The sequence below is a fragment of the Canis aureus genome, chromosome 11 (genome assembly GCF_053574225.1).
Source record: "Canis aureus isolate CA01 chromosome 11, VMU_Caureus_v.1.0, whole genome shotgun sequence".
Classification (NCBI taxonomy): domain Eukaryota; kingdom Metazoa; phylum Chordata; class Mammalia; order Carnivora; family Canidae; genus Canis; species Canis aureus.
This window is the reverse complement of record NC_135621.1, coordinates 53,359,513-54,370,833: the sequence shown is the minus strand read 5'-3', so window position 1 is coordinate 54,370,833 and position 1,011,321 is coordinate 53,359,513. Positions and strand designations below refer to the sequence as shown.

Sequence of the window (1,011,321 nt, the reverse complement as noted above, 5' to 3'; positions counted from 1 at the left end):
TACTGCTTAGAACAATGAGTTTTTACAGTTATAGAAACTAGTAATGATCTGTCATAAGCACAGAATTTAGAGCAAGATGTTTGGAACCTGAAGTCTGGTTTGAAAATCATTCCACCATATCAAGCTTATTCAGATAAGTAAAATAATGAGGTGCACATGGGTGGCTCAGTTGGTGAAGCACCCAACTCTGGATTTCAGCTCAGGGCATGATCTCAGAGTCCTGAGAGCAAGCCCTGCATCGGGTTCCCCTCTGGGTGTGGAGACTGCTTGAGATTCTCTCCCCCTCTGCCCCTCTCCTCACTCATGCACATGTGTGCACTCTCCCTTCCTCTCAAAATAAATAAAATCTTTAAAAAAAAATCATAAGTGTGATAAAGCAACTTTTAGTTTGTGAGTTTTCAAATATAATGTGTTTAAATGCTTTACATAGTTAGAATTCTATACTTTACTAGAAGATAAAAAAGTAAAGTTTACCTCCTTAACAGTATTACATGGAGATGTTCTGGGCAGCTACAAAGAGAGTAGGATTCACATAAAATTATATGTTCAAAATTAATATTTTGATGGTTTAATAGTGCTAATATAGGTGGCATTTTTATACATCCCAAAGTATTATCTAACCATGACTAAAGAAGTGGTTGCTTCTTTTGTGAGGTCGTCTATTTCATTGCAGGGTAGTTGTGATTTCTTATTTCTAGATTCCTATAGCTCCCATTTGTTGGTTCTAATTTCCTTTGTGCATTTTCCACATAACAGCCTTTCCAATATTATTACTTCTCTCTACCCTTGCCTGGGTTTTTTCTTCTTCATTCTTAACATTTTGGTTTCCCTTAATTATTACTCAAATTATTTGGATGCTAAAATTCTCATAATCTTAATTCCCTTCTCTTAAACCACTGTTCTTCTCAAAATGTGATATAGAAGTAACCACAGTATTTATAAGGCCAAATTACAATGGATGTATCAGCTTCCCTGATTTGAACTTTATTGTAATAGTGATATTCAAGGTTGCATTATTTAAAAAAAAATGATAATATGTTTTTGGATTATATTGAATTTATGATCAATTAAAATCATCAGATTTTTTTCCAAGATAGGTCTCCTTTAACTTATACCTATGAAATGTATTATTTGAAATTAAATGTAGAACTTTATAACTATCCATGAGAAATTGGGCGTGGCTCACAATTGGTTCTCTCACGATGTCCTTTCACACAGAATCATTGGCCAATTTTAGATACATTTAGTGAAAATTTCTTCTCTAGGAAAGATATTAGGGATGACTCAAGAGACCTCCCACTAAACAATGCTCCTTAACTGGGGACCAGGGATGGATTTTGCCCCTTAAGAGACATTTGTAATCTCTGGACACAGTTTTCATTTTCATGGCTGGGATGGGAAATGCTACTGGCATTTACTGGGTGCAAGCCAGGGATGTTGATAAAGACCTAACAATGCACAGGAAAACCTCCCCCAAACAAACAATTATCCTGTTAATGTTTATATGTTAATATTTCCTGGGTTGATAGTCATAATACATATCACCTGACTAAAATAATGTGCATCAACTTGACAATTATCTTTAAGTGGAGATTCACTCAATTAATTCATCTTGTTTGGGAGAAGATCATGAGAAACTAAGTTGCCTTGCAATCAGGATACAGATAATTTTCTCCTAATGTGTCAGTGGATCTACTGAGAAAGCAAATTAGTTTAATTTGTAATGATGTTTATTAATTACTACCATTTTTTGAGAAAAATGGCCACAGTGCATCTATTTTTAAAAACAATTCTAATTTTGATTTAAGCTTATCATTATAGAATTTGAAACATTCTTTGAGTGTTACTTCTAAACTCAGGGCAAATCTTGCCTCCTCCATTCTACTGTCACTTCTTATTTTCCAAAAATGTCAAAATAACCAGTAAAATTTTGTGATCACATTAAAGTTCTCTTGGCTGCATATGGCCTTGTCAAGGACAGATAAGCTTTTGAAGAAGGGATCTATAAATCATTTACTCTTCACTTACCTGGAGCATCATTTCTCACTGGTACCCTATTTCTTGGAATCTGATTGCAAGAGGCTTACATATAAGTGTGATTTCTGGCCTGCTTAGTCTATCAGATAATCTCCAATAAGTACTCTGGTTGTTTTCTTTCATTTCCAGAAAGCCACTATAATGGACTTTTCCTTCCATTATCCAATAAGCTCACTCCATATCAGAATATTTTTCAGAGAAGTGATTCCATGGAACGCTGGAAGAGGAATGGGGAAGAGGAAATGGGGAAGTGACTTAAGGATGAGAAAGAAGCCCAGTAAGATTGTAATATTTGGTGGGTTACTGTTAGGAACAGTAGGGGCTCCTGCTACTTGAGAATTCTAGGAGACAGTGTAGAACAAGCTTCAGAACTGTTTTGCCTGAGGGCTAAGGAAATGGAGATGTTTATCTGTCAATTCTCATCAGTCTCTTTTTTTTTTTTTTTTTGAAGACTTCTAGGGGGTAAAAGGGTAGAGGCAATAATCCCAAAGTACTTTATGTGGTGTTGCAAACTGAGTATAAGCTGTGGTCCAGAGAAAGCCTTCAAGCAAGGAATTGCAAGTGTTTGCAGCTAGAAGTCATTCAGTTCTTGTTCTCAGAGTGGTAAATGCTAAGGTATACAGATGGGATGTCTGCACATTGATACAGTTTCTTATGCATTTGTGACTTAATACTTTTACTAAAATTGAATGCTCTCTGTCATGTAAAATCAGTTCTGAATTTAGCAGCTCATTCTCCAAAATGATGTGGTTCTATATATTTTCCCTTGATTCTGATGGTTTTCGTAAGACCACCATGGCTACTTTCTGGCCATCTTGCAATAATTTCCTACCATAATCACAATAGTCTCACAACTTCTATCCTTTTCTCAGTTCTAGTGGAATAATTTATCTCAGCATCTGTCATGTCACATCTAGTAACTTAGACCCAAAACCCAAATATGTCTCTCCTCAAATATAATCAAGGATCATTGGGCATGTGGAGTTACCCTCTGTGAATGGGGAAAAGGTAGTCTCAGAAATCAGATTCACCTCTTTCTTTATATGTTCTTCACAAATGACCCACTTTATGTCCCTCGCTCACTCTGAAGCTGTCTCAGATGCCTGCCTCTGGCTAGGAGAGGATGGGATAGAATGTATCCCTTCCCTGCCTATGGAAAAAAACATAGAAAATGAACTTCTAAAAGGTTTAAACATTATTTTGCTCCATGTCCCCAATGTTAAATCTGAATTTTTTATATCAGGAGGTAAGATGGAAGAGGTTGTGCCTTGATATTGCTCACTTGCCTATATGCATTATATATGCTATAGGATCTCACCTCTAGACACATGCCCTGTGCTTGTGTGCGTTTCCCTTGGATCTTGAAACGTATTCCACAGAGATGCCCTCTCACTTCTTTATAGTCTTCCCATTTCCCCTTCAACCAGTCTTTTAACCTCATTGTGCTCCTCTCGTGACATGGAAATCTTCACAATATCTAGTATGCATTTAAAGGCATGGCCATAATGGACTTCTGTAGGGTAACATTTCAAGTCTTAAATATGAAAAAAAATGATTACAGACAACCAAGTGGTCTTGTATTCTGGATACAACTTTATTTTCTCCGTTTCCTTCTAGGTTTCTCTATGGGTCCCTATGTAAAAAAAAAAAAAAAAAAAAAAGAAAGAAAGAAAGAAAAGAAAAGAAAGAAAGAAAAAACAGGGGCACCTGGGTGGCTCAGTTGGTTGAGTGGACGACTCTTGGTTTTGGCTCAATTCATGATCTCTTGGATCATGAGATGGAGCCCCATGTTTGGCTCTATGCTCTTCAGAGAGTCTAAGCGTGATTCTCTTTCTCTGCCCCTCCCCCACCCACACCCTTGTGTGCCTGTGCTTTCTGTCTTTCTCTACAATGAATAAGTAAATCTTCCAAACAAAACAAAAAAGGCATTGCACTGCATATGTTGTTCTCCTGACGACAACCTTCACAGGATACCTTGCCTGTTCACTTAATTTTGGACTAAATTATGCTAAAGAGTTCTTGTCTTCTTACTGACCTTGAGTCATGTTACAAAGACATCTCCATTACTTTAAAAGAAGCTATATTTTCTTACCTCTTCCTGATTCCTCCATCTGTTATTTCTGCCTATAGAAGGCAGGAATAGGGCCACCATGACTCCCAAATGTAGTTTTACACTGTGAGCTATCAGAGACTTCTGAACCTAATTACAATTATCTTTGATATCTTTCCATTTAGGTATCTAAATGGAAAAGATACCATTAAAGATATAAATTATCTAAATTTATCTAATTTATCTAAATTAGAAAGATACCATCTAAATGGAAAAGATAAATAGATATCTTTGATATCTTCCCATTTCCATATACATATATATACATAATGTATTATATATAAACTATCCTTTAGGTATTATTTGTAAATTTGTATTTTTTATTTTTTAAAGATTTTATTTATTTATTCATGATAGAGAGAGAGAAAGAGAGAGGCAGAGACACAGACAGAGGAGAAGCAGGCTCCATGCAGGGAGCCCGACGTGGGACTTGATCCCGGGACTCCAGGATCACCCCCTGGGCCAAAGGCAGGCTGAGCCACCCAGGGTTCCCCATGTATTTTTTAGAGTTTCTATTCTGTTTTTGAAGTTTCCTGTTTATCTTTTATCCTATTTACCTCCAGACAATCTGGTTACTGAATAACACATACATTTTCTTTGTATTTTAAGAAATCTTTTCTCCCAAAGCTAACAGCACATATCTGTCCTTTCCCCCAGGTTTCCTTCCTACTCTATTATAAATTTCACAAAATTTCCTGTTTTTTCCATCACCACATCAGGACTTTATTATCCATTGGTGGTGAGCATGAAGTCCAGAGTACCAATCAATTTTGTTGCCTTTCAAGACTTGTATAAATGATCTACTTTTGATAAAATGAAACTTTTCATAGGTAATGTAAGTAGTTAGGATTTTGACATCTTGTTTTATTCCCATACTGGTAAACTCTTATTTACTCTTCTCCACAATATCACTTTTTCTTCTCTACGCTTTCATCATCGTCAAAATATTCTTTTATTTCAACACTAATGCTCAAAATATCTTTATTGGATAAAATTTTACATAGAGGGACACTATGATCCTAATAGGTTCTGATTTTAAATTGACATAATTTAAACTTGTGGGTAAAACTTTGAATGAAATTATTTTTTTGTGAAAAATTACACATGCAATAAAAATGTCCTACCTGGCTTAATGGTTATTAATGGTTATGAGCATTGTGGGGTGCCATATGGTTCACAAATGCCATTTCACTACATTTTCACAACCACCTTCTATATAGACAAGAAAGATGATATGTAGGTATTACCAAGCATAACATAAACAATGGTTTCAGAGATCATAGAACGGCTTAGGAAGTATTATTCACACACAAAAAAGTTAACTAGCCAAAATAACTGGGCAGCTCTTGACTATTTTTTATTTTGTGGTTATAAGGACATGGAGGACATTGTGGTTAACAAAAATCCATGGTAATTTAAAAAGATATTTCTAACTTTATCATGTTACAAATTTTTGTAACAAATTTCTTGGCATAACTGGCAAGTAGCACAATTTTTCTTTCTTATAAGTGTTCCTAACAAAAAGCAGAAATCCAAATAGTAATAAGTCAATAACATGCATCTGGGTCTTAGCTAATAAAACAGAAGTTAAGGAGAGAATGATGAAGCAAAAAAAGAAATCTAAATATATTTCTGCATTTGAGCAGTGTTGGTGATAATGATACTCCTTATAACTAACACATTCCAATCTATTATTCTATTTTATCTTTACAATCTTCCTGTGAGGTAGATACAATTGAGATTCATATCTCCATTTTTTACATGATAACAATGAGAACCAGAAAGGTTAAGAAACCAAATGTAAAGTGACTTCTAGCAATAAATCAATATCTCCTATATTAGGTCATATCTCTCCTGAAACCAGGAAAACTAAATTTAGTATCATTGTTTAGAAGAGCTGAAAAAAACTTTTAAACTCCATTTGTAGATAAGGAAATTGGAGCTTAAAGTTAAGAAGTGACTCATCTGAAATGACACTGCCTCTCTTAATAGCCGAGTTAGAACTAAAATCTGGGTCCCCTGACTCCAATTCCCACATCCTATCTCCATAGCCAAGAAATATATAGACTCTGCAAGCAGAAAACATGTACCCTTTAGTGATGCCATCAGTATTTGCCCAAACTTGATTTCTTTCCAGCTCTCTGATGTAAATCTTTCAGCTGACCTTGCTGTTTATCAGATAAAATTACTGCTTTGAAATTCGGTAGCAAAAGGGCAATGTCTGGCATGGAGTGGTTAGTCAACAGATTTCTTTGAATGAATGACTCAAAACAATTGGGTTGGCACTGGCATTTCTACTAACATTTGCATATTATTCTACAATAGTTGAATAACAATTCAAAAATCAGTGGGGAAGACAATCAAGGATTTTATTATTTGTTGATGGTGTTTCCTGGTCTGTTACCAAAAATACAAACCTCACCTTCTACTCCCTTTAACTTACAGGCCTAGGTAAAGATCCTCAATAATCTTGAACTCACACCACCTTTTTCCAATGCTATCATTTACCAAGTGACTCCTGCCTTCCATCTTGAACACCTGGCCTAGAACATCCCTTTGGGCTCTCCCACCATCTGTGTGAATTTCAGTATTTCTGTTATTGAACCTCTCAGTAGTTTGACTTTAGACTTCCTCATCCTCTCCAGTCCCAAAGACCTCCATTAAGTTCAGTCTCAGTTACTGAGGAATGATTTATACATATCAGTAATTTGTTTTCCCCAAAGAGAACTGCATTTTTCAAATGCAAAATTCTGCAATTTCTCTAACAACTATTCCTAATTCTTCCTTTCCATTTCTCACTCCAATTAATAATAATTGCCTCACTTGTAACACCTTGGCCTGCCTTTCTGTCCTATTGTGTCATTATATTGATCTCCCTTCATATACACTTGTCCTGTTATGGACACAAGCACCCAGATGGTAGTCAATTGCTTTCCTAAAGCCTTTTCTCGAATGTTTGTATTTCTTACCCATTCTTATGGTACAAAACCCATTGCTCTATAGCAAGCCAATAGTTCCTCTTTTTTTGGTTTGTTTTTAAAGATTTATTTGAGAGAGAAAGAGAGCGAGCATGAGCTAGGGGAGAGGGGCAGAGAGAGGGAGAGAAGAAACCTCCCTGCTGAGCATGAAGCCAAACACAGGGATGGATCCCACAACCCTGAGATCATGATCCAAGCTGATACCTAACCAACTGAACCACCCTGGTGCCTCATCATTCCTCTGTTTTTACTCTTCATCCATACCTCTTAATATTTGGTACCCCAAAGCTAGACTACCTATTCCTTAGGTATCTCGAACATAACATATCCCAAAATGATTTCATTATTTCTCATTTGAAATTATATGTGAATAGCATTATCAACCTTCCACACAATTAGTGAAGATAATATAAACATATTTTAAATAATGCCTGGCCTCTTGTGGAATGTTTTAAATCTCTCTTTTCCTTGTCTATACTCTCGAATAAGTCTAATTCTTTATGTGTGCAATATCCCTGGTTAATTAGTTCAAAATATTTTTTGACTGGACTTCTGTAACAACCATACTTTCTCTCTGATCCACATTTATCATCTCTGTGATCCAATCTTTACAAAACACACTCTTAATTACACCAGTTTTCTTTTCTAAGAAGTCAAAAGCCTCCGTTTTGCCTTTAAAACAAAGTCTGTGCTCTACATTAGTGCTTGCTCCTGTCAGCCTAAGCCAATTTCTCGTGTATTTGCATGTGTCTGTAATTTGGCTTATTTCGTACCTTAGTCTGAAAAGCACAAAGTTCCGTACCAATAGAATTCATTCTCTTCTATTTGATGAAGGCCCACTTCATAATACTTAGTAAAGCTTTTTCCCATCAACCCAGTTGGAATCAATTACTCCTACATTCACACAGTGCCTATGTGTCTGTTAATTATTTCCTTCATTCTGCCTTGGTCTATAGTTTATGTATTTTCTCAATTATATGTAAGTTCAAATATCAGTGCCTTCCATAAAACTTGACAAATGCAGAAGTTAGAATCATTTTCTTTTCCTGTGCATTTACACAGTGCACTGTTCACATCACTTAGATTGCATTTTGAGCAATTTATATATACGTAGTAATTATTCTCAAAATAGTTATTATTTATAAATTATTCTGTATCCCCATTTGTGGAAGGTAAGAACATTTTTTTGTTCAAATATTCAAATATTTAGAAAACATGTGATGTCCATATGCCATGAGGTAGATACTCAATGTATAATTTTGAGCCCACAAAATGTTTACATGTCACTGGAGAGACAAACAGTAATCAAAGAAACATGTGCATGAATCATGCATTATAATTATTTTACAAAAGAAATACGAGCACATGATAAATCAGTTATCCAGAACTAAAATCAGTCAGCTGACCGGTTCAGTGAACTTGTGAAGATGGAGTTAACCAGATGAAGGATGGGAAGAAGGTTGGAATCTCTGTGTTAAGAGAAGCCTAGAACACATGAGGGACAGAATGAAAATCAGCAAGGCTGGAACAGAGAAGTCAAGGGTACCAGGGTTATGGAGAGCAGTTCGCAAAATGAGGCTGAAATTTTAAATGAGGACTGGATAATTTTGTATGCAGATGACAGGAAACACAACCTAAACTCTTTTACTAAGGAAATGGTTCACATAATTGGAAACTCTGAGAGATGGTAGACGTTAGGGTCGATTTACGATGCTCACAAGAATTCACCTTCTTTCTTAAGTTCTGTGGATTTCAGGAGTTTATAGATTGTGAACATCTTGCAAAGGAGTAGCAGCCAGGAAGATATGAGGAATGCTGGGAGAACACAATATCATCACAACAAAGAAAAGAGAGTGGAAGATGAGGAATAGCTTATTGTGTTGGTTGTTAAAAGTTAAAAAAAAAAATCTCTCCTTGATGATTGACAGATGCTGGGAATTGTTGATTTTGTTTCAGCAAGCTTATAAGAGGAGAAACTAATTAAACATTCAAGAAAGAAAAGAAAAATTCAAATATTAAAATGTGGATCTAATTACTTAACACAAGGATCCTCAACCCCAGCAGTTCATTAAAATCACCTGGCAAACCTTAGCAACTACTAATGCTCAGGCCTTACCCTGGGGACCTGGATGGGGCCAAGACATGTTAATTTTCTAATCAGTTAATTTACTAATTAATTAGTTAATATATACATTTATTAATTTATTAAAGCTCGCCAGGTATTTCTAATGGACACCAAGGGTTCAGATAAATCACATGAAGATACCTGTTAGAATCTGTTTCCATGGAATAATCTGTCCACATTCCCTTAGGCTATAAACATAGAATTCTTCTGGTTTATTCTGATTAAAAAAATCAGAGAAACACAGCTGCATGTTATATATACCACCGCAAGTAGCTTAAAATAATATTAGTAGAAGTATAACTTGTCCACTTAATAGTGTCAGTTATGAGCAATAATCTCTTGAGAGCACTGCATTTTTACCTTTAAAATCAAAATTAAAAACCATAGCCTCAGTTATGGTTAATGTGACTGGCTGTCCTTCTTCCTAATCTGGACAGTTTTCCCCCCATGTATTCCATACACATTCATCTTACCATCCCAACCACAACATGAGTTTCCAGACAGCAATGGTTAAGTTTTACGCTTGTCTTCTATTTAAGAACCAGAACCTAAAAAAAAAAAAAAAAAAAAAAAAAGAGAGAGAGAGAAAGAGAACCAGAACCTAGGTAAATATCAAAACTCAGAAGAAATTTGAGAAATATGTGACTGATTGATTTACTGATATACTCATGAGTCTATTTTAACTTATTTTTGATGGGGCCCATCAAAGAGGAAAGGAGTACATGGCCAAGTTCAAAAATCATATCACTTGTTGCCAAAGGTGAATTCTCATCCTCTATTCTCTTAGAGACTTTATAATAGATTTGTTTTGACTTCTCACCTCCTCCCCATTCCTGAAATACAATAATACCACAACAGGAACAGAAGCAATAGCGAGAGCTTATCGTCTTAATTCAGCTTTGGCTTAAGCCAGAACAGATGGTAAAACTTTTTTAAAACCAGGCAATACTTGAGAAGCAATAAGTGGAGCCATGCTGCTGAAGCTGCTTTATACATCTAAGAGCTAATGCACACTGGATAGTTAACGAATTCACAGAGTAAAAATGTTGGAACAGGCATTTGTAGTCTCTCAACAGTATGTGCATGTGGGGGAGGGGCAGTAAAAAATTGAGGACACTTTAGAAATGATTCAAGGACATACCAATGCATTTAGAAGAAATAAAAAGCCATCAAACTACCTTTGCCCGTGAAAAACAACAACAACAACAACAACACATTTTTTCCTGCTGGGGCAGAAAGAATGACTATAGTGAAAAGAAAAAAAATAGAGACAGATCCTCCTAAATTGCCTACTTACAAACTCACCGCAAAGAGCTTTGTTTCTGGCATTTTGTCATGAGAAATGAGACTTTACAGAGAGATGGCTTTGGCCAACTTTCCAATCACTATAGTTTGCCTTTTCTTTATTCTGTTTTATGTTTCTCTAACTCCAGCCATAATTAGTGCAATGTAAAAAAGCCTTGTCTCATAACCTGAAAACCTCCAGAAATCTGCTGATGGTGCAGCTTCCCATTTGAGCGGAGCCAAAAAACCTTTCTGAGTTTCATGAGGAACTTTTTTGCCCTCTGCCACTCAAACCATTTATTTATTTGATTTGTTCCTTTCGGTTTATTAAAAATGTTGCCACTGGCTGTAGGGTTCCTTGGCGGGGATACAAAATGTTGATGCAGTAATTAAATCTGGCACAAGAATGGGGCAAGAATCAGATATAAGAGGAAATCTTCTCTCTTAGAAAAGGACTACAAAGACCGAAAATTTATAGCTTGTATTTGGGGTCAGTAGTGGGAAGACATGTCCAACTTCTTTCATGAACCTCGCTAGAACCTGCTTTGGTGGAAGCCTGGTAAAGTGGAAATATGTTTCGTTAGAATCTGATGAACCAAAACCACAAGTAGAAACATAAGAAATGAAGCTTAGGTTACCTGTGTCCAGGTGAGAGTATCAGAACCCACTTGTGATGGTGAGTTAAGGAATGAAATAAAGGTGACCCCAGACAGTGCTTTCATGAGTCAATCTCTCCTCCCACAAGCCCCCTCTCCATTAGTCTGGCCAGTTATTTTTTCCTATCATGTTTAAGAAAAGGAAGCACATCCAGTGGTTCATCCCTTAAGGTTTTATTTCCACAGTCTGACTCAGGAGAAAAAGTATTCCTTTTGCCTTTTCATCTCCTTAGGTTTCTTTCCTCTCTCCATTTACCAATTTCTCTTTGCTCATTTTATTTCAGTCCCTCACCCCACTATACCCTAAGTAGCTGAAGGATGGAGTAGGACTTCCATTTCCTTTTCACTACCTGCTTCAAGCCTTGACTGATGCGTTGTTAAGGAAAAAAAAACAAAAAACAAAAAACCACCAAGTTGAAACAGAATCTCAAGTGGATCCAGCACACATTCATTCATTCATTTAACAAATGCTTATTAAGAATTTATTATGTGCCAGCCTCAGCCTCTTTTTAGGCACTGGGTGTAGGGAGGTGAGTACAAGTACATTTCCTCTCGTCGTCATGGAACTTTCATTCTAGAAAGCCATGGACCTGTCAAATGACACTTGGTTCCTACCAGATTCTTTTGACTCACAAAAAAGAATGGGTCAAAGATTACAATACAGTCAAGACACTAAGCCAAACTGTGCCAGGAAGAGTGTTGGCAGGCTTTGAGCTGTGTTTCCTGGTGAAGCCCTGCAGGGAGGTAGCTATGGGTTATGGGTTCTATTTCCTCCCGTCCCACTCCCCTTTTCCATGTTGAAGATTGTATTACCCTTCAGAAACCTTTTCCTTTTAATCTGTTCTTTCCTTTCCTTGTATAGAGAGAAATACAGGGCATTATCTACTTTCAGCCAAAGGGAAAAATCCTTTTCTCCATGGGGTTTCCTGATTGACTTGTTGAGTGCTGAGAATTTGTCCTTGGTTCGAAATTTCTCCTCTTAGTGATTGAGGGAAATCTCTGATGACAATACTGCGCTCCTGGGGGTCACACCTTAAATCAACAGAGAACGCTGTCATCCTGCGCTAGTTGTGATCAGCTCGAGTGATTTTGAAGAGGAGGGGAAAACGGAAGCCTCAGACAACTTGCCTCTTCATGTGCTTAGTGATTCTTAAGTAATCACCGCTCTGACCTCACACTCAGATGATCAGGCTCGCCCTGGCCTGCGGCTGGCTGTGGAGTAGGCGGGGAGCCAAGCTATCAGCCGTGCTGCTGAGATAGTCATGCAGTGTGGACACAGCAATGTTCTGAGCTAACCAAGCAACAGCAGATACAGTCTGAAAAAGAAGGCTGATGTCAGCAGTCAGGGCTCGTGCACTTGTGCTCTACAGGGTATGGGAGTGATGTTAGCATCCAGGACTTCCCTTACTCCGTGCTTGGCCATATGACATTTTGCTGTGTGCAGATAGGCAGGCTACTGGGAGGAGAAGCGGTGCTCCCACTTCAAGCAGAGAGAGTACCACACACCTGTACAAGTGCTGGCTTGATGCGTTTATTATTTTTTACAGGCGGTGTACATGAAAACAAAGAAAGAAGAGATGAGAGTGTTCGCTCAGCTGTCACCTAGTGCCTGGCAGGAAGGAGGGAATCAACATGGAATTGAAAATGCTCCACCCTAAATGTGGCTGGAAGATTCAGGGAATAATATTTCTGGGCGACGTAGACCACAGGGTTCAAACCTTTACTGAAACACTGGATGCACGTAGGGTCCTGGCTCCTGATCTCTTTCATGGTGGCATCACGAATCGTAAAGATGCTCATGTTCTCGTATACTTCATGAGAGTCGTGGCTGCCTAGACATCATTTTATTTGTATTGCTACACGATGAATTTCTTAATGATTTTGTCCTGCAGTTAGAGATTTCCTGTTTTCCTCACCATTCAGATTGTACTACAATCATTTCAGACAGACCTTTTTCCTTTTTATCGAATTACTTCATTAAAATTAATGAATAAGAGTAGAAATGCTCAAGCAAAAAGATGAAAATCATGTTTCATCATCTTATTTTTTAAAAGATTTTATTTATTTATTTATTTATTTATTTATTTATTTATTTATTTATTTTTATTTATTTAACAGAGAAAGTGAGAGAGCACAAGCAGGGAGAGGGAGAAGCAGACTCCCCACTAAGCAGGGAGCCTGATGTGGGACTCCATCCCAGCACCCAGCGATCATGACCTGAGCCACAGGCAGAGGCTCAACTGAAAGAGCCACCCAGGTACCCCTTTTACCATCCTATTTTTAAAAAGTTTAAGCAATCTATGACATCACGCATAGTAACTCTCACACAAACACTCTCACAATGACCTTGCCATCACTGCGCACTCAGTGTATGAAACTTGCAATGCTGTGCCCCCTCCCTTCCTCCATAACATGTTTTGGAGTTGCTAGGGTAAGTGAGCTCTTCTACTGTGCAATTTCTCTCTGACCAGGACACCCTGTTTTATTACTGCTATGGTTTTCTCAAGGAGGTCTCATATTGCCCATCTTTTCAAGATATAAGATTCTTCAACATTCTCACTTAAGATATTATATAGATTTAATTTGTAATATGACTATTGTAAACATGCATAGCTGACTGACTCACAGTTATGTGCCTCTGTGCTTCTGTAATTAAAAAAAAAAAAAAAGATTCCACAGAAGGTGTTTTCTCAAAGACCTTGAGACTGACCTAAAACAAAGAAATAATAAAGGAAGTCCAGAAAGAAACCTAAGAATTATTGTTTCAAGGATTTTATTTCTTTTAGAGAGAGAGAAAGAGGGAGAGAGAGCACGTGCAGACAGAAGGAGGGGCACACGGGGAGGGAGAGAATCCTAAGCAGATGCCAGGCTGATCAGGGAGCCCTATGTGGGGCTTGATCCCATGACCCTAAGGTCATGACCTGAGCTGAAACCAAGAGTGCAAGGCTCACCTGACTGAGCCACCCAGGCACCCCCAAAACTAAGAATCATTGAGCCAGACTTTATAAGAAACTGATTTCTTAATGACTGTGATCATTGTTGGGCATAATGCTTGTGGAAACTATGGCTTATTAATATCTCTGTACAATATGCATCCGGGACATTCGTTGACTTAAACTGGACTACAGCAAGGATTATTAAGTAAAACTAAATACGAAGTTAAACGAATGACTAGGGGTCCTGAGACCTTAGTCAGTTCTGCCAATTAGCTGAAAAGTGGGAATTTTAAGATTTTTTTTTTTTTAATTCATGTCAGACACAGAGACAGAGACATAGGCAGAGTGAGAAGCAGGTGCCTTGTGGGGAGCCCAGTGCAGGACTCAATCCCAGGACCCCGGGATCACAACCTGAGCCAAAGGCAGATGCCACTGAGCTACCCAGGTGTTCCGAAAAGTAGGAATTTTAATATTCATTTATTTAATTGATTGATTAATTAATTAATATTTATTCTATATATATAAAGAATGAAAATAAATATCTTTAAAAAAGAAATCTTTATAAGGCTGGTGTAAGTGGTGCACATAACATATGTAGAGAGAGAGAGAGAGAGAGAGGAAGGAACTCATTGTCTTTTATTGGATGTCTTATCAAGATATAATCAAAATAAGATAATTACTTTTGGACTCTTTTTCCCTTGCCATTTAGTAAAATACTCCTTGTCTCTGTGATGCCAGCAGAGTGTGTAAAGTGATTTGGATAGCTCAGGAATTTCAAAGCCTTTTTGGGTTTTAACATTAATGGAAATAAAATGTTCATATTTAAAAATCACACCCATTTCCAATCATCCAGCAGATGTAACATTCTTCTATATTTCAGCCAGTTCCTAAACGTATTCGGAAATCTATGTTGTAACAGAAACAATCAGAAATACCACTTAGGAACCAGGAATTCTGTGTTCCTGTCTCAAATTCTGTGCTAATTTTTAGGCAAGTAGATGACTTCATTTCTTTAAGTCTAAGCCTCTTTATCCATCAAATGGGGGGAAAGGTACTGGTCTTTTTAACTATCAGAGCTTTTAATGATTTAGAAGATAGAATTACATAAGACAGGACAGGGGAATATATTTTAATACACAGAATGATGGTCAAATTTATGTTAAAGCTGTTTCATCAAGAAGTCTCTGGGGGCATTTGGGTGGCTCAGTTGGTGAAGCATCTGATTGTTGATTTTGGCTCAGGTATGATCTCAGGGTTGTGAGATCCAGTCCCATGTCAGGCTCTGAGGTGGATGTGGAATCTGTTTAAGGTTCTCTCCCTCATCTCTGCCCCTCCTCACAAGAAGAAGAAGAAGAAGAAGAAGAAGAAGAAGAAGAAGAAGAAGAAGAAGAAGAAGAAGAAGAAGAAGAAGAAGAAAAGAAAGAAGAAGAAGAAGAAGAAGAAGAAGAAGAAGAAGAAGAAGAAGAAAAGAAAGAAGGAGAAAGAAGAAGAAGAAGAAGAAGAAGAAGAAGAAGAAGAAGAAGAAGAAGGAAGAAGAAGAAAAGAAGAAGAAGAAGAAGAAGAAGAAGAAGAAGAAGAAGAAGAAGAAGAAGAAGAAGAAGAAGAAGAAGAAGAAGAAAAAGTTTCTGTGTTGCCAGTCCCTGGCTAATGGGGAAGGAATTTTAGTCCTTTATTTCCACTTATTAATTCCTAATTTTCAAATCATCCTGCTTATACATGCCCACTACCCTGAAAGTTACTGAGGGAACTTATTAAATGAATTAGGTTCTATGTTGGAAAAGTGCAGTCATCTTCCTCCTATATGTCTCCTTTGTTACTCATACAGATTATGTTTCACTTCTGACAGTGTTAGTGACTTTTGGTATAAGTTTTCCCCACCCTGAGCAATCTCCTGTGAGACACCAACTGAGTGTCCTGCTTTGTAACACTATTCTTAATGTCATCGAATGGGAGATAGCAACAGATCCCATAGGTGAAGGGTCCCTCAGATTGTCCCCCAACTTCAGATGCCCATTGCAGGTGGCAGGTCCCTGGGTTACCTACAATTTCTGCCCAGCTTGGCTACAAGTCAGAGGTCCCCAGGATCTCCTTCACCTTGGAATCAATTATTTGTTGGAGGGACTCACAGAACTCAGACACATTTGCTTATGTTTACCAGTTTATTAAAGGATATGATATAGGATACAGATGAATACCCAAATAAAGAGATACAAAAGGGGAGGTCTGGGAGGGTCCTGAGCACAGAAGCCCTTGTCCCTGTAGAGGGAGGGCCGTGTCAAACTCTCCCAGAACGTGAATGTGTTCATTGACATGGAAGCTCTCAAACCACGTACTATTGGGATTTTTTTATGATGGGATTTTTTATGGCTTTATCGTATAAGCATGACCAATCATTAACTCTACTTTCATCCCTTTTCCCTTTGCAAGAGAATGGGGCAGCAAGACTGAAAATTTCAAGCTTCTAATCATGGCATGGTCTTTTAGGTGGGTAACCTGTATGCATTAAAGGAGCCCAGTCAGAGCTACCTCATTAGGACAAAAGACATTAATCACCCAGGAAATTACACAGATTTCCAGAGCTCTGTGCCAGGAACTGGAGGGAGACAACAATATATATCTATATATTTTCTATGATTTAAGATTCTGTTCACAAAGATCTTCCACTCTAGTCCAGGACATGGCTCGTAAACACAGGGAAAAGTACATAAAAATATTAGTCTGGATATATATAATGAAGTACTGAAACTGAATATTAGGACAATTGCTTAAATTAATCCTGAGCATTAAAAAGGGATAATAAAAACAAATCTAAAGCTATTGTTTTACTTTCTACCACTCAACATGCAAAGTAAAAATATGTTTCTCTGATTAAAATTGTCAAGCCTTTTTCAGAATTGCACTGAAATAAAACTATGGAAAATAAAGCAGTGCATTAGCCACTAAAATTTAGCAGAGTGAATAAAACTTTATTGTTCATTTTTTTCCTAATTAAACTTTATAGAATTCTTAGATGTTAATCAGCACACAAAGTGTCTGGAATTTTTACTTCCTCAAGTAATAGCAAACTGATTTTTAAATTATCCAATAGATCTTAGTAGAGAAAAAGTGGACTGGAAATTGTTTCTTAATTATAAAGGTTTCATGTGGAGAAAAAAAAAAAACTTAGCTAAATTACAGCAGCATAAAACTGGGAATCAACCTAGAATTTTTCTTCTCTAATTTGTTCTTGCTTTTACTCAGCTAGGAGATGGCTGGTCCTTCAGATAATTATTACTTCATCATTATCAGGGAAATATTGAATATACTATTGTTAGCACTTACTGACTTGGGAGATTTCTTCACCATTCATTAATTCTCGGGCTGAATGGGGTGTGTAACAAGGAGCAGGAGGTAGACAAAAAATCAAAGGAGACATCAAATTATGAACACTTTTTTGGTAAGCATTTCTATAAGCCAATATTTCAGCGTGCAGTCTTCTAATTCTCTCTTAGCATTGTCTTTCATCCTTCCTCCATTCTTCGGGAATAGTATTCCATCTTTCCTGGGCTAGTATGTAGAAATATGAATGAACCATTCATCTTTAGCATCTCTGTCTCTCTGGCTCTGTAGATAAAGGTAGTGATAAAAGAGTACTAGAATACATGAGTATTTGTTCTAATACTAAGTCGTCTAGTGATATTTATTTATTTTGGGGTTTTTTTTTTTGATATTTATTTATATGGTAGAGGGAGGTTTTCCTGGACCTTCCCCAAATGGTCTTTCTTAATCAAAGTCATTATCAATAACCACAGCGTACAAGATAGAAAGCTGGAAAATTATAGTCATTCAAGGTAGCTCATACTTTCTTACAATCACAATGTTGAAAAGACCTGTCTGTTGTACCCCAGTATATCTTTAGTGCCCAACACTCCATTGTTTTGTTTGATGTATTGCTTTTATCTGATGTCACATTATTTCTGGGTTGATTTCTATAAAGGTCTCCTAAGACGTGGTCTTATTTAGCATCATTCTCCCATACTTCATACCATCTTTCCTTGGTGATTTTTCTAAAATGAAGATCTCATTATATCTTATCCCTGCTTACAAATTGTTTGTTTCCTGCAACATGTCATATTAGAAACCCTAAAAACCCATCCAGTTAATAACGAAAACAAAATAAAATTTTGGTTGAAGTGCTCAAACATCTTTTAAATGCATAAAAATGAAAGAGAATAAGAAAAAGTTCTCCAAAACCAAATCAGTGAGAAAGTGTAACTCCAGATATATAAGAGAGCATGGAAAAGAGTGTCAGATTAAAGTGCTGAACAGACAACAGGAAACCCAATCGAGGGCGTGAGCAAAATGAGACATCAGATCAGAAAATCTTCCATGAAGACATGACCTGCCCTCAGTGGAAAAACAGGAGGAAATAATCTACAAGAAATGAAAATCAGAGGATAGCAAGCAGTTAAACTCTGACATATAATGACTTTCAGCTTTGTTACATAGTTTGAAATTAGGAAATGTGTTGCCTCCAGCTTCATTTTTTCTCAACATTGCTTTGGTTATTCAGGATCTTTTTTGTGCTTTTATACAAATTTTAAGACTGCTTGTTGTAGTTCTGTGAAAAAAATTCCATGGTAATTTTGGTAGGGATTGCGTTTCTTTGTGTATTGTCTTGGGTGGTATGAGTATTTTAACAATATCAATTCTTCCAATCCCTGAGCATGGTATATCTTTCCATGTATTTGCATCATCTTCAGTTTCTCTCATTTATGTCTTACAATTTTCAATGTTCAGGTCTTTCATCTCCTTGCTTTAATTTATTCTTAAGTAGTTTATTTTTTTAATGCTATTATAAAAGGTTTTGGTTTCTTAATTTCTCTTTCAGATAGTGTGTTGTTATTGCATAGAAACACAACTGCTTTTGTGTGTTGGTTCTATTCCCTTCAACTTTACTGAATTTTTAAAATTTGTTCTAATGGTTTTCTGGTAGAGTCTTTGGGATGTTCTATCCATAATGACATGTCATCTGCAAACAGAAACAGTTTTACTTCTTCCTTTTTGATTTGGATACCTTTTATTTCTTTTCACTGGCTAATTTCTCTGGCTAGGACTTCCAAGACTATGATGAATAAATTGGCAAGAGTGGACATGCTGGTCTTGTTCCTGATCTAGAGGAAAAGTTTTCAGTTTTTTAACCTGTAAGTATATATACACATATAGGTTGCTTTTATTATAAGTATATAATAATATATATGTGGGGCAGCCCAGGTGGCTCAGCGGTTTAGTGCCTCTTTCAGCCCAGGCTGTGATCCTGGAGACCCAGGATCGAGTCCCACATCGGGCTCCCTGCATGGAGCCTGCTTCTCCCTCTGCCTGTGTCTCTGCATCTCTCTCTCTCTCTCCGTCTCTCATGAATAAATAAAATCTTAAAAAACAAAAACAAAAACATATGTGTTTTTAAAGATTTTGGGTAAGGGTTTGAGGTTAATGTGCAATGACATAAACTTTCATGTATAAAATAATGGGAAATAGGCTCCTGATACACTTTCTGCCAAGAACAATTAATTTCCAAGAAATAGATTTCCGATCTTAAATTGAGATGTGCTGCTGTATATATGATATATTTTGTAATATAATCTTTTATAGTCTTTTCTGTCTTCTTACAACGTTGAATACACACTCCTTAGCTAGATTCATAAGCCCTTTATATTTTGTCAGATGCTTATCACTGCCATTTCATTGCTGTCTACTCTTGCCTTGACACAACTAACCCTGCCATGTTCTTTCATGTCTCCATGCATTTGTGTACGGCGGTCTCTCTGTCTAGAATACTTTTCTCTTCTGAAACTCAGCCCAAACATAATTTCTGCATGAAAACTGCTCTGGCTTCCTCAGCTTCTATGCTCCCATAATATCCTTTGAGTCATCTATCATAGAATATAATCAAGTATCCACCTTGGCTGTTTACTTCCCTATTGCCTTCACCAAAAGGATGGTTTTTCATGAGGTGATGACACTTAGTAGGTTTTAAATAAATGCCTTCTAATAAATGAATAAATTGATCCATAAAAGTAAAAGAATATATGTAACACTGGGTTAAGTTTTTTTTTTTTTTTAAGATTTTATTTATTTGAGAGAGAGAGAGCATGTGCATGATTGAGAGAGCACAAGAGGGAGGGAGGGGCAGAGGTAGAGGGAGAAGCAGGCTCCCCTCTGAGCCAGAGCCCAACACAGGGCTCAATCTCAGGACCCTGAGATCATGACCTGAGCTGAAGGCAGATGTTTAACCAACTGAGCTACCCTGGCCTAGGGTTTTAAGGACAAGATTCAAGGAGAAAATGAACCTCAAAGATAGAAGTGCTAAGAGAAGAAACCATATTCAATTTCTGTCCTTACATGTATGCTCTGATGTCTGAACAAAAAAAGGTTTTGGAGAAATGCATGAGATTTTTCTTGATGCTCTGTATATGTATCAGATGTAGCAACAAGGTTTTTTAGAATTAAATACCTCCCTTTCCTGCTCTACTCCCACCTAAGGATGGCTAACTTTTAATGCGCTAGCTTAACATGAACTCTTTCTTGTACAGCTACAGTTAACTCATTAACAAAGAAATCCCTGCCCTGTTGTTCTTTGGGTTTTTTTTCCTGAAGATACTAATGAATGAAAATCCTAAATGAACTTTTTGCGAAGACCAAGATGCTTTATCTGTACTATCCTATATAGTAGCCACTATCCACATAAGGCTCCCAAGTATTTGAAATCTGTCTAGGGCCACTGAAGAACTGGAATTTTCCCATTTAATTTTAATTAATTTATATTTAAATAGCCACTGGTAGCTAGTGTTTACTATATTGGGCAGCATAGTTCTGAAATATTTGTGAGAAACCTAAACTTGCAGCCATTACCTCACCAAGCAACTCACTTCCCTTTCTGATGTTTTCTCCAACAGCTGGTTGAGCAAATAGATGCAAAAGCTGTAGTGCTTAACTTCTAATTTGCTAGAGAATCTCCAATGGCAGTCTTTAATAGGAATTAAGTGCAAGCCAGGCCATGAAGATATACTCATTCTTGACTGTTACACATGAATGGCCAACAAAATCTCTGTATAATCAGTCTATCAAGAAAAGTTATAATTAGAATCTTATTTATTTGCTTCTTGTGAAATGCTGGGTCCCTTTTACCATATTAACACAATCAGTGCTAAAAGGCAATGGGAAATTGGCTTTGGCATGCACATCATTCTTTTCGTACCCATGAGATTTTCAACATAAGTCAAAGTAGCATTCTGGATTAGTGTTAAGGATGTTTCTTGTGATCAGACTGGCCTAAATAATACATGAGCCTACATGTACATACACATATCATGCCAGCTGCTACTCAGAGAGCATTCCTAACCACCATTGGTAATTCCTTCCAGCCCTCCAGAGGTCCACTTAGGCTGTTACATTTGCTTAGAAGGACTCTAACCTAATATAAAGAGGAGTCTCTCCAAGCATTGGATGTGTGGTTTCATCTTTTGCAAATGGGGTTATAATGAAAATAGCTAGGATACAGTCTATAAATTTGCATTTTAATAAGTACTCTGGTGATTCTGATGCAGGTGTCCCTTCACCGTGTTTGAGAGAAGGGGAACTGGGCTGTAGAACACATTAGAGGGCCGGAACACACCACAGGCACACAGCGTGGTGAGGGACATTAATGAGACAGTAAGGTTTTAAGAGAGGAGAGAGGGAGGGTCCAAACGGCGACACAGGAAGGCACCACAGACATACCAAACCTCCTGAAGAACTGAGGGCTGACTGAACAGCTTCTGCACAACATAGGCTAGATGGACCACAGAGAAAACAGCGGGAGGGATGGAGACAAGGGAACACCAGGAACTCCCACCCCCGACTCTGAGCACTGCAGTGGGGAGGGATGGTACTGAGAAGCCAAGAGCAGATTTGTCTGCCCTGGGGCACAGGAAAAAAGCTGTGGCTTAAAAGGGCAACTAGACTATAAGGGAACCAGTGCGAGAACCCTGCCAAACAGTGGGGGTGCCTGCTAGAACTCTTGCTGGGTCTGCAGAGGCTCATGAGCATCACGGTTCAGGGTTCCTCTCCACAGCTGACAGCACAGAGAGGGGCAGGGCTCTGGGCACCATAGCTGGCCTGGTGCCTCAGGGAGACCTGGCACCCTAGCCTACATCAGCTCCAGATGCCTTGGGATGCAGAAAGGGGAAAAAAACAAGCTGAAGTTTAAAAGGGCAACTGGGGACGCCTGAGTGGCTCATGGTTGAGCATCTGCCCAGTGGCTCAGGACGTGATCCCGGGTCCTGGGATCAAGTCCTGCATCTGGCTCCCCATGGGGAGCCTGCTTCTCCCTCTGCCTGTGTCTCTGGCTCTCTCTCTGTGTCTCATGAATAAATAAATGAATTTAAAAAAAATAAAAATAAAAACCTAAAAGAACAACTAGAATATAAAAGTTGTTCAACTTCAGTAATCATCGGGGAAATGCAGATCAAACCCACAGTGAGATATCACTTTGCACCAGTCAGAATGGCTAAATTAAAAGCTCAAGAGACAACGTGTTGCCGAGGATGGGGAGAAAAAGGAACCCTCGTGCACTGTTGGTGGGAATTGGTGCAGCCACCGTGGAAAAGAGTATGGAGTTTCTTCAAACAATTGAAAATGGAACTACCATATGATCCAATCGTTCTACTACTGGATCTTTACCCAAAGAAAACCAAAACGTGATTTTTGAAAAGATCTATGGATCCCCATGTTTCTTGCAGCATGATTTACAAGAGTCAAATTATGGAAGTGACCCGAGTGTCCATCTGTAGATGAATGGATAAAGAAAATATGGTATATATCCACAACGGAATATTACTCAGCCATAAAACAGAATGAAGTCTTACCACCTGTGACAACATGCATGTACCCAGAGGGCATTGTGCTAAGTGAAATAAGTCAGACAGAGAAAGGCAGATACCATATGATTTTACTTATACATGGAATCTTTAAAACAAAATGAATAAAGAACAAAATAGATATAGAACCATAAGGACAGAAAAAAGTGGTGGTTGCTGGTGTGGGGGATGGGCAAAATGGTGAAGGGGAATGGGAGGTATGGGAGGTACGGGCTCCCAGTTATGGAATAAATAAGTCATGGGAATGAAAGGTACGGGCCTAGGGAATGTAATCGCTGGGACTGTAATGGTGTGTGGAGACAGATGGTACTAGCTACACTTGTGGTGAGCAGAGCACATTGTACACAGCTGTGGAATCACCATGTTGTACACCTGACACTAATGTTAACAGTTTGTGTCAGCCACACATTAATGAAACAAAGAGACCATTTCACATAGTTTATGCAAAGAGCATATATGTTTAGAGAGATGCCCTGTGCAGAGTTAAGAGTCAGAGAGGCTGATAATAATACACATTCTAAAAGAAGAAGGCATTCAGAAATAGAACCATTTCAGGAAACTCAAGTAGGCCATGGACTAACAGCAGCTGTGGCAAATGAATAATTGTTGTGGAGCCACTAGCCTTTTTCCCCTCAGCAAGATGTTCCAATCACCTGGTGGTTAACAAAAGGGAACCTCCATATTCTGCTTCTCCTTTTCTTCTTAATAAGGTGGACGGGAAAGCAAGCAGTGACCTGAAACAAAATCCCTTGCTGTCCTGTGGTTGGAAGCATGTGCCTTGTTTTAAAAGCTCTGTGCTCTGAGGTAAGCAGCTCAGAATATAAAGTGATTTTCAGCTGTCTTTGTTCTGTTTTATACAGTAAGGTCTTATTAGGTATGGATTTCTTGGTGGCACAGGTTGGGGAACATTGCTGGGAATCTGTCCAAGTAAAGCCATCTGAAAGTAGCTTGCCTTCCAGTAGTGTAGCCAGTAATAGTAGTGACTCTTACAAAGACTACTTCACACCTTTAAGTATAAAAAATAAAGAGCCATTCCTCCCTGTTCTCCTCTCAGGGAAAGGCTTGCTGTGGCTCTGTGCACGTTGCTGTGCTGACATGATTCACGGTAGCTGCCTAAATGCGAGAATAATTTTATTTCCAAGAATACCAAAAGGATGCTTTGATTTGGTTTGAAAAGGCCGGAGTCTGACAGATACGCTAAAAATATTACATATTTAACTCCTAGAAGTGCTCGTTATGTTTCGGTAAATGGAATCCTGTTTCTCCAGCAGGAGTCCCTAGGGTCAAATTTTTCCTCCCTCCCCCTCGCCAATCTCTTCCCTGGCTTTGTTTAGAAAACGACCATCAGAAGGAAAGGAAAGGTGCTTATGTTTATACTCTTATCAAACACTCTTCAAAAACTATTGTGAAATAGTTCATAATATCCCCACCATATAGAGTAGCAAACCAAGGTATATTTATTTAATTTAGCTTATTTTTTTTAAAGATTGTTTTATTTATTCATGAGAGACACAGAGAGAGAGAGAGAGAGAGAGAGAGGCAGAGACACAGGCAGAGGGAGAAGCAGGCTCCATGCAGGGAGCCCAATGTGGGACTCGATCCCGAGACCCCTGAGCTGAAGGCAGACGCTCAACCACCGAGCCACCCAGGTGTCCCCAAACCAAGGTTAAAGCAGTTAATTAACTAGCTCACAATAAGGCGATCAGCACATAGCAGAACTCACTCCGATCCAGGTATGTGAAACTTCAGATGACTTGTTTTGTTCTGCCTCGATCTATATTCCCTTATTCCAAAATCGAACTCGTCTTTTTCTGAAGTATCTTTGCTAAAAAAAAAAAAAAAAAAAAAAAAACACTTCAAAGACTCTTACAGTAGCACCTTTTTGGGCCTTTTTGCTGTCAATGCCCTTCCACTACAATTTCACCTGCCGGTTGCTGCCTCCTTTTCTCCTTATAGCACGAGGCTGCCATTTACTACAACAACACAGCAGGTTGGGATTTTGCAAATAGAATAAGTGAGAAATGGGGAAACCATGCATCTGTAATGAACTTATCAGATGCTTTATGAACAATTATTTCTTTATATTTATCATACTTCAGGCCCTGTTGAGATAGACGATATACTCTTGTTTTTCTTGAGGGGGCCATTTAATTAAAGAAGGAGCTAGCTAGCATTTGGTTCTGAAAAAAAAGAAGGGTAGTAGAATCTGTACTCTGAAATAGTACTTCTGAAATCTGATTTTTTTAAGATCTAGACATTCAACCTTAATAAAAATCTAGAATCTAAGCACTGGAATAACAGAAAGCCACATTAAATATAACAGACTGATGCCAAGTTCAAGCTAAATATACCTAAAGCAAGAGTCACATCTTTACATCTGCCACACTTTATTTTTTGTTCTTGTTTATATTACATGAAATGTAATTTTGATTTTGAGGTCATAGCACAGCCGCACAACATTTCCTTCTGCAGTTTTGACAGGGCGTATTCAAATAGATATTGCGGGAGACTCCATCAGAATCCCATGTATCGGCATTGCTACACTCTGAAAGAGTTGTCTGCAGCTGCTGTGAAATCTTCAGATTGATTTTCATGCAGGATAATCCTTCAGAGGGTAAGGTAAAAATTCCCAAAGTAGTGAGGTAAAGCAGTTGCTGAGGAGGAAATACTGCCAGCCCGACTCTGCAGCCATGCATGCTAACTGCAAATCTTTCCCTGATTTGTTTTTGCCCTCTTGATTGGCTGTAACCTGCTCAGTCTAGTTGGAAATTCTCTGGTGCACCTTTTAAAATCATTTTTAAAAACTGTATTCAACAACCCAAAAGTTCTTTACTCATTATTCTGGGTAAGCTGCAAAAGAAAGAACTCAATGTTGGTCTTATATTATATCAAGGATACATTATTTACTTCAGCAAATTGTAGAAATGGTTAGTAAAAGTACTGTCATTTCTTCTTTTTTCTAATAGATTGTCCATATAATTCAATAAGCTTATAAACTTTGAGTAGTCAAGCCTACCTTTTAACCTCTTAAGACTTAACTACTCCTTAGATTACTCTTTTTCTTTTTTTTTTTTTTTAAGATTTCATTTATTTATTCATGAGACTCAGAGAGAGAGAGAGAGAGAGAGAGAGAAAGAGAGAGAGAGAGAGAGAGAGGCAGAGACACAGGCAGAGGGAGAAGCAGGCTCCATGCAGGGAGCCTGACGTGGGACTCGATCCCGGGTCTCCGGGATCACGCCCTGGGCCAAGGCAGGTGCTAAACCGCTGGACCACTGGGGCTGCCCAGATTACTCTTTTTTGTACTGGACAGTCTCATTCATTTTCATGGTTTTCATAAGCGTAAGTATTCCAGAGATTGAAATAAAGTACAGCCAAACTAAACTTGTCAGACCTCTGTGTATCCAGCTACCTATTAAGTATCTTGGCTTGAACATCTTTCTGCTACCTTATCCAAAAATATACAAAATTAGACACTATTTCTTATAACCTGTCCCCGTCCTTCATATTCAAAAGCAAAATTCTGCTCTCCTCTGTGATCTGTCAGTGCATGTACCATCCCGAATCAGAAGTCAATCCTACCTCTTCTCTCTTTCCCTCATTTTTTTTTGTCCAATCAGTCATCAAGTCCTGGTGATTCTTTCTCCTAAATAAATTCTAGAAACAATCTGCTTTTGTCTATCCCAGTACAAGTGTGCACACCAAGAGCATTCTCATCTCCCCACTGGATTACTAAAACCACAAATCCTACTTGCCCCCTCTAATCCAGTCCCCAAACTGCAACAAGAATGATCTTTAAAAATGCACTTGTGTTCATAACACTCCAAGATTAAAGGCTTTCACTATCTTGCCATTATTCCACCAGACAAAACTTTTTACCCTGTGTTATCAGCTGCTTCATATTCCAATTCCTGCTAACCTTTCACCCCTCACCACCTGCCTCTTATGTTCTCCACTCTTCACAGACTCAAATCCCAAAGTACCGTTCCTAATTTTTAACCTCTAGGCTGTCCCAATTACCTGGGACATTTCTGTTTTTCCTTCATGTTTTAGTTCTTGAGTGTCCTATCTCTTGGATGTCAGTTGAATGTGAGAAGCAGATGCACTGGGAATGTTAGCTATCAGCTCATGTATACATCTTGTCTTACTGGGACCTGCTTGCTCCAGATCTCACACATACCATCACAAAATAGTACACTGCTATGGGGCATGCCTGACTAGACAATGGTATATCAAATAACATGTAGGGCACAGTTGGCAGCTCAGATTAGAAAACTCATGGTATAAAGTAGTCAGATGATCATCCTTTACCAGGATTTAGTGGTATGACAGGGACTGTTAATGAGAAGTAGAAATGTCCCTTACTTGGCTCCAAAACTCTAAAAGCCTGTATGGTGAGTCTCCTGAATTTTTCACACCTTTCTTTTTTTTTTTTTAAGATTTTATTTATTTATTCCTGAGAGACACAGACACAGGCAGAGGGAGAAGCAGGCTCCATGCTGGGAGCCCAATGCAGGACCTGATCCTGGAATCCCAGGATCAAGCCCTGAGCTAAAGGCAGACACTCAACCGCTGAGCCACCCGGGCATCCCAATTTTCCATACATTTCATACAGTATCTTGATCTTCCAGATAACACCGCACCTTTATTTAAGGTTTTATTTGTTTTGAGAGAGAGAGAGAGCAGGGGGAGGAACAGAGGGAGAACGAGAGAGAATCTCATTCAGACTCCATGCTGAGCAGAGCCTGACACAGGGCTCGATCTCCCAGCCATGAGATCATGACCTGAGCCCAAATCAAGAGTTGGACTCTTAACCACTGAACCGCCCAGGCACCCCTCCACAGATCCTTTGATTGTTATGAACCAACTGGGAGAGCTTCTGAGTCTAGAGCCTGAACAATTTTGTGAGCTGTGTCTTTCTCTGGGTCTCACTGTAAGATGGCAATCTTAAGTTATCTGGTAAATTGTTTAGAATGGCACCTTGGCACCTTTCAAATTATATATATATATATATCGCCTCCCATGTCTTAAGTTCCATGAAGCAAATAAGCAAATAAGTGAAGTTATGGAAAATAACATGGATACTCTAGGTAGAATGGTCAGAGGAGGTCTCTCTAAGGCTTTTACCTTTAAGCTAAGATAGGAGGATGAAAAGGGACTCACCAAGGGAGCAGGCAGGAAGAAGTGCCTCCACAGAGGACAGATAGGACAACTAGAGCGGTGTGACTGGAGTGTGGAGAACAAAAGGCATGTGACCTCCAGGGAGTTGGGAGGTAAAGTCCGGGCTCTGATTATTTAGGGCATTATAACCTTAGAGATGGATCTGAATTTTATTCATAAGTACTACAGGCAATCACAGTCGCTTCCAGGGTCAGAAATAGTGGAGGAAGGCAAAGAAACATAGTGTGACACTAGAGTTTCAGAATAGAAAGCCTGGACTAAATTAGAAAAGATGGTTTTATGTTCCCTTGAGAGGTTATATGTGGTTCTTTACAAAATAGATGGAAGTTCCATTGAACATTGATGAAAGAAAAATGTAAAATCCTCAAGGGTGGACTAAAATAGCTCTAGATTCCATATAATTAAGTGAATTAAGTGCTGATTTCTCCAGTTAATGGTCAATATATTTTCTGAGAAGCTTAAATTCTTCATTCAGGAAAGTGCTTTTAAAATGATGTCGCTAAGGTCTTCGTGATACAGGCGCAGAAACTGAGGCCCACGGGGTAGAAGTCGGCGGAATCTCCCACAGGTGGCAGAGCCCTAGAAGCCTGTCTCCCTCTCAGGGGTGGGATGGTAAGGGGAACTGTGAGGCCCTTGAGTGTTTCTAAGTGTATCATGTGTATGCACATTGTGGGAAATTAGTTTTGAAGGGAAAAGGACTCTGTTTATCTTGAAAGGGTGAGAGGTGGCATTTTTTCATTAGTGGTGGGGTTGCTGTTGTTGCACAAGAAAATTAAACATTTTCTTTCTTTTTGGAAACAGAGATATTGATACTTATCTACATCTGGGTTGTGTTTTAAATTATATATAAAGTACATAGTTATAAACAAAGCACCAGGGGGATCCCTGGGTGGCTCAGCAGTTTAGCGCCTGCCTTTGGCCCAGGGTGTTATCCTGGAGACCTGGGATCGAATCCCATGTCAGGCTCCTGATGCATGGAGCCTGCTTCTCCCTCTGCCTGCGTCTCTGCCTCTCTCACCCTCTCTCTGTGTATCTCGTGAATAAATAAAATCTTTTTAAAAATAAAAAATAATAATAAAAGCACCATGAGAGGATAGGGAAATAAGGAGTTGATTTTCTCTGAGAAGGAAGGAAATAATGAACCTGGACCCTGATGGAAAAGGAGGTTTTCCAGAAGGTGGAAATGGACAGAGCAAGGTACGCTAAGCCAAGGAAAAGGATAAAGAAGGCAAAGGCCTGAGGAGCGCCAGGGTTCAGTCACTTAAAGGTCTGCTTTCTGCTCAGGTCATTGTCCCAGGGTTCTAGGATGGGGAGCCCAAGATCCTGAAGTCAGAGTCCTGCTCCCTGCTCAGCGAGGAGTCTGCTTCTCCATCTCCTTCTGCCCCTCACTCTCTCTCCTACCTTCACTTTTTCTCTCTGTCTCTCTCTTTCAAGGAAGTCAATCATAAAACCTTAAAGAGAAACGAAAAGGCCTGAGAGATTAAACATAGTTCATTCCTATAAAATAGAATAAGGTTTTCCACCAGAGGACAAAGGTTTCAGCAAAGATAAATCCTTTTTTCAGGATCTGATTTATTTCCCCACAGATCTTTGTCGATATTTTATTATTTGGTTCAGTTGTGAGGATGAGTCTGTCCCCCAACCTGCCTCTTCATTATTCTCCATGAATATGAGGCTTCAGAAGAAGCATTGGAATTAGCTTTGTGAGCATCTTGGGTGATTGCGATCTACAATTTTTCTGTGACTTCTGTGGTTTTGGGTCGTCTTAGCCAAAGCCATCTGATTGATCCCACCTGAGCTTTCTTTACATTTGTATGTAAATTTAAATGTATTTTATACCGAAGGTAAAAAGAGTTACCTCCTTATTTGGTAAGGGACTGTGCTCTGGTAAAAGGAAGCAGTCAACAGGAAGAGGAAGACAGTGGAGCCCAGGAACAAGGTATCCAATTTATGATATTGGTGAATAGAAATCTCCCAGATAATTATTACGTATCAAGTTGAGGAAAGATGGGTCCACAGGACAGAGGTAGACTGAGGGCAGGAAGGGATCCAGGAATGAAAGTGGTTGATAGATTATCTGATGTATTCAGTGTGTGGCAAAAAAAAAAAAAAAAAAAAAAATTCTTATTGTTCAACAGATACATTAGGGAGTTAAGAAAAAAATGTTAAATGCATTGAAAATTATGCAACAAATGAATATGTTACTTTTAAATGAATGAAATGAATATGCTATGAATGAGTATGTTACTTTTAGAGCATTTTTTCATTTGTGTTAAGGCACAATTTATATACAATAAAATTAAATCTTTGTATATAGACCTGAGTGTATTGAAAATGCATACAGTTGTGTAACTACCACCGAAAATCTCAAATAGTTCTATCATCCCCCCCCAGGTTCTCTTTTTGTCCTGATAGTTAACCCCTCTGCCACTCCCAGTTCCTGGCAACCACTGACTTGTCTCTGTAGTCTGGGCTTTTCCTCAATATTATATACATGGAATTATACAGCCGTAACTTTCAAGTCTGGATATTTGAACTTAATGCATTGTGATTTATGCATGTTGTTAAGTATATAGGTAATTTATTCCTTTTCTTCTCTTTGGTTTCTTCTCATTACTGAGTATTCTTCCTTTTTTTGGATTTATCACAGTATGATTATCCATTCACTGGAGGAGGGAGATTTGATATTTTTTCCTAATTTTTGGAGATTACAAAGGAAATTTAATATATTTTAATCCTTAAAAAAAGCAAAAAGAATATTATAAGAAATCACACATAATCATGATGAATTACTTGATGAACAGTATGTGCATAGCTTAGATGTTGCACATTCTATCAGTCAACCAAAGGTAATCACTTCTTTAAAGATAATGGGAGTAGGGGCACCTGGGTGGCTCAGTCAGTTAAGCATTTGCCTTTGGCATGGTGATCCCAGGGTCCTGGGATGGAGCCCCACGTTGGGCTTCCTGCTCAGCAGGAGGGCTGCTTGTGTTCTCTCTCTCTCTGCGTCAAATAAATAAAACATTAAAAACAAAAAAAAGATAATGGGAGTAAGGACAGAAGAGGTTATTCAAGAGAATTATCAACTTCTATCAGCAGTCAGTAGATGGTGTCTATAGTTGATAAATGAAGAAATAAGACCATTGATATTTATATGCATAGAGAAAACTACCAGAAAATTCATCAAAACAATTTTAAAATTGCTTCTCTCTGGAGAATTTATAAAGTTGGTACAAAGAATCACAGAGCTTTGTTTGTTTGTTTGTTTCCTTGAAAGCTAATTCCATTTAAATTTTTAACTACATATATCTGTTAGTGTGACAGAAATAAAATAATAAATGATACTTGGGTTTTTCTCAGTATGTTTCAAGTAGCTCCTCATGACAACATTCCCAAACTTGCTTTCTGCTCCCTGAACCTGTCCTCTTTTACTTCCTATCCCTCTTCTTTATAAGCTGCCTTCCTTTTTGGTGAAAGAGCCGTTGCCTGCTTGTTTCTCAAAATTATCACATTATCTTTACCGCCATGATGATGATCACCCCTTCAGGAGTTTTCTTTATCTATGTGACAAAATGATATTGATAAAAGCCTAATGACTCACTTGATCACATCCGTTTAAGAAGGGACACAGTAAATAGCTTAGCAGCAAGATGCTCAGACACAAATTTATAGTCTCAAATAAAAAGCACAGATCCCATAATCCAACTACCACCACAAAGTACAGTGATTCCCAGATCAAATTAAGTGAGTTGGGGAATTACTTATGGGATCAAAGTTTCCCTCTTCTGGAATAAAAGAAACCAAAATAATATTTGCTCCAAATCAGCAGAAATATTAAACAGCCCATTAAAAGGAAGTTTAAGTAGTGACAAGTCAATTGGGACCATGGGAAATTCAGAACATTGAAAACAAATGGACTCAAATATGGCATTTAAAACAGCAAGAAATTAGATACTCTAGCAAAACCAGAAGCTTCAGAAAGGGAAGGAAAGTAATTTTGCATGACCTTGCTTATTTCCCTAGGTACTAGTACGTGGCTATATTATTTAAGGATGCTTTCGTTAGATCGTACTATTTGTGATTCAATGAATTCAGTACACCCTGGGATTTTCTAGGAGAAAAGAAGTTGATAGCATGTAGGTTAAGTGAAAGTGTGTAGAGGAAAGAGTATGTGTCAAATCGATTCCTTTTCTTATTCCCCAAGTTTGTTGACATAAAGGATCATATGACACAATGGCACTAGGGTCAAACTACCCTTGTCTATTTATAATGTCTTAGAACCCTTCCCATGGTATGGGAGTCCCTTAGGTTGCCTGTCAAGTAGAATTTCAAGACTTCCCTTATGAAGGACTAATAAAGCCAAGTCCAAGATAAGAGTTTCTGATTGAAATGTAATTCAAATATGTGCCTTCTGGTTAAAAAACTGCTGTTAAATATTGCCATGTTAGCCCAAATTCCATCTATCTTTAAGCTTACATGTTCTCCTTAAAGCCTACCCTATTAGAATTCACATATTTGGAAAGCTCCACTTTTTTTTTTTAGAGAGAGAAAATATATACTTAGAAACACTAAATCCTTATGCTTATTTTAGGTTTTTAGCACAAAACTACAATCCTAAGTAATGTAAAAGGTGGAGACACATTTTTAAGAAACAGTCTTTCTTAGAACAATCAGTATTGTTCAGAATACTGCAACTTTCAAAATATCTTACATTCACTATTTCATTAAATATATGTTTTAAATGGGACTGGCCCTTCTTAGAGGAATTAGTAGAGAATTTTAAAAATTAAAAATTATTTATTTTTGTATTCCCAGGCCCTGAATTACTCCATAAAAGAGTTTGTAATTAATGTTTTTAAAGAAGTTGATAAAATAAAACATTATAAATTAATAGCTATATATTAATCAGATAATCTTTTTTCATCATCACTGCTTGCTATAAAGCTTTATCACATACATTGCCTCTCTGTCTTATAATAGTAAATATGGTCTATTTATGGTAGACAATCCAGTCTAAGATTTTTTTCTTCAGAATGCAAGGATTTGGAAATGACACTCTTATTAAACAACATGGTAACTGAAGAGTGATGAAAATAAAAATAATGTTTAGAAAGCATACAATCCAGAGATGGGAAATACATGAGATTCATACATTTACATCCTCAACCAGGGTCCAAGCTGTGCTGATTGCTGATTTTATCTATCTATCTATCTATCTATCTATCTATCTATCTATCTATCTATCTGGATATATCATACACGCTGTGTTATGTCTGATCTGATACAGTGGGCTTGCTACAGGGGATTGAGTGATGTAATTGACACTGGGTCAAAACTAGACCCAAATACTAGGAGTGTTGCTTTTCTTATTATATATTTGAAGATAAATAGCTACTACTACTACTAGTTTGTAAGTGAAATGCTGCTTAAGTGTGATTTTGTCCCTGTTTTGTCTGTATTTTCAGAATACTCCTTTAAGAAACCAGGTGGTTAAATGATCTTAAGGAATGACAGTGGGTAAATTCATGTGAAAGATGCAGATGAAATATTTCTTATAGGAATTAAGTGGCAGACAGATGTAACACAGTAATTAACACCTACCCTTTAAATAAGAACAGAGTAGGGGAAGCCTGGGTGGCGCAGTGGTTTAGCGCCTGCCTTTGGCCCAGGGCGCGATCCTGGAGACCTGGGATCGAATCCCACGTTGGGCTCCGGGTGCATTAAGCCTGCTTCTCCCTCTGCCTATATCTCTACCTCTCTCTCTATCTCTGGGTGACTATCATAAATAAATAAAAATTTTTAAAAATCTTTAAAAAATAAAAAAATAATAAATAAATAAATAAATAAATAAATAAATAAATAAATAAGAACAGAGTATAAACTGAAAAACAGAACCAGAAACCATGAGCATATCTTGAGGTGATCTAGAAAGAAGAAAACAGAATAAACCAGCCAACAACAAAAACAAAAACATTAAGAGTACAAATTTAGTAATAAAGAGATAATTTTTATTCAATATAAAATGTGGGCTAGCAGTGTCTCTCTCTTTAAATGGTTTCCATCATTTATTCCAACTAACATTCCAACATTATGTACCACTCTTTACCTATGGCAGATGTCGACCAAAGACTTAGGAACTTATAAGAACTAAATTGCTCAGATGACTGATTGTGTTAATTTAGTATTTTCTTGAGATGATTCTACTAGAATAGTCTTGTAAACTGCCTCTTCTAAACAATATGTGACTTCACATTTTGAGCCAGTTCATTTTTTAGGAAAAACATTGCAGGTCTAAAGAATGCATCTAATTTTTATAGAAACACAAATTAACATACCATTGTTGTCCAGAGAAATGATGCCATTTTTTTTTTAAGGAATGAATGTCATTAATACATGCAGCAAAATATGCAAATATAGCTCTTTTTTTTTTTAAATTTATTTATGATAGTCACACACACAGAGAGAGAGAGAGGCAGAGACACAGGCAGAGGGAGAAGCAGGTTCCATGCACCGGGAGCCCGACGTGGGATTCGATCCCGGGTCTCCAGGATCACGCCCTGGGCCGAAGGCAGGCGCTAAACCGCTGCACCACCCAAGGATCCCAAGTATAGCTCTTTAAAGTAAATGATAATCCCCAAACTAGGCACTATGGTAATCAATCACTATAGTTTAGTCAATATAATTTATTGTTTAACTCTTATCTTGTTTTATGGAACTACATGAGCTGTTCATTGTACAAAAAAGTTAGAATTTTCTCAGGGGAGATTTTAAGAAACATATATTAGAAGATTTGGAGTAAGCCTTTAGAGTCAGTTATGGCTATGAATCCAATAAAATGCTGTAGGCTTTTATGTTATTTTCATTTTGTTTCCTCTTGGTGATATAGAGAGACATCAAGCTGTTGTTCTTTGCTACATTTAAATTTAGGATCCATTTTTCAAAAATGACATGGGAGCTGTATACTCCCTCATGTAATGTTCCTATAGATAATATCAAGGTCATAACGAGTAGAAAGTACACAGTACATGCAAATCATTATAAGTAGGAAACCATTCATCCTAAAGAAAAAAATTGTTTCACTTGAAAGCCCCTGTCATTTATTTGTGTCCATTTAACTCTGTTAGGGTTCTAGTTCCTAGCCTTTGGGGAGGGTAAGCAAAGAGCTTGGTGGTGACTTTCAGAATAATTCTGGAAACCTTTGCCAGCACCAGATACAAACAGGTCTGAGTCTCATCTATAATCTGAGAGGTTGTCATCAAGGAACCTTGTTCAAAGAGTGGCTATCTCCTCTGAGTATGGCCTAAATGTCTATCTTGAAACTCAACCGTGGTGACTTAAAGTTAGGAAAAATCATTCCTAGCAGAAAATTGCCACTGAGTGTGTGGGCAGAGAGTAAGAAGAGCAAAGACACAAACTGAAGAATGCAGATAAGACTCACGGTATGGAAGTCGATTAAGCCTCATTAAGTCTCAGCTTACCAGACACGTAGGTGGCTGTGTTACATTTAAGTTGCCTGGGGAATAAAATAAATAAAATTTACCAAGTTAGAAGCCAAAAGTTTCTAGGCTGAGTTCTGACAGTTCAGATTTATTCGTGAATTCCACGACTACACCGCTTTCCCTGTCTTAGACAATACTGACTTTGGGGTTCAGATGGCTCTCTGCCAGAGAAACATTCATAGATGGCTTTCAACTTGTGCTTAAAAAGCCATCTTTGTCAGCTTGTGACCTGGCACAAAAATTGCTTCAGTGAAGCAAGTTCCTGCTCCAGCTCCTTCCCACAGCCTCACTGTGGAAGAAAATTCAAATCAAGCCTGAACACACTTTTTTTTTTTTTCTTTTCTATTCAATCTCAATTAAGATTTTTTCATGCTAGGAAGCAGTACATAAGACAAGTCATTTACATGGATGCTAGAAGACTAGAGGATAGATTGTCATTGTCACATTTTAGGTCCCGGCAGTAAAATTTTTTTTTTTTTAATTTTTCTTAAATAAAAAGCTTGAAAGAAAGTTAAATGTAAAAAGTCTGGCAAGGCAGTAGAGCCTTCAGAAGCAGGCTTGTGAACATTAAGGTTTCCATAGCAACACTTTCTTGTCCAAAGAGTTTCTGATTTCTTCCTAATTTATCTGCCATTGGATATTACTATTTATTTTGACCTGTAGACCCAAAATGATATTTATTACATGCACAATGAAATTATAATTTTAAATGCTCTGATTTATCAGAATTATTTTTTATATCCTAGTTTACAGTATTGTTATTTGCCTATGTTATATATCCAGCAATGTAGTACGGGTCTTATTACATAAAACCTGCATATTAAACAGCTTTTGGTAAACATATTTTGTGATAGACAAGAAGAGATAATAAAATGAAGTAAGTTCTAAATAAACTCCCCCATTTCTTCAGCTATTTTAAACTACTCAACTATAGCTTGGAGCATTTGGTTGAAAAATAACAGTTTCTTGCCTTGGCTATATGCTTTTCATTTTGCAGAGGTGAGAACCAAAAGATTATGCTTCATCAGAAACTTATGAAAACATTTTTTTGCCAGCTTTGATATGGCATTTTTTTGCTGATGACTCTTGGCCCTGTACATACAGTTTCAGTCCACCATCAAACACTAGTGTGTGAGCAAAGTGCCTCCAGGTGCTACTGAGCACTCAAAGAAATTTAGCAGAGGCCTTGACTTTAGCTAGAACCATCTAATTGGAGAGGTAAGACATCCATATCCATGGATAAATATGACTGACAAGAATAGAGAAGTAAAAAATCATAACTATAAACAACAATGGCTAACACTGATTGTTTACATTTGTCACATACTGTTCTAAGAACTTTATATGCATCACTATTACTACTTATTATTATTCCCATTTTAGAGAAGAGGAAATTCACCTTCCAAGGTTACATCAAGTAACAAAGATAGGACTTGAACCCATCCCATAAAACCTCTATTCCTATCCCTAAATTTCTGAAGGAGTGTTTCAGATGTTCAAATGTGAGTGCTCTCATTCTGAACAAAAGAGAACAGAGAACATTTCACAGGGAAAGAGAGTCCAGGAGAAAGATGTGGAGGTGAGTTGGATATCCTCTCCTGGATAGAACAAGAATTTTGAGAGCTGAGAAGAAAGAGGGATTTGTAAATAAAGACATAGAAGGAGAATCACAAAATCCCAGGTGGGAAATCTGTATGAAAATGTCGACTGGAATCAAATGGGAAAGGCCAACTTTTCTTACCCAAGGAGTCTGAAATATATATTTTTAGAACCCGAGATGTGGATCAAATTTATGGCAGGTTGAAGGAGTGTTGGAAACACGGTTCTAAGCAGACGATGGAGCCCAGAGAATTAAAGTAGCTGTGCCACAGCAAGAGGTCACAGGAATCGGGCATGAGCAAGGATGGATGAAAAGATCCATAAAAGGGAAGAACTGATAGTCACATGCAAAGGGATAATGGGAAAGTTAATGAATAAAGCAAAACTCCACCAAAATGCTTCCACCTAATATTTCATTTGATGATCTCAGACTATAAGTAATAATAAAACTAAGTAGAATCTTATCAACTGGGTTGAGCGAAAGGAGAGGGTAGGTAGGCTATTCATAAAAAGAGCAATCTGAAAGTGATGTACAGTAGCATGTGTTAATTTTGATGATGTAGATGATATGAAACAAATCCTTGCCTGACCAGGTCCCCAGAGCACTTCTTTTAATGACTGCATAAGACAAGTTTTGTAAATAGCATGTTAATTGTAAATAGCTACTTCTGTAATATATTAGAGTTCTTGAAAATGGCTTTAATCATACAATGTCTTAGTTTAATTTTAATAGCTCACCTTCACTGTGAAGAAAAGCTAAGGAATTCAAGGTCGACTTCACAAGCTCTACCTCATATGATATTATGCCATTTGATAATTGGTAAGCTTTAGTTTTAAAAATGTATACACAAACAAGCTATAAATTACCCCCAACTTCAATGTTTAATGAAACAATTGTTTTAAGAGAATTCAGGGGCTCATTCGACATCTCAAAGTGATTTCTGGTTTTAAATGAGGAGAGACTCGTCTGGAGATCACTGAGGCTCATTTCCTTTTAATGAAAATATCACATGGGAATGAAATAAAGTGAAAGGACTATTATAGCTAGCATGGGGATATTGTTGACATTTCACAGGAATTTGAAAGAGTGGGTGATTTACTTTTGCATCAGACCAACAGGTTGACAAAATTCTTGGTTATGTTGTATCAGTAAACACAAGCAGTGGTAAGGACAGTTTGGAAGAAGTTTAGTAGATTAATGTGCTTAGAGAGATAACGTGTGAGTGACCTTGCACTTCTTGAGTTGGAAGGGGATTTGGTGAGAGGAAACTTCTTTTCAAAGAAAAATAAGTAAACAGCTTTTATTATTTAAAGAAGCTGCCAAGCTAAGGAATAATGTCAGGTCTTAGAGAAATGGCGAGTGTAATTTGCTATTAATTGAAAAGAAGAAATTATATTTAAAGCATCTGTTATTTGTTTTTTAAATAAAAAACTCTTCTTGTGAGTTTTGACATTCTTTCAGAAGCTCCTTTGCTTTATCCAGAAGGCTACTCAGATTACCACACAATAGGTCTCTGCAGAGAGGCATGAAGAGCTAAGAGAGGAGTTGTCAACTCTAGAAGTCAGGATGAGAATATGTTTTAACTCTAGACTACTCTAGTTAGACTGAGCACGTTGGAGGGAAAGAGATTACTTTGACAGGTTCAGGAATGTTGCTTCAACTCAGGGAGTTGTAGGCCTCAAGGAAAGCTTGGTTGCCTTATGCAACAGCAACTGTGGCAAACCCGGGCAGGATTCCTGTTATGTCAGGTGAAGTGCTGGTATTTATTCTACTTCCCACACTAGTAAGGAGAATGTTGTAAGTAACAGAAAACTCTACTTATAGTAGCTGAAATGAATAAGGACTCTAGTTTCTTCCTACAACAAACCCAGAGGTAAGCATTCCAGGGCTGGCATAGCTGCTTCTTATATTTTCTGCTCTGGCATCCTTAGTTTGAGGATTTTATCTTCATGATCACAATATGGCTGCTGAATCTCTAGGTAGGCCTCTGTGTTCCTGGCAAGAACAAAGAGAATTGCAAAGTGGCAAAGAGTGGGGCAAGTCTCTCTGTTGGGAAAACCTTTTCTGGAAACTCGATCCAGAAGACTTCTGTTGGCATCTAATTAGCCAGAAGTGGGTCACATGGGAGTTCCTAGCTATATGAGAGATCAGGAAAGAGATTTTTAAAATTTTAAAGGGGTCATGGCCACATTCCAAAATTAGAGTGCTACTGGTAAGGAAGGAGAAGAGAACAGCTATTAGGCCTCCAGAACATGTTCATTGTTATTACATCATTCCAGTTTCTAACTTATACTTTGGCTGAATTGTTACTTTTTTCTCCTGCTTATCTTTGACCTGGTGATTAGTCTCACTTCAAGCAAAAGAAAGATGGGAGAAACTTTATTGTTACCATGCATGAAAAGAAATAAACATCATGACCAAAACTTATAAAGAAAGTGGATTAGAATTTTCTAATGAGAATCTTGGAAAATGCTCTGTCTAGAAGAGATTTTTCCAGTGCATCTGAGCCTTCATAGAACTAAGATGTAGGCAGAAACTTGCATTAAGCATGAAAAATGATTCAGTTCACAGGTAAAAAACACTGAACTACTCTAATGTTTTTAGCCACAAGCAAGAGATGAGAGTCACTGACCTAAAAACAAGGATTCCCCAGAAGGTTAAAGAAAAGGCACGAGTTGAAGAGCTATAGACATGAAGTAAAATGGTCAAGAAGAAGAGTTATTTTCCCTAGGACTCTGCTCTCTGGAAGAATAATGGAAAAATATCAGATATTAAACCACAGAATGTCAATACATGCAAAAGCAGACCTCATAAGTCTGAAATGAAAATATCTTATGTTTGTCTAGGGATTTGTGAAATTACTTGCCACTGAAATGACACTGAGATGTGAGTAGTGCCTTTACTTGTTAAAAACAGCAAGCAATCATAAGTGTCTATGAAATGTGTGCTAGTTCTTACTTCAGACCTTTCGTGGGAAATATGTCAGATGAGATTTTGAATTTTATTTTTTAATTATATTTTTAAGATTTTATTTTTATTTATTCATGAGAGACACACAGAAAGAGGCAGAGACACAGGCAGAGGGAGAAGAAGGCTCTCCACAAGGAGCCTGACATGGGACTCGATCCTGGACCCCAGGATCATGCCCTGAGCCAAAGGTAGAAACTCAACCACTGAGCCACCCAGGTGTCCCTTGATTTTTTTTTAAATTTTGATTTGAAGATTCTACAAGTGTGTCTCTGCTCTCCAGTATAGATTTGAATTTTAGAATCCTAATTAGGGTTTCCTAGATACTTTTATATACCTTAAAACATTTTCCCTACAATTTTTTAGAGATCAACTGAGGACAGAGGTGAAAAACAGTGACTCCTGGATATGCGTTTTGTTGTTTCTTCTCTACTCTCTGGATATATATGTAATAGAAAAAGACATAGGAAGGAGAAGGGTAAGAGCAAAGGATCTTTCCCATGGCATTTATTTGGTTTCTTGTGTTTGATGATTGGTGAAAAATGAGTTCTTTCCCACTCACTCCCATCAGTGAACTTTAAATCAAAATTTTAATGAGCTTCTAGGTAGATGAGTTGGCAAGGGTACTCCTTTCAGAATTCAGAAGTGAAAATGAACCATAAAATGGCTCCATTGATAGCTATAACAGAAATTATAATCTCAGGTACTAAAGGATAGGACCCAGCTGACAAATTCTACATCAAATGTAAGGGTTTTATTTCTCTCACTCTCTAAGGGGCCTTGTCACCTATCTTTATTCTTCTGGGTCTCTTGTCATGGTAGATCTTATTTAGTATAACTAATAGTTTTTTCTTTCCTTCAATGATCACAGTCTTTATATATGCCTAACAATTTCAATTAACATTTTCTAATATCTTATTAGTTATAGAGAAAAACATTATATATGCATGCACTATATATGCATTTTATACATATACTGATTAGTAGTACATTACAATATAAATTTTATAAGCAAAGTATATAAAAGCAAAATTTTATATTTTGCTATCTTTATACCTATAAAGATATAGGTATATCTTTATACCTATAAAGATAGCTCCATAGCACTTCTGATCTGAGTGGGAGGTAAAGTCATTTCAAAATGATGACAGTAGAAGTAAAGTGGTATAGACTTCTGGTAATTAAGGATAATCCCCTAAATTCTCATTCTCCACATTTTCTTATCTCTGAAGCTTGTTGGTTTTTTTTTTTTAATTGAATTTTAAAACCATTTCTTTTTTCCAATCTCATTTTCATACAGGTTTTGAGGGTAATGATTTATTAAATACTAAAATTGTCTTCTGTTTAGTATAATGCAGAAAGGAGGAAGGGGGGAAAAAAAAGATCTGAAATTCTGTAGAATTTCTCTCTCTCTTTTTTGAGGACCCCAAATAATAGACTCAACTCTTTGGCCGCAAAGATCTCATAATCAATTTCATGTCCTTCTCTTCTTTTTCCTCATCCTCTCTTCTCTGGTGTAGGATGAGAGCCACAGACCATTTAGCCAAGAGGACATGGACTGAGACTGGAAGGCAGATAAGTCAGGAAGGATATTAAGGGAATAAAGAGTTCTTGATCAAACCCTCCATCACATCTTCAAGAATGGCATTAAGCACAAGCCACACTTGGTTTTATTACAAGTTTATGTAATAACTGTCCTGTCATTAAAAAGAGAGAGAAAAAACAAAACAAGAAAGAAAAGAAAAAGGAGAAAATGAAGTGTATCTACCAGCCTTATGGCTACCCAAACTACAGACCAATTTCAAGGACACAGTTGTCTCTAAACATACTATATTGCCATCAAACACAAGCTAGTACTGAATTGGCAGTCCTAAGGAGATTTGCTTATGATGGCATTGGTTGGCTGCTTGGGAACAACAGCTGATGTCCAGGGCTCTAAAACAATGGAATCTACTTTCTCTGAGATGTATTTTCCTTTCAGACTCTTGACTGACTCCCATCACCAGATGGGAGAAAAACCAAACAGCATTATCAGCTCATTTGAATTTAAGAAATAAGACAGGTGATGTCTTTTTCTTTTCTTTTCCTTTTTATTCTTTTTATCAACTAGACAAGCACTCTCAAAAGTAAGAGAAATGGTGTCTGCAAAAGGCTCCAACACTACAATCTCAGGTAAATTATAGATGATTGGCCTCTTAGAAACCAGTGTGATTGAAATTGTACATGCAAGCCAACCCACAGGATAACATAATATCTTTTTACTGTTCTGTAAAACTATATATCAATTTCCCTTTAAATTAGTGACATTCACTAAAGTGTAAAGGGTCATATTTTGACATTAACAAAGAATCTCAGAGTTTTAATAACAAATCAAGGTAATAAAATTAATTCTTATCTACAATGGGCATGAAAAACTGATACAATTTATGATTAGATGGAAAGTGCTAGATATTGAGCCCACAGCAGGCAAGAAGCAGCCCCACCTGAAACAATTCCTTCTGTTAAGACAATTTTTTCCATTAGGAAATTCAGAGAGGTTATGTTGACTAGATATTGACTAAAATTTTCTTTATGAATAGGAAAAAATATGTCTTTTTGCCTATCCTTTTTCATAATTTGTGTTTTGTCTCTTCAGTGTTTATGAAACATTGACTCATTGATAGATCAATTTAGATAGTCACTAATAAAATTTTCACAACTAATTTGATTGTGTTGTTTTATTAGAGTAGTTGGACTTCAGGTTTAAGATGGCTAATGGAATATATGTTGATCTTTCTTCCTCTTGAGAACCAAAACAATAGCAAATCTATAAAGAAAGTATTGTCCCAAAACAATGAAGGCAGTAATAATGATGACAGAACAATGAATTTCAGTACAGGAGAGATTTTAACAAATATTTCAAAAATGGAAATTGAATAAAAACTTGTGGAATGATGAAACAGCCTAGATTATGCATGTAGAGAGCTGATAAGAAACTTAATCTCCCCTCTACTCAGGACCCCTGAGAGCCCTGGCTCAGGGTAGCATGTGTGACAGAAACCTAGAGTGAAAGGTGGGAAAGAAAAAAGAGGCATCAACTGAAGGTTAGCATAGAGAGAATTTACCCCATCTCTTCCTTCAACCTTAACATGTTAGAACTGTCTCTCTCCTTAGTAAGGGAAGCAGTGAGGATTGTATTTACTTCTGGGAGGTGTAGGAGGTGGGGAATAGGCAGTTCTTTGAAGGATGTGATGAAATATCTGGGGACTTCTACTCCATATATGTGTGGAATTTTAATTTTAGTTTTCAATAGTAAAGCATCTTCATTTCAGCACTGGGTGTGAACTAGGGCATACAAACCTGGCTCTCTGTCTGCTCATAGTAAAGTACACAGAACTCCAAGTCAGCCTTTCTATATAGTCATTCTAAAATTGAATAGATAACCAAAGAACATTAAATGCTTTACAATAACCTGCAAAATGAAAGGAGAGATTAAAGAAACTAAAAAACTAAACTCAAAGGGAGCAAATATATCAGATAACAAAAATAAACTTAAACAGAATTGTGGAGTGCCTGGGTGGCTCAATCCATTGAGTGTCCAACTCTTGATTTCAGCTCAGGTCATGATTTCAGGGTCATGATATGGAGCAGCCTGTATGGCTCCATGCTGGGTGTGGAGTTTGCTTGAGATTTTCTCTCTCCCTCTGCCCACACCCTCACCCCACCACTTGCTCTTTCTCTCTCTCTCTCTCTCTCTAAAAAAATAAATAAATAAAAAACAAAAAACCAAACAGAATTTCCATTAACTAGTATTCTCAGAGCTATTTGTGAACATAGAGCCTCCATTAGAAGAGAATAGACAGTATATAAAATTATAAACTAAAAATAACAAAGACTTCAAAATTATGGTTACTAAATTTCAATCCACAAAGAGTACTCAAAGCTAATGACACAGAGGCTAAAATTTTAGAAATATCCCTGCAGAACATACACAAGGGAAATGAAAGAATAAAAGTAAGAGACCTAAAGAGTCAATTCAGGACATCCAGAGTCTTTTAAATCAGAGTTTCACAAATAGAAATCATAGCAACTGCAAAGAGGAAATTATCAAATAAAGAAAACAAGAGAATCTCCAGAATTAAAAAGTGATTTAAGTGAAAGGACTCAATGAATGCCAAGAAGGTTGAAATAAGAAAGAAAATCTCTCTGAATTTCCTAAGAGATAATGAGGGCATTTTATAAAGATCTGGGGAAAAGAAATGATCCTAGAAGCTTCCAAAAAAGAAAAAAACCAAACAAACAAAATAGTAGGTTGCCAACCAAGGGGAAAAAAAAATCAGACTGGCATCAAACTTTTCATCACCAAAATCAATGCTAGAAGATAGAGTATGCATGACCTTTACACATTCTGAGGGAAAATTAATTTTCATCAATAGTTTTATACTTAGTAAATCATCTCATCAATAGGATGTAGAGGGTGGACAATAAAATGATTTCTAATTGTATAATTACTTTTTACTTCTAGTGAACATTTTTGAGGCTTTTACTTAAGGATAAACTCAGCAAAATAATGAGAAATGAAAAAGTAGGAAGACAAGGCATATATGAAATGGTAAGAGTAATCCAGGATCTGAATAACAGGAAATATCAATTATACATACTAGAAAAGGACATTAGTGGTTGCTAAAAATATATCTTCAAAAAGAAGACTAGGCAGTAGGCTGAAAGATATTATAGGTGGCTGTCTTTCTTCTCACCCAAAGAAACAGAAGAGCCATGAGTTATTTCAAGAAATTCTAAATAAAATGTACAAGGAAATAATTGTCCCAATATAAAGCATATTCAAGCGTGACATGATTTTAAGCAAGTGTTGGAGTAAAATGAAGGAGATCCCATTTAATATTTTTGTTTGAGGGCAGTCCTGGTGGTGCAGCAGTTTAGTGCTGCCTGCAGACTGGGGTGTGATCCTGGAGACCTGGGATCGGGTCCCATGTCGGGCGGGCTCCCTGCGTGGAGCCTGCTTCTCCCTCTGCCTGTGTCTCTGCCTCTCTCTCTCTCTCTATCTCTCATGAAAAAATAAATAAAATCTTTAAAAATATATATTTTTGTTTGAGTGGCAATGAGATGATAATATTGAGCCCATGGAGAGAGTGGTAATCATAGACCTTTAGTTGGTTTCCAAATAAACAATATTTACATAGTCATGGTAATGGAAATATTGTTTTTGATCTTTCAACTTTTACAATCAATGTTTAGATAACCCTCAAATGATTTCATTGATGCTGCAGAATAGAATGTAAATACTACTACCAGACATCTAAATAAAGATTAATTTTCTAATAGTAGAGGCAGAGGTTAGAATATGAATTTTGTACACAATCTTATCATACTCACACCTGCTGAATACAGTAAGAATAAAATCAAGCTTTAATGCCATCTTTCTTTCTTTGCAAACTTCAGTGGGGAAGAGAAAATGTTGAACTCCAAAGAGGGATATTAAGAATTTTAATTTCTTACCACTTCAGGCAGAGTATTGCATAAGCTGTAGGCAAGGATGGAGTGGGCTTTTTGCAAATAGCCATATGGTATCAAAAAGCCAGGTCTTTTTCACAACCTGAAGAATCCCACTAGCAATGCCAGTCACTGCAACAAGAGTAGGCCAAGTACTTGATCTCTCGCTTCAAGCCCTCCTAGAGAGGGTTTTAGTTGGGGAGAATTAGCAGCCCAAAGTAATTGAGGAGGGCTAGGTATTTATATGCTAATCAGCTATGTGTGGTAGTTAAACAAAGAGGAGTTATATACACCTCAGGGGTCTCTGGCAGCCAAAAACTGGTTGGCATTTCTAAAGCATATTGCTAGAAGCCATTCCTATGCTTGCTTTTCAAGCACTGTTAAATGCATCCAGACTGTGTTATGTTAATACATTCTAGATTCGAAGGCTACCAGGCCTTGAGAGATAAAACAGAAAATAGAAAAAAAAAAAAAAAAAAACTTAGAGTAAACATATTTTTTCCTTTTTTGGGTCCCACATTCTATAAAAAATGCTTGCCAGGAGCCCTAGGAAGGTATTTTGACAATATAAATGTAAAGGTATAGATAACAGAAGTTAGGATATGTAGGTAGGCTGGACAGATGAGGTGGAAAAACTAGCAATCTTATCAAATGGCAGTCAAGAAAAACTATTGAACGTAAGTGGAACATGAAACAAGTTTGTGTCTTGAATTACATAAATAATTAAGATATAAACTAAAATTACTCATAACTATCAAACTTAGGAAGTAGGTGTACAGGAGGTGGTTTTAGTTCACATGCACTAAAACATCAATCATAGCAACAACTCAATAGATATGTCAAAATTAATGAATCAATTATGTATCCTAGAAGCATATTAGAGATGGAAGGACATTCATCAGAAGAAATCAAATAGTTGACTCTAGGAGTGGGATTGGAGCTGGGAGTAGTGAACAGAGGTCTATTCCTTTGCACATTAAGCTCATTTGTGCTGTTTTTTACTTTTCATCATAAGGATGCATTATTTTAATAAAACTAGGCATATATTTAGAAAAGGAAAAAGCTAAGTGGACTTCTTGTTTGACTCCATGACTACAACAATAATATATATGTATGATATGTATGTATGTATGTCTTTAATTTTATTTACTTCCTGAAGCTGACACCTAATCTGCCTCTTTTTCTCCTTCTTTTATTTTATTCCCAAATCTACCCTTGTTCACCTCCCTTGCCATACTCAACAGCATACCGGGGAATTCTTTGTGCAACTTCACTGAGCATATAATAATCATTGAAATGCCTGCTGAACATCCACATGCAGAAGAATGAAACTAGACCATTCTCTTGCACCATACACAAAGATACACTCAAAATGGATGAAAGATCTAAATGTGAGACAAGAATCCATCAAAATCCTAGAGGAGAACACAGGCAACACCCTTTTTGAACTTGGCCAGAGCAACTTCTTGCAAGATAAATCCATGAAGGCAAGAGAAACAAAAGCAAAAATGAATTATTGGGACTTCATCAAGATAAAAAGTTTCTGCACAGCAAAAGAAACCGTCAACAAAACTAAAAGACAACCTACAGAATGGGAGCAGATATTTGCAAGTGACCTATCAGATAAAGGGCTAGTATCCAAGATCTATAAAGAACTTATTAAACTCAACAACAAAGAAACAAACAATCCAATCATGAAATGGGCAAAAGACATGAACAGAAATTTCATAGAGGAAGACCTAGACATGGCCAACATGCACATGAGAAAATGCTCCACATCACTGGCCATCGGGGAAATACAAATCAAAACCATAATGAGATACCGCCTCACACCAGTGAGAATGGGGAAAATTAACAAGACGGGAAACAACAAATGTTGGAGAGGATGTGGAGAAAGGGGAACCCTCTTGCACTGTTGGTGGGAATGTGAACTGGTGCAGCCACTCTGGAAAACTGTGTGGAGGTTCCTCAAAGAGTTAAAAATAGACCTGCCCTACGACCCAGCAATTGCACTGCTGGGAATTTACCCCAAAGATTCAGATGCAGTGAAACGCCGGGACACCTGCACCCCGATGTTTATAGCACCAATGTCCTCAAGAGCCAAACTGTGGAAGGAGCCTCGGTGTCCATCAAAAAATGAATGGATAAAGAAGATGTGGTTTATGTATACAATGGAATATTCCTCAGCCATTAGAAACGACAAATACCCACCATTTGCTTCAACGTGGATGGACCTGGAGGGTTATTATGCTGAGTGAAATAAGTCAATCGGAAAAGGACAAACATATGGTCTCATTCATTTGGGGAATATAAAAATTAGTGAAAGGGAATAAAGGGAAAGGGAGAAAAAGAGTGAAAATATCAGTGAGGGTGAAAAAACATGAGAGACACCTAACTCTGGGAAATGAACAAATGGAAAGGGAGGTGGGCAGGGAGTTGGGGTGACTGGGTGATGGGCACTGAGGGGGGGCACTTGGCGGATGAGCACTGGGTGTTATGCTAAATGTTGGCAAATTGAACTCCAATAAAAAATTTTTTAAAGGAAATATTAAGTTATAAAAAATTAAATGCCTACTGATCAATCTTGTATTTAATATACTATTTTTATGTACTCCATACAAGGTGATTGACAGATTAACTCAGTTGTTACTGTTATTTTTGGATAAAAAAACTGATATTCCTTGTCAAATTTATTTCAAGGAAGAGTCTGAGCATTAAGTTATTGCTATCAATGGCAAAATTATAGTAAAAAAATATTTTTGAGGTGAAAGATGGTAGTTAATCCCAGAAAATGATTCAACAAAAGCAATTACTTTCTTATGAAGGCCCAGAACCTCAAAAGAAAAGAATGCCTCTTTTCAGAAAATAAAGAATAACCTTGAAATTTGTCAATAAACACCTCATGTTTCCAGTTTGCCTCCAGAAAACTATCATTTCATCTTTTACTTTTTTTGCTTTTTAAATACATGATGGATGTGTTAAATAATTGTTAGTAATGCCCCAAATTTCCCTGAGGGCAGATTTCTGTAACGTCTTTTCATTTATTCAATATTATTGCTTGTTATGTTGCTACTTCTGGTCATTGGTGAGTTAGACTTCTTCATGAAATGCTAACTCGTAGATCTTCTTGTTCTTATTTAAGTTATTCCAAGTCATCATGCTTCTGTGAAGACCCCAATATTCAAGTCACAAAGATGCTGACCACCTTTCTTGAGTAGAGATTTACAAGATGTTGACTCTTCACTAAACTTTATTTATGTAGTTCCCCAGATTCACTTGGTCCTGTCAATTTTTCTGGCCTTGGCCACTTCCTCTGCTTCTCAAACCTGCGTGGCCCACTAACTACACAGGCTATTCCCATCCTTACAAAACCTGGCCACCTCTGATCTTACCACAGCTTCTAATACCTCTACTTGTCTTCTAGTGACAAAGGCCAGGTTTTAGCAAAGGCTCAAGGCACTCTCCGCGGTGAGAGCCAAAGCAGTACTCTGGTCCAGTTGATCAAGCTTCAAAATGCTCTGGCTTTCTCAGGAGCCATCTGGAGAAGCAGAATAAGACAACATGGAAATATACGAGTTCAGGAGAGGTAATGGCCTATAACTAAGATTTGACCAAAGACAGTATTAGGAAGGCAGCTGACAGATAAATTCAGGGACTGAGTAACCAGTTTCATTTCCTTGTAAAACTGTGCCAACACACTTGCTTGTGTTTGCTTTCCTTTCTTTCCTGCCCCATTCTTTTCATCCTCTACTCACCAGGCATATTCTCCATTTCCTGGGATTGTGCTTCCCTAGTAAAACATTCACATGAGAGCTTCGTTTCAGGCCCTGTTTTCTAGAGACCCAGGCAATGCATTTGATACTTATCTGGAAAATGGATCTTTGGGATAGAAATTTACAGTTGGATTGCACACCTGACTGAAGGTAAGGTCCACTGCTGGTGAAAAGTGAATATCTATAATTATTAACAATTTTACCTATTAATGGTCTGAGGTGCTGATGGAAGAAAGAACATGGAGAGATCAAGTGTTTAAAATACCTGATCAATATGGGAGCAATGATAACTACAGGACTCTGGCAGGTTGGCTGATTTTAACAGCATTGGAAGCCAAACTAAAGCATGTTTTGGAAGGCAGAGGTCGCAAAGACAACTCTAAAAAAGATTCTTATTCCTTGATAAACAAAGCATTTTAAACTAAAAATGAGTTTTAGATGGCATAGTGATGGCAGGGCTGCAAAATGAAGTTGATTGAATAGCCTTTGATTTGGGGAAAAAAATAAAACTGTGAAATATGAGATGGGATAATCAGTTTGTAAACCTGAGAATCATGAGCCATCAGATTCCACCGAAACATTCTGGCTGGTAGAAACATCCAACTTCTGTGCTAAAGGAGAATAGTTTCCTTCTATCTGAATATCACACAATGTTTTCACCTGAGGAAAGATGATTCTTGTTTTATTTATGACTCTGATTATACTTTCTTGTTCCCAGGATAGGAAAAAGCACTATTCTGAGAATAAAGGACATACCAACCAAAGAAATTACAGGATCTGACATATGTGTATGATCATGAATTGAGGAAATATGTATGGGAATGTATTTTATAAGTGTTACTCAGAGAGATGGAATCTAATGCTGACTAGAGGAAAACTCAGTGACCCTGGAACATTCACACTAATGGTTCAACATTCTGGTTTATCTACCTGAAACTAGAAATAATAGTTTGCTTTGAGGGATCCTTGATGATTGGATATAATAATGACCTAGGGTAAATAAGGTAGAGATTTCAGAATACTTGGTATAGTATTGAAAGAGGTGTTAGAGGCCACAGGGATTTGGCAATGTTAGAATGGATTTAGATTAGGCAACTGAGACTACCATCTGCCTGTTTCCAGGAAGGGTTCAAAAGATACTGTCTTCATTATGGCAGTAAAGAATGCATTTTGGGGAGCACTTTAGTAGCTCTCTCTGCTACTTGGATGGAACTTGGATTCTTGATATCAAATAGCATTTGAAATGGCATGGGCCACATGGCAGCATGCAACTATCAGAGACAAAGTAAATGCAGCCGCTGAAATGGATAGCAAAACTAGATTAGCAAAAAGGATGCCGCAGATCCTAGAGATCTAGAGCAATGGCTATCAGCTAACTGGGGTGTGCTTAATTTGTATACTAATAAAATGAAAGAAATCTGGCTAGCAGAACAGCTGACATCAACTGTCAGCTGATGAAAATCATAGCTCCTCACCCTGGTTTCAGGTCTCGGATTAATGAGATAACTCATTGATTGAAGGGAAAGCCAAGTGTTCTTGAGGAGGATCCTTAAGAACTGTAAGTATATATAGTAAATATTCCTACAATCCTTTTCCTAACAGACTTGCAGACAATTTCTAGGGTAACTATGTTTTTTTTTTTTTTTTTTTTTGAGAGCTGACATGATACACCAGGGAACTAAAAAGGCCATTATGATCTTCTGAATAGAGTAGTAATTTATGGAAGCTAAATAATAAATGGAATTTTGACCAAATGTTTTTATAGTTGGTCCAATGGGTGTTTGGGTCCATTACAAGATAATTTTCCTGAGCCTCAAATATTTAATTGTGAACATAGCAGCTGGAAAATACTCCACATTGACTCTCTGGCCTGTAGGGTAAGTGCCATTTGGTTGGAAGGGAAAATAGAAATTTCTGAAACTGTCCTTTTATTCCAGATGACACAGAAAATTAGAAGAAATGCTGTATGTAGAGAAGAATTATAGTGATCAGTGTCAATATCAAATACTTGAAAAAGACAAGGTTGCTTTAATTACAGCTGCCTTTAATTCACCTGTTTGATTTCTACCAAAACATGGTTGGTTGTGGTGGATATTGATAAACTATTATAAACTTATCCAGGTGGTAGATCTAATTACAGTTGCTACAAGATGTGGTGTCTTCACTCGGATAGCTCAGTTAAAACTTCTGGCATTTGGTATGAGGAATTTATTCTTAAGTGGTAAAATCAACAATACCCTTTTACTGTCTTTCCTCAGGATTTAGTTGAATATCCTGCTCTTTCATAACAGACTGCAGATGGTTTTATTATGTTGCTATGCCATAGAAAATCATCAGATTTACTACATTGATGAAGCCATGGTTATTATGCTTGAGGAGAAGAAAATGGCAACTACCCTAGAAATCCTAGTAAGATATGTTCCAGAAGGTAAGAGACACATCCTACAATGATTTGGGAAATTTTACGGAAGTGTTTAGGGGTCCAGTGGTCTAGAGTAGGCTGGTGCATGCCCTATAAAGTAGCAATTTGTTGCATCTCGAATCTGCTACAACTAAGAAAGATGTAATACAGACCTTTAGGACACTAAAGTAAGATCTTTGTAGAAGAAGACTACCCACTGGAATATGTCTCTCTGCATGTTAATGAGCCCTAATGGAGAGTGAACACCAGATCTCAAGACACTAAAAACTATGAAACTTGAACTACTCGTCATAAACTGGAGTTATTAGATCTATAAAATCAGGCAAGCAGCTGTCTCTCTTTTTCATTTTACATAATTTTCAAAATTCAATTAGCCAACATATAGTATATCATTAGTTTCAGATGTAAAGTTTAGTTGTTCATCAATTGCATATAACACCCAGTGCTCCTTATATCATGCGCCCTCTGTAATGACCATCACCCATTACTTCATCCCCCTACCCACCTCCCCTCCAGCAACCCTCAGTTTGCTTCCTAGAGTTAAGAGTCTCTCACAGTTTGTCTCTCTCTCTCTGATGACTTCCCATTCCGTTTTCCCTCCCATTCCCTGTGATCATCTGCACTGTTTCTTATATTCCACGTATGAGTGAAACCATATGATAATTGTCTTTCTCTGATTGCCTTATTTCATGCAGCATAATACCCTCTAGTTCCCTCCAGATCAATGTAAATGGTAAGATTTCATCCTTTTTAATGGCTGAGTAATATTCCATTGATATATATATTATATATATACGTATAATCTTCTTTATCCATTCATCTGCTGGTGGACATCTGGGCTCTTTCCACAGTTTGGCTATTGTGGACATTGCTACTATAAGCATTGGGGTATAGGTGTGCCTTCAGATCACTACATTTGTATCTTTGGGGTAAATACCTAGTGGTGCAATTGCTGGATCATAGAGTAGCTCTATTTTTAACTTTTTGAAGAGCTTGCATACTATTTTCCAGAGTGGCTGTACCAGCTTGCATTCCCACTAACAGTGTAAGAGGGTGCCCCTCCACATCCTCATCAACAAATTATTGTTTCCTGACTTGTTAATTTTAGCCATTATGATTGTGCAAAGGGGTATCTCATTGTAGCTTTGATTTGTATTTCCTTGATGCCAAGTGATGTTGAACATTTTTTCATGTGTCTGATGGCTATTTGTATGTCTTCTTTGGAGAAATGTCTTCTGCCTATTTTTTGACTGGATTATTTGTTTTGGGGGTGTTAAATTTGATAAGTTCTTTATAGATCTTGGATACTTAGCCCTTTATCTGATGTTTTATTTGCAAATATCTTCTCCCATTTTGTAAGTTGCCTTTTAGTTTTGTTGACTGTTTTCTTTGCTGCGCAAAAGCTTTTTATCTTGATGAAGTCCCAATAGTTCATTTTTGCTTTTGTTCCCCTTACCTTTGGTGATGTGTCTAGTTAAGAAGTTGCTGTGGCCAAGGCTGAAGAGGTTCTACCTATGTTCCCTTCTAGGATTCTGATGGATTCCTCTCTCACATTTAGGTCTTTCATCTACTTTGAGTTTATCTTTGTGCATGGTATAAGAAAATGGTCCAGTTTTATTCTTCTGCATGTGGCTGTCCAATTTTCCCAACACCATTTGTTGAAGATACTGCCAATAGGATCCAACAGTACATTAAAAGGATTATTCACCCTGACTAGGTGGGATATATACCTGGGCTACAGAGGTGGTTCAATATCCACAAGTCAATCAGTACTATATATCACATTAATAAAAGAAAGGACAAGGATCATAGGATCATATGGTCCTCTCAACTGATGCAGAAAAACATTTGACAAAATACAGCATCCTTTCTTGATTAAAACTCTCCATGGTATAGGGATAGAGGAACACATCTAAATATCATAAAAGCCATATATGAAAATCCCATAGCAAATATCAATCTCAATAGGGAAAAACTTATACCTTTTACTCTAAGGTCAGGAATATCACAGGGATGCTCACTCTCACTAATGTTGTTTAACATAGTACTGGAAGACTGGAAGTCGTAGCTTCAGCAATCAGACAACAAAAGGAAATAAAAGACATCCAAATTGGCAAAGAAGAACTCAAACTCTTGCTCTTTGCAGGTAACATGATACTTTATCTGGAAAACCCAAAATATTCTATACTAAAATTGCTAGAATTCATATAGGAATTCAGCAACGTGGCAGGATATAACATTAATACACAGAAATCAGTTGCATTCCTATACACTGAGACAGAAGAAAGGAAATTAATAAATTGGTTCCATTTACAATTGCACCGAAAACCATAAGATACCTAGGAATAAGCCTAACCAAAGAAGTAAAGGATCTGTACTTGAAAAACTACAGAGTGGCTGTACCAGTTGAATATGTATGTATGTATGTATGTATACACACACACACACACATATATAGTGCGTATATATATATATATATGTATATATACTACAGAACACTTATGAAAGACACAAAGAAGTGGAAAAACATTCCATCCTCATGGATTGGAAGAGCAAATATTGTTAAAATGTCTATGTTACCCAAAACAATCTATATATTCAATGCAATCCCTATCAAAATACCAACATTTTTCACAGAACTGGGACAAATATTCTTAAAATTTGTGTAGAACCAAAAAAGTCCCCAAAAAGCCAGAGGAGTGTTGAAAAAGAAAACCAACATTACAATGCCAGACTTCAAGCTCTATTACAAAGCTGTAATCATGAAGTACTGGTACTGGCACAAAAACAGACACATAGATCAATGGAACAGAATAGAGAATCCAGAATTGAACCCTCAACTCTATAGTCAACTCATCTTCAACAAAGCAGAAAGGTTTTCAATTCCTGAAAAAAAGAACTGCATTTCTACAAATTAATACACCCGATAAAGAGGTCTCTAAACAAAGAACATTTTAACCCTAAGAGGAATTCTGTAGTTATCTCACAAAGTATGTTTTTTCATCGTACGATATGATTTTACCAAAAATCCCATAGCAACAGGACTCATATTTATAAAATCCTTTAGTAGTGAGGCTATCTTATTATACACACACACACACACTCACACTCACAAACTGGGAAAGGGTAAACTATTTGGTACCAAGGGCTAAACTGAGATGAATGTCCCCCCAGAATAGGACCAATTCCCCATTAAACAGCCAACAGATATGCTATATCAAGAAGGAAAAGACTGACTCTGTCCAAAAGCTTAAATGCAAGAACCTACATATCAAAACGGAGGTGATTTTTAAATATAAGGAAAACACACTTCACAGATATTGGGTAATTGTTAGTTTTTATTTAAATGTCAAGGTAGTCTACTTTTATCAGTATCCCATTACTGTTTTTAATTTTCTTTCCTTCTTTCTTTCTTTCTTTCACTTTTTTTTTCCTTTGGTCACACTTCCTTGTAGGACACTAAATTTGTCTGTATCACTTAGAGATGGAGGTGTTCTTTCACAATTTCTCTTAATGAGGCTATTAATAAATGTCTTAAGATTTTTATATTCACTTTGCCCACAAAATTTCATCATTTTCTGCATTAAGCAGAGAGACAATTTGGTCACTAAGAAGATTTTACTAATTGGGGATGTTGAAAATATTCAACCAATGGGCCAATCTGATTGTGATTTAACACCAGCTTAAAAGTTAGATTTTGTTTGTGAAACCATGTTGTCTTTTATCTTAGACTGTTCTCCATTCAGGTCATTTCACTGTCAGCTATTCAATGTTTCTAAAATTGGAAAATTCTTAAGTCTTTCAGCAGCAGAAACATCAGTCTAACTATCCGTGAATGCACATTTAAACTTTTTTTATAACTTTTCTTTTTTCTCTCTAGAGATTAAAACACAGGCTCAAAAAAAAAAAAAAAACAAAACAAAACAAAACAAAAAAAAACCAAAGGCTCAACATATAGCAATTCATTCACAAAATATTTTTTAAGTTCATAACATGAGCCAGGAATTATGTGTGTGTGTGTGTATAAACATACATAGTATGTATTATACACGTGTGTGTGTGTGTGTAGATAGTACATCAGTTAATAAAGCAATTTTGAATTTTACTCTAAGAGACACAATGAAACTGTTGTAAAGTTTTTTTTAAAGATTTTATTTATTTATTCATGAGAGACACACAGAGAGAGGCAGAGACATAGGCAGAGGGAGAAGCAGGTTCCATGCAGGGAGCCCGATGCGGAACTTGATCCCAGATCACAACCGGAGCCAAAGGCAGATGCTCAACCACTGAGCCACCCAGGTGCCCCTGTTGTAAAGTTTTGAACCAAGTGATATAATTGCTCTTCCATTTTAATTATCCATAAAATAAGATAAAGTTTATAGTATTCATCAATAGCTTGAGTATAGGCTCTGAGACACATAAAAGTGTCAAGCAGAATATCAAGGTCTTGTCTTAAGCACTAGGAAGAATAAGTTAACATTTGCGGAGCTTGGTAAGACTCAGAGAGTAGCTGATTTAGGGAGAAAATTCAGGAAAATCTTGAGAAATGCACAAAGCTTCAGCTCTCAATATTTCTTTTAATTTCTACAGTCTAGACTAGAAAATATAAAACCTCAAACTCCCCTTTACATCTCTTCCTTAATGATAAGATCATAGAGTGAATATTTTGCAAGCTTCCCCTTCTTATGCTCTGTCCATTTTCAGCTATTTAACCAAGAACTGAGCAAATCTTACTAGCACCCAAACATAACTTTCTGAACCTTAGCACTAGGTCATGTCTCAGAGAAAGGCAGAAAGAGAAAATGATTACTTAACTTTTTTTTTTTTTTTTGGCTTCTTCCTCAATATTACTCTACCTCTACTCCATTAAAATCTTCACACATCCTAAATCACTTGGATTAGAGGGCTATTTTTTTCCTATTCCAAATGTATTTATTATAGTGATCTTGATGCCATTCCTATTTAAGAACTTGCCTTAGCCCTGATTTCCTAGAAAATAGCACCTGGAACAGGGATCATATACTAATACTTTATCAGGAGGTAGAACCCCAAGACAAGAATAAGGGGGAAAGGACACGACCCAGCAAAGAGGACAAGCAAACACATGTTGCATTAAAGATTTGGCCACCGTTTTATCAGAAAACTCGTAATAGTGACAAGGAGAGGCCATATAGAGCCACCCCTTCTTGGGAGAGAAGGGGAAGTACTATTTTAAAGTGACATGTTATAATCATAGTGACAGAAAGTAGAATGGTGGTTTGAAGATGCTGGGGATAAGTGGGAATAAGGGCCTATTGTTTAACGGGTATAGAGTTTCTGTCTTACAAGATGAAAAGAATTGTAGAGATAGATGGTGGGGATGGTTGTACAATAATATGAATGCTATTAACATTACTGAACTGCCAACTTAAAAATGGTTAAGATGGTAAGTTTTATGTTATGGGCATTTTACCCCAAAAACAAATAAAAAGTATTAGAGGCTTTACTATCTGATTTCCCATTTAGGGAAGAGCCTACACCTGAATATCTGATGAGTTTCTGTAATGTGCATCTCAGGCATCTTTGATAAACTGTGAGATCTAGCTTGTCATTCTGAGATCTCATTTTCCCCACATCCACAGTGTAGCTGTTCTTAATCACATTGAGGTCTACTAAAATCCTGTGTAGAGCACCTATGGGCAGAGTCAGTCTTTTCCTTCTTGATATAACATATCTGTTGGCTGTTTAATGGGGAATTGGTCCTATCCTGGGGGAATATTCATCTCCGTTTAGCCCTTAGTACCAAATAGTTGACCCTTTCCCAGTTTGTGCTTGTGCGTGTGTGTGTATGTGTGATAAGATAGCCTCACTACTAAAGGATTTTATAAATATGAGTCCTAGTGCTATGGGATTCTTGGTAAAATCATATCATAGGATGAAAAAGAATTACTTTGTGGGATTACTACAGAATTCCTCTTAGGGTTAAAATTCTCTTTGTTTAGAGACCTCTTTATTGGGTGTATTAATTTGCAGAAATGAGGTCTGTTTTGTTTTGTTTTGTTTTGTTTTCAGGAATTGGAAACATTTCTCAGACCCTGTCCCAACACCCCCATGGCTGCAACAGGGTAGCTCAATCACTGCAGCATCACTTTCTACCTTTGGTGATTCAAGCCATTCCTGCTTGTCTCTTCTTTCTGCTTCCTCCTTCTAACTCCTCATAACTATCATAACTATTGTTTAAGGATCATGTATATCTCCTCACTCCTGAATCTCCTTGGAAAGAGATCTAATAAGTTTGTTTCTGTTCCTCAGAGAGTGACCCTGTTGAGTAAAACTGTCCCTTCATGCCACATCCTAGTATGCTGGCCAGGCTACAAACAGCCACTTATGTACCCATCACCTATTCCTAGTCCAACTACTTGTGGCAAAGGTGTTTTGTCACTTGGTTCAAAGCATAATAATCTATGCATGAGAAATGGCCACAAAAGGTGCATTTCAGAGGACCTGAAACTTCTCAGAGAGTCACTCTAACAGGCAGGCATTTGTCCTGGTCTGATGAATACGTATTGCTGAAACCCAGAATGGTCCAGGTTAACTGGGTTTTAAGTAGGTTACAGTGAACTACTAACACTGAAGACTCATTCTTTATAATTTCAAACACTCAAAAATACTTGTCTTCTAGGACCATATTCAACTATACTTACACAAAAATTTCCCTCTGCCCCAAAAAAAGTTTGTATGAAATGTATCTCCGTCCCTGCAAACATGTTGAGAGTTATTCAGTCATTAAGAATTTCTAGGGAATTCAAACTGGAATTCCATCCATTTATTCATAAATAATACGTTGGTATTTGATAGAATATTTATGGTGATAATGCCCTGAGACAATCAAAACATTGGTCAGGGAAATTATTATGGGTTTGGAGTCTATGTAAAGAGACTACATCACCAGGAAGCTTTAAATAGGCAAACAGCAAATAGTGCAATACATATTGCTCATGACTGAGCAAATACTTCCAGTAAAGCAAAGGGTCAAATGGAGTTGACTTAAAATAGAGCAGGGACAATTTCGGCAGTCACTTACACCAGTGAAGAGAGGGTGGGGAAGCAAGACAGATAAGGAATTCTATTTAAAGAAACACTGATGTCCTCTACCCAATACAGGGAATCATCTGTGAGACTAGAATAAATGTAAAAGGCTGATACCCTTGCAGAGGTCTGGCAGGGCCAGCAGAGCCATTGTTACCTCAATATCAGGCCTCAGTCACTCAGAAAGAAAATCCCTACAGCACATAAGAAGGTCAAGATTGGAGTCACATCCGGGAGAATCTCTGCTCTTCAGTTCTGAAAGTTTATATTCACTGCAGGGGGAAAAAAACCCCAATTAACTGAGGGTACAAAAGTCTCCAACAGAAAAGTCACTGTACAATAGCTAAAGAAAGGCTTTAACCATGAGAAGAGTCAAAACGTTGGTGTGCTCTCTCAATGTATGTCCCTTTAAAAAATTTTTAAATTTGTTTTTAAAGATTTTACTTATTTATTCATCAGAGAGACAGAGAGAGAGAAGCAGGCTCCCTGTGAGAAGCCTGAAGTGGGAATCGATCCCAGGATCCCGGGATCGCGACCTGAGCCACAAAATGAACATGCTCCTGAAATGAACATATATGTGCCCATATTCAAAGAGGAAATCAGCTAAAAAACAATCTTGTTTTCCTACGTTCCCCACCCTCCCTTACCATCTATACAAAATTTCCATTGTTTGCCTTTCAAGCCTACTGATTCCAATTTCTTTATACACCTATCACAATGCCTCATTCTTGACAGAAGAAATAAATGGAAGTTTTGGGGAGACTGAATTTTATTGCTTTACATTAGGAGGCAGACATCTCAAGATTCAAGACAATTGAGTGCTATCACAGGAGGTTATTTTCAGTAGCAATTTTTAAGGGTCCAAAAAGGCAGTTTGATAATCATACATATATCCATAACATAATCAAATATAGCACTGAACATGTCATTCTCAGGTTAAAAGAATGAACATTCAGAGTCACATGGAAATTCCAGTCCGTGTATTTATTATGATGAACCCATATATTAGAATTTGGCTCAATACATGACTCATTTTTACACAAGTGAGTAGTACAGATTTCCTTGTTGGTATAGAGCAAGAAAATGTAAGAAAACATAGCTAATAGCTATATATAGCTAATATTTTAATTTTTTAAATTCTTACTTTGGAATCAGTGGAGTGAACTGCTGTTCATTCTCTAAGTCATTTTATAGTTTTAATCTGTGCTGATGGGCTGTTCCAAGAATGGTAATTATTTAATTCAATCTGATAGTTTCATATATGAATGTATTGCATATATAGATTTAATGGCTGGTTAGATTAGGTCAGCTGTATGTGAGAATATTTGTAATAACTTATCCCAGTGCCCTATTAGTCACCTGAAACATCTTCAGGCTTCCCGCACTATGTTCACATAATTAGTCATAGTCAGCTCAATGACAAATATAGTCACATTATTTGTAGACAAATGCTATCTGTGTGATTGACTAAATTAACCCCAAAATTGTCTGCACAAAATTCATCATTTAGAAAAAAATGTCAAATCCATTCCAATCCTGACTTTTCTAAAAGGGTGAGTATGAAAGTCTCCTTAACAGCCTGTCTTCTCAAGAGTTCTTTCCAAGAGCCTTGCTGGGACATGTATTAGCAAGAAGTCAGTGTAGATCAATGAGAAGATGTGCCCCAAAACTCTGGCTCAATGTATTGCATGCCTTTACATTTTTAGCTATTCTTAATTTATAGATTCAAGTCAATAGCCACCTTCACTATTATCTAAATATTCAAGGCACTTTCATGATGAAAAGACAGATGTTATATTTAGTAACAGTTGTTGAGGAAGATTGACCAATATTTGGAAGTTTCTGAAAGAAAACCTTTAAAAAAAAAAAAAAACTTCAATGAGGTTATCTTTCAGTGATTAAGACCTATAGGAAACATACACACATGTAGACACACACAAAGAAAAGTTTTCACCTAACCTTGAGTGCCCCATTTTTACTATCATAAGGTAATTGACAGATTTAGCCTTGCTTTTCACTTCATACCCTAGGAAAAAATGGTGAAGTCAAAACGATATCATTGGAAGGGATTGACTCTAAATGTTTGCTCACTTACGTTGAATGATAAAAATATAGAAATATAATTCAATATACTTATATAAATATGTATATGTTTTTATATCATAATTTTTCATTCAACATAAGTGGGGCAGACATTTAGTGGGCTTTCTTTTTTTTTTTTAAGAGAGGAGAGAGAGAGAAAGAGAGGGAAGGAGAGAGAAAGAGATGAAGGAAGGACAAAGGGGGAGGGTGAGAGATAATCTTAAGCAGGCTCCATGCCCAGGGCAGACCCCACCACGGGGCTCTATCTCACAACATTGATATCATGACCTGAGCCGAAAACAAGAGTCAGATGCTTAATCAACTGAGCTACCCCAGTGCCCCTAGAGTTATATGTATACATAGAAAGCACTTAAAAAAAAAAATAATGTGTATACATAGAAAGCACTTTATAAAAATATATGTCTATAGTATATATAATTGTGTTTTTTTTTTTTAATAAACTCTATCCTCAGCATGGGGCTTGAACTCACAACCCCAAGATCAAGAATCACATGCTCTATTGAGCCAGCCAGGCACCCCTATAGAGTTTTATATATTTCTAACACATATAATATCTCAAAAAATTTTCCAGGTATAACCCTTAAGTATCCATTGACTCGATAAGGCCTAAAAAGATCAGGAGAGTAAGAATGGCTTCATTCTGTATTTGGAAGGCTGGAAGCAAGATTTTTTTTTTAGGGTTTTAAGAACTAAGAAATTTACAATAAAAAAAAAAAAAAAAAAACAAACAAACAAAAAAAAAAACCCCATAGTTAATTGTGGAGGAGGCCATGGAGAGGATGTGCTTTGGTTGACCCACCAGCCAGACCTGATTACAGAGTCCCTTGCTCCCTCCCTTTTCCTTGGGTTGTATGTTCTGCCCACTATTCCCATAGTTGGAGCCATTTTCAGGGACATAGTATTGAGAGAACAATGTGCTGTTGATATTCCTTGGACTGAATCCAGCTACATGAGGTCTTCATACAAACTTTTAAAGATCTGGTGGGCAAATGTGGAGTTGTACTCATCCTGTGGCTGGCCAAGACAAGTCTTGTAAATGTGTTCCCTTGTTTATTAAAACTGCCCCTTACCAGTTTAAAGTGGCCTGCTTCTTTCTTTTGGCTCTTCCTGTCTCCGTGTATGGGGTCCAGTTTGCAAATCAACATTAGTGGATGCTTGTAATCAAAGTGTCCAACTTAATTATGTATTAGACAAATTGCTAAAATATCCTCTATAAGGACTACTATTTTAAAACCCAGTACCTAGGCAGCAACAGATACATAAAATAATAATAATAATAAAATAATAGGGACGCTTGGGTGGCTCAGCGGTTAAGTGCCTGCCTTTAGCCCAGGGCGTGATCCTGGAGACCCGGGATGGAGTCCCATGACGGGCTCCCTGCATGGAGCCTGCTTCTCCCTCTGCCTATGTCTCTGCCTGTCCCTCTCTGTGTCTCTCATGAATAAATAAATAAAATCTTTAATAAAATAATTTAAAAAAAAACCTTTGTCTTTATTGACTATTTAAAAAAATAAGAACTGTTTCCAAGAAAGAATACGAGGTAATGTGCTAGGCCAACTGACATTCAAATGCAGAGTCTGTCATTTTGTGCAAATGTGGAAATGCTACATAAACTTTTCTGATCCCCAGCTTTCTGTTTTATAAAACAAGGTTACTAACAAATACCTTACATGGTTTTTGTGAGGTGCAAATTAGATCACACATAGCTCTAAATACAGCACTCAGCATCTCACAAGTGTTTAATAATTTTTTTTAATGAAATGGTTGAATAGAATTGTGAAAAGCATCAGCATGCAGATATAACTTTGGAAGGTCCTCCAAAAGGAAAATTCTCTTGTTTTAAAAAAACAAGGTCTTCTTCTGTTTTGCTATTTCCATTTTTATAGTTGAAAAAACGAATATGTTGTAGTCTCCAGAAAACCATACATATAAGTAAGAGTAGCTCTATAGATAAAGGGTTAATTTATCATATTGTTTTTTAAAAAGATTTTTAGTACTTATTTATTCATGAGAGACACACACAGAGAGGCAGAGACACAGGCAGAAGGAGAAGCAGTCCCAATATGTGACTCGATCCCGGACCCCGGGATCACACCCTGAGCTGAAGGCAGATGCTCAACCACTGAGCCACCAGGTGTCCCAATTTATCACATCGTAAGTGGCTAACATCTGCTAAAATCAGAAGGCTACATTTTGAAGGTGCCATGCTGAGAAATTGAGGGAAGATGTGGAAAGAAATGGGTACAAAAGAAAACTTTGGCTCTTAAGTTGAGACTAGTATAGCGTATGAGATGTTTATAGATGCATAAAGCTTATTACTCTAGACCTTCTTTGAACATAATTAATGCCCTATTCCTAAATACAGTATCGTTGATTTTTATCTTGTTTAGAAAAACTAGGATTAGGGGCACTAGGGAGAGCACTTGATGGGATGAACACTTATACTATATGTTGGCATATTGAATTTAAATAAAAAATTTTAAAAAAAGAAAAACTAGTATTGACTACCTTATATTTTCTATTGTTTCATAATATTTAGTCTATATAGATACAGATATGAATATGGATATACAGATATATAATTTGACTCATAACACCTTCTGAAGTAAGTATTGTTACAAGTATTACACCATTATACATGTGAAAAAACTAAGACGTTCAGTGATTTATTCTGGTTTATATTGAAGGTCTAATTAGTTCATGTTTATCATTTAAATATCACCGTTTTAGTTTATAACCCAAATAGCCTTGTAATTAATGACTCACTTAAAAAATAATATCATGATTACTATTTCGTTCTCCTATTCACAAGAGAGTAATATTTTGTGTAATGGGAGTATTAGTATCATTTAGAGGAAAACATATTCAAAATTAGATACTCAATGCATATGAAATATGAACTTTCTCTTAGCAAGACAGGGTTGTATGATTATTCCCTTAATGCAGTTTAAAATATTTTTTACGTACACTCTCAGCTGCAATATAGCTAGAGGGACAATGAGTAAGAAAAATACACACCTATACAAACACACTTAAGCATAAAAGAGTGCTTTGTGAGTCTATTTTAAGACAGCCTCTGAGATTCCAGAATCCTTGTGGGTGTGCAGACTTTGAAAAGGGTTGTGGTTCTGCACTGAGAGGCTGGCACAAGAATATGAAAACAAAGGTTTAAATCCTAAGGAAGTAAACCTGAATATGGAAAAAAAAACCCAAATCTCAAAGCATAAAGGTGTTTATGAAAGAATTATTATTATAAACCATTTGAAAGCAGCCCAAATGTCTAAATATTGAGCAATAGTAAAATATAGCTATACAAATGATATTTATGAAGATTTTATGGTAACAGGAACATAGTTTTGATTTAGAGTAAAATAAAACGGGAGACAAAAGCAAAGATAGAATATGATAGGTATGTTTATGAGAAAAGTATACAATTATCTGCAAAAAAAAAAAAACAGTGTAAAGAAGCAAAATGTTAGTATGAATTTTATGTGGGTGATGGGATAGACTAATCTTTCTTCTTCCTACATTTCTGTATTTCTCAAAATTTTTATAATGGAAAAAATAGAATTTATTCTTGTTTAAATTACCATTCTACTTTTTTTTACATATGAAAACAATCATGGACTTTATATCAACTAAGAAAATAGAAATAACTAGATATTTCAAAGGTGGGAATTTACATAGGAAGTTGGTTGCAGGTTTTGGGTGTTGGAGGCTGGAATCAACAACCTCTCCTGAGTGAAGTATCACTGTGTTGACCCTGACAGGAACAACAACAAAAATTCACCCTCCTGCCTGTTAGTATCTCCTTGTTGCCCCCTATTGGCAGGATCTAGGAAGCTCCTGGCAGCTGAGAAACGCAGTTTGCAAAATCAAAGCCAAAGTACCATAAAGCAAGTATAAAAGGATGGCTTTAGGAAAAAAAAAAAGAAGAAGAATAAGACAATAACTTAATAACAACCCAGGATTATTCTGAATAAATAATAAGAAGAATGCATAAAATGCACTGAAAATCCTAGAAGAACACTATTGAGACACAGAAGCCTTTATTAATGACTTCTGTTAATTTGATTACCAAAGCCAAAATGCTTCTTAATGGGATGAATTGAGTACAAATTAGTGATGTTAAACTTTTAACATGTATCATTTGTTTTTATTAAAGTGATTCAGCCATCACTATTCTACCCCAATAGGTATTTTATTAAGAGAACGAATTTAAATGTACATGATAAATGAGCTGTATTGAAAATTCTATTTTTCTTCAATTCTAACCTCTAGATCTTAATTAACTTCTCCACTACTGTTCCCATAGAAACCAGCAATGCAATCAATAAGATGCAAAGGTAGTAATGTACATGCAGAAGCATTCTACAAGTACAGTAACAACATTTATTTTAAATCATGGAACAAATTAGTATTTGCAATTAGATTTGAGGTAATATATTTCAAAAATTCAAAATGGAAAATGCAATCTAATGGTAAACAAAAATGATAAACTTTCCCTGAGCTCCTCTGGTTTCTCTATTCCAATGTAAAATAAGCATAATGCCCAGAAAATTTAAGGTCTTATTTTTGTGTGGCAATTTTTTTTTGGTTTCTTGGATTTTTTTTTAATCATGCCATGTCCCACCCCCTCACCCCACACAAACGCATAAAAACACAACCACAAAACATAGTAAAAAATGTAAAAGCCAAGCTCCTGTGCATAAGGAAGCTGTCCCATTCCGACCCCTTTTTTTCACTCTTAGATTCACAGGCTATCACAACATTATGGATTTGAGGCAGACACCAAGACAAATTCTCCTAGGATTGCTCTTGCCCTTAAGTGATTAAACAAACAAAGAAGAAAATGCTAATTGAGTATAATTCTACCAGTTAGATCATGAATGAGCTGTTGAGTACAATAGTTCATAGAACCATGCCTATGTCCCAGTTAGAATGCCCGGGGAACATTCCACCTCAGCCATTCTGAGTCTAGGTGTGATGACAGTAGCATGCCTCCATCACACTAAGGTCTGCTGCAAGTAGCTTATTAATAATAATTGACAACACAAAAGCAAACAATAATTATAAATGTTTCACTTAAAAATAAAAAAGTAGAGTGTGTCCAAGGTTATTTCTCTATATTTTAGCTCTCCTTACCTTGATTTTGATGAGCTTTTGTGAACTTAGGGGAGTAGATTAAAAGCTATTGGTTCATAAACTTTTGATTATGATAACTTTATTTCTCGAGTGCATTGTGGAGAAAAACATTGTCACAACGAATGTGATAATCTACACTTAACTACTTGGTTGCATCTTCCCTGTCTTATTCTGCTATGACAAACAGAAAGGGCACTTACAAGTTAAATTAGTTTTTAGGAATGCATCAATAAAATGCTAAAGCACTTTGACAGCAGATTTGTACCATTGATTTCTTATTTTTCAAATGGATTATGATATTATTTAATCGATTTACTGAATAGGTGACTATTTCAAGATATTTTCACATTGTCAATATATACCTATAGTTAGATAATTAAAAATAAATAATAATTGGGATGTCTGATATTTTTGGGGCATATTAAGAACAGATTAAAGTGTTTACACTATTTATTAAAATACGATCTCTTTAAAAAAAACAAAAACAAAAACAAAAAAACCAATGGGACCTCTTTCCTGTCTCCAAGTACTGGGTCAATATATTAAGGGGATTGAAGATCTACACAGATCTGGCACATTATCTAAGTTAATATATTGTATTATCATTTTACAGATATAGAGGACAGTTTTTATTTCAATACGCATACTAATAAATTTTGAAATATACAGATTTCATAATTTCTCAACCCCAGTTATCTTCAGTGCTGTGCCATTTTTCTTCAGCTGTCTTAAAGCATACCACTTTGAATTTCTTCATCATCAAAGACTACCTCATTGACAATTTTAAGTTTGAAATTCCCTTCTTGAACCATGAATCCTCGTTATGCATTCCATACTGTTCATTAATTCTTACTTTCCCTCCTCTGTAGGGGATTAATGCTTCCCTAACCTGTTGAACTCCGGAATTACCATGTGGTATGCATGAACTAATGAAATCCATGTGAAAACCCATGTGTGCCACTCCCAGACAAAAGCTTTAAGAACAAGTGAGAATCCTGTAAGTTTATTTTTCTCTTTTCTACAATTAAAAGTAGAGATGCAGGCTGTGGCTCTTTAGTCATGGGTCCTAGAGTATCCATAGTGATGATGTGATGATGTGGAGCAGATCATTCATCTAACTCATAATGAACATGCAATGTGAACATAATATAATTCTTGTTGTTTGGGGTGCTTGGGTAGCTCATCCGGTTAAGCATCTGACTCTTGGTTCCAACTCAGGTCATGGTCTCATGGGTTGTGGGATTGAGCCCCACTTTGGACTCTGCACTTAGTATGGTGTCTGCTTGAGATTTTCCCTCTCCCTATGCTCCTCCCCTTTACTTGTCCTGTCTCTCTCTTTCTCTCTCTCATATAGATAGATTAGATAGATAGATAGATAGATAGATAGATAGATAGATAGATGATAGATAGATAGATAAAAGTCTTATAAATAAAATCCTTGTTGTCTTGAGTCTTCAGCAAACTAAGACCCAATTTGTTCACTTTTCTAAGTAGACTTTCACTGGAACATTGGCAGACTCATTTGTTTATGTACTGACTGTGGTGCCATTTATGCTACCATGAAGAGTTGAGTAGTTGTGGCAGAAAATGTGCACATGAGACCTAACTAGTTACCCTCTGGCCCTGATGGAAAAAGTTTCTGAAGTAGCTTTAAGTCACTGAAATTTCAGAGACATTTGTGACTGTACCTTGACCCAGACCATCCTTTCATTTAGTATACTACTCTCTTGGTATTTGGTCATGGACTAACTAATGCGCATGAATCCCTACATTATTTGTTTTTAGGATTATATGATGGTGGAGATGACCTTGTAGTAGAGACTGCCCTGACCGAGGAAGAACAAAGTGAGCTAGGCACTAGGCACAGGGTTCTGGAGCAAAGGCAGCTCAATCACAGTACTTTCAAAATCAGCATCATTTCTTTCAGACACCTCAGGCTGTCATAACAAAATACCATAGAAGGGGTGGGTTAAACAACAGACATATATCTCTGGTAGTTCTGGCAGCAGGAAGTCCAAGACCAGGGTGCCAGGATGATCAAGTCCTGGTGTTAGCCCTCTTCCTGACTTGCAAAAAGCCTTTTCCCATGTCCTCAACAAGCTAAGAGAGTTCCAATTTCTTCTCACAAGGACACTAATCTCATCATGGGTGCCTTAGCCTTAGAATTTAAGCCTAATTACTTCCCAAAGGCCTCAACTTCAAATATTTATCCATTGGGGGGACTTAGGGCTTCAAGATATGATTTTTTGAGGAGTGTTGGGACATTCAGTTCATAACATAGCCCAATGCTAGGGCACCCAGACAATGGCCAAGATTAAAGAGATAGGATAGGGGCACGTGGGTGGTGCAGTCAGTTAAGCATCCAATTCTTGGTTTGGGCTCCAATTTTGATCTCAGGATTGTGAGATTGAGCCCTGCATCAGGTTCTGCATTCAGCTCGGACTCTGCTTGGGATTCTCTCTCCTTCTCCCCCTCCCCCTCCTACTCATGCTTGCGTTCTCTCTCTCCCTCTCTCTCTCAAAATAAAGAAATATTTAAAATAAATAAAGAGACAGGATGATGAGCAGTTGTCATGTATGAGATCCATACAGGCTAATTGGGGCAAGGTTCTGATCCTCAGCGTGAAGACAGCACATACAGGGCAAGATAGCAGGCTCTCACAATATGTGGGCAGAATTCTGAGCACATTTGAGCATTTCAGAGGCAATCTGTTTAGAAATAAAAGACAGGACTTAAAACAGATAACCATTTCTAAAGATTGAACAGATGGGTTTGGCAATGGAAGATAAGTATTTACAGACAAATGTGGAAAGAAAGAGAAGAAAAGGAATGGAAGGCAAACAGACAAATGTATCTAATTCTATGGACTTTGGCTTCTGATTGGCAAAGAGAAAAACACAAGGGGGCCAGGCTGTCTCTAGGGGGTCTGAGTGGACAATTTTTTAAAGATTTTATTTGTTTATTCATGAGAGACACACAGAAAGGCAGAGACATAGGCAGAGAGAGAAGCAGGCCCCTCGCAGGGAGGCTGATATGGGACTCGATCTCAGGACTCCAGGATCACACCCCGAGCCGAAGGCAGGCACTCAACCACTGAGCCACCCAGGTGTCCCCTAAGTGGACAATTAATGATCAGCACCTCTGGATGGGGGAGGAGAAGGGACACTGAGGATGGTGATCTATAGCTACTTTTGTTAAGATCGGTGCATATAAGTGGACAGAACCGAGGGTGGAGAAGCAGCAGATTCAACTGTAATAATTTGGGGGAAGGTAGAGTGAACATATTTTCTTCCTATCTTATACAAAATTCTATCTTTGCCATTATCATCATCTTTAGTCATTTTATATTTTTCCATATTCTTGCAGGCTGTGCATCCCCTTTCTGGTTTAGTTTGTTCCTTAAGCAACCTAAATTCTAGGGTCAGTCATTTCATGTATATTTTGTTTGGTTGGAGCCCAAACTCCCTTTCATGTCCTGCCCACTAATCCTCATCCCAACCACAAACTGGTTTAGATCCCTAAGCTCTCCTTTTCTGGCTTCTTAGCTTTGTTTGAGAAACTCATTGAACGGTGACGATCAGTTCCAAACCAAATACATTCTCCCTAAACTTGGCAGGACCCAAATACAACTCAGCAATTCCCTTAGCCTTCCCTAATTGATTCCCAATTATATATAAGTCCTGCATTATAATTCCAACAGCTGTTCCAAACTATCTTCAAGCCCCACTTACAACCCATTCATTCATTCATTCATTCATTCATTCATTCATTCATTCAATAATAGTTTTTGTATTTACTATATGCCAGGCTCTCTGTTAGCTGTTAGGTAATAGCAGTGAATGAGATTGGTGTGGCCCCAGCCTTCATGGGTTTAGTGAGTGAGACAAACAAAAGCCAAGCAACTAAGATATACTGTGATTAGAGCAGTGATACAGAGAGTACAGGTATGTAGTAGACTTTTATCCTAGCTCTTAAGTTTTGCTTTCTTAAATTAAAACCTAGAAGAGTGCTTTCCTGGCCTCCTAGCAGTCTGGGGAATTATACCTGCAATGAGTGTCCCCCAACCTATCATTTCAGAAGACTGATTTGGAAAACAAATAAACAAGCAAACAAACTAAAAACTGAATTGAATTCAATCTGGCAAGTGTGGGAGAGACACAGTAGCATTCAGTTGCTCATTATAAAGGAAGGCACAGTAGCAGCTCTAGGTATCCAGGGCCGATGGTTTTTGCTGTGTCCAGCAAGAACAAGTCTCTTCAGGAGAAGTTCAGGCATTTCTTTTCATGTTGGCATCACCCTCAAGCCTGATTCTCTAGTTCTCTGCTCTGATGATATATTGTCTGCTATTTAATAATATTTAATAAAATTCTTTTCTGCTTAAAAAATCTAAAGTGTTCTTTTGCTTATAGCTAAGAACTCTAATAGCTATGAGAGTGTTTGGGAATATACAGGAGGAGCTCATAGCTGGGGTAAGACTAGGCTGTCTAATATTGCCTGGAGAAATCACGGTTCAAGCTGAGACCTAAAGGATAACTAGAATTGATTCAAATGAAGCAAGTGCAAAACAAGTTTCAAGGAAGAGGAAATAGTTGAGAAATGAGGAAATATAGAATACTAATAGAATTCAGTCTGACCAGAGAATGCAGTGAGGGTAATAAGATAGGGCATGGAGGCAGTGCTGAAAAATGAAGCTACAGAAGTCAGCAAGAACCATAACAATATGACCATAAAAGCTAGGTAAGGAGTTTGACTTTTATTCTAAGAGTAATGGAGAGCCTATGATATACTGTAGGTGGAGTAGGGAAATAATCAGATATCACTTTAGGAAGATCACTATGGCTTCTGTAGGGAAACTATTTTGGGGTAGGACAAGAACCAAGGCAGGGAGATTGAAGTGCTCTGGGTCAGAACTGGGGAGGGGGGCTTAGCAGGGTGGAAGCAGGAGGGAGAGGAAGAAATAGAGTGATTTGAGAAAATGCTTTACAACAAAATTTATAAAGATGACTAAGGTCATCTAATGTGTGTTTCCTTAACTGTCCTTCTTTCCATTTCAAGATTTATTAAGTATGTATGTATGTATGTATGTATGTATTGCTAGAGACTATTCTAGGTGTCAGGAGAATAATCAGTATGAGCCAGATGAGGCACCTCTTCTCTTGGAGAACAGAGGAGACAAATGATAAATAAATACTGAGAGGGATCCTTGGGTGGCTCAGTGGTTTGGTGCCTGCCTTTGGCCCAGGGCGTGATCCTGGAGCCCTGGGATCAAGTCCCACATCAGGCTCCTGGCATGGAGCCAGCTTCTCCCTCTGCCTGTGTCTCTGTCTCTGTCTCTCTCTCTCTCTCTCTACGTCTATCATGAATAAATAAATAAAATCTTTAAAAAAATAAATAAAAAAATAGATACTGAGAAAGATGATTTCGGGGGGGGGGAGGGGTATGTGCCCTATTCATTGAAACAGGGAAATGTGATTAAAAAGTGACCTAAGTAGAGGCTCCATCTCATTGGGAAGTCAGAGAAATCCTCTTTAAGAATACCACATCTACACTGAGACTTCAGTTAAGAAAAATTGTTGACCATTGGGAAGTCCTGGGAGTGAACATTGCAGATAGAGGTAAAAGCTAGAGAAAACGTAAATTTGGGGGAGTGAGCTTGTATGTTTGAAGAGCTAAAAGAAACCTTGTGTGGCCCAAGCAAGGCTAGGGTGGAATAGAGAAGGGGATGGAGAGGTGAATATTAGACAATTTCTGGAAGAGCTGGGAAGCCATTAAAGATTTTGGATTTTGTTAAGATTTTATTTGAGGAGGGAGGCACATGGGGAGGAGTAGGGGCAGAGGGAGAAGCAGACCCCCTGCTACGCAGGGAGCCTGATGTGGGGCTAGATTCCAGCACCCTGGGATCATGACCTGAGTTGAAGGTAGCCGCTTAACCTACTGAGCCACACAGGTGTCCCAAGGCTTTGGAATTTATTCCAAGTACAATGTTGCTATCTATCCCCTCATTAGCTTTTGCTTCAGAATTTTAAACATGTTATTGCCAAAACCGTACTAGATTTTTTGACAAATTATACCTCCCTATTAAATGACAAACACATTCAAGTTATTTCAACAAATATTTACTGAATGGCTACCTACTATGTGCTTGACACTGTGTTTTCATATTACAAAAAAAGTCTTTCTTGTCTCTTATTGTGAAATTCCCTTATATAAGATCCCATCTCACTTTCTTCTTTCCACACTACTGGTAGTAATAATCTTCACCTATCATGGTCTTACTACTCAAGCCTGTGTTCTTTGCATTGTTGTCTCACCCATTGCACAAACCACTCCATTAAAGTTTATCAGTTAAAACCTATAAGCCAACCTCTAACTCTTCAACATCACTTGACTCTGTTGATTATCTTATGTTAAAAAATCTCCTCTCAGCTTCTAAGTCTAGGAATACTCTATTCATTTCCTCTCTGGTGGTTTATTAGCATTCTCATTTAGTGTCTTCTTTCCTACAATATGCCCTAGAAATGTGAACATTTCAGAATTTTCAGTCCTTGAGCTTGTTTCTCTTATTTCTTCTGTATGTTTTTTTTTTCTCTTGAAAATCCATTCCATATATAATCTTGGGCTACCATTTCAGAAAGGTATTCACTTTATTTTCATTGGGATATCCACTATCAGATTATTGAATTCAGTCTCTTGAGTAAAATATGCCTTCCTTACCCCTAAATCCTTTAATCCTCCTCATTTTGTTCTTACCTCAACTCTCTCTCTCTCTCTTTTTTTTTTTTTGGAAGTTTACTCTTTTTTGTCTAAACCATGACTCTCTATCTCATCCCCATGTCTTCCATTTTTTTTTAAATGCATGCTGTAGGCAAAATTAAATTTCCTAAGAGATGTTATTCAGTCACTTCCCATGCTAAATATACAATTGTTCCAATGTGGTATTTCAAGTTCTTTGTGATCCCATGACACCTTACTGTTCTAACTTTATCGCCACTGATCTTATATAAACTTCTTCTGTTCCCCTCAATCTTAATTGCTCATTATCAAGAATTACACTTTACTGCCTCTAATACTATCTAATACTTAGTTTGCTTATTTCCTCCTTTTTTTTTCTCCCTGTTCAAAATCATTTCAAGGCTAGGTTCAAATATCTCTGCCCTTTTGAACACTGTAAACTATTCTAAACTACAAATGATGCCCATTCTCCTACAACCAAAATCAGGAATTTATTCTCTCCACAAATACTTTCTGAGCTCTGTCTATTGCCAGGCACTATTCTTGGTGCTGGAGATGCAGCCATGACTAAGACAAAGATTCTGTTCTCAGGATCTTACACTTAGGGGTATGAGTAAGGGGAGACAGACAATAAATTAATATGCAAAGAGATGTAGATATAAAAACAGTGCAAGTGCTAGAAAGAAAAGTAAAGTGGGTATAAAACGTATAGGAAGTGACAAAAGTTGTGTTTCTAGATGAAAAGGTCAGGAAAAACTTCCTTGAGGAGTTCATATCTGGGGGCGGAGAGCTGAGTGAATGAGCAAGCCTCTGTGCTGGTTGGTTTTAGGCAACCTCCTGGGGCCTAAGGGATGCCCCTTTAGATACCTGGTAAAACATTATTTCTGCATGTGTCTGTGAGGCTCTCTCTGGAAGAGAATAACATTTGAATCAGTAGACCGAGTTAAGAAGGTTACACTTATCAGTGTGGGTGGGCATCACGTAATCCTTTGAGGACTGGAATAGATCAGAAGGATGAGAGAAGGTGAACCCATTTTCTCTGCTTGAGTTGAGACAACCATCTTGCATTCAACTACCTGGTGGACCAATCTTTGAGGAAGAGAGCACAGGAACTACAAATGTTGAGAGTACATGGTAGACAGGAAGGAAAAGATGGAGACAAGTGAGACTGGACTGCACTGAGTGAGGAGAGAAAGGAGGATTTATGTAGGAGAAGTGACAAGGAGCCAAACCACTGAGGACCTAGGTAAGGAAGTGTTCTGGAGGCCATTGTAGGGTTTTGATCCAAAGAGTGACATGATCTGACTTAGATTCTGAGAGGATCATTCTGGCTGTATGGGCTAGATGGCAGAGGCCAAGGCTGAAGTGAAACAAATTAAGTTATTATAATAATCCAGGCAAGAGATAATGGGGCACTGACATCATTGTGGAATCAATGTCCTCCGTTGCATAAAGCACCTATTTTAATACTTACAACACTGAAACTTGCTTTGTGGGTATTTGCAAGAATGTCATTCCATCCTGAGCAGGACTACGCTTGTGCACTTCTGTATTTTCTAGAGAGTCTCACACTGGACTTTATACACAGATGGCTAGGATGAGCTGCATTTATCATCCTCTCTCTGTATTTCACTCTCAGAGGCCTTTATTTAGACTCTATCCAGGTTTCTTTTCTTTTATAGGATGCATAATGTCAGTTCCTTCAAACTTTTCTCCTGGGTCTTAATTTACTATCTTTCAGCTATCTTGGTGTCCCTTCTCTGAAATGTAGCATAGTTGCCTTCCTTTTAAATTATTAAGTAAAAATCTCCAGTAATGATGTAAATAGTCTTAGGTATATACATGTGAAATTCTTTTATAAACAAACTCTCTGGGTTTTCATATACTTGGGGGAGGATTTTACTGAAATGAATATTCTATTAAAAATTAAATTTAAATCATAAAGGAAAAAAAATCAGGTAGGGGCACCTGGGTGGCTCAGTGGTTGAGCATCTGCCTTCGGTTCAGGTCATGACCCTGAGGTCCTGGGATCGAGTCCCACATCAGGCTCCTCCCAGGGAGCCTGCTTCTCTCTCTGCCTATGTCTCTGTATTTCTCTCTGTGTCTCTCATAAATAAATAAATAAAATCTTAAAGAAAAATTAAATTTGTGGACCTCAGTAACTGAAGACAAAATGCCTTGTAACCCCAATGATGAAGAATTATCTGCTAAAAAGAATGCTTAACCAAAATGAGTAAATTTATTTTCAAAATATAGACAAGATTAGGAGATTGCTTTGTTCTGGTATGGTGGTTTGAAAGTAAAACGAAGTAGCCATAATAGTGGGCCATGAATACTTTATCTTCGTAGCAATCCAATTCTTTGTGTATTTATTTGCAAAGTAAAAACCACAATGGATTTAAGAGTAGGGTTAAAATTCATTGTAAGGAAATTGTCAAGCAGAGTAGTTATGGATTATCTACTTTCTTCTCTACTTGAGACTCACCTTAGAAATTTCTGGTCTAGAAGGGAGGGTTTTTGAGAAAGCAGCAAATGTAGCCCGTATGAAAAAAAAATGTAACTTGACTTCTGACAGGAAGCCAGTGTTAGGCCTGATAATATATTAACAGCTATGGATGAGGTGAGATATTTTATTTTAATTTCTCTAAGTTTTAATCTCCTTTTTTAAGGGGAAAGAGACAATAATTTATCTGAAATATACAGTTGTAGAGAGGATGAAAGGTGATAGATATAATGTATTTAGATGAATATCTGGAAAACACAGAGTACAACAAATATTAACCCCTGTCTCTGCATAGTTTTTCTTAGCTGTCTTGGTGATTATTCCTCATTACCCAAATTAGATCTATTTTTAGCCCAGAAAGCTGAGCCCAGAGACAACATCATCTGGACTCCCTTGACAACTGGCTTTTTAATGGGTTCACCTGGTGGGGGGGTGGGGGTTCCAGCAGGAGCTGGAAGCACAGGAGAATAGGTGAGGCATGGTATTCCCCCCGTTCATGCTGAGCTTCAGGCAGTGGCTGGGTCCCTCCTTACCTATTGCTTTGCTTGTAGTATCTCCTCTACATCTCCAGATCTTTCTGGGCTCTAGTAAAACTACTTTCTCCCTCTGCTGCTAGTGATGCAACACCCCTGATTGGTCCCCTGAACCCTGTCCACATGACTGAAAATAATCTCTTTGATAAATTCTTTCCCCTTGAACCATCAGACTACAATTTTGTTTCTTCCTGTGGACCTGGACTGACATACCTTTCAAATCCTTCCTTTCAGCAAAAGCTGATTCCATTAAATTTAGGAAAGATCTAAGACCCCTGGGGTAGGATTTACATTAATTCAGCAAACATTTGCCACTGTCCAGGCAATAGGGATAGTAAATCATCAAGATATAGTCCTTGCTCTCAAAGAGTCTGCAGTCCACCAAAGGTAGGAAGACTGGGGAATGACAAAGGCAATGTTTACAAAGGTAAATATTTAAGTGCTAACAGCATAAAAATATCTAAAATCCAAGATAAAAATATAGAAAATTGTGGGAAAATAAAGTTGAGAACAAACAATCCCACAAAGAGATTAGAGTGGCTTTAAGGATGAAGAGAAATCCATCAGGGGCTCCTGGGTGGCTCAGAGGTTGAGCATCTTTTTTCAGCTCAAGTCGTGATCCCAGGGTCCTGGGATCAAGTCCCATATCAGGCTTCCCACAGGGAATCTGCTTCTCCGTCTGCCTATGTCTCTGCCTGTCTCTGTGCGTCTCTCATGAGTAAATAAATAAAATCTTAAAAAAAAAAAAAAAAGAAATCTGTCAGATAGGGATGGTGAGGAATATTTTTCCAACGAAGAAGACAAACAGCATGTGCAAAGACAGAGTTATAAAATTATCTGGTACACTTGCAGGTTATTTTGGAATAATGGATCACTTAGAATAATTAAGATATGAGCAAGATGCATGGGGGTGGAACACAGTGACAGTAAGCATTTTTTATGATATAGGAGACAAGGATGGAGAGCATCAGGGACTAGATCACAGAGGTTTTAGATGAGACTCCAGAAAGTTTACATTTAATACCCATAGGTAGATTTCTAGCTGCTGACTCCTTTTAAACAATTGAGTTCTTTGATTCAACTTGTAGTATTAGAACAGTGGAGGGAGTGTGAATGATGTAGGGAACAAGATTGGAAATTTGGAAACATGGTAGATTTGCTCTAGTCTAGAAAGGTAGGCATGAGTAACTGGAGAGTGCAGTGATGATGGGGAAACGAAAAGCAGACTTGTTCTGGAAACGTTGAGAAGCATATGGATGAGACTTACTGACAATTATATGTGAGAGTGGACAAAGACACAGAGGATGATGCTCAATTTCTGACTCGTGCCACCAGTTGTTGGCACGACTGGCTATTAGTTTAGATGGCGAGGAGAGTTACTATATTCCATTTGAATATGCTAAGATGCAGTATTTGTGGCAGGGACAGATCTAGCTTTGTGGGAACTGAAGCTAAGACAATTTTGGAAACCTCTTTAAGAAAAAGAAATGCAGGGATCCCTGGGTGGCGCAGCGGTTTGGCGCCTGCCTTTGGCCCAGGGCGTGATCCTGGAGACCCGGGATCGAATCCCACGTCGGGCTCCCGGTGCATGGAGCCTGCTTCTCCCTCTGCCTGTGTCTCTGCCTCTCTCTCTCTGTGTGACTATCATGAATAAATAAATAAAATCTTTAAAAAAAAAAAAAAAAGAAAGAAATGCAAAAGGTAAATACTTATTCTATTAATGCGTAAGCATCAGTCTTTGGGAAAACAGCTGTACTATGTGTGATGAGGAATGAGAGTATAACAGATGTGGTAGCTGAGAGTAAGGTTTATATGAATCCAACCCAAACTGAAGTGCAATCATAAAAATGCAACAAACAAAAAGTGCCCTGGAATCCTCAAAATGTTACTGTGATGAAATACAAATAGCATCATATCTAAAACTTACTCTCAAATATTTCAGGAGAGGAGAGAGAGAGGAAAAAAAAGACAAATAAATGTAATAAAATGTTAACATTTGGGTATTCTTGTGAAGGACACCTGGGAACTCATTACATTATTTGTGCAACTTTTCCATAAATCTGGAATTATGTCAAAATGAAAACATTGTTTTTAAAAAGAGTATGGTTTTAGAAGCAGAAATTTTTTATTTGAATCCTAGTTTCACCACTTTATAGCTTTATGCTTTGGTGCAAATTAACTTCTTTCTGTCTTATTTGCTTTAGCTATAAATTAGAAGTAATAAATTATTGTGAGGATTAACTAAAATGAAAAGATATAATATTTGCTAATTGCTTAGCCAGGTTTCTAGACAAAGCTTTCAATAAATCACCACTATTATTGTTAATAAATATTATCATTTCAGACAGATGCAGGGAAATAATGTCTTCAGAGTATAACCAAATTTCAGAATATCTGTCAGAGCAAAGAGATGGAAGTGGTCGAGGTTATGGAAGATGAAATGGATAGTGTGGGTGCAGTGGAGGTATGGAAGTAGGGCTTGTAGTAGTAGATCAGAGTTTAGGTTTGGGAGAGAGGAAGTCAAAAGTTTGGAAGGAAAGAAAAAAATGGGTGGTGGATAAGGGATTGACTAGAGCCTGATGTTTCTAGACCTACTTACCTGGACTTTAGATATCTACCATTGTTGTAAAGTTGCATTGGGCCAATATAGGCAGAAGATCACAAATAATTTTTTAGTGGGCTTTGGGAAGATGCTGGTTTGCAAGATTAGGGTTAAAAAAATACCCTTTCAAAAGAATCTCTATAAATTCTTCCCCAGGTAGCCAACAGTTGTGTCTGCATAGTTCTCTTTCAGGAAGTGAGAGTGGCAGTGTGTTGAGCAAAACTTATGTCTAGGGACAGAACATAGAAAGGAATTTTGCTACATTGCTTATCAAGAAGCCCAATTTGATGAAGAGAATTTGCGTTGCTCCATTGTTATTTTTTACACGTCCACATTTTCTTTCTCTAAAAATAACTTGCTACTTATTTTCTTAATCTGTTCAATCTGCTATGACAAAATGCTATAAATTGGGTAGATTATAAAAAACAAAAATTTATTTCTCATAGTTCTAAAGGCTGAAAAATCCAAGATCACAGTGCCAGAGCTGTCTTCATAGATGGCCATCTTTTCACTGTAATCTCACTTGTGGAATGTATAGGGAGCTTTTTTGGGGTCTCTTTTATAAGGGCACTAATCTCAATCATAAGGGCTCCACCTCAGGATCTAATCACTACAAAGGTTGTGCCTTTTAATACCATCACCTTAGAGGGTAGGTTTCAACACAGGAATTTTTGGAGGGGACAAAGACAATTAGATCATAGCAAATATTAAGAGTAATCTACCTTTATATTAATCTATAATCTATTTTATATTAATTTATATTAATATATAATATATTATGATCTACCTTTATATTTCTATAAGCTTTCATAGTGTCCTCTAAGCATTCAGTAAAGTTATGGTATTGATTATTGAGAAAAACTTGTCAAATGAATGATTCAACAAGTAAGTGAAGACATAGAAGCAGTTCTATTATGAAGAGATTTTATTTTTAGAGTTATTTCTTAGTGCACTTTACCTATAAGTATATATTTATGAACTTAATTATTTCAAGGTTCGGTTTGTAATCTTTGAATATAGAGGAGAAATAACATGTTCATCTTGATTTTATAAGCATGTAACATAAAGCAAATCTGCAGAAAGCTGCTATAGTGTTTTTTTTTTTTAAGCATAAGTTCTATGTTAAGAAGTACAGGATGATAACATTATTATTGGGTGTAGGACATAAAAAGAAGACATTCGTATCCATCTTCATAACACTCATTCTTTACCCTCCTCTGACTGACTTTAAAAATTAATTTGATTATAGAACTCTCCTATGGGGTTAATCAAGAATGATTCTATTAAAAATGGCAAAGGTATAAATAAATGGAATTAAAATGGCTCCTACCTAGAAATTGTGCTTACAGATCTGCAGGATATTGACTCAGTAGTATTACACTACCTCGCTCTGTAAGTGTAGTTTTTTAGAATAATGATATGGAGTGTGTACCTAGTGTTCTAATTAAAACCCATGGTCATTCATCTACCTAATTGCAACAATGCCCTCCAGGATACTTCCACTCGAAATGTACCATTCTTCTTTTGCCTGAGCAAGTGACTTTAAAACCACCTGGCTTCTCGCCAACACCTGAAGTGAAAAATTTACTGACTGTGATATCGCACAAGAAACAGCATTACAGAAAGAAAAATTGAAGAGGACAGGCAAAGAAGTGAGATTTTCTATCAGGTTTCTGGAGGTATAGCTTATAAGGTTTCAGAGCTAGCTGTCATAATATCTAATTTTCTCCACAAATTAATAGAAGTCATCTGTTATTAAGTAAAGACTTTCTAAAATACACTAAAGCCCCTAAGCTCCAAAGCTAACAGAAAGATGAAACTTTAAAGAGGCAGACACAGTTATTGGGTATGCTGTGCTATAGATTTCAACCTTGAAGTCTGGGAAACTGTGTCCAGGGGCAGTCTGGGCCAGTACCCAGGCAGCCCAAAGATGAATTTACCCCATACCAGAAATATCCAATGCTCAAGTGAAATTCCCTGAACAACACCCACTGGACATTAAGTACATAAATGTTGTTTTCTGTTAGCATATATTATGTTGGCAATTTGATTGATTTAGATCACCTGTGGGGGTGTGTTGGCATAAACACAGGCAGAAAGTACTTTCTGACATGAACAGTAGGACATCATAATTATTATCAGAATCCTGAAAAACACTGTTTATTTAGTTATTAACTATGTACCAGGCACTACCTCTATGATTTACACATACTAACTCATTTGATTCTCAAAACCACCATGTAGCATATGTGCTATTTTTATCCTATTTTGAACATATAAAACTGAGGTATGGAGAGGTAAAGCAACTTGATCAATGCCATGTATTCAGGAAGTGATGGATACAAGATTGTAAACACAAGATTCTGACTCCGTAGTCTGATTTTTTTTTAAAAACCTACCAGCCATTTAAGTGTTTGAATTGGTACATTCAACAATGAGCTTTCCAGTCAACACTTCCCTTTTTATCTCTCAGAGTATGTAGGAGACATTTGGAATAAATACGTGATATATTCCATGTTATTAATGGGTTTCAAATTAAGCGGTAATTGTTGAAAACTGGAACAACCATCCCCATACTTACACAATTGTAATTCCAGGATGTTTTATGACTTACACAGCACTTACTTGCTCAAAACTGTGCCTCACATCAATCAGTCCAAAGACTTCCCACGTTTCTGTTATCCCTTCCTCATATCACCCTTCTAATGACCTCTGAGTCTAATGTATAAGGAATAAAAAGCAAGCATTTACTTCTTCGAGGGAGATCCCATTTCAGAATTGTCTTTGTGTTTTTTTTTTCCTTGCTGAGAGAAGTCAATAAAACTCACTTTGGTTGTACCATAACAGGCTTTATTTAAGGAGACAATGCTCTACACTTTGGAGATTCAGCAAGGTTCAGGGGAGTCCCCTCGCCTTGGTCTGCTTAAGCATTTACATTTCAAAGCTATTTGTACCAGTTTGCCTCAAGGTTCCTGGCATTCAATGGAGAGTGAGTCACATGTTCAGTATAAGCTCTGATTTTCTTGAACACAAAAACTTTATAGAACACCGAGTTTACTTACTCACCCATTACATCTTTGTTAGTTTATACAGATGTGTCTTAGTGGTAGGCAGGCCCTGAACTGGTCACAGTGATCTTTACCTCCTGGTATTTGTGGAGTCTTGTTGCACTGAAAGTGGGCTGGGCATGGTGACAGGTGGCAAAGTGATAGCCTGTTGCTTCCAAAATGTGGTTGCAATAACATAAATTATCGAGAAAGACAGAGAGGGAAGGGGGGGGTCTGCCTCAATTCTGAGGAAAGCCAAGCTGTCATATTTTGAACTGCCTTATGAGAGGCCCAGGTGGCAAGGATTTGGTATCTGAAGCTAACAGCCAGTGAGGACTTAAAACCTGCTAACAAGGCCTAGGGTGAGCTTACCAACGTATTCTTTCCACTTTGAGTTCCATGATGGCTGTGGTGTTAGCAGGACTCTCCACAACAGCCTGTGAGAGAACCTGAATCAGAGATACTTAGCTGAGCAAGAACTGGATTTCTGGCCCATGAAACTGTTAGGTAATGTTTGTTGTTTTAAGCTGCTGGTTTGTGGGGTCAATATATGATAACTTGTTACTTATTCGTAGATGAATAATACAGGCTGCATACCTGAAGGGGGGTGCTGCCTCGTAAAAACCTAAAATGTAGGAGCGGTTTTGCAAGCCGGTAGTGAGCTTTGAGGAGAGTATTAGTGAAGGCTTAAATTGCTTTGAATATGCTTATAGCAGAAAATGGTTTGAAGTTATGGCCTGTGAGGCCTCAGAAGAAAGAGGAAAATATGCTTTTGGAAACTACAGGAAAGGGGAGAAGTAGTCCTTGTTACATTGTAGTGCGGAGCTTGACACCTCCAATCCATGTAGTAGCATGGGAGGTAGAAGGTGTGCCTTGTGAACTGAGTAATCTAGTTTACGAGACTTGTAAGTGAAATGTTGAATGTACTACCTGGATTCCTTTTGCTGCTTATAGTAATATTGGAGCAGAGGGAGACAATTGAGCGAAAGAATGTTAAAGGGAGACAGGCCATGATGTTTTTGGAAATTCTCAACCTCTTTCAGATGGCAGGTGGTACTAAAAATACAAAATGTATTCTGAGCAAAAATTAAATTCCAGGTACCCCTAGGAAAATATGATTTAGAGATAAAATTCAGGGTGTGATTCTAAAATCTTCTGTTAAGAGCTCAGTCAGAAGAAAGCCGATGCCCTGGAGTACTATTAAGTCATGTAAAAGTCTCCTTCATGTAAAAGGCCCTATGGAGAGTTGTAGTATGTGCCTCACAGGTTCTTTCAATAAAAAACAAAAATCCCCAAACCAGCTTCTATCTTGAAAAGATTTATGATTGTGACTTTGGTTGAGTGGCGTGAACCCCAGTGAAATGCATAGGAGGCTCATAAAGTTGTTGAATGAATTATAGCTACAGAAACACCACCAGTTTTGACTGAGGAATAGACCCAGGACAAATAAAAAAAGCAATTGGGTCTTCAGATTTTACTATAATACTATCCACAGGGTTGGAGACACAACAAGGCTAGGGAAAAATGATCAGGGCTATTTTTTAAGGGCACTTATTTTCTTTAAAAATTTTCAACTGTATAATAGAATTATTAACCTACACGCAGGGAATTAGCCTTCCTCATTGAAGCGCTAACTGGCATACTCTCGTTAGGGTAAATGACACCTACACCCCAGTAGAGTACTATTGTGTTGTGGAAAACAAACCTTGTTTCCCTCACCCTAATCCAGTTTGAGTCTGCAGTGTACTTATCAAAGGCTTCAGGAATTCAAGACCCCTGGGCCCTTTTGGGACAATGTCTCATTGGGGTATGTGCTCAGGAACTTGCAAAATGGAAGTTTTAGACTATTCTGGAGGGTTAGAAGAAGTACTGATTCTTTTTATGCACACATCTAGGTGATGGTTTCAACAATGGGGATTAATTATATCATTGGAAAGGATGATGAGACATTGATCATGAATCTAAGTTTTAAATGATAACTTTCTCAGCTCGTAAACCTCAGAAGACAAGTCTAAATGATTTGGCTTGGGATCCCTGGGTGGCGCAGCGGTTTAGCGCCTGCCTTCGGCCCAGGGCGCGATCCTAGAGACCCGGGATCGAATCCCACGTCGGGCTCCCGGTGCATGGAGCCTGCTTCTCCCTCTGCCTATGTCTCTGCCTCTCTCTCTCTCTCTCTCTGTGACTATCATAAATAAATAAAAATTAAAAAAAAATAAAATAAATGATTTGGCTTAACTGCTAAAATCTAGTTGTTTCAGACTTTGTGTTAACCAGTCAAGGTGATGTCTGCCAACAATAATTTCTGCTGCATGTGGATAAATATGGTAGGTAGAACACACCTCTAAGTCAAAGGAATTGGCCATTTGATTCTCCAAGGTAGATCCTAGTAGATTCTGGACATACTTTGTTGTCCTGAGTTCAGCAGTTTGCACATATGGGTTCGAAGCTTTCTGCAAAATCCAAATCTTATTTCTTTTCTACTATGTGTACATCTCCAGTTGTAAATGCTGCTTTGCAGCTACTGACCTATATTAGACCATCTGACAAGTCCTCACAATGATCAGACCTTGACTTGGTGCTAAAGTTTTTAAACATGATATCAGAGATAATGACAGTTGTGTAAATCCGGAATGAGACTGTGTTGCCAATATTTTGGCCTGGCCAGAAGATGTCCAAAAGGTAGTATGACTGAGAATGGGGAAAAACTTGTTCCCATTATCAGTTATGCAGTTAAGAACCACAAGCGTCCTCTGACTTGCCCAACACTTTACTCAGAATTTCACATGGTTGCATAAATACTTGTGTTGACCGCTTCAATTGTATCCTAAGAATTGCTGTTCAATCCATAAGATCTACAGACTATGCATTCACTTCCTATGATGAAATGGCAATTCAGAATTAATTTCTTATATTCTTGGTGAAGTAGGCAAATAAAACCCCATTTGCTTAATCATAACAGATGTCTTTATTTAAGGACTGGGACTCCTACCCTTGCCACTAGAAATAGCTAGTTAATTTACTTTGTCATTTTCTAAATTATGCTTTTTAAAGGTTTTATGTACCTTTGAATGTCATTAGCTAATTTTGTAATTTTTCTTGGCATTTTATTTTTTTCTTGGCATTTTAATAAAAAGTTTTAAAGGAATGGTAACATCAAAAATTGTGAATAAAATTCTATTTAAAAATGGAAAACTTGAAGGTTACGTTTTTAAGTAATTCTGTCACTGGTGCTAAACAATTATTTGTACTAACTTCCCTCCAATAAGTCTGAATATCTTAATGGCCTGTAAGACGTATGTTTATAATAGGTTGATTTATCAAATAGTTCAAGGAACTCCCCTCCCCCATACTTAAAAAATGCCACTATGCCACGTATTAAGTAGGATTTAACCATTTAAAATGTCTTGAGTGCCTGATGTCCAGCACTATTCTAGAACCAGTGAGTGGTATGAGAGAAATAGAAATAGCTTCTCCTTCAGAAAGTTTACCCTTTTTCTGAATACAAAACAAAGACCTGGTAAACTATGACCAGTTGTGGATTTTCATAGGATCAGAAGATATTCTAGGTGGAAGAGCTATTTAAATATGTGATGATGACTCACCAAAATTGAACCATAACAATGCAAGTAGAGTTAATTTTTTCATTACCCTTTTCATAGGTGGTTTAAATTAGAACTGATTTGAAGGCATTTTTTAATTACCTGATAGTGACTCTGCTTTTATGAAAGTTTAACTTGATGGTTTTTGAAGCCTTGATCTTCATTTTATAAACTTTATTTTCCCTGAATAGCCTCTTCCTTTATGCATCTGGCATTACTATCAGATCAGAAATCCTTGCCAACAGGAATTTTTGAAGACTTGCTTCCTCAGGTCTCCACTTCAGATTCATTTTTCATCTGTCGCTAATACTAATCTTCTGCTTAACCTCCTGCTAGGGGGCTGTTTTGTAACAACTTGTTTTGAAGGGGGTGGAGAAAAGTGTCTTGTTTAGCTGTAGATGTAGTTTAAGAATCACATAAACACTTGGGCAAGGCAATAAAGAGTTGGAAGAAAAATAGTAACTGTGAGAAAGTTAAATATATCGTCAAAGTAGGTCATTTTGTATTCTACTTAAAGTTCAAATAGGCCAGAGAACAGTTTTATGCTGAATTAATCCTATCCTATCAATTGCATACCAAACCCCCAGGGAAGCCTGATTATGTAGCTTGAGGGCATATGCTAAGAGGTCAATTGACTCCTTTCTCAGGTTATGATCATCATTAATGATAATGGACATTCTGTTCTGAGACTGAGGTAAGGGCAAACTTTTTTATTGTCCATTGGTGCTATTGAAAATAATAGAGACATATATATGGGAGAATTTAGGAGCATCTCAGGGAATGTGGCTGGAGAAGGTCAATTCAGCAGGACAACAGAAAAACCACCCCACTGGTCAAAGGTGTTCGGCTAGAATGTAAGAGGAAAGATGTGTTGGATAGATGTGCCACCTTGATACAACTCATTTGTGTGTTGTCAATATATTCTCTATCCATGGAAGTAAATTTTCTTTATGCACCTCTTCATCCTTCCAAACTAGAAATATGCAGGGGATAAAGGTTTTGCGAAGCCTTCTATTGCAGGGAAAATTAAGGGACTAGCTGGAGAACACAAACCTTTTGTCTTGCATTTGCATATTAAGTTCATTTCTGCCTGAGCTGATGTCTTAGGGGCCCAGAAGACACAGGACTGAGTGGGGTCAGATGCTAATTGAAAGAATATTTGTGGAATCACTAAGCTGAGGAGAAAAAAGCTATAGCTGGACGAAGAATTGAAATCTGAAGCATTGGGAAACTGAGCCACATTTCAAATGGAAGAGAAGACCTAAATGGAGAGATTCCCAGGATTAATAACAGAAGAGATTGAGAAAATAAAGAGTGAAGGATGGAACAATTAAGACCAAGCAGTTGGGGCTCCAGGCATTTCAACGGAGACATTTCTACGGAGGACATTTCTACAGTTTATGCGACCTAGAATTTCGATGGTGTATGATTGGAGAAACCAACCCCAAATACCAAGTGGTTGAAACAGGTTAGAAGTGCATTTTTCTTTCATATAAAAGTCTGGCTTTGCACTCCCAAAGCATATGTGGTATACTAGGGTGTTGAGGCATATGATTCTTTTATCTGTTGATCTACCTGGTGTATGATTGTCATCTGTGCTCCTGGCAGATGAACACATGAGGAAGACAAAGAGCACACACAAGGTTTCTTGAAGAGTCTATGAAAATGAAATGAGTCTGTCTTATACATCTTTTTATTTTTTTTAAAGTGTGAGCTGAAGACAGATGCTCAACCGCTGAGCCGCCCAGGCGTCCCTGTCCTATACATCTCTTAAATTGTCTTTCATATTTATCATTTTCCTCTTCATGCTATACTCTGGATAATTTCTTAATATATTCTAGCTCATTAATTCTACCTTTAGTAATGTCTAATCTACTTATAAAAACTATCCATTTTTTTCTTTTTCAACAATTTCTTTTAGAAGCTTCATTTTTAAATTTTCAGTATACTTGTTCATTCTTTTAAGTTCCGCTGCATGCTCATTATTTTGTTGCCTTGTGTCTTAAAGGGTTCATACCTAACCCGTCTAGACGCTCTATTTGATATTTCCAGTATGCAGTGCTTGGAGGTCAGATACACTTTTTTCTCCCTGCTGTTTTTTTGTTTGTTTTTTTACTCAGACTGACTTTCTCAGGTGCTTGTTAGTCTATAAATATGAGTTTATTGTCTTAATTGAGGAGTCTGACATTCCCATATTAGGAAATGTTGCTCTTAGAAGTAATGTCAAATTATAAAGTGTAGAACAATGACTCAAATCTTTTTTTTTTTTTTAAGAGGGGACATTAAGAGTTATTCCTGTTGGACCAGTGATACCACAAAATAAGTATGCTATACAGTGCATAGTGCTTTGCTGTAGGAAGGTCCCTAGTGCACCCAGTTAGTCATAATACCAAAAGAAAAAAAATCTGATTTACTTCTTGAAAATCGTGTGTTGGTAACAGAACACTATCTACTTGTTGCTATTACAATCAAACGAGTTGGAAAAGCATTAATAATAATGAAGAGCTATACAAATATAAGGTATTATTTCTCGTGATTAACTGTCATTCTTTGAACTAGATAAATCATGCTGTGCTGTCATAAGACAAAAAGGCGCTTGATCTTTTGTCTCCTGATTTATAATCTTTGAATGGAAACATTTCCTTGGACCTTTGTTTCCTGTATCGACTTAATACCGTGACGTCATAATTTTTTTTCTATTTTTCTCCATTTCCTAGAACTAGAGAAGGTGCTAGCTCTTAACTACTAGTAGGATGCAAAGTACCTAGACAGTCTGGATTGTGTTTCTAATGAAATGTGATCATAGCACTGAGTTGGGATACTTTATATTTAGTAGGACCTCGGGTCCCCAAATTTCTACATGTGCCTGCTTTAAACAATTTGTTAACTGATAACACTTTCCCACTAGCCTGGGGCAAAGCAATGTCATTTTCACTTACAGAATGTGTTAAGTTAAGGCTTATGTGATTCAAATGGGTAGTTCACCAAAGCTTCAAAGCAATATTCCATATATAAGAGCTTGTTTTAGCAGCTAACCAACAGACCTTAAATGCATACCAGGTGTGCTACCCTCTGCTCTCCAATATACCCAGTCATTAAAATATTGCTGAGAGCACATTTCTTTCCACTAGAGTTTTCTTAGGGGCTCCATCCAGGTGCATGAAATAGTTAGGAGGACCACACATGCATTTGCATTAAAATTAGATTCTTATTTGCATATCATTTACATACACCTACACAGACTGTGCCATCTATTCTTAGGCAGCTTTTAGCAAAACATTATTTATTGCTATCATTAGGGCTGACACTTCTTGATTTTTTTTTTTTTCTCCTTTGCTTTCATCCTCATCCAGTCTTTGACCTCAGAGTTTGACATCAAAGAAATACACAAAGATGATAATGATAGAGAGTGCAGAAGCTTTCTGTTAGATTATGGTATGAAGAACACAAAAAAATATTTAAAGAAACTTTCACATACAGATCCAAATTATACATTTTTTTGAGGGCGGGGGAGTGAGAGGTAGAATGAGATTCTTTTTTGAAGGAGAAAGGGATGAAAGAGTGTTAGTATATGAACCATAGGAATTTAAAATACTTGGTGGAGTGCATCATTTAATGAATATTTATTGAATACTATAATGTTTAAAGGCCTTACTAGGTATTGGGCATTCAGCAGTAAATAAAACCTACTAAGACAAAACTTGGAAAAAAAAAAAAAAAAAACTTGTCTCATTGAGTTTACTACATTCTAGTTGCTGCGAAGTGGATTGGGAGAGGCAAATAGGCCAATAACTGGGTAATTAAATATTAAATATATTATATATATTATATAATATATATAAATTAAATATATTAAATATTCAATTCAATATTTAAAATAGTGACCAATTCCAGAGATTTTTTAAAAAAGGAAGAGGAGGAGGATAGGGAATGCAGGATGTTGCCTTAGGGAGGCTACAATTTCACATAGGGTGGTCAGAGAAGATAGGTTTGAGAAGTTTTCAGTAAAGACCTAAAGAATATAAGACACTCTTACACCAAGCCATTCTGACATCTAAGGGAACATAGTGTCTGTGGGAATTAACTGAAAGACATTAAAATGCAAATTCCTGGGCTTTTCACTCAGATCTGATCTAGGTCTCAGGACTCCGGTTATGTAAGTTGTATTAAGTATCCTAAGATTTCAAAGCAAGAGTCTCTCATGCAACAAGATTGAAAAAGGTATAGGTAGATATTTCCCATATACTGCCCGTCCCTACACACCTACAGCTTCCCCCATTGTCAACATCTTACGCTGAAGTGATAGGTTTGTCACAATTAACCTACACTGACCCACCATTATCACCCAAAGTCCATAGTTTACAGTCCTAGTTCACAGTTCACTCTTGCTGTTGTAATTTCTAAGTGTTTGGACAAATTTATTCTTCTAGGTTTGTTAAGATAAAATGGGCATATATTTGTATAAGTTTAAGCTATATGATGTGATAATTTGATATATCCCTAGATTGCAAAATATCACAATAAGGTTAGTTGACACATCATAATCTCACATAATTTTTGAGGGTGTGGTGAGAACATTTAAGATAACTCTTTAGCAACTTTCAAGTATACAATAGAGTTGGTAGCTATAGTTACCATGCTGAATCTTAGATCCCTAAAACTTCATCTTAAAATGGAAGTTGGTACTCTTTGACCAACAATCTCCCCATTTCCTCTACCCGCCTTGTAACCACCTGTTGTGTCAGTGTTGACCTTTGATTGTGAGGTTACTAGCCAGGAATGCTTCACACACTTGCCTTGGGCCATGTTACCTGTGGAGAGCTCCCATATAGCTTTCCCAGACTGAAACTAATGCTATGACTAAACTGGCCCTTGGGGTTGTTGGGATTGCAGGATTCCCCTTAGCAACAAACATCAGGCATCTTTGTAAAGACATGATTTATTAGTTACAGATTCAGGAGGTTACACAGCACGCTCAAGGGCCACAGCAAGGCTTTGGATAGACAGGGAGGAAGTACATATCTGAGGCTCTGTCTTTCTTAGGGTCTGAGAGTCGGGGGTCTAGGGTTTTGTGGGTTAACTTTATTGGTGAATTTAAAACATGAAAGCAGGATATAGGGTAGAGGAAGGAAAAAGTGGGGTCATTCAAGAAATATGTTACCTGGGTTACCCAGGGCTTCTAGGAGGGGAGCTTCGCGGCATCTGCCTTCTCAAAATGGCTCTTCTTGGTCTTGGACTGCACCAGGGTTTCACGGTTTCCTACCTGCCCAGAGCTCCCATAAAAGCCTGTTTCTTCATGCATGAATGACAAATTACTGTTGTTAAGCACAGGATTTATTTTTTTTTTTTTATTTTTTTTTTTTTTTAAATTTTTTATTTATTTATGATAGTCACACACACAGAGAGAGAGAGAGAGGCAGAGACACAGGCAGAGGGAGGAGCAGGCTCCATGCACCGGGAGCCCGATGTGGGATTCGATCCCGGGTCTCCAGGATCGCGCCCCGGGCCAAAGACAGGCGCCAAACCGCTGCGCCACCCAGGGATCCCAAGCACAGGATTTAAATGAGGGGCATCTTATCTGGCCATCTTTCAGACCTAGACAAATTTATTGGACACATATCCACCACTATAGTATTTTTCACTGCCATAAAAATTCTGAGCTCTGTCTATTCATCTATCTTTACACCCTAAACCCTGGGAACTACTCATTTTTTATTGTCTCCGTGGTTATACCTTTTCTAGAATGTAATATAAAATAATAAAAGAGGTAATCTTTTCAGTGTTTTTTTTTCTGCTCAGTAATAAGCATTTAAGTTTCCTCCATGTTTTTTTTTTTTCCCCCACAGCTTGATAACTCATTTTTTAGTGTAAAGAACACCTTTATAGGATGTGCCAGAGCTAAGTTACCCATTAACCTACTCAAGGACATCTTGGTGGCTTCCGAGTTTTGGCAATTGCGAATAAAGCTACTATAAACACCTGTGTATAGGTTTTTGTGTAGACCTAAGTTTTCAACTCTTTGGGGTAAATACCAAGGAGCATAACTGCTGGATCTTCTTGTAAGAGTATGTTTACTTTCATAAAAAAAACAGCCTTATTGTCTTCTAAAGTGGTTATACCATTTGGCATTCTCACCAGTAATGAGGGAGAGTTCCTGTTTGTCCACATCCTCACCAACATTTGGGGTTGTCAGCATTCTGGACTTTGACCTTCCTAATAGATGTGTACTGGTATCCTATTGTTTTAATTTATATTTTTTCTGATAAATGATGTGGAGCATTTTTTCATATGTTTATTTGCCAGATGCATATTATATGTTGTTGAGGTGGTTGTGTAGGTCTTTGACCCATTTTTAAATTGGGTTGTTTTCTTACTGTTGAGTTTAAAGTTTTATAAAAAAAATTTTAACAGTTCTTTGAGATTTGTCTTTTGACATATTTTATTCTACTTTGTGGGTTGTCTTTTGGTACTCTTCACATTGTCTTTCACAGAGTAAAATTTTAATTTGGAGTCCAGCTTATTAGGTATTTCTCTTATGGACTATGACTTTGATGTTGTATTGAAAATGTTACTGCCATTCCCAAGGTCCTCTAGGTTTTCTCCCTATCTTCTAGGAATTTTATACTCTTGCATTTTGCACTTAGGTCTTGATTCATGTTGAGTTGATTTTCATAACATCTGCAGGATCTATGTTGAGGTTCATTGTTTTGCATGTAAATGTACACTTTTTCCAATACTATCTAATGAAACCACCATCTTCGTTCCACTGTTACTTTTGCTCCTTTGTCAATGATTGGTTGACTGTATTTATGTAGGTGTATTTCTGAGCTCTTTATTCTACATCATTCATCTATTTTTTTTGAGGGGGGGGTCCGTGTCATACTGTTTTGTTTACTATAGTTGTATATAGTATCTGAAGTCGGGGGGCATCCGTCTTCTACTTTTTGTTCTTATTCAATTTTTAATTGGCTATCCTGTGGTTTGTTTATTTATGCCTCTCCATAAAAACTTGAGAATCAATTTGTCATATCCACAGAATAATTTTCTGGGGTTTTCATTGGGATTGCACCGAATCTATAATCGAGTTGGAAGCAACAAATACTTGACAGTATGGAGTCTTAATATCCATGAACATAGAATATCCGTTAATTTCTTCTTTGATACATTTTATATGAATCTTATTAATCTTATTTAAATTCAATTAATTAACATAGGTTTCAGAGGTAGAGGTCACATACATAATTCATTAAACTTATACCTACGTATTTTATTTTGGAGGGAATAATGTGAGTGGTAAGGATTTTAATTTCAAATTCTGTTTGTTGCTGGTTTACAGGAAAGTGACTTTTGTATATTAGCTCTACATAATGAAACCTCACTATAATTATTAAATTTTTTTGATTCTTTCAGATTTTTTACATAGGCAATCATTTAATCTGTAATTACAATTTTAATCCTTCTCCACATATTTAACTTGTATTTCTTTTTCTTATCTTACTGTATTAGCTAGCACTTAGAGTACAGTATTGAAAAGCAGTAGTGAAAGGAAACATCCTTGCCTTGTTCCTGATCACAGTAATAACTCTGGTTTCTCACCACTTAGTATGATATTAGCCGTAGGGTGTTTCTTTGTTTTGTTTTTTTTTGGTTTTTTTTGAAGATGTTCTTTATCAAGTTGAGGAAGTTTGTTGAGAGCTTTTTTCTTTTTTTTTTTTTTATCATGAGTAGGTGTTTCATTTTGTCAAACTCTTCATCTATTTATAATGCATGATTTTTCTTTAGTCTGTTAATGTGATGGAGGACATTGATTTTTTTTTTTTTTTTTTTTTTTTTTTCCCTCTTTGATGTTTCACCAGCCTTGCAGATTTGGGATAACTCCCATGAGGTAGTAATGTAGAACTGTTTTTATACATTGTTAAGTTCTAGTTGGTAATAGTCTTTTGAAGATTTTTGTATCTATATTCATGAGTGATAATGGTGTTTTTCTTTTCTTGGAATGTCCTTCACTGGCTTTGGAATTAGGGTAACACTGGCTTTGTAGAATGAGTTAGGAAGGATTCTTTCTGCTTCTATCTTCTGAAAGAAAATTTGTAAAAAATTTTTTTCCTGAAAAGTTGGTTAGAATTACAAGTGAACTCATCTGAACATGGAATTTCCTATTTTGGAAGGTTATTAGTTATTGATTTTATTTCTTCAATAGATAAAGGCCATTCAGATTTTCCACTTCTTTTTGTGTGAGTTTTAATAGATCTTTGTCTTTAAGGAATTGTCGCATACCATCTAGGTTACCAAATTTTGTGGGCAGAGTCCATAGTATTCCTTTATTATCCTTTTAATGTTCATGGTATTGGTAGTGATAATCCCTCTTTGATTTTTAATAGAGCTTTTCTTTTTCCTTAATTAGCTTGGCTAGAGGTTTACCAATTTTATTATTTTCAAAGAACCATCTTTTGGTATTAATGGAAATTCTCTATTGATTTGCTTATGAATGTATTGATTTCTGCTGATTTTTATTTCTTTTGCTTACCCTGGATTTTATTTGCTCTTTTTCTAGTTTTCTAAGGTGAAAGCTTAGATGATTTTTTTAAAGATCTTTTTCTTTTTCACATCTTCATTTCTAATAAATGGATTCAGGGGCATAAATTTCTTAATATGCCTTTGCATAAATTTTATGTTTTATTTTTATTTTGTACAAAATGTAAAATTTCTCAATTTCTTCTTTAATCCATGTGTTATTTAGAAATGTATTGTTTAATCTCCATATAATTTGGAATTTTCTAGGTATCTTCCTGTTACAGGTTTATAGTCTAACTCCATTGTGATTTGAGAGCAGTCATGAAATTTCTTTTTAAATTTGTTATAGTTTATAAAATATGGTCTATCTTGGTCAATGTTAGACATGTGAGATTGAGAAGCATGTCTATTTAATGAAGTAGTCTATAGGTGACGATTGAATGCACTGTTGGATTCACCGATGTTCATACTGCTTTTCTGCCTTGTGGATCTGTTTATATTTGATAGAAAGACATTAAGATCTCCAACCATAATAGGGGATTCATCTTTTGTCCTTGTTCTATGGGTTTTTGTCTCAAATATTTTGATGTTGTATAAGGTGTACATATTAAGGATTATTTTTTCTCAGAGAGTTGATCCCTTTATGTAATATCCTTATTTATTCTTGATGACATTTTCTTAGGCTGCTCTATCTGAAATTAAAGCTACTTGTATTTTCTTGAAATTGATTTTTGACATTGTATATTTTTTCTCCATTCTCTAATTATAATCTAAGTGTGTCCTTATATTCAAAGTGTCTTACAGCATGTAGTTGGATCTTGTTTTTTGATTCATTTTGACAGTCTAATTTAGTTGATATCTACAAACCATGTTTAAATTGTCAATATAGTTGAATTAGTATCCACCATATTTGTTACTATTGTCTATTTGTTTCCTTTATTCTCTGTTCCTGTTTTTTGTCTTCCACACTTATTTTGCCTTTTTTGGTTTTATTTTTATTAAAAATTTATTGAAGTATAATTTATAGTATTAGTTGCAGGTATACATTATAATTGAACAGTTGTATACATTTCTCAGTGTTTACTGAGATCAGTATACTGTTAACCCCCTTAATTTATTTATCTCCTCCCACCTCCCACCTGGTGTCTCCTAATCAACACTGTATTCTTTGTATTTGGGTCTTTTTTATATCTTTTTGTTTGTTTCTTGAAATCCACAAATGGGTGAAATAATATTTGTTCTTGTCTGATTGACTTCACTTAGCTTTATACTCTCTAGGTCTATCCGTGTTGTTGCAAATGGCAAGATTTCATTCCTTTATGGCTGAGTAGTATTCTGTGTGTGTGTGTGTGTGTGTGTGTGTGTGTACACACATCTTTTATTTTTTAAGATTTTATTTATTTGTTCATGAGGGACAGAGAGAGGTAAAGAGATAGGTAGAGGAAGAAGGAGGCTCCCTGCAGGGAGCCTGATGAGGGACTAATCCTGGACCCCCAGGGTCATGCCCTGAGCCAAAGGCAGATACTCAGCCACTGAACCATCCAGGTGTCCCACATTTTATCTTCATCCATTCATCTATAGATGGACACTGAGGTTTCTTCCATATATTGAGTATTGTAAATAATGCCATAAAAATAGGGGTGCATATCTCTTTATGAATTTGTTTTTGTTTTCTTTGGATAAATATCCAATAGTGGAATTACTGGATTATATGATATTTCTTAATTTTTGAGGAAACTCCATACTGTTTTCCATAGTGGTTGTGCCATTTGCATTCCCAACAACAGTGTGCAAATGTTCCTTTTTCTCCATGTCCTCACCAACACCTGTTTTTTTCTGCTTTTTACTTTAGTCATTCTGGTACTTGTGAGGTGATATCTCATTGTGGTGTTAATTTGCCTTTCCCTGATTAGTGAAAATGAGCATCTTTTCAGGTGTCTGTTGGCCATCTATATGCCTTTTATTGAAAAATGAGTATTCATGTCCTTTGTCCTTATTTGTGTTTTCTTGGTGTTGAATTGTATGTTTTTTGTATCTTGGATATTAATTCCTTATGAGAGGGATGCCTGGGTAGTGCAGTGGTTGAGTATCTGCCTTCAGCTCCTAGCATGATCCCGGAGTCTGGGATGGAGTCCCACATCAGGCTCCCTTTGAGGAGCTGCTTGTACCTCTCTCTGTATGTCTCTCATGAATAAATAAATAAAATCATTAAAAAAAATCCTTATCAGAAATATCATTCCCAAATGTCTTTTCCTAGCAGCAGATGGTGGTTTTATGTTGTCAGTGGTTTACTTCACTGTTGAAAACCTTTTTATTCCAGGATAGTCCCAGTAGTTTCGTTTTGTTTTTGTTATCCTTGCCTGAGAAGACAAGTTTAGGAAAATGCTTCTGCAGCTAATGTCAGAGAAATTACTGTCTATGTTCTCTTCCTAAGATTTTTATGATTTCAGATCTCACATTTAGGTCTTTAATTCATTTGAGTTTATTTTTGTGTGTGGTATAAGAAAGTGATCCATTTTCATGCTTTTGCATGTAGTCATCCAGTCTCTTCATCTTTGCCCCACTATTTTTGTCTCCTTTGTTGAAGATTAATTGCCTGCATCTGTGTGTTTCTGGGGCTTCTATTCCATTGATTTGTTTGTGCCAGTATCATACTGTTATGAATATTATAGCTTTGTGGTATATCTTGAAATCTAGGATTGTGATAAGGCTGGCTTTTTTTTTTTTTTTTTTCTTTTCAAGATTGGTTTAGCTATTTGGATCTCTTGTGGTTCCACACAAATTTTAGAATTATTTTAATTCTGTGAAAAAGTGCTTCTGGTATTTTGGTAGGGATTGTATTAAATCTATTGATAGCTTTGGGTAGTATGGGCATAACTCTTAGCATGGATTATGATTCTGTTTGTTGGTGTTGTCTTCATTTATTTCATCAGTGTTTTTATTTTCAAAGCACAGGTCTTTCACCTCCTTGGTTAGATTTATTCCTAGATATTTTCATTTATTTTTGGTACATTCATAAATGCTACCATTTCTTAATTTCTCTTTTGTTAGTGTATAGAAATGCAACAGACCTGTGTATTTGTATCCTGCAACTTTATCGAAATCATTTATCAGTTCTAGCTTTTTGGTGCCTTTAGAGTTTTCTATATGTAGTCATGTCATCTGCAAATAGTGAAAGATTTACTTCCTTTTAATTTTATGAGGCTGGTTTAGTGGTGATGACTCCTTTAACTTTTATCTGTCTGGGAAACACTCTCTTTTCTGAATGGTGATCTTGCTGGGTAGAATATAATTGGTTGGAGGTCTTATTCTTCCAACACTGCAGACCACAAGGTGGTTAATAATCTATTCAAAGTTTTTTTTTGTTTGTTTGTTTTTTAAGATTTTATTTATTTACTCATGAGGAACATAGGAGAGACACAGGCAGAGGGAGAAGCTGGCTCCATGCAGGGAGCCTGATGTGGGACTGGAGCCTGGGACTCTGGGATCATGCCCTGAGCCGAAGGCAGATGCCCAACCTCTCAGCCACCCAGGTGTCCCTCTATTCAAAGTTTCTACTGAAAAATCAGTTGATAGTTACTCAAAAGGCAATGCCTTGAGGTTATTTTCTTCTTTCTAATTGATTTTAAATTCTTTTTATCAATACTTTTTGCCATTTAATTTTCCTGTGTCTTGGTGGACCTCTGTAGGGTGTTTTTTTTTTTAATTGGGAGCTTTCTATTTTTATCTATATACCTAGTTTCTTCCCCAGATTAGGGCAGGTTTCAATGATAATTTCTTCAAATGTATGGTCTTCCCCCTTCTCACACTCGTCTCCTCATTCTGGGATCCCTATAATATAAATGTTACTATGCTTAGTATCATGGACTTCCTTTAACCTATTCCCATTTTTAATTTATTTTAAATAAGCTTTTCAGCTTGTTTGCTTTCTATTACTGTCTTTGAGCTCATGATCTAGTCTATCTCCTCTTTATCTTTCCTCTCTCAATTAGAGTTCTACATCTGAATTTTTAAAATGTTTCTTTGTTGAATATCTCACTGAGATTTTACACTTTATTCTCAAATCCTGTGAGTATCTTTATAACTGTTACTTTGAATTTATGTGGCATATTGCTTATTTCCATTTCATTCAGCTCTTTTGCTTTAGTTTTGTCCTTTCATTTGGGACATAATCCTCTGTTTCCTCATTTTGCCCAACTCTATCTGGAAAGCCAGCTATATCTTCTTAAAAGTAGTGACCTTATGAATAAGAGTTCCTGTGGTGTCTTGTAGCACAATATCCTCTGTTGACTAGAACCAGGTACTTCAGGGGGTCTCCCGTATAGGTTATGTATGCCCTGCTATGTTGGCTGAGCCCCATTTACTTTTAGTCCAGTTGGTTGCAGTGGCCTGCTTTGTGAGCACACTAGGCACAGTTTGATTTCTGTGCTGTTAGGGAGCCATTCTGGGGCCCAGTGTGCTTGTAACTGGGTGGTGTCAGCAGTCAGACCAGATGGCTCTCTTCAGCCCATCTGCTGGGGCTGCAGGGAACTCTCCCTGGGTTGTCCATTGAAAGGTTTTCAATGGTGAGCAGGGCCTGCAGTGAAACCACATGCCTGCCCTCAGTCCATCTTCTTGGGCTGCAATTGCAGTGGTGTGTGTGTGTTTATCTTCCCTTCTCCTCAGGGCAGGAGTTACTTTGGATTGGTGCTGTTCCCTGTCAGATATACTTGCAAAGTGTGTCTCAGCTGGAGCTACTTTGGAGGGATACTGGCCCAAGCTTGGATATAATGGTTCCAAAGGCGATTGGAGGGACAGAGAACTCCTTGTTAGCGAGGTAGGTGGAGAGTATTCTTGCCAACTCTTTTCTTAGAAACATTTCCTTAAGATACCTGCCCTTGCAGGCAAGTTTTGAGATTAGTAAATAAATGTCCTTCCCATTTACATCCGGGGCTTTTCAAACTGCTGCTTCTGTGTTCTGTCACCTGGGGTTGGTGGTTATGTTGGCTCCTGAAGGTCAGGGACTCCGTTTCCTATCACTCATTGGCTCTCCCAGAGTTAAGCCTGCTGATTTCTTTTTTTTTTTTTTTAAAGATTTTATTTATTCATGAGAGGCAGAGAGAGGCAGAGACACAGGTAGAAGGAGAAGCAGGCTCCACGCAGGGAGCCCAAGGTGGGTCTCAATCCCAGGACTCCAGGATCACACGCTGGGCTGAAGGGGGCGCTAAACCTCTGAGCCACCGGGGCTGCCCCATAGCCTGCTTAAAGTATCTGGAATTAAGCCTTGCTGTTTTTCAAAGCCAAATGTTGTGGGGACTTGTCTTCCCAGTGAAGGTTGCCCATGCCAGCTGTGCCTGGTATGGGGTATGCTCCTCTCCTTCTCCATGCATGTGTCCCTCCTGTTTGTGTTTGGTCTGCCTAGGAGTTTGATCCCTGACCACCTCTCACCCTTTCTACCCTTTTCAATGTGGCTTACTCCCTATAATTAACTGGAAAGTCTGTTGTGCCAGTTCTCAGCTTGTTTTCTCTGCCTTCTGTGATTTTTTTTTTAATTGAACATTTTATATGATCCTATTTTCTCTCCTTAGCATATCAGTTACACTTCCTCTTTTTAACTTTAGTGGTTGTCCTAGAATTTGCCATTATACTTTGGAGTTAACCTAATAAGTCCACTGTGAAATAATACTATTTTGTCCCACTATTTTTTTTCACCTTCTGGCGGGGGCGGGGGAGAACCACAATTCTTCCCTTCCACCTCGCATATCATTGCTTTCATTTCATTTATACATAGGCAGATATAACTAGGATGTGTATACATCTACTTCATACACACAATTACATAATCAAATATATTAGAATTTCAAACCCACTTAGATTCAGTTAAGAAAACTAATTATATTTGCTCTCACTCATACTCTAGTGTTCTGCCTTTCTTCATAGAAGTCCAATTTTCTGAACTATATGATTTTCCTACTCTCCAAAGAACTTTCTTGAACATGACTTGCAAGGCAGGTCTTCTGGAAATAAATTCCTTTAACTTCTGTCTATCTGAGAAAGCCCATTTCTCCTTCAGTTTAAAGGACAATTTCATAAGATTCACAATTTTATGGTGGTGTCTCTCCCCTCTCTTTACATTTTAATGTCTTACTCCACTTCCTTCTTATGAGAAGGCAGATTTAACTCCTTTGTTATTCTTTATGTAAGACTTCTTACATCTGGCTTTTCTCAATTTTCTTTCATATTTGAGTTGATAAAGTTTAAATATGACATGGCTAGGTGTAATTACTTGGAATGTATCCTGTTGAAGTTCTCTGAGATTACCGGATTAATGGTTTTGTGTCTGACAAAATTTGAGGGGAAATGCTCTTTCAGCATTGCCTTTCAAATATTTTTGCTTTTCCTTTTTCTGATAATTGCCATTGTGCATATGTCACACCTTTTATAGTTGTGGAAATTCTGTACTTTTTTTTTTTTTTTTTTTTTTAGATTTTTAGATCTTTTACTCTTGGCTTTCCCAGTTTGGGAAGTTTGTATTTTCAATCTCAGAGATTCTTACCCTAGCCATGGTCAGTCTACTAATGAGTCCCTCAAAGGTGTTCTTTATTTCTGTTTAATGACTTTGATTGCTATTCTTTGTTTTTATTTCTTAGAATTTCCATCTCTCTTACATTATTCTTGTATGTTATCTATTTGTTTCATTGAAATACTAATAATATTAATCATTTAAAAATATTTCTGATTGGGTAATTCCAATATTCCTGCTGTTCAAAGGCAGAGGAGGGACAGTAAAGTATCCCTGGAACTGAGAAGGCACTTAGAGACCATAAAATGAAGCAAGGGACTCCACACAGTTAACAAAGTTTTAGTCACAGTAACTGACTGATGGGGTTGGGAGTGGGGGTGGTGGGGATTGGGTTTATGATGATTCAGGGGCTGCATGGGTATTCTCCACAAAGTCTGGAGAGATTTTATAGAGTGAGGGGATGTGCAGAGGTCATTGTGGTGAGGTCAAAAGGTTTAACCTTTAACAGATCTTTTGGTGCCATCTGTCCACCAGCGAAAGGGAGGGGAAGAAATTATGTTAGGTCTAGGAGTTTTCTAAATACCTTTAGGGAAGATCAGAACCTGCCTCCCTGAATTCTGGTCAGAGCATGCATTAATGTCCTAGGTACCTGGAACACATAGCCTAGAAGGAAGTCCTTATGTAGACATGAACAAGACAGAGGGCCAAAGATGAAGTCAGTGTTGTCAGCACTCCCTCACTTGCCATTACGGGACTCTAATGGTCATATGTTTCCAGTCTCTTCAAACTGAGTTTTCTTCATTTTAGTATGCCCTTTATTTGTTGTTGAAAGATAGGCAAGATGGACTGGGTAAAAGGAACTGACCTAAATAGGCTTTAAGACATGTAGTGGTAAAATGCGGGAAAAGAAGAATGTTTTACAGTTCTATGATTAGGTCTCAGTTTTGTTTTTTTTTTGTTGTTGTTGTTTGTTTGTTTGTTTTGGTAAGCCTATGCTGCTGAGCTCTAAACTTCATCGGTGCTTGCTTCTCTCCCCCTTAGGTAGAACCAAATGGCTAAAGGGGGCTGGAGTTGAGTATTTTCCTTACCCGACTTAGCTGAGGTTCTGAACAAATGGAAGAAGATTAGGTTCTGGTAAACAATTTTCTCCTGAAGGCAAGCTTCATGAAGAGTATCACATTCTGGTGTATTTCAAAGAAGTTATCTTTCTCTCTGCTGGAAGTGGGAGGGCATTTTTCTCCAATATGCACTGTGAGGGCCTGATAGAGCTGCTGGAAGTAACTTACAAAAGTGTGGGCCCTTCATACCCATCACTAGGTGCCCCTAGGGTTTTTAATGATGAAATTTGTCCACAGGAAGCTTCTGGAAATTCCTTAATTACAGTTTAGGTTTTCCTATCCCAGCACTGGTTCCTGGAGGTGTCTGTTCCTTGGTTTCTGCTCCAGTAAATTGTTATTCTCTGTAGCTACCAGAGAATCACGAATCACAATTTTTAAATTTTTGTGTCAATGGTTTGCACTATGATCTCACTTCTCTGACCTATGAAGGGTTAATTCCTAAGGTTTTCTAGATTTTTATTTGTTGTGAGCTTAGAAATTGCCATTCTAACCTATGTGCATGCCAGACTGGAAACTGTAGACTGTATTTGTATTGAAAAGTTTCTTTAATACCTCCAGATGATATTTGTTAACTAAGGCAAAACAGCGTTCAGGGAACTCTTGTAACACTGGAGTTGAGTCCTCAAGGGTAGAATGTTCTATAAATGTTAAAACTTTTGAGAGGGTAGACACATGGACTTATTCCTAATGGGCCTTGGGCTTAGGTTGTTTGGGAGAATTTCAGGACTATTTGACCATAGTAGCCTTTGTAATTGTGAAAATCCTGCATTGGACAGATGAAGGGAAGTATATCCTAGAGCAAAAATTGTAGAAAAATAAATCTAGCAAGATTGTCAAATTATAGCTGAGGATGCCATGCATTTTTTGGTAGGATCCAAATGAATTTTATAATAACATATTACATCATTAAATAGGACTCAAAAATAAAGATTGTAAATAAGGAACCAAATCTTCTCCATAGGATGATTCTGGACTAGGGATTTCTTCTTTAATAATTTATTTTTTATTGGTGTTCAATTTACCAACATACAGAATAACACCCAGTGCTCATCCCATCAAGTGCCCCCCTCAGGGCCCGTCACCCATCCACCCCCACCCCCCACCCTCCTTCCCTTCCACCACCCCTAGTTCGTTTCCCAGAGTTAGGAGTCTTCATGTTCTGTCACCCTCTCTGATATTTCCTACCCATTTCATCTCCCTTCCCTTCCCTTCGCTTTCACAATTATTTATATTCCCCAAGTGAATGAGACCATATAATGTTTGTCCTTCTGATTGACTTACTTCACTCAGCACAATACCCTCCAGGACCATCCATGTTGAAGCAAATGGTGGGTAATTGTCATTTCTAATGGCGGAGGAATATTCCATTGTATACATAAACCACATCTTCTTTATCCATTCATCTTTTGATGGACACCGAGGCTCCTTCCACAGTTCGGCTATTGTGGACATTGCTGCTAGAAACATCGGGGTGCAGGTGTCCCAGCATTTCACTGCATCTGCATCTTTGGGGTAAATCCCCAGCAGTGCAATTGCTGGGTCGTAGGGCAGGTCTATTTTTAACTCTTTGAGGCACCTCCACACAGTTTTCCAGAGTGGCTGCACCAGTTCACATTCCCACCAACAGTGCAAGAGGGTTCCCCTTTCTCCACATCCTCTCCAACATTTGTGGTTTCCTGCCTTGTTAATTTTCCCCATTCTCACTGGTGTGAGGTAGTATCTCATTGTGGTTTTGATTTGTTTATTTCCCTGATGGCAAGTGATGCAGAACATTTTCTCGTGTGCGTGTTGGCCATGTCTAGGTCTTCCTCTGTGAGATTTCTCTTCATGTCTTTTGCCCATTTCATGATTGGATTGTTTGTTTCTTTGGTGTTGAGTTTAATAAGTTCTTTATAGATCTTGGAAACTAGCCCTTTATCTGATATGTCATTTGCAAATATCTTCTCCCATTCTGTAGGTTGTCTTTGAGTTTTGTTGACTGTATCCTTTGCTGTGCAAAAGCTTCTTATCTTGATGAAGTCCCAATAGTTCATTTTTGCTTTTCTTTTGCCTTCGTGGATGTATCTTGCAAGAAGTTACTGTGGCCGAGTTCAAAAAGGGTGTTACCTGTGTTCTCCTCTAGGATTTTGATGGAATCTTGTCTCACATTTAGATCTTTCATCCATTTTGAGTTTATCTTTGTGTATGGTGAAAGAGAGTGGTCTAGTTTCATTCTTCTGCATGTGGATGTCCAATTTTCCCAGCATCATTTCTTGAAGAGACTGTCTTTCTTCCAATGGATAGTCTTTCCTCTTTTATCGAATATTGACCATAAAGTTGAGGGTCCACTTCTGGGTTCTCTATTCTGTTCCATTGATCTATGTGTCTGTATTTGTGCCAGTACCACACCATCTTGATGACCACAGCTTTGTAGTACAACCTGAAATCTGGCATTGTGATGCCCCCAGCTATGGTTTTGTTTTTTAAAATTCCCCTGGCTATTCGGGGTCTAATCTGATTCCACACAAATCTTAAGATAATTTGTTCTAACTCTCTGAAGAAAGTCCATGGTATTTTGATAGGGATTGCATTAAATGTGTAAATTGCCCTGGGTAACATTGATATTTTTACAATATTCTGCCAATCCATGAGCATGGAATATTTTTCCATCTCTCTGTGTCTTCCTCAATTTCTTTCAGAAGTGTTCTATAGTTTTTTAGGATATAGATCCTTTACCTCTTTGGTTAGGTTTATTCCTAGGTATCTTATGCTTTTGGGTGCAATTGTAAATGGTATTGAATCCTTAATTTCTCTTTCTTCAGTCTCATTGTTAGTGTATAGAAATGCCACTGACTTCAGGGCATTGATTTTTGTATCCTGCCACACTGCCAAATTGCTGAGTTCTAGCAATCTTGGGGTGGAGTCTTTTGGGTTTCCTAGGTACAGTATCATGTCATCGACGAAGAGGGAGAGTTTGACTACTTTGCCAATTTGAATGCCTTTAATGTCTTTTTGTTGTCTGATTGCTGAGGCTAGGACTTCTATGTTGAATAGCAGTGGTGAGAGTGGACATCCCTGTCTTGTTCCTGATCTTAGAGGAAAGGCTCCCAGTGCATCCCCATTGAGAATTATATTTGCTGTGGGCGTTTCATAGATGGCTTTTAAGATGTCGAGGAATGTTCCCTCTATCCCTACACTCTGAAGAGTTTTGATCAGGAATGGATGCTGTATTTTTCAAATGCTTTCTCTGCATCCAATGAGAGGATCACATGGTTCTTGGTTTTTCTCTTGCTGATATGATGAATCACATTGATTGTTTTTGCGAGTGTTGAACCAGCCTTGTGTCCTGGGAATAAATCCTACTTGGTCATGGTGAATAATTTTCTTAATGTATTGTTGTATCCTATTGGCTAGTATCTTGTTGAGAATTTTTGCATCCATGTTCATCAGGGATATTGGTCTGTAATTCTCCTTTTTGGTGGGGTCTTTGTCTGGTTTTGGAATTAAGGTGATGCTGGCCTCATAGAACGAATTTGGAAGTACTCCATCTCTTTCTATCTTTCCAAACAGCTTTAGGAGAATAGGTATGGTTTCTTCTTTAAACGTTTGATAGAATTCCCCTGGGAAGCCATCTGGCCCTGGATTTTTGTGTCTTGGGAGGTTTTTGATGACCGCTTCAGATTTCCTCCCTGGTTATTGGTCTGTTCTGGTTTTCTATTTCTTCCTTATCCAGTTTTGGTAATTTGTGGCTTTCCAGAAATGCGTTCATTTCTTCTAGATTGCCCAATTTATTGGTATATAGCTGTTCATAATGTTTTTAAAATCATTTGTATTTCCTTGGTGTTGGTAGTGATCTCTCCTTTCTCATTCATGATTTTATTAATTTGAGTCTTCTCTCTCTTCTTTTTAATAAGGCTGGCTAATGGTTAATCTATCCTATTAATTCTTTTAAAGAACCAACTCCTGGTTTTGTTTATCTGTTCCACAGTTCTTCTGGTCTCGATTTCATTGAGTTCTGCTCGAATCTTTATTAACTCTCTTCTTCTGCTGGGTGTAGGATCTATTTGCTGTTTTTTCTCTAGCTCCTTTATGTGTAAGGTTAGCTTTTGTATTGGAGTTCTTTCCAGTTTTTGAATGGATGCTTGTATTGCGATGTATTTCCCCCTTAGGACTGCTTTTGCTGCATCCCAAAGATTTTGAACGGTTGTATCTTCATTCTCATTAGTTTCCGTGAATCTTTTAAATTCTTCCTTAATTTCCTGGTTGACCCCTTCATCTTTTAGCAGGATGGTCCTTAACCTCCACGTGTTTGAGGTCCTTCCAAACTTCTTGTTGTGATTTAGTTCTAATTTCAAGGCATTATGGTCTGAGAATATGCAGGGGACGATCCCAATCTTTTGGTATTGGTTCAGACCCGATTTGTGACCCAGTATGTGGTCTATTCTAGAGAAAGTTCCATGTGCACTTGAGAAGAATGTGTATTCAGTTGAGTTTGGATGTAAAGTTCTGTAGATAACTGTGAAATCCATCTGGTCCAGTGTATCATTTAAAGCTCTCGTTTCTTTGGAGATGTTGTGCTTAGAAGACCTATCGAGGGTAGAAAGAGCTAGATTGAAGTCACCAAGTATAAGTGTATTATTATCTAAGTATTTCTTCATTTTGGTTATTAATTGATATATTTGGCAGCTCCCACATTCGGGGCATATATATTGAGGATTGTTAAGTCCTCTTGTTGAATAGATCCTTTAAGTATGATATAGTGTCCCTCTTCATCTCTCACTACAGTCTTCGGGGTAAATTTTAGTTTATCTGATATAAGGATGGCTACCCCTGCTTTCTTTTGAGGACCATTCGAATGGTAAATGGTTCTCCAACCTTTTATTTTCAGGCTGTAGGTGTCCTTCTGTCTAAAATGAGTCTCTTGTAGACAGCAAATAGATGGGTCCTGCTTTTTTATCCAGTCTGAAACCCTGTGCCTTTTGATGGGGTCATTAAGCCCGTTCACATTCAGAGTTACTATTGAGAGATATGAGTTTAGTGTCACCATGATATCTATTCAGTCCTTGTTTTTGTGGATTGTTCCACTGAACTTCTTCTTAAAGGGGAATTTTAAGAGTCCCCCTTAAAATTTCTTGCAGAGCTGGTTTGGAGGTCACATATTCTTTCAGTTGCTGCCTGTCTTGGAAGCTCTTTGTCTCTCCTTCCATTTTGAATGAGAGCCTTGCTGGATAAAGTATTCTTGGTTGCATGTTCTTCTCCTTTAGGACCCTGAATATATCCTGCCAGCCCTTTCTGGCCTGCCAGGTCTCTGTGGACCGGTCTGCTGTCACCCTAATACTCCTCCCCATAAAAAGTCAGGGATTTCTTGTGTCTTGCTGCTTTAAGGATCTTCTCTTTATCTTTGGAATTTGCAAGCTTCACTATTAAATGTCGAGGTGTTGAATGTTTTTTATTGATTTTTAGGGGGGGATCTCTCTATTTCCTGGATCTGAATGCCTGTTTCCTTTCCCAGATTAGGAAAGTTTTCAGCTATGATTTGTTCAAATACATATTCTGGACCTCTGTCCCTTTTGGTGCCCTTGGGAACCCCAATTAAATGTAGATTTTTCTTCCTCAGGCTGTCATTTATTTCCCTTAATCTATTCTCATGGTCTTCTAATTGTTTGTCTCTTTTTTCCTCAGTTTCCCTCTTTGCCATCAACTTGTCTTCTATGTCACTCACTCATTCTTCCACCTCGTTAACCCTCATTGTTAGGACTTCTAGTTTGGATTGCATCTCATTCAATTGATTTTTAATTTTTTTAATTTTTATTTATGATAGAGAGAGGCTGAGACATAGAGGAAGAAGCAGGCTCCATGCACCAGGAGCCTGACGTGGGATTCGATCCGGGGTCTCCAGGATCACGCCCTGGGCCAAAGGCAGGCGCCAAACCCCTGCGCCACCCAGGGATCCCAATTTTTAATTTCTGCTTGATTAGATCTAAATTCTGCAGTCATGAAGTCTCTTGAGTCCTTTATGCTTTTTTCTAGAGCCACCAGTAGCTGTATAATAGTGCTTCTGAATTGGCTTTCTGACATTGAATTGTAATCCAAATTTTGTAACTCTGTGGGAGTGAGGACTGTTTCTTTCTTTTGAGGGGAGGTTTTCCTTCTAGTCATTTTGCTCAGTGCAGAGTGGCCAAAAATAAGTTGTATTGGGAAAAGGAGAAAGAGAAGAGAGAAAGAAGGAAAGCAAAGAGAAAAAGAAAAAAAAGGAAGAAAAAAAATAAAAAGAAAGAAAAGAAAGGAAATGGGGGTGGGGAAGCAAACAGAAATCAAAAAGCAAAACAAACAAACAAAAAAAAAAAACAAAAAAAAACAAAAACATGGGGGAGGGGATCCCTGGGTGGTGCCGCGGTTTGGCGCCTGCCTTTGGCCCCGGGCGCGATCCTGGAGACCTGGGATCAAATCCCACATCAGCCTCCCGGTGCATGGAGTCTGCTTCTCCCTCTGCCTGTGTCTCTGCCTCTCTCTCTCTCTCTCCCTGTGTGACTATCATAATTAAATTAAAAAATTAAAAAAAGAAAAAAAAGGAGTATCCTCTGATTCTGTATACTGTAGTCCCTTGGCTTCTCCTGGAAGTTGTCCGTCTAGCTGGTCTTCTGGGGGAGGGGCCTGTTGTGCTGATTTTTCAGGTGTTAGCAGTTGGGGGAGCTGCTCTGCCCCCCGCCTGGTGCAGGGCTCAGTGGGGGTTGTTTACCCCGTGAGGCCGCAGGAGGAACAGCCCTAGTGGCGGGGCCAGCTCTGCAGCCCTGGAGTCAGCCCCTGCAGTAACTCCGCAGCTCTCCGTCTGCAGGGCCTGGAGGCTCCGGGCGGGGCCGCTGATCTGCTCAGCTCGGGGCAGGAGCGTCCTCGCTGTCCTGGGCCCTCCCGGCCTCTGCCTGTCCCGGGGGAGGCGGGATCCTGGGCTGTGTCCCGGCGCCCTGTGCTCCGGATCTGCGCTGTTGGATTCGCTCCCGCCCCGCAGCCCCCTCCGCGGAGCCGCCCCCGAGCCCCTCCGAGCTGCTCCGGGTCCCGCCGTGCGCGCTGCAGCCCTTAGGGAGCTCGGCGCACTCTCCCGGGGAGCAGGTGCCTGTTACTGTCCCAGGGAGCCCGAGGGCTTTCCCCCTCTCCTGGGTCCTGCTCCACCTCCCTGCGAGCCCCTTTCCGCCCGGGAAGGTCCGTGCAGCTCCTGCGTCTCCGGGACGGGGCTCTCCTGTCCTGGGGACACTCGTCCCGGCCTCAGCCCGGCTCCTCGCGGGGTCCCTCCCCCTTGGAGGCCTTTGTTTCTTTATTTCTTTTTCCCCCCCGTCTTCGTACCTTGATAGAAGCGTGAACTCTTCTCACTGTAGCATTCCAGCTGTTCTCTCTTTAAATCTCAGGCCGAGTTAGTAGATTTTTCAAGATAAAGGTTATCTAGGTAATTCGGTGGAGACAGGTGACTTGAGGACCCTACTCTTCCACCATCTTCTCTCCTCCCCCTAGACTAGGGATTAGAAGCAGTATAGCACACTGGTGAGTCTTAGTTCAATTTTATAGCCCAATTTACCTTAAGGTCAGAGCTCATGATAGTATTCATGATTTCACTTGCAAAGTATTGGATCCCCAAATCTCCTCTTCAATGTCATATTGAATGATCTAATGATTATTCATGGGGTCACCTTGGGAGGCAGACAGGTGATTTCCTTAGGCAACAGTGTCTCAGGTACATCCTACATTTGGATTACACGGAGGTTAGGTTATTTGAGATGCCTCATCTAATGTGCATTTCTTCCCTCCCCCCAACTTTTCCATCCTTCTAGATCTAGTTCTCATCCTAAGTTTTCCCTGAAGATTTCACACAAAACTTTTGTACATATTGATTCCTCTTTCTGAGCTCTTATTAACTTACTACATTGCTGATACACTGTCTCTCATAGTCTTAAAAAAATCAATCTGTTAATTGAACAAAATTCTAATCTTCATAGGAATAAAATTGAGACCAAATACAGGTAATCAGAAATCATAATCAGAAATCAGCTCTAAATTCAAAGGACTTATGGTCCCTTGGGAAAAAGAAAAAATCAACATAAATTTAAAGATTTAAAACATTTCAGGCAAACAAAGGACAGTATGATTATACGGTTAACTACCAAATGAATGATCTCAACAGATAGTGTCAAGACAGAGAGCAGAGAGCTGTTGAGATTTAGTAACTAGAAACACCTCTACAAGATTGGTAGAGTCTGAGCTTGATCTTGAAAGAAGGGATAGGATAGGGAGAATGTGGGGAGGCTATACTAGTTAGGAAGTGTATGTTCCATAAGTTCAAAGTTCAATGGGCTCTGAGTATTCACCAAGACTGTAGAGTGCTTTATTTCTTCTCTTCTAAAAGCAATAGCAAGATGTTCCATAATACAGCTTTAGAAATCCTAGGCATTAACAATTACTTGGTCTCCTCTCCTCCAATCTTGTCTTATATGTGACTCCTTGTTACGCACACAGTGTTCAATGCAGAAGTAACTCTAAAAATGATTATATGAACCATTATTGCATTTCTAAGTAAATTGTTTACACTTTTAAAGTTACTCTTAAAATGTGATACAAATGAATTTATTGATTCTGAGGAAACTTAGTTTCTAAATAGCATTCTTCTGTTAATGACCAAGAGTTTTTTTTTTTTTTTTTTAAATCTCTATTGAATGTAAGGAATACACCTCTATCAAATAAGGCATCATGACTCCATATGTGTTTGAAAGTTAAAAAAATGTCTTTTCTTAACTACCTTCTCACTTCTCTGTTACAGTTCTTGAAATAACGTAATTAAAATATTTTTCCTTTCGGGTACTGAAATAATGTACCCTAGAAACTTTAGTTTCTTTTTCTGTCATTTTCAGTTAATTTGTCTACTAAAGGACTGAAAACTCCTTAAAGGCATAGTAATTTTTTTTTTTATGAATCAATAGTTGATTCATCTCTCTCTCTCTCTCTCTCTCTCTCTCTCTTTCCCTCTCTCTCTCTATTCTTTCCTACAGGTAAATGGCAGGAGCAAGGTGATTTTTCTCCAACAGAATCTTCTTTCAGCTACCTCAACCTTTAATGTACTTTACTGCCTTCTCCTCTCATCACTTTCTTTAGGCTAAGTAAAAAAAAAAAAAAAAAAAAAGAATTGGTGATAATTAGAAAAAGAAAACCCTGGGACAGTTCCATTATTACGTTCCCTGCTGATCTGTTCTTAAATAATATCGCTGTCTGACTTGCCCCTGAAGAGACCAAGACATCTATGGGCTTAATTTATCCTAGAACAGCTGGGGTGGGCCTAAGAAAAGAAGTAGGCCTTCACCATGTGGTTGATGTGCTAGCTTTTCCTGAAGTTCCTATGATGAGAAAGCCAAGGATGGTGAAATTCGGGTTGAGCAGAGAAGCTGGCCTAAACTGTTGTGCTGAGTTTAGGTAGAACAAAGGTCTTTTTCTTTACATGCTCCATAAAGCTGGCAGTGGCATCTCTTAAAGTTCTTGTGACTTCCTTTCTGTGGGGGAAGATGAGCCAGAAATTTCCCTGCTGTTAGGAGAGAGGACTATTGCTCCTCTAACCTTCTGATTTATCAGTGAATCTCTTGCCCTTCTATGTTTCTACAGTCCTTCCATTTACACAGACACACACAGCACACCTGTTAAAATCTTCTTCCATTCAAGCTGGAGGCCATACAAAAGTATAGATTACTGTAAAAACCTACATCCCAGAATTCAAAAGACTTTATTACAATTTCAGATTTACCACTAACTGTAAATCTTGGCAGAAGTACCAACCTTTTCATTTATGAGTTAGAGTTAAAAAAAAAAAAATACTTGCCCTACTTTCTGGGATTATTTTAAGGGTAAATTGAAGAATATGTATATTTGAGTATTTAGAAATGTAAAAAAGCACATAATCAAGATGTAAATTATTACAGACACACTAAAATAACTTAAAAGTAATGAGTTACATAATATTTTCAAGTCTTTAATCTTCCTATTTTGCATCATGGAAAAGGTCACTGCTTGAAGTACTGAATAAGCACACACCACAATGGAGGAGATAAATGATGGCTATTTGCAGAACTATAATAGGGAATGTGAAGTTTCTCTAGGATTTATAAAGCCTGTTGTCTGTTACTCTACCTTTTAGTTTCATCCATTTAACCAAAAAGCATTATACTATTCCATGTGCACTTTTTTGAAGGCCAAATGATAGCAAAGTAACATCTCCTACCTGTCTTTGAAGGGTTCACATGTTGACAAGATGACACCTGTACAGAAAACCACAGCTCTCAGGGAAGCATGCAGTGTTTCCCAAACCATGTGCAACAGCATGGTATGCTACAAAATAGATAGATGTTGTAGCAAAGGCAAAATTTTACCCCTACCCTCTTAAGAGTTTTGGCTGGGACTGAGTATTAAATTGACAAAGAAGTTAACAGGGGAAATGCACGCTTATTTAGTCTAAGTTGTACATGCATAGGAATCCTTAAAAGAAATGAAGACCCAATGAAACAGCAGAATCCAAATACTACTAGAGGTTGAACAGAGGGGCAATAGTGGAAAAATAACCAAAAATAAATGGCCAGGATAAAGAAAAAGACTTATTTTAACAAGGTTATTTGTATAGAATTTTCTCAGCTTCAACTTCCTGTTCTTGATTGTAAGTGTTACTTTCTTCCCCTTTTAGAAAGGACATTTATATGAAGGTTTTAGCTCTTCCTGTTTTCAGGGAGGAAAAGGGGATGATCAGAGAGCCCCCTTTTTTTTAAGATTTAATTTATTAGAGGAAGAGCATGGGGAGTGGGGAGAGAAGCAGACTCCCCACTGAGCATGGAGGTGGGGCTCAATCTCAGAACCCCCAGGATCTTGACCTGGGCTGAAGGCAGCCACTTAACTGACTGAGCCATCCAGGCATCCCAGAGAATGCTTCTTGTACCTGATGTTTTGTTAATTGCCTTTAGTTCAAAATAATCCTTGTGCCAAAGTTGCATATTTAGGGTTGACATATTCTGCTATTCTTCAGTGCTGTCAATATTGTCTGTTAAAATCAATATTTTGTTAGCTGTTTTAAAAATGAATATAGGCAAAGAGTTTCTATTCCAAGTTTGTGGCTGGAGCCACATTAATTCTCATATCTTCATTTTCTGAGAAAGAAACCTGATATTTAGAAAAAAGTGATTTGTTAAAGGTGTAATGATTGGTAAGCAGAGCATTCTGTGTCAGGATCCATGCTCTAGGAACCCACCCTTAGCACAGTCACTTACTACCCCTGGGTCCTTAAGCGAGTTACCTCCACTCTCTGATCCTCATCCTCTTAAGTGTGAGGTGGGAACAATTACATCATCTCACAAGGTATTAAATAGATTCTCCGTGGCTTTTCTTCATCATGGAGGCTACAGGATGAAAGTTATTGCGAAGCTTGCAAAGGCTTTGTACATACATTAAAATAACAATGCAACGATTTGGAGGGAAGTTTTAGAATACTATATATTCCCCAAATACACTTCTGCCCCTTTGTCTTTCATGTGGAATTTAAAAATAATGAAAGAACTTTGATTTCAAAATAACTGATCTCAGAGACCAGCCTTTTAAAGAATATAGGCTATTCTTCTAGGTAGTTTGCATATAATTATTAGCACCCACGTGACCATATCCTACTAGTAATTGTTTCCCTCTTGGGCATAAAGCTTAGTCTCAAGTGAAAAGACTTTATCAAAGCTGTCAGCAGTATTTCAAGAAAGATAGAATGGCAGAGTCTTTGCTGGAATGGCGATAACTGGCCACAAATCCAGATTCTGAGAGAGCACATTCTGTCTGCCTACAACTACCTCTGAATGCCACTGAGAGTGTGGCACACAGCCAGAGCAAGACCACTGACAGCCTTTGATCTTTCTTAGCATTATGTTTATATTCCAAATGGTGCTTTTCTTCAGTTAGGGAGGCTGGGCTTCATTTCTTACCCCAGCACACGTGTAAAAATCATGCTAAGGAAAGTAACTTGTCACTCCTTAAAATCTAGAAAGGAGGTCATTTAAGGCCAGATATTGTCATGACCAAAGTAGCCTGTAGGCCCTTTCTTCTTAACCAGAAGAGTAACCCAGGAAACGTCCCCTATATAAGACAGATGCAGATTGCAGTGTTGTGCCTAATAGTCTTTGACCTTGGCCTTCCCTACCCTTAATTTTTCATACCTTTTAAAATTCTGATTGCAGATGATAGAATAGGAAGCAGAGAACAACATGAACCAGGCAAGATTTAAAAGCAGCTACTTTCATTGGGATATTCCTTTCTGATTCTCAACTTCACCTGCTCCACAAGCATGCCATATGGACCCAATACAGAAGTTCACGTTCGTGAAATACAGTTGTATGATGAAACCGGTCTTATTGCTCATCCCTGCCATCTCTCAAAACTTTAATGTTCTTAACCCTTTTTATCCTTTTATCAAATCCCTGTCATTTTAAGAGACTCAAAATTACAATTTAAAAAATTTATTGAGGTGTAATGGACCTAACATGTTAATTTCAGATGTACAACGCAATGATTAGATATTTGAATACATTGCATAACGATCACTGTAAGTTCAATTAACATCTGTGAAATTGCACTATTAAAAAGTCTTTTAAGAATAGCTCATAAACTAAAAAGGATTACTCTGCAGCAAATAAGAAACATAAATTTTTGCCTAAATAAAATGTTCTATGTCAGAAAATGGCATTTTTGCATGTCCCCTCACCCCCCCAGGAAATAAAGAAGTTCTGCCTTTATCCTTAACATAAAATATTCCTCATGATTAACTATTCAATATTATGTCTATTCCAGTCTGCTCTAAAGCTGCATGGTAAGCAGCTTCTACATAAAGTGGGTCAGTCATATTCCTCTCCAATTAGGGTTTTTATATCCATTTCTTTTAATTTCATATAATAGAGTAGCAGAGGAAATGGTTTCTTGACCACGGAAAAGCATAGAGGACATTTTGCCACTCGTACTCAACATTTTCTCTGGGTGTTAGAGAAAGTTAATCATCTGGCTTAAAAGGATCCTAGTCAGGGAGGTTATTTGTGAAACTTGTTGAACATCTTGATTACATATTATTTGTTTTTAGTTTTAGGGCAGTATTTTGTCAGAGTACTGAAGTGCAGTTTTATATAACTTTGGGTATTAAACCAGTTAAAAATTTGAAACCTATTCTGCTAGTCCACAGATGGCATTGGTGTTTTGGATGCATAATGATACCAGAGACAATCTCACTGGTGGGAATGATGTAAATATGAAAATGAAATGGAATGTATAGGTGTCTTTGCTGTCTGACTTATCGGTCAAAAATCAACATTTATCACTTGCCTGCTGTGTCTTCTATATTATGGGAATTCTGTATCACGCAGCCACATGATTTTTGTGTTGGGTATTGAACATTGTCTCCATGTATGTACAATGAAACCTTACTGGCTTAGATATTTGTACATAAACTTTGAATTGAGCTCTAAACTAAATGACCTAGATTATAAAGATAATATTGGCACTACATATATGGCAGAAAGAGGGATGTCCTGCCTTTATGGAAAAACTAAAATTTACTTCTAGCTAATTAACTAGCAAACACAAAGTTTCTAGTCGAGGACCTTTTGTACAATCTTCCTACAATGCACCAGCAACAACCAACCATTCTTAAAGTGAAACTTGAAGTCAGCAGATAATATTCTCTTAATCCGAGTTAAGAAACTGTGTGTTAATAGTTCTTAAACTGGGCATAGAATAGGGTCTAGAATCATTTATATAAATCAAAAAGCTAATATGCACAAGGGTTAATTGGCAGACTCATCAGTTACTGCTGTGTAAAGTTCATCTAACCTCAATTAGGTTGACTTCATAAGTAGCCTTTAATATGGTCGCTTTAAACTCAGATAATGCCCCCCACACACACAAAATAATTTTACATTGCAACCGGGTATACACATGTGCACACTGTTGAAAGAAATAATCAGAAAACATTTAACACAAATGTGATATGTTTTCTATCAGGTTAACAGATTTCATTTTTTAAAGCAATACTAGTTTTAACAAAATATATTTTATGAACAATGGACAGGTATTAAATTGATAAAATTTTATTGCTTTGAGGTAAAAATGTAACTATGTTTGAGTACATAGGAAGTGCCATATTTTTATTACTACCTGTGTATATGCTTTACAATGATTTTATTAAGTACATCATATTTCTTAGGAATATGTGTAATGTTTTTACAAGTGTTTGTAAATACTAACTTTTTTCTAGAAGTCACTTGAGACCTGTAGAATTTGTTCTTGTTTTGAATTCACTGAGTACTTTTTTGAATGTTTCTCATTAACTCTTACAGATTATTTTCATAGTATACTACTTTCACTTTCTTTGTAGTCATTTTCTTAGAATTTAGCACATTGCTTGGTCTTAAAAGGTAGATCGAATAAAGGAATGCATGGATGGATGGATGAATTGTGAGTTCTGCTTTTCCATGTTTTGCTGGATTAAATATACCTCTGAAAAATAGGACTGGCTGAATGGAGAGGAGCCTTGGAGGTGGGAGGGAAAGTATGACCAAGACCTGGAGACAGGAAGGAGCATTTGTCATCTATACTCAGCAATGAGGTGGGTCCCAAAAGATAACAGAGTAAGAGAGTTAGTGGAGGAGTAGAACAAAAATAATTTGGGAGGAAGTACAATAAGGGAATGGTAAGGATGATAAACAGAGCAAGGGAAGAGAGAGAAAATTAAACCTAGATGTGTTGACTACTGCCAAATTGCTTGATTCTGATATAGCGATATTTAATGCTGCTTAGAAGCATTTGATAGCCATGTGATGAAGCTTTTTCCATCTTTTATAATGAGTTAAGACATCATCAGGGTTAGCACAGTAATATCTGCTGATATGGAAAGAATTAGGAGATATGGGCTTCATGTATTTAGGATTTGTATTTAAGAAGACCTCTTAAATATTTTAACAAAAAATAGGTCAACCCTAAATAAACTCAGCACTTTATTTTTTCCTAGCACTTAATCAAAATTTACAGTTTTCTCATTTCATTATTTGTGTCCCCCCTCCCCTCCTCCAATGGTAAGCTCCATGAAGTCAAAACCTGTTTTTTTTGTTGTTGTTGTTGTTGTTTTTTTGTATCCATTCTAAATCCTCAGGAATAAATAGAATGCTTTACACATGGTTGTGTAGTGGTGAGGGCATAGATGAATGAATGGAAAGGACACACAGCAGAGCTAGAGGGCTCAGCATATAGAAGTTTGCCTGTAAGCTTTTTGTTTTGAGTTGGGAAGCAGATATTGCAACACTGGGCAAACACAGCAGAAATTTTCATAAGTGATTAAAGCAAGCCAAAATACCAATTGTCTATTATAGCATTCACTGAGTGGCTTAAGGGGCTGCCAGCAAATCCATTAGAAACTCTGTTTATAGAGCATTAGAACTCTGAAATAAAGAAAAGGAAAAAAATTGGTTCAGGATGAATTGTTTCTTATAAAATAGCCAGAAAATTAATTTTTCCAATTAACAATTGTACAGTAACCTTAAAGGATTTTAAAACTCAACATGTACTATACATGCCCATGCTTTTTTATTCCATATTTCTACTTCCACTAGAGTTTTGCATTATATTATATAAAAATCCTTACTCCATGAGCATTACTTGATGAAGTAAACTTGTCATTTAATATGGTAATTAATAAAAAATTGCAAGTGAGAAGTAAAAATTCTTTGGGGTTAAGTGTATTACATTTGAATCCCAGTCATGTGATTTCATAGCAATATTTATCTTCTGAATTTTAATCTCCTCTTTGAATAAATGGAAGTAATAAAGCGGTTTGGTAGCATCCTTATAAAAATGACCAAATAACATATAAAATCATGGGCATAAGCTATGAAACCAGTCAATGGACACAGGTATAAAAATCTTTAATTTTAATTTAGTTTGTTTTCAATGACTAAATGTTTTCAATGACTAAAGCAAGAAAATATGGGGAAGAGAGATAGGGAATTAGCTTTTTCTGAGCACTTGGAGTAGTAGGCATTTTGTTGCGATTATTATTAATCATTCACATATTGTTTTTGCCTCCTTCTGTTTTTCTTTTTCTCTGGAAAATCTCAGACTATTTTCTCATTCTGTTTCTTCCATCTCAACATCCATTTATTAATATTTCTCTTAAACATTTTAAAATGTCTTCCTCTTTTTTGCTCTATTCTGTTTGTCTTTTTTCAAATCTTGCTCTGGTTTACAAACTAGCTCTTCATCTGTTGCGTTAATCTGTTACTGATTTCCTCCAATGCATTTTAAACTTCAGTTGCTCTCTCATGTGTTTTTACAGGTTACCTTTAATTTTCAAATTTGCCTCATTTCAACCCCTCTTTCAGGGCAAATCACTTAAAAACCACTTATTTAATAACCTTTTAAAAGTAGTTGCTCTCTAACTCAAATTTGTTAGTGTATTAATTTTCCTTTTTTTAGGTTTTTTGGTCAGCTGCTTCTGTTTATTCTTTGTAATGCTCTGTTGCAATTTGTTTTCCTCCAGGCTCCTCCCTGAATACATCTTAGTTGGCTTGTAGTGTGGGAATGGCCCCCTGTGTGCATTTGTATTTGTTTTTGCCATGTGTTTGAAAGATGTTATACTAATTTCTTGCCTTTGCATCTCTGACACCAAGAGTTACAAATTAGAGGTTTTAAATTATCGCAAGATACAACCACTTTCTTCTCTTGGAAAAATTTTTTGTCTAGACTCCAGAAAGCCACAAATACCTTGTATCCTTCTCCCGAGGGATGAATTTTTGTATACTGAGAGTGCAGCCTTAAAAGAATAAACAAGACCCAAAACTCCCCTCTCATCCTTACATTAACACTGTAAATGCTGGCCATAACCTTGTTCCATTATAATAAACAATTCCTCCCCGCTGACGCCCATATATTTAAATGAGCTATAGAGGCCTTCTACTGATTGAACTAACATTTTTTTATTACCTGTTCTCTGTAGGGCATTGTAGATTCTCCTGTTACTTTCTTCTCTTCTAAAGCATCCTGACCATCCCCTCACTCTGAGCCCAGGTAAAATGATAGCATGAGGGTTTTTAGATGCCTAAAATTTCTAATATTTTTGATATTAATTAAAACTTAGTAATGCTTTTATCTCAAATCTTGTAACAAATTGTGCTAATGTCAAGAACTGTATCATAAATGAATTGAAATGACTGAGTTTGTAATCATTCTTAAAGACTTTTATTACCTAATATGTGGTGGTAATTTTGGAGTAAAAAGCTACCCCTCGAAGGAATTAGTTGAACAGTATTTGAGTCTCCAAATTGGCTTTTTATTCACTTTTAAGTTTGGCTCATTTTTTTCAGCTCTCACTTTAGTATTTAAATTAGGGATTATAGAATCTTAACCCCAAATTATTAATTAAAATTAAAGGGATAGTGTTTGATACTGTCATGCAAAATGACTATTTTTAACCTCAAATGGAAGTACATTTTCTCAGAATGGCAATTTTGATACACATGCTTCTAAAAAGGTAAAACAATTGCCCAGAGAATACAAGCATTTGGGGATAAATGGTATCTTAACAAACTAGAAATCTTAGATTTTTAACAATGTTAATGTTAATTTCTGAAGAAGGAAAAATTGGGATCCTTCGTAGGATTGGCTCATAGTCATAAATTGCAAAGATAGATACTTAGTTCCTGTAAAGCAAAGGCTTCTGTCATGATTAAAGCCACCAAGAAACTCATACACATGACTGTATTTCCCTCAATCTTACCCAGTGGGGAATTTAGCATAGCATATATATATATATTTATGCTAATGACCATAATCAAAATAGTAACTCTACCTTAATAATTAACCACAAAGAAAGTGCATTTCATAAACTTAAAAGGCAGAAATTAACAGGAGTTGGAACTTAACTATTAAGGATGGAGTCTAGCAAAAAAGGGAAGTCTGGTCTACAGATGGTGAATGAGGAAAATAAAAGCCAAGAATTCTTTTTATATTCAGGCCCAAATTCATATAAAAAACTTCCAAAGCTTTGCTATCAAAATGAATGTCTTTCCATTTAAATAATGAAAGTAATATGTGATTGCAATGCCGTTATAAATAATTACTAATATTAACATGCTGTCAGAGCTGATATGAATATAATTGGTATAGTTGCTTTGGAGAGTACTTATTTGGCAGTACTTAGTGAAACTATGTATAGTCCCTGGAATCCTGCAATTCCACTCTTGGGTATTAGTGCTTCAGGAAAAACCTCACAGAGGTGTATAAGGAAACCTACATTTATCACCAAAGTTGAAGCCAACCTGGAAGTCATTCCAGGGAAGGGGGGAAGTAAAATGAGATAGATACCTAAGATGGATTTTTTCTTACTGATGTAGGAAAAATATTTACTAGATCTATTTGTACCAAAATGGAAAGGTCCCCAAAAGATACTGTTACGTGCAAGAGAGTAAGAAACAGGATGAGATAGATATACCGTAAGTAAATACAAAAAGTAAACTAAACATAAATCAATGCTGTATTTTTTGTACACATGCAAATGAGTACATGGAATTTAGAGATAAACTGAAAGATAAACTGTTGTGATAGAAACAGGGTTGAGAGTTGGAAAAAAGAAAATAATGTAAACAAATGAATAAAAAGGCTAGTGAGGGGCTCTAGATAATATAAAAATTAACCAGGGGCCTGAAGTAATAGCTGGTAATGAATTGAGACAAATAAGATGATTTATGCAGCATATTAATAAATACCAGGTTAACATCTAGAAAGCAGGAGAAGACCTTATATATGCAGTTCATCAAAAATGTGGGATTCTGTTCTTGATCCCAGGAACATCAATAAATGTGAAGTAAGTTAATTCTAATATGTGTACTTAATTTTTCTATGTTTTAAATTTTATGCAAAGCACATAAACTATTTCTACAATCATGGAAGTAGTGAGGGGGAAACCTATCGGACCCACTCTTTTTAAGGGATAGCAAGAGACCAAACCCATTGAAAAGACCAATATATTTTCCTCCAAAACCAAAAGGAATAACAGGGGAAAAAAAAATTTCCTAAACTTTGAGAAGGATTACTTTTTACCATGGAAATAACCTAATGAAAATCTGTGTACTTAGTGGTTTGTCCTCAGTGAAAGCTTATAGCTATGCTGCTCTGTGGGTAAGCATCCTATTTCTGGAGAACATCAAGATCAAAATGACTGGAAGTGCTTTAAGTGGGAGTGGACCTCCAAAATGAACTTAAAGGTGTAGTTGTTCAAAGTCTTTTAATAATCCATTTCCTGGTTCTTAATTCTTTAGTTCTTGATGACTTTTAAATATATATATATATTATAATATATATTATATATATGTGTGTATATAATAAAATTTTAAATATATATATATATATATAATGTGTGTATATAATAAAATTTTTCCCCTGGTATCAGATGTTTTTAATTGATTAGGATCCTTAATTTAAATCTCCAGCCTTTGAAACAGCAGCCAGAAAAGCACTAGAGTAGGCTTTAAGATAAAGTTTCAAAGTCAAAAAATATCAATCATTGTCCTCATCAAAGAAGAAGTAGTAAAAATAAAGAAAAAAGGCAAAGGTAGAACATGAGTTAAAAATGTCTAAGATGCTTTAGAGATGTCAAGTGATTTTCACTTTAATTTTGAGGCCAAATTAAAGGAGTTTCCTTAGAAATTGTCACTATCTTAGAAAACCAAGGAAAAATAGATTCCTTCACCATGTTTCCTCTATTACTACTTTGGCCAAACTGGAATTAGAAACTGAGGTATTATGTTTTTCTTCAATTTGGAATTTGGAAAGCATTCAATGTTCTCTATGGTCATTTCATTTAGAACACTTATTGTTAGGATGTATATTAATTTTAAAATTTAATGAGCTGAGGTCATATTGGTCACAGGAAAATAGTTATGTCAAAGAGATATTAAAGGAGAAAACTCTTTGAAATCATCCCTCCCTATGCAGGTTTACTCCTGGCAAGACAACCGCTCTGTCCTAGACAACTCTACCCAGTCTTGGTCAAAGTGCCTAAAACCACCGACCCAGTGAGTTAGTATATAACTAAATTGGTTGTCTTCCTCCCTCTAAGAAAAAACCCAACCTAAGGCCATCATGCCCTTCAGTCCTTTTTACCATGCTGAACTTAACAGCATAAGATGCAAGTTCATCCTGCATTAGCTGGACTTAGAACTCCATATTGCTTTGTCCAGTCCCTGCTCTGACATGACCACGCATCCAAGTTTGACACTGAAAATTGTTGATAGCCAGGCTCTGTCATCGATATCATCCATCTTTTGTGTTCAGGTTCAATTGATGTTCGTAAAATTTAGCTCTCCTTTGAAGGCACTGCTTGTCTTGGAGTTTTCTCAAAGAGTGGTTCTATTTTCTCTCACCCCATGTGCCAGTGGTCCTAGAGGCTGAGTGGATATCCTCTTTGCTCTTCACTGCTCCTATCCGGTCACTTTTCCTCCCCCTTCTCTCATGTGCCAGTTCCCCTGAGACGCATACAGTCAACCCCTATACTGTCCTTCCTTGCTGCAGGCATCTATCCTTTGGGGAAGTGCTCCTGTGCCCTTCATTCAAGATTTCAGTACCTGCTTAACCGTCCTCCAGCACCACCCTTTTTAAATCAATCATTCCAGTATCCACATAATGATCCCTCCCACCCCCCTCCTGGGTTTTGTTGCCTCCAATTATCTTGTTTTCTACCCCGTATCAGCTGCCCATTTCTATGATCAGACCAAAGATCGTCATTAATAATAACTACCTTTTTATAATCTCAATTTCCAAACATGATACAGTCAGACCACCACTTCTGCAACTCGTCCCTTCATTCTGTTGGTCCAATGGGACCACCGATGCATTGGCACTAACACAATAACTCCTCCAGTGACTGATTTCCTCATGTTTTTTCTTGACCATGTCTTTCAGTAGACCACTCAGTCCTCACTCTCAGCTTTGCTTCCCTTTTCTCCCTTCAGTCCTGCCAACTCAAAAAGGCCTCAATGCTGATGACTGAACTTCTCACATATTTACTACCTATAATATGGCTGGAGAAAAACAAATACCCATTTTGGTGAATTCATTTTAAATCCATGATGACAACCTTAAGTGGGTCCTCAGGGTTCTTTGAAAATCTGTTTCCCAGGTCTGTTCACCCTCTTTGAGACCACTATTTCTTACCGTCTTTCCCTCCAGACTCTTCAGTCTGTCTCCATTCTGAGCTGATGTCCTTGCTGCCTATTTCATTAGTGAAAGACCATTAATGAGGGGATGCCCACACAGGTCTAGCATGAAATCTCTCTACCTCCATCTGAGCCCAGAAGGCTTACCTTGCTCCAGTTAGAATGGCTTCCTTTCCCTGCTCCTATAGTGAAGGTCCAGCTCTCCATTTTGTGAAGTGAATGACCTTTTCTCTGACCCATTCAAGAACATTCCTCTTACAATTATTCCTCTTCTCCCTGAAGAAAGGATTTTTTTTTCCTGCCATATGTGATCATTCTCCTCAGTATACAAATATGTCTCAATGTCTCTAATTGAAAAAACATTATTTTGGTTCCATGTCTTTATACAGCTGCCATCCCATTTTTTTTTCCCTCCACTTTGGAGAAAATGTCCTTGAAAGATTTGTACCCATCTCTATTTTATTTCTATTGAAGTTAAGTCTAATCAAGTATTTCCAAGCACTTACTAAATATTTTCCCGATATTATCACCAATGAACTTGACATTGCCAATTCTATTGAGTTACTCTTTCATTATTTATTTTTAATTTATTCTTTAATTTCAGTAGAGTTAACATACAGTGTTACTAGTTTCAGGTGTACAAAATAGTGATTCCACAACTCTATATTTTTCAGTGCTCACATCCGTGTACTCTTAGGGTTTTCTGTATGTAGAGTGTCATGTCATCTGCAAATGGTGAAGTCTTAATTTCTCCTTACTGATGTGGATTCCTTTTATGTACTTATTTTTTGTTTGACTGCTGTGGCTAGAACTTCGAGTAGTATGTCAAATAAAAGTAGTGAGAGTGGACATCCTTGTCTTTATCCTGACCTTAGAGGAAAAGTTCTCAGGTTTTCCCCCATTAAAGATAACGTTAGCTGTGGGTTTTTCTTAGATGGCCTTATTGTGTTATGTTCCCTATCAACCTAACTCATTTTTTTTTTTCAACCTAACTCATTAAAAGTTCTTATCATGAATTGATGTTGTACTCTGTCACACGATTTTCTGTGTGTATTGAAATAGTCCTATATCCTTTCTCCTACTCATACCAATCCTCTTATTCTTTCTCTCACTAATGTAATACATCACACTGATTTGTGAATATTGAGCCACCTTGTATCCCACTTGATTGTGGTAAGTGATATTTTTAAATGTATTGTTGGATTTGGCTTATTGTTACTTTCTTGAGGATTTTAAATATCCATAGATAAGTTCTTCAGAGATGTTGGCTTGTAGTTCTTTTGTAGTGTCATTATCTGGTTTTGCTGTCAGAGTAATGCTGGTTTCATGGAATGAATTTAGAAACTTTCCTTTCTCCTGTAATTTTTTTTTTTTTTGGAATAGTTTGAGAATAGGTATTAAACTCTTCTTTAAATGCTTCATGGAATTTTCCTACGAAGCTCTCTGGTATTCAGCTTTTTTTTGGTTGGGAGTTGATTACTGATAAAATTTCATTGCTGGTCGTTGGTCTGTTCAAATTTTCTATTTTTTCCTGATTCATTTTTGGTGTAACTTTGGTATATGTTTCTAGGAATTTATCCAATTGTAGGTTGTCCAATCTGTTGACATAAAATTTTCCATAATCTCTTAGAATCTTTCCTATTTCTGTGGCATCAGTTGTTTTTCCTCTGATTTCTGACTTTGAGTCCCTGCTCCCCTACTTTTCCTTTGATGTGTTTGGCTAAAGGCTTATCAATTTTGTTGATCTATTTAAAGAACCAGCTCCTGGTTCCCTTGATCTGTTTGATTTTTATTTTAACTGTTTTAGTTTTTTTAAGATTTATTTTTTGAGAGAGTTGGGGGAGGGGGCAGAGGAAGAAAGAATCCTGAAGCAGACTCTTTGCTGAGCATGGAGCCTGACATGGGGCTCAATCCCAGAACCCTGAGATCATGAGTTGAGCCAAAATCAAGAGGCAGATACTTAACCAACTGAACCACCCATGTGCCCCTGTTTTAGTTTTTATTTCATTTATTTCTGCTCTTAATGTTCATTATTTCTTCTGGTTTGGGGTTGTTTGTTCTTTTTCTATCTCCTTTAGGTGTAATTTTAAGTTGAGATTTTTCTTCTTGAGATAGGTTTGTATTGCTATAAACTTCCATCTTAGAATAGCGTTTGCTGCATCCCAAAGATTTTGGACCATTGTGTTTTCATTTTCATTTGTTTCCTGTGTTTTTCAATTTCTTCTGTCATTTCTTAGTTGACCCACTCATTGTTGGGTAGCACGTAATTTTAACCTAAATATATTTATACTTCTTCCAGATTTTCTCCTGTAGTTGATTTCTAGTTTCACAACATGTGGTTGGAAAAGATGCGTGGTAGGACTTTGACCTTTTTTAATTTGTTGAGACTTGTCTTGTGGCCTAATAAATGATTTATTCTAGAGAATTTTTCATGTGTACTTGAAAAAAATGTCTATTCTGTTTTAGGATGAAATGCTCTTGTGCTTCCTACTTTTCTTACTCCATCTTGTATTTCCTTTCGACTCAGAGTCCTGTAGGGCTGGTTTAATAATCATGATTTCCTTTAAGTTGTGTTAGGGAAACTCTTTAATTTTTAATTTTCTTTCTGTTCTGAATGATACCTTTGCTGAATAGATTATTCTTGGCTGCAGGGTTTTACCTTTCAACACTTTGAATATATTATGCCATTGTCTTCTGTACTGGAAAGTTTCTGCCGAAACAGCTGCTGATAGCCTTTTGGTGTTTCCCTTGTATGTAACTGTTTTCTCTTGCTGCTTTAAAAAATTTTTTGTCTTTATTATTACTTTTTGTAATTTTAATTTGTGTCTTGGGGTGATTTTTTTTTTTTTTTTGAGGGCTCTCTGTGCATCCTGAATAGATTTGTTTCCTTTCTAGATTTGGGATGTTTTCAGCTATTACTTCTCCAAATATATTTTGTGCCTCCTTTTCTCACTTTTCTTTTGAGATCTCTTTAATGTGAATGTTACTATGCTTGATGGTGTTGCTGAGTTTAAGAAGTCTATTCTCATTATGCAATACTTGTTTCTCTCTCACCTGTTCAGTTTGATTGCTTTGCTTTCTCTGTCTTCCAGCTCACTGATCTGCTATTCAGTTTCCTCTAGTCAATTTATCTAGTATATTTTTAATTTCTTCATCTCTGGTTCTTTTTCGTTCTTTTTGTTGAGATTCTTACTGAGACCTGCCACTCTTAAGTCCAGTGAGTATCCTTATGACACTTCTTTAATTTTTTTATTCTTTATCTCCATTTTGTTTAGCTCTTTTGTTGTGATTTTTGTCCTGTTGTTTAATTTGAGACATAGTCTTCTGTCTTCTCATTTTGTCTCTTTGTGTCTGTTCTTACCTGTTAGGAAAGTCACCTAGGTCTCCTGCTCTTGAAAGTAATGGCCTTATGAAGAATTCCTATAGTGCCCTTGTTCAGAGGCTGGCACTTTAGGGATATCTCCTATGTATACTGAGTACACTCAACTTTTATGAGTCAACTGCATTTGCTTTCAGTCCAGGCATCTGCAATGTTTTCTTTGTCTGTTGTGGGCAGGGTATGGTCCCTGTGTTAGTGGGCCAGTCTGGGGCTGCCTTCAACCTGAGTTAAGTCAGACCAGGCATTTGCCAGAGATGCAGTAATGCCAAACTGCTGGGCACTTTGCTTGTTTTGTCTTGGGGGAAGCTTAGTTGGTGGGTGGGGTTACAGTCCTATCTGATGGATAGGACTCACTGCTGGGTTGCCCTGGGACTGGTACATGGGGTTCTCTTCCCTTCTCCCTGGGGCAGGAATCACTTAAGAGTGCTTTGGCCTCTGTTGGGGTGTCTTGTACATTGTCAGGCTTGTTGGGACCATTTTATTTTTTTTTTAACTTTTTGTATATTTTTTATTGGAATTTGATTTGCCAACATACAGCATAACACCCAGTGCTCAACCCATCAAGTGCCTCCCTCACTGCCCATCACCCAGTCACCCCATCTCCCCACCCACCTCCCCCTCCACTACCTCTTGTTTGTTTCCCAGAGTTAGGAGTCTCTCATTTTCTGACACCCTCTCTGATATTTCCCACTCATTTTCTCTCCTTTTCCCTTTAATCCCTTTCACTATTTATTATTATTATTATTATTTTATTGGAGTTCAATTTGCCAACATTTAGCATAACACCCAGTGCTCATCCCGCCAAGTGCCCCCCTCAGTGCCCACCACCCAGTCACCCCAACCCCCCACCCACCTCCCCTTCCACTATCCCTTGTTCATTTCCCAGAGTTAGGTGTCTCTCATGTTTTGTCACCCTCACTGATTCCCTTTCACTATTTGAAAGACTCCCTGCTGAGTAGATAGTCTGACCTGGGGCTCAATTCCAGGACTCCAAGATCATGACCTGAGCCAAAGGCAGCTGATTAATCAACTAAGTAATGGGGAGGGGTCGGGGGAATGGTCTACTCTTTCTAAGCTGTACTTAGTGGGGCTTTTTTGTGTGTTTTCTCTTTAAGAGTGAGGACTCAGTTTCCTCTCCCTCCTGCCTCTCCCAGATCGAGGCCATGGATTCTTAAAGTTCTAAGTGTTAAGCCCCACTGATTTTAAGAACTCACAAATTTAGGCCCCTCTTGGTTTCAAAGGGAGATGTTTAGGAAATTTGTCTTGCCACTGCCAGGTCCCTGGTGACTGATGTGGGGTCTACTTCTGTTCTCTCTCCATGCCTGCAGTATCCCTCCCTCCCATAGACAATCCTGTGTGTTGCTTTGGTTCCTGACTGTGTCTCCTCCCTCCATCCCCTCTTTATTGTGATCTCTTCTCTACATTTAGCTGTGGAAAGTCTATCCTGTCAGTCTTGGGGTTGTTTTCTTTATTATGTACTCTGATGTGGGATTAACTAGGTGTAATGATTGGATGAAGGGAGCCTGGGATCCTCCCACTCTGCCATCTTCCCTGGAAATCCCTATTGATTTATTCTTAATTCTTACTTGATCTCATTATAGCAAAGGGCATGGTTGATCACTCCTTCCAGAATACTTCATTTAGCCTTCAGGACAATAATATTTTTTTCTCCACTTGTGCCCTTATCATGATAACTTCACAGTATCACAGATACCCATGGACCAATTTTCAAATTTTTACCCTTTCTCTTTTCATTGTGTTGATCAAGTCCAGTTTTTAAAACCATCTTTAGCCCTGATCTTGCCCATGAAATTCAGACTTCTTCAGTCTCTATACTTGGATTTATAAGTGAAGTCTGAAATTCATCCCCCAAAAGACTGAAATCTTGTTTATGATTCTGCTTTTCTCAGAATTGTCTCCATTTGAATAAAAAGTTCCGTTTACTCAGTAGGTCAAGATCAAAGTGTAAGAATCATCTATAACTCCTTTCCTTTTCTTAAAATTTCTTTCTCTCTCACAGTTCCAATGCAGTTCAGTGGCAAAATGAGCCTGTTTCTTCTTTGAAATATAACTAGGATCTAATTACTCTTCATACCGCCATTGATATTGAGATACTATCTCAGCTGAACTCTTGTGATAACATTCTAGCTGGTCGATCTCTTTTAACTTTTATCCCCCACAAACTAATCTCGCCAAATAAGCCAGAACAGTTCTTTAAAAAGGCAATTCTAGTCAAGTAACTCCTCAGCTCCAAATTGTCCAAAACCTTCCAAGCTCTCTCAGAATAAAATACAAATCCTGAACTTGGGGGCCATGTAAAGGATTCATTTATCCAGACTCCAATTTATTCTCTTATTCCCACCATTCATCCCTGAGCTCATTGTACCAGCCATACTAACTTCCTTTCCATACCTCACACAATAAGCCATATTCCTGTCTCCTACCTTTGCATTTTGGGGAAAACGCTTCTCTGACTCTGAGCTCTCCCTCATCTATGTAACTTGCTACCTCATTTTATTTTGGTCCCAATTACGAAATTGCCCCTTCAGTGAGGACATTTCTGACTCTTTATCTAAAAGAATACCACTGACTCTTCCATCTATCCATTTATTCTGCATTTACTTTCCACTCCTCTGACTTTTATTTTTATCATGTCTGTTCTAATTAAAATCATTATATGGGCATGGCCTATTTTATTCACTGTTATTCCTTATTATCTAGAAAAGGACCCAGCATTATAAAAAGAGCTCAGTAAATAGTGTATGGATGAGTGAATAAATCCATGAATATCCTTTGGCAGTACACAAAGAAAAACAATAAGTTTTTTTTTCCAATTTACCATTTTTCAATTTAGCGTATTGTGGTGGCAATACATAACAGATTATATTTAAGTCATAACCTTTTTTTTTTTTTTTTTTTTTTTTTTTTTTTTTTTTTTTTTTTAGTATTAAATGAAGGTAAACATGGTCTTGGACTTCTGGATATGGAAAAGGAGACATTGAGAGGCTGAAAAGAGGAGGAAAAGGAACCCTGTAATCAATAGAAAATATCAGAAAAGACCATTTGAAGGGGGCACCACTAATACACATTTGAAACAAGCCGTGGATATGTTGTATGAAACCTTTTAGGGTATCTAAAGAAGTTGAAGTAATTTTTCAGGGGAGTAAATGTAAAGCATATCTGTTGTTTGGGATTTTTAACTTGTAAAATTCATGGCTGAAGTTACAGTGAATATGGAAGGGATGATTTCCTTATGAAATCTGAACTCTTCACAATTCTAGGTGTACTATTCTTCCAACCAAGACTTCCACCTCCATCAAACCCTTTCCTTGTGACTACTTTCCCAAAGTCTTGACACAAAGAATGATATTGGTAAAAACTTCTCCATTCCCATTCATGACTCAGTTTCAAGCCCCTCCACTTACATACTGCTGTCTTCAATCCATGAATATTATGTTCTTTTTCACCTTCTCCCCATTTCTTTTTATGCTTCCTTACCTGTGTCATCTCTGAATTATAGCTTCCTTTTATATACCATCTCCCTTCTTGTCCCTCTTTTTCAGTTCTTTGCTTTTGGAAAAGGAAAAATACTAGGCAAAGGCAATTCCTCATCCACTCACTACCTACGTTTGAATTTTAATTTAATGAAAAATAAACATCAACTCCAACTAATTTTACTTCATGTTCATGACCACCAACTTCAAGTGAGCCTTTGGAAATGCCTTTGCTGGTCATCTTGATTGCTTCCCCCCTGTATTTTATTTCTAGCCTTTATTTCCTTTAGGTTTCATTAGCTATTCCTTTTCTATATTTATATAATGTCTTTGATCATTGATTTTTAGCACTTATTCATTTTTAATGTATTCTTTTAAAGCTATAAGCTCTACTCATAAAGGAGTTTAACTGTAACTCATAGGTTTCCTATGTCCTATTATGTTTTGACCAGTTAGTCAAAATGTTCTAATTTTCATTGTGATTTCTTTTTTGACCTAACAATTTTTAAAAGAATATCATATTTCAAACGTTGAAGGTTGTGTTATTAGTTTTGAGGTCAATTCTGTGATGTTCAGAGAATATACTGAGATTTAAATCCTTTAAAATTTGCTGAAACTTTCTTTAAGGCCAGCCATGTAAAAAAAAAAAAAAAAATTCCATTTGAAATGACTGTAAACTATGTACCTATTTGATGTCAGGTTACATGTGTCAGTTACATTAAATTTATTAATTGGATTGTTCAAATATTCTGTAATAGTTCTATCAGTTACTAAAAGATGTTTGTTAAAATCTGTCTACGGTTTGTGTATTTTTTTTCTGTTCTAATTTACTTAATATATTGTGAAGCTATGAGACTGGAGGCCTACAAACTTAGAATCATTATACCTTCAGTCGACTGAAACTTGTATCATTATGAAGTAGTCTTTTTTCTCTGGTAGTTTTGCCTTAAGTTCTATTGATATATTAATATGACAATATAGCTACACCAGCTTTATTTCTATTATTGACAGATGGTTTTCAACCTTTTTGCTTTCAGTCATTTTGTATCCTTAGAGTTAAGACCTGTCTCTTGGAGCAGATATTGTCTATGTTCCCTCCATTCCCTTGGACCACTTACATATCCATTCCTGTGCATACCAGCTTATCAACATCCAACACTTAAATCAATTTTGAGGACTGCCCTCAGGCTGCAGCACCCACTTTGCCCATAGGCAAAAGTGTCCAGAAATACCTGGGAATTAACATTCCCCAGAGGCACCCCTTAACTTATGACTGACAGGTATGGAAGGATGAGTACCTCAGTTTGCTTGAACTTTGGCAGGGTTGTGCACTTTGCAGTACTTTCTAGGATTTCCTCACTGTTTTAAGCACAAATCATGCCCTCTGGCAGCTGACTTGACAGCGTCCTCTTGATATACTGCCTTGCCTTCCCTATATCACATCTTCTCCTATCCTTGTTAATAGGCTACTTACACTTGATTCCTTGGCACAATGTCTGCTTCTAAAGTAATCCAAACAAAGAGGGTTTTTGAAACAAGTTTTCAAATCTAGTTTGAGGTTTGTATATTCGACTATTACTATTTTACACTTAATAAAATTACTGACTTAAGGATTTAAATCAATCAATGACTATTTGATTTGTATTTATGCTACCAGTTCTAGGCACTTTAATTTTTAAGGATTTTCAAGTGTTGTGCCTCTTGTTGGCTAATAAGCCATACATTGTTCTGCCATTCTTAGTAGTTTTTAGTTATTACAATATGCATTTTGACTTACTAATGTCTGCTATAAATGAGTACTGTTATTTCCTATAGCCATTCTTTTATTAAGGACTTCAGATGATTTGATGCTCATAGGAAATCATTGATATAGATAAGCCTATATTACATTGGTAAGTCAACATTCTAAGCTGGATATATTTAATCAAGAGACCATACTTTTAAGGCAAACACAATATGTGGTATAAAAGATGCTCAAAAGTATTGATTTATTCCTTCCAATTAAAAATATAAAATTGTAAATGAAATCTTGTGCCATTGTTCTTACCTGACGTTTGCAAATAAAGAGTTTACCAACCTCTCTCCTCTCTAATTTTAAAGATCAAAAAGAAAAAAAAAATAGTAGCACTTTGGAAAATCACAGCCTACTGTTAGCATTAGAAGTGGGGTTTACGGAGTCTTGCCTGATTGATTAGGACACCGTGTACTGAAAGGAGGATGTACTTTCAGGTGGACTCTAAATGATAAACCTTGAGATTACACTTCATTGATAGTCTTTGTCATAAGATCAATAAATGCCAAGATTTCCACATTCCAAAGTCCAGAAATGGCACAGTGATATGGCCCACAATGTTAGGTAACACATTTGTGGGGTAGGGAAAGGTAGTAAGGAGGAGATAGTGTTATAGTTTGAAGACCCACAAAACTTAAGTGCTAGGGATTTGATGTTTCTGCTTTGCTTTTAACGCAAAGGGATTAGAGAAAATACATGCAAACACAGTTGCCTTTATCACTGGCTTCATTTTTAGTAGCAATAATGGTAAAGAGGAGAAGATTAACATTATATGTGCATTTACATATATATGCAGAAGTATGGAACTAAAGAATACAGATGAGGTTGAAAAAGAAATTAGCTTACTCAGTGCCTTTATGGAAATGAATATTGAAATCCAATTATGTAGAATCCTTTCTATAATACTACCCTGTATCAAAGAGAGTTCTGAATCAAATGGTTTTATTTTGGACCCTTCATACCCAATAACCCCACTGCCCTTTGTCTGTGGATTTAAGGACTGACTTAGTCATTCCCTGCCCTTAGTTCTTTGATGCCAGCTATGAGTGAGGAAAGATGGATATTAGTCCCCTGCTGTATATGATACTGAATGTGTAAGTGCTTTATGAGAAAACCCTGTCAGAAGATCACAATGTATTTCGGTGTCTGGGGTTTTGTCTCCTTAAGCAACTTTAGAGTAATGAGATCAGTCAGAGAAAGCTAAATAGTTCCTGATAGTGGGCTGGAACAGAGATAGGACGTAAATAGAACGGTGGCTCATAATATTACAGTAAAACTGGGGTAACTGCAGCCTTGGTAATAGAGATGGAGAGAAAGGGAACTCTTGGCAAAAATGCGAAGTCAGCAATGCCTGTTACCACCACCCTTATAAGCCTTCTCTTCATAACTCAAAAGTGACCAATACCATTCAAACAGTCAGCTTTTACTTAGTTTTCCCTTTATAAGAGTAACTAATATACCCACTAGTTATCATGCTGTGTCAGAGATAGATATATCAGACTTTTAGAAATTGATATACTAGTAAAACATAGAGCTAACTCTCTTTGCTCATTTTCTGCACTTGGCAAAAGTGTTTATAGATATTTAGATTTGCATGTGACTTTTTTACAAAAGAAAGGTCATTGATTAGGCTGATGCAAGTTAAGTCCTATGAGATAATGAATTGTAAATACATTTTCTCATTGGCACGAACTCAGACCTTTCTTTGTCACTAAGATGTAAATTCCTGAGGATGGCATACAATGTTATTTACATTGCACATACTCCTAGCAAATCCAGTCAAAGATTTGGGTTAGAAGAAGAAAGTTCTTATCAATTACGTTTCAGGAGCCAGTGAGAAGGGTGAATTTGGGCAATGAGAAGGACTTGAAGTCCTAACGTTTGGCTACTATACCTACAGTTCTATAAGATTCGTTTTAATGAATTGGAGAAAAAAACGTGGAGTGATCCAGGAGAATCTGATATTTTTTTTCTTTTTACTTAGATCATAGGAGATACTAAAGTTTTTATACTCCAGCTAAGAATAAATTTTACCATATTTATAGAAGAATTTCAAGCAAATGAACCTTTGGAAGTATGACATCTTGTCCTTCATTGTTAAAATCCTCAATGAGGGGGAAAAAGACTAAAAGCAGGATATTATATTTCTTTTCCCATTTTTGTGTATTTTAACCTGTTTTCTCTGCATCATTATTATAATGGGTGCACAAAGGTTCAAAATGTAAACAAAGGGTGGTGTTCATGAGTCCTATAATTTAGCACTGTATTTTGCTTTAAAATCCAGAATGCTGAAAATGCATGTGAAATTTCTGTGTAAAATAGTTGCACCTTCTTCCAAATGCTAATTTACTATAATTTTGGCAGCCAGTTTTTGAAAGTAGACTCTTACCTGTTTTGAAATGAACCTATGCTAATTGTTTGTTTTAGTTAAAATGTGCTGGTCTGAGGCAGATTTGTAACATAGTTTTGATCCTCACCATCACATTATTGCTTATTTTCTTCCTTTCACCTATTATTAGAATCACAAGATTTCCCATACATAATTCACTTAAGACTGAAAACAAGATCGATCAATAGATTGATGGGCCAATAGATATACTCTATTGGTAGATAATACATTTTCCTTCTTTTTTTTTGGAAGTTAATGTTCCATGAGGCCAGGAGTAGGATTTTAATGAAAAAATGTACATTGTGAAATACTAGTAATGTAAAATTCTTATGTGAGGTACTTGGGAAGATACCCTTTCACAATTAGCTGAAAGAAAAAGACTACGCAGCAAGTGCACCCAACAATTTGTGCAAGATGTATACTTCCTATGGGGATTAGATAACTGGATTTAACTGGATTTAAAAAAAAAAAGAAAACAGTGAAATGGACTTTTGGGGGTACAGATCTATGAATTTTAACACATATGTAGAATTATGTCATTACACCCCAATCAAGAGATAAATCCGTTCAATCAGCCAAGAAACACCCTCATGTTATTCCATTTGGAGCCACACCCCTCCCTTAACATCTGACAGTGAGCTGTTCTATATCACTACAATTTCATCTTTTGAGAATGTCCTATAAATTATGAAGTACACAACCATTTGAGACTATCTACTTTCACTCAGTGTATTGCCTTTGAGATTTAGCCAAATCTTTGCATGTATCCATAGTGCGTTATTTTTAAATTGTTGACTAATATTCTACAGTGTGGATGTACCATGGTCCATTTATTCATTCACCCATTGAAGGACATTTGGGTGGTTTCTAGCTTGGGGAATTAAGAAATAGTTGCTTACAAATATTTACATACAGGTGTTAGTGTAAACATATACTGCCATTCTAGGTTAAATATCTAGGATAGACATTAATCACTTACCATAATCATATAGTAAGTGTACATTTAGCTTTGTAAGAGACTGTCAAATTGTTCTCCAGAGTAGATGGACCATTTTGCATTTGTACTAACAATGTATTGGAGTTCTACATTTGCTCTGCATCCTTGCTAGCCCTTGGTATTGTCAAGAGTTTAGTTTTTCATGTTCCTTTAAGTAGGTAGTGTTGTTCTTATTTTTCCAATAATTATGTTGAACATAATTTGTGTGCTTATTTGCAATAAGTATACCCTCACTGATAAAATACATGTTCACATATTTTGCATATTTAAATGAGTTTTATTTACATATAGATAAAAGTCCTGTGTCCAAAATGTAAAATTTAAATATTACCTTCTAGTCTGTAGCTGGACTTGTATTCTGTATATAGAAACTATTATAGATGAATAGTTTTACATTTTGATGAGGCCTAATTTATTATCCCTCTCTCTGCCATCATGGATTTGTGTTTTTGGTATAATTTCTAAGAATTCTCTGACTAAGGCCATAAAGATTTTTTTTTCTGAAAGTTTAATGTTTTACATGTAGATCTAACACATTCGGAGTTAATCTTTACAAGGTATGAAATTTAAGTCAAATTTTATTTGTATTTTTGGCACACGGATGTCCATTTTTTCCAACATCATTTGTTAAAAAGATCACCATTTCTCTGTTGAATTGCTTTTGTACCTTACATAAAATATCGATTCACCATTAGACACATTTCTAAATATCACATGGGTTAAACAAGAAATCTCAGAAATTTAAAAGTATTTTTAACTAATGAAAAGTACAACGTACCCAAACATATGGGATGCAGTGAAAGCGGTGCTTAATGTGAAATTTATTGAAAGCATATATTACAAAAGAGAATAGATCTGTAATCATTGATCAAGGTTTCCACCACAGAAAACTAGAAAAGGAAGAGCAAATAAGCTCCAAAGAAGAAGAAGAAAAATAATACAGATGAGAGTAGAAATTCATGAATTTGAAAATAAGAAATCAATGGAGAGAAACAAAACCAAAACTCATTATTAGAAAAGATAAAATTTATCTTTAGATGGGATAAATAAGAAAAAGCAAGAGAATAGAAATCAATAATATGAGAAATAAGAGATATAACCATAGATCCAATAGACATGAAATAGATAATACTGGAATACTATAAACAACTGTATGCTCACAAGTTTGATAATCTAGATGAAACTGATCATTTCTTGAAAGATGTCATTTCCCAAAACTCAAGAAAAAATAGACTATCAGCATAATCCTATATTGATGAAAGAAGTTTAATAAAAAGTTTTCCAAAATAAAAAGTACCAGACCCACAGGCTTTATAGTTGAATTTTACTAAACATTTAAGGGAAGTACTATTTCAATTTGCTAAAATCTCTTTCAGAAGATAGAAGCAGATGGAATATTTCCTAACTCATTCTATGAGGCCAATATGTACCCTAATTCCAAAATCTAACTCACATGTTATAATATTTCACGTAGACTATAAATTTATTAAAGTGGCCACTAAAGGGTAAGAGGCTTAGGAAATAAGAGCATTTTCCTTTCTGTGCACATCGAAATACATTTTTTGATACACTGGTATGAGAGAACTGTCTATCAATAAACTACTGATAGGCAGTTCCACAGAACTTCTATTTCATGTTTCTTCTCAGCCTTCTATAGCTTTAAGCCTAGCAAACTCAGGTGGGTGCTTTAAAAGTTAATAAGTGTGTTTTTTTTTTTTAAGTGTGAACTTGGGTCCCAAGATAACATTTTAACCTCCTTATGAACATATGAAAACAGAAAATACTTTCTCTACAGGGTAGCTAAAATAGGCCAAATTGATAATGTCTGTTTATTAACCATTTATGCATTACTAATAAAATTACAAGGAAGAAATCACAAAGACATTTTAAGTAAAGAAAACTAGACTAATAGCTCTAATGAAGATAGATGAAAAAATCCGTACCAAAGTAACATATAAAATGAATTGTACACCATGACCAAGTGAGGTTTATTCCAGAGAAGACTGGTTAAACATTTAAAAATAATAATAATGTACTTTATCACAACAGGCTGGAGAATTCAGTGGTCATGACCATATATAAATATATATTAAAAAATCCACCAATTCATGATAAAAATCTCCATAAACTAGGACTACAGAAGAGCTTCCCCAACTTGACAAAGCATATCTACAAAAAAATCCTACAGATTACATGATACTTAGTAGGAACTATAAACATTCTCACTGTGATCAAGAATTAAAGGACATCCTTTCTCCCTTTTTAACATCATTTTGGAAATTCTAGGTACTGCAAAAAGACAAAAAAGGAAATAGAAAGTATTCATATAGGAAAGGAAAAATTAAACTATCCTTGTTCGCAGGCTACATAATCATCTATATAGAAAATCTGTAAAAGTAACAAAAATCCCCTGGAATTAATAAAAGGATGTTGCATAATACAAAGTGAATACACAAAAGTAAACTGTTTTCCTACATGTCAGAAATGAACAAATGGAATTTGAAATTAAACAGTACAATTCATATTATCCCCAAAATGAAATACTTAAGGTATGAATCTAATCAAATGTATACAAAATCTAAATGAGTAAAACTACAATTTAATTTTTAGAGTTATTGTAAATGATATTGTTTTTGTAGTTTTAGTTTACTAAGTATTCATTGCCAGTATATAGTACACATTTTTTTATTTGCACAGTGCAACTATTCTAAGCTTATTCTGGATTAGTTTTATAAAATTCTTGAGATTTCTATGTTGAAAATCATGGCATCTGTAAATAGGAACACCTTTAAAAAAAATTAAATTTGCCAACAGATAGTATAACACCCAGTGCTCGTCCCATCAAGTGCCCTTCTTAGTGCCTGTCACCCAGTTACCCCATCCCTCCACCCCCTCCCTTTCTGCAACCCTTTGTTTCACAGAGTTAGGAGTCCTCTTTCATGGTATGTCTCCCTCTCGAATTTTTCCCACTCAGTTCAATAGGGACAGCTTTATTTCTTCCTTTTCCATTTACCTGTCTTTCCTTTTCTTACACAATTGCACTATAAGGACTTATAGACAATTTTGAGGGGATCCCTGGGTGGCTCAGCAGTTTAGCACCTGCCTTTGGCCCAGGCCGAAATCCTGGAGTCCCAGGATCAAGTCCCACCTCGGGCTCCCGGCATGGAGCCTGCTTCTCCCTCCTCCTGTGTCTCTGCGTCTCTCTCTCTCTCTCTCTGTCTGTTATGAAAAAATAAATAAAATCTTTAGGAAAAAAAAAGAACTTATAGACAATGTTGAATAAATTTGTATGAACTTCCGTGCCTTGATCCTGATGTTAAGAGGAAGACATTTAGTCTCTCACTGTTAAATGTGAATATGGCTCTGTTTTTGTAGATAAGATTTAGGAAGTTCCTCTGTATTCCTAATTTGCTAAGAGACTTAATCATGAATGGATATTTATGAATCAATTGACATGATTATGTGGCTTATCTCCTTTGGACTGTTAATATGGTAGATTACATGGATTGATTTTCTAGTATTGAACCAGCTTCACATTTCCAGGATAAACCCCAACTGGTTATGGTTCCTTACTTCTGTAAGATCTGCTGATATTTTTTGCAGGGTTATGTTTGAAAAGGTAGATGAAAAGTATTTTACATTGTGAGATAATGTTGTGGGATTTTTTTTTTTGTACTGTTATTGTCTAGTTATAGAGTCATATTACTGAAGGTATCATATGGGTTCCTTTTTCTGTTTTATAAAAGATTGTGTAAATTGGATTCTTCAAATTCTTAGAATTGACCAGTAAGATCTTCTGAGCCTGGAGATTTTTTTTTTTTAAATTTTCACTATGCATTTTGTTTCTTTAAAAATTATAGGACTACTTGTATTATGTATTTCATATTGTGTGAGTTTTAAAATTTGTGGCTATTGATAAATTGGGCTTGAGTTGTTAAATTTATTGCATAGAGTTGGTAGTATTTCCTAATAATCATTTGATATCTGTAGGATCTGTAGTGATATCCTACCCTTCACTTCTTTTTTTTTTCTACCCTTCACTTCTGATGCTAGTAATTTGTGTCTTCTCTTTGTCAGTATCATTACAGATTTATCAATTTTATTGCTCTTTTCTTACAACCAGCTTTTAATGGGTTCACTGATTCTTATGTATTTTTGCTTTTTATGTTCTAATATTTTATGTATATTTTGCTGTTCTTTTAAAAAAGGAATCTTAGATTATTTGAAATTTTTAAAATATAAGTATTTAATATACATTGCTCTCTTAGTATTGCTTTAGCTAAATCCTACAAATTTGATAAATTGCATTTTTAGTTTTGTTAAGTTAAAAATGTTATCACATACCTTGAAGCAGCTACTTTGAGCCATGGATTATTTACAGGTGTGTTTAATTATCTATTTTTTTGGATATTTCCCTTCTATCTTTGTACTTTCATTTCCAGTCTAATCCCATTATGGTCAAAGAACATGTTTTGTGTGATTTAAATTACTATATATCTACTAAGATTGTTTTTTGACCAAAAGGATTATCTATCTTGGTGGATTTTCTATACTCACTTGAATGCGTATCCAGCCTTTATTCAGAATTACATCCCATTTATTTATAGTATTGTTCATTTCTTTATATTTACTTTTTTTCCCTTATTTCTATTGATTACTGAGAGAAGTATTTAAATATTCAACAATCATGGTTTATTGATTATTGGAATGAAGTATTCAATAATGTAGCAATTATTTTTGAGGATTTATCATCATTCCTCCTTAGTGCTCTTGGTTTTTGCTGCAAACATTTTGTAACTGTTATTTGCATGCACGTTTAAAATAGTTTTGTCTTTTTTGAAATTTGACTCTTTTATCTTTATATACTGTCCATTTTTATCCCTGGTAATTTTCTGTGCTCTGAAGTCTATTATATCTACCTTTCATATGGTCACCAGAGCTTTCTTTTGACTTGCTTTGAATTGTTTTTTTAACTTTGAACCTACGTATATCATTGTAGTTAACTGAATTTTTTGCATGCAGTATATATTGTGGGCATTTAAAAATCAGTTATCTATATAACAATCTCTATATTTAAATGATATTTTAAATTTACATTTAATATAACAGTTAACAGGTTTAGATTTGTCTTCAAATTTTATGTTAATCTGTTTTTAATTCCTTATTTCCCCTCTCTCTACCTCCTTTTAGTTGTTGGGATACATTTTATATTTTAATGTGTATATGTTATTTCTCCTCATATATTTTGGTGGTTTTTCTGGCAGTTAAAAATTAGTAAAATGTCTTATCCTGTTTGATAAATATTTTGTCATTGCATGTGAAACATAAAAAAAATTGCCACTAAGTACTTTTACCATCTTTCTCTTACAGGTACCATTTATATATTACAAATTACATTTAAAAATTATGCTAGTTGCTTTTAACCATCCAATACATAAAACTTAACGCAATAATATTCTATGATATTTATCAAGTACTAATTGCTTCTGTGTTCCTCTTTCATTCCTGATTTTTCCAATTTCTTTCTCTTACCATTTTACTTCTGTTTGGAAAACTACCTTAGGCATTCTGTTAGATTGTACTGAGTTTAGATTTCTTTCATCTCAGAATATCTTTATTTGACTTTCATCTTTTGAAACATTTTTGTTGGGTATGCAATTCTTGATCTTGTCTTCAAAAATATTCCATTTATGTTTGGCTCCATAGTTTCTTATGAGAAACTCAAAACCATTTGAATCATTGTTTCCCTTTAGGTAACATGTCATTTTTCTTTCATTTGTCCTCAAGACCTTTTCATTGTCTATAATTATTAGCAGTTGTTTCTGTTTGGGCATGGAGTAATTTGAGGTGTTCCAGGTTAGGCTTACCCAACTGAAATTGCTGTTTGTGTCTTTGACTAGATTGTGACGTTTTCACTTATTTCTTAAAAATTTTCTTTTTGCACTGCAGTTTTTCTTTTCTCTTTTACACTACAATGACATGAATATTAGGCTTTTTGTAAGTGTTTCACAGGCTCATCCTTTCAATCTCTTCTTAGTTCTGAATGAATCATTTGTATTGACCTATCTTCAGGATCACTGATGCTTTCCTTTATCATCTATATTTTAATACTGAGCTTGACCATGGAAAAGTTAGTAATTTTTTTTCAGCTTTTAAATTTCTATGTGCTTCTTGTTAATATCTCCTTTTTTGCAGAGATTTTGTTTGTTTCAAGAGCATTCATTCTGAAATATTGAAGCATACTGATCATAGTTACTTTAAAGTCTTTTTCAGATAATTCCCACATCTGTGTCTTTTTCGCATTATCCATTGCTTCTTTGTTTGCCAAGTAATTTTAGATCGTCTCTTGAACATTTTGAATAATTGGTTATGAGACTGTGGGTCTTGTTTAAATGCTACAGGAAATGATAATTTAATTTTATATTTATTTAGCAGGCACTGGATCTAGTTAGGCCACAAGTCGTCTGTGGATTATATTTCAAGGTCAATTCCACTTTTAAAGTTTTTACGAAGTTGGGTGTATTTGTTCCATAGGTGGACCACTCATTGTCTAATATGTGACCTTGATGGTGATCTATTCCATTGTTCAGTTTTCAAAGCCAGTACGGTGATTTCAAGATCAGATCCATCCATGTAGAGCTTAGAGGTAAGGCTCAAAATTCATAAAGAACTATAGGATCACTTTCATGACCTCTTCTTATCTCCTCAGTACTTTGGGTTCTTTGAGCCTCTTTTCTGTGCTTTACCCAGAAACCTGGAATTTTATTTCTCTAGTCTACCACACATTTATCATGATTGTGGCTGCCTCTGGGACTATAAATTAGAAGGATATATAGAGAAAAAAGTAATGAAGCTTTGTCCCATGTTCTTGAGACCACAGTTTTTCTTATTATAAAGGGAGGTGATGCTTGTTAGAATTTCAGCTTCCTGCAGGCTCCTATTTCTGCCACTGCTGGTGCCACCATTGCTAGGGGATTGCTTTGGGGTTGGGGTGTAAGAGAATGAAGGAAAAGAAAAGAAATTGGAGGTCTTTGACCTATGTTCTTTGATTATTAGGATACCATTTACCTCTTTTTTTGAGCCAGAACTAGATACCTCCTGGAGTATAGAGATTGTGACTACTAAAGGAAAAAAAAAAAAAAAGCTAAACCAATTATTTGAGGGTATACATTAAATTCTCGTTTGCCGTCCACTTTACCAACTATTATTTCACATTCCTTAAATAGCTGCCACATGCACTCTGTCCAGTTTTCATAATTGTATTTAGAGAGTTAGAGAAAATAGTGCATACTTATTCTCTTACTCTGAAACAAACTTACACTGAACATTTAAAAAAATTAAGTGTTTCAGTGCTGTATCTTATTTCTATATATTTTATAAATATATTTTTTAAAGCTGATAGGAAAAAAAGGCATGAAGGATTACATTTTCGTATTGATTAGTTTTTCTCTGCTGCTCTGTGCTCTTTCATGCTGTAAAATCAGCAAAAACAAATTGATTATTTGAGGGGCAATCATGGCAATACTTAGCTTCTCTTTAGATTTAGCTCATCACTCTGACAATAAAAGCCCAGTGCTATCTACCAATGTTTTGTGTTTGAAATTATTCTTATCAAAGTGGGTTAGAGATGGTCACAGAAACTTCAAGATGAATGCCAGTTGAAAAGCATCTATCTTTTTAGAGCTTATGTTGAGTTTAATGTTACAACCTTCATCCATTTTTTGTATGACAATTAGCTCCATGCATAACACAGAATATGACATATAAAAGATACCTAAAATATTTGCTCAAGTTGCTGAAAAATAAATAAATCAATGTATTCAATTCTTCAGGCACACACACATGGAATGCCTTTTGTACATAAGATACTAAGATGAGTGGAGATTTTAAAAAATAACCAAGATATGTCTCTGACATCCAGGAACTTTGACAGTGGGAAAGACAGACATGTAAACAAGTTATTCTAGGGCAGACTGAAACAAACAAAAAGATACACAGGGAACTTAATCAGGAGGAAAATATCTGAATAGAGGTAAAAATGTTTCTGTTGAATCAAAATAAAATTCCATATAAAGTCTGTCTGATTAAAATCAGTGTAATTTTATGGAAAGAACACTAAATTGGAGACTGAAAACCTAGATTTCTTTTTCTAGTTCTGCTATACTTTATCTTTCTGATCTTAGTCTGTATACGGCCTTGAGTTTCTTCTCCATACCTGAAAAACAAGAGACTTAGCTGATTGGTAGGGTCACTTATAGCAAAAATTTATTTCATGTAAAAAATTCTCTATTAGGAATTAGTTAATAATGATATTTGGTCATATTTACTTCAGATTCTTTTAGATGACATAAACGTGAAATATAAAGTTAGGTCCTTTACAACCTCCCTCACCAGTTAGTTACTATTTTTTTTTTAAAGACTTTATTTATTCATGAGACACAGAGAGGCAGAGACATAGGCAGAGGGAGAAGAGACTCCCTGTGGAGGGAGCCTGATGCAGGACCAGGACCCCAGGATCATGCCCTGAGCCAAAGGCAGACACTCAACTGCTGAGCCAGCCAGGTGTCCTGTAATTACTATTTTGAAGTTTTTTTCTGTTTTTCTGGTCCAGTTTTATGTTTTGACTACATATTCTTGTGTCTATGTTATTGTGCCATATATTAAAGTTTACATACATATTTTTTCATATTCAGTAGCATGTTTTTTGAGAAATAGAACTTAATCTTTTCACTTAAATGTATGTATTGGAGCTTTATACCTGTTGAATATAATCAAATTCATTCATTGGATAGTAATACATTTTAAAAATATACATGTCCATCACTTAAGTGTTTATTTCCCATTTCTTTATTCAAAATCATGCATATATTATTTGTATAGTTGGAGCCATATGAAGGATTCTCTAACATCTAGAGCTGAAATTGCTGAATCCTACTGTAAGCATATTTTGGCGTTAGACACAGATAAACCGCTTTCCAAAGTGGTTGTACTGTCACTGTTTGAGAATTTTGATTTCTCATATATTCTTTGATTCCTGTGGCATGGCTTTAAAATGTTCTGAATATAAAATAATAGTTTATATGCTAGAGGTTTTGGGTAAACATCCTTCATAATGCTAGGTAAGTCCCCTATAATTCTAATGTGCTAAAAATTACTTTCTGTATGTGAGGGTTTTGCTAGTTTATATAGTGCATAATAATGTTTTTGTCATAAATGTAGTGAGTTTTTTTTAAATCTATATTAGACTGCGAGGTCAGTGAGAACAGGATGCCCAGATTTGCTGAGGATATTCTTTGTGCCCATATCCCCACCTAATAAATAGTAGCCTCTTGTGGAGCTGTCTTAGTTTGAATGATAGACACTGTAGAAAGATAAAAACGTGAAACCTATCTTGAACTAGGCAAAACAATATTTATCTTACTAAATGCCTTTCTGCAGACATAATCACAAATTACTCTTTCATTAATGTGCTTAACCAGTGAATTGTCATTAAATACTCTTAAACACTTCTTATGTTCCTGAGATGGTCCTTACTTGCATTTACCCATATATATCAGACTTTGTTAGATTCGCACTATAATATTGCATTTAGAATTTTCACACTGAAATTGATCATTCAAATTTATTTTTGTTATCCATGTCCAATATGTAAATTTTGGTGGTCTCATTAAAAAAATGGAAGTTCTGTTTCTCCGTTTTCAGAAATGTTTTGAAGTTAAGGTATTTCTATTCTCTTCTAAATTGAAGATAGGTTATAAACTGCCAAAATTTTTTGATGAATATAATAACCAGCATCCTAAACCGATTGCAGATATCTTCTCTGAGCCTCAATTTATTCATTGATGATAGTAACCACATTAACTTTACATGATTTCTCTGGGAACTAAATAATATATTATATGAATAGCACACATTAAATTTAAATGTTATTTTAAAATGTAGAATGGAAACAAATTGTTGAGGATTTTGACTGAGTGTGACTATAGGGAATGACATGAAGGCATAGGAGTCTGGACATAACCAGCAAGTGGAAATAATCCAGAACAAAGATTGGTCAATAGGAATTGTGTTGTTGAACCAGTGTTCACTCAGCGTCTCAAATTTGAAGCTTTTTATAAATGGTAACGGGTGTGGATTTTTTGTTTACATGCAGGCATGAGTTTGCGTGCCCAAAGTCAATCTACATATAATTCCAATTGATTTTGGAGAAAGCACTGTTTATTTTAGTCCTAGCCTCTCTCTACCATTCTTGCTAGAGGCAAAACAAACAAACAAAACCCAAAAACCAAAACAACCCCCTTAAGGATGTTGGATTTGATGGGAAGCCAAATGGCTTTAATTTGTTAATATTTTGAAGCAAGAACTATAGTTTTGATTTAAACAAAATGCCCCCAAGACACAAAGCAACTGGGCTAAAGAAATTTTACATCGTCATCCAGGGTACCTCTGGGCCATCTTATCCTCTTTCCAATTGATGCGTGCTGAGAAAATACAAACTGAAATATTTTCCTGAAGGAAAAGTTACCATAGTACCTAAGTCACATGCTATATTCAAAAGATTGTTGCAAATTTAGAGATGGCTATTGTCACTAGTCCTGGATTCCAAGTCAAGAGAATTTATAATCCTCTGCTATGATCATGGTGACAAGTTTACTTTCTCTGCTTTTACACATATGTGGAAGTGAGCACATCAGATCACTGCTTTCCTTCATAAAATTATTATGAAGATCAAATACAGTTTCTTCGTTGTAAAATTAAGGAAAGTGAACCTAGTGTACTAGTTAAAATATTACTTAACAGGTAGTAACAGATAATTTGACACTCAAATTTTCAGTAGCTTAATTCAAGATAAGTTCTGTTTGAACTTGCCAAATAGTTGGTTTCATTCAAATTAAGACACTTTTGCGAGTGAAAGGAAACCCAATTAATTCAATGGAAAAATGGGCACAAAAACCATCCTGAGCAAACTTGAACACCCTATCTCCGCTGACCTAGCAGTCTAATAGAAATGTTGCTCATCAGGTGACTTTTATTTCCGAATAGTGAATCAGAATAAGTTCTTTCTAGATTTTGGCTTTGCTATCTTCCCCATGTGGATGACGGAACCATTTAAGGGGCATTAGTATGCTGGTATGCCATCTCTCCAAATAAGGAGGGGAAAAAAACCTCAACTCTAATGTGCAGTAGTTGCTGATGCCGCTGGTATAAATACTCTCACCATGGTAAATCTCAAGCTGCCAATAGTGTAACAACTGGCACAGAACATTCTGGAATATTTAATAATTGCTTTTGTGGGCTGGTGGAATCCACTTCCACAGTGTCACTGGCAAAATGTCTTCTCCATTCCAAACAGCCGTAATGGATAGAAAGCATAGAACATTGTGTATGGGAGATTTGTTTTATGGGTCAAGGCTTGAAATAGAGCTTATCATGTTCACTTGTTTGTGAATGGATTTCCATCAGCGAAATACAGGGAGTACAAGGGAGCCTGTGACCTATTCCATGGACCCAGGAAGAAGCAGGGTTGGGTATAGCAAAACTGCTTCTGCCACAGTTAGATAATATCCAAGATGTTAAATACTATAGAAATGGGACTGTGAACCCAGAGTTTTCTATATCCTAAAAATGTGAACACTTAACCTTTTATGTAAATGTGGTGGATAGGGTGATCATCTGTAACTGCAAATTGAGGGTGTGGACTAAATATGTTGTGTGAAACTCTTAGGAATAGTTATCTTTAATTACGGCTCAATGAAATAACTCTGTACATGTGTTGCTCATAAAACTAGATATTGGTTTTTATTAAATAGTCAAACACTGTTTTTATTTTTTTTAAGATTTTATTTATTTATTCATGAGAGACACAGAGAGAGAGAGAGGCAGAGACACAGGCAGAGGGAGAAGCAGGCTCCATGCAGGGAGCCCGACGTGGGACTTGATCCCGGGACTCCAGGATCACACCCTGGACTGAAGGCCGCGCTAAACCACTGAGCCACCCAGGCTGCCCTGAAACACTGTCTTTAATGTAGGAATCAAGACACATTCAAATTGTACTTTTTAGTTTTGGAACTTATTCAAGTGTTGTGTCTCCTACTTAACATCAATTAAGTAAGTCCTTACCATGAAGTGGTATATGTGCAATTAAAAATTTTTTTTTTCAATTGGTAGCTCTACCTAAATGGTAATAGGGAAGATGTGAAGTAAAATATAGCTATCTCTCATTCTGATAAAATTTCCACGTGTTAGCTTTAAAAACGAACTTGTTAATTTTGTAGCTAGATCTCCATTGATTTTGTTAACAGATACATGACAGTGCGCATAATAAATTTCATAAAAATCATATTTTGTTCAATTTGAATTTCAACCAATATTGACCTTACAATTACTTGAAAATACTTTCAAGTGAGGGGACATTGAAGTGATGGAAGAATATTCAGTATCTAATCTAACCATAATGGTATCATTACATTTTTCTCTTGAACTCACTTTCAGGGCATACTTTTCACTTTTACAATGAAATTCATTTTTCATTTTTTTTTCTGGTTAACTAGGTAGGCAGTGTTAAGATACTAAAATGTTAAAATACAAAAAAATATTTTTGGGTTATAAGTCTGTCGAAATTAGTCCCTTGTACAGTTTCTACAGTATTTATCACATGAATCTATATCCGCTGAACCACTTGCTTCCTTAATGTTCAGAATATATGTAGTATAAACAACAGATTCCAGTAATAGAGAATAGTGGGTAATAAACACTAATCTAAAACCGAAATGTCTGAACTTGGAAGCCTGGCTGGCAATTAATAAGTGTGTTATTGAAAACAAATCACATTACACTTCCTGTTACTCAGTTTCTTTTCTGTGAAATGGGGCCATAAAATTTGAGTCTTTGCCTCAAAGCTTTGCTAGGAGAATTAAATAGGTCTATATGTTTTGAAAAGTCTTCAGAATAATAATAGCAACTGGTGAGTGCTTTACAAACATTGTATTATAATTGCAATTATTAGGAATTTTTTTGCATTTTAGTTTTGGTAGTAAGATCATAGTCATTTTTATAGCTTTTCTTCACGTATATATTTTCTAAATTACCCATTTGCTCAGTTAAAAGGAAAGCAAGGGCAAAAACAAATGACTTGCTGATTGTTTTTCTAATACTCTTTCATCCTAGGAGTCAACATGATTTTACTAATTTTATTCCCAAAAGAGGTGAAGGGTACATTTAACTCAAACAATTATTGTGATATAGTATAATAATCATTTAAAGTTCTAATTTCAAAATAATAAAAAACCAACAACTGCAAAATTAATTCCTGATTTGAATACTAAGAAAAAAGCAAAGACACATAAATTATTCTTTATATTCTTTATATTTCCTGTGTTTGAAATTTGTCTTAGGGATTTTACTTTAACAAGAAAGCAATTTTTAGCTATGATTAAAGCAGATAATTATATTGTTTGGGCTTAACTTTTTTGGTAGAGAGCATTAACTTTTTAATCTGTCACTAAAATCTCTCGTGTTCTTGCTGTTGAATTCCCTGGGGTCTTCACTAAAATAAACTAACAATGCTGAAATTTAAAAAAAGAAGTAGATCTAAAGTAATCTGTTTTCTATATATATATATAGGAAAACCAAACATTGATGGGACATGAAGTTTTTTGGTACTTCTATTCCTCTCAGATGTGAATTCCATTGTCCCGAAGCACATCACAGACTTGCTCAGAAGCCTAGATTTCTGGCCTCATGCTGGGAGCTATATGTATGTAATTTTTCCCAGTAAGAAAATGTCATTTAAGATCGTAGTCAAAGCTTTGATACCTTTATTATCCATTGGATTGAATGTTAGAGTACCTCTGGTTAATATTGCCACTCACCACTTTTACATGTCATGTCTTAGAAAACTAGAAGTTATAATCTAGTGTCTGCCACTCATTAGCTTGATAAGCTCTAAATGCTCCAACAAACTAAGATATTATTATAATAGATGGGTTTATTCCTTTTGCTCTGTAACAATCCATAGCTTATGAAATTTAACAACTAACTCCCCAGGATTCTTTATGAAATCAGGTAAAAAACAAAAACTCCTATGGACTAGAATGTGTGTGGTGAAATGAGGAACCAAGAAATCAAGTCTATGAAAGTGGCTCTACATATGGAGCAGATGTGGTGCCATAACATATTAGAATCAAAGACAGAAAAGGTAATGTCCTTGTTTATAGAAGCGTCTTAAAGAACAGACAATGTGTACAACACTTTGGAAACTGTAGACCAGCAGGCAGATGAAAGGTGATAGTGTTATTGTCGCATGACATAGTATTAGAGAGGGTGATAGGGCTGAGAGAAAGTGAGCAGTTTGCTATTAAGAGACCAGTTAGTGTTTTGGTCAAGAATACTGACACTGGAGATAGCTTGAGTTTGAATCCTGGAACCACAATTAACTAGCCACGTAATTTGAACAAGTTAGTTCACATTCTGTGATTCAGACTCCCCACTTCTATAAATCGTATCTATTTCACAAGAGTTATAAGGATTAAATGATTTCATCTATATAAACTTCCCAACACACTGTATTGAGCATAAAATGGTTTTTTTTTTTTGCTCTTGTCAAACTCTAAATTATTAAAATAAGAACTTAGAATCTTAATACTTTTCCTACTGCTGAATAATTACTAATTTTAGTAATAAAGAGGGACAGAGGGGGAGAGAATCTTAAGCAGACTCCATGCCCAGTATGACCCCAATGTGAGACTCACCTCTCAGGACCCTGAGATCATGATCTGAGCTGAAATCAAGAGTTGGTCACTTAACTGGCTACGCCACCCAGGTGTCCCAACATCAAATCTTAAAAATAATGCTCTCTTTAGTGTCTGTATAAACCACTTGAATCTGTGGCCCAACTACGAACACTTGACATAATACTTCCTTCAGAGCTAAATTTATGTTACTGATTAGCCATTACTATATTTTTGTGACTTTTATGTTGCAAGTTTTTCCACTGCTATAATTAATGTAATAATGAACCCACTTTGTATTTTTTCTTTCTCAGTGGATCCTCTCTTCAAATAATGACAAAGCCCAATAATGAAATTGGTGAGCCAGGAGCTTCTCTGTGTAAAGCAGAAATAGAATTCCAAAACTCCACCATACCTGCCTCCTTTATCCTTTCTCTGGCATCTAAGATAGAGACAAAGATTTCTGAGAACGTGGTTTTTAAAACCACTAACTTAACCCCTTTATAGTCCATTCAAACCTTCAATGTGTTCTAAATTTGCTCCTGGTTCCACAAGGCCATCAGAGACCTCGATACTTTGACCATTATTTGGTTCCCTGCTAGAATTGTTTCACTGAGCTACACCTTAGAATATGACTGCAGTGTTTGCTGTCAGCATGCTGCTGAAGAACATTTCAAGTTCATTAAGAAGAATCACTTTGAGGCTCCATAGGAGCAATTTTTCTCAAACCTTTATTCCAGTGGGGAAAAAAACGGGCTGTATTTTTTCCCTTTGGTCTTTTATATTAAAGACACTGAATCTTGTATTTGATTTCTCTCTTTGTTTTGATCTGTGGTTAGAGTTGAATTTGTGACCCAACACTACCAATTATATACAATATTTCTTCGCATAGGAAATTGATGGTGACTTTGTTTCACTTTTTATTGTTTTTTAACTTTGCCTTGATTTCTTTATTTCATCTCTCTAACCTTCTCGGGGTTCTGCAAGTTGTTTTGTAAACTGTAAGCCACATATGTGATTATTTATTGGGTTAAATTTCCAGTAGCGGAATTACCATGTGAATATATATATAAATGTTCAGGCAACCTTTGATAACTTACTGTAGCCTTTGATTTGATTTAATACTAGAAAGAGCCTTTACTTTGCCTCAAAGCTACTTTTCTTATGAATTGTTCATGAATTAAATTCATAATAACCTAAATATTCAAGATGAATAATGTGTCCATGTGATTGTTAAAATTAAATAAGAGGATATCGTACAGTTTGTCTAATAGCTCTTAGTAAATACTGATGCATTACAAAATATTAGCCAGGATTAGAGTATTTTCTAGCCAACCACATTGCTGGTGTCTTGATTTTCCACTTACTAACAGAAATTGAAGGTTAATTTGTAGTAAATGTCTCCATAATAGAAAACTTACTTTTCTTTACTAATTGTGTCACTAAGATCTTAGAGCCTTTGGGCAAATAATAGTGCACATTTTAGCCAATTAGATTTCTTCACACCAATCTTTCTGGGCTTCTGCTGTAATTGTCCTTGCAATATGGTCAAGACCTATAGTTGAAAAAAATTAATGTCTATTATCCAAAAGACAACAGATTCTTAAACACATAAACTTTGTAGGGCTTGTTTGCTGCCCATAAGGAATGAAATTACCACACTGTTTATTTTCAACCAAGAATTAGTTTTTAATTGTAAAAGTTCAGAATTACTGCCAGTATTTTTATTTATTGAGTTGACTCCATCATTCTTCTCGGGGATAATGCGATATTTACCGTGGAGTACAGGTTGTTTACTGCAAGGATTACTTTGATACTCATAGTTCTAAATGGTAAATTAACCCAGGTAGAGGCTGTTGACATGTGCTGCTGAACTGACTGTCCACAAACGGCAAGAGCAGGTTTAATTTTTTTCAGTAACAGATTGAGCAATAAAGATGTGTCAACATCTGAAAATATGCACTCCACTGTATGTGAAATACATTCTATCCCTGTTTTCTTTTGTAAGAAAGAGAAAAGAAAGGCAAAGCATCCACTTGTTATTCATCCCTGCTTTAGAAAATGAATAGAAAATGAATGTGTCTGTGATTCACTATACTTTTGTTTTTAATTGCCTGTTTGACAGGAAACCTATTTCCATAATGCCGCGTCTATATTTCATGTTTTATTTGATGTTCTAACTCCAGGTAATTTTAATCCTCCAGATAGGATTTAGCTGTTTTTTGTTTATATAGTTTATTCTGTGTCACAGCTTTGTTTACTTCTTAATAAAACTCACCATTCAAGAGGGTGGTTAGGATCCTTAGAGCCTTCTGAAAGGTACACATCCTTCTCACATTGTTTTTAAAGAAAGTCCAATTGAAGATTAAGAATATGGCCAAAGCATTAAAAAAAAAATAGTTGTGTACTCCTTATGCTCTGTGCCACCTCCCACCTGAAAACCCCAATCCAACAAGTTTACCAGAGGCCATTCATTTTCTTTTTATCTCCTGGCACGATTCATTTTGCTGTCATGAAATGATAAAAAATAACCTAGCTATATTAAATATAGAAATAATAGATTAGTATGTAAGACAAAAATAACTTGCAGGTTAAAAAAAAGTAAGTTGTAGATTTAATTACTTGGAGGCTAATTTTGTGTATCCAAGGCTTTGAACCGTCTTCCTCAGAATCCTACATTTAGGCAGAGGTGCATTAGGAGCCAGTGTGGTGGAGACAGGAGTCCTAAATGGCTTGTGTAATGAACCCCCACAGCACTTCAACTGAACAAGTTCTGCATTTAATATTCGTATATATTGTGTTTATAGATAAAATTAGTTTTGGAGAAAAAGACAAAAAACCCCTGATACCCACGTGCATTAATTTTACAGATGAGAAAACTGACATCCAGAAAAGACAAAGTGTATACCTCGGTAATCATAAGCTAGTGTTACCTATATTTGTAGCCGTATATGTTTACCTCCACTTTAGAACTTTTTGTCTGACCTGGCTCAATTACTCTGAACTAATACTGCTTTACTATTGCTATGGAGCCATGTTATATAAGAGATCATGATAGTTGCATGACTTTCCTCTGAAAAGTTAGATTTTCTGTCAACAGCATGTATCTTTGAGGTAAAATTCACATATCCTATGCATATCTTAAGTGTAGAGTTAAATGGGTTTGTATACACGGAGGTAACCAATAGCTACAGAATGATACAGAATATTTCTATCATGTTTTCCTCCTCCTTCCCCTCAATTCTGCTTGGAAGCAGCTATCTGGTTTCTATTACTACAGACTAGTTTTATCCATCCTAGAACTTCATCTAAATGCAGTATACACCTCCTACTATTTGAGTCTAGATTCTTTTTTAAATTTTTTTAATAAATTTATTTTTTATTGGTGTTCAATTTACCAACATACAGAATAACACCCAGTGCTCATCCCGTCAAGTGCCCTCCTCAGTGCCCGTCACCCATTCACCCCCACCCCCTGCCCTCCTCCCCTTCCACCACCCCTAGTTCGTTTCCCAGAGTTAGGAGTCTTTAAGTTCTGTCTCCCTTTCTGAGATTTCCCACACATTTCTTCTCCCTTCCCTTCTATTCCCTTTCACTATTATTTATATTCCCCAAATGAATGAGACCATATAATGTTTGTGCTTCTCCGATTGACTTACTTCACTCAGCATAATACCCTCCAGTTCCATCCACATTGAAGCAAATGGTGAGTATTTGTCGTTTCTAATGGCTGAGTAATATTCCATTGTATACATAGACCACATCTTCTTTATCCATTCATCTTTCAATGGACACCGAGGCTAATGTTCAACATAATGTTTTTGAGATTCATCCATATGATTACATAGGTTAGTAATTGTTTTTTATTGTGTATAGTTTTTCATTATTTGAATATGCTATGGTGTGTTCATCCTTTGGCTGATGAACATTGAGCTTTTTACCTTTTTTTTTGTATGCCTAGAGGTCTGAAGAATATTGTTGTACAGTCTTTTTATGAACATGTGTTTATTTACCTTGGGAAAATACTTACAAATGGAAGTTTTAATAAATAGGCTTAATAAAGGTGTATGTTTAACTTCATAAAAGACTGTCAAATAGTTTCTCTAAACTGGTTGTTTCATTGTATACTTTCACCAGCAACGTATTAGAGTGCCAGGTGCTTCATATCATCCCAACATAATCAATCTTTTAAATTTGAGCCATTTTGGTGGCTATGAGACAGTATCTTATTTTTTTTTTTTTTTTTTTTTTTTTTTTTTTTTTGAGACAGTATCTTATTAAAGTCTCAATTTGCATTTCCCTTGTGACTGATGAAGTTGGCATTTTTCAAATGCTTACTGGTCCATCTTTTTTGAAAAATTCAAGTCTCATGGCCATTTTTAAATTGTTTTCTCTTGTGTTATTGACTCATAGGTGTTCATTATACATTCCGAATAGAAGTCTTTTACAAAATACATACTTTAAAAATATTTTTTGAAGCCTGTGATTTGAGTTTATTTTATTAATGACAACTTTTGGTGAGATTCTTATTTTGATAAGACTCGCCCTTTCCTTATTATTTTTCTTTTTTGATTAATTGTTTTGTGACCAGTACATTTTCCATAATTCAGAATGAGAAGTTATTCTAATAAGAAACTTCTTCTAGAAGCTTTATATTTTTAGCTTTTATATGTAGGTTTATGAATCATCTCAAATTATTGCCATGGTTTAAGTTTGAGGTTGAAGCTCATTTTCTTCCTCCAAATTCTTATCACTATTTGTTGAACTGACTTTTCTCCACTGAGATGCATTAATATCTTTATTGACAATCAGTGGACCACATATGTGTTAATTTATTTTTGTATTTCCTATTTTGTCCCATTGTTCTGTACATCTACTGCCATGCCATTACCACAGAGTCTTGATTAATGTAGCCTTACAGTACATGTTGAAACTAGGTTTGTAAGTCTTCCAACTTTGTCTTTTAGGCTGATTTCCTCACACATTTCAGATTTAGCCTATCAATTTCTATAAGCAGACACCTGGGATTTTTATTAGACTGCATTGAATTTATAAATCAATTTTAAGTATAAGTTTATATAAATAAAAGACCTGAGTTATAAATAAATCTCAAATGGTAACAGTAACTCTGAAATTAATGACTATTGTATACTTCTCTAGGTATTCAGGTCTTTAAAAATGCTCTCTAAGTGACATTTTGTTTCAGTGTAGGGATCTTGAATTTCATATGGGCAATTTATTTCTAAGTGTTTTAGGTTTTGGTATAAATGTAAATGGTATTATTTTATTTTCCAATTGGTTGCTGCCAGTATTAGAACTACAATCTATTTTTGTGTTTGACCTTATATCCTGTGATCATGCTAAATTCCTCCATTCTAGTTTTAAAATAGATACCTTAGGATTTTTACATAAACTGTATGTTGCTTCTAAATAAAGACAATTTGCTTCTTAATTACCCATAAACCTTTTGGTTTTTCTCCTTGCTTTTACACTGTTGCGGAAACATCCAGTATAATGTTGGCTGGGAGTTGTAGAAACACATCTTTGCCTTTTTCCTGATACAAGGAGAAAAACATTCAATATTTTACCACTAATGAAGGTGTTGTTTGTGGGGCTTTCATAGATACCCTGCTTTTCAGTCTGAGGAGGTTTCATTTCAATCTTGCTGAGAATTTTTTTTTTTTTTAATCAAGCAGAGGCCTAAATTTTTTCAAATGCTTTTTCTGTATCGTGATTTTTCTTTTATTCTGTTACTGTGGTAAATTACATTGATGGAATTTCAAATATTAAAACAGCCTTGCATACCTGAAATAGACTCTACTAGGTCCTTACATGTTATCTTCTAAAATATATATAGTAGTATTTGGTTTGATTTGTGGATGTTTTAAGAGATTTGTGTCTGCATTCCAAAGAAAAGTTTGGTCTGTAATTGTCCTATAATCTTTGTCCAGTTTTTGTATCAAGGATATGCTGGCTTCATCGTGTAGTATTCTGTCCTCTTATACTTTCTGAGTTTGTAGAAAATTTGCATTATTTTTTAAGTAGTTGATAGTATTACCAACAAAGAAATGTACATTTTAATCTGCAAGTAACTTGGTAACTAATAAGTTTCTTATGTTCATTTAATGATTATCTCCCTGTGACCTCTAATAGATATTACCAGGATATTCCAGTTGGCAAATTATAATGTATTTAATCGTAAGTCATGTATTACAACTGTCTTCAGCTATTGTTTGTTACTGCTTTTTAATGTTCTACGTCATTTTCTAAACCTTCCATGTACAAATTTCCTTATGGTAAGGGCTTGTCCTCTACGCCTGGTGATCATCACAATTCCTAGCACATTACCGTGGTGCTTGAGCACTTGGTGAATTCTTACTCATTTGATCTTCTGTCAAAACTCTAAGGAAAAATGTCCTTTATTTGTCTTTAATTAATTCTTTCAAGTATCAAGGGAGTACCCTTAGTTCCATTATTATTAAATTTGCTGATTATCAAATCTCTGATCTTCATTAAAGTTGATTTTATTCTATCCATTACTCATTCCACAATAAAGTATCATGAACTTTTATAAGCACATTCCTGAACTTTTGTAAATGTATAATCCTGGAGTTAATTTTTTTGGTTGTTTATTAATTTTTTCATCCATTTACTTCTAGAACAAAGAACTATCTCTATAAATAAGCCCTTTTGTTCCTTATAGGATTACTCACAGAAAATTATACTTTAGATAATTTTCAGCAAATGGGTAGAATGTAAATATTAAAAGTGGACCTTGAGAAAAAAGATAGAATGAAATATAAAATTAACTGTGAATTCAATTATATATAAAGAAAAGTACATAAAAAGTGAAATTCCATTGCCTCACTAGGAATGATTCAGAAATGGTTGTGTGGTCCATTTCTGGCTGATGAGATATAGAAGATGTGGGCAGAAGTTCAGTGAAGAGTCATGTTAACCATTAAAATTTAGCTTTTGGGGAGGATGTCTCTCTATCCTTATCAATATAAAGAAAAAAAACATGTCTATCTTCCTTGTCCTTGTAGCTACTCTAAGACCATTAGGGGAAATACTCATGCATTGAAATCATGACTGTGATTAGCAGATGGAAGTAATTACTCGAGCCTGAACACCTGATAATATTAGTGAATTTCTCAATCAACTAATCTTGAACACTGCCCCATTTTTAGACTTTATCATTTGGGTTAATTATATTACTGTTTAAGCCTCATCTTTCTTGTATCTAGAAATATCTCCAATTTTAAAACGTAATAGTTGAGAGCATGTGATGGAAAAAGAGTATATCCATGTGCCTGATTGAGGAAATCAATTTTTAAAAAAATTTTATTACTTGAGAGACGAGAGAGAGAGAGAGAGAGAGAGAGCACAAGTGGGGATGGGGGGAGCAAAGGGAGAGGGAGACACAGGCTCCTGCTGAGCAGGGAGCCTGATGTGGGGCTCATTCCCAGGACCCCAGGACCAGATCTAAAGGCATACATTTAACTGAGCCACCCAGGCACCCCTGGGGGAAATGACTTTTTGAAGTAGCAACATTTATGAACAATAGAACGGACACCATTGGAAAAAATACACAGGACATTGCAGAGATAGGTTTCAGAAAAATTATGAAAGACCTTTACAGACTTTACAAACTGTGGTTTGAGTATTGTATTTAGGGAGGAAGCAAGACTGAAAAAGATCAAGGAGAAAGCTGGCTCAGAGGAAGTGGGTAGATAATATCAGACTGATTTTAATATGGATATGAGTTGCAGATTAATTATTTTAAGTGCAAACTTGAGAATTCTGTTTCCATGGTTTGTAAAATTTCCTATGTGGCCAACCACCCCCCATTCCCCCCCCCCAAAAAAAAAATAAGACTAAGTGGATGCGGTATTATATCAATAATTTCTATTTACTTAAATAGAACATACAAGTTGAACATATTTAAGTCCTCAGTAATTATTACTTGGTTCTTGTTTTTATCTTTATTTTCATTCTGAGTGTCCTATGGCTCTGAATATTGTAGAATTTTGATGAGCTGTAAAACCAGATCTTAGCAAATTTGACAACAAGAAGAGCCTTTTTATTAACCTACTGTAATAAATATTTGGGAGGTAAACAGAACAATATATGTACTATGTAATTAGCCTATTTAATCAATCTTGATCACGTTCATAATTTTCAAGAATAAAAACATCTGTTACCAAGGCTTGTTAGGAATTTGAAGAAAAAAATCTGGAATGTATTCTACTTTATGTCCACTGCAGCTAATCCACAGAAGCTAATATATTTTCAGTTTGGCAAAACTAAAATTCCCAAGTGTGATAACCACACTCATTCTGTTCTTCTCTGTAATGGCGTTTTGCTTTGTCTCATTTTTCTTAGTGTTTATTTTAATGATAATGTTTGGGAAAAAAACTAAATGGCTATTCCTATTGCTGCTTTTCCTTGAAGGCTATAGAATTCCTTATTTTTTCAAAAGAAGAAAATCCTGAAGGAAGGATTCTTGAAGTAACCAAATCTGGGCATATTATCAGTATATATCATAGACTCATTGTTTGTCTTCCAGGAATGACATGACACGAGATCATCTTGTCAGAATTCTGCAAGTCCAGAAATGTCCATTTCTGCTACTTTTCAGTGTTTCTCCTCACTTGGTATAGTCTAGTCTGTGGAGTCATGGAAAGCTCTCTGTTTCTGCTACCAATTTCACCTGTCACCTCTGTATGTGTGTGTGTATTGGAATAGAATTACTGAAAGACAGAAATAATACATTTGAGGCCACCTTATCCAAATCTTCCCAATATTTATCTCTGTAGGCAAAAAAATAACTTAGAGTTTTATGTATTTGATTTTTAAAGTAAATGTTATTTGATTAATTTTTTAAATATTGAATTTATACAAAATGATTTTTTTTACTTCAAAAATGAATGGGAGGGGTAGACAATAAACAATCCACCACCAAATCTAAAATGGGGTCAAAGCTGACAGCTTAATATATAACAAAGCAGAGTTTATGCTTTCTGGGTCAGGAAAACAAAAAAACAGAGTGCAAAGAGAATTCATCTACAATTTAAAAATACTTCACTGCAAATGTGCCTTCAAATCTGTGCCAATTGCTCTTGGATCATGAGTCATTCTGTAGTTATTTTTCTAACGGAAGGAATAGAGCTTGCTTGTTGAAAAGAAATATCAGCCAATTCAATTAAATAAGGGAGATGTAGAGCAGGACAAATGGTTAAATATTTCAATTTCTGATGGGGATTTTTGTGTCATTATTTTGTACCTTTATTTATTTCACTGTTTTAGACCCCACAGTTGTCAAATACAGAATGCCTCACAGAGGACTTCGGAAAGATTGAGTAGTGAATGGAGTACTGGGCTGGAATAGGGTTATCTGGACTCAGTTTTTCCTGCTATCCCAGTGATCTTAACATCTGTGACTTCCAAGAGCATAGTGTCCAAATGAAAATAATAACGTGGAGACGCAAGGGGAGTTTGTAGACATTCTCTGAGACCTATGATAGAAGATGGAATAACAAGTCAGAATTATAGCTCTGTGATGTAAAGTTTGTAGAATGTTATTAAAGCAGAGAGAAGTCATGAACCTTAAATAATATTTACTCATGATTTATGGCATAATTACAAGAGTCCTGCTATGGTTGAAACTGAAGGCCGCTAGGTAGAGATGAGCTTCTACTCTTCAAGATCATTCCCCACCTGGAATCTGAACCAAAGCAAACTAGAAAGATTTTAATACCTATGAGATAAATAATACGCATATAGAATTCAATAAAAGACTCTGCACACTAGGCTCTGTGGAGGGCATAGAGCTAATGGAGATGGATACAAAACCTCAAGATCAAGGATACCTATTTTGGTAAAATGATGTACCTTAGCTGGGGAGGGTGTATTCAGTATACATGTAACAAAAGCGAAGAAAAAGCATTAGAGTTCACCTATGATAATGAAATTAAACTCTAATACAACACTCTAAATGTCCCAATTGAACTTATAAGCCTTTTTATTTCACTATCTTACTTGGTTTGCATAACAGATGTTATAGGTGTTTTATGCATCTTTACAGATGGGGAAACTAAGGCATAGCAAAATTGAATAATTTACACAGTGTCACACTGCTAGCATATGCTAGAGTCACATTTGAATACTGCAGCCTGTTTTCCTGTCCCTCCGAGGTGGCACACTGCCTCAGATGTCCCCACTTCCACACACGTGATCCAGTCATCAGGCTACAGAAGAATGGACAGAAAGAACACTGAGCCTTGCTCACAGACTATAGCTCAGAAGGGAAACCAGAGGTCTCTAAAGGGAATAACAGAAACCTCTCCCACAGTACATGACAGCCAACATAGGCCTCAACAGAGCTGTGAAGCATGAGCAAAATGAAGAAAAGTGGCATGAAATTATACAGAGATGTGACCAGAAATGAAAGAGAAATAAGGAGAGAGAGAGAAAGGAAGGAATGGAAAAAGCTGATCAGTTAGGATTAGTTTCAGCTGCAATCAAAAGAAATGCCAAAGTAACAGCGGCTTAACGATTTTTAAAGTTTTTATTTGAAATACAGTTAACAATACTGTGTAATATTAGTTTTAGAGCTACAGCATAGTGATTCAGGGCTTCCAAACATCCAAACCAGTGCCCATCATGACAAGAGAGCTCCTTAATCCCCTTCATCCATTCCCCCCCCCCCCCCCACACACACACCATTGGTCTGTTCTCTGTAGTTCAGAGTCTGTTTCCTGGTTTGCCTCTTTTCTTCTATGATCATTTGTTTCTTAAATTTCACATAAGTGAAATCATATGGTACTTGCCTTTCTCTGACTTCACTTAGTGTTAATACAATGACATGGATGGAGCTAGAGAGTATTATGCTAAGTGAAACAAGATTTTTAATGTCATGTTGGAAGTCTGTATGTAGATGCTCAGATTTTTTTAGAGCTGTGAACAGTATAATCAGATATTGAAGCTTCAACATGTGGTTACAGCTTCAAAATGAGCTATCAATTTTCATCCTTGTATTTACATTTTAGGCAGGAAAAGGGAAGAAAGGAAAGAAGGCATATTCCACCTCTTACAGGTTAACTTTACATAAATTAAAGACATTTTTAATTATGTTCAGGTGGCCAGAACATAACCTCATAACCATACCTAATTCCAGTGGAGGCTGGAAAAAATTAATTCAGGCATCCATGTGCCTAAAATTAGACTTAAAGTATTTAGGAGGGAAGAAGAGAATCAACATTGGGAAGTGGTGGGTGGTAGTTTCTGCATAGGAAGAAAGGATGAAAAGAGTTAATACAATTCATTCAGGAAAAGAACACAATTTGAAATAACATAAACCCAAAACATGCAAGGTATTGCTTCACAAGTGCTCCGTGATGTTGAACCACTGAGTAAAAATACTAATCTGCCAAAATGAGATACTAACTTAAGAATGAAATTACAGAGGAAATTGCAGAAATAAGAAAGCCAATTGACAAGGCAAACTAGTAAACTGAAAACAAATAACAGAATTGATAGATCTGAAAGAGCATGAATAGGCTATATGAAAGATTTCAGGTAATCCTAAAGAATGTTAAAATAACCAATAAATTAAAAATATAGAGAATATAACAGATATGAAAGATAGCCAGTAAAAATCTAACAAGAGGGGACACCTGGGTGGCTCAGCAGTTGAGCGGTGCCTTTGGCTCAGGGCATGACCCTGGAGTCCGGGGATTGAGTCCCACATCAGGCTCCCTACATGAAGCCTGCTTCTCCCTCTGCCAGTGTCTCTGCCCACCCCTCCCCCCCACTCTCTCATGTATAAATAAATCTTTAAAAAAATCTAACATGAGAATAGCTGTGTCTCTGGAATAGAAATTCAATGGATAGAACAGAACTATACTTGAAAAATATGATATAAAATTGCCCTAAAATAAAGGAAGTTGAGCATTTAATATTGAAAGGATGTAGTCTAATACATGAAAAGTGATACAAGGGAACCCCGGGTAGCTCAGTGGTTTAGTGCTGCGTTCCGCCCAGGGTGTGATCCTGGAGTCTCGGGATCGAGTCTCGCCTCAGTCTCCCTGCATGGAGCCTGCTTCTCCCTCTGCCTCTGCCTCTCTCTCTCTGTTTGTGTCTCTCATGAACAAATAAATAAAATCTTTAAAAAAAAAAGTCATACAAAATAATTGCCATTAATGTATACCTATGTTATCAGTCATCTGGGTGGATGGAAGCATTAGAAGAAAAAGGCAAAGAGGGACTAAGCTGACATCAGATGAATCCACCACACCTTTCAATGGGAGAATATAACAGAGAAGCATGTATTAGTAAATGAAAAGTGATCCAAAACCTTATACTCAGCGAAGATCTAGCTCAAATAAAACATCAGCAGAGAAACATCCTCAAACATAAAAGAGCCCAGGGAATATACCACCCAGGCTTCCTTCTTGAAACAAAAAAGGAAATCCAACCCATTAAAACATGGATATAAATTTAAAAATCCAGAATGGTAAGCTGGGTAACTGATAATCAGCGCTGAATCTATTTAAACATTGAGTCAAAACTAAAGAGCCATGAGAACTATGGTTATAGAATGGGCTGTAAACGTTAAACACGCTGATATTATAAAAATCAATAATATAATTCATAAAACTTGGGAGATAGGACAAAATAAAAGTACTAAAATAAAAGAGATATGATTATATCAATAGAGCAAGAACTATATTGAGACCTCTAAATCTGAAACATCAAAAAACCATTTTTTATGGAAATACAATTAATATACCATAAGTTAGTTTCAGGTGTACAATATAATTCAATTATTGTGTACATTACTGCCCCATTATGATAACCTCCTTCACCCATTTGGCCCATCTTCTCATTTATCTCTTGGTTATCACGATTTCTCTGTATTTAAGTTTGTTTTTGTCTCTTTTTTTCTTCGTTTACTTTGTTTTTTTAAATTCTACATAAGAGTGAAATCATATAGTGTCTTATTTCACTTAGCATCATACTCTGTGAGCCATCCATATTTTTGCAAATGGGAAAATTGCATTTTTATGGCTAATATTCCGTGTGTGTGTGTGTGTGTGTGTATATATATCTATCTCACATCTTATTCATCTATGGATTGATGGAGATGGGTTGCTTTCATATCCTGGTTATTGTAAATAATGCTTCAATAAACATAGGGCTGCATATATCTTTCAAATAGGTGTTTTTGTTTTATTTGTATAAATACCCAGTAGTAGAATTACTAGATCATTTGGTATTCCGATTTTAAATTTTTTGAGGAACCTCCATACTGTTTTCCACAGTGACTGTATCACTGCACATTCCCACTAACAGTGCCTAAGTGTTCCCTTTTATCCACATCCTTGCCAACACTTGCTACTACTTGTTTTTTGGTTTTGTTTTTGGTGCATGTCAGATGGTATCTCATTGTGGTTTTGATTTGTATTTCCCTAGTGATTAGCATCTTTTCAGATAATTGAGTATCTTTTCATATGCTGGCTGTGTGTCTTTGCAAAAATGTGTGTTTGTGCCCTTTGCCTATATTGTAATTGGATTGGGGGGGGGTTGGTGTTAAGTTGTATAAGGTTTTTTAAATATATTTTGGATATTAATCCCTTTCCAGGCACTTCATCTGCAAATACTTTTACTCGTCAGTATTTTGTCTAAAAACTTCATCTTTGTAATGATTTTCAAAATTTCTCTTAAACCTTTTATGGTATTTTGAAAAATATTAGCTATCATGGTAATCATTTATCCCATGGTTAAAAAAAGGTTTCATTTCACTGTTCCATTATTAAAATAAAAATTTTCATAAGAAATAGCATTCTAGTTATCCTAAATACATATATCTTTATTTCCAAGGGCAGTTGCCCCAAAAGCTGATCATTTAATAATTTTTTAATGAGTGGTGGGATTCTGGGATCCTCCTTGGCAAACTAAAGTATTACTCAAATTTTTATTATTTGTATGAAACCTTTAAATAAAACAAATTTTTTTAAAAAGCATAGTCAGTGAAGGTCATCCTGATGAAATATCATTCAAGAAAGTATCTGAAAGAAGTGAGAAAGCAAGAGTAAAAGATACCAAGGGCTGAATATACTGGACATATTGGAGGGACTTCAAGAAAGCTGGTGTGTTATAGTAGATTTGACAAGGTAACAGTAGAAATTGAGAGATTATGTGGTGTCTTGTAAATCCTTGTAAAGCCATTGGCTTTTATTCTCAGTGAGATGGGAATCAACTGGAGATTTTTAAAAATGTAAATGCAATTTAATCAGCATATAGTGTATTATTAGTCAACTGGAGTTTTTTATTTTTATGTAGGAATTGCATATTCTAGCTTACATTTTAAATGATGCCTAGATTTCTTTGTAGAAGATATAATAAAGGGCAAGAAGATTGCTAGGAATGAGGCAAGACAAGGGGCAACTATGATAATTCAGATGAGAAATATTGTAGCTTGAACCACAGTGGGTACAGGGGGAAAAGATAAATGGTTAGATTCTGAACATTTTCTAAAGGGAGATCTAATGTGAAGTGCCAATGAATTGGATCTTAAATGTGAGAGAAAATGGATAATAACAGCCAAGAACTTTGGCTGGAGTAACAGGAAGAATGCTACTGCCCTTTACTAAAATAGGGAAGCCTGGAGAAGGAACAAGTTTGAGGGTTGAACATAATAAATCTGGTTTTAAAACTTGCAAGTTGGACATTTTTCGTAGATATCTAACTGGGGAAGTTGAATAGCTAATTAGATCTGGAAAGATATAATTCGTGGAAGAATTCTGGATTAAGGCTGTACATTTTGAAAAATCATCAGCCTGGGAATGCTATTTAGAGCCTTGGGATTGAATGAAACAATGAAGGAAGTGTCAGTCAAGCGGAGGTTCATGGAGCAGTCCAGGTGTGGCCCAAAGAGTACAGCATTGGTGAAACAGACTAAAATGGAGCTCCTAAGGCAGGTGTTGGGAGAACCTAGAGAGTGGTTTCCTGGATTTCCCATGACAAAAGAATTTTAGGAGGGAAGGAGTAAGCCACTCTATCCAATGATGACGCAAAGAGTTCCAGGGAGATGAAGATTGAAAATTGGACTTTGTATATTGGACCTAGATGATGGGTGACTTTAATAGGAGCTACAGAAAAAGTGGGAGAAAAATCCTGAGTGGAAAGGGCATAGAAGAAAATCAAAGGAGAAGAATTCAATTCTCAAATATAAATATTGTTAATTAGGCATTTGATTATTTCCCTCCTTTTTCTCACTTCAATTTTGAATTCTTCCCAGATGATTTATATTTTCTACTTCTCTTTAATTTTACCTGTTTGCTTAGAATTTTATTCAAATTTAATGTCCCAAGTTTCTATTGAGAATTTTATCTATTCTTTCAATGGGTTTTGTATACAAAACTGTGTCAGTATCACTGTTGTTTGTTCTTGCTTTTTTTTTTTTTTTTTTAACCACCCTATTCTCATTTAATTCTTTTGGTATCTTCTCTTTTATGAGATGTCTTGTCTTCCCTCTCTGGTGTAAATTCCTTTTTTTTTTTTTTTTTTGTTTGTTTCTGTGTTTTGATTGCTGCTTTTCCTGTGAAAGGTTGTCCACTACTATTGACTCATTTAAGTGTAAGGCCCCATAGAGTTTATTACAAGTTACCTGCCTGTGAATGTCATCAACCGAGGACTTTACTGGAGGATGATCTGGCTGCACAATTCAGCTTAATATGCTTTGTGTGTCTTCATGCCTTTTCTTTAGGGCTAGTTAAATTTCTCACACACAAAAATATCTTTTATGTTCCTTCTTGAAGTTTTAAAAATACTGTTTTCAGGATTCTGGAGGAACCGAATTTGGAAAGAGAGATGAGGATTTCATTTAATATGTAAATTTACTTTAACTTGCCTATTTTCATAGTGTACAGCAAACCACAATTGTGCATGATGTCCTTCTGTCTAAGAATCCTTTATTATTTAAAAGTAACTCCTAAAAATTATTAAAGTTAAATTCACATAACATAAAATTAACCATTTTAGAGTTGACAGTTCATTGGCATTTAGTGTGTCTACAATGTTGTATGATTGCCACCTCTATGTAGTTGCAAAACATTTGCATCAGTGCAAAAAGGAAATTCCAAACCCATGAAGCAGTTACTACGCATTTCCCTTTCTCTCCAGCCTGTGACAACCACCAGTCTGCTTTCTGTCTCTATGGATTTAATTATTACAGATATTTTCTAGAAATAGAATCATGCAGTAAGTGACCTTTTATGTCTGGCTTATTTCACTTTGCATAATGTTTTGTATCACTAGCAGCATTTCATCCTTTTCTGTGGCTGAATCTTAAATATATATATATATTTACATATATATGTATTGCTGACCTATGTATCAACTGAAAGGTATTTCGGTTGGTTTCACCTTTTACTTGTGAATAGCGCTTCATTGAAAATTTAGGTACATATATTTGTATTCAAATAGTTTAGGTATATACCTAAAAATATATTTAGGAATATATGTTGAGGAGTGGAATAGCGGTCATATGGCAACCCTGTTTAACCTTGTGAGCAAACTTTTTCCAAGGTGGCTTAACTATTTTACATTCCCACTAACAATGTATGAGGTTTCTAATTTTCAACATCCTTGCCAACACTCAATTTATTTTTCTTCTCCTCCTCCCCTCCTCATTCCTCCCTTCCCCACTCCTGTTCTTCCCCAACTTTCCTAGTAGGTGCGAAGTTGTACCTGTATCTCTTGCACTTTTAATTTACATTTCTGTAATGATATATTCAGCATTTTTATTTGCTCATTGACCAATTGTATGCCTTCTTTGGAGAAATATTGAAGTCTTTTGTCCATTTTTTTAATTAGGTGGTTTGTATTTTGTTGCTGAAATTATTTTTTAAAAATATTTCATCCACATTGAGAGAGAGGAAAAAAAGCAGGGGAGAAGGGGCAGAGGGAGAGGGAGGAGACTCCCTGTGGATCAGGGAGCCCTATGCCACTGGGCTGGATCCCAGGACCCTGAGATTGCAACCGCAGCCTACAGCAGATGCTTAACCAACTAACACCCAGATGCCTCTTTTGCTGAATTTAAAGAGTGCATTATATATACCGGCTACTAATACCTAATCAGATACATGATTTGCAGATATTTTCACCCAATTTTGTAGGTTATCTTTTCCCTTCGTAAAGTCCTTTGCACAAAAGTGTTTAATTTCAACAAATTCAATTTATGTATTTATTTTTTTGCTTATGCTTTTGGGATCAACCCAAGAACCTGTTGCCAAATCCAGGGTCATGAATATTTAGCCCTATGGCTTCTCTTAAGAGTTTTATAGCTTTAGGGCAGCCCCCGGGTGGCTCAGTGGTTTAGTGTTGCCTTCAGCCCAGGGTGTGATCCTGGAGACCCAGGATCAAGTCCCACGTCGGGCTCCCTGCATGGAGCCTGCTTCTCCCTCTGCCTGTGTCTCTGCCTCTCTCTCTCTCTCTCTCTCTCAAATAAATAAAATCTTTAAAAAAGTTTTATGGCTTTAGGTCTTATTTTTGGGGGGAGATTGTCTATTTTGCGTTTATTTTTGTGTATGATGTTGAGTCATGCATCCAATTAATACTTTTTTGAGAGCATATTCCTCTGGTCTTATGCTCAGTTTCGGGTCATGTTATTACTGTGCTATGTGAACTCTTAGGAGAGATTTGGGGATCAATCTTAGACCAATCCACTTGTTTTCAGGCCCACCTTTGTTTCTACTTGAAGTACTTGAAGTGAATTTTCTCTGAACACTTGGGGACCTTTAGCACAATTTGTGCTGCCTCTTAATTTTCCTTATTGCTTCCCCGGGTCTTAGCTATTTGCATTTACCAAGTCAATTGCTGTCTTTCTGCTGTACCATTTCTAAGAAGATTTTGCTACCATTTTTTTTTTCTATTGCTTTTTTAGGGAAGTTTGTCTTCTTTTACTGTTCTTACCATGGACTTCTTAGGGAAGAGATAATGAGTTACCGAATCTGCTATCTTTTGCTTAAACACTCCCTATTTGTGACTCTTAGTATAATGTGCCTTTTCCACCTTTGGTAGACAGAATTTCTCTTCGATATGTGAAGAAAAATGGGAAAAAATAAATTTCATTCTTGTGTTAAAGTTTCAAAGGTATACAAAGAAAAGGTCACTATACAGATAGTTGCACTTAAATAGTGGCATCGGATCTTGCATCAAATAAAAATTGATAAAAATTATTTTCACTTTTCGAAAGAAAAATATATATGCACATATCTATATATACAATTTCCTTATATATGTGACATGTACACAGAAGAAATACTTAAATATGTAAATATGAAATAAGACCCTGTTTTGGGTGATCTTCTTCTTCTGTTTTTCTGCATTCTTCCAAATGTTCTATAATTAATATATATGTGACTGTGTTTATATGTGTATATTCTAAATCAAGGCCTCAACATTCAGAGCTTGCCAAATAAAAAAAATACATTACTGACTGTTAACAGGTTCGTAATAATTTCTGCTATGGTGAAACACAGAAACTGGCAATAATTCAACTAAAATTTATTGAGTATATATTATGTATAAGGCACTATGCTATGAACTTTGGCAGAGAGAAATAAGGCATGATTCTTGCCCTCAAGAAACTAGTTCACCACTGAATTTAATATATACAATAATCAAGGTAATAAAAGAGAGGTTCTATGCACTATGGCACTGTTTTGAAAATTGTCAGAGCATGAGAATCACCTGGGGAAATTATTAAAGATGCCAATTTCTTATCCCTTCCTTAACAGACTAGGAATTTACATTTTAGTAAGCACCTCAAGGTGCTTCTAGTAGATGCTCCTTCATAGAACACTGAAATAAATGATAATGAAATGAGCACTGATTTGAGAGATGCATATATTTGATATGGCTCTTTGTTTCTGTGTTATTAGGAATGTGTTTGGGTAACTTGTTTAACCCCTCATCTTCAAATTCAATGTATGAAAATTGAGATAATCATACTTACCTATGTTATAGGGATATTATAAATAATGTAGATAATATTATAAGTTACCTGGCCCAGTCTAAAGAATATAGTAGGTATTCTCAGGTATATAGTATGGCAATTTTTATCAATTCTAAATAAGTTCTAGTGTTGGAGAGGGAAGAAAGGCTTAATCTAATGAAGCAGGGGTTGAAATATTGAATTTAATGAAACAGGGGAAACAGAAAAGGTTCATGCCATAAAAGGAATTTGGCTTAGGTTTTAAATGTTGAGCAAAATGTAAACTAAACAAATTTTGATGAACTAAAATTTAATAATGAGGAAATACATCCTAGTCATCAAACATACACCTTGATGAGAAAACTAGGTGTGATTGGGAAGCTGTGAGCTGTGAACGTGACTGAAAAAGAGAAAGCTTTGATTGTCATGGAAGACAAATGTGAAGACATACCTAGTGGGCAGATCATAAAGCATCTTGAAAATCTACCTAATGAGCTTTAAAGTACTATTAAATAGTTGTAAATTTAATGTAATTTGGGCAAGGGAGTAATTAGGGCAGATTGGGTTTTAACATGATGATTTGCTGCTCATGTGGAAGGTATGTTCTAGGAACAAAGAGACTAGAGGAAGGGAGACCAGTTCACAGGCTATGGCAGTAATTCATATAAGCAGTTAGGAGTGTGTGAACTCAGGTAGTGAAAAAGAAATGGGAAAAAAAAATCAGGTAGACACATATGAGGGGTATATCTGAGTAGGATAACTAGAACTCATACAGATGAGATAGGGAAATTGAAGAATAAGCAGTTTAAGTTGAGTAGATTTTGAGATTGGGTGAATGGAACAATTGTGATATTATTTAAAAAACAAGACAGAGTCTGAGGGAAAAAAAAAGACTTTAGTTTGGAGCATGTTAAGTGCAGGTACTAGCAGAACTATCTGGTGACAATATGCGACAGGAATTTAGCAGCTTAGAAGTGAGGTTATAGCTGAATAATTGGAGAAAAAGAATCAAAGGTTATTCTCAAAATGGCATGAATCTGAAAATAGAGGAGTGAGTGTGGGGCACCCAGGTTACAAATAATACACAAGGACAAGGAAGATGGCCTTAAATTTGTTTCAGTCAGTTAAGCGTCTGACTCCTGGTTATGGCTCAGGAAGTGTTCTCAATAGCCATGAGGTTGAGCCCTACCTCAGGCTCCACAGTCAGCATGAAGTCTGCTTGAGGTGTTCTCTATTTCTCCCTCTCTTGGTTGTGCACCTTCTCTCTTTCTCTAAAATAAATAAATAAACAAATGAAGATAGAGAAGTGGATATGTGTGTTTTTCTTTTTTTCTCTAAGCATCATGGTAATAAAGCCAAAGATTTCACAGTGCTGTGTGCAAGGCATTGTTCTAAGCATTTGTTATACTTTTAAAGTATAGCATTTATGTTCCTTGAGAGGAAGATACTATTATTGTCACCCTTTTATAAAGTCCCAGAGGTAATCAGTAATTGTCAGAGGTTACAGTCCTATGTATGTGTTAGACTCAAGATTTGAACCCATGCAGAGTGGTTCCAAATGATGTGTTCTTGACCTTGATACTCTGCTGTTCTCAATAGAAAGAATAGTGTGGGAAAACATACATCCAAGGCTAGAACATTCTAGAGTACTCATTTAAAGTCTGAACAGGAAACTCACATACCCCAGCATCAGACTAGGGTAGAGGGAAGGGAGGACAACCAGGTGGTCAAGATATAAGAGGAGGGAGGAGAAGGGAAACAGAACTAGTGGTCGGTAGACAAATACACAAGGACAAAGATGACCTTAAATTTGTTTTTCTTACAAGAGAAGGGAAGGATCTATGGTGATTTAAAAAAATCTTTCGATCAGTAGAATAGGATGTTGAGTGGGGTCTTACCTTTCATTTCCCCCCTATTTTTTAACCTAGCTATATTAAGGGTTACTTGTAGCATTTAATAAAAAGCATGTCAGGTATAGAAGGGTGGCAAAACTAAATCCATGAGAAAACCAATCCTCTGGCTGGATGTCGCAATCTCTTTGGCTCTTTTGCCACCTGGTCCCTCCCCAATACCTCTCATTATTCTCTCTTTTTGTCTTTGGAAGGGTTGTTGTGTTTTTGTTTTCAATTTTTTTCATTGTGCATTCCACATGACATATCTTTAATGCCTTCCTTCACCTGGTTCATAAGTAATAGGTTTATCTTAATCCAAACTTAACAAAAATAGGAAAACTATTTCAAAACCTCATGAGGCTAACCTTCAAAAACAGTCCATATTCTATATATGTAAACTTCAGTCTTTAGTACTGGATGTCTTTTTAAGCAGTTTTTGGCATTTATACTGATTCCACATGTCCATCGTGAGACGTGTGCTATGAATGTGATCTGTTGCCTGAAGTATTTTCACTGTAACATAATTACCCAGTCTACCTTACTCCTATGAGCTCAAATCAGCTCTTGGCCCTGGAGAAAATTTGGAATCCAAGTGTGGAGTACACAAGAAACTTATGGTTTAGATTGTTCGTCAGAAGAATCCAGCATCAGTCTTGCCAAGGATCCTGTATTAATCTCAGCACTTCAGTTTTTGGGTAGGATTCGTGTACTTGCAGGTTCCCTGTGCAAAGCAGGACTTGGCTAAGAGCTTCCGTCTTCCTGTAGATCTGAATGAACTAATTTGCATACCATTTCCACAGTTGACAGTAGACCAAAGCTATTCTCATGGTAGTTTAAAGATCCTTATTTATTTTCCCTGGGTTGCATTCATCTCCAGCTTTCACATCTTCTCATCCTGTTTTGGTTCTACTCTGCCTCCACCCAAATTTGAAATTCAGCCTTTACTAGACTTGATTTAAAAAATCTATCTACATGTGTACTTCATTGAAATATTTTTTGCTGAAGACTTCTAGAAGCAGTGGTAGAAAGTGTTTTTGAATTCTGTAATCTGTTCTCCTTCCTCATCTACTTTCTCCTATCAACTTTCTCTCTCTCTCTCTCTCTCCCTCTCTCTCTCTCTTGTCTCTGATAGAATTGTATTTATTCCTTTCTGTAAAATCTTGGCCATTATTAATGCCTTTAGTGTTGAGCTTTTTGTCCTAAGAATAGTTGCTGCTGGCCTTTCAAGTAAATATAGTATTCTCCCTAAGAGGCACTTTTATGAATACAATTTTCTCTATCTCATCATATTCATGAGGCCTGTTTTTAAGTTTTTAGAATATGCACCCATGATTCTGTGGTGCGCTTTCAGTTGCCTTCCAAGTGAGTTCCCCTTGATTTGTCTACCTTGCCTGAATAGCAAGGTGCTCTAGATCTTAGCTGGGTTAGTCTGTTGATGAATGGTGACTCCATTTGCTTGGGTGATTTGGGGACTCCTTGTCCTCAAACACTCAAATGATCACTAATCTCTGAGTACCCTCTCTGAAACAGTTTACTCTTTCCTTGATTCTGTGTTCTGACACCTGGCACTTACATCATCTTGTGGACCTGCTGGGATATCCAGACTTCACCCTTCCATTTTTGCTCATCCTACTGTTGCCTGAGTCTAAATTCCAACACCAAGGGAATGTTGAATAAATATTTATAATGCATGACGAAAGTGCACCACTCTTTCTGCTTCAAAAACCCATGGACAGGTCATGCAAAGTGATTTTCCCTAGGTTATTCTACTGCTATGCTAAGATGGCATCCCAGTTTATGTTTTAATGTCATAGTCCAGAACACAAATTACAACTAGGCTCTGATGACATGAAATAAACTTTAGGAACAAAATCCAAAGAAAATAAGAACTAGTTTTAACCTAGATACTGATTTTTTTTGATGATTCAAAAACAAAAGAAAAAACAAAGTTTCTTGTCCTCTTGTCTTAAATACAGCAATGAAGAAAGTTGTGTGTACCTAGTTCTATGAACATAATTGTTTTATTTTTTAAAGGTTTTTTTTGTGTTTATTCTTGAGAGATACAGGCAGAGGGAAAAGCAGGCACCCTGCAGGGACCCTGATGCAGGACTCGATCCCAGGACCCCAGGGTCACGACGTGAGTCAAAGACAGACACTCAACCACTGAGTCACCCAGGCATCCCAAACGTAATTATTTTAAACTGGTTTAATGCCTCGTCTCAAGAGTGACATGCTGTAAATAATTCCATTTACTTACTCTGGGGAAATTTATGGAAATGTGCATCAGGAAACATGTACAAGAATGTTCATAGCAAGGCAAGACAGAAGAACAGCAGTGCCCATAAGGGAGACTCTGTTAAGGGATGGCAAAGGATTGGCAGTGCATCAAAAGGCTCTTGGCCAGTAGCCTGGGTTCTCAAATCCTGGCCCTTACAGCTGCAGTCTGGTGCAGTGTGTCTTCAGGGTGCCTGTTGGGCACATTGTACCTGCAGTGACCACCACTGCCCTCAGAGATGGCGGCTCTACTATAGCAGTTGGAAATAGAATTATGTATTCAGGCCAAGAGCTTTGTGCTTTGGATGAAGCCCAGTGATGGGCAGAGAAGAAAGCTAACTTGTATGAAGAAGATGATGAACTAGTGTATTACTAGTGCACGATTTAGAAGATGTTATGGGAGCTGAGATTTCTACAGTTCAAACCTGGAGTTTGCATTATTGAGAAGCTGATAAAAAGAATGACCAAACCTCCCTGCACCAGAAGCCAGACAGGAACCTTGTTGTGTTGGCCATGAGAGAGGCTTGCAGACCATCATGTTTGGATCTCCCACAGGTAGAATGGCAGCTCTCCCACAGGTAGAATGGCAGCCCAAGGAGACCCTCTGAGGAACAGCTGAGCGAACAGTGGCCATACTCCCAGAAAATGACACGGAAGCCATGCTCCTGGAAATTGTACCCTGTGGCCACTTAAAGTTCAAGTTCTCTCAGACAATGGGGACAGAGTAGCTTCAAAGTATTCTTCAAAGCATTGCTATTAACTTTTCCCAGGTGGGAAAGAAGGAATATCTTTCTGAGTCTGTAAGGAAGAGCTGGATGACTATTTAAAAATGAAATACTGGCCCAGTTGGGAGATTTCTCGTAGACTTCTGATGGATTCTGTTGCCTATGGATAATACTCAGGTCTGCAACTGGGGCCTCAGGGATGTTGTGTGGTTGCCCTATCTTTGCAGGGAACAGCACATAGCAAACTAAATTCAGAAAAATAAATTATCATTGAATAAAAAAAGACTGTTTATATCATTAGAAGTAATGAAGGAGAACTAATAATACGTCAAATGTTCCTGTGCTGAAGAATCAATAAATAAATTGTATATTTATACAATGGAATACTAATTATACAATGAAAAGTCACTGAATGACAGACACATACATCTACATGGGTGAAACTATAAGTCAAGAAATGAGTTTTAGAAGACTATATAAAATGTGATATTGTTTTTATACTACTCTAAAATAAGGAAAATAATGTTTAGGCAGTTATTTTTTCCTAGTGACTTAACCAGGAAGAATGAAAGTTCCTAATTATGAGGAAGAAGAGCTGGAAGCAAAGTCAACCTTTTAACTTATAAGATTTTGTCACAGTGAAATGTCAAAAATTGGCACATTAAATTAAAATATACATGTAACACTGGGTATTCACCTACACTGATAGAGAAGTAAATTGATACAGGGTTTAGGAAAACATAAAAGAGTTTGTAGCAATGATTTTTAAAAACATTTTATGACCAGTAATTCTAATTTTTATTTATTTTTTTTGTTTCTTTTTAATTCTAATTTTTAAAAGTAAAAGTAATCCTAAGGTTCTTTATTACTTATTATTGATGATGTGAAAGGTAAGAGAGAGTATGGTTGTCTGACAATCATTGGAAAAAATTACGATCGTGTGTCCAGTTGTTAAAATATTATGTATTTTTTAAATTTCTGAAAAATATTCAGTGTGAAAACATGTTGCCAATATAAATAGAAATTGATACTATCAATATGAAATTGAACTATAACCTTCACATGACGTCAACTAATAAACATCTATGAACATATACCTGACACCAGTTTTCCTCAGGCATTGACATTATTGCTGAGTTTCATCTAATTTATATTTTCAAGATTTTCCAATGTATCTAAAGTGAGCAGTTTTTTTTTAAATCTTAAATAATAAGAAAGCAATAAACTTCTAAAAATGATGTATTGCAGGCCTTAGAAAAATTTTTCTTTCAACTCGTTCAGCTAAGCCTTCAGTGTGGCAGAAAGAGCACAGGCCAAGCATCAGGAGATCTAATTTTGCCACTAACTAACAAGCTTTGTTAGAAAATCTCTTTGAGCCGATTTCTTTGTCTTTAAAGTGTCCAGCCTATCTCAGAGGGTTTTCGTGAGGATCAAATGGCATAATGTATTTGTAATCTCTTTAAAAGTACAAAGTGCTGTACTAATGCCAGTGAGACAATGCACTCTCTTCCCAAAAAGTGATGGGAAACTCTTAGGTAACTTTTCTCCCTATACTTATCAGAAGATCACAGATAGTGATTCACCTGTCTTGTCTTGAACAAAATGAACTTTAGTCTTTCAAATGGGCAACATGGATAAAGAATCCAGAGACCCAAATAAAAAAAATGTTGAATTCTCCAGAGTCAAAATAAGTGCTGTTCCTTAGTATTTCAGGATGGAAATAAGGTGGAATGTTTTGTAGAAATATTCCCTTAGAACCCTGTAGCCCATCTTACACTTTCTTTGTTTGTTTGCCAATATTCATTTTGGGAAGTATGTACCTCATGTTTCTCATATGGTCTGCTAGGTTCAGAGAAGTCACTATTTAATAAATAGAAATTTTAATATTCTTAGTGGCTAAATTATTGGTATGAGATTCTCTAATCCCTCAACATATTTCATTCCTCTAAAGAGAGTTCTGTTCCTAGATGATTTTCTCGTCTACATTTTATTCTTAATGAAAAATGTAATTGTAGAAAAACTTTCTTACATTTTCTAATACATAAATCAGAAAACTGAAACTTAATTTTTTTTCTCATGACATTCTTCGTGTCTCTGTTCCCAGCTGGTGAACTTCTATAAGATCATTGTCTGAGGTTGCTCTCTGGTGCCAACCTCTAAGCTTGGCTCTTAGATTTCTCATACACTTCTTAGCTGCCGGTTGGAAGTTAGGATGACATATATAAATTTTCGTGTAAATAATTTATTTGCTAGACAGATATGTTCTAATGTGTGTGCTATGTCCCACATGAAAAATAAATGTTTCTACTTTGTTAAAATGTATCTGAATGCAAAATGAGCATGAAATAGATCCACATCCACCCCCACAATCAAATAAAAAGAAAAGAAATGTTCAAGAAACAAAAATTGTGCTGTGTTTTTGAAACTGAAATATTACATGCAACACTATTTTCACACAATTTGGATGACCTAGCAAAAATCACTGAAACCTGGGGGTTAAGTATTTTTTGCTTGATTTCAGTATTGGTTATTACGGGCTTGAATGACTTACAAAAGCGAACATTTTCACATTTCTTACAAACTGAATTATATGACCACTCAGGAATTTTTTGGCCTTTATGTTTTTCTTTTGACATATTGATGTTCGTGTTAAAGGTAACAGTCTAAAAAGGGAAGTCTTAATGTGTCTTTAGGGCATATTTTCATTAAGAGAAGAGAAAATGAAAAAATATCCAAGTGGCTATAATATTGAGATAAAGGGACTATAGAAAATTGAGTAACTTTTCATGCAGGGCTTTCTGGTGCCTGGTTCCCAATGAATGTCAAACTGCAATAGTTTGAAGAAAAGTTATCAACTACTAGAAACTGATGGAACAAAAGAGAAACCATGTTGGAGGAAAATTGAATGTATAGAAAAGCTGGCCAAGAAGCGTGCATAAAGAGAATAAAGAGATGTAAAGAGTAGTAATGAAAATGTGATGATGTTCCAAAGATGCTTAGGTGAGAAAAGTGTGAAAACAAATCCGGTAGACTTTATTATTCATAGTCTGTTTGGGTTGTTTATTTGTTTAGAGGATAGATTTTGAAGTGTAAGAAGGAAGGATTTGATCAGAACCGCTTACATTTTTTTACTTTTTATTTTTTTAAAGATTTTATTTATTTGACTGCACAAGCAAGGGGAGCTGGAGAGGGAGAAGCAGACTCCCTGCTAAGCAGAGAACCTGGGTTTGATCCCAGGACCCTGGGACTATGACCTGAGCTAAAGGCAGAAGCTTAACCAGCTGAACCACCCAGGTGCCCCTCATTTTTTGATTTTGTAATATGTAAATTTTTTCATGTATATTTGCAAGCACGCATATATGCAGAAATTGAGTTTTTTTTTTCATTTAGAGAACAAGCAAAATACAAACATTGGCCTTGCACATCTGAACTGGTAGCATCTGGAGCATACAAAATGGATGTTCCACTAAGTGCTTCTTCTACAGGGCTCCACTGATTTGAATGAACTAGCCAATTGGAGTTTGTCTCCTCTTCTCTCTGGTACATTGATTTCAGCCTGGACATATTGATCCCAGACTTTCTAGGTGGTTCACAAACAGCTCAGGTTAAATTAACTTGAGGACAGTGTTTGAAAATGCAGAATTACTCTCACTTTTTCATGCCTGTTATTAAGCATTGTTTCCAGAAGATCAATCTTTTAATTACATTGAGCCTCCCTACTGGTGTCTCTCAGTAACAAGAAGTATATTGTGCACTGACTGGAAAAATAAAGAGAGGGAAAAAATACTTTATAGTACATTGGCTTCCCAAAAGTGACACCTCTTAGGTATTGTATATGGTCTGGTTTTCATCAATATATCTAAGGTGATTGTCCTATCATTCAACAGTAAGTCAAAACTTTACCATCATGAGTTCACACTTGATGAAAAGAAATTATAATAGCAATATGCTAATATTCATTGTGTGCTATGTCATTGGAAGAGTCTTAAACATGCTAAAAATTATATGCCGTGGAGTTGGCTCTATTACTCTTCCCTATTTTAGAAGTGAGGAAAGTAAGGTTCAGTGACACTCCTTAGTTTTCCTATGGCCTTAAAACAATAAGTTGCAGAGCTGTGTTAAATTTATAAGAGAAGAAGAGAATTAAGTATGTATCTTCTCACTGTGAATGTCTTTGTTTCAGAGTATATGTAAAATGTTGCAAATTCTTTGCAAAACTGCTGTTTATAAAATATGGAGTCCCTAATTCCCCTCCTCTGTGACCTGGATGACTTGACCAGTATGAGGGAGTAGAAGTAATGTTTTTGCACTTCTGAGGGGCTTTGTTTTTGTTTTTTAACTTCCAAGGCTTTGTTAAAAAGCCTGGCAGCTGCTTCTCAGACTTGGCCCAGTCATTCTGGGGGAAACCAGCTGCCCTATCCCAGGCTACTCTGGGATAGCCATTCTGTGAAGAAGCCTAGGCTAACCATATGGAGAGGCCACAAGGCTAAGAAAAAAAAAAATGCCTGGCTAGATCTAGCTGCTCTAGTCATCTTACCCCAAATATCAGACAAGTAGATGAAGAAGCAGTGTTGGACCTATGAGTCCCAGTAGTTGCGATGTGGAAAAGAACCTAGGAGCCTAGCCAAAGGCAGAAGCACAGCTTCAGAGACAGTATCTCACGAGAGCTATCCCAAACATATCCAACCATTTGAATGATTCTCTAAAGGCCCCAGCAGCACCAGGAGAGTGCGTGGTGGACCAGTTGCTCCACCAAATGCTAGAATGTAATGGTGTTCTGTTATGTCTCGAGTTTCGTTTATCTGCTCCATAGATGAGGTGTTTTATTATGGGCTTTAAAGGTTTAGCTCTTGAGCTATAATAGTAGCCACAGATTTCCAGTGAGGCATTATCCTGAGACACTCAGGGCCATGTCCTCAAGCAGATTTGAAAATCAATTACAGGCTTTCAGTCCCCTGTGAAGTTAAATAAGGGGCACTGATTCTTGGGGAATTTTAACTTCTCATCAGACTCTTCTTTTATGATTCAGGCTTTTCAAAATGTAGGGGCCTTAAAAATTTTTAAGAATCAAGTGAGATGATAGACTTAGGTGTATGTTGAGAGGAGACCTATGAATGCATGAATATGAAGTTCTGATGATGGAAGGTGCATATTATTACACTATCATATCTACCAGGATCTTTTCATGCTTAAAGTATTAATAGTGTGGTTTGAGGTGCATTTTTCTCTGCATAAACATGATTCTACTTCCTTTGAATCTTACTGTTACTTTTCAGGACTCAGGTTATTCATATACTGTGGTGATGAGGGGTACACGTTGATCCAAGAAAATCTGGGAGGTAGCCCTACCCTCATGAAAAGTGTGAACAGCTACTGTAGGCAGGCTTGATTTCCTACTTCGAAGCATCTGTCATCAACCTATAGACTTATGAGATCACTCACCAGGGAATATTCAGTCATAAGAGCTACAGAGTATATTTATCTCTTGTCCATTAAATTCCTAACCTTTCAAATGTCTGGGAGCTACATTTTCCCCAGATTCGAGAAAGGGCTAAAGAGTCGCTCCATGCTATATATACAAAAGGAAAGAAGAAAGATGTGCTGCCTTTTCACCTGTGTTATCTCTTTATGCTGATTCTAGTTCTGCTCAAATATGATCTGGGATGAAATAGCAAGTTATAAAAAGTATTACTGTCACTGGGAACAGAAAAATAGACAAAGCAAAAATTTTTAAGGACATTCCCTTGGAGACTTGGACTTATATGGAGCTGAATTTTAGCTTTTCTTTCTGAGGATTTGGGGCAGCAGTGTTTGGTGTGCTTCTGTTACCTGATTATTCCCCTCCCAAATGTCTGCTGCTCATTTATCAAAAATCTACCTGGCTTTAGCTGAAGAAAGAGCAGTACTTGTAAGATTTTGAAACTGAATCTACATCAGGCTTCTGAAAAATTGCTGATGAGTACCACACGCCAATGTACCTAAAACATTATAGTTAGCTAACTTCTCAAAGTTGCATGATATACTGGAATGAATTGACATGGGATCAAAGGATTCACAGATGTATCAAGTTCTGGGAGGGGGAAATACCGTAACCAGGCAGAGTTTAATGGGAAAAGAAATGCTTTCTTGCCAAACCTTAGCTTCATATCAAGATACCTTCGGTCAAAAGTTTAAGCCTATATTTAAAATTAGTTTAAACCTAATTGCCCTATCATGAAACACCATACAGCTAAATGAACAGTTTACTCTCCCTTGCCCACAAGTTAGGAATAAAGTTCAAGAATACTAGAGCTAAACAGGAATTTTCTGACCACCTGAGTCTTCAAATATAGTCTGTTGTTTTCTCAAAATGTGTCCATGAGCACAAGCTGGTCCCCAGTACAAGTCACTCATAATGTTTATTGGTTTCTGCTCAGGTCATGGTCCTCAGGATTGTGGGATGGAGCTCACCATGGGGTTCGATGCTCAGCGCGGACTCTGCTTTAGATTCTATCCCTCACTCTGCTTCTCTCTCCTCTCCCTTCTCTCTCTCTCAAGTAAATAAAAAATCTTAAAACAAAAATTCATATATGTTGTGGAACATTTCAACTGTTCCTTTAAAAAATAAATAAAACCTTTTCTTGACTTTTATTTAAATGTGCATTCAAGAGTTCAAAATTAAACATATGCAATATAGCCACAATTACTGACATAGGCGGATATCAGTATTTTGAAGGTTTATTTTTTTAATGGGTGATAAATATTAACAGGTAGAATTGGTCATTGGAGCCTGATTTGAAAATGACTGGATTATCTCAAAGAAGTTCTATAATTATTTTTTTAAAATTTTTACTCATTAATTTATAAGAGACAGAGAGGCAGAGACACAGGCAGAGGGAGAAGCAGGCTCCATGCAGGAGCTTGATGCAGGAGCCTGATGCGGGACACCCTGAGCCAAAAGCAGATGCTCAACTGCTGAGCCACCCAGGCATCCCAAAGTTCTATAATTAATTTTCTGGTTAAAAGCTGATCTAATTCTCTTGTCCTGAGAGTAGTGACCAAAATTTCTAACACATCCTATAGCACCTTGCAAGATCTGAGACATGTCCATATCTCTGGATTCTATTTGTATCACTACTCTTTTCTCTCTGCACCTGTACCCCCAGCCTTCCTTTATTCCTTAAAACAGTCTATTCAGTACCTTATTCACTATCACAACCAGTCTTATATTGTTTTAGCCACAGTAAAATTACACTTGTATTAAATTTCACTATTTCCATATAATATTGTCCTGATTCTTTGCTGCTCTCCTTTTCTGCCACTTTCCACCTTGCTATTCATATTAAAATACAGGAATAAGATAAACAGTGTATTACAGAAATATAAATCCCAATAATATTCCAGATTAAGTGAAATCAACATGTGGCAAACTCAGTGTTTAGCACAGCCCATAAAAAGATGTTAATACTGTCTTCCATGGTTACCATCACCATTCTGTGGGGGATCTATCGAAGAACTATAGACTGAACCCAGAAATTGTAGTGATATATTTTCTCTACACTTGAGACTACATAATGAGTTATTTCAAGTTGCAGAAAGTATTTTTGCATGGCAAGGCAACACAGTAGTACAAATGATATAGGGTATAGATAAAATTCCCAGTATTTAGTCTGTCAATCAGTTAGCTGGTCATAAAGTAGAGGCAGATCACTATGTGATATACATACTAATTTCAATCTGGCAACATCTGCTGTTCTGGAAGATAATTTTAAGTCCTACAGCAATGAATATTTATAATTTGAATGGTTTGGTTAGGAACCTATGAGAAACCAATGGAATTTCATTGATAGGAGTGTTATAAAATTTAATTAAGGAATAAATTTAAATGAGCTATTTTAAGGCAAGCAAATAATGGAGTTAGTGGTAATGGATATGGCAAAAAGTATAAGAATGAGGTGTGTATAATTAAAATATTAATCTTCTCATTTTTGTCTTAATCTTAGGTACATGGGATTAAACCTTTGGGGGTTATTACTAGTCCTTGCTCAACCAGCTTAAATTTCTGCTGTCACTTAAAGGCTGCAGTATTTCTTCTAGCCTTCTTGGTAACTAGACATCTAACATTATTTAACTTGGGACATCATGTAAATCCTTGAATCTAGATTAAAATTTTTATCTTTGAATGCCATTGGATTTGTCCCCTTCTTCTGAGGAAGAAATCAGGCAGGAAGTGAGTGGATTGGTTAATCTGCAGTTAAGAGCAGAAGGGTCTCTTACATAAAATTTGTGTACATGGATCAAAGGGGTATGTGTGTATTGAGGAAGGTAGTGGATGATAACAAAAGCGAATATTTAGTGAGATTCTGGTCCAGCGGGTGGTGAGGTGAGGAAGTAGGGAAGAAGATGGATGGGGACTAGGTAGGCAGTGGCTGGAGGTATACACTAGAAGCTAAAAATATTTTTGGAGAATCAGGCTAGTCAGGAATAAAAGCCAGTTAAAGGTAATTGTCTGGACTTCTGTTGGAGACCAAGGTCCTGTACTCGAGGCACCCTTTGTTGCAAAGCACCCTGGTAGAGAGGCTATATTTACTTAAAATGAGTAAGCTAGATGAAAAAGCCTGGATTCTAAGTGATGACAGCTGCATGGACTCTGCCCACATGAAGTCCATACCCAAAACCCTATCTATCCTGATGGTTGGATCCTCAAGTTTGCCAGTCCTCCATCTGGACTTAGTATTCACATCCTTCAATCTCTGTGTCCTCAAGTCATATATTGGGTCTATTATGCTTTCATAAACTCATATTTGCTACACATTCCTTCAACTCACTCTGTATTTTCCTTCTATCAGTGGCCATTATTTTTAAGAAAACACCAAACTTACTACATAGCTGTAGTAATTGTGTAGTATTGACTAAGAATTAGATGCATAGATCAATGCAGCTGTTTAGATAACCTAGAATTACATCCATACAAATAAACACAACTGGTTTTTGATAAAAATGCATGTGGAATTCAACGGAGGAAAGCTAACCTCTTCATGAAATGGTGCTGGAGCTATTAGACGTCAATACAACTACTACTGTTACCATTTAATAAAACAAACCCTGACCTCAGTCTCACACAGTATATAAAAAGTAATCAAAATGGATCGTGGTTCATAAAAATTTATCAAAATCTACCTTTTATAAAACAGATAACCAGTAACAGGAAAACTCAAGTGGAAATCTCTGTTCAAGGATTATGCAGAAATTTCTTAGAGTTCAAACCATAAATACATTCCATAAAATAAAAAAAGGTAAATTAAGATTTCATCAGAATTTAAAAGTTTTGTCCTATGAAAGACTCCATTGGAAGAGTGAAAAGACAAGCTACAGAAAAGGAAAATATAGTTACAAACAGCATATCCAACAAAGGACTAGTATCTAGAGTATGTAATGAAATCTTAAAATTCGACAGTAAAAGATCAAAGGGCAGAGCAAATAAGATAATTCACTGAAAAGGAGATGCGAACGACAAAGTGCTTGAATAGATGTTCAACATTAGCCATTAGGGAAGTAAAAATTAAAACCACAATGAGATATCACTATCAAAATCACTAAAATAAAAAAATAACACTATGTATTGGGAAGAATGCAAAGAAAATACCACTCTACATTGATGGTGAGATTGTAAAATGGCCTAGCTTTCTGGAAAAGAATTTTTTTGGAAACTATACAATCTACTATATGACATGGTAATTACAGTCCTTGGGCATTTATGCCAGGGACATAAAAAGTTAGGTTTACATAAGAACCTGTACATAAATTTTTATGGCACGTTTACTCACAATAGCCAATACCTGGAAACAACCAAGGTGGCCTTCAATAGTGAATGGTTAAACCAATTGTGGCACCTCCATATAATGGAATGCTACTTGACAATAAAAAGGAACATAGTATTTTTATACCCAACAATGTGGATGAATCCTCATAGAATTACGTTGAGTAAAAAAATAATCCCAAAAGATTATAGAATGTATAATTCAATTTATATGATCTTCCTGGGAAAACAAAATTAGAGAAATGGAGAACAGATTAGGGATATGGGAAGGAAAAGGGAATTAGATATGGTCCTAAGACCACAAAATGAGGGACATCGGGGTACTGTATCAATGCCAATATCAATGCCAACCACAATGTGGTTGTGACATTGTACTGTGGAAGTTACCATTTGGAGATGTTACCATTGGGAGAAATTGAGTACATGGTACATAGGATCTCTTTGAATTACTTCTTACAATTACATCTGAATCTTTAATGTTGAAAATTTTAAAAATGAAAAAGCCTCTAAATGCAGTGTGGAGTAGAATGCAACTGTATGTATGATAAGGTAGTGAACTAATGGAGGAAAAGGATGGATGTTAAAGCTAGGTCAGTGACTGTGGTATTTGTGAGGACTATAATAGTTTGAAATATGGAGATGGTAGAGTCAGTAGGACTTCTAAAGGAAAGTATTAGGTATTATGGATTCATATAGGTGTTATATCATTAAAGGTATTATGGATAAAGTCCAAAGTTTGGAGTTTGAGTAATTGGATAAATAGTGCTGATATGATCACTGAAATAGCTGATTTTTTTTTAATTTTTTATTTATTTACGATAGTCACAGAGAGAGAGAGAGAGAGGCAGAGACACAGGCAGAGGGAGAAGCAGGCTCCATGCACCGGGAGCCCGATGTGGGATTCGATCCCGGGTCTCCAGGATCGCGCCCTAGGCCAAAGGCAGGCGCCAAACCGCTGCGCCACCCAGGGATCCCTGAAATAGCTGATTTAAGAATAAGAAAGGTAGGAGGAGAAGCAGCAAAGCCAAAATAAGTATGTACGTATATGTCTATATAATGTGTACAAATAATATATAGAGCATATATAATATCTATAATAACAGAGTTTGGAGAATATAGTGCTCTCTACAATGTCAGAAAGGAGGATGGTGCATCACATTTATCGCAAACCATCTGTAACTGGTGCTGTTGTGAATACTCAGATTTGTTTTCATTACAAACTATTATCTGAACGGTAGGTGTTTGCAATAGTTGTGAAAACTTCATGTGTCTTGTTATTTTAAAGACCTAATTCTATTTGACTTGTGCTAATGAGAGTGGTGAATTATAATGTACAGAAAAAAAATCAGATTTTGATGTGCGTAATCATCCTCATTTTACCTTTTTTGTTAATATGCATTTTCCATATTCTGCTTTCCTTAGACACACGTGGTGTTGATTGGTGAAACGTTGCATTTCTGACATACCACAGACAATCACACCCTACACATAACCACCCCATGACAGTCCATCTTATAAGCATGTGTTGGGGAAAAGTAGTTCCATCTTGCATCACCACATTTTGGCTACCTGCCCTTGAACCCATGCAACAGAATATATAGGGCCTAAATATTCCAGTTGATTTCATCAGTGTGCAATGAGAGGAGGAATGAGCATCTGGAAATTGCAGCTCTCTCTGAAAGGCATAATTTTCCATTAATTTCAGATGAGAGCTTACTGGCTCTCAACTAAAATGCACTGCTGAGTTCTTCCAACCTAAAAGAAAAAAAAAAAAAGGGTGAGATTTTAAATTTGGGGAGTTGGTAGAGATTATTTCAATAACGGCATATTCTTGGATCAAAGTCATATGTATTCTGACATAATTGTTTTTAAAAATATGAAATCACATTATTTGTAATGGAGAGAGCTGAGCACCAATGCTCGTATTTCATATTGTATTTTCTCCCTCTGCTGGCCAAGTGCTACATCAACATTGAAATAAACAAAGAAAGACGTTTTCTTCTGCATTGTATAATTAGGCCCTAAAACTGGAAACATCTATTGAAAGGAAGTGTCATAAAATGTCTTGTACATTTTTCTCCCCTTCAGTGCCCTCAAGCATTCTCTGCACTCTCCCCTAAAAACAAAACAAAAACCTTCTGCCTTCAGGAAAGATTTATATTAGTAATGTCTACCTTGGTGTAATTTTAAGCCAATAGGCCCCCTGGAAGAGTCGATTCAATTTCATGAACATTTATTGGGTCTATATGTGTCAGATGCCCTACTAGTTGCTGGGCACATAAAAATGAATAAAGTACTGTCCTCTATGCCTCAGGAACTCACAGTCTAGCAGGGAAGGGAGATTCATAAACACTTAAAGTTCAACATAAATGCTGCAAGGAGAATTGTATAAAGCACCAGGAAATTACAGATGAAGAAGGAATTCTGTAGCCTGAAGAGTCAGGGAAAACTACAGGAAAAACAAATAAACAAAAATTACACAATTGCGATCTGAAGCTTTCAGGATTTTGCCTGATGTACTATGGTTGGTTTCGGCAGTGTGTGTGTGTGTGTGTGTGTGTGTGTGTGTGTGTGTAATGAAACAAGATGGGCAAGAGTATGAGGGGATAAAACTTCGTTTATTGGTAAGAATGACTCTGTGGGTCTAATGTTGGAACACGGGCTACAAAGTTAGGTTTGGACAGCTTTTTAAGATAGATACTCTAAAGGATCAAGACCTTGCCTTACAAGAAATGAGACCACAATTATTTTTTAAGCAGACACTTAACATGATCTTACTGTATTTGCATTTTGGGCTAGATTTTGTTCAATATGAAAGAATTGTAGCCTTGCTAAGAAGGAAAGGTAGAGTTTTTATGACAGATGTTTCTTGAGACACTATTTACCATAGCAGGTAGGAGGCTGGGACTAGCGGCTTTCAAGGCTGAGATTCAAGTCTTGGCTGCTTTTCTTTCCATTTATTTACTTTTAGTTTTTGATCATTTAAGGAGCGGAATTCATGTCAATTTGACAGAAGTGCAGGAGATGGAAGGCATAATATTGCACCACAATTTCATAAATGACTAATGTACAAGTAAATATTTTTAAAAATATGAGAGTATGTTATTTCTAATTTTCTGAAGGACACTTTTAGATTGGTTGATGCATAAGTACCATCATTTGCTTTGGACTGCACGATCTCAATTTGCTTCCGACGTTGTACCTTTTATTCTGTGTTGTATTAAAAAATCTGTAACATTCTGATAGACATGAAGGCAAAGCATCTGAGCTACTGCTAAATTAATGGTCCATCTCTGAACATGGACTTACTGTCCCTGAGGGTCTCAGGAAGTTTTTTGCTTTTATTCTTTCTCTGCAGCACCAAGACCATGTCACATTTCCAAAAAAATGAAGATATTATTTTACTGGCTATTCTCCTCTCTTCCTTTTCTTTCTCTTTCATGACTAGTTTGCTATGTGTCTGTGCTTAAATGAACAGTATTCGGAGAACCAAACCACCTATGAAAAAACCTAAACACTTCTTCAGGAAACGCTTGCTACATAAGTTGATGCATTGAAGGGAAAGGTTTGCTTCTTTCCCAAGAACCAGTTTCAGATTCAAGAAAGTCAAATACTTTCTTCCATTTCCATGATCTTCCAATGAAGTGAAGGATTTATGTTAGATGATCACTGAAGTCCCCTCCAATCCTAAAATTCTGTATTTTTGATATCCAGAGTATCCATATCTGGCTCTAAGAGATTGTCCTACATTGTGTCCCCAGGCCCTGAACTGGAATGGGGCACCGTCTCCATCAGACAATGTCATGGCAGGTGAACCCATCCAAATAGTCCCAGAGCCCAGGTAGCAGTATCAACAGATGCCAGCAAAACCTAAGTCCAAATATTAAAAGTTTAAGAGCCATCTGCTAAAGAAAACATGTTTTATACTGCAAAGAAAAAACTCCGTAATGACAAGAGTTTTAAAAATTAATAAAGTTAGGCTTATTTTAATGCCAGAAATTTGTCATTAAAATATTTTAAAAAGTGGATGAACTTAATTACTTTTGGACATGTTAGGTGTTTTGTTTTGAGTTGGCAACGTTTGGATGAGTAAAGAATTTAAAATAAGTAACTCATAAATTAGCACACCTTTACTTAGATGTATTTATCTTGGCTTAATTTTAACAAAATGACTAATTTTGTTATAATCAGGACTTTCATATAGTTTGTGTTCTGGGAATACTAGTGATATAAGGTTAAAAATACCATATGTTCAATGTGTATAAAGTTTAAATATGCTTACAACAATAATATAAAGTGAAAGATTGAAAAAGTAAAATTGTGTTTCATGTTTTAAAGTTTTTTCTTCTATGATACACAAATTTTCTATTAAAATGCATTATACACATTATAGTTGATTAATATAAGTTGTATCAATAAGGATGAAATCTTATTTAACTTTTGAAATAGTTAACTCACTAACTTTAAGTACAAATAACAAGATTTACAATTCTTGTGTTCAAAGTCCATGTGAAAACAATGGAAAATGTCAGTATTAGTCTTAGGCTTGTTATTTCTAACCCCCATATATATAAATTTAATAATAATATGATTTATTTAATATTACAAAAATGGTTCTCAGCCCCTCTTGTAGTTGTTAGGAATACCACACTGAATATTCAAAGCTATCAATTGGAATATCCAAAAAAGAAGCAAGAAAATAAACACTTGGCACTGCCGAAAAATATTTTGCTAAGAATCTATTACATTTGTATGATCTCAGAAGATGTGTTTAATAGTTTAATTAATTTGATTTTTTTAACCTAAGCACTTTTATATTCTGATATAGGCAGTGGCACAACCCATAAACTTTTATGGCGTTTGGATGCAGTTGCCTTTTTCCCCCCTGAATAGTGTTAATTATAAGAATTAATGTTTGGGATTGGGCTCTGCTAGGCTTGAATTCTGCTAGGCTCAATTCCAAGTGACAGATGCCCCTATGTGTCTTTAATGTATTTTTGTGGTCATGTATTTATAATATGGGGGCCCTGCAAAGTATGGTACCCATCCATGTCAGCACCTCTGGCCAGATCTAACAGGGAGATCCCCGGCATGCTACAGGGGAGTCTTGTATAAATGTGTTTATATTCTACTTCATTGTCAGTCACACTTTGCATAATCCTCTAGAAGCTACATGTATTTTTGAGGGCATGAGGCTTTGAAATTACTTCTTCAATTGTTTTTTTCTGACAGGGACCTCCTCTCTCTCCCCTACCCCTCTCCCCGGCCCTCTCCCTTCATGTCCTTAGTTGGGTGGGAAAACCAAGTTGAGGCAAAGAGGGAGATTGTTGTGCAAAGTATATAGGGTAAGAGGTACTTAATGTGGGGTAGCTTTATTTGTATTTTATAAACTATTAAAATGTAATTTTCAAAATGAATGCTTGTATAGATTAAAATAACTTAGATAAGTTTGTTATTTGCAAGTGGGCCATTTTACAAAAGTGAGTCTTGAGATTGAAGGCAGTCAGGGAAGATAGATGCAAAAGTGCTTCACAGAAATTAAATAATGGATAGTCATTTAAAAAATTATTAAAAGGCTAGAGAAAGTAACAATGAGAAGAAGTAATAGAGAAATTAATATCCTTGATCGGGCTAGTCAGTCAGAGGAGAAAACCCTCCAAAATTAAGTGGGGAACTATATTTTGGGTAAAATGGAATACTAGTGAACATGCTCACCATGCTTATTAGCCAGAGGAAACAAGCCATTCTGCTTCTTATGATATTTGCCCTCCTTAGGAGTTAGTTTCTGCTATGTTTTGTAGTTGAAGTTTGAGTCAGTGACTGACAGCACTGAGGTTATTCCAAAGCAAAAAACAAAAGAAGTTAGAACTGGAAGGACCTAAAAGAAGACAAACATCTAGTTTCTTCAGTTTATACATTAGGCATTTCTACTCCAATAGATTTGAATTAATTACATTTCAGCTTATTTAATAGAAATGTATTATTTATATGAATTTTGTTCTAATTGGTAATTCTAAGTGAGTCAGGAACCTACTTATTTTAATTGTGCTTCTAGGTTAATGGTTTCATTTTTATAAGCAAATACCTGAACTGCACATTTGTGTTATCTTGAAATCTAATGCATCTGTTGAAGGTTGTTCTGTTTTAGTCTTTGTTTTAAAGTAATTGGTACTTGCTCTCTCACAGCAGCATTAAATTTCAGGGTGTAGAAAATACTCCGCACCTGAAATGTGAAAAGCTAGATAGGAATTACTCTCAACTCTTAAAAATAGCAAGTGGCAGCAAGTATGTTTATGAGGAAATTGAGAAGAGAGATTTTGTAAAGCTCCAGAGCTGATTGAGATTTTAGCACAGATGACTGATATCCCGAATATTAGAAGATGAACAAGATAAATAATATCCTGAGATATTATTTATCCTGAGATATAATATCTCAGGATATCACATTCAGGGCAATTAATTCCTTTTTACCCGCCTCACTCACCTACCTGACACATTAACTTATTCATTCTTTAAAACATTTCTAGGACTTAGGACAATACCTAGAATGTAACAAACCCTTAAAATAAATGGGAGGCAGTAATATTCAAATGAATGAAGAAATTTTATAACATAAATGTCTCCTCTACTGTATTTACTGATTTCAAAAGAAGAGCAATTCTTCTGGTGTAATATTTTTGTTGAAAAGCTATATATTTATGTCTACCAGTATTTGTTAGTTTTTTTAAGCTGAGCTATAATTTTGATATCTAATGTTTTGTCTATTAACTGTTGACAAGTATATCTAATTCTATGAGCTAAAATTGAAGTATAAACTTCAGTGTAATTAGCTATTAGGTCATTAGTACAGACTTATTCTGAACTATACCACAAAAATAAAAATCTCAAAAAGTAATATAAGAATGCCAAACAATGCATACTCTCTGGTACAAGGAAATCAGAATAAATGTGAGAAAACCCTAGGGCTAATGTCTACATTGTCTTTAGATTCTTTGCAAGTATTTTGAAGAGGACATACATGGACTTGTCCCCACAACCCACTCAGCCATGTTTCTAATAAAATAAAAAGTCCTTGACCTGATAAAAAACAAAGAAGCTGGAGCAGTCAGATCTAAGCATTAGATGCAGATCACTGAGGTGGTATCAGTCAGGGTCCAGTCAGGTAATGGTAACAATAGCAATAATTTTGGAAGAATTTAAGATAGTTTTTATGTTAAATTTTCTAATGAGGCATAAAATTATTAACTAGGAAACAAAAAAACCCTCTAAGTCATCATGAAATAGCTATCACCACTAAGGAACAAAGGGAAGAGTTTGGAATAATATAAAACAAATTTTTAAAGGAAAGTCTCTGTGAAACTAATACCTCTTGGCATTCACCTGCTCTCATGGAGGAAGCATTGTTGCTGAGATCCCTTGTTGCTGGAACAAATGACAAGAACAAGTGGGAAGGGAGTAAACTGGAAGGACCTCCTCCTTTCTCATTCTTCCAGCCTTGCTGACTTTCTCGCGCCCCCTATTGGCTGAACCTAACAGGGAGCCAAGTGTCAAAGCAAAAATGTGTTTGCTGAATGAGTCCCAGCCTGGCACCTGGAAGTCGTGTTAAAAGTGTGGGTTTGGAACTGAAAAGTAATAATAGCCTAAATAAGTAGCATGAATACCTTAATGACCAACTGCTAAGAAGACAGGTGGGGTGTAGAGGGAGTACATGTTAACATATCTCAGAGCCTTTGAGCATGGCTAGTAGTACCTCTCTTTCTGTCCACTAGTTGCCCTCACTAATCCATAGCTAGTAGCATGTCCCTGCTCTCTGCAGCCTGGCCTGGGTCTGAGAATCAGATCTAGATTCACTATGCTGTATGGATGACCTGCTCTCTGACACATGTGGGCCTAACACAAACTAAGCATTTCTTACGATTCTTGGACAAAAAAAAAAATCTTGGCTATACAGTGATGCCAGAGAAGTGATTTTAAGAGCCAAGTGAGTCCTGAGATATTGATTTTTGTGTTCAACAATTCCTCAATTAACCACATGAAAAAAGAAAAGCTAACAAAGTAATCATGATCAAACTTGTTGCTGTCTTGCAGAAATATTAATATTAGCAATACTTGTCATCTCCTCTTACAGGTGGGAAACCGGGTGGAGACATATACACTTAAGTCCCCAAAGAAAGAGTTAAAACCCTACACTAATAAAACTCATTAATAGATGAATAACTCTCAAACGGGAAAGAAGGGAAGCTTTTAAACCCCATGTTCATTGAATCATTTTGTAAAAAAAAAAAAAAAAAAAAAACTCTTTTCCACCTTTGTGTGTTTCTTATTATTTGAGGGTTAGAAGTCACCCAGCTAAGAATCAAATCAATACCTGTTTTACAAGACAACTTAACCTTGGGTACCCCTAATGCTTCTACAAGCTTCCTTTAAGCTAGTTAAAACTGCCAGGTAGTCAAAATTAATCTGAGCTCACTATCACTGAAACGTGAAGAAAGCATAACAAACCTAAATTAATGAGACAAACGATATCCTACTGGTGCTGAGAAACCTACACTTATAGTCATTTAAAGATTTTTTGTCTCTGATAACAACTTACCTTTCCAGTTTCATTTCATACCATGCTTCCAAGGACTTCTATAAACCAGCACACTGTGTTATGCCATTGTGTTAAGATAAAAATGTAATATGTTCTTGCTTTTCCCTGTGCCCCGAAGGTCTCCTTATCCCTCCTCCCTGGCAAAATCTTTTGAACTTTCATCAATACTCCCACTGAATCTGCTTCTCTATGAAGTTTGACGTGGGTTTCGCCCATTTCCTCCTTTGTTCTTTAGTAAGATCATGTAGCATTTCTATCTTTGTAATTAGAGTTGCATTTCTTAAATCCAAGTTCTCCTTGATTGGAACGTACCCCGTTAGCTTACACACCACTAAGAAATAGAAATGGTTCAAGTGAAACTATGATGCCACCAATCTTTTTTTTTTCCAAAATATTTTTATTTTATTTTTTTAATAATAAATTTATTTTTTAAAGGTGTTCAATTTGCCAACATACAGAATAACACCCAGTGCTCATCCCGTCAAGTGTCCCCCTCAGTGCCCGTCACCCATTCACCCCCAACCCCCCCCCTCCTCCCCTCCACCACCTCTAGTTCATTTCCCAGAGGCAGGAGTCTTTATGTTCTGTCTCCCTTTCTGATATTTCCTACCCATTTCTTCTCCCTTCCCTTCTATTCCCTTTCACTATTATTTATATTCCTCAAATGAATGAGAACATATAATGTTTGTCCTTCTCCGATTGACTCACTTCACTCAGCACAATACCCTCCAGTTCCATCCACGTTGAAGCAAATGGTGGGTATTTGTCGTTTCTAATGGCTGAGGAATATTCCATTGTATACATAGACCACATCTTCTTTATCCATTCATCTTTCGATGGACACCGAGGCTCCTTCCACAGTTTGGCTATTGTGGACATTGCTGCTATCAATATCGGGGTGCAGGTATCCCGGCGTTTCACTGCATCTGTATCTTTGGGGTAAATCCCCAACAGGGCAATTGCTGGGTTGTAGGGCAGGTCTATTTTTAACTCTTTGAGGAACCTCCACACAGTTTTCCAGAGTGGCTGCACCAGTTCACATTCCCACCAACAGTGTAAGAGGGTTCCCTTTTCTCCGCATCCTCTCCAACATTTGTGGTTTCCTGCCTTGTTAATTTTCCCCATTCTCACTGGTGTGAGGTGGTATCTCATTGTGGTTTTGACTTGTATTTCCCTGATGGCAAGTGATGCAGAGCATTTTCTCATGTGTGTTGGCCATGTCTAGGTCTTCCTCTGTGAGATTTCTCTTCATGTCTTTTGCCCATTTCATGATTGGATTGTTTGTTTTTTTATAATAAATTTATTTTTTATTGGTGTTCAATTTGCCAACATACAGAATAACACCCAGTGCTCATCCCATCAAGTGCCCCCCTCAGTGCCCGTCACCCATTCACCCCCACCCCTCGCCCTCCTCCCCTTCCACCACCCCTAGTTCGTTTCCCAGAGTTAGGAGTCTTTATGTTCTGTCTCCCTTTCTGATATTTCCCACACACTTCTTCTCCCTTCCCTTATATTCCCTTTCACTATTATTTATATTCCCCAAATGAATGAGAACATATAATGTTTGTTCTTCTCAGATTGACTTACTTCACTCACGATTGGATTGTTTGTTTCTTTGGTGTTGAGTTTAATAAGTTCTTTATAGATCTTGGAAACTAGCCCTTTATCTGAGAGGTCATTTGCAAATATCTTCTCCCATTCTGTAGGTTGTCTTTTAGTTTTGCTAACTGTATCCTTTGCTGTGCAAAAGCTTCTTATCTTGATGAAGTCCCAATAGTTCATTTTTGCTTTTGTTTCTTTTGCCTTCATGGATGTATCTTGCAAGAAGTTACTGTGGCCAAGTTCAAAAAGGGTGTTGCCTGTGTTCTCCTCTAGGATTTTGATGGAATCTTGTCTCACATTTAGATCTTTCATCCATTTTGAGTTTATCTTTGTGTATGGTGAAAGAGAGTGGTCTAGTTTCATTCTTCTGCATGTGGATGTCCAATTTTCCCAGCACCATTTATTGAAGAGACTGTCTTTCTTCGAGTGGATAGTCTTTCCTCTTTTATCGAATATTAGTTGACCATAAAGTTGAGGGTCCACTTCTGGGTTCTCTATTCTGTTCCATTGATCTATGTGTCTGTTTTTGTGCCAGTACCACACTGTCTTGATGACCACAGCTTTGTAGTACAACCTGAAATCTGGCATTGTGATGCCCCCAGCTCTGGTTTTCTTTTTTAAAATTCCAGTGGCTATTCGGGGTCTATTCTGATTCCACACAAATCTTAAAATAATTTGTTCTAACTCTCTGAAGAAAGTCCATGGTATTTTGATAGGGAGTGCATTAAACGTGTATATTGCCCTGGGTAACATTGACATTTTCACAATATTAATTCCATGAGCATGGGATATTTTTCCATCTCTTTGTGTCTTCCTCAATTTCTTTCAGAAGTGTTCTATAGTTTTTAGGGTATAGATCCTTTACCTCTTTGGTTAGGTTTATTCCTAGGTATCTTATGCTTTTGGGTGCAATTGTAAATGGGATTGACTCCTTAATTTCTCTTTCTTCAGTCTCATTGTTAGTGTATAGAAATGCCACTGATTTCTGGGCATTGATTTTGTATCCTGCCACGCTACCAAATTGTTGTGTGAGTTCTAGCAATCTTGGGGTGGAGACTTTTGGGTTTTCTATGTAGAGTATCATGTCATAGGTGAAGAGGGAGAGTCTGACTTCTTCTTTGCCAATTTGAATGCCTTTAATGTCTTTTTGTTGTCTGATTGCTGAGGCTAGGACTTCCAGTACTATGTTGAATAGCAGTGGTGAGAGTGGACATCCCTGTCTTGTTCCTGATCTTAGGGTAAAGGCTCCCAGTGCTTCCCCATTGAGAATGATATTTGCTGTGGGCTTTTCATAGATGGCTTTTAAGATGTTGAGGAATGTTCCCTTATCCCTACACTCTGAAGAGTTTTGATCGGGAATGGATGCTGTATTTTGTCAAATGCTTTCTCTGCATCTAATGAGAGGATCATATGGTTCTTGGTTTTTCTCTTGCTGACATGATGAATCGCATTGATTGTTTTACGAGTGTTGAACCAGCCTTGTGTCCTGGGAATAAATCCTACTTTGTCATGGTGAATAATTTTCTTAATGTACTGTTGGATCCTATTGGCTAGTCCCTTGTTGATAATTTTTGCATCCATGTTCATCAGGGATATTGGTCTGTAATTCTCCTTTTTGGTGGGGTCTTTGTCTGGTTTGGGAATTAAGGTGATGCTGGCCTCATAGAACGAATTTGGAAGTACTCCATCTCTTTCTATCTTTCCAAACAGCTTTAGGAGAATAGGTATGGTTTCTTCTTTAAACGTTTGATAGAATTCCCCTGGGAAGCCATCTGGCCCTAGACTTTTGTATCTTGGGAGGGTTGATGCCACCAATCTTATGATGCATCTCAATTTCAGAAATGATAGCGTGTAAATAAAAGGTATGTTTTAGAATCGATAAAATGTGGAAGGTGTGTATAGGACTGTCTTCCTCACTATATTGCTAAATTGTTGAGCTCTATCATAGAACAAATGACTCGATATTGTATCCCTAACGTCAAGTGTGCCGTTTGACACATAGAAGATTCTTCAGTAAATGCTGGTTGTAGCGTGCCCCCTAAATGAAGATGCAAACTCTATTTGTATCATTAGCTGTACTTTCTTTGCTTGGACTTTGTTCTAGGATCACAACTGATAATGTGTAGGGTACAAATAACGGATGCACAATCATAAGATCCAGACTTTCTTCTTGTACCACTTCATGACTTTCATCCAGGAGTAGCTGTATTTGCAGGCTGACTGAGCGTGTATGTATGTAGTTTAATTTCAATAGACATGGGAAGACTCTGTTCCTAAATCAGCCATTTGTTGCCCAAAAAGCCCACTTTTAGGTAATACTTCCCTTGTAACAAAATGTACCTTTTCCTGAGGGGAAATCTCATTAAGCTTTAGCAGGTAGAACCATTAAGGGAATTAGTTCACTAGGTCCCTCTTCCACAGCAAGAAATAATAGCCAACTTAAAAATAGTTCTGGTAAAATAGAATCCTTCCAGTTTAGTTTTAGCATTGCCCAAGAAAGGCAGATTTGGAAGAGAGGTTTCAGGGCAAAGGACGCTAAGAGGATACTGTGGGTAGCAATTCAAGAGGCAGAAGCGGAGGCTGGCCAGGGAACAGCAAGGCAAAAGACAAAGAGCCTGGGATCAACTGGAATGTTCTCTCTGGGAAATATGTGTGTTTATTTTCCCTAGTCCTTCATTTCTATTAAACACTTCTCTTCTGCATCCCTGCCATTTACACCTGTTGACCCTATCCGGATGCATATTGCTCTTATTCCTTTAGCCCTTTTCCTTCCAGTGCCTCCATCTTCTCTTTTCCTCTCTAGATCCTTATTCCTCAAACTTCTGTATGTTTTCTTTCCTTTCATATTAGCTTCCTAGAACAGGAACTCTACTGGGGAATGAAGCGCATATCTTCCCATGATGTACACAACTCTGGAAGGATTCCGCTTCTTCCTTAGCCTGAACGTCATTGTTGCCTGGGTCAGCTTGAGCGCCATGGGCCATAATTGAAGTAATATGGGCAGTAACCCCTAAAGTCAAAATATGTCCTCTGAAATATGTGTTTTCCCCTCTTATCTTCTACATATTTTTTTTCTTTTTGTCTTTACAGATATGACTAATTGGGCTAAATATGTTCTTCCATGTCATATACTTGGCTTGAAATATTGTTTTTGCACCTGTGTGTGTTGTTTTTCTCTCCCATATTTAAAGCAGTTAAATATGGGATCCCTGGGTGGCGCAGTGGTTTGGCGCCTGCCTTTGGCCCAGGGTGTGATCCTGGAGACCTGGGATCGAATCCCACATCGGGCTCCCGGTGCATGGAGCCTGCTTCTCCCTCTGCCTGTGTCTCTGCCTCTCTCTCTCTCTCTCTGTGACTATCATAAATAAATAAAAACTTAAAAAAAATTTAAAGCAGTTAAATAAAAAATACCCTGTTGCTTATCTCTGGCAGCCCTATGTATCAGCTATTTCCTCTCTACTTAGGGAAAAGAGTCCTGACAGATGTCTCATATGTGTCCAGGAGAGCGCACCTGCCCACGTCATGAATAATGCCTTGCCATCGTATGACACCTTGGACTTAGTCTAAATGCTTTTACTTGTATTTTTCATTTTTACCACTTCCTTATGTAGTTCAAACTTAGGACATTTCTGGTGCCTTTTTAGTCATTCACTTTTGTCTTTTCTAGCTGTCATTCCATTTCTGAATAGCATTCATATAGTTTTTATCACTATAATTCTGCATAATCAAACCAGCAATTCTGAGATTTTTTTTTATTTTAAACTATATTTCTTTCAAAACATACTCCATTACCCCACCTCTATAACTTCCATTTAATCTTTGGGAGTTGAATTACTGCCAACATGTCTTACAGAGTTATTCCCAGTAATTTTATAATCATAGCTCTCCTAATGTGATCACTAGGCAAACACTCTCTGACTCCTTTCCTTTCATTCTTCTCTTGACAAGGCATCATCATCCTCTGGATAATTACTGAGTTTCTTTTTCTTCTGTCTTTCCTTCAGAGACTGCTTCTCTTCACCTCTCCCCAACCCTAAGCCTGACATTTCTCTCATACAACATTTGGGAATCAACAGCTCTTACTCTGATATTGAGAAGTCTTTTGTAAAAAAATTATTTATTTGAAGGGGGCAGGAGAGACAGAGGGAGAGGGTGAGAGAATCTCAAGCAGACTCCACGCTGAGCATGGAGCCCCACATGGGGCTCAGTCTCACACCCTGAGATCAGGACCTGGGCCAAATCAAGAGTCAGATGTGTTTAACCAACTGTGCCACCCAGGTGCTCCTCATATTGGGAAGTCTTTTGAATATTCCTCCTCCTCTTTCCTTTCCTGTGCCTTTCATTTCTCCCTTTCTCAGATACTAATTATTCACTCTCTGTGATACCTAAAATTCTACGACGGCCCTCAGAATCCCTACCAGCTGCTGTATTTGCCGTACACAATCTTCTCTTCAGTGGAGAAGGTAGGCCTGTGGCTGTGATGGGCTAGCACCACTCCATGCTATGGTTAGGTGATACTGCAAAGGGAATTTTGTAGATGTAATTAAGTCCTAATCAAAAGGAAGATTAGCCGGGTGTGCATGACTGTCAGATAAACTGGTCAGAGGAACAGGAAGCACCACCAGATAATGTCCAACTGTCCTTGAAGAGAGTGTAGGAGAGGACCATACGGCAGGAAACTTTGCACCGTCTTTAGAAGACAAGAGTAAACCCCAGCCAATAGTCAACAAGAAACTTGGATCTCAGTCCTATAAATGCCAGGAATTGAATTCTGCATTCTGAATGACTACATGAGCTGGTCTGGTTCCCACCTTGATTTCAATCCTCATAGACCCTGAGAAGAAAACCCAGCTATGTCATGACCAGATCTCTGACCTACAGAATAAAATAAGTTAGAGTTTGTTACACAAAAATAGAAATAAAACCCCAAAAGTATGTCCTTTTTCTCTTCTCCCTTTGCTGCCTCTTTTTCCTTTATGACTATAATTCCTGCTTAACCTAACTGCAATTTCTTGGAGATAAAATGCCTTGAATCTAATAATCTTCAACTTTTCCTTTGGGCCTATGAGTGTTCCTCCACTGTGATCCTCACTGTGACTTTATGCAGTCTTTCTACACCTCCAGGAATGTGCGTATGTTTCAAGCTCCAAAGTAACAGACTTAGTCTGTTTCACTTATTTGCTTTCTCTCATCAGCAACATTCCTTTGCCATACTTCTCATTAGTAATCAGAGTGGCATTCAAGAGCAAGCCCGTTGTGATGAAATACTTTGTGATGCTCTAGTGAAATTGATTGATTCATTTATTTACTCATTCGTTTATTTTTTCATTCAACAGTTAGAATATCAACCTAAAATGCCAGATAATCTCCCGGGCACTGTTATAAAAATAAAAAAGACCTACATTTTGGTTCTAAGCAAGTCATGTTATAGTAGAAAAAGGGTGGTTGTGAGAATCATATAAAATATTAAATGGGATGTTTAAATTATGCACATTTAAAAATATTAATACTTAGAATAAGATAGTTACATACACATAAGGAACAAACACTTTAGGCATTTATGGAACAAATAGAAAATCAGTTTAAGAGAAAAATGGGGGAAGAATATGAATTCAACATGTTTTATTCCTGAAAATATCAATTGGTGTTTTGTCTTTCTTTGAAGCAGTTCTTCACTGTCATGTTTTAAGCAACTGTTAACCATAGAGCAGTGTATCAAGTATTCATGAATGATTATAAGGGGGGGGGCAGGATGAAGGGGCACTACTTTGCCCTTTAAAAGCATATACTCTATTCTGCATAGTGACTACATTGCCTGTCCTCATGACTGATTCTATAGAGTGTCTCACCTTGTCCACATAGACAGATATTTTTGTGGGTGAAAGTCCAGGCACAGACTGTAAGCAGAGAATTGGTATGGTAGTGGTACATCATTATGTCATTTTGTCAACAAGTACAATTTGACCTGCAGCATCCGGTATAGGCAAAGGGTATGTAAATTATCATAGCCCAAGGATATGCAGTAAAGCATGAAGTTAGCAGAATGGATATCAGTGAATTGGGGTAAGAAACATTGGAGCCTGAGCAGAAAACAAATATATTTCATATGACGAGTATGAATTTTCCATGGAAATGAGAAAAGAGAATTCCTAAGAGAACTTATTTTCCTTGTCTATTTATTTCTGCCCTGTAGGAAGATGATAATGGGAAATATTTTAATAACATTGTAGGCTTAACAAAGGCAGTGCTATTTTTGAATGATAATATTTTTTTCTAGAGTCATAAAGATAACCAATATCTCACTTTCAGAATATGTGCATTATCTTGAAATCGGTGTGGCCATGATGTTTAAGTGCCTGAGCGCTGGGTATGCAATGAGAAGGCAGTATATCAATGTTCAGATATTGGTGCCCTGTAGTATAAACTGGCTCGTCTCATATCTGTGAGAACATATGAAATCGCTAGACAAGAAAAGGTCATTGTGTGCAGCACATGTATCCTAGGTAACAGTTTTTATCTGAATCTTCATTCCTTAATTATTCCGTGTTAGAATTGCTAATTCCTTATTGCCCTTCTAACCTATGTTACCAACAAAAGTTGGCACAGTTTCATTTAGGCAATTCTAAAAATCTAAAAATACATCTCAAATATTGCTATAATAAAAAACCAAGATGAATGTTTTAAAAGTCCTAATTTATGAATCATTTTATATTTTATTTTTTAAGTTTTTATTTATTTATTCATTTTTTAAGTTTTTACTTATTTATTCATGAGAGAGAGAGAGAGAGAGAGAGAGAGGCAGGCAGAGACACAGGCAGAGGGAGAAGCAGGCTCCATGCAGGGATCCCGATGTGGGACTCAATCCCGGGACTCCAGGGTCCCACCCTGAGCCAAAGGCAGGCACTAAAAGGCTGAGCCACCCAGGGATCCCCTTATGAATTATTTTAAATGACCAAGTTTCAGTATGAAAAAAAATTTTTTACAGCCTGCTGAAAGTGGATGTAATTAGGATCTGCTCCATTAAAAGTTGCAAATAGACTGAAAATCTTCATAGAGATGTAATCAGGATGGGATTCAAAAAGCCCCAACCCTGTTGCAATAGTTGCAATCCAAAACAGAACATTAAATGGAATAATTTCATAGATAAAAGCTAATGGTTGAATTGGGAAGGAGTCTCCTTATCAATTTTGATTTATACAGAATCAATTTTTAACATGCACTTCATTTTATTTTGTTTGGTATTGAAAGAGACCTTAGATTTTGTTGTTCACAACACCAAAATATCCTCATATGTAGTTGTATGTATGCCCATACATGTCCACATATGCAATTACGTACACACGTATAAATCCCTGCTTATATATGCTGAGGAAATTTCATTCTTCTCCCTATTCAAGTACTGACTATAATTGGTTGCCAAATGTGTTTGTCTAGGCCAAAACTTCTGCTGAATATCTAGACTTGTCCCTCTTGCATCTTAATAGACAGCAAGGCATCCCACAGGTATCTGAAAACACAAGTCCTAAAACAAACTCAAGGCATCTTCAAGTCTACCTGTCTTCCAGCGTGCCTTATTGAATGAATGCTATCATCAACAACTATGCTTCTCATCACAGAAATTCAGGAGTGTCTTAGAAACACTCATAATCAAAATCTGCATGCCTATCAATCACCAGATTCCCACAATTTTCCCTCTGAATTCTCAAGTATGTCCTCTCTTTCTCATCTTTACTTTGAATTCCTTAATCTCAAGCTCTTTGCATGTTTAAACAGACTATTTTTCTGGATTCCTCATAAACCTTCCTCCTTTTAGGCCAAGTTTCATTCAAATACCCTTCATATGGCGTGCTCTTATTAAAAGCAAATCTTAAAAGTCAAAATAATTATATCTACTCTTCAGTATCTACACAAGAAAATTTTGCCTCATTAAGAGGACATACATAATGCTTGCTTCATAATTTCTCTTTAATATTCCATATTCAACTTCAGCTCCTAGTATTCTCTCTTGCAGAACTTGTTAAGAAAAAATGACTAAGGAACCACAGCCAACAGACAACAACAAAATCTTGAAAGGACAAATTAGAAACCACTAACAAAAGGTAGTTATAAAACAGAATAAACAACTGAATTAAATGAAAATGCAATAAATATTCCAATTATGACTGGATTACATGTCCTCTATAAGACATGTTACATATAAAGATGGAGAATGATTCCAAGGAAAGAATGGAAAAAAGGTATGTGAGACCACCACCAAAAGATTTTGCATACCATGGCCATATTGATATATGTCGATATTAACATGTAAAATTAGATGAAGTATATCTTAAGACAGAGTATTTCTAAAGGTAAAATGGGACATTTCCTGATAAAAGGGAAAATTAGGATGACATAGTAATCTTAAATATGCATACAACTAAAGAAGTGAGCTTTAAAATACATGAAGTGAAAACAGACAAAGCTAAAGAGAAAAGGACCATGGCTTTTAAAGCCATTCTATCAATAATGATTAAACAATTTGACCAAGAATACGATGGAAGAGGCAAATAACATTGTCAACTAATGTGACAAAGTTGACATTTGTAGACAACTTCAAAAAGAATAGGAGTATAACATTTTTTTAAGTGTCCATGGACTATTTTCCAAGACAGATCATATACTTGGTCATAAGTCTCAATGTGTTTCAAATTGAAATCTTAACAGTATGTTCTCTGATCATAATATAATTCAGTAGATATCAATTATAATAACTATAAAATAACCAAATATTTAAAAATTAAGACACTTCTAAAAAAAAACACAAATAAGCCTCAAGGGAAATTTAAAATATTTAAAACTCACTAATAAGGTAACTGATAGATCCAAATTTGGGAGGATGCTTCTAAACAAGTGAACGGGGGGAAATTTAAAGATTTAAATGCCTATATGAATAAAGAAGAAAGAAATAAGTCCATGATCTAAGTTCCCACCTTAAGAAGTGTTTTAGTCTGCTTGGGCTGCCATAACAAAATACAATAGACATTTTTGGGATAAAGGAAAGAAAAATGATGAATAAGAAGTTGAGAAAATATTTTAACTCTTAGCTACAGCAACATATTTTGTCTTCATATTTAAATAATCTTGTCAATTGATGGCATCCATAGTTCAGCATATAGGAAAAATCAAATCCTATTCATAATATATTCTTTTTCCCAGGTTAATCACTGATGACATGTTTGTAAATTATTGTGTATTGTACTTTAATAGAAAATTCAACATTTTCCCATTCTAATAATGCTGCTTAATATAAGGAATCAAGAGCCACTCATTTTTTATTTACCATTTTATTATTAATAGGTATAGACCACCTTTCCTGAGCACTATGTAATCAGTCTCTATATTATCCGAGGCCAAGAGAATGGATATTTTTGAAAACAGTATCAAAGAAAGACTAAACTTGAATTTTCTTGGAGAGGAACTTAAAAGTATTCTTAACAGTTATCACATGAGAAATGTTCCAAAAGATTGTTCCTTGGGCAGATATTTGTCAGCTAAATTAACATTGTCTATTGTACAATAATGAAACCAACCCCCCCAAAACTATATTTGTTGGAGACAATCTATAGGGAATCTCCAAAAGAAGTTGCTCCAATCCAATTAGCTGCCAGACCACAAGCCATGGTCATGCCAGATGGACCATCAGAAGGAGGCCCCTCCTCTAACCCCTTAAAAACAAGATCAACGATTGTCTCACGATCCTTTCTATGGTTTTGTTTTTTAACCTATACTTTTAAAAGATACTCCTATCATTCAGTCGTGGTATTCCCCACATCTTTATTCTTGACAGTCACCAAATAGTCTACCAATACCTCAGATACTGGTAAAGTTGAATAATAGTTATCCAAATTAAAATTACAAAGCCACTGGTTATTCAAGAAAGATCTTTTTTTTTAAAGGATTTTTATTTATTTATTCATGACAGCATGACAGACATACAGAGAGAGGCAGAAACATAGGCAAAGGGAGAAGCAGGCTCCCTGCATGGAGCCTGATGAGGGACTCAATCCCAAAACCCTGGGATCATGACCTGTCCAAAGGTAGACACTCAACCACTGAGCCACCCAGGTGCTCCTTAAGGAAGATCTTAGCATATATCTGTGTTTCAGTCACCAAATGTTTGGTTTACCAAATGTATTAGCTCCTCAATGTCTAGAATCTTAAATTCTGCTTTGTGACTACCATTAAACAATATATTTCAAAAATGTGATCATTCAACAGTAAGAACAAGAAAGTCCAGCAAGTATAGAAATCAAGACTATTAATATTTGACATACTATCATGAAATATGGAGATTCAGTGAAGATCTGGAATGATCTTGTCCTCTTAAAAAAATGTACCATCCTCCATCTTAGGCTAAAGCATAACCAGAAGTAGGATTAGAATTAAGAAATGCAATCAAAACTACATCTTTCAAAAATGTATTATGATTTGCAAAAAAGATAAATTGTACTAAGCCATAATGTGCAACACAAAGTATCTAAGCATTTGCACCTATATGTATGGAGCTGGAGTGTATTAGGCTAAGAGAAACAAGTCAGTCCTGAGAAAGACAAGTACCATTTTCACTCATGTGGAATTTAAGCAACAAAACAGATGGCCATGGCAGAGGGGATATAAAAAAAGAGAGGTAAGCTTAAGTTACTTTTAAAACTGATTGTCAAAGCCATTCTATTACAGGAAGATCAGAGCAATACTACTCTCCACATTAGTGTTTTATGTTTCAAAGTTTGCAGGTTTTAAAGAGAAGTTAACTGTTGAGAAACTTGCATAGTTAACATATCTTGACCAATCCCTTCCCAATAGTATTCTTACTGATTTCAACCTAAAATCAGCCTGATACTTCAAGTAGCCTTAATATCTCTTCCCTTTTAGATGCTACTGAGGCCCTGTGAAGATAATATTCTTTTGTAGAGCAAATTTATTGAACTCAGCTTCACATGGCCAACATGTTTTCTTGGTGGCATTTGCCTGGTAAATCTAATATTAAGTAATTTTAGAACAGATATAATAACAGTAGTAGAAAGCCAGGCTTTTTCTTGCCTAAAGATGAGATAAATGCATAACCTACTGAGGTAAATGTATAACCTCATCGTATATATGTATATATACATATTTTTTTTAAGATTTTATTTATTTATTCATGAGAGAGAGACACACACACAGGCAGAGACATAGGCAGAGGGAGAAGCAGGCTCCATGCAGGAAGCCTGATGTGGGACTCGATCCTGGATCCCAGGATCACCCCCTGAGCCGAGGCAGATGGTCAACCACCGAGTCACCCAGGCATCCCTAACTTAATCATATCTTAATTAATACTCTGATCCTCATACTAAATTGAAGAATTGGGAGGATTAAACCCCAAATATTGAAGTGACGTTTACCTGTCTCCCTTACTGTCACACCAATGAACGATCATTCATTTTGTTTGAAAAAATTCACTGACCCTGAAAGTCCTTAAAAATATGTAAATGTAAGCATTCACAGAAGTTTTCCCAGACTTCTTAAAGTAGCTATGAGAACTCCAACTATAGTAATGGAATATCGTAGTATAGATTATAAATGGACTCTAATGTTGTTAAGCCTTTAAGATGGACCTACGGGGTGCCTGCGTGGCTCAGTCAGTTGAGTGTCTGCCTAAGACTCAGGTCATGATCCCTTTGTCCAGGAATTGGCCCTGGGTCAGGCTTCCTGCTGGGTAGAGAGTCTGCTTCTCCCTTTGCCCCTACCCCTACTCATGCTCTCTCTCTCTTTCTCAAATAAATAAAATCTTTTTTAAAAAATGGACTTACCCGATTTGGGTTCCAAAGATGTACCATTAGAAACACAAAGAGGTCTTTGAATTTTCACAGCAGGTTATAGTCATTATTAAGTTAATTTGTGTGACACTCCAGTGAGAGAATTTACTGCTACCTTTCTTGGACAAATGAGGACTGTGAGACATAATGAAGGCCAAGTTTCATTTCTAATCTATTGTACATATTTTTTGAAGTTTTTTTATTCATTTATTTGAGAGAGAGAATGAGCAGAGGAAAGGAAGAGAGAGGGAAGGAGGACTCCCCACTGAGCAGTGAGCCCTACATGGCGCTTGTTCCTGAGGAACCTGAGATGATGACCTAAGCTGAAGGCAGACGCTTAATTTGACTGAGCCACTAAGGTGCCCCTCTATTGTACAAATTAAACATTTTTTTTCTATCCCTCATCCCAGCCATCTTAAGAATAAGCATAGACTCTTGCAGTATTGTTATTTGTTCCAAACCATTAATGTTTAAACACAGAAGGGAAGTTCACAATATCTAAAACATCAGTCTATCAGTGAGAATGGTCCCATTAATGGGATTTTAATACGTTTTATTTGTAGAGATCAATACAAACCCTAGTTTTCCAGTTCAGCATAAAATACCATATAAACAAACTGCTCAATACACATAATGGCTCCTGTAGTGGCAAAACAGTTCATCATCCAAGAAAAGAAAAGGTCCCTCCACTAAGCTACCCCCAACAATTGCCAGTTAGGCTTTATAAAATAATAGTTTCTGATTATAAGCTCATATAATAAAATACCTATCCCTGATTTTCTTTTTTTTTTTTCCATTCTTGTAACAAAATAGCAATCAGAGAAATTGGGTTGGCACAGAGCAGGACTTGATTTTGCTCTGATAAATTGTATTTACCAGCATCAAAATAAAATATTTTGTGCATTTTACACACATTATTTCATGTGCTACTTATAACGATCCTGATAAAACCCAGAGCAGATACTATTCTACCTATATACAAACAGAGAAACTGAGACAAAGTGCTTCTGCTACTTTACTGAAACAAGCAAGTAATAGTTGCGGTAAGAATTCATGCCTTTGACCCTAGGTAGTGTGTCTCCAACACACAATTGCATCTCATGTCCAGAACATTCTTTCCAAAGTTCAGTGGCCACAATTCTTAGTAAAACTTGTCTTGGTAAAAATAAGCCTGTGATCACAAAATATGAATAGAATATATTAGTTTAAAAGCAAAACTTTCCAAAGACTATTGTCATGCTAAAGATATCTCTTACATATTAATGTCAAAAGTTTTAGGTCACTATACTACCTTTTAGATCTACTAAATGCCACTTTAAGGTTTTGTTTTTTTTTTTTCTAAAGATATAACTTTGATGCTATGAAGATGTTTTTTCTTCTGGATTTTAGATTTCCAGAAAGGTGATATAATTCCTTTTAAAACATTCACATGATTTTATATTCTAAGCTAAACTTCTGTGTTTCAATTTTAGCAAAATGGGTCATCCTTATTATACCTGAGGCAAGATACTATCACTTCATCACACCCTTTAAAACACATTTTAGTTACACTATCATAAACTCTTAGTAATATGAGAGTTCATGGTCTCACATCTCTAATGTACATCTGAACCAGCTCTTCTTCATCAGACAACATGATTTTGAGTAATGAATGGGGTCCACTCTTCAAAGGCACTCATTTTGACAGACTTTTCATAACTAGGGTATAAAACAACTAAGAGCATTCATTTAGTAACTGATGTACTTGAATTATTAAATATACCTCTTACCTGAAGTCTCCTGGCATGTGTTCCACATTTAAATAGGGCTACAGAATTAAGTTTAGGTATAATAAAATAGAGTTTAGCAAGTAAATATATGACTAAAATATTTTTAGCTGTAAGAGGGAAAAGAAAATATTCTAATAAACAAGATAATAGCTGGCTTTTTACCTTAGCTAGAAGGTTAATAAATAAAAGCTCATAAGAACAACTAGCAAAGAATGCATTACCCATTGAAGCAAACCTCAGAAGATAATGATAGTAAAAATAGCATTTATCAGATGTGTTCATCATTGTTCTTAGCATTTTACATAAACTCTCTCTTTTAATCCTCACACAGACCCCATGAGGTAGTCAGTCTTACTATCTTATTTTATAGTGAGAAAATGCAATGAAGTTTGTTTTAGTTTGTTAGGGCTCCTGTAACTAAGTGCCATAGATTGCATGGATCAAACAAAAGAAATATATTATTTCACAGTTCTGAAGGTTAGAAGTCTAAGGTCAAGTTGCATCAGGGTTGGTTCTCTCTGAAGGGTCTGAAGGAAGGCTCTGTTCTAGGCCAGTCTCCTTAGCTTGTAGACGGCCATCTTCCCTGGATGTGTCTCTGTGGGTCTATATTTCCCCTTTTTAATAAGAACAACAGTCACGTCGGGTTAGGACTCACTCTAATAATCTGGGTGTTTGGTTACCCCTATAAAGATCTCACCTCCAAAATGTTATGTCGTAATATACTGGGGATTATGACTTTAACATGTGAATTTTGAAAGGACACAATTCAACCCCTGACCCAGTTCCTCTGTAGTTTATTTTTTTTTCCTCTGTAGTTTAATTCAATAAATATTGAGACTCTACTATGTGCTAGAAAGTATACACAGTATTTGGGAGAGAAAGAAATAATTCCATTTTATCTGGTAAGAGATAGGGATGTGTTATCTGAACCCTTCTGTCCTCTTCAAGATGAGGTCAAGACTGACCTAGCTGTCTGGATTCTGACAAGGTACCAGAATAGTAAAAAAGCTCTGTGGAACCAGAAGTATAGAAAAGAGTTCCAACCAGGAAATATGCGCGAGGTAAGTAAAAAACTAAAGAAAATAGGAGTCCAATGCCTAGAAAGGCAATCACCAAGGTACAGGTAGGACCCTTTGAGACCCCAGTGAATGAGGCAGAGGTCAGATAAATCGAGTTTTGATCAAATAGAACTGAAGGGTCTCTGTAAATTGGCTTAGAATTTAATCAGTTGGCAATAGTAACAAAAGTTGAATGATGACATAATTTATCCTCCAAACAGAGGCATGTTTTGTAATAAAAGAGGGTGCTATAAAGAGGTCAGTGGGAAATACAGGCATAAATAGATACTGTTTTAGGTAACCAAGGAAGAGTGGTCACCTTAGACCACAGGAATGTTATGATTGGGAGGGTGAGCCCAGTTTTGAGATCTGAATAGCTTTAGAAAAAAGAAAACATAAAATATAATTTAACTTTATGAGCATAGTACATCCTACATATGTACAAAGAGAGGAGAGAGGAGGGAATGACAAATAGTGAACAGGACCACAGAAGAAGCAACATTTGAGTTAGGGTTTGATTGATAGATTACAATTATATCTATGAATAAAGATAAGGAAAGACTTTCAAGAAAGAGGAACTAACATGTGAAATATTATGGGGGCAGCAAACATTAGTTTTAGGATCTTGCTTTTATTTAACAAATATTACTTAAGTACTTATCCCATGAAAGATTTTGGTCAAGACCTAGGAATAAGTTATTAACAATATGGTGTTAGTGCTGACGTTTTTTTTTTGGGGGGGGGGGGGTGGGCGAGGGGAGAAAAAGATAGCCAGTTTGGAAAAAAAAATGTTTCATTTTTATTAATATTCAAAGGAAGATGTCACTGGTTCCTTTATTGTTATCTTTTAAAATATACTGTATTCATCTTCCATAATCATAAATGCTTAGTAATATTAGAGGAACATATACTGGGACACCTGGGTGACTCAGCAGTTGAGTGTCTGCCTTTGGCTCAGGGCGTGATCCCAGGGTCCTGGGATCGAGTCCCACGTCGGGCTCCCTGCGTGGAGCCTCCTTCTCCCTCTGCCTATGTCTCTGCCTCTCTCTCTCTCTCATGAATAAATAAATAAATCTTAAAAAAAAAAAGGAACATATACTAACACATCTTTAATATATGTCTAAATCAGTCTCTTCCACCAGACAAAATGATTTTCAATAATAAAGGATTATATAATTCCAGGTACATGTATGTGATGCCTAGAAAATAAAGAATAAGTATACATAAAGTGTGAGCAGCTTGGGCTGGCATTTTAAATGGGGTGGTCATGGTATTTGTCTAACTTTAGATGGCCTTCCTTCTCCACACTGTAGCTATTTTGGTCTTTTCATCATAGCGACCTGGTAATTTTAGAACATGAAGAAATAAGAACAAATTAAATGATTTCCAGTGCCACGCTTTGCCCACAAATTGCAAAACACAGCAATATTTAGGTTTTCCTAGTCTGCCTTATGTGTTCTGCCTAGAAGGTGTGATTTCAATTGTGCACATGGCCCTCTCAGCAGAACTGGTATTCCTCATTCATGTTTGGTAGCAGAAGACAGATTTTGTTTGTTCGTTTATCGGTAGCCGAAAACAATTTTTCTGCAGGAAAATTCCCAGGTGACTCATTTAGAAGATGGAAGGCATGCTTTGGCCTTTGATTAAAAATATTTAGAGGCACAATTTATAGACTCATATCAGAATCAAGCCAGTAGCCTGAACCCATGGCAAAAAACTCTATTAGATTAGTTCACCTGAGATCATTTATTTTTTTCCTTCCCTCCTTCCCTTCTTTTGTTTCTCTTTCCTCTTAAGCTCCTCCCACCCTTTTTGCTGTCTCCTGTTTAGTTAGTATTTTGGGGAGATCAGCATATAATAGCAAATCTAAGGAGAGCATTTGTAAAGTATTCATTCTACCTTGAGACAAATGTAGTGATTTTTGAACTATTTTGTGGACTTTTAATTCTACTTTAGATAAAGGCCCAGTGACATTAAATGGAAAAAGGACAGTAGTTGTTCTACCCTTCTCTGTTCTTTTAAAAGGAAAGGTGGTAGCTGAGGTGGTCAGTCTTCGTGTGGGGGTTCTCTGCAGGATCTCTATGGGTGGTCGCAGGGATTTCCGATGCCAATGTATTTCTGAGGAAGGGACAGCCAGAAGACCCGGCAGGACTCAACTCCTGAAGGGTCATGGATGGCAGGTGGAAAGCTTGCATGCTGGAAAAGATGGGAAAACAAGGAAAAGTTTAAATCTCCAAGGAAACAATAACAGATTTTTATTGTATTTTATTGTTTTAAGATTTACTTATTTATTTGGGAGAGAGAGAATGGGCATGAGAGTAGGGGGAGCCACAGAGGGAAAGGGAGAGAAATCTTCAAGCAGAGTCCCCACAGAGCACAGAGCCCACTCTGGGTTCAATGTTGGGCTCAATCCCAGGACCCTGAGATCATGACATGAGCTGCAGTCAAGAGTCCAACACTTAACCGACTGAGCCACCCAGGCAACTCACATTTTGATTTTAGAAAAATTCTCTTTGGTAAGAATATAAAGAATGCATTAGAGGGATAATTGTCTATTTAAGGGAAAAAAAAAAAAACAACTTTGAGTAGTGGAAAAGAATGACCTATCCTAAGACAAGGGTGGTGAAGAGAGAGAGAAAGTGGTAGATTTGGAATTTGGAACTATGCTTTCTTCCACTTTCTGCCACATCTTACAGAATGTCTGGCAATCAATGTCCTTCAAGAAGTGCAATAGAATTTCTAGAATTTGGGTAAGAATTCTGGGGAAAACTGGTAGTGAAAGGTTTTAAATATGGCCCTCTTTAAGCTCTTCTTACCAAAGAATAAGATTTGGGTTTTATCATTCATTTACCAAGTTATATGGGCTTTTCCCATAAATAACCATTTGCTTACATGCACACGAGCAATTATCTTTTTTGCTCTTTAAGTCAATCATAAAGGTAATTGGACAATTCAAGCAAGAATTAAGAGCAAAAACATAAGGTGAGACTTAGATCTATGTAGTTTGTCTCTATGTGTTCATCCCCTATCATTGATGTGACCCTGCCAAAATTTATCTATATATGCCTGATTCACAAGTGTTTTTAGAGGGATCTTTCAGCTCTGCCAATTAGATCATAAGTTTTGGTTTCGGGGACCAGGCAAATAGACTGTGTCCTGACCAGTGTGCTTCTTTCCTTTATTTTTCCTCCCTTTCCTTTTCTTTAAGGTTTGAATGAAAGGAAACACCACTTTAATTTTGTTATTGACTGTCTGAATAGACTTTCATGCTTGTCCAGTTCCTGTTTAACTACACAGGAAAGCTTCTTTCAGTACTATCTCTACAATCACAGCAATGGTAACGCAACCATTGCACACTGTTTTATGTTTTCATTGTTTTTTCTGCACCTAAATAATGTGTCAAGAGTTCTAATACTTCATGAGCAGTATTCTGTAAATTATAGTAATATACTGTACTTCTTTGACCTTTTCAATATTGTGTGATTTGGTTGGCTGGCCTCCCTATTTATAGCTCTGCTGACTAGAGGGGCAGGATGAATATCCTGCCGCTAATGAAAATATCATACATTGAGAGAGTCAAATGATGATACTGTCTTGGGCTAGATGACCATATTTCACGAGATATACAGCATTAGGCATTGTAATTCTGATAAATCATTCTACTGACAAAAGGTATAATGAGATTAGAAAATAGCCAAAAACTAATTCATTTACTGACGAGGTTTGTACCCCATCTAAGAAGTGTGAACTTTTAACAAAATCTCATTAGAATCCCAAGTTTAAAGTCACATTCTTTTTCATTCTCTGTCAATACTTAAGGTGGTACATTTGGTATTTACATTAGTAAGTATGGTTAAGAATGATGATGGAGAATTTTCTTTTATGGCCTTAACAAAAACATTGATCAGATTACACTTACCCAGGCTTTCTTCTGGAATTTTCAGCTTGGTTTTGCCTTTTGAGAATAAGGAATGCATTCTTCGGGTTTTACATTAAATGGTTTTAATGATAGAGATAATGTAGTAGAAAACACCCTGAGAGAATTGTTCATATCATTGTCTTTTCGGCTACATATGTATGCTGACTCATGCTATGTTGCCTGCCTGAAGAATACTTAATGGCATTTCTAATTCTCACAGGCTATTCATGAAACAAATCATATCATTGTTATTCAACTTCTTTCAGACTATGCTTTTACCTTTCAGGAAAGGGAAGGAATATATAAGCCATTTTTATCCCAATAGAGAGGACCTCTTCTGTGTGTCAATTTGTGTAGCTACTCTGCCATTATTTAAAAGTACCTTTTGCCCTGAGAACACTGGAAGAGAAGATGGGCTCTTGCAGTCCTCCCTACTTTGTCGTGATCCATCAATACGTGCAGGAGCAGGCCTAATTAATATAGTGACCTGGTTCATTTCACAGGCATCTGAACTCTGCCCCAAGACATCAATGCATCATCTATAGACCAAACTTTGAGAAACATGGCCCTGCACACCTCACTCTGTTCTCAATAGCTTTTTTTTTTCTTTTTTGCATTGTAAATGAAGAGCTTTCACTTTCAAGGAGACCAGCAACCTCCCTTCTGAGAAGCAGCAGAGATCTGCTCTGCTGTACAAGTTCATTTTCAATTAGTGTCTTGGATTTACTCATTTGAAAAGCTTATGGGAAGCCATTATGTATTAAAGGATTTTAGACAGGTTAGGTATGATTTATAACATAAGGTGGAATTAGACAGGTTTAGTTTGATTAAATAGCACATCTGTTGGGGTCGTGGTAGAAAGATTTATGAAGTAAAATCGAGTCAAAGAAAAATGAAAAAGCTATGCGTAGCCTGAAAGAGGATAAACGGAACCTATGTGATTGGAGATACTTAATCATATCTGTGACTGGGTCTATCTGAATTCCTAGTAGATGCTCAGGTATTTTTGTAATGTGATCTCATTTCATCCTGGCAGTGATGATCCAGGATAAATTTGCTATTCTCATTGACGGCAGAGGGAACTGAGGTTTGGAGATGTCAAATGATTGACTCAAGGACAAACAGTCAGACTGAGACAGAGTCATGAAGTACATGCAGGTGGTGGTTTTCTTCCTGCCTTTAAACTGCGTGTTCTTTCTATGTCTCCATCATGTTCTACAATTTGGGAGTCCATTTTTCTTAGACTGCTCACACGAGGCAGTGTTGTGGGCCACACCTGAAAGGCTAAAAGTATTCCAGTCTGCCCATGTACAGAGAAACCAGTGGGAATTCCTGCTTAGAGCATAGGGTGTCCCCAGACGTGTGAAGGACTCATAGGGTCAACAGTCAAGATATCTCTCTTCTGTATGTAATATTCAGGTGCCTCTCTCTTTAATCACACATAGACACACATTGTTCATATGTATTATTTATCCCTTGGCTTGCTCCAGAAAGGATTTCAGTTGGCTTTCCCACTGAAACGCTATCTGATAAGGGTTTGCTTAATTATCCCTCTTAGAAATAATAATACTTCCTTGTGGATTCAGAAGAATTTTGATCTTTACTAGTTAACTGATTGAAAAAAAAATAACAGCACTGACTTGCAAAAACTGTGAGAAAGAAGAGATTGATGTTTTTAGTCAGCAAAGCATTCCTAACAATACATAGGAAGCTTATCACCTTGTCTGTCCTTAAGATTGGTCTCACACAATTAACGGTTGTAGTGAATTTTCATTTATCATCAAATGCAGGCCCCAGATCAGAGGACAACTGGACTAATCCAAATTAACTAATCCTTTTATCTCTACTGAACATGGTACTCTTTTGTTGGATATGAAAGGAAACTCAAAACCACTTGAAGAGAATTTACTGAATATCCATATGATACCCAGACAAGATGCTCATGCTCAAGAAGGTCTTGTGAAATCAACTTTAGATATCCAGGTTAAAAACATGTTTTAAAGAAAATGTATACTATAATTACCTATTTGCTTCAAGTATACAGCTTCTAAAAATGAGAAAGAAATAGAGCCTTATTGTGCTTTGTTTCTCCAATGCCATTGATTCCTGCACACACTTAAGAGATTATTCAAATTTTTTGGTTGTTCAGGAATTTCACAGAATTAAATACCATTCAAGGTAAATAGGCTATTAACAGAGGATTATAAAGTTGATTTAGTGTCATATGAGGTAATTCCACTTCGCTGTAACAATATTTGACCTGTATATTAGGTTGAATCAAGTTACAGTAAATAGCATAGCATAATACAGCAAAATCATTTCCTGTATTATGTTTACATCAATAACAGAACAATTGTTTTTCATATGATCATTTGTAAAATTTTAGCATCACATGTTGGTGCTATTTTAACTCCACATGGGGGAAGTGGTTACAAAGAATGTATGGTTCCTGTCCTTAAGTATAAATTCATTTGGAGAGAAAAAAGGTAACAGGACCAAGAGAATATTTATCACCTACAGGCAAAGTCCTGGTGGGCTGGGCAGTCTGTCTAAACACTGTTATGCCCACTGTGTATTTTATATGCCTAAAGCCTTGAAGAAAACCCATGGGATGAGTTCCCAGGACTTTCTGCTGGGTGTTTCTACTGGAGAAGATGCATTACCTCTAGGTGATGAGCCCCAAATACTGAATTATTCAGTAGAACCTCAGACTTCAGTGGTAAGCCCTTGACCTATCTGTTGGCTTTCTTGATTATGGCCTCTGGGTAGTAAAGAAAACCATTTTACACATGTGACTGCTGCTAGAGCTTGGTGAAGAAGATTGCACATAGTATTAGTTTTTGTTTTGTTTTAACTGAATTGGTCCCCTTAATGGTATCCATTAACTCTGTTAGAGGTAAGAATCTGTCAGCAGTTTTATAGTAACCAACTCCTGTCAGGACCTATAACTTCACCACAGAAAAAGGTCTCTCTGGGCTGGAATTTGACATGCAAAAATCTCAGTCTGAAGGGAAAGAGAAAGAGGAGAGAGGGGGGAAAAATACATTCAGGAGCTTAAAGTGAACTCTTTATGTGCTAGATGATTCCAGCCACACACTTCTCCAAAGCCACCTGAGATAACTTTATGGTCCTAACCTTTATTTTAAATTAGGGAATTCATAAGAGAGGAACTCAATTTTCTGGCAGATATATTTGATATGCAAGAAATAACTCTTGTGAATAAGTAGTTTAAGAAGTGGAATTTCAACTCTTTTATCAGTTTTATTATTTTATCAAAAATTCTTCTACCTCAGGGTAAACAGTTGCCAAGTTTATAGATCAATCAGCAATATTTATGTGTTAAATAGTTTAATGCATGCCTAAGTATCTAGGTATTCCTCTTTAAGAAGTTTACATCTAGAGTGGTAACATAAATCACAAAATACAGAGAAAAATACCCCAAAGTTGGTAATAGAAGTTATTTCTTCTCCAAGTTATGGCTTTGTTGTTTCCTCTTGAGATTTCAAAATTCTACCTATTTGCTCCCGCAATTTCTTCACAAACTACTCTCCTCACTTTCCTGATTCCAGGGCCTCAAATGTTGGCAAGTCTTAGAAAAGAAAAATAGGGCCATTTTAAATAAATAAGGTTATTAATAAGAACAAGTCCCTGAAAGAACGGCCAAAACAACATTCTCCATAAATGGCTTATATTTATGTTTGTGTTATTATTCTTTTTTTAAAGATTTTTATTTATTTATTCATGAGAGAGAAAGAGAAGCAGAGATAAAGGCAGAGGGAGAAGCAGGCTCCCTGTGAGGAGCCTGATGTAGGACTCCATCCCAGGACCCTGGGATCTCAACCTGAGCCAAAGGCAGATGCTTAATCAGCTGAGCCACCCAAGGCACCTGAGAGGGAGTGTTTTGTTAATCAATAATGAAATCAAAAGAATTGGCCAGAAGTGCCCCTGTCATTCGGGACTTATATAGTCGTAATTATGGTGTATCTACCTGAAGACTTAGTCTCCTATTTCCTGTGCCTGTGCTGGACAGAACAAGAGAAACATTAGAAGCTCCTTTCTCAAAGGACAGTCTAGAATTTGCTCCATTACTCTAATCTGCGTTCTGAGAACCTAAGATAAGGCACAGAACATTCACACCGTCACCAAACACAACTTTGCTGTCTCTATACTGGCATGTCCCTTTGGTGCTTAACACTTCCTATCCTCAGCAGGACTGGAGCTGTACCATAGACCCCTAACTGGAATCTCGCCAAGCTCTTGCCCACATCCTTTCCCACCCGCTTTTTCCTGCTCTGACTGGGCTTTTTCCTCCAAATACTGGAGAAATACTCAAGCATCGCCACCTCTCTCAAGTTCAGTATTACCATGAAGCTGATAATTGCCTTGATTCCTTTGTAAAATAGGACCTCATGAGTATTGGCTCCAATGAAATAAGCTGTAGTTTACCATGCCTATTTAGACATTGAAAATGGAATGGTTTTCATTGCACATGACAACTGATCCTTTACCCGGGTTGGTTATTTTAGCCCAGATCCCAGCTTCTTCTTCCCTAATAGACTGGAACCAATCTTAGAATTTTATTTACTGTTGGGCAGAGACAGATCACTGTTTTGAGGAATTTGAAGCTTATAAAATGTGGGAGGGGGGCTTCTTTTAGAATAAGAATACACATTTTTTTAAACTATAAAATTTGGCTTAGGAGCCCAAACAAGTGAGAAGATTGACCTAAAGCTTAAGTTGCATTACCTTTATGGTAAATATGCTTGTGCCTCTGAAAATTAACAGGGTAATTAGTGACACTCATATATTTCTATACTGGAATAATGTCATGAACAAAAAATATAGTTTATTCAGCCAAAATAATATTTTTAAGTTTTTACTTTGAAATAATTGGACTTACAGAAAATTTACAAAAAATAGTATAGCTTGTTTTTATATACGCTTCACCTAGCTTCCTCTAATTTTAATATTTTATATAGGATGGTATTATTATAAAAAAATAAGTTAACATTGGTTCAACACTACTAACTAAACTATCAATTTATTTCATTCTCACTTGTTTCCCCACTAATGTCTTTTTTTCTGTTCCTGGAGCCAATCCAGGATGATATAGTACAATTCCTTATGATGTCTTCTTAGTTTGTTCCAGTCTATGATTATTCCATGGTCTTTCCTTATCCTTTATGACCTTAAAACTTTTGAAGAGTATTAGGCAATTATTTTGTAGAACATCTTTTGATTTGGGTTTTTCTGATATTTTCTAATGATCAGTTTGAGGATTTGCATTTTTAGCAAGAATATCACATAAGTGATATCCCTCTCTTCTCAGTGCATCATATCAAGAGGTACATGATGTTGATTTGTCTTATTACTGGTGGTGTTAATACTGACACTTTGGTTAAGATGAATTTCTCCATGATAAAGTTAGTAACTTTTTCCTTCAAAATTATTGAATAGCTGCAAATACTCCATTTCTCTTTAAACTTTTCCCACTAAATTTAGCTCCATTTGTGGATTATTTTATTAAAACTGCTTTATAGTTATAATGGTAGTTTGCTGTTTTCCTCATTCCTTCTGCATTTATTAATTAGAATCCTCCTATAAGACGGCAGTGATACTAAAGACAAGATACACCATTTATCTGCTCAATTATTTACTTATTACACTATGGACTCATGGATATTTATTTTATTCTGTGGGTAATAATCTAGTGTTATCATTATTCCATTGCTGAGATTATTCTAGCTTTGGCTATTGAGAACTCTTTTAGTCTGGCCTCTCTGTTACAAACAATTTTGAAATAATTATCTTTTGTATTTTTTCAAACACCTTGAAGAGGATACTTCACAATCAAATTTCTTAAACTTTATGTTCCCTGCTACTCAATGATGGCTACTCCTACATCTAGGCCCTCAAACCTGTGCCAATCCTTCTAGCTCTTCCTGCACTAGTGTGCTTCCTGTAGTCCTCCTCTGTACTTGACTCTCCTTACAAAAGCCTGAGAATAGTCCCTCCTGTGAATTCTGGAAGATGTGAAGAATGAGGAGACTGGCTGGCCAAGCATTTTCTTTAGCTGCCAGACAAAGGGGAAAGTATGATTAATTTTTACCCAGCCCATATGCACATACCAGACCTATGACTAAGTCCTAAACAAACTCAATTATCTTTATCTCACACCATTTACCTTATTGTGTATTTTAGAAATGAAGAAACTGAGTTTAAGTGACTACTCAAAGCAACAATGCTAATAAGTGCTCTCCATGATGACGTGTCTCACAGAGTTGGACCAAGACTACTTTTAGCTATGTGAGTTGTAGAGGATGACTGGCTTGAAAAGACAGGAATTAGGGGAGGGGATTTATCAATGGGCTACAGGATGGAAGCTTCATAAAAATAAACAAGGAATGGTCATAAAGAGATTTCCCTAGTGTCTCAAGTTTCAGTGTCATCAAACTTGTTCTTTCAATAAGAGGTTTTGTGAGGACATATTTTTGGGCATAGAAGCACAAACTGAATAAGGAGATTTTTAAAAGATAAGAAAACAGACTCTTAAAACTATCTTTACGTGAGAGGGAAAATTTCATGTACTTCTAAGCAGAACTGAAAGTTTGATAGATTTTGGTTCAGATCACTTTTACTGTTCTGTTAGAAAGGGAATCTGGACTTGTGGGCTGAGGATACCTAAAGCTTCTTGCAACAGTGATGGAAGTTAAGCCCTCAATTTTTGAGATCCCCTCCAAATTTTATGAAATGATGGATCACTTCATAATTCGTTTCTTTCAAAAGCTATGATTACAATTGTCCTCTCCTTAATTACTTTAGATAATCATGATTTATTTGGATATGTTGTCAACATACAGTGATTTATGCTTATTTATCATAATGGTTTGTGAGGCGAGCATATAATCCATATTTTATAGGATAAAATATTCACATGTTCCTTTCAACGCCTATCCTATGTGTGTGGTTGTTAAGAATGGATGGTATTGACACTTATTTCTGTAGGCTATCAATGTGGGAAGATTGAAAATGCTGAATTTCCTTGAGAGGACTGTCAAAGTTCAGAGACAATATTACAAAAATGAAGAATAGTGATAAGCAATCATGCTGTGTTATATAAAATTCACAGGAGAAAAGTTTGAGGCACAACATATCACATCATAAGGTATACACAGACGATGCCTATGTGTGTGGGAAGTCTGTTATAGATTCCAAAATGGGGGGGGGGGGAGAGATAACCTCTGTCCTTCTTGGATACCTAAAATTGTTGCTTCTCCATTGAATTATATCACTTTCCAAAGTCTAGAGCCAGATTTCAGAAGAGTGTGATGTAAGCAGAATTAAGTCTGTGAGGGATTTATGTAAGAAAAGGATTTAAAATCCATCTTAAGGAACAAGATAAAGACTTGGACATTTTGAAATGATTGTATGGAAGTCAAGAGCAAGTAAGGTTTTCAGGCAGATGAAATGACTTAAGTGAAAATCTGGGGCATTATAAAAGGAATAGAGGGCAGTATTGTAATGTAAAGTAAGTTTGAGAAAGTAGGATATAATTAGATGAACTTGGAATTTGCATTTTATTCCATAAACAGAAAAAAGTCAATGAGTTTTTCTATTTGTTTTTGAGAGAGAGAGAGATGATTGCACTTTGTGTTTGGAATTTCCTTGATTTACTTATTTTTGGAACATCATAGCTCTAATGATTTGGTTGTTGTTTGATTAGTAGAAGGACATGGTCAGAAGTATACTGTAAAAAATGTGAATCTGACTCTAAGATGGCTTGGAGAGGGAAGATATTACAAACAGAAAGAACAGGTAGGAAGTTAGTCTACATACATGTTAATAAATATTTGATTTGAAATGGGAGCCGAAATGTAATGGGCAAAGTGGATGACAGAAGTATCACTAAGTTAAAATCAGCAGGGATGATCTTAAAAAAAATTCTAAACTAGTAATTTTTTATATTAATAGGAAAAATGGAATCTATGAAGACTGAAGACTTTTATGTAGTTTTCACAGATCATTTAAAATATATATTTAAGAAATATATTTCATAAATGGTTAAAACTTGCTCATTAAGAGGGTACTAAAATAGACTTGTATATACAGTCTATATTGATATTTTTCTGAATCTCTAATATGTGATACTTACTATGTATATTCATTTGCCATTTTAGCATGTAGATACCATGTTTTACTGAAACATTAGTAAATCACTGAACTTAATTTAATTTTCATATTTGCTTAGCATGTAGGTACAATTATAAGATAATTCAGGATAGCAGAGAAACAATTTTTTTACTTTTATTTTCACTGTGGCATCTAGAATAGTTGGTTAAGCTATAGCAGGTGAATTTATATGTGCTTGTTTTTTAATTGACAGATTGAATCAAAGATTGGGTTAACATGGAAAAGCAAGAAACTTTCACTATAATTGGTGTAGCAGCTGCAAATATACTGGGTATTTTTCTTTGAAATTGTCTAAAACTTTATGGACATTAATGTTGGTAAAAATGCAGCTTTATTTCAAAAGAAATCTTTATTCTCTCTCTTTAAAGGTAGAGATTGTAACCTGCATTAATTTTTTTTGATGAAATATAATTGACATGTTAGACACAACACATAATGATTTGATATTTGTATATGCTGTGAAATGATCACCACAATAAGTCTAATTAACATCCCTCACTACACAAAATCATTAATTTTTCTGGTGAGAGAAACTTCTAAGATTTACTCTCTGATTCTCTTTTTTTGAAAGTAAGTTTATGAGAGAAACTTGAAGTATTATATTTCCATTTTTGAGTCTAATCAAGTGATGTCTCATGGCAGGTCAAATAGAAGGCTAACATTTTGAAACTTCTTAGAATAAAGTGAGTTTTCTAAGATTTCTGCAGAAGAATGTTAGATAATAAGATCAAACCTCTTAACATTAAGAAGCTAAAACAATATAACACCATATGAACGCAAGTATATTGCTAGTAAACTCTATTGATTATATATACCTACATTCTTTAAATACACACAGACACATACACACCTTCCTATCTCCTCATGGCTCCAGAGATGCAAAATAACATAGGTGGTACATTTTAGTCAGGAGAGCTTTTTTAACCATAGCTGTGTGATAAACCTCCTTGGGTACACAGTAATGGTCTCAAAATCATTTCTTCATAGAAGGTGCATATATATCCCATTCTTAAAAGAATAAAATCAATTTTATATTTTTCCCTCTTTTCCCTCAGTTGCATTCATTTAATAGTACCAGCACAAGCATCTGCCCTCAAAATTATTTTGCAATTAGCCATCATCATTCTGACTTCCAAAACATTGTTAGGGAGTGTTCTTGCTTCTGTTTATATATTAAGTAGACTGATGTGTATCCCTGACTTGTCTCACCATCTTGATGCTCTATTCAGATCCCTCCACTTTCGACCTTGGCTCCTGTTGCTGTTTCTACCTTTAGAGTACTTTGAACTGCTTTTCCTTCTGCTCACTGAAGTACTGCCCTGTGGCAACCTCACAGACATGATGGAATGGCGTATGTTATGTCCAAGTGATGCTAAACAATTTAATTGTTGAGAAGAGAAAATGTGTGTGGTTACGTATTCAGAAAAAGATTCAAAAGTTAAAAACACCGGAGAATACCAAGTCCTATAGATTTCAATCAATAGGTCAAGAATATCCCAATTTTTGGTCATCTTTTCTACAAGACTATATTTTCCTTATTTTTCCTTCAAATTGAAATATTTAAAAAAATTTTGCATTCATCTTCAGCAACATTAGACATATCATATTTGAAGTCATAATTAAAAATTTTATTCCTACACAACTACTAAAATTATTTTCTCCACTTATAACTAATGTATGTTTCATTCCTTGGTAAATACTGTTATGATTAATGAGCAGCTAAACTATTAAAGCTTTAGCCAGAGAATTTTAGCAAGATTAAACTTATGGTGGTATGTAGGATTTTTGGAGGTAGGATAATAGAAGATTAAGGTAAATACAGAATCATGAGTCAATATAGACCTGTATTAGAGTCTTCTCTGAGTGAATAAAGAGAAGAAAATAATAGATGTAATAGGAAATTAATAGGTTTTACTGATAACTTGAAGTGGTTGGCAAGTTTAAAAGGTTAAAAGCGCGTTAAATTTTGAGTCTTAGTACCTGAAAAAATGGTAGTACAATCAATAAAAATGGGAGTGACTGGAGGAGTACTATTTTGTGAGAATGGATGATTAGTTTAGTTTGGGAGTTACTAAAATAAGGATCTGATAGAACGGACTAGAGCTCCTAGAAAATGTTGATCTAAGTGTCAGTTGCTTAGTGATGATAGTTGTAACCATGGGAGTAGCTGAGGTCCCTGAGGGGGAGAGTTTGTTGAAAGAAAACAGCAGATGACCAAAGAGGAAACCTTGACCAGAGGTCTATATTTATTGCGCAGAAGGAAGAACAAAAGGCAACAATGGCAACAGAGAAGCAATGATCAATCATGGAAAGGAAGCGTCAATATAGTGTGTGGATGTGTGCACTGAGGAAGAATATCACCTAAAAATGGGGCAGTGGCCAAAAATTGAACACCTATTCTGTAAACATTTGAGAATGTGCAAAATGCTTTTGAACAAATTGAGCATCAGGTGGGAAGGAAAGCGATCTGGTCAGACTGTGAAGATTTGATCAAATACAGAATGTAGGAAAGTTGGTACTTTAAAATGATAAAGCAAATGGCCTGATAAACAGGGACCTTGGTTTAGATATAGAAGAATAGATGAGTGGAACAGGAGAGCTTGGCTGCAGGTGCGAGGGACATAGAGTAATGGGAATGTGATCAGGGTGGGACAGTATCTTGGTAGGAATAGGATATGGATTCAGTAACTACTTTCAGTCCACAAGAAAGATTACCATTTGGTCAGAGGAACAAGGCTGAATTCCAGTTCTTAAAATTGAGAAATAAGACCAAAATTATTAGCAAGTTTGACTTGATACTGATACTTAGGATCCTGAGCTAGGACTGCCCCCGCCTCCCAACTCGCCCCCACCCGAAGAGATTTCCCCAGAAGTTGGAATGGGATTTAGAAAATAGGTAAGAATCACGTGACTTTACATAGGGAAGAGGATTCTGCAAAAGCCCAATCTTAAGATTCATTTTTTTATTTTATCCTCACAATAGCTTCAGGGCATATAGTTATTGTCAGAACCAGAAATAGAAACTGCATTTCAAAATTCTCTTTGCAGTGCTCACATGAGCATAGTGAGGCTAGGGACAACGAAGGAGACCATTCATTAATGATGGAAATTCCTATTGATGATTTCAGGGAGAGTAGATTCATGAGATTACTCAATACACTAATGGCTAATTAATAAGCCCTTCCAAAATGTTCTTGAAGCTTATGTAAAAAGGTATTTTGCTTTTGTTTCTGATAATTCTAGTGCTGCTGATTTAATGCTTCAGATAGCCCTGATAGAATCATTTCCAGAAGAAACACTAACTATAAGAGGTCCTCCCCTTCTAGGTACGAGGTGAACTTGATTGGCCAGTCCATGGCATTTTCCTGTGAGGTAGAAAGTAATTGCCCTGTCACGATGTTCCATTACTACTGTTAGTGCGTGTTTTATTAATCAAATGCCTACAAGATAAACTACCGAAAGCTACACTATATTTTACTGGACTTTGTTTAGTGAAAGTTTTTTTTTCCTTTCAGAAAGTGTTGACCTCCCAACCAGAGCTGTGCCTTAGTGTTTTGTTTCCTGTTTGCCTTGAGTTAATGACAGAAAAGGGGAGAAATAGGCTGCCCCTAATTCTTATGTAAGGAGGGATGATACATTAGCACATGTTACATGTTTGGCCATTCTCTGTAACACACTATGTAATGAGAAGGTCCTAATGTGCTCCAAGATCCAGCTTGTCCTTGGTGAACCCAGACACATCTGTAGAGTCCAGGTTAAGTTCCCTGCTCCTATAGCACTAGTATCCCTATCCTGATCCTTTGACAGGAAGTGTGATCTCAAATTCCTTGTGCTAACCTCGTTAGTTTTCTCACCTATTCTAGTTTCCATTCGTATCATGGGACTGCTAAAACATTTAGTGGCAAGAGAAGCTCATATACAAATTAGAATTCCCTAACTCCCTAATTCTTGCTCCTCTAATTACCTACCAACTGAGCTGCTTAAAACCATATAAGAGGAGTTGAAACCAATTGTATGTAGAATAGGAAATACAGAGATGACCTCATGTATGTTTTCTAATATGACTGGGACCAAAGAATGACAAAAGGCTATCCAATGCTTATCCGGTCAGTTTGGTCCTTGCAGTTGTATGGGAACTAGAGCATTAGCATGACTTAAAATATAGTGAATTTTGACGATGAAAACAAACTGCTTTTGAATTCTCCCTTCCCTAAGATACTGGTTGCACCTGGGTACAAAAGTGAGTCAAAGACACATAGTGACAAGGGGATTTTATAGAGTGCCAAAGCCATGCTGAATTTATTTCTTTTAATTGTGTTTCCATATTCCCCTTTTATGAGTATACCCATATAAAATGGTACATAATATTTAATGAATATAGGCCTATAAGATCTTCTGGATTTAAATTCTAAGTATGCACATGAATGGAGTTCAATAAAATTATTTTATTGGTGCAAAGGAATGCACCCACAGATGCTTTCCTACTTCTTTGCAGTTTAATTTTTGTTAAAAAACACAGAATCTGCTATGGGAACAGGGTAATTAATGTTGCCTGTCTCACAAGCAAAGTCTATTCGCCAAATTTACAGCTAAAAACGCAGTTCCAATCAATTCTTACTGTGTCTTAACATCATGTTTTTCATCCCTATCTCATTCTTTTGTTAATTAAATAAGATTTGTTATTTTCTGGCTCGCAATTCAAAGAGCTCACAGAACTTCCTTAGTTCAAAATTCAAGGGCTCAGTACTATTTTTATATTGAAAAAGAATCAATTTAGTTTAGAGGAGATTATGTGCAGAGTAACAGTCTAATCAGAGACCTGAGAGCTGGTGAAATATTGTTACATTTCTTTTTCAAGTTATTCCTCTTATCTCCCCCCCCCCCCATTAAACTGTGATCAGAGTAGAGAATGCCTTTTATAAATGGTTTAAATGCCAGGAGATGATCACTAAGAAATGCAAAGGTTGATAAACAGCATTTGTGCAGGCGGGTTAACTACCAAGTAAAAGTCCACTAATGGCTTTTAATAATACACATTCAATTATAACTCACCTGGGCCAGACCATCCAGTCATCAAATGACAACTGCACCTTGTATACCTGGTCCTTTAACAGACAGCACATATGCCTTCTGCAACTGCTTTGTTCAAACAATGCCATCTGGTCATGTGTCAAAGCTTGTTTCTAAGTACCCTTACTCCTCTTCATTCATTTAGGGGTCCAAACTACTTCATCTTGTCTGACCTCCAATTTCTTATTGTAAGAGCTCTTGCCAGAACTAAAATTGATAATTCACCTACTAAAGCCCATGTTCAATGCTGTTAATCAAGATTCAATTTTTAAATAGAATATCTAACAAAGATATAGAAATAAAATAGAAAAAAAGCTCCTCGAACCAGAAGATGCAGTCCCTTGAATATTTTCTGGAAAAAAAAAAACCCACATTTCCTATATCATTCACATTTAGCTAAAAGCATTTCTCCTAAATGCTTGAAAGTATCTTGAGTGAAATAAATATAAAAAATCTTCTTAGAAACACTAGCAATATAAAACTAGCTCTACTTTAACTGGTTGGTTCCTTGGATCAGTTGAGCACACACCTCAGTGTGGTACATTAGAAGTATAGCCATCTTGCTTCATCTGAGAACAGGTGTATTCAGCAAAGAGAACTGGTACATGAGTCTAGAGGTGGAATCAACCTTGCATAGCCTGGTGAGCTGGATCAGATTTTCATACTGTGTTGTGTAATGATGAGTTGCAATATAGGCATCTCTAAAGGGGATTAATGAAGAGGAGAGGTTGGCAGCTGGTGAATTTCTTTATCCATTTCTTTTTCTTTTTTTTTTTTTTAGAATTTAAATTTTTTTTTTAATTTTTATTTATGATAGTCACAAAGAGAGAGAGAGAGGCAGAGACATAGGCAGAGGGAGAAGCAGGCTCCATGCACCGGGAGCCTGATGTGGGATTTGATCCCGGGTCTCCAGGATCGCGCCCTGGGCCAAAGGCAGGCGCCAAACCGCTGCGCCACCCAGGGATCCCCTCTTTATCCATTTCTTTGAGTATCTGTAGGCTTACTACCTGGTCTCACATCCTTCCTTTATCCTGTTAATAATAATAATAAGGAATGGAAACAGTATCTTCTTCTAGGGCTTTATAAAGAAGATTATATGTCCCATTCCTACTACTATTACCCAAAACAAACCTGGGAACTTCTTCCTACCTTAGCTATTCCTCATTAGTTAATTCTTTTCTGTATGTATTTAGCTCCTGATATATATATGCTCTTTTCCTTTGTGCTTTTTCTTTGGACCCAAAGTTAGATTGATACTAAATCAAGTTTGTACTCACCATTGGCTTCATGCAATTCAGCTGCCTTGCTCCAAGAACTAACTCCCCCCCCCCACCTTTTTTTAACTGCTTAAATTGAACTACAATCAAGACACTGCAGTCTTCCTTTAATGTAGAGGTTGGCAAACTATATAGCCTTTGGGCCAAAAGTGGGCCATAGCCTATTATTGTAAATAAAGATTTTCTTGGAGCACAGCCATGCCCATCCACTTACATATTGTCAATGGACATTTTTTTTTTCAAATCTGTTTATGGCAGAGTTGAGTAGTTGCAATAGAGGCCATGTGGTCTACAAACTTCTTCACAAAAAAGGTAGGGTAACATCTGCTCTCCAGCGGTTGGATAAGAGTTTGGACAAGAAGACAGCTGAAATTTTCATCCTCTCCATCTAGGAAATTGTGTCATGACTCCTCTTGTATAGAGGAAGCTATTTCCAGGTCAGCAATTAATTCCATTTTTTCTTAAAATAATTATTAGCTAGTCCTAGGTCATAACTGTGCTCCCTATGTGTTGTATTTACATATTTTGTGCTTCTAATTAAATTAGTTTTGCTTAATCACTGAAGAAGTAGTCATTATGTTAATAAGAGGAATTACAAAAATTTTTCTATTCAACTGGATTATGGCAAATGGAATGCAAAGGCAAATCTTTTTTCAGGAACTTTCACAGAAAAACTTGTATTTCTGCTTCGTTTTAAAATTTTGAACATAAGACAACCTGGGCCTTCATTCCCACTTAACAACAGTGGGTTGGCAATGAGTAGGTATTGCCCCCATGGGCTGAGCCTGCACCCTGTAGCATGCCCACATTCACATTCTCATTCTATGTATGCAAATGCATTTGCTCTGATACATGCCATCACTCCTGTGGGCATCTAAGTGTGGAATGATCTCTGCTCTGGTTTTCAGAATTTGCTGAACATGTGGAGAGCCACACATGCCAGTACTATTGGTCTAAAGGGATATTTCAGAGTCTCCTAGACCTTATATCTTTTAGACTTTATGAAAGCCATGTTTTGGCCTCTTGGGATTATAAGCTTGATGAGTTGCTTCTAATCAGACAAAGGCACTTGAGAAGAAGATGCTTAACAAAGCCAGAGTTCTGAAATATTAGACTTGGCTATAAAAGTCCTTTTTTCTAATGAGTGAAAGCAGAGATAGGAACCATTAAAGTCAAACCAGCAAAGATGTGTTTTATTAGCAGGACAGAGTAGTAAATGGGAAACTATGAGCATGAGAATTTATGGCTGCAAACATTTTGGAAAGCCTAGAAAGAGCAAGAGAGAAAACGTGCTGCCAGGGGCACCCCAAAATAAAGCAACTTTAGCATCCTTATGAGTAACAGATCGTTCAGGGGATTGATTTTTGTGATCCCTGTTCTGTGGGGAACAGCTCTCTGGTCTCCAAAAGAGGCGTTGACCCATCTCACTTGATGGCCTTTTACTGCTTTTTCCACTCTTACCAGCTCACCCATGTGGTTCTTATTGCCCATCCATTGGCTTGTCTTAAGCAGAAGAGTGTGTATGAGGGTGGAAGAGAGGGTGAGAGTGTACTCTTGGGCCTGCCTGAGGGAGATGAAGGTTGCAAACTGACAAACGAAGGCAAGAGGATCAGAGTCAGGAAGAACTATGGAACATCAGGAGAAAAGGGTAAAATAAACCAAGAGAGAATGTTTATGACTCAGTGACCACTTTCTATCTTGTTTAACTAATTGGCAGTATGGCCAAATCTAGCTCTCACCCTTCCTCCAATTTATTTGTTTTACACACACACACTTTTCTTAGAGCAGAACTGAACTCAAAGATAGGAAAGAAGAAAACTCAGCCCTCAGTGATAGCCTAGAAGTTTAATGGTGTGTGCTTGAAATCAGAAGAGAGGAAAAAATGTTCAGGGTTCATATTTTTATCAGCATTTTGTCAGATTTTCAGGTTAAAGACTTTGTTTTTCATTATATGATGCTAATACATCTTTACTATGTCAGGATGTAGATTGTTCATCCAATATGGAGGAAGCCATTTTACGATTTTTTAAATATTTTTTTAAGATTTTATTTATTTATTCATGATAGACACACACAGAGAGAGAGAGAGAGAGAGAGGCAGAGACACAGGCAGAGGGAGAAGCAGGCTCCATGCAGGGAGCCTGAAGCGGGACTCGATCCCGGGACTCCAGGATCACACCCTGGGCCGAAAGCAGGCACTAAACCATTGAGCCACCAGGGATCCCCAATTTTACGATTTTTAAAGAGTAGGATTTTTGCCTTTTTTTTTTTTAAAGTAGTACTTATTTGCTTCTACTTACATGTATATTCCTAGTGTCTGTATATAGAGCTAAGATTTTCAGGACCTCTTGTGTAATTTTATAATTACACTGCGCAACCATGCATATTTCATGCTGCACAAGTATCTTAGAATAATAAATGAAATGCTATGTGTAATGAAATCTGTTTTGAAATGTTATGAATAAAACAATTAGATCTAGCTAAGACCTACATGAAAAGTTGCTCATGTTCATTCCACTTCTGTGTCTGTCCTTAAAAATGTTTCACAAGACCTAAAGCACAGAGAAGCAGAATGAGGGAAGCGGAGTGGGTCTACAGCTATGCCCTCAATCATTCCATTATTGAAAATTGATGCACAAAGGAGAACTAGCAGGTGACACTTCTGTAAGGAAAAGAAGCTGGAGATTGTGGTGTCATGGAACATAAGGAGAGTTTTAGACTTCCTTTGGTGCTGTGAGAATTGGGTAAGAACATAGATCTGGCAAGATGAAGATTGCTGGTGGCCTTGGTAAGAATAGTCAGAGAACTAGTGGGGAAATACACACTCCTGGAAGAGGGTTAAGAGGAGAAAGACATGTAAGTAGAAATATCTAAGGCATTTTGTTGGGAAGGAGAACAACAACATTGGACATGGATTAAGAAATTTTCTTTTAAGGGGATCCCTGGGTGGCGCAGCGGTTTGGTGCCTGCCTTTGGTCCAGGGCGCAATCCTGGAGACCCGGGATCGAATCCCACATCGGGCTCCTGGTGCATGGAGCCTGCTTCTCCCTCTGCCTGTGTCTCTGCCTCTCTCTCTTTCTCTCTGTGACTATCATAAATAAATAAAAATTAAAAAAAAAGAAATTTTCTTTTAATATGAAAATTACAAAATTACTTCTGTATACTAAAAGCAATAAACCATTATAAATACATTCATTTAACAAACTAAGGATTATAATCGAATAAGAATTCTTGTGAATGGAGGCAAGTGGGGGTGAAATCCAATACAAAGATAAAAAAGTTGGCCTTTAATGAAGGACAGGAAGACTGTTATAATTGAAATGAAGTCAGAAAGAATGATCATCAGTACAAGGAATTTGATGGTGATGACTTCTGTTTTTGCAATGATTTAAGAAGCAAGAGGAAGACGTGTTGAGGATTTGACAAAGATAGGAAATAATGCTTTCAGAAGTGAGCACTCTAGGATTGTTCAATTTGAAATTAGTGATTGTGAATGTAAAGTTAGACCAATTAGCAATTTTAGTATCTTGAATGTGGGCTGTAGACACCAACTAGATTGATAATAGGTTTGATTAGATTTAGGAATTTATTTTTAAGGCCATCTTCTTTAATTACTCTTTTCATATAAAGTTGCGTGTTGTCTGAAAATCCACTTTCATGAAAACTCAGAACCATAATTCTTACAGGGAAATAGAGAACAAGAATGAACCCAGATGCAAGTTGGTGTGATTATGTTCATAGAGGACCTTTGTGTTGAATGTTTAGGGGGCTCTATTGCTTAGGAAGACCTGGGTTCTAATCAGACTACTGTGTGTTCCATCACCATGTGGATCCAATCTACTCCCACAGGAAAGGGTCTCTTAGCAGGAGCAGGTATGGTGGTTCCCCAGTCTTAGTTTTATGCTTGCATTAGTTGGCGCAAGCTGCCAAAACAAAGTCCCATGGACTGGAACAAAAGTTTATTTTCTGGCAGTACTGGAGGTTAGGACAGCCAAGATCATGGTCTATCAAGATTATGTTTTTGGTGAAAACCCTCTCTCTGGCTTGCAGAAGGCTGCTTTCTCGAGGTCCTCACATGGTCTTTCCTTTCAGGGTATACTAATCCTACTGGATCAGGGCCCCACCCTTGTGACCTCATTTAAATTTAACAACCTATCTCCAAATAGGTATTGCAGGTGAGGGATTCAACATATGGATTTTGGTGGGACACAATTCAATACATAGTAGGACTTTTGCTGTGTTTTATAGGAGCAGAGTAGATTAATGCTTTGGTGCTCAGTCTCTTTTCATCTCTGGGTCCTTCACAGAACTGGATTTGCAGTATGAGCTCATCACACTCGCCATCATCGAGAAGGAAGAGTTTAGTGAACACAAAGTCTAAGTGCCCGGTAGGGTAGTTGCCTGCTTTTCCACCTCATATGGTATATATCATTGTGTGTGTATACAGTTAGATTGATTTACTATGTTTTTGAGTTTTACTTCTATGCTCATGAGGAATATTGACCTTTGTTTGGTTTGGTTTTGGTATTAAGGCAGCCTGTCTCAGAGAATGAAATGGAAAGTATTCCCTGCTCTTCAGTTTTCTGGAAGAGTTTGTGTAGTGTACGTATTATTTTTTCCTTAAATATTTCTTAGAAGCTGTCCATGGAGCCCTATCATCTTGTAATTATCTTGAGGAAAAGTTTAAGCCATAAATTCTTTTTCAGATCTAGGGCTATTTGGTTTATCTATTTTTCTTGGGTGAGCTTTGGGAGTGTGTGTCTTCTAAGAAATTTGTTCATGTAATCTAAATTGTTGAATTAATTGCTGAAAAACTGTTCATAAAATTTCCTTGTTATTTTAATAACTTATATTTTCTATATTTAATATTTATATTAATTTTTATATAATTTATATTCTTTTTATTTTTAGTGTTTAATAATCTTTGATATGCTATTTTATTAGAATCTATACTGATTTCCCTCTCTCAGTCTTGACATTGGTAATTTGTATTTTTTTTCTTTTTTTCCCGGTCAATATGGGTTTACCAATGAAATGTTCTTCCTGAAGTATGAAGGTTTAGTTCCATCCACTGTCTCTCTTTTCTCTTTTCTCTTTTCTGTTTTCTGTTTCATTTATTTCTACTCTAATTTTGATAATTTCCTTCCTTCTGCTACCTTTGGGTATACTTTTTTGTTCTTTTTCTTCAGGAAGAAACTAAAGCCATCATACTTGCCACTATATCCTTCTGATTTTTCAGGCCAGAAGTATAAATCCTCCTTGGTATTCCTTTGGTTGTCACACCTTTTATCCAACACACCCTGGAATTCTCTTGTCTGCATTTGTAACATGCCCCAGTAATTCTCACCCATCTCCAGTGCTATAGTCCTGGTCCACTTCACTATTAGAACTTGCCTGAATTATTGCAATAGTGTCTAATTATCCTCCTGCTTTTATCCTTGCCCCTTTATAATCTATTCTCAGTGCACAGCCAGAGTATCCTTTCAAAATGTAATTCAGATCGGGTCACACGTCTGTTCAGAATTTTCCAATGGCTTCTCATCTTCCTCAAGCCAAAGTTCTTTTTATGACCTACAAAGCTCTAAATGATGTGTCTCTTTATTAACTCCCTGACCTGATCACTTACAGGACCCCTATCTCTTAATCTGACAGGCTAGCCTTCTCACTATTCTTCCAACACAGCAGGAATATTCCCTCTGCATATGTCCTGTGCACTATTTTCTCTGACTAGTAAAATCTTTCCTCAGATAAGCATGTAGCAATACTTAACCATCTCTTCTAAATCTTCGCTCAGTTAATCCTTTTCAATTACATTTTAAATTTAAAATGGGATGCCTGGGTGGCTCAATGGTTGAGCATCTGACTTTAGCCCAGCGCATGATCCTGGGGTCTGGGGATGAAGTCCCACATTGGGTTCCCACAGGGAGCCTGCTTCTCCCTCTGCTTACATCTCTGTGTCTCTCATGAATAAATAAATAAAATCTTTAAAAAAATAAATATATATTCCTTATGTACCTCTCTCATCCTTGGAATTTTACCTAATTGTGCATGGTTCTATTTTGTTCTATTGTGACTTACTGTCCTCTGAATACTACATTATTATTATTAAAAACAATTATTCATTGGTTTCTCGTGTTATTTCCCCCTCTAGAACATTAACCCCATGTGGATAGATGGTGTCTTCTTTTCTGTCTGATGTATATCTAGAGCCTAAAATAACTTAAATTCAAAAGGATACTTGTAGAGTAAACTGATGAAAACTTTTACATTTCTCTGTATTGTACCATTTTGTGAATAAAGCCATTAAACCTTTATTTGGATTCTCAGGTCATTGTAATAATCAAACTCAGAAGAAAATATGTACAGTCCCATTAATGCCTTAATCTATATAGTGAACACTCTATATGTTGGGCACTCTCACATTAACCTCTGATCTCTTTGCCATATTCTATGTGCCTCTCTCCTAGCTTTAGTGAACTTTGCTTACGCAGCTCCTACCGGTGACTCTTTTTTTTTTTTTTTAAGATTTTTATTTATTTATTCATGAGAGACAAAGAGAAAGAGAGAGAGAGAAGCAGAGACACAGGCAGAGGGAGAAGCAGGATCCATGCAGGGAGCCTGACATGGGACTCAATCCCGGGTCTCCAGGATCACACCCTGGAATGAAGGCGGCGCTAAACTGAGCCACCAGGGCTGCCCACCTGTGACTCTTCTATGAATGGTCCTTGGGCTCCTAAAGCTTCTTTGCCCACATGGAGCCTACAACAAGTATGGGGCTCTGACAGTCTAGCTCCTCGTTTCTGGTTAGGACAAACTTTGAGATATAATTCATACTACAAAATCTCCCTGTGTCCTCTGGGTGAGAGGACCATAGCAGGACTTGACCTCTTTTTGCGCTCTTGCTTGGATTCTTTCTCTTCCCTGTTCTTTTTCCTCTATTCTTTTCCTACTTTCTCCTGGAGCACTTCCATAAAAAGTCACTTACGTGTGATTCTTATTTCAGAGGCTGCTTCTGAAGCCTGACCTAAAATAGTTTATCTGGGAGCCTAACCCAAGATAGTCTATCTAGATTGTATTTCTAGAAGAATAATTGGTGGGAAAGATAGAATTTTTATTTCAAAAGTTCTTGACCCAACACTAACTTCTAATGAAGCCTCAGCCTCAAGGAAAGGAAATAAAAGGGATTATATGATGTCTTTTTTATTTGGTTGACAAAGGCATAATGAATGGGATATCTGGTCACTGAATAGTACAGATTCCCAGTAGTTTCAGGTCTCTCAGAAATGAAAGATTTCCTTACTTATGAATACAAAGATTTTTCTGTAAATGTTTTTCTGATTTCTCATTCAACAAATAATTTTTTTTTTTTTGAGAGAGAGAGAGGGAGAGAGAGAGTGTGTATGTGGCACATGAGCAGGGGAAGGGGAAGAGGGAGAGAGAATATTAAGCAAATTTTACATCCAGTGTAGAGCCCAGCATGGGGCTTGATCTCATGATTTTGAAATCATGACATGAGCTGAAATTTAGTCAGACACTTAACCAACTGAGCCCTCAGGTATCCCTCAACAAATAACGTTTTGACAATCACATGCACACACATACACACGTATTTGGTTTCTGTTTATGAGGATCTTTAGAGTTTAATTATGGAAATGAAATGTACACATATGAGTATGCTTAGGTGAATGATAATAGATGCATCCTTACAATAGTCTACCCCAATACAGGAGGAAAATCCTTATTATTGGGAACATAGTTCTCTTCAAGCTCCTGGAGGGGAGCCTAGACAATGAGTAGAGGGATAGAGGGATAGAGTAGAGGGATTTATTCTTAGGCTAAGTGGCTGATCAGGAAGAGATATACAAAAATATGTTAGAAAAATCATGATTTCTCCTTTTCCGAGACTGAGGTTGGGGGGGGTGGGGATGTCATTTTGCTTTTCTCTGAATAACTGTTCTCTGAATGATGTTCCATTTTTAATTCTTTGAGCACCTAGGTAGTTGTGATTATCCCCATGCAGGTAAGTGAGGTGATGAGGTGGAGGAAATGGTATTGTGCTATCCTTTTCTTAATAAAGGTGCTTACAACATTTTTTTATAACTGACTTCTTCACACACACCATGTGAGAATACAGCTGAATAGCTGTTAAATGGAGCAAACAAGAACACCTTAGCTGCATTAATGAGATTATTTCCTTAAAAAAAAAAAGGTTGCAGAATTACTCTTCTACTCACCTTCCAAAACCAAATCTACTTAATGTTCACTAAATATTAAGGATAATTATTTGTCTACAATTAAGTAAGCATTCTCTTTGTTTATACTTCATATATCTCTGTTTGTTCTTCAATGAGATCCAGAGCCTTGAAAGCTCAGAATCCATGAAATATTTCTGTGTAATCTTGATTAGAGCTGTTCAATCAATATAATAAGGCGATTGAGAAATATTTAAAACTACCAAAGTGTTCAGTCATATAGTTAAAAATTCTATTAATTCAACTTATTAATCCCCATTAAAATTCTAGTGCTTTAAATTTACTCAAGGTTACAATATATTAAGCAACTGTCTAATGGTGTGCTTCTATAATGATTAAACAATGCATGTTTGATTCTCTCTCTCTCTCTCTCCCTCTCCTCTCCTCCCTATCTCACCACTCCCACTCCCCCCACCATTTATTAACTGTGTTCTTGGAAGCATTAATTAATATCTGTGCCTCAGTTTTCTCACCTCTGCAATGGGGAAAAATAATAGAATAGCTGTGAGGATTTTCTCTAATTCAGAATTTACATTGATTAAACTCTCAACAGCAATCTCTAAATTACTTGTGGGTCAGATGATCTCTACAAAAACCTTGAAAGCCAATGGCCAAGAGACAAAAAAAAAAAAAAAAAAAAATACAGTAACCCTTTCACCTTTCTCCTGGAAACTCCTAAAAGGATCTTATATTTTGTGAGCTCTTATGTTTCCCTCACATTCTAAAGTCTTCAGTGGCTCCCTGTTTCCCACAAAGTATAAACTTACGGCCTGATATTCAAGGATTTTATTTGTCTACACTCTTCTTTCAGGCCTACTTACCATCATGTCCCTATACTTCATTCCAGTAGATGACTTACTATATTCTGAACTTTTCCAACTTTACATCCATATCCTGTCATATTTTTCCTGAACTTGACCATTCAAATCACACGTGTATTTCAAAACTCATCCCAGATTCTCTTCATAGGCACAGGCTTTTTCCAGAATTTACATACTACCACACTTACTTCCCATCTTCCTCTGCTTAGCAAACAGGTGAATCAGCTATGTCCTCTTCATCATTTGCACTTCCTAGCAATCTTGTGCCTGTATCATTGAGCCTATTTATGCCTATATTTTTGTGCCAATTGTGACTATATCTTTGCAATATAGTCATTTATATTCTTCTTTATTAAGTGTAAAATTGTTTGAAATAGGGATGATGCTGACTCATCTCTGTTTCCTTGGAAATGTCTAGCACAGTCTTCATAATAAGACCATAATACATATAAGGCAATTATAATTAAATCAAGCCTTTCTCCTCCTCACTGGGCAATTCGGAGTCCAGCATTGCTCATATCCACCCTTCATCAATAGGCTACCAACTTTGAAAAGTGAAAACTTGGCCTAAATCCTCCCCCTCCTTCCTATTAGTTCATGCACTCAGCATCACGAGCCTATCTGCAGTATAAATTGCCAGAAGGGGAGAAAGACTTTGATTACAGTTATCGCTTTTTCTCTTTGTTGGCTTCCACAGGGTTTGTCTCGTTACTGAGGCTTTCTCCCAGTAGTCTCATACCCAGCTCATGTTTACACTTATAATTATTCATGTCATTAGCAAATTCATTTCACCTCTCATTAGAATACACTAAAATGTTCACACTAAAATAGAACAACAGAACCAATAATACATCAGATACAACCTACTCAGATAATCTGATAAGAGCGGAGGGGATTTAACTTCAAAGGGGGAAAGACAAGTGAAGTTAAGACAATCCTGCCAGGTTATCATGTTGCCTTTAGTAATTTATTTGAAGAGAATGAGTGCTGGCTCTGAAGTTGACGCTCTGGAAAAGGAGGTGTGAACTAATCGGGGGAGGGTGGGTGTCATGGTGCTGGAGAAAGCAGAACCCAAGAAGTAATTGACATTTTTCTCAAAAGGGCCTCAGATTAACTGTGCCCACAGGGAGTTTGGGGAATTGTAACCAGGACCTAATAGTAATAGTGACATTTCTTTGAAAAGAAGATTTCATCATCCTTCCTATTTGGAACTTAGGAGTTGTATGCTTCCAGACCCTGTAGAAACTGGCTCTTCAAGGCAGAAATAACTCAATTATTTTTTGAAATGCTTATGAAGTCTTTCAGCAATATACAGGCCACTTTATTTATTCATCCGTTCTAAAAATATCTGATGAGAATCTGCGATATGGCCTGGCTCTCTTCTAGGGCTGAGGGACACAACAATAAACAAAATGGATAAAAGTCCTTTGCTAGTAAAGACTTCTTTCTAATGGTAGGAGACAGGTAGGAAAACAATATAAATAAAAGATACAATATATTAGATAAGAATGGGCAGTGGGCAGGGGGAAAAACCCCACAAAGATTTCACAGAGACTATGGCAGTTAAGCAGGTAACTGAAGAAGATAAGGGGAAACATTTGCATTTGCATAGGTAGAAGAAGAGAATTTCATGCAGAATAAGTATAAAGGATCTGAGCAGTGAATGTGATTGGTTTGAACAAGGAAAAGCAAGGAAGCCATTCTAACTAGAACAGGATGAGCAAAAGAAAAGTAGTAGGAAATGAGGCCAAAGCTAAGGTAGACCCAGATCTGAGAAGGTTTTATAGGTCACTGTTGGAATATTGGCCTTGATCTGACTGATATGAAAAGTAAAGTTTTGAGCAGAGGAGTGACAGGATGTTTATATTTAACAGAATCATGTTGTACCTTATTGAAAATAGCAGGAAAGCAAGGTTAGAAGGTTGTTATTATAATCTAGGCAAGAAAGCTAGTTGCACCAGCTTTGTAGTAATAGAAGAAGTGAGAAGTTTTTGGAATCTGGATTTGTTGATGAATCCAACAGGTAGATACGGAAAAGGATTCAACAGTGGTTAGAAATTTTTAGTTTGAGCAATTAGCAGTTGGTAAATGGAGTTTTCACAGACTGAGATGAGGAATACATGTAAGGAAAAGAGTAAAACAGGTTTGAGGGAAAAGAATTGCAAAAAGCAGGACTGCTTTGGGTTTATGCAGAGAACTACAAATAATTTAGCTGACATAAAACATGGAGAGTGTGAGAGGAAACAATAGGAAATACAACATAGGACCACATTCCTATAGGCCCCATAGGCCGTGGGGCTACATTGGTGCTGGGCACAGTTCTTGGGAGTCCTTTACAGTTTCCTAAAAGAGGGGATGATTTTCTCCAGTATAAGAGTTCCACATGTGGCTTGTCCATTCAAACCTCCAAAGTCACAGTTCAAACTCAAGTAGGTTCTTCATGTGCACTTTAAAAGATGCATTTTGTTAAAAGACCCCATGGACACAGTCTGCTTTGCATTAGTGCCCTTTGGATGACTCTTGGCTGTGGAAAGAAAGGTGGCTTCCCAGCTCTCCTGCTCTCTAAACCATTTTGTTGCCATCCGAGAAAAGAAGAGGTATCCTATATTTCAGTGTTAATCAGGCTAGTGAAACAGCTAAGAGACAAAAACAAAACAAAGTAAAACCCATAAAAGTCTTCTAGATATAGTCTCTGCTCTTTAATTTTGACTTCCTTCTGAGATAATTGGAAGTGAATTGCTAAGAGTGTACTTTATTTCACATTCCCCAGTCTCTATATTGACTTGAGATGCTCAGCTACAACTGTATGATGTAATGCCATTTTATTATTAGTGAAAATAATCATTCAGCGTAACAAACTGTTTTCCCAAATAACAGTGCTGTGACAAGACCTAGAAGACAGTGCCATAAACCACCTGGCTAATTGGAGAAGTCAGGTCTTAGCATCAGAAGCCCTCAGTGGAGTTTAGTGGAGTGAGACTGGCTGCTCAGGCAATATGGACAGGGTCCAGATTCAGCCCCCTTATTATTTTAGGCCACAGCACACTGACCAGACTCAAAGTGTACCCTTAATAAATATGCTGACAGTTATTTGAAATTTAACGAGTAGAAATTTGTGATTTTGAAAAACTCATTCAAGTAGGGAGAATAGTATAAAGCATGCTGCTTTCAAAAGCAATTCAGTGTACCAAAACTTAAAGTCAAGGCAATGAAAGGTAATAGTCTTTGAACTGAAGTACTGCTATTGTTGGGGGAAAAAATTGTTTACTTTTACTTTTCATTCTGTGTCTGTCTCTGCTATTGATTTAATGTATGACCTTAGTCCAGACAATTCACCTCCCTCTGTCTCATTATCTTTTGAACTAGAATAATAGCATCAATTTTCCTTTTAAGGCATGTTAGGAGGAATAGGTGCTTATTATAAAGAACACTCAGTTACTGAAGCACTGCTTACATGAATATTTTCGTGAATATTTTTGAAGAAACATTCTGAATTATAAGCATTTGGATTTGGCCTTGAAGGAACCTCTTAAGCTGTCTTAAGTTTAATAGGTAAATCTGGCTAAATCACATCATGGAGGCTTTTTTTGTTTATTTGCTTTTGTTGTTATTGTGGCAAATAATCATGTGGTGAATAATCACTAAATAGTCATATGGTGAAGAATCATGCTCACTGAAAGAATACAGGACCGAATCCCAAGAAGGAATCTAACTTGGACACTTGGACAAATCATTCCTTTTTTAAAACCCTCAGTAATGGAAAGATACAATATGGTCTACCCATTTTTCTCAGAGCACTGTCTACATTTGTACCCATTAACATACTATGCCTTTCAGGCAATAATAGCTAAATGAAAGAGCAAAAACAAAAGTTTAATGACTATTTACTATGCACCAATGTTTTACATGTACTAAATCCTCATAGCTATTTTACTATCATTTCTCCCCATTGTAGACCTGAGAAAATAGGCACAAATAGACTGACTAATCTACCCCCCGGTCACAGAGCAGGTAAATGGCAGAGAGAGGGAGAAAGAGAAAGAGGGATCAGTGGATGTGAGGTAGGGGAAGAGAGAGTGAGGGATGGGGGAGGGTAATACAGGGAGAAGAAGAGAGAATATAAAACTGTTTAGCACATAGATGTTTAATGGATGCTTGCCCCCTTCTCTTGCTCCCACCCTCGTTCCTTTCTACACACATATTAATTTGTTTGGTGGTGATTACTTAATTCATCCATTGGTTTATTTTTGGTCATCATCCTCTGAGCTTGATCATATGACCAGAATTGTGCTCAGCAATTTACAGACTTTATTTCATTGACTCTTCACTGTTGTTGTCTAAATAGGATCCTATATTTGCCTCCACTTTATAGATGGAGAAATAGGCTTAGCAATACTAAGCAAATTGTTCAAGATTATTAAGTAGGAAAGTTGTGGCATTTCACTGTTAGTATTTTATATTTGCTGAGTACCATTAGTGTATTTGTTTCTTTCACAGAATACTGTTAAATTTGTTATGTTGGACTAAGAACACAAAGGTTGCAAATTCCTCATGTGACAGAATCATGTCATGTGTACCCACAGCATTTCCTGTGGGCCTAGGATAGATGATAAAAAATTCCTGCTGACTGAGCTTAGAGTGAATATTTTCCCTATTACATAACTGAAAACACCAATTATATAAACTGTTTAAATAATTTCATTAACATATAGAAGGTTAATATCATGTGTCATTCAAACCATGATGCTTCTGGAAGTGAAAAGTTATTCAGTTCACATAGGGGCACTGACCTTAACTGGGGCTGCTCTGAGATAACCCAGATATTTAGCTGCCCTATTGATACTGCACCAACTAACACATAGGAGAGTCTTCAGAACCTAAACATTTTATAGGAAGAAATTGTGGGAAAATGTTATTTCAACGCCTTATCTTTCCTTTCTCAATAGCACAAAATCTTTCACTTTTTCTTGTGGCAGAATCAGAAATAAAGAGTATTAAGCTCTTCTCAGATCTTCATAACTTAACATTTAGTAACAACTGATATGCCAGCCAAATAATTTCTATAGGTTTAAAGAGTGGATGCAAATCTGCAGCCTGTCTGAGGTTCCAAAAACATCAAGCATTTGGTAAATGGATATTGCCTTTATGTAAACCATTTCAATTAATTAGCCTTCATTTTTATATTCTGTACATACACAATCAATAAACTATTTAGATATTTATATCTACCCAGATATCTATCTCTCTCTCTCTCTCTCTCTCTCTCTCTCTCTCTATATATATATATATATATATATATATATATATATAGTGCAAACAGAGTGGCTACAAATTAAAGCTGGAATCATTTGTAAGCCATAATACTGATGTCCTCTTTAAACATATGTATACGAAATAATAGGCAAAACAAAGGTCACCAGCATGCCCAGGATCAGTTTACACCTTGAAAAAATAAAAAAGTAAGAGATTGTACAAAATTTCCCTGAGCATCAGTTATGCCAAAATGATTTTATAACATGTAGAAAACTGATGTAATTGTGGCTTAACAGCAACTAATGATTGGTAAGGGTTCCATTCGATAACAAATGTTCCTGGCATTCTTGCTTTAGAAACTACTGCAGGCATAGCTTATTAAGGAATTAGTTCCTGGCTAGGTGAGGACTAAAAGCTCAATCATTGCGTAAGGAAACAGTTATTTTCATGTAGCTGCAGGAAAATCCAGTAAATCTAAAAAATTTGGGAGGTGATTGTGGAGGCAGGCAAATGGAACATCTAGTACATTTAAGCTACATAATTTGAGACAAATGGTGTCCACTGGGAACCTGAAAAGACTACAAAGCACAGAACTAGGTGTATAGTTGGCACGAGCAAGAGTAATACCCCTGTTTGTACTTCGTGTTTGATAGCTGAGTTGCATTTAGGGAAAGATTTATAAAGTCCTTCTGTAACTGTTCAACTAGAATCTGTGCACAGAATGCCTCTTATAGGTGTCATACCACTGATCACATAAACATACACATGTACGCACACATACACACACACACAGATAGCTTGTGACCTTAGTAATGCTTCTCCACCATTAATAGGTATTAGCAATAATTCAGAAGTAGAAAGGAAACTTTTAATGTGGGTACTTTTTTTTATGGCCAATTTTAATGTTATCCATGTCTTCCTGTCTTGGCAGAGTACATAAGTTAACATCGGGAGGCTTTAGGAGGCTTGGTGGCCATGTAATAGATAAATAGTTTCCACCTTTTAAATTCTGCTTCTATAAAATAGTGGCATTTTCTTCATGAAAAGTTGTAAGGAAATGAGCTAAAAATAAGATACCCCATCTGAAGAACTGCGCAGTAAATGAGACTCTTCAAGACAGTTCTCCAAAAGCATTTGATATCACACAACTACTCTGTAGGACATGTCCTGATTCAAATGTCTTAACACCTGAGGTGAAATGTGCTTTCTGCATTCACAGTTCGAATGCTTTCATTCTGAGTGTACAGAAAAATTCTTTCCATAGATACCATTTGAAAAGAATATTGCTACCTATACCATGAGAACACAAACATTTCTTTATTAAACAGCTTCATGAGAGACTTACCTTATCCATCTATCTTTCTAGAGCTATGGCTGAATTAGAGACAGCCGTTAGGCCATAGGATGAGAAAATGAGGTTAGATGAGCTCCATCCCTTAGTCTCCAACCCCATACCCTCCTCAACAAAAATAGCAACAGTAACTAGAACTTGACATGTTATATAAACAAACTTCTTTATTTCATCAGTAGGTCAAGTCCATGGGTTTTATTATTCATTAAATGTGCAGCATATGTAGTTACTAGACCAGGAATAGATCAACTGAGATAGTGATGAAAGAATGAACAGTTCAGAGGTAACAAAAAAAATATTTTTTTCAAAATACTGATATTTCAGATTTCAAAAGAAATTGTCTCAGGAAAATTCAAACTTTTGTTTGATTTTCTTATTTTATTTCATATTTTCCTCAGTTTTTTATTTTTTTTATTTTTAAATTATTTATTTATTTATTTATTTATTTATTTATTTATTTATTTATGAGAAAGAGAGCACAAGCATGGGGAAGGATAGGGAGAAGCAGATGCCCCACTGAGCTGGAAGCCTGATGGAGAGCTCGATCCCAGGACCCTGGGATCATGACCTCAGCTGAAGGCAGATGCTTCACTGACTGAACCCCCCAGGTGCCCCAACAACTTCATATTTTTGTAAATATCAGACTTTGTCTCAGAGTCTTCTCAGTGTTTAGGGGCTCTTAATTTTTTAATATGATCCTAGTATATACCACAGAAAACTTCACAGGTCTTTCTTTGCAGCTCTACATGAACATAAAATCTAAGCTCAAAATCCTATGCTTCAATCTATTGCCTCATGATTCCCTGTCTCCCTGTTCTATTATCTCACCCATCCTTGATTGACCCCAAAGATCATACCATGCTTCCTTTCTAGGCTTAATCACACTACATCTGCTTGAGTGAATGTGATTTTGCAAGATGCCCCTTTAAAGTCATATTAAAAAATTCCAAGAGTCATTCTCTATGAAAAAATCTAACTGGATCGATCAGAGAAAGCAAAACTTTTCTGTATCCAGTTTGGCCACGAGATGATCAGAGCTTTTTCCAACCCATCATAATAATGAACAACCAAATAAAGTATAATAGTAAAAGTAACAAGTATAATATGTACACAAACAGTATGGGAGCCCAGAGGAAGGAGCATTTATCAGCAAGGACTTTGAAGGAACCAAAATGGACTCTGGCTTGCTGTAGGGAGAAACATATTGGAAAGATGGTAAGACAAGGTAGAGGGCTGGAGAACAAAGCTTGAAAACTGGGCAGGAATCAAGCATGCAAAGACCATGCTGCAGAAGAATATCTAGTCTATTGGCCATTGTACCCCTTACAGTTGATCTGATCTGTGAACAACTTTGCTTCACTCAATCAAAATTCAGTGTGCTGGAAACCAGGGTACTGGGAGCTTGATCAATCTTAGATCACATACTTGTCCTTGGGCTATAGGGTTTGGGGGCAAGGACAGTTGGGCCTTCAGGTTTTAAGAGTGGGAGGGAACATTGAGAAGCAGTCATTGGGATCCCTCCTCCCAAAATATGATACACAATGGTGAATTTCCCAAAAGATGAGGAAGGTGCTAATGGAAAGGTTAGGATGTTTGGATTTAATCAGCCAAAAGATTAACAGATGTCTGTCTTCTTAGAGAAAAGAACTGCAGAAATGTGCTCCTCAAGGAGTATTATTTAAACTCAAAGAAAAGTCAAAGTTTGCAAATGAAAGAAGACAAAGAACATTTTAAGTGGAAACGCAATATATGCAGAGACATAGAAAGCCCAGCATTTTCAATAACAGGAATGTATTTGATATGGTGAGAGTGTAGTCTACATGTGAAACAGTTAAAAGAGATGAAGCTGGAGAAATAAGAAAAAAATCATAGAAATAAAAATTTAAATGTATTGTTTTGGCAATGCAGAGTCCACAAGGGATATTTTAAGCAAGGGCTTGTCAAGGTCAGATTGATGTTCTAAAAAGACTACCTGGGCCTCAGTGAAGAGAGTGAGAATCTGTGATTCTCTCAAATTTAATCGTGTTTTTTTTTTTTAAGACTGTAATACAGATGTTAAAAGTGGCAATTTTATGTCTGCTTTACAGTTTATATTAACTCTCTGAATTCTTTGTTTCATTTAGACACTCACCTTTCTGATGTGCAAACTCTTGATATTAGCATTCAAAAGACCTTACTTAGTGTCAAATATCTTGAGTATTTGTTTTCTATTGCTGGTATACATTTTACCACCCACTTCCTGGTTTAGAACAATGCGGATTTATCACCTGGCAGTTCTACGGGTTGCAGGTCTGACATGGGTGGGTCTTACTGGGCTAAAATCAAAGTGTGGCTGAGCTGCATTCATTCTAAAGGAACTGAGGGAAAATCGTTTTCTTGCCTTTCTAGTGTGTAGGAGCTGCCTACATTCCATAGCTCCTGTTCCCCCTTCTTCATCTTCAAAGCCAGCAATTTCTGATTGAGTTTTCCCATTGCGTCACTCCTGGTCTGCTTTTGTCATTATGTTTCTTCCTCTCTTCCCCATTTTTAAGGACTCTTTTGATTACATCAGGTCTACTTGATATCTATCTAGGATAATCATCCTATTTTAAGCCTAATCCTATCTGCAACCTTAAATCCCCCTTGGCAATATAAAACAACATGTTCACAGGCTCTAGGGATTAGGATGTGGCTAGCTTTGCGGGGCCAACATGATCATTTGCTGAATATCCTCCCAAGCATGGTCTCAGAATTTCCATGATGCAGTCACAGGACTAAATCTACCTTCCTCATTGTTGAGCATTAGGTCATGATGAACTGAGGTATAATTTCTTCAGCTTCCACCCAAGTTTGTTTCTGTCCTAGATCACGATCATTCAAAATCCTCATTTCCTAGATCTCTTGAGGAGGTACAGGAAACTTCCATGAAGTCTTCTCATAATTACACATGATCTACTGATTACTCTTATTAAAAGAAAGGTTCTTTCATAAGCATTTGCATTTAATTCTTATACCAAAGCTCTAAAGTAGCTTTTAGTTTTGCTGTTTTGCCATTTTTCAGATGAGAAAACTAATGTTCAGAGAAGCTAAGGGTAGAGCTAATAAAGCTGGGATGGAAACTCAAACCCAGGCCTCCTGTTACCACATTAGTGTTGGGTTGGCCTTGTTTCCCACGCTCCTCTTGGCATGTGCTGCTGGGCTCACCTATTAACATGGCTCCTGTACCGAATCCCTACCATTCATAAGGAATTCTCATCATTTCCTATCCACCTGTCCTGAACCCCATCTGAACTTCCCCTGCCATGTATAATCCTCTCTCCACTGCCAGAGCCCCCGGTAACCTGTCTCCCCAGCATTGCCAGTTCCTGCCTTTACAGGTGAGCAGATTTGTTCTGGCTCCAGCCAAGGTCTTTTCCTTTTCAGAAGAGAGGAAGGGAGGAAAAGGAGAAGGGAGGGGAAGCGGGTCCTCTTCGAGATAGGGAGAGCTTTAGTGCTCTCCTCTCAGTGATACCTGCTGTTTTGCTTTTGTTAGAAATCACCACCAGCCTGGCAGTATCCACCTGCAGTCTATAGTCACAATCAGATCACACTCTTATTTCCTGGGATTCTGAGAGGGACTGAGGCTTCAGAAAGTTATAAATATAATGCTTTACAAACTGAACTCGATGCCCAGGGAGAAACCCCCTGCAATTAGCAACAGGACCTTGTGCTGATTAGATACAAGGCTTTCAAAGGGTTCAGAACATGTGTTGTCAGGGGTTTATCACATATCCCCTACGCTTCCTAAAATTGCTCTGAGAGCACAAAAGACATTAGATACTAGTTGGGTCTTTCTTAATGACCCTACTTTAAAATTATATTTGTAAAGTATTTTAAAAGTTTTAGACTCCTTTTACTTACATGATTTTGTTCAATTCTCACAGCATTCTGAGCAGTGGGCAAGGTAATTCCTTTTACACAGATGAAGATTTTTGAGGCCATCTTTACAAAGCTATTACGTAGCAGAGCCAATAATAGAGTCCGAGCTCCAGGTTCTAATTCAATTCTTATTTCCCTACACCATATTGTTCTCATCACTACTCACGTTCTCTCTCTTGACGCCTTTCCCACCTCATTGGAACGGGCTTAAAGGAACTGAACTGGCAGTCAACTCCACATTAGAGAGCTGTCTTTTAAAATAAAGCTTTCAGTGACAACATAGTTATCCAAAGTATATTTGCATTAGCCTGGTCCGTTGTTCTCGATAAAAATTCCTCTTCCTTTTCCAATTATTGGCATAATCAATAAATATGTACTGTCTGCCAACTTTGTAACAGCACTGTGCTAAGTGCTAAAAGAGATTGCAAAAGGTAGGGTTACAATCAACACACGGCTTATGTTGGGTGGGGAGAAAAAGTGGAATGTTAGAGAACCATTAAATTTTTAAAGAAACACATGCTGATTATAAGTGCAATGGGGGTTCAACGAATGGAGTGACTAGAAAGGGGGCTTGAGCTGAGTTTGAAGAATTTAAAGAGAAAGGAGGAAAGCAGGCTTTTTTTTAGTTTTTTTCGTTTTTGTTTTAAGATGGGGAGCACCTTGAACTAATATCTGAGAGATCAAGTCACGAACAACCATCATGAGCTTCCTGATTTTGAGAAACCTTAACCTTCAATCCATCTTCTCACCTTCAGATTGATGACAAAGCTTAAACTAACACCCTTGCACAACTTTGCCACTGGACTCTTGCCACTAGTCAGTCAATCAACCCCTCAGTTTTGAGCAGGAGTCCAAATGATTAAGTTGCCCTTCTCCTTATGCTTCTGGGTCCTCATACACACACATTCTTGTAGGAAATAAGACAGTTTTTATATAAGACAATGGCTTACCACATTCCAAAAGAATATAAACATGTATATTAGATAAAAGCTTTGTTGTATACATCCTATATAAAAAAACCCTGGTGCACTTAAATTATGGTAGCCTCTAATGATGTTTGTAATCTACTTTTCTTTTTCCAGACCCATGGGGAGATTGTCAATCATTGCTCCCTTCTTGAAATTGGATAGGGTTGTTCTAGCCAATGGATTATAGGCAGAGGTGACATGAGTGGCATGTGTCACTTTTAGATCAGAGCATTTCATTATGAAACAAGACCCTCAGATACTCTTCTTCACCATGCCCCCACAACCTAGAAAATCCATCAGAACTCCCAGAAAGAGGAATACATGGAGCTGAGCTTTCCTCTATGGGTGTGATTGAGCTTTCCTCTCTACTGTGAATGAGAAATGAAACTTTGGTACTTATACCACTAAAATGTTGGAGTTAATTTACTTTGCAGCTTAGCCTAGCAAATTCTGAATTCCTTAATTTAAAAATTTTTGAAAGAATAGGTGGGAGATGCCTGGGTGGCTCAGTTGGTTAAGCGTCTGCTACTCGGGTCATGATCCCAGGGTCCTGGATTCGAGCCCCACATTGGGCTTTCTGCTCAGTGGGGAGTCTGCTTCTCCTTTTCCCTCTGCTGCTGCCCCTGCTTGTACTCTCTCTCTTTCTCTCTCGCTCTCTCTTAAATAAATAAATACAACCTTAAAAAAAAGGAAAAAAGAGAATAGGTGGAATAAATTCAGTGTACTCTAAACCAGTGTCAGATTCTTTCTGGCCCCTCTTTATTTTCCTTAGAAGTCCTTGACTTGTATGTTCATTTTAGTGTTAACCTTAAAAGTAAAACAGCCAGTAATTTTATTAGCAAAACTGAGTTTATTCCAGAATAGCAATTTAGGACAAACAAACTATGGAAGAACTGTAGGCAAGTTCAACAAGACAAAGGGAAGGGAAGCTTTCATTGGGCTTTAGGGGTAAACTGTGGAAGGTTGTTTTGAATAGAAGTTCACTACTACAGAAGAACAAGATTTGGAGGTTGTGGCCATTTCTTATTGGCTGCAAGTGGTGGTTAGTGCTTCGTTGCTGAGGTGGGGAGGGATCTTCTGTCCCCACCCCCCACCCCTGCTGCTTATGCAGGCTGCCATGAGCTGTAGGCCTGTGAGAGTACCCTCTTCAGTCCTCCCCCCACCTCTCTTTTAAATGAGGTTTCTCTTACTCGTATTCACACGAGGCATGATGAGTATGTATTGTTTCCCTGCCCCTATCCAGCTGGCGGTGGTGAAGAGAAGTAGTGTCCACAAAGTGGGACCAAGCTCTGGAAAGCTGGGCTGCGAAGAGAGGGCTAGATACACAGACCTATGTGAATCACCTGAACAGTTGTACATGTTCCATGTTTCTGGATTAGATGGGCTCATCTCTTCTGCCTGCTTTTAGGAAGTTACTAGATACTAAATTTCCCTAGGAAGAAATTGGCCAGAGCAGAAATTCAACTTTTCTAAATGAGCCAGTATATGTAGGCTAAAGAATGGAAAACTTGAGAGTCCATATGGTTTTTTTTTTCCTTCCTCCTTCCTCACAGTGCACTTCCTTTCCCTTTCCCTTAAAGTTCTAGCTGTTCCTGCTTGTTAGATACCATCTTCATTATTAGAGTACACTTTGTTGCCATAGCAATTCGCTCCCACTCTCACATTTTATTGCACTTAGAGTTGCTACGGGCAAAAGATAGTGGGGAGGGGAGAGCATGATTTTATTTTCTCTCAAGTAGCCAGGCTTTCTCCTGATTTGAAAAACTGTTAACTCCCCCTAAGAGGGAACAGTCTCATAGCCAGGAATAGCATGGGTGGGGCATTGCACAGAAAGACAGATGGTTGCTCTCTAGGCTGCAACTTGCACCAGGCACAATGCTGTGGCTCAGGTAGGATTACATCATTCTTGAATTAACTCCTTCCTTTTAGGCTTAGTTAGGTATTTATATTGAAAGAAAAAAAAAAAAGTAAGCCCTCTGTCAGTAATGAAGATCAAAGAAACAGCAGAAGTTGGCAGGTTGTACCAAAGTGCCTTTCTAAGGTCACTAAGGATAGGGTTTCAGGGTAACCATGAACCCCAAAGTTGTAATAATGGTAATAATAGTATCTTACGTGTGAGTCGTGCCTTTGACCTTTCAACATATTTTTACATGCATTGCCTAATTTTTTCTTTGTTGTTGTTGTTAAATGGTACACCCTTGATGAAGACATCTCCATTTTTCTTACTGATGTTTTGATTCCTCTGTTTAGTCTGTTTTCAACCCATACTGTTTATACCTTTTATTGAGTTATGATTTGTATTGAGCAGATATCATCTTAAACTACCTAATTGTGTTATTTTATCTTAAACTGTCTAATCCTGCTACTGGTTTACTTTATGTACATCAATCTTACCCCACCAGACAGATCTGGCTATTAGAGAATGCATGCTTAGCCAGCTTTTGTGTCCCACATGGGGACCACTGTAATGTAAGACATTCTCTAAACTTTGTAAATTGGTCAAGATTCAGATTTTCATCCAGTATTGCGACTATGGATTAGACACTTAGAACTTTGAAATTATCTATATGCCACAAGCCAATGACTTTTGTTATTTGTGTATTAAAAAGTACAATTAAATTTTCCTCTCTTAGCATGGTATTAAACATAATCAAACTTTATAAATACTTCTTAAATATTTTTGCAGGAGAAAAATCTGCCACTTTCAACTGTAATTTTTAAATGCTCAATATGTATAGACAAGCTGCTGTATTTTATATAAATGAATGTATTCATAGAACAAACTTTAAATTTCAGAAAACAACACAGATTGCAGGAGTTTAAATTCCTGTTCATATTCCAGTAGAAATGAGTAATGTGTCCATTTTGGGAATAGTGGCAAATGATTGAGGAGGAGTGCATTTCTACACTTGCTTGAAATTGCTATTTTGTGGAGAAGCATTTGTGGTCTGGTGACTCAAGACTGAGAGATAGGTAACTACCCATTCTCTATTCTGAACTCGGCTTCCATTGCTCCATCTGTCCTGCACTCAAGCTGAGATCTTGTCTAGGTCACACTGCCCTCTACTGGGCGGAACCAGAACTCCTCTTCAGTCCTTCTATTCAGGAGCAGTGTGTTATGGAATTTTGACCCTGAGTTTTGAGGGATTATTTTACTGATGAGGAAGCTGAGACCCATTATGAGACCCAGCATAATGGTCAGGGCTGTGACTCTTGACAGTTTATATTGGAGACAGTACAAACAAACAACTCTGCTTTCCATACTATTACATGGCTAATATCCCCCCAAAGTAGAGTAGAACTGAGGCTCTGAACACAGCACAGAACTGAAACTACAAATGTATTACTTGCCCCTATAAGAACATTTGTTAAATAACCAAATGTCTATTGCTGCATGAATTACCTATACTATTTAAATCTAGGTCAGGTGAATTATTCAAGATGTATCATAGACCTTTGCATTATTCTTAAAACCATTAGAGTACACTGCTTTCTCCCTCCTTTCTTTCTTTTTTAAATATTTCACCATTTGCTGTTTCAACAGAAATGTATCTTCAGATGGAACTTTGTCCTAAGGGGCTATGGAGCTTTTGTTGGCACATTTTAAGAGCAGAATTTTTCCAAACAGGATCTTAATTGGTGTCCTTCCATTTTTGCACATATTTTCATGCGGCATGATGTGTCTAGCTCTGCTTGCATAGAGTTGGCCGATGCACAGATAGAGAAGGCAGCCATTCACATGAGGAGGTGGGATTTGAGGGGCCAAAGTACCACATGACCCAAATTATAGTAACTCCTCACCTCTTCATAATTCAAATCTTTCAATCTCTCCTTTCTAGCATATGGTTAAGAATCTAGAAGTAGACAAAAACCCAGTATTACCTGGAGCTTAATTTCATGAATGGCACTTGAGCCCTTATGTAATATCTGTATTATTTCACACAAATCCCCTAAAATTGGTCCAACTGTATGAAGACAGCAAATGATGGAGGAGGGGCAGGTGTGTGGCGGGATGAGCTGTTACAGACATGGATCACATAGTAGTTCAGAGTAAGCTCATGGCATGACAGAAAAGAAGAGACAAAGGAATTAGAGACAACTAATAGTATTGTGGTATCAAGACCACGAACAACCCTTTGCAAGGGAACAAAATTCACATGAACACCCCTCAGGAAAATCTGAATAGCTAATTTTATAATACCAAGCTACATTGGTTAAACACTGTTTCACTTGATCCAACTTATAGTGAAAAACAGCTGCATATTCTCTGTTTATTTAGATTTCTATTCAAAGATAGTTAAAGTTAATAGGAATTTCATGAATTCATCCTCAGCTATTCAGGAAACTCAGCTATCCTGAAGAAACCATGAAATTACGAGAACTTGATGAATTTTCTTTTCCTGGCTCTTTGGAATTCCCACACTAAAATATAAAATTGCTTTTTTCAAGTCATTCAACCAAAGTATATCAAGTGCCTAAGCTATGTACCAAGCAATGTTCTAGTCACTAAAGATGCTATAGGTACCAAACAGACACAAATTTTCCTGGTTTGTAGACTGATGTCTTCTAGATGGGTCCTCAGATGGCCCAAGAGGAAGGGATCACTCTGAGGTCTCTTTTATGAGGGCAGTAATAACATTCATGAGGATTCCACCCTCATGACCCAATTACCTCACAAAATCTTCACCTCCGACTACCATTACACTGGGAATTAAGTTTCAACATATCCTCAGTTTGGGAGAAGCACAAATAAGCAGCCCATAGCAGTGCCTGTTATTTTTCAAACTGAGTGTCTAATTTTGCAAAAGGATCTAAACCTCTAGAGTTCCTCAGACAGAATGACCTGAGAAGGTTACCACCATGGGTATTTCTACAGTTAATCTTTGGACACAAATAAGTCTAAGCAATTCCTAAGAGACTAAAAAATGTTGCTTATTAACCATCTGCCAGGCCCTCCTTACCTCTCTCCACCCACCCCGCAGCCCCTCATTCTCAGTCTCTCTCTCACACCCAAGTAACCCTTGGCTTTTGTATGGAAACAGTGGCAGTTCAAGCTGGTAAAGCATTCCACTGAGCATCCTCTACACAGATTAAACCTTTGTCTTTCTTTGATCTGAAGCTGATAGAGGAGAACACTTAGATGAACTAAATAATAAAGAGATCCCATTACTGTCATTTACTTCCACACATAGAAGGATAAAAAGGCCATCCTCGCATGAAATTGTAATGCTGATTACCTTTCTCTGCTCACTTTAAATCCAATCACTTAGCACAATCCATCAGCATTCAAATACACGGAAGATTGCAGTTTCCTAAATTGAGACAACACAATTCAGTGCCTTGACACTGCATTTGCTATCAATTATGGTAGTCATAATCTCAAGTATTAGAGGAGGAATGGTATATTAACCTAAATACTACTCAAGGGACTGAGCTGCTTTTACAAAAGTGGGTTTTTTTCCCCCTAATTTAAATGATTTTATTTTATGCATTGAGTAAGCCTAGAGAGGTCAGGCAGTGTACCTCCTCTGACCTCTGCCCCTTGCCCACCATTTAAAAATTTACTTTATCCTTACAAGATCTTTGAAGTAATTTGCTTCTCTGTATCTAAGTCTCATCACATGTAAAAGGATGACAATAACACCCACCTCAGTGGATTACTGTGAGAACTAAGTAAGGTAATATGAGTCACTGGAACTTGTCTTCTCTTTCCCTCACTCCATGGGGTTACCCCAAGAGTGTCCATGTAATAATCAATGTTATGTTTTTGTTTAAAAAGCATCTATCCTTATGTCTTCCCCACACATTCACCCTCCCCCCCCCCACAGAGATCATTATAATAGAAAAGGAAATAATAGAAGAAGATAAATCACCTATAGTCTTACCACTCATAATACGTATTCATTCATTCAACAAATACTTATCAAAGATCTCTTATTTGCCAAACATTGTTCTAGGGTTTGGGACTATGCCCTAAATAAAATAGATAAAAATCCTTGCCCTCAAAGAACTTATATTCACTTTCCAATTTTATTTTATTTTTTTGCTCCTTTCCATTTCTTCTCTCTATATAGACATATAAGATGTAGGTTCATAAACAATAATCAAACTTCTTATTCTGCTTCTTTAATATTAAATTTTAGAAGTTTCCATGTTAAACTTTATAATTTTAATGTCAACCTAATAATCCTTGGATTTGATACACAATAATTTAATTGCCTATTCCCTTAATGTTGGAAATTTAGCCCCAGCACCCACCTCTAGCTGCTATGAACATCCACAAACATTAACCTTCTTCTTCTGATTTCTTTTGTATAAATACTTCAGGGTTGAATTACTGGATTAAAGTATAAGAACATTATTAGACCACTTAGGTAAAGGTAAGAAAAAATCCAATTCACCATTCTCTGGTGGATTCTCTCTACATAGTTCAAAGACAATAAGTAATTTAGTACTAAAAGGTATGAAACCTATATATCATGCTATAGGAATTCAAGCTACATGGAGTTAAGAGAAGAAGGAATACAGAAACAAATTTTAGCTATACTTAAAAAAAAAAAAAAAGTGAGATTTCCAAAGTAGAGGGTGTGTTCCCCAGTGTAGCAAAAGATAATCAAAATGGGTAGAGCGGGGATCCCTGGGTGGCGCAGCGGTGTGGCGCCTGCCTTTGGCCCAGGGCGCGATCCTGGAGACCCGGGATCGAATCCCACGTCAGGCTCCCGGTGCATGGAGCCTGCTTCCCCCTCTACCTATGTCTCTGCCTCTCTCTCTCTGTGTGTGTGACTATCATAAATAAATAAAAATTAAAAAAAAAAAAGTCGCAAAATGGGTAGAGCGGGTTGAGGTTATACAAAGGCCACAGATGTAGAATGGATATATTTGAACATGAGCTAATAAATGATGGAAAGTCATTGTTGTTCCTTCAACAGAAGAATGGCACAAAGAAAGCAGTGTTACATAATCTGTAAAAGCAATATTATCTTGCTCTAGGGAAGCTGAGGAACCTGGATACTACATTCCATTTTACTGAGCTTTTACATTTGCTATTAAACCCACAAGCTTACTCTCACTGTTCCTCAGGGCCTGAGGAATTAAAAAAGTAAGAAGAAAAGAAAGAAAAAGAAAGAAAGAAAGAAAGAAAGAAAGAAAGAAAGAAAGAAAGAAAGAAAGAAAGAAAGAAAGAAAGAAAGAAAGAAAGAAAGAAAGAAAGAAAGAAAGAAAGAAAGAAAGAAAGAAAGAAAGAAAGAAAGAAAGAAAGAAAGAAAGAAGAAAGAAAGAAAAAACCTAAAGCGGGATCAAGCCCAATGTGCGGATGGAAAATATCCTAAATGGGACATGCTTGGTCAGCACAGCATGCTTGTGATGATGCAGAAGCAGAATCAATAATCCCCAGTAAGGGATGGCAGTTCTTTATGATGGAAAACTTCTTCCAGGTCCTGGACTATCCAAATGCAGCCCCTCCATTCCAGGTAATTAGGCTAATACTCATTAAATGAGGCATCGTTAATAATCTGACATTTCATCAAAGGCTTGAGAGTATAGATAAGAGGATTTTGCTTTTTGTGTATTTTTTCCTTCTCTTTAAATCAAACATTATTAAAATTGACAAACTGGGGCTGGCTGAAGAGTACACGTAGTTTCCTTTGGAGGACTTGGGTGTGGTAATGATTAGATAGCATTCAGTGTGTCTCCAGTTGGCAGAGTGGGAAGACGGACTCAAACTAGGCTAACATATTTTGAGCACAGGATGTCTTTACTTTATGCTTGTTTATCCCCAGCTGACTGTGGTACAGTGCCTGGATTGGTGCTTGACACATAGGACATTCTCAACCAAACTTTGACTAGTAAATGAATGAACCATACATAGTAGTTGTGCATCAAATATCTGATAATTGCCTATTTGCTTGGCTTACAAGTTTTTGGTCTCCAAATCTTTGTTATTAGAAGTTAGTGGGGCAGAAAAAATTATTTTTTTCCCTACAATGCAGTGAGGGAAGCTTTGGAGAAGAGAAGACTGAAGTATGAACTTTTCTGAAACGTACCCTATGGGCCATCATTATCTTAAGCTATTGGAAAGTCTCCTGGTGGTTTTAAGAATAGTTTTCAAAGCTCTAATCTAAAATAAAGAGATAAATTAAGATGTCATTGTTGTATTCAGTATGTCATGTTCAAAGCCTACCATAGTAACTAGTAGATGGGACATATTTATGCATGTTTGATGAATGATTGAATGGAATATGGGCCCTTCCTTTAGGGATTTCACAGTGAGAATATGAGAGAGAGTCCCATAAAAGAATTGTGGAAAGTTAGAAATATTTTATAGCCTATTATTCCATTAGTGGTCAGCTCTTATGACTATTCCATCAGTGATGAATCTGCCTACTGAGCTGTTTTCCAGAGTAGATAATTCGATGTCCATAAAGATATCTTGAGAAACTTCCATGATTAACTTCTAATTCTGTTTGTAACTCTAGGTAGGTATTGGCAGAGTGCAAAAGAGATGAAAAAAGAAAAAAAAATCCAGGAGATAAAATATTACTTTCTAGTAGGAGAAATAATACAGATAACTATGAAATAGAGAATGAAAGCACAAATGCAAAATTCCCCAATTGAAACCTTTCACTTTTAGATGATTGCCCTGAAACACATGACCAGAATTTAGGAATTAACATCAAATTTGTGGAATATAAAGCTAGTCAGAGCCATAGAAGCTCCCATTTTACAAAATTATCTGGCAAGTATAGCTCACTACTAAGATATCCTGGTATCCAAACCAGATGGCATAAGATTTGCTACCTCAGATATGCAGCACACGTGTCCACTGACTTGTATAAGGGAATAACGGAATGTTAGGTAACAACCCAAGCAACATAAACATATGAAGTCATAGAAAACTGTATGAAAATATATAGCTTTCTAAAGATTTAAAATGTTTAAAATCCCTTAAGAAATGGAACACATGCAAAAATAAATATAAGAAATGTTAAATTGGCCTTGGATTAACATGCTGTAATGCAGCAGTAGCAGCAGTAAATGAATCCCTTGGTATATGAATTATTAAGAGCCAGGATAGGATTTATAATCTGGGACAACTAATACACAGAGCTGTAAATGATGGAATTTAGCATTAGGAATTTAGCACAAATGTATTGATGTCTTCCTGTGGAGGCTTTTTTGGGATTTTTTTTTTCTCCTTTATTTTAGGACAGGAGTGTTTCAGGGATAGGTGCACTGGAGATCTAGCTATATCTACAGTTCTATTTCTATTTGATACCACAGCCTGCATGAGAACAGTATTAAGTGGAGAAAAAGTTAATTTGCATTTTGCATTCTTAGTATTCACTGCTTTAAAAATATTTCTGGATTACTCCATGTTCATTTCATCTTTCTTCACCAATTCAGTTCTTGAATTAATTCATTCGAAAAGCATCTACTGAGTTCCCACTAAGTGCAAAATGCCATGGCAGACTTTGAACATGTAAAATGACTGAGATATAACCCATGCGCTTTTGGAGTTCATAGTCTTCTGTAAATTAAATCCCTTAATTATTTGTAGTGATACAGGAAATAGTATGTTTAGGTAAGGGCAAATCCTTTGTGTGGTTGGTATGGACACAAAGTATGAAGGAAATGTAGGAGATTAAGCTGGAAAAGTTATTAGACATTTTCCTGTTAATGAAGGCTCAATGGAGAGAATAATTTGAGTTTTGAATCTGAAGTCAGGAAATAAATTCTCAGGTCATTTAATAAAATGATGACCTTGAAGGCCATGGGGAGGATGGATTAGAAGAGGGAAAGACTGAAGACAGAAGATTGGGGAAAACATCAAAATCTTCCAAGGATACTGAGAGTTTTGAACAAAGGCTGCAGAAATGGGGATAAAGAAAATACTTGAGAAATATTTTTGAGACGGAACTGACAACAATTTTACCAAATCAGTAATGGAATTAATCAGTCAGATGCATATGGATTATGACTAAGGGTTTGAGAGTTGATGAGATTCTAAACAGAAACATAAAGTGAGAAGAAAAAAAGAAGCTAAGAATGAACTTACATAAAGCCCAATATTTCAGAGGCCAAGAAGAAAAAAAGAAGCCACCAAAGAATCTAGAAAGGAGCCATGAATGATACTGTACATTATTACAGGTAAACACAGGAAAGAACAATAGATTAAGAATTATTATTTAAAACCTGAAGAGATCTTCCAAAGCATCTATGATAATCTTGTTACTTTCAGGGTGAGAAAAACAACTTGCCCAATGTACTTGCCTATTGCACAGTTGAGACTTAAATCCATTGTTTTGACTCCATAGCCAATTTTCTTTCTGTTATTTTCTACATCTTTCTCAATATTTAAACATTAATGTTGACTTGCAATCTGATCTTCTTCTTCCTCTTGAGCCTATTTATATCTTTTGGAAATCAATTTCCATTTAATAGTGGATTTTCTTGATATCCTCAATCCAGCCTTGATCTAGGATATTGGAAGCCTGAGTTCCAGGTAAGTGACCCAGACATGTTCGTGAATATCTCTGTAGCTTAGTTCTCCACCTGTAAAATGAATGATCAGGCCAAATGGTTTTCACTATTTTGATCTCTGGGATCTTAGCTACCCAGTAGTATATTGATTAGCAGTCAACACTGGGTGTGTCCTAATCTGTGTAGTGACAAATTAATGGACAATTAGTTCTCTGGCAAATGAGAAGCAACTCCAAGACTCTTAAAGCTCTGGAGGACCATGATGTGGACCTTAGAGTTATGGATTCTCAGACTATAGCTGGGGGGAGTGGTCTGTGGCTTTTGCTGTGGCAGTCATTTGTTCTCACATGATCCTAACAGTAGACATAGGTTATTTTGCTATGTCTGCTATTTTTCTATTTTTATGTCTTTTGGGAAAATAGCTGACGAAATTAAGCTTTCAGCCTATTTTTAAAAATTGGTGATAAGGCTCAGAGCTGCAACACCGCCCCAATTTCTTATTCATGACTTGTTATTTAAAAAGAGCTTGCATCTTGCAGTGATATTATACAATGCTGATCCTCCTTGAAAGAAGGAGAATTTGGCCCACCTATATCTGACAGACTTGTTTGTCAAAGAGGACAACAAATATCCTTTGGCCACCTTCCCAATCCATCTAGGCCATCTCTAAAAGTCCCTTTCTGTCCATGACACACTAGAAAAAAGCAGATTAAAAAAAAAAAATTCCTAGAAGGGTGTTATAGTAAAAGGGCTTTTTAATGATGTTTTGACATTTTCTGGGATGAATGCTTTGATAGAACAAACTGAGAAAATGCTCAGGATAGGATATATGGGAAGCTTTAGTGATTTGTATATGAACTGCCAGTAACTATTTTCTATTAATAAAATTATACATAATAGAAAATAATACATTTAAGAATATAACACATTTTTGACAGGGTTGTGATCTCCAAATTTTAAAGTCCTAAACTTCACATATAAGCCTGGGCCTAGGGAGTATCTGTTCCATTAACAATGGTTGAAATAGACTAAATAAATGGACACTGACATTTAAAAATATATATATTAGAATTGGATTGTTGAGTGAAAAGCCTGAATTTCTTTCCCTGAGGAATTTTAAAAATAGAATGAGGACTCATCTTTCCAAAATTATTCAGAAACCTTCTTACCTGAAGGATAGCAGAACTGTTTGACCTCCAGCAATGTATTCCAACATTCAAAGTTTATGATTGCATATCACTCTATGTTATCTCAATTAAAAGATGGCTTCAAATGGCCCTTAAAAACACATGCCTTGTATCTCGAGGTTTTGTTTAAGGCCTTGGAGCAGAGACTGAAATATAGAGTTTTTCAGAAATATGAAAGAGGGTAGTGTTGCTGAAGCGTGAGGACACAGTGGTATCATTAGGGAGAACTAATGCCCTAGCACTTTGCTCTCCTTATGCCTAATTTGATAAATAGTAATGAGCATCTGCTAATCTCCAGTGTAATGGGAACCTATTTGTAGTGATTACAACCTGGAAGAACTTAGTGTATGTGTGTTGGGGTGTGAGGAGGGGGAGTTTCCAATTGCATCATGTGCCTGTGCACAGACATGCACACACCTTAAATCCTCAATAATACATTAATCAATTGCAGGGGCAAATTGATTATAGCTAAATTTAGTAGAGAATTCTAATGATGCAGTGACTTCCTGTCTGAGAATACCTTAGCATTTTTTCCTCCGACACAGCACTTCTTCAGCCAGTTCTAGATGTAGCCCTTGGCAGGTGGTGCCCTTTGCAAGCTGATGTTGTCTGGCTCAGGACTCAGCTGTCCAGGTGCTACGGTTCCATGCTTGGCTGCAAGAGTACTAGTGGGTGTGGCCTAAACTACATGCATTATAGTTCCCTGGCATCCCAACCTCCCCTTCTCTTGCTAAATCATCTGAGAGAAAGTCATGACTTAACATCTCCAAATAATTTTAGTAGCGGTGGACAGTGCTTTACATGGGCCAGCTGCCTTGAGAGAGAGGTGATTATCTTGGTTGGAATTAAGTAGCTACAGGTGTCAACACCTGCTGCACAGTTAAAGGCTGTCCACATGACTACTGTTTACTCTCATCTTGAAACAGGTCATTTGGTACTGAGTCGATGGAAATGAGGTCTTTGTCCTTAATTTGCCTTCCATAATAGGCAAGCAAAATATAAGCCCGGCAGAATGAACACCCAACTGCTTTGGCTTGCCCATTCAGGGAAGAAGTGTGTACAGAAGTTTAGGATTAAAATTTCTAAAAACCTATTTTGAAAAACAAAATGCAGTTTAAAATTTCAAAGGTGAAACAGTACTAGCATTTTAAAATTTGGTACTGTGATATAGGGTCATGGCCTTCCATGGGCTATTGCTGCCACAGCTGATTTGTCTTTATTCATGATCAAATTGATATGAGAGCTTCAAATAACAATTCTACTATGGGATGCCTTGACCTCAGTGAGTATTTGTTGAATGAATGAAATCCAGTTTTCGTTCACCAGTTTACTGAACCTTATTGCAAACCCAAGTCTTTCTGGTTCTCATTTTCCAGAGCACAGTTCAAGGATCCCATCTTCCAAGAATTCTTCCCCAGTAACATTGTTTGCTCTATACTCCCACAGCATCTTCCTGTTTCCTCAGTTTCCTCTATTGCTAGTCAACCTGTGGTTCACAGACTGTCAGCCTCAGTATCAAAGGGGATGATTAGAAGAAATGCAGACTCTTAGTACCATTCCTAACCTATTGGATCAGAATCTCAATATCTTAAAATCCTCAGAAACTAAAAAAATAAATAAAAAAATAAAATCCTCAGAAACTTATATTTGCTTTAAGTTTTAAGAAATTCTGATATGACACATTTCAGTTCCATATACAATTGTGTGTGTATGAATGAATATGTATATACACACATAAATATATATGCATATGTGTGTCTCCATACATATGTATGTATATGCATATATATGGCTTCCCCAGGGAATGAAAATACCTTGAGATCAAGTTTTTTTATTTGGAGCTTCTAGTCTGAGGTTCCCTTCTCCTCACATTTCTACTCTTGCAACATCTTCCTACATTGTCTTTCCTGCCCTCCTCTCTGGATCAGATGTGGCCCATATTCATCAAATTTCCCTGGTCTACCTACTTCTGTCCCTCCCAGTTTAAAAGCACATGTTTTTGTTTTATTTCTGAAATCAAGTCCCTGCTTCTTTCCACAGTTTGGTCACTGGATATTTACATTTTACTCTGGACTTGATTCTCTCCTGAAAATGTTTCTAGTGCTTTCATTCTTCTAAAAAGCAGACACTGCTTTATTCTTTGATTACAAACTGCCAGAGGGCAGGAGCCAGTCTCATTCGATTCTCCCTTCACAATGTGAATATAGCACATAATGATGTACCAAAAGAGTCCTGATCAATGATTTTTTGCAAGCTATGCCTTCAATTAGATGCAGCTGCTTTAGAAGCTGTGTTATCTCTCTTAGGCCCCTAGCATTTGGTAAATAATTGTTCCAATGCATGAAATTTGTCCTACCAACTTGAAAGAATGAATACCTCTCCCATGCAAATCTAATTTATCCAGGTAATGTGTTACCCACCCAGCAGATTGAGCTCCTTGTGTTGCTGTTGAATTTAGACTCATTTTGGCAGAACTGGAAATTTCCAACTCTGTACAAACTGCTATTTAAAGCTCTTTGGTGGCATGCTTTCTGATTATTTTGGAAAGGACATTTTTTTGCGACCCTCCCTGGCGCTCTCTTTACCTCATTTACAAATGGAAATTGTAAAAAGACTAAGGATAGAAGAAGCGATATCAACTTTTTAGGGTAAGTGGTAACATATTACACTTTTATTGATTTCTTTCTGCTTATTTCAGAGAACCTGCGGGCAATGCACACCCAAGTAAGTGGCCTTGTACAAATACTAGGACTACAGTACTCTCTGTTTCAGTAGAAGAGACCTGATTGTGCCTCTGGCATTCACTGGTGGAACAGGGGTGGAGGAGAGAATCAATGTATACTTATACCTACAGAAAGAGAGTGAGAAGAAGGGAGAGATCAAGCACAATAATAAGAGACACAAATAGTTCCATGAGAAATACATAGGCCTTTGCAGTTACCTAAGTGTGAATCCTAGCTCTATTACCTACTAACTGTGGGAATTAGGCATTAAAAAAAAAATCCCCTGTGTTAAAAAAAAATATATTGCAAATGGGATCTTCGAATCTCTCATCCATAGAACTATGGCTATGAATTCATATTTGAGTTAGAAATCCTATTTCTGACTCAATTCATAGCCACCATACACTTGTGCACGCTGCGTACCGCACGAGGTTATGTGGTGAGGGGTGAAGGTAGACTGAAATCTAGCCCTACATGTACCAAGATAGGCACTAAGGCAGAAGACTTCCTCAGCCTAGAGGAACAGACATTTTTTTTTCCCTAATGGTCAGAAAGGTACATAATAGGCTAGATCATAAAATGGCCTTGCTCTTCTAATTTTTTATGATTTTTAAAAAAGCTGTTATGTAGAACGATGATAGAGTGCTTGGCATTCATGAAATGTTTTGCCACCTTTCCAGTCCTTATTTTGTCTCTCTCAGAATAGAGATTTCATTTTCCTTCCCTGACTTTGTCCCCTAGGCTAGAACCCAGGCTGCACTACTCTTCTTGAGCCCACATCTTCCCACCTCTGCCACTAGGGAGGTGATCTCTCCCCTCACTTGCAATGTAAAAAAATCTCTGCAAAGACATCTGATTATCTTTCTGGTTATCAGTCCTCACCATAACCAGGTGAGGAACAGGGAGAGGTACAGAGCACAAAGAAGGGCAGTTGTCATTTTTTTCCCCAGTAACTGAGTAGTAGGGGGAGGGAGGGAGATAAAACACATGTTTTCGGGATCCCTAGGTGGCGCAGCGGTTTGGCGCCTGCCTTTGGCCTAGGGCGTGATCCTGGAGACCCAGGATCGAATCCCACATCGGGCTCCCGGTGCATGGAGCCTGCTTCTCCCTCTGCCTGTGTCTCTGCCTCTCTCTCTCTCTCTCTCTCTCTCTCTGACTATCATAAATAAATAAAAAAAAAAATTAAAAAACAAAACAAAACACATGTTTTCAACACAGTTCTTACAAATATTGAGCACTTGCTGTATGCATAGACTCCTGATAACCTCAGTGAAATATACTAGAAAGAAGAGGTAAAATTTGTTTGAAAAGTTAAAACACACAATGATTTGAGAACCATTGCATCCAGATGACTCAGCAAGTGCAAAATAAAAATAACAGTACTAATTAGTATTGCCCTTGATGGAGATCATGTCTACTTTCTGGGTCTCTCTTATTTGAAAGATGAGAGCTCTGGATCAGGCCATTGTTAGGTTCCCTTAATCTCTAAGGTGTATGACCCTTCCATCATTCCATCTATCCATCCATCCATCCATCCATCCATCCATCCTTCCATCAGTCCATCTCTCCATCGCTGTGTTAGATGCTTGAGACACTCAGATCCCAAGTCAGCAAGTGTGTTTTGAGAGCCTACAAAATACAAGGCATTATTTTAGCCACAGTAGTATATGCAAAAAAAAAAAAAAAAAGTAAACAGCAGTTCTTTTCCTTTAACTATTTCCAGTCTAGTTGGAGTTTATAGTATATATGAAGAAAAAGTTGTGTAACAGACATAATTACATAAGAGGGAACCCTGCAATAGAGGCAAGAGCAGTTCATGAATACTGCTAGGATGTCTGGTGAGGAGGATTTGGACTTCGGAGTCAGCCTGGTGATGGAGCAGGAATGGCAGGAAGTGGCTCTACGGAAGAGCAGAGGTTTTACATCCTCCGGAGACTGAGAGAGAACATACATCACTGATCAGGGAGGGAAGACAAGTGTGCATTGTCCCAGGTGGAGAAAAGGCCTGAATTGTCCACCTCTCTAATGCTAACACTGGATTATTTTGGCTTATAGTTTTTTCCCTCCGTTTCACTGTTTTGTTGAATGTGCATCGTGTAAAATGAAAAATGCTGACATATACTGTAAGTATATGTCAGAAACAGAAGTTACCTGAAAACATTGGAGGTAACTACTAATTGTGTTCATCTGCTAATTAGCACTTTCTTTGTCACTGATTATAACACCAGATTGGATTTCCCAGAGGGAAATTAAAATAAAACAAAAACAAAACAAAAAAAATCAAGAAAGTAGAATACTAGTTGCTGGGGGGATATTAGAAACAAAGATACGTGGAACGTGTGGGTATCATGCTAAGATTTGAAGAGGCTAGCCAATGAGGAATCCAGTACACCTAGGTCCAAAATAGCAGTCGTAACTGCTTTTTAAAGAGTGCTGATTCTAATTGACTGCATATCCACATGGAACTAATAGCTCGTTAGGAATCAGTTGGTACCTGAATGAAGGTGATACAGTAAAACCAAAGAATGGGCTGTGTAAGGAATGTGATTACTTTGGAGGTTCTCATCATGAGGACAGAGGAAAGCCATATATTTTTTTAATTTTTTAAAATATTTTATTTATTTATTCTTGAGAGACACACACACACACACAGAGAGGCAGAGACACAGGTAGAGGGAGAAGTAGGCTCCCTCAGGGGAGCCCCATGTGGGACTTGATCCTGGGACTCCGGGATCACAACCTGAGCCAGAGGCAGATGCTCAACCACTGAGCCACCCAGGCATCCCGAAAGCCATGTTTTAAAGCCAGTGTTCTAAACACAGTTGTGTTAAAATGGAAAGCACATGTTTAAAAGTTATCAGACACAGTAAGGTATTATTCAAAACCCTATGTGATTTGCTTTGGAATTTAATGTCACAAATTGACATAGTTCCATAAAATGCACTGAAATGATCACACCAAGGAGAGGTTGGTAAATTCAGATGGGGCTGAATTTGCTCTTTGTCCTTCCAATGTCACATAATCAATAGGGAAGGAAGAAACATGTAAACAATATGTCTGGCTCTTTGCTTTTGCAGGAAGGGTGATCATGTACAACAGATGTTTAAAGATCTTGCTTTGTTATTTATCACAATGTGCTGTTTAGTATTTCAGTCATGTGATTTCTTTACATTTATTCTCTTCTCTAGTTATCATTACAGGAAAAAGGCACAGAGTTTGCTTTTTTTTTTTTTTTTAATTTCTTGTCATGATTATCAAGGAGACTATCAAACAGTTGTGTGTATTGTGTTATAGAGATAGATAAAGATTGTTCCATACCATCATGGTCTCACATTTCAGTGGGTCAGATAAAGAATCATTGTAAGACTATGCAGTCTTTCCTGTAAGAAAATATTACAGAGTATTTACTAGAAAATGAAAAGAAAGGGAGAGAGGGAGGGAAGAAGAAAGGAACCAATCAGTCAAATTGGATAAATTTTAGCATCAGGATTGAAGAATAAGAACCCTGATCATGGGAATTCAGGGCATGAGGGTGGAATTCCCATGGAATCTATGTCGATCACATCTCTCTCCAAAGGAGACATACGCAGTGATAGGGCCTTGTGCACGTCATAGATACCACAGATCTTGGGTGCCTCTCTGAGGACCTAAATAAGCTTTAGCAACAAACTCTGTTCCTTCGTAACTAAAATGTCTCTGCTTCTAAGTGTAGCTGGTGTGATATATCAAAGGGCATAATTTATTTCAATAACTTGTCAGAGCAGCTTCCAAACTATGGGATTGCTTGAGATTCCTTTCTCAGACTTTAGAATTGGTCTACTTTTATTCAGGAACTGGCTTAGAGCCTGAGGCCTATTTTTGACAGGGCTGTTCTGGACACTGCCAAACTGACCTTCTGGAGTCTTACCTCTGTCAACAGAAGCAGACAATAGCCTGTACAGTCCCTGTGCTGGCCTTGCCATGCATTGCCCCTTGCCCCTGTGATGCCTTGAACAATAGTCCTCCTTGCCTCACCAAGGAGGGAGGGAGTACATGTAATGCTGAGCAGTTGAAAAGTTATATTCATTGAACCAATTACATAGTATTAAAAGGTAAATAAAACCGAGAAATAAATGTAAACTGGAAATTACACTTTTAAGCCTTACATCCATAGTTGATTTATTTTTCTCTTTCCTGCCATATTCATCTACTTTCTTGTACAAACCTTTAACTTCAGCCAAATTAGCATAGCTGTTTTTATATTTCCCTATGTCATACTTTGTTCATTCCACAATATTCACCTGGAGTTGCTTCCCCACTTCTTATATTCTGACAGTTTTTCTAGACTTAGCAAAAATCTCACTTTTCCTAAAAGCATGTACTTTACCCTTTTTCTGGCCTTGAGAACATCTTGTCTGTAAGTTTGTCAGTTTAGATATGCACTGCCGCCGCCTTTTCTTCCCATTGTTATCCAAAACTATTGATTTACTCTTTTTTTTTTTCTAAAACACACATTTTTGCAAGTTTATACTGTTTCCCTGATAGGTTTAAAAAGTGTTTTGAAGGCCTGTATCTCACTTTAGATTTCTATACACTCCAGTAATATCGAATTGGGTCATAGATCAGAACATAAATAAATGTTTACAAGAATGTTTGTTTTTTATTTAAAATTTTATATCAAATTGGGTCATAGATCACAACATAAATGTTTACAAGTATGTTTATCTTTTTATTTAAAATTTTATCTGGCGTTATATACTTTGCTGAAGAAGTTCTGGTCAGGCAAAACTTTGAAAACTATTAGCTGATGATCATCAGGAATAGCCATTGTTTCTACAATGTCTGAATATGGTACATTTTTTTTCCAGAATTCCAGAAAAGACCATTTTTAAAGTAATTCCTGCACATCACATGTATTACATGTTTTCTAAGTCATACTACATTTTATATGCACTATGGAGTTCCAATTCCAGACAAGATGGAGTTGACATTTTTTCTCCTAAAGAACTCAAAACTATAAAACTTGAACAGAATCCATGGCTCAGCTATCTGAGAACTCTGAAAAGTAAGGAGCAGAAGGTGAATCAGAGATGGATACCAGAATTTGATGCATGCTTGATCCGGCAGCAAGTTTACCTTTTTTACCTTGTGGATTGCCCCGGTCTGAAATCAGTGCAGCCTGAAATGTTGAAGTGATCATCGTAGTGCAGATAGTAAGAGATCCAGGAGAGGCTTGGGAGCAGGAACCTTAAAGGAAATCCTAACACTCAGAGACAGTGGAGTCAAGTCCCTTGACTTTCTTGCTCCCCTTTCTGTTAACTCACACTCCAGTCATTAGGAAAATTCCATGTTGCAGAAGGCAGTAGCAGTGACAGTGACAGTAAGAGCAGTTAGCAATGGAAGCCTATAAGAACCAAAACTCTGAGGGTGGGGAACATTATCGACTTTTAGAGGAGTCATGGCACCAAGAGGTTGGGGGCAAACCTGACTGCCTTTTTTCTCTCTCGCTTAGATTGCCTACTAATTTGCCTCAGATGTTGTGCAATCCTAAAAGTAGCTGGTTTCTTTTATGCTATTTTGGAAATTGAACAGCAGGCTATAGGGATAAATCATTTGCTGGGAGATAATGCATAGTTAGAGTAAAATCAGTATTATTTAATGGCTTATCCATAAAAAGCAGTATAAGGGTAGTAGCTCTTATGCACATGATGTTTCTAATATCATGTAAATTATCTAAAATGAAGTTTTAAAACTTCACAGTATTTTGAATACTAATAAACATTTTCCCAAGTGCAATATAATTAAAAAAAAAAAAAAACTTGTGGCATCTAGGTCCACAAAATAGAATGAATTATACTTTTTGCCAGAAAAAAATCAACAATTAATTTCTTAAATTAAGAAAATGTATTTTCTTGATTAAATAATACAATTATATTTGAATCCTTTGCTGTTTAAAAATGAATATTCTAGTTAATGGAATGTCTGCATTCTAGTGTGTGTATAGGAGTATGTGAGTGGATTTGAGTGTGTGTGTAAATAACTACAGATACACATATGGCTGTAGATCAAATAAATATTATTTTCAGCTGAGGAAAAACAATTAGGTGACTCACGAATGTTGGTCCTGTTTACACTTGTATCTTGAAGGATTAGGATTTGTTAGCTCATAAAAACCTCTGAGTTTATTACAAGTATCAATTAAATGCTGCCTAAGGCTGAGTCCATGATGTGAAATATAATACAATGTGAAATTGAATCATACCTATGAAATGTGAAAAATAAAATTTTGTTTGATTACTAATGCACTTATAAAAATAGGCATGCTGAATTATAATAAGTTCTGAGCTTGGTAAAAAATAGAAACAGACCACACTTAATAGCCATTAATTGTATATAAGCGTATGGATATATATATGTGTGTGTATATATATGCATATGAATGTGTTCATTTATAATAGCATATCAAAGTAAATGTATTCTACTGTAAGAAATGCACAATAAAATTGCTTAAAATTACCTCTATTTTTGAGGAATTCAAATACCTCCCAAGAGTAGAATTGAGAAGATAGACTTTGATACAAACATATCTGTAATACATGCTCATAATTTGCTTGATTTTATTTTGCAAAGTTCTTTTCCCATAGAATATTATAAAGCTCTGATGCATCTTCAAAAATGTATGAAATCCATCTTAGAAATTCTTCCATTTATAGTATTCTAATGTGGAGAAAAAATGGTTGTGAAAGCTTAAGTTCACTCTTGATCTATATAAATCCCCCAGACAAATATTGAAATGCGACAGTCGAAAATCTAAAAGTGGTGACATCCTTAAGTAATGAATGTATTTACTGAGTCTTGAATAGTGCCTGGTAGAAAAAACATGGTAACAGGGCACTCATCAAGTCTCAATATATGTACCTTTTTTTTTCCCTTGTGGTCAATAACAGAACCCCTAAGAATTAATCATAGACACTAAGAAGAATTGAAATGTGCATTTGCAAACAGAAGTTGAAAATCAAGTTGAACCAAGTAAGAGATTTTACAGATATAAATAGAAGTCTCCTTTTGTTATAACCTTGAAAAACAGATTTCTCTGGTATTCTGAAATGATTGAGAATTTTAAATAGTATCCTGAAATGATCCAGGTGTCCATCTCCTGGGAAACGGTTTGATCAAGTGATTCCATACATGAGACCACTTCTCAGGAAGATCACCTCCCACACTTGCAGTCAGGCTTTTTCAAATCTGTGTCAGGAAAAAGCAGACAAACCACTTGGTAGATGTGAAGAACAAAAAAGAAGACTTCCCTGCAAACAAAAACACTTTTTTAGACCTATTGAAGTTTTTTAGAATTATACCTCAAGAGTAGAATATTTTGAGTATTCCAGAGTCCCACAGTAATATACATAAAAATATGCCCAGAAATGTTAATGCCACAAACCACCATCAGTGAAAATTTTAGAGGTATTTCTGTATTTGTTAACAGGGGTGCTATTGCCATTTTCTTGGACACCTTTATTGTGGTATACCTTGCATGCAATAAGCTTCACATTTTAAAGTGTGAAATTTAATAAGTTTTGAAAAACCAGAGCTACAATCAAGATAGTGAACAGATCCATTGTTCCCCAAAGTTTCTTATGCCTCTGTAATTCCTCTGTCCTATAGGCCTCCTTATCACCTCTTTTCCAGGTAACCAATTCTGCTTTATGTTAATGTAGATCACTTTGCATTATAAAGTATTAGATAATTAGAATAATAAATTAGGTGATCTTTTGTGCCTGGCTTCTTTTGCTCAATATAATTATTTTGAGAGATTCATCTGTGTTATCCATCAGTATTTCATGCCTTTATATTGCTTAGCAGTATTCTGTTGTATAGATACACCACAGTTAGTTTGGCCACGCACATGTTGTTGGCCATTTTGTTTGTTTCCAGGTTTGGCTATTCCAGATAATCAGATATGAACATTGTATTCAAGTCTTTATGTGGATATATGCTGTCTTTTGGATAAATAGCAAGGAGTGGAACAGCTCTTCATCTATTAAGTGTACACTTTACTTTTTAAGAAAGTGCCAAGCTCTTTTCCAAAATGGTTGTAACATTTTACTAAATACCAGTATTTATGAGGGTTTCATTTTTTTCCATCCTCTCACCAACACTTGATATGATAAGTCTATTTACTTTTAACCATTCAGACATGTAGTGATATAGCGTTGTGGCTGTATTTTATATTTCCCTATGGCATATGATGTTGAGAATCTTTTTCTGTGCTTATTGGCCATCTGTGCATCTTCTCTGGTGAACAATCTGTTCAAATAGTTTGCCCATTTTTTAATTGGGTTGTTTGTTTTCTTATTATTGGTTTTGATATTTTTTTATATTCTGCATTCATATCCTTTATCAGCTATGTTTTTCAAATGTTATTAAATCTTTGTGTGTGAAATGTCTTTGGCTGAGGGGCCCTAATAACAAACTTAACAGCTGAAAAATGTTACCAAAGGCTAATTTCTCTCTTGCAAGTAATAAAGAATAAAAAGAATTTTAAACCTATTAGTACTAAGTTAGTCTGAGTCTTATATTAAAGCATTTTTCTGTAGTGTAGAGATGAAGGGCAGTTTCTGCAGATACTCTCTGAACTCAGATTCACCAGGCTACATCCTAGCTGTGTGATCTTGGCTAAGTTTAACATCTCTATGCTCTGTAAAATGTGGTATTACTGGTAGCTGCCTCATAGTGTTGTAGCGATTCAGTGTATTTATGCACATAACGCATATAGTGACTGCTGCTCAACACGTACTCAGTATTGTTTAATAAATCCATTATTATTGTTCACCCACTCATTCTCCCTAAGTCCTATCCAAGAGCTCATTTAGCTTGGCCACTCTCTCAGGCTGACTTCTCTCCCTAAGAAGAGTGCACTTCAGAGGCTACAGGGTGTCAGGAGAAGGAAATTTATGCTCTTGAGATTGGCGTTTCAAAGAAACTGTACAAATTAAGAGGAAATCGCTGGCTGGATAGTGCCAAGAGAAGGTATTGATAAGGATCAGGGTATTTGAGCACGGGGCAAGGAAGAGTAGAACATTTTTGTAGTTTGCCTTCTTTCAAGGCAGTTTCCTTAAATTTATTAATTTGCTTCTCCAGCTGGACCCTGACACTAAATTTAGTTTAACTTGAGGATCTCTGAAATGACAGTTTATCATTCAGATTTGGGGAAGAGTGCCTAAGTACAGGTCTTAACTTTTGTCATAAGGAGACTAAAACATAAACTCTCCCAAAACATCTGCTGATCGATCCTTTTTCTCAAAAGAAAATTCCAAACTGGCCAGTGGATGGTTTGTGGTATCAAGACTTTGATTCCTTTTGATCCTTTTTCTCAAAAGAGATTGCAAATTGGCCAGTGGAAGCAAGACTTTAAGGAACTTCACTTCCAAAGAAAGTGGTGATTCACTTTGGTTTGAGCCCAAATAAAAATGATTTAGAAATACTTTCCTCCAACAGTAGGGGAAAAAAGAAAAAGAAAGGAAGGAAGAGAGAAAGAAAAAAAGTGTGAGAAGGTGGATAACAGATTTGAAGTGAGCTAGGCTGGGAGCCATATGGAAGGATATGAGAAGACATGAGTCTGACATTTGGGGAAACAGCAGGAAACATTTTTAATAGTCAAGTGAGCTTTGTATTAGCATCAGGAAACACTTAAAAATACGTCATTGTTATAGACCGTAAGTTGTGTGAGGGCTGAAGTCCACGGCCATTTTATTCACCATTTCATTTCCAGTGCCTAGCACAGTGTTTATTGTATAACAGACACTTAGTAAAGATTCAAAATACTTATTTTCAAATGCTCAACCTCATTCCTCTCTCTCCATAATGCAAACTGCAGCTAAGTTTCCTTCTCTTCCCAAATCTTGATAGATCAGATAAGGCATGATATGGGAATAGTTTCATTTGCCTGAAACAACTACAACATCATTTCCTCTCTCAGACTAAATATTGCCATGGCTAAAGCCTTTTAAGGACCCACCTCTGTTTGTGTGTGTGTGTGTGTGTGTGTGTGTGTGTGTGTGTGTATCACAAGGACTATTAACTGTTGATTTAGAGAATACCTAATGAGCTTAATCTACAGCAGGATGAGAAGATTTGAACTTTGAGAATCTTCTTGACTTTCCTTTACCCTTTTGATTTAACTTTTTTTACTGCTATAACACCAGTTACCTAGAGCAACAGAAGCTCATATTTAGACATGATGGCTATTTGGGAAGGGCTGAGGTTGATAGTGATCTCATCCTATCTAGGATAGAAAAACTGTGATTGGAAGAATATAAAGGGCACTCACACCTTCTGGATAACTGGATCTATTTTTATGGCCACAGACTCAGGTGGTCTTAGCTTGTGTATGTGAGCACTTTTGATGATCAAAAAGCTTTGAACTTCCTCAGGGCTTCTTATTAAATAAAATAAGTGCTATAGTAACAGAGAGGGGAAAGAAGGGAACTAACATATATGTCTAGTACTTGCTATTTCAAGGCACAATGTTAGGAACTGTAAACAGATTTTACCAAGATTGACTCACCCCAGGGGCACCTGGGTGGTTCAGTGGGTTTGCTGCTTGTCTAACTCTGGGTTTGGACTCAGGTTGTGATCTCATGGGGGTGCGGATTGAGCTTCAGATCTGGCTCTGCTGTCAGGGGTGGGAGGGTCTACTTGAATATTCTTTTCCTCTGTCCCTCCCCCAAGAGTGTGTGTGTGTGCTCTCTCTCTAAAATAAATGTCTTAAAAAATATTGACCCACCCAGTAGCTCCATGACTTTTTTTTTTAATTAACTACTATTTCATATGTAAAGAAATCGAAGCTTAGAGAAACCTGGGATCACAAGCCAATTAACTGGTAGATCCAGAATTCATAACTAGATCTATGTAATTCTTTTGATCCTATGAAACTGACACTTTTTTAGGTGACCTCTAATAAATGTCAGGAAAGAGTAAAAGGCACCCATAACTGTCAGTTATAGATATGTTTCTTAACTGTTATTTGTGAATTAGAAAATAAAGCTAATCAATTTAAGTGTCATTTTTAAGGCACGGTAGAGAACACAGCTTGAAAAATTGTATCTTTTTTTTCAACTTAAGTGTTAATTCTATAATTTAAAATTTTTTTTTAACTTTGAATTTATAAAAATAATTTTAAGTTGTGATAAATCTATACAAAATCTGCACCATGGTATAATTGAAGAGCTTCAGGGCACATTTTGACATATGGTATCTGCATACCTGTGCTCTGGATATAGATAGGTAGGTAGATAGTTGTGCGCATTAAATTAAAATGATGTGTTTATCCCTTCCTGTGTACATTTTATGTAACTTCATATGTAATGTGCATCTTCAGAGTCTCCTTGAAATCCATTTGTGCATTTAAAATTTATAAAATTTATGTCATAAACATAAAAGTGAGCTGTCTTATCCTCATCTCAGTTGTGAGAAGAAAAATGTAATTTTCTTCAGGATGCTGTTTGTGGGTAATTTTTCTCATACCTGTGAACTAACACTTTAAAGTATAAAAACTATATAGGATTGTTTGGACTGATTTGTGTCCCCATATATACTACCCCATTCATATATTGAAATCCTAATCCCAAATGTGATTAAGTTTGGAGACAGGCCCTACAAGGAACCAATTAAGGCTAAATGAGATAAGGGTGGGGCACTGATCCAATAAATTGCTATTCTAATAAGCAGAAACAACAAAGAGCTCTCCAGAAAGGGAAAGAATTCTCACCAGAACCTGACCACACCCATACCCTGGTCTCAAGACTTCCAGCTTTCAGAACTATGAAGAAATAAAATTCTGTTGTTTAAACTACCATTCTATGGTATTTTGTTATGATAGCCTGAGCAGAATAAGACAAAGACTTTAAAACCATATTCTCTATCTCCAATAATTCTTTTACACAAACTGCAGTCCAATTTGGTTTCAGCTGAAGAAGAAATCAAAGACAATAGATATATGAATAAATTGATAGATAAATAGATCGATGGATCAGTCGGTAGATGTGTATTTCATTAAAGACTCAGATGAGAGCTTTAGTGACTTTGAAAATTTTTGAATGTCATGATACCAAATGTGGATCTATCTCAAGTTATTGACCAAGATACAAGCTCCAAAGTGACTCTTAAGTATTTGATGGAAAGTGTACCAATAGCTCACATTCTCCATAGAAGCCATAATGACCAATGGAAATACTATTTTCAGGAATTTAGTGACCTGCCTGATTGGCAGAGGCCCTGAAATACAACCTCAGACCTTTTAAAAGGGGTTATTAACTGCCACTGGTGCCTAACCTGAAAGTCATTATTGTTTTTAGAATTTGTAGACATCTGAAAAAGTGAAGTAAAAAAGTAATTACCTGTTTTTGTGCTACAGAGAGAAAGGGTAAAAAGCCACACAAAATAATGGATGTGGCCGTGCAGGACTGACAGTATTGCAGAAAATAGGTCAAGTAAGTAGCAGATAAGAGGTTCTTTATAATCAACTTCCCAGCTAGCTATTAAAAAAAATGTTAATGTTATATCAACATTATGCTGGGTTCTAATGATGAAATTATATACATTGGACAGGGGAAAATTAATAAAGACTGCTCTTGTTCCTCAACTTATTTACCATCAGTCTTAAATGGTTTCACTGGAAAGCTGCTTAGATGTTATATCAGAGTCCAGCATCCCCAAGGAGGGGAGAGGTTTTTACAACTTTAAGTGTGTTAATATATTCATGTAATTATCAAATATTTGTGACTGTGCATTTGGTACATAATAAATGACAATGTGAGAGTATTCTTTTCTATTTAGGCAGTCAGTTCTGAGAACAACCCATAAACGGCTTCCCCCAAAGTCTCCCCTTTATTATCATCCATCATGCTTAGCTATTTTAATTTGACACTGGCTGCATCTTGCTGCATCTTGCAATTCCACACTGACATTGCTAATTTCTAGAATGTAACCACAGTGTTTGACATGATGCAGTCAGGCAGTAATCAAAAGCATATTTTCTAAGCTTTCTCATAAAAGCTCAGTGGATATGAGGGTGTTTTAAAAAAACTTATATGTGGTTATTTTTAGAATATATTTTTATTTCTATTACTGAGGTATGTATAGTTGACATACAATGGCATAGTAGTTTCAGGTATACAGCAGAGTGATGCAACAACTCTGTAGTGACAATATAGTCACCATCTGTTACCATACAATGTTATTACAATATTAATGTCTATATTCCCTGTGCTGTACTTTTTATCTCTGTGATTTATTTATTTTGTAGGTAGAAGGTTGTACCTCTTAATCTCCTTCACTTATTTCTCAATCCACCCCCAGCAACTACCAGTTTGTTCTGTTTTTATTTCTTTGCTCATTTGCTTTGTACCTTCAGATTTCAGATATAAGTGAAATCAAATGGCATTTGTATTTGTCTTTGTTAGGCTGACTTATTTCATTTAGCATAATACCCTCTATGTCCATTCATGTTGTCACAAATGACAAGATCTAATTTCTTATGGCTTAGTAATATTCCATTGTGTGTGTGTGTGTGTGTGTACACACACATATGTATATGTAAAATATATGGAGAGAGAGAGAGAGCGCGTGAGCGCGAGTGCATATTTTCTTATCCATTCATCTATCAATGGATACTTGGTTTGCTTCCATATATTGGCTATTGTATTTAAATAATGCTACAGTAAATAGAGGGGTGCATATATATTTTTAAATTAGTGTTTTCATTTTCTTTGGGTAAATAGTAGTGTGATTGCTGGATCATAGGATCCACACTTCTTTTTTTTTAAATTTTTGAGTAAACTCCATACTGTTTTCTACAGTGGATGTACCAGGGTACATTCCTACCAAAAGTACCTGAGGGTTCCCTTTTCTCCTTATCCTGGGCAATACTGTTATTTCGTGTCTTTATGATACTAGCCATTCTGACTAGTGTGATGTGGTATCTCATTGTGGTTTTGATCTGCATTTCCTCGATCATCAGTGATGTTGGTTACCTTTTCATATATTTTGGCTACCTGTATGCCTTCTTTGGGAAAATGTCTGTTTGAGTTCCCTGCCCATTGTTTAATTAGATTATTCCTTTGGTATTAGATTGTATAAGTTCTCTATATAATTTGGATATTAACCTCTTATTCGGTATATCATTTGCAAATCATTCCTTCCATTAAATAGATTATCTTTTTGTTTTGTTGATGGTTTCCTTCATTACACAAAAGCTCTTTATTTTGGTATAGTCCCCAAAGTTTATTTTTGATTTTATTTTCCTTGCCTTAGGAGACATATCCAAAAATATGTTTGGCTCATGTCCCCAGAGATTACTGTTTGTTTGTTTTAAGATTTTAAATCTTTCTGTGGTTTCAGATCTCACATTCAGGTCTTTAGTTCATTTTATTTCCATGTATGATATCAGAAAGTGATCTAGTTTTATTCTTTAGCATGTACATGTCCAGTTTTCCCACCACTGTGTATTGAGGGGAACTGTCTTTTCCCCCACTCTATGTTCTTGCCTCCTTTGTCATGGATTCACTGCCCATATAATTATGGGATTATTTCTGGGCTCTCTATCCTATTCTATTGATCTATCTGTTTATTTTTGTGCCTGTACCATACTGTTTTGGTTACTATAGCTTTATGGTATATTTTGAAATTTGGGATTATAATACCTCCAGCTTTGATCTTTCTCAAGATTGCTTTGGCTACTCTGGGTCTGTTTCTACACAAATTTTAGGTTTATTTATTTTAGTTTGGTAAAAGAAAAATTGCTATTGGTATTTTCTTAAGGATTGCACTGAAACTGTAGATTGCTTTGGGAGCATGGATCTTATAACAGTATTAATTCTTCTAATCCATGAGCATGTTAAACATCTTTCCATTTGTGTCATTTTCATTTTTTCATCAATGTCTTATAATTTTCAAACTACAGGTCTTTCACCTCCTTGGTTAAATTCATAGATTGGTGTTGTATTCTTTCTAATGCACTTGTAAATGGGATTGTTTTCTTAAATTATCCTTCTGCTACTTCATTATTAGTGTATAGAAATGTGACAGATTTCTTTACATTAATTTTACATACTGTAATCTTACTGAATTCACTTCTTAATTCTCATAGTTTTTTTGTGAAACCTTTAGTTTTTGGTCTGTCAAAAGCAAAAAAAAAAAAAAAAAACCATGAAACCTGAGTTATTAAAATGAGAGAGTGTCTTAAACATTCAAGTTAGAAAAATATGACAATGCTTTCATTTACCAGCAAATATTTATTAAGAACCTACATGTGCCCCCAACCGGGCTTTCCATACTCAGTTCCATCTGTAAGAATTGTATACTTGATCCACTACAGACACTATCTGTAAACATCAAAGATAAACCTCAAGTTTTAACTGCTCCTCCTTCCCTCCCCTTCTCTTTCTCTCTCAAAAGAAGAAGCAGAATGATAAAGGAATCAGAAGAAACATAGATCATTAGATAATTTCTGGTTTATAGTGGAAAGAGCAATGACTTACGGATCATATGTACTGTCACTTACCAGGTGCATGATCTCTGACAAGTCACTTAACTCATCTGATGATGACAAAACAATACCCTGCTTAATAATTCACTGGCTGCTTTGAGCACTTACATAACATATGTCAATGTTCTTTGAAAGCTGTCAAATGCTGAATAAATGTTAGATATCACTCTGTTTGTAAAACATTAAAATAAATAATCAAATTTATTTAAATATGTTTGCATATATTCAACACATGATTATAAATAAGTAGGTATTGTATATTGTTGGTTTTTAACAGTTATCATATGAAACTGGCCTCTGTACTCTTAGGGCAGGGAGAGTTCAAAAAAAAGAGGCAGGTCACTAATGTTTGTAGGTGGCAATTTTTTAATAGCAAAGGGAACTTATAAACATTATCTTGAGCAGCAGCAAAATTAATGGATCCCTGCACCTGTCCACCAGACCTTAAAAGTTTACAAAGAGGCCTTAATGGGCTCAGTCATGTATACCGTATAGGTGTCTTAAACATCACATCATCATTTCAAGGCTCTGTTCTTGGAGCAGCTTCTGGGAGCAGGAAAGGCAAGTAGAACCATATTCTAAGGCCAGGGGAGGAGATGTGGAGACCTGAAATGTCCAAGGTTAATGGGAGGAGGCTCACCTGAGTGGCTCAGTTGGTTAAGCAACTGACTCCTGATAGCAGTTCAAGTCATGATCTCAGGGTGGTGGGTGGAGCCCCATGTCTGGCTCTGTGCTAAGAAGGGAATCTTCTTGAGACTCTCACCCTCTCCCTCTTCCTCTCTCACTCCCCCTGTTCCTCTTCCCCTGCTCAAGTGTGATTTTTTTCACTCTCCAAAATAAATAACATCTTTAAAAAAAAAGGTTAACAAGGAATTCCTCTATATTGTTATAGTAATATTATAAAGTGCCCAACAGTATGCTAGATGTTATCAATAATAATAATGCTCTCTGGATCTTCTTTTCTTTGCCTAAATTAGTAGAAGGGTGCCTGTAGTAGAAGTAGCCGACTCAGTCGGCTAAATGTCTGACTCTTGGTTTTGGCTCAACTCATGATCTCAAGATTATGGGATCAAGCCCCATATTGGGCTCTGTGCTCAGTGCAAAATCTGCTTCAGATTCTCTCTCCTTCTCCCTTCTGCTCACTCTCTGTCTCTCTCAAAATAAAATAAAACAAAATAAAATAAGTAAAAAAAATTTAAACACATTAGTAGAGTAAAACAAATGTATTTATTAAAGAAGTCACAGTGTGAGTAGGGAAAATGGGTATATGTGAAAAATGTTCATTGTATTAAAGTATGTGTGCTCAAGGCCAATACATGTGCAGAAATTCAGAAAAGGAATCACTCAACATGGATGACAACAATTGGAGAAATCTTCATAAAGATTGTGTTGGAGTTAGGATTAGATAAAAGCACAAGGACAGAGTGGTTTAAGGAAAACAGTAAGACTTTGAAAGTATATCCCATCTCAGGCCCTATGGGTATGTTGTTTCCTTGGAAAAATTTTCTCCTAGATACTTCCATGCCTTTCTCCCTCAGTATATTTTGATACTTTATCTAGAGGCCTCCTCTGACACTCATATCTGAATTAGTACTACCCATAGCATGAATAACCATATGATGTTATAACATATGCCTATTTGTTTAGCTGTATAATATGTTTCTCAACTACCACAAGAACTGTATGAGAGCTGACAATTGGTTTGCTTCATTCACTATAATGAAAGGGAAGCTTGGAGATGGTAGGCAGGTAAAAGTGTGGAATTGGGAATGAAACCAGGTCCAGGATGTGTAAAAAAAAAAAAAAAAAAAAAAGTAGTTATTTACACAGGGGAAAGGGGTGAAACCATGAAAGGTCAGTTTTCTGAAATACATATTTATTGTTGAAGCCATTCTGATTCTTGGAAACTTCCTTTGTTCCATCATAAATATAATGAAGATTTGAATAGTTCCTTGATGATTAATTGTATAAAAGTTTTTGGAGTTACCATTCTGAATATCAATTTCAATCACTGATGCTCTAGATAAAAAACGAACAGGAAAATGAGTTTAGTATGTGTTTAGACCAAGATATAGCAAGTTGTTTTGATAAAACAAATAGATAGCATATGTTCATTTTTATATTATTTACCTTTTATTCTCAAAGTATAGTAACAAAAACTAGGTGTTTGAGTTTGTGGTTACTGAGTTAAGGTTGAACTCTAATTAAGATGAAGAGAGAAGATGTTTTTAGGATTAAATTCTGAATATTACCTGGATTTTATAAAAGTAAAATAGGCTGGACTCTGGGCACTTTGCAAAATAGCCTAGAATTCTGGAATAATCAGAAAATTTAAAAGAAGTAAGCTCTTGGCTGATCACACTTAATAACCTCCTATTTAATGCTCAAAACAGCTGGACTCAGCCCTCCCCACTGCCGGTGTCCCCTGCCACTCTTCGTGAGTTTCTGCTACTTTGTCCAGATGTCATTCTTAAACATTTAATCAAATACGCATACTCCTAAAACAAGGTACTTGGACCATATGGTTGAGGGTTTATCCAGAACTATTAATTTATTTACTTGATTTTTAAAAATGTGTATAGTGGAGACGGCTGTTATATCACCTGACTAAAAAGGATAGACAGATGGTAAAAGCCAGGTAAAATGCAAAGATTAAAATATTCACAACCACGATTTCTCGTGAGACTGAACACAATCCAGGCAAGATCTCCTGCTAGATAGTCTATAGTGGGAGATATTTCACCATCCCTTCTACAATTATGTTGATACTGTTATCTCCATTTTCTCCTAGTCATGATCTTTGCACTCCAATCAGACTGATCTTATTACTAACTGTCATTCCTTGTATATGCCTGCCTGTATGTTTTTGGTCACGCCAGTACCTTTATTTGTAATGCCATCCTTTGGCACCTTCGCTGATCCAAATCTGACCATCTTCCAAGACCAAGTTCAGATTGTGGATCAATTGGTCCTATCCTTACTCATTATCAATCTTTCCCTCTTGCAGTTACTGTAGTGTTCATTGTACATGTCATTCAGTAATGGTATCATTTCTTTGATGCAGTTAACTCTTTTTTTTTTTTTTTTGTCTTCAGGTTTTCTCTTTGCAAAAAGGTTGTTTGTGTTCTTTTATACCTTCTGGTATCCACTATATGCTTAGTTCTTCATCTTATGCACAGCTGGTATTCAATACATATTTGTTGACTGATGGAAAATACAGTTAGTATTATTTATTTCTAATGAAAACAAACTCATGTTTAAGGGAATGTAATGATTTCTTCTTAAACAAAGCACCATAATGTGAATACGGTTAACGGTGGCCCTAGGGGCTGCAGTTTTGTACTGTATTATTTTTCTGTTTAAAAATTAATAATCTTGTACCATAGCTGCTGCCTTTTAAAATTTATTGGCATTGATTAGGATCCACTCTGGACTATGATGGATAGCTTTGATTTGGGGCTTGGTGCTACCGTAGCATTTGAGGGTAGAAACAAAGCGCAGGTTTTGTCAATAGGTCAAAAGACTGAGAATATGAATAATACATTAATATTATAATTTTCAACTTCAGAAAAAAAAGACATTAATAAAGGCCATAGGGATCTCAGAAACTGGTATGCATTCATTTAAACAAAGAAGGCATGTTTTGAGGCATAGACTTGTACTATAAGAATTAAGAATCACTGCTTCTGAATGTATGTTCCTACATATGTTTAGTATACTTAAGTGTATTTATTATACTTAATGAATATAAAATGCAGGGGAATTTGTCAGACATCCATTTACTTGCTTTCCTTTGCAGCTCCTTTTACCCTAGCCCTATTTTTGGATATTTAACTCCAAATTCTCAGTGCCCTCTGAGGCCTATCCCTCCCTCTACCAATGATTCTCTTTTCTCCATTCCTAACTTCATACCCAGAGCAGCTGCTCTTTCCCACAGTTGCCAGTTTGATCTCTTCCAACGCGGCTGCCTCAGCCAACAGCGATATTCACAGACTGTATGTGCCACATCTCCCAGGAACATTTGTATTTATTTTCTATAATCCAGAGGCTACTTGATGAGCTATTTTTGAATTGTAGAGTAGGATGATTAGAGCAGTTTTTGGAGATTCCCAGATCTTTCCATTAGGCCACCATCCAGTATTTATTGAAAATAAAGATATACCTGATTATAAATTAAGGATAAAAGCATTTTTAACATATTTCCACTTGACTAATGATGAGCAAATACTGGATTCATCACTGCATTTATCATAACATTCAACATTTTCAAAGGACTCAGGCCCTAATGTTCTAATAATGTCATTTTGAAACAAGAGTGCCTGAGCTATTGACCCAAGTGACACTAGATTTTCTATTACATTAACTCACTACATGCAAATGCATTAAAATTATCTCAAATTTAAAAATAAATTTTAAAAATTAAAATTCCTCCTGTACCAGTGCCTTAAAAAAAAAAAAAAACCTCAATATTTTTCCAGTCCTATTAATTGGGAGGCTATGAGAAATCCCCATCTCTAGAATCTTTACGCTTTACCATGAATCTGAAAATCTGCTGGCAGCATTTTTAATATATATTTTAAAAATATATATATTTTTTAAAGATTTTATTTATTTAATCATGAGAGGCAAAGACACAGGCAGAGGGAGAAGTAGGCTTCTCACAGGGAGCCTGATGTAGGACTAGATCCTGGGATCATGCCCTGAGCCACTGAAGTGTCCCTAAAATATATTTTTTCTGTGACATTAACAGCTCTATGCTGAACTGCGATGAACAACCAGTTGACTGATTCTATTTCTTCTTCTCTACTTCTATTGCTTTTCCATTTATCCCATTTGTTGAGGAAGAAATAGAAGATGAGAAATTGTCAGAATGGGTCGTATGCCAGAAACATCAGACAAGCAGTATGACATTTGGAGGGACTTGGTGGGATGCAAATGCTATAGAACTTGGGCCTTGGGATATTTATTTCCATACTTTACAAACTTTAGAGAAGGGCCACAACTTCCCAGTGGATTTGGCAGAAAATTTCCACCAGGGGATGGAAATCTGTTGGAAACTCTTGCAATGGGCTTCTTTGCTTCTGTCATGCTCACTACCCCCATAAAATTAAGATTCTTTCTCAGTGTCTCTCAAGCCTCTCTCTATTGTAGAGTGAAATAGTCATTCATTTGATAAGCTAAAGAACCAGAAACATTTTTGTTAAGATTAGTATTACATACCACTTACCTTTTTTCTGTATTGAGATATTTTTCTCTGCATCATTCTACAGCAATCATTGAAAAAAAAAAAAGATCTTTTCTCTTTTTCTTTTTGATTTCAAGTTTTTATTTAAATTCTAGTTAGTTAACATATTTGGTAAAATGGTTTCAGGTGTAGAATTTAGTGATTCACCACTTATATATAACACCCAGGGCTCATCAGGAGTGTCCTGCTCAGGAGTGTCCTGTTTAATATTCATCACCCATTTAGCTCGCCCTCCACCCACTTTCCTCCATCAACACTCAGTTTGTTTTCTATAGTCAAGAGTCTCTTATCGTTTGCTAATTTTCCCCCCTCCCCTGTATACGATGGAATGTTTTTTTTTTAAAGTTTTTTATTTATTTATTTTTTATTTATGATAGTCACACAGAGAGAGAGAGAGAAGCAGAGACATAGGCAGAGGGAGAAGCAGGCTCCATGCACCAGAGCCCAACGTGGGATTCGTGGGATTCGATCCTGAGTCTCCAGGATCACACCCCGGGCTGAACCACAGCACCAAACCGCTGAGCCACCCAGGGATCCCTACAATGGAATGTTAATCAGACATCAAAAAGAATGGAATTTTGCCATTTGCAACAATGTAGATGCAGCGGGAGTGCATTGTGCTAAGCGAAATAAGTCAAAGACAAATAGCATGTGATCTTTTGTTTCTTAATTTCACAATTAAACATTATAGCTTTTTGTCCCTGAAAAATAATTTACTTTATTGAAGAACAAAGAATTAAAACTTGTAACTATCTAAAATTTTGTTTTTTAGAACTAATGGCATATCATCATATAAAGATGAGTGGCAAGTAAGTGATGAAAGATAACTACTAAACCATTTGTTAAAAAAATTAGAAATAAGCCTCTATTGAACAAACATTCATCCATTGTTTTTACTGCATAGAGTGTGGCATATTTTTCAGTTCTTTTCAAAACTGCCAAAAATAAATCTTTACCTTTAGAAAAATTTCAAATACAAAATTGAATATTTATCTTTAATCATATAGATCTCATGCAAATAGACATTGGATTATTTTTGAAAGCAAAATAGAAAAAATCCATATGAACAATAATAAACTCTTTGCATATATTTAAAAAATTATTTGTGGTACATTATTAAGTTCTATGTTGACTGATCAAAACCTAAATAATGGTCATGAGTCAGGACCTTCTCAATTTTCTAGAGTAGTTTTGACTGAAAGCCAATGGAGCAAATTCATTCCAGATTGAGAGAGAAACAGTGGAAAAGGTAGAGGGAGTAGTCTGGACTTGATGTAAAATGTTATTGATTCATCACCGCCCAACATTTTTTTTTTCCTCTTTAAATGTACAATCATTGTTTTTCTCCAAGGTATGAGTATTAAATGGTGAGTTAAAATGCGTGAAATTCAATGGCAAGAGCAAATCTTAAGAGTTAAATACCAAAAGGACTGATGGGCAATTTCTATCCCAAGAGGAATGAGTAGAATGAGCAAGTTACACTCTGTAAAATCACTGATTCTTGGGCCCCATTGTAACATGCCTTTTAAAATGCTTAATTGGAATTGTAATATATGTATTCATAGAAAAGCAGTAAAACATAAACTCACAGAAATGGATCAAAAGAAAAGTCAGATTTCCTATTTTGACTCCTATTCCTTTCTCTTTCTACACTTTTAACTACATTTGCTTTTAATTTTTATTAATGCTTCTTGGTTTATTACTTTTGTTGATTCTCATCTCTAAAATGTGAAGAATTGAGTATATTTATCGTATCACTATTTTTTTCCAAGTTATCCTTTAATTCTTCTCATGCTATGTTTATAATGTTCAGTAATATTCTTAACCCTTTATTTCCAGACCCCCCTTTACTCTTTATCAGTTGGATTCCCACATTGTAAAATGAGAAAAATGAACAGATCCACATTTCTATACCTTTCCTTCCTTATCTCCTGAATCTGTTAGCTATGTCATTATTTTATATTGCCAAGTTTCATAACATTTATATTTCCCCCGTAAATATACCAAAGTCTTCTGTTTTAGTTTTATTCTAAACCTTAAATACCAGTTATTAGAATACGTGACATGATTACTAATTGTATAACCAAGTGGTATGATTGGATATGTAGGAAAAGAAATATGATGTTAGGTCACTAAATCTGTGCCACATGGAGAATTTTCCAAGCATCAATATTCAGTGGATTCTCTTTAGTTCTCCAAACTTCTCAAGAAAGTTAAACATGATAGTTGGTTCACGCAAGGACCCTGATCTCACTGCATTGCCACTTTTGCCAAGTTTTGATTGCCTTTTTTCTCTACTTTTGATAGAAGATACTAACATTTTCCACTTTCCAATAATTAGAATCCACCTTATTCTTGAAGGTACTCCTTATTCTATTTAAATCAGTGATTTTTGTTTTTTTGACCAACTATAATCCAGTGGGCTATTGAAATTCTAAATTACTTCTATTGTTTGTTAAATCCCCTACCTTTGCTCAATTTTTCTTTTACTTTGCTGTAGTAGTTTTATTGTTGTTTTTAAGAAATGGATACACTAAATAAACTTTAGATTTTAGCGGTTTGAAAACACCCTTTTGTCTTAAAATTATTGATAGTTGGGTTGGGCACAAAGTAATTTTTGGGTTCAGAATCACTTTTACTCATAATTTCTTATTAGCATCAAGTATGTTGATAAGAAAATGGATTTAACTCAGATTCTTATCCTTTTATTGGCAACATATACACTCATGACAAGCCTATTAAAGCCTTTAAATATCTTTATCTCTGATCGTCATAACACTCTATCAAGGTGTGGGTCTTTTTTTTCTCTTCATGTTCAATTTGTGACTGAAAGCAAAGTCTCTCGGGCAAGACTATACTCTAAAATTGGATGTGCCACTAATTGTGGGAACTTGTCTAAGTTAAAGATTGAATCATACTTTACTCAGTCATAAAATAAAAATGTTTAACCCTTAGTGTTAAGTGAAGACTAAATGATCAAATACATCATACAATTGTTGCAAAGATTAAAACAACACATTTGAAAAAGATAATAAATATTAGATATTATTTCATTTTGGTCAGCGCTCCATAGATCCTTTCAATCTGGAAACTTTCTGTGCTTTCCTAATCTCTTTTGTTTTTTGATAATTTCTTCCCAATCATTTCCATAGCTTTTCATTGCTGGGCCTCCTACTAAATAGATACTCTTTTTTCAGTATTGATTCTCCCATACTTTCTATTTATTTTTTCTTAGGCTTTATGTTTTTTAAATTTACCTTGGAATATTTTATTACTAAAACAGTTATTTAGCTTGTTTATTTTGTCTGTAAGCAAGTATATTTTTCATTTGTAAGAACCTTTTCTTGTTATTTGATAAGATATAAGATGGCAGCTCATTCTTGCTTAGTTGAATACAACTTAAAGTTTCTTTGTGGATACTAATTAGAATTTTTAAAATGAACATTCTTTTTCTCCTCCATGAATTAAAATGTTTTTGCCCTTATGATTAGCTGTTCCACTTGTTCATCCTAGCACTTTGTCCCATTTGTTTTGTTGGTTTTATTTTTATCAAAAGTGTTCATTGGTTGCCTGTTAATATATATGGATAAAGAACTTACTATGAGCTCTATGTAAGAAACTACCTGTACTGAGGAACAGATTTATCTTTGAAGGTTTTAAGTGGAGAAGTAGAGAGAGGCATATTAGTACATTAACAAGTCTATTTTGGAAATGGAGGGGTAGCATATTTCCCGCTTCATCCCTCTGCCTTTCCTTTTTCTCTTTCATCCTACCACATTCCTGTCTAGAGTTCATTCCACCTCTGCTTTGTTTTTCACTCATGACTACCAACCCCACCTGGGGTTTTTGCCTTCCCTTAAATTTAGCTGCTTTTAACTTGGACACCAAATATCCTACTGATGCTTCCATATGCAAGTAATGCTGATGGGGCCATCGTGACTGTTTTAAGTCTACTGCTGTGTGAAATCGTGATTCAGAATAGAAAGAGCCTGTTAGAAATATTACTTGGTCTTCTTTCTACTGGCCTCAGAGTAAAACAAGTTTGTAGCACAGGTAAGATATTGATTTGTGTTTTCAATGCTTTAGGGTATTCATCCTTTGACCAATCCGAAGCAAGATTGCATACTATCTTCCTGTCCACTTATTTTCCCCAAACCCCATGTTTAAATGGCTCTAGACAACTATCTACTATATGCCTTTCCAGAGCACTTTTATTGGCCTTTTGAAATAAGGGTGACTCCACATTGTTCTCTCTTTCCGTACTCAGACATTGAGTTCCCACAGTGATGATAAGTGGAGTTTAGGAATTTGCCACTATAACTTGTTATTCTTCCTGCTCATGTTGCCCCCATTTCCAGGACTGGGCTTTTGGATCAAGGTACTTTGACCCTGAAACACATTCATGTCTGCTTATCAGCTCCCTGTGTGTAAACCTCTTGAACAAAAGCCACTGCCCATGTAGTTTCCAGCCAACACTTTCCTCTAACCCATTCCCAATGCAATTCCCTAATGAGTATCCTTTAGGGATTTTCACTCCTTCTATTGCCACATATTAACTTGGATTTGGTGCCTGGCCAGCACAGAAGGATGCTATTGTTGGATTACCACCAAGATCTACTCTAATTCAGCCTTCACTCTCTTTCAGCCACCATTATGCTGCACCCTAAGCCCTAGTATCTGATACATAAATACTTCCATCAGATCCCACTGTTCATCTAGGACTTATTTTTATTGTACAGATATCTTTCTAAAAATTCTCATTGGTAAGGAAATGAAAATTTTCTCCTGGGTCTGGGACCAAGAATTCCCAAGAAAGTGAGTCAAGTGCTGACCATCAAACTGATTCCTAGAAGAAAAGCTGAATTCTGATCTGTACATTTCTAAAAAGAGACTATGTTGTAGAGAGCAGCTCTCTAGCTAGCCAGTCTCATTGCAGAAAACAGTTGCTATGGAGAAGTCAAACACAGAGTAATATTAGAGTCCAAAGTGACCTTAATAATCATCTAATACAAATTTCTCATTTTATAAGCTGAAACCAGAGATGCTAAGTATCTAACTTCAGGATTCTCATCTTCTTAGGAAAAGAGCCACTACTAGAACCCAAGTGTTCTGATTAACAGAATATAATTGAATTTACAAATTTATATTATGGGTATATAATTAATATTTCTAACAAAAGTTATATGCATGAATATAGCTAATATTCTCTGTCCTCTTATGATAGGCCACAGCCTGTACTATTCTCTCTCCAGTGTCTCGTTTAGTCCTTAGGATAATACCATGAAGTAGGTAGTTATTATCATTCCCATTTCACAGATAAGGACCCTGGCAGCTCATGCATTTCAATAATTCAAGTAGCAAATGAGATTAAAATTTAGTAAGAGATGGTCATAACTCAAAATGAAAGCCTAGTTTCTATTATCATAAAGGAGGAAAGGAGGACTAAAAGGCAACAGCTATACATGTTTGAAATTTATATTCTCATATATGTTTGTCATAACAACTCACTGGGCTGTCATGCCATGAGCCAGAAATGAGGCTGAAAAATGCCTTTGGTGATCATGTCTTTTCCTGATTTTATTTGGGTTAGATGAAGAGACAGGAGACCTAGCTTATTGCTTAGCATTTCTAAGCTGTTCACATTATTATTCACATCACTGTTTATTTTCCTACCTGTGAGTTCTCAAGATCTCCTTCTCAGGCTTTTCTCCCAACACTCTTAGGTCAGAAGGTTGATGATGATAAAGATGCAAGACTGGGGATGAATGTTGTTACAACCCAGAGTCTGGGGGCTAAGGAATGCCAACCTTCATTCTCAGGGGGCTGGGAAGAAGCTAGATGCAGTCATTGCCAAGACATCAGCAGATTGTCCCAACCACCTCCATAGCCTTCCACGATTAACCTTCTCTTCATTTGGATGCTTTTTAGCTGGCTTGACTATGTTTTTCCCTTAAATTGGCAGTCTGTGAGCATTTTGTGGGGAGAAGAGACAGGAGAGGGAATGTGACTTGAAATATGGTTGTGGGTGTTTTTTAACAAGTTCTCTAAAAACCTTAAAAAAGACCTTTTAAAAAAATCTCTGTGAATTACCTTCTTTTGCTTTAAAAAATATAGAATGTTCAATGTTCCACACTAGTTCATGATATACACCCTTTAGGGTAGAAAAGAATGATCTCATTTTAGGCACCCAACCAAAATAGAATAATTTATTTCTTTAAAAAGAAACTTCTACTACTAAAGTTAAATGTATGAGAATACATGGAACATGTACATGAGACACCTTAACACAAGGATAATAATTACTAGCTTTATTTTATTTATGTAAAGATTTTATTTATTTATTCATGAGAGACAAAGAAGCAGAGACCTAGGTAGAGGGAGAAGTAGGCTCCCTGCAGGGAGCCTGATGTGGGATTCAATCCCCAGACCCAGGATCACGCCCTCAACTGCAGCCACCCAGGCATCTCACTAGCTTTATTTTAAATAAAGCTTTACCTATGTAAATAATTTTAGGGGAAACCCATCATAATCTCAAAAATGACATCTTTAATTTTTTCAAATTTAACTTTTTAGCTGTCCTTTTTTTCCAAGAATACTGGGAAATTGTCATTTTGGAAGTCAATTCCAAGACGTCTTTAAGTTGTAAACCATGAGGACAATAGCAAGAACATTTAACCAGAGGTCAAAGTACAATAAAGAACCCAAAACAAAGGAAGACCTCTACTTTGGGTTGGGTTCTAAAATGTCTTTATGGGATTCTAAACATGATCTCTACTTTCAGAGATCTCTGATCTCTACTGTCATGATCACCTGTCAGAGATCTCCATTCATTTATTCAAATCAAGCAGTCATACTTCTAGCTATACCATTACAGACATATTTAATGCCATCCTGGCATTCAAATGAAAGGTATTGAGGTTCCCATAGCCTGTGTCCACAATATGGTGGGCTCAGTTCTCAAAAATAAAAAATATGCTATTACAAAGTCAACATATGGCTCCCCCATGATAGAAATCTGCCGAAACATTGAGGAGAACATATGGCAAAAGAATTTCGTAGACAAAGTGGTAGAGTCAAGGATGAGAAGATGATTTGGGGCTTGCTTCCTTTCCATTTTTCTATTATAAAAGTAAGTCAAGAAATTATTTGGTCTTAAACATGCACACACTAAAAAATGGAAATAGTTTATTGAGTTGTAGAGTGACATCCTTGTTTCTCCCGGAAATGTCAGAGAGAAATATTAAATATATATGACTCCTGATAAAAAATGGCATTTTTGAAACTTTCTTCTAGTATATTATACAAATGAGAACCGTAAACACTCATTGTGGTACATTTTCAATTCAGGAGCTATCTGCTTTTTTCCATTAACTGAACTGAGAGCCACAGTTTGGTTCTCCACCAACCATGATTAAATTTAAACTGTGATTCTGAATCCCCTGGCTATAGCTGATTACCCACGCTGAGACGATCTAATTCTCTCTCCCAGAAATTGAGAATTGGGATTGAGCAAGAAGAGCTCATTCACTTCTGGCACTGAATATGGAAACTTGGGATTCATGGGGTAGTCTGGATCTCTGCAAGAACAAAGGAGAGAGAGAGACACAGACTTCTTCTAGTTGTCCTGGTCCTGCATAAGACCCAATCATAATAGGCCTTTGTATTCAATCACAGGCTATTTTACTTTTAGAATCACTTTTAGAGTCCCTTTTTTTCTGAATGTAGGACTTTTAATGAATACACATTGTGTAATGAGATCCTATAAAGGAATGAATTACAAATACCAAGAATGGAAGATGAGGGTAAAGGTGGAAGCTTTCATGGCCTGCGTTTTCCTCTTTTTTAATTTTTTTCCTCCTAGCTTACTGTGTAATGCTCTCTAATTTTCTCTAAATCCCTTTCCTCAAACAAAGTTATGGTAGAAAAATAGCTTCTTAAGTTTACCTTTGTGCCTCTTTCCAGCCGCACCCAACACAGTCCTGGAATTCCTAGGAGGACAACTTGTGTTTATTATTGATTTTATTTATTTTTATTTTAAGTTTTTACTTTAATTCCAGTTAACATACAATGTTACATTAGTTTCAGGTGTGCAGTATAGTGATTCAACTATTCCATACTGTTATTTATTTTAAAAATACTCTTCAAAATAATTTCCCATAATTCCAAGTGAGGTGATTTCCATTTTTTTTTCCTCCATTTCCTCCACTGCCTTCTCCCCCCAGATAGGGAGTTAAGGAACTGCAAAATCTATTACATAGAAGACACATTTCCCATGAAGAAGGAATGCCTGCCCTCATAAGGAATATGTCATTGGAATTTATTGCTGTGAATGGTTGGCCATTCTGGAGAAAGTCCCTTGCAATTCTATGACCTAGTAATCACTGCTGATAAATCATTTTTTAAAAAACAAGAGAAACTGAAGGTTTGCCGAGCAAATCTCTGAAATGTGACAATTGAATGATCTGCAGTTTATTTCGCTAATGAAAAGACAGTCCCTTTATGCCCGACTTCTTTGTAAAAATGAATGTTTCTACACTTTCTTTTTCTGAAAGAAGGAATTATCCCACAGTTTAAACAGAGAAATTGCAGCACAGGTTCATCTTCTTAGTGGGAGAGAGACCCCACATAAAATTCAGAAAATTTAGTGAAAGCAGCAGAACAAATGGGATATTATATGAGTGACAATGATCTCAGCTTTCTTTCTAACATGAAAAGACAGCTGGGTTGAGGCACTTGGGCCTCCCACTGCTGGAAGAAAAATGCTTGAATTCTCAATACCTTTGATTTGCTAGTTTGTGGAGGTGAGAATGTGGGGCTCACAGCATGTGCTTCCAGTAAGTTAAATTTCATCTGCTCATCTCTTCCCACCTTTCGCCTACGGAAGATTTCTAATTGAAGTCTCTGCTAAGGAAATGTCAGCCTAATATCTACTTGAAACTTGATTTGGGAGTTTTTGTGGGGTTATTGGGCCTTTATTCATCTCTTTGAAAATGAGATACATCGTATAGGTTTTGTTAGGCTTATTTGTTTGTTTTCTGTTTGGTTTGTATCTATGACAGTAGTGGATTACAGTGGTGCTCCTTCCGAAAATGTATAGCTACAGATACAGTGACGATGCCATGATGTGGTTACAGGGTAATTTAAAACTATAATTCCTTAGCTATTTGTTCATTTTATCCTCACTTCAGTGAATAGTGCAAAATGCCTCATCTTTAAAATAAAGGATAATACTTTTATCTATTTATTTTTTAAATATGGCACACTTCATGAATTTTCATGTCATATGTGCACAAGGGCCATGCTAATCCCCTCTGTACTATTCCAATTTTAGTATATGTGCTGCCAAAGCGAGCACGAGGATTATGCTTTTAAATAAATAATTACATGAGTTTGTTTTACAAGTATATCCTTTACCTCCCAGGAAACATTTTGCCACCAAATATATTGGCTACTGAAGGACCAGGGAAATATATATGTAATTAGTGCATGAAATTCAAGACGACACTTTTGGTTTTTGCCTTCAGCCCAAAGTTTTCCTAACTACTGGTTACTCCTGGGCATTTCATAAGAACACCATTTGGACAGTTAACACCGTTTTTGTCTGCCCCTTCAATTATTGCAGCTTCTAGGCAGTTTCTTTATCTTGGCAGCAACTTACTCTACACAGAACCAGCACCTGATATTTCTTTTAAGGTGAAAACACAGACTGTTCACACAGGACAAGGATGGTAGGAGGACAACTTCACACAGGTGGAGGATTCATTTTTACATCGAAGTAATAAAGTCAGGAGGAGGATAGTAGCTGACATCAAGGCCCAGACATCAAGGCCTCAAACCAAGTCATTAATGGTTGAACATGGCCTAGTCCATTTCCTTCACATAAATGATACATTGAATATGAGCCAACCTGTGGTACTTCTATTGCAATGAATGTTTCCTGAGAAATCATACCCTGAAAATGAAAGCTACATTAGGGGTATATGGTTATATATGCATCCTCCTCTGTGAGGAAGTCTTTTCTTTCCACCAGTGTTGCCCTTGAGCATCTCCATCCGGGCGTGGATATTCACTGTGGCTTCCTTGCTGATCATGCAGCTCTAGCATCCTTGCCAGTCATTTGCCATACCATTGCCAGTGTGCAATGCTACAAAGCGTCTTTGATCAGGTCTGTCTCCCTTGATTATAATCACAGACTGTTTCTTTCTCTAGCACTTTCAGAAAACCAGGGTGAAGTCCTACAGATCAAAGAAGTTCAGAAACCTGTCTCAGTTCTAAAAGTGCAAAATCCTTGGGTGCTCTCCCCAGACAGGTAATAGCAAGATACCCAAAGTCCAGTTTAAGGTCTTCCAAGGATAGCCTTTTCCCTCCTGTTAAGGCCTGGGGGGGTGGGGGTGGGGTCATACATATGTAAAGTGATGGAGGAAAGCACTACAGGATCAGTCCATTCTATTACATAGAATGTGGTGAATGAATGACAAAGACTTGATACTAATGTAAAGGAGGAAAAACCATTTTCTTTCTATCCTTCTGAGTTCTTATATGACACTCCTATGATAAAAGACACATGAACAAGAGAAAAAGAGAAGGTTATTCACATGCATACCTCAGGTATGTATGTGGGAGATACCCATGGGAAACTAAATAATTCCCTGAGATGGCTTAGAATTCAGGCTTAAATACCATTTTAATAGATGAAGGGTCAGGGATGTAGGATTCTTAGAGGGTTGTCAATGATTCTTAGGAAGAAATGAATAGGCTCTTGGAAGAATATATAGGAGGTATGACAGTTTGTGACAAAGTTTGTCTAGGTGTATAGTCAGTCCTCCCTGGTTGGTGACATCCCTCTGGGAAGAGATTTAGGACAGCTAAATTCATTTTGGAAGATCTGTCTTTAGGGGATCCCTGGGTGGCGCAGCGGTTTGGCGCCTGCCTTTGGCCCAGGGTGCGATCCTGGAGACCTGGGATCGAATCCCATGTCGGGCTCCCGGTGCATGGAGCCTGCTTCTCCCTCTGCCTATGTCTCTGCCTCTCTCTCTCTTTGTGTGACTATAATAAATAAATAAATAATTTTAAAAAAAAGGAAGATCTGTCTTTAGGCAGATAGGAGGAGTTTAGAGAAAGCCTCTTCCTGTATTAGCTGTTTTTAAAGTGACTATAATGGAAAATAATCAATATGCCAAAGAACCATATTCAGGGATAGCATATTCTGCTGCCCTTCACTAGCTTGACAATTTGTGTCCCATGCAAAGAAATGGACTGAATCCCATTTTGCATAGCGGCTACCTATACTAAAACAGTATGATCACCTTGGGTAACAAATATTATGGGGAGGGATACATACCCTCCAATAACTTGCTTCATGGATATTTGCCAGCCAGCCTAGCTGGAAACATTTGATTTAAACTGCTTTGATCTCCTTGGCCTCATGTTGATGACATGGCAGAGATCATCAGTTACTGTAGACAAGTGCTCCTGCACCAAATAGCTCAAGAGTGTTGTTTTTCTGGTAGAAAAGGGAGGGAAACAAGTTTCTTTTGCAAAATACTTGGACTTTATGAAAGCAAGACATCCCCCAGTAGGTAAGGCTGACCTTACAATTTGGGTCCAAAATTCAGTAGTGGAGGCAGGTTCAATTTCCCCTGAGGTACCTATCATCCAGTGATGGAGTCAAGCTCTTTTGTAACAGTAATAGGGGGAACAATTACTTTCCAACAATAGGGCCAATTAGAGGCCCTCGAGAAAGTACTAGAGATCTATAATATATTTATCATGAACATCAACTCTTGACAAATTAGGCTAATACAAATTAGCCTAACCAAAGCACGGAAGAACCACCACCAAGCCCAGTGATAGACCCTTCTCAGAACAAGACCAATCTTTTCTCCCAGAAAGATTGGGACTATTTTCCCATTTGTTTACCCTTTGAAGCCTGGCAAACATCAGTGATTCTAAGATGATGCCTCATGCCTATTTATTCTTTAGCAAAAGATGGCAGCATCTGTTGCTAAAGGGAACAAAATCAAACCAAAGTAATGAACCACATCACAGCAACACAACATGGCACAACATAACTTTTAAGAGCTTGCCTCAACCGACATCTTGACCTTTAACTTTTATCAACCCTATATTGAATTCTGCTTTTCGATAATGCTATTATCTGTAATTCTACAGAGGATCCTCTTGTCAGAATTGTTCCTATGGCTACCTAGAACTTCCTCTCTAATTCCTTCACCTGGTGACATCTCCCTTATTTTTCAGGAGCCTTTTTCAAATTCCAGCCTTCACTGAGGTCTAGGTATATCTGCACACATTGTCTGTTTCCTTCCACACTGCCTCTATCAATGCGTTTTTGTTGTGTTGTACCTAATTAGCTACATGTCTGTAAATTCTTTGTGATAAGGACTTTTCAGGTCAGGGAATGCATATAATTAATTTTCTATGTCTGTTATCAAGACATGCCTAAAACACAATGGATCTTTACAAAGAAATACTCATTTAGTCAATACCTCTCAATGATTCAGAATGGTTGAAATAGGATGGGGATACATTCCAGATAATTGATACTCTAATTAACCTAGTAATCTGTATGCCGTAAAATTGATAATTTTTGTCCGATTGCCTATAATTATCTACATACAAGATTAAAAATACTTGGAACATAACTTTAAATTTTATTAATATCAAGCATATACTCCAGGATGCTGTGGGCCTTGGTGAATACTCTTCTTCTATTCCATGTCTGGGGATAAAAACAAATACTGCCACAGTTGGCTAAGTTCTGCACCACAGTTATTTATATCAAATCCAGCAAGGAGAAAGTCTGTTAAGAGCATTGTCTCCATCATCGCCCTCATTTCTAGCCTGTTGGCTGCTGACTCCTCATATTCTCTATACTTCTGGGAAAACCACATATTCCCAACTTTTCACTTTTCCTTGGGAAGGAAAGCATAGCTGGAGAGTCCCAGCTCCACTCTCCCTGGTCCCAACACATTCTCTCTCCTTTGGGGAAGAGAATTAAATGATCTGATGAGTGAGTTTGCAAAGGGAAGTGGGATTGTGTGGCTTAGCCCCTGAATTATTTCTGAGGCTGAATTCTGGTTTCTGAAATGTGAGAAGTGGACTGACCCTGAAATGGCATATGCTGTGGTCCCATGGATCCAGGAGCTGATTGGGTCAGTCTGCCTTGATTCATGGATAAAGCCTTAGTAAAGCCCTTTGGCTACACCCAGATATCTGGTCTTTCATTACACATCTAGTTCATAATAAAGGCTTATTTTTTTAAATTGTTTTTTTTTTAAATCTGTCTGCCTCTTGTGTTTATCTTTCAATTGGCTTTGAATCCTGGAGAGAGGGAAAAAGATGTAATTCATTGACCTTTCTTTCTGAAACCTAAAGAGCTATTTCATAGAGCTCATAGTAAAGCAGCTTTCTTTGGTCTCTACTCACTATTTTTTATCAGCCCACTCTCTCTAAATCCCTGTCACAAGAGAATGAACTCTGTGCTCTTTCTTTCAATTTGACCTGGCCCATTGGCCTTAAGACAAATGTTGTCATCTGGATTCTCTCTCCCGAAAGAGACACTTGGTCATTTGCAAATGTAACATTGAAAATTTTACTTGTAAAAAAAAAAAAAAGAAAGAAAATTTTACTTGTAAATTCTCTACAGAACCAAGTCTGCCTGAATCCTCTGGTTCTACCCAACATTAATCTGGTGGTCCTGCAAATAAAATAATAATAATAATAATAATAATAATAATAATAATAATAATAAACAGAATCTGTCAAAATTCTTAGAAATATTCTGATTATTTGAACATGTCTAATTGAAGGAAGAGATTCATTTCATTGTGTGACAGAGGCCGTTATTATTAATGAATGATTATGAAACAACAATTAACAGGGCATAAACATTATGAGTACCTTCGGGGTACTTATAGGGCAGTTATTGTTTTTCTTCCTCTTCACATTTGGGCCCTCTTAGCCACTAAAACAGTCACTGCTGAGTCTTATAAGCATATTCCAGTCATGCAAAACCATTTCCTAAGGTTAGAGTCAGACTTTTTTTTAAGATTTTATTTATTTATTCATGAGAAAGACACACACACACACACACACACACACACACACACACAGAGGCAGAGACACAGGCAGAGGGAGATGCAGGCTCCCCAGAGGGAGCCTGATGTGGGACTTGATCCCAGGACACGGGATCATGACCTGAGCTGAAGGCAGGGGCTCAAGCATTGAGTGGCCAGGTGCCTCTAGAGTAAAACTTTTGAATAAATTTTCATAGAATGAATAGCCTAACCTAAATAATGTTATCCTCCCACACATTGCCATTGGGTACATATAATAGTCCTTAAAGTATAACCTGCTTTTCCCTTATGGAAAAGACCTTAGTGTTTTCAGCAAATCAGCTAATATGTTCATCTCAATCTCATAAAACTCATCTCCCTGTATCTACATGATGATTTCTGGATTGCTAGCTTCTTAAATTCATGTTTAAATGCTCTGGTCTTATTTGCTCACAGAGACACTATGATCAGAAAGGTGATTTTACCAGAGTGGAGTTACTGCCATTTCCCAAACAGTAAAAACTCCACTGAACATTTGGTGGTAGATTGAAACTGTCTGTGTACTTCCTTGGGGAAAAGTAGAGTCCTTGCATTCTTGGCTTCTTTTAGGACTTCCAAATGTGTCTTCCCTCAGTTGCCTTGGTGATTTCTTTGCTCATCTGTCATCACAGGTGGTCCTTACTCTTCACCTGTTTCTTCTCCTTCCATTATTTACCAAGTGACTTTACTTGTGCTGATATAAACACAAGACACGCTTTGGAGGTCATGGATGACCATCAGATGAGGGGGATGAAAAACTCCTGTAAGAAATTTCACTTCAATGAGAATATTTATGGGAGGACAGGGAGGCAGCAGAGCAACTTTTGATTATACCACATTATTTCCTTAGCCTTTTGGTGGTTGCTTTTCATTTGCTTTAGGATGAGGAGAAGGCTATCTAGGTGGAAGAAAATAAAAGCATTGAGGGCGCTCATTCCAAGTCATCTTTGCAATGGATTCTAAGGTTTTTCACATCAATGTAACTGAACACATTCTATGTTTTTTCATTTGTTTGGTGGTGAAGACAGCCCTCCATGTCACAACTAGTATTCTCTCAAGAAGAAGAAATTCTAAAATAGCATCTCAGTCTTTACTCACAGTGACTGCCCAGTGCCCTTCAGCCCCTGAGATAAATCTGGCATTTATAACCAGAATATTTCTCTCCTACATTCTATTGGAAGCTTTCCTCAGTTTGTTGGTGTTTTCTCCCCTCTTTGCTTAAGTGATGAATGTGAAGAATCATTTATTATTCAGATTTGCAAACTGTAATCTAGATCTGCATTCATGCTCTGTGCTTCCTGTATTTCACAGTAATGTCACATGAAGCCTACTTAGCAGGGGCTGGTTCTTAAGTTTTTAAATTTGGGTGGGTTTTAGTAGCAACAGAATTGCTCTTAGACGAAGGGTGATGGTTCAGGAGTTCTCTATCCATATAACTATTTCTTCGAAGTGAAGGATTTAGAATGTGTTCTTGAGGAAGGATGGAGAAATGTTTTAGTAAAGTTGCCTGTGAATGTCCTTGACTAGTCTCTTGCTGCCATAATCAATTTAAACTATCTTTATATATAATTCATTTGCTCCTCCATCACACAGGGCGTTCAACACTGCTTCTATTTCTACCTGTGTGAAGGTCATTCCTTTGGCCCACAAAACACCTCTTCCTTAATAGTATTGTTTGTCGGCATATATCAATTTTCTTGAGATTGACTCATGTGTTGGGAAGTAGGCTAGATTCTTGCTTTGTTCTTACCTATACTTGACAACTCAATCTCAGACAGGGTCTTTCCCTTTTGAGGTGACCAAAACATGGAGTACACAGAATTAAAAATGAATCTTAACATAGGGATACTGTACCAGTATCAGTATGTCAGGGTCCTAGGTGGAGGTGCTCATAGCAGTATGACCTTAGTTAACATTTTCACATTTTCACCTCCTTTCTGGACTCAGTATTCTCCTGTGTAAAATAAGGATATTGGACTATGCGACTCCAAATGCTAATTCTTGTTTTAGTTATTTAAGTTTCTAAGCATTGTTACTACTGCTGTGGCAAAGAATGTTAATTGTTATAAATCAAAACTTGTAAATTATTATTTTTGTAGAATAGTAAATTATTATTTTTGTAGAATAGTAAATTATTATTTTATATGCTGACGACTTTTCTAGAATATAGATATTATCCTGTAGCCCAAACTGTGTCTGAAGTATATAAAACCCAGTGCTGTCTCTAACACTCCAATAAAACCAAGCTCTAACATATTTCAATCTGTCACCTCAACACTTTGCATATTCTGTTGTCATGTAAATATTTTCCATTTTGGTTTCTTATGATCCTGTGTAGGAAAATATCAGATTACGTAATCTAGGCAAAGGGGGGGAATTCTTAGTGCAAATTATTCTTTAAAGCAGTTAAATTATTTCAGATATTAGCTTTTACAAAAGTTCTGTAGGTCAGAGTCCCATTTTTTTCCTCAAGCAGTACATTTATGAAGGTTTGCAATATATTATCATATTAAACTCTCCAAAAAAGTGTGAGCTACACTATGGAAATTTCTAGTATACATGGCATTATATCTAAGGACATTTTCAAAAATCTCTAAATTTTCTATCAGACATAATTAGGTATAAAATTCAGTTCTAATTACAAAATTAATAATTAGAAGAGGAAGAAACTGGGCAGCCCCAATGGCTCAGTGGTTTAACGCCGCCTTCAGCCCAGGGCATGATCCTAGAGACCCAGGATCCAGTTCCATGTCAGACTCCCTGCTTGGAGCCTGCTTCTCCCTCTGCCTGTGTCTCTGCCCCTCCCCAACCCCTGTATCTCTCATGCATAATTATGTAAATAAAATCTTAAAAAAAAAAGAAGAGGAAGAAACTATAAGGTCAGAAAAAAAAAGAAGGAAATGAGTAGGTAATTCCAACCCCTTCACTTTCCCACTTTCCCAAATTACCTCAAGCTAGGGGGAGGCGGGCACCTGGGTGGCTCAGTTGGTGAAGCCTCTGACTCTTGGTTTCAGCTCAGGTCATGATCTCATGGGTCTTGTGATTGAGTCTGGCATTGGGCTCCTTGCTCAGCGGGGTGTCTGCTTGAAAATTTTCTTCCTCTTTTCCTCCTCCTCCCTCTAAAGTAAAATAAACCTTAAAACAAAAACAAGAAAACTACCTCAAAGGGTCTTGAGAACAATAAAGGAAGCTGAGAAGAATACATCAGGACCTTTGACTTTGACTTTTCCTTCTCTAAAAAAGAAAATTATATGTCTAGAAATAGGATAGAATGCAGAAATCAAAGCCATAAAGACAATAATCATTAACATCTGGATAGAGAAGACTACTTGGGAAAATATCCCTCAGTACCTATGTATGACATATACAGCAAGACATGGCAAGTCTGCATTTTCATAGTTAAAATTGGAGTAGAGAGACCACCCAAAGATTTCAGGTGAGCAGTGTTGGTAATGGAAAACAACCAGAATTGCCACTATTAATAGGTTAGCAGGTGCAAAAATGCCATTGAAAAGCTGTCTAGTTTTCTGTATATTTGATTTTATTTTAATAATTAAAAAAATTGGGGCAGCCCCGGTGGCTCAGAGGTTTAGCACCGCCTTCAGCCCAGGGCCTGATCCTGGAGACCCGGGATCAAGTCCCACGTCAGGCTCCCTGCATGGAGCCTGCTTCCCCTCTGCTTGTGTATCTGCTTCTCTTGCTCTGTGTCTCTCATGAATAAACAAATTAAAACTTGGGGATCCCTGGGTGGCTCAGCGGTTTAGTGCCTGCCTTTGACCCAGGGCATGATCCTGGAGTCCTGGGTTTGAGTCCCACTTCGGGCTCCCCGCATGGAGCCTGCTTCTTCCTCTGTCTGTGTCTCTGCCTCTCTCTCTCTCTCTCTCTTTCATGAATAAATAAATAAAATCTTAAAAATAAAAACTATCAGCCTCCTTTAAAAAAATAAAATCTTTAAAAAAAATTTTTTTAATTGATAATTTCTCTTTCTCTGCGGTGACTCTGACTTTACTTTTCCTCTAAGACTTTAAGTTCAAGGTGGGAATGGAGAGTTTTGTTTTTAAAATGATAATATATGTGTGTGTTTCTAGAGTTTTCTATTTGGTTTGGGGTGGCTTTGGGGGGAAAGAGAGTTTCTCATGATTAATTGGAAATCCCAAGAAATGGGATAATATTTTCCTTTTCTCAAATGAGGGACCCTTCAATAGCAGAGATTAAATAATTTCTCTGTGACTTGTCATAACGTGACAAAGATGGAGTCAACATTAAAGTTTCCAGTTTTAAGAAACTCCACCAGATACCTTGTTCCTCTCATCAACATTCTAAAAATTAAAAAATAAAAATTCTCTACTTCAAATTCAGAATAACCAAAATAGTGGTGTCTCTTAGCTTATCTATGTAACAACCTCTTTACAATGTCTTTTAAAATCATCTGCTGGCTGTGTTATGACAAAAATTATACCGTTCTTGATTTGAAGTCCTGAATCTACATCATAGCTATTTGGGCAAGTCATTTTAAGTGTTCTAGGTTTTAGTTTCTTTATAAAATGTCAGTCAAAATATCATCATTTCAAAATTAATGAAGATCAGATTAAATAATGAGTTTGGAAATACTTTGTAAGCCATAAGTTTTCACTAGCAATTTACCTTGTGTGCTTCAGTAATATTTCAGAAAACGTTAGTGACTTTTTGTAACACATAGAATAACAGCTCCACTCTAATGAAGGGCATTCAAAATCCTCTTTGACATATATTTTCAATATTTTTCCTGCTAATAATAATAGCTAAGATATAATGAGTAATTATTCAGGGAGTTAAATCATGGCTGTGTGATTCTAGAGTAAACTTAACCATCATGTAGTCTTGCTTCCAAATAAAGCATCTTTCTTGAACATCACCCTAATGTCAATCACGCTCAACTATGTGACAACTACCTTACTATGCTATGAAAAATTTTGATGGAGAAATTCCCATAAATGCTGAACAATCACATGAAAATGCTGTTTCATTAAGGAATTTATCTTTGGTGTACCTGCCCCTGCAACCCCCTCCTCTGTCCCTCCTGATTCAAGCTCTCTTGTTATACTTATAGTTCACTCTAATGTCCCTTTGAGCATTTATCATAAGTGTAGTTAAAAATGAATTGGACTATTAGTCTTATCATTTCTGTACCTCTCAGTAGAAAGTGCCACAAGGGCAGAGGCCATTGTCTGCTGCTGTATCTTGCACAGTAAATTCTTGATAAAAACCTATTGAATGAACAATGAATGAATGAATGAATGAATGAATCTCATCTTTCTTTGTTTTATCCCTTTAATTTATAAGCTGTTTCATGGTTTGGAAATCCATTTTCTTTGTCTTTTTCCCTACGAATTGTTCTGGTTGTATCATGAATTCTCCAACTTCCTGGCCAACCCTAATTAACTAAAAATATTTATAGGAATTTCCCATAGTTATGTCTGTGCCAGAGACAATGAAATTGCCAGTTTCTTCCTCTTTAAATATTAGATTTCTGAAATACAAGTAGATTAACTCAGCAAAGAAAATAAGAAATAGAACCTTTTCATGTTTTGCACACTGCTTTAAAACTGTATTTTGAATGTGTTTTTGAAATTTGCATAATCATTCATGGATCTCCTTTCATTTGAATACCTCAGTAATGACAACTTAAGATACATTGTTTACTGCTTATTTAAAGTAAATTTCAATTATCAAAGTGGATTTTTATGTATGCACCTGTTTCCTTATTTGCTGTGGACTCCATTAGTAATATGATCATATATGCTGATGCTGTTTTGAAATTGTGATTTGCAATATACCATGGTAACTTCTGCAATATTAAAGAACGGTGTTTTTTTTAATCCTGTTAAATTATCTAGGATGGAATTTTAAAACTTGAAATCTCCAGCATATGCCACACTACATTTATCAATGTTTATGCTATATATAGCTATTTACATCAAGGCTTCAAAATATTGTGGAAATATGCTTGGCTGAGTGCCAATTCAATCCAAAGGTGAGCCCTAATTCCTGGGAAATCTCCTTCTTCCTATGAGCTCAATTATAGAATTTTGTCTTCAATGTGTTCTAACATAGATATTTCTTTTAAATTTTATTTTTTGGTGAATATATTGGATTCTATTTCATCATTAAATTCTACCATCTTAGTGAAGCCCCAGAGAGGATAAACTGTCCATTTTAGAGAATGATGAAGTTATAAACTCAAAACCCTGTTTTAGTTCTACTCCTTACTAGTTGGGTAAAACTAAGTATATATAAAACTTCTTAGATCCTTCTCATTCTGTAAAATGTATAGTAGTAGTTCATGCCTTACAGAATTTCTGTGAAGATTTAATGATATAATACCTGAAAGAGTTTAGCACAGATCCTTGCATATTATAAATGCTCAATAGATATTAGTCATTATTTTTATTACCATTATTATTATTATTATATTCATATGTAAGTAATTTTATCATTTACATGGGCACTTGCTGTCTATTCTTTCCACATATGTAAGCTTATTTTTCTCTAGACACCGTGGATTTAGTACCTGGTTGGCAACATCGTTCTTTCTACCCTTCTTATTGCCTTAAATACAGTAAACAATCATTTGATTGAAAGTTAATGTGTTGGTATATGACTCCACATTACAATGGATTCACTTGCCTTCCAGAAATGTCATTTGGGCACCTTTTTCTGTGTGATACTGGGATGGGCACTGGAGAAACATAGGTAAATAATGCAATATTAGAGGTGACTTTTTAATTCAAAATGTATCCAGATACCTAGTTTTCTTTCTTTCTTTTTTTTTTTTTTTTAAGATTTCTTTATTTGAGACAGGGTAGGAGCAGAGGGAGCAGGAGAAAAAAGTCTCTAGCAGACTCCACACTGAGCACAGAGCCCCAGGGCTGGGACCTCATAACCCTGAGATCAAGACCTGAGGGGAAACCAAGAGTTGGAGGCTAAACTGACTGTGCATCTGAGGCACCCCCCAAAACCTATTATTAATACTAATATTTTATTAATACAAATAAAGCCAAGCTCTAGAGAAAGAGAAAAGGAAAAATAGCTCTGAATAATAATATACTTAAAGCATTATGCCAAATGAAGTATTTGCAAGTTAATTATCTAATCTAATGTAGTCACAGTTGAATAACATTGGAAGTAATTGGGGAAACAAAGCATTGATAAGGTGTTTGTTGCATGTGTGTGGTTCTTTGAATAGTAGCATCTAACAGGTTATTTTCTTTGAATTTTAAAATGGAATTAGAAAACAAAACATTATGGAGCAAAATTTTCAAGATGGAAACAATTTTTTTATGTATATTTATGGCATTTTAAATAATTGATCGAGAGGATCCCTGGGTGGCTCAGCGGTTTGGCGCCTGCCTTTGGCCCAGGGCGCGATCCTGGAGTCCCGGGATCGAGTCCCACGTCGGGCTCCTGGCATGGAGCCTGCTTCTCCCTCTGCCTGTGTCTCTGCCGGTCTCTCTCTTTCTCAATCTGTCTATCATAAGTAAATAAATAAATAAATCTTTAAAAATAAACAAATAAATAAATAAATAATGTAGAAAATCCTGTCATAGTCAAGTTTATAGTACTGAAGATATCCTAAAATTCAGCATATCCCTCATTTTTATTTTATTTATTAAATGGGAATTGGTAAGAGAGAGTCAATTTATTAGTTTTAGAATCAAAATAGTGGTCCTATTGGTTTCTCATTAGTTCAATAGGCTCCCAAACAGATTTTGTTGAAGTGGAGAAGGTGCACAATGCAAACCTAACAGATGAGAGTGGCCAGGATGAGGCTGATAAGGTAGGCTATAGTCAAATCATGAAGGGCTTTGAATAATGTGGTAAGGCTGGATTTGAGTAGTAGTAACATGATCAAATCTGTATTTAGAAATCACTTTTTAAAAATTTTAAAAAATTGTTTTTCTTTTAAATTTTTAATAATATTTTATTTTTATTTATCTTTTAGTTTTAGGCTTTTGTTTTGTTTTTTGTTTTTTGTTTTTTAAGTGTAGGTAGTAGTTTAAAGAAGAGTCTTGCTGGAAGCAGCTAGCAATAAGACCATGACTATCAAACTAATTTCCTTCATAGAAAATGGTTATTCTTTTAAGTGTTTCTGAAATTTTATGGGACAGTCTTAGCATTCTAAAGAGTCTGTAGTTATACACATATTGTTTGTTGTCACTTAAAAATTTGGGGCAGAAAAAAATCATTACGGTGACCATTTCTGATTGACTATTTGTCAAGCCTGTAGGTGACCCCCTAGTATCTCATAAGATCTGGCAGTTTTCTGTCTCTCATTATTCCATTCTTCATTAGAAATCACTTTAAGGGCAGCCTGGTGGCTCAGCGGTTTGGCGCCACCTTCAGTCCAGGGCTTGATGCTGGAGACCTGGGTTAGTCCCACGTTGGGCTCCCTGCATGGAGCCTGCTTCTCCTTCTGCCTGTGTCTCTCTGCCCACTCCCTCTCTGTGTGTCTCATGAATAAATAAATACAATCTAAAAAAAATTGTATTTATTTATTTTGGTTTAGAGAGAGAAAGCATGGAGGGAGGTCTAGAAGGAGAGAGAGAGAGAACCTCAAGCAAACTCCCTAAGTGTGGAACTCACAGGAGCAGGGGGATTTGTGGGATGCGGGAGAGGGAGGGAGCTCAATCCTATGACCCTGACATCATGACCTGAACGGAAACCAAGAGTCAGATGCTTAACTGAGCCACGCAGGCACCCCAGAAGTCATTTTTAACACTTTGGAAGATGAACTGGAGTGGGGGAGAAATTAGAGGTGAGAAGAACAATTTGGAAGTCCCAACAGGAAAAAAGAAAAGAAAGGAAATCCCAACAGGGACTAGAACTAAGGGTATGCAAGTTCTAATGGGGAAGGGAGGCCGGGAATTACAGGACCTCTTAGTTATCTTTGTAAGAGGAGGAAAAAAAGGGTTGAAATCTTGTGTATTTCTACCCTACAGGATCTTCACATATATTTAACTAGGGCTCTGCAGAATTGATAAGGTGTCAGTATAAAAAAGAAAAAAAAAATCAACAAATAAGGATGAAAAAGAATTTCATAAAATCGGCATACTGCCAGAGTAAGGAGTGGGAGATGTGGAGATAGAAGCAATACCTATGTGTTACATGTATTATATATATATTATTACATATATGTATCACATGTATTAATGTCATATGTACAGATATATTATTACAAATGAATATAGAACATTGAAAAGTTTTCCAGCCTCAAGTCATTTAAAAGACAGTGAAATAGCAATTTAAACAGAAGCAGGCTAGATTCAGGAAAGGGTAAGTGATAAGTTTCATTTAGCTAGTCAGTGGCAAAATATTGTATAATTAATTATTATTTACAAATAGATCAAAGGAGCATAGAACTAGGTCTTGTAAATAGTGGGTGAATAGTTGTGGTAGAGAAAAGGATAGAGAATGAATAAAGCAAAAATTTGGTCTCAGCCCTCATCATATTGATTTGTTTGGACATTTCTGTAAAAATATTAATGATAACAGTTATAAATATTTTAACTTACCATAAAGGTATACAGCATTGATTGATTGATATACTGAGCCACTGGCAAACTCTTCTCTTTCTGGTTTAACGGGTGCTTGTGAGAACATACATCTTTCCTCAAGCATTGATGGAAAAGAGCTGGAAAAAAATTGAACTCTTTTTTTCTTTGAAAGTATGGAGAAGGAAGGTTTAATTTGGGGAAAAGAATAAAGGAGCATTTTATTGTACTTTTTGTTAAGAGTAGCCAAATGCTGGAAAAGTATGATACCAAGGAAATGGAGGGTACATTAATACGTGCTCAGAAAAAGAGAATTGATGTTTTAATATCTTCTGGTGTACACCAAGATGATTGGCTATGAAGTGAGTTTTCACCTGATTTGAATTAGAACTAGATACCTTATTGGGCAGCATGGGTGGCTCAGCGGTTTGGCGCAGCCTTCAGCCCGGGGTGTGATCCTGGAGACCCGGGATAGAGTCCTGCATCGGGCTCCCTGCATGGAGCCTGCTTCTCCCTGTGCCTGTGTCTCTGCCTCTCTCTATCTTTCATGAATAAATAAATAAATAATCTTTAAAAAAAATAACTAAATACCTTATTTTAATTGATCACATTTATCACACACTTATCACCCACAAGTAGCCCCCTTAAAATTATGAGGTAACATCTATAAAGAACATAGGTGTAGAGAACACATCTGGGCTCACCAGCATTAGAAATAATCTCTATGTCTTCCTTCTTTTGCAGCCCTTTACATTGACATGCTCAGTGAGCTTCAGTGATTTGAACTCATCGTGTGCACGCACCTCAAGTGTGATAAGCTGTGCAATGTACACAGACAACCTAAGGAAAAGAAATGGGTTGCCAAAAGGTTAGATGGGGTGGGAGGGGGAGGAGAACACAGCCAACTAAAAACAAGATAAGAAAAATATGAAAATCAGAGAGCTATGTAAAATAGTTCTTCATATACAGTACTGAAAATTTTCTGGCATGTACAATGCAGGAAAAACCAAATTAAACTGATTTGAGAAAGCGTTCAAAAATTCAGTTCAAGTTCTACTAGTGGCTCAAAATATGACCTTGTACATGCTTGTAATTCAGTTTTTTCATCTCCCAAAAGAGAACAAATGTTCTTGGAAGTAGAAAATAAGCCACATAAAACCATCAGGTATTAAGATGCATTTGGAAGATCTTTGGAGGTCAAGGGTTTTGAAATTCTACATGTAATACAAAATCCAAAGAGAAAAAAAATGAATTCTCTTCTGCTGGTCTAGTATAGTAATCGAAGTATTCATCTCTCAGCTAAATACCCAGATTATCTTTCTATAGCTATCTAAAGTTCATTATGTGAAGATACTTTCTCGGTAAAATTCCTTTTTGTTAACCATCCTGCAGTTTGGATTTCTGTATCCTCTGCAGTCTCAACACCAGAGCAACATCATTTCCAAATAGTCATAGACTGAGGAAAGCAATTAAGGTTAGTGGTAGATGAGGGAAGGGCAAGTGGTTTCATTTCCATATAGCTTGAGTATGATGCGATTTATCATATTTAGCACCATGAAGAGCACAGAGATTTTACTAAATTCAGGGAGATAAGGCAAAACCAAAAACTACAATAACCACAGAAACATAGCCTTAGATAGTCTGGGGAACTGTTAATGCCAGGCGAAGAGCTTTAGAAAGGCAGTGGGCAGATCAGTTTCTCTAAGAAATAACCTTGGTTTTCTGGGTTTGTTTTGTGTGGAGTTTGCTTGTTTGTTTGTTTTTTAAGATTTTATTTATTTGAGAGACAGAGACAGAGATAATGACAGAGATAGCAAAAAAGAGCACAAGGTAGGAGGAGAGGGAGAAGCAGGCTCCCCACCGAGCAGGGAACCTAAATCAGGGCTCAGCCCAGGACCCTGAGATCATGACCTGAGTCAAAAGCAGATGCTAAACTGACTGAGCCGCCCAGGGGCCCCCCGTGTGGAGTTTTTTTGTTTTCATTTTTTTGACATTGTGTCTGTTTCACATCACAAGAGAGCAGTGCTCATACTCAATAGCTTCAAATGCTGTTTTAAGTTTAAATAAAACGATTCTGAACATGTGCAAGAAAGAATGGAAAACGTTTTAGCCACAATTACACAGACATCATAATTTCTTCCATTAGTAGTATACTAGTTACAGGGTAGATTTATTTCTTATAATGAAGACCCAAATAAAAGCTTGTATATCTCTTACATAATAATATAGAAATAAATGGCCTAGGGCTTATAATAAATGGTTTCATTGTATCAAGACCCTTTATTTCGGGTCCTCCTTACATATCTGGCAGTGTCAGATAACTTCTCTTCAGCTCCAGCTAAGCCATTTACATTCAACCAACCAGAGGGAAAAGATCATGGAAAAGGGAAAGGGGCAGTCATGGTGCTTCTTTTAAAAGAGGTTATGATTACTGGACTTCTATCTGTTGGCCAGGGCACAGACACAATCAATGCAAGGGAGACTAGAAATTGTCTTTCTAGCTGTCTGTGCAGCGTATGTCTCGTTCAAGTTCTATAGAAGTAGGGTAGAAGGGGTATGGGAGGGGCAACTTTCACTCTTGCCATAGTTCACCATAGTCTCTTCCAAGAGGTTCAAATCTCTTTTCCCTGCTCATCAAGCCACAACATGAGGAGCCACATCAAGACCTGATGGAGAGAACAGACCATTACTTACCTAGCTGTGCACTTTGAACTGGATGTAACTTGGGAATTGTCTCCCTTGTAGAGGGAGTGAATATCCCAAGGGAGACCGTTCTTCCTGATGTGGCTCATCATGCTTAGGATAGTTAAACATAAAGGAAATGTCCTTTTCTCTCTCCTACACTAATATAAAATGATGAAACAAGAATAGCATAAACAGAATTAAAATTCCTTTTTGGAAGAAAGCATGGGAAATTCATAGCAGTCACTGAACTATCACAACCCCCAGATCCCACCGGGCAAGAGTGGTGAAAAATCTGTTTTGTCACTGAATTAAGTTCCTTGGTTAACCCAAGAGGTAGCTCATTATAATGCCTTCCGGATATTGTGATTATAGCTTGGTTTTGTCCTTTGTGAGATTTTCCTTGTCCTTATCTTTCACTATGAAAACATTGGAAAATATATATTTTTTAGAAGCTTGATAATTTAGTTCACATCATGATCATGGGTTTGAGGTAGAGTTTTGTTTTAAGGTTAGGAAAATGACAATCTTTTGTAGGTGACCTCTTTAGAAATACCATCTCTTTAAGAATTTAGTAGGCTTCTAGTCAAATCTGTCTGCAAATAATCCTAAGTAAAAATCTCATCCAAAGATATTTTTTATACTTAAACACACTGGTCTTGAATTTACTGGCTCTTTTTTTTTTCAAACTTTAACCTTGAATGGACTAAGAGCTCTACATCTTAATCTGAGTTTTCTCGGAGCTTGCTTTCATTGTCTGGCTGAAAACTCTGTAGGAACTGCTTGGAGAAACTTAAGGCTACAATCTTATCTGCTATAAACTGCCTCTTCAGAGCAACATTATTAGTGGTAGAACTTTAAAAAAAAAAACCACACACACACACACACACACAAAAACAAACAAACAAAAAGAAGCTAACAGACCTATATTCTGAGGTTTTCAAATCAATTCTATAGTTATAAGCTCTATGACTTGCAGGTCTATAATTGTGCAAGTCTGCTTTTCAAGGTATCTCAAGCAACAGAAACCTCTGTCTGTATGACAAAGGTCTGCTACTCTGCAGCCTGCCTTCCCTTGCTGACGTTTAGCAATCCAAAAAGAGAGCCACATGCTTTATATTGCTTCATAGTATTTTTTCCCTTTAGCATTGCTCTTCTGGGTACCATCTGTATAATACACATTTGTAAATGTTAGCAATAAGGGTAATTAAAAATAGAGATATTTATATCTTTCTCAATAACTATCCAGACATCCAAACCAAATACAGAGAAAGGAGAAGGGGAAAAAGAAAGGAAAACAACAACAAGAGACATATGTTACATACAGAAGTCAACATTGTTTCTTATAAATGACTTCTAATAAGGACAAACCTCTGATAAAATTGATTAACTAAAACAGAGAAGAAAGACGTGACCAAATATCAGGAGTTAATGTTTAGACCTAACAGGTGTTGCACGTATGAAGAGGTAATCAGAACATGTTATGAAAAATGTCATTCTGGTAAATTTCAGACTCAAATACAGTGGGCCAAATTCTTACAAAAATGAATAACACTTATACTAATTCAAAAAATGGAAAAACTCATAGACCGATGGCCATTGAAAATATTGAATTAGCCAAAAATGTTTGTGCACAGATAGGTTAAGCCAGAGGTGAATTCCACAGAGTTCTGTCAAAATATTTGAGAAAAAAAAAAAAATCTATGCAATCTCTCCTAGAGAAAAAGAGGAAACTACTCAACTCACATAATGAGGCTGGCATTACCTTGTACCAAACCAGACAAGAACATTTTGTGAATAAAAATGACATACCAATTTCACTTGTGAACATAGATGAAAATAGCTCTACAGATATAGCAAGATATGAGAAGTCTAATAATGTATGACCAAATTGAGTGTATTCCAGGAATGATAATTGGTTTAACCTTAGAAAATTAACTGTCATGATCCTGCATGATTTGTATAAACAAAAAATCAATATCAGGTGGAAAGAGAACAGTTTTACTCTACCAGACAGAATCATAGCCTCTCATCCAATTCTAAGACCTGAGCCAATTCCTAGGCCTGGAATGTTGTACACAAAGAGAAGGCTTGATCTTGTTGTCATAGGTATAACTCGTAATTTTCTTTCTATCCTTCCGCTAAGGAATCTGCAATTATTCATCACACTGCCTGTATCCAAAGAAGAAAGAAATAGGCTTTTCCAGGATGGATATCAATTCTGAACTGAGATAAAACTTAGAAAACTGAGATGCATTCATTTGGGGAATATAAATAATAGTGAAAGGGAATATAGGGGAAGGGAGAAGAAATGGGTAGGAAATATGAGAAAGGGAGACAGAACATGAGAGACTCCCAACTCTGCGAAACGAACTAGGGGTGGTGGAAAGGGAGGAGGGCGGGGAATGGGGGTGACTGGGTGGTGGGCACTTAGGGGGGCACTTGACGGGATGAGCACTGGGTGGTATTCTGTATGTTGGCAAATTGAACACCAATAAAAAATAAATTTATTAAAAAAAAAAAAGAAAACTGAGATGTTTCTGTGGTCTACCCACAGAGAGGACACTTTTAGAAGTGAGATAAGCAAAATTTTGGCCTAAACTCATTACACAGTGGACTCTCTGAGTCTGCAAAAGCACCTAACAGTTATTTCCTCAATTCCTGCATACACTCAAAACATACTCCTCAATGCGGAGAATCCCCACATTGTCTCCCTCACTTGAGGAGTAAAGACTACTGTACTACAAAGGACAAGTAAAATTCTCTGGAAGAAATACATCATGTTCTTTCTTTTATAAGAAACTGAGACCGTGTTCCTTTATTTACCTATTACAAAATAATATGTGAAAAGATGCTTGTCTTTTTAAGAATTTAAGAAAATATCATTATATAGAGATTAAAAATACTTTTTATTGTAGTGCTTGATTTCCTTCTCATAGCACACCATATAGCTCCCCATAGGTAACCATTGACAATATTTAGAACTGGGAACAGTGGGATCCACTTAAAAAAATGATGTTAAAAAAACATAACATGAATACTATTCTCAACAAAATTTTAAGTGCACAGTACAGCATTAATTATGCATTGTCTGTCCTCCTGTGACTGACTTCACTTAGCATAATGTCCTCGTGGTTTCTCTATGTTGTGGCTTATGAAAGGATTTCTTTTCTTTTATGAGACAGAATAGTAATTCATTTTATGTAAGCATTTTTTTCTTTATCTGTTTATTCTTTGATGGACTTTTTGGTTGTTTCTATCTCTTTGCTACCGTGAATAATGGTGCAGTTAATATGCGAGTGCAAATGTCTCTTCAAGATCTTGATTTTAGTTCGTTTGGATAAATGCCAACAAATGCAATTGCTGGATCATGTGGTAGTTTGTTCTGAATTCTTTTAAGGAACTTCCAGACTATTTTCCATAGTAGCTACAACTATTTTAAATTCCCACCAACAGTACTTAAGAGTACTGATTTCTCCACATCCTTGCTAACGTTTGTTATTTTCTGGGGTTTTGGGGTTTTGTTTTGTTTTGGTTTTTGGTAATATCTCATCGAGATAGTACCTCTTTGTAGCTTTGATTTGCACTTCCCCGATGATTAGTGATACTCATCATCTTTTTCACATACCTGATGGGCTTCTGTTTGTGTTCTTTAGGGAAATGTCTATTCAAGTCCTTTGCCATTTTTAAATAAAGAAATTTGTTATTTTGCTATTGAGTTGGGAGTTCCTTATATATTTCAAATACTAACCCATTATCAGGCATTTTCTCTCATTCCATAGGTTGCCATTCACTCTATTGATTATTTCCTTTGCTATGAAAAATCTTTTCAGTTTGATATAGTCCCACTTGTCCTCTTTTTACTTCTACCTTTACAGCTTTTGGTGTCCTATCTTGGAAATCTTGCCAAACCAGTGTTACGAAGCTTTTCTTCTATGTTATCTTGTAGGAGTTTTATAGTTTCAGTCTTATGCTAACTCTTTCATCTACGTTGGGTTGATTTTTGGTTGATTTTTATGTTGTAAGAATAGGCCCTAATTTTTTCTTCTGTGTACATACTCAATTTTTCCAGCTCCATTTATTGAAGAAACTCTTCTTTCCCCATTGTGCTGTCTTGTCAAAGAGCATTTGGCTATATATATGAGTGGGTTTGTTTCTGGGATCTCTATCTTTTCCCATTGGTTTATGTGTCATTTTAGACCAGTACCATAACTCTTTTGATTACTATAATTTTATATATACATGTTTTTCAGTCAAGAGTAGAAGGCTTCAAACTTTGTTTTTTATTTTTTTCCAAGATTGTTTTGGCTATTCAAGGTCATTTGTGTTTCTATTTGAATTTTAGGATCATTGTTTTCTATTTCTGCAAAAATTGCCAGTGGGATTTGATAGACCTTCTACTGAACCCGTAGATCAGTTTGAGTAGTATGGACATTTTTAACAATACTGTGTCTTCCAATCCATGGACACAGGGTGTATATCAATTTATTTGTGTCTTCTTTAATTTCTTTCAGCAACATTGTGTAGTTTTCAGTGTACGAATCTCTCGTCTCCTTCATTAAGTTTACTCCTAAATATTTTATTATTTTGATGCTATTGTAAATGAGATTGCTTTGTCAATTACCTTTTTTTTTTTAATTTTTTTTTTTTATTTTATTTATGATAGTCACAGTGAGAGAGAGAGAGATAGATACAGGCAGAGACACAGGCAGAGGGAGAAGCAGGCCCCATGCACCGGGAGCCCGACGTGGGATTCGATCCCGGGTCTCCAGGATCGCGCCCTGGGCCAAAGGCAGGCGCCAAACCGCTGCGCCACCCAGGGATCCCTGTCAATTACCTTTTTAGACTGTTCCTTGTTAGTGGTTTCAAGTTTGTTGATTTAGGAACACTTGAGCAGCGCCAACCTGCCCAGCTTTCTTTTGTCCTCAGTGGCCTCCAGGCATCTAAGGTATAAGGTCTTCGTAGTACTCTGAGACACTCATGACAGAAACCAGTCCCGAGGCAAACCCCTTGAAAAGACAGAATGTTGGACCCATGCTCCAACTCCTTCCTTCCTCAGGGAGAAGCAAATGTTTTCTTCTTTTCATTCCATGCTGAGCAAGGGGCTGGGGGGAGACTATAGTTAGTGAATGAGTGCTATCTCATTCCATTGCCCCAACTTGGCACCCTTTCCTATCAGTGCTTGAATTCAGGCAACACAGAAGCCAGCTCCTTGGGCAGACCCCTCGTTGCCCCCACACAGGTCAAAATATTGGGTGCATGTTTTAGTCTTCTCTTTCCATCTCCAGGGAGGAGCCAGGTACTGGAGATTTTCTTGCAGGTCACCATGCTTTGATGTCTCTGGTTTCATGTTCACTTGGGGCACTGGAGCTTCTTAATCTGTTTTCTGGATTTCTCACAAAGGGAATTAGTCCATGTATTGTTAAGTCTGTGTTTCTGTGGGAAGAAGGAAGGTCTGGGGCTTTCTTTTTCATCATCTTGCTAACATCATCCCCTGAAAATAACCTATCACAATAACCTCTTTTTACATCAGAACTATTTATATCCCAGGACGAATTTTAATAAAAAATGGTGCAGATGGCAGTGATTCTTCAAACATCTTCATCGAGAATATGACTATTTGTCCAATATAGAAGAATCACAATAGGTTATCATAAATTCAATTTAAAAGTGTCACCAATCAAAGCTGCTTTTTTTTATCTGGCAAATGCACTTTTCCTCTATACCAATTAGAAAAAACCTACCTGAAACAGTCTGCTTTTAACTGGCAAAAACAGTGGTTTATCTTCATTGTTTTACCTCGGAACTGTGCCAACTCTCCCACTCTGTGTGATAGTCCATTTCAAAAGGATTTTTGTTACCACCCAGAAAGACATTACTCTTACCACTATATTGGTGATATGCTGATTAGATCTGAAAGAGCTAGTAATAAACACCTTAGATGCCTTTATTTTTTTTTATTTTTTATTTTTTTTAGATGCCTTTATAATACATGTGATGACAAAGAGAGACATATGAAAGTCAGGAAAACTCAAGGATCTCCTACTTTACCAACATTTGTATGTATCCAGTGGTAGAGGGGAGGGATCAGCAAACATTTTAGGCTTTGTGGTTCTTCTGGTCTGTGTCACAACTACTCAGCTCTGCCATCGTATTATACAGGAAGCCATAGACAATAGGTAAATGAATGACTGAGGTTGTGTTTTAATAAATATTTATCAAAATAGGTGTCAAACTGGATTTGTCCTTATTTTTCTGACCCCTAGTCCATAACATGCCAAGATAACTCTGCAAAGTAAAGACCTCTCATTGTACTTTGCACTTATCTTTTTCCTTATTTGTCCTTGGTATAATTGATCTTTCAGAGCACCCACAACAAGTATATTTCTCAAATTTTCTTTCTTCACTATCAAAAGATTTTCTTTGCTGGGATCCCTGGGTGGTGCAGTGGTTTGGCCCCTGCCTTTGGCCCAGGGCGCGATCCTGGAGACCCAGGATCAAATCCCACGTCGGGCTCCTGGTGCATGGAGCCTGCTTCTCCCTCTGCCTGTGTCTCTGCCTCTCTCTCTCTCTCTGTGTGACTATCATAAATAAATTAAAAAAAAAAAAGATTTTATTTGCTGATTTAAGTTTCTCTAATAAAGGGGTTTCTTCTTAATACACTTAATACACAGTTTTAATTCCTCTTTTGTGCTTTTGGCTTTCCTACATTATTTTCTTAATGCAAAATTTTGTGTCTTATTTACTAGACTGATTTCTTTCCCTATATTTCATTGAGAACACAAAGTATATGCAGTTTAAAATTGTCTTTTGTTTCTTGTAGATCATGCTCTCCTGCATGCTTATCCTATACAATTGGTCTTGGTTTTTTTTTTTTTTTTTCATTTAAAATATTTTACATTTTCTATATTGTTGCTGTTTTTCTTTTCCTCTTTATTCCTTATTGAAGAACAAAAATATTTATTTACAGTTTCTATTTGAAACTTTAAGGAGAATGTCTTCTCTCTGATTTTTATAATTAGTCCTACCAGACTATATCATTTTTAGATCCTAAATTCAAGGACAAGTTTATGTGTACAGAGTCTTATCACAGTTGCATTGTCCAGAAAGCATTTACCTAAGGGAGCTTTGCTGAAATGTGATGAGATGTTCACTTCTTTCCATTTCCTGGTTCTCAGAGTATCATGAGAGAAATTTATTCCTGGATAGTTTAAAAAACAGTTTGAAATTCCTATTTTTCAAAAGTAGTTTATAAACCCTGTAAGTTTATAATACAATTCCCCGTATACTCTTCATGAATCAGCCACAAAATCCCAGCAGACCATAGTCAGATGCCACTTGTAGAAGTGGATGACTCCAGAATAGATATAAAAAATAAGTTATTGAGGTGACAGAGATAGGTGAGCTCTGGCTGTGTCAGTAGGCAGCTTGTGTGAAATCCTGGATTACTGCTAGATTTTCTTTTCATCCTCATAGGCTCCAAGGGTCTGATGTAGTTATTAATCATATTTGTGTGTGGAAACCATCTACTATGTTCCTTCAGTCTGATGGTGTTTCTGTTTCATAAGCATGAGTCTCCTGGGGACCCCTTTTGGATTTCAGTTATCTGCATTGTAATTAGGAGGTCATTTCTATATGAACAGTGTTGTGCATGTAGTAGATACTCAAGAAGTATTAATTGCTTGCTATTGACACGTGACTTTGGACATTCTTAGTCGCCAACACTATTTGAATTTTCCAGTTATTTTCTGTGATCTTTCCATGGGACATCCCCCAACTTAAATGTGTGAGTCACAAATTTTTACATATGAAGCAGATTAATTTCAGTTTCCTGGTCTCCACCTTTAGAATGCCTGATTTGGTAGAAACCAGATGGAACCTAGAAACCAGTATTTATAGCAAGACTTCAAAATGATCCTGATACGGGAGGACAGGGGAAAACTCTCTTAATTTCATAGTATTTTAAAGCTTCTGAGTGTTTCATATCACACAGAAAAACATGTGCCTTATTGAATATATTTTCCAGGTTTCTTCAAGATCTTGGGTTGTCTTGTAGCACAGCTTGAGTATAGACTGGTATGAGAACCTCCTACCTTGCAGCCAAAAAGTGAGTTCTGCTGGTCATTTTAGCTGCAGGCGGGGCTGTCAAAAGATCAGAAGTGGTAACTATTATTCTCCTGATCTGAAATGGTCTTTACCTGCAGCTGAGTAGCTCTTAGGAAGAAGTAGAATTGTCACCATATTTTTTTTTTTTTTTGAAAATAGCAAAAAGAAAATGTTCCCTATTTGATTTTTAGTGCTGAACTTCCCTGGATCCTTAGAATCAAGAGCAGGTGTGCGAGCACTGGGTGGTACTTCCCTTCACAAAGTGTGGTTTGACATGCAGAGAAAGGATAGATAATGATAAGCAATGATCCCTGAACGGAATCTCATTTTACTGCCATATACTAACTAGTACAATGTGCTGGTCTCGTAAATTAGGTTGAGTCCCTTTTTGTATTTATTAATATCTTCAATTCATAGCCATTCAGCATACCAAGTTTTACACATATGTTGCTTCCTGTGTTAAATGGCATTTTATTCATTTTCCCCCTTAAACTACTTTATATGAGACAAGGCTTCAGAGTTAATATTCTGGAAATTAATTCCTGGCTTAAGTAATATTCAATAAATTTTGTTTAGCTTCTAAGCAGAGCACCTGTCCACCATTTTCTGGAGTTTTAGAGCATCAAGACTACTTTCTGTAGATTCTATTTGTTAAAATGGGACTAGTAAGATAAATTTGTCTCTGAAGGATGAGATTAAGTCTCATATTTTCAAGTCTCAGCCCACAGAATCTTAGGCATTGCTTTGGGAAAAAAAAATGCTTAACTAGGAATGGTTACTTAATTCCTAATTATATTGCTTCAAATAGTCACTATAATTTGGACTACACTTTATTAATTTAGCCAACCGTCATAGCTCTTATTACATTTATCACATTCTACCTTGTATCACAGTTACTTCTGTCCCCAGCTTTTTCTTCCCTAGTAAATATTGAGGTCATGTATTCTCTTGATATTTTTACATTTTCCCTGCACTTATATGGTCTTTTTCATATGATAGATTTTCAAAATGTATTAAATGATTTGACTGTATTTATTTCTGTTTGATTTTATTTTTATAATGATAATTCATATTTAAAAATTTTTTTATACAAACTTCCATTATCATCATTACAAATTCTCTCTCAAAGGAAGATTGACTGATATTTTGATTTACCAGATGCATCTTATAGAGGGAGCTAAGCCTACCACATTTAATTATGAATATCTAAAGAACTAGATCCTTGTAACCAGATTTCCAATTAAAGCCAAAATATACCTGACATATATGAAAATATTTATGAGAAGTGAAGCCAGTTGATTTCACTTTATTGGCAAATAAAATTCTAATTGATGAAATAATCAAGAATTAGAAGTCAGTGATATATTTTTAAAATCTATTTTACAGTTTACATCTCACATGGCATATCTATTCAATATGCCATTGTTTATTTGAAAACAACACTGGAGATAAAGTTTATTATCCATTTATATGGGGGGTTATAAAACAGAACAATATATCATCATCCATAAACATTTATTAGAAGCTTGATACAGACACAACAATGCACAGTACTATAATACAAGGAAGTGTCCATCCATCAGCTAGAGTCCCGTAGCATTGACCAAGAAAAGAGTGATCTCAAAATACTGTGTGCATATCCAGTCTGGCTTTGGTTAGCCTGGTAAACCTCATTTTGGGGTTTTTCTTAATGCCTTTCAGACTTTCCCTTGGTAAGCCATCTTGCTCTCATTGTTCTCTGTATGCACAGTGGTTCTGCCCTGTTGGTTTGTAATTGTGCAGTGGCAGGCACTTAATAAAGTGTCCCTCCTGCTAACTTTGAGCCTATTAGCAGCAGTTGTTTAGGTATTCGGTTATCATCCATCCCCCACCTATCATCCTACCCAAAAGAGTTATGCTTCAATGTGTATTGCTTCAGCGTGGATAGACCGGCTGTCCTCTAGGATCTCATTGTTGGTAATCCTGCCTCATGATTTACTTAGCTAGATAGAACTTGGTAATGAAGCCTCTCTGGAAACCGTTCATAGAGTCCTGAGCCACATGAGCCCTTGCCATTCTGTACACAATGACACATCTATAGGCTCAGTTTCTTTCAGAGTTCAAGAGAACTGAGCTACCCACTTCTCTTCCAGCTGAAGGCACCATGATGTATCTCGCTCCTTTGCTCAAATAATTCCTATGCATTTACTAAACAATAGTTGGGGTCAGACACAGTCTATATGCTTGGGATACTCACTTAAATGTAATTAAACTCTGTGCCCAAGGACTATATCATCTTGTAATTAGGCTAAAATGTGCTAAATGCTATAATAGAGGTTTGTGAAATATATTTTGGAAGTATATAGGAAGAAGGAACTCTGTCCTCTCATAAAATAGGAGGAAGAGTGAAGCAAAGATGAAACAAGCATTTAGGAGGTAGACCTTATAAACCCTGTTGGCAAACACCCATTTCCACCAAAAATACAAAGGCAACTCTACGACAGGATATGTGTACCTGGTGAAAAGTCATCATAGAAGATGAATAAGGAAGCAAGCATTAGCTCTTCCAGACAGTGATTTATCTCAGTCTATCTGTAACAGAAGACCCCAGTCCCATAAATTTATCCATGAATAAAAATGTCCAAAGAGCGCAAGTAATTTCCCTAGTGTACACTACTATTAGTAACATCTTTGGGTCTAGAATGCAGATTTTTCTGACGGAAGTGTGGTTATAAAAAAAGAAGGGGACATACCTAGGGTTAGAATGATTTCAACAGTAGTAAGCCCTCCTCTCAGCCTCTGCAGAGACCTTTTTTATACATAATAAATAGGAACTGGGATTTGGAAGTAGGTGTTTTCTTACATATCAACCCTGGGAATACTAAGTATTTGTGATGGCTAGGTCTTCCAAATTATCATTAAATTGAGAAAAGTAAGGACATTAATTTCTAGTCATAAAAACCATTATACATATCAAGTTAATGCTGATCTCAAAATTTGAATAATGTCTATGAGTTTTTCTTTTTTTTTTATATAAACCAAGGGAACAGATGAAAATATCATGTCAGTTGAGAATGGTTTCAGACTTAAGTTATTAAACTTCTCTGTGGTTCCTGACATTGTTGATCACAGTCTTCCATGTTCAAAATTATTATTTATATTTACATTTTAGAATATGGTTCTACTCCTGTAGAACCTCCTGTCCTGGTTTTCTTTGACCTTCTGTTTGTGCCTTCACATCATTCCCTTTCTCTTCTCTTTCCTTAAATCTTGGTGTTCGTTAGGTCTACATCCTTAGCTCCCCCACCATTTTTTTCCCACTGTTGAGGCGGAGGTGGTCTTACCTAATGCATGGCTTGTCAATGAGTTATTTTTAATTGGACCACTTTGCTAACCTAGAAAGTATCCAACTGCTTTTTCTGCTTGAATGCCCAGATGGGTCTTAATTCAAACATGTTTTTAAAACTTCCAGTATAGTTAACATACGGTGTTAAATTACTTTCAGGTGTACACTATAGTGATTGAATAATTCTACAGATATCTCAGTCCTCATCAAGAGAACTATACTCTTAATCCAAACATATTTAAAACTTGATGTTATCTTCCTCAGACCTGCTCCTCCTCCTTTGTTCCCTATCTTTGGAAATACCAACACCAACTGGTCCCACTGTCCACGTCTGAAACCTGAGAATCATCTTGGAAACCTCCCATTTGCTCACCCCCTAGTGACCACGTGCTCCAGGTTCTACCTTTGTTTGTTTTCTCTACTTTGTACACCTATTGCCGCTTCTGTTATTCATGCTCTTCATATCTTCTTGCTTGGAACACTGTAGCTGCTATATAATTAGTCTTCTCTTTGCCTATCTCTTGCCTCTCCATCCCCCTACTAAGGATCTGCAGAGACCTTTCTAATACATAAATATGTGATTATGATTCTTCAGTACCCCCTCATTGCTGTAAGCCTAAAATCAAATACCTACACATAGTTACAGGGCCTTCAAAGTTTACCTCTATCCTAATCTTGCACCTTCTCATGTGCATCCTCTCACATCTTATATATATCAGCTGCTTTAAGATCCGCAAACATTCTGGCTACCACCCTTTTTACTTGGTATCCCTTCCAGCTATCCTTCTTTCTACCTGTGATGCCATTCACCTCCTTCCTCAACTAATAACTTCCACTGATCTTTCAAATCCGGGACCAAACACCATCTTCCTGGGGAAATCTTTCATGATTTAGAGGCTCTGCTCCTGCTCCCTAGCAGCATCTGCTGCTTTTGCTCCCTCCATACAATTTGTTATCAGACTATAAGCTCCCTGAGGTCAGGAATTGGTCTTACTCGATTTTGTATGCTTAGCTCACAGGATAGAGTCTAGAAGATAGGCTAATGAAGATCTCATTTAAGCAAGCATGGTGAGAGAAGCAGAAAAAGAATTGTAAAAAATGAATTTCTTTAAAGATACCTCTCTGACATTCAGGTAGAAATACAAACGTGAGATTGACACTAAGTGTGAAAACTTGGAAGGTGATACAATTTGAACTGTTGTTGATTACAGAGAGGGTGTGTGTGAAGGGAGGTGATGAAGAAAGCTAGCCCTGCAGATACACTGTGACTCTCAGTAATTAGTCCCTTGAGAGATAAAATATTTATCTTAATTTAAATGAACAGGAATTTTTGTTTATAGCTGCTCAATAGCATTTTTAGTATCAGAACCTGTGCTCTTCCCTAAGGACACAAAGATGGATGAGTAAAATGGTTGCTTATCAACTAGCAGAAAGCAAGACACCTGCATGCTGCAGAGCAACGTGGGTAAGTTGAGTGTATATTTAAGAGTGACATAGAAACACAACAATGAGGCAATGCTTGTTTGCAGGGGAAAGAAGATGGTTGGAAAAATATTGTTAAGGAAAACCTCAGGGAGGAGAGGTGATACCTCCAATGACTTCAAGTGTAATGAGAGATTTATCTGCTGAAGAAGGGAAAAAAGAAAAAGAACTGCAAGAGGGAAGACACTAAACCGTATAGCCATAGGGCATATAGAGAAAAATAACCACTTCAGTAGTATTAGAACATAACTTCTTATAATCGGCATGGCTGCTTTTTCCTTTGCACAGTCTCTAGAGTGTTAGTAGGGGCCACATTTGGGACAATTGGCATGCCATGATGAGACGTTTGGATTTATAATAGGTAGCTGTGAGAGGGTTTTACTGGGGGGAAGTGGCAAAGTCATATTTGCAATGTAGAATGGATCACTCTGGATAGAGTGAAACAGATGTACTGGAAATGAGGAAAAAGCAGAATGTTACAGGGAGAAAGAAACCCATTAAAAGACAAAAATTGAATATGAATAAGAGGAGTGGAAAAGCCACTTCCGCAAAACATTTAGGAAGTAAACCCAGCAAAAATCAGCAACTGGAATTTCTACTTTGAATGTATTTCAACATTGCATCTTTAGCTTAAGAGATCGCCTTTTTGCTTGGAGAAACTTTAACTTTGTAAAATAAAACAGCAAAGGGGTACTAAACATTCACTAGTAAGCATGGGTGCTGCTCTGCCCTCAGGTAAAATTTAGGCGTCAAGAGAAATGCACTGGGTGAACCGTCATGAAGTGTTTACAGCACTTTGCAGCCATACAGTGAGTTCCCTAGAAATTGACACTCCTCTGGGCCCTTGATTAGATAGATGTATCTGACATGGTTTATTTTTTAAATGAGTAAATGTGCCTCCTGTGAAAGCGTTCCTGAGAAGTCGTGCAGAAAGGCATTCTGATACCACATCAAGTACAATGTATACTTTGCTCATTCAATCTGAGGATTTTTTGACCAGACTGATTTAATGAGAAATGCAAGTTACTGCAGTTGAATACATAAATATCAAACATGAATATATTAATATATTTTGTATAATAGATATTTTATTATTGACCAAGCGAACAAGGAAACAGTAGTGAAGTTTTAAATATCTCAAAATAGGGCAGCCCTGGTGGCTCAGTGGTTTAGCGCCACCTTCAGTCCAGGGTGCGATCCTGGAGATCTGGGATCGAGTCCCACTTTGGGCTCCCTGCATGGAGCCTGCTTCTCCCTCTGCCTGTGTCTCTGCCTTTCTCATTCTCTGTGTCTCTCATGAATAAATAAATAAAATCTGTTAAAAAATTAAATAAATAAATATCTCAAAATATTTCAAATGCCTTTAATCAAAAGATAATTTCCATAATTATATTTCCACTCATGCCTATACATGCTTTCTTTGTGTACAATTTTTAATAAACTTTAGAATGTTTCTAGGTTTACATAAAAGTTACAAAGATAGTATAAAGTTTACATGTATCTATCACCCACTTTCCCTAATGTTCATATTTTATATTAACCATGATATATTTGTGAAAAGTGTGAAATGAACATTGGCATATTGCTATTTACTCAACTACAGGCTTGTTTCATATTTCACTTTCTCCACAAATGTCTGTTTTCTATTCTCGGATACAATTCAAGATTCTACTGTATTTAATTATTATGTGTCCTCTACTCTGGGATAGTTGCTCAGTCATTCTCTATGACCTTGACCATTTTGAGAAGTATTGGTCAGGTATTTTCTAGAATGTCCTTCAGTTTGGGTTTGTCTGATGTTTCCCTCATGACCAGTTTGAGGTTATGGGTTTGGGAAAAGAAAGACAACAGAAGCAAAGTGCCCTTCTTGTGGTATCGTATCAGAGGATATGTAATAGCAACATGAGCTATCACTGATGATGTTAACCATGATCACTTTTGTCAAGGTAGGGTCTGCCATGATTCTCCACTGTAAAGTGATTATTCTTTTTTTTAAAGATTTACTTCATTTACTTATTTTAAAGAGAGTGAGGTTAAGAAGGGGGGAGAAGCAAAGGGAGAGAGATAAAGAATCCCAAGCCGACCCTGAGCTGAGCATGGAGCCTGACACAGGGCCCAACCTCATGATCCTGAGATCATGACCTGAGCTGAAACCAGGAATCAGACGCTCAACTGACTGAGCTCTGGTTTCTTGTATTGGAGATTATTTAACAATCAAGATTTGGAATACCACACGTTTTGAAAACACTGTTTTCCCATTGCCTATCTTGTATTCTAGGAACAAACCACAAAGGTCATCCTGTCCTATCATTCTTGTCCAAAGAGAAGTTATTACTTAGAGAGTTTGTAAAGAATATGAACTTCTGTTCTCTATTTTGGAAGTTGACTTATAACTGACTCATTGGCCTGGTGGTATTGGCATTGGCATTGTTATGTGGTTATGTAATTTTGTTATGAAAAATATTTCAGGGCCTATTCTATGTATAATTAATACCCTTTGTTTTATAGAGGAACCAAATGTAGCCCAAGTATGAAGTATATACCAAAACACACACGGTAGAAGACATTAGTTCTTTATCTCTAAGTAAGATATTTTCCATGCTTACACTCAGTGTGTTTTTACTCATACCTTTTTTTTTTTAAGATTTTATTTATTTATTCATGAAAATACAAACAGAGAGGAGAGAGAGAGAGAGAGAGAGAGAGAGGCAGAGACACAGGCAAAGGGAGAAGCAGGCTCCATGCAGGGAGCCTGACATGGGACTCAATCCCGGGTCTCCAGGATCACGCCTTGGGCTGAAGGCAGTGCTAAACCTCTGAGCCACCCAGGCTGCCCTACTCATACCGTTTAAATCAGTGAGATTCAACTCTTGACTCCTTCTTGGGAAGATTTAAAAATCTCTATGCCCAGATACCACTGTTAGAAATTTTTATTTAAAAATGATCTGGAGTAGTACCTAGCAACTAGGTTTTTCTTAAAGCCTTGCAGATGATATAATGAACAACCAGGGTTGAAAGTTACTGCTTTAAATGAACAACCTCAATCCTGCAAGGCTCAGATATTGCAAATTGTTTTCTTTATTGTCACGTTTCTGAGTAATGTTTGATTTATATTGTATAACTTGACATCTCCGGTCCATCAATTTAATTTGACAAAGTTGTATATCATTTACTTTGTGTTTAGCACAAGGATGGATACCCTGGGGAGGAAGAGATTAAGAACATGAATCAGTTATAGTCTCTTCTGTCCAAGAGCTTACATTAATAGGGGGCATTGGTATGGATACAAATAAGTGAGATAAGAAGTGGAGACAGGTGAGAGCTTAAAGGAGCATGGAGTACCAGGGAAGGAAAAGGGGGTTCAGAGGAATAAGAAACAAGATCCAAAAAAAACAAAAAACAAAAAAAAACAAGATCATGTTGACATAAATGGATAGTTTTGTTCTTCAGCTAAAGGAAGTAGTCCCTTCCTTCTGAGATTTTATTATCATCCATGGATGTCCTTTACCAAAGCTATAGAAAGCCAGAGTCCTATTATTTTGTGTGAAAAGTCCATTAGTATCATGCATTAGCTAACATGGTTATTGCCCTGGTCTTGATTAAGCTCCCTCAAGCAGGATGCTATGCAAACCATGTTAACAATGAATCCAGCTGTAAGAAAACTTATGTTATTTTTAGGCATCTTGACTGAAAATTGCTTTGTCCCATCACTGGGCAATGCTTTTATTACTGTTTTTACTGCTGGTAAATTAGATTGCATGTTGTAGAAATTATGCATAACTGCACTGTTTTTAATATTTGCTACTGTAATCATTTCTGTAATTATGATATGGAAGCTAGTGCTGCAAGCTGTTCCTGTGGATGGCTATTTCACTGAGTTCTAATGATGATATCTACTGAAAATTCTATCTGCAAAGGCCCTGCTAGCAAGTGCCTCCCTGGTGATATGAGGCAGATAAGCTTTATCAGTTGCTGTTAATGAGCTTGATTTATGATGTTGGTGGTTTAATCTGACAAGTTATTTTGGGTTTTAGACTTTTACATTCCAGCCTTTGGTATTCCTCCCCTCCCCCCACCATCTCTTGGGGGAAAAGAAAGAAACCTGTTAGAATCTAAAACCAACAGGGTAATATTATTCACATACCACATTTTCTTGTAAAAACTCTCTCCTAGGTGCAATGTCAAGTTGTGTAATACATAGTAAGAACAAGACACATGAAACTGTTAACTGAATAAAGACAAATTATTAATCATAGAATGGCCTTTATGTTTGCTCTGAGAGTTGCCTAAAATGCCACAATAAATGGGTTCATTACCAATTTTCACAAAGTGAGGTGATACCTCAGCAACTGCCGCTTCCCTGGTTGAGCTTGCTGCTCATTATTAGTTTATTCTGCTTGATTCATACTGTTGCCAGAAAATGCATATGTACACAGTGGGTAAGCACATCCCAAAAGGGCAAAAAAAAAAAAAAAAAAAAAAAACCAAGCCTTATATATAAATAAGGAGAGCAGTGGCCCACAGTGGTGTGATTTGTGGGTTCTCCAGTTGAGTTCACTTTTCCGCAAACCCATCCTACAAATGCCAGCCCAACTACCATGCTGTCAAATTCTACCATAGGAGCTTTGGAAACAATTTTGCTCTTTTTATCATCCTGCTAAAAATTCCAGTATTTTGGGAAACTAACACATGAAGTTTTCGCAGGTTTATTTATTTTTTTCTTTGCCCTCAAAGAATTATGTCAACCTGGCCAAAATGGAGTGGACTGTCTCCAGCTGTAGTGAATTCTTCTCCTTTGAGTTGTCAAAGTAAGAGGCTAGAGGAAATCTGTAAGCATTCAGGACTTGAATTGGCATGAGACCACTAAATGGTATACATTTTTCTTCTAACTCCTAGTTTCTATCATTGCATCAGGCAAGGAATCTCTCTGAACCTTTGCCTTCCCTGTAAAGTTGACTGCCAAGGATTTCTTCATTCTCTGCAAGCTTTGTAATTCAACTCTTACTGTGTGAGAGAATAGGGTAGGCTCATATGCAGGAGAGGACATGAGAAGAGGATAAGAGAGAAAGGATCTTTGAAGAACTGCTTACTACCTTTATATAGGAGATGTTGGTTTGATTTTTCTTTGATGGATAATAATTCACCTGGAGTCATTAGAGCATGGATGGCTATAGACTCCTCTGAGCTCAAAGGACAGTTTTTCTATCACCTGTTTGGCAGCTCTGGAGAGTGGCATGCTATATGTCTTTGCCAACATTTGAAAGTCCTTTAAATGAGATGGAAATGACATCAACACAGGGAAGTCAGCTCTTGTGAGAAGCCCAGCTAAAGTTGGAAGTTTCCAAACTATTATCCACTCTTCTTGCTGCTGCCTTTTTTTTTTTTTCTAATTGCTCCTTTATCGTAATCTGAAAAGTGAGCTGCAACCCAATTTCTGATCTTTTCTGCTGTCTTCTTCATCCAATTTCCTATTTCCCTTTCTTCCTCTATGTCCTTCTCTGTATTTCTTTGTACACCGCTCTCTGGTTAAGGAGTAGATCATGGCACCAAAATGAGAGCATGCAGCATTTTTCCCTTTGGGAATGATCAAGCCTGAGGTTCAATTGAAGACAGTTAAAAGAAACATTTTTTTCAGTGGGATGCCATTTCCACCATTCTTCCCCTAGAACAACACGTTGCTTTCTTTTTACGTTTCTTTACACACAAAATCTTTCTTATTTTTCATTCAGCTTTGTAAAATGCTGATGAGGGTATTGACCCAACTAAAAGCAGAGATAATTGGAGAAATTCATTTGAACGTTCACTTTCTATTCTCATTTGTGAGTTCCCTGTTTATTAAGAAAAGCAGTATTCTTCTGGCCTCTTGATTTTGTATCACTAGTAATTTTCTCCCCCAGTCTAACGATACTAAAACTGAAAAATGTTTTATGAGTTAGATCACTAACAATGACATCATTCGAACACTATCACCTAGGTAATGGAATAATTACCATAGCAACAGAGCCTTTATCTTTTAGTAGCTATAAAATTTTGACAGATGGGAGAGTCTGCAGATTTAAAGCAGGACATAAATGTAACATTTCTTAGTGGCCAAAGTCATAGTAATATCTTAGAAATTACTACCATTTCATAAAGATAAATTGAATGTGAGATGTATATATTTCTATTTACTTCTGAACTTAATTTCACTTTTGAGTAAAAGAACATTTTCTTTGAAAAATTGAGATTAGATTATTAAATACAGGGACATTAACATAATGTTTAAAAATTATGAACTTTTAGGAGACTATAAAATTATTCTTATAAATTGAGTAGGGGTGCCTGGGTGGCTCCACTAGTTAAGTATCTGCCTTCGGCTCAGGTCATGATCCCGTGGTCCAAGATCGAGCTCCACATTGGGCTCCCTGCTCAGCAGGAACCCTGCTTCTCCTTCTCCCTCTGCCTGCCACTGCTGCCCCTGCTTGTGTAAACTCTCTCTTTGTCAAATAAATTAATTAATTGAGTAAACATCTATGGTTCAAACTATAACTTCCATCAGATGAAAAATACTGTTAAATTATATTCTTCTTTAATTTTGACTTTACAAGTTTCAACTAACTTAAATCCTGGTTATGTTTGTGTCTGTGCATCTGAGTGTGTGTGTTTATGTTTTCCTCTCCTTCATACTTAAAGTGAATTTAATGTGCATTTTTTTAAGTGACACATCATCATATTGACAGTTTGAATTTATCACCTAGATAAAGGTGAGGCAGATCAAAAGGCCATTTATGTATTTCTTATTCCTCTACCAAAAAAATAAAGCCAAATGTGATAATCAACTTAGTTTTTCATTCTTAATTCACTCATCTCTCAGAAAATTATTATTTAGTGGGAGAAGGGGGCCCAGTAAATTGTCTTTTATTGGACCTTTTCAAGCTTCCAAAAATACCACCAATTTCATTGCCAAAGAAGTACAGGGCATTAGAAGAGAGATTTGAACAAAAAGAGAATGCTTATTTTAGTAAGTCTCTTTCCAGGGACTGAGGAATAAGTTCAGTAATAAGATCTTTGAGGCTTTGTTTTTACTAAGTAATATGTATATGTACATTTTAATATATTTATTAATGAAGGCCTTGAGAAAATCAGCATTAGTATATATTAATCTAACGATGTTTATAGGCAGCACTGATACTTTTAGGATTTTCTTTTCTGGCTCTTCAAATTCCCTAGAATTTTTGTAGTAACTTGAAGATTGATTATTAAGATTTTTCATGATATTAACACAAGAAGAGAATCTAGGTCTTATTAGCACACTTATTCTTAATCAGAAAATGATAATAAGATTGATTTAATTGGTCACAGCTAGAATCTACTATGTGTCTTTATGTCTTTATTGTTGTCCCTTAGAATAGAGAGAAGATCCCATTCAAATTCATTATAATGAATTGCTTTGTAGGATAATGTGGTGTGTGTGTGTGTGTGTATGTGTGTATGTGTATTAGAGATTTTTCTTTAGTTCTCTGACCACCTTTACAAACTGAATTATAACTTCTGCATTTGTTCAGGCAAGGAAATGAAGGTTCATTTTATTCATAGAGTACAGAGCTCTCCCATAAGAAGTCATGAGCAGATTGTAAAAATTAGACCTCAAGAGGTTACCTGAGAAATTGAAGTCTTTCGTTCCATGCTGACCTTGATACAAGGCTATAAAAAAGATAAAACATGGGCTTTCAAGTAAAAGAAACATATTTTAATATTTGGACCACAACTTACTGTCTATAAGGCCTTTTTTTTGTGTGTGCCTACAGTTTCTAGTTAGAAAACACAGAGAATCAGAATAATACCTACTTATTAGGATTGTTTGACAGTTATTTCATTTATAATAGGTGTAAAGTGTCTAGTAGTATCTGGCTCATAGTAGTTGTTCTCTAAATAGTGACTCCCTTTGACTTTATTTTTAGAGATTTTATTTATCTATTCGTGAGAGAGAGCACAAGCAGGGGAGGAGGAGAAGACTTCCCACTGAGTTGGGAGCCCGTCTCAGACCCTAGGATCACAACCTGAGCTGAAGGCAGATGCTTAACCAACTGAGCCACCCAGTCACCCCTATCTTTATTATTTATTATTTTATATTTTTAAATATTTTATTTATTTTAGAGAGAGAAAGAGAGAGTGGGCCTGGAGAGGTAGGGAGGTGGGAGAGAGAGAGTCTCAAGCAGATTCTGCACTGAGTGTAGACTTCGATGTGGGTCTCAATTCCATGACCCTGAAATCAAGACCTGAGCCAAAATTGAGTCAGTTGCTTAACTGACTGAGCTAATGAAGTCCTCCACACCTATATTGTTATAATTTTACAATCTCATGGTGCTAATTGTGATTAATGTGAAAATTGGGATGAGTTAAAGGAGGAAATGACCATTTGAAACCCAATCTGACATACCCACCTCCGGGACATGAATAACAATGGATGGCTAATGAACTAATACATGTCAGCCCCCCCTCGGTAAGATGTGCAAGTGAAATTCCCCTTAAGCTTATTTCTTAGGTCAGTAGGGAATATTAGGATTAGTTTCTTTATTTCAAGAAACCTTTCCCTAAAGAAATTATGGAAGATAAAACAAAAATTTCCCAATTAAAGTTGCTGTGGTTATACCTTTGGCAGGGATATTGCAAGTCCAGGAAGAGAAATGTACAGGTCCCAAGAATCAGGGTCCCCAGTACAGAGGACTGGGGAGACGAATTCTCATGATGAAGGTAAAGAGAAGATTCAGGGTACCAGTTGTAAACTAGACCTAGAAAGCAACTAAACAAGATGGAACATGGGGATTGGAGGCCTCTAGAAGTTATGATTCAAAAGAAAAAAAAAGAAAAGTAGTAGAATTTAGAGATTACTTGATATTTGGCCATATTAACAATAGTTTCATAAATTTTACCTTTCCAAAATTAATACAACTCTTTTGAGAAGACCAGAAAGGGGACATGAGTATATAGTACTAGGCAGTTTATACAAGTTATCTATAAATGTTGAAAATTGATGACTAAAGAAATGTCAACATAAGCTTATTATTTATTTTATTTCAAAGAGACAGGTCTTAGGTTCATGAAAAAAGACATTTTGGGGTTCTTGAGAATTTACAGCTCCAAGGGGCAGTGAGAGAATTTACGATTGTACCTTTCTAAAGTGACTATTCTAAGATAAGGAAAGATGGTGCAAATACTTAAGAATAAACCTCTGTAAAGTATAGATAGATGAGACTGAGGATTGAATGAGAGAGAACTTGATTTCATCGGAGGCTAATAAAACATTGAAACCAAAACAGAAAAGACCTTACTGAAAAGGAAAATTCAGGCCGATATCATTCATGACTACTGAAGCAAAACTACTAAACAAAATATTAGCTATTATATAAGGAATACATTTTAAAACTATGGGCTTAGTCCTGGAAATGAATAGTTAAGTTTAGATTTAAGTATCTATTAATGTAATTTATCATAAAAACAGATTAAAAGAGAAAATCCACATGATCATTGCAATAGTTCTTAAAAAAAAAAAAGAAAAAAGCATCCAATAGAATTTAACACCAATTCATCAGTAAAAAAGAAAAAACAAAATTAGAAAGCCACTAAGAGAAATTTTCATTTCCTAGTAGAGGATATTTACAAATTCTATGGGAATATCATAATAATGTAAACATTAGAAGCATATCTATCATTGTTAGCATCACATATAAAAGAATTATAAGAATAAGTATAAATAAAATGCTCATGAATTTTATGAAGAAAATTGTAAAACTTTATTAAAAGACATTAAAGATGACCTACATAAAAAAGAAATATCATGTTCATTAATAGTTTCAATATCACAGAAGTAGTATTTCTCATTAAAGTAATCTATATGTTCAATAAAAATCCAAAGAAATTCTGACAGGGATTTTAATGAAATTGGACAAGCTGACTCTAAAAGTAATATGGAAAAAAGTCAAGAATAACAAGATTTTCTTAAAAAAGAATAGAGTAAGAGAGGGATCCCTGGATGGCGCAGCGGTTTGGCGCCTGCCTTTGGCCCAGGGCGTGATCCTGGAGACCCGGGATCGAGTCCCACATCGGGCTCCCGGTGCATGGAGCCTGCTTCTCCCTCTGCCTGTGTCTCTGCCTCTCTCTCTCTCTCTCTCTCTCTGTATCTGTCATAAATAAATAAAATATTAAAAAAAAGAATAGAGTAAGAGGACTTGTTTTATAATAAATATTATTATTAACCTATTTTAATGAATAGAGGGAATACTGATAGAAGAGTAGATTAATAAAAAAAACAGAGTAGAAGGCCCAAAAGCATACTTCCCAAGTTTCCATATGTGGAAACTTGATCTATATAGTTCAATGGAGAAAAGATTTTGGAAATTGTTAGAGAATAATATAATACAGAGAGGTAAAATAAAATTTGCGATTTTATATAATACCCAGAACCAGTTTAAAATGTTTGCATACAGGCACCTGTTGGCTTATTCCGTTGAGCATCCAACTCTTGATTTCAGCTCAGGTCATGATCTCAGGGTCATGGGATTGAGCCCTATGTTCGGCTCTCTGTCCTTGGTGTGGAGCCTGCTTGTCCCTCTCCCTCTGCTCCTGCCCCTGCTCACTCGTTCTCGCTCAGATAGATAGATAGATAGATAGACAGACAAACAGACTTTTTAATTTTTTAAAGTGATTGTATAATCTAAATGTGAATCTTAGAATATAATTTAAGGAGGTATCTTTGTGATTTAAGGATTAATAAGAATTTCTGAACTAAGAAACAAAAGGCACAAAACATCAATAAAATGTGGTGAGCATAAGTGTATTAATTATCTTAGCCCATCAAAATACACCATTTAACAAATAAAAAATATATATATATCTATTAGAAGAAGATATTTACAAAATCTAATTACCAAATGACTGGAATATAGAATATGTGAAGTGCTCCTCTAGATTTATGAGGAAAGGATTTAAAAAAAAATTAAAGATGGGGAAAATAGATTTATATTTTCTTATAAAGTTAGACATATGCTTATCATATTACTATATGATTCCTTGATATTTACTCAATAAAAATGAAAACTTAAGATCATATGCCACTTGATGGAATGAGTACTGGGCGTTATACTATATATTGGCAAATTGAATTTATCTAAAAAAATTTTTTTTAAATCACATACCAAAAACTTGCAAGTGAGTATTCATAAACCAGAAATAACAGGAATGCCCTCCAGTGGGTGAATGGATAAACAAAATATGGCATATCCATTAAATGGAATACTACTCAACGATTAAGAGGAAAGAATTGTTGATATATGTAGCTACTTATTTTTTTTATGTAGCTACTTAGATGGATCTCATAGACATTATATGAATGAAACAAAATCAAATCTCAAAAGGTTACATACTATGTGATTTAATTTTTGTAACATTCTCAAAATTGCAACATTATAGTGATAGAGAAAATATCCTTGGTTTCTAGGGATCACAGTTGTTGGAGGGAGACTGTAACTGCAAAGGCATAGCCCAAGGGAATTTCTCTGGGCTGATCAAACAGTTCTATATCCCTATAGTGGTAGTGATTAAACAAATCTATATTTCATAGAATCCCCCCCCCCCACATACAAACACACATAAATGAATGCATAGAAAAACAAAATCTGAAGAAGATATGCAGTATATTTAGTATGGCACTGCCATTATGGAAGCCAGCTTGAAACATCTCCTACTGGCCAGATCTGGGATAATTCGAACATCAGAACAAAATAATGATAGTAACAGAATATGTCTTCCAAGAAACAGTAAGACAGAATTAGAAGTGCAATGGTTTATTGGAGGAAGTGTCTATGAAGGATAAAGGATAGAGAGAGACAGAAATAGGCAGGGAGAGCCCTGTATGCAATGGAAAACTGATTCCTGTGAAGGGGAGATGGGAGGAAGAAGGGAAGGTCTCAGACTATAGTGCACCTTTTAGAAAGTCTTGTCCAGACTGATGTCCAGCCCAAGAAAAGATTGCATATTTATAGGAATCTAGTATTGGGCATAAATGGCCCAACTATAGCACCTCCGCCATTCCTAGTCTTGACCAGGAGCAGCCCTAGGAGAGCATGGCTTCGGCATGAATGTGCAGGAGATCTAACGGCGCAGCAGCAGAAGGCTGCCAGGCATACACATCCTCAGAATCTTGTTAAATATCTTGTTAAATATCTTATTAAATATATTTTTAAATATCTTGTTAAATACCTGAATGGTGCATTTGCATGATCACACAGAATATAATTCACTGAATTAAAGAGTCCATGAATCCATACTGGTAGAATTTTATAAATAGATAAATGAAGAAAAACCCTTTATATATAGAAAATGACCATTGATAAATGGAAAAGAAAGTTACCACTTGGCCACCGTAATAGTAAAAATAGTAAAAACTGATGATTCAGGCTGGAACCATCAATGGATGCTAAAATTAATAACTAAAGCTTTCATGAGGTTTCATGCATATTTATGTAGCACTGTTGGTGGGAATGTAAGTTAGTAGAGCCACTATGGAAAATGGTATGGAGATTCCTCAAAATATTAAAATTAGAATGACTATATGATCCATCAGTCCCACTTCTTGGCATATATTCAAAAGAAGTAAAAACAGATTCTTGAAGAGATATCTGAGTTCCCATATATAAACAGGATATTATTCAGCCACAAGAAAGGACATCCTGCTGTGGACACCATGGATGGATCATGAGGTTATTATGCTAAGTGAAATAAGTCAGATAGAGAAAGACAAATATGCATAATATTACTTATATGTGGAATCTAAAAAAAGTCAAACTCAGAGAAACAGAGACTTAGAATAGTAGTTACCAGGAGCGGCAGATGGGGAGGAAAAAGACACATTCGTCGAAGAGTACACACTTTCAGTTATAAGATGAATAAGTCAGTGACCTAATGTACAGCACATTGATTATAGTTAATGATACCGTATTACATACTTGGAAGTGACTAAGAAAGTAGATTTTAAATGTTCTCACTGCAAAAAAGAAATGGTAATTATGTCACATGATGCAGGTGTTAGCTAATGCTATGGTGGTAATCATTTTGTGTATCAAATCAACACATTGTAAACCTTAAACTTACACAGTGTTATATGTCAATTATGTCTCAGTAATGCTAGAAAAAAAGAAAAATACATTTTGCATATTGGGTGATTTTTTTATAATGTATGAAATGACGGCAGTAAGTTTTTGTTTAAAATGATCATGACGGGTGAACCACAGGTACTCTACCACACAGCAATATACATACATTTTAAAAATTCCAGTGCTTTGTTGCAGATAGAGACAGTTCTCTCTTCCAAGCAGATATATCCTATTTAAGTTATAATTTGGACTGTTTATTGTCAGTATCCCAATACCTGTTGAACAAATTAAAATAACTAATAAGTAAAAGGGCATTTTGGATATCTAATACTAGAGCCATTATGAGATTAATTATCTTCCATGTATTAAAGAACTTGAAAGGGAAAAAAATACAGGTTGCTTCATAATAAAGACATACAGTTTAATGCAACACAGAAATAACAAAAGAAAAGAAGAGAGAAGTGTCAGCAGCTAGATGATGAATTTCATTTCCTCAGGATCTTTGCAGTTCCATGTTGGAGATCCCCCCCATCCCTAAGTATTTCTATTTTAGAATAACATATCTAGCAAGCTGATGTTTTCTTTTCCAGTTACTTTCACAATTATAATCACATTTCATGCTCACTAAAATGCTGTTAGAGTCTGAAGGCAAATTTAAGATTTATGATGAAATGAGAGAACAAGAATGTTGTAGTGGAAAGGAACTTTTGGCACTATTACCTACTCAACTATTTTTTAGGTTATTTTTATGCAGTTATCACAATGAATAACATGGCTGTAGGCAAGATGAGCAGAAATGAAACCTTGAAATTAACGTAATCAAGCAGGCTATTTTATATTGCTGATTTTTATTTGCTTGAGCTCCTTGGAATCAGGTACAGGGAACTTAAACAGGACTGTTCTTAGGAAGGAGAAAAAAAGGATTGATGGTGACAGATGATACCGACCAATTCTCTATAGCTCTAAGTGCCTAGATGTGTAGGTTTATTGTAATGTGCTCTCTGCCTAACTGCCAGGATATAAAATATTGCATTTTTTTTTTCAGAAAGCATGATTGACCCTTGGCCGCTAAGAAGCAATCATCCTCTCCTTTGATACTGTTAGGATCTGATTTTATATGTGAGACTGTAAGGTTTTGATGGCAAGAATGGTATGTTTGCCCTCCTTGTGCTCTCCACAGTACCTAGCACGAGGTCTTGTGAAAATAGGCAGTTATTCATGATCCACGATTGTTGAGTGAAACTATAGGCCATGATAAACTGGCCCCCAAATTATCTCTCAAGCCATTCTACCATACAATCTGTATGAAAGGAGGGAGGCCACTTCAAGCTTTGGTTCTCTAGTATTTGTTTCCTGAGGGAAATACTTGAGGAGCCCACTGTCACGTCTATGGAAATATTTCACAGATATTCACATACCTGGGATGCATAAGTGCCAGCGACTGAAAATAAATCCAGATAATAAAACTGGAAAAATGATAGGGGATTCTTGATGTGAGAAATATAACCCATATAGAAAAAAAGGGGGAGAAAGAGGCTAATAGAGGGATAATCTCAGTGTGTTAACAAATGGCAGAAAGGTAAAAAAAAAAAAAAAATCATCCCAGTTCTATGATAATATGGGCTGTGAGCTTACCCATGAGTCTTCAGGAAAGAAGACTGGGCGTTCAGTGGTCTACTAGGCAGATTTTATTTATTCATGGCCTTTTTGGGGAAAAGACAAAAAGTTATGAGCATAATTCCTTGGAATAGTACATAATTTATTGAGGGGTAAGACAGTAAGATATCAAGGAAGAAGTGGGGTGGACAGCAGGCATATTTCCTTTGGAAGAGTGCGGGATGCTACAATGTGTTATTTATAAAATGTCGTGTTGTCACATGAACAGACATCATCACATATGAAGAAGAATGGCATTTAGTCGTGATAACTCATCCTCTAAAAATGTAAATTGCAGAATTGCCATTTGGAAGTTCTGGTTGCAAAATAAGCACTTGTGTTATTTCCCGTTACTCTTTGATGTTCCACTAAAGGTCAGACATTCTTCAAGTACATTGAAGGAACCACCGAAATGAGGGCCACTATTCCCTTGCATAAGCACTTTTTTTTCTACTGGATGGATCTACTAATAATGCACCTCTACATGTCTATCTGTTTCCTACTACTGTGTCTTTGGTCACACTATTCCCCACAACTGGAATCTTCCCTTCTTCCTTGCCTTTACTTAAGCCTATAGCCATTTTTCATTATTGCAAATATTATCTTCTCGCAGATATATATATATATATATATTTTATCTTTAAACATTTTTTTACTTGAATACATTCTTCACATCAGTGCTTTGGTATTTATCAGTGAAATTTATTGTGAGTTGTAACTCACTGCATTGTATTTCATTGTATTGTAATTTCTTTGTTGTTTTACAATGGATCTCAAGTGTTTTGAGGGAAATGGATTGCCTTCTGACACAGGCGCATCAAGGTTACAGTCCCCTTAACTGTCCTGCTAAAAGATTGTAAAACAGGTTATTTCCAACATGTCTTTGCTAAGAGTATTCTCATGAGACTCAACTGTCAGGAAGTCACCTCCTAACTATAATTTTTCACTTATGTAGTATTCAGCCAACATCTGATGGTTACTTAGAGGGAAACTGTAGACCTTTGGATTTGGTGAGGTTACAGGCCAGAGCTACTGCTACCAACAGTTGTTGGTCAAGTCACTAGGCACACAGATAGGTGGGTAATTCAGAATCCTGGGTATGCTTCTCCCTAGCATCGACAGTGTTCACACAGTTAAATTAAAGTCTTGAGAAAAAGCAAAACATGATAGTATGCTTTTAAGATATTCTTATCTAAATGGGAAATGAAGTTATTTCACGCATTTGAATATATTTGCATGCAGAAAAAGAGCTGCTGAGGAAGACAAGCAAGCTCCAAGAAGCTTGGTGAATAAGTTTTTAGGGTTAGTGAATGTTTTACTGAATATTGATTATTAATTAATTAATCCATTCTTTTTATTCCCTATTGAGTTGATTTCCCACTATGCGCCAGCTATTGAGCTAAACATAAATGAAGTTAAATTTTGGAGTTAAACTGCCAAAATTAAATTGTGTTTGTATAATATCTAACCAGTGTGGGTATTAGCAAGTGTCTTAACTTCTTTAAATCTCAGTTTCCCTGTGAAATGGAAATATCTCAGTAATCAGCTCATATGATTAATTTGAGCATGCCACAAATTAATCCCAAATTAATCTGAAGTAATATTTTATAATGTGTGTGGTGTTTGTAAGTACTTAATAAAATAGGTATTTTTTTATTATTACTATTTTTCTTATCGTTGACTTATATGTTGTTATTCCTGCTAGGATTATCATTAACCTAGATTTTCTGTGGATCTATCCATAAACTTCTTTAAATACCAAGTATTAATGGGGCCATATTACCAAAATTAAGTACTGAAAAGAGTTTATTATTGGTCTTTCAGCAGTTTTAACTACAGTCTTAGTATATATGTTGGAAATGCATAAATTTAATTACATTAGATATAATGGATATTGTTTTGGTTATGTGGAAATAAAGACTAAACAAATGAGAAAACCCAAAGCTGTTAATTCAGAGTTTGCTGTAGCAAGGGAGTCACACTCCACCGCTTGTGTTTTGGCAGAGACTCAGGCAGAGAATGGGCAAACTTTACAATGACAAAACAGGAAGGCTTCATGTGTGTCCTGTTGGGAGTCTGTTGCAGTGGAGAAGCTGTAACGGCACCACCTAGAAGCAGGGCATCTTATGTGAGTGGTGAGCGTACACACTTGGCTTTCTCTGGATGGTTCTCAATTTGAGGTTGGAACAAAAATTTGGAAGGTTGTCAAATCATAACCATTTGGGGCTGATTGTTAGAGGGGTTATTACTTCTTGGATTGCTCCTAGAGATACTCATGTAACTTCCTACAAATCTCACTTATAGAGAGCTGGCTTTATAGTCTGGTTGTTGTAGATAACAGGTTAGTTTTGCGGACAGCTTCCTATAAGCTGTGGGTCAGAGTTCTGTTTTTATATATGGTCTCATCATCCATTTACATATTCAGCCTCTCAGAAGTGTAGAGTCCAGAACTAGAGCACATACCTTACTAATATGTGACTTTCGGCAAACTAGTAAATCTCTCTATGCTTCAGTTCCTTAAGCTGTCAAATGGAATCAAAATAGTTATTGACATACGGAGTTATTTTAATAACTAAATGAGTTAACATAGGTAGAGCCCTCAAAACAGTGCCTAGGACTAAGTATTAGGTTTTAATTCTATTATTTAATTGATAGAATAGAGGAACATCTCTTGGATGTAATTCGTAGGATATTACATTTCTTCAACTGCCTCTTAAATTACAGTGGTATCATTTTGCACCAATACAAGTTCTACTTTCACTTAAGGTACAGTATTATCTCAGGTAAATTCCCACTAAAGAAAAAATATATTTCCTTAAAAGCTATGCAGATTGTCAGCTCTTCACTATTTTTTTAGCTGTGATCTAGAAATGCACTCTAGTGGGTGGGTGGAACATATTTCACGAACCCATCCACTCTGGTCATACAACTTGCTTTTGCTAAAGAAATACTTGTGGACAAAATATGAGCAGAGGCCTTAAATGTATTTGCACAGTTTGACTTCCTCTCTTGTGTTCCTGTCATTGTCACGAGATAGGCATGTCCCTGAAAGCTACTCTCCCTTTAGCCTGAGTCCCGAGCAAGTTAGGTGAAGCAGGTCTGAACCCTCCGGGGACCTAGAGTCAAGCCCAGTCTACCCTGAAGCAGAACCTCAGCTGATCCTCAGATCTGTAAGGAAGATGAATGCTCACAGTTGCAAGCCAATGGGTTCAGGGAGTAGTTTGTTATGCAGCATTACTACAACAATAACAGCCTAACAGAGAGGAAATGATAGGTTAAATCTTTCACTCACAATTTTGTCATTACTGGATAAAATGAGCCCTTTGTCTATAATGAGTCTTGAGGAATCGAGACAGAAAAATGTAATAGTTCGATAAGGCACAAGTGATTGGAAAAGTTGGGGTTTATGAGGCACTCGCAGCATGATATACTGCTAACTGAGGCTAGTAGAGGATCGAGCATTCTGAGGCCATTAGGTGCACAGAGGGAGGAGTTATATTGAGAGTCTGAGCAAAAGAATACAAAGGGAGGAAGTGAATGTATATTTCGCTTCATTGTTTTATATAAGTAAAATGAAAGTTATTTTATGTCCCCAAAGTGAGTAGTCCCTAACTGCAGGGAGAAACCTGTGCTTAGAATAAAAATTATTCATGGTTAATAATAATAAATTAGAAAAACATACACTTTTGAAAAAAATCTCCAATCATTTTTTAGAAGAAAGTCAACCAATTGTTTCAGGCTGGTCATCAGCATTTCATATTTATGAGTACACAAAAGCATGGTCTTTAGAAATCCTGTATGTATTTGAGCTGCTTTTGCAGTTCTGGTATTAGAATACATTTTAATTCCATGCAACTCCTGATGATCTTGTTTAGAATAACAACCTTTGCCGTGGATCCTGTCAGCATGATGCAGCTAGCTCTTATGTTTCTGTGTCACATGTAGATAAAGCTTCAGAATATATGCAGACAGAAACATTATTTTCTTGGCAATGCAGAACCACTGCCATATGCTGCAAACCAGGCAAGGTGTGCAGTATTATTCATAATTACCTTTATTCATCAGAATTCTCTGGATTTCAGAGAAATGCGGCGGTCACATTTACCCACTGGGTGGGCCTGGCTGTACTCTCACCAATCCTAATGCAGTATATTTCTCTTAACTATTGTTTTTATTTAGCAAAGCAATAGGCTCAATGAATTCACTGTCTGTACAGTGTAGGGCTTAAAATAAAATTTGCATTGTTCTCCTACTTACTGCAGACAAAGGAACATTAATAAAAGTGAGAAAATGAAAAGGTATATGCCAATAAGGATTAGTCATAATTACAATAAAGTGAGTTCATTTGTCAGAAAGAAATCAAATGCTTTCTGTAATAATGGCTAGAAGTAGAAATACCATCCACCAAAAGTGCACCAAAATTCTTTCATGCCCATATTAACCTCTATTTAGCTTACCGTTTCTTTCCATCTATCTTCAATGCTTCTTTGGAAAAGAATTTATAAACAAGTCTACTTTATGGTCCCAATGAGAGATAGAAGCTTTATATGTTGCTATTTAAGCTTTAGCAAAATACTATTATTTTTAATCACAGGGAATGAAACTAAACTGATGGTGCTCCAGGTAACTATGTAGAATTACTGGGTTGAGTGTTCCTGGGGAGACAGACCTTCCTAGCATATTTTCAGTTAGTGCAAGAGGTGGTTGCCCACATTGATTGTCATACCTGAGTACCATCCATAAGTATAATCTTTTTCATGATTTTCTAATAAAACATTAGCAAAAGCACATCAAATCTGTACCTCAGATTTAGGTGTTTTAAGCAAAACCATCTGATAATATTGAGCATATTTTCTCCCATCTCCCCATATTCCATAAATATATTTATGGAATATATATATGGAATATATATGAATATATATATTCCATATATATATGCATATTTTGGATCATGTAGGTACATGTATTATACATTCAGGGATACACTGGTTGTCTGTTCCTGGTCACTACTTACCTTACATGATTGACCTATAATCGATACTGTTCTATATGTTCTATATTTTCAAAAGACTGTAGTCCTAGTAGTGGGAAACTATGCTAGTGTTATTTTCTTTTTCATAGATTTTTCCTCTATTGCCTGGGTTATTTTCACAAGTAAGAATATATTTTTCAAACGGACAAAGTAATAACCTATTTCTATATTTAGAACACTAACTTTTTCAAGACTAAAGTAAAAAATGATATAATACTGGCCCTTAAATGCTACACACAAATAATCTGATGATTTTTTTTCAAGTTTTTATTTAAATTCCAATTAGTTATTATACAGAGTAATATTAGTTTCAGGCTTGGAGTTTTATGATTCAAAACTTACATACAGCACCCACTGCTCATCGCAAGTGCCCTCCTTAATTCCTATCACCTATTTAACCCATCACCCCACCTACCTCCCCTCTGTCTGATGATTTATTTTTAAATCAAACTAGTACTTTATTTTTTTCTTTTTTTTTTTCTTTTTTCTTTTTTTTTTTTTTCAAACTAGTACTTTAAATGTGAATAGCAGGTGGGCTCCTGGGTGGCTCAGTTGGTTAAGCATCTGCCTTCTGCTCAGGTCATGATCCCAGTGTCCTGGGATCGCTCCCTGACGGGCTCCCTGCTCAGCCAGAAGCCTGCTTCTCCCTTTTCCTCTGCCCCCTACTCGAGCTCAAGTTCTCTCTCTGTTTCCATCTCTTAAATAAATAAACAAAATCTTAAAAAATAATCATAAATACAAATTTTAACAGCAGAAATATACAAAAAAATTTTAAAATGCTCTACCATCACCTACCTCCAAAGATAACCACTGGTATCACTACTTCTCATATATGGAAGTCTAGAAAATAGTTCTCTATATATTCCATTACATATGTGTATGTGAGTGTATGGACTGTGTTTTCACTTCAAAGTATCTTAGAAATGTTCACATAATGCACGTAGGGTTGTAGTGTGTATTTTTCTCAAACGCACAGTATATCCTTAGTGATGGTCATTTAGGTTGTTTCTAATTTTTACCCATTATGGACATTTAGGTAGTTCTAGTTCCACAAACTGTGCTAAAGTAAATCTCCCTGTTTATTTCTTTTGAGATCATTTGTCAACCATTTTGCAGTCATCTTACTAGCTATGGAGCCCTGAGCTAAATGGATATGTATTAAAATGTTTTATAGATATTGCCAGAATGGCTTCTAAAACGGTTACACCAATTTACAATGCCTTCAACAAGGGACACGTAGGGACGCCTGGGTGGCTCAGTGGTTGAGCATCTGCCTTTGGCTTAGGTTGTGATCCCGGGGTGCTGGGGTCAAGTCCTGCATCAGGCTCCCTATAGGGAGCCTGCTTCTCTCTCTGCCTATGTCTCTGTATCGCTCTCTGTCTCTCGTGAATGAATGAATAAATAAAATCTTTAAAACAAAACAGTGCACACTTACCTATATCCCGCCTAACACTAGCCTTATAAAATTTTTATATTTTTGACAATTTTAAAGGCAGACACTATCCCAAATCATTTTGATTTTGTTTAAAATAGTAGTTGAGCACATTCTTCTGTTTATTGGCCTTTTGTATTTATTTTAGATGAACTCAGTGGTCATTTGTTTTCTTTTATAAATTGAGTTTTATTGATTTCTAAAAGTTATTTTCATTTTGGAATTAAGAAGGAAGGATGGAAGGAAGGAGGAATGGAAAAAATGAATTCACAAAGAATGTACTTTTCAAACACAGTATCTTACCACAAGCTGATATGCAAAGTCCCTCTAGTATAGACGTGTTTTGAATGTGTGCTATGTAGAAAACACAGTGCTAGGTGTTAAAGGGTTAACGTAGAAAGATAAATCAGAAATCTATATAAATCATCAAGAAGAGTGAGAATTTGTTTATTGCTTTAAAAGAGCTGGGCCTCAGGAGCAATATGCCTGAGAATTTTATATATCCTTTGAGTATGGTATTCCTTTAAAAAAGAAATAATGACTTTCCCTTTATGCTACACTGTATTATTGTTCAAATTATTCACTACCTCTCCCTGGGATGGCTGATACTTCCATTGTTCATTGTCAGCGGGCTTGACCCTGTGACCTGCACAGCCTCACCCTGAAATATTTAGGTTGATTTAGGGTGGTGCCACTAGAAAAGAAACAGAATTAGGTGGAAAAACAAAAACAGAATACTATTCATTCTTACATGGCTTTATGCATTGGATAGAAAATTTAGCCTAATAAAAATTCTGAAAATTTCCCAAACTGGATCTTTCAGACACAGTGTCTACCATCTGGGGCATTTCTTTGAAAACATCTGGATAGTGATTAAATATCATCGTAGCTTCCAAGTAAACATCTCCTATCATATATATATATATGCAACCTTAGAGTAGAATTACAATCAATTTCAAAAGACAATAAAATTAACAATTCCTAAACAACAATTGCTTAGGGTTATGAAATTAAGTAACCATAAGCTTCATATTTTTTACTTTAACCCAGATGCAGCATTATGAATGTATACATAATATCCAATCATGTGCTTTGAGAAAGTTTTTTTCTTGAATCATTATTTTTTACTTAAGACTAACTACAGTCATGCTTTTTGTTGCTGGTTTTGGCTTCTTGGGGTGTGTGTGTGTGTGTGTGTGAGTGAGTGTTGTTAGGAATTTGATTCACTGCTTTGAGTTGTGTCCAGGTTGTCAGGCTTTAAAAGTTGTGTCCTGCTTGCAATCTGTAACTTCTCTCTTCTTGCTTGCTTACTTCTTTCCTTCCTTTTGTGGTGTTAGTTGACAACCCACCATGTGCCGTGGACTACACCAAGCATCAGGGATACAGCAGTGAACAGAACAGACAAATCCCTGCTTTCTGGAAGCTTCCACTGCTTTAGAAAAAAAAATGTACATACAAACATGTAGCATAATGACAGATAGTAACTCCAAAAAAATAAATAAATAAATAAAGCTAAACAGTAAAGGTGAAGTGGCATTTTAGTTGGAATATTGAGGGAATATGTCATTTGAGTAGAGACTTGAATGAGGTGAAGAAGTGAGCCAAGCAAATTCATGAGGGCAAATTGACTCTCAGCAGCACAGAGGCTGAGAGGTCAGAGAGTGCTTGTGTGGGTTGGAGGAATCAAGGAAGCCATTGTTGCTTAAAAGAGAGTGAGTGTGAGATTGGAGGAGGTACAGTCAAAAACAGAATTTGAGATCATAACACATAAAGCTTGTTTTATTGAAATCAAAAAGTTTGTAGGTTGGGCCAAGGGCCTGTATCTTCTAGGTGTGATGAGAAACCGATAAAAGGTTCTGAGCAGGAATAATAACACCTGACTTGTTTTAAAATGCTAGGTGTATGAACTCCTAGCCCTAGGACATCTGTCAGGTTGCTTAATTGCTTTCAGTCTCAGTTTGTTTGTAGAAATGGGTTAATTATAATAATTCTATAGAGATATAAAGATTTTACAAAAGTGGGGCACCTGAGTGGCTCAGTTGGTTAAGTGCCTTCTACTCATGTCATGATCCCAGGATTGACCCCCATATAGGGGGAGGGTTGCTCTCAGCAGCAAGTCTGCTTCTCTCTCCCCCTGCCCCTCCCCCAGCCCATATGCGCTCTCTCCCTTTCTCTCAAAGAAATAAATAAAATATTTTTTTAAAAAAAGATTTTACAAAAGGTCATTTGTGTAATGCTCTTAGCACAATGATACATAGCGAATGCTCAAAAAATATTCTTTATAGTTTTCGTTGTTAGTATTGTTGAATAATCATCATTATTACGAAGTGAGCCTACTAAAAGCCTCAAGAGGGAAAAAGACAATTATTAGAGGATGTAGCTCTTTAAAGTGCATGAAGATTGAGAAACTGTTGGACTGTATGAGAGAAAGTAATCTCTCGGGGCAACTGGGTGGCTCACTCAGTTGAGCGTCTGCCTTCAGCTCAGGTTATGATCTCAGGGTCCTGGGATCAAGCCCCACATCAGGTCCCCTGCTCAGCGGATGTTTGCTTCTCCTTCTCCCTTTGCTGCTCCCCCTGCTTGTGCTCTCTCTCTCTCTCTCTCTCAAATAGATCAATAGATTAATTAATTAAATAATCTTTAAGAAAAAAAAGAAAGTAATCTCTAGTTGTTGGAATAATAATTTCAAAAAAGGGTTGAAGGCATTGGTCAAATTAAAAATTTACTTCTTTTGCATCGGATTTTACTTTTATTACATTTGCTTATCGTTTAAAAAAAAACACTTTAGTAGTGCAAAAGCCAAGTGGAGTAATATGTGATCTTTGACATAACTCTCATAACACATTTAGTAGTATTGTTTAATTGACTGCCGAAGTGTTAAAAACGGGAATACGTGTGAAGCAATTAACCAAAAATATGTGATTACTTGCCCTCACATGGTCCTGAAATTAGTGTACTGAATGCTGTTTTAGTTAGATATGTTTCTCTCACTTTATTTGTTAAACTTTTTATCAAAATAAATTTGATGATAGTCAGTGAATTATGAAAATGGAATTTTCTTTACAGCTCCTGTTGATAAAGGCAGTTTTATTTATTGCTTTTTAAATTCAGATTCTAACATTTATTTTATGTTTAAAACTATAGATCAGCCAAGAGTAATAAATTTAGAGAATGCATACTACCGCTGAATAATTTAGTGGGTTGAAAGCCTTTCCTCATGTTTCTATGAAGACCAATTAGAAAAAAATGGAATTCCTTTTTAGCTATATTGTACATTATTGTGATACTGTCTGGAGCCAAGCTGGGCTGTTAGGTTGTCCGTAGAAGTTTTATACAAAATTAAAATGTAAGTAGCTTGAAGTAGGATCATAATGCTTTTAAATATCTCGATTTGATGAGTGGGAGCTGTGTGGGAGGAAGGGGGAGGGGGTGGTTTAGAAGAGCAGATTGATAGGAAAGCCCATTAGCTGAAATTAGCTTGTAATAGGCTGAAAGAGGTTGCATACCCAGAGTCATCTGGCCAGCGCATCATGCAGCCAGTTTAAATGACCATTTGAAATGTCAGAGGAACATGATCTCAGCCAGAGAAGACTTTTACTGATTTCCAGAGGTACCAGTTCCCAATGGAAGCCACATGGGAAAATGAACAATGGCTAACACCTAGCCAGAGTATGTCAACATGTTGATCAATAAAGATGTCTTTCATTACAGTGTTACTAGTTATTTTTACTATTACCAAGCATACCAAGGGAAACTCATATTTACTACTTCTTTTATTTTTTGAGATTTACACATTAGGGAAATAGAAAGTTCAACTGACTTAAACACACACACACACACACACACACACACACACACACCCCTACCCTCAGTTTACGTATGAATATGTGTGCCTTTGCTGGGTCTGCTCTTCAAGCCCAACGTAGTTGAAAGAACTCATAGTAGGGTTCAAATCCTACTCCTTCCGATATCTAAAATATGTCTACATTTTGTTTAAGGGAAAGTAAAAAGGCAGTGAATTGAAAGCTAATATTTGCTACAGTAATAGAATATATAGACAAATCTCTCATATATGTATATTTGATGTTTTTGTAGGAAAAAAACTGTATGTTTTTTGAAAATCAAATATTTTTAACTCTTTAAGGTTTATTGAGATGTTTGGGTTTTTTTTAATGTTCCAGTATAATTAACACACAGTGTTACATTAGTCTCAAGTGTACAATATACTGATTCAGCGCTTACACATTTTAGTGCTTATCATGATAGGGTGAACCTTTAATCCCCTTCGCCATGTTCACCCATCCCCCACACCTCCCTTGTGGTAACCATCCATTTGTTCCCTATGGTTAAGAGTCTGGTTTTTGATTTGTCTCTTTTTTTTTCCCCCTTGTTCATGTCTTTTTCTTAAATTACACAAATGAGTGAAATCATATGGTATTTGTCTTTCTCGGACTTACCTCACTTAGCATTATTCTCTCTGGATTTCTCCAAGTTGTTGCAAATGGCAAGACTTCATTCTTTTTTAGGGCTGAGTAATACTCCATTATACATCTTTACCACTTCTTCTTTATCCATTCATCTATCAATGGTCACTCAGGTTGCTTCCATAATTAGTGGCTAATTGTGAATAATGCTTCAATAAACATAGGGTACATATATCTTTTCAAATTAGTGTTCTTGTATTCTTTGGGTAAATACCCAGTATTGGAATACTGGATAATGTGGTAATTCTATTTTTAATTTTTTTGAGGAAGATCCACACCGTTTTCCACAGTGGCTGTGCCAGTTTGCATTCCCACCAACAATTTATGAAGGTTCCTTTTTCTCCACATCCTCACCAACGCTTGTTTCTTGTGTTTTTCATTTTAGCCATTCTGACTTGTAAGGCAATATTTCATTGTAGTTTTAATTTGCATTTCCCTGATGATGAGTGATGTCAAGCATTTTTCCATATGTCTGTTGGCCATCTGGAGGTCTTTGGAGAAATGTCTGTTCGGGTCTTCTGCCCAGTTTTTAATTGGATTATTTCATTTTTTGGTGGTGAGTTGTATAAATTCTTTATATATTTTTGGTACTAACCTTTCATTGGATATGTCATTTGCTAATATCTTCTCCCATTCAGTAAACTAGCTTTCAGTTTTGTTGTTTGCTTCCTTTGCAATGTAAAAGCTTTTTATTTTGATATAGTCTCAATAGTATATTTTTGCTTTTGTTTCCCTTTCTTTAGGAGACATATCTAGAATAATGTTGCTATACCCCACATCAAAAAAATTACTGCCTGTGCTCTGTTCTAGAATTTTTATGGTTTCAGGTCTCATATTTAAGTCCTTAATCTATTTTGAGTTTATTTTTGTATATGTTGTAAGAAAGTGATCCAGTTTCATTTTTTTGCATGTAGTTGCCCAGTTTTTCTTGACATCATTTATTGAAGAGACTAATTGACCATATAATTGTGGATATTTCTGGGTTCTCTATCCTGTTCCATTAATCTATGTGTCTATTTTTATGTCAGTACTGTACTGTTTTGATATCTAAAAGTTTGTAGCATATCTTAAAATCTGGGACTGTGGTACCTTCTGTTTTGTTCTTCTTTTTCATGATTACTTTGGCTGTTTGGGGGCTTTTGTGGTTCTATACAAATTTTAGGATTATTCTAGTTCTGTGAAAAGTACTGTTGCTGGGCTGCCACCTGGTTGGCTCCGTCAGTTTAATGTCTGCCTTTGGCTCAGGTCATGATCCCAGGGTCCTGGGATAGAGCCCTTCTCCTGGCTTCCTGCTCAGTTGGGACCCTGCTTCTCCCTCTCCCTCTGCCTGCTGCTCCCCCTGCTTTTGCTCACTTCCTCTTTCTCTCTCTCTTGCTCTCTTTCTCTCTGTCAAATAAATAGGGACTCCTGGGTAGCTCAGAGCATCTGCCTTTGGCTCAGGGCAAGATCCCAGGGTCCCGGGATTGAGTCCCACATCAGAATCCCCATTGGAAGCCTGCTTCTCTCTCTGCCTATGTCTCTGCCTCTCTCTCTCTGTGTCTCTCATGGATAAATAAATAAAATTTATCAATCAATCAATAAATAAAATCTTTTAAAAATGCTTTTGGTATTTTAATAGGCATGGAATTAAATCCACAGACTGTTTTGTATATTATGGACATTTTAACAAAATTTGTTCTTCCAATCTGTGATCATGATATATTTTTCCATTTACTTGCATTATCTTCAATTTATTTCAATATTTCATAGTTTTCAGAATATAGATCTTTCACCTCTTTTGTTAAATTTATTCTTAGCTATTTTATTACTTTGGGAGCAATTATAAATGGGATTGTTTTTTAATTTCTCTTTCTGCTACTTCATTATTACTATATAGAAATGCAATGATTTCTGTATATTGGTTTTGTATCTTGTGACCTGACTGAATTCATTTATCAGTTCTAGCATTTTCTCAGAGTCTCGAGGTTTTTTTTTTTTTTTTTAAAGATTTTATTTATTTATGAGAGACACAGAGAGAGAGAGAGAGAGAGAGAGAGAGGCAGAGACACAGGCAGAGGGAGAAGCAGGCTCCATGCAGGGAGCCGGATGTGAGACTCGATCCTGGGTCTCCAGGATCAGGCCCTGGGCCAAAGGCAGTGCTAAACCACTGAGCCACTGGGGCTGCCCTTGAGGGTTTTCTATACGTAGTCTCATATCATCTGTGAATAGTGAAATTTTTACTTCTTCCTCACCAATTTGAATGACTTTTTTTTTCCTTTTTCCTGTCTGATTGCTGTGGCTAGGATTTTCAGTACTATGTTGAATAAAAGTAGTAAGAGTTGACATCCTTGTCTTGCCCTGACCTTAGGGAGAAAACTCAGTTCTTCTCCATTGACTATGATATTTTCTATAGGTTATTCATCTACGGTCTTCATTATGTTGAGGTATGCTCCCTCTAAACCTACTTAGTTGAGGGTTTTTACCATGAATGGATGTTATACTGTGTTAAATGTTTTTTCTGCATCTAATGAAATGACTGTATGGTTTTTATCCTTTCTCTCTTTGATGTGATGTATCACATTTATTGAAATGCAAATATTGAACTGCCCTTGTATTCCAGCAATAAATTCCATTTGATCATGATGAATGCTTTTTTTTTAATGCATTACTATATTCAGTTTGCTAATATTTTGTTAAGGATTTTTGCACCTGTGTTCATCAGAGATATTGACCTGTAGTTCTCTTTTACTTGGAGTGTACTTACTTTGTCTGGTTTTAGTATCAGGGTAATGCTGGCCTCATAGAATGAATTTGGAAGCATCCCTTCCTCTTACTTTTTGAAATAGTTTGAGAATAGGTATTAATTTTCTTTGAATGTTCGTTAGAGTTTACCTGTCAAATCTTCTGTTTGGAGTTTTTTGTTTATTGATTTAATTTCCTTGCTGGTAATCAGTCTGTTAAAAATTTCTATTTCTTCTTGATTTGGTTTTGGGAATGTTTTTAGAAATTTTCCATTATGGGATCCCTGGGTGGCGCAGCAGTTTAGCGCCTGCCTTTGGCCCAGGGCGCGATCCTGGAGACCCAGGATCGAATCCCACGTCGGGCTCTCGGTGCATGGAGCCTGCTTCTCCCTCTGCCTATGTCTCTGCCTCTCTCTCTCTCTCTGTGTGACTATCATAAATAAATTTAAAAAATTAAAAAAAAAAAGAAAATTTCCATTTCTTCTAGGTTGTCTGATTTGTTGGCATATAATTTTTCATAATATTCTCTTACAACCCCTGTATTTCTGTCAGTTGTTATTTCTCCTCTTTTATTATTGATTTTGTTTGAGTCTTTTGTGCATGTATGAGTTCGTAGCCTAAACCTGATGGCTAAAGGTTTATCAATTTTTTTGCTTTTTTTTTTAAAGAACCAGCTCCTGGTTTCATTGATCACTTCTTTTCTTTCTTCAAGTTTCTATTTTGTTTCTGTTCTAATCTTTGCTATTTTGTTCTTTCCACTGGTTGGGGGTTTGTTTGTTCTTTTTCTAGCTCCTTTAGGTGAAAGGTTAGGTTGTTTATTTGCATTTTTCTTCTCCTTAGGCTAGGCCTGCATTGCTACAAACTTCCCTCTTAGAACTGCTTTTGCTGCATCCCAAGGATTTTGGATGTTTGTTTTAACTTTCATTTGTTTCCATTTTAATTTCCTCTTTGATTTATTGGTTGAGCCATTCATTGTTTAATACCATGTTATTTAACCTCCATGTATTCTGTTCTTTCGAGAATTTTCTTGTGATTGATCTCTAGTTTCATAGTGTTTTGGAAATAATACACAGTATGACCTCAATATTTTTGACTTTATTAAGACTTGTGGTCTAATATGTGATTTATTCTGGAAAATGCTCTATATGCACTTGAAAACAATGTGTATTCTGCTGTTTTAGGATGGAATGTTCTGAATATATCTGTTAGATCCATCTAGTCCAATATGTCATTCAAGACCACTGTTTCTTGCTGATTTTTTGTTTGGATGATACATCTATTGAGGCTTTAAGTGTCCCCTACTACTTTTTGTTATTACTATTGATTACTTCCTTTATGTTTTTTAATAGCCACTTTATGTATTTGGGTGCTCCCATGTTGAGTACATATTTGCAATTGTTAGATCTTCTTGCTGGATTGTTACTTTCATTTTACAGCATCCTTCTTTGTCTCTTGTTATAATCTTTATTTTAATGTCTATTTTGTCTAGTACAAGTATTGTGGCACCTCAAATGCCACGCATTTGCATGAAAAATGCTTTTCCATCCCTTTACTTTCAATCTACATGTGTCGCCAGTCTCTTGTAGGCAACATATAAGTAGGTCTTGGTTTTTTATTCATTCTGTCACACTGTATCTTTTTTTTAAATTTTATTTTATTTATTTATTCATGAGAGACACACAGAGAGACAGAGACACGGGCAGAGGGAGAAGCAGGCTCCATGCAGGGAGTCTGACACGGGACTCGATCCTGGGACTCCAGGATCACGCCCTGGGCTGAAGGCTGAGCCACCCAGGCTGCTGAGCCACCCAGGCTGCCCGATCACATTGTATCTTTTAATTGGAGCATTTAGTCCATTTATATTCAAAGTGCCCATTGCCATTTTGTTATTTGTTTATGGTTGCTTTTGTAGGCTTCTCTGTTCCTTTCTTCCTTCTCTGTTCCTGTTCTCTCCTCTACTGTGATTTGCTGACTTTCTTTAGTGATATACTTGGATTTTTTCCTCTTTATTTTTTGCGTATCTGTGACTGGTTTTTGATTTGTGGTTACCATTAGGTTTGTATAAAACGTCCTGCTCATATAACATTCTATATTAAGTTGATGGCCACTTAAGTTTGAATCTCTTCCTTGCTTCCTCCTCCACCCCCCTCCCATTTTAGGTATATGGTGTCATAATTAGTATCCTTTTATTTTGTAAAACTTTTGACTAATTTTTATAGATATACTTAATATTACTGTTTTTGTGCTTCCTACTTTTTTTTCTCCATCTTATGGTCTTTCCTTTCTATTCAAAGAGTCCTCTTTAACATTTCCTATAGGGCTGGTTTAGTGGTCATGAATTCCTTTAACTTTTGTTTGTCTGAGAAACTCTTATTTCTCCTTCTGTTCTGAATGATAGCCTTGCTGGATAGACTATTCCTGGCTGCAGGATTTTTTTTTCTTTCAGCACTTTGAATATGTCATGTCACTCTCTCCTGGCCTGCAGTTTCTGCTAAAAATCATCTGATAGCCTTGTGGGGTTTCCCCTATATGCAATTGTTTTCTTGTTTTCTGCTGCTTTTTAATTTTTTCATCACTACTTTTTGCCATTTTAATTACTATGTGTCTCAGTGTGGACCTTGGGTTGAATTTGTTGGAGGCTTTCTGTGCCTCCTGGATCTGAATTTGTTTCTAGGAAATTTTCAGCTATTATTAATACAAATAAATTTTCTGTTCCCTTTTCTCTCTCTTTTTCTTCTGGTATCTGTATTAATGTAAATGTTGTTTTGCCTGAGACTGTTGCTGAATTTCCTAAGTCCATTTTCATTTATTACTACATTTTTCTCTTGTTTAGTTTGATTGCTTTCCATTACTTTGTCTTCCAGATTGCTGATAGGTTCTTCTGCTTCCTCTAGTCTGCTCTTTATATTTATTTATTTATGTTTAGTGTATTTTTAATTTAAGTTATTGTGTTCTTCATCTTGATTGATTCTTTTTTATATTTTCTGTCTCTTTGTTAAGGGTCTCACTGATGCCCTCCACTCTTTTCTCAGGTCCAGTGCATATCTTTATGATCAATACTTTTAATTCTCTATTGGGTATATTACTTATTTCTGTTTTTGCCTAGGCCTCTTGCTATGATTTTGTCCTGTTCTTTCATTTGGGATATATTCCTCTGTCTCCTCATTTTGTCTGACTCTTTTTATCTGTTGCTATGTGTTAGGAAAGTCAGCTTATGTCTCCTACTCTTGAGAATAGTAGTTTTATGAAGAAGAGGTCCTATAGGGCCCTGCAATGCAATGTCCCATGTTCACCAGAACCTAGTTATTTGGGGTTGTATTCCATGTGTGTTGCATGTGTCCTATTATTGTGGCTGAACCACATCTGCCCTCAGTCCAGTTATCTGCAATGGTTCTCATTTCCTGTTTGTGGGCAAGGTTTGGTTTCTGTCTTCTTAGTGGACCAGTCTGGGGCTGCCTTGGGCTTGAGTTGAGTCAGACCAGGGATTTGCCAGAGATGTGGTAGCAACAAACTACTGGGTACTTTCCCTGTGTTGTCCCAAGAAGGTTTTGTTGGTGGTTGAGTCCTGTAGTCAGACCCAATGTCTGCCATCAGCACACTGCTGGGACTGTGATAGGACTTCAATGGGACTGGGGTGCATGTGGTTATCTTACCCTGTCTCAGGCAAGAGTGACTTGGGAGTGGTACTGGTTCTGTTGGGGCTGTTTATACCCTGCCAGACAGTGGCACTGCTTTGGATGGGCTCTAGCCAAGAGCATATTAAAAGGGGAAGGTCCCCAGGAGAACCTGGGAGCAGGGGTGGCAATGTTAGCAAGGTTTGTAAAGGTCTGTTGTGGGAGGGGCCCTAGAGCAAAGGCCTAGCTAGAGGGGCTGTGACTGTAGGAGAATGCAGGGGCAGGGTGTGCTATTACCAAGATAGGTAGTGAGTAATGGAGCTACACTGTTCCTACAGATGTCCATGTGCCTAGGCTCAGGGGCAGGGGAGGGAAAAGGTCCTGCCAGCTCTTTTGTTCTTAGAGAACTCTCCCAAGGATCCCTGCCCCTACAGCACAAGCTCTGATATTAGTAAATAAACCTTACTCCTGTATAACCCAGGTGTTTTTCAAACTATTACTTTTATGCTGTATCTCAGTGAGGCGATTTATTGTGCTATCTCTTTAAGGGTAGAGACTCAGTTGCCTATCTTTCTTTTGCTCTGGTCTTCAAAGCCAAATGTTATGGCGATTTGTCTCCCCTATGTGGGTCCTCCATGCCTGATGTCCTTCATGTAGGGGTCTGTTTCTCTCCTCTTTCACCACCATGAACAGGTTTGTACCTGGGGATAGTCCTACAAGTCCATCTAGCTCCTGACCATGTCTCTGCCCTTCCTACCTTTTTGATGTGGCCTTTTATTTGGATTTAGATGTAGAGAGTCTGTTCTGTCAGTCTTTGGGTCACTCTCTAAGTTATTTACATTGATGTGGGTGTTATCTAGTTGTATCAGTGGGAAAAGATGAGCCAAGGGTCCTCCTATTCCACAATCTTCCCTAGGAGTCTAGATTTACTGAGGTATTAATTAACAACATTGTAAGATATTTAACGGGTAGGTCAAAAGGATTCCCCTCATCTAGTTAATTGAACAACTTCTAGAAATTTATATATTCATAAGAAGAATATGTGCAACAAAAGTGACTTCCTTCAGTAATGCCGATGAAGAATAATGAAGCCTTTGAGATTTTGAGAAGTAGGCAAAAGGAAAAAGCATTGAAACCTGGGGTGGAGGGGTAGGAGAGAAACTTTCCCATTTTCAGGGAAGGCTGCTTTCCTCTTTTCTGAGAAAGCTTATAGGTTAAATTCCCCAGAAATTAAAAAACTGTACATATATCATTTCAAGGTACCCTGAATACCCTTACACTCTAAAAGATTTGTTACTAAGGGAAGCCTATAGATAAAAACTAGAAATAGAACTCATTTTCTTATTTTCATATGAGTATAAAAATGGTTCCTCTCTGTCAGGATGCAGTGCTGTTGCAGAAACTTACATTGAAGAGAACTAAATTGTTGGACTGAAGAAACCATAGCAAGACTAGGATCTAGCATGTTTTTAAAACTTTCTTTAATAACTAGTCTTCACTGAGTCCATTAGATGCTGTATGAAGTCACTGGAAGCTTAATATAGTGAGTATTGATTATCATATCTGGACATCCTTAAATATTCTTTAAGAATCCTTTTTTGAGTAAAAATAAAATAAATTTCTATGTTACTTTTATTGAATGAAACCTGCCAGTTTTCCACTTGAGGCTTTGCCATTGAATCGCGGGTACATTTGTGAGATAATTTGCAATAATCAATTTAGCAAGATTGATGTATGAACACCAAATATATTAAACCTGTAACTGCCTTTGCATGCAGCACAACGTATTATCTCATACTTAACATGAGGTTCATTTGGAAATTAACCCACCATTTTATCATCAATATATGGTTTATCTTAGACCACAGGCTCTTCATATTAAAGCACTAAAACCTTAATTGACAATTCTGTGTAAAATGTTAAAAGCAAGCATACGTACTCATAGCAAACATAAAATAATAACTGCAGAATTTCCTCATTGTCTTTATTACATTAATTTGCTTCTCCATCTTCTCCCTCAACTGAATTCCTATAAGCCATCAACCTCATCTTTTACTTTCTACTGATGTTCTCAGTTGCTGATGCCAACCCTATGTTTTTTAAAATTTAGAGTTATGCTTCTTTCTATAGTAAGGCTGCTAAATGGACCTGCTAAATTCTTTAATTCAAAGGAATGCATGCTCAACTACTCCACTCTCTTTGTGGATTGAATGTTAAGAATATTTGAGTTAAGTAGAAAACATTAGCTATCAGTCTGGTTTTATAGTTAGCTTATTGAGACGTAGGCCAGGAAATTTCATTGCTTGAATGCCTTCCATGAATAGGCCTAGAATTTGAGAAATTTATACTCAAGGTAAATTTGTCATTTTAAAAATATTACCATCAATAATCTGAAATGGATACAAAATTAAAATATAAAAAATCTTGTGAAAACCTCATTTAAAATATTTTTTATAATGTAAAAAATACTTAATTTCTTGCTTCTTGATTTTCTGTATTTTTCCTATATATGCTTCCTTGTTAAAAATCTCACACTGGTATCTTGAAGAAATTGATAGTGTTGTCATATTAGTTAGTATTTTTGGATGTCAGCTCTAATTGCTTAGAAAACTAACTTCTGGAACATTGCCTTCTGAGATTTAATAACTATTTTCAGTGCCGTGACAACTGTTATGTCCTAAGTCTTTTATGTGAGTATAGAAATGTACAGTCTTAAGTTGGCTTGCAGTTGCAAAATTGAGCAAATGTCCAATTAATTATTAGTGGAGGTGGGACCAACTTAAGGAAATCCATTTTATGCAAAGATAAACTTATGTAAAATGTGTGAAAAAAGGTTAGGCATTTATAGTATGATAGGATTTTTACTTTGTAAAATGATACACCTTATAATTTTATTAAAATATGGTTTGTTTTTTTTTTATTTTTATTTATTTATTTATGATAGTCACAGAGAGAGAGAGAGGCAGAGACACAGGCAGAGGGAGAAGCAGGCTCCATGCACCGGGAGCCCGACGCGGGACCCGATCCTGGGTCTCCAGGATCGCGCCCTGGGCCAAAGGCAGGCGCTAAACCGCTGCGCCACCCAGGGATCCCTAAAATATGGTTTCTTATATGTGCCTGAAGGTTATGCACAATGCAAAATTTCAAAAACAATAACTGAAGAAATTATAGTACCTATTCTTTTTTTAAAAAAATGGTTTTATTTATTCATAAGAAAGACAGAGAGAGAGGCAGAGACACAGGCAAGAGGGAGAAGCAGACATCCTGTGGGGGAGCCCAATGTGGAAACGATCCAGGACCCTGGGGTCACAACCTGAGCCAAAGACAGATGCTCAATCACTGAGACACCCACGTACCCCAAAGATAGTACCTCATCATTCATTTTTATAAGCTTATCTATAAACACATGGGTTTCAAGATAGGGAGCTTAATTACTAATTAGATGGGTGGTCAGGAAGTACAAGTACAAGACACCTTTCCCTGCCCTGGCCATCATGTGGTTGCTTAGGCAGTGGCACACTTTTCCAGGTATCTAACTTCCATATTTTATTTCATAAAATACGTATTTTCAATACACAAAGCAATACACATATGTTATGTTTTCAATTGAATAGAAAGAATTGTGAAAAGCCATTTGATTTTAACATGGTTTCATTTTTCTTCAGCAATGTATCACCATGTACTTAGCTTATATGTATGTTTTGCTTCTTTGTTCTTTTTTGGTCAATGAATTTTAGGTAGTTTGGTATCATCTGCAATAACATGATTTCATATTCTTTCAGAAATTCATAATACTTTTCTAATCACTGGAGCTGCCTTTTCTTTCAAAGCAAGATCCATCTGACACTCGGTGCCTTGCTTTGTAGCTCTGGCAACACTGACCTAATCATGGGACTTCATAAATTTCCATGTGGATCTTCACTACAAGCATTTCTTTATTCAAACATTTTTTCCTCCTAGGAATACACTCATTAAATATCTTTAAGTTGGCTTTCTATTCCACATTACTCCAGACTCAACTTGTACATCTTAAATGCTCAGATCTTTGTTTCCTATTGAATTACTGGCTTCTCAGGTACAGACACCACAGTATTTCCTTGGCTAATAACAGTCCTGGAGACAGTGTAGACACCCAGTGGTTTGGTTTTTTAAAGTTGTTATGGCTTTAAATTCATGATTCTTCTCTTGAAGGTAATACTGGGTTGACATTCATCTATTCTATATTAGTAAAATACATTAATTACCCAGAAAAACAGTTTTTCAAAAATGAAGATTTTTTTTGAAAAAACTTTTTTTTTCTATCATGTGGTTCTTTTGGTAGCCCATTTTTTTGTACATTTGATTTTCCATATTAGTATTTAATATATTAGGCGAGCCAATTTGCTTGAAGTTCTGAAAGTCTATGTCTTATTAAAAATTCAGAGCACAGGCTCCCATTTATATACCCACTAAATAAGATCTACATTTTTGCTTTCACTTCACCTGGAACTAAGAATTGTGCAATAACTGAATTCAAAATATGAGCATCATTGTTTTCCAGATCTTTCATTTATTTATCTAACCACACCCAACCAATGGCAACATTTAAAAATGAGTTAGTTGCATTAATTTTTTATTTTTTTGCAATTTATATTACTGTGGAATTTTAAAAACATATGCAAAAAATAGAATGGTACAACTAACCCCTTTATAACCATCACTCAGATTAAATAATTAAGAGTTTCCCATATTTGCTTCATTTGTCCTTTTTTTGTCATTGTTTTTTACTAGAGTATTTTAAAGTCCAGACTTCATGACAGTTCTCCCATACATTCTTCATCATGCATCTATGAGGACATTTTCTTACATAATCACAAAGCCATTGTGAAACATAAAAAATTCTTAATTTCTTAATATCCATACATCATTCATGCTCATATTTCTATAATATTTTTTAAAAAACAGTGTATTCTATTGTTGATGTGTTCCAATCAGAATGAAAACAGTCTTCACATTTTACAGTGTCATGTCTTTTATGACTTTTTAATCAAAAGCTGGGCCTCCCTCTTTTTCCCTCCATGTTATTTATTTTTCACAGAAGCTGAGTCAGTTCCCCTATTTGAATGCCTGCTATTTAGATTTGTCCATTAAGTTCCTTTCAGCGTGGTTTAATTTGTTTCTCTGTTCTTTAAATTTCCTATAAATAGAAGTTAATGATATAATCTTGATTACATTCAAGTTTCCTTTCTTTGGGGGGGAGGTAAAGAATGATGTTATGTACCTCATGTTGTCTTCTATAAAGAGGGAAGCAATATCTATTGTTCACTTTCAGTAATGCTAAGCTTGATCAGTGGATTCAGGGGGTGGTAGACTGCGCCCATCATTATGAGATTCACTATCAATTTTTCATCAGATATTTTTCATCCATTGAAAATGATGGCCTGAATCAATTATTTCTCAGGAGGTTGAAAACTGGTGTTTTCTAGATTTTTTTTTTTTTAAGAGGATGAGTGGTAGAGGGAGGGGCAAAGAGAGAAGCAGACTCTCTGCTGACCAGAGAACCTGATGTGGGGCTTGATCACAGGACTTTGAGATTATGACCTAAGACTAAGGCAGCTGCCACCAGACGCCGCTCTGTTTTTTTTTATTATTATTCTTTTCATATTATCCCTACCCTCTTTTCTATTTCTATAGTTTCTTCCTATTTTCCCCACACAGAGTCCCTCATTCATTGACTTGGGCTTTTTAGTTAGTAAGAAATACAGTTTATTGTGAAAAGAGAGCATAAATATTTAAAACTTTCCTTTTGTCTATCTATTTTATGATTAAGGGGCTGATCCTCTAGTTGCTTCCAATGTGTCCGTGGTGGTTTTGTTTGCTATTTTGTCTTCCCTGCCCCCTCATATAATATTATAAACACATGAATTTTCATATATTCAATCTGTTACAATAGCGTGTACTCATTATTCTTTTTCATGGGCAAATTGTTTCAAACTTGGCCAAGAGATTTCCTCTATATTTGTTCCTGTGTCCCTTTGACAGAATCCATTATTCTTTGACAGTTCTTGTTTTGTATTGCAACTAGATATTTCAATCTCACCTTAGGTATTTTTCACCCCAGATATGGAATCATTCCATGAATTACTCCAAGGATCTCTGGCTTCTAGTCGTGATTAAGGACCACAATCTGGCCACTAGATATGCTCATCGCTATTGCTATAGTTGTCATAAGTATGTTTGGGAAAGGAAAAATAACAAGAGTTCATACTTACATTTCCAATTCAAATTTAATATCGCAGTACTTTTTAAAAAAATATCTATCTCTTTATTTATTTTAGAAAGAGAGTTGGGGGGTGGGGCAGAAGGAGAGGGAGAAAGAGAATCCAAGCAGACTCCCACTGAGTGGGAGCCCAACTCAGGCTCGATCCCAGCATCCTTATACCATGATCTGAGCCAAAATCAAGAATCATATGCCCAACTGAGCCACCAGGTGCCCCCAGATTGCAGTTCTTTTATTCAACATTGATATTTTATAATTGTATCACTTTTCTTCTAGGCTGAATTGCGTTTCTCAACCAACAAAATATTTTGCATTAATCTATAAATATATAGTTTCTAAATTATAATATCAATATTACCACTCCCTTAGACTAATGACTGAAGTCTAAGAATTCTTTGTGGTTCTAACTGTACTTAGAATATTTTCCACTAAATATGTACAGTCAAAATAGTGTATTCTAAAGGTTTTTGGGTTTTTTTTTTTAAATTCTTCCCTTGAGATGCTTAGCTGTCTCAGTCAGTATAACATGTGACTCTCAAGCTCAGGGTTGTGAGCTCAAGCCCCACATTAATATAGAGCCTACTTTAAAAAGATCCTTACCTCCATATGATTTATAATAATACATCTTTGGTTTGGTTTTTAGTTTTTAGATATTGTTTCCTAATTTTTAATAGATTTTAGGTGTTATAAAACACTTTTAAATGCAAAACTATATAACAAGTTTTATTTTTTTTAAATCTTCCTTTTTTCCCTTGTCCTTTTATACATGTTTCTTCCTATTCTCTATAGGTTAACATTCATTCTAATTTTTAGTTTATGCTTCTAGTTTTTGTAAAACTGTGCTTATATGTATTTACATATAATTTCTTTCTTTCCCAGAGGTAGGATATTTTGTGCACTATTCTATGTTTTGCTCTTTTCAACTAACAGTATATAATGAAGATCATTCTGTATATAGAGGTCTTTTTCATTTCTGTATATTTCATTCCTGTTGCATAGTGTTTCACTGTGTTAATGTACATTCATTTGTTCATTGTCCATTTCACGCGTATTTGGGTTGTTTCTGATCTTCTACTCTTACAAGTAATGGCATAATAAAATACTTTAACATGAGTTGTTTCATAGATTTCCCAGTATATCTTGGTATAAATACTTAGATTTGGGATGGCCACCTCAAAATATAAAGACAGAAATTATTCTTCTAAGTATCACCAAACACCTCTCAATAGAAGCTGAGAGTCTATACTCTCAAGAACAGTGTTTTGATAGTATAATGTGCATAGCATGATAAACAATGCCTGAAATGTCTTGAAGGGACTTACTTAAGGTTTCTTTGTGGAACTTTTGGTTATTATCATTGTAGTAGTATTACAAATGTACTTTTCCCCACATAGTTTGGGTTTTCTGTTTTCTTGATTTGTTGAATTCCCAGATTTTAATTCTGAAGCATTTTTCCAGAGATGTGGCTTAAATGGCATTTAGTTGTTTAAAAAAGTTGATGTCCAAGAGTTAGCCTTATTTATTTAGTGGTCATTTCGAATTTCTCTTTATTTTTTAGCTCCCATTTAGATGACTAGCTGAGTGGAAGCCCTTCCTATTACTTTAAAAGCTTTTATTATGGGTTGTATGTGATGGATGGTTTTGCCCTCCCTGTTGTTTCTAAGGTATTAAACAAAAGTTGATATTGAATTCCTATTCTGTGAAATAAAACTGTTTATTTTCTCATATCTCTGCAAAGAAGCAAATATTTTATGAATGATCCTAAAGGGAAAATACTAATTTCGCTCCTAGCTTCCTCTTAATTCTGTCTTTCAATTTTCCTTGCATCTCTCACTGCAAAAAAAAAAAAAAAAACAACCCACATTGAGTCTGACATTAATAGTAGATAGATCATTTTGGTGATATATTCCTTGATAAGCTTGGAAGGGAAAATACTTTAAAAGAGAACAAGAGGAAGACACTCTAGTCAGTTGAACTTGATCTTACTCTGACTTTATTTTTGCTTGTTTTCAAATTTCTCTTTCCATTGTACCCATTACAAAGAAGGGAAGGTGGGAAACAACTAATGATTTTTCTCCATTTTCTGTAAAACTTCTATATTGTGGCATGTTTCTTGAGGAGAAAAAAGAAAATCACCATTTATTTTCAGAGAGAACAAAACAAAAAGTCTTAAGTCTGTTTTATGCACAACAACTTTATTAGTGACAGGAAATAGACCTGAATAGTGAGGAACACACAGAAAGATGTTGACAAACAAAGCTGCTAGAGTACAGGATGAATTTTGACCCTGTCTCTATTCAAAGACAAAATAAATGAGTTTACTATGTGTTTCAAAATTATCTCTCTCATGAGTTTTTCATTTCCTAATCCAAAGAAGAAGAGACTGATAATTAAGGCATGAAAAATAACAATATGTATCTCTCTTCACTAATTAAAAAACATAGTATTTGAGAAGACTAAAGCTCATTTATTTCTTAACCACATGTGGTTTTATTTAGTGTAATATTTGTTTAAAACAAATTGGCCACGTGCCCCTTTTAAAGAACCACTGAGGGCAGAGTGTATGTTTCACTAACTGAGGTATAAATATTGAGACCATGAGGAAAAAGAGCTATCACTGATTAATATCAAATAGAAGATTATTTAACAATATGATATAGTGTATGAAAAGGCAATTTTATATAGCATGAAAACTATTTAAATATTAAAAGGCATTTTAGTATTTAAAAAATATATTGGTAATATATGGGAATGTACCCTTTTTGAGCCCAGTTTGGTTATTTTATACTTTGCCTATATCTATTTATGTATTCCTTATACATATTAATGCTTTTGTAAATTTATTAATAATGAATGTATTTTATTTCACCACTTAAACTGATGAGACTATTAAAATGCCTCCATAAACACTAAAAGCTGCAAGCAGTTATGCAACATCTGCCATTTCTCTTTTTGATCATTGAAAAATTGCATATATATCAAAACTGACTTCACCAAAGGCAACTTCCTAAGGCACTGGGTATTCCCCATTCCCCCCACTCCAGCGTTGACTTTGGCAGTACCACAGTAAGGATGTATCAATTGTTAGCATGTGAGGCTAAAGACCCTTGCAGAGAGAGACCCGACACAGAACTATTTAGTAGTTTTTGCTACTTCCTTGAATAATTTTGAATAATTAGTACCCCTCTGGTTGAAAACTTGATCTTTAGGATGAGTTTTGAGGAAAGTCTAAGTCATAAAGATGTCCTGTGCTTTATCAATTCACAAAAGGAAGTCCTTTCGGAACTCAGTTTCTGTAAATAATTGTCAGTTTCCTAGACAGCCATTCCTAAACTGAGTTTTACAAACAAGAGTGCCAAGGTATGTCTCCAATATGTAAGGATTACCAGATGCCTGCAAAATTACATAAATATTCTCCTCTATTCCTCCTAGGGCTTCCAAAACTCCATTTTTTAATATAATCTTTAAGCCACCAGGAATTTGTTGTAAAGTATGAGGTAAGATGAGATTTTTATATATATTTTGTGTTACTCAGTTATTCTCAAAATAATTTTGAATAACTCATTCTTGATCCCTGGGTGGCTCAGTGGTTTAGTACCTGCCTTCAGCCCAGAGCATGATCCTGGAGTTCTGGGATAGAGTCCATGTCAGGCTCCCTGCATGGAGCCAGCTTCTCTCTCTTCCTGTGTCTCTGCCTCTCTCTCTCTCTCTCATGAATAAATAATATTTATTTAAAAATAAAATATTTAAAAATATATTTTAAAATATTTTTAAAAATATTTAAAAAAAGAATAAGTCATTCTTTTCTGTTAAAAAAATATCACTTTTACCTTTATTTTCTACAAATACATTTAGGTCTCTTTCAAGATCCACAAGTTTGATTCATCAATGAGTTTGTGTATTGACTTCATTTATATATAGTATTTTTTATTATACAATTATACTTTAAGAATTTTAGTCTGTGCCCTGTTGTTTATGTTGTTTTTAAAATTTCCCAAATAAACCTTTACATTTATTCTGTTTGATGAATTTTAGATAGCTTGGTCTTTTTGCCTTATTGATCAACCATGATTGAATATTTGGCATCAGATAAATACTAGCTTTTCAAAAAAAAATTCTGGAGTTTTCATTTTTTTCCTATTGATTTGAACTATTAAACTGATTAAAATTTGAAGTTCTTTTGTAGATTTAAATTAACTTGTCTACAAAATTGTCAGAGATCATCATGTTAAGGAAGTGAAAGGGATAAGAACATGGGCTTTTCTGGTTTGTTTATTTTTAACATACAGAATGTTTCCAATATCTTCCAAGGTTGTTATTTTTGTATTTCTTCCATTTCTTGTCTTAATTTTGGCAATTTGTATTTTTGTAGAAATAAATTTTATCCACATTTTAAATAAGTACAGACTTGTAAAAATATATAATTAAAAGATTTTTCAGGGGTACCTAGGTGGCTCAGTTGGTTAAGCATCTGATTCTTCGTTTTTGGCTCAGGTTATGATGTGGTGGGTGTGAGATCAAGCCTCACATCAGGCTCTGTGATCAGTGTGGAGTCTACTTCAGATTCTCTCTCCCTCTCCTTCTCATTCTCTCTCTCTCTCTCAAATAAATAAAATCTTTAAAAATAAAGTTTTTTTGTATGTTATTATAAGTAAGTTGTTATATCTGCTCTGCCTCTTTTTCTTTTTTTTCCACAGTTTCTTTTCTCTTTCTTTATGAGACTGGGTGGGAGATTATCTACTTTTATTTATTTTTGCAGTGTATTTTGAGTTGTATTTTTATTTTATTTATTTTTTGATTATGATAAGTAGTCTAATCCCCATCCACTGGTCCCTCTCATTCCTCCACCCACCTCTCTCTGATAGCCATCCAGTTAGTTTTATATAGTTAAGAGTCTATTTCTTGGTTTGTCTCTCTTTTTTCCCTTTTTTTTAATTTTTGAATTTATTTTATTTATTTTTTAAAATGCATTTACTTTAGAGTGAGGAGAGAGAGTGGGAGGAGTGGCAGAGAGAGAGAATTTTCAAGCAGACTCCCCATGAGCACAGAGTAGGAGGTGGGGCTCAATCCCACCACCCATGAGATCAAGATCTGAACCAAAACCAAGAGCCAGACATTTAACCGACTAAGCCATGCAGGCTCCCCTGTTTTGTTTTTAAATTTCACATGAGTGAAATCATATAGTATTTGTCTTTCTCTGACTGATTTATTTTGTTTGGGATTATACTCTCTAGCTCTGTCCATGTTTTTACAAATGGCAATATTTCATTCTTTTTTTAATGGCTAAATAATATCCCATTGTGTATATATGTATGTGTGTGTGTGTGTAGATATGTATCTCACATCTTTGTCCATTCATCTATCAATGGTCACTTGGGCTACTTCCATAGTTTGGCTATTGTAAATGACACTGCTATAAGCCTAGTACATATATCCCTTGACTTGAATTTTTAAATCAGTCCTGTTTCTGTTTTTGAGGGCATTTATTATTTCATTACTTGCATTAGAATATGAGCTTTTATCTTTTTACTCATTACTGGATTTGAGGGGTTTTCTTGCCTTTCTTTTTACTTCTTTTTCCAAATAGTGTTTTTCTCCTGCTCCCTTCTTTATATGTCTCTTGCTTTATTTATTTATTTTTTTAAAATATTTTATTTACTTATTCATAGAGACACACAGAGAGAGAGAGAGGGAGAGAGAGAGAGAGAGGCAGAGACACAGGCAGAGGGAGAAGCAGGCTCCATGCAGAGAGCCCGACGTAGGACTTGATCCAGGGTCTCCAAGATCACGCCCTGGGCTGCAGGCAGCACTAAATCGCTGCACCACCGGGGCTGCTCTGTTTTTCTTGCTTTAAATATACTTTTTCGTGTCATGAGTAAGTAAATGGTAACAGACAGGTCTTCCTATCATGAACAACGATAAAACTGGAAAAGCAAATGAAACATCTGTTTTAAGACGTTGGACAGCAGGACTAAGTGCTGGGGGAAAAAGGAAACAAAGGAAGCCAGTCCTGAGACAGCCCAGCTTACTGCATGGAGGACCTTTCCAGATTCCAGTGCAGAGACAGAGAAGCCAAGCAGATCATAACAGACTAGCTGAGTTGAGGAGAGAGACAGAGAGATCACAGCTTGGGTAAACTGATGCATCTGAAATCTAAATGCCGGAGATAAGGGAGCTATAGAGAAAAAGAGCTCCATAGTTATCCTTCTGAGTCAGTAAATGGATCATTTATTAATTTGATTATTTCTTCAGAGATTAGCTCTTGGATTTATCCATGCAGCTAATTTTTGTTTCCTTATTCACAAATTTTAGAAATTTTCACCATTTTCTTACTTTCCATAAATTTATTACATTATTTCCAATATTTTGGAGACACTGCTACTTCATTTATTTCCTCTTCATTTATTTTCTGAGCTAATACAAATAATTGAATAGTCACATCTGATGATATGTTCAGATCAAACATCTTACTCAGTATTAAGCTTTACTAGCAATTTCGAGGATATAGGACTCCAAAGGACTTGGACTTGGATTTGCTTGGACTGAGCAATTTCTCAGATGCTTTCTTCTTATATCAAACATACATTTTCCAGTCCAAAAAATAGATGATGTCTCCAAACAGAGTTCACAAGTTATTTCACCTAGCAGGAGGAGCATTTAAATTAGACAAAATATCCATTTAATACCCAGAGAATTGTTTTAGCTTATAAGCAATTTTCCAGTGAGACATGCATCATATTTCCTAGATGCTGTCTTTATTTACTCTAGGTAACCCTTTAGCTGGTCTATTTTCCCAAGGGGAATTCTATAGATAAGCTTCTTCCTCCTAGCAAATATTGTTAGTCTGTTTACTCAGAAGTCTAGTTGACGAGATTAACTAGATCATTTGCCTTTTTCTCCTCTCTGGCTATGTCTCTCCACTAAATAGAGTGAATGAAGCTAGATGCTTTTATTCTTTCCTCTCCATTCTCTATCTCATTTAATAATTAAATAACACAGTAATAATTTTTCTCTGAAGAAAATGTTAGCTATATATTTTATATATGTTCATAATGAATTATAAGTACTCAAAATTATATAATTATAGTTTCTCTATTTTCTAAATATTATTTTAAATTATAGTTTCAATTTTTGAGTCATGAGTTGTTAAAGCATATTTTAAATTTTATTCCCAATGTCATTTTAACCTGTTACTACAGAACACACACTACATCATTTTTACATTATGGATTTTACTGAAGACTCTTTGTGACTTTATGAGCAATTGTATAAATAATTTGTGGGTATTCTTTTATTTATTTTTTTTTAATTTTTATTTATTTATGATAGTCACAGAGAGAGAAAGAGAGAGAGGCAGAGACATAGGCAGAGGGAGAAGCAGGCTCCATGCACCGGAAGCCCGATGTGGGATTCGATCCCGGGTCTCCAGGATCGCGCCCTGGGCCAAAGGCAGGCGCCAAACCGCTGCGCCACCCAGGGATCCCAATGGGTATTCTTTTAAAGAGATATCCTCAAGGCACCCGGTTGGCTCAGTGGTTGAGCATCTATCTGCCTTTGGCTCAGGTCATGATCCCAGGGTCCTGGGATCAAGCCCTGCATCAGGCTCCCTGCAAGGAGCCTGCCTATGTCTCTGCCCCTCTCTGTGTCTCTTATGAGTAAATAAATAAAATCTTTTTGGAAAAAAAGACATATCCTCTACAGGATACAGAATTTTATAGTGGTGATATCAATGTTATTAAAATAACACTCAGATTCTCTACCTCTACATTATCAGCTCTCAGTCCTGGTTGCGCATTGCAATCTCCTGGGAGATTTTTAAAAACCAACAATATCTGAGACCCACCTCCGCCAGTTGTAATAATCTGTGGAGGTTCAACCAGCATCTACACATTCAGAGCCCCCTAAGCGATGCTGATACACTCTGAGGTTTTACAACCACTGATTCACATTCTTTTTTGTGTTAGTCTATTTTTTCTTTTTTGCTAAAAATAGGAAATTATGTTACAATTTTTCTTGCCAGTTATATAGTTTTCCTTAATATTTCAACACAGTTATGTGATTTGACAGTCATATATTTATTATAGAGGAATCATTCATGTAGATTTTTAATTGACTTACTACTTTTTTAATCATATATTTTACTTTAATAAAAAGTAATAAAATGAATTCCCCTTTTAATTGCATGTGTATATGCTCTGTATTTCTTTATTTTTTCTTGTAAGCGTCCTGAATTATACTTCATGTGTATTTCTCATAAATAATACTTAGATGGATTTATTTTTTTCATCTGCTCAACTTTAGTCTTGTAAGTTTTTCAGTTTATATTGGTTGTTGTATCAGACAGCCTTTTTATTTTGCTGCCTCAACTGCCTTGCATTATGTTGTATTCTTGTGTTGCCTTATTTCTCTAATTTTATATCTCTTAATGATTGTTTTCTGTATTTACTTTACACTCTAGTGATCTGGAAAAGAGAAATTTTAATAATAAAGAGGATAATTATCAAGTTTTTAAATGTACATAGCATTTCTGGGAATGGCAGACTATGTGATTTGGACGAAACTGCCTATAGAAAACACCTGGACCAAATTTTGGAAAATAAAATGAAGAACTGGATAGCTACCAAGGGAGTCAAGGTTTATGGTATTTGAGACCACTTTTACTCTCTGGGAACTTACTAATCTAGAAGATATGGCTGAGAGGCTGAGAAGAAAAGAGTTTCAACAGAATTAGAGGTCCTGGGAGGATAAAATTAGAGTGCAGGCCTCACCAGGAAGGGGAGGTACTGATGAGCTGTACATAAGGCGTAAGTAAGTGTAAAGAAAAAATTGGTTAACTCCCTCAGGAACTAAGGACCAGCTTTATTTCAATAACAGTAATGGCTTGTGGAATTTTAATTTTCTCTACATTTTAAATTTCCCAAACAGAATTATTGTTATTTTATATATTTAATATTCCTTTATAGTAACCTAAATTTACCCTTATTGCTTTGTATTCATTCTTGCACCTCCAAGTTTCCACCAGGGACCATTTTTCTTTTGCTTGAAGTCTTTTTCTTTGTTACAGATGTGCTAGTGGTTCATTCTCAAAGTTTCAGTGTCTGAAAATAGGTCTTTTCACCATCATTTTTATAGAGTGTATTTGCTGGGCACAGACATCTCTCTGTTGGCAGCTATTTTCTATCTGCTACCCTGAGGATACAATCTGCCTTCCACTGTACCTTTTGAGACATCACCTGATAGGGTTATTATCTCTTCTCTTTACATATCTTGTCATTTTTCTGGTCTCATGATTTTGCTTCTATTTTGGTTTTTGGCAGTTTTACTATGCTCAGCTCTTCCTTGTATTTATCTTGTTTGGTATTTGTAACGATACTTGACTCCATGACTTGATGTCTTTTGGGAGTTAAGCAAAATATACAGCTGTTATTTATTCAAATATTGGTCTTTCCATTCTTTCTGTGCTGTCTTTCTGGGATTCTAGTTACATATGTATGACTTTTTCTTTATGACCTATGTCTCTTACAGTTTCTTCTGAAATTTTGAGTGTATATGTGTTTCGATGTTCATTCTGGCTATTTCTCTTTGTTTAATGCTTCATATAAAGTAGAGATAAATTGTGGCTTAGTATTACATGATTATTTTGCAGAGAGGAATTGAATTTTCTTCTGTCAGATAACTCGAATTTCTAGAAATTCAAGACCAGTCTCTTGCAACCAGGAACTGAAATGAATCAACATTTGAACCAGGAGATAATGGTTTCAAACCCTTGGTTTTAATGTCTACCCCACACTATCTATCTTCTCTTTAAGGGTTTGTTTCAAAATATGGATTTCATTGGTGGGTACTTTTTTGAACACTTGAATATCTAAGATTTTTTTGTTGTTGTTTTCTTCAGAGGAGAACAAGAACTGGTTTCCATTTCAAATTCTTGAATCACTACTATTTTTTTTCAACCCTATGTAAGTGTTCATGAATATTCATATTCACCAAATGTCAGGAAAGGGAAGTCCTAGGAAGTCCAATTTCTTTGTCTCTGTGAGTCAACCTAAAAAGGAAGCCTGACTGGATGTTTGTTGTAATCTCTGTCTTTTTTTAAATTTCACATCTTTTTTTAGATCTATAGATATGTCTAAGTATTGCTTTTTATGAAATTTGTTTCTCATAATGAGTAAGCCATTTTCTTCTTTGGACTCACAGTTCTATCAAGTATGGACATTTTTCTTAATACAGATCCTATTTCATTTATATTATTTATATTAATCACACTAATTACTGACAGGTGATATTTATATTTTCCAGCTTCTATACTGACCATAATTGTTTCACTACTTTTGATAATTTAAACTTAAATTGGCATCCTGGGAGATAATCCCCAGCTTCATATGGTGAGATACATTACTTGAAGTGAAAATTTTCTGCCATCTACTACAACTACTGTAAATATCATTTTATCAATGTATTCTAGCACATTATTAAATAAATCCATTATTACAGAATGGTTTACCCTTAAAAAAAAAAAAAAAGTAACCCTTATCTGCCCCAGTCCTATACTCCTCAGTCTTATCTTGCTTCCCCAAAGGGCACACATTTTAATAGTTTTAGTTTCAGTTTTGTATGATTCTGTCCTTTGTGTATTTAAATAATACAATAAAATCTTTATTTCATAGGTAGTATATATTGATTTCTTTCTTTGTAGAATAAGGATATTGATGCACCTGCTTTTCTTTTGCCAGTCTTCCCCTTCTAAATTCTGCTATATGTACTTTTCTATAGGCAATGTTGCTAATATTTAGTCTTCTTCATAACTGTAATTAAATCTCCTGTGCTTAATCCATGTGTAGATGCTAAAACTTAAAAATCATTAAGCAACATCAAATCAGTAGGAGCTAGGGAAGCTCACTGCAGAACCACTGTAAGTTCTATAATCATATATTCTTTCTCACAGAGCTTTTAGTTTTCCTAGGTACTTTTTTCAATTTCTTCTGTATAGTGCCTTTGTTATATCTGTAAATTATTTCAGTATCTCAAGCATTCTATTGGAACTGTTCATGGAATTGATATTTTTGTTTCAGCTGTCTCCCTGTCTAAGGCCTTGGTGATCCTTTCCCCCTCTGTACTAGTTGCTAGGTTTCCAGCTGTCTGTCATTTGGTGAAGTCTCCACTCTGTGCTCATAAAGTTAATGTACTATTTCCTCCTCCCTAAATATTTTTTGGTTTATTTTATCTTATTTTAATTGATTTTATTTTACTGGGGGAAATTTTCAAGAATTTCCTTAATATAGATTGTATAGGAAGTAAGTTCCTGAGTCATTTTCTGTCAAGAGTGCCTCTATTCTTTCTTTCTACTTGACTGAGAATTTGGAGTTCAGTAAAGTTATAATATAAACACACAGAGATGAGATTTCAGTTGACATTAGAATACAGTCTACCAGGCAGCCCGGGTGGCTCAGCGAGCGGTTTGGCACTGCCTTCAGCCCAGGGCGTGATCCTGGAGACCCAGGATGCAGTCCCACATCGGGCCCCCTGCATGGAGCCTGTGTCTCTGCCTCTCTCTCTCTCTCTCTCTCTCTCTCTCTCATGAATAAATAAATAAAATCTTTTAAAAAAAAGAATACAGTCTACTGTATTCTATATATGCTCTATATTCTTATTTCATTTTTACATTAGTATTTATATACTAAATTTCATTATGCAATATAATTGGAATTTAAAATCTATTTTATGTAGAGTCTAGAAAAATGCAATCATAGAAATCATATTAGTGCTATTAGGAGTCAAAAGCTTAAGCAAGAAAAAATAGATATAAGGGTAAAAATCAAAGAAATCAAGTAAAAATACTATAATGTTACATGCGAATTGGAAATATCTATACAGAGTCTCAATTATTTTGTCTTGTTTTGAAAACTGTATATTTTCAAGCTTTGTCCACTGAAAAAGCCTGGAATCAATGACAACCCATTAGCAATGAGTAACCGTACCCAGAGCTCCTTGGGGGAATAGCTGATTCCCAGTCTAGAGTCTGATACATCTTAAGCCAGAAAACAAGGAAGTTTTCAAGAAAAATGGGCTAATGCAAACAAACAAAAAACAGGAGACATACTCAAAGCCTTTGGTCAAAGGAAGAGCAATTTGAGTACCAGTAATCTAAAGAATGCAACTAATTAAAACACACCGAAAATACAAAAATCTAGAATTCAAAATGATACAAAACAGAACGGGAAAAAAGTTCTCATTGGACATCATTGGAAGTAACTAAGGCAACTCTGAACATGGACCATTAAAAAGAAGAACATTAATTATCCTGCTTTTCCTATGTTCAGCATATTTCAAGATAATCCAGGTATCTTTAATTGATGGGGGAAAGTTCTCCTTTGCTGTAGAATTCCAGCTGGAAGATATAGAAGGAATGACAAAATAGGAAATCTTTGTTTTGCAAGCCCTGATGAAATAAATAATGGATTCAGTTAATGATAATAAATTAATGAAAATGGTAGATTCAAGGTTATGAGATATGTCATAGTGAGGATTAAATTGCCAGGACCTGTATCCACTGATTGGTCTTAGCATCACTAATGACAGAACAAGCAGTCATTGTGGTCCTGGAATGTGATGCAACATGACACACAACATTACTTATAAAGTGCTTTTGCAAAACAAAGAAACAAAATAAAAACCTTAAGCCTAAATCTAATTAAGATCCACAGCTAACTTTATAGGAGATAAATAGAAATTAGTTAAATGACACTGAGAAGTAAGTAAACAAGTCCAGAATGTGAAATATTCTTTAAGACCACTAACCTACTTTTTACAAAAATTCAGTAACATGAGGGGAAAAATAAAAGGTGGTCTACAAAGAGAATAAAAGAGATTCAAGAGACATAAAGAACAAATACAATGAAGAGAACTTGTTTTAACCTTGATTCAAACAAACCAACTATAATAGCATTTTTGAGATAATAATCACAGATACTTGCTTATAGACTGGACACCAAGTGACACTGAAAAAGAATTGTCAGATATAATAACAATATTGTTTTGTAAGAATGTGTATATATTTTTAAAAATACATACTGATATATATAAAAGTGAAATGACCCACCATCACTGATTTACTTTAAGATTATTCAGCAAAGGAAAAAAGTGTAAAAAAGAGAGATGAGGCAAATGTTACAACATCCTTATAATTGTGTCTGGGTTTTAGTTATGTGGAGGTTCAATGTGCTCCCTTTACAAAGCTTCACTAAAGGGACATTGGCTGGTTCAGTCGGTAGAGCATGTGACTCTTGATCTTGAAGTTGTGAGTTCGAGCTCCAAGTTGGGTGTATAGATTACTTATACAAATCTTGAAGGAAAAAACTTTACCAAAAAACTTTCATAAGCACTTCAAATATTCTAAAAGTAGGCATTCTAAATACCGGTTTAATATTCAGTTTTATCCTGTACTATGTCTAAACTATAACGTTTAATTTTTAACTCCAATCCATTTGGTTTTGTGTGTATATGTGGACAGAGGTGAGTAATGTTAGAAGAAGATCGAAATTCATCAACTTGATTCAATTCAACCAATATTTATTAAGCACCTAATCTTTCTCAGGTATTTGGGATATGAAGATGGATATGATACCAGAGAAATAATATCAGTTTGTACCCAGTAAATAGAAGCAAATGATTAATTTCTGTCAGATGGAATGAGAAATAGCTTCATATAGAATTTATAATTTGAGCTGGGGCTTTAGGAATAAGAGCTTGTCAGGAGGCGAGTGGAAAATTCTTCACAAAAGAAACACAAGGGTAAAGGCACAGGTTTGTGTCACTAAACCTTAAGGTTTGGGCAACTGCTATTGACTCTACTAAAAGGTAAATGCAAGAGAGGAAAGAGGTAAAATGGTGATTTGGGCAGTGGTGCTGCTTCTCATCTTGAGAAGCTGGGCCACACCTGGTAGGAAAGGATGTGAGAGAGAGGAATAATTATCCTGTTAACAGTGGGGAAGGCAAGGAGAACAAGTGTTAAGGATTGAAATAACCTAGGCAAGAACGCACCTTCGCCTGAACTGTATCAGTGAGAGTGAAGAGAGTAGTACAAATTTGAGATCCTTAGCAATTGATTAGAAGGAAAGGTGAGAGAGGGACTTTACAACCACAGCTTTGGTGTTTTCTTTGGACCATATTCTGTGGGAGTGTGCTGGATTTGATCTTTGCCTTGAAGTAGAGTCTCTCGTATCCATTATCATCACAGAGGCCAGTAGTTTCCTATACCAGCAAGCATATACAAACTTGACCAGTGAACGGAATAGAGAAATTTAAAAAGACACCCATAGAAAATCCAGTCACTTGTGAAAAAAAATCCATGTACTATAGTACATGGGTGAGATTATGGTTTTATCAATAGTTGATGCTTGGTCAAGTGAATCTCCATGTTTCAAGTAGGACATACATACAAAAACATCAGCCACAAAGGAAAAGATTGATAAACTAGACCTCAACAAAACTGAAAACTTTATTAATCAAAAAAACACAGCAAAGAGAGAGAAAGGTGAGGAGAAAATATTCCTGATACAAATAATAGAAAAATTACTCATTCAAAATATAGAAAGCACTAGAAAGCAATAATAACAGACAACCAAATAATAAAATGGCCAAAAGACTTTAACAGCCAATTTCACCAAAAAAAAAAAAAAAAAAAAAAAAAAGTAAAGAAAATGTGCAATAAACATATGGAAAGATGCTTTAACTCATTAATTTTCCTGGGAAAACCAGGTTAATTCCATAGTGAGTTACTACATAAGCTAGAAACCACGTAAGCTAGAAACTACCACTCGAATGGTAAATATTAAAACAACAACAACAAAAAACCCCAAACCCATTCATGGAAAACTCACAACCAAAACAAAAAACAACTGCTAATATCAAGCCCTGGGGAGGATTTGGAAAACCAGAATCCTCCCACACAGTTGAAGGAAGAGTAAATTTGCAAAATAACTTTTTTTTTGGTGGGGAAAGAGAGGGAGAGGGAGAATCTTAAGCAGGCTCCACACCCAGCACAGAGCCTGACACAGGGCTTGATCTCACAACCCTGAGATCATGACCTGAGTCAAAATCAAGAGTCAGTTGTTTAATGCACTGAGCCACCCCAGTGCCCAAGCAGACGTTTTTCAAAACCATTTGTTAGTATCTGTTAAAACTTAAAACATGCATACCCTATGACCTAGGGCTTTCACTCCTAAATGTTTACTTAAAAGATAAGCGTGCATGTGCGAACAAAAAGAATGTTTACAGCAGCAATAATGATAGAGCCAAAGTTTGGAAACGTTGAAAATGAACTTTACAGAATGGATAAATAAATTGTGATGTATTCCTATAATGGAATGCTACACAGTGATGAGGGAAAATAAGCACTGTTTAATGTAGCATAGATAAGTCTCATGAATATAATTCTGACTGTAAAAAGCTACAACAAAATTAAATATTTGGCATAGTTCCATTTCTGTAAAGTTCAAAAACAAAAAACTGTGGCAAGAGATGTCAAGATACTGGTTATCTGTGCAAAGTCCTAAATGTGATTAGGAAGAGCATAACTGGGAATCCCTGGGTGGCTCAGTGGTTTGGCGCCTGCCTTCGGACCAGGGCATGATCCTGGAGTCCCGGGATCGAGTCCCGCGTCGGGCTACCTCCATGGAGTCTGCTTCTCCCTCTGCCTGTGTCTCTGCCTCTCTCTCTCTCTCTCTCTCTCTCTCTGCGTCTTTCATGAATAAATAAATAAAATCTTTTAAAAAAAAAAAGGGAAGGGTATAAACTGGGACTTTTAGGATGTCCAAATATATGTGTTTATGAAGACTTATCAAGCTGTATACACTTATAATTTATACCTTAGTTGTGTATATGTACTTCATTAAAAGTTTTACTTGTAATTGGAGTTAAGTTAGCTCAGGATCTTATCATAAAAATCAGTGGATTATTTGAGAAAAATTGAATCCATCCATGACATGAACTACATACCTTGTACTAACCAACTCACTATGTAGGATAAAGATATATTCATATTTACTAGTGTAAATATACTTGTTCATATATATCTATACAATGACTTAAAGGGAATATGTAGTAAATATTATCCATCTTTTAAACTGCATTCCAAGTCTTCCAGGACTGGCAGTGAGAGCATTTCCAAAGGCAGGAGTAGCAGGAAAGAAGGCTCCTGTAGCATGATTTGGCTATGACTTGTCCTTCTTACTGTTGATTCCGGACCTTTATTGCCCAAGATTCCTAGAGAATTGGCGACCCATCCAGTATCCTTTCAAACTTTCCTCTTATACTTATATTAAAATTGTTTTCTTTTGGCTATAAATAACAACCCTAAGGAATATTTTTGTACATGTGTATTTCTTTCTCTATCTATCTATGTAAAATGTACCCCCATACATCCAAAAACATTTCTAAAAGCAAATGTGTATGTATATATGTGTGTATTACATGTCAATGCCACGTAGTTTAGATTTTTTTTAAATTTTTTATTTATTTATGATAGTCACACAGAGAGAGAGAGAGAGACAGAGACACAGGCAGAGGGAGAAGCAGGCTCCATGCACCGGGACCCCGATGTGGGATTCGATCCCAGGTCTCCAGGATCGCGCCCTGGGCCAAAGGCAGGCACCAAACCGCTGTGCCACCCAGGGATCCCTAGATTTTTTTAATAAGTTTTTTATTTAGGGGCACCTGTGTGGCTCAGCCAGTTAAGCATCTGCCTTTGGCTCAAGTATCCTGGGATCAAACCCCATGTCGGGCTCCCTGCTCAGTAGGGAGCTTGCTTCTCCCTCTCCCCCTGCTCAAGATCGATCTCTCTCTCCATCAAATAAATAAATGGAATCTTAAAAAAATGTTTTTTAGTTTAATTCGAGTATTGTTAACATGCAGTGTTATATGAGTTTCAGTATTCAATATAGTGATTCATCAAGACTGTACAGTACCCAGTGCTCATCATAGTAAGTGTACTCTCGATCCCCATCACCTATTTCACCCATGCCCCCCAACCACCTCCCCTCTGGTAACCATCACTTCTCTATAGTTAAGAGTCTGTTTCTTGGTTGGTCTCTCTCTCTTTTTTTCCCTCAGTTCACTAGTTTTGTTTCTTAAATTCCATAAATGAGTGAAATCATGTCTTTTTTCTCCACATCCTCGCCAACACTTGCTGTTTTTCATTTTAGCCATTCTGACAGCTGTGAGGTGATATCTCATTGTATTTTTGGTTTGTACTTCCTTGATGATCAGTGCTGTTGAGCATCTTTTCATGTGTCTGTTGGCCAACTAGATGTCGTCTTTGAGAAATGTCTGTTCCTGTCTGTGGCCCATTTTTTAAATTAGATTATTTGTTTTGGTGTTGAGTTGTATCACTTCTTTATATATTTTGGATACCAATCCATTATTGGATATGTCTGTCGCAAATATCTTCTCCTTTTCAGTAGGTTGTCTTTTATTTTTGTTGATTTCTTCCTTCACTGTACAGAAGCTTTTTACTTCTATGTAACGCTTTTAACTTTTATTTTTGCTTTCTAGACATATCTAGAAACATGTTGCTATGGCCAATGTCAGAGATATTATAGCCTGTGCTCTCTTCATGGATTTTTATGGCTTCAGACGTTTAGGTCTGTAATCCATTTTGAGTTTATTTTTCTATAAGGTTCATAAGGTGGTCCAGTTTTAATCTTCTGCATGTGGCTGTCCAGTTTTCGCAGCACCACTTATGTTTCCCACTGTGTACTGCTGCCTCTTTTGTCATAGATTAACCATGAGTTATTTCTATCCTGTTCCTTTGATCTATGTGTCTACTTTTCTGCCAGTACCATCTTGTTTTGATTACTGTAGCTTTGTAATAAATATTGAAATCTGAGATTGTGATACTTCCAGCTTTGTTCTTTTTAAAGATTGCTTTGGCTACTCAGGTCTTTTTTTAATTTCATATAAATTTTAGGATTATTTTTTCTAGTTTTGTGAAAAATGTTGGTATTTTAATATGGATGCATTGAATCTGTAGGTTGCTTGCTATGAGCAATATGGACATTTTAACAGTATCTATTCTCCCGATTCATGAGCAGAGTATATGTTGCCATTTGTGACATTGGAAATTTCTTTCATCCAGGAATTATAGTTTTCAGCATGCAGGTATTTCAACTTCTTTGTTAAAATTTTTCTTAGATATTTTATTCTTTGTGGTTAGGTGCAATTGTAAATAGGTTTTTTTCTGAATTTCTCTTACTTTGTGATTAGTGTATAGAAATGCAACAGATTCTGTATATTTGTTATGTATTCTGCATCATTGAATCCTTTTATTCTAATAATTTCCGGTAGAGTCTTTAGGATTCTCTCTATATGTCATCTGTGAATAATGACAGTTTTCTTTTTTTTCTTTTTTTTTTTTTTAGCTGTTTGGATGCTTTTTATTTCTTGTGTTATTTCTATGGCTAGGACTTCTAGTACTATATTGAATAGAAGTGGTGACAGTGGACATTCCTATCTTTTTTCTAACCTTGGGGAAAAACTTTCAGGTTTTTACCACTGAGAATAATGATACATGTGGGTTCTTCATATATGTCCTTTGTTATGTTCAGGTATGTTCCCTCTGAATCCAATTTAAGTTTTAATTTTTTTAATTGTACTCATTTTTCTACATGGTATATGGTGTGAGAAAAAAATATGACTATATTTTTCTCATTGATCAGCCAGTTTCTTGACTAGTTACTGGATAATTGTTCTATTTCTAATTAATTAATTAATTAATTAATTAATTCTAATTAATTTGAATTGCCATCTCTATCATGTATTAAATTTATATGGTATATAGATTTCCAAATGCCTATTTCCCCAGTTTCATTAGTCTATATGTTTATCATGTGCTGATTTATCTCCATTTAATTATTGCAACTTTTTCATTTTATTTATTTTCTGGTTGAACAGATGGTGTCTTATTTTCATTGAAATAAGCTCTTTTATATCCATTTCCTCATTCTAGCATTTTTTCAGATATCTTTTTTTTTTCAATTATCTAAGAGGTTTATCTATAATATTGTTCTTCTCAAAGAACCAGTTCTTAAATTTATTCATCAATTATAGAGTTTTTTCTATCTAGTAATTCATGGTTTATTTAAATATATTTTTATTTAAATAATATCTATTTCAACCAATCCTATTTATTCTCAGTTCTTTGGGGATGATTCTAAATCATTAAACTGTAAAAAATAGAATCTTTTCTCTGTTCCTTGATTTATGCTAATTCCGTCTCATAAATTATCTCCCCCAAATTCACCTAGGCAAATTCCACACTCCTTCATAGCCCATTCTACATGTCCCAGTGAAACCATTCTTCTCAGACTGAATCCATTATTACAATCATTTGCTTTTTCACATATAATATTGTTTCTTAATCTGAACTTTTTATATATATCTAGCTTCTTCTAATAGATTGAATTTATTAGAAACAAGAACCAACTTCTGTAACAACTTGGCACAGTAGCCAACAGGTTTTTAAATGATCCATTGACAAGCATATATTAATCTTCTACTTTTTTAGTCATCTATCTTTTGATTTAAAAAGAGATACCATATGTCTTTAATAGGTTAAAAAGTCACATCAGGGGAAAAAAAAGTCAGACAAATCCAGGGGAAAATATTGGAATTTTAGAGGCAAGGGAATCCATATATATTTATAAAATACAAGAGAGATATTTAGTTTGGGTTTTCAATAACTAAAGCAAAATTTAAGAATAACAAATATTTTATTAAAAGTACACAGAGTATGCTGCTTTGTAGAAAAGAACATTAGGTTGAAATACTTGATGCTGAGATTCTTATATGGTAGGCTAGAAATAAAACACGGGTGTCTTCAATAAGGGCATATATAGGTAGCCTAAGGAAATAGAGCAAGTCATTATTTCCCATGGTAGTGGGAAATATATCATGGGTCACTTACATACATGTTCACATGGATCTCTAGGGAAGGTTAGACTTCAGATAAGTTTACTATCATGGTAAGAATATTCCAGATAAGAGCAATAACAAGAGTTCTATTAAGATGTACTATACATTTCATATGAAAAACTAGAGGGGGTAAATCAACTGAAGCTGTGACATAGGGAAATAGAGAAAACAACCAAAGCTCTAACATCATCTCTTTCTCACTCCATAAATTCTATTTAAATATGGGAAGAGAATACAGTTGATAGAGGTTTAACCTACAAAGGGGCTATTATGATGCTGCATTCATTGAGAAATGTCCAGTTCAGTTTAAAGAGAGGGTTGAAGCATTCTGAGGTTTCAAGAGAAACTTCCATAGCATGCTTATTACTGATTGGGAGATAGAGGTGAAACTTAATTTTTCATGATTCTGTTTTATGTCAGCCTCATAATTAATAACCATCTAACTGGTCCAATGAGAAATGGAAATATCTGATGGATCTAAGCAGTTAAGTTACCACTACATGCAACACTAGTTTATTCTCAAAATGTGTAATCTAGTATACTAAAGTCAGACAGACTGCCAGGTGTTTAAAATCGAAAGTAAAATTGTTGGTAATGTGTGCATGGAAGCACAGCATAGTCAAAGGAGGCCCGTTAGCAATGCAAACACAGATAAGATGCTAAATCTGAATTACAAGTCTTTGCCTGAGTATATTGGTTTTGTATTCTTGAATGAAGTATCTTCATTGTTTGCTTCTTTTTCATGGGATGTTAAACATTCAGAACAATTTATGAAGCCATAAACCTGAAAGATTTCTTTTTCAGCTTAAGCCAAGTCAAAGCAATCTTTATTTTTATTTGTCTGGTCCATACCACTAAAATCAGTTTATCATTGACTGAAGTGACCATAGTTATTCCCTCTGGGTAACATTATAATGATCCTTTTTATTTTTATTTCCTACTTTACTGTTTTGCTAAAATCAATATTTGAGGCTTCATTAAATTGACAGCTAAATCTGAAATGTGTTTGCTATCGTTCAAAATGCAAATGACTATTTGGTGCTTTTAGTTTCAAAAAAAGTAAACATGTCAGGGATATTATGAATGTATATGTTTATTTTGAAATTTTCTACTCAGCAGGTTCCTTTATTCTTCTGTAGATAAATCTTTTATATAAACATAAATTAGAAAATATTTCTTGATTTAATTTGCTAGCATTATTTTTGAAAAAAGCAAAAAGTAATATTAGAAAATAGTCAATACTGAAGATATATGAATTACTTTTTTTTTTTTAACAGAGTCATGCACATTTCCTGAATTTGCTCTCACCTTCCCTGATATTTATGTGAATTTGATCAAGGAATTTTAAGAATACAAGGTGAGAATTTGCCTTATTTGTTACCACACAGCTTGGTTCTGTCATTTTCCATGTTAATAGGATTTTGTGACTGACTGACCTTGTTAATACAGCAATATGTTTTTTGCCATATCATCAGTAGCAATCTTCATAGGAAAAAGTAGAATTAAAAAAAAAAAATTAAAACACGGTTCATTTCACTCCATTTTTTCCCCTCTTACTTTAACAAAAGCAAACAAATTCCATTATGTCTTAATGCAACAACCACCATAAAAAAAAAGCTATTTTGAATGTTGAAAATATAACATGTTGAAATAGAAGGCTAAAAACCTGCTGTCTGACAACACAATCAGATGTAGACGTCTGGATCTTTGGCAAATGTTAAAAAAAAAAAAGTGACATATTTTCTATCAGACATAGAAAAATGGAATTAGGTGACCTCTAAAAGAACTCTAAAGATCACTACCAAAAATGAGTTGTATTAAGATGACTAAAAGTCTTTTTCTTTCTTCTTTAAATCTTTGAACCCATGTGACATTATGTCAGTTTCTGTTAATCCTACACTCTCACATCAGCGAATTCTGGTTCCATGACTTAGTATTAAAGAGGTTGCCTCTTAAACAAAATGTGTGCAAAAGCAGACACTTTGCTAAAGGGCAATCAGGAATCCCAGTAATGTAGCCTCAGGGGCAGCTAAGAATTTTGGCTCTTCAAAGAGGTCATTTATCATTACTGGGAATGTTCAACAGGTATTTCACTTGCTGATCTCTGATTTACCCATTCTTCATCACCAGATCCCTATGCAGGTGCCAATATTTCATTTCTACAAATGAAATATTTTCCTCTCACTTCTACTCTTTTAGGTAATTCACTATTTGTCAGAACTCATTCATTTCTCCATCCAAAGGGTTTTTTTTTTTTTATCTTCTCTAGCATCCTTAAGTTAACCTTATCTTCAATTCCCACTCTGCTCATGCAGCCTCATTATTTGTGCCATCCTTTCTTCTCCACCTTTTTTTTTCTTAAAGTATAATTGACACACTGTTAAATTATTTTCAGGTGTACAACAAAGAGATTCAACAACTGTATACATTACATTATGCTCACCACAGGTGTAGCTTCCATCTGTCACCATACAACACTATTACAATACCAATTGGCTATACTTCCTATGCTGTACCTTTCATCCCAACGATGCGTTCATCCCATGGCTGAAAGCCTGTATCTCCCTCTGCCCCCAGCACCCACCAGTTTATTCAGGGTTTTTATGGGTCTGTTTCTGATTTTTGGGGGGTTTGTTTATTTAGGTTCCACATGGAAGTGAAATCATGTGATACTTGTCTTTCTCTGACTTAATTAATCTAGCATAATATCCTCTAGATCCTTTCTTGTTGTCACAAATGGCAAGATCTTCATTCTTTATCATGGCTGATTAATATTCTGATGTATATGTACACCACATCTTCTTTCTCCATCAATCAGAGGACATTTAGGTTGCTTCTATAACACAGCACTTGTACATTGTACTGCATAAAACATAGGGGTGCATAGGTTTATTTAAATTAATTATTTTATTTTGGTAAATACCATCCTTTTGTCCTCAGAATAAATCCCACTTTATTATAGTAAACGATCCTACATTGTTGATTGTCCTTTGCTAATATTTTGTTGAGAGCTTTTATATCTATGCTCATTGAGGATAGTTGCCTGTAGCTTTTTTTGTAGTGGCTTTGGTTTTGTATCAGGATAATACTGGTCTCATAGAATGTGAGAATACTTGGAAGCTTTCCTTCCTTTTCTATTTTCTAGAATAAAGGAATAGCTATTAAGGAGAATAGCTTAAGGGGAATAATTTATGAAGAATAGCTATTAACTCTTCTCTGTTTTGTAGCAGTCACAGGTAAAGGCATCTTGTCCTGCACTTTGGCGGAAATTTTTGATTACTGATTCAATTTTGTCACTAGTAATCATTTTATTTGGATTATTTATTTCTTCTTGATTCAGTTTTGGAAGATTGTGTTTCTAGGAATTTATCAATTTCTTCTAAGTTGTCTAATTTGTTGGCATATAGTTTTTCATGTAGTCCCTTATAATCTTTTGTATTTCTACAGTGTCCATTGTTACTCTCTGCTTTCATTTTTTATTGTGTTATATGGGTCCTTTTTTTTTCCCTGAATTAGTCTGGCTAAAGGTTTATCAATTTTTTTAAGGATTTTATTTGTTCATCAGAGACACACAGAGAGAGGCAGAGACACAGGCAGAGGGAGAAGCAGGCTCCATCCAGGGAGCCTGATATGGGATTCAATCCCGGGTCTCCAGGATCATGCCCTGGGCCAAAGGCAGGCGCCAAACTGCTGAGCCACCCAGGCATCCCAATTTTGTTTTTGTTTTTGTTTGTTTTTTTTTTAAAGAACCAGCTCTTGTTTTTTTTTTTTCTTTTTGTTTTGTTTTGTTTTTTATCTTGTCTCTATTTTATTTATTTCCACTCTGAAATTTACTATTTCCATCCTCTTATTAACTTTAGGCTTTGTTTATTCTTCTTTTTCTAGTTACTTCAGGTGTAATTTTAGATGGTTTGATACTTTTGCTTTTTTGAGGTAGGAATTTATTGCTATAAACTTCCCTCTTAGAAGTGTTATTGCTGCATCCCAAAGATTTTGAAGCACTGTGTTTCCATTTTGTCTCCATGTATTTTTAAATTTCCTCTTTGACCCATGGGTTGTTTAGCCTTTATGTGTTTTTATCAGTTTTTTTTTTTTTATTGCAATTGATTTTTAGTTTCATACTACTGTGGTCAGGAAAGATGCCTGATGTTTCAACCATCTTAAATTTATTAAGATTTATTTTGTGGCCTAATATGATCTATCTTAGAGAGTGTTCCATGTACTCTTGAAAAGAATGCATATTCTGTTTTAGGATGGAATGTTCTTTTTTTTTTTTAATTTTTTTTTTAATTTTTATTTATTTATGATAGTCACAGAGAGAGAGAGAGAGAGAGAGGCGCAGAGACACAGGCAGAGGGAGAAGCAGGCTCCATGCACCTGAAGCCCGACGTGGGATTCGATCCCGGGTCTCCAGGATCACGCCCTGGGCCAAAGGCAGGCGCCAAACCGCTGCGCCACCCAGGGATCCCTAGGATGGAATGTTCTATAGTGATCTGTTAAGACTATTTGGTCTAATGTGTCATTCAAAGACACCGTTTCCTCATTGATTTTGTGTCTGGCTAATCTATCCATTGATGTAAGTGAGGTGTGAAAGTACTCTACTATTATTGTATTACTATCAATTCTCCCTTTATGTTTGTTAATATTTGCTTTATGTATCAAGAGGCTCCAATGTTAAGTGTGTAGCTATTTAAAATTACTACATCCTCTTGCTGGATTGATCCCTCCTTCATTACGTAAGTTCTTTCTTTGTCTCTTGCTACAGTCTTTGTTTTAAAGTCTATTATTTCTGATGTAGCATTGATACCCTGGCTATATGTGTCTTTAGGTCTAAAGTGAGTCTCTTGTAGGGAGCCTATAGATGGTCTTGGGTTTTGTTTTTGTTTTTGTTTTTTTATCCAATTTGTCACCTTTTGTCTTTTGATTGGAGTGTTTAGTCCATATATATCTAAAGTAGTTATTGATAGGTATGTATTTATTGCCATTTCGTTCATTAGTTTCTGGTTGTTTTGTAGTTCTTCTCTCTTCCTTATTATCCTGCTCTTTTTCATTATGATTGACTTTCTTTAGTATTATTTTTTTTTAAGATTTTATTTATTTATTCATGAGAGACACAGAGAGAGAGAGAGAGGCAGAGACACAGGCAGAGGGAGAAGCAGGCTCCATGAAAGGAGCCTGACGTGGGACTTGATCCCAGGTCTCCAGGATCATGCCCTGGGCTGAAGTCGGTGCTAAACCACTGAGCCACTGGGGCTGCCCTCTTTAGTGTTATTTTAATGCTATCTTAAATGACTTTCTCTCTTTTTTGAGTATCTATTATTGGTCCTCCATTACCATGAGGTTCACATATAACATCCTAAGTATTTAGTGGTCTATATTAAGTGCATGGTCACTTAAGTTGAAATACATTCTAAAAGCACTTCATTTTTACTCCCCCTCTTCATGTTCTATGTATATGTTGTCATGTTTTACATATTTTTATTATTTAAAATTATTACATAGATACAATTGATTTTACTGCTTTTGTCTTTTAACCTTCATACTAGATTTATAGGTGATTCCTACCTTTACTGTACATTTTCTTTACTCAGGAGATTTTTTTCTTTCATAATTTTCTTCTAATTAAGGCCTTTTCATTTCTGTTTTTTTCCTGAGGTTTTATCTTCTTTCATTTTGAGCATATTCCTGTCTCTTCATTTTGATTTTTGTGTGTCTCTACGAATTAGACAGAGCAGCTACTTCTCCAAAACTTGGAGGAATAGTCTTATATGTGCCTGGTTACTCTGGCTGATGGGAACTGAAGAAGGCACACACTGGGGGAGTGGGGGCGTACCAGGTTATTCTGTACTGGAATGTCCTGGCAAGTCATCTAGAATGAAAGTGAGATGGGTCTGAAATGTTTCAGAGTGCTTTGTACCTGTGTCACCTTGATGAGGTGGCTGGAGCCATGAGTGCTGACCAAGGGATCCCACTGTGCATTACAGTAGTGTGGGCTAGGAGTTACAGTAGTGAGGGCTAGGAATCCAGGGCTCACTGAAGCAGTAGGCCTACCTCTTCTACACTATCAAGGTGGTGGTGAAATGTAAATTAGGACATTTACTAACCCCTCCAATCTGGAGTTCCCAATTCTCACCTGCCATTTGGTGGAGTTCTAGTTGCTCTTTAAACCATAGCTTTTTTTTCCTGTGCCCCTGTATCATCCCTGCATGCTACAGTTCTCATTATCAGAGGTTGGGTTCCCTCTGTTACCATGTCTCTCTTGCCATTCTATATGTGGTCTATTTTTGTTGTGCAAAGTCTGTTCAGTCATATGTCAGTTCTTCTTCAAGAAGAATTTCTCTCTAGACAAGTGTATATTTGGTGTGTCCATAGTGGGCATGAGTTCAGGGTCTTCCTACAACCCTAGAAATACCCACCTTGGCTTTGTTGATGCTCACTTAGGCTTCCACAGTTTCCTTTTCCTCTCAGAGCAGTTGCTCCATAATGCCCAAGTGGTGGATAGCTATTCACGGTAACAGCAAAACCTGAATATGTTTGCCTAAAGGAGAATGATGTACCAGATACCATTCTGCTAAAAGATTCCAAAATTTGTTTTGGAAGACTTATGCTTAATTTATTTTTCGTTTGCTCCTTTAAGTGGGCAGGCCTTAAGTGTCTCAGTGTAATGACCATGAGGCTAACATAGATCACTTCTATTTTATGAGATCATGAAGGGCATGCAGGATTAGTCTGTTAGGTCTGCCTTAAACAACAGAAATTTATTGCCTCAGAGTCCTGGAGGCTAGAAATCTGAAATTGAGGTGTCAAGAGGGTAGGTTCCTTCCAGTGTTCCTTCTCTGTCTCTTTATATCATCTTCTTTTATGTGTGTCTCTAATGGACTGAATTTTGCTCCCTACCAATTCTTATGTTTAAACTCTAACCCACAGGGTAATTTTATTTGGAGATAGGCCCTATAAGGAGGTAATTAAGGTTAAATGAGGTCATAAGGATAGAGCCTTAATCTGATAGGATGGTGTCCTTACAAGAAAAGATCTCTTTCTCTGCATGTATAAAGAAGAAAAGCTGTGTGAGGGCAATGAGAAGATGGCCATCTACAAGCTAGTAGAAGTATCATCAGACAACAAGCTTGATATAGCACCTAGGTCTTCAATTTTTAGACTACAGAATTGTAAGAAGATAAATTTCAGTTGTTTACTCAGTTTCTGATATTTTATTATGGTAGCCCAAGCAAACTGAAGAGTGTCCAAATTTCCCTTTGTAATAATGACACCAGTCATATTGGATTAGGGTTCATCCTAATGCTCTCATTTTAACCGTAAAGACTCTATAGCCAAATAATGTTCCCTTCTGAGGTACTTTTGGGGGTTAGGATTGGGGAGCACAATTTAGTCCGTAACACACACCAAACCTGAAGCATACCTCTAACTCTTTCGGTTGGAATCTAAGACTACTGAGAAGATCTCGGCCATATTGACCTGGATCATATGAAAAGACACCACCAAAAGCCTAATTTGAAAATCTATATTAACAATACCAGTACCCAACATATTTCTTCTCATTTTACAAAAAGTGTTAACATTTCCACAGCCAGGTGATAGGCACTACCTTAACCTCCAACATGGAAACTGATGAGTAAGTATCAATAAATAAATGAGTGAGTCTCATGAGTAATGAAAATCCCTTCTCTGTAGACAGGAGATTACTCTCAGCAGTGTGAAGGGTGGGATTGAGTTACACTGGAATTTCCAGCTCTGTAAAATCCAAAACAAAGGACTTTGGCTCTGATGTTTTCCATTCAAAGATTGTATCAATTGGCACTCTTGCCAGTTCCTTATGATATAACACAATTCCTCTTAAGCCACAGTATCTTCACACAGAACATGGATTCTCAATGGAAGCAATACATCACGCAACAGCATCCCTAAGGGAGGAAGGTGTTAAAAAGATTACCATTTTTTTATGTTTAAAGCATAGATGAATATATAGCACAAAACAGATATACAGTATATCTATGGTTTGAAAAACACAGCATTTACAGTCTTTTAGCAATGGCTCATTTCATTTTTTTATTTTTTAAAGATTTTATTTATTTATTCATGAGAGACACAGAGGGAGAAGCAGGCTGCAGGACTCCATCTGCAGACCTAGGATCACTCCCTGAGCCAAAAGCAGATGCTCAACCACTGAGCCACCCAGGTATCCCACAGTGGCTCCTTTTAAACATCAACTTTGAACCCCCAAACACCTGCCCCCTCCCTCACTCATCTTATATAGCCTGTGTCCTGTTCTGGTCCCTTTTTTCTCACTTTCTTTATTAAAACTGAATTTTATGAAGGAAGTCACTTTACTGTATATATGTTATATAAAATTAATGATAGATGGTAGGATAAACTGGAAGTTAGGAAAACAAATCTAAAATTTTAGAACTCACCCCCAATGGTACATGAGTTTGAGAAGAAACTATGTTATATTTCAGTATTAGAAAAAGGATTGGTTTTTATAATTTCCTATGCTAATAGCTTTAATATCATGTATACATCATTATGTTTTAATGTGTTATATATATTATGTATTCTACATATTAAAATAATATTGTAAATATTTTAATTAAGTCAATGACGTTTGTGATATGCCCATGGAAAAGCAAATCTACAAGGCCTTTCAACATCTTCATTGAAAATATTACAAAACTTGAATACCCTTCACTACTGCCATTTATTCCTAGGAAGGAAGCAAATTAATATCCAACTCCAAGCAGGTATAACAATGTTTATAGATTTCAGTAAAATTGCCAAAATTTTAGCAAGGTCATGTCCTTTCTTTTTAGGTTTTGACTTTTTTCTCTGAAAAGTATCTCAATAACTCTTTAAGCACTCCATTTGTTAGGTTTATTATTATTTTTTCTTTAATGGAAATAGGTTTCTGACTTCTCACAAACAAGACTTAGACTTAATTATGATTGAGGCTAACTGGCTTGATTCCTAAGAAGCAGAGACTGTGGCTTTTAAAAAAAATCTGAATGGTTCATCATGAGCCACTCTGTCTGTCAGCTGTCACTTGGCCTAGGAATGAGCAGTGAGTAAGGTGGTTTAAAGCTCAGATGCTGTGGCAACTGCATCTGTCTTCCCAGGCAGCTCTAATCCTGCCTGGTCCACTGGCTCTGCCTTTATGAGTTCTTTTGATTGATAATTGAGAGAATAAATCTTTGAAGGACTTATAGGAATGCAAAAATACATATATTAAGATTTCAGTAATAAAATACCTATCAAAGTATTTTATGCAGTCTCCTTTCAGGTCTTGGCCTTTTAGGGCATTGTGCTAGGATTAAATTGGGAATTAGGATTCAATTATACAGTTTTTGTTTTTCTGAGATTAGGCAATTTCAAATTTTTCTTTCTTAATGTGTTTTTCTTTTTCTTTTCAAATTTTTATTTTCAATCCCAGACTAGGAGTTATTTATTTGGGGTAGGGACTGAGTGGGGGGAGGAGTAATATCACAGCCTTAAGTAGAAATTATTTCTATATAAGTGCAAAACTATAGGGAAAATTCAAAAGATTAGTCTGAGAAACATATGGTCTAGAACAAAAAAGTTATTTAACCTGGAGAAAAAAAAAAGACTTATTGATTTCTTCAGAATAGGGCTTTCATTAATTAAACACTCTTGCTCTAAACAGCTCCTGGAAAAGGAGGCAGGAGGACCTCTAGAGGCTTGGGGTCAGGGTTTGAGCAGACCCTCCAATTTCCTAAGTCAGGTTACAAACTTATCTGAACTAATTTCTCATGTTTTCCTTACATGATTCCCCTACCTTACAAGAGATAGTTTTACTCGAGTCCCCATTAATATCAAGCTTAATAGTAATAACAATATTGACAGTAACCATGATTTGCTGAGCACCCCCTATGTGCCAACAACTGTTCTAAGCAATTCATACTTACTAATTCTCATTCTTAAGAAACCAAGGCTCAAGAGGAGTCAGACACACTGCGTAGGATCAAAAGCTAAGTGGCAGGACTTGAAATCTTATCTAATTGTATCCACAGTCCATGTTTCGTCTGCTCCCCCTCTAAGTGACAATATGATGGAGGAGTAGTGTTAAGTACAAAGATGTTAATAGCAGAATGATTTATAATAATGTGAGCTTATTCAAAGGTATAATTATGTATGAATTATTGAAGGAAACTATGGTTGATGTTCTTGATGAAATAAAATAAATGCATAATTAATGTAGAAAATGCTTATTATTGTAATGTTAAATTTAAAAAATCCACATGATACAGACTTGATTGAAACCATGCTTTTAAAATGCCCAGATTAAATCTGGAATCAACTCTACAAAAACATCCTTAGTGGCTGGGAGGGAATGGTCTAATGAGAAGTAATTTTTCTTGTTCTATCTAAAAGGTATTTATATCTTCTTTAATAAGAATGTATTATTCTTACTTTCCTTGCTTAATAAATATCTTTATTTATTCCTAACAGGGATTATTTGCAGCCTAAAGTTAAATCCTGCCATAAAAAAATCATCCTGTCCAGGTTCTTTTTCTGCCCGCTTCCTGACCTCTCCTGTCTGTCGAGCTTTCCTCTGTGTGTCAGTGCTTACCAACAGTCTCGTTTTCTCTAAGATCTTTGTTCTGGCTTCCTTTTCTCATGGTAATTTTTTTTTTTTTTTTTTTTTTTTTTGCCTTGACACACTTATGGCTTTTGAAATTGTTCCATTTCTGTTTCAAGCATGTTTTATTTCCTAAGGTATAATTCAGTGTCTTATGAACCTCAATAATGTGCCAATGGTTTAATTAGTAGAAGCCTTAAGACTGTTCTTCCTAGGAGAGGAGTCACACTTGTCTCCCTCTCTTTTGAGTCAAAAACAAGAGAATCAGGCCTAGCATTCACATGAAAAAGGAGATTTGTTGCTATCAAATATTTAGTACCATTAAAAGCTATATACACCAGAGTAAGTGACCAAATGGCACTTAGGATTTACCACATGGGAGAGTGTTACTAATAATTTGGCTTAATGGATATAGCTTTTGGTGAAGGCCATAATTATACCAAAATGTTATCTGAAGAGTGAGTTTTTATTTCTAGAATTACGTGATGTTCTACTCCTTGAAACAAACCAAAAGGGATTCCCCCCTCTGAACAAAAGTGCAATTTACAATAATTTCTAAACCACAGTATTTGTGAATAACATGGAGCTTTATGAAAAATAAAGAGAGCCCTCCCAGGAAAGATGATTTTGCCTAATGTAGGTACCTCTGAAGATCAACATGAGATGATCTAAAAACTTAAGAACATAAGCTTAAGCCCTTTCAAAATTGCATATCTCTCAAACTTTATTTCCTTTCATTTACTTCTCTATGAGAAAATAAAACCAGCTTTTCAGCCCTATACATATATCAAAAAATACTTGAAAACTGATACTGTTTTATCCATCTCAGTGTCTGCTAGCAACTGGAATTGTACTTATTACATAGCAAATACCCAATAAATACTCACTGCATGTATAAATGCATAAATGTTTATCTTCTACTGACCCATGTAGGTAAGTCTTGAGCCTCAGCACAAACTCAAAGTGCAGAAGAAGATTTTCCTCTAGAAACAAAAAACATTGACAAGTTCAGTGTATCTTGCAAGATCTATCAGGTAATTTCATATTTCTTTTATGTCCAAATACTGACTGACCATCTCATTTAGCTTTAAGAATGTTATGACTGAGAGCCAGTTCCATTCCCTTAACCTGATAGATAATAAATAAGATCATTTATTTAAACATCTGCAGGGAAAATGGACAAGTATGGGGAGAAATGTGTGCTTTAATTTTAGACTATTTAATTGTTCTAGTATTTCATGGCATGAAATACTGAGTTTCTGAATCGCAGGGCAAGAACTCACTGGATTAAGTTGAGAGAACTCTCACAATATGAGTTAGCTTTCCATACTTTCTCATTCACAGGGAACAAGTCAGCCTGAAGACTGATTTTTTTTTTTATTTGGAAAATATCTTTCCTATAGTTTAAAAAACAACCATTTACTAAGTTTCAAACTTAGAGAAAAGATCAGGGTTAGACAAGAGTGATCTTATAATTTACCATCCAAATTTGGATACTTTTGTTCTAGAAAATCTAAGTAGAACTGAATGGAAAAGTGGGTATAAACAGGGACTTTGCTGAGAAAATCCATGTGTAGTCACCATATCAGGCACAACCACTGACTCTTTGTATGACCTGAGGCAAATTATCATTATGTTCTATATTTTGCTTCAGCAGGGGGAATTAATTTATGTCTTTAGTAACACTTGAACACCTACTCTGTTCAGCCTTTTCTTTTGTCATGCCTTTTCTTTTGTCAAGGTGAAAATAAAACCATTTTAAGTTCAGGATTCTAATTTCAGAAAAATTATCATCAGGTAATCGAGTAAATGAGAGCAAGTCCTACACATTAAAACCATGTCATTCCCAGAAGAAGGGAACCCAGCCAAAGGAGATCAACAAGGGCAATGCAGAAATCAAAAGACTAAAGAATTTTAAATAATAGGGAAAGTCAAGAGTATTAGAAATGACTTGTGTATTAATTATTACAGTGGAATGAAATTACAACAGAAGTATGTCTCTTCTAGTTGTACTCTTGTTTAAACTTTCTACTGTTTTAGAACAACATAGGAAGATAACTGTTTTCATGATAATGAATCTCAAACTCTTCTCAAAATCATTGACTTTGATAATGCAGTGTAATGGGTATTTGTTATTCTTTTTATCTAAATTCCTTCCTCTGTTTGGGACTCTTTGTCTTAGGAAGCTAGGTCCCACATGCCATTACAGAAGAGGAAAATCTCAGATACTCTCTTCTCCATCTTCTCTTGCAGCTAGGACATGATCCATGATCCATATTTCATCAGACATTTACATCAACCCACGTAGACCCAGGAGTTAATGATGTCAAGAATCAGAAACCTTGTAGGAATCTGTCTCTGGAAGCAGAAGTAGTTAGAGCCAGACTGAGTTCCTGGCTCAACAGCTGGGACCATGCAAAATCAGCTGTTTAATGGCAGCAGGAGTAGTTTCCTTGCCAGAGCAGTTTTGTGCTGTGCTGGCTCTGTAGTAATAAAAGCGACAGCTGACACTTACTGAGAGCTAACTTTGTGCCAGGTACTGTCTTAAGAGTTTCTGTTTGTCCTAGGGTGCAGGGTTTCTCAATCTTAGCACTGTTCACAATTGGGCTGGATAATTCTTTGTGTATGTGTGTGTTGGGGATGGCTGTCCTGTATATTGTAGGGTGTTTAGTAGCATCCTTAGTCTCTACCCACTAGATGCCAGCAGCACCCTACTGGCAATAAAAAAAATGTGATAATAATAATTAAAAAAAAAAAGCCTCTAGACACTGTCAAACACCTCCTAAGGGGCAAAATAGCCCTTTGTTTAGAATCACCACACTAAGTCAGTCATTCAATATTCACAATCATTCCAAGATGCAAGCCCTAAGCTAGATTCTTCAGGCCTCCAAAAGATTCATTTTGATCTCCTTTCAGTAAATCTGGTAATGGGGTCTAGATCAGTTTTTGTCAAAATCTGTTAATTCCAGTTTCTGCCATTTGCAAACTTCAGCCCACCTGCAGGAATTTTCCTTTCCTCTTCATTCTCCCTGGAATCTCAAAATAGTTCCTCCCCTCCCTTGGACAGCAAATCCTGGGTCTTACATAATCAGAACCCTGATGTTAATGAGATATTCCTGCATAGGCGTTAGGACCTTGGGAAAAGGAAGAGATTTTAGTTTCTCCAATCCATTAAGGCCACTTCTAAGCTTAATTAGCTTTCTGGACTGACAATGGGGCCAATGCCTCTGCAGTGCTCATAAATGCATTATCAGTAAAATAGAAGGCTCTATGGTCCCCCTTTAATGAGGCAATTTCATAGCTTATTTTTCCGAACAGTAGGTCAGAGGAAATCTTCCTTGACTGAGATCTCCACTGAAAAGCCTACTTTGTTCTTTGAACCCTCACTTTCTCCTAGGGCAGCACCTTGGTAAGCACCTACTCACCTCTCCGAAAACCTCTTGGTAAGAAATAAAACCAGACCTACTGTGGTAGGCTGGCTATCATGTTACAATACAGTATGCCCAAACATATTCAAAGAACTTTTATTTTTATTAGGGAGGCAGGGCAATGTAGTTAGCTCGGCACGCGGGCTTACAATCCTGCCTCAGCTTTTTCTGCCTGCTTGGCTTTGGGGAGTTCACCTAACTTCTCAGAGTCTTGGTCACTCCATTCTTAAAATAGAGGGAATCATGTAGAGGTCACTGTGAGAATTAAATGAAATGAGAATGTAGTATGTATGCAGCAAATGATGATCATTGTTGATATTCAGTTGTGTCTGATTTTCTGTAGCTTGCTGGTCATTTCTTTTTCCTTATATGTGCCTACCTATAATCTTTCACAAATTTTCCAAATTCTGGTATCATTGAGCCTCAAACTTTATTTTTCTGCTGTCTTCCCAATTTGCAAAGAGCTTTCACAAACATCATCTCAGTTGAAAAAAAAAAAAAAAAAAAAAAAAAAAACATCATCTCAGTTGAATTGAAACTATGCAACCACACAAGGCAGATAGGTCTTCATAGAAGATAGATCCATAATCCAGAAAGGACTTAAGTAGGAATTTCCTCAAGGCCTGTCAACCTGTTTGGGTGCTCTTTCCTGATACCTCATGGATCAATACATTGTCACACATCTCACTTTTTTAAATAAATGTTTATCTTTTTCATTATGTGTTAAATGAGGGGGTTGAAGTTGAGGATCACATAGTGTTTATGCCACCTCTGACAATCTATGAACTTAAACAACAGGTTCAAGTGAGCTGAGTTCATGTAAATAAGTAGACAACTGGCAAAGGAAATCATCTTTAGGATAGACCAGGTGAAAGAAAAGTCAGAACCACATGTAGCTGAAACTCAGAAACCTTCAAGGACACTGTGCAATGCTGCTGGCATGACTTTTTGACACTGTTCTTTACAATTAGTGACAGCAAATGACTTCTGCCTTCACAGTCTACCATTAAGACTGGCTTTTCTAATCTGATTCTGGTCAACACTTCCTTTCTAATTCTATCCATCATTGTCTACTATATAGGATATTTTGTTTCAATCCTGGATTGGCTCCCACTCCTCACCTGTTCCCAGAGACAGCAAAACCCTAAAACTATCCACAAATTTCTGAGAACTCCGTGTTGAGCTTTGTTTTCCTAGCCTCTGGAAACTCACTTAAACAAAATTCAGAATCAGAGTTCCACTATTTTCAAGGATTTCCTAAGTTTCCTTTATTTCCAACTATTTCCCAGTATGGATTCATTTGTACAACCCCAGAATAATTGTGTTGAGATCTCCTAATCAATCATTCTTGGACAGACTACAGCTATCACCAAGTTTGAATATCTACAGAGATACAAACTTCCCACTTGAGAGAATACAGTGCCTTTATTGAGTCTTCAGTTTTATTGTATTCTCTGATTAGAAAGATTGCTAAAAGTGGATAAGGGGTTCCACCTACAAATGATAAAAACAGAAAACAAAAATCTGATTGCTATCCCTCTACAGGGATTCAAGAACCATGGATCAGAGAATACAACTGTAAGAGTTTTGTAAAATTTCTAGAACCTTTGTAACTTTCCTGCTATTGCTATTTTTGTTATTACCATCTGTTTCCCCATAGTGATTAGCACTAACCTTCCTAAAATAAAAAGGGTCTGTGTGCTTATCTTCAGGACATTAGGAAAGAAGAAAGCAGAAATATATAGCTTCTTACTCTGCAGGCAGGCTTGCAAAGATAAAGACTCAAAGAGGTAGAGGGATATTAACAATTTTTAGATTTTTAGAGAGGAAAGAGGGCCAAGTCCTTGAGATCTACAGAAATGGAAGGAAAAAAAAAATACTATCAAGTAGGGCCCAAGAGGAGACCTAGGACTAGATAGAAAAAAGCCCTTTGTGTGATTTCCTCAAAATTTATATGGAAATGCAAAGAAAGTTTTGTGATCTTATACCCCCTGACTTATTACAAATTTCCAGTAATCAAGAGTAAAGTGAGAAAGAAAACATTTGCAAACCATATATGTGATAAAATATTTTTATCCAGAATTTAGAAATAACAATTCCCAAATCTCGATAATGGGGAACCAATGCCTCACAAAAAATAAATAAATAAATAAATAAATAAATAAATAAATAAATAAATAATAAGCACATAGAAAAGTGCTCAGGCCATTTAAAACAATGAAATACACCTATTAGAATGTCTAAAATTAAAATACTGATCATTCCAAATATTGATGAGACTGTAGTGAAAATGGAATGCTCATATGCTACTGATGGTAATGTAAAATGACATGATTACTTTGGAAAAACAACTTAGTTTCCTATAATGGTAAATGTGTATCTATCCTATGTTTTATCTCGTTTGCTCCCAAAAGCTTATCCAAGTGAAATAAAAATATGTTCATAAAAATACTTATATACAAATGTTCCTAACAGCTTTATTAAGTAAAAACTGGAAACTAACCAAATATCCACGGACAGGTGCATGGATAAACAAATGTGGTATAAACATACAATGGAACACTGCTTAGGATAAAGAGGGATAAACAATTGATATGTGAAAAAAATATGGATGAGTCTCTTATAGTAGTTATTTTGAGAAAAAGAAAACAAAAGGACATACTTCATGATTCTATTTTATAAAATCTCAAAAGTCCACACTAATCAGTAGTAACAGTAAGCGATGGGCCCCAGGGGATGGGGATGGTAGGGCAGGATACAAAGGAGAGACTGCAAAAGAGAGCAGAGAACTTTCAGTATGATGGGTATACTCATTATCTAGATTTCAATGATGATCTCACTCTTATTTGTCAAATGTTGTCATATCCTACACTTTATTTATAGTTTACTTATATAACTCTAAGTATAACCATAATTGAATAAAGTTATTAAAAAGTATCAGATGGCTTGCTTAGACTGAGAGAGAATAGCAAAATGCCCAGAAACTGCATGTTATTTTCTCCAAGTTATAGTGTTCCAATACTATTGTCCCTGTAACCAGTTGGTACAGCTTTAAGGAAAATAACTATGGCTACTCTAAAACTATAACCATAGAAGGAACTCAAAAAACCTTTCTATTTCCTTTTGGAATTTACCCCAAAACGACAAAATTGGAAACAAATTCTATCTTCAGTAAAACTCAGATGTTCATAACCCTGAGCCAACAGTCATATAGTGGCTCAGAACAAAACCCTTGGGGGCCAACTTACTTAAATTCAAAATCTAGCCCTGCCATATAGTAGCTATGTAATTGGGCAAATGACTTTGTGCTCAGTTTCCTGGTTTGTAAAGTGAGAATAATAGTTTTACCTCACAGGATTATTTGCAGAGTAAGCCCTATATAGTAAGCTACTATATGGCAGGGCTAGATTTTGAATTTAGGTAACTTAGGCCTGCACTAGCATACAGTAAGCAGTGCATATTGTAGGAAGATCTAGTCTAAACAAAATGTGTAATGATGAGGATAATAAAAAAAGAAGTCTATGCAGGATGGATGACTAGGGTGGTAAGCCTGAAAACACACAGGGCTTATCTGAAAGTTCCTATACTAAGAATTAGACATTTACTTACCTCCTCCCCACTCTCCTCTTGTCAGGAGATTGTTGGGTTTATTTTATAGAAAAATGAAACCAGAGAGCCTCTGGAGGCAAAGATATTAGGTTTAAATTGAGCAAGGATGAGGAGATGGTAGAGTAGGAGGATCCTGAGTTCATCTTGTGCCACAGACACACCAAACCAACAGCCATATCTATTGCTCTGAAAATGCTATGAAGATTGGCAGGACAGATCTTTTGTAGCTAGTTGCAGAGAGAGAGCCACATGAGAAAAAGGAGGGGCAGTGACACAGTTGGAGACCTAACCCTTATTAGCACAGCCAGCCATAAACAAGAGGGACATCATAAACATGGAGGAGCAAAGGGATCAGAACCCACATCAGGCAACCCTGGCCTTGGGGACCTGCATTGGGAAAACAAGTCCTCATAGTGTCTGGATTTGAAACACTGTGGGTTTAACTCTGGGAGCTTTCAAAATCAGCAGGGCTTGGGGTGCCTGGGTGGCTCAGTTGGCTGAACATCTGCCTTTGGCTCAGGTCATGATCCTGGGGTCCTGGGATTGAGTCCAGATCCCTCTCTCTCTGCCTGATGCTCTCCCTGCCTGCCAAATATATATATATATATATATATATATATATATATATATATATATTTTTTTTTTTTTAAATCCACAAGAGAGAAGAAGACAAGAAACCAAGTTCCTACCCTTAAAGAGCCAACAAGCTAAACAACTCAACCTGAGACACAGCATGGAAGCAGTAGTTTGAAAAGCACCTATGATATACTTGGAGATTTCTTGACTAATTTTATGACACTTGTCACAAAAGCTAATTGCAGACAGCTAGACTAAGTGCTGGCTCTAACCACCACTAAACCCATGGTGGCTACAGCCAGGTTTCTCAATAGTACCAGAAGCAAACACTGCCTAGTGCACCTGTGGCAGATCAAGCAGTTCATTCAGCTAGCTCAGTCACAATAGGAGGGTGCACATAGCCTTCACAAAGGATGCCCCTGGAGCACCATGTTCTAGTGACCAAGAAGGATTATAATACAGGGCACCATAGGATCTCTTCGACACAAGGCCATTACTTTCAAGATCAGGAGACACAGATGATCTAATACACAGAAAGAAACAGAGTTAGATAAAATAAAGAGACAGAGGAATATGTCCAAAATAAAAGAACAAGACAAAAATCTCAAAAAAGCTAAACAAAATGGAGATCTGCAGTATGCCTGATAAAAAGTTCAGAGTAATGGCCATAAAAATACTCACTGGTCTTGAAAAAAGAATGGATGATTCAATGAGAACTTCAATAAAGAGAAAATATTTAAAAATTCAGAGTTGAATTTAATAACTGAAATACACACAACAGGAAATCAGCAGATTAGAGGATGCATAAGACCAACCTGCAAGATAAAGTAATATAAAAACAAAAAGAATAATTTAAAAAATGATAATAAGTTAAGGGACTTCTGTGACATCATCAAGCCTCATAACATCTGCATTATAGGGATCCTAGCAGGAAGGTTGGAATACTTATTTGAAGAAATGATAGCAGAAAATTTCTCTAATCTGAGTAAGGAAATATACATGCAAGTCCAGGACGTACAGAGAACCCCAAACAAGATGAGCACCATAATATTTAAATTGGCAAAAATTAATGATAGATAGTCTTAAGAGCAACAAGAGAAAAGAAGAGAGCCACATACAAAGGAAACCCCATAAAGCTATCAGCTGATTTTTTTAGTAGAAAATTTGCAAGCCAGAAGGCATGGCATGATATAATCGAAGAATACTCTATTGAATCAAGTTAATATTTAGAATTGGAGGAAAGCTAAAGAGGTTCTCAAACAAAAGTTAAAGGAGTTTGTTACCACTAAACCAGGTTTAAAAGAAATGTTAAAAGGACTTCTTTCATTGGAAAAAAATTAAAAAGGCCATAACAGGAAGAAAGTAATAAAAAGAAAAATTGCACTGGTAAAAGCAAGTGTATATTAAAGGTAGTAGACTAATCACTTACAAATCCAGTGTGGAGATTAAAACATAGAAGTAGCAAAATAAATTGTATCTACAAAAATCGTCAAGGGATGCACAAAAGATGAAAAATATGCTATCATCTACATAAAACATGGAGGGGGGAGTAAAATTTTGGTGCTTTTATGATGTGTTGAGACTCAAGTGACTATCAACTACATATAGCTTGCTATACACATAAGATAATGAAGAAAAAGGAATCCAAGCATAGCACTGAAGAAAGTAGTAAAATAAATTGTATCTACAAAAATCGTCAAGGGATGCACAAAAGATGAAAAATATGGTATCATCTACATAAAACATGGAGGGGGGAGTAAAATTTTAGTGCTTTTATGATGTGTTGAGACTCAAGTGACTATCAACTACATATAGCTTGCTATACACATAAGATAATGAACACCATGGTAAAGAAAAAGGAATCCAAGCATAGCACTGAAGAAAGCCATCAAACTGGGGACCTAGAAAGAGAAAAAGAAAAAAACTACAAAAACAATCAGAAAATAATAAATGGTCTAAATGCTCCAATCAAAGGCATATTATGACTCAATGGATAAGAAAATAAAACAAGATCCACCTATATGCTCCCTGCAGAGAGTCACTTAAGACCTAAAGACACAGACTAAAAATGAAGGGATGGCAAAAGATATTCCATGCAAGTGGAACAAGAACAGCAGCAACAAATCCAGGCTACTAATACTAATCAGACAAAACAGACTTTTAAAAAAGACTGTAGCATGAAGCAGCATATGTAGAAATCAAGAAAATAATCCCATGTGCAATTGCACCGAAAATAATAAGAAACCTAGGATTAAACCTAACCAAAGTCGTGAAAGAACAGTAGTCTGAAAACTATAAAACACTAATGAAAAAAATTGAAGACAACACAAAGAAATTGAAAGATATCCCAGGCTTACGGATTGGAAGAATAAATATTATTCAAATGTTGCTATTACCCAAAGCTATCTTTTATATTATCATTTAATGCAATCCTTATGAAAATACCAATAGCATTTTTCACAGAGCTAGAACACACAATCCTAAAATGTGTGTGGAACCACAAAAGAAAGACCCTGAGTAATCAAAATCATCTTAATATAGGGGGAAAAAAAAGCTGGAGGTATTACCACCCCAGATTTCAAGACATATTACAAAGCTACAGTAATCAAAACAGTATGGTTCTGGCACAAAAATAGACACACAGATCAATGGAACAGGATAGAAAGCTGAGAAATAAACCCACACTTTTATGGTCAATTAATCTATGACAAAGGAGGTAAGAATATACAATGGAGGAAAAACTTTCTTTAATGTGTGGTATTGGGAAAATTAGACAACTACATGCAGAAGAATGAAATCACACACAAAAATAAACTGAAAATGAATAAAGACCTAAATATGAAATCTGAAACCATAAATAACATGGGTGATCATCTCTTGGACATTGACCTTAGAAACCCATGTATGGATATGTCTCCTCAGGCAAGGGAAACCAAAGCAAAAATAACTGTTGGGACTACATCAAAATAAAAAGGTTTGCACAGCAAAAGAAACCAACAAAACAAAAAGGCAGCCTACCGAATGTATTTAAAAACTGAGATCTTGACATTTTCAGCAACATTGTTGGATATAGAGAATATCACAAAGTGAAATGAATCAGAGAGAAAGACAAACATCATAAAATTTCACGTATATGTGGAATCTAAAACCAAAAAAAAAAAAACCCAGAAATGGCCTTAAATACAGAGAACAAACTGGTGATTGCCAGAGGGGAGGGGATTGACGAGATGGGTGAAATGAATGAAAGGGATTCAGAGGTACAAACTTCCAGTTTTAAAATAAGTAAGTCATGCGGATGAAAAGTATTGCAAAGGGAATATAGTCAATATTGTAATAACATTGTATGGTGACAGATGGTGATTATACTTATGGTGGTGAGCATTGAGTAAGGTATAAAAGTTTTGAATCACTATAGTATACATCTGAAACAAATATAACTATACTTCAATAATAAAAATAATATAAATGAAAGCAGTGTAAAAATTTGGGGGGCAAACATGTTAATCCATTCAATAAGGTATTGCAGATTTTTTTAAAGATTTATTTATCTTAGAATGAGATAGTGTGCATAAGTGGGAGAGGGACAGAGGAGGAGAATCTTCAAGCAGACTACCCCTGAGTATGGAGCCTGACAGAGTTGGGGGGGGGGGGCTTGATCTCATCACACACGAGATCACGACCTGAGCTGAAAACCAAGAGTTGGACACTTAATCCACTAAGCCATCCAAGTGCCCCTCAATAAGGTACTGAGGCTTTAAAAACTCTTGTTATTGTCACCCACGCATGCCCACAATTTTTTAGCCTTGGTTTCACTTTGAGTATTTTCTATGAGGTAGCATACTGAATTAAAAACAAACAAACAAAAAACATGGGCAATAATAAGCCACTGGGTTTTAACAGAGGGATGAACTAAAAGCTATTCACTAAAAAAAATGACTCTATAGGCCCTTTCCCACTGTTCTAGAATACCTACCATGCAACCAAGCATACATTACATAGGACAGAGAGAAGGAAACCATTCTCCAGAGAAAATGAACCATGCAAATGATAAAATATTTGGGCATATCTAATGATAAGCCAGTGGCCATTAAACTTTCTTACAAATGACATCCAGCAGAGGCAAGTCCACATGCACACAGACCTTGCAAACTGATTTTTGGTGTCCCTTCCTAAAAGAATAATAGCTAGACAAAAATTACCAGATATTTGAGAAAAGTCTTTATTATAAAGGAGAGACCCATGCAAACAGATGAAAAAGAAAATACAGAGGATGCAGAAACCAGAACAAGCCTTTGAAAATAACACAATCACGTATCAAAAACCATAAACTATAAAAATTAGAGAGGAAAAAAAAGAGCTTTTTGAATTTAAAGGCATAATTGCTGTCTTGGGTTGGGCACCCCCATACCAGAGTCCAAGATGGAAAATCCCGTTCAAGTGATAGATTAAGGCGGAGTTTTTAGGAGAGAGCAGAAAAGCAGGGTAGGACAGGACACAAAATCTACTCAAGACCCTGGTCTCAATTGGAGACTTACTTCCATCTGGTCCCAGACTAAACCTAAAATACACATTGTGCCACTGAATCAATCCCACTTTGAAGCAAGGGTCCAGCCTTTTTACCCCCATATCAGTCAGTTGTTGTCTGAGCCTGGAGAGGTAGGTGCATTACCATCAGAAGAGGCATCTCCTAACGGGCCAGGACAGATTTCTAGAAAAGGGATGCTGTGACTTATTAGCCCACACCCCCAGCAACTAGAGGGTAGCTACAATGGCTGGTAAGAAGCATACTACCTGAATGCACCCATCTTATTCATTTTCATTAGGCAGTGTAATTCCATCATTTCCTAGTAACTCTTAGTACTTTTACTTTCTTCTTGCTCAAACACTGCAAATAACAACTTTTTGAAATGATCTAAGGTTTTTTTTTTTTTTTTGGCTATTCTGACTTTTAGCTTTTGAAAAATTTAAACAAATAACAGCAAGACTTACTTGCAATGAACTTTCAACAAATATATGCCGACTCTTAGGCTAACACCTGGCATCAGCCTCCTTTCACTTCTATTTTTATAGTTTGTATTACATAACCACGGAAGTTTCATTTAAATCTTCTTCTGCTTTCATTATATTAATAGAAGTTCTAGAAAACATGGTGAGCAAAGAATTATCAAAGAAATTATACTAGAAAATTTTCTAAAGTGAAAGGCATACAACTCCAGATTAAAAGTACCCACTGAGTGCCCCGTGCAATGAATGAAAAAAGGACTCACAGAAAGGCACATCCTGAAATCTTGGAACACCAGGGATGAAGAAAAGGTTTTAAAGGTTTTGAGACAGAAATCCAGGGCTATTTTTATAGTCCTTTTTATACTATTTGACTTCTTTAAACTACCAGTCATAAAGGTGTAACACAGTATCTGCAATTCCAAGAAACCTTCTATTCCACAAAACTCATCACTAAAAATAATAAGGCTCCTGGAGAACAAGGTGATTAAGGAAGACTACTCAAAACTAGGGGAATTTGTTAATCAAAGCACAAAAAACACTAATATAAATTCTAATAAAAATGCACAAGCATTTTCAAAGTTAGTGATGGGGTATAGGACAGCAGGTTGTGAAATGAGCAAAATATTCAATGAAAAACCAGAATCCAAGGTGTCTATCTGAGAAGTAGAGGGCCACATCAAGCCGTGGCAGAGGTGATGGGATGTTTCATCTTTAAACTTTTTCATTATGTCATACTTAAGTCCACAGAATTTTTTAAAAGATTTATTTATTTATTTATTCATGAGACACACAAGCAGAGAGAGAAGCAGGCTCCTTGCAGGGAGCCCGATATGGGACTTGATCCCAGGACTCCAGGATCACACCCTGAGCCGAAGGCAGGCTGTAAACCACTGAGCCACCCAGGTGTCCCAAGTTCACAGAATTTTAGTGAAGAGAGAATCTTATAGATCTATTCAATTTACTAGTCCGGAGAGCACTTCGTGTCATGAGAATGTAGAATCAGGCATACTGAGTCATATCAGGTGGTGCCACACTCACCCACTTAGAAGATCCAATCCCGGTCCTCCTCATACATCTAAAGTAATCTCCTTTAAATGATTATGCTAAATGAGTACAGAAATAAAAGATTAGAAGCATGGGTTTGCTCTACATTAGCTACATTCTCCTTCTCCAGACAGTTGACCTCAACCAGAGATAAGTCCCCTCCCCCAAGAGAACATATTTCATTGTTGCAACTAGTGAGGGAAGTGAGCAGGTGGAGGGAGAGGTATTACTGGTATCTAGTGGGGAAAAGCCAAGGATCCTAAAGCGCAAAGCACATTCTCACAAAGAATTATCCCACCCAAAGCATCATTACTGCAAAGATTGAGAAATCCTGCCCCAGGATAATAAAACCCTTGCCTTATCTCCATAACCAGACCCTTAACACAGGATTAGGGCTAGAAATTGCAGAGGAGCTCTTCTTTAAAAGTGAAGACATCGGGATCCCTGGGTGGCGCAGTGGTTTGGCACCTGCCTTTGGCCCAGGGCGCGATCCTGGAGACCCAGGATCGAATCCCACATCAGGCTCCCGGTGCATGGAGCCTGCTTCTCCCTCTGCCTATGTCTCTGCCTCTCTCTCTTTCTCTCTCTGTGACTATCATAAATAAATAAAAAAAAAAATTAAAAGTGAAGACATCTATAAGTGAAATATGATGCCTGCTGAACAGCAAGCATGCTTTCCCTGGAAATTTTCACACAGAAGTCAAACGATGATATTGCAGGGCTGTTGGGAAGCGATCTCCACCTTGGAAGAAATGTAAAATATTTAGGGTTTCTTGCAACATGGAACTCTCATGAAACAGAGGTGAGATAGGAAGCCCTAAAAGGCAACTTGAACTGAGTCATGTGCAGTAAGGTTCCTCTTGGATCCATTAGCAACAAATTATTAGAAAACACTGTCCCGAGGGAAAACCATATATGCTCACAGGATGACAAGATAAGTTTGATTATTTCCCTTGGGACGGAATGTTTGCTACCCCATCCTATATCAACTGTGCACAGTCTTCACTCTCTTTCTCCAGGAAAAAAAAAAAAAGTATTTTTCCCATTCAGGGCCTTTAATTAAAGATGTATAGAAAGAAATTGGATAGAAGGAGTAAAACAAAAAGGAGGGGAAATTACAATTTTTAAAGTTCCTTTGATTAAGACTATACATGGTAACTACAGCCCCCTACAGAAATATATTGAAACAGGAGGGGCAGAGAGACCTTTTATGATTCAGACATTACTTACCAATGGCTTTGATTTTTTTTTCTAACTTTTTCTTATTTGTGAAAGACCTCTTTGGAAGGAAGTAAGACCATGAATGGGACAGCAAACATTTACAATTTTTAATTTTAATTTACAATTAAGCTGAGTAATATTTTTATCTTAGTTTAAGAGTATAAATTGTATTGTCTTGCATTAACTCATGTTTATTTCACTATAGGATTCTTTTTCATATTTTGTTACCTCCCAGTGTTCTGTCTTGGATATATGCATAAGCTTTTAATATTGAATATTGCATGGGTGTGTGTGTGTGTGTGTGTGTGTGTGTGTGTTGCCTAATAGTGTTTGTTAAGAAATAATTCCATTGGAACCATTTCCCTAAGTGAACTTAGCTTTGCTAACAGATACCACCTGCTAGGTTCAGTAACAGCTCTTCCTGATGCTTAATGACAATTTCTTTTAATTCAACATTTTTAATGAAAAATAATATAGGAGTTAAAATTGGGATAAGACTACATTGGTACCATAATTGGCATCAAACCTACCAATTAAACATTATATGAATTAAAGTTTTATGTGTTTTTAATTGTACTTTCAGTAAGTGAAGAGTACAGCTTGTCTATTAACTATACAATAAATTATTTAACTATTGGAGTGTGTCCTGAATTTTACAGATTTTAATTACCTGGAGAAAAATCAGAGAGGTGACAAAGGAGGAACACAGAGAAGGTATGATCAAGAGCCTATGTGCTTCTCAGTGTGAGAAAACACCTAACTACATGGTGGTTCTTGTGTAATTATAAAGTAATTAAAGTTGTGATTAGTACCGACCACAGCATAGGCATTAACAAGCCAGAAGGAAATATAACTCAAGGTTCTAGTTCATAGGCTGGTATACAGAAATAATATCCAGCTGTCTACCAATTCAAAATACTTCCTCAGCAATGGTTCACATTTGACTGAAAATAAGAAAGTAGGTTGCCTAGTTTTCATATTGCTCAATAAAAAAAAAAAAAATCCCTCTTTGGAATGCATCCCAAACCTCATGGTAATTTGCAAAGTTAAAGACAAAATAAGAGAAGAGAACATTAACCAGCTAGCTCCATCCCAAGACCTGAGAATCTCAAAGTACATTTGCAATTACTCATCTGTCCAACCTGCCTCCTACTTAGAGAGCATCTCCGATTCTGAGGCACTGAGCCAGGTACTGACTCCACATGGACATGAGGAAGATGTCAGCTGGGTTTGGTGATGATGGAGGCCACAGGTACAATTAGTTCTATTCTAAGCCATCCTCTCCTCACATTCCACTTCACTCAAAGGGCATCTCAGGGCTCAGGAATTTCTATGGAAGAAAAACTAAAAGAGAATTTGGTTCTTGTAAACCGTATCTAAGTAACCTTTATTTTTAAATCCTAGGTGTTATTTTTGATGTGATATTCATTTCACTGTGCTTGGAAAAGAGACCTTGTAATTCTTTAGACAAGCCTGACAGCTGCAGCTTTATTATGAAACGACAGTGAATCCCATATCCACTGTCATTAAAGCATACTGTGAAATGATTCAGTGGCAGGTCTTGAACAAGATGGGGAAAACATTGGCAGAAAGGGGATGATGATGATGTGGGATTTGGTGATCCCCAAACTGTTAAACTAGATAACAAGAGTACTATAATCCCCTTGATAAACTCAACTCTCTGGGTCTCCTGCTGGCTGCATTCACTTTATCAGCTGGGAACATTGCCTTAATGACATTTGTAAGGCATAATATTTTATAGACACCATGCTGTGCCTATGGGATTGTCCACATCTCATGGGAATAGACAGAGCTTTCAGAAATTAGGAAAGATGTCCACTGGGCCTGGTGCTGAGGAGGGGCACTGAAACATCAATAGAGGCCCATTCTCCTCCAGCAGTTCTCATTTTCTCATCTGCTTCTCAGGGTTGGGGGAATGGATTAGAGATAAAGCCAAGAAATTTGGAGTGGCTCCTGAAAAAGAAAAACAGGCCTTATTTAATGAGTCTGAGGGGCTCCTGGCTCAAAGGAGTAGTCTCAGTAGAATTAAGAGCCCAAATCCCCTTTACCAACCCTTTTATTGCACTGCGTTGCTTTTTTTTTTTTTTAATTTTTATTTATTTATGATAGTCACAGAGAGAAAAAGAGGCAGAGACATAGGCAGAGGGAGAAGCAGGCTCCATGCACCGGGAGCCCGACGTGGGATTCGATCCCGGGTCTCCAGGATCGCGCCCTGGGCCAAAGGCAGGCCCTAAACCGCTGCGCCACCCAGGGATCCCAGTGCGTTTCTATCATCACTTATTGTTACACCACTAGATCCTTTTCACCCTGATGTTTGATACTTCTCTCAATGATTTGACCTCATGCTCTGGCTTTTATTCTTTGGTTAGCCTTCTTAAAGAGGCTTGGTCTCACATTTCATTTAGAACTTATTTTCCTAAAATAGTATGACATAGTCCTATCTACATTAAAAAAAAAAAATCACCAATCCATCATTTCCTTCCCACACAGCTTCCTTCCTTTCTTCCTTGCACTTCCATAGAGTTTTAACAGAACATATTAATCCATTTGGAGGATGTCCAGTATTGTGTTTGGCACTATTTAGGGTTATTCTCTGGATGTTTCCTCCTTCCTCTCCTACCCATAGCATACACTACTGTGGCTTTTCTCTGTAGATCAGGACTCAGCCTCCACACCAAGTGTGGGCCACCACCTCTTTTTATATACCAAGTTTTCTTAAGACACAGCCAAGCTCATTTGTTTATCCTTTGTATGTGGCTGCTTTCATGCAGTGACCAAGTGCTTGCACAGAGATGGTATGGCCCTTAGAAGAAGACTGTGGACCTCTTTTGTAGACAAAAGGCTTTTTAGTGTTTATTTCCTTTCTTCGCTTGCCTGTTCCTTTTAGTTAAAGACCGTAAGGTTGGATAATTCAACCAGAAATATTACCAAACTAGAGATGCCAATTGATTTCATTTAACTTGACAAAAGAATGGCTTCCAATCTATTAAGAATCCCTACTGTTTCTCAAATATAACAGCATATATTGTTTCTACCTTTACCATATCCTAAAATTAAAAATTGCTTTTTAATTTATTTATTAAACCCAGCTTACCCCTACTTCCACAAGGCCTTTCTGGTTGCTTCTAATCGTTTAGACCATTTCCTCATGTCTGAGACACAATCTTCCCATCTCACTAGCTCACTTGTCTCTGCTTACTTTCTCCTGCCCTCTTCTTCCCTTACCTTTCCTTCCTCTTGTGATTTATGGCTTAGCAATATTTTTTTTATTGCTTGAGAATGCTTTGTAGGTTTCCTTTTACTCTAAGCAGCATTTGTCAATGAGGCACACATAGTACATCACCTAAGATGGATTTTGGAAAATAAAAATGTCTCCATCTTCTCCATGAATGAATACCCTATTCTAATCTTCCCTACCCTCCATGACAATTTCTATGTTTATCATTGGCTCTGAAATATCATCTCTAATGGATGCAAGATACAATCTTGAAGAGACAGTATAGAATGAGGAAGTATACAGTATTTTATTTGAAACAGTTCACAAAATTTAAAAATTCTAAGCATTCAATTAATAACTGTATTCTCAGCCTTTCTAGGAAAATCAGAAAATCTGGTACTGTAGGGATTTTCACATGGCTTCAATCAGCTAGAGCTCTCCAGCAATGTTCCCTTTAAAAGAGTCATGTGCTTTCTGATTTCTAGTTCACCAAAATTTCTGACACTCCTATTACCCTGTACTAGGCCAGCTTCATCATTTATGTTGCCTACTCATTCCCCTAAGGCATTCGGTTTGTGATTGCTGCTCTAAACCAAATAGCAAAGGGACTTGATAATTTCACTGGAAAGCTATACCCCAGAGATGGATATCATTAATTGCTTCATATAATTGGAAGTAGAGGCGGTATAATGGGAGGCAATGGCAAACTCATGGAATAATATCCCAAAAATTTTAGAGGCAGTACTAGTAAATGCTAAAGAGAGAAGTACAAAAAAAATGTGTGTGTGTGTCTGTGTGTGTGTGTGTGTGTGTGTGTGTGTGTTTTATGTTAAACCACCATGGAGCTTTGATAATCTATGTAGATAGCCAAGACCAAGCTAGGCTCTAGGTTTGATAATAGTACTTTGGAATATATGGTAAAGTGGGTGTTATGGGCTGAACTGTATTCTCCTGAAATTCAAATTTTAGTACCTCAGAACGTGATTAAATTCAGAGATAGGCCCTTTAAAAAGGTGATTAAGTTAAAATGAGGCTATTAGAATGGACCTAATCAATCTGATGTCTTAACAATGAGGAAATTTGAACACACAAGGAACACCAGGAGTATGCACGTACAAAGGGATGACCTTGTGAACAGGAAGCAAGAGAAAAGCCATAGAAAGAGGCCTCAGAAGAAACCAAACATGCTGACATCTGGATCTTGAACTTCCAGGATTCAGAACTGTGAGAAAATACATTTCCATTGTTTAAGCTACCGGGTCTGTGGTATTTTGTGAGGGCAACCCTAGCAAACTCATATAGTGGAGCTCCTACAATAGTCTCCTCCTTAGCTTTCATGAGATTTTTCTCTCTCTTCTAACTGAAAAGTGCCATCTTCACTTGTTGTCTCTCACTCTCATTCAAGCCAGTTTCATAGCCAGTGATACATTCCCCCCTCCTTGCTCTTAACCAAACCAAATGCCCGGGGCATTTTGACAGCTGACAGTGTGACTAGGATACATTGCCCAGGTTTTACTAGAATAAATCACTTTCATGCTAGTTTTCACCTTTGACTCTACTTCTCTACTTGCTCCCAAACAGGTTTGAGGAGGAATGCTTGCTCAGTCAGTGAGTTCAGAAATAAGGAACAGAGACTCATCCTCTCCAAAATCTTCCTTGAAATCCTATATAAAGCATAAAGAACTGGGGCAGCTGGGTGGCTCAGTCAGTTGAGTGTCCGACTTTTACTTCTGGTTCAAGTCGTGATCTCATGGATCATGGGATCCATATCAGGATCCCCACTCAGTGGAGAGTCTGCTTGAGATTCTCTCCATCTTCTCCTCTCCCACTAGAATAAATAAATAAATCTATAAAGAGAAAAAAGTGCTAAGAACCAAAGAGCCTCATTAATAATTAAACACTTAGTGAACTAGCTCAAAGTTTCAGGTTTCCTTTCTAGATTTCATGCTTACTGTAGGAAGCCAAGCCAAGGCATTATGTTAAACCAATGAGAACAGACTGGACCTGGGTAAAAGACAAAGAGAATGCATCCTTCAAAAAGCAAAGTTCATTTTTAGATTTCAATTCTCCTTCCACTGCTAGCATTGTGACACAGAGTTTACTATTGCCGATGGCCAGGACCTATCCTCACATCTCTGATCCTCTCTCTCAGGGAAGATTTACCCTCTGATAAAGACTGCCACAATTTGGAAACCTTCATTTCCTGAACAGAGCCTTCCAGCCACACTAAATTCATCTGGGTGAAAGAAAGTTAAGTTGATTTGCAGCATTTTGTGGATTATATCCCCCAAAATGTACAACCCAGACTAAGGGGATTTATTTGGATAAAATGAGAAAGAACCCTAAACTGTCTTTCACTTCCACCAAGCCCCAACAAACTTGCCAAGTTTACAAACGTTTATCCGTTATTTTTTGTCAATCTTTCCTCTCATTTGGTGGATGAATCTACCTCTACTTTCTCATCTGTGATGAAGCAAATACATCAGCAGTTCCAAAAGAAACTGATTAGAGTTTTTCTCACCATTTTTCTGATTAGGAAGCACAGATTGTGCACATGAATTCTAGATAAGCATCCAAACTTTTATTGGCACTGATATTGATATCTGAATTTAACCCACACTAATTAAAATGAATCTCATATTTTGTACATTTGGTATCATGCAACATAATAGTGTGCACATTTATTACGTGGAAATATCCTCATTCACCTTTCCCATATGTATGTATCTTAAAGCTATCCTTTCTTACCAACTGTTCACAGTTAAATCTTCTTCTTGCTCCCTTGCATGCATAGTACACATAATAAGATTTTGACATCTTCCGAGACAAATAGACTTTTCTGACCCTTATTATTACAAAACATTAAACAGATAATATTTAGACTTGTAAACAGCCCTCAAAGTCCTCCAATGAATATACACCAACCCTACGCAAACATCTGGCACCACCCTCTACTCATTTATACTTTTTATAATCATGAGTTAGGAACAGAGGAATTTTTGTGTAAATACTCTTAAACTCGGTAGAAACTACTATTCTGGACTGCTATTTTAATTCTTCCATTTAAGACTTATTTTCATCAAATGTGAAGTGTTACTATCAGCATCACCATTATCTATTGGTATAAATGACCCAAGATGTCCTGCATTGCATCCAGTTCTAAAAATAAAGAAATAAATCATAATTATTATGTTGACTTCCTAAAATAGTCTTGATGCTCCTCCTAAATTCTTTTAAATTAACTTGAAAACAATAAAGATAATGGATATTGATAATATCATATAAGGTATTACAATTCTTATGTCATAAGTACACTTCAATAGATATATATGACCCATGAACACAGGATGATATAAAATCAAGCTGTATATAAAGCAACAAATGTGCAAATAGAAAACATGAAGAACTGATCCATGACTTGAGATCTATTTGCTTTCTGAGATTTTCCTAGTATTGAACCATATTCCAAGGGTCTCTGCTATGTAGTTCCATTTTTCTGTTTTATAAGTACAGGAGTCACAGTGACATGCCAAAATATCAAGCAAGATATCGATGCATCATTAGAAAAAAATCACTAATGCATGAGATTTTGATATGAAGAACTTACTGATGAGGTCACATCTATTCACTTTAATGTGATATTGTGCTGTTCAACATGTGATGATGCTTCCAGTTGGCTTCCAGTTGTCTGTCTAAAGGCTAATATTGTATTCATTCAAGCTTTTTAACCTCAAGACACTTACTCCTCCAGGGGACCGAGCTGGAACCCTCTGAGCCTTAGAAGAGGAAAGCTATGGTAAAAAGAATCCTACTTGACAGATCTACACATTAGAAAATATTGTTCCTAATGTTTTAATTTTCCCTTTTCTCTCACTATTCTGACACTAAGAATCAGTCTGGCATTCAGCAGGTTTCCAACTACTTCTTAATATGAGATTAGCTTGAGGCAATGATTTCTGAACTTATCTGTTCATTGGTGATCACCTGAGGGACTTTAAAAAAAATACAGATTCCCAACCTCAGAGATTCTGATAATAGTAAGATTCAAGTTTCAGACGTTTGTATTCCTCCTTATTTATTTTGACACCTTGGTAATCTAGAAATCTTTCAAGATCCATAGAAAGGAATCCCTAATAATAGACATTTAGGATTTGACAGTCATGTAGTAGAAAATCATTTTGTATCATTTATCACTATGTATTCAATCTTATGCCTCATCCATGATTTGGCCAATGATATCTGATTATTTAGGATTTTCCTGGACCCCTTCACGCATGCATGTGTGTGTGTGTGTGTGTGTGTGTGTGTGAGAGAGAGAGAGAGAGAGAGTGAGAGAGAGAGAGAGAGAAAGAAAGAAAGAGAGAGAGAATCTTCTCAGTTGAGCTTCTTATATGAGGAAGGTGTATGCACAGATGTTAAGAGCATCAGCTCTCATTTAAGAGTTCCTGTGTTCAAATACTGATTTTGCCACTTGCCATGTCTTTAAGCCTCAGTTAAAATGGGTAACAGCAGTATCTACCCCCAAAGGATCATTGAGAAGAGTCGTTGATGTAATGGATTGTCAGAGTATCTGATATATAAGGAGCGCTCCATAAATGTAATTATAGCAATTGTATTTTAAAGACTTATTGCAATCTTCAACTTCTGATTTTCCTTTTTGTAAATCTTCATCACCTCTGATTAATGAAATGTAGAAAAGGTCTTTCCCAAGCACCCTAACTTCTTTGAGTGCAGTGTCCATTTTCTATTTCATATGTAATCTTTCTTAGAAAACCAAAGAATACTCTCCCTAGATGTCATTAGAAGATTCTCATGTCTTCTCTACCTTCTAGTAAGTTTGTGTGTACTAAATGAGAATCCCACCCCTAATGACTTCTGGTATTAAGCTTGGCCAACTGCTCCAATGAATTGTCCTTTCCTCCCAGGCTCTGGTTTCTCCTGCCTTTAATACCTGTTAGTGGAGCCACATCAACTTTTCTGATGACATTTCTCTATTTCCCGAGTCTTTCATACTAACAAATTATCACTGATTATGATACTTTCAAGACCATTGTGACCGATTTGCCAAAACTATCAAATATTTTAGTAAATGATCCACACACTTTGTCATCTTCTAGCTTCTGCTGGAACAGAACCTTCCAAGCTCTACCAGTGCTACTCAAAGTATGATGTACAGACCGTCACAGTCCACAAATTATTAGTGATCCATAAGGAGGAAGGAGGGTTGTACCAGAATATAAATCAACAATATCACTAGGCATATAGATTAATTGATGTTGTTGTTGTTGTTAGAAAATCTTTCTTGATGACATAAGCACTATGTTGATTCACATTTTGGCAAACTGGTAACAACCAATTCACAGACCAGCTCCTCGGGGAAGCATCATGTTAGAATGTGTGCCAGGTGTTAGAGCTGCAGCACGGGAAAAGACAGAAGAGACCTAATATGGCTCACGTCCTACCTGAGCTTGGAGTTGAGAAGGAAACACTAAACAAGTTAACACATTAGTACATTTCAGGAATAATAACTGTTAAGAAGAAAGTAAAATTAAAGGGATGGAGAAAATCTAGAAGGCTTCTAAAGGAGGTAACATCTAAAGGGCTGAGGCTTGAATGATATCAAGGAGCCAACCATGCAAAGAGGAGAAGAAAGAGCACTCCAGTTGGAAGAAAAAACTAATTAATATCGAGGCTTAAAATGGCAAGAACTTGGTGTGGCCCAGAACATAAAAGAATATCAGTGCCTGAATCTAAATAAAGGAAGAAGGCAATAGGAAGTGGTATCTGAATAGTAGATAGCAACTAAATCACATGAGGCTTTGAAAGCTGTGAGGTAATTTACATTTTCATCTTGTTATGATAAGAAATGACTGGAAGTCTTAAGCAGAGGAGGGCCTTGATCTGAACCAAGTTTCTGAAGTAAAGATTTGTCTTCTGCCTGAGAATACCTCACACCCCAGTTACTATGCCTTGGGTCTTATTCTTTCTACTGATTTCTACTTACTCTTTCTACTCTTCCATCCCTGTTCTTCTTATATGTATCTCTCTCATTCTTTAAAACAAAGCTCAAGCCCATCTTTTCTCACTGGTGTTTCTTAATGACTCCAATCACACCCCCCTTTTTTCTGAATTGAGGGATACTTAATTTAAAACTTGCATGCTTACATTTAGAAAGAACATTTATGCTAATCTTCAGGTCAGGATATTAGCATTTGTTTGCTTACTCAAAACACCCACCTGAAGCATTCAGTGGCTGAGAAATGAATTCCTGATCATTGTCCCTCTCTTTGCTTTTGATACTATTGCCTAAGAAAACGAGTAGTATTCAGAGCAGAGATAGAAAGTGTAGAATAGAAATAAGTGTTGCAGAGAGGGGTGTGAGTATTCCTGATGGGAGAATAAATGAGCAGAGGTGACAGTATTTAAAATATACAGAAAAAAAAAATGAAGAGTATAATTCTTGGCACTTACTCACTCCACTCACGGACAGGTTAGATTCATTGAGGTTTTGACACTTAAATTTCTCATAGTATGAGCCATCTGGTTTCCAAAGCTGCTGTTTTTACACATTTCTCCAAACCACTGCAATCTTCCCATTGTTCTTTCTTATATAAAAGGAACAAGAGTGTAATTATGAAATACTTCAGCCCCTTCTCTGATCCAAGTATCTTAATTTTTTATTCTGGGTTATAATGTTCTAATTTTCTCCTCATCTGATCACTTGAATTTGTAGCACAAAACACATTTGGGGCCACTGTATTTTGAATGCCTTCTCACATTTATTATCTAAGATTCTCTTTGCATTTCTAATGCCTGCCTTTATCTATCCTACCGTGTTCTTGTAATCTACCTACTGCTCAGTTCTTAATTAAAAAAAGTTACTCTTGTGAGCTTGAATGGCTGCTTTTGAAATCCAATCAGGAAGATTCTTTTCAGATTTCAGTACTTATCCTGATGAGTGCTTACTTAGTAGATGATTCAAGAATTGATGAGGTTAAAGAGCCGCTTTAGTTTCAGGGAAAACTGCTTGGGAGGGGAAAAAAGAGAAGGTATTGATGTTGATACGGTCTTGTGAGTTTTTCTCCTTCATTTATTTTCATTAAAAAAGATAATTGCATGAAAACAAGATTGTTTTTTTCCTTGAGGGCACACCTGCTCTTTCGGTGACACATGACTTAAAGAGTTTCTTCTTGTCTGTGACATCTGTTATTTCCAGAAGAGTCTGGATAATGTTTTTTACAATTAAAAGGAAAAAAAAAAAAGCAAGATAGATAACATTCTTCTAAGTTAACAGGAACAATAATCCTAAAACCTTAGTTTTAGGGTTGTTGTTCTGATAGTCAAAAATATTACATTCATTTGCAGAAAGGATACTTTTTAGGAAAATGGCTACTAAATGGAGTGCAATCAGGTATTGCTATCACCAGAATAAATATAAAAATGGTATTAGGATTCAGGGAATTCAGAGAGCATTTGGCTAAAGTGACCAGAAGTTTTGTTTCTATAATTACTTGAAGCTACCTGATTTTTCTTATGCCATTTTCTTCAATATAATGGATCAGATATTAAAATGCTCCAGTTGATATTCATTATACAATGAGAACTAAAAATCTCTTTTTCCAGTGCTCAACTTCATTTTTAAGTGAAGACGACTATGTTGTTACAATGAAAGGAAAATGTAATCTGGTTTGCAAAACAGCATATCCATATTGTCACTAAATAATTGTTCTAGTTGTATGGGGGTCAAAATTCATTTTAGATTTCTCCTGGCAGGATAGAGGACTCATTTCCATCTTTTTCTTGATCAATTTTTCTCTTATTTCTTTAAGGAAAATAGAAAAATAAATGGAGCTCATTTTCTGTAGTCTCAATTATTTATTTCTAGAATTTGAGAGTGTTATTCACCATTTCTATTTACTTACTTTTACACATAACTGGAGGTTCAGAAGTAGGCTGTATAAGACAATAAGGAGAAAAAGAAAACCAAAATCCCTTATTCTTATACATGGTGGGGCAAAAGAGAAAACTATTGGATAGCCTAGAGTCTATAATTACCTACCTATAATTTATCTGATCCATTTTGTCTCTGGGACATCAAATTTACTTACAAATTTTTGAACTATGGCCTCAGTCTCCTTTAGATGCCTCTGCAATTTTGGCAGTTTGCTCATCTTAGAGATCACCATCATCAACATTACTTACTCCAAAAATATCTGATGCTGTACCAGGCACTATATCCATATCCATGCATCGATATCATTTAATTATATTTATACTTCACAGATATCATCTCAATCAACTCTTTGTTTGGTAGGGATTATGAGGAAGGAGATTATTTGGACTAAGTCATTAGTTCAAAGTAACATTTTCTACAATAGTCTGCTATATCAAAAGATCCATGGTGTATATTTTTGAAAATACATAAATGATTTGATGCACTTTTGGCAGTCCTTTAGGATATTGTACTGTTTAAAATGAATTTTACTTCCTATGGGAAATATGGGGTTATATGAATTCCTGCTTTTCCATACTAAAGCTTGTCTTATGATAGGTATGATGTAACTTGAAGGTGGGAGAAAAGACCGCCATTTAAAAATTCCTCTCTCTTTGCCCCCAGAGCTCTCTTAATATCTCAAATTTCACTTTTAGAGATTAATTTCTTTTGGTCTTGAAGGCTTTTGTGTGACAAGAGTTCTCTATTAAAATGCAAATGCCCCTGGGAGTGGAAACATCTTAAACTAGTAATGAACAACCTGAGGCTCTTTGTAGCTCTAAGCTATGGCCAAGATCTAATTCTGCATTAAAAAGATTAAAAAATGCCTTCTTGTTGCTATTTTCAAATACACCCAGATATTAACATTTTAGTCGATAGAAAGAGGTATCATTTTTTTCATTTACATTTTTCTAGTCAATAAAGTAGATAAAAGAAATTGCCAGAATGTACATTTTAAGATTAGATCAAGATGAAGAGTGGGTCAAAAAAAAAGTTGTCTTTGGGATGCCTGGGTGGCTCAGCAGTTTAATGCCTGCCTTCCACCTAGGGAGTGATCCTGGAGTCCCAGGATCGAGTCCCACATCCAGCTCCCTGCATGGAGCCTGCTTCTCCCTCTCCCTCTGCCTGTGTCTCTGTCTCGCTCTCATTCTCTCTGTCATGAACGAATAAATAAAATCTTAAAAAAAAAAAAAAGTTGTCTTCATAGTTACACCTGATTTTAAAAGTATGAATTTGAGTTAACTTCTGATATGGAACCTTATACCTTTGTCAAGAACTTATTTCCCCCAAATAGGCTTTGTATACATAAAAAAGAAAGTTATTGGCATTTAATTCAATTTAACAATTGGTTCATTATGAAAGCTTGATATTCAAAATAACCGTATGCCTTTAAATATTGATAGGCACCTTGTTCAAATTTGAATCTGAGGTTTTATATATGCTGAACAATTAGAACTATATTCAGTAAATTCAGTTCAACTTAAAAAAAACAACAAAAATGGGTTCATAACAGATGAAAAAAATCTAAGCTATTGATTATAAAAGTGTCCTGAAACACAAAAAAGCAGGTGGATTGGGCCTCACAGAACTGGGTAAACCACACCATAAAATGTGAGCAGGTGAAAGTCAACCTGTAGATAAACACAGAGAGAACAGAGAGAAATATCAAACTAAAAGTAAACACATGCAACAAAAACAAAATAAAACAAAATGGGTTCTTGAGGCAACCCATGAGAGTTTTTTATGAAAGAACTGTAAAGTAATTGTGCTAGTTGGTCTCTATGCAAATACATACACACACGTTGAGCGGTGAGGCTGCAGAAGTTTTTTACCCTGGGCTGAAATCCAAAAAGTGAAGAAATTATGCTGACCACCTGGGGAGGGCTCAGACTTGATCTGAGCGCTTATTCCAAATTCTTTTGAGAAAGAAAAGACAGACATGAGAGAAGAAAAAAAGAGGTAGCGGAAGATAGCTCTACTGAGGACAGAAACATAGTAAAGTTCTCTGCTACCAGAATAAATCTCTTTTTACTTGGCAATGGGAAGATCAAAACTGAGGAAACTCCATGACCATGAACCTAAAAAGTAACTTGCAACTACTAGTATTCTAAGTAGTTGAAACAAGATGACTATATACCCAAAACCTAACTTGGCCCTTCCATTCAGAATAGAAGGCTGTGAAAGAAAAGAATGGAAGAACTTCAGAGAAATCCCATGGCACCTGACTCCATTAAGCCAGTTAAGGCATGCTCATGAACAGACCACCAAAGACCGTCACTCGTTTGAGTAAAACCCTGTGAAAAATTAGAACAAAGTGAACACACAGAAAGAATGGTCCTGGAAGAAATAGACATAACTGAAATGGAAGACCTAGAAATAATTCTATGAAGCCTCATTGAGATTACAGTAGGTAATTATTACATAAAATCAACTCAGCATTCTTTGATAAAAATAAAAGTGTTTGGAGAATAAATATAAATGCATCTTTATAACTGAACCAACTTATTAGAATGATCACTGTTGAAGACAAAATGCGTAATCTAGAAGCAAATGTGGAATCGAACACAGGATATGAAACATGGTAAAGAAAAATTCAGAAACTAGGAGCATGTATTCAAGATTTATATAGTGTGTCTAATAGGAGTTCCAGATTGAGAGAACGAGGCAATGATGATAAAGAAACTATGAAAGCAAAAATAGACCAAGGTATTTTGAAACCGAAGTCAGGGATACAACTTCAGGTTTAAAAGGGCCATTAGACTTTGAGCAAGATAAGGAAGAGTATACATGGGCATTTGATCTCTCTCTCTCTCTCTCTCTCTCTCACACACACACACACACACACACACACACACACTCCCCCAGCAAATCCTAAAAGGAAATCATAAGAAAAGACTTTCTGGATGAAGTGAGAGTTTCAGGCAGACTTGAAGAATGGCTAAGATATAGGTAAATAAAAGAGAAGAGAGAAGAGGGTGAAGAGGCAGGTGGCAGTGATGCAGAGCAAATCAGACAGACAACTTAAATCCTAATATTCTTCCATTACCAAATTTCAAATTTAAAAAAAATCTATGGAAATGAGAACTTCAGTTAAATATCCCAAACGTTTATAATGACTAGTCCTTGCTCACTTGAATCGGAAAGAAATGAGTTCATTTCTTTCTTTCTTCCTTCCTTTCTTTTTTTTTTTTCCCCCTGACCTTATCACATACTCAGCACACTTCTATTTTTGGATGGACACAGTCAGTTTTGAAAAATACATGAAAGGCCGCTTTGGGGATTGGAGTCCTAATGTTGGCCCAGTATATTCATCTTGTTTTGAATCATAGTATAATGAATAATTCTGGTGGTAATGACTGAACCTCCGTATTTATAGAAAACTGACATTTCTTAAACATGAAATTGTTCCTGTTTCTATGTAAATGAGGCTCTGCATTTAGGTGCAGTGGCTTCTGTTCATTTTACTTGCTCTGTCTTATTTAAATCAAAAATTGTATCACCAATTTTCACCCTATACCACACCCACCCTCCAAACTGCCACGTAGGGTCTTTGCTCCTGCTCCAAGAATATTTTCCTTCCCTTATGTCTCTCACCCAACATGCTTATTTTGTACTTACTGGATTACAAAATTATAAATATCTTATAATCAAGTAAAGTTGGTATATCAAACTAAAATAAAGTGGGATATATGTGTGTATTTTATCTTCCTCCTTCTCCTACTCATACACAACACATGCATTTGGAACATTTCCCTTCTTGACATGGGTCTTGCCAGTGTTTTCTTTTTCTGGCAAGATATAAAATCTGACAGGGAAGAGGCCACCTCTCCTTTTAGGATAATTTCTGTCTGAATCAGCTTAGGCTAAACATGACAAAGTACCATAGTCTGGGATGGGTGGCTTAAACAACAGAAATTTATTTTCTCACTATTCTGGAGGCTGGCAAGTCCAAGATCATGGTGTGGGCAGATTCAATTTCTGGTGAGAGTGCTCTTCTTGGCTTGTAGGCCAAGAAAGAGAGCTCTTAGCACATTCACGACTATATTCACATGGCTTTCCCTTGGTGCACGCACGTGGAAAGAGAGAGCTTGCTCTCTCCTTCTTCTCTTAAGGCTATCAAGCCTACCAGTTTAGGACGCCCATGCTTATGGCTTCATTTAACCTTAATTACCTTCTAAAAGCTCTCTCTCTAAATACAGTCACACTGAGGGTTAGGGCTTCAACAGATCCATTTGGGGAGGGGGTAACAATTCAGTCCATAGCAATTTCTACCTGTGGAACATAGCACGAGTATGGAGATTGTTTTTCAAATAATTATTTTGAGCATTTTTATTTTATACAGGTGTATTGAAAAAACAAGTATATGTGGAAGGAAGGAAGCAATTCAATTCAAATCTCTTCCTTTCTCTGAAGAGTCTAAAAACTTCCCTCTGAACTTATTTTTAGTCTTTTGTTAGTGTTTTGACTGTGTCCACTCTTTTGTGATTCCAGATTCTAGAACAGAAGGGATATTACTGTATCCCTTCATTGAAACATTAATCACACACAGTCTTATGACTATTGTACTATAAAGTAAAATGCTTTTTAATTTTTTATTCTGATTTTGTTCATGTTTCTTGCTTTTCAATAGGACTGTAAGCCACGTATAGCCAACACGGAATCCTGTACTGCCACGAGTTCCTTTATAGTTTCTAAGCATAGTAATGCCTAGCATGAAGGTGTTTACTACTTTCTTCCTTCCTTTCTTTCTCTCTGCTTCTTTTAACCTATATACACTTAATTAATGATTATATACTAATGAAGAGAAAATTTGGTGGAAAAGTTTAAGATAGAAAGATGGTGGTAAAAATTTTTAAGATGCTTGTTATTTTTAGAGAACTAGTGACAAGAATGTTGTAGTTCATTCTTATAATCTTCTAGTATAACTTTTTTCCAAATTAGTAATTTATGGAGTGTTTTTTTGTCATTGCTAAGGCTTCCTGAAGCTGAAGCTTTGGAGTTCAGGGTCTATATTAGTGATCAATATCTGTGAAAGGAAGTGGAAGCAACAGAATGAGCAGCAGAAGAAGGTGAAGTGTTGAGTCACATCCAGCAAAGGCTCATTTTATCACTGGAGATCTATATGTTAACACAGCCCATCAAAGTTGTCCTGCATGTATCTGAATCAGCCAAACATTTATGTTTCTATCACTCATTCCATTTGATCCACGATGGGAAAGATAAGCCTTTGGGAGAAGTAGCATTTTGTGACTGAGGCAAACCCTCAAGGAGTTAACAGCTCCTTGAGGAAAGAAGTCCTTTCTTGAAAGGGCAGAAGGGCAGCACATCCCTATTTTTCAGTCTGCTCCTTTGTGCTGCTCAGATCCACTCCTATTTGTTCTGGAAGTAGCACTTTTAGTATTCTAGTGGGCCTCTCATTCTGGGTTAAACTTTGGAGAAGTTAGTGAAGCCAGCTACAGTCCCTGCCACTGTATATATTCTCAAGGCTTCAGGTGATACTCCTTTTTCCTCCTTCTACTAGCCCCTCGAAATCCCCCTCATTCTCGGTTACCATGTCTGCTGAGCTTCAGAGGTCATTCCAATTCTGTATTAGGACGGAAACTTCCTGATGGTATAGCATGTGATTCTTCCCAGTGAATCTCATGCTCTTGGGCCCATTCCAACATTCACTTTGCTGAAAGAGGACTCCTGTGGTCTGACAGTATTATATGGGACCCCATGTGGATAGATGAAACATTCTGTAAGCCACTGGAAAAGTAGTGCTGGCCTGAGCCACAGTCAGAAAGGCAAACTGATAACTGGAATACGTATCTATTACTGTTAGAACATGTGGTCCTTACAGGATAGAGATGTTTCAAATATGGTCAACTTGGCCTCACATGGTTGTTGGGTCTCCCTGAGGAATATTGTCACATCAGGAGCCCAGTGTTCATCTCTGTCTCTGGCAGGTGGATGATCAGAAGCAGTACAGCCACGTCAGCCTTTGTAAACCGAAGACCATCCTGTTAGGCCCTGTTAGGTCTAACTTCAATCTCTCCAACTATGACCACTCCACCCAAATGCTTATTGTGCCAACCCTGGGGTAGCCAATGACTAAAGTTGAGGGATAACCGTGTTTAAGTCATGCAGTCTACTTAGGTGTTTAGTGTCTTGTCCCTGCTGTGACCCTCTTGTAGGTACTAAATGTGTGACACAAATATTCTACTTCATGCTTATTTCCAAATGTTCTTCACATGTCTCTAGGTCAGACCTCATTCCCAAATTCCAGGTTTTCTTCTTTCAAGCTCCTGGCCAGCTAGCCAGGCTCTTTATCACTGCCCAAGAGTTTGTATGTAACCTCAAGCCACTTCTTTATCCATACAACTTGAGAACTTGGTGCCCCACTCCACACTTTGAGATGATTTTCCCTTAGCACTGTTTTACAGCTATTCCTAACTAAGGCTGCTGTGGAGCTGCCATCTTTTTTTTTTTTTTTTGACTTGCATTTATATACTAAGCTGACCCATCTAACAACCAAACTTAGGCTTTTTGATCCAGATCTTAAGGAATTGCTCATATGACCATAGGTGTGAGTGGAGGAAGGAGCTCTGGAGCACCACTAGGGATGACATGGGAGATTAGTTTACCAGTTTGCTGTGCCCCACTCGTGAAAAAAGTGCATCATTCCAGACATACCAAATGCCACCTGCTTCTTATAATGGAATACTAGGCCTGCCCCATGTTGTGGCTTGCTAAAGCTGACCGAACTGGCTCATGGTGCGAAGTTTCAGACACTAAATGATCTATAACTTGTCTTCTAATTGTATTAGATGTCCCAAAACACCCCTGAACATCAAACAACTAAAAATGTTACTGACATAACAGGCCTCTGAATCTTCATAGGGTTTATCTTCTATCTTTTGAAGCTCATGTGTTTTACCAAAGCCTCCAGTGTTGCTAGCCACTTGTTGTTCATCTGGCTCAATAAGTATAGTAGAGTGATATCAATGACTCATATATTTCCCAACCTGTGTCCTAATCTTGGAGTAACAGAGTTGCATTGGTTGACCATTTAACCTCCTTTGGAGCTCAGCCACTGTGACTGTTAAGTCCTAGGTCTTGTCTTCAACTTTCTCTTCTCTCCCATGTCAGGAGATGAGGGCATCTTTATAAGCTACCAGAAAATCACTCTGAGTTTTAAAATTGGTTTTCAATTGCATGGTAACCAATCAAAACTTATTGTTATTCTTTTCAGGAATACCAGTGGTACTAGCAATAGCCATCCTATTTCATCATCCATAAAGATACTACTTCTTCTGGATTTCTCAAATACCTGGAAAATCACACCAGTTAATGCCTTCTTTTACATGAGGCATTCAATTCACTGATGATGAAAATGTAATCAATTCAACTGCCACAAATAAAGCCCTCTGTGCTTCCCATACAACCAGTAATGGGGTCTCCATTGCCTGTTGGGTAGTAAGCTATCTAGCTCTACGATCTCACCTCATGAGCTGTTTTCTTGGACCACTCCTATTAACAAATTCGCAAATGAATTTCCCTAGAAATAGTTATGAGCTAGAGCTTGGTGTTCTAGTTACTTATTGAAATTAACCATGCAGAAGAAAGGGAGAGAAAGCAGGGTTAAGTAGAGGAAAAGTAACACTGCTATTCAGGCTCAACAAAACCTCATCCCACTCTATGGAGAGCCCTAGAGCTAGTCAAAACTATCTTACATTTGATCAAAATAGTTAGGCCTTTATACTCTCATTTAGTAAGCCATTGGATGTTGGCTCATCTCCCTCTTAACCACTGGGAAGTATAAACCCTTGGGTAAGGCTCTCTGAGAATGAGGCAAACTCTAAAGTCGCTGACAGCTGGGACAAGAAGGCCCTCCTTGAAGAAGTATCTGGACAGCATATCTCTGAGTCTCCTCTAATTGTTCTGCAGTATGCTAATAGAAGTGCCAGAAAGTAGGGTTGCACTCTCCAATTATAACTGCTTAGTTAAAGAAATTTAAATAGGTTTCTTTATTGCAGAACTTCTCAGAACCTTTGCAAGGCTAATATACATAGTAGTTTCCTAGAGAGGAACTATAAAAAGTTCCAAGATGGCTTTATTTAGCTTACACCAGTTGGAAAAAAACACTGATCCATTCTGATAAGTGTTTTTTTACAATTATAGAGTTCCAGGTAAAATGCTAGTCTTGCTGAAAATATATTTACAATTCAATATAACAGAATGTGCCACTTTCCAACAACACTAAGAATGGTTTCAGAGTCACAGAAAGAAGCAAGCTGTGGAGGTAGCTATCACTCTTAATAATGGCCTTTTAGATGTAATTTTCTACTAACAAGCAATTTCAATTGAGTGTTTTAAGGCTGTCTACTTTTAAAGGACTTGAAGTACCAGTTTATCAAACTTACCAGCCATGTCTACCCAATGAACTGATACTGTCCCTGAAGAAATGGATTGAGATGTGAACTGTGCTGTGTTTTTGGGAAGTCATCAAAAATATTTGAAAGGGAAGAGATGAAGCAACCAATGTCTGTACTCCCTATCTTAAGTTCAGCCTTACTCTACAAAAATGAGGTTCCCCCGTGGTGTTGTATTTTAAGTATGCAGGAGATCTTTTGGTTGTACCTTGGTCTCTGACTGTGGAAGTAGAAAAAAAGGTCTTTTGTTCTTGTGAAAAATATTTAAGGAGGAATATATTTTTGTTTTCTTCCACTAAGATAGTCAAAACTTTGATTTGCAATGAAAGTTGTAAACAACTGAGTTGGTCTGATTTCACTTTACTGCTTAGAGGTTTGTCTGCACATACCAGCATGTAGTTTAGACTCTGGAGGCTCTTCTCAAAGGAAAATGAGAAGGCAGGTCACAGAGGATTTTCACCCATTGTTTACACTAAAGCATTATACCTTAGTAAAAACAATGTCCTGTACTGGAAATAATAACGAGTGTTCTGATACAGGCTGATTTCTTGATGATTCTAACTTGATTCTGTAAAATTTACATAAGGAACTGGCTGGATTTCAGCTTTATCTTAAGCAAAATGGAGATCATTTGTGAGAATTAGAGTTATTTGTGAGAATTGGAGGCATTGTTAGTGTTCAATCTAGTTCTCTACCCTGCAACCAGTAGGCATTCAATAAATAGTAATAGTTATTACTGTTAATACTAACACTGAGGTTACTATTTTCCCTTCTTTTTTCTGAAATTTCTATTTGATTTTAAAATCAGACAATTTAAGTAGATAAGGATTACCTAACTCTATGGGCTTCATTATGTATATTTAAATAATGTGAAGTGCTACGATGACAAACACAATTTCCTTCAGCAAAGATCTATCTATTGCTTTTTGCTGAAGTGACAAATAGCTATTGCATGCATGACGTCAGTGAAGCTTTTAAATAAATTGCCCTCCTGTAATCACAAAGAGAACACCATCTCTAATGCTACAAGTATTTTTTTTTGTAATTATTTGTAATGGAAACAGCGTAATAGAAGTTCTTATGGTGCCTTCCATAAGTGCTAATTAAATTATATGGTGAATACATGTGCAATTGATTTAAATGCCTTAAATTCTTTTCAGCATTGTTATGAATAAATGCACATATGCTTACAGATCCTAATGTGGTACTTTATTCCATTATCTTGAGTGGTTTGCTTTCTATGTCTTGATGAAAAACATATAAGGGAAAATGTGTGGCTGTCAAATGCCCAATGCAATGAGAAATCAATTATTCCAGGAACTGTCATAATAAGGCTTGCTAGCTTCTGGGAATATGAATATGATAGTCTCATCTGTCCCTATTTCTTCTTAAGATGGCATAGCTGCTTAGAGAAGAGGAGGAGGCCTGGAGAAAGTGGCTTTCGGAAAGGTCTTGAAGACGGAGGTCCCCAGAATCATCCACATAAGTAGTCCCCAAATGCACGTGTGCAGATCCCACTGGTCATGACGACAATATTTTGACTTTTTTTAAGATATGAAAAGGATTTTAGGTATGGTTTTCTTAATGCTCTTAAGAAAACTTTGATTGTCTCTTTCAAACTTGGGATGGCTAGGTGTTAAAATGGTCTTTCCTTTACGAAATGAGAATAAGAGTACATAGTAGTTTTCTGTTTTGTTTTGTATTACTGTCCTTACTCAGTCAATTAAAGCACTAATGACATTTTGTCAGTTGATCGGGTTGGTCAGAATGTTCAAGTTCTCCTCAAAAAGAAAAGTGAGGGCTGCTAATTTATATAACACATGGTCCTGGCCCTAGCTCCTTTCCTCCACCAGCCATCCATTCTTCTAAATCCCTTGAAGGTAAAGTCTAAAAACACACTGACACCTGATTTACCATTACTGTTACTAAATCATTTAATACGTATTTATTTTCTTTAACTTGTTACATGTATGCTATGGAGGCTTCTTGTGTCAAAGTAAGATGTAAATGTGAGTGAGGTGAACTTGCTTCCCCGGTCCATCCACCGGGAAGTCAATAGTCAATAGAGTTTGAAGTCTCTGGATGTGACAGGCTTATAAGGAGAAGCAATCTCCATTTTGTCACATTATTTCCTGAGAAAATTAATGATAGTGCTACTGGAGATAACACTTACGTAGGACTCTAAAGTTTAGAGTCCTCTATGCTTCTTTTCAAAAGAACAAACTTCTAGCTAGTAAATGCCTTGAAGGCAGATTTTCTACCCAAATCCCTAATCTTCCTTAGAGCACAGGTATGTCGATTCCACAGTGGAATGACTCTTATGCCCAGAATGTGGGTTAAAAAAGAATAGTTCTCTCCTATTTTTCCCTCAAGTGTGATATATGCTTTAGAAACTTGATTCAAGTTCCCGCTTGAATTGTCCTTCATGTCTGGCATCACCTGTGTTGCCCTGTCCTTTCCTACTAGCCACGGTGCCTTGGGCTCGCCAGCTCCCAGAGAAAGCTGCTGCTGCTGCTTCAGATTTTTCCTTTGTGCCTGGGGTTTGATCTGTGACCCTGAGATGCCACAGCCATGGGGCTCCTTCCACTTCTACTGTCCCATTATCACTAGAGGACAGCACAGCAGTTACCTACTGAGCATTTCGGTGAAGACAACCGATCACAAAGCTATTCAGGGAGTGCCTCTGTCAAGCTACTGGAGTTACAGGAGGGCAGCAGTACTGGCACAGTCCACACAGGGTCACAGTCCTGGCTGTCCAGTCAGTTTCCTCCCCTGACTGTCATCAGCCTGGCTCCCTCAAGGTCAGGTATGGTAATGTGGAAGATACTGCAGCAACTAGATGACAAGACCTATGACCCCAGATTCCCTTTTCTGCTTCCCATATATGTGGACACATACACAAATCAATTCAAAGAGCAGTCCTGAGCATTCCAAAGCTTTCCAAGATAAACATACAAAATAAAATACTCTCCTTGGATTTTATTCTTAAAAGAAGATTAACATCAGACCAACTCTAATGTGCAGGACTTCAAAAGAGACTGGGAAGCTGAATGATTTAAAATGTCATTTATGCTGATTTGTGTTGTGTTGTGTTTTTAAGTGGCAGGGCTCGGATGTTTCTGCAAGCATGTTTTTGCATTTTTGCACAGTCCTAAGCAGCTCAAAACTGAATTAGAGCAGATTTTTGCAAACCATCATAAGAATACGTATTTACCAGTTTTAAAAGCTCCCTGAAAGATTTAAGAGGGCAGGAATATTTCAGTTACAATCCATTAACCCTATTTATCATCCATTGAAAATGTCTAAATGTGAAACCGTTTTCAATCTCCACTAATGTGCCTAGAACTGATATAACGTATCGTACTTAATTTCCACACTGCATTATGTAGTTGCGTGTTGTATTTGTGCATCCAAAGGTGACAGATCTCACAAATTCAGGATTTCATCCTTGCACTGCCAGCCAGCATGACTGAGGCTTGAGCTTTCCATTCTTTAACAGGGCAGAAATCAGAGGTATGTGAATTGGTTCCTCTTCGTCCCCTGCTCAATACACCGTATAGCCTCCCTCTCCCAGAAAATGTGAGGTAAAGCATAAAATACATAATGAGTTTGATTTAGAAATATAACTTCAGCTCCCAAGGATATTTTGGTGTGAGTTCTATTTTGATTCCTCTAGCTGTTTCCCCTGTTGACTTTGCACAGTGTTTATTGAACATCTATTATAAGTGACTGGATGGCAACTCGTACAATACGTTACATTTATGGAAAATTTACTATGTTTTAGTCATTGTGCTAAATGTCTCATGGGCATTGTTTCATTAACTACTCACACCAGCTCCATGACTTAAGCAGTGTAGATATTATCATAACAATCTCACATGTAAGGGAACAAAGACTCTAAGAGTTCAAGTAACTCACCCAAGGACATACATTTATTAAATAAGATACAAACCCAGTCCTGACTGTGAAGCCCAGCTCTTATTCTATAAAGCATGAGAAGTCCCAGAGCAACAGCTCGAGGAATAAACACCCATAAACACCTATCATGTTGATTAGCAAAATCAAAATGGATTAGCAAAATGTCAATCATTTCAGAAAAGTCAGGTCAAACCTTAAGGCAAATCCAGGAGGGAAATAGAAGGAGGTAAGTTCAGTATTTGGGTTGCAAATAAGAAAAGTAGTTTGGGGGCTAGGGGGTCTTCAGGGAGAAGCAGAGCAAGAATATACAAGACAGATTATAGGGGAAAGCACGAATGAAGCAAAGAGGGCAAAAAGAGGGGAGAACTCAGATGAAGCACAGAGCAACAAAGGGTCAGACTTTCCATCAAGATGGGATATCTGCAAGTCATGCATCAGATGTTTGGCAACTTTCCTAGGAAGGCACACGCCAATTATCAAGGGTGAGTATGGACCAAGTGAACGCATTTCTCAAGAGTGGAGGTTAAAGAGTGCTAACAACTGAGGGTAATTGAAAAGTCCTACCATTGAAACTGTTCTAGTTTGGGTTTGGGCAGGAGATTTATAGAGAGGGTTGCACTGAACAAATGCATGGGGCATAGGGCTGGAGAATGGTGCTCTTATGCTGGGTGCATGCAATGTGGCCCTAACCACCCAACATGAATGAGCCTTTTCTTACTCCCACTCTCAACTGGCTTCATGCAGAATCAGTCGTGCCCTCCTCCATGATCTGAAAGTGCTGGGTAAATATCTCTGTGTGGCAATGATTATGTTAGAGTAGTATATGTCTCACCAGCTGTGAATATTCTGGGGGCATGTCCACTGAATTATTGTTATTTAAAACAATACTTAAAAATAAGTCTACCAAAAAAAAAGTCTACCTTTAATTAACAAACTCAACATCCTTCCCTTTACTGACATTTTTCAAACTTCTCATGACTCTTTTGGCTTTGCCTTTGTTTCTGGTATTCCCCATGTACTATTTGTCGGGGAATGAAGAAGTAGGTGACCAGGGCAAGTGACAGGAGAGAAAGGAAGGGAAGGCGCCAAAATCCATCTTGGGAACACAAGAGCCCACACGACTTGGGAGATGGCTTAGCATCCATATGTACCAACTCAACTCAGTTTACCTGCTTACAGTGCTCTGGAAGTATGACTTATCCCATTGGTTCTCTGAGGGCAAGGGCCTATTCTTAGCTGGAACACTACACTCTGTATCCTTGGGCTTTCATCCCCTGAACCACAGAAGGATCCTGCTGAGCTGGCCAAGATTCTGAGAAAGTAACAGTAGTGGAAGCTCCTCCTGATGATGGCTTGGGTGAGATTTTGCCTTAGCAGCTCTGGTAGTCAGGCAGGTTGGGAAGCAATCCAGGATTCCTCCATGTGCCCCTGTGTTTTGTTTTTGTTTTTGTTTTTGTTTTCTGTGTCTCTGCACTTTACCATGCTTCCTGGGCTTGCCTTCTCATTCTAATTTCAACCACATGTGAGAATGGATAATGTAGTTCACTTGACTCACAGATGCTCAAGTAGATTATTAGTTCCAACCCTAAACTACTGTATTTGCTGAGCTCAGCTGAGATTTTGAACTGTGTTAGCAGAGAAAGTGATAGGTTTTAAATAGTTACATTCCCAGATGATGTTCTCTATGTTAAGAGTTAACGTGAATGTGCTGATTGTCTAGGTCTGGATATGGCAAAGAAAAGCTCTGCCGTTCCTCTGGGTGACAAGTGGAAGGAGAGGACACAAGTTAGAAGAGGAAACATGTTCCTTACTGGTATGGCTTCTTCAGCTTGGACTTCTCTCTCTCCACCTCTGATCTCCACTGGGGAGAAACAATTTTGTGGTTGAGAGTTTGAGCTCTGAAATCACGCAATCAAGAGCCTGAATGCCAGCTCCTCCATGCTGTATATGCTACTTAACTTTATAAAGACTCAAAAGAAAAAAAAAATAAAGACTCAGAAGTTTCCTTATCAAGAATACAAGCAGTTCCTGAAATTAATGCCTAAAACAGAAAGTACAGATTTCCACAATGATGAGCTTAGGTGCTCAAAATCATACCCAGTTCTATCCCCCATTGGCTATTTTCTTTATAGAACTACCATATCTTGGGGATTCCTGGGTGGCTCAGTGGTTTAGCGCCTGCCTTTGGCCCAGGGCATGATCTTGGAGTCCCGGGATCGAGTCCCACATCGGGCTCCCTGCGAGGAGCCTGCTTCTCCCTCTGCCTGTGTCTCTGCCTCTCTCTCTCTGTGGGTCTCTCGTGAATAAATAAATAAAATCTTTAAAAAAAATTCAGTTCCCATTTTTTAAAAAGCCTTCTTGGAGCCTGCCTGTGTCTCTGCCCCCTCCCTCCCCCGCCCCTCTCTGTCTCTCATGAATAAATAAATAAAACCTAAAAAAAAGAAAAAAGAACTACCATGTCTTAAAGTCTATATCAGAGCATGAAAGGATGGAATATGACCCTTGGACATATTATTTTTTTATGTTATTTTTTCAATTTTCATGGTTAGAAAATGGATTGAATTATTTCAAAAATTAACCGAAGCTTTCACATAAATATCCTAATTTCTAGCTTCTTTTGAAAATTCAGAAGCTCTAGCAATGTTGGCCGTCACCATTTTCACATAGCAACACAACAATTACCACTAGCTCAGTAGGTACTGCCCTCCTGAGACAAGCTCTTTCCAGTTTGACAGAGACTCCATCACTATATTATCTCCCAGAAAACAAGACCTCTTGTCAATTGTTATTTTTCACTAGACTCTTACATAAGTGTGTTTGTCTTTCTTAAAGAAGACTTCTATTTATTTCCTTATTTATGCAAATTAACTCATTTTTTAAAAAATCAGTTCCCAGGACACCTGGGTGGCTCAAGGGTTGAGCGTCTACCTTCGGCTCAGGGTGTGATCCTGGGTCCAGGAATCGAGTCCCACATCAGGCTCCTTGCGAGGAGCCTGCTTCTCCCTCTGCCTGTGTCTCTGCCTCTCTCTCTCTGTGGGTCTCTCATGAATAAATAAATAAAATCTTAAAAAAAAATTCAGTTCCCATTTTTTAAAAAGCCTTCTTGAATACTGACTAAAACTGCATTAAATAGATAGGTGCATTCACAACATTGGCTTTTCTATTCCACAATTATGGCATATTTCTCTACTTTTCAGACTGTAAAAATTAAGCAAATTTTATAGTTTTCAGTGTAGAGGTTTTTACATATATCTTTAAAAGTATTTGTTAACTATCTGATATTTTGGATGCTATTATAAGTAGAATTTTATTTCTAACTTAATTTTCCAATTGTTGGATCATTTATATACATTGATCGATAGATTCATCTTCTGACATTATCAAATCTACTTAGTAATTTTAATAATTTTGGTAGACTCTTTAATATTTTCTATATGAAAAAAATCATGCTCCCCTCTCCTAAAGTTATAAAAATTAGGAGAGGAGAGCATGTTTGCCTATTATAATTGATGGAAAATTCAAAAACAATACTGTTTTTACTGAAAAAAATGACAAGAATGGCCATCATTGTCTTTTTCCCATTCCTAGGAGAAAGCATTCACTCTATCCTTAGGTGCCCTTTAAGTTATCTTTTATTCTTAATTTGCTGGGAATTTTTATCATGAGTGAGTTTTCTCAAATGATTTTTTTCTGCTTCTACTAAGATAAATCTATAACTAAAATCTATAGATTTATAAACTAAATCTATAACTTCTTCTCTATTCTATTCATGTAGTTCACAACCTTGAATGGCTTACAAATATTGCAATTCTTATGTTACTAGAAAACCCCACTTGATTTCATGACATATCTGTTTATATATTGTTGGGTTCATTTTTTAATTTTCAAAAAATGTATTTTATGTTTATGAGAGAGATTAATTCCCTATGTTGTAATGTTTTGCCAGTTTTTTTGTATAATAAAAAATATGGGCAAGTATTCCTCCTTTTCCTTTATCTGAAAGAATTTATGTAAGATTTCTATGATCTCTTTTTTACGTGACTGGTAAAATTTACTAACAAAAGCATGTGGTCTAGGAGTTATATTTATGAGAAAATTTTTAATTATCGATTTAATTTTATTCCTAAATATAATATTCATATCTTCTATTTCATCTTTATACATTTGGCAAGAAATGTTTTCAAGTAATTTTTCCATTCCATCTTATGTTACTGAATTTATTGACATAAAGTTATTCATAATATTTTTATTAGCTGTTTTATTATGCATTAGGGCTTATGATCCTAAAATCTGAATGACATTATTTCCTTCATCTAAGTAATTTGTATTTTTACTCTTTTCTTCCTGCTCTGGTTTGCTTGAGCTTTATTAGTGTCATTAATTTTTTCAAAGCACAAAATTTTATCTTTGTTAATTTTGACTGTTTACTTTTCTACTTGATAAAATTTATTTTGATTACATTGGTTTGATTTTCCTTTTCTTTTAAAGCTTCCTGATATAAAAACCTAGATTCTTAATTTTAACTTTATTTTCTTAAAATATGCTAACTATAAATATAGCTCTAAGAACTGCATAAGCTGCATCCTCCAAATAGTGATAGGTTATATTTACATTATTTATTCAGTTTGAAATGTTTTCTAAGTTCCCAAGTGTTTTCTTGTTTGACCTATGAATTATTAGAAGTGAATTATGAATAAACATGTGTTCATTTCTAATTATTTGAGAATTTTACAAGTCTCTTACTGCCATTAATTATTAATTTAGTTACATTAGGGTTAAAGAATAGATTTTATAAGATTTTAATAGATTTTATAAGATTTATAAGATTTTATAAGTATTTTCAATTGTATTGAGACTGACTTAAAAATTTTTTTTAATAATTGTTGGGCTTAGTATTCTATAAATATAAATTACAGCCACTGGTGGACTGTGTTACTCAGATTCTTTACGTCCTTGTATATGCTTTTGTCAACTTTGTCTAACAATGTCTGAGAACAAAATACTAAAATCTCCAACTTTGATTATGGATTTCTTTCTTTAGTTCTGTCAATTTTTGCTTTATAAATTTTGAAGCTCTATTTTTAATTATTTTTAAATAATCTATATTTAGTTACATTTATATTTACTTATATTATTTAGTTAATATACAAGCTTAGAATTGTCTTTCCATTGAATAGACCCCCTTGTCATTATCAAATGACCATCTTTATGTGAAACACTCCTTTTCTTTTTTATGCTATTAACATGGCATATCATTCCTCAAACTATTTCTTTCTAACCATCTGTGTCTTTGTATTTAAGGCACTTTACTTTTATATGTTTGAGCCTTCCTCTTTTATCTAGTCTGACAATATCTAACCAAGAGACTACACAAGGAAAAGCAAATGTCTGAAGTTCAAATTCCAAGAGAAATAGCATACATACATGTGTATACATACATAGATAATTTCACCTCCCATTTTTAAACAATATGAATAAATAAGTACATTTGGAGTATCAGAGTGGACACAAAGATTCCCAATAGCAAAGATTTTTCCTTCCCATCTTCCTCAAATCCCAGCTAGTTTAGAGAAGGGGATGAGAGGAGCAACAATGCTTCCATTATCTGTTAGGCTCAATTAAGAGAACAGCTGTGTTCCAAAATAAACAAGAGAAGAGGCTATTTTGCATTAGAATGCATTAGGGGAACAGCACTATGGAAGCACAGATGGCTCTAATTAGGGACATTGGAAAATTACCATTCTCTTCACTTTTCCAATGTCTGTGTGACTTTGAGGTCTCAAGAACCATATCTCTATTCCCTATCATAGCCAATTAGGAATAGGAATTTTTAACACTGGCTGTGATGACTGCCTTTTTTTTTTTTTTTTTTTTTTTTTTTTTTAGCTAATCTTATAAGGATGGTTGCCCATATCTTTTTGGCAATTTATAGTATGCATGCTAGTTATGTATTGGAGAAAGGGAAAAAAAAATTGGAGCCAGGTTCTAAAAAGATAGTTGGCAACATAGGTGTCTATGAAAAAAGCTCTTTGGGCATTTAAAATGGAAATGAAAATGAATATGGTGTGTTAAGGCCCAAAGCTAACTGGCAAATTGAGAATCAGAAATCCCTGGTCCCATTCCTGGTTTAACTATTAACTCGTTTTATAAACTCTGTTCTCTTTTTCTATGTTATTAAAATGCCCCTAATCAAAATTGTCCAAGCTCAGTATCTCTTAATTCTTTATCAACTTTCTGATGAGAAGATAAGATTCTCTAAGCCCCCAAAATAGAGCTGAGCACATTCCAAGGAATAAAAATGAATACACACAGATACAGAAGTAATATAAAAAGTGTGCTTGTCTGGGTGCTAGCACTTGACTTGAAATCCTCCTGCTTGATTGAGTTGGTAAAAGCTCTTGAAGCTCTGACTACAGTGTGTGGCTGTTGGGAGCTATTGGACACTTACTAAATTTTATCCATGTAGAAGACTCACTGCACTCAAGGTGAAGCATAGTCTTGCAAGTGGTACATTTTTATAGCACTATCGTGCACATTGGCATTGTGTGCACTGAAAACCCCATTCAAATAAAATATTTGCTCTTTGTTAGAGTGGCTCTTTGGTGCAGTCCCCTGGCTGCACAATGGGATAGTCAATATATAATGTTCAGGGGAAATGTAATCATGATTATTTTTAATATTTAAAAAACTAGTTAAATCTCTAATATCTCAGCCAGAAACTACTTGCCTTCAAATTATAGTCTAAAAAGAAATATCAGAAAGGATGACTGCCATTGACATTGATGTGGATGGAACTGGAATGAAGTAAGTCAGTTGGAGAAAGACAATTATTGTATGGTCTCACTCATATGTGGAATATAAGAAATAGTGAAAGGGACCATAAGGGAAGGGGGAGGAAACTGAGTGGGGAAAAATGAGAGAGGAAGGCAAACCAGGAGAGACTCCTAACTCTGGGGAACAAAGTATTGCAAAACAGGAAGTGAGTGGGGGGATAGAGTAACTGGGTGATGGGCATTAAGGAGTACACAGGATGAGTTGAGCACTGGGTGTTATACTATATGTTGATAAGTTGAATTTAAATAAAAAAATAAAAATGTTTAAAAAAAATAAATTATAAAAATAAATAAATAAAAAGGAATATCCTTTATTAGTTTAAAACCCCAATTTGAAAACATCAGAATTAAAGTTAGACAAGTTTTGAGATATTTGCTTTTTAAAAATGTACTGTCTTGTTTTCAATATTTAAATTCTAAGTACTTAATGAAGAAATTTTATAAGAAAATTATTATTTTTGATAATACTTAGCCTACCATTGTCTACAGTGGATCTGCTACCCCAAATCCAACAGAAATCCAGAAATCCCCTTAATTCCCAAGCTCACCCCAAGCACTCACCAAGATGCCTGGTTTTAACTGAACACTCTCCACCCTTAAAGACCCTACTTTTAATACAGCTCTCTCAAATTGTGACTTTACAGACATAGGTGGGGTTGATGTCCTCCTTACTCTCCACCACTACTTCTCACCTTCTCAAGAAAATATCTGCTGCTTTGATTTTAGGCCTTATAGCAATTATCACCCTCTCCTTTCCTCATTGCTGTTATCTATCACATTCTTGATTTTGCCTACTTATTATCTATAGTCTTTGGTACTTGGCTCATAACCCATTTCTCCATTCCAAGTTCTACTGTAAATCTAGGCACTTCATCATCCCCATGGATTCCCTATCTAATATCCTGGCTATTATTCATTTTTTTGATCCCCTCATCCTCCAAGGACCTACACTGCCACTCCATCTTTTGTGCACACTCCTTGGTGTACCTTGCTATATACTCTTTAATGATACTACTTTCAAGATAATTTATCTCTCCCAGTATACTATTACCATCCTTATCATCCTATTTACTTTTAAACATGTATCAATTATCTCTCACATAAAGAACAAATAAACAAAAACCTCTCTTGACTTGCCATTTCCCTCCTCGTTCATCTAATACCCTCTTTGAAGTCAAACTTTAAGAGGACTTATATGTATCCAATATCCATACGCCATTCTACTATGGTTTCTTCTTTTCATTGCTTACTAATTGCCTCCATGTCACTGAATTCAGTGAATATTTCTAAATTCTTATTCTACTTGATGCTGCTGACCACTTATCCCTTCTTACAACCCTACGTTCTTTTGTTTCTGAGATATCTCACTGTTCTGCTTCTCCTCCTCCATATCCCCTATCTTGTCTTCCCAAACATCTCACCCTCCATCCTCCAGGCATTAAATTCTGTAGCAAGTGCTTTCTAAGACCCTAAACTTTACTCCCTCAGTATTCTCTCTCTACCAGAATTTATTCACGCCTTCAGCTTTAATTGCTACTGATGGAATTTACACACCAATCTTTATCCCCAGGCAGACTTTGCTCTGCAGTCTAGATCAATGTGTCTACCTGCTTACCTGCATCTCCACTTTGATGTCTTCATCCTTAAAATGGCAAAAACCAAATTAATTATTTTCTGGTACCAGCTCCCTTTACCTTGGGTTCCAAATAACTAAATAGGAGAAACTGGTTCTCTTCCAAGATAAGGTCAACCTCCAAGTTGAATCTTACCACTTCTGTTTTCATCATTCTGTATTCATTTCCAAGCTCTAGCTAGGCAACCTTCTAATTGTCTTTCAAATATATCTTCTCATGTCGTCCATAGCCAACTAATCCAACCTACCAGTGTCTCTTACCTGGACAGCTCCACTACAATAGCCTCCTATTACAAATGCTTGCTTCCTTTCAATCAGTTAACCAAGTGATCACTCCCAAAACTACACTTACCATGTTCCCCTAATGCTTGAGATACTTAATGGCTCCCCATGGTACTGAATGCAGAAACCTAATCCCTTCTCTTCCAGGGCCAGTTAAATTATACTCCTTCAGATTTCCAGATGTGACCCTTCTGGGAAACCTTCCCTGGCTTCCTTGATGTCCCTCATTTCCTGCAGCACTTTGTGAACTGAGATTCAGCAAGTTCTGAGTTGAGTTTGAGTGAGGCTGATCAGTAAGCAATAAGAGAAGTCAGAAGGCTGACTGATTCTTCCCATAAAATCTGAAAATGCTGCCCGTAGAATTCTCCAGCAGAAAAAGCCCCTGTCTCTCTCAAATGCCATCACGCCTCCTCACCAAGAACAATCATTTGTAATTTCCAGCTTCAACAGATTGTTTTTTCCATGCCTGGTAAACATGGTCTTTTTACCCATTCACAATTTAGCTGAGAGCAATCAGCTAAAACAGAATGAAGAGGTCTTTTTGCTTTCAGAAAAGTGACAGCAAATATTAAATAGCATTTAGTGCTCACTGTTTCAATAAGCTCATTAGAGGCCCCTAGTCTAACTTCTATAGAATTATAAGGCTATAATAGAAACATTTACCAAAAGTGCTAAACCATTTTTCAGAATGATTTGGTGTCTCCAATATTGAAGAGAATCGTTTTGGAACACATTTTCACAGATCACCTTAATTCAACTTGAACTAAATTCATTTATGAGAGCTGCTGGGCTGTACATCTCAACTTATCTCTGCCTTGAATTTGCCTACGATGGATATTGCTTGAGCTGCATGGATCATTGAGCAGAGAAGAACACTTCTGCCCTTCCTTGCCCTTCTCGATAATCAGAGGGAACTTGTAACTTGTTATGTGTTTCCATAATGAAGAGTTCAGAAATGGCCATTGCATATGGCCTGGGAAGAGATGATATAAAATGGTCTTCTGAGTTCTCTGGGGTTATTGTTTCTTTTGAGAGACGTGGATAACAGAATGTAAGCAAACTCAGAGAGGCCCTTAGTTGGGGCTGCATGCTGGGTATGGGACACACCTGCTGAACTAGCCCCTAATCCCGGACTGATAACATGCTGCTCTCACCTATGCCCTGCTGCCTTTAACCTGCTTATGAACTTTAGCTCTTTGAGGATTTTTCAATACCCTTTATAAAATGAAATGCCCCTCAGGTCTCTGTTCTAGGATCCCATTCTGCACTCTTTCATTGCTTCCATTCTTTTCTAGGTGGTAATGATTCCCAAATCATAGCTCTTGATCAGCTCTCACTTATGGGCACAAATATAATGACCTTCCTACCTACTGGGCCAGAGCATTTGGATATCACATAGGTACATCAAACCTGACATATCTAAGTCTAAACTAACATATTGCCCCCCCCAAATCTGCTCCTTTTTCTAGATTCCTTAAGTTTACAGAAGATATAACAGTCTTCCAAGTTGCCCAAAACAGCCAATTACTGTCAGTCATTGCCATAATAATACAGTTTAACAAACTACCTCAAAACTCAGCAGACTACAATTACAAATATTTATTCTCATGTCTATAGTCCTAAAAGTTAACTATCATTGGTTGATCTTGTGTGAGCTTGGCTGGACAACTCTGCTTCCTGCTGTGGATCAACTAGTTTGTCTCAAGTTACAAGGTGGGTCCAGGTCTATACCACATGTATAGATTCTGGGGCCCAGGCTGAAAAGGCAAATAGCTATCCTGAGCATTTCCTTCAGATCCCACATTATTAGAGTGCAATAGCCAGCCAAAACAACCCAAGGATGTGTAAGGTTCTTATTCATGTTGCTCTGCCAATAGTCTATAGCCAAGGTGAATTACGTGGCCAAATCCAACATCAGTGGGGACGGAAATAAATATTTTCTCTACAAATAACTCAATCTATCTGACGTAGGCATCATTATTAACTATTCCTTCCTTTTATCAATACTTTACCACCACTCCTACTACTATCATTCCCAATTACCAAGCCCTATTCATCGTATTTTTTAAAAAGTTCTAGAACCAATCATAGATCACCATCATGCCCTTGTCTGAACTTCTATAACAACTTCTCCTTGTCCTTTCTGATTGTAGCCTGGTCACTAATCCTATCTCCACATTGAGGCTAGAGTGACCACTTTAAAAATCTTTCATTTTTTTCATTTAGCAGGTGTTACAACTTAGTGAGGGACAGGTAAGTAGATAATACAGATAGATTACATAGTATATTGGATATTGATAAATATTGTGAAAGGGAAAGAAGCTGGAGGCAAAAGGTAAAGAATATTAGGAAGGAGGATTGATCTTAAAAATACAGGGTGAATAAAGAAGATCTGATTGAGAAGCTTATCTTTCAACAAAGGCCTAAAAGAAATGAAGGGATGGGAACCTTGGGGCAAGACTGATTTTAAGTAGAATGCCAGTGGATGTAGGAAATAATGTGGGGCTGTATCTGGCTGAAGCACAGAGGGTGAGGGGGAAAGTTGTAGAAGATGAGATCAGAGAGGGTCTAGAATCCCAAAAATGCAAAATCTGATCTGGCATCCCACTTCAATGCCCTGATGTAAATACTGATAAAATCTCTACTTTGTAATGTGAGTTACAAGGTCTTTGTTGACCTTTATTTACCTTTTTGATTCCAGTTCTCACCTTCACATTCTATGATCAAGCTTTTTGGAATACCTTTCACTTCTCTGAATCTTTATTGCTCTGTTTCCACTCAGAATCATCAAATATAGGGCAGCCCTGGTAGCTCAGCGGCTTAGCGCCGCCTGCAGCCCAGGGTGTGATCCTGGAGACCTGGGATCAAGTCCCACGTCTGCCTGTGTCTCTGCCTCTCTCTCTCTCTGTCTCTCATGAATAGATAAATAAAATCTTAAAAAAAAAAAAAAAAAAGAATCACCAAATATACTATTCCCTTGATCTGAAACACCTATCTCCTCCCTGTCTTCCCATCCAGTTGTTGCCCAGCTAATTTTCTCCTTTGATTCTTTGGTTAGATATTCCTTCCTCTGGGAAACCAGCCCTGCCCTTCAAAGGCATTGGGAGGTTTTCTCAACTGTAATGCCAGAGCATGCTGTGTGCTTGCCACCTCTCTCAGCCCTCAACACACTGAGCAGTGATCACCTGTTTATTGTCTGAATTTCCTATTTTTCACCAGGCATTGTCCTACCACGTATGTGATCCATCTTAAACAATGTATAATACAGACTGGATGCTCAGTATATAAAACATAAATAAATGAATGAGATAGGATTCTAATAATGAGAGTATTGCACTCAAATTTGCTATAACAGAATTATAAAGATTATCATAATTGGTAATATCATTAATAAAATGATGTTAACTCATTAATAAAATGAAATCCATCTTTCAAATGGTTCAAGGTTGATATTTAGCAACAATATACTATTTTCAAAGTGTTTATGTCCTATCACCCTTTTCTTGGTCTGGTGCCTATATGCTTCCCGCAGGGGCAGATAGCCAAAATCTGTTGGATGATCTCCAGTGAATTATCAGGAAAAGTTTAAGAGTAATGCCTCCCATTGGTATTTACATTTAAACAGTTAGTTTTTTCCAATAAAATTTTCAAAACTTAAAGGATTCACTCATTAATGGTGGCATTTCTAGCACTTGTAAAAGGAATAGGATAAGAGATAGAGAAACCAAGATGTTGGAAGATTTCAAATTACACCAGATAAGTGGTCACCTTATCAACATATAAATAAAAATCAATCCCTGAAAATTCTTCCTTCTTTATATTTTACGAAGTGTTTATATACTCTAGCTCTTTTGAATTTTGCAATGGGAATAATGGACCAATTCTATAGATGAGGAAAGCATAAGGCTTAGAAACTAGTATAAAAGGAGAAACAATAGGTACAATGAAACCAAAATTCACACTGAAATTCAAAGCTTCTGCTTTTTCAAACAGAGAAAAAGAAAATGAGAGAGAAATGTAATCATGCTGATGCTAAAATAACTATCTGGGAGGTGTGAATCCATAGCCTGAAATTTTATAATTTGGTCTTAGTTCCTGTATTCACCTTTTAAGTGTGAGCATTTTGTTGTACTAAGTATAATTCCAGTTTCAAAAATGGCAATATTTCCTACACTGTGACTCCTAAGCACAAGCCGACCACTTTGGGAAGTGCTATAAGAGTGATTAAGAGCAGAGACTTGAGTGCAACTGCCTGAGTTTAAATGCTGGCTCTGAATCCTACTATTTATGACCTTGAGCAAGTTATTTAACCTCTCTGGGCCTCAATTTCCTTGTCTATAAAATAAAGACACTAACACATGTGTCTCAGAGGGCTGTTGTGAAGATTAAATGAGTTAATATCTTCAAACTGCCTAAAATAAATAATAAATGTCTTAACACTAAGTACCTATGTAAGGATTAACTGTTATTATCTCCTGCTTACCTGAACAAGTAACTGTTCCAACAATGAAGAAGAAATTCCTCATGTTGGAGATATTGAAAGAAAGTACTTTGATCCCCAATGCAGCATGTAATTTATTGTATGCTGTATGTTATGGCTGTGAGGCTTCCACTGCTGAAACTAAGGGAATGCACATAATTTTTTCATATTATACCTAGGTAAAGAAACACGCTTTAAAAAAAATCACACCCTATGAGTTTTTGTTTGTGTTTGGAGGGTCTTCTAATTGAAGGCTAAATCAGTTTTTGATCATTGAACTTGGGGGTTAAAGCTCATTCTAGAAATATACTGATTTGTATCTGCAGGGTGAAATAATTTATTTGTAATTGTAATTCAGGAATAAAGAGACTTCTACAACCAGTGCCATTAAATAAAGAATATTTTAGGGCCTCAAACAAGGTGAAAATAACTCCGTTAAAGAGACTAGGAAGTTCCTAAATGCCAAAGACCGGTTCATAATTGGAAAGCCTTACTTCTAAGAACTCAAGAGTTAATTTAGGCTTCATTTTCTGAGGAACAGAAGGTTCTTAATAAAGTTGCCTAGACAACAGCAGTTCAGTCCCAGGGCAACCGCCCCTTTGATTTCTCATCATCCTGCACCAACTCACACCAACCCCATAAACAACTTCAAGGCCATTCAGGGCCCCTCGAAATGGCTGTTGGCTGCTGTTAGTAGACCCATGTGGCTGCAAACAGAAGGATCAACATATCTAATTCATCTGATCCAAGGTGTGGGCAGGATGTAGGTCACAATGTAGCAGCTGGTGCTTGTGAGGAATCTCATATGCAGGGTCAGTTACAGATTCAGTTCCTCCCACTAAAGAGAAGGGAAGATTGCCTCCATGGATAAAGAGATTCAAAATGGCACAAGGTCATCTCAAATAATTTTCTCTTTTTTTTTTCCAAACTTTTTTGGGTTTTTCATTTGTTTTTCTACAATGAGCACTTTCTTCTTTTAAATGTCTACAATTATAAATATAAATATGTTTTATAGTCAGGAACCAATTAAAATTTTCCTGCATACAGAGATGTCATTGGAGATTATAAGATATTTTGAAACTGAAAATGTTGAATCCTACCTGTCTCCTTCATGGTGTTTCATCACAATTGTATTCAATTGTTGGATTATTCATTTAATGTCTCTTTTCCTTTCTGGACTGCAAATTCATGAAGGTGAAGGCTATATTTATCTCTTGCACCAGTATAGCCTCTGTTCCTGGCTTCACGTCTTGCACAGAGGTGGTACTCAAAAGTGGTGACTGAACAAATGAATTGCCATTTTTAAAATTATAAGCAGTTTAAAATTATAAGCTTTTATGATAAATGTTATAATTTTTTTTAAAGAAAGTCCTTCTCTTGGTTATGGAGGGAATCATTTCACAGGTCTTTTAGGTAAGGCAGATAAAAGGCAATCACAAGAAGAAAGTAAACAGAAATAATACAAAGGATAATGTTTCAGATTTAGCTTGTAAGTATTCTGTTTAAAATAAGACAGTGGGTTTATCTTCAGTGGATCTAAAGCCATGCAGATTATGTCCTAATAAAGATAGAATAAATAATAGATTATATTCATATGTGTATGTATTTATATTTATATTTATATTTATATTTATATTTATATTTATATTTATATGTTACCTATAGTTGCACAACAAATTACCCCAAAACTTAGCAGCTTAAAACAACAAACAATTGTTATCTTATACTGTTAGTTGGTCAAAACTCTGGGGGTACCCTAGCTGGGTGGTTCTACCTCAAAAGTCTCTTATAAGGTTGCAGTCAAGCAATTCCTGGGGCTTCAGTCATCTCAAGGCTTCTTGACTGGAGCTGAAATATCCACTTTCAAATTTATTTAATCATGCATCCACCACGACAATCAAAATACAGTATATTTTCCTTCACCCCTCCAAACTCCTCCATGTCCTTTTGACATCAGTTCCTTTCCCAACTCCCAGCCACTGACAACCACGGATGTGTTCACTGTTCTGTCTCTGTAGTTTTGCCTTTTCTAGAAGGTCATATAAATGAAATCCTGTGGTATCATATCGTCTTTGCCTCAAGCTTCTTTCACTTTTTATTTTTTTACTGCTGAGCAGTATCCCACTGCAGGGATATACCACATTTTTTTCATCCATTCACAAGTTGATGGACACTTGGGATGTTTTCAGGTTTGGGCAATTATGGCTAAAGCTACTATAGACATTTATGTTCAGATTTTTGTATAAAACATCAATTCTCTCAGGTAAATACCTAGGAACAGGATTGCTACTGTGTCATATGGTAAGTGTAGATTTTATTTTATAAGAAACCACCAAGCCATTTTCCAAAGTGTACCATTCTGCATTCCCACTAGTCACATATTGGAGATCCAGTGTTCCACAACCTGGCCAGCACTTGATATTCTCAGTTGATGCTACTGTGGGTTTTTCCATCTTATCCATTCTAGCAGGTACGCAGTAATACTCACTATGGTTTTCATTTGCACTTCTTTAATGATCAAAGTTTTGTACTTATTTGCCATCCTTATCAAGTTGTGCTTTTGCTCACTTTTTATTTGGTTGTCTTGATCAGAGGCAAAGAAGAAACTAGAGTAGAGCAAGAAGAAAGTGAAAAGTTGATCCTCTCCTTGACTCTCCAGGGTAAAGATTCAGAAAGGTCTCAATATGCCTAGCCAATCACAACATGGACTGCCTAACTCAGGTTCTACATGGATTCTTAGGTACATCTGAGTAGCTTAACCTGGAAAACAAACTCCCCAAAGTCACCTGAATCTCAAAGAGATAACTGCACTCCCATGCTCACTGTGGCATTATTCACAATGACCAAGATATGAAACAACCTAAGTATCCATTGACAGATAAATGGATAAAGAAAATGCAGTATATACATACAATGGAATATCATTCAACTGTATAAAAAAAAGAAAGAAAATCCTGCCATTTGTGACAATATGGCTGGATCTGGAAGACATTATGGAGACATAAGCCAGTCACAGAAGGACAAGTCCTGCAGGATCCCCCTAATGTGTAAAATCTAAAGTAGTTAAATTCATTAAAAGCAAAAGAATGGTGGTTGCAGTGGGCTAGGAAGAGAGGGAAAGGGAAGATATTGATCAAAGAGTACAACACTTCTGTTATTCAAAGTAAGTTCTGGAGATCTATTCTATAACATAGAGCCTGTGATTAATAATACTGCATTATATATTTAAAATTTTGCTAAGATGGTAGATCTTATGTTAAGTAGTCTTACTATAAGAAGAAATCAAAAGAAAAACAATGTAGTGGGAAGAAACTTTTGGAGGTTGTGGATTACTTATCTCCAAGCACATGAAGTTGTATATATTAAATATCTATAGGTTTTGTTGTCACATATCTCTATAAAATACCCTTTAAAAAAAAAGTAGAAGAAAAAAATGGTAAGAAAGCTAAGGTGTTCCGGAAGGACAATATAGAGAAAATGGAGGATAGGAAATTAACAAATATATAAGTTTTTAAAAAGCAGAATCAAAGGTCATGAATCTCTAGAGTAAAAAAAGGCCATTGACTACCAATTAGTCTACTTTTTGGCTCAGCAGTGAAAATTTACCTGCTGAATGACAAGAAGGTAAACAGTGAAAGTTAACATAAATGAAATTAACTGTTGGGAAAATGGGGAGGGAGAAAGAAGGGTCTTGATAAATATGGTAAGTTCTCATCTTTACCACTGGCATCTTGGAGAAGATGGTTCTGCATGACCATGTCCCATGGTTAACCTAGATCAACTAGTAAAAACAGGAAGGAGTTATAATAATGTGTGATTAAGCAGTAATGTATACCTTGTCATTTCTGAAGGACTAGTCTTTTCCCCTAATCTGTTGTGGATTAATATATGGTCCCATTGTACATAGAGTGACTAGTATGCAGATCACACCCCCCCCCAACACTGATGTGCTGGAGATCTTGTGTTGGCTCAAGAGAGCTGACTGTTAAATTTTCTATATTTGACATTACATTGGTAGCTTGAAATTGGCCATGGTGGGAGTATTTACACCAGAAATTACCAAACACTATAAACAAAAGGTTTTTTATTATTGCTGTTAGCTTGTTTTGTCTTAAAAGCCAGTTTACCTGTGCATCACTACAAACAATTCACCAAGTAAGTCTAAAACACAAAATGATCTACACCCAGTTCAATGCAATGAGGCCACCAATGAATCATTAAATTTTGCTGCAGTATCAAATATCTATAAAAATTTCTAAACTCTTTCTCTCAATTTTTTTTTACTTACCTTGTCTCAGACTGGTAACAGCTTGCAGACTGACATTTATCCCTAGACTGCACATTGAGCAGCATTGATGTAGAGCATATAAATTCTATCCTCCACCCTTTACTCTGTGTCAGCAGTCTCAAAATTTATCTTTATTAGTTCTCATGTTACCAAACTTAATAAAACTTTAACAGATGCCCAAGGTCAATTTGGCTAACAAGTTTTACTTTAAAAATATTTCATAAAATTAAGAAAATTGAGTGAAATAAAAAGCTGAAATACTGGTGACATCCTTACCACACACAGTAAGTGTTTAATAAATATCAGGAATAAATACCATTACTAGATTATGGACTTTCTAATGTAGAGATCATGGGTTTGGTTTGGTTTGGTTTGGTTTGGTTTTGTGTGTGTGTGTGTGTGTGTTTTATATGTGACTTTCCTCTAATCCAAGTAAATTGCCCATTTCCTGAATTTAGCCTTATGATTTGACTCAAGTGAGCAATGTGAGAATTTGTATTAAACTCAAATCTGAGCTGATAAGTAATCTTATTTGGTCTTGTGGTTATTACCAAAGGAAGGTGAGGTAGAAAGTGACTTGGGCCTCAGTCATCTATCTCATCTGCCACTTAAGAGAACTGTAGATTTTCCTTGCATCTCTTAGTTCTACAATTTTGCATGATTAAATAATTGATTGCACAGAGGACTATCTTGCCCCAGAATAAAAATTAACTATGCTTTATGCAGTGAAGAAGTAGAAAACATCAGATTTTCTATGATTCAAGGAAAGAGATTAGATTGTCTGTTTTCTAAGGGTTGTCAGGAAAGACTTCATGGAAGATAGGGCTTATTTGATTTAAAGTTTGTGTGTATCTGAGCATCTGGTGTCCCCTCTTCTGCTCTCTCTGCCTGCCATCTATTGTCATCAGGAAACAAGATGCCAACTATCATGGGATACAAGAAGTAGGACATAGTTGTAGGAAATGTTTAGGACCAGACATTTCAATGGCAACTGAGGACCCATGCATTATCTATATCCCTGTGAAAGTTTTGTCGTATCTAAATGATGCACAGTATCCTAACAGAATGTCCTAGGAAGAGTGCCATTCATCAGATTCAGGAGACCCAAGAGTTTGGCTTACAATTTATAGTTTAAAGCCATGGTTCTTAATCTCTTTGATTAAAGCTGTGCACTCTTTACACAGAAGGTACTAAGGCATAAATTTCTGCATACAATTTGAGAAGGTTTATAACCTCTGACACTAAGTAAGTAATCCAGGTTAAGAACCTCATATTTGGTTGAGAAAGGAGAGCCTGGGATGATATCTATATACATGTCCCCTGCATGCATGATGAGTTTGAGTGAGCTAAGGCAGAAGGGGCTTTGGGCATGCACCAAGAGAGGGGTGGGATGGAATATAAGCAGAGCCACTTGTAGAATGGAAAGTGACAGCCTCGGAGAGAGACAGCATGGTTTGTGAAAGACAACGGATCCAGGAGAGAGTTAAGAACCTTAGAATACAGTTCTGTTCTGCCTCCAAATGTCTGGGTGATATCATACTATTTTCTTTGTGCCTTAGTTGTCTCACTCGAGCAAGGATAGACATGAATTAGATGATTCTTTTAATCTTAAAATTGTATCATTTGGAGATACAAGATATGTACAGAGTACAGGAAAGACTTGTGTAATGGAGAAAAATTTTATGCCAAGGAGATGAACCTTTACAAAAGTTTGCCTGAGGGCTAAAATTCATATTCAACACCACTGCACTACTGGGTTATAATGAGTCCTCAAGACTTCTTCCTTTTTTTTTTTTTTTCTAGAAGAACATCACTTCTATCTCTCCCAGCAATCATTATAATCTCAATTTGGGGACGGAAGCAGTAGTAACCTAAAAAGGTATACCTAGAATTCAAACTGCCTTAGATGAGACTGAGAAGGGAGAAAAGAATATAAAATTCCAGTTTAAGAAGCCTGCATTAAGTCCATAGCCAACACACTCACCAGCTTAGATGGAGCCAGCTTGTTTGAAATGTAGTGTGCATAAGGATGACCACTAATTTGTGCTTTACTAACCTGGCTCTTTGATTTAAAATTCCAGATTTAGAAGTAGGCTGCTTTTCTGCCTTCTGGCTTTCAGCTCCAGCCTCAACCTCCAAATCAGAAGTTCTCATCGATTTTCCAGAGGTATGATGTGAAGGAAAACTCTTAGGTAGGTTTTGACCAATCAGAAAGAAAATGTTATACTAGTTCCTCTAGCAGAATAAAAAATTGTTTTTGACCTTTTTCACAGCTATGTGAGAAAATCAGGCAAACAACAACTTGGATTTCATGAAAGAACCAGGTCTAAAAACAAGAATGTACTTATATAAGTGACTTGAGATTCTATCCAGTTGTGGGTTTGTATAGGCCTCACTGCTATAAACAGGCTTAGATTGACATTGTTTTTTTCTTCTGAGAAACTCAAACCCTCTATTCCTTTTTATAATAGTATTGGGACTTTAGTGAACTCAGCAGTTCAGAAAAGAGTTTAAATAAACATACCTCAAGTCCATGGAAATTAGTGTATCAATTAAACTTACCCACAAGGCAACCAGACTCATGAGCCATCATGACCATTAACCTTCCTCAGCCTCTCTGGAATGTGGTGGCTGGAACTGGCCTCTCCCTACTTCCTTACTAAATACCCAGTGTAACCCCTTCCCAAGGGTATTTTCTTTTGCATAGATCTATCTTTGAAAACCAGAATAGTGGTGTAGCGAGGAGGTTACCGTTCATCGACTATTTACCAAGTGCTGCCACACATTACCTCATTTCATTTTCACAGCATCCCTACAAGTAGTAGTATGCAGAAAACTAAGTCCTACAGAGACTAAGTTACTTGTTCAAATTCTCTTATTTATTAAGAACAAACCAGGGTCCAAACCCATATATTCTAACTCCAAGTACATACTTCTTCCTTCTGGATCCAAATGTTTCCCTATATTATTGGGTCTTTATTTGCAAAGAGCAGAGACCCAAGACATCTATCTTTAAATTATGAGACTTTAATTAAGAAATTAGGATTTTGAACCAAAAACAGTTTTGGATGCTTACGGATCGCTCTCATAGAAACCATGATTTCCCTCACTTCGTATCTTCCCCACGATGCTTCCTCCTAACTAAAAATCTTCTTAAGTTTTCCAATTGAAATTCTTGAACGGGGCTGTGGGTGAAATTCTTTTTAGCTAAAAACACATACGGAAGACAGAGAGCAATGACTGTCATGTCTGTATACATTTAAGCTCTATCAGAGGCACAAAGTATCAGCTGGAGGAAAACAGGGCATCTAATAAGCCTGTGTCCCCTGATATCACCTATGTACACAGTTGAACATCTCCATGGATGCTTCCAAGTGTCTGTTTATGTAAGTAGGTTAATGGATGACCTCACACCCTTTGCCTTTGCTACATTATGTGTTTTCCTCACCCTGGAGCCCTTTAAATATTTTATGCACTTAAAGCACATTTACTATATCCGTAGCATAAAGACATTATGTGTATAGGAGCTAATTAAGCATAACATGTAAGAGTTAATCCTAAAAAAATACTTTCATTGATTTCTTTGCTACCATAGGGTGTCATTATTGTTTTAAACTAATACACTTGCATAGCCTTTGCCTGAATGCTATCTATGATTTATTCTGTTCTAAGATGTAAACCCTCTCTTATGATCTAATGAATATCATAAATCTAACTAATGATTGGATCTTTATCTTGATAAACCACAATATTTTGAGAGATTAGATCACAATGTGTGATTCTGCTAGATAAATGGACAGTTGATCTTTCCAAATGTTTACAAAGTGACTCATTTCTCTCTGAAATGATATTCTGACTTTTAAAAAAGTCTCCCCCTTTAAAAGTGGCATCCTAACATATCACGTGCGTATGGTATTCTAACAAATCGCATGGTGTGTGGGCAAGTAGGTGTGCTTATGTAAGAGCCACATGGCTACTCTAAACCTACATCTCTCTCCCTATGACACACAGATGCAGCTGGAGTCACATTTGCTTCTATACAGTTCTCCATGTTTTTTTTTTCTTGTCTTATCTGCTTCTGTCAACCTTTGAATTTGGTATCTGCTATGATTCACTCCATAATCCAGGCACACCATATAAATATAAACACATATTCTGTACCATACTCCCCTCTATACACGTACATCTCCCATAAAGAGGGAGCACTGAGTACCATGGCTATCCTTATTAAAGAGTACTCATGAGGTCTTGATGGCCTCCTGGAGAAAGGGCTTGTTGTACTGCAGGGATTTGCAAACTGTGATATTGGACAATTAGTTCTACAGCACTGCCCCTAGTGTCTTGAGTGGGGAGGATTCCATTTCTCACCTCCCGCCATTTCAAATGAGGGTCAAAACATTTTAATAGGAATTTATCTTAAGATGGTATCACAGAACCAGACTCTGAAGTGGAGGTTCATGTAAAGAAAGAAAGTTCTCTGCTAGTACAGGCAAAGTGGCAAGTGGCTTCGGATTGGCACAAGGCCTTCAAATAGAGGACAGGTACTGGTTGTCAAAAAAAAAAAAAAAAAAAAAAAAGAGCCCTCTGGCAAGGGATGGGTGCATAACTGACAAAAGGGACCAGGCGTCCAGGCACAGCAGCAATCATGTCCACTATTTGCTTCCACACTGCTCAAGCCCCAGATATGTCCAGTTCTCATTTCACTTTATTTTTCAGAGATATTCCCGCTGGCTACTCCCTCCTTGAAACAATCTTTTACTTTGGCTTCTGTGACATTATTGTTTCTTGATCTTTTTAGCTGCTCTTGCTCGACCTTTTGCAAGCACACCTAACTCTGACAATGCATTTTAGAATTTGTTCTAGGCTCTTTCTTCTCTATATTTGTTCTCTATGTGATCTCCTCCCATGGATTCAGTTATCACTCGTAAGCAGATGTTTTAAATGTTGGTATCTCCAAACCAGTCCTTAACTCTGATTTCCAGATATGTGCTGACTGACCTCAGCGCTGGGGGCTTGGCGGGGTGGGGCTGTCTGGAAGCCTGTGTGTTTCTCCGGTCTGGGAAGATCGGGGAAAGTACTAGCTGCAGTCTTTGCATCCTCCCAGGCAGTCAGCCCCACGCAGCTCTCCACACGCAGTCCTTGGAGGCCCGAGGCCTGTGGGCAAGGGCTAGGGGTGGGGGCCTCAGGGCCGGGGCCCAGAGGTACCATTGTCTTCTTTTATCATGACACCACAAACCAAAGATGCCCCAAACTATGGTAATCCCCTAAGAATACGTCTTTCCTGTCTTCTCAGTACCACCACCATTTATTAATCTGTGCAAGTCTGAACCAATGCTATTTCCAAACATTCAACAATTCTGCTCACTCACCTCCCAAATAAATCTAAAACTGTCCTCTTCAACCTGTATAATACTATCACTCTCGTTCAAACTTCTATTATCTCTTGCAGTATTATTTAACGGCCTACTAACTGGTCTAACTACTTCTATTACCACTCACCAATTCAGTTTGTCTTTCCCACTGGTCTATAACCTCTATGCTTAAGAGGTTTTCCATGCTTAAATTGTTTTCTTACAAAAAACTTTACCTTTCACAACAGTCTTACATTTACAGAAAATTGCCAAGATAGGACAGAGAGCTCCCATAAACTGCACCCAGTTCCCACTATTATTAACATGCTACATTAAAATGGCACATGTCACAATTAATGAACCAACACTGATACATTATTAACTAAAGTTTATTCTTATTTCCTTTCTTTTTATTAACACTATTTTTTTCCATTCCAGTATGTCTTCCAGGATATCATATTACATTTATTTATCATGTCACTTTAGACTCTTTCACTGTGACAATTCCCCACACTTTCCTTATTTTTAATGAGTTGTGTGGAGTACCAGTTAGGTATTTTGTAAAACATCCTTTTATTGAGATTTGTCTGATGTTTCTAACATGATTTCATTAAGTCAATGGGTTTTGGTGGGGAGAAAAACCACAAAGGTGGAGCCATTTTCATTCTACAAGTCAAGGGTACATACTATCACCATGATTTATTATAGTTGATGTTGACTTTGATTACGTTGACTGAGGAGTCCCTGTCAAATTTCTGAACTGTAAAGTTGTTCTTTTTTCTTGTTTCCATGTTGTGCTCTTTGGAAAGCAGTCACAGTGTATAGCCCACTTAAGGACTAAAGAGTTAACCATCTCTTTGAGGGTGGAGCATCTACATAATGATTTGGAATCCTACTCAGGAGACAGATCACTTCTTTCTCATTTATTTACTTATTTATTGATATTTGTATGGACTCGTAGATATTTACTTTATGCTTTGGATCACATCCCAATACTACTTTACTGTTGCTCAAATGTTTGTATCTTGGGCCTTTGGGAGCTCTTTCAAATTGGCTGTGTCTCTTTGACATATCCTACCATTGTGGGTTTTTTCTTTGAGTACTTCTCTATTTTTTGGCACTATAAGACATGGGATTATTTCATATCTTTATGCCCCAGTTCTAGAAGCAGCCATTTCTCCAAGGAGCCCTGGTTTCTTTTACTGGAGAATGGCATTAGAAACCAACATCTGGGAGCTAGTTGTGCTCACTGTTATTGGAATGTCCTTATTTCTCAGCTTTCTCCACTGGCAGAGAAAGAAATACATGCATATACACTAACTTATATATATTTATAAATACTTCTCTTATAACCATCTGTATCTCTAGTAAGCTGAACATGAGCTTGCATTGATGTCTTCAACTCTCCATTAACCATGGAGCATTACAGTGTCCCCTTCTTGCTTATCTGCATCAGTACAAAACCTGGCTCCCACTGCCTTTCATCTATACACCTAATCGTTCAATTCCAGTATACTTGGATAGAAGTATTGGAATTGTTAACCCATAGTCCCATGGCATACAGTTTTACCAGCTAAAGTACGGTGCTTATGTAGTTTCTTTGCCTTTAGTTTTACACACTCCACTCATTTCCAAAGTTACATATGTCAACACCTTACCCCTACCCCGTTTTTAAGTTTTTATCATTATTCTCTCTATAGAGTAAACCATCCCTGACATAGGGTAAGCAGCCAACACGTGATTGCTACTGTTAAAAGAATTCAAGTGTTTAATTTGAAAACTTTCAATTGCTTAAGAGAGAAGACAGAAAAGAAGCAGAGGAAAGAGAAAGACAGAGCTTGAGTTCATGTTCTACTACTATGATTGGTGCCAAGTTATTTAACTTCTCTGAAACTTGGTTTCTACAACTGTAACATAGGGATATTGATAACCAAAAGGGACTATTGTGGCAATATATAAGAAAATATTCATAAATTGCTTGGGAAAACATCAAGAACATAGTAAGTATATTCTAAACATTAGTTCCTCTGTTCTTGGAGACTCATTGTAGTTCATTTCAGGGATTCCAAGAAGTATCTGATCACCAAAATACTTCCCTGTCCAGATGATGAGCCCTGAAAGTCCTTCTAGAGGGTCTAAGCTTTGTACTAATGGCAACAATATAGGCCTAAATACATGCATTTGAGGAGGATGACACTGATACATTTCAAAAGGAAGCTATTAACAGCAATAATAATAATAGCTAACAAATTTTAGCAATTGCTATGCTTCAGACACTATACTGAGCCCTTTAAATGCCAGCCTCGGAATGATCTTCCTTGGAAGACACCATTTTTAACCCTCATAGACAAATGAAGAAACTCACCCATATTTCAATCACTGTCAAACTATAAACTAAACAAAGAGACTAGCTTGCTTCATGGTGGCAGATCAGGAAGCTTAAAAATTGGGGATATGAAACATAAATGTGGATATTTTCAGTAACTGCTTTTGCTATAATTATTTTTCACTCATTTGGTTATGTTTGACATCTAAGCAACATACTAAAATTCAGCTCATCTTAAGTCTGTCACTCTGTAACCTCAGGCAAGTTATTTAACCATGCTTGAACTTGGCTTTTGGGTTCTGTGAAGGTTTAAAATCCAATGTTTTGAGTGGGCCCTGAGGATGTCTTCTTGAGACAGATTTGACTGGTACTTCTTTTCTGTCTTTTTTAAGATTGATTGATTGATTGATGATAGACAGAGAGAGAGAGAGAAAGAGAGGCAGAGACACAGGAGGAGGGAGAAGCAGGCCCCATGCCAGGAGCCCAATGCAGGACTGGATCCTGGGGCTCCAGGATCGCGCCCTGGGCCAAAGGCAGGCTCTAAACTGCTGAGCCACCCAGGGATCCCCCCTGGTACTTATTTTCTAATGCATAACCAAAATTTCTTTCCAGCTTCCTGCAACTAAGTTTGCAGAAACTTAGTTTGTTTTCCCTACCCTGAAAATGGTCTCAAATCATACCTTCCCTGCTGATTCCTCTTGTTGCATATTCCTTTCATAATTAAAATGGAATTTTATTTCCCACAGTCAATTCTGGTTTGGAATGCCAATGCAACAAATCTGAAAGTCAAGTGTGCATTCTCATTCTTTGCCAGGCATTGTGCTAAGTGCTTTAAAGGCACAATACTATTTTAATCTTTCTTCTAACCCTGCGATAAAGTTATGGATATTGTTCTCCTTTTTTAGACGAAAACAAAACAAAAAAGCACATATACAAACTAGCTTCAGAGATCTTAAGCAAATTGCCCAGTACTTGATAGTGCAAAATTCTGAATACCTTACTCCAAAGCCCATGCTTTTGGCTACTAAATCTTATCCTTTGAGGTAAGTGATGACTTACATCAAAAATATTAAAAACTAAGAGGAACATGTAGTCAAGGTTATAGGCCTGGTGTATGATGACGCAAAGATGTACAGTGACTGTACAGTGTGTATTGGACACCGTGACATTACATACAATAAGAGAAGTTACTATTAGTACTTCTGTTTTTCAAAGGAGGAAGATGAGATTTATAAGTGTAATAAAATTGTCAAAGGTAGCTCTGACTCCTATCCAAGTAGCTTCCTATTGCCAAATGTCAGCTTCAGCTTCAATATCATTCAGATATTGCCAAATATCTAGTGAAATTTATTTAAAATAAAAACCAAAAAGCTACTTGTAAATTCAGTAGGCCTAAATCACCATGGACCTAGGGACCTATATTTTTTAAAGGTTCCCAAGTGATTCTAATGTATTCCCAAGTATACAAGCATCCTACAAATTTAGATTTGCCTGATAGAGGGGGTCAGCCTCATTTACAATAGTAAAATACCAGGTCAGTGCTGTTTCCTCAGCTTACTAGCCTATTAAAAATATTACCCATGAGATACCTCTTTACCACCACCCCCTCTGCAAGCATCCCCTCAGATTTTACACATTCTGAAATCCATTTGTACCTTGGGTGACAGGAATGCTCTCTTTTTAAATGAGATCTCAGCACCTTATTTACTCTAAAGCTGTTTGAGAGGCAGAGGATACTCTGGGCTTGGTTCTCAGACTCTGGTATCAAGGTCATGTCTGTAGGATACTTACAGATAAACTGTTTTTTTCTTTTTATATCTGGGCACTTATAAAAGTGAAAAGACTTGTTCTGGTTATGATTTCCTTACCCCACTCTTTAAGCTACCCATCTGCCATGCTTTCTTCATTTCATCAGTTCTGCCCTCAGGAAAGCCACTTGAGGCAATTATTTTTATGTTTATCAAAATACTCCCATCCTAGAGGTATTTACATCTTTCCTTTTCCTTACTCTTATCTTTTCACCACCTACTTAGTCAGTAAATTAATTTTAAAAATATACTTTGAGTACCTTTATTTTCCAGGTGCCATTTTAGGTGCTGAGGAGATAAACAAAACCCTATAGTGTTGTGGGGCTTATATATTCTCTTTCTCTGTGTCTGTCTCTCTCTCCCTCTCTGTCTCTTTCACATACACAGACACATAGACACACATACTTGTTTTGGCCATGGCTTCCCAGTACGAAGTCCTGTATAAGTAGAGTCCCTTTTTCTGGACCTTTCCCAAATTCTTCCCTTCCACCTATACCTGAACTAATACATGATAGTCAAATCTCCCAATGGAAGATAAGCCCATCTGATAAATTAGTCCTAGCTAGGGCATCAATTACCGATTATGAAGTTTTAAGCCACTACTCCCAGATAACCTACATTTAAGCATTAACTCCTTCTATACAAAGTCTCTACCCTATAATAAAATATGGAACACATTTGATATCCAGGGGAGACTTTCAACTTCCCTCAAACCACCGTAACAATGAAGCTAGCTCCTTCATTCCCCAAATCCATAAAAAATTAGTATCTGCAAGGATCTGATTCCTCTTGACCTAGAAATCACAAAGTTGATTGCTCTGCTCTGACTCATCATACATAGTTTCACCTAGTTTTTATTTCTTCCTAAATTCGGAGATATTTTAATGTGCCTTTTCTGCAAATTTTTCTTTAGCTTTCCCCCTGGCCTTCTGCTTAGGTAACTGATCTATACACCCAAGTGTGCATATGTAAAATAAAAATTGCAAAAGGGTTTTATTCTTTGTGACTCTGGATGATGCAAAAGCAGGGCAGTGACCTAACTAATTCAGGGATAAACCCAAACAGGAGAGAAAGTTTTTTAGAGCAATGCCCCTCAACCAACTTTTCAGAGATAACAGCCCTTTACCACATTGTAGGTTTTTCAGATCTGTTCCTGAGAACAGGACCCCATAGGAAATCAAAAGTTTAAACTGCAGGCCACCTGAGAGGAAATGGAAAAGGGGATGCCACCAGTAAGGGAGAAGAGAGCTGCAAGCAGCTAGGGAGCCATCCAGGCAGGCTGTAGTCAGCTGTTACTGTACTCTGTAGAGTCTGCAGAGTGTAGACCTGTAAGTCTGCCCAACTCTTCAGTTATCCACCTTCCCCATCTATACCAAACTTCCCCTCACCTACTCAGCTGCTGCCAGAGTCCACCCCACTCCCTGTTCATCCAGTGGAGTAGGCATGTACTTTGCTCATGTTGCTCTTGCTGTCTGACAAGTTCTTTACCAATTGCAACTATGTTCCTCCCCAGCACTCTCTCCCCATCCTTGCTTTCTTAGTTTCTGTTACATGGATCTCCTTCTAACCTACAGTATACTTATAGCTTATTTGTGTGTTTTTTATCTAAACCCATAGAATGCGATTCCATGAGAGAAGGGACTTTTCTATATTGATTACCACTTTTTCACCAGCAATTAGAACAATACTCAGCATGAAATATAAACTCAATAAGAAATTGTTGAATAAACAGGCTTGCAATGAGCTAGCCCAGCAACCATGATTATGTCAAAAAGAAAAAAAAAGTAACCTAGTGTTTTTCTGTTCCAGTGCCAACAGATACGAACTTTTGAGTGTTACATGAAAAGGGCATTGGCCAACATTGAGCCACTGTGTTCAATGTTTCTTCTGGTTATCTCAAGACCAAGAATCTTTGGGCTAAAATATTATGAACACTACTAATTTATTTTTTTTGAGAAGTAGAAAAGAATGAGGAAGAGGAGAAGGAGAAGGAGAAGAAGAGAAACAAGGAGGAGGAGGAGAAAACGATGAAGAAGATAAGGACAAAGGACAACAACAATGAAGGAAGGGGAGGAGGAGGAGGAGGAGAAGTTGGTCATGTCTCAGGTTTAAAATCCTTGGTTGGCAGCTAAATTTGGCTGAAATTTAATAACATATTTTGTTTTCACTTTTTAAATTTATTTTTATTGTCAAGCAATGTGATGACATAAAATGTCTTTAAAATTCCATTTATAAAAAGAAAAGAAAAAAATGGAAGAAAGGAAGGGAGAGAAAGAGAGAAGGGAAAGAGCCAAGGAAAGAAAAATTTTATTTTAGGAAAATGGTTCAGATGGTACATAGACTTTGCAAACAATGGCAAAGATGTTGTAGCAATGGCATAGTAATGATTAATGCTTTGGAAGCATGATTACACATGTCCCTGACTTTAGGGGAACACAGGAGGCATATCCTTTGGGTACTAATCTCTGCAAGTGGTAGCAGCCTAGGATCCCAGTTGGATAGAAAGTGTGGGGTATACTCTCTCCAGAATGTATGGTGTAAGAAAGCCAATCAGATGCTGGGAGGATTACATGAAAAGAGAAGACTTTTTTTTTTTTTTTTTTTGACATTTTTAAAGGAGATACAATTCTTAACCCTTACCTGTTTCTTGTTAGGTTGAGACTGGTGCTCAAAAGATGGTGAAAACAGAGAGGACTTATAAGCATCCTGGAGACTGTTTCTAGGAGAGCTCCAAAGGATGACGTGTCATTTCATCATGACAGTGACACTGTACACTTCGATCCCAGCCAGGTTGTATGTTTTATCCCCTACACAATCTGTACAAGAACATTAACGTGCCCCTGCCCCTTCTTGACCTCATCTCACCCTCCAAATGAAGCTCAGCAACTTGCTGACAGCTGAGCCCCCTGGAGGACATAGGCTGACTGCATCTTAGACCATGTGCGCTTGTCATTTTGAAAAAAGAGCCACAGACATACTTGAACTATGAAGAAATAACAACAAAAACAAACCATATCCTTCTTATCTTTCACTGTGCACTTGAATGCAATTTATTTTCATTTTTACATTTTAAGGGGAAACTGTTGGAGACTTGATGGTTAGAATAGAAATGAAATATAGAGCATATTGCTTTTTTTTTTTTTTCTTTTTCTTCCCCACAGAGCTGGTGGGATGAATGTCTTTGCCTTTAGCTCTGAAATTTGAATGCTCTACTATCTGGGAAAAAAATGCAGGATAATGTCCATTCTACTGCCTTTACCCCATTTTGTTTACTCTCACAAGGTAGAATTTTAAAGAAAAATGAGACACATTAATCATTATCTAGTAATTTATTTCTCCCCTACTAAATACTTTAAAAGGCGTATTATTTTAGGTGACCTTGTATTTATTTCAAAATCTGCATCCTCAGTCCTTTCAAATCTGAATAGGTTACTGAGCTTAATTCAGCCTCATGAGATTGTTTCTCATTCTTCTTTCCAGCTGTGCTCCAAAGAACATTTCTGCATCCCTTGGAGAATCTCCATGTGGGCAAGGGGCAATGAGTTTGAAAGCCATAGATCATCTCAAGACCTAGCTTTCCCAAGGGATCTCTTGATGAGGGCTTCTGATATGACCTGCAGCAACTCTTTCCATCACCTAATTTGCAGGATGAAGCTGTTTTTATTAAAGGTGTCTGTGGTTTGCCTTACAACCACCATTTCAACCTCAAATTAAACCAGATGTGGGGATCCCTGGGTGGCGCAGCGGTTTGGCGCCTGCCTTTGGCCCAGGGCGCGATCCTGGAGACCCGGGATCGAATCCCACGTCGGGCTCCCGGTGCATGGAGCCTGCTTCTCCCTCTGCCTGTGTCTCTGCCTCTCTCTCTCTCTCTCTCTCTCTGTGACTATCATAAATAAATAAAAATTAAAAAAAATAAATAAAATAAACCAGATGTATCCTCTGTCAGTTTTGAAAATCCAAAGCTATTAGCAGTGACTTAGAATTAAGTTTTAAAAGGAAAAGAAGGCCAATGATCAAAAAACAGAAGAAGGCAAGTAGCAATGTATGATAAGAGTGAGGGGAGATGACTGATACGGCCTCTGATCACCCCCTTTCAGCCTCTTCTGACACTCTGACTCCATGTCCAACCTTGGCTCTAACACAACAAAATTCTAACAATTCCCACAATGAATGAATACTGCTTCATGGTTCAAGAGACATATACATATTGCAAAGGTATACATACACATATTTTTCTAGATTTAATGATATGTGTTTTCTAAATGCTGTTGTAAACTGCGTTTTTATTGAATTTTATATTTGTTATGTGGAGAAATGCAATTAATTTTTTTTATTTTTTTTTTTTACATTTTTATTTATTTATGATAGTCAAAGAGAGATAGAGGCAGAGACACAGGCAGAGGGAGAAGCAGGCTCCATGCACCGGGAGCCCGATGTGGGATTCAATCCCGGGTCTCCAGGATCGCGCCCTGGGCCAAAGGCAGGTGCCAAACCGCTGCGCCACCCAGGGATCCCGCAATTAATTTTTATATACTGACTCTATGTCTAGCAAACTTACAGAAAGATAATTCACCAAATTTATAAAACTAGTAAATTGAAGGTTGGGATTCAAACCAAGGTTTATAGAATTCTAGACACTGTGCCCTCAATCCTCCCCCAAAAGGCCTTCTCAACTCATATCCTCCACCAGGTGGAATAATACCTTGCTTGCTCTACTATATTTTTTGCCCCTATTTGTCATGACATAACGTTCTTTTTAGAAATAATAATTTATGTGTTTCCTTTTTCCTTTATAATATGTAGAGGTTCTATCTAAATGCTTTAGCAATCCAACCCTCTCACACAGAGCCCACTTGCCACAGAACAGGAGTACTGATATTTTGAACTGGGTGACTTGGTTGCAGAAGGCTATCCAGTACATTGTAACCTGTTTAGCAGCATCTCTGACCTCTACTCACTAGATGCCAGTAAAAACTGCCCCCATTGTGATACTTAAAAAAAATGTCTCCAGACATTGACAGTTGTCTCTTTGGGGGCAACGCTACCCCTAGTTGATAACCACTGTCTTAGGCTAAGACAATCCAGCTTTTAGCTCCATTGGCAAGACTGATTTTCCAAAAATAATCCCATCGCCTCACCAGTAATTGCTTCAGGAAAGAACATTTGACCAAATTTTGGCCTGGGAGACTGCAGTTGAGATCTATCCTGATTTTTCTGAAAAGTTCTTTCTTCTAAGAGAGGCTACAAACACTATCCTTTCTCTTTCTCTCTCATTCTGGACATCATTGGGTATAAGTAGACTCAGGCTACTGCAACCATCTTGCTACCAGCCTGAGGATTAATATAATGCACAGATGAATATAAGCAGCAGATGACCCCCAAGAAACTCTTGGTGAAAAGCAGAAAAAAACTACTGGGTTGTCTTCTAGGTATGTGAGATAAGAAATTTCCTAATGGTTTTAAACAGCTTATGATGGGATTTCTTCCCTTCCTTCCTTGCAGAATTCTTCCCTCCTTTCATCTTTCTACTTAAGACCTCAGGTTTATAAGACTGAATTGATTATGCTTGCAAAATAAAAATATTCTCTCCCAGCTTCCCTCCTTTCTCCACCCTCACTTTCAAATACAGCAACCTCTCATTTCCTATCATTTTTCTCATTCCCCTCCCTGTTCAGGTACTCATTCTAGTGTTTTAAATATATATCTGTCAAAACCATCTTTCCAAGGGCACCTGAGTGGCTCAGTCAGCTAAGTGTCTGCCTTCAGCTCAGGTCATGATGGCAGGGGCCTGGATTGAGCTCCATGTCAGGCTCTCTGCTTCTCCCTCTCCTTCTGCTCCTTCTCTGCTTGTGCTTTCTCTTTCACTTGCTCTCTCTCAAATAAATAAATAAATAAAATCTTTAAAAAAACAAAATCCCAAAACAAACCATCTTTAAAGATTTCTAAAGATATATTCACGAACTTAAAATTGGTGTTACGTGTGTGTGTTTTGGTTTCCCTGAAGGGTATTGTGCTATAATTTTCATCTATTTCCAGCTGCCTTTCATGATTGTGTGTATGTGTGTATTTCTTTAACTATATGGTTTTCCACCACATGTGATATTACATATTTCTTATCCTGTTTTATAGTAAGGGCTGCTAACTTTCTATTATCCTACTTTTTACCTTAAGTCATTCTAAAATGGGTGTTATTATTCATGTCGCACTGTGGATTTGAGATATAAGTAGAGGGACTGTTAGGATTATTCACATACTTACCTTTTTGAAATACTGAACTATTTTTTTCCAGAATAGACATATCAATAGAAACCCCCAGAGCAGTACATGACCATCCATATTGCCTCATATCACTAACAACACTTGATGTTTTTAAAGTTTCTTATATTTCCTAATACGATCCTTATATCCTTATAAAATAGTATCTAATTGGTTTGATTTATATTTCTGAGATGGATATCAGTTTACATATTTAAATATCTATGTCAGGGATCCCTGGGTGGCTCAGCGGTTTAGCACCTGCCTTTGGCCCAGGGCATGATCCTGGGGTCCTGGGATCAAGTCCCACATCGGGCTCCCTGCATGGAGCCTGCTTCTCCCTCTGCCTGTTTCTCTGCCTCTCTCTCTCCGTGTCTCATGAATAAATAAATAAAATCTTAAAAAAAAAAAGAAAAGAAAACATTAAAAAAATCTATGTCAGAGGATGTCATGACTTTTAAAAATTAACATATGTAATAATTATTGGGAGCATATTAGCTATTTCTAATTTTATTATTATCAATATTTTCATCATCACTATATTAGCCATTTGATCTCCTTCTGTGAGTTGCCTTTTTTGTTTTCCTCAGATTTCTCTTTCTTATTTATTTGTAAGTATTCTTTTATATTATAGATATCAATCTCTTGTCTCTATAAATAATGCAAATATTACCCTCAAAACTTGTTACAAAGCTGGTAACTTCATCTATGGAGTCATTCAGTGACAAGGACTGTACAATTTGGATGTGGGTAAATTAATCAATTTTTTCCCTTCAAGAAATTTTCTTTCAGGGTGTTGCTTAAGAATCCTTTCATCATCCCAAAAATGCCAATTATTTTTCTATGCTTTTCTTATATTGGCTTTACAGTTGTAAATGTGGGCCTCTAATCCATTTGGAGTTCAGGAGTGAGAGATAGTAAAATTTTGTTTTTATGATTTACAATACGGTGAACTTATTTTTCCAATACCACTTCTTCAAAAACCCATTCTTTGCCCTGCTAAAGTGTTATGCCTCCTATTCATAGATGGCTCTGATTCTAGGCTTTCTATTTTATTCTATTGCCTATTGATTGGTTCTTGAGTTAGTAGCACACAGTTTCTCCAACTATGCCTTTGTAATAGATTTTTATACCTTCTTTCTTTAAAGATGGTTTTTTTTCCTCTCTTACTGACTACTAAAAGTGGGACTGCTCAAATTTCTGCTGAGATTTTCTGACTCTTAGTGGCTACTTTTTATGCTTTGCTTCTTAGCCTCATTTCTGTGCTAATAAAAAAGTTGCAAATGCATCAAAGGAAAAGTTGTCTTTTCCTGGTCTCTCAAGTGCCATCTTTTTGGTAATTCTTTCAAACATATGTCCTCCATATTTTATCCAGACTTTTTACTTGTTATTGGTGAGAAACTTGATCTGTAAATTGCTAGTCTAGCATAGATAAAAAATTGATTTTTAAAAAAATAGAACCTCTGATCAACAACCTTTCTGAACTGTCTTTTCAATTCCAGTATGTTTTCTGTATGAGTGAAGTGATACCTTTAAAATTTATTTATTTATTTATTTATTTATTTATTTATTTATTTATTTAATTTGAAAGAGAAAGAGAGAACAAGCAGGGTGAGGAGCAGAGGCAGAGGGAGAGGAAGGGGAAAGAATCTTGAACAGACTCCACGCTGCAGAGCCCAATGCAGAGCTTGATCCCACCACCTGAGATCATGACTTCAGCTGGACGCTTAACTGACTGAGCCACCCAGGTGTACCTCAGAGATATCTTTTTTCCTTGTGTCACAGATTGTGTTCACCTGTAGGAAGTAGGGATAGGTGTTCAAGGTGTTTACTGGAGAATTGGTACTTATGAAAGGCAAAGGGAGGAAATAGCCCAGAGGAGAGAAAGAAGTTGAGCTGCTAAGTAGACCAGATAAAGCCTCAGCCATCTTAGCAGGGAGTTCGGGCATGAGTATCACTAATCAGACTTGCCCCATATTGGGCCATACTGAATTAAAGCCAAGACTTCATATACCATCTTGTCACCAGATAAGAGATGTTCTAGGAAGGCATGACCTCCCAGAAAAAGGCAGAAGATTCTCTGCAAGTGAGCCTTGAAGGAGCAGACCACTGAAGTCTCAGCCAACTGTATTCCCTAAGCTGATTTAAGTCCTTTTTTGAAAGAAAATATTAAAAGTATGTCTCCATGTTTACCACATTTTCGAAGTTATATATAACCCTTCACTCCTTTGGGAGAAGTTCCAGATTTGTGAGATCCCTCTATACTGTGTGTTGCATAGGGGTTGGGGTTTTTGATCAGACCATATCCTCCTCTCCTACCCATTTGGATGTGGTCCCTTGGTCTCTTGTTGTAGAGGAGGGGAGCCATTTAGCTAATTTTCAGGGTGTTTTCAGCAGGATTTATTCCAGTTATAGATTTGGTATGTCCATGGGGGGAAGGTGAGTTCAGGGTCTTCCTATGCCATCATACTGGACCACAACTCTATTTTGCTTTCATTTGTAAAAGATTCTTGCTGGATATAAGACTATTAGCTCTCAGTTCTTCTCTTTCAGTACTTAAATATGTCATCCATTACATTCTGGCCCCTATTGCTTCTGATGAGAAGTTGGCTCTTAAGCTTATTGAGGTTTCCTTGTTTGTAAGGAATCATTTTCCTCTTGTTGCTTTTAAATTTTTCTCATGTCCTTGACTTTCAGAATGTTTACGATCATATGTCTAGGTACGAATCTCTGTTTTTATCTTATTTGGAGTTCATTTTACATTATCCATCTCTAGAATTATTTTTGAGCCACAGCTCTGGAATTGAGGGTACGAGCAGTGGCTTGCTTTTCCTGAGTGGCATTCCTACTTTACTAGAGGTAGGGGCACTAGACTCTGATCTTTTCAGTTTCTCTCTCCCAGTATGGGGCCTCTGCCCTACAAGCAAGCCTGGGCAAGGTTAAATGGGGTCCCTGCATTTTTGGTCTGCCACACTTGGTCTGCCACACTTGGCATACACATAGAAACTGAGTGGAGTAAAGGAGCCCCTGACCTTTCACTACATGTGCCAAGAATTTAGTTTCTGCAATTCAGAGCTAGGGGTGATGGAACATGCTCAGAGCCTACATTTCCCATGGAGATACTATACTGTTGACTAGGAGCTGATGAGAGAGGGAGCACTGTCTTCTAGGCCACATCTAACCCGAGTAGAGCTTCCATCATGCTAAGCGAGGGAGGCTGGGGTGTGGTTAGAAAAGGAGTGGGTTTTGATTCCAGTGCCATACTCTGGCTGTCCCTACTGAGATTTAGATTTCTTGAATGAATGTTTCTTCATTTTCTGTCTGTAGTTAGAACAATTTCCAGAAATGTTAAATGGTTTCTCAGAATGGATGGATGAATGGATACATAAAGAAATACACAGATATATAGATACCTATCTCTATATATGTGCATATAATATATAAATATTACTATTTATATATTACATTAAAAATTCACCAACTATGGTCATTTTTCTGAGGAAAGGTTCTCAGAGATCTTAGAGCCTTTATACTGGTAGTGGTTTCTGATCTATCTTGTCTTGATGTTCTCTGGGATAGTTTCTCAATTCTATCTTCTTTTTTGTTTTTGTTTTATTTGGTAAACTTATTCTGAAACCCATTAATCTCTGATTTTTTTTCTGAAAATTCTAAGATTCTAGTTAAGGAAGTAAGTCTTTCCTTATTCTCCGATTTGTCTGGAACCAATGCCAACTTTCTATTACTTGTATTTTAAGGCATCTTTATTTGCCATTAACTGATCACATCTCCCTTTTCCTTATAGTATGCGATGTCAGAAATCTTTGTGTCCTCTTTGTGTCCCCAGTGCCTAGTTTTGGGCAGGCATACTGAGGATCTGATATGAGTTAAGTGCTTCTTCAATTAATAACCTGAAATCCCAGGGGTCAGAAGGTAAAGAAGAAGAGACACCTGGATTGGTCTTTTTAACTTATTTTCAATGCTGCAGTAAATGAACCCAATTTATCAAGGGTTTAACACATCAATTATATCCACTGTTTCAGAATGCCAGTAAATGGAAGACTGATCGGTTATTTTCCAACATTGCTGCACTGATAACTAATGCAAAGCTAGCTTTTCAGCTGTGTATCAACCCTTTTCTTCTGCCAGGTATTACTGTACTTAAGTGCCTCCCCAAGCAATTGCATTTTTGTTTCTGCTTTTAATACCAGACCATTAATCCCAAAGTTCTGTTTGGTACTCCAAATGTAATGTGATATGTGTGGACCCAGTCTTAGGAATTATGATACTTAAAAACCACATTTAAAGAGGCTGATGCAAAATGGGATTTCATTTCTTTCCGGTATTAGGCTTTTAAGTGCCAGAAAAATAACAATCTACAGAGAGGAATTTTTCAATAAGAGCTGCAGCTCTGATATTTTAGTCACAATTCTCTCCAAATCAGCTGCAGATATGAATCTTGTTGGAGTAATGATAGCTCAAGAAAGTGATTGTGTAAAATTGATTTAAATCCCTTGACAGTATGTCTACATTCTATAGTCAATAAAAAAAAAAAAAGAGTTTCATGGGCCAAGGAAGTGATTGCTGTAAAACGGATATGCCTCTTCCTCAAAAATCATAATGCAGGACTTTATTCTTTAATCTTTTGGCTGTTCCTTCCCCAGCAAGCTTTGCAGCCCACTTGAATCAGGCCCATTTACTTGATATATATGATGGAGAAAGTAAAGATGATTAAGAGGCATGCATGTGGGACTGATTGTACTTGAAATGGAAATATGTTTGCATTTATAGGGAGAATGAGAACTTTTCTACCAGAGGTTCTCAGATTTTGTTTTCTAGGATTAGGAAGGATGTCCACGTGGTAATACAGCCCAAAGTCTCTTTTCTTGAGGCAGGTAAATGTGACATTAAACTTCTCTGTGGCCAGACTACAGTAGATGACATACCCGATTAATTCTCTTAACAAGGGAGGTAGTCATCATCTCTTTGTTATAGACAAGGGCGTGAGGCTCAAGGAAGCAAAGTCATAGAGAATATCAGTGTCACAGCTGAGATCTGACCCCAGACCATGCTTTTTCTACACATTGCTGACTCCTAAGTAATTTGTGATTGACGGGAATGTTCTGCTTTCAGCAAATCAATATATTAAAATCCACAGCCACTAAACAACTCAGAAGGTGATTCTTCATAGTGACAAAGGATTTCCTAGCAGGTCCATTTAAATAGCCAGCACTTTGAAAATAGTAACATTCAAAATATTAATATTAAAAATATTAAAATATTCACTTTAATTTGTATTCACCATTTGAATAATAGTTTCCATTTATAAGACATTTCCATATTATATGTTCAATGTATTATATATATATGTGTACACATACATATGAATATGTCTGTACATATACACATATGTATAAATGTGTATGTATATATGCAGATATATACATTTACATATATACACACATATTTAATTTTACTTTAATTCTGTGCAATTCCCCTCAAAGGTCGTATTTTAGCCCTATTTTATAATTGAAGGAATTAGAGAACAAAGAATAAATAAAACACATAAGGTCATATACCTAGAAGGCAGTGAAGGTAGGATTTGAATCTCAGTTGTCTGAATCCCAAGCTCATGTTCCAAGGCAATACACCATATTTCTGCTGGGTAGAACGTTTCCTCAACCTGTGGTATGTTATCACGACACTCAGAAGCTTCTTTTTTTGACAAATCATTTTACTGATGGGTCATGGTGAATTTAATTTCAGACAAATATTGATTGAAAGCTGTTATTTCCCTATCATTTTACTAGTGAGCATGTGGAGAAAAACGGAACAAAATATGTTGCATTGTCCTCAGGGAAAGTTAATCTATTTAAGGAAATCTCTTGAATTCTACAAGTGTATCCTAAATATGAATACCTGTCTATTGAGTTTCAGTGTTGCTCTTTACTACTTTAAAAATATTTTATTTGAAATATTACCTTGCAGGTGGTTTATACATTCTCCTAAGCTATCTTACACTAGAAATCTGTTTTTGCTGCCATATCTTTTAATTAGCATGGTTTTTGTTTTGTTTTGTTTCCTTCATGTTTTAACATTTGGGAGGTCTACGTTACTCCTATTCAATTTCTCACCTTTTCAAAACGTTTCAAAGAGAGGGTAATCTCACTTGTACGAGAATCCCAAATTAACTTTAAAATCACGTTGAATTCCCCCTAAATACTCAAAATTATGTAAAGTGAATTGGGAAGAAATGACAACTGTAACGCTTGTTTAATCTTTCCACCTAGGTATATCCTTTTGTGTCCATTCATTCAAATTTACTTTTTAAACTTGATTATACTTAGAAGTTTTCTTCCATAAAATTGCTCATTAAATATTACCAAGGAATTCATTTCCTTGAGAATGGAAATATTTGTTAATTAGAGTATTTCCTGATTTTGCAATAATTGCTAGTTTTATATTAGGCAAATTTTATCAATTTTTATTAATCTCTCCCCTCAAGCTTCTGCTTCTGTTTCTTTTTTGTTTCATATAAACATCATTTTTACATATTTTTTAAACGCTCCTCTAAATGAATTTAACAGTGCTTTTTTTTTTTTAAGATTTTATTTTTTCATCAGAGACACAGAGAGAGGGAGAGAAACAGGCAGAGAGAAAAGCAGGCTCCCCACGGAGAGCTCAATAGGGACTCAATCCCAGGACCAGGGATCACAGCGCCCCCCCCCCCCCAAAACTGAAGGCAGACGCTTAACCACTGAGCCACCCAGGTGTCCCAACAGTGCTGCTTTTAAGCCCCAACGGAAGTGCCCTCCATGCAGCTCAGCCATTCTGACAGCTTTCCCAATATCCCAGCCTAGTTCAGTGAGCTTAAAAAGAGCCACCAGAATGGAGAGCCTATCATACATTTACTTCCCCTTTTCCTCTCACTATTTCACTAGGAAAAAAAAGGAAGAAAAATACTTGTTAATATTTTTTTTTTACCATATTTGTGTGTAATTTGAAATTTATAAAGAGAATGGAGCATGAGAAAGTAATGCCTCAGAGGCTTCTGGAGGCTTAGAACTTTCTGCTAGTCCTCTCTCTACAGGCCTGCTGTATGGTCCCAGAGGATTCGCACCACATGCTTGGTCCTGGGCTGCTACACTGCTTTTCCTAACCATCAGGCAGTAGAGTGTTCCAGCCAAGCTTCCCAAGCTACAGATTGCGTTAAATTACAGATTGCCTGTGGCTGTTCCTCTCTCTCGAGGGAAGCCCATGAGTGGGTGCAGGGAGTTCTGCTTCATTTTCCTGAAAGAATTATCTCTGAGAACTTGGTATTCAAATAAAACATGTAACGTGATGTTGAAATGCTGATCTAAATTTCAAAGTACTCTGAAGTTGCCGGGCATTATGAATATTTGCACTTAGTCCGGCTGCCACCAATTCTCATCATTTCATGCTTGGATTACTGGGATAGGATTTGGGTTGTTCTTCCTTTTTCCCATAATGCCTTCCTCCAGTTTTTCTTGGGGATCTCAATCAGATAAATTGCCTTCAAACTACAATTTTCAGCCTGACATTATTTAGCACAAATGTTTTCAGTGGCTCCCTATTATAGGTAGAATAAAATCCAAACTCCTTGTCATGGCATGTAATTCCCCTGAGTTCCCTCTGTGACCTTTTATTCCAGCACAGTGGTTTTCAAATGGGGGCAATTTCACCCCCCCAGGGCATATTTGGTTGTCTTACCTCCAAAAGGAAGAGACTTACTGGCATCTACTTGGTAGAGATTAGGGACGCTGCTAAACATCCTACAATACCCATGACAGATGACAGCCCTCACAACAAAGAACTACACAGTATAAAATGTCAACAGCACTGAAGTTTAGAAATCCTGCCCCAAACAAATGGAGCAGGGGGTTGTTCCCTCAATTTCCATGCACATATCACCTACCATGCATTCTTCAGCTTTACACCTCTAATTCCTAAGTGTGATTCCTATCTTGACACCTGCCAATTCTGCAAAGCCTTGCTGCATGAAATGCTCTCTCCTTGTAGATTTTTCTTGCATGTATTGGTCCCATTCCTGTGTTACTTTTCTTAAATGTTTTATTTCCCCACTTGTATTATACATTTTTGAAGTATAAGAAATCTATCTTCTCTCTCTTATATTAACACACAGTACTGATTATAGGGCTGCACATATAATAGGTGCTAAAAAATATTTGTTGTTCAACTGGACACAAGAAAAACAGTTCATTTTGATGGTGGCCTCCGTTTATAGCCATGTAGCTCCACTTACTATATAATTTGATTACTGCAACTGCAGTCATTGAATTCCTAATATGTAGACTCGAGCACAGTTCCTTTGTTTTAAGACACTGACAGTTTTACCGGGCCCACCGCTCAAACAAATAAATGGAATATTGGTGATCAAGTATGGCCTGACTCCCATTGTCACGCCTCTTGGCCTGCTATCATCCTAAATGAGTGGCCATGTGGAACAAATCACTAATGTGAAGGACAAGGCAAAACTGCCAGGAAAGAAAACATGAAATGGTAAATGTTTTATTTAATCTAGAAAGATATGGAAATGCTTCCTCTGATGCCAGCCTGCTGTTTTAAACAACCTCAGCTTCATTATTCAGAACCACTAATGTTAATGTATCTTTCCAACGGAAAGCTAGCTAAATAGACTAAAAGAACCCATTAGCAGCACCATGTCTGTCCTGGTCACTGGCTCTCATACAGATAAACAGTTCAATTTCATTTAATTTCTCAAACATAGATGGAGCATTTACTATTTAAAATGTACATACATACAGTACCTGGCGTTAGGTATGTTATAAAAATGCCCTCACAGAACTTGCACTCTGGTAGGGAAATAAGACAAAATAAGATTAATGGTAGTAAAATGGAGCTCTGCGGGTCCTCCAGGGATAGAGTCACCAGGTTTAGGGGAAGCAAGTGGGTGTCATTTTTAAGACCTTTCAAAAAGGAGAAACAGAGAGCTTTGCTTTTCATCTCCTTTTTTTTTTTTTTGAGGTATATCAATTATGCATTGCTGCTGTAACAAATTACCACAAATTTAGTGACAGCAAACAACATAAATGTACCATTTAATAGTTCTGTCGGTTAGAAATCTGCACTAAATTAAAGTGTCATCCAGATTATGTTCCTTTCTTGGAGTCCTAGGGCAGAATCTGTTCCCTTGCCTTCTCCAGATTCTAAACTGCTCACATTCCTTTGCTCCTGGCTTCTTTCCTCTATTTTGAAAGCCAGCAATAATGGGTTGAGTCCTTCTTATGTCTCCTCTCTCTAATCCACCCTTCTTCTATCCTCTTCTACTTGTAAGGACTCTTGGGATTAGATCCAAACATCTCAAATAGTCCATCCATCATAATTTCCCCATCTCAATATGTTTAATCTGAGTTATCTCTGCAAAATCTTAATTATCTCTGCCAAGTAAGGTAATATATTTGCAGGTTCCAGTCATTGGGTTGTGGACATCTTGGGGGACAGTGAGGCTATTATTCTCCTCACCATGTAATATAAAACTTGCAATAAATTCTATAAATGTTAAGTATACAACTTGATGAATGTTTATGTGTATGCATTCATACAATCACCACTAAGAAAATATGTAGAATGCTTCCAACACTCATTTCCTGGAACTTTTGGTAACCTTCTTGGTCCGTACACTTATCCATAATAATCACGGCTTGATCTCTATCACCATTGATTAGTTTTACCTCTTTTATTTATTTATTTTTAAAGATTTTATTTATTCATTCATGAGAGACAGAGAGAAAGACAGAGAGAGGCAGAGACACAGGCAGAGGACAAAGCAGGCTCTATGCAGGGAGCCCAACGTGGGACTGGATCCCGGGCCTCCTGGATCATGCCCTGGGCTGAAGGTGGCACTAAACCGCTGAGCCACCCATGCTGCCCAGTTTTACCTATTTTAAAACTTCAGATAAATGGAATCCAACATGTGTTATTTTTATGTTAAGCTTCTTTTTCTCAATTCTTTATCAGATTAAACCATCCTTATACAATTATAGAAATAGTTTATTTGCATTGCTGTATATTATTCTGCAATGTGCATATATCACAATTTATTTACCCATTCTATGGATAGACATTTAGATTATTCACAATAGCCCCAAATTGTAAACAAAACTATCATGAACTGTCTTTTGTATGTCTACTGGTTCATATGTATACCTATGTTTGGCTTTAGTAGATAATACTGAAGTATTTTCAAAGCACTTATACTAATTTACACTCTGGCTAGCAGTAATAAGAGGCTCAGTGGCTCTACACCCTGATCAACACTTGATATTATCAGCCCTCTTGATTTGGGGCTTCAAGTGGGGTTATAAGAGGTATTTTACTGCGGTTAAATTTGCATTTTCTTGATGGCTAATGATGTTGAACACCTTTTTTATGCTTATTAGCTATTTGCATATCATCTTTAAAGTTTTTGCCCATTTTACTTTTAATTATCTTTTTAAAATTATTTGTAGGTATTTTATATATTTTTTAAAGATGTATTTTTTTAAAGATTTTATTTATTCATGAGACACAGAGAAAGAGAGAGAGAGAGAGAGAGAGAGAGGCAGCGACACAGGCAGAGGGAGAAGCAGGCTCCATGCAAGGAGCCTGATGTGGGACTTAATCCCAGGTGTCCAGGATCACGCCCTAGATTGAAGACGGCGCTAAACTGCTGAGCCACCAGTGCTGCCCAAAGATGTATTTATTTATTTGAGAGAGAGAGAGTGAGCATGAGTTGGGGAAGAGGCAGTCAGGGAGAGAGAGAGAGAATGGATCTCAAGCAGACTCCCCACCAAGCACAGAGCCCATCTCAGGGCTTGATCCCATAACCCCGAGATCATGACCTGAAATAAAACCAAGAGTCAGATGGTCTAATGACTGAGCCACCCAGGTGCCCCTAGTATTCTATATATATCAAATGCAATGTTTTTCCCACTTGTGACTACTTTTCCTTTAGTTAATGATCACTGTTGGTGGACAAAGTTCTTAATTTTAATAAAGACTATTTTAGCAATCTCTTTATGGCTAATGTTTTTGAGTTATATTTTTTAAATTGTTCCCTATAAGATATTCTCTTTTGTAATCTCCTAGATGATATATTGCTTTGCCTTTCACATTTAGATCTATAGTTCATCTCAAATTACTCTGCGAATGGTATAAGGTAGGGGTCAGATTACATTACTTTCTCATATGAATATCCATGTAATTTGGCACCGTTTATTGAAAATACCATCCCAGTGACTTGACAGGGAAGAGGGTAGAGTAGGAGGATCCTAAGCTAACCTCCTCCCATGGACAAACCAAGGTAACAAATACATGTATTGTAGCCAACAACTGAAAACAATCTGAAGACTGGCAGGACAGATCTTCCACTAGTTGTAGAGAAGAGGCTACATCATAATGAGTAGGAAGGGTGGAGACACAGTAGGGACCATCCTGTTAGTAGTAACTAATCCCAATGGGAAAGACATCGCAAGCATGGAGGAGGGAGGGAACCAGACCCCATACTGGGCACCCCCAGCCCTGAAGACCTGCAGTAGGAAAATGGTTTTCTATAATGTCTGGCTTTGAAAATCAGCAAAGCTTAACTTGAGGAAGCTTTAAAAATTGGTTAGGGGATAACCCTAGGAAAGCCAGAAAGCTTTAGGAAACCGAGTCCCCTCTCTTAAAGAATCAACACACTGAATAATATGACCTAAGACACAGCACATAAGCAGCAGTATGAAAAGTGGCCAGAGTATCCATGAAGGTGATTTCTTAACTAATTTTAGAACGTATGCCAGAGATGCAAGGATCTGCAGATTTCTCCAAGAACAAAAATATTGGTAGACACTTTTTTTTTTCTCTCCAATCCTTGATAGCCAGATGCTTGGGGGGAGCCAATTCTAACACTCTTTGTCTATCTTGCTAGCACCATAAGCACTGCCCTAATGTTCCCCTGTGAACCTATTTGCCCCACTTAACCAAAATGCCTTAGCAGGCACCCCTCCAAATTGGCTCCTGCCCCACCATATCTAATAAGTAGCCCTGACCAGGACTAGCACCCTTCTAAAGTGACTTCTGCCCTGGTGGGGAGGGGAGATAATTTTATACACTAGCGCACTTGCAGTTCCTACAGCTGGGCCCCTTATCTGGCTGTGCAGGGAGAAAGCCCTGCTTTCAGTGTGCTTACAGCTGTCATAGTAGCTAATTGCAAACAGCAAGACTGAGGACAAACCTTACCCACCAGCAAACCCATTGGTGGCTGTAGCTATACCTCTCAACATCACCAGGGGCAAATCCTGCCCAATGTGCCTGCAGCAGACAAAGTAGATATTTGCAGCCAGCTGGGATGAGAACCAGCCCTACCCATCAGCATGCCCATAGTCTTTATGGCCACAACAGTGGGGGACATACAGCCTACACAGGAAACAACCTTAGAGTGCCTGGTTCTGGTGACCAGAGGGGATTGCGCTATAAGGCACCACAGGAGCTCTTCTACACAAGGCCACCACTTTTAAGGCCAAGAGACATAGCTAACCTACCTAATACAATAAGTAAATATAGATAAATACACATGAGAAGACAATGGAACATGTCCCAAATGAAAGAACAAGAAAAAAATCACAGAAAAAGAACTAAACAAAATAGATAAGCAATATCCTGATAAATAGTTTAAAGTAAGGATCAAAAAGATACTCACTGGACTTGAGAGAAGAGTGGATGAACCCAGTGAGAATAGGTTCTTTGTTCTTCAACAAAGAGACAGAAAATACAATCAGAGCTGAAGAATAAATAACTGAAATGAAAAATAAACTAGAGGGAATCAGTAGGAAATTACAGTATACAGGAGGGAAGATGAATGATCTGTAAGACAGAATAATGGAAAGCAACCAAACTAAACAGCAAAAAAGAATAATAAAAAATGAGGATAGGTTAAAGAGACCTTAGCGATATCATCAAGTACAATAACACTTACATAATAAGGGTTCCAGAAAAGTAGAGAGAAAGAGAAGGGGGCAGGAAACTTATTTGAAGAAATAATAGCTGGAACCTACCCTAATCTGGTGAAGAGAACAGACATCCAGGTTCAGGAATGGCAGAGAGTCCCAAAAAATATGACTCCAAGGACGTCCATGTCATAACACATAATAATTAAAATGGCAAAGTTAATGATAAGGAATCTTAAGAGCAGCAAGAAAAAAAGTTATATACAAGGAAAATGCCATAAGGCTATCAGCTAATTTTTCAGCAGAAACTTTGAAGGCCTGAAGAGAGTAGCATGATATATTCAAAAGTCTAAAAGGAAAAAAACCTATAAGAAAGAGTACTCTATCCCACCAAGATTATCACTTAGAATCGAAGAAGAAATAAAAACTTTCCCAGAAAAACAAAAGTTAAAGGACTTCATCACCATTAAGGGAGACTTACAAGAAATGTTAAAGGGAATTCTTTAACTGGAAGAAAAGGCTATAACTAGAAGCGTGATATTATGAAAGAAAAAAATTTTACTGTTAAAAGCAAACATACAGTAAACATAGTAGATAATCACTTATTAAGCCAATATGGAGGCTAAAACACAAAAGTAGTAAAATCAATTATATCTACAAAAATTAGTCTACAGATACATAAAACAAAAATATGAAAATAAACATCATATACATAAAACTTGGAAGAGGTTACAAAAATTTTATTGCTTTTAGAATATGTTCACACTTAAGCAACCAGTATAGACTGCTATACACATAGGATGTTGTATATGAACCCCATGGTAACCACAAATCAGAAACATACAAAGATATGCAAAAAATAAAGAGAAGACAATCCAAGAATAATATTATATAAAGTGACCAAACCACAAAAGAAGAAAGGAAAGGAACAAATAATTACAAAAGTAACCAAAAATCTTTTAAAAAATAAAGGGAGGGGATCCCTGGGTGGCTCAGCAGTTTGGCGCCTGCCTTCAGCCCAGAGCGTGACCCTGGAGACCCAGAATCGAGTCCTACATCAGGCTCTTTGCATGGAGCCTGCTTCTCCCTCTGCCTGTGTCTCTGCCTCTCTCTCTCTCCCTCTCTCTCTCTCTCTTTCTCTCTCTCTGTGTCTCATGAATGAATAAATTTTAAAAATCTTTTTAAAAATATATAAATAAATAAAGGGAGGGCACCTGGGTAGTTCAGGGGTTGAGTGTCTGGGATAAAGTCCTACATCAGGCTCCTAGCAATGGTTGAGCATCTGTCTTTGGCTCAGGCCATGATCCCAGGGTTCCTGGGATCAAGTCCCACATCAGCCTCCCCACAGGGAGCCTGCTTCTCCCTCTGCCTGTGTCTCTGCTTCTCTCTGTGTGTCTCTCATGAATAAAGTCTTTTTAAAAAATTACAAAAGTGACCAGAAAACAATTAACAAAATGCCACTAAGTACATACCTATCAATAACTACTTTAAATCTAAAATAGACTAAGTTCTTCAATCAAAAGACATACAGTGATAGAATAGATTTAAAAAACAAGACCCACCTATATGCTGCCTGCAAGAGACCTAAAGACAAATAGACTGAAAGTAAAGAGACTGTACAAATGGAAATAAAAAAAGGCTGGGATAGAAATACTTGTATCAGACAAAGTTGACTTTATTTATTTATTTATTTCAAAGTTGACTAAAATAAAGACTGTAAGGGGCACCTGCGTGGCTGAGTGGTTGAGCATCTGCCTTTGGCTCAGGGTGTGATCCCGGGATCCAGAGATCAAGTCCCACATCTGGCTCCCTGCAGTGAGCCTGCTTCTCCTTCTGCCTATGTCTCTGCCTCTCTCTCTGTGTGTCTCTCATGAATAAACAAATAAAATATTTTAAAACAATGAAGACTGTAGCATGAAAAAAAGACGATTATGTAATGATAAAAGGATCAATCCAACAAAAGGATGAAACAATTGTAAATATCTATGCATCCATTAGAGGAGCACCTAATTATGTAAAGCAAATATTAACAGACATAAAGGGAAAAAATAACAGTATAATAATAATAGTAGGAAACTTTAATGTCCCACTTACAATAATTAATAGATCATTCAGACAGAAAATCAAGTAAATAGTAGTTTTGAATGACACATTAGACCAGACGGACTTAACAGACATGTAGAGAACATTACATCCAAAAATCAGAACATATTTTTCAAATGTACATGGAACATTCCCCGGATAGGTCACTTGTTAGGCCACAAACTAAGTTTCAACAAATTTAAAAATATTGAAATCCTACCAAGCATATTTTTCCACCACAATGGTATGAAACTAGAAATCAACTATAAGAAAAAAAAAACTGGAAAAAACTAACACATGGAAGCTAAGGAACATGCTATTATGCAACTAATGGGTAAACAAAAATCAAGGAAGAAATTTAAAAAATACATGGAGACAAATGAAAATAGAAACACAATGGTTCAAAATCTTTGGGATGCATCAAAAGCTGTTCTAAGAGAAAGGTTTCTAGGAATAAAGGCCTACTTCAAGAAACAAATAACTCAGTCTAACCTTATACTTTAAAAAAATACTGGAAAAAAAGAACTAACACATCTCAAAATTAGTAGAAGAGAGGAAATAATAAAGATCAGAATAGAAATAAGTGAATAAAGACTAAAAAATAAAAAAAAATAGAAAAGATCAATGAAACCAAGAGCAGGTTCTTTGAGAAGATAAACTAAATTGATAAACCTTTATACAGCTTGATTCATCAAGAAAAAAAGAGGATTCAGATAAATAAAATCAGAATTGAAAAGAGGAGAAATAGCAACTGATATCATAGAAAGACAAAGGATTATAAGAGAATATTATGAAAAGTTATATGTCAAAAAACTGGACAATTTAAAAGAAGTAGATAAATTTCTAGAAACATACCATCTCCCAAGATAGAACCAGGAAGAAATAGAAATTTTGAACAGACTTATTACTAGTACCAAAATTAAATCAGTAATCAAGACCACCCAAAAAACAAAAGTTCAGGACCAAATGGCTTCACAGGTGATTCCTAAAAAAATAATTGAAGAAGGTTAGATACCTATTTTTCTCAAAGTACTGCAAAAAATAGAATAAGAAGGTAAAAATTCCAAATTCATCCTACAAGACTTTCATTAACTTGCTACTAAAACCAGACAAAGACACTACAAAAAAAGAAAACTACAGACCCATATCCTTAATGAACATGGATGCAAAATTCTCAACCAAATATCAGCAAACCAAATTCAACAATACAGTAAAAGGATCATTCACCATAATTAAGTGGGATTTATTCCAGCGATGACAGGATGATTTACTATTTGCAAATCATTCAACAAGATACATCACATTTAAAAAAGGAAACATAAAAACCAGATGATCACCTTAAGAGATGCAGAAAAAGGATTTGAAAAAATGCAACATCTATTCATGATAAAAACTCTTGACAAACTTAGTTTAGAGAGCATATACCTCAATATAATAAAGGCCTTATATAACAAACCCATACCTAACATCATCCTCAATGGTAAAAAGATCAGGAACAAGATAAAAATGTCCACTCTCATTGCTTTTATAAAAGTACTGGAAATCCTACCTGCAGCAAGCACACAAGAAATAAAAGGCATTGAAATTGGTAGGGAAAAAGTAAAACTTTAACTGTGGTAGATGACATGGTACTATATACAGAAAGTCCCACAGACCCTACCAAAAAACTATTAGAAGTGATACATGAATTTAGTAAAGTCACAAGACACAAAATTAATACACAAAAATTGGTTACATTTCTAAACACTAATAATGAAGTAGCAGAAAGAGAAATTAGGAAAAAATTCCATTTACAACAGCACCAAAAAGAATAAAATAGCTAAGAATAAATTCAACCAGGGAGGTAAAAGATCTATACTGAAAGTATAAGACCTTGGAAAAATTGAAGATGAAAAAACAAATGTAGAGATATACTATGCTCATGGATTGGAAGATTGGAAGAGTATTGTTGAAATGTCCATACTTCCCAAAGCTATCAACAAATTCAGTGCAATCCCTATCAAAATACCAATAGCATTTTTCACAGAACTAGAACAAATAATCCTAAAATTTGTATAGAAACACAAAATCTTCCAAAATCTTCAAACAATCTTGAAAAAGAACAAAGCTGGAGGTACAAAATCCCAATTTTCAAGATACACTACAAAGCTATAGTGATCAAAACAGTAAGGTACTGGTAAGGTATCAAAAAAGTAAGTATAAAGTAGACACATACATCAAAGAACTAGATAGAATGCCTGGAAACTAACTCAAACTTGTATGGTCAAATGATCTAGGAGAAAGGAGGCAAGAACATACAATGGGGAAAAGACAGTCTTTTCAACAAATGGTGCTGAGGAAACTGGACAGGCACATGTAAAGAATGAAACTGGGCCACTTTCTTACATCATTCACAAAAACAAACTCAAAATGGCTTAAAGATGTAATGTGACACGTGAAACCATAAAACTCATTTAAAAAACATAGGCAGTAATCTCTTTGAGATTGGCCTTCACAACATATGTAGGGGCATGTAACCTAAAACAAGAGAAACAAAAACAAAAATTAACTCTTGGGACTCACTAAAATAAAAAGCTTTTGTACAGCAGAGGAAACTATCAACAAAATGAAAACATAACCTACTGAAGGGGAGAAGATATTTGCAATTGGTATATCCAATAAGGGGTTAATACCCAAACTATATAATGAACTTACACAAATTAACACCAAAACAAACAAATAATCCTATTAAAACTGAGCAAAGGACCTGAAAAGATATTTTTCCAAAGATGTACAGATGGAAAAAAAAAAAAAAAACAACACATGAAGATGCTTAACATCACTACTTTCCAGGTAAATGTAACTCAAGACCACAATAAGGTATTATCTCACACTTACCAGAATGGCTAGTATCAAAAAGATAAGAAATAACAAGTGTTGCTAAGGATATGGAGAAAAGGGAACCGTCATGCACTGTTGGTGGGACTGTAAATTGATGTAGCCATTGTAGAAAACCAAATGGAAGTTCCTTTAAAACTTAAAAAATAGGAATATGATCCATTAATTCTATGACTCAGTATATGCTCAAAGAATACAGAAACACTATTTCAAAAAGATATATGTATCCTTATGTTTATTTGCTTCATTATTTATAATAGCCAAGAAATGGAAGAAACTCGAGTTTCCATTGATAGATGAATGGATAAAGAAGATGTGGCATATACATAAACAGAAATATAAATATATATGATGAAATATTACTCAGCCCTAAAGAAGAATAAGATCTTGCCCTTCACAATAACATGGATGGACCTGCAGAATATTATGTCTATAAATCAGACAGAGAAAAACAATTACCACATCATTTCATTTATATGCAGAATCTAAAAAACAAAACAAAACAAAAAAACAGACTCAAATATAGAGAACAAACTGCTGGTTACTAGCGGGCAAAAGGGTGAACAGATGGATGAAAAAGGTAAAGGTGATAAAGAGTATAAACTTCCAGTTATAAAATAAACAAGTCACAGAGATGAAAAGTACAGAATAGGGAATATAATCAATAACATTGCATAACACTGTATTGGTGAAAAATGGTCATGGTGAGCATTGAGCAATGTATAAAATTGTCAAATCACTATGTTGTACACTTGAAATTAATATAACATTGTATGTCAATTATACTTTGATGATAAAATATAATAAAATAATGTTGAAAAAATACTATCCTTTTCTTCCTGAATTATAGTAACAACTATGCTGTAAATCAAATGACTGTAGATATGTGGAAGTATCTTTGGACTCTGTATCTGTTCCATTGATCTATTTGTCTATCCTCCTGCCAATATATCACGCTGACTCTAGGACCAAGGATGGAATGACTATGAAGTGAATTCTGACCAATAACACTTTCATGGCTAGACTAAAAGGTTTTTATAATAACTTATAATTATTCTACCCCATGGTAAAGTGATCTTAATACATCAATATTTACATTTTAAGTTCCTTGAAGAACTTTTTTTGCTTCCTGTTTTGTAACCGCCTGTTTTGTAACTGGACATCCTCCACCTAGTAGACAATAATGACTGATTATATCGAACTGAAATTTCTCAGCTAATAGATAAATTAAAATGCTATTGCTAGAATATTTAAAAGGCTGGAAACTTGTTGAGAAAAATTCATTAAAAGTTAGATACATTTTAAGTAAACCCAACAGATATTCTTGCACTGGGCTCAAAGATTGAGACTTAGAATATGGGATATAGACCTCACGTTGCAGGTCAAGTTATTCTGCATAACCACTTCATCTTTTATGTTCTGTTGAGTTATTATATTATTATTATTATATAATGGTATTTCAACCTTATGGGACTACTGTGAGACTTAATTAAAAACAAATTTGAAGTAAAGCTTGCTATGAAAATAGTTTATCTAAGACGCTATTCTTTTTAAAAATATATACACAATTCAACTCAATCCCACATTTCTGTTATATTATTATTATTATTATTATTATTATTATTATTGATACATGTGAAGATTCTAAGACCTAGTAAGACACTAAGGAACATTTTAAACTAGCAAAAAGAAAATAAGATAATTTTAAAACAGATGAAGAGGTAAGCTCATTGCATTATAGTCTTTAATGTAAAACTGATTATCAAATTATCTTATTCATACATATACAACTCTATTAACTAGAGACTTCTCTTCATTAATTTGGCCAGAGAAATGAATCTAATAGCCACAAAGGCTCACTTAAGTTGTCGAATCTTTCTTTAGATTTGACCAGTTTAATTGAGTATGCCCAGAAATTCAGCATCAAATTAAAGGTTAGAAAAGATAGCCTCCAAAAAAATACTTATATGATAGAACACAAAGATAAAAGTATCTCTTTTATGATTTGTTTCCTGGGAAAAGGAACAACTCTGTAAGAAAAAGTCAAAATCTAGGTTTTTCTTGTCTTTGATTTTTAAATTTATTTTTAGTGACACTTTTCCTCACCACACTGTGATTCTCTAATCCATAGTTGGTGCTCAATGAATGTGTGAATGAATTAAAGATTGTTCCTTTGTGATCCCTAAGTCCCATATAGCTTGAGTTACATATCTTATTGTGATCATTTATTCACATGCTGTTTTCTCCTGGGCTGTGAAGTCCTCTGTTGTAGAAACTCCTTTAATCACCTGGCTTCCCCAATGCCTGACACAGAGTAGGTGCTTAGAATATGTCTCTCAGCTAAAGCTGATAGTCTTCTCACAATAAATTCATGGTGACCAGGAGAATATACAACCTCCTTTAAGACTTTGTTAAGACAATCCAGAGCCAAATGGGAAATATTAATTAGCACCTTGCATTGGACAGTTCATATTTGCACACAGGTGAAAGGGGATTGAGAAGGAGGAGGAACTCCCCACACACAAAGGTAGGAAAACTGTGACAAAATAAACACTGTACAGAAAGACTGTCAGCTTCCCATCATCAACAGTTTACCCCCAACACCTCTAGATATGAGTTCCAAACTAAACAAGTATTTATGGAAATGCAACAGATATTCTTCTAATATGGGCTGTCTTTCCCATAATAATGAGTTGCTATCTTTTATGTATCTCATCCATTAGGATGGATTAAGTAGCCACCTGTCTTGCCAATCTGATCTAGTCATTTGTTCTCTTCTTAACATTGGCCAAAATGTTAATGTTGTGTCTCTGCAGATGAAATCTGCTAGCAGTATGGCACTGTGGCTTAAAGGATTATGCTATATAAGGTGATGCTGCTTCATGGGAAAGATGCATCCAAGAAAGCTTTCTCTTCTGTATTATTTGACTTGTAGTAAAGGTAGAATAAATATCACTAGAAATAAAAAGAAACTGAGAAGTTTGAATCATTTTTTTATTTGTCATTTTCTTTAGGTATAACTCAACTAGCTTTAATTAATAGCAGCTGGACAGGACCAAGAGGGTAAATTTTGATTCCATGGGATGATTTAGTGTTTTACATGCCCAATGAATATCCAACTGGGCCCAGAACATGATATCCAAAGAATGTAGCATGGATGTTGTTTTAAGTAAGAGGCTAACACTAGGGGACTTAACATTCAGATTCTTTGATGATACTGGAGGTATAGAAAATGGAATTATCTCAGTAAGCACCAGCTCTGTGCTAGGCACTATGTACATACATTATTTCTTTTTTTAATTTTATTTATTTTTTCATGAGAGACACAGAGCAACAGGGAGAGAGAGGCAGAGACACAAGCAGAAGGAGAAGCAGGCTCCATTCAGGGAGTCTGATGTGGGTCTTGATTCCAGGTCTCCAGGGTCATGTACTGAGCTGAAGGCGGCGCTAAACCGCTGAGCCACCTGGGCTCTCCACATACATTATTTCATGTAACCCTCTTAACAAGTCTTTGAAAAGCAATTCCTATTATTTTCTTAATACAAATATTAAAAATGAAATTAAAAGAGATTCAGTAATTATCACAAGGTCATAATGTTAGAAAGAGATACAGAAATATTCCAACCAGTTACATCTGACATCTCAGCCCTATGCTTATAGCTATTCTGAGTCTCAGAGTGAATTGAAGAGCAGTAAACATTTTAGAAATCTAGATCACTGCTGCCCATACAATAACCGCAGGTCACATGTGGTTATTGAGCACTAGAAATATAGCTAGTTCAAACTGAGATATGTTGTTAGTAAAATGTACACCAGATATCAAAGATTTTAGTATAAATGTAATAATTTAGATATATTGGATAAAATAAATTATCAAAACTCATTTTACCTGTTCCTTTTTACTTTGCTAATATATCTAGTCGAGAATTTACATGTGTGAGTCACATTTGAAGCTCATGTTATATTTTCACTGGGTGCTGACATCACTAAATACTTTTTGGTGGTTACTGGTAACCATACTTGGGCACAAGCAAAGTAAAGCACACTAGTTCTCAATGCGCAGGAATTTTCTCCACCTCTTCTAAGGAAGAGCTGACATCGAGGGACATTTTTTATAGTCATGACTGGGAGGGGTGCTACTGGAATCCAGTAGGAAGAGGCCAGGGATGCTGCTATGCATCCTACAATGCCCAGGATAGCCCCCTACAGCAAAGAGTTATTAGATCCAAAATATTAATAGTGCCGAGGTTGAGAAGCCCTGGATTTGTGGATGAGGAGAATTAGTATAAGCAGCCAATGCTCTCTATACTCTGAAGAATCGAGAATAAGCTGGGAGAAAGCAGAGACTTCAACATAAAAGATGGGGAATTCAGCACTCAGACCAAGGTACCAAGACTAGATCTCAGAAACAAACAGCATGAGTCTATTCAGGAGCACTGCAGCACATCTGAGAGACCCAAAGCCTCACCCCACATAGCTCACCCAAGTCAGATAGGAGTTACTTAGATCCAGGGATGAGAGAAGGACGTGCAGAGACTTGGAGCCAGTCAAGGTCTGATGCACCTAACAAATGAGATCAATTATGTGATTTTTCCCACAGATTTTTCCATGCAAACTATAGACTGAGTGTCAGCCTCAACACCCGCTTATGTCAGGGCTCAAGGAACAGTCTCTTCAACCAAATAATACAAATTGAATTTATGAAAAAGGGAATTGGCTGTGTGGGTTAAACCAGCATTTTCCAGAAATGCTTTACTGGCTTCAATAGACTTTTATTATACATTTTAGAACACATTTCAAGACAAAGAGACAGCTAGGTTTTAGTTGAAGACTGAATTTTAGCAGCAAAATTTGAAATCTGTGATGTGTGCATATTAAACCATAGAGACCTTCACTTCAGAGGATGAAATGATTAAATTCTGCCTCCGTTCTTGAGATACTGCAGTGTGAGGGAGGGTGAGTGTACTGTAAACAGTTTATTTTTAGCCTGAGCTTGAGACAGAATATTCTTTTCCAGTGCGCTTGACAACAGATATCTCTCTGTCTCTTTAGGTATTTGTCTACATCACACTAGTCTGTTTCTGACTATACATGTTAAGAAATAGGGTCATGGAATAGGATACATGGACACGGATGACCTTATCCCTGCATCCCTTTGGGCCCTTCCACTGATCAAATATCCTTACAGACCCTGCACCCAAGGGTAAACTGGGAAACATAACCAGAGCAATTCATTACCTTCTCAGCGGAATCTGCTTAAAAAACATCAAGAAGACATAGATTAAAGAGAAACAAAAAATGAGAATGGGATTGGGAAGGTCTGAATTTGCGTCTGGACTCCCTTGTCACTCTCACAGCTGAGTCATCTTGAGAAAGTGAAAGAATCTACCGTGCCTCTATTCCCTAACTGGAAAGTAGGAGGCATACGATCACCAACTTCTTGGGCTATGTGAGATTAACAAAGAGTGTCATGTGTTCAAAGCAGGAACTCTGGAGCTGTAGCACCTGAGCTCAAATCCTGGCTTTGTCACTTGCTCACTGTATAAACCTGTACCAGTTACTTCTGTCTGATTCTCCATGAAGTAAGGAAAACAATAGCCCCTGCCTACTAGGGTCATATGAGAATTAACTGGTTATGATAAGTCAAGCACAGATTACACTCTGGTCCTATGTGACAGTGTCATTTACCACTGTGCAGGCCACAGAAAGCATTAATGGGCTTTGGACCAGGCTTAGAGGGGTGTGGATGTCACAAATCACACAAATCATAGTGGTATAGGATAAAGCATCTGCGATTATTTCCTTGCTGCTTTATTTTTGGTTTATTATTGTGTGTGTATGTGTGTGTATATATACATATGTGTGTGTATATATATATATATATATATATATATATATATATATATTTATTAAGTGATTGCTTCTCTCCAGTGTTTTCACTCATGTCACAGTGAGGAAGGGATAGATAAGAATAGGTAGGGAGAGATAAACAGGGGGCTATGTGATCAGGCTCAAAGAAATTCCAAAAATGCCGAGATGTAAGGAAACCAGAGATAAGGGAATAGACCAGACCACCTGGCCCTGGATGTTCAGGGTTATTTTTCTTTGGTGGTGATAATGTAATGACAGAAAATAACCAAACCTCAAAGAATTAAGTCATTAAGGGTGTTATCAATAGTCCTTGCTCAAACTAAGACAACACAAGAATCTGAAGGCCACACGCTTCTCAGTCAGTTCTCAATAAAAAAACTGCCACTAAAAGCTCTCAGTGGCAGCCCTGTGGAGACTCCTCTCGCTCCTGAGAGCTTTTTCTGTATCCTTGCTTAAGAAACTTCTATCACTTTACTCATTTTCCTTTGTCCATGAGATTCATTCTTTGGCTCTGTGAGACAGGAATCTAGCTATCCCACTTAACAGTCTATGGGACTGCCATTCCAGAACCAGATGCGTGCAGCAGCTGTGAGAATCTCAGAAGACTGAGCCTACGTACTCTTTTGATCATATAAACTCTCTAGTGGAGAAACTTTGCTTATTTTGGGGTGAGAATGGATTCCAAATGAAAATTGAGTTTTAATTTCTTGCCCTCTGTCTAGGTGAGATGAGGCTCTGAGATGGATTTAATCTGACTGAAAGGAAATAAAGAAATACAGCAATTCTTGTGCACTCCCAAAGTTAGGTGGTTTCATATCTACCTCAGAAGCATGGAACACTGATAGTAATCCCTGTCAAAATTTCTTCTCAGTCCCTAGTGAATTTATACAGGTTCCTAGAGGGCAAGAGCAATCTGTAGCAAATTAGTAAAATAAAGAGTGATAGCATTAACAGCACTGGGGAAGATGAAAGGTAGAAGACTAGAGGAAGCTGGGGAAAGCCTCCCTCCAAACCCATGGTAGTCATGCCTTACGGAACAAGGAAGATCAGCTACAGGCAAAGCAGACAACATCATAACAAAGTGACAGGAGTGGCACTGATCCCACATTGATTGATGTTATGGCTACTGCATTAACCCTGGAGAAGCTGAGGAGACCATGCCCCAGGTAAGTAGGAGGCAGGTGTGCTGATGATGGCACTGATAGTTTGAGCATCGGGAACCAATGTATCCTCCCCTAGCCCTCTGATTGATTTTACTCAGGGACAGTGGTATACAGGTGTATCATCACCTTTTGGGATGAATTTTAATCCTAACCATAACCAGAATTAGGATGAGGAGTATCTAGAAGCTCTCTAAATTTAAAGATTGGAAACAGAAGGTCCTGTGAGCTCAGAAGTTTGGATAAAAGCTAGTTTTCACCTCTCTTTCTACCGTAACTTTCTGCTTTGATGATGGAAATAGTGACAAGAATGCCATGTAAACATAAGGTGGTTTATTTACATGTAGACATAGAACTGAAATAGCCTATTGTCAAGATGGACAGATCTAGAAAAAAAAATCTCTAAATAGCAAAGTCAGTCTTTAGTGCCTCCCCAGTTCTACAATAGTAAGGTTCCCTCTTCATTGACACCTGTCCATGTTTTGCTATCTACTCTTCATTTCACCAAAATCACTAATATTCTCACTTTGAGCACACATGGGGACACTTCCAATGTCATGGAGTTACTAGAGCATCTAACTGGGTAGGGAATTTGAGATCACATGGACCAAAGTTCTCATTTCTTAGGTGAATAAACTAAAGCCAAGATATGGTACCCAGAGTGATGTACCAAATGATACAGCAAGAGAGGTGGAACTAGAAAACAGAAAGTTTCTATAATATAGAATTAACTACCAAAGAGATCTGAGTTAGAGTTCTACTTATGCTAAATAATAGCTGTAGAGACTTGGAAAGAACTTTATAGTCCCCATACTCTACCTTCTCATGGGCAAAATGAGAATGACTATCCTCATACTGTATGGTTGTAAGGATTTAATGAAATAAAATGTTAGAGAAAAGCAAGTAGCAAGGCTCTGCAGCGGGAATGTGTTGGCTTTCATTTTTAAGGAACAGCACAGAGGTTTAAGGAACAGCACAGAGGCACTGCAGCTGGAAAAGAGTAGGCACAAGAGTAGGAAAAGAGATGAAATCATCATGAAGATCACATTATTTAGGACCTTTGGGTCATGATAAAGACTTTGGCTTTTGCTGAGCTAAGATAAGCCCATGGGGTATTTTAAGCATAAAAAGTGACATGAGTTGACATGTCTTATAAAGTATCTATCTGACAGCTATGGGAAGAACAGACTATAGGAAAGGCAGAGAAGCTGGGCAGGATATTGCAATAATCCTGGCAAGAGATGATGGTGGCCTAGACCAGAACTTGGTGGTGGTGATACTGAGGAATGGTAAGACTCCAGAAATATTTTGAAATTAGAACTCAAAACAGGATTTGCTGATGGAATGGATGTGATATGTATGGAAAAGGAAAGAGTTAAGGATTACTTCAATATTTTTGGTTTTTTCAATTGAAAGAAGAGTATGTTTAGTAGAGGGAAAGAATAAATTCAGTTTTGGAGAGAGTAATTTTTGTGTACAAGTAGAAATGTTGAGTAAACAGTTAGGTATAAAGCTTGCAATTATAGGAGACAACCTGGCCAGAGACACAAAATGTGAAAGTTATTAGGAGATTGTATTTAAAGTCCTGTCTTGAAATGAGATCATCTAGAAAATAAGTATGGACAGGTTGGAGAAGGTGTCAGAAGAGAAATCCATGGGACATGTGCAGTCTAGAGCAATGAGAAAGAATGTACAAGAAGATTAAAGAGCAACCAGTGATGTATGGATAAAGAGAGAAGGCTATCTCTGAACAGAGTATTTTAAGTAGGAGAGAATATTCAGCTATGTTAAATGTTCCTGACTGATGTAGTTAGATGAAGACTGAGAACTGACCAATTGTCTTAGCAACAAAGAGTTCACTAGAAATCTTGATAAAAGCAACTTGGGTAAAATAGTAGAGATGGAAACTTAATTGGAACAGGTTTATTAGAGAAAGTGGGTAGGAAATTGACCGACCTGCCTACATATGAAAATATATTATAAAGCTTCAAAAATTGAGACAGGCTTTATTGGCACATGAATAGAAAGACAGGCCAATGTAACAGAACAGAATTTCCAGAAATAGATCCAATATATATGAGAATTCAGTATATAATAAAGGTAACATTTCAAGAATAAATGGTGTTGAAATAAACTATGTACCATCTGGAAAAAGATAAAGTTGGATGCAACTTTATCTTTTCAAATTTTCCAATGAAATGCTTTGATGAAGAAAAAAAAGTCCTGAAAGAAAACATGGGTAAATTCCTTTATAAACTGGGACTGGGGAAAATTTTGCTAATCATGACTCACATTCCAGAAGCCACATAAAAGATTAATAAATTAAACAAAAATTTAGCAAATTGGTATGCAAAAGATAAATTGGAAAAAATATTTGCAATACACATCACAAAGCACTAATTCCCTAATATAATTACAAATTGGAGCAAAAATGACAGTAACAGAAAAAATAACAAAATACAGAAATAGAGTTTCACACAAAAAGAGATATTGATAGCTCTTAAATGTATAAAAAGTTACTCATGAAAAGGAAAATAGAAATTAAAACTACACTGAAATACCAGTTGTCACCTATCAGAAGGGCAGGAACCCAGAAACTTTAGAATATTCTCTATTGGTGACCTAAAGGATAGCAATCATTACCATACTTTGTTGATGAAAGCACACAGTAAATGTTGATGGAGGATAACCAAGGAATATTTACCAGAATTACAATTACATTGTATTAGTTTCCTAGGGCTTCCATCACAAAGAACCACAAACTGAGTAGCTAAACACAACACAATTTTTTGTGGGGAGGGGGCATAGTTCTAGAGACTAGAAGCCTGAAATCAAGATGTTGGCAAGGCCATAGCATAGGCTCTGGGGAAAAAATGCTTCCTTGCCTCTCGTTAGCTTCCAGTAATTGTCATCTTCAGCATTCCTTGATTTTTAGATGCCATCACTCACCAATCTCTGCCTCCATGCTCATATAGCTTTCTTTCCAATATGTTTCTGCCTAAAATTTCCTCTCATAAAGACAACAATCATTGGATTAATTTGGGCCCTCATTTTAACTTAAACTCAATTTAACTGGAGTATGACCTCATTTTAACGTTGTTACATCTTGGAAAGATCCTATTTCTAGATAAGGTCACATTTACAGGTTTGAAAGGTTAGGACTTGAACATATTTTTCTAGGTGACATTATTCAACACAAAACATACATTTTCCCTTACCCAGCGACTTTTCTGAGGGGCATTTATCTTACATGTTTATAACTATATGAAATAATACTTGTGTGAAGTTATTCCCTGCATTATTGTTTGTAACAACAAATGACTGAAAATAAACCAGGCAGCTACCAATAAGGGCCAGTTAAACAAACCATGATATATTTTGTACAATGGAATATATGCAGCTGCAGATCTATTTGAGAAAACTCTATGAACTAATATGTACTGATCTGTAATATCTATTGTTAGGTGAACAAAAAAGCAAAGTGAAAAGAGATGCATTTTTTGACACTAAGAATATATGTTTATTTTGTCTCATAATTGTAGAAAGAATCATTGGAAAAATATCTAAGAATTAAATAAAATAGGTTACCTATCAGAAAGGGAGAAGAAACCAGAAGGATAGGACAGATATAGAAGCAAGACTTCCCAATGCAGACTTTTTACATTGTTTTATTTTTGATCCATGTAAATATATTACTTACTCAAAATATTTTGTTAAGATTTCTGTGAAAACAATTAGAGAATGGGAGAAGATTGCAGAGTCTGAACACAGATACCCTTTCTGCGTTTGATGCTGGTGATTTTCTATCAGAAAACATTAATGTAAGCAGGATTTGTAAATTTTCTTCAAATGACCCTTAAAGCATTTCTTGACTGAAAAGTGGAAGAATCACTTTTCAGTTGAGTTGGCCTCAGGAATGCAGCAACCATGTTCTAAAATCCCAACTGCCATCTTGATGACAGAGACTGACACTGATTGTAAACTGCATCTTGATTTCAGAGATGTTAAAATGTGGAAAACTATCATCTTACAATAGGTTAAATATGATAACATAATTACAGAGCTGCACCAAGGTCTCATTTAAAGTTTAAGATGGTGGGTTCAATGGAGAGCTGGTTAGCATGATTATGTGTTTCTCTCCACCCATGTTCAGCTGGTTAAGAGTAGGTGGACAGTTGTATATGCCCAGAACTGGAGTATTACCAGGGGAATAATGAGTGAAAGGAGAGGAAGTAAAGAAAGGAACTAAAGAGTATGCAGGTAGAGAGGATCATGGTAATGGAATCTAAGCCAGGTAAGTGAGGGCATATGACACATCAGGGACACATTTCTCTCTGCATGTAGCATATTTGCATTCTTGCATGTATTTATTTATTTTCCAAGCGTTTATTGAAACCTTCCCTATGTGCCATGCACCATTTTAAGCACTGAGAATAAAATATTGAGCAAGATAGAAAGTTCTCACGTGTCACGAGTTACATTCCAGTCGGGGAAAACAGATCACAGGCAACAAAGGAATGAAAACAAGTAACAAAAGTAAGAATACTGCTCACTGCTATGCAAAGAATTAAAGTTTGGGTACTGTGAGAAAGATGAACTGGATAGCTAGTACATTTATGATAGTCAAGAAAAGCTCCTGTAATGAGGTGACATATAAGCTGAGATCTGAATGTCAAGAATGACTCAGCCCCATAAACAGCAGAGACAATAAGGGTTCCTGGACACGAGGAAGGCTCTGGGCAGAGGTCCTAATATGGGAGCCCAATGAGTTTGTTAGAAACACAGAAAGAAAACCAGTGAGGCTGGAGTATGGTGGGCTGGGGGGACAAAGAGAGGAAAAGAGATGAGAGAGGTAAATCGGAAACACCATATAGAGCTTTATAAACCAAGCTAAAGTATGTGGATTTTATTCTATATATCTATATCTATCTACATACACACACATATATACATACACACATATACATCTCTATGTATATATATATATATGCACACATACATGTCATGATAAGATCTGTTTTGTGTTCATGAATTCTCAATCTAGAACCTGTAGAATGAATTATAGAACTAGTAGCAATAGAATCAGGGAGACTAGTTAGGAAGTTACTGCGTTAATGCAGGGAGAAATCATGGCAGTTTGGTTATGGAGACTGAGAGCAACAGATGGATTTAAGATGAGTATTTCATATTTTACACTTTCAGAGTGGTCAGTGCTTTCTCCCTAAGAAGGATCATGCATCATAGGTCAGAAAAAAAAATCATTCAGGGAGATGAGTGAATATTTGACTCTAAAATTCAAATGTCGTCACTTATTATATTCACCCTCTGTAGCTATGGGCCCCAGGGGCAACTTTAGGCACATTCATTTCTAACAAATGGTTCCATTCTAGCAGGAGCTTACCAAACTGCCAACATGAAATTCACTCAAGAAGAAGGGAAGGAGGGAGGGAATGAGGGAGGGAGAAGAAGAATAGAAAGAAGGAAGACAGAAAGGAAGGGAGGGAGAGAGGGAGGGAAGAAGACAAGGAAAAGAAGGGACATTGAAAAGATGTCAAGATCCCCATGAATGTAACATTTTAGTGGAAAGGATATAGTGAATATGTAGCTAAGGTTTCATTTGGTAATTACATTCCATATTTTTTAACTTTCACCAAGTCCTTCTCAGAGGCACATTTGAAAAGATAGCATTTCTATTTCTCTGGGAAATGATTAAGCATGCCCTTGTCCCGATTTTCTCAGCCTGCTTTTGGTAGTAAGCAAATCTGTCCCTGTAAACAATGCAGATACCAGTGCTCATGAAAATTACTGCACTGTCTTTGAGATTATGGGATTTCTGAATCCACATTAACCTTTAGGATGAGGGATAACATTTGCCTTTGCATGAGGTAGGGGGAGGGGAAAGAAAAAACCCGAAAGATATAAGGGGCACCAGCAAGCTGTCAATGACATAAGCAGTGTCTGTGTCTTGGTTTGGAATGACACTGAAGCAAAAGCTTTTATAATATTGGACAAAAAGGAAAAAACAAAACAAAACAAAAATGGCTTAAGTTGAAAACCACAAGTATGTTCAAAGAAGTAAAGACACAGATCAGCTCAATGGATTCCGGAGGAAGTAATGGCAATAGTCCGGGTAGGGGAATATACCTTTAAACAAATCCTGGTAGGACAGCCAACTCAGGAACATTGGTCCCAATACCCACCTGCATCATTTCAAAGAGGAGTCTGGGAGGAAACAGAGATATTTGAACCTGGGGACTAATCTTTACAGAATTTAAATGTGCTGTGGACAGCCACACCTGTGCAATTGGCAATAGCTGTTCACAGCTCCACTTTTAGTAATTAGAATTAACTCTAACCTCAGCAAGATGTGGCTGGTATACACCAATTTTATTTCCTATGCCTTTAGCATGGTTTTGAAAAATGCCTACATTTTGGCCTCAGTTACTCACAAGTTACAAAGAGTGATACTCACACCTTTAAAAAAAAGTATCAAATTGGAGAAATGATGCCCTGAAACTTAGATGTTTCTCATTTACAAAAAGGATGTTAAGAAAGTTCCTAAGAATGGATCATGGTGGGTGATCACAGACATTTTCTAAAGATCTATTCTGATGACAAACTGGAAATACAAGTTAATTATTAAGCAAAATCGAAATGCCAGTGAATTAATTAAACCTCTATGCACGAAATTTGTTTCAGAAACTTAACACCTGTCAAAGTACCCCCAAAATGATGACCAGAGTTGCAGTGTTTAATCTAGCGCTTAATCATGTGACTCTGTATAAAATGTAGCATTCCTTTTAGAGATGGCGATGCCAAGTACCAAAAACATGAGCTGAGAAATGTTACTGGAACATGCTGTGATGAGATCAAAGCAGAGAGGCTGAGGGGTATTCTAGAATCAAATTAAAAAGGCACTAGTGGAGGCAGGTCTATGCTGGGAAACTCAGAACATTCTTCCTTTTCAGTGCAAGAAAATACGGAGGGAAAGCAAAGTTTGGCATGTTTGGGCTACAACACAGTAAATCCATCTGCCCAAACAAAGAATAGGGTATAGAAAGAGCAATTTTCAAATGGTTGACTATTACTTAATTTTCCTCTCAATCTTGCAGAAGGTACTGCACAGTGCTGACTGGATACATGGGTGCACAGCTAGCCCTCTGTGCTGGGTACCTAATCCAAAAATTACAGACTCAAGTTTGAGAAAGCAGACACAATACCTTTTGTAAATACACTACCACCATTCCTCTCTAAGAATAGGCTTACCTTGTTGGTAAAGTTTTTGTTTATTTGAGAGAGAGCAGGGGAGAAGGGCAGAAGGAGAGAGAGAATCTGAAGCAGAGCCCATCGCAGTGCTCAATCTCACAACCTTGAGATCATGACCTGAGCTGAAATCGAATCAAGATGCTTAGCCAACTAAGCCACCCAGGCTACCCTAGACTTTTTTAAATGATGGAAAAAGAATAATAATGCTCATTAAGTTTAGGTGCATCATTGTCTAGTTGTCACGTTATTAATTAACAAAAAGTTGAGGAAATAAATATTCTTCTAGTATTCAAAAACTATAATCTGACTACAAATATCCTTGTGTCCTTGATGGGTGAATAAATTTCTGACACATATCTTTACTGTTTTACTTTCACCTTTCTCTTTAATGTAAAGAAAATTTCAACTAGTTTTTGTGTTGAAACTACCTTTGTTCATCAATTGCAACAATAGATTCTCTACAGATTAAGAAAAATTTTTTAAAAATAAAATATTCTGTGACAATCAATTGGCCTTATGGAATTACAATAAAGAGTGTTGTTTAGTTGCTACATTTTAAAAATTCTGTACTATGCATCCTTATATCAGTAAAATTCATAATAATTGTGTGTGTGTGTTAGACCCTAACACCACTGACCCACTGAGGATAGAGCAGATAATACTGAAAGTAAAACCCCAAAAACAAAGAAAATGAGGCCTGAAATGAACAAATTTCTGTATTTAAAATGTAGAAGTACAGATGGAAATCTGGGTTGCAGGAAATCTAAAAATGAAAGGATTAACAGAAGCTGGTCAAAGCAGGAAGAACTGACCAGTCTTCTACATTTTTTAGAACACCTGTAGTCTTTGCTTATTTTTTATCTTCAAAGAAACTAGTAACTAAATTACTAATATTAGGTAACTACCATATGTCAGATGCTATACTCAACATATTACACTGAATATCCATTTAATAACTACAATAACCCAAGAGTCAATCTGATCATCCTCATTTGCTCATGGAAAAACAGAGGATCAGTGTGATGTGAGGTACTTGCTGGTAGTACTGGTAGTTGTTCTGAGAAAGTTCTTTAGAAAGAAGTGACTATCATTCCCATTGGAAAAATAAATAAAAGCCTCCTCTATTTTCCATTTGAGTAAATCTTCAAAAATTTCAATCTGTCTGTCCATCCCTAATCCACCACAACTGATCTGCCATACTAATAGTTCAGCAAACTATTTTTCTGTCCACCTCAACTAATCTTTCACATATATGTGCTACATTTTCAATTTGTTTGTCTTTTTTAATGTATCCTTCTCTTAAATAACTTGTCCTCACAAATCCCAATTCAAAAACCTACCTACCCTTTAGGGTTCAATATAAATGGTCTTCTCTATGGATTCCTTGATTTTCCCAGTTTAAAAAAATCCTTTATTCTTCTTATTCAAGCCACTTTAACTGTATCTCTCATAACAATTAACCACTTTCCACATCGAATTAGGGTGTCTTCCCCAAGATAGAATCTGGAAAAACTCTACTCAATTGGTTCTACTACCTCCAGTATCTATTAGCATATCAAAGACTTTGAGAAGTCCTTGCAATACAAAAACATGTTTTAACTTTACTTTTTCCAGTGTTAACTTATTTATTTTACCTGGAACCTTCTTTTCCCCAAATACCCATTAATGACACATGGCTCCAGTGTTCCAAAGGGATCACAATTTAGGGAATACTAAAATATATTACTGCTCCTACTAAATGAAAGACAGAGACTTGGATGGCCATGGATACAAGGTCACAAGACAAGATTTTATTTCTTTTTTACTCAATGTGACTTATCATTGCTTTGCATATAGGAGCTAAAAAATACTGGTTGAAGAAATGAGTAAATGAATGACTAGTTTTATACTTGAGTAAAGAGGACCTAACAAGTATCTAACTGGGTGGCATCCCTATGTCAAAGTTACTCCAAAGAACAGTCTAAATAACAACTGACAGAGGAGATCACAAGGCATGTGGCTGACAACTCCTCAGTTTACTGCACAATTAGGGAAAAATAGCAGCAAAAATTTGGGAAATATCAATATGGCCTGTCATTATCCCGAGAAAGTGTCTCCCACACTAGCATGCCAGAAAATAGTTTACAGAAGTTATTTCTGTAAGTTCAGACCTCCTGCCTTGTATCCCTACTAGTTGTAATCTTTCTCTGACGTATAACTAGCAATTTTATCCTATGATACTATTTTTCCAGATTGGAGAGAGGACCACAGGAGACAATAGGTACCTTCCATGGAGAGACTCCGGGGCCAAACTATTTATAGAAAGGTCACCAAAGAACTAATTTACCTAATGTAACAAGTTTCCCAAATGTGTTTGCAGATATGCATATTTGTGCGGACCTATATGTAAAAGGGTTTTCTCCTTTTGAAAGCTATTTTTCCAGCTACTAACAACCGCAAAAACATTGGAAAACTAGAATAAAGTTTTTATTAATATTAAGATTATTTTTCCTTTACTTATACCCAGAGCTGCCAGAAGAAAAGCTCAGTGGAAAAGTATGAAGACTGTTGACAGAGTGAACCCAAGTTCGGTACAGTCTAGCAAACATGATAGAAAGATGTGTCTTTATTACCAATTACAAGCTGCCTGCTGTGTTCTCTGAAAAATGATCAAACCTGTTACCTCCTGAAAGCCAGTAACTGATACAAGCTCCTCCCCTGTCCACCTACCTGGGGCTGCATCTCTCCTGCCTAGTGTCCTCATACAATTCCCATGCCATGATTTATGGTTAGAAAGAAAAGAATTGCTGGGCCAGTTGTACACTAGAGCAGAAGAGAACCTAGACAAACCAATAAAGAGAAGAAAGCAAGGGGAAGGAGTAGACAGGAGAACAAAATAGAATGACTATTAAATAATTCAGGAAAATTGCCCAAAGGAAAACACACATTGAATGGGAATGGAGGAAATAAATAGATCAAGGTATACAGCAGAAGGAAAAAACAGAGTGGAAAGAAGGAGGAGATAAAAGTGCTCACCCAAGGGAGAAAAGCAAGAGGGCATTGCTGAGTCCTGGCAGGAATATTAATAACTGGATAAAGAATTGATAAGAAACACCTCATAATCTCTTGACGCTCTCTGCAGAGGCCCTCAGCACAAGTTCACACAGGTTTATAATGCCCTCAGAAAGCCTATTTTTCTGGCCCAGCTTTAGAGGTTCTTTGGAATAAAGCTACATGGGTAAGGGGCTGACAAGGGCTCCTGAAAGTAGTGACCTAAGGATAATGGCTGAGGATGGAAAGAAATGCATTTTGATTTCATCTTAGAATTGAGATGCCATTCTGAAATTAACAGTGAGGACTATCTCAGCTGAACATTTTCACCCAGCCAAATGATTAAGCCTATGCTGTGGACGTTATTCCATCGTGCTATTCTGTCTTCCACGGGTCAGTGACAATTTGGGGTGACAAATGCAATGAATATGGGAGTCAGTGGGTATGTAAAACTTACCCAACCAAAAGTTACCTATATAGAAAAGATGTCCTGTGACTGTACCAAAATGGGAAATTAGGAGAGCGAACACTATTCAGCACACATTTATTGAGCCTGGGACCATCACTGGAGGAAAAGGGAGAACTAATTACCATGTGTCAGATTAAGAGACACAAAAAAAGCCTTTCCAGGATGTACAGTAACCCTATTTGAAAAGGCAGTAACATATCTCTGTTTGCTAAACTCATTCCATGCATCTTTTTGTTGTTAATGTTAAGCTTAGCTTCCTTAAAGAAACTTAAGAGTCTGTGCTTAACAAACCTCCCAGGTGATTGTCAAACACACTGAATCTGACACTTTATTTGACCTCTCAGGGGCTCAATTTAATCATTTATAAAATGGTTCTAATAACCTGCCTTATGGATTACCTATGGCTTAAGGGAGGTGCTTAAAATGTTTGCTACTGGGCAGTCTGGGTGGGTCAACAGTTTAGCACCGCCTTCAGCCCAGGGCCTGATCCTGGAGACCGGGGATCAAGTCCCATCTCGGGCTCCCTGTATGGAGCCTGCTTCTCCCTCTGCCTGTCTCTCTCTCTCTCTCTCTCTAACTCTCTCATCTTTCATGAATAAATAAATAAAAATCTTTAAAAAAAAAAAAGTTTGCTACCTATGTAAGTCTACAGGTCCCTTCAGAGTTACAAATGGCATATTCTAAATATTAAATTTTTTAAAAGTCCAATGAGGACATACAAGTGGGCAAGGTTGACAAATCTCACTTCCAAGACCAGGGTCATCCTCCTCACTGCCTAATACAAGGTAAGTGGAATGGAGGTTGGAGAGAGATCCACTATATGCATTACTTGTGTACTAATAACACCCCTAAGTATTTTAATGGATATGTATCTATATCCTCCGTTAGCCTGTGAGTTCCTCAAAGGCAGAGACCATGTCATCCAAATTTATTTTTCTATACCCAGCTACATAGTAAGTACTCAATTTGTGTTTGAATAATGATCACATAGGTTAAAAAACAATTACTGAGTTGTCTTGACACATTAGAAAAATAGCTAGGAGAGCACTGACAATGAGATAACTCCTCTTGCCATGTACCAGCCCACAGGATTTGTCACCAGCCCAGAGCAAATTGTTCCAGTTCCTTGCTTAGATTTCTGCATCTTTTAAAACAAAGGCATAATGCATGAGGCTAAAGATGGAGTCTCAGCAGTACATCTTTTCTGGATATTGCTATTTCAAGTTTCCTTCTGCTGGGCACATAGCTCCATTGCTATGATATATATATATATATATATATATATATATATATATATATATATAATCGGAAACAAACTTTGTTCTGGGTTTGGTCAGTTTGAGAATTATCATCCCTTAGGTCAGTGGAAAGATGGCAAAGTAAATGGTTTCCTGTGACTCACTGGGTAAATTACCCCTCGATTTACAATGAGTACTTTGAGGCTCCAAGAATTCACTAGTTGGTCCAAATCAACATTTTACTTGAGGGACTGTAATTTATAACAGAGAAAGCTTTAATAATCCCTCTCCTCTCTCTACATGAAAGTCTGAACACAGGTAAGACTGTGGTCAGCTAAAGAGATTATATGCATTGCATCTGTTCTGCCTTGTGACAAAAACCTTTCTGCAGCTAGTTTTGACCCACTGAGTTCTTCAGCTGCCCCAAATCTTTAGTATATACATTCTTTTCTCTCTTGAAATCCCTTCTCTGATCCACCTTTCATCCCCTCTTTATTTCATGAGCAATGCCCAGCATATGTTCAGGAAATACTTAGTTCCACTTCTAGCCCCTGCTTGACTCATATTTGGTTCTATCCATCTGTTTGGCACCTCTACCCAAATGATACTAGTTGTGGTTCTCCTGCTTTCCTTAGGCTACTCAATTTCCTACTCACCCTGTCCCAGTATTTTTAGGGTATGAAGAATTCATAAATCTCTCTGAATCTACTCTCTAGTTGACTTGTCAAAAATCCCACCTCCAGTGGTACACAAGCCAGTTCATTTTCTGCTCTCCTCTCTGCTGCCAGTCAACAGTACCTTCCTGGGAGTAATTTACTCAGAGCCTTGTGCTGTTTAGGATACCATTCCCAGGCTCTAACTTGTATTCACAAATGTTACTGATAATATTATTTTTATTTCTTTTTTTAAAAGATTTTATTTATTTATTCATGACAGACACAGAGAGGCAGAGACATAGGCAGAGGCATCATGGAGCCTGATGCGGGACTCGATCTAAGACCCCGGGATCACAACCTAAGCCAAAGGCAGACACTCAACCACTGACCCATCCAGGTACCCTACTGATAATATTAATACCATCAAACTCAACAACCATTTGTCTCTCATTATTGTTATCGACCTCTCAGTAGCATTTGACCCAATTAACCCCACCTTATCTCTGAAAATCACGTTTTATTTTCCTGTGACCACAACTTTCTGGTTTTCTTCCTTTCTCACTGTCCTTTACCAACTTTTTCTCTTCTTTTTGATGTCTGAGATGGGACATTTCAAAGCTCTGCTTCTCCTTTCTTCTCTTCTGAGCTTGGATTTAGGATTTTAGAGTAGGAACAATTCTAGTGACATCAGGATCTAGATAGATCTGAGGAGGAATGTCACTAGGATTAACTAGATTAAGAAACCAAGAATCCAAGGCTTGGGAACAGTTACCCCACACAGAACTTGAAATCATCCCCAAAATAGCAAATAATGGGGTAAGATAGCTAAGAGCCACATTTCAGATCATTTGATGAATCTGAAGGCAAGACAAGAGGCAAGGATGAGAGAGCCTAATAGTAGGAATGAAAAAGGACCTGGAGAGCTGTGGGTGTCCTTGAGACCTGAAGAGTATAACAATTTCACTTCTCAGTGGCTAATAACATCAGTCATGACTGACCTTTCTCCTTTGGACCAGTCCCAGTAACTTGCTGAATATACATTTATGACATTTGATTTTATCTATATTTTTAAATAAATATGTATAACAGAGATGTACTTTTCTCTATTTTGGACCATATTGTAACCTCTAGACCCCAGGAGAGAAGGAACTGGATCACATATCCTTTGGTACCGTTCATCCAGACAACCCCACACAAATAAGAGAATAGTACCCAGCACAGATCTGGACAAGAAGGCTTAAGTGTTAATATAGCTTGTGGAAACAGTATTATCTTTTCCTTCAGGATTGTAAAAGATTTGAGGTCTGTGAGGTTCGCTGCACCTTCTTTTCCCATGAATGACAATCACCTAATCTGGATAGATCTAGTACAGCCCTAGACCCAAACTGGAAGAGGGAGATGAACAACTAAGAATATTGCCTTCCCCCTTTATTGTGAGTCTGATTTTAGTAACTTGTATACAGAAAAATCTGTGGAGAGGATGCTCAGATGTTTGTCTCTATGCTCAGGAACGTGATGAGAGTCATTCTATTCTTTTCAGGGGATGAGTTTGTGGAAAGGAGAAGGAGATACCATGCTCATCCTCCCAGTGACTGGAAAACCCAGGCCTAATATCTTTGACCCAGGATTTTAGGTGAATTTACAAATTAGATCAATCTGGGAATACCTGAAACAATCTTTCCAGCCTTCATCTTCTCCCATGTTTTTGTCTAATTGTACTGGATAATTTCTTTGCAATAGCTTCACTCATTTATTCAAAAACAGGAATTGCATCCCTACTATCTGCCAGGTATTGTGCTAGGCAAAGAGACAACATAGATGAGTTAAACTCCAGAGTGCCATGTCTTTAAGGAATTCATAATTGTGTGTGTGAGCATGTGTGCGTGTGTGTGAATGTGAGTGTGTGTGTATGGTTAACTGAAGTCAGTAGCCTATGAAAGTGAAACAAGTACTAGGGTTGGTGAACATACAGAGATTTGTGAGAGTCCAAGGGAAGGACCCTATCCCAGAGTAGAATGCAGTAAAAGTTTCCCAGGTGTCATGATCCTTGGTATTGTGGAATGCATATGCAGTAACCAGCATACCTAGAGTGTCAAGCAGAGTTTGTGCAAAGGCACAGGGGTGAGAGAGCATGATGCATTGTGGAAGATATCTCAGTCTGGCTTATTTTCCCACTCTCAGTTACATCTGAGTGTTTTGGAAATGAACATTATATATTCAACTTCATTGGTGTCAACTTAGGATTTTTAAAGATGTCCTGGGACAGGATTTCAGTGAATGAATTAACAATCATGGCTACAAATATGGCTAAAATGAATTTAAAAATTAAAAAAAAATTAAAATCACTTTAGAAAGGCAATGGAGTTTTTAAAGATTTGAAATTCATCAGGACTCAAATAAAGGTCTGGTAGAGAAAACAAAGAGAAAATCTCCTCTTCTTTCTACTTCTTCTGGCCAAGATAGACAGGAAGGGAAGTTAAATGGTACTTTTCTTTTCTCTGGTTATTCATTTGGTCTATGCCTATTTAATAAATTCATAGAAGAAAAGTCACAGCAGTAGCCCATACCAGTCATTAAGAGAACTACTCAGTTCAACAAACATGCTATGCTATGGGCCTCCTTTGTTCCAGGCACAGTTCTAGACATTTTAATACAAAAGCAAACAAGACATTGTGAGACTCTGGGCAGGATGACTCCTCTTTGAAATTCACAGTCACTTCCATAGCCACCATCATTGAGGAGAGTTGCTTGAGACTATAGGCTAGAAAGACATCAGCGGCCATAGTCACATCAAAGGTAGGTACACTCCCCAGGCACTCTGAGCACTGAAGTTTCATAATTCACCACCATATGATCAAGCTTACCTAATAATTGTTGTAGAACCTAGAGACTGAATGGAATTAGTCCTAAAATTCTCTGACATTGATGCATTTCAATGAGTATCTATTATGTTTTTACCACTGAGAAACGTGGATGATGCTAAGTCTAAGTGACATGAACAAATCTCCATTCACCTCCCCTAACTCCCAATACAGCACCTTTGTGCATTTTGAATTTATGGCTTTAGTTCCCAAGAGTATTCACTTAGATTAAAGCTGCATCAGAAATTGGATTTTTTCTACTTTTACAGCTGAAGAGCGTAATAAAGCAAATAACTCAATAAATCTGGCAAATTACCAACATGATCTCAAACTTTAGGGCATATGAGTACCTATAGTGTTGGAGAAAAAGGTAAAACTATTGACAGCTGAACCAATCGATTCCATATTACTATTTATCAGCAGGAAGGATGAAGGACAATTCTTCATCTAAACTGAACCAAGTTCACCACAAGGAATAAAATGTCTCAGGGGTGGAGAATATAATTGTTTTATTCATATGCAGCTACCATAATATTATAAGAATATTTTGAAAAGTTAAGTTATTTATTTATTTATTTATTCTTTTACTCCAAAGGTGGAAACTTGGACAGATGTGGCTTTTAGACCATTTCCCCTCATAAACTCATCAGCTGTGGTATTGAGCTAGAATTGAAGAAATCACCTTGTCCTGATTTATGGTCCCTTGATTGTAATAAAAGAAATATTAATTCTAAGTTCATGAGAAAAGGGAAAAGTAAAGATGATACTCATTGAAAAGCCTAAGAGCATTTAGACTGCCAAGATTTACTTTATTTGAAAGGATAACTAGAAATCTTTGACCATAAGGTGACTTCTTATTTGGGGACTCTAATTAATAAGTTATGAGTAATCAGCATTCCTGCATTCATTACCCATCTCTTCCTAAAACAATTCTCTTTCTAGAGAATGGCCCATAGTATCCCTCCACAGTGACTATCATAGACTCAAAAAGCAAAGCAAAGCAAAACAAATAAGACACTTAGTTCCATAAATCGTCCTTATCAAAATATAGCCTCAGGTATAGAGCTGAGTGTAGACATCCTTGTGGCTTTGTTTGGAAATTCACCCTTGCACACAGCATTCATTCAGCATGTGCCAAATGCTCCAAGGCTCCAGAGCCTTTGCTGGACCTTTAGTAGTAAAAGGCGCCGTCTCTGCTCTAAAGAAGTCACCAACAGATTTTCCTCAATGGGAAGAGGCTTTACAAATACTCAGCTTTATACTTGGAATGCATTCCTTTACCTTATTTCCATTTATCTCAAACCTACATTTTCATAAAAGCTCTGTTACAGTCCTACCACTTCTGTGAAACATTCCCTCAACTCACACTCTTTCCCTTCTCTCAATATCTAGTCTGTATTGTCCTTTTGCCATTTAGTGGCACATACACTAACATATGACAAAAATCATATTATTATCATTATTATTATACAGCAGTTAATGTGCCCTGTGCTTTTGTTTATTTACCCATATTAAAATATCCTGGAGAGCAATGATGTCATCATTTATTATTTTTTTTAATCCTTCACAGAACTTAGATAGTGCTGTATGTATAGTAGGCATTCAATGACTTCTTTAAAAGAAGGAAGAAAAGAGGAGAGAAAGAAGGAATAACAGAGAAACTGACTAAGCACTTATAAATTCTCATGTACCAAATAAACCCCTCATTCATATTAGTTGGTCTCACAAAAGGCTACACATCTAATGCAAATCAGCATGGATGCCAGCTAAGTAAGGAAGAACACCATAACACTAAATTTGCTCTGTAAACTAGAGAGGTTGGTTTAGTGGTCTTATATAATTACAGGACTTTTTATTATTTATATTTAGCTGTGTGTGTGCATATGAGAGAGAGAGAGAGAGAAACACATGAATTAAACAAATATGTTGAAAATGTAATCCAAAAATAAATTCTGGCTCTTATGTGTTCAGTCATTTATAATTAGAGATTTTATTTATACTTTTAGAATCACAATTTTTTCCTCACTTGTGCATCCCTATTCATCCTCTTTTCCCAGGACCTGCTACCTCTTAGCCAAATAGGCAATGCTTCTATGAATGATCGGTAGTGGGAATTATGAGCTGTGGGTACACAGACTCCAACTGGTTTAAGTGCATATGGGAGTTTGGTTCAGGGTTCCATCTCAGCTGGTAAGAGATGATCTTGGAAGCTACAGAAACAACTGTTCTTCACAATAAATGTTAGAGAAGACAATGTAAGTCCCTTCCAATTGGTATGCCCTAAGCAAGGAACAAGTTGACAGAAATGAATTGTCAATTCCATTGTTATTTGGATAATCGGATCAACATAAACAGCTAAGCAAAACCACTGGGATGTTGATGGACTTTCAGGCTTGGGGAAGAACATGCCGCAGACAGAAGCACTGGAAAATCACTTCCCCATTTCATCTTCAGGCTCCAGATTTTGGGGAAGAAGAGGCAGTAGAATAGGAATAGTTTAAGTTTGGCTCTAAGAAACCAACATGTTCCACACCTTATTGAGGGTGTGGGATAGGGAGCCTGTGTGCATGGGGTAGGAAGTAAAAAAATGAAAAATCAAATGGAAACTTGTGAAAAAGTTTCTAAAATATAAATAGTTGAAGATCGGTAGTCATGGGTTTATGGACAAACATACTCTTTCTCCATTTCCCAAATTTTAGGGAAATTGGTACTCCCAAATTCTAAACACTCAACATATAAATCACAAACATAAATAACTGCCTATCGTTGATACATCAATAGTTGTGAAGTTTTGAACTTTTGGGCAACTGCAAATGACAAGATGTAGAATTCTCCTACATAATGGGGTATCCAAGCCTTAATCATTATGTTCAGAGCAGGAAAAACCTCTATGTCAAAAGGTGTCAATTATTTGCGTTTCTGAAGTTTGTCTCTGGAACAAGGAATCTCTGGAATCTCTTGTTCTAGGAGAGAATGCTTTGCAAAAACCCCATTAGACTGCAATAGAGGTAAAGTAAGTGTTACCCATGTATCTTAGGGTCAGTGACAGCTCTTTTTCTGAATCAGAGGATTTCTGCTGAGTCTGGATTCTCAAGTAGAGAGAACTCTGAAGATTTTCAGTAACTGGTATAAAATGAGGATTATATAAGCTTGTTCCTGTCATATGGTGAACATCAGGGAGCCAGACAGGGAACCTATCCACCAAGGAACTCTGAAAAATCTGATTTGGGTAGATGGTCTTTAGGAATGACTTCTTTTTGTATAGTTGGAGGACCTGGCCATATGTCCTAAGAAGTAACTCAAGAGAAAGCCATGTCCCCTCTGTAGGCCAGAGCTGAGATAATTGGCAATATCTACTTCCCTGGAGATGGTAGTGCAGAAGAAACAGGTGAACCTAAAGGAAGTTGGACTTAAAAAGGCAAGCAGTGAAAGGCTCAGAGTAGCAGTCAGGAGCCAGAGGCTGGCTGGGAGAGGAAGAGAACATCAAGCTGATTTGTGGAGAAAGTATAAGCAGACTCTGAGTAAGAACAATGTGACAAAAAGAAGAGACTTCCTGAACTATTGTAGATAATAATTTGGGTATCTACAATAATTTGGGTATCAATGTAATTGTATCATTATTTTATAGACTTCTATTATTCAGGCCTGTGATATGTGAATTATGTCTGTAATTAGGGTATTAGCCCTAATATTAGGATGTTCAGACCTTTACCTACTAATATAATATTTAAAAATATATCTAAAAGAATTATATAAAAGGTGAGAACAGAGAAGACATTTCTCTGGGTCACATGGAAATGAGAGTTTCATCAGTATTGCATTAAGAAAGAGATGTTAGTACTATAACAAAGTGTAAAATAATATAGCTTGTTATGTTATAATTATCCTAACTTATTTAGCTAATGAAATATAATTCACCCCATAGCACAGAATCAGTAGAAAAACCTTGCTGGTTAACTTACAATGATTATACTAAACTGACAAGTTCCTAAGGTATTTGGGAAATTAACACAAAAAATGTCCAACCAAAATTATTGCTACCTCTCCTTTACATATTACACACTCCTAAAGAGCATACCTTTCTAAGAACAACACAGTGGGGTCATATGATGTCTCCCTATTTTAATCACAAACAAATACTTTGGAGGCTCAGCAGCCACTTGCCCAAATCAAGGCAGAGATACAGAAATCTGACAAGCTCAACACAGACACGGTGCCTATGTTAACTATCTCTCATTGACCATAATTGGATACTTTCCCTTATGTCACTTTTTTTTTTTTTTTTTTTTTTTTACAGTGACATTGACTTTTAGAAGTAGGGCAGAATTTGAACTATTTCCTGATTTTGAGAGCTGGACCAATAAATGGATAGATGCCCTCAAGGCATCCTTAGGAAAGAAACTTAAAATAAAATCGAGAAAATTGTGCAAGTCCAGAGAGCTAGTTCAGGCCCATTTTTCCCTGGCCAAGGGCAGCATGATATAGGATTTGGAGTCAAAAGTCAAGTTATGAGCCTGCTGTTTTTTGTTGTTGTTGTTTTTTGTTTGTTTTTATTGGAGTTCAATTTGCCAACATATAGCATATCACCCAGTGATATGAGCCTGCTGTTTAATATATGCGTATGACCCTTAGCAAGCAACTTAACCTCCTTGAGCCTTAACTTCTCCAACTTTGAAATGAAAATATTTATGATAACCAGCACTTAAATTTGTTCTGAATAGTAAATGAAAGTGTATTTGAAAAGCACTTTGTAAACTATATTTACTATTCATAACAAATTATAATCTTAAAGGGTCTTGATTTAGAGTCAACAATAGGCACTAAAATAAAACCATTGTGCTTTTATGGGTGTGGACAAGATAGGAATGGTGAAATATTTTGTCGGAGGGAAGAAGACTGAGTGACTTGTGAATATATGAGTCTGAAAAAAATACCTCTGTGTCCAAGCCCCCACACTTGTGCTGAGGATGGTGCAGGAAAAGGTTACCAGTCCAACCACTGCACACCTAGGCATTTCTCAGTACTTCAGGATCTAACCTGTTCCACTTCTTGTAGCCTGTCAAGGGTCAGAAACATTGGATAGGTGAGGAATTAAGCTCTTGGGAAATCTATTCAACCAAATGTAAGTTTGAAAAGAGAGAAAGAAAAAAAAGTCTTATATAAAAACTCTTTATCGGCGACAGAGGGCATAAGCTGTAGAGGTGAGATATTTTATTTTGCTGTACACTGTCTGTAAAGCAATTTCTTCTCCTAGAAAATGATGTTTCTATTGGACCCTGAGCTATTTGTCATTCTGGGCCCCAAACAAAATATTTTTCATAAGAATATCAGAAATGCCATGCTGGATCAAGCCAGTGGTCCCTCTAGCCCTGTGTTTTGCCTTTCAAAGTGGAACCAAGAGAAGGTTCACAAGAGGACACAGATACTCTATTTAGAGGCTTTAAAAACATTTTTGACTGTGGTTTACAGTTAGGAATAGAGTTTGAACTGTAATATGTACTCACATACACGTGTAAAAAACACACCTATACATATTTATGTGTTATGTGTAACTGATATTTTGCCTTCCATTCAATTTCCTTTTATTTTTAACTACAAACCCCAGCCCACTGAACCAATTTCATGATCTGCTAATAGGTCACAGTTTATGGCTTGAAAAACCTCACTCTATATGCCGTCAGCCTCAAAGGCAAGGGATATATCTCCAAGACTCCTAGTTTTCTTTAACCCAGTAAAGATCTATTACTCATGAATTTATCTAAAGCCACTTTTTGGGGAAACGTGTTCTACAAGAGTAAATACAATATGAAGTGGAACTTCCTCTCACTTGTGATTATATAGTAAGTACATGAGATAAGATAAATGTGATCAAAAGATCTAGATGAGGATAATAGGTTGGGTTTCTCTTTGCTTCCTTAGAGATTCCATCTCTATGGCACAGAGACTACAAAAAGAAGCTTACAATGAATTAAACGTTATCACAGTAAGAGTACCTGAGCATTTCTAGAGGGTTATTTTATTTTTATGACCAGATCCCACGGACACTGATTTATCAAATGTGTATTAATTATGTCATAGGTTATATTTCCAAAAAATGGCTGCAAAAACATGCTCCACTTCACATGCTTTTCTTCTATGCAATCTTACCACATCCCATTACAAGGTGGTGTCCATTTCTCCACCCCATCAAATCTGGCTGGATTCTTTCTGCTTTGACACTGAGGTATCAAGGAGATGACCAGTGCCAATTCTAGGAATAGTCCTTGCCTGGCCTGGGAGCATCCCTTCCTGCCTCTGGGAGGCAGCCATCAGGTAAGAAGTTCATCTTCTCAGAGAGCATCAGGTGACAAGTACAAGCCAGTTGAAGAAGCCCTGGAGGATGAGAGGTCACATGGACAGAGAGAGAGGCCAAAGAGCACCAAAGTACCCAGGTAGAAAGCAACTATCTTGGAGGAGATTCTCCAACTGTAGGAACCAACAACTATCCAGTCAAATCCTTCCTGAGTTCTTGACCCACAAAATTTTGAATGACATAATTGATTTTCATTTTAGGTCTCTAGGTTTTAGAGTAGCTTGTAGTGCAGAAATAGAGTATCAAAATAATTATCTATTTCATGTAAATCTTAAGTTCTACTATGGGCTAAAAATAAAGATTAGACTTTGTGATTTTCTTTTGAATTTAAATTTTTATTTTTCAGTGACAAAATAAATATGTAAATATGAATTACATGTTCAAAAATACATATGTAATTTTTAATGTAGTTGTTCTTTTTAAAAAAATAAATATTTGCATCTATCCATTACTTCTACATTTTTTTCCCTACTGGGTGTTTAGTATGTATTAAGAATTCTGCTGGACAGTGAGGAATATAGGGGATAATGAGAAACCATCCTTAACTTTGAGCAAGCCAATTAGAAAAGAAACAAGTTCATATATTGTATCATATCTGCATCAGACGAGTCATTTAGGAAGGCTTCACAGAGGTAACTTTTAAGCCAGATCTTTGAAAATGAGTAGGTCAGGAAGACTTGGAAAGGGTGTATGATAAAGAGAGCAACATAATGGCATTCCAAGCAAAGGCATAATATTCAAAAGCAAGACAAAATGAAGGTGTGGTGGGCTGGAGGTGATTCTAGGCAAGAGTGATCACTGGACAGAAAGGTACAGTGAGACTTAGCATGGTCAGGGCCATATTATGAAGGACTTTGGATACCATGGTAAGAAATCTAAACTCAAGCCAGCAAGTGGTAAGGAATCAAAGAACTATCTTTCAGTACAGATAGGTTCTAAGCACTCTCATGTTAAAGAAGTCCAGTAGAGGAATACACAAGAATCTATGATGTGAGCATGAGTCCAGAGGTCCTGGTTCTCCTCCTCCAGAAACTCGGGACTAACCCACAATAGATAAAATCACATGCCAATAAGGATCACTTCCTTTGTTCATCTCCTTTATGACAATCAAGGGAGGGCAGCTACTTCTTATGATCATTACTGACCTATGAATGTCACACAGTAACAGGAAACAGATTTTTCAAGAGCAAAAGAAAGGAAACAGTTAACCAAGATCACAGTAACTCAGAGTGGGGAAATTTTGCACTGGGGATATATATTTTGAACACTAGGATATTACACTTTATCCTTATATCTAAGACCATATTTCTATCACAGTTTACAAAGCAGAAAACATAAATCACTAGCAGAGATATAACTTTCTGAGGTGCACTTAGGGGTTTTTTTTCCTCCCTATACCACAGGATTTAGCTTCAGAATTTACACTTCCCTAACGTTTAGAGAATAAGTTTTAGAAAAGACAGGGGTCAAGATGTTTGGTTTTTTGGAGCTAATCTTATTATTACTTCAATGGAGCATCCAAGCAAAGAAAAAAGCAACCAGACCAGATTGCCTGTGGCTAAACACTGTAACACAAATGGACATCATAGCCCAAAGAAACTTGCTGCTAGAAACAAAGAGGCAGGAAAGAATCTTAACTTCCTCTTCTCATGCAAACCTCAGGGGAGTAACACAGGAAAATAAAATTCTCCTTGGTGATGTAGAATGCTTTATTATGATGACCCAGTCTCCAGGGCTATTTAAAATTCTGAACTCAGATTCCCTGAGTTCTGATTCCCTTCTCATCAAAATCACTATCCCAATCTTAACTGCACTTCCCCGAGGGCAGAAAACATCAACTCACCATATTTATAGCTGGTGCATAATTACTATATGCAATATTTATCCGGCTATTCATCTGTTTGCATGTCTTCTGTCTAGCTGGTGAAACTGTCAATAGACAAGTTTCTCAGCATCTTGTACAGGAGTACATCTTTCAAAGGGTATTTTACCCACTTGGCCCACTTGGCCTGTTCCTTAGGTTTCTTAAAAAGGTGATTCACCTTTACTAGCCCTTTTTTTGAAGTTTCTCTTGCTCCTTAGTGAGGTTTAGACTCCCCATTAGATCTTTATTTCTAATTATCATCATCATTAATGTACACCATGGCCCCAAGTATCTTTTCAATTTTTCTGTTACCTCACTTACTCAGAGCCCCTCACCTCATATAATCACAGTGCAATTTCAAGATATTGGAACTGATCAATGGGACGAGTATCCTTTAAAACACACCACTAAATCGTATCTATTTCGGCACTCTAAACTGTAAGAGTGCCATCTCTATACTTCCTAGAGATTCTCATCTATGTGTATATGGAGAGGAATCAGACAAGAATTTTCTAGATTCCACCCCTCTTCCACGCTGAGCTAACTAGAACATCTAGTTCGTGAGAACAACTTTAAGCAGTCCTGCATAGCAATCAGCCTCTTCTTAGCTCCTCGTTTCTACCGCTTCTTGCTATTGATAAGTAAGATCCCAACTAAGCATTACAGCAAATATTTGGCCCAAAACTGGGAAACTGGTATGACTGCTAAAGTTCACGTGCTGACCTCATTACCATAGAAGAGTACCACAACTCTTATTTTCCGAAGTATTTGATCACAGAACAGTTGACATCCTTGATTGATACTGGTTCAGAACTAATCTACAGCAACAAGAGAGCCTGCAATTCTAGGGCTGTTTGGCCTTGTCCAAAGTTAAGACTTTCCATCTACCATTATTCCAGCTTTAATTCTTTCTTCTTCAATAGAAAAGACCTATGGGATTAGAGAAACAAACTTTGTTTTGACATTCAAATTTTCCTTCATCTATTGTCAATTTTCCAAGGAAGAAATTTTGACTTTCCTTTTTTTTTTTTCCCCACTGTGCCTAACAGAATGCTGGAAAAGTGGTAGATGAATAATTCCTGATTTTTTTGTTAGTCAATCTTAAAATATTTACCACTAGAATTTATCGATCTATTTTTCTCCTTCAACATAGTCTTGAATTTATCCCTCTATCTCTATGCCCCTCTCTATATCTCTATTCTTATAGTTTATGCACCATTATTTCTTTTCCTCTTTTATTTCTTAAGAATATCAGGCTTCTTTACATTCTTCCACCTAAATTAAGCTTGAGCAACAGGGAATGGCATCTAAGCATCATGGTTACGGAAGGTAGGGAGTGGAAATGGAGTAAGAGGTACACTTATCTGAATGGAAGAAATCCTCTACTTTTGGGCCAGTGATCCCTTTGGGGCCCAGCTTTCCTTCTCTGCCCCCTCTGTTTTGGATGCTATGGCAACGACCCCCTGCAATGCAGAGATTGCCTCCAACTCTTGGCATCCATCTATTGAAGCTCTCAGCAACCACCTCTTCCCTGCTCCATCTACCTCTTTTATTTCCAGTAAAAAGGACAAACCCCCAGCTCTTTCTTCCTTGCTGTTTGCAACCAGTTTAGGAGCCACTGTTGTCCTACTTCTCCTGAGACGAATAAGTACTAAGAGCTGGGAGTGGGCCAGATGCCAACTAATGACCTATAGGTTCTTTTGAAAATGCCTACTTCTCTTTAGACTGGCCACAACTTCCATTACAATGTACAAAAAAGATAAGGGATTGGTAAGCTTCCACCTCTCTCCTATCATTCACATCCGGGGGGGAAAGTCTACTGTTCTTTAAATTATGATTGTAAAAAAAAAATAAAATAAAAAATAAATAAATAAATAAATAAATAAATAAATAATGATTGTAAACTTGATTTGCTAAGTAGTAAGTAGACAGGTGGAAGATGGCAGTCCAGAGTACTCTTGCTATTTATAGCCCATGTCAGGGCTTTATTTATTACTACTGCCTCCTCTCAGAGCCACTTAAATAACCTATAAATTGCCAATGGTGTCCGTGGAAACAAATTGGCAAAATGGACAGTGCATTTGAAAAGAAAGAGAGAGAGAGAGAAAGAGAGGGAGAACACAAAGGACCTTGTCAAAAAATAAAACCAGCTTCCTTTATAAAATCACACACATGTCACTTGTCGATTCACTTATGATTTCAAAAGACAGAGATCAGGACCAATTTTCCCTCCAGTACACACATGACACTTTCTTCAAGCAAGTTGGGCAAGGCTGGCCAAGAGGAAGTAAGGCAAGATCTGCAGGCAAACCCACAAGATTGGGACCTTTTTCCTGAGTGTCCCCTCTTTCCATCTTCTGTGTCCTTCCACCACCACCAACAACTCTGTCTCACCCACTCTGGCATTCAGTGTTCACATTCTCCCCAAAGAGAAGTTTCTTGATTACCTACTTTTAAGTAAAGCTTAAATGACTGACCGTTGTTCAGGGATGTTGAAAAGGAATGCCCTAACAAGGAATGAAATTTCACTCTTTGAGCTTGAAGTTTTATTCTGGCAACCTTTGATTCTGTTAGCAACCACACTAATGCATAAAGGATTTAATGTACCTTCTCTCCTAATATTCCTGTAATTTTAGAAATCTTTAGAGGCCAATACTTTTAAAAAATCATTCAAACAGCACTATGCCATGAGTGCTTTATGTCCAAATGTATGCTAAGCCCAAAGGAGATACCAAGAAAAAAGCCTTGCTGTAAAACCAGCTGAGGAGAGGGGAGGGAAATTCATTCATTCATCCCTTATAATATGCCTTTACTGAGCTCCTCCATGTCATGCAAGGGCAAGTGGCTGGGTGATAGAAGAGTAGCAGTATATAAAAAATAAATATAAATAAGAGCTATTCTTATCATCATAGGGGAAAAAACATATATAATTATAGCAAGAATAGCTAAAATTTATCGAGCATATTTCACGTGCCGGACGCTGCTCTAAGTGCTTTTTAGTATAAACTCATTTCATACCCACAACAACCTGTGCCTCTTCTCAGATCCACTTAAACAAGCTGCAAATTTTCAGCGGTTTCTATGGGAACAAATTGGCAAAGTGGACAGTACGCTTAAAAAAAAATAAAGAGACGCAGAGAACAAAAAAGATCTTGTCAAAAATAAAACCAGTTTCATTTCTAGAATCACATACAATTCATAGTCAATGCAGTTATGTTTGCAAAGATAGAAGCCAGGACCATTTTCCCCTCCAACATGTATATATTCATCTCTTCTCTGGGGAAAGTGGACAAAGCTGGTCAAGGGGAAGCAGGGAAGAACTGCAGGGCAGACCACAAACTGAAAATTTCATCTTGGATGTCCCTTGCTGCTACATCCCCTGCACCTTCCCCCTTTTTTGTAAGCTCTCTCTCACTTGCACTCTAGCAGATTAGTTTTATTACTCCCATTCTAGAAAGGAGAAAACTGGGACGTATATAGATTAAGGAACTGGCCCAAGGTGACACAGCTGGGAAATGGCAAAGCTACAATTTGACTCAGGCTGCCTGGCACCAGAGCCCATACCTGCAACCATTCAAGGTAACTCCCTCCTTTAAAAAATCACTATCACCTCATGCCACAGGGCCATAGACACCAGAGCGACTTCTTTTGCCTGTACAGTTAAAAGGGTAGTAAAAAATATAAGTGGCTTTTAAGCTGAGTCTTTAAAGGCGGGCAGAAATTCACCATAAAGGAGAGGACACTTCACAGAGCGTCAACACCTTGTACATCATAGAGCAGCGTGACATGTTAGACAAACGCCAGGTATTCCAATGTGAGTGCATCTTCACCCATGCATGTTTGGAAGCAGGGATACTGTGACAAGCGGTAAAGCTAAGGAATTTAGCAATGGTGAATTTACAAAAAGCTTTTACTATATTATCCCTCTCGCATTTGTTTAGATTTAAATAAACCCATTAAGATTCAGCTTAAGTATAATTTCCTTGAGAAAGTCTACAGTTTCCAAGAGTCACTTAGGAGTTCTGTAGTGAAGTATTCCATGCATTCCTATATATTAGCAGCATACTGTGCTGCAATTGTCAGTTTACTAATCTCTCTCCTCTGGCTCTGTGCTGCCCTTGAAGGCAAAACATGAATTTTTATGCTGAACACCTATAGTTCCTTGAGCAATGCCTGCCACATAATGGATGCTCAATAAAACCCATAAACTCTTTCTGCTCAAGGACCTCATCCTTGCAAATATTCCATCTTTCTTCTGCATTATCATTTTCCTTTCATTGAATTATTCTTATCAACCTAGAAATGGGCCCTTGTTTCTTACTCATAAAAAAAAAAAAGTTTCTGACCACTTGTCTCTGCCTAGCTACTACACTATTTTATCTCGTTTATTTTCACACAAAATGTCTTAAGAGTTTTCAGTTCTTGCCCTCTTAACTTCCTCATTTTCACCGTCTCTTTACTCATTTCAAACACGCTTACAGCCCTACCACCCTCTCCATCAAAACTGTTCTTGCAACAATTACTAATAATCTTCACCTTGCTTAATTCAAAAGTCATTTCTCTGTCATCACCTTGTTTGACTAATTTCTCCTTCTTGAAACACTCTTTTCTCTTTCCTTCCATGACACCACAATCTCCAGAGCGCCCTGAGATTTGGCCCTGGTCTCCACTGCCTTATCTCTGTATAAACTCCAAAAATAAATTAATAGTTTCTTCCTTCAAAACTGTTCCTTCCATGTCCTTTTCCATCATAGTGCCCCCATCAGTTGTCTAGTCTAAAAACCAGGTTTTTAGTCTAAAAACTGCCTCGTCTAAAAACTCAGTCTAAAAACCAAGATGCCATTCTTCACACCTTCTTTTTGGAGGGAGTAAGATTTAGTCTTAACATATACATTCCATTATGAGTCTCATCAACTCTACCTCCAAATTATAACTGGAATGCATCCACTTAGCTCTATTTCCCTGGCCATCATTCACACCACCACTTTCTGTCACTCAGACTCTGGTAAATTCCTCCTATCTCCCTGTTTCCATTCTGAATTATTCAAGTCCATTTGCCAGAGAGCAATCAGAGTGATTATTTCTTTCTCATTTTTAAAAAAATAATTTTGGTCTTGAAATAAAACACAAATACAGCAAGTACATAAAATGTAAATGTTCACCTCAGTGAATTGTAAGGCAAATATCCATGGACCCACTCTCAGGTCAAGGTCTAGGCTCTTACCAGCACACAAATGTTGAATAAGCTCCTTTCAAACCCTAACCATCACCTTCCCTCCTACAAATACTTGTACGGTAATAAATTACTTTTACTTACACTGATGCCACTTAATTAGGCACCTGTCAACTAGGACAGAATTACACAGTATGCCTTCTTTTTAATTCTGGCTTCTTTCATTCAATATTATATTTGTGAGAATCATGAATATTATTGTCTATAGTTGTAATTAATTTACTTCCATTGCTGTATAGTATTCTACTGTGTGTTTATGTCATAAATTATCCACTCTGTTGTTAATAGAAATTTAAGTGTTTCCAATTTTGTGTTTCCAATTTAAGTGTTTCCAATTTTGGATCATTGCAAACAATAATACTCTGAACATTCTTGTACATGGCTATTAGTAGACATGCACACATATTTTTTCCTGAAGACACATCTAGCAGTGGGATTATTATGATATAGTTTACGTGTATTTTCAAACCTAAGAGAATTGTTCTCCAAACTGATTATTTTAAATTGCAAGAATAGCACAATAAACACTTGTCTCTTCACCTAGATTCACTAATTATAAATATCTTACTTTGCATTCTCCCTCACAGTAATAATATACATTTATATATTATTGTCACTGTGTATGTTTACTTATCATGGGCCATTTTAATGAAGCACTTCAAATTAATTACAAACATCGTGACCCTAAATACTTAACCCTAAGTACTTCAGCATGTATCTTAGGAGAACAATGACATTTTCAGAAATACCATATTTTTTATAAAATTATCAAATTCAGGAAATGTAACAAATAAGATACAATTAACTAACACAGTGCTTCTCAAACTTTAGTGTGCATACAAATCATGTGGCTATCTTGTTAAAATGTGAATCTAATCCATTAGGTCTGGGATGGTGCCTATGATTATGCATTTTTTATTATGCATTTTTAATAAGCTCACAGATGAGGCTAATGCAGCTGATCCACAGATCATATTTTGTGAACTATGTACTTTACACATCAAATATTTCTGATGGTGTCAATAATATTCTTCAGAGCATTATTTTTTCTAATGCAGAAACAATCCAAGATCAAATGTTGCATTTAGTTGTCAAGATCACCTTCATTTTTGAAGGACACTTCACTGGGCTAAAATTTAAGGTTGCCAATTATTTTCTTTCATCACACTGAATGTACTGTTTCATTGCCTTTTTCTATTTTTTTTTAAGTAGGCTCTATGCCAAACGCGGAGTCTAATGCAGAGCCCAACATGGAACCTGAACTCACAACCCTGAGATTGAGATCTGAGGTGAGATCAAGATTCAGATGCTCAACCAACTGCTCCCTTCAGACACTCTTGCCCCTTTTTAACTTTTAAAAGCCTTTGAGAGATCAGCTTTTAATTTCAATATACTCTTTTCCTATCTTCTACTTATTTTTAAACTGACTGTTTTGTTCTCTGTGATTTTGTCTAGGTATCGATTAGTTTTAGCTTATTTTGCTATACTTTTATTGGCTTTCTTGAATCTATGATTCATCAGTTTTAAAAAGTTCTTAGTCATTAAGACTTCAAATGTGACGGCCCCATTCTATTCTTTCCATCATAAGAATAGATTAGATTTTGCTTTGTCATCTTTCTTTTGCCTCCTCCTTTACATCTCCCATTTTTTTGTTTCTCTATGCTTTTTTATAGATGTATAATTTTCTCATCTATGTTTAACATGCTATTTAACAAAATCAGTGAGTTTGTAATTCTGTTTATGCATTTGTAGTCTGAAAACTTACATTGGTTCCTTTCAATTTATTGTATCACTTTTTAGAATGTCATGTTTTCTGCCAACATTTTGTATCTTGTCTGTCTCTTTGAAGAAAATAAGTAAAATTCTAAGTTTTAATTTACAGTATCTAGAGTCTTTGGGAGCCTGCTTTCTATTTTTGATATTTCTACTATTTCTCTCTTTTTTTTTATCTGCATACATCTGGTTCTTTGCTCTTGTGCCAGATATTGTATTTAAAAAAATATTTATGGGATTAACTGGGATTTAGAATGATGTTAATTTCCTTGACAGGGGACTTCACTTGGTTTCACCCAGGTGCCTATGAGCTGTATACAATCAGGAATTATGTTAATAAAATTATAGGACCTGAGAATTCCCAAGTCACTGAGAGGACTCAAAGTTCTGCAGTGATCCCAATAGCTAGTTTGCAAGTTGGTCCTTTCACCAAGGGTACAGTTCTTAAGGAATTTTCAGGGAAACACTTCTGCTTCAGATCTATTCTGTTAGGCCTTCTAAGGTATCAAAAGGGCGGCTCCTCTTCTGAGATGTCTCTTGTGATCAGCATATACCTCTTGGGCAAAAGTAGACTCCAAATGCTAGCATCTCTATGATGCTATTGTAATAATTCCTCACTGATTTATTAGTTCTCCAAGGCCTTCCAGGAGATTAAAATACAAAAATTGATTTATGTTTTGTCCTCAATGGTATAGTCTCAACTACATAGTCTACTAGTTCCAAAAGTTGGATTCTAGAAAATATTTTTCAAATACATTTAATGGAATTTAAAATAGAAACATCCAACAATAGATATTAAATAAAAAAGTAAGACAAAAAGAGGCAGATTTTTCAAAGTAGTTTTCAGAGAGCCAGTTGGACAACTGGCCTACAAGGAAGACAAAAATATGTTGACAGGAATGAAACAGAAACGTGGATTTTCTCAAGTCCAGAGAAAGGATTCATGACACTAGTCTGAGAGTTTGAGAAACATTCTCTGGAGTTGGAAAAAATGGAAGAACAATGCTGACTTCATCTAGAAGAATCCAAAGATGAGAGGCCAGCTAAAGCATCTTATAGTAGCAGAATAAAATGCTTTATCTGGGGAGTAACTACTCTCAGTGATGATCAAAGATGCATGAATGCTGAGGACCAGATATGGGATCTATGGTAAAAATATGAGCTTAGGATCATGTTTAAAATGACCTTGCATCAAAAGGGTTGCTTTCAGGGCTAATGTAATATCAATAAAGGGTCTATGTGAAGTGGACAGCCAGAAAACCCAAAGTTGAGAGGCTTAAGAAACAGCAAATAAAAGAAGAGGTAATTCCCAAATGAAAGGAGCCAGGAGTCTCTAAAGTACCCAGAAAAGCCATAGAAGATTCACTCTATGTATCTTTCAAGCATTAGGAAGGCAAAACTGTCTTCTAAGAATATTAGCTAAATAAGAATTCTCTGTCCCACTACCCCTCTTCTTATACATGCTATAACCCTGGAAAAGTCGATAAGAGCATCTAGCAAGTAGGAGAACAGGTGAGTAAGCCAGAAGGATGAATCTGATTGCATTCTGCTCCCTGAAGATAGGAAGAGTTTTTCCATCCAATGAAGGTTAAAATCTTGCTTAATATATTGGAATGGGCATCCAGCTTTCTTTATTGAGTTTGTATTTGTGACTTACGGAAACCACAGGGCTTTCTGTTATCTATGACTCACTGGAAAATTCACAAGCCAGAGGGAGAAAAATGTTCAGGGAATTAATTTTAAGGAGTCAATGGGATAAAAATAAGTTGAGTTTTAATGAGATCCCACTTTTCTAAGGAAAAAAATGATAGCAGAGCTTTAGTAAGCTGATTGCAGAAGGGGAAAGTATAGTATAGAAAAGATGGAGAAGAGGTTGAAGTCAAGAAGGCCAGCAAAGCCCCTATTATACTAATCGTACATGAGATAGTGAGAGAATGGGAAGCCTTTCAGGATCTGGGGCACCTGGAGGTAAGGGGTATTTCTGTCACCCCCAAAACTATGGGGATATAAAAAGAGAAAAAAATGAGTCAAATCCTCTATTTCACCTCTGTAATTTATTTTAGTTTTGCCTTCAACTAACTGTTAACTTTGCTAATTCCCACTTACCTCATCTATAAAATGGGAAAAATAATACTTGAAAGACATAGTAAAAATATGGTAAACTGTGATAAAATATATAATGATATATGAACTCACCATAAGTTAAGGAATAAAATTGAGTTATCTAAAAGAATGAATTAATGCATGCCCAGCTCTGCTGTTAGAGCAGAAGAGAAGACAGACATAAGCTCTGCATCTCAAAAACACAAACCAGATGCTACATTAGAGCTAAATTTCCCCATGTAAACATTTCTTTGTGTGTGTTTTCTTTTAATAATCAAAGTCATGTTTAAATATTAAGTAGATGGTTTTACTGCCTCAAGGACCAGTCTGGAGAATCTACCTAGATTGGCACAAACCAGTTGGGGTAAATGATCCTACTTGCTATTCAGTTTAGTGTTTACCAGCAAGCATGCAGTCAGAGCCCTGTGCTAACGGCTGCTGGCAAATCTTCCCATGATGGCTGAGTTGAAATGAATACCAAGGCAGTGTCAGCTGCTGGCTTTCATTAGATTCTCTTTGAGTCAAATATTAAAACAAGGCCACCTGATAGAGTCATCCTGGATTCCTGCAGGAAGGGACTAGAGGTGCTGGAAGCCAAATGAGGTGCAGGTGGGATAGCATAATAAGTTCTGCAATTTACAAGTGTTAATATGAAAAATCAGAATGTGAATCTCATTGGAAAGGATCTATAGGCTATTTATCTACTCAAAGTGACCTTGTAATCTATCAGTCATTAAAGTGATAGCAAAGAACATGAATGCCACCCTGTGGCTACCAGCAGAAATTAGACTTAATATAACATAATTTTACATAATTAGAGGGTAATGGGAATGTGATTAAAAGAAAGCATGCAGATGCCAGGAGAAAAGAGGAATAGCCAGGATAAATAGTTATCACTACTAATACATGACTCAAGGAACCATTACCCAAAATATTAAGGAAAAACTTCCCTAGTCTCTCTAAATAATGTAAGCACAAATTCATTCATTCATTCATTCATTCATTCTTTATTTAATTCTGATTATAGATACAGAAAGCAGTAGACAAAGACACAAATAAATAACTAGTAATAGAGAAGAGAATGGGGAAGAAAAAGCATGTCTTCTGGTATCCTTATTACTCAAGCATACTGAGATTATGTGAGGTCCCCACATATACACAAAGATGATTACTCCTTCATGTCCACATGCATCTTCCTATATACAAATGTGCACATTCCAATTCATAGACACATACACATATCCTTTTTTTTCTTCTATGAGTTTTTCCTACACTTGACTACTGCAAAGACAATTGCTGATTTCCTTCATTTTTTTCATCAGATTTTTTTTAATATTATACTTATTCATGAGAAACAAACAGAGAGAGGTAGAGACATAGACAGAGGGAGAAGCAGGCTCCCCATAGGGAGCCTGATGTGGGACTTGATTCCAGGACCCTGGTATCATGACCTGAGCCAAAGGCAGACACTCAACCACTGCGCCACCCAGGTGCCCCTATTCATCAGATTTTCACAGAGCCAGGTATTGTCCTAAGTTCTGGAGTTACAACAGTACAGGTTCCTGCCCTCACTGAGTTTATATTCTATGTGGATCAAGTGACAAAAAACAAATAGGTAAACACATGTCAGGTGGTAAATAGTTCCATGGACAAAAAGTAAACAATATAAATAGAATAGTGAGTGCAAGAGGATAGAGGAAGGGAGAAATCTTCAAGACATTTGAAAGCCTGAAGGATGTAATAAGGGAGGAAGTCATGTATATGAGGCAAGGAAACTTTCCAGCAAAGGAGAGAGCAGTGCAAAGGCTCAAGTTTGCTTGGGGTGTTTGTCGAACAATGAGGAAGTCATGTGTATAGAGCAAGTAAAGGAGGAGTGTTTGGGGATGAGGAAGGAGAGATTATAACAATGAGAAGGCAGCTGGGCACACAGGGCTTTTTGGACAACTTTGAGCACTTTGGCTTTTGTACAAAGTTAAAGATTTCTGACGTGCTATTACTTTTATTTTTAAAGAATCTATCTGACTTCAGTGTGGAAAGGGAACTATAAGAGTAAAAGCAAGGTAACTATTTCAATAGTCCAGCAGATGATGGTTGTGACTTGGTCCAAGATAGTAACAATGGATATGGTAATGGTAGTCAGATTTGGGACAGATAATAATTATATAGAAGCAAAATCATTTATAACTGGATTCAATACACATATGCAGAAAAGAGAAGAGTTGAAGGTTTTGGCCTAAATCATAATCATCAGAAGTAGTTTTTCACTGAACTGAAAAAGACTGAGGGGAGCATGTTTAGGTGAGGAAATTTGGGAGTTTTGCTTGGGACATGATAAGCCTGGGGCATTTTTTTTTTTTTTTAGCTATCTAAATACAGGTGTTGGATTGAAGAGTAGGGTTACCAGATTTAGAAACACAGTACCCAGTAAGTAAAACACAGACACCCAGTTAAATCTGAATTTAAAAAAAAAAACCTTTTAATACAATATGTCTCAGATATTGTATTTACTTATGCTAAAAGGTTTATTGTGTATCTGAAATTCAAATTTAACTGGGTGTCCTGCATGTTATCAGGCAATGCTGGTCAAGAAGGCATTTGAGTTTCAAGTCTGGAGTTTAGGGAAGAATTCTTGATGGGGATATAAATTTAGAAATCATCATTATAGAGATGGTATTTAAAACCTGAGACTAAATGACATTACCTAGGAATGAGCATGCTTAGAAGAGAGATGAAACTTAAGAATATCCTTTGGGCCACATTCATAAATAAATAGCACAGTGTGGTTATCAGGCTTCAAACCATCTAAGACTTCATTAGGCTTTGAACATAAGCCACAGAATTATCCACATCTGAACCTCTTAAAAGCAGACAGAGGCCAGTGACAAAGCTGCATTTCGTTCAATGTGTCTCTAATAACACTTCTTCCCATACATTATCCCTTCTATCACATCATGAGCTTCTGTAAAAGACAGTGACAAATAGGCAGACTTCTCAGTGTCAAGATATGAAGGAAAGAATCTAACACACTCCATCCTAGGTCACCATAGTAACAAAGGTTCTGAAATTATTTAATCTACTTTCAAATTCCATCTCCAAGGTGAACAAAACCAATGTAAGAGAAGAAATATTAGGCCAGTGAAGGCCAGGGGAATATTTAAGTTTTAATGCTAGTGTTTTGAACTTTAAGACAAAGAGCATGAAGGTTTGTGTAGATCTCCATTTTATTTCACTTAGAAATACTTCGGGTTTCTAAATGGAAGAACAGAGGGTCACCTGGAATTTAATGGGCAGTCAATTTGGAATAAATGAAGCAGATTAGCTGATAATATACGGCTATAGCAATGTGGAGCTTTATTCCTGTATACAGATGGCAAGGGTGCCTGGCTGTTTCACCAGTCTTACACACACTTCATATCATTCCTCCTGCAGAAGTCACTTCAGTGTCCAGCTTGATGCTTCCTCTTTTTCTTACATAAGCTTATGGGAGTTCATAGAAGAACACAGAGTTCAAAGAAGAACCTGCCTTTGCTGTTGGATACATCATGGTTTGTGTTTTCGTTCTGCTCTTCATAATTGTATAATCCAAGGTTTGTTAATCAACCTCTTAAACTTTAGATTTCTCCCTCTGCAAAGTGAGGCTACTGATAATACCCGGCATACAAGAATTTTGTATGGATTAAATGAGATTAGCATGTTAATCTCTCAGCAGAGAACCTACCACATAAAGAATGCTCAATAAATGTTTGTATCATTTTTATAATCATTAATGCCATCCAGGCAGTAAACACTCCTATCTATGAGTGAAAAACTGCACAATAATACGGAAAGCATAACAAAATGGAAAGAAAATACAATAAGAAAGTATCACCCAACTATATGGAATTGCTGGCATTTGACTATTTTTCCCTACAAATAAAGCAGTCTCACACAGCTCAACCTAATAGACTCATTACATTATTTTACAAAGTGCATTTTGCCTCCAGAGGAAAGAAAGTGCTGGAACACTAAACTAGTATTTGCCATCACAAAAAGGCACTGGAGGCAATCAGTATAATTCAGAGGAGCCTCAAAGTTCTCCAAACACCTTCTCCATATTCAGAATGAAGGGACCTGAGTAAACGCCATATACCCATTTTGCAGGTGTGAAGTTTAAAGGACCACTATTAATGAATTGACCAAGCATAGTGTAAGTCGATGGCCAATATGTTCCTCATCATTTAGTTCCAACTCTTGGCACACACACACAAAAATATATTTAGAAAATAAGAAAAAAAGGAGGCGCCCTGTTGCAGAGAAAGAAAAGTTGTGGAAGAAAAGCTAAGGTACTTAAGTTCTCTGAGGACAGAAGAAGGGGTGTTGACTCACTAAACACGCACGCAGAAGTCAGTAATTGCAATCACTGGCTCAAAGAAATGGTTCACTCTAAGTTTAGAAATCAGCCAATTCATCTTAGTTCACTCACCAGATTCAAAATATGTGTTCTTAAAGCACCACTTCTGTATCGCTGTCACTTTCTCTCCCTTCAAAAACTTCTTGGGGAGTAGATCTCAGCCATGTTATATAAGAAAAAACTTACAACAACTACTTTGAGGCAGGAAGAAGAGAAAATCAATGAGTCATCATGAAACAGAAAACCAGGAAACCCAATTCAAAGAGACATTCTAAAGAGCCCTTTTCTTACTCATGAGGACGGCCAAGATGCTTATGTACATGTGTGGGCCAATCATTAGATTATTTACATTCATTCAGAATCTCGAGCTTCAATAAATATATTTCTACAAAATATTTTCAGGTTTTAAAACATAGTCCCAACCATTATCATATCACCCCATGAGAGAGATAGGAAAAGTAATGTTACCCCTATGAATAGGTAAGAAAGGTAGAATTTTTTTGCTAATAAGGGCATTGAGGCTCATGTATTTACCCAAGACCCCACAAGCATTGCAAGAACCATGACCAGAATCTTGGCCTTCTGACTCTGCCGTTTCAGAAATAACATGCTTTGGATCTAGAGACTGTATCACTGGTATCTGAGTGCCAGCTCTACAACCGGTTTCTCTGCAATCATCTGAGTCTCTGTTCTGTTGGCTGTAAAATGTCAACAACTGAGTCTGTTTCATGGGGTCACAGCCTGTGCTTAATTACTGTTGGTTCTGTTTTCCCTGCTTCCCAAAGAGGAAGGATGTTGTGATAGGCAAGTAAAGTGAAGCAGTGAAGAAAAGAGTTTTATGGGTAGAAGTTTGAAACTACAAGAATGTCTTTTGAAGCTTTGGGGCCTCCTACACAGTGTTGTTACCCAAATAACTTAGAACAGTAGTTTCAATCTGAAGCTGGCATCCTTAAGGTTGTTGGTTTTCTCCATTAATCATGAATAATATGCTTTAACCTGGGGATTAAATATATTTTAAAACCTAATTAAAAATGAAGATTACAATCTACTTGCCTTATCCAAAGAAAACAAAATACAAAAGAAGTTGCCCTATAGGTTAATACAAAAAAGAACTTGTTATCTTGATTCTTTTACCTTTCTAAAACATTTCATTTCAAACCTAAATTGAAAACTGGATTAGCTTTAATCAAGGATGGTAATTTCTTGAAAAATACAATGTGGCCATCTCTGAATTACCCTTATTTACAGAGGAAACCAAAGAAATAAAAACCCTGAAACAGCAGATTACCTCAAAGTATTTTCTTGCCATAAAGATTAGAATATGGGTGAAGTCATATGATTTTAGAAAATACAAACTATTTCTTCATGAATATATTTACCTTTGAGGATGATAAACCCAATAAGCTATCAATTTGGTACAAATTAATTCATGAGCTAATTGTCATTCTAAGCAGGACATTAAGAGAATGGGATGTGGAAGTAATAATCCTAATAATAATAATAAGTAACAATTTTTATGTGAAAACACTGAATTCAAAGTAGACTCATTTCTCAGTCCTCCTGGACAGCATGAAATCCCAAGGGAGAGGAAGAGAGATCACCAACACCAACATATCCCCATTACCTTTTGCATGGATATGACACTGTATTAAAATGTATAAGATGTTAACTGCTATTTTTAAAATTTTCTAAAATATATTTATTCATTTTTTTCATTCAATATTTTGAGCACCAACTATTTGCCATGCACAATGCAAAGGCTTAGGGGAGAAAATAATCTAATTCATAGCTACTATTCTCAAGCACTTGAAAATATAGTGATATATAAACTTGTTTCAAAATAAGTTTACATTCCCTGAACTACAGATAGTAGAAGAGGCATTAGGGAGTCATCAACTGAGCATTAAAAATTAATTGTAAGCACCTCAAACTATTAGGCATTAGTTGAATGGAATGTAGTATATGTTGTGATAGAATATGATGAAATAATTTAAAAAGAGTGTTCTTGAGTTTTAAGAATATAAGAAATCATTCACAATATATTAAATGGAAAATCAGGTTTAAAGTCCTGTATTGATTAGACTCCAACACTTAGTGACTTAAAATAATAATATGATATATTTCATAATCATTTGGTTGGCTAAGGGAGGCCTTCTGTTATAAACTTCTCAGCTACAGGCTCACCTATAACCTGGTTTATATGCGACATCTGGTTGACCAGCCTTTCATATAAATGATCCTACATCCTCACAAAGGCTAGACCAGGTGGCTATATCAAGTCTTTGCCTTGCATGTTTCTTGATGTTCCACTGGCTGATAAGTCACAGGGCTAATCCCAAAGTCAATGTGGGAGTGATATGCATATTTGGAAGGATGACTCATCAGCAGCCATATACAATCCAGCACAAATTACATCCCATTATGACCACATTTTAAAACACACATTCACACACATATTTTCATACACACAGTCTGAAGGAAATACATCAAAATATTAATTTACCTTTGGGAGGCTGGATGATAAGTTTATAAGCATTTTTTTCTTTTTTTAATGTGTAATTAAAAATATTTTTACAATTAGCACATGTAGATGCATTATTTCTATTAAAGATTCAAAATCAGTTCAAAGAAAATTTTCTGTGGATATTTCCCATTTAACAACATAGAATTGGTTCAACCATTGAAATATCTGAGTAATGCACATTTCATAGCAAAAATACCACTTAGAGACAATAGGGCCCTTCTCTCCCTCATTCCTTTAAAGGAAATTTGCAACATTCTCATGGCAATTTTTTCACAATTTTGCTAAACATCACCCATCCATTTAGTTTTGAAGGTTTGAAAATTATATGAGTCATGTGTTATTCATAAAAAATTACAGTAATATTAGCACGCTTTCAGGCAGTGATTTAAATATACACACATACTTGTTGCCAAATCAAGTTATACTTATGAGGGTCACCTTGTTCTTCAGTAACACTCTCACCTCTAAAGTTGGTGTGCTTTCTGTCTTCTGATTGTCCTCACCCTTTTTGTGGGTCAATCATTTCCTCAAAGTCCCCCTTTGTTCCAAAGCCTTACCTAACTAGCTCAGCCCATGCTGATATCTTTTTTGCAGCTTGTTTGATCACCTGCTTTGTATTGTCATTCAGTGGCTTACCTTGTGTATGTGCAGGCCCTCCATGAGCACTGTGGTTACTCGAGTATTTGAAACCTCTCAGAAGCTCTGAGCTTTGTGTGTAGCACTTGAACATAAGCTTTGATTATCTAAGAGCCTTAAAATTTCAATTAGTTGAGCCTTTAGATTTTCAGAGGTAAGAAGCAATCCCAGTTTCCATTTTTCCCTTGTAGCAGAAGAGACAAGTATATATAGATCTCCTGCTTATGAGTGCTCATCATGTTTTCTGAGTGGTGACACCATTTTTTGGTAAGGGAAGTTCCTTATAAGTTTGAGCAGGTGTGCCCTCATTCTGGAAGTTTGTGAAGGGTATTTGGCAAGAAGGGATTTTAGAAAATGAAGAAACATCTATCCCTGCAATGGCAGCTTTTACTCATCATAAATTGAACAAACTCATTTTGAAGACCCCTTATCCCTCCCTTCTATCCTCTTCCTGAGTGTCCCTCCTATAATCTGGAGATGAGAGAGGATAGCTTTGGCAGAGAGAGGACTTACATAGTAATATTTCCTGAAGCCAGAGTGGAGGCAGGCAGCTCTGGGTACATTATGGAGATGAAAAGAAATGGAGTTGTTTCAAAAGCAGTAAATGTTTCCTTCATATAATCTCCTCTTTTTTTACACTAGTTGTTTAAATCTGAGTATTTCCTAGCTTTTTGCAGATGATAAAATGGGTGGAAAAAAAGTTTATCTAATAAAGTGCATGCTTTAAACAAGCAATTTTGTTTTGATAAAAGGTGCATCATCACTTTCTTCCACCAGCATCCAAAGTAGGATTGAGAAGCCTTTTCTTTTCTCATTCTTTCTTATTTGCCTTTTTTTCATCTCTGATACCCCTTCAGGGTTCAATATCCATGTTTGTGCCCCAACACTGCCAAAGAAACATAGTGGTGATCTCATCATCATTGTGGTGATCCTCAGTGGTTTCTCCTTCTTTACTGTGATCCTCTTTCTGTGGGACTTGAATAAAAAAAAAAAAAAAGGCTGCTTGCATTCAAAGCCTAGTTCTACCACTTCTTACCTGAGCAAACTTGGGCAAGTTATTTTACTTTTATGGGCTTAGGTTTGTTTTAATCTATGATCAATTCTACTTTGCATGTTACAATATTATATGAGTTAACACATGAAAGGCACTTTGAACACTGTTTATCACATTACAAGCACTCAACGAATGTCATCATTATATTTGTATTAATTTCTTAAACTACTTGAGAGTGGCATCCATGTCTAACGTCTCCCCTAAGGTATCTGACTGAGAGGAGCTTACTCCCTCCATGACTAAGGATGCTTGGACCAGCCTAAGAAATAAGAATAGATCATTGAAAGGAAATGAAGATGATTTAAGAACTTAGTGCACCAAAATTTTATAGACTCATGGAAGCTAAAAGAGAATCAGAAATGATCCAACCAAATGTTTATCGAAGTTGGAAATATCAATCAGAATAACATGGGAAGATTAAATTTGCATTCTATCATCCCTAACACACATACAGACACCCTCAACTCTCCCACCTCCCCCTATCTGGCATCTACCAAACCTCAACCCCAGATTCTGTTATGATTCATTGAAAGTCCCAAGTATATGGATTTTGAAAAAGGCAATGAGATGGTCTGAGATATCTCTACCCATTCGTTGCCCACTGGAGTCTACATACCCTACATATGTTTCAGTTTATGGAGGAGATAAACAATATCAGAAGAGGAGTAATGACTCTGCCTAAAACATGCTGCGAATTATTGTGGACCAGTGCTTCCCTGGCTCTTGTCCCTCCCTGCTAGTTCAGGGTCTCCAGCTCTTGTGAACTATGCTTGCCCTCAAATAAAATAGTCACTGGCAGTCCTTAGGAGGTATCTCGTGTATGCTCAAAATCAATTGTCTTAACAGTCACTGCATGACTACTCTGTTCCTCTTCTTCCTCTCTTCATCAGCTCTCTGAATTACTAACTCATGTTCCAGGTAACACTGGGTCCATGGCACTTGCAAGTCCTATGGCATCTTTTAGTTCCCACTGCTGCTTCTGCTGGGCATGCATGCTGCCACTCCTATCAGTATTGCTATCTTCTATTTGGCACCACTGCCTCCCACTGGGCACTGTACCCCCACCAATGCCTGGAACCTATAAGGTATCAAAAATATGTGCTGTGTAGTATGTCTTGTTACACAGAAGACCAAAGTCATGCAACTTGTATTGCAGTCTGCCCCCAGATTGCAGAATAACTCTTTCTTTCAAGTTCTTGCTTATGGCTCCTGTTTTCCACACTTGTGTCTCTTGCTCAACTAGTGTACAAAAATGAACAGATAAAAAACACACTAATGAATACAGACAATTAAGAATCAGAGGTCCTAACTACTCTGCTTTACTGCCTACAGCTAGATGGTTTGCAAGCTGACTAAAATTATATGTAAAAATGTTGCAGGTATGTAAATATTTCTTTCTGGTAAGGAATATGGGATACTCAAAGGGCCAAAGAAGGTCATAGCTTTATGTTAAGGTCTCCTATACAAAGCTCTACAATCTCTTATGAAAACAGACACTTGCTACATCTACCCCACTAGGTCTCCAAACTTGCCAAGACATGTCTGAACCTCAGTAGTGGATGCAGCTCAGGCTCCATGCTACTAGCTATAAGTAGCATAACCAGAACCATGTGTTTAGCTATGTTGAGCTGATTTAAGCACCAAAATCATGTTCTTCTCATTTTCCTAACTACAGTCTTCCTAGGTGACTGAAGACCCTATGAAATTGGGGGTGCTGGAGATACGTAACCTGAAAGAATCCAAACCATGGAATGGCAAGAAGACTATAAGCCCAGTTGGTGGAAGCCACCTTTCAAGGGGCTGATAACAAGTGCATCCCTCCCCACCTGCGTCTGCTCAGGCAGCCCCATGGGGTGGTTTAGCATGCTGCAGCTGTGCAGATTTCCATCTCTGATAAAACTTTGCCTGAGAGCTATTTGCTGATGATTGTCAACAATCAAATGAATTATAGATTATGTTGGTAAACAAAATGCTGCCTTGATGAATGATGAGTTGGCTCTATTCTGACATGACTGCTAAGTCATTCAAAGCGCTGATTAAACCCATTACTGTAAAATAATCACCATCCATTACCTTTAATGTCGTGAACTGACAACCTAGTTAAGGCAGCTGATGGTGTCAGCAAAGTGATTTGTTGTACTGCATGTCCATCGACAATAAATCACTCCGATAAATCAATGAACAGTAGCAATAAAACAATATATTTTCATATTTCTTGACATTCAATTACAGAGTGTGTATACTGACTTATTCTTAAACACAAACACCGATATGGAAGGATTCAGCATTCACCAGCAATGAACACAGGATTAATTCTATTTTAGCCTAGACTGGAGGAGGCTTGTATAATTGTATGTGTGTGTGCATGTGTGTGTGCCTTCTTCAGCTACTTACAATAGTTGCTGCTGCCAAGATAACACATTACAGAAGCATAGTGATGATACTAAAGATGTATCTGGTCCTTAACTTCGATAAGGAAAGGCAAGAACTAGAATAATGACCAATGAACAAAGAATTAAGAGGCCCAAGAACCCGTTTTAAACCAGCTGTTTGACCTTGTGCAAGTCATTTAAATTTCCTCAGGTTTAGTTTCTTCATTTTCAAAGTAGGGATAACTCTTGCCTGTTTCACAGAGTGATTAGATCAACCAAATGATAAAGTAACATACGTGAGAATCCTTTACAAAAATGGAACACCTTCTTCAAAATTTAGTTTTCATTTTCCTTATTCTGAAGCCAATGGTTAGCTTTAAAATTCTGTCAACTTATGTGTTGAGGGCTCTTTCCAGGTCTAGAGGTCTTGTATGCAACTAAATCTTTGCTAACTCAATTTTTAATACAGTAATATTTTAGGGACTTTATTTATTCACTGACATTATCCAGCACTTAATTTTTTGCCAAGCAATGCCCTAGGTCTTAAGAGGACAACAATGAAAAAAAAGTTCACCATTTAATAACGGAAATAGAAAAGAAAGAGGAAAATAGCAGAACTTATGTAAAAAATAATTATGTAAAAGTCAATTCCCCAAAGACTGAAATCCTATTTTATTTTAACCATCATGGCAGAAATTTTGAAAATGATACTGCATACTTCTGAGTCTTCAACTCAGTTTCACAAATATTTTTCAGACAACTATTAGATACAAGGGGGTGCACAGTTGAGACATATATATATGATTTAGACTTTCACAGGGCCTCCTTTCTAGTTGAGAGGAAAACTAAGTATGCCATTAACTATAATAGGAGACACAATTTGTGGAGAACAGTCAAAACAGTAACCATTAATCCTTTATGATTGGAGGAGAAATTACATCTGATTGGGCATAAAGAGAAGCACTAAGGCAGGATTGGCATTTAAGATAGTTCTAGAAGAAGGAGTAAAACTTAAATAAGTAGAGCGATATAATGAGGGCTGGAGGAATGGGTCATTCAAAAAAAAGAAATTCTCAATAGAGAGATATACAAAGGCAACTGTAAAGATGTGGGAAAACACAAAGCAATATGCAAGTTGGTGAGTTCCCCTTTGTTACTCATCAGTTTAGAGAGGCTAGGCTAACAAAACTGCAGAATCCCAGTAGCTCAAGAACACACCAAAAAATGAAAGATTTATTCTTGCTCACAACACACATCTATCAGAGATCAGTGAGGATTCAGAATCCACCATTTTGCAGCTGCATGATCTGAAATGTACAGCTTTCCTTATGGATTCAGGAGAATAAAGAAGCATGGAGAATTCACACCTGTTCCTCTGCTCTGGCACAGAAGAGACACATGTCTTTTCTGCTAACAGCCAATTAACCAGAACTAGCCATATGTCCTACTTAATTGCAAGAGCTGAGAAGTGTAGAGAAAGTTAGGTTCTTTGGTGAGCATTACTATCTGTGTCATGGCTGGACTATAAAACATGCACAAATGAAAGTAAAAAATGAGAAAAGTCAGTCACTTCTAGCCAGGAATGACAGGATAAATAATTTGCACTTACCTTAAATAGGAATTGGAGTGTCCACTGAAAGGGGTTGATCAGAGGAATGAGCTGACTGGGTTTGATTAAATCCAGCTACAATCCTGAAGGTGGTCTCCTGGAGAGAGAGAGAGAGAGAATTAAAGCTTAAATCTGGAGCCATAGCCATGACACCAAAGAAGAGGACATCCGCAAGGAAATTATGAAGGTAAAACCTATTAGTTTTGGCCATTAATTGAATGTAGGACCTGAGAAGTACAGAGAGAGAGAGAGAAAAGGAAAAATCCAGGGGCTTGAATAATGGTGATACCATTGTATAGGTGGTCTGGAGGAGAACTCACTTTAGAGATGCCATGTCTGGGAACTAAAGGTTACCATTATGAGAACCAATGTTGAACTGAACACAATCACTACAGCAGAAGCCAGAGAAATGAGTCCGGTCTAGTGAGCCTTCACATCCATTCAAAAATTGTCTAAGATTTCTAACAGGCTGCTCTTTTATTTCTTTACCAATATTATGGTCACACAAATCATCACTGAAAGACACTAATGCATCTCAAACATCAGGAAACACAGTGCTTTTTTGTAAAATTAACATGTCTCACTACCCATAATTACTATTAATAATGGTAAATACAACTCTGAAGTTTTTGTTTAGAGCATAATGAAATCAGGGTGCTCCTGTTCTGAATCTTCTGGTAACTAGGTATCCGGTCTCAAGGGCATTACTTCATGACTCTGTATTTCAATTTCCTCATGGGATATGCACTGTTTGCTAGAAAGTCCTCTTCTCTGTGAGGTCTTTTCTGGTCATCCCACTTAAATTTCAGTTGTCACCCTCCTACCAACATTGCATACACTTTATTTTTTTTTTCTCTTTACACTCTAATATACTCTATGTTTTTCTTTTCATTCTTGTTAATAGTCTCTCTCCCCCACTAGAATGCAAGTATCATGAAAATGGAAATATTTTTCTATTTTGGTCATAAATACTCAGCACATAGAGGGATCTCTTTAAGGGTAATAAGAAGAGTATCATTACCATAAAAGGGCATGTAATAGAACTTGACGGCAAAGTGAACATAACCTGTTTTATTAGGCCTTTTGAACTCAAATAAAGCATATTTCCCTGACCCTAAATAGATTTATGCATGTTCATTTTTAATATATGCTTAATATTTCTGTATAGATGTCCCTTAAATTTACTTTGTTACTTCCTGTGTCTTTGATATTTGAGTTGTCATCTTACTGCAAGCCGTACTGTAACAAATACCATCAAGCATATAATTTTGCACCCTTCTCACATCATTGATTGTAGTCCTAAAAGAGGAATGCTTAGGTAAAAGCACAAAAACATTTGGCAATTAAAGTGGTTTTTGTCAAACTATCTGCCAGAGAGGTATTATTAATTTATATTCTCCTTAAATAGAGACAGGCTCATAATGATGAATAACACTATGGCCTCTTTGGTAGATGCTGGGTTTAAATCTTAATGACCCCTGTTTGAAGGTGCTAGGCAACTTACTGAACCCCTGTAAGTCTCAATTTCCACATCTGAAAAATAGGTAACATAATGAAACTTATTTCATAGAGTTATTCTGAAGATTAAATGTGAAAATAAACATAGAAATGTAAAATGGGGTCTGACACATATAGAATGTATTAAATAAAATTTAACCATTGTTATTTTAGTGTATAAGATTGTCTCTTTCCCATACCCTTATCAACTCTGGGTATTTCTCTTTTATAATCTCAAAGCTGAAATATCCTTTTTATTGTTCATCAGATTAGAATTTATCTCATCACTAGTGATGATGAACATGCTTTTAGATGGTTATTTCATTTCTCTTTTGGAGTTGGCATCTCTTACCTGCAAACTTTCTTTCTGTATTAAGAAAGTTAAACCTTTATCTGTAAAATGTATTGTAAATTCTTTTCCAAATTGTGATTTGTCATTTAGTTGGATCTGTGGGTTTAATTGCCTTATAAAATCTAACATTTTTTGTTATCAGATCTATCAATATTTTCCCTTTTGAGCTTTGTGCTGGGGCTATGCCTAGGCAGTTCTCCTTTACCAAGTGTAATTATTCACTATTTCTTCAAGTCCTCTCAAGCTTCTGTTATTTATATTTAAAATTTCAGTCCATCTGGAATTTATTTTGGTCTAAGGCATGCGGTAAGCATCTAGATTTTTTCACATACTAATTCAATTTGCTCTGTTGTCTGCTCATAATTTCTTTTTTTTTTCTAGCAAACTAAGACAGAACCAGAAGTACCAAAACTAAAGGGTTAATGAGATTAATTAATCCATATCATTTTTTTATGCAACAGTCTAATTCATAGACTCTGACCTGACTTCTCTAAACTTGTTAATAAAGTTCTTTAAGGTGATGGCCTTTGTAACAACTAGTTTCCTGCTTGTTTTCCCCTTTTTGCTTCTGTCAAAACTGGTCTTCAGGCTGAGGTTGTTATAAGAATACCACAGACACTACAACCATTACCTTTGCAATGATATCCCATGTGGGAATGTTGGTCTCTTTGGAGAAAGTTGCAAAGAGAATTCCTAAATCTGTAAGAGACCACCCTGTAGATACTTGTTCTAGGGGATTTGCTTTAAAAAGTCAATTTTACCTAAGTTTTTCCCATTATCTCAAATACTTTACTATTTCATCCTTTACAATGAACATTCTCTATGTAACTATTGGAAGTCAGAATCTGACATTTCAAACATCAAATTGATTTTAATGATTTTTTTTTTCTTCCCGCCTACGGAGTCATTTTTCCCAGAGTCCTCCAAATTTATTAGTATTGGCAATTTATCTCAAATAAAACAAGTAGGCTTACTTATGACCTATTTCAGGTTCTGTGGTTTTTTGGGCATAAGATTTTCTTCCTTTGACTAGGATCTTAGGGGAACAAGATTGCAATACAGAATTACTGAGAGTTATTATCGATCTAATGGCCTCCCATCCATTCCCCCATCCCAGGCTCCTTTAAGTCAGACTCGAAAGTCTTCTACTGGCTCATAGAAGCAAATGTTCATGACTAGCTGGCCTTGGAGACTAAGGTCAGGGCCCTCTTAACCCTCTCTCTCTAGAGATTCGGCTCTTGTTTGGCCTCATCTCCTTGATTTCAAACTCTGGATTCTCTATTTTGACTTTGACACCAGATTCCAGCCCTTATTAAATTTGGTCCTTTTATTTTCGTGTGTTCTTCTACATTTGTTCTCATCATTTTCAGTTTAGCTTTGTTTATCTACAGCCCCTGCTGTCTTTTAGAAAGAATCAGACATTTCCGAGTTATATGAGTTACTGTTTGGTGTGGGTTTTAAATGCATGATGCCTTTTTGGTGAGTAACATATCTGCTTACACCAGAGCTGTGACAAGGTTTATGAATCACATTTTACTTAACATAGCCACCTGTCTTTTCATCATTCTTATTCCCTCCTCTTTACTTTAATTGGTTATGTTCCCCTCTCCTGAAACATCTAACTTTTTCCCTATTTCTAACCTACCTCATAGGCCCTATTCAAATCCAGAAACCTCTTCAAACTGTTATTTTCTTTTTCTTTTCTTCCTCTTAGGACTTCATATTGCCTTTAAAATATGTATTCAAAAGGGAGAGGCAAGCTGGGGGAAGAGTAGGATCTCCAAATCACCTGTCTCCACCAAATTACCTAGAAAACCTTCAAATTATCCTGAAAATCTATGAATTCGGCCTGAGATTTAAAGAGAGACCAGCTGGAATGCTACAGTGAGAAGAGTTCGCGCTTCTATCAAGGTAGGAAGACGGGAAAAAAGAAATAAAGAAACAAAGGCCTCCAAGGGGGAGGGACCCCGCGAGGAGCCGGGCTGAGGCTGGGGCGAGTGTCCCCAGGACAGGAGAGCCCCGTCCCGGAGACGCAGGGGCTGCACCGACCTTCCCGGGCGGAAAGGGGCTCGCAGGCAGGTGGAGCAGGACCCAGGAGGGCGGGGATGCCCTCGGGCTCCCGGGGACACTAACAGGCACCTGCGCCCCGGGACAGTGCGCGGAGCTCCCTAAGGGCTGCGGGACCGGGAGCAGCTTGGGGGTGCTCGGGGGCGGCTCCGCGGAGGGGGCTGCGGGGCGGGAGCGCGAATCCACCAGCGCAGGCTCCGGAGCACAGGGCGCCGGGACACAGCCCAGGATCCGGCCTCCCCCGGGACAGGCAGAGGCCGGGAGGGCCCAGGACAGCAAGGACGCTCCTGCCCCGAGCTGAGCAGATCAGCGGCCCCGCCCCGGAGCCTCCAGGCCCTGCGGACAGAGAGCTGCGGAGGTACTGCGGGGGCTGAATCCAGGGCTCCAGAGCTGGCCGCTGCCCCTGTTGCTGTTGCTTCTGGGGCCTCACGGGGTAAACAACCCCCAATGAGCCCTGCACCAGGCGGGGGGCAGAGCAGCTCCCCCAACTGCTAACACCTGAAAATCAGCACAACAGGCCCCTCCCCCAGAAGACCAGCTAGACGGACAAGTCCCAGGGGAAGCCAAGGGACTTAAAGTACACAGAATCAGAAGATACTCCCCCGTGGTTCTTATTGTTTTGTTTTGTTTTGTTTTGCTTTTTGATTTGTTTCCTTCCCCCACCCCCTTTTTTTTTCGTTTTTTCTTTTTCTTTTTCTTCTTTTTTTTCGTTTTTTCTTCCTTTTTTTTTCCTCTTTCTCTTTCTTTCCTTCTTTCTCTCCTATCTTTTTCTCCTTTTCCCAATACAACTTGCTTTTGGCCACTCTGCACTGAGCAAAATGACTAGAAGGAAAACCTCACCTCAAAAGAAAGAATCAGAAACAGTCCTCTCTCCCACAGAGTTACAAAATCTGGATTACAATTCAATGTCAGAAAGCCAGTTCAGAAGCACTATTATACAGCTACTGGTGGCTCTAGAAAAAAGCATAAAGGACTCAAGAGACTTCATGACTGCAGAATTTAGAGCTAATCAAGCAGAAATTAAAAATCAATTGAATGAGATGCAATCCAAACTAGAAGTCCTAACGACAAGGGTTACCGAGATGGAAGAACGAGTGAGTGACATAGAAGACAAGTTGATAGCAAAGAGGGAAGCTGAGGAAAAAAGAGACAAACAAAAGACCATGAAGATAGATTAAGGGAAATAAACGACAGCCTGAGGAAGAAAAACTTACGTTTAATTGGTGTTCCCGAGGGCGCCGAAAGGGACAGAGGGCCAGAATATGTATTTGAACAAATATTAGCTGAAAACTTTCCTAATCTGGGAAGGGAAACAGGCATTCAGATCCAGGAAATAGAGAGATCCCCCCCTAAAATCAATAAAACCCGTTCAACAACTCGACATTTAATAGTGAAGCTTGCAAATTCCAAAGATAAAGAGAAGATCCTTAAAGCAGCAAGAGACAAGAAATCCCTGACTTTTATGGGGAGGAGTATTAGGGTAACAGCGGACCTTTCCACAGAGACCTGGCAGGCCAGAAAGGGCTGGCAGGATATATTCAGGGTCCTAAATGAGAAGAACATGCAACCAAGAATACTTTATCCAGCAAGGCTCTCATTCAAAATGGAAAGAGAGATAAAGAGATTCCAAGACAGGCAGCAACTGAAAGAATATGTGACCTCCAAACCAGCTCTGCAAGAAATTTTAAGGGGGACTCTTAAAATTCCCCTTTAAAAAGTTCAGTGGAACAATCCACAAAAACAAGGACTGAATAGATATCATGGTGACACTAAACTCATATCTATCAATGGTAACTCTGACGTGAATGGGCTTAATGACCCCATCAAAAGGCACAGGGTTTCAGATCGGATAAAAAAGCAGGACCCATCTATTTGCTGTCTACAAGAGACTCATTTTAGACAGAAGGACACCTACAGCCTGAAAATAAAAGGTTGGAGAACCATTTACCATTCGAATGGTCCTCAAAAGAAAGCAGGGGTAGCCATCCTTATATCAGATAAACTAAAATTTACCCCGAAGACTGTAGTGAGAGATGAAGAGGGACACTATATCATACTTAAAGGATCTATTCAACAAGAGGACTTAACAATCCTCAATATATATGCCCCGAATGTGGGAGTGGCAAATATATCAATCAATTAATAAAGTGAAGAAATACTTAGATAATAATACACTTATACTTGGTGACTTCAATCTAGCTCTTTCTACCCTCGATAGGTCTTCTAAGCACAACATCTCCAAAGAAACGAGAGCTTTAAATGATACACTGGACCAGATGGATTTCACAGTTATCTACAGAACTTTACATCCAAACTCAACTGAATACATTCTTCTCAAGTGCACATGGAACTTTCTCCAGAATAGACCACATACTGGGTCACAAATCGGGTCTGAACCGATACCAAAAGATTGGGATCATCCCCTGCATATTCTCAGACCATAATGCCTTGAAATTAGAACTAAATCACAACAAGAAGTTTGGAAGGACCTCAAACACGTGGAGGTTAAGGACCATCCTGCTAAAAGATAAAAGGGTCAACCAGGAAATTAAGGAAGAATTAAAAAGATTCATGGAAACTAATGAGAATGAAGATACAACCGTTCAAAATCTTTGGGATGCAGCAAAAGCAGTCCTAAGGGGGAAATACATCGCAATACAAGCATCCATTCAAAAACTGGAAAGAACTCAAATACAAAAGCTAACCTTACACATAAAGAAGCTAGAGAAAAAACAGCAAATAGATCCTACACCCAGCAGAAGAAGAGAGTTAATAAAGATTCGAGCAGATCTCAACGAAATCGAGACCAGAAGAACTGTGGAACAGATCAACAGAACCAGGAGTTGGTTCTTTGAAAGAATTAATAAGATAGATAAACCATTAGCCAGCCTTATTAAAAAGAAGAGAGAGAAGACTCAAATTAATAAAATCATGAATGAGAAAGGAGAGATCACTACCAACACCAAGGAAATATAAACGATTTTAAAAACATATTATGAACAGCTATACGCCAATAAATTAGGCAATCTAGAAGAAATGGACACATTCCTGGAAAGCCACAAACTACCAAAACTAGAACAGGAAGAAATAGAAAACCGAACAGGCCAATAACCATGGAGGAAATTGAAGCAGTCATTAAAACCTCCCAAGACACAAAAGTCCAGGGCCAGATGGCTTCCCAGAGGAATTCTATCAAACGTTTAAAGAAGAAACCATACCTATTCTCCTAAAGCTGTTTGGAAAGATAGAAAGAGCTGGAATACTTCCAAATTCGTTCTATGAGGCCAGCATCACCTTAATTCCAAAACCAGACAAAGACCCCACCAAAAAGGAGAATTACAGACCAATATCCCTGATGAACATGGATGCAAAAATTCTCAACAAGATACTGGCCAATAGGATCCAACAGTACATTAAGAAAATTATTCACCATGACCAAGTAGGATTTATCCCCGGGACACAAGGCTGGTTCAACACTCGTAAAACAATCAATGTGATTCATCATATCAGCAAGAGAAAAACCAAGAACCATATGATCCTCTCATTAGATGCAGAGCAAGCATTTGACAAAATACAGCATCCATTTCTGATCAAAACTCTTCAGAGTGTAGAGATAGAGGGAACATTCCTCAACATCTTAAAAGCCATCTATGAAAAGCCCACAGCAAATATAATTCTCAATGGGGAAGCACTGGGAGCCTTTCCCCTAAGATCAGGAACAAGACAGGGATGTCCACTCTCACCACTGCTATTCAACATAGTACTGGAAGTCCTAGCCTCAGCAATCAGACAACAAAAAGACATTAAAGGCATTCAAATTGGCAAAGAAGAAGTCAAACTCTCCCTCTTCGCCGATGACATGATACTCTACATAGAAAACCCAAAAGTCTCCACCCCAAGATTGCTAGAACTCATACAGCAGTTCGGTAGCGTGGCAGGATACAAAATCAATGCCCAGAAATCAGTGGCATTTCTATACACTAACAATGAGACTGAAGAAAGAGAAATTAAGGAGTCAATCCCATTTACAATTGCACCCAAAAGCATAAGATACCTAGGAATAAACCTAACCAAAGATGTAAAGGATCTATACCCTCAAAACTATAGAACACTTCTGAAAGAAATTAAGGAAGACACAAAGAGATGGAAAAATATTCCATGCTCATGGATTGGCAGAATTAATATTGTGAAAATGTCAATGTTACCCAGGGCAATTTACATGTTTAATGCAATCCCTATCAAAATACCATGGACTTTCTTCAGAGAGTTAGAACAAATTATTTTAAGATTTGTGTGGAATCAGAAAAGACCCCGAATAGCCAGGGGAATTTTAAAAAAGAAAACCATAGCTGGGGACATCACAATGCCAGATTTCAGGTTGTACTACAAAGCTGTGGTCATCAAGACAGTGTGGTACTGGCACAAAAACAGACACATAGATCAATGGAACAGAATAGAGAACCCAGAAGTGGACCCTGAACTTTATGGTCAACTAATATTCGATAAAGGAGGAAAGACTATCCATTGGAAGAAAGACAGTCTCTTCAATAAATGGTGCTGGGAAAATTGGACATCCACATGCAGAAGAATGAAACTAGACCACTCTCTTGCACCAGCCACAAAGATAAACTCAAAATGGATGAAAGATCTAAATGTGAGACAAGATTCCATCAAAATCCTAGAGGAGAACACAGGCAACACCCTTTTTGAACTCGGCCACAGTAACTTCTTACAAGATATATCCATGAAGGCAAAAGAAACAAAAGCAAAAATGAACTATTGGGACTTCATCAAGATAAGAAGCTTTTGCACAGCAAAGGCTACAGTCAACAAAACTAAAAGACAACCTACAGAATGGGAGAAGATATTTGCAAATGACGTATCAGATAAAGGGCTAGTTTCCAAGATCTATAAAGAACTTATTAAACTCAACACCAAAGAAACAAACAATCCAATCATGAAATGGGCAAAAGACATGAACAGAAATCTCACAGAGGAAGACATAGACATGGCCAACACGCACATGAGAAAATGCTCTGCATCACTTGCCATCAGGGAAATACAAATCAAAACAACAATGAGGGGCAGCCTGGATGGCTCAGCGGTTTAGCCCTGCCATCAGCCCAGGGCGTGATCCTGCAGACCCGGGATCGAGTCCCTCGTCAGGCTCCCTGCATGGAGCCTGCTTCTCCCTCTGCCTGTGTCTCTGCCTCTCTCTCTCTGTGTGTGTCTCTCATGAATAAGTAAATAAAATCTTAAAAAAAAAAAAAAAACACCACAATGAGATACCACCTCACACCAGTGAGAATGGGGAAAATTAACAAGGCAGGAAACAACAAATGTTGAATAGGATGCGGAGAAAAGGGAACCCTCTTACACTGTTGGTGGGAATGTGAACTGGTGCAGCCACTCTGGAAAACTGTGTGGAGGTTCCTCAAAGAGTTAAAAATAGACCTGCCCTACGACCCAGCAATTGCACTGTTGGGGATTTACCCCAAAGATACAGATGCAATGAAACGCCGGGACACCTGCACCCCGATGTTTATAGCAGCAATGGCCACAATAGCCAAACTGTGGAAGGAGCCTTGGTGTCCAACGAAAGATGAATGGATAAAGAAGATGTGGTCTATGTATACAATGGAATATTACTCAGCTATTAGAAATGACAAATACCCACCATTTGCTTCAACGTGGATGGAACTGGAGGGTATTGTGCTGAGTGAAGGAAGTCAGTTGGAGAAGGACAAACATTATATGTTCTCATTCATTTGGGGAATATAAATAATAGTGAAAGGGAATATAAGGGAAGGGAGAAGAAATGTGTGGGAAATATCAGAAAGGGAGACATACCGTAAAGACTCCTAACTCTGGGAAACGAACTAGGGGTGATAGAAGGGGAGGAGGGCGGGGGGTGGGAGTGATTGGGTGACAGGGACTGGGTTTATTCTGTACGTTGGTAAATTGAACACCAATAAAAAATAAAATAAAATAAAATAAAATAAAATAATAAAATAAAATAAAATAAGTATTCAACACCTTGTATATATATATTTTCTTGTCCAATTCCCATGATATTTGGGTCTTGCTTCTTCATCTGGGTTGTGGTCTCCTTAAGGACCGAGACTAGAACGTTGTATAATTCCCACAATGGCTAGCTTAGCATCAAGCACACTGTAAGAGCTCAATAGATGTCAGTTGGTATATGAGCAACTCCCTTCCCACTGCACTGTAGCCTAAGGGAAATATGGGGTTGCCTATTCTAATTAGAATTAGCTCAAGGAGGTCAAATGTCCAATGTATTCTTTTTGTTTATAATGTTGACATTCACAAAACTCATGCTTTTTGTCACCTTCCTCCAGCCTTCCTCACAACTTTACAGATGGCTGTGGTTGCTAAATATCCATTTATTTTACTAGAACTACTTACTGGAAAGAGTCACTAGTTACATTTTAATATAAGGCTTTAAATCCTAAAAAAAAAAAAGAAAGAAAGAAGAAAGAAAGAAAGAAAGAAAGAAAGAAAGAAAGAAAGAAAGAAAGAAAGAAAGAAAGAAAGGGAAATATTTTCTTATCCTTGATATGTTGATGAGAAAATGGAGATACAGCAATTTCAAGTGGCTTCTTCAAGTGCATGCATTTAGTAACTAGCACAGGTGAGATCCAAACCATTCATCTGGCCTACAGCCAGTAGTCTCCAGAATGAAACCAGTGCTTATTCCACTAAGCCTCATTGCCCCTCAATTACTTTAAGGCCAAATTCCAATTAAAATCCAGTTCACTTGAAAATATATATCAACAATAAATAGTAGCAATGTCTCAAATCTTATCATTTGAGACATTATTAATGTCTCAAATCTTAACCATTTCCTCTATGTTGCTTTCATAAAAAAATAGAATTCTAGACTTCAAGGCTATGATTTGTCCACCTATTTTACCCTCCAAACCAGCTATTCCCTTAATTGAGCCAATCTTTGTAACACTTCCATTTTTCTGTCAGAGGTATTGCAGTTCCTTTTTACTGAATTGAATATGAGGATTGTGACTGAAATTAGTTAGGGAGATATAGTGACAAGTGCACTACGGCTACTTGCAAAATGCAATTAAGTCCTGGGATGGTGGCCAAGAGCCCTGGCAGGCAGAGACTTGAAACCAGGGAAAGGATTATATTGCAGCCGTATTAGTACCATCTAAATGCTGTTTCAACTTTCTCCTTTCAGCCATACTGGTTGTGCTGGCAGGGACTTGATGCTTCCAACACAAGAGCAAGAGCCAAGTGAATTTATCATCAGATTGAATTTGTTTGTGTTTGAATTAGTCTCAGATCTGGCCATGAAAAATTATTGCCTTTACACCTCTGCTGTTGTTCCAGATGTTCCAGGGCTTGTAGGGTGTTATGCTGCTGATTCAGCCCTGGCCCTAACACTGGGAAATGATGGCCAACCAACCTTTGGAAGTCCATCCCCAAGTCAACTGTTAATAGGTTTGTATGTGTTCCAGACATTGGGACTTTAGAAAAAAATACGTAGACATTACACTGAGAGAGAAATGAGCGGCATTTAAATTCCTTTTCATGGTAAGGGGACTTGGGATACCAGACTATAAAATGTGGTTTAAAAAAAATGTGGTGGTTATTTGTAGGAGGAAATCCCTTTTTTCCAAATATGTTCTCTATTTTTGCCTGCAATTCTGTATTAGTTACAGTAGAAAGTATCATTTACTTCAGACTCTTTTTAAAAGCAAATTCTCTTGAAATGGGGGGTTACGTTGGCACTAAAACATCAGTGTGGATGTCAGCTTGGATAAGGTAAATATGCAAAGGAGAGGTTATGCAGGCTGAGGCAGATCTAATGCTGAAAGAGTAGCTTCAATTTTTTTCCCCAGAGCGTAAAGTGTTAACACGTAACATGTTGAAACTTAAATACATCTTGTTAAGCCAACATTCCTCAAGAATTGGTGTTTTAACCAGTTCACTAAATGTGAATATAAAGATATATATATACACACAAGGTATAAACTGCAATTAACCAGATAACTCACAAAATACCTTATAGTTGGATTAACTATTTAAAAATTCTCTCACTAAAGATATTTACTTCCTTCAGGTTACTCTGCAAATGCCCACTATTCACTTTCTTTACTTTAACAGAAATTTGCATTTCTATTTGCAAGATGCTAGAGTTACATCTATATCTTTGCTCTGAGTGCTAGATCTAGCAGCCTTAAGAAATCCAGCATTTAGTTATATGAGATAAATAAGTTTTGGATATCTACTACACAGTATAATGCCCAGAGCTAACAATACTGTATTATATACTTAAAATTTGCTAAGAAGGTAGATATTATGTTACGTGTTCTACTACTACTACTACTACTACTAGGAAAAGAAGGAAACTTTGGGAGGTGATAAATATATTTGCAGCTTTGGTAGTGATGATGGTTTCGTGAGTGTATACTTATCCCAAAACTCATGAAATTATACTCATTAAATGTGTACAACTCAATAGGTAAGTAATTTCCTATTATAATAACACAAACACCAACATAAAAAAAAATTCCCACAGAAATTTCTCAGTAATTCCCCACTTGGGATAAAATAAGGTAATCAAACCACTTTTTATATGTCAACCATACATCAGTAAGATTTAAAAAAAAAAAAATTCAATGTTCTGCAGTCCGTCTGTGCTGTGGAATCTTGCCTGTACTGCAGAACTGGGAGCGGAAGAGCAAAACGAAGTTTAGAGCCCAGCTCTCAACGGTATTGTTCATGTGAAAATACAGATGCCACGTATTGTTCATGTGAAAATACAGATGCCATAGTACATCCAGGATAACAATCTGATTTGTAGCAACTGTGTTTCCACTTTAACCATTTGACTTCTAAGTCATGTGATCAATACACATTGCCAATCCTTCTCCATCTCTCACCTTTCCTGTCCCAAGCACCTGTACCATGGGCCACCACCACAGATTATGACATTAAAGAGGAAAAAGGGACAAAGAGAAGATCATGGAAGTGGTGCCTCTTTAAAGGTGAAAAAAAATCCCATGCTCCATTGACTCCCCTACTCAGAACTACTGGTCTTTCTGCAGCCTTTTCTCTTCTTTCCTAGAGGACATCCCTTTTCCCTGCATTGTCTTCAGAAATGTTCCCCCAGGGGCACCTGGGTGGCTCAGTCAGTTAAATTTCTGCCTTCAACTCAGGTCATGATCTCAGGGTCCTGGGATGCAGCATTGCATTGCCCTGGGCTCCCTGCTGAGTAGGGAGCTTCCCCCTCTGCCCCATCCCCCCACCCCACTGCACCCCACCCATGCTCTCTGTCTCACTTTAATAAGTAAATAAATCTTAAAAAAATAAAAGAAACATTTCTCCATTTCAATGAATCATATGGAATGGAGCAATGGAATGATATTCAACCAAATACAAACTTAGTTTCAGTCCTTTAACCCATTTGCAGTGAAAACCCAGATAATCAAGTCAGGTACCTGGATGCCATCTCTATACCACCTAGAAAAGAGGTGTGCTCATTTCAGCTGAAGGAACTCTAGGCCTATCCTGCCCTGCTATCTGACCATGTCTCCACTCATAACACTTCAATGGGATTGAAGAGATTCACAAAGAGGATATTTGATTACCACACTTATCCTTAGTAAGAAATTGCTGAGAAATTTCTGTGTAATTTTCTAGGCTGATGTTTTGTGTTAGTACAATGGGAAATTATTTACCTATTAATTTTTTTTAAATGCTGCAGGTGCCTGAAATCTCACCATCAGACATTTTTCCTTTGGATTAAACATTACTCTCTGCCTTTCCTTAAAATAAAAATACCAATAGTATGGGTCCAAAAAAATCAGTCCTTATCCCCCTCTCGCCAGCTCCTGAGAGCCAAAGGTCCTGCATACCACCACCTCTGTGGTAAACTGAATAATGCCCCCCAAAAATGTCCATGACCTAATTATCTGATCTGTCAAAAGGGACTTTTGATTAAATGGAAGATCTTGACACGTGGAAATTATCTTGAATTAACCAGAGAGGCCCAATAAAATCACAAGAGTCCTTATAAGAGAGAGTTTTAAGAGTCAGAGATAAAGACTGGAAGATGCTACAATCCTGACTTTGAAGATGGAAGAAGGGCCTATAAGCCAATGAATGCAGACAGCATGCAAAAACTGGAAAAGACAAGAAAACAGATTCCCTCCCGGAGACTCGAGAAGCAACGCAGCTCTGCTGAAACCATGATTTTAGGACTTCTGACCTCCAGAGTTGTAGGATTATAAAATTGTGTTGTGTTAAGCCACTAAATTTGTGGTAATTAGTTGCAGCAGGCATAGGAGACTAATACAGCTGCAGAGTTTATACTCCTTTATGTGGGTCAGCGTTGTTTATGTTGGTTGCGCTTTGTCATTATTTTTAATCAGCATAACTTCATTCAAATTATTCACTTTAATACATTATCCCATAACTAGAAGGTGATACTCCTAAAGCTGGAGATTATGACAAGCAGGTTAAAACTTTGGCTCTAGAGCCATACATATAGGGGTTTGAATCCCTTCTTTGAAATATTATAGATCTGTGACCTCGAACAAGATACTCTATCAGATTCCAGCTTCTCATCTACAATAATGTTATACTAATTTCATAAGGTCAATGAGAGATTAAATAAAATAATTTGTATGTGAGAACTTAACAGAAGTTACCATATAGTAGGCACTCAACAAACAGTAGCTATTTTTGATGTTAAAAGGAATGATTCAATCAACTGAAGAGATAAAGAGGAAGTACAACCCAAGTTAAGCTTGAAAATTTAGGTAAATTTGGGAGAGCCTTTCAGAAGTGAAGGTATCACGTTGGGAATTATGGGCTTTGGGATAGGGACTTGAGTTTGCCACTTATTGGGTCATTTTAGGCAAGTTATTTTACTTCTTTGACCCCCAATTTCTTCAGCTATAATTTGTAAAATAATACCTACCTCTTAGGATCCTTTAAAGAATTAAATAGGAATATATATATATATATATATATATATATATATATATAGCCTTGGGAAAAGCTCAGCACAGAATGCAATCAATGAGGCTAGGAAGGTAACAGAGGCCAAGATACAGGGCAGGTTTTTGAAACAAACTGGTAAACAGTCTGTGGAGCCAAGAGACTGAAGGAGAATAGGTGACAAAACCAGAGGGTAGATTGTGACCAGATTATAAGAAGTCCCAGGTTCCTAGCTAGGATTTCTGGGCCCAAAGCATTGAAAATTATTTTTGTAATAAAAGCTATCAAATATAAGCCACAGAAGGTTTTATGTAACACTATAAATTTCTGTCAGTTTGCCCATAATGCAAATGATAGATAGAGGACTTTATAGAGAGGCACTCAGGTAACTCTATAGGTCAATGTTTTCGAGGTTTCTTAGCATGCATTACATGTATTCTCTTAGCATGTATTACACGCATTACAATACATTCCATTGTAAAAAGTTAAATATTGCAGAATCTCAACGTGTAAATCACAAAATGCTTAAATATAAATTTATACCATATTTCAAAGTTAAACATATTCATTAAGTCAATATGTGTTGGCTACCTATCATTTATTTTTTTAAAATATTTTTATTTATTTATTCATGAGAGACACACAGAGAGAGAGAGAGAGAGGCAGAGACACAGGCAGAGGGAGAAGCAGGCTCCACGCAGGAAACCCATCCTGGGACTCGATCCCAGGTCTCCAGGATCACACCCTGGGCTGAAGGTGGCGCTAAACCGCTGAGCCACCTGGGCTGCCCAGCTACCTATCATTTAAACAGAGATAAAATAATGAGCAAAGGACTGAGTCCCTGTGTCTATGGAGCCTGGTCTCATAGAAGAGACATACACAAAATTTATATATATATATACACACACACACTTTATATCATATAATATATAATCACATGATATGTATGCATATTTTATACATCCTATGAAAGGGAAGCATAAAAGGTTGTGATAACATATTCCAGGAAGACTTGATACAATCTGTTATAAACTTGCATCCCCTAAAATTTATATATTGCAAATCTAACACCCAATGTGATGATATTTGGAGGTGGGGCTGATAGGAGTAATTAGCTTTAGATGAGGTCATGCGGGGGTGGCCCTCATGATGGAGTTAGAACTGGAATAAGAAGAAATACCAGAGAGCTTGCTCTCTTGCTCTCTCTCTTTCTTCTATGTGTGGACGCAATGAAAAGATGGTCATCTGCAAAGCTAGGTAGAGAGGTCTCATTAGAAACTGACCATGGTGACATCCTGATCTTGGACTTTTTTGGAAATTCCACAACTGTAAGAAAATGTCTTTTTTAAGCCACTCGTTTATGGCGTTTTGTCATGACAGTCAAATAGATCTATACAGCCTAGGGAGTCTGTATCCTTGACATCTATTCCTCTCTCTACTCTGAAGGAAGGGCAGGACTCACTCTGCCTATAGGCTGTGAAATGGACCCCTGAGCATGGTAAGCCAATTCAAGGCAAACTTTCCTCCAACCTGGAACAACTGCCTCCTTCTCTGACCTGGCATATTACCTCCTCAACATCAGTTGAACCCACATGCCCTTGGCAATCATAATTCTCACACTTAGCAGTCTCCTTATGTTATATTAATGTTATATTATGTTATATTAATGTTATATATATTGTTAAATGGTGAGCATGATATAATCTCCTTTATCATAGGAGAACCATTTCTTCTACTCTCTACATAGTACATACTGTGGACAATGTAAATTTTGACTTAACAAGATTAAGTATATGAAAAGCTTCTTTGAGCTGGAAAATGGGAGAGTAGTTGTGGCATGAAATAACAAAGATTGCCTAGAGGAATCAAGGAAGGCTAGAAAAGGATAGCAACAATAGCAGTAGCAACAATAACAAAAAGAAGGAAAAGAGACCACTCAACAGTTAGGAAAAAAAAGACCCCACTTTGAGTTAAACTGGATACCGGCTTCAACAGTCAACTGAGTCAGAGTGGTCCTTAGATAAAGGTTATCAGTTGATGAGTTGATGCAGTGTCTCTAAACCAAAAGAGGAGTAAGTGTTTCAGGCAAAAAAAAGCAAGTTAGTGCTACTGACTCCAGGTACATGATCTGCTACTTTGGCCAAGCGCAAAGCCTGTGAATGGTCTATCCCTAAAGCCTCCTCATAGTTTCTCACCCTCTTCTCCAAGCCATTCTCCACAAAGCAGCCAAAATGACATTTATAAACATAAGTTGAATCACCCCCTGCTTAAAATCAATTCGTGCTTCCTTTGGGTTTAGAATAAAACTCAAGCTCTTCGCTGTGGCTTACAAGGCACTGGACGAGCTAAATCCTGCCCACGTCTCCCACCCCACATGCTTGCCATCCTCCCTCACAATGCTTCTGTCATGCCAGCCTTGTTTCCATTATTAAACATGCCATCTCATCCTCACCTTTGGCCCCTGTGAAGGCTGAATGCTGAGCTAGCAATGTTCCTCTTTCACATCTTCAGTTGCCTTTCTCTTTCTCATATGTCTGGTTTCAAGCATGAATGTCATCTCCAAGAGAGGTCTTTCAATATGTATGCTATCATATAATGCTTTATTTTCCTCTTTAGCAACATGTAAACCAACATTGCAACATGTAAATTTTCCCATGAGGGTCAGGGTCTGCTCTTTTGTTCATCATTGTATTAACAAGACCCAAGCCATTGTCCTGCATATAGCAGGACCTTAAGCATTTGTTGGATGGATGGATGGATGGATGGATGGATGGATGGATGGATGGATTGTAGATATCAGGCTGGTATCCTTAGGGAGAAAGACATGTAATCCAGACAACAATTTTAATTTTTTAAAATTAAAGTTTAAACCCTTCTGGAAATTAAAATCTGCCTTTATTTGGCCAAGTGCAGAGTTCCCAAAAGCTTCTTTTCCATGTTTTCCCTTATCCCTGGAATCCTATAGTACTAGAAGTATGTAAATTATCTTATCTTTTTTTTTCAAGTCTTATTAATCTGTATGATTTTGCTCAGTGCTTTATATGTAGCCTCTAGACTTCTACCCAACATCCAGTAGGTCCTTAATAAATATGTTGAATAAATAAGAGTAGAAATCCTTGAGGATGAGAATCACTCCAAACACCACTTAGTCATTTTTAAAAATTAAGCAACATGTCAAGGAATGAATTGACACTAATGGATTTAGACACCAAAACTTAGAAAAAATAAACACATTAAAAATGTCTATGAAAAATAGGATGCATATTTTTGTCTCCTTATATATAGAGAGAGAGACACTGAACACAATTTGACATTTTCTTGATGTTTTAGGGTTACTAATATGAACATCAATTATTGTTTGCTTCTGCCTCTGAGAATGTAGTTTGGTCTGACATTTGCAGGAAGAGAAGGAATCATATAAGCAAATGCAGTCCCTCACAGCTCCCTTCAGCCATCTATGCCAAATGGCCTGAAGCATGCAAGACAAAAATTCTAAGATAACCAAACAAACATCTTCCATGGGAACGAGAAATGGATCCAAATATGATCTCTTTCAACACAGTAACAGGCATCTCATTCCCAGTGTAGGATGGCTCTCTCTTTCACCATACATACACTTAAGAAAATAAGTTGCCAATTCTATCTTTGGGGCTTCCCACTTTAAATTTTGGAGTTATTCTGAGAAAGTGTGATTAAAAGGGTACTGTATTTAGAGTCAGAGCTGAGGCTGAATCCCAGCTCTGCCACTTCTAACCATGCAAGGGAGGTGTGGGGATCAGATTATATAAGGTATATGTCATACTTCACACAGTATCTGACACACAAATAAATATTTGATTCATAGGGTTTTCTTATCCCCCTCCAGTGTGCCATCTGCTCCCAATGACTTAACTGCCTTGTGATGCTCACTCTCCATCCACTTGCCTGAGGAAGGTACTGAGATTCCTTCCCCCTACCTTCTGCCATCCATCAAGCACAGTCCTATGAAAAGAAATTAATTAGTTTATCCAAAGGTACTGAGTTCTGAAAATTAATTACATGTTTTTCTTTACAGAGGCATTTGCATTTGGAAAGGGAACAATGAGTTGATCCATAGCAGTGGCTCTTAAATAACAGAATACCAGGTATCAGAGTCAAAGTGGATTTAGAGTCTGTCTAGGGTATATTGGTTTTCCTATTGCTCTTCAAATCTCACCACCTGGGTAATCTATCTCTGCTTTCATGCAGGGCAAAGTCTTGCACCAAATGTTTTAATGCGTATATTTAAAATCTGTGTGCTGATATGCTTGATATTTCAGATTTATATAAAACTTTCTTCTTCAAATGTAGTGTGGTACAGCATAGCCAATACATTCCCTACCTGGAAAATAATGTAACTTCCGTGTCTTTATATAGCTGCATCTCATTCTGACTTATTGAAGGATTTTGACTTTTCATAGAGAGGGTTTTAACGAAGCCTCTTTAAGCCTTTTTTAGATTTGAAATGATAAAAGCATTGGCAGGACTTGTAAGAGATAGCACAGGGTCGCTGTACAGATGTCTTTAACAGCGGAAACTTGCCCCTATCCAAAGAGAGCACTTCGCTATTTATCAAGATTTAGGGGAGAAACTGAAGTGCAAGCATGATGCAATTTTGAAAGATCCCATCAAAAGCAGACATTTCCACACCCCCTGGAAATGGGGATTATTTTATCTCAAAGTCTGCAGGTGGAGTGTTTTCCATTTCTGTGGCCATTAGGGCATGATTCCAGAGTGGAGGCTGACTTGAAGATCCTAAAATTCTCTTTATAACTAAAGAAAAAAAAACCTCTCAGATAAGCTAGTAACAGCTAAGATGATTCATTTATGTGGTGATTTCATATAATATATAATTAGTAACCAATGTGTTAATTACAATCTCAAGAAATAAATACATATTCCAGAATGAAAAGGCAGGTGGGTTAATTTGTTTGGCTGCCTGTTACTACTGCTTGTAAGTTTATATGCATAGTCACTGAAACTAAATAATTCTGCTGTCTCTATACTATATACAAGCCCAACTATCATCAATATTTTCCTAAGCACTGAAGCAAAAATCAAGGAATATACTGTTTCTTTAGAATAGTGATGTGCCTGGCATCTTCTGAAATGGATCCAAATGATCCTCAGCTTCTTGTATTCATGTGCTTGTGTAGTTCCTCTCTCTTTGTGTGTGGGCTGGATGTAGTGACCTGCTTCTACCAAACAGAATATGGAAAAAGTGATGGGATTTTACTGCTGAATGAGATTATAAAGACTATGACCCTCTCTCTCTTTCAATCCCCCTTCCTCTCTCTCTCTCTTTCTCTATCTCCTCTCCTCTTTCCTCTTCTCTTCTTCCCTCCTGTTTTCTAAGATAAGGCCAGGCACCATACCATGTTGTGAGCTCCCCTATTGACAAATACATGCGATGAGGAAGGAGTACTCAGCTTCTGAATAACAACTAGTGAGGAATTTAGACCTTTAGTCCAACAGCCCATGAGGAACTGAATCCTATCGAAAACCATATGTTGAAAGCAGGTCCTCTGCTTGCTAAGCTCTCAAATGAGACCATGCACCAGCCAACACTTTGACTGCAGTCTTGATAGAGACCTTGAGACAAACGACTCAGCTAAGCCACACCAGATTCCTGATCCACAGAAACAGAGATAAAATGTTTTCCTAAGCCACTAGGTTTTGGGTGAACATGATACAATAGATAACTAAATCAAGAACATTTAAATATATAATATATATTTTTACGTTATATATTATATATAACACATACCCACATACCATTTAAATATATAATATTATATACTAATAATAGAAAGGTAGATATATAAAGTGTGGTATATTCATATAAGGTTGAAGACTATTTGATTATATGGAAATAATATCTATATAGTTATAGAAATTACCTCCAAATAAGACTAAACCAATTTCCCCAGAAAACTAAGAGGTAGAGAAACCAGAGCATAAGGCCAACATCTAGAAATCATGGAACACTTTATCAAAAGGCACAGGAAAATTCCAATTTTAGTTTTAAGGAATTCTGTTCTTTATTAGTCAGTGCCCAAGGAGGTAAACAGAAACCTGTCTACATAGCCATGGAGAAAGAGATTTAATGCAAGATATTAGTTAGAAAAGTACTAGAAGTTCTCAGGAAGCAAAAAAGGGAGGGTAACACTGACTACACAGATCAAGAAGCTGCTAATGCCTTTGTAGGAACCCAAGGGACTACACTTGTTGCTGATGCCAGTGAAGGTACTAAACAAGAACCGTGACCCTACTGCTACTTCTGTGGCTTCTACTGCCCTCTTGCCTTCTAATACTCCATGAAGGTCTCCTATTGACAGAACCTCCCTTGAGATCAATGGAAAAGAGGGTCTGGGAAATGTACCACCAGTAGAAAGGTGAGTTTGTGGCTAAGTCAACTGTACCTGCCACACATATTGAAACAGTTTAAATATTTCCCTTTGAATGACAGCATTTATTTTTCAAGACTAAACTTATCAGGAAAGGATACATGGTACAAAATTCCTTGAGTGTTTTACATTAATTTTATGAATTGATCCCCAGATTACTACTATATTCACATGATGACAAGATAACTGGGTGAATACATCCATTTCATCATATATGAAACTAAGGCATTCCCGATTTAATGTGTCACCCAAACCTGTTATAGAAGTGGGTTTTTGACTGAACAATTTAGCTACTCTAGTCAAAACAGTTTATTCAGAATTACCTTATATACAATACTTGCAAGCCAAAGTTTATATCCTTATTGCCCAAGTTTATATCCTTATTGCACAGAGAAACAAAAGAGAAAATATCCAACTTACACATGAGGGCCTTAAGATCCAGACTTTTTTCTTGTTTATTTAGAGAATCATTTAGGATGCCGAATATGCAGTCCTGATATGTCCAGCCATACCAAACAGCATTCAATGCCTTGAATATTTTTCACAACATTTTCCGAGGCAATTATTTACTTTCCCCTTAAATTGGTCAAATTTTTCAGGCATGCATAGGAGGGAAGTCAGGTTAACAATTAATTTTCACCTGATTAGTACTCTAGGTTTCTGACCTACCTGAAGCTTCTTCTGTGTGCTCTCACAAAATGCCTTTGCCTTGCTGTTTAGTGAACAGACTATTTGAAAGCAATGCCTACATTTTCACTTTAACAAATATTTATCGAGGTCAATAGTTCGAAGAAATGCCAAGCACTTTGGTAGTTACTACCCCACATGTCTTTTGAGTTCCAACACCATGAGCCTCATACTCTGGCCTAAAGCTAGTGCTTTATGAGTAGTTATCAAATAACTGGTCAATTCAAGGAAAAGCACAATTCAAGAGAACTAAGAGTTTTCAAATTAAAGCACAGTCTGCCACCTATTACTGTAACATTTGTTTCCCATCTGCCTTTAGAAATCCCTGGTAACTTGTCAATGGCACCGTTACTGCAGAGGAGATAAAAACCTAGGTATGTTCCTTTAATGCTTGGATTTGTGCAGGTAATTGGATTTCTTCTTTCTTGAGGGGACACAATTAGAAAGACATGTCTCTGGTCCTTTCCCTTGAAGAGTCTAGAGGGCACTCAACCACAATTTACACACTTCTTGTAGGAGCCTTTGCTGAGCTAAGCTAAGTGGCAGCATTAGAACTGCTTCTGAAGGCTACTGTTGGGGAAAGAAGAGCAGGTGTTGATATTTGCATCTGAAAAATCTATACCCAACACCAGTGTACTCCATGAGACCCTGGAGTAAGTCAGGCCCTTGTGTATTGCTCTTACCCTTGATTCTTATTTGCTCATCTGAATGAACAATTCAAACTGCCAATGTCAACTGAATAGGCCCTGAAAGGACAACACACCCAAATCAATAACGCAATTGGCACAGACTCCAGTGAGAGATGGTGGATGGCAGGGTACGCACAAGTGTTTACCTCTGTTCCCTTTTACAATGTACTGAGATGATAGAAAAACAATTTTTTTAAAGTATAATCTCATAATTACAAGGAGGGAAGGCAATAGCTACAACATTATAGAAGTTGGAAGGCAGATGCTCAAGGGTAAACCCCAAATGCTGAATCCTAAATTAAGTAGAGAATGCAAGTGAGCAGCAATTTGATTTATACTGCAGAACCCTACAAAAATCTTAGCAAGGGCATCCTGTCACCTCTGAGGGTGGATGTAAAGATGTGGCTCCAAACGAGACAAACAGATCAAAGTCTGCTTACACAGGACTTAAATCCCAAGGTCATCTCTCAGATTCAGTGAACATGTATACTCCATCAGAAGATTAGAGACTTATTCCCTGGAGAAGAAAACAGAGGGTCTCTACTCTAGAGGACAGAAAGCAGTGGTAAAAATAGGAATGTGATACGAAGAAAAGTGAGAAAATGCGAAAGTCTACATTTATAATCTTGAAATACCTACCACTACCACCACTTGAAGTTCTCTTTCCTTACCAAGTCCTCAGAATGCTATTAGTCTTAGAAATCTGGCCAGCCCTAGAGAAAATGTCTAAGCTACAAAACTGATGATTCCCCATTATGACACCATCCAAGGAAGTCCACAAGTAACCAGTCCTGCCAACAGAGCTTCCATTATCTTAAATATGAGCAGAGGGCCAAAAATAGGCAGAAAGCTAATAAAAAACAACTTGAAAAGCAGAAGTCAAAACAGAGAAAACTTGGGGGAAAAAACAAAAAAATATACATATGTAAATATATCATTAATATCTTCATAGAATTGACAATATGCAAAAGTAACATTCGGATGAAACAAGCAAAACCTGGAAATTAAAACTGATAGTGTGCAAATAAAAATTCAATTGAGAGGATAGAAGAGAAGAAACAGTGAGAAAAAAATGCCCCAAAAGATGTCCAAAATGACAAGATGGAAAAAAATGGGATTTGTTTTAAGAAGTGAGGCAAGGCAATGAGAGACTTAAATCCTCATCTTCCAAAGGCAAGTACTAAAACTGAAAAATCAAGAAATAGTAGTATACACATGTTATATAAAGTTATGAAGGGAGGCAAATAAAACAACTGGAAGCAATTCTTTGGGAGGTGAAAATGGGAGTGATAGGGGCAGAAGATTGCTGTTTTTGGTAAGAAGCCTTATAAACTCTCACGATATTTTCATGCATAAACCTCAATAAGCACTTTTTTTTCCTGTCTTTCACAGCCTTTGCATCTGATTTTTTAAAAATCTTAGCTTTGCCACTTAGAAGCCTTGGGCTTATCACTGAACTTCTTTAATGTCTCTTTAGCTGTATAATATCGGACAGAACGTCTATGTCACGAAATTGTTGTGAATGTCAAATACGACCGTGTATGTGAAGAGTTAAACAGCCTCGTAAATACAAATGACATAATGTTAGTTACTATTATATCTAAGTTAGCTAGAAGTCAATTTTTCATTCGCTCATTCCATCCTTGTGATAGCAGAAAAGGAAAAAACTTGGAAAAAAAGCTCTATTTCTAGGGTTGCTTCCAGCCTTTGAGATGAACATTGACCAACCAGAAGCTTCTATAAACTAACTCTTGGTACCTATTGTCATGCTTGCTCATTACCTCTTCTACATCAGAGACAGAAGTCTGAAATAGAGAGTTTATGGAGGTGATAAAGGCAGTAATGTGGAGATCTTTATTCCACAATAAATAAAACAGTTATTTTCATGTTATTGTTTAATTACTTCTGTTAACCTAATAAATTTTCCAGCCACCAAGAAATAAAATAGTAATATTTGTAAGCAGAATGGCACTCCAAAGGTGTCCATGCCTTGATCCCTGGACTCTGTGTTGTACTACACAGAAAGAGGAACTTTGCAAATGTAATCAAGGTTATTAACATTAAAATAGGGAGGTTTTTCTCAATTATCTAGGTGGCCAAATCTAATCACATGAGCCCTCACAAGGAGAGAGCAGTCTCTGCCTGGAGGCAAAGAGAGAAGTAGTGAGAAGTAGGAAAAAGGCTCAACCTGCCATGTGTGGGGCCATTCGGAAAGCATGGGCTTCTGGAAGCAAATACCAGTCCTTGACTCACAACCAGCAAGGAAAAGAAATCTCAGTTCTACAAGTGCAAGGAACTGAATTCATCCAAAAATCTGAATGAACTTGGAAACAGTTTCCTCCCCTGATCCACCAGTTAGGGATACAGCCTTGCTCATACCTTGAGTTTGGACTTGGTGGATCTCAGCAGAGGATCCAGTAACACCCTGACTTCTCACCAACTAAGTACTAATTTGGTGGTAAATTCTTATTGTAGCGTGGATAACTAATGCTATATTAAGACATTTTAAAGTTTCATCTGATTCAGAATGGGTAATATGATCCACTAGATCCAGCATTTTTTTGGGGGGGTGCCATCTTCCTTTTTTTTTAAATAAATTTATTTTTTATTGGTGTTCAATTTACCAACATACAGAATAAACCCAGTGCCCGTCACCCAATCACTCCCACCCCCCGCCCTCCTCCCCTTCCACCACCCCTAGTTCATTTCCCAGAGTTAGGAGTCTTTATGTTCTGTCTCCCTTTCTGATATTTCCCACACATTTCTTCTCCCTTCCCTTATATTCCCTTTCACTTTTATTTACATTCCCCAAATGAATGAGAACATATAATGATTGTCCTTCTCCGATTGACTTACTTCACTCAGCACAATACCCTCCAGTTCCATCCACGTTGAAGCAAATGGTGGGTATTTGTCGTTTCTAATGGCTGAGGAATATTCCATTGTATACATAAACCACATCTTCTTTATCCATTCATCTTTCGATGGACACCGAGGCTCCTTCCACAGTTCGGCTATTGTGGACATTGCTGCTAGAAACATCGGGGTGCAGGTGTCCCGGTGTTTCACTGCATCTGTATCTTTGGGGTAAATCCCCAACAGTGCAATTGCTGGGTCGTAGGGCAGGTCTATTTTTAACTCTTTGAGGAACCTCCACACAGTTTTCCAGAGTGGCTGCACCAGTTCACATTCCCACCAACAGTGTAAGAGGGTTCCCTTTTCTCTGCATCCTCTCCAACATTTGTTGTTTCCTGCCTTGTTAATTTTCCCCATTCTCACTGGTGTGAGGTGGTATCTCATTGTGGTTTGGATTTGTATTTCCCTGATGGCAAGTGATGCAGAGCATTTTCTCGTGTGCGTGTTGGCCATGTCTAGGTCTTCCTCTGTGGGATTTCTGTTCATGTCTTTTGCCCATTTCATGATTGGATTGTTTGTTTCTTTGGTGTTGAGTTTAAGAAGTTCTTTATAGATCTTGGAAACTAGCCCTTTATTTGATACGTCATTTGCAAATATCTTCTCCCATTCTGTAGGTTGTCTTTTAGTTTTGAGAGGGAGAGTTTGACTTCTTCTTTGCCAATTTGAATGCCTTTAATGTCTTTTTGTTGTCTATTTGCTGAGGCTAGGACTTCCAGTACTATGTTGAATAGCAGTGGTGAGAGTGGACATCCCTGTCTTGTTCCTGATCTTAGGGGAAAGGCTCCCCAGTGCTTCCTCATTGAGAATGATATTTGCTGTGGGCTTTTCATAGATGGCTTTTAAGATGTTGAGGAATGTTCCCTCTATCCCTACACTCTGAAGAGTTTTGATCAGAAATGGATGCTGTATTTTGACAAATGCTTTCTCTGCATCTAATGACAGGATCATATGGTTCTTGGTTTTTCTCTTGCTGATATGATGAATCACATTGATTGTTTTACGGGTGTTGAACCAGCCTTGTGTCCCGGGGATAAATCCTACTTGGTCATGGTGAATAATTTTCTTAATGTACTGTTGGATCCTATTGGCCAGTATCTTGTTGAGAATTTTTGCATCCATGTTCATCACGGATATTGGTCTTAATTCTCCTTTTTGGTGGGGTCTTTGTCTGGTTTTGGAATTAAGGTGATGCTGGCCTCATAGAACGAATTTGGAAGTACTCCATCTCTTTCTATCTTTCCAAACAGCTTTAGGAGAATAGGTATGGTTTCTTCTTTAAACGTTTGATAGAATTCCCCTGGGAAGCCATCTGGCCCTGGACTCTTGTGTCTTGGGAGGTTTTTGATGACTGCTTCAATTTCCTCCCTGGTTATTGGCCTGTTCGGTTTTTTATTTCTTCCTGTTCCAGTTTTGGTAGTTTGTGGCTTTCCAGGAATGTGTCCATTTCTTCTAGATTGCCTAATTTATTGGCGTATAGCTGTTCATAATATGTTTTTAAAATCGTTTATATTTCCTTGGTGTTGGTAGTGATCTCTCCTTTCTCATTCATGATTTTATTAATTTGAGTCTTCTCTCTCTTCTTTTTAATAAGGCTGGCTAATGGTTTATCTATCTTATTAATTCTTTCAAAGAACCAACTCCTGGTTCTGTTGATCTGTTCCACAGTTCTTCTGGTCTCGATTTCGTTGAGATCTGCTCGAATCTTTATTAACTCTCTTCTTCTGCTGGGTGTAGGATCTATTTGCTGTTTTTTCTCTAGCTTCTTTATGTGTAAGGTTAGCTTTTGTATTGGAGTTCTTTCCAGTTTTTGAATGGATGCTTGTATTGCGATGTATTTCCCCCTTAGGACTGCTTTTGCTGCATCCCAAAGATTTTGAACGGTTGTATCTTCATTCTCATTAGTTTCCATGAATCTTTTTAATTCTTCCTTAATTTCCTGGTTGACCCCTTCATCTTTTAGCAGGATGGTCCTTAACCTCCAAGTGTTTGAGGTCCTTCCAAACTTCTTGTTGTGATTTAGTTCTAATTTCAAGGCATTATGGTCTGAGAATATGCAGGGGATGATACCAATCTTTTGGTATCGGTTCAGACCCGATTTGTGACCCAGTATGTGGTCTATTCTGGAGAAAGTTCCATGTGCACTTGAGAAGAATGTGCATTCAGTTGAGTTTGGATGTAAAGTTCTGTAGATAACTGTGAAATCCATCTGGTCCAGTGTATCATTTAAAGCTCTCGTTTCTTTGGAGATGTTGTGCTTAGAAGACCTATCGAGGGTAGAAAGAGCTAGATTGAAGTCACCAAGTATAAGTGTATTATTATCTAAGTATTTCTTCACTTTGGTTATTAATTGATTGATATATTTGGCAGCTCCCACATTCGGGGCATATATATTGAGGATTGTTAAGTCCTCTTGTTGAATAGATCCTTTAAGTATGATATAGTTTCCCTCTTCATCTCTCACTACAGTCTTCGGGGTAAATTTTAGTTTATCTGATATAAGGATGGCTACCCCTGCTTTCTTTTGAGGACCATTTGAATGGTAAATGATTCTCCAACCTTTTATTTTCAGGCTGTAGGTGTCCTTCTGTCTAAAATGAGTCTCTTGTAGACAGCAAATAGATGGGTCCTGCTTTTTTATCCGATCTGAAACCCTGTGCCTTTTGATGGGGTCATTAAGCCGTTCACGTCAGAGTTACCATTGATAGATATGAGTTTAGTGTCACCATGATATCTATTCAGTCCTTGTTTTTGTGGATTGTTCCACTGAACTTCTTAAAGGGGAATTTTAAGAGTCCCCCTTAAAATTTCTTGCAGAGCTGGTTTGGAGGTCACATATTCTTTCAGTTGCTGCCTGTCTTGGAAGCTCTTTATCTCTCCTTCCATTTTGAATGAGAGCCTTGCTGGATAAAGTATTCTTGGTTGCATGTTCTTCTCATTTAGGACCCTGAATATATCCTGCCAGCCCTTTCTGGCCTGCCAGGTCTCTGTGGAGAGGTCCGCTGTTACCCTAATACTCCTCCCCATAAAAGTCAGGGATTTCTTGTCTCTTGCTGCTTTAAGGATCTTCTCTTTATCTTTGGAATTTGCAAGCTTCACTATTAAATGTCGAGGTGTTGAACGGGTTTTATTGATTTTAGGGGGGGGATCTCTCTATTTCCTGGATCTGAATGCCTGTTTCCCTTCCCAGATTAGGAAAGTTTTCAGCTAGTATTTGTTCAAATACATATTCTGGCTCTCTGTCCCTTTCGGCGCCCTCGGGAACACCAATTAAACGTAAGTTTTTCTTCCTCAGACTGTCGTTTATTTCCCTTAATCTATCTTCATGGTCTTTTGTTTGTCTCTTTTTTCCTCAGTTTCCCTCTTTGCTATCAACTTGTCTTCTATGTCACTCACTCGTTCTTCCATCTCGGTAACCCTCGTCGTTAGGACTTCTAGTTTGGATTGCATCTCATTCAATTGATTTTTAATTTCTGCCTGATTAGCTCTAAATTCTGCAGTCATGAAGTCTCTTGAGTCCTTTATGCTTTTTTCTAGAGCCACCAGTAGCTGTATAATAGTGCTTCTGAACTGGCTTTCTGACATTGAATTGTAATCCAGATTTTGTAACTCTGTGGGAGAGAGGACTGTTTCTGATTCTTTGTTTTGAGGTGAGGTTTTCCTTCTAGTCATTTTGCTCAGTGCAGAGTGGCCAAAAGCAAGTTGTATTGGGAAAAGGAGAAAAAGAGAGGAGAGAAAGAAGGAAAGAAAGAGAAAGAGGAAAAAAAAGGAAGAAAAAACGAAAAAAAAGAAAAAAGAAAAAGAAAAAACGAAAAAAAGGGGGTGGGGGAAGGAAACAAATCAAAAAGCAAAACAAAACAAAACAAAACAATAAGAACCACGGGGGAGTATCTTCTGATTCTGTGTACTTTAAGTCCCTTGGCTTCCCCTGGAACTTGTCCGTCTAGCTGGTCTTCTGGGGGAGGGGCCTGTTGTGCTGATTTTCAGGTGTTAGCAGTTGGGGGAGCTGCTCTGCCCCCCGCCTGGTGCAGGGCTCAGTGGGGGTTGTTTACCCCGTGAGGCCCCAGGAGCAACAGCAACAGGGGCAGCGGCCAGCTCTGGAGCCCTGGAGTCAGCCCCCGCAGTACCTCCGCAGCTCTCTGTCCGCAGGGCCTGGAGGCTCCGGGGCGGGGCCGCTGATCTGCTCAGCTGGGGCAGGAGCGTCCTCGCTGTCCTGGGCCCTCCCGGCCTCTGCCTGTCCCGGGGGGAGGCCAGATCCTGGGCTGTGTCCCGGCGCCCTGTGCTCCGGAGCCTGCGCTGTTGGATTCGCGCTCCCGCGCCGCAGCCCCCTCCGTGGAGCCGCCCCCGAGCCCCTCCGAGCTGCTCCGGGTCCCGCCGTGCGCGCTGCAGCCCTTGGGGAGCTCGGCGCACTCTCCCGGGGCGCAGGTGTCTGTTACTGTCCCCTGGAGCCCGAGGGCATCCCCGCCCTCCTGGGTCCTGCTCCACCTCCCTGCGAGCCCCTTTCCGCCCGGGAAGGTTGGTGCAGCTCCTGCTCCTCCGGGACGGGGCTCTCCTGTCCTGGGGACACTCGCCCCGGCCTCAGCCTGGCTCCTCGCGGGGCCCCTCCCCCTCGGATGCCTTTTGTTTCTTTATTTCTTTTTTCCCGTCTTCCTACCTTGATAGAAGCACGAACTCTTCTCACTGTAGCATTCCAACTGTTCTCTCTTTAAATCTCAGGCCGAATTCATAGATTTTCAGGATAATTTGAAGGTTATCTAGGTAATTTGGTGGGGACAGGTGATTTGGAGACCCTACTCCTCTGCCAGCTTGCCCCTCCTCCGATCCAGCATATTTTCTCGAGATTTGACAACATAAAAACATTGTATTGTAACACATTGTACTTAAAAAGGGTACCTTTATGATATAAATATTAAGTACTATCATCTTTAAGACATCAATGAGGCTGGACAGAATCTACATGTTTCTACATTTAAAATGGGTTTCAATGGCTGGATAATAACCCAGAAACCCATGTATTTCACAGTATCAACCACTTTGCAAAGGTGATTTGGTCGTTCATTAGCTTTACAAAGAGCTAAAGACACTAATGTACACCATAGAGTATAACTTGGCATTGGTTTTCTGTCATTAGACTACTTTTTAGCCTGTATTGAAAGGTAGTAAAATACACTATAAGAGACCACCTAATTCATTTCTAAAAGAAAAGGTTTAAGTACAAAATGAATATTAACATAAGGTGTTGAAATTTGTGAATTAAGATCTTATTATGATATACTATATCACATTATAAGGTTCCCCCCTTAAAAAGCAAGTTACCACACAAACAGCATAAAATATCAGCCCTTCACTGTTCTTGATAATTTGGGAGATAATATTGAATGTTCACAGGGGCATAACTTTCTGGAAAATGAAGTACAAATGCTCCATGGGCTGGTTTCAAGGATATGAAAAAATTCCCTAAGATCCAGTATTGAATACTCTTACTCAAGGACAGTCAAATGTTAAAAAAAAAAACTCACAGAAAGAGAAGTATGAAAGAATGTAACATGTACATAAACAGGTGAATAGTCAGTTGCAGCAGAAGCAAAGGACTGGAGAGAAGATAAAGGAGTGGAGGTAATGAGACATCAGGGAGACAAAGAAGGATAAGACTGTAGGCCATGGTTTGGCTTGTGGACCAAATCCGGCCAACCATTTGTTTTGTACAGCTCATAAACTAGGAATAGCTTTTACATTTTTAGCTTGTTAAAAAAAAAATCAAAAGAAGGATATTGTTTCATTTATCTTTCTTATGAAGGATACTATTACATGTAAATTCTATGAAACTAAACTATCAGTGTCCATAAATAAGCTTTTCTTGGTATCCAGCAATGCCCAATTGTTTGTTTGTGTATCATCTGTGACTGCTTTTGCACTATAATGGCAAAGGTGAGTAGTTGTGACAATGACTATAGTGCCCACAAAGCCTAAAATATTTACTTACTTTCTATAGAAAAAAGAATGCTTCTATAGTTGAACATTTTTCCTATGAACAATTAAAGAAATAAAAGTCAAATAAAATCAGAATTGTAACTCTGATAGCAGTGTAGAGTATGAATTAGATGAAGAAGCAGGATATCCAGATCAAACACGTAGAAATTATTGCAAGAACCCAAATTACAAATGAAAAGAGATGCACTTGAGGAAGTGGGTAGGGGCAGTGAAGAGAAGGAAAGGCATATTTTGTGAGATGTTATCATATAGAATTGACAAATCTGGCTGGGAGAGTGGAGGCAAAAGAGGTAAATAAAAGATTGATATTTTAGTTTTACTGGCTAAAATGACATTACTTGGAGATGAAAAGGGGAGCAAAATTGAGGATGGGAAAGAAAAAATAAGAGCAACTCTGGTATACTTGTGGAACAGTTACATAATCCTTGCCTCTAAACATTTATAGTATACTCGTGTCATTTTTTGCATATGACATTGTGTAATGTTTTGTATAAAACTAATCTTACTGTATTGTGATCACCCAACGACACTACTTAATGCCCTGACACAATGTGTTGTACATTAGAGGTATATCATACATAATCTTGAATGGATGGCTTGATTGTAAACTCTTTAAGGGCAAGAATAGGTCTTAAATTACTCCAGAGTCCCTCAGCAGCCAAGACATTGCAGAGAACACCAGGAGACATGAATAAGTGGTTTGTGACAGACATCAACTGAACAAACCCTCCAACCTACAGGACGAAAATGCATTGGAATTGGCCATCAGACTGCCCCTCCTGCCCTTGCTGTAATTAGTCAGGGTTCTGTAACACCATTTTAGAAATAGATGTGGTCTGGTCAAGAACTCTTCTCTCAGTAGCTGCACACTATAGAAACAGAAAGCCTATTTTTTTTTCTTTTCTTTTTTTTTTTTTAGCATTTCTATCCTCAGGGGACACAGAAAGACAATGGCTGCTATTTTAAAAGACAGATTATTGGGAAAGTTGATGGTTCAGATGAATGGGAGAACACTTTGGCAGTGAAAAGAATACACATGGGAGCATTAGGAGAGCCAGCAGGAGATGCTATCCCCAGAGGCCATATGAACCTATCTGCCAATGACATTCTTCAGAACCACAGTCCAAACTGCAATTGTTTGGCAAATAGACTCTCACATCATTAGATGAAAAGGATAGGTAGTGACAGGTAAAATTGGATGAAGGCTACCCTCTTATGTACAGTGTATGCCTGAGGGTCATCTTTGTGTAGATTACCATTTGAGATTAAATCACTCAAAGTACTTGCCAGAATAAGAATGAAAGAAAATACAGGAATGCTTGAAATGTATTCAAGGTGAATACAATACGGGGCTGCTGCTGAATCAACAGGAGTGATACAGAAGTAAACAAATGGCAAAGGCACAAAAGTACCCACAGCCACAAAGAGTAATGTCTGTAGTGGGACTTTATATAGGAGAGAGGGCCGTAATGCAAAATGACTTTGGTCTTAACATGAACCTCCTTAACTTAGAAATTTTCTCCTTATCTCTTCAGCTCACAGCCCTTCTACCTCTTACAAATTAGGGTACATTTTCAATACATGGCATTCAATTGCTACTACCGTAGACCTAAAAAGAATTAAAAAAATACACTCCCTCCTTTCCCCACTTCATATGTATGGATACTCAGCCAACAACAACTTTTCCACCAGCCTTCCATACCACTAGGAATCCTAAATTATATTCATTCTTTAGGCCTGAAAGCATTATGTATCTACTAGTTCTCTTAAAGAACAGATTTACCCTAGAAGTGTAGCATTAATACATTTTTAGGGCTGCCTCAGCATAAGGTGGCATCTCATGAAGCCAGCTGAGTAAGCCCAAAGAAAAAATGTATAGGCTCAATAAGAGAATACTCTGAGAGACAGAAAGAGAATGGACATTGGAAATATGAGAACCTCTTTAGTTGACCAAAGCCCACTGTACCCAGAACACTGCTATCTATGTGTTGTCCAGGAGAGTTCCTGTCAGCATCTACTATCTGGTGATATGGCAAGAAGCAACTCTTCACATCAGTTTGGGTTGTGACAGCCTCAGATTTCATTTTTGTTCTTGGCAATCATCATGCAGAATTCACCCATTAAAAAATAAGCTGAATTGTCTTATATATTTCAAGAGTTAACTTTCAGCTGAAGACTTCAAAATTCTCAGCCAAATTCTCACATCTTTCTTTAGAAAGCCATTGCATATGAAGCTCTTTTTAACCGATGATTTATTTCAATGATTGTGGATCATTAGAAAATAGTTTGTGGGATGGATCATCCTTGGAAATTACCCATTGAAAAAGACAAAGTTCAGAGAGACTTCCCATGGGGGACTTAGCCATCAACGAAGCAGAACATCATGACTGATCATACACTGTGGCCAAAGACAGAATAAGTGTTGAGGAATCAAAAGAGAAAAGAACCCATCTCTGCCTGAAAGAGTAAGAAGGAAGGAGAAAACATAGGGCACCTGCATGGCTTGCTCGGTTGAGTGTCTGACTCTTGATCTCCACTCGGGTCTTGATTTCGCGGTTTTGAGTTTGAGCTCTGTGTTGGGCTCTGCACAGGGCATGGAGCTTACCTAAAAATGGAGAAAAGAGAAAACACACAAGCTTTTGAGTTGGGCAGATCTACATTTGCATATTGCTTCTATTGTTTTCTGTATGTTCTTAGGCAAATGTTTTAACCTCTCTGAGGCCTAGTGTCCTCATTTGTAAAAATGAGCGTGATATATTATCTCACAGAGTATTTATAACAAATGTGCCTGGAACATTGTGGGTGCCACATGATGGTTCCATCTAAATTTTGATTTCCCAACTCACACTGAGCAGATAGCAATTTAGTAGAGGCTGCTTGAAATAATGGATAAAGCAGGAAGGAGTCAGAGGATTTGACTCCCAGATATAACTTTGCCACTACAAGAATAATACTTGCTATTTTTGTACTAATTTTTAGCTTATAAACGTTAACATATATTCCCAATGTCAGTAACATCATATCGCTGTAACTTCAGTTGCATCATCTGAAAAATCAAATGGAGCTGGTCAGATATACTCTCTAAGAGTTCCTCCATCTCTCCAAGTCTAATTACTAAGCTGCATAAAGTAAACTAACACTTGAAAAGGGAATACAATGAATACAGGTAGATCCTGGTGAATTTGGGACCCTGAAAAAGTTTCATACACCTTCAGACCCTGTATCTTCTCGTGAATCATGGGTAGGATGCAAATAGACAAAGGAATGATAACAGGATGTCTCTAAGTGATGGTGAAACCCTGAGCAAAGGCAAGGAGTCAGAATTAAGGAAGATGTACAAGATCAAGGGAGGAAGATAACCTAAATGGGGCAAACAAGAGTGCTGGAATATTATAAGAAGAAAGGCCAGGAAGGACGATGGCCAGAGTTCAGATACATTGCAAAGCCAAACAAAAATGAAATTACCTATGGCAAGAAACAGTTACTATTAAAGTTTTTGTGCGATTTAGCCTCTCTCCTGTTGTAATATGGGTTTTCCACCATAGTAAACAACCAACATAGCAAAGGACTAACATCTCTATAAAATTTCCTATCTTTTATCTTCCCAAGTAGATTCCTCCAGGGCTCAAACAACAAATCCTACTTGTCTCATAGAAGGTAAAGAATAGACACTCAACAATACACATGGATTGGCCAAGTGGTTGAACCAAATATAGTGCTTATAACACTGTGGATTCATATGGTTTGATACCAAAATGGAATTGTAGTCAAAGAACATGGACCACGCAACCAAAATTTTAAAAAAAATAATAATTCAGGTACAATTCTTATTTTTCCCTAACACTTACTACCACGAAAATAACTTGAGTGAACTTCAATGCTTCCTAAAATCTCTCTCCTTCTCCATGGCATGAATTGCATGCATTGTACCTGCTATCAGATCTCTTCTCAACACCACCTGAAGGTACCCCTCAAAATCTAATTATCACCTTCTGTTCCTCCTCACTCCACTCCCAATTCCTTATCCTCTAAGTCTTAGAGTAAATCTGGGGAAGAAAGAGAAATACTGAATATGCTTGACTAGAATTTTTTAAAATTATCTATTTATTATAGAGAAAGAAAGAGCACAGGGAGGGGGGAAGAGGACCAGAGGGAAAAGAAGAAAGAATCTTAAGCAGATTCCCTGCTGAGCACTGAGTCAGATGTGCAGCTTGATCTCATGACCCTGAGATCATGACCTGAACGATAATCAAGAGTTGGATGCTTAACTGACTCAGCCACGTAGGCACTCCTAAACTTAACTAGAATTCTTGATAGTCAGCAGGAGGAGGAGATGCAAAGGTAGCTCTTTACATATTCCTCATTTTCACATACATTCCCAATATCTACTTTATGTTTTATCAAATGTGATCGAGTGGGATCCCTGGGTGGCGCAGTGGTTTGGTGCCTGCCTCTGGCTCAGGGCGTGATCCTGGAGACCCGGGATTGAATCCCACATCGGGCTCCCGGTGCATGGAGCCTGCTTCTCCCTCTGCTTGTGTCTCTGCCTCTCTCTCTCTCTCTCTCTCTCTCTCTGTGACTATCATAAATAAATAAAGAAAAAAATATTAAAAAAATATATATATAAAAAACAAATGTGATCGAGTGTGTTGAATATGATGTCTCATCTAGATTAATACCAGAGATGGGCTTCAAAGAGCCTAAATGCACAATGAGAGAGGAGAGGCAGCAACCACATTTTGTGCCGTGACGTCTCCTGGGTGGGCAGGGTCAGCACACTTACTATGTCTAGACTGGCCCCGAGAGGCACTTGGTGGCTTAGTCGGTTAAAGCATCTGACTCTTCAGCCCAGGTCTTGATCTCAGGGTTATGAGTTCATACCCTGATTTGGGCTCCCTGCTGGGCACGGAGCCTACTAAAAAACGTTAGATACTAGACTGGCCCTAAGCCAGAAAAAAAAAAAAAAATGGCTGAGAGCAAGGATTTGAACAGAAGAAAGGCATTTGGGCAGCCCAGACTATCAATATAAAGCACAAACTCCAAAGTTTCTTAGTGAAATTCTGAGTTTCTGGTTTGGCTCATCTCAAGGGAACTGTCTTCACTGAACTCATAAAGTTAACTTCCCCCAGTTGCAAGCCGCTACTCCTGAAATCCCTTTATCAAGGGTCAAAATACCACTTCCCTCTTTTGTTCCTGCTGAAAATGAGAGTAACTATAATACCAAGGAGCTAAAGGAACCTACCTGTGGTGTCTTAGGGCAAAATTCCTGCAACTCAGAATAGCCCTGGGGAAACCAAGAACAAAGCTTCTCTCTTCAGGGGATGCAAGTATATTCATTCTAGTATCTAGTATCGCTTTCCCTTTCTCCCCACTTGGCTCACAAGTCCCTTCTTATTAATTGAGGGCAGGCTGAATCGAATTTACATATTCCCACATTAACAAATCCTCATCCAGTTTTCATGAGGATCCTATGCCCGCCTACAAACCTCTTCCAAAGTATATAATGAAAAATCTAATTCTTGGGAGCTATGTTTCTGCAAGTCAGAAAGATGCCCTACATATTTTTTTAACTGATCAGTCTAAAAACAGCTTCAGCCAATTTAAACCACTTTTTATAAAATAGCATTTGCATCAGGTTTGACAGCCTGCCTGCCATTTTTCCACCCCATTATGATATAAAACAGCTGAGCTACCAACTCAGGGAAAAACTAACTTTCTATAGGAAACTACAACTAGACGGTAGTGGTCATTGGCCTAGAAGCTAGCCTTAGCCCATGTTACAGAGCTCAGCCTGGGAAATTTAGGAGAAATCAAATCAATCTGAAAAAGGCAAAGAAAGAACTAATTTTCCCGTGTTACATGAGTCAGGAAAGACATGCAGGCTCTCTATGCTCTGTGGTGCCTCAGGTAATTGCACCAACACTCCTTAGGGCCTTGTTATGGGCTCTGTGGGGACAGGGTCTCCTTCACCAAGTAACACTGCAACCGGTGGCCCAACAAGTAGTTGCCCTGTGGAATGTGCTCCCCCGCCCTGGGAAGCAGTGGCTGCTAGAAAACACAGTTTAAAAGTTCCCTGTAATTAAAGAATTGCCTGCCTCGATCTATACTTTGCTTTGCTCAGCTATGTAAACCACACAACTACACATCCCAACTCTGAAAGTCACATCGGTCTGTCTAATTCAGACAACTACACCAAGGCACGTGAAATATACTCTCTGCCTCTCCCCAAGTGAGTTTATAAAATGCTTCATTCAAAAACTGGAACTTGGGGATCCCTGGGTGGCTCAGCGGTTTAGCGCCTGCCTTCCGCCCAGGGCATGATCCTGGAGTCCCGGGATCGAATCCCACGTCGGGCTCCCTGCATGGAGCCTCCTTCTCCTTCTGTCTGTGTCTCTGCCTCTCTCTGTGTCTCTCATGAATAAATAAAATATTTAAAAAAAAAAATGGAACTAAAATTTGAGGGCAGAAATCCATAATTCTAACTGTTCTGGGATTAAGGGTGTCATGTACTTGGGCACATCCCTCCCTAGCAGGAACAAGGGGACTTTATTTACATTCAGGCAACTATTCAAAGGAAGTAAGACCATGGTAAGGAACAGTCCTAAACTTTTGGAAAAGGTTAAAGGCTCTGAGAGCTGCTCCAGACCCTCCTCATTCACCTCAAGTTCTGCACTTTAGCTGCTCTTTCTCTCCTGGGTGCTTTTAACTGGTGAGATATCTCCCTCACCTTCTCCCTCACCTCTTGAGAACCCTCTGTTGCTCTGACTTCAGTTTTACCCCTGATCCCTACTAAACAGGCTGGGATTCGGATTAGTCTCCCACATCGTAGTCACTATTTAGGGTTTATAATCTCTTCTCACTACTGTCAACACATTCCAACTCTACTTCACTTCATGACCACTATGTAAAACAGCATTCATTCATTCATTCATTTATTCATTCGTTCAACAATGCTTATCAAGCCCTCTCTGTGCTAAGCACTGTTCTAGAGCTTGGAAACCAGCCCTGAACAAAACAAAATGCTCTTGCTTCATGAAGCTGATGTTCCAACAAGTAGGAGTTAGACACTGATTTAGAATCTTTTAAAAAGTCACTTAAAATATTCTCCTTCATCTCCTGCGCTAGCCAGCAACCATCTCTATTATTTCTGTTCCCCCAGATATAAAAAGAAAATTTGTATTTTACACAAGTACAGTACTCCATATTTTTAGGTTATTTTCAATTATTGCAGTTCTTTAAACAATTTTGTGAGGTACAGTTTTTAATTTTTTTATTTTGACATAATTATATATTTTACAGAAAAGTTGCAAAAATAGCTCCAACAATTCATAGAGATCCTTTACCCTGCTTTCTCCCAATGTTAACATTTTACCAAGGTACACTTGTCAAAACTAAGAAATTAATTTTTGTGCAATACTCTCAACTATAAACTCTATTCAGATTTCACAAAACTTTCTATTACAGAATACTTTTTTTTGTTCCAATATCCACCCCCAACATCCCATAAAGCATTTACTCTCCTTAAACTTTTCCAGTCTATGGTTGTTTCTCAGTTTTTCTTTATTCTTCATGACTGTGACACACTTGAAGAATACTGGCCAGGTATTTATAGAGTACCCCCTTCTCCCCCTCCCAATTTGGTCTATTTTCTCATGCTTAGATTGGGGTTATGGGTTTGGGGAGGAGGGATACCACAGAAACAAGGTGCCCTTTTCACTGCATCATATGAGGTAAATGATATCAATATAACTTGTTACTGCTGATGTTAACCTTGATCTAGGGGTTAAGGTCAGATATGCCAGGTTTCTCCAATGCAAAGTGGTATTTTTCCCTTTCCATATTCTTTGGTAAAGTGAGTCTGAGTCCAGCCAACATTCAAGCAAAGGGGAATTATCCTCCTGGAAGGAGGAATGGAAAAATAATATGTATAGGTGTTAGAACCACCACAGCATTTAATAAGTATCTGAAAGAGATACTTTGAGGCTATGCAAATATTGTTTATCCTTAAAGTTTTGCTCACTGTTTTTAACATTCACCCGTGGATCTTAACTGCAGCAATTACCTAATGGTGATCTTATTTCCCTAATTTCTTCTACATGTATTTTCAGAATACTTCTCTTTACTCCTTTTTCCTCATTTACTTATCTGATCTTTTATTTATATAACTATGGACTCATAGGTATTTATTTCATTTATGTTCCTGGATCATCTTGTAATCCCCATTCTACAAATACAGAAGTTGAGATGTAGAGTATTTTCATGACTCACCAAAGATCATACAATCACTCAGTGCCAAACAGTATCTACAATTTAAGTTTACTCACTCTCAGCTCTACCCTGCCTCTGATTTCACCTGGTACACAGCTTGCTACATACCATGAGTTTATGAATGAATGAAAGAAATCATAAACTTATAAATTCATCTAATGATTATAGTTGACTCTCAGTAATTGTATTCTAAGAGCACAGAGAAGTAAGGGATGTAATGTGAATACACCAACCTCCACAGAGGAATTTCACTCAACAGTAAAAAGGTTTCATCCCATTCACAAGGTGATTTTGTAGCTTTGGTACTTGTCCAAATGTTCAGAATATATCACAGTTTCCTCTGGCCTGATCTGGTTTCAAGAAAGAATGAAAATATAATCCCTATAAAGGGAACCCAGCTGCTGGTTTTCCTGATAATCCACCATGATCCCACTGTGTTGACTTAACAATCCTCCCAGGAATCTATGAACTGCTCAAAGGCAGAAATCATATCAAATTTGCATAGCATGCACTCAATTAATGTTGATGAATGTGTATCTTGCTCTTTGTGGTTCCTCTCACGGGAAAATCACGTGACCTTGATGAGCTGCCATAGGTTTAGGTTATGACTTATAGTTTTATTTTTTTAGTTGTTTTTAAATGACAACTTTAATAAATAAAGTACATTATTAGCAAATCATGTCCTAGCAACAGTAGGGTCAGTAGAACCATCTGGCACCTTGCCCAATTTCTGGCATGCAGTAAATGCTAAATAAATATTTGAATGATTACATGAAGAAATGAATCACTGGGCTAGAGTAGTTGGGAAAGGCTGTGCAGGAGGTGGAGCTTGAAGAGGACCAAGAAAGATTCTGATGGCAGGTAGGAAGGCTCATTGGAACATTATTGAACACTGTTCCTTTTATGTTTTGAGTCATGTCAGCTGGTCTTAAGACTTTTCACTTTATGAGAGCCCTTGATAACCATAAGAGTGGTTATTCCTCCTCCTATCCCTATATTCATCTTCCAAGTCCTTACAGATCCTGTCCTGATATGTACAATTGGTCTATGACCCTAAAAGGTGGCAGAAAATCATTCAACCATCTGCTGTGAGATTACATAACAGTAATTCCAATTTCCCAGCCTAGATAATAACCATCCTAAAAAGATACTCTTCCTAAAATCAACCAGTTCAGAATTCTGGGGCTGGATATTTGTAATGCTTCACCTCTAATGACTAATTTCTGGTTTTTTAGGAATGTACATAAATAACAGAAACTGAACACAAACTAGCTTACACTAAAAGGAGCTTATTGCCCTGTTTAACTGAATAGGCTCACAGAAACAAGAGTACATCTAAAGGAATAAGAGCAGCTCTGGGACGTGGAGAACTAAAACAAGAAGTTAACATTGGAATAATCATCTCCTTGTACATCGATCTCTCAATTCTGATTGTCTCTGATTTCACTCTTCCCTGCTATAGGCAATGGTTCCCCCTAAGGCAGGAGAGTTGGACCTCAGCTCATACTTTTTCTAGTCCAGGAACTTAGAGGCAGGGTTCCGCTCTCCAGTTCAACCAGGCACTATGGATACTATAAGGCAATATACAGAGATTGCTGATCTTGGTCACATGTTCGTTCTAATGGCCAGCAAGGCTAGGTGCTAGGATGGGAAGTTCTACTGGGATCACAGACTATAGTGGTAGGAACAGTTTCCTCAGAAAAGATAGCATCAGTACGGCCAACCCCCCCCCCCCAAAGACCCAGGAGTCTATGCTAACCTGGACAGAGCAGGCAGGAACAGACTTATATAGCTCATGTCCACAACCTTAACACCTGAGGTGTTTAACCTTATGGAACTCCCAGTGTCCTCCTTATCTGATCCTGCAGCTCTCACCCCAAATTCCTTACTGATGAAATAGAGAAGAAAAAGTAATGAAAGTGTACTTTAAAATTATCTTTTAGGGGCTAGCAAATAAAGAAGAGAAGCTGTGAGGAGCAATGGCCTTTTCTTACTAAGACCAACTTCCTGCCCGTATTCTACTTGGATGAACAAAATAGGGCAAACTAACAGCAGATACATAATCTGCATCTTTGAATTGGGGGATAAGAACTAGAGATTGACACTTCTGAATAATCTTCATGGACCACATGGTCCCCACTGTGTGTAAGGCAAGCAATAGAGTTAATCCTAGTTAAAAAGTGGCCATGACCTACTTCTCTAACCTCTGAGGCTGTATTTCAGAAAGTCAGCAGGAGACTATGTTGGGCATAATGTGTGGTCAATGCATTTGGTTAAGTCTACAGTGGAACTGGAGAAATAAGACACCACAGCTTTAAAGGCCACTAAACACATGTGGTGTGTACCTATACATGGGGAATTAGGAAGCAGGGGCAAAAGAGGCACAATAGTGAGTAGACCACCCTGGTGAATGCGCAAAGTTTATCTTTAGGAAAAACAGAGAACCTACTAAAGAAATATGTTCTCTGTGTGTACACAATGAGATACATTAGAGAAGTACTTTGAAGGTGAAGTGTCAAAATTGGGGAGGAAGGGAGGGATTATGCTGGCATCTCAGACGTTGATCTGGTACAGAGGCAGCCCAGCTAGCAGAGTGACCCCTCTAGGTAAATAATGTCAAAGGTCATGTTGCCAGCAGGGGGTTAATACAGCACCAGGAGCAGGAGGCAAAACTCCAAGTCAAAGAGGTACAAATGATTGGTCTATCAACATAGGACCTTAGCTGAGAAAAAAGAAAAATTCAGAGAACTGTAAGCTGCACTGCAGAGTCCAGGGTAACCAGCATGATGTTCAGACAAAGGCTCAATATCCAGCAAAAAGTAGAGCAATAAACAGGGAAGCTAAGGTAGAAGTTCAGTGATTCCCAATGAGCCAACTTGTTGGCAATTTGGAGTTTCATGGGAGATACTGACAGCTCCTTATTATATAAGTAAACCCTATAAAGTAGGTTTGGAAGTCACAAAGTGCAGCCCTCTTCTCTAGTACTCTTTAGAGTTTATGAAGTCACTTGTTCACCTCCTTCCCAACCTCAGGCATAACTCTGAAGATAGAGAATCTGTCTTGATCATCTCATTTATGGCATCAGCAAGTGGCCTAGGGATAGAGGGCAGTGAGTAGGCAGGCAGGTGATCATAAGTGTGGAGGCAAGATGATGAATGGGGCTCATCAGCTACTGCAACATTCTGACACTGGAGGCAGAAGGCATCAGTGATGCCAGCTAAGAGGGCATGAAGAAGTGTGGACACATAGAAGAATCAAGGCTGAGGTGATCTAGGGGTAGAGTGCCTTCCTTCCTCCCTAAATTTAACCTGTGCTTTTCCATACCCATTGAAGAGTTCCCCACTGAAGAGAGTATCTCCATTCCATTCCTCAGTGGTGCTGAAAGGAATGGGTTTTCTTCACCTGATCTGTTCTGCAGGCACCTTCAGGTGGTGCTTGCTTTGTGGGCAGAGAGTGGCTGGCACACATGTCCTTCTGTCTGCCCTGTGCTCAGCCAAAGTCCTCGGGACCCAGTCTATGCTTATGCTCAGAGACTGCTCGCACCTATTGCAGCTCTCTCTAAATGCTTTGGCTTAAAGGGGAACTTGAACAACGGAATTTTCTTTCAGTAATAACGCAAATTCAGGGCATGTGCCCAAAGATCTTGGGAAGCAGAGAACCCACGTAAAGAGATACAAAGGCACTTGTGTTCATTCTATCAGTCTCCCAAACAATTACTAACTCTCTAGGAGATCAAAGCACCTCCCTTGACCTCTACTGGCCTGAAGTTTTATATGTTAAATGGGAACACTGGCTTTAGTAGCTTCTAACTCGGTATCCTCCAAGTACACTACCAGCAGTCTATTCCAGAAAACATAGAACATAAAGACTCAGAGACCAAACTGAATCATACAATGATAAACAATGAGAAAGAGATGAGAGTAATTTAATACACCTAGGACAGGGTACAAACAGGTGGAAGCTCCACACTTCCTCAATCCTGAGTTACACAATGATCAAATGCCCTATCTTTCCTCATCTTCCTTTTGCTTTCCCCTTTCCCTTCTCCCCTTTCTCCACCACCCCGCTTTCTGGTCAACACTAAGTTTATGGGAACTAGAGTGGAGGGTGAACAAGGAAGATAAACAGACAGAGCTGCTTCTGTTGTAAAGACACAGGGGCAACTACTCCTGACTGTAACAGTAAACAGCCAATAACATTCTAACCAGTAAAACTGTATGCCTTGGAAAAAGGACACACAAGCTGGCACAGATGTATGTAACCAGTTCAGACATGATATAGCTATCAATCCAGAGGTCATGTGACCTGTGATTTGGGATATTTAACATTTACCTAGCCTTCCATTATCTTCTATCAATAAATTACCCTCTTGTTTGTTCCATCCTTTTGACGTATGTTCAACACACAGATGTTTCATTTATTCTAGCTAGGTCTACTGTGTCTGACAGGGTACTGACAAATAATCCATGAGTTTCCTCTATGACTCACAAGCTACTTGCTTACTTAGTATCTATAATTAGTCTTGCCTCTATCTTATGTATTCTTCTGTGTACCAGAATTAAAACTTCTTATACAAAAGATAAAAAATTAAACATGATAGCCTTTGAGATCTCTTCCTGCTAAAATACTGTGGCACTGGATGATTGAGGAAGTAGAAGCACAGCACACATGAAAGCAAAGCATGGAAGCCAGTGAAAGAGAATGCTTTCTCTTCTGTTCTCCTATCCCCACATACCATGATACGCACCACCAAAATATTCATCTGAATGTTGAGATATTTTTGTGACTCAATGAACATCTGACAATCAACACTTAGATAAGTTATGGGTATTTATCTCCCTTGAGCTTAAAAGCAGCTCTGCAGGTGGAAAGAATCCCTAAGTTATAAAGCTGGCTGGTGGATACCTACACAACCTCAGCTATTTCCTTGTCCCACACCACATCTGGGAAAAAATTCTCACATGAGCTCAATTGTCATTGAGGATTGGGCAGCAGCAATAACTTCTGAGGAAGCAACATCAATGGACGCAGCCATTTCTGCAACAGGGTGTGACCATGCAGCTTATTCAAACACAGCCTCGTCTGTTTGCCTTGGACAGCTGCAACTCTGACCACTGCAAATATAACCCACTAAGACAGATCTGAGAGTCAGGCTGAAAAGCAGAGAGTGGAAGAGTAAAAGAAGAAGATGTGTTCCAAAAACATAAGCACACCTTAACTATGCAAACATTTTTAACCCCTCGACCTGCCCTTTTAGGATGGGCTACTAGAAAAAGCAAATGCACCCCTCCATCTACCTTTCAGGAACAAATAAGTGGACACACAGAGTTAGCCAAGGGAATGGAAGAAGACAGGGAGAGACGTTTACTGTATAATTTGAATATGCCAGGATTTCTTGCCAAAGCCAACTGAAAGGGACTGGGTGGTTGTCTGACAGCTGGGTCAAATTGAGGCTTTGTGAACAATGCCTAGGATCTGTGCAACCAGAAATACAGTCAGCAATGCTGCTATAGCAGGCATTTTGGTTGGGCATCTCCTGCAGGCAATGTCAAAGTGCCAGCACATCATCAGAGATGTGTTGTCTCCTGCTGGTTTCCCATTTTGTTTGTGATTCCCACAGCACTCGGTCCAGCTTCTTCTCTCTCCTTCCACACAGACAAGTTCCTGTCTCACTTCAGCAGGGGCATCCTAAAGAACTCAGCAGGGAAGGCCAGGGAATTAGCATAAAATTTGTCTTGACCAATAACGCTTCTCAAGTGACAGACACAGACAAATTAAAAACTACCCCATAGGGATACATCCTCAATTCAAGTCACACAGGATTTCTACAGATAAACACCATCCAAAATGAGCTCAAATCCCAATTACGGAATAAATGAGTTGACAGTCTATCATAAATGAGTCAGCAAAATCAGATCCTCCTCAAAACTTCAATTGGAATATCAAATACATACCCAAAGTGAGTATTTTCAAATCATTGAAATAAAAATATTCAAAAACATGTAAAGAGAATAATACAGATTTGAAAAGAACCAAATAAAATGTAAAATACAGTGATAGAAATTGAAATTGCTCAAGCAAAAGGAATTTTATGGTTTTTCTATGTTTATCTAAGGTCAATGTCTCATTACATGATTATCTGCCTTATCTTCCATCTTCCATCTTCCTCTATGATCTTCACAGTTGTAAACTTTTTTTTACTATCCTCGATCAGAGAAACGAACTGATCTTTTGAGGAGCTCAGTAAATAAAGCACAATTGATTTTTCCAATACAGAATTAATACCTGGACTAAGCTAAGAGTTCTTAGTTTGCTTTATTTTACATGTGTTTTTCTAAAGATTCTGACTTTATCTTGAATACCTGCTTTTAAACACAAGTCTCAGACATCACAGATAAAGGACTATGGCTTCTCTGGCACTTCTCTACTGGCTACGTTCTTGTATTGAATGGTCAGCTCAGCCACCATGGCCTTCTGATCAGTTTGGCCTCATTCTAAAACCTCACCAGGCTGGGCTCTAGAGAAAGGATATGATGTCCAGTTAGTTGCCAGGGACAGTGCTTACCTAAAACATTACTAAAACCCCACATTTAACTGAAAACTTTTTCTAATGTTAAGATAGAGGAAGAAGACAATAAAGATAAACTTTAGGATAACCATTTGTGAAGCAATAAAATATGAATTTCACACAATTTGATGCTCATAGTATACTCTCTGGTGGGCTATAATCTCTTCAGATGAACGGGAAAACAAAAACAAAAACAAAAACAAAAAAAAACATAGCTCTGGAACTGGAAAGAAGAAATAACCACCTCTTCAGGGATCCTAGAGTACTGGCTGCTTTAAAATGTAATAAGCCTTCTTTGTTTTTTTGAAGATTTATTTATTTGAGAGAGAGAGAGTGGGAGGAGGAAGAAAAGGAAAGAGACAAGCAGAATCTGTGCTGAGTGCAGAGCCCGATGCGAGGCTAAACCCCAGGACCCTGAGATCATGACTTGAGCCAAAATCAAAAGTCATTGCTTAACCAACTGGGTCACCCAGGCACCTCATATAGTAAGCTTTTTAATCAATAGGAATTATCAAGATCATTGCTTAACTCTAGATACCACATAATATCTCATGTGGAGCCACAGAGGAGTGCATTACGTAGAAGAGCGATTGAAGGTACAAAAGATTCCAAGTCACAGGACTGAGGGAAGACACCAAACAATCTGGTCTGGTCTCCATGATCTCATGGTCACAGAGCATATAGACAGGACTAATTATCTTACTCTCCTCCTGTCCTGGTAGATGACAATATGTCTCCAGGAAAGCCTATCAAGAAAGACCGTTCCACAATTTGATTTCCACCAATATAACAGATTGGAAATCCTACAATATGCTGGTTACAAAAATGTCAAAATGTTAGACAAAATATCATTTAAGGGCCTTTATAATTTAATGAATAAACCTAGAATAAAGTAAATGAAGCTCAGAAAAAAATGGGAATGTGAGTCTGGGAAGATTAGTCAGCACTGTAGCTGTAGCATACCCATGACACATCTAGAGATCCGTTTGGGTTGGAGCATCTGCAGATGAGGGGAAGGTAAATTAAGTTTGTGCATGTGCAGAACAGGGCACTGGACCTTAGATCACTCCACACAAAGCAAGCGCTCAGGAAGGGGTATATGTAGTGAATCAGAAGAAAACCCACCCAGTAGAGGCTAAAAAACAAGGATGTGCCATGTCCTTTGCTGTGAATCCTGAGATCCACATGAGTTTGAGTTTGAATTTGTACTTTTTTTTTCAGCTAAAGAAACCACAACCTGGAAACTTTAAAGTAAACCTGGTTCTGTAGTAGCATGCCTAGGTGCCTTAAGACTCAAAGGCACATCTCTCAGGAGGAAAACACTTCAGCATGGGATCCTTACATTTTTACAAATAATGAAAGCCAGTATAAGTACAAATAAAGAAAATCGGAGGCACAGACTTTACATTTAAAAAATAAAAGCAGACACAAAAATAATAAATATCAGGAGATTATCAAAAATCAACTAAATATTTTGATAAAGATTCAGATACATCTCTTAGAATTGAAAGATATGATGATCACTGAAATAAAAATGCAACTGTAGGGCTAAACACTAGAATAGACATCTTTGTAAAGAAGCTGACTGGAAGGCAGATATAATGAAACTGAACAGAATGAAACAGAGATTGAAAATAGAAAAGAGAGGTTAAGAACATGTGCAGTAGACGAACACTTATCTAAGTGCTGTGGCAGAAGGAAGTAAGAAAGAACATGAGGAATGGATAATATTCAAAGAAATAATGTCTGAGTCTCCCAGAATCTATGATAGACATGAACTCTCAGATTTGGGAAGTCATTAAACCCCAAAAAGAGTAAAAAAATCCATTTTTAGTTACAACGCAATCAAATTACAGCAAAGATAAAGAGAGGGTGTCAAGTGCAACCACAGAGAAAAGTCAGGCTAGGTACAAGGAACAACATTTAGATTGACATCTAACTTTTTGATGGGAACAGTCAGAAAGTTGAGGAAGAGTATCTTCAAATACTTTTAAACTGTGTGAGAACTGTCAATCTACATTTGTATCCTATTAAAAAGTATCTTTTAAGACAGAAATAAAATAAAAATATATTGACATAAAACAAAACAAAACAAAAAATGAGTATGCCACCTACAGACCTACACTTAACAAAAATTGCTATTCAAAATCAAAGAGAAATTATCCTAAGGATGAATAGTGGCTAAAGTAAAATACTAAGCATGTGGATTTAAGTAAACAGTTATTGTACAAAATAAGCAAAATAATAATAAACATTACTTTTAAAATAGTAAGATAATTAGTGAGTGTAAAAACAAATAAGAGTATTAAAAAGCAAAGCAGCAATGTGATGTAAGTTTGGAGTGTGTGTTTGCCATTCAAGCATTCATCCATTTAACAATATTTGGTGAGCACCTATTGAAGCAGTTGCTATTTGATCCAGGGAACACAAAGAGTAAAAAATGCTTATACCTGTGAAATTTGCATGTTAGTATAGAAAAAGCAGGCCATAAATAAATGAATAAAATCAGACGATTATAAATTCTATAGAGAAAAATACAGGAAAGAGTGAGTGAGTATACAAGCTGAGGAGCTTTCTTACCCCTTCATATCTATCATACAGTCCATGTATTATTTCTACAAATTTATCTTATAATACATGGAAAATTATTCTAAGGCTTTTATATTTTTGAAGGAGAGTAAAGCTCAATTACATTTAGGTTTACGTATATTAAATATGGATTGTTACAAAGAAGTACACTCTTTGAAATGTTAAAATTTCAAAAATGAAAAATAGAAGTAGATCAAATAGGCGTATGAGGAGGGATGGATAATGGCGGCTAATGGAGTAGTTGGGGGGCAGGGCTCAATCAATTCAAAAGGAAGCAAGAAAGGAGTTCCACTCTCTTTAGCAAAGAGAGTGGAACAAATAGAATGTTGAAAATGAGATAGTAAAAATAAATCAAAATAACTTCAGATATTATAATAAATGAGAATGGACTGAGATCTGTGGGTAAATGGCATCAACTGTCAGACTTGATTACAAAAAAATCAAGCAATATATGCCTTTTAGATGAAACAAGACTCACACATAAAGACAGAGAAATACTGAGGATAAAAAGAAGAAATAAATACACTAGGCAAATATTAGCCAGAGATATCTGGTACATCTAAATCATACCAGTCAAAATAGGCCTTAGCACAAATATATTTATAATCATATATCTCTCTATTTCTCTATGTCTGAAACTGGAATTAAAGAAGATCATACCATAATGGAAAAAAAAAGTTTAAGTTTCCTGGAGAATGTAATAATTCTAGATTTTTATTGCTCTAAAATAAACCAAAACATGTAAAACTAAAACTGAAAGGACTGTGAGGAAAAACTGACAAATCTATCAATCTGTGTCAGGTATTAAATAGTCTCTGAGTGATTTACTGATCAAGCAGGCCAAAAATCAGTACCCATAAAAAAAGATTTAAATACCACTATGAACAAGCTTCAATAGTAAATAATATGAAAAATGTTGCACTAACACTTTATTTTCAAGCTTACATGGAATACTTATGTTAACAGAGATGTTATAGAGCTTATATTCTCCTAGAAGAAGACATTACCTAAGTAAATAAAGTCAATAGTATATTAGATAATGATAAATAATAAGGAGGAAAACAATAAAACTGGAAATAAAGCAAGGAAATTAGAGCAGATAGAGTATCCATTTCAGACAGATAGGCCAGAGCAAACCTCCCTGAGAAAGAACACTTGAGTAAAGACCAGAAGGAAGTGATGGAGGGAGTAGTGTGGTTCTTGGAGGGAAAGCATTCTAGGCAGATGAAACAGAAAATTAAGAAAGTCTGGGGTCAATCTATGCCTATATTGTTCCAATAAGGTAGACCATTTGTCTGTAGTCCCAGCAGAATACCCTTGAGGGAGAGAATGGTGGGAGTAGTAGGAGATGAGCCAAATCTAAGAAATTTTGCCTTTTACTGTGAATGAGAAAGGATAATATTGCAAGAGGATTTTATCTGATTTGCATTTTAATAATATTACTCTGTTATATTATGAATAGATGGAACAGGCAAACAGATACAAGAGGACAAGTCAGGAGGCCACTGCAATAACTCAGTGAGATCACAGTGGTTTGGAATTCAGTGGTAGTAGCCAAAATGGTAAGAAATAAATGGCCATATTCTGGTTTTTATTTTGAGGTAGAACCAAGGGCATGTGTAACAAGTTGGATGCAGGGTATTAGAGTCAAGCAAGCCTCCAAAGTTTTTCAGTCTGAACAACTGGAAGGATGAAATCAAAAGCGGAGAGCTGTGGGAGGCATAGCAGCTCAGTTTCAGATGTATCAACCTCTGGATGTCAGTTAGACATTTAGAAGAGAGATCATATAAGCACCTGGGTATATGAGTCCGGAGTTCAGAGGAGTGGTACAGGCAATAGGTGTACATTTGACAGCCATCAGGATATAAATGGTTTTTAAAGCTGTAAGACTAGATGAGATCACCAAGGGAATGAGTAGATAGAAAAGGGAAGAGTCCAAGGATTGAGTTTGGGAGGTGGGGGGGGTCAACCCACAATGAGAGTCAGAAAGCTAAGGAGGAACCAGCATTGCTGACAGAAGAGTGATCACACATGCAGAAGAAAATCAGAATGGAAAAAAAAAAAAGAAAAGAAAAGAAAAGAAAATCAGAATGGCCAAATGCATCAAATGCAGTTTACACATTAGGCAAAATAAGGACTGGACATAGATGCAAAAAATCTTAAACAGAGTAATAGCAAATAATTTTCAAGGGTGTTTAAAAATGAAATCTTGTAACAATCAAATTGCATTTAACACAGGGATGCAAAACTAATATGACTTTAGAAAATCTATTACAGTATTTACTATATTAACATTAAGAGAGGAAAATCAAACAATTATATTAAAAATGCAGAAAACCATTTAATAAAAATTCAACATCCGTTGCTAATTAAAGTTTCCAGGAAAATGGCAAAAAACCTTAGTGTCCTTTAGCCTCATTAAGGGTGTCCACCAAAGACCTACAAAATATCCACTGGATATTTAAACAGTGGAACTATCTTTTAAAAATCAGAAAGAAGGTAGGGATGCTCACTGTTAAACATATTATTTCTATTTAAAGATTTTATTAACATTATATGGTCTCATTCATTTGGGGAATATAAAAAATAGTGAAAAGGAATAAAGGGGAAAGGAGAAAAAATGAGTGGGAAATATCAGAAAGGGAGACAGAACATGAAAGACTCCTAATTCTGGGAAATGAACTAGGGGTGGTGGAAGGGGAGGTGGGTGGAGAGGTGGGGGGGTGACTGGGTGACAGGCACTGAGGTAGGCACTTAACGGGATGAGCACTGGGTGTTATTTTATATGTTGGCAAATTGAACACCAATAAAAAATAAATTTATAAAAAAAAAGATTTTATTTATTTATTCATGAGAAACACAGAGAGAGAGGCAGAGATATAGGCAGAGGGAGAAGCAGGCTCCCCACAGAGAACTCCATGTCGGACTTGATCCCGGAACGGGGATCATGCCCGGAGCCAAGGGTAGACACTCAACCACCGAGCCACCCAGGCATCCCTAAACATATTCTATTAAGCATTATATTGAAGGTCTTAATGATTTTAGTAAGAATAAAAAGTAAGATATGGAAGGACTGGCTGGAAGACACAAAATCTCATTATTCAAGAATTGTATAATTACCTACAATGAAAATCAGAAAAGAATCTATAGTCAAAATGTTAGCTTTTATAAGGGTTTTGAAATATAATTAAAGAGTGGTATAAAATTAACTGAATTTTTCTATACCAAAAGCAGTTGAAAATGTAGTTCTTAAAAGACATTCTGAATATTAACAGTAATGTAAGCATATGTATTTTACCTAAGAATACAACTAACAAATGCATTGAATAATTAAATAAATGAGTAATTAAATAAATAATGAGGTTAGTGATACACAATTATTTTGGATTGGAACACTAAATATCACGAACACATGCAAATTATACCTAAGGAGACCTATAGTTTGCAGTTTCATCAAAATCCCAAGAAATTTTTAAAAGAAATTCAACACGCTAATTCTAAAATATCTATGTTAGACCAAAAGCCAAGAAGAGCCAATACTCAAAGAAGGGAAGTCCTGAAATATCAGAGAAAAAGATTTATCATAAAGCTATAATAAATAAAATAATGAGAATTAGTGTGAAGATAGGCAAATATAATAGAACAGAAAAGAGAACTCAGAAAACAGTCTTACATAGATAGATCTAATTTGCCATATTGATGGATGTAGCATTACAAGTAGGGAAATGAAGAACTGTTTAATAAATGATGCTAGAAAAAAATGGTTAGCCATACAGAAAAATTGAAATTCTATCTCTAAGGTCACAAAACACACAAATCAATTCATAATGGATTGAAGACTTACATGTAAGAGGGAAAACATCAAAATTTATTTCTATGGCTTCAAGGTAGTGAAGCAAGGGCTGACCATAAAAAGAAAATATTTTACTAGACCTAACTAACTTTAATAACTGCATTAAGAACTTTTATTCATCAAAAGATTCCAGGAAGAAAATGAAAATAGAAGCCATAACCTGTGAAAAAAATCAGAACAAAAGTTTTTAAAAATAGCTTCAAAAAATCAATAAGGAAAAGGCATACAACCACAAATAAAAATCTTCACAAGATATTAACAAGCATTTCTCAGAAGAAAAGCCAATGACTAATAAATAGGTCAGAAAATATTCATCCTAAATAGTAATCAGAGAACTGCAAAATTAAGGAAATATGATTCACAATCACTAATATAACAAAAATTCAAAAATCTGACCATAGCAATTATGACAAAAATGTGGAGCAATGAAGATTATACGGCAATAATGGAAATTCAGATTTTTTTCACACTTCTCTTGCACCTTTCTAGGTGTTACTATGATGGATAACCAGCTATTACCTATTAAAATTAGCTATCAGTCTTGTTGTTTAATAACAGCACAATGACTTCAGTACAACCAATTCAAAGTACAAATGATATCTTGTAAAGTTGATGAACACAACCCTATGACTCAGAAGTCCCACTGCGAAGAATATCCTAATTATACCCTAAAGTAATGCTGTCCAATAGAAATTAAATGCTAGCTACATATGTAAATTTTTCCTATAGCCATGTTATAGTTTTTTTTAACAAGGTGAACCTATTCTTTTTTTTTTTAAGATTTTTTTTTAATTTATCTGAGAGAGACAGTGCAGAGTGCAAGACAGCCCTAGAGCACAAGTGAGGGCGAGGTGGGCAAAAGGGAGCAAAAGGACAGAGAGAAGCAGGCTCCTGTCTGAACAGGGAGCCTGATGAGGAGCTCAATCCCAGGACTGGGAGATCATGAGAGGAGCCAAAGGCAGAGGCTTAATTAACCAACTGAGCCTCCCAGGTGTCCCAAGGTGAAATTATTCTTAATAAGATATTCAATATATTTTATTTAAAACAACATATCCAAAATCTTGGTTCAACCTGAAATCAATATAAAAAATGTTAACTTGATATTTTACATTATTTGTATTAAATCTTTAAAATCTGGCGTGTATTTTATACTTACATTTTAATCCATTTTTATACTTGTACTTTTACTACTTATATTTTATACTTATATACATATCAATTCAGACAGGCCACATTTCAAGTTCTCAGTAGCCAGAAGTGACTAGTGGCTACCGTACTAGACCGTATAATTAGGGAATCATAGCAAATACATATGGCAAGGTTTACTTTCATGGCAACTCTGTTCCTAACAGAAAAAAATCTGGAAACAACTCAAATATCCACTGATAAGTGAAAGATTAACTTAGTTGTACACTGTTCTGCACTTTAAATTGTTTTAAGATTTTATTTATTTATTTATTCATGAGAGACACACACACAGAGGCAGAGACAGAGAGAAGCAGGCTCCCTGCAAGGAGCCCGATGTGGGAGTCGATACCGGATCCTAGGATCAAGGCCTGAGTCAAGGCAGACACTCAACCAATGTGTTGAGTGGCATCCCTCTGCACTTTAATTTAATGGAAAACTACGAAATAATAATAATAATAATAATAATAATAATAATAATAATAATAAACAACCTAGCAGCTCCACACAACAAGAATGAATTTTAAAAACAAATGCTGAATGAGGGACTCTGGAATGGCTCACTGAGTTAAATATTCCACTCTTGATTTTAGCTCAGGTCATGATCTCAGGGTCATGGGATCAGCCCTTCCTGAGGCTCCGTGCTCATCCGGGAATCTGCTTGAGACTCTCTCTCTCTCCCTCTGCCCCTTCCCTGGCTCCCTAGCTCTTTTTAAAATAAATAAGTAAATCTTTTTTTAAAAAATGCTGAATGAGAAAAGCAAATTTGATAGTAATTGAGAGAATATGCTATCATTTTCATAAAGCCCAAAATGAAGCAAAACTAAACAATACATTAAGAATGCATACATAATAAAAAAAAAAAGAATGCATACATAAGAATGCATACATACATATTCCTACTTTCATAACAGTAGGAAGGAAAGACAATAAAAATGAAGACAGAGATTACCTCTGAGGGAAGGCAAGGAATCAGAATCAGGAAAATTCATAGAAGTTTCAAGGGTTTAGGTAACTTTTTATTCCTCATGGTATTTTCCCTGGTGATTTTTTTAGTATTCTGATTCATACTTCATAGATGTTACATTTTTATTTTGTATATATTAAACTCTTCATAATAAAACGAGGAAAAAAATAAATTGTTCTGGAAAACACCAGATCACTTTGCCTGTGGCCATTTCTCTCTTCCCTCAACATTTATTTCAACCTTTTTTCTAAGTAGTGGTGAAAATAAAAAATGGCCAGACAATGCATATGAGTTGCAATATAAAAATGTATAATATAAAATGCAATTTTAAGTTGTAATTTTAAAACGTATTATGTCAAGCCCTGGACTAAATGCTTTATATCCAATATCTCATTCAATCATCCCCCCCAAAAAAACTGAGCTGGCACTTCTGTGGTCCCCATTTCACATATATGGAAATAAGCTTAGAGAGGTGAAGTGATTCACAGGTAAAATTAATTGCCCAAAGTCACAGGGCCAAGTGTCCAAGGTAGGATTTGAACTCAAATCTGACAAATATCAGAGCCCGAGTTCCTAACAACTGATGTATGGCATAGCTGCAACTGCTGGAGCAGGGGTCAAGAGGTCATTTACCTAGACCATAGATCATAAGTAAACAACTGCCATTGATTAAATAAATTATTTACACCACTTATTAAGAACTTTATGCTTAAGTGCTAGGTATGCATGAAGTCTCTAACTTCCACCATACTGCTGGGTAGGTATCCTGTTTCAGATGAGGAACCTGAGGCTCAGGAAGTTACACTAGTAGTGGAAAGTCATTCACTTAGTTAAGGGTAGTGCTGGAATGCAGACCTCAGCTCTGGGTGCTTCCTAAATCTTAATAAACGCTGAAGGCACGAGGATTGGTGGTCAATACCTCTGTCAGTTGAATTTGCAGCTGAGCAGACACTGTGTGAGAAAGTTAGGACATCTTTCCAGCTGTGATCTTTCCTTTACTTTAAAATGTAAAGGATGAGATTTATTAACATGGAACAGGACTATATGCGTAAGCTATAGCCTTGGACAGGTCATACCTGAGATAGGACAGAATGAGGTCCTGTTACCTTATTGAGGTCAGGTGAGTTGGGAAGAAAACCCACATGAGCAGCGAGCTAGCCAGGAAGGAAGGTGAGTAATGATTCTAAATATGCTGTCCAGCTAATGAGCATGAAGGTAGAGGCAACGCATTGGGTGGCTTAGGCAGTTTTACTTTTTTAAAAAGTACACTTTGAAGCCTGATGCTATATATAGTGAATAATTCATGCTCTCTGGGATCACAGAAAGGCTTTGAGATGCACTAGGAAAAAAGAAGTGGGGAAAGCTGTCCAGAGGGGTTTGTAGATTTGGGAAGAGAGGGATATGTATACTACATACTAATGCAACTCAAACCAGGTATCCAGATCAGCAAAGCTTGCTGCAGATCACGATAAGGAATTAGATTGGCTTTCTATGGAAGTTCAGCCAGCTTTGCAAATGGTTTTTTAAAAAATTCATCATGCAGCAGACATTCTGTGAGGTCCCAAAGCTGAAACAGCCTGCCTTCTTTCTTCTCTTCCATTATCCTTACAGGCTTCTGCCTCCTTTCTCTCCAAGTCAGATTTACCCACTGGTGTCCGCTGCCCATCCCTGAAGTCAGTAGCTCTCAGATGCCTGAACCAAACCAGATAAACCTGTGATCCAACAACTGCAGGGGGGAACCTAGAGTTGAGGGAACCCCATTGGATGACCCAAAATCAGGACTTCTGTTAGTTCTTTAACTCAGATATATTTCCACAAACCTCCAAACACTAAAGAAGGAGAACAATAGAATAGAATTTATACTATGAAATGCTCCCACCTGCCATCTCATTTCCATAGAAAGTCTCTGGTTTCTCTTATTTGGATCTGGGGGAACCCACAATAATGACAGCCATAGGAGTCCCAGACAACCTAATAATACATGAGGCTGAATGTCCCTTCAATGGCCACAACAGACATAATCTGAGCAAAATCAGAGAACCCACACCAGCAAAACTATATGAAGGGTCAGGTGCAAGGGGTAACTATGAGAACACAGGGCAGGCAGCCATGCTGAGCACATCAAGGGAGTTCTGGAAGCAATAGTCAAAGAGACAACAGAGACTGAACCATGGCTTTCTTTCTCAAAGGTGATTCATGCTCTAAGATTGTTACAGAGGGGTGATACCTCCAGGTAATGAACTCTTACCAGACTGACAACTTCACCTGCTTCTGGAGACCTGGCTGCTACTTTGGTGAAAGCTACTCCCTAGGGGAGTTACTGAGGCTGTTCCAGCCCAGCAATCCTTAAGAGACTTACTAGCCTTAATAGTAATGGCTCCCAGCAGCTTTTCCTCCAGCATCTCATCTTCTTGACTGGTTTAGCCATCTCTTGGGTCCCTTAAAGTTTAAAAATGAATGATTTTGATGATTATAATGATGATCATAATGGTGATAATGACTAACATACTATGTCCCAGAGATCATAATCTTAAAAACCATTTTTTTATTGCTCACACTAACCCCATGATGAAGGTATTATTGTTGTTGTTATTATTATTAATATTATATTATAACCCTATTAACAAGTCAGGAAAATGAAGTACAACTCAGATAAATTACACACATATGTTTAAAGTGCCAAAGCTCATATTTGAACCCTGGTCTGATTTCAAACTCTATGCACTTAACCCCTATAACAATGTCTCTCAAATTTGAATGAGGCGCAGACTCCTTTAAGACAAAAAAATATCCTGTGTACCTCTGGTACTGACTTGTTTGCTTTTATCACAATTTTATTAAAATGTGAATATAAAACTAGATATAACTCCCTTCTAAAATCATGAAATCAAAACCAACCATATATATTAAAAACATTTAATAACTAATGTGATGAAGGGTGTTGTTCCGCTGAAACTAGACCATCAATGTGGGTTTTAATAGGAGAAAGAGGAACCTCAGGTCAGGTTTTGCATTTAATAATTTTTTATCACGTGTATTCTGGCTTCAGTAATTCAGATAATGCCTGTTAGCATGAGTATGTTATTAATTATTTCAAGGCCTTGCTCGCTGGTTCACAATAAATAGACTTCACATGTTTCCAAAATGCTGCCAACAAACAATCTTCAAGTGTCAATTTTAATTAAGTGTCATTTGATAACTCTGTAATGCTGTCTTATTTGCTTGAAAAGGTGGTTATGATTGTAACATTATTGAAATTTTCATTAAATAAACCCTGATTGCCAGAAGCAGGTCTCGTTTCATGAGTCTAGCTATGCTCACAGTGAATGAGCAGTGACAGTTTGGCTTATTCAAAGATGGATTCTGTAGTGGGTATCTGTGCAGTCTGAGATTGCCCGCCCCAAAGCTTATGGTTTTAAGTGTGATATGCATATAGCCCTTGGGCCCTCTGATGGTTCAGCTCTCCCATCACATTTCTTCCTGTGAAATCCTTATTAGTGCATCACTCTCTGATGTCATTTGACCTTCCTCTGGTAAAAAAAAAAAAAAAATAAATATAAAAACAAATGCAAACGTCCACATAGAAATTATGTGGTGGTTCTTGGAATGTTATGATCTTAAAATGATTCAGAATGTCTGTTAATTTATCAGAATATCACTGAGATGCAACACAAACTTTAAAAAATTCTCTTATGAGACATCTGTCCATGGGTTCTAGCTTGAAAAACATGGATGATGGCTCCTAATTTCCCAACATCCAGTGCATAGAGAGTGGTTGAGCTCCTTGAAGGATTCTCCACTACTGAAAATCCTAAGTACTAAAGTCATCTCTCGAATACACCCAGAAACTCCATCCTCAGCACTTCGGACCCTCAACACATCCCCAATTTCTGTTTAAGTCACATCAACATTCATGCTCTTGTTCCCAGTGCCCAGGTCTCCCCATGAAAGATCTATCAGTAAGGAAAACAACAGACCTGAGCCCTACATTAGCTTGTTAGATCTGACCTTGTAGTGAGACAAGCCTCATCACCCTCTGAATAGATAAAGAAATTGTAGCATAATGAATTGACTTGCCGGACCTCACTGAAAGAAATTATAGATCCAGAATGCAAACCCATGATTCCTGGGCTACTGGTTCATGCTGTTCTCATTAAAACACACTACCTTATCCAAGCAACACACAAACCCACTTTGTAGCAGCAGGAGATTCCCACATTACTATAACTATAGAAAAAAAGAGAATGCACAAGAACAAAGGAAGAATCAAGAGGCACTTTGCATTTCTATTAAAATATAATGCTGGAACATCTTACAAATAGTAACAACAACATTACTGCTGATGATGCAGAATTTTAGATTAACTTCTCTATTGCCATTTGCTCTATTTGCCATTGGTTTAAAATGCAAACATAAAAGGTATTTTTTTTAAATCAAAGGACCCTAAATTCCATTTACTAACAAATACTTATATAATTTGGTACCAATAAAGACAAACTTTAAATATTTTCATTTTATTTTAATGGGAAAACTTCTATTTAGAAATTGTTAGTATCTTTTGAAGCCAGCTTCCTTGGTTTGGGAGAAACCAGGAGGGCAGACCTTTCCATTACACAAAGAAAATGTAAATACTAACGCCAAGAATTGTTCTCAGAGAAAACTGATCTTCCCACAAATGTGAATGCAGATCACGTAGGCCCAAGTTTGCATATTTTTGGTTGGGTAACTTGGTTGCATTTATCATAAGCCAGACTGGGACCTGAAATATTCAGATAATTGTTCTAAAGTAGAATTGATAATTAATGCTCCTTAAATGGCTTGATTTAAAGTTGAGTATCTCAGACTTGGGGAAATATATTGCTGACTATTTAAACTGCCTTTCCTAAAGTTCCCTGAAACGAATGTGTATTTATTTGTATTAGAGAGGGAAATAAAACCCTCTACAGGCTCAGGGATGTGTGCCAGGGGTCCCAGAAGTAGCCAATGGTTGTAACGGTGCATACTAAATTTGGAGCTGTCCTTCCACTGTTCCACCAACAATCTTTAGATGAGCCTGGTCTTAGCTGTGCTTTTGAATACCTAATGGAAGAGACAGTGCCCATCCTTAATGAAGAGCTCTAGAAATCTGCAGAAATGAACTATGAGGTAACATTATAAGGTAACATGATAATGTGGCATTTGGGAGCACAATAGTTTCGGGCTGACGTGGTGGACAAAGTAACAAGTGACTTTGCAGAACATGTAAGCATTCATTGGGGTCCCACCTGGTAGAGAAACTTGGGAGAAATATCGACTCCTAAAATTTAGAACAAGAAACATGACTAGTTTGCACTCATTTCAGGAGCAAAATAAATGGGACTTTCCAGCTACATTTATTATTTATATATGCCAGATGCAATGCTGGAATTGGAGATCCAGGTAAACAAAGCATAGTCTCTGTCTTCAAAGCTCTTAAAATCTAGTAGGTAGTCATTTGTACATGTCTATTGGGAGGGTGAAGGGATGGTAGGCAGATTAAGAGGGCTGTCTTTTACCAGTAGGAGGTAAAAATATAAATATTAATTTCCAGGTGTGTATTCTATCTGTGTAAGAGGAAGGAATTTGGTGCCTCCATTGTTCCACCTGTGTAGCAGCCACTGGCTAACCTAGAGCAATGGGCAATGACATAGCAGAAACCATGCCTTTGTCACAGCCTCTACGAGACATGGGTAACTTCATGCCAACTGTGGTTTATCCCACTCTTTATTAAGTAAATGAAGAAATCTAACAAAAGCAAACAAGTTAACATTTGTTAAGACATTAGGAAAATGCAAATGAAAACATGAATCTCTGTGAGCTGAATGTCAAAAAGGAGCAAAGACAGTATTATATAATACTTTCATCTACTAGTAAGGAAGAAGATGATTATATTCTGGGTTTCAGCCTCTGTGATCTTTCCCATCAACATGGCCAAGTGGCTTGAACTTCTTCTTTGGGTCACCTGGGCCAATGGCAGCAGCCAGAATTTCTACAGCAGACACTGAGGAAGAATCACCCCCCATTATGTCTCATGAAGAAAGATGATGGCTCACTCAGAGAAACTGGAAAACATGATTTTTGATCGAAGAGGCAAAAATAAAGCAAGCATCAGATTTAGGAAAAGCCATTTCTCTTCCCACCTCTCTCTCATCATTATTCAAGTTATTGACAAGTTACTGACAGGTTTTAAATGGCTTACCACTTTTAAGAGTCCGAATTGACTTTTCTTGAGGGGTAACAGGGGAGGTGGAGCCTGAGACCTTAATCAGTGCATTTTCTCCTATGTTTGGATGTAAACTCTGTGCATGAGGGAAATTAGGTGATCACTGGGGCTAAGAACGCTTTGTTCCCTTTACAGAAGTTCACTACACATGCAATAGAATTTTCTCAGCGTCCATGAGGCTAGTAATAAAACAAGCATAACTAGGACTCCTTCGCCTATGGTTACCAATGATATCTATGTGATTTTAAAAAATGGGTTATTTTCTATTCTTCAGATTTCATTACACTCTTGACCACTTTGCTCTCTTCATGTCCTCCTCTCCCCTTTGCACTCACTCATTTCTAATTCCCCCTTAACTTCTCTGACTCTTCCTTCTCAGCTTTTCACAAACCTCTTCCTTCAGCCCATTATAGAGTGATGCTCCCTCTTTCTCTCAAATTGCTCTTCCCCTGCACTAATGAGCCCAGATTGTTTTGTTTGTATTTTAACTTGAACTGATGCAAAAGCCTCCTTCTGGGTCCTCTCACTTCTAGTCTTGATTCTTTCCCAACAGCTTTTACATAACTGCCAGAGAATTTTTACAAAATAAATCTCATTGATCCTTTCCTTGCTTAAAAGTACTCCAGAGTTCCATATTATCCATAGGACAGACCCCTTGGCCAGGCATAAAAGGATTTTATGATCTGGCTCCTGTCTCCTCCCTCCAACCTTTCCTCCCACTGTACCTTACAACATGTAACTTATGATCTAATTATACAGAATTACTTGCAGCCCCAAAATGTTGTATGCCATCTCTATGGAATACCTCACCCTACTTTCCCAGGGCAGCCCACTCAGGTAACCTTCTGGACTATGCCTGAGGTACCACCCAATTTGGGTGAGACACCATTCCTTTCTCATCTTCCTTTGTGCCTACTACTTGCCCTCATTACAACATCCTCTTGCAGTGGTTTAAACAGGATTCACACAGGAAAGCAGATCCACTCCAGTACCATGGGGAAAAAAGGGTTTATTATATGAATTAGGCTACACAAATAGGCAAGGAGCTTGGAAAGAGATGATCTGGAAGGGGAACGTGAACAGTTACAACGATAGTCACTAGTCAAACAGTCAAAGTATGAGAGGATCAATAGGAGCCTAAAGAAAAATCCAAGTCACCAAAGTGGGACCACAAAGGGAGAACTCGTGGAGAAGCCTCTGGAAACTGTCCCCCTCTGAGGAAGAAGTTGCTTCTGCAAAGCTGCAGACTTGATGGGTCCCCAGCCAAGCACCTGGTAGTGGGCCAACAGCCACTGTTTGAAGACGAGGTGGCTGTGGAGGAATGGAGAGAACAAACTGGAACCTACCAGATACCTCTATATCTGTCCATTGCCACAGTTGACAACAAAATCTTCTAAAAGCAAAAGAGTCTGCTGCATTTCTGTTAACCAAATTGCATGCAAGCTTTTTGTTTTTTGTTTTGGGGTTTATTTGTTTGTTTGAAAGAGCAGCCAGGCAAAGTTACCTGGGGAAATTAACTGTAGTTCTCAGATTTGGCCAAGTTAACCTAACACAGTCCAGCACCCCTTAACTTTTTCTACTCCAAACTATGGTATTAGAAGAAACGGAGTGTGTCTCATTCATTTTCAATTATTGAGCAGCAAGCCCAGGGCCTAAAACATAGGAGAGACTCAGTACAGTGGGTAGTGAATAAAGTGCATTCATATAGCTGATATGACATTGGAGTTTTCAATCATCCTCAGAGCAGACAGTGGGAATGGTATGATGCATTCTTAGGACCAAAATCTTTCCTGTGACAAGACTAAATTCCAGTTGACTAAATAAGTGCAGAAGGATTCCACTGTGAAAAATAAATTTGAATATCTACATCAACACATTTATTTAAAATGCAAAAGAAATAGAGAAATGTTTTTCTAAAATCAATTTTTTTTCTTTTAACGTGATCAACATTTTCAGCTTTACTGTGTTTTATTTTGGTTTTAGGGATGTCATTCATGTTTTGTTGTTGTTTTCTATTTGTTGTTATTGATTTTAGGATGCTGACAGTAAGGTATAAGAAAGTCCTATGTTATGTTTATTAATTTGACAGGTTCATCTTGAGGGTAACTGTTTTTATCATGAAGTCAAAACTGTTTGAAAGTATATTGGTTTTTTAAGTCTGCTTCAAGTATACCAAAATTCATACCCATTTCTCTCTACTTCAAAGAAGGAAAAACACATCTCCATCAAGAAAAAGAGAAAGGCAAATTTCAAGTCACGTAAAATACCACACTTTTACTTTAGCCCTTACTGTATCCTGAAATCCCAAATTTTAAACCACCCTTCTGATACAAGCCAATGAACATGTAGGGGAGATGGAGCCATGTGGAAGAAAAGAGCTACTTCAGATTATACTGGGTCAGTATGATTGCAGTAGGATAATTCTCTATTTGTTGCCTCTTGGCACATCCATTCTGTGTGCAGTAACACTGTCAGAGTAACTTCTTTATCTCATACTCTATTTCTGGTCTTCTGAAGTGTTTGGAGGGGAAAAAAAGTTTTGAAATAAAGTCCAGGTTTTTATTTGACTTTTACAATCAAAATTCGAGACGTATGACTCCAAAAATAATGAATTCCTCCCTGCTGTCAGCTGCTGTTGGTAGTTTTCTATTCTCTCGCTCTCAAAATGGAGGATGTGGTGTGATGCCAGAGGTCATGCAATAGAGCCAAATAAAAATGGCATGTGGTCTTTGCCTGTGGCCCTTATTAAAAATATTTTAGAAAATTTGATAGTAAAGCCACGAAAACATGGGTATTGTAAACCAATATAAAATTTACATGGATTTAAAACATAAAATAAGAGGCCCCAAAGAAATGTTGACTTTATCAGGGATATCTCTAGAAACCTTCCTCCCCTGCACTAAAAGTAGTTAGATACTGAGGAGCCTGGTCTCAGAACAAGTATTATTTTTGGCATTAGTAATAAAAAATTACTAAGGTTTTAGACAAAGGAAATTTTCTGTCAATCCCAGAAAGATTTTGGATGGGAAGCTACTTTCTAAATTGATACTGTCAAGTTAATCCAAGAAACATTTTTATGTTTCTTTATTACCAGGCAAAACACAAGACAACATGTCATTTGATCAATGATACTGTCACAAATCAACACTCATTTGTCAGTCCAAAGAGAACAAATGACAAGAAGGTCAGGGATTGAAAGGAGGAGGGGTCTAGGTTACAAATCCATGGTCACACTGGAAGATATTCCTGGATTTTGTTGGCTTAAAGCCACCTGGACTCTCCTCCCTCTCTTCCTCCTTTTCTTACTTCCTTTCTCCCTCCCCATTCCTCAGCCCTCTTCTTTAGAGCCCCAGACCAGCAATATATGTTATTTTCCAGATTTATGTAATGTCTTCAGTTACATTACCTGTTAAGAGAAACTCCATCATCTCTGGTTACAGTCCAGTTTATAAATTTTAAGCAAAAATATTCAAAAGCCTTCAAGAATAAGTTCTTTAATTGTTGTAAGTTAGAACAGCCCAAATTCACTAACTTCAGCAGTAAGCAAGAGGTTTCCACATAACAATGTCACTCTGACATGGTAAATCAGAGCTGCCTTGGCTTAGTAGGGGTAAGTGAAGGTTGACAGACATAGTTCACATTCAGCCTGGAGATAACCATTGCTATGGTAGAGGAAATTCACCTCTGTATGGCTGTTCCCTGTTTTGAAGATGTTCATGTCTGAGTAATGCAGATCTTATTTCCATGTTAATTATACACCTCAATCCCATATTGGTAGGGTGATCATAAACTATGAATGCCCAGCATAGTCCTGGCATAAATATAACAGAGTTTCCTTTTACTCTCAAATTTGTCCTAGTTTACATGATGAATTAAATGTCTTAAAAAAAAAAACTCACTGTAAAAACTGGCATTAAAACGAAGCTATTTCCAGCTGTATCAGAGCCACAGAAATAAAAATGTAGCATTAGTGCAGATAATTTGGCCACAAGGAAGTTGACATGATTAAGCAAGACCATATGGCAGAAACAAGTGAGGGACCATGGCCTTCCAGGGTCACCAAAGCAACAGAGGGAGGAGCCCCTCTTGCCTGGAAGGACAGTTGAGCACAGTCCAGCAGAGATCACACTGTCAGCTGGCCAGTCAACCAGCCTCAGCCTGACGCTTCTGGTTCCATCCTGGGCTATCTACCCCCTTTCCAGAGCAGTGCTGCTCCTAAGCAGAGGATCACTGGCTTTGGAGCTACTGCACTTGCACTTCAGGTCTGGACTTAACCATTATCAGCTGTATGACCTCGGGCAGATTCACTTAGCTTCTCTAAGTCTTAGTTTTTCCATCCATAAAATGACAATAATCAGAGCTGCCTTACTGGGTTGGTATAAGGATCAGAAATTATATAAATATTTAGCCTGGGATCTAGTGAAAAGTTAACACAAAATAAGCAGAAACTTCTTATAGCCTATATCTGAATTCTGAACAATTTAGTAGATGACACTCTATGTCTTATAAATGGGTGTCTATTTTTATATGCCCTACTCTTATCAATCCTATGAGTCAGCAAATCCCTTGAGGACAGTCTCCACTTTATACCTCAGTTTTCCCCATAGCACTCAGCATTCCATGGTGCAAGGCACAAAGCAGACCCTCAAGACATTCCTGATCAAGTAATCAGTTGCCTCCCAAGCCCAGTAAACACTGATGACCAGGTCCTGCCTGCTGGCTCTTTCCATTGCCCTAGAAAGCATCAAAATATCACACCACTGGGGTTGCCCGAGGTATCTGCAGGGAAGGGGATATCGCTGTGAGGCTAAGGCATGCGGCCCTACATGGAGTCAAAATAAATTATTTTTTGAAGGCAGTGAAATTTCACTGCTTCTCTTTTCTTTAACCATGTTCATAAATAATGGAATGTCAGTATTATTTTTCTTCATTCCAAAGAATGAAAATAGAAAATAGGCCTTGGGTATCCAGCTTTCAATGCTGTATTGCTGGCAACTGGCACTCATGCTTTCCTAAACAGCAGCCCTACCCTAAAATGCTGTTATGTTTCAGGGGTGTGTATAAACTGCATATACCTAAATACAGATATTTAAAATATTTTGTTTAATTAGGGTTTGACTGAGATGTATAAGTGGGTGCAAGAACCAGGTAACTCAGAAAATTGCCTAATCTGCAGCTATGCAGACTCATCTTAAAATCATTGTTTCCTCAAGCACTAAAACATACATAATTTGAAACTGAGTATTAACGCTATCTTTTAATTCTTGATTACATTCCTGTGAAGTGAAGAACAATTAATATTGCTGAAATGTCCATACTACCGAAATAATCCATGTATTCAATGTAATCCCTATCAACTTATCAATAGCATTTTCCAATACTAGAATAATGCTAAAATTTGTATGAAACCAAAAAGACACTGAATAGCCAAAGTGATCCTGAGAAAAAGAAAGCTGAAGGTGTCAACATTCCAGATTTTAAGACATAATCCAAAGCCGTAGGAATTAAAACAGGATGGCACTGGCACACAGAACAATAGAACAGAGATCCCATAAATAAACACACACTTATATGATCAATTATCTATGACAAAGGAAGCAAAAATACACAGTGGGAAAAAGAGAGTCTCTTTGATACTTTGTAATGGGAAAATTGGACAGCCACAGGTAAAAAAAATGAAACTGGACCACTTTCTAACACCATACACAAAAATAAACTCAAAATGGATCAAAGACCTAAATGTGAAACCTGAAGCCATTAAAATCCTAGAAGACAGCAAAGGCAGTAACTTCTCTAACATGAGCCACAGCAACATTTTCTAGATATGCCTTCTCAGGCAAGGAAAACAAAAGCAAAAATAAACTATTGGGTCTACATCAAAATAAAAAGGTTTTGCAATAGCAAAGGAAACCATCAACAAAACAAAAAGGCAACCTGTTGAATGTGAGGAGACATTTGCAAATGATATATCCACTAGGGGGTTAAAATCCAAAAAATGTATACAGTTTAACATCAAAGAAATAAACCACCTGTTTTAAAAATGGGCAGAGTACCTCAACAGACATTTTTCCAAGCACATGCAATTGGCCAACACATGAAAAGATACTCACCCCCACTAATCATTAGGGAAATGCAAATCAAAATCACAATGTGATATTCAGAATGGCTAAAATCAAAAACAAGAGATAAAAACCACAAATGTTGATGAGGTTGTAGAGAGAAAGAAACCTCATACACTGTTAGTGGAAATGTAAATTGAAGCAACCAATGTGGAAAACACCAAGGAAAAATGTTCCTCAAAAAATTTTAAAATAGGGCAGCCCTGGTGGCTCAGCAGTTTAACCTCTGCCTTCAGTCCAGGGCCTGATCCTGGGGACCCGGGATCGAGTCCCGTGTCCGGCTCCCTGCAGGGAGCCTGCTTCTCCCTCGGCCCGTGTCTCTGCCTCTCTCTCTCTCTCTCTCTCTCTCTGTGTCTCTCATGCATAAATAAATAAAATCTTTTAAAAAATTTTTTTCATAGAAATATCATATGATCCAATATTTCCATTATTGGGTATTTACCCAAAGAAATGAAAGCATTAATTAATATATTAATTAATATATTAATGAAGCATTAATATATATGTTGGCTTATGTTTATTTTAGCACTATTTACAATAACCAACTTGTGTAAGCAACTTAAGTGTCCACTGAGAGACGACTGGATAAAGAAGATGTAGTATATCACACAATGGAATATTAGGTCCTTTAAAAAAGGATGAGATTGTGCAATGTGCAACAATTTGGATGGACCTAGAGGATATTACACTAAAGTCAGACTGAATAAAGCAAATACCATATAACCTCATTCATACGTGGAATCTAAAAAACAAATTAATAAAAACAAAGGCAGAATTAAAACTATAAATCAGAGAACTGGTGGTTTCCAGAGGAAGGGGGCTATGCGGATGGGGAAAATGAGTGAAGGAGAATAGGAGATATAGGCTTCCGGTTATGGAATCCATAAATCATGGGGAAGAGATGTACACCATAGGGAATATAGTGAGGGGTATCACATTAACATTGTGAGGTGACAGATGGCTACGCTTGTGGTGAGGATAGCATTACAGATAAATGTGTCAAATTACTATGCTGTACACCTAAACCTAATGTAATGTATGTCAAGTATATTCAAATTTTAAAAATTTTTTGAAGAATGTTATATTCACATTACTGTAATTAAATGTTTTACCTCCTCAAGTGAAGGGGCAGTGTCTCTGGTATACACCAACTCCTAGGGCTTATGTTGGTAGATAACAGGTGTATATTTATATTCTTACTGGTTTTACTACCAGCATTCCTGAGAACATTCATTTACCTTAACTTTCTCACGAAACTTCCTGTGATCCAACCAGGGACTCCATACCGCCACCATCACCCTGTGTCCTGAGCCTCTGTCTGGTATGAACACAGGAAGCCTGGGCTCTAGATTCACATGCCCTTTTTCCTAAGCATGCTCCCTTTCAATGTCTGCCTTTACTGTAAAACCTAGAAATGTTAGCCGTCAAAACAATGACACAAAGATCATTTGCAGTAACTAAAATGGGATTTGGATTTTCTCCATTTAAAAAAAAAAAAGACTTTATTTATTTATTCATGGGAGACACAGAGAGAGAGAGAGGCAGAGAGAGAAGCAGGCCCCGTGCAGGGAGCCCGATATGGGAGTCAATCCCAGGCCTCCAGGATCACACCCTGGGCTGAAGGCAGGTGCTGAACCGCTGAGCCACCTGGGCTGCCCGGATTTTCTCCATTTTGTTTTTAAAAGAGATGAAGCTTTTTTATTTGTCTCTATGAGAAACTAAGTAATATAGGATTTTAAAATCTACTGTGTTCACTCAAAAGCAGCACCAACTTGCCCATCAAGTTACAAAAATGCCTCTCCATCTATCATAGTAACATTTTTGTTGATATAAATTTGACTGTACACTTCATTTGTTATCCGAAGCAGTCAAGGATAAGTCAGGGAGGGTACATCATCTCTCTGCCCACACTCAGCCTTGAACTCCCCAAGTCCTGACTGCGAGAACGAGTCTAAAAGGGGAAACCAGGGTCAGTGAAGCCTCCTGTTGCCAATGGCATAATTGTGGTGACTGGCTCAGGCAGGGTTTAAGGAGGAGGCATGCATGTTTAAACAATCTTGTGACCAAAGCTGTCCACAAGCCACTTCACCACATAAACAAACTGGAAATTTGTCATTAAAAAGATTTGCTCTTCTAGTGATACGCAGTTTACTTTTCTCCCCTTTCACCACAATAGCTATGAAGAGAACATCACACATTCCCCCCCACTCATGTCCAGTGCTTGCACATGTGTATCTCCTTCTGTCCTCACAAGAGCTCCATAAGTTGCATGTTCACATTCACATTTTAGAGAAGAAATTGACTTCCAAATGACTGAAAATCTCCCGAGATCCCACAGTAGTGACAAAGCTGTGACCAGAGCCCAGGCCTCCCAACCGCAGTCTACTGCTCCTTTCTTTGCTGGCCTTAATTATAGGAAATACAGACAGTTGGCTGCATGGAATCCTAAAGGATGCTCTTTTGCATCACCTCCCCTTTCTCTGAGTGCTCTGTCAAGTGTCTCTTCTCAGTTTCTGCCAGTTTCCAAGAAGCTTATCCTCACCAGGTCAAACACTCCTCACTGGCACTCACTCAGAGTCCCCAGTACAGGGCTACCAGGTGCAGTTGTGCAAGTTGTGCACTGCTCAATCCAAGAGGGTTCATTAATATTGTGGCCTAAATGTCCTGTCTCCATATGCAAAATGGGTGCCATGGCCCAGCAGGTCATGTATGACTGGTTGCAGAACTGGTATCCTAGGCCCATATGTAATGCTGTACTTTGCTTAAATAATCCCATACAATTCTCACTACAAATTATATTACAGAACAGTAAAATATCAAAAACACAAAGCCTAATGTATAAAAAATAAGTATAACAGAAACTATAATTAACATTGTAATATTGACAAAGTGGACTCAAGGATGTTGCTAAGCAAGATTTAGTATTCAAAGATTACCATGTTTTAGTGAAAATTCACCAGCTATACATTCATGTTCTTTTCCTATCACATAGAATTTGTATTCCTGCCATGAATCTCATGGCATACTTCACTAAGGCCTGTAATATTATAGCAAGACTACACTGGAGTCACATCAACAACTGAAATCACAGCACAATGATGTATAAAAGGAGAAAAGTAATTTGTTTTTTAAAAAACAAACAACTACCAAATATGATTTCTGAAAAGGGAATATCTTTGGTCATTTTATAACATCATAGTTTTAAAAAGGCCAGCCAACACTATTTTCTCTCTTGGGATAACAACATGCTTAAAACTTGAACAAACTACTAAAAGCTGAAAATTGAATCTGCAATGTTATCATTGCCAGTATCCCTATTAGTTGACCTAATCTGTACTTTGGAAAACAATAAGGAAAAAAAATTACCTAGCATAGGCAATAATGTCCTCTCTAAATGTTTAGGTGCCTGCGGTAAATGTTGGCAAAAGTGGCTGCAATTATTTCCACTCCTGTGTGCACACCACTTTGTGTTCCTGTCATTAAGAGGACAAGTCTGTTTCTCCAGCCCTTGAAGCTGATCTGGCCCTGTGAATTGGCATGACCAACAGATTGCAATAGAGGTTATGGTGTGCCAGTTCTGAACTTCTTGAACTGTCACCATGTGAATACCAGCAAGCTATCCTTCTGGGGAACGAGTGATTATGTGCACCAGAGCTAAGAGACCCCACCTGAAGCCATCTTGGGCCATTGCGGCCCCACTTGTCCCTATAGCTAACTACAGACATATGAATGAACTGGGGCAAACCCAGAACTACTCAACAGGACCCAGACCAAAGGGTTCATTCCCAGAACCATGAATAGAATAAATGGTTGTTTTAAGACATGATGATTTGGGGTTGGTAATTAAGCATCAAAATCTAACTGCATACATAAAAGAGGAAACAATATCATCTTATGTTTATATCTAGTTCTCTTTTAGCAGAAGAGTCTCTAGTACAAATATTTCTACCTCACCTCACTTTATAATTTTGCTTATAGGACTTCATTATTTATGTGGCTACTTTCTCCATCATTAGGACATCTTTCTAACATATTCTCCCACTGACCCCAGAGACTCTATCTTCACATGAATGCTTCGAAAAGAAAATTGGCTTGGCAATTAGCTCTTCCAATTTATCTGTCATTTCAAATTTCTAACCTGTGACAAAACCTTCCTCAGCAAAGAATTGTACATCATTGTGGGAGACCATAGTGTAAATCTGCTTGAAGAAACTGTACTTAGTCCTCCAGTCTAATGGTGCAAAGGCAGGCTACTAACTCATCTTTGAGACTTGAGAAACTTTAACTTATTAAATCAGGAAGCTAAAAGGGACCTTGAGTTCCTAAGAAATTCCTAAAAGAATTTCTGAGTCCATCCCTGAGACAAGTTATAATCATAATTATCATCACCTGATTTTTACATAATTCTTAATCTCTAGAAAATCTACAGGGAAATCTGAACAACCCAAAGGCAGTGTCAAATACAAAGTCCTCTGATAAAAGGAAGAACCGGCAAATGACCTCAAAAGACAGCTCTTCATGAAACAGAATACATGAAAGAAAAAATGAGGGAAGCTAGTGACGTGATTAAAAGGATGACAAAGGTCAAGTAGGAGATTTACTGTAGTAGGAAAAGATCTGTATTCCACACCATTTTCAGGACTGAACACCCAGTAATAAGTCATTTAATTCAGGTTTATCACCACTAATCTCCTGGTAAGCTGTTAAAGTCTCATTTTCCACATCTAACTCCATTTTGTATTAGAGGAGGACTTTCCCTTCTGTCTCCAATACCACTGCCAAACATTGCTGCCACAACTGTTATGCTCACTCCTCTGATTAAGATATAAGTAGCCATCTCTCTTCACTTTAGAAGAGTACAAACCAGAGAGTTGCTTCTGAGACCATGCCATATATATTCACACCCTAAAACATTTCCTTTCTGCCCAGATATTCATAGAGCTCAAAGAACTCATGATGGTGCTAAACAACCCAGAACAGCACTTTAGGCTTCAGCCACTGAGGTAAAGCAGCCCATGCTGGAGATTTTTCTAAAGTGAAGATCTGGATAAACTGCAGCACATGCAAAGCTATGCCGAATAAGGAAGGCTGTAAGAACTGGGGATTATCCTGACAAGAAGACGATTCAAGAGGTACAAAATAGCCAAGGATGTGCTAGGACCATCTCTTACCAGCTCATAAAAGCAGGTGAATAGGGCAGCCCGGGGGGCTCAGTGGTTTAGCGCTACCTTCAGCCCAGGGTATAATCCTGAAAGACCCGGGATTGAGTCCCACGTCGGGCTCCCTGCAGGGAGCCTGCTTCCTTCTGCTTGTCTCTCTCTCTCTCTCTCTCTCTCTGCCGCTCATGAATAAATAACTAAATCTTTAAAAAAAAAAAAAAGAGCAGGTGAATAGATGTTCAGGTATTTTACAGGTATTTACTGACTGCTATCACTCTGGTAGCTTGATATAATCTATAGTAAGAGAATTTATACCACAGAATTAACAAATACAACAAATAAGGATTTTTTATTTCTAGAAAGTTGATTGTGAAACATTTGCCAGCTTATCACTGAAAATAGCCGTCTTCAACTATTTTAAGGCTTATATTTCAAAAGAGATTATATTTGGTCATAAGCAATGCTTCTCAAAGCTTTCTAACACAGTATCCACAAAGGCAAGTGAGAATAAAACAGACTCCCTTGGAGCTCCAATGACATGGTCCAAAGTGGCAGAGAATCTAAGCAAGTACTAAATTCATTAGATAATAAGGATAGATAATAATGATAGAACTAAAATATTGGGCAAAAATAATTACATTTTATCTAGCCCATGAGTAGGCTTAAACATTTAAAATCCCTGCATTTTTCAAGAGGGCATTAGGGATATTGATAAAATTAAACTTTTTAAGTAAAACTATAGGCATAAGGTAAAAATTTGGAAGTATTAAAACTTGTAAGGAGAATATGTAATATCCAAATATATATGGAACAGAATATAATAAGACAATGAAATAAAACAACAGTAATAAAGAAAGCAAACACACAAATTTCAACAAAAGACGAGAGAAAATGGAAGATATAAAATTAGAACAAAAGAGAAAGTTACATGGTAGGAAAAAATCCATATAGGTTGATCACTAAAATAAATATTAAATTATTAAGGTTATCTCTTGAGATTTTAAGAATGGATTAAAACACAAAATCCAGTTGATAAGTAGTTATAACAGATATGCCTAAAACATAATGACATAAAGGTTGAAAGCACAAAGGTAGAAAAAATATACTAAAAAATATTTGTCAAGTGAGAAACTGGTATATTTATATTAATATCAGATAAAACTGGCCTTAACAGAAAATATTATGAATATAGTAAGATGCTATAAAGTGATAGAAGTTTCAACTCAACAGGTATACCACTCAGGACGCCCGGGTGGCTCAGCAGTTGAGCGCCTGCCTTTGGCCCAGGGTGTGATCCTAGGGTCCCGGGATCGAGTCCCACATTGGGCTCCCTGCATGAAGCCTGCTTCTCTCTTTGCCTATGTCTCTGCCTTTCTCTCTCTCTCTCTGTCTCTCATCAATAAAGAAATAGAATCTTAAAAAAAAAAAAAGAAAGAAAGAGAAAGAAAGAAAGAAAGAAAGAAAGAAAGAAAGAAAGAAAAAGAAAGAAAGAAAGAAAAATGGGTATACCACTCTTAACTTACAAGCCCCAAACAGCATTTAAATACATGAAGAGGGAGCCTGGGTGGCTCAGTGATTGAGGGTCTGCATTTGGCTCAGGGCGAGATCCTGGGGTCCCTGGATGGAGTCCCGCATGGGGTTTCCTGCCTGGACCCTGCTGCTTCTTCCTCTGCCTGTGTCTCTGCCTCTCTTTCTCTCTGTGTCTCTCGTGAATAAATAAAATCTTAAAAAAAAAATGCATGAAGAAAAATTGATAGGATACAGGGACAAGTTTTGCCATCCCATGAAATATCAACTGAAATTCCTCAACTAGATAAATTAAAACTTAAAATGTTAGTAAATATATAGAATATTTTGGACTTATGGGACAAATACAGAACTTGTCAATAAGTAAATAGAGAATATTGCTTCTTCTCACGTTCACACTGAATATTTACAAAAATCACCTATTCTAAGTCATAAAACAAGTACCAACACATTTGAGGGAAAAAACCAACATAGACCACATTCTCTATTATACAACTACATTAGAGGTCAATAACAAAGAGATAAAATTAAATCTTTCTAGTAGTTCATAAATTTTAAAAGAATGCATCTCATTTACTCATGTGCCAAAGTAGAAATCAAATTGAAAATTGAAAAATATTTAGAACTAAGCTATAAGGAAAAATTTACCTAATAGTATTTGTAGAATAGAGCTAAGACAAGGATTACAGAGAAATTTACAGCCCAAGTGTATATATTAGAAGAAGACTGGAAAACTAATGAACTGACATCAAATAGGAGGTAAAAAAAAAAAAAAAAACAGAGCAAACCAGAAATGGAGGGAAATAAGAACAAAAATTGTAGAAAGAAAATAAGGACATCAGCAAAAGCAGGCACTAAACCACTGAGCCACCCAGGGATCCCCGCAAAAGTAAGTCTTTTGAAAGGATTAATAAAATAGAGAAAATTCTGGCTGTGTTGGTCAATATAAAAAAAATGGACAGAAATACACAGTACAAGATATTTTTTTAAAGATTTTTAATAGGTATGATATTTTTTTAAAATACTTTTAAAGAGGGACACCTGGGTGGCTCAGTGGTTGAGCATCTGCCTTTGGCTCAGGGCATGATCCCAGATTCCCAGGATCAAGTCCCACATTGGGCTCCCCTCAGGGAGCCTGATTCTCTCTCTGCTTATGTCTCTGTCTCTGTCTCTGTCTTTCTCTCTCTCTGTGTCTCTCATGAATAAATAAATAAATAAAATCTTTAAAAAATAAAATAAAATAATTTTAAAGAGAATACTAAAATATTGATAACATTAATACCAAAATCAGACAAAGACACTACCAGAAGAGAAAACTACAGTCCAATATCTATGATGAACACAGATGCAAAATCCTCAACAAAATGTTAGCAAACCACATTCAACAATACATTAAAAGGATCATTTACTATGATCAAATGAGATTTATTACAGGGATTCAAGGATGGTTCAATATTCACACATCAATGGGATGCACCACATTAACAAAATGAAGGATAAAATAATATAATCATCTCAATAGGCCCAGAGAAAGTATTTGACAAATTTTAACACCCATTCATGATAAAAATTCTCAACAAAGTGGGTTTAGAGGGAACATAACTCAGCATCATAAAAGTCACATATGAAAAACCCATACTTACCATCATTCTCAATGGTGAAAAGCTGAGAGCTTTTCTTTTATCAGGAAAAAGACAAGGATGTCCATTCTCACCACTTTAATTCAAGATAGAACCAGAAATCTTAGTCACAGAAATCAGACCAAAGAAAGAGAAAAGAGAGAGAAAGAAAGAGAGAGAGAGAGGAGGGGGAGAAAGCATCCAAATTGGTAAGGTAAAACTGGTCACTATCTGAAGATGACATGATAATATATATAGAAAAATCCTAAAAGCTCAAAAACTATTAAAACTAATAAATGAATTCGATAAATTTGGAGGACAAAATTCATATACAGAAATATGTTGTGTTTCTATACACTACTAATGAAGTAACAGAAAAAGAAGGTAAGAAAACAATTCTATTCACAGTTGCACCAAAAAGAATAAAGAGGTGAAAGATCAGTACACTGGAAAGTATAAAACACTAATGAAAGAAACTGAAGATGACACAAATGAAATATATACTATGATCATGGATTAGAAGAATTAATGTTGCTAAAATATCCACACTACCCAAAGCAATCTATGGATTCAGTGCAGTCCCTATCAAATTATCAGTAACATTTTTCACAGAACTAGAAGGAATAGTCTTAAAAGTATAGGAAACACAGCAAAAGACCCCAAATAGTCAAAACAATCTTGAGAAAAAAGAACATAGCTGGACGTATCACAATTCCAGGTTTCAAGCTATACTACAAAGCTATAATAATCAAAACAGTATGATCCTGGCTCGCAATAAACACATAAAACAATGGAACAGAATAGAGATCCCAGAAATAAACTCACACTTCTATGGTCAATTCATCTATGATAAAAGAGGATATGTTATGGAGGAAAAGCCTATTCAATAAATGGTATTGGGAAAATTGGACATCTACATGTAAAAGAATGAAGCTGGACTACTTTCTAACACCGTACACAAAAATAAACTCAAAACATATTAAAGACCTAAATATGAGACCCCAAACCATAAAACTCCTGGATGAAACCATAGGCAGTAATCTATCTGTTTGACATCAGCCTTAGCAACATTTTTCTAGGTAACTCTTCTCAGATAAGGGAAACAAAGGCAAAAATACAATATTGGGACTATGTCAAAATAAAAAACTTTTGTGCAGCAAAGAAAGCCATAAAAAATGAAAAGGCAACTGTACTGAATGGGAGAATGCATTTGTAAGTGATATATTCAATTAAGAGGATAATATCCAAAATATATTTTTTAAAAACATAAAACCCAACACCAAAGAAACAATCCAATTAAAAAAATGGGTGAGGAATTGACTAGATCTTTTCCCAAAGAAGACATACATACACAATAAATACATGAAAATATGCTCAGCATTACTAATAATCATTCAAATCAAAACCACCATGAGATATCACCTTATACCTATCAGAATGGCTGGTATCAAAAAGACAAAAGCTAACAAGTGTTGTCAAGGATAGCAGCTACAACTATGGTAAGCGTAGTATGACATACAGAGTTGTTGAATCATGTCATACACCTGAAACTAATGTAACACTGTGTGTCAATTGCACTTCAATAAAAAGGGACAGATATAAAATTGTCTTAAAAATATTTCAAAGAAAATACTAAAAGCAGAGGGAAAGAGAGAGAAAAAGAAGAACATGGAGGGAGGAAGGAAGAAATTAAAGAAGAAATAGACTCATATATACATATTACATATATAATACACCTATTATATATATGATTGTTTAGATGTGACTGATATTCCATATAGAAATGTAGCAAAGTAATTAGGTATAAAATAAATATTCCAAAGTCAATTGCATTTTCACAATGTGATAACCAACATTAAGTGTTATTTTAAATATTGGTATTATTTACAATAGCAAAAGACATGTAAATGTTACCTAGAAATAACTAAGATATTAAGACCTTTATAGAGAAAGTATAAAACTTTATTGAAAGACACCAATGAAGGCCCCAGAAAAATGGTAATAAACCACAATTAGGGATAGGAAGACTTAATATCTTCAAGGTGACAATTTTTCTCAAAATTAATCTATACAGTCAACATAATTCCAAAGAAAACTCTATCAGAGTTTTTTCAGGAAATTCAATAAGCTGATTCTGAAACTCATATGGAATAAGCAAGGTCCAAAATAGGCAAGATACTACTATAAGAAATAAGAGAAAGGTATTTTCTTACAATATATATCAAAACATATCAAAACTTACATTTCAAGTAATTAAGTATAGCACTGGTGGTAGATAAAAAGGCCAATGGACTATAAAAGAGCTTAAACACAAATCAACGCAAAATAGTTACTGAGATATAAGAAAAATAGTTTTTACAGATAAGAGGGGAAAGGGGCCTATTCAATAAATGCTTCTGGGATAATTGTTTACCCATGTGAATAAAAACCCTGTGTCATTGGATAACACTTAAACTCAGTTCCTGATTCATATACTACACACGATTATCACTATCAAACACATTTAAGACTTAAATGTGCAGGGCAAAACTATAAAATTTTTAGAAAAAACAAAACAATATTTTTCTGACCATGGGATAGAGAGAGATCATATAAAAATGAAGACATAAATTGTAGCAAATTTGTACAGTGGAATATTATAGGTAATGAAAAATACTTAACTACAGCTACATATAACACAGTAAATGGGTGGTTCTTTTTTAATAGTTGTACTATTTTTTAAGATTTTATTTATTTATTTATTCATGAGAGACACAGAGAGTGGGCAGGAGTGTGCAGAGACACAGGCAGAGGGAGGAACAGGCTCCATGCAGGGAGCCTGACCTGGGACTCCATCCTGGGTCTCCAGGATCACTCTCTGGACTGAAGGCGGCGTTCAACCGCTGAGCCACGGGGGCTACCCTAAATGAGTGGTTCTTAAAAAAGTAGTTAGAACAAAACAGAGGATCACAGGTGAAGGGAGGGAAAAATAAAACGAGACAAAATCAGAAAGGGAGACAAACCATAAGAGACTCTTAACCATAGGAAACAAACTGAGGGTTGCCAGAGGGGAAGGAGAAGATGGGGTAACTGGGTGATGTACATTAAGGAGGGCATGTGATGTAATGAACACTGGGTATTATATAAGACTGATGAGTCACTGACCTCTACCTCTGAAACTAATAATAAGTTATATGTTAATTAATTGAATTTAAACTTAAAAATATGAAAAGAAAAAATGTCAAATTAGTTTAAAACGGCAAGTGACAAAACACTACTTAAAGGCTGATATGATTTGTATAAAATTAGAAAACAAGCAAAATCACATAATACATTGTTTACGGATGCATACTTTGGTGATAAAACTTTTAAAAATATTAAATACAAAATTCACATTAGTGGTCACTTCCAGGCATAGAAACATCAGAGAAAATTGAAAGGAGCAAGTAAATAGATGCAGTGGCATGGTTCTATTCTATTATTTTGCTTAATAAATTATATTTATTTATAGTTATATTTCTAGGAGTTGTGAATATAACATAGTTTTAAAATCAAAATCGCAATTTTAAAAAGATTTGTGGTCGTTATAGAAGGTCTAATTTAATTACAATTGGAGTTCTACAAATATAAGTGGAGATTTGTCAGGCAGGGGTATGGGTGGGAGTTTCAAATGGTAATGAGTTTTTGGGTTTTTTTGTCACTGGAGTTAGTCAAGCATAGGTAGGTAAATCCCTTTAAATTACTGTGAATATTTTAGAGTAAACTTAAGCATTAGTTGGGTGATTGCATTTAAGCCCTTCCATACCTGAAAGACTATTATTCTGTGGATCGATTGTTGAGTATAATAATTTAACTGTTCGTGTTAGGCAAAATAGATCCATAGAAAGTCAACATAAATACTACCCTGATCTTCCAGTACTGGAATTAAAATGAAGCAGTTGCTCCCAGAAAAAGCTAGGGGACAATTTCACCCTACAAGTCACTTGCTCCTGTTTTTCCCTTAAAGATAATTTAATCCTTTCATTGTAAGCCATTATTCTTCAATGAGGTAGGGGAGAGGGAGGGAGGAGAAGGAAAAATATATACATGTTTAGTATTTTCACCTAACTCAATCTTATGCAACTAATTACTTAAAGATAGTGTTGAAACTAATAATAAATTGTACACAGGATCTTAGAGAATATTCTGCCTTTAAATCATCATAGAGGGAACACCTGGGTGGCTCAGCGGTTGAGTACCTGCCTTTGGCTCAGGGCATGTTTCTGGAGACCCGGGATCGAGTCCCACATCAGGCTCCCTGCATGGAGCCTGCTTCTCCCTCTGCCTATGTCTCTGCCTTTGTCTCTCATGAATAAAATCTTTAAAAAATATAAATAAATAAATAATCATCATCATAGATTCTGGAGTTGGAAGTAGAAGGCCACTTTACTGAAAACGTTACCAAACATTTCCAGATCCTGTACCGTCAAGCCAACTGAGAATGTCAAAGTGCCGGGACTCTCACCTACAGGGGCCATTTAAAATGTACTTAAAAGCACAGGTTAGATAAATTCATTTGTGCCAATGTCCCAAAGGCAGAGGCAATCTTCTGAGCCTGAAAATGAGAGAAGCCTGAAAGGATCCACAACAGAGGGTGCACTGCTAATGTCCCCTAAATTCAACTGAAAAGACAGCCCGTTCCTCAAATAACTCAGAGAAGTCAATTGTCTCTGTGGATGCCCCCTCAGAGGTGCCTGCTACCTGGGGATATCTGCCCAGGGCTCACTAGCCCACCCACCTGTCTTCTAAGCAACACCATTTTTAGTTATTAGTTAGGGCAAGAAAGAGGACTTGTGACTACGACCCAGAAGTTTCAGTTTTATGGGAGGGAGAAAGATGTGGATGCCAAGACTGGAAATGGGTCCCCACCCCTCACTAAGTGACATTCTTACTGGTATTTCGCATCATATGTGAGTCATGTCTTTTCTGGAGAAAGTCAATCATGTCGCTTTCTTGAAAAGAGAATAGTGATCAGCAGGGACACGTCTACAGTATAATTAATGTAAATAGTTCCAGACACACATCAAAGTTCTATTTGCTGGCTTCCTTGGGTCAGGGTGGAAGAAATCCAATAGAGAAGGATAAGGGCGTAGCTTATCTTGCCCCGGAAGTCACTACTGGCACACAAGAATTTTGCTATTTGTCTGAAAGTGGCCACACACACACACACACACACACACACATATCCCCTGGTGGGTCATGTGACCCCAGTAGATCTCTTCTCATAAGGGCGCTGTGTGGAGCTTCTGAAATCTGGGGAGATTTTTCTCTGCAGATGCAGGAAGAAAGCAGGTGGATGGATGAATAAGTATGGCCTTGCTCCTGGTCTTCTCGCTGGCATTCCTGAGCTTAGGCTCAGGATGTCATCATCGGATCTGTCACTGCTCTCACAGGGTTTTCCTCTGCCAAGAGAGCAAGGTGACAGAAATTCCCTCTGACCTCCCCAGGAATGCCGTTGAACTGTGAGTATCAGAGGCAGCGGGAACAATGGTGGGGCTGGCATTTGTGAGTTGTGTGCTATTACTATTTTCACATTTAGACTGATAAGCCTTTGGTTAGGGCAGAAATAGTTAAGTAAAACAAACTCCCCAGCCTAACACCCTGCTTGCAGCTCTCCCAAGATCTTAGTGAGAGTTTGTCTCAGCAGCCGCCAGGAAAGGGCAGTGGGGAAAGCAAAGAGAAAAAGAAGGTATTTGAGTCTTTTCAACACATTTGCTCTTGGCTTCCATACGGTCTTTGGTGAAACCAGAAAAGTAAAACTAAGAAAAACTGGAAACTTTGAAGACCTGGAACTGGAGGCAGAAAGACAGTTGTGATTTAAGAGGCATATACAGCACGTCTCCTAAGGACAATGAATTTCAAGAAGGCACGAATCACTGTTGCTTTGGAGGCATCAGGAAATAATACCCGAACTGAGGTTCTGTTTCCTGGGGAAATGGGGCTGGAGGAGAGAGGACAAAGTGTGGAAAATGGAAGAAAGAAAGGGGGAGACAGAGTGAGCAGGAAAATATATAGCATACTCTTTCATATAGCTGGGAAATACAATTCACAATGTTAGAATTTCACTGGTTATTTTAATAGGAAGTTTATAGACTGAGCGTTGGACAAGATTTTAGACATCATTTCACTCTATTTCTTCATTTTGCAAATGAGGAATCTGGGGTCTGGAGAGTCAAGAGATTTGCCCAAACTCTTACAGAGTCAAGGAACAGCCACAACTAGAAATCAAGCCTTTTGACTCATAGTCTACGTTCTTTCCCCCAAACCCTAATTCTGATTGTCCAATTACTACTTCCCCCTAAGAACTAGCAAGTTGTTAGGCTCAGAAGTTGCAGATATAGTCACTGTATTTATTACAAGGATTTTATATAGAAGCCACTATTCTGGAGGTCTGTTTCTCTCTTGGTCTCATAAAGCCAAGGACGACTCTTATTTGACTACAGAGTATGGTCATCTTTTTAGTTCACAATTACCAGAGCTACACTCAAACATGGTTATACACTGGTTAGTTGTGCTTGATCCTTTTCCCCTGGACATCTCAAGTCCTGTCTATCCAGAGGTGGCTGCAGTGGCAGAGAAAATAACCAGTCAGCTCTGCATTTTGTCTACACTGTTTCCAATGAGACAACTATTCCTGATTACGGGGAAGAATGTGCCTATGCACAGTCTGGTCTATTAAGTCATTAAAAAAACAGGAGAAGGTCAATGCACCTGAAATCTTGTAGGAAGTCACTTGCTCCTAAGCAACTTTGAATAATTGCTTAACCCCTCTGAACCTCAGGTTCCTCACTTCTAAAGGGCTCTAATACAGCTTTTTTGGTTGGGTTGTTGTTCATACTAAAAGATAGAGCTCCCTCACAAACATAACCATTTCCACCTCTCTACTTCTTCTGATGTTTTCCGATGAGCCAAGCAGTGCCAACTAACTGCTGGAGCAGACAACCCCTAACAAGATTTAATTTTAGAGTGATATTCATCCATCCCAAACCCCCTTCTGCACTAGGCCATCTATTTTCTGACATGTCTTTATGAGATGAGATTTTTTTTCTAGTCTCTGAGAAAACATGAAGAAAGAAAGAAAAGGAGGGAAGTAGGGGGGAAGGAAAAGAAGAAAATCCATTCTCAAACCCCAAACCTCGGGGAGTAGGTGTGTATAGTGTGGGAGGGGAGTATGATTTTTTAAAAATAATTCATCCTAATATCAATGACTAAAACATGTCTCTGCTCAACAGCACTTTGCAACCTAGAAGGAGATTACAGGAGAAAGTGTGCTTGTCACGCTTGACAGAGGGTAGCTCTGGGTGAACCCTTAGCTTAAGTGTATATACACAGAGGACAAAGGTGCATAAAACTAAGAAGAGGAGGGACACCTGGGTGACTTGGTCAGTTAAGCTTCTGCCTTTGGCTCGGTCATGGTTACGGGGTTCTGGGTCAAGCCCCGCATTGGGCTCCCTGCTTGGTGGGGATCCTGCCTCTCCTTCTCCCTCTGCCACTCCCCTGCTTAAGCTCTCTCACTCTCTCTCTCAAATAAATGGATAAAATCTTTTTAAAAAGAAGGAGGAGACACGCAGGGATGGCGGGGGAGGGCCGGCAAGGAGCCCGCGCTGGCGCCCGGCCTCGGGAACGGAACGGCGGGGGGAGCAGGGGCCGGGCCGCCCGGGGCCCCCCTCAGCTGGCTGCGTTCACAGACTTGCTGGGTTTTCAGTAGGTCCCTTGGACAGAGCCCAGGATCAGGCTTGGCCTCCAGTCTGCCCGCCCCTGCTGGCTGGGCGCGGGGGTGGGGGGCCGGCGGGGCCCGGGGTCAGGGTACCCGCCCTCCATACACTCCCTTCCTCCCCGCCCCCGCCCCTGTCCTGGGGCCCCCCAGCCGCTTCCAAGACTGGGGGAGGGCGGACAGCGAGAACTGGGGGGGGGGGGGGCTCCAGCTCTGCAGCAGAGCGGGACCTAAGGGGCCCATCAGAGGCACTGGGGCTCCCCACCCCACCTGTTCTCTCCAGCCCCGCCTCCTCCCGCTTGCGGGGTGCGGGGTGCGGCGGGGGCAGCACGCTTCTCTCTTGGCAAAGGGACCCAGGACGCTCACGGGGGGACCCCAGCAGGCAGGGTGGGGGGCAGCTGCGCCAGTCTACCTCACGGGCCCCCCTCTGCCGGCCACGCCAGGGATCGTGGGAGGGGAGGCCGCTCCGTGGTCGCCCGGGGGTCCGGGGAGAGCAGGGTGGGGACGAGGGACTGGCCCCTGCGCCGGGAAGGAACCAGCGCCGGGCTCCGATCCCCGGGACGCGTCCAAGAGGTGCTTTAAGTGGTTTGCGCGGACCGGGCGGTGGGGACCGGGGGCCTCGCTCGGCCCCTTCGCGCCATCCTTCCCCGAGTGACAGGTGCCGCCTCGTCAGCAGCGATGGGACGTGAGCAAGCATGGGGACCCCAGCCCTCCCTGTGCCCCTCCCCAGACGGGCTGCGCCACCAGCCCGGCCCCACGCAGCCCCGAGTGTGCTCACCCACGTGTGCGCGCGGCCGTGCCCGTTGCCGTGTCGTGGAACTGTGCCCGTCACCCCGTCCAGACAAGAGAACGGCCGTCGAGGCCGCGGTTATGCAACTTCCCATGTGTGTCATGACAATGTCACTGCTTTTTAAACTTGATTAACTCTTTATTTTAGTAAAATGCCCCCAGAGTCCACAAAACTGTTGGGTTTGCAGAGGTTTTAATTTTTTGGCCTTAGAACCTGCGGAAATTAGGAGGTACTGACCCCAGTGCAGCAGCCTTGGCCCGGGATTGCGTTTGCCTTAGCGGATATGTTTATACAGATGAATATAAAAAGTTCTTTTTCTTTGGCTTATTGCTCTTTCCCCACCCCACCCCCCTTCTCCCTTCTCACCTTCCCCCAAAGAAAGCTACTTCTTCATTTGGTGGTACAATTATTTTTTTTAACTAAAATAAGATAAAATTCTATATTCTTAAAAAAGAAGAAGAAGAAGAAGAAGAAGAAGAAGAAGAAGAAGAAAGAATAAGAATAAGAATAAGAATAAGAATAAGAATAAGAATAAGAATAAGAAGAAGAAGAAGAAGAAGAAGAAGAAGAAGAAGAAGAAGAAAGAATTTGCCTGTCACTGGCATTCCCTCCCCGCTCACCAACCCTCCTGGGAATGAATACAGTTGCTTGGGAGTTTTGAGGACTAAAGTTCTCCCAGATATTTAGTCTTTTTTTTTTTTTTTAAGATTTTGTTTATTTATTCATCAGAGAGACAGGCAGAGAAAGAAGCAGGCTCCATGCAGGAAGCCCAATTTGGGACTCGATCCCAGGTCTCCAGGATCATGCCCTGGGCCGAAGGCAGATGCTCAACCACTGAGCCACCCAGACGTCCTCAGATATTTAGTCTCGAGAAAATTCTTTTCTCTACATACTAACAGAGTGTGAATTGGGCCACTCTAGAGTTTAGCTTTGCAATCTTCTGGGCATATAGAGGAAAAGAAGATAAACATTGCTTTCGTTGTTAGATGTAAAAAAAAAAATTATTTGAGGATATTTTTGAGGTTTGTTCATCATGGAAGAGCAGATAAAATGCCAAGTGAACTAGAATTCAGATGTTGAGTTAAAATGAAAGCACAATTACTTTTATTTATTTTTGTTTTTTAAAGGGATTGGATTGGGTTTATCTGCAACACTGGCAGAGGAGAGATGAAATGGCTAAGTATTTCTAACTCACCTTGCAGCCTTCTGCATTTGGGTATTGGCTTTAATGATGATCATATCAGGTGGAGGTGGGTGGAATAGCAGGGCTTCATTGAGTATAACTGCTTAATCCATCAACACAGCACAGCATCATCGTTTGTCAGATTCACCCAGGGGAAAACAATTGCTACATCTTACCATGTATAATTTATCCTATCAATCCATCTACCTTGCAGCACTTTCATTTTATATATATACACCAGCTATCGCTAGAGATTTCTAATTCCCCAGCCACGTGAACATATTAACACCAAAGCAACAGGAAGGTACCACCAACAGGCAAGTAGATTCCATTTACTTGAAGGGTCAATACCATTTGCCTGAAGCTTTACACATAATACCTTATTAAAAGTTCACAACAGAACTGCAAGTTTGGTGTCAATGTTCTATTTTTCAAATGAGGCAAATCAAAGAGCCCAAATATTCAATAACCTGGATACTGTCAGCCCTGTGGCTCCTGGATGGCAGAGCTGGGATCCAAACTTGAGCCTGTGTTCCTACTTCTTCTCTATGCTGTATATAATGAAAGCCTCTGACTCCCTCCATTTGTTGCTCTTCAAACAAACAAAAATGTCCCTTAGAATTTGCCCAGAGGTCAGCATTTTCAGTTAAGATCCACTAATAAATACTTTAAGCTTTATGGGCCATAAGTTTCTACTGCAACTACTCAACAGTCACAGTTGTAGGAAAACTGCCACAGACAAAACGTAAGTGAATAAGCATGGCTGTGTGCAAACAAAACTTTATTTTTGCCCCTGAAATTTGAATTTTGTATAACGGTTCCATATCACAAAATAGTCTTGATTTTTTTTTTTTTTAATGTAAAAGGTGAAAAGTAGTCTTAGCTCATGAGCCATAGAAAAACAGAGGGCAGGCCCACCTTGACCCACAGGCTATAGATTACCCATTTCTCATTTAGACTATAGCTAAAACCAGCTAAATCTTATTGACTTAAGTAGGGTTGAGAGTTGAGGCAGCCTGAAACATGGCACCATAGAGAAAGTACTAAACTAGGTGAGCTGGGTCAGGAATGGAGGGAATTCCAAGGTAATGTTCACAAGCAGGCCTTTTACTGTTTTTGACAAGTCAGAGATGGTATAGTATAGTCTTCAGAATCCAAGAGACTGAGTTTCAGACCCAGGCTATGACCTTGTTTTTTGCTGTACCACAGGGGCTTTTGGGTGTTTAATGGAAATTGTAATATAAGCCTTTCTCAAAGAGTTGCCATGAGGACTATATGGGACAATGAATACCTACCACCCAGGGCAATGCCTCTCAGGTAGTGGTAATGGCTGTTGTTGCTGTTGTCATCTGTAAAACACTAGGAAAAAAAATACCACAGAGGGCATTCATGATGACCAAGTGAATCAATAGGTATGAGAATGCTTTCAACAAGTAATATAGAGATTTTTGTAACTCTGAAATAGTTTATAATGTCCCACTTACATAAGAATAATTTCTGCCTCCCTCCAGTGGCTGGAGCACTTACTCTCTGTGCACTTATTTTCTGCGTAAGAAAATGTGTTCTTTTAGGCTTTCAGTATTTGCCAAGAACTCAGGGAAGTTTCATTCTGACCACAGTCAAAGGAATTTTGATTTCTGACTTACCCTAGAAACTCCATTTCAATTGGAGGCAGTCAGTGGATCTAGAAAGGACACTTTGATCTTGCTTTATTCTTCCTGGAGTTACAATTTCTAAGGAGAATGTGAACACCCATTCAAAATCTGAAATTTTAGCTCTAAGTGACAGTACAGGTGCAGCTATCTTTTTCTTCAGCAGGGTCAGATGACCATAATATGAAGAGGAGAAAAGCATCTACTGGTGGTCTCCATTGACACAGAGAGATCTGTACTGAGATTTTACCATAGGCTGCCTGTATTGACACCTCTCTTCAATGTCAAGTTCCTGTATCTCCTTGTGATCTCAAATGACCAGCCTTACTTTTAATTACCTAATTATATATACTTTTTGTTTTATTTTATCCCTCTGGCTTATATTTCTTGTTTTGCTGCTTTGGTTTAGATCACTCACCTTATTTCCAGAATCCTAGATTATTGTTTAGCTAGGAGCTACTCTAGTTTTTTCTTAGTTCGGAGGGATGTTATCAGCACTGTATGCCAAAAGAGATGACTTTTGTTGTGCCAATAAAGTTCTGTGATCTTCAAAAGGGAAATAGGGCTTCTGATGTTTGTAAACAAGTTTAATTGTGTAATTTTTTTTCTCTGAAAGCATATTCTGGGATTAATATTCTGTAGAATACGTTTTCAGAAAGGCTAATCCACAGTCTGGTCTATTCAACCCCAGCCACCAGAATGAATCCCTTGTCGAGTCTGAACTGCAGCCTGAAACTCCTGACTCCCATTCCAGTGTTCAGTATCAGCTGGAGACAAACCTTTGGCTGGGGTTTTCAGTGCTTTGTGCCTGGGAAGCTGCTGTTTAAGTATGTAGTATGTTCTCATGAAGAATAAAGTTTTAAAGATTATAGCCACATGGAAACTCGAAACTAGTTATTACTTATACTGAAGTAAAGAAAGGAAAGATAAAACTAGTAAAACCACTCCTGACTCTGATTTGTTGAGTATTGATGGCTCACTTTCTTGACTAACCACATCCAATCAGTTTTACAAACTCTCTTCATATTACTACCAGTAATTCTCTTTTTTTTTTAAAGTATTTTATTTCTTTTGAGAGACAGAGAGCATGCAACAGGGGAGGGGCAGAGGGAGGGAGAGAATCTCAAGCAGATTCCCTGCTAAGCACAGAGCCCAAAGCAGGACAGCAGGGCTTGATCTCAAGACCCTAAGATCATGACCTGAGCCAAAACCAAGATTCAGATGCTCAACCAACTGAGCCACCCAGGCACCCCATTACGTATTCTTTCTTTACTGCAATCATCTGTTTGGACCCTGAACAACTAAAGCCAGGATTGTATAATTATGTCCTACTCTATCCCTTTCAACAAATTTCTCTCTCCTCTCCAAACCAGCCTGCACACTGTGGTTGAATTTTTCTCTATAAAATACCATTGCCACCATGTTATGATTTCCCCCACTCAAATCACCCGATGGCTCATTTTTCTAACTGCTTCTCGCTGCTCGCCAACAGGAGCTCTCAACTCTGCAAAGCTCAGACTCACTCTTAAGCTCTGTTTGTGCATTTCTGCTTCCCTGTGTCTTCATGTTATGCCTTCTGTCTATACTATGCTCAGTTTCTTCCTTCTTGCTTCTTGAAATCCAACCTACTTATTATCATCATCTTGCTCCAAGGTTGCCTCCTTGATGAAGTCTTCTCTGACTACTTCATCTGTATTTAATCTAAATGCTAGTACAGTTCATCTCACACTTCATCTTCCTTTGTCCTTATTTTTTCATGTGTGTCCTATTTCCTCCACTGCAATGAAAATTTCTTTTTTATTCTTTATTGTTCCCGGTTCAATGCAATGTATGTTCTTGGCCCTCAATTACATGTAGAACAAATGATACAATAAATCAGGGGGAATTACATCTGTTTATTTGCTCCGCTCCTCAGTACTAAGGAAAAGATTCTTATAAAAGATGATTATTGCTCTCCCTGTGGTGAACTACTATAGGATTTGATAGTTTTCTTATTTTCCTTGTCTTTTTTATGTGTTTGTTTTAAGAAAATGCCTGTATGTCATTCTAGAATCCATTAATTTATTCAGAAAGATACAAAGATCAGAAACAAAGTCTCCTAAGTTAAAAGTTGAACATTCTGTATTCTAAGTACATCACTCAATTCTCCTGACATAAGTAATAATACTTGCCTCTCTGTATCTAACAAGAATATTGAAAAGATAAATGACATTGCCTAAACAAAATCACTTTAAGCCAGGCATCAATGTTCAAAGAAATATAATTTTTGCCAATTAAGGTCAGATTCTAAACCCTGAATGTGAGGTTTCCTGTGTTCCCCAGATGTACTTTGATTACTGTAGTTCTATCTGGATATCAAAACCAAACATCCCACTGTGCAGATTGCCCCTGGTGCCCATATCCGGAGGTTCCTACTGTCTTGTTTAGATATTTCTTTTAAAGAAACAAACAGCACAGTTTTCATGCTAATGCATAGATAATCCCTTCTCTTGAAACAAAATCTTGTACTTGTTTTAGTGAGAAATGGTATGTGTATGTCCAACATTTGGAATTTAATTGGGCTGGGGGTAAGGGAGATTTATATTCCCCATGGAGGAATCCAAAAAATGACTAAAGGGAGAGCTATACAGTGTGGTACCTTTAAAGGGAAAAAGTAGAAATTATATCACAAGGAAAGAATCCTTTCAAATACAAGATGAACTCTACCCTGAGAATTGGCTGAGAGCTGTAATTTACAGAGTCATTATCAGCAATTGAAGAGTAGAGGTTTGAGACAGCAAAATTCCACTAGCTTGGTGATGATAAAGTCCCTTGTTTACCCTAAAAGTGAATGGTGGCCTTCCTCACCCAAGTCCTCTACCAAAGAAGCCTAAGCTTCAGAAGTAAGACATGTTGACATTAAATGGGAAATTCATTTAACTTTTGATTTTCTTTCCCCAAAGCCACTAATTGGGTTATCTAGTCACTGTGGTTGATTGAACTATATATTTTTAAGCTGTTAGATTTCAACTCTCCAATTTAGCTTTATTTAGACTAGATTCTAGCTTATATATCCCACAAGGTCAGCTAGGAAAGAGAGTAATTATTTTTAATTGCTTAGAATCGGATTATAATGAGATCTGGATGTTTGTTCTTAATCTGACCTCCCCCTGAAGTATCTCAGACCATGTTTTGTGTCTCTGACCTGAACAAGCCATTAACTTGTTCTTTCATATGGAATATGCCAACTGATCTGAAAAATTTCAAGTGAAGCCCCCTTACCCCCCAAAAAGAAAAAGAATAAAGTAACCAACCCTTGCCATAGCCTTGAACTCAATGATATTTTTAGTCTTCGGAGAAGCTTGAGTCCATTCTTTTATCCCTTCTCCCCAGACCTTTTCAGCAAGAGCTAACACTGAACTATCACAGAATCCTATGTCAGAAATAGTGGAAAATAAACAGTATGAGCCAATTTTTCTATCTTCCTAATGCCAAGCTTGATGAAAACCTCTAAAAAATAGGAGCCCAAAATGCTCATCTAAGTTTAAGTGACATGAAGAGATCGATTAATAGAAGGTATCAAAAAGAAAAGTCATCGGGAGATTGGTAGAAGCTTGAAGAAAAATGATGCTAAAGTTTCATTCAATTCTAAAAGGCTTTGATTTGACAAACATCTATAGGCACCAAACTTCCCAAAGCCAGCAAGCTGTTTCTAGGTCTCAGAGTCCAGCAGGTGTGTAATTTCTAAAGTCCTGTGATTTCAGTTGTGGGGTTTTGGGGGGCACAGGTTGAACAGGGTTCCTTTAGGCTCAGTAGACAGTTTTGTTTTGAAATGAACCACAGGAAACTTCACACAGATAATTCTCTCTCTTGTTTTCAGTTTGGCAATGAGTTTTAAACAAAGATTTGTGGGAAATCCCATCTCCAACAATGACTATAACTCAATAAATAAGGGCTGACAGAAGGTATGGAACATGTCATCCATGGTCCTCCCAAAACAAGAAGGGAATAAAAAAGAAAGCCTCATCATATGGAAGGGCCACAGCCTGGAGCATTAGACTTTTCAGGAGTGGCCTCAGTTTTTAAATACTCCGCCTCTTCTGATAAAGTCTGCTGAATTTTGGTTCAGATGATGGATCACATCCCTGGAAGACAGGCTTGCCTTTATGCATGTGTTCTCACCATCTCCCAGTACCAGCTTCTGAATAGGTTACCATACTTGCAGCCTTCTGCCCTCTCAGCTCTTTGCTCTGAGCTCGTGCTCTCATTTCATTCCCCTGTGGGCTCTAATACCCAGATCCAGGACAAAAGTCCTAAGTTTGACATTAAGATCTTCCATATTTTGGCCTCAGATTAACTCTCCTATCCTCTTTTATTTTTCATCTCCTTAACTCTTTGCTTCATCCATTACTTTGTATTCCCAGATTCGTCTTTTAATCCTTTACCCAAATACTACTATCTTCTCCAACATCAAGTATATTATTTCACTATTATTCAGATTTTGAGACCAAAGCAAAGATGCTTATTTTTCATGAAGCTTTCTTTCTCTGGCAAATATTTGATTATATTTGTGCAAGGCACTATACTGGGCTCTCAGGAAAAAGAAATCAACAGAAGAGGCATGGTGCCTATTCTCGTGGAATTGTTCAAAGCAAATAACATCAAAGAAATAATGACAATACTATTTTTCCTCCCTTTCACCAAAATCAAAATCCCCTCTGGGAGCCCAGAATAATCATTGGCAAACTCGATCATTCGACAATTAATTGTTTAACTTGCAACCTGAAATCATAGATTGTGCGAACTGGAAGATATCAATGCCCAGTAAAAGCCAATGAGACGGTGCTTGCCTGTTTGATGCCAGAGGCAAGTTGGTGAAAAGATAGGCATCTGTCTGTCCCATCTAGATTTGCCCTTTTGACCACCTAGGGTTGATTTCAGGAGTTATGCAGGGCCACTTCCACAACAGTCTAATCTCTAAAAGGTCAGAAAATCCTTGCTTTGTTTTACAAGGAGAACATGGACCTCAAATAAAAGAGAATGACAAAAGAACACCAGCAAATTTATGGTAAGGTTTAACTGACAGATGTCCATTTTAAATGTGACTGGAAGTTTTCAAATTGTGCAAATACAAGGGATCATGTCCTTTGAATTGAGATAGAAGAGAATAATACAGAAGGTGGAAAATGGCACCAAAAGGGAAAACTTAATCTGCACTGTTTTCTTTGCCAACTTTATAATTTTCCCCAAAGCGACTGTGCTCATGAATACTATTATGTGGTCACCAGGAGAGAGTAGGTTAAAGGAGTATATGAATCAGCAGACTGTGTATTCCAGCCTTCCCCCAGAGAAGCTGAGTGTCTGAAATCTGGTAATAATCACATAGACTTAGTCTCAACAAAGCCCAGATGTCTCTTCTGAAAAATGACACAACCTAAAAATTTCAACTTTGGCAAAAGGGGAACACTGAGAAGGAATCCTTCAGTGCTCTTGAACTTGTAAGCAATTTTCTTTTTGTGTAAATTTAAAACCATTTTGCAAACCTATGTTAGCTTTAGAAACAGAAAACAAACTGAATGAAAAAGAATGATCATGACATCATCAGATAATGCCTGAGCAAGTATTAAGAGTCAGTCCACACCCTTGCCACTGCCACATACACACCAAAGCTAATTTGTGGTCAAGGCAGGAATGGAAGAAACCTTCATTTAATTGGTGTTTGTCTTGTGACCAAGTTGTGCAGAATTTCTGTAAGTAAATATATTGGGAGTGGGGGAGAGACAGTGGAAAATGCAACAAGAAACACCTTTTTTAAATTTAGAAAACAAACTGAAAAGGCAACGAAAGCAAGTATGAGAATATGGTGACAGCAAAGAGGTCACCTAAAATTCTACATACAGTAGCAAAATTGCTTATCAGGACCCTGATTGTGAAAATCTGTTGACCTCCTTCAATAAGAACATACAGTTTTGGAATGGCATCTGATTCCTCCAAACAAATAATAGAGACAACGGAAAAAAGAACAAACAGTTATGATAGCCAGATAGGAAAATTACAAAGTAGCCCTGGAAGCAGAGGTCTCCAGTAAGATTCCAGGGGAAGAGCAAAAACAGCAAAGGAGGAAGGAAGGAAGGAAGGAAGGAAGGAAGGAAGGAAGGAAGGAAGGAAGGAAGGAAGGAAGGAAGGGAGGGAAACAAATGGCTGAGTCAGTATCTAAATGTCCCTCTTGGGATCCCTCGGTGGTGCAGCGGTTTAGCGCCTGCCTTTGGCCCAGGGTGCGATCCTGGGGACCCGGGATCGAATCCCACATCGGGCTCCCGGTGCATGGAGCCTGCTTCTCCCTCTGCCTGTGTCTCTGCCTCTCTCTCTCTCTCTCTGACTATCATAAATAAATAAAAAATTTTTTAAAATGTATATCTGAAAAAAAAAAAATCTCCCTCTTGGGTTGGTCAAATTCCCTGGATAAGACTTTCCCAAGCTCTTACCCAAAAGGTGAAGCCCTATAGCAGCATTCCGGTAGCTAAGGAAAAGGACTAGGATCTCAGCATTTAGCTGTCATAAGTATTCTCTGGGGTCCTCCTGTCCAGAAGCTATCAATTCTACTTTCTCTAAAGAATTAACCTTTGTCGTTTTGCTCAGGTGAACAGAAGCACTTACCTGACTGCTCCAAGCAGGAAGGCTGACTCATCTTTCTACCAATCTTCCTTATTTTAGACACCTGACCCTATTTCCTCCCCACTCCCACTTCTAGGGACACGAATGCCTCCAATTCCTGAGTGTTTTAGGGATTGTACAGGGTAAATCACATCGGTTTAGGAGTTCATTGTCTAGAATCTGCCGAGTCAGTACTTCTCAAACTTTAATGTATAAGCAAATCAGAAGAATATATTGGGAAAATTCAGATTCTGGGGCAGTGAGGCTGGACTGGCCCTGAAAGTCTACCTTTCTAACCAGCATCTAGGAGGCTTTGTGGCTTTATGCCTTTAAAAAGAAAAAGCTTACCATCTTCTCAGTGGGACTTGAAGAAGAAACAAATAGTTATTTAGTTATTTGTTTACTATGCCATCTCTCCCCAGGAATCCTCACTCCTTTTTCAACCCACTCAATCTGTCTCTCTTCCCATAGGAACCACTGAAAATTTTCTTGTCACAGGTACCAATGAACTTCTCTTTATTTTCAGTGTGTTTTATACTGTGGTTATACCATTTTTTCAAATAAAATATAAAAATTTGAATATAAGAGGAATGCCACAAAAATCAGGTACCAGATGCAATGGTCTCTTTCCCATCCACATGTTATATGCCTCTCAGGAATACTCCATACAGTTGACCCTTCTCTTGCTTGAAACAGTTTTCTCTTGTAAATTCTAGCATCTGTGACACCACACTAACATTCCTCCCATATCTCATGCCAGACCTAGGTGTGTGCTCAGTTCTTTACTGCTACCCCATCTTTAAGTGTTGGAGCTCCCAGGCCTCATCTGGACATCTTCTCTGGTGCATCTGTACTCTCTGCACGGATCTCGTCCAGTCCGTGGCTTTAAATATCACCTCATGTAAAATCAAAATGTATATGCTGTGCCTGACCTCTTCATGAAGTACCAGACAAATGATACCCAGCTAAAATCTTGACATCACCATTTGCATCACTTACTGGCATCTCAAAACCAAACATGTACAAAATAGTACAATTAATCGCCCTCTGCTAAATCTCTCATAATCCCCTCTCCCAAACTCCATCGTCTATAGAAATGCACGTATCACCAATTCCCCCACCATGCCCAAATCCAATCTGATACTAAGTTCTGGAGATCTGACCCCTAAAACATAGCACATATGTCTCCACTTCTTATCTTCCCTACTACCACTCTACTTCAAACTACCACGGACTCTCGCCTGAACTACTGCAGGAGTCCCTACTTCTTCCATCCCCTGGTTCCATTCCATTCAAAGTTACAATCCAGTCCTCACATAGCAACTAGGTAAAGTTTTAAAGAGTATGACACATAATTACTTAGAATTGCACTTAGAATAAAATGTATTCAACCTGTGTTTCAGATTACCTTCCATGACAGGCACTGTTCTAGGTGCTAGAGATCCAATATTGAGTGAAACAGACAAAATCCCTTCCTTGTTGGAGCTTCCATACTTCGCCATGCCTACAAGGTACTTGATGATTGACCTCCACCTGTCTTTCCACAGGCATAGTGCATATCATGTACAACATGCACATCACCACTAATCTTAGCTACCCACGGCCCCTCTCTGCTCTTCCTATATACCAAGCTCTTTCTCACCTTAAGTCTTTTTTCACTTGTATTTTGTTGTCTACAATGTCTTCCGCCACCCCTTAATTTTTCTTCCCCCCCTTCATTATATTCATCTTTCCAGGGTCTACCAAAATGCTACCTCCTTAGAGAAGTCTTCCTTGACCACTCTGCTATAATAGCAATTCTCTAGCATAGTATCCTTTTCTTAAAAAAAAAAAAAAAAAAAAAAAAAGTTCAATACATACATGAATGAATAGGGACACGTGGGTGGCTCAGTGGATTAAGTGACTGAATCTTGATTTCAGCTTGGGTTATGATCTCAGGATCCTGGGATCAAGCCCCATGTCAGACTCCACATTCAGCAGGAAATCTGCTTAAGATTCTATCTCTCCTTCTCCCTCTGACCCTCTCCCTGCAAGGTCGCTCGGTCTCTCTCCAAAATAAATAAATAAATCTTTTTTAAAAGATATACATGAATGAATAAATGGAAATTCCTTAGAGCAAATAAAAACTAGGAGGAAACACACAATGCAACAAACATCTAGCAAGCCTTACATATATCACCATGCTGTTTACTTCTCATAATATGTCACCCAACAGTGTTGTACGGTAGCTATTATTGTTCCCATTTTGGAAATAAAGAAAATGTAATTGAAGAACTAACCCAAAGTTATTTAGCTTCTCAGTGTCATAACTAAAATTAATATTCCTAATATTATAAATCTAATTTAAAGATGCCCAGTCTTTGTACTAACCTTGAAGAAAGACAAAGAGGACCCCCTGTGCTCTGAACTTCTAAGGCAAAATAATCTAAACTCTTTATCTGAGTTTAAAAATGCACAATTCTGGAGTTATCCGTAATGTAAAACTTACATATTATCTTGTCTCTCAAATACGATAAGCCCTCCGAGGGCCAGCATTCCACCCCTCTCCTATAGCCATCCAGGGTTGGGTACTCAATGACTACTCAAGAGAGAGGACATACCCGACAGAAGATGAATGAGCAAGGTCATAAATAAATAGAAGGAGGATTGAAAAGTAAATGTCAATGGCCATTTCCAGCGACAAATTGCAAAATAACTAGAAGTTGTCTAATAATGGTCAAGAGCCGTTTGAGCGATTTGTGTGTGCCTGTGGGAGAGGTGATTGGCAGGGCTAACTCCACTCTCTGTTGCCCTTTACACATTTTCTATGAAGACAGTCCCTCAGAAATAATTAACTGTCAGCAGGTTAAGTAGATGATCTCCTGTAGCTGTAGAGGCTTAACAAAAGTGAATGCTATGTGAAAATGGAGTGCCCAACAAAAGCTTGGAGAGCTCTGTAGATACTCCCTAAATTGTCCTCATATAATAATGATGAACCTTGCTGATGATGTTACAAAAGCTCCACAGAGTTCAAAAAAAAAAAAAAATTCCTAAGTGATCTCATATGACCTCACAGCCTCTTTTCTAAGATTTCTTCTAGATTTGAGGACTATACTTCTGTTGTCTCATCTGGGATGTGTTTTGAAGTCTAGGGCAAGTTGCTCTAACTAGTCCACATCTTATGTAATATGATTTGAGAAGCACCAAGCTGGCTCAGTTTACCCAAAATATCTCCCTCACTACTTGTTGCATGCTACAATTAATCAATTAATCCTGAGAGCCTTCATGATTTTCTTATTTTCTAAGATTCTGGAGTTGAAATATAAAATCCCCTTGGAAGAGAAGTATCTTGAGTTTTCGAAGGCTAGCCCTCTGCTCTAGCATTTTTCAATGTATATTACACATAACCCTACTTTTTTAAAGATACTCAAGGAAAAGCAAATTTTAAAAAGTCTTCCATGATCAAATAGGTGTGTGAAAACTGCATGCTATCTCCTCATCCTAAAGATTCACATTGTACATAACATATTAAAGGCTCTCAGAAGCATTCCAATTTTACATGACCCTTAAGTGTTCCATAGAATACATTTTAGGAAACTGATTTAATAAGATGTAGTTAACCAAGATTACACTTAGGCAAATAGGCCTCCATATATACCCAGAGGAGCTAGAGAGTTGAGAAAGGTAGTAAATACAACCCAATATATGTGGTAGAGACCAAAAAACTATTTACTCTCTTTTTAAAATTCTATGTCTGTCAGGGCACTTGGGTGGCTCAGTCCGTTAGCCATCTGCTTTCATCTCAGGTCATGATCCCAGAGCCCTGGGATGGAGTTGCTAGTCAGGCTCCCTGCTCAGCAGGAGTCGGCTTCCCCCTCTCCCTCTGCCCATCCCCTCTGCTTGTGCTCTTTCTCATACACTCTCTCTCAAATAATAATATCTTTAAAGAAATAAAATAAAATTCTATATCTGTCAAGTCTTCACCTGTGCAAATCTACTTTGCTTTTCAAATCAGAGAATTTTTATGCTAGCTGAACTTTAGAGAGGATATACTTCCTCTCTCTCTCCTTGTTTTAGGAATGAAAAATGAGGCCAAGCAAGATGAAATGACTTGCCTAAGTCCATGTGGGTAATTAAAGGTATTATCTAGCCTCTATTTCCAAAGCCAAAAACTTTAAATCTACAATATACAAGTTTCTATGTCTGGTTTCCTGATGAAACATACCTCTCTACTCCCATAAAGGACAGACAACCTTCCACTACCACCTCTACATCCCCTAATATAACATTAGAATTCTATTGCTATTTTCCTTCTACCTTCACCTGCTTTTGAAAAACACCTTTATTTAGATAAAACACAAGCACACAAGTCTTTCAAAGCATACATTTCAGCAGTTTTTAGTATACTCACCGATATGTGCAACCATCATCATAGTCAATTCCAAAACATTTTTTTCACCTCACAGACAATCCTTTATCCTTCATCTATCACTCTCCTACCTAGCCTCTTCCACCCAGACCTGAGCAACCACCTATTTTCTGACTCTAAATTTCTGTATTATGGACTTTCATATGGATGCAATTATACGAGGTCTTTGTGACTAGCTTCTTTCACTTAGCATAATATTTTCATGGTTCATTCAAGTTCTAACAGGTATCAATACTCTATTCTTCTTATGGCTAAAAAATCTTCCTTTGTATAGATATACTGCATTTTGTCTAATCATTTGTCTGTTGATGAACATTTGGATTATTTACCTCTTGGTTATTAATAAATAATGCTACTTTAAATATTTGTGTATAAGTTTTTGTGTGGACATGTGTTTTCATTTCTCTTGGTATATAGCTAGAAGTGGAATAGTTGAGTCGTATGGTAACTTGATGTTTAATATATTGGGGAACCACCTGTTTTCCAAGGAGGCTGACTCATTCTACATTCCTCTTGAATAGTGTATGAAGTGCCTATTTCTCCACATCCTCATCAACTCTTACTGTTATCTGACATCTCTTATTCTAGTCATCCTAGTAAGTAGGAAGTGATAGCCCATTGTGGTTTTGATTTGTATTTCTCTTATAAGGAGAGATGTTGCACATATTTCTATATGCCTTTTGTATCTCTTTGCTACTGAATATCTATACAGATTCTTTGCCCATTTTTTTATTGGGTTGTCTTTTCCTTATTGAGTTGTGAGAGCTCCTTGTACATTCCAGAAACAAGTCCCCAATCAGATATATAATTTGCACATTTGGCCCATTTTGTGAATTGTCTTTTCACTTTCTTAACAGTGTCCTTCGAAGTACAAAGGTTTTTTTTTATTTTTATAAAATCCAATATATATTTTTAAAAATTTATTATCTGTGCTCTTTTGGCATCATATCCATATCCAAAAATCGCTTGCCAAACTCAGGATCATAAGGATTTATTCCTATGTTTTCTTCTGAGAGTTTTACAGTATTAGCTCTTACATGCACACCTTTGATCCATTTGGAATTAATTTTTGTATATGCTATTAGGTAAGTGTCCAATTTCATTTTTTTGCAAGTAGACATCCAGTTGTCCCAGCACCATTTGTTGAAAAGACTACTCTTTCCTTATTGAATGGTCTTAGCACCTTTGTTGAAAATTAGTTGACCATAGAGGTATGTATTTATTTATACTCAGTTCTGTTCCATTGATCGGTATGTTTATCCTCGTGTAAGTACCACACTATCATGTTTAGTCATGCTCAGTTTTGCTTTCTAATAAGTTTTCATATCAGGAAGTATGAGTCTTCCAATGTTATTTTGCCCAATTGCTTGGTATGCATTTCCATATGAATTTTAAAATCAGCATGTAAATTTCTACAAAGCAATCAGCTGAGATTCTGATAAGGGATTACACTATATCTGTAGCTTAGTTTGAGAATATTGCCATCTTAATGATGTGAAGTCTTCGGATTTATAAGCTTGATGATTTTCCATTTATTTGATCTTCTATGATTTCTTTCAATGACGTTTTATAGTTTTAAAGCTATACATTTTACACTTTTATTAAATTTACTGTTTTTTCTTTTTGATACTTTAATGAATGAAATTGTTTTAATTTTTTCAGTTTGTTCATTACAAGTATATAAAAATACAACTGAATTTAAAAAAATACAACTGAATTTTGTATATTAATCTTGTAACCTGTAACCTTACTTAATATGTGTTAGTTCTAAGAGGTTTTTAGTTGATTCTATAGGATTTTCCATATACAAGAACATGTCATCTGTGAATGGAAATATTTTTCATTTCTTCCTTTCTACTCTGTCTCTATTCCTTTTTATTGCCTACTTGCCCCACCTAGAATCTTCAGTACAATTTTAAGCAGAGGTAACAAGAGTACACATCCTTGTCTTGTTTCTGATCTTAGGGAAAACCATCTAGTTTTTTACCATTAAGCATAATAATGTTAGCTGTAGATTTTTCATAGATGCCCTCTATCATGTTGAGGAGGTTCCCTTCTATTCCTAGTTGGTTGTGAAAATTTTTTTATCAAAAATGGATGTTGGATTTCATCAAAAACTTTTTTATGTATCAGTTGAAATGTATAATCTTTCTTATCCTATCAATATGAGGTATGACATTATAAAATTGGGATGTTAAACCAAATGTGTATTTTTGGGAAAACCCTACTTAATTATCATATATAATTCTTTTTACATGGATTTGATTTGATAGTATGTTGTTGAGGATTTTTATATCCACATTCCTTTGACATATTGATCTGTAGATCTCTTCTTGTGATATCTGTCTGGTATTGATATGAAGGTAATACATGACTCATAGAATGAGTTGGGAAATGTTCTCTTCAAATTTTTTTTAGTAGATTTTGTCAATAATTGGTATTAATCCTTAAGTATTTGGTAGACCTCAATAGTGAAGCCATCTGGGTATGGAATATTCTTTGGGGTTCTTTTTTTTTTTTAATTACTAACTCAAAACTCCTTACTTGATATAGATCTGTTTGGATTTTCTATTTCCTATTAAGTCAGTTTCAGGAGTTCCATCTTTCTAACAAATTTCCCAATTATTCAGTTACCTAATTTGTTGATGTTCATACACTTATCCATAGCATTCCTTATTGTTTCCATAAAATCAATGCCCCTTTAGTAACATCCCTTCCTTCATTTCTGAGTCTAGTAATATGAATCTCCTCTCTTTTCTTCTTGGTTATTCTAACTGAATATGAATCTCTTTCTTCTTCATTATTCTAACTGAATATTGCCCTTTTTTTTAATCTTCAAAGAATCAACTTTAGGTTTCATTTTTTTTTTCCTATTCTCCCTTTCATAAATTTCTGCTGTACTTTTTATTATTTTCTTGCTTCTCAATTTAGGTTTAGATTGCTCTTCTTTTTCCAGTGCCTTAAGATGGAAGGTTATTGATTGAATGTCTTTTTTAATATACGCATTTACAGCTATAAATTTCCCCATAAGCATTGCCCTAGGATGCATCTCACAAGTTTCATTCATTCCTCTCAAAGTATTTTCTGTTTCCCTTTTTACTTGGGAATAGTAATACAGTCTTCAATTTCGGCATATTTGTGAGTTCTCAATTTTTTTTCCTGCTACTGGTTTCACCTTTCTTTCCACTGTGGTTGGACAACATACTTTATTTCTAACTGATCAAATGTATTGAGGATTTTTTTTTTTATGGCCTGGCATAGCATCTTACCTACTCTGAAGAATGTCCTATGTGCACTGGAGAAGAATCTGTACCTAATGTGATTGAGTGTTCTGGACATGTCTTTTAGATCTAATTTTTAATAGGGTGTTCAAGTGTCCTATACAGTTGTTGATCTATCTACTTGTTCTATCCATGATTGAAAGTAGGGTGTTGAAGTCTTCAGCTATTTTCATTGAATCTTCTATTTATCCCTTAATTTCTGTCAGTTTCACTTCATGTATTTGGATGCCATCTTATTAAGTGTATATATGTTTATAATTGTATATCTTCCTGATGATTAACACTATTATCCTTGTAAAATATCCCTCTTTATGCCTACGAAAATTTTTTGTCTGTTTTAAAGTCACTTACCTGGTATTAGTGTAGCCACTCCAGCTTTCCTGAGGCTGCACTTTACGAGATATATCTTTTCCAATCCTTTTATTTTCCATCTATTTTTGTCTTTGAATATAATGTTTGTCCTTTAGAAGATATAGTGAGATCATGTTTTTTAAATCCAATTTGACAATTTCTGTCTTATAATTAGGTTGTTTACTTTATTCACATTAATATTATTGATATAGTTGGATTTACATCTGTTATTTGAGTTTTTGTTTTCTATATGTCTTTTTTGTTCCTCTATTCATCCTTCACAATTTTCTTTTACATTAAGTGGACCTTTTCTAAGATAGCATATTAATTTCTTTAATAATTTCTTTCACTGTTTTTTAAACTTTATTTATTTATTCATGAGAGACACAAAGAGGCAGATACATAGGTAGAGGGAGAAGCAAGCTCTCTGTGGGGAACCCGATGCAGGACACAATCCTGGGACTCTGGGATCACACCCTGAGCTGAAGGCAGATGCTCAAGCCCTTAGCCACCCAGGTGTCCCATTCTTCACTGTTTTTGAGATATTTTTAAAGCAATTACTCTAAAGTTTACCATATATCCCTTATCAGAATCAGCTTTGGGTTTATGCTAAATTCCAGTGTAAAAGCAAGAAAGAGAGAAAATGTTACAACTATATAGCTCTATCTCCTATCAGTTAAAAGAAAAAAAAATATGCATTTGTACAATCTTTTATAATTACATAATTGCCTTTACTAGTGCTTTGTTTGTTTGTGTGGGTTTGAATTACCATCTGGGGCCACTTGCTTCAGCCTGAATAAATTGCTTTAGTATTTTGTAAGGCAGGTCTGCTAGCAACAAATTTTCTGTTTTTATTTATCTTGGAAAATCTTTATTTTGCCTTCATTTTTGCAAGATAGCTTTTATAGATGTAGTACTCTTGGTTGAGAGGTTTTCTTCCTCTGAGCACTTTAAATGTGTTATACTACCATCCCAGGCCCTCCATTGTTTCTGATGAGGGGTGAGCTTCTAGTTTTATTGAGGTTCTGTTGCAAGTAATGTCATTTTTCTTTTGTTTTCAAGATTTTTCTCATTTTTTTTTACTTTAAACATTTTTACTGTAAAGTATCTGTTTACAGGTCTCCTTGTGTATATCTTACTGGAGTTTACTGAGCTTACTAACTGTATAGGATATTGTTTTTCAATAAATTTGGGAAATTCTCACCTATTATTTCTTTAAATGTTTTTTCTTCTCCTTTCTCTCTTTTTCTGGTACTCTCATTACACACATATTGGTGCCCCTTCTTTTGGCTTATATTTCTCTAAGGTTCTCTTCATTTTTCTTCATTCTTCTTTCTCTCTGTTCTTTGGCTTGAATACTCTCTATTGATCTAATTTTTCTAATTTGTCTGCAGATTTAAATCTACTGTGGAGGTCCTCTAATTTTTTTAAAAATTTCAATTGTACTGTTGAACTCTAATTCATGTATTTTTAAATAATTTCTCTTTATTAACGTTCTCAATTTAATGCAATATTGTCATTGTACTTTATTGCTTTAATCATGCTTTCTTTTACTTTTTTGAACATATTTACAATAGTCTTTTATAAATGACTTTGAAATCTTTTTCTGTTAAATTTGGCATCTTGTTACTCTCAGAATCAATTTCCGTTACTTGCCTTATATTCCAGTATAAGGGTCATACTTTCCCGTTTCTTTGCATGTCTCATGATTTGTGGGAAGCTAATATTTTAGTAAACATATTTATAGCATTCTGGGTACTGATTCTCCCACCATGATTTGCTATTTGTTTATTTATTTAGTGACTGACTGGGTTATTTTAATCAAAGACCCCAGTGTTCTCAGGGAGGCACAGCTTTGCATATACCCACAGTCACCCTGGGGGGAAAGTGGTACTGGTAGGGTTCTCGTTCACTTTTCCCTGACCACATCAAGATGTTAACCTATACTACTTGCAGGCAGACAGTGTTATCATTTTCAACAATCCCCTGGAGACCTAGGTTTCTTTACAGACTAATCAAATTGTGGCTCCCTCAGAGAAATCACTTCTGAGGTCAGTGTTTGATATTTGTTCTGACCTCAAGAGGACTTCTTCCAGCTGTCTTATTTTCCTAGTTCTTTCCTGCAAACTAGCCAGTCTACATTAGATACTTATTAGATCCATGAATCTCCCAATTGCCTTTTACCACACCTCTACTGTTTTTAAAAATGCTCTTAGGCTTAAACCTCATGCTCTGCTGCAAATATAGTCCATTCCTTTGGGAAGAAAATACCAGATATCTGTTTTGCAGTCTGCTTTCCCCCTACCTCCCTAGGCAAAATCTCAACCATGGCTCTGGAACCAGGAGTGGATTCGATGGCAACTTCTCTTTGAGATCCTTATTCTAGGAGTTAAGCACTTGGTGGAAGATAAGGTAGCAGCCTAAGATCCTCTCAGCTTGATTCTTCTACCATAGAACCACCATCTCATGAGCCCTGGCGAGAGCTTTTGGGGCCCCAGGATTCTCATCATGCTACACCCAAGACAGAGCCCTCTGATTCACAAGTGTGGTTTGGCAAGAAGAAAAAAAGCCCCACATCTTAACTGCATTTGCCTGGACAAAAACTCAGCAGCAGACATCTGGAGGCAGAATAAGATATACTGAAGTCCTGTTCCTCTGGGGAAGAGGGCCCTACAGCTGGAAAGAGAAGAAATCCTATGTTCTTGGCTTTAAGAGTCTGGAGTAAAGTCTCTACCTTTCTGAGATGGGACAGAGAGAAGAGGAGAGAGAAGCAGTTGTTTTGGTTTAAATGCTCCAGACTCTTGCCTTTTTCATAGATTTTCTTAAATAGATATTTCCTTCTTTGCCCTTTGCTATTAAGAGTATTTCCAAAGTTTTTGAATAGTTGTTATTGTTGTTTTTCTTTGTTTTAATAATTGGCACCAGTTTCACTACAGAGTAGATCAGCATAGCTCCCCACTCTGTCATGCTCAAAGTCAAATTTCACCACTATGTTCTTGACCAAGCAAAACAGAGGGGGAGTGGGCTGTTGATGGAACAAAGAAAACAGTCGGGTATTCAGGATTATCATCTCTGAGGTTCTTTGTGTGACCTTGAACAAAGGGAACAGTTGGGCAAGCCGGGGGGAAATAAATGTTATTACAATGAAGTTTTTCATCTCATTTTTTACTTTAATGTTTTTCATGTTCATTATTAGTTTTAAATAATTCAGTACGCATGTCCTAAATATTGGTTTGGTGAATGGTAATGGCTCTATTACCTGCAAAGTAAGGCCACTAACAACTGATCTTCCGACCAGGCCTCACTATTTCTTAAAAACTGTGATATGAAAAAAAAAATAAAATAAAATAAAAATAAAAAAATAAAAAAAATAAAAACTGTGATATGGTGTACAAAACAGGTAGAAATAGAATTACAACTGAAAGGATGCTTTCCAGGTCTGCTTCAGTTTGTTAGATCACAGGAAAAGAACCGATTTATTTTCTCCTGAGCAGAATAGAGACAAAATGACCTTCTCCCTGTGTATTTACAGTCCTGACCATTTGACTTAAGTAATTTCAGCAAGAAAGAGTGTGCAATGGTCCCAGATGGAAAACAAGCCAAAAGAATATCAAAATCCTGAGTTCAGCATCTTCACAGAAAAATCCCTGAGACCGTAAACCACGCAGTACATCATTCACATCCTGCTACTCCAGCAACACACCTTTATTGAACACTTTCTGTGAACACAGCCATTTGCTGGGATAGAAAAGCCAAAGATACAGCCCTGACACATGAACTCTTAACATAGCTAAAGAGAATAGACACACACACATACATATTCACAAAAAAAAAAAAAAAAACAGAAGAAGGTGTTTATCATGTGATAACATAAGGATAGAAGAAGCAGAACAAAATTTGAGTACTATATAAGCTCTTTGAAGGGAGAAATCCCTATATTTGGGATTACACATAGGGCACTTCCTTGAAAAAAGTGAGAACTATGCTGGATTTTTTAAAAAGCTTTAAGTATATGGTGCATTAAAGGAGAATGCATGGTGGGTAGAAAGAACACCTGGAGAGCTAGGCACGCAGCAGCATATCAAAGAAAGAGTTTCTTCTCCTGAAGGAAATCGTATTTGCTTCTAAATCAATTTTGTATCTAGAAATGTGCCAGGAGTATACTCAGGTGAGTGTGTATGTGGAGGGGTGGGAATTGGAGCATTTCCATTCTAGATCTTCAAATTCAAGAAATATTATCCAACAGGAAGAAAATGAAGTTCTCTTTTAACAATCTGTGGAAGTTTGGGTAAAAAGGACTAAGGTGTAGTTCATAGAAAATTATTGGGTTGCAATAAAAGGCTTCAAAAATGTCCATAACTGAATGTAGAACAGATTAGACCCTGCTTTAGTTTGTAGTTGAGAAATACAAATTACTTAAGTCACTTGAAGCCTTTTTCAAACAGAATTAGTTTTTTATTCATTTATTTGTTTCAAGTGCCTGGAGTGGTGAACAGCTGAGATAATATTATGCCTGAAAGATTTTTGCATCTAAAGCCACATGTTCCTAAAATAAATAATTCCTTCAGAGAAACTTATTTAAACATTAGGTTAATTTGTTCTTTTACACAGTAAGCAAATAGGCTCCAGTTAGATCTAGACAACTTTTTCTAGAATTAACCTGAATTTACCATTTTGTCTGTTGATCCTCAACTTAAAAAAAAAAAAGAGATGAAATGAATGAATGAGTGATTAGAGAAAAATATAAATTTAAAGATGTTTCATATATCCTGCCTCCTCATTTACTGTATTTTTCTAACTCTGCTTTCAAGACGAGCAGTCAAAATTAGCTACTGATCCGTAACCCATCTAATTTTGTCTTTATTTTACTCTAAGTTGTCTCCCTTCCAATAATCATTATGGGGTAAGTGACACTCCAGGGAAAATCAATTTCTTCTGAGTAAATAGAAAAGCCCAGTCTTTGTTTATTTTGCTATTTGAGCCCAGCAACAGCCACCCTCCTATTTTCAGCAAAGTTGAGTAACTTGTCTGCTGCAGCCTCCAGGGAAGATTTGTCAACCTTTAGGAACCAGCCTCCACCCCTTGAGTAGGGAATAATTAGAACCACTTAGATATCAGAACTGCATTTCCCAGCAATTGGAATTGGCTACATGTTATTTACCTCAAGATTGTTTAAAGACCTTTAAGCCCCTAAAGGGATAGTCTCTTTCTTATTTTCTCTCCACTAAGAAAGATGTGAAGCTACAAAGCATTCACATTTGCAAAACCCTCAAAAACAAGGATTCCCATGCCTTATTTCTGTCTGATTTAGGTCTGTCAAGCATTATGCATGACTTAGACCTCTGGAGATGTTGTTGAATAAATGAAACGAATGAATTGCACTAAACTCAATTGATGAGTTGAACTGAATTGGATTTGATCAGGTTGGAATGAACTGAATTGAGCTTCTCGGGACTGACTGGCCAAGTAGCTATCATGAAAACAGAAGGAAAGTCAAGGTGTCCTAATCACCAGCAAATCAAAGCCAGAACTCGGAATGATCCAGAGTCTTCCTGGCTTTTGAGAAGATTGAAGTTAAATGACTTTGCAAAGACAATAGCAAAGTGGGAGAGAGCTGAGGCTCTAGACATAATAACAACATAAATAAATAATTGGGTTTACACGTACGGAGTACCTACTATGTGTTCCAAGTATTTCACTATATCATCTCATTTATTCCTCAGAGTAACCAAGAAGGCTGGGCCTGCTATATGCTCACTTGCAGATAAAGCAATTAGGCATAAAGCAATTAGGTAATTTGCCCAAGTAGCATACCCAGGATTGGACCCAAGAAGCAAGACCCCAAGACTCCTTTTTTTTTTTAAGACCCCAAGACTCCTAATCATTTTAAGCCATCATGGGGAGTAGAGGAAGGGAGTTTATAATATAGTTTAAATAAGAATTTTAAGAAAGGAGAGTACCTTTTTAAGAAAAATGGAGAAAGATAAAATCTAATCTCATTAGATTTCCTCTAATGAGAACTTAAAGTTATAAACCTGTTCCAACCTCCTTTTTTTAAAACACTTGAAAACATCCAAATTACACAACTCTTGGGTTACCTGAAGTTAGACGTTGGTAGATCTGCCAGACATATTGTACAGAGCCTTGTAGATATTTCAAGGTTCTAATTTCCGGGAATGCCATAAAGCAAAGCCTTCTTAAAAATAGTACACAATTTTGTATTTATATTTATCTATCCCTTACATTCCAAAGCATAGCCCCATAATGTTGAAAATGTTTGATGAATACCTTAGGATTCAGGGACCCTAGTCAATGCTGGACACCATGCTATGCCCTCACCTCCAGATGGATCACGAATCCTGACATGGCATTATTTCCCTGCCCTGCCTACCAAAGTCCTGCTCACCTCTGAATTTTGTGTTCCCATCAGTGAAGAGTAACCAAACATCTCCACTGAGCCCTGCACATAGAGGTATTCTAATCATCCTATTGAAATCAGAACAACCCAAGCGGTTCTAATTATTCACTACTCTAGTTCTGACCATCTGAGCTTGTTAGATTCTGAACAAACAGAATTCATTACATATGGTTTTGTAGGCTACTTAGCAGTCTCTGCTCACTGGGAGTCAGACAGGAATCAAGCCATCGGGGATGGCTATAGATGCAGAGAGGCAAATGAGGACTCAGAATCCTCAAATGTGAATGATGGATTTGATATGAGGTGTAAGGCAGAGGCCAGTTGCACAATAACACCCAAGTGTAGGATTTGCAACTAAGTGGACGGTAGTGTCATTTACTGGGTTATGTGAGGAGCAGACTGGCAGAAGATGGGTAGGGTAAAGATAAAGGTAAAGTTTGGGACATGAATTTGAGCTGAGTTTGAAACACATGAGTCAAAGTAAGAAGGAAATAGATGAATTTTCTAGAAGATTCAGGTGCTTTACCTACATAAGGACATGAAATTAGGACTGTCATGTCACATTCTTCATGAATTTGGATTCATTTTCTAATGATTCTATTTTCTAATAATTTTTAGTTTTGTTTATCTGCTTATTTATAAGCACCTCACCCAACTCTAAATTGCCAATACTAGAAGAAATTATTACTGGAATTGATGTTTTCTGGTCTGTAGTTTCTATACCCTTTTTCCATCTTCCTGGAAAAAAAATGGATCATTACTTGTTACTCTCCAGTCTTCTGATATCACCTTGTTCATAATTCTTCAAAGATCAAAGAGTTTCCTCTTCATTTACCCAAGTCTTTCCAGAGCCTTGAGACGCTACTCTTTTCTGTCTGGAAGTAGAAACTCAACTGAAGCAACTCGCTCTTCCCTTTCCCTCCTCTCATATACTAAACTTCACTTCCAATACAACAAAAGACTATTCAACACTTTCCAGGACTATTCTCCCTTATAAAGAAGGTAGCAGTCAAATAGGAGTCTGTTACTTCTGTGTTCTCCTGTTATCTGTGTTACAGTAGCAGCAGGTTGATCATAGCTCTTGTCCTGAATGCAGATGGAAAGTCTTCTTGGTAGAACATACTGTAAGATTTAGGTTCCTGCCATTCTTTCATCTTTACTTGTGATTTTGGGTTCCTTTCTTCTGTGCATAGTATAGCTTTTAGTGCAATGTTTTTCAAGATGTTAGCCATCATTTCATTTATTCATATGTGTGTTTAATATCCTCTTTAAATACTTTTAATTTTATTATTATTACTTTAATAAAATGTTTCCATTCATTCATTTAACAAGTATCTTTTGGGATACTTTTGGGTGGCTCAGCGGTTGAGCATCTGCCTTTGGTTCAAGGCGTGATCTCGGGGTCGGGATCAAGTCCCGCATCCAGCTCCCCACAGGGAGCTTGCTTCTGCCTCTGCCTATGTCTCTGCCTCTCATGAATAAATTAATACTTTTTAAAAACATAAACAAATATCTTTTAAGCATGCAATGAAGTAGTTACTGTGAAGCACAAAAAGACTAACCAGACACAGATCTGAGTTTAGGAAGTTAACAAGTCAGCATCTGAGTAAGCCATGTACAAATCACAGGTGCCACAAGAGATAAAAGTCCTGTGGGAATTCAAAGAAAGAAGATACTACAGGCAGCATTTGTGGATGACATGATGGATCAGAGAAGGAAGGCTTCATGGTGTAGACGGCAGCAGACCTGCACCTTGAATAATTTAGATAAGGGAAGATGAAGTGTGTGTGTGTGTGTGTGTGTGTGTGTGTGTGTGTGTGTGTGTAGTGGTCTTTGTTGAGGGAGAAGCAAAGTGTTTCAGAAATAAGAGAGAACATTATTGAAAATCAGTTTTTAATTAATACAGGTAACTTAAATGTGTATACTTGTTCCATTCCATTTCTTATTTTCTTTTTTCCCCAAGGTGCATATTTCTTGCAACGTCCTATCTATGTTCTTTTAAATACTCTGATATTTCCATGATCTTTTTCACCCAAGATCATTACTTTCCACCTTTCCCTACCTTTCTTTCCTTAAAGTTTACCCAGATCATCCTATATTGCTCACCGTTTCTCCCCCAGCTTGACAGAGGTAGACTTTCTCTCTCTCTGGTGAATACAGAAAGCAGAGATAAAGGATGGATACCACCCTGTGGGGCAAGCTTGCAGGCCTTCCCTATAACCCTCAAGTTCCACTTCCTGTGCCATATTTCATAGGACAAGAAAAATCAAAGAGTAGTAAAATGATCCTAGGGGCTGGAGGCAGGAGGCCTGGGTTCTGGTTCTAGTCCCAAGGGCACTTTATTATAGAACCTAGGAGAAATTGTATAACCTAGGAAAATCATCTAACATTTCTGAGCCTCAGTTTACTTCTCTATAAAGTAACAGAACTAAACGCAGTGATTGCCAAAGTCATGTTCATCTCCACTAAACAGAAAGAAAACAGGATGGAGCCCTGGAATGAATTGTTATTGAGGTTGTTCGATCATGTAATATTTAAATCAGCTTCATGTCTGTTCACTGTCCTCCTCAGACTGCTGCTTCTAGAAACCCTTTACAGCTTTGTCATCTGCGATTCTAGGAATCTCACACACATAGTGAAAATCCTACCTCTTTTTTTATAGCCACTTTCTTTTGGCTTGTCATGATTAAGTGGCGGCAGGAATAAGCTGAAGGACCAGGGTCATCTTATAGACCATTTGCTCTCTAGACCTTGCCCCAGAAGGAGAGGCAAAGAGGTTAACTAACAAGTTACCAGTCATCTGCCGTTTCCTAGTCTGTTAGCAACAGTTCATCCACACCACTATAGCTAGTGGAAAGACAGATTGAGGGCCACTTCAAACGTCTGTGTGTGATTGTTCCTGGCTTTCTTTTTTTAAGCCTAATATTCAAACCCAACAGTCTGGCAAATTAGAGGCAGTAGATGACTTTAAATTCCTCAAGTAACTGAATATCATTTTCTAAAGAAAGAAGGAAGCAAAGCTTGGTGACCACCAGTTCACCCGTTCATTCAACGGAACCTACCAATTGCCTACTGTGTGTCAGACGATGCTCTGTATGCTAGAGATACAGCAGATAACAAGACTGAAAAAAGAGATAAAAAGCTCTTAGGGAGCTTATATTTCATAGTAGATGACTGATAATGAACACGAAAAATAAGTTAGATGTAAATTATGCTAGATGGTGGTGCGTTCTAAGAAAAATAAAACAGGGAAAGGAAGTAGGAAAGGTCAGAAGTGGTAAATACACTGGCCAGAAAGCCCTTCAGGAAGGAACCAATTGAGTCAAGACCTAAAGAGGGTGAAGGATTGAAATACATGAACATCTTAGGGAAGAGGACTGAAGGAGTAGAGCCAGTGGGGGCAAGGACCCTGAGGCAGGGACACACCTGCATGTACAAGGGATGGCAAAAAAAGTCAGAGTGACTGGAAAAGATAATAGCGTAAAATAAGGTCAGAGAGTCACAGCAAAGTTTGCAATGAAGGACATGTTGACCCTTTTAAGGACACTGGCTCTTATTCAGGGTGGGATGGCAAGCCATGGGAGATATGCGATCCAATTCCAGCTCTCACAGAATTACTTTTGTGAGAAGAGACTGAATAGTCAGAGAAAGACAATTATCAGGGTTTCACTCATATGTGGAATAGAAGAAATAGTGAAAGGGACCGTAAGGGAAGGAGGGGAAAGAGAGGGGAAAAAATTGGAGACGAAGACAAATCACGAGAGACTCCTGACGCTGGAAAACAAATGAAGGGTTGCCAGAGAGGAGGTCGGGGAGGAGCGGGCAACTAACTGGGTGATGGGCATTAAGGAGGACACATGATGTGACACATTGGGTGTTATACTATATGTTGGCAAATTGAATTTAAATTTAAAAAAATTTAACCTGTTCTAAAAAAAAAAAAATAAAGGAGACTGAAGGATGTCAAGACAGAAGCAGGAAGACTAGTTAGGAGGCTATTACAATAATCCATATGAGAGGGAATGATGGCTCCTCTGAAGGTGGGAATGGTAGAGATAATGAGAAAGGGTCAGATTCTGGGCTTATTTTGAGGCAGAGACAGTAAGATCACTGACAAACTAAATATGAGGTGTAAGGAAAAACAGTGTCAAAGATGGTTACAGGGTCATGAACCTGCACAACTAGAAAAATGAAGTTGCTTCTCCAGATGCGGAAGAATGCAGGAGAAACAGCCTTGTGGGGGGGGGGGGGGCGGGGGAGGTGAAGACTATGAGACAGACCTAGCCAAACAGATCTTTATCCACTGAAAAATAATTCCACAGTCTAAAGATTTGATTTGCGTATTATGTTCTTATTTTCTGATGCTGTCCAGGCTAAACTTCTGTCTGTCCCTTGCCCTTAGAATGTTAACACTAAAATCTTATGCTTAAAAAACAAAACTGAAGAGCTCTGGATGATTACATTATACTTCAAGATTAGCTTTTAAAAATGCCTCCAAATAGCTAAATAAGTTCCTTCTAGCTACTAATATAAACCATGTACCCTCCTTTCTAGTGATGATGCAGGGAAGACTCTCTCTTCCCTGAAGTTAACTACTAGGTCTGTTCCTTTTATCATCAAAGCTCTGTATCCTTCCTCTTTGCTTTGTCCTTCCCCTTGGCAAAGTACCAGTGCCTCTACAGATCCCCTCTCCTTTTCCACCCTCTCCCCCAAACAGCAATAGGGCATGACTGCTTAGAGGGCATGACTCCTTTCAGTTTTACAGACATGATACGGAAGATAGAGTCTCTCTATATATTACTACATTACCCAAGTAGATAAGTCACTAAAATTTGTCATGCTCTGGGCTTTTTTCTAACCACAAATCAAAATGTGAAAAAAGGAAGAAGGCAGAGAAAAAGAGAGGGAGGGAGAGATTGATGGAAATGAGGAAAAAGAAGTACAGTTCTTAGAGAATAGGTTGATAATGGGAGAGGCAGATAGACTCTAACATATCTACTACATCCTTCACTTTATAAATGTAGAAGTTGAGATCCAGAGAGGTGACGGGACCTTCCCAAAGATCTAGGACCAGAATTTGGCAAAGCTAAGAACGGAGCCTCAAATTTTGGATCTTAGTCTTTAGCAGAAATGAGTCCTCTTCACCAGGAGGGACTTTAAAGGAGACATAAAGGATTGTAGATTCAACATAACAGGCAATGGGAAGCCATTGCGGGTCCTAGCACAGGAGCAGGAAGTCCTGTTTTCAGTGTTTCTTTGAATTAAGTGTCCAAAACAAATTAGAAAAGAGACAAACTGGTGAGAAGGAAACAGAGCAGAGGCTCTTCAGTCACGAGGTGAATAAGACTCTTGACCAGAACAAAACTAGAAATGGAGAAGAAAGGGTGAATCCAACAGAATTTTCCAAGGAAGAAGCAATCAGACTTCTGAGTAACGGGGTTGAAAGCAAGAGACAAGTCAAAGACGACTCCAACCGTCATAACCATGGAAGCTGGCTCACTGTTTCAAAAGCTTATAGTAACCCTGTGGATCCATTCCTAGAGGAAGCCAGGGCCACCCCCCATCCCTGCAGTTGGAGGGTGACAGTCCTGTCAGCATAATCAGTAAGGCACCTGCTCATTCCTGTGTAAGCCAAGAACATGCCCACATGGGTCTGTCAGTCTATTCTCAACTCTTTCTTTCCATCTTGAAGGTACAAAGGAAAATGCTCAGAGCATGCTTTAGGCAAAGCATATTTTATCCCAAAGCTGAGAAAGAAAGAGTTCACCTCTCATACCATCAATGCCAGGATTTTTAAAGCACCAGGAAGTGGATAAAAGAAAATAAGCTACAGCAAGGGCTCTGATTCCTTAGTTAGGAGCATTTACAGAGGCATGAATGTTGCCTAAGCAGGCAGTGGAGAGGGGAAATCAGAAAGAGATCTGATTGAAGGGCTTTGGATGAAAATTTTCTCAAATAAATGAATAACTGGAAAGGAATCATGTTCAAGAGAAAGGGTATTCATTTTCATCCAGAAGACACAGATCATGAAAGGATAAGACAGAGAAGAGATGCCACTTTATGGATCTTTTTCTTAAGAAAAAAAGATCTTTGTTACTAAAGATGCAAGACTTGAAAATTTTGATGTGGTGGTCCTCTGTCTTCGTATGATGAACTTCCACGTTGGAGGAGTTTGGGTTGCTATCCATGCACCTCTGTCCCTGAGCTGCTCTTTTCATAGCACTGAGGCATTCAGAATAACTTAGAGGGAAAGACAAAGTTACCTAGGGGATTATCATTGATACCCAGAACCTCAGCCAGGTACACAAAAGCCCTCACAGAGTATCTGGAATAATATGTACCCCCAAAATAACAGCCCCCTTCCTGTGCTGCTCTCAATGACAGCGATGTTCAGCACTAAGGACTTTTAGAGACCTCAGAACAATCCAAATTTCTGTTCCTGAGAATTCTTCTACTTCTTAACACTAGTTAACATTTACAGAGCACTGTGACAGGCATTATCCCATCTGGTTCTCACAATGTCCAAGTGTCTTAGTTTGGACATTTGGGTTGCTAGAACAATACCAAAACCAGAGACTGGGTGAATTATTAACAACATTCATCTCTCAGTTCTGAAGGCTGAGAAGTCCAAGATCAATGTGCCAGCAGATTCAGAGTCTGAGGAGAGCCTGCTTGTTGGTCCATAGATAAGATGACAGCACAATCTCACTGTAACCTCCCATGGTGGAAGTGGCAAAAGAACTTTCTGGGATCTCCTCTTTAAGGGCACAAATCCCATCCATGAGAGCACCCCTCTCATGGTCTAATCACTTCCCAAAGGTCTCACCACCAAATATCATCACCATGGGTGTTAGAATTTCAACAAGAAAATTTGGAAGGGACACAAACATTTGAACCACAGCAGTAAGATAGAAGTTATCATTCTGAACTAATAAAAAACTGGAGGTAAGAGAGGTTAAACGATTTGCTCACTTTATAAATGATGAAAATAGAATCCAAACCCAAGGTTGTTGTGAAGACCAAAGGTAGGTTATGTAAACTGCTGAGCACCATGTCTGACTTACGGACATATAGTCCCTAGACCCCGACACACAAGAACTTCACCAGAATAACTTGTCAAACACTTCAGCAATTCTTCCTTCAAAGGATGACCGTGAAAAGTAGAATGATTCGGTTCATTATCACTCCTGTCTGGAAGCCTCACAAGGACTTCCCATTCTTGCTTATGTAGTAAGCCAAGAAGAAAAACCCCAATTCACCAATGTCCTCCTGATACATTGCAATGCATTTTGCTTTCATATTCTAATACCCGGTTAATTTGTACCAATATACCATTGGTTTGGAATTTAAAATGTAGAAGCAGAGTAGAAAAAATCCAAGATTTGTCCAGCACCTGCTATATAGGTCAGCAACTATCCTAAGTGCTTTTAAAATAACTCCTGTAAGAGAGCTGGAAATACAGTCTCTTGGTATAGAAGTGAATAAGGCTCAGGGATGCTGTATAATTTGCCCATGGTGTAACCGGGTGTGTTACTGAGCCAGGGTTTGACCCCAGAATGTGTGTGTGGCTCCAAGTCCATCCTGTTTCAATAATAGCACAGTACCTCTTGATTCCACAGACTGCTAGAATGCTATTGTTACTTAAACCAACAAATTCTAGCTCTTTCAAGACATAGTATTACATCTCTGCATCTATAGAATTCAAAGTGCCGGATTCTCCCCTGAGTTATGTTAAAGAGTCAGTTAACCACAAAAGGCCATTGTGTCCAAACACAGAAACCAGAATTCATCAGTATTCATCCTCAGGGACCCACAATACATTTCCCCCAAATTTTGATTCATAATGAATTCCACTACCATCCCGATTTAGAAAATGAAATTCTGTACCTAGTATAAAGAATTCTATTTCCTTCTTCTCCAAAGAGCTGCCATTTCTGGGCCTCTCCATGTGCCTGCCACTGTACTGTGCCATCATCACTCTCTCATTTAATCCTCACAGCGACCCTATGATGGAGAGACTCTCGTTAGTCTCAGTCTGCAGATGGGGAAACCAAGGGTCACAGAGTGTGCAACACGACGGTTCACACAGCTCTAAGTAAGAAATGAGACACAAACCTCGAGTGTGGGCTCTTCGCTCCATTCGTATACTTCTGTCCACTTGTTTTAGGTTGAAAATCACCTCTTATAATCCTAACAGCTCCAAAAAGAGTGCCCAACGATAATGTATGGCACCCAGAATTTCAGTGACAGTCTATTATAAATGTTTGATTAATATTAGCACAAGAATCCCATAAGATAATTCAATGCTAACAGATTTTTTTTTACAAACAAAACAGATCAAAACATTTGCCATTGCAACAAAAAGGAACTAAACTGTGCAGGTATGCATAATTTGAGTTAGTGGATTTGAAAGGGAAATTAAGGAAATATTTCAAGTTTCCAACATGGAACTTTGTAGAGAAGAGAAGGTGATTGAGAGGACCAAAAAATAAAAACAAAAATAAGCAAAAACAAAAATTTTTAAAGGTGGTTTTTTGTTTTGTTTTTTTGGTTTTTTGGTTTGTTTTTTTGGGTTTTTTTTTTTGTTTTGTTTTGTTTTTTTTGTTTTTTTTTGGTCTGGCCAAACAATGTAGTATTTGCTTATGGAACATCTTCTAATATATGTAGCTTAAATTTCTTCAAACTTCAACATAATAGAAATAAATCATACTGTGGTAAAAGCAAATTCTAAAGTCTTGGACTTCTTGCCCCAGTCTCTCACTCCCCAATCATTACAGCTGGCATTTTGCACACCTACTCAACAGCTAGGCCTCAACAGTTCTAAATCTGTAAGTGTTAAAGTCATCTAGATCTCCACACCCGTATATCACCCTAGTTCCTAGTCCAGTGTTCAGAAGTTATTTGCTAAGTTCCACTTTATCATTCCCTAAAATAATGCTCTAACTATCCCTTGCACTGGGTTTTCTAGCTCTTTGCTATAATGGGTGAGCATTGCTGTGAGGCAAAATAGAGCCCAAAGCAGTGAATAAAAATGTGGGGATGAGACCAGGTGAAAGTCGGGATGAAATAATTTACTCTCAAGAATAGCCAAGCAAAGGGAACCTAGGTGGCTCAGTGGTTGACCATCTGCCTTTGGCTCAGGTCATGATTCCAGGATTCTGGGATCGAGTCCCACATCAGGCTCCCACAGGGAGCCTACTTCTCCGTCTGCCTGTGTCTCTGCCTCTGTGTGTGTGTCTCTCATGAATAAATAAATAAAACCTTCTTAAAAAAAAAAAAAAGAATAGCTAAGCAAAATAAACAGTGAAGGTAGAGATGGGTGCCTATAAGAAATTTGAAACACAGAAAGACAGCTGGGAGTGAAGAAGTTAAAGTACTTTTCCTTGGTTCCATACTCAATCTAATTCATTGTTACACATGTATCAGGTTTAGTATCACTGAACCTTTTCTCTTCCTCAGCTGCACTGGCCTATTCATCCAATAAGGACATCCCAGTTATGGAGAATAAAATACTACTCTTTAGATCTCTGATCAGCCTTCAGCATAGGTAAACAGAAGCAACTCTCATTTATATGAATCAGATTGGATTCCAGAGAAGGTAAAATGACCACTCACATATAAACAAATTTTTCTTTGCTTCCACTTTGTCACTAGTAGACTATTATACAGATACTCAGAGCCAGAGCAAGTCCTACCAGATTGAAGGTGTTAGGTGGCATGTCCCATTCAGCGAAGTTCCCTCATTGGCATATCAGACATGCAAAGGGGTGTGTGTGTGTGTGTGTGTGTGTGTGTGTGTGTGTGTGTGAGTGTGGGGGGGGGGGAGGGAGAGGGAGAGAGGAAGTTGCTTTGATCTGCCAAAATCATCCCAGAAGCCTGGAAGGGTATTAAACACAGAAGCTACATACTCCCATACTTGCACTCTGTAAGTAGTAAAATTACTTTCACGTACAATTAAAGTCAATTTCTCCCATCAACCAATTTTCTTGGCCCGATTCTGGGCTGGCAGCCTCCAAACTCTGACCAAGCTGATGACAGCAATCCTAGCTAGTACTAGGTGCTCACGAAGTGCCCAGGCCATGCTTTACGTGGTGGCCTGGGAAAACGGGAAACAAACCTTCCCACTCTCCAGCTTTACTTTCTCATGTGTTTTTCTTCTTCTTGGAACTAGCCAGACTGAAAATGCTTCCACCCTTATCAATTTTGGGCAGAAGTAGTACAGGGCAGGGAGACTGTTCTCTTGTCTGTTTTGGCTTCTAATTGAAGCAAAGCAACGAGACCACAATCATTATCACTCAACGAGACCACAATCTTGCACTAAGAGCATTACTCTAACACATATGGTAGCAGAACATGGATGCATAAAAACCTATTGCTCATGTAACTGGAGGTCATGAAAAAATTCTGGCTTACTTTTTCAGCTATCACTTATCAAGTACTTAAGTGTGTGTCACGTACTGAGCCAAGAACTTTACACGCATTTACATTATTTCATTTAATCCTCCTAACAACCTCAATAGAAGCACTATTTTACCCTCATTTTGCAGACAAACTCAAGTTCAGAGGATACACAGCATGTAAGTAGCATAGCCGAGACCGAGACCCTGGACCTGTCTCACTCTAAAGGCATGGCCTTGATCTCATCATGTTGCTTCTGGGCAACACACTTGTCAGAACCTTCAAACCCATCATCTTGTCCTGCTTCAGTCTCATCTTTCTGTCTCTCTCTCCACAAAGCAGTGAAGGGAGCTTCGAAACTCAATTTTGATCATCTTACTCCCACACTTGAAACTTCCCAGGGCTCCCTAAAGCCTCCAGTACGGCTTAACAAGGGCCTCCTGACTGGACAGTGCTCATACACAGCCTCTATTCCTGCCAACTCCTCACTCTTCTCTGCCCATGAGGAGTCTGCTACCACTCCTGGCAAATGCCACGTTTCCTCTTATTTGCAGGTATTGGTATAAGATGATTCCTCTGCCAACAAGTCTTGTCCCTCCCTCCTCTGCCTTGATTACCATTTTTATTGTAACACAAATGCAACCTATAGGATTTGACACAGATTTACTGCCTCTCAGAAGAGTCTTTCTTTCTTTCTTTCTTTCTTTCTTTCTTTCTTTCTTTCTTTCTTTCTTTCTTTCTTTTCTTTATGAGACAGAGAGAGAGAGAAGCAGAGACATAGGCAGAGGGAGCAGCAGGCTCCCTACAGGGAGCCTGATGTGGTACAGGATTCCAGGACCCCAGGATCATGACCAAAGCCAAAGGCAGATACTCAACCACTGAGCCACCCAGGCGTCCTGCCTCTCAGAAGAGTCTTTTTTTTTTTTTTAAGATCTTATTTATTTATTCATGAGAGACACAGGGAGAGAGAGGGGCAGAGACACAGGCAGAGGGAGAAGCAGGCTCCATGCAGGGAGCCCGACGTGGGACTCGATCCTGGGTCTCCAGGATCCGGCCCTTGGCTGAAGGCAGCGCTAAACTGAGCCACCCAGGCTGCCCAGGAGAGTCTTGAAGGCCCCACAGTTCCATGAACTGACCTTTCTTCTAGGGTCCTAGAGCCATTCCCGTACCCGTCTCATTGCACTTATCACACCAAATTAGTTTTCTCTTCATCCCCAGACAAAGGGTTCCTGAGGGCCGCAACTATACCATATTCAATTATTTTAGCCCTCAAACTGGGCATAAGCCAGGGCTTCTATTAATCAGCTCAGTGAGTGAAAAAAAAACTTAAGAGTTAAAAGCAGATTCTTACTAATGGGACAACATGAGCAGCAGATCCTAAGAGCATGGTTTCTTTACCCTTTTAGTGATATAATACAGCACAATTTAAGGGGATTTTGCCTCTAGTGGCATGTGGCTCCCTAGCTTCAAATCCTAGCCATTAATAATGATTGTCTGAAGTAAACCATCTTTAGGAGAAGCTTCACCTTGCCATTTCTCTCATTGTCTTAGTAACAGCACTATGTTCGTTTTCACCCTAGTATTGAACCCAAGCTACCATCACCACTCCACCAGATTGCATACTCCACACAAATCGGGACCATTGCCAGCCCTGCTCTTCCCTCTTTCCACTAACCTAGAATAGTGTCTGGCACATAGAAAGTGCTCAGTAAGTATATGTGGAGTGAATGATTACCGCACCTCTTTGACCTTGTGTGAGATCATAATAACTATCACAGGTGACTGTCATATGGCACATGTACAGAGTGCTAGGTTCAAAGTTGGTGTTGAAAGCATATCTAGAGGTATCAGGGAGGTGCATAAAGCTGCAATGATCTCTCTCTGCTCTTAACCCTCCACATGTGCTGGTTAGACCCTGTGAAAGGTCATGCTGTGGCCAAGTCTTTTTATCTACCCTTCTTCATATAAGTCAGGTGTTTAGGTGTTTTTTCCCTTCATCAGTTTGGGGTGTGAGGAAACTAACTGCTTTCCTAGCACGTGCTGTCCGCTAAGAATCAGGCTAACATTGGGTCATTCTCTAAAGGCAGAAAAGAGGTCAAATCAACTTTTCAACCAAATTCTAGTCCTTTGTGTTTTAGCATCAGGTAATAATACTTTTTCTGTACATCTTTTTAACTTGCAAAAGATCCTCATTCCATCACATTGTTTTTAAGACAAAGACTTGTTTGATCATTGTAACAGTATTCAGTTGAGCCTAGTAAGTTTTTAATGCTCCTCCTCTGCCAAAATCTCTGCTTTTATTAGGATTGAGGATGCCCCAGGCTCCCTAAGGCCAAGTGAGAGAGAAACCATCCCAAATTCTTACTTCTTCAATAGTATAAAGTATTGTGATTGTTACTATTACCTTAATTCACTTTCCAAGATATTTTCACATGCATAGTTCCTTTTTAGTACCACAGTAACCCTCTGAGGCTTCTTACTTTATTCTTTTTTTTTTTTTTTTTTTTTTTATACTTGTGGCAACTGAGACTCCGAAACAGTAACTCACTTACCTGAGATCACACAGCTGTTAAGTACTGGAGCCAAAGTTTGAACTTGGGACTCCAAGCTAACGTGCAAACCTTCTCGTTGATTTTTTTTTTCCTCTGAAGCACTTCCCCAAAGACAACTGTGATTCATAAACAAAGGAAAATATAACACGGTGCTTCTGACATGTTATGTCAAAGCGATGCATTAAGAGAATACTGTCTTGGTCTAGAATGGATGTTTGAGTCCACAGGGGCTCCCCAGGATACAGAATTGATTATCCCCAGTCATCACGTTTAGCATTTAGATAGCACTCAGCCCTGTGATGTGAGACTCAGCAAAGCTTCCCTAAGTGCAGGTGGCTGTACTGGCAGTGTGGTGATGCTAGGGTTCCAGAGTTATTATGGGCACAGTGGTCTCTGTGTCACCTTCTGGTAACCAAGGAGGGAAGTAAAAAGATGGCTTTGCTAGAAAGCAAGCCTGCAGTGAGAGAGGCATGAGAGTATAACCATCCTGCCGATTGGAATAACAGCGTGCTTTGCTGATGGGACCTGGAATCTGGTAAAAAATGAGCACTTACCTAAGTCTGCCATCTCTCTAAGCCTTTTTTTTTTCCCCATCTCTCTAAGCCTTCATCTAAATGGGGGTAAAGACTTACCCCCTTCTTCTAAATGGGGGTAAAGACTTATTTGAGACAGCTCCCAGATGACTTGAGAATGATGGGAGATGATGGGTGTGAAACATTTAAGGCACTTTACATATCATCAGTGGAAATGCAGAGTTTGCTACCAACGTGTCCAGCCCTGTGTACCTGAGCTTCTAGGCTTCCCTCAGTGTGTCCTGGAATCCTTTTCTGCACAGTTTTATTTCAGAAACCACCTCCTACAGAATATCATTGTCAAAATAGGAAAACCAGCCACCACATCTCTAACAGAACTATTCCATTCAATTAGAACTACGTGGCGGGGAAGCCCGGGTGGCTCAGCGGTTTAGCGCCGCCTTCAGCCCAGGGCCTGATCCTGGAGACCCGGCATCGAGTCCCACGTGGGGTGGAGCCTGCTCTGCCTGTATCTCTGTCTCTCTCTCTCTCTCTCTGTGTGTCTCATGAATAAATAAATAAAATCTAAAAAAAACTAGGTGGGGGACGAGGAGGAGAAACAAACTTGTGTTCTCACAGGTCATATTTAGTCATCCTGGAGTTAAAGGGGAGAAGAAAAAAATACATATTTATATATATACACACACAATATATATAGGCAAAAGGAAAACAAACAAAAAGACTTGAATGGTTTTCGATTTAAATCTGGTCTCCTGACCTGCTGAGCTAACATCAGTTCTCTCCCTGTCTGTGCAAATCCACAGCTCCCTGGAACATAAGGTAGGGATATTGCTGGATGAACTATTTTCATAAATAATCATTCTTTCCAGTTTGGCACTGAGGAGACAAGAACTCACAGGGGCTCAGAATGTACTTTTCTTAGGGCTCAGCCTCTCACCCCCTGATGCCTACCAGACTTGCGCAGAGCCACGTAAGGCCATCTGCACAGAGATCTCCAACCCATATTTTGCCGGCGGAATAAACAATGTGTTAAAAAGGCTTAGCCTTGTCAGGCAGAACTGGCTCTGGGAGCTGCCAGCATCACACGTCTGGAGGTGTTGGCATCCCCTCAAGGTCACCGGTAGTTAAGGCTGGCGGTGAAGGGCACCCTTTCTGAACTGTATCCTCTCACCTCGCCTCTCAGGTCACAGCTCCCACAGCGCTGTCCTGCAGCCCCTCCTTCCTGCTGCTCAAACAGGATCTACCAACTAGCCTGTTTTCTTTCCCTCTAACACTCCTGGAGGCTTTTCTCTTCTCCTCTGACTGCTTTTCTCCCAACTGGGCATTTGGATTTTGTCTCAGGAATAAAAATTTCCAGGGCTAGATCCCTAATGGCCCATTTTGCATTAATGAAACTTTCAAACACACAGCACTACTGTCTCATCAAAATACCTTGGCGCAACTTGAAAAATTAAGTAAAAAGTAAAAACAACAGTAATACAAGCTTATAGAGGCAAGAAGGATTTACCATCCCCTTTATGTAGTTGAGTATTAGGAAGTTTCTCTCACTGAAATAAAAATCCAATGCCAGTCAGTATTTGGTTCTAATGATTGTTGGGGATCTCTTATGCAGTGTTCTGCCTAACATATTCACCAAGTGATCTTCTATTTCTGCTTGAGGATTCCAAAGGCAAGGGCTCCTCCACCAACAGTGCATCTTTATATATTTAGCATTTTGTCATGAAAATGTTTGACTGTTCAAAAATGTGCACAAACTAACATAAGAACCCCAATGTCCCTAAGACTCAGCATCAACAATTATCAATAAATGGCCAATCCTGTTTTATCTAGGTCTACCACCTTCCTCCGCAACCTCCTCCACCATCTTATTTTAAAAACAACCCCAGACATAATTATCTTATATCCATAAATATTTTTGTACATATTTTACAAGAAAAAAGTTACATTTCCCTTATGCAATTTCACCTTCTTCTTAAAATGCACTTACTTTATCCTGAAGCACTTTGGGGAGTACCTGCTTGCGGTTTTATGGATGAAAATGTAATGATTAGAATGGGAATTTTCTCTTTAATGAACCTGAAGTCTTCAATTAAAGGAAGCGTGCACACACATAACCAAGGCATTGATCTCATTTTTCTACAAGTGACACAAGGAAGTGAAAAGAATGTTTACAAGATTCTCGTTGCTACCCTATCACTTGACAGCTAGATTACCCAAGTAAACGATATTCCCTCACTTTCCTCTTCCATAAACTGGGGGTAATTGTGCCTGCCCCCACTTGTTTTACAGAGCTGTTATGAGAATCCGTTGGGGTGATCCACATATAACCATTCTGTAAAGACAATGTACTGTTCAGGTGTAAGTAATAATTAGTAAGGGGAAAAAAAGCCAAAACTAAACTAAACAAGACACATTGCAGAATCCGAGCTCAGCAGGAGTGGATAGAGAATATGGAGATTTTCCCTGCCAATGCTCCCGTTATGGTTCCTGGAGCCTTCTGCGAAAGCTCATAATGCACACTTGCTGAGGAGCCATGGAAAGCACCAGCTGCAGAGCTGTACCAGGAGAGGCCTCATCAGATATGATCTCAATCAATAAACCTGCCTCCTCCTCCACTGTGTGGGATGTTCAGACACAAAAGCCACCAGAAAAAGTGTATTTTTCACCTTCTTTTGAGGCCTGAACAGAGGAACAGATCATTGCTCTTTCCCCTCAGAGAGAAGAGAAATTGTCTAATAATAATACTTTCCCTGGCTGGCCAGAGAAATAAAGTGACCAGCTGAGCTGCAAGTAGATGATTATTCTTTCAGCAAAAACTATGATCGGTCTGAATTCAAAGACCAAAGGCATTTTAAAGGCAAAAACACCTGGGGAGAAGAATGGACAGTGGATTAAAACAAAAATTCCCCTCACCTGTTTTCCTCACAGGGCCAGCCAAAAAAGAACAAGAGGCAGAACAGGCACTGGGAAGGAATAAAATAATGGCTGGTTATACAAAGGCCCTTTGTCAGAGAGGCGTTCCGGGGCTGCCTTTCTCTCACACATTCAGAACATGGGCTCCCACGTGTCCTAAAGACATGAGAACAAGATGGAGACAACTAACTAATCAGGACAAGACAGGTCCCCAGGGGTTGGTTCTGCCTCTGGTTAAGTTCCATGGCCAAAGGCTATATGTGAAACAAGACTCAGGACTCCAATTTTTTTTTTTTTTTTAATTTAAAGAAATCACTGTGTATTCACAAGGGCAGGCTAGACTGCTGTTAAAGGCAACCTAGCCACATGGCAGTTCCTTAACATGACAAAAACCTATTTCTCCTTCCTGCATCATCCCTGGCTGGGTGACTCTTCGACTTAAGTCCATTGCCAGTACTCTGAACAGCCCCACCAGCATGCTGGGGGCTGTAAATGTTGCTCCTGGCCGGGCAGCTGTCTCCTGGCAACCACCCCACACATGGGAGGGTAGCAGAGGAGCTTTTGTCTCTGAGGAACCCTAGTCTGATTGGAAACGGTACAGAACTGGGCAGCCCGGGTGGCCCAGCAGTTTGGTGCCACCTTCAGCCTGGGGCGTGATGCTGGAGACCCAGGATCGAGTCCCACGTCGGGCTCCCTGCATGGAGCCTGCTTCTCCCTCTGCCTATGTCTCTGCCTCTCTCTCTCTCTGTGTCTGTCATGAATAAATAAATAAAATCTTAAAAAAAAAAAAGAAATGGTACAGAACTGCTAAAACTGAGCTGGCTGATAGGCATTTATGATCACCTGCTTTATGCAAAGATCTATATCATCTGCTATAAGACAAAAAAGAAGACCCCTGATCCTAAAGAGGCTGAAAATCTAGAGGGTGGCAAATATGCAGTCAACTAACAATTAACTGGATGCTGAACTTCCATCCATTCTATTTTCCTTCAACTGTGCCAGCTAATTTATTCTCATAGGATCCTGATGAATGTCATAAACTCACCTAAAAATAAATAACTTACAATTTAAGCGTCACAGCTACAGTAGGGAATTTAATGAGCAGAAGCATATGAAGGCATATTAAGTGGTTACGAGTTGGCATTAGGGCCAGAGCACCTGTTTTCAGATATTGGGGCTGCCACTTCCCAAAAGTTATTTGTTCTGTTCCTCAGTTTTTTGACCTATGAAATAAGGATGGAAATTGTTCCTACTTCACAGGTTACTAAAAGGATTAAATCAGTTGTAAAGGTGAAGCACACATAAACATGAGAATTCTTGACTTACTCTGCAAACCATCGACATGCAAACCCTGCTCCCAAATGCACTCTTCTTAGTCTGTTCTTACACCTGTCATGACCCACCTGTCAGGTAATCTGAGGTGATCTGTCACCTGTTTGGCCCATGTGGTCATCCTAACATCCTTTTCTTTTCATCCTTTTTTTTACTCCTTAACTCTGGTCCCACCTAAACATATCTCCTAGAACTGGAAAAATTTTATTTATTTTTTTTACTGAAGAATACCTTATCCTTTTCCTAATTTGAATTTTCATTTTCTTAATGTGGCACAGTTGCCTCTCATCTCCCCGACATGAGAGAAATGAAGGAGAAAGCAATGCATTTCTGAGGAATCAGAGGGGCTTCTTGGAAAAACTGATATTGAGCTGTACAGGACTGTGACAGGTGCAGGAAACTTTCCATGGCAGGTGGTTTTCCCTTTATTTGACCAGATCTCACTGTCTGGTCTATGTATCTAAACCTAGATTTGTCTCATTTTCCCTTCCTTGCCAACTTTTATAACTATCCCATTGTTCCCTTCCTGGAACATGCTGGCTTATAAATGTTTACAGAATGAATGCATGCATGACTTTTCAATGCCCCATCTCCAGTTAGGTATCTAACATTTTGACTCTCTTAACTCTCCATATATGCCCCTCATCATCATTCTCCCCAACACAGTTATCTTCTTCAGGCCACAACTTGCCATTCTATTCCTACTCAGTCTCAGTGTTCTCAAATGCCACACATGCCACTAATTGCACAGGTCTCTTTATTGCCCCTCTATGATACACCTCACTTTGTTTTGCTCCCATTTCTGAAAACCTCCATGCTCAGCTTTTATGTAATGGGTTCTTGGCAGGAGAATTATGAACAGGACATTATCAACATTTAATGATCCCCCCACCCCCAGCCATCTCCCTGCTTTACAACCAGATCGGAAAATACCAAAGTCCTAAGATGGGGTTCAGTGGTCAGAATGGAGCAAAGCAAGGATTGAGAAAGACAAAAGGCATATGAGACTTGGAAAGCAAATACATTCACATTCTGATACATATTGATGTATCCAGGTAAGGAATGTGTACTCAAAAATATATCTCAATATGCATTGCTAGGGCAGGGAGAAGAAAGAGCTCCATCTTTGGAGTCAAAAGTACCTTGCTTGAAACTCAACTCTGCTGCTAAATAATTGTGTGAACTTGAACACGTCACCTAGCCGCTTCCCAACCTCATTTTCCTCCCCTATAAAATTGGGGTTAGTTGTTCTTCCTTTGCAGGGTTATCAAGTGGACAACAAAGCAGGCATATAGACTCCCGTACAGTCCTTGCCACACAGTAGATTCCCAACAAAAAAAGATAGTAATTATTATTAAGAATTTTGTGATTAACCACTGTTGATCAGTTTTCATTTGAAAACTCAATAGTTTCTCTTGTACCATCCCAGATGGATTGATTATTCTCCAATAAATACTCACTAAACACCTATTATTTTTAAAATACAAGATGAATGAATACAGAGCCTGCCCTCCAGGGGTTAATTATAATGGGGTAAGCAGCCAGGTTAGCAAATGATCACAGGAGTAAGACAAGGGCTGTGCTATGGGTATGTATATGGCAGTATGTGTACTCCAGAAGAAAAAAGGCCTAGAGAAGCCTAAGAAGGTCAGAGATCAGAGATATACACTCTGACGAAGTGATACTGGAGAGGATTTTTAAAGTCAAGAAATCTCTTGAGAACTAGGAAAGGAGCAGAGGGAACAATATTTGAGAGAAAAAAAAAAACAGAGATAAGAGTAGCCTGACACATTCAGGAAACAGCAAGCAGCTTGAGGTGATCAGAACTGGGGCCTGGGGGATGAAGGAGAGCCAGATCGAAAAGGACGCATTCACAACTGTCATTCTGAGGAGTCTGAACTTTATTTTATGGGTAATAAGGAGTCATTGAATGGCAATGACAGAGTAGGATTTGCATTTAGAAATTTTTCTTTGGCTCATTTTTCTTTCTACAGTTAGAAAATTGGATTAGAGTGATGCTTTCCTTTTTTTTTTTTTTTTCACATCATGGCATAACAGAATGTTATGGCACACACAGAATAACACAGGAATGGCTCATTGTGGTCGATGGCAAGAGTGCTTTAGCTGAGAACCTGCCCTGGACCCCACACACTGCCCAGAGAGTCAAAAGAGTCACCATTCTACACGCACATATCAGCCTCGTACCCACCAGTGTGAGGTGGCACATGAGTTGGGAAGCTCCAGATTCAAGGAGAGGTAAGATGATGAAGCAAGAAATGTCTCAGAGAATTAACTATATTGAGGTTATTGGTCTGGGTGAGTCCTAATGAGCAAAATGTGAGTAACAGCCAGTGAAAAGATTTGGTGTCAAGAATGTTGCTCAATGCCAATGGGCCTGAGGTTTGGTAGAGTTTAATACAATGTCTCTTTACACAGCACAAAAGCTCCTAAAGAGCAGGATGGGATAAACCATTTCTTTCTTCTTTCTTGATAATTTCAATCTGTATGTCTGAAAAAAAGCCCTGAGTGGCAGGATCAGCCTCAAGCCAAATTGTAAAATTGGTGACATTTATCCTCAGAATCTTGTCTTCCCTCATCTCTATCCTTCCCTATGCACCCACATCCTTATCCTTGAGCCAACTTCAGGAGCACTCTCTTTCCCTCCCCGTATCAAATCTGCCTCTCCAGACATCTGTGATGCAGTCATTCATTCCTGTGTAAATGTGTCCTTGCACATCTTCTCCCTGGAGTATGTGCACTTCAGATAGCATTTCTTTGTTAAACATGAAGACTTGTTTCCCTTTCAAGCTATTTTAGGCTCTAGGGCTCAGAAAGGAGAAGTGGACAGGTGGAGAGCCTTATCTTTACAAACTCCTGAAATCACACTAGGAAGGCATCTCTATAAACACCTGCGTGGTATTTAGTAGTGACTAAATAATGCTTCATTTAGTCTTCCTAATGACTTGGTCAGAAGGCAGAGCAAATGATCATATGCCCATTTTACAGAGGAGAAAAATGAGATCTGGAGGGGTTATGTGGTTTGCTAAAAGCTTCACAGTTCTCTTTAGCACTAAGGTCTAGCCTGCTAAATGCTGGTAGGGAGGAGTATCCTCAGCTTGCCATGTAACTCTTCTGAGTTAGTGTTCTCCAACTCCCACCTTCACTTGGAAGATCCAGCCAGCCCCATATGGTGAATCAAGGTCAGTCCATCCAGACACACCTCCTCCAGGGTTTTGTTTGTCTGCCTGGTGGCCTTGAGTCTGGCAGCTCCCAGCTGGCTGCTAGGGGAGCACAGCTCGCAAGGACAGTAGTGCTTTGTCCTGCAAGACTGCATGTATCAGTGTTGAGACTAAGATGGGACACGTGGGGGCTGGGAACCAACAGGCAATGAGGAGAGTCAGCTTGCAGAGCCACCGGTCTCTAAGAAAGCAGAAACTTCCATTGTTTTTCTTATTTAAATCTTTTCCATTGATTTTTTTTTTTCTCAGCCTCCTGACTTTTAACGTTTAATGGCCACCTTTTGTTTTTTAAGCACAAAAGGGAAAGTGTCTGGTCTTCTAATGCATGAAGTAAGTTAAAATGAGGTTTCTTGGGACCACAACCCTTCCACCGAAATTAGGAAATAGGGCAGCCAGTCTCAGGAATAAGTCAGTGCTGGGGTGCAGCAAGTGGTAGAGGAAGCTAAGGAGGGGTTTGCCAACAAATCATGAAGAAGACATATAAATACTAATAGCACTTCCCCAGCACAAAAAGGTGAAGAGGAGAAAACTGCACCTGCTCTTTCAGTATTGGCTGTTCTTGTTTTCTGTTTGGTTTGGTTTGATTTGGTTTGGACATTTTGATTTGTTCTGTTGGGGTGTTTTTGTTTTCTTTTCAAGGCTATTCTTGGTATTCAGATAAACCAGGTTGCACTGGTAAAAATACACTCAATCTTTATGCTTTGTGTTACTCTTTAATTCTTTGAGAAGCACAAATTGTGACTGGTCCCAAACCCCAATCTCCTGCCCTAACCTCATCTAGGATTGATGGTCTCCCCACCCCCCCGCCCAAATATCTTTGTATCTGTGAATTTTCCTACTCAAAGCGGGTATTTCTATCTGTTATCTGAATTTACTAAATTTTAACTCTGCAATCTCCACTGCCAAACCCTTCTCACCCTCCACATGCCCCAAGTAGTTTTTGGAGAGCTGGTCTCTACTACGGATGTATACTTTCTTCTCTTCATCTCCTGCACCATGACCTGAGAAGCTTCAGGTACCTGGGAGTCAAGCAGAGCTGGACCAGCTGGACTGCCTGGTGACTGCTCCCTCTCTTTATACTTTACTTCTTTGAGGACGACAGTCAGAGGGAGACAGGAGCAAAAAGACCAAACTGAAGTTGTTCCAGTCTTCCTCATATGCAAGGAATTCACCAATCCCAGACCACGCCATGTGCCCTTTGGAACACAGTATCTTTCTGCAAACCTTTTTCCCCTTACTAACTTTGCAAATTGACTTGCTTCTGTCAAGGTTAAAGCTTAACTAGAAGGCAAAGACTGAACAGAAACATTTCTCTTTCTTAAACGTTTCCCCTTTTTCTATGTAAAAGAAAAGCCTTGATGGATGTAAAAGAGAATGGAAGCAGAATGGCTCTCAGGGCAACTTTCTATGGTGACTTGTTTTGAACTCTGACCAACAAAGGAACCTCCAAGCTTCTGTCCCTTTCATCCTTCACAAAGAATTCTGACCCAGGCAGCCTCTCCCTAGCACCACCCATATCTACTGAGTGCAATTCTCTGTCTGCACTGGAAGGAAATATCAATGGCTGACCAGAAAGTCCAAGTGTGCCTGTTAATTTTATTGGCCTGCTGGGACATGGGAGAAATCCAAATTGCCAGCCTCAGGGACTGAGGGGACCCCTCTTTTCTTTGAGGGGTCATCGGGCATTACATCTACTCTAATGTTCCTCCATTTGAGGGTTTGCTTTCTTCATGTGAGGATTTATTCTTTTCTGTTGTCAAAAGAAAATTCAGAGAGCTTTACTCAACATCACTATTTTATTGAGCAAAGTGCTCACAAACAGGGATACTTCATACCTGAAACTGGTATGACTCTTAGAGGTATGACATCACAGGGTGGCCTACAACATGAAAATGAAGACATAATTAAGCCTTTACAACCATTGGTTATTGCAATGGAGATTTCCATACTGGCAGGGCATTGGTTAAAAGTGATCACCTTATATCATTTTAAGAAGATAATTTAAGTGTCCTTTATGATTACCAAAAGCACTTATAAGAAATAACCTACTTTAACTTTCGCTTACATTCACAAAATACGCTAGATTAAGTTTCACTTATGTGGTTTACCCAGTTTTATCTATTGGAGAGATCTTCAAATCTGGTCTGCATTTTATTTTAATATTATTCTCCTCTCTGGTGTGATCACCGATACTCTCATGCCCCCCCCCCCCCAGCTTTTGCAAACTGCAATTGCCATAATAATGCTAAGTTCTTTCAATATATCTTTAAGGGATAAGAAAAGCATAGCTTGCCCTACTTAAAATAACCCATGGCATTTGGACTTGGGGGGAAACCAGTGGGTACTCCGTTCACTCTAAAAGAAAAAGACAGCTCTTGGTGTTCCCTGCTCATCTAACTTGGAACGGACCTGTCTTAATTCCAAATTGCATCCTCCGTAGTGGTGAGTGTGGGCTTTCTTGAACACCATGAGAGGGAAATCCTGGCCATTATGTAGATTATTATTCCACTAATAGATACACTGAGTTAGAAACTCCTGCTATCCCCATTTCACCATCATTTAACAAGACAGGAGCAGAGCCTCTCTCAACTGACAAGCCAGCCGTTAGGAGCAGGCCAACAGTACTGTGGGGATGCCATCTCAGAATGTGCCCTCTGTCCTGAGATTGTTAGGTACTACTTGGCCCCTGCCCCAAGATCAGTGCTGACATCCATTCTTGTCACAAGGGGCTCTACAAAGCAGTTTCTGATTTTGCAACTTTGCAAATGGTGGGCAGAAGTGGACCTATATGGTCTTACCTAAAGCAGGTGTTATCTTTGTCTCTAAATCCTGTCATTTAACCCTGTTGTTAGAATTACAAGTCCTACATTTTATGTGAGCTTGAGTCGATGTATGATCTTGTAATTTCTATAGAGAAAAGGACCTGACAGAGGAGCCATGCCAACATTTCAGTATCAATCCTTCCATATAATTCCTCAGTGGCCCTTATTTCCTCTTTTACCTTGAACATTTCTTCTCAATGGGATGATAATACTCCTGAGGAGGCAAAAATGTGTTCTTGGCAGGGTGAAGGGAGGGAATTTTTACTCCTTTTATGTATAAAGAACGGATACACATATAGTACATGAACAGATATATAGTATATCTATGGTATTAAAATTTCATGAGAATGAGAAGAGCAAGAGAGGAAGATTAGGAGGAAAAATGCTGTCTGAAAAGGCTCCTTAGGGAAGCAATGAGGAAAACCAAAGTAGATCAACAATGACCTAGAACAAAAGCTTTACAATATGATCCCTACATGCCTTTCTGTCCTTTCTCTGTCTGACCAATGATTTAGAAGGCAGAGAGCCTAATAATCATGAGGATTTTTGTGGAAATATTTATATGCTGGAATTAACATGACAAATCTATAATATTCTGTTACATCAGATAAACTTGATATAAGATTTTGAGCTATACTACTTGATACATCATCTTAGATTTCCATGTCCATGAAGCTGACTCATTCAACAATTAACCTCCTATTTGCTTGATAACTCTGAAGGCCCTCATTTTACTTCTACAGTCATTTCCAGGGCACATCTTCATTTCATTTATTATCCAGAATTGGCCCATCACAGTTGGCATTTAATCCCACTTCTCTGTTATATGACAAACAGCGTCTTATCTTACCAGCTCTCACCACATTTCTTGATTCTGACTTCCTGGATGAACTCCAACCACATGACCCTTTAACTTTCCTCCACGATATCACCTACCTCTTAGCCTTCCTCCCTTTTCTATCCAGATCTGGTTGGACTTTTACTTTATTCTCTCATCAGAATTCTTGGTTCTTTGCACCCCATCCTATCCCCACATCTCCCCAGGAAAGAACCAAAAGAAGGAGAGTCCATGAAAGAGGATGGCTCTAGCTAACTGCCACAACTCAAACTCTTCACCTCTGTGTCCAAGAGACTATGCACTAAGAGTAGAAATGCACACACATGGGCAAATGGCCAACAAAACAACAACAAAAATACAGTCCTGGACTACATGTGCCCCTCTCTAACTACACATCATGCTTAGCTGTCCTTGGTTAGCTGTTTTATCCATTCTCTTAATCCAGAAGCCAATCCTTATTACTCACTCTCCTCACATGCCTTTTTTAAATTCCACTCAACCATTGAAGTCAGTGGCCTTGCCCCCTGTATAATTTAGTATATAGAAAATTAAGTGTATCTGCCTTATCTTTCCCCTCAATAACTCGTTCTCTTACCTGAGAGTTAACTACAATATCTCCTTTCTCTATTTTATTTTTTCTAGTCTTGCTTCACAACGGTCCTTCAGTCATGTTCAAGATCAGCCCTTCTTCTAACATCTTTCACCCCCATCCACTCCCACTTTGAAGGAATCTCACTATACCACACATACCCCAACGTGATCCTTCCCTGACTAAACACGTTTGTGTCTCTCACAAAGAGGGAAGGGGAGCTCTCCTTTGACTTTCCCTCTTCCTCTAGCTATCCTCCAACATCTCTTCCCAATTCACCCAAAATTTTTGAAAGATTTTAGGCTTGTTGTCTTTGCTTCCTTAACATTGCCACATCTTACAAAACAAAACAAAAACAACAACAACAACAAAAAAATCATTGCCATATCTTTTTTCAATTCAGTACAATCTGAATGTTTTCTCTAACAGTTCACAGAAATCGTTCCTTGGAAGGTCATGAATGACCTCCCAATAATCAAATCCAAAGTGTACTTGAGAGTTCTTATCTTACCACATCTCACTGATGTGCTTGCCACTTTTTGCTATCTTCCAGGAAGGGAAACTGGAGCAGGGTGATGAGAGAAACACTACTTTCTACACTTGGGATGTTAATTTTTATTTTCAGAAGGGGAATCCTTAAGCACTATCACAAGAAACGTCTTACATGGCTACCTTAAGCTGCAAGAATAGCTAAGCAGTAGAGTGTTTTAGTTTGTTGTAGCCTCTGAAATGGAAGAAATCAAGGAAGAAAAAAGTTGTGATTTTCTGGATTTTGATTAGCTAGTACTCAATGTCTGCCACAGAGTATAATTGCACTTTCTCTTTCATTTCAATTAACTTCAACACACAGAAAGGCAAAGTATCCAGAGCATGGATGCTAGAGCTGGGAGTCCCTACAATTGAGTTCTGGAGCTATCACTTTCTAGCTATGTGACTTTAGTCAAGTCACTCGAACCTTCTGTATTTTGGCTTTCTAATTTAAAAATTTGGGATAGGTAACAAATCCTTAATGGGTTTGTTGTGAAGATTACATGAGTTTATTTATGTAAAAGACTTAGAACAAAGCCTTTCACAGAGAAGTAGCTATTACCATTTTTATTATTAGTGCTTATAAATACACATCTCTACAACTTCTTTCGCTCCCCTAGCTTTGGATTTGGACAGCTAACTGCCCACTAGACACTGCCTTAGCTTCAATCAGGCTGCCATAAAATGTACTACAAACTGGCAGAGTAAAACAGAAAAAAAATTATTCTCTCACAGGTCTGGAGGTTACAAGTCTGAAATTTGGGTATCTACGGTATATATTCCTCCAAGGGCTCTCAGGAAGCTCTTTCCTAGCTTCTAGTGATGACAATCACTTTTTGGCAATCCTTGGCATATAGATACATCACTCCAATCTTTGCTTCTGTCTTCAGGCAGCTGTCTTCTGAGTGTCTCTATGTCTTCACATGTCATTCTCTCCCCTTTGTCTCTACTTTCCTTTCTTATAAGGACATCAGTCATATTTGATGGAGGCCTCTCATCTTAACTTGATTACATCTGAAAAAAAATCCTATTTTCAAAATATTAAAACTTCTATCTTGTTGGGGGGACACAATTCAACCCACAATAGACAGCTCTCACAGAGGTACCTTCTAAACAATATAGGATATCCATGATTCTTCTCCATCTCACACTCCATGTATTTAAATGGTACATCAAGTCCTGCTGGTGTGTGTGTGTAGGAGGAGGACGAGGAGGAGGAGGACGACGACGAGAAGGAGGAGATACCTATGTGTGTACACACACACACTCACACATTATTCCCTCTTCTTAATCCCTTTTCTTCTACTGTATTCTATTTTGGGCCCTCCTCCAGCATTCAAATGCAAAAATATAATCTACATAAACCGGCACATAGGTCTTCCAAAGTCTGGCACCTGTTTTTGCTGAAGACGGTGTACTACTTCCCACCTCCCTGAAATGTTTCCCTTTGCTTAAAATCTCTCTCTTTCCTTTGCTCCCTTTCAACTGGTTACATTGTACTCACCCTTTAGGACTCCACTTGAGCATCACTTCCTCCAGAAAACCATTTCTATCTCTCCTGACCCTATCAATCCAAGACTGGATCAAGTGTCCAATCTTTGCTTTTTCCTTAATATTCTATACTTCTTTCTATCACTGCATTCATCACATGTCTTTATAATTATTTTCATTCATGTACTACATTTTGCTACCCTGGAAAAAGATCAAAATTCAAACTTCGAAGTATAATTTCTATTGAATGCATATTGTTTTTGCACAATTATAAAATTGAAAAATAATTAAGTTGAACCATCCTAAGTCAGGGACCATCTCTAATGTTACAGGAAGGTCAAGAATAAAAGGATGACAAAAAATATATTATGCAAACACTAATCAAAAGAAATCTGGAGTGGCTATATTAATACCAGACTTGGTAGCAAAGAAAACTACCAGAAATAAAAGGAGACATTACATAATGACAAAGGGTCAAGACTTAATTTTAAATGTATATACACCTAACAGCATTGCTTCAAAAATACATGAAGCAAAAGCTGACACAACTGAAATTAGAAATGGACAAATCTAACTATATAAGTATTCAAAAGAACAAGTAGATAGAACATCAATAAGGATATAGAAGAAGGAACCATATCATCAGCCAACTGGATCTAATTTGACATTTCCAACTCATTTTATGAAGCTAGCATTACTCTGATATGAAAAGTAAATAAAGTACAATAGAAGAAAACTATAGACCAAAATCCCTCAAACACTTCTGAAAAATCTTTGACAACATACTAGCAAATCAAATCCAGCAATATATAGTAACAATTATACACAATGACCAAGTGGGGTTTATCCCAAGACTGCAAGACTGCTTTAGTATTTGAAGATCAAACAATGCAATCCACAGGCTCTAATTAAAAGACTAAAGAAGAAAAACAAGATTATTTTAATTAATACATAAACAAGCATTTGAAAATAATCTAATATCCATTCATAGTAGAACACTCAGCAAAGGTTTCAGACATGACATTAAGCACTACCCTTAAAAAAAATCAATTGGACTTCATCAAAATTAAGAACTTTTACTCTGTGTAAGACACTGTCCAGAGAATGAAAGATTTGAGAGAAAATATTTGCAAACTATCTATCTTAGAAACAGCAGGAATTCACAATATCTTTTTAATATCTCAGAGCTCCACAGAAAGAAAACAACAAAAAAAGTTGGATAAAAATTTGAACATTTCACCAAAGAAGGTATACCAATGACAAATAAGCACATGAAGAGATGTTCAACAACAGTAGCCATTAAGGAAATAATTAAACCTCAGTATGATAAAACTTTATACTTCCTGGAACAGCTAAAAAACAAAATAAAACTAATACTACCAAGTGCTTACAAGGTTGCAGAGTACTTGGAACTCTCATATTCCGCGAGTGAGAAGACAAAATGCTAACGCTGCTCTGGAAAACGGTTTGGGGGTTTCTCATACGGTTAAATTTACATTTGCCATGTAATCCAGCAATTTAATTCCTAGGTATTTATCACAGAAAAATGAAAATGCATATTTATACAAAACTCCGCACATTAGTGTTTATAGTAGCTCTACTCATTATCCAAAAATGGAAATAATTCAAATGCCCTTCAATAGGTGAATGAGTAAACTGCCAATATAATCCTATAATGAAATACTACTCAGCAATAAAAAAGGAATAGCTGACCTGCACAACAAATAAAGGAATATCAAATGAACTATTTTGACCAAAAAAAAAAAGCCACTCTCAAAAGGTCCTATACTGTAGGATGCCATTTATATGACATTTTAGAAAGGCAAAAACGTAACAGCAGAACACAGATCAGTAGTTGCCCGGGCTTGGAAGTCAGGGTGCAGGAAGTCATACATGACTTCAAAGGAGCAGCAGAGGGAATTTTTGGTGATGAAACAGTTCTGTATCCTAATTATAGTGGTAATCCCAATAAATTTGCAAATCATATGCCTGATAAAGGACTTGTATCCAAAACATTTAAGAATTCTCAAAACTTAATAAAAACAAATGATCCAAAAACCTTTCATTAGATCCTCAAAGGAATCTGGATTCTTCCTGTAAAAAATTAGCCACCATTGGTTTATGTGCTCTGCTTGGAAAATTCAGAGGTTGACCAAATACCAAACTTAGAACAGGGAACTTAAAATCCTGCTCATGCTCTCCCTGTATTAAGAGCCTGCCATACAACACAACTCCAAAGTTGCCATAGTCTTCTGAGATAACCCTCCAAAGATGACAGTGTTTCATTAAACACAGGAACCATTAGGAGTGGTTACCCCTAGGTGGAACCATTAGGGGTGGTTTACATAGAGCTATACATAGAATTACACACACACACACACACACACACACACACACTCATTTGTACTATGTATTAATTTTTTAAAAAACAAACTTATTTTGTTACACTGCAGGGAGAATTAAAAGTAAGAATATCATGTGGCTAACTGCCTTGAGCAATGAATGGCTGTACCTATTGAGTCCTCAATAAATGTTAGTTCACTGTCCCTTCTCCTTGCTTTTCTTAGCCAAGGAATCATGTCTTTTGCACAGTTCAGAACCAGAAAAGTCTGGTGGAGGCTGTGTGGGTATGCATCCCACCAGCAAGTTTTGGTCTTCAATTAGTGCAAAGATCCTGTTTAACAGGAACATTTATTTCTTAGATCAATAGGTGTTTTCAAAATCGAAAATGTCAAATTGTGGAGACACAAATTTCAATCTTAGAGTAACATGAAATATACCCGTGTTCCAGAAATGGGCAACAGAGTCTTTTTTGTTAAATACAAAGTATCAATACTATTATAACATTGTTGCAAAGCTCTTGCTTTGCTACAGTCATTCTAGAAATTATCATTTATAGATTTCAGTATTTATTAAAGAAGGAAAAAGTCCTTGTGTTTCTGTTGACCATTACTATTTATTTCTACCAATTAAGTATTATAGACAAATTACATTTTGCTTCTTTTACAGCATGTGAACTCTTTATCCAGGATCAGCTCCAGGCTAGCAGTTGGTTATTAGAGGAGCATAAACTGTACTTAGTATTACTTTATATTCTTCTGACACAAAGAAGAGATTTTCTTGATTTCTAGTAAAATCTCTGATCCACATTTAAAAGAAACAATGCTAAATTATGCTTTCTTCTCGCCCCCACAGAGGAAATTAAATTTTTCACAAAACCTCTCCCTCTGTCAAAATTCATGTTGCTCTTCAGGATTAGGTTTAGTTATTATCAGCTTATCACCTTAAAGACTAAATAAATCATTCTTCAAAATTCTATAATAAATAATATGTATTATCTTAGGAGTGATTGGAGACAGGTTATCTTCTGAGCAGTGTCTTATTTGCTTTTCTCTGAATCTATTTTAAATAGTTTCTATTTGTCTCTAACAGAGTTCATGTGAACATTCGACATTTGCTCTGCACACAGTGAGTAAAAGATAATTATTCAACACATATGCTTTCTGATTAAATGTGTGAAACTTCTAAATAGAAAATGGAAATTGGTTTAAAGTGCATTACAAAAGACTTAAATTTATCTTTGGTTCATGGAGCAGTGATCAGCTTCTCTTGCAGTGTTCCTGTGATTTCATTCTCAGTGATTGTCACAGTCAGAGCATACAGATTTCAGAAGGAAGTTTATCCCAAGTTAATCTTTCTATATCTGAGTAGAAGTAGCCCCAAACTGACCTTTATGTGACAGTCACCTTTCATTATTGCATTTTGAGCTAAATGTTGTCAATAAAAATCACAGTTAAGTCAGGCTGACATTAACCAAAGGGACCAAAAGAACAGCTTCAGAGGCAAAAATCTATTTGTCATGTTATCAGATACTGAGACCCTAGTGAGTCATTAAAGTGGAATTCTGTTTATTCACTCTGACAGAGTAAAGGCAGCTGTGAATTGTATCCAGAGCAAAAATCCAGAATCTAAAGTAACAAAAACCCAATGTAGAATTAATTTAGTAAGACCAGGCATCAGAGAATTTTGTGGTAAAATCTCTTTTCACTTTTTTGAGGTTTGCGTTCTCTATTGACTCCTAGCACAGTTTCCCCACTTTGGATTTACTTACCACTTTTACTGCTTTTTAGATCAATATCTAAGCCCCAGACCTGTTTTGCTCTCATTTATCCCACTTTAAAACTCATACCCTCATTAAAACCTCACCAGCCCTGCCCACAAAACCCTGATACCAAAACCAGACAAAGATACTACAAAAAAAGAAGGAAGGAAGGAAGGAAGGAAGGAAGGAAGGAAGGAAGGAAGGAAGGAAGGAAAGAAAGAAAGAAAGAAAGAAAGAAAGAAAGAAAGAAAGAAAGAAAGAAAGAAAAAGAAAGAAAGCTATAGGCCAGTGTCTTCGATGAACATAAATGCAAAAATTCTCAATGAAATATTTACAGACTGAATTCAATAGTCATTCAACAATCTTTCAATGATCAACTGAATCATTCATCATAATCAAGTGGGATTTGCCCTGAGGATGAAAAGGTGGTTCAATACTTGCAAATTGATGTAACATATCATATTAACAAGAAGCAGCATAAAACTATCTGATCTATTGAGATGTATTGCATGCAGAAAAATATTTGACAACATGTAACATCCATTCATGATAAAAATTCTCAACAAAGCCAGTTTAGAGGAAATATCCTTCAATATAATAAAGGCCATATACAAAAAACCCACACCTGACATTATACTCAATGGTGAAAAACTAAAAGCTTTTCTTCGAAGATAGGAATAAGACAAGGATAACCATTCTCACCACTTTTATTCAACATAGTACTGGAAGTACTAGCTGCAGCAATCAGACAAGAAAAAGAAATAAAAAATATCCAAATTGGTAAGGAAGAAGTAAAACTGTCACTATTTGCTGATGACATGATATTATATATAGAAAACATTAAAGGCACCACCAAAAGACTATTAGAATAAATGAATTCAGTAAAGTGGCAGGATACACAGTTAATATATAGAAATCTGTTGTACTTTTGTACACTAATAACAAAGTAACAGAAAGAGAAGTTAAAAACAATCTCATTTACAATTGCAACAAAAAGAATCAAATATATAAGAATGAGTTTAACTGAGGTGGTGAAAGCCGCGTGCTCTAAAAATTGTAAGACATTGATGAGAAAAGTTGGAGGTAACGCAAATGGAAAAATATACCATTCTCATAAATTGAAAGAATATTGTTAATATGTCCACACTTCCCAAAGCAGTCTATTGATTAAATACAATCTCTATCAAAATATCAACAGCATTTTTCACCAAACTAGAAATAATCCCCAAATTTTAATGGAACTGCAAAAGATAAACCCCAAATTTTAATGGAACTGTAATGGAACTACAGCAATTGTAACAAGGAAGAACAATCTTATACTTCAAGATAGACTACAAAGCTGTAGTAATCACAACAGTATGGTACTGTGGTACTGGCACAGAAGACACATAGATCAACAGAACAGGATAGAAAGCCCAAAAATAAACTCATGTGTATGTGGTCAAGTCATCTTTGACAAAGGAGCCAAGAATACACATTGGGGAAAAGATGGTTTTTCAATAAATGGTGCTAGGAAATCTGGACAATTGCATGCAAAAAAAAAAGAAAGAAAGAAAGAAATTGGACCATTTCCTTATATCATACACAAAAATAGACTCAAAATGAATTAAAGACTTAAACGTGAGACCTGAAGCCATAAAACTCTTAAAGGAAAACATAAGCAGTAATCTTTCAGATATTAGCCTTAGCAATCTATTTATGAATATGTCTCCTCAGAGGAAACAAAAGCAGAATAAACTACTGTGACTATACCAAAATAAAAAGCTTCACACAGCAAAGGAAACCATCAACAAAATGAAAAAGGAACCTACCAGAAATGGGAAAAGATATTTACAAATGACATATCCAGTAAGGGGTTAACATAAAAAATGTATAAAGAACTCCTAGAACTCAACACCCTCTCAAATAATCCTATTTAAAGATGGACAAGTAAACCTGAATAGTTTTTCCAAAGAAGACATACAGATGGCCAGCAGACACATGAAAAGATGCTCAGTGTCACTAAACATCAGAGAAATGCAAAGCAAAACCACAATGAGATATCATTTTACACTTCTGAGAATGGCTAGAATTAAAATGACAAGAAAGAACGAGTGTTGGCAAGAATGTAGAGAAAAGGAGCTCTCATGTACTGTTAATGGGAATATAAATTTGTGCAGCCAGTGAGGAAAACAGTATGGAGGTTCCTCAAAAGAACAGAAATACGTACAATCCAGTAATTCCACTACTAGGTATTTACTCAAAGAAAAGGCACTAATTTGAAAATATATATGCACCCTTACATTCACTGCAGCGTTATTGCCAAATTTTGGAAGCAGCCCAAGTGTCCATCAATAGATGAATGAATAAAGAAGATGTCATAAAAAAAAAAAAAGAAGATGTCATATAAATATACAAAGGACTATTACTTAGCCATAAAAAAGGAATGAGATCTTGCCAGGGGACAATGTGAATGGACCTAGAGGCCATTATGCTAAGTGAGAGAAGTCAGAGAAAGATAAATACTATATGATTTTACTTATGTGTAGATTCTAGGAATAATAACAATGAAACAAACACAGAATCCTAAATATAGAGAACTGATAGTTGCCAGAGGAGAGGGGGGTTGGGAGGATGGGCAAAATAGGTTAAGGTAAGGTATGACAAACTTCCAGTCATAAAACAAATAAGTCACAGAGATGAAATACAGTATACAGTCAATAATATCGTAATAACATTGTCTGGTGACGGGTGGGGGCTACGCTTGTCGGGGTGACCACTGAGTAATAGAATTATTGAATTGGTATGCTATACACCTGAAATATAACTTTGTATGTCAATAGAGAGCGAGTAAGCATGGTCTTTGGGGACCAGACTTGAATTCAACAATCTGGTTTGCCACCTACTAGCTGTATGCTTGATCAAGTTACTAAACCACTCTTAACTCAGGCCCTCACCTGTGAGTACATGCAAGTATAATTGCTTTTTAAGGTGGTTCTGAGGATACCAGATAATGCAAATGAAATCTTTAGCATAGGATCTCACACAGCAAACACTAAGTATGACCACTATCATCACTACACAAACCGTACTGTAATTATTACATTACATATATATATCTCTGTCGATAGAATTAAAATTGATAGAGCATGAAATGCATCTTTCTTACCACCGTTTTTTTCATAAACCTAATGTGTGTCATGTAGATGATCAATAAATAATTTGTAAATAAGTAACCATACATAGGTCTGTGTCTATCTCTCCCTCTTTCTTCCCTATCTCCCCTCCTATCTATCTATGCATAGGTATGCATGGAAATTTTAAAGTAATTGTTTCTCCTGGGATGCCTGGTGGCTCAGTGATTGAGCGTCTTCAGCTCAGGTTGTGATCCTGGGGTCCTGAGATCGAGTCCCCCAGTGGGCTCCCCACAGGGAACCTGCTTTTCCCTCTGTATCTCTGCCTCTGTCTCTCTCAGGAATAAATTTTTAAAAATCTTTAAATAAACAAACAAATTAATGTTTCTCCTTTATCCTGTAAATTTATACATAATTGACCTTCTTTTCATTTCAAGCAACTGTACCTTTTTCACAATCATTTCCCATTCCTTATTTTCCTATCTGGAACATAAACTCATTCAGCCAAACACTTTGTCTTTTTTACCATAATGTCGTCAGGGCTTGAAACAGTGTCAGAACACAATAAGCCTGAACACAATAAATATTTGTCAAAAGAACAAATAGATATTTTCTGAATTTCAAGATCTGCCTTTAGTCCCTTACATTGGATTCCCCTCTCGGGCTTGTCTCAATCCTGTTCAGTGGTCTCATATGATAAACATTACTCTTATTCACTGCATTACAGATTTTCTGAGGTAGAGTCCACCTGATCCAGTCCCAGTACCAAAAACTTAAGTTCCATTGACTAAAGAAGGAAGTCTCCAAAAGAATGTGCACACATCCTATTTGTGTTGCTTTCCAATGGATCATGATGATGTGTCCATTTAGATTATAAAGAACTCCTAGATTATAAGGAACTGTTTAAAGTATGCCTCAACCTTATGATGAGAGGAGGGGGATTGGGAATAAAAGCAGCTTTCTAAAAACCTTTCCCATCATGCCCACAGGTAGTTGCCAACTCCCTAACTATTCATCAGAGCAACTTGCTGCTGCTGCTGGTTTGTAGCCTCCCTCTAAAGCAAGTGTTCTCAATCTTCACCATGCATGAAATAACCTGGGGGGGGGGGGGGCTTTTAAAATAAGAATGCCTGACTGTGCCTCCCCCTGTCACCACAGGGTAAAGTTTAGGAATTTACAGTATGTTAAAACTCCCCTAGGTGATTTTTTTTTTTAAGATTTTATCTATTTATTCATGAGAGACACAGAGAGAGAGGCAGAGACACAGGCAAAGGGAGAAGCAGGCTCCATGCAGGGACCCGACGTGGGACTCGATCCTAGGTCTCCAGGATCATGCCCTGGGCGGAAGGCGGTGCTAAACCACTGAGCCACCCAGGCTGCCCGTAGGTGATTCTAATATGCCTCCAAGGTTGAGAACCACCCATTTCTAAAGATTTCAAGCCCATTCAGACTACTTTTTCAGGTACCAGAAATCCCAAACTCAAAGTCTTGAGGCACAAGACACAAGACTAGACCAGGAAGGCGTTTAACCAACCAGTAGCTTATGTCATGTCTAAGGCATCAGCCATCACTTAACTGTAGCCAGTTGTAATTATGTGGGAAAGTAGGCCAGTATTACTAGATCGTCTTAATCTTCAAGAGAAGCCATAAATCTGTAATTTTAGATGAACTTTCATAATTTAAAATGCTGGCAACCAAGTCAAATTTCCTTAAAATATTGTGTGGGGTAAACAAAACATGTCTTGAGCTAGATTCCGTTCATGGGCCAATAATTTGCAGTTTTTACTTTATACCAACTGTTCTACAATATCCTGAAAAATCCTTTATATATTCTTCACCAAAAGTCTATTAAATAAATTCCTAGAAAGCTAGATTCCTTCTCATCACTCATGTATGCTCTAGATATTATTTTGAACAAATCTGATTGATATAGCTGGAATAACTCCAAAGGACAAATATTATGTTATTCAGAGTATGAGATGCTCATATGCCTTAACCTTAAAGCTATTGGCAGTGTAAACATCATTCCTCAATCCACGATATGTATTAATACCTGAAATATGCAAAGTACCAACTAGGCTCTTTGGAATAGAGACAAATGGCATAGTTCCTATTCTATAGAACCACTCCGTATACTTAGGGAGGTAGGATATAGACTTAGATTTTAGTAAAAATACAACAGAGCAGTTTATTTATGATGAGGGCATGGCTAGATCTGAGCTCACCGCTGGAAATAGAATATTTCACTGGAAAGGAAACGGAGATAGGTAGTGGAGTGCCTCAGATGGATGACTAGTTAGGATTCCTAGAGGTATTGTCAAGCACTTTGTGTGTTTTTAATTTTTGTTTTTTTCCCTTTTGTCTTGCTTTTCAGTAGCAGAGTATCATGGCAAGTAGTGTTTAGGAGGAGTATTTTGATCATGGTAGATGAAACAGATTGGACAGTAGAGAAAAGAGGAGGACAACCTGTTCTAGGTCACAGCCAAGGTTGCAGACATGAGGGTTCGTAGAAGGGAGGATGGTCTGGCCTGGGTGGTGGCAGAGGGGTGGGAAGGAAAGGGTAAGCTCAAGTGATTTTGACCTTGACTAGAGAAAAAGGAGGGCTAGCAATTATTCAGTAACCCCTTAGGATGGGCTTTATTCCACATTGAGTGCTTAACGTAAAATTATCTCTTTTGCTTTAAGACAGAATATGACTGAAACGGGAGACCACTTGAAGATTCTACTATATAACCACCCTGTAAAATTTATCTTATAGGGCCTTAGAGATCACCTGGTCCAACCCCCTCACTTTACAGAAGGGATTTGATTTTTCTCAGTCATTTACATATCTATAACAGAGCGAGAATACAGCCCAGATTTCTCATTTTTTACCCTAATGATCTTTTTTCTTCATCATGTTGCTTCCTCATCCTGAGCTTTCATATAAATAGGCTATAAATCAGGTATCAGATTCAGGTAAGAGGATTCAAGTGAACAGGTGATAAAATGAAAGTGAACAGGTGATAAAATGTGGTATAGAAAGTAATTCCATAACCACTCAATGCAAACAAGGGAGGAGGGAGCCAGAAAAAAAAAAGGTCTTCACAACCTTGGTGTAGAGGTTGTGCAGAGGAGGAGATAAAGTCAGCAGTGATATACAGTTAGTAGTAGCGCCTACATCCTTTTTATCAGCCCAGCACAGATGTTGAGATAAGGGGACATAAATGGGGAAAAAAAAAAAAAAAGGAGAGCAGATTCAAAATAGCTATTAGAAAGCCCTGTTCAGTGGAAGATGATAAAAGTGAAGAATCACCACTCTGGGGAGGTTGCTGAGGGGAAATCAGACAGACTCAGGGGACAGGGAGGTGTCACTGGAGCTGGATTTGGAGTGGTGCCTGCCTCATGAGCTTCTATCTTGTAAACAAACTTTTTCTCCTAAAGAAAACATTGTACATCATGATTTGACACAATGGTATGTGGCAGGGTCTACATCAGAAAGATTATCTGGAGGTTTAACTGAATAGATGGTCTATGGAAACTGAAGACAACTGCATCTCCCCTCCTGTAGCCAGCCATTCTGGTGTTACGTAGACAATTATTGTGGCTGGGCCCTGAGCAGAAAATGTTTCTTGGCTATCACAAACTGTGCCAAAAGGGAGGACCAAATTATCCACCCTGTCCTAAATTGCCCATCATCAGCCTATGTAATAAGAGCTGACAAAGGACAGAAAGGAGGAATAAGAATATTGTCCATGCCTCTCCATGCCTTGCCCTATTTAAGTTCCTAGTACTTTTTCTCTCACAAATAAATTATACACAGGATGACTTGGGGAAAATCCGTCTATCAAGATGGATTCAGTAGGGTCCAGCTGGAAAGTAACTTTCTTCTTCACTACCCCCGCCAACGCAAAACCACTCTCTGACTCATTTTTCCTCACCACAGATGAAATTTGGGGTGGGCAAACATAGATGTTCCTCATAAATGAAATGAAAGTCCAATCCTATGGACTGCTTCCCCGACTGAGGAAGGAAGAGTTTCCTTTTTCCTCTTTATTCTCCTTCCTGTCCAGGTGCCACTTTTCCTAGTTTCACCTGGGTTGGGCCTAGGAGGGAGGGAAGCTGGAGGGAAAGGAACTGGATCCTACTCTGATACCACAGTGGCCATCTGGCTTTGGGACCCTCTAGGTGAGGCAGATATTCAAATGCCAATTCTTATTCTCACTGGAACTCACATGGATGAGACCTCCCTCACGCTGGAGGTCTCCATCTTCTGAAGAACAATTCCTCCTCCCACTGGCTTCCAGCAGCCTACACCTGGGGCTCTCTTTTGGGATCAGTTCACTATTCAGGCAAGCCCATCTTCCTCAGGGTGAGCAGTCCAGCTCTCTTCGGCTGGCCCTAGGTCTGGCTCATGAGAAACTCATACTGTTGTCTATAAAACTACATCTCTCTCCAAAAGCAGCTGGATACCTACTTTTAGAGGTCAGACCTGAATCATGTTCCAGTCTAACTCCCCAAATTGCAGGAAATGCATGTCAACACCCTTAATTGGTTCTATTACTTCCTACATTTGGCTTAAGATGGACAAGCACACCCTCTACACCATGAGAGAAGGACACAAAGAACAGTGACACTTCTATCCCAAGAAATCCTCATGGGAGACTTTGCAACCCTCAGTGAATCCTTGGCATTCGCTTATAAAGCCTGAAGGTGGGTGAAGGGCTAATGCCAGCTGAACCCACTTCTCTGTATTTACAGAACACCTCACATCTAGGCAGTTAGTAAGACTGATGCCAAAATGTGAAGAAGTTCTAGAAAAACAAAGTAATTTGAAGTCAAATGAAATGAAAACCACCCCTTCCTACCTTCTCAACTCTTCCGTCTTGCTATTCCCTGCCCCCCTGTCCTCAAGACCCATGTGTAACAAAATGAGAAATGCAACCAATTAGAGGCACACATAATTTGGACAGTGGTATAGTTGTCTGCTGGATCATGGTAAACAGCCAAATCAAGTTACTTAAAATCTATTTTTTCCAGATGATTTGCTCATTTAGTTCAATCTACCTCTTTGGATAGTTTTCTCAAACACATTCCCAGAAAGTTAATTAGGGTAAGAGTTTGATCTAAAGAGTGTGAAGCTCAAAAACTCTTGGCATTTTGAGGTCAGGAAGATGATCAATTTCTTTTTGTATATCCTTTGCCAAGCTGTTCTCACTTTAATTTTTAAACTTGTGTGAAATTCAAAGAACACAGAGCCCCGTGTCATTTACACTTGGGCCATCATAAAAAGGCAGCTTTCTCAAAAAGAATATTGGCTGTTTTCCAGGCTGCCAGAAAGCTTTTTATAGGATCTTTTAAACCATTCTCCTTTAAGCCAAAAAGGGAAATTAAATTTGGCCAAGGGTGAATGGACTGCCCGAGATATGAATTGCTTCTAACAGAGACAGAGTTCAAGGGAATCCTAAAGCTTCCCAATTTCAAGGAAGAAAAAAAGTAAATCCCACCTACTCCATTTATCATGGAAGTGACATTAAATAACCTGCAATATAGTGAAGAAAATTTTCTTTTCAGAGCCGTTTTGATGAATTGTGCATTTTTTACAGAAATCATTCAGACACTTTATGCCCCCTTACAGAGGAAAGGTGCCATCTGACAAGAACAATATGATGATACTTTCAAATTGCTCCCTCCGTTTAAAAACAAATAAATGATGCTTTGGATATGGCCTGGTGAGAATTTCAATCTTGAAAAATCGTGAAATATTTCAAGTATGAAGTGTAGAGAATAATATAATCAACACTCAATAAGATACTCAGCTTTGCTGAATCAAAACATTTGGTCTTAATCGTTCAGATCTTTTTTTACCCACTCCTTTTCCTCGTTACAGAGGTAATACTGTGCCTATTTTGGTGTTGATTGTTCTCAGAATTTTCCTTTTGATAAAGATGTGTGTATCTCTAAGCATGTTTTAAAATACATGTTTTATTATTATTCAGAAATGGTGAGGCCAACAGATCAGGAGAGGAGTAATATTGAAAAGATACTGTTACACTCACAGAGCCCACACTTCTGTGGGGAAACACCAGGAGGCAGAAGGGAAAACATATCAGGAGTTTCTATTATGGCTTCCATGGATGAAACAGGGTAAGCAGGTTTAGGATCTTCTGGTTTAAATAATTTTCAAGGACTCTGGGGTGTAAGACTGCCCTGGGGTAATTGGTGCTGGAGGAGAGAGGGGAAGGGCTCATAAAAGGAGGTAGTTGGCCCTAAAGACTCTGGACTGGTTGATTTGCATATGAAAGGCACACTCCTAGGCCAGCTGTTTGCCATCTCTAGGGATTAGCTCCAGAGTCAGCAAAACCCCAAGTTGTCAAAACATGAAAAATATAGAAAAAAAAGATAGGATTCATGTGCAACAATATATTGTATTAATTTACATGCTAACCTTTATTAAAAAATCACATACTGTACATATTGTATATATATGTGTGTGCGTGTGTGTGTGTGTATATACACACCTTTTTTCTCTTTGGGGATTTATCCAGATAGTTTCATGCACTAGTCAGTTCATTTTTTTTTTTTTTTACTGCTTTGGAATTTGGCACTGTGTCAATATACAATACTTTATTAATATTTATTCATTCTTTTGTTTATGGACATTCGTTTCCAGTTTTTCACTGTCATAAATTATGTTGCGGTAATTAATCTTTTACCTATCTCCAGGTACACATATGGCAGAGAGACATGGAATAGCTCACTTCAAAGGCATTCCTGTCTAACACATATTGCCCTGTGGCTATTCAAAGTACTTGTAGCAAATTACCCTTCCATCATGAGTGTAGAAAATGCCCTGTTTTTCTACTGCCTCACCAGCAGCGTTACTGTGAAGTTTTCCTTTTAATGCTTGCCAACATGATGATGTGTAATGGTATCTCATTATTGTTTAAATTTGCATTTTCCCGATTACTAATGAAGTTGAGCATCTTTTCATATGTTTATTGTTGTTTGCATTTCCTCTTATACAAATTGCCGTTCATATCTTTTGACAATGTTTCTACTGTGTTGTATTTGCATTATTTTGAAAGTTCTTCATATTCTGATACAAACGCTGTGTTAGTTTTATGTGTTACAGATATCTTTCCCTAGTCTATAGCTTATCTTCTCTATCTTTAGCAGAAAGGTTAAATTTCATTAATATAACCAAATATCTCAACTTTTCAATTTTGGTGCGCAGTTTTTGTGTCCTTCTTATTTTTTAGGTACTTTTTTGATTGTTTTGTGTCCTTTTTAAAAGTATTCTGAACAGGGGGCACCTGGGTGGCTCAGTCAGTTAAGCATCTGACTTTTGATCAGGACTCAGGTCTTGATCTCAGGATTGTGAGTTAGAGTCCCACACTGGGCTCCATACTGGATATGGAGCCTACTAAAAAAAAAAAAAAAAAAAAAAAAAAAAAGATACTCATAATAAATAAGTAAAGAGCATTCTGAATAGAATGTTATATTTCATTTAAAAGTTCTAAACTTTTGACTTTTCCCATTTAGATCTTTAGTAAGCCTGGAATTGAGATTTTAATATGATAATAAGCAAAAGTGTTATCTTTTTCTACAAGGATAATCAACAGTTCCAGCACCCCTTGTTGATTAATCCACATTTTCCTTCACTAATTTTTAGTGCTATGTTGTCATTTGCCATTTCCTTTTGTTTATGATTTATAAATGTGCTCTTTATTCTCTTCCACTGGCCTATTTCTTAATCCCTGTCAATATCACAGCATTTTAATTAATCACTTTAGCTTTCTAAAAATTACATTGCCTGGCATGCCCACTCCCCTAACCTTGTTTTACATCTTCAAAATTGTTCTAGCTGTTCTTTGAAATTTGCTCTTCCTTATAAGTAATAGTCAGCTAGTCAATTTCCATACGTACATACCAAAACAAAAAAATTATTGCGTCTCAGATGTGTCATATTTATTTAGTTCATATATTAACGTGGATTAAAACCAATACTTCAAAAAAAAAAAAAAACCAATACTTCACAATATTGAGACTTCCCATTTATAAATGTGGCATTTCTGTTTGATCAGGGTTTGGTTGTTGTTTTTTTTTTTTTTCATGGTTTGTTTTTTTAAAATGTGTTTCAGCTAAGTATTTCCATTATTCTCCATATGACCCTAAGTCTTTTTAAAATTCTTTCTATTATATAAATGCTATGGTCATAATAATTTATATACTTTGAAATAAGAATGCAAATTATTTTTGTGCACTAATTATACTGCCAGCTACCTTATTAGACTTTTTTATTAGTTCTACTGCTGATGTCTCAGATTGAAGAAGAGTTCTTTTTTTGTGTATATAGACAATAATGTTACCTATAGATAATGACAGCTTTTCATCAATAATACTGATATCTTTTTTTTCTTCCCTTATTGTCTAGGCTAGTACATCTAGCACAATAATGAATGGAAGAAGTATTGGCAAGCATCCTTGCCTCATTCCTAATTTTAAATAGAATATATCAAACATTTCACCATTGAGTGTGGTATTTATTGTAGTGTTTGATAGATTTTTACCCCTTACAGATTAGGAATATTCCTCCCTTGCCTTATTTGTCAAAAGGTTTTATCATGAGTAAACTTTTATAAAATATATTTTCTATGCCTCTTTTCATTTCCCAATGTGGAAATCTTAATAGAGTTTTATAATATTTAGCAACCTTTGAATTCCAGGACATAAACTGGCAGCAATATATTATTTAGCTTCTATTGAGTACATATTGTCACTATATTATCTCAGATTTTTTCCCTTTACATTAGTAAGTGAAATTGGCCTAATCTTTCTGCTCTTTTATTGTCCCTGTCTGGTGTTATTTCTGATATTATACTAGCCACAGAAAATGGGTTGGAGAGAATTCCTTCTTTGCTAGTTTCTGGAATAGTTTGTATAATATTGAGATTTTCTATTATTCTAAAAAGACATAATTTACTTCTAAAATCATATGATTCTGACTTTATTTTTGTGTGGATAGACTTTAAACTACCAACCCAATTTATTAACAGTTTTAGATTTATTCAGTTTTTCTCAATCTTCATTAATCAACTTTGGTAACTATATATCTCTAGGAAAATTATCCATACTGTCAGATTCTTCAAATTTAATGTTTTAAAATTGTTCCTAGGGCTCTCTAATTTAAAGCCTGCTTATTGAAGGAAACCATCAACAAAATTAAAAGGCAACCTACTGAATGGGAGAAGATATTTGCAAATGATATATGCAAAGAGGAGTTAATATCCAAAATATATTTAAAAACCTATACAACACCAAAAATCAAATAATCAAATTAAAAAATGGACATAAGACACAAATAGACTTTTATCCAAAGACATGAAAAGATGCTCAACATCACTAAAGCATCGGAGAAATGCAAACCAAAACCACAATGAAGTATCACCTCACACCTGTCAAAATGGCTAGAATCAAAAACACAAGCAGTAACAGTACTTTTGAGGATATGGAGAAAAAGGAACCCTTGCACACTGTTGCTGAAAATATAAACTGATACAGCTACTGTAGAAAATATGTGGGAAAAATGGATGCATATGTGTATAAATATGTGTGTGTGCACGAATTTCCCCCCCCCCACACACACATTTATTACACACATGCACAGACACTATGGAGTATTACTCAAACATTAAAAAAATGATAGGACTTTTGCTATTTGTGATAACATGGATGGACTTAGAGAATATTATACTAAATGAAATTAAGTCAGAGAAAAATAAATGCCATATAATTTCACTTATATGTAGAATATAAAAAACAAATGAACAAAAAAAAGTAAAAACAGATCAAAATGGTCGTCAGAAGGGAGGGGAAAGGGGAAAGGAAAAATGAGTGAAGGAGAGTAGGAGATACAGGTTTCCAGTTATGAAATATGTAAGTCTTTGGGATGAAAGGTACAGCATAAAGACTATAGTCAGTTGTATTGTAATAGTGTTTTATGGTGACAGGTGGGAGCTACATTTATGGTTTGTGCAGCAAAACATATAGAGTTGTTGAATCCCTATCTTGTACACCTGAAACAAATGCAACATTGTATCAACTAATGTCTTAAGCACCATTTTTCATGACTTTTTTTTGTTTTTTTCTTGATGAAAGTGAACAGATATTTATTCTATTGATCTTTCTTAAAAATTAACTTATTTTATTGATCTTCTTTATTATAATCATTAATTCCTACTCTTATATTTATTATTTTTTTCTGTATTCTCTTTGTTTTTTTTTTTTATCTCAAGGCACAGTTAAATTTTGAAATATGTTTTAAAGTTAATCTGTTAGGGGCACCTGGGTGGCTCAGTGGTTGAGCATCTGCCTTTGGCTTAGGTGGTGATCCCAGGATCATGGGATCAAGTCCCACTTCAGGCTCCCTGCATAGAGCCTGCTTCTCCCTCTGCCTATGTCTCTGCCTCTCTGTCTCTCATGAATAAATAAATAAAATTCTTTTTAAAAATAGAATGAAGTTAGTCTGTTAGATTCTTGTTTCTTTAAATTTCTAAAATGAAAATTCATCAAAAATAATGCCTTTACTAATATTCCTGATTTTAAAAAAATCTGAACACAATTTTATTAGTTAATTAGAGCTATATCAGTAAAATCATAATGAATCAATTATGAGAAAGTTGTTGGTCAAAATAAACACATAAGTAGAGCTTGCAATTTTAAGTGATAAATGGTTTCCTCCAATAGTCAGATAAATGCACTTTTCCATTAACAGTCATTTTTAAAATTGTAAGTCAAAATTCTTGAAACTATTCTAATAAACCTTTCAGTATTCTTTTTTTAAGTTTTTTTTTTTTTTAAGATTTTATTTATTCATGAGAGACACACACAGAGAGAGAGGCAGAGACACAGACAGAGGGAGAAGCAGGCTCCACGCAGGGAGCCCGACGTGGGACCTGATCCCGAGACTCTAGGATCACACCCCAGGCTGCAGGCGGTGCTAAACCACTGAGTCACCACGGCTGCCCACCTTTCAGTATTCTAAGAAAGCTCCTTACCCACGTTAGCAACAAACTTATGAAGAAACTTAACCTTATAATAAGTGAAACTAGAATAGAATAAACAAACTCCATCTATACATCAAGTTGTAATGTCCAGCTGAGTGTTCATCTTCTCAAAACATCTCTATCAACAGTCCCTTATTTCCCCAATTTTCATATTAAGTTTGTACCTTAAGTTCCAGCCAAAAGTTGAATAAATATTGACTTACTAGTTTTCTGTTTCACTGTTCTGTTGTTCCTTCACTAGTTTCCTGTGTTGGAAAGGTAGCTTGTGCCTTTTCCATCTTATTTGTTTCCTTTTTGGGTATAAAAATTTAAAGCTATTAATTTCTCTGCATGTAGTGGTTTAGCTGCATCCCATAAGTTTCATGTTGTATTTTCATTACAGTTCAATTCCAAACAATTACTAATTATTATGTAATTTCTTCTTTGACCTGCGTTGACTTAAAAGAGTTGGGGGGGGGGTTGTTTTGGTTTGATTCAGTTTTGACTTTCTAGATGTTTGTACACATGTGGTGGGGAAGGCAGCTGTTAATTATTTTCCCTTATAACTGGTTTTTAATTTAATTTAAATTTCTAATTTAAATGCACCATGTCAAACAAAGTTATTTGTTCTATCCCAATTTGCTTTGTGACCTAGTTCTCGGTCAGTATGTTTTCCAGTGTTCTCTATTGAATAGGTAAGTTTCCCAAACATTTTGAAAATCTACTTATATTCAATAAGGCACACTAATTTCTCTGTTCACTATTCTTTGTTTTTTTGTGTATATGCCTTCCTACTAGGTTAAATTTTCTTGTTTCTCTAAAGGAATTCCTTTGCTAAAATTTCATTAGTGACTAATCAAATTTGTCTAAAAGGGTCTTTATTTTATCCTCACATTTGTATGCTTAAAATTCTAAACTGGCAGTTATATTCTCTAATAATTTTGAAGATATTTTTACGAAGTTTTCTAATTATTTTTCCTTGCAGATAAAATATCTTTAAAGTTTCTCCTTTGGTTCCACAGTTTCAATTCACAGGTATCTAGCAGTAGATTTATTTTTGTTTCCCTTCCTAGGAATTGAGATTTCTAAATCTGAGGATTTATGTCTTTCATAAATTACAGAAAATTCCAGACATTATTTCATTAAGAATTGGCTATCTTCCATTTTCTGCATCTTTTTTTTTTTTTTTTTGCTAGACTGCATGAGATAGCACACAGAAATAAATCTTTGCATTTCATCTTCTCTATCTCATCTCACCCAACACCTTAGCATCAAAACACAAAGCACTTGGCTACCCAGTCAGAAATTGACCTCCTCCCTAAATACTTTGCCTTCAGCTTACCCTCAGGGTTCCAACTGGTATTCAGTTGTTTAACTTTGAGCCCCTCGGGATTTTCTCATACTTCCTTGTAAGTTCAACTGTCCAATTAAAACACTTGTTATGACTTATAGAAGACTTCTGGGTAATTTTTAGTGGAAATATCTTCAGGTTATCTAGTTTATAACATTTCAAGAAACGGAAGTCAAGACTTTTAATCTTCAAAATAAGATTTAATTATGTTAATAAGTTTGAAACATTTAGTACAGGGATAGGTGTTGAAATTTTAGAAAATGTGTCTGTTACTAGGGCTGAATTAAAAAGCACTATGTAGTTGACTTATTATTTGCTTTTTTCTAGTTTGTTTTCATTATTCTCTGTCTTGTAATAAATAGGAACAAAAGGAACTTATCTGTGTTAACTAAGATTAAATAAGTACCTTGACCTTGATTCTTTTCAGATAGGAGTTCTAGAAGTTGACACTCTTCCAGACACATTGCCCCCATCCTAATTGAGATCCCTTTTTATCTAAATGGTTTCCTATAGACTATGTCTTTAGTATGACCTGATGGTTTTAAGACCCAGGCTCAAAATCATCCAATTCTTCCAATTTTTTTTAATATATATATGTACTTTGGAGTCTTTCTCACTTTGATACTTGCATAATATTTATAGTTATTACATCAACTGTATCCCACAACCATTTCTGGTGATTCCAAAGTTTCTGACCTTACCTTTCCACATATATAAGCTCCTCCAGAGCTTAAGATTTTCTCCCATGCTTCCTCCCCATAGAGCTGGTGCACATGACAGCCAAAGGCAAACAGTTAAAATAAACAACTGTTTGCCTGAATAACTTTATCTGTAACAGGAGTTTCACTAACATCAGTAACAGGAAATTGAAGCAATGAAGGTTTGCACAACTGCCCAAATCCTCAGTGTTTCACTATTGTAGAGATTCCAGAAGGATCACTTATAATTCTACCCTCAAGATTAGAACTCTTAGACTGATTAATAGCCATTTAAGAAAAAAATTTTCAGTACGTGTCATATACCAGGCAATGTACTAGGGCATTTGGTATACAGTAGCAAAAATTCCTGCCCTCACAGAGTTTGTATTCTAGTTATAGGCTAGAGATAAATACACAAATACATAAAAAAAATAATATACAACATGTCAGAGTGCTGTGAAGACAAAATCTGAGCAGGAAAGGGGGCCAGGGCCTAAGACGGGGAGACTGTCATTTTAAATAGGATGGTAAGAAAAAGTATCACTAAGCAAGTGATATTTGAGCAAACAGCAGGCTAAGGAGGAAGCCATGAGGCTTCCATGAAGATATCTGAGAGAAGAGCGCTCAAGGCAGAGAGAATTGCAAATGGTAGAAACACAGGCGGGAAGGAACCTGGCAAGTCCAAGAACAAGCGAGAGAGTACTGCAATGAGAACAGGATAAGGGGAAACTATCAAAATGGAGGGTAAAGGGTCCATGGAAAGGGTGAGTAGGAAGATCCCAGAGGGTCCCACACATCACTGTATATACTGTGGGGTTTTCCTGAGATGAGGAACCATTGGAAGAAACTCGGGGGCAGGATTAGACAAATATCTCAAGTAGAAGTAAACCGCAAAAACTGAAGGTGGCTGAGGTTAAGGGTAGAGGGTTGTTTTGTTTTGTTTTTGATGAAATAAATTATGGCATGTTTGTACAGTGATGGGCAGGATACAGTAGAAAAGCAAAAATAGCCGAATAAAATGTACGCAAGAAGGGGGAAAATTGCTATAGTGGTGACTCCTACTAGAAGAGAGAAGAGGTCTGATATGGATTGGAGGGGCTGTTCTTAGCCAGGTCCAAAGTCCCAGTCATGCATGGTAATGGGAGGGAAGGCAAGGGTGTACAAGCACAGGTGCAGATGATTTAATGGCTGCAAGTCACGGGAGGGCATGAACACCATTCTCTTGTACTGGGTTCATTTTCTCTTTGAAATAGGAAGCAAGGTCAACTAAGAATGATAATAAGAGAAGAGGTTTGGGGGGTTGGTGTATAGAAAGAGATGGACCTCGCAGAAGGCTACAGGGGGCAACATGGAGCACTGATGAGAGGGTTCATATTCCAGCTCTGCCATTGATCAGCCAAGTGACCCTGGGCAAATCTGTTAACCTCACTAAACCTGTTTCTTCTTATGCAAAATGAGGGTCACTGCTTTGTGGCGAGGATGAAGAGAGATCATGTAAAAGCAATTGCAACAACTACTAAAATGACTACACTTAGTGTATATTGGCTGTTGACTGATATTATACATTAGGCTCCCAATCAGTGAAAGAACAGGCTGTGATATTTTATGTTCACTCTTTTTTCAGGAGGTTTGTCCTCACCAAGCTTCGAGTCATCCCAAAAGGAGCATTTTCTGGATTTGGGGACCTGGAGAAAATGTATGTACCTGACAATGTGAGTGTGTGTGAGTGCCTCAACCGGGCTGTGGGCAGCAGCCTCACATCACATCCAGTGTGGTGTTCTGTGCTCAGAAGCCAGAAAACCTTCTGCACCCCATCCCATTTTTCTTTCCTAATAACGGGCAATCTTTCAGAGTGCAGCTGTTGAAATGAACATAAGATCAATCTAAGCAATCCTCACTTTTTCTTCTCTAAAGTGTTGCTCTGAAGTACCTGTGAGTGTAACTTTTATAAACCAAAGCCAATTTTCTCTGCTGATACTCATTCTTTTTCAGGGATATTATTATTTCTGATTAATTTTTAATTGACAGCAGGGCCTAACATTTGTGTTTGAGATTCTCTAGACTCCTCTCTTCCAAGCCATGCTGACAAGTGGTAACTGATTTATCAACATTTAAAAGCATTAGGAAAGTTCAGAGCACTGAAGGAGATTTCCTTTGAAGAGAAGACTTCTTTGCTAATGCAAACATTCACTCCTTACTGAACTAGTTTAATGTAGGGGTCTCCCCAAGTAGGCTGTTCGCACAATGAGGCACAGTAGGAAAAAGCAGAATAAAATCTGCCATGTTTAAAGTAACCCACTCTTCCTTTGAAGGCTCTTGATCCCATATCCCAGGCCTCAAGGGCCAGGAAAATCTTTTCTTCACCACAGTGGCAGCCAGAACTTAAACACCAATAAATATAGCAACAGATAGATGGATTACACAGAAGGGAACAATTTTTTTTTCATTGTAAGAAGAAAGCAACCCCCCAGGTCACATGCATTTCTCTTTCTTAAAGCCACTCAATTTTTTCTCTCAGTTCGTTCACCCTCATTTAAAAATACTTGTTGAAGTCTGAGGAAGCAAGAAAGAAATCCATTAATGAAGGAAACATAAAGCAGAAAGAGTGGCAATCTGTTCCAGCAATTACATCACCTGCTTGGAAGACGATGTTCAGAATCCTACTTCGGAGAGCTAACTTTAATATAAACTTACTGTATGACCTGGAATAAATCAGTGTATTTCTCGGGACCTTGGTTTCCCCATCTGTGGGTTAAGGAAGGAGTTTTAAAAGAAGGAGATGACTTCTGTGATCTCTAATTCCTAAGTGTAAGGATCCTCAGTTAGATAAGAGCCCAGTTTAAAACCTGTCATCTTCCAGGTTTACCTTTTTGAGGACAGTTGGTGCTCACAGGAATTGGGAGATGGGGCACTCTTTGGAGCAGGGCTCACCAAAGGAAACAAAGATCCAATAGGGTTGGAGAGCTTTCTGCTCAAGATGTATTCCTGGATGGGTTAGCCATTGCCCTGTCTGGAAGTGACATGAACAAAATGTCACTTATCAGATATGCCTTGTCCCATGCAGCCCTATAAGTGCATAGATATTGTTCTAAAGACAGAAAGACCAGATACTACAAATAACCAACCTTAAGCAAATTCAATCCAGCAGGTGTAATTGACTCCTTATCGGGTGTTCAGCATCAGACGGGACCTTCCAGTAGTGACATAAATCGTTAAACTGAGCTGATACAACAATAATCCCAGAGACAGGGCAGCTGGTTCAAAAACACCTTAACTTCCTCAAACACAGCTTGTCCATTTCTAGCTCACATCTTTATTAATCAGCCCATACTGACACAGTGAGGTGCCTGAAATAAAATTAAAGCGATCTCTTTTTTTCCCCCAACACTTTTTATGTCCTAAGGCTTCAAAAACATTCTGTAATAGAAGGCCAGGCACCGAACTGAACTCTAAATAGACTGTACCCTTCAGTCTCTATGCTTCCCTTCATCCATTGTCTCACCTTCTGTTCTTGGTCAGTGATGAGTTCTCATCCCCTGTATTTCTGTTCTTCATCTGGTTTTTAGTCAGTTTCCTGAACTTAGTAAGTATTGGCTTCCTCTTCAATATCTCCCTCTCCATGAATCATAAAATCCCTTTCATTCATTCTGCATGTGTGGCAGTTTTACCTCTCCTCTTTCTTGCCACTCCCACTCTTGTGAACTGCCCCCTTGTCCTTTCCTTTCCCTCACTCCTCAGCCAGCCCTCTTGCTATTGGACCATAAATTCTCTAACACCATGTAGTTATTCTATGAAAGATCCCAACACAATGATGGAACTGCCAGATCTCGTGACTTCTACTTTGTGTTCTTCATACTTAACTTATACGCAGCTCTTGATGTCATTGACTATTCCTGCCATTCTTCCTAATAGTTATTCCCCTTTTAACTTCAGTGACACCACACCCTTCTGTCCACTCTGCTAGACTCCCAGACTACTCCATAGACAGTTCTTTCCAACTTTCTTGTTCGTCAGCTGCCTCTCAAATATTCAGATATTCCAGGGCTCCATTTTGGCCATTTTCCTTTTTATATTTTTCTCTTTTTATATTTTTCCTTTTTATATTATTTATCAAAAGATGTCTTACTATGAGGGCTCCTGGACCTTCACTGCACTCCCATCTCTCTTTTGAGGCCATAATTCTTGTTTTGAAATAAACTCCTAAACATCTCTACCTAATCAAACTACTAGTGCCTCAAGTTTAATATATCCAGACTAGCTCATTGTCTTTAAGCTTAAATTTCTCATCTTTCCATATTGCCCAACATTACCACCTGCCTAGATTCCCAAACAGGAAAGTTCAAAATATCCCTTCACTTTCTATCTGTTATACCCAAATCCTTTTCCAGTCCTATTGACTCTTTCTTAAAAACATCCCTGGAATCCAGCCCTTCTCTCGCTCCTGCTGCGATCACATGCTCTTAGGTCTGAAGTCTCATCAACACCTAGATAGCCTGTTACATGAGGCTGTCACACCTACCCCAGCTCCAGTCTCCCTAGCTCCCTGCTGCCAGACCCACACTGCCCAAACTCTCTTGCAGAAGAAACTGAAGGGAGTCTCACTGCCATAGGATTTAGTCTTAAGTGCCTGGCACAAAACACAAAGCCTTTTATATTTCCACTATGTGTACTGCATTCCCCACAGTCTCATCAGACAGAAAATTTGCCATTTCTCAAGCATTATCATTACCAGGCATCATACTTATTTAAAGTGTGATGACTGGTTCTTTGGACAATGCTTGGTACATAGCAGGATCAAACAATAGTTACAGGTGAATTAATTAATTCATTATTAAATATACTTTCACACTCATCTCATGTAGATGCTGGCCCTCTGCCTAAAACTTCACTTGAAATTGGAAAAGAAATCCTGCTAGTCCTCCAGGGTCCAGATTAAATGTTTATGCCTCTGTAAAGCCTTTGCAAGACTTTCCCAGTGCTTCCAAACCATGATCTTGTGTCCATACTATCAATAGGACATTTATCAGATTATATTTAGAATTTACAATTTTTCCAGATCCCTTGACTGTTCTTTAAAGGTGAGGTCAGAATATAACTTTTTATTAAAGTACAACACCAAGTCCAACTGCTTTTATCTCCTTGCTATACCTCTAATCTGTCCACTTACCTCCTTCTCCAGATACAGTAGTATTTCCCTAGATAATTGCAATGGTTATCTACTTGTGCTGCCCTATCTACCAGCAAGCTCTGCACTCACTCCTATGCATTCTCTACATGGCAACCAGTGTGACATTTTCTAAATTCCTATCTAATCATGTTACCTTCCACATATGTTCTGCTACATACACACACATGCCATGCTTTACCACTGCTCTTAACACACACCAAAAAAAAAAAGGAAAGAAAGAAAGAAAGAGAAAGAAAGAAAGAAAGAAAGAAAGAAAGAAAGAAAGAAAGAAAGAAAGAAAGAAAAAGAAATGAGATCCTCTCATAGTCCGTCCTTTGCTGGATTAGCCTTTTATCAGTTCACAAAATGTACTGTGTTATCTGCCTACTGTGAGCCTTAGTTGGTTCATGCTGTTCCTCCTGACTAGAAAATCTTTTCCACTCTGGCTTTTAATTTAGTTGACTCCTACCCATCCTTCAGATTCCCATGCCACTGCCATTAGCCTAGAAAACCCCTTCCTGACCTCTCCAACTACTGCAAGACCCCCTACTACATACACTTTGCTATCACTAGTCTCTGCGCTGTCTTTCATTTTAGCAATATTACACTTATTTATGTGATCACTTAATTTCAAACTCCCCTATTGTACTGTCCAAGGACATGTTTGCTTTTACTCAGTATTGGATCCTTGGTGCCTTGCACAATAAGTAACTGGTAGATGTATGAATAAAAATGCATCAACAAATATGATTAATTGGGAAGACAAGACATTCAGAAACAAAAATACTAAATAATATAAATGATAGTGATAATGTAGGAGTTGATAAGCATAAGAACACTGGCTGAGAATCTACTATGATCTAGGCACTTACATAGTTATAGTTTAAAATGTAATACAGGACAAAAATGCACAAGATAATATGTTCAAAGTAAGTAATACAAACATCGTATTTGTTAGGACACTTTCTATTTTGAGAGACCAAAGAAAAATAAACCTCAGATAGCTTAAGGAAAAGCAGAAAATTTAATGGCTCATTTAATATGATGGTCAGAGAGGAGGAATGGCTTTAGAAACAGCTCTACTCAGGTCCCATGCCCTTAGGACTTAGCCTCTCCATCTCACTCAGGTCTCCCTTAAACTATGCTAGCTTCAGCCTTTCACCCTAGCCTGGTGGCAAGACACCAGCAGCAGTTCTGCTTGTGCATCTCCTGAGTTCCTTGAAAGACTCGACCTTTTTTTTTGTTTGCTCAAGCTCATAAAAGTCTTAAGATTTAGAATGACTCGTTCAGATCACACAACCATTCCTGGACCAACCACTACAACTAAGGGAAGGCCATTGCTCAAAGTGGTTGTGGCCTGGCTAATGGGTTCCATTCTTAGAGTTGAAAATACCCACCCCAACCACATGGACTTGGGAGTGGGAGAGGGAGAACCACTAACAAACCCTGAGGCCACTGCTGGAAAAAGAGTAGAGACCAGATGCTAGTGGGTGGGCAAACAACTAATGTTGAAAAAGAAAGTTAGTCCTGTTCTCAACCCCAAGAGACAAGTCTCTGTGGCCTGGCTGATTGAGGATTTGTTTGATTGTTCCTTCTTCGTCCTTTCAGAATGATTTAAAGAATCCTGTTACTTTGCCCAACCCATGCCTGTGATTCCTCTTTCATCAACCCAGCACCTCTGCTTCTATAAGGAGTCCAAAGAGAAAGAAGTCTTTCTTAGAAATGAAATGATCGCTGCTCACACCATAGCTTTAGTCAGCATCGCTATCTCAAACCTCCCTACTCTTCACTGCTTTGGGAATGTCTGGGGGAAAAGCAACCATTAAACTCTCTGCAATGTGAAGTGGCTTTGCAAAAGTGCACTGTAAACTGTTTACATTGTCTTTAATTACTTCAGAGCCATATGTCAGCTTGGTATAAAGTGTGAAGATTACACTGAATGGGGTGGGGGGAGTAGGTGACAAGGTGGTGATTTATGGTAACCAGAAAAATTATGTATGGAAATGAGTGCAATTTAAAAACACATCTACGTGCTATTATAACACTGGAGGGGGAAGAAAAGCCAGTTTATAACAAAATATCTTTGAAAATAGGAGCATGATGAATATGTAAATGAGACCAATCAACATCAGCTGAGATATGGTATATGCAGATGAGACGGCAATGAGCCAAAATGTGAAATAGCTCCCAAGCCATAAATATGAACCATATAAAATTCATTTGAAATATTCATGATAACATAAGGACAAAAAATATAATCAAGTGATTTATTTACATATAAAAATGAGAACACTAGTCTAACACTTCAGCCTCCACCCCCAGATCACTGGGGAAAGAAAAGTTAACTTAACAGAGGGACTTCTAGAAGAAGAAATTTATTAAATGAGAACTGGTGCAAATATGCTAAAAAAAACAAAAAACAAAAAAACAAAGTTGAGGATCCTTCAATTTCTCATTTCTTTGGGCTCACTTAAACACACATAATAGGAAACAAAATCAGGCACCCAAAACTATACTGCTAGAAATCTGGGCTCCAATCTGCTTTGCCTCCCTGGGCACCTCCTTGTTAGATAAAGTATGTTGGTTCCTACCCTAGATGTCTGTGTTTCTGAGTTAATAGGCAAAGGAGACTTGAGTCCCACCTACTGGAGTAAAGCAAGGGGGGTGTAGGCTGATGATGCACTAGGCTAACAGGTTAACAACTGGAGGCCAGTGTTGGAAGAGTTAGACCCCTGAATGGGAACAAGGGTATGAACCCTGGGCATGAAAAGAATAAATGAGGTTCAGTGGTTCTCATCTCAGATTGCATTTTAGAATCCCCTGATGGGCTCTTAAAATAATCTACAGGCCTATCATTTCCAGGGATTTTTCATTTGTCTAGGGTGGGGCCAAGAACTGATCATTTTTTTAATGCTCCCTTGATGATTCTAAGGTATATTCACTCCTGAGGTGGAGACGCCTGGTGGCTCAGCGGTTGAGGGTCTGCCTTGGCTCAGGGCGTGATCCCAGAGTTCTGGGACTGAGTCCCACATAGTGCTCCCTTGCAGGGAGTCTGCTTCTCCCTCTATGTCTCTGCCTTCTCTCCGTGTCTCTCATGAATAAATAAATAAATAAATAAATAAATAAATAAATAAATAAAATCTTTAAAAAAAGAAGGTCCTGAGGTGGATGATATTTAAGTCTTAATCCAGTTTGTAGAAGGAATATAAACCTATGTAGTGTGTCTACACATTGTGGCTGAAGAACAAACAAAAGGTGGGTGGAAGGAGATGAGGTCAAAGCAGCAGCTGGAGGTGAGACCGTAGAGTACCTTAGAGGTATGGGGACAAGTTTGAGTGTCATAGTTGATCATGGGAATTAAATGGGTTATTGTCAACAACCAATTCAATGATTTAATTTGCATTTTTTTTAAGTATCATTCACACACAGACTTTTGTCAATATTTTGTTAAGGATTTTCGTCTCTATTTATAGATAATAGTAGGTATTGATTGGCTATGGAGCAACTGAGATTCTCATACACATCTGGTGAGAATGCAAAATGGTACAATCTTTTTAGAAAAGAGTTTGACAGTTTCTTATAATATATTTCCCCAAGAGAAATGAAAACATATGTCTACCCCAAAGACTTGTTGAAGAATGTTCCTAACAGATTTATTCATATAGCTCAAAACGGAGAACCCCAGACTCATCACCAGGTCAGGAGGTAAACAAATTGTGTTCTCCCCACATGGCAAACTACTACTCCAAAATACAACTGCTAATACAACAACACGGATAAATCTCAAAAGCAATATACCAAGTAAAACAGAAAGCCAGATGCAAAAGAATATACACCATATGATTCTATTTATATGAAATCCCCAAAAAAGAAAATCTACTGTGGTGCCAGAAATCAGATCAGTAGCTGCATGGGGCCAACAGTGATAGTAGAGATTGTTTGGGTAGGGGAACACGGAACTTTCTAGGCTGTTAAAGATGTTCTATATCTTGATTGTGTTGGTTGTTACAAAATATATCCACTTCTAAAAACTGGAACAGTTAACGAGTGCATATTATTATTTGTCAAACTACACTACAATAAAGTTGCTTTTTATTTTTTTAAAGATTTTAATTTATTTATTCATGAGAGACACAGAGACACAGGCAGAGGGAAAAGCAGGCTCCCTGCAAGGAGCCCAATGTGGGACCTGATCCGGGAACTCCAGGATCACACCCTGAGCCAAAGGCAGATGCTCAACCACTGAGCCACCCAGGTGTCCCTAAAGTTGCTTTTAAAGAAACAATTATTTAGTACCTATTTGGGTCTAGTTTTAGATATTACATCTCCATTCATCTGCACTTTATAAGCAGGAATACTAACATTCAGCAAGGTTAAGCAACTAAACAGCATCAGAGGGTCCTTTCATGGTAAAGTTAGCATTTGAACCCAAGGTAGTCTGGTCCTTTCTGCTACCCAAGGCTTCTTTTTTGTTGGTATCTACCATTTTCCAGAATCATTCTACTAAAATATAAGAGTGACCAAAGGAAATATTATGGCTGTGAAAGCCTTCTTTGATGCCATTTATAAGTAGAAGAGAGAATTTCTATACCTAAGTGCTTGGAACTTCCATATACCAGAACACAGAGTCATTTTCTAATGGGACAATCATAGAAGGGAATAAGCCTCTTCTTGCAGCATTTTTTTTTTTTTTTTTTTTTTTTTTTTGCCTTCAATTTCCAGTGTGCCAACCCATTTCTGGGTAAAGCTCTTGATGAGACTGGCTTAGGTCCAAGGGTTTACAAACTGAGCTCCCTGTTAAATTGCAAATTAACTTAGTCAGCAGTTGGGAACTGTAAGATTAGGCCAATTAAGTTGTCATAATTGACCCAGGTCACACATGAGTTAGTGTCTAGAAGGTTAAAGTCCTTGTCTCATTTCCTGTTCTCCATAAATATTCTAAAAATAAGTATTTTTGTTGTATTTATTGCTTCAACCAAGAATACAAGAAGCTGGGGTTTTGTCACATTTTGGGTTGATGTGGTTTTAGTAATCCTATTAAGTCCCCTTATTTCAACTGTTTCTAGGTGAGTCCTTAAAATAAACTCTGCAATATCTAATGGCTGTCCAGCTCAGAAAGAGAATAATTTATTATCTTCATATTTATATGCTTAGGTTTTTGCCTATTTTGGTTTTGCTTTGATTTCTTTATAGGTTGGGGGGAGAGGAAGTGGAATAGGGGAAACAGAGTTACTGAGATGTACTGATTTTATGGATTCCCCCAACACAGTATTCATTTTTAACTCTCCACATCTCAGTCCCTTATGCTTTATTCATGAAGATAGTGTAGTTTCTATGCTGGAAGAGAATACTGGAAAAATATAGATGAAAATATAGGAGGGAATACTGGAAAAAAAATTTTGTCTTAGTCTGCTTGAGCTGATATAATAAAATACAACTAGATGGCTTAAATAAGATTTGTATCTCACAGTTATGGAGGATAGAAGTCCAAGATCAGAGTATCAATATGGGCAGTTTGGGTGAGAATCCAGTTTTTGGCTTATAGATAACTGCCTTCTCACTTTATCCCCACATGCCCACAAGAGAGCGCTGGTCTCTTCATCCCATTCTATGGGCACTAACACCATCCTAAGATCTCTACTCCCACGACTTCATGCAATTACTTCCCCAAATTCCCACTTCCAAATACCACCACACTGGGGATTAGGGCTTCAACATATAAATTTGGGTTGGAGATAGAGAAAAAGATACAGACATTTAGTCTGCAGGATTGTGAATTACCATATAGTAATAAAGATGTGTATTATAGACACTCGCTTGCTTGGGAAAGCATGGATATGCTGTCATTTATATATTCCATCTCTAAGATCCTCCACCCACTGGACACTTCAAGGCATTCATGGTCCTGGTGACCTCCACTTGGCATCTCTCATTCAGCAGCTAAGATTCCCATTCCAGGTAGCAAGACTTGACAGAGGTTACTAAAACAAGGCTTTTCCGGCTTGCTGTCAAATGCAATTTTCTTCTATTTTCTAATCAAGAGCCAAGCAATATCATCTTCTCTATCTTTCAAGACTTCTGCTTTAGCCATATTTGCCCTTCTGACCTTTCTTGACAAGGCAAGTTGTGGGAGGGACTTTAAAATGTGTTATGTTTGTCAGTGCTCACAGATATACCAGAAAATGAACGGGGCTTTTTTTTTTCCCTCTCTGCCAGTAACTCAATGTTTGTGTCTACTAGAGAAGATACAATTAAGACAGCATAATACTCAAGTTAAAAATAGCCTCCTGGCTCTGCCCTGGAGATTCCTGCTAGGTTTTTTTTTTTTTTAATAGAATGGTATTAAAATAAAAAGATGCAATCTAAATGCAAGCTCCAATCAATGCACAAACTACTTATTTTTATTTCCTCATTTAGCCCATGCCCATCACAACCACATCCATCTGGACCATTTATGACTTAATAAGATGCTTTAAACAGTAAAAGACTCAAATAGAATATGGACCCACTTGTCTGCCCATCCCCCGACAAATAAACTACCTGAATCTTACACTTCATAAACCTCTCCTGTGGTGCTTGGCTCCACCCTGGCCAGCCTACATGGAAATCAAATGATCAGAGATGTGTTTTTATAGTTCAGACCATTCCAGAAGTTAAACAGGCCGAGAGGAAAAGCATAAGAGGGATAAATGACAAAGGGGCCTAAATGAATAAAGTAGAAGTTAACCACGCCAGTGGGCCTGAGAGTCTGGGCATGGAGATAGCAGTTGTTGATGCCAAGTGTTTTATAAACATGCAATTTGCACTTGGATGTGAGCGTGCTTTGAAAAGTTAAAAGTGCATACAAATGCAAGGTATGAATAATAAAGAGAGACCATTTGCTCTGCTTCCCATCCATGGTACTCAGCTCAACTACACAATGACTACTGATTTTGCCTTTCTCTCTTCTCCTATTCTTTCAAAGCACCAAGCACAGGGCTGGGCACAATAGAAGGATAACAGCAGGTGAAGTTTGTGAATTTGCCATCTCTACCCCTTGGATTCTTTCCCAGTCTTTCAGAACATTTTCCCCAAATAGGGTCTCAGTATTTTAATCCTCTTTATTATTCTTTCCCAGTAAAAATAAGGGTATCCAAAGAAAGTACTACCACTAAAATTCAAGGAGTTAATAAATTGGATCTTCCAAGACAATTTGCCTATTTAAAAAGACATGAAGTAGCTAATACCTATTTCGGAGGATTAAACTGCTAATGGTGCAATTTTAGTCAATGTGGCACATGTGCTTTGGGAGATTTGCTTTAATTCACGAAAAAATCATATCCAGATTGGCTTACTTGTTTAGACTGCAAGGCCCATGTGTACATGAACTGAAATTTGAAGGAAGGATAAGTTTCCTGTAATTAGACTGAAATTAATGCTTTCAAGACTCCATCTGCTGAGGATGGGCTCCCTCACTCACTCACTGACCAGAAGGAGAACTCAAGCCGTTTTTTTTTTTTCCTTTAGTGAATGTTAAAAATTGAGGTGCCAGTCTTTATGTATCTGTTTCAAGTGTGCCCTTTTATTATACCTTTCTCTATATTGTCTTCCCTGCTTCTCATACATATGTGTAACTTCTCAGTCCAACCAAGCAAGACCCTGAAGATAGGACTTCTCATGTGATAAAGCAGACATTTGCTTTTGGGGGCAACAGGATGGTGGCTTACTGTAGCACCAAGTTCCATAAGAAAAAAATCCTGAGTAGAGAATAAGTTCCATACTAACTTCAAGGAAATGAAGCCAAATCAGAGATCAGCAGTTGGGCCTTTTTAAAGGGAAGAGATTTATAGACTTTAGTCAAGTACTCAAGACAAGTGCAGGCTGATGGATGACACTAGCTAATCTATCAAGTGATTTATCAGGGTTCACAGAGTAAATGATTGTGAATTCCATCACTCCCTGAACACTTGTGAGGATGAGGCTTGTAGAGTTAATGAGCTTCCTCAAGCCGGCGACACCTTCTGACTAGTATATGTGCTGTTGTGTTTATTCTATTTGAGGGAAACTCAGACCAAGCAAACCTAGAGAAGTATAATCCATCCATCAGTCAATAATTCCTCAAATTCTTCTTGAGCCACAATACACATGTTAATTAGATTAGAGAGTGATTTGATGAAGCTTATGGGCCAGTCACTATTAGATGTTCTGAGCAATCAAGACAAAGATACACAGTACCTGCTTTCAAGGAGTTCCCACAGTGATCAACAGCAACAATCACTGTCACTTGTTCAATTATTATTTTGTCATAAACTGAGATAGGCCATTTTACATGCATTCACTTATTTAATTATCATCCCAGTTTTACAGTGAGGAGATTGAAGCCAAGAAGGGTATGTAATTTGCCCAACATCACATATAAGTGATAGAGCTGGGATTTGAACCCAAGCATTCTGACTCCAATGCTTACCCAGTAATTTATTATTCTATAGTATCTATGAGTACAAGAAGGGTACTCCAGATCACATATGATACAGGAGAATGATACTCTTTCTCTCTAATGGAAAAGAGTAGACCTACACAAATTCACAGAGCTCTCATTTATTCTAATTGTGGCAGTAGTAGTTTGAATATTTTTACATTTGTTACCTATTTTATAATTTCAAAATGCCTCATATACATATATCTCACTTAATCTCCCATGCCACTCTTCAGTGGCAATGGAGGCAAGTATTTGTGTGCATCCCACAGGGGAGAAAATGAAGTTCAGAGAAGTCTGGCAATTGGTCTAAGTTCAACAGCTAGCAGGTCATGCAGGTGAGATCTTCCCATGCCACATTCTGTGCACTTTTTCCATATAATGTTTTCCTGGTTGTAATGCTGCCTCTCCTTTATTAAAGAGAAATTACATCTTAAGAGTCTTATGGTCCCTTCAGTCCAGGATATTAAACGAGTCCAGCTCAGAAGAAAAAAGTAACCGTTGTATTTCTGTCAAGTACATACCTTCATATGCAGGTGTTTCTGCTCAGTGTTCTCCTACTTCCCACTCAGTACTGAGCGCTTGGCAATAAAGAAAAATGCCCTAGAAGTGGACAGATATCTGATCCAAATAGTGAAAATCCAAGTGCAAAACTTGTCTTTTCAAGCCAAAGAATCAATGTTCCAATCAGGTATGTTATTAAAAATTGTCCAAAGTTATATCATTTAAACATTATTTTTAAAGGAAAAAAAATAAGTCAGCTCCATTTATAGACTCATTTTCTTCCTATTTTTGCCTACTTTTCTCTGCTCTCCTTGGAATCAACATCCTAGTAACACGTAGACTCAACAAGAACTTCTTAGCTAAGATATAGGATTTCATCTCTGCAAGAGAGGATGTTTCTTTTAATTAAATGCAATGAGCATTTTGAGTCCCTGCTAAGTATCTCCTACACCATAGCATCTGAGATCTTAATGTGCACGAATTACTTGAAGATCAAATATGGAGAGTCTGACTAAGGCGGTCTGGGTAGAACCTGAGATTCTATAGTGCTAACCAGCTCCTGGAGAAGGCCAACACTGCTGATCCATGTTCCATATGGAATAAAAAGATCTAAAAAATACTAGTCCTGTGTAAGGCACTGTATGATGGAGGATCTGAGAGAAATGGATCCTGCGCAGTACCTGTTCTAGAGTAGTTATCAATAAAGCACAAATGGCACAATTAGAGAAAAGTATGGAACAAGATACAAAAAACACATGCTCCATTGCTATAATCAAATAATAGATAATGGGACAAAGTTATCTTACTCTGTCACTGTCAGATCAAATTTAACAGCTAAAATAATACTCATTTTTTAGTATAACTAGTCACTCATTGAAGTATTGTCTCAGTTTCTGAAAGTCCCTTTGTTGGTGCTCTATAAACACAGCTAGACACTGAAAAACACAACTCTCACACAACTATTTCATGAGCAAACCCATTATATGATTCACATGGGAAAACTTGCATCTCAGGCAAAAAAGTAGGGGGCTAAATATGAATACTTATGTCCTGGCGATATTAAATGGGCAAAGATCAGAGAGAAAGTGCAGGTCAAGATAACGCCTAAGGCTTCATACAGAAGAAACACAGCTAGAGTTCTGAGTAAGGTTCAGGGAAGTGAGATGGAAGAAAGCAGTGAGAACATTGAAGGAAACAAAGAAGTCTTCTTTCCTCCTTTCCCTCTCCAGCCAAGACCCAGAAATATTCGTGGCACAACCAGTGGGGCTCATAGGAAACCTAGAGTAGAATGAAAGCTATGCTGGTCTGTGTTAGTTCCAATGGAGGAATTCTGCAGAGCTAATCACTGGACTGAGATTGCCATTTAATGCCCTTCCTCTACAAGCCATTCATCAAGTTTATAGCAGCAGCAAGAGTTCATTACCATGTTCCTGTTTTGCACATTCTTGAACAAGGTTATGCCTCTAATTTTAAGTGTGGTGTATAAAAGAAATGAGGGAAGGTGGGAGGGTGAGAGACTTCCTGGAGGGAACAGTAATAAACAGAATAGGTGCTCCTCACCAACTGGAAATGAGAATCTCCCCCCACCTGCTTATGACTTTGTATAATCAGAGAGAACAACACATCACAAACTCTCAGCTTCATTCCTATTAGAAGTTCCTAAGCTCCTTTTATCAAACTATCTATCCATTCTTCTTTCAGTCAGTCTTCCATATTAGGACCTGAAAGAAAAATCAGATTTCGTTCTAACCCTCAAGAACTTTGTGATGTGGGCACCTGGATGGCTAAAAGGTTAAGCGTATGCCTTCAGCTCAGTTCATGTTGTCAGGGTCCTGGGATCAAGCCCCTCATGGCACTCCCTGCTCAGCTGAGAGTCTGCTTTCTCCCTCTTCCTCTACCCTCCCAGTTGCTCATGCTCTCTTGCATTCTCAAATAAATAGGTAAGATCTTTTTTAAAAAGTACTTTTAAGGAGTTTGTAATGTAATTATAGACATAAGAAGAATTCATAAAACAGGACATAAACCAGAAGTAGCCTCTAAATGTTGCTGTCCAGACCTTGGGTGCTGAAAGCAGTTCAAATTGATGGGAGTTAGACCAGTGTAGAACAGAAAAACCAGGGAACCTTTTATGGCGACAGTAGGATTTCCATAATCAAAGGGGAGAGGGGGAAATGTTCTGAGTGGCAGATATGAATGAATTAGATTCAAAGTCATACTGGGGATCTGACGTCTCTCTAAAGAGGTCTGCAGGCTTCTGCAGGCTTCCACAGTCTTTGCCCTTTGATCACATTATGTACAATGGGCTCCCACTGAGCTCTGAAAGTTCCAAATGGAGAAGAAAAGAAGCTCCATGCACTTCACCTGAATTCACTAGGATATTAACTTCTTTTATGTCCCATCCATGATCCTATACATAAGATGCTAGGTGCTTGTCCATCAATGTCCTGATAGTGTAATGGTCTGTGTACAATAGACAGACACAAATTACATTTAAAACTGCTTAGTGTCACTGATTTGGAGGAGCCACTGTTTTTTTTTTTTTTTTAAAGGAGCCACTGTTAAAGAGGTCAGCTCTCCACAGAGTACATGTCCCTTAGGCTGGGTTTATGTAGAATCAAAGGAAATGGGAGATTTATACATATCGTCTTTTCTCACCCCAATTACAGTGTCAGATTAGGGCACATATAAAATCACTTCAGGGCCTTCACTGTCCAATTTCTCCAATTTTGTAGATTACATTCATGGTGTAAATAATAAATATATACTACTACTACCACAACCCAGTCAGAAGCGCAGATAGAAATGACAAACCACAAGTGGGATAATCTGGTACAACCACATGTCCTAGCTCCAAGTAATTCTCCCTCCAGAGAACAAAGTAAAAGTTCTTTAGTGCTCTCCTGAACTTGTGCAAGAATGAAGTCAGAAAGGAGAATATTCTATTCTGCTCCTACCCAAAGAACAATAGTGTTTTCCCGATTCCTCTGAGAAAAATCAAGCAAATGCTTACTTTCTTGAGTCTAGTTTTCTCTATTATAGGGAGATGAGAAAGTTTGGTATGGCTTTTTAAATGCTCTAAGATCTGATCTATTCTGCCTTTTCTTCATAAAATGTTGTCCATGTCAGGATAATAAATAGGCTATAGCTGGTCAATGAGCCCATGGGTGACACAACACAATAGCCAGTCTCTGCTTCTTGGTAATCTTATACTTAATGCAAATGGCAGGATTTCTCTAAACTAAATATGCCCCTTCCTCATTATCTCTGTGTTTTTCATCCTAATCTGTTTCAGCTTCTCAGAGTCCAGGGATAACCAAACTTACAGATCCATTTGGTTCTTTCCAGCTTAATATGCCACATTTACAGCCATTAAAAAAAGAAAATTGTCATTCCAATGTTGACTACTATATTATTAAAAGCAAAACTAGGTCTTTTGAAAGGCTTCAAAAGATATAGTAACAAACACATTGGTGGGTTTTGTGGCCATGTTGATGGCAATGAATTTTTCAGGTCTTTATAAAAAGCATTGATAAATTTTAACTCCCTCTTTGTCAAATTGCCCCTGCCCTTTTTGAGACTTACCACACTGTTCTGATAACCCTATTTTAGGATTATCTAAACTACTTGAACACTTTGCTTGTTCTATCATTCCTTCTTTGGTACTCAAAATCTCCTCGTGTCCCTATTGATATCTAATCTGGCCTGATTCTCACTCTCAGGAGATGATCATCTTTAATTCAAAAGTTAAATGTCCTAGAATCAGGCCACTGGGCAAAGCTTGGGAAGGAAACGTTTCAAAAGTACCAGCTCTAGAGTCCACAATATAAAATATGCTTGCCTTGCCAACATCTTGGAAATATTTCCAAAATCAATTGCTATGACATGGTGGGAAAGTGATTAATGTACTTTAAGCCACTATCATTGCATTATTTCTCCAGCATGTTTTCTTCCTCTTCACTTCTTAAATGTCTCATGATTAGACCCTCCTTTTAGGTTGAGGAAGTCTATCCCTTCCCTTCAAGCAAGGATGTCAAAGGTTAATCTCAAGGCAAAATGCATTCCCCAGTCTAGGACTCCTCAGACTAGATTCCCTTTCAATTCTAGATTATTTTATTACAATCGTTTCTACCATCTTGGGTGTTCCTTTGAGTAATTGAAAAATTTTAAAAATAAAAAAAAATCCTCTAGGGCCGTTAATCCAAGATAATATGAGGACTAAAATATTTTTTCATGAAGCTCGGAAATCTTTTAAAAGACATGCACATTTCTAGAAAGAAGACAGATCTCTTCTGCCCATCCTAATTACAATTTCCATTTTCCAGTGTAACAAGATTTCTCCATGGCAGGAGGAACTCCCTGACATGTCACCCTCAGAAGGTGGACTAAGCAAAAAGGCAGGCTGTCTCTTCAGAAACAGCAAAGGCGTGCTCACTGTAGCATGTAAACATTTTATACTGAGTGAATTTCATTTCTATCCGCACTCATCACAAATTAGCATCACCAAAATGCTCAAATACATATCCACGGTATGACTTTCAAATGCATTGTATGAAAAAATCAGAGCTAAGCATGAGGCACAGATCCATTTCATTTAATTAGAGTTTCAGAGAAGCCTAAATAAAAAGGTCTGTATCTCCTTAAATGTTCTGTTTCTGCACGAGTATAGCCGTCTTGCATAGCCAGTGGTTTGAATTGAAAATGATTTCAAATGCAAAGCCTTTAAACCCTGAGTGTTTGACTCAGGTAATATTATCACAGACAGACAATGAAAGAAACCATCACCCATTCTTATTCTGAATTTTATACCAGTATCCACTTTTCCTTTATAGTAAATCAAGGAAAGAGACTATTCCCTCCATTTCAGTGGCAGAGCCCTAACTTAATGCCATGTTAGGAAATCTTCACTGTTCTCAGCACATCCCCTGAGTGTGCTCACTCCTTATTTTGAATTGCTCCTTTTTACTTTCAAATCCCTTTTAGCGTTTCTCTCCAGCCCAACCACCAGCTTTGATACTACTCACCTCCAAAGATCCTCTGTGACAGCCAGACTAGGCTCCTCAGGTCCCCATATCCATGTTATCCCCCTTTCTTACCTTCCCATTTCTACTGTTGCCCAGCCTTCAGTGTTACCACTGCTCTCTCCCTATTTATGTAACCATTTAGTGTGTACTCCTACCTTCAGCACGTATTTAATGAGCACTCGCAGTGCACCGGACACTGGAAAGACAACATTGACCAAAGAGAAGTAGGAGCTTGCCTTTGAGGAGTTTAGATTCTTGGAACAGGAGATAGACAATGAGCAATAAACTTCTTAAAAATCATGTAACTCGGTGATGGAGATAAAGGAGTGCACTTGCTGAGATGAGCACCAGGTGATGAATAGAATTATTGAATCACTATGTTACAGACTGAAACTAATAACACACTGTACCTTAACTGGAATTTAAATAAAAAAGTTTTTAAAAATCAAGGTTTTTTTAATAGAGTAAGATAAATTCTGAGGGATAGCAGGGGAGAAAAATTATAACAAGATAAGGGGGATAAGGAGTGCTTCAGAATTCTAAGACTTACTGCACTGGTCTGAGGTGTAACATTCTATAAGATACTCAACTTTCATGTTGGTTTTACCATACTATGACATCTCAGTGACCACCACAGTAGTGGGCTTATTCCTAAAATAAACCTAACTGCAACTGAATAGGAAAAACAGAGTTGGCAACAACTGCTTTTCAAGTAGCTTCTCAAACCACAGCATATATTGTTTCAAAGGCTCTGTGTACTTACATACTGTCTCCCTTCTTTCGGCAACCTATAGAATCACCCAAGTGGTGCAACCAGGAATGCAGTCTGTGATGAAAATGGTTTAGTTTTCTGTTTTTAATAATTAGGATAGAAACCTTTTCTGACTATAAAAGCAATGCAGGCTTGCTGTTGGAAAAAAAAACATTAAACAGTGGAGAAAGTTAAAAAGAACAATAAGTTTATGTAATTCAACAATGATATACCCAATGTTAACATTTTGGTGGACGGCCTTCTACAATTTTTTCCTCTGATGACACACTTTTTTTCATTAAAATGAGATTTAAAAATTAAAATGAGATTATACTATACATGTTCTTTTGTAACCTACTTTTTTTTACATAGCTGTATGATGAAAAAATGTTTCAGAGGATATACATGGCTGTTAAAGTATTAAAGATAAGGGCAAGACCAGAATTCAGAAAGACTAGAACTCATCCATGACTGCAATATGTAAAAACGATCAGTTTGGGTGAAAAGTAGGAACTTGCAAAGAATATTTCACTTCTAGTTTGAACATAAAACTTTACAGAATACAGAAGGAAAAACAAAAAACAACAAGAAAACACTGAACAGGCTCTTAAACAAGGAAAATACAATTTTGTTAATGATTTTGGAAGGAAGATGAGAGAGTAGAGAATCATTTTCCTTTTTGAACTTGCCTCCATGAAGGCTGAGTATGGAAAGCGTTCTAGACAGAGTCCTTTTTGAAAGGGGATCTGTGATATGCTGTCTTTATTAATGGATGTTAACTATCATTAGAGGAAAGTTGATATAAAAGATGTCAGGGCCTGGCAACACACAAAATGGCAGATCTTGGGCTCCTTCAAAAACTGCCCAGAAAATAACATGTAAAAGGTCCCCTAGAAGTGCCTGTACCTGCAGCCTGGTTTCTCAGAGATAATCTGATAACTGTAGCAGTATATACAACTGTACTTGCTACAAAAGGAATAACCTAGAAAATTTGTCATTCTAGGTCTATCTAAGTGTTGAAACTTTGCTTTCATTTACAACATATACACCATACACACACACACACACACAGGATTAAATGAAAATAGATTTGTAAGCTATGAAAAATATTCAGCATCCAGCACATACACACATATGTGCACATATAATAAAACCTTTCCTATTAGTGCTTGAAAAGTCACCATACAATTTCTTTAGTCTCTCTTTTTCCTCTCTACTGTTCTGGAATTTGGATGTTCTATTCAGGTTATTTTATTATTACTTTACCATTTTTAAGACATTTATCAAACTCCCAAATTAATAACATTGTTTTGCTCCACCTGACCGCAAGAACCTCCAAATGCTTTAATTCTGGTCTCCTCCTTGCAATTTTCCATGTCATTTTTGTCTAGCACTTTAAAAAAAAATACTTCTCATTTTTAATTTAATTTTTTAATTTTTTTTTAGCATTACTAACATTTTGCCAAGGATTTTGTTCTTAAATTCTGGTTCTTCTGGGTTTCATTTTCTTATTGATGAAAATTGTTCAATTGTTCTTCACATTTAAGACTTATAAGCTTTCTTCATTCTCTATGTGTCTGAAAAAGTTTTCTCTGCCCCCTCCTGAATTCTTTATAGTCTAGGTGAATTTATAAACCTGGGTTGACCAGAATTTCTACTCAGCAAAGAACTCTATTATCTTCTACTATGTATTATTGCTTCTGTGAAGTTTGTGTCAGCCTACTTTCTGCTAGTCTGTCTTTCCTCTCTGATAATTTCTAAGATATTCTTTGTCTATAGTTTTACTGTTGAGTAAGGATTTTTTTTAAATTTTTTATGCTTGTGGCTTAGTGGTTTCCTCAAAATAAGGTGGTCTTTTATCAACTCTGGAAAAGCTTTCATTGTTATCTTTACCCTCTTCATCATTCTTCTGAATCTACCATTAGATTTATGTTGGAACTTCTTATACAATTCTGCATGTCTCTTCACTTAGCATTGCTGTTTCCATCTTTTTGTCTGGGAGCTACATTATGAGTGATTGCCTCATCTATTTTCCAATTCATTCCCTTTGTTTTTCAATAATCTAGTCCATTACTTGATCCATTTATTTAGTTTTTAATGATCTTGATTGCATGCTCTTGTATCAGTATTTTTCAGTAGTTCTTTTTATTTAATTTTTTTTTAGATTTTATTTATTCATGAGACAGACACACACAGAGGCAGAGACATAGGCAGAGGGAGAAGTAGGCTCCCTGTGGGGAGCCCCATGCAGGACTTGATCCCAGGATCACTCCCTGAACAGAAGGCAGACACTCAACCACTGAGCCACCCAGGCATTGCACAGTAGTTTTTTTTTAAAACATTGTCCTTTTCCACACTCTCCTGTTATATCTTAAGACTTCCAGACATTTATCTTTAGACATTTCAAGTATGCTTATTAAATCACTTAGTCTTATTTTAATCCTTAGTCATTGAGGTATAAATATTCTCTCTAGTATGTTCTTTGTATGATTTATAGCATTTACCCTCAGCCCATCTTAGAAGGGATGAGGTGTGTTCAGTTGGAGCCCTATGCTCTAGATATAGAAACACCCAAACACATAGTTTCTCATTTGTTGCCATCAAGCATTTTCATTTTCTCCAGTTTTGTTATGATCTTTCTATTAATTTCTTGGCTTGAGTTCACTGAACCCAGTGGATGATATGAATTCTCATTCACATAATCATATATCATTGGCCTGGCATTAAATACTTGCAGGTGACCATTTCTACCTAGAGCCTAGGCCACTTCTTTGATGATTTCCTCAGTCACGAAGTGCAATCTTAGAGTCCCCATTTCTCTATGTGCACTTTTCCTAACTCTTGACTTTATGCAGGTAATTAAGCTCTAGTGCCTCTCAAAAACAAATGTGCAATTTGGGCTCATCTTCCCAAGTGGGTTTTGAAGCTTCAAGACCCAGTTATTAAGCTAATTAGAATTTTTCCTTGGTTCTTTGGTTCCTCTGTACATTGACCATTTTGACCAGGTTGGGAGGTGGAGTCACAATCATTGTTTCTTAATTAGCTATTTTGTAAGTGTTTATCCAACATCCCTATGTATTTGAAGGTAAGGAAGCCCTCCTCTCTGATCTCCTTAATAGCTGGAACTCCCAACATTACTCTTCCATTCTTTGTAATAATCTATTACCCTCTCCTGGCTCTCCTTTGAAAACAGGAAGAGGTTAGAGGGAGGTAACAACATCTTAATGGAAGATTTAGCTTAGATTACCTTCTGCCTTGACAAACTGGGGCTTATCCCACATAAACAATATCTAAACATGAAAGAATGCATTCAACATCAAAAACTGAACAAGCTAAATCCTGTCGTTTACATGTGAGGATAGCTGAGAATTTAAAACAGAAACAGGTATCTTAAAATTATGGGATGAGAAGGTGGGGTTGGGATAATGGATCTAATAGTAGTAATTAAGTCCAATCACAAACTAGATGATTCATACCACCATAGCAAGTCCAAAGCCAGGTAGTATTATGACTGCTTTAGTTTTATACTTTGCCTTTAAAAAATTTGGTAACTTTTCAAAGCACTTTTCTACCTACTGTTCACTTATCTATTCAACACATGTTACTAAGTTGATCCTCACAGCATCCTAGAAAAGTAATAAATAGATATTAACATCTTCACATGAATCATGAGACTACTCAGCCCCCATTTAAGTTAGTGGCCAAAGGGGCAACAGCTATTTTACAGAAAACTTAAACATAGTTCTGACTCCTGATCCTTTTCCCTGTTTAGAAACTAGCATTAAACTGGCTTTACTAGTTTACAGAAAGGTACTATTTGAGAGAAGGTGATTCAAAGATTGGGCAGAGGACTATCTGGTTGCTCCCCTTCTAAGTTTGGCTTTCATGTTGGTTCCATCCTTCTTCATCCTTCCCCATTCTCTAGCAGTACAAAGCCCATTCCAGCTTTCCCTTCCACTAGCTCCTAAGCGGGTTGCATTTATGAGGCCTTTGTTTTGGGGGGACAAACATTAGCAAGAATCGTATTTTAGACTCCCAGACCATAAGAGAATATAGAGTTTAAGTGTTTAACCAGCTTTTGAGAAGCTTAGATATCAAAGTAAAATAATGTTGAACTGATGGCAGGTAGCAAGAATGCTTAGCAAGAGAGTCTACAAGCCTTTTTGAGTATATCTTTGGGGGACATTCAAAGTTTCAACATGTTTAAGTATAGGGTAGAGACTAAATATACCAATAATGAAAAGAAAGGATGAGTAGAGATGAAAAAATAGAGAACAAGAACAGTAAATTCTTCTTTGGTGATAATAAGTTTCACACCCCTGAAGAAGAAGGAAATAATTTTCTTGAGCAGCAAAACATCAGCCACTGTTTCTCTCATGACAATTTTGAGATATAGTTCTGGTAGGAAATATGAATAGTAATTAACCTTGTTGAAAGTCTATTTAATATAAATGGGTAAGTAGGTTTTTAATGTCCACAGCAGAGATTCTTAAATACATGGTAACATGTTTACCTTTGCAATCTAGCATATACAATCTCTATCTACCTGTCTGCACTGACTGTAGGTGGTAGGATGAGATTGAGAATGGGAGGAAAATAAGTGTTGCTCAACTTTTAAAATTAAAGCTACATGCCTGAACTTGCTGGTGATGTTCACCTGAAACAGGATGCATCAAGTTCCACATTTTGTGAACTAAGAAATATCTAAAGCCCTATTTGCTCTAAGATCTCTCCTACTTGCCTACCAGGGTGCTTGAAATGCTCATCTTACTCATGGTTTAAAAATTGCAGTCCTTTATTAAAATGCAAAGCTGAGCAGCCCAGTTGGCTCAGCGGTTTAGCGCTGCCTTCGGCCCAGGGCACGATCCTGGAGACCCGGGATCGAGTCCCACGTCAGGCTCCCTGCAAGGAGCCTGCTTCTCCCTCTGCCTGTGTCTCTGCCCACCCCCACCCCCCCCCCCGTGTCTCTCATGAATAAATAAAAATCTTTTAAATATATATGTATATATATATATATACACATACATATATATAGCAAAGCTGATGCTCAGAAATACAAACCACCAGCACCCATGTAATCTAGAGCAGCTACAGAACAGTCACTCTCTTGTGGTCTTAGATTCCAAAAGAAGTTGAAATAAATGATTTCTAAGATGCTTTCGTCCTTTCACTGACAAATTCTGTAGTTCTCTAATTTTCTAATATTATTAACACATTTTGATAGAGGACTAGAATTCAGGGTAGATGCACAGCCTGAAATCCCATTTGGGGTAAGTAGGGTAAAGGAGTGGTTAAAGTCAACATAGGCATCACTACGAAGTTCTCTGTGATCCAAAATGATTTCCTGGTGGTATTGGTAAGGAGTTACACCCCATGGCTCAGCATCTTGGACGGGCATGATGTTAATGTATATAAAGTTCTCCTTCTCCTTGGTCCCTTCTGTCACTGGTAACAACCCTTTGAAAATGAAAGGCAGTGTGAAGTCAAATTAAGCCTTTGAGAAAGCCATGCCAACAGAACCAAGTTGCGTATAAGAACCTCCTTAGGATATTGTTACTTTTTTCTGCCCTCTCCCCCCTCCTACAATCCTGTGATTTGTCTTTCCAGCAACATATCAGAATACAGTTTATCTTTAATATAGCCACCCCATATTCTAAAAGAGCAATGCTTTGTATAAAATATAAAGCCTATAAAGACCAGTATGGATACTTGAAGACACTAAAAACATGTCAAGTGTCACACTGAATAGCTACCTGTATAAGTAAAAGTAGTACCCCATCTGCAGCTTTAGGTGAAGGGCACTGGAGGGGGGTCATCCCCACAAAATAGAATTTTAAGTTAATACAGCTTCTCACATTCATCACTCCTGCCTAAATTCTACCTCCCAGCATCATGTTATATGTTAAATTTCACTATTTCTCTGGAGGATAGAAATACTAGATGTATAGTGATAGCTTCCGGTCAATTTGTTAGATTGGTTATGAGTTTTATCTCTAATGGTAAGGAGAAAAAGCCTAATGGAAAGGAGGAAAAGGAGTACAGAATGAGGCACGGAGTGGGGTTATCCTCAAAGAAAAATAATAGTAATAACAGCAGTGATAGTCCTTCTAATCACTTCAAAAACATGGTTATATGTTCAATGCTTTACTGTTTAACACATCCTTTCACCAATATCACTTAATTTTGATTTTGATAATATGAAGTAGATGCGAGAATTGTTTACTTACTTCATACATAAGATTTGTAAAGAGTCTGTCCCATGTCATATCACTGTAACAAAGCGGGAACCTAAAACCAAGGCTGTTGATCCTACAGACATGGTTTTGTTCTGAAGATGTCTCAAGGGAGACCTGGGTGGCTCAATCAGTGAAGCATCCAACTCTTGGTTTTAGCTAAGGTCATGATCTCAGGGTCATGAGATTGAGCCCCACGTCAGGCTCCTGGCTCCGTGGAGAACCTGCCTGAGATTCTCTCTCTCACCTTCTTCCCCCCACTCCCACCCCCCCCAAATAAATGAATAAATCTTTTTTTTTTTTTTTTAATAAAGATGTTTCAAGGGCACAGAGACTTTGGAGGAGATATACTTGGGAATGCTAACCACAGGTTTAGCATGTTAGCTCTCCTTAAATACTCAGGATCTTGCTAGCATCAGGTGATGCTCTAATACTCTGGTAACACAGGGCCTCAACTCACCAGCTCTCAGGAGCCCATTCTCATCCTCTCCCATCTTAGAATTGGCTTCCACGTACTCAGTTCTCAAGCAAAGAATGACTGGGAAGGGGGAAGGGAGAGGGAAAGGGAGCATCAGGCAGAAACTTAGTCCAAGCTTTCCTGGACATTAAATATTTGAGTGCTCTGGACCCTGGGTCTTGTCTCCTCAACACAAATGCTTCCAGAGAGTGTGACTTTATGTTTGCTTTCCACAATGCTACCTTATGTTTGAGCTGCATCTACAATTTGGCCACCAGAACAATGACCTCATTTCATCTTTTCCTTGACTGGGTAAGGTCCTGGAGCCTTCTATGAAATCACGGTAGGTCACAAATGTGATTTAAGGGGCTCCAGAAATTCCCAAAGGCTCCAAAAGTACTTCAGCTATGTGCTCTGTTTTGCCTGAAATTACCTGAGCTGTGTGTTCCATTGTGTCCCAGAATACTTCAGCTATGCGTTCCATCATCCCCAATCAGTGCGATGCCCTCCTCCTCAATCAAGATTGTCATCAGTTTTCAGAAACAGACACTTTGAGGTGAATGACTTGTCTTTAAAGCAGAGACTATTACAGGGAAGGGTAGCGGGCAGGAAGTCACTGAAACAGGCTCAGATGATTCAGGGCTTAAGGCCAACTACCTTCGTATGATGCCCGGACCCAAGCTCTGCTCTCATGAGCCACTAGGCAAACTTGGCTGTGGGCTGTCCCATTCACTCTCAAATACCCTCCCTTCCCTGAGCTGAAAGAGCTCCCCTGCATTTGCCTCTTCATTAACACCCGACTTTCTCCTATTATTTATCCTCCCTTTCAAGTTGGTGATTTTCAGTCCTGTTAAGTTTTGGGAACTAGAAGAAAGAAAAAAGTGAGCATCTCTCTGCCTCTGTTCCCTTGCTCTTGTTGGCAGATTATAAACTCTTGCTACTATACGATATCTCCTTAGGTTCCAGAAGCAGCAGGCAATAAAGGACTCACTCTCAACTCTAGGGAAAGATTTTCCAATAATTTTCTCATTTCCTCATTGTCCCTGCACCTCCCCGCTCCCTTTAAATACTGCAGAGCATATTCCGTCACTGACCTTGTCTGATCGTATTGATTGTCAGCAATTGCAGTCTAATTGGAAAGCAAGTTGCTATGGCAATTCTTGTGTCTTATGTCTTACATTTAAAGATACAATGATCCTAAAAAGGGGGAAATTGCTTGTGGTTGGTGACAGAGGAAAATATACAAATTGTGCAACTAATATATTCAAATGAATTCTGAAATCTAAAACAGGACTTGATGTAATAAATTGGTCCTAGAATTTTTACCAAAAGCACATTTGGTCAGAATGTATTTCTTTTCCTCCGAATACTTACATTTTTAGGGGAAAAGGGAAAAAAAGTATCACGGACAGGCAGGAAGGAGGGGACTATTCATAGCTAAAAATTAGGTTTGAGATCATTAACACAAAGATGCTGCATTGTGAGATGGGAGTTGGCAGTCCTAGCTTCCACTTCTCTAACTTGGTATATGGCCTTAGGCAAATCACCAAACCTTTCAGTACTTATTCTTCCTTCCTCATGAGATGACAGCTTTTCCTTCTTTCACACCAGTTTAGACAATCAACAATCACTTGTTCAACAGGAAGCTCTGGAATCAGTTGCACTGAAGACAATGTTACAATTTCATATTAGATTAGAAGCTCCTCAAAGGCAGAAATTGTATTCTCTTCAGTGTGTCTGAAGAAGAGGTCTACAGAGGAATCTGAGATTTGGTGCCAAAAATACTAAAGCACTGTTAACGTCTGTTCCCTCCAGCTCAAAAGAATTGAAATCCCTCTGTGTATGATGGGATAGGTTCAGTACTATTGAAAATGTGACAGTGGCCATAGATCCAGCCCTTGGGAGCCTACAGACAGACGCACAGCCAGTGTAACTACAAGTTCAACAATATAAAATACTCTGATAAAGACACAAGGAATGTGCTGGGGAAGCTCAGAGGAAAGCAAATGTCTTAATTCCAAGGATTAGAGAAGGCTTCCTTGGAGAAAACTATAAAGGTTGCCTTTAAAATTGGTGAGTTTCCTTCCTGCTCTGTTAGTTAGGTGTGAGGGTAAAGTTTACTTTAATCAATGTAAGGCAAAGGATTTCAAATCCTGTGAATGTCATCTGTCCAATCAGCACACATTTGTGGAGCGCCTGCCGGGTGCAGAGGTTACAAGCTATGAATTTAACAAAGTCCTTGACCTCCAGGGATTTATAGTCACTAAACTCTAGAACAAAATAATAATAAACATCTCTTTAATACTTACTAAGCTTTAGATACTTAACATGTAATTATTTAGTAGTCAGTCCTCACAAAGTTTTGTCGGTAAATACTATTGTCCTCACTTCAGGTATGAAGAAACTGAGGCTCAGATTTTTTTTAAGATTTTATTTATTCACAAAAGACATGCAGAGAGAGGCAGAGACGAAGACAGAGGGAGGAGTAGACTCTCCACAGGGAGCCTGATGTGGGACTTAATCCTAGGACCCCAGGATCATGACCTGAGCCAAAGGCAGACACTCAACCCCTGAGCCACCCAGGTGCCCCAGAGGCTCAGAGAATTTAAATAACTTTGCCAGCTTCACACAGCCTAGATGAATCTATGAGTACTTGTATGGGTCTACAATACTAGCTCTGTTGCCTAGTTCCTAACATACATATCTCTTTTCCTAGTTAGCCTTGACTCAGTGTCTACAGCCTCAGCAAAAAAAAATGCTTAAGTAGATGAACGAAAATGCACTCTTATCATAAAGAACATCTTCACCTAGACCAGCTCAGTTATTAATTACCTGTGTAAATAGAGCTTCTTGTTCCTTTGTTACTCCGGGAAAAAAAGAAAGGATGCATGTGTAGGACATGAAAATCTAAAAGATAACCACTCAAGGGCCTGCCTTCCGTCCTTTGCTGATACTGTAAAATTCTCCTTTTAGGCATACTACAAAACAAAAAACATTCTCTAAAAGACGTCTTCCTAACAAGATCTTGTTACCAGACGTTATATTAGTAAAGGACAAATGTGCATTTCACAAATTACAGACATGCATGGGAGTACAAAAATTCCCCCAGAAGTTGCTAAAGAGAGAGGGGAAATATGCATTCTTTTCTTCTGCCCCACAGCCAACACCCTAGACCTCAACAGGAATAATCCCATCATTATTTGTTTTGCTGCTAAGTTTTTGTTTAAACAAAGGTTTCCAAGGCATAGAAAAGGCCTGAATATATACTGAACTAGGTTGATGATTCTCAAAATCTTGGGTGCCCTTAACCGGCTAAATCAGACTCAGATCAAAAGACAGTCCATTCTCCTCCTCAACTTTCTAAAATGATGGCATTTTTCTCCAGGCAGTGGCAAAGTCTCCAAAGTCTTATAAAATAGGAATCTCTTTTTCAAGACTTACTTCCTTTTTCCTGACTATACAGCCCTTTGCTGTAAAAATAGGGATACTTTCAGTACCAACATGTGGCAAAGGTAGCCCTAGAGTAGTGCTTTCAACTGCCATTTGATGTAAGATGGAGAAATCTGCTCAGAAATTGAATAAAATCAATGAAATATGTAGTCAGTAAAAATGGGACCCTAAATTTCAGAATTCAAAGAAATTCTGAAAATGTAGCAAAGGGCAGGATGGTATCAGTTTTCCATGCAGGATGCTTTTAAGGGTGCTACATTCGTGCATTCCAAAGGCGAAAATAAGAATCAATCCAACTCAAATTCAGAAGTGGCCAAATGTGAATTCCTTCTTGTTCCTTCACTGTATCCCATAAAGGAGGCACTTTTATGCCAAGAATAAGAGTTAATGAGGTGGAAAATGGTGAGGTATAAAAGGGAGAGTAATTATGAATTACAGAGTGAAAACAGAGACTGGAAAGAAGATGAGAGCCATTTGGGGAAGGGCAAATTATGTTATAGGTATGGGAAGGGTAGCAAAAAAAAAAGGGTATAATAGATCCCAGAGATAATTATCAAGGAAGCTTTTGGGGTGCTGTACAGTGGCAGAAGTATACAGGAGAGCCTGTAATAATTGTCTCACACATGCGTGCACACACACACACACACACACCAACATATTAGTGTTTCTTTTGGTAAAAGATTCAGGATACATGAAAAGGAGAAATTCAACACTGGCTTACAGGGGATGAACAGAGCTGTCTTTAAGCTGACAATAAAACAAGGACCATCTTCAGGAGAATAACAGCTCAGACTAGAGGTACCTTCTCCCCTTGTCCCAAGATCAGAGAGAATGGCCCTTGCTGGCTACCCCACAGAGCTTAAGGTGCCTTAAGAAGGAAGCTCCATGGAGCCCTTCACCCCAGCTTGTTAGAAACAGAAGCCAGCTGTCATGCAGGACTGTTGACGATGTGGCTGGCTGCCTTTTAATAACAGAATCACAGAAATAATTAAAATCACTGAATTCTAGGGCTAGAAGGGACCCACGAGATCATCTGGATCAACAGTGTTGTTTTATAGATGAGGAACAAAGGCCCAGAGAAGGTAACTGATTTGACTCAAGAAGAGTGGTTAATTAGCAGCAGAGTCAAGACTAGAACCTAGGTCTCATGACTCCAGTGAAGTAATAAAAAATAATGGTAAGCAGCATAACCTTTGCATAACACTGTGTTTTTTTCCTCCTGCATGACATACATTATTCATATGATCTTCAATAGCCCGACCAACTACAAAGAATTGAGTATGAAATATACTTAGGTACAGAGGGCCTTATCAACATCTTACTACAGGAGATGGGTCTCAGAGTTCCAATGATTTGACAAAGCGATGAAGGACTTCCTCTTTCCCATTCAAGAGACCTTGCTTCATGCAGCTCCACATTGTTGGAGTTTAGAGAGCTAGAGGTTCAAATTTCTTAATCTGAACACCCCTCCCAGGGTCTGTGTGCTAATGGATTTAGTAGTCCCCATTGTTAAAAAGTTGTTCTTTCTGTCATGCTGGTATTTCTTCTTTCATGACATAATTGAAAAAGAAAAAAAAAACCAAGGGATTATAATTCAAAAAGGAGCAGCCATCTGGTGCGCTCACAGTAACAGGCCATCCAAACTCCATCACAGGTAGTAAATACTGTATCACTGGGCTTAATAAAGGTCTCTGGTAAATGAGATCAAATAGAGACTTAATATTGAGGGGAATTTTTGAGGTGTTTGTCTTCTCCAGTATGGCCAAGCAATACTCCTACATGACTTCTAATTAAACAGCCAATAAAAATCTAAACACTTAGCGTATATACCCAGTTTTTCACCAGATGGTAGATGGAAAACCAATACATGCCCTGATATGAGGAGCACTTGTTGGGCAAATACTAGATACCATGTAGGGTGCTAGAGTCTTTGGTATTAGAATGGATAGAGGACAACAAATTCCAAAATGTCAGGGGCTTTAAGAATAAGTTTCTTTCTTTGTCACCTAGTAATCCAGAGTAGTGTTCCTCAGCCCTTTATTTAGGATGCCAGGGCAGGGACGCCTGGGTGCCTCGGCGGTTTGAGTGCTTGCTTTTGGCTCAGGGCATCATCCTGGGATCGAGTCCCACACCAGGCTCCCTGCAAGGAGCCTGCTTCTCCCTCTGCCTATGTCTCTGCCTCTCATGAATAAATAAATAAAATCTTTTTTAAAAAGGATGCTGGGGCAACAGTGGCTTCACCATTTTTAATCATGGCTTCCAAAGTTGGCCTGGGCATCTCCAGATAAGTTGGATGGCAGGAGACAGAACATGGAGGAACACACATGAGGAGCTATGGGCCAGGCCTACAGTTGTATAAAACACTTCTGCTCACATTCCATGGGAGGAAACTTCTCCACAAAAGGCTATGACGAGCAGCAAAATTAGCCAGAAAATGTAATCTAGCTATACACTCAAAAATAAGAGAGAAAAAATAGATTTTGATAGATAGCTAAAAAGCTCTTTCATGCCATGTACTATACCCATAGTTTTCATTAAAACCCAAAATGTAGTTATAATGATGCCCACTGGACTAAGTCTCATAGGAGTTAGTTGACTTGTCTAAGCTCACACAACTGGCAATGATAAAGGTAGAATTTTAATCCAGGTCTGTCTTCCAGGTCCACACTGCCATTCACATGTGTATGTAAACTACGACAAATACAATTCAGCAAAGCCTTAATAAAACAAGGTCATTAGTGAGATTACCCATGTAGAGCATTTCACACTATGCCTGCTACACAACAGTATGTAATAAAGGTTAATTACCATCACTATCATTATTATGGTTGCAGCCTTGAGTTACACAGCTCAAACTTCCATGTGCCCCAATTCTACAGATAATTTATCATGGCTTATCTGTCAGAAGCACGACCTACCTTCCTACCTCCCCCCTTTCTTTTGCCTCTGCTGAATCTGGCAAACTACACTGAAGCCAAGCGACCCAATCAACACCCCTTTCCTTTCTTCTCTACACACAGTCTCCACTCCCTTATACCTTCCCAACCCCTTGTCTTCCATCACTTGGAACTCAATAAATTCCTGTTTAAACAATTCCCAATAGGTATACAGAATAAAAAAGAAGTTATCTATCTTTTTTTTTAACTTCTAGCTCTAATGTCATTCTCCCTCCAGAGAATCTCTTCCCCTTTCCTCTCTCTTTCTCCCCCCTTCTCTCTCTTTTTTTTAATCACTCTCTTAATTCCATTTGCTTTCACAAAGAAGTATCCTCATGGCTCCCATGCCTAAGTACTAGCTACCCTCCTGTATTCAGGCAGAGATGAACTCCTAAGGCATCACTTTTTACTCCACCTTTGTCTCCATTAGCCAATCCATTTTTATTTTCTTGTATATTATATACATAACCTTGGATTTACCCCAAAATTTTAAGCAAATCAGTGGGCCACTTAATTGTTTGCAAAAAGAGGACTCATGACCCACATCAAACCACTCCTGAGTCATCACATGACTGTTAATAACTAGTGGTCTAGCTGAAATTGCAAAGGGCCATAATTACAATAATGATGGTGGAGAGTGAAAACATTTGCAAGAAACACAGAAAAAAAGAAATTGAGAGGATGTAGGATCTATTAAATATTGAAGAGGAGTTAGAGGTGACCCCAACATTTAAAGCATGGGTTTGGTCTAGTGAACCAGTAGGGATGACAAAGCTACTGGCTAGAGTTACTAATTGGGAAAGGGAAGAGAGTTGGAAGAAAAGGAGAAGCCTGCTCTAGACTAGTTGTCCATGCAGTGTTCACAGAACATATAGTAGAATATGGATTTGGTAGTTGTATACATGGACTCTGGTCTAAGAGAGAAATATGTCCCAATAACATGTGAAACATCAATGGAGAGGATCTAACAGGGAAAGCTTGAGAAATACAAGGACAGAGTCTCAAAAATGCTGACATTCAGAGGGCATGAGAGAGAAAATATGGTATATGAGGAAAAAGAATAAAATGTATTGATTCCCTCCTCTCCACTCTGTTCTGCATTGCTCTCTGTTGGGCATCCTTCTCACACTTTCCTCCACTTCTATTCTGAAGACTTTGCACTCGCAATGTCTCATGCATGCTGCTTCCCTCCAATTAAATTGCTTATTCTTGGGAGACAGTTCTTGCTTTTTATATACTCTACACTTGCATAGAGAATATACTAAAAAAGCACTTATCATATGAGTCACTGCTTTGAGACTATCTATGAAAGGTGAATTTGCACATTGATATATTGCCTTACCAGAACTCTAGTACAACGCAGCATGGAGGGATGGAGGAGTATTCAGTTGTTTTATAGGCAAATCACTCCCAAAAGGATTTCTACTGCAACAGGATTTTCTTAAGTGGAAATAATTTTCCAACTCACTGTAAATATGGCCTATCTGATTTCTGCCACCCTTTTGAGGCCCCATGATCATATCCAAGGTTAACTTTACTTACTGGCTCTGTAGTAATTGGAGAAATTGTTTAACCTCTATATGCCTCTTTTTCCTCTTCTGTAAAGGGACTAGGAGTGATACTTACCTCATAGGGTTGTTATGATCATTAAGCAATTTAATAGATTTGAAGCACAGAAAAATTGGCAAACAAGTACATAACAAACTATTTAGCTACTTAATAAACTATTTTGTACATAATAAACAAAGTAAGCTATTATGATTGTGATTTTAGTCCTTTTCCTCATCTGCTGTGGGAAGTGAGGGAAATACATTACTTCAAAATATAATTACTCAACATTCTAAATCAAAACAAAACTAATAATGGACACAATCATTTGCCGTTGATGTATTTGAGAGTGAGCTGTATTTAATTGTCTCAGATCGAGTCATGGAGAGTTCTTTAATCTGTCTCATCTGGAGGACATAGTTAGAGCATCTTTAGAAAGACTCACCTAGCCCAGGGGAAGGAAGCAGATGCGACATATCTGGAAAGGAAGGCATCTACCTGCTGTCACTGAGGAAGGGAGAGGAGCCCTTTGGCAATGTCCTTACCACACACTGACAATAAGTTGCATTCTATATTGACCCTGTCCCAAAGGGAACAATATCCTTTTTAGGTTATGCCTTCAGTGACAGAGACATCCTTATTGGGGCACCTTCATGCACTGCCCACTCTTTTTTGAAGGCCAAAAACAGACCAGATGGTAGGTCTCTGTGGAAAAAACTCAGAATCGAGATTAGGGTAATGCTATATATCACCTGGTTTAAGAATCTAATCTGTAGATGGGGTTGAGAGAACTGTTCCTAGGACCTTTGCTAGCTAGCATCATTTTCCCCAGCACACTGGTTGGCTAGCTCAATATCTCCCAGTTGCAGAGGAATTCAGTCCTAAACTCCACAAGAAGACAGGCTGTCTGGCAGGTATGGTGACACCTGGAATTTACCATGTGACGAACATTGTGCTTTCACACATACAATCTTATTTTTGTCCCTTCGACAACCCTCTAAGGCAGTCATTACTCCACTTTACATACGAGGAAACTGAAGCTCAGTGAGACTCTGTAACTTGCCCACAGTTACACAACTAGTAAGAAATGGAGGCAGGATTCAGACTCAGGTCTCTATTTTAGCCTCTGGATCTGACCTGAAGGAAATTCTAAATGAGAGGATTAAGTATGTATTTGGAGATCATTATGAAATTTTCTGCAATGCATTTTCACTGGAATTTTCACCTGCCCTGTCCTATAATTTTTAAAATTATAATTCACATTTCCAGAAGAATTAGGAGAGTAAATATAGGATAGAAATATAGAAAACCACATAATATGTATGTATGTGTGTACAGACATCTATGTGTCTATACACACAGATATATACACATATGCACATATATATTATATATTTATACATATCCATATGTATATATGTATTGTGTAGATTATGTATAATCATATTTAACATTTAATGAGTAATACATATGTAATTATAGTATATGTACTATATGTAAAAGTATATTATTCATATACCTGCAGCTATATTCAAATGCAACATACCAACCATCCTTTTTATTTTTTCTAGTTACTCAGACTTAGCCCATTAAATAAAGATAGTACCCAGTTAAAAGAAAGCCTAGAATGCTAGACTTACTTAGAGATGATTGCCAAAACCTAGGACAAATTTTCATCTTTTAGATCCCAGCACTCAGCCTAGTGCCTGAAACACAAAAGTTGCTTAATCAAAATCTGTTGAACATTTGTTGAATTCATTCTGAACTCTTTTAAATATTCACTCCAATGTTCTGCTAAACAAGAAGCTTCCTTCCTGTGCTAATACACAATTTGATTTGTAAATACTCTGTTTACTGCAAGTTTTCAAGAACACAGCTTTCTTGTGCAAGAGCCAAGGTAGAAAATCTTTTATAATCTTTCAAAGATAATTCATTCATTCAGCAAACATTTGGCTGGTAGCAGGAATACTAAGATAAAAGGCAATGTCGCTGTCCTCTTTGTCTAGTGAAGGAGACAAACCAGAATGCAAATTCAATACAGTAGGTGAGGGCTACAGCAGAGTATGTGTGTGGGGATCCCAGGCCACAGGGACTCAGAGAAGGAAGACAGTCAACTAAATTTAGTCTGAGGTTATTAAAAACAAAAGAAATTTGATTTAGCGAATATTAAAAATACTTTAATGCAATCGAATCCCCTAATGTGCCCAGTTAGGAAGGGGTATTTTGGATGTATTAGAGGAAAATGCTCTGTGGAAAGTCAGGGGAGGAGGGAAAAGAAAAGGCAGACCCAGTTGGAGAATATCTCCTACGTTGGGGGGAGGAAAAGAAAACAACAAAGAAGTCTCTGTGGGTATTTAATTTCTTATTACATCCCTATTCATAGATGTCACTGAGACTTCTGATGACGGGTTTTTCTAAAGATTCTATTTGTTTATTTATTCATTCATTCATTAATTCATGAAAGAGAGAGAGAGGCAGAGACAAAGGCAGAAGGAGAAGCAGGCTCCCTGCGGGGAGCCCAGTGCAGGACTCCATGGATCCCAGGATCACTACCTGAGCCAAAGGCAGACACTCAACCACTGAGCCACCCAGGTGCCCCTGGTTACAGTTTTTTAATTATTCCTTATCCTGTAAACCCATAGCAATTCTACTGTGAATCAAACAGTCCCAGCATTTGACAAGTAAATATCAGGCAAAATGGTTGACAAATTAATACCTCTCTGTGATAGTCTGAAGTTTTAAGCTAGACTTGACTGAATTCTACATGCACATTCATTCCCTAAAGTTCCTACTGAACACCCCACCCCCTTCCATCAAGTGTACCTGTATATAAATACCACTCTACTGACCAGAAGAATGCAAATCTAGAGTAGAAATTGTGTCTCGGAAACTCACTCCAGAAACAATGCCCTGAAAACCCCTAGGATCTCGTGCAAGCACATCTCCCCTTTCTTCAAGTAAACATGGAATTGCATGCCCAGAAGAGACCTTAAAAGTCAACTTCTCTAACCCCCAATCATAGAATCATACCAGTCATCTCTGCTGTTTCCTCCTCCATGGGTGTTTTGTCAATTCAAAGACTTCATCTGGGAGCCACAGGGAGCTGGGAAATGCTTTGACCCAGAGAAGTAGAGTTTGAGGTATTCAGAAGCTACTAGAAGGGCAGACCAAATACATATATATGCCCCTTCTATGCTGTGTATTACATGTGAAACTCCCTGGAACAAATGCCTAACTCACAGACAAGCTAGCCTCGGCTGAAATTTGGGCATGCTGCCTACAGAAAAGGGATGAAAAAAGACTGAAGACAAGCGTCGTCCCCTTTGCAGATGCCATTCCTGGAGCTGAAGACTACTTTTCCTCCATTTATACACTAAATATTTATTAAGTACCTATTATATGCCAACTTACCACTAGATACTAAAGATACGAAGATTGATGAATAAGATACCATCAGAAATTCAAAGTCAAGTTGGGGAATTAGACAATGACCACACAGCCCTGCCAAAAAAAAAAAAGAGCAAAGACAAAACAATGTAATTCTTTTAACTAAGCAAATCAAAGAAGTCTTGTGAGAATTAAAAGTTAGGAAAACTTCAACAAGAGAGAAAGGGGAGACTTTCCACTGGGGATACAGGGTTTTTAAAATCAAGTGCCTCACTCTCCTTGGCTTAATTGAATTCCTCCATCATGCTTCTCACATGTAACCATGTGTGTGATATAGAGAAAAGTCTGGTGGGGTGTTACTACCACACTTCTAAAGAGCCTTGTACTCAAAACCAGTACCATCCCCATCACCTGAGATATTAGAAATGCAGAACCTCCAGCCTCACTCAAGATCTTCCCATGGAGAAGCATTTGAACAAGATTCCCAGGTGATTTCATCTGTGCATGAACTATTGAGAAGCACTATCCTAGAAAAGTAGTAAGGCCTCATCTCTAGAAATAAGCTTTCCAGAGAGTCAAGATCTCTTCACCTAAGAAAGGCTGCATTCAATGTCTACATTGAACAGCTCCCAAACTTTCTGTTTTTAAGATCTCTTTACACTCTTAACAGTTATTAAAGACACCAAAGAGATTTTGTTTATGTGGGTTATAGCAACCAACATTTATCATACTAAAAGTTAAAAAGTGGGAAACATTTTGTCAGTCCATTTTTTTTTGTCAGTCCATTTTTAAAAGAATAAATCCCTACATGTTAACACAAATAATTGTGCAAAATAACCATCTTTTCCAAAAAAAATAGTGTGTACAGTACCATGGACTTACCTTTTTGCAAAAATGTTCAATATCTGGCTTACTAGAAGACAGATGGAATCTCATATCTGCTTCCGCATTATAGCTGTTGCCATATTACATAATAATAATCGAATAATCCTTGTACTCCACTGTATCCTCATAGAGGAGAGTGAAAAAATATTTTAGAATTATTACGAAAATACTTTTGGCCACAAGACCACACTTTGAGACAGCTAATCTATCACATCCCTAGAGCTCTCCTCTCCTTACAAACCCTTTACCTGTTGCCTACAAAAATGCCATCAACAGCTGGAATTGTGCCAATTGCAATGATTTGTCACAATTGCAAAGAAAATTCTTAACTGAAGCTATTGAGACAAAGAATGGTTTCTTAATTATATAAGGTTTTTGGATGTAAAAATCCACATCCTCCCTTCAAAGACCAATTTAATGATCCTCACAATTGTGTATTATCTTAGTCAACTCAGGTAACCTTTGTTAAACCTCACTGGAGATAGGACTGACTGCACTAATTAAAAATAGTACACTAAAAATTAAGAGAAGCTATGCATAATAAAAAATACTATCAATTATCAGTATTAAACAAACATTCTTATATACTTTCCATAGTAGCTCTTGCTACACATTTAACATCTGAAATGTTGTGACTTTTTGTTTAAATTTTTTTATTTATGAAAAACTAAACCTAACTAGTGCCCCCTCTGTTTTACTCCTGATTCCAGGTTATATCTCTGGTTTATCTTGCTACTATTTTGCCTCATTATCTCTCATTATCTTGTGTTCCAAGAACCTTATTTGTCTAATTTATTGTCTCAATAACCAAGGGAAAATTGGCCCTTCTTGTTCCTGAAGCAAACTTTAAGATAAAATCCATTGATCTAAAAGGGACCTTAATGATCATCTAACCCAGCAGTTCTCAATCTTTCCCGCATATGAGAATCACCATTGCTTGGAGAATTAAAGGGAGAAAAAATAATAATACCAGAGTCCCACTCCAGACTAAAATCCAACTCATTGGTGTGGACCCAGGCTTTGGAAATTTTTTTAAGGTCCACCAGAAGATTCTAACATACAGTCAGGGTTGAGAAACTATGCCTCAGTCCAACTATTCACTTTGCAGATGAGGGGCAGCAATGGACAAGAGGGGAAGGATGCTTATTCAAAATCACCAGGATAGAACTAGGATTTGAACACCACCCTCTAGCCAAACAATATGATCGAGATTCTTCTTTTAATTCTCTTAATTCAGAGTTCTCAAAACACAAACAAAAAGGAGTTTCTTCTCCTTCCCTTGCATAAAAGTCACCTTTCAAATAACTTTTGTTCTATACACAATAAATGTACCCATTTTAAAAAATATTTTATTTGAGAAAGAGCACTGTAGGGGGAGGGACAGAGGGAGGAGGACAAGCAGATTCTCCCACTGAACACAGAACTTGACAAGGAGCTCAATCCCAGGACCCCAAGTTCATGACCTGAGCAGAAGTCAGATATTTAACTGACTGAGCCCCCCAGGTGCCCCTGAATGCACTCATTTTAAGTTTAACAAGTTAGACAAGCATGTATACTCATGTTACTATTTCCCCAGTCTTGATACAGAACATTTTCATCACCCCAGAAAGTTTCCCCTTACCTCTCTCTGTCAGCAACATCCATCCCAGGCCCCAGGTGACAATTACTCTGATTTCTGTCACCATAAATTAGTTTTTCCTGTTTTAGTACCTCATATAGGTGGAATTATACAGTATGCATTCTTTTACTTGACATAATTTTTTAAAAATTCAACCATGTTGTATCCACAGTTTATTCCATTTTATTGATGAGTATTTCATCATATGGATATTCTATAGTTTATCCATTGGGTTGTCCTCAGCTTTGGATTATTACAAATAAAGCTGCAATGAACATTTGTCTACAAGACTTTGGGAAGGCATACATTTTTATTTATCTTGAGTAAATACACAGGAGTGGAAACACTGGGCTCAAGGTGGCCTGGGAGGCAGGATGTGTAAAAGAAAGTGTTCCAGCCCTGCAATCAGTCAGAGGTGGCTCTTTTTTAACATGGAGATCAAAATGCAGGCATGTCAAAAGGATTAGAGACAGTGTATATGGAGTAGTTGGTAAATATAGATATGTAATAAATGATAATAGAAATAACTAGAGATGGCACTAGGTCGGACTGAAACAAGATCTCTGAACTTCTCGGTGATGTGCTTTTCCACTACTGTTCACTTTCCCTCAAACCTTATCCAGCCAAAGGCCCCTCCTCCCCCTACACAACCCCCTACCCTGTCCTATAAGTTGATACTATAAAATATGAACTACCTTCTGAAATAATTTAGAAGTGTTCTTTGGTTTGTTCATTCTAATAATTTGTAGTTCTGCTTGATAAAATGAAAGAAGGGAGGGAGGGAAGGAGGGAATCCAGATAGGAAACTCTCAGCACATGAATTCAGGAAAGGAGAAATACCTACCTTTTAGGTAATATTAGGCTGAGATAAGTACTGAACCAAACCTACTGGTTGCAGCAAGTGAACCTAGAAATCATTTTTGGAAGATATGGCCCCATTTGGATTTAAGCCCTGTCTATCATGTAGTTCTTCTTCCATGACTTACCCTTCCCCTATACAACCTTTTCATTCAATTCCTTTAAGTGTTCAAATTAACATCTTCTTTTTCTAGGTCTAACACCCCTTTCTCTTCCCCATTCCTGTAGCTCCCAGTATTCTTTCCACTTATAGGACAGAGGAGAAAAATAAATGGCCAACGTGTTCTATCTCACATACACACACACCCCACCCTTACCTATGGTTCAACTATAAAAATTGTGAATATATGAGTTTACGAGGTAAATCATGAAAAAATGCTATCATAGAATAAGAAGGCTCTTTTCTCTCACTCCTAGGGGCCTGTGAAAAGTGACCCTCTACCACTGAGTTGACAAGCTCCAGATGTCACCAGCTCCCCCTCACTGAGATGGCTGCTGCTCATAATCACATCTCCCCTTTAAAACTTCCTCCATGCTCTGCCCTCCAGGCTTGTCCCTGATCAAGAGACTTTCTAGAGCTCTTCAGCTAAATCCCAGGCCAGCCGACTGTGCTTCTGCCTCAGCCAATTAGAATGCATGCTGCCTATGAGATTTCCTGAGACACTCTCAGCTGCCACATTAAAACTGCATGAGCCTTCCTCTGGAGGCCTAATAATAGCACGTTTCATCTGTGAGCCACTTTATAAACATTAAGTGATTAAGCCACCCTCTATCTTCTCAAGCTCTGGGCTTTGGCATAGTGGACTTCACTCTCCACTGTCCTCAAATTACTCCAGCAAGAAAAAAAAAAAACAAAAAAAACTGAGACCTGAAAGATCTTTTCTGGGTATTTTAGGTCAAGACATTAAGACCAAGGGCCCTGCAGTAACAACCCCTACTTAGGTAATGGTACGGAGGGAGAAGGTATTTAAAGTCATGCTCCTTTTAAAAAAGACTGAATTGAGGTTCTCATCTCCCATAGCTAGATTAGCAGAGAGAAGAAATTGACTCCATGATGTAGAGCAACATCATTGAGCTAGAGCCCATGGCACAAATCCACCCTGCCACCTATTTTTATAGATAAAGTTTTATTGGACAATCATACTCATACACTTAGTTATCTACAGCTATTTTTGCATTGCATTATCAATTGAGCAGTTGTGACAGAAATCAAATGACCCACAAAGCCAAAAGATATTACCATCTAGCCCTGCAGAAAGTTTGCTGACCTCTGCAGGATCTAAGGAACTTAAAGTTTATCTTCATCCTGTATATTCTGTAAATATCTTTAATCAATTCTCTTTCCCTTTCTGGGCCTCAGTTGCTACATCTGTAGACTGAATAACCTATAAACTAACTGAGCCATCACCTTAGGCTTATTCTCTTGTTCTATAAGTATTAGCATCTCATATGTTAGCTTTGTCTCATTATTATAGCTGACTCCCTTGAGGGAAGGAATAGAGTTGTGTGTGTCTCAGGAATCATTGTAGGCAGGGGGCTCTATGATGAGCCCTAAATCCATCTGTGGATTTATATATAAATAGCTGTGGATTTATATATAAATAGTGGTATAGCTGAACTGACTTAAATTACAGTTTGTTGTTTGTTTGTTTGCAGAGAGATCTCACAGAATGAAGTCTTGGAAGTGATAGAGGCAAACGTGTTCTCCAACCTGTCCAAATTACATGAAATGTAAGCAAGATCCTGTGGGGTTTGCTCATGATTGTTGGCAATAGCCTTAAATTTTGTGTACATCCCTGGAAGGCTCTCTGCTCTAGTCTCTAATCTCTAGAAATTGTCAAAATTTGCCCAAAAGGCATGGTTGTGTCTCTCTGCCTGGCCATCCTGGTACCAGCCCAGAACCTAGTCTTGTCCTGCTCCCTCCGCCCCAGATTTTTTTCAATGGTAGACCCAAGGACCTTGTTCTGCAACTGAAGATACCTCCATCTCATCCTCTCATTTAAAATTATTCCAGAGTTAAAGTCCAAAACAAACATGATATAGTTAAAGATAGGCAATCCTCACTTGAATATTGCCTATACCATATATCACCGTAAAATCTTGGCCAACATACAAAATCATTCCAAGACTTAGTTTTCTTATCTGTAAAATGAGAATAATAATAATAGGATCACTGTGATGAATAAAGGAGTTATATATAAATTAGACCTAACCATCAACTAGCATAGAGTCAGTATGTCATAACGATCCTTGGTTCCTTATTACAACCCAATTTGCTTTCTCTTTTTGGCATTCACATTTTACACACCTGTCAGTATTCATACAGGTACATTTCTGTTTCACACCAGCCTATAATTACAATAAATTAATTCACAGAATCATAAAATGTCAAGGCAGAAGAGACTGGGGACTATCTGGTCCCAATTTTTCCAAAGTATATTCTGTTTATCATTAAACACTCAGGAAATTATTGTTTTATTTTTAAAAAAGGTAAACAACTCTAGGGTCAAATAAGATTAGGAAACACTGGGCAAATAAAATTAGATTCACTTACTATAGGAAAACTCAGAATCTATAACATGCAAATGCATACTTAGAATCTCCAAGGAGGATATTTTATTGAGGATTTCTCAACCACTATTATTGAAAAGGTTTCTTCTTCTGGGGCATATATTAATATCTCACAAAATTCCCACAGAACATAGTTAGGAAAGCCACCAAACCACTTTCTTAATGTTACAGATGAGGATGAAAGACACAGAGAAGCTGCAAGACTAATCTAAAGTTACCCAGCCAAACCCACAGCAGGATAAGGACTTGAAAATAAATCCTAACATTATTTTTTTAAAAATATCTTAGCATTTGCCAAGCATATATATACATATACACATTCACATAATTCATATATTTGTTTAGAAATGGCACTTGGTCTGTCCATACTAGCAGACTACCCTTTCCTTTTCCTTCCTTCTCCCATTCTGCCTCCTACCTGCATTATTGCTCAATACCATTAAGCCTCTGTAAACGATGCTTTCCCCGGCTCTCCCCCATTGCCTTCCTGTTCCTTCCTTCCTTTCTTCTGTTTGGTCTCTCCTTATCTTAGTTGGGAAAAGAGTTTTGACCAGGGTCTCAGAACCCACAGGGAATGTCAAAGAAATGAACCAAAGGACAGCCAGCCCTCTGGACAGAATCAAGCAAGCATCCTTCTCTGTGGTTCACTGTGCAGTGGAGCTAATGGAATGCCTCTTTCATCTCTTCCCCGCATAGAGAGGTGCTCACCCCCATGTAGCACTGACTGTACTTAAAATAATTAATTACCTGGCACTTGGATCTGGGTAGCTACAGGTTACTGCAACATAAAAGCTAATGAAACAGGGAGGAAGTAATTAACACAGAGCATCTCTGCAAATATACATTGATCCAGCAAGATGAGGAAAGGGCAGCCTCTCTCTGTTGGAATCCAAATGTGAACATGCTCACCTCCAGACTATTGATCAGGACACAGAAAAAGCCAATAAGGGCAGAAGTCACCACATTTCAGGAACTGTGAGAGCAACCTGTCTATAGCTGGAAGGAAATCACCAGCACATTCCCAGCTACTGTGCTGGTTAAAATCAGAGATGTCCACTGCTTTTCATGTGACCTTTGTTTTCCTTTGCCTCTTTACTTTTTTTTTTTTTTTCCCTAAGTCTCATCCCTGCCCTCTTAGCCTCCTCAGACACTTACTGGTTTCAAGATGCAGTGTACTGAGTGAAAAGGACCCAGTCAACCAGTGCTTTGTTTGGCTATGATTAACAGGTCGCAAGAGGACATTAGTTATGGGAGAAAAATGGGTTAATACTTAGTGTGTACAGTTTGGTGTAGTAAAAACACTGCATGCAGTCTCAACTTTTTGTTAAAATGATGGATGGATAGATGGATAAGTAGGTGAATGACTGATATACTCTTTGTATAATGTGAAAAATACTACAGCATTTCTTAATGTTAGTTCATGTGCATGTTCTTCTGTTTTGCAGTAGAATTGAAAAGGCCAACAACCTGCTATACATCGACCCTGATGCCTTCCAGAGCCTTCCCAACCTACGATATTTGTAAGAACTTTTATAGATATTCTGGTGCCCCCTCTATAAACAAATTGTGTATTCCTGTTTTAGTAAAATGTCCACTTGCTACTCCGGGGAACAACAGTTTTTTATAAAAGATGTGGGATAACACTTGCTGGTGGATTTTTTTAAAAAGATTTTATTTATTTATTCATGAGAGATAGAGAGAGGCAGAGGGAAAAGCAGGCTCCATGCAGGGAGCCCAATGTGGGACTTGATTCCAGGACTCCAGGATCATGCCCTGGGCCAAAGGCAGGTGCTAAACCGCTAAGCCACCCGGGAATCCCCGGCGGATTTTATTTTAGTTTAATAAGTGAGTTCCACTAATATAATTGCATTTTTATTTTCATTTACAAAAACAGACATCATAAGCCATGCCATTTGCATTAATGGAATTGTCACATGGACCTCTTGCAGAACTCAGTCATAATTTAGTGTTAATAAGATGCAGCCAGAATTTGTGCTAGCATTTAGCTGTGACCTCGACCTCAAAGACATCATCTCTTTGGTTCTGCACATATGCATTTTTTCTTTGATACATTACAGTGATTTATTTTGTGAGTTTTAGTTAATAATAGACATGGTATTGTATCAGCAGAGAGATTCCTAGTGTTTGAGCTCCATCCTTTGAGCCTGCCCCATCAGCAAAAACCCTGCTTCTTCCATTCAAATGGCTTTCAAAATAGCTGAGTGCCTGACAGAGCCCAGAGTACTAGGATAGGACCCCATAAAATGCCACATAAGAAGTTGGGCTAGAAGTAGGGCAGCCCGGTGGCTCAGCGGTTTAGCACCGCCTTTAGCCCAGAGCGTGATCCTGGAGACCCGGGATCAAGTCCCACATCGGGCTCCCTGCATGGAGCCTGCTTCTCCCTCCCCCCCACTGTGTGTGTGTGTGTGTGTGTGTGTGTGTGTGTGTGTGTGTGTGTGTGTGTGATGAATAAATAAATAAATAAATCTTAAAAAAAAAAAAGAAGTTGGGCTAGAAGTCACACTAAGCCCCTTCACTAGCTACTTTTCATAGGCTAGAACTTAATCTCTCAAAGTTTATTTCCCTGTCACAAGAATGGAAATAATAGTAATGATAGATATATATCTGTTACCTATAATATAATAATGTATCAACCCCACCCCTGCCAAAAAAAAAAAAAAAGGTTTAAAGCAACAGCTATTTATTGCCTCTCACCTGAGTTGATCTGTGGAATGGATCTGCGGCCTGGACTCTTCGCCAGGCCTCAGCTAAGCTCACTTAAGTAACTACAGTTTGGTGGCAGATCAACTGGTGGCTGGCTGCTGCAGATGGTCTCAGTTGAGGTGACAGGTCTCCACAAAGTGATGCTCATTTCAGTAGGCTAACAAAGACTTGTTCTAATGGCAGTCTTGGGGTCCCAACAGAGAGCTAAAGCTTTTAAGCCTCTTGAGATCTACACCCTGAACTAGTACACTGTCTCTTCTGGAGCATTTTTTTTTAATTTTTATTTATTTATGATAGTCACAGAGAGAGAGAGAGAGAGAGAGGCAGAGACATAGGCAGAGGGAGAAGCAGGCTCCATGCACCGGGAGCCTGACGTGGGATTCGATCCTGGGTCTCCAGGATCGCGCCCTGGGCCAAAGGCAGGCGCCAAACCGCTGCGCCACCCAGGGATCCCTCTTCTGGAGCATTTTATTAGCCAAAGGAACTCATGGGGCCAGCCTTGATTCAAGAGGTAAAGAAATAGACTTTACTTTTTTTTTTTTTTATGGAAAAAGCTGCAAAGTCACAAAATAAGGTATGTCAATGCAAGGAAGGATAGAGAATAGAGGACATCTTTATAACCACTTTAAAGTATGTAAAAAGTTTTACACTATGCCTGTCACATGGTGAATGCTCATATTATTAGTAGCTGCTAGTGATACTTTGACTAATCCTCAATTTTTATCCATAAGAACTGGAGTTAGTAGGTACAATGAGCAACACTTGGCCATTGTATACAATACAGTCACTCAGTTCTGAGTGACTAAGGGAATAAAAGATATAACAGAACAGAGTCTATGACATGGAACTTCCTCTCCCTGACAGGAGCCCTGGAAAGGGTCTGAGAAATAATCAAGGTTGTCAATTCCTGAGTTACTGTCAGAGGCAGGGCTAGTTTCACTGCCCTTGCAGTCACATAGGGCTTGATGCTCAAAAGCACCCCATACCCAGAGGGCCCCCCACTGCATTTAATTCCCTGCTGTTACTGTCTTGAAATGCTTAAACATGTTTTTAACAAAGAGCCCTGCATTTCATTTTGCACTATGCCCCACAAGTGTAGGCAGTCATGCTCAGAAGTCAGGGTTATGACCTCTTCTAGTTTCAGACTTGGGAGGCTTGGCTCCCCAAATGGACTTTGCTATACTGTCTGCAGAGGCAAACCTGGATTAGACACATAACAGTGGAAGAAATATGGCATAACAAAAAAGGCATCGGTCTTAGAATTTTTTTAAAAAGCCTATAACTTCATCTTCAACCCACTATTTACTCTTAGATCAATTGCTGGATCTCTGAGATACACTTGTATAGGACCCTCAAGTGAGATATATGAAGATATTACACGAAGTATGAAGTGTTCAAAAACGTTAATAAATGTACTGAGCATTTTATAGGATAATTATTTCTGGCCAACCAGAGTTTACCAGTCGACTCTCAGGAAAAGTCCAGTAAGGGCTGAATAAGAGTTATGGTGGTCACTAAGACCTTCAGCTTTTACTTACACTGTTTGTCATGAGTTTAAGAAGACAAGTTTGGGAAATGCCCTTACATTTCATGGAGCAGTACAGAAAAAAAAATTATATATGATGGCAGAAGGTACTGATTTCCAGGTGGGATACTGATATTTATTAGGTAGATAGCAAAGTTTTCTAAGCCTCCGTTTCCTTATCTGTAAATAGGGTAAGATTTGTCTGTAAAAAACATTTTGAAAATTGTTTTTCAGTATACAAACTATAAATAACTATACAAACAAGAATGCCTGGGTGGCTCAGTCAGTTAAGTGTCTGACTCTTGATTTTGGCTCAAGTTGTGATCTCAGGGTTGTGAGATCAAGCCCTGCATTGGGCTCCATACTGGACATAGAACTTGCCTAAGATTTTCTTACCCCCTCTGCCCCTCCCCCTTCCTGCTCCTGTGCTAAGAAAGAAAGAAAGAAAGAAAGAAAGAAAGAAAGAAAGAAAAGAAAGAAGAAGAAGAAGAAATAATAATTATACAAAGAAAATTATTAGTGCCTACTACCCAGTTGGCTTCTTTCAATCCTTTTTGCTTTCTTTCCCAACTGTCATCTTCCCTTCTTTCTCTCCCTTTACACTTAAAAATAGTCTGAGTGGAATATGGGAGCCACAGAATCTTCAATAACAGAATAAAATCACGTTAGAGCATGCAGGTTGACGGCCACTCATACGTGAAGTGAAAAGTACTCCTACAGAGAATAGAGCCAAGAAGAAAACCATCCCTTCAATACATATTCCATTGCCCTTGATAATAACAGCATGAATAGTAGTCAGAACGCTGGGCTGGGAGTAGGTGAATAAGGTATGAGGAATCATTGCCAAGTTTTAAATCAAGAGATCCATAATTAGACCCATCATTGGGCCACACTTTGTGGTCAACACCATTCACTCTTATTAATGAGGACCCTCAGCCTTCCCTCTAGGGGATTAGATCTGGGGAGGAACTGGGAAGATGTGGGCATAGAAGGCATAGCCCTAGGGGGGAGGAATGGAAACTTTGACCAAATAGAGGGGCCAGGCTATGACTTTGACGCTGGAAGAAGCTAAAATCTATGCCATCAGTCATCAATCCAGCCTCTGCTTTGTGTCCTTTGCTCACTCTGAAGGGTTGAATAGTCAGTCCCCAGTCCCGCCTGGCTCCCCCACCAGTTTAGACAAAGCTGTAGGTGACCCATTCCAGCCACATCCTTTCATAAGAGGAGGTTACTGTTCTCAGCGCATTTGAGAAAAGAATTTGTATGCAGTTTGGAGGAACTGTGTCATTGTCAAAGTATCCTCCTTTATTACTCTGAAAAAAATATTTATATAATTCTACAGTGTGTAAAATTCTTTCACATCCACTGCCTTGCTGATCTCCCCCAGGAAGTTAAGAGGAAGAGTTGTCCATCTTAAGTCTTTTGACTTATTGCCAAGAGTGGGCTTTTCAAGAGTGGGCTTTTCTTCCTTCAGATGTGGCATATGGTGACCCTGGGAACCATATCAACTCTGCACTCCAGAGGCACTTCTACCAGCAATACTTCTATTCAGGGCTCAGACTGTGGCCCTTTGAAAAAGTTTCCATACTGATAAGGGATCTAAATTAGTTGGACCTCTAATCTGAAAGAGTCTATAATGGAAACAAAGCCCAGTAAAGCTTCCTTTTCCTTCCATGCTTATTTGTGTCTGAGCAGCAGTCATAAATGGCCTTACAATCCAGCAGCCAGGTAGAGGTGGATGGCAACGATTTCAGATACTCTTTGGGATGATGAACTACTTGCTTCAAGGCAAAGGAGAAACACAAAATGGATGAAGGAATCCAGAGGGAACCAGGAGGATTGAATAGTTGTTTATTTTCCTGAAGCCAGGATAAATGTTTATTATCATAGCCACCAAAGCAGGAAATTACAAGGGGTTAGGGGTAAGTTTCCATTTGACTTGAGCATCCTAATTGCCACACACACACACACACACACACACACACACACAGAAATGTTGTTCTGAAATTTTCAGCATTGATTCCATTTCATGCTCATCATTTGATGGCACAGAATTCAAGACAACTAGAAATCAACATTCTTCATCACTGCCTTCATACCTCACTGAGGAACCTAAAGTGGTTAGAAAAAAACTCATGAATAAAGAAATGTACTTTGACTAGAAGAATATACATCAAAGGATTCATCTGGGTGCATTTTTTAAGTCAATATTGTATTTGCAGGCTATATTTCTTTCTTTGCTGCTCTGCCTTCCTGGAGCTGACCTTTTGTGTATGAAAGATTATCTATTGATCTGTAAATAAGGTTTACACAATATTCTCTTGCCTTTGCATCCTGTCAATGTAATTCTCAGGCAGCTGGATGTTGCTCTTTACTTCTCAATAAGCCCTAATTCCATTTTAGCAAACCCTTCACACAGCTGGGTAGGGCCCCTCCCCAACTGACAACCATCTTCTACTCACAGGCAGGCTTGTTAGACCCTCCTTAGGATCCCTGTTAACAGCAGCCACACCATCTGCTTTCTCCAGCCAGGAATAATTCCAGGAGAGTCTTCATTAGAACTCACCTAAGCAACTCAGGCTGTTTCTTCCCCATCCCTCCCTTAAATCCCCCACTTTCTGTTCTGTATTCCTCCCTCATTTTATTTAGTAAGAGTAATGAAAATAGCTTCTCTGATTATAAAAGTTGAACCATATGTTGGACATCTCAAAGAACAGATACTAGGGACTCAGGCAGCAGCACAGAGTAGTATAGAAGTACATGGGCTCCAGAGCCACCTGTCTAGGCTTAGGTCTTGGCTCCTGCCCTTCCTAGTTGTGTGACCTTAAGGAATGGTTTTATTTCTCAATCTCAGTCTTCCTTTCTATAAGCCAGGAATAACATTAACCTGCATCTTTGTATTATATTAAAGAAGTCATTAAGAACAAAGACTGATGTTTAGAAAATTCTTAATAAATGTTAGCAATTCTTATTAAATTCTTGACCCTGTTATTTACTAGCTAAGAGAGTCCACATAAGTGACTTCATCTATCTTTGTTCCACAGTTCTCCCCTAGGCTTAAATTTAAAAAAAAAAAAGAAAGAAAGAAAGAAAGAAAATAAAGTAATATCTACCTTTTGAGATCATTGGCAAGGATTCATTTGAGATGCTGATGACAATAGTGATGATGGTGGGATATTCCGCCCCCATCAATATTCCTAACGTTTTTGAAAGCTTTTTTAACTTTTTCTTTCGGAAAGGATCCACTGACCAGTATTCAAATGTGGGAATACATAATTCTTGCTTCTCAAAGGAAAAAAGCATCCTTCTTACTGAACTTCTGATGTATCTAGAAAGGTCTTCCAAACAAGCAAAACTGCATTATCTTTCAGGGTTCTACTGGAGAGCTCCTAACTCTGCCTTTTAATGTTTATTTTCAATACTCGTTGTCCGCAATATCCCTTGCCGTCTCCATAAAAATTAATTCCAGGGATCCCTGGGTGGCGCAGTGGTTTAGCACCTGCCTTTGGCCCAGGGCGTGATCCTGGACACCTGGGATCGAATCCCACGTCAGGCTCCCAGTGCATGGAGCCTGCTTCTTCCTCTGCCTGTGTCTCTGCCTCTCTCTCTCTCTCTCTCTCTCTCTCTCTGTGTGACTATCATAAATAATTAAAAAAAAAAATTAATTCCAGTTCTTCACACCACCAGCTGGTCAACTAATGCTTCCCATTTTTATGTTGATTTACAATTTAACACCTTTTGTTATACTTTCTTGCATTTGAACCTCAGAGCAATCCGTGAAGTAGGCCGAGTAGTAAAAGTCCATGCATTTTGTAGCAGTAAGCTGGCCTTGCCTATAGACCCTGATTACAGGGCTCTCCTGACAGGAATGTGCAATACCTCTATACCTCTATGAATTGGAGTATTATGGGTGTACAGCCAAGTTTGGCTCTCTTTTCTGATGGGAAAAGGACCATCTGAGGGTTCAGTTTTAGAAGTATGGCAGCCACATACATAGTGGAAAGGATTGATTCCCCTTTTCTCCTCCATCACTTTGGATATGAATTGGCCAATAAATAAAAACTCATTCATTCAATCATTCAACAATCATTTACTGAAGTCCTACTATATTCTAGGCTTTGTAGCAGTTACTGGGTATACAAAGGATGGCAAGATAGATGAAGCCTCTGCCCTTATGGAACTTATATTCTAGTTGAAGAAACAATGCTGGATAATGTTAGGTGTTGTTAGTGGTATAAAGAAAGATAATGCAGGCCAAGTAGAGAGTAATAGTTTATAAACGGGGTGGTTGAAAAAGGATGGAGGGCATGGCCTTGTGAGAAATATAGGAGACATCTATGGACAGCTCTCAAGCTGCTCAGTCTTTGGTGGAGAAAGGTTAGCTAGCATCCATTAATCGCTGGGAGCAACACATCTGTAGAGCTGTGTGGTACTGGTCATAAATGAGAGGACTGACCCAATACTTTGGGCTGCAGTAATCAGAGCACTTAGCTGCAACTTAAGGGATAAATAAAATTTGGAAAGACAGAAAAGAGGGACTTCCTGTGGCAGGGAGGGGTGGGAAGAGATGAGCAAATGCATATAAGGTGAAAAGACCATGAAGTAGGCAGAGGAGGGGGAGAAACTAAGTCCCAACTCAAAAGAAGCTACACACTGAGGAGTAGAACTGCATTAGGATAGACTGGGTTTGGTAAGATTCGAAAAAAGAAATTAAAAGAGGGGAGTTCAGGCCTACTACTAAAGAGTAAGCTCTAAGATTTTGAGCAGCAGAGCAACAAGATGACAATTATTTGGTCTGTAGATTGGCCAGTAGGTACAGACTATACACTCAAGGGAGACCTACTAAGGGGCAGCTGCTATAATTCCAGGGTACAGTAATGGTGGCACCTGGAGGACTGGGGAGACGTGTTCAACAGGGGACACAGTTCTAAAAAGAATCATTGCTATGTGATTTACTTCTAGGTCAGACATGGACCCAAGTGAGGACAGTGATTTTTGCCCCTCAACCCTAATAACCCCCAAAGTCTTCCTTCCCCCATGCCTCACCTAAGTACATCCCACATAGAACCATCCTGCATATGGGGCCAGAAGTCCTTTTACACAGGGGCTGGTGATTATTGGAAAGGAATTATTAGCTATCTCCCTGGCTGTCAATGTTGTAAGGATCTAAGGATGTCGTCGTGACTACAAAAATGGGCACAATGGAAATTATACAGTTGCTTTTATCAGTTAGGTGTCTAGCTGAGGCAACTTTGCTGCCATTGTCAATGCTAGGAAAATAGGGTCAGATTTTTCTTCTGAAATGATGTTCAGGGTGAGGTTGCTGCCCGAGCATGGCAGCTCAAGGAGGGCAAGAACCTTCTCTTAACTGATCATCAAGAAGGTGAGGTTTTCATACTGCTCACCTCTTCTCCTCATTCCTCTAACCTGTTGACTGTGTTTTCTCCTACAAGCAGCTTGTCTTTTCCATCAGCAAGACTATTACTTGATCCATCAGTGTACATCAACATGTTTGGGTCATGATGTTCTTCTTTCTAGAGGAATTTCCATTTTTGTAAGAGAGGCCTAGAGAAGGCAGTGTGAAACCCAAGAATTGATAATGATAGACTCCAGGTTTGGAGGTTTCTAGAGGGAGAGATAAGTCCCATGGGATCCACTCCAAAGCACTTAGGTAACCATACTCAATCCACTTGCAGAGTCTCTGAATTATATTTTCATCGTCTATACCTTCTTGTGAGGTAAGCATGTCCTTACCTCATTAATTTTTAAATAAAGCCTGAATGTCATCACCTGAAGTCAGATGTGAAGACAAGTCTAGAGAGAGTTCACAGAGAAACAAGTCCCAAATGAGCTGCGTGAAGCTCCGTCCCTATTCTTCCTCAATGGTTCCCATTTCCCCCTGATAATGAGGACTGATCCTTTTAGGATCAGTTTCTTCATCCACAAAATGAAAATAATATGCTTCAAGAGGTTAAAAAGAAAAGAGGAAAATGGACTCTACGTCCTCTAAGTCTCTTCTCTCAAGTGCTTAGTGTCTAAACAATATATTCACAAATCTGGGGCTTCCAGTGTCACTGCCGGTCCGTAGTTCAGCATATTCAGATTCAGCATGAAGAACCTTGTATGGAAGGAGAAATTCTCTCTACCAGAAAGGAAAATACAGCATCCTGCCAAACACTGTATTTCCCAGATCAGGCTCCTCTTCCACACAGAATTCATGTAGACCTTTTAAATGCTGAGATCCTTTTGGTACGTTAAGAACTTAAACCAGCTATAGATTTACTCTTAAGTTAGTAACAGCAGAAACTCAACTCTTGGAACTAAAGGATGGCCATAGGATGCATCCCATAGGATGAAACCACTTCAGTCCCTCACGCATGAGCACAGCCAGCCTCAGCAAAGGCCAGGAGACACCAGAAGTGGGGTCAGCAGACAGCACCTGGCAGTCTCTGGAGCTGGCTTGGGAGGGCCAGATCCTTGGCAAGGGCTCCCTCAGGCACATGCAGGAGAGACAACTCCAATGGCAAACCTGAAGGGCATCAGGCAAGGCCCCACCTCCATAAAGAATGAACTGCTGCCTTATCTTCCACCACTGCAGTCTCAATGTTGGGAGGTTTAAAGTGTGTTTTTATCTTTTGCAGACTCTTCTAGATTTGCAATTATCCCTAAGGGAGGCCACACATTAAGAGATTAGAGCTAACACAGGAATCTCCTTAAGGATTGGGAGCAGCCCCTGGAAGCCGGGAAATGCAGAGGACACTGGGCAGGGCAGGCAGGACAAGAACAGGAGGGAGGACGACACAAGAGAAGTCTAGTTATGAGATTCTGTGCTACTCTCAAGGTGGGGACCAGGTTGTCCTCATAGCTAAATCCCCAGATCAGGGCACAAAAAATGCGCTCAACTCTGCATTTTTTTCTTTTAGAGGATGCTTGCTGTGCAGGTCTCATGCACCTGGTTTTTATCTCTCTCTAATCCTTGTTGAGGGACCCATTTTTTCCTTACTGCTCTCATTTACCTCATCTTTCTCTTTCACAATGTGTGTTCATAGGTTGTCAGCTAAGAACAAAAACATGCAAACACAGGCATGTTCTAGCAGAATGGCCCTGCTCCCAAACTCTTGACATGTCCCTCTGGTAAGATGTCCTCCCCAGGCATGAGTACAGAAGCAATGCAGCCCAGAGGACTCACCAGCCAGCAAGCAGATCAAGTGGCTCAGGGCTGGGAGCAATGAAGTGATGTGAGAGGTCACCATCTGATTCTGGTGTCAGAAAATCCAGAGTAAGGGCTGTGTTTAATTAATCTCTGGGCACCCACAGGGCACACAGGGTTTGCACATAGTAGGCCCTTAATGAAAATGCAGGTCTGAGTTTTAAACTGTCTGTATGGATAATGGAAGGGAAGCAGCTGCTGTTTTCAGAGGAATGTATTAGGACATTCCAGAGTGTGAACCCTGAAGTGACAAATGCTCTAAGGAAGAATATTTTCATCTCCAGTAGACATTACAAAAATGTTCTACTGTGGTTTAATCATGCGTTTACCCATTGCAAACACCCTGCAAAAAAATGTTGCATTCAAGTAGTGGGGAGCTCCTCCTTTACCAGTCTGGGTTTTAAAGATAGTGGTGCAAGGAAGAGAGCAGGATATTTGGTGGACTGCAGGGAAGAAATCAGGTGAGCCTCCTAATAAAGATCACCCATCAAGGTCTCTCTGGACAAGGAACAAACCACAGGAGCCAAGTGAACACAGATTCACTTGCCAAGACACCAAGAAGAGCCATAGACCCATGTTCCAGCCTGGGTCCTGCCAGTGAGAACCTGTAAGCAAGCAACCAGACCCTTCTGAGCCTTAAACACAAGGAAGAGCAAAACAATGTTCCTCTCTCTGTCTAAAAGCTGTTGAGAAGAAGGAAAAGAAAGGGAGAAGATGAAACAGGGTATAGGATTGCTTTTAAAGCTTAAAGCAGCAACAAGAGCAAGACTTGCTTACTTGAAGAGGCCCTTATGGATGGTATGGGGGTGGGTAACAGGAATCCTAACTTAAAAAGCGCTTGCACTTGGTATTAAATAATACAGTCTTACAAAAGCCCTGTGAGATATTTTGATAGTTCCATTTTACGGGTCGTAAATTTGAGGTTCACAGATGATGACTGAATTGCCAAAACTCACAAAATGGGATTACAAAATGATAGGGGGACACAAGAAATAGGGATAGTGATACTTATTGAACACCTATTCACCTCATCTTCCCACCTCTCAAAAATAGTATGCATGGATTTTTCCCAATTTACAAATGAGGATTTCAAAACTCAGAGATTAGGTACTTGATAGAACAGAAGCCAGGAATGTCTGACTCCAGCCCAGTTCATCCCACTTTCTGGCACACCACGGCGGGGAAGGTGTAGAGCATGGATGAAGCCAACAGAACATACTCAGTGTTCTGAGCACAACACTGACACCTTATTAATGTTTGCCATTTGGAACTTGTGATCATCTACTCAGGCTAAGTTGAAGTGTACCTAAGAAATAGCTTCCTAAATAATTAATGTTAGAAATGAGTTGCAAGGAAGGGTGCAAACTGTTTAAAATATTAACTCTTTTGCGACTCCCCTATGCATTTTAATAGTAACTGCTTGCCACAAATCGGTAGTTTGAATAAAATTATTCTTACATTGGCATCTAAGAAGGTCCCAAAAGCTTTTCATTTGGCAATGCTTTGTTGGCAGTGAATCTAACCTAGAGAGATCTTTAGATTTTAAAAGTCCTTATGTAGCCAATGTGCTATAGTGGAAAGAACATCACAGTAAAGGCAAAGGAGCCAGAGTGCCATGTTCACCTGCCATTTCTTCTGCTTTCTAGCAGACAAGTCGAGGAAACAACTTTTGAAAGTTTCAGTTATCTATAGAATGTAGCTAATAAGACTACCTTTTCTTTCTAGAGTGTGGGCAGGACTAAAGGACTTCAATACAGGAAGGCCTTTACAACGTTGCCTAACACTTATTAAGGTAGTTGCTAAGTTTTAACCATGATTCTTTCTGGTTTGAATCTAGAAATACGAGTGTTTTTGGTCTTTTGGGGGTTTCTCGGAGGAGGATTGTTTTTGTTTGTTTGTTTGTTTGTTTGTTTTTTAAGTGATGACTTTTTCTTGTAATTTTTTTTAAAGATTTTGTTTATTTATTCATGAGACACACACAGAGAGAGAGAGAGACAGACAGACGGAGAGACAGAGACACGGGCAGAGGGAGAAGCAGGCTCCATGCAGGGAGCCTGATGTGGGACTCGATCTCGGGTTTCCAGGACCAGGCCATGGGCTGAAGGCGGCGCTAAACTGCTGAGCCACCAGGGCTGCCCTTGTTTCTTTTTTATACTGTGAGCGCTGCCTCCCTTATCTCTAAGACAAGAATCATAATTATGCTCATCTCAGAAACTCACTGTCAAGTCAAACGAGATAACATGCATTAGCTTTGTCAATCATATATGCTACATAAGTATAAGACAAAGATCTTTTCCAGTCCGTCCTCTGAGAGAAGTCTGGGTCAGAACTGTGACTGCATAACCCGCCCTTAGGACTTCTGTTACTTCCCAAATAGCAGTCCTCTGGTCTATTGCTACTTTAGCCAGCCTCTCACTTGGCCCAAGTCAGAAACTGGTCACTATGTCCTCCAAGTAGGAGGAGACTGCTAAGAAACCTGCAACATGGTCTTCAAGTCATTTTCTCAACCTATGTGAAGCAGCAGGCAACGTCCACAGTTCCTCATAGAGAGGGCTGGGAAGGGTATATTCACAATCATCCCCAGAAACCCTTCTCATAAGATCTCTACAGCATTTTCCTGTTCAATTTTCATGAGAAGCTAAGAACCAAGCAACCAGAATGTAGCATCTCTCATCCCTTGGTATCTCAGGCAAAACCAGCTTGGATATCCTCTTACACTGAAATATGCCCTTACCACGGATACAAAGCTCTAAATTAAAACTACAAATAACATCAACAGTGAGAGCTAGCTGCACATTAGCCTGTCATAAACTTTAATTTTTTACATGCAGGCCTGTTTTGTCTAATATTTATCTTCAGTTTAGTTCCCTTGATTCAGTTTGCCACTAGACCACATGATTTCTTTCTATCCAGATATGGTTATGTGTAAAGGTCAATTGTTGAGCTGAGAGCAAGAATCTTATTCTGGGGCTAACATATTCTAAACAATTGCAGAAGAGTTATTCAGTCTCTTACCCTACCTCGCAAGGTGGTAATCTAAAGAGGGCACCCTCAGAGCTCTAAAGATGGAAGCAGAAAGTGAGCCAAACTTCACTAGACACAATGATCCCTCGTTGGGTTCAGCTAACTTGCTAGAGTGGCTTATCAAACTCAGAGAAACATTTTTCTTAGTAGATTACCAGCTTATTAGAAAGAAATAGAACTCAGGAGATGCATAGGGCAAGGGTAAGGAAAAGATTCAAAGCTTATATGCCCACCACTCTCCCCAAATCTCCACATGTTCACCAACCCAGAAGTTCTGCACAAGGAGGGGGGACAAGCATGAAATATTTATTATAAATTACAGTCACACCACTCATGAAGAAACCCTTCCGGGCATTTAGTTGGACACCTCTACAGAGGTAAAGAACCAAGTGTTTAGTGATACAGTCCATTCATTCCTCTGTGGGTAACTTTCATAATGAATGACTATCAGTCATTATGCTAAGCCTGATAATGTTAACAGCACAAACTTTTAGAGTCAGAAAGATGTGAATTCAACCTTTAGCTCTGCCTTCCTTATGTGCGGCTTTGTGAAACTTACTGGAGCTCTATCAGCTGAGCCTCCTCCATTCTGATATGAGGATGGTAATGATACCTGTCTCCTAAGGTAGAAAAGAGGAATAAATAAAACAATCGATGTTAAGTGCTTAGTGTGGTGCCTGGTGCATAGGAAATGTTCAATAAATGTTGACCATTATGATTATTAATCCTATACCTATGTAGAGCAACACAACACAAATCTATTACCATTTCCACCTGACAGCCCTTCAGAATTACAGGCTTCTCTTCCCAAGCAAAATATCCTATACATTGGACAATATGGTCTTGATTCTTCACCCCATCGGGGAGAAAATAAAAAGCAAGGACACATCCTTATTGCCTTAATGTGTACATTACTAAATATACACAAAAAATACTTTAGATCATGAAACAAAGATGAATAAATGACATGCTTTTATATTTACATCTTGTCTCATTGCATAACATTTTATATGGCACAAAAAGCCTATCTGCTCTAATTATAATAAAAATATTTGAGAGAAAGCAATGTCATAGGATGTGCTTCGTTATTTTTTAATCTTTAGTTTAACACTGGAAAAACAGCGTCAGTGGCTGTTAAATCTGATAACAAATATCATGAAAAAAAGTAGATCGCATGGAAGACAAGTCTATAGCTACACTCCCTGAGTCATCATACTCAGTGGTTCAACCCTACACTTTTACACTAATGTGTTTATGAAATTCAGCTAGTAAATTTTCTTTCCTACTGTCAATCAGATGTTCCTACGAACTACCTGGAAGATATTGCAGTTTTATACTTTCAGTGAGTGTGCTCAAAATCCAATGAAAAAACCCAAACAGGTTAGAAAGTTGTATTTCCATTTTTTTAAATGTGTAATATGAGAGTTTTCATGAATGATGACAGGCATTATTTTCAATAATAAATTAACTATTTCTATTCTTTTCTTCTAAATGGTCTCTACATATCATAGATTTCTTTCAAATGCATTGTTTTCCTCCTCATTATTAATACATCACCTTTCCCTTAGAGAGACAAATCAAATGTCTCTAATTTAAAAAATTATCTGCTCTGTATCATTATTTCTGAAGTCATTTGTTATCACAGAAAATAGCAACCAATTTGGATCACTTGTATTTTGGTTAAAAATGTCTAAGCCTTCAATTTTGTCAACTCTTCTCGGTAATTTTCCTTGAGATGACCAACAAACCTCTAGATAATAATATAATCAGGACCCAGAAACTAAACTGAACCAGAAAGGCAAGAAGATTGACTCAGGCACATTTACCATAAGTAGCCAAAGGAATTTAGAGAAAGGGGGCAAGAAGAATCTGGGAAATTAGCTGTGGCTTTCTGGTGTTGCAAAAGAGCACAAGGAGCCTTGGGCAGCAGATAACAGATGAGCCTGCTCTGGTGTCATGGACATCCCATAGGGACAACATTGTCCCACAGGAACAACACTGATCTGGCTGGATGTGCAAATGGCATTTCAGTACCCAAGAGAACTAGAAAAAAGCAAGACATGGTCCAGGTCCTAGGGGAACTTGGAAATCATGCAGGGTCTCCATTCAACTGGAATACAAGGCTGGAGCAAGACCAAGAATGGTCCCTGAACACAGTGCTAAGCTTTCCTGTAGGTATATCTTATCATTTCCCTGGGTACAAGAGGAAGGATCAGAGTCCTAGAGACTCCAACTAATGCTCTTAAGGCCACACGTCTTAAAAAGTGTTATAGGCAAGACTGGAATCCAGATCCTCTAGCATTGGAGATGCTAGTTTCAAAACCTTTGCTCTATGCCCTAAGAATAGGACCAGAGCCTGATTATTAAGGTCAAAACAGAATATACAGCCACATTAACAGGGCTGAGCTCTTTAAAATCATGCAGTTGGGCTCATTAAATTCCCCCCTTATTGCTAAGGAGTCTATTTTCCATTGAGGTGAGCTTACGCTGAATATGAGTTAAATGGACCTGGTTTCAAAGGTATGAGATGAGAGAGGCAGGAAACTAGGCTTTCTCTGTCTCATGTAATTCCTTACACAAAGTCATTGTACAGAGAAACTGAGGCTCTAAAAAATCAAGTGAGTTATTCAGTATCATCCAGCTGGTAAGAGGAAAGGCATGCAAGCCCAGGATATGTAATCTTAAGTACAAATCCCTTTTCATTGTACCACAACTTCTTACACACTGCCATCTAACTCCAAGATGGTGGGATTCTACATCTTAACCAATCTTTATTTAGTGATTCAGAGTACACATTAGCTAGCATCTCATATAGTGCTGACGTATGTAAAGATACAAATTCCCAATTGGTAAGGGTCTGCATTTAGTAGAAATCTCAGCATCAGTGAGCTCAAGGTACGAAGTCTTTTCACATATTAAGCACAGACTACTCTCCTTGTCCATCATTGGATAACTATCTTCCCTCAGAGTGGTCAGGAGAAAGAAGTTCATTTCATCTAGGAGATTAAAGAATGCAATTAAAAATATAAAAGGGGGATCCCTGGGTGGCACAGTGGTTTAGCGCCAGCCTTTGGCCCAGGGTGTGATCCTGGAGACCCAAGATCGAATCCCACATCAGCCCCTGGTGCATGGAGCCTGCTTCTCCCTCTGCCTATGTCTCTGCCTCTCTCTCTCTCTCTCTGTGACTATCATAAATAAATAAAAAAAATTTTAAAAAGCTTTAAAAAAAATATAAAAGGGGGTATAAGACTCAAATTAGGTGCAAACAAATTCTCTATCTTGGAAAACCAATTAGAAGGTAGAAAAAGGAGTTCAAGTTCAAACACTCAGCCTTAACTTCTAGAAAATGTGCTTTGGCAAAAATTAAAGACCCTCAACCTGAACACAAAATCGACAGTATACCCTTCCTAAATTCAATTTGCCTAAACCATCTCAATGGGCCCTCCAGTCCCTGACATGAACTCTGTTTCAGCCTCAGTTCACAAATTAAAAGAGCTGATTCGCACAGCCTTAGAATTGCTATCATTCCCTGCCATAGTGGATTTGAGGTGGAATAAAGAACTGCATTCTTGGTTAGCATGTGTGATGGAGAGGGTTTTTCCTTCCTGACTTTTCTCAGTTCAGTGAGTTATGCATAGGGTTTGTTCTGACCACTACTATTAAGCTCCATTTTTATGGGATAGTGAAAACATTGGCCACCTCTGCTCAGAGAGTCCTCAAGTCTTACTTCCCCTTTCAGCACCTTAAATTGACTTCCAGTCACTTACCCATCAAGTCCACATTCCCCTACGTAGTTGGAAAGGTCCTTGAGACACTGCCTCCTCCTTCACCTTCAGTTTCATTTTCCTCTGTCCCCCCATACTCCTCCTGTGGTCAAGCTACTTGCATTCACTTCTCTTGTTCAGGCCAATAAAGGTCTATACTCACTCAGAAATCTAGTTTTCTTTCCTTCCAACAAGAAGTCTTCCCTGACTGTTCAATCCACATTGTTCTCTCCTCCTCTGAACTTTTAAGATGCACAATAAATAACATACAGTTTAGCACTAGACCAGTCTGAGTATTTCATCTGTACTAGCCTGAACTCCATTCACCTGCAAGCTCTCTGAAGCCAGGGGATGGTCTTCGGTGTCCTCTCTTTGATGGGACAGAGGTTGTATGGAAGGAAGGCATATGGTCCAAAAGAATGCAAGTAAGAAAATATACAGTGTTAGAGTAAACAACTTACCAGCACTCTTAAAGATTAATAGAAGCATTAATGATGTTTACAACAATGAATCTGAGAGCTGTGAGGTCACTTGTTCATAAAAGGCAACTACAGTGCTTGTTTGGCAGCATGTCTACTAAAAAGCAAGTGTATTATTTTGTTACATGACAGCACATAGTGGGAATTGTTCCCAGCAATAGAAGGGACCTCACTAAGTTTAACCTGACAGAAACAGTGCCCATTTTCATTACTGTAACCTAAAGATTAGCAACAGTTTGGCATAAAAGGTGTTAACACCTGCTCAGAATGTGAAACTTGCTGTTGAGAGGGGATAACTGTAAGCTTCTCTTTAGAAGATCCTTTTGCAGAACTTAAATTTGCTGACATTTTACCCTCAGGCCCTACCTGTTTTCCAAGATAAACCACAGTTGAGTGAATCAAAATAATTTTGCAGCAGTCATTTGACCAAAGCAAACCCATTGAGACACAGAGCTCCTAGGTAATTACCCACTTCCAGCCTCCATCAGACATGAATTTATTGATCAAAGGGGAAAAATGAATTGAAAACTAAGTGTTCATCTGAACTCCATTTCCTGAGTTATTCTGGGGTTATGGAGAGTCTTAGCTATGGAGTTATCACCAACAATCCATCTCACTAGATGGTCACTAGATCTTCTTAAGTGTCTTAAACCTAGCACTACTGGAATCATTTTAGCCATTTTGCTGTGTATTTTCTATAAAAAACAAGGATTTCAATGTGCAACTATAGACATTTATAGATATCCCTTAAGTATTGTGGCTTCAGAAGCTCATGCTATTGATATTAAATAATGTACCATTCTCACTGACAATCAAATTCTTCCCTCATTCAATATTGTAAAAGTCATACTCATTCATTAAGAGAGTGAGCCAGGTTGCTGTCCATATAATGTCAAATCCATTAGGTGTCATGAACACGGGTAGTGAATGATTTCTTTTATGTGCTTATCTCTTGACAGCACATAGCATATTACGTGGCCTGATAAACATCAAGCATATTATATGTGCCAACCACTGTGCCAACATTGAGTCTTCAGGAAAAATATGATTTTTGCATTCATGCCATTTATAATCTAGCTGAAGAAACTGATAATAAACACAAAATGTATATTTTAGAATTTTGATGGGTGCTATAAAGAAAAAATGCTGAAGACAACATGAATATACTGGGAAGAAATCAGGGGCCTTAATTTCAATTGGCAGTCAGGGAGCTCTTCACTAAAAAAATGACATTTGCAACTGACCCCTGAAGTATCAGTTGAGGGGGACCAAGTAAGGAGTGGGTGGTGAGCCTTCCATATAGAGCCTGGGAACAGGGTCTTCCTGGAAACAGGGAAGAATTTAGAATATCTGAGGAACTGAATGAAAGCCACTGGTGCTAAAGTGTATTGGGAGGATGGAATGAAATAAGTAAGGTCCAAGAGTAGGTACTAAGAAATATAAATTCTATAATGGAAATGAACTAAAGAAAAGCAGAAGACTAAAGCAATCTTATTTACATTTAAAAAAAAAAAGAATGCTCTGGATGCTGTATGAAGGATGGGTTAGAAAAGGACTAGGGCACCTGGGTGACTCAGTGGTTGAATGTCTGTCTTTGACTCAGGTCATGATCCCGGGTTCCTGGGATTGAGTCCCATATTGGGGCCCCTGCTGGGAGCCTGCTTCTCCCTCTGCCTATGCCTCTGCCTCTCATGAATAAATAAAATCTTTAAAGGAAAGAAAAAGAAAAGGACAAGACTATGCGTATGGAAGCAGGAGCCTATTACAGAGATCTAAAGGAAAGAGAGTGGTGGTTTGTCCTAGAATGGTATTGGTAATGATGGAAGAAACTGTATGAAATCAAGAAATCTTTTGGAAATGAAATTAAAGAGGAGTTTGAGATGCATTGATATTTGGGAATGATGGTGAAGAAAATCAAGTTTAACTGTCACATTTGTAATAAACAATTGACAGATAGTAGGGCTATTTATGAGGAAGAATTGAGGAGTAGTTTGGCAGAAGGGGTGAGGGAACATACTTAGTTTGTTATGTCAAATGAGACATTTAGAAGAATATATAAAGTAAACTTTAATTGGAGATAAACTATAGCTGTCAGAAGTCAAGTATGAACCTATGAATTGTCACCATACTGATAGAACTTAAATCCATGGGAAATAAGATTTTCTAACAAGATTATAAAGAAAAAAGACAAATGGCTCAGAGTAAAGATCAAAGAGGAGGAGTCAAAAAGTAAAATAAAAAGGAGTAAGAGGAAGAACAAGGGAGAGTGAGAAATGCTAGAAACTAACAGAAAGGGAGATTGGCAAAGAGTATTGAATTCTCCTGAAAGATGTTTAAAGAATGAGAATTTAAATCACTCATTAGATTTATCAGTTATGGATTGATGCATTTGGCACACGACAAAGTCGTTTTGGTGGAGAGATGTGGCATGAAAAAACTTGGAGGAGGTTGAAGAGAAATGGGATACAAGAAAATTAAAGACAATAGATGCAGAGAACTCTTTCTAGATACTTTACAGTAAAGGAAGGAAGAGAAACAGGGCAAGCTGGGCGGCAACTGGAGACAGATTTGGAGTAAAGGGTAATAGCAACCATCAGGGAATCTATGTAAATGTGAGATTCAGTGCAAGCTGGTATTTGTCTAAGCCTAAGTGCTCTAAAACATGCCTGAGGAAGGACTTATATATGAGTACTTTGTTTTTATGCCCAAACCCAAGGAAAGAGATTGGATGACTAAGGACAAGAAAACAAAGTGGGAAAGCCAATTCAGGAATTTATTATTGGTTCATCATCACCAGGAAATTGGGGTTCAGTCATGCTAGAGTCTCTCTTAAGTATCATTTAGAATATATTCAGAATTCTTCACCCAAAGAATGGAAGAGGGGAGTTCACCAGTGGTCAAAAGTTGCCCTATGGGGTGTTATTAACTCCCTTGCACTTCCTGATTCATACATGCCTCTGAATGGTAGAACAGATTCCTTTAAGTGTTGCACTCAGAGGTGGCAGAGAAGCCCAGGGCAGAAAAATGAGACAATCAGTATAGCTGCAACCAGTATCTGCCAAGTTAAGTCTGTAGGTAGCTAGTTGCTATGGTAACGGCTAAAGTAAAAGATGGACCAAGAAGATGTGAAGCAGGGCACAAAGGTGTCTGAGAGAATGCCTACCCTGATATTCATGCACTCCACATCCTTTCCAGTCTGGAGAGATAAAATGTGTTGTGTCTAGTTCATGACAGAGTTGGCACATAGGTTCTACTGATTCCTGGCCTCCAGACTTCCCTGCCTCTGTTTAAGATTAATTACTCCAGATAGCAGTGATATCGGACAAGTAAATTAACTGAATAAGGATTTTTATACATTCTTGGTGACAGATTCAAGAAATGTTTTAGAAACATCAACCAATTAACTCATTATTTTATGAGCACATACTACATTCTAAATCTGCACATAGTATAGACTGTCAGGGAATATTAAATATGGTCCTTGCTTTGTTATCTCATTAGGGCAATAGTACATAGACACATGAGATCTAAAAATAGCAGAAGAATGGGTATGATTAAATAACAAATGTGGAATAGGGTTGTGTCAAGCTAGTATATACTTATCTATGGCAAGGTTTCTGTGTAGCTGGAGTAGAATCCCAAAGATTATGGAAAGTAACTTTGTTTTGGTAGAAACATCAAACACCCAGTATTAGCAGACACTATATCTGGGTAGACAAACTAGAGGGGACTTTTACTTTCTTCTGTAAATGTTTCCATGTTTTCCATAATTCCCACAATAAACATGTATTGCTTTTATATTCAAAGAGTATTTTTAACATAACCAAAGGACGTGGAACAACTAGAACTCTCATACATTGCTGATGGCAATGCATAATGGTGCAGCCACTTTGGAAAACAGTTTGGCAGTTTCTAGTAAAGTTAAACATATACTTACCATACAACCTAGAAATCCTACTCATAGGTATTTATCCAAGAAAAAGAAAAACCTCTCTCTCCCCCTCTCTTACATGCACATGTTCATGCATGTGTGCACACACACCACCAACCACCACAGATGTTTAAAGCAGCTTTTTAAAACTATCACAAAAACTGGAAACTGGAAACCTACATGTCCTTCAACTGGTGAATGGATAATGCATTGGAATACTACTCAGCAATAAAAGAGAAAAGCAATTAAACTACTGATATACACAATATAATGGAAGAATCTCAAACACATTATACTTTGTGAAAGAAGCCAGGTTCAGGAAGTTGCATAATATATAATTGCATTGATATAATATTTTTGATCAGGAACTGATCAAAACAGAAGAAGACCATATCAAGGGTTGTTGGGTAATCAAAAGAATTGACCAAGATGGAATCTATGTGGATCATTGAGAACCAAAGGGGAACAAAACATCTGAGAGTCATTAGAGAAGCCATGAGCAGGATTCATGGACTCTGAATATGGAGGCAAAGATACCACAGTCTACTCTAGAATCATAAACCCAAAACGATACATGATTTTGCACAATGATGACTGTACCAGTGAAGATTCTTTAGATTGCAAGTGGCCAAGACCAACTCTGGCTTAGGTAAGCCACATAGAAAAAAAGAATGGTGATGAGGGCAGCCTGGGTGGCTCAGCAGGGGTGGCCCGGGTGGCTCAGTGGTTTAGCGCCACCTTCGGCCAGGGCCTGATCCTGGGGACCCAGGATTGAGTCCCATGTCCGGCTCCCTGCATGGAGCCTGCTTCTTCTTCTGTCTCTGCCTCTCTTTCTCTGTGTCTCTCGTGGATAAATAAATATGTTTTTAAAAAGGCAACCTTAAAAAAAAATGGTGATGAGGAGATATTAGAAGTATTCTGAGTAGCTCACAAGACAAAAGGAAATGCTGAGGATCAGAGTGTCAACAACTCTCATGTGCCTTGAAAACCCTCACCACTGCTGTAGCAGCCAGTTCCACCCAAATTTCAAGCAGCTTAATGGAGGTACAACTGGATAGCACCTAGCCTGGCCTTGTAGACCTCTCATTTCCTATCCTGGGTCTCCTCACCCACTGGGCATGCAAGCCACAAGTAGGGAATTAACGCCATGGGAGCACATTTGACCAGTAGGAAATAGACGTCCATAAAGAAATGCTTCCCCTTCTCCCCATTCAGGACAACAGTTCTGAAATCCATTTTGAAAGTCTCTTAAATTGGGATCCCTAGGTCACTCAGTGGTTTGGCACCTGCTTTCAGCTTGAGGCGTGATCCCAGAGTTCCGGGATCGAGTCCCACATCAGGCTCCCTGCATGGGGCCTGCTTCTCCCTCTGCCTGTGTCTCTGCCTCTCTCTCATGAATAAACAAACAAAAAAAAAATATTTTTTTTTAAAAAAAAATGTCTCCTAAATCAAGTCTTTGGCATTAAGGACCAGTAACCAGTAGCAGTGGCCAATTCAACAACTTATCTGTACTGATTATCTTTCTACCCTGTTTCATTACTGATGTCACAAACTCTCTAAACTTATTATCAAAAATACAAGCCAGGCTTCATCTCAGGTTCTGCTTCCTGGGGAACCCAGGGCAAAAGAAGCAGGCTTTGGGAAGGATCCAATATAGATTTCAGCTATAGAAATTTATAAAGTATCTCTTAAGGGTGATCGCATCAGTGGATTCAGCTCTAACCCAGAGATAATCTGATTGACCTGGATTAGCTTATATGTATAAACTGGGGTTCAAAAGCATGGAACTTCATGCTCTGATCTCAACAGAATCAGTTGCATTGGGGAAGGGGCAATTCTCCAAAGAGTATGAGAAGGTGGGAAACAAGGGATGATTTAGGAACATTTTATTATCTAATTGCAAGTTGCTTTTCGGTCATGTTAACATATCTTAACATTTACATATAGATATAGACATATATAGAGTGCATTGTACCTAAAGTTTAAGTTTCTTTTCTCTAAGGCATCAGTACCTTGCTAGACCTTGGTTACAAGCTTAAAATAGAAAATGTAAGCGTGAGTCAGGTGTATTATGGGATTTTCTGGAAGGTTTTTCTAATAGCTCAAAATTGTTACTTTGAATTTGGAAAGCTTATACCATAGCAATTGTTAAGATCACCAGGTTCATCTTTCCCTCATTCTCATTTTGTCTCCCTCTCTAGGTTAATATCCAACACAGGTATTAAGCACTTGCCAGCTGTTCACAAGATTCAATCTCTTCAAAAGGTTCTACTGTAAGTTTTTCCTTGAGTGTTGACTTACTCAGTAGATCTCTTGCTCAATGGCCTATAATATCCATTGTTTAGTCTAGATCCTCCAAATATGTCTCTTTGAGTGAGCAGAGGTAGGAGGGCAAACAGGAAGCATGTTTTACCTGAAGGCCAGCTAAGCTCAGTTTGGAGACAGTCAGCAGTCTCCTCAATAAGACCATCATCAACAGAGCCAGCTTGAAGCAAATCAAGGTCTCTCCTTTCTTCACTAAGTGCTTTACATAACTTCCCCCTACAATTACCTCCTTTCAATCCAGTCTTACCCCTCACCTCTTCTCTCCTGAATGCTCATACTACCCTAGACATAAAGAAACCAGCTGACAAATTCACACTGTTAGCAAGATTAGCAAGATAATCTATTTGCCTTTTTTTCGAGACATCTGTATTTTCAAAGAGGAGGGGAAAAGGCAATGTGTAGTGCCAAGTTTACTTCCAATAGTGAAATTCTAAGAATCTGAACAGACCCAAGAGGAAATAGTAGGGAATGGGGTATAATGAGCTAAGGAAATGGGGGAAGAAAAGGGAGAGAGCGACAGAGAGAAAAAGAAGCTCTCAACATTTCTCAAGTTGTTCCAGTCAGTTTACTACTTCTACCTACAGTGTACTTGTTAAGTCTGACCCAGCAGGGAAGCTTGATGGGAGGATGAGGGAACAACCAAATAAATGAGACTTTCTCCATTCCCTCCATTCCGGACGAGAAAAATCCATGATACAACTTTTTGTGACTCTTGGGGAACAGGAGTAAATCGGCAGTGAGAAGGGGATTGAGATGGGAGGAAGCTGAAGCCCCAAATATGGTGAATGAAGTCCAGTGTGGAGGTGAAAGGTCAACTTTAGCAGCTTTGTCATATTGAGCAGGCAAGGATTAATAAGGTTCTCTATCAGAACCTTAACATGGTGAAATTAGATAAAATGTTCAGAGACAAGAGAATGTAAGAAATTGTCTGCAATTTCATTTTTAGGAACTGATATACTGAAGATAAATTATATGTCATTTGTTTTCCTAACTTTGAATTCATCATCTTTCAGAACAATAACTGTTCAAACGCTGCCTCAGCTAAAGACCACACCGTGCCAAGGAAACTAAATGTGGGAAGGTCACATGTGTGGAGCTGGCATAAATACCTAATATGTCTGTACTTTCTTCTAGAGACATTCAAGATAATATAAACATCCACACGGTTGAAAGAAATTCTTTCATGGGGCTGAGTTTTGAAAGTATGATTTTGTAAGTAAAGAAAAAACTCCAGTGGAGTAACATTTGGTTTCTCATTTAATCATCTTTCTCATAACAGGATGCTCCTTTTGTGTTTGGGTAACTTTGGCATTTCACCATTTAAATTTCTCTCCGCTTCAGTATTTTTTCTCTCATTTCCCATCTTTACATTTCAGAATCACAACATGGAGTCATGTTAATAATTTATGATTCTGTGGTGCGATTCAAGTATTTAAAATTGCTCTTTGAATGATGGTCTCCTGTGATGCAACATCTGTTCTGAAGGACAGAATAACTCACGCATCAATAAAGCTAGTTATTGCCTGGCAAGGCTTTTGTTGCCCAAAGAAAAAGACCAAGAAGGAGGCTGAATTCAGAAGATATTCCCCTCATATCCATGCCTAACAGCTCCTACTCAGCCCCTTGCTGGGTGTGAGATGACTTCTCCTTTTCTTGGAACAATCACGTTTTTTAATAAGCTTGAGTTTTGGGAATGTTTTTAAATGCACTCTGTGCTATTAATGGACTATTTTGTAATCCTGTGTGCTGGTGGCCTGCATGGCAGTTGACACATATCCCAAGATGGCCAGGAAATAGAGGGCTTGGGGGTACCCAGGTGTCTGTGGGGTCCATGGAAGTTAGATAAACAGGATAGCATTTGGGAAACTGGTAACTGCCAGTGCATCTGTAAGGATAGCATTTTATTCTTCCACTTAACAAACTCCTGCACTCTTTAAATATGTACCAATGTGTGTGTTTATAACATGTCATTATGTACAAAAGGTAAGTTCCAGCCAAAGAAGAATTTCCCTTTCCAAAGCAGTCACACCATTTAGAGACTACCCAGCAGTACGAAAAAGAAGTCGGGGGGAGAAACAGTAGAGATGAGGACATGTTGAAGATTAAAGCTAAGCACAGTATTTGATGTAAATTAATTAGAAAGAACAATAGGAAAGGTTTCAAAGAGACCAGCAGAGGAATTGCAAGTATGAAGGAAAAAATTTAAACATCAAAGGCATGTATTCAGAGTACACAGTATTAGCACAAAAATTTTAACTGAGTAATACCTAACCCTTCCACTTAATACACATAATATTCAGAATTTATGTGCATGTGTATTGGAAAGAGTCAATGGGGCATGGGAAATGTGAGAGAAAGGGAAAGCAAAAGAAATGAGTTAAAATATAAACAGAATGAAAAGTGCGCACAATAAAAGCAATTATCCTAAGAGTGAAGGAGGAATAATTTACTCTGACTGGCCTGTGATGTGAGTGTTGAAGGAAGAGTTAAAGGAGGGAAAGGTAGCCAAGAATGGAGGTCTAAGATGGGGCTTTCATAGGTCAGTAGGATGTAGTCAGGAAAAGGGCAAGCAAGGGAAACAATCAAGGCCCCGAACATTAAAAGAAAGGAGGAGGAGTGATAGAAGGAGTCTGGGGGAAATAGGGAGTACCTGAGTAACATCAGCCTGGCGGGGTTAGAGCACAAATATCGTGAACGGATTGCCAGGCTACGTGACGGAAGAGACTAGTGATAAATGTCATCGGTTATACCTGGATATCTGTGCTTCTTTAAATCTTGCTCTAAACAGCTTTTAAAATAGTGATTCAAAGTTACTCAATGTTATCATGTGGCAAATGTATTAACAAAATATTTTTTTAAGATTTTATTTATTTATTCATGAAAGACAGAGAAAGAGAGAGAGAGAGGCAGAGACACAGGCAGAGGGATAAGCAGGCCCCATGCAGGGAGCCTGATGTGGGAATTGATCCCAGGTCTCCAGGATCACACCCTGGGCCAAAGGCAGACACTAAACTGCTGAGCCACCCAGGGATTCCCCAACAAAATATTTTATAAAAATATATCATCAAGTGGGAGTGGGCTAATATTCTCAGTTTTCTATTTTGACATTCTTTTTGTCCAGAACATAAGACAAAAGGCAAGGATCCTGACCTAAAAAGGTCTTACCTCTCCCCAAGTGTAGGCAAAGAACCTGAGGAAATAAGAACTTAAGTCTCACAAAGCCAGATCGACAAAAGAAATATGTAGATTATGGCTTCCCTTCCCTGACTCCTGCTCAGAATGTGGCTCTCCAGAATTCAGAACATACTCTCCCAGAGACGAGAGCTTTCCTAAGAGCAGGACTTCTCAGACACATCTCTAAAGGATAAATTCACTTTTGTGAGAACAAAATCTATTTTTCTTGACCTCAGACGGCCTTTAATCCATAGAAAATAGAAATGGAAAATCCATACTTAACACAGTTTAAGACTTCAGTTGGTCTTAGTTTGAGTGCAACATCTGGATACAGGGGCACTTTCTCCCACTAGGGACATCCAAGAACGCTCAGAAAAAGAAGCATGGCTAGATGGCACTGAGGACTGATGAAGTTTTCTATGCACTGACATTTTTCAAAATCATGAATCCCCGTTTTAAAAATACACTTAGCATATATATACAGACATTTACATGTATATACATGCACACATACAATTTTTTAAATAGCCCAATAACAATGGATTATCAGATACTTGAATAGTAACTCAAAAGAAAATGAGCAATAAAAAAGTACACCATGTTGAGGTCTCTGAGCCCTTTCCTACCCCTGCCCTTCAACTACAGAGTCTAAATGGGGAAAACATCTAGCTATGGCCAAAAGAGTTTCCTCAATTCAGAAAAAAAAAAATTAATTTCCATGTGTATCAGTTCCCACTACATCCCAACCATAGGAGAGGCTCACTCCATGAGCATTTCCTCCTTTCCTCAATTGGCTTCCATCTTTCTTGCCTGCCCCAGTGAGCTTTAAGAGGGTGGTTCCCCCAGTACCCTCACTTTTTAGGCTGAGGGCAGATACTGCTTCAAAGCCTCCTGAGCCTCCTCTGAGGCCACAAACACTTAAAGATTAAAGAAAACCATGATCCTTTAGCTGACGCTTTGCCCAGGTTGCCCTTATCATCATGGTGGTTGTCATCATCATGATTGTCATCGTCATCATCAGGTTTTAAAACCAGCGCTACGTCTCTTAAGAGGCTAAGAGTATACTTAATAAATGTCAGCTTCTCTTTGTCAGTGGTTTGAGTGCCACAGTTTAATATCAACCCCAGGGCCAGAGTTCTGGACATCATTTTTTTGTGTAATGATCCATTGTTGACTTCAAAAACTTCTATGCCCTCACCATATGATGGCATCTATTGATTGAGAAAAATCCATAGAGACAAAGACTACTCCAAAAACAGTAATTCTTTTAAATTCACCTGTATAATATTTAATCATAGTAACCTCTATTTGTAGGCAATATATGCACAGAGAAAACTACCTCCTCTACAGAAACACGGGTGGAGCCCACATGGATTTACATACCCATTGTGTTAGATGAAGGGTCAGCTAAATCAAGCCTATGAACTAATACTGTTTTTTACAAATGAACATTTTGATGACAGGGAACACTAACGATGAACCTAAATTAAGCAACATGGCATCCTACCCCCCCAAAAAGAAAAAAAAATCCATTCTTTTCAGTAAGCCTCTATTATCAAAAAAAAGAGAAAAATTGTACTCTATTATTGTTTTTTAAGTTTGGTCAAAACATTTGTCAACATTGTTTTATAAGTACCTATATAAAATACCCATGTAGTTTTCTCCATTTTGCCTCTTGGCCCACAAAACCTAAGATGTCCTACCTGGCCCTTTACAGGAAAAGCTTGCTGATCCCTGTGTTTGATTGAAAATCCCAGGGATCTACATCCCACAGGATAGGAGCAGCTGTTGCAGCAACTTACTACCAGGCAAAGGCTGACAAAGCTGTCCGCAGGCTAGACAGCGGGGTTCCAAGCAGGTAGTTGCAAAGCAGGTGTGATGCAGGGGTGCGTGGCCACTTCCTGGCCATCAGAACCCACCACCTGGTTGCTAATGTTTTAAAAAGATTTACCTTGTCCCTGTCTGGATTGCTTTATGTAAACAGGTTCTCAGGAAGAAGAAAAAAAACATACGGTTGGCATCCTGTGATTGTGTTTCTAGCTACCCATTGCAAGCTGGGAAATAGAGTCCTGAATGTGCAGGAGACTCTCTGGGTCAGCTTTTCAAACACTGTTATTTGTAAACCCACTGAGCCTGACAGGGAAAAGAACCTGACAGCAAATCAAGAGCAGGTGGTCAAAGGCTCTTCAGGCTAAGCTCTCCCGACCTTGGATTTCATTTTTGTTTTCAGATCCACCCAGGAGCACAGCAGTGCAGAGCTGTCGGCCCAAGGTGTCCTTGGGCTCCCCTACCCAGGCAAACCTGTTCACTGTCCTTTGCACAATCAGGCTGACTGTTCCACATCCAGCCCCCATCAGCCACAGAGCCCCCTCCTGTTCCCACTCACACTACTGCGCCCTGCCACAGCCCAGAGTCTTTGTAATTGATTTCTCTTCCTTTCTGGCTTAACCCAGAGCCACCTCCACAAACCTCCAATAACCAGGTCCCTGCGGGTCACAGGAGATGTTCAGGTTGTCTGACAGCTTAATTAGATCACTTTTTGATGACAGTCAGGCCTGCTGCTACGGGTAAGCATGGGTGAGAGGCTTAAGGCCTTACAGAAAGGGGATACAGAATGTCCTTTGTCTTATAAACACTTGTCCAATAATTGTATGATTTCAGTCTTTCAGGATGGGAAAGATCTTTGTCTTAACCCACCCCCACCCCCCATGGCACCATCTCTGCACACTAATGATGTGTGCGAAGACCTTACAGGAGCCAGGTGCTAGGTCTAAGCAGGTCTTTTCTAAATTAATTTTTTTTTCTTCTCTGAATAGGTAACACATGCATGTAACGCAAACTTCAAACATCACATGAGGTTATACAGTGATAAATCAGTCTCCCTCCCACTCCTGTCCCTGAGCCTTACGGGTGGCATTTTATTTATGCCAATAACCTGCAATGTCTGACCTTGCCCCAGTGCTTCCAATTATGAAACCCCTGTATTGTTTGCATCTGACATTATTGGTTTTTTAATGGGCCTTTTATTTCAGATGGCTGAATAAGAATGGCATTCAAGAAATACACAACTGCGCATTCAACGGAACCCAACTAGATGAGCTGTAAGTAGCCCTGTCTCTTCTTCCAGGCCATTTAGAGGGAAATGGCTCTTACAACAGTAACATCTATGTGGCTTTGTGTTTCCCTTCTTCTCTCTTCAACTCCATCCCCAGGAATCTAAGTGATAACAATAATTTGGAAGAATTGCCTAATGATGTTTTCCACGGAGCCTCTGGACCAGTCATTCTGTAAGTAGCTTCCCCTGTTTCCATGTGCTGGAGATTAACATGTACAAGCTAGAAGTCAACTTTCTCCAATTCAGAGAAGCTTCCCATATAGGGCTGACAATTAAGGTCAATTTTTATTTGTGTCATCTACAAAGACTTAGAGGGACAATTTTGGGCTCATCTACACTCTGACTTACAATAATATAACAGCAATAATAACAGCAACTAATGTTTGATGAGCACTTATCAAGCCCCAGACAGTGTTTTAAAAGCTTAAGATGCACTTTCAAATGTAATCCTTATAAAACCTCTGTGGTAGGAGCTATTGTTCCCATTTTAGAGAAGGAAAAACTGACTTTCATGGGAGGGGTTAACTAACTCACCCAAAGTCATGCGAATTTTGAAGCCTACACTTAACACTAGATTAGTCTGACTCAGAGCACAAGCTCTTAGCCACTATACATTTCTTCCCTGGAAGGGAAAGCATAGTTCTCCTTCCTCATCTTCAATGTCCAGGAGTTTCTTCCTCTGAAAGATATACACACACAACTATTTTTGGATCCCTTTTGCCTCAATCCAGATCTTTTGGGCTCCATGCGGTGCCCCACAGCACCACCTCTTCTCCTGGTGCTGCTTCCTCATCTCTCTCTCTCCCTCTAAGAGATAGAGACTCTCTTTTCATGGGCCCCTGCCCTTCCACTAGGGTCATTCCTGCTGCCACCTCTTCCCTGTGTGGCAACAGCCAACAGTGAATTCTTCTTCCCTTGAACTCTGCAGCCTTTCTAAATTAATTTTTTTTCTTCTCTGAATAGGTAACACATGCATGTAACGCAAACTTCAAACATCACATGAGGTTTTAGATTGGTGGCAGGGACCCCAATCTCCGACTCTTTTAAAATGTGTTTTCCTGGGCTCTCAACAAGATGTACTCCCCATCTACTGATGAATGTACTGCAGGAAGGAAGGAACCAAAAAGTAAGACGTCAGATGCAAAAAGAAATAGTGAGCAAAGAAATAAACATATGAAAAAAAATCTGAAGTTTTACTAAATGATCTTTCTATGGCCTGCCCAACGTCAGTTTAGGCATTTGAGAGCCACTAGCCTGCACGTCCTATTTGGTAGTCAACATAGGCTCCCACATGTGGTTACTTCTCTCCTCTCCCATCTGTCAACATCACTTTCTCCTTTTCACCCAAAAGTTTGTATTCTCCTTCAGGCTGAAACCTAATGTATCTCTAGAACAAGACCGTGTCCAGTAGATGAGAAACTCCACAAATGGTTATTATTGATGATAGAGTATGTATTTGACCCATATGTAGGATTTTGCCTCTTTGAAAAGTTCAGTGGTTATTTTAGCATACCTTCCTTGAGATGGCCAATACATGCAAGAGAAGGAAATGTCAGCGTGATCAAAATAGAGAGGCCAGAGCAGACTATCTTGGTTTTAAACCATTCCTTTGCCTCTCTAAGCCTTGGTCTCCTCACAGGAAGTTTATATTCTCCTAAGAGGGTCAGACAATAATTAAATATAAACCTTAAAATAGTAAGTCATGATGTGTGTTATGAAGTACCAAGTAGTTCTCAGGCATAATAGAACGTATAATGCTTAATGTTTCCTCATCTTCAAGTATTGGGGGAAAAAACAGAGACAGTGCTGTTGATGTATGTCTTTGACCACCACAATAGCAGTTTATCAATTTCCTTTACCTGAAAGTCCTAAGGATTTTGAATGTTCCTATGATGGGATGTGTTTTCATATATTACCTGTGCCAGATGTACTATTAAATCATAGCACCTTAATCACCCTGATACAAAGAACATTTGAATTAGACTGCATCTGATGAGTCTAGCTCCTTATCCAGGAAACCAGAGCTAGAAATTTAAAATGACCTGCTGAACATCAGACTGGAACTGTAAGTGGCAAAGTCCGGACCAGAAACTAGGTCTTCTGCCTTATGTTCCATGTATTCCCACCACATCATGTTGTCTAAAGCACATAAATATGTCTAATCAAATGTCAAGAACTTATACAATTGGCTGTGAACTCAAACAGAAAGGGAAAATAATTGTGAGCACCAGACTCCCAGAACACCAGTAAATAAGTACACAGAGCACAGAAGAAAATCTCCTACAGGTGCATAAGCAGGCCCCAGGCTGCGGCACTGCACCATGTGTCTCATCTGAGTGTCTAATGGAGAACTTGGACATGAATCCCCCAGCCAGTCCTGCCACAAATGCCAGCAGGAAGACGGATGTCACCTTCACAAGCAGCTCCACAAGCAGTCCTCAAGTAACAGGTGCATTTTTCAAACCTTTTACCACAGCAACATATCTGGCCAGAATGAAGTGAATAACATTTACAGAAAAACTAAAGGAATCATGAAGCACTTGCCATGACTTAAAAGGGTAGAGAGTGATAATACTTGCCCACGTCTTTTCAGCCCAATGCATGAGGATACATGTATGTGCATGATCTTAGCCAAAAGCTTAGCCTATAACTTTTAAAATATGTGCTAGCCTTCTTCCCCTCCCTTTAGGGGCAAGAGGATGGATCACCTTAACAACAAACCTCCCTTTCTGGGGCTTTCAGGTTAGTATGCAGATGTCTTTACAAGTCTCTGCTTGCTGAACGTGGATTCTATGGTCTATTCCATTTCTTACTTCTACAACTTGAGGTGCCAACCCCAGCCAAATACTGACCTGAGAGCTGCTGGTTTTGGTGTGTGCAGAGAACTAGCCCACCCCAGATGCTACAGGTTAATGAGTAGGAGGAGTACAAATTGGGCAAACCACTTAGTGCACAGTAGCTAGCTGCTCAGGCAAGGGCTTTGATGGTACCTTGAGTCAGGGTTCCATTCCCCCAAATAAGACTGTGATATGGATGTTTGCATGCAGGAGGCTTACTGGGGAGTGCTAGTGGAGTATGTGGGAAGTACTTGCTGTGAATACCATCAGACTAAGAGGGAAGTCAAACTGCAATGGATTTGAAACAGAAGCCTCAAAAGAAAAAAAAAGTAACAGAAGCCTCAGCTAATTCCATGGGAGCTGTGAAATTACGATGGCCCTTCAAAGTTTTACCAAATTAAGTAAAGGCAAGAGGCCAGTCTTCTTCATCAATAATCATGAGCTGCAAGCTCCTCCCTGGGGAGGAGGCAAATCTTGGATACATCAGGTGAAGACAATTCCAGAGTAGAGCTCAGCCATAAGCAGCTCAGCTGTGAGTGGTTCTAAATTTGATCATGCATCATAATCACTAGGCATGCTTATAAAACCCTGGAATGCAGATCCCCACCCCCAGAGTTTGATTCACCAGGTCAAGAGTGAGCCTGAGAACCTGCATCTCTAATAACTTGCCAGGTAAAGCTGATGTTACTGCTCCAGAAGCCAGTGCTGGGAATCGGGAAGCTTCACCCTGTCTCCAGGATATCTCCTCACAAGCTGACTATGGTGAACCTGCTTTCCCAATAGATTCAGTCCTTTGTCCCCAGGAGATGCATGCAAAGGATTCCAAGAGAGTTAAAGGAAGGGAACCCAAACCAATAACTCCTTTACTTAAGGCAAAAATTTTTAGTTGAGTGAAAAACAGGGAATCACTGAACACCTGAGGGTACAAGAGTGAGATGGTCCACTACAAAGAGAAATAGATGTGGACAAAGCCAGGGGCATGTGCACGCGTGCACACACACATACACACACTCCACTAAGTTTCAGAGGAGAAGCCTAGCATATCCATTTCCCCCTCAGGAGTCGGCCTTGAACATCAGTGGCCATCTTAAGTTTTCACCTTATATTCTGAATTCACTCAAGTTTTGTGGCGTGTGTGTGTGTGTGTGTGTGTGTGTGTTTTAAGCAATCAAGCAATTGCTGTTTCCTTGGGTAACTGTTTCCTGTGGGGAAAATTTAATGCATTGCCTTTGCAGGCTGGAGCCAGTACAATCATATTCTGATGGTTTATCAAATTGATTTGGCTATAGCTCAGATTCATTTGATAGTTCAGATTCAAACACGGAGTTATTTGTATAAGAATGATTCTCTTCCATTACCAGTGTACCCACAGTCCTATAGATAGTAAATTGCCTTTTTATTCCGCCTGGGATCATGAAAGAGAGGTCTTCTAGCCATCTGTCAGTGTACTATACACCAGAAATGTGCTCTCACTTATGGAAATGATTGACCTGTAATAACATCTTTGCTGGAAAAATAGAAATTGTTCAAATCAAATTTGTGGCACTGGCTATAACATACTTTATTAAATGGGGCACAGAGTGCAATTTAACTCCTGCCTCTCCTGACTCTGTGCCTTATTACTGACAGCTGTCTCCTTTTTGCTTTGTGTCTCAAAACCAGGAACCCTAACAATGTTGAAACAATTTAGGATTACCAAATCTCTTTAGTGCCAGCCATCATCCCGGTATGTCTCCTGTTAGTATTTTCAGGACTTAAATTCTCAAAACCAGTTACTGCCAAATATAGCATGTGCTGAAATGTTAACCAAAGTGACATCTTTAAAAAAAGAAAGTTATTAGACCAGCCTGAAAGAGAAGGATTAAAAACACCAGCTCACAACTAGCCCTCCCCACTTGTCCAGCCCACCAGCCCCAGAACCACATCAATAATAAACCTTCTCAGCTATCCACTGAGCATATTGGGTCGTACATGTCCTACATTTAGTAGATGTCGATTGAGCACCTACTATGTATCTGGTACTATGCTAGGTGTAAGGGATGGAGAGATTTAAAAGTAAACAGTGCCTGCCCTCAAGTATCATTCTGGTCGAGGGACAAATGTTACTGCCCAGAACAACATGCTCTGCAGAAATTTTCCTGAGGCGGCTATAATAACAGAGTAGATGCCCAATAAATCTTTGTCATGTGATACAGTGACTTTAACAGATGAAGTGACAGTATGTGGGGAAAAGAGTGCTTATGCCTGACTTCCTGCAATAGTCACTTCATTCCCTTCCTACTTTCAATCCTTTCTCCTTCCAATGCACTTAACAAGGATTTATAGGCACCTACTATGTGCCAGGCTCAAGGTTCTCAAGACTTACTTTGTTACCTCCACACTTCAATCCCTCCTTCCCATGTATTTGCATCCTAAGTAGAAAAAGTGCTTTTATGAAGAAATTGAAATCAAACATTAGGTTTCCAGTCCATGCAGAAAGATCATAGCCAGTGAAAAAAGGTAGAGACAGAGAATTTTAGGGGAACAGACAGCAAAAGTGGGAATATTTGTAAAGGCTCAAACCACACTCAACACTATCCACTTATCTTTGTCCCTGCTGATAGAAATTTCTCTGGCTTTTTCTTAATCCATTGAGGTACCAAAGAAACATTTTTCTGACAGTCCCAAACTTGGAAGTGTTGACAGGTCCCAGGTTTACTCACTCCAGCAAGTATCCAGCAAGCTCTAAGTAAACCCTTCTAATAAAGACTTTTACTTACCTGTCACCCAGGAACCACTTTGCTGAAGACTGGCTTTACTGAACTGTGAGTGACTCTACATTTCTCTCCCACCAACCACTCCCTCCTTTCAACATCCACCAACAGAAGATCTGGATCCCAGGACTCTGACAAGATGCCTTAGCCTCACAGCTGCGAAGCCACCTAGTTCTAGCTAATGACAACAGCTCATGTATTTTGTAGCTGTAGAAGGAGGAATCTGCACTACAAGCTAGCTCCGCAACAGTAGCAGGAGGAAAGGCACCAAAGCTTCCCAGGCAGCCTTCCCACTCTAACCCCCAGGCATTCAGGTCAATCCACCCAACATATTACTCCGCTGCTTCTGTCATACGTGTCCATCTCCTTGTAAACTTAGCACAAGGTTGCTCCCTCCCTTGGTGCCTTTGATACTCTCAGTCACATGTAATAGCCTGCTGCAGAAGCACTGTTTTGCTGAACAACCTTGAAAACCAGAGTTCCTCTCTCAGTCTGCTTTGCATGCTTCTCCCTTTAGCATGGCTCTCCAGTAAGACTTGCTCTAGCCTCTCATTCCTACTAGGATTCTAGTAATGAGGCATCTCTGCTCCACAGGCCCCTATCTACAAAATAGATTTCCTGAGCCCAGCTCTGTGCTAGATACAATGTGTAATACCAAAAGTATCTTAAATAATCCCAGCTCTCAGAGCATCTGAAATCTGAGCAGACAAAATAAACATACATGAAGAGTCAAGCAATACAAAACAATGGAAGAGATAGCACAAGGTGGGAGATTCTATGAAACAGCCAGAAGTCAGGGGACATCACAGTTGGCCAGAGTGACCTAGCTTTTCCTTTCTCATCCTTGTTTAGTGTCACTCCCCAGAGTCTCTCCAAACAAAGCAACAATTTTCTGGGTGCTTACTACCTGAAAGGCACTGCTGAGAATGCAAGGAGCCCTCTTCCATCAAAGAGAAAATAAAATGCAAATACCAAGAGCTAGTATGTAAAACAAAGTAAGTGGTGAAAAAGGCATAAAATAGACAGAATATATTATGCAATTGCACACTTAATGGCAGTCAAGGAAAAAATGATGGATAGAATCACAGAGACTTCAGTGGGAGTCTGGGATCTCTATTATGGCATAAAAACTGTCCTAAAACTTAGTGGCTCAAAACAACCATTCCATTTTGTTCATAATCTTGTTTCAGAAATGTGGGTGGCTTGTCACTGATCCATATGATGTCAGCTCAGGTGACTGGAGATCTATGTCCAAGTGGTCCCCTTCACTCACATGCCCTGTGTATTTGTGCTCATTTCTGTCTCTCTCCCTCCCTTCCTACACACACACACACACACACACACACACACACATGCACACGCACACATAGATCGTCTCATCCCCTGGGACCCCTACACACAGCTCAGACTTTTCCCAGCATGGCTGTCTCAGGGCATTCAGAGTTCTTTCATGGCAGCTTAGGGCTCTGTGAGACCAATATAGAAGCTGTCAGAGCTCTTAAAGTCAAGGTCCAGAGCTGGTAAAGCAACACTTTCATCATACTCTATTATAGTCCAAAGACATCACAGTGCAGCCTGAATTCAAGGGAAGGCAAGTAGACCCTGGATGGGAAGAGTGTAAAGAATTCGCAGTCATCTTTAATCTACCACAGTCTCTGAGATAAGAAGAGAGCACAGCATGGGATATAAAAATTTGTTTATTTTTAGAAATCTTAATTTAATGTGAATTTTTTATATTCTGAACTCAAGGGGGGAATGTAACTAGAAAAAATAGTCCTCTGTTTTATATTGCTTGCTTTTAAAAATATGAAAAATGTTCATGGCAGGTAATGATTGCCCTGGCTTAAATTGTTCCTGAAGGACTTTTTTTATGCCTTCATCTCATTCCTCAGATGGAGCCTTGAACTGTTTTAGACAAAATGAGTAGTCTGCTTCCTTTCACATGTGAGGGGGTTGGGGGGAGAAAAGCCAGTTGAAACAAGAAATTGGACACAGAGACCAGAGTGAGTGTCAGTAGCAGAAACGGTCAGTGTAGCAATTGTGTGAACACAGAAATTAGAAGAGATTTTCTAGGGCAGAAAAGAATGTTGAGAAGCTCTGGAACAATGGGAAGTGTAAGTGGAGAACAGGCCACGACAGCTGGATCATTGAGCAGTGGAGAATGAAGACTTAGCACAGGGACAAAGGCTCTTGGATCAGACTCTTATTTCCAGGAACCCCAGCTCTGAAAATTGTAATGCTTAGGAAATAACTAGAAAAGACACCTTGGAACACCAGACCTTTTACCCCATGGTGATAGCAATGAATGTTGTGAGAAGTTAAGTTCCAGACATATGTGGAAAATAAAGACAAGATATTCTGCTGAGGGTTTGCATACGAAGTATGAGAGGGGCCAGACATGCCTTTCAAGTTTTTACATTAACAACTGGAAAAGTGCCAAGTGGAGCAGGTTTAGGGGGACAATCAGGTGTCTGATTTTTAATATCCAAAGTTTGGCCTTCCCATTAGACATCTAAATAGAGATTTTAAGGAGGCAGCTGAATTTAAGAGCCTGCAGTTTGGGAGAGAAGGATAGTCTAGGGATAAATATAAGTGATCCATCAACAGAAAATGGTGTTTAAGCTGTAAGACTAGATGAACAAACCTACAGATTAAGTGAAAACAGAGGAAAGAAGTCTAGGCCCTGAGCTCACAGATACTCCAACAGTTGGTGGTCAGGGAGGAAACCTGTGAAGAAGCAGCATCCAAAGCGTTAGGAGACAAATATTACTAGATATAATACAAGTCACCAGGAAAATTTTAAACTGCTCAATTTGTATGTACCTAGAATTTTTCATATATATGAATATGTGTAACAAAACTGACAAAACTAAAAGTAGTAGTATACAAGTCCAAAAACATAGTTGGAGATTTTAATGCACTTCTCTCAGTAGTGATAGAATAAGCAAGCAAAAAATAAGTAAGCAGGGCAGCCCGGGTGGCTCAGCAGTTTAGCGCCGCCTTCAGCCCAGGGTGTGATCCTGGAGACCCAGGATCGAGTCCAGAGTCGGGATCCCTGCATGGAGCTTGCTTCTCCCTCGGCCTGTGTCTCTGCCTCTCTCTCTGTGTCTCTCATGAATAAATAAATAAAATGCTTAAAAAGAAAAATCAGTAAGCACACAGAAGTATTTGAATGACAGATGCCAAGTTTACCAAATTTGTTGGAACTAACAAGGAAAGGATTAAGTGAAATATATATAGGTATTACATAAAGGTAACCATCACCTCCACTACCTCTCAAATGTAAATTTGTGTAAATATCAAGCAGAGGATAAGCAGTCCAGGGATTAGCATTGGTAGGTAACCAACCGAGTCCTAAATCTAGGACTTGAGGACCAATTGAGTAGAAGCTGGATCCTCAGCAGATCTAGTGACAGTTGGAGTCATTAGATAAACTGTGGAGGACAGATGAGAAATACCTTAACTTTTACTCCTCCTCTTACCCTCCAGTCTCCCACCAGTTTCATTTGCTGAACCCAACTGAAAGCTGACTGACAAGGTGGTATCTAGGAAATGGAAACTGTGGAGGCCACCCCTCCTGCAGTGCAGAGCATAGAGAAGGGCACAGATTGGATGTTAGAGAAACCGGACAAATGATCCACACAGCACATCCAGTGCAATCATTGAAGAGTTTTAAGCAGGAAGCCACAATTTGATTGGGTTATAATTTTGTAAAAATGCCAATCTGCAGTGTAAAAATTACATTGGAGAGAGAAGGAGAGAGAGAGATGGCTGTGATGGTTATTTTTATTTGTCAACTTGACTGGGCTGTGGGATGCCCAGACAGCAAGGTACCCAAACATTTCTGGGTCTACCTATGAGACTGTTCCCAGAAGAGATTAGCATTTGAATCAGTAGACTAAGTAAAGGAAGATCTCATTCCCCAATGTGGGTGGGCATCATTCAATCAGTTGAGGGCCCAAAAACAAAAAGGCAGAGAAAATACACATTTACTTGCTTTCATCTGAAGCTGGAAAATCTATCTTCTCTGGCCATCAGATATTGGAGTTCCTGGTTCTTGAGGCTTTCCACACTGGGACTTAGACCAGTGGCCTCCCTGTTCATAGGCCTTTGGACTTGGACTCAATTATACCACAGCTTTCTGAATTCTCCAGCTTACAGATGGCATGTCACAGAATTTCTCAGTCTCCATAATCCCATGAGGCAATTCTCATAATAAATCTATCTCTTTATATCCTATTGGTTCTATTTCCCTGGAGAACCCTGAGGAATGCCATGGTCACAAGAATAGTTATGAGAATACTGACTTTGTCTAGGTGACTTAAACTAAAGCGGTGGAAGTGTAATTTGATTTGAAACAGATGTAAAGTCAGGCCTAAGAAGACAAAAAACCCAATGTCCAACTGAGGCAGAGGGAGGAATGAAGGACTTCTTCCAATTTCCATCTTGAACAACAGGGGGAAATGGAGGAGTCATTTGCTGACATGGGCAAAACAAAAGGAGGAACATACCTACATAGAAGGTAGTAAATTCAGTTTTAATACCTGACAGTCATCAAAATAGTGGGGTCTGATGGACAACTGATTATCTGGGCCTGGGGTGCAGAAGTAGGATCTGAGCTGGGATATATATTCAGAAACCATCAGCCTATCTCTGGTATCTGAAACCAAGGACGTGGGTAAGATCACCTGAGAAAGTTATATACAGTCAGAAGTGACTTAAGGTTGGAGAAACTCCAATATTTAAAGGAAAGATAGAGGAGAAAGGATAACAAAATACAGGTCAAAGAAGATGTCAGAAAAAATTAAATAGAATGTGATGCCATGAAAAAGTCTCAAGGAAGAATGAATGTTTTACATGTAAACATAACTGAGAAATCGAGAAGCTTAGAATGAAGATAGGACCTTGGTGAGTATTTCTCTAGGGGTTGGGAAGAAATCAGATTGGATTATGAGAAAATAGCTGTCAGTAGCAGGTACTGGTGTCATTATCTTATGTTTAATTGGGAAATGGAGGTGACAAATAGAGAAGCAGTTAGGGGTGAGTTTCACTTGATCTTAGCCAAAAGGCCGAGAAGCGATAGGGGTGGGTTTCATTGGACAACAGGAAGTATTAAGGATTTTTGAGAAAGCAAATGAATGATGCAATGACAACAAGGTTTGGAGAATGTAATTTTCACCAGACTGTGAGAACATATGGCACAGCAAAAATATTTTCATACACCCAAGTTTCATTGCTCTAAGTACCCAATGCTTTGACTTATAGGAAATGCAGACATTAAAAGATTCTCCTTTGCCATGTATATCCAAGTGTCCTGAGATGAGCCCAACCTGGTCATCACTTGCTACCACCACCCCATCAGAAGCACTCCTTCACTAACCTGCTGGCCCCAACAGGTCTAAGCTGGTACCATTTAAAGCTCCTTCCTCCCACTGGCTAGTCTTGGTTGTTTTGGGAGTTACAGCTGCCAATCATGTTGCCAGAAAGTACCCAATGTCACTGGTGCAGTTGCCAGAAAGAATAGGACTTCAGAGCCCTCCAGGGATATGGACCTGATTAAATTGTCCATTTTGGGGGGGCCCTTCATGTAGATCCCCTCTGCTTTGCTCAGGCAGAGACTCCTACAAAGCAAGAATAACTATGTACGAGAGACAGAGAAGTTTACTGAGAATTGCTGCCAGTCATTAAGTGCTGTCCATTGGCCAGGAAGTTTCTTGTGTACTTTTAAATCATTTAGTTGTCCCAACAGCCCTCTGGGGTAGCTACGATTATTACCATTCCTATTTTATGGCTGAGGAAATAGACACGGAGAAATGACAGTACTTTACCAAGGTCACAAATCTAATAGGTAGGGGAGCAGGGTACATACACGGGCTAGTCTGGCTGTCATTACCACCACTCTCTATCACCACTTTGACTTTGTACCGAGGGTGCCTCTACTGCCTACCAGATTCTTCTTCCCCTTATGGTGCTTTTCCTTCTTACTTTTCTAAAATTTGGCCACAGGTTCTACACCAGCTCATCACAAATATTTTTATAGCTGACTTTATGGTGGGGAGGAAATGGCTTTAATCTCTTGAGCCTATGTAAATTAGTGGATACCTATTTCAAGACAGACTATAGAAGGAGAGATGGCTAAAGTTAAGCCCCAGGTCAGGCAGGATGAGAGTATATCCAGGTATCTTGAGAGGCCTGTTATCTACATCCTCCTATGCAAACACAAAGGCCAGGCCTCCAGGAAACCAAATGTCCTCGTAGCTACATATTGATCTGGCTGAGGTATGTTGGATCAACTGGTATCTCCCTCCTCACCCATGTAAGAATATCACTACTGTGTCTGCCATTTTGCCTGCTAATCAAGCAGAAAATTTTAGGTCCATAATAATCAAGTTATATTTACATTTTATACTTCTAGAGACATTTCAAGAACCAGGATCCATTCCCTGCCTAGCTATGGCTTAGAAAATCTCAAGAAGTTCCGGGCCAGGTCAACATACAACTTGAAAAAGCTTCCCAGTCTGGAGAAGTTTGTCGCCCTCATGGAGGCCAGCCTCACCTACCCTAGCCATTGCTGTGCCTTTGCAAACTGGAGACGGCAAATGTGAGTCTTCCTATGTCCATCCCTTGAGCCCCACTTTGGCATTTTGGTGCGCAACTTCTATTTATCTGTGGCATGAAGTGAATCCACTTACAGAGACCTCCCTGATAAAAGCCTGTAGGCATATTCTAAATCGAAACTTCAGTATTGTGAAGGGTTTCCAATTTTCCTGAAATGGGCTCACAGCAGAGGGCTACCCACAATGGTAGATAATCTTCCAAATATTAAATGAGGCAACATGAAAAACACCAAGTATAGTGCCTGACTCATAGCTGATACTTAATGAGTATTTTTCCCTTTTTTCTTATGGATTTATTTTTCAAGTCCCACACTCTGCCACCTATACATGCTCCAGGGACCATACAAGTCAACTTTGGAGGGGAGAAGCATAAATGCCCTACCAGACACTGATGCGCACATACACAATACATCCCAACCCCTCCAAGACTCCTTAATCCATCTTTGGATCTTAGCACCTCACAGGGAGGACTCAGATTGGGACATCTGTTCACTTTGGCTTTCAAGGCTGGTCAAATTTGAAGAAGCCCAGAAAAGAGGGTATTCCAGACAGAGACAAAACCCAGGAGGCAACTGGTAAAAAAGATGAGGTAATCAGAGAGGATCTGGAGAGAAAGTGGAGAGGGACTCTTTTGGAGATTGCATATAAATGTTTCAGACATTTAAAGGATCCAAGGCATGTAGAATGCACCGGGTAGGAGGAGTTCTCAAAGCCTGCACCCTCCCCTGAGCTCACTAACACAGTCCATACCACGCACTCACACTCAGATGATGCCTTGCCACACTCTTGTATAGCACCACAGCACTAATAGAGCTTCCCTGTGTCATTTCACTGTATGTTACAGTCTCCTCTATTGAACGACCTTCACACACATTCACCCGCCCATGTAGACTTAGCCCCTGCTCAAAAGCAAGATAAAAACAAAACAAAGAACAGTATATACCTAAAATGTTTTCAAAGTAACTAGAAGCCCACACTCACACCCATTCCAAAGATTTGCAGACAAGGGGCTACTTTTCAGAAATACCATGTATCAGTGAGAATCCAGAATCGGACACTTCTCACACATTAGCTCAAGGGCCCAGGAATTTCTTCCTGATGATTACAAGGTGGAAGGGCTTAGGCTGGGGAGCAAGGTTTGCCTCTTTTATATTCCAGACAAGTTATTCCAGCCAGGGCAAGAAAGATACCAATTTACCAAAGAAAACCCTGGAACTCAATATCCTTCAGGACCAATCTCCGAGGTTGTCAAGATCATTGTAAGAACTGCATGTTATATGCTGCCTGGCCCAGTGCTAACACACTACAGGAATATGTTACCTACCTGCATTGCTCAGATTCCTCTGGTCTTGCCACCCCCTGGTAACATAGAGGCAGCATCAGAGTTCCTCCTAACCAGAAATTTCCAGGTGTGTCTAACATTGTCCCATGACTTAAAGCCTTCCTTGATTGCCCCCAAACCACCTGGCTCTCATCCTTGCTAGGTCCCTATTGTAATTTACCATCAGGGCCTGTCTGGTACAGCAAAGGAGAGGTCTACCCCTTTCCTAGGAAGAGATGCCAAAACAGAGTAACAAAAATTGCAGTGAGCACTGAGTTTTTATATTTAACAAACTCACAAACACAAAATAGTTATGATATTCGTGAGATAACTACAAGATTTTTTTAACGATGTCATTTCATTGTATACCCTAGTAGATGTGGTTTAGTAATGAGATTCAGGTTTAAAGTTGTATGATGCAATTGCTCTTCCAATCCTCATTTGGCAACAATGCCCAAGATGTAAATGTTAGGTCCTTGTGACTGTGAGGTTTTGGTCAACAGCCCTCCTGGACTTTCACCAAATGACCTTATTAACACACCTTATTTGTCCTTGAACCATATAGCTCTTTGTGAGAGTTCTACCCTCAACTTGTAATGTTATTTTGCTCATTTTGTGATGCTAGTTTTATTTAGGCCTTTCCTTCACAACTAGATTTTAAATTGGTGCACTGTGGCATATACATCTAAGTACCCACTCAGGGTCTGGACCCCAACATAAACTCAGTAAGTAACCACTGTCATCTTCTTGGTATTACTCATATTCACTGAATTCTCACTGCCTGGCTCCATGATATTTCCCAACTTTATCTCATATAATTCTCACAAAGGCAATAGTATTTTTATTCCCTTCTCACAGAAGCAAAAAGAGAGGCTCAGAGACAGTAATAACTTGACCAACACCAACCAAACTTAGATCCAAACCTTCTGCTTCATTTTCAAAGCCCAGCCTCTGGGCCATTCTACTACACACATCCTAAGAATCTGTTCATTGGTTTATCTGGGTTCAAGAATTCCCAACTCTTTATGATGCTTATTATTTGCTAAAGTATTGCAGAAGCAAGACTACTGTCCCTCACTTCTATTTTTGTTTCTATCCTTTTCTAAGAGACACACATTGTTTACCTCTTCTATATTCATGTGGTTGGGTCATTTCTGTTTCAGGAAAGGGAAGCATCAATATTTAAAATATGTTAGCAGCAAAAAAAAAAAAAAAAAATATGTTAGCAGCATTATCAACATTAAGAATCTTCACAGAAGCCAACTAAGCCCCAGGAAGTGAAGCGGTCTCTAGATGATTAAGTCAGATCTAGTTTACTGAACGGAATTGTCATCTGTAGGCACCAGATTACTTACTTTCTATTCTTTCAATTGGGCTGCTACTAATCCAATGACAGGGTTCAGGAGTCACAAGTTAGATGAAGGACCACAGTGATTGTCCTGTCCTCCCTGGGCCCATCTCTTTTCTGGTAAGATCTCGGACAAAAACCAAAAGATTTTTCTGGCTTTTTCAATTACATATACACTATTGTTTTGCTCCTTTAATGCAACCTGTGAGTGATATGAGAAGCCCAACCAGTCCCTAAAATGAAAGATGACACATTATCCAGGATTAAATCCTTTCCTGTCTTTGGCATCACCAGGATTAAAAAAGAGAAAGAGAGACCCTTTGGCCAAGAGACAATGACTTCCTGGCAATTCAATTCACTTCCCAGAAGGGAATAAAGAAAGGAAAGCATACTCCCTAATAGCCTTTTCTCATAGAGGTTGATGGGGAAAAGTTTAGTCCGTATATGTCATAACACTTAACCAGGACCCCTCCTTCAGTATCAAATGCAAACTTTACCTCCTCTACTCCCCCAACTACTCTCTCCTTATGGAGGGGGAATTCTTTAAAGGATTTAACACTCATTTCCCTACTTATATGAGATCATGTTAGGGTTTGAGAGAAATAAAAAGTCACTTAACATTGCTGTGGGTTTGGTTCTCAGGAAGGGAGAGTGGGAGAAAGTTTATGTGTTTATGTGAAATTTTTTCCATCCAGAAGAGACTCAGTGTAAAACATCTCTTTTCCTCTAGCCTTTGCTTCAAAACAGAACTATTACCCCCGGTCTTTACAAGCACTAACCATCCATATAGGTAGAATATTTATCATTTGGCTTTTGTTCAAATCCCTTCCAAAAATACCTCTATTCTGTTGACTAGGCCTCTTGTACATTTGAGTTTAAAGGAAAAACCAAGATAGGAAAGTGACCCCAAGAAGACCAAGCTCCCCCAGGGAATGAGTTATAATCTGAGAATGAATTAGACTCTCCCTTGTATTCCTATGTTTGCTCTCTCAGCACTCACTAAGTAATTATTTAATATGCAAAATCCAGATTTACCCTGTAGGCCAACATATACCTGAGGCCTAGTGTGGCTCCTGGCAAGTAAGCTAATAGAGAAGGGGATCCTGAGGAACCTTTTGGGCTAATCAGCAGATCTCCCTCCTGTCTGAGTACCAGAGAGCTAAAGAGAGGCCCTGGCTGGGAACTGACCATAGACTCTGCTTCTCTGCTTCTCTGCTTCATGTAGATAAAAGCAGCAAGTAAGTTCTCATTTCAGTTAGAAAACAGTCCAGATCTTCCAGCAAGTGGAGTAGAGAGTAGAGGAATAGCATTATATCCTACTCAGGCATATTAACAGATAGCTGAATAGAAAAGGGAAAAGCAAAGGGTGGAGTAGATATAAGGTCTGTAAATTATTTGCACTTAACAGCAAAGCTTAGCTAGTCCCAGGCGCCTTCCTCCCACATTCAGGTTGTGGCCAGATGGTTTCCCCAGTGGGCCATCCAACTCTAGGAATATATACACATGTCATTCTGTTCATTTACAGTAAGCACCATTAACCCTTGAGCTTAGCCTCAAGGGCAGACAGACTGAGAAGAGAAAAAAAAAATTCAGGAAGAAACCCCATCATTTCTACCCTGGGCAGAAACAGTGATGTATTTGCCATTCCGGACCCAGGATGCTGATTCTGTTCCTTTTTTGTATTTTTCTAGCTCTGAGCTTCATCCGATTTGCAACAAATCTATTTTAAGACGAGAAATTGAGGATATGACTCAGGCTAGGGGTCAGAGAATCTCTTTGGCAGAAGACGAGGAATCCAGTTACGCCAAAGGATTTGACATGATGTACAGTGAATTTGACTATGACTTATGCAATGAAGTGGTTGATGTGACTTGCTCCCCTAAGCCAGATGCATTCAATCCATGTGAAGATATCATGGGGCATGATATTCTCAGAGTCTTGATATGGTTTATTAGCATCCTGGCCATCACAGGGAATATCATTGTGTTGGTGATCCTGATTACCAGCCAATACAAACTCACAGTCCCCCGGTTCCTTATGTGCAACCTGGCCTTTGCCGATCTCTGCATTGGAATCTACCTGCTGCTCATAGCATCAGTTGATATCTACACCAAAAGCCAGTACCACAACTATGCCATTGACTGGCAAACTGGAGCAGGCTGTGATGCTGCTGGCTTTTTCACAGTCTTTGCCAGTGAGCTCTCAGTCTATACTCTGACAGCCATAACACTGGAAAGATGGCACACCATCACCCATGCCATGCAGCTAGAGTGCAAAGTGCAGCTCCGCCACGCTGCTGGGGTCATGCTGCTTGGCTGGATCTTTGCTTTTGCAGTTGCACTCTTTCCCATCTTTGGCATCAGCAGCTACATGAAGGTGAGCATCTGCCTGCCCATGGATATTGACAGCCCCGTGTCACAGCTGTATGTTATGTCCCTCCTTGTGCTCAATGTCCTGGCCTTTGTGGTCATCTGTGGCTGCTATGCTCACATCTACCTCACAGTGAGAAACCCCAACATCGTGTCCTCCTCTAGTGATACCAAGATTGCCAAGCGCATGGCCATGCTCATCTTCACAGACTTCCTCTGCATGGCGCCCATCTCCTTCTTTGCCATCTCTGCCTCCCTCAAGGTGCCCCTCATCACTGTGTCCAAGTCAAAGATCCTCCTGGTCCTGTTCTATCCCATCAATTCCTGTGCCAACCCCTTCCTCTATGCCATCTTCACTAAGAACTTCCGCAGGGATTTCTTCATCTTGCTGAGCAAGTTTGGCTGCTATGAAATCCAAGCTCAGACTTATAGGACAGAAACTTTATCCACTGCCCACAACTCCCATCTGAGAAATGGCCACTGCCCTCCAGCTCCCAGGATTACCAATTATACGCTTGTCCCTCTACGCCATTTAGCCCAGAACTAAAACATTATGTGCAAATGTAGCTCAGTGTTGAATGATAATTGAAGTCTCACCTTTGAAGTATATGCTATGGCATAGCTGACAGAGTACTTCTATATTCATCATCCAATTTAACCTCCCTGGTACACCTAAAAGGCAAATTGCTCAGGAACTATTACTCTATGTGATCAATTAGGAAGCTCAAGTAGTAACAACATTCATAATTAAAATAATACTACATTACCTGTGTTTTATGCTTTATAACGTTCACAGTGCTTTTGTTCAGATCATCTCAACTGATCTCTATATAAGTCCTATTAAATAGGGAAAACAGGGATTGTTCTTGGGAGTTTTATAGACAAACAGACTCAAAGGATTAAGTGACTGATTCCAAATGGCTTGGCTTATAAGAGGCATTAGATGTTCTGGTTTCCAAAGAACTTCCAAGGGAAGCAGCACAATATTCATTCATTCATTTAACAAATATTGACCCAATACCTATGTGGTGGCTTTGTTATGTGTCAACTTGAATAGACTGAACTACATTACCCAGAATTCCCTTATGTGTTTCCCATCAAGGTGGGCCACAGGGAAGATTCCTTGGAAAAGTGATCACGGGAAGCTCTAGCCATTTTGTCACTCTTACACTTTGTTGCTGATCAGTTGACTTAGCTCACTGCTATGAAACAGCTACAGGACCTGCAAGGCTCCACCTTCCCCTGGATCCTCCCCTTCAGGTTCTCTGACTCCTGGGCCAAGTATATGTGTTTCATTCCATGATGAAGAACACTAGTTTCTGCAGAATTCTTTTATGAACAAGGGGGAGAGGCAACAAGATGGCAATGGAGCTCGGTTTGATCTCATGGTGTTCCAGCTCATGCTGTGGCTTCCAGCATGCTTGTCATCTTCCCTTTATCACTGCCTCTTCTGTGGACTCCAGCATCAAATGTAGATATGACATCCTTACAGGGATTTGCGTAACTAATCTCCAAAATTGAATTAGCCAATTCCCTGTAACAGATATTTATCACACACACACATGCATGCATGCCTGCCTGCTCTGTTTCTTTAGGTGAACCCTAATTCACAAAAGATAAAGCTACTATATGCCATACATATAGGCTATAATATTAAGACATAGCAGCTTTAAAATCAGAACTGAGATTTTATCCTAAATCTATGATAAGTCAAGACACCACCTCTCCAGGCTCCATTTCTTTCTCTGTTAACTGGAGTTGGTTGTAATTCCCACCCATTAGGCTTATTGTAAGAATTAGGTAAGAAAATGGATACTAACAGGCTTTTCTCCCTTCAGACCAGTACCTGGACTAGTGTCCAGTTCTCCTGACCCTTGATCTAGAACTCATTCCATTATACCATATTGTTCCTGATAAATAACTATACTTTCCATACCTATTTTCATGAAAGACACCATCTGGATAGCCTAGATCATAAATACTAATCATAAAAATCTTCAAGTACTGTGCCATGACCACTTCACAAAGCTTTGAGTCTCCTGAGTATCCCCTTTCCATGTTAAAGCCAATCCTTTCTCTTCTTGCCCTATGGCAAACATTTCATAAGTTGGTCCCAGATACATTAACAAGGAGGTCCTTATAGGGCTAGAAGAAAAAGTAATCATCTCTGCCTATGTACCATTTTGATCTGTTGTGAGCATCAGGTGAAAAATAGAATGATTATCTTTTTAGAAATAGTCTAGACCTATGGTATTCAGTACAATACCCCCTGACTACACATGGCTACTGAGCACTGAAAATATGGCTAGCTCGTATTCAGACATGCTAGAAGTACAAAAGGCAACTTGATTTCAAATAGTACCAAAAAATAAAATAACTGATGTATCTTAGTAATTTTTAATACTGACTACCAATTAGAATAATAGTATTTCAGATACATAGAGATAAATGTATTTAAAACTAACTTCATCTATTTCTTTTTGCATTTTTTAAATAGGGCTACTAGAACATTTGAAATTACATATGGGGGTCATGTTTGTGGCTCATGTTATACTTCTGCCAGAGGACACTAGTCTAGTACTACATGAAAAGAAAGCATTTTCCTCCCTGGTCCGCATACCAGTTTGCCACACTATTAGGCTGTCCCAGCTCCATCTGCAGTTATATTTCTTCCTTGTTTTTGTCCAAAGGGAATAGGTTTCTGAATTTGGATTCATAAGCAAGTAGAAGCTAAATTTAAACTTAGATACAATATTAATTATTTCACAACATAGCTGTGGATGACACACTGGTTTAACAGTGGTTCTGAAAGGCAAGAATATGTTTAGAGAAAAATACACAACAAGAGAAGCTCATAAGACTTTTGTTCCATCACTCTATCACTACAACACTTCCTGGTAAGAAATAAGATTTTTCTCAAAAAAGCAAACATATTTATAGGGTGCTAAATTTAGTGCTTTAAACTCTTAAGTCTTAAGGGGAAAAACCCTATATTTCCTGTATTTGAATAAAAACAGTTGGAGTCCAGTGGAGTCCAGTGTCTCAATCACTCTTTTCCCATTTAAAAAAAATGATTATATAGGTAACACCTCTAGATTGTGCTTCCTGGAGTAATGCTTCAGTCCCAGAGTACTAATTCAGATTTTAAACACACACACACACACACACACACACACACACACCAAAAGAAATTAAAATGTTATCCCAGGTTGTTTTTATAAAACTTTTATTTCAAACCTCTAACACCACAGAGGACCTGTATCTCCCAACGATTTTTCAATTCCCATAATTCCAGAGGTGATATTCAAAATATTATTAACTGTCAGAGCTCAGGTACTGATCTCTCAGAATGAACACTGACTGCCAATAACTCATTTGGCCATCCTTGTGTAAACTGGGTGACTGGCAGCCCTGCCTAAGTTTCTCTCCCACGCTCTGACCTCAACCTGAACCTGTTCCCATGGCTCTCTCAAACTTTTACCTACCACAAATTCCTTCAGTCCCATCCTGGCTCACCCCTCATATTACCTTCCCCTCCATCTTCACTCCAGATTCTCTTTCACTGCCTAAGGTGCAGTCAGACAATGTACACTCCTCCTCAGAGGGATCAGTATAGAGGCTGAATGAGTACATCCAGAAGCTTTTAGTGAGGAGAATGAAGTGATGAACGAGGCACACAGATTAATACAATTTTTAACTTGCTATATACAGAAACAGTACTGGTGGGGGAGGGAGGGCATGGCACGCAAAATTGTATTTTACTACAGAGCTCAGTGTGTGTTAAACATGGAGAACCTTTCAGACCTTTTTTTCTGGAAGGGATGCATGGAAGGAGTAATCAAACAAGAAGAAAGGCTCTTCTGTACTTGCATCACCAATACGCTGTAGATCTTATCAGAATGGACACTCTGCCTTTAGTCATCCAGCATGATATACCATTCATTAGAAAATCAGAAAAAGATTACTGAAACCAATTTTTTTACTCTAGTGTGATGGCCATAGGCTTTGGATTCACTAAGTATTTTATTAGAAAAGTTTATAAAGACAATCAAGGAATGAACTCTCAGCTTCTGGATAGTAAAGGGCATTGGAGAAAGCCACGTAAATAGAATGCTTTGTCTGTTTAATATGTGAAATTAAAGAAACTAAAAGTTAGCATAAAATAAAAGCCCAACCACGAGGTTGTGCTTGCTAGTTCCCATCTAAATGGTTTTAGCTTAGGTAGCAGAAATTCCAACTAAAAATAGCTTAAACAATAAAGCCAATTACATAAGATGCTCCAGACTTGGATGGGCAGCTCGGTGGTCTCAAGGATCCAGGATCTTTCCATGTTTTTCTCTGCCATCCTTGCACTGTTCAATCATGATTCTCCCTTGGTAGCAAAACTGTAGCAACTGTAGTAACACCAGATGCCATATGCAGACCAAATGCAAACTGTAGCAACTCCAGATGCCATATGCATTTAGACCAAATCTAGAAATGAAGATAGGTCTTTCCCTCTCTTTGTCTCTCTTTTCAAAGAGATGAAAATTTCTTCCAAAAGACCTTTAGCAAACATCTCTTCCTACCTGTTATTCCAGATTACCATCCTGGAAGCAAAAGAGATAGCAAAATGAAATCTGCCACCTTTAGCCTCTGTAGTGCAAGTACAGCCCTGCCAGCTAAAGTGGAAGGGGAAGCTTCAGTGGAAAGAATGATGGGTAGGCAATCTCATCCCACCACCTGATTTTTTTTTTTTTTTTTTTTTTTTTTTTTTAGTCCACCACCTGATTTAACCCAAACCCTTGCCTATGAGATGAAGCCAGGGAGCTAAGGTCAGGAAGCACAGGACACCTTCACATCTCCTATATTATGTTCTCATCCCTCACTCCTCTCTCCCTCTACCCATAGTCCATAGTCAAGCTCCTCCTACCCATGTTAGTCTGTCTTCTCTGGAACAAACTCTAGAAGTTGCTTAGATCTGAAGGAAGCCACTGGAATCAAACATTATCTAAGAAATATTCATTCAAGGCAAGATATGTTAAATGAAAGGGACAAAGAGAAGAAAAAAAGAAGTACAAGGACAGGAAGAGGGATGACATGAGAAGAGAGAAAGCCAAGACAAATTAAATAAAGGGGCAATGTGGAAGGGGGCCAGGCTCAGGTCGTATCTTTTTAGGGTAGAACTTTCCCATCTCAGTCTTTAAACCCTCTCAACTTGCTGCAAAGAGTTCAACTGAAAACAATGTGCTCAGACTTAGATCCCAGTAAAAAGGCCCATTGGTCATTATGTCATGTTCTGGACTTCCCAGGATTCTGCATACCATGATCTAGAGCCCCAGGACCTAGTTTAAAGGATGAGCAATAAGAAAATATTTCTGAAGGTCTTCAAGGCTCCTCATTTCAGACATCAGAAAACGTAAGGAAAACTCACTCATTTTCATGACCCAAAGTCTTCCTAACATTCTATTCTCTCCAATAGTATTATCTGCAGCCCTGGGATCTCCTTGCATACATAAGTCTCAAAAAATGTACTAAATCCCAAAATTGTAAGAGCACTCTATTTGTACACTCTTGCTTCCTTTTCTTAACAGAGAATCCCTTGAATCTTGAAACACTCCTTATAAACAAACACAAAAGAAGAAGAATGTAAAGCAATTTTATTTTTAGTGATCCTACATAAGCTACAAAGAGCATGTTGGCTCTGCCTTTAGTGAAATTTCAGGCAATTTTCCCCTCACATGTCATTAGCCAGGGTCATTTAAACTTCCCAGATATTAATGAGTTACTTGAAGATAAAGTTTGGGTAGACAAGGTTTTAAGTTGTTTCATTCAGTTTCATTCACAGAAGCCATACCACAGGGTTCCTGTCACAAACAAACAAACAAAAAAATCTATCTCCCAAATGACTAAATGTTCCTGATTTCCAGGGAGGGGGAGAAAGGGGGAGAAGAAAACTTGAAAAATACCTTTAAGAGTACACTGCCTTAAAAAAAAAAAAAAAAAAAAGAGTACACTGCCTTAGGCACCTAGATGGCTTAGTCAGTTGAGCATCTGACTCTTGATTTCAGCTCAGGTCATGATCTCAGATTCATATGGGATGGCACCTTGAGTTGGGCTCTGTGCTAAAAAAAAAAAAAGGAATCTGCTTCTCTCCCTCTCCCTCCACTCCTCCCCACCACCACCCACCCTGCTCTCACATGTGCTCATGCTCTCTAATAAAGAAATCTTAAAAATATATATATACTGCCTCTGTCTATAAAGTGATGGGAGTACTTTTATAAGACACATCCCTTCAGAAGTCCCAACAAAATTCTCCTCTCCATTTGTTCCAAGTAGAGTATGGGCTGCTTCCAGCCCAAGCTCCCAAATACCAAAAGGGAAGGTATTGTTTCCTCAGGAAATGGCCCAGGAAAACTTCTATCCACCTTAAGCTGATGGAGCATTGGCTGGTGTGGTAAGCCCAGGTATTCCTAGGATATCTGGAGGTCATAAGGCAGCTTTAGTCTTCTATGTATTTCTATAAACAGGTTAGGTCAAAATTCAAGAGTGAAATTACTTGTGGGAGAGAGTAATCAAAAGCTATAATGGTTAGCATTTGCAGTTATGTAAATATTTGGTATAAGGATAAATTATTTCACTTGTGGCTACTTCTGGAAATTAAAAAAAAAAACTAACTTTGAAGATGCCCACAAGTTCTATTTCCATCCATCCATCCATTAAGTAAAGACTTATTAAGTGCCTACTGTAAGTCAAGTACCATGCCAATCACTGAAAACACAGTGGTAAATAATAAAAAATTCTGCCCTTGTTAAGTTTACATTCTAGCAGAGGTAAGAGGACATACAAGCTAAATAATACATATTGAATCCTAGACAGTGACGAGTGCTAATGACAAAACACAAATCAAGGAAGCAGGGTAGGGTATAAAATGTCAGAAGGTAATTTAAAGGCCTCCCTGAAAAAGTGACTTTTGAGTAAAGACAGGAAAGAGGTAGAAAATGAGATATGCAGGTATCAAGGGAAGGGTGTTCCAGAGGGAGCAGCAAGTGCAAAAGGTTAGGGTGAGCATGCTGTGTTCCAGAAATAGAAGGTCAGTGTGCCTGCAACAGAGAAAAGAGGGTGGGAGAATGTAGTAAGGGACAAAGACAAGAAGTAGAGGGAGCCAGATTATTCTGTCTTCTTTACTTCTGAAAAGGTCAAGCCAGAGTGAGAGGAAAAAATATCTGAAAGATTGTAGTATTAACTGAGCTGATGTAAATAAATTGCCTATCCTAGTACTGAATACTAGAAAATCTTGAATTCCAGGCACTTTTCATTTCCTCTAACAATGTGCTCCACCTCATCCTCCTGGCTCCCCCAGCCCCCCTTCACCTGTTCTACCATCATCTCTCCACCCTCCCAATAGCAAAGCTGCTCTCCGGTAGAGCTGTCACTTTGAGAAGGATATGATAAATGGTTCACACCACAGTGATAATAATTTCTTAAAGTTCAGTGGGCTTCACATGTTCTAGAAGACTTTGACTTGCAATGGCTCATTGGATCCTCAAAATATTCCTGTAAAGTAGGAAGGGTTCTCTTGTTGTAAAGAAAGAAATTGCCATTCAGAGGTTAAGTGGTCTATGTGGGGTCACCCAGGTAACAGAGGCAGAGTGAAACTAGAATTCAAGTCCCAGACATCCCCTTCCCAGAGTTACATAAAAGGAAAGATATTGCAAACACCAGTCTTAGCATGAATAAAGGGCAGCAGCCTTTACCAGAAACCTCTAACAGTATGACTGGACCAGCAGCTGAGCAGCTAGTGCATTTTCATAAGCTGGTGATCATTGGTCATGGTGAAGCCTTGATAGTATAAATTTAATCAAATAAACGGGAAAAATGGAATCACAAAGCAAAGCCCAGCACTCAGGTGAGTAGGAATTTTACTAATTCCCCGTAACATCATTTTTCCTCTTGGTCCTAAGCACATGGTCACCCTGACAGGAATGCAGCTAAGCTCAGCAAAAACCAGGGAAGATAAAGTCCGTGAAGTATACTGTAACCCAAAACAGCCCTAACTCATGGGCCATATTTGAGCATGAGCCAAGGTGGTTAACACATTTCAAAACTCAATGGTATTTCCTCAAGAAAGAAATAACCTTTAATTTATGTGTATTTTTGTTTATCCATAGAAGAGTCAACTTTTTTGAAGAGTAAAACCATTGCATGGCCTGGGCCCCTTTCCCTGCTAGAATCAGTCATTTCACAAATGAAGCAACATTAGGGTAGAAGTGCCCATAGATCTAGATCTGGGCAGCTACATCCCTGCCCTGATACCACAGTGGGAGGTCCTATTCTGACCCTCCGGTAGCCATGTCGCAGAGCCCTGATAAGGAGTCTCAGAGTCCATAGGCCCAGGGGACATGACCAGCCAAGCCTGCACTAAACGTGCTGATACTTGGGGCTATAAAACCTCCTGCCCAAATAATCAGGATCTGCCTTGTCCTTCCCATGGTAAACTTCACCCCCAGTGTGCATATAACAAAGCCTGAAGATTGCTGTTTGCAGGGTGTTGATGTGCTGTGACGAGAAGGATACTGAAGAACGATGGTTGACTCTCTTCTTAGTCACTACTACCTACTTGTTACGTCCTAACTAGATTTGGCCTTACTTGGGGGCTATCACAGTGGGGAGCAACTGTTGGATTGAAAAGACCTAAAAATCATCCTGGTCCTACACAGGTGGCAGGCAAGTATTATCATCTTTTCTTGGGACACATTCACACTGACCCTGTTATCTGCCCTTCAACTGACCTCCACCATGTTTATCATAAACCCTTGGCACCTGTCTCCATTTCTTTCCTCAATCCTGCACCTTCCCGGGGACTTCTGCATCCTCATGGATCCCCCACAGCTGGACTGCAGCTTCACAATGCTTTGACTTACTCATTCCCAGTGCTTTACACTTTCATGTACTTTGTCAACGTACAGCCATAATCCTTAAAATTTCCAAGACTGCCCCCATCCCTCTGAAGTCTTCCCCTTCAGAAAACTGTGCCCTGACTCCCTATTTTACAGCCTTTCTCAAACCTTTCCTTCTGGAATATGCCTTGTCTTTCAGGTCTGTCATGCCTTGCATGTGCTATGCTCTCTGCCTTAAAGGCTGTCCCACCATTTGCCTGTCTGATGTGCCTACTCCATCTAAGAAAAAGGCAGTTCAAACATGGCTCTTTTATTCAACATAAATTGACTTAGCACCTGCTAGGGAGCAGGCATTGTGATAAGCAGCAGGATTACAAAAATATGTAGGTGAGTCATCTTTTTCTTATAGATACTGGTTCAGAAAACTGACAAGGGAACATACAATTACATCCATGCAGGAGTTTGTCACCACTAGACATGCCTTACAAGAAATGCTAAAGGGCATTCTTCAACTGGTAATAAGAAGATGCTTATTAACATTGTAAAAATCTATGACTGTATGTGTAAAACTCACTGGTAATGGCAAATACAGAGAGTCAGGTTGTCTAATAGAATGGTGATTCATAATTCACTTAACAATTAGGTTAGAAGTTAAACAAATGTATTAAACTATTTTTTTAAGATTTTATTTATTCATGAGAGACACAGATTGAGAGAGAGAGAGAGAGAGGCAGAGACACAGGCGGAGGGTGAAGGATACAATATTCCTGATAAATACAGATGTAAAAATTATCAGCAAAATTCTAGAAAACTCCATTCAATTGTATATTGAAAGGATTATACAACATGATCAAGTGAGATTCATCCCCAGGATGCAAGAATGGTTCAACATGATCAACAATGTGATACACCCTATTAATAGATTGAAAATTAAAGCTCATATTCATCTCAACAGATGCAATATATATATATATATATTTGTCAAAATTGAACGTTTATTCATGATAAAAACACATTAACAAATTGGATATAGAAGAAATGTACCTCAACATAATGAAGACTATGCAGGAGAACCCCACAGGTAACCTCATACCCATAGGTAAAAGTTGAAAGCTTTTCCTGTAAGATCAAGAAAAAGATAAGTGCACCCACTCTTACCACTTCTGTTAAGCATACTAGTGGATGCCTTAGTCACAGAAATCAGATAAGAAAAATAAAGGATTCAGAACTGGAAAAGAAGTTGGCTATTTGCATATGACATGATTTTACAGAAAATCCTAAAGACTTCACCAAAAAAGATTTAATCAATGAATTCAGTGAAGCTGCAGAATAGAAAAATCAACATACAAAAGTCAGTTGTATTTCTATATACTAACAAATTTTCCCAGAAAGAAAGAAAGAAAACAATCCCATTTACAATAGTGTCCAAAACAACTAAATACTCAGGAACAAATTTAACCAAGATGGTAAAAGATCTACTGACAACTTTAAAACACTGATGAAAAATTTAAAAAGACGCAAGTGGAATGATATTCCACGGTCATGGATTAGAAATTTTATGTTTTTAAAATGTCCTTACTACCCAAAGCCATCTATAGATTCAGTGCAGTCTTTATCAAGATTCCAATGGCATTTTTTAATAGAAATAGAAAAAATAATCCTAACATTTGTATGTAATCACCAAAAAAACCTGAATAGCCAAAGCAACCCTGAAAAAGAACAAAGCTGGAGGCATCAAACTTTCTGATTTCAAAATGTAGTACAAAGCTATAGTAATCAAAACAGTGGCACTGGCAAAACAAAACTTACACATAAATCAAAGGGGGAGAAAAAAGAGCTCAGAAAAAAAAAACTAATGCACATATGGTCAACTAATATTTACCAGGAAATCATGAATAACTCTGTTTAGTAGTCTCTTAAATAAATGGTACAGGAAAAATTAGATATTTGTGTATGAAAGACAGAAACTAGACCCCTATTTTATACCACTCACAAAAATTAAAACAAACAGACTTGAATATGAGACTTAAAACCATAAAACTCATAGAACAGAGAAAGACATCTTTGATATTGGTCTTGGCAATTTTTGGTTATGCCACCAAAAGCATAAGAAATAAAAGCAAAAACAAACACGTAGAACTATAGAGCTAAAGCCTTCTCCACAGAAAAAAATAATGATCAACAAAATAAAAGGGCAACCTACTGAATGAGAGAAAATATTTGCAAACCACATATCCAACAAGCGGTTAATATCCAAACGATATAAAGAACTCATACAACTCCATCAAAACAAGTAATCCAGTTAAAAATGGGCAAAAGAGCTAAATGAACATTTTTCCGAAAAAAGACATTCAAATGGCTAATAGGTACATGAAAAGGTGTTCAACATCACTTATCATCAGGGAAATGTAAATCAAAACCACAATGAAATTTTACTTCACACCTATCAGAATGCCTGTTCTCAGAGGAGGGGGGGCAGGAAGGAAGGAAAGGGAAGGGGGAAAGGAAGAAGGAAAGGGAAGGGGGAGGGCGAAGAGAACGGGGAGGCAAAGGGAAGGGGGGTGGGGGAAGGGAAGGGGGGAAATCAGGGGAGGAAGGGAAGGGGGAAAGGGAAGGGGGGAGGAAATGGAGGGGAAGAGAGGAAGGAAGGAAGGAAAGAAGTGCTGGAGAAGATGTGAAGAAAGGGAACCCCTGTGCACTGTTGATGGGACTCTAAATTGTACAGCCACTATGGAAAACAGAATTCTATCCAGCAATTAAAAATAGAATGCCATATGATCCAGCAATCCACTTCTAGATATATATCCAAAGAAAATAAAAGAGATATATGCACCCTGTTATTCATTGCAGCATTTATAATAGTCAAGACTTGGAAACAACTTCAGTGTGTACCGATGAACGGATAAGGAAATTTGATACATACCCACAGAGATTATTCAGCCCCCCCCCAAAAAAAGGAAAGAAAGAAAGAAAGAAAGAAAGAAAGAAAGAAAGAAAGAGGCAATCCTGTCATTTGTGACAACATGGATGAACCTTAAAGGTATTATGCTGAGTGAAATCAGACAGAAAGACAAATACTGTCTGATCTCACTTATATAAGAGACCTAGAAGAGCCAAACCCATAGAAACAGAATAGATTGGCTGGCTGACAGAGGCAGGGAGTGAGAGTTGGAAGAAAAGAGTGAAGCTGGTCAAAAAAGGTACAAACTTCTAGTTTTAAGAAAAATAAGTTTTCTGGATATAATCCAGAATCACATCCCTACTAGTATCCTGCAATACCTAAAATCTTTACCGTCGAATGTATTACAATGGAAAGAGCAAGGAACAACATGCCCAAAGACCTGTTTCGAGGGTTGAACTTTTCACTACTTTCTGTGACCTTCAGAAAACCACTTAATGTCTAGGATTCTCAATTTCTGCAATTGTGAAATAGGGGCAGGGTCCTAATTCTGGAAAGGATATAGGTGTTGGAATGTGTGGGGGGGGAAATGTCAAGAACTACTCAAACACCACAAATATTAGTTTAATTGATATACAGAGATACTTGGGAAAGGGGTCTAACTCAGCATGATTTAATTAGCTGATCTCCTGTTACTCCTCATTGTTTTTCTCTTAGAGAATGGGCACACAAGGGTTTATACAGTAGAGGAAGAACAGTCACTGTGCTGAGGACAGGGGGCGGGTCCATGTGAAAAGCTTACCCAGGTAGCTAGGTGGGCAACATTAGAGCTTTTGCAGACAGTGAGTTAGCCAAATTCAGACACCCTTAAGGAAAAGAAACAAACAAAGATGTGTTGCAGAACAATCCAATCCATGTCACGTGACTCAAATTTCTCTAGTGCCAGGGCTACAACTCAGAACCAAGCTCCAGTATGGGCCCTGGTGTGAATGTCAGGCACAGAAAATTAATCAGGAAGGTGTGATTATTAACAGAAATCAGTACTTGGTAAAACTCAGCTGTAACGTCAAAATGCAAACTCTATTTTCTGCCAACATTGTTCAAGTGTGAGGGCAAAGTCGACTTTCCAGAATACCATGACTGTGAGAGTTGACAATCCCAGACCTGTGAAGAGAAGGTCATATGGCAATGGGAGGGTACTAAAAAGGATGGTAGTCACAGAAACAGAAGTCAATGTAATCAACTATTAACTCTTTTAAAAACAACTGTTTCTTAATTGCTTAAAAATCAATAGCAAGACAGTCAAACTGCACAGAGTATTAAGTCATCGTGTCTTGTATAAAAGAGAAACTTCAGATGGAGAAAAAAAAATTAGTTAAGAATCATTGAAATGCAACAAAAAAATGGAAATATAACTTTAAACTTATAAAAGCTAAGACATTAAGCTATTTACATAAAACATAGAAAATTATCTTTATGATGCTAGAATCAGCTAAGACTTTGTAGTCAGGACCCTAAAGCACAAATCATTAAAAAAAAAATTGGTAGGTTGGATTTGATTGAAATTAAATATTTCTGCTCAAATACTTAAGAAAATTAAAAGGCAAATCAAAGGCTGGGGGAAAATATTCTCAATACATACAACTGACAGAGGATTCATATCCAAAATACATAAAGATCTCCTAGAAAAGAAAAAGATAAACAGTCCAACAAAGAAAGGAAGTACAAACACATCTACCGTATGTCCCAGCAATTTCATTTCTAGGTATTTACACAAAAGAAATGTAAAATACATCAGAAAAAGAAATGAACATAGCAGTCCTATTTATAAAAAACAAAAAAATGTTTCCAAACCCCTATTTCCATCAAAAGGTATACATTTCAACAACAGAATATGACTCAGCCATAAATATAAATAAACTACTACTATCACACATTGAAAAACCTCAAAAACATTACGTGAGGTGAATGAAGCCAGACACAAAAGAGTAAATACAATTTTATTTATATAACGTTCAAGAACAGGCAAAACTACTGTGTGGTGGCAGAAGTCCCAAAGCGCTGGTCTCAGGGTAGAGTGTTGTTTGCAAAGGGGAACTTTCTACGGTGATGCAGATAGTTTGTTTTGTGTGGTGGTTACACAAACATAAGCAATTATCAAACCCAACCAAACAGCATACAAGATTTGCATTTTAGTTCATGTAAATTAAATTATCTCAGTTTTTTGACAGTCTACCAAAGAATTCTGATTATGTTCCTTTGGCAACCATGAGAAAATACAATAGAGGGGAAGAAACCCTCACAATAGCAACCAAACCTACAAACTACTTAAGAGCAAGGCTTTCACAAAGATTATAGAACTTATTTAGAGTAGACCTAACGCAAGATAAAATGTTCTCCGATGAGACCTTTCACTTTATAAAGATATCATTCAATCCCCTTTCCAATCAATGTATGTAAACTGAATGCGATTCCAATGAAACTCCCAAACCTGAATCACTGGTAGGGATTCGTGGAACTTTAGAACTCATTTGGCTCTATTAACTGAAGATGCACAGATTCTAAAACTCAGAATTTCTACTTCTAGGAATTTGTTCCAAGGAAAAGTCATCTTCTTTGTGGCTGGAGAACTGGTCTGCATGAGGTTGATTCTTTGAGATTTTTTTAAAGATATTATTTATTCATTCATGAGAGACAGAGAGAGAAAGAGAGGCAGAGACACAGGCAGAGGGAGAAGCAGGCTCCATGCAGGGAGCCTGATGTGGGACTCCATCCCCGGATGTGAGCCAAAGGCAGATGCCCAACCACTGAGCCACCCAGGTCTCCCATGATTCTTTGGGATTTATTGGTGAATCCATTGTGGCCTAATTTCATAGTCATTTATTTTTATTTTTATTTTTTTTACCCAAAATGATGTGTATGCTGTATTTGTCCCCATTACTTACTTACCTTTCTTCCTGGGTTTAATTACTTCCTCCCAGAGTCATTTCACTTCTAGCCAGAATACATCTTTGAGAAGTTCTTTCACAGTGAAATCTTGGTAGCAATTACAAGGAGACAGACATATATGCCCCCAAGTATCTGTATGTCAATCTCACATTTAAATAATTTTGCTCCTTATATAGTTTTACTGTCTTTTCTTTGACACTTTGAAGATATTAATTTACTACTTCCCCTAACTAGCATAGCTGTTGATTACACACATAGGATTCTATACAATATATAGGTATGATCCTATAAAGTGTGACTATCATTTGATTTTCTCATACCTTTCGGGTGGTAGGCTTTTTTATCTTTGAAGGCTTTTAGAATTTTCTCTTTTTCATATCCTTTACTGCCACTGTGAAATCTCTGTCTGAGGTCATCTCTCCTGTTCAACACTCTATGTGCCTCCCATTCAAGCGTCTTTTCCCTACTTCTGTGATTCCGTTGAGGGGAATTTTTACATCAATCCTCCAGATCTCTCAACCTGCCATCTGTCCATCCATTTCCTGTGCTTTCTGGTGAAATTCCTTATTCTAGTCCTTCTGTGTTTCTAGGTCCTTTGGCTGTATCCATTTATCATACGCAGTCGATCCACTGAGTGCTTTATTTCAGCAATTATATTTACGTACTCAATATTTCCAATTGGTTCCTATTCATATTTGCTTCTCCTTGCTTTATTTTTTCAATATCCTACTATATTTATTATTATTATTCATTCTATTTCCTCTGGTTTAGCTCATTTCATTAAACTTCTCTCATAGAACTTTTTCACATATGTCTGACTATTTTTCCTTTTAAGCTCATCCTTTATTTCCTGAAGACTACCACCTGCTTTTGCAAAGAATATCTAGCTATAAAAACTTAGGCTTGGGCAGCCCCGGTGGCTCAGCGGTTTAGTGCCTGCCTTTGGCCCAGAGCATGATCCTGGAGACCCGGGATCGAATCCCACGTCAGTCTCCCTGCATGGAGCCTGTTTCTCCTTCTGCCTGTGTCTCTGCCTCTCTCTCTATGTCTCTCATGAATAAATTAATAAAATCTTAAAAAAAAAACTTAGGCTTTGCTTATTCTCCAAATAAATGAAAGGACAGGACGGTGGTCTTCAAGGTAGAGAGTCCCAAAAGTTGCCCTCTAAATTCAACCATTCCCTGATCCTCACCACCACCAGGCATTCCCTTGACCTCTAGGGAACATCTCATTACTTTATCTCCAGGCATGTTCTCCTAAGCACAGATATCTTTTGGTATAAGTACTTAGCCCACTGGACAGAAGAAAGCAAGATGTGGAAATGTTCAGGGAGCATATAGGTGTTGTAGCTACTGGCTTCTCACTTTGGCTCTGGAGCTGCCTTCACACCATCCTGCCATGTCTGGTACTGTTGCTTCCCTGCCCTCAAAGCCAGGCAATGGATCACCAGAGTAACATGGGGAAGAAAAAGGACACACTAGAAATCTCACTACTGGCCAATCTTTTGAATGTCATGTCGCTGCGCTTCCTCTTCAGTTTGTCATTTCCCCTACGTTGGCAGCCAAACACATTCATCTTCCCTGGTGTGTGTGTGGCGGGGGAGGGGGGGTATTCCTTAGTTTTTCTGTCAGTTCATGAAAATAGTTCAGATCCACCAATCTTTTTTCCTATGACATCTCCATAGTTGGGTTCAGAAAAGAAAGCCAACATCATACAAAGACTGAGCCATATGGGACTCCAGGTATATTAAGGCCATATAATAAGAACTTTGTCAGGAGCAATTATTTTAAATACACTCTAAGACAAAGGTATCAATAACTGCGTGCAGAGCCAGATTACCTGCCAGCTCGTAGCTCAGGCTACACAGCTTTCTTGACATCTTCCAACCAAAAAAGAGAATTTCAGAACCCATTTAATTTAATCAGAGTTCACCAGGGGCACTAGAGATCAAGAATTGCACAAAAGCAGTAACTCCTGAAAGGACTCAGTGGCAGAGGCATATGCCTCAGGACATAGTCCCCTCCTTCATCTGATCCACCTTTTAAGTTACCTTTTCAATCTTCCTAAGCTCTCTATCAGTTACTTTCTCTCCCTTACATCAAACCCTAGTCTACTCTAATTTTATGTATTCTGTTCCAATAAAAAGATGTAGACAATGGCTGGAATTAAGAGTCTTTCATAGGTTCTCGTATCAGAAAGGCTACAGTCCAGTTTCTTCAATGACTTTTTGGTGAACACTAATTACTCTGCACTGAAGAAGACATTATAGAAATTCCGGGTAACAGAGGACAGAATAAAGCTCCTTTTCTCTGCCAAAGGCAACTTAGCATTTGCAGGTATCCTATGGAAAATGGAAAAGCAGCCTCGACTTGAGCCTTCTGGAAATTTGCCCTACTAGAGACTTGATTTTCTCCTAATGAAATAGTATCAGCTTAAAAGCCTAATCATTTCTGGATAAACAGCCAAAGTAGTTCTCCTACAAAGCCCTCTGAGTAAGGGTAAAATAAAAATCCTATCATTTTAATAATGAGGAGATTGAAAATACCTCTTTAACATATCAAACATCACAAGACTCACAAATCCCTCAAATGTAAAACAGGGACACAAGTCCACCACCATAGGTTGTTGTGATGATTCAAAAGAACTAAGGCTGTCCTGAGCAATCAATAATAATAGGCAGAAATTTTGAACATCTCCTATTTCTCCTCCTCTCTATGGCTCTAGACCTAAGTAGACCCACCTGCAGTCACACGCATATACCACAAAGCCATTGTAGAACATGTCCCCTCTCAGCCTTTACCTCTGTCCTCTTTTCTGTCCCGTGGCAAAAAAAAAAAAATCATACCCAGGGTTTTCACAATGAGAAAAAAAATCTGCTAAGACTCCACCTACCTGACCAAAAATTAAGTTAGGAATTGAAAAAAATATATAGTGACCAAGATTCGTTAGCCCCTTCTTTCTTCTCTTTTCCAAGGGACACTAAACCTCAACCTCTGTTTCTCTTCACTGATAAAACAGGGAAAGATCTTGGAGAAAACTGAATCCACCTCTGACAACTTAGGTATTAGCATCTCCCGTTTTATAGGTGAAGCAACAGAGTCTCCTAGAAGTGACTTGTCAAATACCACCATCAAGGGTCTAACAGGTGAACTAGAATGCAGGCTGTGTACTTCCCAAAACTTCTCCCCATTGCCCCACATTGCCCGTTGTCAACCAGATGCTTAAGTATTATCGATTCATCGCCATCTGTGCAGAACTGGGAGGACACTGGAATTCCTCAACTTTTATTACTTCAAAGCTCATTGGCCACGTCATTTCACGTCACAAAAGCTTCTCAATTTCATTGTGGTGGGTTTTTCAACTATCTCTAGTTGACTTTCTGCCTCCCCTTGTGAATGGGCAGTTTATCAGGCCAATACAAAGTCACCATCTAGTGGTAAGATCCTCTAACTGCAGGCTACACAGCCCATCTTTGATTTTTCTCTGCACCCCTTTTGCCTTATTTCCACACCCACCTTCCACCCTTGCAGTTATTTCCAAACTTCAAGAAATAATTTACAAAGGAAATAAGGAATTTTCCAGTAAATGCCAATAAAGGCATTTATTAAGGCAATACCAGACTTATATTAGGCAGTGATCTAGCCTGCCAACGGACTAGTTTAGCAGCCTAGATCTTGAGATATAAAGAGACATCAAAAGAACGCTACATATGACTCACATGGTGAACAACTGTAGATAACCGTAACTTGAGAAGACCGGAGTGCTAGACTCTACTTCACTAAAGGAGCTCTACAATCTTAGCAGCTTCCTGAGAATTGACCAAGTGCCCGTCAAGCAAAAAAACAAAAACAAAACAAAACAAAAAAACAGCTACTTCTGAAAAGGAGGTGAATTCTGATTCTACTTCGAAACAAGTATTTATTGAATATCTACTATAGGCTTAAAAATATGAGATATGTTATGCCCACTCACAGTTCCTTAAAATCTGCTATCTTCATATTAAGTTTAAATGCCAAATTCTATCACCTTTTTCCAGTCCTTCTCTGCAGCCTTTAGCACCATTAAGCAAGTGTTCTTCCTAAAACACTTGCTTACCTTCAATTCCTTGAACTGTATACACTCTCTTAGTTGTATGCCCACCTGAGCACACCTCTAGTTGTTATTCACCTCATGCCTCCTAAAGGCTGCGTCCCCCAAGAGATTTAGTTTGAGGCTCCTACTCTTTACATTCTTTTCACTTTATCTTGACAGTCTATCACATTTGTAGCTTTGACTATCACATCTCTATCTCCATCCCTGGTTTTTATTCTAAGCTCTAGTTTCACATTTTTAACTGCCTACTGATTATCTCCCACTGGAATTTCAAATTCAACATGCGTAAAACAGATCAGCAACTTCCCCTCCAAACTCCATTTCTCTTTGTTCACCATTTAATTTCATCAGGCTCCATACTTTGTCGCTACTTTAACTCCTTCCTCTCCTAATATGTTCTCATCTCATTACTTTCTGGGGCAGTCAATTCTGTACCTGTGTTAATGGCTCATCATCCCTTTCCATTTCTCCCTCTCACCAAGGCCACTAGTCTGATTCAGGCCTATCTTCTCTTCTACTCTGAAGACACCTTGCAACTATTATTCCTTCTATGTAAATGTGTTGAGAAGCTGTTATATACCAGTCATTTGCTAGGCACTGAGAATATAGCAGGGACCAAATGAGACAGCAGCCTTGCCCTGATGAGGCTTATACATTATTGTATGAAAAGAGGAAAAATTAAAAAATAGGAATGAAGAAGAAAGGCATAAAGAAAAATTTCAACATTTTCACTCTTGTCTCCTTAACTTAGTGAAACTAAATCACGGTCATCTCAAATCTTTAGTTTTTTTATTCTGTGCCACCCATTATAAGTAATCTCTAATAAACAGAAATACTTGAAATTTCACATATTTTGAAATTTTACATATTTTTTGATGGCAGAAAAGGAAAAGGCAAATGTTTACATTGTTATCCTACACCTAAAACTCTTGCTTTACTTTAAAATTCTTTTTGTAAATCAATAAACAACTTCTGAACTACTGAGGGTAGATGGAGTTAATTAGGCAACAGTCATACATGTACCTTGCCATAGCAAAAACTGTGAAATAACTAGCTTTTGTTATTAGGAAGCAAATTAGTAGTGGGGGCCTATTTTGTTCACGTAGGTAGAAACCTAAAAGTCTAAATTATGTTTATTGTCCTTAGTAGAAGGTAGTAGTCCATCAAATTGATGCTTATTAAGCCTAAGAAATAATGACCAAGATTTGTGTTTGTTCATGTTCTCAGTATTAACTGCTGATTCTTAAGGCCTTACATACTTGATTCATTCATTCATTCAAATGTCTACAGAATGCCTACTATGTGCCAGACATGGAGCTGATTTCTGGGATAGGAAGACATGACACTGTAATTATCCTCAAAGGACAACCTCACAGGACTAGGATTTGTGTAATGATGAGAGTTAAAACAAACTCAGATCAAGTTCTGTAGGAAGAAGATGGTTAGGAGTCAAGCAAAGCTTCACCACAAAGAGATAGGTTGGCTCTGGAGAGATGAGTATTTTTCAGTCAAGTTGGAGAAGGATATTACAGACAGAAGGAAAAAGATGTGCTCAGGGGTGTAACACAACAGATGTCATCCCCTGGGGCAACTGCCAATACATAATATAGGAGTCCCAACTTTAGATGAGAAGTGGGAATAAGCCAGTTATCAAACCTGAACAGAAATATCATCAATACAGCATCATACTTACACATCATTGGTAGATACTAGCCAGTTTCCACTTAATTTGACATATATTCAAATGACCAACAATCATGTGATATGGACAGACACACACATCAATCTACCCCAAAAGTATAAATCACTGGTAACCATTTAGCCACTGACTCTGCATTTAATCATTTCACAATTCCTTCAAGATGTTAAATTAACATAGCATCAGTGTGCCCAGTTTTTCCAAGGCAACCATGAATTTATTAAAAGAAACTAGTTCTGCCTGCTGGTTTGTGTGATCTAGTGTTTGGCTGTTTGTGTTGTTACCACAGCAACAGGTGGACAGTTAAATTTGGCATAGAACATGTGGTACTGCTAAGATATTCCTTTATGAAGAGCTTTCTGGTACTATTTCCCCTGGAAGAGGTAAAGATAATATAGTGAGCCACCATCCCTGAGGAGGAATCAAACAGAAGAGGGAGTAAAACAAGGGACTAGGTTTCAAAAGGGCTTCATGGAGCCCTATGGCATCCTATGGCAAGGAATAGATAGCTCTTACTGCAAAAGTCTTTGAGGCATACAGTGGGTTAAACAGTGCTAATAATGCCAATGTGGACTTGCCTCTCCCAAAACAGGAAAGGGTACTCAGGCTTTCCGACCTAATTGACCATGGATCACTTTTTCACCTAGAGACTCAGGGACTTTCCATGAAACATACATAGAGAAAATGCTGAGTGAGATACTACAGCTTTAAAATATATATATTAAATATATATATAGGAATATAAATATATCCCTTAATAGGGACATCTGGGTGGCTCAGCGGTTGAGCATCTGCCTTTGGCTCAGGGCGTGATCCTGGAGTCCTGGGATCAAGTCCTACGTCGGGCTTCCTGCATGGAGCCTGCTTTTCCCTATGCACCTCTCTCTCTCTCTCTCTCTCTAATGAATAAATAAACAAATTCTTAAAAATATATATATGTATATTAAAAACGTTACACAGATAACTAAGTGAAAGAAGCCAATATGAGAAGGCTACATTCTCTTTGATTCCAACTATGTAACATTCTGGAAAAGGCAAAACTACAGATAGAGTTTAAAAGATCAGTGGTCACAAGGGTTTTTGGGGGGAAGTGATAATGAACAGGTGGAATGCAGGATTTTTAGGGCACTGAAACTACTCTGTATGATACAATAATGATTATACATTTGTCCAGATTCACACAATGTAGAACACCAAGAATGAACCCTAACGGGAACTATGGGCTTCCGGTGATAATGACGTGTCCGTTTAGGTTCATCGATCGTAACCAGTGAACTGCTCTGGTGGAGGATGTTGATGGGAGGCTGTGCAAGTGCCAGATAAATGAGCATATGGAAGACGGTACTTCTAAGTTTTGCTGTGTTGTAGCTGCTCTTAAAAAAAAAAAAAAATGCTCTAAAAAATCAATTTTTTTTTGACTACTATACTCTGTGTAGGAAAACTATAAAATTAGACAAACAGCCTCTCCCTGAGCTGTGATTCCCAAGGTCCCTTCTCTGTACTTTAAAAACAGGTTCCAGGTGACCAATTGTAGACTTGTCCTGTACCAGGCCCTATGGTGGAAACAGGAGAAATAGAAATCTTGGGCCCCCAAGAGTTTATAATCTGACTGGGATGGGGGGAATTATGTAGAGATGGATAGATATGAAACAATTTAAAAAAACATACTGAGCTAATATTTATTGGATCCTTCTCATCATGGAGCGGACAGTCTAGGTCGAGAAAATTATTACATCAGCAAAAACACAAAAGAGAACTCCTATTACATAGCTGAACAAAAATGGCTTAATTTAGAATCTGCTATAGAAAAAGCTTTCCTGAGGAAGTGACATGGAGCTGAAATAGAAGACACTAGTCAGTTAAAAAGCAAAAGGAATAGTATTCTAGACAGAGGAATAGTAGGTGTAAAATTCCTCCTGGGAACTAAAAGCCACCATTTCAAAGAAAAACGTGTGTGAGGGAAGAATGAAGAAGTGGGCAGGGCCCAGCACGCAGGGCCTTGAGGACGGGTAAAGGAGCCTGTCTTCTATTCCAATGAAAATGGGAAGGCTTTGAAGGGTTCTGAGCAGTGACAGGTCATAATCTGCTGAATATTTTTACTGTATAGGATGCTAGGAATCACTCCCTCACCAAGTTTGCCAGTTCGGTCACGGACTCATTTTCTGCTCAAATGCAAGTCCAGATAAAGAGGGATGCACTTGGGTTCAAGCTTAAGCGTTATTTCAGCTAAAAGCTACAGCTGTTACAGAGGTTGAGGGCAGGAAGCCTATGCCACAGTAGCACAGAACTGTATGGCAGCACCTGTCACTGTGGCAGCATCTCAGTATATGTGGTGGGAAGAGGGATGGAGGTTTTCCATTCAGAAAGCTTGGTTTGAGCCAGCAGGTGGGAAGATAGAGCAAAAAGGAAGGACAAACTGAAAGGCCACACTCATTTCTTAGCATCAGCATGTTGTTTTTATGGCCATACCTCTGCTATTGTAACCACTTCTCCCGAAAGCTGTTTCCGCCCCCCCCCCCCCCCCCCCCCCCCCCCCGCCCAGAGCTGTTAATACCATCTGTAGTCTTCAGCTAAATGCCTTAGCTGGCAACCAGTTGCTGGTTAAAAGCAAGATAGGTCCCAAGTGAATAGAACTCAGAAAGGGGAAAGAAACAGGGTCAGCTTGGAACAGACCTCCCCTCCCTGGCATCTCTTCCTTGCCAGGGCACAACTAGGATTCAGGAGACTGTCTAGACCCTGCTGTCACCCTGCTGTCACCCTGCTGTGTGACTTGAGTAAACAGCTTCACTTCTCTAACTCCTTTTCTATATCATTGCTGACTAGTTTTTAGCATTTTAATAACATGCTCATGAAGGTCTTTTCCCACTCTAATCTTGATGCTAGGATTCTCTTTACCAAAAGAAAGTCCTTCCTTGAGAAACTCTCCTAGCACAAGAGGGGGTAGAGAGGGAAGGGGGGAGGAGGCAAAGGGAGGGGTGGAGGGGCTGTTCTGCATTTTAACGGTCGCTGAGTTCTCAGGAGCCTTGTAACCTGCCTGTGTCACTACCTGGTGACAAGGATTGGGGGGCTTGTTCAAGAACAGCCCATGGGCTGTGAGAATACCCAGAAGCAGAAGCATCCATGCAGCCTGTTTTGTTTTTAATTCCAAGCAAATCCATGCTGTGATTCTGTCTACCTCACATTCCCAAGGTGGGGAGGGTCACCCAATGCAGAGGCAGAGAGGCTTTCAAAAGGAACAACTGATCATCAGGGACTCCTGGGAAACAGGCATCTAATCTGATAATGTAAGATTATTTTTGGAAATATCCAAAGTTTGGGTTTTATAAATTAAAAGATTTTAGTAAATGATTTTTAAATAGGTCCCCAATTAAAACCTTTAAAAAAAAAAAAAAAAGCAGCCTGGTGGCTCAGCGGTTTAGCACCACCTCCAGCCCAGGGCCTGATCCTGGAGACCCGGGATTGAGTCCCATGTCGGGCTCCCTGCATGGAGCCTGCTTCTCCCTCTGCCTATGCCTCTGCCTGCCTCTCTCTCTCTCTCTCTCTCTCTCTCTCTCTCTGTCTCTCATGAATAAATAAATAAAACCTTTCTAAATAAATAAATAAATAGGTCCCCATTTTAACACAGCATGTTATCATTCATTAAAGAAGAGTCTATAAGGGGACTCAAGATAGAATGTGCTTTGTATTGACAACTGTTGAAACTGAGGGATGGGTACATGGGGATTCACTATACTATTCAGTTCCACCTGTTTGAAATTTTGCAAAGTTTTAAAAGTAGAATGAGTTTCCAAACTCTAAGATATACCCATATTTGATTTTCCAAATTTATGTTTAAAGTTCCATAAATGAAACTAGATGGTTAGATAGATCAAAGATTGGCAAACTATGGCCCGTAGGCCAAAGCAGTCCTATTGCCTATTTTATAAACAAAATTTTGGTAGTACATCCAAAAAAATGAGCATGTCTGTTCTATGCATTTTGTGCTGCAACAGCCAAGATGAGTAGTTACAATAGGGACCCTATGGCCTACAAAGTGAACTATGTACCATATGGCCTTTATAGAAAGTTTCCTGACCCCTAACCTACAAATTATAGTGTAAGGTACCTTGGGTTGGTATTTACTGTGGGGACTATTAATACTTGATTCTAACCCTATTCCCTCAGGCTGAACCATGACCCCATATGTCTGACAGGTACAGAATAGCTAATCAAGGCTATCCAAGAATGTTCTATACCTACACTGACCAATACAGTAATCACTAACACTATGTTATTATTGAGTGTTAAAATGTGGCTAGGAAGAAATGAATTCTCCATTTATTTTTAAGTAGCTTATTTATTTTAATTAATTTAAATAGAAAATAGCCACAGATGGCCAGTGACTACCATTTTGGACAACACAGAGCCAGAATTTTGATGCCTTAGTCAGTGGAATGCTAGCAAATGTTTAATAACAAGGCAAGTGCATATGTGCGTACACATGCACATACTCCTTGACTTCTAAGTTTGCCGAGGTGTGGATTTTCATGGTATCAATACAGCCCTTAGAGTAGATTTCACGTACCAAATGCAGAATTGAGAAAGAGATGCACGAGATTAGTTCACATGGACCAGGGCCTGCCAGCCCCAGTACACCAGGGATGAGCTCTTAGTTTTTGGAACTAAAGTATATAAGGTAGCAAAGAAGCTCAGGTAAGTCAGAGGTTAACAGAGATATAGGATTTGTGACTCTGAATTAAGGCAGGAAGCATTTAAGTGCTAAGAGCAAAATTGCCCAAATCACAGGGAGAATGACTAAGTTAGAAAGTGGAAACTAAAAAGAAGCACAGGGCAAAAATAATTGAATTACTACAAAATAGCCTCCTTCCAACCCAGCCTCATCTTTTTTTAAAGGAAGAACTGTGTCACCCAAGTTCCTTTTCCCTTGGTCTGGGACTATTGATGGCCAAGAAGGCCAGGAACGATGTTACCTACGTCTCAAATCTAGAATGCCTGAAGATTCAAAAGAAATTTAGTGTTACAAACAGAAATATTCCTGGCAGCAATCCTGCTTCAAACTTACTGGCATTAAAAACACCAGGCTGCAGTGGAACAGTAGCAGAGGTAAAGATGCATCAACAGACATGCCTAATACCAGTAAGTTATCCCCAACTCAAAATAAGAGCAGAGATCTTCCAAGTTGACAAGGTCTGGACTCTCATTCCTTTTATTTCACAGTCACAGAGCATGGGGACCCTTATTCTTGGGATGGGTTTTGTTTTTTTGTTGTTTTGGCTTTTTTCGGTAGGCTCCACACCCAGTGTGGAACTCAGTGCAGGGCCTGAATGCTCAACCCTGAGATCAAGACCTGAGCTGAGATCAAGAGTCAGACATTCAACCAACTGAGCCACCCAGGTGCCCCATGGATGTGCATTTTCAGAGAAGGAGCCATTTACTCACTGTTGGCACGTTTTAAGAGAGGAAAAAGTAGGAGAAAAAAATGAGCCATCTTACACAGGACACAGTGAGAACTGAGGAAAGGGAAGAGAAAAGAGTAGGATGAGCTTGACCAAAGTACAAAAGGCAAGGAAGGGAATACCAAAGAAAGAAGCCAAAACTAAATACAGGCAAATACTATAGGAGACATGAAAGACCAAAGGAACCAGAAAGGGGTGAGAGGAGAGAAAAAAAAAAAAATCAGCATAGCATTCATTGAATATTCAATGAATATTTACTTAGCTGCAACCACCAAGCTATGTGCTATGCTGAAGAAACAAGGTTAATAGGGTGCAATCCCTGTGTCCTGGGTACATACTCATGAGGGAGAGAGCTCACTGTAAACAGAACATTACAATATGGCATTGATGGCCTAGATAGCAAAGGGGAAGTTTCGGAAGCAGGGCATTTAACTCAGCACTGGGAGTCAAGGAAAAGAAAGGTCATTACTGGAGATTAAAACTTAAAGTATGAGTGAACAGGAGCTAACCAGGGACGGTAGGGGGAGAACATTCTATATAGCCAGAATGGCATATAAAAAGCTCAAAGGGGCTCAGTGGTTCAGCATCTGCCTTTGGCTCAAGTTGTGATCCCAGGGACCTGGGACCGAGTCCCATGTTGGGCTCCCCGCAGGGAGCCTCCTTCTCCCTCTGCCTATGTCTCTGCTTCGCTCTCTGTGTGTCTCTCATGAATAATAAAGTTTTTAATAAAAAATAAAAAGCCCAAGGGCCCAAGTACAGGTGCCTAGTCCACTGGCGTGGGACTATACATCTCTGTTCACCTGGGCTGGCTCTGGTTTGTTCTTGCTTTCCAAATGTAATTATCAATAATTATCAGTTGACAACTCAAGCATCCCCATTTTGGATGCTAAGTTATTTGGTATCTGTTTCCTCTGTTGGGACCTGAAAGAAAAAGAAACCTGAAGAGAGAAGGACAGTGGCCACCACCTCCCACCTCCTACCCACCCATTTTCTATTGCAAAAGAAATTTATGCAGAATCCCAAGGGCCTAGAGATGGTACAAATGTGTTCTGGAAGTTTAGACCAGCAGAAAGATGAATGGCAAGCTGAATTAAGGGCAGGTGCTACCAATATAGGAAACAAACAGGGAAAGTAAGACTTAAGGGAGAGGCAAGTGTTTCTAAAAGCCTGAGACAATTGGAGCAACTAAACCCTAATTCTCCCGGAAAGTGGTTTACAAGTGCTTCCAGGCAAAACCAGAAAGAAACTTTACTGTCAACAAGTTAGCACAGGATTTTGACCCTTCATCTATGTTTTTTTGGAGCAAATGTACAGGGGAATTTTAGGAAATGGGCAAAGAAAGTCAGATCCAGACTTCCTCCCCCAACACACAGTGCAGTGGAGAAGCCAGAGGGAAGCTGAAGTTCCAAAAATGTTCTGTTGCTATCACAACGGAAGAGAATATAACCTCTTTATTACTGGGGCAGGCAATTATGTAGTGCTCTTGGAAGCCTAAGCCCTTTTGGGAGTTGGAGATGATGGAACAATAAATGAAAGACAATTCTTTTATCACCAGAAAGTGTTGGTTTTCCAACAACATTTACACATCTCAATGTCTTGGTGCCATTGTTCAGTGACCATCAGAGGGCTTAGAAAAAGAAGTTGTGATTCTATTCAAGGTGACTGAGATCTGGACTTGCCCCCAGGTTTCAGGTGGGTATAGCTGACCTGAAGAGACTGCAATAGGACATCTGAGGAAGCCAGGATTGTCCTGGATCATTGATTCCAGCCAATCCTGTCCCTAAGCAAGACAGGGAGTGGAGGAATCTTGCCTATCCCCTTTGCTTGTGTTCTTCCTGAACCCTCTATGGCCTCTTCTCTCCCATCCCAGGCACCCATGCCTACTTGTTCTTTTACTTGGGTTCTGTGGAACTTCAAAACTACCTCCAGAATCACTTTTGGGACAGTGACCAGTGCTACCCTGCACCAATGGCTGGTCCTAATAATTGGGGTCATTCCATTGGCCTACTGGTCTTGGCCTTCATGTTCACCGATATTTCCATTAAGGACCCAGGTGACATTTGAACAGTTGGGGCTTCTTTACAGAGAAACCATAATTAGTCAAAGTATTCAGGTAGGAAGAACTGGTCTATCAAGTTAATTAATCTGATTCTAGTAAACAGAAGTTTGAAGACAATGGCCAGATTTGCAGTGGGCTCTGGTATACTAGGGAGTTATGAGGAGAGCTTCATCACTATTGTTTATGCCGCAAATCCATTAAAAGCTCCAAAATAGTTTGGAAATCATCCATTCATTTTACGTACTAATAAAATGAAACCTAGGGAGATTATTACCCAGATTCACATAATTACTTATAGCCAAAGGATGTTTACTACAGTAGGAATGCCATATGTGATAGGTGGAGATGGTCCAACCTTGAGATGCTTCTGATGACCAGCAGGATCTCTTCTCAAATTTGATCCATAGTTATTTGTCAAAAGTATAAAAATTGGTCCCCAGTATGCAGTCAGGAAGGGAGGTGCTCAGATGGAGAAGGGACTCCTTTTTTGAGTCACTCATTCCTAACGCTCTTGGAAACTTTTGAGACCAAGGTTATGTTTTCTGTAGCTTAGAAGATTTGCCAAGAAAAAAAATAATGGTCCTAGTCACTTATTCTTGGTTAGTCCAAGAAAAGAACAATATTGAAATTGGAGATCTTATCCATAACAAGTAAGATGTGGCCAGTAAAATTAGTAATTAGATGACCTAAAGCAATAGCAAATATTCAGAATTTGCTGCTGCATGGCATCATCATCTAGGAGCGCTATTAAAATGTGAGGAAAATGGATAATTATGAATGGAATGCTAAAAGGAAAATAGGATCGTTTTCTAGGTTTTAATCAAGACCCCCAAACTATCACTCTTTGAATGGTAAACAGGTTCATTTTCCTAGTTTAAAAAAATCTATTTATACTAAAGCACACCACGGACATGTCATCCCAAGTGTTACCATAGCCAATATCACCATGACTGATGCAGAGGAATACTCAGAGAGGGGGTCACAGCTAAAGAGACATGGTCTAGTAATCCATAATGTGTTTTCAAAGTAACTTTACTTGTGTTTATTAAATACTGTGGATGGGGATAGATCTCCTGAAGGGCCTTTTCTTTCCCATCCACTGTCCTCATACCTACAGTTCATAGAGTGCCTCTCTAATCCAAAACCTTTCAAAAACACACACTCTTCCCTCAGCTCCACACCAAGGCTCTTGCTTCCCAGCATCACTTTATCCTCCACCCAACCATCCCAAAAATAAATAAGTATCACAAAAGCCTTTCAAATCTACCCAGCAGGGAGAGAACATTATCCAAAAAGGCAGAGAAGAAATTCAAAGAAGTGAAGTCCAACCTCTCCTTCCCCCACCTTTAGCAGTCCAGGACCCTGATATGCGAATAAGTTTGACCCATCACCTGTGATATTTGTTTGCCAAACATTTGAAGCTATTAAAGGGTAACTTTTTAAGGTTAAAAACATAAGTCACATACCCATAGAAGACATATCTGTATGAAAACTTTTATTTTTGTTAATAAGGGAACCAGTAATATGTTACAACCATCACAATGGAGAATCAGGGCAGACACATATGGGTCATGGAGAGTGCTCAAACCACACAAGTTCAAAGACAATGAAAGATGCACACCTCAGAAAGTCAAACAATCCAGAAGGGGGCACTATACAACACCTAAAAATCCACTGAAGAGATTTTTTTTCCCCCCAATTCAAAGTTGTTCTCAAATTTTTCTGCCAATATCTAGCATTTCTACCTTGACAAGGGTCCTGCTGTCCCTGCTGGTACCTACCAAAGGCTTTTTTCCGCTGCCAAGATGGACAGCTCAGATGTGAGAAGAATGGTTGCTCATCTTGGTAGAATTTACCGGCACTCCAAATACTCTGTGGTCCCAACTTAGCTTCCTAAAAAAAGCAGGGAAAAAAATCCTACTCCCTGAATTTTATATATACTTTGCTAACTAAGTCCCAAAGTGAAAGCCTTTTGCCTCTAATGATATATGGTGGCCTTGGTGGCAGAAGTTCGGCCAGTCTTTTCTTTTAGCCCTATCTTTCTGACATCTTCAGGACTGGACGAGAGGATGGGCTGAGCGTCCATGCTAACTATAGTCAAAACTAGCACTCCATTTCAGCTGAAGGACTCCAACCCTGGTTTACAAGACTTAATTCATTCCCTTTTCCTCCCCTCAATTCCTCCCCATCCTCCTCCCAAGAAATTCTTTTCCAGAAGTTCCCTGGCTCCCCATACAAACAGATTATTGGAGAATACAAACCATTCCTTGGGACTCCTCTGAATCCCAAGGTAAGAATAGTTTCACCTCAAGTTAAGAGCTCTTCCACTTAGAAGGGTCTTCCTTGAGAGCAGTGCCATGCTGTGGAGAGCTCGTCCTTTGGCCTCAGAAAGATTAGGATTTTAATCCCACATCTGTCATTATCCTTATAAATCAGATTATTGACATTGACCTTTCAGCATGGTTTTAAGAATAAAAATTTAGTGTATGCAAGATACTCATAGGTATGTTATTTTTATTTTTCATTATCATGTTGGTCACTCTAGGGGCTAACAGCCACCCTGGCTTTGTTTACATCAATATCACACATCAATTACATTCTGTATCTCATCTCTGTAAAAGACCTGCCATCTCCCCCTCACAACTGGTTCGGGTATAGGTTTCCTATCTACCGTTGCTCCAGGCTCAATGCCTGCCACTTTATTTGCCGAGGAATGCATGTACACAGCACTGATGATCTGCCCACTATACCGTATCCTACACCAACACTAGCCCTCAGCCATGAGGTGTCCATATTAGGAAACTTTGCCCTCATTGGCTTTTACCCAAAGCCCATGGCTTCTGGTCCCTGACCCATCAAAATTACCTTGATTTCCAATGGAAGTTTGTCAAAATCCTTATAAAGGGCTCATATGCAATTCATTATCAAGAGGCTTGTCTAAAAATGACAATGGTAATGAAAAATATTGACTAGAGCAGTGAAGCTCAATTTTTTAGCAGTCAAAATTATACCTTTTCATTAAATTGAGTCCCTACAGAGGAAAAAAAGAAAATTAAATAGATTTATGATGAAGAATTACAGATAACATCTTCCTGTTCAAAGTAATCAGAAGAGTAGACACTCAGAAGCAAATGTAATGTGCCTGAAATCTAGGGGAACTGCCTCCATGGGGCATTTAAACTGTCATTTCTTCTCACAGCAGCCTCCTCCTCCTAATTCCTCAAAGGCAGCCTCTGAATCAGTGTCAGAGTAGCATGTGACATCTGTCTTATAGAAGTGGTGTGGGGAGATTAAGAGCAACAAAGGGAGCCCATGGAAGAAGCTACAGAAGGCAAAGTCTAGACTTGCACAGCACATTCTTTGCTCTGCTCAAACCCTCCAGGGGCTGGCTGTCACTTGTTTATTAAGCCTTCAAGCTTAGCTCAATACCCAAGGTCCTCTCCAGGCCAGCACAGATCTGCTTCCCCCATCTGTGCTCCACTATCCCCCAGCACCATCCTCTCTCTCTAGTTTTATCAATTCCCTTCCATCACCATGTCCCTTCCCACCACTACCATGTCCCTTCCCACCACCTCACCATTGTTTATGATGTGCCCACGATCACCCATCCTAGCCCTCATAGATGCCTTGCTTTTCCAAACCTTACCGCACTGAGGTCTATTTGTCTGAGGTCTGGTGCTACCCTCTCCTTAATTAGGCTGTGCATTCATTGAAAGCAGGAATGGGAATGTTTACATTTCTGTATGTCCCATGGTCCTCACCACAAGGCTGGATTCATAATAAGTGTCCAATAAAGGTCATTGAGCAGTTGACGCTCTTCTGAGTAAAGAGTTGAATATAAATGAATATATTTTATGACAAAAGTGAAGGGAAAAGAACATTTGATAAATAACGGCTAAAAACTACACTGTGCTTTTCATCTTATCTCAAATTTCTTGCAATAATTCTACGAAATTGTGCTACATTTTACAGATTAAAAAAAATTTCCAGGAAGGATAAGCAATTCTGTCAAGGGTAGGACAACCCGTAAATAACAGAAAAGAATTGACACTCAGGTCAATCTGGCTCCAAAGCATGTACTCATTCCAAGAAATTTTATCATCGCTATCACTGTCACCACGGCCATGCTCATCGGCAGTGGCATGGAGACATTAAGCTTCAGAGACACATTTAGTTGACACTACATCTTTGCAGGTGACAGGCCTGAGGTAGACAATAGAAGATACAAACAGATCCATGACAAGGCACAAACCTTTCTCATTTTCCTTGACCCCTTTTCATAGATCAGGCCAATACTGAAGACCTAGGGCATGTGAACACACAAACAAAAGGTAGTATAAGGAAATGGAAAAGTCCTTGCTCTTCCACACCCTCGTTGTGTGTCCCTAGATAAATTTACTTCTCTTTTAGTTGTCTCCTCAGTAACTTAGAATCCTTGAGTCTCCATAAGATGGTAAGACACTAAATGTTATACAACCGTTGAAAATAAAAATCCCAAGTTGCCACATTAAAGAGCAGATTCAATCTCCCCACTTTTGGAGAAAATATTTAAATTAAGTGATTTTTTTTAAGAATAATTTTGAAAGGATAAAAACTATACTTCTTGTTCACAGATAAAATAAGCATGTGTCAAATACTTATTAGTGACACAATACGATGTTACAATCAATTCAAAGGAGAACTCAAAGAAGCACATAGACCATCAGGAAGGCTGAAATGAATTTACAGATAGATATGGTCAATATCCACCTGGCAATAGTCACATTCCATGGGATACATATTATTTACACTTTTTTCATTTGCATTTTTTGCAGACAAGAATCATTTGTAGTACACTTAAGAGTTCCACAATTTAGATTAAAAAAAAAAAAAAGCAGCTCAAATACAATGAGAGGAGACTCCAGAGATTCATGCAATCCATTGTGAGTCTTTCATAATTTTTCTTTACATAAGTAACAGGTATCCCATCTTTCCAGGACCCCGCTCCACGGGAGAAGAAAACAGTGACAGGATCTGGTGAAGGCAAGATCTAAACAGTCAGAGCCCATAAACCTGATCTTATAGTACATCCCCTATTTAGTGAGCAGTCTCAGCATGATCCAGTGAAAGCTTGTGTATGACTGATCTCGAACCTTCTTCCTTGCCTTAACCCAGCATATTGTCTGAAAGAGGTAGTCCGGAATGGGTTAGGATTAGGTCCTTGCTACCTAAGAAGTCAGTATTGCCCAGGAAACAAGACTGTCAACGTATCACCAAAGTGCACAAAAGTGCAATCTGAGAATGCAGATTCTCAGGCAAGTCTCTGATCTCCTGAATCAGCATCTACATTTTTAATATGATCCTTATATGGTTTGTAGGCTAATACAAGTTTGAGCAGAGGTTTAAGTAATCATATCACAGCTCTATCAGTAGCTAATTGTGTCACCTTGAACAAGTCAACTCACTCTAGGTCTGTTTCCTCATCTGTAAAAGAAGAAAGCTAGGTGACTGGCCTTAAAGGTCCCCTTCTGGCCTCTGAATCTATCTTACAAAAGTTTTTTTTCCCCCCCTTGATGTCAATTTGCAAAGCTAATTGCCTTTTACCAACTTCTGGTGCTTGGGTCATGCAGAGACTTAGATAAGCCTTGCTTACAGTTTCCTTGTGTCCTTCTCTGGAGAAGATAAATTGAGACAGTGACCCTAATGACATTATCCCTCTTTCTGGAGTGCCAAAAATGTGCCAGGATTCCCTGAGAATCAAACAAGTAAGAAGTCTCACCATCTGCTTTCAAGTCAGGATTTTTTGGTTTTGTTCTAAGTGTATTGCTTTTAAAGTCCCAAAATAATCAATTCTGACAAGAAAGATTCAGAAATGCTTTTCAAATTATAAAAACACATACAACACACACAAATTTCCTGACAACCTGATAAAATGAGAAAGTGAATTACCCGCTTGTTATTTTTAACTTATTTGTTTTCTTCAAGCAAGCCTGCTGGTTCTGTAGGGAACCTCTAACCCAGTGCAGCACAGATAGGCACAGAACTTTACAATGCCCTGTCCTCACCATGGTAACAGAGCCCCCCTCTGTAGTGAGTCAGAACTACATTCAGTTCATGTCTAGGGAATATGGAGAGGCGATAAGCAAGAATTATGTAAAGAGCATCCAGGTGGATGCAAATAGTGCTACCCACATGCAGAGGTGGTGTTTTTCCCCATTGTTCATTATGTTTGTATTACTACTATCCCAGAATGGGTTCCCAACTCAATGTCTACTTAAAATTGAGTCAAAGCACAAAGATCCAATGGGTTCCACAACAATATTCAAGCATCACTGCTCCAATCAACTATTTGAAGAACTACTTGCAGCCATTTCCCACATTTGTCCATTCATTATCTACCCCCACCCCTTGATACCAGAACCCTCCTGCTGTTAGAGTTATCTCCTCCTTCACTCCAGATTATTCAACAGTTTAATGAAAATTTGTGCAACACTTACTCTCTGCCAAGTCTTACACTGTGAGCTCAGGTTTTAGTGGTGAACAAGACAGACAGTCCCAGATTTCTTATGAAACTCAGTTTGGTGGCACACATGGACCTTGCTGTGATTAGAGATACACATCACCTCAGTCTGTAATTTCAACCTGTAACAGTGGGGGCTTGATCTTGTCCTGACATTGAGGAAGGCTTCCATGGTAGATTCATTCCCTCAAAAAAATACTTCCCTTCATAGTCTACTATCTCATTTGTGACTCTCCCCTGGACAGAGAATTCAATACTTTAAAAAGCAACAGAATTTTTATAGCAAGAACACTAAGATAAAGTAGTCCATTCTCAGTTTTTGAATTTTTTTAAAGATTTATTTATTTATTTATTCATTAGAGAGACAGAGAGGCAGAGACACAGGCAGAGGGAGAAGCAGGCTCCAAGCAGGGAGCCCAATGCAGAACTCGATCCCAGATCCAGGGATCACAACCTGAGCCAAAGGCAGGCACCCAACCACTGAGCCACCCAGGCGTCCCAGTTTTTAAATTTCAAAATAGACTTTTAAGTCTGTCAGAGCAAACCAGGTTAAAAAACAAAACTTTCATTGACAAGTGTTTGAACTTCAGAAAAAAAGGATTTGAGTTCTAAAACCCCAGACTTAAGTATCAATAGCAAAACCTTAAAGGAGGCAGAATATCAGATTATTCCATGACAATTCTTCAAAATGAGAACTATTAAAGAACCAATTTACATATTTGACTCCCAGGGTTTAGCCGTGAAAGAAAAAGTCTGCATGCCTGTGGGTGTCACATGACCAGAAAAAGCCTCATATAAGCAGAGGGCAGGTAGTAGACTGCCCTGCAGTGGTTGGTATGAAAACATGGTGAGTTCTCTTGAACTTGCCCCTCAGCCAAGCAAAATGGTACATCTTGACAGAAGCCAGAGGTATAGATTCCATGACCAGAGATAAGCCAAAAAGCTATCTCAGAAACAGGGATCTCATGGTTAAATACCAGGGACTTGATGCTTTCCCAAATGCTGTGACAACTTGCAAGCACCCCTACTAATTAAATGTGGCCCCCAAAGTGGGGAAGTATCTGAAATGACTAATTCTTCAATTAGAGAAAATCGTAGAAGTGACTAGATTAATGGACTAACATAACAAGACTGTAGCTTTTCCTGCCATTAGGCAAAACAAGACGTTAAGATCGATGAGGTATAGAAACGAAGAAACTTAACATTAGTTGTACACCTGAGTTTTGTGGGTTTAAAAGTACATTTCCCTATAGTGACAATTTAAGGGGAGGGGGACTATCTGGTAAACAGGTATTTGCCAAGTGAGTCAAACATTCTAAAACAGCATAGCTCATGTGATACCAAGGCCTGGAATACATATAGGATTTGATTAGCTTAAGGAATTAAATATCATTGTGCCTACAAGAGGGTGGAGATATGACAAGACAGGAGACAAGGCTAAAGAGATTACATTTTATCCTCCCAGTAAGCAATGGGAGGCACTAAAGGACTGGAAACAATATTGTTAAACTAGCACATTTAATGTTTTCACGAGAGCTTTCATTAATTTCAAAAATATTCTGTGACCACCAAGCCCCTCCCTAGTCACATCCTCACACATAGGCTCTTCTAGTCCATTGCCCCATGTTCTACTATACCATATACCATTTTCTTTCCCAGCTAGTGGGCATTCCCCCCTCCCCCCATTCCTGCAGTCTTCTATGACCCTGGTCTTTATAACATCCCAGTGAGGTTACTTAAGAGGTTAAAATGGGAGTGCCAGATGCTATGGTGATGTTACAATGGTCAGGGACAAGACAATGACTTAACTCTTGCTCTTTTAATTATCCCCATCTTCTCCCAACAAAGTTTTAGGGAGGTATTCACAAGGAATGAATGCAGAATGAAAATCAGAATACCATTTTATTCCTAAGCACACCTTGCAGTGCATAGCTCTGAATAAAAGCTAAACTGCACAAAGTTTCAAGATCCAAGTAGTCTATTTACTCCCTTCCTCCCAATTCTAAATATTGAAGGAAAAATGCTCAGACATGTCAACAGAGATTAAAAGAAAAAAACTGAGCCCATAAAAGAGAAGATCAAGGTTGAGTATGTTACCTTTTTGGGTACATTGATCACTTTCCCCCACTCTGAGGCTTACTCAAAGACCCCAGCTCTGATCAATCACCTTAGCAAAGAGGTTGTATTCAAAAGTTCAAGACTGACAGAAAGATCCCTCAACCTCATTGTCATATCTTAGGCTTTAACTTAATAGATGGTATTGACCTCCAAAGCTACTATCAATCATCAACAGGTCTGTCACTGGGGAGGAGGGGGTGTGTAGAGCTAGAAAATTCTCATAAATTTTGTATTTTTTTAATAAATTTTGTATTTAAAAGACTACTGTGAGAGTCAAATAAGAATAGCTCATAGGCACCTCAAAACTGGTTAGAACTCATCCTTAGTGCACTACCTCGCTCCCAGAAATCTTGAAGACTGGGCAGTCCGGGTGGCTCAGTGGTTTAGCGCCACCTTCAGCCCAGGGCGTGATCCTGGAGACCCGGGATTGAGTCGCACGTCAGGCTCCCTGCATGGAGCCTGCTTCTCCCTCTGCCTGTGTCTCTGCCTCTCTCTCTCTCTGTGTCTCTCATGAATAAATAAATAAAATCTTTAAAAAATAAAAAAAAAATCAAATCAAATCAAAGAAAAGTCCCTAAGGGATACATTTTTCTGGCCCAAGTGGCTTCTCGGGGCCTCTTTTAAAAAATAATAAATCTCACACACACAAATTCACATCCCAGTGATTACAATCTCTTATACAATCTTTCTTATAAGCCCAGATTGGGAATGGATTTTTTAAAAGTTGATTTAAGGGAAAAAGAAGTTTTAAATATGTTCTCTAGCACATGCTACCCATTAAGCATGACCAAAGTCTAAACTTCACTTCCCAATTTCTCCCCCAAATACTAACTCTAACACTGATTCACAATCTATCTTCTACCAATTGACAGTAAAATAATAATAATAATAATAATGACTTCTTTCTCTAAAGGCTTTATAGTTAAGATGACTTTTTCTTACATGAAGACTTCTGATGTAAAAATGCCAGCTCAAGTAGGAAGCACAGGTCAGACTAAAGGGGGACTGATCTGGCCACAGGAGTGATGGGCTCCCTTCTTTTCAGTCAGCCATGCCTAGGGAGAGCCCCAGTCACTTCCAGATGCCAGCTTTCCTGTGTCTCCTAAGGGGCAATCTTGAAATGATTATCTAAACATGATGATAAAGAATCAATATTTCTCTCTTCTTTTCCTGGAAATGATACAAAACTATCCAGAACTGGCAAGAACAAATCAAAAAATAAAGGCCATTTTCAGAAAAACCAGGAGACAGTTTAAACCTCAGGTCCCTACTCTCACTCCCACCCCTCCCCCAAAATATCCTAGAGCTTCAAATGATAGTTTTGACTGAGAAGGGGCCATGTAGGAAGGAACAGAAAAGATTCTGAAGAGGAAGACTCAGCTACAACTTCCAGGAGGTGTGAGACAAATTCTTCAAGTGAGGAATGTACAGTGAGGGACACAGACTACAATGTAAATGTTGTAGTAACTAACTAGTACTAGTGTAGTAAGTGTTAGTAATAGGAAGGATAGGGATATTTAAACTTTGAGACCCCAGAAACAGGATGCTTTGGTAAAGAATCACATCATGTTTTCAGTCTAGGTCTATGGCATCACAAGAAAATAGTTCTACACTAAAAATAATAGTAAATAAAGAATAAAAAGTCATAGATCAGACTGTCTTTATTGGGTAAAGTCTAAATTAGCTCACACACAAAATCCTAGATCATAAAATAAATAAAAGTCAACCAAATAGCTTTAGCTCCTCTCTTACATATTTAGTTGCTCCAGAATAACTTGCCACTTTTCAAGTGGAGTATTTTTAAAAGCATAGGACCTACACTAAGATAATGTAAGAGTTAAAAAAATAAGAAATTATCAATAAAAGCAAGTGGCAATGAATACAGAACTGTGTTGCCATGAAGAAAAACTGATGGAAATCTAAAACACCTAATAAAGCAATTCCTCCTATTAAACAGGAGCACAAAGCACTAACACAAGAGCTCGGGGAATAAATGAAACAAGGAAAAGATTAAATATGGCCTGGTAACATTCAGGAATGAAGTACAAGAAATAAAAATAAAGCCATCAGGGGCACCTGGGTGCCTCAGTGATTGAGCATCTGCCTTTGGCTCAGGTCATGATCCTGGAGTCCTGGGATCAAGTCCTGCATCAGGCACCCCACAGAGAGTCTGCTTCTTCCTCTGCCTATGTCTCTGCCTCTCTCTGTGACTCTCATGAATAAATAAAATCTCTAAATAAATAAAGCTATCATAGAAATAAAGGCAAAAATGAAAAGGGGGAAAAAAAGATGCCAGTGAACTCACTATGAGATATAAAGATGAGAAATGAAAGAGAAAGTGGAAGTTTAAAAGAATGAAAAATAAAAATTGAGTGCATTAACAAATGGATAATATCCAGGCTATCCATTAAAATACAACTGATTCACTCTCTGCAGCCCAGAAAACAAGTAACAACCCTCTTAGCAATTAGCCCAAAATAACCAGAACTTAATAACTTCCAGCTTCAATTTTTGCCTCATTTAGAAACCATCAAAGAAAGCCAAATATGCTCCCCAAGCCCATCACATAAGATGCCTGCTTCTTGTTAGTTCACCTAAGTTTCCTCCTGCCTAAACCCTCTTCCAATCAGGGCACACGTGAGGGCTTCCCTTTCTCTCCCCGCACCATAAAGCTTTCCCATTCCTCTGTCCAACTTTGAGTCTCTGTGAAACTCAAGTTGTCAACTTTCTTGTAGAGCAAGCTCCAAGTAAATAGTCTTTGTTTGTTCTCATTTGGGTGGTCTATTTCTACAATAAGATATACTTAAAAAATTTGAGTCTATCTATCGAAAGTATACACTGTATCCTAAAGAGAAGGGCCTCTTAACAGTCAATACTAAGATACATCCTAATAAAAATTCTGGACTTCAAAGCAAACTTTGGGGTAGTTACATAAAAAGACAGTCACAAATTCAAAACTAAAAACAACCTGGCCTCAAACTTCTTCACAGCAGTGTTCAATTGGGGGGCGGGGAGGTAGGGAAGAGCACAGAAGGACACATACGTGAATGAGAGGGAGTGGCAGAGGGAGAGAGAATCTCAAGCAGACTCCACACTGAACAAGCAGCCAGATGTGGCACTCAATCTCATGACCCCGAGATCATGACCTGAGCCAAAAACAAGAGTCTGATGCTTAACCAACTGAGCCACCCAGGCTCCCCTGTGTAAGCTTTTCTTAAGCAATTTAGTAGAAGCTTAACTTCATCCAAACAAGAAATTACTGTAAAAATCATAACACAACTAGTGGGGCATAGTCTCCACTGCTTCAATGGATTGTAAGACGAAAACAAAAAGGAGTATAAGATAACAGAACATGATGTTATATGTTGTGACCATGTGTGATCACAAACATCAACAGAGGAAAGATAAGTTGCGCAGACACAATGATGCTGAAGATAAAGGATATCACTTAAGCTTAAAAAAATTAAGTGACAAAGAACAACTTATACTCAGTACAGAGGCCAACAGTAAGAAAGAAACATTCAGATCAAATCACAACATGTAGTTGCAGTCTATGCTGAATATATATTCTCAGAAAGGTTAAAATGACAAATTAGGCAAATTCATACCACCCCCCCCCAAAAAAAATCATAATCTGAATATTACACAAAATTGGACTCAGGCCAAAAAGATCCAAAGAGGCAAGATAGTATTTTTCTTATGCCAAAGGTGCAATCTCAAAGAAGATAATGTGAACATATATGAGCTCTAGAGTAATCCTCATAAAACAAAATCTCTGAGAGTTTTAAAAAGAAGTAGAGGGAGAAAGAGCACATCAGTCCCAGACTCTCATCTCAGTCCATAACAAACATAGGAAGGAAAATTAAGGTTATGAAAACTTATCTAATAAAGTAAATCTGATGGATTGTATGATATTTTATATAAACACTCATAGAATTTCTACTCACTCAATATAAATAATGTCTTTTTGTCAAGTACTTAAGACCCATAAAGTTGATCATTAAGTTACAAAGAGGTGAATAAATTTCCAAAGGTAGAAGTAGTATAAACAATATCTTCTGATTCCAATGCACTAAAAGAGAAGTTTTTTAAAATCTTTCTTAAACAATTCTTGCTTCAAGGTGAAAATACAAACTTAAACTTCAGACCATATAGAAAATGATTTTTTTAAAAACACCACACTGCATATCAGAACCAACAAGAAAAGTTAACACAGTAGTCAGAAGAATAATCATTGTCTTAAATACTTTTAGTTTATGAAAAGGACAAAGAAATATTAAAAATAAATGAAATCAGCTTCCACTTTAATAAAACCAAGTGAACTAGGAGAATGAATAATGACGAAATAAAGTGAATAAAGATAAAAAGAAAAAACAAATTAGAAAAGAGAGGGCAATAGACTAGCAAAGAGTTCATTCACATTCTGAGAAGAAAAAAAAAAGACCTCTACATATCAATAAGAAACAACCCAATATTTTTTAACCAAATATTTTAAAAAGTATTCAAACAGTTACTTAACAGAAAAAATAAAAATGGCTAATAAATATGAGAAGTTACTTAATTTCATGAGTTCTTAGGGAATTCATATGACCACTTTGAAAAACTATTTTAAAATAATGCATCCAATAGAAAAAAAAAATGAAATGCACACATACACACACACCCGAAAAGGAACGTATAACCATGTCCATATCAGCATTATTCAAATTACCCAACTGTACATCAACAAAGGATGGATGCATTTTGATGTATTCACACAATGAAGGATCATGAAGCAATCAAAATTAGTGAATTACTGCTACATGCAATAATATCTGAATCTCCTGTTTGAATCTCAAAGAGAAGCCAGACGCAAAAGTACACATACGATAGGATTTCATTTATAGGAAGCATATAAACAAGCAAAACCAATTTATGGTACTGTAAGTCAGAACAGTGGTTGCTTCGAGGAACAAGGAGTGAGGAAATGATTAGGGGTTAGGAGATACAGCCCTGGGCTACTAGTTGCATAGGGTTTCACTTTATTAGAACTTAGTTAAGGTACAAGCTTTCGATGTATGCATTTTTCAACATCTTTGTTATACTTGAAATTTTTACTTTTGTTTTAAAAAGAAAACTTCAGTCAAGAATATTTTTATCTGGAGGGCACCTGGGTGACTCAGCTGGTTAAGCCTGTGATTCTTAGTTTCAGCTCAGGTCATTGTCTTGTGATGGAGTCCTGCATGTTCATACTCAGCATGGAGTCTGCTTGTTCCCATCCTCCCCCTGCATTTTCCCATCCCCCCTCACCCCGCTCCTCCACTGTTCACCCACTCACTCACCCAAATAAATAGATAGATAAATCTTGAGAGAGACAGAGAAATCAAATTGGCCAGTTCTTTGATCATGGACTTCTGATCTCCAGAACTCTGAGAAACTAATTGTTAAGTTACCCAGCGTGAGGTATTTTGTTTTTGCAGCCTGAGCAGACTAATACACTTGCCAATCTGGACAAGTATGTTGTTGCCAGATCACCGGTCAGCAAAAATCTTCCCTTGGTGGCATCTGCATTTTGAAAGAGTATACTTTGAGACCTATGGGTCTTCAGTAAACAAGAAGTTTGATCAATAATGGTGATTTCCAGGCACCATGACAGACCTTGCAGGGAGTCATGTGTAGTAAATGGACTGGTAATTTGGGGGGAGGACAGCTCAGAGAACCTTATGTGTCCAGCTAAGAAGTGTAGGATTTATTTCAGACATGACAAATCACTGAAAGTTTTGAAGGAAGTATCATGACCAGAGCTTTACTTCAGGGAGATAACTCTGCCAGCAATGCAAAGGATTTTTATTATTACTATTAATTTCAGTGACTTTTATAATAGCTAGCATTTATTGAGCACTTACTCTTTGCCACGCACTCTATATGCATGGTCTCTATTCAATTAAGTGCGAGAAAATCTTGAGAAAGACTTTGAAATGGACCAAAAAGATCAGATTTTTTTTTCCAAGAGAAAACTAGGCATTATCTAGGTTATAATTTTTTTTGAGCTATTCTACAACTCTGTAAGGTATAGAAAACTGATAACAAAGCAAGTAAGCTTGTCAATTGAAATGCAAATGAAGCGTGCCCAGTGGGATGCAACTGACTATTACCTTGTGGATAAACTCAGTTTGCACCTATGTTTAAATTCTTTCGGGCACTCTCTATTGCCTATATGTGTGGTTCTTTGAATTCTCCTTTAAACCAGTTCTATCATCTTACTGGTTCCCTTGCTATGAGTTGCATAAAATCTTTGACACATTCATCTTATATTCCTATGTCCTAATTTTACCTTTTAGTAATTCTCAGAATTCTATGAAATTGGTACTATTATCATCTCCCAGCTAATGGAAAAAGAAACAAAGTCTTCAAGAAGCCAGGTGACCTACCAAAGTCACCCAGTGACCCTTGAACTAGGATCAAGATGGAAGGCTACTTGCCCTTTCAGACCACCAGATTGTCACCTTCACATCCGACCCCTGCAACTGGTCTCTCAAGTCCTCCCCATCACCTCTCTGCCTAGTGAGAAGTCCCTCCGTTATACCATATTGTTCTACTGTCTGAGCCATTCCCACCACTGTCTGAGCCATCTGACCAAGTTATCGCTGTAGGCCACTAGCAAAAATATAATAGCAAGAATTGATGTGCTGTGACTGGTATTTGGGGAAACAGTTTACATCTTTTCTGCATATGCTGTTAGTCACCACCTTTTGGGCATATATAAGTGGCGGTAGCCATGGAATAGGAGGAATCAATAGCAGAGGTGACCATTTACTCTGATAGGCTAACACGTTCCACCATCATAAGCCGAGACGCTGCTTCTAATAAGGGCCTTGGAAGTATTAAAGACCTTGTCCCCGATGGTGACTCACCACAGACTTCCACATACCCCCAGTACTATAGATATATAAAAGTACTGTCAGCCTTCCAAAATGAAATCATGATTACAATGACAATTCCTGAAAAGTACTTAATACTGTATGTTTTAAGCCCTTTCATATCTCTTACTATATAAAATAGTCTTGGGAAATAGGCCAAATTTATATTAAGAAGAAATTAAGTTTCACAGAGGTGAAGTGCTTTGCCCAAAATTCAGCCAGTAAGATATTGCAAAAACTGGATTCTCTCCTTAATTCAGAGAAAGTCCCTTTTCACTATCCCAGACTGCCCCTCTTCCATCATTTCCATCCACAGACAGACACACACACGATCACCCATACACAATATTAACCTTAGCCTGTCTCAGTAGGTCAGTATCTCCCACTCCCACCCTTAACACCAATCCTAAACCTCTAGACTAATTCCTCCTCCTTCTTTGGGGCTTACATGTCCCTTCTTTCACTATCCTGGACTAGATTAGTTATCCCCTTCCACTTGTTCCCATGGTGCCCTACACTGATAAATTTTAAGTTCTGTAAAGGCAGAAATATGACCCATGCAAGATGATCAATTGAGGACTACTGAGTGTTGAAAGAACCCCAGATATTGCCTTGGAACAGGGACAACCTCAGGCTTGGAATGTACATGTAAGCATTCTTGGATCTTCTCCTTGGAAATGTACATGTAAGTCAATAGCTGGCCTTGAACAAGGCTTTTAGTGAAACAGCCTGCAAGTCTTCTGAATTTCCAACAAGGCATGTTTACTAAAAGAAACTGGGATGTGCCCCCTCAGGACCAACATTTCCCCAGGCTCAAATATTCCCAAAGAGCAAATTAAGCTCTTCAGAAAAGGGTTTTTCCAGATTGCAGCCACCAAGAAGCCACTTAAGATTTCAGGGAAGTCAGAGGATAAACATTTTGCCCCTGGCTGTGTCACTAGTGAAATGGGATGAGTCAGACATCCTGCCTTGGCTGGGAAGGACCATATATTTGACCTGAATTCTCTTTCCTGCCTCTGAGATCTGGCTTCTGACTCTATAATCATCCCAAGTCTTCAGTAAAAATAGCTATGATCATTCAACTCTTCTTAGGTGCTAGACTCATCCTAGGTTCTCAGCACTTGAGAGGTACCAAATCATTAAATCCTCACAACATTCTGATGAGGTAGGTACTATTATCATTTTGCTTTTACAGATGTGCAAACTGGGGCAAAGAGAGACTAAAAATCTACCAAGGTCACATACCTATTAAGAAGTAGAGCTGAGATTCATAGCTAACAGTCAGGCTTTAAAGACCAGTTCAAGTCCCACCAGCTCAGCACTACCCCCCAAGAAGCCTACCGAACCACCCCATCCCAGGTATAAATCCTTTCCTTCTGTTGACGTTCTCCAGCTATTTTTTTTTTTGGTACAGTTTATTTGGTAATTAATTCTCCATTTGGTGGTCTTGTATGGAAGTCAAGGCCAAAAGATGTGCCCTCTTCCACCCTCAGGTCCATCACGCATAGTTTTTTATCTTCACAAAAGGAACAGAAGGGCTCGAAGTTCAAGGGAAGATGGACCAGATATGCAAAAGAAGAGCTGGATTATTCCTGGCTGAGAACACCTGCCATACCACAGAAGAGGCTGGCTATATTCCTCAGGAAAAATCTCTACAAGATGAATCAGCAAGTTATCTCAGCTCTCTGAGGGGAGAGAAACTGCTTAGGTTTCTCATTGACTAAATACACACACACACACACACACACACACACGCACAAATAAAATCACATTCGTTGCCCTCTATTACATAAGATAAGAACCTTGAAGCACCACTAGGAGGCAGAACAAGGTTAAGCTCTGGACTCTAGAGCCTATTTCCTCATCTACGTTTGATAAATGCTTCATAATTAATGATGTGAAGATGACAAATCTCTATCCTATTAGGCTGATTCTTTTGCAGAAATCAATAATCTGTCAGAGGAAATCCTTTTGGGCAGAAGCTGTTTAATCATCTTCATTACCATCATCATTATTATCATGATAGATCGCATTTATTGAATTCTTATGTGTAAGACAGTGTATATGAATTATCTCATCCTTATACTAGAAAAGCTTTATTAAAAATATTGGATGGCACAAAGCGCTGATCTTTTTTAAACATTAGACCAAGCCGGCACCTGTCCTCAGATAGTTTTACTTCAGGCAGCCCAGCAGAGGACCCACAGAAAGTAGAATAAAACTTCTGTCAAACAATATTGAAAAGGTTTCCACGTAAATGATAGTGATTTATAATGGCCTAAGGAATAGATTCAAGTTGGTCCTCAGCTACTCATTAACATGTGACTACAGGCAAGTTACCTCATCTCTCTGAGCCTCAGTAACCCCAAGATAAAATAGGTATCTCATCAGAGCTGCGATGATCCACATATACGATGTCTGAGCACACATAACACGCTAAGCCCCCAGGAGAAGCTTGCTCCTCTTACCCACATGGTTACCCAGCACTTACCCCTTTACATACCAATACATTGCTGACCAATTTTAAGCAAAATCTAAAGGTCTTCCCTGACTTACTAAACAGAAAAAAAAATGTATAGTTTTTAAACATTTCTTGATATCCCAAATCTTGATATTGATCTTCTTGATCGTAGCCTAATCTTGACACTGATTATTCTATGGTATCATAATTGAGTTCTAAGACCGTTTCTACACTGAGTGACCTCCAATTCTTGATTCTATCGTCATCTTCTCAGGAACTTCTCAGATTGTCAACCACAGATTTTTGTGTCCTCATTTTGTATCCTGCAACTTTATTGTGTTGGGGCGATTAGTTCTAATACCTTTTTGATGGACTTCTTAGAGGTTTCTATATACTACATCACCTCATCTGCAAATACTCAGCTTTTACTTCTTCCTTTCCAATTTAGAGGTCTTGGTTTATTTTTCTTGCCTAATTGCTCTGGCTAGGACTTTAAATACTACATAACTTTTTCCCCTGAGTCTGAATTACTCAGTTCTTAAGCTGTTAGGGTGTGGGAGTGGAGACAAAATAGGAGGCGGTTTTCTACTAATTCCCCTTTTCCCTCATGTTCCCAAATACATGTTGTGAATATCTGCAGCTGACACTGAAGTACAGCTCTGAAACCTTTAACAGTCTCCCTTTCAATGGCAGACAAGTCCTGGCTGAAATCCAAAGCAGAGATTTGTTGTGGGGGTTTTTCCCTCCCAAAATTCCTCATTTGAAGGGTTGTTTCCCTTCCTTCTTCAAATAAAACCCAGTAGGCCCAGTTAAAATCTTGCCTGGCCATGGAGCCTTCCCTGACCAGTCTAGTACATGCTGACTGGTCTTCCTTTGAACACCTAGCTCTCACTCTTTATGCCATGCAGCTCACAGTTACTCATCTAGCTCTTTGACATTACCTTGGCAAGGTTACCTCCAACTGCTATGTAATTCTTCAAGTGGGACCTTTCTTCGTCGTTCCCCCCTCCAACCACATATAGAGATTATACCACCTGCAAATTTTACTATTAATCTTCAATAATAAATTTGTAGAAATGTCTGTACCACTCCAATTCCCACCATCTATTCTTAAGTAATGAAAACTTAGGACTTTCTGAATCAGTCTGTGCAGAGGGACACACCTAGATGGTTACACTCTGGGCAAAGAGAATTCCCCCAACTTTTGTCACACACATATATCCCTCACCTGGGGACCATAGCCAAAGGGGAAATTGCTGGCGGCTGAAAAGCTCTTGCCTCCAAAGAGTGTCCTGTCTCCAGCGCGGAATTATTCATCTGGTTTGGGTGCACAACTAACTCTGAATCAAAATAAAACTCCAGACTTCCAGAGTGTGAAGAGCTAATAAATCCTTAGTGAATAAGACTTCCTAAATTGAGTTTCTTTTACGAGGCAATCCATGAGCACTTCTGGCTTTTTCTACTGGAGCAGCAAACTGCAACTATAAATATTAACAAGATGGTAGATGGGACTAGAGACATGGGGGCAGAAAAATTGGGAATCAAACATAGTTCCTAAATAGGAATGGCCCAGTTTAGTGGGGTTCCTTCTCAGTGCCCCTTGCTCACTAATCCAGGCTGCTTTTAGGGAAATCCAAAAAAGACACTGCACTCTGATGGAAGAGGACAGCATTTCATTGTGCTAAAACCATAGAACCATGAGTATTATTAATTCCATGGTTGATTTTCAATTCTGTTGTTGAATCTGTCCCTAAGCCAGATTCTCCCACTACCTGGTTGCCTATGGAATGACATGTGTATATTTATGTGTGTATGTGTGTGTGTGTGTGTGTGTGTGTTGCCAGTTTGTCTTTGTTGATTTTAGTGAATAAACACAGGGCACGTGCACTTCTGAAAAGTTCAAATAATTTAATGGTTCTCATTTCAAATCATTCACCTGGCAATAGTTCTATAGCTGAAGTGAAAAGAGATGTAAAGAAGAAAAGAGGAAGAAAAACACAAGGCCAGTAACACAGAAAGATCAGAAGCAAGAGTTGAGTGTTTCTGAGTACCAAGTACTATTCTTCTGGAGATTTCCACAAAGTAATTTTACGAGAGTAATGGCCAGAGAAAGGTAGTTATTTGCCCCATGGTTTACATGAATTATATCAATCATGTTGGTATTACTCCCACATTTTAGATGTAATAACTAAGGCCCTGGGTGGCAGGCGGTAGGGGGAGACAACTTGTTCAAAGTTTTACAACTTGCAATTTAAATGTATAGATTCAAGCCTAGGTTACTTCATTCCATGGATAGGGTTACTAACTCCTGTACGGTGCTACTTTCCACTACCAGGAACCAATACACCAAAGCACAGAGGTTCTGAAGGAGTTTATAAACCTCTTCAGAGTTCTGTATTGAGGCCCTCACTCAGAGAGTGGAGCACTCTGCTAGACAGTATCTGCAATGCAGGGGAAGGTTTTTGGCAATGAGAACATCCCTGGAATTTGCTTTCCCCAGGAGTCCAGCAACCTGCGCTTGTCCTTGGGCCCTGCCCCCCAAGAGCTGCATAGGCTCAGCCCATCTGTTTTTAAGACTGTTCTTTAATCTCTACACCCAACATGAGGCTTGAATTCACAACCCCAAGATCAAGAGTTGCATGGTCCACTGAGCCAGCCAGTCAGGCACCCCTGTCAGCTCATCTTTATATTCAACTTCAACAGGACACAGTGATATATCGAACTAGGGGCTGAGAAAAAAACTGAGTCAGGGCCATGAAGGAGGATGTGCCTTGGAGGTTCCAAAGTGTGACTATAAGGGGCAGCATCCCAGGAAACCCCATTCTGCTCTTGGGGGAGTACTCTGCCCTTACCAAGTGCCTATGGGTTGTAGATTTGGGCTAAGGTCGATCCAAGGTTTATATCCAATTCCTAGGGAACATCAAAGCCTTGGCCAAAGGATTCTATCACCACATGGGACAGCAGGTGCCCTTTCCTCCATCTTCTTTTCTTTTTTTTTTTTTTCCATCTTCTTTTCCACCCCATCCTGCCCTTCTCATTTTTGCCCTTCTTAACTGTGCTTCCTCCAACCCCTTACTGCTTTGTGTGATAGGTACCCTCATATGAACTGCTGTAAAGTCTCCTGGGCCTCCACTCAGCAAAAGCAGCCTACTTGAAGAACAACAGCCAGATTCAGATGGCTCATGCGTAGGCTATTAAAATAGCACTTTCTGCTGCAGTTTTGATGAAGGTGCCATAGACATCACAGAGATCAGAATATCAAAGGAGGTGGATGGCAGACCTCCCAAGAAGACATGCATAGTTTAAGAATTTACAAAGGGAATGAGGAAGAACCTGGTCCATGATGCATGGAACCCTCAACAAAATCAAGGATACAAAATTGGGTTAGAGAAGAATTTTAAAGAGAAGCTGATTGAGAAATTTCTTTAGAGAGGGGCTGCAATTCCCCACCCCACTCTCTGTTCAGAGATAGGGATGTGCTGTCTCTAACAACTCACTAGAAAAAAAGCTCTAAGCAACCACTGAGGAATCTCTAAAGTGTTATTTCTCCAACTAAAGGATGCTAAAGACAGACTCCTGATTCACCTCTAGGAAGATTATGAGGACTGCAGACTGCGGTCTGATGCCTGCCCAGGAAATTTTGAAGTTGAGAAAAGAGCAACTGCTTGGTGAGAGCCGAGAAAGGCTGCTGCCTTGGGATGAGCCTGTACTTCCAAAGAATACAGCTCTCCCCATGAACCACATGTGTCCTACCCAACAAAGAAAATGGACATGAGTTCATCATGGACACTGAGACGTATGCTTATAAGGATGGGGAGACCTCAGCTGAAAGACACGGAGGTGTACTCAATGTCTGGGAGCGAAGGAAGGAACTCCAAAGGAACACCTGGCCTAACAGGATAAGGAAATGGGGCCCAGCAGGGAAAACTCAAAGAACCTTCAAAGAGTATCCTCAACAAAGACTTCTTTAGCCACTTTCCAGACCAGAAAAAAACCTCAGCCAATGAAAAGCAGCTATTACTTCCCCTCTTCTCTAACCAGTTCCCAGGGGATCAAAATAGCAACCAGAAGTTGAGGGAGAGAGGAGAAGCATAAGGCAAGGTCCTCATTCCCACCTGAAGACTTCCAGGGTGAGGCAGGTCCAATCATGGGGCTTAAGGGCAGGGAAATATTTCATGTTAGTCAAGTTTGGAATTTTAAGATTTATTTTTGACTGATTATTCTAATTCCTGAATTGAGTTCATAACTGATAGAGTCCATTGGACTGCATTTCCTAAGAATGAGTGTAAAAGCCACCGAGCCTGCCAGAGTATTCCTTCAGGGGCAGAGAGAGATCTCCACTCCCCCACCTCCAACCAAATGTAGTGTTCTCTTTCCCACACAAGCCCTGCTTTTTCCTCATACTGGTTCTACATCAAAATGATATACCCACAATCAGGTCCTCCTGGACAGATAGAACAAAATGGTCCAATGGGTTCTTTCTCCATTCCGAACAAGGTCTTTTGTCCATTATCCTCCACGCCCCCATCCCCTAGAGTCCCCACCACAAACACACCACCTGACAGCAGTTTAGTGAAGAGCATTCATGGAGACAGTTCCCACCTGAAAGGTCAACGGGGGCACTGAAGACTCTAATTTCCCCATTATGCTTTCAAAGTCCTTGTTGGGCTCTGTGGAGACACTTCCCAGGAATCCCCTGGCTCCTAAAATGTCTCTCCTTCATCAGCCTGTCCCATTATAGAAATTGCATTATTGCTTTGTCATTGCCACATGTTAACATTAAAAAATATTCTAAGAAAGGTCAGACATTTTATGTTCATCACTCACCTCTTACTGTTAAGTTTTATATTTCAAAAAATGTTAATGTGTACTCCTTTTTGATAAACACACATTTTATGCATGACTATTTATTATCACAAGTATCACGACTGAAACCAGCCAAAATAATTTTAATATTGAATATGCTTTTTAACAGAAATACACTCCCCAGAAATTCTGATTCTTCCATCCTATCCCATCCCTTACAGGTAACATTTCGTTGTTCAGCTGGAGATTAGAGCAGGGTGAAAGGAGCTTTGAAACCAAACAGTCCAGGACCTCTTGCCAAGCTGCATAGATAGCCCTAGGCGCATCCCTACTTTCTCTGGGCCTGCTTTCTCATCTGGAAAAACGAGATAAAAATAACTACCCTGAACATCTGCTGTGAAAAGTGAACCATCACCAGAAGATGCGTCAAGAACAGCACTGCACACACTGGGTGTTTCGTATCATTTACTGCAATTTGTAGGAGGGACTACACAAGCTTCACCTGTAGGCTCTCACATACCAGGAGAAGCAAAAAAAGCTGAAGGATTAAGGACCCCAAAAGATATGCCTTGAGGTGAGCTGGGATATTTCCCAGAGGCACTGAGGATATTGTGTAGTCCTGCTGCCATGTGCTTGGGGTGTGCAGACCCAACAGTGGGCAGTGGCCTCTGAGCAGAAGCTGTTTCATCTTTACAACCTTGGGATTTGAGGAGAGAATTACCGTGCCCCCCCCCCCCCCCGCCCAAAATCAGTGGTAATCCCAGTCCCACTTCACCCAGGCTAACCCTCAAGGCAAGGCGTTGTGGGGAAATCCTAAAGTACTAGGTCATGGAGAGAGGCAAGAGGAAAGCCCCCAAGACACCCTTTATGTCAGTTTGAGTCCCGCCCAAGCCCCTCTCCTCCTGTTGGCACTGTCCCCCACCCCTACCAACCAGACCCACACAGAATTAATTTGAGTCGCACAAAGCCAGTCTTGTCACACTCCGGGCTAGGAACGGACAGGCATGTTATCTGCAGCCAGCTATTTACAGGCACTAACAGGAAGGCTTCCCTCTATCTCTGCCATCTTCCCTTATCAAACAGCCCAGGCAGCAGCAACCCCAGCAGGAGGCCTCCACCAGGCTCTGGATAAGCCCGGCCCTGCTGGCACATTCCTGTGCCTGGATGGGAGTCTGTCCCACAAACTGCTTAGGGCTCCAACGCTAAGGTCTCCTCCTTCCTAAGGAGGTGCGGGGATGGGGAGGGAGGGTGCTGGGGAAATGCAGAGGAAAGTAGCAGCAGCTCATCCCCTGATGCCCTGGCACTGAGAAAAGAAGCATGAGCCTCAGCTTTCCAGGAGGTCCTGAGTAGGGGAGGCCAAACCCATTACTATTCTCAGATAGAAGTTGGGGGGCGGGAGGGGGTCCTGAGGTACTTTCTCAGCCTGGCAGTGAAAGCCAGCTTCTCTCTTTACTCCCTAGTTCCCAGCCACTGCAGAGAGCCCCTCTCTCTCCCCTTCAGTGGAGAGAAGCTTCTAGATCCCACCTCTGCCCTATGCCTCTCATTTCCAGCACCATAACAGACATTATCTTATTTAAGGCAAGGTGGGCATTTTCTGTATTATTACAAAAGCTTTCAACACAGGCATAATTACATATATTTTACATTTGGGAAAAATGAAGGTTGCCCATGTTAATTAACATGCCTAAAATCACAAGTTTAGCAAGCAGTGAAGATTTTAACCAAGCTTGCCTGCCTGCAAAGTCAGCGTTCTTTATTACAACAAAGCATCCTTATACTAGCATATAGACAAGAACATGGGTGACTATGGCTTCCAGGCACAAAACAGGAATACCCACTCCTCTCTTTCTCCAGGAAAGGCTCTCTGAATTGACAAGAGCACTTTGGTACCATGGGTCAGGTCGGGGAACTCAAACTGCCGGGCCCATGACACAAATAACCGCCACCCCACCTTCCCTAGGATACAGCCATTGCTGGGAAATGGCACTCAACATGAGGCTCCATCTTACCACCACAAACCTTATATGGAGCCCCATGCCCAGAAGCAGGGCAAGTCTATAAGCTCTATTATAAGGGGTGCAGCCTAATCAGCAAGTCTTAAAGCCCATAATTGGGGCATTGTCCTCCCATTGGGGCCAGGCATTGTGTTTTCAAAAATCTTCTGCTAAAATCCTAGGGTTCCCTAGCAAATGAGTTTCAGAAGCTTCCTTCCAAACCTCAGTAGAAGAGGCCTAGGAAAGCATGTTCAAAAACAAACAAACAAACAAAAACAAACAAAACAACAAACAAACAAGCAAACAAAAAAAACCCCTGCTCATTTCAAATCCATGAGGTTGCCAAGCCTTGGACTTGCAGCCCATATTATTAGGCCACAATATGGTACTGAGTGGAGGACATGTGGCAAATAAAAGGGGTCTAAGGTTGCATAAGGAGAAACTAGGAGGTCATAGTCACATCCCTGGTAATGTCAATGATGTTGGCGTGGCCTGTGCCCCATTAGGCTTAAACAGCAACAGGATCCCAATGAAATTCACTCCCTTTAGCAATAGATTACTATTCACACTGTTTACTGGACTGTGCTCTACCTCTCCACCACCCAAGTCACTGGGACCCAGAAAATGCATTGGGAGGGGCCCTTATAGACTTTATGTAAATCACCTCCAGTCTTCCTGGTGCTAAAAAACTCAGAGGTGACCTTAAAGACAGTTGTTAGAGAGCCGCCACATAGCACAACTATGATGACACAATTCCCATCAGACTCTACATTAATGGCACCCCCCTAGAGTTGTGCAGTGCACAGTCTGCACAGCAAAATACTTCCAGCCTTATCCATTCTCCTCCTCCTTTCTGCAGGATGCAAGCTTATTCTAATAGAGAGGACTTTGCTCACTAGAGAGAGATGAGGTGGCAACATGAAGTGAAAATTAGGCAGCATCCCAGAAGAAAAGAAAGCTCTCCTCTCCATTCACCCCAGGTAACACTTTTAGATACACCATATTGAAACTGAGTTAGCAGTTCACAAATCTGTTCCCCTTGCCAGATTATGAATTCCTCAAGGTCAGAGACTATACCCTATCCCAGCACCTGGCACAGAAACTGGGACATAGTAGATGTTCAATATCCCTTTGTTGACAGATAGATGGATGAGTGAGCAGATGCATTTGTTTACAAATATGCTGAGTGCCTCTTCTATATCAAGCACTGTTCCAGGCACAGGCAATGCAATAGTAAATGAAATAGGCAAAAATTCTATCCCTGCCCATGTGGAACTTATATTCCCAGAAACTGAATGAGTGAATAAAGAAGTAAAAGCACTGAAAAATATAGGACTTCAGGAGATGTCTGTATGATAATGGTTGACAGCTACTGACTGCTAACCTCATGTCAAGGGCTGAAGCCTCATACTCTAGGAGACAGTATGATGAACCTTTCAAGAGCATAGCCATAAAAGTATATTTTCAAAGCCATGCTCAACTCTGCCGCTTGCTAACTCTGTGACCTTGGGAAAGTTACTTAACCCCTCTGAGCTTTAACTTCCTCAGCTATCAAATGGGGATAATACAGTTATTGCAAGGATTAAATTATATAATTCTCATAGAGACCACTTAGACTGGTTCCTGGCACACACTAAACATCCATAGGTGAAGAGCTATTGTTACTATCTCATTTAACTCTTCCATCAGCCCTATGAGACAGGTACCATCAGCATTTAGGTAATGCAGAAATAGAGGCTTAGAGAAATAAAAGATGGTATCTAAAATCACACAGATGGGGATGCCTGGGTGGCTCAGTGGTTTAGTGCCTGCCTTCCGCCCAGGGCATGATCCTGGAGCCCCAGGATCAAGTCCCACACTGGGCTCCCTGCATGGAGCCTGCTTCTCTGTCTCTGCCTCTCTCTTTCTCTGTGTCTCTCTCATGAATATAAATAAAATATTTTATAAATAAATAAATAAATAAATAAATAAATAAATAAATAATCACACAGATGGAAAGTGGTGAAACCAGATTCAAATCAAGGCTATTCAATTCCAAAGTCCATGCTATTAACCATAATGACTTGTGCAATGACCAGCCTTGCCAGGGTACCTAGAGGGGCTCTGAGAAGAGTCTCTACCAAAATATCTCCCCATGAGCCAATCACAGTGCCTGTAAACCCTTGGAGGTAAAGCATCTCACTCTAAGTTCCTTCTATAAAGAAAGGGCTCCCTACTTCCCCACCAGCTATAAAAGGATCATCAGAGAATGGAATTCTGGGGTTATTGACTTTTTTCTAAGTTTTGTTTTGTCTTGGGGAGTTGTACTGCAGACCAAGATATCAACTGGGAAGATGAGGCTTGGGCATGAGCTACTCCAAGTTGGGAGCAGAAAGGCTCAAGAAGGAGTGGTTACAGAAGAAAATCAACACAAGGGCACCGTAGGTTGCGGGGTGTCATACTTTAATATAATCTGGACCAGAAGGAAAAGAAGGTAGACGTGGGGAGGTGTTGGTGCTACTGGGATTCATGTGGGCAGACTCAATGCAAGTGTGGCCCTTACAAATTGCTCTCAGCTCCCTAAAATGACTTCTAAGCAGAGAAGAAGTGAATTTTCCACCCTGCTATAGACACAAAGCATCCTGACTTTCCATTTCTGGTGTAGCAGGACAGGGACCTGGGGCACGAGTGAGTTGGAGACTGAGCTGGCCCAGCCCTCATCCTCATCAAAGTGGAGTCAGAGTATACCCTGAACTCCTAAGAAGGCTGAGGTACCATGGGCCAGTGATTTAACTCCACAGAGAGGAGAAAAGAAAAGGTGGGAGGATAGAGGAGGGAAGAAGAAAGATGAAGAAAGGGATAGAGAAAGACTTCCTGCCATCCCAGACCTAAGTAAAAGGCCAAGCAGAATTTTATCCTTCTGTTCCTTTAGGTGACTTCACCCCTGCACATTCTCCCTATTATCCTGTGAAATGAAAACTATCCACAAAATAGCTCATTCCCTATATCCCCTAAACTAGACTCTCTCTGCTCATAGATCAACCATCCATATTAAAGATATCAATCACTGTATTTTCCATGGTCAAGGAAATGATCATGTTGTAGACTCAGGGGACAAAACATAAGGATGGAATTGCTAAGGGACAGAAAAAAGGTGGGAATGCCTAAAGCTCACTGCTATGGCTTATAAAACACTTACAGAGCTGACATCTGATCCCTGAAGGCTCCTCAGCATTATTTCCCCAGGGGCTGCAAAAGTAAGGAGAAAAGGTCCAAACATCAGTTTCAGGGTTTAATGATGCTTGCCAGTTTTGCTCCAAATAAAATTTTCTTTAATATCAACTGGGTGTTAAGATTTATCAGCAGTGCTAAAAAGTCTCTGTTCTTTAGCCCATCCTAGAAAAGCTATTCAATAAATATTGCAGAGGTTACGGGTGGGTGAGTGAGTGGGCAGGCAGATGACAGGATGGATGGATGGATGGATGGATGGATGGATGGATGGATGGATGGAGAGGTAGATGGATATGGATGGGTCAGTGGATGGATGAGTGGGTAGAAGAGTGAGGGGATCTCTATACCATGTATAAAGATTCATCCTTTGCTTTCAGACAGGTCTACTTTGAAATAGTGGGCATTAGGAATTGGTGGATAGCATTGGAAGTGGTACCATAACTAATGTAGCTTTTTATGTCACCGGAGCATATTTAGACTAACCCATCAGTCCCATATAAGGACTCAATAGTTTCTCATCAAGTCACATTTTTCAGATATTCTTTTACCCTCTCTGCACTCCCTCCATCGGATATCTAATTTCCTCCCACAGAGAACACCACCTGCTAGAAGACAACTCCAACATCCCCACCCCCAGCTCTAACCTCTGTCCCGATCTCCATTGTTTCTCCAGCTGCCTATGCCATGTGTTCATTTGCAAGCCCTGTACCACTTCAGTTTCATGCCTGTGTAAATGCTGCACCTCCTCTCCCCACCTCAGTCCAACTCCTTTATCGAACTCCCATGTCTCTAAAGACTTAGTGTCTCCATTCTCCAAAGTTTTAATAATAAACTTAAAATCAGTTTTTATTATTTCCTTCCCTCCATATGTGATCAATCACCCTGTCATTTTATCACAGTATTACAAAAGCCTTTTGAAAATGCTCTCAGCCTCTGATTTCTCCTCTCTACAATCAGTGCTGTGCACATATTTTTTCATTCATTTATTCATTAATGCTACTCAAAGTATTCGTGCATCTATAAGCTCAGTGCTGAGCTCTGCATTAAGGATTCAAGGATGAATCAAGCACAGTCACTGACCTGAAGTATCTCAAAATCTCAGTAAATACTTCATAAAGTAATACATTGACTATATCCATTCCTTCCTCAAAAATGTTGGCAGCTCCTTATTGTCTGGGATCCATAATCATTGCCCAAAATCTGTCTTGTCCTTGGCCTTGGAGGCTGGTTTTTAGTGTAAATTCAATTCAGTGCTTACAGAATAATTACTGTGAGTTGTAACCAGCCATTTTGGAGCCTAGGCCCCTGCTCTATCTCTTCTCTTCTCAAAATTATGATGCTGAGACTTGGGATGCTGACTTGGGGCTCAAAGAAATAGCAGAATTGGATAAAATTAAAATATTGGTGATAAATCAGATAGTCTCCTGGAGCCAGGAATGCTGATGCTGAAAGGACAGAAAAAAAGAAGACTAATAATAATAGTAAAAATGCTCTCCTGAAATAACAGAAATCAGGAAGCTCAACCCCCAAGTTAGCAGTTCTGGCACTTCTGAACCACACCAGGCACAGACCCTAGGATGACCTCCATGATCCATCCTACTTACCATTCCCTCTGATAGGAGCCACAAAGAAAAGTTCTCAATAAAAAAACATATGCATGAATGGAAAAGGATGGAGGAAAGGAAAAGAAAAGGAATTGAAGAAAAAGAAAAGAAGGAAGAAGGGAAAGAGAGTTGACACTGTATGAAGACACAGTAAACTAGAGAGGTAAACTGATCTTTTCAGAGAGAATTTCCAGTCTCTACAAAAAGCATTCTCTCTCTACCATTGTGAAACTCAAATCCCACAAATCTTACAAGAGAGCGTTACAGAGGAAGGGAAAGTCAGAAAGAGACATAACAGAAAATATGAACTGTGATAGGCTAAAGCCCTGTTCGCTACACTCTGGATTTTGAGCTGGGTTAGGGACTTTGGAGCAGGAGATTCTCCAATGGCTGTGACTGAGACCATCCACAGGAGGGAGGAGAAGCCAACTTCAAGGAATAGACGGGCAGCACAGGTGTGCTCATGCCCTTCCTGAATGGAGCACAGGCACCAGGCCCAGATCAAGGCAAACTCGGATGATTTCAGTCATAGGAACATAGAAAGTTAGAACTAGAAAAGATCTTTGCATTATATCCAAGGAACCAGAAGCTGATGGATGCTGACATACGAGGGTGGGAGCCCCAGCCTGACTGACTGCCTGAGGCTCTGGAACCAGTCTTTTCTATTCTGGATTATCTTCCAAAAAGAAATCAATCTGAGAGAATAATTTACTTAATCTTTCTTAAAGGTAAATATTAGCAAAAGGTTTGGGTTTCTTGACCCTTTATATATTTAAGATATCTTTACTCCAATCAGATACTGGTAGATTTTTAAAGGGTCCTGGGAGAGAATGGGGACTCTCACTAGAGATAGAGGCTCCTGAGTACCTGAGGAGGAAAAAACAAAACAAAACAAAAAAAAAAACAAAAAAACAGAAATAAAGGTGGACAAGACCACAGGCTGGCAAGAATGATGGAAACCCTAGCCACATGTTTGGTTGCTGGATCCCAAAGATGTCTCTGATTCTCTCTGAACCCCAGGTTTCCTTTTTATAAGTTAGGATCCACTTACCTTGCCAGATGGTTAAAGGCATTAACTAAGACAATGTACCTGACAATGTGCCTTATTACTTCTCTTCCATCCTTTTCTCTACTTGATTTGAGAGTTTCCTTCAAGTCTAGATGATTTTTTTAATAACTTGTTGCCTATCAAATATTGACGAGACTGCCCAGTGCCAGAGAAGGTGATAGATTTAAATTTTTGCTTCCCAGCTGCAATTTCTGTCTCGGGGAAGACAAAGAGAGAAAAAGAGGAGGCTAAGGTTCTGTATCATCTGTTGAGTTGGTAATGGAACCAGTGATGGAGTATTCCACAGCCAACTGGCTACTCCTTTGATGATCCGTCCTTACTGCCTTCTGCCTCAACCCAGCCTTCTCTCCTGGGAACTACCTTGACCTCTGACTAGGAAATCTGAATTCTGGTCCAAGCTCTGCCCCTGACTTGGTAGACAATCCTTAGCAACTTATTTATCCTCTTAGAACTCCTCTTCCCGGTGTGTGAAATGAAGATAGTAATACATCCTCATCCTCCGTGCAGCACAGCACACAGAGTGGCCACAAAGATCACTCAAGACAATAGATTTTAAAGCTAAAAATGCTTTACAAACATAAAACCTGATAAATACAATGTTTATTTGAATGGCTTTAGGGAAGTCATGAAAACAATTTGTTGGGAGGATCCTGACTTCAAGAGAAGCCTGTTCTTATGAGCTGAAAGTAAGAAAGGGATGCACAGGGGCAAATCCCACCCCATATCTTGAGAAACTGCCCTGTTTCTACGTGTGCCTGGAAGGATTGGGAGGATCAGAAGAAATGTGTATATTTACAAGCTCAGCAAAGAGAAAAATGCCACCATGAAAGAGGGGGAGGGTAATATAATAAAACAATACAGAGTGTCCTATAACCACGGAAACAGTAACAATGCTAAAACAGAAATAGCTTATTAAGTTAAAACAACAGTAAATCTGTCAGAACAACCCATACTAACTCTCATCTTATGATAGTAAAAAGCCTCTTCCAGGCCTATCGTCTTACACTGCCATTAAACTAACAGTTTTATAAGCTAAATCATTGCCGATTCTTGTTCAATTCCCCGAATGAAATCTAGTTAAACTCTTAATTTGGGAGATACATCTTTGCAAGTGACAGATCCTTAATGGACAGTTCCCAAAGCCTGACGATTTGGGAATGAAGGAAACCAAGGCGTAGAAGCACTGAGCCCAACAGTTGGGATGTGAAAGCCTGTCTAGATGTGACCACTTGTGACCACACAGAGGGGACCATCCCCAGGCCCCTTCTGACCAAGGAATAGCATAATAACAGGGAAACTGGTATTTCCCTCCTCCAGCTAAGAGGGTTCATATCTCAGGGGAAGTTGAAGTTCAAACCAGCCAATGCTATTCCCTTATTGGAAAGTCAGGCCTACAGTCACTATAAATCCCCACGCCCACTCAGCACTGTATACCAAGCAGCACATAACTAAGGGAATTTAGTATGCCCCTGCTGGCTAAACCTTGTCTCTAAGTGGACTGCTTACTTGCTATTTTTTTAATATTTTATTTATTTTTTTTATTTATTCATGAGAGACACAGAGAGGGAAAGAGAGAGGCAGAGACACAGGCAGAGGGAGAAGCAGGCTCCATGCAGGGAGCCCAACATGGGACATGATCCTGGGTCTCCAGGATCACACCCTGGGCTAAAGGCGGCGCCAAACCGCTGAGCCACTCGGGCTGCCCACTTACTTGCTATTTTGTTTGTTCACAACTTGGTACTGACAGTAATTATGGTTTTCCACTACCACATCTTGGTGTTTTCCTTGCAGCAAGCCTGCCTTCTTGACCCATGCAACCCCAGGAGCCTCTGTTGTCTCTGCCCACTGAGAGACTGGTTCCCCTGTTCCCAGGATTACCCAGATCTGATGTGGGGAGGAGATGCCTTAGTGTCTGCTCAACAGAGGAAGTGGTAAAGGGGAGTGGGCAGGGATTGGGGTCTTAGGAGGGATCTCAGTGATGCATGCTGCCCCAGGCCCTTAGTGCAATGGGGAATTGTGTATTGATTAATATAAAGGAGCACACCTTGGATAAACTTATCCAAATCCTGTTTGGCTACAACAGCCTGGATTTTTACTGATATCTGGTAGACAAGCACTTTTTGTGGCAATGTCTGAGGAAAGCATTCTTGTTTTCAGTGCCACCCACATATCCAGTTTTATAAGCTAAATTATTTCCCTTACTTGAGAACTGCCAAGAATGAGCTTAAGTACTTGATATAGCCATGTTATTTTTCATACCACTTAGCACCCAATACAACAACCACCAACCCCCTCTTCCACATATCCAAACCCTAGCCCTAGCCTCACTTCCTCCTCCCTAACCTCTCACCTGGCCCACACAAATCAAATGTTCTCACCATGGCCCCATGCCCCCCTTTCTCCATCCCCAACTCCCAACCCCCACTGCAGGCCTGGCTCAAGCTTTCACCTGTGAATTGACTTTGCCTCCAGAGCAAACTTCTCGCGTCCTTCACAGCTCTGATTGCATCTCACCTCTTCCTTGGAGCCTTTTTTGGTTCCTCCATGCTGGAAGTAATCTCTCCCACCCTTGATAATTCCCAGGCACTGTGCTTCTAGTCCCATTATAGCATTCATCATTGTCTACCTAGTATATAACTGGGTGAATTACTAAGAAAGAAAATAAATGGTAGAGACATGGCTTTCCCTATATCCACCTCAGGATAAAGGAGCCAACATTGCCTTTTTTTCTGAGATCCAAGTTGGTCTTTACACACACATGCATGTGTACACACACAGAATTTATATTTCAGACCCACTGAGGAAGACTGAGCTGGGGTTACTGCATGGGACAGGTGGATATGAGGGCTGACAGGGGAGAGGGAGAAACCACTGGCTTGAGGAGACAAGTTTCCTCTGAGACAGAGGCTGAGGAGAGGTGCCAGTGGCCTCAGTGACAGGCAACACCTTGCGTGGATAGGAGACTGGGGGCTGCTGGATGGCAGGCAGTGGTATAGGAAGAGTATCTCCATGACTTCACCCAGAGTGTGAGGACTGGGAGGCAAAGGGACAGGATCACTCTCTAGATGGCCACTGTGTAGGCAAAAGACAAATGTGAAGATGGAAACTCCGTGGCCCAAGGACTTGGCTCCAACCCCGGTTTGGGGTACCAGGATTCACTCATGTATAAAGTACACCCATTAATGGCTGAGATTTAATTTCCCACCAAACAGGCAGATGCAGACTCATGACAGATAAAAATTTGATCTGGAAAAGTAAAGACTTATGGCATGGATTGTATTAAAAATTCATAGCTGCTACATTTGTGTTAAGTCGCTCATGGGCATGCTTGCTTTCCCAACTGCACTGGGAACCCCTGGAATTGGGGTCTTTTCCTCCCTCGTCCTACCCTCCCCCACCCCATCCCATCCCAAGCTTCCCTGGCCCAAATTATTGAAAGCAGTCCCTGAGGTGGCAAAATAAAAACTAAAGGAAATGATGCCATTTCACTGGCAGTTTGCAATCCACAACCGTAAAAGGCGAGTGACTAGGTCATCTTTCCATAAATCCCCAATTCTGCTGGAAAAGCAGACAAAGGCAGCTGGGGAGCCAGACTACAGCTTTGTTTTTGCAACTCTTTCCATTGCAATGCCCTTTATATATGCAGCCCGGGTGGAATGCATCATAAAAGGTGACATTTTATCACAGCAGTTTGTAAATTTTACAGAAGCAGGCTCCCTGTAAATCACCCAGCTTATTCCCTCGCTGACTTTATTACAGCAAATCCAGTCATGGATAAACTGTATGCCAGTTTACTTGAAATTTATCTTTTTTATTCAAGCTGAACTGAGTCCTTTTAATATTCTTCTCTCTTCTAATGATAAGGCATAATGATAACCTTATTTTCTATTCAGACAGCTTTAAGGACTCTCATTTCTCTGGAAATGCAGTTCCTATTCAGGGCCTCTTTTCCAGAGCCATTTAGAATTTGTTTGTTGTGTCAGAAAAACTGGGTACCTCCCTGCACCAGGTTTTTTAAGTTCCTGGAACTTACATGTATTTTTCGTCTTCATTTTCCCACAGCATGTCTGCTTGCTCGGGCCCAGGGCTTTTCCCTCCTACAGTGGCTGCACCAGGGCCTCCTTCTACCCACCTAGCCCACCCACCCACAGTTCCATCCTCCAGATCATATATCTTGGAATAACACAACTACACAGAATTGCTCATCCACCCACCCTCCTATACTGACCATTACATGTGGCTCCTGAGCACCTGACCTGTGGCTAGTCCAAACCAGGATGGATGTGTAAACTACACCTATCAGTACACCAAAGATTTAGTTCAGAAAAAAAAAAAAAGTAAAATATCTCATTGACAATTTTTGCATTGATTACCTATTGAAAGAATAATACTTTGGATTAGGTTAAATAAAACAGATTAAAATTAATTTCACCTGTTTCTTTTAACTTTTTAAATGTGGGGATGCCTGAGTGGCTCAGCGGTTGAGCATCTGCCTTTGGCTCAGGGCGTGATCCCGGGGTCCTGGGATCGAGTCCCACATCGGGTTCCCCACAGGGAGCCTGCTTCTCCCTCTGCCTGTGTCTCTGCCTCTCTCTCTCTGTGTCTCTTGTGAATAAATAAATAAAATCTCTAAAAAATAATAATAAATAACTTTTTAAGTGTGGCTCCTAGAAAATTTAAAATGACATTTGTGGCTTGGACCATATTACTGTTGACCTGGGCTGTTCAGGGCAAATCCCCTCTCCTTGCTAGATGGAAGTCTCACACTCTCTCAAGAAGGCTTCTCTTCCCTCCCTCATCACAAGGTTTTCTTCTTCCTTTGGCTTCTATTTCACTTGAAGCAGACATATCATTGTTTAGCAGGTGATTGCTAATTTTGTCCTCCCAAGTCCACAGGTTTCTCCATAGACCTTGAGGCTCATGAGCTTAGGAAGGGTACTTCTAAGTGACTTGAACTTCCTTCAGTGCCTTTGCTAGTTCTTGGTGCACAGTAAGGTGCTCACAGAAGAGACAAGTGAAAAGATGTGGAACAGACGACTTTTGAACCTCACTGATCTTGTGGTCAGGAACACAGCTATTTACTAGACTGCAATCTTCTTGAAATGAGAGGCCCTACCTGATTACCTTCATACTCTCTAAAGACCCTAACTGAATGCTGCGAACAAAACAGTGTCTGATCAAACATGTCTTCAATTGACTGAAGTCATATTGTAACAGTAGAAGAACCCAACCAAGGTGAAAGGTCTTCACCAGGTCAAAGAACCAAGGGCAGACCCAGAACTGGGCCCCCAGGATAGTGGTCGCAGCCACAGATTAAGTCCTTGACTAATGGGACAACTGTTTTCTCTCTTTATAGACCATTATGGACACCCTGGTCCCATGAGGCTATTTCCTGGTGATGCGCCATCCACCTGTGTACGCCATTTGGCTGAAAGCTAAACACCCCAATCAAGACAGCAATGAATAAATATTAGAAAAAGGCTTTTAAAGCTATTAGGTTCTTAAACAGAGAATTACACAGTTTGAATAATTCAGAGAAAATGACAGTGCAGGCCAAGAACTTTGTGAACTTGCCAACATGCTTCCGTCTACAAGTGTCTTGCGTTCCAAGGAGGCTCTCATCAACTAGAGCCATGCTGACCACATGCCCCTGGCTGCCTGCACCAGCGTGCACCTTGGCTGACAGCACCTTGTGGTTATTCAGGGTCTGGGGCTTGCCTAAGGGGTTATTTCCACTTCTTAGTCAACACACCAAAAACACCTTGACCTTAGAGTGGTGGACAGACTCAGGATACTGAATAAGGGGATTTGAGTGTGAATTCCAGTCTTCTGCTTATTATCAGAAGGATTTAGTCCTCTCTAATCTCAGTTTTCCCAGCTGTAAAATGGAAAAGAAAAAAATTCTGCCAATGATGTAATATGCTGAGAAAATATCAGTTCCTTTTCTGGCTTCTTTTCTAGGTAAACAGCAGAGATTCCCATGTACACACACACACATACCCTCATGTCTAAAAATTATCAGACCCTTGCTACTTAAACTGTCAACCAATAGCCAGCAGTCTCAGTTTAACTCAGGAGCTTGTTAGAAGTACAAATTCTGGGGGCCTTCCCCAAATCTACTGAATCGGGTTTATCAGGTGTGTCTCATGCAGTGTGAAACTTGGGCAAGCCCTTCTTGAGAAGGATGACTGGCACTGGAAGTGGGACATAGTCAAAGAGACTGCAGACAGGTGTTCATGAAGAATTTAGAAGATCAGAATAAAATCTACAACCTTAGCTTTCTCAGTAACCTGCTTAAATCAGCCTTTAAGGAACTGAGGCACTAGGCTAAACAAGCCACAGACCAGGGTGGCCCATTCTATTCCCGACTGCAATCTGACCTTAAAATAGGTGAGCCCTGGTCCTCAGGGGGTGGCAGTCTCCTTGCCAGTGAATCAGGTGACACTCTTTATTCTGCATAGAATGGATGTCATGTTTCATACTAGATCAGATAAGAAGATGTAGTCACCCTATTACTGTAGGGATGGGTGCCTGAATGATAATGTAGCCTTGATGAACTTGCTCTGGAAGTATGCTAAGGAATTCACAAAGTTAGAAAGGAAATGAGGGGGCCACCCCAAGAGAAGAAGACATGAACGAAGGCCATAAAGAAGAGACTGTATAGAAAGTAAAAGCCAGCAATGAGAAGACCAGTTATGTCCAAGCAGAGGATTAGAGACGGAGAATTGTAGAAAGGGGGCAGATAGTGAAGAGCCTTGAATGCCAAGCTAAGGAGTTAGATTTTATACTATAGTTCATGAGGGGCCTCAGATATCCACGTTTTGAGGGGTTTTTTGATTATTTATTTGTTTATGAGAAAGATGCTGCCTATACATATGTTGGAAGATAATTCTCCATCAGTCTAGAGTTTATGCAGATCTCAAACTATCTCTTCAAGAGATTGTTAGAATAGCAAACAACCTTAGAAACTAGAAATAGTGTATCCCTTCAGGTTAGAGAAAGGATTTGTTTCCTGGCCTATATAGTAAAGCTTAGAGATCCCTCCCCAGATACATTTCAGGGCAATAAAAATTAAGATGTCTGCTTTTCAGCCTAGAGAAGATTGACTTACCCTCCAGAAAAAAAGTAAGGTCTCTCCTTTTTTGGAAGTGAGGGATAGGTAGGTTGCCAAGGGCCTCTATAAGATCAGAACCTCCTTATGCGGGGTTCCTCTGCTGTAATGCCCTCTACCACATGTGCAGTTACCACCTAGCCCTCACCGTATCGCCATGGGGAGACTGGGACCTGAGGAACCGGTGCAGCCTTTGCTCTATCTAATGAGCTGTGTTTGTCTATGACCCATAAGCCTTCTGTTTCCTGTTAGTATAGATACATACACAGATGCACGCACACACACACACACAACACACCATGGCAGGATAACTTGTTAGCTTGCATGCAGAATAAAATCTCAGACCTTTCACAATTTCTGACTTAACAATATATAGTGGGCTTAAATTTGACGCTCTTCTACAGGCAATGGCTACATTTTCTGGCTATTGTTCTCATCTGATCAACAAAATTCAGGGTTAGGAAACCTCTCATTGCCACAGCACAAGCCTGCGCAATTCAGCCCTATGTAGAGATGCAAAACAGAACAGGTTTTTCCAATACCAGGAAAGTGACAGGAATTTTTTTTTTTTTTTAGATTTTATTCATTTATTCATGAGAGACAGAGACATGAGAGATGTTACCCTATGAAAGGAGGTGGTTCAGTGGCTTTGGTTAGAGCAGGCTGGGTGGTAGAGCCAGAACTATGGTCTGTACATTCACTAGATCCCATGTGCTTGCAACACATGTTGGAATATACTTTTTTTTTAAATGTCTTTGGCTTTTAGTGGTTACCATTTGCCAACTTTTAACTGAAATGGTTGGATTTGTCAGTCTGCTTCAGGAACTTTTTCTTATAATTGGTATAAAGAGTGCTTTTCCCTTAGGATTTGATAAGGATGATAAAAGGATTCATTTTGGATGACTAAATCCACTTGGTGGAATGGATATATAATTTCCAGAGGAGTTAACTTAAGTATAACTTATAGGCCAAACTACAAGCATGATATAGTGTGATTTCTTTATTACTTTATCTCTCCTTGCTAAGGAATGAAAAAAAAAAAAAAAACCCAAAAAACAAAACAAAACCCCAAACTTATAGTTTCTATTGAGGCTTCTCTTCTTTCAATACTTTGGTTTTACTCTTGTCTATGTTCATTGCAGTTTGCATTACATACTAAACTGCCTTAGAAATTCAAAAAATTGAATACACTTTATTATCAATTAATGAGACTTTTCAGTGTCTTCACATGCAATTACTTAAGTTTGGACTCCATTTATAAATGGACTGCACCTCTGAAGCCTCATCAACCTTAATTCTCATTCATACTGTGTCATGTCATGCTAACACTTCTAACTTTTTCTTTTAAAAATTCTCATCACTGGGTGCCTGGGTAGCTCAGTGATTGAGCATCTGCCTTTGACTCAGGTCATGATCCTAGGGTCCTGGGACTGAGTCCCGATCAGGCTCCCTACAGGGCGCCTTCTTCTCCCTCTGCCTGTGTCTCTGCCTCTCTCTCTGTGTCTTTCATGAATAAATAAAAATCTTTAAAAAAAAAAATAGCCCTGTTACTTGCTAATTCTGTACCTTAAGCAAACCAATTGACCTCTCTGGGGCTCAGATTTATCTGCAAAATGAGGGTGTTTCATCAAAGGCCAGCTTTAAAAAGGTATACCCTCATGAGTAAGAGGAGTAGTGACCTGAATAAAGAAAATGAAAGCAAAAACAAACAAACAAACAAAAACAAACAAAACTTCCAAACCCCCAAATAATAATAGAGAATAAAACTTAACACCAAGATATGTTTTCTATTTTTCTTTGCCCTTTTCCATACTCTTTGTCCATTTGACCCTACTAAATATACAAAAAGAACCACTTTTTAAGTACATATCTCAGGTGAGGAAACAGAAAAATCACAACGCTGGTCAATGGTAGAACCGGCACCAACATTAATATGCTAATTCCCAGCCTAGGACATTTCATGTACCTGTTAGGGGCTGCCCTCAAGTTGTATGGAAGTATTAGAAGCCATAAGGCTTCAGTAAATATCAACTGGTGTTCTACTCCACCAAGAAGATGGCAGCTGCACCCATGTCATAGGACATGATGTTCTTTAGAATGGAAAGGGGGCAAAAGATTCCCTTTGAGTTTCTCTGGAAGGCCATTCTTGCAAACCCATTTGAAAAAACTAAGGATCTCATAAATTTGGAGCATTTCCATCATCTTGGAACTCCCATTTTGATTTTGTCAAAGGATAAAAATGCAATGTATCAAATATTTGGATGCAAATGAAATGCATACAAGATACCTGGAAAATTAGTCAAACTCTAATTCCAAAGACTGATGGCATGACATTAATGTTATTCAAGCGGTCCTCTTTTGGATTTCCCCTTCCAGAATTCAAATCACTCTTTCTAAGACAACTTCGATTTTGTGTGATCTGAAATGAACCTGGCATTTCTTTCCTTTCATTTCTCAAACCTCCTAATTGATTTTTTTTTCCTAATTGATTTTTGAGTCATAAATTACTTTTTTAAAAAAATATATTTGATTTGAAAATAAAATGCAAAGTTATTACCATCTAAAAGGGTTTGAGAAAATGTATTGTCAGTAATTTACAGGAATAAAAAGCACCCATTCAACTGTGCGGTAAAGTGAACGTCTTAAATGATCTGTGTGTAGATTTGGCACAACTTTTGTACAAAGTAGAATAAGGACTCTAGAGTAGCACTGCATGCTTAAGTCTCTAATTATAAGATGTAGTTACTTAATCACATATTGTTAGTACCTGATTACATAGATCTGTACTAATTCTGTAATTGTGCTTAATTATATTAACGAAGCCAGTAATCAGCCCACAAAAAATACAAAGAATTTTGCATGAAGAAATCCTTAGCAAACTGGATTATATTTAGCAAGAAATAGCCTCTAAAAGCAAAGCTATTTCTCACACTTGTCCCACCCACAACCTCCCAACCTGTAACTACTGCTCTGAAGTGTGCCTCTACACAGATGAACTCTCTATGTAGACTCAGTCACAGGGGAAGACAAAGAGTGACTTAGAGCAATGGAAGAAACCTTGAGATCTATTCAGACTCTCTGTCTTTACAATAAGGGAAACTGAGCCCCAGACAGGTTATCCAACTTGTCAGAAATTACACAACTAGTAAATGGCAGAAATAGACGTGAAACCTAGGTCTCTCCAAAGTTCAGTGCCCTTTCCCTTTACCAGGTCTTCATGCAGGAAGCCACAGATGCCTCAGGTCCGGAATTTGGGGGTCTCTGAGACCAGGACAATTGAAGATACTAATCAGAACATATGCGCTCCAAGATCTTTTTTTTTTTTTTTAAGATTTTTTATTTATTTGTTCATGATAGACATAGAGAGAGAGGGGGGCAGAGACACAGGCAGAGGGAGAAGCAGGCCCCATGCCAGGAGCCTGACGCGGGACTCGATCCCGGGACTCCAGGATCACGCCATGGGCCAAAGGCAGGCACTAAACCACTGAGCTACCCAGGGATTCCCGCAGTCCAAGAACTATCTTGCTTTCTCGCTTTGACTCAGCATTATCCATCTGGCATTGGATTTGACAACCCAAATTCCAAAGAGCAGTGCCTTACCTAGGCAGGAATTTTTATTTCCCTCAAATAACATAAACTCAGAGAAGGTAGAGGAGAGCTCCACGTAGATTATCTGGAGCCAGGCACTTCTAGCTTTCTTCTCTGCCATTCTTCGGGTAAGAATCTCGTTCTCATTCTCTCCCAATGGCTGTATGATCTCCATTCACAAATTCTGCATTCCAAGCAACAGGAGGGAAGCAAAAGAAGAAGCAAGAAGTGGTGGGTGCTTCTATTAAGGAAGGAGAGCTCTCCCAGAAACCTTCAGCTTACTTCTCATGAGCTAGAACCTTGTGACATGGATAGTACTCGTTGCAAGCAAGGTAGGGCAATGAGGTTCCTTGGCTGAGCACACGCCACGGAGGGCAAACCAAGGTTCTGTTCATAAGAAAGAGAGTAGGAATACTGCTAGGAGACCAGCAGCCTCTGCCACATTTGAGGAGTCTGTCCTTGGGAGTGTTCCATGTACAGAAAGGAAACAAAGATACAGAGATGATAGACTTAGTATTTCAAAAAAGGATACAATGTTAGGGCTTCACTTCCCTCACTTAAAAAGGAGAGGTTGGGGACACCTGTGTGGCTCAGTGGTTGGACGTCTGCCTTTGGCTCAAGTCGTGATCTCGGGGTCCTGGGATCGAATCCTGCATCAGGCTCCCTGCATGGAGCCTGCTTCTCCCTCTGCCTATGTCTCTGCCTCTTTCTCTGTGTCTCTCATGAATAAATAAATAAAATCTTTAAAAAACAATGAAAGGGTTGGATAAGAGCAGTAATGTCCAAACTTCTCTTTAGCAAAAGAACCCACTTTTGTGCAGAACCCTAACTATGAAACAGATCACAGAAGAGCTGCCTCTCACTCTTGGTGACTCTGGGTAGGGAAGCACGGAGGGAGACGGCGATGGGCACAGAGCCCCTTTTCAAGAAGGACCTGTTGTCACCACCCCTGGGTTTGAGGGCAACTGAACTGCATTTAGCTCTCAGCCCTTTGGGCACTGCCTTAGTTGTAGATTGTCCTCTCAACCAAGACCAAACTCATTCCCTTGGACAGCCCACATTCATTTTTTTTTTTTTTTTTTTTTTTTTTTTTTAAGAAGCTGACCTGCCAGAACTGGGGAAGGGGTCTTGGAAAAGGTGAATTAGAAGCTGACCTGTCAGGTCTGGGGGAGGCGTCTTAGGAAAGATGTATTAGAGCAAAGAAATAGAGGAGCAAGAAATCAGAAGATACCCTCGCAAGAAGAAAAAATGTGGGACATTTTTTTGATGGTGAGCTCTGCTGTCAGATTTAAACAACTAGTAATCTACTCTATTAAAAATGGACGTTGTTGGGATCCCTGGGTGGCGCAGCGGTTTGGCGCCTGCCTTTGGCCCGGGGTGCGATCCTGGAGACCCGGGATTAAATCCCACGTTGGGCTCCCGGTGCATGGAGCCTGCTTCTCCCTCTGCCTGTGTCTCTGCCTCTCTCTCTCTGTGTGACTATCATTGTACATTGAATAAATAAATAAAATCTTTTAAAAAAAAATGGACATTGTCAGGAATATACGTAACCTAACTTTGCTAATTAGCAGTCTATTTCCTCTCAGATACTTATCAAGCCTCCAGGGAGGGCTTCTCCAGGAAAGAGGCTTTGGGAGGCCATTGATGCAATTACATTGCATTGTGTGTATATATTTACGGCCTGCTTCCTTCTTAGGAGAGGACACTCAAGAGTGCTGATAGAAATTTCTCCACTGATCAGAGAAAATCACTGCCTGGGACTCCTGACCTTTGTCGTGTGTCATAGGTTAGACGCTCAAATTGGTCCTTCCAAGAAACAGGCCTCCTGTCTCCATCCCTGACCAGGAAGAAATGGCAGGAGAGCGTGCAACCTGTGACTGGGAGGGTACAGAAGGTCACCCCAGTGGCTGCCTTCCAGAACAGGCTCCTTTGAATCACAGAATCCCAAGAATGGGAAGGACTTTAACAGTCACCTTGAGAATCACACACCCCCTCCCCTGACCTGGCTCCATCCCTGCTAACATCTTTCCCAGCGGCATCTGAGCCACACTGGAAATGCACCAGGGCAACTCAATCTCACTTTTGCAAAGTTCCATGCATCAGAAAGTTCTTGCTTATATTGATCCCAAATCTGTTTCCCATAGTTTCCACACCTGAGGGCCAAAATAATCCAATTACATTATTCACATGGAAATGAAACGTCTTCCCATATACCACACCTCTTTGAATATTAGTGGAATCTTTTGCTACCTCCACTTAAAAACTTGCAGTTTGTCTTTCAAATCCAGCTCATGGCCTTCCAGAAATCCAATGACCCTGCACCCCCAACATCATCCCCTGTGTGCTCCCAATGCTCTGTGTTTGTCCAGTCATCGCAGTGCAATCTACAGCCCCCACTAGACTATGAGCTCCTTGAAGGCAAGGTCTGTTTCTTTTCTGTTGGCATCCCCAGCATATAGCCGTTTGAATAAATAAATGTCAAATAAATATCTTTTTAAAAAATCATGAATGATAAATGTTACCTCTGAGACTTCTTCAGGCTAAATATACTGCACTCATCTTTCCCACGTTTGGCTGAGTTTTCTTACCGCCATTCTCTACAGGCAGCCATGTGAGCCTCCTAGACCCCCAGCTACAGGGAGTTTTATCAGTCAAGGGCCCCAGCTGTAGCCCCAGAAATTCACCACCATGTTTGCACTAAGGCCACACTCCCCCTAGGCTGCCAGCCAATGACTGAATGCATTATGGAAATTAAATCCCAGAAAACACAGGATGCTCATAGCTAACTTTGGCTAGAGGACTCCCCAAAGGCCTTCCCAATCTTTCCTCAGCCTGCATGACAATCTAGAATACTTCCACCCAACCTCTCTTCCCTCTCTCCTGCAATTGGGTAAGACATATTGCATTCCAATGGCTTTCTCAGCCTTCCCTGGCTCTCTCTATTATTCTCCCAAAGCATTTCCCTTAATAAAAATCATTACACGTTTAATCCCAATTGGTGATCTGCTTCTCAGAAGTCCCAGACTGACGTATCCGTCCAATTCTACATGGACATCCCTCTTCAAGAGGGTTACCCTCATCTATACATAACAATTCTGTAGTCAGGAAAGCAGGAAAACTGTGCTTTCATTAATGCAACCGAAATGGTACTCCCTTTCTTAGCAGCTACCTCACACTGTTGACTCATATTGAGCAGCCTCCTTTGAATAGAAATGAAATTCTTAGCCTCTAGCCAATTCCAACCCTTGGTTAAGATTCAACATAAATTTCACTTCCTCTAAGGCTTCCTGACACACACCTTCCTTCCTTAACACTCAGCATGTACCACTATTATGTAACACTATACAATCTTTTCTTTAAATGTATATCTTCCAAGAACATGACCACTTCCAGGGCAGAGACCATATCTAAGTCTTCCCTTAAGTCCAGTGTCCAGATGCTAGAAAATGACTTTTTATTTGATTAATAAACAAATGCCATTTCTCTTTAGGTCATTTTAAAGCTCCTTGGGGACAGAGATAGGGTTTTTGTCTCTTGAATCCCTTACAGTGCCTTGCTCAAGGATGAGTACATGTAGATGTTCAAGAAGTATGTAGTGTATTCAATTGAACTGCTAAAAGGAAGTTGATACACCTCAGTCCCACATCAAACCCTAGGTCAAAAAGGATGCTTGGGGCTAAGGAGCCAGAAGAGAAAGAGATTGAATATATTGGGCTTTCCTCTATGGGTAGGAAGATCTTGTCCCCAGGCTGCCATTCCAGAACCTGCCCCTCAGCCCCACCTCTGATCTGGGCTCCACAGAATAACCACAATAATCTTTTAAAATAATCTTTCACAATAATATTTTTAAAAATCGGATGGTATCACTCTTTTGTTCAAACCTCTTCGATGGTTTCACATTGCACTGAGAGTTAAAGTCCAAACTCCGTTTTAGGGTCACAAGGCCTGCATGATCCACCTCAGGTCACCTTCCTGACCTTGTCTCATGCCACCATAGCTGAGTGCTCTGATCTCCCCCAGTTCCCTAAACCCAACCTGCTCTCTCTATTCCCAGAGCCTTCCAACACTGTGCCCTCTGCCTAGGACCCTTCCTCCTGAATTACGTCTCCTTTTGCTTCTGCTTCCAACTTAAATGCTGCCAATGGAGCCCATCACACCTGCAACCCTCCCTCACTATACTTGATTCACTTCCTTCATGGCTACTGTCACAACTGATAACTGAGTGGTCCACATTCACTTTTCACAGGAACAACCTACCATATATCCCCTCAGGACAAGCCATGCCCAGGATGGCTCCAGGAAAGAGTCCTCCTCCCATCTTGGCCAACACTTTGGCTTTCCCTGGCTCTGCTGACCTTCTCAGACCTGGCCACTCCTCCCTTGATTTATTCTCAAACTTGAAATCTCTACCTGACAGCATCTGCTTTGGGATCCCTGACCCATCTCAAGGTGAATCCCTGTGAAACCCATCAGGCTCTAAATGACTCATTGCCTAAGAACCTTTATGTCTTATCCATGCCTCACAGGAATCAAATGAGACTTGTGTGGAAAGGGAGGGAGGATGTTTGACGAGGCCCCTTTTCTGGCCAAAATTATTGTGTGGCCATTTCTATGCTTCAGAAGCCAACATGTTGGAGCAGGGCACCCTGCTGGGTATCTTCCTCCCAAAGTCCCTCAGGAAGGGAGGTATGTGGCCCCTCTGGCTTCACACCCCAATCCTATCAAGAGCCTCTATGTCCACCCTCCAAACCCAGGATTTGAGCAGGGTTCAATACCAGTTCTAAATTCCTGTGCTCTCCTCTCCTGTTCCTCTCTCCAAACACCTCACCAATACCCCAGAAAAGATTCTTATCTCCAAAACCTATTCAGTTGTCATCATGCATTGTCTCCTATTCTATGGTTTATGATAAAAACAAAAATAAAAAATAAAAACCAAAACTCTACATTGCTCATCTATTTTCCTTAATAGTCAAAACTTTTGGAATTTAGAAAAAATAACTCTCTCCTCAAGCACCTGACTCTGTAAAAATTCAAGGTAAGGAGAAATTGTATTGGAAAAAGATGATGGGGAAGAAGTTCACCAAAAAGTTAAGATTTGAGGCAGACTTTGCAGACTGGATGAGACTTTACGAGGTAGGCTGATACAGGCAGATGAATGACCCCATGTAAAGAACAGCTGTGGGGAGGGTGTGACTGTACCATTTGAGGGAGAAGTGGGGAAAGGGATTGGAGAAGCATGGCATAGGGAAGTCTTAGGGGACACTAAGAAACTGGTGAAGGAATATGGAGTTTATGCCTAGTCATGAGTGGGCCATGGTAGGTTCTGGAGCAAGGAGGGCATAAGGATAGCAAGATCTTAGAAACATTAATTAGATGACTCTGCAGTGACCTGGATGAGCCAACCATTCAGCTCCTTCAAAAGGGATTGTGAACAAATAAGATGATTACACACGTTAGCTAAGTGACCTCTCTGCAAAGACCCTTTTATGTTGAATTTGGTCACTGAACCAGTGCAGCTATTAGGCAAAAGTTGTGTGGGCATGGGTGGTCTGTGAAAGAGGGTTTGAACATTTACATATGAAGCAGAAAAAAGAAGAGGTGTAAATAAGATATTGGCACAGATTGCACAGAATTTTTTGAAAATTGAAGAATATTGCTAGTCATTGCTCATTGCAATTCTCAGGCTGGAAGAGCCTTTGACTCCTTCAGAGTCTAAATTTCAGATTCTCTTTGCCCTCTATCCAAATTCTCCTCAGCCCACAATTTAAAATCACAGGATCTCCTCACTAAGCCAGCCTCCTCAGCTCCTATTTAATGAAGCCTCAAAACCAGGAAAGGAAAATGCTTGCCAAGCAGCCCATCTTTACTCTCCCTAAGCAAGGGTCCCGCTGAAGAGCTAGCATAAGAAGGCTTTCCCACTGAGCTCCCTGAGGTTTGCATATAAAAACACAGGCATGGCCAGTGGCTTCAAAATGCCAGACTGACTCTGCTCTCCACACCTACTGGCTTACAAGAGCCGTCATTGACATGCTTGTCTGATGGCCTGTTTGCACCCAGTCCCACTGTGGACTTTCAGCGCACAGCCTCAGTAAAGGAACATTCATCTCTTGTAACCACAGCACCCCCACATGGCTTTTTATATTTAAAAGCACTTGCATATGCAGGTAGTAAAGGCTGACCATTTCCTTCCTCCCTGTCTCCTGATAACCGTGATGCTACTGGGAATAGAATCTTCCAGGGCTCTGGCAACTGGAGGACATTGAAGTGAGTAATCCTCTTGACACACGCCTCCAGGGAGACAGCCATGTGGTATCCACAGCTGCTTCTAGCAGAGACACATTTGGAAACCAAGGTGTTAATCTGGCTATTTCTTCTGAGCAAGAGTGGGGGCAGTTTTGAGGAAAGCTGAGATGGAACAAGAGGGCACGTGGGTCCCAGAGCTGGAAGCAAGGAGCTGGAGGGTTTGTGAGCTGGAGTGAGGACTACTCAGTTCAGCCCCCTGTTGGCCAAAGCACCATAGCATGACAGGAGGGGCTCCCTCTTCCTGACACACAAGCGGGATTTCAGGGACCAAAGGCTTCTGAGGCACTTCTCTGCCTGAGGCAAAGCAGATGATCAAGGTATCTCTCACTCACTACAGCCTCCAGTTAACTTTCTCTGGTCTTATGCCTTTCCTCAGTGTCAAGTCTGGATTGCTTCCTTGGAAATGTAACAACAAAGCACATCCCTCCACCACGTCAACTTTGTGAATTCTTCCAAGCAGTCAGTCTCCAGGACTGGTGTTAGGAGAAATACCCTCTCCCCAGCTTGCTCTCTTCTCCTTTTCCCCTGGGTACAGCTAAAATACTGGGCAAGCCTTCATGCCACAGAAGTCCACTAAAACGATGAGTAGAAAATGCGGCATCACAAATATTGCCAACGTGGAAGATTATGCCGCAAAGACAAGTGGGAATTCCTGGGATGCATCAACCTGGAAAGGCCGCTCCCCTCCCTCATGCCTGAAACAGGCAGGAGCACACTGTTCCACGAGTCAGGGCTGTCTTTCAGAAGCGACATCCTTGGAGGCTAACCCACCTCTCACATCATGGGCTCCTGTCTGCTGTAGCCAGCACCTTCCAACAAATCTACGAGCCATGCCCCCCATATGTGCTCCTGTTTAGCTGTTATCCTGGTTTGTGATTTTTCATCATTGAACAAGTCCTGTGTCTACAGAATGATTGGGAGAAATTTAATCCCCTTCGCAGGAGTGCTTTCCCTTTTCTCTACCCTTTCCTTCTTCTGGCAGAGTCCTAATATCCACGGGAACCACTAAGATACTTCTCCACAGTCTCCCATTCCACCATGATAATAAAGCTGCCAAGTCCTAGGCATTGCATACGACTTTCCCTTCTCTGCTGAAGGGAAAGACACAGTGCCATGTTTCATCCCACATGTGCCTTTCCCACCCACTCCCTGGCCATTGCGTAAGGGACCAGAGGTGAACTCCTGAACCAAAGACAACCAAATAGGAGGCTGGCCAGCAGCCACACAAAACATTTTCTGTCTCTGAAATTTGAACTAGGAAACATGGAAAAGTCTGCTCCAACATCAGTAGAAATTAAAGCTACAAAGATGCAGAGATTGGGCCAAGACATGCCGAGGCCAAGTGCAGACTACATGGCTATGAGGTAGAAAAAGCTATGAGTAACAAATAGAGGACCTAGTGACAAGGGTGAGACAAAGCAGTCATGTACAGGGAGGCAAAGATGTCCTGTGGAGGGAAGAAACCTGATCCTTAGACCACGGGGTGATTTCCATTCCTAGTGTAGCCCTATCCTTTTACTCTTTCATTGGGGTTCTGCTGCTTGCAGCTAAAGGAGCCTTATTACTCACACACACACACACACACACACACACAATCCACTAATACATAACTCCTATATTTTGGTCTTCTAATATCTGTATGCTCACACATGTAAATGCATTGAAATATACCTACACACTCCTGATTGGAGAGATGTATGCATGGAGCTGGTCTCTGTTCTAGTAATATTTCTTTTTTTTTTTTTTTTAATTTTTATTTATTTATGATAGTCACAGAGAGAGAGACAGGTGCAGAGACACAGGCAGAGGGAGAAGCAGGCTCCATGCACAGGGAGCCCGATGTGGGATTCGATCCCGGGTCTCCAGGATCGCGCCCTGGGCCAAAGGCAGGCGCCAAACCGCTGCGCCACCCAGGGATCCCTCTAGTAATATTTCATATCAGTTTTAGTTCCTGCTTGAATTCAGTCTTAACACATAACCCACTACAACAACATCTTCTTGGTCAAGCACATGAGGCACAGAAGACTTTTCCAAGAATTTAAAATTTTAAAACCTAATGAGTTCATGCACAAAATGTGTGCTGCTTATGAGATGCATGTCATATCTCAAAAAACAACTTTAAAAAAAAGAAAAAAAGAATGAACTCGGGGCACCTGGGTGGCTTAGTCAGTTAAGCAACTGACTCCAGGTTTCAGCTCAGGTCGCCATCTCCGGGTCATGAGACTGAGCCCTGCATTGGGCTCCATACTTAGCAGAGAGTAGGCTTGGGACACTCTCTCTCCCTCTGCCCCTCCCCTCCACTCGCTCTCACTCTCTAAAACAAATAAATAAATCTTTATATTTTTTTAAGATTTTATTTATTTATTAATGAGAGACACAGAGAGAGAGAGAGAGGCAGAAACATAGGCAGAGGGAGAAGCAGGCTCCTAGCAGGGAGTCTGATGTGGGTCTCAATCCCCAGATCCTGGGATCACGCCCTGAGCCAAAGGCAGATGCTCAAACACTAAGCCACCCAGGCATCCCAATAAATAAATCTTTAAAAAAAAAAAAATGAATGAACTCAAAGATGCCTATAACTCTTAGAAATATCAAAATAATACCTTATATTTACCTCAAATTTTAACTTTCTTAGGCCGTTTCATATTCAGTATGCTAACAGTTCTTGAGATTGCTTGTTACCAATGTAAGTGAGCCTTGTTTTTAGAACAGAAAAATAAGACAACTCTCTTGCTATGCTGGTGGCAAATTCTGCATTAGAACCTTTGTTTCCATCAATCCTAATCTAGCAGCATTTTAGTTATTCTGCTGTAGATGGTCCTAACATTAACACAATTCAAAAATGCAGAGAGCAGCAAATAAATTAAATCACCTATTCTTGAGACAGGCATTTCCCAGTGTTGGGACAGATGTCCTGACATCCAGGTCACTGATTTATGTTTAGTATATGCTGAATTGCTCACTTTCTTAGCTGTCCAGGGGGTGTGTGCAGAATCTCCTGTCACCTAGCTGATTCATAGCTTTATGGTTTCTCCCATAAATATCCCCCAGTACTGGACACCTCAGATGACCAATGACAACTTTGGCAGCTCCACAGCAAGTCCCTAAATTCTGCTGTCACCATTGGAACCACCGTTCTCACAAGAGTTGTGATTCTGTAATGTGCTTTAGATACGATTATCAGCAGTATATATAAAGGGGTCATGCATACATTGAGTTCCTCAGATGAAAGATCCTGGTCATCACATAATTTTGAAAAATTAGAAATAAATCATTGTCAAGAAAAACAGAGGAGATTCCAAATTTATTTTTAAAACTTTATAAAAAATAGTATTGATTTTTAACTTAGTTTCTGGAAGCTGGGCATCAATATAAAGAATGTGATACACTTTTCAACCATAGCTTTAAATTAAAAGCCAGACCTAAAATAATAGTATTTGGATCAAGTGTATATTTCCCACAGAAGTCCCCTGCCTGGTTTGATCTGACCTTCTCAAAGGCTTTCAAGGTAAGGTAAGTTCACAGATGAGAAAATCAAGGACTGAGAGATTCAGTGTCTCATCCAGGGTCCCTCAGCTGGCTAGTGACAGACAGGAATGAGATCCCAGATATCAGGACCCATTGAATAAATATGTGGCGTTGGCCTTCTCCAATCACGTAACAGATTCTCCCTAAACCTAATGACAGAGAGATCCTGAAAACAATAATCCTGAATTAAAGCCTGAGGCTAACCTAGGATCAGCACGACCAGCCAGCAGCACCACCATCTCCGGCTGCCACAGCAACAGACCCTTCTAGCAGAACAGCCCAGACCTTCTAGAACCATCCTCAGCAAGTGTCAGCAAGGAGGGCAACCAGATGCTGCCTACCACATACTTGGGAGAGAGCCAGCTGAGCCTCCTTTAAACTTTTCTTCTGCTCCACACACAGAAAAGAAATGGTTAAACTTTGAGGCCCTGTGGAGACATTATCTCAATACCTTGGAAACATTTGCTACTCACATCCTCATTAGGTAAAAGCATCATATCACAAAGGTTTTTAGGGTTGGGGGACAGGGAACATCACATTGCAGGATAGTCCTGTCACAAAGAACAGTAGCCTTTCCAGTTGTCCACAAGTCAGAGCAGCTGCAGCCACTACCACGTGACAGGACTGGGTTTTCGTTCCTGAATGGCCGGCCTGCTCCTTAGAATGAAGATACACGAACTCTGTGCTGTGTAGCGCAGCACAGATAAGCACAGAGCTGTGAACTATACACCTACATGTATGCATCTGGTGAATTAAAATTACCATTTAACAACAGTTTTGTCTCCTGGCTAATGCCCATGATTTAGTCAGAAAGACAACAAATTCAACCTTAGGACTTTCTTCAGAAGAGATTGCTTTAATACCATTCCAGATAAAGGTAAATAGTACCCAGTTCTGGATTTTATGTAGTAATCAAAGGTGATACTTGTCAAGTAGGGTCCATAGACCCCTGTTTCAGAATTAGCCAAGGTGCCTGTTCAAATTGCAGATAATTGGGTCCCAGCCCAGACCTACTGAATCAGAATTACTGGGGTTGAGTCCAAGAAAACTGAAAATTTAATAGGCACTCAGGGGGTTCTTATGGGTCTAAGGAAGAGCTGGGAAAACACATAAAAGGTCAGGGTCAAGATTCAAGGTCAGCCCTGCCAAGGCCTGTGACCCTGAGAGCCAGACTTGCTGATCCACAGAGAAGCCCTGTCCCCATCAACAAGTAGGGCCCAGGCCCAGTCTGAGTCCTCTGCCCTGGGCCTCTAACGTGGGGATGTCAATTTTTAGCCCCTACATATCTCCATGAGCATCAGGCTGCAAACATTCCAGCCTGTTCCATTGGGATGAGAGCCACCAGTCCAGGTTCTCCTTCAACTCAACCTTCCCTTAGTAAGCTGATGGGAGATCATGGAAGAGACATCAGTTGCTGTCGGCACCATGACCATGATCTGGCCAGATCTTACAAAGAAAGACCCTTCCCTATGGGAGAGGAGTGGGAACTCACCCTTATAGGCGAAGTCACTCCTGGCTTTAATTAGTTGAGGACATGATGAACTGGCTCTTAAACTGGAAAACCTGAACCCTCAGGAAAAGAGCAAAGTGGTAAGGTGGCTGTGACCGATCTTAAAGGAAGATATGGGTTGTCATCTCCAAGTGAAGAGAAACAAGGATCTGGGCATGAAGAGCTCACCCCTGAAAGGTTATGCCACATACCCCTCAAGCATACGTTAAGATTATCAGGAAGGATCATTGCAAGACAGGCCCAAAAGCCTTGAGTACAAACTACTTAGGGCAGGATCATAAATCTGAAGTACGTAAACCATTCCTACTTGCTGTCCCCAAATATTTAGTAGTGCTTAAAAATGCCAACTGCTTTGCTGTACTAAGAAAATCGAGAGACAGGATTTTTATTCTCTTGGGAAAGATGCCTTCCTGTAGAATGTCCTCTTAGGTCATGTATAAGTCAAACTTCAAAGTTGAATTATGAGTATATCCATTCCTGAGATAGGTAATTTAAAGGCAGAGGATGGAGGAGAGGAAGATATAGTCCTGAGGCTAGCAGGGTGGTGCCAGCAATCACTGAATTATAAGAACCCAAAAGGAAAGGTGAAACACAACAGGCAGGATTCAAGTTTCCCAAGAAATTTTTTTTCTGCTTTAATAAAAGAGAACAAGGAATGAGGCAGCAGGTTGGGGGAGATGTGTATGCCAGGCTAAGTCCACTGGTTTTGTTAAGAGGCGAAACCCCTTATACTCTGATTTAAAAAACAGAGCCAGAAGTACATTGAGAGCTAATAAGGTGTCAGGTATTTTTCTAAACCTTTTCATATATCATCTCTTGTAATATACACAAAAAACTCCGGGAAGTAGGTGTTATTATATTGATTCACAGATAAGAATATTGAGTCTCACAGAGATTTAAGCAAAATAAGCCTAACATCAAACATGTAGTAAATGGCAAAATCAAAATTCAATCCCAGGCCGGTCTGATTCTCAAATGTGCTCACCTTCAACTGTGTTATACGGCTTCTACCAGACACATACTTAACCCAGAAAATGAACCAGTATCACTGCTTCCAGTGGTACTGATGCCACCCCAGGGCCTGTAAATCAGACTGTTTGGACACTGACAGCGGCTGGGCTGCTTAGGCGATGGTCTGAATGCCTTGGACCTCCTGGCCTACAGGGCTGACTTTTGCTGCCTTGGTCAGTTTTCCTGGTTCCACCCTGTGTTTGTTGGCACTTGATACCAATCCACCCACCACCTCCACAGAACATCCCATCATGCTAAGAAGCCAGGAATGGGCAGTTTCTGACACATACGATGGTTCTGCCCATAATAAAGCCTGAAGTTCTTCCATAAATTCAAACCTACATGTATGACCACATTCTCCAACTTTTCTAAAATCAGGACTGACAGGAAATTTGCTATTACAAAGTTTGAACGCTGGGCTGGTAGATTTTGTTTTTAAAAAGGGAACCAAAAAAATAAAAAGGGAACCAATGGTGTGTGGCTGGGTTGTCTCTGGCAGTATGTTTTTCTAGAGAGTCAGGCAAGACCATGTGGAAGCAAAGAAGCAAAGATGTGTTCGACCTATCTGAACTCCTAACAGCATGTTCAAAGTGAAGCACTACTCTACCAGAGGATCTACAATACAATTTACCTTTCCTCCCTTCAAAACTAGTCATTTTGTGCTTTGGCTGGAAAAGGTGCGTTTGACTCTACCACTTTGCCACACATTTGCAGGAACCACCTGGATAGCTGCTAATCCATATGCTAAGCAATCAATGCACTCACTATGTAAGAGACAAGAGATGCATGTCTACACTGAGGCCACAATGTACACTCTCCCCATGTTGAGATCCTTTGTCTTCAGCAAGCCACCAAGATTCTGTGGACTTGATCACAAGGCTCCATAACAACAGAGACCCTCCACATGCTATTTAACACAACTTGTGTTATTTCCCATGTGCCTGTGAGAGTAATTTGCAGTTACAAGCTTGATAGTTAGCCCACATTAGGTGTAGTATCTTTGGAATAGAATAGAGAGGAAAACAAAGGTGTATATATGGTGCTCAAGAGGCGAGCTGTCCTGGATACATCACCTATGAGACCACCTCTCCTAGCTTCCCCTCCAGCTAAAGCTGCCTGACCCCAGCCTCTGCTCTAGAGAGGTGGTGCTGAGGCTGACTTTGCACAAAAGCGACCACCGATTGAATTGGAGACCAAAGAGCAGCACATTCACATTCTTTGTAGTGGCCGTTAGCACAGGCTGACACAAGACTCTGCCCAACCAGGGAGAGCAGTTATTAGCTGATTCACATAGATGAAACATCTGAATTTGACTTGGAAATATATAGAAAACTGGCCATTGTAGTAGCACAGACATATGCTCCAGCAGGTATGTGGGTCCCATTTATAAGCTGACACCAGAATCCATGAATTCTGGATGTGAGCAACTTAGAGCCTCACTGGAACCTTCCGGTTCTTGAACACATCTCAGTCTCCATAAGGCCCAGCAAGGTAACTGCCCTAATTATTAGATTCATATTTTCCTTATTCTCCTCCTATGTATCCCTATATTAAACACCCCTATTCCTAGAGGTAATTAGGACAGGCTCTTTGGAAGAAGCTGTACACTATGTCTTCCTATTGAGAGATTCACAAAGCTCAATAGTATATTAAAGGCTCTGACAAATTCTTCAAAAAACAAATCAAGACATTTTTACCCTTTACTAACATTTACAAAAAATATTGTTCATAAAAAAAAGAAAAAAAATATTGTTCATAACCCACGCCCCTTCCTTTCTCAAAATAACTATCAGTATCTTGGGAAACTGATAGCAAGTCTTCCTAAAATAATTGGCACTGCTCCAGGTAATGCCAGCCTGTCAGTTGAAGGGAGAGACCTCAGTTCTAAAGAAAGCTTCTAGGGAAAGGTGAGAATGAAAAGGACTCTTCAGACCAGACAGCTCTGAGGGAGCCAAGCACGGCAGAAAAAAGGGAAGCATGTGAGCAGAGGCACAAACGGAGAGATGAGTACCACCATCTCTCACCATCCAGAGATGGACAGAAGCAGGGAAAGAGAGAGGGTCAACCTCTGGGACAGGTGGAGTGAAAGAGAGTGTAGACAGACCAGCCTTGCCATTGGTGCTACCATTATGTCCCTAATTCATCAAACAACAGTCTTCTAATACATCTATGACAGCCCTTAATTTGTTTGAGTCTGTATTCCCATCCCTGTTATTGTTTTAAATTTGCTGGGGATATTTTTAAACTAATCTTCTAATCTTTTTCCAAGAGCCCTCATCAATAACAACTGAAAGGATGATGAAAATAACTCTCTGTGTAGAACAAACTGAGTCAAAATTACTGTGGGAAGTAAATTACTCTAAGAGAGATAGAATGTCAATGCCATCATTTATCAAAGATCTGGTGCCAAATGCTATCTCAATTCAAAAGTCTGCTGGGGTTGTCGCTTGGTCTTTTGCCAGAGTATCTGGAGAGGGGGGGAAAATATATATATATATATATATATATATATGTGTCAGGCCTGGATTTTGGTCTCCAGTGGCCCACCTGCATTGTAGGAAAGGCATGAAGGAACAAAGAAAGTGAGGTCCTGAGGTCCGGCACAGGCAAGGGAAGCCCCAGCCACTTTGGAGACAGTTTAGCCATTGGAGAAGGCCCAATGCTGAGAGATAAGAATCGCACCGCAAATACAGATTCCTCGGCCTCCATCAGAGGATGGAGATTGTACTCAGGCTGAGAATGGCTTCCCTCCAGGACGCTGCAGGTGTTTTTCCCACCACAGCCTCCTGGGCCCCAGATGCAGCAGCTGGTGGGTAGCAGCCAGCAAGACAACATCTGCCTGAGAGGTATAGCAGCAAAACAGCGAAGAGAAAAATACCAGGAGAGACCTTAGAAATCATGTATTTCAGGGATCCCTGGGTGGCGCAGCGGTTTAGCGCCTGCCTTTGGCCCAAGGGCGCGATCCTGGAGACCCAGGATCGAATCCAACGTCGGGCTCCCGGTGCATGGAGCCTGCTTCTCCCTCTGCCTATGTCTCTGCCTCCTCTCTCTCTCTCTCTCTCTGTGTGTGTGACTATCATAAATAAATAAATAAATAAATAAATAAATAAATAAATAAATAAATAAATAAATAAAAAGAAATCATGTATTTCATTCCTCCAAATTTGCAGATAGGAAACTGAGGCCCAAAGAGTATCAGATATTTATTTGCCCAAGGTCACACAAGCTACTTAAGGCCAGGGACAGAGTTTTGCCTAGAGCCAAGATTTCCCACCCATCTTGCTCAAAATCCCAGCTTGATGGCCAGGCTTGCTTCCACTTCCGATTTTGGTCCCAAATTGTCATTTTAAATGAAAGCACTCTCCCTGCCCTAGCAAAGGTCCACTGGACGGTCAGTTTAACATCTCTCAGTGAGACTGAGGATGTCGACCTGGCAGGGCTTGACAGGCTGGTCACAGGGAGCCACCGTGGCAGCAGTGACAGAGGCTGTTAGGGGAGCAGACAGGAACAGGTAACAAGGAATTACAACAGAGGAAGTTCCTGCAGGGGGCAGGGGGCTGAGCTCCTGCTGAGGATCTATATGCTTGTGGTGAAGAGCCCCATACTACAGGGCGGTGATTCTCAGAAGCCCAGTCCTCTGAAAGCCCCCAGCAAAGGAGGGCCAGGCATGCATTCATTCATTCATTCATTCTCTCATTCGCTATTGAGCAGCAGAGACTGTGTTGGGGGCTGATGAATCCAAGGAGGAAGCTGGATAGGGCAGCAGAGGGTAGGGAGGGCGGTGGGGAGATGGAGATGTCATTCCACATACAAAACCAAAAACCAGGGCAGCCCGGGTGGCTCAGCGGTTTAGTGCCACCTTCAGCCCAGGACCTGATCCTGGAGACGTGGGAGCTCCATGCAGGGAGCTTCTCCCTCTGCCTGTGTCTCTGCCTCTCTCTGTCTCACATGAATAAATAAAAAAATAAAAAATAAAAAGTTCAAATCAAGATGTAACCTAGAGGTGGGAGTACCAATACCGAGACCACCAGCTCAGCCAGCCTCTATACTTGGAAAACTTTACCAAGCCGGGGAGGATCATGGGGCAACTAATGATCAGCAGATCACAAAAGAGCTTTCTCCTCCCCATCCTTCCCGACTAGCTTTGCACATCCCAGAGCCCCAAGGAGAGCTTGATGGGTTACAGGCAAGACCCAGCAAAGGCATGGGATGTTCCCTTAGTACTCGCCGAGCATCCGGCCTTGGCTAGAGTCAACAGGTCCCTAAAACAAGACTTACTTCCTCCTGGGAAGAAGACAGAAAAGAAACTTGAAGTGCAAACAGATATCTCAGGGCTCAAATCAGGGGAAATGTGATTTAATAATATACGGTGGTCACTGCCCTCTAGGAGAGTAAAGTCCATTGGGCAGGTGGATGTGGCACTTAAAGCCAGCAAGGAAGGAGCCGGCACTGGCCAGCCAGGAAGTAGTGCAGCCAGGGGCCTAAAGGAATTTGGGGAAGGAGAGCTCTTGATGCTGCATCAGTTCCTGGCCATCTCAACCCTTCCTAGAGCACTTTCCCATCTCTGTGCACAACTTACATGCACCACTATTCACATTTCTATGATACTTTACAGTTTACCACGTTCTGTATAAGCAACATCTCATCACACCCTCACGGATGCCCTGTACATTGCCTAGGGAGCTCACTCTAATCCATTTTACTGCAAGAAATGGAGGCACAGGAAGGCAAAGGATACGATATGCCTGTGGCTAGTGAGCTACCATTCAAAAGAAGGTTTGCCCTGAATTCTCTTCCTCCTCCTCCCCTGACAGTATTTCCCCAAACAGTCCACAGAGCATTGTCACTCAGAATTATTGGCCCCAACCCCTTGACACATTCTCAGGCAACAAAAATAAGGCTTTAAGATTTCTGATAATTAAGATTTTTAAGATTGCTTAGCATATATTGAGTTCCTACTATATGCCAGGTATTATGCTAGCTATATTTGTCTGCAATTCTGTGAGACCAGGTTTTGCCGTTGTTCTTTGTTTTTAAATCACTGATGTACATGTAAGACAGCTGAGGCTCAGACAACGAAAAGTGGGTTTATGGTCGTGTAGTTCTATCAGAGCAAGAAATTCTAACCCATGTGTACCAATCTTCAACTCTCTGTTTCCTAAAAAATACTATTAGCCAGATGTCCATTTATGGAATATTTCAGTGAACCAAGTTGTTCATGATACTACGATGGGATGCATGGGTTCTGGGGGGCTGCCCCATTTCTGCCCCATGACTACTCATTATCTGAAGCACCACCACCACCCTCACCATTCCCCTTCACAATGGACTCAGTTCATACACAGGAGTATGTGCATATGAGCATGCACACACACACACACACACAGGCATGTGAGGAGGGAATATTTCTCAAATCAAAACCTTCCTGAGTCCTTTAGGGACTCCCCACTACATCAGAATGGAGGAGGGAGTCTCACATGTTTTTCAGGGCTTCATTTTCAAGCATTTAGTGTGTATGTGCCATATGATCGAAGGGAAGGCCTTTGATCAAATCCCAGCTGAAAAGAAAATGGTGGCTTATTTTAAATGAAGTTGAATTATTTTAAAATGATAAGCCTGTCACAGGAGAATCTTGAATATATAATTTTTTTTTTCTGGCCTTCCGATTTACCAAAAAAAATTTTTAACTTTTTTTTTAAAAAAAGGAAATTATAAACTCTGAGACACCTAACTTGCCTACAAAAATGAATTAACTCTAAAGGAATTTTAGAGATCAGGGGAGGAAATATATAGCCATGGGGTCAGAAAGATATGGGTTCTAATCCCACTTCTGCTATTAACCAGGAATGTGACCTTGTGGATGTTGACCTCTGAGCCTATTTCCTTATCTTCACTGTGGGAATGGCAATGCAATGAGATTGTGAAGGGGATTAAAGGACAAAGGATGTAAAATGTAAAATATGTTACACTTTGCAGGTATTTAATGTTGATCTCTCCCCATTGCTGAGCCCTTAAATGCCTATACCTAAGACCTTCTCTCTCAAACTTAGAAAGACGTTGTATATCCCAACCAGTGGTTCTTCATTCTGGTTGGAATCATTGATTTCAATTGGAGTCATTTGGGAAGCCCTGAAAAAGCCAGTTCCCCAGACTGGATTCCCTACTCCAAATGAATTAAACCAGATCTTTAGAGGCAAGCCCAGGCATAAGCATTTTTTTTATAACTCCCAAGATGATTCCAATGAGCAGCTAAGATTAATAATCACAGCCTAGATTCTTATTCCTGCACAGTAAAGACTTTGCCAGAAAGCTACATTATTATCCTAAGTGAGCCTAAAGTTAGCTTTCCTCAAAGATTTTACTTCTAGAGAAGCTCCCCATCACCTATATGATTCCCCATCCCTCTAAGCCCCTAGTACTTAACCCTCTCCCCAAGGCACCCATCATAGTCCCTACCCCACCCCCATCTCAGGAAAAGCCAGGTTGTAGGTCATTCGCATAATAGTGGAAATTAGCAGCTGGGTTATTTCTGCAACCATTGGTCATTTTAGGCCTGAGATCTCACAATGCAATTTATAAAAGGGTTTTTAAAATATCAAGATTAATGAGGCCATCATATCTGGAGGGCTTCCTATTTTGCCTCAGAAATCACACCCAGGAAGTAACCACCTAGAATCCAACCCATTCTCTGTTTCTGGAAGTTTCTATCCTGGGTAGATGAGACAAGGGCTTTGAACTGCCAGTTTCACCCTACAGTAGGGGTTCCCAGGATGGGAAAGCCTGCAACCTTTTTAGCTTAAAGCAGAATGCTAAGGCAGCTAAAACAATGGCTTGATCTTACAGAAATTAATTGCTCATGGCAAAGAGCAACACCTCTGACCACATTCACACACTCCAATAATATGTATCAGTGAATATTCATGTCAAGCATACATTACAGATAAAGAAATGAATACCTGGAGAGATCATTTAAATTATCCAAATGCAAGTAAAGCATAGGTACAAATAAAACTTGAACCAAGGTCAGAGTGATACCAACATCCAATCCTTAATTGAACACTGCCCCACAGTGCCAGCCACTGGCTGACCCAATTAGCCTTCATGCTGACTGATAGGCGGGGTGGGTCCCCATAGAATCCAAGTTGGATAAAGTGACCAGATCACTATAACCATTCCTACTATTAGGAAAACAACTCCCAAAATAATCTTGCTTCTGTTAATAGTCAAGGTCCTAGGAGAAAACAATTCTACCCAGATGTTTAAAATGAAGAGAATTTAATGAAAGGTCTGCCCTCAGATGAATGCGATGGGTGAGAGTACCACTGGGATGTCAGGCTTCCAGGAACAAATAAAAGGAGGAAGCCATTTCTACCCTGAGGCCTGAAGGGGAAAATAGAGTGGTATAATTGTAGCCTGGTGAAGCATAGCCACCAGAGGGGCTGTGGTCACCAGGGACACAACCATGCCCAGGCCTTTGGTACCTAGCACAGTGGGGAGCTGGTAAGAAAGCCCAACTTCTCCCTCTCCCACACTCCCAGCTAGTGCCTCCCTCTGGTCAGACCCAAACCAAGCCAAACAGGAAAAGGGGCTGGATCAATGCAGCCCATAAAGATCAGCCTCCTGGGGTATAGAATACAGCAGAGAAGGAACTGAATGGTCTGGGTGGGGGTGTGGAGAAGTGGAAAACAATCCACATGAAAAGAAAAATGTAGTTTTACTAGGATGATTATGCACACGGTAAAGGAATTCTTCACTTTTCAAAAAGGATTTCTTTAAACATCTTTCCTAATAACAATAACTGTGGCTTAAGGTGTTCACTGCTAGGTGCTTTATAGAGGTGTGGTATGAATCTCAGTTCAGGCTCAAGGGTGCAGGAAATATTATGTTTTTTTATTTTCTAATTAGAAACTAATTTAATTTATTAAATTTTATTTTGAGCTATTATCCCATCAGGATAGCAGGAAACTTCACTCCGTCTTCTTTTGGGTTTTGCCAACCCAGGAAGCCATGGTGGTAGGTGCGAAGGTACTAGGGCCCTCTGGCCTGGGTCACCTGTACACACGGGATCCCTCAAGAACGTCCACTGTTCCAGTTGATGTAGCGTTAGAGAATCATCAGTGGCTCACTCCATCTTCAGAGGCACACTGGGTAGGCCTAGGCCCTCTGCCAAAATGAGGACCCCAACTAGAGCCTTACCCACCTAAAGCCATTATTCTTGAGAGCCTTGCCAGGAAGTGGAACCTGGGTCTCTCCTGCCCAGAGACATACAGAACCTCTCAAGAAATTTGGAAAATCTCCTTTTAGTCAGAGGAAAGCCTCCCTCCCTCTTGCTTTTTTTTTTTTAACCATTTTGTTTCTTCCACAATTCCTCCTCTCTCTTCTACCTTCTCTGGAACATCTGTATTCTCTGATGGGCTTGTTTCAAAACCTGGAGAGTCCTTCCTACTCCTTCCCTTCCCAGCACCCAGCTCCTCTTAGACATTGTACTTTGCTTCAATTAGTTAGTGGTAAGAAGGTAGAGGGAGAGATCTAGGTAGGAAAAGAGCTCAAAATATGATCCAGCTACACATATGTGTTTCCAAACCATAAGACAACATATGCCCGCTTTTTACTAATGAGGCTCAGAGCAATTATTTGCCCAAGGATACACAGCAGGCAAGGATGCTATAAATCCTCATTCACCTACCTCCAAAACCTATCTCTTAACTAGTCCAGAGATGACAAACAGATTTTACTGCAGGGCCCACTCTTCTTGGCTGGTAAGGCAACCTAGAAGCTATGGGATTGGGATGCTATAACTAGTTCATTGGAAAAAGTGCCATTATTGTTTGCCAATGGCCTCTATGAGTACAGAAGTTTGTGTATTTTGTATCCATTTACTAGAAATTAAGCCATTTCTTATACATAAGAAAACAAAATGAAAAAAAAAATTGGTCCAATTTGTAAAAATTCACTCTTACAAAAGTAAAGGAGCACATCTATCTAGTATAGTATATCATGGCCCAGGGCCATGAAGAGAGCCCATCAGGAGGACCTCTCAAGAATGAAGAGTCAATATTTCTTCTAATATTTAATTTTATGCTTCTTGTATTCAAATGGTGGAAGAAGGGGATGCCTGAGTGGCTCACTGGTTGGGCGTCTGCCTTCGGCTCAGGGCGTGATCCTGGAGTCCTAAGATCAAGTCCTGCATCGGGCTCCCTGCATGGAGCCTCCTTCTCCCTCTGCCTGTGTCTCTGCCTCTCTCTGTGTGTGTCTCTCATGAATAAATAAAATATATTTTAAAAAAAGGTAGAAGGATAGCCATTATGCCTGCATGATGTAACTTCCACTAGGGACAACCCTAGAAATTAACTTGTAGAACCTGTTCTATTTCTCCCTCCTTGCTTCCCCTCCCTATCTCCAACCAATCAACTACCCCAAAGGAAAGCAAGTCAGTCAAGCATGGATTATTTCATTACGTTTTTTTTTTCCCCTTTCATTCTCCTTTCCACAATGTCCTTCCTTTGAGTACTGTGGGTTTGTTGTTTTTCCCTGATTTATGTGGAACTGGGGATATTTGTCAGTTTAATTAAGAAAAAATTACACTGCTGTAATGCTTGTCAACTTAATTTTCAAGATTTGTCTTGTTTTACGTTGTAAACTTTGGGGACGATTTGTTCTATCTTTAATCAACACTTCAAAGTTTTGTTTTCTTTCTTTCTCTTTTTGAAAAATTTCTTGTTCATTTGCTTTCAAGCCCAATGTGGCAAAAATTGCTTCACATTTTCCCTTGTTTCAAAACCTGTACCACTGTGTTTATATTCACTTTGCTTTGAAGAAAAAGAAAAATCGTTTGTGTGTTTATTAGAGGAAACAGATTGAGCATAATATCATCAGATTCAAGGAGTACTAAACAAAGAGTCAAATGATCTGGTTCCAGGGCAGTCTCCCCCAGTTTTCTGAACTGTCTTAGATACTCACATGCTTTCTCTTTTTTATAAAGTGAGTGTAACTTCACAGGATAAGTGTGAAGCCCATGATCACTTTGGAATTTATGGATCCTGTGTTAACGTTCTTTGGTTGCAAGCAAAATTACTTGGCTAATGTGAATAAAAAATTGAAAGGAGCCTGGGATCATTTACAAAATTGCAGAAAGAAGTGAACTAGGAAAGACAAACCAAAGAAGTGCTGGAAATCCCAACCACAGAATTTTCAGACCTTCACTCAAGGGCATTACCATGCATGAAGTGATTCACTCTGACAGCCTTCCATCCTCCTGTACTTTGGCTCAAACTGAGAAGTTCTAGGAGACAAAATTCAATTGGCCTAATTTATTCCTGGAGCCAGGGTATGAGACACCATTTAAGGCCCAGCCTGGAACAGAGTCAAGGATACAGCAACTGTCACCATAAGAAGGGATAACAAGGAGGTCAAGAAAGCATAATATGCAGCTAAAAACAAACTGCTACCTTGGTCCACTGCTTGGTAGCTGCCCAGGACACAAATAGACACACATGCACACATAGGTCCAGGACTCTAGGATATTCCATCATGACCATATCTCTGTTGTCCATCCTTATATATTAAGTGACAGACAATCCCAAATAACCTAAGAGGAAGAGAGAAAATAAAAGAAAGCTTGTTAATAGATTAAACAGTAGGCAAGAAGATGCAAAGAGACATCTCCCCAACTGGCCTTAAAACTACAGCTGGTGTTTATGGCTCACCATCGCCTCCCCTATCTGCTTCCTGTTCCTCTATCCTTTGACCAGAACCTCTGACAATACCAGCTGAGGTTCTGTTATGGCAAAAGGAATAGATCTTCTAAGGGATCTGAGCCTTCAGTGGTCTTTCCTACAGCAATCACACATTAACCTTGACCACTTAAAATGGCACAATAAGGCTTCCTTACATTAGACCTATTTTATGCAGTAGCCATCTGACTTCTCCTTGATAATCAAAGTGAATCACTCTAGCCAACCCTATCACTCCCTTTTCCTGTTTCCAAATGGTGTGAGGGGCCTAACATGGTCTGGTGGCAGTCTCAACTCCCAATTCAGTGGACCCATTCCTGTCCCCTGATGAAAGAAACTTACATTTGGTTACCAAGACCTGTAAACGGCAGATGCCAGATTCTCAGAAATGGAGACCAAAACTCAAAAGCAAGTTACTAAATAAAATCGTGAGATTTTCCTCGCTCACTGGGTGAACAATAATGAAGGATGAAAATTAGGCAGATAAGAGTAACAAAACCTCAAATATCAATGGCTTAAGCAAGACAGGAGCATATTGTTCTCATGTAATGACCCAGCTAGGTGGCCCACGGTTAGTAGGGCATTCCATAGCTGCTATGATGGATATTGCCATGCTCTACTATGTCTAATAGGCTCCTGATCATCCAAAAGATTTAGATAATTGCAGGCCTCCTGAAATGGATGCAAAACACTGTGCATATGTTAGTTATATATTTTCCTTAAGAGAAAGCCTATACTTTTTATTTTCAGGGGACCCCATAAACCACCACCCCTCTATGCCACCAAAGATAGTTAAGAATAACTTCCCTAGATATTAAAATTGCCCTTAGTGTTTGTCACATGTGGAATCATACATTCTAGTGTCTTACTCTCAGTCCATAGCCTCCCATCTTTCCATCTGCTTTCCTTAGCTACTTCTCTGATGGCGGAGTCTATCACCTCTTTAAAAATTTGACTTTAATCCTCTTCAAACTTAAATTTCATCATCCATTCCTACAAGAACTCTTCATTGTCAATTCTTCATGTCAATTCTTTCAATCAATGTTTCTTGAGCAACTACTATTTGTTGGGCACACAGAGGCAAACAAGACATATTGTTCCTGCCCTAATACAGAATACATTGTAATGAGAGAAGGAAAAAGAAAAGCAGCAAAAAAATAAATAAATTCAAATTTGTGATTAGTGGCATGAAAGCAAACAAGAGCTAAGCAAGAGAAAATCAGGAGCACCTACTTTAAATAGTGTGGTAGGCAGAATTACGGTTCTGCCAAAATGTCTATGTCTTAATTTCTGGAACCTATGAGCATGTTAAGTTATAGGTCTAAAAGGAATTAAGATTACAGATGGAACTAATATTGCTAATCGTTTGACCTTAAAATGTGGAGATTATCCTACCATAAGTACAACAGTTTTTAAAGGTAGAAGGGGAAATTAGGATAACCAAAGAATGTCAGTGTGAGAAGGACCTGATCCACAATCCACCATTTCTAGTTTTAAAAATGGAAGAAGAGGTTATGAACCAAGGAAATTCAGGTGGCCTATAGAAGTCAGAGAAGGAAAATAAATGCATTCTCCAGAAGAAACTCAGCCCGCCCAAACCCTTGATTTTAGACTTCTGATCTTGAGAACTGTAATATAATAAACCTGCATTATTTAAACCTCTAATTTGTGGTGATTGGTTATGGCAACAACAGAAAATTAATATAGATATAACAGATAGAAACAGCCTTTCTAAGGAAATGGCATTTAAAATAGACCCCCAAAGTGAGTAAAGGCCATGAGTTGGAGAAAGGTGTGCCAGACAGAGGGAAGGGCATGTGCAAAAGCCTTGAGGTTGGAGAGAGCTTGGTACATTTGCCAAACCAAAAGTAGAACTATGTAGCTAAAGTTCAGAGACTGAGGGGGAATGTCCATACACTAAGTCTTAGAAAGTCAGGGTAAGATCCTATAGCTGGATCACAAAGCGTAGAGTGATTTTTCTAAAACACAAATCAGATCATGTCACTCCTATGTTTAAAAAAAAAAAAAAAAAAAAAACAAACTTCCAAGAGTTCCCAGAGTCCTTCAGGTTGATCCAAATTTCTCAACACATTTACTACCATCTGGTTTCTATGCCATCATATTTCTTGTGTTCCAGTCATTTTTTCAGTTTTCAATGTTTTCTCTGCTCCCCCCCCCCCCAGCTTGATCACTGTTCTATCTACCTGAAATACTACTTCTCCATCTCATAGTCTTTTTTCTCCCTTAGGTTCCACTTCTGGTGTCATTTCCAGCAGGTCTGAGTCTGCTGGCCCTCCCATGGACCTCCTTAGCACCCAGGCTTTGTTTCCATCCAAGAGCATATCATGGTGCTCGGAACCATTCATGTCACCTTGAATAAGCACCAACCTGATGAATGAATCATCTTTATTCTTTGTTTCCCACTGTTCCTGAGAAGTTTATCATAGGAAGTTTTGCCCCTTCCACAATAAAAACTCCAATGGGATCTCTGATTTTTTTCATTACTCTCAGAAAATAAGATGTAATTTGGTCATTTTAAGTGATAAAATACAACTCCAGTTGATAAAGTGGAATTTATACTCCAACATATTAATCCATGTCTATCTTCATTCATAGTTAAGACTCCTTCCAATTTCTTCACCTGCTAAAAACCTAATCTAAGGCTCCTGCCTTAGTGAAAGGGCATATGGTTGGCTTCATCTCCCTTTCCCTCTCTGTGGTAGGAACATCAAAGAGAGAGAATGGGAATGGATTTGGAATATTCTTATTTGACTACTACAGTCTTTTTTTTTTTTTAAGATTTTATTTATTCATTCATGAGAGACACAGAGAGAGAGAGAGAGAGAGGCAGAGACATAGGCAGAGGGAGAAGCAGGGAGCCCGATGTGGGACTTGATCACAGGTCTCCAGGATCACACCCTGGGCTGAAGGCAGTGCTAAACCGCTGAGCCACCCGGGCTTCCCAACTACTACAGTCTTATTGATGTTTTGCTTTTACTGAGCTAATGTTTAAATTTGATTCTATATGAGTGATTTCAGGGTTCTTTGGAGGTTGCCCAGCTGGGATCCTCTAACTCGTAACACCAATGATAGGGACAGTGTCATCAGTTCTCCTGCTGCTTCTTCTCCCTCTATCTCAGGCTTTTTGGTTGTCCCCACCACCCAGACATTCTCTCCATCATTGATGTATGTAGTGTACTTCAACCAGTTGAAATAACTCCAGGCAGTTTTTCTCTACTGTATGACCAACATTTGGTCCACATTGCTTTTACTGTGACAAATTTTGGGAGGCAGATCAATCTCAACCCATCCATCCTTGTTCTGCTGCCAGAAAGTCTTGTCCTCTAGATTTCTAGGACAAGAATCAAACCCATGTCCATGGTATCCATGAATTACAGGGAGCATATATGAAGCTCTTCAAGTAGTCTTACTGAAGTCCCTCTCTCTAGACTTAAGGTGACAAGATATGATTAGTTAAGACAATATTAGCTACCTTAACAAATAAATCCCTAAATCTCAGTGGCTTACCACAATACATGTATAACCAGAGTGGGAGGAATAGCTGCTCCATGAAGTCATCAAAGATCCCAAGATAATGGAGACTCTGCCATCTTCAACACATTGCTTTCAAAGTTGCTCTGGGTATCAAAAAGTTGTTAGCACATAAGGGAAGAAGTTGAGGCTTGTGTAGGGAGGATTTGAAAGAGCCAGCCCTGAAAGTAAGCATACATAATTCTACCCACACTCCCCTGGCCAGAACTCAGTCCATGGTCACACCTAACTGCAAGAGAAACTGGGAAACATAGCCTAGCTTAAGCAAAAGGAAAGGAGGCCAGTTTCTGTCACAAGGGAAAAGTACACCTTGGCTTTTATCTGGAGAAAGGAGTGGTGATTTGGAAGACCCATGGACTCAGAGTCGGGACACCCTACATTAGTCCCGCTACTGACTACTCCTTAGGACTTTAGGACTTGTCCTCCTTAGGACAAGTCAGTTCACCTCTCCCTGAGCCTTGGTTTTCTCATTTGTAAACTGAGGGGTTGGGATAGAGGATCCCTAGGCCCCATTTCTCTTGTTCTATAGGCCTATGACCCTGCATATGACAGCTACAAATGGAGCAGAGCCATATTTCAAAAGGTACTGTGTCATGGCCAAGGTGAGGAAAGATATTCTGATCACACACTGAGAGCTACTTCCTTTAGTAACATCTTTTTTCAAAACTGAAGGACAGGGATCATCTAGGAAGGAACACATATGGAGACTGAGGTCAGAAAGTCTAAAATATATCTAGAATCCCCACCCTTTCTCACTACCTTCCTCCCTACCACCTTATCCTCTCCTCCCTCACCCGGATTATTGCACCAGCTTCCTATCTGGCCTTCCTATCTGGCCTCTTCAAACATTTCAAGCTGTTGGATTGCTATTGCATTGCTCCAAATGATGTTTATTTCAATTCAATTCAAAAAGTAATTAAAGAACACACCATTCTTATTTCTCCCACCATTCAAACTTGGAGTACTCACCTACCCTCCTCATCTCCATCTCTGCAAACCCCACTCTTTTGACTCAGCCGAAACCTTTCCACTCACTCCATGAAATCCTTCCTGGCACATATTATCTTCCCCTACTCTCAATCCTACCCTTATTATTTGTCATCCTCTTATGTGCTCCTATATTAGAGGCTAGTTATTTATGTACATCTTATCTTCTCCACTAAATTGTAAGTTCCCTGAGGGAAGAGATCATAGATTATACTATTTGCATTTGCACCATGCTAGGTGCTTAATTATTTATTGAATGAATGAATGACTAATGACTGTGGAGAATTGTTAAAAATCATTAAAAGGCAGGAGTGAGGCAGCCCAGTTGGAAACAGCAGTGAGCCTGGCATCAGCTTAGCAAGTGTATTGTTTTCTGATTGTTTTTCTCAGAGTCTACTGTGGTTGCACTGAACAATCTATAGGAAGAACTGTAGGTGTGAATCTTCAGCCAAGATAATGATTGCGCCAGGGTCTCATTCAATTCAGTCTTGCTCAGGGGCAATATTAGGAAGTAAGTTAAATGAGAGATCACATTCTGTCAAATCTTGAGAAAATGGCTGGGCGCCTGCCAAATGAGAAATTGCAGCTGGACAGTATTTTTTTTTTTCTTTTCTCTCTTTTAAATGTGAAGCTGTGTGCTCTGAACAAAACAGAGTGGAGAGATGAGAAGTTATTTGAGGAATTCAATCAACGTGGACAATTGTTCTGCTAAAATCAGACAAAATAAGCCTTTTCCTCCTCAGTAGCAGAAAATTATGAGCTAGTTATATGAATCCATGTTCGAGCTTCCATTTCCTTTTGGCCTGTCTGAATCAATGGCCTTAAGCCAGGCTGCAGTCAGTTAGCTTAGCTGGACAGAGCCTAGATTATATATCGTGTTGGCCATGAGCCTGGTGATCCTGGGGGCCCATTAGCCGTACTTCCTTCTTGTGTCCAGATCATGACCCCAACCACAGATGGATAGCATGCCATGGGCAGGAACTGATCCAGGAAAGGTAAAGGATTAACAAAAATCCATCCTCCCTACTAAAGAAGCAGCTCAGATTCAAATGGCACATCCTCCCAGCATCGGCAGTGCTGCCTTAACAGCATTAGGCACAAGGGCTGTCATAAGTATCCATCTGATCACGTGTCCACCATGATCACTCTCATAAAATAACAGCTGTCAGTTATTGAGCTTCCCCTCTGGACCATTCACAGTGCTATACATTTCATATACCTTGTTTTTCCAGTCTACACATCAATCCTGGGAAGTAAAAAATCAACCCATTTTTCTATTGGGAAAACTGATGCTCTAAGTGGTCTAGCAACTGGTCCAAGATTACATGGCCAGTATGTGGTGGAGCCAAGATTCCAACTGATATCCAACTGCAGACCCACGCATCCTTCTACTTGAGCATGCTGCCCACTCCCTTTGCAACTCCATCCATCCCATTCTTGGGTCAATGGCAATAATGGACACTCTGCAGACTGCAATGCTCTTTCATACACATTATCTCATTTATTCCTCATAGGAGCCTGATGAGGTAAATAAAGCCCATTTCTCTTCACTTTCTTTAGATCCTGAGCCTTCTCCTTGTTAGATGACATGGGAACTGAGGCATTAGAGTGAAAATTATTTTCATTTTCACAACACACGTCCCATGTCCCTCTTTGAAAATCTGCTGTGGCTTTCCATGATTGTCAAAGTAAATCAAACCACATTATTGCATTACATAAGGCCTTTCCAGGCTGGTATTCCCTGCCTCACCAGTCTCCTCGCAGCTCCCTCCTGCCTGTCTACTCTTGCACTGCCATCTCCAGCCAAAGCAAATTGTTCTCCTTTCCCTGAAGATGTCACAATGTCGCACATTCTCGTCATTGCCCCTGCTACTCCCTCTGCATGGAAAACCCCTCAAACTTGCAGACTCAGCTCTTCCCCAATGCCCTCAGGCGAGTTGGCTGTTTCCAGTCAGCCTTGCCATCACCTCCAAATGAGACGGTCTACATGTAGTGCACTGAGTGAGTGTCCACCTCTATTCATGAAACTTCCCCACTAGTAGCTGACAGGCAGTGACAGCCAAAGCCCTCACAAAGGACCACACAGTGCTTCATACCTCTGGATATGTGTTACAGCACTGAGCTTAGAATCAGCTAAGGGCCTCTGCGCTCTTCCCCTTTCAATTCCCTCCCTGCCCTTCTTGCTTCTCTCCAACATTCCAGACAGGCTCTTACCTCAGAGCCTTTGTTCTTGCTCTGTCCTTTGTCTAAGAGTATCTCCCTCCCAAGCAATTCACAGGGTTGACTCACTGGTGAGTGAGGCCTTCTCTGAACTCCCTATTAAATTGTAACCCCTACTCTTACCCTAATACCCTTTATTCTTCTTTTCTTTAAAGTGCTTCTGATAGCCCATATATTTCATATATTTTTAAATTTTCTTTCTCATGAATGAATGAGTGACTCTTTATAGCCCTAGCTCTCCCACCTACAACCCAGTCCTCTGCATGGTGTGCCAGGCCATGAAGTTATCTGGTGTTTTCCACTGCCTAGAAAATCCTGAAAGGTTAGCCAAGCCCATTTCATTTCTATGAGCCAAGACAAAGCCAGAAAACCAAAGGCACATCACAATCCAAGGAAAGCTGTGGGTCAGGGCAGGCTAATTATGTCTAGGCAGTCTCTCAAAGCAAGTAGGTCCTGGAACAATCACTATCAGGAACAAAGGTACAGGCCCAAGGGAGCAGAGAGCCAGGAAAAAATGAAAGAAAGCCAGGACAACAAGTCAAAACAGGCCAGAGAGAGGGCAGTGTGAGAAAATTACAGAAATGGTAGGCTTTGATGTGTGCTTGGTGATGAATTGTATGGGCAGAACAGAGTAAGAAAGCCAATGTTTGCTGAATAAATGAATAATCAATGGGAAAGCTAGGGGACAGTCCTAAGCACCTGGTGGTTGGCACCTTTCTGGATCTTCCACTGGACAACCTTCCTGTGTAGGAGCTGCAACTCCCATCCCAAGAGATACAGGTGCCATGCCAGCGCCAACTTCTGATTACCATGAGCCAAGATAGATTGCTGCAAAGGCTCAAAGCAAACGATTCATCTTTTTTCCTGGGAAATAAGGCCAACATCCCCAGCAGATTCCTTTGACAGAACCGTTGCATTTGATAAACAGAGTACGGGCTTTGAGTTAATGGTCTGCTGTTCTGTCCCCAGCATGAGGCCAGGTCCCTTTTGTGGTTCCTCTAAGTAAGTACAAAGCAGAGCCTAAGAAAAACTGCTATTCCACCCGGAGAGAGCAAGCAAGCACACTGGGCAGCGCTAAGAACGTCAGCCAAGCAGGGAAAACTAGACACTGGAAAAAACATTTCAAATTGGCATCATCTACTTTAGAGTTATAATCTCAAGCGTATTTTCACCCTAGAAGTCAGAAAATCGTTCAATGAACACATATAAGTGCAGCAAAATGCAATTTGCCTCCACATGTTCTATTGGAAAGATAGGCAAAGAGGAAAGGGAACCAGGACCAAGAAGTGGCCATTTGTTTCTTTCATTCAAGTGTCATTCCTTTCATTCTACCATGAGTGATTATTTTCTTAGAGTGGAACCAAGAGCGGGCTAGAATCTCAAGGCCTTAAAAATGGTTTATTAAAAAAAAAAAAAAGATAATTTGTATTAGATGAGTACTATATGAACTCAAAGATTGAAACAATACAAACACTGATATCATATCAACATAGACATCAGTAAGCATAGACATAGACAGATACAGTTATAAATACAGATATAGATACATAGTGTGAAATGAAACATTGTCCCTTATCTACTTCCCTACTTCCAAACACATTCTTCTTTCCACAGGTAAAGAGAGATGACAAGGATTTCTTTCAAGTTATTTATCTGCACATTTACAATCATATGTAAACATATGCACATTTGTTTTTTGCACTGGTGGGATCATTACACATATTTTTCATGCGTTTTGCAACTTAACAAAATGCCTCAGTGATCTGCCCATTTGGATATCTTATCCTTGGAGATATTTTTAAATTTTAATTTTTAATTGCCACACGGTATCCCATAGTGTGGATGCACCATGTTTCATTTAATCTCGATCTTCAGGTAATGTCAATTTTACAGTACTATAAAATAATATGACTCTAAACACCCTGGTATCTACATCTTTGTAGTCATGAATAAGAATTTCTTTAGAACTTCTAGAATTAAAAGTCTGTGTCAACCATGAACACAATTTAAATTGTGAATGATATTGGGGATCCCTGGGTGGCTCAGCGGTTTAGCCGCCTGCCTTTGGCCCAGGGCGCAATCCTGGAGTCCTGGCATCAAGTCCCGCATCGGGCTCCCGGCACGGAGCCTGCTTCTCCCTCCTCCTGTGTCTCTGCCTCTCTCTCTCTCTATGTCTATCATAAATAAATAAATAAATAAATAAATAAATAAATAAATAAATCTTTTAAAAAATAATAAATTGTGAATGATATTAAGAAATCAACTCCCTCAAAAGTCTTCACCATGGCCTATTCCAACCCAAATTACAAGACTTATTTTCCTCCATCATTGCCCACAATGAATAACACAATCGTTTAAATATTTATCAATTTGATAAATGGACATGATGGTTTGTTTTATTTTTATTCCCATGATTACTAGTGGGGCTGAATATCTTTTCATATGTTTATTGTCCATTTGGCTCTCTTATTTTGTGACTTGTCTGCTTCTATTCTTTGTCCCCTTTTTGGTTAGATTGTCTTTTTTTGAGCAATTTGAAAGAGCAGACATGCTCTCTTTCTTTAATGCTACCTTCTTCCCTATATACGTTAGAACTTAGTTTTCACAGTGACCTTTTTCTTCTTGATTAGGCCTGTTTCATTCATCTGCCCAATATAACTATAAGCTTCTCATGAGTAGATATATATATATTTTTTTAAAGATTTTGTTTATTTATCCATGAGAGACACAGAGAGAGGCAGAGGCATAGGCAGAGGGAGAAACAGGCTCCCTGTGGGGAGCCTGATGCAGGACTCAATCCCGGGATCCTGGGATCACAACCTGAGCCGAAGACAGACGCTCAACCACTGAACCACCCAGGTGCCCCTCATGAGTAGATATAATATTGCTGCTATATTATTTCTATTTTTATCATTGCTAATATTGTTTACTGTCCACCTACTATGCATATGTCATATATGGGCCCGTGTCCCCTGGCACAGATTCACACAGAGCTGGCTGAAAGAACAGAGCCCTGAACTCTCAGACAGGAAAGCCTAAACTCAAGTCTCATTTCTGCCCAACAAGCTGGGGATTTGGTCAAATCTCAGTCTCTCTAATGTCAGTGTCCTCACGTAATCCTCTCAATCAATTCCTGGAGTTGCATTTGGAGGTATCTCTACAAACACAGGTTTCTATAACCACAGGTCCAGTTGCCTAAAAGAGCAGCCAGCACAAATTTGCCTCCTATTAGTGTCAATCTCAACTGTCTTGAGCCTCAAATTCCACCTTTTGTCACCACAGCTAAATTCAACATAATAACTTGCAGACCACTCTTACAACCCCTAATAAATTTGACAGAAACCTGAGAGCAGTAACTATGTCATATACCTTCATAAAAGGGATTTCTTTTCAAGCTTTTGGTTCAGTGGAGATGAACCCACTTCAACTATTGTTTCATATACGACATATACTATCATTTATAAATCTATAAAATAACACTCCTTTAAATATTAAGGAATTAATAGTCCTCCAAATTTACAAATTGGTTACACAAATAATAAATAAATGCCCGGGGTGCCTAGGTGGCTCTGTCGGCAGATCATCCAACTCTTGATCTCAGGTCTTGATCTCAGGGTTGTGAATTCAAGCCCCGTGTTGGGTGTGGAGCCTACATACATACATACATAGTACATAAATGCCTATAATTTAACGAATTAGATTTTCCTAAGCATTCAAACATTGAATATACATTTTTTTTTGCTCAAACTCTCCTAAACATTGAATTACAATCACAAATCTAAAATGTCATATTCTCATAAATGTTTTAAACATATGAGAAATAGGCAAAACCCTGACAAAATAGCACAGGTGTTATAGAACTTGTTATTAAATTTAAACTACTTTTAGTGCTAATACATTAAATTCTATATCTTCCTAGCCTTGCAGTGAGTAAATGATACAAAATTCACTCTCCTTCCCTCTCAAAAAAAAAAAAAAAAACCTCATACTAGTCAGCTGAGTTTGCAAGTTCTGCATAATTGGTCTTTTGGGGGTTTTTTTGTGTTGGGGAGAGTTGTGTTTTGTTGTGTTCTCTGTTTCCTGTCTGACATGGAATCTGGTTAAGCTATTTTAGGAATTCGACTTCCTTTTTATTGTCACTAAGACTCTAAGATCACTTTTCAGACAGGTTTTAGTATCTCCCCTTGAAATAATGTATTGTGCTCTTTGAATTTCACTTGGTCAGCATGAACCTTTGTCCTATCATTACACTATGGAGACCTGGCTAGTTAGCATTATTAGAAAAGCTTATATTCCTAATTACTATATTATTATGATTAGTAAGGCCATCCAAGGGTTCTGTTTCCTAGGAGATGACAGATTGAGTCTATGCAATTACCTCTCCTCCTTAGGACATCAGGACAATTGAAAATCTTGCCCCCATACTGTTAACCTCTCTCTCAATTTAGTTACTGTAGGTTCTCATTGTGCCAATTAAATCTTGGACTCTCTTTCTATGTTATTTACATGTGAGAGAGCGGATACTGACCAATTATTCCTGTTTTTTGTAGTTTCTACTGTATTTCCCTGGACTGTTTGAGAATGCATTTTTAAAAACATTTCTAAGATGCTGTAAGAATATATATACCCTTAATAGAAGAAACAAACACACACATTAAGGTCCCCCTGATTTCCTGATGTTCAAATTGTTACAATGTGATTCTATAACCTGGTTCCTTTGTCATTTCAGTGCCATCTGACATATCCGAAAGCATTTTTTTCCAGCAACCATAGAATATTCTCAAGTTTTCCTATATAGAGAAATGTAATCACTTTCCCTCCAGGAAGCTTTGGCTCCTGCTAGGGGCCAATACTTGGGAAGCCAGGAGTGTATATGAGAATCAGTAGTGGCCAAAAGAGCTGCTCCTGCTGCTGGGCCACTTTTGGACATGACAGAGCTAGAAAAGATATTTCTTTGTGAGGTCATAAGTTCAAAATGGTATTTGTAACTTAACACATAATCTTGATATATCCTACTTTTCTTAAAGATGACTTTCTCCCACCTTGATAATCAATGCCTCTCTAAGGCATAGTAAAACATTTATTACACAAATGTTTTGAAACCATATTAAATTGAAAGATACTCTGCATATACATGTGACTTCCCATCACCCCATTATCTCTGATGCAATGCTGATGGCTAGCTTGATCTTCCTCCATTACATGCCTCCCCATCCCTACCTTCATACTAACTATTCCTCACAGTTCACAAACAGAAGAGGATCATCCCACCAAATAACTGATAACTCTGCTGGGATGTAGTAAAAGCATCAGAAGAAGTTCTGATCTTTGAGTGAGGCAAATAAGCTTGAAAGCAGACCAAGCCAGAGGCATGAGAGTCATGGGCAGGAATGGATCCCAGATAATAAGGCAAGAAATTACTGTGTGGACAAGTGGTGAGAACACTCTTCTCTGTGAAGGAAATATAACTCCATACTTACTTTTTTTAATTAGCTAATTTACTGATACTCTAACTCATCCTTACTAAGAGTTTGAAATACCTTACAAAATATAATTTGGTAAAGAAAGAAAGTAGATATAAAGTTCAGAACAAAGAAGAAAACAAGGGTAGAATAGTACTTGAAACTATAAGCAAATTAAATATACCAAAAAGGAGATGTCACAATGTCATATACAAAGGTTAAATATCCCAAGTTCACTTCTAAGTGTCATAATAGCCAAATCCAAAAGGAGGTCATTATTGATTACAAAAATCACACCAAACAAAAAATTCTTCAAATTCAATTTGTTTAAAAGAAAGGTAGGTTTACCTAGTATTTAGATTTGAAAAAAATTCTCCTCTGGGTCCTCAATAAGGGGCATGATATAATATAGTTGACCACGGCTTCACCAATGCTCCTTCAAGAAGGACAACAGCCAGCTTTCATACAGCTTCTTCTTATACCATCATTGACTCACCCCAAAGTCCGGTTCAGTGAAAGCAATTTACAAGAGATCCAAAAAAATGTTGTCCAAGTACACGGTTCTTTGATGGTCTGGCTTGATTTGGGGATAAATTTTGGCCTGCTAGAGGAATTGCTAATAATCCTCTAAGACTTTTATTTCTTGCAATTGAGCTTTCAATAAGAACTGAATAACAGAGTTCAAGCTATTGTCTCTGGCAGGAACCTGGAACTATAGCTTATGCTATATCCTCTATATCCTCTAACAATCTACCATGGGGAGCATTCTCTTCCTATGTCTTTTTCATTCTCTTATTAAAACTAAAGAGCCTTAGAAGGACTGTATCTGAAAAGAGGGTGCTTCTTCCTTGCTTCTCCCCTGCCAAGGAAGCACCAGCTGGGTAGAAACAAGGTCCTTTCTCAGCATATGCAGAAAGCCCTATTGCACAAAATAAAAGGCTGATAAGACCTCAGTTTTCAGATGGGCCATGTTTCATTGTAGTCAAGAATTCTAGTAATGTTTCAGTCAGGGTGGATACTTGGTTTTGTGCCCTTTGGGCCCTAAACAAGGAGGAACAGCAAGGAAGACAGACTGAGGCTAATGGAAACAGGAAGAGTCTGTCTAGGAAGTAAACAGGTCAATTTAATATTGAAAAGATGATTGAAAGGGGGGAAAGGAATTATTTATTTGTCACTGAACACTGTAGAACAGAAAACCCTAACATAATTCAGCCCAGAATCACATCGACTGTGTTCCCCCTTATCTCTGTAGACTATACACACATTCTGACCTTCTCTAAGAGGAAGCTTAAGCACAGCAGGTGCTGCCCATTGTTAGCAGGGACCTAAAGCCAGGCTGGGACCAGAAATGAAGCTCTGGAAGGCCTACTGGCCACTAGTCTAAGCTGTATACCTTCAACGAGTTTTTATCAATAAAGCTGGCATGTGAACTTCATCTATGACCTCTCAGAACTGGGTGAGAATAGAAGAGTATTATCTCATGTAGGATGAGGATAAGAAAGGTGAAGAATGAACTGCCAGACTGCAAGTTCATTCCTAGCAGGCTCTGACAGACAACAGAAAATGGTTACAGTGGCTGAAGCCCTAGACCAGGAAGAGAGTGGCTTAAATTAGCTAATGAGCTGCTGGCCACCCTGGCACACATTAGGAAGGAGGGACATATGTATATGGCATTTCCTGTCCTTATTACAATCTTGGTAATGAGGGCAAGGTGTCTGGTGTCTTCATTCCCCATTCTTCAAACTGCAATTCAAGGTGAGTGAGCTATAAGCTCTGTAACTGTTAGCAATGTTTTTACTCACCAGAATCTTCTCTGCCTGCTTTTAGCTTCTATTCTCAACTTTGGACAGGAAACTTGAGAGCTCCTCAGAAAACTCCATGCACTGATGGATAGGGTCAAAGAAAGCAAAGTATAAAACTTCCTGGCATTTCCAACTATAAATAGGTCCAAGAGGCCTCATTAGGAGCCTTGCGGCTGGCTTACTTCTGAAGCACAGGCCACATCTCAGTCTCCACTTGACTCTCAAGGAAAATAACCTGATTACATTATCACATTTACCAGTTTGCTGAAAAATAGTCTAAGCCCCTCACCAGCACCAGGAATCTACACCCAACCCCCTGCCCAAGACTTCAATGGAATTGACCTTCCCTAAGAAAAATATTCTTGTATCTTTCCCTTTACTTATAGTGATCAGTGATCAGACACATCAACAAGCAGTTAAGGACTTGAATCCTGCAAAGTTCTCGTCAGAAGGAGCTTGGAGAACTAGATTGGTTTCTGGTTTCAAGCTACTGACATGGATCTGGTATAACTTAAGTAAAAAGAGAATATTCTGGAAGGCTATAGTGCTGCTTACAAGATTGAAGGGAAGACAAGAGAATAAAGCTTAGAACAGACAGGTTTAAGGAGGCTCCAGAAGGTTTTGCTGCCAGTTGAGTGCTGGTCCCACAGCTAGAATGATGAAGTTCAATGGTTCTTCTGCCTGAGGTTCACTCTATTCAGGACTCAAAGTCCTAGAAGATAGAGAAACCAGTAGATCAACCTTAAGTCCTATCCTGACTCTTGCAGTACCTAGACTATTAGAGGAACATCAGAGAACTGAGCCTGGAGTGTCTCCATTGGCTGTCATAACGGGACAGAAAGTCTTAAGTCATACCTACCTATCACAACTGCATACAAAGAAGGGACGAAAATTCTCCAGGGGGAAATCAAACTGCTGTTGGGAAGGGGCAATGCATGCTGGGCAGAAAAACATTAAAAATGTCCATCTCAAAAATGTTAAAGCCAATTCTCTTCTTTTACAGTTAAGGAAGCTACGATCTAGGAGGTTAAATAACTTTTAAAGGTTAAATAATTTCTAAAGAGGAACTTTGAGGAAGAGATAGAACTGAAATTAAGACAAATTCTACCCAAAGTGTGGGCTATGAACCCACAGCACCTCATCACTTGGGAAATGCAGGTTCTCAGGCACCATCCTAGACCTACTGAATCAGAATTTATAACAAGTTTTCAGGGTGACTCACATGCACATTAAAGTTTGAGAAGCATTGCTCTCTTTATAGGTCTTGACCGTATTGTCGGAAGTTAAATCCAGATATTCCTCATCTGACCTTGATTTATGATGGCCTTTCCTCAGTTCACTGAAAAAAAACTGACATATGTGTCTCTTCAACATTTTCTAGCCTCTGGGGCCTATTCCCATGTTCCCATGTGCTATTTAGCATACCCAAGCAGAGGTCAGTTTACATGATCACCAGACGCTTAACAATAGGGTGTGCATCTAAGCCAGATTCCAATGCAATGATGGAAGGAATTCTTAAACTCAAGACTTCATAAAGGCATTGTGGAGAATGACTAGTCCCAACTGTGAAGTAAGAAACAAAATCCTACAACGATATGAATTGCTCTGTGGCAAATTCGGTACAAGAAACATTACTTTTTAATGGTCCTATATCAAATTAAATCTTGTTCAGCCTCCTGCTGAGTAGAAAATCTAACTGCGGTTCTCTAGAAGATCCTCTGCCCCCTTCTTTCTTTTATTGAATCAGAACCAAGAGGCTTACAGAGTTTTACAAAACTCAAGAAAGGGCTAACTCAATTGGTCATGGCTGCTGCTGACTTTATCATCAGGCTTTCTACTCAGGGTCACCACTCTGGGAGGGTTGCAGGCATGCATGCAATCTGAAGACATTCTCTCTGTGTGTCAGCAAGACAGAGAAATCCTCTTCCCTCTCCTCCCCACTGAGGTCTGTGCTTCATTTTGTATTGGTAGAAGGGCTCTTTTGATAGTAAGATTTTATTGCATACATATAATATAGGCATGGTTTCTGCCAGCAACATGCTCCTGGTTTGCTTGCTGGGGTGAAATATATCAACACTTTATAGTGCTCCATAAAGAGGATGATGTAAGTAAAGAGCACCAGTTTGTCCAGGGGCTCTGTCACCTAGACTAGTTTGAGGGGGCACTGCTCTTCACTGCCTGTAATAAATATATAGTCTCTGCTGCTATTGGGCTTTGTAACTCAAACACTCTTATAGCTGTTAGTCCTATACCAACTCTTAATCTTGAACCTATAGTATGTTGCTCATCCAACATCTTGTCACCTCTGCCCGGCCATTCCATATTACTTCTCTACTGCAGAACTTAATAAGAGTGTTGGTAAAGCCCTTGTGACTCAGATTATTTGGGGAGCTTGGAAAACAAAGGTTTTCTCAATTAATGATTAGTGCTACTAAGACTGTATATATCTATTAAACAGAAGCCAGTTCCAGCCATGCATGCATGTGTGTCTGTGTGTGTGTGTGTGTGTGTATTAGGGGGTTGAAAAAGAGGGTATAGATGTTCAATTACAAAGTGTTACTTCAGGTTTAAGCCACTGTCCCCCTAAATTCCTTTCATATTATCTGATGCATGGACTATCTTTACTAAAAAACTAAGTTTTTCATGCTGTAATTAGAAATAAGATTTTAAATAATCCTGGAATAAAGAGACTGCCATTCAGACTAAGATCTAAATAATTCACAGTAAAGTTTCCTGAGTACAGATTCAGATTAGGAGAGGGATATCTGAGGTACATAATGTCAAAGAAGAAGGAGCCTGGAAAGTAGACCAGAGCACACCCAGATGCACTCATCATCTTTACAATTTGTCAAGATCTTGTACTAATCCATCCCAGAATGAGCTTAAAATGAAACATGGCCACTTCTCTTCATTTCTTCTAGATCAGCAATTTCAGAGGCAGGGGCCATTCTGGTAACTACTCAGAAACTTACTACAGATCAAGAGGCCATCCAGAGTCATCGGATTCTAACTGATCCACTGGACCTCAGAAGTTTCTCCAGAACATGTTCCATAGCAACCAGAGTGGAAGAAAAAACTGCCTGTTTGACTCCTGTAAATAACTGAATGTATTCTTTGACCAATCAAAGCAACATATACTGAATTAAGTACAATTCTAAGAAGTATGTGGCAGGACCTTACCTTCAAGGAGTTTTAGTTTATGTGGGTAATTAGAGCATGTGCATAGAAAGAAAACAAACAATATACAATGGTCTTTAGTAAGTACCAAATCAATGGAAGAGACACCAATTTCAATGCCATTCAGGTGAGAAAAGAAGAGATAGAGGGAATCTCATCATTACCCAGAGTGGTTAGTAAGGCCTTATAGAGAATTGGGAATTTCAACTTGACCTTAAGCAATGATTCTTAATCTAAGATTAATGTTCTCTTAAGTAGTATATGAATGGAGCTTCAGGGGCCAATGAACTCTTTGGCTATACACTTTCTGGGATGAAGGATGGCCTTCATCAGATTCTCAAAGAGACTGAAAAAGTTACAAACCATTACCTTGTAAGAAATTGTTTATGTAGGGATCCCTGGGTGGCTCAGCGGTTTAGCGCCTGCCTTTGGCCCAGGTAGTGATTCTGGAGTCCCAGGATCGAGTCCCACATCGGGTTCCCTGCATGGAGCCTGCTTCTTCCTCTGTTTCTCTCTCTCTGTCTCTCTGTCTCTCTGTGTCTCTCATTGATAAATAAAATCTTTAAAAAAAAAAAAAGAAAGAAATTGTTTATGTAGTGAAGAAGAAAAGCATCATCCTATATAGGGGAACAAGTAAACAAAGGCATCGTGAGGGAACAACCAAGCCATATTCAAGTGGAATATGAGGAAGGCCAGTCAAGTGGTAGTACTGGTCCCAAATCCATCCAAGGCAATGTCAAGAGGTGGAGCTGGGAAGGCAGGTTAGAACAGGGGGTAAAGGGGATCCCTGGGTGGCTCAGCGGTTTAGCGCCTGTCTTCAGCCCAGGCATGGTCCTGGAGTCCCAGGATCAAGTCCCACATCGGGCTCCCTGCATGGAGCCTGCTTCTCCCTCTGCCTGTGTCTCTTCCTCTTTCTCTCTCTGTGTCTCTCATGAATAAATAAATAAAATCTTAAAAAAAAAAAAAAAAAAAGAACTGGGGATAAAGGGCCTTGACTATCAGGATTATGCTATGGGTAGTGCTCAGGTGAATGACACAGTGACACTGGGTTTAGGATGATTAATTGATCACCTGGGGCAGGATGAGGTGGAAGTTGGTGAGGCTCAAGCCAGAGGGATGAGAGATGAAGATCAAGAAAATGAGTTGAACTGGTGACTATAGCCATGGAACGGATGAGAGGGATTCTGGAGGCACTGAGAGAAGAACTGATAAACTTTAGTAATTTTGGGATATGAGAGGAGAGAGGAAAGAACCAAGGATGACTCAAAGCCCCAAGCCTGGATACCTGGAAGAATAAAGACTCATTCATTGAAATAAGGAACTGTGGTTAAAAAAAAAAAAAGAAAGAAAAAAAAAGCTGATTTCCAAGAGAATGTTAAAGACTTTGATTTCCAACAGGTGGAGTTTGAGGTGTTCCCAGTAACAGCAGAGACCCTTTATCAATGGCACCACATATTTACATACCCAAAAGGAAGATTGGAAGTGTCTTCCAGCCCAGTGCCCTCTAACCTAGACAACTGATTTGGTCTGACTTCTTGGGGGGACTCTGCACATTGTTAACCTGAGGCTGTATCATTTCTGTTTTTTATTTGCAATCTTTCCTAAAGCATTTTCTCCAGATGACGTTACTACTGTGTGATTAGGAGACAGGCAAGGACATAAACATTCCAAAAAGATAAAAGCAGCCCTGCTTTCCCAGTACTCTCACAGCACTCCAACTTCATTAGGCTCATGTTGTTTCATTAGACTCAATGCCATTTAAATTTTTATGTTCATTTCAAGGCTATTTGTTTTGACAAAGGATTTTAAGAAAACGCAGTAGGAACTTTCTAGGTTTTATTTAACTTTATAACCATCTAATTTACTCCCCAATAAAGGGATAACTAAGCATTCCTGTTATGCTGCTAAAAACCTCTTTGCATAATTTTGAAATACAATGCAAGACTCTGCAAGGAGGAAATTCACACCAAGGAAATGCTGACACAAGCTATCCAATGTTTGGTGCAGGGATTTAAGGACTCGAAACGTCCTCTCTTCATTAGTACACACACACACACACTCAATAGGACCCAAAGACACTTCCTCTATTTATATATTATTACTTTTCTAAACAAGTGTGTCTCTGACCCTGCCACATACAGGATAGATGAAGCCCAGTAAAAAGTTTCCCACAGCCCAGGGGCGACAACAGACAGGAGATAATAATGACTAATAAGGGGCAGGGTGATTTATAGGGAGAAAAGAAGAATGTATGGATCTTATAGAATCATTCCTCATCTCTCCTCAAGATGACACTCTTTCACTAATTCAGGTAGATCTCACTTGTCCCCTTATAAATCAAGCCACTGCTCACCTCTTCATTTTGTACAGTGTCCCGCCTTGGTAGGCACGACGTCCCTCTTATCTATCTAAATGCATTTAGGCATGTGACTATTTGGAGACGTATCATCAAATTTGGCTACTTATCATATCCTGCCTCCTCCCTGAAACTTTTATTTCAGACCTCTGGAACATTGTCTTCACTCAATTAGTCAACCAACAAACACTTCTGAGCTAATAGCAGGCATGGGTGTCCATTGTACTTATTCCTTGTTTTCCCTCTGATTGTTGAAGTATATCCATTTCATCACTCTAAAACAGATGATTGTTTCACTTCTTTACTATTTCTCACAGCATAAAACCAATTTCTGGCACAGCATCAATTAGTGCTCATATGTTAAAATATGCTTCGTGTGTTCCAAAAAAATAAGACACGAAACCACTTAGAAAAATCCAGAACAAGCTATTGTTTCAACCCAGTTAAAAAACTTAGAACAATGATAATATATTTTTTTAAGATTTCTTTATCTATTTGAGAACAAGAGAGGGTGCAGGAGGGGCAGAGGGAGAGGGAGAGAATCTCAAGCAGACTCTAAGCTGAGTGCTGAGATCATGACCTGAGCTGAAACCAGGAGTCAGACGCTTAACCAGCTGTGCCACACAGGCACTTTGAAAATACTTTTTTTAGAGAAAGAGAGAAAAGAAGAAAGGGAGGGAGGGAGGGAGGGAGGGGGGGAGGAAGGAAGGAAGGAAGGAAGGAATGAAGGAAGGAAGGAAAGAAGGGTGCAAGAGGGACAGAGGGAGGAGAGAGAGAAGGGGGAAAAAATGAGCCCAAAGAGAAAATGAGCCATTGGAAAGTGTTTGTAATATGCTAAAGTGAGGAATGCATCAGATGGCTTTGTAAAGTATGAGAAGGGAGCAAAACTAATTTCCACTTGGACGTCACAAAGAGTTACTAGTCCTGAGGCAGCTGCATGGCTCAGGCTGAGCTTGGATATGGGCAACAACTTGTTCACCTCATCTATGATAACAGCCAATATGTGCTTCCACAAATGGGCTTGGAATTCACATACTCCAAAGTTCATGTCCAGTAAACATCCCTTGAGGTCACCCTCTAAACACAAAGTTTGAACTCCTGGGAAAAAAAGGATAGCATCATAAGCAAGAGAAAAAAGTCATTATCCTTAGAATAAAAAGATATTTTGAAACAAGAGAGCTGCAGGTTGGTGTACCCTCACATTTAGTTTTTTCCCTAATTATGAAGTCAGTGCCACTATGCTCTTTCCCCAGTACAGACAAGGGTCTCTTTCTTTTACTTCATGGCTCCCCAGCAGCTCATATTACCCTATAGGAAGCAATAAATACTTACCCACCTGAACTGCTAGCTTCTCAAACAAACATCTGGCAAGTTTTGTGAGCCTCTTAACTATTGAATTTCCATATCAAGCACATTTTCTATTTAAATCTTTTATTTATAATACTTTTGTGTAAATCCAAACCAACAGAATACACTCTGAGGCAGAGATTTTAGCAAATAATAAAATTTTTAACATTTAGAACTTTCATAGCATGGCTTTTATAACTCAGGGGAGAAAGCAGGGCAATTAAAAATATTGTCTATGGACTCAGAAGCAAGGGGGGAAAAAGCTTTTATTAAAGTAACCACTGAAAAAACATGTCCTCAAACACGTAATTTATCCTTCTCCCGAAACAGGAAGAAAAAGACATGAGCATGCTTTATAAATTAGAGGAATCTCTGTGAAGTGCTTGCAGAGAAGCTTATCTTTGGTTTCAGCCCTAAAAAGCTACAAAAATTTTAATGATTAGTTGCAGACACTGAGAAAAAGGTTAACAACATATACTCATGTGGACTCTAAAATTGTACAGCCCTGGGGTCGAATATCAACTTTGTCAGGTGCTGAAGGAAATAGCTCCACCTAATCATAGCTGAATGATCTGTGTGACAACAGGAAAGTTTCATTGCTTCTCTGAGCTTTATCTGGACAATGAAGATAAAAATACCAACCTTATGGGCACCCTTTGGCCCAGGGTGTGATCCTGGAGACCCGGGGATCGAGTCCCATGTCAGGCTCCCTGCATGGAGCTGCTTCTCCCTCTGCCTGTGTCTCTGCCCCTCTCTCTCTCTCTCTCTGTGTGTGTGTCTCTCATGAATAAATAAAATCTTTAAAAAGGGGGGGGGGATTATGTAAAACAATTCTGTTAAAAAAAAAAAAGCCAACCTTATAATACTGGCTAGAGGATCAGACAATATCATATATAATCCCTAGAACAGTCTCTGGCTTTCTGGCCAGAAAGGAGAAGCTCAATTAATGTTGGGTGTTCTTCCTTATATCTTCATACACACCCCTCCTTCCATCTAATAAAGCCCAAACTGCTCAGAAATTAGGGACTTCATTCATACCCATCCCAAAATATCACTTATTAAAAGGCATCCTTGAATGTAGCCCTTCAGATTATAGTTTCTCCACCTATAAAGTGGAAATATTAACTACCCTACCTACCTAGTAAGAGTGCTGTGACATCTTGGAAAAACACACAGGACTGAAAAGAATGTCAGTGAGAAAGGAGAAACCTTTGCGCTGACCTTCAGAAGACTGAATATTGAGCTGTGTGACCTTGGATCAAGCCTCTTAGCATCACAGTTCTCATTTTCCTGTTCTTAACATACAGATAGTGATACCTGCATTATTTATGTCAGAAGGTTGTAGTAAACCCTTTTTCTCCACTACCCATCTTGATCCTTACACCTGTGAAGCCAAAAAATGTTTGGCTCATGCTAAGCCAGCTATTATTTAAACCAAGATTCTACACTATCCCAGGAGTCAAAGTCTTGCCTTCCCTGATGCCAGGATTTTGACATTGAAAAGTAGCGTTATTTTAAAGGGTAAGTTCTTTGAAAGCAGACTATGCCTTTTTTCTTAAGAGCTATACTCCTGCCTCAGCAAGGATCTATGCAATCAAATGCCATAGTGCTTTTCAAATTAATTTTAGGTTTGGTTTTTTTTTTTTTTAAGAGAGAGAGAGTGCACGTACATGTTTGAGTGGGGGGAGGAACAGAGGGAGAAAATCTTCAAGCAGACTCCCCCCTAAGCCCATAGCCTGGACACTGGGCTTGATCATACCACCCATGAGATCATGACCTGAGCCAAAACCAAGAGCTGGACACTTAACTGACTGAGCCACTCCAACACCCCTCAAATTAATTTTGAAGCATCCTCATTGTATACAAAACTTTCATTCAGAATTAAGAATGAATATTCATGCAATCAAATACACCGAGGCAGTGTAGTGTATTGGTTAAAGCATGACTTTCAAACCAAGCACCTAAATTCAAGCCATGGTTCTTCTTGCTATCTGTTAAACTTGGAGAAAGAGACTACATCTCTCAAAGTATTAGTTTCTTCATCTATCACATAGGAAAAACCAGACCTACCTTCTAAAGTGGTCTAGAAATTAAATGAGATACCAGATGCATGTAAAGAAGAAGACATTTTATATCTTTATATAAAGATATTTTATATCTTTAGATTCTGTGCAAGGAGGGAGCAGAAGCAGAGAGCGCCACATGGGAGGTAAAAACAAAGTAGAAATTTGGGCAACCAGAGAGCTCTAAGGAAGTCCAAAGTAATTGAGTGAATTTCACATTTGGCCTGTGTTCAACCCTGTTCTCAGAGTTTCTGGTTTAAAGGGTGATCTGAAGGGCCCTGTTAAGAATAGGAAGGAAATATTCCATTGAGGTAGAATATTACTCCAAAACTTGTAGGTCTGCCTCTTTCCTGCTCTTCTCCCCATCTTCCTACTTTCTCACACTCACCACTCCAGGCCCATTTAGCTCCTTATCTAACATACTTATTCTCATTTTAACCAACACACAAACACACACACACACACACACACACACACAATCTCACACATAGCCTTGCACGTACGCAAACAGACATAAACAGGCACACATACATAGATACCCTTTATTCCTGACCCTTAGCCCCCGAACAGTTCAAGGGTCCCACATCTGAGTTATAAAAATTGATATTAATGCTGGTAAAGTACAACTGATAGGGCTTCTGGTTAAACATGACAGATTATACATGTGCATTTTTCTTCATTTTTCAATCCCATTTAGATTATGGCAATACCTAAATCTGGATGCTGGAGAGGAGAGGCAGTGGTAAGTGATTTAGCAGACCAGAAAAGGTGAAACCTAAACTAAAAGGCAAGTTGGTTGGTACTGCAGACCCCAGAAAAACAGCTGGAGTAACCAGGGACCCCTGAAAACTCTTCCAAGGCAGAAGAGAGGCTTGCACAGCAGAGGATGTGACTGCACTAAATGCAAGAGGCTATGTCCACTACACCTCAGTAAATCTGTTAAATGAAAAAAAAAAAAAAAAAAAAAAACCCTATCCACAAAAGGGGGATTAAGTGGAAATTGGCATCCTAAATGGTTAAGACACCACACTACCCCCAGTTCCTAGAACTCTGACAGCCAAGTATATACCTCCAGCCAGAAAACATAGAGGATTACTTTGCAGAAACTGACCTGCCCGAGAACAAAGAACTACAGATGGCAACACTTGGGGTTCCTCCGGTGAAATAGCTAAGTTCCCAGGTGCTTACCCATCACTTGGTACAACTCTCCTTTCCTCATACACACCTTCCAATTATCTCTTCTGCACTTTTCTCTTAAATAAAATGGGAAGCCATTGTAGAGAAACCTCCAACATAAAAGTGAGATCAAAACAAACAAAAGAAAAGGAACTTAAAGAAAAGAAACAATGCAGGGAGCAGAAAAAAATTTCAAACATTCAAAAACACTATCTCTAAAACACTGATACAAGTGTTCTTATAGTGCCCAGAAAAAAAACAAGAACAACTGCGGAAAGGTGGAATCAAAGGTAGAGATATTTATATTTATCTTTCATTTCCTCCACATTTGTATGGATGTGTGTTAAGATTATGTGTAATATATTGTTTTTATATAGGATTATTCTTTACCTTGTACTTAAGTGATCATCAGCTTAATAAAAAAATTAAAGCTAAAAAAAATCCAAATAAGGTATCCATGAATAAAGAATGAAATGCCATGGAAAGTAAAGACACAATTTTAAAAATTCAATAGAGTAGAAGACAAAGTTGAGGAAATATTTGTTATTAGAACAAAATGACAAAGAGATGGAAAATAGGAGAGAAAAGAGAAAAGAGTGAACCAATCCAGAAGATCCAACATCAGATATATGTAAATTCCAGAAATCAACCACAGGAAGTTCAGAAGAAAAAAATAATAATCAGAGAAAGACATAATACCTGAGTCTCCAAATTGAAAGAATCTAGTAAATATCCCAACTAATAAACAAAAAAGAGAAATATAAACCATCCTCATGAAATTTCAGAACACCGGGGATTAAGGATGATTCTAAAAGCTTCCAAATAGGAAAACAAAAACCAAACAAATAGGTAAGAAGAATTGTATCTGATTCCTCAAAAGGAGCAGAAGCTAGAAGACAATAAAGCAATGTCTTTATAATTCTGAGGGAAAATAATCTGTAGCCAAGAACTCTATACCAGCCAAACTATGAATCAAGTGGGGAGGTCAAATAAAGACATTTCCAGACATGTAGATTTTTTTTAAAATGTGTTCTTTCTTAGAAAAATTCAGGAAGATGCATTGCTGCCAAACAACTGAGAAAACCAGGAAATAAAGAGACATGGGATCTAGGAGCCAGGGCCAAAAGAACCCCAGGATAGTCTATGAGGTTGCAAGCTGGCCAGCAAAGAGAGACAGCAACCAGTCCAGATGGGGTGGTTAGATGGAAGGCTCCAGGGGAAATGGCTCCCAGAAGAAAAAGGAATATCTAGTGACTTTGTGTGTTTAAATGGAAAAAAAAGAGTTTTACAGCTCTAGTGAAATATATGGAAATGAGTTATTGATAGATACATAGGAAATGAAGCAAATGAAAAAGCAAGTCAATTAACTATGCCAAGAAAAATGTTGCAAACAGAGGAAATGAAATTTTAGAACACTACATGACTCAGCTGTGAGTGATACTGACAAAGTCATGATGAGCAAAACTAGTGGGATTAGCTATATTGAGAAACAGAAGATGAGACAGTAGAGAGGTAGGTAAAAAGAGTGATTTAGGAAAGCAAAATCCTCATTTTTTTAATGTTAGACATTTAATTCAATGGCAGAGGAAAAGAATCACAAGTACAAAGTGGTTTTCTTTAAGAGGCAGAATAAAGGTGAGCAGGCATGAGACATGGGTCTACTGCTTTAGTTTAAGCTAAGTTAATAAAGACACTAAAACTGAACTAAACAGTGGCTTATCACAAAAGGACATTTGTGGTTTACCTAAAAGTAATGTGCACAAATAGGTGGTCCCCGGATTGATTTGGAAGCTCAGGGATATCACCGAGTGCTCATTTCTTTCCAACCTCTACCTCCACCTTCCTCAGTGTGTCATTTATCTTTGTTCACTCGGGGTCACAAGACGACTGCTACAGCTCCAAACATCTAGTTTTCACAGACAAGACATAGAGAACAGAATAGCCAATGACTGAGAGAGACTTGTCCTTCTTGTAACTCTCTTCTCTCATTACTGTATCCGTTAGGATTAACTTGGTAATGAGAAACAGAGACTCAAAAAAAGAGGGGCTAGACAAAGGCAGAACATTGTTTCATGTAAGAGTCTGGAGGTGGATGGTCCAGGGCTGCTTTGGAGTTTCTGCTCATTATCCCCTTAGAGAACAAGGCTCCTTCTCTCTTTTGCTCTACTAGACATAGCCTCCATTTCCAATGTCACCTTATGGTTCCAGATATTACTCCAGTTCCAGTCATCATATCAACATATCATATCAACTTACAGCCAGCAAGAAGGAAATATGAATACAAGGTCATCACAGAAGACTTCTCTTTTAGGGAAATTTCTTGAAAGCTGCCTTTCAAGAGCACTTCTGCTTTAGCCTGTTGGTCAAAATTTAGTCACAAAGCCACAAGTAGCTACAAGAGAGGCTGAAGAATATAATATTTATTCCTGACAGCCACATGCATGGCAAAAAAAAAAAAAATTGGAAGTTCTAAAAAGGGAAGAACAAAATGATGAACACCTGGTTATCTCCACTACAATTAGAAAGGGAAAATCTTTCCCAAAAGATCTGCAGCAAAGTCCTCCTTACATGTCATTGGCTAGAACTGGGTCACATGGCCCCTGCAGATGAGAGAGACCTAGTAAAGGCAAGGTATGGATTTTTATTCTCAGAGGTGGGAAGTGAACAAAGGAGAAAGTTGTTGAGAAAGGCTGTGACTAGTCAATCAACAGAGTCTGCCTTATAAATCTTGTAGTACAATTTGACCTTAAAACATACATATATATCCAATTTTTTAATGTATATAAATAATAAATTTACATTTCTGTGAGAAAATGAATGATAGGAAAATTTGTCAATAACAGCTGCCATAACTCCCTCCATCTTTGTGGTGAAGAAATACAAAGAAAGAAAAAGTTATAAGGTCAAAATACATACACATAAGTAATAGCAAAGCCTACTCAAATGGTCTCTGCATTTCATGCTTTGCCAGATTGACTTTGTCATTCATTCAACAAACATTTAATGAACACCTGCTATGTACAAAGGACCATGGACATGATTGAGTCTCAGTCCATGCCTTCAAAAGGTCACAGTTTAGAAAGAGAGAGGGATGGAAACCATTTTTTTTACTATACAACATAATAAACACTATAATGTGAGAATGCACTAGGGAATCCCTCAGCAACCCAAAGCAGGGCTGTTCTGTCAGCTGGCAGACAAGGGAAGGCTTCCCTAAGGAGGTGGTTTTTGAGATGTAGTTTGAAAGACAGGCAGAAATTTATTTGCCAGGTTATAAAAGAGGCATGGAAAATAATCTAGGCCACAGAAGAGTGAGTACAAAGGCATGGATCATATTACAACTTGGAAAAATAAGCCACATTGTTACCTTGTCTATCACAGATCTAAAAGGCTGGGGACAAGGTTGGCACTCAATAAATATTTGGTGAATTGAATCATGATAAGTAAAAACTCTCTTAATCTACGTGAATAAAGCAGTATTCTAGATCGGGGGTTGGCAAACAACCACCCTCAGGCTAAATCCCACCCACTGCCTGTTTTTGTAAATAAAGTTTTATTGAAACATTACCACACCTATCCATTTACACATTGTCTATGGCTGCTTTTGTGCTACAATGGCAGAGTTGAGTTGTTGGCGAAAGAAACTAAATGGTCTGCAAAGCCGAAAACATTTACTCTGTGGCCCTCTACAGACCAAGAATGCTAACCCCTGTTCTAGATTAACTGACATCCTCTATTCTCTAAAACATACAGCACTCTGAGCTCAAATCTAGTAAGCAATAAGTAATACCCTCTTTTCCTCCCACCAATTGAGTTCTATATTTTCCAAGAGTAAATTGTCTGTTCCCAAAAGTGGTTTGCCATTTATTGTGTTAATGTATTTAACATGTAACATTAAATGTAATTTATATATTAACATAAATATCTAATTCAACAAAATATTGTATATGCTGATAAAATATGAGTGTGAAAAGGAAGAGCAGTTTCTATAAAAAAAATAAAATGGAATGCTTTGAAAAATCTCAGTCATAGCATGCTAATAAAAACTTACTGAGTTAGATGTGAGACAATTACAAAAGACTAGAGAGAAAATGTGAAATTTTAAGATTCTACTTTGCAAGTGAATACAACTTTCACTCCACTTCTTAAAAAATACTAAAATTAGATATCAGAGATGATGCATTGCAGGGAATGGTTTGTATAAGAAAGACAACACAGAATTTTGATCAGCAATATTCTCAAAGAGGAGTCTTGGCCCTATACCAACAGACTGGTGTTTACCTGAAAGTTCGGGTTAAAATAAAGATAATTACCCTAAGTAAATGAGTAAGTAAGTAAGTGGTAGATAAATAGATGTTAATGTATATTTGCATTTTATTTTTTATAATTCCCTAATTTAATCAGCTTTTTACTGTCAGAGGAGGAAAGAACAAAGTAACTTCAAGGTTTGTTTGGGCAAAGACACAAGATCACAACTTCTAAATTTAATGAGGCCAACCAGGCTCTGCTAAACTCACCATCACCCAACCACTGCTTTCCTGAGCCAGCCTGTGGGCATCTATTTTAAAGCCCAGTACCAGACCCTAGGAAGGTTAGACAGTCAGGACTCAAACCTCATACTCCTGGCTCTGGATCAAGAAGGAAGGATGAGCCCACACTGGCCCTGGTAAGAGCCAAGACTACTTTAAAAGTTAGCCTGAAAATGTCAACTCATTAAATCCCCAAATTGTGACTTGTAAGCTCTGACAAGCCATTCCTGGGAATAAAATGAATGAAATTAGTATCCCTTCCCTTACAAATTACACAAATTCAGAGTTCAGAAAACTTTTACCTATCACTTCACAGAACCCTGGATCTTTCTTCATTCTAGAGCTTCGAACAAATCTCTGCTTCATTAGAATTCAAGGAATGATTGTGTTCCTTGTGGTGCATTAACTCTTTATAACAGATAAACAATTACATTTAATTAGTTCCAAACAGCTGGTTAGTTATTTTCTTGAAATCCTTGATTAAACATCTTTTTTTTTTTTTTAGGGGAACCTATTTGGTTTTATCCTAGCCAATTAGCCCTTTACCCCCAAAGACTATCCCTTTCAGGAAAAAAAAGGGAGGGGCTTCCTTGTTCAGAATGGGTATTTCCAGGCATCCCAGGCCCCATAGGAAGCTCCCTGAAGGAGGGCTGTGCTCTCCACCCATGACAGAGCTAGGCAGGCAGGAGACACCCCCAAAGAGACGCATTGAAGATGAGGAGCAAGACAATGACAGAAAAAGCCCACCTATACCCGCACAGTTTCAGAAGCAGCTCAGTTTTCTCCTCTTCTTCAATATCTTCCCAACACTAAGTTAAGCACATTAACATTTTGCCTTGTCCCACCCTATGTCTACCAACAGTATTGGGTATAAAGAAAATGTGTTGTCAACATTGTCTTAAATGCAATCTGTTTTGTTTTGGTTTGTTTTTTAAGATTCTTATTTATTTATTTATTCATGAGAGAGAGAGAGAGAAAGAGAGAGAGACAAAGCAGAGGGAGAAGCAGGCTCCCTGCAGGGAGCCCAATGTGGGACTCGACCCCAGGACCCTGGGATTACACCCTGGGCCGAAGGAAGATGCTCACCCACTGAACCACCGAGGCATCCTTTGCAGTCTGTTTTCTGTTCTGTCTCCTAGTGCTGCTCCAACTTAATCATGTTATACCCATGCCTTATTCTTCCTCTATCTCTTCCACAGTGTTCAGCAAAACACATTTTCTTTTCCTTTTCACCTACCTAGTGTTTTCATGGTCCCTCAGATGGTACCCAGGGACCAGCAAGCTGAAGCCCAATTTAGGATAATTCCTTAAACTTAGGAGCCATATGAATACAAAGCTTCTCGAATATTTTGCACTAAAGGACCATGAATGAACAATCTCAGAACTGCACCTTTGTGCCATAGCATAATTATATTTGGTTAAGTGTAGACAGAATAAAATTGCAGTCTCAAAATAAGGTGTGGTAGACAGCCTCAAAAATCGCTCCCAGTGATCCCACTTCGTATCCATGTCTCTGCATAATTCCTTCCCCTTGTGTAGGAATTCACCTCTAATTAACAGAACTTAACAAAGCCATGGAATATCACTTCTGAAATTAGATTGAGAGAAGACTATTTCTCTCTGAGGCTTACTTTCTTTCTCTCCCCCCAACTTGTCTTACCTTTTATTTTTCCTTCTTTCTCTCTCTCACTTACTCATTTTCTTTCTTTCCCTTTGCTCTGACGCAATCAGTTGTCACATTAGGAGTAGCAGCCCTCTGGAAGGCTCCACAGGAAAGGAAATGACATCTCCAGCCAAAATCCAGAGAAGACCCGAGGCCTGCTGACAGCCATGTGAATGCACTTACAAGTAGACCCTGTCCCTGTCAAGCCCTGAGATAACTCTAACCCCAGCTGACACCTTGACTGAAGCCTTGAGAAAGACTCTGAGCCAGAAGCACCCAGCCAAGCATCGGGTTTGTTGTTCTAAGATGCTAAAGCTTCGAGTAATTTGTTACACAGCAATAGATACCTAATATACCAATTTTTCAACAAATATCAGAATTTTTCTCTATAAAAGACATTAAATCTAATATAGACCTCCTCCTTCCCCTGCCAGATGATCAGGAAATTATCTTTTTCAGTCCTATAACTCTATACCCACTTCTACTCCTCAAGGTCTTGGCAAAAGCACAGGGTATGCAGGACAGAATATTTGGGGAAGGGCCTCTTGTTCATGGCATGTAGTGGTCACCGCCAATGAGCTCATTGCTCAACTGTCCATGGCCCTTAGAGTTAGAGGGTAAGGAAGCTCTTTTCTGCTTTTCTGCTAAGCCTCGGCTTGGCCACTGGGATATCTGCTGAGGCTGGAGCCAGTACCCAGCACCTAACACCCCAGTTGCACTTCTGCAGTCCTATCAGCTCCCAACCAGGCCCCTCTCAGACCTCCATCCCTTTCCAGGCTTCTGAAAATCTCCCATCTCTTACCATTTCCACTCTCTTCTCCATAGCCCTCCATCCCCACGTATACACACATATACTGTTAGCATAATTCCAGAGGTTAGGGGGTTTCTTAAAACCTTAGAAAATAAATTATCTTCAAGCTGCTACTGTAACACGGGAATAATACAATGTCCTTCTGCAAATTCAGAAAAATATACAGATAGTTCTCATTCCTTCTGATGTTTCAACTGCCTCAAAAACAAAATGCGAATTAATGTTTCAATAAGTAATTCCACTACAATTATTTTCCCCCAAATATTCAAGAACAAATTTATGCCCCAGAAGAACTGTCATGCTTACCCTAGGGCTCTGAATATCTCCTGGCGAACCACAGCACACTCACCACCTACTGTTCCCCCTGCCACAAACTATAAGAAGCTCAATAATGGGGGAACATGAGGCTTCAAAGTAGGAACCTTCTTCTTCTAACTCTCCTCTCACTCTGTTACAGAACAGCCCAAGCAACCAGCCATGAGACAGGCATCAGGAAGGCATAACTGAAATAAGCTGCTACTTCTGTATGTGATTAAAGTAGAACAAGGAGGTCTTTCTTGACCCAAAATATCTTCTCAGTGCTCTGCAACAATGACAGAAGTCCACCTTTAGAGCTTGGCTCATTTGAGTTGAAAGCACTGTTACTCCAAAGTTGAATTACCCATTGAGCTGTTTTCAGCCAGGAGCACCTTCTGACAATTTAGCTTATCAGTTCTTTTATAATAGGCAGCTTATTGAAAAAAGTGTTTGGGTTCACATCTGAGTGGAGAAGAGGAAGAAAGAGATTTTTAACAGCAGCAGTGCAGGCATCTTGAATGTAAAACTCAAGGCAGCCAAGGGAGAAAGATGAATAGAAAAAAGCTTCCTTTTACTGTTAATGTGATATGACTACTGGGGTTATAATAATATGTTCTTTTATGGTTATTCTATAAAGAGCAGCAAGGATGAAGGCCACCCCTGGAACTTCATGGTCTCATGAAGGGTCATTAATGGTGTCCAGTACTAGGGGTACAGGCTAGTCCTCAAAAAAGAAAAAAAAAAGCTGAAAGGGTTAGACATAAGGTCTGGATGCCTGGAAGGGCATCACTGGGTAGTGTGTATAAAGATGGTTTCCTCCCTATCAAGGGACACCAGGGTGCTCGCTTCAGCAGCACATATACTAAAAGGGACACCAGGAGCTGAGAATGAAAGATGCTGGACTGGATCTTTTCTCAAGGGTCCCTCAACATGGAGGAATGAGATAGGAACAGCCTCAGTTCCAAGAGATGTATTACCTAGTTTCACACGACTCTCACTATGGTAGTTACTGACCCTCAGTGTATGGTAGAGATCAAGTCAGTTGGGCCATTGCCTGGAGTGCCCCTCTAGAAGGAGCTAAAACACCACTGGAAATGCAGCAAAGAGGAGATTGTATTTTCTGAAGTTCCTTTCAAGGATAGAGAATGATTGATAAATGGCTTGGGCTAGAAGGATGGGGAGAGATCGTTGAGGGTTAGATCTTCCAAGGATGGTGAAACCAATTAATTATCAAACTTTTGATCCTTTGAATCATTGAAAAACCTGAGTTAGTAGCTAAATTCCTCAGGGATCAAAGAAAGGCTACACTCTACTATCACAAGTCTTTCTCCTTCCCAAACACAACACTTGAAAAAGATATCAGATTAAAGAAGTACTGTGTTACTATTGTGCACACAGAGTTAGCTGTACTCCAGTTCTGCTCATGATAAGATCTGCCTGAATACGTTGTCTTGTCTTGGCTCCACTACTGAGAAGCCAGGGAAGGGACACTTGTAATTTGTTTGAGTCAGAGTGCTGAGAGGAAGCAGCACCCTTGAGGCCAGCCATGTTGGTCTTGTTCAAGAAATCTCTAAAGGAAGATGAATCTAAGAACAGGCCAACCCTCCTGGCTCCTTCCTTTCTCCCTCCCTTAGTAGATTTTCTTCCACCTGAGGCCAACTTCAAAAGATCTGGAGTTTGTGTGCTTGCTATTAATTGGAAGGTGTTATTTGCTTCCAGGGGAGCACTCACCATTCATGAGAGAAGTCACAAGAGGAGAAAAGAGAACTTTGAAGATAGATAAAGATCATTTTGTTCATAGATTTTTAGAGTACCCACCTGGACATGGACTTACTGGCTAGAAAGTGCTGTTATAATAAGCACTCTTAAAAATAATAAAGGAATAATGTCCCATTCTTCTCACCTCACTCATAACAGGTGAAGTCATCTGTGTAGCAACAACAGAATGAGGAGGAAAAATGAGGACTGGCTCAGGGTGGTTTTTTTTTTCCCCTCACCAATTGCTTGCACTCTCATTTTCTGCTTCTTCCATGGCCCTCATCATCAAAAGGCATCATATCTGATATTCCTGGATAGCTCCTTTCCTTTTATCCCCAAATTATCTGCAAATAAAATGCCCAGGACACAATAGCATATTTGGGCTTCCAAAGTATCTTGAGCCCATGTAAACTTTTCATTCTTTGGTGGCCATCACCTGGGTTCACTGACATAAATATCTTTGTTTTCTATTCTTCTTCCTGTTAACCTTTTATTTTATTTTCTGTTTCTTGATAGACTACTATAATGAGTGAAACAAACCACACAGTCTGAGGATATAGTCCTCACAAGACTGTCCTCACTTCAGACTCCAGGCACCAGTTTGGAGGTCCCCAAGGCCACCTTCGCTTCACACCAGTTGACTACAAATTCAAGGGATTGCCACAACCACTCTCAGGTTTGATAATTTGCTAGAATGACTCACAGAACTCATAAAAATGCTGTACATATTATGGTTGCAGTTTTATTACAGCAGAAGAATATAAGTTAGAACCCACTAAAGGAAGAAAAGCAGAGAATGAGATCTGGGAGGAAGTCTGTCATCCTCAGGGCTGGTACTAATGTGTGGCAATTCACATAGAGTATTCCCAACTAGGGAAGTTCACTGAAGCTTCAGTGTCCAGAGTTTTTTATTGAGGTTTCATTATATAGGCATGATTGATTAGATCATTATCCTCTTGGTTGAACTCATTTCTAGCTCCACTCTCCTCCCTGGAGGTCAAACTGAAGTTACCTGCCTCAAATCCCAAACCTTAATACCATGTTTGCTCTTTCTGGTGTAGCCAAAGATCTCTTCCCTGAATCATCTTGTCAGCAGGAATTATTAGGGGCCCAACATGAATAGCAGACTCTCCTATCATTCTGGAAATTCCAAGGATTTAGAGGTCATCTCCCAGGAGCAGGAACAAAGATCAGATCTCTCTTTGGGTAAATTTAATTCTTTGCTATGTAATAATGCCCCCTGAAAACAGGTCTGGAATGTGTTAAAAAGGTACAAGTCACTGATAGCAGATGGAAAGCTCAATTGCATAACACAGTTTAGGATTCTGATAAATGTCCAACAACCATTGAAAAGGTAGATGGCTCTATTGCCTATGTAGAGTTCTGGGAAGGGAAAATGACCTGCATTGACTGACTGCATATTGGGCTTTTTAAAAAGAAAGTCAAGCCTAATTCTTCAGCACTAACCTCTCAGATTAGCTACGAAGGATGAGGGCAGTGAAAAAAACATGCGTTGTTGCCTTGAAACCAAATGGATGGTCTTAACTAAAACTGATAAATGTCTCCTAAAATATTCAAGGATTTTCTCTTTTTTTCTGGCAAAAAAAAAAGTGAAATATGAAAAATCAAATTATGTGCTCCTTGTGCTGAAGATCAGGAGAGATTCCAAATGTGCACAGCCTGGTCTTGGAAACTGCAGGTGTCTAGTTTTGCCCTGTGCCTGGACCACCCATCACAGCCTCTCCTCCCCAGTCCTTTCCCTGTCTGATCATCCTACAGAAGGATGTGAAAATTTTTGTCATGACAAAATTAGACTATTAAAAATTAGACTATTAAAAGTAGACTATTAAAAACAATGGAGCAGCAGCACCGAGGAGTACCACTTCAGTGATTTCAAGAGCATTTTCTTTCTTATTTGTTGTTAAAGAAAAGTAGTGATCCCCTAGCCCTGCTTTCCTAGGCACATTTTCCTTTGAGTGCTCCAAAATCTCAATTTAAAAAAATTTATATGATGCTCCTAGCACTCTGAAAAGAATAGTTGGGAATCACCTAGGAAAGAAGACCTGGTCTCTGCCCTCAGGGAGTTTCTAATTCAGCTCAACAAATAATACCAATATATATAAATCCCATATCAAAAAGAATAGATAACATAATGAGTAGTACCTTAGGTATTCAAGGTGCAGAAAAATTGATGTTCAACTGTTTCTTGAGAAAGACTTCTCAAAGGATGTGAAATTTAAATTAAGCTTTGAGAGGGATGCCTGGGTGGCTCAGCAGTTGAGCGTCTGCCTTCCACTCAGGACATGGTCCCGGAGTTCCAGGATCAAGTCCTGCATCAGGTTACTGCATGGAGGCTGCTTCTCCTCCCCCTGCCTATGTCTCTGTCTCTCTCTCTGTGTCTCTCATGAATAAATAAGTAAAATCTTAAAAAACAAATTAAGCTTTGAGAAATGATAGGACTCTTAGTACATGGGGTGTGGGGGAGGGGTAGGTATTCTAGAAAGATGAGCTAGTACAAGGGGAGTGTAGACACAGGAAAGAGAAAATCTGGTTATCTGGGAAGGTTTTTGGAGTTATAGGCTGATAGAAAAGTATAAAGGATTGTCCCTGTCTCCAAGGACATTGAAGTCCATAGATTTTTTTAATATTCAGATTAGAGATAGAGAAAAAGGATTTTTAACTAGTTGTCTTATTACTAAAACGCACCTGCAAATGTTTATGTGGTAGAAAAACAATGAGCAAATATTTGAATAGGTATTTGAATAGGACTATATCTTGACAGTCTATTATAGAGGAAAATTATTTCTTAGAGAAATTATATTCCTTAATTACGTGTTAGCTCAGAATATACTTCTCTGCCGCAAGTTCCTGCTGTGAAATACAAGTCTGGGTGAAATTCAAACACAAAACCAAGTATTCACAAGGCAAATTGAATTACAGGAAAAACAACTTACAAGGAGAATTTTAATGCAACAAATGTCCTTCAAAGCTGCTGTCACATTGAGTACAGGTCAACAACTCAAACTAACATTATTTTGATGTCACAAGTCAGGGATGGCCAGAGAATACATGGGGTGGCAGAACTGGAATTCAAAGTAAAATATAAGATTGTATGATATGATCATAAGATTGCACCACAGCCCCAACATAACCATATACATTTCAACAGAAATAAACCCAACTTTCAAGTGTAAGATGTAGAGGATATGGCTTGATAAATAACAGTAGAAATTAGGAGTCACAAATGTAATGTGGCTACCCCCAAACCCAAAGAAAGCAAAAGCAAACTTAGGCTGTGGTAATAGCCAGTCAGGGTCTACAGCAGGTAGGGGATTGTCTGATCCATTTCACACAGGTAGCATTACCTAGTGTCACCACACACTTTAAATGGGGGTACAGAAATCCAGAAGTGAGTACAAGAACCATCTGTGAGAGCCAACCTGAAAGATATCAGCCTAGGGAAAAGTGAGACATAATTGTTGACTTCAAGTAACTGAAGGGCTGCATCAAATCGAGGCATTAGACTGGTTTCATACTGTGCAGTTCCTAAATTCTAAACCAAAAATAAGAACACATTACTCGATGAAGAGTCTTTGTGCCACTTCCAAGTGTGAGAGGCATTCTAGAGCATGTGGTTTGAATACTGGAAGTTGAAAATTTCTGAGACCTTATGATGTTGTATAAAGGCAGTACATATTTGAAATTGGAAATTATAATCTAGAAAACCCCCGGCTTATAGCTGCAGAATATAATTACAATTAATGAGTATAAATTCTAGGATGGTCAATTTCAGCTCAGTATGAAGGGAAAAAAATTATTTATTTCTTTGCCTTTTGGCGGGGGCGGGGGGGCAGAGGGAGATGGAAAGAGAGAATCTTAAGCAGCCTTCAAGCCCAGTATGAAGCTTGATATGGATCTCAGTCTCACAACCCTGAGATCACAACCTGAGCTGGAATCAAGAGTCAGATGCTTAACCAACTGAGGCACCCATGCACCCCCAAAGGAAAAATTTTTGACAGACTTATCAAAAAATAAAATATTCTACCACAGGAGAGTATTGCAGAGATTTTCGCAATACATTTATGGTGAACCTGTTATGTAATAACCATTGTCCTGCCTTTATATAATTCAAGGTCTAGAGTGGAAGCCAAGCAAGGAAATAGGCAACTATAATATTCAGGGTGAAAAATTTGTATAATAGAGATAAGAAAAATGTAGAGAAGAAGCCTGGGGAATGAAAGGTAGCAGGAGCAACACCTGAGTTTAATCTCAAGGGTTGGCTCCAGAATGGAAAATCAATTAGAATGTGTTCACCCAAAATCAGAACTACAGGCAGAGAGGGCAATGCAGGAAAGATATGGCAATGATCAGAGATAGGGAAGAAGTCATAGGGATAAAAAACAGTGAGTAGATTTAAGAGTCATTAAGGAAGTAGAATAAATAGGACTTTGATTGCTAGATAATGAAGAAGAGTGTCACAGACAGCTGGTTTCCTTGGGAGTTGGTAATACCTTTCCCCAAGACAGAAAACAGACAACAAGCAGTTTTACTGAAAATGAAGTCAGTCCTGAACTGGTTGAATTTGAGAGTAGATATAAAACACAACCACATGCAGATGTCAAGAGGTAGCCGAACATGTGGTCTACACTTCAAATCAAGAAAGGAGCTAGAATACTGCACATTCCTCTCTCTTAGCTAAAAGAGTGACAGATTTATTATCTCTCCAATCAGTCATCCCTATAAATGCAATTTATTGAGATACTCTATCACACAATTTCCATCACTTCCTGATACCATCCATCTGGAAGGAAGTGGAGCAAACTCCACTTCCTTCGACCATCCCTCAAATCACCCAGCTTAAGTGCATATCCTATAATATATTCTTTCTAATGCTCTCTTACAAGGCCATCCAGTGGTTTCCCCAAGGTATGTGTTCACCTTTACTGCAACTTATTCAAGGTGTGCTCCTGCTGTGCTCCTAGTGATCTAGGCTAGACTGTATTGACATTTCCAAAAAGGGACATAAATTATATAGCCTTTCAACAAAACCCTTGTGCCTCTGAGTAAATCTGAGGTCTGGGAATGTACACTGTGTTTCCTCTATTAAATTTTTTCCTTTTATCTCAAAAAAGTGGGAAAATATTATCATTTATAATGGTTAAATTATGTCATAATGCAAAACATGTCAAGTGACTGGCAAAACGAATTTGTGAAATGAATCTTCTTTGCTGGTGACTCATATTGGAGGATTATATCCATTTATCTGACTGATAAATCTCCTTTCTGAATGAAAATTTTAAGTAACACTGTTCGTTTATTATATGCTTAGAAAATGACTTATGATTATTCTGAGAATCTTCATAAGGTGCATGACATTGATAAATAAAGTTAGTGAACAGCAAAAAAAAAGAAGAAGAAGAAGAAGAAGAAGAAGAAGAAGAAGAAGAAGAAAAGAAAGGAGCTAAAAAGGAAAGTTAAGAATATCTTGTCCTAGTCTGTTTGGGCTACTATCATAAACTGTGTGATTTAAACAATAAATACTTATTTCTCACAGTTCTGGATTTCTAAGATCAAGATCCCAGCCGATTCTGTGTCTGATGAAAGCCTGCTTATTGGTTTACAGACAGACATATTCTAATTATGTCCTCACATGGCCTTTCCTTGGTATGCATATGTGGACAGAGAGAGTTCTCATCTATCTTCCTCTTTTTATGGGGGCATTAATTCCATCGTGAGGGCCTGCTCCCTGACCTAATCTTTTTTTTTTTTTCCCTGACCTAATCTAACCCAAATTACCTCCCAAAGATACCCCCTTCCAAATTCCATCACTTTGGGTATTAGGATTTCAACCTATGATTTGGGAAAGATATGAACATTCAGTCCATAGCGTATTTCATAAAACACAAATGAAAAAGACAAATCAATGAAAACTAAGAGATCTAAGAAGTCTAACATCCCAAACTAGGAATTGTGAAGAGTAACAGAGAAAATACTGGGGGAGGGGGGAAATTTTCAAAAAATATAATACAAGAATATATAATATGCACTATAGAAAAAAATTAGTTTCCACATTAAAAGGTGCAAAGGTCCAATATATTGAAGAAAAGGATTCACATCAAGGACATAATTGTGAAACTTTAGAATCCAGGTGATAAAGAAAAGATCCCAGGAAGAAGAGCAAACAACATATGAAGAACTGAGAATAAGAGTGGCATCAGATTTCTCAAGAGCAATCTGTAAGCTAGTTTGAAAACATAACTCAAAATACTCGAAGAAAATCATGCCCAATTTCTAATTCTATACCCAACCAAACTATGAATCAAGAGTAAAGATAGGGGATCCCTGGGTGGCGCAGTGGTTTGGCGCCTGCCTTTGGCCCAGGGCGCGATCCTGGAGACCCGGGATCGAATCCCACGTCGGGCTCCCGGTGCATGGAGCCTGCTTCTCCCTCTGCCTGTGTCTCTGCCTCTCTCTGTGTGTGTGACATAAATAAATAAATAAAAAGAAGCTGCTTCAAAAAAAAAAAAAAAAGAGTAAAGATAGAGATGTTTCTTTATATTCAAGGGCTCGAAAAATATACCTCTTATGCACTTCTCAAAAAACTTCTAGAGGATAAGTTCCAGAAAAATAGAAAAGTTACTATAAAACAAGAAAGAAGATATGGAGCCAAAGAACTGGGGACCCAGGGCAAGAGAAGTAAATAGAAGCCCTACTATGACAAGAGGGTAAGTCCCATGACAAGAGCTGAGCGGCCATTTTAAAGGGCAACAAATCCAGATTAAAGCAGAGGCATAAAAGGCTCTGAGAGGGAGGTTTCCAGAAAAAAATAAAACTTCTAGATCTTCTGACAGTTTTATGGTGTGGAAAATTGGATTAAGAGTCACTTTTACAGAGCTATTGGAGGATATAAGAAGACTTAGCAAAGGATGGAAGAAAGCTAAGTAAAAAATTTTTTAAAAGATAAAAAGAACTACAGGAAAACCAAAAGTTGAACAAGAAAGGAACAACATTCATAACATAGTTCTTGGCTCAAAAACTGAACAATGTTAACATAGTTATCAAATATGAAAATAATGAATATGGATGGTATCAAATTATGGTAAAATTATATTGGAAACATACAGAGAGATGAAATATGTATGAGTCATGGATGATTATATCAGATATCTACCCCTGTGCAGTAAGCCACCCCAACACTTAGCAAGTAAAAACAACTGCAATTTTATTTGCTTATGAGTCTGTAGATTAACAATTTGGACCTGGCTCAAATGAGCAGTTCTTCACTCATTTAACTGCTGTTATCTGTGGACTCAACTAGCAAAGAATATCCAGGATAGCCTCACACTCACACTTGGGACTGGGTGCTGGCTATCTGCTGCTGATGGGCCTAGAGACCTCAGCTGGGACACCTCCTCTGTGTTTCATGTGATCTGTCACACTCCAGTAGGTTAGATCAGGTTTATTTGCTAAGAACCCCAGGGCAGTGCTCTGAAAGGCTGAAAGCAAAGGCACAAGGCATCTCGAGGTCTAGGTCTAGGTCTATAAATACCGTAACATCACTGCCAACATGACTGTTGGTCAAATAAGTCATATGGCCAGCCCAGATTCAAAGGGTGGGCAAAGAGATTTTACCTCTTAATAGAAGGAGATACAAAGTACAATGCTAAGGGGGTGCGTAGAGAAGGACAAGAGAATTTGTTGTGCACACATTCTTCTACAATGGTATGTAAGAATTAAGTCTTTATCTTCTATAGTGGAAAATCAATATAATGTCTAATGTGGAAAAATCAGCCAATTGGTGTATAATTTAGAACAAATGGCTGATGAGTTTAAAGTGGTTTTCTTCAGAGGAAGAAAGGCAGAACAGGCAACTGCTGTTCTTGTTATAAGTTATATAATACTGTTTGACTTTGAAAACTGTGTCTATGTGATTACTTTAAAAAAGCAAAACAAAAGTAAAAAGTTTGGCGATACCAGCAATTCCACTTTTAGATATACACAAGAAGAATCAAGAGCAGGAATGCAAACAGATACACCAACGGTCACAGCAGCATTATTCATAATAGCCAAAGGTGGAAACAACTCAACTGTCCACCAGCAGATGAATGGATAAATAAAAAAATATGAAATATACATACAATGGAATATTATTCAGCCTTTAAAAAGAATGAAATTCTGACATATGCTATAACACATGGATGAAACTTGAAGACATTATGCTAAATGAAATAGCCAGATATAAAAGGACAAATAGTATATGACTCTGCTTATGAGGTACCTAAAAGTAGAATAGTGGTTACCAGGAGGTGGGGTAGGGGTGAAGACAGAGAGTTACTGTTTAATGAGTGCGGAGTTTCCATTTGGGAAGATGAAAAAGTTCCAGAGACGGAGGGTGGTAATTGTTGCACGACCATGGAAGTATATTGAATGCCACTAACAACATGCTTGAAAATGGCTAAAATGGTAAACTTTATGTTATGCATATTTCACCACAATAAATAAATAAATACCATTGAAAAAAAAGATTGGCCAGGAAGGGAAAGAAAGAGGGAATGATAGATTAAAGGTAGACATGATGCTTGATTGCTTTCTTTCTTTCTTTTTTCCTGTCCTTTTTTAAAAAAATAGAAAAGAATGAAAAAATGAGATAAATGAAAACAGTGTAGATTTGGGGTTTGATAAAGCTGAAGGAAGGACAACTGGTAGAGAGGTGTGTCCGCTAAAGAAGGAGATATATGAGCTGGGCAATCGATGCTTGCCTGCAGTGATTGTATCAAAGACAGTTTGGGTAAGTTCTTGCTGATGTCACAAACTGGAATGGAGGACTCCCTTCCATCCCCGAGGGCCTTACAAAATCATACATGCCTCAAAAATTCCTACTGAATAAAATGTGTCAACTGACCAGAGCATTCACCAATTGCCTACCATATATGCATTTACCAATCAGTCTGTTTAGTGAACAAGTTAGAGGAAAGAGTATTTTCATATAGACTTTATGGTCACAATATTGGGATATATTTTCACTGCAAATGTGGCTGCATTTTTTTGTTGTTGTTTTTCTAAAGGGTGGAACATAAATACTTCCCTCATCATCTAGGAATGGTTGGAAGAGCAAACTCTCTTGCCATCAGGAACAAAAGACAAGTTTTGAAGGATTTGGGCTCTGGGCTTCCGGGGTCTATTGTGAATGAACAGCAGAATAACTGGTTTGGGGGTCAAGGAGTTAGAGTAAGAAAAGGAGGGAAGATTATCTCTGAGAAAAATTAAAAGAGAAATGATTTTCCCCAAGCTACATAAAGGCCAGTGAATTTTGCTCCCTCCTCATCTAATCAGCCCACTACCTCTGACCCCATCCACAGTGGTACATAACCTCCAAGACAGTGTGACCCTCAACATAGTATGGTGCAATGGAGAGAAAGCCCCCATCCGCATATTCAAGAGAGGAAAACTGAGCTTTCTGGAAATGTGGTCTAGGACAGAGGTGAGGCCTCTGTGATCTAGGTTGAAATACTAGGCCCAAATAAAATAATATCAATAAATGTTGATGTACTTTGTAAAATGTGATGCTGTCGATTTGGGAAAACAAAGGCAACTTAGGCATTACAAAACTTTTTTATTCTACAAAAATAGCAACTCTTTGTGCCAGGTTTGATATGAGATAGTTGGCAAAAAAATTTCTTCAAACTGTGACCCTTCCTCAGAGACATGAACCCATACCATTTCGTAAATAAAGAATAGTTAAGAAAACAGTAGAAAAATACTGCAATTATTCTTATTTTTCAACCTCTCACATTCACAGCCGCACTCATCGATATTACTAACAGCAAATGTAATTGTGGATAGTATGAAACTGTGTAGCGTGAAGTAACTATTTAGATGCCATTTTTTCTAGCCTTTCTTATGGACACTGACCTACACCTCAAATGACCTTTTATCTCCTGGCCTCCCCTTCCCCAGAAATCTCAGGGGCAGCAGTGGCTCTGACCCAAGTGGGGTCTGACCCCGGATCACTCTGGCAGGACTTGGAAATCCGAGTTTCCATGGCAACCAGCCACCCTAATAGAGCCTGCCTCTTTGGAAAGCATTTTACAGCTCCCTTCTGGAGGAAAAGAAGAGAGAGAGTGGAGAGGAAGGGAGAAGGAGAAGCAGGAGGAGAGAATGAGGGAAAAGAGAGGAGGGATATGGCACCGGGGAGGTCATGAAAACCCATCAAATAGGAACTGACACAACGAACAGCCTAAGAACTATACAAACATCTTTCACAATCAGAAAGACTTCAGGGGACCTTTCTGTTGTGATTATTTTCTTTTTCTTTCTCTATTTCTCTCTCTTTTTCACCCGGAATTTCCCAGCACCCTGGCTTTTCTCAATATGTTTTGTCTCCACGGAAGTTCCTCTTGGAATTTCAATCAACCAGCACTCTCAAGTTTTCTCCCTTTCCTTTTTAACATTTAATATATAAAAATGAGCAGGGGGTCAACCACAACTGGATGAAATCACTAATCATTACAGTGCTCAAATTGCAGCCCCCTGGTGTATGGAAAATTGCTTTTTTACTGTGGCTGAATGTGTGAAGGGTGCATCCAGAGCCTTACTCTGAAAAGGGAGAAGATATTCATCATACCACAATCTCGCCAGCAATTTTAGAAAATTCATGAGACTGGAATGGATCTTCAAAATCCTACAGAAACAATACACATGTACACACACATGCCACACACTACACACTACACACACACACACACACATTTTGTCCTCTAAGCAGTTTCCCCTGTCACTTAACAACGCCCACTCTCCTTCCTTTTTGATTTATTGAAAGTGACGCAGCATTGCTCCAAAGTTCTTCAGTTTTTCATTTCCACTTACAAGTAATTATTTCAAAAACTATAAAAATTGCAATAAAATATTGCTCAATTCTTGAGAATCTGTTACATCCCTTCTGAGGGAAGGTCAGAGAATAGGAGAATGGAAAACCATACTGGCACTCTCTTTAGAAAAATCTATGCTAAACAGCATGAGGCGAGAAACAGGCACCTCACAAGTTGTAACAGTTACTATTCTTTTCACTTGTATCCCTTTAAATTTCCAAAGAAACAATAAGATATTTCTCAGCCTACTTATGTTTGGTTTTAATATAGAAGTCCAAGGACATCTGATTTAATGATAAAAAGCAAACAATTTAGGACCAAAATAACTGGTCATGTTATCCTCTACCCCTCCGCTCCTGTCAAACAAAAGTGCTGAAAGAAATGTTAAAAAAAAAAAAAAAGAAAAGAAAAGACAATCCTGTATGCATGGGCCTCTACCCCTAATCTGCACACAGCCCGGGGGAAATCAGTAAATCCCACAGGAAACAGGGTGGTGGGAGACAAAGGAGGAAGGCAAGTCCTTGCAGAGTCTGAGCAGAGCGGAAAACACGAAGGGAAGGAGAGGAGGTTGCATAGGGCTGGTAAAGGCAGAGGTGGGTGGAGAAAGAAAGAGATCAGGGTTTTGTAAAGGGAAGGAAAGGGGAAAGCAAAGAGGAGAAAGAGAAGGAACAAAGGGTGGAAGAGCAAGGAAGCAAATAATAGTACATGGAAACAGAAAGAAATAATCAGAGAAGAAACGATGAATAAAAGAGGGCAGATGCCACCAAATCTCTGACACAACCACACATGCCGGCAAGCCCCTGCTCTCATGGGAAAGGGTGGGCACCGGAGCCTTCCTTTTCTTGGTCCCTTTGACTACTCGAGCCAGGGCCCCTGAGGATGACCTGATGAATGAGTTGTGGCAGGACCTCATTGCATCATGATGATTTAGGATTTTCCTTTCACTTCCTGCCTGTGGTTATGGATCTTTTATCTGCTCTATCTGTGGAGCCTAATGAATTCCTGCTAAGTCTTTATAGCAGTTGTCCCTTCCACTTAAATCTTCTCCCGATCCTATTTACCGGAGTTTACAGTTCAGAGTGTCGTGTGCTAAATTGTTTGTGTTTTTTACAACCATCACTAAATGCTGACTCTGGAAAGTGGTTAAGTTGCTAGAAGGAGGATCGTCCGGTAAGGAGTAAATGGAGACTGATGGATAGGCAGTGCTTCCTCTCTTCTTCCACCTGCACCGTCTGCTGACCTGGATGTGGAGGTTCAGCATGCACTGAGGGGCTTCCCAAGACCTCCATTTCCCTAAGTTTCGAAGGATAGGGAGGTCAGGAAATGGATTGGCAGTCTGGAAGCCTCAATTTGTCCCAGCCTTGCCATGACTAAGCAGGTGAGCTTGAGCAAGTCACTCGAGCTTCCTGAGCTGCGATTTTCTCATCTATAAATTGGGATTAGTCTATCTCCCTCTTCTACACCAGAGGTGGGAAGAAAACCTAGTCTAATTGGGGAATGATTAAAAAGGGTGGGGTGATTGCTGTTGAAGCTGATATTAGATATTGAAGATAAAGAGGAACAGGTAAGCTGGAGCCACATAAGAAAGGCCTTGAGGGCAGCCCGGGTGGCTCAGCTGTTTAGCGTCACCTTCAGCCCAGGGTGTGATCCTGGAGACCTGGGATCGAGTCCCACGTCCGGCTCCCTGCATGGAGCCTGCTTCTCCCTCAGCCTGTGTCTCTGTGTCTGTCTCTCTCTGTCTCTCTCTCTCTCTCTCTCCCCCTGTCTCTCATGAATAAATAAATAAAATCTTTAAAAAAAAAAGGCCTTGAATCTGTGCTTCTCACTTTCTCATCTGTAAAGTGGGTAGAACTTATGCCAATTCTTCTCTTCATAAGCAAGTGAGAGGCTCTTTAGCTCTTTGGGTTAAAAAATGCTAAGAAATCCAGGATTATGTCCCTGCAGCAATCATCCATACCCTTCCTGCAAACTCAGCCTTCAAAATGTTATCTCCTGAATTCTCCTAGTTCTGCATATGGTCCTATCTCTGTTATGGCTAAGCTGCCCCAAGGAAATCTGTGACCCCTCCAAGTGCTTCTCATCAGAAGATATTCTGAATCATTTATCATGAAGTTCAGGATCCTTAGAGAATGATGCCAAACGCACTTCTATCAGATAGGTTTGCGACAAAAACATAGGCCTATTAAGACAAAACAGCAATATTGGGGAAGCCTTCAATGTTTGGTGTGCTGTCTTTCCTGAGTCTGTTTCTTTCTGTCCTTGCCTTCAGAGATAATAAATTTCTCAATTCTGGTGACCATTTTTAAGCATTCCACCAATACTGAAATTTTTAGACAGGGAAAAGACCCTGCTAATACTACTAGGATAATTCAAGTATCTTACCAGCTCTGTGTGTTCAGGTTCAAACCCACTAAGTAAAATTGCAGGAACATTGGACACCTAATATTTTGTTGCTTAATTTTTAACGGCTAAAGTTAACACAGTTTCTGGAATACAGGGGCCCATAAAATATATTCATTGATATGGAATGAAAGTATGATCGATTGAGCTAATTACCTAGAATAAAATGCAAATACCACAAAGAATAATAACTCCTTAAACATTCTTGTTAAGTCTTTAATGCCTTATTGTGAAAGCAAAATTTTAAAGAGGAAAAAATGGGAAGAAAATAAACAACAATTATGGAGTGTGTACTGTATGTTTAGTGCTATGCTAGGCTTGTTACACATATATTTATGTAGGATTAATATGTTTAATCCTCACAATTACCCAGAAGATCATTGATATAATACCTATTTTACATTTGGAATGAGACAGAGAGTTTACATGATTTGTCTACAAAGTTAGTAGAAAAGCTGAATAAAGAGTCACAAGGAAACACTGAAAAGGATGATGGGCTGGGGCCTTATCTTGTACCACTCACAAAAATAACTCCAAGTAAATTAAAGAGTTAAATATACAACCCGAAACCAAAAAAATAAGAAAAAGCTCCTCGATATGGTTCTCAGCAATGATTTTTTTCGGATATGACCCCAAAAGCACAAGCAACAAAAGCAAAAAATAATAAGTGGGGTTACATACACTGAAAGCTTCTGTACAGCAAAAGAAACAAGCAACAAAGTGAAAAGACAAACTACCGAATGGGAGAAAACAATTGTAAATCATATATCTGAGAAGGGGTCAATATTCATAATATATAAGGAATTCCTATGACTCATAGCAAATGATAATAATCTGACTTGAAGATGGACAAGGAACTGAATAGACATTTTTCCAAAAACAATCAAATGGCCAGCGGGTACATGACAAGATGCTCAACATCATTAATCATTAGGAAATGCAGGGATCGCTGGGTGGTGCAGCGGTTTAGCGCCTGCCTTTGGCCCAGGGCGTGATCCTGCAGACCCGGGATCGAATCCCACGTCGGGCTCCCAGTGCATGGAGCCTGCTTCTCCCTCTGCCTGTGTCTCTGCCTCTCTCTCTCTCTGTGTGACTATCATAAATAAATAAAAATTCTAAAAAAAAAAAAAAAAAAAAAAAAATCATTAGGAAATGCAAATTTAAATTACAATGAGTTACCACATCACACCTGTTAAAATGGCTATTTTTAAAGATAAGAGAAACAAAAACACTAAGTCAAAAAGATACCTACACTCCCATGTTCATAACAGCATTATTTATAATAACCAAGACATGGAAACAACCTAAGTGTCCATCAATGAACAAAAGGATTAAAAAATTGTGATTTATATATATGCAATGGAATATTAGCGATAAAAAATGAGGAAATCCTACCATTTGCAACAGCATGGATGGACCTTGAAAGCATTATGCTAAGTGAGGTTAAGTCATATGGAGAAGACAAATACTGCATGATCTCACTTAAATATGGAATCTAAGAAAAACTGAATTCATAAAAACAGATTAGATTGGTCGTGGCCAGGGGCCAAGGAAGGGATCCTGGAGTCACCTGAGTACCTTCCAAAGCAAAAAAAAAAAAAAAAAAAAGACAGCAGAGGGGGAACAATTGAAGGTATGAGAAAGAGAGGGCACTTGGTAGCTCTTTCCAAAAGATCTGCCAGATAATTTAAGGGGAAAGCTACCTTACATCGCTTAAAATAGAATTTAACTTGCAAATATTTCATTTTCTCTAAAACATATATTTCTGGTAAACCAAGGTATATGAGCACTAAACAGTTTGGTATCTTAGCTGATGACAGAAGGGCAGCATGGGCCAAAATTAGGCAATCTTCTTCTGTCAAAAGCCTTACTGTTCTGCCGGGATCCACTATCACTATCTTCTTGCTAATGTGTAAGTTAGTACTGAATGTTTTAGCTCATGTAAAAGTGCAGGCCAATAAATAATGACTGATGGTGAACCTATTCAAATGAGTCTTCACTGAGGCATTTCTATCAAGACTTGTCAGAATTTTTTAAAGCCATGTGACTATCAGAGAAGGAACAAAAGTTGAACGAAACAACAAATACCTAAGCAAGAAAAATGAAAAGTTTTTATTAAAGCATCAGACTAGAAATTTTCACTCCCTGTTCTTATTTAGAGAAACAAAGACAAAATATACACATGTTCCTGTTCAAATATGGCCAATAATTTAATCGCTTTGATCTTATTGTGGAACCACAGATTACCATCTTAAATATTTGGGGCTCCAACTTTCATTAATTTAAACCCAGTGTTTTCATTTGGACATTTACTTTTAATCAGTCTCTACAAGTGAGGCTGATTACCTTGAGTATTAATAATAAGAATCAACTCGCTAATGACTTCTTTTCCTTCTTAAATTGCAGGATTAAGCACAGCCATTTAATCATATTCATTAGCATTTTTTTTTCCGCTGGAGAAACTAAATCAAATGCAAATGCAAGAGCTCATTTTTCCATGCACGTCCACACAAACTTCCCAATAAATTTTTCTATTCTTTTCTTGGTCTTCCAATTTTATCTCCAGGGTCAAAAGCCACGTACCATGCTCTCCAAAATGCACTGGATGCTACGTCAGACAATCATCAGGGAGAGTAAAGGGCTGGAGCATTTGCACCATCATAATCATCATTAATTATAGCAACAGCTACTGTTGAACACTTGTGAGCTGGCACTGTTTACAAACTCCATATACATCTCAGATAAAATCTAAGAAGTAGGTACTCAAAATCTTTCCATTTGGCAGATAAGGAAATTGAGACTTAGAGAGGTTAAGTAAGTAGCAAATGGCAAAGCTCTTGTCTCTCTGACAGCAAAGATGATGCTCTTAATCACTGGACTGCCCCCACTCACTCCTAAAACACTCACATATCTGTAAGCCCTTCAGAAAGAAAATGTCCCAGGCTAAGAGGTACCTTAGACTAAATTAAGTCAAGAAAGTGAATGCCATCCTAAATCCATCCATAGTCAGTTGGGCACCAAGTGGGAAGGACCAGCTTCTGGAACCCACAGGGCTCTGACCATCAACAACCTGAGCCTTAGAAGAGGTAGCCTCCACCCACCCAGTTCTTCACCACTGCCACAAACCAACCCAGTCCCAAAAGATAACATCAGGGAATATTCATGAGTTGAAAAGCCCTAGTGGCTAAGAACAGGGTATTGAGAGAAGTTCAGTATCTCTCTGGATGAGAGATTGCAATCACAATATGTTGAAAGCCTAGCCAGGGTGATCAGTCCAAGATAAATGGTATATAAGCTCTAAAAAGCATTGTTTCTACCTATCCTTACCTCGTCAAATACTCACCACTTCAGCCTGCCTCTTCTCCCTTCCACTCTGGCTCCTACCCAAGACACAGCTCTGTCTGCCCGCCTATGAACCCCACTCATGAGCATCAGGCCATTTATGATTTCCCAGTCCTAATACCTTTGACTGCACCTGATCTAGCCCCACTAGCTCCACTTCTGATCCCCTGGACAAGACAATCATCCATCTTATTGTCCCCTGTATTAGTCACTTTGTACTACTCTCACAAAAATACCATAGACTGGGTGGCTTACACAACAAAGCTTTATTTCTCATAGTTCTAGAAGCTGGGAATTTTAAGATCAAGGCACTGCAGATTCAGTTTCAGGTGAGGTTCATAGATGGTCATCTTCTCCTTGTGTTCACACATGATAAAAAATGGTGAGAGAGGTCTCTGGGGTCTCTTTTATAAGGGCACTAACTCCTTATTCATTCATGAGGGCTCCACCTTCATGATCTAGTCACCTTCCAGAGGCCTCACTTCCTAATACTATTGCATTGGGGGCTAGGATGTCAACATGAATGGGAAGAGGGGATACAAATATTCAGTTCATAACACCTCCAAAGGATACATGGCTGTCAGATCCCAGTTTATCCTGGAAGTGAATCCCATGGCTAAGCTTCACAAAATATTTAAATACAGTCACCTTTAGGCTGATCCTAATTCAAAAGCAAAACTTCAAAAAGCAACAGAAAACAGCAGCCAGGCTTTTCCAAAATTTTCATGGTCTTAGTTAAAAACAAAAGGGATTTACAAAGTTAGTTTAACATCCATATTAATAGAATAAAGTATAAAAGCCACATGATCATCTCAATAGATTAGGAAAAGTATTTGATAAAATCCTTTACGTTTTTCATGATAAAACTTATTACAAAGTAATCAAGACAGTGGTGCTGGCAGGGGTGTCGATGTACAGACAATGGAATAGAAGTGAAAATCTAGAAATAAACTAACACCTTTATGGTCAAGTGATTTTTTTTTTTAAGATTTTATTTTGAAGTAATCTCTATACCTAATATGGGACTTGAACTCACAACCCCAAGATCAAGAATCACATGCTCTACCAAGCTAGCCAGCCAGGCACTCCTGGTCAGATGATTTTAGATAAGCATGTCAAGACAATTCATTGAAGAAAGCAGTTTTACAAGAAATAGTGCGAAGATAACTGGATATCCAAGTTGGGCCACTACTTCACACTACCCACAAAAATTAACTCAAAATGGATCACAAACCTAAATGTGAGAGTTAAAATTTCAAAACTCACAGGACAGAATATAGGAATCAATCATAACCTTAAGTTATGTGACTTCTTAGACATCACATCAAAAATACAAGTAACAAAAGAAAATATAGGTAGATTGGACTTCATCAAAATTAAAAACTATGTTCATCAAATCATATGATACCACCAAGAAAGTGAAAAGACAACCCAGAGAATGAGAGATAATATTTGCAAGAAATATATCTGACCAGATACTTGTATCTATTTTTTTTTATTTATTATTTATGATAGTCACACAGAGAGAGAGAGAGAGGCAGAGACTCAGGCAGAGGGAGAAGCAGGCTCCATGCACCGGGAGCCCGACGTGGGATTCGATCTCGGGTCTCCAGGATCACGCCCTGGGCCAAAGGCAGGCGCCAAACCACTGCGCCACCCAGGGATCCCCCAGATACTTGTATCTAGAAGCCTTACAACTCATCAGTAAAAAGACAACTCAATTTTAATATGAGCAAAGAATTTGAATAGACACTTCTCCAAAGAAGACAAATAGTCAATAAGCATATAAAAAGACATTTAACATCTCAATCATTAGTGAAGTGCAAATCAAAACCACAATGAGATGACACCTCACAAATATTAGGATTGCTATAATCAAAAAGAGGGGAAAATAACAAGTGCTGGTGAAGATGTGGAGAAATCAAAACTCATATACTATTGGTGGGACTATGAAATAATACACTCATGCTGGAAAATAGTTTGGGAATTCCTCAAAAGGTCAAGCATAGAATTACCACATAACCTAGCAAGTCCACTCCTAGGTGTATATCCAAAAGAAATAAAAACTAATGTCCACACAAAAACATATACACAATTGTTCATAATTTATACTAGTTATTCATAATAGTCAAAAAAATGGAAACAACCCAAATGCCCATCAAATGATAAACAAAATGTGACATATCCATATAACGTAATATGATTTAGCAATAGAAAAAGAACAAAGTGGGGACACCCAAGTGGCATAATCAGTTAAGCATTCAACTCTCGGTTTTGGCTCATCGTGATCTCAGAATCGTGAGAAGGAGCCCTGCCCTGGGCTCCACACTCAGCACAGAATCTGCTTAGGAGTCCCTCTCCCTCTGCCCCTCCCACACATGCTCTCTCTCTCTCTCTAAAATAAAATAATAATAATAATAATAACAAGTCTTTTTTAAAAAAGAATAAAGTGCTGAGACATGCTATGACACAGAGAAATCTTGAAAACATTATACTAAATGAGAGAATCCAAACACAATAAAACCACATATTGTATCATTCCATTCACATGCGATGTCCAGATACAAAAATCCACAGAAACAGAAGGCAAATTAGTGGCTGGATACAGGTTAGGACAGTGGTGGAAGGAAGCAAGAATAAAGAGTGACTGTCAGGGATCCCTGGGTGGCTCAGGGGTTTAGCGCCTGCCTTCAGCCCAGGGTGTGGTCCTGGAGTCCCGGGATCGAGTCCCATCAGGCTCGTGTGTGGAGCCTGCTTCTCTCTGCCTATGTCTCTGCCTCTCTGTCTCTGTGTCTTTCATGAATAAATAAATAAAATCTTTAAAAAAATAGAGTGACTGTCGACATGTATGGAGTTTCTTCTGATGGTTGTTGATAATGCTTTAAAATTAGATTGTGATGATGGTTGTTTAAAAGTTTTTGATTAAAAAAAATGCAAAGGTGAGGATGGACACCTAAGAAAAATGATTAATGACATGCTAAAGTTTAGGTTTCTCTACCAGATTGGAGACTAGGATCTAGGTAGAATATGCGAAAAGAATTCCACTAGTTTACATTTAAGCCCTATATAAATTTATATGATCTACACTACATAATCATATGCTTTCCACAATTGGCAGGATAACAAACCATCTTGGGTCCATGAGGAATCTAGGATCTAATCTCATCTCTATCAATAGTTTGCTGTGGAATTTGTTCACATCAAAACCTATGTGTATCACTTCTTCATTAATAACTAATCTCAGTCCTGTGTGCCTACACAAGTGTTAAATAAATGGATATGGGGGAAAAAGTGGAAATGTTTCATGTGTTCTGAATACTCTAGGATAAACCCATCTAAATGGGACTGCAGAGTTGGTGAAAGAGCCACCAGGATGTACTTGCCCTAAAGACCCAAGTGCGATGGTATGCCGGAGCAGGCTCATTCCACCCCTCAAGAGCCGTTTTTATTCCTAACCTTCCCCGCTCTACGTTCAATGACATCACATATATCATTGTTTGTTTGAAATCAGTTGTAGTAGAGGTTTTAGAATATCCATCTTCTTAACTTAGTCCAATGCCTCTTGGTTTGTGCCATTTCCTCTCTGAAGACCGTACAGTTAGAGATCTTGTGAACTAATGTATTTTAGGAGTGAGTTGGGTAGACCAGTGATTAAAAGCACCTGTTTTGGAGTCAGAAGGCAGAGACTCTAGTCCTGGCTCTGCCATTTGCTACTTAACTTAATCTCTTTTCTGGAGAGCTGATTTACCAACACAGTATTGGCAGCTTCCAGAGAAGCCTCTTATTTTAATGGTATCAAAGCTCGCAACCTGATTTAAAGATCATGGATCAGAGCCTAAGGGAGGGGTCATTTTGAAGACAGTGTCTATCATTCAAACTGTCCCTCGGCAGAGATTAAGTCCTGGAGAAAGAGGTTAATGATAAAAGCAGGTGAAACCTGAAAGAGACACTTCCTAAAGCTCCCTGAGACACATGGAGCAAGAGCCCAGGTATTCCTGGGGTTCCTTCACTGGCATGCAGCTAGCAGGAGTTGGGGGGACTCGTGGAGCACTCAGCACGAGTGGGCCCCATCCAAGCTGCATTTGTACCAGCCCACATTTGTAATAAATAGAAAGAAAAAGACGATCATTTGCAGACTTGTGAAGTGGTTTGAACATAAACATTATTTACTAACATGAACAACTTGTTTTAAGGATCTATTGGCCATTCTTATTCTCTGGAACCCCTGCAACCTCTTCTCCAAAGCCCAAGAGACTCTTAAGCCCTTATGCAAGGTGGTGGACTCTTTTATTTTGTAATGACAGCTTTATTAGGACAGGATTCACATACCATACAATTTGCCCTTTTAAAGTATATAATTTGATGGGGTTTCGTATATTCATGGAGTTATATTACCATCACCACAATCTAATTTTAGAATGTTTTCATCACTCCCTGCAAAAAAAAAAAAAAAAAAAAAACAACCCTATATGCATTTAGCAATCACTCCCCATTCCTCATCCCTCAGCCCCTAGCAATTACTAACCTGCTTTGTGTCCTTATGATTTGCCTACTCTAACCACTTCATATAAATAGAATAATTCAACATAGGGCCTTCTGTGCCTGATTTCTCTCACTTTGCATAGTATTTCTGAGGCTCATCTGTGCCTCAGCATGGTTTGATGCTTTGTTACTTTATATTGCTACATGATATTCCATTATATGGATATACCACATTCTACATATCCATTCAACAGTTCATAGAAATTTGAGTTATTTCCACTTTTCAGCTAGTATGAATAATGCTGCTATGAACATTCATGTACCAGTTGGTACCCAACTCTTTGGGCATTTGAATCTATCTCCTGGCTATGCTCCTGGCCAGCTGAATAGAGCTATAACAGGTCTCAGGGTCCCCTAGCACTGTCTTCTTCACTCTGTACTTTTTCAAAGAGACAAGTTCACCCTCCTTGCTGGGTCTCTCTGGCCCCAAGCTCTTTCCAACTCTATCTAGGTCTCCACATATTTTGATATCAAGTTTCACTTTTCTTGGCATTGATCTTCATGGTATTGATTCCATGCTTTTTTAACATTTTTTAAAAGATTTTATTTATTTATTCATGATAGACAGAGAGAGAGAGAGAGAGAGAGAGAGAGAGAGGCAGAGACAGGCAGAGGGAGAAGCAGGCTCCATGCCGGGATCCCAACAAGGGTCCCAATCCCGGGACTCCAGGATCACGCCCCGGACCAAAGGCAGGTGCCAAACTGCTGAGCCACTCAGGGATCCCCGATTCTATGCTTAAAAGCCGTGGCTATGGCCTTGCCACTGAAGGTATGGCATCCTCACCCTGCCCCACCAGCTTCACTCCCTTCTATACTTTGTTTCAGCATCTGCACCAGGATCCCCTGCCTCTTTGCACCACTTACTCCTACCTTCATCTGTTCTCTGCCCATCAGGAGTCTCCTAGCACATCTCTCTGCCATCTTACGTCCAGCTCTTCATTCCTCCAGCAAACATTACTGAATTTCTATTAAGTGACTAGACACAATGCTAGGCATTGGAGACATCAGGAGTTGAACTATAAAAGATACCCGGCCTTGTGGAGTCCCTCTGCAGATTTGAGTCAAGTGGGAAAGAAGGTGGTTGGTTGGAGAGGGTGAATAGACATGTGAATACACAATAAAGAAGCAATGTAGCTAAGCAGAAATGGCCTATTTGTCCAGTTCTCCCAGTGATATATCCAGCCTTTACAGAGTTGTTGTTGTTGTTGTTTTTCCCTCACTCCAGATGAGGTATTTGATTTTTTTTTTCTTTTTTGGTCCAAGGTTTTTATAACTAAAATTTTGAGAACTGTTTTTTTGCACAAAGACGGCAGAGAAAGGGTTAGTAAGCCACATTTGCCCCAAGCAGTGTCTGAGGCTGAAGAGTGGCAGGCACTCTCGGATTGCCCTGGACAGCCACATCTGCACCCTGTCAGGATTATCAAAATTGCCATGACAATGACCCAAGGGTTCTTCCTTGGATAAACCCTGGATAAACATTCAGCTGATTTCAGCCAGACCCAACCACATGCCCTTGAGGTTTACATGTTGTAAAGAGATGAAGGCAGGGGGACCTAAAGCAAGGGAGAAACAGCCAGCCGAGGCTACTCAACCTTGGAATAATATTTAGCATTTAAAAATGTTGAGGTAGAACTGCAGGAAGTTCCAGGGTAAACTTCAAGTGTCTCAAGGTCTCAGAATTTTTCCTCACATTTGACCAGGGAAGGTATCCCTGTGAAGAACAAATGAATGCACAGACTTTCACTCCCTAAGCATTCTTACTTAGACAGCCTGGTCTTTGCTAGATTGTGATGTCATTCCATTTAGTCTTTTGAGAATCCTGGCCTCTACTTTCTCAACCCTTCCCTTCCTACCCTGGTCTCTGATTCAAATTGAGGGTCAACTTATCTTATCATCCAGATGGACCCACAAAGGCCCAGGAAATAAGGAGACTAAATATTAATCAGTGAAATATCTTTGTCAGAAGAAGGTTGTACTAGATGACCTCTAATTCTGTCCCAACACAAAGGCTCTACAATTCTAAGACTCCTCTCAAAGGAACCCAGCTATTTGTAGGCAAAGCGTGGACCAGAATCCAGACCTATTCCCAGAACCCACTGGAGGAGGAACCCCAGTTCATTTGGATTTTTCACCTCAAGATTTCCCTTAAAGACATTTTGCAAATCAAGTTCCACTTTTTTAATGAAAAGCAAATGCCCTGTAAATAGATTCTACCATAAATTCTTAAAAAGGGGACAATGTGGGCAGCCCGGGTAGCTCAGTGGTTTCGCGCCACCTTCAGCCCAGGGTGTGATCCTGGAAACCCGGGATTGAGTCCCAAGTCGGCTCCCTGCATGGAGCCTACTTCTCCCTCTGCTTGTGTCTGTCTGTCTGTCTCTCTCTCTCTCTTTCTCTGGGTCTCTCATGAATAAATGAATAAAATCTATTTTAAAAAAGGGACAATGTTTGTTATAAATTGAATAACTGACTGCTCCTTAATATGTTAATGTAGGATATTTTGATTGGTTTTTTTGTTTGTTTGGTTGGTTTTGATTCAAGTTCTATCTATATATCCTTGTGGTCATTTTACAGACAGTAAAGCCAAACTCCAAAATGGAGGAGTTACTCCGAGAATATCCTGGAAGAAACTCTGCACTAACATGACTCTCAAATCCCTTTGTCATCCACCCAACCCCGCAGCCTGGCTCTCTAAGGAACTTCATCTGATCTCTTCACCTTGTCTACATCAGAGCCCAGAGCTCCAAGTTGGCCATAACTTGAGATTTTTTTTTAAGCAAGGCTTTCCAACAACCTTGTGCTATATACTAGCATGTAAGAATAGGCCCACGTCCCTGACACACAAAGCCACTCTGAGTTCCCCTAATCCCCAAGCAATCCCCTGCCTGCTGGGTCTCATTGCTTAAAAGGAACATAAGCTCCTCTGACACTGCCCTGGACAAGTGCTGTATATTTGAGAAGACAGGGGAAAAGGACAAGCAGAAAACATCTTTAAGCGCATTATCAGCCTGCTTGATTTCTACAAACTGCTCCAGTCGGCCTGACCCCCTTCTCTGGAAGGGAGACCTGTGAGACCACAGGCTGGCAAAGCATGGCCTCCCTCCCTGGGAAGTCTTGAGATGCAGCAACAAACTATTCCTTTTCTCAGAACAGGCAACCTTGCAAACTCACCCTTACTGGAACAAAAAGCATTTAATTATTTTTTTTCTCCCACTTTCCTTTAATGTTATAGCCACGGAATTCATATTGCTTATTGACCAGACCACTCATTTGCCAATTAAGCACAATGTAGCAGCTCTTAAAATGTTGTCAGATGCTGAAGATTATCTCTCTTAAGGGTATCTGACTTTCTCCAAGATATTTGAGTCTTCTCTTTCTCATTAGGCTGTATGTTGTTGGAAGACTCAGCCAGAGTTTTTTTTCTCCCCCCACAGGCAGGTGAAACAATTTTATTTCACAGTTGTCTTTAAAACCACAAAGACACTATGTTCTTCATATAAAAACATTAGTACAGATAACGATACTTTCTAGAAAATAATTATATAGACCCTCTCAAAGAAAAATGCACACCATTATATGGTTCAGACAAGTTACTTGGGAAAAACACATCTGGACCGATTCCTAAAACATACCAGAAGACCACGCTGCATCTTTTGGTTCAAAGTATAGATTAGTGTCATCAGTAAGGGCTCCTGCATTCTTACATATTTGATAATACACATATAGACTTGTTTGTGACTTATTGCTCCATTGGTTCATCAGCCTTTTCTGCAGGTTCATCAAGGTTGAGCAGGCTGTGCCTTTCTCTGTGGTCTTTCTTCAACACCTTCCAGGAACGGAGATACATCATCATCATCATAAATCGTAAACTCCAAGTATTTACCAACAATTCCAATGGAAACATTCTTTGTAGTTAGGTCCTGTTCTGCAGGAAGTGTCTCTCGTAAGGCACGTAGACCAGGTTTAACCAGTTCATTCAAATTGCACTCCATAAACCCAGACATATGTCTCTCCAGGTAAGTACGAGCTGATTGAGAACGGGCTCCAATGGACATGGCTCTACAGTCAAAATAGTTGGCAGATGGACAGGTTTGGAAAATGTGAGGGCCCATATCATCATAACCAGCAATAAGCAGTCCAACACCATATGGTCTCCGGCTATACCGTTGTGTTGGTATCTGGGTCTTGCTTCCAATTAGAGATACAAGACGAGACACAGGAAGAGGTCTGTCAAATACAAATCTGGAATCCAAACACTCCTGGTGCATAATTACATAACAGTCTAGCATCAGCAGTAAGTCCCGCAATTGAGATACCAATATGGTTATCAACCTGAAGAATTTTCTTCTGATGAGCTGCAAGCTCTGACTGTGCTCTCTTCAATGCAACCAACACTGCATGGGTTTTTGATTTCAGACCAACTGTGGCTGAACCTTGTTTGACAGCTTCCATTGCATATTCAATTTGATGAGTCCTGACCTGAGGGCTCCAAACAGTGATGTCATTGTCTTACTGGATGCGAAACATGGTTCGGGCGCAGGTCCCGCTGCGGCCTCCAGCAGAGGTGGCGGCTTCAGGAGCGTGGCTGACTCAGCCAGAGTCTGCATTACCCACAGTCTTGCTAATGTTTGGGATAGAATTTGCACTCAATACACTCATTCATCTATGGATGAAGGAATTTTTTAAGGGCTTAAAGCCATGATGAATCTCAAGTCTACGAACTAAGACATACCAAAAAATCTACATCTCTATTTTTATTAAATCAATTTCCATTTTGACATCTCATCCTCTTAGAATCCCAATTCCTTGCAAGAACTTCAATCTCAGGCATTACTGGGATCTCCTTCTTCCTCAGGGTCTTTCCAGAATCCAGCAGACTTCCATGAGGCTCAGAAAAACAGAGTGAGGGTCTCCACCCTCCTGTCCATCGTGGTCACTGCTGATATCCTCATAGTCCCAACCCACAGTGAACCTGTGAAGTCTGGTGTGTCTCTGCTTCCATGACCAGCATACAGAAAAGGAATTTTTGCCATTGATAGAATGGGGGCCTAAGGTCAGGCTCCCTAGATTCATCATTCGCCCTCCCCTGAAATCTTGCCGCTGCTTTAGGCAAGGGGCTCTCACATTACTGAGCCTAAGTCCTCACTGGGCTTTCTCCCTGCCTCCCTTCAGTTCTGGTGTCTTATTGGAATCCCAGGGAAATCACTCTCCGCCTCCCCCTCCCCTTGTTGCTCTTCCAGGCATTCCTCAGGCTCTTCCACGGCCACCAAGGCCAATCAGGGCAGTCTCCTACTCATTCCACAGTTAGGAAGCTAATCTGCTTGCTAAAAGGAAGAAGCACTTGGGGCACCTGGGTAGCTCAGTGCTTAAGCGTCTGCCTTCAGCTCAGGGTGTGATCCCGGAGTCCTGGGATCGAGTCCAAGTCCAGGACTCAGTTCCCCGCAGGGAGCCTGCTTCTCCCTCTGCCTCTGTCTCTGACTCTCTTTGTGTCTCTCATGAATAAATAAATAAAATCTTTAAAAAAAATAAAAGGAGGAAGCACTCCGTTCTACTTTGGGTCAATGGAGCATAGAACAGAAAAGACCATATATGGAAAGAAAAGCAAAGAGAGACTTTGTATACCATTGGGTTCTTTGGTTGTAAGCATTAAAACTGACTAAAAAAATATATATAGACAAAATAATAATAATTTGTTGGGACAACAAAACATTGGGTAACGTCCTAGAACTGAAGAAAGATCTGAACACGCAGTCCTCAAGAAGGACAAGAAAAGAAGAGTTCCAAGAATTTCAGTCAGTATCTCTCAGATGAAAGAAAATGGCTCAGCTCCAGCCGCCACTGGAGATGAAACCCCCAGGCGAGACTCTGATGGGCCCAACCCTAGTCATGGGCTTGCCACCTCTTGGATAAGACACTTGAAGGTCAAGGAGCACTCAGATCAATAGGTTAAAGAGGGGACAGAGAGTTCCCCTAAAAGGAAAGCAGAGTGCTGCTACCAAATGAAGGGAATACTAAATTGACAAGATGAACAGTGACCATCATAGACAGAAGAGAGCCTTTCCAGGTAACAAGGCACCAGGGGCAGGGCATATGTGTATGTGGAGAGAAAAACATCCTCACCCTAGTAATGACATCTGTTACTTAAAATGAACTTGGGACAATTGCAGATGCAAAAACCAAGAGCAGGCTGGAGAAAAATAGTACAAATATTAATATAAGAAAATAATCACCCCAGAGCAGACTAGGTGGTAAGAGAAAATATTATTGGCCACACCCTATTGAATCCGGCTATTTGGAAACAGCTGGAAAAGAAAACTATAGACCAGACTAAAAAGAGCACTATTTTCTTAAGAATAAATATTTTATCAGTTATCTTGAAAGGAGTAACTTAAGAGTTATTCAAGAATACCACTCCAAAAACATACGTCATCACTGTGTAATAATGTCTATATAGGAAAAGGCTGCCTATATAGGAAAAGACATATAATTCTCAATTACATGTGAGTTCAACTATTGTCAACTAATTTCTTTATGGTCTTCACAAAATCCCTAGTTAAAGAATCCATCCTGTTATTACTAAACATTGATACCATGACTGGATATCATTCCAGGGAAGATTCTGAACACCAAAGTGGACAAAACCAGGTAAGTATTGGCACTTAGAAATGATGTCTCAAGATTTATTTCTCTGTATATGCACTGTGCGTGCATAAAAACTGAAATGTAGAATTTTGAAAACAAAAATGCTATGTCAGGGCAGTATTTCTCAGGCTAATATCTGACACATCAGCTCTCTGAGATGTTCCTGAGAGAAAGGAAAGAATGAGATTTTAATTAAAAAAACAGAGACTAGAAACTAGAAGTCTCCTATTAGGAGACCACTAAGGTAGCTCATTGACCAGGTACTGAGGACCATGATAAGAAGTGACCATGAAAGCAAAACAGAAACAAAAACTATAGAAAAGCTGAGTGAGGTATCCCATCTGGGAAGTAAATCATCAAGTAGTGGCCCAGGACCTAGAGGTCGTATCTCTTTATTCTCAACCATAAGCTTTTTTTCCTTTTCAAGAATAAGTCCTTCATGGGATGCCTGGGTGGCTCAGTGGTTTAGTGCCTGCCTTCTGCCCAGGGCATGATCCTGGAGTCCTGGGATCAAGTCCTACATCAGGCTCCCTGCATGGAGCTTGCTTCTCCCTCTGCCTGTGTCTCTGCCTCTGTGTGTGTGTCTCTCTTGTGAATAAATAAATAAATTCTTTAACAACAACAACAAAAAGAATAAATCATTCACAATTATCATATGGTTTCACTGATACGTAGAATATAAGAAACAGTGCGGAGGATCAGAGGGGAAAAGAAAGAAAACTGAATGGGAAGTCATCGGAGAGGGAGACAAACCATGAGAGACTCTTAACTCTAGGAAACAAACTGACAGTTGCTGGAGGGGAGGGAGGTGGGGGGATATGTAATTGGGTGGTAGGCATTAAGGAGGGCACATGATGTGATGAGCACTGGGTGTTATACACAACTGATAAATTACTGGACACTATATCTGAAACTAATGATGTACTAATGTTGGCTAATTGAATTTAAATTAAAAAAAAAAGAATAAGTCATTCAGCAATGACATGAATAAATCTCAGAATAATTATGCTGAGTGAAAGAAGCCAGACCAAAAAAAAAAAAAAAAGAGTATATGCCATATGATTGATTCCATTTATATAAAATTCTAGAATATGAAAACCAATCTATAGTGATAGAAAGCAAATCAGTGATTGGCTGGGGATGAGAGGGTGGGATGGATGGGAAAGCAGAGGTCTAAATTACAAAACAATGGGGGAAACTTTTGGTGGTAATGGATATGTTCATTCTCTTGATCGTAGTGATAGTTTCACATGTGGTGATGTCAAACACATCAAATTATTTATATATCAATTAGACCGTGCTAAGCCTCTTTAAAAAAAAAAAAAGAATATGTGAGCTTTAATCTATAACAAAATTTCTCAACCTCTGCACTACTGACATTTTGGGCCAGGTAATTCTTGGTTAGGGGACTGTCATACATCGCCTGCTGTTTGGCAGCGTCCCTGGCTTCTACCTACTACTATGATAACCAGAAATGACTCCAGACATTGCCAAATGTCCTCTGCTGGGAAGGGAGGAAAAGGGAGAAACACCCCCAGTTGAGAACACATGTCTCCAAGAATTCAGCAAGTTGCAAAGGAGGTAAGGAAAGAGACCATCCCCAGGGAATCCTTTCGGACTGAGCCATCAGTACGGTGAACTGCACAGAGCTGCAAGCTAGCAGGCAGGAGCAGGTGCAGCTGGAGCCTGTGAGGCTCCTGCTGGGAATGCCATGAAATGCCCGAGTCAGTGCTGGACGACAGAGAAGGCTCCGACAATAGCAAAGACTCAAGGGAAAAGTGAGAAGGATGTAAATATTAAACTCGAGCTTGTTTATATTTCCCTGAGTACTTTTATGCATATTATCTCATGGGTCATTACAAGGTGTGTGCAAGGAGGAGGGAGGTGAATATTGCTCTCCTCACATTCTAGACCTAGAAAGACTGTCCAGCAGCCTCTGAGCTCCTAGGTCACTGAGCATAGTGTCAGTAAAGGACAATTAGGTAACTAACCCCTCACCTAGTTAGAGCTGCCAGATAAAAATTCTGAAGGACTATGATTAAGGATTCTCAATCTCTAATGGCAATCCAACAAGTAACAGGCTGTAAAATGCAGGTTAGAGGGCAGCCCGGGTAGCTCAGCGGTTTAGCACCACCTTCAGCCCAAGGTGTGATCTTGGAGACCTGGGATCGAGTCCCACGTCAGGCTTCCTGCATGAAGCCTGCTTTTCCCTCTGCCTCTCTCTCTCTCTCTCTCTCTCTCTGTGTGTGTGTGTGTGTGTGTGTGTGTGTGTCTCATGAATAAATAAATAAAATCTTTTAAAAAATGCAGGTGAGGGAGGTAGTTTAGAAAGTTTAGCTTAGGGAAGCATTTCTGGGGTGAGTCTTATCAGACAAAGAAGGTATGACTGAAGGATGTTGAAGAACATCCTCTTCTGCTGCTTAAAAATAGGGGGAACTAGCTTCACTGGGATGACTTGAAGCTCCTGACAGAGGCAGGAGGATAAATCAGAGGGCGGGGCCCAGCCCCTCCAGCCCTGTGAATCTTTGCACAATAAGACGAGAGGAGATAATTCAGGAGTGAGGGACCGAAGGCCATTTGATGTGAGATTTTGGATTCATGCCTAATAGCACATTCAGGAAGGGGCTAGATGTCCCTGTGTCCTCCCCCACTTCTTTCCCTTCACAGATATTAAAACCTTTCCTTTGGAAAAACACCATCATTCACACGCAGTGTGAAGGTCACAGTGCCTCTCCTTGAACGGAAGAAAGCATTGCTCCCCCCGAAGAACTGCAGACCTGTGCAGGAGGTAGAGAGAGATTTGGGGAAGAGGCGTTCATGAACCACAGAGATGATGCCACATATTCCACCCCTCGAGCAGCCTCCCAAAATCTAGGTTAGTCCTCAGTGCTGGCTGACCACAGCAAGCAGATTCACGGAGACTTCATCACACCAACATTCCAACTAGAACCTCGTTATCAGAATTTAATGACCATCCTTGTGTGTGTTTACGATGTGATCATATTTTGATGATCATGCCTTCGTTTTTGGAGTGCCTTTCTTGTAGAGCTGCTCAAGGAATGTTCTAAATGGGCTTTTTAATTTTTAAATTATATATCAATGTCTTTATGGTGAAATATAAGAAGAATCATCAAGAAAGGAAAACCCCAGCCCTTTTCACCATAAACCTAAACTAGTGTCAAGATACAATGGTCTCTCCTTGCTTTAATATTGTAAGATACAACTTTTCAGAACTGCATTGAATGTACTCATTTTAAGGTTTTATTTTAGTTAACACTACAGAATCTAGGTTTTGGTTTTGGTTTTGGTTTTGGTTGCATTCCCACCTCATTTACATATTTTTAAAAAGCCACATGATATTCAGTTTAACATACCAGATTATTTAAACAAAGTACCACGGTTTGGTCATTCACATTGTTTCTCATTGAGAGAGAAAAGTCCTAATGAGAATATCATAGTTACCTCCCAATATTTTGCCCATTCATTCATTCATGCATGCATGCATGCATTCATTCATTCATAGAGCAAGATGGAAAGATCTTGAGTCCTTGGCAGTGTCTTATTGCCGTCATGCTGGTTCTGGGCTGCCTATCACCTAAACTCCTACTTATTTAAGCCACAGTAGTGAAGTTTCTGCTTCTTGCAGCTAAAAGCAATCCTAACTGATGGACCACTGAAACCTCTCTTTATGTACGCACCTCCCTCCTTCCATTGCTCATATCTCTGAGAGAGAGGTATCCCTCTTGCTATTGGAACTAGCCCTCCATGTGCATTCTTGATCCCATCCCCTACACTGCCTCTTCGTAGACCATGCTCATAATGTCCTTTCTTATTTGCGTCCTCTGTCTCTCCTTCCATTCTAGCTCTTTTTTATGTTTACTAAGAACCTGTTAAGGTTTCCCTTCCCTTTACCCAGCTCACCCCTAGAGTAATGCTCTCTTCCTCTTCTTCTTTTTGCCACCTGACTTCTTGACAGACTTGTCTTCACCTACTTGTCTTCAGTCTCTTCCATGCTGGCTGTCACCCCCAAAACTGTGGAATCAACAATAAATTCACTGACTCCCTAGTTAGCAAGTCCCACAGCTTTTTCAAACTCTATCATCTTCCGGCTTTCTGCATATAGCCCTTCAGATCACCTTTTTCGTCTTCTTTAAACTTTCCTTAAAAGTATAAACACATTTTGTAAGTTGTGGAGAGAATCATCTTAAATGATTGAAAAAAATGAACACAGAACTACATCCATCTATTTCCTTTCCTTCCCTAGATGCCACTAAAATAAAGGAAGGATTTTTTTTTTTTAAATACACTCTCCACCCTGCCCCCTAAAAAAGGAATCATCCAAAAGATAAAGGGAATGAGAGAAGAAATTGTTTGCAGCAGCCATGAGACTGCTCAGACCTCCATCTATAGGAGTGTAATTGACCAAGGGCCAAGGGCCGGGCTACTGGGCTCTGACACCCACCTAAAATCCACAGCAGTAGCTGATGCAAGCAGTGTGACCCAAAAGCCAAGCAGAAAGGAATGCTGATAAGCATTAAGCCAATTCCACTAGCAGATCTAGGAAATCTCAGCACTTGGAGACGCAACTTACTGCAGATGTTGAGGGGTGGGGGTGGGAGGTACCCTGTGGAGCTAAAAACAGCTTTATTCATGGGAAGTCTATATCCAGAGAGATCAGGCCACCAGATCCTCCCCCTGACCTTGTCCACCCTCCACCAGCTAAGCTATACCCAAACTCCTGACCCACAGAAACTGTGCAATAACAAATATGTGCTGCTTTAGGCTGCTTGGTTTGTGGTTTAATTTATTATACAGCAATAGAGAATTAAAAGAGATTGCTATAGAAGTATATTATTTAGAAATGAAGCAAATGCCAGAATTTTAGATGAGGGAGGAATATGAAAAGTATTGTATTTTTCAATATTAGATACAGCTTTACATTTGGATAGTTTTAGCAGTTTCTGATGCAAAAAAAGACATTTTATGACTGTTGAAGTAGATGTTACTACCTGAGATTGTCTGAAACTGGGAAAGCCAGTCACAGCAGAGTCTGAGGAGAAGGTGAAAGCCAGGAGTGAGACAGACCAGAGGCTGATATTAGATGCAGAGGGTCACAGGTGGCATCCAAAGCTCCATAAAGAGGCAAGGGTTGGAAGATCTGGAAACCAAACCAGCGAGGAGGGGTTTAGGGGGTTTACAGAGCTACCTGGGCCGCCTGAGAACCATATCACTGCTCAGAACACCAACTGGTATCCGAGGCTTGCTTTAGATACCACCGGGCACATGGAGCACGACGCTCATTTAGAGACGTGAGACTGGGACAGAAAATGAGTCCGTTTTTCTCTCCTCACAGGAGTATGTTTATGTTATTGGGCTTACAATGTAAATATTATTTTATATTCTCACTTTTTTATTTGACCTATCTAACTTTACTATGTCTCTAAATTAGTCAAATTGTTAAAAATTACAGCGGATTCCATTGATTATGTGAATCAGAATTTCTTTATGTCACTGTAATTTCACTGAACGTTCAGGCTGTCTCATAGAAATACTCCTTCATTCTCACAACATTTTTATCCCGTTCAATTACCTTTGGAAAATCCTGAGTTCTAGAATCAGTGGATTGAGGGGTATGTATGCACATATGCCCGGATCTAGATGGGAAAAACTGTATTGCTTCCCAAAAGGCTTAAATCACTTTAAATGCGTGAGCATATTTGTTTTACTATTATTTCTCTACCATTTGGTGTTTCCTTTAAGTGACTTTTCTCTTGGCTCATTTAGTAGAAGTCAAGTCCTATGTAGGATTTTAACTTTCATATCTTTAACTTCAAGGAAAAATAAACTTTTCCTTTGTGTTGGCCTATCATTCATCTTGTTGCTGGCATGGATTGTCTATTCCTTCCATTTTGCCTTCTGCCTGGTGTCCTAGAACCTATCTGATGGCTCCTCTGATCCCACCTCCTCCTCCCTGTGGTAGATATGCCAAGTTGTCCTACTTCTCTTCCAACATTCTCTCCCTGGATTTCATCTGGAGCAGTGTTTCTCAGAAGGTAGATTGGGGTCTTTTCTCAAAAAAATAAAAAATCATTTGAGGCACTTTGAAAATTTCCTATGGTGACACCAAATATACAAGAGCAGAATCTCCCAGCGTACCTCCAAAATCAGCTTCTTAAGCAAATTCTCAAAAGTCAATCTAAGAGTTTGACAACCCCTGGAGCACCTGGATGGCACAGTCAGCTAAGTGTCCAAATGTTGGCTTCTGCTCAGGTTGTGATCTCAGAGTTCTGAGTTCAAGTCCCACATCAGGCTCTGAGCTCAGCGTGGAGTCTGCTTAAGAGTCTCTCTCCCTCTCCCCCTGAAATAAAGAAAGAATGAGAGGGATCCCTGGGTGGCTCAGCTGTTGAGTGCCTGCCTTTGGCTTGGGCGTGATCCTGGGGTCCCGGGATCCAGTCCCGCATCGGGCTCCCTGCATGGAGCCTGCTTCTCCCTCTGCCTGTGTCTCTACCTCTCTCTCTCTGTGTCTGTCATGAATAAATGAATAAAATCTTAAAAAAAAAAAAAGAAAGAAAGAAAGAAAGAAAGAAAGAAAGAAAGAAAGAATGAATGAGAAAGTTTACAACTACTGATGTAGACATTTTCACCATCACCGTTTCCCTTGCTCAGCACCAAGGCAGTTAAGCTGTCTCCTGGATCCCTCCAGCCAGATGTCCCTCAAACTCCACATGTCGTCTTCCAGAGCTCCCTGCCTTTCGCGGGCACTCCTCGTGCCTGCTGATCCCCTTTTGCTGAAATCCATTCGTCCAGGCTGTCAGCCCCACATGCATGATTCAGTACTGAGAACTACTTCCAAACTAGTCTTTGAAGGAGATTCCCTTTTTGGAAACAGGCCTTGCAGGCCCTAGGGTAATGACTGACCTCTCTGTTTGTCTGCATGCCACTTGATGGCCAGAAAGCCTAATTCAACGTGACAGATATTATCAGCCAGATATTAGCAGCTGCAGGCTGGCAGCCGTGCATCTCTAATGGAGCCCTACCAAGTCTTAGCAAACCCAAGAGCCCGACGCCAGCCCCCTGGGGCAGGATGTATGCAGGAAGGAATGAGAAGAGGGCTGACACCTCCACTCAAAGAAGCCAGGAGGTTTTCTTCACACGCCAGGCCCCAATCTCTGTGTTCTGCATGCATCTGGGGGCAAAGCCTAGGGACTGATCCTGGCATAGCTCTGATGGGAAGAAGCTTCCTGCGGAAACTCCCTCCCCATCAGCCAGAGCATCTACCTCCCAAACTCTACACATTCTGGGTCTTCACACCACCGTGGGCCTTCAGAAATTACTCTGAAAGTGAATAATTCTGATGAAGTTACCGTCAAATCAATGTGCTCCCTCCCTGTGCTGTATTTTCATTTTTTAAATGGAGAGAGCAGGGGCGGCCTGGGTGACTCAGCAGTTGAGCATCTGCCTTCCACTCAAGTCATGATCCCAGGGTCCAGGGATTGAGTCCCACATCAGGCTCCCCACAGGGAGCCTGCTTCTCCCTCTGCCTGTGTCTCTGCCTCGATCTCTCTGTGTCTCTCATGAATAAATAAATAAAATCTTTAAAATAAAATAAAATAAAATAAAATAAAGCAATATGCAACCTACAGAAGTATATTAATAACTTTGGGATTTACAGACCTTGAGCACCGCATGAAAGAATGGAGGGAAAAGACGGTCGGGTGCCTCTCCTCTCACCACCTAATCCGCACATTATATCCATGCAAAGGTTAGCTCTGGCTTCCAGTTCAGTGAAGAGTTCTTTGCCATAAAAGTCAGACACCTGAAAATTTGTGAATAAATCCGCTTTCTCAAGGTGTATTCCCAAATCAGTATTCTCAGAGTATGTCCTGAAGAAACATCTGTCCTCCACATATACTCTGTAGCCCTCTTAAAGATTCAGAATACATGTTAAAAGTCCCAAGAAACTGTCTGGTACAAAACTGTGCTTAATTTTTTAACCCGATTTTTCCCAAATTTCTTCAGCTTTGACACCTTTTCCCTAAATGCTGCCAATTAGCATGGCAGGCAACCAGTATCCTGTGGTATACACTTCAATAAATTCTACATCCATTTTTTTTAAATCAAATCCTGTTTCTTTGTTGATTTATTTCATCATTTCAGAGGGTTTTCTCTCTTCCCTCCTGTTGGCTCTACCTAATATTTTAGCTTGAAATTTGATTTCTACACCAAGGTCACAAGTTTACTAGGAGGCCTTCTCTAAAATGGAAAGAAAATGCTTGGTGAATTATTTAGCAAAGTGCAGCTTCTCTAAAAAGAAGAATAATGTGGCTCTATGCCACTACCTCTTTGTTCACTCATTCGTCATTCATTCATTTGCTCATTCACCCCTCCACCAGTTTATTCCTAGAAGCACAATGATAAATACTCTCGATGCAAAGGAGAAAAACTCACTGTGTTTGTGATGATGGAGGTAAGAATAGAAAAGCCCTATATCTTTCTTATCCGAGAGTAGGTGGAAAAAGTAGAAGGTCAAAGAAAGATCACAGACAGTAGAGATAGTAGAGATCAGAAATTTTGGTGTCAAGTGAGAGAGACTCAACTCCAATGACCTTAATTAAGCAAAAGAGGCAACGTATTGGCTCATCACTGGGGAAGTCCAAGGGAGGTGCTGGCCTGACTGTTTGCCCCCCATCCATCTCTCAGTTCTGTTTTTCTCTTTGTAGCTTTAGTCACTATCAGGGCAGACAGGCTTTTTTCATGAGATAAGGACAACAACCCCCAATGCATTCACATCCTTCAGCAACATAATGACCAGAAAGGCCAAGCCCCTTCTCTAGCTCTCTCTGTGTGTCAGCCTTAGAGAAAGTCTCTCAGGTCTCAGAAAGTTCTCACTCTCCACTCCCAGACCTACCCTGGGGCCAGGGCCCAGGCACTCATCAGCGCGCAGTTTCTCGTTGGTTCCTCCTAAGGCCACAGAAGCCCCAGAGCAGCACTGGAGGTGGACACAGCTGATCATATCTCTGATCTCACACCATCTACACAGTGAAATGGAGGATAAAATTTCCAAGCAAGCTACTAGAGGGGATGCACAAAACTTCTCACTGTAACTTTTAGGGATAACCTTTTTTGTTTTGTTTTTGTTTTGTTCCAGGTGGCAAGGTGAGAAGCTCATAGGTGTAACTGTATTTTTCTTTTCTTACACATTTTTTTTCCTCTGCCCTACATTCACCTTTTCTTCTGAAGGAAAGGTAAAACTATTGCTTTTAAGGGGAACAAATATCTGTTATGGTACTAACAAGACATATGTTCAAGAATCAGAAAGTTTTGCCTATTCTACTTGAGGTTTTTTTTTTATTATTTTGCTAATTTCCTCCAACTCTAAGGTCTTAGCATGACATCAAAGGCTATGGAGTTCTGATCTAGTCAGGCATAAAGAAAAATAAGATTCCCTTCTAAAAAAAAGAAAGAAAGAAAGAAAAGAAAAGAAAAATAGGATACATGATCATGTGAAATTGTTCACTCCCCCTCCCAACAAATTAAATTTAAAAATTAAAATAAACTGCTACTTTTTAAAAAATGCCTCAAGATTACAATCAATTGTGCAATTTTACACATATACACACTACTATTTGTATGCATGTGCTTACATATGCCAGGTTTCTTTAACAATGCATCAAAATTCTTAGGCTTTATTCAGAGTCCTTAATACGGATTCTCAAGCTTTGTCTTCCCAAGGCATATTGAATTCTAAAATTTCCCATTTAGTGTTTCACCAGTTATGCTCTGGGTAACCCATGAATCAGAACTACATGGGAGCTTATTAAAATACAGACTCCTAGGGGCACCTGAATGGCTCAGTTGGTTAAGAGTCTGACTCTTGACTTCAGCTCCAGTCATGATCTCATGGGTCATGGGATCAAGTCCATCATCCAGCTCACCACTCAGCAGGGAGTCTATGCAGAATCTGCTTCTCTCTTTCCCTCTGCCGCCCCTCCACCACTGCAAACCCCCCCACACACACACACACACACTCTCTCTCTCTCTCTCTCTCTCAAATAAATAAATAAATCTTTAAAAAATAAAATAAAATGCAGACTGCCAGGGGTGCCTGTGTGGCTCAGTCAGTTAAACGACCAACTCTGGATTTCAGCTCAGGTCATGATCTCAGGGTTGTGAGATTGAGCCCCACATTGGGCTCCACGATGCGTGTTGGAGGCTGCTTCAGGTTCTATCTCCCTCTCCCTCTGTCCCTCCCCCCTCTTAAAAAACTCAGACTCCTGGGCCCCACTCCATACGAACTAAATCAGAATCTTTCTGGGGAGGGTGTCTTTGAGGAGTCTTTGTCTTTAAAATTTCCCAAATTATACTTTGCATCCTAAAATACAAGAAGCCCTGCTCTAGAATTTTGGAGAGTTTTATTAGGATTTCTGAGTTGTGGTGTCAGATATTTCTATATCTCTAATGCAGGATAAACTTCTTGTGAATTCCATGAACTTTAGTTTGTCAGTAAAATATAATAGCAATCCCCATGGGTCATGCTCTTTTGAAGTTCTGTAACAAAAGTAAGTATAAGCATAGTTATAGTACACAGAATTCTTCCAGATTTAAAAATATCTCCTCTAAAAAAAAAAAAAAAAAAAAAAAAAAAAAAAATATCTCCTCTAAATAGGTCACATATTAATGAGTAGGATAGGTAACTTCCATTGTAACAAATGTTTGTGGTTATAACAAACAATTCAATGTAATTTTGTTAAAATAGGTACATTGCAAGAACTGACATGATAATTAAAATCCAACTGAAATTAATCACAGAAAAATGTTATGAAAACTCATTACAGTTTTGAGTTTTCTTCAAAATGAACTCACTCTCTTCATAAACAGGATTTTATTTTTAATCCAAGACAAGCAGTAAGAAGTCAATGTCTACAATCTGACTCCTTCCACCACTAATATAGTAAGAGTCGTCAACAAAGTCTTAGGGATTGTGAACACCAACCCTCCTCTTAGATGAAGAAACCAAAGACCAAGTCACACTGTTGACAGAACAGAAAAAAAAAAAAAAAAAATCCAGATGCCCAGGTGGCCTAGTCCTTTTCCTACTGAAGCATAAGCAACCCCCAAGGATACCCAAGCAGGGAATCAAATGGTTCTTCAGGTGCAGGTAGAAGCAACCATTCTTTTTCCATAACAAATATGCTATGAAGTAAAAAGAAAAGGGCACATGAAATTTAAGATTTGAAATAAATACCACTCAGCCATCTTGAGTTATTCATTCCTTCTCTCCTACAACTCAAGCAACATGGTGAAAAGATGTGAAAACCCCAGTGCTACTCCAACTTCTCTACCAAAATCTGCCATTTTAAAATAGGAGAGACTATCTGACCCCAAAGTAGTCATGAGTAATTAATTACCTGATACCTGTCCAGATTGATCCACTGTGGTTGAGAATAAATCAAGCAAAGCTATTAAGCTCTTCTCAGATGATTTGCTAAACATATGCTATAGGTCTGCACTTGGGTTTCACTTATTCATTCTGTTATTCAATAGATATAGACTGAGCACCTATGAGGAGCTAGAAGCTGTGACATGTTCAAGCAATATTAAGATCAATAAGCAGGAGAAGGAAAACTAAAGCCAAAATTACAATGTGTTACATTACAGACTATAGAATCAGGTGTCATGGGCACAGACACAGCTAGGTTGTGTCAGAGAAGGTGTTACAGTGAAAATGACATTGAGCTGAGTCTTCAAGGACAACCAGGAGTTTAACTAATGGGATATGGGAAAGGAAGAGAAGATCGTTCCAGGTAAATGAATAGCATATGCAGCGGTATGAAAGGGTGAGAAAATCTAGTAAGCTTTGTTTTTCATGCCAGCTAGCACAATGAGGGGAAAGCCCATTTTTTAAAAAAATAATAATAATTTTTAAACATCTCCTTGGCCAAAAAACTCACAATGGACTACATACTTGTGACTGAGCCAGTCTGACTCTGAGAGTTGGTTTCAAATAAGAAAGAAATCTGTTCCTTCACTTCTTGTCTGTAGAGTCTTAGACACCTTCCAGACTCTCAAAGTCCACCTCTTCCTGCAAGATTCCAGGATTTCCAGAGTCCAAACAGAGTCATTGTAAGAGGAGGAAGGAAAAATGTTTTGATGATGAAACTGAATAGGGGAAATTATGCATTCCCATAGGTAACCATAAAATTGTCTCCTTCTACATCCTGCGTATGCAGATCATATAGAATTTTTTTTTACATGGGTAAGATAAAGTGGGTGATAGAAGTGAGCTCAGGGATCCCTGGGTGGTGCAGCGGTTTGGCGCCTGCTTTTGGCCCAGGGCGCGATCCTGGAGACCCGGGATCGAATCCCACGTTGGGCTCCCGGTGCATGGAGCCTGCTTCTCCCTCTGCCTGTGTCTCTGCCTCTCTCTCTCTCTCTCTCACTGCGTGCCTATCATTAAAAAAAAAAAAAAAAAAAAAAAAAAAAAAAGAAGTGAGCTCAAATAGGTTTCCACTTAAGAACTATGTGACTTTGGGGAAGTCACAAAACCTCTCTGGACATCATTTTTCTAGTTGCAAACATCCGGCCAGTTTGTTGTGAAGCTTAGACATAACCGGAGGGAGGGCACCTGTCACAGGGCCTAGCCTGTAAGGGGCCTCTCCCTGGGGCAGTTGCTGTAGGTTATCATAGCACTTTCATTCACTCAACAAATCTTTACTAGAGACTCAACATGGAGAAGCCAGGAATAGAAAAATATATCTGAACTGGATTTTGTTCTCCAGGATGGTCACAGTCTATGGTGGAGATATAGAACAGATTCAAATAGCTATACTATAAGGAAAAAAGTGGTGATGAGCAAGAAAAACACAGAGAGGGGTATGCCTGGTTAAAAGAAAAAAAAGGTTTTTTTTAATTTATTCATGAGAGACACAGAAAGAGAAAGAGAGGCAGAGACACAGGCAGAGGGAGAAGCAGGCTCCATACAGGGAGCCCAACGTGGGACTCGATCTCGGGTCTCCAGGATCACACCTTAGGCCAAAGGCAGGTGACAAACCGCTGAGCCACCCGGGCTGCCCTAAATAAATAAAATATTTAAAAAAGAACAGAGAGAGAGAGAGAGAGAGAGAGAGAGAGAGAGAAACTGCTTGGGAAGTTGCGAGGACAGAGATTACTTGTGCAGAGGGAGTTGGTGGGGGAGAAGGAGAAAGGGTTTGGGGCTGGGAACCCGGGAGAGGAAGCGCATCTGGGCGGGACAGAGGATCCCTGGAGGTGACACATCTCCCTCCGCTTCACGCTCGGTGACAGCAGAGCCTGGTGAGAGGTCAGAGCCCCCTGCCCGCGTCCGAGGCGCTCTCAGTGCCCACGTTCTCCTGACCTTGTGCCGAGGGCAGGCCGGCCAGGGGGAGGCCAGAGGGGGGTGACGAAGGGGTCGCCGCCGCCAGGGCGGGGTGGGGGGGACCAAGGGGCGGGGAGCGGGCGCGCGGGGCCGGCCGGGGGCCCGCGCAGCCGCCAGAGCCCGCGCTCAGCTCGCCAGCCATGGGGCCGCGGGGGCCGGCGCTGCTGCCGGTGCTGCTGCCGGTGCTGCTGCTGCTGCTGCTGCCGCCGCGGGCGCGCCCAGGGCCGCCCTGCCCGGAGCCCTGCCGCTGCCCGCCCGCCGGCGCCCTGCGCTGCCCCGGGCCGCGGGCCGGCCTCGCCCGACTGTGAGTACGCGGCGCCCCGCCCGGACCCGCCCGACCTCCTGCCCGCGCCGTCGGCTCCCGCTCCTCGGCCCCCTTGGCCGGGAAGCTTGCAGAGAAAGGCTGCGCCCGAGCAAACTCCGCCACCTCTTAAAGTGCCGAGAAGGCGAGGCTTGCGGAGGTCTCTGCCTCACCTGCTGGCCTGGCCTCGGGGCCTCCCCTGCTGGCGCACCCTGCAGCCCCCGGCCGCCCCAGGCCCGCGATTTCGCCCTCCCCGCCCACCCCCGGCTGGGGCTCCCGCAAGAAGCCACAGGGGAGGCCTGCTCCCTGCCGCTCTGGAAGGGGCCCGGTGTGATGCCTCCCGATCAGCAGCCGTCCCCGCTAGACCAGCCCGAAGCCGTCTTTGGCCCTGGCGCCGGCCAGGCTGGTGCAGGTTACTGTGTCCTCTGGCCCCCTGCGCTCCTCCGGGCGTGGGGTGGCGGGCCCTGTGGTAAGAAGGGGGTGACCTAGTCATCAACCGCGATTGCTGCCCGGCAGCCTCGCCCAACGCGTGCATTCGCGCCGCTGCTCTCTCTACCCCTTCCCGGATGCACTCGCATTTCAATCTGGTTGTCTGATCAAGGTGTGCCTTGTGTCACGCCTCCCACACACCACCCAGGTCTCCCGTTTACAAAAGTGATTAGAAGAATTGCATACATCAGCAAGCAGGTGGAAGAAGCTGTTTACTGAAGTGATGGGGTAAAGAGAAGAGGGGCCTGTAGTGCTAGCAGATCAGAGTGTCACCTGGTGTCCTTTCTTCGATTTAGAAAAAGGTACCACACGATGGGGGCCCTGGGTGGCTCAGTCGAGCATCTGCCAGGTCATGATCTCAGGGTCCTGGGATGGAGCCCCCATCCTGCTCCCCTGTTGGGGCGGTGTCGTTTCTCCCTCTCGCTCTGCCCTTACCTTCTGCTTGTTTCGGATCTCTTTCTCTCTCTCCCTCAAGTGAATAAATAAAATCTTTAACAAAAGAAAAGAAAAGAAAAAAAGAAAAAGGTACAACACGTTATATGATTCTATTTTTATGTCCAGATTGAAAGGAGATTAGTAGCTGCCAGGTAGGGGTAAAGGCCCAGGGACTGTTAATGGCTGTGGCTTCTAGGGGTAACAAAAATTACTTAAAATTAGATTGTGGTGATGACTGCACAACTCCATAGACATACTAGAAACCATTGCACTGTACACTTTTTAAAAAAGATTTTATTTACTCACGAGAGACACACACAGAGAGAGAAAGGGAGGCAGAGACACAGAGGGAGAAGTAGGCTCCATGTAGGGAGCCTGACGTGGGACTTGATCCCGGGGCCCCAAGATCACGCCCTGGGCTGAAGGCAGTGCTAAACTGCTGAGCCACCTGGGCTGCCCACACTGTACACTTTAAATGGGTGAATATGGTATATGAATTATAGCTCAATAAAGTTATTAAAAGAAAAAAGGAAAGAAGAGTGCTATAAAAATATCCAAAAGGCACTAGCCTGGTGGAACTCTGGGTTATATTCTAACCATTGGCAGCAATAGAATTCCATTCTTGGGGAGGAAAGAGGCAACTCCCCACCATTTCCTTGGGTCCCAGGAGCCTGCCAGGAGCCCACTTCCTAGAGGGAACTCCTCCTCCCTCCTGAGGGGCTAAGCCTCTCCTCTGAAAAAGTTAGTAGCCTTCATTGGGCACCTGAGTGGCTCAGTGGGTTAAGCATCTCACTCTTGATTTCCACCCAAGTCATGATTCAGGGTCAGGAGATCCAGCCCAGCACTAGGCTCTAGGACTGGGTGTATTGCCTGCTAAAGAGTCTCTCTCTCCCTCTCTCTCTGCCCCTATCCCCTCTCCTGTCAGAGTGCTCTCATAAATAAATAAATAAACCAAAAATAAATAAAGTTACTGGCCTTCAGGGAGTGTTTGCAGTTGAGAGATACAGTTTAAAGGTTGAGGGGTTTATATTAATTAGTTTCCATTAATTATCTTGTCAGCTCAATTCCCTGAAGCTGAGGACCATGCTGATGGAATTGGTTTCAATCAATCAACAAATTCATGGAACTTGCCTTTCGAGTCCTAGCCCTTGTCCTTCTGTGACAAACCTCCTATTCTTGCTCTTAGGAATGATTGTGCCACTAACAGCCTTTCTCACACCCAGCACTTTTATACAGGCTTCCGGAAACTGAGACCCAAAGAGATGGAATAACTTGACCAAGGTCTCCTTTTGTTATTGAGTAGCAAAGACCATTAAATGTGTTTTTATATTTGCTTATCTTTGTGAGAAAATTACCCTTTCCTAAATACACACACACATTCCCGGCTCCTTTCAGTTTCAGCTTTTCACCTAGCTCTCTCAACAATTCCTATTGCCACACCACACCATGTTGGCCTCAGAAGAGTACCTCTTCCCTGGAGAAAGCTGAAGTGAAAAGATCAAAACAAAACAGTTCTCCCACTGCCCCATAACACAGTTTAGAGGAGCCTAGAACCCCTCAAAAAAGATTGTACAGGCTGACTAGGTTTGTGGGTAGAGGCGAGAGGCAAGCACAGTATGAGCACCACTAGTATGCTGAAGCTGGCTCATCCCACTCCCAAAGAGGAGCAAGCTGTCCAGGCTCACCCTTTGTCGTCCCTGTCAGTTTCTGGAGAATCCTCAACTTCCTCCCTTCACATACACTATCTTGGTATCCACACTAAGCACATCTTCTAGACATTCAGACACCCTAGGTTAGCAAGCATGCTACCCCACACAAGGCCAGGCTTTCTGGGGATCAGATAATTGAGATGTGACCTCCTCCTTTAGGTGGGAACCCTATGGGCACGATAAGGTGACCTCAACATCCATCCATATGCCAAGGGAAATATATAAGAAGGGATAGGAGGGTAGTTACTTTAAGGAAATTTACTCAGTGTGGTTCTAGACCAGCAGCATTAGCATCACCTGGGAAAAGTTAGCAATGCACACTCGAGCCCCACCCCCAATCTACTGAATCAGAAACTCTGAGGATGCGGTGCAAAGCTGGTGTTTTAACAAGCTCCCCAAGTGGTTCTAATGCATGCTAAAGTTTGAGAACCAAGATCTTATACTTTCCATAAAGAATACAGTCTTGTGGAAAGTAAGAGTATGTTTTCAACTTCCTATGCCATATACTTTTCTTCCTCGTGCACCCCTCCACACACACACATATACAAAATACCTATTTATTGCAAAAGGCAGCTGTGATCAAAATAAAGGCCCAAACTCTGATGCATATTGAAAATATATAGGATTGAGAAAAGGTTTTGTTCGGTTTTGCCTTCAAAGAGGAACAAGATGGGAGGGGCGGGGGGGTGCCTGGATGGCGCAGTGGGTTAAGTGTCTACCTTTGGCTCAGGTCATGATCCTGGGGTCCTGGGATGAGTCCCGCATCACATCCCACTCCCTGCTCAGCAGTGAGTCTGCTTCTCCCTCTCCCTCTGCCCCTCCCCACCCTGCTCATGCTCTCACTCATTCTCTCAAATAAATAAATAAAACCTTAAAAAAAAAAAAAAAAAGAGGAATAAGGGAAGGAATCCCTGGAGGACAGCCTGAAGATAGGAGGGATGGCGGAGAAGATATTTGATGGAGAAAGATCTCTGTGCTGATGGGAGAAAAGTGGCAGTCTCAGATCATAGGGGGAGAGTTAGGCTTAGAAAGAGAGGTACTTCTGAGTCCTGGGGGATGGATAAAGGTATAACTTCACATTGAGATGAAATACAGGAAAAGTGAACAGCTTCCTACTGAAATCCTCTTTTCTTGACGATGAATGAATGAAATGGTAAACAGTAATTACAAGATAGGGAAAAAATGTTATGAATAACAAATTATCAGGAGTTTGTAAAAAAGAAAGCTGAAATTAGGAAATAAGGCAGTCCAGAAGAAGAGAGATGTGGTCTTAAACATCATGCACAGGATCTGACTCTGCAGAAAGAGGGGGAGCACTCTCATTTTTGGGGGGTCAGAGGAGGCAAGTATTGCACAACATTTGAGAATTCACCATCAGCCTCTCAGTAGATGCTAGTTTGTATTTTAATCTTCCAGGCCTTGGAAGTCTGTCCTGTAAGACTTCCATCTCAAGTCCACTATTTGATTTAAAAAGGGGGAAAAAAGGAACATGGATTATAATTGTTTGTTATTGACAAGCCCACTGTTTGCAATTTTTGAAAATGGCACTGTTCAATCATTCATATCTTTCTACCTCTTCCATGTTTTATTAAAAACTTAGGTATTTAAAATCTAAAATGTGATATAAAAAGTAGCCTCCTGCATGTTCATTCATTTTCATTGGGGAAGGGGGAAGTAAAAGAAGAAAACTGATTTAAAACATTTCCTTCTCCTTTTCTTATTAGTTCCAGACAACTGGAAGAAGAGAGAAAAAAATATTCTCACCTTGCCCATGGATATATAAAGATCTTTGTCTCTATGACAACAGAAAGGTTGATCTTCTTGATATGGAAACAGCTTCTGAAAAATCTGTTAGTAAGAAAATGCTAATAATAATAATGGCAATTTATTTTTTGCATGTCGTGCCTACTGAACAGTTTAAACTTTAAACTTTATTATAAGACACAATCCAGAGACTTTGGAAGGATAAAACGTGCTGTATCTATCAATCCAATGTTACAGGAAGATGTTATTCTCCTGACATCTTTCCTGACTGTCTTTCTTCTTTTCATTGTACCTTCAGTGGAAATCATAGTCCAGAACGGTGTTCAATGCTATAGAGGGATGTACGGGTGGAGGGCATGGTCCCAGTCCTTAGGGGGCCCACAGTCTAGATAGAAACACATGCAAGAGACCACTGTGGGCAGGGAGAGAGGCAACAAGGGTCTAGGAATTCAGAGAACAGAGCAAGTACTATGGACTGGAAACTCCAAGGGAAGGCTTCACAGGTGAAGGGGTATAAGGCTGAACCTTGAAGGACAGAAAGGAAGAAGAGTCCTGGTGGGAGAACCACAGGTTCAAGTAGATTTAGATTCTTTGCTGGGAAGCAGAGAATAAAGTTGGATAGGTTTGAACTTTTTAGGCCTCTCCTAGGCTCTTTGGGGAATTTTTTAAAGGAAAATATAAAATCATTAGAAATATCTGCTTACATTACCCAGAGGATTTGTGCACAAAGAAAAAAAAATCCCAATACATAGTGCTTTACTAATAAATTCTCAGAGTCCTTCTTGGACAACTGATTACAAAAGCATTAAGTAAAAATCATGATTTGGAGTCACTTCCCCATGAAGCTTTCCCCAGTGCCTCCTCCCTCCCAGACATGCATCCTTTGATACCCTGTACTTACCTGTATTTTTGCACATACCCTGCCATAATGTAACCATTTATTCAAAATAAGCCTCTTCTGCTAGAACAGGGTTTCCCAACCTCCGTGCAATCGACATTTGAGGCCAAATGATCATCTGTCATAGAGGGCTATTTTGTACACTACAGGATATTTAGCAGCATCTCCAGCCTCCACCCACTAGATGCCAGTAGCACTCCCTTCCCAAATTATGACAACCAAATATGTCTCTAGACATTTGCCAAATGCTCCATGGGGGGCAAAATCCACACCCACCTTTGGTTTTGAATCATTGTGCTAAAGTAAGAACCACAACCACTTGAAGAGAGATCCTATTCAACGTAGGAATCCCAGAATTTCATGAGTATTGTGATTAAAGGATTTATTGAATTACTATGATTATCAAATGGAATAGATAGCTGAATAGGAACAATGAACTAACGCCAAAAAAAAAAAAAATGTGTATTAGTTAACATGTACTGCATCTAAATGCCATTTTAAAAATCTCTGTCCTGGGGATCCCTGGGTGGCTCAGCGGTTTAGCACCTGCCTTTGGCCCAGGGCGTGATCCTGGAGTTCCAGGATCGAGTCCTGGGATCAAGTCCTGCATCAGGCTCCCTGCATGGAGCCTGCTTCTCCCTCTGCCTGTGTCTCTGCCTCTCTCTCTCTCTCTCTCTCTCTCTCTGTGTGTGTCTCTCTCTGTCTCTCATTGATGAATAAATAAAAATCTTTTTTAAAAAATCGGATGAGCACTGGGTGTTATGCTATATGTTGGCAAATTGAACTCCAATAAAAAAAAATAAAGAAATAAAAAAATAAAACTCTGTCCTACAGGATGGGGAAGCCAGGAGCTATGGGTAGTGGAGAGAGTTCTTTGTTATGTCAGATCTTGCAGACACCCAGTCTGTCTTTGAACGGGTATAGTATCAGCTTCAAAGAAGCAAGACTGGAAGCTTACCTATAGTATATCCCATCCAAATTGATTTATTTTTTGTTATTTATTTTAATTCACTTATTAGAGAAAAACCAATCCTCAGCCCAGGATCCATTAAAACAAACCAAAACAACCACTGAGGAGCCTGGATTGAGACCAGCGGGTTTCCAGTTATGTTATGTAACTGTTATAGGATATGGAGAAACCTACCAAGTTCTTGCAAGTACAACAGGTTGGCCCTGCCCTCAGCTTTCCTACAGATGGGACTGACAAAACAAAAAACAAAAACCCAGAATTCATAAAGCTCATTTCCTACCTCCCAGCACCACTGCCCCCATACACCCAACAAAAGCAAAGGCCGAAGGTAGAGGTTGATCTTGAACCTCAATTCTGACTCAAGTCTCTCAGTGGCACCTTAAAGGCAATTCTTTTTTTTTTTTTTTTTTTTTAAGATTTTATTTATTTATTTATTTATTCATGAAAGACTGAGAGATAGAGAGAGCCAGAAACAAAGGCAGAGGGAGAAGCAGGCTCCATGCACCGGGAGCCCGATGTGGGACTCGATCCCGGGTCTCCAGGATCGCGCCCTGGGCCAAAGGCAGGCGCCAAACCGCTGCGCCACCCAGGGATCCCCTTAAAGGCAATTCTTAACCTGGCTGTACCTATAAACAGACTCCGGGGGGAAGCTTTGCAAGGACCAGATTTTATTAATTTAAAGATCATCCTTTTGGGGGCAGTGAATGATGGCCCCTAGCAGGACTCTTAAGCAAGCAACAGAGTTCCCAAAATCTCAGTGGAAGTGTAGAACCAAAAAGGTTCACACACCAATTCCTTTGGCATTGGACCCAGCTCCCCCCACCTCACAGAGCAACAATTCCTTGGGTTTGTTTTCCTGCCTTATTCTTTTTTATTTCCAAAGCAGTAAGTCAGATTAATTCAGGGCTCCAGTTCTGCTCCTTCGCCCCCTCTATCTTCCTCCCAAGCCTGTCAGTTTGGCTTCTCTTCATGTCTTGAAATGAGACGCAAAAGCTTTTCTTCCAAAATGTAATCTGTCAGAGTGGCTGCACCAGACGGTGTCTTGGCTGCGTGTAACTATAATCTTACACATGGAATTTTAAAGTCAGGTGAGTCATGGTGGTGGAGGGAGACCCTGCTGCTCACTTCCAGGCCCAAGGGGGCTGGCTCTATAGAAACATATGAATTCTGTTCTGGCACCATCCCTTGGCATGCAAAAAATCATATTTAATGCAGATTTTAGCAAATTTCTCACCAGCTATTTTTTTAAGAGGAAAATTAAAATAATCCCACCCACCCAGCAGGTGGGCTCCCTGACTTGGTGGGCAGCTTCTAGCAGCTTCTCTTCATGGTCCTCATTTCCTCCTAGCTTCTGCCTCACAGGGAGATGACACCCTCCCCCCACCCCCGACCCCACAACCAGCAAACCATTCACAGCTGCCCTCTGTGTGGTCCTGAACCACAGCTCTTTAATGCCACCTGAGCCAAATTCGGAAAAGTCCAATTTCTAAGCAAAATAACTTTCAGAATGAAGGGGTTTCGGATTTTTTTTCCCCTGCAGCTGTGACATTTGTCCTTGACTCTGACGAAATGAGGTGACTCCTGGGTTCCTAATTCTACCTCAGGAGCAGCAGCAGCAGCATTTCTGAGCCTGCAGGGGTAGGGCTGCTCGGGTATGACAAGGTAGTGTCCAACACAGCCCTCCAATTATCTGAATTGATCAACAGGACAAAAACAGGGCAGACCTGAGTTCTAGCACAAGGTCTCCTTGCCCTAATTTGCACTGTGGGTTCAGGCTAGTGAGAAAACCTCTGTGCTGTCTATAAAAGGGGCGTGATGGTTCCTACCCCTGAGCGGGGCTGACTGTGGTGAAGATAAACGAGCCAGCAGAGCCAAAAGTACTGGGAAATAAAGGCTCCACGTAACTACAAAGCATGATGGTAACAATCTGATGATACAGAGAAGAGTACAAACCCACAGCTGGTGTATGTGGTTGAGCAGAAAATACCTATCATCCCAGGGGCAAGCCTGATGGAATAGTTTTGTTCCTGTGAGGTGTTAATTAGAGAAAATGACCCACTAGGTCTTCTCAAACCTGGAAGGTGAATAAGTTAGAATCCCAAAATAGCAGCACTCATTATTGCCCGGAGTCTGATATGCTAGTCTTTTCAGCCCAGGCTGAGCTGCCTTTCAAACATGCCACCTAACACCTGATTCTGGACTGCCTACTGTTGTTCCACTGGATTAGTCCCTGTATCCAGCTAGAGCATCAGAGCCTCTTCTGGGTCCTTTCAATCCCCCATTCCCCATCCCAAACCTCAGGCTGACACATAGAAGACCTTCAGGGCAGTCCTGTTGACCATTTGGGAACTACATACTGAAACGTACAGGACAATGTACAGAACCTGTAGCCACTCCCCCTGTGCTCCAAGAGCGTCTAGTCTTCAGCTATAGGACAGAAAGGTCTAGTTCTCAGATGACTGGAGAGAAATGTAGAAGGTGATAAAAGTCAGCGGAAGGTTATAAACCAAGGCTCTTAGGAGTTCAGGAAAAGGGGCCATCCCTTCTGGTCTGAATAATGAAGAAACCTCAGTGGAGGCGTCACGTGAGCTGTAGTTCTTTGAGCCTCCGTCTCTCTGGGGCAGCCAGTGTGGTTATCCCAAAAGTTCAGTCCTGCTCTGACACCAGCTTAGAAAGGCCACTGGGGAATTACTACTGAGAGCCTTCTGCTCTCTCACTGACCACCAGCAAATACCTTGTATTATGGATCCTCCGTGGAGCAAAGGATTACTTCCCCCAGGAAAGACCAGGGGGGCTCTGATTAAGGCTTTTCTTATTTGTGGGCACCAGAAATCAACTCGGGCAAATTTAATCATAAGAGGTTAACTTGATAGAAGAATAAGGAGGTAGGTAGATGGATGTGGGCAAGATCCAGAGAGAATTTGGCATTTTAGCAGCAAGAGGTCACTCACCATTTCTCTAGATTCCTCCCTTGCAATGAGTCAGCTCCATAGATCCTGTCTATTAGAAGTTGGAAATTCCTCCAAGAGAGAATCTGACTGCCTCAGCCCGCACCCCCTAGGCAAGAGCAGAGGAGCACAGTCAACGAGATACTCCACCCAGACACAACCAGCAATGAGATGCTTCTGAAGAAGCATACAGCCACACAAATTGGTGTCCACCAGAGCCAGGGAGTTAGTGAAAAGTGAAGGCACACATGCTAGTAATTTTAGGCACTTCATCCAGCCTCGGATTAAATAAAAGTACGTGGTATATCAGTTGCAACCAGCTTTTACAGACTTACTTAAGAAAAAAAAAAAGTTTTTAAGTGCCTGGAACAGGAGCTTGTAATGAAAGAGTTTCCTGAAGCATATCTGCAGTGTCACTGTCCTGACAACATAATATTCTCTGCTTCTAAAAAACACTTTTGAAAAATGATTACAGATGATACAGACATTCCCTGGGGAGAATTCAACATGTAGTTTTATTTACCAGAGTTATTCTTGTCATGTTATATTATTGCTATTCAGTTTAGGGGGTAAAGATTGGGTTCTTTTGCTTTGTGTCTTTAGAAAACTTTAAATGGGTTTTGAGTAAGGGCTTAAATGTGTTTACCATTTTCCTCTGAGGCTTTATATTTTTTAATTTAGTTGTTGCACAAATGACTTGGAAAATCCATTATCCAGGGAATCTTCTTGAAAATTTTGGTTCACAGTTTAATTCATAAGCTCCTCACAGCTTCTTAGGTGCTCTATAGAGTTTGTCTTGGAGGAGAATCACCCAAATAGCGCTTCCCAATGGGAGGGCTCCAACTGACTGAACTTTTTAAAACCAGTGAGTAAATGAGAGCTCTGAAGAGTGGCTCTCTAGGGTTGCAACATTTAATGGAAGGTTGTTCTTTATCATTTTTTAAAAAGGGCTATCAGGTGACACCTGTAAGAGGTAACTGAGCCCAAAAGAAAGGTACCTACCGAGTAGGAGTATTTACCCTCCCCCTCAGTTGTCGCATAATCAGCAGAGAGTTAAGAGTCAGGAACAAGTCACAGATATTTTATAGATTAAAGCATGACCCACGACAAACAGAAAAGTCCATTCCAAGGTACTGAACTCACCAGCCCCCCACCCCCCATTAATCCCCTACCCTTGACAAGGAAGTTAAAGTTGTCTCTTGAAGTAGCTGGGGTATCTGTGAATCCTCCACAGTAAACAGCTATGAATTATGAGTATTTACTGTGCTCTTATCTTGTGTTAGATGCTGTATTAGTATTATATAAACCTTTCCTATTTAATCTCAGAAATCTCTGTGGTAGTTCATATAATCATTATTTTATTAATGTGCAGTGAAGCTGGGATTTGAACACAGGCATTCTGACTCTCCACTGCCCCATGATGCTGCTTCCAGAGCGAAAGCATGTGCAGTTGGTGATGAAGGCATAGTCTTGAGAGTACATAACACCTAAGAGAGACCTCTAACCAAGAGTAGAAGCTAACCAGCAGAGAAGGGTGAATGTGCCAGCTAGTGGAGACAGTGGGAATGAAGGCAGAAAAGGGTGAAGTGAGTTCAGGAAATACAATAGCCTGATTTGTCCAGGGTGGCACAGTCCAGCAAAAATGTAGTATCAGTCACGTGTGTAATCTTCACTTTCTAATAGCCATATTTAAAAAGCTTTTAAAAAGTGAAACCAAAAAAAAAACCAAAATAAAACAAAAAAAAGAGAAATCAATTTCAGTGAAATATTTCATTTAATCCAAGTGTACAAAATATTATCATTTCAACATGTAACCAGTATAAAACTTTTTCACAAGATACTTTATATTCCTTTTTCGTGCTGAGTCTCGACATCCGGTGTGTTTGATACACTTTACAGTGGATCTTGATTCAGACTGGCGTGTCTCAAGTGCTCAGTGGCCATGTGTGGCTGGCGGCTGCCTGATTGGACAGCACAAATGTAGTGTATGGGTTATATAAGAGGAATAGTGGGTGACAGGACCAGCAAATAAAGTTTGAGCTTTTATTTGGAGGGCCTGAATGCGGGGCTGAGACATGTGTCAGTAGTAGGCAGGCTAAGGGGAGGCACAGAAGATAATTGAACATAATAGTAACAAGGTGGAAGTTATCTGGAAGATTAATCTAGATCTGTTAGGGGAAACCCAGGGTGGGATGAGGGGAAACCAATTCAAAGACCAGTCAAGGGTGGAGAAAAGAACGCCCAAAAAATTTGGCAGTGGGAAAATAATAAAAGGGGTGGAAGCAAGAGACCATTGTGAAGGTCGAGTCACCAGGGAATGGGTGTTCAATGGTGGAACAGAGGAAACATTCATACAGGGTACCTGGTAAATTCTCAAATAATAGTACAGGGGGAAAAAATGAGTAGTTATTCTTGCTGAGGAGGATAGGGGAAAGAAAGACAACCCACTCTGGTAGGCTTATGGAGGAAGAGGAATTTGAGCAGCATCTTTGAAGTTTAAGACTGAGCACAAGCCCTCCTGAAGCTGTCAGAGCCTAGGTTTTCACCAGAGAACCAGAGGACTGTGTAGCAGAGTGTATCAACAAAACCCCCAAAGGAACAGCACTGATGTGCTTTGATTAGTGAAGGACACAGCACTGGACCAGGAACGAAGTGAACTGTGTTCTAGTCTAGATCTGCCCCTGAATTGCCACATGGTTTCGGGGAAATCATTTCACTTTCCTAGCTGAAGATTCCTTGTCTATAAAGTAAGGGGTTGGACCAAATCACTTGCAAGTAGCCCTTTTCTCTGATCCCTTGAGTCAAATACAGTAAGTATTTAAAAGAGTATCAATTTAAAAAAAAAGAGTAGTCAATCAAAACAATCTGGATGTATTTTTAAGGAGGTTTCCAAGTTTTCTTTTTTTTAAAAAAAAAAAAAAGATGTTATTTATTTATTCATGAGAGACAGAGAGGAAGAGACATAGGTAGTAGGAGAAGCAGGCTCCTCTCAGGGAGCCTGATGTGGGAATCTATCCCCAGACCCAAGATCATGCCCTGAGCCAAAGGCAGACATTCAACTGCTGAGCCACCCAGGCATCCTGCATTCCAAATTTTCTGATGTAAAACTTAACAAATTGCATGTCCATATACATTGACTTCATATTTCAGGTAACATTGACATCTCAGCTCCCTGTAGGTAAATGCTACAAAGACAAGAGGCCAATAAATGAAGACATACCCAGTAATGAAGTTACTAAGTAGACCAACACATTTGAAAACACAATGATTTAAAACCATCTGGAAAGGGGGAAGCCATTTTTATTTCATTCCAAGATGAAAGCAAGTTTATTATAATTACTGAGCAGCTTTGAAAAGAACACAAATTCTTCAGTCTCTGTTGAATTTAGATCAAGGTCTTATGCAATAAATACAAAAATATTAACGTTCTTTTAAATAAAGTAATGCTTCCCCCTCCCATTTCAATGAGGTCATTAGGCAAAAAGGCTTTGAGTCTCTCTGATTTCTGTCTTTTTTCCTCCCTCTGATTTTGTAGCATTTTAAAATTCAGAGCGTATAGGTCTAGCAATAAACTAATTGTCTGTGAAAGATGGATGGATGTTTGCAGCTTTCTTAAATCGATAATATAGATGGCTTTTCTAAATAATTAGAGGGAAGTGAATAAAAATATTTCATTTCTGCTGTGCTGGGCAGAAGGACAGGTAAAGGCTCGACAAGATACCTAGGATTTCACCCAGTCTTTGGGGACTCTAGATTGGTACAAAACTTTTTACCTGGCTCTCATCTTCCTCTGGCCCTGCTCAGCCCATGTGCTTCAGAAAGCGGTCCTGCCCTGGAAACCCTTATGCAATCCAAGCTCTTAAAGACCAAGGAGAGGTGGGGAACCTACAGTTGTAACTGACTTCATGCAATACCTGTCTTTAAAAGAAGACAGCGTGTCAAGTGGAACTGTATTTTCCATTCACCTAGGGAGTTTGCTATTTAAAGGAACCTTCCTAAAAAATAAATAAAAATTAAAAAAAAATAAATAAAGGAAACTTCCATGGTATCCTTTTGTAGAATAAAGAACCTTTGATAATGCAAATGTATCTCAATTGTTAGGTTTTTATAAGCAGGGATTTCTAAATCCTGGATTTCACAGGGGGGATACAGCCCTCTTGACTCTGAAATTCTCCAGCTAACATTATTTGAAGGTTCATTAACAAGTGAGCTGGAGAAACTGACCCCTTCTAAAGTCATCTGTATTATTAAACTCTGAAAAAAAAATATGAGGGGTTCAAGCCCACTCTTGAGTATTCAGGAGACAGTAGGAACAATTATGGAGGACCCGATAATATGGCATCATCCTCTTTAAGGTGATTGAGTGTATGTAAATGCTATTTGCTTATCTGCAAATTATCTCCTGGTAATGAGTTCTAACACACAGTGCACTGGTGTCTTGGCAGTTGGAGTTGGCTGGGAAGGGGAGTAAATCTGGGGTCCAGATGAAAGAGTGGATGGGAAGGAGCTCTAAAGGTGGGATAGCCCTTCTTACTAGTCCCACCTTGAGGCAAAGGGGCCAGGCCTTCACCCTGTCATTGGATGCATGCTGCCCAGGACAGAAGATGTGATCTTGGGTAAGGTGACAATCTTAGGCTGAGGGTAATTCCAGGAGAACAACTATTTAGGAGCTTCAGCAGACCTGTCTCCTGGCCTTTGGAGGAACGAGTGCCTCAGTCCTGAAGGGTGAGCTTGGTAGCCCATCACAGCATCCTCTATGGGAACTAACCCAGTTGTACTGGGTAGCTCCAGCGAAGAGTCTCCATCTGTGCCACTGGCCCAGTTTGAAAGCCAGAACCCACCAGTGAGAGATACTAGGTTGAACCTAACCAGAGAGCAAGTAGGCACTATTTCAGATCAGTTGTGTTTTTTAAGAAGCAGAGACACAGGAATCAGGATCTAGTGACTGAGAAGCCAGTGAAAAAGTCAGTTACAGCTATAGGTTCCCCACCTCTCCTTGGTCTTTAAGAGCTTGGATTGCATAAGGGTTTCCAGGGCAGGACCGCTTTCTGAAGCACACGGGCTGAGCAGGGCCAGAGGGAGATGGGAGCCAGGGAAAAAGCTCCACTCCTAGATGGACTCTGAGGAGACCAGGCAGGCTACAGGATAAGGAATCAAGGCAGAAACAACCACCAACATGGCGTCGGGGGAAGCAAGTATAATTCAAGACACTGCAGGTGTACTTCTGCCTTCCAAATATTGTTAGGTTTAATGTAGACAATGCAGAAAGACACAGGACTCCACCAGAGTCATGACCAATCACAGGATCCCAGAACTAGAGTGAGTGCTTAGTTCCAATCCTAAAGGGGCAAAGGATGGTGCTACATCAACTTTAACACCTACCTAGAAAGGCTGGGGACTTGGGGACGGGATTCACAAATAAATGGAGTTTTCATACTTGATGAAACTAAGGCAGACTGTCATTCTGTCTAAGTATTTGTTTCAATATCTGTGACACAGACACTTGAGCACAATGAGATTTGGCCATAATCCAGGTGTCACCTGTGTTGTACCATGCATTCATTTAAAAACCAAAGTGTCAAATGGTAAAGAAAGAGTGGGAAGGGAAGGGAAGGGGAGGGGAGGGGAGGGGAGGGGAGGGGAGGGAAGGGAAGGGAAGGGAAGGGAAGGGAAGGGAAGGGAAGGGAAGGGAAGGGAAGGGAAGGGAAGGGAAGGGAAGGGAAGGGAAAGAGCTATGAAACATAATAAAAATAAGTAGCTGAAGTGTCCCCTACCATGGACTTCCTTACTCATCTCACTATTTAGGAGGCAGAGAGAACTCTCCACGCTGCGAATTCAACCTCAAGTTTGCCCAGTAGCCTGGCTCTTTATCACTCTCTGAGCTGCATAGTTTGGGTCTGTCATGCTTTTTGTCTGAGACAAAATAGGCTCTGCCCCTCTTTTATTGGTCTTTGCTTTATGCATAGCTTTCATTTCCTCTTTTGACCCTGGACAGCGGAGTCGCTGAACCGTCCTTGCCCTTGGTCTTCTGTCCTCAGCTCTCTTTGGCTGCTGCTCTATAGCAAATGATATTGCCTAGGCTTTTCCAAAGTTTCTGAAGTTCACAAAATTCTTGGAATACACAGAGGCCTAACTTCAAGAGAAGAAGAAAAGAAGGAAGGGAAAAGGAAAGCAGGGGAGCACTCTATACATCAAAACAAAACTTTTATTCTTTTTCATCTCTCAGATATAGAGGGCTAAGTTGATCACATTTCTTCATCCAAGCAACATCATCACTGGTCCATTCAAAGTCACTCTGCTTTTAGTTATTTATTTTATCCCCTTCTCTCACTTCTTTTCAATTTGCCATAGGCAACCATCCTAATAGGTGCTCAGGTGTTTTCTTTTAAAATATCTAATGTTTTGGGACACCTGGGTGGCTCAGTGGTTGGGTGCCTGCCTTCGGCTCAGGTCATGATCCCAGAATCTGGGATGGAGTCCCGCATCGGGCTCCCTGCGAGGAGCCTGCTTCTCCCTCTGCCTGTGTCTCTGACACTCTCTCTCTGTGTCTCTAATGAATAAATAAATCTTTTTTAAAAATCTAATGTTTTGTGCACATGTAATTTTAATTCTGCAAGTAGAATTTTATATTATTAATTTCTTACTTGTTGCTCTGAGCACCATGATTCTAAGATCCACATAGGCTGCTCTGTGTGCCTTTAGACTCTTGCTTCTAGCTGCTTACCTATTAGTTAGATATATACTGTCCACACTATGATTCTCTCACTCAGTAATGGACACTTGGTTTGTATCCAACCCCCTGATGCCACAATGCTGTGAAGAAAATCCTTATAAAGGTTCCCTTAGGTATCAATGTCAGAATTTCTCTGGGATGTACACAGGAGTAGAATTACAGGGTTATTATGGAGACAGTCGTTCATGTTGCTACAAGTTTTGGCCTCATACAAGCACCCATCAGCAGGTCACCCAGGTCACTCAGTTAAGCATCTGCCTTTGGCTCAGGTCATGATCCCAGGGTCCTCGGATAGAGCCCTGCATTGGGCTCCCTACTCGTTGGGGAGTCTGCCTCTCCCTTTCTCACTGCCTGCTGCTCCCCCTGCTTGGGGTCTCTCTCTCTTTGCCAAATAAATAAATAAAACCTCAAAAAAAAAAAAGCATACACCAGAGCAGGGAGCACCTTCAAAGCTTCAAAGGGAGTATATTCTAATGGTTATTGGCAAATCATGGGCTAAATGAACAATTGTTTAAATACAGGAGACAGACACATGAATGCTTAGAAACTGCTGCCCATTAAAGATGAATCAGGAATGAAGACATGACATCTCTAAAATAAAAAAGTAAGTCAGCGGGTAAAATAGGTTTGGATTCAGAAAACTACATTCTGCACCCACTTCATGAGAATACATCTAGTGTCAAAAACTCGGTACCCCTGCCTCACCCACCTGTCTCCCCATTCTCCAGCTCACAGGCTCTTCTTGCCCCAGCCACATCCACAAAGCTACCTGCTGTTTGCTAAGTTCCTTTATGGTAGGAACTTTATTTTTATTCTCATTACTGCTGCCTTTTCTGATCTGCAGCATCAACATCAACTGCAAAATTTCATCTTGCACTAGGGCTGTTCTGTAGTCATTGGGGACAGCCAGTGCATGATCTACAGCCTCTCTCACTTCTGTCCAACCTTTGCTCCTCATCCCTCATCCCTACATCAATCAAAAAGCTCAGGCAACCTCCCTGGTCCAACCTGAACCAAACTGCTCTCCTGGGAGCAACACTATGCTCCCTTTTGGAGGAGGAGGCTGCTTGCTGAGAGGCTCCAGCTTCTGGGGTCCATTTGCATGAATAAACAGCTCTGAAGAGTTCATTTTAAGCTTTTATGTAAACACTCTCCAAAATATGTTCTGCACTGCATTATCCCCAGCAATAAAGATTCTGGAATCAGAATTTGGCTGTCAGTTTTATTGATGTTGCATGGAGTACAGTAGAATACAGCTTTCTCTTCTGGAAATTTATTGACTTGGCAGTGCAGAGAGCAATAAAACTGTGTTTTTAATCAGTAAGCCAAGCGGACATGATTCCAGAAGAAATATAGGAAGCAAACATGCCACCGTAAGAATATTTCTCCCCCCACTGTCCCTGTTCTTCTTGGATGCCCTGTTAAATAAGTTCAGGTATTGAACAATGTGCTTGGTGGGACTATCTGCAGAAATAAGATCAGAGGACCAAGTTTGGATAACTTCCCCTAGGTTGTACCATCTCTAAGAGACTGTTGAGTAAAAGCATTTTCCTGAAATGAAATTTCTTTGCATTAGCCCCTAGAGAGGAACGGTTGGTAAGCTGCTTTGCAGGAGAAATTGCCAGAGTATAGCATTTCTCCTTTCAAGAGAAACAAGGTTACAAAGCCTCTGCCTCCACTTTGCTCACTGAGAAAGACTAGGTTACCTGGAGATAGATGGATAGATAGATAGATAGATGATAGATGATAGATAGATAGATAGATAGATAGATAGATAGATAGATAGATAGAAAAACAGACCTGAAGGAAATGAAATCACTCTAAGAGATATCTGCATCTCCTGTTCATTCTAGTAGCATTCATAACGGCCAAAATATAGAAACAACTAAAGGGTCCTTCGACTGATTAATGGATTTTTAAAATGTAGTAAATACACCCACATACACATGCATGCACATACACGCAGAGGAATATTTTTCAGTCATAAAAAAGAAGGAAATCCTGCCATCTGTGACAGCATAGATGAACCTGGAGGGCATCATGCCAAGTGAAATGAGCCAGAGAGAGAAAGACAAATACTGTATAGTATCAGTTATATGTGGAATCTAAAATCTAAATAAATAAATAAATAAATGAAACACACCCAATTTCCTAGAAACAGAGAAGAGAATCATGGTTGCCAGGGGCTGAGGGGAGGAGAAAATGAGGAACTATAGATCAAAGGGCACAAATTTTGAGTTATAAGACTATGTTCTTATGATCTAATGAAAGCAGATTTTAAATGTACTCACACACACCCCCGGCCCAAAAAAAGCAATTAACTAGGGAGATGACAGATGTGTTAATTTTCTTAATCTTGGTAATGATGCCATAATGTGTGTGTATATCAAATCCCCACACTGTACACTTTAAATACATACAATTATAATTGTTAGTTATTCCTCAATAAAATCTGGGGTGGGGGAGAAAGAGACTAGGTTAGGAATCAAATACTTTGGTCCAATATAGAACAGTAAAAAGAGTATTTGGGCTCAGTGTGCTTGGTCATGTTGCTTTGTTTAGGCTACGTACGGAATCTCTCTGTGATCTAGTTCTTCTGCTATCAAAGGGAAACACCCACCTCACACCATTGTTGAGTGGATAAAATAAGGTTGTGTGCTCAATTCACATAGCACCTTACACCAGTAGCAAGTCCCTTCCGAGACCATAAGACATCTCTCTGATTCAAATAGACCCCGATGCAGAAGGTGTGCTTTCCAGGCAATTAAGACAGTCTGCTTATAGACACACGAAAAGCAAGGCAGCATCTTCCACCTCTACTTTCATATTCCTGATACTCACTTTCTTCCTGAAGTGTCCTTGTCCATGCTCCTCCTCTCTGCCAGTGCTTGGTCCAAAACCCTGCACCATTGTAGATGCTTCATAAATGTTGGTTGAACATTCATCCCTGCTTTGCAGATGCTTTCTTCTGAGTTAACTTAACCCCAGTTTCCTTTAGCACGTGTACATCATCCCGTTCTGCTTTTGCTATTGCTGAGTAACTGCTCTTTTCTCAAATTTTACATAATGCCTAACTTTTATCTCAATTCAAGAACATTTAGATTGTTCCTCTAAATATAGGTGAGTGCCTGAAGGAAATGTTCTGTAGATGTTCCCCCAAAATGGCATGAGATGCCCATGTGATTGAGCCATAGCAGCCACGTGATCTGGTTGGGCTCATACTGAAATTGGCTGTCTGGGGAAGATGGTATAGATCAAAATAAGAACATGTTCTTAGTGAATCTTCCCTTCTCCCACCAGCCTGGTTTCCAACTGTATTTTCACCAATCACTTCTCCACTTTACCCAAGACAGTTTCTTTTCCATCTTCCCAACCAGGCCTATGGGGCCACCTAGAACTATTTATCAACTATTTACTTGGTACCAAGCTCTGTTCTTTACATTACTTACCCTGATTAGCTAGCATAACAACCTGTAAAGCAGAAATTATTATTCCAATTTTACAGATCTGGAAACAGAAATAGAGGGCTTAAATAACATCCTCAGGATCACCTGGCCAGTGAGAGAGTGGGGATTTGGACCTAGGTGTATCTGATCCCAAAGTTCGGGATCTTACTTACAAAATAACATACTCTTTGACATAGACCAAGAGTGAGTCATGGCACATCACTTTATTGATATAACTTAGAATTCTCCATCTGAATCCAATCGTTGGAACTCTGTAGTCACACATGCATGCGCGCGCACACACACACACATGCACACACATTCACACACACACACACACATTTTATTCATGAACTTAAAAGATGCCCAGTCTTAAATATTAAACTCGTGGCTTTCCTTTCTTCTTTTCTAGATCACTCACCTATCTCCCTATCAAACTAGTCCCATCTCAAGCTTTCAGAGGACTTAATGAGGTCGTAAAAATGTAAGTAAGATACTGCATATCAAAAGACATTCATAATTGGAATAATAAAATTTTTGCAAGAGAAAACATAATTGAAAAGGGATAATTTTTCTAGGAGAGAAAGTTTGTTAAAGAAACCTCAGTATTTTTATCTTCATAATACAAATAATATCTAGAGACTTTTGAAGAAAAGTATGATTTTCAAGAGTCATTAAATTCCAGATAATTAACCTTGCTTCAATGAACTGAATGCATTTTGATAAGTGACAATAAACTTCTCAAGTAGAAAAGAAAATAGATTCCAATCATAAAACTTCTGCTTCTGCTAGAGCACTATTCCCTTGTGTCACATTTTTAGATAACACCTACATAAAAGAAAATGTGTTGGAGGTTTATTGTGTATCAGAAGATAATCTTTATATCTAAAATATAATAAGTGTATGACAAAAACAGAGTTTTTATAGTTGTATTGGTTAAAGGCCTTTATCAAAAGTGTAAAGCAACCTGATAATACAGGGTGATTTCACATTTGTGTCAGATGTAACTTTAATCCATTCTCCCTGGGTCTCAGCCTCTAGGGCATAAGACACCAGACATGAAAGAACTTTCTCAGGAGTCCAGTATTCTAGCATCCTTCTTAAGGTTAGTCCACATGAAAGGACCTCAAAGGTCATTTAGTTCCTAGAGAGCGTCTCGGATCTTAACAATCCACTGGGCTTTCCAAGCCAATTTCCATCTCTAAAGATGCTGCATCATCAATCCTAGCTCCTTGGGGAATCTCTGACTGCTAGATAGGGTATCAGCAAGCAATGAGGATATTAAAAATAATTCCCCAAGAATTACAGAAATGTCAGTTTCTTGAACCTAACCCTATTCTTCTGCTTTCAAATTTAAATGTTGAGTTTTGATAACTTTTAATGCATTAGACCTCCTCATGAGAAAAACAGCCACAGCTAAAGAAACAAACAATTAGATACAAATAAAATGAATCAGTTCAGGAATAATCCATTACTGTATTGTTCATAAAAGACATTACCTGCCTTAGGCTCAGTCTTTCTATGGGCTAAAGCTCTCAAGTCTGAAAGCTTCAGTAAATGTTAACCTTAGAAACATTCAAATGTACAATTTGTGAATATGAGACTTTTTTCTTAGCTGGCAGCAAGTGTTAGCTTATGTTGGGATTTTAGGGTAACATTGACATTATTTGCATGCCTGGGATGATATATGGCAAAGCTGGTTCCTTTACGTTTGTGTCTTAAAAAAAAAAAATCCATGCAGGGGTGGCCTCGGTGACTCAGTTGGTTGGGCATCAGCTCTTGGTTTCAGCCAAGGTTGGGATCTCAGGGGCATGAGATGGAGCCCCATGTCAGGCTCTTTGCTCAGCGTAGTCTGCTTGGGATTCTCTGCCTCCCCCTCTGCACCTCTCCCTGTTCACTCTCTTTCTTTCTATAAAATAAATAAACATGTAAAATCTTTTTTAAAAACTCCATTCATTCATTCATACTCTATGTACCAGGCAATATGAAGTCACCAAAGATTCAGAAGTGAACAGGACATACTGCTTGCCCTCAATTTGCTAAAAGAGAAAAATAGTTAAAGATATAGACAATTAGGGGCAGCCCAGGTGGCTCAGTGATTTAGTACCACCGCCTTCAGCCCAGGGCGTGATCCTGGAGACCTGGGATGGAGTCCCATGTCAGGCTCCCTGCATGGAGCCTGCTTCTCCCTCTGCCTGTGTCTCTGCCTCTCTCTCCTTGTGTCTCTCATGGATAAATAAATAAAATCTTTATTAAAAAAAAAAGAAAAGAAAAGAAATCAACAGTTATAACCCAGAAAGGGCACTAGGTGCAGAAGTTGACCATCTTGCAATTGCCTCAGAGCCGGATTTTGGGAAAAGGAAAGAGTTATGAAACGACAAATGCAACCCAATTTAAAACCTCACTGGAATGATGGAGTTGAGAATTCAGACATCTGGATCCTGGTCGTGAACCTTCCCATAAACACTTTTGCCTCTCTTCTGAAGAATCTCAATTTCCAAAGCTGCAATACAAGAGAATCTGACTAGATTTTCTCAAAAGACCTGTCCACTTGTAACAATCTGTGACTCCAAGTCATAGATAAACAAGAAAAAAACCTGTCACACAAAGAGGGGTTACTGAAACCTGCATTTCAACTTCACCTGGGTTATAGATGCCCATCAATGCTCCTAAAGGGAGATGGTAGCACTTTATGATGTGAGGACAACATAAGGCATCCCTGTTCTTTTTTAAAAAGACACCCTAGAGCCTCCAGTTGTTGAGTCACACACACAGCTGATTGTGATGCATGCATGGTCATTTCTTTCACGTTTCTTTTTTTTTTTTTTCTCTCTCTCTCTCTCTCTCCCCTAGTGAAATCTCTCAGAGTGATTCACTGGAAAAGATAGAAGCTAATGCCTTTGACAACCTCCTCAATTTGTCTGAAATGTAAGCATCAGCTAACAGATAGTTTATTGCTGTACACTATTACCCTCGCTGGCTGGAGCCCACTCAGTATTTGTATTCAAGCATCCACTGCTAGGAATCCAAGAGGAAAAGACTATAGCAATTACTAGGTCTGGGCAGGCACTAATTTCTCTCACTGCAGTGCCCTGAAGGTTGCCATGGTGACAACTGCTTCTCCCTGGGAGCTGTATAAACTCTGAAACATCACAACACAAAGTTGGAAATTAAAATTGACATTGTGGAGTCCTGCCAAGTAGCTCTTACCTTATGGAAGGGAGGGTATGAGGTATCTGGGATAGTGAGAAAATTTGAAAAAGAGCTTAAAGATCATGAATTAGTTTATTGGGGACTGTTTGGGCATCTTCATTTATTTAGTAAATGATTCTTGGAAGCCTACCATGTAAAGCCCTGTGTTGGACATGTGTATGCTGTTTGTTATTGTTATTGTGATGTTTTAGAATTGATTCTTAAAAACAGTTTTTCCCAAATTATCATTTTCCTCAAATTTACAAAAAAAAAAGATGGGTGAACACTGGCTCAATTCAGTTTTCAGATGATGAACCCATGACCCAAAGAGGTTAACTGACTTGTCTGATGTCACACAGCAAGTCAGTGCTGGAATTGGGGCTAGAAACTGAGTCATGTGACTCTCAAACCAGGCTTCTTACTGCTGCCTCATTTGGCTCAACCCTGAGCTTCTAAAAATTTCACCTTTTGAAAGTTAAGGGAAGGGGAAGGAAGTTAGCAACAAACATTTTCCATGCACTAGTGCTTGGCATTCCCCCCACTCCCACTCCAGGTTGTGTTTATCCTCACAGCTTCCCTGAAAAGTGTGTTAATTACTCCTTTTGTTCTGGGGAAGGAATGGAGGCTTAGAAAAGTCAGTAACTTGACCTGTGTGGCACTGTAGAGAATGGCAGGGCTGTGATTCCACCCTGGCCTGTCTTTCTTCAACGCTTGGGCATTCCCCACCACACCACAAGGCCTCCGTATGAATGGTCCAATTAGCAATTATCTAAAGAGAATAACTGATTGATAAGTATGTGAGAGGTACCTGCCACATGTCCAACCAAGGGTCCAGTGCTGCTAGAATACAGAGGAGATAAAATATAAATCCTCCCCAGGAGATGACAGTATAGTCAGGAAGATAAGACTACTTCACCAGCTGATTATGGGAAAATCCAAAATAATGGGTATTCAAATGCAGATTTATAGTCTGGACTTGGCTGTGAAGTAGAATTTTGGGGGTGGGAGGGTGGGAAGGAAAGTGGAAGGGAGAGGAGTAGGGAGAGGAGGTCATCACTATTACAGATGACAGTGCTGTCCCAGACCTAGAAATCTGCCCAAGTGATAATGAAACACAGCTTATACTGGGAACCACCAGAACAGCTTAAGATAAATAAATTGCTCATGGTGCAACAGAAAGAAAAACAAAATGCTCTAAGGGAAAGTTTATGGACTTTTCCAAAGGAAGGCCCTGAGACTAGGATGTTAGCCCCATGAGGCTTTCTTTGTTAATAGCTGTATCCCCAATACTTACAAGTGTAGGTGCTTACTACATGTTTGCTGAGTGAGGGAATGTATGGATGAGTAGTTTCAGGTGAGACCCCAAAAGCTCTTTAAGAGATAAAATTTCCTTCCATCCTACCTATATAATGCCTTATATGGTCCATGATTGCTTGACTAAGTTGTTATAAAAATAATTACAACAAATCACTCACCTCTAAAGAATCAAAAGGACATAAAAGATGGAAATAGGCACAAACATTAGGTAACCATAGTAAGGGGGAAGGAACACCAGACTCAGGGTCAGAAAAATGGAGTTTACTTCCAAGTTGTGCTACTTCTCAACTGTGTGACTAGAGATAAATCATTCAACATCCTGATTTCATCAACTATTATAATTGTTAACTTTGGTTTAAGCTTTACTGTGAACCAGAAACACAGATTGACTTCTCAAAAACTACCCTATGAGGAAACTGAGCTTTAAGTGATGTATCCAAGGTCACACAATTAGTAAAACCAGGTTGTAAAACCAAACTGACTCCAGAGCCCCTCTAACTAGCCAATACACTATATTTTCTCTGTAGAACAAGAGTAATTATCATTTCTTCAGGTGGTTGTGGCAGGGGGTAAGAAAGTCAAAGGCATTTACTGGCCTTTTATTGAATCCAAAGTAGACACACAACTGTGGCCATTTCTCAAAGTGTCAGAGTCACTGGAAAAATAAGGATAAGGCCAATCACACCACTGTAAAGTTAGTTATAGCTGTACTTTAATACTTTACAAAGCCCTGCCTCTGACATTATCTCTACCTATTCTATTACTCACTACATACCAACCTATGAGGTAGGAAGAGTGCATATTATTACTATAATTTTATAGAAGGGCACACTAGCCCATGGAAGTTAGGAGGCTGGGCATCATCACATAACGAATTACCTATACAATGGGCATAAATCTCCCCCAAATCCAAGCCCCTGTACTAATCCAAAGAATGAGTGCCCATATGGATAATTGATCAGTGGGCTGCCAGCCCAGTATGAAGAAGACCAGTTTGCCTATAAAGGAGAGTAGCCAATTTGCTCATCTGACTTGAGACTGGAATCTCCCATCACCCCCAGTGTGTAGGCTCCATGGTGGGGCAGGATCTTCTTGGCCAGGAATTCTGGAAGTTGGTGCTACCTCACTAAGTTGGGGTGGAACAGACTCCCAGCTATGTTTACACCTGCCTCAACAAGACGTTGAGAACAGAGCTTCCTGGCAAGAGCCAGCTGGCTCTCACCTTGCAGTTTTCATCTCCAGGCTCTCAGGAGATCCTCTCAAGCACATCAAAGTCACTTGATTTTTGTTGATGCCATTTTCAGCCAGCATCCTCTGGTGACCATGGTCTGGTGCATTCCAAACAATATACATTTCTTAAACTGCTCCTTCTCTCTTTACAGACTCATCCAGAACACCAAAAACCTGGTGTACATCGAGCCTGGAGCATTTAGAAATCTCCCCCGGTTAAAATACCTGTAAGGATTTCTCCTTTTTGAGTAACTGAGGAGGGACATTGGGTATCTGATGAAAATCAAAATAATTAAAAGATTGGGAAGAATTTTTTAACTATATACTTAGCATTATTTGCACGTCTGTCTTCAGCCTTCTGATTAAAATTTAATCAGCATTTCTTGTCAGCCACCAGGCTGGGTGCTTTCAGAATCCATGTAAGTGGCTCCCAACATTTTCACTCTCCAAAAAACACAAGAGAAGAGTATTATCTCCTTTGCAATGATTTTCAAAACTGATCGTGGGAATGGGGAGGAGAGGCCATGACACTTTAAAAAGGGTAAATCGGAATCTCTTCGGTGAGGTGGTGATGCAGACAGACCACAAATGAAAGGAGGACAGGCAATTCTGATTTGACGTCCATCTCTGGTTAAGAATTACTGATTCCTTCATCTCATTTGTTCATTTCTGAAGTGAGAACTTTTAAGTACTGCCTTGAGGTAGGCACTGTTATAAACTAAATCATTATTTTCTATTTCCCATTAAATCTTATTAAGTCTAGTTAGAATTATACATTGAGTACCACTCTAACCCAGCAGATTCATTGCCTTGCCAGCAAAACCAAAATTCCTGAAACCTGATACAGCCTCTAAACTGATCACTATGGATCTTCTCACATGTCAAGCAGTCACATATTCACACAGAAAAATTTAAATCCTTCTAACACAGATGTCCTCTCTTCTTCCTGACAAGTTAAATTTCATAAAATCTCCAAGGGGTGGAAACCCACAGCCTCTACCTACCACCTAAAAAAAAAAAAAAAAATTGGAAAAGAGGGGAGGACATCTCTCTGGGTCTGGACATCTCTCTTGTCACCTGTATAGCTTTGCCCTGGGGCCTCCTAGAGGAGCTGCTGCTGGCACAAGCGTAATTCTTTTGCCAGCTCTAAAACTGGACGGTTCCCAGACCAGGTGTTCCACTTTTCCAGGCCTCTGAGGTTGTGCAGGACACATAGGCATCTGCAAAATCAATCACTTTAGAAAAACAGAAGGAAAAAAAAAAGAAAAATACAAGAAAATCCCAGAACCAAATTTGACCTCTATATTCCTTGTTATCTAAGAATCATGGTCTTTATTAAAAAGCATTTTCACCCCCCAAAAAAGTGATATTCCTCCAACTCCAGTACACATTGCTAAGTTACAATGCCATCATCAGTCACAGAGAGGGCAAGGATTCAGTGTGGTTACAGGAAAGAAGGAGCATCAGAAAGAGCCAAAGGAGAACCTGGCTTCCTTCCATTGTCACCAGAGTGCAAGGAAGTTCATATCAGTTTCTGCAGTCCCTCATAGGTGAATTTAAAACTTGGTTAGGGAAAATCCAGATGCCTGGACTCCTCTAAAGGAGTCCCATTCTTGTGTAATAAGATATCCTTCAATTTAACCTATCACTGCTTCTCTCTTCTTTGAAGTTTAAATAAAAGGTGAGAGGAAGAAGAGCCTTGACTAGCTCCAATGACCAAAAGAATGTTCAGTGATTTCAGTAAGTTATAAAGAAGAACTTCCTGAACCACAAGGTAGCGAAAGAGAGAACTATTTTTTTTTAATAAGGGATATGGATTTCTCATAAGAGATTAATATTCCTAAAGTGTTTGAGTTAGAGACTATTTCAAAGTAGAGGGATGTTTTCTAGAACTATCAAGAGCAAATTGCCATAAAAGAATAAGATAGAATACAACAGAAAAAATGCAATTGATGCAATAGGAAAAAGACAGGCTGGAAACATAAATATAAATGAAAAAGACCTGAAAGTTCAGTCCCGGCTCCCAGATCTTTAAACGGGAGTCTTTAGAGCAACTTTTTCCATTGTGTTAGGGGCTTTAAAATTCTGACAATCTTCAACAGTCAAAAGTACTACCAAGAAAGCCAAACTCAATATTTTTAATGTGAAAATAGTCTTTGCAAAGTGCCTTTCTGCTGCTTTTATCTTTATGCCTTAATAACAATCATTTTTACTCACTCTCTGCCCACATCCCCACCCTGCCCCAAATCACAGGAGCATCTGTAACACAGGCATCCGAAAGCTTCCAGATGTTACGAAGATCTTCTCCTCTGAATTTAATTTCATTCTGTAAGTACCAGGCTGATTGCTATGCGTAACAGTTTCCTATTTGCAGCTAAAATTTGGAAAGTAAATATTTCCCATTTTATTCCTCCAGGGAAATTTGTGATAACTTACACATAACCACCATACCAGGAAATGCTTTTCAAGGGATGAATAATGAATCCATAACACTGTGAGTAAACTCCCAGATTCACATACAGGCTCCTGCTATTCTCGCTTCTAGCTTGAGGTGAGCTCTTTCTCATCTTTGGCCACGTTCCTCATTCACCAGTAACGTTCTTTATGACCTAAAATGCTAAGGATGAGAGCAGTTGTGTGGATTGCAGCTGGGCCATGTGTTCACACAACCAACCAAACCACTCAGTTTAAAATTAATCAGACAGGCCCTGAGGATTGACAGTGACCAAATTTCCAACTGATGAAATTGTTCACTGCATCAATGGAATGCTTTGAAGCTCGGAAGACAGAGCCTGGAGGGAAAGAGCACAGAAATTTCAAGTTTTAAATGAGAAGTTTGGAAAAATATTCTCCAAGTAGGTAGGATAGTTGATCGATAGACCCTGCATTTACTAGTTTACTCTCTCTCTCTCTCTCTCTCTCTCTCTGATTTTTTACTTTGCTTTCATTCCTTCTATCACTTAAAACTTGAAAATAGTGTCTTTTTATTTGACAATCACTCATCAGGTTATGAGGCTCATAGCTCCTACCCCTTTTATGTTCTTTCCTAAGGTGTGCTATTCAAAGTATGGTCCATGGACCAGCATCTACTGCATCTTCTAAGAGCTGGTTAGACATGCAGACTCTTGTGACTCAGAACTACTGACTTGGAATCTGCAAGTACCGAGTGATTCACATGCACATAAAGTTCGCAGATAACCCAACCTATTCTCTTCACTGTTCATCTGCCTGACTTCTTTCTCTTTGGGGTCCCAGCCATCTGCACATGGGGTACCTGCCTTTGCCCCACCATTCAGACAGAGCATTCTGGGCACCATGTCTCACTTGTATCCAAAGTCCAGTACCCATACTCAATTCTTTTCCCCACATCCATATCCCTCTTTGTCTTTCTGCTTTGGTTACAGCCCTTGACAGGGTTGTAATGAGTCAATAAATGAGCTTGCCCTTAAAGAGAGAGCATGCACTGGATGACCCCAAAATGAGGAGGTTGTTGTGAAGCAAGAGAAGAGACCATCTCAGAGGATTCACTTTTATATTATGGATTCTAAATATTGGTATCAATATAAATTGCAATTGTATAGTACTTTTTACTTTGTGTAGGTGTAACTCCACAATATAATTACATGTTACAAGAGTATTGCAATCAAAAGAATATAGAGCAGCAACCAAAAAAAACCAAAAAACAAAATTTATTTCAAGATAAATTTTTTACCTGCAGCTCTTTTTTTTTTTTTTTTAAGATTTTACTTATTTATTCATGAGAGACACAGAAAGAGAGGCAGAGACATGGGCAGAGGGAGAAGCAGGCTCCCTGTGGGGAGACCGTTGCAGGACTCAATCCTAGGACCCAGGATCGCAACCTGAGCCAAAGGCAGCCGCTCAACCACTGAGTCGCCCAGGTGCCCCTACTTGCAGCTCTTAAATACCAGGAAGGAGACAGGATAGCCTAGAAAATCTTCTCTACAGTCTTTCTGCTCTTCTACTTCCCTCACACACTATAGCCCTTCCAGCTCTTTATAAAGTATTCCTAACTCACTGCTGCATGTATCCAGAACTACTCATTTATCACATCTCCTGTCAGAACAAAGATTGCATGGGGTGTGACTGCATACCTTGGGATGGAGGGGGGGGGGTCTTCCTATGTCTCTACTGAGAACACAAAAGACATACAATCCATGTCCCCGAGGAACTCAGAATCTCACTTACAGGGAAAATGGAGAAATTACGGGGCCAAACATGAAATAATGAAAGGATAATACAAACCAGTAGATATTCGCTGTGAGAGTTTGTTATGCAGAAATTAGAAGTCTCGAAGAAGTCCTCTTGGGCTTGAGAAGTCAGAAGAGGCTGCACAGTGGAGCTGAGACTTCAGTTAGACCTTGTAGTATCAGCAACATTTGTATAGATAAATGTGATAATAGCAGCTAATATTTATACAGCACTTAAGTAAACGCTGCACTGTTTTTAAGTACTTTTTTAAAAATTCATTTACATCTCACAGCAACCCTATGAGGTAGGAACTAACAGCCTCATTTTTAAATGAGGAAACCAAGGCACTACAAGGCTAATTTTCCCAGGGTCATGATTTAGAACCCATGTGGCTCCAGAATCAGTCTTAACCATTATGTGGTACCACATACCAAAAAAGGGCGAGCGAATAGTCTAAGCGAAGGAACATCGTGAGCAAAGGCATGGCTATGAGAACAAGGACAAGAGGATATGTCTTACTTATTGGGTAGTACATACCCAGCTTAAGAAACAGGAAATAGGTTTAGATAAATGGCAGGGGTGGAAGGGAAACTGGATTGCTGAGTCTTGAATGCTAGGATAAAGAATTAAAACCTTAGAAGTAACTCTGACAAAAGTAATAAGAAGAAACCACCCAATAGAGTAGCCTTTATTGAAAGATCACAAATATCCTAGACTTCCTTTGATTTTGACCTAAATCTAAAAATAACCAGGACCCAAATGGTACTCCTCCCAGGTAACTGTACAGCCATAGAAATGAAGTGGAAATGGAATGAAGGAAAGGACAGAAGATGCCGAGAACAATCACAAGAATACAAATGTTGGGATGATCCACAGGGTTCTGTGAGATCCAAAGACTGGACCACCCCATCGAACTCAAGGAACAACCAAAGGTTCCTTTCACATGTTACATTTCAGCATGGGCACATGAGAGCTGCACAGTATTTTTATTGTGGAGTCATTAACTTATATTAGTTATGATTTTAAAAAGAACAGTGCCTACCAACAGGGCAAAATTGCCCCACCTCTGAAGTTAATGAGGATTGCAGATCTATCTCTCCTAGCAGGCCCAGGGGGCATTGTGCTTCCATCCCCCCTTCTCACTCTCAGCCCTTCATCTGGAAGCAGAGTGATTAGTCATTTGCTTGGCACTTGTTCTCAACTGAATGGGCCCTTCTGTCAGTGAAGGATCCTGTGGAGCACCCTGCTGGAAAAAGGGTATTACACTTAAAGAGGAAAGCCCTATTTTCTCGGCTATAAAGTTCAACTCCCTAATTAGAAAATAATGAAAGTAGGCCTTCTCTCTTCATTATTAGTATTTGAGATTTTGCTTTTTGTGGAAACTTTCCTGCCCTCCCCCCCACCCAATTTTTACCAACTGTGAGCTCATTTAATGAAAACAAAACACTTCACTTGATGCTGGAGAAGCTCAGTGGGGCTAATGCTAAAACTATGCATTATACTCTTATGTCCCTTTATAGCCACTTTGGCTTTTCATTAAATCTCCTCAAGAGGCCACCTTGAAATGTACCCCCTGAGCAAGCAGGATTTGGCTGCACCACCTTTAAAATATTCTAGATGACTGGTCATACAAGTCTCAAAAAAGAGGCAACTTTGATTCATGCCTGAACTCTACAAAGAGAAGGAAAGGTCATGGCAACTAATTCTCAAAGAAAGAATGCCTGGCAAAAAGGATGGCAGGATTCCAGGCTGCACCTCTGATAAGCCACACTAAAGAGATTGCTGAAGGTTGAAACAGAAAGCCTGGGTTCTAGTCCTGGCTCTGTGTTTAATGAATCTTAGTCAAGTTACACCACCCAGGCATGGCCTTGTCTCTGTGTATCCAAAGGGATTATTAATACCTCCTCATGCAAATTCAATTACATCGTGTCAACTACATAACACCGCCATAATTAAAAGCTAATAATATTCAGAAAGCCAGATGTTTTAGACAATCCTGAAAACATCATGTCTCATTGTCTCTTTTTAAATATTTTTTATTTTAAAATTTTCAGTGGACAAGTGGAGTCAATTTCCATTTGTCTTTCCAACATCACCCCTATACATCTTACCTAGATTTATCAACTATTAGGAGCCTGCTACACCCACTCCATCTCTATGTATGTAATTACATACAGTGCATTTCCTTTGGACCAAACCATCCAAAAGAAGTTTATAGATATTATGACAATTCATACCTTAAATACTTCAGCATGTATCTCCCCTAAACAGGGATATTCTACATAACTACACCATTACACCTGAACAAACAATAAACAAACAAAACCATGAATTTAATGACATTGTCCAACCTACAGTCCACATTCCAATGAAAATGTCTTTTATAGATTTTTTTTAAAACTCAGAATCCAATCAAAATTTTATAGATTGCATTTTCACTATTATGTCCCTTGGTCCCTCAACCTCACCTCCTATCCACCCACTAAGATGTGCTCCCTCACTTTCCTTTGTTCTGAATGACACGAATTCCTTGAAGGAGCCCAGGCCAGTTGTCTGGATTCATCTGACTGTATTGTCAGGATTAGATTCAGGTCAACATTTCTCCAAAAACATTGCAAAAGACATGCTGTATCTCTCCCAGTGCATCAAACCAGAAGGTACATCATCCCACATTCCTTGGCCATTTGGTTAAATGTGACTGCCAGACATCTTCATTGTAAGGGCACATTTTTCCCTTTGTCATTAATAATAAACCATAGTGGGAACTTTGAGTGGGTGCAAATAGCCCATTGGCCAACATTGCTTCATCTAATGGTTTCAGCATCAAGTGATTATTCGGTTATTATGCAGTGAGTTACAAAATGGAAATTTTAAATTTGATCATTCTTCTACATTTGTTATCAGTACACTTCTGTAAAAAAAGAAGAAGAATCCTCTCCTCTCAATCTCTTTTTAAAATATCACTGTGGAAGTAGATTTTTCAAAAATTTTATTCAATATATTATAATCCATTGCTGTCATCATTCTTTTGGATGCTTGTTATCTTTTTGTTATTACATATGTTAAAGTCCTATAAGATGCTATGAACCTGGTTGAGGGAAATGAAGGGAAACAAAACAACTCAGCGCTGCTGAAAGGCAGGAGGTATGCCCACATCAGAGAGAGGGTTCCCTTGCCATTGAGACTGTGAGCCCCACAGAAATGGGGGCATTCTGATGATCATTCAGAACTAGGGTCATGGCAGTGTACAGTGATCAGCTTGGTGACAGTGACTGGTGACAAGTTATCCATACAACCACTGCCAGGGTATCCACTAAAGAAGCGTCTTCATACACTCTACACAGAGGAATTATTCAGGTATAAAAGAAGTCCAGCAAAACACCACAGGGAGGAGAAAGTGATGAATTTAGGATCCTTGTTCTTTAGTAGGTATCTATATAGTCATTTGATAAAAATTTGCTTATAGATATATCACCATGGGCATATTTTCTAAAATAGAAACCCTGAGGCCACTTTTTGAGACCCTGCAGATCTGCAAACACAAATTAAGCTTTCTGCTTTAAAATCATCCAAAAGCTAGGTGGTCACATGATCCAAAAGCAAACTACAGTAGACCATCTAATACTGTTAATATAACCCCAGAAATGCTTTTAGAGCCCCAGGAATATTTGGAGTTTGTTTCAGGGCAGCATTCAGAATTAGAGTATCATCTGTGATTAAGTTCTAAAGCCTGAACCCTATTTTGAATAAAAAGGTGACATTCTCTCTTTTTGAATCACAATTGCTGACATTTGAATAGAGAACATAGACAATGCTTTAAAGTAAGGTGCAGCTATTGTAATACAGGAGAGGGGGGGGAAATCACTTCTGTGCTTGTGACAGCATCCTCAAGGCAAAGGGAGCCGTTCTCATTTAATTCTGACACCATGATGTTTGGGGAAAAAAGTTATCTGAAGTGACTCTCCAGATGTTTTAAGGGGCATTTTAAAGCATTCTGCAGGCCTGACAGCAGGAGGCCTCCCACTCATATTTATAACTTCTCCAAAGTAAGGAAGCCACTGTTGTAATCAAAACAAAGCAACACCTTCTCTTGTGCACAACTGGTAAGAACAAAGCAGAGGAGCAGCAGCTGAAAAGGAAATAGCCTCATTCTTTGGAAAGTCGGGACAATAAGGACCCAGGCTATTAAAAAACAAAAAACAAAAACACGACATGAAAAATTTCCTAATACAAAAATGTCAATGATACCAACATAGACCAAAGATGTTTGAGGGCCTCTGGAGAGTGAGTCCCTGTGAGGCAGTCTGGGCCACTAAACTGACCTGCTCCATGGAGAAAAGGAAGGCCCCTGCCCCACTGGATGACAGTTCAATTAGACCAACTACTGCATTTCATGGAAGTCCTCTCCAGAGCATGGCAAGGAAGACCCTTACCCTCTATTTTGGTCAGAGAGATGGAACAACCACAATATAATGATAATAACAACAACAACAACAACACATTAAGCCTTTACTGTGTTCCAGGACTTATTTCTAAGTGCTTAACACATGTTTAGCCTTTTAATCCACCCAACAGCCTTTTGAAGTCAATACTGTGATTATCATCCCTATTTTCAGATTAGGAAATTAAGACACAAAGAGGTTAAATAACGGCTTAAAGGAACTCAGCTAATGAGTAGTCAGCTGGGGTTCAAGCCCAGGCAGTTGAGTTGAAGATTTACAAATTTAACCAGAAAGCTGCACTTAGAGCAATGTCATTGTAAACCCCATGAAAAAAGTAATTACAAAATCCTAATATGTATCAAAACTAGGATCAGGACAGCACATAACAATATGGGGAAGGGGCATCCAGACAACTGCTGGCAGCTTTGCTTTGCTCAAAATAAAGTAGGAGCTACTTTTTCTTAATTCACTCTACATGTAGCTCCATCACTTAGAAGGTAGAGAGAGCAATAAGGGGACCAGACTCTGGACTCAGTTCTCTAGCATATGAAAATGCTGAGAGTTTTATCATCATCCTATGCTGTACCCCAGAGCAAGGAGCCCCAAAGTGACATGCTCAAGGCTCACTGGGAGAACTTGTTATAAAAGTACATATTCCTGAATATCATTACAAGATTTTGATTCCAGATCTCTGCAGTGCACCTGGTCAATAGGTCTGAGTCTGCATTTTTGGCAAGCAGCTCCAGTTGATTCTGAGTCAGTAGATGAATGGGAATGTTTTGACAAACACTGGCAGAGATGCTAAGAAATTCTATTTCAAAGAAGTTCAGAGAAAAGTCTAACATGATTCCTTCATCTGCAAGAAGTTGCTATAAAGGAATTCAAACCCCCAAATGATAAGGGACTGCCAAAGAATAACATTCTGAGTATAAATTTTTAAAAAGAATTCTTTTTTTTGAGCTGCTAAGGAGGCAAGGTTGTATGTAATTACACAAAACAATGGAGATAAACCAAGTACCTATCCCCTCAAATTCTAGAAAACAACTGAAAAATGGCACCAATAATCCATTACAGAACACAGTTAAGAGCTCATAAATGAGGTTGTAAATTCAAAATTCCAGAAGAAAGCACAGAAGAGCAAGAAAAGAAGCCAGAGAAGCCTGTTCCTCAGGTGGAAGGGCAAAGCTACTGCCCCATGCAGCCTGTTGACTGAGCTCCTGCTATGTAGCAAGCATGACAAGAGACCCGGGGGTTTTACAAAATGAGTTTGCTCTGAACTCAAATTAATAGGAGGCTTTATGAATTATTTTGTAATCTCTGTATTTTCTGAATTCCAGTGCAAATGTCATGCTTCAAGAGTCCTACTTAGATTTATTTATATGCTGGTTTATCTCAGGTCTACTATGTATTAGTAGAAAGAGACCCTCCCCACACACATACACACTACACACATCCATATACACCACAAGATGAAATTCTATACTTGTTTTATTTAACAAAGGCCAGAGAAACCTTGCAGACAACAGCCACGTGGAACACAGACAGCTGGGGACTGTGTCTAAACTGTTTCTTTTTTTTTTAAAGATTTTATTTATTTATTCATGAGAGACACAGAAAAAGATACAGAGACATAGGCAGAGGGAGAAGCAGTCCCCTCGCAGGGAGCCTGATGTGGGATCCGATCCCAGGACCCGGGGATCACTACCTAAGCCAAAAGCAGACACTCAACCGCTGAGTCACCCAGGCATCCCCAAACTGTTTCTTAAGTCAAACCCACTAGGCCATCCCTGACATGACCATGCAACTACCAGCAACCCTAGAAGGGAAGCTAGGGTCTTGCCAGATACTGGAGCTTAATTTTATGCTATTCCACAGCATAGCCCTCTCTCACTGGAGCATTACATCATTGTTCATGAAGAACTCGCACAAATATTTCTAAGAATGTGACTTTCAAACTTACTTGGTTGGCTATGATTTACAGTAAGAAATTCATCTTGCATATACCCATCTGTTCATCCAATGCATTTAACATATATTTATTGTAATTGTCCCAAGTACCCGGCACTATTTTAGATGCAGGAGATCCTGCAAGAAACAGAACAGTGTGAAATCCTTGCTCTCATGAAGCTTACATTCTGCTGGGGAAGACAGATGATAAAGAGTATGGTATAATCACAAGTCAGATGCTGATAAAGTCACAGAGGAAAAGCAAATCCATGAGGGGGTGGGGGGATAGGAATGTGGGAATGCAGGGGGAAGGGAGGGTGTAGTTTAAGTGGGCAGCCAGAGAAGGCCACAAAAAGAACATGACAGGGACGCCTGGGTGGCTCAGTGCTTGGGCATCTGCCTTCGGCTTAGGTCATGATTCCAGGATCTGGGATTGAGTCCCGCATTGGGCTCCCTGTGAGGGGCCTGCTTCACCCTCTTCCTGTGTGTCTGCCTCTCTCTCTCAGCCTGTGTCTTTCATGAATAAATAAATAAATCTTAAAAAAAAAAAAAAAAAAAAAAAAACATGACATCAAGCACAGCCCTGCAGGAGGAGGAAGAGGGGCCAAGTGGGTATCTCAAGAATAAAAGTGAAAACACCCAATGAAACTGATAGGCTGGAAGTTAGCTAGCCCCAGACAAAGTGCATTCCAGTCCCATTTCTGCCTGTGGTGGGCTTTAGACAAGTCACTTTCCTTTCTGAGCCTCCTCCGTTCTTTGCAAATGAAGGTGTACCCACTTGATCCTCTCTAAGCTTGTTCCTGGATCCAACATTACCCAACATCTGTCTTGAGAAACCTCTTTCATCTTATTCTAGGCAGACATGTACAGATCTATATACATGTATGTATATTTATATATATATATAACATAGAAAAATGGTGGAACAAAATTCCAAAAATAGTACTACCCTAATTACATGCAACACACTCCAATATTTTCCATTTTGTCCTATTCTGTTCTATTTCATTTTGCTAAATGCTGACTGCACCCAACTAAATTGATTTCACTATCCACAACTGGTTAAAGAACCTTTAACAGGAATTGAAATCTTCTTGGTTATGGAGCCAAATATGACATCAGCAAAAACACATACCCATGCAAGAAAAAGAAAAGCTAACTCAGTACTGGAGTCTCCCTCTGCTCCCTGCATTCAGTCGGCTGGAAAGCCCACACACCCGCACAGGCCTGTAGAAACAGAGGCAAGACTTGAATGCTAGGCAGATAGCTCTGGCCACTAATTCTACTTCTACCCCTACTTTCTTTAACTTTGAGCCAACTACACAACAACATTGAAACTTAGATTTCTCATTGGTATCATGGAAATGACAGTGAGGATTAAGTCATAAAATGTATGTAGAATGACTGATCAAGTATCTGGCACCTAATAATACTTAATAAACAAACAAATTGGTGATGCTGCTGCTGATGGAGGTTAAGCCAAACTAGAGCAGGAAGAAAAAAAATTAAAAACAAAACAAAACAAAAAAACCCACCAGTTACATCTCACCAGCTCCTTAGAATCCAAAATGTTGGAGAAACAGAGCTAGATATTGTGAATGCCGGTAATTATCTTAGTAATGAGTGTCACAGAAGGAAGAGTGTGTGGTTTCAAAATGTGCTTCTTTCACTGCTAAATTCTCTCTCCTCTCACTTCAGCAAACTATATAGAAATGGGTTTGAAGAAATACAAAGTCATGCCTTCAACGGGACGACGCTGATTTCCCTGTAAGTATGTGCTTATTTCCCCAGCTCATGAATAAAAATGAAATATTACTCCAAGCTACCAGATCACATTCAATCTTCAGCAACTAACTCAGGACAAAAATAAACTTTCAAGTGGCTAGTCCTCAGTGTTTCACTCATGTTACTAGGCAACTGGCTGGCTAGAAATCCCAGAGCACCCTGATTTCAAAGATAGATGCAGCCTGGAGACATTAAAGTTGACAGTTTGCTAAAATATTCAACACCCTACTTTAGTCTCATCTCTCAGCCTCCCTCTCCAGCCCCCTCACTCAGGTTGATGGTGCCTTAGAAGCAGCCTGATTTCAGGGAAGAAATTCTTCCCCCAGCCTCACTTACAGAGAAATCAGGTGACCCTAGTTACCAGGCTAATCAGCCACAACAGGCCCACTTGCAGCCCCATGCCCCTACTGCAGGAGGGTGGTGGAGCACATTTTTCACAGGGTGAGGGGGCCTTGTACTTTCATCATATCCCACCCTAGGCCCCAGCATTAACAGCCTTTAACTCAAGGAGTACATCCCTATCAACTGCTTCCTTCATTGTTCCACACCTCTGTTTCCTTCTGTGGCTCCTTTTCAAAAAGAGTGGCTCATTCACAAAACCTGCTGGGCTGGGGCCATTTGAACCATAACAAGAGTGAGGTGACATTCACCCAGCAGTCAGGTATAATAAAAACTAAGAGCATGTGAAAAGTTCAACTGAAGCCAAAATTAAGGGGAAAAAATGAAAAGGCTTTTATAATAGGTTGTATAAACCACAGTCTATACCGGTGCTTCTCAGACTTTAACACACATGGAATAATGTGGAGACTGTTAAAACACAGATTCCCAGGCCCCACCCCCAGAGACTTTGCTTCAGTGGGTCTAGGGTAGGGCTTGAGAATTTGTAATTATGACAAGCTCCCAGGAGATGCTGATGATGCCAATCTCAAGCTGAGTAGCATAAGTCTATACGATATAATATTTATTTTAATTATACATATTAACCAAAGACTCTATTATATTGATGCCATGCTACAGAGCTTGGTGGCTAAGAACAGATCTGAGTCACTGACTGGGCTTCAAATTCCAATGCCAACATTCATCATCTTGACCTTAAGCAAGTTACTTAATCTATCCCAGACACAGAGTTCTCATACGTAAAATAGAGCCACTAATAGGCTTGTTTTGAGGATACCCCACCAAAATGAAAGGTCTGTTTTCTATCCTCAGTACTTAACACAGTGCCTAGCACAGAATATGTGCTCATTTATTATTTATTACTTTGCACAGTTAATGAACTACAAATGAACAAATGAATGATAAATAAGATTGTATTTTTGTGATCTTAGCCTGAGTCTGACACATACCAAGTGCTCGAGAAATGGTAGCTTCCTATCATGGAGTAAATTTTCCTTCATTTTCTTGCTGACTTGAATTCAACGAAGAGTTCGCTGTAGCCAATTGAATCTGTTTGTGCCAAATTTAAATCCTATCCTCTCCTGGCACAGTACTTTCAGATGCCTCATTCACTCAACAAGTGTTTGCCAAGCATCAGCTGTGTTTGAAGGAAAATGCTATATTTGGGGTAGAAATGAAGATGAATAAGCCCTGGCATTTGCCCCACAAGAGCTTACGGCCGAGGAAGAAGCATTGCCAAATAGTATATAAACCATACACTAAGTAGTAACTAAAACAGAAGGCAAAATATGCTGCTTCCCCTGAGAGAAGTAAAGTCCTCCAAGATTCAAAGGCAGAAAAGAAGAAAATTCCAGAAAGCCTCACGAGAGATGTAGACTTTGAGCTGGACAGGCAAAGAGAGAAGGAAAATGCATTCCAAGCAGAAGACAACAAAGAGAATGGCCCAGAGGAGGAAGCATGTGACAACAGAACAGCAAACAATACCTTTTAGAAAGTTCTAGGGACAAAGCAGGAAGGGCTTCAGATGCCACAGTAAAGAATTTGGACTCTCTTCTGTAGAAAATGAGAAGCTGTTGAAAGTTCTGGGACGTGAAGTGAGAGGGGTAATGAAGGTTCATCTGTTAGCAGGGAGGACAGGGGTTGGGGTGTGAGGTGCAGGACCAGGGAGGGACAGACAACAGCTATCGGAATAGAGGGGACAACTGAAGACCTTTTGTCTCAGGTCACCTGGATGATAAAGGAAATAAGAAAACTGAATATAAAATGGGGGGACAACAAGAAAGGAGGAAGAAAAGCCAGAGCAAAAGCAAATGGAGAGGGAGGGACACCAGCAGGGTGCATCTTTGGGAGGTCAGGGACAACAGGACTTCAGGAGGGAGAGCCTTGGTCAGCAGTGTTCCAGTTGCCTTGGTGATGCCAAAATGGGTATGAACTTCCTAAAGTCCAACTAGTCAAGATTCTGTATCTTCCACATCTCACTGTTGCAAGAAAGAGGAAACCAAGAACACAAATCAGTTTGCCAAGAACACAAATCAATTTCATTCACTTATTCATTCAGTAGACATTTATTAAGTATCACCAGTATATTAGGCACCATGTTAGGACCTGGGTCTGCAATAGCAGAGTGGAAAGAATCCTTGCCCTCATGAAGCTTCTGTTCTAACAGAAGACACAGACAAAAGGACAAAGAAGTGAAGTTATTGCAGATAGAGATATACACTGTGAAGGAAATAACCCATTGCTGAGATTTGCAACAGTACAAGGGATTAGGTTAGGGGCCCAGGGATAGCCTCCCATATGGACATGAAATTTAGGCTGAGCCTAGAAGATGACAAAGAGCCCACTGTGGCAGTAAGGAGGGGAAGTACATCACAGAAAGAGGAAGCAAGACAGGCAAAGGTCCTGAAGTGGCAAAGAAAAGAAGTTGTAAGCTCTTGGAACTGAGAGGAGGCCAGTGTGGCTGGAGAGTCAACAAGGGGAAATAAGTATGAGACAAACCTGGAGATGGAGCAGAACAAATCATGCAGAACTCAGAGGCAAAATGGAAAAGAGTCTTTCTAAGAACAAGGAGGCCCACTGCAAGACTGAAGGCAGAGAAGTGGAAGTAGGTTTCAAAACCATCAAGCAAAATTTTCAAACTATCCATTCAACCCATTTCTGGCACCTTCCTCATAAATGGGCCTGTCCAAAGTTGTTCAGAATGATGACACCAAAGCCCTAGAAAGTTCTCAAACTTCCTATTTACCAAGGCAAGATAGGATGGAGAGAAGCAGAACAGAAGGTTGTTGCCTTCAGACACCTCCAGGGTTCTGAGGGGCAATCCCTACCATTCCCAGAGCACCCCACTTAAAAATTTTTGGGTGGAGTTTGAGGGATCTCCCACTGTGCTTCAAGAGGTTATCCTGCCTGTGCTTCTCATACCTGGATGGCTGTGTCACTTGGGAACATGAGAAGGACCCCAGAAAAATGTGGTAGACAAATTTATTTTTAACTGAGTTACATAATGCAGAGTTATCAGTACACAGAAAGATCAGAGTTTTAATAAAACACGTGAAATGCTGTCATGAAATTTGAACAATTAATTTGACCTGGCTGACATGAGGATTATTTGCTCACAGAGCCCCATTTCAATGATTTATGACCATAGCAGGACATAATTAAAACAAACCAAATCAGGAAGAAGAGCCATGGAGGTTTGGAAAGGAAATTTTCTTTTGATTTAGATTTTAAACAGCAATTGACTCTGACAACCTCATCTCTTTGAAAGTGGAAATACACCCAGGGCATGGAAATGGGTGAGACTGACGGGTGCATTCTGATGGAAGGGCTGAGGATTTCCAAGGAAAACATTTAGTAGAAGCTTGTGGAAAACAGCCACCCAGGGAGCAAGATCCAGGGGCTTTTGCAGTTTTTAAATGGCAGGCGTGACGTGGAGACATGCAGAAAGACAATGAAAAGGATGTACAGCTATCAAACGAGCTAAGATGCCTAAGGATCCTGCAGGGGAGGGGAGGGAGAGTGGGTATTGGTCTATTTGTTTTGCCGTGTAACACTGTAACAGTGATGCAGAAGAATCATGCTCCCGTGCTTGAAATCATCACACCAACAATGGATGCATGTTCCAGAATGTTCTTTGAGTCACCGTTCTTCTCTTGTAGAAAGTACTTAAAAGAAGAAAGTACTTAAAAGCTGAGCCTAGGGACCTACCTCACTCTCAGCTCCCTCATCCACCCAGAGAGGGAGACACCAGCCTCAGGGCCCAGACAGGAGTAGAGCCAGGCTGAGCTATTCCTGAACAGTTCACTCTGTTTGGAACTCAAGGGAACAGAAGGCCCAGGTAGCTACTGTGTAGCAGTATTTGGTTGTGCCATAGCCTTAACAGCAGTGGCCCTCAACCCTTTTGTTTCCACAACACACATACCTGGCACCAATCATACACTCAGCACAGAACCCCGTGTGGGGCCTGCAGGATGTGTGGCAATTTTCTACATTGGCTGTTCTTCCTCCCCTTTCCTACCCACTGAGAATGCACACCTGAAAGAAAAGAGTACAATTAACATAATGAAAGGGATAACTTTGAACAGACTCTACTTTTTCAAGTAAGGTCTTTGCAAACTTCAGTATATTAGCCAACTCAGACCTCCAAGGTCAAAGCAGCTGAGTGCCAGATACAGAGGAGGCTGCACCTCCACCCTTCAGCCTTGAACACTGGAACAGCATTTTCATCCTTGCCCAGATGTGTGGCGGCAAGTTTTCTTCACTCCAGGACAGGACGGGGTGAGCACTTTAAGCTGTTGGACAAAGCATCCTACCAAGTGAGGCGGGACCTTGTGGGGGGCGGGGTGCCAAACACACACTCCAGCAGTTGTACCATTTGCCCAGCACTGGCATGCCCTTCTCTGCTTTCGCTCTAGTTCCCTTTCCCTCTAACGCTGAGCACCAAGCAGGCAGGCTGCTCCACACATGTGTATGTACAGCGGTGACTGGCAGTACATAAAGGGCAAACTCCACTAAGAACCCTGTCCTTCCCCACAGGGAGCTCAAGGAAAATGCACACCTAGAGAAGATGCACAATGGAGCCTTCTGGGGGGCCACAGGACCCAGCATCTTGTGAGTACAGAGGTGCTACCTTCCTTTCCCACCCAGGCCTTCTTAGGGTGTCCAGCCACACTGTCCGCAGGCTTGTCCATGGAGAATCATGTGAAAGGACTGTGAAAGGACTGCCATTAACCAATAGCACAAACTTGGAGAGCTTACATGACGGAAAATGTTTCCATTCTAGGAGGGCTGTGAAGACGGGATCTGTTCCAGGCCTCTCTCCTTGCTACTGCTTGTGCCTTCTGGTTGTGAGAGGATAACTCTAGCCTTTACATGGCAATCTCTGTGTGTAACTGCCTATCTCTGAATTTCCCTCTTTTTTTTTTTTAAAAAAGATTTTATTTCTTTATTTGACAGAGAGAAAGCACACTCGCACAACAAGCAGGGGGAAGGGCAGAGGGAGAGGAGAAGCAGACTCCCCACTAAGCAGGGAGCCCGACATGGGGCTCAATCCCAAAACCCTGGGATCAAGACCTGAGCTGAAGGCAGATGCTTAACCAACTGAGCCACCCAGGTGCCACTCGCTCTTTTTATAAAAACCCCAATCATACTGGATCAGGGTCCATCCAAGTGACCTCATTTTAACATGATTGCCTCTGTGAAGACCTTGTGTCCAAATAAGGTCACATTCTGAGGTACTAGGGGGTTAGGACTTCCACATATGAATTTGGAGGAGCACAATTCAGTCTATAATACCAAGGATGGAGGGCCATGTCACATGCTGGCAGAGGAGGGGTGGTTGCCCACCTGGCATCCACTCACAGACATCCGAAGGCCAGAGATCTGACTTGCCCCTGGCCCTTGTCTGGACAGAGCTGAGCTTCTATGTCAGGCTCCCTGAGGGTACAACTAGCAGAACTGAGGTTTCTCAGCTATTGGGAGTTTAGTGTGGGGACATGGGGGAAATTATAAAGGAACAGGAAATTGAATCACTAGTCTCCTGACAAGGCCTTAGAAAGCCTGAATATCGCACAGGAAACAACTGCAGTTGTAGTCAACTTTGAGGAGAAATGCAACAGAGCTCCAGACACTCTGCAGCTCTAATATGGGGTGACCTCTTTCCTCCACAGAGATGCCAAGTCCATTACTCCCTACTCTAGTATTCTGTTACTCATTGATTCAACAAGCCGTGATTGAACATGTCCCATTTATTAGGCAGCATGCTGGAGAGACTGGTGAGCCAAACAGCTCTGGTTCCTGCCTCTAAAGAGATTATAGTCACCTAGGGGAGACAGCAATAAATAGGCAAAGCAGACAAGCATGTGATTTTCAAGTAAGGAAAGCGCTAAAAGGATAGTGAGCAGTGTAATCTAACTCATTTGTTTGTTTATTCATTCATCCATTCGTTTATCCAGTACCTATTTTATAAGTCCATACTGTATGGAGGCACTAGATTAGGCATCAGAGAAACCGTAGAGAATAAGATAAATATTTCTTATTCCCTCCCTTCATACAATGGGGAAAGACAGACAAGGATCAAATAAGGAAATAAAATATATAGTATGCAGATGGTGTTGGTTGTGAGGCAGAAAAATTCAGTTGGGAGGGCGGTGAGAAGGAATTCTAGGGAGAGGAAGTTACTTTTAAAGAGGATGGTCAAGGGAGATGATCCTGAGAAGTGTCATTTAAGCAAACATCTGAAATAAGTGAGGGAGCAAGTGATGTGGATATCAGCAGGAGGGGCATTCTAGTAGAGGGAAGGGCAGAGCAAAGGCCGAGAGGCAGGAACTTGCCTTGTGTATTAGAAGAACAGAAAAGGGGCCAGTGTAGCAGAGTGAGCAAAGAGGAGAGTTCTAGAACACAAGGACAGAGAAGTGGCAGACAGCTAGGTCAGAGGACCTTGTGGCCATTATAAGGATTTTACCCGTGAGATGAGATGAGATGAGATGAGATGAGATGAGATGAGATGAGATGAGATGAGGGTTCAGGGTTTGGGTCAGGGGAAGGAATGAACCAATCCAGTAATTCTTTACATTCCAGCTCCTACCAGTATCAGCTCATAATTCTGTCTACTTTCTATCTCCCACCATTATAAATCCCAACTCAACATCTTAGTTCTTGCCAATATCGACTCCTGACTATCTATTTCTTGACTCCATCTGCTGTCAACCCTACTCCACTGCCAGCCCTGCCACTGTCAACTTCTGACTGTATCTAGTTCCCAGCCCCTACTTCTATCAACCCCCACTGTGTCCAGTTCATAGCCCCCATTATTGTCAACCCCCACTGTGTCCAGTTCGTAGCCCCCATTACTGTCAACCCCTAGTATGTCCATTTCCTAGCCCCCACACTGTCAACTTCTGACTTCTACTCCCCAGCTCCTGCCAGTATCTATTCTGACTCCACTTCTTAATTCCTGCAATCATCAACCCTTGACTCTGTTTACTTCCTAATTCCTACCACTACAACTCCTAATCTTCTCAACTTAACTTCTGTCCCTCTCAGTTCTGACTCTCTCTCTACTCTCCACTCAACCTCATGACCTTTGCTCCCACTACCTCATGACTCAGGCCCATTGCTTTCTCTGCTGTGTCTCAGCTTCTGCCCCCCTATCCCATAGGTCCTTGTCTATATGTCTCATATTCAAAGTACAGCAGACTCACAATCATGCAGGTTGGTTGCAACTCTGCAGTCTAGCACACCCTGTAGGCAGAGCTCTTACAGCAAGCTGGCTAACGACCCAGCCACTGGACAGCCAAAGAGAGTTGCCTCTGGATCAAAGTATATGATGAAGTTAATGTGGTCACAAGACATCCTGCCTGAAGAGCTGCTTGGTCCACTTACTTAGAATAGAGACACTTACACTGTGTTGTCCAGAACAATCGGAGCAGACCTAGTCTAATTTCACAAGCAGCTGTTCTCATTATACCCTTAGGGTGTATGTGGTGGCTAGAGGCATTCCTTCCACCCACAACCCAAAAATATTTTCTCCACTCATGGTCTTCCATGAGACTGAAAATATATTATCAGAGATTTACTCCTTTATAATGAGACCTTGCCTTTTCTAGGATCCTAATTTAAAATATATCCCCTGAGCAACACATACACACATACACACATACACACATACACACACACACAAAACACCTGCCTGCAAAGAGCTATGTGCTCTATCCCTAACATATCCAAGATAACACTATAAAGCAGGATAAGAACACTGGTTTCCTCAGTCAACAGGGACACAAAAGCAGCAGAAGTCTGAAGTCCCTGAGATAAATTCTCCTGTCTTGACTATTCACCAGTGACCTATACTAGCCCTCACTCCATGTTGTCAAGTCTATCAGTCACCTACTGATCCCTTTCCATGTGCTGGCCACTAAGCATTGGGACAACTTGCTGAAGGTGACTGTGTTTCTGGAAAAGTTTCATGGGACATTAGCAGTGACCACTGAGGAGGTGGGCAGGATTTTAAAATTTCCACTAACTTATCTTCCTCCTCACATTTAACCTGTTTAGACTTTTCTTGGACATTGTCTAGAAAAACCAACGAGTTTGGGACCTTGTTTACAAAACCTATGCTGTCCACACAGTTCTGTTTGCATGGCCAAGTACTTGCTTGCTTTCGACTGATGAATCCAGCTTGCCTTTTAGAGAATGTAAAGTCTGCTTCCCAGGTAGATGACAGCTAAGGCCATATAGCAGTTCTTAATAGTATAACTGGCCTGTGCTTAGTGAAAACCTACCCTGCAGGGCTTGATCAGTCAAAGATGGAGGCATCTGAAGCCCTGAATATCTCCCCCTGGGAGACAGCACAAAAGCTGATGTCACTGCATGTGCCTGCTGTCTCATAAAGCAAAAGTTATTTCATGTCTGCTAAGTGGAAAGAGGGAGAGGGAGGGAAGGAGGGGAAAAAAGAATGGGGGGAAGGGGAGAGAAATGTTAATAAATATATGGCAGATATAAGGAGTTACAATAAAAAAAAGGAGTTACACTCAACCTTGAAAGGAATAATGGGGTGCATATGAGGGAAAAAAGCACAGCATAATTTTTTTTGAATTTAGATCTTAATGAGAGTAACTGAATGGAGAACCTTAGGGGAAAGGCAAGATAGAGAAAAGATTCCTCAGAACCTAGAACAATGCTATTATTGAGAGGAGGTTTCATTCTGTGAATCAAATGTATAAAATAAGCAAAAAGGCTTGCTCCCTTCTATTTTTCAGGGATATTTCTTCCACCAAATTGCAAACCCTGCCTAGCTATGGATTGGGGTCCATTCAGACACTCATTGCCACATCATCCTACGCTCTAAAAAAACTGCCATCGAGGGAAAAATTTACCAGCCTCCTGGATGCCACACTGACTTACCCCAGCCACTGCTGTGCTTTTAGAAACTTGCCAAAAAGAGAGTAAGTAAAAAACAAAAGGTAGAGCCTACCAAGCTGTGGTAAAAACAGATTTCAAAACAGTCAACTTTGGGCAGCTTCCTGCCCCTTCACTCCCTGCTCTAGATCAGCTCCATAGCCATGAGGTTACTCTCAGAGAGACAAGAAGAAAATGAGCCATCCTGTTTCCTTCTGAAAACTGATTCTGAACAGTTGATTCACCCTACAGCCGCAAGACCTTTGTAGCCTATTCTGGGCTAACTGAATTATAACCTTAAATCAGGCCATAATTGCTATTGCAAAATGGAGTACAGAACTGGCCTTTTAAAGATTAGCTCTAATCTATATCAGAGAGAATCATTTTTAAAGAAGGAGGGAAATAGGCGCAAGAGAGTAAATTTTACCTAATCTTAGTAAAATCTGAATCTTTAGTAAAAAAAAAAAAAATGGACACAAAACTCTTCTCACAAAAGAAGCCTTTTTCTTTTTTTAAGCTATTTCTCTCCCAGCAAGAAGACCATCTTTCATTTTAGAACAGAATCCTAGCTCCCTAAGGATTAGCTTAGTGTCAGAACAAAAAGGGCATGAGCTCCTGGCTGATTTGTGTCCAGTGGGGACATCTTACTGATTTCACTGATACTCTACAATCCAGAACGGCATGACAGAGTGTGCAGGATTTCATTCTTTCCTTAAAGATTGTTTTCTAGACTTTTTTTTCGACTGAGATACATACTAATACCTTTTTTTACATCACAAGCCAGTATACATGTCACATAGGTTAAAAAAAAAAACACAGTACTTTTTTACGTGTGTGATAAACACGTATTTTTCTTGTCTATTTTACTCTATTTTATTTCATGTGTTTGTGTTTTTAATACTAGTCCCAATGCACTCTATCGTTTCCACGACCCACTAATGGGTTACAATTCATAGTTGGGAAAACATTTGCCCTACAGGGCTATTATTCAGGCTAAGAAGATATTCTCAATTAATTAGATGACGTGCTAGAAGAGTGACACTAAGATGCTGCTGTCTTTGTTTGGAATCAATCTATTTATAATAAATCAACCAACATGTATTATTGTGCATCTACTTTGTGCCTTGCAGAGGTGCATGAAGCCCTATCTGAAGTTTTGAGGTAACCAAGAAGACAAAGCACTCGGAGAGCCATGCACCATTAACTGAGCTTCAAAGGATACTAATTGAGCACTTAGTTCCAAACTGTGCAAAAATCTGAAGATACAAAGATAACTAAGAGCTCATCCCACCCTCCCAGAGTCACAAACAGCTGTGTGGGGGAAACCAATGTTTACAAACCAATGTTTACTTAAATTCAGCAGATGTAATAGTAGTGCTAAGAACAGAACAGAATACTCTGGGAGCATAGAGGAAGAGTTTCTAAACAGCAACAGGACTTCTGGAAGGCTTCCTGCAGAAGTGACTTCTGCTGAGCTTTGGAGAAAGGAGTAGGAGTTGGCTAGGCAGGTGTGGGTAAAACCATGCCAAGAAGACAAAGTAGTTCATGTGAAGGCACAAAGGCAAGAGACCGAGGATGGAAGTCCTTTGGAAAAACTGGAGCAAGGTGACTTATGGGTACACAGAGAAAACAGAGAGAAAAGGGCTGTGATGGGCTCTGAGTGCCTGGGCCAGGTTGTTCAGAGGATGGGAACCACTGAAGAACTCAAAGCGAAACTGCCCAGATTTGCTTTTGTAAAATAACACTCCAGCAGCTCTGAAGGATGGCTTGGAGGTAGCAAAGCTGGTGAGAGACCAATTTGAAGAACAATACAGACACTGGTTTATGGTAAAGCTGATTCTGGACACCTGAACTTTTGTGGCAAAGAGGTCACATCCCTTCTGAAATTACTGGCATGTGAAAACATTAGTTCAGGGGATATTTATTCCAATAGATGAAAGAGACTACCTCTGGGTAAAAAAGGGGAGGACAGGAGTATGCAATTGTAGGCCAGTATCAAAGTGAGATGGGAATATAGTCACATAGAAGTTGTCTTGATTGGGATTACAAGCTTTAATGGACTCCCTCTGTATCCTTAAAGCTTGAAACTTTGGATGCTAGTGAGGCCAGAGAGCCTGAAGCTGAGCCAGTGGAATGTTTATGCAAACTCTGAGCCACCCTCTGCCCTGCAGCTGCTGGGCCTGGATAACACACACAGCTGCCTAGGCAGATGGCCCCAAAGACCTCCCTGGTATCTATGATTAAAATTTCAAAAAAGAGTAGATGGAACCCAGTGCTATCAACTGAAGGCTAAGAACAACCACATTTCTTGTTAACTATAGATTGGTTCACACATAAGATTGGTTCACTTTAAGTGTCAGATACAGAGCCAGCATCAAACACACACACACACACACACACACACACGCATACTTTGATCCAAATTTGAGGATTTATAAGCCTGACCCAAAATAACAAGCTGATTAATTTTTGAAAGCAGGTCCAGTAGGTCAAATAGTTCTGCTATATTATCCACTTTCCTGCCTTGTATACAAAGTTATCTGTACAAGGAATTGTCTGGTTAATATTGGAGAAGAATAATATATAGAAATCTCTAGTTTCAATTGCCTCATTTCTGTTTCCTCCTGGAGAAAGGTTGAGCTTCTCATCACTTTCTCTCTTTCCCTCTGTATCTTCATCCAGTTTTCCTTGGTACCTCCTTTTGGTTTCATCTTAGGAATAGAAGTACAGGTCTCTTTTAATATCTTGATACTCCCCCCCCTTTCCATTAGGTTAAACTTCTTGGGACGATGGAGGAGTAGGGAGCACCCACGTAGATTTCTGAAAAAAAGGCAGAAAATTCACACCATAATATCAAGTATAGTATCTTCAAATCCTTATAAAACAGATTTCCCAGTTACGATTCAAAGCCATGAATTCTGAATGGTTATTTCTTCATAGAGCAATGTGGTAAAGAGAATGGTAAGGAGCAAACCCTGATATACCATAAAAGTAGTTTTTAATAAGCATTGAAAAACCCATGATTCAACATGACCGATTTAGGTTTATTCATCTCTTGAGCCCACACAAAACATTTAGCATTCCGGAGCATTTTATCTAAGCTGGAAGCACTCTAATAACAGTTCTGAAGCCTTTACTCTCTCCCCAGGAAATGTTTCAGGTAGGACAATAGTACAGAACATCACTGGTATAATAGGTAAAGAATTTGGATGAACAAAGCATAAATAGACATGATCATGTTTAAAGACCAAAAGCTCAACTGTTTTTTTTTAAAAAACCTTTTTTCTTTCAGGCAGAATTTTTCATTTTCCATTTTTGAAAACTTTTCCAAACAATGTGAAAGCACAGCAAGGAGACCAGATAATGAAATGCTGTAAGTATTTGCATGCAAAGAAACTCAGGAAGCCATGTCTCGTTCTCTGTGCACCTTATTATCAGTGCCAATGATTTTCTTCTGATAAAAGTCTTCATTGGAGGGATGTTTGCAAAGCACTTTTTAATAGATTAAAAATGGGATTTTTTTCTTTGTAAGCGGCATCCAGTTGATCAGACATCTCTTTTAACTGTTAAAAAAAAAACTCTTCTAAAAATGTATCTTCATGTTCATTCTACAATTAAATTCTTCTCAGAAATTAAAATTTTATTTGTAGGTATTCTGAGGTCATTAAAGGCTTGCTTAAATGATAGTTTAATTTGTAGAAATTTTCACTAGTCAGTGGTCAGCATTCCATAAAGTAACTGATTGCAAACATAGCTTCTAGAAGTAGCCACTTGCCTTAAAAAGACTCAGGCCACCTTGACCACTATGCTCTGGAGCTTAAAATTATTCAACCTCAATGCTATCGCTAACATACACTGGATGGGAGCTCTGTTTCTATTCTACTGACTGATTTTTTTTTTAACATTTTTCCTGGCTGCCTTGGCATTTCACATATCTTCAAATGTAAAAGAGTATGCTTCAAAAGATAATCCCAGTGTCCCTGTGCCACATTTACTATGATTTATAAGTTTTATTATTCCCCCCATGTGTCTTTCAGGCTACAAAACCAGATGCCCTTCTAAGACACCTTGTCATTCTCCATTCTCTCTTCATCTTCTTTTCTTTTCTCTTGCTTTTTCCCCCATCAATCTGCAAGTTATATAGAGGTAGCAGGGTGGTATGATGGAAAGACCCTCGGCTTTGGATATGAATTCTTGGCAGTGATGTTCCTGTAACACTGGGAATCCCTGGGCAATACTTACCTTTTTTTGGAGACATTTTTCCTCATCTTTGAGGGGCAGCAGGAATATCATTTGGCTTTCAGACCATGAGAATGAAGGGAGTCTTTAAAGAATGTGACAGCATCTGGGGTACGTTAGAAATAGCATACTCTGTAATCCTTCTTTTCTCTTTCATTTAGGTCCGACACCAAGTATATTCCAGTGTTCCTTTTCCTTATCATTTTTGTTCTTGTCTTGATATTTTGTCTGTCACTCATCTTCCTTGTAACTCTTTTGTAACCTATGGCTTTTTTCCTCATCAATAGGAAACACTCCTGGACAGGAGACTTTAGCCCACTCTCAATAATCCTTGTCAGTCCCACCCCAAGCCTTCCCAAATAAGGCTACAATCTTGAGTTTGCTACACTAACACTGCTTTAAAACAAATCCCCCAAGCTCCAGCATCCCCAAAACTATGAGAAATTAGTAATAATCTAGGTAGAAAGAATATACTCCCCCACCCTCCTTCCCATTACCTAGCTATTCCTAAGTCCCTGGAGTTCAGAAATTCTAGAGCCAGGCACTAAGTTTTACCTACTCTCCCCAGGATCTCAGTGTCCTTGCTGTTAGGGCTGGCCCCATTGTTCTCCTACAGTCTCCATCTTTCCTCCTGTCTTTGTTCACTGTGATGGGAGTGGCCTCTCCTTCCTCTGACTCAGTGTTGTAGGCCTATGGGGTCCATTCATACCATTCTGTACTAAAGACTGCTCCCTGCTGGGTTTTGTCAATAAGCATGCTGCTGCCCTTAGGAGCTGTCCCAAGACACAAAGGTAAGTGGCAGGAGGTAGGTATTTGGTCTGAAGACAAATCACCAAGGAGAAAAACTCCTAGACACATGCTCAGTAGGGCAGAGAAAGAAAGAGCAAAGGACCAGAGGAACGAGAGAGGGAACATGTTTGACCTCCTATTGATATAAATGTCTTCAGAAATCATGGCAGAATTTTTAGAAGCTTTGAATTAGTGCTTCTGATGCAATTTAATTAATAGCTGCTACAGTCGTTTTGATAAGGGGAAAGGAGCAAGGGAAATTAAGGTAGCAATAGTTGGAAAGGTTTCACCTGGTTTAGTAAAGGCTATTATTTGTAGGAATCATCCAGGGAACTTGCTTAAAAAACAGATTCCTGGGCTCTGTCCCTAGAGAATTTGACTCTGGGTTTGAGGTAAAGCCAGGAATCTGCATTTTAACAAACACTCTGGTGATTCTGATGGAAATAGTGCAAGGACCACACTGAAAAGCACTGACTGAAAGACAGTGATGTAGAGGAAAGGCCCTTACTCTATGGATATGAACACCTACCTACCGCTGCTGCTACTACACCTTAGGGATCTTAGGCTAATCACTCACCTCCTTTAACCTTGGATTCCTCACCAATAAAATGCGAGGTTCAGTGAGATGGTCTTTAGATGGTCTTTAGGAACCTTTCTAATGCAAATAAATAACCTATTTTCTTTCATCATTCTTTATAACCACCACATCCCTTTAAAGATTAAAAAAAAATAGGTAATTCTCTTAAAAGGCATGAGATGAGGACAAATACACCTATATTTAGTAATAAAGCAGGTGAGGTTCCTGTGCAATATCCTATGCATAGCAGCAATCCTTGACTAGTTCCAAAATGGTTTCTAAGAATTTCTAGCACCATTTTGGAGTTGCAGATCATAGATTTTTTAATTCTTTTTTAAATCTGTGTTATTTCCCTTCAGTAATTGTATTGCTCGAATATTTCATCCACTCCCTGAATTAGGTTCACACTTCCTTGTTCAGAACATGAGAAGCTAAATTTTTAGAGTAGAGAAAAATACTCTTTTTAATGTGTGAAAAACCCTAAGGTAAAATACATATTTATAATAGCCCTGACAGAAAAATTATGCCCATTTCTCTAGCTCCCAAGATTATATTAGCAGACTATGAGCAAAGAGAAAATTTGTTGAGACTACATGCATCATACTGTACACATTCGTTGTCCCTGTATCCTTTCAATTCCTCTCAGAGCCAGGATCACCCTGGTTTACTCATTCCACAAGCATTTATTGAATGGATAGTCTGTGCCAAAACTGTGTGAGGCACTGGGAGTTCAGAAATAAATAAGACCTAGTCCCCTGCCTTCAAAGCTATTAAAGAATAGCTTCACAGACTATTAAAGAAGACACACATCATCACACAATGGCAGTATAGTTTGATAATTACAACAGTCCTTAAATGCAGCCATGGCAGAGAGATGAGGTGATAAACTCCTTGGAGGTGTAGAATCAAGAAAGGCTTCATAAAGAAGCTTACCTTTAAGGATGAGGAATTTGCCAGAGATGAGGAAAAAGGAAGGGAAGAAGAAACAGCATATACAAAGACAGAGGGATGAAAGAGTAGATTCTGAGAGCCACGAGTCATTTCATCTAACTGAAGGGAAGGCTGCTTGAGGTATCTGCAAAAGATAATTATAAGAATTCCTAACATTCAGTGAGCACTTAATATGTGTCATGCATGATTCTAAACATTCTATAGGTGTTAATGCAGTTAATCCTTAGCACAACCCTAATGTGGGAAGTATGACTTGTATACCTATTTGGCAAATGAAGAGCTTGAGGCAGAGACGGTAACTCTCCCACCCAGGTTTACATAGCCTGTAAAGACCGGGACCCAGTCAGTCTTGCTCCAGAGCCCATGTTCTGAATTGTGCAGCACTACTGCTTCCTGGAAGTGAGACTGGAGGGGGAGGCAGAACCCGGATCATTTAGGACTTGGAGGTCATCACAAGGAGTCTGGATTTTATCCCATAGTCAGTGAGAACCTAGTAAAAATTTGAACACATTTGTACTTAAGAAAGACTATTCCAGGAGGAAGGTACAAGTGGACTAGGACAGGGCTAAAATTGGGGATGGATGCTGGGGGGGTGGGGTGGAACTAATGTAACTATCCTGTAAGAAAGGATGAAAACCTGAACTCCGTTAGTTGCAGTAGGCATGGGAGGAAGCGGGTGGAGAGGTGGGGCTGTTCCATCAGTAGAGATGGAGTCCCTCTCCAATTCACTCTCTGAATTTGATTCATACCCCTTAAAGAGTATCTATTGTCCCTATTTCTCCAAGGGGAACATTTCTCCCTATTGTTCATGTCTATCATCTCCTGCTAGGTTTCTAGTAGTCCATCCTTGCTTTCCACTTCTCACCTGCACTATTTGATTAGCCAGGGACCAATGTGCAAGCCAGTCTACCCGTAGCTAACACCCCTCAGCAGTGTGAGCCTTCCCTACCCATTTGTGTTCTGCTACAGACACGCAGCTTGAGAGCAGTTTGGCGGGCAACTAAATGAGATAAATACCTAAGAAAATGCCAAGAAAGGATTCTTTTAGACATAGCAAGCACATACTGTGTCTCTAAATTTTTTTTTCAAAGGAAAATCATCCCCTGTAAACAGCTTCATTAAGTCTTTGCATCAATATGAGATAAATATAAATTGCTCTTCATTCCCCTAAGGAATTCCTTATCAATTCAGAGTTCTCAGATAATGTAACAAATAAACCTAAGACTAAGGCTGTTGTAGCTTTGTTTCCTGGGATTTAAAAAGAAAAAATACTAAGGATGACTCTTCAATTTTTTGATACATAGAATCATAGAAAATCCCTTGAGTTTACATTGAGACAAAACATTCTTCTTACAGTTATTCTGCCGTCTTTGCTGAGAGTGAACTGAGTGACTGGGATTATGACTATGGTTTCTGCTCACCCAAGATACTCCGATGTGCTCCTGAACCAGATGCTTTTAATCCCTGTGAAGATATTATGGGCTATAACTTCCTTAGGGTACTGATTTGGCTGATTAATATCCTAGCCATCGTGGGAAATGTGACTGTTCTCTTTGTTCTCCTGACTAGTCGTTATAAACTGACAGTGCCCCGTTTTCTCATGTGCAATCTCTCTTTTGCAGACTTTTGCATGGGGCTCTATCTGCTGCTCATTGCCTCAGTTGATTCCCAAACCAAAGGCCAGTATTATAACCATGCCATAGACTGGCAGACAGGGAGTGGGTGTAGTGCAGCTGGCTTTTTCACTGTATTTTCAAGTGAGCTTTCTGTCTACACCCTCACAGTCATCACACTAGAAAGATGGCACACCATCACCTATGCTCTTCAGCTGGACCAAAAGCTGCGTTTAAGACATGCCATTCCAATTATGCTTGGGGGATGGCTCTTTTCCACTCTTATCGCCATGTTGCCCCTTGTGGGTGTCAGCAATTACATGAAAGTCAGCATTTGCCTCCCCATGGATGTAGAAACCACTCTCTCACAAGTATACATATTAACCATCCTGATACTCAATGTGGTGGCCTTCATCATCATTTGTGCTTGCTACATTAAAATTTATTTTGCAGTTCAAAATCCAGAGCTGATGGCTACCAACAAAGATACAAAGATTGCTAAGAAAATGGCGGTCCTTATCTTCACTGATTTCACCTGCATGGCACCAATCTCTTTTTTTGCCATCTCAGCTGCCTTCAAAATGCCCCTCATCACAGTAACCAACTCTAAAGTTTTACTGGTTCTTTTTTATCCTGTCAATTCTTGTGCCAATCCATTTCTGTATGCAATTTTCACAAAGGCATTCCAAAGGGATTTCTTTCTGTTGCTGAGCAAATTTGGCTGCTGTAAACGTCGGGCTGAACTTTATAGAAGGAAGGATTTTGTGGCGTATACCTCCAACTGCAAAAATGGCTTCACTGGATCAAATAAGCCTTCTCAGTCCGCCCTGAAGTTGTCTCCATTGCAGTGTCAATATACGACTGTCCCAGACAAGACTTGCTGTACAGAGTGTTAACTATTTTATCAGTAACCACATTACTGAATTGTGCTTAAAAATGTAAAAAAATGATCTGTACTAGTAATTTTAACATAAGGAGTTGGTTTTAGGAAATTATTTATTCTTAGGCACACACTAGGCAAAAAAGAGCCATCTACCTAACTTAAAGTGTCATCCATGACCATTGCCAGTCTAAAAATTGCCATTGGTACAGGATGACATAAAACACAGAAGCTGAGAGTGTTAAAAACATTTCTAATGGGGAGTCCAGGTGGCTCAGCGGTTTGGCACTGCCTTAAGCCCAGGGCCTAATCCTGGAGACCCAGGATCGAGTCCCACGTCAGGCTCCCTGCATGGAGCCTGCTTCTCCTTCTGCCTATGTCTCTGCCTCTCTCTCTGTGTCTCTCATGAAGAAATAAATAATCTTAAAAAAAAAAATTTCTAGCAATTTTGACAGTAATTTATGTTGAATCTAAAAATTTTTAAATGAGATGGTATTTTACCTATCTTTGGGTTTGCTTTTTTTTTTTCACATTTCATCTTTGTAGTGTTTTTATATTGCATTTTATTAAAATATTAGTATATAACAGATTTTAAATTTAAAATAACTTGTCCTTTTCCTCAGATAGTTTGGAAAAACACTCTCCAGGGATGCACTATACACTGTGGTAGCCACTAGCCATAGGCAGCTAAATTAAAATTAAAATTAAAATGTAGTTTCTCTCATAAAACTACAAGAAGAAAATATAGGCTGTAATTTGACATCAGCCTTAGCAACATTTTCCTAGATAGTCTCCTCAGGCAAAGAATGCAAAAGCAAAAATAAATATTGGGACTATATCAAAATAAAAAGCTTTTGCACAGCTAAGGAAACTATCAACAAAACAAAAATGCAACCAACCTGGTGAATAGGAGTATATGCAAATGACATATCTGATAAGGTGTTAATATCCAAATATAAAGAACTCATATAACTCAACACCAAAAAAAAAAATCAAATAATCTGATTTTAAAATGGGGAGAAGACCTGAATAGACATTTTTTCAAAGACGACCTACAGAACCAACAGACACATGAAAAGATGTTCAACATTACTAATCATCAGAAAAATGCTAATGAAAACCACAATGGGATACCACTTTACACCTGTGAAAATGGCTAGACTCAAAAAGACAAGAAATAACAAGTGGTGGTAAGGATGTGGAGAAAAGGGAACACTTATGCACAGTTGGTGACAATGTAAATTAGTGCAGCCACTGGGGAAAACAGTATGGAGGTTCCTCAAAAAAAAATCAAAATAGAAATATACAACCCAGTAATTCCACTTCTGGGCATTTATCAAAAACAAAAGAAATACTAATTTGAAAAGATATATGAACCCTATGTTTATTGCAGCATTATTTAACAAGAACCAAGATATGGAAGCATCCCAAGGGTTCATAGACAGATTAAAATGAAGGAGGTTTGGAAAATATAGACATACATACACAGATACACATACACACACAATGCAATACTACTCAGCCATAAAAAAAAAAAAAAAAAAAGAGTGGTATCTTGCCACTCATGAATGGATGGACCTAGAGGGTGTTAGTGAAATAACTTAAAAAAGAAATGTCTTCATAAGTACAAAGAACAAATTGGTTGTTGACAGAGGGGAGAAAGGTGGGAAGATAGGCAATATAGGTAAAGAGGATTAAAAGGTATAAATTTCCAGTTATAAAATAAATACGTCACAGGGATGAAAAGTGTAGCATAGAGAATATAGTCAATAACATTGTAATAATAACTCTGTATGGTGACAGATGGTAACTACATTCATTGTGGTAAGCATTTTGCAATATATATAACTGTCAAATCACTGTTTTACACTTGAAACTAATATAATGTTATAGGGTCAACTATACTTCAATTAAAAATTTTTAAAAATTTAAAAATAATCTATGTGATACTATAATGGTAGATACAGGCCATTATATATTTATCCTATCCATAGAATATACACAAAGAGCTCTTACATAAACTATGGATTCTGATGAGTCAATATAGGTTCATCCATCATAGCGTATGTGCCACCCTCGTACGGGATATTGATAATGAGGAAGGCTGTGTGTTGTGTGGTGGGGGAGTGGGTATATGGGAAATCTCTCTACATTCCACTCAATCTTACTGTAAAATACTCTGTCAAAGTCTGTTAAAATTAAAAATTTGAAAGCAAAAAATTAGAAATAAAAAAATAAGGCAAGCTGCAGACATCAGTATTCATCAGCCCTAGACACTTCAGTGTGCTTATCACTAACCAAGGCTCAGTATTTTACGTTTTAGGCATTTTATGGTAAAATGGAAAAATGCTAAGCATACCATTTAATGAGGTTTGAGAAATGCCTAAGTCCCTGTAACCCCAAACCTCTGTGAAAACAGAACACTAGCACCCTCAGGAAGTTCCCTCATCATCCTTCCTAGTTAATCCCTCACTCCCATTCCACAAAGGTAACAATGGTTCTGATTTTTTCCCCATAGATTAGTTTTGCCTATTCTAGAACTTCGTATAAATGGAATCATACAGTATACACTGTTCTGTAAGCCTGCTGTGATTCAACTCAATGTTTTTACTATTCATCCAAGCTGTCACTTGAATTAGTAGTTCATTCCATTTCATTGCTGAGTTTTAAGACTCTAACATTGTTTCCCATTCTACTGATGATGGATATCTGGGCTATTTCCAGTTTTTAAGCTCTCCTTTCACATTTTATTAAATAAATGTATAGTCATAACTAGACTATGTATTTCATCTGCGTTCAACCTTTATGCCACTGTGTAAAGTGATTCAAAATAGCCTATAGAAGATCATAAGCTTTACAAAGTGTCTCTTCTATGTTTTTCACATTTTTTTTTAAGATTTCATTTATTTATTTCATGAGAGACAGAGAGAGGCAGAAACATAGGCAGAGGGAGAAGCAAAACAACTAAGTAAGCAAAAAAGCAGAAAGTCAAATAAATATAAAATAAAATACATCCTTGTGGAGAAACTGTTTAAATTATGTCTTCTTAAATATTGTCTGAGCCTAAGTACTTGTATATATCCTCTGAAAATAACTTTTGTTGCCTTTTCCACAAATACTGATTTTTATTCTCTATATGATAATTTAAGTTTCAACATAGAGTTAGTTTACTCTCTCCCTCATGCTCATATCCTATCATTCACTAAGACCTACCAGTTGTTGAATGTCATTGAATATCTTCTACATCAAGTCTGTATTTTGCATTCTTGCTGCCCCACAAGTAAATGGGCCATTCCCATTTACCTCAGAAGTGCTATCGTATCTTCCTCATTTTTATCATATCCAATCTTTGCCATGTCCACATTCTCATACCCACCTCTGATTAATCTTCCTAAAATCCTATTTCGTTCTATTACATATTTGCCAAAATCCTGAGTAGCTCATCAGTACCTATAAAGTTTTAGCTCCTAGACTAATATTCAAAGACTAATATTCCATTCTCAAATTTGTTCACTTGGTCTCCTGCTGTTCTTCTGCATGAAATAAACTGTTCCACTTGCTTTTCCCTAGCATGTCCCACAATATGTCCATCATTGTTACCATCAGAATACATTCTTCTTACCTATCCTCCTTCTGCAGCCCCCCTTATGACCCCAGCCACAGGTTTATCTTTGTTACCAAGCTCTCCTAATCCACCTCCTCCCTAATCCAATTTAAGATACTTCCTTTACCTGAAATAAAGTAAGGCATAAATAATAAATATGTGACTACAACAATTTCTCTTTGGATTTCTTTTGGACCTGTCATCCCTATCATTCATCTTTTATTCTACATGCTGAGTGTTATTATCCTTACCCATATACCTCTTATTTCATCTATTTTATAAATTTTTTAGTGATAAACTCATCTCTTTTGCTTGTTCCTCCTACTCTATCTATCCTAGAGTCTTATATATGGTAGATGATTAATAATTTTTTCAGTTGATTCACTTTTATATCTAAAATATAAGACAAATCCTTATGAAGAAGTTATTTCCCCTTGTGAGATGGTCTCATGTGTATTCTTAATCTGTGTAATCCTTTATACATAAATGATAAAAACATCAAATGCTCAGGATATTTTAATTCTACCTTGTGGGTTTGTGTAAGTTTTTTATGGGTTTTTATCATGTTTGGTATTATCACTGGCAGTTTGCAAAATGACAAAGAAGGGTTAATTAGTCCAGAATAACTCCTCTAAACATACAAAATATTTTTAAAAGTTACTTTGTCCTCCATTCCTAACATGTGCTATAAAGGGCCTGGTTTTAATTTCCTCAAAAATGTATTAAGTCCACATGTAAATTAAGAATCTTTATGTCACAAAGATTTCAATAAATGTGTTCCTAATTAGAAATAATCTCTTCTTTGAAATGTGCAATATTCTTTATTAATATTGAATTTCTTCCTAAGAGTTATTACCATAGCCTTCCTATTTATAATTTAGCTTTCTAGTTATAAATCACCAAGTTCCCACATGGCATATTAGAGTATATTTACATGAAAACAACATAATATTAACCTAATAACAGGAGTCAAAAGAAAATCCCCACTAAATTCCCTTGCTTACCACCCCTATTAACTGTTGCTATTCATTCTAAAAATATTCATTTTCCTACACAACTAAAATTACTGAAACTGAGTGCCTCAACCAGAATTGGAACCTCATTGCCCTGTGGAGTCTGAGCTGTACAGATGATTATTTACACATATTATAGCACATGAAATAAAATAAGTAAAGAAGGTATTTCAGGCAAGTTCAGTCAGTTCCTAAGAGACTAAATGTACAAATTCTGCAAGATCATCTTAGACTGTAGGGAGAGGTGGAAAGTATATAAGAAAGCACTGTAGGATGCCAGTGTGAAAAAAAAAATTGAAATAGGAATTAGGATACATGATACTTTCACAAATTTCATTTAGCACAGCAAATTGTAACCTTTATAATACAGATACTTTCTCTACCTACAAAAGGGTGCAAGATGACATTTGCCAAGGTACCATATTTACAAGAACTCAACCTACCTATGGAATTTTGTTCTAATATACAAGAAATTCTCAGCTTGGACATGATGAAGGGTTTCTGAAAGTAAAAGTAATACTATATCAAAGCCAAGTCTCAAACACCATGTTATAGGGATTATAATTTTTTTCTTTTAAAATGCACTAAGATTTGTCTTGCTTTCTTTAGCATGAATTTAAAATACTTTACTGGGGATCCCTGGGTGGCGTAGCGGTTTGGCGCCTGCCTTTGGCCCAGGGCGCGATCCTGGAGACCCGGGATCGAATCCCACGTCGGGCTCCCGGTGCATGGAGCCTGCTTCTCCCTCTGCCTGTGTCTCTGCCTCTCTCTCTCTCTCTCTCTGTGACTATCGTAAATAAATAAATAAAATTTTAAAAAAATAAATAAATAAATAAATAAATAAATAAATAAATAAAATACTTTACCGAGTCATGACCCATCAGTAGGTAGTGATATCAATTTAGTGGGTCAAGACCATCAATTTTAAGGCAACCGAATAGAATCAAATAGAAAATATAGGAGGCCATCATGTGCTAAATGTAAGCATGATTTTCTGAATCTTCTATTTAACTTGCATTATGTGTGTGTACATGCAAACATATACCAGTTGTTAATTTCTTAGTGTAGATCGTAGCCAAAAACTTTTGAAAAGCACTATTTTTTTCAAAATTTTTAAAAATATTTATTTATTTGAGAGAGAGAGAGCATGAGCAGGGGGTAGGGGCAGAGGGAGAGGCAGACTCTTCGCTGAGCAGGAAGCCTGATGCAATGTGAGGGATGTGGGGGAATGTGGGGTACAATTCTAGTGGAATCATGACCGAAGGCAGATGCTTAACCGACTGAGCCACCCAGGCACCCAAAAACCACTGGTTTTGACAACTTTTCATGAAATAGGTTTTTTTTTCTAGCATTATTCTAATAGTAAAAGAGCACCCAGTCCAAAATAATTTGGAGAATTTCTTAATTCTCTCTGCAGCCACCGCCAATACTATCATTTATATTAGCATGCCAAGATTATTGTTGGCTTTGTTTTATATTGAGGTAAGTTTAGTTTAAAATTGCAAAAAAATCAATTTAAAAGGATCAGGGGCATGAGGCTATGCAGAGAAACAAATGGGACAAGTGTGACTTTTTCCTCTAATGATAAAAAACAAAGAGAACCAACATAATAGTATTTGTGATATGCCATTTAAAAAAAATCACTGAAGCAAAAAATAAAAATAAAAATAAAAAATAAATCATTGAAGCAAAGTGAGATTTTAAAATCCACAGTGGAAAAGAGGAAAGGAATTTTAGAAACAACTGTTATTGTCTCTCTCAAACACTTGAATCAATACATTAAACCCCAATTCCCAAGTGAATGCACCTTGCCAATAAATTCAGCACTTAATTTGCAATAAGATTTGCTTGGGATAAATACAGAATGATTGGACGACGCTGGGAGGAAGAAAGCAAGAATAACACTAGAAAGTATACTCTTTAGTCCTTGATGGGATACATTTCAGGAATAAACACAAGTAAGTGCCCTCTTTTTGCCTTCCATATAGGAAAGATGGACATTTCGTGAAGGACAACATTCATGAAGAGAACCCATAGCTCCCAGAAGTTCTCAAAAACCAGACAAGGATCTGGGACAGCAGTGGTCATAGAGAAAAAATAATTACTCTGAGGATGAAGAGGGAATAGCTGGAGAATCTGGTTAGGAGAATAGCACATTCACTAGTACTAACTGTATCCTCTTGCAACTGACAACTTTAGGCCAAAGACCGTATCCCAGAAATGCTGTTCAATGCCCAGAAGACATTAATCCAGATTTTGAAAAGATCTACCAGGTGCTGAGTCTCTTGGGTAGGACAGGACAGTAATGGAAAAAAATAAATTCCCCAAATGGGGTTGCCTCTGAAAAAGAAATAATTCAGGGCACCTGGCTAGATGAGTCAGTAGAGCATGTGACTCCTGATCTCAGGATCATCAGTTCAAGCCCCACATCAGGCATGGAACCTACTTTAACAAAACAAAAACAAAAACAAAAAAAAACAAAAAAAAAACAACAAAAAAAACAAAAAAACAACAACAACAACAACAAAAAAAAACAAACAAAAAAACTCTATTAAATAAAAAAGAAAAGAAAAGAAATGAGGAATTCACCCTGTGACCAGCCAAACTGAGGTATCCAATCTTTAGGGAGCTTTCAGAGACCATAATCCACTCATCTCAGCACTGGTTTTTGTATGAGAGTTACCATCCCAGAAAACACCATTCAGGGCTGAAAGTAGGATCTTAAAGACCATGTATACTCTACCTGTTAAGAGAAGCAGACTGATGGGGAAAATGTTCCCTTGATGAATTTGAATCTACTAAGGAAAAGAATAATACAGAACAGCCTTCTGCGGTATTAATTTGCTTTGTTTTTATTGCTGCAGGAAAATGAGGGCTATTTGTATTTTGTACTTTGTTTTTTCTCCCTGTTTTAAGACAGTTATCTAGGTCTTCCTGTGTCAAAATGAGATTGCCTGGCTAAAACAGAAGGTTCCTGAAAAGAACATCTCTTCTTGACCTTTGCTTTAGAAAACCTAAACTTAATGAGGGAATTCTCTGTGAGGGGAAGGAAAGAAAGAGATGGTGTCTTTCAGGGAGGAGTCTGCAAAGGGATCTTCCACTGTTAAGAAAAACAGAAAAAAAAAAAAAAACCACAGATAAAGGAAAAACCCACCATGACTAAGAAGACAGAAGGCTGAAGTTTCAAGAAATAGAATGGGAACCTAAACACTTCCTCACAATTCTCAGGGAGAACGTAGAATATGAAGAAGAATGGCCCAGCCACATAAGAGGCCTAGAGAGGGTCATCCTTAGCTC

The 1,011,321-nt window shown here is 38.3% G+C and overlaps 3 protein-coding genes, 6 long non-coding RNA genes, 1 other non-coding gene and 1 pseudogene across 36 annotated transcripts; 7 read left to right on the top strand and 4 right to left on the bottom strand.

Annotated features, from left to right (window-relative positions):
- The first annotated feature begins 98,310 nt into the window (after positions 1-98,310).
- LOC144323076 (uncharacterized) lies at positions 98,311-131,481 on the top strand. The gene is made up of 3 exons (XR_013388618.1): positions 98,311-98,614; positions 118,424-118,494; positions 128,964-131,481. It is a non-coding gene; the product is annotated as an uncharacterized LOC144323076 (long non-coding RNA).
- Positions 131,482-207,693: 76,212 nt separating this feature from the next.
- Positions 207,694-426,533, top strand: LOC144324121 (uncharacterized). Of its 5 annotated transcripts, none has more exons than XR_013389530.1 (6): positions 207,694-207,971; positions 380,938-381,017; positions 391,206-391,306; positions 405,814-405,868; positions 406,312-406,406; positions 426,193-426,533. It is a non-coding gene; the product is annotated as an uncharacterized LOC144324121 (long non-coding RNA). The 5 variants fall into 5 exon arrangements; XR_013389528.1 differs by lacking the exon at positions 207,694-207,971 and adding an exon at positions 248,652-248,855; XR_013389531.1 differs by lacking the exon at positions 207,694-207,971 and adding an exon at positions 316,436-316,559.
- LOC144324117 (uncharacterized) lies at positions 265,984-848,277 on the bottom strand. Of its 12 annotated transcripts, none has more exons than XM_077915342.1 (8): positions 848,162-848,238; positions 841,534-841,733; positions 836,380-836,429; positions 566,460-566,570; positions 551,153-551,241; positions 532,359-532,455; positions 391,160-391,255; positions 384,751-387,582 (listed from the first exon to the last, which is right to left on the bottom strand). In XM_077915342.1, the coding sequence occupies exons 2-5, from the start codon at positions 841,701-841,703 to the stop codon at positions 551,213-551,215; spliced, it is 360 nt and encodes a 119-aa protein (XP_077771468.1). In that variant the 5' UTR covers positions 841,704-841,733; positions 848,162-848,238; the 3' UTR covers positions 384,751-387,582; positions 391,160-391,255; positions 532,359-532,455; positions 551,153-551,212. The 12 variants fall into 12 exon arrangements, 6 of the variants coding, with proteins under 6 accessions (XP_077771466.1, XP_077771467.1, XP_077771468.1 ...); XM_077915338.1 differs by lacking the exon at positions 551,153-551,241 and adding an exon at positions 507,383-507,504; XM_077915339.1 differs by lacking the exon at positions 551,153-551,241 and having other exon boundaries at positions 391,198-391,255.
- LOC144324459 (U6 spliceosomal RNA) lies at positions 291,375-291,481 on the bottom strand. The gene has a single exon (XR_013389965.1). It is a non-coding gene; the product is annotated as a U6 spliceosomal RNA (small nuclear RNA).
- LOC144324119 (uncharacterized) lies at positions 522,853-530,588 on the top strand. 2 transcript variants are annotated; one of them, XR_013389523.1, is made up of 3 exons: positions 522,853-522,975; positions 523,203-523,360; positions 530,053-530,588. It is a non-coding gene; the product is annotated as an uncharacterized LOC144324119 (long non-coding RNA). The 2 variants fall into 2 exon arrangements; XR_013389522.1 differs by having other exon boundaries at positions 523,203-523,959.
- LOC144323075 (uncharacterized) lies at positions 535,818-546,601 on the top strand. The gene is made up of 3 exons (XR_013388617.1): positions 535,818-536,118; positions 543,491-543,753; positions 546,246-546,601. It is a non-coding gene; the product is annotated as an uncharacterized LOC144323075 (long non-coding RNA).
- Positions 613,211-781,157, top strand: FSHR (follicle stimulating hormone receptor). Of its 8 annotated transcripts, none has more exons than XM_077915330.1 (11): positions 613,211-613,540; positions 671,176-671,211; positions 689,659-689,730; positions 730,961-731,035; positions 733,324-733,395; positions 756,734-756,805; positions 757,992-758,069; positions 763,064-763,132; positions 763,244-763,318; positions 775,152-775,337; positions 779,714-781,157. In XM_077915330.1, exons 1-11 carry the CDS (start codon positions 613,389-613,391, stop codon positions 780,936-780,938), a joined length of 2,112 nt encoding a protein of 703 aa, XP_077771456.1. In that variant the 5' UTR covers positions 613,211-613,388; the 3' UTR covers positions 780,939-781,157. The 8 variants fall into 8 exon arrangements, with proteins under 8 accessions (XP_077771456.1, XP_077771458.1, XP_077771454.1 ...); XM_077915328.1 differs by having other exon boundaries at positions 613,212-613,540; positions 733,321-733,395; XM_077915335.1 differs by lacking the exon at positions 671,176-671,211 and adding an exon at positions 660,295-660,492 and having other exon boundaries at positions 613,404-613,540; positions 689,659-689,746.
- On the top strand, positions 797,850-836,522 carry LOC144324120 (uncharacterized). 4 transcript variants are annotated; one of them, XR_013389526.1, is made up of 3 exons: positions 797,850-798,554; positions 802,162-802,250; positions 831,429-836,522. It is a non-coding gene; the product is annotated as an uncharacterized LOC144324120 (long non-coding RNA). The 4 variants fall into 4 exon arrangements; XR_013389527.1 differs by having other exon boundaries at positions 797,850-799,005; XR_013389525.1 differs by having other exon boundaries at positions 797,850-799,005; positions 802,084-802,250.
- Positions 812,594-814,424, bottom strand: LOC144324122 (uncharacterized). Its single transcript, XR_013389533.1, has 2 exons — positions 814,353-814,424; positions 812,594-812,727 (listed from the first exon to the last, which is right to left on the bottom strand). It is a non-coding gene; the product is annotated as an uncharacterized LOC144324122 (long non-coding RNA).
- An 82,676-nt stretch (positions 848,278-930,953) lies between the features above and the next one.
- On the bottom strand, positions 930,954-931,741 carry LOC144324409 (proteasome subunit alpha type-1 pseudogene; annotated as a pseudogene).
- Positions 931,740-1,007,805, top strand: LHCGR (luteinizing hormone/choriogonadotropin receptor). Its single transcript, XM_077915851.1, has 15 exons — positions 931,740-931,778; positions 932,009-932,198; positions 933,768-933,859; positions 943,005-943,012; positions 947,019-947,174; positions 967,355-967,426; positions 969,796-969,870; positions 972,834-972,908; positions 974,935-975,009; positions 975,098-975,175; positions 984,978-985,046; positions 989,997-990,071; positions 994,220-994,405; positions 997,651-997,731; positions 1,002,271-1,007,805. Exons 1-15 carry the CDS (start codon positions 931,740-931,742, stop codon positions 1,003,421-1,003,423), a joined length of 2,424 nt encoding a protein of 807 aa, XP_077771977.1. The 3' UTR covers positions 1,003,424-1,007,805.
- Positions 1,007,806-1,011,321: the final 3,516 nt, after the last annotated feature.

Bases quoted from the DNA above. Each gene is read 5' to 3' on its own strand.
- FSHR (XM_077915328.1), top strand. From the start codon at position 613,389: ATGGCCTTGCTCCTGGTCTTCTCGCTGGCATTCCTGAGCTTAGGCTCA. The intron at 758,070-763,063 runs GTAAGTAAAGAA...CTTTTATTTCAG, and splicing joins AGTTTTGAAAGTATGATTTT to ATGGCTGAATAAGAATGGCA. The intron at 763,319-775,151 runs GTAAGTAGCTTC...TTATACTTCTAG, and splicing joins GCCTCTGGACCAGTCATTCT to AGACATTTCAAGAACCAGGA.
- LOC144324117 (XM_077915340.1), bottom strand. From the start codon at position 841,703: ATGATGAATGCTATAATGGGACTAGAAGCACAGTGCCTGGGAATTATC. The intron at 836,430-841,533 runs GTGAAAGCTTGA...TTACTTTTGCAG, and splicing joins GAGGCAAAGTCAATTCACAG to CCCCTGGGGAAATAATGCTG. The intron at 566,571-836,379 runs GTAAGTGTTTTA...CTCCATTTTTAG, and splicing joins AGGGATCAGATGTCAGCTCT to GTAAGCTCCATGCCCTGTGC.
- LHCGR (XM_077915851.1), top strand. From the start codon at position 931,740: ATGGTTCGGGCGCAGGTCCCGCTGCGGCCTCCAGCAGAG. The intron at 967,427-969,795 runs GTAAGTAAGATA...TCTCTCCCCTAG, and splicing joins CTTAATGAGGTCGTAAAAAT to TGAAATCTCTCAGAGTGATT. The intron at 997,732-1,002,270 runs GTAAGTATTTGC...TTCTTCTTACAG, and splicing joins AGACCAGATAATGAAATGCT to TTATTCTGCCGTCTTTGCTG.